At 39.9% G+C, this 1,095,081-nt stretch overlaps 1 protein-coding gene and 2 long non-coding RNA genes across 3 annotated transcripts; 1 reads left to right on the top strand and 2 right to left on the bottom strand.

The window, feature by feature from the left end:
- Nucleotides 1-169,567: 169,567 nt before the first annotated feature.
- LOC120530511 lies at nucleotides 169,568-178,348 on the bottom strand. The gene is made up of 3 exons (XR_005633974.1): nucleotides 178,130-178,348; nucleotides 170,627-170,782; nucleotides 169,568-169,660 (listed from the first exon to the last, which is right to left on the bottom strand). It is a non-coding gene; the product is annotated as an uncharacterized LOC120530511 (long non-coding RNA).
- Nucleotides 178,349-274,602: 96,254 nt separating this feature from the next.
- Nucleotides 274,603-923,654, bottom strand: epha8 (eph receptor A8). Its single transcript, XM_039755789.1, is given in 19 exon segments — nucleotides 274,603-276,052; nucleotides 279,715-279,820; nucleotides 288,130-288,285; nucleotides 297,214-297,404; nucleotides 297,744-297,893; nucleotides 303,767-303,976; nucleotides 307,416-307,477; nucleotides 311,025-311,210; nucleotides 332,743-332,868; nucleotides 340,611-340,678; nucleotides 346,833-346,929; nucleotides 365,131-365,293; nucleotides 379,421-379,545; nucleotides 381,503-381,694; nucleotides 381,697-381,873; nucleotides 388,920-389,075; nucleotides 568,110-568,773; nucleotides 743,838-743,902; nucleotides 923,550-923,654. Coding segments are annotated over 19 exon segments (3,141 nt in total). The 5' UTR covers nucleotides 923,644-923,654; the 3' UTR covers nucleotides 274,603-275,899.
- Nucleotides 342,598-359,111, top strand: LOC120530947. The gene is made up of 3 exons (XR_005634044.1): nucleotides 342,598-342,651; nucleotides 342,852-342,966; nucleotides 358,765-359,111. It is a non-coding gene; the product is annotated as an uncharacterized LOC120530947 (long non-coding RNA).
- Nucleotides 923,655-1,095,081: the final 171,427 nt, after the last annotated feature.

Below are 1,095,081 nucleotides of genomic sequence, written 5' to 3'. Positions count from 1 at the left end.
TTGTTACAGTGTTTCATTCATTCTGTACTGGAAAGTCATTTTGAATCAACCTTATTTTCATTTTGTCTGGATGGACAATATATGGGGACGATCCCCAAATCTTTTTCTATTTTGAAAGACTCTTTATTTATTACAATTGGCGTAGCCTGCAGGATTCTTGTTCATCATGACCGAAGAACAGGACCTCAATACTGTACTGAATACTATCATAGGCGATCTCCAAACTCTGAAGATTCAGATGGGGGAAACCAGGACCCAATTAGCCGAAACCAAGGCTCATTCCCGTGCTGGTGTACGGACGGAGATGGCTCGGTCACAGCCAATTCAGTTAACCACCTTGACTGAATCAGATGACATCGAGTCTTATTTTTTGATATTTGAATGTACCGCTAAGCAGAACGCTTGCCCAAGGTCGGAGTGGGCGTACCTACTGGCTCCCTATTTGAAGGGAACGGCGCAGAGGACCTACTACGATTTAACTGAGGAGCAGGCGGCCGATTATGATGCTCTCAAATTGGAGGTGTTCAAGCGCTACGGAGTTTCACTGGAACAACAGGCGAGAGAGTGGAGGGAGTGGCAATTTGATCCTTAAAGGCCATTGAGAACTCAGGGCTTTGAAGCCTGGGGAAAGGTGTGTCGCTGGCTACGGCCCGATATCAACTCCTCCCACAAAATGGCAGAGCTCCTTGCGTGCAAAACATTCGTACATGCCCTCCCTGACCACATCGCCCAGCAAGTCCGTAAACATAATTTCGAGGATATGGACACCTTGATCAAAATAGCAGAGCGTCATTGGGCAGCCTGTAAATCGGGGCAGTTGGAACGGACCTCTCGCTGAACCCAACAGACACGTGGGGCAGTCCCTGAGCCCCCCCGACAAACTCCCGAACCTGCCGTTCATAGAAGGGACAGACTAGCCGGTCTCCCTCGCTGTTTCAAGTGTGGGGAGATCGGACATCTGTCCCTGAACTGTGCCTACGAGCCTATGGATTGCTCGGTAGTAAGGGGAGAAAGGTACTGTGCCACTGTGACTAACCCTCTGTCTCTTCCATATACAGGTGCAGTTATTATAAATGGCAGAAAGGTAAGGGCAATGTTTGACTCCGGGAGTAACATTTCCATTGTTGCTACCCGTTACGTATTACCGCAACAGTGGACTAAAGGGAACTCCATCGTCATTCGTCATTCAAAAGAGAACAATGGAATGATGATTCGTTAAAAAATGCTAGAAATGCAGTAGTATCTACCAAGGGTTATACAACCCTAGATCCCATGCCACCGATGCCATTCTTTGTAATTAAAAATGATTTATTATATAGAGTGGCAGAACACGAGGGGGAAGTGCGGGCTTTGTTGTTAATCCCACGTACTTTTTGGCGAAAGGTATGTGAGTTAGCACATGCCCACCTTCTTGGAGCCCATTTAGGCTCCGAAAAAACTTTGGAGAGGATAAAACTCCGATTTTATTGGCCGGGAGTTAATGAGGAGGTCAGGCGATTTTGCACTTCATGCCCGGTGTGTCAACTTCGCCAGATACCCAGAAGGTCTAAAGCTCCTCTTATTCCCCTTCCCCTTATTGACATCCCTTTTGAACGAGTTGGTATCGATCTCGTTGGTCCATTAGAACCCTCGTTAAAAGGTTTTAAATATATTTTAGTTCTAGTAGATTATGCCACTCGCTTTCCAGAAGCTGTTCCGTTGCGCTCAGCTAATTCAAAAAATATCGCACGGGAATTGGTAGGGATATTCGCGTGTGTTGGGATCCCCAAGGAGGTCTTAACAGATCAAGGGACTCCTTTCACTTCAGAAACGTTCAGGGAAGTGGCCAAATTACTCAGGATAAAACATCTAAAAACATCGGTTTATCATCCCCAAACTTAGTTGAACATTTTAATCAGACATTAAAACAGATGTTAGGCAAGGCAGTTAACAAGGACGGAAGAAACTGGGATCAGTTGCTTCCTCTCGTTTTGTTTGCCTACCGGGAAGTCCCTCAAACCTCAACAGGGTTTTCTCCTTTTGAATTATTATATGTAAGGCAACCCAGGGGGCTTTTGGACATGTTAAAAGAAGGATGGAAGGAGGAGGTACTCCCTACTTCAAATATTCTTGAATATATCGCGCAATTATGCGATAGACTAGAGAAAATCAGACCTATCCTAAAAGAGAATTTAGAAAAAGCACAAGCAGCACAGTCACATTATTATAATAGAAACACCCCCATTCGGGAAATTGTCCCAGGTTATCATGTTATGGTATTAAGCCAAATATTTGGGCTATCTAGTTGGGGGAGGTGTTGTGAAACCATAATGTCTTAAAATTGATGCCATCATAAATTGGCCCTGTCCGATAAATAAGCGGCAAGTACAAGCATTTTTGGAATTAGCTGGTTACTATCATCGCTTTGTGCCACATTTCAAAGAAATTGATATGCCCTTATCTAATTTGACAAAGAAACGGGCACCTATAAAAGTGGTATGGCATGATACAGTAGATAAAGCATTTAGTGACTTAAAATTGGCCCTTACGTCAGCACCTTTATTGAAATCCCTTGACTTTTCTCTTCTTTTTGTTCTCCAGATCGATGCATCGGCCACAGGACTGGGTGCCGTGTTGAGCCAATGTGTCGAGGGTGCTGAACACCCCGTTATGTATCTGAGCCGGAAACTGCTGGACTGTGAGATGAAGTATGCTGCGGTGGAGCGAGAGGCCCTGGCGATTAAGTGGGCTATCACATCATTGAGGTACTACCTATTGGGGCGGGAATTTACTCTGGTGACGGACCATGTCGCTTTACAGTGGATGTCCCTTCATCGGGAGTCGAATCCTCGTGTCACTAGGTGGTTTGTGGATCTTCAACTATACTGTTTTAGCGTTACTTATCGTAGGGGTTCCTTGCAGGCCAACGCAGATGCTCTCTCCCGGGTTCACGACCTCTCGGTGCAGGTCGCCCGACCGGATGGGTCTGGGCTGAGGGGGGGGTCATGTCACACACGTGCGAGTTGGAGGCAGTCAAAGAGCCTAAAGGTGAGTGAAATCTCAAGAGACAAGGGTTTATCATGTGGTACTTACCTGAATCTCTTTCTACCTACAGAAAACTGGAAGAAAATTAAACCCATCCATTTTCAGTTCCAAAATGGCCGCAATGACGTCACTTCCGGTTGCAATCCGATGACGTCACTTCCGGCTCCACACTCAACTACTCCAGTCTACTCAAGATGACGTTGGTTCTGTGGTCCCGCCTCCAATCGTCACTTCCTGCCACTTTCTCCCATCATCCCATCTGTTATTTAAACGCCATTTTGTTACAGTGTTTCATTCATTCTGTACTGTAAAGTCATTTTGAATCAACCTTATTTTCATTTTGTCTGGACGACAATATATGGGGACGATCCCCAAATCTTTTTCTATTTTGAAAGACTTTTTATTTATTACTATATATATATATAATAAACAGTACATACACTCACACACACACATATAAACATATATATACATATACACATCTACATATATATACATATATATACACACATATCAACATATATATACACATACATATGCACACATACATACACACACACATATACAGTGGTGTGAAAAACTATTTGCCCCCTTCCTGATTTCTTATTCTTTTGCATGTTTGTCACACAAAATGTTTCTGATCATCAAACACATTTAACCATTAGTCAAATATAACACAAGTAAACACAAAATGCAGTTTTTAAATGATGGTTTTATTATTTAGGGAGAAAAAATCCAAACCTACATGGCCCTGTGTGAAAAGTAATTGCCCCTTGTTAAAAATAACCTAACTGTGGTGTATCACACCTGAGTTCAATTTCCATAGCCACCCCAGGCCTGATTACTGCCACACCTGTTTCAATCAAGAAATCACTTAAATAGGAGCTGCCTGACACAGAGAAGTAGACCAAAAGCACCACAAAAGCTAAACATCATGCCAAGATCCAAAGAAATTCAGGAACAAATGAGAACAGAAGTAATTGAGATCTATCAGTCTGGTAAAGGTTATAAAGCCATTTCTAAAGCTTTGGGACTCCAGCGAACCACAATGAGAGCCATTATCCACAAATGGCAAAAACATGGAACAGTGGTGAACCTTCCCAGGAGTGGCCGGCCGACCAACATTACCCCAAGAGCGCAGAGACGACTCATCCGAGAGGTCACGAAAGACCCCAGGACAACGTCTAAAGAACTGCAGGCGTCACTTGCCTCAATTAAGGTCAGTGGTCACGACTCCACCATAAGAAACTGACTGGGCAAAAACGGCCTGCATGGCAGATTTCCAAGACGCAAACCACTGTTAAGCAAAAAGAACATTAGGGCTCGTCTCAATTTTGCTAAGAAACATCTCAATGATTGCCAAGAATTTTGGGAAGATACCTTGTGGATTGATGAGACAAAAGTTGAACTTTTTGGAAGGCAAATGTCCCGTTACATCTGGCGTTAAAGGAACACAGCATTTCAGAAAAAGAACATCATACCAACAGTAAAATATGGTGGTGGTAGTGTGATGGTCTGGGGTAGTTTTGCTGCTTCAGGACCTGGAAGGCTTGCTGTGATAGATGGAACCATGAATTCTACTGTCTACCAAAAAATACTGAAGGAGAATGTCCGGCCATCTGTTCGTCAACTCAAGCTGAAGCGATCTTGGGTGCTGCAACAGGACAATGACCCAAAACACACCAGCAAATCCACCTCTGAATGGCTGAAGAAAAACAAAATGAAGACTTTGAAGTGGCCTAGTCAAAGTCCTGACCTGAATCCAATTGAGATGCTATGGCATGACCTTAAAAAGGCGGTTCATGCTAGAAAACCCTCAAATAAAGCTGAATTACAACAATTCTGCAAAGATGAGTGGGCCAAAATTCCTCCTGAGCGCTATAAAAGACTCATTGCAAGTTATCGCAAAGCGCTTGATTGCAGTTATTGCTGCTAAGGGTGGCCCAACCAGTTATTAGGTTCAGGGGCAATTACTTTTTCACACAGGGCCATGTAGGTTTGGATTTTTTCTCCCTAAATAATAAAACCATCATTTAAAAACTGCATTTTGTGTTTACTTGTGTTATATTTGACTAATGGTTAAATGTGTTTGATGATCAGAAACATTTTGTGTGACAAACATGCAAAAGAATAAGAAATCAGGAAGAGGGCAAATAGTTTTTCACACCAGTTACATATATACATACATACATACACACACACATATATATATATATATATATATATATATATATATATATATATATATATATATATATATATATATATATATATATATATATACACAGACATACATATATATCCTCTTTAATAAAAGCCCTGTGTGCGTCCAGGTGTCTGTGTGTGTGTCTTCTGCTGAAGTGCGCATGCGTGTGGCCGTGACGCACATCGCACTGTGCCCCGCCCATGCGCACAGCACCTTGGTCGCACACACACTGAAAGCTGCGCACACAGTGAATGGCCTTGCCGCGGCAGCGTATGATAAGCAAATAAAAGACATCATTGCTGGGGAGATTGCCGATTAGGTAGTCGCGGCCGCGCACATAAAATCCGTTGCTGGGGAGACGCCACACGTACAATAATCAGCTACATGCTAGCACAGCCTTTTTATTTAATCCACGGTTTCTCTGCTGTTTTATTGTTCATTTATTACGATTGTTATAGTTCTCTTTGTATACCACGTTGTCAGTTCAGCACTCCGGTTGTAATATGACCAAGCTGTGCACTGAGATTACTTTTGAGAATGCAACGTATAGTTGTCCAGGAGAAAAGCAATCTTGCCTCAAATCAATAGCAACCTTTTGTAGGGTCTGTCCCTGAGACTTATTAATCGTCATCGCGAAGCAGAGCCTTACTGGAAATTGGAGGCATTTGAATTGAAATGAGAGATCAGAGGGTATAATGGGGATGCGAGGAATACATTCAGAGTGTGGAGAAACTCTAGAGACAGCGTGTGTATTAACTTGTGGATTTTTCTGTGAGTATTTGGTGGCAGCGTGACAAAGTTGCTTCCGCAAGACCGCGTTAGCTGTGGAGCTCAACTCAGAGCGAAATGAGGTAAATGGGAGGGGAGATGATGACGTGACTCCCCCACCCGCCTTAACTGTCAATCCCCCCACAAACACAGTCTCTCAGAATTTGCATAAGCACAGTCCTTCACCAGCAATTTTAACTTAGTTATAAAGTGATCAAAACTCTCGTTTATACCCTGCATCCTCTCATTAAACTTGTATCTCGCGAATATCATATTAGTCGTGGGTATGACAAACGCTAGCGGCAGCCTGTCCATAAATTTAATGTAAACTTTAGGTTTACACCGTGCTTTGTTTCCGAAGTAGCTGCACTCATGAATATGCTTGTATGTGTCACTCGCTTCATATTCTTTTCCTACCTTCTCAATTGTGTAATGCGTTTTTTGAGCAAGTTTGATTCATGGAAGTGATCACTCGTACTGCGTTTAGTTAGTTCATGTGAGCTGCTCTCTTGTGTGATGTTGCGATGTCCACGGCTTTATTTAATGTTAGCTAAGACCCGGCACTTAAAAGTTTCTCGCTACAGCAATTTTAACTCCGTTACAAAGTGATCCAAATTCTCGTTTATACCTCGTGTCTCGCGAACATGGTATTCGTCGTAGGCATGACAAACGGCAGCGGGAGTGTGTCTATAAACTTATTTTAAACTTACGGTTTACACCGTGCTTTGTTTCCGCAGTAGCTGCACTTATGAATATGCTTGTATGCGTTTTTTCTTCAGCGCTCTTTGGAGCTCTTCCTTGTTTTCTACATACTGCGTTCACAGTCAGTTCACGTGATTACGTGGGAGGCGTGATGATGCGTCACGCAACTCCGCCTCCCACGGCCATCAAGCTGCAGTCTATTACAGTATATGGATAAAAATAGGTTCCAGTTATGACCATTACGCATAGAATTTCGAAATGAAACCTGCCCGACTTTTGTAAGTAAGCTGTAAGGAATGAGCCTGCCAAATTTCAGCCTTCTACCTACACGGGAAGTTGGAGAATTAGTGATGAGTGAGTCAGTAAGTCAGTGAGGGCTTTGCCTTTTATTAGTATAGATTTGCAAACAGGGCATATTATATGGGTGGCTGTCCCAATCCTTTTTTGATGTCTTTTTGTCGTTCTTGTGACACTATACAGGGTATATGTTATATAGCACAATATCATGTCTTTCAATCTTAACCCAGCATAATCAGCTACCGTACTCTCCGTTAATTCAAAATTCAGAGAATAAAGCAAGAAGTCCGACTTGCATTTCACAACCAAGAATAATTTTCTGATTGACATGCCTATAAAGGGCACTTCCACACATAAGCCCAGTGAGCTTATTGATTTTATTACAATGAAAAATCTTCCGGCATGAAAGCCCTCCAGGGATTCCAAGAGGGGATGGATCCAGCTGCAGAACACCCTCCACAGGCCCATTTGTTTCCATGGTAATGTATAGGAATACCACTCATTCAAGTAAAACTTTTCTAATTTTGAAAATTCACAAGTCACGCAAGGGTTTTCCCTATTTTTTGTCATAATTATTTATTGATTAGTTTTATTGTAGATTTTCATATTTTTTATTTTTCATTATTTTTATTTTGCAGGGTAGATTTTTTTTTGCTCCATAAATCTGCTTTTTGAGTCCTCTAAATCCAATTTTAGGAGTCCATGAAGCCAGAGCCTTTTTTGACAGCATTTTGTCCAAAAACAAACCAATTCACAATGATGAGAATTCTGTGACCTTCTGGTTAATTAAAAAAATGCTTAGTCCTGCTGTATGTACTGTAGGTGCAGCGTAAAAAGAGGAGAAATTATACGTTGTAGCGGGAAGACAGACATGCAAAGCTGGCAAAGGACTTTGCTCTGTATGTTCTCCTGGAGATTGAAGGGATCACAGAGGTGCTATATCAGCACAAAAGGAATGCAGTAGGAGAGTACCAGGTGGGTTTCTAAGTGGACAACATCTCATCAAGAGACCTACCTAAAGAATGAGGAAGGTGGATGAGGATTTTCCAGTGCCATCGGGCCACCTCGAGTGTTTCACTTCCAAGTGTGCTGGTTCAATCATTTGTATAGTAATACAGAAAGGTTAGTTTAGTTGCCTCGAATCCCCATTTTCCTGGATTCTAATCAAAATGCAGTCACCATTTGTTTTATTGTTTTATCAGATGAGCTTAATACAAAAGTACTAACTAATCTCTTAGGTTCTTTTCTTTATGGGGGAAGAAATGTCAAAACTGGCTATGTAACTGTTACCTGTATCCCCTTACCTTTCTCAGTGTCTGTTTTGCATACTGTGTATGGCAGGCAGCATGCCAAATGGGACTATTTCTGTGGCATTGAGCTACGCTTCTCATCCAGGTTAGGGCATGAAGGAGCCATCAAGCCGCAAGGTATCAGGCAGTAAGGGTTTGAATCAATTTCAAAATGAGAAAGGACTTGATAGAAAGAGACAAGAAAGAGATTACTTACCAGAGAATAATCAGAGTGGGAGCATCTATGGCTGTTTATATGTGAAGAGCATGGGCATGGATATAAAAACTTCCTTCTAGGTTATGGCGCTTTGAGCAGACTACGTGGATATGCACTAGGTGATTGGAGGGGGCTGTGTGAGGCATTCATCAGGATTGGATGAAGGAGTCCAGAGCGTTTATAAAAACGGAGCGATGGACATTATTTTTGGCAATGTTAGTGCAGGGTACACCTCAGTACTCCTGAGCAGCTCAAACAAGGGTGCACATACTGTTGATTATCCACTAGAGTACTGAGAAGTGGGGATAACGTACTGAGCTGGAATATTAGTTTCTTTTTCAGAAGAAGTCTTTGTGTCACTTGATCAGCCTAGGAAAGGTACATGGAAAAGGACTTGGATTTTTGTGCTGTTTTCATTTTGATTTAGAAAATCCTAGTCCTTCACACTGCCTGAAGAAAGGCAAAGGGAAAGGACTAGAGTCATTGTGTTTGTCTCCATTTAAAATGTTTCTTTATTTCATCATAGTTATTTAAACATGAAGAATCTGTGATTTTTTGATGCACTTACCAATGTGATTTTTTTCTTTTACTTTTGATAAGAATTTTGATATCACCCTGGTTTATCCTTGCTACGACTTTTTGATACCCCACCGTCTAACCATTTCCAGGCAACTAATCTTCTCACCCCTTATCACCTAAAAAAAGAACACCTTATTTGTTTTCAACCCTATTAACTGAGACCTTTAAGTTTCTCAAAACATACAGAATGTTGTTGAATCATTAGCACAAACTCAAGGCTTCCCATGGGAAACAAGAACTGCACACAGAGGTGGGATCACCAGATGACATTTATCAGCAGACATGAATTGTCAATTCAATGTAGTGATCTGAACGTCAGAGTGATAAGTGTCCACCTTAGCTAGGTGGACACAAGACATGCCATTGCATTTTGAATCATCTGCAATGGCTTCTTAACATCTTCTGGTTCTTCTACTATCAGATAGTTGCAATAGTCCAGACATGACAAGGCCAAAGTGTGGTCGAGGAGTTGTGCTCCATACTATGTTAGATATGGTCTGACCTTGAAGATGCTGTATAGAGTGAATCTGCAAGACCAAGAGACAGTTGCAACATAGTTAGTGAGGAAGAGCTGGGTTATTGATCACCATCCCAAGGTTGGATACTGACTTGGCAGGTGTTAGTTGAACAGAGATGGGATGCTGAATAGAGTTGATTCCTCTTTTGTGCCCAACGCTGTCAAGAATGAATTCACTCTGTGGCAGACAGCTGGGGATTTAGCTCAGCCGGGACACCTGGAAGGACAGGGAGAGGGAGAATACCTCCCCCGAGGAACGAGAGGACATCCACCCTGGTCTGCGTGGGAGCCACGGGAACAGAGCTTGGAAGCTCATCCCTGTTGGGGCACGTGGTCACCGCCTAATTATGGAGCCCTGGAAGGTAGTACTACTACCTACTAGTGCTACTGGAAGATCATCAGGAAGCACCTGGAGCACATCCGGGTGAACTATAAAAAAGGCTGCTTCACTCCATTCAGGGAGCCGGAGTCAGTTTGAGTCGACAGAAGAAGGTCCGAAGAAACAGAGACTGAACTGAGGGTGGATTAGGCACTATATTGTGTGTGCATTGTGGACAGCAGAAGTAAAAGTGTGTGTTTTGGAACATTCTGTGTCCGCCTGTTTGTGCTCAGGTCCAAAGTTCACAACTCCCAATGACCCTGAGAAGGATTAGTTGAACTCATTTAATAGATGGGTCCACTAGAGAAAAGAGAAAAGACATAAATCACTTGCAACGAGTGCAGAATGCAGCTGCTAGAATCCTAACTGGGAAAAGAAAATCCATTTCTCCAGTTTTGATGTCACTACACTGGTTGCCTGTGTCATTCAGGATTGATTTTAAAATACTGCTTATGGTTTATGAAGCATTAAATAATCACGCTCCATCTTATATATCGGAATGCCTGACACATTATATTCCAAATCGTAACCTTAGATCTTCAAATGAGTGTCTCCTTATAATTCCAAAAGCTAAACTTAAAAGAAGTGGTGAGGCGGCCTTCTGCTGTTATGCACCTAAAATCTGGAATAGCCTGCCAATAGGAATTCGCCAGGCAAATACAGTAGAGCACTTTAAAACACTGCTGAAAACACATTACTTTAACATGGCCTTCTCATAACTTCACTTTAACTTAATCCTGATACTCTGTATGTTCAATTCATCATAATAACTATTCATGGTGGCTCTAAAATCCGTACTGACCCCAACTCTCTCTTCTGTTTCTTTTTCTGGTTTCTTTGTGGTGGCGGCCTGCGCCACCACCACCTACTCAAAGCACCATGATGCACCAACATTGATGGACTGAAAGCCAGAAGTCTACGTGACCATCATCATCAGGTCCTTCCATGAAAACCCTAAATACAAAGAGGACTGTTTGACTTATGTTAGGTAGATTGCCCAGAGGGGACTGGGCGGTCTCGTGGTCTGGAACCCCTACAGATTTTATTTTTTTCTCCAGCTTTTGGAGTTTTTTGTTTTTCTGTCCACCCTGGCCATCGGACCTTACTTATTCTATGTTAATTAATGTTGACTTATGTTTATTTTTTATTGTGTCTTCTATTTTCTATTCATTTTGTAAAGCACTTTGAGCTACATTTTTTTGTATGAATATGTGCTATATAAATAAATATTGATTGATTGATTGATTGATTGATAGAGTATCCATGATACTGTAGCTTCATAAGCCTGAACTGGAAGAAACTGGCATTGATAAATGAATGACGTTTTGCGTACTGAGTGGTGTTTGAAAGCAGCACGCAGAGAAAGTCATGTACAGTGACAAGAAAAGCAAGTGGAAAGAAGGTAGATCAGGAAACACTTTCACACACAAACATAGGGACAATGCACAGTGACCAGCCTTCATTATTAGTGTTTTGGTACTTCATTAAAAAAAATTGCAATTTAAAAGGCACACAAAGGATCTGTGTGCTCCCCATTATTTATAAGTTGTGTGCCTGCATTTCTTTCAAGGCAGTACATGCTTACTGTTTTTTGAGAAAGAAGAATTAATGTATAGAGCAAAGTTTCTATCATTATTAGGGTTGGAATGAAACTAGGTAATATTATCTATTCATCATTGTTTCTCTGTCTAGCACTAAAGGAAATATAATTTGAGTCCAAATTAATTTTTTTATACATAAGCCTTCAATGTTCAATTAGTATGTGATGGACTAGGATCCCATCCAGGTTTGGTTCCTGGCCTTGTGCCCAGTCTTGCTGAGCTTGCAATATGCACACCATGTAGAAAATTATTTTGGAAAGTAAACAAAATACAGTACAAACAGGTCATTAGGTGACTAAAATGACTAAGTCTCTTTTCAGAAGAGTCTGTATAACAGTAGACTGGTATAAATAGAAGACATCAGCAGGTGGCCATCTAATCCTTTCCTATCTGCTCTTCTGGCATCACAACTTCACAAATTGATTTCTTCCTTTTTATTGTTCACATTTTTGATTGGCTTATTATAGCACTTGCTATTTCTGTAGCTTCTCTATCAGGCATGTGAAGAAGCAAGCATTATTAATCTGGGGCTCCCGGCAATCAGACATGAATACCCGTGGTTATGACTGGAAACATCTGGACAACACTCTCAGAGGAAGACAACTTCTAGTAAGAGAGGAAGTAATAAACTTTATACTGTAAGGATATTTGGGACTGTCCAAAAAAACAATTAATTTCAAACACTTAGGGGTTAGGGCCAGCATCTGGGGTCTGCGCAAGGGCAACCCATGAAGAGTGCAATATGATGTGCCTTGTATAACAATATACACTTTCTGCTTCTTTACCTACAATACAGGCCTTCTTTCTGTTCTAACAGAGCAGTGTGTGTGCAAGTGGACTATACTCATACTCCCATTTGTGGAATCCTCTAAATCTAAATTCAAGGTCAAAGGAAACTGAAGGCTGAACACAAGGCTGGGATTAATCCAACCCAATGCAGTATACAATACACAGGATATCCATTTTACATTTCTCTTTCATGACAATTAAGATTGTGAGGTGTAATATTATAATACAATGTAATATTAATGTGTGAATTGCTGCTCTTGGGGGTTTAGAACCCCTTGCCTTGCTAACATTCTGGAAAATTAAGCCAAATTTTAAATATTGTCTTTAAATAATCTTATGTAATTTTTTAACAAGCATAACTCAAAATGTTCAATTATTGCTTTAAGGTAGCCCTCAATCATGTAGTTATTGATTGTAGCTGTGGATTTGCAACCTGTGCAATACACAAGCACCTCCTCAGGTGATATCGAAAGGGAACACAACAATATCTCTCTATTATAATAAAAAAAATCCTGGGACGAGACAAGACTTTTTAGCCTGGGATGAGATGTGACTTTTTCAGAGAGATACTTTCAAGTCCCGCGAGCCGAGACTTTGTGCCAAGAGCTTTAACCACAGCCAGGGCAGGAAATAAAAGACAAAGAGTAGATGACAAAGTAGAACATCGTAAAGAATTCAAAAACGTTGGCGTGATACACATGCAGAGCAGGTTAGAGATAATGAAAGCACTAAAATCGAAAGTCTCAAAAAAATGATATTATAGATTGCATTAGCGCAACAGTGAAAAGAGATTGACTATATTGTTCAGATTTAAACTTTAAGTCGGAGACTTGTAGATCGTCTGATTCGTGTTGCCATGAGGGAAAAGTAGTGTTTCTTCCCAATGAAGAAGCGGATCCGTGAGAATTAAAAGATTTGTTGTTTGGTGAAAGTGCAATCCACATACGCAAGTGGCAGAAATGCAAAGTGGCTGGTACGTAGCGCAGGCCAGTGGGGTTGGTGAGCAAAGACCCCTAGTATTTATATATATATATATATATATATATATATATATATATATATATATATATATATATATATATATATATATATATATAATACACTCACCTAAAGGATTATTAGGAACACCATACTAATACGGTGTCTGACCCCCTTTCGCCTTCAGAACTGCCTTAATTCTACGTGGCATTGATTCAACAAGGTGCTGAAAGCATTCTTTAGAAATGTTGGCCCATATTGATAGGATAGCATCTTGCAGTTGATGGAGATTTGTGGGATGCACATCCAGGGCACGAAGCTCCCATTCCACCACATCCCAAAGACTCTACCATTTGAATGTCTCAACAGAAATCGAGACTCATCAGACCAGGCAACATTTTTCCAGTCTTCAACTGTCCAATTTTGGTGAGCTCGTGCAAATTGTAGCCTCTTTTTCCTATTTGTAGTGGAGATGAGTGGTACCCGGTGGGGTCTTCTGCTGTTGTAGCCCATCCGCCTCAAGGTTGTGCGTGTTGTGGCTTCACAAATGCTTTGCTGCATACCTCGGTTGTAACGAGTGGTTATTTCAGTCAAAGTTGCTCTTCTATCAGCTTGAATCAGTCGGCCCATTCTCCTCTGACCTCTAGCATCAACAAGTGCTCGGCTTCACTTTAATTCCAACACTCTGCTCCATCTCACCATGCTGCTGTTTTCAGACTTCACTCCCGTCTCACCATCCAGTGATCAGAGATTCTTGAATGATTCGTTCTTTTTGAATGACTCTTTTTAGTGAATTATATGAATCAATTCATGAGCATAAAAGAGTCGGTTCAGTGGGACTCAAGTGAACTAGTAGTAAAGTGCATGCATGGCCTGTGGAACATCGTCATTGCCTTCTGTTTTGCTGCCGCTGGTAGATGTGGAAAGCTCATGCGCAAGAACCATGAAAGAACGATTCTTGTTCATTTGTTGATCAGTCTAATGATTCTCTTTCACTTGACTCATGAACGAGACAGTACCCGAGAATGAGTCTAATGATTCTCGTTCATTTGAATTACGAATGAATCGTTACAAGTTGCACAGTTCTCATTTACTTGTGATTCAGTAACGGAATGTCCTGTTTTAAATTTGCAACCACAATTTTTTTTGTGGTAAATGAATTATAAAGAAAATATATAATTAATTATATATGCATGCACAAAAATATGTATTTGTTAAATATATGTAATTCCAAAATATTGCAGGTGATTGAAGGGGAACCTCCACCTCTGGAACTACATATATTTAAAAAATATCAATTAACTAAAACAGGTAGTTTGAAATAATTGATTTAGTAAAATGAGAATAAAATGCCCATCACAATCACCCACCCCATGTCACTCTCCTATTCCATGTACACCGCCTGTGCTTTCGAAGTCTCCCTCTCATTGGGGGGAACATAACACCACCCTACTGCTCCCTACCTCTTTGAAATGATTCATGACAGAAGAGCGACTGTCCTGAACTTAGGGATTTTTTTTACAAAAAAGAGCATTGTAAGTGAGTGCTACCCTTCTCATCCCTCCATTTTCCAAAAAGAAGTTTGCACAGAGTGTGCGCATCTCACTCTCACCCTCTCAGGTCCAATCCACTAACATTAGATTTTGTAAATGTTTTTAGTGTCCTATCATTTCTATCACAGCTGCAGTTATTGTCAGACTAATGCAGAAAACAATACAATGAGAAAAAAGACGAATGTTACTTGTAGCTGCTGGTGCATAAAATAGGATCAAACATGGGTCAAATGTGTGCTGAAAGAAATCTCTCAGTCCAAAAGTTCATTTTAAAAGATTTAGTGCAAATTCAAAGCAAATTGTTCACACAAGAATAATAAAAAAGGCTAAAAATTGCAAAAATGTCTCTTCTCTAAACTTTGCTTTTCTTGTCAATCTTTAGTGATTTCTATACTTAAAGCTGCTTTACTTCGCCTTCATTTTGCTCTAAATGTACGGCACTGCATGTTCAATACAGTACGTTGCATTTCATTCTATTAGACACATGTTAGGGCACATAAGGCACAGTTTAAAAACCGTGTGCTCTCCATGCCTTACACGCGGCAAGGCAGGTCACTAACTGGGGATAATCTGTAGTGAGAGAGACTAGAAATAGTTAGAATATACAAATTCATTCCAACTTGTTGGGGTTGTAAGAACCTACCATAGACTATGCACCAATATATAGGCAAACATTTAATGTAACTTAAATAACTAGCAAATGGCTCTTACATTATTATTATTAATAAAAAATAAACATATCTAACATTTTATTTTAGTGTTTACTAAATGTCAATGTTCAGGAACCTTCATCCTTCCTTAAAAAATAAACCCAGGAATATGGAGAACCTTGAAGCAGAACTGTGTAGCCAGGAAGCAGACTCAGCCTTCACATTAATGTCTCAGTTATTTTGCTGCTTTTTTGACCTGAAGTAGAATGTAATTTGTGAATACTTCTTAAATTTCTGAATTCATACTGTATGTATATTTAATTTATGTAAATTAAAAGTATGAACATTTTAGCCTTTTGTATGTTTTACTCTATATCAAGCCACAGTATTGTTTTTACATTCAAAAATCTTCTTCTTCTTCTTTCGGCTGCTCCTGTTAGAGGTTGCCACAGCAGATCATCTTCTTCCATATTTTATTACATTAAAAAACAATTAATTAAACAGTTTTTGTCTTAGATAAAAAAAAAAATGAAGACACACACCCACACAAACCAAATTTCAGTGTTCACTTGTTAAAATCACCAGATGCAATATTAGCGATGGGGGACTGAAGAAAGGTCACAATTGTTTGTACCTAATAAGACTTTAGTGTTTCACAAATTAAGACCAAACAAATTATGTTTTTTTGAAACATTCAATTCATGGGTGGTTATGTGAAGAAAAAGGCTGAAAATCCAAGATCTAGAGATTTCACACAATGTTTGATCATATATGTGTCAACAGTCTGCTGTAGTTAAGCATTTACTATGATTAACGGGTCTACTGTTATGCAAAATCATGCCGTCGGACTTCTATTAGCAGTAACCAAGAATCCAAGCTCACGCTGTACTTCACAGCATTGGGGTTATAATAGCGGGGGGTTGGCCTGACCAGATGGTACAATGTTTTGGAAGGCCTCAGCTTAAAAAAATTTAGGAACCCAAGCCTTAGGTTACTTTTTTGTTCTATTGATTGATTAATTTAAGTTGGTGAGTGACTGGTTATGAGAGGGGTGAATGTCCATAGTAGCCTTTAATGGAATTTTGGGCCTCTCAAGATCCTTGCTTTATTTCTGGTGCTACCTGGATATACTTTAGTTGTTTCATTACCTTAAATTAGGTTAAGTAGATTTAGTACTTTAATACTGGCAACTCAATGGTGCAATTCTCTTAGGGCACTCTGGTTTCCACCAATATCCTATATGGAGGCATGCTATGGTTACTGTTCATTTAAGTTTGACTATTTATTAATGAGTATGTGATAGACTATCAATTATCTTATTTTATGAAAATAATGAAAATATTTTTTGATTTATTCCAGTGTCGTCAATACCATCAAGTGATCCCTGTTAAGCAGTAAACTCAGAGACCTGCAGGTGGGTGAGCCTGTGGTGTTCTGGATAATGGACCATCTGTCAGGCAGGCCACAGTTTGTGAGACTCAAGGACCGTGTTTCTGATACAGAAATGAGCAAAGCAGGAGCACCACAAGGAACAAGTCTATCGCCTTTTCTCTTCACTCTGTACTCCTCAGACCAGGAGGTCTGCACTTATAGGGTGTACTGATGAATAGGGATGAGACTGAGTCACTATTCAGGAAGTGGGCGTAATGGTGGTTCACTCCTATAAATACTTGAAGGTCCACATCAATGAAAGTTTGGACTGGTCTCAGGACATAAAGGAACTACAGAAGAAAGAGGAGAGCAGGCTCTTTTTTCTGAGGAGACTGTGTTCCTTTAATGTTGTAAGTAACATCTTACACTTTTCTATAACTCTGTGATGGCCATTGTGATGTTCTACACTGTGACGTGCTGGGCTGGTAACATCACTTTAAGAGAGGCTCACCAAATTAAAGGGGCAAGCTCCATTATGGGATGCACTTTGGACCCCCAGGAGGTAGCAGCAAAGGAAGGGATTAAAGCAAAACTAAATGTCATTATGAACAGTGCTGCACATCTGCTCTCTGACACACTAACACTGAGGACCTTTGGCCAACGAATCATTCAGCAGAAGTGTGTTAAGAAACACTACTGGGACTCCTTTATACCAACAGCAATATGCCTGCATAACACCTCACAGTCACTGTTACAGCCATTCCAGACGTTTCTTTCTTTTTAATCTTCTTGCTTTCCAGTTATTTGTGTGTGTGTGTATATTTATTTTTTTTACTTAATTATTTATTTATTTAAATAGATTCTGTAAAAAGACACATTTGTTTGGCTGGCTCCCTACAGCCCTGGACTGGAAGAACAGCTTTGATAATGGATGAAGAGATGGATGGATATCCACTCAGAACATTTAAATGAAAATCAGCATTGTGCCAGTTACTGGGACTCAGTAACTGATGTGGAGTCAGTAGAAGTAGTTATTATTATGGCAGCACTGGGAAGAACCGAATTTCCATCGCAGGGTCCAATCACACACACTTGCCATTAGGTATAAAGTTCCGACCATGCCACCTAGTGAATTATGGGCACTAGGACCTCCAAGCAGGAAAACTATTCTTTTCTGGACTATTGTGCCTCCTTTGTTTAATTTGGGAACTAGAAACAAGTAGACACAATAGACCAAGTGTATCTAAAGTTTAAAAGGGTTAAAATTTAATAAACCCATCCATCCATTATCCAACCTGCTATATCCTAACTACAAGGTCACGGGGGTCTGCTGGAGCTAATCCCAGCCACACACACACTAGGGACAATTTAGAATTGCCAGTCCACCTAACCTGCATGTCTTTGGACTGTGGAAGGAAACCAGAGTACCCAAAGGAAACCCATTCAGATACGGAGAAAACATGCAAACTCCACGCAGGACAGCTAAATATAGAGTGCTACCCACTGCACCACCCATCTAGTAAACCAAAAAGCCCAATTAAAATTTAAAGTCCATTATCTATAAACAAAGTCAAAATCTTCTCAGTCTTTAGCCAGCTCATTTTGCCAGCAAAAATAAAACTTGACTGACAGGAAGAATCTGATTCCTGAGAACAAACTTCAATGTCCTTTGTGGTCTGTTTGGAAGCCTTGTCTTCGTAAAGAAAAAGGCTGCAACTCAAAAAAAGGGTGTATCTGAATATCTAAGTTTAAACAACCAACTACCTGATCAGCCAATTGCCAATGTCAGTGGCTTGGCACCTGACTTTGTATAAAATTAACTTTATGATATTGGCTTCTCGCTTTCAAAAAAGACAGCTGCCAATTGCAGCTCACGGTTTGCACCAGAAGTCAGACTCACCTTGGTAATTCTCCTGCTGCCACTCTAGCATCCTACATCATTTATTGTCCTTTACCCTCCCTTTCCAATCTAGCTCCGATGACCTTCCGTTCCTCACTCTGCCTCAGAGACTCTCTTTCTGTCATTGGCTGCCTTCTTTAGTCTAATCCCCACACAGCTAAATAGTCCAAATAATTACAAACAAAAAAAGTGAAAATGCCCACCCAATGAAACAAATGCAACAGACAGATAAAAATAATCAATTAAGTAAATGGTCAACAGAAAAAAACTCACAGCAACAAATCTGCATAATCCAACAAAACAAACACATTGAACACAAGCAAAAATCATTCTCTTCATATTGGGGCCATTTTAGAATTGCCAGTCAACCTAACCAGGATATTTTTCAGGGTAATTGTAGACAATTAGAGTGTTGTAACAGCAACTCACACAGATTCAGGGACAGCAAATATAGAGTGCAGCACATGAACAGTGACATGGTGTGGGAATCGAACCCAGGACACTGGATTTCTACTTCAACAGTGTGTCATCCCTGCCTAGCAATATAATGAAATATTTGCCTACTGCTATTGAATTTTCTTAATGCGGTTCTTGGAGCCCATCTTGACAGCATCAGGTTCATGGTCAGAACATTCCCATATCACGCACAAGTTCTTAACAGGTTACGCTCATTCATACCCAATACCTATTTATTCAGTGCCAGTTTGGAGCTGTCAGTTAATCTAACATGCCTGCTTAGGTTTATTTGATTTTCCAGGTGGACCATCCAGTATTGGGTATGACCTTTACTCAATGCTGCCAGAATTGGTTCCTTGATCTAGGTTCACCAGTGTACCCGGAAAATACCAATCAGACGTGAAGATAGTCGAAGAGCTGAAATCTGAACCCTAGAGGTAGGCTATATTATATTATACAGGGTGGCTCAGGGAAACGGGAAATTTTGGAGCTGGGTGTTGGTGACCCTGGGGCATTGGTAGTTGTTTTTATTTTATTTTATTTTTTTATTTTTTTCTCCAGCCTTTGGAGTTTTTTTTTGTTTTTTCTGTCCACCCTGGCCATCGGACCTTACTCTTATTCTATGTTAATTAATGTTGACTTATGTTTATTTTTTATTGTGTCTTCTATTTTTCTATTCATTTTGTAAAGCACTTTGAGCTACATTTTTTTGTATGAATATGTGCTATATAAATAAATGTTGATTGATTGTTTGTGGCTGATGCAGCCTTGTTTAGAACCCCTTACCATTAGTTATAATGGAGCAGTGGAGTGGTGTGTAACGAGCGTTTGCTGTGAAAGCCTTTTATAAGAATGGTGATAGTATGACTGCTGAGCAAAGGGAATTTTGCTGTGTGAACCTTGAACCTGGACGCAGACAGACAAGGACTCCAAATGTCATAAAACACGCACGTTTTATTTTCAGCACAACACCACCATGCACAAACTAGCCACAATAATACTCTTTCCTCTCTCTCTTCTGCCGCCTCCACTGTTCTCATGCAAGCTCCATCCTTTTCCATCCAACTCCAGCTCTTGGAATGGAGTGAGGCGGCTGCTTTTATAGCGCACTAGGAAGTACTCCAGGTGTTCCATAATTAACAACCAGCAGCACTTCTGGGTGTGGCAGAATTGCTGCATAGGCATCCAGCTCCTCTCCTGGCAGCACTTCCGGTTGTGGCGGAAGTGCTGCGGACCACAGTTCAGGAGCTGTCCGGGCGCCCCCTGGTGGTAGCCACATCCTCCCATAAGGTTGAGATTCCAAGCTCTGTGGCCCCCCTAAAATCTAGGGAGGTTGCCCTATTGTGTTCCGGGGAAGTTATAGCCTCTCTCCCGGTCCTTCCCATTTCCAGATGTCTCAGTGGGGTAAGGTCCCCGGATGTCTATCACTGGTGTCATTACCAGTTAGGACATCACAATCTTGTCCCATCTGCTCATGCAATTACAACATGGGTGCATAATTTCGAAGAACAATTGAACAACAATCGATGGCAGCTATTCGATGATTGTTTGGAAGGTGGGTCATTTCACGCAATGGTGACATTCCATGACCTCTGAGGTCGCCATATGTCATTGTTTGTGATTTTTTTTGCTTAGGGGACATCTTAAAAGCCAAGTGTACCGCACATGTCCTGCAACCATTGCTGATCTAAAAAGGTGGCCTGAAGAGGAATTCCTGGTATTCTTCTTGACATATTACGTTGAGCAATGCAGAATTTCCACAACAGGCTACCAGAATGCAAATGGAGAATTGAACAACAAATTCCTGATGTTTTCTTCAAAACATAAAATGAATATTGATTACCATCATTAATTGCATCTCCTGTACAAAACATTTATTCATTAAATTTATTTTGTAATGTATTTATTCGTGCATTGAACGTCAGTTGAAAATTTTCTGTTTCCCTACATCACCCTGTATTTATTATGGCACCCTGTCTGACGATTGTCCCTGCTTTCTGTATTATGCTTGCTAGGATAATGCTACTTTAGAAAATGGACGGATGCATATTACAGTTTATATTAAAAGGTTTTTCTGTATAAATAATCAGTGCAGTTGACCATATACTGCCTGACATTGTCCTAAGACTGTCCTACACCACTAGGTCCTTATAACCAGTGTCAACAGTCAGAAACATTGCAGGGTGAGCCATGGCCTGGCTTGTCCAAACATAATTAGTGTCTTTCTTCCTCTTCCTCCAAACACTGAGATGAAACAATAGGCTTGACATTTAGCAGAAGTGATAAGAAGCTTGTTTTTTCTGTCTTCGGTGATTAGAAATGATGTGGAACCAGTGTTAAATTAAATTGGCCCCACGCTGATTTCCCCAGCCATTCAAAGGAAATAGTTCTGTTGGCACAAAACAGTGACATTTGAAAGAGTCCAGCAGCGTCAGCTTGGAGCAGATGTATTGATGAATAAACATGTCTGTCTTGTTTTCACTCTTGCAGAAACTGGCTTAGCAACCCAAACTAATTACGGCATTTTGCTGCTTTCATTGAAATTGGGCGTTTTTTCCCCAAATAATTACTCCCTCCTGTAGTGAGTTAAAATGAAATAACACAAGGAAGATTCCTCACGTCTTTAATTAAAGGAGAAATCCTCTGAAATTAATATGATAAGAACTTTATGAATGTAGGGATTAAGTTGCACCATTCTGTGTCATGGCACTGGGTGACGCTTACCCCTCAGAGATGGAGCGACACACGCTGACAGGCATAAGCCTTGTGGAGTTAATTTAAAGAATCAACACAGGCCACATTCACAGAGGCTAGTGGTCTGATGGAAGTCAGGAAAATTCAGTCACACGCTCTTAACCCCATCAGCTACTGTATGTGATGCTGTGATGAAGGCTGCAGTATGTTAAGCTCATCTTGCAACATGAGCTGATCTTGTGATGAAATAGATAAGAAATTGTGCAATTAGAAATTCAGCTAATAGCTTTCCTCCTCATCACAGAGTGAGTCTGCTGGGCTTTATGCCTGGCTGCATTATTGTGTTATGCTATCCAGTAAAAGAAAGGGCAGCTGTATTTAATATATGATGTAATACAATCAATCAATCAGTCAATGTGTTGATCACACTTGGAAATGTATATTATATGTGAAAGTGTTACAGTGCTCTAAGCCTACACTCAGTGGAGACTACTATACAAAATTAGTCTGAATAGAATTGAATTAGGGTGGCACACTGGTAGCACCTTAAGGAGACCAGAGTTTGTGTCCCAGCATGGAGTTTGCATGTTTTGAGTTGGTGACGCTAAATTTTCTTTAGCGTGAGGTGTTAGTGTGTATTTGCCATGTGATGGACTGGCACTCTCTTGAAGGTTAGTTCCTGTCTTGCACCCTATGCTAGCTCCAGCACCCCTGGTGAGCCTGGTCTGGATTAAGTGGGCTATAAAATGACATGAAATGAATTGCTTAGTCGATTTGTTATTCAATTAAATTGCCTTCATATCAAGTGCCTTTTTTGATAAGCGTTGGAAAGCACATTCCTAAATACATCATGTGTATGTAGACAACAGAGGACTGTTAACAGAAAAGACCATAAAAGAAAACAAAGAAGTGGAAATGAAGTGTTTCACTTGTAAAATGGAGAAGACTTCAATCTTAATTAAAACATTAGGATCAATGGAACAGCAGACTCTGGCAAGGAGATCAAGAAAAGGCGCCCCAGAGCTGGATGAGTATATGCTGAAAGGAATGTAGAAAGACGTCAGGATGGCAAGAAAGATGTCAGTTGTGTTATATGCTTGTTCAAGGTATTTTGGGAGAGTGGGGGGGGTGGGTGGTCAGAGCTTTACAGTAAAACTCCTGCTACTCTCCACTACATGCTGTAGGTGCCAATAGTCCTAAAATTAGGGTGCTAGCACATTTATTTTTTCATTCTACCTACACTTTGCCCTAGTACGCATCCAAACCGTGGCAAATCCAGTTTGTTTAATACGCAAAAGACATGATATCATCACTCGGTACAACATACAGAAGTTACTTTAAAAAATATTTTTCAGCAAACTAAAGCGGAACACACATGGAACAAACTTAGGCTATGTTCACACTACTATGTATTCATTTAAAAATGTAAGCGTTAGTCTCCATTTTTGTCATTTGTCCACACTACCCCAGCATTTTTAACCTCCCGAAAACAAAGACTTTTGAAAACGCTCTCTGAAGCCATACACTTCTGAAAAATGCAGACTCAGCAATGCAGTGTGAACGGGTGAAAATGTAGAGTTTTGAAAATGCAAGCTTTAAACTTGCCCTGATTTGTTTGTGCTCATTAAGTAAGATTCCCTGATTGAATCCTCCTCATCCTTCATGTCAGAAAATCGTATTCCAACGCAGCAGACATAGATAGCTGCTTCTATAGTGCTTATTTCATTCCTTACCTGTATGTGTCTAAGTTGTGTTTTGAAGAGTCTGAATGCTTCATACATGCGGAAAGGACAAAACAATTTGGGGTCTCTATATATTTGACAAGTGGCATACCATCTCTTCTAGGATTTTTCCGATGATACACAACGTCCACTTTAGGTGAATATCTATGTGATACGTGTTTTTGGTCATTTTAGTGTGAACAACAATACTTTTCTCAAATGATAGATAGATAGATAGATAGATAGATAGATAGATAGATAGATAGATAGATAGATAGATAGATAGATAGATAGATAGATAGATAGATAGATAGATAGATAGATAGATTTATATTTAAAAGAATTTGGATAGAGCGGGATCCCTGATTGAACAAGCCTAATAGACACTAATTCCTTGTCTGAAGTCACCAGGGTTAAGAATGATTCATCAAAAAGACATTGGTACAGAGTGACTCATGTCTGATGTTAAGTCAGCCAGGATGATTACCGTATATCTTCCAATAGTAGCCCCGGCGTTTATTCAAAAAATTATTCGGACGGCCCTTCGTTTAAAAGAGACCAGCAGTTGTTGGAGACCGGCTATTATTTGCCTCGCAGACGGAATGGTGATGGGTAAACGGGGTTCATTTGGCAGTAAAATACGGTATGGTACCGTATCTACGGTCACAAAATGTAGGCAACAACACTGGATGAACATTTCAGGATTTAATGAAATTATCAGTACAGCAGTGTGGTCTTATTAAAGCAGTATACGGTACTACCGTAAGCATGAAAAACAGGTATGGTAGACATCAACTTTCTTGCCAATGATGCCACCAGCACTGGCCTGCACCAGTCCGAATTTCACACGAAAGCACTCATCAGCCCAACAAGTCCCCAGCGGAACATAAGGAAATGCGATAAGCTCCAAACTCACACATATACGTACTGTATATTTTCTTTTTGACTTTCGCCCTTCCTCGATAGCATCCGACGACAAAACATTTTTGATACGAAAAGGTACTTACCGTATGATTCACTGCAGGAGGGCGGTAGCCCAGGTGGTACGAAAAGAGGATTAGCGTACGAAAAAGGCGGTGGGCCATTGGAGATCGGTATTTACTACAGACCGGCGCTTAAAGGAGACCGGCTACTATTAGAGACCGGCGTCTATTTGTCACGACATCTCTTCAAACCCAGCATTTATTGGAAACGGGCATCAATAAGAAGCCGGCCACTACTAGAAGATATACGGTAACTTATTTTCCTGGGCAGTGACATGGATTTATTCAGTCTGCAATTCAATGCCTGGATCACACATTTAGTTTTTCCATCACTAAACATTCACAGAAATCTCCAGTCCTCCTCCTGCTTTTTCTACTCAGTCTGGTCAAACCTGTTCAGAATTAAAATAGCATCTGCTGGTTCTCCACAGTACACAACTATCACAGTACCAGAGCTTGTCATAACTTGCTATCAGATATAACAATTCAAACAACTTACATGAAAGCAATAGAATAGAATTTCTTTTTCTGTTCTCTGATGTTATAGACATAGGCATCCATCAGATTTTATGTACTCACCGTGTGACATTTCTCGAGTCCAGAGCTTGTCTGAGAGGCAGGTGAAGTGAGCCGGTGCACAAGTGTGTGTTGACAGCAGCATCTCTTCAGTTTATTTTAAAAATTCATTCAAAATGTATGGTAACAAGCCAGAGGCTAAATCTTTCTATTACTAATTAATAACATCAATTAATTACATTCAGACCATTAATAAGTGATGAGGAGATCGTTTTCATTCAAAGATACTATCTTTAAATGAAAACATAGCAGTGTGGACATAGCCTAAGATTCTAGAGGGCTGAAGTAGCTGCAGGTTTCCATTTCAAGTTCTTTCTTAATTAGTAGCCAATAACTGCTTCCAATGACACCAGCTTTTTTCATCTTAATTTTCATTAACTTGCCTTTTAAGATTCAGAATCCTATTTCTCTTTTTTCCTTTAACCACCAGCCAAAGAATAATAAAAAGTAAGCCAACATCTTACCAGTTAACTAAGGGATCACAAACAGTTCTGGAGGGTCACCATTTCCTAATCAAAAAAAAAAATCTTCCCGTCAATGAAAATTATTTTTTATTCTGTGTTTGTTTAGCATTAAATTTGGTACATAAAAATGTTCTAATGCACAAAAGGAGTGTGTGGAGCACAACGGACTGTATCACTAATGTGAATAAAATACCAATGTGAAATCCAAGGTGAAGTCAAAAAACAGAAAAAAATGGTAAAAATCCAGAAAATAACAATAAGCATAAGATACAGAAAAATCTCTAGAAACATTCACCGCTCCCTGGTACATTCAAATGAGTCAGAAGGTACACTGGGATACCCACTGCCTTTATGGAACTGTAGGCAGTATCTTACAGTGATGGGCAGCTAGCCACGCCTCTTTATGGGCAGCTAACCCCGCCTCTTTAGGAACCACCCACAAAACACAAGGAACATAACACAATACACATTGATATAAAGAAAGTAAATACTCACTACTGAAAACAAAGACTTTGAGCATTTGTACTACAGCCATGGGGGAAGCTGAAACATAACAGTAAATATTTACTGTCTTTCAGCTATTGTTGTATTGAGTATTTCATTTTGAGATAACTTTGAATATTGTGCTTTGGAGGTTGTGCTGTGTAAAAAAACAGTACGTTGAGCTTCATTTTGTGATTTTTTTATCACATTATTCTGCCAACATTTTTTTCATGAATGATGCCGGTAACCTAATACATTATGAAACACAGTGTCTCTTCTTCACGGCACTACACAGGGTTTACTGGATGTCATCTTCTATTTCCATAGCCATCCAATGCCACTGCTCTGTTCGTCGATGCTGTTATAATGTGCTATTTTGTTTATTTTTGTTGACTTCTCTGTGAGGTCTGAGTATATATTACATACTAAGGATTATTATTTTCACCTTCATTTCTTGCACTATTCAATACTTTGATCATATGATCATGTGAATTTCTCCTTGGGATTAATAAAGTATCTATCTATCTATCTATCTATCATTTTGTGACAATGTATTAATCATAGTAGATCATTGATTGTTGTCACAGAGATCTTTCCCAGAATCACTCTGGAGTATCCATCATTCTAAAGATCAGCACTTTCTATTCCAGAGTATCCAATATTAGGATTTCCATGTTGCTGTGCTTTGCAATATTTGTCTATTCCTGGTTACAAACTGATATTTTTCTGGTTACAAGACTTTTTTGTTTAATATTTTAGACTTGACAACTCATCAAATTTATTTTCTGGTTTCAACTCTTGTCTGTTCTTTCAGCTGCTTCTCATCTCTTGATCTTCTTTCATTTTACTGTCTCATCTTGATTCAGCGTAGATGCCACTGACTATGCCTCGCACCACTCACTTGGAGTCAAAGGTAGCACCATTTGCACTGACTTTACCCTTCACTGTGAGCTGATCCAAGCCAGGATCCATCCAGAGATTCACTGATATCTGTATTCTGAGGTCAATGGATTTAAGTGGAAAAGTGAGTTTTGTACATTCTGCTCTTGAAGTGTTTGATCATCTCTCCTCTCTCTCTCTCACTTTCTCTCACACACAAACACACATGAACACACACTCACCCACACAGACACACTTTCTGCACAGGGGCCCAGGGTGGCTTTTCCCTTCAGACAGCAGCTGTTTCCAAGGTTTATATAGTTCCACCCGAATCCTTACACCAAAAATGGCTCTACAGTAGGCTATAGGCCTAAAATGTTATTACATAAAGTATGAATATGTGGTACAAATTTCAATTCTGTGTGTTGGAAATGGTGGTGGGTAAAACTGGAGCACCTCAGGGAACTGTCCTGTCTCCCTTCTTGTTTACCCTCTGCACAACAGACTTCCAGTACAATACCAGAACTTGCCACCTACAGAAAATTTTAGATGATTCCTCTATCATAGGGCGAATTAACCAGTTAGAGTACAGAAAGGTTGTTGAGGACTTAATCTTGTGGTGCAGGGAGAATAACCTGCAACTCAACATCAACAAGACAAAAGTTCTGGTGGTGGACTTTCGGCTTACCAAGGAGCCTCTGAGACCACTCACCACTCAGAGTGAGGGTGTGGAAATGGTGCAGAGCTACAAGTACTTGGGGGGTCACATAAACAACAAACTACACTGGTCTGGTAACACAGTGCCTCTGTACGTGAAGGGTAAGAGCAGATTGGACTTTCTGTGGAGACTCCAGTCTTTTGATGTATGCAGAATGCTGCTGCAAATGTTCTACAGTCCAAAGTCGCCAGTGTGGTGTTCTATGATGCATTCTTCTGGGGAAGAAATTTCAGCTCAAAAGAAACACGATGCCTGAACAAACTTATCAGAAAAGTCTCCTCCATCACAGGGTAAATGGTGGAAGCTTTTGTGGAAAAGATGATGGTGGAAAAATTGGATGCCATCTGGAAAAATCCCTTCCAGGCAGTGCTGTCTTGCAACATTTTCAGCCACAGGCTCATTCAACCACAATGGGCTAAGAAGAGCCTCTGGAGATCTTTGCTGCCCACTGCTATCATGCTTCCACCCAATGTACTTGTTAAGATCATTTTGAAATTTCAGTATAAAATGCATTTCTATTGATTGATTTATTGATTGATTGGCTGTATTATTTGTCCAGTAAGTCTGTATCCTTGTATTTTATGTTTCTGCTCTTGTATGCATCTGAATTTCCCCTTGATCTAATCAAATCTAATTAATCTACTTTATTATAATCAAACCTAATCTAATCTAGTTTATTGTAGTATAATTTAAGCAAAAGGGTACTAAAAGCAACCAGGCTGACAGTCTGGAATTGATCACTAGTTGTTCTTAAACTCTGACTACCATCCTGAAATCAGTTATGTGGGTCTGATAAAGGATAGATAGATGAATTGTGTTGTTATGTTACCTTTATGGCTATGTTTCTGTTCTCAAGAAAAGTTTCTTGTGTTACATGAACTTGTGGCATCACTGTACAGCTTTCACACCAGCAGATCAGGGGTCACCCTTTTAATAATAGTTTTGTCATATTGTGGAGCAATGCTAATGTATGAGTGATAGTGGTTCTTCTCTTTCACATCCAGATAGCCATGAATCCAAAAGCAGGAGATCAGGCGCTGCCTGCATGGAGTTTGAACATTTTCTCAGTGTCTGCATGGGTTTACTGCTGTTTCATTTCAAGGTCTTAAAGGTGTGTTAGATTAAAATTCTGCTCTAAGTTAGCTCTGTGTGCTCTGCATGTGGACTGCCATCCCACCTGGAGTTGGTTCTTTATAGGATAAACAGCTCTTTGCAACCCTTGACTATAAATTTAGAGATAAACTTAAGACACTGGAAGGTATGAGGGCTAATGGTGTGAAGGTTATCAGTAACAACAGACCTGCAGCTGTTTAGAAGATGGGGACTACCACTACCTTTCACTTATCATCAAAAGGATTCATTCTACTTTGGTGTCAGGTTGTTGTTTCTGGGAGAGATGGATAAATTAGACATCTGAAAAAACAGAAACAGCAAGTCTGAAAAATTGTAATAATGTATCTTTCCTCTGCTCTGATCCCCAAAGCTCGTGTGAAAAGACATTTTCCTCTCGGGGATTATTATTGTACGTAAAGTCAAATCAAAACCAAATTCTGAGATGCTTATTTCAGTAAGAAGCAGCAGCAAATGAAGAGATGGTTTCATGTTTGTGCAGTGACACAATACTTCAAATGTTACCAGGTTAACACACATTAATGTGTCGTCACACCTGTGCGATTAGGGGACAGTCAAAAGGCTCAATAGCGTGTGAAAGAACAAGAAATCGGGAACTGGAATAGGGCACTAATGCTTTTCTCTCCTTTCAGCCACAGAAAAACACCAGAATAAAACGTTCCAACCTAACATAACACTCAACTATCCACCCCCATCCTGACGAAATAAGAAAACTCCTCTTCTGGCTCCATGAAATAACCTCACTTCTGGTCCCCTTCCAAAGACCTCACTTCTGTCTCTCTGCTCCTGAACTCATCTCTGGCCACTACCTTCTATGACACCAGCTGTTTCTTTTCCGTTAATTGTACTTCCCGTATCATCTCCATATAAATCAGAGCATTTCTGTTGAACGTTTGTCGAATGTTTGAGTTATTTTTTTGACCATTTGACTGTGCTGGAACCTAAAACCAGTATACAGGAAGGCTCCCCAACACTTAACCTGTGTCTCTGCGCTTTTCTTTATCACAGTCTATATAATAATTCTAAAATGGCATTTACTGGGTTGTGTGGTTCCTTGTTAAACTCCTGCTTGTCCAAGAACCATTTCTTTCTGGTGTAATAAGTGTACATGTTTAATATGTCACTGTGCTCTGTACAAATATTTTATAAATCTACTTTTCTTTCTACTCACATGCACAGCTAATACAAAGCCAGATTTAGCACAGGGATTCATCATTTAGAACTGCTAGGCAAGCAATAGAAGACGACAGGGACAACTGTGAAATAGGCGTTGTATACTATTTTTGTGTGTCAAAGTCAGCATTAAACTGTATCCTCTTTGCCTTGTTTGGAATGGCATGATTCACCGAAATGAGGGCCTGCACATGAAGAAAGAGTATAAAGCCTTGGAACATTGCCTGGCACACTTTTGAAGCTGACGGACAGATGGGATATAACATCATCCGAAACTGAAAATCCTTCCAATGCAGCGACAAAAATGGCAGACTCTATATATCAGGCCCCCACTCCCGAACTAGATTCTTGCCATGGCTTCCTTCATCTGTTATGCCGCGTACGCCGTCATTAAAGAAAGCTAAGTTATTTCTCCTATGTGATTTTTTACCACTGTATCGCTAAGGGAGGGGCATTACCTTTTTATATTATATCAGTATAGATTTGGGTTATGTAACATGCCGCAATTACAAAAGAACTTATTCCAACAAGGGAGCTATCTCCCCCTGCTGGATACATCTGGGAAGAGTTCCTTGTATATGAAATTGGTTCTGTAGCCATTGCAAATGTTCCTAATATGAAATCTTTAATGTATAGTAGGCCTGCTACCTAGCAGGATACTTAGAAGTCAAGCAAACCTGAACTTACCCTTGGTTATTGAATGCAGCAAGAATCCCTTTAAAATCATGAGTAAATCTATTAACATCTATTCATGGTGATTCATGGAACATGTTCCAGATATAAATAAGTAAAGATTCTCTCTGGAACTTTCATGTGGATGTTTCATTTGGAAACCATAAAGTGTTTCCTTTATAGCATTGCTCTGCAGGACCACTTTGTTGCCTTTATTTACAAGAGTGTAAAGAACCAAGAGATTCTTTGTCTTTCAAGTAAGGTCAGGTAGGCCAACTGTGCTGAGACATAAGACAAATGGCTAACTGGATTCTTTTCCATACAGACAGAGCGGCTTCTGAGAGTCACGTATGTAATCTCGATCCATCCATTAGGAAGTAATTCAAACCTTCTTAAATCCAAGATGTTCTATAAAATGCAAACCATAAATGAAAAGTGGCACTGGCTCTCAGGTGGAGTCTACTCAGCCCTGTGAGAAAATAGCTGAAGAAGAGCTCAGATCAGTAATTCGTCCCACAGACGAATCCTGATAGACACGTGTTGAGATCACCTCTTCTAAGCGGTTCTAACAGATGCCTTTACTGTTTTTATTGTATTTATCTGTTATTTTTTTCAGACCTTATCTTGTTTGCCTGCTGCCGCATAACCCTACGTTTCTATCTCTTTTATGACAGGTAAGCGTCTGTTCTTTGAATTTTGATCTTTTTATCTCATTTCCCCCAGTAGTTGCAGACAACATAAGTTTTGTCAAAGAGCACTTGACTCTGGCTGTAGGCAATGTTTTATATCAAAGATGAGAAACCTGCAACTGAAGTAGGAATTAAAAAGTGGATTGAGAGAGCCGCCGACTGCTGATAGCTTGCCATCCTCTCTGACTTTTTCTTTTTTATTTATTTATTTTGCTTTGCCTCAAGAGCTTTGGCTGGGTAATTGATTCCAATTACAGTGCTGAGCTCAGACAACATAAATCTGAATCTTAACTCTTTCACATGCTTTACAAAAGGCATTCTTCTTTTTCGGAAAAACCCACACTCAGAGAAGTATACCATACACATGTAAGTGTAGATCCATAGTGTGATAATCAATGGAAGGATACTTTACATATACAAAATACACATATCCACATACTATATTGTGCAAAGTCTTAAGCACCTGTGAAAAAATGCTGTAAAGTGGGAATCCTTTAAAAATAATGCCATTAATAGCTTTTATTATTAACATTTGTAGAAATTGCAGCAAACTGAAAAAAAAATTAAAACAAAAAAATATGAAATCAGTATTTGGTATGACCATATGAGATTAATATTTATCATTTTGACCACTTTTTGGGAGTAACACAGTGACACAATGGTAGCGTTGCTGTCTTGCAGCAAGGAGACTAGAGTTTGCATGTTCTCCCCGTGTCTGCGTGGGTTTTCCCCCACAGTCCAAAGACATACAGGTTAGGGGAATTGGCATCGCTAAATTGACTCTAGTGTGTTAGCTATTTGGATGTGTGTGCTTGCCCTGTGATGGACTGGTATCCTATACAGGAGCGCTCTATGCTAGCTGGGGTAGGCCCCGGTCCTGACTGCAACTCTGGTCTGGATTAAGTGGTGTCACAAAAAGCAGACACAAGAGTCATAAATAGGTTTTGGGCAGCCACCCGTATGATATTCCCTGGCTCAAATGGGTAAATTGATAGCACTGATATGCTCAGAACGGAGTCCAAAACAGAACTGATTAGGTTAGTCAAATATGGTGGCTTTAAAGGCCAGAAAAGGAAGTGAAGTCATTGAGAGCAGAAGGGTCCTGTTCCATTAGTTTGGACCCGGACGTGACGTCATCAAAAGGGCCAGAAATGGAAGTCTCATTGGTCAGAAGTGACGCCATCCAAGGGTCCGGAATCTGAGGTGACGTCATCAGGGCCAGGTGGATTTTCCTGTAAACAGTCTGCAGGAAAGTGAGAAAAAAGGTCAGTACACTCTGCCACCCCCTGGTCTGTCATGGAATTACTACTCTCATTTAGACCCTTTAGCTGCCATTGTGACAGTGGGTTAGAAAATGTTTATAAATATCTCTTAAAAATTAATTAGTGACTTAAAGAAAGAAACAACTTTCTTTAAGTATGTGATGGTGAACTTTCTAATACTTTTGGGAATTCTGTAACCAAACCATGAAGTTCAAGGAACTCTATGTAGACCTTGGCGATAAAACTGTAGCAAGACATCAATCTGGCCATGGGTATAAAACCATTTCTAATGCTTTGAGTGTCCTCAGGAGCACCATGGTCTCAGTAATTGTGAAACAGAAGAAGTTGACCATCCAGCCAAACTGAGTTAATGGCATAAAAGGTCTTAACCGGGATGGTGACCAAGAACCCAACAGTCACTTTAACAGAATTTTAGAAGTCCTCTGCTGAGATGGGACAACCTGTTTGAAGGTTGCTCAGCAGCACTCCATGAATCAGGTGTTTATGGTAGAGTGGTGTTGTGGTGAGAAATTTTGTATATAAGATGATAAATATTTTGTTTGTCTTTATTTGTAAGTTAGACAAAGCAAATGCAATATTAGTGTTTTATTTCATTGATATGCTGCCTTGTCTAGTCTAAGACTCTTTAGGACTGTGTCAGGAAGTCAATTTTATGACAGCGTTGGAGGAAAGTGATTAAGCCAGTTTGGCAAGTGATTCTTTACAGACCCCTCTCAATCACCCCCTACATGAGAGCCAAACTACCTGGCTGGCAAGCTTCACTCAGCAAATATTTTTTGGGGCAGTTGTGAAAATAAGCCAGTAACTGGAGGATGTGTTACGCCAGAATTCTATTGGTCGAAAGCTGACTGTTTGGGTTTGAATCAGAAGCCATTTTCTACCATGACACTCTATTATACATTTGGTTGCTTTACCCCTCCCTCTCTCACTCTCACACACACCATCATGATGAAGGAGCATCTCACACACCATGGACTGAAAAGAAGACCAGACTGTGAAGCACAGCTCGGCAGCCATATTGAGACAGGTATGCGGTCTGTTTTGAAGAAAGATGACTAAAAATGATGACTTAACTAGAGACGTTTTAAGTAACTAACAAGTCTGTGTGCAGCCTGAAACTACACATCAGCATTTATCAGGTTGTATGGTTGCAAGTTTTCAAATGTACTTTTCTTATTGTTATTATCTTATGAATATTATCAATAATACGTTATTTAAAGTTGTAACAACTCCTGCTTGTCTCTTACTCTATGTAATTGCATGAGGTTATAGAAGTAAAAGGGAAGGTGGGGAGAAGTTATAAAGTACAATACCTTATAAAAAGTATTGAGTCTATGGGATTTGAGGCATTCTGACAAAGGCTACACAATAAAGAATACAAAAGGGGAATGTAGAGTGGAAAATGGAAGACACTCTTGAGTGAAAGGCATATGACAGACTGCTTGTCGTTTGCCAAATGGCATTGAAAGGACTCTGGAAGCATTAGGGAAAAGATTTTCTGATCTGATGAGATAAAAATTGAATTCTTTGGAAAGAACTCCAAACAATATGTAAGGTGAAGACCAGGCACTGCTGCTCACCTGTTTAATACAATCAATATCATGCTATGGGGCTTCTTCTCAGCATCAAGGACTGGGAGACTGGTAAAAATTGAGGGGTTGATGAATCAAGCGAAATACAGAGAGGTCCTTGGATGAAAGCTGCTTCAAAGTATATGTGACCTTAGACTGGGGACAGTTCACCTTTCATCACAACAATAAATCAAACTATACTGCCACAACGACGTTGAAATTACTTTGGGAAAAGTCTCCGAGTCTCTTTGAGTGGAACAGCCAAATCCCAGTCTGTTGAGGGACCTGAGGATGGCAGTTTACTCTAAAGGAACTTGAGAGAAAATGTGGTAGGGAGAATGGAATAAACTGCCTAAAATCCAGGTGTCAAAAACTTGTAGAGATTTAAACAAGAAGACTCAAAGCTGTAACTACTGCTCAATGACCAACTACAAAGTACTGAATTAGGGATCTAATTAGTTATATGAATGAGAGATTTCAGTTTTTAATACATTTCCAAACCTTTCTGTCATGAGCCATTGCGTGTAGATTGATGGGCAAAAACAGGCAAATGTATCCATTTGAAATGAAATCTCCAACACTGTAATGTGTGCAGAAAGTGAAGGAGTCGGAATACTTTCTGAATCCACTTTATATTTCTGTGACTCCTACTGAAATATAGCATTTAATGAACTGGAAAACATGACATAAAAAATGTAACCGCAGAAAATGTCTCTTGCTCACAAAGCTCAGCTAAATCTCATAGAATCTGAAGGACCAGCAGGTCACATTGGATGAGCAACACCCTTTTGATTTCTGAGATTAAGTCCCTCTTAATGCCACAGTGAATACTGGAGAGAAGAGCAGCTCTAAAATGGTCGATATGATGAGTGCTTTGACAATTTGGGAGAAGAAGAGAGGGAGGAAGATCCCACCCATTTTCATTTCTTTGTAGCAGGTGACCTTGCCCACCTCTAAATGCATGCACGTGGCAAACGTAATTGTGCCCTAACCCCCCCAACCAAGGCTTCTCTGAGACTTTCATTAATAACCTTCAAAGCGCGCTTGACAATGGGAGAGCTCATTACTGGAGGAGCATCGCTTACATTCCACATTTAATTTAATCAGCTCTTCCATTGCAATAATACAGCCCTTTAATTGGCTCTGTCAGCCTGGCAAACTTGTTGCTAAATAGCTTTCCTTGCACAACTTTTACATTTCTAATTAAGTACAATCAGGCAGAGTGATATTTATCGATTCAGCTGTTTTCATCTAAAAGAGATGTCATTCTTTTTGTTGTTTCTTTTTATTTTGTTGTTTTTTTTTGTTTTTTCATTTGCCAACCAGAAATAACATTTGCTCTTTCTCCACCTTGAAATTTAGAATCGGTAAAATAATTAGGAGTGAAAGCACTATGCCGTTTTGTTCATTTTCTTCATGAATTAAATGAATAAAAGGAGGCTTAGAAATGAAATGAATCTGCTTAACGTTGGGCAGCTTATCAGTCTGCAATCAGCTGGAAGTCGGGGCCTCAAGATGACTTACAGCAGTTTTTTTGCTTGGATTCTCAACTCTACCTTGATAAGGAACACTGTTTTATGTCTGTTGAATTCACGTCTCTTTTTATCATAAAAGTGTCCATGAAAGGCAGTATACTGTACAAGCCTCCTGGTTTCTTTTTATATGTGAACTAGAGAAAATACCCTTATACTGTACCTCATCTTCTTAGTCCAGTTTTACATTGTCACAAATGCGCGACTAGGGGACAGTCAAATGGCCCGATCACACGTGAAACCACTAGAAATGGAGATTTGGAATACGCCACTAATGCTCTCTTTTCCTTTACACCCACAGGAAAATGACAGAATAAAAAACCTTACCGCAAGAAATAGCTCCGATCTCCCATGAAGAATACCTCCATATCTCTCCATCAATTCATCGCACCCCCAGCTTCCTCCTGATGTCATTTCTGACCAGTCTCCAACCCCGTCATTTCCTGTTTTCATTAAGCCTCCTCCATAAAAGCTCAGTGAAACCATACTGTGTTGTCAAATGTGTATCTGTTGTGCAAGTTTTGATTGTCCTGACTTGAACTGGAACTTATGGCCAGTATATGAGGAGGTTCCCCATCCCTTTGCCTATCTTGTGTGTTCTGATTTATTACACATGTACACCCACAATACTCAACCCCAGGACTCCTTATACTCTCAGTTTTCCACCCCTGAAAAGACAAACAAGGCCATCTCCACATTATCCTACAGGACCTGGGATAGAATGAAAAATCCTCTGACATGTTGATGATTGTTAGTATCAGTAAACACAAGTTAGTTTCAGTGAGATGACAACACACCTGAAGAATCCCCAGAAGAATCATACATCAAGATTTTTGTCAGGAAAACCAAAAAGCCCAACCTCTATCAAAAGATGAATCTAAAGAATCTGAAACGCTGAAGAATTTTAAAGGATTTCTCAGTATCTCATTTATACAGCACCTTGGTGGATGCTCATGAAAGAATTAGAGAAACAAAACAGCAGTTGCATCATGGTAAAACTTCTCAATGGTCATGGCATTACTACATAGCTGACATTATGATATGCTAAATACTGATACCAATACTGATGCTCTATGTAAGAAAGGTCAGAGCAGACTATACTTTCTGAGAAGGTTGGCATCCTTCAACATCTGCAGTAAGATGCTGCAGATGTTCTACCAGACATTTGTGGCGAGTGCCCTCTTCTACGCGGTGGTGTGCTGGGGTGGCAGCATAAAGATGAAAGACGCCTCACGCCTAGACAAACTTGTTAAGAAGGCAGGCTGTATTGTAGGAGTAAAGTTGGACAGTTTAACATCTGTGGCAGAGCGACGGGCACTAAGCAAACTCCTGTCAATCATGAAGAATCCACTGCATCCACTGAACAGTGTCATCTCCAGACAGAGGAGTAGCTCCAGGGACAGACAGCTGTCACTATCTTGCTCCACTGACAGACTGAGGAGATCGTTCCTTCCCCACACTATGCGACTCTTCAATTCCACCAGGGGGAATAAATGCTAATATTACTCAAAGTTATTGTCTACTTTTTTATTTTTATTTTTTTCATTTTTATTACTATTTAATTTAATATTGTTTCTTTGTATCAGTATACTGCTGCTGGATTACGTGAATTTCCCCTTGGGATTAATAAAGTATCTATCTATCTATCTATCTATCTATCTATCTATCTATCTATCTATCTATCTATCTATCTATCTATCTATCTATCTATCTATCTATTGTGGTCCCCGGCTGGGGCTGGAGCCCGGCCGGGACGCCCAGGAGGACGAGAGGAGGGCTTGGAAGCCCAGCACTGTTGGGGCCCGTGGTCACCGCCAGGCGGCGCCCCGATGCCGGTTTATCCCGTACGGTCCTCGGCTAGGGCTGGAGCCTGGCCGGGACGCTTTGGAGGACCAGAGGAGGGCGAGTGCCTCCTCCAGACCGAGTGGGGGCGTCTGTCCTGGTTATGCAGGGGCCTCGGGTACAGGGCTTGGAAGCCCAGCCCTGTAGGGACCCGTGGCCACCGCCAGGCGGCGCCCCAGTGCCTAATTATTCCGGGAGCCCGGCACTTCCGCCACACCAGGGAGGCGGCCAGGAAGGCAAAAGAACTGTGTGGCCTGGACTTGGGGAGATCGGTGCAAGAAGGCACTGGGGGTGCACGTGAGAAAACTTTGTACATAGTGTATATAATAAATGGTGTGTGGTGACAATATGATGTCCGTCTGTCTGTGCCAGGGCCAGCGTTCACACTATCTATCTATCTATCTATCTATCTATCTATCTATCTATCTATCTATCTATCTATCTATCTATCTATCTATCTATCTATCTATCTATCTATCTTTGTGTTTTGAAGAGAGCTGTAGAACAGGGCACGGTTTGGAGATTAGGTGCATTATACACCCCAGAAAACTGTTGCATTTAGACACCAAATGAGGACAGACGGATTTATTTAGGTGCCAATATCAGTGTTAGAGGGTCGATAATCTGGAGCAGTGAGCTGTCATTGAAAGCATGAGTTTGCCAGTAGTTGGAGATTCTGAAGGCATAACAATTGGCTGTAAGTTAGAGGCTGTGGCCCTAAGAGACAAGTTAGGCTCCTGATTAATTTTTGTCGGAGGAGACTTTTTTTATTCTGATGTGAAGAATTTTTCCTTTTTATAGCATGGCAGATATTGTATGCATTTTTTGTAATTCATCAGGGTAAGAGCCCTAGGATGAGGAGCATTTCACTTTTTGCGATGTTTTTTGTTAGTGGCATAGATAATGGTGGTTATTTGTTCTTTTTCGTTTTGTTTTGGAATGTCCTACTTGTGTGTTTTTGGGACTGAATTTTGTTTTTTTTTCAGAAATTCTCCACTGTAAATATTTTCACTACAAGACTTGGGAATCGTTTTAATGGAACTGTTTTGAAAATAAAAAGGATGATTTTTTCACCATGCTTGCATTGACTTTCACTTTACCTTTTGTCTCAGTGCGATACCTTGGTGTCTGCAACCATCCGCACCAACCTCTTCTGGGACATTCAGCAGTTTGTAATCAAGATGGGCTAGGAAAGTGAGAAGACAGACAAGACCTTCTGTTTAAAAGTGTGTGCAGAAGTTAATTATAAAAAAAAAGAATAAAAGTGTCACAGTGCATATTCAGCGATTTAATAATTGACTCTTCTTTAAAAATCTTGCCCATAAAACAGTGTCTTCAGGTGTGAAGTTAAATAAATAAATTCTCGTAAAAACCAATTAATTCTTCCTGTCAGGACACTGGGACAAATCCAACCTACTTACTTACCTACTTTAGCATCCTCGTCTTTCACCTCCGTTGGTGCCCACAGACCCACCTGCGGCCAGTGAGCAGCATCTTGATCTGCCATCTCTGTTGTTACCTTCAGATCCCTCCATTGCAGTCCATAACATTCTTATTAGCAACCTCCATCAGTGCCTGCATATCCAATCTTCTACCTCAACCACAGATTCATTGGCTATTTGCCCTCTTTACTCTTTGCATCCTGAACCTTCTAAAAATCATCAAAGCTATGGTCCTGTTCCAATATTCTACACAGCAGAGCCAATGTTTTCTGTTCTGGAATGTATCCCACCAACTCTACTTCTCTAGATCAAGCGTTCTTTCTTTTCTTTCACTTTCTGTCTTTTAAATCATGTTAATCCCAGCAGATGCTAATTAATCCCATTCCACTCCTCCCACCATTGACTGACCATGAGCGACTGCACACACTCACGTATGAACTGCTTAACAGTGGTGGCTAAACCATCAGGAAAGTGCACTTAAAATCGTTAAAATCAATAATAAATTAAACCATTAAGACACTGTGTGATATGACTTATTACACTGGTTAGTTCTGACTGCTAGCAGGCCATCAGCACTGCAGATGACATGTGACAGTCTCCATTGCTTACTTTATATATTCTATAAGCCTATAGACATTATTTTACCTTAAGCTTAAAGTTTAAGCAATCCCTTGTACTATATTAGTAGATACTTGAGGGTGCTTTTTGGTTTTTGCATATATCGCAATATCCATCAGGATATTGAAATACATCTCATCAACCGATTCATCTGCTTCCTTCCAGGAAAATGCATCCCTATGAGCCCCATTCTTGTCATCCGCTTCTTCAGCTTGTTTTTGTTTGCTTGATGAAATGCCCCTACATTTATCTGGTGGGCACATATTTCCATGCTCACATCCATGCAAAGATTTATAAACGAGTCCCCAGGTCTGAATGACCGTCACCCAGTGCTGCCACTTGCCAACTTTCACTCCAGATACCCCATTAGTCTTCGGTGCTGAAAGCTCTAATAGAGTTAAATTCAGAAAATAGGCTTTGAAAGTTGAGAATCATAGAGAGTGTGTGGATTTCCCAAATAGATTTAGTAGCAAGAGAGCCAAGGGAGAAGATTTTGTGAGAGGAAGGAAAGATCAAGCAGAAAAAAATGATGAGGCAAGAGAGAAATATTAACAACAAGAATGGAAGACAGGAAAGAGTCAATATTGAACCGAAAAGTAGCAATGATAGGACATTCCAAAAACATGTGAAGAAACTGTCTACTGTTCCAGGCTAAGACAAAATGCCTGGATAATTTCGGCCTAACCCAAAACAAATCGTTTACACAGGGTAGAATATAATCTATGTACAAACTTAAATTGAATATTTCAGAGAGTAGGTTTCTAAATGAGTCAGCAATGCTTTAAAAATGATAGACCACTGGAGCAGAGGGGCCATGTATAGATCATATTGCCAAATAGATTGAATAGGCAAAAGCATAATGTGTGGCATCTCGCAAGAGTGCGTGTAAAGCTGATCCTGGTTTTATAGACTGAGGTTTATTACTTGATTAGAAGTGGAGAAGATAAAGACATTTTGCAAACCTTAAGCACCAATCTAAGCTGGAGATAAAAAAAAAGAACGACAGAGAAGGAATCTCATAGATGAGCCGGAAGGACTGAAATGTGTGAAAACCAGAGTTGTCAAAAATCTCTCAGAGTTTGGAGATGCTTCAATTGGCCCATAGTGGGAAGAACATTGGGTTAACCTCCAATACACACAGTCGGATTGTGAAAATAGCAGTTTGAAGATGCCATAATGGGCACAAATCCAGCTGTCACTCCACCTCACTCCAAATACTGAATGAGTAAGAAACCATAGGGCGAAGGTGTAATTTGTGGGATTTTCATTTTAGTGACGTAGCAGACAGAGTAGAAAGGGAGCAACAATGCTTCATTCAATTTAAAGCCTCAATCAGTAGGCAAAAGCCAGATCAAAACAGGGCGCAGTACCAAAGCCCAGTGATATAATTCCATGTCTGGTGAATACAGTATATTACTCCCTTTGCCCCCTGTCTAATTAGAGTATTATGTTTAAGCGCTGGTCTTTTCTTGTTCCATAAAAATACAGAAAATGAGGACTTAATATTGGACCAATAATTGGCTGGTGGTGGTAAGGGTAGCAGGGAGCTAACATAATTAAATCGCAAAACCACAGAATATTCATTTTAAGAATAGCCAGTCTGGAATGAAAGGATGGTAGGAGAGTGGATCAGGTATTTAGACATTCTTTAATGCTCGGTAATACTTGCTTATAGTTATTAGTCACAGTGGAATGTAAAGATGGAAAAATATCCTGCCCTAGATATTTCATGGACTTTAATATTGGGATAGTGGGTGGAAAATGATTCTGCTCTCAAATAATGATAAGTGGTAAAAGACTCAATTAATTCTATAACCAGAGAAGAATTCAAAGGATTTAATTAAATTTAAAACATGAGGTGGGTCCTGAGGTGCATTGTCCAAAAATAGTAAAATGTCATTTGTACTGCAAAGTGCAATTTTTGGGGGACCCTATAAGTACTAATTGGAGTAATTAAATTATTGAAATGAAAAGCTATGGCAAGGGGCTCTAATGAAAGATTAAAAAAGTAGAAGAGACAACAGGCAGCCTTGTCTTGCACCTTTAAAGTTAGAAAAGGGACGGGATATTGCAATTGTGGGAGATGGTCCATGGTAAGAGAGGTGACCAAGAACTATAGGGAAACTATGTTGTGAACCTGAGAAACTTTCTAGAAATATAATTGTAATTGATCTGGAGTTTATAGCCAAGTGGCCAGATGAAAGCCTCTCGTCATTAAAAGACAGAAGAAAGCCCACCTGTTTGCAAAAAGACACCTAAGGATCTCCCAGACTATGAGAAACAAGATTATTGGGTCTGATCAAACAAAGAATAAGATAGATAGATAGATAGATAGATAGATAGATAGATAGATAGATAGATAGATAGATAGATAGATAGATAGATAGATAGATAGATACTTTATTAATCCCAAGGGGAAATTCACAAAAATAAAATAGTAAAATAGTAAAAAGTGTCCAGGGAGCAATTCCACATAAAATAAAGTGGTAGAAGTGATCAGTGAAATAGAGAAAAATAGAGATAAAAAGGTAAAAAGATAAAGTCATACAGTATATGGAGCTGCTGGAAAGGCTGTCACTCAGATGCGGCGCCAGAAAAAAGAAAAACGATATAATATCGTTTCTGGAGGAGACCAGGCAGTGCTCATCATCTTTTCAATACCATTCAAAAATAATAATAATAATAATAATAATAATAATAATAATAATAATAATAATAATCTCTTTATTATAAATGAAAATCTTGAGATAAGGCAAGACTATTGACAAAGAAATCTTTTCAAGTTCCACCCTCCTCTCAACCATTTCAGGTTAACGGTCAATGGTCCTCTCACCTCTCATTTGTGTCAATGCTTTTGTCAAATTCAGCTTCTGCGCTCTCAGCTCTTATAAATTTTTACGTTTTCCTCATTTTAAGCTCCCAATAAATGAAGACTTATTATGTCCAAATCTTAATGAAGAATTTCATTCTGAAAGGTAATCAACAGAAGAAATGAGTACACAGGCAATCCTAGCACTGAGAAACGATGAAGTCAAAAATTGTCGATCAGTTACACAGCAAATTGGTTAAATGTGTATCAATAGACTATGCTGAAACAGTTGGTGGTGATGGTCCCAAAGATGAAAACATCAACTTACAATATCCTGTAGATATTTACAACCGTTAACACCGTCAGCTCTTCCACTGGCCGAATTACTGTCGAAAGAAGAATGTATCGTAATGTTATTACATAATTTATGTATGAGTGATGGGCTATGCAATTGGACAAGACTAGTCATATTCAAAATTGGTCGAACAATTCAGAGATGTAAAATTTTAACAGGCGACAAGAAAGGTAATGTAGTACATCTTTCCGCGGATAACATTAGACACCAAAGGAGATCTTGATATGCTATTTGTATTACAGCATTTACAGTTTCCCGTTAGAACAGCTTTTGATATGACAATTTACAAATCACAGGAACAAACATTTGAAAAAGTCGGTTTATTTATTAGAGAGAAAGAAATGATATTCACTCACCTGCAGTTATACATTGCATTGTCACGATGTAAGTCCAAACATGCAATCAAAATTTAATGCGATATTGACGAAATGTTAACTAAATATTGTTTTACAGTAAAAGTGTAAGTTTAAAAAGTATTTATATGTTAATTTCAAAGCCAAACAGAATGAAAACGTATAACACAATGAATACTTCTAAAGCAACATGAAACATAATTTTCTTTCAATTGATTATGTTTTACAATTTTTTACTATGGTTAATTACTCGCTGTAAAGTAAAATAGTCAGGTCTATTATGCATATGTAAAACAATTCCCATGAAAATTGAAATCTATTTAAATTGTACAACCGCTTGCCCATATGCGAGCGACAGAGCTGTGAAGTGTCTAGCACGTAGTGCCCGCCCAGGGGTTGGTGTGTGAAGCAAGCAGGGGCGCAAAGCCCCCTATTAATAATAATAATAATAATAATAATACATTTTATTTATATAGTGCCTTTCCCATGCTCAAGGCACTTGGTGGCAACATCATGCCTTGGGTCTGTTTGTTAGCGGCAGGGACTGAGAGACTAGACAGGGTGGATGGAAAGTTAAATGGAGTAAAGTACAGAGATATCCTTAATAATCAGCTGCTCCACAAAACCCTGGACCTCAGGCTTTGCTGAAGGTTCAGCTTCCAACAGGATAATTAATTTAAGCACAAAGAAAAGACAACACAGGAGTGGCTTAGGGGCAACTCTGGGAATGTGCTTGAGTTGCACATCCATAGCCCAGAATTGAACCCAATCGATAAAAACCTGAAAATAGATACAGTATCTACCAGTAGTTTCCAACCAACTTGATAGGGCTTGAGAGGATCTGCTAGGAAAGATAGCAGAAAATACCCAAGTCCAAATGTGGGAAGCTTGTCACATCATATCCAAGAAGACTTGAAGCCAGAAGTACGTTCTGTGGCAAGGGTCTGAATTCTAGTGTCAGTGTAATATTTTCAATTCTGTATTTTAATAAATTTGCAAACATTTCTTAAGTCCTGTTTTCGCTATGTCATTCTGTGGTGTTGAACGTTGCTTGATGTGGGATAAAAATTAATTCAAATGTTTTTAGCCCAAAGCTATAATATAGCAAAATGTGAAAAAGTGAAAGAGTCCAAGTCCTTTTTGAATCCACTCTGTAGATGTGCAGTGTTAATTTGTATTTAAAGATACTATCTTCGTATAAACTGTTTACTGAAGAACAGAATGTGAAACGCACAGCATCAAGTATGATCTCGAAGCTTGGAAAATGAAAAACTTAATTTCTTTTACATCAGACTGTTGAAGTCTAAGGATTCATAAAGATTTATGGCGGTGCTACTCAAAATCTTGCTTTAAATTAACACAAAACAGTTAACTGCCCTGATATGAGGCCAAGCTGAGCTGAAATTTCAAACTTTAATATGGTAGCAGCACGTCCCCTCAATAACAAGCAAATCTTTTACTCTTTTTTCTTATAACACGGCACTTTCTCAATCCATAACTCTTAAAACATCTTCATGTGCAGCAGATTAAAGATAACTAAGAGTAAAGAAAAGCAAACTGTAAACCTGCAACCCTCAAAACTGCATCACTCTCTTTAAAGGGGGTTGAGTCTCATGCATCACATTAAAACAAAAAGAAACTGTAAACGTTTTGATCCTTGAACTCCGAAACCTTTTCAGTCTTCCAGAGAATGGCACTCAGCCGCAATGAAAATGAAAAGAATAAAAGGACTTTTCCTTGGAGAGGGCTGTAAAGTTTCAATGAAATGGGAAAGCAAAGGATGAAATTCCCTAGTGTGGCTCGATTACCGGCGCCGAGCAGCACTTTGAACAGCGGCCTTTCAAAAATGAACGTGTGTGAGAAGGGGTCGGGTCAGCTGGTGTGTGTGCGTGAGTGACAGACATTGCAAGCTTTTACCGTGTGTAGCTGTCTGTCTGTCAGAGTGTGAGAATGTGAGTGTCCATGGTAGTGTTAAGAGAGGCCTCCAGAACAGGCGCCTACGTGTCAGTGCGGACTGAGAGAGGCGGACTTTGTGAGAGTGTGATTATAATAATAATCCAACTTGTTCTCAATCCTACTTTTTGTAAAAAATGATTGATTTGTATTGAATGATTACAATAAAATTAATAAAAACATTTAAAAAAAAATAATAATAATAATCCAAGTTATTTATGTAGTGCCGTTCCCTTGCTATAGAAGTGTGAATATGAAAGTGCCAATATGCTTAGGTTAAATTATGCAGTCATTAACCGACAGAATTTGTTTGTGCGACTGGCAGTATACTGGCAGGACCCCCGGAGTTTCACACACGCTTTTGTATTTCTTCCAGAATAATTTTCATTCCATTTTCTTTCGGGTGATATGCAGTGTCGTGTTTTACATCGAGGCATGACATGCTTCTAGAATCTGTGTGATGAGAAAATGAGAGCCAGCGCTTGTGAGATTTATCTAGGACGCAGATGGCTCAAATCAGTTCTGATTGTTTGCTTAAGTGGGTATGCAGCTGGGCTTCTACAGCCCTTTCATTATGGAGAATTGGCTAGGGGGCGCTATATGTTAGTGTTAGGAGCCCCCTGTGGCTGCAAGTTTTTGTTCCACCCAATTTTACAAAGCAGTTTTACCTTTAATTGATCTTATTGTTCAATCCTTTGTATTACTTCTCTTATTTTGCATTCCGAAAAGTGTACAAGTATTAGATTTACAGTACATTTGCCAGAAAGTAAGAAATATTTCTTTTTTTCCCACATTTTTTTATGCTTAACTCTATTTTTCTTTTTAGTGCACTTTTTTTGGTGGAGGTTGCTCCCTTAATGGCATAACCCCAACTCCAAAACAATGCTGCAACAGTTTCGCAAAATCTAATACTAACAAAAAGGAGTGACTTGACTTGTGTTCAAACAAAAATAGTATAAAGAGAAGGTATTTCATCTAATCTGCTGCATTGTTGTTTATTCTAAAAATAAAATAAAATTCAAAAAAGTTGGGGCAAGGCTTGTTGCGGACTTAAAACAATATAAGTTAGCAAGCAAGGTGATGTGAAAAGATGGGGCAATCATGCCATCGTCATTTTTTTCTCTGAATTTACTGTCGTAATCTTTTTTATTTATTTATTTGGTTTGTACAATGCTATATACTGTATACCCTGCTGTTCTTTCTTATATTTTGTAAGGGCCTTGAGCATGAGAAAGGCACTATATAAATAAAATGTATTATTATTATTATAGTACATAAGAGGTTAGGAGGAGGTGCTGATACAGCACATTGGTGCACCCACCACATGACAAACCACCTGAGGATCCCAGATTAGGACCCGAGTACAGCCATGTGATGAGTGATACCTCAGCCCTGCACTAGTTCAGATGGAGTGGAACCAGTGGGAGGTTTTTTATGGTGGTTTTTCCCTGCAGGTTGGAGGGCCTACATGCAGGGCATAGTACATAAGGACCTCCAAAAATTACTTAGTCCTTTAAGGATGGGCTGAGACTTACCAGTTGGTTGACATATGTGTCAGCACTTTAAGAACAATGTTCCCCAAAGTGACATCAGCAGGATTTGAGGCATTTCACCTTTACAGTGTGTAATATAGTAAAAAAATCGGGGCTGGTCTCCCCTAAACTTTTTCATATACTCACATATGGAAATGGATATTTGAGGAGTAAACCACAAGGCAATGATTATATTTTTATATTATGTACATTAAAGAACCATCAACCACAAATCAAATCAAATTAATAATATATTGAACAATTACTATAAAAGTAAAGTTGAATACATCAGACTCTGCAACTGCATGAATAAAAAAGTACCACTTCCAGTTAGCAGAAATAACTATCAATAAAAGCTGATAGAAATCTATGTTTTGTACCTAATACTTGTATGCAACATTTGGTCAACCTAACTGAAAGTGTACTCAAGTTATCGTGTTTACACACACACACACACACACACACACACACTGAGACAGACACAGAAACATAATTGCAAAAATGGCATTTTCAGACTCAGGGAGGTCTAAAATGTTGAGGTTTGTCAAAATCTCAAAATAAATTTTTGAATGTTTACAATACTTTCCTTACGAGAAACTAAATTGAATTCAGTGAGGTCTAAAACATTAAGATTCATCAAAATCTCGAGGTCAAATTTTTGGACGATTACGATACTTTCCCTACACTTCATTTTTGAGGAAATAAAAATTACAAAATCTTGTCAAATCACAGTAAATAAAGGGCAAGGCTGAAAACCCCATCTGAATGTGCATGATGTGAGGTCCCACAGATGTCACTGTACAATACAATACAATGCAATTTATTTTTATATAGCCTACAATCGCAGAAGAATTGCCTCAATGGGCTTTAACAGGCCCATTTGTGGAATGTCCCACAGTTGACAGTATGTATCAGAATAAAAACCAAGTTGTTAAGTTAAAAAAACTGCCTGCAGAGCTTAGAGACAAGATCGTGTCATGACACAGATCTATGGAAGGTTATGGAAATTTGCTCCAGCACTGAATACAATACAATACAATTTATTTTTTGTATAGCCCAAAATCATATAAGAAGCACCACAATGGGCTTTAACAGGCCTGGCTCTTAACGGTCCCCTAGCCTTGACTCTGTAAGAAGAAAAGAAAAAACTCCCAAAAAAAAACCCTTGTAGGGAAAAAAATGAAGGAAACCTTGGGAAAGGGAGTTTAAAGAGAGACCCATTTCTTTGTAGGCTGGGCGTGCAGTGGGTGTCAAAAAGAAGGGGGTCAATACAATACAGTACAAAACACAGAACAGAACACAAGTAATCCTCAATACAATATAATAGTAAAATAAAAATATTACAAGTACAGAGCAGAATTTAACAGTAGATGATATCACTTAATAGGATTTGAATTTGTTTAAAGTCCTGGAGAACTCAGCCATCAAGCTGCCTCCTCCAATTGGCCATTCCACACCTGAGACAGCTCTGGGCAAGCCAATCCGATGAAAGGATCCCTGATGAAAGGAATGTCTTAAAAACAATCATGTCTGTGTAATGGAAATCATGACAAGGCTGGGGAATAATTCAGTAAAACTTTGTCATATAACACCATTTGTCCATAGATGCAAGTTAAGGCTCTACTATGCAAAGTAGACACCATGCATCAACACCACCGAGAAGCACCACTGACTTCTCTGGGCCCGATCTTATCTGAGATTAATAGTTGTTTGCTTGCCTTTGAAAAGGTCATCTCAGATAAAGGAGCACTAGAATCATGGGGTAGAAGGGTCCTGTCATCAGATTGGCCAGCGCAACACTGACTCAGCTGTAGAATGGCCAATAGTGGGAGGAGGCTTGTTGGCTGAGGTCTCCAGGACTCTGAATGTGTCTGACTTGTCTGAATCCTTTTCTACAATCTTGCCATACTTCTACAATTAGCTGACAGACAGATATTGTTGTTTATTCATATATGTTAAGTTGTTTCTACTTTGCTTTTGATCTGTATCCTCATATATGAGAGTTCTGTATTTGGCGAGTGGTATAATCTAATCTTCCATTTTGTCTTGTAGTTTGTACTGTTGTATTGTATTTCTGAGGTGGCAATGATAGATTGGCCATCTAGCTATGTGAAGAGATTACTTGTGTATTGTATTTAACCCACTTTTTTTGACACCCATTGTGCACCCAAACTATCTGGATTGGGGTCTCTCTCTGAATTGTCTTTTACTAGATTTCTTCCATTTTTTCCCCAGTGTAGCCGCCGATGTATAAGGTGAAGTCAGGCACGTTTGTCAAAGAAATCTCACAGTCCAAAAGTTCGTTTTAAAATATTTAGTGAAAGTTAAAGGCAAATAATCCACACAAGAATAAAAAGAAAAATAGTTACACAAGTAGAATAAAGGCAAAAAAAGGAAAAACTTTATCTTTTATAAACTTAGCTTTTCTTGAGAAGCTTTGATTATTTCTATACTTAAACGTTTTTTATTTCTTTCTATGCTTAAAAGTTCTTAGTTTCTTCTTCTGTATGCCTTAAACATACAGTTCAACACTTAAACTTAAATCTTTTATTTTACGAGTTACTACATACTCAAAAGGCCCTTAGGCACATAGACATATGCCCAGGCACGATCACATGCGCAAGCACGAACACGAGCATGAACACGAACACGATTAAAAACCATATGCCTCTGATCCTTACACAAGGCAAGGCTAGACACTAACTGGAGAACATTGTTCACTCAAAGCTGTTAGAAAATGACAGGAAAATACCAACTCAATTCTATTTGCGGGGGTTATAGGAAACCTCCTATATTATGCATTATCATCTAGTAGAATGTTCATGAATTTTATAGAACTAGGAAAATGGCTCTTACAACCATCAAGGATTTTTTTTGGGAGGGAGTTTTTCTTGTCTTCTCAGGGCAAGGATATACAGTACTTAATGCTCAGAACGTATTCCCAGCTCTCTTTTGACGCATCCTCTGAACACATCATCAGAAATTAACGTGACGCATACTTGAGTTGCAGTACCAGCCATGGATGCCGCATATAGATAGATGATAGATAGATAGATAGATAGATAGATAGATAGATAGATAGATAGATAGATAGATAGATAGATAGATAGATAGATAGATAGATAGATAGATAGATAGATAGATACTTTATTAATCCCAAGGGGAAAATCACATAATCCAGCAGCAGTATACTGATACAAAGAAACAATATTAAATTAAATAGTAATAAAAATGAAAAAATAGTAATAGTATGTTTAAGCTTTGGTACGTGACATCAGAATCGTTGCTTATTATAAACATCTCCATAGTGATAAACATGCCTGTTGATGCCAGCTCTTTGGATGTGGAAATGTGAAAGATGAAATTGAAGCAAATATGAGACAGATATGTCCAAGCAAAGTTGAAAATGTCCAAGAAAAGAAGTGGAGATTTGACCGTTGCAAGATAACACAGTGTGACGGCAAGCCACATCACAGCTCCAACAGGATCAATGTGTGTGCTTCGATTTTGGATGAATGTTTTGATGAAGTGAAACAAATCATCACACTTAAATGCTGACATAGGAAAGTATTCATGGTGCTTTTCTTCATCCATTTCACACATAGTCAATACAAGCGTCACATATTCCCCGTCGTAATGATGTGGTACATTTAAAGGTCTTACATACCATCTTCTGTGTCATTGTTGCTGTTTTTTTTGTATCTTTGCAACAGCATCTGAATGCAAAGAATTTTTATCTTCAACATCTTTCTTCCCTCAACTCACAAAATGGAAAAGCCAGACATTGTTTTCCCACCATGATGATCTCTTACACTGCCACCTGGTGGAATCCTCCAGATTTATATAAAGTACATATAAGAGTATAGTCTGTATACTGCAAGCATAGGCATCGCATACAGTACAAGTACAGTATCAAGTACATCATGGCTGTTAAAGAGTCCGCGGGGGTGATGTCAAAAAACATGGCCTGTAAAGCCCATTGAGGCATTCCTTGTGTGATTTTGATTTTGTTGAAACAGAATTGAGTCGTATTTTGTGGTTCAACAAGTCAACATTTCAAATGGTTTTTGGAAAAAAATAGGAAAAGGACCATCCAAGCAGATATCAGCATCAGGTCCAAAAGGCAGCATCTGTCATGACATTTGTAACTTACATATCTGTGAGGGCACCACTAATGCAAACTTTGAAGCAACATGTGCTGCCATCCAGACACCATTCTTTCTAGGAATGTCCCTGCATTTTCCAGTAGGACAACACCAACCCACATGCTACTAGGTTACAATTACAAGTTCGTAAGGAGCGAGGGCAGATATGAGATTGGCCCACCTGCAGTCCTGATCTGCCTCCAATTGAGAATGTGTGGTGCATTATGAAACATAAAATACAGCAACCACGGCGCTAGACAACTGTGTAGCATAGTGAATGAATAGGGAAAAGGCTGCTTGTTAAACTTATTAACCAATTTGTGTGTTCAGTGGCCAAATGCCTAATAAGTGTCATTAAAAGAAATGGTGGTGTTACACAATGAGAAACACCCAACCCAACTGCATTGGAATTAGGTTTGACATGAATGCATATATTCAAAACAAAATTATATTCACAAGGTTAAGCATCAATATACGGTGTTGTTGTAGTGTTTTCAGTATAGTACAAGGCGGACAGAATTTACAAATCACACCTTTTTTATTAACATTTTCTGCATTGTATGCTCATTAGGAAAAAATGGCTTGACTATCTGGAAAATTAAAAAGAAAAAAATCTAAAAGGCAAAAACAGAATTTATATATATCTAAATTCCTGATTCATTCAGTTAACGGTTAGCATAACCACTTTTTAATTTCTGCATTGATACAAAAAACACAAAGTGATAAACACAAGGAAACCATTCAGCCCATCAAGCTTGTTTGTTTAGCTATTAGCTACACTGTCTCAATATGCCATCCAGATTCTCCTTAAAGGCTGTCAAGGTTTCTGCTTCTACTCCATGTCTCGGTAGTTTGTTCCAGGTTTTTACAACTCTGCTTAAAGAAGAGTTTTCTGGATTCAGTCTTAAATGCACTTCTACCTAATTTCCATTGAGCAGCATGAGTATGTGACTTCTGCTGGAGTCACTTTATCAATGCCTTTGAGAATTTTGAAGACCTGGATTAAGTCCCCACACAATCTCCTCTACTTGACACTAAACAGGTTTAATAATCCGAGTCTATCAGAGTAGGACATGTCCTTAAATCCTGGGATGATTTGGTTGCTCTCCTGTGCACAGCTACAAGTATTGTTGTGTCTTTCTTGTAGTGTGGTGACCAGAATTGCACACAATACCCCAGATGTGGTCTCACTAGTGCATTACATAATGTCCCTTTGTTTATAGTCAACAGTTCTTACAATAAAGTCTAACATTGTACGAGTCTAATCAGTGCTGGACATTGCTTACAGGATGAAAATGTTGTGTCAACTGTGTCCACCAGGGGGCACTCCAACTCCCCAAAAACCCAACACAAGCAGGCCCAGACACAAGTTAAAAGCACAGAGTCTTTTATTGTGGGAAACCCTTTCCTTATCAAGCGTTTCCCACCACCTCAGCCACAAGTACAATAAAGCATAAGCACAGGCACAACTCTTTGTATTCTTCCTCTTTGTCACTGCCTCCTCCACTCCTCATCACAAGCATTTTCCGCCTTCCTCTGACTCATCCATGTGAGACAGGCAGCTCCTTTTATCTCCCACCTGGGAGTACTGGTGCTCCATAGACGTGGTCTGAAAGCACTTCTGGGTGAGACAGAAACCCAGTGAAGTAGGGCTCCCCAGTCCCAGCAACACCCCTTTGGCAGCACCCACAGAACCCAACAGAGCTGAGTCAAAGAAGTCCATGTCCCATGCAGCCCTGTGGGAATCCAAGGCACTTCTAGAACCCAGAGGGGCTGCTATCTAACTCACTGGGGGAGATAATGCCCTGTGCATGCTTTCTCACCTGTCCTTCCATCCCAAGTGCATCCAGGCCAGGTAAGGATGCCCTCACACAACATAAACTCCTAAACCCTTTTCAAACGTTGCTTCCTGTAGGACAATGACACCCATCTTGTATTAATAATTGATGTTCCTTTTGGTACCACTTTGCACTTTTTTACATTCAAATTTATTTTGCAAGTGTTCATCCACTTCGGAAGCTTGTCCAAATCTTTCTGAATTGTTTTTGCAGCCTCCTCAGCGTCAGCCATTGTTCTAATTTCAGTATCATCAGTGAAATTAAAAGAAGAGATTAATTGGGATGAAAACCTACTGCTGCAGGGGTCCCTAGAACTGAAAATGAGAACCTCTGAAGCATTGGCTAAAGTGGAAAAAAAGGAACTGACAGTAGTCCCTGTTGTTTTGGCTTCTCCATCCTCCTCATTGTGACAGTAGTAGAACTGTCGCTGGGTCCTTTGTTGGTTACGGTAAGCCAGAAGAACCAGTGGCAGCCAGTATTTAACCAAATATAACGTGGTTTGGCATATGGCCGGTCATTCATCCTGACCAATACCCCCAGGCCGCCAGATGGAGCCCTCCTTGCAACATGGAGGTGCCCCGAAGGCCAGCAGGGAATCCTGGACAATGGGGTTTTTATCCACAGCCCTGCTGGATACCAGGGAAGCCGCTAGAGGACGCTGCAGGGAGGAACAAGGAGTATTTTCCATACAGCCCGGAAGTACGTCACAGTCACATGGACAGAGGAAATGACGTGCTTCCGGGTTGAAGAAGAGAAGTTTTTACCTGACCCTGAAGTGCTGGATAATCACATGGACTGAGTGCTCAGAAGCACTTCCAGGTCAAGGACTATAAAGGACTCTGGGAAATCCCAGACGGACAAGCTGAGTCGGGTGGCAGGGTGACAATGCGTCTGGGAGTGGAGGATTATAATTATTGTGAATTGTATTGTTTATTGTTTATGAGTAGTGTGGAGTGGAGGGTGCTTTGTGCACATTATTACTGTAATAAATCCAAGATCCGAGGGTTCAAGGGGACGACAGCGCCCCCTATCTGTCACAACGGTCTAGAGTTGACAGGTGCAGTGCTGAAAGATAGTAACGTTAAATGAATCCCCACAAGATGCTTAATGTTAGCGCATCATTTCAGTAAGAATCAGATTTTTAGATTTCAAATAATGCCTTCACTTACCAGCTTGGTGCAGTCCTCTTCTTTAGTGGGCTAGCTAGTTTAGCGCTCAGTTGGGGGGCAATTTTCATTCTGTGCATGTGTGGCTATGTACTCCCTTTATGCTGTTAAAAGCCGGCAAACAGCAGACTTCACAACAGTGGAGAGTAACGAAATGGGAAAAGTGGAAATCAGTCGCAGTGCAAAGATGGTAGAAATACTACGTTACCTGTTCATGGATTTTATATTTTGTTGTCATTTAAGAGTTTAGAAGTAATCCCCAAGTCTTGTTATTGTGCGCATTGCAAAGTTATTTTCCTCCATGATGTTGGCTGTCGTAACAGTATTTTTCAAGCTTCTTAAGCCAGGGTGTCTCCTAGATTTTGGGAGAGCTTCAGTACCGGGGTGAGGTTTTGGCTGCTACAGAGTCAATGGACCAATTCTACCATTACCTTTCTTTTGGCAGCTTTGGACTACGTACATTTTCAGAGCCCTTACCTGTAATTAATAAATGTTTTCAGCAATTTATTACATTTGTCATTTATTGTTGGATATGACTATTTTGTTTCAATCGTTGCAAATTATTTTTATGGATTGTTTACGTCTTCATGACACCTTTTTTTTTTTGCAGATTTTTGCTGTTCATCTCAACAACAAATATTGGATTATGATTGTTCCTACAATAAACATCGGTGACTTTGGTTTCAAAATACTTTGTGCTTTATTTGTGTTTTGGGGCATCCTGAGCACCATCCGGCTATGAACTACTAGTGGGCACTGACTTAAGACAGTGTATCGTGACACTCATATACAGCGGGGAAAATAAGTTTTGAACACATCAACGTTTTTCTCAGTAAATATATTTCTAATGGGACTATTGACATGAAACTTACATCAGATGTTGGTAACAACCCAAGTATTCCACACATACAAAGAAATCAAAACAATAAGTCCATAAACCAAGTTATGTGTAATAAAGTGGAATGACACGTTGTCACACAAGAAGCATCAAATGATGGGTAAAAGCAAAGAGCTCTCTCAAGACCTTCACAACCTTATTGTAGCCAAACATACTGATGGCACTGGTGACAGACAAATTTCTAAACTTCTGAATGTTCTAGTGAGCACCGTTGGAGCCATAATCTGAAAGTGGAAAGAGCACCATTTCACCATAAACCGGCCATGACCAGGTGCTCCTTAGAAGATTTCTGACAGAGGACTCAAAAGAACAAACAAAAGAGTTGTATAAGAGCCAAGGAGCACTCATGGAGAGCTTCATAAAGACCTGGAATTAGCAGGTACAGTTTTTTTAAAGAAAACAATAAGTAATGCATTCAACCGCCATGGCCTCTATGGACGTTCAACACGCAAGACTCCACTACTGAGGAAAAAGCATGTTGAAGTTCGTTTAAAGTTTGCTGCACAGCATTTGGACAAGCCAGTGAAATACTGGGAGAATATAGTCTAGTCAGATGAGACCAAAATTGAACTCTTTGAATGTTTTCACACACACCATGTGTGGAGGAAAAATGGCACTGCACATCACCCCAAAGACATCATACCAACGGTGAAGTTAGGAGGTGGGAACATCATGGTGTGGGGCTGTTTTTCAGCATATGGTACTGGCAGACTTCATATAATTGAAGGAAGGATGAATGGAGATATGTACCAGGTCATTCTTGAAAAGAATTTGCTGCCATCTACCAAGATGCTGAAGATGAAAAGAGGGTGGACATTTCAGTAAGACAATGATCCCAAACACACAGCTAAGGAAACTCTCAATTGGTTTCAGAGAAAGAAAATAAAGGTGCTAGAATGGCCCAGTCAATCACCAGACTTGAAAATCTATGGAAAAAACTGAAGATCAGAATTTATAGAAGAGGCCCCTAGAACCTTCAAGGCTTGAAGACAGTTTGTGTGGAAGAATGGGCCAGAATCACACCTGAGCAATGCATGCAACTCGTTTCTCCATATTGGAGGCATCTTGAAGCTGCCATTACCAACAAAGGCTTTTCTACTAAGTATGAAATAAATTTCAGAAAAATGTGTTCAATACTTATTCCCTGTGTCATTCCACTTTATTACATAAAACTTAATTTATGGACTTACTTGTTTTGATTTCTTTGCATGTGTGGATTACTTGGGTTGTTACCGACATTGGGTGAAAATTTCATGTCAATAGCCCCATTAGAAATATATTTATTGAGCAAAGCGTTGATTCATTTAATACTTATCTTCCTCGCTGTATACAGTGTATATGATGGATGGCCAATATTACAATTTCTCTCAAGACCAGAGTTTGTATGGGGGTTCCTCTTGGAGGTCTCTTGAAAAGTCAGCTGATATACAAAAAAATATTTCCGAGACCTTGTCCCCCTTGGAAAGTGCAGAAGCTTGCAGAAAGGTCAGATTTATTTGTAAATATAGGTTAGAAGTAAGGCAATGGCCAGACACACTTCAGGCGCTGCCCTGGTGGAAGGAATACTGAGATGAGAGTGACAGGAACATCACAGAGTATTAGAAGTTCAGCTCTTAATTGCACAGCCATATTTAGTGTTATCAAACACTGAGAGAAGCCCAGCACACCTAAACTTAATGATTGAACCATGATGACTGCTTTTGAAGCAACAGGAGCTTTGACAGTGCAGCACCTTGCCTTGTCCCACCATTAACGTGAAGTGGGGATGATCACTTCTTACTCTGTCATGTAGTGAGTTCTCTCTCTCTCTCATCAGCTCATTTCTAGCATGCTTTCTCCTCTCATGTACTTCTGTCCCTCCATCACTAACACTCAAAATGTGCATCCCCCTACTAAAATGCTTTCCAGATGGTGTAGGGAATTTTTATGAAGTTTTCTGCAACATAAGGTAGCAGCACCCTGTCCCAATCTCCATGCTAAGCCTGCCAGCTGCTACATCAGACAGCAGTCTTTGCTTTGGATATAAATTAACTGATAATGAAAATGTGGTGTGTGGCTGCTAGGGGTATACCAGCACCCCAAATCCCCAGACACAATTGCACCACAACAGTTCCAGCTCAATTAAAGTGCTTGAATTTAAACAACATCTTCAGAATGACTCAGCAATGTGGTACAGCTCTCACTTTTTTCTCTTCTTCTTATTTTCTACACCTCCATGCTCTCTGCCACACTAACTCTTCCTGACTCAAAAGCTGATCTCTCATTTAACTCCAGGCTGGAAGTACTTCTTAATCTATTGGCCCCATGAAGCACTTCCAGGTTAGGTAGTGTGGACAATGGCCTGCAGCTTATCACGGCCAATACACCCAAGCTGCCAGGTGGAGCCCTCCCTGCAACGTGGAGATGCCCCGGATTCCAGCAAGGCATCATAGACCTTAGAGTTTTCCTTCACAGCCCTGCTGGATACCATGGGGGCCACCAGAGGACGCTACAGGGAGGCTCAAGGATTTGTATTCCCCATATAACCCGGAAGTACTTCCCTGTCACGAGGACAGAAGAAATAAAGTACTTCCAGGCTGAAGAAAAAGAGGAGTTTTCACCTGACCCGGAAGTGCTGGGTAATCACATGGACTGAGGGATCAGAAGTACTTCCAGGACAAGGACTATAAAGGACTGTGGGAAACCCCAGCGTGTGAGCTGAGTCGGGAGGAAGGGTGACAACGCATTTGGGAGTGGAGGATTATGATTATAGTGTATTGTGTATTATTTATGAGTATTGTGGAGTGGAGGGTGCTTTGTGCACTTGATTATTATAATAAAAAGTCAATATTTTGGACTTTTATCTGGTGTCTGGCATCTGGTCTGAGGGTTCAAGAGGACGACAGCACCCCCTATCTGTCACAGGAAGATCATCATAGTCCTTGTAACATCAGTATTGAAGAGCTCCCCCTAGTAGTTCACACTGAACATGACGGGGCAGGTCTATGGTACCACAACTCCCATGCTGCCCTGCAGGCATGCATACTGGGGCTTACCAGATGGGATGCTGCCACCCAGTCAATGGTGGAAAACTCTGTCCATAGCAGGCAGGTAACCGCTGTGTGGTTCTCAAGTCCATGCTGCTCATTTGTTGTAAGAACATCATTCCAGATGTAGCCACTGTAATATCCTTCCACCTCCTGGCACAGAAAGGAGTTATCTTGCTCTCCCTGGCCCTTCTTTTAGGCTGTCCTGGCATGGTAAGGAAATGGTATCCATACCGGCTGGAATGCTGGTCTGCCCCTCACAGGTGTTATTCAATAGCCATCTGTCGTTATGATTAGAGAGAGAGAGGTTAGGGGGCATGCACTGAAACAGCACATTGCTGCACCCACCACACGACAAACCACCTCAGCCCAAATTAGGACCTGAGTGAAGCTGTGCAACGGGTGACACCTCAGCACCACACTGAACAGTGTGAGGTTTTTTACAGTGGCTAAAGTGCCAATCCTGCCACCATCTTCCATGTTTCCCCTTGCAAGTTAGAGGACCTACTTACAGGGCTGGATGCAGGTTAACGTCATATCCGGGACGGAGCAATTGCAGGTTAAAGGCCTAGCTCAAGGGCCCAACAGATTACGATTTGGATGAAGATCAGGTAATAATCAATATGAAAAAATATGCAAACATTATTATATAGGAATGAGCACAAGACTCCAAGTGTACACACTCACGCATGCACACACTTTTGGGGTCTGATAAGCCCTACTTGTTTTCCTCTGCTGAGACCTTAACCTGAATGGAGCGGGCAGCTAACCCTGTTCAGCTTTCACATCGCGTTCCTTAAGTTGTCACCTCAACATTGTTGTATCGACTAAACTTTCAAACTTCTGTACGACTCCATTCCAGCCTTTGTGTTGACAGGCGCTCGCTCACTTTTGATTGATGACATTTTATGCGGGGGAATACATTCACACAATAAAGCAAAAGTCGAGTACTCGCCAGAGGGGTGGAAAAAAAAAAGTGTGCCAACTTAAAATGATAAGTGAAGTTTTTGCAACTAGTAATATGAAACAAAAAGAACATTTTATGTGGTGAACATGAAAAAGCAAGAAAAAAAGAGAACTCCAAGAGCGAATCATGCCAGCTCCCAAGAATATACACTGGTGACAGTGAAGGGAGAGCTTTCTGCAGAACCACACAAATCCCAGTGGGTGGCAGTTTTTAATAATAGAAACAGGAGGTTAAACCCTAGCAAGCTTTATCTGGCTGGTAGGATAGCCGAGTGGCTGGGCATTGAATTGTAACAGATAAGGCTCTTAGTGCAATCCCCACTACCGTCAACTGGAAGAATATGAGATTCATTGTGTTAAGATAATTGGGTGCACCATGACCTAGAGGCTAAGGTGGTGAACTATGTGCCAAAATTTGTGCAGTCTTTGTGCCGGGGCTCACCAGGCCTAGTATGTACAGGGGCACTCAAGGACTGTGCAGACATTGTAGCCCTCCATGGACTAAGTTCAGCAGGTAGGTTCGAGAATCTATTCAATCCACTTTAAGGTTTTGGGGGCCAAAGGCTAACTCACCAGGACTGGACAAAAGGCTGAAACCAGGCCTGGACAGTATTCCACTCCATCACAGGGACCATTCACACACATGCATATTTGTACACAGTGACAACTTGAAATGGCCAATTAGCCTAAGTAAAAGAAAAAAAAAGATTAACATATTGCTTTTTTTGCTTGAGCATGTCTGGCCATTGTAATTTTAATGATTTTGGACTTGCAAAATTATTCAGTTATGACAAAGGTGAGAGAATAACAAAAGGACTTTATTACAGAGAGTAATCAGTATGGTTATGAGGTGAATGTGGCACTATGATAGTAAATTACAGGGTGACCAGATTTTCAAAGTCCCAAACCTGGACACTTGTGTAGCATGTATATCCACACATAAAGCCCAGCACAGTTTGGTTAATGCCTGCCTTATCTCATCATCATCAGAGAGGGATGAGGGAACAGGGGAAAAAAAAATATATATTAGAAAATAGATACACATGATGTAACATTCAGGTACGTCTGTGGGCTGTGCAGGCGTCGTAGCCCTCAATGGACTGAGTTCAGTGGGTAGTTTCTAGAACCTTCTCAAACCATTTCAGGGTTGCGGGCACCTAAAGGGCAACAAGGCTGAAAACAGATCTGGAGAGAACTCTAATCCATGACAGAGCCCACTCTCATTCACACACACCATATTCACACACAGTGACAGTGACAATTTACATCTGCCAAATAGCACAAACTGAATAAAATGCCTGGCCATTGCAATATTCTTGATATGGGACATCAAAAGTTAAAGGCAAACTTTATAACAGCAAGTGACCATTATGGATACCAAACAAATGTTGCTGTCTGATTATAAATTATAGGGTGAGCAGATTTTTTTAAGTCCCAACTTGGACACTTGTGTAGCATGTATGCCCACACATAAAGCCTAATTTGATTAATGCCTGCTTTTTCTCATCATCAGGGCACAGAAAAAAAAAACAATTTCACAAGTAAACAGTAAAAGATTACACATAGTGTTTGGAGTGAAAACAAATAAATGGCAATATGCTGTTTATTTTATGTGCTTCTTCATCCTCCTCGCAAAGCTGTTTATTTTTAACACAAGTTCCTAATCAAGCAGGGCATTTCACGCACACTGTTGTAAATGTTAATGTGATGACGTTTGGGCACAGAAAAACTTTATTAGGTGGGTAGACTGTTAAAACCAGGACACTTGGATTTTCTTCAATTATTTATTGGGGTACATAGACTGAAATTTGTTTCAGCCGTCTCCAGGATGCCTGGTCAATTCAGTAATTTATAGTGTTAAGTGAAATGGTGAATCATTATAATCTGGAGATGATGGTTGTTTTAGTGTAAAGTTAATACTGAGTAAATGTATTAACTCAGTATATATGTCATACATGTGCGCATGGGAGGCTGCTAAAGGGCTTGAAAGATGGCAATTTGGAACCAGACCAGGATGTGGCAGAGTGCACTGACTCTTTTTCTCGCTTTTCTGCAGACCGTTCATGGGAAACTCCATCTGGCCCTGTTGACATCACTTCTGGGTCCAAACCTATGGATGAAGAGTCTTCTGGTTCCGGCCCCTCTGATGTCATTTCCGGGCCCGAACCTATGAATGAAGACCCTTCCAGTCCTGGCCCCTTTCAAGTCACTTCCTATACTGGCCTTTAAAAGCCTCCCCCTTTCCCCTATCTCTTCAGTTCTGTTTTGGACTCCCATTTGTGCACATCATTGGTATCACTTATTTCAATTATGCTGCCAGGAAATAATATATGAGTGGCTGCCCAAAACCTTGTGATGGCTCTATGTCGAGGTTGTATATATAAATATTTATATAAAGATAGATAGATAGATAGATAATATGAAAGGCACTATATAATAGATAGATAGATAGATAGATAGATAGATAGATAGATAGATAGATAGATAGATAGATAGATAGATAGATAATATGAAAGGCACTATATAATAGATAGATAGATAGATAGATAGATAGATAGATAGATAGATAGATAGATAGATAGATAGATAGATAGATAGATGAAAAACAGCTAAATACACAAAATACATAAGTTAGTAATAATATATTGTCTACATTGTCTTCTTATTCTTCTTTTTCTTCTTCCTATCCACAGAGGCAGCCTGCTGGTACTCCATGAAGTTGTACTGGGGATCTGTTTGCTATTGAAGATGAAAAAATGAAAATATACAACTTTTTGATACTGCTGTGAAGGTAAAATTAAAATAGTAACTAATTCATAGTTGAAGTAGTACAGAACATTTCTCTGTTTTAATATAGGTGAGTTTGCAGATTTGCCAATGCTTTTCAATGTGAGATCTGGAAATTGTAAAACTGTACATCGCAATATATTCACAATACCTCAATAATAACTGTATCTGTTTCAACAAATTCCCTTGAAGGATAATTGTGCCTCATTTCAAAAACAGGTTTTGCACATTTTTGCAATTATATAAATAAAATGTGTGACAACTCTATGGGGGCATGCCAGCAACCCAGCCCAACACAGACAGACACAGGAGGCACACTGATAAAAACACAAATGTTTTATTTTTCTTCACCACATTGGAAATGCCTTCCCCGTTTCCCAAAGGCACAAAACAGTCCCACTAAGCACAGCAGCACCCAATACTTTTCTTTTTTTCTATTTTCTTTCTCCTCCACGGCAAGCTTTGTGCTCATGGTGCTTGATGACCTTTGACCGGCAGCACTTCCGGGTGTTGTGAAAGGATCGCCCAAATGGGCTCAGAAGCAGCTGCAGCACCCCCTGGTGGCGCCCCTGGATCCCAACAGTGCTTTAGACAACTTCATCTCCCATGAAGCCCTGTGGGAATCCGAGGCACCGCTGCAACCCATAGGGGCTGCCATCTAGCTCACCTGTTTATATGTAGGCTCCACCGGATCCAGTATTATAATAAAGGATGTCGAATTTCCTGATTCACTGAAATGTTGATCTAGATTGATATTTAAGAACATTTAAAGAGAATTTGTCTATGTGCTTTAGTTGCTAAATTTTATTCGGCACTGACCCTTCACTGTTTGATTCTAAGCAACCAAGAATGTGCCAGATAGAGCAACTTTGATTCCATCTTTTTGTGGTGAGGTTACAGGAGACACTGAAATTATTTTAGACATGTAATATGTAATCAGTTGCAGTAGACACTTTGACGGCACACTAAATTCTGGGCTATGAAATACAAGGCCACTGTTTCAATCATCACCCTTGTCACACTGTGACTGTGAGTGAATCAAAGAATCTGCCCAGGCTGCAATTGGAAAAATATGGAAATTATTGTGCTGTAATATTTAAATGGCATTTGGTTGTTGTAAGTAGCATTGCTGTCTTGTGATATCCTAAATATGATACTTTCTTTGAAAAGCTGGTTTAGAGATCTACTCTCTTGTCCTATTGTGTGTGTATGAAAGAGTGGACTGGACTGGAACCCTGATCATGGTTGGTTCATATTGTGCTCCCTACAATCCTGTTCTGGAGAAAGACAAAAGAGTGAGCGAATGTTCTGTTCACTAGGGATTCACAGAACACTTGGCCTGAAACAATCAGCTAACTAAATAAAAGGTAACGTTACTGCAGAGTTATGAAGGTCATTCCATAATTAATGTTCCATATTTTTAAAGGGGTTTTGAGCCTGCAGCACTGTCACCGACACAGTGTCTGAATTCTTGCTTTTTTACATTTTACATCCCTACATGTCACATGACATCCAATATCATTCATCAAATATGATGGCTATCCATGGTATCCATCAGAATCAAAATGTAGCAACTGAGATCTTGGAGGTGAATACAAGTGACCGGGACACATCCATAAACTTCATAAAGTGCATTGAGATTCAATTGTCTATCACTGCATGGTGGCCATTTGTTCAAAGGTGATGTTCAACACCAGGTCAGCATATGTAGACAGAACTGGCATTGCTCTCTGATGTTCCATGATGAGACACGGAGAAACAGGATTTTGTTCCTAAATGTTTTACATAAGAAGTGAAGAAAACAAATGCTGATTTAACAACAAGCAAAAAATTAAAACATTTATTTTTCTTGCCATCTGACTGACACAAACACACTGTCATGTACATGTGTTGGTTTTAGGATGAAAGTGGACATTTAATATTGTGGCTGGGACTGGTCATTTAGACCCTCAATGTTAATTTATTTTTGTAAAATGCATTTCTCTTTGTAAGCTTTTAATACACCATCACATATGCACCTCAGTGGCCACCTTATTAGATTCACCTGCTTGTTAATGCAAAGAGCCAATCATATGGCTCAACTCAATCTAAACGGAGTGCAGGCATGGTCAAGAGGATTAGTTGGTACCAAACATTAGAATGAAGTAAGCGATGTTTACCATGACACAACTCTTTGGAGCAGCTTTTTGGAGATTTGCATGCACTTGCAGTCTTTAAAGTTTACAAACCATGATGTGATAAATAAAAAAAAAATCTAAAGAATGAAGTTCAGTGGGTAAAACAGTCAGTGAAGATAACAGAAATACTATAAATATTCAAATAATGGCTCCCTACAACACTGAAGTATAGAAGGGCATCACTGAATGCTCAACAAAGTGGACCTCATAGTAGAAGGGCAACAGCAGAGGCTACAATGGCGTGGTGCCTCGTGCTATGGCACCAAGTTTCATAATCAGGGCACCTGGAGCCATAATTGATTGACGAGTGGGGGGAAGAACAGAGACACAGCAAAAGTAACTGCTCAAAAACAGAATTCTAGTTTAACCCAAACATGTCAAAAATTGTGACTTCCTGTATATTTTCCACAAGAAGACACACCAAAGCATACCATTGTGTACATTACTGTGTTTTCTACACAGAAAATCCAATATATGGAAAGTTGCTTCCCATCCCCTTGCCATTAGCTTGCAGCAACACTTTCCTGTTTTTTGAGTCCTACAAATAAGGAATTTTAAATTCCATAAACCATGGAGTCCTGAATTTAATTTCGGTCTCCAAAGAATGTTTGGGAATGCACTTATCAAGATTGTCATCATAACTGACAGAGTAAGTGTCCTCTCACCAGTTTGTATACAATACACGTCTGACAACTCAACAAAATGTCTACACTTTACTGGAAATAAGTCAAGTGATTGTTTTGTTTTTCCCCACTAGAGATCTTTATTTAAATGACAAGCAGACATGTGTATAATTAATTGGGGGCACTGCTAGTTCCCATAATCAAGTGTGCCGAGCAGACAGGGAGTGTTGGAGAAAGATGGGGGGGATCGGAGCAGTGTGTCCTGCTTCAAATTTTATCAAAGGCACATTACGTCTTGCTGATTGTAAGTTGAGGCTTTACACTCTTCTGACTCAAGCCCTTTTGGTGGTAAGGGTGATTTATATTTGTCAGTATCAACCATCACAGCTATTTGTAATGCAATAACTGGCATTGATGGTGACAATGTGTCAGTGAGCACTTACAAATGGAAAGCAGTCCTTTCTAACCATAGATAAATAGATAGATAGTGTGACACTAGGGGTCGCTGTTGCCCCATTTAACCCACAGTTAATACGTCCAGACACCAGGTAAAAGTAAGGTAAAAGCACCTCCACCTCCACAATACTCAATAATAAACAATAATCAACAAAAATCAATTCAATAAATCCTCCTCTCCACCCAGCAGCTCTGTCGCACTTCCTCCCAACTCCGGCTCAGTCTGCTGGGTTTCCCATAGTCCTTTTTATAGTGCTCGACCCGGAAGTGCTTTTGTCCTTCAGTCCATGTGATTCCTTAGCACTTCTGAGTCAGATAAAAACTCTTCTTTTTCTTCAGCCCGGAAGCACTTCATTTCTTCCATCCCCGTGACTAGGGAGTACTTCCGGGCTATAAGGAAAATATAAATCCCTGTGCCTCCTTGCAGCATCCCCTGGTGGCCCCCACGGTATCCAGCAGGGCTGTGAAGCTGAACTCCATTGCCCACGATGCCCTGCAGGAATTTGGGGCACCCCCATATTACAGGGACGACTCCATCTACCGGCCTGGGGGTGTTGGCCGGGATAAACTGCCGGCCATCTCTCACAATAGATAGATAGATAGATAGATAGATAGATAGATAGATAGATAGATAGATAGATAGATAGATAGATAGATAGATAGCATTTTGTTTTCCTTGCTTACATTTTATACCGTTATGGTTAGGAGGATCATTTAACTTGCTAAAATTTAAAGCATCGGGAATATTGAGCTGTTGTAGTATTTCTCTTCTACATGCGCTAATCTGGTTGATTATAGTTTGTGTCTGCAATGAGGGACCTTCAAACCATTGATAAAATTTGCCATAATTTCATGATCTCCAAATGATAACTGATGACAGTTTTATTTTTTTTTTCCTTGTAAGATTGCAGGAAGACCTGGGAGCCCACCAAGTGCTATGATAATAAGGGTAAGGAGTATGTCAGTAAAGAGGATTTGTGTTTTTGATTAATAAAATGAATTCTAGATTTTAATACATTCTAGTGTGATAAGTAAAAAGCTTAGAGACACGGGTTAGGTGTTGGGGATCCTCCAGGTATACTGGTTTCAGGTTCCAGTACAGTCAAATGGTCATAAATCAACTCAAATATTTGATAAGAAAAACAAAATGCTCCGACTTACTTTATATGGAGGCTATACAGGAAGTATAAATAACAGCAGCTGGTGTCATAGAAGGTAGTAGTGACTGGAGATGACGTCAGTAGCAGAGGGACGAAACTGAGGACATCAGAAGGAGACCAGAAGTGAGGTATTTTCTTGGAGCTGGAAAATAAGTCTTCTTATTTCGTTGGGATGGTGGTGGATATTGGAGCGTTATGTCAGGTAGGAATGCATTTTTATTCTGATGTTTTTCTGTGGATGGAAGGAGAGAAAAGCATTAGTGCCCAGTTCCAATTCCTCCTCTCTTGGTTTTCCACTCGCCATCGTGCCTTTTGACTGTCCCCTAATTACGCATGCGTGACACTAGTTTATCATAGCAGTGAAGAGTAACATGGTGTATGTGTTCACTGAACATGCAGGTAAGAACTTCTCTGATAACACTGAAGGACAAAGTGGGCATTGCCCATTCTGGTAGACCTTAGTGATAAGAAAGCAGATTTAACAGGGATGCAGACATTCAGCTGTGACTGAACTCCAGCTTATACAAAGATCTGCCTGGTGTTCATCTGATAATAAAGGTGTAAATCAGAATTGCACTAACATCCCTCCAGAGGCCCCTCCGCAGACTTCTTGAGCCGGAAGTTGCAAAATGGAGTCAAGCAAGAACAAAACGTTGTAATTCAATGAATGACAACTAGAATCTGGGGAGAATAACTCATTTATTAGAAGACTCTGATTTTGCAACTGGAAGTGATTTTTCTCCAATCAGCAAAATGCATACCCTTCCTTTAAAACCACATGCACCCCATCTCTCAAAGGGAGAAGCAAAGAGCTTTGGAGAATTGAGAATCGGACACACTCACTGAAATTCTTTCGGGAATCCAAGAAAATGCTGGAACTCTTCCCAGAGGCCCTCTGGGTACATTCTCCAAAATGACTTTCTAAAATCTTTTCTCAGAAAGTAACAAGCTTTGAGGCAACCCCCTCCAAAAGGAGCTGAAAAGATTAAGTTGTCTTCTCTTCATGAACCCAGAAGCTGAGACCCATTCTATTAAGCCAGAGCTGTGAGGCAGATGTCTGACAAGGCTGAGAAGCCATTACTTTAAGAAGGTGACCTCAGTATCTAAACTGTTGGGCCAGAATGAGTAAAGCCTTTTCACTATGAAGTGGCAAAAGGCAGCAGAAAGCAAGCTGAGGAAGTAGCAGCACAGCACTGACAAGGATCATGCAGGAAGAGACAAAGTGCACTTCCAACACAAGAAACATCCCCAGCCTGAATGCAGATCAACAACAAAGAAATAACTCCACGCAACATTGGACATCAATCATAAAGATTTGGTGTCGTAAAACTATTTATCTGTGCCAAGATAATGTAGAACTGTAAATACCAGTAAACATCCATCCATTATCTAACCTGCTATATCCTAACTACAGGGTCAAGGGGGTCTGCTGGAGCCAATCCCAGCCAACAATCCCCAGGCAGGGTGCCAGCCGTCCACAGGGCACACACACACAGGACAATTTAGGATCACCAATGCACATGCAAACTCCACACAGGGATGACCCGGGAAGCAAACCCAGGCCTCCTAACTGTGAGGCAGCAGCACTACCACTGTGCCATCATGCCGCAACAGCCAGCTTATATTTTATATGTTTGTCTGTCTAGTCCATCTGCATCTAGTCTTATATGTCAATTGTGGAGCCGACCCGGACACAGACGTTTATTATTTACAATATTTACACAATAAAGTCACACAGACTCAGTCCATTTAGTGCACAAATACCCCCAACACACAGTCCTGGCCACAAAATGCCTTTCTTCGGGCCACCTCCACACCTCTTCTGCCTCGTCCTGCTTCCACCCGACTCCAGCCCTGAATGAAGGGAGACGGCCCCTTTTATATTCTCCCGGATGAGCTCCAGGTGATTCCCGACACTCCTTCATTGGCCGGCAGCTCTCCGGGCGCCCGTTTAATTCTTCCCCCAGCACTTCCTGGTGTGGCGGAAGTGCTGAGGTAACAGGTCCCAAAGGCATTGGGGCACCTCCTGGCGGTGACCACGGGCCCCTACAGGGTGGGGCTTCCATGCCCTCAACCCGTGGCCCCCAAAGCAACCAGGAAGGCGGCCCCCACGTGATCCAAGGTGGGCGTAGACCCACATCCGGTCTCCTCACGGCATCCCGGCCGGGTCGTTGCCCCTGGCATCCCTGACACAATATATACAAGCATTTATCATAAATCTATAATCCTTGTGTTTACTAATAAATTGTATTATTTTGTTCTATAAAATGCCTGTGCTTCAGTTACCTTGATAAATCCCTACAACAGAGAAAGGTAAGATAAATAAAACAGGAGCCTTGCCCAAGTATTTGCTTAATTACCAGTATTGTCGAAGGTAAGACTGATGATTAATTAACCAAAAAATATAATTCACTCAATTCCTGCAACACTACTACTACTACTACTACTGAGCCATCTGCTGTCAAGCACCTCTGCCAGCACTCACTAGATGTGGGAATACCTTTGGTAAATTTCATAAATAGCTCTTCAGCTCTCCCTGCTCCAAAGTCAGAATTGAGGGATTCCCCTTCCAACATCTGGGGCTAAACCCGACCATCCTATGAGAGCGTACTTAGGTAAAACTCCCCCTGTGAATGTATGATGGAGGGAGCCCACCACATCCACCAATGAAGGTGAATTCTACTGGGTCAAATCCTTGATCCAATATTCTCTAAGAATCCAGAAAAACACAGAAAAAATTAGGAATCAGTTCGCAAGGGACAGTTAGATTAGCTCTCCAATATAACAGAAAAATAAAAGGTTATGTGAATTAATGAAGATTTATATAAAGATATTAAAATATAATAATCAGAGAGATAATAAATCAAGAGATTAAGATTATGCACATGTGCCTGCTACAGTTAGACGTGCAGGAAATAAAGTAAAATAATGTAAACAGCTTAAGAGATGCACACAAATGATTAAAGGCTGCGTTCAAATGGCACTAACTCCGTCAATAATACATTTTTGTGATATTTCTTCACACTTAATAATATATTTGCTAATGAAGCTTAAGCATATGATTGAAAATGCCTAATTACGCATCTCAAAGAAACTCTGGTCGGCATTAACACATCTCATGTGTCTTATCGCAGTGTGCTGATTTAATGCTTGAATTGAAAATGATAGATTACTAATGATTTATTAATGGCGGTTTATTGGACCAATGGTCCCTAAGGAGTGAAGCAAAAACACAGATGGGTTTCGGCACTTGAAATTCAGCACCAGTCTAATATTGACTTCTAATGAGCCTGAGCTGGAGAGATGCAGCCAGGGAAGGCAGCAGGAGGGGTTGGGGTGAGGATGAGGAAGCGGCAGGCTCATGTAAAAGGCTGGTGGGGGAAAATTGTACTGAAGAAGAAGAAGAAGACGTGGTGAAGGCTGGTTTACTCATTCTTTTTAAATCCACCTAATCCATGATAGAGCCTCGTGAGCACAAGAATCTCTCCCAGAAGTAAGAGCCACAGGGCAAGACTCAGTCCTGGATTGGGTACAAATCCATTGCAGGGTACAATTGCTGACACCAGAGCAACTTTGAGTCCCCAGTTAGTCTAACACACTGTAACCACAAGGGGAACTACTGAAACTACAGGGTGGTCCAGATCTAATTATGCAACTTTCATTACGCTATAACTTATTAAGTTTATTACATAGAAAAATCACCTGAAAAATCCCGGACCATCAAGAAGTGTGCGAACTGACGACATGAAGAACCGTCTTCGCACCGAACTGGAAGAGGGGACTGGGCGGTATCATGGTCTGGAATCCCTACAGATTTTATTTTTTCTCCAGCCGTCTGGAGTTTTTTTGTTTTTTCTGTCCCCCCTGGCCATTGAACCTTACTCTTACTCGATGTTAATGTTGATTTATTTTTTTATAATTATGTCTTTCATTTTTCTATTCTTTAATATGTAAAGCACTTTGAGCTACTGTTTGTATGAAAATGTGCTATATAAATAAATGTTGTTGTTGTTGGAATAGTCCCCGCATAAATCAAAGTCATCCAGACAATCTGAATCTGCATAATTAGTTCTGGACCACCCTGTACAGACACAATAGACTCCAGCACATCTTTAAACTCAAATAAATTACTTCATTTGACAACAAAACACCTTTCAAATTGAGCATCTTCCAAGTCAAGACAGGAATGTACACAATTAATTAGTTCTAAATCACTCCCTCCAAGTTAGAAGGAATCCTACTCTGTTGGGCCCTTAACCTGAAAATGGTTCTAGTGGTGCTGTACTCTGTCATCTGACCCCCAAATATCATACGAAAAGAACTATTTCCCCTCAGGGATTAATTTAGTGTGCCAAATGCCAAAAAAGAAAAGTTGACTTTTACCTACTGCCTCTTCACTCTGACTCTGTGAGGCAATGCAGGAAGCTTTTTTAAATCAAACCCATAAATGCTTTTGGTGTCACAGCAGTGGTCATTCAGAGTATTTCAGCATCACACAGAAATCAGAGCAGTCTTCCCCCAGCAGAGCCTTCTTGTGTCACCCAAGGACCCTGACATGGCTTCTCTTCTACACTCCAACTCCCATGCCAGACTACGGCAGTCATAACTGGGACCAGCCTGAAGGGACACTGCCACCTGCCATGTGGAGGAATGAACTGCCTCTGGCATTCATGTTTACTCGGTTCATACATTATCATTCCACCCCAACTGAGATAAGAGTCACTAATCATCCTGGCTGGGTTGCTGCTCCCTCCATGCTGTCCCATAGTTATGGACTCCAGGCTGGGTAAAGAATCACTCTCCATTCCTGTCAGAATGCCAGTTTAATTTCTTTGGCACCTACAACACATACACTGTACATGTTTAACCTAATGAGAAGCAAAAGAAAGCCGAGAGGGTGTCACACAGATAGATGCTGGGTGCACAATAGGGCTTAAAAATTACAATACAATCCCAATAAATACCTTGACAGTGTCTTCTAATCTACTTCTTTATGTTTGTATGTCACTTATTTTCTTACTGAATCATCTTTTAATGAAAGGCATTACTTGATTAAAGTCTGACCATGTTGAATCTGTAACATTTTGACACATTGTCATGACAACTCCTTAAGGTCACCAGTGAAACTAATTCACTTCTGTTTGTGAAGTCTAAAGAAACCACATGGTAACACCAGGAGAACATGCAACTGTCACACACGTGATGAGTGGGCTAAGATTTGAACCCAGCATTTTGTACCACAGGACTGCTCATCCATTTAACATTCAGTTCTAATTTCTTTGTAATTCACCATCACTAACTACTTCCAAAAAGCGTAGTAGTGTGGCCTAAGAGCCCATAAACCAGGCAATAAATTAAGGGCTGCTGGTTCAGTGTCATCCACTGCCTCACTGTGTGAACCTGAGCTAGTCATTTCATTTTCCAGTATTACAGTAATTGAAATACATAGATAACAGATATGTATTACCCCACTTTGCACTTACATCTTGTCCAGGCTTAGTTCCTGCCTTGTCACTTGTAATGCCAGGATGGATAGACTGTGACGCTCCACCAATGGTGTTTCTGCATTTAGGGCCAATGGGGCACAGCCCTGTCAGCTACTGTGCAAAATAAATAAGAACTTCCCTCAGTACTTTAACTTAGTATTAAAATATTTATAAGAATGCTTAACTTCATTTTCTTAGGTATCTTTTTCCATGTAACGACTTATCTAGAAAAATCTTGCCTCTTGTGGTATGTGAAATTGTCTTCATGCATTGTGTGGTGAGCCTGTTTCTGCCTGAGTGTTAGGACTAATTGGCCCTGCAGTGTCCTCTGTATCCTTGGGTGTGTGCGCATGTGCAGCATGAAATTTCCACTTTAATGAGGGGGTTTTGAAGGTTAGGGCCTGTATTGAAGTGAGGACTGCTTGTTGATTTGGTTTTTTTTTTCAAATTGAGCTTTTCCCAGTTACAATTCAGCATGCGTCATTGAAATGGTATAGAAATATCCAGTACCATTTGTTCACTTTTAAGGTAACCACAGGAATAAATCAAACATAATACTTTACATTGCATCTTGATTATCGACCTCTGAGGAGGACCACTCTAAGTTTGAAAAGGCCACCAAGGAGGCTCCTTCACTTCACGGAGAAAGAGCCAGCAGTCTGATGCCCCTGTTTCAAAAAAGTGAGAAGTCCTTGTGTGGAAAGAGTGGGTATGCACATAAAAAAATGAATTTTTTTTTTATTTTTTTGCTGGGGGTCTTTCTGACAGGCTAACAAATGCTGATATGCTGCACTGCTGAATGTTCAGAATGAAATTCAAGTCATGCCGTGTGTGTAGTCAGTGTTTGTGTTATTGTGTTCATTTTTACTTTAAAGCCGTTTTATAGAGTTTGTGTTTTGTTAAATGATGGTTTCATAGGGTGTCACAATGATCTGACATCAATCTAAACACCATCTCATTGTTTGATTGACTTTTTGTGAAATAAAAGCTGTATGAATGCGCATGTTTCATTAACTAAAAAGAGACAGACATGATTAGTTAAGTGTGTTCATTTTCCCCTTAGAAAAATCAGATCCATTATATAGGAAAATTCTGGAATAGGCCCACCACAACTTTTATGCCAACCATGCCATTGGCTCTCACAGTCCTCTGCTGCAAAGAATGGGCTTAGAAAATGAAAGAGTAAAAGCATTTGACATTTTAAGTTATACTACATAAATGGGTTAATTGTAAAATAAGATTTAAAAATTGGTAGCACCTTTATGTTTGTGTGTTTACATCATTTTAGTTGTTTCCATAGCTGATTACCATTATGAGAAAACTACTTCACAATGCATAAAATAAGAGCAGGAAGTAAAGGGAGACACGCTGAAGGATTTTGAAGTTTAGAAGTTATATACTTATTTAACCAGGCTCCACTATTTGAAATGCTTTGGAAGGTGACAGGTAAACACAAATCCTAAACAAAGACAATTTAGACTTCAGAGCAATACTATCCAAAAACTAAAACATTGCAACATTTTATGAACTTGCCTTCTCCTGGTCAGAGCCTGTCCCAGCAGCTTAAGTTTATGTTGGAAGGCCAATCCATCGATGGGCACATTCACTCACTCTCAGTGGTCCAAACGACCTATCCAGTACACCGTGGGGGGATATTCATTCAAACATGGGAAGAAATGAGTCATGTCTGGGGCTGAGTGAGGAGGTTTTATGAAAAAGTAAGCTCCAGACTGTCTGTCTTGAAGTGCAGGAGGTCTATGTGGACACAAGACACCTTTATCTTAATTCTTCAAATGGAAAAAAAATATTTAGCACCTTTCACAGAGGGCGGCACGGTGGTGCAGTGATAAAGCTGTTGCCTCGCAGTAAGGAGATCTGGGTTCACTTCCCAGGTTCTCCCTGCGTGGAGTTTGCATGTTCTCCCCATGTCTGTGTGGGTTCCCTCCGGGTGCTCTGGTTTCCTCCCACAGTCCAAAGACATGCAGGTTAGGTGCATTGTCAATCCTAAATTGTCCCTAGTGTGTGTGTGTGTGTCCTGCAGTGGGCTGGTGCCCTGCCTTGCGCCCTGTGTTAGCTCCAGCAGACCCCTATGACCCTGTGCCGGTTAGATAATGACTGACTGACCTTTCACAGATTTCCAAAAGTGGAGGCTCACACGTAACTGCGTTTAAGTGCAGGAGGACTGCGTTAAGACAAGTGAGTGTTTCTTTAGGTTTAAGCCAGGCAAAGTAAAATGAGAAAAAAAAGCTGTTAATTTATGCTTTTTTCTATTTTTTGCTTTGCCTGGCATTATCTTAAATAAGATCAAGGAGAATTAAAATTTCACAAAATCTCTGATTATGGCAACATTCATTGTCATAGGGTTAAGTATTAGCCTGATAACATAGTGTAACGGGCAGCCGGGATTCTTACCTAGCAGGAACACCTCCGTAAGGGAAGGACCAGGGGAAGGAACTTGCATGGGGCAATGCCTCTCCCGGGATGACAGACGGAAGCCCGTCTTGCTTGCTACAGTGCCACGGAGCTGGGAAGCTCAACCCTACTCTGGTCCGTGGCCACTGCTAGAGGGCATGTGGAGAATGGCTGAGCCCTCCTGTGCAGGGCTGCCGTCACACCCGGAAGTGCAGCCAGAAGGTGATCATGGAACAGCTGGAGTACTTCTGGATGGTCTATAAAAGGGGACAGCTGCCACAACTGAGGACGAAGCCATAGGACGAAGCTTGAGGGAGGAGTGAGATTAACTGAGTGCTGTGTAGTGACTTTAAAACTGTAAATAAAGCCTGTGTAGTGCTGGGACTTGCGCCTCTGTATCTGGTATATCAGGTTGGGTTTCACAATAGGTAGGTGTAGACTGGAGGATGTGCTCACATACTGACCCAAGTCTACGATGACTCCAAGGAGACCCAAAGTGGGTTAAAATAAGTTGTTTTTTAAAATATAAAATAAATCTAAGAGGAGAAGATCTCACAATATCAAAGAAAATGAAACTGATAGACCCCTGGCCCTTTCTAGCAAGTTCTCAATTGCTTCCTATTAGATGGGGTACCTGTTATTTTTGATCCACACTCCAACACTTTTTTCCCACTTTTCCCTGCTTTTTTTCCTTCCGCCACTTGAACCCTTGCCTGTGTGTCTTATACATTCAATGGCCCGTTAGCTCTCAGGGCCTTTTAGGATATGGCTCAAGATTACTTTTGGGTCACTTTTGGCCCAGTTGGAAATTGTTTTGCATCAAGGACAGGCCTCCATTTTTCACCAAGGACCCAAGTCCAGAGCTCCCACTATTAATTGCAGGCATTCGTGCAATTCACAACATAACAGTTCCAGAACAGGGCCAGAACACCAAGACCTTCTACAATGGAATGAGTGTCGCCTGTATCTCATACTGCTCGACTCCTCTTCTGTATGTCATCCTGCCCTTGCAAAAGTTTGATTATTTTTATCAGGAAAAAAAATTAGTATTCATGTCAAAATTCTTTGCTATGAAGAATCCACTGCCAGGTTTGCTGCTGAGCCACAGCTTATGGTGGGTTTATGCTTCTAAATTGTATCCAATAACCTCTCATGCCAGAACACAGCAAAGTGTGCGTCCCATTCGAAAGGCAATGCTGAACTGGAGGCCTCTCCAGACAAAGGCTTTGTGGAGGCGGAGCCTAAAGTGTCTTACAAAATGTAATAATGCCATGACCGTCCAATCACGGTCCCCTTGGAATTCTCACTGATAATCCATTCAACTTCTTAGGCTTTGAAATTTTGCTGATCAAGCAATCCTGCTAGCAAGGTGAGAGGATTACGATTTTTGTTTGAAGACCAGAATCAGTCCGCTCCATTCTCCTATGGGGTATGGAGGCCATTTAGAGAAAATGTAAGCTGTGATGCAAGAAGGGCACCTTGAGAAGTTTCTGTATGTGCGGTTGAAACATGCTTTTTCCTTTTTTCATTTGTTTTCAGCTGGGATTTCCTGACTGATTTACACATCAAACATCTGAACTTTGTACCCGGCTCCCTGAGAAGGGACAGCTCTCGTTTGTCATTCTCCTTCTTGCTGCAGAAACACCAGTGCCTGCAGTTAGTCGCATCATAGTGCTGCGCTGAGGAGCACAAATGTATATTTTAAGTATAATGTTATGTGCGTTGTCAGAGATGTTGAAATGAGTGAATGTAGCAATGGACTGGCATCCCAACCAGTGATAATTCCTGCCTTGGACTCTTTGCTGGTTTAACACATTCCTATTTTCCCTTTTTACCCTGAACAGGAAAAACAGTATGAAAAATACAGTAGATGTATAAAAGGTGGGCAAATTGGTATCCGATTGGAGAATTGCCTTACAGGCATAGTACCACCTCAAAAAAACCCAGTAGTATTATGCTAACAATGAAATTGACTTTGTCAGAAGGCAAATGATTTAAAAGGACTGGGAGATGATGAGAGAATAGGGCAAATGAATAGTTGTCATTAAATGAGGCACAAGATCAAAATCAGGATGACAAACATGCTAAAGTCAAGGCAAACTGAACCCTAGAAGTCAAAGTTGACAACAGCAAGTGTGAAGGGCCTAATGTGACTCCCTAACTATAACTATAACTATTTCCCTAACTATAATCAATTATAGCAAAGATTCATTGACAATTTGATTTTTACATCCAGAAATTTGGATGCCAACTGCTGTACAGTTAGTGGCATAATGCCATATGCTGTGTCAATGTTGACCGTGTGACTAGTAATCAATCATGAAAATGATAAATATGATGGCTGCAGCCATAAGAAATAAATATGTAATGACAAATAGACATAAAGCAATATGGTATTATGTTAACATAACAAAATAACATCATTAATATATAATAGCACAATGAATATTTTACAATTCATATATCAAAATTATGCCCAGAAATACAGAAAGCTCATAAGAGGCCATATCTTCCGGACATCATTTCCTGACAGCATGTCTCGTTGAACTGGACCTTCTGTTTAGTTTAAGACTTTTGACTCCACCAAAATAAATGAAGTTCCTTTGGGGATCTATCTTTGTGCATAGGGCATCTATATAGAGTGCCAGTCTTTTACTGAGCACACTGTCACTTTCACCCACACTCACTCAGTCTTCATCATTCAATCTGACCTGCATCAGTTTTGAATATAGTTGATAAACTGATTACCTGGAGAGTGATGACAGCAGAGACAGGGAGAACATACAGTGTGGAATGCAGAACAGTATATATACAGTATAGTGACAGATTAGGGCTGTCTCGCTCCCTTGAACCCTCAGACCACACGTCAGACACCAGGTAAAAGTATAAAGCAGATAAATGGAAACACACGTAAAAAAAGAAGATATTGCAGTTGAAAAACTGGCAAAGGTCTGTACATTTTTAGGCAATAAACCAACAACATATCCAAATTGTTAGTCAGGATTTTAAGAATAGAATGCAGAGCCACAAATCAAAATGAATAAGCTAACAGTTATCCCTAATCAAGATGGTGTTTTTCCAATTACCCAAAGTTGAAAATACAGAATGTGCCACTCTGTCAACTTAAGGACACAATGACATTCTGCATCATGATGCTCACAATCACATGTTAACAACTGACATGTTTGTCATAAACAACACGACCATGCACCTGCAAAGCCCTAAATGGTAAAACAAATCAAAGAAAATCCATGCAAACTTGCAAAAAGATAATGTCACTGCCATAATGATAAAAATAAACAAATGAGTGATAAACAAAATATTGATACACAAATAAATAAGGAAAAAAATAACAAGATTTATGACACCCAAATGGCAAAAGGTTGAAGGGGTATAGATAATATCAGGGAGATACAAGGCAAGGCAAAGCAAGGAGAGTCCTGTATCAGTCTTCTACATCATAGAGTCAGGCCCACACTAGCAATAATACTGCATCTCAGTACCCTATTGGAAGGAAGGACCAACTGAAGTGACACAACCTGCACTCTTTATTAACAGCCTATAAGTGTAAAATGTTGTGAAGCTTCTAGGAAAAGAGAAACAGGTGGTAAAGGGAAAATATTTTTATTCACTGAAATGGAAATTTAGAACATAGTGACTTTCAAAGTTTGTTGGATAAGCTGGGAAGTTTAAGGGAGCAAGCTGTGTGAGAAATGTCACCAGTCAGGGTAACTTGGAACACAAGGCAAGTGGAGATAGATAGATAGATAGATAGATAGATAGATAGATAGATAGATAGATAGATAGATAGATAGATAGATAGATAGATAGATAGATACTTTATTGTGGAGTCATCCTAAGTGTAATGGGGTAGCCAAGGTTTCATCCATGGCTCAAGTGTCATTTTTTTCAATCTTTTTCTTGTTTTTCAAATATTATATTGTATTTAATCAGCTCTGAAAAACTGATTTTGGCTAATGTTGGGTTTGTTTCTTCTGAAAGCATCACATGACTTCATTTATCATTGAGATGACATTATAATGATATAACTGTTTCACAATTTACTATCTCTGGAGGAATAAAACAATACTTAGTGTAGTTAGCTTATTTCCAAGTAGGCCCTAGCAGCAGGTTTATTTCTAGTTTTCCCATTTCTTACTTATATTCTTGACATTAGATTTTTGTCATGCCCCTTGACTTGTGTATTTTCGATCCATTTTGATTTCCTGGTTTAAACATTGTTTCTCATATCCAACTATGTCTTGTTTCCATTGCCATGTCCTGATATTTTTGATTTAATGGAAGATTAGAGATGGAATAAGGAGGTAGTCAAGCTTAAATTACTAACTAAAGTGAGAAGATTGGGCATTCTCCTGTTAAGGAAGGCCCAGCAGAGTGACAGTTTTGACTTCTGCTTTCCCTTGCTTGTCCCATTCACATAATTATTTTGTGAATGCTAATGTAAAGTATTATTAAGAAGAGTACATAATGAAAATTTTAAGACCAAGTTTTCTTTTTAACTTTTATATTTTTGTGGTAGCAACTAGTCTAGACCAGAGAAAAGAGAAAGTGCTTACAGGGGTGTTTTGCTGCTTAAGACATGCATTTTATCTGGTGTTTGTGATTTTGAAGTAGGATAACATACATGAGTGAGGCTTAAACCATTGGATACCAGTGTGCATGCAATTAATCAAATGCATTGACTGATTAGATACCTTTGTGCATGAACATGGACTGACATGGCCTTTTAAAATGACAATGAACAGAGAGTAAGACTAGCGGGGGTCATTTTGTGCTCAGGTGAGGTCAGGCTGGGGAGCATGCATTTCTACAGCACGTTGCTGCACCCACCAAATGACGAAACAGCTCAGGATCCCAGTTGGCAACCACAGGAAGACACGTGGTCCGGTCCCACCTTCCGGAAATGACCACTTATCTGATGCAGCCATGTGTTACATGGGTGTCCTTTTGGCCTGGTTCAGCTGCTTGGGTCCTCAGCAATGAGGATCCTGTGAGCTGGATCACCCTCGGGGAATCATGCCAGAATGCCATAGTGTCGTAACTGACACTTCCTCACAATGCAGGTAATGTGCCTCATTTGGGACTCTGTGAGCAACCGTTCATTTGACACAATGCCAAATCAGCAGTACTCAAGGATTCTAAGAAGAGACACAGTACTGAAAGAGTCCAGTCTTCATCTCCGGTCACTGGATAGCATCCACGTCTCACAACCATATAGCAAGACAAGAAACAACAGGACTCTAAAGACTTGGACCTTTGTGCTTTTGTATAGATATCGGCAGCACCACACACACCTTTCCAGCGACCTCATGACCTCCCATGCTTTTCCAACCTGTCTATTGACTTCATAGGAAGAGTCACCAGAGACGCGAATGTCACAGCTGAGGTAAGTAAAACTCTCTCTGCAAACAAACACACTGCCAATGGCTGTGCCCATGAAGTCATTAAAGGCCTGGATCTTGGTTTCTACTCAAGACACTTGCAAGCCCAAACACTCAGACTTAAACAACTCAGCAGCATCAAGAAGAAAGAGGGAGCAATGAGGCTCACATGGCCCATGCCGTGAAACACATGCCGCAAACTGACAGACACCTGAAGACGACCACACAACAGCAATGCCAGTGATAGCTGCTAACCATTCAGGTTGTATAGTGTGGTTGTCATGTTTACTTCAGTTTCAGGCATATTAAGAGTGTTAAATCTATAATGAGCGAATGAAAATGTTTCTTCCCTGATTGTCTTGCTGCTCTATCTTGCTGCCTGGGGTCCAGCCATTTGGGGCGAAATATTCAAGTTAGAGAAACTGAATTACAATGCAGTCAGCCCTGGGTGACGTTTCAGATGCAAGTGCATTGTGGCTACATTGTGGCTACCTTGTCACTTTCACAGACAGGTGAGTACAAGGATTGGAGGACCAGAGTCAAGATGGATGACTTATGTGTGGGTCTACATAATGAAGAATCTGAATGTGATAATTTAAAAGAAACAATTTTTTAGTATAGGGCCAACCCAAAACCCATCCAAGATAAAACAGACCCTCTTCTGTTTGATTAAGGAAATAAAGTCAATCATTCTTCATAATGTGCAGCCCTTAGCATTTAGTTTGGGTGAAGAGAGGATCCCAAGAGAACACTGTTCTGTTCTTTTTTCATACTTGATATTACTTTCAGGTCATTCCAAGATGTCTCAGTAACCTTTCATGTAATCTTAAAATACCTTTCTGTAAATTTCAAGAAACCTCAGACCAATCTAGGTGCCCGAAAATAGAAAGCATATCCCATTGAGAGGCAAGTCGTTTTCACAGGATTTGATTTTAGGATATTTTTAAATGCATCTGAGATCATGTAAAATGTCCAGCAAGGTTATTTTTTAATTGCAAAAACAGTACAGCCAAGAATATACTGTATTAGTCCAAAATATATTAAAATTTAGTTCTGTTCTAATGTTTTATATAGCACAATAATACAGTTATAAATTGCAATTACATTCATTCTCAGATCTGCCTACTCTGATTCAAGGTCATCAATTGAGCTTTTCCTGCAGAACAGGGTACTAGGCAGGAATCAGGCCTGGACAAGGTGCCAGTTCATTGCAGGGTCCATACACACAAGGACAAACCAGTATTGGCAGTTCACCCAACCTGAACATCTTCAGGGATGTAGGAGGAAAACTAAAGTACCCTAAGAAAAGCTCGCACAAATACAAACAGAATGTTGAAAGTCCACAACGTCAATGTCTAGGGGCTGGATTTGAGATGAATCCTTGTGTCAATGACACTACTGCAAGTTTAACAACAGTACACTGAAACATAAACTGGCACCAAATGACATTTTAGAGAAAACAAATGACAGAAATCCAAGGCTCTTATCCAATGAACATTTTGAGTTAGCACCCCCTGTGATTTCACAACCTAGTACTTCATTAACAGTGTCTGTTTTTCCGTTGTCAGTGCTTCAATGGTTAGAGCTGCTGCTTCAGAGCTCTTGGGTTCAAGTGTAGTCACGTCACCATCTGTGTGGTGTTTTAGCATTTTCTCTGTGTCTGCATGTGTTTTATCAGAGTCATCTTGTTTTCTTGTCAAATCCTAAGCAAATGCACGTTAGATTGATTGGCAATTCTATTTTGGCACCTGTGTCCCATCAAGGATTATTTCCTGCAACACGGAGGACCACAGTGGCATGGCTTTGATTGTCTAGATCAGGGGTCCTCAATCACCGTCCTGGAGAGCCGCAGTGACTGCAGGTTTTTGCTCCAACCCAGTTGCTTAATAAAAAGCACTTATTGCTAAAGTAACACTTCTGCTTCACTTTAGTGATTTTGAGCCCTTATTGCTTAATTTTGTCTTAAACAGCTATTTTAATTGCTCCTTATTATCAATAAAACGCAAATGACAAGAGAGAGCAGCATTTCTCCATTTAGCTTATTCACATTTACACCTGTGTGTATTTATCTACACTATTGGGTTTAATTAAATACTTGGAAGAAAAATGAAGAGAAAAACGTGAAGGACTGAGAATTTCTCGTCCATTTTAACCTTCAAATCATTTGCATGATAGAAAGGGAAAGAAAATATAGGATATGAGAATGACCTGACATAGCAGAGTTAATTTAATTTCATAGCTTGTTAGTGCTTTATTGGCAAGAATTGCTTTCTAATTAAGCAACCAGGTCAGAACAAAAACCTGCAGCCACTGCGGCTCTCCAGGACTGGGATTGAAGACCCCTGGTCTAGATGTAGGTGGAAGCTTGACCTGGAAGTGACTGTTGCTTGAGAACTTGGTGGTGGATGGAAGAGCTAGGTGATAACTTCACCAGGTGAATCTAAATCATTGGGTGGCTCCGAGTCAATAGAATCAAAGAGAAGTGGCCGAATCTGAATATTATTCAGGTGATCAGTTTAAAACAACTATGTAGGAAACAACTGATTCATCATCATTATTATTTTCTTTTTGCAGTTCCTACTGATAATCACAGTGGCTGCATGCCACGCTTGATAGACCAGGCCACCCTACCCTCAGCCGCTTTCTCCAGGTTCTCCTGAGGAATTCCCAGACACTGCCACACCAGTCAGCAAAATGTAATCCCTACAGTGTGTTCTTAGTATTAACCCATCAATCGTCTCCCAGTGGGCCATGCCTTAGATCAACCAAGTTTAAGAAGGACATTTTATGTTATGTTAGTTACAGTGGTGCGGCAGTTTGGGCTGCCTGGTTTCTGTGATGTTTGGATGTTCTCCCCATGTCTACTTAGGTTTTCCTTATCCATCCTAACAACAGGCATGTTAGAGTAATTGGGGGATTCTAAACAGGCTTGTGTGTTGATGGAGGCCCTATGATGGACTGCCATGGTGAAATTAACTATTGCCAAAACTAGAACCACGAATTGTATTAACTGGGTTTGTTCTTACGAGTTTTTAGTCACTCTGGCACAGGGCTAGAAATGAATCCCTGCGTTTGAGTCAGCATATGCACCTCTGCCAGTCAACCTGCCTGTGCTGAAAGTGAAAATAATGTAATGTACCCTGATCCTGTAAATTGTAAAGGTGTCTGCCCAATTTGAAGTAACTACAGTTCAATTTGCATTTGCATTATGCATTTTAAGGGGGGGCTTTAATCTTTTCAAATGACAGATTTCTGGTAAAGGGCTAAGGCCTGAAAGACTTAATCAAGCTGGACAGGAGTGAAGTGTATTATGGGAAAGCTGAAAGGCAATTCAGGACCTTAGAATGTTTTGTATAGATAGCCTTTTTGCAGCTTGGTGCTGCTTTTGATTTCCACAGGAAAACAACTTGAACTGTAATAGTGTTTTGAGAATCCACTTGTTCTTCTAGCAGAAAAAAACAGGCTTCATTTGGGCGATAAGTGGGGGTCCTTTCACTTAGAGTATAAATTCAGTTCGCAGTTCAGTTTTTAGTTTACTTTTAGTACAGTTTGTGCTCTGTTGCAAGAACGGAGTGTTTGATTCATTTGCTGCCTTTCTGACACTGACAGGATCCATGAACATTTAAATGGTGCTCGCTGACTGCTTAGCTGCTGGACATCTGCAAATGAGTTTCGCCTCCGGCAAGAAATTTTTCTTTTTCACTTTTTGATTAAGAATATATAATCTAAAATCTAAGGAACTGGGCCACCTGACAACTGTCATATGGGACTGCATGAACCCACCCAGGTTGTATAGTTCTTTGTATCACTTGTATTTGCTGCTATTGGTTATTATGCAAATAAATCTAATTTTTTATCAATATCCGATTACTGATTATTAGCATAGCCTAGCGTTGATTGATCATTCCTTGGCAAGTTGCGGACCCCTAAGGACACAAAGTATGCTTTGTGAAGTCCTCTATTGGTGGTAAATTGGGCTGAAGTAAAAGAATGAAAATAAACGACAATCAAAGTCAGTGAGCAGCCTGCCATTAGAGGTGTGTTGCAGAAAATACTTAGCAAATGAAAAAAACATTATAAACAAAATCCAAGGACATCTTTTATTTACACCAACTGGTGGAGGCTCAGTATGTGAGTAGCAAGGCTCTCCATATCAAGTCTGATGAGTCTTAAGAGAACAACTCCTGTTATCCCCTTAGGTTCATTCATATTTCTATATTTATATATATATATATATCCCACAAATAAACACTCAGACAAAAGGTAGCAATATCCCTCTGCCAATAAATAAAAAGTCCCAAAATAGTTAAATTGTTAAAAACCTTGTCTAAACATTTGCTTTACAGAATTAGACGTCTTATACTGTATGTAAACTGTTACCACAGAACAAAGCACAAATTTAAAAGTTATATATGATCTCTTTTGCTAATATAAAGTGTATTGGTACATTTTTATTTTCCCTTACAGGTCCCTGGGCCGGGAACAATAAGAACAGCAAGACAGGTAAGAGGTTACAGAGGTTAAGACAGGTAACAGTTACTGTACATACCTGTTTTTGACATTTCTTTTCATCCCCATGAAGAAAACATGTTATATTGATACGTTTTGTGTTGGGTGCACATCACGGGTGATCTAATAATATGAAAAGGCATGTATATTACGTTCAGAAGAATTGCTTTATAATCACGATAGGTTTGTTATTGTCTGCCACCTTCTGATAAAACACTCACACATGATGTATCATTTGACTAATCTTGATGTGTGATTACACTGGTCAACAAGCATTTTGCTACTGGGATTCTTTCACCTGTTCTTTAACAAATTTCACTTGCTGACTGCAAATCGGAAAACCGTTTCTGTCCAGCACGTCCCATTTTTTAGTTATGATGTTCCGGGTCTTGGACAACTAGGGTGACTGGACAGTAAAGATGGATTACCATTTTGATAAACACCTGGTAATTCTACTAGGGATGCCACACGCTACTAACAGCTGTGAGTTGGTTGCCTTATCATTATTAATTTAATTTAAAGATTATTCATTTTTAATTAGCGGAAAAAATATTTGTTACTGATTACCAAATCTTATATGACTCTTAAGCATAATGACACAACTCAGACTTGACACTGCAATAGGTAGTTGGTTTTACTGTCTCCTTAACATTTAACTGCATTTCAGGACATTTTGTTCGGTAGATTCACCATTACTTTGAAAATTTTGTCAAGGAGATGGACAAAAATGGCAATGCATTTAGAAATAAGTTTGGTCTCGAGAAAAGTGAAGCCAAAACTAAGGAAGGCATTTTATTTTTGGCCCTGATATCCATGAACTGATGCTTGATGATGAGTTCAAAAGGGAACTGAAGCCAACTGAATCAGCAGCTTGGGTATTTGTGCAGGTTGTCCAGAATTTTCTTGGCAGTCACAGAGCAGAGAATTATGCTGAGCTTGTGGAGAACATGCTGGTATCGTCTTCTGGTTTGTTTTCAGAATAAACACAAAACAATTTTGGTGGGACAGAGTTCAAGCTCCAGATATTGTCTTGATATACTGATATTCAAAAGTGTCAAAACTTCAATGATGTTTATCTCAAAAACCTGATGTGCTAGCTTAATTCCAATTTCACATATGAAATCAGTGCACAAACTTAATAAAGAGCTGGTCGGAAGTTCCCAGTAGCAAACAATTTTTTTTGTAGACCTGTATTCTTTTTGGAATCCCCCTCCTCCTTATTTCTTGCTCTGTAGACCTGAAAGCACTCATTTGTAGGCCTATTTAGGCCATATTCTGTGCAGGAATTTACACCCTTGTGATAAAGAGTAACCCAATAAGCAAAAATGATCAGAAGGACTTGACGTTGTGCAAGTTTTATCAACCATCTCCAGGGATTCACCCCCAAAAGGCATGCGAGGGGTCAAAGTTACTCCTAAACTTTGAAAAAATGTGGATTGGTAATATAGGCATGTAGAGTGTCGTTTTATGGTACTGTATTTCGAGTTGCTGATCATGAAAATGATCATATAGTGCTCAAAACAATTAAAGGAACACTTTTAAATCAGAGTATAGCATCAAGTCGATGAAACTTCTGGGCTATTGATCTGGTCATTTAAGTAGCAGAGGGGCTTGTTAATCAGTTTCAGTTGCCCTAGAGGGGCAACAATGAGACAACCAGGAATGGTTTAACAGGTGGAGGCCACTGACATTGTTCCCTCCATCTTTTCTGACTGTTTTTTCACTTGTTTTGCATTTGGCTACGGTCAGTGTAACTACTGGTAGCATTGACCCAGGACCCTACAGAGGTTGCACAGGTGGTCCAACTTCTCCAGGATGGTACATCAATACGTGCCATTGCAGAAGGTTAGCTGCGTCTCCCAGCACAGTCGCAAGGGCATGGAGGAGATTCCAGGAGACAGGCAGTTACTCTAGGAGAGCTGGACAGGGCTGTAGAAGGTCCTTAACCCACCAGCAGGACCCACCGGTATCTGCTCCTTTGGGAAAGGAGGAACAGGATGAGCACTGCCACAGCCCTACAAAATTACCTCCAGTAGGAAGGCCACTGGTGTGAATGCCTCTGATTAAACAATCAGAAACAGACTTCATGAGGGTGGCCTGAAGGCCTGATGTCCTCTAGTGGGCCCTGCGCTCACTGCCCGGCACCGTGGACCTCAATTGACATTTGCCATAGAATACCAGAACTGGCAGGTCCACCACTGGCACCCTGTGCTCTTCACAGATGGGAGTGGGTTCACTCTGAGTTTATTTTTGATATTTGAGTCTTAACTGGTGGTCCTGGTCCTCTAAGAGACACTCTCAGAAGGTTTAAATAACAATTTTCAAACATAGGCATGTGGGTTATCATTTATGCTATTTCTAGATCAGTGATAACAATATAATGTTATTTTTGATCCTTTACTTGGGATGTATCTGTCTGTGGAGTTCAATCAGAGGGTGAAAAATTACAAATTTCTATTGCAATCGTGGCTATTTAGACTTTAAACATTTAAAGTGAAACACAGATTTCCAATATTTGATGGAGCTGTTCTAATTTATGATATAATTCTACCTCATAAAGTAAATCATTACATTTCGTATGAACACCACAAAATTGGGGCAGTTAATGCTAATTCAGACTTTTTGTAATTAACAACATTTCCCATGTTGTTGACTGTGTTAGTGCTCTTTTAATTTCAGATGTTGTAACTCATCTTCATGATTACAATTAGAGTATATGAGTGTTCTATGTTTTTGGTATGTTATACATTTTCATTGGGCTGCAGTTGTTCTCTTTTTATGTTGCTAGCATTAATGAATTGAGAAAGATGAGTGTTCTCTTTGTTTCTCTCCACACCCAGTAGTCCAAAAATCAAGTAAAGAATCTGTTAATTGTATATACAAAAATACAGAACAAACAAGGGAGGGAGAAGCACATTGTAGGAGCCACATGGGGTGGACGGGCATCCAGAAGAGGTGATGGTTCCTTACCCGGACAGGAGGCTACTAACAGACAGGGTGTTCAGACCCAGAAGGAAGGACCAGAGGGGATGGATGGAAAGACCACTGGAAAAGAAAGACATAGTTGGGAGCTTTTTACTCCACAAACTAGATGACAGCAGCCCCGGATGTCAGTGCCCAGTGGGAAGCCAGCTGGGCATGCCGGGAAATGTAGTCCAGTAGAGCAGCCCTAGTGGGGTCACTGGGTGCTGCAGGGAGAAAGCTCCATGCTGTAATGGACTTTCACATGATGTGCTTTCATCGGGCAGTGGCCCTGGCACTGGAAGTACTCTCGGGTCCTAAATAGAAGGAACCGCACTCCATTACCTAGTCAGAGCTGGGAGGAAAGAAGGCAACACTCAACTGGAGGAGGGCAGTACAGTGGTAAGAGTATTGTGGAGATATGAATTGTGGTTATAGAGAAAGAGAGAGATCTCTTGTGCTTTTGATACTTGTGGAGAATTTGATGAATCAACCATCCTTTATTTGAACCCAGGACTCTGTGTGTGTATGTGTTGGGGGTTTGGGCTTCGCTGACGCCTTGGTTTCCAGCACGGCATTTAGAATACAAACCGTCTGTACCTGCTTGTCTTTTTTAAAACTTAACCCCAAATAGCTACTTGTTTTGTAAAGGGGGTAATGATTACCTACTGTGTATTAAATGCTGTATGCCAATTATATTTTTCTAATATTTATATTGTTTCACAGCCAAGCTGTCATGCATTTCAATATCTGCAAAATCAGGCCTCATGCTATCACTGATTTTCTAACATTAGAAAATAAATTGCCATTGCACATTCACTCCAATCTTATGGCCCTGTACCAGGAAAGGTCCTTTCATGCGTCACAGTGAACACATGGGCTACAAAATTCTGACATCTCTCTAAGATGTCCCATGGTCTGGTTGGTCTTTAGAATTGACAATGGACAAAATTGTTGCCACACTGAATCAGTTGTATCAATAACACAAGAGGGATGGAATGGCATGTAAGACACTATAGGGATTATTATAAACCTTCAATACAGATCATTATGAGACAAAGCCCAAACAATAACCGTCCTTTCTCAAGTTTGATTGTTTCTGCTTTATAATTAGAGTTGTAAAAGTGTGCTGATTCTCCAACATCAAAGTCATTTACCGTCCAAGCCAGTCATGATGTTGCAACTGTAGTCCATGTTGATAACATGGCAAGAGTATCTACATAACTGTTCAGTATTATGCTGATTTCCTTTGGCATTTTCAGTGCTAAATCAGACAAAATCAGCAAGGAAAGCTGCCGAGCATCCCCCCCACCGCCCTTTGTTTGCAAAGACAGGATTTGAAAAGATGCCATTGTCCCTATGTTGTCCAATCCTGGCGCCATCTGATTACCACCTTTACCTCAATTTTAACAGTTACCTGTGTGCTATATCATATTAATGATTAAGACAACAAGTCAGCTACAAGAATGGTTTCACAAGCAAGACAATATGTTTTCATTGAGTAGCATAGACAAGTTTTGTGAATATTTTATGTTTATTAGTTGTGATGGCCAGACGAGCCACTGTCCTGGCTGGGAGGCCATCATATAGGAAGGACCAGGGGAGCAGATGTACACATGGCACTACCTCCCCTAGAATGCTAGATGGCAGCCCCCCTGGGTTGCAGTGGCTTCTTGTATCCTAGCAGGGCTCCGTGGGAGTTGGAGTTTGGCACAGCCCTATTGCGGTTAATGGGGGCTGCCAGTCGGAGCTGCAGAGCCCACCTTTGGGCTTCCACCAAACCTGGGAGTACTTCCAGATAATACTGATGGGCCACCTGAGGTGCTCTCAGGTGCAACATAAAAGAGACTGCCTCACTTTACTTGAGGAGCCAGAGGTGGTGTGGCGGAGGTGCCAGCTGAGCAACTGGAAGCACTCCGGGTGACCCTGGACTACCTTCAGCCAGCACTTCCTGGTGTGGCGGAAGTGCTGACTTACAGGTCTTTAGGAACCAGAACCCACCCCCTAGCAGTGGCCACGGGCCCCTATAGGTTTGAGCTTCCCAGTTCGGTTCCTGTGACATCCATAGCAACCAGGGCAGCTGTCCTCTCCTAGCAGAGGTGCTTTATAGGCATATGGCACCCAGCCGCCCGTGACTATATATATATACAGTATATATATGTATATGTTTATATATATGTATGTATATATATATATATATATGCACATATATTTGCACATGTATATTTACTCTCACAGAGAGACCAAGAGACATTTATGAGGAACATCTGCCTCTTCTGTAATGTGATGTAAAAGGGACAAGAAGAATGAGGTTGCACAGTGGCCAGAATTTACAAGCTTTTTGGAAAGGAGAAATGAGTGGTTGAGTGATAGAGGGCAAGCAGGGACACATTCTCTGTTTTAATATTAAAGAAAAAATTTATGTAGTGGTATGCCTACACAGGTCATGTAGCTGTTTTCCTTTGAATTATACATGTATGTGTCCCCATTGTGCATTTTTAATTTTTGTGAATACATACAGTATGCTCTGTTTTTACAACCTCAGGTGTCTTAATGTCTAGGTCAGCCATCATGAGACATTGCGTGATGAATGCTAAGAAGGAACTGATGGCTTTAGTGGTAAGTAAACACAAATGTGCAGTCACATTATCATCCAATTTGTACACAGTAGATATAATATAGGAAAAGTATGAGCCTCACCCCAGAAGATGTCCAGGACTGTGGAGAGTGGTGTAAAGAGAATTGGCAGGTAACCTGTGTGAACATTAAAAATGGATTTTAAACAGTAGATATTGATTATAATAATGTTTAAAGTGCCTATAATGAAAGTAAAGATAAGAAAATAGTCAACACAGTGAGAGGGAATATCACTCTGCCCAGGTCTGAATACATATGTAACTACAGTGGTCAAGCTCTTGTTAATTATAGAAAAAGCAACTTGTCGTTCTTACTCCTTTCACCCAATATGAGCTCTTTGTTCTCATTAAATGAAACCTAATAGGACCTAGTAAGTAAAATGTTTCTTAAGGCTGCTTTTCCTCTATATTTTCAGGTGTTAGGACCCCTGAGAGACCCAGGCTCATTGCTGATCTGACAGTAATGTGGTGCCCATTTTGTTAGAGTTTTAGTGGGAGACAAGGCCCTTTAAGACAACAAATCTAACAGAGATACAGAAAGCCAGCTGAACCCACTCCTGAGCTCCAGAGTGAAGCCTTAAATGAATGGCTGAACTGCAGCTCAACCAACGTGTGGGTCAGTTCTGTACTTCATCTGATTAAGTAGATGTAAATTAGAATTGAGCTGACACCTCTGCTGAGACTCTGTCAGATGAAATGGCACCCAAAAGGATATTCATTTCAGGTTTGTAACCACAAACTGAAGTCTTACTGGATGTGATGAATGAAATAACCCACCTTTAAGCAGGCCCTGGATCTGTAACAGATAAATGACTTTGATCCAATCACCAGAATTTTCACTTTGCTTTAAAACAAGGTGCAATCATCTTTTCTGTGTCTTTGGGAGCTGAAAGCTGTCGATCAGTCCTGATCCCCTTTGGAGAGAAAATTCACACATTGTCTGCAGATGAAAAAACTCACAAACTTTATTTAACCTGGAAGCTACCCTCCATTGATCATTGGAGCTAGATGCCTTGATTTTGCTCTAAGGCAGGGGTGCCCACACTTTTTCGGCTTCCTTGCGAGCTACTTTTAAAATGACCAGGTCAAAATGATCTACCAACATTAAAATGCTATATATATTTATATTGAGTATACTTTATACATAAAATATATGTTGTCGTACCTTGCATAACTGAATAACCTTTATGGCACAATAACAATTCAATACATTTATGGTCACTACAGTATTTGGATTTAATAATCGTCATGTGGGAAAGGGCTGACTCACATAATTAAGTAGAGACGAATAATGCAGTCAAGGAGGTAGCCAGTTTTCTCATGTTTGGGTACTTTTCCGCTGCGAGTAAGTTCCAAAACTGTCCATGAGCCCCATACTTCAGCTGAATGTCATTCTGTGGTGTCAAAATCTCATCCTCCACTGTAGAGGAGTTTTAGATGAAACAGTCTTGCAATTTTTGATGCAGGTGAATCACCCTCAACATCTTCCCTAAATGGATAGCACTTAAATGTAGCGATTGGCTCAAGTAAAGCTGGCTCTTGAAACCGTCTCTCAAAGTCTGACAAACAATTTTCAGTCTGCTCTGTGTAGCGTATGCTGTCAAATTGCGCACATGCCTTCCATTGCGACTCCAGCTCTGACGCGAGGTTTTGGATGTTCCCCAAATTAAGGCGCTGCAGCTTTGAGGACAGACGTTGCATTTTTCGTTTGAAAGCATTAACTGAGCTAATCATATTGACCATGGTTTTCTCTTTTCCTTGCAGCTGTAAATTAAGCTCATTCAACATGTTGGTCAGATCAGAAAATAAAAATGCCAAGTCTAGCGGCCATTGATCGTTATTAAGATGCTTGTATTCTGCATGTTTAATGACAAGGAGAAACTCCTTTTTCTCCGGCCAGGGGTCTTGAAATCTCAGCAGATATTTCTCCCTAGCCATCTGCCTCAACGAAGGCCTCTTTTATCATCTCTCCATCTTGGAAGGACTTCTTATGCTTAATGATTGAGAGACTCACCCAGAACAATGCTTTGGTGTGTCTGCCTTTGCTTTTGAATTCGGCCGAGTGAAAAATGATGGCTGTCCGATTAACTGCGATTTTAGTTCCCTCTCCTTTCTCTTTCTTAGATCGCTTTTCGGAGTCAGTTTCGTAGTTTTTATGAACAGTTCAAAAATGCCTTTCCACATTTTTCTTCTTTGGAATAGCAATGGTAGATTGACAGATCAGACAAATGTGCTTTGATTGTGACATTGTGAGAAAAAAAAATCCTCCTCCAATTCCACATCCAGCCCATACCCTCAACCAACAAATTATTTTTTAAATCCCTTCTTTAGTCGATATAAATTGGAAGGCTAACTAGATCACTTAGATAGCCGGACTTTTGCAGTAGCTCGCACGTTTGATCGTGCGTGCGGGATGACCAGTGTGTTAGAAGAAAACAGATCTCAGACTGGCCGCCCTGTATGTCAATCAAGTGGCAATTGCCATAGGGAGGGTATATTATAGACTAACATTTAAAAAAAATTTTTTTTTGAATGCAACACGATCTACCGGTCAATCACGATCGACATATTGAGCACTCCTGCATATCCTAAAGTATATTCTTCCAAGCAGTGCTCTGTTCTGGTGACTGAACCCATGTCTGAGAAGGCTGAGAAGATCAGTGCCTACAATTTTGAGCCAGAAAGAGTAATGCTTTTGCTTTTGAAGTTGCAGAGGAAACAATAAAGAACCTAACAAAAAGCTCAGGAGGCAACATCACTCAACACCACAAAAAATACCATTGTTTAAAAAAACAAGAGGCTCATTAGAGTCTCAGGAAGAGTCCCTCACCTGAACCTGGAGCTTGACATGCAATATCACACAGCATGGGACAACATCCTTAAAGGCTTGGTATCTGTTTATCTGTGCCAAGAGAAATAGCCAGCTAAGCCGTCCTTTCTCAAGTTTGATTGTTTCTGCTTCACACGTTCATGACTGTGAGTTTTTAACTACATTGTAGCAAGGGCTCCCTGACTGTTACGTCACACTAAAATTCCAGGAGTCAAATACTAACCTGGAAAGCTTATAAGATCATGAAAATCTAGAAAACCGTCAAACAGACTAACGATAACCAGCCTCTTCTGCATTACATCTTTGTCTGTGTTGTCTGCCATGCATCCAATGGAATGTTTTAGATTTTTTAAAATATGTGGGCATATCAATTTTTGATCTTCATTTTAACAGTGTCTTAGATAAAGTTGAGGTAATTGAAAATCAACAAAAATTTGACGTTGCAATAATTTATTCCACAAAAAAATTAACAAATATTCCATTTCCATCTGTGGAAGAATATGCACACTCTTGGCTCTAGCAGGTGACATTGGCCAATTTGGCAAAATCAATCTCAAGAAGATGTCTCCTCTAACTGTTGATTGGCCCTTGACATTGACTGGGAAAAAGTTTCTCCACCCCTTCTTGCAGAATATTTTCAGTTGTGAAACATTTGAGATGACTGTTATAAATCCCAGAAGGGATCTTGCAAAGGTTTAAGATTTGGGCTTTGATTCTACCATTTTAGAGCCCTCTTTCTTTTCAACCAATCCTTGATGGATTTGTCGATATGTTTGGGTCATTGTCATGGTGCAAGGTCCATCTTCGATTGAATTTCACTTATCTGACAGATGATCTCACATCATCCATGAGTACTCCCTGATGCAATGAGGAATTCATAGAGGATTCCATGGTGGTAACCTACCCTGGCCTTGATGCAGCAAAGCAGCCCAAACCAGAACATTTCCATCACTATGCTTTACAGTTAATTTTAGGTTCTTCTGGTCAAATGCTGTCTTTGATTTATGCTAAACATGTCTTCTGGTACTGTGTCTAAATAACTCTATCTTTGCCTCATCTGTACAGGTCACATTGTTCCAGAAGCAACCTTAAATCTTGCCCTGGTAATTTTTCTGTTCACAAGGGGTTCTTCTGGCACGCCTCCCATTGCAGATCTGCTTTGTGCAGCCTCTTTCTAATGGCCGACTCATATACAAGAGTTTCCTGTAGGTCCAGTGATAAAATGTTTAAGTTCTTACAGATTATTTTCAGCATCTTGTTTTGTAGTCTCAAGCTGAACTTGCTGGTGTTGAATGGCCAGGACAGGTTGGCAGCTGTTTGAAATTTTTTGGCATGGAGAGAACCCTTACGATGAATAAGCGAAAACTTGTACGGTTGAAGGTCAAGAAACCACCTAGTGACCCGTGGATTTGACTCCTTGTGAAGGGCCATCCACTGTAAAGGAGCATGATCCGTCACCAGAGTGAACTCCCGGCTCAAGAGGTAGTATCTCAACTGCGTAATCGCCCATTTGATCACAAGGGCTTCTCTCTCCAACGCTGCATATCTGGTCTCTCGATCCAACAGTTTCCAGCTCAGGTACATGATGAGGTGTTCAACACCATCGACGCTTTGGCTCAGCACTGCACCCAGGCCTGTGTCCGAAGCGTCTGTCTGGAGAATAAAAGGGAGAGAAAAATTAGGAGCTTTAAATATTGGTGCTGACGTAAGAGCCTGTTTTAAGTCACTAAATGCAGCGTTCGCCTTGTCAGTCCATACCACATGATTAGGAGCCCTCTTCTTTGTAAGATCAGTCAAGGGCGCTGCTCTCTCTGAAAACCGAGGTACAAACCGGCGGTAGTACCCGGCCAACCCGAGAAAGGCTTGGACCTGCCTCTTGGTTTTTGGACGGGACCATTTAACAATGGCATCTATTTTTGAACACTGTGGTTTCACAGTACCTCGACCCACCAGGTAGCCCAAATATTTAGCTTCTTTCAATCCAAAGAAACATTTCTTGGGATTAATACGAAGCCCGGCTTCTCCTGGTGTCTGCAATACTGCAGTGACCTGCTGTACGTGTTCTTTCCGTGTGCTGGAATAGATGACTACGTCATCCAGATAGGCAGCACTATACGCATTATGGGGTTGGAGCACTTTGTCCACCAGACTCTGGAAAGTCGCAGGAGCCCCCTGTAACCCGAATGGAAGAACACGATACTGCCAGTGTCCGCTAGGAGTACTGAACGCGGTCTTCACCTTCATGGAGTCCGTTAAAGGAATTTGCCAGTACCCCTTTGTCATGTCAAGCGTGGTCAAAAATTCAGCTTGTCTAAGTCTCTCGAGGAGGTCATCCACGTGAGGCATGGGATAAGCATCAAAAAGGGAGACCTGGTTAAGTCGACGGAAGTCATTGAAAAACCTCCAACTGCCGTCAGGCTTACTAACCAAGACAATTGGGCTGGACCAGGGACAAAAACATTTCTCAATCACTCCTAGTTCCAGCATCCGCTTGATTTCCAGCTCCACTTCTGCTTTCTTTGCCTCAGGAAGTCTATAGGGGCGCTCTCGGACTATAACCCCTGGTTCGGTCACTATTTCGTGCGCAATCAGAGAGGTCCATCCGGGTTTTTCACTCACCACCTCTGAGACAGACAGGATGGCTGATTCCAGCTCCCGTCTTTGTCTATAGGTTAATTCCTTGCCGAAATTAAGGGTGTCTATGTGAGCAAAGAATGAGCAGGGCTGAGCGGAGGAGGGATCTGGCTCCCTCTCCTTCCACGGCTTCAGCAAGTTCACATGATAAACCCGCTCAGTTGGTCTACGATTGGGTTGTTTCACCAAATAGTCGACCAACCATTTTCTCTCCTTAATTTCATAAGGGCCTTGCCAATGGGAGAGTAATTTAGAATGAGAGGTGGGAATTAATACCATGACACGATCCCCCGGCTGGAATTCTCGGAGTGTCGTGCCACGATCGTAATAACGAGCCTGTGCTGTTTGTGCCGCTTCCATATGACTTTTTAAAATAGGTCGAATTTTTTCAAATCTATCGCATAACTGAGCGATATATTCCAAAATATTTGTACAGGGAAGAGCCTCTCCTTCCCAACCTTCTTTCAAAATATCCAATATACCTCAGGGTTGTCGTCCATATAACAATTCAAAAGGAGAGAACCCCGTAGAGGCTTGTGGGACTTCCCGATAGGCAAAGAGAACGAGGGGGAGAAGTTGATCCCAATTCCTCCCATCCCCGCTGACCACCGTTGCGAAGCATCTGTTTGAGAGTCTGATTAAACCTCTCCACTAGACCGTCGGTTTGAGGATGATACACCGCGGTCTTTAAGTGCTTTATTTTCAGTAACTTGGCCGCTTCCTGAACGTCTCCGAGGTAAAAGGTGTTCCTTGGTCCGTTAGGACTTCTTTAGGAATACCAACACGCGCAAATACTCCTACTAGTTCCCGTGCGATTGCTTTAGATGTAGCTGAGCGCAAGGGAACAGCTTCTGGATATCGGGTCGCATAGTCCACGAGGACTAATATATATTTATGTCCTCAGGCTGAGGGCTCCAAGGGTCCTACAATATCGACCCCGATTCGTTCAAAGGGGACATCAATTAAGGGAAGGGGAACGAGAGGAGCACAGTCCTTCTTAGGAATCTGCCGCAATTGACATTCTGGACAAGAAATGCAAAAATGGCGAACCTCCTCGTTAATTCCCAGCCAATAAAATCTGAGCTTAATCCACTCTAAACTTTTTTCGGAGCCTAAATGGCCTACAAGGAGGTGGGCGTGAGCTAATTCACAAACCTGCCGCCGGTAAGTTCGTGGAATTAACAACAGTTTCCGCACTGTTCCGCGACCCGATATAATAGATCATTTTCTATTACAAAGTGAGGTCCTTGTGGCATGGGTTGATGTGTGCGTTGGCCGTTGACAAGGACTACTGCATTTTTTGCAAATTTTAGGGAGTCATCGTTCCACTGCTCCCTTTTAAAAGAAGCCATTGTTTGTTTAAACTGAAAGTAAATGTCGGAGAGAGGGTCCGGTCTGACCTCAAGGTTGAAGGGATTCCTCCCGACTTGTCGAGGTGCGGGTGGATGACGTATTGGCCTGCGACGGACCAGGAATCTCCCCGTCCTCCTCGTGGGCTTCCGTATCTCTCTCTGCTGGCTGTGTACACGGCGTGGAGACAGCTTGAGATGAGCTATCCCCATCTACAACGAGGCCTAAGTTTTTATCAGTAGTAGTCAATAGTTTACCGCATTTATTTTCTGACCAGTCCTGTCCTAGAATCGCTGAGAAGGGAGGATTAGGGTGGATCGCCATGGGATGTTTTTTTAGCGTTCCTCCCTGACTCACGAAACACAGGGCGGTGTCGTACATCCGGAGGTCTCCGTGAATACATTTAATACTGGTCTTTTTTTTAATTCTCTGTTGCGGTAAAACATATCGGCAATCAACAATGGAAATGTTGCTGCCGGAATCAAACAGGGCAAGAAGTTTATAACCATTAATGACTACAAATCCTGTATTTGAACACGTCAGGGGGTTGGCAAGAGCACACAAACCATCTCCCCCCCTTCACCTACATCCCGCCTCGCTCCCAGGTAGGTTGTACGCCCGGTGGCCCAGGAACTCAGAAACAGGCTCTGATGTATGTGTAAGAGACTTCTTCAGTAGGACGTGATCTCTAGGAAATCCACTAGAGGGCCGTTCTGCTCTCCCAGAGTTTAAGACAGGCTTGGGTGTTTTTAAGAGCTTTATAAGCTATTCCATTGAATGGAATTCACCCCAGTCCGGCTGGGCAAAGTTTTTAGGTAGACCTTTTAAAAAGAGGAGACAGGCTACCTGTTGCACTATCTGGAAGGTGGTTAATTCAAATGGCCTTAGCCACGCAGCCACCTGCTCCCAGAGGGTCATAGCCTGCTCCTGGACTGATCTCTCTGGGTCAAGTGTCCAGTTTTTTATTATTTTCACCTGCTGGACTGGGGATAGCCCATATTTATCTGGGACCTCAGTCCCAATGGGCGGCTCAGCTCTCTCCTCCGAGAGAACATAATAAGCCTTTTTTGTTTCATCCCCAAAAACCAGCCTACGCCTGTATGTCCCCCTCACATTCTCCATTTGGTAAGTTATACGCCCGGGGTTGTATTTGAGGTGCGGAGCCTGTGCTGAGTCCTTTCTGACCCCCAAATGCACTCCCCCCCCCCAGAAACTCGGCCCCGGTACTTTACTACCTGGTTCATCACCTGTCCGAGTCCCGGTTTCTTCTGGGACTTCATCCTGCCGACTACGCCACTGTCATATAAGCGAGTCCAAGACATTATAAAGGTTTGGGGCAGCCACCCGTATATTGTTTTTCCCAGCTGCAAATGGGTTTTCTTATCAAAGAAACGATGTGCATCTCACAGAGTCCAAAACAGAACTGACTATAGTAGCCCAAGATGGTGGCTTTAAAGGTCTTGAGAGGAAGTGACGTCAAAGGGGCCGGCTTCGGAAGTGACGTCTTCAGAGGCGCCGGAACCTTGCAGGATTTCCCGGGAAAGGTCTGTAGGGAACTGAGAAAGACAGTCACTCCGCCGCCCCCTGGTCGGATGTTTTATTACAATTACTCGAGCCCTTTAGCTGCCTCCAACTCGCACGTGTGTGACAATCTATAAATAATGCTTGAACAAAGATAAAATCTTGTGTAAAATGCATAAAAATAGTCAGCTGGAAGAGTTGGGATTATCAGCCTGATATCCCTGTTTAATGACTGTTTGGATAAAGATCAAAAAGAAATAGCACATACGGGTGCAAAATAATGACTTCTGCCACAATCGCAGAAAAACGTAATGTTTTGTTCATTTTTTATGTTAACATTGTTGTTTATTTAGCTTGTGTTGCACAAGGCTCTATAAAGGCTGAGAAACACACAGTCCCTTGCGGTTCATTAAACATACTGGTGTCAGTGAGCTCTCTATTGTTTTTTGCTTCTTTTTTTTTTTTGATTATTGCTTTTGTGGAATTGAATCCCTGTGGCTCTGTTTTTTGACCATTCTTTGTATCATGTACTTGGACTTGTTTGATATGGGGCTGCCATCTTCTTTTGCCTTTTATGCTCTTCCAAACTTGACTGTATTTCCAAGCACTTTTGGCACCCTGGTCCAAAGAGGAAGGGAAATCACTTGTCTCCCAGCTGGCATCCCTCTGAATTGCAGATGATAAAGTATATGGTGCTAGCCCACAGTGCCCCCTCACTGCTCGGAGTAGAATTTCTTACCTGATTGAAACCCTAAAGATGTCCCCTAAGCACACATACTTGACACATGACATGTCCACATATGTTCAAAAAGAAAAAAATAAACATTTCATGGGGTGTATTTACTTTTCTAAAACTGCATATGCAGTTATTATATTTCTATAATCTTCATGTTTATCAATAAATTACATTATTCTGTTTCCTAAAATGAGTGCCCTTTAGTCATTTTCATATACATATACTGTAATGGAGGAAAATAAAGTCGGAAGCTTACCAAATATTTGCCAAAAGTAAAACTGATAATTAATTAACCGTTAATTAACATTAATCAATTGATTCTTCTTCTCTCATCTAGAATCCTTACATTGGACAGACACCAGGTCAGTGTAATATAATAGCAGTGAATTAGCAATTATAGTTAAGTGTTATAGTGTTATATATAAGTGTAGAAATTTCCAGTTTGTCCTCTTGAATTTGCAGAACAAAAGTATGACTTTAGTTTGTCAGGTTATGAAAGGTGCATTAGTGGGCACGACAAATATAAAGGAAGGTGCTGGGCAAGTGAGGGAAGCAGTAAACAAATCTTCCCCATTGAGGGCTGCAGCCTCCTACCACTGTGCAAATTTTAAAAATAAAATCAGAAAAAAGGTTTTTCATTACAGAGGCCAGAGATAATATTTTCCTCTAGCTGTGGTTGATTTCTGAGTGATGCACTGACAGCAACGATCATTTTAAAATAAAGGCCAGGCTCCCGACATAAGCCAAGACTATTGACTTGTCCCTGATTGCCTATCTGATTTGCGTCAAATTGCCTCGGCCCTCAATTTTCTGCTTTATTCACCTGTTCCCCGTACTTTATTTATTCTCAAAGCTTTAATCTTTCAAGCTCATCTGAAGATTCTGACCTCCGCTGAAATTAGACACCCACAGAGATAGAGAAGGTGTGTCACAAATTGGCAGAATCACACTAAGTAACAGCAGCTAGTTATGCACCTTCACCGGGCACAATCTATGGCCTCTGTGGATCACCTCATGACATTTCACTGGCCGACCTGCCATATGCCACTATAATACTTTACCATTACTTTAGAAAAACAAAACAAAAAATTTAAACCGTGTAGTCAATTGTATTTTAAATGAGAGCACTTCCCTTGAAACAGAACGGAGATGGCAGCAGCTGATCCTGGGGCCGCTGTGAGTGAAGGCATTTGCTGAAAAGTTTGCTCTGTCTTAACCTTGTCGAAACCTTGAGAAATGTTCAGATGCCGACTAGCTTAGAATGATTAAAGCCTCGGCCATGTGACCCAAAAATGACATTCGGCTCATCCTCTATGACCTGTTTGACAACCACACTGCGCTTCCCTGTTGCACTTCTCTCAAAATAATGTCACTCCGGCTGCTCCTTGGGAGCCGTCTTGACAACACGTTGATCAATGTAAGTGTTATGTGCGGCAAAAAGCAGGACCCCGCCGGAGCATCCTTGGGTTTACTGACATCACTGTTGGAATATAGCAGGCACGTTGAGGGGGTTTGTTTCTAAGCTTAAGCATTGGCTTTGAGTTTTCTGGGTTAAGCAAGAGGATTGCTCAGGGTCCGGCTGGGTATTAGCTGAGGCAGAGGTGAAATAAAAGGCTTTGGAGCCCAGATGTATTTATGTATTACCTATAAAATATGAAAGGGTACACCTGACCAGACAATTATTTTTATTTACTAAATACAGAATACAAAAGTCCATCCATCTGGGGTTTTCGACTGTAGTGTGTGTGCTGGCTGAGGTCAGTCATTTTAATTACTGACAAGTGCAATGAGTGGCTGGGCAGCTTAAAAAAAGAACTAGACTCAGATCCACAACAGACATTACTCAGCAGGGTTATGTGACGATGTGGGTTCTGGCTCCACACTCCCATCTGATTTGGAAGCACTTGAACCCAACACCATCGATAACGTAACCGAGTGAGCTAGTCAGTGAAGGCAATAATTGAGCAAAGGGGATGGTTGAAAAAATGCATCAGTGCTTTTATTAAAAGACAGTCAAACAAAACAGTGTTCATAAAGTGCAGTTCTCAAAGTTCTTCACTAAATAAATAATCCATAAAAACCAACGTGGAAGTTAAAACAATAGAAAAAACAATCCTTTAAAACGAGAGGTTTAAAATGTTCTTCAGGAAGCAGTTTTTTAAAAAACAACAACAACAAGTCCGGTGCTTTTCTGGTAGCATCTCACCTGCTTATCCCGTTTGGGCTTAGCAGCAGGCAAGACGTTCTCTGCAGCTGTCCTCTACTTCTCACTCATGAGACTGGAGACCTCCCGCACCCTGGCTTCAGGCAGCACTCATCCCAGCCTCAGAGACTTGGATTTCCACAACGGCCAGGTTGCCCACATTGAGGATTCCATCACCTAGTCTCCCGACTTCTGCTGCCTTTCTGTGGCTTCTCTGCGGCCAGTCGCCTTCCCTTGCTCACTCCCGCTACCTGATCGCTCAGCGTGAGCGACATCTAACTCCAATGCCTGGGTGTAGGCCCAACACCCCAGGCCCCCGCAGCTGCCCGTGAGCGCTTGTTCGTTCGCTCGCTCGTTCACTCTTCGCGGCTCTCTCTCTCTCATTGACCTGCTTCCTCATCTGCTCCCGGTAACCTCCGTCCTCTTTCCTTTCCTTTCTCTCTGATCTCGATCTTCCCCTCTCTCAGCCGCCTCGCGCTTTTTAAAATGACACGGGCCACAGCAGCTGCAGCATTAGCCATGGGGCAATCACGAATGTGGGCAGTTCCTCACCTGTGCACTCGGTGAGAAACGCCCACACCCTACGGATCGCCCCACGGCCCGCTATGGCCCAACGTCCCCTCGCTAAGCCGCGAGCGCGGTGATCATTTATTTAAAATAAATGGCCTTTGCACAGTGAGCTGTGGACCCGCTATACCACAGGTTAGAGCAGTGTAACAGTCACTGAATTTAAGAAGAAATTAACAGCAAACAGGGGCCTTAGATGGGGCTCTCTTTAAAGTTTTTATCACAAAATGGTAGTAACTAGCATTTGATGTATGTTGCGTTTTGATTTTGTACTACTTTTATATTACTTTGTGTTCAGATGCAAGTGGTGGAAGTGGAGTGGAAGAAGGCTAATGAATAGTCCATCCATCCATTCATCTATACATCTATCTATCCATCCATCCATCTTGCTTATGACCAAAGTCTTCCGAGGCATCATCAAGTGCAAGACAAAGGTGCAAAACTTTTGGAGGAAAGTGGAAGCGCCTTAGTCTAAAACCAGATGAGTGTATATGTATATGTTTTGCGCAGATTTATATCTGCTGTACAGAACTGATTTTGGTGCAGAGAACTAAACCCGTCGACTCTTTCTTCTTGCTAAGCCACTGATAGCCAGTCCTGCATTTGCTATAACAATAGATAATCATGTAAACCGCTGTGCTTTTTAAGGATATTCACCTACTAAGGTTTCCCGCTGCTCTGACAGATTGCACATCATACCTCTACCTGCAGGGCCCATTGAAAAGTCAATAGACCCTTTTAGAAGATTTAGAATTTAACTCCTGAAACCAAGAAACATCTTTGTTTTTTGAACTCGATTTTTTTTATGAATGTGTGTTCACACCCTTTAATAATCACAATTAGAAATTAACTGTAGTATGACCAGATATCCCTATGCCCATGTGTGGTTTTCTTCAGACACCCCAGTTTTCCTCCTGCACCGCAATGACAAGAATGATAGGTTGATAGGTAAATCTAAACTGGCTCTGCTTGAATGAGTGTGGATGGATACAGGATTGTGCCCTGCAATGGATTTGAGTTCTTTCTAGTTTCTTGGATCAGACTTTTACTTGTGAGTTGTCACACACGTGTGCTTGGGAGGTGTCCTAAGCAGGACCCCACCAGAGCATCTTTGGGTTTACTGAAATCACTATTGAAATATAGCAGACATGTTGGTTGGGAGTTGTTTCTAAGCTTAAACATTGGCTTTGAGTTTTCTGGGTTAAACAAGAGGATGGAAAGGTGAAATAAAGAGGCTATGGAGGCCAGATGTATTTATTTATTAGCTATAAAATATGAAAGGGTTCACCTGACCAGACACCCAGTATACAGGGGATGCTCTGCCCACAGCAGGCAGTCACCCATTTTCTGTCTTTCTTGGTCCTCAAGACCATCCCAGGTGTTACTCAAAGGCTGTTAGGACGCCAGCCCCACAGTAATGTCCTTCCACATCCAGGTCCTGGCAAAGAAAGAAGATATTGTCTTTCCCTCCCTGACCTTCTGTTGTCAAGGCCTCCTGGCCAGATAAGGGATTGGGGTCCACACCTGGTGGGATGCCAATGTGTCCCTCACAATGACTATAAATGCAACCTGTTATGGATTTAAATAAATATGGTTATCTTCTGGAGTGTTTATGTGCATGGATCTTTTAGGAACCTAAAATTGCTCCTCTACTGCATTTCTATGAAGAACCACTTTCTGCAACCATGACATTTTTTGCTTGCTTGCTTGCTTGCTTGAAAACACATGTTGTTCTTGCGGTTTGAATATTATAAGTATTCACAAACAAACAATACAATTTTTGCCAAAATAGATATTAAGTTTATTGTTATTCTGTGTGGAGATTATTTGGTTATGAGCTTTGTTGCACCTTAAGAGAAAGTGAAAATATATAACTTGTTTCACCTAAGCAGATTACAGACTGTAGTTTGAAGCTTGTACATTTCATGATGGAATGGGTTAGAAAAAATGTACTCTAATTTTAACTTGTTTGTACATAATGTGCTTCTCTGCCCAGACCAAATAAAAGAATGATTGAAAATGAAATGTAAAAATGACCAAAAGGTACAACGGAGCTCACAATAAATATTGTCCTCTGTGGTACTCTAAAGGACACCAAATAGCATTGTCCTTTTTGGGCAGAGATGAGCAAATGCAACTTTTCTGTAAGGGTAAATGGATTATATCGAAGTAAGGTAGTTTATACATTCAGTCTTTTAAGTAACTAATTAAGTGTGTTGTGTGATAACATAAGTGGGTTGTTCTGCATTTTTATTGTTGTTTCTTGTTATTTACAGGCTGTGACCACAAGGGTGTACCAGAGAGCCCCAAACCACAGACACAGTAAAGCACCACATGTTAAATGAATAAAATAAAGGCTTTTATTCTGCCAAAGCATCTTTTCCCAGTCTTCCCAGTAATAAGCCGTAATTATAAACACATCCATCCATCCATCCTCTTCCATTTATCTGAGGTCGGGTCGTGGGGGCAGCAGCTTGAGCAGAGATGCCCAGACTCCCGAGGCGTTCCCAGGCCAGCCAGGAGACATAGTCCCTTCAGCGTGTCCTTGGTCTTCCCCGGGGCCTCCTCCTGGTTAGATGTGCCCAGAACACCTCACCAGGGAGGCGTCCAGGAGGCATCCTGATCAGATTTCCGAGCCACCTCATCTGACTCCTCTCGATGTGGAGGAGCAGCGGCTCTACTCCGAGCCCCTCCCGGATGACTGAGCTTCTCACCCTATCTTTAAGGGAAAGCCCAGACACCCTGCGGGGGAAACTCATTTCAGCCGCTTGTATTTGCGATCTTGTTCTTTCGGTCACTACCCACAGCTTATGACCATAGGTGAGGGTAGGAATGTAGATTGATTGGTAAATTGAGAGCTTTGCTTTACGGCTCAGCTCCCTTTTCACCACCACAGACTGGTGTAGAGCCCGCATCACTGCGAACGCCACACCGATCCACCTGTTGATCTCCCGCTCTATTCTTCCCTCACTCATGAACAAGACCCCGAGATACTTGAACTCCTCCACTTGGGGCAGGATCTCGCTCCCAACCCTGAGAGGGCATTATAAACACAATAAACTGTCAATTCTTTCCATCTTTCATCCTCCAGTTGACTGTAGCCCACTTCCTCCCAACTCCAAACGCTAAGGTGAACCTGAGAGTACTTCCAGTGAGGTTATGTGGCCAGTTGGAAGCACTTCTGGGCTACAAGAAAGCCAGGGAGATCCTCCCCTGCTGGTTCCTGATGTCTTTGGGCATCTTAATCAGATAGAGAATCATAAGGTGCCCCTCTTATTCCACCTTTTGTTATGGCATCCCAACTGGGTAAGGAATTTGCCTCTGTCCTGGGCGGGACATCCACTTGTTCTTTGGGGTATCTAGAGGGCATAGGGAATGTTACTTGTTACGACATATTAGAAAGGTAACCTGTGTAGTACATTAGAATTAAATCTGATATTGAGTTGTCCATTAAAATGTGAAGTTTCTGTTCAGGTTATTGTGACTTCAACTTCGATTCAGCAGAAAGTCCTATATGAGGGTGTAGGTTCCATATTATTACATATTTTAGAGTACTGAGTGTAATGCCAGGTGAAATGCCATGCATGAAGTAAATAAGATGGCCTATTTTGATCTTGCATTGTAGTTTATCTTTTTTGATCATCAAACACCCTCTGTCTGCCTTTTTACATTTTCAGCTTTGCTTGATGTTATTCATCCATATTGCACACTAAGGACCTCATTTTAACCCTCAGATTACATCTTGTCTGTCTATTTATTTGTTTATCTGCTTGTTTGTCTGTTTGTTTGCTTGCCAATCACATAGAAGCATCTAAACTGGTTTTCACTTAAATTATAGGCTATATGGTGTTTTAAAAAATTCATTGAGTAGGAGGACATGTAATGAGGACAACCCAAAAACTGAGCATTACTCCAAAATGGTTGAATCAGTCATATTGAAATGTTGCATTGCATTAAAGCTGAACAAACATAAAATTTACACAGCATTTCAAAAATGAGCAAAAAATGCATCACACCAAAACTGCTGTGTTGAAGTTCATGAGATTTTGTGTGCATTTTACTGTTGATATGAGTTTAAATCTTGACTTTAAGGCCTTTCAAAAGTTCTTTTAAGACACAGGGTTGTTATATGGGGTGCAAAACATTGAGGAGGCCAAAAAAATGTAAGTGCTGCAACATAGATTATAATTCAACGAAGACAAAGGCAACAACAAGAATACTAATTATAAAAATAATTTAACTCAGGTTGGCAGAGCATAGGAGACACAGATCTAACAACAATAAATCCTAATAGACCAATGGACTCCTTTTACCTTTAATATGCTCAGAGAAGTGACTAAGTTACATCATCCCCAGTGTTTCAGCCACAGATTGATGGGCTGGTGGAAAGTTTCAACCAAATGTTAAGACAGATACTTGAAAGGGTCGGACTGGAGAGACTGGGACCAGTGCCTCCCACTTGTTTTGTTTGCATTCGGAACAATTCCTCACTTTTATACAAAAGGCTAGTAGACACAGTAAAGAAAGGTTGGAAAACAGAGATTCTTCTTTTAGTTAGTATAACTGAATACATCACCCAGTTTCAAGACAGAGTCTCAAAAATATGACTCCCTGATGAAGGAACACTTAGAGCATTCGCAAAGAGTGCATTCCAGACTATACAAATGAGGGACTTCCCAGTGTGAATTTCAGCCTGGGACGACAGGGTTATGGTCTTGATTCTAACTACCCACTCTAAATAGCTGGCTTACTGTCAAGGACTCTATGAAATTAGAGAATAACAGCGATTGATTGACTGTCTTGTATATGAACCTAAAGAGACAAAATATCCCATTAATTTATTAAAACCATGAAAGGACTAGAGGCCATCACTGTTACTTCTCTCTTTTCCAAAATCTTACCTTTTAATCTTCAGTGATGAATTAACTCCCTCTCAATGGATACAGTTAGAATGAACCATCCTTTCTATAAAGGAAGTTGTTAACAATGAATCTGGCCCGACTTTCCTCTTTGTGCATGGCATTGTGACTGAAACAGAGGTTGTAGTTTGGGAATATTCATATCGCCTGCTGGAGACAAGATAGGCTGAGGTGTGGTTGGAAATCAAAAGTACAGGTATGCTAGATCTAGAGTTATTGAAGAGACTTTCAGCCCCTGGTCTAATCCTACTGTATAAGCACCAAAATCCAATGGCAGCTGGCACTTTTGTAATGATTTTCAGAGGCTTTGTGTGTGCAATCTCTTTGAATGGCTCACCAAAGCTCAATTTTTAACCACTCTCAATATAATTAAAAGTTACTGTTAAATTCTCTTAATAGAATCCACCAAAGAAAAGACCTCCCAGTGGACATTACCATGTGTTGGGCTACATTGGGCGTCAGCCATATTCCAACATGATGTCATAATGCCTACAGTGCTGCATACTTAGATAATACCATCATCTACTAAAGCCCATGGAAGGATCCCATGCTCCATGTTTTGGCTGTGCTCACCTCTATTCATAAAGCAGACATCTAAATCAATCTAGCTAAATGTTATTTTGGATTGACTGAGGCCAAGTATTTAGACTATGTGGTGGGGAATGGCAAGGCCAAACTGCAGCCTTCCAAGATTTGCCCCAACCACAAACAAAAAGGCAAATACAAGCCTTTCTTGGACTTGCAAGTTACTGATTTTCCGAGAGAGTTATGTCTTTAACAGAGTCAACTTGAAAATGGGCTCCTAATATGATGGCATGAAATCCCAGTGATGAAACAGCTTTTCATGACCTTTAGAAGGTTCTGATGTCAACATATATTTTAGAGGAACGTAACTTTCTTTCCTTGTTTTTTCTGCATTTGGGATCTGTGTTTAGTCATATGGTCTGCAGTACTGAACACCCTCTCATGTACTTGTCGTGATATAAGTTTCGTTATTTATTTTTTATTCAATTTTGTTCATCAATCAGTATGATCTTCTACTCAATTTGGGGAATTACCAAGAGAAGGATCCTATTTCTGTAATTTCTTTGTTCAGTTTTTGTAATAGTGTAAACCAGTGGTCTCGACCTCCAGTCCTGGAGGGCTGCAGTGGCTGCAGGCATTCATTCTAACCCTTTTCATAATCAGTGTCTTGTTTTTGCTGCTAATTAACTTCTTTTGCATTAATTCTAATTGATTTGCTCTTGAAATCTCAGACCCCTTAACTGTTTCTTTTTCTTTAATTAGCAGCCAAACAATAATAGGATATAAAATGAGCCAAAAATGACCAGCAAACTGCATCCATCATACAGTATCTGAAAATAAAGAAAGGTGAAGGTCTCAGGAATGTTGATCTGTTAAGTTCCACAAAACATTTAAATAATACTCTTAGAAAAGAGAAAATTAACAATTTTGGAAATGTCTGCTATTGCACAATGAGAGCAGCAAGAAGCCATGGAATTAATTAACAACAAGAATCGTCACCTAATTAAGCAACTAGTTGGAGTGAAATTGTTTGGAGTTTGAGGCCCTGACTTAATTGGTCTTCTGTTGGCTCGCTCACTTCACATTTCATTTCTGTGTGTGTGCCAATTACGGAAAGAAACAAAGAAATTCAGCAGAACGATGAAGTCAAAGTCAAAAGTCAAAGCAAACTTTATTGTCATCTCAACCATACATAAGTATACAGATAGATGAAATTGCAAAGCTCGTGGTCCACAGTGTAACAACATGAAGTGCAAATTATTAAATTAAAAATAGAATTAAAATTTAAAATTAAAACACAAACAAGACAAGACATTGTGCAAAGACAAGACAAAGAAGTAGCAGCAATATTGATGTGTAGTAAGCAATATAAACATTGATGCAATTTATGGTGTTTGCAATCTAGATACATAAATATAGTCAATAGATATGTAATATAATAAATAAGTAAATAACAGATAATACTTAAATTATCAGTGTATGATAATAGTTGTTTAAGACATGTGTAAACAATGACAGGTCAGAATGTTTCACAGCAGAAGGATATCAAGAATGTTAAAATCCTTAAAGGTCAGTATGAGAGTTTCAGTTCTTTTCTACATGCACTCGTCTTTGCAGGAAAGTGGCCTGCATGTATAAAAGTTCTGTTTTTAGAGGTGATTGAGGCCGTGTGGAAAATCCCAGGGAGCAGCATGATGTTATGGAGTCTGACAGCTTGGGGGTAAAAACTCTCCTGTAGTCTGCCAGATCTGGCTCTGATGCTGCAGTATCTTCTCTTGGATGGCAGAAGTGTGAAAAGTCCATGTGAGGGGTGTAAGGGGTCCTGCACAATGCTGCAGGCCTTGCGGACACTGCGTTTGTAAAATATGTCCTGTTGTGAAGGGAGAGGCACCCCAATAATGTTCTCTGCTGTCTTCCCTATCCTTTGCAGGTGCCATACCAGACTGTGATGCAGCTGGTCAGAACACTCTCAATGGTGAACATGGTGAGGATGGAAGGGGGAAGACTTGCTCGCTTTAGCCACCTCAGGAAGTGTAGTCTCTGCTGGGCTTTTTTGATTAGTGATGAGGTGTTATGCATCCACATAAGTTCCTCAGTTATGTGCACACCGAGGAACTTGGTACTCCTTACAGTCTCCACATCTAAACTGTTAATGCTGAGTGGGATGTGGGCAGGATGTGATTTTCTGAAGTCCACAATTATCTCTTTTGTCTTGTCAACATTGAAAGATAGATTGTTGTCTTCACACCATGCGGACAGCCGTTCCACCTCATCTCTGTATGCTGTTTCATCATCCCTGCTTATCAGTCCAAGCACCATCGTTGATGATGTGGTTGGTGTTGTGCATGGCTGTGTAGTCGTGAGTCAGCAGGGTGAAGAGCAGTGGACTAAACACGCAGCCCTGCGGCGCTCCAGTGCTCAGTGTGATGATGCTGGAAGTGTTGCAGCCCATCCAAACTGACTGGGGCCTCTCTGTCAAGATGTCTAGGATGAAGAAATTCAGGTGAAGAAATCTTAAAATCTTTAAAAAAAATCTTAAAAAACAAGTCAAATTAAATGAAAGGAATAGGAGTTAATTAGCAGCAAAAACAGGTCTTTAATTAAGAAAAGGGTTAGAATAAAAACCTGCAGCTACTGCGGCCCTCCAGGACTGGAGTTTGAGACCACTGATGTAAAGGTTGTATATTTTTTATAACATTTTGGATACCATTTTAAATTTCCATGGTCGCTGCTGTTTTTTGAACCTATCGCTAGGTTCATATCCATCGTGCCAGGGGCATGACCTCTGAGATTGTGACTTGTTGGTAATCAGAACAAAAATGTAGAAAAAACTGTAGTTGGTTCACTAGGTTATTCAATCTGAAGACACTTTTTTGCTCATATCCTTCATGGTATTGTCCTTCAGTATTGGCTTTTTTCTTGGACTTTAGACTTTGATTTTTGTCTCACACTCTGGTTTTGTTGCTATTTTTGATCTCCCGGCTTTGACCCCAATCTCTCTCTGTTATTTTTTTCGAAAAATATTCTTCTTTTGTTGCACTGTCAGGACAGTAACTAAGGAGGAAGCTATTGGAGTATGAGAAAAGGTATTTGGCAGTTGGCTGGTAATTCAAAAAAGTTATTATTTCTTCAAGTGGGAGCTCACTTTGGTTATAGATCATACTCTGCTGCAATGCCCGGCAACTAATCTTTGAGTCACTCAGTGGCTTCTGGACTTTCAAACTTATAAATTTCAAGTTCTTCACCACCGTAGGCTGATGCTGTCTCACGCAACCATTACCTCATGGTTAGGTCTGCTTGTCCTACAGTGGGCAAGCTGTCTAGGAGACATCTTCAGGGCTCTGATGTTGATGTTGTATTACAACCTCAAACCAACAGAGGGCATTGTCACTAACCACTTCTCACTCTTTATCTGCCATTCAAAGGCTCACCGTTCGGAGGATATGCAACCCAGCTTCTACTTCCACCAAGAAGCTAAGCCTTTCTGGGATTACACATTGTGATAATTATGAGTCCAAGACATTATAAAGGTTTGGGGCAGCCACCCATATATTGCTTTTCCCAGCTGCAAAAGAGTTTTTGTATCAAAAGCACAATGTGCGTATCACAGAGTCCAAAACAGAACTGACTATAGTAGTCCAAATGGAGGCTTTAAAGGTCTGGAGAGGAAATGATGTCATCAGAATGGCCGGAACCAGAAGTGACGTCAGCAAAGGGGCCGGCTTCGGAAGTGACATCAGCAAAGGGGCCGGCTTTGGAAGTGACGTACTTCTGAGGCACTGGAACCTTGCAGGATTTCCCGGGAAAGGTCTGTAGTGAACTGAGAAAGACAGTCAGTGCACTCCGCCGCCCCCCGGTCAGATGTTTTATTACACTTACTCAGACCCTTTAGCTGCCTCCTACTCGCACGTGTGTGACAACATAAATGTAAAGTATTACACATAGAAAGTATGAAATGTTTGAATACACAATATGAGGTCTAAAAATTGAAAAAACACATTATGAGAAGGATTTAGGAGTTGTGGTGGACTCCTACTATCTACTGTTAGACAGTGTTCAGAAGCCATTAAGAAGACTAACAGAATGTTAAGTTATATAACACTATGTGTAGAGTACAAGTCCAAGAAGGTTATGCTCAAGCTTTATAATGCACTGGTGAGGCCTCATCTGGAGTACTGTGTACAATTTTGGTCTCCAGGCTACAAAAAGGACACATCAGTGCTAGGAAACGTCCAGAGAAGAGAAACAAGGCTGATTCCGGGGCTATAGAGGATGAGGAAAGAATAAAAGAGCTGAGCCTTTTCAGAGTAAGCAAAAGAAAATTAAGAGGTGACATGATTGAAGTGTTTAAAATTATGAAGGGAATTAGTTCAGTGGGTCAAGACTGTTAATTTAAAATGAGTTCATCAAGAATACGGGGACACAGTTGGAAACTTGTTAAGGGTGAAGTTTGCACAAACATTAGAAAGTTTTTCTTTACACAGAGAACCATAGACACATGGAATAAGTGACCAAGTAGTTTAAAACTAAACTCATAACTAGACATGATCTTATTTTAGAAGAATTAAGTGGATAGGACTGGAGAGTTTTGTTGTTCTGAATTGAATGTTCTTGCCTAGATTGTTCTAATAATCTAATAAAAACCTGCAACACAACAGAAAACACCATTCAAGTTTGAACCTTCACTAGAGGTGGAAGGATAAGTTCTTTGCCCAAGTATTCTTTCTTGGCATAGCAACAATGTCTATGCACCTTCAGGTGCCCTTTATTTACTCCTTTTTACAACCTCAGTTTTTAATTGGGTTTAACGTTACTGATACCCTAACCCTTTGTACGACTAACTGTCTTTTCTTAAAATATGTATACATATTGATATATATGTGTAAAATGACACAAAGAACACAGATAAAGATTTGGGGTAACCCATATAATTTGACAGTTTGAGTAGATTAAACACACAGTTATTTGCAGTCATGCCTTTACAGACATGAGCCCAAACAGAAGTGAAGCAGCTAATAGGTTTGCTGGTTTATAAAGGAAGATTATAGGAAGCAGCAGGTCCAGGAGGCCGAACACTGGAGATGACGTCAAGGACGGTAGGGTCATCAATCACCCAGTCTGCAGAGGGAGAAAGAGAGAAAGGATCAGAGAACAGTGCCAACCCCTGACTTGGCGGGTAATTACATTTACTAGAGCCCATAAGCTGTCTCCCATTTTCTTGTATGTGACAGTCTACATATAGAGAGTTAGGTCCATAAGTATTTGGACAGTGAGAAGATTTTCATAATTTTGGCTCTGTATACCACCACAATGGATTTGAAAAGAAGCAATTATTACATGGACTATGTGATTCAAGTGTAGACTTCCAGCTTTATTTCAAGGGATTTAATGTAAATATCATATGAGCTCCTTAGGAATGACAGCTGTTTTTAAACATGCTCCCCCAATTTCCATAGTCTCAAAAGTATTTGGACATTTGGCTGACAAGCTGTTCAATAGCTCCTTTCACATTATTTTGTTAACTATTAAGCTGGTAGAAGGTCTGGTGTTGATTCCAAGTGTGGAATTTGCATTTGGAAGTTGTCACTGTGAACTTTCCACATGAGGTACAAACAGTTGTCCATGCAGGTAAAAACAGTCCATCATTAGGCAGAGAAAACAAAGCAGTCCCTTTAGAGAGATAGAAGACACATAAGAAGTGCTCAAATCAACTATTTGGCACATTCTTAAAAAGAAGGAACACATTGGTGAGCTCAGCAACACCAGAAGGCTAAGACAATCATGGAAAACAACCGATCTGGATGATTACAGAATTCTGTCCTTGGTGAAGAAGAACCCCTTCACAACCTTTAGCCAAACCAAGAACACCCTCTAGGAGGTAGACCATCATTGTCAAAGTCTACAATCAAGAGAAGACTCCATGAATGAGGGTTAACCATAAGATGCAAACCACTGGTAAACCTCAAGCATAGGAAGGACAGATTAGACTTTGCCAGAAAACATTTTTAAAAAAATCCAGTCCAGTTCTGGAACATTTTTCGTTGGCAAAGGAAACTAAGATCAATATATACCAGAATGATGGAAAGAGAAGAGTATGGAGAATGAAAGGAATGGATCACTATCTGATGAATACCACATCATCTGTGAAACACAGTGGAGACAGTGTAATGGCACGGGTGTGCATGGCTGCCAATGGAAGTCAGTCACTTGTGTTTATTGATGATATGACTGCTGGCAGAAATAGCAGGATGAATTCTGAAGCTATACTATCTGTTGAGATTCAGCCAAATGCTACAGAATTAACAGGACAATTCACAGCACAGATGGACATTGAGCCAAAACATATGGTAAAAGCAAACTAAGTGCTTTTCAACTCAAAGTAGTGCAATGTTATTCAAAGGCCAAGCCAATCAACTGACCTCAACCCAACTGGACATGCATGTCACCTGCTGAAGACTAAAGTTGTGGTAGAAAGTCCAACGGACAAGCAGCAACTGAAGCAAGCCACAGTAAAGACCTGAAGTAAACCCAACATTTAGTGATGCCATGGGCTGCAGACTTCAGGCAGTCATTGATTATAAAGTTTTTTCAATCAAATATTGAAAATGATCATTATATTTATAATTATGTTAGTTTGTCCAAACACTTTCGAGCCCCTGAAAATAGCGGGACCATGTATAAGAATGTCTGTCTTTTCTAAATGACTCATACAAGGGTAAACCCCTTGACTTAAAGCTGAAAGTCTACACTTGAATCATGTAATGATTACTTTATTCCAAATCCATTGTGGTGGCATACAGAGCCAAAATTACAAAAATGTGTCAATGTCCAAATGTTTATGTATAGCAGCAAATACCTGAAATAAATATTGTAAATGTGGTCTATCCTATTTATCTTTTTTTGTTTGTCCTTTGTTGGCATTTTGTATTTTATCAGTTGTTCTGAGGAGACATGCAAGTAAGAATTTCAGTAATTCAGTAAGTAAGTGCAAATGACCTTGAATTTGAAGTTGGACGGAATCTTGCACTATTTGAAAAGTTACATCAACCAAATAGAAGAAATCTCTCATTTTATCTGAAATTACATAATCTCTGCACTGATATAAATGCATATGTGTCTATTGTGCTTGCCGTTTGTAGAGCTCACAAACTGCTAATGAAAAAGGCAATGCTGAAAACGGCTGCTTTCTTGATCTTTGCATAAGGATTCACTGTAGAGGACTGTTTACGGAGACTGTGTATTTGTTCTGTTGTTGCCATGACAGCAATGAACGTCCTGGTCCCTCTGACTGGGCAGTCTTATACACCTTTGGGAAAGACGGCAGACATCTTTATGCCAGGATCGCTGGTGATCACCCCTGAGTGACTTTGTGTAAATGAGCCCCTTCTTGTGAATGTCTGAGTTCAACTCTAGCCTTCACTGCTCTCCATACCATGTCTGTCTTTCTGTCTGCTAGAATCACCAGGCTTGGGAAAGTGGGATTTATAAGGGTCATAATTTCATGAGGGCCTCGGCTGACAGTAAGTCCCTGTCTTCAAGTATCTCACGCTCCTCTTTGATGCAGGATCAAGTCAGAAAAGGAAGAACTGGCCATGCATGTGCTCCTGCCTTAAATTACACAGCTTGTGTTCATTTTCATTCTTTTCCTAAAGGCCCTGCTCCTAGATAAAAGACTTTGAATGATCTTCTGCAGAAATAAATCTCATTGAAATCTGTCTAATGGATTAGTTAAAAAGCGCTTTACGGCCTCATCAGAGTGGCTTTAACCTGAGGGAAAGAAGAAGGGAAAACGAACGAGAAGAAAAAAAAAGGATGAACTCAGTTTAAACCCTAAAAGTTCATCATGCTGCCACTAATGTTTTGCTGCTTGTGAAACATAAGTGGGATGTTTCAATTATCGTAATTGTTCAGCATCACAAAAAAAAGTGTTAATTCTGCTGCTTGCAAAACTACAAAGGGAAAGGTGATGGCCTCTCCCAGCTTCGCTGATACGTACATCTCCTGCCTTAGGTGGAGCACTAATAGAAAGCGATTCAGAAATCCCAGAGAATTAATAATCAGCTACAAAAACAATTAAAGTCAGCAGATTTGGGGGCAAATTTAATTAAACAGTTCATTGCTTAAATTTGTTAGGGGAGAAGAAAATGAAGTATGCAACCCAATGCAGCTTGAATAGCTGAATATTTGGCTGCTTTTTTTTGCTAAAATTGCTAAACTTCAGTTTGTTGGCCATTTGGGATCCATCTCTGGATTCTGACCAAGTCCGCATCTTGTGTACCACAACATATCCATAGGAGCCACATCTCTGTAGATGCACTGGGAGTTCTTAGAGCTCTGTGTTAGTTTTGACATTGTTCATCTGAGAAAAATGCATTTTGTGTGCTGGCTGTGCCAAAATGGGGCAATGTCAGGTGGTTTGATTTCTGATCTATTACTGGGCTTATGTGATTGTTCATTTTAACGAAGGATTGAATATCAGAGACAAAGAAGGCTTGCTTTAAAAAGAAAGAGATCCTCAGTGGTATATCAAACTACACAATCTCCTTGTGTCTGAGTTTTTCTTTGGGTACTCCTACATCCCACTGCTCAAACAAAAGTCTTTGGTTGGAATCTTTGTATATCTGTGGGTAGTCACTAGTCAATATGAATTTCCCATTTAAAATTAAAATAATCATTTAAAACTATTTTAATAAAATACTGATGTCAACATTATTTAAATTAAATGAACATCAGAGATGCTGATATGCTGATCAATCAGTCATGCCCTAACTTGAAGAGATGATTTATAACCAGAGGTATGAGCAACAGATGAGCCCACATTACCAGAACAGACCTCTTGCTAAGACAACCAGTGCCCAGTGTATCCCACCGCTAACATTTTCCCGGCGGGTTTCAAACATTGTTCACTGAACTTCTTCATTTTCCTAAAAGAAACAGAAGAGTCACTTATCACAAATTTCTCTCTCTGTAGTTTTCCTGTGGTTGGATTGGACAATTGGGAAGTCATGCTCCAATTATCATCTTGGTTCTCCCAAGTTTCTTCAGGGTTCAGCACGTGACTCTCATCCTTAAATAGAGGGGCAAGGTTTATGCAGTTTTGAAGATGTCGATCTTGCTCAGGGTAATAGAGCGGTGCTACATTATCTATCATGCTTCCACTACTGAAGAGACAGGAGCATGAGACACAACACAATTCCAAGACATGTTAACATTGTGGTCGGCACACACCTCTGTGCCACATCCATCATCCTGTACATATTTGTCCCAGTAGTCTCTCCTTTCTTTCAGAGAGAGTTCCATAGCAGGAAGGCATGCAGAACAGACATTTTCTTCTCCCCTCGGACAGGCATGTTGACAGACAGAAATATCCCAAATCAGACTCCTCATGTATCTTTCCCTCTGCTGCACAGATTTTTTTTTCCCCATAGCGCCAATAAAGTCTGTCACAGACTTAAGTAAGTATAGTATGTTGTTTCTGGGCTTTTGGGAAAGGACGCGTTTCTTCAAGCGGGATGGCCTGCATCCGAATAGATTCGGCGCCCGGGTCCTCTCCGAAAACATAACTTATGTAATTCTTCTCTCTTGACTGTCTATTTCTACTCTACTCTACCCCTTCCATAATGCTAACGCTTTGTTAGGACATGATAATTGCTTAACAAAGTCTTCCGTAAAAGTGCACAACATTAATACTCTAATAACCAATCTTAATGCACATAAAAAATCTAGGCAGTGCAGCATAAACACAAATAATTTAATTACTATTATTAGTTTAGATGAACAACGTACTAAAACTATAGCAACAGATTATAGATTAAATAAAATATACAGACAGAGTGGCGCTAACAAAAATAACTTTGTTTCTGTTCCAAACACCAATAACGCACATAAAATTCAGCTGTGCTCCTCCGAAACATTAAATATGACACTATTCAATGTTAGAGCATTAACTAACAAAATGTTTTTTATCAACGATCTTACTAAGCACTAAGTGAAAAGCAGCTTAGCTCAGACGGCGCAGCTGTTTTAATCGAATCTGTGCCTCCGGATTACAGTTTTACTCGTGTGGATCGCCAGGGAAAGAAGAAATGGCGGCCTGGCAAACATCTACTCGTGCCGGTTAAAGTGTAAAGATGTCAGTTTTGGTAAATTAAAGTCCTTTGAGTATCTCGCCGTTATTATTCATGGAGATTCTCACTTTCTAGTATTTTCCGTGTACAGAGCCCTCCAAAATACAATGTGTCTTTCTTTGAGGAATTCTCAGATTTAATGTCAATTTTAATTATGAACTATGACACACTCTTAATAGTCGGCGACTTTAACTTTCATATCGATAATCAGTGTGACCAAAAAGTAAAAGAATTCATGAATCTCCTGGACTCTTTTAATTTGAGACAGCTTGTTAATCAGCCTACACATAAAGCAGGTCATACGTTAGACTTAGTAAGTACCAAAGGACTAAAAGTTAACGTAAAGCAGGTCATTGATATTGGTCTATCAGACCATTTTCTTTTACTATTTAATATAGAAATAATGATAGAAAACATTCATGAGAAGCATACTGTTAAAAAACGCTTCTGATTAATAAGCAGCCTTAAAACTTACAAACATTCTAAGTAATCAGTCCGTTTATAGTGCTAACTATACTAGCGAAAATAATGTAAATAGTAAGGTGGAAAAATGTAATACTAAGGTAAGACCTGCTGTTGATATAGTTGCACCTGAAAAGACTAGCAAGGCTACATAACTTGACAGTCGGGTTGGCCTCCTGGACTGTCTGTCACTTTATTATGTTGGCTGGAAGGGTGTTTGTAAATAGCCTTTCAGGATTCTTTGGTGACGTTCCAGTGCTGGGAGGACCCCGCCCGGTAAATATTCCAGCTGCCTGTTGCTGGCGTGAAGTTTCCATAACAACCGAGAGGGGCAAGGATGTTTTCGCGGGAAACTTTTTCTATTTAAGGGGAATGGCGGATCAAGGCAGGAGGGAAGAAAAAAAGAAAGGAAAAGGCTGAAGGCAAGGCGGAGACTATTCACGCTCAAAGGATCATTCAGGATCTTTCTTCACCCAGGGACGTCTGCTATTTGTGGGTGGCCACCCCGAAGAAATAATCTGGTGACGAATCCCAGAGAAGAGGCCAGGTTCTTGTGTTCTCCAGGTTCTCCCGTCGGTTGATTCAGTTTCCTGAATTTGCATTTCTTTGGGATAGTCCGCGGAGATGCCGTTCCACCAGAGGACTGTTGTGTTTTCCTCCTGCCCTGATAGAAGGAACTGAATTGCAGGATTTATTGTTGTCTTATATGTGGACTAAGTAAATTTTCTTTTTTGTCATTTTCGGAGAACAGTTTTTTATTTTCTTTTGTTTATTGTCTACGTCAAACCGGGGATTAGGATTTGGGCGCTGGTGAGGGCGTCTGGGAAAGGGGTTCACTAATGAGCACTCAGGAACCAGGCAAGTAAATGTAAATAGTAAATGTCAATATATTTTTCAGTCCCACTTTCTTTTGCGTGAGATTTTTTTGCCAGTTATATAAGGGCGTGCATAGGGGACAAGAGGGACTGAGGACCGAATATGGTATGGTACTTTAACTTTCTATTATCGTCCACTTCCCTTTGGGTTGTGAAGTGTAGGAATCGCGTGCCCGTATCTTGCGGTTGCTACAAGACAGTTAAAAAATCTTCTAGCATTATTATACCATGGAAGACCCAAAGAATGTCTGATTTAAAGAGAACCCATGCTGGAGAGCTGAGCGTAAATGGAGGAAAACTAAACTAACTATCCACTATGAAATATTGAAGGTTAAAATAACAGAATACAATAACTCCATCTTGAGAGGTGCTGCTACTTCTCTAAGATTATAAATAACAATGCTAGTAATCCCAGAATCTTATTTTCTACAATTGATTGTCTGCTAAACCCAGGTAACACAAAGGAATGCCTCCAAAATACCTCCAGTGAAACCTGTGAGGATATTGCTGTATTCTTAAATAAAAAAATTTAATGATATTAGAAATAATATAGTATATCTCCCCAACACTGTGGATCCTCCTGAGCCCCAGTACTCCGTTATAAACAAATTAAATTCTTTCACCAGGACAGATCTATCTAATTTACATAAAATAATTTCTCAACTGAGACCTTCCACCTGCGTCCTTCAACCAATACCAACAAGTTTTTTCAAAGAAGTATCAGGCATACTAATTGATAATATTCTTGACATTGTAAACTCATCATTAGATACGGGGATCTTCCCAGACTGTCTTAAGACTGCTGTAGTTAAACCTCCACTCAAGAAAAATAATCTTGACTCCTCTGCTTTTGAAAATTTTAGATCCATTTCTATCCTGCCTTTCTTAAGTAAAATTTTAGAAAAGGCAGTCATTATGCAGTTAAATAACCATCTCAATAAACATGCTATTCTTGATAAATTTCAGTCAGGTTTTAGAACAAATCACAGTACAGAAACTGCACTCGTTAAAGTAGTAAATGACTTGCGGGTAAATGCAGACAGAGGCCATTTATCTGTTCGCATCCTCTTAGATCTGAGTGCCGCATTTGACACCATTGATCACAACATACTTAGAAATCTCCTTATTCAATGGGTGTCTTACATTGGTTTGAATTCTACCTAGCAGGTAGAAAATTCTTTGTTAGTTGTGGTAAACATAACTCAAAGACACATAATATTCTATATGGTGTTCCACAAGGCTCTATCCTGGGTCCGCTGCTCTTCTCAATCTACATGCTTCCGTTAGGTCAGATTATCTCGAGACACAATGTGAGTTACCACAGCTATGCTGATGACACACAACTGTACTTATCAATAGCACCTGATGACCCAGAAATATTCCAGCGCTGACTTTATATATTCAGGTTTTGACTTTATATATTCAGAAAAAAGTTTTGACTTTATGTATACCAACGCTGACCTTATATATTCAAGTTTTGACTTTATATATTCCAACAATGACTTTATATATTCAAGTTTTGACTTTATATATTCGGAAATGACTTTATATATTCAAGTCATGTATAGTAGATATAGATATATATATAGATATATATATACTGTATATATATAGATATGACAACAACACTCATATCAATGACAAAACAATTACATTAACAATCATGTTACGTTATTTTAAAAATGTTTCCTTTTCTTTTTCATAACTTCTTTAACACACTACTTCTCAGCTGTGAAGCGGGGTATTCTGCTAGTAATATAATATAATATAATATAATATAATATAATATAATATAATATAATATAATATAATATAATATAATATGTGAAGTTTGAACTTTTTCTGTATTATCGGGGACATGCAGTACACATGCAGAAGGACACACATACTAGATTAACTGGTATCATGGAAGTGTGTCTGAGGATCACTATCCTGAGTCATCTTGGGTAAATAATCCTATCCCGGAATGAGAGGTGGCACTGTAGCTAATAACATCAACTCTTTCTGTTCCCACAGCATAGAGAAGACACCCACATACATTACATATATACTATACTATACATTCGAGGGACTCACAGATGGTGTTATCTCATTCTGGATGGATGCTCAAGAAAGACATTTTGTTTTATTTTTATTTTCTTATATGAATCATCGCAAGCCGCTTCTGTTAAATGTTATCACGTTAATTAAATGGGGTGACATTTTTGGGATCGATTGTCAAACATTGCACGACCACACTGGTGATTCTACTTTGGCCCAGTATATGTGTGTGCACGCATGAACTGATGCTGATATGGGCTGATCTGCTATTCATTTTAGGACATTCTCCTACTTCCGACAAAATGCCATCCTTCCTCTATAAAGTCTCCATCCTATCTAAGATCATTTTTGGGATATAAGGTGCTACATTAAAGTGCTTAGAGTATATATTTGATTAGCTATATTTTACAGATTTTATATGATGGACTTTATTAAAGTATGGACATAGCTTTTTGTAAATGATTAAATTAGTACAGAAATGTGTGACTGTCCTAAAATGTGCAATATACTACTCCTTTTAAATAAAAGAAAAGGGAAAATTAACAATGCTTTAAACTTCAAGGAAGTAAATGTCATCATTTTATACTATAAATTTATGACTTGCAAAAAGCAGATTACAAATAATGTAATAAGAAAATGCATGTTGAAGCTGCAACATTCAGGAGTTTCAAAGGTAATAGTTTTAAAAAGCATGAATGTGATTGGCTGTCTAAGATGTATCCCCACTTATGTAAATGAGAAGAGGAATTTATGCACATTTCTTTTTTAATGGCGGGTTAAGTGCTGTCAGTGTAAAAATGATTGACGGTTACCACATCCCCTTCTGAAGCATCCTGCTTGCATTGGGTTAATTTTGGTATCAGAGATAGGAAGGAGGAGACAGAGATTTTGGATGCCGCAGGCAGGAAGGAGAATGGAAGAATGCAGATGCCGTTTTGTGAGAGTCTGGAGGACAGATGCTGGATGAGACGAGGTAGGGGAGAGCAGCACCATCTCGAGCATTTTTGCCACCTTAGGCGAAGATGAAAATATTTTGCCCAAACCACAACGGAAATGTTATACATATACTACACTGAAAATCCCCCTTGGTGTTTTGAATGCAAATTGTCCTACATATTAAATCAAAGAGTGGGAGTGGGGTGATTTAGTATATCAAATATGATTTTATACAGATATTATAACAATCAAATTGTCCCCCTTGGTTTTTCAAGCACAATGCCACCCCCAAAGAATCTTGCTGCCCTTTGCGACCATCTAGTTTGCCTATATGGTGGAGCTGGTCCCAGGAAGGGAGAAGGAATTTTGCAAGAAAAAGATGGTATTTGTTGTAAGGAGAAGGATGTCTTAAAATGGACAGCATAGACTGGCCCCCGGCCTTGGGCTGGCCTCTGTTTTATGTTAGTCCTACAAGTATTGGCAACAGCCCCTACAATTATATCAGGGTGGTGAATGTTATAAAATGATATGATATAATGGTAGCAATGGTAGTGTGGTGGTTAACAGTGCCGCCTCATAGCTCAGGAAATTGGATTACAATCCTGGCCCAGTCACTGTCAATGTTCAGTTTGAAGTTTGTTCCCAATGTCTCTATGAGATTTTCTCCATATTCTCTTGCTTTCCTTCCATACGTCAAAGACATACTTTTTACATTGACTGTCAAGTTGAGACCAGTCTGGAATTAATGAGTGTGGATGAGTAAGTAAATGTGCCCTGCAATGAACTGTATCCAAAGCTGGTGTTGTTTTAATCCAATAGTGTTAGGATAGGCTTTGGCACCCGATGAGTCTGAAATGAAAGAAACAGGCTCTACTAAAGTGGGGACAATATAATCCATAATAAAATACTAAGGTCTATGTGTGCATCCAGTTCCTCTGATCAATCTGATTGGTCAATTTGGCCTTAATGATGTGACTGAAAGAGGAAATGCGAATGTGAGACGCATGAGGAGGAGTGAAGGTGTAGGAGGCACACTGAGAGTCACAAACGAAGACAGGAAATATAAAAGCAGACTAGAGATGAGCAAGGTTCTTTGAAAATAATGACAGAGTCTGAGAATAAGGCTTTACAGGAATGCACTCCAGCCTGGGCAAGAGAGGTTGAGACACACACAGATACCAAGGAAAGGTGCTGAAGGTACCCATAGAGCAAGATATATCAATTTTTAAATTAATTCTATTAACTGTCTTTGACAGTTAAGTCACTAATATAATATAATATAATATAATATAATATAATATAATATAATATAATATAATATAATATAATATAATATAATATAAAAGTTTCCGCACTTTTTTTATACTCTGTTTATTAAGAATTTCATAAACAAAATACATCAGTTTTCTACATAGTTACCTTCATTTGCAATGCAATTTTCCTAGCGTCGTACCAACCTTTTAATGTCCAATTACTACTCTTCCCGCCTTCACTGTTTCCAAATAAAATATGAAAGTGAGGAAACTTTTTGAACATCCTTCATAATATAATATAATCTATATATATAATTCACTAAGGGCACGCAAAACAGTGAGCCACGCCCGCCAACTCACAGAGACCTGCCCGCCAACTCTAAGACCATGGGATACGCTCAACATAGCTCCGCCCGCCAACTCTAACCCTCCTACCGCGTCACGGGATACGCACGACAGAGCCACGCACGCCAACTGTAACTGTCCTCCCGCATCCAGCATCACTTTCGAGGCACGCAACAACTCACCAAACACAGCCTCAGTTGCTTTCATCTGTGCAAAAGTCCACATGCACCTCTGAGCCACGTTGACTTTTCACCGCACGCAAGACAGAGAGCCACGACTGCCAACTCACAGAGCCCCGCCTCCCAACTCTAACAGTGCTCCGCCCATGGGTTACGCACGAAAGAGCCACGAACGCCCACTTTAACCCTCCTCCCATGTCATGGGGAACGCACGACAAAGCCCTGCCCGCCAACTCTCACCCTCCGCAGGCTTCCAACATCGCTCTCGAGGCATTGCGAGCTATATTAAGCGTCACCAATGAAGATTCACTACACCTTAATGAACAGGTGCTGAAACTTATCCCTAACGACGAAGTAACTTTCACCAGTGTTGACTCCATCGTCACAGATGATCCTGCAGATCAACTTGCATTACCCGAAGAATTTCTTAATAGTCTTACTTCCACTGGCATGCCTCCACATAAACTCAAACTTAAAATTGGTTCAGTCATCATGCTTCTCAGGAACCTCATGCCAGCAAAAGGTCTCTGTAATGGCACTAGACTTTCTGTACCAGTATTCACCACAATGTACTTGACAGTAAGACTACTACATCTGCTACCTCACAAACTGTCCTTATTCCCCGGATTTCCCTGACCCCATCAGATTCTAATTTGCCTTTTACTTTTACACGCAGAGAATTTCCTGTTATATTGGCGTTTGCAATGACTATTAATAAGGCACAAGGACAAACTTTCAAAAAAATATGCCTGTATCTGCCAAAACCTGTTTTCAGTCACGGGTGATTGTATGTTGCTCTCTCCAGAGTTCCATCTTTTCATTCACTGACAGTTATAGCCTCAAACCCTCCCCATTTGGACAACTGTGTCTTTCAGGAAGTGTTCACTCATCAATAAATAATTATATGCCTCATATACTACGCCACGGGTTGGCTAGTATAATATAATATAATATAATATAATATAATATAATATAATATAATATAATATAATATAATATAACTTCATCCATTTTTTTCAATAGTGTTTTATTCTGATTTCCTCTTGAGGACTTTAGAAGCAGTTGAGAACTGACCTACTGAAATCAAATTTACAACCAAATAAAATGAAGCAACAATAAGAACTTAAAAAGATCATAATAAAACAATGAAACGCTAAGCCTTCAAGGTCTAACTAAGCAAAGCAGGTGCCTGATTAACCTGTGGGGCAGCTGGTCCACGCACTATCTTACTATCACACACTTTTCTTCTTCTCCCCTTTTTCCAGTATCACTCTCCTTCTCACCTCTGCCTTTCCTTCCTCCTGCCAGTTGAAGTCTTGTTTAACCAATAGATCCCAACTCCAAGCCCAAAAACCAGGTGGCAAGAAGGGGCTTTTAGGTCAGGGTCCTTGATAACTTCTAGGAAAACCATAGCAACCGCATCCAGATTTTTCAGCGACCCCCCTATGTCCCAGTGCTGTATCATTCTCCCATTGCTACAAGACGTTCCTGCATGTCCCCATCACCACAAACTTGTACAATGTCATTTTAGGCACTGATAGTGAACGTTTGAGATTAAATTCCTATTTTGTTTGCTGTTTTAAATTGAAACAAGTGCCAGGGATATGAGGGTCATTGTCCTGCAGGAAGCCCCGTTTATCTTGCCATGATTTTTAATGATAGAAAATTACGCATCAGAGGCTTGAGGCTCAGTTTTGAGCAAAAGGTGGTCCTAGAGTGAGCACAGACTTCCGGTGGGACTCTTGATTGTGTATCGTCCAGCACAGAAGGAGTGTGGCTTAGGCTAGAAAGGAAATGACATCAGCAGTCTTCTGGGTTTTTCTCCTATTTTAAGGAAATAAACAGAACAAAAGTTAGCAATGTATCACACTTAATTCCTTCCATGTATTTGTCCAGCACACAACTGTAAAAAACACTCCCTATGCCCATGTCTCCAATACTGCATTGTCCTAGTGCAGGTTGAAAAGTAGCAAGAAATTTTTAGGCCCTTTCATGAGTTTGTTCCCCATGAGCCTGTACTGCCTGTTCTTACCCTTTAATAATGCAGATTTCACAGAGGATCACACCTCCTTCCTCACAGCGTGTATCTACAGTAAAAGTCCAGAGAACTTCCAGTTTTCAAAGATGGTGTTTAATGGCTGTCAAATGGGACTGACAGTTTAATTGCTTTCCAATACAATGCACATTAGATTGTATTTTTAATGAATCTTAAGCATTATTTACTGTATCTTAATGTATGTAGCTTGAATCGTGTTATAGATATTAAGTACTGAATTTGTGTCAATCGCTGATATGCTTGAGAAGAGTGTCGAAAATTATATTTTATAAAGATAGAGTGCTTTAAAATGCCAGCGATTAAACAGAGCCCTTATTATGAATGCATGTCTGAACTTAGATTTATAATTAGGAACATTTTTAAATATTAATAATTGTTTTAAAATTAGTTTTGGATGATGTCCTTTTATAATTTTTATTCATGGGCACGCTATGTCGTTTAAAGGAATGACACCCACTGCTTATCACATGGGTATCTCATGTGACATAATGTGGGTGGAATATCACACACAGGCTGTTTAAGATGGCCGCATTTTGTGAGAAATACAAAAAATGATTAATTTCTTAATGAGGGACACAATGGATTTCTTTAACATTTCTGGAAGTTTTATAATTTAATACGGCTACTACTTTAGCTTTGCCCATACTTGTGCATGTGCAAGAGGTTTTTATAACCCAGAAAGATCAATGAAGATTAATGAAAGTCACATTTCTTCATTTTAACATGAATGTTATTCTTCTGTAGTTTTGAAAGAACCTGTTAAACATGAGTAAAATGACTGTCAAGGTTATTGGAATAAATGTCATCGATATAAACTTAAACATAAATGCAAAAAATCTTCCAAAAGAATGAAAACAAACACACAAAAAAATGTTATGATGCTTAACATGCTGCAGGAGCATTAGCCACATTGTAAAGCAGGGGTGGGCAAAGTCATTCCTGAAGGGCCGCAGTGGCTGCACGTTTTGTTCCAACCCAATTGCTTAATAAGAAGCACTTATTGCTCTAGAAACACTTCTACTTCATGTTAGGTATCTCCCTCATTAAGATTTTGAACCCTTATTGCTTATTTAAGTCTTAAACAGCTGCATTCTCGGGTTTTAATTCCTCCTTATTAACAATAAGATGCAAATGACAAAAGAAACCAGCAGTTATCCATTTTGCTTGTTACCGTTTACACCTGTGTGTATTTATCATGCACTATTTGGTTTAATTAAATATTTGTAAGGAAAGAGAAGAGAAAAAAGTGAAGGACTGAGAATCACCCATCCGTTTTACACTTCAAAGTATTTGGATGATATCCTTAGAATGGAAAAAAAATCTAGGATATGAGAATGACTTGACATAGCAGAGTTAAAGCACTAACAAGCCACGAAATGTAATTATTGGCAAGGATCGTTTTATAATTAAGCAACTGGGTTGGAACAAAAACCCGCAGCCACTGCGGCCCTCCAGGAATGACTTTGCCCACCCCTGCCGTAAAGCATTACACTGCAGTCATAGTGTCCAGTAGGTTTATCTGAGTTCTGATTAAATTTTCAGTTCCTCCAAGATCAAGATTAGTAAAATAGTGGAACTAGTCAACTGTCTAAGGAGAGAGGAGATGAGCAGAAAAGGATAACTATACTTAATCACCCCTTATGTTAACGGTAAAGAGTTCTGAAATGACTTGAGCTCGTGATACAGACAGATAAATGGGAAGTGTATTATGACCCATAATTGTTTTGAAGGAGATCAGTATCTGGTACTCGCTGAAGGTCAAAGTGAAGTATGGACAGGTTTGTCCTAATCACCGGGGACTTCTTTTGCAGTCTTGAATAGCCTGCATGCACACAAGCACTGTGGACAAAAACGATAGGGCCTGAAAACCGAGTTTAGAGGTCTCTCTCATTATAAGGTGTGGCACTAGAACAGCCATTAGGAATCAAGATCAATGGATTAGAAAGTGCCACATCACTTGTGATTAAATGAGTGATGGAGTCAGGCTGCACGATTATCAATAATTGGCAAAATAGGTCTGAGATTATAGCGAATCTGCATTTAGAATGAAATATCATAAGTAGAGGTACAAAAATCACAACTTCACAGACCTTCTAAACGTTACATCTAGCAAGACTTGTCTCCGATCTGCTCCATTGGTATGTGGTATGGGAACAAGTATGTGGTGTTCCAGGAAAAATATCCTTTTCTTGTCACTCTGACATTTTTCTTCTATTCGTTTTACAGACTAAGCATGTAATGCAAAAGTTAGCTGTGTGTAGTTATATATAATATTCTGTGATGTTTACTGTGGTGGTGCTTGCTGTGTCTCTCTTCTCCATCTAGGGTCAGGGAAGTGATGACTTCCGATTCAGCCCTGGCTTGGACTCCAGCCCACTGCAGCACATACTCACTCACTCAAGAATCCAGACACACACCATCATACAGAGTTTCCAACACAACCAACACTCGTGTCTTTGAGAAGTGGAAGGAAGAGCTGGAGTACATGGATGAATAATGTTCAAGTGCTACAATGCCAGTGACCAGATTGGCAGGTAAACCGAAATCCCTGGAGCTGTGAAACCTCAATACTGCCTACTTTGTCACCTTACCTAATTGAAACTATAAAAACAGTGTGACGGTAGTAGAACCATCACTGGGTCTTTTGTCGGTGCGGGGAACCTGAAGAACCAGCAGCAGCTGCTATTTAGCCAACTATAATACAGTAAAGAGTTAACAGGTGCAGTGCTGAAAGATTCATGAAGTTAAATGAATCCCCATAAGACACTTAAATGTTAGCGCATCATTTTGGTAGATATCAGATTTTTGATTTTAGACAATGCCTTCACTTACCGGCTTGGCGGTGTCCTCTGCTTGAGTGGACTCGCAGCTGTGGCGGACTGCTGGGGATCCTTCCCAGCCTGGACGCCCAGAAGGTGGAAGGGCCAGGAGAGATATTGTCACGAGAGGACAGCCGCCCTGGTCTGCCTCGGGTCCACGGGATCAACAACAACAACAACATTTATTTATATAGCACATTTTCATACAAACAGTAGCTCAAAGTGCTTTACATAATAAAGAATAGAAAAATAAAAGAGACAATAAGAAAACAAAATAAATCAACATTAATTAACATTGAATAAGAGTAAGGTCCAATGGCCAGGGGGGACAGAAAAAACAAAAAAAACTCCAGACGGCTGGAGAAAAATAAAATCTGTAGGGATTCCAGACCATGAGACCGCCCAGTCCCCTCTGGGCATTCTACCTAACATAAATGAAACAGTCCTCTTTGGATTTAGGGTTCTCACGGAAGGGCTTGATGATGATGATGGTCATGTAGACTTCTTCCTTTTAATCCGTCCATCATTGTTGGAGCATCATGAAGCTTTGAGTAGGTGGAGGTGGCGCAGGCCACCACCACAAAGAAACCGGAAAAAGAAACAGAAAAGAGAGTAGGGGTCAGTACGGATTTTAGAGCCACCATGAATAATTATTATGATGAATTGAACATACAGAGTATCAGGATTAAGTTAAATTAAGTTAAACTGAAGTTATAGAAAGGCCATGTTAAAGTAATATGTTTTCAGCAGTGTTTTAAAGTGCTCTACTGTATCAGCCTGGCGAATTCCTATTGGCAGGCTATTCCAGATTTTAGGTGCATAGCAGCAGAAGGCCGCCTCACCACTTCTTTTAAGTTTTGTTCTTGGAATTCTAAGGAGATATTCATTTGAGGATCTGAGGTTACGATTTGGAATATAAGGTGTCAGACATTCCGATAAATAAGATGGGGCGAGATTATTTAAGGCTTTATAAACCATAAGCAGAATTTTAAAGTCAATCCTGAATGACACAGGTAACCAGTGTAGTGACATCAAAACTGGAGAAATGTGTTTGGATTTTCTTTTCCTAGTTAGGATTCTAGCAGCTGCATTCTGCACTCATTGCAAACGATTTATGTCTTTTTTGGGTAGTCCCGAGAGGAGTGCGTTACAGTAATCTAGTCAACTGAAAACAAACGCGTGAACTAATTTCTCAGCATCTTTCAGTGATATAAGAGGTCTAACTTTAGCTATGTTTCTTAAGTGAAAAAATGCTGTCCTAGTCATCTGATTAATATGCGATTTAAAATTCAGATTGCAGTCAACAATCACCCCTAAGCTTTTTACCTCCGTCTTGACTTTTAATCCTAATGTATCCAGTTTATTTCTAATAGCCTCATTGTATCCATTATTGCTAATCGCTAAGATTTCAGTTTTCTCTTTATTTAACTTGAGAAAGTTACTATTCATCCATTCTGAGATACAAGTCAGACATTGTGTTAGTGAATCAATAGAATCAGGGTCATCAGGTGCTATTGATAAGTACAGCTGTGTGTCATCAGCATAGCTGTGGTAGCTCACGTTGTGCCCTGAGATAATCTGACCTAACGGAAGCATGTAGATTGAGAATAACAGCGGACCCAGGATAGAGCCTTGTGGAACACCATATTGGGATGTGGGATCAGAGCTTAGAAGTTCAAACCTGTTGGAGCCTGTGGCCACTGCCAGGGGGTGCCTGGATGATTACAGAGCCATTGACTGCAGCACTTCTGCCACACCAGGAAGTGCTGCCAGAACAGGAACCAAGTACACCCGGAGTGCTTCCGGGTGCCCATGCAGCACTTCTGTCACACCAGGAAGTGCTGCCGGAAGATCATCACGGAGCACCTGGAGCAAATCCGGGGCATTATAAAAGGGGCTTCTTCACTCCAGTAGATGAGCCAGTAGGCAGAGGATGGGGCTTGTGAGGAGAAGAGTAGAGGTGGCAGAAGAATAGAGGAAAGAGAAAAGAAAGAAGGGGCTGTGAGCAATTTATTGCTGTTTAGTGTATTGTGTTGTGCTGTGAAACCATAAAGGAAATTAAACATGTGTGATTTTGAACATCTGTCGCCAGTCTGTCTGTGTAAAAGGGCTGACCCTCCACACAGCATTAGTGGTCAGTTAACAGGCTGTTTTCATTCTACATGCATGTGGCTGCATACTCCCTTTATGCTGCTAAAAACCAACAAGCAGCTGGGAGGAATGAAATGGGAAAGGTGGAAAGCAGGGATGGTAGCAGTTTTACTCCACCTGTTCATGTATTTTATGTCTTGTTGTTGTTTAAGAGTTTAGATGTAATCCCTGGGGATATGTGAGATGTAGGTAAAATATTGTACGTGTAGACATAAAGTGAGGATAAGGGGGTGTACCCTACCCTCTATCTGAATGGTAGAGCCCATTGTCTTTAGGAAATACTTAAAGGCATCTGTATTACTAATAGGGAGGTGTCGCTATTGTGCGTATTGCAAAGGTTCATTTTTTTCCCCATGCTGCAGGTTGTCTTAAAGGTATTTTTTAAACCTTTTTAAGCCAGTGAGTCTCCTAGATTTCAGGGAGAGCTTCAGCACTTGGGGAGAGATAGGTTTTGGCTGCTACAGAGCCATTGGACTAGTTATTCAACCTTTTTCTTGCTACCATTTTTTCTTTTTTGGCAGCTTTGGACTATGTGCATTTTATGAGCCCTTGCCTTTAATTTCTATGCATGAATGTTTTCAGTAATTTATCGAATTTGTCCTGTTTGTTGGATGTGACTATTTTGTTTTGCTGGATTGTTACATTTTCTTTTTTTTTGTATTGTTTATTCCTTCATGATTTTTTTTTTTTTGTGGATTTTTGTCCTTTATCTCACCCGCAAATGCTGGTTTATGATTTTTCTTGATTTGGTGATTTTGATTTCAAGAGACTTTATCTGGCTTTTGGGGTACCTTAAACCCCGTCTGGCTATGAACTACTAGACAGTGTCTCGTGAAAAACAGTAGCAAATGACTAACTGTTGGTCAACTGTTGTTAAGCAAGGGTGTAAAAGTGAGATAAAAGGGAATATCCAACACTGATACATGGGCTCTGCACACCTTCATAGCAGATAGATAAGCATGCCTTGTCGTAAGGAAGCGCTTATTGTCATTGTACCAGTGCAATGAAATTGTAAAAGCTACAACTGGAAACCGTGTGTGAGATGAATATTGGCAGCTTTTCTCAGGGCTGGCCTAACGTCCAGTAAGATATGAGTCATAACTGGGATGCTTCCTGCAGAAATGAGCAATGAAGGCCAGGATTCAGAAGAGGAACAACACTGTTCTGTCTTTGTCATTTTGGGGTACTGGTGTAACTATAGATAGGCAGTTTGTTAGTTTCTAAATGAAAAAGTCGGTAGACTTGCCAGTGTAGCAGCAGAAATCCATAAAATGTTTGAATATAGCCAGATGTTTGCTGGCATTATGCCCCTGGGTCACACCCTATTCTTCAGTCTGTCAGCACTGGATCAACATTTCAGCCTTGTGCATCGGAGCACAACACCCACATTTCGATCTGTTTGTTAGAGATAGAGAAAAGCATGGCCACTCCAATGGCTCAGTTTTCGCCAGGGAACAGAAAGGCATGATTTATTATGAGTTCTTGCACAGCTCATTGTTCAGCATGAAATGGAGAATGTGCACGAGTTACCACTTGGCACCGCTACTAAGTATTGAAGAAAGAAGCACTTACAGAACTACTCCTTCCACGTCTTCGGAACTCTACTGCTGCTGACCTCCAGCTTTACATTTTATGAGGCTACATATCTTACAGAGACTTGTCTGAACTCACATTGAAAGATTTCTGGAGAAATATTCACAGCTCATTTGCCACTATTCCTATTCAGAGATCCCACTCAGTTAGACCAAATAATCATTTCTTAACATCCACTGTACTTACATATCACTCATTTTATGAAACATTCCATGATTCTGTCTCAGTTCAGCTCCGGTTTTAACTCTATTCCAGTTTGTTTTTAATTCAGAAAGTCCTGTGGGAAGCTTCTGCTTGAATCTCGAGGTTCAGTTTGGAATGACACACCTTCTCTGGGAACTGAAACAGCTGAATGCTCTGTGAAAGACTGGCAATAACTTCCAGTTTCTGGCAGAAGACCATCCATCATCTCTTTGCCATACCAGCTGGAATACAGTGAGCCTGAATAAACATTTGGAGGGAGTTTCCTAACTGGACTATCTGAAAATGATTTTGCCTTCTCTCTGCATCTTGTGATGATCTGCCAATTCTTTTAAAATGAGCTAAAGTCTTGAATGAATTGAGATGGCTGGTATTTAGAAAGTCAATGAAGGCTTTCATGGCATAAAGTGATAGCATGTAACTGGATGTTGTATAGTTCTGTCATAATGCAGAAATTTAGAAGCATCTAACCCTAACTATAATTTGTACTCTCCCTGCTGCAGGCTCCTCTAAGATTAATATTTTGTGTCATAGGGTTGCACTATACTCTCAGTGCAGTTGCATTTTGAATCAGATGTGGCAATTTATTCAAATAACAACTACTAAGGCAGAAGCTGCTTCTCCAGATCTACTGGACTGCCAACAAATGTTCCAAGTTTTCCCAGTCTACTCCTCTCTTATAATTTTGTTGGGCCTCCTTTAGGGTTGTCCACTTTTTGGACTACACTTCCAATATAATCTTTGGCTCACTTCCTCCAGTTACTTCTTGTTCTTAGCCTTGCCTATCAGTAGTTAGACGTCACCAAATATATGACAGTTACTTGATTAAAGGGTTGGTGCGCACATTAGAGCAAAGGAGGAGATGGACTGTTTTCTGTTTGGGGTTATGGAAGTCTGTCTGCTTTTTTAAAAATCTGTCTCTGCATTTCCATTTTTGCACTTAGTGGTATGGTATCAACTCATAGCTCTAATAGCAATTCAAGTACCTTTATATTTGTATGTAGAAAAATTAAAAATTGTATTTGCATGCCTCTTCAAAACAGTTGATAAAAATACAATATAAAACATGCAACATAATAGAATGTTTAAAATATACTGTATACACTATGTTAGCTGGGATACACTCTAACATCCCCTTAAGTGGGTTAGAAAATGACTTTGCCATGTGTCTGTTTCAGGGACAGCGGAAGGACTCTGATAGAATTGTGCAAAGACTTTTCTTCTCTCGATACAAGACAAAAGACTGTTCCACCTGTGACATTCAGTGGCATTTTAACAGCATCATAGGCCCCCATGCAAAGTAGTGTGCTGGGATCCCTGTTTTGATAGCAAAACAGAAACATACATAGGCATCAGAATCTTCGTGTGCCCCTATGTTCCTGGGGCACTTTGCCAGTGCCCATTGTGTCCATACGTTAAGACAGCTCTGCATATCACTTCTATCATGTGCCCTCCAAGACCCTCCTCTTTCTGCCTGGATCCTATTTAAGCACCTCCTACTCCATATCACCTCATTCTGATATTGGACTCCTTTCTGAAAAGACATATTGCTTGATTCACTATTGTTATTTTTTGTTTTCACCTCAAAATATATGGGATCATGTAAGTGCCCCAGCCCTTTCAGATTTGTTCTTGTATTATTCTTACAACATACAGTATATATTTATACACACTGTTATGTTGCAGTCTGCTGTGGGCTGGCACCCTGCCCGGGGTTTGTTTCCTGCCTTGCACCCTGTGTTGGTTGGGATTGGGTCCAGCAGACCCCCCTGACCCTCTAGTTGGAATATAGCGGGTTGGATAATGGATGGATGGATGGAGGGTTATGTTACAGTATTTGAGTTCTCATGATTGACGGTTCAGCAACCTAACAACTCTTGGGTAAAGACTATCTCTGAATCTACTGGTGTGAGTGCCAACATCCTGGGTTCGGTTTCCATTCATGACTATTGCTGGTATATTTGTATTTTCTTCCCACATCTATGTGTGTTTTCGCCTAGGTCACGGGTGTCGAACTCCAAGCCTGGAGGGCCGCAGTGGCTGCAGGTTTTCATTCTAACCCTTTTCCTAATCAGTGACAAGTTTTAATTGCTAATTAAATCCTTTTCTCTTCATTTTAATAGCCCTGTTTTTAAAGATTCAGCCCTTTGAATTAATTATTTTCTTCTTTAAATGACAGCCAAACAGAAATGAGATGTGAAACAAGCCAACAGTTGACTAGCTAAATTGGGGCTTCAAATGCCAACCAATTTCACTCCAACCAATTTCTTAACGAGTAGCAGAGTCTTGCTGTTAATTAACATTATTATTTAACTAGCAAAATACCCGCGCTTCGCAGCGGAGAAGTAGTGTGTTAAGAAGTTATGAAAAAGAAAAGGAAACATTTTAAAAATAACGTAACATGATTGTCAATGTAATTGTTTTGTCACTGTTATGAGTGCTGCATATATATATATATATATATATATATATATATATATATATATATATATATATACACACACACATACACAAATAAACATATATACATATACATATATACATATAAACATATCTTCATATACACATATGTGCACATACACATATCTACAGTGGTGTGAAAAACTATTTGCCCCCTTCCTGATTTCTTATTCTTTTGCATGTTTGTCAAACAAAATGTTTCTGATCATCAAACACATTTAACCATTAATCAAATATAACACAAGTAAACACAAAATGCAGTTTTTAAATGATGGTTTTTATTATTTAGGGAGAAAAAATCCCAACCTACATGGCCCTGTGTGAAAAAGTAATTGCCCCTTGTTAAAAAGAACCTAACTGTGGTGTATCACACCTGAGTTCAATTTCCGTAGCCACCCCAGGCCTGATTACTGCCACACCTGTTTCAATCAAGAAATCACTTAAATAGGAGCTGCCTGACACAGAGAAGTAGACCAAAAGCACCTCAAAAGCTAGACATCATGCCAAGATCCAAAGAAATTCAGGAACAAATGAGAACAGAAGTAATTGAGATCTATCAGTCTGGTAAAGGTTATAAAGCCATTTCTAAAGCTTTGGGACTCCAGCGAACCACAGTGAGAGCCATTATCCACAAATGGCAAAAACATGGAACAGTGGTGAACCTTCCCAGGAGTGGCCAGCTGACCAAAATTACCCCAAGAGCGCAGAGACGACTCATCCAAGAGGTCACAAAAGACCCCAGGACAACGTGTAAAGAACTGCAGGTCTCACTTGCCTCAATTAAGGTCAGTGTTCACGACTCCACCATAAGAAAGAGACTGGGCAAAAATGGCCTGCATGGCAGGTTTCCAAGACGAAACCACTGTTAAGCAAAAGAACATTAGGGCTCGTCTCAATTTTGCTAAGAAACATCTCAATGATTGCCAAGACTTTTGGGAAAATACCTTGTGGACTGATGAGACAAAAGTTGAACTTTTGGAAGGCAAATGTCCCGTTACATCTGGCGTAAAAGGAACACAGCATTTCAGAAAAGAACATCATACCAACAGTAAAATATGGTGGTGGTAGTGTGATGGTCTGGGGTTGTTTTGCTGCTTCAGGACCTGGAAGGCTTGCTGTGATAGATGGAAACATGAATTCTACTGTCTACCAAAAAATCCTGAAGGAGAATGTCCAGCCATCTGTTCGTCAACTCAAGCTGAAGCGATCTTGGGTGCTGCAACAGGACAATGACCCAAAACACACCAGCAAATCCACCTCTGGATGGCTGAAGAAAAACAAAATGAAGACTTTGGAGTGGCCTAGTCAAAGTCCTGACCTGAATCCAATTGAGATGCTATGGCATGACCTTAAAAAGGCGGTTCATGCTAGAAAACCCTCAAATAAAGCTGAATTACAACAATTCTACAAAGATGAGTGGGCCAAAATTCCTCCAGAGCGCTGTAAAAGACTCATTGCAAGTTATCGCAAACGCTTGATTGCAGTTATTGCTGCTAAGGGTGGCCCAACCAGTTATTAGGTTCAGGGGCAATTACTTTTTCACACAGGGCCATGTAGGTTTGGATTTTTTCTCCCTAAATAATAAAAACCATCATTTAAAAACTGCATTTTGTGTTTACTTGTGTTATATTTGACTAACGGTTAAATGTGTTTGATGATCAGAAACATTTTGTGTGACAAACATGCAAAAGAATAAGAAATCAGGAAGGGGGCAAATAGTTTTTCACACCACTGTATATATATATACATATACACATCTACATATATATACATATGTACACATATCAACATTTATATACACATACATGTACATACATACATACACACACATATATACATATATACATATACACATATACACATATATATATATATATATATATATATATATATATATATATATATACACTCACCTAAAGGATTATTAGGAACACCTGTTCAATTTCTCATTAATGCAATTATCTAATCAACCAATCACATGGCAGTTGCTTCAATGCATTTAGGGTGTGGTCCTGGTCAAGACAATCTCCTGAACTCCAAACTGAATGTCAGAATGAGAAAGAAAGGTGATTTAAGCAATTTTGAGCGTGGCATGGTTGTTGGTGCCAGACGGGCCGGTCTGAGTATTTCACAATCTGCTCAGTTACTGGGATTTTCACACACAACCATTTCTAGGGTTTACAAAGAATGGTGTGAAAAGGGAAAAACATCCAGCATGCGGCAGTCCTGTGGGCGAAAATGCCTTGTTGATGCTAGAGGTCAGAGGAGAATGGGCCGACTGATTCAAGCTAATAGAAGAGCAACTTTGACTGAAATAACCACTCGTTACAACCGAGGTATGCAGCAAAGCATTTGTGAAGCCACAACACGCACAACTTTGAGGCAAATGGGCTGCAACAGCAGAAGACCCCACCGGGTACCACTCATCTCCACTACGAATAGGAAAAAGAGGCTACAATTTGCACGAGCTCACCAAAATTGGACAGTTGAAGACTGGAAAAATGTTGCCTGGTCTGATGAGTCTCGATTTCTGTTGAGACGTTCAAATGGTAGAGTCAGAATTTGGCGTAAACAGAATGAGAACATGGATCCATCATGCCTTTTTACCACTGCGCAGGCTAGTGGTGGTGGTTTTAATGGTGTGAGGGATGTTTTCTTGGCACACTTTAGGTCCCTTAGTGCCAATTGGGCATCGTTTAAATGCCACGGGCTACCTGAGCATTGTTTCTGGCCATGTCCATCACTTCATGACCACCATGTACCATCCTCTGATGGCTACTTCCAGCAGGATAATGCACCATGTCACAAAGCTCGAATCATTTCAAATTGGTTTCTTGAACATGACAATGAGTTCACTGTACTAAAATGGCCCCACAGTCACCAGATCTCAACCCAATAGAGCATCTTTGGGATGTGGTGGAACGGGAGCTTCGTGCCCTGGATGTGCATCCCACAAATCTCCATCAACTGCAAGATGCTCTCCTATCAATATGGGCCGACATTTCTAAAGAATGCTTTCTGCACCTTGTTGAATCAATGCCAAATAGAATTAAGGCAGTTCTGAAGGCGAAAGGGGGTCAAACACCGTATTAATATGGTGTTCCTAATAATCCTTTAGGTGAGTGTACATACATGCACACACACACACATATATATATATATATACACACAGACACATATATACATATATATACAGATCTACATATATATATATATATATATACATATCTACATATATAAATATATATATATATATACATATCTACATATATATATATATATATATATAAATATACATACATACATATCTACATATATATATACTGTATATAGCAAAATCCCCGCGTATACCACGTTGTCAGTTCAGCAGTCCGGTTGTAATATGACCAAGCTGTGCACTAAGATTACTTTTGAGAATGCACTGTCTAGTTTTGTCCAGGAGGAAAGCAATATTGCCTCAAATCAATGGCAACCTTTTGTAGGGTCTGTCCCTGAGACTTATTAATTGTCATCGCGAAGCAGAGCCTTACTGGAAATTTGAGGCATTTGAATTTAAATGGGAGATCAGAGGGTATAACGGTGATGCGAGGAATACATTCAGCGTGTGGCGCTCTGCTGTTTTTTTGTGTAGCTGCCTTCACACAGCTTCTCTGCTGCTTTATAAATGAACGCCATATAAGGCGTTCTGTACTCTTTTATTGTTCGTTTATTATGATTCTTATAGCTATTGTGTAGCTATTCGAGACTTACTTTACTGTTCAGGTACCCATTTCCTTTATTTAATCCGCGGCTTGTACGTTATTTTTGTTCGTTTATTATGATTATAGATATTTATTGATTCCCTTCTTTAGCTGACTGCCTGCTCATATAAGATGCTCCGCTGGCTTTTTGTGAAGCAGCCTTTACACAGCTTCTCCGCTGTTTTATAAACGAACGACATATAAAGCCTTCCTTTTTCCTTGCTTTGACAAGAAAGCTGCCTTTTTATTTAATCCACGGGTTCTCCACTGTTTTATTGTTTGTTTATTATGATTATTATATTTCTCTATATATCATGTTGTCAGTTCAGCACTCTGGTTGTAATATGACGAAGCTGCGCGAGCTCACTCTTGAGAATGCAACATATAGTTGTCCAGGAGAAAAGCAATCTTGCCTGAAATCAATGGCAACCTTTTGTTGGGTGTGTCCCTGAGACTTCTTACTTCTCATCGCGAAGCAGAGCCTTACTGGAAATTGGAGGCATCTGAATTGAAATGGGAGATCAGAGGGTGTAATGGGGATGCGAGAAAAACATTGAGTGTGGAGAAACTCTAGAGACAGCGTGTGTATTAACTTGTGCATTTTTCTGTCAGTATTTGGTGGCAGTGTGATGAAGTTGCTTCCGCAAGACCGCGTTAGCTGTGGAGCTCAGCCCGGAGCATATTCTTTTCCCACCTTGTCAATTGTGTAATGCGTTTTTTGAACAGGTTTGATGCATGGAAGTGATCACTCGTACTGCGTTTAGTTAGTTCACGTGAGATGCTCTCTTGTGTGATGTTGCGATGTCCACGGCTTTATTTAATGTTAGCTAAGACCCGGCACTTAAAAGTTTCTCGCTACAGCAATTTTAACTCCGTTACAAAGTGATCCAAAGTCTTATTTATACCTATTGTCTTCTCATTAATCTTGTATCTGGGGAATAAAGTATTCAGCGTTTTTCTTCAGTGCCTTGGGAACTCTTCCTTCTTTTCCACGTACTGCGGTCACAGTCAGTTCATGTGATTACGTGGGAGGCGTGATGATGTCACACGCAGCTCCGCCCCCACGTCCATCGAGCTAACGTCCATTACAGTATATGGAGAAAAATAGGTTCCAGTTATGACTATTACGCGTAGAATTTCGAAATGAAACCTGCCCAACTTTTGTAAGTAAGCTGTAAGGAATGAGCCTGCCAAATTTCAGTGAGTCAGTGAGTGAGTCAGTGAGGGCTTTGCCTTTTATTAGTATAGATTCCATGGCTTGTTGCTGCTCTCATTCTGCCACAGCAGACATTTCCAAAACTATTGATTTTCTGGTTTTTCTAAGAACAAAGTCAAAATGTTTCAGTGACCTGAGGGATTAACCTTACTGAAACCTCCAACTTTCTTAATTTTCAGATATTGTGTGATGGGCACAGGTGAGCTGGTCATGTGGTGGCTCCTTTTGGGTCTCATTATTGTTTGGCTGCTAATTAACGAAAAAGAGACAACTAAAGGGCCCGAGTGAAGTCAGTTAAGATGAAGGCAAATTAAGTTAATTAGCAGCAGAAACAGATCACTAATGAAGAAGATGGTTAGAATGAAAACCTGCAGCCACTGCGGCCCTCCAGAACCGGAGTTTGACACCCCTGTCCTAGGTGCTATTACTTTCCTCCCAAATCACTCAAGAGGTGCAGGTTAAATTAAATGGCAATTCAAAATTTGTGTTGTTTTAGTTGGAACTGCTTGCACTGGTACTCTTTCTAGGGCTTTTTCCAATGTAGCTTGGGTAGGCTTGGTTTATGTGAGCTCAGGGAATGTTATGGTATATATGTTGGCTGTCTGTGTACTAGACCGGCTATTTCCTTCATAAATTGAAAATTAAAGAGCTTTTCCTTAAGGCCATGTCACATTTGATGACTTTTCCAGTGACTGTCAATTGTAGCCTTCATTTACATAATGTTAACGAGCCTGAGGCAGTTGACGGTGCACTTCTGTGAAGTTCAATTATCTACTCAGACATACCCAGTGGCTCTTTGCAACTACTGTAGTCCATGACCTGCTCATTAGACTCTGTGTGCATGAGTGCTGACAACCAATAAATGCTCACCTGGAAGTTCAACGCATAGAAGGCAGCGACAAGGAAATAGGAACACAGGGGCTTTGGACCTCACAAGCAGATGGGAAGCTCTTCTGTCTGATGTCTTATGTTTTATGCACCATGGTAGAATGAAAATAAGAAGAAAAAGAGCTAAACTGAATTAACAGCTAACCCTTTGTACAACATTGTCTCCATCAGCAGTACTGATCAAAGCCAATTTGAAGCTCTAAGTGAGGCTGATGGATGTCACCTCTCGTTGAGTAGTCAGTATTATTAGATTTTGACAACTGGGGGTGAAGGGAGTCTTCTTCTGTGTCCAGATCGCGCACGCCTTCAATAGCACAAACGGTGGCCCTTGTAGCATATACCATGGACTTTAAGGAATGCACGCCCATAATTGGTGGTCAGACCACTCCATTATCATCATAGTTTGATAATGGAGTGGTTCCCCCCCCCGGTGTCTGGAGTGTGTGCCCATAAGATTGTGGAGCACTAGGCGACTGCATCAGGCAGCACATAATTGGCTGTTACAAAAAAAGGCGAGTACGACTATTCTGGAAGGTTGGCACACAGTCAGTAAGTAAAGCATGGCCAATGATTTTCTAGTGGTGAGGTTTTCAACTGCAGTCGGCAAGTTTGACATACTACACGACTAGAGGTTGCATAATTTGACATTGGTTTTAGTGGTTCTAGAAGACAGTGCAGCTCTAATCTTGATATCACAATACAAAACTCACAGTTTGTTCTGGATTCCGCCCCCTTCTTCTCCTTTTATAAACTGTCTGCTTTAAACCACACCCTCCAGGTGCATTTTGCCCTTAGCACTGCTCATTAGTTACTGTTGCTAAGGCAACATTATTTACCTGGCTGACACTTGATTGGTGGAGTTTGTGCAATTATTTAGAAGTTTCTGCACTTTAGGATTGTACAGTTTCGCCTACGGGGTGAAATTTCTGCTTGGTGTCTATGCCATTCAGCATCTGAGCAGAATAAGTGCTTTGAGCATGGGAAAGGTGTTATATAAATAAAATGTACTGTTATTATTATTATTATTATTATTATTGCTTTCATGATTTTGTGCTCCACCTGCTACATTTTGGTTTCCTGTATTTTGCCCATCAGTGTACGAGAACTACTTTTTGGCCTTTTATCTAATATTCCTGTTATGCAATAGAACTTGCATATCTTTTAATTGATCTGCTAGCTTCCAACCCTGATTCCTAATCCATCTTTAGCAGGCACTCAGCTTCAGGCTGTGGGGTGGGCTTTGTGATCAGGAAAAGCATCGTGACGAGTGGTGGGCATGCCTCAAGGGTGGAGCTGGCCAGTGTCACGGTGCCATACACTGGTCCATCCAGCACCCCACGGTGTCGCCTGAACACTCCATATTTTCTTAACGGCCTGAATTACTTAATTATTCTGATCACAATATGTGTCTCTATCCACCTATTCAGATAATAACAAGTTGAACGTAAATGATTTAGCCCCACATTTCCAGAAGGTTAGACTTGGGAGATTTTTATATATTTCCTTTTATCTTGAGAAAACATTTGGCCATTTCTATTTGCAGGAGGTGTTACCATCGTCTATTCTTCTCTGTGGCACTGGAAGCCTATCAATATGCAAATATCTGTGTCTTTTGCAGGCATATTAATTAGTAATGCTTTAGAAACGCTCCACCACAAGACTTCAAAGTGCATCCCACGCTGCGCAAATGGTATTACTTCGCACAGTCTTGAAACTGGGGCAGGGAAAACGGCTGGCGTGTCCTAAAGATGACCCCTAAAATGGGATCATCCTTTTCAAAAAGGAAGAGCTAAGGAAAAGAAATTGGCAGCCTCAGAAGACATGTTTTTCAAAGCCGACAGCATTTTAACAGACTCGTAAAAGGGGACCTGTCATGGCTCCTGTGTGTGTGTGTGTGTGTGTGTGTGTGCGTGCGGGAGTGACTGGGCGCACACACTATGATGTGACAGCTTAGAAGACCGTCTGAAGAAAACCCGAGGCGTGCGAGTGACAGACACCTGCACAAGCAGACATCACCGTACTCAGTTGGGAGGAGCATGAAACAGAGGAGCAGAAAGGGGGCTGCACGTATTGGAGTCTTTTAAAGTACATCAATCCATTTACCTAAGCCACTTAATTTTATCTTATGATCGTGAAAAGCACTCTTAAGAATAAAGGCTTTTTCATGGCACTATACTGGTTTGTGTGGTTGCTAGAACCATTGCTTGACGAAGAACCATTTAATTCTGTTCTTTGCATCTAAATTGGTTCCTTGGGCTTTGAAAGAGTTCCTAAAATGTTCAGATAAAAATGAATGTGTAGTAGGCCACCTAGCAGAATAAAATATAGCAAGAGAAGTTAAACTTAACCTGTGTTCTTGTATACAGCAAGAGATCTTTTAAAATCAGGAGCCCACTGGTATTTCACAAATTAATCGATTATCCTGGGTTAGAAGCCATTCCCAGGCAACATTAGATGCAACTGCTATCTATCTATCTATCTATCTATCTATCTATCTATCTATCTATCTATCTATCTATCTATCTATCTATCTATCTATCTATCTATCTATCTATCTATCTATCTATCTATCTATCTATCAGAAGGAGAGGACAACAATAAAGAGTTGGGGTGCCAAGATGGCCACCCCGTATATTTGGAGGCAGAAAGATTAAAAAAAACACATGCAAATATTGCAGAGTAGTCTCTACAGCAGTGAGTTCAAAACAGAACTGCCACTAGATGGCCAGGCTTCCAGTTTTAAGCCCTTCTGAAATGATATCAGTGGTGTACTAGCCATCAATCAACCAGTTTGCAGAAGGAGGAAGAGAGAGAGGCATTAGGATGCAGCACCAACCCCTGGATCGCTGGTAGAATTGCAGTCCTTTAGCTCTCCCCGGTGCACACGTGTGACACTATTTATCTATCTATTTATTCATGGCTATTTTATGGAGTCTGTTACAGATTAAAATAAAGGTTCTTTTTGGAACCTTCATGTGAATGTTTCTTTTAGGAACCAAAAGTGGCTTCCCTATGGCTTTGCTCTAAAGACTGCTTTAACACCTTTACTTTTAAGAGTGAGCTACTGCATTATTTAGAAAGTAAGCACCGATTCAGAATGGGTGGCAGTTTTTTGTTCAATCACACAATACTCCTGATTCTTTCTTTCAGTTGTTCCATCCACACTGCACTGTATGGGTCATCTCTCTATCTAATTTTCCATCTTGTGCTACCACTGATCCTAGCTATTTAAATGTATCCACTCTTTTCAATGGCTCTTCCTGCAGGGTAACTTCTGAATCCTGATCATCATCAGACCTCATATATTCTGTCTTCTTCCTATTTATGTTCAGTCTTCAACATTGCAAAGCTCTTCTCCATTCTTCCAACTTCCTCTTCACATACTCTGTTCTGGTGCTACACAACAGAATGTCATCAGCAAAAATCATGCACCAGGGATTGGTCTTTGATCCCATGACTAAACACATCCATAGCCAGATCAAAGAGGTGAGGACTTACAGAAGATCCCTGGTGCAGATCTACTCTAACTGGGACCTCGACTGCTACCCCAACACTGCTTTTAACCTGAGTCCTCACTCCTTCATACATATCCTGGACAATCCTCACATAATTGTCTGGTTCTCATTTCTCTCTCATGTACCTCCAGACCTCTTGACGTGGTACTCTATCATGGGCCTTCTTCAAATGAATAAACACCATATGCAAGCTTTCTTGTTTTCTCAATGCTTCTCTATCAGCTGTCTCAATGCAAAGACTGCATCAGTTGTTTCTCTTCCTGACATATAACCAAACTACTCTATGGAGGTCTCTTTCCTCAGTAATTCACAACAAAGTAACATAGAATTGTTGTTTTGCAGAGTCTTTGCAGGCAGCATTGGGTGCCACATAGGAACCTCCCTTGGGTAGGGTACCAGTCGATGCCCTGCAGGGCCTACTCATGCACACACCCATACTGAGTCAATGAAGTGTTAGTCGTTTTAATTGAAAACTGTTAAAATATTTTGGCATTTATTTAGAATGAATAATGAGTCCAAAGTGCACATCTTTAGGACGAAACCCAGAATACCCAGGGAAAACCCCATGCAGACAAAAGGAGAATTTGCAAACACATATTAAACACATTCAATGTGGGACAAACTCCAGACACACAAAGAACTAATGGCTTAGGGGCAATGGCAAACTCCCAATTGGTCTGTCTGAAGCTAATTAAAAAGCAATGAGGTAAGCAATTGAATTTCCATTTCTTCATTTCCACCTTCGGGTTAATAAAGTGTCTGCCCTTTATGATGAGAAGTAAAAATGATGAGTAAATGGGCCCACAATTACTCATTAAGAATAATGATATCCCTGTACCGCACACTATGACCGCATTCCCATGCCTCTTGCTTCACATTTGGCCATTTGATGCTATGCTGGACAGTAATGGAGTGAGACTACTGCCATTTTCTGGATTTCTGTTTGTTTAACTATGAACACTTTCAGTACACTGGGGACATTTTTGAGATTATAGGTTTTTCATATCCTTATTATTTAGTATATCCCACCCAGTACCAGTTAACCCTATCAGCTATAGGCAGAATTTCTCTCAGGGTGGGAGGCCAGATCAATGCCAAAGTGCTGCAATTCAGAGAGGCTCAAGCAATGCTTTAAATTAATTGTACATTTTAAGAGTTAGAAACTACTATTATATTTAATTGTTAAAATGATTTAAAACAAACAATGTATGTATGTTTTACTTAAGAGCAATAAATTGTTTCAATGTGCAAGAATAGTTAATGGATAGTTTTTGCACTAACACACACACCAGACTCACAATGATGCTGAATTAAAACACTGAATGTTTATAAAATATTGTATGTAATGTTAATATGTTGTAGAACCCATGTTTTCTGTAAAATTCCAATCCATCTCATTTAGTTTTTCTCATATTATATTCCAAAAATACTAATTTTAAACAAAAAACCCTTTGCTATATGCATTGTTTTCCACTTTTCTATATTTAAAATAAATTTTCTATTAAATTAATTTAAACTACTTAGCTAAGTACTAGTTTTCGATTGAAACAGTTCAATCTACAAGAACATTTATTTCTATAGCACATCTTCATAAAAAGAATGTAACTTGAGTTAATGTCAGTGAAAGTTAGAAGAAAAGAAAAACAAACATTATTACATAGAAGAATAATGATGATGAAGAAGAAGATTATGAATTAATATGTGAAAAATAAATAAATTAACTGCTCAAAAAATGAAAGGAACACATCACATCTTAATAGGAAAAAAATCCTGCTGGATATCTCTAATGATGTGGACTGGGGAATGTGTTAGGAACGAAAGGATGCCACATCGTTTGATGGAAATGAAAATTATCAACCTACAGAGAGGGATGAATTCAAAGACACCCCAAAAATAAAAGTGAAAAACTGATGTGGCAGGATAGTCCATTTTGCCAAAATTTCATTGCATCAACTCAAAATCGTACTCAGTAATTTGTATTGCCCCCACATACTTGTATGCATGCCTGACAACGTTGGTTTGGTTTAGGGCATGCTCCTAATAAGATGACGGATGGTGTCCTGGGGGATCTCCTGCCAGATCTGGACCAGGGCATCCCTGAGCTCCTGGACAGTCTGAGGTGCAACCTGGCAGCATCGGATGGACTGAAACATAATGTCCCAGAGTTATTCTTTTGGATTTAAGTCAGGCAAGTGAGTGTGGGTGCCAGTCAATGGTATAAATTCCTTCATCCTCCACGTATCAATTCCTTCATCCTCCAGGAACTGCCTGTATACTATCACCACATGAGGCTGGACATTGTCATGCACCAGAAGGAACCCAGGACACACTGCACCAGCATAGGGTCTGGCAGTGGGTTCAAGGATTTCATCCTGATACCTAATGCCAGTCAAGGTGCCGTTGTCTAGCCTGTAGAGGTCTGTGTGTCCCTCCATGGATATGCCTCTCCAGACCATCACTGACCCATCACCAAACCGGTCATGCTGAAGGATGTTACAGGCAGCATAACGTTCTCCATGACTTCTCCAGAGACTTTCATGTCTGTCACATGTGCTCAGGGTGAACCTGACCTCATCTGTGAAAAGCACAGGGCACCAGTGGTGGACCTGCTAATTCTGGTATTCTATGGCAAATGCCAATCAAGCTCAATGGTGCCGGGTAGTGAACACAGGGCCCACTAGAGGACATTGGGCCCTCAGGCCACCCTCATGAAGTCTGTTTCTGATTGTTTGGTCAGAGACATTCACACCAGAGGCCTGCTGGAGGTCATTTTGTAGGGCTTTGGCAGTTTTCATCCTGTTCCTCCTTGCCCAAAGAAGCAGATACCGGTCAGTCCTGCTGATGGATTATGGACCTTCTTCGGCCTTGTCCAGCTCTCCTAGAGTAACTGCCTCTCTCCTGGAATATCCTCCATGCCATTGAGACTGTGCTTGGAGACACAGCAAACCTTCTGGCAATGGCACGTATTGATGTACCATCCTGGAGAGGTTGGGATACCTGTGCAACCTCTGTAGGGTCCAGGTATCGCCTCATGCTACCAGTAATGACACTTGACCATAGCCAAATGCAAAACTAGTGAAAAGATAAAGAGGGAAAATGTCAGTGGCCTCCACCTGTTAAATCATTCCTGTTTTGGGGGTCATCTCATTGTTGCCCCTCTAGTGCACCTGTTGTTAATTTCATTAACACCAAAGCAGATGAAACTGATTAACAACCCCCTGTGCTAGTGAACTGACCAGATCAATATTTCATTGACTTAATGCTATACTTTGTGTTCCTTTAATTTGTTTAGCAGTGTACATAAATAAATTTATATGATCTCATAAATATATATTTAGTAGAAGAGTAGTGTCCTTATATACAATATCATATTGTAAGTTTCTACAGATGGGTACAATGCTAAGGTCAGATGGCCGGAAGGACAGAAAAAAACAAACAAAAAACTACATTTAAGCTGGAGGATGCTTATGAGGAAAGAATGTTAATCTAATGTTAATGAGGATGCAATTTTAAAAGTTTTCTGCATTCATTTTACTGCAATAACATTGTAGTCATCTATAATTATTGTCACATTTTTGATGGTTGAATGATTGGAATCTCAGCTTCCTGTCATTTAACTGTTGAAATCCTCTACATCTGTCCAGTGCTTTGCTCTCATTTTCCTAATGGGATAACACCTCACATTTCAAAGATTTGGACGAGAACAGGCCATTCAACAAAATCTGCTGGCCCAATTCACTTAATTCCTCCTATTATCTACTACACTTTTTAGTAATTTATTTAATGTGCCTATTGTTCTCTGTGTGAACAAAAAAACTTCCTAATGTTTGTGTGAAATTTACCCTTAACAAGTTTCCAATTTTGTCCCCGTGTTCTTGATGAACTCATTTTAAAATAACACTCTCGATCCTCTGGACTAATTCCCTTCATCATTTTAAACACTTCAATCATGTCACCTCTTGATCTTCTTTGGCTTATATTGAAAAGGCTCAGCTCTTTAAATCTTTCCTCATGCTATCCTAAAATCACCCTATTTGTTCTTCTCTTGAGTTTTTATAGCACTTCTGTGTATTTTTTTGTAGCCTGGAGACCAAAGCTCTACACAGAACTCCAGATGAGGCCTCACCAGTGCATTATAAAGGCTTTTGTGATCTCCGTCTCTCGCTTTTTGATTTTTGATCCCTCTCTCTCTCTTTCTGTACACACACGCACGCACACACACACACATATATATATTTGAATATGCTATATTGAGTACATATTCATCTTATTAAAAAGTGACCAGTTGTGCACAACCACATCAACACAATATCCCCTGTGATCCAGGTTCCATACTATGGAAAAAGAAATAAACTGACTCATCAGTTTCCTGGACATATCCAATGAAAGAGGTAACAACGCCACCCTAATTTACAGGTGTTTATCGTAAAGAATGTTATGCAGACAGAACATTACACTTTGCTAGCAATCATCCATCATTGCATAAACAGAGCTGTGTTAAGACACTATTCAGAAGAGTTCACACCCATTGTAATACCCAGGAGACTAAAAAGAATCATATGTACTGTTTTTTCCAACTGTTTACATCAAATGGCTACCCAAAGGCATTCATCAGACAATATTTACATAGGAGATGCCAGAGAGGCCCCAGCAAACAGTCAACTCCAATCTGACCCCCATCTCACCAGGCATACATTTCCTTATAATCACGGGGTGTCAGAAGGTACAAGCCCACAGACATGCGGCACACAGCCCTTTATAATGCTAAATGCAAGAAATCAGCAGCAGAAACACGTGGTTTACTGCATACCATGTGATTCATGCCCAACTGCATATGTAGGACAAACATCAAAAACATTCACCACACTTATACAGGAACATAATGCTGTCAAAAGAAAGGACCCACAATCTCTGATTTACATACACACAAGCTCCATCTGACACACATTTAAATGGGACTCAGTGCAAGTGAAATTCAAGGCTAATACTAAAAGTGCCAGAAGGCTGACCGAAACATGATTATCCAATGAAAACGCCATTAGCAGACATTTGGATGTGAGCTCAGCATATGCAGGCTTAAAAAGAAAAACATGCACATAATAAATAAGACTTTATGACTAACACTCTCCAAACTCCACCTCTTTAATTCCCCCTTCACAGCCACCTACCCTTCCCTCCTTATTTGCTATATTTTACCTCAGATTCCTGTAAATCCAATCATTTTCCTCTAATGATGAGTCCTGATAGGAGTAGAAACCTTAAGGATTCCCATCTACAAATATGTAAACCGTATCACAGACCTTTTCTTCTATTCATATATATATATATATATATATATATATATATATATATATATATATATATATATATATATATATATAAATTTTATTAATTTTATTGTAATCATTCCATACAAATTGATCAATTTTTACAAAAAAAAAAAAAAATAGGATGAAAACAACTTCACCCCCACCCGTAAGAAGGAGAGCATGGCCAACGGAGTAAAACTTAAAGCTTGTAAACATACCTAAATTGATTAGTTTAGAAGGGCAATAGAGATGAATGGAGAAGAAAAAGAAATGCGGAAAGAATTGCTTCCTTTGTACTTTAAGAGCTTATTCTAAAATATTATTGATTAGATCCTGCCAGGTTTTGAAAAAGTTTTGTACTGATCCTCTACCTGAGAATTTGATTTTTTCCAGTTTCAAATAGTATAAAACATTGTTTCCACTGACTTAAAAGAGGAGAGTTAGGATTCTTCCAGATTAGCAAAATAAGTCTGTGTGCCAATAGTGTAGTGAATGCAATCACAGTTTGTTTGTCCAATAAACAAGAACACCAAACACAGCTGTTAATGGGTAAGGAGGGATTGTAACACCAAGGCTGTCTGAAAGGCACTTAAATATTTTGGTCCAAAATGATGTTCACTTTCTGCAGGCCCAAAACATGTAACCCAGTGAAGCTGGGACTTGATTGCTGCGTTCGCAGGTTCGATATATAATTTTGAGTTGAATAATTGTAGGCTTTGCGCATATGGAGCTTGAGTGAATTCTCTGCATTGCTACCTTCCACTCCTTTTCTGATATATTGATTAAGACAGCGTTTCTCAACCTTTAAGTATTTGCGACCCGAGTTTTCAAAACAGTTTTAATCACGCCCCCCCTAACATTTTTTTGAAATGTAGATAAATATTTTATTATACCTACTTAACATTTATCGACATTTATCTAAGTCTGTATTTATTGTTCTAGTATCAGAATGTAGTTTAAGTTAAACAGATGTTTTTTGCATATTTTTGATTCTTGTTTTCTTTATTTCACATCTTCGTGCCCCCCTTTTTGTTACTTCGTGCCCCCCTAGTGGGGCCCGCCCCACAGGTTGAGAACCACTGGAGTAAGAGATCTTTTTCCCATTGTCCTCTTTGATCTTTGAAAGGGAGGGACTGTAAAATAATTTTATATATTGCAGAGATGGTGTCTAAGTCCTCGAAATTGAGAAATATTTTTTCCAGCATGAAGGAGGGTGCAAGATGAGGAAAATCGGACAGGTTCTGTTTAACAAAGTTCCTAATTTGAAGATAGTGAAAGAAATGTGTAGCTGGAAAGTTAAATTTGGATTGTAATTGTTCATAGGATGCAAAGATGTTGTCTATATAAAGATCTCTAAGCAATTTAATCCCAAATCTTTTCCAGATATTAAAAACTGCATATGTTTGCGAGGGTTGAAAGAGGTGGTTCTCTTGCAGAGGTGCCACAGATAGAAGCTTCTCCGTCTTAAAATGCTTTCTACTTTGGTTCCATATTCTGAGTGAGTGAAGCACAATTGGGTTATTAGTATATTGCAGATAACTTGCGTTTATTGGGGCACAAAGTAGGGAATATAGAGAAGTACTGCAGGATTTTATTTCTATTGAGGACCAAGCCTGTATATTTGTGTCCAGGATTTTATAGCTTGTATGTTTGCTGCTCAGTAATAAAACTGAAAGTTAGGTAGAGCCATGCCACCTTCTGCCTTAGGTCTTTGTAGGGTCACTCTTTGGATACATGGATGTTTTGAGTTCCAAATAAATGAGGTTATTGTTGAATCTAATTGCTTAAAAAATTGTTTATTAATGTATACTGGAATGTTTTAAAATAAAAAAAGAAGCTTAGGAAGAATACTCATCTTAACAACAATATATATATATATCAGACCATGAGGGGGCAACTGCCCATTGGCTTTGGGGACCACGGGAACAGAGCTTAGAAGCTCAACCCTATAGGGGCCCGTGGTCACCACCAAGGGGCACCCCAATGCCTGAACATTTGATGGCTGGAATCGGAAGTGGAGAAAGATGAAGATGAGAAAGAGGAGTGAAGGTGGACCTGAGGAAGGCATTGTAAGGCAGTGTGAGAAAAATCTGGACTTTGGGGGAGTGCTGGGGTTGTGTGTGTTTCATCTTTGAAAATAGTGTTGTAAATAAAAATGTTGTGGTGCTTAAACAATATCTACCTGCCCGTGTCTGGGCTGTCTCCCACAATACACACACACACATATATATATATATATATATATATATATATATATATATATATATAGTCACACACATGCACATGGGAAGCAGTCTAAGGCCTTAGATGGGAGTAAGGCTCAGAGTCTGGGGTTGATTAATTGCACCAATGCCTTTTCTAAGGCCTCTCTTTCACAGACCTCCAGAAGGAAAGCCCACCTAAAACTCCTCCCATTTCCAGCAGCAGTTCACACCTCCCTACTGAGTCCATTTCCACCTGAGGACCCATCTCGTCCTGCCCTCCATCTATAAAACCCGATCATTTCTCTCCTTTAGTCAGTCTTATTTAGGACTCAGTCTTGAATGATTACTTGTTTGAATTCATTTTTGCTTGAAACCTCCCCAGAGAGGGCAGCCGCCAGAAGGGGAGCTGGATTCACCTGAAGCACTTCTGTCACACCCGGAAGTGCTGCCGGAAGTTGTTCAGGAAGCACCTGGAGCACTTCCTGCAGTAAAAAAGGAGGCTGCCTCACTCCAGTAGAGGAGCCGGAGTTGGGAGGCAGAGGACAGAGCTTGTGAGTGGAGGAGTGAGGGCAGCAGTAAAGAGAAGAGAAAAGAAAGGAAAAGAGAAAGGAAGGACTGAGCATTGTGAGTTTGGGCATTGTGTGGTGCTGTAAAACAAAGAAGGAAATAAATGTATGTATGTGTGTTTTGGACTTCAGGCTGTCTCAGTGTCTGTCTGTGTCCGGGCTTCTTTCACAATATATATATTTATATATATATGATTTGCAGGCTCACATGTGTTTCTCTGTTGAACTTGAGTTGGTGCTGTACTCTGATGCTTGTCCCTTTTTTCCCTCCTAATGAAGCAATTTCCACCTCCCAAGAAGTTGCAGCCTGATGACATAACTTCCTGTTCTTGCCCCAAAATCTCTCCTCTTCCTGCTGCTCCACTATAAATCTGCCATTGTTTGAAGTTCACAAACATTTCCGTGAATTGGCAGATCTCACACAGTGCAGTTTACCTCAGGCTACAGACAAACTAACAATATAATTCTGTAAAAAAAAAATTAAATAGAAAAAATATAGCATTTAAAAAAAACTGTCAGAAGGAGTGCAAATCTGATTTGAGTCCAATAAAAATTTGGGTGGTCTGCTTTTATTAATGTAGCAAAATGAGAGCAGGAACACCTTTTATAGATAAATAACAAATTCAACAAAATAGCTTTAAAGAGAGCACAATGTCCTCCTAGGCCCCAAGTCTGAGACCTTCGAAGTCAGACCATCAGATGCTCTGTGATAGTAAATGTGCTCCAATGGTATTAGTACTTCATCTTTCCTATAATTTTTTAGATAATATGGTTAGCTGTGTATGCTGTAATATAACCAGCAACCATCTTAGAATGAGTGTGTTATGAATGGCACTCCTGAGTGAGCGTCTTGTGAGTGACGTCATAGGTATTGCAGACTGCAGTTACCCTCCACTGAATGCATTTCAATTAGATGACACTCCTACGCTTAGATTTAAGAACTACAGTTAGACCAATAGTTCATCATTGTTGATTTATTGGGGATTGGGTTAGCTAATATAGAAATAAAAAATCCATCCATCCATCCATTACCCAACCCGTTATATCCTAATACAGGGTCATGGGGGTCTGCTGGAGCCAATCCCAGCCAACACAGGGGGCAAGGCAGGAACAAATCCTGGGCAGGGCGCCAGCCCACTGCAGGAAATAAAAAATAAATAAGATATAAAATATGAGATCAAATATGACCTATGTACATTACACTTTACAGTATGCATTATGGAGAACTGAAAGTAGTATTCCACTGGCATCCACCAAACCTAGATTCATCCATCAGACTGCCAGATAGTGAAGCGTGATTCAACACTCCAGAGAATGTGTTTCCACTGCTCCACAGACCAATGGTGGCCTCCTTTACAACACTCCAGTCACGGCCTGGCATTTTGCATAGAAATCTGCTTGGTTATGGAAACCCATTTCACAGAATTCTTGCACTGATGTTGATGCCAGAGGACGTTTGGAGTTCAGTTGTGAGTGATGCAACAGAAGAGAGACACTAATAGGCACTGTACGCTACAGCTCTCTGGGTCTGTGTGGTCCAGTGAGTTATCTTTGCTCCTAGATGCTTGCAGTTCACAATAATGACACTTATAGTTGACTGGGATAGGAGAGCAGGTATTTTACATAGACTTGTGGCAAAGGTGGCATCCTATGACAGTGACACTTTTAAAGTCACTGAGCTCTTCAGTACAACTCATTCTACTGCCAATAACTCAGTAATTTGAAGGTGTGCTCACAAACGATTGACCATTTAGTGTATAATCTTTGTGCTCATAGATTCATGCTGCAGCCTCTGTGGTGAGTTTGCATGGTCTCCCTGTTTTAAAGTCATATTTCTCTCTGTACTCCTGTCTCCCTCACTTTAATAATTTGAATTTAGTTTAAATCATGTCTCTCAATTTACTCAGTATCGATTGTTGATGTGTCCCACTCAGCACTTAACTCTTTTACAGTCTCTAATGCTGTAATGGAAAAGACTGGAGGCCAAAACTGAACGAATGGATAAAGTTTGCACTGAATAAACTCTGGGGTGAAGCAAAATACCAAGCAGCTGTCACAGATTTTAAAGCTGTGCTTGAGCAGAATGATTTATTACAGAGTTTTGACAATCCAAACAAGCAGCGGTGATTGAGGTAAAAGCTGTTTTGGAGAGAGTATAAATGTAGGTCAGAACGTGCTACTGAACTAGCACAGACGCCAATCCCTTATATCCGAATCAGCAAAGCTGGAAACAACAGGCAATACAAAGAAATGGTGAAGAAAAAAGAAAGAAGGAAAGAGCTGTTTGAAAACTAATCCTGAGTCCCTATGCCACCCTTCAAGGTGGTCATTCACAAGATCGCCAAATGACTAGAAGAAGATACACCTCAAGATGATGTTTTCTGGTGACCCCAGCATGCACCGCACCTCTGCTAAAAAAATGCAAAAGTACAGACTTAGCTGATAAACCAGACCTTGTCTGGGGGTTGCCCACTGACCAACTTTAAGGGTGGGCAGGGGCACAGGAGATTTATGTGGCCAACTCTTAGTTTTTGGAGTTCGTTGGAGCCATTTTTGAAATTCATGTTGCAGAAGTTTTTAATGTGAAATTAATTGCAATTGTTGCATTTTCATGTTGTCTTGGTGTCATCACCACATCGCTTGTTTATTTTGCCATTTTTTCCAGGGCACTGCCATTTTGTGTGTTGGTTTGCATTGACTCCACCACAACAATGACCCTGTTGCTAGCCATGTAGTTTGTGAACTGTGATGTAAATGCGTTTCCCTGTAAAAGATGTCAGTGTGCAAAATTAAGCACTAATAAAGCACCAAATTAAAAAATGACTACTAAATGATATTCTAGTGTAAGCATATTGAATTTGCATTTGTCTGACTCTGATTTCTGTTTTGTATTTTGGTTTTGGCATTCTGGTTAATGCATAATTCCTTTTCAACTTTGATTATTATCAGGATAAGCCCTTTTACTTGTTTGCATTTCTGTCTCTCACAATAAAGTCTTAAAGGTTTGAGGTTCACCCTGTGATGGACTGGCACCCTGTCTTGGGTTTGTTCCAGCCTTTTGCCATATGCTAGCTAAGATCCTGTGGCCCTTGTCTGGATTGAGCGGGTTAGAAAATGATGTGACACTTTGGGGTGTGCATTTGGCTGGTAACATTTTAAGGAGCTCACCTTTACCTTTCCACTAAGAATGGTATGTTAAGGGATTGCTTAGGCAGAATGAGAGGATTTTGATGCTTTAACATTCATTGGCATTAGGGGGATGCTGTACCCACTGGCAGCCTGTTATCTTCACTAAGCCCTGTGTCAGACTGGTATTTAGGTTACCTAACAACACACTGCCATGTATCTTCCAGTTGCTTCAAGAGAGTCAGCTACTTTATGTATGTTGCGAGCTAGCCGAACACAGGTTCAAACAAAGCCGGAGCAAATCACAAATATTTGGGACACCAGCCAGGTAATACCTTTAAATTCTCACAAACGTCTCGATAAACTTAAACAGGTACTGTCTGGTAACACTTAACATAAGGCAACAGAGTATAAAACAGAAACTAGCTTCAGGGTTAACTCTAGCTAACAAAACAAAGGAGGCTTTCCTAGAGCTTTCACTTGTCAGAACTGGTCTCATCCAAAAACAGGTTAATGGAGGCACCCGGTCTTTTTATAATCGGAGGACCGGAAGAGGAGGAGCTAATTTACCCTCCTTGGAAGGTTTCTGGGAGCTGTGGGGGGAAAAGGAAACAGAGTTATTGACAGCATCCCCTCTCACCCTGGTGGGTTACCATTTACCTAGAATGAGTCAGCTAGGTGATCCTCAGACGCACATGCGTGGCAATGTGTTCAAGAATCTCTGACCTTGATATCTTGAAAAACTGTCAATTAAAATTTGGTATTAATTCTTGACTTATATTCTTATAGATAGGAGTGGGTGATATACCAATCTTCTATTCTTTAGCTATTCTATGTAGCAAAGACATTCTAAGCCTACTGCACCCAAAATAGTGACGTTGGGATCATTTGCTTAAGCTGTTAACTATTTCTGTGACTTTTCTAGTAATATGTTATTTTATCCACATAAGGTACATGCTGTGATATGATCTTTTCTATTCTCTTCAATATAACTGATAAGTTGTTTACCAAAGACACTTAAGTGTTGTAAATGGAAGACAAAAGATTTGGGGCTCTGCCTGGAGATTCACAATTTGATATGTGAAAAATAATATATATATATATATTAGATGCCCATGTTTATAAGTCTCTCATACTGTACATCACTCATACAATAAAAGGTGGTTGCTTTTGCTAAGATTTTAAGAAGTGTTTTTTGAATGTTGATTGATGAAAAGCACTTTACTTTTTAGTACACTTTTTAGCTTAATATAAGTGTGGCTTTTAAAAAGTATTTATATATATTGTGATGGATGTCGGCCCTCACCCCCAGGCCGCCAGGAGGAGCTCTCCTGACAGCATGGACGTGCCCCGAGTTCCAGCAGGGTCTCATGGACTTTGTAGTTTTTATACACAGCCCTGCTGGATACCTTGGGGACCACAAGGAGTCGCTGTAGCGAGGCTCGTAGACTCATATGTGCCCTATAACCTGGAAGTGCGTCCTGGTCACGTGAATGGGAGGAATGACGTACTTCCAGGTTGAAGAGAAGTTTTTTTACCTGACCCGGAAGTGATAGAAAGTCACACGGACTGAGGGACAAACGCTTCCGGGTCAAGGAGTATAAAGGACTGTGGGAAATCCCAGACGGATGAGCTGAGCTGGGTGGTAGGAGGGCAACGCGTCTGGGAGTGGAGGATTGATTTATTATTAGTATTATTATTGTATTTGGTTTATGAATAGTGTGGAGTGGAGGGTGCCTGGTGCACGTTATTATTATAATAAAAAGAATAATTGTGGCACTTTTACCAGGTGTTTGGCATGGTACCTGAGGGTTCAAGGGAGCGCTAGTGCCCCCTACTGCTACACTGGCGTAGTCGGCAGGATTCTCTGGTCGTCAATTTGGCAGAGGACCTGGGAAAAAATTTTACTGTGGACAGAATACCCCAGGAAGACAGCATCATGACACACACAGGAAAAATCGCCAGAAACCTCACCTTTATCAAGTCCATCATGAGGAAGAAGAAGACAAAGCAGAGTGCCAGCAACAGCGGAGGTCTAGCGTTCGGCATTGCCTGTGCTCAAGATGAACCATAGAGCGGCTACGCGTTTTGGGAGAGATTTCCGGAGGAGGACGTCTCCGACGAGGTATGTGCCGGGAATGTGCTTGAGAATCTTTTTAAATTAACAAATGTCCTGTGTACATACCTCCCAGATGTCCATCCGAAGGCTCTGCGGGAAGCAGAAGACAAACCTGAAGGCGATGGCGCGCTCTCGTTCAGGCAAACGAGTAACCTGAAGGACTTCTGCATGTCGGGTGCCGGCGAAGGACGCGTGACCCACCCCGGAAGATTATGGGAAGGAGAAGGTCCGTGTTCAGCTGCTTGTGGCTTCACCCAGAAAAAGACGGACTTGGTTTTTCCGAAAGGGAAAGGGGAGGTGAGCGAAGCACCGTTCTCCCTACAAAAAGCTAAGGAGGTCTGGGAAATGACTGATCGGTCCGTTGATAAATTGATACAGACGGATCGCAGTCAGCCAAAAGCGGCACCGCCGTCCTCCATAAAGAACTCCAAATCCCAGGCTCCCTTGCGGGACCTGTCTGAGCACATGCCAGGAGCGGGTGTGCTTATTGGCTCCCAGCCAGAGAGTAAGACTAGTGATAGCTCGAGCCTGCCTCCGGCTGAATTAAGTAACTTTTTGGACGCGCACGAGCTACAGAAGTTGCTTCAGCCCGTACACAAATTTTTACAGGTGGTGGAAACAATAAAGAAGATCGCTGGGGATCTAGGAGCAGCGGCCGAAGCTCCTTTAAGGAGGGTGGATGAATTCCTACGGCGATTTGGTCAGGAGTCTCCCATCATGATTGATTTGGCGGTACAGGTGAGTTTTACCGGTACCGTACAGAACAAGGGGACAGAGAGTGACACAGGCCAGCGGTTAATTAGTAGCGGATGCCAAGTCACTACGAGCCCTACAAGCGAATGTGGTGTGATGACAGAAGGGGCGGTGGAAGCGCTGATCGCACCAGAGCAGCTGAAAAGTGCTGTCTTTTGGAGCGATGCGGTGCTGAAGACGCCGCCTCTGGTTACTTTAAAGTCAACGGGTGTGCAAACAGCAAAGAGGCTCTCTTTTCCCAATAGAGAGACTCAAGCTGTGCGACGGCCCTGAAGTAAGCAGGGGATCCCTGAAATACACTGTGGGTCTCCTGACAAGGTGGAAACAAGGGCGGAGAGCAGCGAGGCGGCCAGTAAACCTCCCGTAGCAGAGAAAAGGGTGGAGCTGACGGAGCTCCCACAGTGTTTTCAGTCTCGCGGAGGAGGACTACCAGGAGGGCAACGTCGGTGCTACAACTGTCGTCGGCGGGGACACGTGTGGCGAAACTGTCCTCAGAGGACAGGAGATCAGTGGGACAGAAGATACACCGTTCCCCCAAGGTTCTCTGGGGGGCCTAGACAACATAGCCAAGGTCCGACTGACGTGTCCTCCTGGAGGAGGACGTCCCTCACGGGGCTGGACGCTCCACCCCAGTTGGCTTCGCTAAGGGGGGGAATTGTGATGGATGTTGGGCAAGAATTGCCGGGCCTCACCCCCCGGCCGCTAGGAGGAGCTCTCCTGACAGCATGGACGTGCCCCGAGTTCCAGCAGGGCCTCATGGACTTTGTAGTTTTTATACACAGCCCTGCTGGATACCTTGGGGACTACAAGGAGTCGCTGTAGCAAGGCTCGTAGACTCATATGTGCCCTATAACCTGGAAGAGCGTCCTGGTCACGTGAATGGGAGGAATGACGTACTTTCAGGTTGAAGAGAAGTTTTTTTACCTGACCCAGAAGTGATAGAAAGTCACATGGACTGAGGGACAAACGCTTCCGGGTCAAGGAGTATAAAGAACTGTGGGAAATCCCAGACGGATGAGCTGAGCTGGGTGGTAGGAGGGCAACGTGTCTGGGAGTGGAGGATTGATTTATTATTAGTATTGTTATTGTATTTGGTTTATGAATAGTGTGGAGTGGAGGGTGCTTGGTGCACGTTATTATTATAATAAAAAGAATAATTGTGGCACTTTTACCAGGTGTTTGGCGTGGTACCTGAGGGTTCAAGGGAGTGCTAGTGCCCCCTACTGCTACTATATATATATATATATATATATATATATATATATATATATATATATAATTTTCAACTTTTTAGTCTTGAAAATTTTTCAAATATTCTCGAATGAAATGTTCTAACCAATACTAATGCCATGTATTGGATAATATTTCTATCCGTTACTAGCGCCATCTATTGGTGAAATCTTGAACTATTCTTCATATGAAAATTTCATTTCTTAATTAAAATGGACTAATTGATCAATTCGAGAAACTGATTATTGATTCATGTATTGTCATCGTAAGTGAGTAAGTGTGCAAATTTTAAAGTCATTTAGACAATAGGAAGTGGGATAAATATCGATTACAAGATTTGTACCAAAGCAATACAAGAAAGTGGTTTTTGTGCCTTCTATAGGTGCCAGTGAAGAACTGCAGGAGCATCTGTGCTACTCAAGCTCTTCTCTTCGAATGACACAGGGTTGCTGGTCAAGCAAACATTTTTATTCTGTCTTGGCAGAAGATATACAACCAGGCTTGGAGTTTTTGCATTCTAGCATGGGAAAACATAAACTGTGAGAACAAGTTTTTCCATCCCAAATGCTACACCTTGTGAATAAACTCCTGGATAGACTTTTGACCTTTCCTGGGTAGGAATGCTGAACAAAGGATGGGCTGCATGCCGGGGAAAAATGTTCCCTTTGTGTGCTGGGTGGCAGCTTGCCCCTGATGTAGCTCCAATGTGGATTCCCACAGGGCTGTATGGGAATTGTAGTTGAAATTTTCAATCCCAGCAGAACTCTCTTGGAGGTCTTGGTGGGCAGCATCCCTGTACTTAGGTGCCTGAGCCAGAAGTGCTGAAGTACATCTGCATCCCACTTTAAAAGAAGCCCATCCTCCACCACCAGGTGAGTCAGATCAGGGAACAGAGTGAGGCAAAGCTCACTTGGAGTGGGCACAAGGACAGCAAGAGAAAAAATGTAGAGGTTTGTATTTAATTCAAGTGTAATATACTGAGGTAAAAAAAAAACTTTTTTCAATAAAGAAAAACACAAATAAAAGGCTTGTTTGAACTTGGGACTGTGTCTAGTGTAGCTGCATCTGAGGTTTGAGGGTATTGGACACCCCCCTAGAGGCCTTGACCTTTACAGAAGTCCAATTAGGGGATTCATCAATGTGTTTGTGATACTTACTTATGATGTAATGTGTCTTATACAACTATGAACATTTTCTCAGTCTTTATAAGCTCAGCTTTCCCAATTCACTTTGGCTGTTGTGATAGTAAACTGAGACGTATATATGTGTGCTCCCTCAAATCTATTAAATAGAAAGGACATTCATCGGAATCACTACAGGAATGATCTCAGCTGTTATTTAAAAAAGAAAAAATTGCAAAAATGAATTTCAAGACAACTGTAAAGATATGCTTAGAATTTCCGGAATACTTGAAAACACATTTAAACACAAAATCAAAAATTTGCAAACTGATTTTGTCAGTATAGTAGCGTCTTTGTATATGGACTTGTGCTGTTCTAGAAAGTTGATGTTATTCATCTAGACAGTTTTTTTTTCGATACTTTTCAACACTCATTCAAGTGACTTCCTCAGTCTCAGTTGACTGCAGGTTTCTCCAACCTTATAAAGAGTACCTTGGTCTAATGACCAAACTAGCACCATTGACTAACAATGGGCCATGTGATCAATGATATGCAAATTGTCCATTGATCAATGGCCATGAGTACCATTCAAGGAGAGTTGGGAAATGGCTGCAATCACCACATTGTAAAAAGGTGAACAATGTACCTTTAGGCCCCCTCTTCGGTTCAAAGATGGTTGTTCCTTTTCACGTAAATGGCTTCTTTGACTCCTCGCTCAAACCAGCGTTCTTCCCTGTCCAGGATGTGCACATCTTCATCACTGAAAGAGTGACCACAGTCCTGTAGATGTAAATAGACTGCAGAGTCCTGGCCTGACGAGGTAGCTCTTCTGTGATGTGCCATCCGCTTCGCCAATGGTTGTTTTGTTTCCCTGATGTATGATTCACAGCAATCCTCTTGGCACTTACCTGCATAAACTATATTACTCTGTCTGGATAATTTGCATATCATTGATCACACGGCCCATTGTTAGTCAATGGTGCTAGTTCGGTCATTAGGGCAAGGTAATGTTTATAAGGTTGGAGAAACCTACAGTCAACTGAGACTGAGGAAGTCACTTGAATGAGTGATTAAACGTATTGAAAAAAAAACTATGTCCAGATGAACAGAATCATCTTTCTAGAATTTCCTTACCTGGATTATTGAGTATGCATCAAGACATGTCTTGTGCTGTGTTTGCTTGGCAGCAGCAGCAACTTGAGCAAGTAAGTCAGAGAGAAATAAACTGTAAGAGCGATGAAAATCGATTATCGAATCAATGTCAGGAACAGAGCATTAACAAGCATTTTAATTGATGAAAGGTGTGTCTCTGCTGAAATTTAGTCAGTAGTATAGTAAAAAATAAGTTTCAGTCTAAAACGTGTATGCAAATAAATAATTTCAGTATTTACAAAAAACATTAAAATTTCTAATCATGTCGTGATGCAGATCCACATCACCCACTCCTACTTATAGGTGTGTCCATTTTCTCACCCACTTAATCCAGGTTAAGCTACTGAGGTCTAGGGACCCAGTTGCCTTTCCATTGGCAGGGCATTGGTTCATCACAGGGCACATTCATGGAGTCAAATTAAAGTTACATCTTTGGGGTGCAGGGATGACAATATTCAGAGTCTTCTAACCACAGATGAAGATACACACAGGTAGATTTAAAAAGTCTACACTGGCAGTACCCTGACTAGGATCTGAACTCAGAATCCTGGAACTTTGAGGTACCATTTGTATCCACTACACCACTTTGTCAGTCTTAATATTCGAAAAAGTCTCTATGTAAATGCTGCAGAAAGCTGTCGGCCACCACCTTGTGCCACTAAGAACTGGAAGTAAGGCAGTAGAAAGGCAGTAGTATTTCATGTTGGAGGCACAGCTAAAGTTGAAGGCCATTTTCATTTGATAAACAGAATCAGAAAACAGAAGGAGTGATTGAAAAGTACACACTTACTGGTACTGAACATTTAGGCCTATCTGTAGTAATCCAACATAACCCTCTTGGCTCCTTTAAGGTTACCGCCTACCATCTTGTTGTCTTTTTCTCCTCCCAAACATCTCTTGGTAAACCAGGGGCCATTTTCCTTTATGTGCATGTCCAGCTTATCTTCAGTGTGTATGGTACAGATGTCATTACACTGAATGATGTTCAAACAGCTTGGTTTCCTAAACTTCATATTGAGAATTCTACTGTACATCCTCCATTGACTTTTTTTTCCAGGATTGGCTGAAATTAGCTGGTGCAATGGTTTTCAAACTGTGGGCCATCAGGGTGCCTGGAGGGCCTGGTGAGGCTGATGTTCTTAAAAAAATAAATATGTCAGATATTCCAATTTTAAATAGTTAAAAAAATGAAAATGTTACTTAATTGTTTTTAAAAATAGTATGAGTTTATTGTTGTAGGAATTGCCTAGAGATAGCCCTCAAAATATTGATTCACAAGATTATAGAACTGCTGTGTTGAAGAGCTGGCAGCAGAAGCATCATTTGCCTACCATTCTTCCTTGAAATCCAGCAGTAAGGAATGGCATCAGGTCTTCTTGCAAAGCTCCATAGTGACCCATCCCCACAGATAATTAATTTCAAGATGGCTAGCTGTCACTTTTGTAGGTAGATGACCACAGTTGCCCCCATCATGAAGCATATGCTCATAAAAATGCATCCCTCAGGCACAATCGCCTGTCAAAACTTTGAGCAAATCCTCTGGCTGATAAGTGGCATTTAATTAGGGCTTTTTTCCATATGTTCTGGACGGATGATTGGAAAAGACTCACTGAGTTTGCACATTCTTTTTGGATGCATTTTATTATAATAAATATTTTATCACTTGAGACCAAATCCTCTCCATCTGTGAAGTCAAATATGTTAACAAAATGTAGCATCCTGTCTGACCAAGCAGACGTTGCATGGTGTTGACTTTTAACTGTTAATATTTTATTCAGAAGGTTGATTTCTGTTGGGGTGAAAGCAATTGGCTGAAAATAATATCTAGAACTAGAAAAATTTGGCACAAAGTGGAAGTGGGTCAGATGGACACCAAAATGGGGGCCACATGTAGCACTACCTGCCATGCTATCCATCTAAAATGGGTTGAAATGTAAGCAGTCAACATAGACCTCAGTATTAATGTTTACAGTGCACCATGCAATGCTGATGTCTCTATTATATGCCATTTGGTATTGGACTCGCAAAAGCAGTGTTAATTTTTGTAATGCACAATCAGTTTATCTGATGCTTACAGAGGAATCGAAGCATTACATATATCAGAATCTGTTCCTCGGAGAGCCAAAGTCAGGGCGACTGATGGAACGGTCCTTAAGGATGACACTGCAGTTGTAACCCACTGGGCTGACTGATTTGAGAAGCTGCTCAAAGCTGATCTTTAGGCTAGGACATTGGGTCCACAGTTCTTGAGGCTGATCCTCCAATTACATGTGAACCACCCAATCTCACTGAGATTGCACAGGCGGTAAACCGGCTGAGAGTAGAGAAGGCTGCAAGGGTCTGTGGTATCTGGGGTGAACTTTTCCAGGCTGGTGGTAAGGCTGTCCTCCTGGCATTGCAAGTAATCATTGCTTCCATTTGGTAGACTGCCGTCATGCCAACTGACTGGAAAATGGGACTTGTCATCCCTATCTGGAAAGGGAAGGGTGATCACCGGGACTGCGACAACATACAGGGGGATAACATCTGGTTCCGGGTAAGGCCCTTGCTAGGGTCATCCTCAATAAAATCTGTGATCACTTGCTCACCTACCAGTGACCGGAGCAGTCTGGTTTTACTCATGAGACGTCTACCATCAACCGCATCCTGGCACTAAAAGTTCTCATGGAGCGCAAACGCAAATATCGGCAGAGTTTCTTTGCAGCCTTTGTTGATTTTCATAAAGCGTTCAACTCAGTTGATCGAGCTGCCCTGTGGGACATCCTAAGGGTTTGCGGGATCCCCTCAAAGTTGCTGCATATCATGACTGGCCTGTACACTGGTACTGTGAGTGCTGTGCAGAGTGAAGGCAGAACATCTGTGTTTTTCCCAGTTGATTCTGGGGTTTATCAGGAGTGTGTTTTTGCTCCTACTCTGTTTATTGCTTGTATGGACTAGGTATTGGGCAAGGTCGTGGGGTCCAGCAGCTATGGGGCATCTGTTGATGAAGAAAGATCAACTGATCTTGACTTTGCTGACGATGCTGTGATCTTCGCGGAGTTAATGGAGGCTCTGATCAGGGCTCTCAAGAGACTGAGCTAGGAGTATGTGGCTGGGCAAGATCTGTCTGCAGAGAGAGTGTCAAGAGGTTTACTTACCTTGGCAGTGACATTCATGTCTCTGAATGTTCCTATGAAGTCAGTAGATGGATTGGGAGAGTATGGGGGATCATGAGGTCGCTGGAAAGGGGTGTGTGGTGCTTCCGATATCTATGCAAAGGATGAAGGTCCACGACTTTAGAGTCCTGGGGCCTCATGTATAAATAGTGCGTACGCACAGAAATGTTGTGTAAGAACTTTTCCACGTTCAGATCGCGATGTATAAAACCTACACTTGGCGTAAAGCCACACACTTTTCCACGGTACCTCATGCCTTGTCGTACGCAAGTTCTCCGCTCAGTTTTGCAAACTGGCGGCACCCAGCGTCAAAGCAATGGTACTGTTCTTGTGTGATTACTCATTATTTTCATGACGCGGCTTTATAAATACACAGAAACTAACAGCATATTGTTTATTAGTGTAATGCATCTGATTGTAATTAACTCGTAACAATATAATGGTCCAGGGAACAGCCATAGTATTCCAAATACCATAACTGCTTTAGCGTTGTTACTCTCACTTCTTCTTCTTCTTCTTCTTCTTCTTCTTTCAGCTCCTCCCGTTAGGAGTTGCCACAGCGGATCATCTTTTTCCATATTACTCTCACTGCACGACTCGGAGTATTTATATCACTGTATCTGAGTGTGAATCACAGCAGCAGCTGATCGGAAAGAGAATTATCGGTATACAGCTTTAAGGACACGCTGTCTCAGCCACTGCAAAATGTTTTAAAGCCTTTCCTGTACAGACCTCGTGGTTCATAAACAGTTTCATCCTAAGAACTTTAAATGCACTCAATCAATTGCTCCTTGTAGAACGGTTTGTACTTATAAGTACAATCACCCCACTGTAAACTTGCACTACAGTTATAATATCTCACAACCTGGGCCACTTTATAAAGCGCGTATTTACATATGATGACAATATCATTTTTAAGGTGAAATGCAGCAAAATATGTTTGTTAAATTATACACATAAAACTTTAACTTCATTTAAATAATCTATATTCTTCACTGGGAGTGTCGTGAAGGATAGAATAATTAAACATGTACTACGAAGATATTTCAATGTTCTTTAAACGTTTTGAAGAATCTGCGCTAAGCTTACAGATGGCTTAACGTCTATTACAGAGCTGATTTTATGGCGATCGGTTACTTGGGGAAAGAAAAGCAAGGACTCTTGGGGCGGCCACGCCAATACAGTATATATTGAATATAAAACAGAAAGAGAAAATAACAACACAGCTAAAAACGCCGCGACAAATTTCGACAAAAGATAAATGCTTGTCATGAGCACGAGGCTCATGAAACACATGTTTAATAATGTGCTTTAGCTCCTATCATCATGAAAATGACATCACGTATACATCTCAGTATTTTAGTTATTCAGAGAGCTGTAATATCACAAATGTAATGGACTCTGTGTCCAGTTGGAAGAAGAGAGCCAGTTTAAGAAGCAAGTAGTGATTCACACACATAGAGCACATACGAGTAGAAGATCAAATACAAAACAAAGCATTTAACGTGCTACTTTAATTACGATGTAATTTTGAGAAACTGGTTAATTAAACGATTTTAAGATGAAGTTTATGATGTTCTACTAAATGACAAAATAAACTACGTGATTAAAGTGGAAAATTCGAGATTAAAGTTGACATTTCGTGCTTTTTCCCCACCGTGTGCCTTTTTTCTCTGTACCCTAATAAGCTGTCATATGACACTCAGACAGTGGGCTTACAACTCTTCTTTTCACGGCAACTTTGATATGTGACTTCATTTTTATTTCTGGCACTGTGCGATTTTGTGAATGTGAGCTTTCAAGTTTCTCCAACAGCTATGTCACTCGATCAACTTCATTTTGTTAATTATACCACGGTTTATTTGAACAAATAGTATGTTCTTCCTTAGCCTCCACTTGGTATTCGCTGAAATTCTTATATTTTCCCCGTGCTTTTCCCATTGTCTTTTCACAGAAGGCTGCGCTTAAGGGCGATTTATATTGATTTGCATATTCAAATAGGCGTAATTCTGGGAGGATTTGGGGTGTTACAAAATGCGCGTGCACAAGCGTTAGTTTTCACGCTGATCGGGATTTATGTAGCGGAAGAACGTGGAAGTTGGAGTACGCACAGATTCCTGCATCTGGATTTTTCTGTGCGTAAGCACATTTCGGCTTTTGTGCTTACGCCATGTTATAGTGCAAGTTCTACGCACGGCATTATACATGAGGCCCCTGGTGTTTCCTGTCTTGCTATATGGTTGCGAGACATGGACACTATCCAGTGACCTGAGATGAAGACTGGACTCTCAGAGAATCCTTGGGTACCACTGGTTTGACTTTGTGTCAAATGAGTGGTTGCTCATGGAGTCCGAAATGAGGCACATTACTTGCATTGTGAAGGACTGTCAGTTACAGCACTACGGTCATTTGGCGCAATTCCCAGAGGGTGATCCAGCTCGCTGTTTCTTCATTGTTGAGGACCTGAGTGGTTGGACCAGGCCAAGAGGACGCCCACGTAACATCTGGCTGTGGCAAATAAAGGGTCATTTCTGGAGGGTGGAACTGGACCGCGTGTCTGCCTGGGGGTTGTCAACCAGTATCCGAAGTGGTGGGTGCGGCAACACACTATACCAGTGCATTCTCCCCAACTTGACTTGACTTGACCATCTGTTGGAATGAACGGGACGTAGCAACCAGAGATACACACAGAGAGACACATAGACACTTGTACTTTTATTAAGATGGATCATATTACAGTTTAAGAATTTGTTTTTATATGTTATTTTTTGGTATCTTTTGTTAGAATTGTACTACTGTCACTATCCTGATGAGACATGCAAAAAAAGGTTATGTTGTACTTTGGACACTTAACAACAAACTGTAACTTGAACTTGAAATTCAACTCAGACTGCCAAATAGTGAAGCATTTCAACTCCTCCACAGTACAATGGCGGCCGGATTTACACCATTCTAATCAAAGCCTGACATTTTGCATAGTGATCTTAGGGTTGTGTGCATCTGCTTGGCCATGAAAACTCATTTCATGAAGTTCTCAATGCACTGTGTTTGTACCGATGTTCCTTCTAGAGGCAGTTTGGACCTCAGTTGTGAGAGATGCCACAGAGGAGAGGTGATTTTTATGCACTATACGCTATGGCTTGGTGAGTTTGTGTGGTCTACCACTTTGTGGCTGAGCTGTTGATGCTTCTTTATGCTTCCAAGTCACAATAATAATGCTTGCAGTTGTCTGGGACAGATCTAGAAGAGCAGATATTTCACATAGCGATTTGTGGCAAAGGTGTTATCCTATGACAGTGCCACTTTTGAAGTCACTGAGCTCTTTAGTGTGACCCATTGTAGTGGTAGACCACCTATACCCAGTACAGTTTTGGGCCTTTGGACAGAGGCATGTGACGTGGGGAGGAATCCATCTGTATGACCTTCTGCCCTGAGTGGCTGACTTTGGGGTCTCTCACTGGAAGTCCTAAGGGGTTGTCGACGCCCACAGAGACAGAGGGTTTGCTAGGACGTGGTCTGGGTCGGTGGCAATCTCAAATGCCAGCTGCATGACCCTCTGCCTTTGGGGCTCATTCGCGGTTCCTCTCAGGCAGGCCTTCATGTCACCCTGCTCTACTAAGTCTGAAGGGCACCATGATATCCTTTCCCAGAAGCCTGGTCCAAGCCAATATACAATACAATACAATACAGTTTATTTTTGTATAGCCCAAAATCACACAGGAAGTGCTGCAATGGGCTTTAACAGGCCCTGCCTTTTGACAGCCCCCCAGCCTTGACTCTCTGAGAAGACAAGGAAAAACTTCCAATAAAAACCTTGTAGGGAAAATGGAAGAAACCTCGGAAAGGCAGTTCAAAGAGAGACCCCTTTCCAGGTAGGTTGGGCGTGCAGTGGGTGTCAAAAGTAGGGGGTCAATACAATACAATACACAGAACAGAACAATTCCTTAATACAGTATAATAATAAAAATAAGTACTGCAATAAGTAGCAGTATGTTCCTGTGTACCACTGCCAGAAAGCGTCCTAGAAAGCAGGATGGAGGTCTGAAGGGATTGGTGGGACCGAGGCTGGCCCCACTGTGCCCAGGGGGAGAACTGAGAGGCCTATGCAGATCTCAGGCTGTCCCGGTACCCATTTCAAAACCCTAGTTCAAGCCAAACAGGGGACTTAGAAATTTTGCAACAGTGTGAGGGTTCCTCCTGGTGCAGGACAATGCCTGGCCTCATGTGGCCAGTGTATATAGGCACTTCCTGGCCTGCTCATTTCCCAGATATGAATCCAATTGAAAACCTCTAGGACATTATATATCAGTGCATTCAACACTCACCGATGCCCTGGTCCAGGTGTGGGAGGAGATCCCCTAGAACACCATCTGCCATCTCATCAGGAGCAGGTTCAGATATAGGAGCCATACACACTTACTGAGTCACATTAAGAGTTGCTGTGATGAAATTCACACAAGTTGGATCAGCCTGTGATTTCAGATTTTAACTTTGATTTTCGGTGTGATGTTGAATCCAGCCCTCAATGGGTTGGTGATTTTGGTTTCCATTGCCCATTATTACATAATTTTGATCCTAATGAATTACACAGTATTACTCAATAAAAATTTTCCACTTGAATATTTTATTCATAAAGAGCAGATGTATGATTTAAGTGTTCCTTATAATTATATGCAATGAGTAAGTAATAGCAATAACAATGAAAAAATCAATTCAATCACAATGATTTGTCTTTTATGAAAGACATGTTCAAGCAAATAGCAATTAGTAAAACAGAAAGCAATATAGTATAAAAGATGAAAGCACTTTGAGCTACTTTTTGTATGAAAATATGCTATATAAATAAATGTTGTTGTTGTTGTTGTTGAAAGGGGTTTGAGTTTCTCCTATTCAGCCTGCTCCCCCGTCCATCTGTGCTAGTTACTACATGGAGAAAAGTGAAAATGCCAAAGGATTCTAAAGAGTATGCCATGTACGGATTGTTCTGAGTAGCAGTAGCTTTAAATGGAAAGGAAGTCGAGAAAAGTCGTGAAGTCGAAATAACAAAATGAAGGCCATAAGCGTGACGATATCGATAACAACAACATTTATTTATAGAGCATGTTTTCATACAAACCGTGTAGCTCAAAGTGCTACACAACAGGCTGGAGAAAAACCAAAATCTGCAGGGGTTCCATGGCCAAAAGACCACCCAGCCCCAACTGGGCAGTTCTACCTAACATAGATGTTCTAGATCAGTCCTTATGGTTTTCAGGCTTCACATGGATGAAACTGAAGATGATGGTGGTCATGTAGACATCTGGGATATCTGCCATTCAATCCATAAACACAGGGGAAGGTTGGTACCTTGATCAGGTGGTGGAGGCGCAGATCACCACACTGAAGAACTGGAAGAGACAGCAGAGAATGGTACAGATTATTAGGAAACTGCAGAACCCAGAGGAAAATAATAATGCATTTTCAGCAGGTTTTTTTTTTTAATTGTTCTACAGTATTAGCCTGGCGAGTTTCTGTTGGTAAAGTATTCCAAATTTTAGGTGCATAACAGCAAAGAACGGCCTTACTATTTCTTTTCAGGTTGGCGATTGGAATTATAAGCAGACCTTCATTTGAAGATCTGAGGTTACGAATTGGAGTGTAAGGTGAAAAACATTTCAAAATATAGGACGGGGTGAGATCATTTAAGACTTTGTAAACCACCAGTAATATTTTAAAGACAATTGCAAATGACATGGGTAACCAACGTGACAAAGCTAAATCTGGTGAGATGTGCTCAGATTTTCGTTTTCTAGTTAAGATTCTTGCTGCTGCTTTTTGCATTAATTGTAACTGATTGATGTCTTTCTTAGGTAGTCCTGAGAGGAGTGCATTACAGTAATCTAGTCGACTGAAAACAAAAGTGTGAACTAATTTTTCAGCATCTTGTAAAGTTATAAGTCATCTAACTTTGCTGTATTATTTAAGTGAAGAATACAGTCCTAGTAATTTGATTAATATGTAATTTAAAATGTATTTAAGAGTCAGTAATTACCCCTAAATTTATTACCCCTGACTTGACTTTTAAACCTAAGGGATCAAGTTTATTTCTAATACCCTCACTGTATCCTGTTTTGCCAGTCACTAAGATTTCTGTTTTCTCCTTATTTAGTTTGAGAAAGTTAATTCTCATCCATTTGGAAATATAAGTAAGACAAAGGATCATATAGATAATAACGTCAGGGTAATCAGGTGCTACTGACATTGTGAGCAGGGGGGCTGAAAACACCCCTAGAAGACAGGTATGCTCCTCAAAATCCCCTCTTAAGAACACTGATGGACTACCTTCACATTGCTCCCTTACTTGCTGGACTTACTTGCGGCTGCTCTGTCGCATGATATGCTTCTTGAGCTGTGCTTCGCATACTTAAAAACCTGAACAGCACCTGTCCTTTTTGGCCAATTGCTTGTCTCTCTCTCCTCTTCCGAACATCCACTGCTCCTGTTGGGGGTCCCGCTCCTGATGCGCACCCCTTTTGAAAGAGAGAAATGTTTGTTTGAAATGTTTGGAATAAAGTTCCTGTCTCCACAATCTCCTGTGTTTCTGTGCAAATCTGTGACCCAAGCGTGACAATATATACAGTTGTGTGTCTTCTGCATAGCACTGGTCGCTCACCTTGTGATTTGAGATAATCTAACCTAAGTAAAGCATACAGATCAAAATATGAGACCAAACAAAGCTCAGGATATGAACTGAAGTCAGGAAACAGTGTGGGATTCTGTATCCAAAAGGGAACACATGACCAGAGCCAAATCGAGTAGACATTAATTGAAGAAACAGAAGAAATTTCCATCACCAAAAAATACTGTCTCACACGTGTGAATAGGAGGCAGCTAAAGGGCTTAACGACTGGTAGTAACATATCTGCCCAGAGGGCGGTGGGGTGCACTGACTCTTTTTCCTGCAGATCTTTCCCGGGAAATCCTACCAGGAGCTGCTGCATCAACAGGGGACACATTTTTGGTCCCGGGCCTGAGGACAACATCATTTCCGGTCCTTGCCCCGAGGATGACGTCATTTCCTCCAGACTCCCTATAAAACCTCACTCCCTTCCTCTGGATTTTAGTTCTGTTTTGGACTCTGTCTTGAAAACACTACTCGCTCTAAATTTCTTTTACTTTTGTAGCCAGGAACACATTACATGGGTAGCTGCCCCAAACCTTTGCAATGTCTGGTGTCCTTCCTTATTACAATACTAACAAAAATAATTGCTAAAGGCTGAAATATCAGATGATCAGGAAATCCACGATGTTGACCATTATATAGTCATATTGATGTAGCAACATAGTGCCAGTCAACAGAAATGGCTGATACCATAATAAATCAATAACGGGTCCATGAAAGAATCAAATTCATTTTTAGTATCACGTAAAACATGTTGTGTAGATGTAACCAATGGATTCTTTGATTTTCTAAACTCTCAAAACGATATGTGAAAAAATTTAAAAGATCAAGGAAAAGTCATAAGAAAGTTTAAACTGCCAGCCAGATCATGACAGATCTTTACAGGGAATGGCATTCACTTCAGGTTATCAGGGACTGAGGGAAGTGCATAGCAAGTAGCTCAGCAGCCCTGGCTCTAACGGCTCATAACAAGTGGAGGATTTTGTCCCAAGGCACAATAATTACAAGTGCACATCAGGGCAGTCATGGGTAAGCCTCATATTCTTCAGGGTCTCTCATCTCATTTTACACATCACACTAACACCAACCAATCATCTTCAGTATAAACTATTTTACTCACTCTGATTGGTTAGGAGGTGAGTAACCCAGTGTCCATTGATATTACGGTAGCTCTTTTATCAGTCCAGTGTGATCTTACTCAGGTGAGGTTCTGCCAAACTATAAGATGAAAACTGAAACTGTCACTCAGGTGACAAAGCGGAAAGTGTGATCACATCGGCATGACACACATCAGTCCACACATTGCCAGTGTGTAAAACAGCATCATCTCCTTACTAACTGGTGCTTGGATTTCAAATTATTCTGGGAAAAAAAACTGCCTGCAAAAGAGATGCTTGTTTGAGCATCTGGCAATGTTGCTGCCTGGGGAACACCTTTTCAAGGTGGTCACCTCACTGTTTGTAATCCACATTCAAACAATTTGATGCCTTTGCTGTTTCTTTGATTCCGACTACTGTGAACTCCTCTGACTGAGTGTTTCATTTCTTGCTTTTTGGCTGTTTAAATACCTGCTCATGAATCTGGACCTAATTTCTAAATAAAATGAGGGCAACACGGTCAATTACAACCTTACCCATCTCATCACACTCCAGATAGTTAAAGTAAATTCCCAACTACAATATATATATAGGAAAGTTTAGGCTAATCTGTGGCTTACATCAAATATTACAAGACAATAAAAAACGCTGTGACTGTGCTACAAGTTCCTGCTCAAAAAGGGCCTTGGAAATCAAAGTGAGGGGACAAGATCAGCAGCAGAGAATCAAAAACAACCACAGAGAGGAGCAGTAAAGATCTAATACTGTCAGTGCCCATATTAAGGAAACTCCATCAAGACAAGTTTGAGCTTCACCAAGAATGATGAGCAGCTTTAGCAGACACAGTAAAGCCCTGATTATTCAGAATGCACAAGGCCAAACAGATGAAGATGTGCTAAGCTCCAAAAGTAACTTTGTGAGGCCTTTTTCATTACATGTTAGGGCATTTTGGATACTCCATGACAGACATCACTGTTCCCTGCTATTAGCTGAGGTACTGTGACCACTGCAAAGGCCGAACTTAACAAGCCATATGAAAAGCCAGGCACGCCAGCTGTGTCTTTAATTCTTAATAACTCCAACCTTAATTAAGAACAAAATGAACAAGTTTTTTGAATTGAATTTATCATAATAAAGAGGTAACAATAAACTAGTGGCTGTTAACCAAGAAATGATTCCAAACCTAATGGAAACAGTCCACAAAGAAAAAGGCATTTAAGAGATAAGTTGGTATTTGTCAAATCAAAGTTGTTTCTCCACAATCATGGTATATATTACTCTGTCACATAAACTGCATTCTAAAGTTAAATGTTTTTTTTATAAATTTTACAAATGCCTTGTCTGTTCTTGCAGATTACAATATGACTTAATGGTACAGAAGTCAATAGATGAATATTTTAGAAAATATGAGCCATCCTTGTCATAATGAAAGGAAACTAGAAATAATTATATTATCTCAGATTCTTAGAACTAATTTTCCAGAGGTAAGAATACATTTCCTGATCATTTGTCTGCACACAGCCTTCATCATGGTTGGAGCTATGACAACCCAACAAGCTTATACATCAGACAAAAATCTACCAAACACAGTTTAAGAATAAAGTAAAACATACATACATTTACTTATTTGGCTGACACCTTTATCCAAGGCGACTTACAACATTCATGACAGAGTTGGTTACAATTGACGCACAGACAGGTGAAGTGACTTGCTCATGGTCACACAGTGTCACTAGTGGGATTTGAGCTCATAGACTTGGGGTTTGAAATCCAAAGCCTTAACCACTACACCCTAGAGACTCATTCACAGGCTTTTTTTTTGTTATTTTTGTAACAGTTCAACAAAGTATGTGTCGTTTATAAAGCTCCTTCTCCGCCTCCATCTCCTTTCAGTTCTCCACATGAGCGTTTACCCTCTGCCCTCTACTCTCACTCTTAAGATGAGGCAGAGTGGCTTCTTTTGTGTCAAACCCGGGAGCACTTCTGGTGTCAGAGTATTGCATGCTTGAAGCACTTCCAGGTCATAGGGAAGTTATCCAAAATAGTAAGTTTCATTCCTTACAGTGCCCCCTGCAGCGCCCAAGGACCCTACAGGATTGCATTTCTGGACTACAATACCCAGGCAACACTGTGGGTGTCCAAACTGAGCTCCAGTGAGGGGACCACTGCTGCCTTTAATGCCTGGGGACAAAAGGTTCACTTGTCCCTTGTCCATCTGTTATTTGATCATTCTGACTAGGACATAAACTGGCGACCAGCTGGGTTGTGTCTCCAATCTGGGCTCCAGGTGGGCAGGATTGCCACTCCATCTAATCCAGCATTTATAGCTTATTATCTTACTTTTGCTTCTTCAATTCTGTTTCTGCAATGGTTATGTTCTGCCAGAGCTTGTAACAAAAGACAAATGTGTCCTCAAATAATAGTGAATTGGCACCGCTAAAGTCACCCATGAGCATGTGTGTGTGTATGTGTGCGTATTCAACAGCCGACCCTGCCCTGGATAAACAGATTAGTAACATGGATAGATTATTTTTATCATTATTATTATGCCCAAAGTGGAGAAAAATATATGAATAGATTAATGTTATTCCTAACATTTATCCAGTGTTGACGCAGAATTCACTTTTCGGCACGTCGCTTTCCACTTGTTCCGATTCAGAGCATCCTCATGGATGGCGTTGACTTATCATCCCTCAGCAGATTGAACCAGAGTTTCATTGGGGACCTGCGTGGCTACGGATCAAATGGCCATACTATAGATTAATAAATGGAATATATTGAGCAGAGCAGATATTTTTTTTTTTGGGGAGCATGTACTGATAGAGTTTATAATATTAATAATAATAATAAATGGCCCAGTGGTGATTCTGCTTTCTCGTAGTGAAGGAGACTGGGGTTCACAAGTGCATGAAGATTGCTTGTTATTCTCAGATACTACGGTTTCTTCCCACCCATGTTGTATGTCTGCAAGTTTCACCCTGCTTTGGAGTGGCACCCAATCCATGGACTGTTCCTGCCTTGTGCTTAATGTGTGCTGTTATCGTCCCCAGCTGACCTGTGACCCTGCCCTGGATAAGCCAGTTGGGAAGACAGAATAATGGATGGATGGATGGATGGATGAATGTCAGTCTGTACAGTACTTGTCACTTAAATTACATGATACATGCTTGCTCAACATTCTCTCACATTGTTGCACACGTATGCGTTATCAATCAAGTGTCATTAAGAAATCATTGTAACCTAAAGAAATAAGCTTCTGTATAGTGAAAAAATAAAAGTAACAGTAAGTGTGCCATTTTCAGTTATTATTGTCTAATTATCTATAGAAAAGAGATATCAATTTACATCTGAACATCAGTATTCAATAATGTCAATGATGGGCGCTTGGTGATGTCTTTCTGAGGTGAATCCATGTGGTGGAAGACAATTGGGTTTGTTGGCGAAGTGAAACTTACAGCTGGTCTCTTTGAAATGGCTGAATCTCATTACAGTAGTCTCCTTTTTGATTTTTTACCTTCTTAAAAAAGCATGGATACGCTGTTTTGTAATTTGTGTACAATCTCCAGAAAGTGGATCAATACTCAACAACAGTTTGGACATATTCAGTAAGTTTTAGAGCTTTTTCTATCACCTATGGACTTGTGTACCCTTTTGCCACAATGTAAAAACAGAGAAGACGTTTTTAAAATTTAGAAAAAAATATTTTACTTTAGAATTCAATTTCATGTAACAATTTAACATTTATGATGATTCTGATTAAATAAATCCAACTTGAATAATACCGGTGCACAAAATGATGGTACCCATTGATAAATACCAAATATGATTATAAAATAAAACAACAAGTATCTTATATATAAACGTTGTGGAACATGCCCCGGACACAGACAGGCAGACACGTTTGAATCACCCCACACACGTTTATTATACAGTTCCATATATACAGATAAGTGCTCACAGTCCCCAAAGTCCTGGCCACAAAACAACAATCCCTTCTCTCTTCAGGCCACCTCCTGGTCTCCTCCCAGACCTCGTCCATCTTCCACCCGACTCAAGTCCTGAATGAAGGGAGGTGGCCCCTTTTATAATCACCCGCATGTACTCCAGGTGTCTCCTGGCAATCTTCCACCGACACGCCCCAGTGCATCCCCGGAAGCACTCTGGGCATCCCTGCTCCTCTTCCCCCAAGCACTTCCAAGTGTGGCGGAAGTGCTGAGGTCCAGGGCTCCAAAGGCATTGGGCCCCCCCTGGTGGTGACCACGGTCCCCTACAGGGTTGAGCTTCAAAGCTCTGTACCCGTGGTCCCCATAGGTACCAGGGTGGTCGCCCCCACGTGGTCTGAGGAAGGAGTAAGCCCTCTTCCGGTCCTCCTGGGTGTCCCCCCCCAGCCATCTCCAACAATGTCTATGCGTGGAACTGTATGTGTCTGTCTGTCTGGCCCAGAATTGAGAGGTACACAAGCGAGGTGAGCACATCAGCAAAACGAAACCTCCGAAGAAAGACAAACTCGTTTAGCCGCTTATGCACAAGCGAAGCGAGCATGTTGGCAAAACAAAACCTCCTAGCAGAGAGATGCCCAGAGTAGTTCCTTTCAATTATCTGACATTTCTACATTTCAATTTTTTTTTTGACAATTTCAATAGTTTCTAGGATCCCATGCTTTTTACAGCGTGGCCTTACACAGCTAGTATAATAATAACAAAAGTGAAAAATGCAAGTTAAACCAATTTCTACAGGTTTCCAAATTCCAGAAAAAATAACAACCAGAAGAAAAATATGTGAAAAATATCACGATAATAGTGGTTAAATATTAAACGAAAAGAGGAAAAATAAGGACACCACAGTGACTTGGGTAGACTTGTGGTAGATGAAATGTATGATAAGTAAATGTAAAGTATTAAATGTCGGAAGTAAAAATTGAAGTACACAATGGGAGGTCTGAATATGAATGTGCCCCTTCAGGAGTGAATCATCACTACCAACATCCAGAGAGTGCTCATAAAATTATTAAGATATCTAACTGAATGTTAGGTTATATAGCGCCTTGATATGTAGAGTACAAGTCCAAGGAGGTAATGCTCAAGCTTTATAAGGCACTGGTGAGGCCTCTTCTGGAGTACTGAGTGCAGTTTTGGTCTCCAGGCTACAAAAAAGACATAGCAGCACTAGAAAAGGTCCAGAGAAGAGCAGCTAGGCTGACTTCAGGGCCACAGGAGATGAGTTATGAGGAAAGATTAAAGGAGCTGAACATTTTCATTTTAAGCTAAAGGGGATCAATAGACGCCATGATTGAAGTGTTTAAAATTACAAAAAGGAATTAGTCCAGTGGATCAAGGCCATTGCTTTAAAAGGAGTTCATCAAGAACATGGGGACACAGTTGTAAACAGTTAATGTTACCCAAATGTTGGGAAGTTTCTCCACACAAATAGAACCATAGACACATGGAATAAGTTACCAAATAGTGGGATAGACAGCAGGACTTTAGGAATCGTCAAAACTCAACTTGACCTTATTTTGGAGGAATTCAGTGGATAGGATTGGTGAGCTTTGTTGGGCTGAATGGCCTGTTCTTATCAATATTTTTGTAACTTTATAATGTTTTATAATATAAAAATGAATTTAAGCAAGCAAAACAAACAAACTATAATTTATAACAATGCGTAAAGAATATTTTAAAAACAACATAAAGGTTAAATTAATGACAGCACATTTAAGGCTGGTTGTTTTGTAACTATAATAACAAAAATAAACCAAATCAGTATTTAAGCTTTGATTGTTCTTCACAACTCTGTGCCCTCCAGTGTACCAGCAAGAATCCCACCCGTTAAAGCTCAACAACCTGCTGGTGTGCCAAATGTTAGAGTAGAGTAGTTCTTTGTGGCACTGTGCGGGATGCGTGTAATTTGCCAAACCTAACAGTAATTCATTTTCGAAATTATTAAAAGTAGCTTCCCTTATGCTGGTGCCCAGTCATGCACCGCATCTTCCATGTGGGGCACTAAATTTTGCCTCGTTCAGCCCTTGTCAGGTTGGTAGTGTTGGGCTAACTGACAAATGTAGGGTGAGTGTACGCTGAGAATCGTAAAAAGCAGCTTACCCCTGTGTTAGTAGCAAATCTTGGCCCAGTTTACCCATCCAAAAGATCTTTTGTGAAATATCCTAGAGTCCTGGTGGTGCTGAAGGTTCAGCTTTGCTCAGATCATGCCTGCATCTTAGGTTGTGCTCCTTGTGACCACTAGAGGGTGCAACATGCTAGCCTCTCTGGTGCTGGCCTCTGTGACCTATTTTTCATTCCATGAGTCGATATCTCCTTGAACTTCAGGGAGGGAGAGAGAGAGAGAGAGAGAGAGAGAGAGAGAGAGAGAGAGAGAGAGAGACTGGGGGAAAAAAATCTCTTGAAAGAAACATCCGCACTAATGACATCTGAAGTCACAATCCGCTCACACGACATCCATTGGGCTCCAGTCTATTTTTATTCCCTGGCATGGAGCCGGCAGTCAGGCGGGGAGCGACCTGCTTGCCCGGGTTATGTTTTCGTGCGAGAGTTGTTGTGTGCTCACTCAAAAGCTATCTATTGTGACAGCCCGTGAGGTTTTAACATGCTGTGTTTCCATCTTTGTGACTCAGCGAAAGGGGTTTGTTTAACAGCTGCCAAATGCCAGCATTTCTGCTGCATTAAACCCATGTAGCCACAGAGACTCTGGCAAGTGCTGCCAGTCCACTGGGAGCTCTCGGGCGGCTCAGTGCGTGTCAGCTGCCTTTTCACACAACAAAGCAGGCAAATTCAAACCGACGCCTCTCTCTCACAGTCAGCAGGAGGCTTTACAAATTCTTCCCAGTGGGGCTGAATTTGGACTTATTGCTACAAAGATGGCAGCAACTTTTCAGGCCCCTGCTGTGTTTTTAACTGTTGAAACCTGCATTGAATGTGGCGGATTAAGCATCCAGTGTTTTAATATAGCGCCTCTAAAAAGCCTAGCATTAAGTTTAAAAAGGTGTTTGCTATGAACTGTTGTATTTGCTTTTGAATCTGTACATTGCATTTAATAACATCTAACTGTCTCCGTTTAATTTGTTGCCATGTATACAAGTCAAATGTAGATACATACTGTATGTATATATGTAAATTAGTTCTGGCTGTTCTCTTGCCATCTTTATGTATAAGGCTTTTAATTGGAAAACAATATGAACCTGTTTCTGATAAGAGTGAAGGTTTGTTTTCTTCCTTAGAGTTAAAATTTTATTTAGCAATGGCTGGGTTGATTTTCTATTTAGTATTTAAATTTATTAGAAATCTGCAGTGGGCTGGCACCCTGCCCGAGTTTGTTTCCTGCCTTGCACCTGTATTGGCTGGGATTGGCTCCAGCAGAACGCTGTGACCCTGTAGTTAGGATATAGCGGGTTGGATAATAGATGGATGGATGGATTTATTAGAAATTATCATAATATTAATCAAAGATAATATCCAAGTAACTATGGTATATCTTTATTGTTTTTGTTGATTAATCTTGATTTGCATATAAATGTTTAATAAGGTGCTATATAAATAAAGTTTCTTCCTCTTCTTCATATTATTATTATTTAAGATTTGTACACCTAAGTTCAAAGGAAATTGTCATTTTAAGAATACTTCAAAATGAAAGTACGGATTCAACTGCCACCCACATTATTACATACACTGCGTATTCACTTTATTAGATGCATCCATCCATTACAGTGGTGGTCCTCATCCAGCCCAAAGGCTTTCTTTCTTTCTTTCTTTTTTTTTCTTTCTTCTTTTAGTACTTTCATTGATTTTAATTAGAAACAAATAACATTCCATACATTCAAGTCAAATTTAACAAATCAAAGCAATAAAGACCCCCGCCCAAGTGAAAGAGAGGGATGCCAGCAACCGAATCTACTCTATAAAAGGAGCAAGAAAAGAAGGGTATCATTTTCCCCGAAATGGAAGCTTATCCTATAATGTTATTGATTAGATCAGTGGTCTCAAACTCCGGTTCTGGAAGGCTGCAATGGCTGCAGTTTTTTCATTCTAACCCTTTTCTTAATTGGTGACCAGTTTTTACTGCTAATTAACTCCTTTTCCTTTCATTTTAATTGATTTGTTTTTTTAAGATTTCTTTGTCGTTCCTCTGATTTGCTTCATTCCTTTCCTTAAACGGCACCCAAACAGAAATGAAATGTGAAGTGACGGAGCCAACAGAAGACCAACTAAGTCAGGGCCTCAAACTCCAACCAGCTGCTTAATTATTTGCCAGTTCTCGTTGTTAATTAAACCCGTTTTTTAATTTCATCGCTTGTTGTGGCTCTCATTGTGGAATGGCATGCATTTTGAAAATTATTCATTTTCTCTTTTCTTCAAATATTTTGTGGACCTGAGCATATCAGCATTACTAATACCTTTACCTTTCTTTATTTTCAGATATTGTGTGATGGACACAGTTTGCTGGTTCTGTTTTGGCTCATTTTATATCTCATTATTGTTTGACTGCTGGTTAAGGAAAAAGAAATATTTGAGGGGTCTGAGTATTCAAGAACAAATTAATTAAAATTAATTCAAAAGAAGTTAATTAGCAGCCAAAACAGGTTACTAATTAAGAAAAGGATAAGAATGAAAACCTGCAGCCACTGTGGCCCTCCAGGATGGGAGTTTGAGACCACTGGATTAGATTCTGCCATATTTTTAAAAAGTTCAGAACAGATCCTCTAAGTAAGAATTTGATTTTGTCAAATTTCAAGTAGTATAGAAATCCATAGTTTGAAATTAGTTGGTGACACATCTCTGCTTTAAATAGCTCAATGTCACAGATTCCGGACGGGATTGAGATTTAGACAGCTTGGATAATAAAAGGGAAAAACTGTAATTGTAAATGGGTACCCGGCTGGCATCAGGTTACTAGAAGAAAGCATAGGGTGGAGGACAATCTGCAAGTGAAAGCAACCTTGTTTAGCAGAGAGCATCTTGGCATGCCAGTCTGTCAAGGCAAAGACCACTAAGCCACAATGGGTGCTCCAGGAGGGACACTGCTGACCACATTGTGCACTTTATAGACTTGAGCTTTACAGCCAGTTCAAAATGAAGGGATGTAGGGATGCCAGGGTTTAATACCTGGAGTACTGGAAGAACAGCCCACAGAAACATAAGGTGAATTAGCAGAATCCACACACTACACTGGCAAAATGATGAACATTAAGAGTATTATGTGATGGCTAATGTCAAATGATCGTGATTTCACTGCCATTTGTGATATGAACTTTAGGAAAGCTGTGCTCACGCAAGAATGGAAGACTACGCTGGAGGTGAGCTAGCAAACCCTGAACAGAGAATTAGCTTCTCTTTCTACAAAACTAGGACAGAGGCAAGAGGGATTCTTAGCAATTCATATCACATATTTAATGGACAGGCTGCCAGAGGAATTGATTGTGGAGCGTTTTTCTGCAAGCCGCCTGTCAGATGTTCCCATCCTCCCCTCGACGTTTGAACGGCTGCACCCCAGAGACTGGAGACGAGAGAGACATTTGCGTAACCTACCGCGCTTTCCTGAATACCGATTATTCCCTCTAGCCGCTGCTGAGATGCCAACAATGGGAGTTTTTCATTTTTGCCACTGTAAATCATTCACTGTCGCTTTGGTCTTTTTCGAGGATTGACAATGTCTCTCATTTTCCCTATTTCTTTCTTTTTCATTGAAATTTCATAACTTTTGCGGTGGTAAAAATTATTTAATTTTACAAGCTTTATAATAAACTGCCGTATAATAATTCAAATAATAATAGCATTAAATTATAAGCTTATATTAATAATAATATACAACTCAATGCCTTAAAAACTATAACTTTAAAACTATAACTGCTGCAACAGCTCCAGATATCTGGGTTTGAGTGCTGGTCTGGTCACTTTCAGTGTGGAATTCACATGTTTCCGCTGTGTTTGTATGCATTTTTCCCTGTGTACTCCAGTTTCTCCCAAATCCTAAAGATGGACAAGTTATTATAACTGTCACCAAGTCTGAGCCAGCACAAGTGTGTAAGAGTCGGCTCTTCAATAAACTGAGAGCCTGTCTAGGGTTCACTTCATGCCTTGTGCTCAGTGCTACGTGCAATCTCTGGCTGTCTGTAACCATTAAAGTGCATGGATGATAAATGTACTAAATCAATCAATCAGTAAATAAATATATGAATAAACAATAATAGTATATACAGTAGTTTTTCAAATGTAATTTATTCTTATTTAGTGCAGTGCCACATATAACGCCACAGCACTATACAAAAATAACAAATAGAGTTAAGAAAAAAGAAGTGCAACGTAAATACAAAACACAACATTGAAACAAACAATAATTCATCATGCAGCATATATAAAGAAATTTATACTTTTAGATATATATACAAGATATTATTTCTTTTTATGTGCAAATTCTGACTGCTTTCACTAATAAGGCCAACATTTACAATGAAGCATCTATTCTGTGTCAGAGCAAGTGGCACTGTGGATGGCAAGAAGGGAAAGAAAAGTGGTCTTAGTAATCAATTAATTCAAAACTAATATAAGAAAGGATTATTATTAGTTTTACTAGCTGTGCTGCTCATCTAAGCAATCTAAACAATTAACAATGACCGCAGCATTAAAGTTTGCAGTGCAGCCATGCAGTGCATATGTCTCTATCATGTGCCATTTAGTATGGGATTCATAGAAGCCGTGTTAATGTCTGCGCCATCTATTGGAATGACAAGCGCAATGCATTTTATTACTAAAACTGTTTGTGATGCACCATCTATTGGAATGACAAAGACACAGAAATCAGCTGGCACAGAGACACATATCCTATTATTAAGATTGATATCATTTGTTTATTTGCCAGAAGCTGCCCAGGTTTCTAGAAGTCTGATTAATAAAACTCTTTGTAGATTTGAGCATGAAAATACATGTAACACCAAAAAACAGAATCATTTGTACGCCAAAAAAAAAAAAAAAGATTTATAATACTTAGTGTATGCACATTTGTAGACAATTTACCCTTTAAAAATAGCAATTACCTCGCAAATATGCATGTGTGAACACTCCTCAAACCATGCTCAGTTTCCACCCTGAAACAACCATACATGGCGCATACTAATCAAACTCATACATATACTGTATATATAAAGAAAAGATGTACCTGATTGGTGAAACAACAGGAGAACAGAGGCAAAGAGCAAAAACTTTGAAGTGTGTGAGATGGAAGCTCTTGCCTGTGATGTAGATGCACGTAAAGATTATTCTGTGGCCTACTGGCTGTGTGGGGGGGATCTTCTCAGCTTGAATGTTTGTCTTGGATCTCATCTTCATCGCAGATTGGTTCACAGGCTGTGACAGCTTGCGCTTCACTTTGTTTTACTTTGCCACTGCTTTGAGGGAGTATCCTGCTCTGCCAGCCTCATTAATCTTCATGAGCTTGGTGAACTTAGTTCTACTGAAACTGATGTCATTGATAAAGCCAATGATGGCACTGTTGCATGCAGACATCTTCTTCTTCTTTTGGCTGCTCCTGTTAGGGGTCGCCACAGCAAATCATCTTCTTCCATATCTTTCTGTCCTCTGCATCATGTTCTGTTACACCCATCACATGCATGTCTGTTGCATGCAGACATGAGTGTAATTATTCCACAGCCACTATTCTGTCTCTTGATCATTTTGGGTGGTGAAGTCTATGCATGGTCATTATCTTCCAGGTCTTGTTGTCCATCCTCTCAATTTCAAATCTCTTCCAGCTCCAGCATTATTATTATTATTATTATTATTATTATTATTATTATAGGCACACTAAATCGATTTTATCAAACATAATTATTTCAGATCAAGATCAGAGAGGGCCAGAACCCATCCTGTCAGCACTACCACAGGTTTGGAATAATAATAATAATAATAATAATAATAATAATAATAATATACATAGATAGTTTATATACAGTTTCAATTCAAGTGTTTTATAATTATGGGTTACTGGGGGCAAAACCTATTAGAGGAGCACTTGTGTCAGACTGAGAAACATAACTAGATGGTGTGCCAGATCATATCTTCTTCTTCTCCTTCATTATTATTATTATTATTATTATTATTATTATTATTATTATTATTATTATCAGTAGTAGTAGTAGTAGCAACCGTAATAGTATTAGACGGGTATCCAGACCTTCCTTGGGTGGTTCTTACCTTACACATCCATCCATCCATCCATCCATCCATTTACCAACCCATTGAATCCAAACACAGGGTCACGGGGGTCTGCTGGAGCCAATACCAGCCAACACAGGACGCAAGGCAGGAACCAATCCTGTGCAGGGCGCCAACCCACTGCAGTACCTTACACATGGTGCAATCAAATGAGTATCAAGTTACATGACATATATATTGTAATAAGAGACAAGAAACTATATGAAACTTTGGGAATTCCACTCTGTTTAGTGGCAGTTCTGCAAATACGTTTAGACAACAAATAATCATGATGCACTGAGTCATAACATAGACTGAAACTTAAGAAAGGTGCTCCGTCTTTATAGTTGAGGGAAAGGAAGAGGTGGATCTTCAGGCGAAAGTGAGGTCAACAGGGGTGTGGAATGCTGCCAGAAGTGGGTGTAGATTTAGGTGGGCCTGTCTTTTGGAGGTCTGCAGGAGAGGGAGAAGAGGCGTTAGTATAATGAATTAACCACATACTCTGTGTTTTACTCCCATTTAAGCCCTTAGACTGCTTCCCATACATACATGAGTGACAATATACATCTAATATTTTTATACTATATACTGGGCACTATCATATGTCATTTCACAACACAAAATGCTTTTGTTTCATATGGCACCTTTTATAATAATCATGTTTGCAATGTTTTATTTAATAACAACACATAAAATGACTACACTATAAATGTAACTAACTGAAGTCAAGTCGGTTATGTCATTCGAAATTGTGTGTTTTTAAAAGAGAATTCTATAAATGAATTTTCACTGTATGGTCTGTAGTTGTTGGGCTATGAGATTTTTAAAACACAAGGCTTCCAGTTTAAGCCTGTTGCTTAACCTATGTGAAGGGACTTTAAAAAATAAAGATTATCTGTATCAGGATAGGGTTGGTGGTTTTAAGTAAGAACCCGAGATAATCTGATGATCTTTATTACATGTTTACAATGCAATAACCAATGAGCATTTTTAATTTTGCACCCCATAGTTGAAGGTCCCAGCAAGAAAGCAAAGGCCCAAGAGGGATCCTGCTGAGGAAGAAAAATAAAACAAAAACCTGACATCTTATCCCACCTCTAAACATCCACGTAGACATACAGAGGCCAATATTCATTTTCATCATGAATGGCACTCTGGATGTAAAGCTTCTGAGGACATCCAAGACAGAGCATGAACACAGAGGACTGGCAGGAGACTAGTATAAACGCTCTAAGCTGACATGTGGAGTCCAATATGTTATCTCCAGATTTGACCGTATATTTCAGGGGTCAGGCAGCAGGTATGCAGCCTTGGAAATGTCTTGGAAATGTTGCTTTAATGTCTGACTTGGGAGTGCAGTGACACTAGGGGCCACCAGATGGCATTCTAACCTGTAAATAAAAAGGAAATACAAACAACGAATTTCAGCCGTGCAAGGTGTAAATATGAGGACACTAAATAATTTAGATGGCAGTTGAAGAGCTTCATTCTAAACCTTTATAATATCCCTGACATGTATTTGAACAATTGTTCTTGCAGCATTCATAATGTAAATTACAGACATGGAACAGAGCAGCCTTTAATATAATATTAAACTGTATATTGTGAACAATAATACTATCTCCCCAGCAGATGTTAGCTTTCATTTTAAAATCATTTCTACAGATTGGTTTTTGAAGTTCTATTCCATAGAGTGTGTGGCTATTCAGGTAAGTTGTTTTAGTGAATACTGATGTTAAAAAGAACTTGAGCAAAGCATTACGAATTAAAAAATTAAAAGAAAAGAAAAGAAAACTCTTATCCTCTGATTTGCTTTCATTGAAAACTTGACTCAAGCTACCTGGAATGAGAACAGCATTGTTTGTGAATGGAGCTGGTGGGCAATAAGGCTAAGGATCTCTAAAGTACCACGTCTCTGCAGATCCTGAGAAGTCCACACATTCCTAATGCAGTGTGTTGAAATCCTTCTAAACTATACACACCTGAATAATGTGAGCTACAAAAGTTACAAGCTTGTTTGTTGCAAAACTAAATGTCTTAATGGCGATTAGCATTAAAGAACCTTTAAAGAGTGTCAAACAGTGGTTCTCAATCTTTAATTATACCAACAAGTAAAGTGGGCCGCACAGTAAGAAATCAACGTTACCTTGAAAAGAAAAAAACTAAATATTTATAGGTTTATAAGATCATTATTGTCACAGTAAAATTCTTACTTGTATGTGCAAATCCATATGCAACACATTGCCACTTTCCAACACTATGTTTAGTAAATATAACAACTTTAAAAGAATAAATGTAATGCAGATAAAGGGGTGGGGTACCATGCATTGTAACCTGTTTAATGTTTGGTCAGGCAGGCCAAAAGAAAAGAATAACCAACAAAAAGATATTGCAGTGAGTTGGAGTCACTTATGCAGATGCAATTTCCAGAATGAAGGTGGTGGATGGGTTGCAGGCAAAGTGACTTCATCTTTCCTGCTGGATGTTCTCATTTCTGAGGGAGAAGAGGAGAAGACAATATGCACCAGACCACCTTCTGTATCAGAGTGGGATCCCTGCACAGAAGTGCCTAACACAACCTTACCTTCAAATTTCTGACTCCCTTTCAGAACCACAAATGCTGTGGGCATAATAATGTTGGAATAGTACTAAAATCTTGACTTTCAGACCTCAGTGCCGGCACCAAAATGCCCCATTCTACTCCAAACTCCAGGACATTCCACACAATTACCTCCATGGTGTGCCGTACCATGGTGCCCCAGTACACACTCCTTCCTTCTTGAAGCAGTGAAGTTCTGATCAAGTTGAAGCAATGAAGAGGGAAGTCCCTGGTAAAGTCCTGACTACGTCAGTACAACAATGGGGGAATCCCCCATGAAGTCCTGATCACACTAAAGCAACATCCACCGTAAACTTCCTATTGCATCGATACAATGGGGATGCAAGGTCCACTATGAATTCCAGATTATGCTGAAGCATGTACTTTTGTTTCATAAAGACTATGAAACAGATCTTTTTCCACAACTGCAACAGTGAGTCTCAAGGGAAGGGAGGGATTGGGATAGGGGATTAAGAGGAAATCTGACATTTACTTTTGGTACAGACAATACAGAAATGCTGGTACCGTACCATTTTAAAATGTGTGTTTTTTCATTGCTTTTCCAGTACTGGTATACCACACAACCCTAGCATATACACACAGATTGTGTTATTGCAGAATGCATTAGACTAACCATGTTCATTATGGATAGGCCTACTCACGTACACCCTAAACTTAAACACACACACACACAGGACACACACTTAAGGACTGATTATGAGTGATGTCTGCACAACCTGTAGTTCCTCGGTACTGCACACAGTGATTTACTAGCTTTGTTTGGAGCATAACAGGTTTCCTTAGACACTGAAAGCTGAATTACCGCAGTTCCCAAATGTCCTCTGAACACTTGAGGATTTGTTGCAGCTTGCGAATGGTGTATTATTTCTTCCCATTCTGTTCACTATTGGAGGCTTCCCACTTGGAGGGAAAGAAATGACTGCCTACTAATGATGATGTCATTTCCGGGAGCTGAACCTAAGGATGACGATCCTTCCGGTTCTGACCATTTGGATGATGTCACTTCCTGTACTGGCCTTTAAAGCCGACATTTCTACTCTATCCAGTCAGTTCTGTTTTGGACTCTGTACCCATCTGTTCACCATTTTACGGCCAGGATACAATTTACGGGTGGCTGCCCCAAACCTTTTTGGACTCTTTGTCAGTTCTTGTGACAATATGTAAAACAGAATGCTGGTCTGTCAGTATATACCCTATACTTTCCTACACACTTCGACTGATCTGGACCAAATTTTGCATTTTTGTTCATTAGGACCATACAGACAAGACAGACTACTATGGAACCCAAAGTTGTGACCCTGAGAGTCCCAGGGTTTTTTTGTTGTTGTTGTTGTTGTTGTTTTCCTTTTCTGCGTGCTGCAGTTTGCATGTCGGGACCACATTCTCACAGACTGAAGCCTGACTATCAGATAAAATGACCAGGGCTTAACATTACTTACCAGCACAACATTACATGCTGCTTCTATCTACTGTAATAATAAAAGAATATTCTGCACTTTTGCAGGAGGTTTTCGGGTGAGGCTTGATCGAGTTTGGAAGTGCAGTGCAACACAGACAGAATCAATGGGTGGTTGTTTAACCCCTGCTTTGTCGTCTATTTTCATAATTTGAGCACTACGAATATCCACCTTGAACTAAGAATACATGTGGGATATGACAACATTCATGGTTACGTCTCTGCAAGGAGTTATGAAAATTCTGGAATCCAATTGGACTCAAAAAGAACAAATCCGTGACACATGAGAGCAGAGACATTGATAGACAGGAAATGTAAATGATGGATGGGACAGCTAGCAAAAACAACAGGGTCACCGTTTAAAAAACACACAGGATTTATGCTAAGGCAACACCGGGTACTTTGGAGACTAGATAAATAAAAAAAAGATTGAACAGTATTTTTCACATACAATAAAGTTAGTCTACATCCAAATATGATATTTTTTATAATGGATATGTTCAAAATCCTATTTAAGTCATCATTTAAAATACACTGCGGTGGGCTGGCGCCCTGCCTGCAGTTTGTTTCCTGCCTTGCGCCCTATGTTGGCTGGGATTGGCTCCAGAAGAACCCCGTGACCCCATAGTTAGGATATAGCGGGTTGGATAATAGATGGATGGATGGATTTATTAGAAATTATCATCATTTTAATCAATAATAATATCTAAGTAACTATGGTATATCTTTATTGTGACCCTGTTGTTGGGATATAGCAGGTTGGGTAATGGATGGATGGATTTAAAATAGAAATTAAAATTGTAATCACTTCATAATTTTTTTATATCATTACTTGATATTTTATACAGAAGGCATTAGGAGCTTTTCAATATTTATGCAGTGGATGTATTAGTAACTTCAATTAACACAAAATCATTTTGAAAGAGAGGAGTCACAACAGAAAAAAATTGTTGGGAGGTTGCGACAAAATGGAAATATAACACAAACACCAGCACAGGACATTTGAAAGGACAGAATGGTGTTGTGAATAAGCAGGGTAAGCAAAAGACATACAATTTTTCTCTTATGTGTATATTAATGATGTTATTGTGAATATGAATATATTTAAATGTGGGAAAGACATGTTAATGGTGACGCTAATGATGCCCCCAATAGCAGAACTTCCATGGTAGTGGGGAAGCAGAAACCAATCAGTAAAGAGGAAACTGTAATGCACAGTGCTAAAAAATGGTGCTGCATCCTCTGGCAGTGTGACGAAATTAAACTCTTCCACAGATAATAAGCAAGATGCTGGTACCATAATGGATAGACAAGATATACTATTTATGGCATATCAAGATTCATGCAGTCCTACAGAGTCTTTCCCTTGAGACATTTAACTTAGTCATAAATTTAACTTGCAAATGGTACCTTAGTAAGAATTCCTGGTCTTGACCTAGCCATGATTTAGACTATCTTATGATTCCTTCACGTTAAACAGAGGTGGAGCTGCCAAAATCTAGGCTCTAGGATTTTCAGTGCCCTAGAAAACAATATCAAACTCAAAAACAGTCATTAACTTACACAGGCTAAGGAGGGGAACCAGCGCAAAGAATATTCAAAATTCTCAAAAGATAGATGGGAACTGTGAAACCACTGGGCCATGCAAATTTGACTATTGTCTTGGTGAGGTGTCAATAGTTGAATTTCATTAGGACACAGTAGAAGGCACAATATGGACCCTCCTGGTGACACGGCAGAAATCACAATTGACATTAGAGTGGGAGTGGGTGGCTCAGTAAATAAGGTAGCACAAAGTTGAGTTGGTGGCTGCAATATATAAGCAAAAGAAGCTAACTGGAGATGGGACTTATGCTGATAATTGTGGCAAAACTCATGGCAATTAAAAATTGGAGTAGGAGGCTCAATGGCAGCAGCACAAGCAGAAACCAGTGACTAAGTCATGCAGGACTAGACTCTTGAATTGGTAGTTTCACATGAGATGGCAGAAAAAAACTGGAGTTGGTAGTTCAATGGAGGTAATTATAAAAAACTACAGATGGCAACTCAAAGGACTTTGTGGCAAAAAATTGGAAACTTGGTTGTAATGGTAGGCAACATGGGGGAGAAGGCAGGAGACTGTGGGACTTCTGGTTGACTTGGGCAAGGTTTACTGAGCGTTCATATGGAATCAAAAGCCTAGACTCTGATTATGCTACCCTGAAGATGTTGAATTTATAAAATCGCATATGTCATAAAAGTCATCCTCCTCCTCAAGATTAATAATTCAAACTGAAAATTATGATACTTCTGAATATTATTTTCATTTTTTTTTGTAGCAGATAATTAAACATCTGATTAAGTGCTTTGCAAAAATGCTGGTTCTTCATATCTATTTCCCTGACAGATTTTTCAAAAATGTATTTCAGCCTGAACTCAGCTACTTCGCAGTTTTTAACTTTGTAAGGTGGGATTATTTTGTTATGAGCCCAGCAGGCTCCGGGGCTGAAAATGAGGTTGAGCCTCCAAAATCTATCTTATGGCTTGTCTGAGGTCTTCAAAATAATGTCATCTTTTTCCTCAAATTCAAAAGGACTACAGAATGCACCTTTTGGAATTCCATCAACATAACGTCCGTCCCAATTCCCTTAGATGACTCCACTTCCAGTTCCTGTCCAACTGGTGACACTTCTGTCCTACATTCCTGACTTCACTTCCGGTCCCTTTACGATGACATAATTTCTGGCTCCTGATGATGATGTCATTTCTGTCGCTCACTTTCAATTTCCTCTGTCTACTTTACTTCCTGGCACTAGTACATCAAAGCTCCATCGAAGATTGTTTGGTTGTCAACTGTATGGATATTGCATCTTTGACTGTAGTATCAGGCTCAATTGATCGCTTGGATCCACCTACATTATATGGGGAATTCCCCCAGCCCTTATTCTGTGTTTTTCATCTGTTTATCCCTTCACTATATATATATATATATATATATATATATATATATATATATATATATATATATATATATATTGTGGTCCCCGGCCGGACGCCCAGGAGGAGGAGAGGAGGGCTTGTGCCTCCTCCAGACCGCGAGGGGGCGTCCGTCCTGGTTATATTGAGGACCACGGGTACATGGCTTGGAAGCCCAGCCCTGTAGGGACCCGTGGTCACCGCCAGGCTGCGCCCCGATACCGGTTTACCCTGTGTGGTCTTTGGCCGGGGGTGGAGCCCGGCCGGGACGCTTGAAGACCGGAGGAGGGCGGTACCTCCTCCAGACTGAGTGGGGCGTCCGTCCTGGTTAGGCAGAGGGCCTCGGGTACAGGGCTTGGAAGCCCAGCCCTGTAGGGACCCGTGGCCACCGCCAGGCGGCGCCCAGTGCCTAATTATCCGGGAGCCGGCACTTCCGCCACACCAGGAAGTGCCGGGGGGAAGACTTTGTGTGGCGCCCGGAGAGCCGCCAGGAAAGCAGCCGACACTTCCGCCACGCTGGGGCGTGGCTAAGGAGAAGAGGCCGGAAACACCTGGGGCTCATCCGGGGCATTATTTAAGGGGCCGCCTCCCTCCAGTCATTGGTGGAAGTCGGGAGGCAGAAGGCGGAGCTGGAGAGAGGACAGGAGGCGGCCAGAGGAAAGGCACAGTGACTGTGGGCCCTGGACTTTTGGGGGATTCGGTGCTGAAGGCACTGGGGTTTCGTGAGTGCACGTGACTTAATAACTTGTATATAGTGTATATAATAAACAGTGTGTGGAAGCAAAATATGTCGTCCGTCTGTCTGTGCTGGGGCCAGCGTTCACAGTGGCGTAGTCGGCAGGATGCTCCACCTGGTGCAAGGCGGGGACCTGCATCAAAAACAAAATGTTCTGTGAACGGCCCGGCGCAGCAGCGGACCCCACACACTGGCCGCGGAGCGCCCGCACAACCGCTGAGCTACCAGAAACCGCCGCCGGACAGCGGAATGGCTTTCCCCGGGTGCGGAGGAGAACCCGACAGTCGCGCTGTCGAGACGGACAGCCAGGCCGGCGTGGCAGCACAGAAGGCCACACCGAGGTGGGGGCCTCGGCATGACGGGATCCGGGAGGTAAGTGCCCTGCCCTGCAATCATCGGCCCCTCGGGGTCGGTCTTACCTTCATTCCTACAGGGAGGGACGAACGGATCCGCGTCCGTGGCAGGAGCACGCCGGGCCACGGGCTGTCGGCAGCGCGGCGACGGCGGCAGCAAAGAAGGCTGCGGAGTCGGAGCCGCTGTGGCTCAAGGAATCGCCGGCAGCCACAACGCGCGAAGAGGCACGCCTCCGCACTCGGAGCAGGGGAGGCAAGATGGCCGCGGGCCGGAGGCCCCCCCGCTGACAGGCACGGGATTGGCCGGGGTGTCTTGCGTGCCGCCGATGATTGGATAGAGGCGGGCCCAAGGAATGCCAATCTCGTGTCGGAGAAGGACCTGATTGGGCCAGAGGAAGTGGCCCAGAGGAGGCAGGCGTCGCGTGGAGCCGATCGACAGGTAAGCTCACCGACGTCTGTCTCTCTCTATCCACCAACCCTCGGCGCTGCCTCGAGGAATCCCTTCGGCCCGCTGAGCCGTCGTTTGAGGAGTTGCTGCGTGTTCTCGTCGCTCAGTGTGAGCGGCTGATGGAGATGGCGGTCGCGTCTAGAGAGACACAGCGGGAGACGGAGGAACGGCGCGGCGCTGGAACCGGAGGCAGGCAGAACACGGCGGGAGTGGTGAGTGTTGCCGCTCCCGTAAAGCAAGTGGGGGTTCGCCAACATGGCCGTGACCGATCACGGGACGACCGGCTCCAAGTAGGCAACTTCCCAACAGCGGACGCGGCGGGGCAGACGGCTAGCGAGGCTGGGAGTTCGAACACGCAAGGGCTGGTAGGATCGGGGCTGCTGAGTGCCCTGGGTCCTAGCGCCCTGCGCCCAAGCCTGCAGCTGTCTCCTGTCGCTTGCCTGGACGCAGACGGGCTGGATTTGAGCTGCGTTGTGCTCAGACCCAGACCGCCAGCGCGTCCAAGAGAAGAAGGAGGAATCGAAGGGTGAATGCCGATTCCTCCGATAGGAGAGGACGCGGCGCTGGGTGCGCGCGTCCGGAGAAGGGCCGTCCTCTGGGTGGACAGAGGAGATCCCCTGGGCGGCTGGACGAGCTGCCTGCAAGAGCGGTGCCGCGGCCGATGAGCGGATGGGCATGGAATCGGCGGTGGAGGCCTTCAGCAGGCAAGTTGGGGACTGTCGGAGGGGGGCAGGAGCACGGTCGGTACGGAGACCGACGGGGCGCTCGGGGTGAGTGTCCTGGCTGTGCTTCTGGCCCTCTGTTTCTTTTTCCTACAGGCCCGAAGCCCCGACGAGCGCTGAGGCCGACGTCGACAGGGACCTGCCCTCCTGGAATGGGCCGCTCTGCGGGAGAGCCCCACGCCGGGAGGCCTATGATGACCCAGCTGGGGGGGACAGCGGGGGCGAGAGCGGTGCAGACCACTGGGGCGCGTTTGCGCCGGCAGGGGTGCCGAAGACAGATGTCCCAGGGTGCCGTGTTGGACCCTGGGGACATAGTAGTCCCCTCGCTGGGGACGTGCTGCCCTTTCGGGTTGTGCCGCTCGGACCCACGTGTCCTCGCTAGCGGTGGGGCACTGTGGTCCCCGGCCGGGACTGGAGCACGGCCGGGACGCCCAGGAGGAGGAGAGGAGGGCTTGTGCCTCCTCCAGACCGCGAGGGGGCGTCCGTCCTGGTTATATTGAGGACCACGGGTACATGGCTTGGAAGCCCAGCCCTGTAGGGACCCGTGGTCACCGCCAGGCTGCGCCCCGATACCGGTTTACCCTGTGTGGTCTTTGGCCGGGGGTGGAGCCCGGCCGGGACGCCTTGGAAGACCGGAGGAGGGTGTACCTCCTCCAGACTGAGTGGGGGCGTCCGTCCTGGTTAGGCAGAGGGCCTCGGGTACAGGGCTTGGAAGCCCAGCCCTGTAGGGACCCGTGGCCACCGCCAGGCGGCGCCCCAGTGCCTAATTATCCTTATATAACTTGTATATAGTGTATATAATAAACAGTGTGTGGAAGCAAAATATGTCGTCCGTCTGTCTTTGCTGGGGCCAGCGTTCACAATATATATATATATATATATATATATATATATATATATATATATATATATATATATAGTGGCCATCGTGGGTGCACCAGACACCTAAACCCAACACAAAGAGACAGCTGGTACAAGTTTCTGCAACAACAGTGCAAGGCCAACTATAGTACAATAGTAAGAGAAGGTAAAGCTGCAGCCCCATAAAGTAGGGCTCCCCACAACACTCCCTGGCGGCACAGACGACACCAAACATGGCTGAGTCACAGAACTCCAACTCCCATGAAGCTTTCTGGAAAACCGTGGCACTTTCACAGAGATAATACCCTGTGCATGTTCTAGCCCCCGGGTTCTTCCAATATGGAGGCGTCATTACCAGAAGCACTAAACTTCTGCCACTGAAAAAATGAGGCCAAGAATGAAACTGCCATCACATTGGATTGAGACAGTTCTTGAACTAACCGTGTCTAATATTCTCCTGCAGAAACTGTTAATTGATAAACATAATAATAATTTCATTTAATAATAATCTAATAAGTGTCTTTTGAATATTTTTACTTTCAGAAAAACCCGTACATGCTGGCTTAATCTTTTCTTGTATTATTTACGATGACTGAAATATAATAATATTTTCTTTCTACTTCAGTTTTGGACTTTAGGGAGTGATAATGGATTCTCAAATTAGCCAGCATCATTTAAGAAAAAGTAAAAAAACAATTAATAACTTAAGAAAATTGTAGGGTGGAGAAAAAATAATAAATATCATAGAACCTAACTTACTATTTTCTTTGTTCCTTCTTAATCTTTCTAAAGGTCTTTCTCACAAGGTATTATCATGTCTCATATGTCAAGTGGGTATTAAGCCACCACGACAACAACAAAATAAAAAATCTGTGTGAAGAATGCTGCAGTGCATATTATCAACTGAAGATGAAAATGGCATTAAAATGTGTCATTGTAAATTGTTTATATAATCAGTATTTACTATACTTTTGGGATTATATGAGTTTAAAGGAATGCCTTTTAGATTATTTAGTGACCCAACAATGTTTCAATATTTTATAGTGTTCCCTGAAGAAGTGAATTAACGATTCCCTGTTCTTTAATCTTTTGTTTGCACCAGTCTTTTCTTCAAATTTTAATTTTCATTTTAACCAGTTACAGTTAAAAAAAAAAATAAATAAAACAACATCAACATGGGATTAAGGGTGTTTGATAAGTGGTCCATGGTGTAGGGCAGCTTTTAAATAAATAATCAGGTCCTGGTAGCATGCGGGGCTCCAATCCGGCATAGGCGTGTGTGAGCGCACTTCACTTTGGGGTTGATTTGGGTGAAAGTGGAAGTGAGCTTCAGTCAGTTGCCTCATTCACACATTGGAGGTGACAGCATATCATAGCCAAATCAATTGAGCCAAGATAAAAGGAGCCTGCATTAGATAAGAAGGGGAACAGAAAGAGGAGAAACAACAGAGAAGGAGGAGACAGAAAGAAAAGGAAGAAGAAAGAGGCAGGATCAGGAGACGCCAAAGAGTGGATGAAGGAGGCAGGCAGCCGGGAGGAGAGCCCCTCAATGTAGTACAGTGGCTGAAGAGGGCCACTACAACTGAACATTGTTGGAGTAGCCAGCCAGTTCTTTGCTCTCGTGTAAGGCCAGGGAGTGGCAGCGGGAGATGGAAGGAGTGAAGTGAGGCTCGTGTGGCGCCTTGCTGGAAGCCTTAGAAGGCAGGGACCCAAGTCTGTAGATGAAAAAGGTTGGCCATGCCTGTCGGAGGGACATCTCCTCTGTCTGTAGGATCCCATATTGGGTAAGCAGAGGAGACGTAGGTTTTAGAAGAAGGCACCAAGAGTCGTGAGATTTTAAGTGATTTTTAACCTCATTTTATTTATTTGTAATGTTTTCAACCTCACTGATTTGATGGATTATTTATTCATTGAAGACTAGAGGGCTCCGCCCCCTGCTTACTTTGCTAAACCACCCCCGGGTTTGGTTTACTGGATATACAATTTAAAGGGACTGTTATTTTCATGGAAATTGTTACATATGCATTGTTTTCACTTTTACTTTAAAACTTTTGTAAAAACAATACTTTAGGGTTGGAGTTAGGGTTATTTCTGGCCCCTGGCGTGGTTAAATATCTTTCTTGCAGGATGTATAATGCTGCCTGCGTTGTGAAGGGGGTGGGCTGAACGCATGCTAAAGAGGTGCGGTTGGTTTAGCTGCTGTCTATCTGCTGCTGCTGCTGGCGAGCTACGTATTCTGTTTGTAGCGCTGCATGGTAATCATTTAAAAGCCTGTACAGCAGCTGTCCTTTTGCCACTTTGTGTCTCGACTGCTCCCGTTTGGGGGGTTGCTGAGCACATGCTAAGGAGAAGCGGGCAGATCATCTGCTGGAGAGCTGCATGTTCTGCTTATTGTTGTTTTAAGAGCTGGGAGCAGATGAAGTGTGTCTGCCAAAAGCATTCCAACAGCTGGTAGGTTAGATGTCCGTGAACTTGTTTTATGTTTTAAATGTTGTCTCACTGCCTTGTCTCGCGGAACATCAAATTGTCTTCCAAAAAGATCACGTCTTATCTTTCTCCCAAGATTTTTTTTTATAATAGAGAGATTTGAAAAACTGCTTTGCACTTAATTGGAACACTGTCTGATTTTTTTTTTTGATGGTTTTAAATAAAAGCACTTGAACTCTTTTATACCTACCCTACCATGGTTCATCTCAATTTTGAGTATTAATGTTTTCGGGCTGAAGAGGCTCCCGGATGGAAGTGCAGCCGACTCAGGCCATCACAAACAGTTGAATTTGCAGCTCAGTAGTTGTAGTCTTTTAAGAATGGAGTTTTATGGTAAGGTTATCTTAGGTTTAACTGAGAATAGATTTCTGCAGAGCCAGTGCATATCTCTGAGTCATGTAGTATGTTTGAAGTATTTTTTATCAACCATCACTAACATTGCAAACTCTTCTCCATTCTCTCACAAGAAGTACAGAAACACTAGCCAAATACACAAGCTTCAAACAGACACATCAGATCGCCTTTACCAAGTTAAAACAGCAGGTGGCGAGTACTCCAACTTTTGTCTATGTCAGTTTCTCTCAGCCTCTCTCACTATGCTATAATGCCAGCTTAATGGAATTGAGAGTTGTGCTGGCTCAGATACCGAATCCTGAAGACCAGGCATTTACTTATATTTTTAGCCATAATGACACCTCTCTGAAACCCTGTCACAATCCCTGCTGACACGTTACAGAAGAAAGTGAAAGTACATGAGAGCGTAGCACTTTTTTTGAAAGAAACAAGTACCATTGTTCAGTGCCCTAGGTGGGCTTATGACCATTGCCCCTCATTGTCCATAGTGGGTAATTGGTATTATTAGCCTTTGATGTGCCCCTTCAATCAGACAAACAGCACCCCTTTGTGCATATACTGTCGGATTTATGGAGTGCATGGCTTTCATAAGTGGTGCCCAGTTGGCAATGCCACCTACTCAGTATCATCAGAGTACAGAAGCTCCCCCTCAGGTTTACTTTTCATCAGTGGTGCCCACTTCTTATCATTATAGTTTGATGACCTGTCCCCCTTGGTGTCTGGAGCGTGCACGCCTTCAGAAACACAAATAGTGCCCCGTTGTGTACATACTGTGGAAATTATTATAATACTTCTGTGACCCTTCCTCCTTAGTGTTCAGAGCATGCACCCCTTACTTTTATTAATGATGCCCCTCAGATGATGGCACCCTAGGCAGCTGCCTATGTTACCTAATGGATTGACCAGCTGTGCCTTTGCTCAAGTTACTTGTCCAACGCCCACATGTCATTGGCATATCTTTTTATCTTAATTGATAAGGGGCACTCTTAATAACAGTCTTCTCTTTCAACCATATCACTGTGGGACATTAACATGAAGACCCCTGACCACACTTACTCTTCAATCCATGAAGCCACCAATAGTGGACATTTGGTCAGAACTTGTGTCTGAGAGAGATGGAGCTCTTGCTTTTTGTTTCATGGCAGACTCCATCATGAGTCTCTTTCCTTTTTGGCACTTGATTAGATAGGGTTTAACACTGTGGTACCCCAACTTATCACGCTTTTCTGTTTTTCTTACCAACATTTTAAATTGTAGCTTCTGTACTCAACTTCTGTGCTATGCTGTACACTACAGGTATGAGATTTCTTAACAGAGTCCCTGTGGCAAGCTGTACTCATCAGTATGGAAGGAGCTGGTGGTCACTTTAACATGTATGATAGTCCTTTCTTCAAGTCCTTTAGGTTCCCCCTACTCCTTATTGTATATACGACTTGTATCCTTTACCACCTATATCAGGTTTCTGCGACTAAAACACACATAGACGTCAGGCATTTAGTAATTAGCCATCAAAGGCATTCAGTTTGCAAATAATACAATTCAATTAAAAACGAAATGTGACTAAACAAAACAATCAGTATGTAATTCAATCAAATGTCAGCCGTCTGCTCCATTTATTATGGCTCAGATGAATTGAGAGTGGAACTGTCATAAGCATTTGGAAAGTATGTACATAGCTTCAGAAATGTTCAACAGGAAAATCAAGAAATACTACTGCACTTGCTGATGATGAAATGACAAAAACAAAAAAGTTACATTTTTAAGGACAATTTAAATTTGTTCAAGAGTAAAATAGTACCTTGAAGTACACCGCAGAAACAGTGGCAACAAAATCGTAAAAAAAAAAAAAAAATGTCTGTTAAATGACAGTGTGAAATCCTGAGGCTTGCAATTCCATGCAAAAGCAAATCTCTTTGTCACTGCCTCCAGTACGCAAGATTAGCACCACGCATCTGCCCGAGCCGAAGCGTGTCTGAATAACTAAGCTCACCAAATTCGATAAGTCACGGCCAACACGCAGGAAAATATGAAGTTGAAACAGAGGTCATCTCTAACTTTTTTTTAGATCAGTTATGTATTTGATTTCATATAATAAGAAATTTAACTGTGTACATTTTTGAAGTCTGAGGAGCTTCTTTTCTTTCTTTCTTCCTCAGTTTGTGCTGTTACACATCATATATGAAGCTCCCGAAGAATAGATTCCAGCTTTATGTTTTCTGGAGAGTATAATGATTATGATAATAGCAGCAAAGTTATATAGATAGACTATTGCAAAGAAACTTCAAAGTATCTGTGCTAGTGTATCTTGGTAAAAAGAAAAGCATTGAAAGGGCAGGTTAAATACCTCACCTACATAATCAAAAGAACATCTCATATCAAGGGGAATTCAAGAGGGTTTATTAATAACCAGGACCTTGAAGACCAGCATGTGAAGAATGTATGATTTAATAAGGATTTATTTTCAAGGATTCAAGGATTTTATTTAAGTGGCCATTTACACCAAAGTATCTAAGGCAATTTGCATTGATAATGCATAAAATACAAACTATAGAAAGAATTTTTTAATTACTAAAAAGTGAATAAAAAGACAAAAAAAACACACATGAATATAATAGAGTGTTTTCAAGCAAAGGCTGTAATAAACATGCAGAAAAATGTTAAGGTGACTGTGTGCAGAGGGTACAGGCTTATAAATACCTGGGAGTGCAGCTGGATGATAAACTGGACAGGACTGCCAATACTGATGCTCTGTGCAAGAGAGGTCAGAGCCGACTACACTTCCTTAGAAGGCTGGCATCCTTCAACATTAGCTGCAGATGTTCTATCAGACAGTTGTGACGAGCGCCCTCTTCTAAGTGGTGGTGTGCTGGGGAGGCAGCATAAAGAAAAGGGACGCCTCACGCCTGGACAAACTGGTGAGGAAGGCAGGCTCTATTATAGGCACGGAGCTTGACAGTTTGACATCTGTGGCAGAGCGACGGGCGCTGAGCAGGCTCCTGTCAATCAGGAAGAATCCAATACATCCACTGAACAGGATCATCTCCAGACAAAGGAGCAGCTTCAGCAACAGACTGCTGTCACTATCCTCCTCCACTGACAGACTGAGGAGATCGTTCCTCCCCCACACTGTTTGACTCTTCAATTCTACGTTAACACTACACAAGATTATAGACTGTTATACCTACCTTGTCGGCTCCACCTTGCACTTTTTAACTTGCACTGCGCTTTTATTGCTCTTTAATTAAAACTAGCCGAAGCCCGCCGTAGCATATGGCCGTGTAAGAATAAGAATGGAAAACGGTGATAAAGGAATTCAGTATAGCAAAGGCTTAGGAAACCACCATTGCAGTATAACGAAAATAGCAATGAGCGAAACCAATGCCAATGGTCAAGAGAGTACCTTCCTGTAGCAGGCGACAGAAAACATAGACATACATAGATAGACGCCGCATTCACTGTGTTGCCCAGTCGACACGATAAGTCAGCGCGTGCCATTTAAACTAATACAGGTAGACGTGGAAACGGGGTTTTCTGATGAAAAAACAATAACGTTTTAAACAGTATCGTTTACATACAACAGATTTTGGCGAATCGTTTACATGCAGTTATTTATATCCATTTATACACTAATAATGGCAATTATTAAATAATAATAATAATGTATTACTATTATTATTATTATTATTATTATTATTATTATTATTACTAAATAATTCCTCCCGTATAAGTAACATTTCTCGGACTGCTTTCTTCCATCTCCGAAACATTCTAGACTTCATCCTGTTCTTATGCAACACAGTACTAAAATATTGGTTAATGCCCAAGTCACCTCACGTATAGATTATTGTAATGGTATTCTATCTGTCATCCAATAAAAACGTATCCATCGCTTACAATTTATTCAAAATTCTGCTGCCAGGATAATAACCTGCTGTTCTAAATCCACTGAACATATTACACCTATTCTCTCTCAACTTCACTGGCTCCCTGTTAACTACAGAATAAAATAGAAAATACTGCTCTTAACATTTAAAGCTCTCCACAACCTCACTGATCTCCTACAGACGGACACTCCTCTCGCTCACTCAGATCCTCATCTGCAGCTCTACTTTCTGTACCACACATCAAACTCTGTGCTATGGGAGCTCGAGCGTCTCTCATAGTGCTCCTGAACTCATGAATTCTCTTCTCTCTCATATACATCAGTTCGATTCAATAACACATTTTAAAACTATCCTCAAAACTTATCTTTTCAAACTGGCATACTAATTGTGAATTTTGCACTGTTACTGCCAGTTATCTTTGTTTGTTTGCTAATTATTGCTGTTTGATCGAGAGCGACTGTGGACACCGAAGTAGGATTAGAGATGGCGGGCGGTGCTCTGTTGTGCGTATCCCATGGTCTTAGAGTTGGTGGGCGGGGCTCTGTGAGTTGGCAGGTGTGGCTCTCTGTTTTGCATGTGCTCTCTGTCTTGCTTACCCTTAGTTAGAGTTTTTGGCTCTGTCGAGCGTATCTCATGGTCTTACAGTTGGTGGGAGGGGCTCTCTGTCTTGCGTGCGCTCACTGTCTTGCACTCACTGTCTTGCATGCCCTTTGGTAATTATATATATAGTTTTTATCAGTATGCTGCTGCTGGAGTATGTGAATTTCCCCTTGGGGATTAATACAGTATCTATCTATCTATCTATCTATCTATCTATCTATCTATCTATCTATCTATCTATCTATCTATCTAAATGGGTCGGAAAGATCAGGTAAATGCTTGTGCAAATAAATTCCAGATTTAATCCCGACTTTGTCCGATTATGAGTGGCAAAAAACAACAAAGTACTGGAGCAAAATAATGGAAGGCACAGTCCCCCATAGTTTCAACGCAGTAAGGTGGAATGGACAGGAAATGGGCATCAGAAGAGCCAAGGGTTCTGCTTGGCACATGCAGGTTAATTAAATCTGCTAAGTAGGTCAGGGAACCACCACACATGGCTGGGAAAGTCAGTTAATATTTAAAATTGTATCTGTTGATCAATAGGTGGCCAGGGCAAATGGGACACTCCTGGGGTAATACGAGCTCTCGCAGTTGTGTATGCATGTGTGTCAATAAATGAGCTACTGAATTTTGAACTATCTGGTTTACATAACAGACACTTAGGAAGACCACTGTAGAGGTTGTCAAAATAGTTCAGATGTGAAAACATGAAATTGTGAATTAGATTCTTGGCAGCAATCTCTCACTATAGTAACTAAATAAGTAAGTAAAACTTATTAAGAAAGCACCTTTCACAGACATCTATACTAATAAAAGGCAAAGCCCTCACTCACTCACTCACTCGTCACTAATTCTCCAACTTCACGTGTAGGTAGAAGGCTGAAATTTGGCAGGCTTATTCCTTACAGCTTACTTACAAAAGTTAAGCAGGTTTCATTTCCAAATTCTACACGTAACGGTCATAACGGTTGATAACGGTCGACAACATCCACCAGGTTGAACTTTCTTATTTATGGCCCCATATTCACAAAATTTGGTAGGCGGCTTCCCTGTGCTAACCAAAACCGATGTGCATACTTATTTCGATGGTATGACGCCACTGTCGGCCGCCATATTGAACTTTCCAACGTCACTAATTTTCCAACTGCCTGTGTAGGTAGAAGGCTGAAATTTGGCAGGCTCATTCCTTACAGCTTACTTACAAAAGTTAAGTAGGTTTCATTTCGAAATTCTTACGTGTAATGGTCATAACAGTCAACAACGTCCGGCATGTTGAACTTTCTTATTTATGGCCCCATCTTCACGAAATTTGGTAGGCGGCTTCCCTGCACTAACTGAAACCAATGTACGTACTTATTTCGGTGGTATGACGCCACTGTCAGCCGCCATATTGAACTTTCCAATGTCACTAATTCTCCAAATTCCTGTGTAGGTAGAAGGCTGAAATTTGGTACTTATTTCGGTGGTATGATGCCACTGTCGGCCGCCATATTGAACTTTTCAACAGTCTTTGTTACATATGGGCCCATCTTCAACAAATTTGGTACACAGGTTCCCAACTCTAACTGAATCCTACTTACGTACATATATACGTCCATAGCCTGCAGCTCGGTCACCGTGTGAGGCGGTGTTGGGTCCCCCATCCCAACGCCTCTCATGTTGTTGGCTGCCTGCCTATATAAGGCTGTCCGTCGCTCCAGTCTCAGATGAAAGTCCAATTTTTAAACAGATAATCGCCACACTCGCGGTTTAAAGAGGTAGCGTGTTATTGTGGCCGGAGTAGTTCCCGGGTGCTTCGTGATGCTCATTCAGTCACATTACCGACGGTATCAGGTTCGAGAGCTCCCCAGAAGCCAGAAGGGAGCATGGAGCAGAACTCGCATCGTCACACAGGGCATTACAGAGGCAGAGGTGATAAAAAAATGTACAAGGATTTCCAATACCATTCTTCAGATTACAGACCTCAATTTAGAAAAGTTTCTGAAATGAAAAAATCAGGAACAGCTAACAAACCTTCCATGTGAATCCAGGCTTTTTGAAAATAACCCCCAGATTAGGTAAATTCGACTTGGCAATTGGAGAGCCAGATGCCCTCTTGAGTCTAATCTCAGAGTGAAGGCTAGGGGGAGCAACAATTAGAACCTCAGTCTTTCCTGATTTCAGCTGCAAGTAGTTATTACAAAGCCATTTATTAATCTGTGACAAGCAGTATTCTGGGAAATCGGTCAGTTCAGGTCGGCAGCTACTCGCTGCTATTTCTTGTGATAATGGGGCCTTACTAACTGCTACCCTGGTTTACCCCTCCCTGACAATAACAAAATGCCACACTTATAATATGAAGTAAAACGTTGTGATTAGATTAAAAAAAACAAACCAACAAACACAATAAAGAAGTTTGATACACACACATCCAGCTCAGAAACAGAAAATGGGCACAATACAATGTAAAAACCACCGACAACAGGTGACCATTCCATTAATCCTCACAATTTGAAAGTTCAAACCATAACCAGGACCACACATGTACATCAGAGGGTTACCCTCCAGATTCCTTCCAGGTATGTAGTTCCACTCGAGAGGGGGCGCTGCCACTAACTGTGTTGTCTTCCTTTTCCTCTACAGTACTGAGAGACGTGAGGGCAGCTGACTCCACCCATTCTGGCCCCTGGGCCATAAAAATACAACCTCCCAGAAAGAGGCGTCACTTCACGACTGAGCGACTAGAGAGACAGAGCTCCTCTATAACATGAAGATATCTAGAGAATTACTTGGCCCCATGTTAATGGGAGGCTGTTATTTGGCTCTGTTTTTGATGCCATCAAGCTGTTTTTTATTTAATTAAACGGTGATGGCTGTGTTGGTGCCCCAATATTTATTTTATTGAGACTGTCATTTCTTCAGATGACCACAGTAGATAACATTCATTTAAACACAGAATGGAAGACAGAGAAGCCTCCCAGATAAAAAAAAAAAAAACAGTTTATTCCTGCTTACTCTTCCACAGCCTGCAAGCAGCCCACTCCTCCAGGATAACTCTTCCTAAATCGTCTCATTGCAACAGATAAATCAATCAATAGTGTAAAATATGCCTCCATCCTGGTGGGTTATATTTCCTCTGGCCAAAAATGTTTCTCTCTCCCTGCAGTTGTTGAGGTCCTCTGAGTTTGTAAATTCATTTCCTGCTTTGGACTTCCTGTTTATTTTAAACAACTTCCTGTACTTGCAATTGGCCAACCCACAGTGTATCTCCTCCCTTAAGGATGCAGCTCTTATTTGGGAAAGTCAGCACAGGAAAATGAGGAGACCAACAATACGGGAAAACGACAGCACAAAAGTCAGCACTAATGTTGCACCTCTACAACATGACAGTCTGAATAAGATCAGAGAAAAGATATACCCGAAAACAAGATTTAAAGACAGCTTTAATATGAGCTTGAATATGAAGAATGTACGTAGCAAACTTTTTTATAGAACATGGAGATCAATGCTGGATCATAGCAAACAATTTCAGAAATATCCATGAAAAAATCATGCATTGTCGCACAATCCACATGCCGAGTCATCCAGTCATATGCTCACAACGTGACATCACATGCATTGTTTACTAAAAATTGTTAAATAAACACATCTAGAAAAGCAGAGCAGTGAACTCAGAGGAAACACATTTACATGGGATTAAGTTTTTGAAGACAGGACTCTTGACCAATGAATGAGGGGCAGAGGCGAGTCTTCATTTTACAATCTCTGAATTTTTTTGGAAATTCCTTTAAGGGAATTGTCAGCCGGGCAGCACGGTGGCGCAGTGGTAGCGCTGCTGTCTCGCAGTTAAGAGACCCGGGTTCGCTTCCCGGGTCCTCCCTGCGTGGAGTTTGCATGTTCACCCCGTGTCTGCGTGGGTTTCCTCCCACAGTCCAAAGACATGCAGGTTAGGTGGATTGGCGATTCTAAATTGGCCCTAGTGTGTGCTTGGTGTGTGGGTGTGTTTGTGTGTGTCCTGCGGTGGGTTGGCACCCTGCCCAGGATTGGTTCCTGCCTTGTGCCCTGTGTTGGCTGGGATTGGCTCCAGCAGACCCCGTGACCCTGTATTCGGATTCAGCGGGTTAGAAAATGGATGGATGGCTGGAATTGTCAGCCCAGGTAAAGAGTACCCATAATAATTATAATTATTATATATTATAATCACTAGGAGGTGCGCCAAAATCTTGGTGTGGGTGCTTGACAAAAAATGGCCATAGTGGGGTGAGTGTAAGAATTTATGAGTAGAAAATGTCTTTTCATGATAAAAGAGCGTCACTGGTGGATTTATTTTTATTTCATGGGTACGGGAAGTAAATCTCAGCACTCAAAATGTATTCTTAACACAGGCAAGACAAATCATGAAATAGTTGTCCAGAAAGCAAAGACTTAATAGCAGAAGTTATAAAAAAGATTTTTTTTAATTTTTTTTAGAGTGAGTGTAATGAAGGTTAAACCTATGCTAAGAAAGGAAGAGAAACAGAGAAGAGAACAGTGTTAAAGAACTAAAAAGTAATAATATGATTTTATCGATTCTTTCACTTTATCGGTATCTGTAATATCTAACTTTTTATGATCATTTGTCTGATGTAATGTCTTTAGATAATAAATTTGAATTAGATGTTTAAAAGAAGGAAACAGATTTCTAGACAGTAAGCATGCATCCAAAGTAAAAAGTGTAAAAAGCTTTTTTGGGAAAACATTCTTCACTGGTACAAACAGCTGTGGTTTATGATGTTACAAGCTGCAACTACACAGAGTTTTTAGAAATGCTCTCACTGAGAAGAACTTTTGTAAATTATGAGGTGCGTGCAACTTGTGGTCGAGAGGCTAAAGTCTCCGAATCGATTTTATTGCAAAAGAGTGCTTGACTATAATCTGCACACTCAGTGAGTGTGAAGCTGCTGTTTTGATATTCTATACATGACATCTGAAAATCGCATTTAGTTGTATAGGATGAATTTATGAGCCTCTGGAAAGAGGACAAGTTTTAGAAGCACCCCTTCCCCTTCCAGGAACACAGCTTAGGGAAATAGAGGTGGCAAAGATAAATGGCCAGGGAGGGAATGGAGGCTAAGTTGTGTCTGAGCAGAAGGAGATGCATTACACCTGTACTGGTCCAAGAGGCGTGTGATAGGGCTAAGCGAGGGACTCAGTGTGTCTGTTTTTCCATACATACTGATGGCTATGCTGTGTCTCTGCAATTCCATCCATGTAGGCAATCATATTGTGTCTGACTAAGGGTCAAGCTGGACTACACTGGACCAGAGACTAATCAACAAACTAAGATAAGAAGCCACCTGATATTTTAAGCAAGCAAGAAGAACTGCTTATTTTTCAGGTTGTCTTTTAATTATTTTGCTAACCTCACCCTACTTTACTTCTGTCATGGACACAATAAGAAACCTTGAATTCATCCATGAATAAAATGTATATTTTTTCTTTCCTACCTGGTCTGTTTAATTGCCTGGGGATAGAGGTTTAAAAGAAAGGGGAAGTATTTAAGTACAATAGCAGTCAACCCTGACAGTGATCAGCTGATAAGAGTAAACGTACAAGGGCTATAAATGAGATTGGGGCAATCTGTTCAGGTCTACATAGTCTGAAAGGGAGAATACGTTCACCTTAGGACCCTACCCCAAAAGTAGGGATATGGAAGTCGTAGTTTAATTATTATGTACAGGAGGGATGATTCATTTCTGCAATCCCTAAACTTTACAGAAGATAATATCTGATACTCTATCAATTGATGATTGTGTGGGTATTACACTAAAACAGCAAAGAGTCCCTGGATAAAAGAGCTGTAAATACAAATTGATGAAAATAATAAAAACATTAGAAAATATTCAAGTGTACAAATCTTGTAAAGTTTTAATTGTAATAAATAAACCCTGCAGATGCTCTAATGTGTTTTTAGTGTTCTAGATAAGAGTTTGTAGGAGTAGCCTGCTCAGGATTTATATTTAATAAACAGGGCCTAAGGCTCCTGATGATGGAAGTCCTGGGCTTTGCCATCTATGAGGAAGACTTGCAGAAAAGAAGAAACAGCCATTTAAAGGAAAGAGCTGGGACACTGGGACGAAGCATGGAGGCTGGCCATTGGCAGGTTGGACTAACTGAACAAATTGCAGACAGGAGTTTTATGAGTTTTGTCGTTGTTTTATATTTGCTCTTTTTTACCCACTCCTGAAACTTAAAATAACATGTTTTTGAAAAAAGCCTTTAAAAGCTTTTGTGCCCATCTTGGCCTTTAGGGATGAGTTCACGTGGGGTCATGCCCAGCACCTTGCCTTAGGTACAAGGTCCTTCCCAGAGTCTGAAATTAAACTTCAGTTAAAATAAGCAGCTGTTCCCTTTCTTCCATACTGGATGTTGTGATGATTTTATTACATTAAAAGATTATTTTTAACATGTATCTCTGCAGAATGAATAATCAGAACAGGATTAGCGAAGAGTAAGCCTGACAAATACCCGATCTTCTTTTATCCGGTCCAAGTGAAGCTGAAATGAGTGCATCCTCTTATCTTTTTCTTTCAACTGAAGCTTAGTGATAGTTTGAAGAGCTCACAATGCCTCTGCCTTTGCCTTTTTCTTACTCAAATATTCAATTACACAAGAAACTTGCACCTCTTCTGGCTTTGATCTTATTTGATTCACTATAAAAAAAGAGCCCAGTGGTTCATACCTTTGCTGCCACGTGGCATGTGTTCTGTAGAGATGGCCTGGTCCATCCCGCCAGCCATCCATTCATCTGTCCACACATCTTTCCATTAATCAAATTGACATAAAACAGTTCACTCTTTAAGGTTTTTCTGATCTAAATAAAAGCACAAGCAGCACTATGTCAACTGTCATCACCTTCACTTTACTTTGATGTAAGTGAAAAACACAAGGGTTAATTTGGATAAACATAAACAAGAAAACCCATGGACATCCTGTACTCCCAAGATCAAAGATCTAGTCTTGGTAGTTCACAAGTACCAGCAAGTTGCCAGCTGTCATTCTCCTTCTTAATATCACGTAATTGGCTTCTGTAATTTCCTTCATATTCAGCAGAAGGTACTACTGTTTTTTTCTTTCTGCCATGCTAAATTCTCCTATGCAGCTTGTGAACCCTGATAATTTCTTGGAGCATGCTGCTAGCTGCATTTTATACTTCTCCATTGTATATCATGTCATAATCTTTTTTTAATATCTAGATCAAGGATGTAATCCCAGTGACTCACAAGTAATGATGTAAATGATAGATGCAACCCTTAATATTTTAAAATATATAGATAAATACACACATACATTCTCCAACGTGCTTAAACGTAGTCTATACAGATAGCACTGTTCGCAAGCTCCACACCCCTACTGGTCCAAGTGATGTGTCATGGGTGACAGGATGTCTAAAATTAAGGGCTAAGAAAGAGAATCAGTGTCTCTACTTCTCCATACATACAGATTGCCATGCTGTGTTTCTGCCATTTTAGCCAAAGGCCAAGCTGGACCACGTCAGACAGGAGACCAACCGACATACTAATATAGAGAGCCACCAGATAGAATTAGCAAGCAAAAACAACTGCTTATTATCCTGGTTGTTTTTGGTATAATTTTTTTTAACACTCTTTTTATTTGGCTTATATTTTGGGCACAATTGGAAACCTTAAATTAATCTATGATCGGAGGAGAGCAGGCATTCCAGCAGGGAGGAGCACGGGTTATTTATTACCCGGATGGGAGGACCAAGAGGAACAATGGATGGATTGGCTGGCTGGGTGGAAATATGACTCTGTGCCCGGCTGGTATAAAATGATGGATGGACCAGCGGAAGCCAAAACTTGGAAGTAGTTCCATCCCCGATGCACTAGGTGGCAGTGGTCCTCGTTGGGGAACCCAGTCGGGACACCTGCAGAGGTGCTAGGAATATGGAGTCTGGAAGTACAGCCCTGTAGGGGTCCCTTGGGATCAGTAGAGGGCATTTTTGGGGCAGGACCACCCTACTTTGTCTATGACCCGGAACTTAACTGGTGGATGGAAGGAGGAAGATAAGGAATATTTGTGATTATATTTGCGTTTTGGCTGATTGTTGGAAAGAGGTCTGTGGAAAGGTGTTTGGGAAGGAATTAAAGTCCTTTATTTTACCCCATCAACGTGTGGTGCTTTACAGAGTCTGTGGTTTGAGGCTCTCTGTCAACCCCTTGTGGTTATACTATAAAAAAAATATAAATATACTCTCTTGCCTTTTCTGGTAATATGTTAAATTGCCTGGAGCTGTAGATATATGTAAAAGAAAGGATGATATATTTAACTACAACAGTAGTCAACCTTGGCAGTGACCAGCTTATAAGAAATAAAAAAAACATACAGGGGCTATAATTAGAATTTAGGGTAATATTTTCAGGTATACATAGTAAAAACTGTGAAAGTTTGAATAGGATTAATTTAGGATCTTAGAATGAAATTAGAAACATTGGAGTCATAGTTTTATTTCTGCAACAACTTACCATAACACAAGATAACATCTGGTATGCCTACAATTGATGCATATGCGGCTGCCACGCCATAAAAGCAAAGTTTCCCCGGAAAAGAGAAATGTGAAGAGTCTGCAACAGTTTGAAGAGAGGAGTAGCCTATCCAAAGAGCACTGTGTATGAAGCAGGAAACAAAGGGCCCATTGTTGGTCTCCATTCATGCACACTCACAAAAGATAAATTTAGATTTAAAAGTTATGTACGTTGTTGTACACAATCGAGTCAGAAGCATTGGCACAGAAATATGGAGGTAAGGTCACAGACATTGTTAGGTGGAACGAGATCACTATCAGTCTCTCACCTTTCGTAGGAGCAGACTGATATAACTCCTAGCACGAACCCAAAGAATGTAACTCTTCTGCCTAGAGGGCTACTTAGCCAACACTGTTTTCAGAAATCATCTGATCTAGAAAAAGATGAGCATGGAGCTCTGGTAAAGAGGGTAAGTAAGTGATTACTTGACTGCCAACTTTATTTTGCTTTTCTGGACCTTGCATTTCAAATAAATGGGGTACTGGTAAGTCCCCAACATTTTATGTTCTCCCTCTTTATCATTACAACCTGTATAAAAGTATAAACTTATAATAGCCAGAATTGCAAAGAATTTTGAGGTTGTCCTGGACAGGAATACATCACACATTGTGCTTTCCCTGTATATCATAGAACTGGCAATTCAACTCACCAAACCAATACATTGATGCCACCCCAGGCACATGTGCTTTTGAGTGTGGGGGAATCTTTTAAGGTTTTCTGATGATAAAACGGTGCATTTCACCAGAGACTAAAAATCTGGTTTCACTGAAGCAATTTGTGTGGTACCTTGGAAAGATTAAAGGCTGGGGTCACCATCATTGAACTAAAAAAAAAAAACATGATAGGATCTTTCAGGGTACTAGAAGGCAGTCATCTGAACCTTGGACTGTGTTCATTATCCTCTAGGAAATGTCTAATATACTTTTTAGGCTTTATGATATCTGAGGATTCAAGTTATCTAAAGCAAATAACCAGGGACCTTATGTACAAATGGTGCGTACACACAAAAATATTGCGTACTCCCATTTCCACGCTCAAATCACGATGTATTAAACCTAAACTTGGCGTAAAGCCACGTACATTTTCACGCTAGCTCAAACCCTGATGTACGCAAGTTCTCCACTCAGTGTTGCAAACTGGCGGCACCCATCGTCAAAGCAGTCCTTTTGTTCCAGTGTGGTAACCCTTTCTTTTTTAGATCCACATCCCTGATGTGGCTTTATCATATACACTGAAATTAACCGCATATTGTTTATTAGTTTAAGGCATCTGATTGTAATTAACCTGTAACAATATAATGGTCCACGGAATGGCCAAACTATTCCAAATACCATAACTGCTTTAGCGTTGTTACACTCACTGCCCCATCTTCTTCTTTCAGCTGCTCCCGTTAGGGGTTGCCACAGCTGACCATCTTTTTCTATATTACTCTCACTGCACCACTCAGAGTATTTTTATCACCGTATCTGAGTGTGGAATCACAGCTGTGCAGCAGCTGACTGGAAAGAGAATTATCGGTATACAGCATCAAGCTCACGCTGCCTCAGCCATACTGCCTATTGAACTGCTTTCATATGGTAAATGCTTCAGAGTCTTTCCTGTACGGACCACGCTGTTCAGAAACAGTTTCATCCCAAGAACTTTAAAAAATCAATCAGTCCATCAACTGCTTCTTGTAGAACTGTTTGTACTTATTTGTACAATCACCTCACTGTAAACTTGCACTACAGTTATAATATTGCACAACCTGAGCCACTTTATAAAGCCCGTATTTACATATAATGACAATATCATTTTTAAGATGAAATGCAGCAAAATATGTTTTTTACATTATACAGATAAAATGTTAACATCATTTAAATAATCTATATTGTTAATAATTAAACATGTGAGGACACTAGTGTTGCATTGCTGGCTAATTCATGGATTGTTCCTGCCTCGTGCTGTATTCTTGCTGAGGCTGGTGCGACACTGGAAGGATAGATGGATAGAATAATTAAACATGTACTATGAAGATATTTAAATATTCCTTAAAAGTTTTAAAGAATCGGTGTTCTAATCTTACAAATGGCTTGACATCTATTGCAGAGCTGATTGTGTGGCAATCGGTTACTTGGAGAAAGAAAAGGAAGGACGGGAATTGGAGGTTAGTACGTTTGAAAGAGACAGTACTGCTGCAATAAATTATTTCATCGAAGGTCATGCACGGCGCAGCAAGCATCTTGCGGGAGGCATGAACAATCTCTGGCCAGCTCGTCACTATCACCGCGCCACTGTGTTCCCATGTTTAATAACACGCTTTAACTCCTATCATCATGAAAATGATATCACGTATACATCTCAGTATTTTGATTCTTCAGAAAGCTGTAATATCACGAATGTAATGGATTCTGTGTCCTGTCGGAGGAAGAGAAAGCCCGGAAGCACGTAGTGATTCACACACATAGAGCACATAGAAGATCAAATACAAAACAAAGCATTTAACGTGCTACTTTAGTTACAATGGGATTTAAGAAACTAGTAAATTAAACAATTTTAAGATGAAGTTTATGATGTTCTACTTTAATGACAAAATAAACTACATGATTAAAATGGAAATTTCGAGAATAAAGTTGACATTTCAAACGTTTTTCTCACTGTGTCACTTTTTTTTCTCTGTACCCTAATAAGCTTTCATATGACACTCAGACGGTGGGCTACAACTCGCCTTTTCTTTTTTTGTGCGTACGCACATTTCCACTTTTGTCCTTATGCCATGTTTTAGTGTGAATTCTATGCACAGTATTATGCATGAGTGCCCCTGGTGTCCTCGAAGCAATTGTATGGCAGCCTTTGACCACAACTGGGACTGAACTGAAAGCAAATTCTCAATGAAGTTTTTGAAGTGTTCAGGTAGATGTGAAGTCACAAGGACTGCATGGACAAGTGCTCAACTAATAAAGGGTAAGAGGCAAGAGAGACAAAAAGAGAGATGGGTAGTAGAAAGTTGTGTCATGGTGCTTGGGAATAGGATGGAGGTGTGGGCAAATAGACCAGCTATCCTCTATTATGAAGACCCCAGTTGGATTCAGGTAGTTATTTTTTTTTCTATTATTTTGTTTTTGTCCTTGGTTTATCCCTCAAATTACTTTTATATTAAATCATTTTATTTATTCCTATTTCAGCCTCCTACAATATACACACAGGCACATTAGATAGTTCACAAAAGTTTTGCTACTTTATGTATTATGGATTAGTGTATGAAAGAGTGCATTCCATTTATAAAAAATGAAGGAATACAAAATGATATTTGAATAACCTTAAAGAAAGAAAGTAAGTAATACAGCACTGTCCTATTCAAAAAAGAAAACATGAAATCTTTGTAAGAATACAGCTCAGTGTTTCATTAAGCATATAAAACAAACGGGTGCTAATGATCAATGACATTATCCATCCATCCATTATCCAAACCGCTATATTCTAACTACAGGGGCACGGGGGTCTGCTGGAGCCAATCCCAGACAACACAGGGCACAAGGCAGGAAACAAACCCAGGGTAGGGCACCAGCTCACCACAGGGTGCGCACACACACACACACATACTAGTAACAATTTAGAATTGCCAATGCACCTAACCTGCATGTCTTTGGACTGTGGGAGGAAACTGGAGCACCCGGAGGAAAACCACGCAGACACGGGGAGAACATGCAAACTCCACGCAGGGAGGACCCGGGAAGTGAACCCGGGTCTCCTAACTGCACGGCAGCAGTGCTACCCACTGCGCTACTGTGCCACCTCATCAATGACATTATAAGTAGTATAAATCAAAATGACTAAGTGTAACATGAACAACTAACTGGACAAGGGACAACCATACTAGAAAGGGGAGGTTTTGGTAGATGTGGATATTTAAATGTAGATTTTATGCCATGACAAAAGTGACCATAATGACAAGGCACAAGTTGATCACCCTTCATCATCAAGGTCACTCCCAAGCAGAAATTTCACATCAAAGAGATGTTTCCAGATGTGTTGTCTAAGCTCTTCAGCAGAAGCACAATCAAATGGGTAATGCTGACGACTGGAAAGGCAGTGGTCATCCATTTAAACTGAGTGCAGCAAAAAAAGATAAAATTTACTTCCAAACTACTTGGACCTTAGTACTCCCTGGAAACATCACATCAGAAATGGTCTTCGTGGAAGAGTTGTGACCAAAATGTCATTCCTATGAGGTGTAAATATAGCCAAATAACTTACCTGTGCCCAATGACTGGGGTGCATTAGGCAGTTTGTCCTCCGAAGGACAGGAGAACTGTATGTGGATCAGTGTTTTCAGGCATTATTATTATTATTATTAATGATGCAATACCATCAGGGAAGCATCTGATTGGCCCTAACTTGATTCACTGGTGTGTGTCACGCATGCACATCTGTGGACTGCTCTTCGGGCTCATCTTAAGTATGTACTACCGCTCTGGGTTGAGAGGAAACACTGATGTTAACCTGCTCCTCTCTGGTTCCATTGCAGCACTGAGAAGACACCAAGTGAAGACAACTTACTCTGCCCCTTCTGATCCCCAACCTATAAATGCTGTGGTGCCAAAAGAAGGAGTTCTGTCTTCTGTGGTACCTACCGCAGGACGGAGTTCCTTCCTCGCAGGACTTCATTTAGCTAGCCTGATGGCAATATGCTTTTTAGAAGTCTTCTTTCCTAGTGGCATGCATAGCAGCCCTAATTTGCATTGTTTTTACTAATAATTTTGTTTGAATTAACAACAACCAGGTTGGTGCCCCAATATTTTTCAGTGGTAACGTGCAGTATTTTTCTTGACCACATGTGACAATGACCCCAAAAACATAAAAACTATCTGCAGTGAAAGAGAAACAGAGAACACTGCAACAGCTGGTATGGCCCCCACAGATCTCAACACCATTGAGCAAGCCTGGGACTACAAGTCAGAAAGGCTAACTCAGAGGTGAAACTATGGCAAGCTCTGCAACAACCAACCACACAAGGACCTTCAGAAACTGCATATCAGTGGACCTAAGAGAAAGCAAAGGGCAGTCTCAACATATAATGGCATAATTTCTGAAAGCAGTCAGACTATACTGCATTTTTTCACAAATCTTTTACAGACTATTCTCTTCTCTCTGTCTCTGTCTCTCTCTCTCTATCTATATATATATTGTGGCTTGTACCTCCTCCAGACCGTGAGGGGGCGACCGCTCTGGTTATGTTGGGGGCCACGGGTAGAGGGCTTGAAAGCCCAGCCCTGTAGGGACCCATGGCCACCGCCAGGCGGCAACCCGGTGACTGAACAACCCTGGAGCCCAGCACTTCCACCACACCAGGAAGTGCTGGGGGGAAGAAGACAGGGGACACCCAGAGGGCTTATGGGGTGCGCAACCGGCACTTCCGCCACATTGGGGCGTGTCTGCGGAGGAGTGCCGGGAAGCAGCTGGAGCCCATCCGGGTTCCTATTTAAGGGTCCGTCTCCCTTCAGTCGAGAGCGGTAGTCGGGTGGAAGAGAGACGGAGCTGGAGAGAGGACTGGACCCTCAGGTACAACTCCAAACACCAGGTAAAAGTCCAAGACTTCTTTATTTCCTTACAGTGCACCAAGCACCCTCCACACTACTCATATATTAAATACAATAAACAATACTCTTTTAAACCCTCCTCCTCGCCCAGACACTTTGCTCCTCTCCCACCCAGCACAGCTCAGTGTCTGGACTGAGGCACCGTTCTTTTATAGCCCCTGACCCGGAGGTGTTTCTGTCCCATCAATCCATAGTTCCTAATTCCTTCCGGGTCAGGGCAATCAGTCCTTTTATTCAACCCGGGAGCACAACATTTCTTCCTGTCACGTGACCGTGACATACTCCCGGGTCATACGGCCTCACAGGGCCCATAAGCCCCCCCACAGCGACTCCTGGTGGTCCCCAAAGTATCCAGCTGTGTATAAACACTACAAAGTCCATAAGGCCCTGCTGGACCTCGGGCACGATCCTGCTGTCGGAAGAGCTCCTCCTGGCAGCCTGGGGGTGCGGACTGGCATGGGAAGCTGGCAGTCCTCCACAATATATATATATATATATATATATATATATATATATATATATACAGTATATATATATATATATATGTGTATATATAGGCGCTAAAGAAAACATGTGTTAACACTAAGTTGAAACTAGTCCCATTGTGTTGGTGGAGTCTGCCTCAAGATGGTGGTGGTTCTGTTTGTGGTCATTTCTTGGAGGAAGAGATGGATACAGATGGGCTGACCCCGGTAGTGATATCATAGATGGTGGCACATCAATCTTCCTTTCTACAGAGAGGAAAGAAGAAGAAGAAGCGATCCAATAACAATGGTCATCATCTAAGCCCATAAGCTGTTCTCGAAGTGCATGCGTGTGACTATATATATATATATATACACGCACACACATACACTCACTGGCCACTTTATTAAGTACACATATCCAACTACTTGTAAACACAAATATTTAATCTGCCAAACACATGGGAGCAACTCAATGCTGAAGTTCAAACTGAACATCAGAATGGGGAAGAAAGTTAATTTAAGTGACTTTGAATGTGGTATGTGTGTTTGGTGCAAGACAAGCTGGTCTAAATATTTCAGAAACTGCTTATCCACTGGGATTTCCATGCATGACCATCTCTAGAGTTTACACAGAGAATGGTCGGAAAAGGGAAAATGTTATTTGGGCAAGAATGCCTTTTTGATGCCTGAGGTCACAGGAAAATGGCCCGGCTGGTTCAAGCTGACAAAAAGGCAAAAGTAACTCAAATAACCACTCATTACAACTGAGGTATGCAGAAGAGCATCTCTGAATACACAAGATGTCAAACCTTGAAGCAGATGGGCTATAGCAGCAGGAGACCATACTGGGTGCCACTCCTGCCAGCTTGGAAAAAAAATACAATTGGACAATCAAAGATTGGTAAAACATTTCCTGGTCTGATGAATCTCAATTTCTGCTGCAACATTGAGATGGTAGTGTCAGACTTTGGTGTCAACAACATGATAAGATGGATTCATCCTGCCTTGTATCAATGGTTCAGGCTGGTGGTGGTGTAATGATGTGGGGGATATTTTCTTGGCACACTTTGGGTCCTTTAAAATCAGCTGAGCATCATTTACTTGCCACAGCCAACGTGAGTATTGTTGCTGACCATGTCCATTCCTTTTTGAGCACAGTGTACCCAACTTCTGATGGCTACTTCCAGCAGGATAATGCGCCATGTCACAAAGCTCAGATAATCTCAAACTGCTTTCTTGAACATGACAACGGGTTCACTGTACTCAAGTGGCTTTCACAGAAGCCAGATTTCAACCCAATAGAGCACCTTTGGGATGTAGTGGAATGGGAGATTCGCATCATGGATGTGTGGTTAACAGATCTTCAGCAACTACGTGATGCTATCTCGTCAATATGGGATAAAATCCCTGAGGAATGTTTCTAGCACCTTATTGACTCTATGCCACAAAGAATTACGACAGTTCTGAAGGAGGATGGGGATCCAATCCGGTACTAGCAAGGTGTTCCTAATACACTGGCTGATGAGTGTGTCTATATAGATAGATAGATAGATAGATAGATAGATAGATAGATAGATAGATAGATAGATAGATAGATATAGATACTATATATACTGTATATATACTAGCAAAATACCCGTGCTTCGCAGCGGAGAAGTAGTGTGTTAAAGAAGTAATGAAAAAGAAAAGGAAACATTTTAATAATAACGTAACATGATTGACAATGTAATTGTTTTGTCATTGTCATTAATGTTGCTGGCATATATATATATATTGTAAAAGAGAAATCAGACAACAGCATAAAGGTTTGGGGTTTCCGGCCCCATATACTGAAATATAATTCACAGTATAAATTATGCGGTCAAAGTACATGAAACAATATTCAGTATGAGCTTGACGACCAAAGATGGCATAGGCGGACATTTATGTAGGAGGGACCGGAAGTGGAGGAATGCTGGCTAGGAGCCATGGTGGAAGATGGGATTGATGACGTCATGAGTAGTGGACAGAGGAAGGGCGGAAGTAGCGTACTGCGGGAAGCTGTAGGAGGGAGGCTAATGGCGGCGGTGCGTCTTTTCTTCTGTAAGAAACAAAAGGAGAAAGGTTAGTACCCCACCACTCCCTACTGGCGTATGTCTTCCTGAACGTATTAAGGTCCGTCCGCGGCCCCCTACTCGTTCGTGTGTGACACGACCCACTCCCCTCAGCCCAGAACTGTCAGGTCGGGCGGACTGTACCGAGAGGTCGTGAATACGAGAGAGGGCATCGGCATTGGCCTGGAGGTTGCCACAACAATAAGTGACGGCGAACTTGTATGGCTGCAAATCCAGAAACCACCTGGTGACTTGGGGATTCGACTCCTTGTGTAGTGACATCCACTAAGGAGCAGCATGATCAGTCACCAGAGTGAATTCGCGACCCAACAGGTAGTAACGTAGATGTGTCACCGCCCACTTAATGGCCAAGGCTTCCCTCTCCACTGCCGTGTACCTGGTCTCCCGGTCCAACAGTTTCCGGCTCAGGTACATCACGGGGGTGCTCGACACCATCGATAATCAACACGGCGTCTAGGCCTGTGTCCGAAGCATCGGTCTAGAGAATAAAAGGAAGACCAAAATCAGGGGTTCTCAATACTGGTGCCGATGTTAGGGCCTTTTTTAAGTCACTGAATGCACGTTTCGCCTTGTCGTTCCATACCACGTATAAAGGAGCGCCTTTTTTCGTTAAATCGGTCAAGGGTGCTGCTCTTTCAGAGAAACGGGGCACGAACCGGCAGTAGTACCCCGCTAACCCCAAGAAAGCCTGCACCTGTCTCTTGGTATTCGGACGGGGCCATTCCAGGATGTCATTTATTTTGGAATATTGTTGTTTCACCTGTCCTCGTCCCACTAGGTAGCCTAAATGCTTGGCCTCCTTTAGACCAAAGAAACACTTACAGGGGTTAGCTAGTGTCGCGAGGACAGCGGATACCTGCCATAGATGCTCCTTCCAGGTGCTGGAATAGATGACTACGTCATCCAGGTAGGCGGCACTATAGGACTGGTGGGGCTTTAGCACTCTATCCACCAGACGCTGAAAGGTCTCTGGGGCCCTGCGCTGTCCAAATGGGAGGACCTTATATTGCCAATGTCCGCTAGGGGTACTGAAGGCATTTTTTCTCCTTGGCAGATGCCGTTAAGGGAATTTGCCAGTACCCTTTTGTCATATTAAGGCTAGTCAAATATCGAGCCATATCCAGGCGTTCAATAAGGTCATCTATCCGGGGTATCGGGTAGGCATCAAACTTGGAGACCTGGTTTAGACGTCTGAAGTCATTACAAAATCTCCAGGAGCCGTCGGGCTTAGAAATGAGGACAATAGGACTGGACCAGGGACTATGGCTCTCTTCAACAATATCCATGTCCAACATCCGTTGAACCTCAAGTTCCACTTTGGTGCGTTTTGCCTCCGGGAGTCTATAGGGTCTCTCCTGGATGATAACTCCGGGTGCCGTGACAATGTCGTGCTCAATCAGTGAAGTCTGGCCTGGTAACTCGCTCACTACTTCGGGAACGGCCAGGATTGCCTGGGTTAATTCCTGCCATTGTAGGGGTGTCAGCTCGTCACCGAGGTTAAGGGCAGGCGTGCGCACGAATAGGGAGAAGGATCTATGAGTGTCGGGAGACTCCTCCCTGTCTTTCCAAGGTTTTAATAAATTTACATGGTAGATCCTCTCGTTCGGCCGACGATTTGGTTGTTTAACCAAATAATCGATGAGCCCCTTTCTTTCCTTAACCTCGTAGGTGCCTTGCCAGTGAGCCAGTAACTTAGAATCGGAGGTAGGAACGAGACGAGAACGAGAACGGGTGGAACTCCCAGAGGACCGAGTTACGATTGTAACACCGGGCTTGCGCTGCCTGCGCACGAATCACGTGGTCTTTCAGGAGTGGCCTGATTTTATTGAACCTGTCGCGTAGTTGCGCCACATACTCCAATATATTGGTGGAGGGTAGGGCCTCTGCTTCCCAACCTTCTTTTATTATATCTTATAGTCCTCAGGGTTGTCGTCCATATAATAACTCAAAAGGGCAGAAACTCCTAGAGGCCTGGGATACTTCCCGGTATGCAAAAAGCACGAGTGGTAAGAGCTGGTCCCAGTTTCTACTGTCCGCGTTGACTACCTTGCTTAGTATCTATTTAAGAGTCTGGTTAAAACGTTCTACCAGCCCGTCTGTTTGCGGGTGATAGACAGATGTCTTCAGGTGCTTAATACGGAGTAATCTAGCAACCCCCCTGAATGTATCCGAGGTAAAGGGTGTACCTTGGTCCATGAGGACTTCTCTGGGTATTCCCACTCTAGAAAATAGGTTGACTAATTCCCGTGAGATATTCTTTGTGTTAGTGGAGTGCAGGGGAACCGCCTCTGGGTATCAGGTTGCGTAGTCAACCATGACCAATATATATTTATGGCCACGATTTGAGGGTTCCAGGGGTCCTACTAAATCCACCCCTATTCTGTCAAAGGGAACATCAATTAGCGGAATGGAAACAAGAGGAGCGCGGTCCCTCCTAGGTATCTGGCGAATCTGACACTCCGGGCAGGATTGGCAGAAACACCGGACCTCCTCATTGATCCTGGGCCAGTAAAAACGAAGCTTTATTCTCTCCAAGGTGTTCTCGGCCCTGAGGTGGGCGCCTAAGAGGTGAGCATGAGCTAGTTTGCATATCTCCCGCCGGAAGGTACGCGGGACTAGCAGCAACTTCCGCACCTCACCCTCGTGGGTCGTAACTCGATACAGCAGATCATTCTCCATCACAAAAAAGGGCTTGCGTGGTATGGAATCGTCAGCCTGTGAGCTGCCGGGGACAACGATAGCATTCTGGGCAAATCTCAGGGAATCATCATTCCACTGTTCTCTTTTGAATGACGCAGGTGTGGATCGAAACTGATGATCCAAGCTATTCAGAGGGTCTTGTGAGTCGGTGACAGGAAGAGTTCCCTGGCTCGTGCCCTCCCTGGCGGATACTTCTGGGTCAGGGTCCGTCGCCGGAGAAGCGTCCCCCTGTGTGCCTGCGCCATTAGGGTCTGCCCGAGAGCATGGCGTGGGGACCACGGGAAGGGCGCCCCACCCCTTCATAACCAGACCCAATGAGGAACCGGGAGCGGTGTGTAATTTACCGGAGATTCTGCGCAACCAGTCATGTCCCAAAATCACCGGAAAAGGGGGTTCAGGTAACACAGCGACCGGCAAGCGAGTTAATTCCCCTTTCCAGGTGATGTAGCAGTCTGCGGAACGATAAGACCTGGTCTCCCCATGTACACAAGTGACTTGTAGATGTTGGTTTAGACACTGTCGTGGTAAAACATAACGGAGAGCGACAATGGTTATGTTGCTGCCGGAATCAAACAAAGCCACCACCGAGTGCCCAATTAGGACTTGCCAGGGGATGCTATGGGGCACAGTACCTCTCTGTTGTAGTCCAAGTGCAGTCCATAGGCTCCGTGTTTAGCAGGCACGCAGGTAACAGATGGCCGACCTCACCACACTTGAAACAGCCCGGAGAAGCCGGCTTTTCTTTGGGTTTCGGCGGCACTTCCGCAGCGCATCAAGTGGGCTCGAGGGTGGCAACACGTTCCTGTCGGTTCCCGCGACCTTGCCTTTCCAACCCCCCGGCTCGGAGGACCGCGATCTGACGCTCGAGGACTTCCAGGAGACCCTGCATATCCTTGAAAGGATGTCGGCGGACCTGCTGGGCGAGGAAACTTGGCATAGCGTTGACCAGGCCTTCACAGGCCACCTGTTCTACCACCTTCCGGGCTTGGGGACCCTCGGGCCGTAACCAACACCCCATTTTGCCCCAGAAGTCGAAGGCCTGTGCTCGGGCCGGCTTGTCAGGGTCAAACTGCCAGTTCCTCCATTCGCTCGCCTGCTGGCCCGGCGTGATGCCGTAGCGTGCCAGGATCTCCACTTTTAGAAGGTCATAGTCTGCGGCCTCCTCCTCGGTGAGGTCGTAATAAGCCCGCTGCGCGGTTCCTTCAGGTAGGGTGCCAGGATGGACGCCCACTCGGAACGCTGCCACTGGTTCCGGGTGGCCATCCTTTCAATGATGCCCAAATATGACTCGATGTCGTTATCTTCCGATAATGGAACAAGAGGTGGAGGCGTCAGTCGAGGTAGAGCTGGTCTTACCGTCTGCGCGGCGGCCAACCTGGACTTCGTCTCCTCTAATTCTCGGTTCGTCGCAGCTTGCGCTTTCTGAAGGGACTGGATCTGCGCTGTCATCCCTTGTAGGAGGGAGGCTAATGGCAGCGGTGCGTCTTTTCTTCTGTAAGAAACAAAAGGAGAAAGGTTAGTACCCCTCCACTCCCTGCTGGCGTATGTCTTCCCGAACGTATTAAGGTCCGTCCGTGGCCCCTACTCGAGCGTGCATGACTATATATATATATATATATATATATATATATACACACACACACACATACAGACACACGCATATAAACATATATACACACACACATATATATATATATATACATATACACATATACATATATAGCAAAATACCCATGCTTTGCAGCGGAGAAGTAGTGTGTTAAAGAAGTAATGAGAAAGAAAAGGAAACATTTTAATAATAACGTAACATGATTGACAATGTAATTGTTTTGTCATTGTCATGAGTGTTGCTGGCATATATATATATACTGTATATATATATATATATACATACATATCTACATATATACACACACACATATACATACACATCTATCTATCTATCTATCTATCTATCTATCTATCTATCTATATGTATATATCTATCTATCTATCTATATCTATCTATCTATCTATCTATATATCTATATCTATCTATCTATATATGTATATCTATATATATATATATATATATATATATCTCCTTTGGGGTGCGAGCAGCTGTTGCTGGGGGTGCTAGAATCCATCGAGGAAGAAAAATGAAAAACATTATTTGTACAAAATCTTAATTTATCTGTCCATTCCTAAATAATTAAATGGGCAAGCTATTTTGTATAAGTGCAATACGCTGCTTGTTAAAATGGATGACTCCTGCTCTTACGTGCACTTACTGTAGTGCTGCGTGGGTATTATGAACTATCGTATCTGTTCAAGTTCTATTTAAATTTTAAATTTAAGTAATTTTTATTTAGTCGACAGAAATATGTTTAGTAGGAATGTAAGTTAAATTTAGTCATCATTGCATAAATTTTTCTTCACCATAGAAATTTAAAGATTAAATTCAACTTCCATTCCTACCAAAGATATTTCTGGCGACTAAATAGAACCCACTTATATCCAAATTCGACCTATTGAGCTGTCGCCTGCCTGCCTGTATAAGTCACCCTCGCTTCGCTCTTACTTTTTTACCGTTCATTTAATCATGGCTAGTCGCGTAAAAATTATAAAATGGAAGGAGGATTACACTGAGTATGGCTTTACTAAAACAATTATTGATGGCGAATAGCGTATCCATTGTTCATAAAGCTTCAATTGGTGATTTGTGTTTCTTTATTAACCTCATATTTTTTCATACTTCTTCTCAAACCAAGGGGGTGCAAGGGTAAAATGAATCGGGAAGCACTGATATATATAAATTAAATATATTGAAATAATTCTGAGCTCATCAGCACCCCCTCTCGGGAATCGAACCTCGGACATCAGCGCTAGCGGTGAAGCCTCTCATGTTGCGTACTGTAAGTAGAAAATTAATTATGGTTATTTACCAACAATGACACGATGACTTGTCCAATAACAATGAGTTTAATTTTACTGCACAACAAAGGAGAGCGTTACAGTTCTTCCAAAGGAGCCACTTCAGGCAATTGTGTAGCACTGCCGTTGTTCATCTTCTGGCAGTCTTCAATCCAAATCCCTAAAGCAGATTCCATCCAGACTACTGCCTTATTACATCCACTTACAACTCGTTTTGCACCCTGGATAAAAGGACACTGCGGCCGTAGATCTTATATTCCTTTCCTACTTTTTAAATAAAAAGAATCGTAGCCTTCAACAAATCCAAAATGTTTACCTTTTCAGCAATCGTTAACATCTTCCGTTTGCGCTTGGGCACGGCCCCTGAAGCAGTAGCAGATCATTTTGGAGCCATAATGAAGGGCTTGACTATGCACAAAGACAAACACAAAAGAGCACAACTCTTTACACAGCGAAACACGTTGATGCTGAATGAGCGAGACGAGACTTCCTGGTTAACACTGCATTCAGCACGCAGGAACTTAACTGCGTGCTCTGAATGGTTAGCTTCTCAGTCATCCGCCAATAGCGTTCCTTGTATGAAATCAACTGGGCAAACCAACTGAGGAAGCATGTACAGGAAATAAAAAGACACATTGTCCAGAACCGCGAAGCAGCAAAAAATCGCGTTATATATTTAATTATGCTTTCATATAAAATCCGCGATAGAGTGAAGCCGTGAAAGTCAAAGCGCGATATAGCGAGGGATTACTGTATATATATATATATACTCCTGTAGCCACAACGAATGCCTTTATTTTATAGACAAACCAGGGATGAACAAGTTCCTTTCTAATGCAGCCACAGCCGCGCCACACATAAAAGACATCAATAATAACTCATAAACTTGCAATATTATTTAGGAAAATCGCAACATTTTACTCACCAAAAATTTGGATTATTTGGAAATAAAATCCATCGTCCTGTCTTTCCTCAAAAACAGTTCAATTACTCTGTTGTATGGATTATCCGTGCACTTCAGTTCCATCAAAACCTCACTTTCTATCGCCATCGAAGCTAATGCTGAAAGGCAAACCCGCCCTATGGTATTTTTGGCATAAGTTTCAATTCGCTTTATGGCTGAAAATGTCCAATCGACAGAAGCAGTGTACACAGGAATACTCACCGCCAAATATACCAATGTGAATAGCTGCCCCATGCTCTCATTCAGATTATTCTGATGAAGGAAGTCAAGGAGATCAGTGGGAGATTTTCCTGCAAAATCATCCATGGCATACATTACAGTCAGTTCTGTTTTTAGCCGAGTCAGATCAAAAAGCGATCCGTGGCTCTTGTGTTAAAGTGGAGAAGGCTGCATGCGTGAAATTTTTCTTGTATTCCCGAAACTTCTGGGGCTCGAGGAGTGTGACAAACATCAGGTTTTCGTGGTCTTGAAATCTGGTCTGTGTCTGGCAAATAATATTGTCCAGAATCCTGCCATGGAGTTGGCCGTAATGCGTGCGACGATCTTTCGCTCGGAGCATTTGCGGTGCGTTCAGTGGCCTCGGAGAGTTCTTCATATCGGCTTCTATCCAATCAATGGGTCTGAATACGGTGACGTTGCCGTACGCCTGCTAGAGGGCCCTACTGACACCAACTCAAAATCTGATTGGTTGAAGCAACAGGTTAATCGACATTTATTCTGTGTTAGAGTGCCTCCACAACAGATTGTGAAAGCCTCTCTGCCTGGTAACAAATGATGGCTGAAATGTGTTTGGTTAAATGCTTTAATATGAATCTCCGCCTCCCACGGCTATCGAGCTGCAGTCTATTCTCTCTGCATGGCAACAAATGACGGCTGAAATGTGATTGATTAAATATTTTAATACGAAACTCCGCCTCCCATGGCTATCGAGCTGCATTCTGTTACAGTATATGGACGAAAATACGTTCCAGTTATGACCATTACGCTTAGAATTTCGAAATGAAACCTGCCCAACTTTTGTAAGTAAGCTGTAAGGAATGAGCCTGCCAAATTTCATCCTTCTACCTACACGGGAAGTTGGAGAATTAGTGATGAGTGAGTGAGTGAGTGAGGGCTTTGCCTTTTATTAGTATAGATATAGATATATACACTATAGATAGATGCACCTTATTGACTCTATGCCACAAAGAATTACGACAGTTCTGAAGGAGAATGTGGCTCCAATCCGGTACTAGCAAGATGTACCTAATACACTGGCTGATGAATCTGTCTATATATGTGTGTGTGTGTATATATATATATATATATATATATATATATATATATATATATATGACATGTTTATCCAGGGTGACTTACAAGATCATGATAAAGTACTGTTGTTTGCAGACAGCTAGAGCACAGGCAGGTTAAGTGTCTTGCTCGGGATGACAGATTGAGGCAGAGGTAAAAACTGAACTGGCAGCCTTAGGGTTTAAAGTCAACTTCCTTAGCCACTAAATTGCAAAAATCCGTGTTTGTCTTTTTTGATTTTATCAGCCCCAATCATGTTTTTCATTTAACAGAAGTTCACAACAGATTGGCCTACATTAACACCATTTTAATTCATTGTCTTAATGCGGCTCTTAACAATTCACATTCAGCTTTCAGGCAGTGAGCAAACTGGGAAAATCAGCTGGATAAAATAAGCAAGTATAATTTTCCTAAAGATGGCTGTGGGAGGACCATTCATGTGGGAATAGGGTCTCCTTCGTAGAATGCCATTGTTGAGGCTTGATTTTACAAATTAATTAGCTGAGAAGATTGGACTATATGTAATTATGGAGCCATTGTTTGCCTTACAGAATTTCATTAGCAATTTACGGGATGTAAGATGCACGTTTGCAAAACAAATTTGCCACCTTGAAAGGGACATACAGAGACCAAATATAATAAATTAGATCTTGCAGGGATCTGTACATGAGATTGATTAAAAAATAAACATTTGCCATCCTGTCAGCTTTCTCCAAAGCTGCAAAAATCCTGCAGGATTAAGCAACCGTGAATGATGCATTCATTATGCACATTGCCTGGTGCAGAGAAGATTTGCATCACAATAGGTGAGGGAGAGCAATGCGTAGAGCTTTATTATTAAAAGTTCGTCCAATGACAAAAACTTAAGGTTTAACATTTGACCTGAGACAAGATGGCAGATTCCCAATTACACATAATCCTGTACAGCGATGCAAGTTTTTGAGAACACTTTAAAGATTAACAGTTTAGAAATCAGCAGTTGCTTCAGAAATGTAATAATATATGAGATAAATACAATAAAGACAGAAAAATGTCTTAATATTCATTATGGAAGGAAGAGAGCAATGATTTACCTCTTTGCTGCTAAGTGTCCTTGGGGTATTATCTTAAAATGTTTTAGTATTAATGGGCTTCATATATCATCTGGGAAGGTGTAGCGCAAATCCTTGTGTAAAGTGTGAAGATGAAGCGCCATTTTTTCATTCCTGCTCCAGCTAATTTAAGGTACCAAGTGGCTGTAGTCTATCTCAGTGGCAGTGAGTGTCAGTACTTCACATCGGAATGATTTGGGACACAATCAGGTTTGCTCATTTCTAGGTTAAAAACATGAAGGGCAAACTACAAAGGTGAGCTAGCACACTGCAGGCAGCCACTAAGGCATTGTCAGTATTCTCAATGTTCTCTCTGTCTCTTTCCATTTTGTTCTAATTCTTTCTCTTAAGAATCCTGTCCCTGCCTTCTCCTGCCTCAAGAGACTGATGGAACTGGTGAGCAGAATCTATATCTATCTATATAGTTAGTCACAAGATTGGTCCAAAGACATTAAAAAGGGTTTGGGGCAGCCACCCGTATACTGTGTCCTGGGTAAAAATGGGTCATTTTGTAGAGATGTTCACAGCTCTGAGTCCAAAAATGAACTGATTTGGCTTTAAATGTCAGGACAGGAAGTGGCACCATCTGCACCAGAACCGGAAGTGATGTTGTTGGGGATCGGAAGTGACATTATTAATATCACTAGAACCAGAAGTGACATCTTTGGGGAGAGGAAGTGACATCATCAATGACACCAGTACCAGAAGTGACGTCATCAGTGGTGCTGGGACCTAGCCGGATTTCCCATGGATGGTCTGCAGAGGATTGAGAGAGAAAGTCAGTGCAGCTTGCCACTCCGTGGTCTGGCGTGGTACTACAATTATTCAGGCCATTTAGCTGCCTTCCAATCGCGCATGCGTGACAATATATATATACCAGTAACGGAGCACTGCACATTACACTTGACTTGAGCATTCATAGTTTTCATCCTCTTTCTCTGTACGTTTAGCATTAATTTGCTCAGAGGTTGATACGCTTGCTGCTTCCTGAGCAGCTTTTCTTTTTTCCACCCTAGTGGCCGGCTACTCCTCTTCTTTCATTGGCATTTTTTCGTGTCAAAACTGATTAAGTCAGTGTTTATGTTGCAATTACTTACGTTTTTTTCTTAATTTTTCACTTAAGCTGGCACTTAAGTCTTCAATCTGCCTCAAGAATGATTTAAAATATGAAGAGGTAGGGGAAGTGACGGCGAAGGTGGTACGGATGAGAACGGCGCCCGTACGCCTGCGCAAAACGGTCACTCTGCTGGCCATTGCCAATTGTTGATTCTACAATAAAATAAAGTAAAAATAAAGGAATAACCTTGGAGGTCAATCATCACCCCCAAAAGCATACAGTAGAGGTCATGTAGTATATGTGTACCAAATTTCAAGTCAAAAGGTGAAACGGTTTGCGAGCAACAGGTGATTTAAAATCCTGGGCAGACAATTGAACAGCCATGGTAGCGTATTATATATATATATATATATATATATATATATATATATATATATATATATATATATATATATATATATATATATATATATATAGTAAGAACACTAGAGGGCGCTGTTGCCCTGTGAAACCCAGCAAACAGACGTAGACACAGGGTAAAAGCATTAAGAAGATCTTTTAATTATTCTTCTTTCTTCAAAGTGCCTTTTAAGCACCACAGCCACCATACACAAATAAACCAATAACAAATAATACAATTTGCAGGGAGAACAGCTTCCTCAGAAACATCTCCAACAAAACTTGCATGGATCTCAGCACCATATGAGCTACTGCTCCATCCTGCTGAAACCAGGCATCCACCACATCCATTTCTTCCAGTTGGGGCCACAAAAGTTGCTCCTCTGCCTCAATAAAGTAAGGGCTTTCAGTGTCAAATTCTGCAACAGCACACCAAACTACAACATGCTCACTGTGCAGGGGTCTCTGATGAAGATCAAGAGGGTTGGTTTCAAGCCCAATAGTGAAAGCTTTGCTTATTTACACAACCATTCAAATGGATAGGCGGCATGGTGGTGCAGAGGTAGTGCTGCTGCCTCACAGTAAGGAGACCTGGGTTCGCTTCCCGGGTCCTCCCTGAATGGAGGTTGCATGTTCTCCCCGTGCCTGCGTGGGTTTCCTCCGGGTGCTCCAGTTTCCTCCCACAGTCCAAGGACATGCAGGTTAGGTGGATTGGCGATTTTAAATTATCCCTAGTGTGTGTTTGGTGTGTGGGTGTCCTGTAGTGGGTTGGCGTCCTGCCCAGGATTGGTTCCTGCCTTGCGCCCTGTGTTGGCTGGGATTGGCTCCAGCAGACCCCCGTGATCTTGTAGTTAGGATATAGCGGGTTGGATAATGGATGGATGGATGGATTCAAATAGATATGTGCCTCATCGCTGCACATGACGATGGCATATCGATGAACGGTTTGAAGAATGTTTGCACACAACTCTCTATGGCTCTCCCAGTCTCTCTCAGTGAGTTGCTGAACAACCATCATGCTGTATGGATGGAAATTAAGGTCCTCATGCAAATTCCTCCTCAAAGACATGTTGGAAATGCCAGAAACATATTTGCGCGCTGAAAGTCTAGGAGATTGCAAAATCAATACCCTTACAGATTGGATGTTTTCAAGCGTTCGTACAGTCCGAGGATGACATGGAGATTTTCTGCTCAATGTTGTACCCATCTGTCTAGATTTAGCCACCCACTGAAGAATTTTTTTCCGATTTGGGACGTCACCATTAGGTGGAATGCTGAAGTGCGTACGGAAGGCACATTGCATATTGATGATGGAATCGTTTTTGAAGAACATTTTGAAAGCAAAAGCACGGTGTGCATCAGACCAAGGCATGTAGCCAACTGAAAACTACAGGGATCACCTATGAAAGGACCCCTTCCCAACCCACTTGGCTGCCTCTACTTCACACAATGACCTTGAGAAATGTAGTTCTTCATTATTGGCTCGCCCTGTACAGTATATATATATAAAAAAATGGAGAAGTTCACTAATATTAACAGGGGCACCACCTGGGGAATCCCAAATGATAACAAAGTAAAAGAAAACAAGGACATAATGGAATGTTGCCGGCTATAACATCCACTGCCTGGATTTATCAGACAGGGGTCTTATACAGGATCAAGGACTGAATGAGACACCATCTTCCAGGGATGTCTCTTTTAATACAGCCCCAGCCAGAATGGGAAAAGCCTTCACTTGGCACCGTGGATGGAGTCAGATGCCTTCACTGGTTGTCTTCATAGGGCTGCGCGTGGAAGAGAAGAAACATTCAGCGAAAGTACACCCTCTCATCTCAGAGTGGTATCACTTAACTCAATTGAGGTCAGAAAGGAGATCTCCAGGTACACACGTGTGACAATATGCAGAATTCAAAAACACACCTGGACAGTCCAGTCTTTATTTACAACAGGCACTTTATTGATCTGGGAAGGGAAGTTGAAACAGAAGAATACGAAATAACCCAAAAGGTAAACAAAATAATTATTAAGGATACTCAGGATTGTTGTGAACTGAAAAAAGCAGGAGATTATCAGAACACTGAGCAGACATGGTCAAAAGGGAAACGCATGGGTCAAAGGTCAGAAGAAAGAACAATAATAAGCAAGCAAAACCTGATGGCAAAACAAGAGTACAATATCAGAAAGTCAAAACCTGGCGCGATTTCTTCTTTAGATATGAAACTGACACTACAGAAACTGAGACTTTTTGTCTACCAAGGGATAACCTTAAAGTGTGACCACTGCCTTGTTTAGATGAAATGTATACTGACAGCAAAGGTGTGATGTTATAAGGGAAACACTTACTGTTTGGATTGTAAAAGTGCTTCAAATTGTTCAGTCTGTGCCTGCTCATTAAATTAGGACATCCTGACTTCATTTGTATCAGCACATCAAATTCTAGATGGGATCATATGATATTTTACATTTTTATTTACTTATTTTGTTCTCTGATAATACTTTACATTTAAGAAGTATGAACAAGATAGTTAATGACACCTTTTAATATTGGGACCTTTATATTATACTTAAGACATTAAGGGGTGTTACTAGAATATACCATTTATCTGTGAACTGATTGGGGTAAATTGAAAGGATTTGAATATGATATGTAAATGAATCTGCTTTACTTTAGATAATTTTGACCTTTTAGCCAGTCTGCCATGTTGCACTGAACAAGAGTACATGATTGCTTGTAAGAGCTGAATATGAACCCTGGTCCAATGTGTCTGAGTCTCATGTCCTTCTGAGCTTATGCTTAAAAGCTGATGCTGTTATTTTATTATTCACTATGATAAATGTACAGTATTTCTTGTTATTTTATATAGCCCCTTAAGAGAAAATGTTATATTTATGGTATAATCATTATTCTATAGTACTAAGTTTCCTGTTTTTTGTACCCATAAAAAAATAGGCCATTGTTTTTATTGGAAAATAGGATGAATGTGGACAAACTGACACGTCTCCTAAAAAAAGTATAAAAATAATACATTTAAAATGTCATGTGCATTCTAAGAAAACAGGACTATCAATCAAATTGTGGTCATTTAAGGAATCAACATTTGCCATGTCCCATTAGCAACTAGGTGTAACCAATCATGTTAAAAGTTTTCTGATTAGGTAATGAATTCCTTTATGAGTAGTGACCTAATTAATCCATCCCTTATCCAACCCGCTATATCTTAACTACAGGGTCATGGGGGTCTGCTGGAGCCAATCTCAGCCAACACAGGGCGCAAAGCAGGAAACTAACCCTGGGCAGGGCGCCAGCCCACCACAGGGCGACCTAATTAATGAATTGTATAAATACAGCGCAGATGACACTTTTTTTCTTTGGAACATGTGGCTAATAAGATATGCACTTGTTACCTCTTGTGAGATTTAGATAAAGAATAATGATTGACGCTTTCTCCTGCCTGTGTTTTATTGCTTAAATCGGGGCATTCCAGTTGGGAGTGTCTGTATTCAAAATTTTCTTCCACATGCTCCACCAACATGGTTTAAATAAAGGAAGTCCATTTTTGGATACATTTGTGATGATGTTTCAAGACTTTCTTTATTTACAGAGTATTGTCTCTAAAAGGGAGCTGAGGTCATGTGAGCAAAACTAATGCTTCATCTATACAAGAAAAATTAAGATGGTAACAAAAATCTATATTATCAGCTCAAAAAGTAAAATGAAATTGTAAATAGACTCTCCATATCTAACAACCAAATATATGGATAAAGATGCGTGAATATTAAAATAATTGGGACTGTCTAAACACAATAGGACTAACTTCCAAAGTCTGAAATCAAGTACACTCCCAGTCTTCTGCTTCCTCTACATAATCACCTCCTCTTCCAACTCCAACCTCAACAAACTGAAGGGAAGACAGCCCTAAAAAGTTCAGCTCTGGGAGTACTTCCAGTGCCATTCCACTTTGAGAGGAAATACTTCCAGGTCACACCTAAAATTACTACTCCCCAGCAACCTATGCAGTACCCTGGATCTCTGCAATACAGGACTGCTGCTGCCATCTAGAGAACTGGGGGTTTATAGCACTTTTATAGTGAATCCCCAGCCAGCAATCCAGGATGTGTACCAACCTGTAGACAAATGTTACTATGTATACAGAATTATGGTATGGCTTTCTCTATTTGTTTTCTTCTATTTGTTGTGGTGTTATGTGATCCCCTTATCACAATATATGCACATATTTTGGAGGTTTAAATATCAGGGATTTCAAAAATATAGTTTTTCATGATTTGAAAAAGAAGAAAATGTTGTTTTTCTTAATTGCCATTATGTTTGACCTCGGATGACAGGTTGGTTAGACTATTGGTTTTGACTTCAACTTTAGTTTTGAACTTTATTTCAACTCCTGATCCTCTTTAATAAAAATTCTTACTATATCATTTACAAAAAATTCTAAAATATTGTTTTTGCTTTGGCATTCACAAGTATTGATTGTTGCTTGATGTAGGGGAAAATCTATGTAAATGATTTTAACACAAGGTTGCAACATAGCAAAATATGAAACAATAAAGAACATTAGAAAACTCTAGATGAGAACAGGCCATTCAGCCCAACAAAGCTCGCCTGTCCTATCCACTTATTTCCTCCAAGAAAACATCAAGTCGAGTTTTGAAAGTCCCTAACGTCTTATTGTCTACCACACTACTTGGTAGCTTATTCCAAGTGTCTATCAATGTTTGTGTAAAGAAAAACCTCCTAATGTTTGTGCGAAATTTACCCTTAACAAGTTTCCAACTGTGTCCCCATGTTCTTGATGAACTCATTTTAAAATACAAGTCTCGATCCACTGTACTAATTCCCTTCATAATTTTAATCACTTCAATCATCTCACCTCTTAATCTTCTTTTGCTTAAACTGTAAAGGTTCAGCTCTTTTAATCTTTCCTCATAATTCAACCCCTGTAGCCCTGGAATCAGCCTAGTCGCTCTTCTCTGGACCTTTTCTAGTGCTGCTATGTCATTTTTGATCCCTTAAGACCAAAACTGCACACAGTACTCCAGATGAGGCCTCACCAGTGCATTATAAAGGTTGAGCAGAACCTCCTGTGACTTGTACTCCACACATCAAGGCGCTATATAACCTAACATTCTGTTAGCCTTCTTAATGGCTTCTGAACATTGTCGGGAAGTTGAAACCTTAGAGTCCACTATGACTCCTAAATCCTTCTCATAAGGTGTACTCTCGATTTTCCGACCGCCCATTGTGTATTCAAACCTAATATTTTTACTTCCTATGTGTAATACTTTACATTTACTGACATTAAATTTCATTTGCCACAAATCTGCCCAAGCCTGTATGCTATCCAAGTTCTTCTGTAATGATATAACGGATTCCAAATTATCTGCTAATCCACCTATCTTGGTATCATCTGCAAACTTAACCAGCTTGTTACTTATATTCCTATCTAAATCATTTATATATTAAAAATAGCAACGGACCTAGCACTGACCCCTGTGGAGCACCACTCTTAACATCAGCCAGTTCTGATGAGGTTCCTCGCACCATCACCCTCTGCTTCCTGTTTCTGAGCCAATTCTGCATCTAAAAACATCACCCCGAACTCCCACTAAGAGGTCTTAGTACTCACTTTATATATAAAAAGTTGTAAGCCTCTGATTGACTTGCTGAAAAACTGATAAGAAACTCTTGGTTGTTTGTAGATAACCTATGGAATTATGGTTTTCACCAAAAGATGTATCTCAATGCCCTGAACCCCAGAAAAATCGAGTCCCACCAAAAAGTTGTGATAATGAAGACATTTAGAGAAAACTGCAATGATATGTTACATTTAACAGTCAGAAATGGTGATCTTATTACCAGTCTACAAGTGTTGACTACAAATCAGTGGCATCATGGTTCTGGTCCTGTCTGTATTCCTTTTTTTTTCCTTGATCTTATTTATGCTTCATTTACAGAAACCTATGAAGAAGTGAAATAATAAATCAAAAATTATTTTTGTATTACTTAAAAATAATCCCTTATCATAGGAAAATTTTGTTCCACAATGGTCTAAACATGTAGGATATTCACTGTTAAGTCTTCATCTAATATTCATCTATTTATCATATTTTTTTGTCTGGAAGCATAATACTAGTCCCATGATTTCCTTTGAATATTCTACCACAGTTTTCTGTATTCCATAATTTAAACTAAATACATTACTGATGTCCCTTAAGAAACAGGGTCCATCACTGTCCAGAGTCCAAACTGGCTTAATGGTACAATGATAAGTCCGTCTGTTTTGATTGCATTGTGCATTTACAAATCTTTCTTCAAATGATATGCTAGCCCCTACCTACCTCTTTCTTGTGTGTTTTGTTGCCTTTGTTCATCGGACGCTTTAGCTCTAACAGCCATCTTTCTTTGTGGTTTTTGTTACCCTTCTTCACCAGGTATGCTAGGACCTTACATCTGTCTCTCTTTGTGGTTTTTCTTTCCACTCTTCATTGGTCATTGCAGCCCTTTTATGGATGCTGCCTAACATTTCGCTCAGGCAGAGATACAAAATATTATCTATATAAAGATAGGTACTGTGAAAGAAAAATGAACTGCTTGCAATCTACTAAGGGTTAAAAGCTGACAAATCTGTTTCGCTTTAACGGCAGGTTATTCATACAGGCGTCTGTCACAAGACAGGTTTGCAGTAACCTGACATTGGACAACATCCTTTTTTATGAATGCGTCTGTTAGATACATTTAAGATGGCCCTTTAGGGCCCTTCTGACATGTACACAAAACAGAAACAGTTGGCCGATATGCGCAATACAAGATGAAATACTTGGGTAAATGATATTGTGCTTTTTTTTATAAGTAAGGTGAAGGGGGAGGAAGAAAATCTAAAAAGCCAACTAAAAAAACGGAACCTCACTCTTCTACTTTGCCAAACATAATTCCTATGTACTAATCTATGACTGAATAAAGACTGATTGATTGAAGTATTTCTGTCTTCCTCGGGAGTTACTTCCACAGTTTCCATCAACCTATTCTCAATAACCGATAATGACAAAGTGAAAACAAGTTTTAACAAATGTACTATATTAAAAATCTTTTGTTAATTTAAGTTTTCAGATCCTTTGCTGTAGCACACATCAGTGTGGTCAGATACATTCTGTTTGCTTTAATTCTCCTTGAGATGTGTCCAGAACTTGATTGTAGTCCATCTGTGGCAAACTGAATTTACTGGACATTGTTTAGAAAGTCACACACCTGTGTATATGAGGTTCCACAATTCCCACTGCATTTCAAGACAAAAAGCAAGTCATGATTTCCAAGGAACTCTCTGTAAACCTCCCTGATCAGATTGTGGTAAGGTATAGTTTAAGGCAAAAGGATAAAATCATTTCTAAAGCTTTGAGTGTTCCCAGGAGCACAGTGTCCTCAATCATTAAGAAATTGGAAGAGTCTGGAACTACTGGGATTCTTCCTAGAGTTGGCTATTTGGCCAAACTGTTTAATCGGGCATGAAGGTATTTAGGGAAGTGACCAAGAACCCAGTGGTCACTCTAACCAGTCTTTAGAAGTCCTCTGCTCAGATGAGAGAACCTGTTGAATGAATTACCATCTCAGTAGCCCTCCATTAATCAGGTGTTTATGGTAGAGTGGCTAGAGAAAAGGCTTATGATGACCTCTCAGAGCATGAGGAAAATGATTCTGTGGTCTGATAAGACAAAAGTAGAATTATTTTTAAACAGAGCAAGACCAGATATCACATGCCAAATACCATCTCTGTGCTGAAGTATGGTGGTGGCAGTTTCATTCTAAGGGTATGAGTGATCTCAGTTTTTTATTTTTAATACATTTGCAAATGTTTCTCAAAACATATTTTCACTTTGTCATTATAGGTTACCGAGTGGAGATTGATAGACAAAAATGAGAAATTAAAATTAAATCTTCAAAACAATAAAGTATACAGAAAGTGAAGGAGTATTTTCTGAATCCAATTTAATTGCAAAATTTGAGTTCTTTAAATTTCTCTTATGCTATATGGACTATCATGATAAATGAGTTAGCTATTCCACGTGAAAAAATGAACAGCTTCCCTTAATTATAAAGCCAGTTTATATACTATTCAAAATCATTTCGATAATTTAAAACTCTGTCCTTTGTAGAACTAGAATTAGCAAATGTGGAGAACAAGAGAATGTAAATGCAAATGGTGTGCCACAGTGGCCCTCCCAGCTCCTAAGTTTAATTCTTGATCCAGTCACTCTCTGTGTGGAGGTCTCCCCATGTTCTCACTGGGCTGAACACTGGAGCCAGGGGCCAGATGTTGCAATCCATTTTCTCTGAAATGAAGATACCGGCTCTGGTCAGTAATCACATCAGGTACAGATTATGCACAGACCACCGGAGGACTCACCGGAGGTTCACTCTGCTCTCTATTTTTAATGTTGATGCCCTTGTGCTTTAATATTTAGGTGATTTCCTATAATGATTATCTCCTTTGTACACCTTCCTGCCTTGTCCTAAAGACATGCAGGTCAGGTTTAATGACAGTCCAGTCGGAGTGAGTGTGCTCTGTAATGGAAGGTGTTGAATCCAAGGAAAGTTTCTGCTTTTCACCCAGTGCTTGAGACAGAAATTCATTCCCCAAAACTCTGATTTGTAATGAGAAAATTTAGAAAACAGTAAATTCAAATAATTCCTCAATTGTAACCACCATAAAAATACATTCAATGTTAATGTAATTTTTCTATTACCAGGCACAAATCAGCATTTGCAAACTCTATGTGTGTGACATTGCTTTGTTGCCAAATACCATCAGAGCATTGAATTGCACAGATGCTTTTATGAAAGCGCCTTCTTATAATACATTTAGATAAATTAACCCCAAGACTTACTACAACAGCCAGCAGCTGATGAATAAACATATTATTTGTGATGCCAGCTAGCAGCTCCTGAATGGTGTTGCCTGCTATTTTTTATTCTTTCATTGGCAGGCACCTTTGCTCAAGGTGACTTACAAAATTAGGATGCATAGTATATACTTGGCAAGACAGGATAACGTTAGCAGTCACAATGAATATTTTTTAATAAATATGAAGCAAATTGAAGGCTTCAGAAAATTCTTGAACAGTGGGTCATTTGTCCCAGGCCTTTAAGTTTGATCACCAGCCCAGCTATTATCAATGAGGAGTCTGCATGATATTCTGGTTTCCTCTCATCCAAAATAAAATAACAGTAAATTTCCCAGTTGAGTGTATGTGTGTCTGTGTATATTTGTGTGAAAGTGACAAGTGGCATGGATAGGTCCTGTTTTAGGTTCCGGCAAAGTGAATGGAAGGACAGAGGTATTGAAGTATGAGGTGTCACACATGCACATCAGAGGGTCAACTTCCGGGTTTGTCTGAGGTAAGCACTTCCACCCCAGACCACCAGTGGGAAATATAGCCAACTCTCTTATCTTTTTTGTTACCTACAGTTAGGAGAAGATACCCATTTGAGGGCAATTGACACTACCCAGGAGCTATTAAAGTAAGGCGCTCCCAGAAGGTCGGGTCTCATTCAGGAGATGAGCTGCCCACATTAAGGAGCTCCTAACCTGAGAATTGACCACTCTGCGGAGCCTGTACACTCATGGCCAATGGCTAGAAATTTGCTTTGTTATTTTACCATGCTCTCTATGTTTTTCTTATTTGCTTTAATTTTCAAGTAATCGGGGTGGCCAGCTGGCACCACAGCATTTATTCTTGACTCCTGTCATACCCTCCATCGGTGTCTTCTGTTGGAGCATTTTAGATCACATCTTGTGTTTGCCACACTTTTCAGATCTAATTGAGTCAAAATGTCCCAACATTTATGATTGACAACTTAATTAGATTGAACTCCATTCTTCTTCTGTGTCTGTGGAGACAATAATAATAATAATAATAATAATAATAGTAACGTATTTTACTTATATAGCACCTTTCCCATGCTCAAAACACTTCGCAAATATTTGAACAGGTAAACAAGAAATTAACACAGAAAAATATGAAATTAATAACACTGGATATAAACTACTGTCACACATGCGCGCATGGGAGGCAGCTAAAGGGCTCGAGTGAAGGCAGTTCTGAGCCATGCCGGGATGTGGCAGAGTGCACTAACTCTCTTTCTCACTTCCCTGTAGACCTAACCCGGGAGGTTCCACCTGTCTCTCTGGACGTCACTTCTGGGACCGAGCCAATGGAGACAGACCTTGCCAGCTCCGGCCCCCCTGATGTCACATCCGGGACTAATCCAATGAATGATGAACACGTGCCCAATCCTTATGACCTCACTTCCTGCCTCCCCCTTTAAAAGCCTTCCCTTTTCTCTTCTCTGGCAGTCTTGTTTTGGACTCTGTTGTAAGCACTTCTGTGCTGGTATTTGGAAAAGAAAACGACTTTTGCAGCCAGGATACCAAATTACATGGGTGGCTGCCCCAAACCTTTTTCTGTCTTTGTCTCGTTTTGTGACACTACTATCAAATATTAAACACCAGATAAAAGATTAACACACAAAATACAAAGGTGTGAATAAGAAATAAGCAACAGGAACCAAGAATACAAACATCTAAAAGAAAAACCAAAACCAAATAACATTATTTGTGGAACGGTACATGTAGGGATATCAAGATTGATATTAAATCACCACAAAAGAATTACTGTCTTAACCGAGTTTGTAGTTTAGTCAGATGCAATTCTTTAAAAAAGGACAATTATGCTGTTGAGAATGATAAAACAGTGATGAGTAAGAGAGGACCGGAGTTTGATACCAGTTGTGGCTGATGATGAGGAAGCAGTGAGAGGTGTCAGGGTTCTACCCTGGTAACCCTGTTTAATCAAACAAAACATTACAGAAACAAAACAAGTGCTTAAGTGCACAACTTAAAGGACAGCGATGTAAGGTCAATCATTATGGCTTTCTCTTGCTCTGTTCTCTCTTGTAAGCATCTCTGGCTCCAGGTTGACATAATGATGCCTCCTTTCCGTGCCATTGCTTTATATGGTGGATCAGCTGGAAGGGATAGGGATTGCTCCAGATGTCATGGCCGAGCAGGAGTGCCCGCATTGGGTGTATTCTCTGGGCTGTGAAGAAAAGACAGGACAGCCCCCTCACCCCAGAGTGGTATTACTTTGAAGCCAAACTCTCAAAAGACAATAGACATTCAATAGCTGTTCTTTTGATGTTTATATCAGATCAAACAATTCCAGGCAGACTGCTGCCCTGACCTGTTAAAACACCCAGAAGGAGTTGCTTCATTTGGAGCTGCAGACTGAGTAGGTATTTGCAATGTGTCAGTTAAGCATTAATATACAAACACTATTTATACAGTAGTAGTGCATCACCATGTGATGAATACTCTGTTAAGCAAAGCAAAATTAATGATAGAAATTTAATTGCGCACAGATCCTTCTCCACAGTTTATTTCAATGTAGTTTAATTTTGGCAAATTGACACTCTTTGATCAAATCTCTGAGCTGGATGGAGTAGTTAGAGTAAACAGTACTGCCGTATTCCATTTTATAAATATTCCAGACTGAACCTTACCTCTGGACAGAGTGTGTAGTTTGGTGACATTCATCATAAGAGTATTTCAACAAAGTAGAAGTTCAGCCTTTATCCAGGAAATACCAAGGTCAATGAAAGGGTAGAGGAACTGGGCAGTAGGGCAGAGCAACACAGAGCAGGCCGTCTGACTTGCTTGTAGTGAAAAAAAGTGAGATACGGCGTTAGGCAGCAGCAGGCAATTAACACAGACTCATTCAATGTACTAGAAGGAGTTTCCAACCAATTGCCTCAGATGTTATTATTCAAGATAAAACTCAAATCCAAGATGAAAAAATATTAAATAGTAGTTTTGAGTAAAACAATAAAACAAAGAATTGCACAAAAAGTAAAAATACACAAAGAGAAGTGACAACAAGTTGTGCACTTGTGCACCCTTCCAGCAGAAAATAAAAAAAAATTAGAATCAAAATGAAAAAGTATATATATATATATATATATATATATATATAGTACAATCCCTTTTAACTGGCCACCTCAGGACAGGACCCATGGCCAGTTGCCGTTTTGGCCGGTTAATCCGATGCATATCTATTTTCATGTAGAAAAATATTTCTAAGGTATGTAATGTACCTCTTCGACGTTCCTGAAGAAACCATAATCACAAGGCTTCATCCACGATTTCGCACACAGGTTTTTTTCTACAACGACTGGACAGATTTTTTATCAGACTTCATTTTCATTTACCGTGCTTTTCCCAACACCAAGTTCGGCACAAATTTTTGCCACCGATTCACCGTTATCCAACCGCTTTAGTGCCTTAAGACGCATATCCATTGAAACTATAATTTGTTTACATTTTGTACTCATCGTACAGGGAAACAATTCGATAAAAAAATCAGAAAATACTCCGCCCCCCTTCTCCACTTTAAATTCCAAGATTATTTGCTTCAGTCATACAAAAGTCGCGTTCTTTTATTCGTTCCACATACTCTGCCGTACTCTTTTTAACTCCAAATCGTTGTTTTATTACCCCCTCCACTTGTACTTGCCTTATAACTTAAATGTAGCCTGGGTGCGTTCAACAACGATTTGGCACTCCGACCTACTCCTAGAACGAATAAAAAAACTCAGGCTATACTCGTCTCAAGCTAGCCAAATTGATTCATGGAAAATTCATAAAGGAATATGTAAATGGAAGTCACTCTGAGCATAGGAGCCCTCTCACCTTCCAGGAAAGAAGGAAGTGCATACATATAATATAAAGAAGAACTCAGGATTAAAAAATAAAAATGTTATTTTATTTTATTTTAACAGGCCGGTTAATCTGTCGGCTGGTCAATGCGAGGCCAGTTAAGAGGGATATTTATATATATATTGTGAACGCTGGCCCGAACACAGACAGATGGACATCTTTGTTTTCACCCAACACACCGTTTATTTACACTAATATGTACAAAAGTCTACCGTGCAGTCACACCCCAGTGCCTCCAGCACCGATCCCCTAAAGTCCAGGCCACACAGTCCTTTTCTGGCCGCCTCCTGTCCTCTCGCCAGCTTTGTCTTTCTTCCTCCCGACTCTCGCCCCGACTGCTGGGAGGCGGCCCCTTTTATGGGAACCCGGATGGGCTCCAGCTACTTCCCGGCACTCCTCCGCAGACACGCCCTTGTGTGGCGGAAGTGCCTGCGCACCCGGAAGCCGTCCGGGTGTCCCCTGTCGTCTTCCCCCCTACACTTCCTGGTGTGGCGGAAGTGCTGGGCTCCAGGGCTGTTCAGGAAGCGGGGCGCCACCTGGCGGTGGCCAAGGGCCCCTACAGGGCTAGGCTTCCATGCCCCCTACCCGAGGCCACCAGCATAACCAGGACGGACACCCCCTCGCGGTCTGGAGGAGGTACAAGCCCTCCTCTGGTCCTCCTGGGCGTCCCGGCCGGGTGTCACAATATATATATATATATATATATATATATATATATACACAGTATAGTTAACGCAGCCCCAAGAGGATGTGGACGTTTCTCCAAAACCCCCTATTAAACAGCGATACAATAGGAAATAAACACAGCTTTTCATCTCATCTGCCTGCTGCTTGCTGCCGTGTGTTTTGCATGTCGCGCACAATTTCAAACGTTTAAAATATCATACTGCGGCTGTCCTAGTCTCTCACTGCCTTGTCTCTCTTCACCCAGACATCCTCTGCTTTATTCTTTATGCTTTATTATGCTGTATTCGAATAAAGTTTCTGTTTCTTGAAAACCCTGAATGAACCTTTGCAACTTTGTGACCCAAGCGTGACTATATATATAATTAACACGCTTACCACCCTGAAACATTTTCCCTCATGCTTCTGAAATCAAACTGACATTGCTGTTTGGAAATATGATGCACCATTTTTATGTCATAGTCACCATCTAGAATATTCATGGTAAGTATGTTGAAAGTATGGGGGATTTTCTGAACCCACTTATTCCAATACAGGCAAGCTTATGCTCAAAGCAGGAATAGAGCCCACACTGCACTCACTCAAACCAGTCAAATAATGTCTTTAGGTTGTGTGGGGTGTGCAACTTAAATACAAATTATTTTTATTTTCCTATGAACTTTCAATCATGTTACTTTGCAAGAACTTTTAAAAAATAGGGAGATATCCCCCTTTTTCCTGTCTTCTGGATTTGCTGAAAACATTTAAAACAATAGCATTGTTTTAAAGAACCAGATAAAGGATATGTGAATTTAATATTAGCTAACCTATTTTTTCTTAAAGTCACGTAACTAGCAGTGTCATTTTCTCCTACAAAGATGTCCTGAAAATATAGTAGGTGTTAATTTTCTGCTTTGAGATGTGCATGTGAAGACCCCCTTTTGTTGATTTTGTGGCATTTCCTACACAGGGCAAAAGGAGCTCTTGAAGAAAACCCATTTAGATTCAAGGAGAATGACAAAGACAGGGATTTGAATCTAGGACTTGGGAGCTGTGAGGAAGCAGAGCTAACCCCTGCCCCATCAAGACACTCCCAATAGACAGCATCTGGGATTAAACCAATATGTTCCCTTGGGTATTGTTAAAGTATTTCTGACATCTGTTAAGGAACAAATGACTTATCTATGGATTATTGCAAGCAGTAAAATACCAGGAAATTGTTTCTCATGATCAACATCATCTTGTATATTTTTATAAAATCCATACCAGGAAGTCAAAAATGGACAAAGAAAGTGTTAGCCAATAACAATAATCAAAAATCTGGAACAGAAGTGATAGTTGGTAAACAAAAATCAACCATGCACTAAGGACTACTTGAAAATAAGCTAACTACACTAAACCAAACATAATTTTATCCATCTGTTTTGTATTAAAAGAGGTTTATAGTTTTTTTACTGCCTTATTATTATTATTATTCATATTTGTATACTACTTCTGCCAGTTTAATTATTAGTTAATCATGCATGGTCTCTTTAAATTTACTTATGTTTCTTGGTCTTTGTGACTGGTACAGCCTCCCCCAGGATATTTAGGTCAGAGAACTCAGTTGTGGTACACTGAAGTTTTGTGAACTTTATTGTGAGTATTGTGCTTTCATTGTTCTTCATTTTCTAGCTTCGACTATACTGTTCTGTTTCTTGGAGTTATCCTGTTGGATACATATGACATATTGGGTCTTGTTCACTTTCGTATAGTGACTTGTAAGAGATAGTGAAACGAATATGAAAATGACCAGCAGAATCAATCAGAGTCAAACAACGAGCTAATGGTCAAAACTAGAAGTCAAGGAGCTCTTTCATCAAAGGCAAAGCACAATTGTAAAATTCAGAGTCAAAAACAATAGCAGGGATTTGAAAAATCAGAAGTACTAAATAATGATCTTTTAATGTAGCAAAACAAGTTGTATCTCTTAAGCTTAGATGCCCTACAAATGCCTTCAGGTGACCTTTGTATTGTCGCAAATTGACATCATAAATTAACGGAACTCTAGGAAAGATCTTCATGGAGATGACAGAAATAGAAACTTAACTTAGTGGCATCTAAACACGAAACAAAACAACATTACAGCAAAACAATATTAAAAAAAAACAAAACTCTCTCAAAGCAGGTTTTACACAAAATTAAAGACTATATTTAAATTCGCAAAGCCATATAATCCATATACAGATTGATGGGAACTTCACAGGGATTTATTTACAAAGAAAATGATAAAAGTTCGAGATCATAACATACGAATTGCAATGTAGGCAAATTTTAAGCATTTTATTGTATATTTTCATTTTTTGTTAAATAAATATCTTAGTATAAATATTATTTGGTGGATTGATTTCTGTATGCCAAAGGTGTTATAAAAATGCCTTGCAAGGGAAAGGAAATCATATTTTGGACGTTTTAAGAACATGTATTTTTTAAGAGTTATCCCACTCAACGTTTCATTACACAAAGCAGGCCATTATAGTTGGGGTTAAGCCCATTGGGGTGAGGCCTATTCTAGGCAGGCAAAGGATGCCTTGCCTGGCTTGGCTTTTGGAGCCCATAGAAGACCTCATTCCCCCTCTTTAGTTTTAGTTCTAGCTTTAGTTTTACCTCCTTTTCATGACACTACCTAGGGAGAGTGAATACTGAAAATTATTGCATATTAATAGAGTACAATTATTGTGATGATCAGTGATGATTACAAGGATGTTCATGTAAATAGTAAGCAAATAAGATATTAACCAAAATCAACTTTACAGAACAAGATCAAAATAAAAAATAAACAATGCAAACACAAAATACATGTCTAAAACCCCCAAACTAAACAAAAACATGTGCATTACTGCCCGTGACCCTCTCCTGGATAAGAATATTAGAAAGATGGAGGATGGATTGATTATTATTGCATAGGTTTTATATATTAATGTATTTAAAGAATATACTCAATACTATATGATCACATCTCATTTGTGACCCAGGTCATTTGAATTTCATTAAAAAATATAATTATATTCTTTGTAGTGATGTATATAAAAAATAAAAATCAATCACATAATTCACATGTCAATTATCCAGTAGTATGCTCATAACATGCAAAATGCATGCTTTTTTGACAAAATATTGCTAAAATGTTATTCTGGAGTACTCAGCCATACTAAACAGTAAACTAAACCCTCATAGTATTGACTTTTAGAATTTGTAACACCACAGTAGTAGGGATTACCTTCTGTTATTAATGAGTTTATTTTGCTCCTTTTTACAATACTAACATTGTGATTTTTTCATTTGTTTTGGATCTTGATTTATTCTGAAACAAACAGTGTAAAGGGATTTTGATTTTAAATATATTTAAATTAATTCAAATATTTTCACTTCTTGTTTAGGCATCACTTTATTTTTCACAGGTGTCAGAAATGGCCCAGAATTGCATGACTTGTGACATCATCAACGAAACAGAATAAAACTCAGCACAGGGCATTTCCAAGCCATCCGAGGTTGTAGATAACTCTTGAAACGTTACATGCAATTTGATTCTGTATCTCTTAGCAATAGATATTTGAATTCAATTTAGTGTTTTGCTTTTCTAGTTTTGACTTTTGTGTATATCTTTTTACTAAATCCATTTATCCTTTTCGGGCAGTATTTAATAGCAGGGAGGTTTGGGTTTAAAAAAGCAGGTGGGTTAGCCTGTGCTACAACCCAGCTAAACTGCTAGGGTTTTCTGGGATTTTTAAGAATTTTTTTGTGCCTTTCCATCTCTGACAAATCAAAAATGGTTGTTTAGTTCCCATTCATGTATTATCTTTATAGTTGTATGTTCTTACTTTTGATCTCTAGTTTAGATTTCTGGTTTTTATGTTTGGCTTTAGTTTTTTGATTTCATTTTGACTATTGTTCATTTTTGGGTTGCCTATTCAAGAAACATTGTGTATACTTTCAGTTAGTTAGTTTAGTCACTTCCTTTTAGAGGTTAAAAGCTTGATTCCCTTTTATTCTGCAGGCCAAAAATCTTGTTTCTTGAGTTATTTTTTCATTTTTAGCAAGGCCTACTTTGTGTTTTTTTATGCCTGGGTTTGTGAGGGGACTAGTTAGCAGCCATACCACCTTCACTTCAGAACAAGTAATCCAACTCGAGCTAAGCATGTTTGGGCCTGGACAATACTAGAATGGGAGACGGTCTAGGAAAAGCTTGGGTTGTTCCTGAAGGAAGTGTTGGTGAGGCCACCATCAGGGGGCACTTACCCTCTGGTCGGTGTATGGATGCCAATGCCCCAGAGCACTGTGCTGTAATAAATATTCACAGTCACTAAGATGAGACATCAAGCTGAGGTTGTGACTCACTGTGGTTATAAAATATCCATGGGTTTCTTTCAAAAAGAGTAGGGTGTATCCCAGTGCCCTGGCTAAATTACCAACATTATCCTGGACATTCTGGCCCCCTAATCATCCCCTGTTCCTTGTTGGCTATCACTTATACCCCTTTAACACATAACAGCTAGTATGTAGTGAGTGTACTTGCCGAAGAATGGCAGCCATCGCATCATCTAGGTGGGCTGTACATATTAATAGTGGTTGAAGTGGTTCTTCTCTGTCTATGTAAAGTGCTCGGAGTAGATTAGAAAAGCACCTTGTAATTATTATTATTATTATTATTATTGTTGCTGTTGTTGAGCAATTTTCCCTTGTGCCATTCCATCCCTATATTGTGCTACACAATTCTGTTGTACAATAGATGTATTTTTCACATCTTTGCGCCCTACTTTTTGTTACTTTGCTCCCCCTGGAGGCCCACCCCACAGTTTGAAAACCACTGCTCTAGAGTGCCTCTTTCTCTTGCACAATTGGGTTCAAAAACTAATCAGTACATCATCATCTCATAACAGGCTTAAATTTTGAGTTTGGTATTATTCCATCCACCCATTTTTGCTCTAGACCATCCCCAAGAAACTGACATACATACACACACAAACACAGACAGACACTTGCCCATCATCAAAATATCGATGTTTTAGGTATCAGGGGACCATAAAACATCAAAATTTGTTGAAAACCGGAGATACAGTTTTGAAGAATCTAAAGCTTTTGCTCCTCCCCCATAGACGATAGGTCTAAGGCAAAAAGGCAGTGTAGTATCTTTATAAATAAAAAATTCCCTATAACAAAATGAAGCTCTCCTTATCACAAGATTAAAAAAGGGTGCCTGAACAGGCAAATAAAATCCAAAGCCAAAGCACATATAAGAGAATGGTCAAAAACAGAGCAACAGGTCAAAAAATCCAAATATGTTAAAGCGAACATAATTAACACAACAGAGCTCACTACACCATGGACACATTTAATGAATCGCAAAGGACTGTAGGTTTTCCTCAGCCTTTATAGGCCGATGGGCAGGTGGGCCCACCTCTTGGGGAACCACAAACACAAGGAATTAGCATAATACATATTAACACGTGAAACTTAAATAATACACACCTTGGGAACACAATAGAAACAAATGAACCATTTCAACCCCAGATGGCAGGGGACCCTGGCGGAAACACACTACTGTGCTTGCATGTCTTTCTATCACTCTTTTGAATTTACATTTTAAAATAAAATAAACATTTACATCATCTTTTTATGTTTTTGCTTTTTCTCACCTGTTTTGTCATGGTCTTTCAGTCCCCTCAGGTTTTTTCAGGTCAGTACTCCTAACCTGCCTGGTGTGGTGTGCCAGGTGTAAGAGTGCCCCTTTGCTCTCTGTCCTCATGGCTTACTTTACCTCTCTTTGTTAATTGGTGACTTGACAAGGAGACCAACTCTGAAGAGGAAGTCAGGCTATGGCAACTTGTCAGCCTCCCTTACACAAACTTTTCATTCATTCTGATGTGACTCTGTATCGCCTTCATCTCTCTCGCTCCCTTTTGGTCAATTAGACTTTAAAACGTAAGGGCATGTTTTCATGACAACCCTGACTACCGGACAATGGCTGTCCTGAAGAGCATCAAGGGTTGTTTACTACCACTTCCTCACAGTAGTGGTGCCACCTTCACGCACTCATTAAAAGTACTGAATTCCTCTTCATCTTAAAGTATAAAACTGAAAGCTCACCTCTTCAGATTGTAATTAACCTTGAAGGACTAAGTGGTTGCTGGGCATTTAACTCCTGCTGATTTGCTCAGTCTGCTTGTTTGTGTGTAATGATATGAACTTTATATTTTGATCTGTTTGTTATCTTTTATCCATTTAATTGCTTCTCATTGTAATTATCACAATGTCTGACTACTGTTTACTTGTAATATTGCACTCCCTGCTTACAATGCTAATGTATTTGATTATAATTTGCTGTGGATAAAAGCGTCTACTGAACAAACAAATACGTCATATGTAAATGCAGCCATAATAACCGGTAATGCGGTGGCACAGAGGCTAACACTACTGCCTCATTGTCACAATGTTCAGCAGCTTCCGTATGTTTAGGTGCTACTCTGGGAGATTTATTTAGTTAAAAATTAATTTTACTCATCATTTCCATTTTCTTATTTGCCCCCACCTTAATGATGTTATGCTGTGTTTTCATGTCATGTTTGACGTCTAAAGATGCGCTCTGATTGCATGCATCAGTTGATGATGAATCAGAAAGGGCCTGTTTAAGAGTCTAGGGGTGCAGCACAGACTCCTTCTGCATGTTTCTTAAACAATTAAAGAAAAGGCTTTGTTTAAAAAAAAATGAAAAAGAAAGCCTTTTGTGATTAAGAGCATCAGATTTCTGAATAAAGCTGATATCACATTTCCTGACTCCTTGTTGTGGGGTATTTTAGATTTGCCGAATGCAGTCACTGATGTCATCACTAGACTATGTCACTTTAAACGACTAAAATTCGTTGCCCACAGTGCCAACTTTCTAGCGCAGTCTTGCTCTCCCTTTTTTTTCTGACAGCCTAAATGTTCTACCTGAAGGAATTGATGCTGTATGATGGGTTAACATGTATGGCAAGTTCAGAAGCAGTCTTGCCCCTTTTTTCTTTTTTTTTTTGTTCTGTCATTGTGCAATAAACACAAGACATCAGAAAGATAAACATGTCTTCAGTTTGTAAGGTCCAAAACACCCAAATTCCTTATTCTTCATCTCTGCCTTCTATGCCAGGGTGGCCAACTCTGACCCTGTAGAGTTGCAGTGGCTGCAGGTTTTTGTTCCAACTCAGTTGTTTAATTAGAAGGTATTCCTCACCAATAACAGATCTGATTTAATTTCATGGCTTATTAGTGTTTTAACTCTACCATGTCCGTTCATTCTTAAATCACAGATTTTCTTTCTTCTCCAATGATACATGTATCATCCAAGTGATTTGAAATCTAAAATGGATGAGTAATTGCTGGAAAATAATGGATGGTTTTATCACACTGTGTCATGAATATTATCTATTTACTAATGTTTTGTTTAGTTGATTTAATTTATCATCTTTATTTTTATTGGGCATCACCATTCATTTGTCACACACGGGCGCATGGGAGGCAGCTAAAGGGCTCACAAGATGGTAATTCTTCACCAAACCAGACGATAGCAGAGTGCACTAATCCTTGCTCTTTTTCATTGACAGAATGACCACCGGAAATTCCGCTTGGATCCAATGAAGTCAATTCCGGTCCTGGGCCCAAAGACGTCACTTCCAGTCCCGGCCCTGAGGATTTCACTTCTGGTTCCTTTCTGATGACATAATTTCCCGTTTCCCACTACAAAACCACCATGTTTGCCTGTTTACTTTGTTCTTGTTTTGGACTCACATTTGTTACAATTTTGAACCTTCATTTCTTCAGTTTGGCAGCCAATTCAAGAATACGGGCTGCTGCCCGCAAACCTTTCTCTGTGTCTGGTGAATTATTCCACACATGTCATCTCACTGTGACAATTAAACAAGGTGGGCATGCAACATCTTGTATCCTAATTGTTGGATAAAAATAAACCAAAACCAAAAGGCTCTTGGGATACTCGTTTCATGGTGTCTACATTTTCTTTGGTTTTCTAAAAATGGTTTTTGATTTACCCCTTTTGGTGAAGATTGATTCAGGTGACTAACAGTTTTGACTTCTGCTTGCCATTTTGTCAATGGTTTTGCCTTTCCCTTTTCAATATTTAATGCCACAGTCATAAAATGTATTGTTCTATAAAAGCATGCAGCACCATGCAAGAAATATGGTGGAAAGATTTAAAATGCTACTGCTATTACAATTAGTTTATTTTGAATCAGGTTTTGGCTCACATATAAGATTCCCAAATCAGCTTTACTGTCTCTATTTGCATTTCTTTCCAGTTGTTGTTAATGTTATTGTTAATGCAAGTAAGAATCTTCCTGATCTACTATGTACACTGAAACGATGCAAACAAATGATCACAGGATGGGAGGAATGCTGGGTTGGACAGCCATTAGCAAACTTCTTTTATTTTCAATCAGCATAACAGAAATGTAACAAAAAATGACACTTCACTCGTGCAGGTTATATGAAAGAAAGTCTTCCTTCACAAGGCTAAAAAGACTGGCTTCAGGATACTCAAGCCAGGTTCACATCACAATGTGACGACCATTTGTTTGGCTGCTCTGCCTTTATATGTTGTGGCCCAGAAGGGGCGGGGCTTCTCTTGACTGGGTGCTCTCAGGGGGCGGTTTCTTCAGGAAGAAGGAGGAGACAAGTCTGTTAATGGTGGCGCCCCATCTTGTCCTGGAGTGGTATTACTTACTTTGGGTGAGCCTGGAAGATGACCCTCTGGCTCACATGTGTGACAACACATACAATTTGAACTTGAACTGAAGCTTGCTTTTACAATTCATTTTTCTTCTTTACACTGGACTGATAAATGCTAACACTGAAACAATTGCCAGAGGAATTGTTTAATTATTCTAGCACTATTATGAAACTTGCAGGTTTAAAAATTACCCAAAAGAGCAGTGACCACATGTATAAAACCTTGCTTAGATTCCTTACTGAAATTTTTCTTGCATTTGAAAGCCAAAAATGGTGTACTCAGGAAAAAAAACCTTATAAACCACATGCCACTCGAAATTGAGTTATAAATCTCAGTTCAGCTTAAAACTAATCATGTATGCATACGATTTTTGTGATTCCTGTCACCTCTTACCAGTAACCATGTACAATCATGGGGAAATTTATGGTGCCATTTGAAATATATCTGATTAGCTGTTTGTTGGTCACAAAGTGTACAGGTCATTGCAGTTAAGCCTCTATGAGTCTTGTGTGGGTTGCCTGTACACAAACTTTAACTGCCGGTACTGAGTAACACAAACTGATCTTCATACGTGCCACACTCTGGGTCTGTGGAAGACAGTGTTTCTTAAACTTTGGATTACACCAGTGGTGGGTCACAAGTTGCTACCTTTGGTTGGCCATTTGGCCAGTGTTTTCCCAACTATTGTCTCACAAACCAGGTTGCTTCTGGTGGGTAGTGGGTTTCTGTCTTTAGCTCATAGGTGGGTCCTCAGTGGGTAGCAGTGGATCATCTAAGTTATCAGCAGTGCTGTGCCATATGTTTCCCCTTGTCAAAGTGAGCTTGTTTCACCAAGGTGTGGGTTCTGATCTCATTCATTATACTAAGGGGGTAGTTTGCAACTGCTGCTAGAGGACTGTCAATAAATTGGGGTTCTCCACCATAAAGGTTGAGAAACACTGGTGTATGGAAAGAAGTGTGAGCTAAATACATAAGAATTAGCCTTGTGCAGCAGCACCAATCAAAAGGAACTTTAAAGACACTCCAAGAGTCACAAAATATAAGAGAACCTGTGAAATAATAATAATATTAATAATAAAAATGTATTACTGCAGCTGGTTTTGAACATTTCTAGAACATTATTACCCTATTGTTTTCCTATCACCCTCAGCTACAAGTATGAATCACCTATCTCCAGTTATTTTGTTTTTAATATTCATGACCTAATTACCATATCCCTGAGTAACATCTTTTCTACAAAACAAGGTAGAATAGAATAAAAAAGACAGCAAAACAAAACTTTAGTCAATGTGAACCTGAGGTATTAGTTTCCACACTACTGTTTGATACAATAAAGGAATTGTGGGTTGAGCTGGACCAGCTTGCAACAACATTAGTCAAAGACATTTGAACATCCCATGTTAGCTGTATATTAATTGACTGAAAGTGCCTTCTGTGTACCAAAGCAAATTCACTCTATTGCAACATGTCTGCAGTCAATTGAACCGATTACATTAGGAAAATCAGCAATTGCTGGAAACTGCCTTTTGATCTTGGCCTACTCACTCTGTCCATAATAAAATGAGTTGTGTCTGGGTAAGATCTTAATTATATCATCCCACAGAGATGACATGACAAGGATGACTGTGAGATTCCTGAAAAGTTCATGCTGAAAAGTGCCTGTTGCCAAATACACTTTGCATGAGATTGCATGATTTCTGTGTGAAGGTCTCTGTTATGCAGGCTCTAGTCCCACACACAGCTCCAACAGAATGGCTCCAAGTCATTTAAATGGGCTTAGAATTGAGTCAACAATTCATTGCAATTCCTGAAAACACATTTCTTACATACAGTAGCCTACCATTGATGATACCCGCCAAAAGAGCTAACACTGCCATTGGTAGTTATGTAGTACAAAACAAGACACACGTTTTATAGTGAAAAATAGATTGGCTGTACACTAAGACAAATAAATATTAAGTGTCTGCATTAGGTGCTACTACTAACACTGAACACAGCTCTTTTGAGAAAACATGTCAATAAACTGTGATATGATTAGATCAAGAACATTGAAATGTGACAGACTTATTATTGAAATGTGGAATGAAATGAGATTTTCTGTTTACTTCATTGTCCTGCCGCCTGAAGTTTTTAGGATTAAAAGTCAAGACGGAGGTAAAAAGCTTAGGGGTGATTGTTGACTGTAATCTGAATTTTAAATCACATATTAATCAGATCATTAGGACAGCATTTTTTCACTTAAGAAACATAAGTAAAGTTAGACCGCTTATATCACTGAAAGAGGCTGAGAAATTAGTTCACGCGTTTGTTTTCAGTCGACTAGATTACTGTAACGCACTCCTTTCAGGACTACCCAAAAAAGATATAAATCGTTTGCAACGAGTGCAGAATGCAGCTGCTAGAATCCTAACTAGGAAAAGAAAATCTGAACACATCACACCAGTCTTAGCGTCACTACACTGGTTACCTGTGTCATTCAGAATTGACTTTAAAATTCTGCTTATGGTTTATAAAGCCTTAAATAATCTCGCCCCATCTTATATAACGGAATGTCTGACACCTTATATTCCAAATCGTAACCTTAGATCCTCAAATGAGTGTCTGCTTAGAATTCCAAGAGCAAAACTTAAAAGAAGTGGTGAGGCGGCCTTCTGCTGCTATGCACCTAAAATCTGGAATAGCCTGCCAATAGGAATTCGCCAGGCTGATACAGTAGAGCACTTTAAGACACTGCTGAAAACACATTACTTTAACATGGCCTTTTTATAACTTCATTTTAATCTTAATTTAACTTAATCCTGATACTCTGTATGTTCAATTCATCATAATAACTATTCATGGTGGCTCTAAAATCGGTACTGACCACTACTCTCTTTTCTGTTTCTTTTTCCGGTTTCTTTGTGGTGGTGGCCTGCGCCACCTCCACCTACTCAAAGCTTCATGATGCTCCAACAATGATGGAAGGATTAAAAGGAAGAAGTCTACATGACCATCATCATCATCAAGCCCTTCTGTGAGAACCCTAAATCCTAAGAGGACTGTTTCATTTATGTTAGGTAGAATGCTCAGAGGGGACTGGGCGGTCTCATGGTCTGGAATCCCTACAGATTTTATTTTTCTCCAGCCGTCTGGAGTTTTTGTTTTTCTGTCCCCCCTGGCCATTGAACCTTACTCTTATTCGATGTTAGTGTTGATTTATTTTGTTTTATAATTGTGTCTTTCATTTTTCTATTCTTTAATATGTAAAGCACTTTGCGCTACTTTTTGTATGAAAATGTGCTATATAAATAAATGTTGTTGTTGTTGTTGAAGTCACTAACACTAAAAAGTCTGTTTAGTACTTACGGATGGTTGAAATTTGACATAACGATAAGCCAATTCTTATGTCAAGTATGAGTTTTATAAGTCCTGACTTTGTGTAAAAAATGGCTTACATAATGTAATAAGTTCCACACAACACAAAAAAAATCTAAATTAAAGTAACCTTACCAGCACATACAAAACTATAATGGGGACAATAAAAAAGCTTAAAACCACAACATGAATGTCTGCCAACATTTTCATTTCTTACCACATAACTACTGTATACTGTAACCAAAGCTGAAATCTTGACAGTAAACTACAAAGAAGCCCAGTGGGAAAATATGGGCGGACAGTCTACCTTCTTTCTTTATGTTTCTTTTTACTGTTTGATACTGCCTAAGAATCGTCAAATCTTCACCCAAACGAAAATTAGGGTTAGGGTTAGGAATTACAGCTAATAAACCAAATGACCATCTTCTGGGTGTCTGGTAGCTCAGTTGTGGAGGTTCAACTTTAAAATGAGAATTCTATATCCTTCTTTGAAGGTGCCTTTGGCCACTACTGGATGCTTCTACTTTTCACAATTTTACATGAAGAAAATCTGTAAATGGGGTCAGTAGCCCAGAATTTCAGCCCATCAAAATGTCTTTTGGAGGAACATTATAAAAACTTTGAGGTCTAATGGTCCAGAAAACATATAAGAAGTTAGAAGAGTTAAAGCTGCGAAAAGGAAATTAGATGAAATACTCATTGGTGCAATTGATTATATTCTTTAATTAGAAAAACATTAGAAGCTGAGGATTTGCAATTTAAATACAACCTGGGGGATTGTGGAGACCAGAGCTTATCTTCATTCAGACAGTGCAAGGATGCTTTCTATAATTATAGCCACCAGAATGTTGAGTTGTATTTCTAAAAATTTAGAGAAGAAATGTGAACAGCTGAGGCTGAAATGATTGATTATGGGAGATCATGAAAGGCAACAATGTCAGTAAGTAGGCTAAAGTGTAAAACAAAAATAAAAGGTATGGACATCCCTCCAAATTACTGAGATCAGGTAATTTATCTGCCCCTTTTCTTAATAGGTACCTAAACTTAAGCACATAACCATGAAATCTCAATTGATAAACACTGGCAGTAGAATAAGCCATAATGAAGAGCTCAGTGACTTTAAACTTGGCACTGTCATAAGATGCCACCTTTGCCACAAGTCAGTATGTGAAATTTCAACTCTGTTTAATCTGTCTTGGTCAACTGTAAATACTATTGTTGTGAAGTGGAAGCTTCAGAGCAACAACAAGTTCAGCCAAGAAATGTTAGACCACACAAACTTGCAAAGTGGTGTTGCCAAGAGCTGAAGTGCATAAAGAAATCACTTCTCTTCTGTTGCACCATTCACAACAGAGTTCCCAATTGCCTCTGGAAACTACATCAACACAAGCACTATGCATCAGGATCTTCATGAAGTAGGTTTCCATGGCTGGACTGCTGCACACAAGCCTAAGATCACTATATGAAATGCTGCATGTTGGCTGGAGTGGTGCAAAGCATGCTTCCATTTGACTCTGGAACAATGGAAATGTCTTCTCTGGAGTGATAAATCACACCTTTACTAGACTGCATAGTGCCTAAGGTGAAGTTTGGTGGAGGAAGGATAAAGGTCTGGGTCTGTTTTTCAGGGTTTGTGGTAAGCCCTATGGTTCCACATTGTAGATGGTTGTGTACTTCTAACTTTGTTGGAGAAGGCCCTTTTTTTGTTCCAGCATGACTGTGCCAATGTGCACAATGGTAGATCCATAAAAACAAAGAGGACCTCAAATGGCTTTAGATCCCTGAACTCAACCCTGCTGAACACCTATGGCATAAATTGTATTTAATAAGCAAAGACTTGCATTGCATAATAGCTGCATGGCTGCTATTAGAGAAATTAGATTCAGCCATTCCCAGACATCGAATAAAGTAGGTGGGGTCCTCAAGTCAAGCCAGTTATAATTTTCACTGAAAGGTCAGAGCTGTACAGATTCTGTGCCTCATGTACGAGTAGACGAAACTGGAAATGTGTGCATGCACAAAAAAATCGAGGTGCATAAAACTGCTTACGCCAAGTTCCACGCACTTCCCCTTTATAAATCCTAATGAATGTGAAATTTAACGCACCTGCATATGCTACAGCCCCATCCCAACTCCTCCCAGAATTCTGCATATTTCAATATGAAAATCAATATGAATAGCCCCTTTCCATTCAGTGTTTTGTTAAAAGATGATAGTAAAACACATGGAAAAAAGTATTTCAGCAAATGCAAAGTGAAAGTAAGAAAAAACATATTATTTTTTGGTTTAAGCAGTGGTATAAGCAATAAAAGAAAACTGATGGAGTAATCCATCATGGCAGAGACACTGGAAGGTTCAAGTTCAGAAAGTCACACAGTGTCCGAAATAAAAAAAGAAATTATCAGAAATCAAAGTCAATGTGAAAAGGTGAGTCGCAGCCTGTTGTCTGTTTATTCTGTTTCAGGCAATATTACAAAAGCCGAGGGCACGACTCCAGGTGGTGATGGCGATACCGTACCCAACACATCTTCAGACACTGGCTGCAAACACACCTCAGCCATCGGAAAATACTGGGTGACCATCTGGCTTTGTGCTGACAGACGCTATTCTACAATAACAAAATGCAACAGTGGATGCTGTAAGAGATGTGTCCAGTGAACTAAGGAACATAAGAACTGTACTATGTGATATTAACTACAAATTAAATAAATTGATTAAAAAATAAATGCTGCATCAGATTTCCTGTTTTTACATTCTGCTAATTACATTCAAACAAATTTGTAGCGTTGTTTGATAGATATATTTACATGGCTCTTTGAGGTGACTCGCTATCTTTAAAAGGACTGCTTGCCTTTTTGCCACACTAGTTGGAAAAGCACCTGCGACTTGCGGAGCTGTCATTTTTATAGGTTCTCCAGCTATATATGATGTAATGACAGCTCATTCTTTTGGTGATTCATCCCTTGCTGATGTAAGTTGTGCAGCGCCATTGAAATAGCAATGTGCGTGCAGTTGACTGTTCTGATTACATTTAGAAAACTGGGCATTGCTGTGAATTGTGCTTTGATGTTTGCCAATTCAACCACAGTGTGTGGAAATCATATATATATGGATGAAAAGCAGATAATACCATTCTATACAGCTGGCATGACATGACTCAGTGATGACTGAAATACCTGACTGATCAGCAAGTTTACGTTGAAAAGCTCCTTTGGCTAAAAACCCAGGAATGGACAGAACTTGCAAAGGAGCAGGTAGAGCACAATTCCGTAGAGTTTGCCTTTGTGAAAGGGGAATCCCAAAACATATGCCTGAGGGAGGCCAGAGCTGATGGGCATTGTTCAAAATTAGAGAAAAACTCACATTACATGTCAGAGAGAAATTGCCAGAAGGCCCATGGTATACTCTGAAGTGATTTGTGTGGGGAACAGCCCGGACACAGACAGGTAGACATTGTATTAATTCACCACACACGTTTATTTACACTATTTACAGGACAGTGAAGCACACACAGCACCAATCACCCTCAGTCCGGGCCCTTTCCTCAATGCCTCTCTTCACCATCTCCACTACTCTCTTCCGAGCTCCGTCCTCTTCCATCCGACTCTCGCCCTCGACTGGAGGGAGGAGGCTCCTTTTATTCTCACCCGGACGTGCTCCAGGTGCTTCCCAATCATCTTCCGCCGGCCCTCTCATATGTGGTGGAAGTGCCAGTTATGCACCCGGAAGCACTCTGGGTCTCCCTGGTCTTCTTTTTCCCCCCAGCACTTCCGGGTGTGGTGGAAGTGGTGAGGGCCGGGGCTCCTCCGGCATCCGGTTGCACCCTGGTGGTGACCACAGGACCCTATAGGGTTGAGCTTCTAAGCTCTGTTCACATGGTCCCCAAAGCCACCAGGGTGGTCGCCCCCTCGTGGTCTGGAGGAGGCGTAATCCCTCTGGGCTTCCCGGCTGGGTACCACCCCCAGCCACTCTCCACAGTTGGAATAAGGTTCTATGGTCTGATGAAACCAAAACTGAACATTCTGGTTTAGCCAAACACAACAAATTATAAAAAACACACCATCCCCATCATGAAGCATGGTGGTGGTAGCACTGTGCTGTGTGGATGCTTCTTTGCAGAAGGTCCCGGAAGGCTTGTGAGGGTAATGCAGCAAAATAAGAGAAATCCCAGAGGAAAACCTGATGCAGTCTGCAAGAAACCTGCGTCTTTGGAGAAAATTTGTGTTCCAATAAGAAAATGACCTCAAGCATAAAGCCAAAGCTACACAGGAATGGATTAAAAACAACAAAGTTAATGTCCTGAAGTCTCAGTCCAAATGAGAATTTGTGGCAGGACTTAATTCATAGACTTAGGGCTGTCATGGCATCTTAGCTCAAAATGTATCACAGCTTAAGTAGATGGAAGCATTTATTGAAAGTATGATTAAGCATCACATGACAAGTACAGGAGTATTTGGAAGCAGATAACATGGATTCAAAGATCATCTTCACTTAATGTGTTAAAAATCCTATAAGAAAACAACAAATACATATAATCTGAGAGGTACATATGGTATTATTTGTCTTAATTATTAAAATCCTTTGATAGGGTGCCACAACAGAGGTGACTGACCAAACCAAAGAAATTGCAGCCCCAAATGCAGTGTGTAGATAGTGGCAAACTTGCTAAAATACAGAATATTTTAACTTATGTTGCAAGAAATTTTTACTTAATTGAGTGATGTTAGAAATGGTGTTGTGCAGGATTGTTCCTGTTATTAATTTTGTATACATATTATTGAGATAAAAATCATTCAACAATCAAGTTTTCAGATGACATTAAAGTGGTGGCAAATACCCAGCAGTCAGGAATGTCATTACTAACGCATTTCTCTAGAGATCAAGGTTGGTCATGTCTGTGGTAGATGTAAAGCTAAATTATTACACATGATATCACAGTGGATTTCTGAAACACCTTATGTGAGGGACTCCTCAGTGGACTCATCCAGAGGGTGCTGAGAATTGATTAAGAAAGCTAGTAGGATGTCAGGCTTTAAGGCCTACTGTATCAAGCAGAAACCAGAGGGCTTATACTTAAAACAAGACATTTGGGGATCTCATGTGGAATAGAATGTGCACAGTTTTGGTTCCATATCACAAATGTAGATGTTAATAGTGTTAGATAAAGTCCAGGACAGCAGAGAATGAGTTATATAGGGATACTGAAGGAGCACAGAAATATTTCAGTTTTACCATATAGAGAATAAGAAGAGACATGACAGAAATTGTTGATGTTTTCAAGTGAGTAAGTAGGGCGAATGCCAGCTGTTACTTTAGAATGAGCTCTTCAACAAGAACATGGGATCATAAATAGAAGCTAATTAAGAGTAAATTTCACACTAATGTGAGAAAGACCAGATATAGCAGAGCTGCATTCAGAAACTATTCAGACCACTTCACTTTTTTCACATTTTGCTATATTTCAGCCTTGTGTCATCTAACCATCTCTCTTTTTGTCCCTCTGTAGACAAGCAGAAGAATCAACCAAATAGTGACATCACCTTTAACCCGCCCTCTGATGACATCACTTCCAGCCTTTCTTGATGACACCTTCCCTCTCAGAACCCAACTATCAAGGCATCACCTCCTCTTCCAGCCACCCTGGACCATCCCCACCATATAAATGCCTCTCTTTTCCCTTCTGTATTCAGTTCTGTTTTTGTTTCTCTACATTTTTCAGTATACAGGGTTGCCATCCCCAAATCTTTTTGAGTCTTCTGCTCTCCTTATTTACAATAGTCATTCTGTGTAGACTCCAGAGAGCCTGTGTGAAGATGGAAGAAATGTATGTTCAATTCATCATAATAACTATTCATAGTGGCTCTAAAATCCGTACTGACCCCAACTCTCTCTTCTGTTTCTTTTTCCGGTTTCTTTGTGGTGGCGGCCTGCGCCACCACCACCTACTCAAAGCATCATGATGCTCCAACATTGATGGACTGAAAGCCAGAAGTCTACGTGACCATCATCATCAGGTCCTTCCGTGAAAACCCTAAATACAAAGACGACTGTTTGACTTATGTTAGGTAGATTGCCCAGAGGGGACTGGGCGGTCTGGAACCCCTACAGATTTTATTTTTTTTTCTCCAGCCTTTGGAGTTTTTTTTTTTGTTTTTTCTGTCCACCCTGGCCTTCGGACCTTACTTATTCTATGTTAATTAATGTTGACTTATGTTTATTTTTTATTGTGTCTTCTATTTTTCTATTCATTTTGTAAAGCACTTTGAGCTACATTTTTTGTATGAATATGTGCTATATAAATAAATGTTGATTGATTGATTGATTGAAACTTCCTGAAGGACAGCCACCACTGTAACATTCCACTAATCTGGGCTATTTGACAGATGACACATGAAAGCCCACCTGGAGTTTATAAAAAGGTACTTAAATAACATTCAGAATATGAGAAACAAGATTCTCTGGCCTGATGGAACCAAGATAGGACTGTTTGGCCTCAGTATTATGTCTGAAGCAAAACAAACACTGCTCATCACCTGCACAATACCTTTCCAGCAGTGAAGCATGGTGGTGGCATCTTCATGATGTGGGGATGTTTTCCTGTAGCAGTGACAGGGAGGCTAGTCAGGGTGGAGGGAAGGTTAAAAAGAGAAAAGTGCAGTTCCCATTGAGGTATTCCTTGTGTGACTTTGCGATATACAAGAAAGAAATTGTTGCGACCTTAGGCAAGGTTCACATTCCAACAGGACAATGACCCTAAGCACAAAGCAAATACAATGCAGGTGTGGCTTAGGGACAATTCTGTGATTATTCTCAAGTGGCCCAACCAGATATCTCCAGGAGAGACCTGAAAACAGCTGTGTATTGACCATCTTCATCCAATCTGACAGAACTTGAGAGGATCTGCAGAAAAGAATGGCAGACAATCCCAAAATCCAGGTTTGCAAAGCTTATCATGTCAGACCAAAAAAGTCTCCCAGCTGGAATCATAAGTGCTGAGTAAGGGGTTTGAGTATTTGTGTTAATATGATATTTCAGTTGTATATTTTCAACAAATTTGAAAAATAAAATTCTAAAATTCTGCTCTTGCTTTGTCATTTTAGGGTATTTAGTCTTGTTTGATGAGGAAAAAAATGAATTTATGCTATATTAGCCCAAGGCTGAAACATTTTAAAATATGTAAAAAAACAAGAGGTGTGAATATTTTCTGAAGGGACTGTAGATGTATAGAATCCATAGGTAGCGTAGTGGATAACAATAGACATCTGGGGACATTATAACATTTAATTCAGTGTTATTTTACAAGATAGGTGACCAAAGGTTGATGAAATGTTCTAGGCAGAATGGCCAGCCCTGTTTACATTGGCTGCACTGCCTGAATTTCCTTATTCTGATTTTAATTTCAAATATTCCTGTAATGTCCTCTCTCATGGTGATTGTAATAGAAGAAATAATTATTGTCTTCTGGAGTTCTTTTTTTTTCGCTAATGCCCATTTTGTAAGAAGCTATTTAAGTTAAAGGTGTTTGATAAATTGGAGATGTACCTGCCTCACTTTAATATCTCTGAAATTACAGTGGTTTGAAAATTGGTCCCACCACTTTATAATGACTTTCATAAAAAGTTTATTCATGTATTTAGTCTATATTTATATATGTATATTATGTACACACTTTTACAACTTAATGTTAAATACATAAAAGATGAATATAAAGTCATGTAAAATTTTCTTTACAGGAATTCAGCTTTACAGTACTTCACATGAAATCGTATCACCTATTTACAAAGAGTACGAAATCTGCAAGGTCAATGCTTCCAATGCACTGCACCGCCACAGCTTAACTCCAGCAATGTCTTTGTATTGCTTTGTAATATTTTGTCACAGCACGCATTATGAAGTCAGCTTCATGGGTGACCAGTGTGTCTGGTTCCTGGGGAACTTCACATTTGAGTTCTTTCACCCTGAGACCCATTTGATTCTCTATGGAAACTTGTAGGAGTTCTCTACCCAAAAGCATAATGGTCCCATGATAACAGCTGAGGATGCCTGCAATTGGGCTCTGCTGTCATTAAGCAGCACAAAATTTGATCACCTTCTCCAAACCAATGTCCAGTTGTGATTTTATATTGTTAATAACATTTACTGATTGATTGGTTAGTAGTTGGAGAATCAATCAGAAGTCACCAGTACTAACACACTGTGGTGCTGACCATCAGAAAAGAACTCAGCGTTTTTGCTTACACCAGTAATCTATTGCTGGACCTGTAATATTTTAAACATTTTGATCTCCTTTCTCTTTCTTAATTTACAGAATGTACAGAATTACATTAAACACAATACACAAATTACACAGACATGGCATCTCCACTACATATATTGTAACTTTCTTTGCAAGAAGAACAGAAGAATACTGAAATCTTTGACACATTCACTTATTTTGTAAAAACATGATTGGACTTAATTTATTAATTGGAGGAGTCAGCTTTATTTGCATGGACTCACTTTGCTGACACACACACAGTAATAACAAAGCATACAAGCAAATTAGTTCAGGGTCAGATATTTCAAATTTCAATTTGACTGCATTACTGTGGAAAGTCGACTTTATACTTCTTCAGTGTAATCCCAGTAAAGACGTACCATAATCTACTACCCCTGTAGAAATGCCCTGCCATTAGCTGTGCGGTGCTAACCATGACAGTAGCAATTTATTGAAATAGCACCAAGGCAAATATTGTACAAATAGGAGAATGGCAAAATACTTGATTTCTGTTCACAAGATACTTAATTGTCAGGTGCGTCTTTGACAAATACTAGAATCTCATTTGTTACATTTCCTAGATAGATAGATAGATAGATAGATAGATAGATAGATAGATAGGAAGCAAAAACAAGGCCCTATTGAGCAAAGGCAGAGCCCTAAAATGCTCCATCATTAGGAGAAAGTTTGCTAGGAATGGTGAACAAATAATATAATACCATTAAAGGAATGTGTGGGATGAACTTAGAATAGTAGATATTTCATACACAGAGTTACAAATAGGAGTGAAACAATCAGGGTTGTTAAATACAGAGTGGCACTTAAAGAAGCAGCCATGCACACTGTAAGGAGACCCTAATTTTAGCAGCAGCAAACATATTCAGTTGAAGGTAGCAAGAAATCCCTGTGTACATTTTGTGTACATTTTTCAGTTCTGTTATGACTGTGTAGTGATGAGAAGATATTGAAAAGTATATTTTGATTATGGAGTTATATGTTCATATTCTTGAAACCATACCTCATTACCTGTGCTTCACAATTCAGTCAGTGCTCTATTGCTTGCTCTGTGAGCAATGCAAAGAAACCAAGAAACTCTTCTGTTCATAATCCAGAGGTTTGCACCACATTCCAGATCATATGGAAGGTCAAAATGTCATTTATCACAACAGACTTGTGTGTAATGAAAAGTCATGTTAGCAGGCTACTTTTTCCTGTGCTACCAGGTATAAATGCCCATAGTTGTAAAGGTGGTAGCAGGAAGGCTTCATTACACTATACATTGTCCCTTGCTATACAGTAACAATAAACAGTCAATCAGTCAGTCATTTTCTAACCCACTTTGTCCTGAACAGGGTTACGGGGGGTGCTGGAGCCTATCCCAGCTAGAATTGGACACAAGGCAAGAACAAACCCTGAAGAGGGCACCTCTCCATGGCAGAGCAAACCTACATACACACACACAGACACCCTTACCATATTAAATCTGACCTGGGACTGCTAGTGGGTGTGTTAATAGGACAGCCGTCGAAGTTCCAGAGGGCAATCTTGACCCAGAAAATATTTACCGTGATATTCCTATAAGCAGATTTAAATGTCCTTCTAGCCTGACAATGGGAAAGGCTGGAGTCACTGCATGGCAAGAGACTGATGGATGGGTAAAAATGCACAGAACTATCTCAGCCTCAAAGCCATTCCTAAAAATTCTAGAAGGCACTGATGGGTGAGAAAAGGACTTGTATGCTATTGGGGTGGGAGGTGAGACCATCAAGCCCCTGTGACAGAAACGGATGCATCCTGTACAGGAAGGTCTTGAGAGGTCAGGGTCTTTCTGTTAATTTGGTATTTTCTGTGACTCTTTTTGTTAACTCTTCCTGTGCTTATTTAAAATAAATTGACATTTTTTCCTTACTTTAGATTTTATGGCATTATTCTGGGTTTGGTGATGGGTCAAGAGTACCCCTCTTGTTTATGATAGATAGATAGATAGATAGATAGATAGATAGATGTCGTTATCAATTACCAGCTTTGGATGAAAGCATCTGTTAATGCAAATGATACTTTGTAGGAAGTGCGGCCTAGCAGCTACACTCTTGAACCTTATTTAAGAAGGTTGCTGTTTCAACTCCCTGTGCAAGCCACTTATCCTGCCTTTAATCACATCCAAGTAATTGCACCCATACAATTTTAATTCTTTTTGGGTAAAAGTGCCAGCAAAATAAACGTAATGCAGAGAATCGGCCTAACAAATCTAGATTGTGCAGACAAATTTTGCTTGCTTTTCAATGAGCATTTATACTGACTCATTATTCCCAGACGGTCTTAGCAGAATAATTAAGAGACAGAAGTGCATGTTATTGCTTGTATAAAGATGAAGAGGCGTGGGCCATTCCTGTGTTTGAGCTTCTGGTTGCAAACTCTAGTAGAACTGAGGTATCATCTCTCCTCTCTTCACCATTAGGTTCCTCCAAATGATATGTACATTATAAAGTGGATGTTTTCAAATAAAAACAGCTGTTGTCCAGCAGTTCCATGGCACACAGATGTCAAGTGAATTGTTGGAAGGCGTGCTCGGTTGTTTTAAGGTGTGTATTGTGATTGTACACTGGTGACGTGTGGCGCCACCTGTCTGTTGCGTTATGAGTTCTGCCCCTTTTCTCCCTGAGGAGCTGGAGTGAACAGGCTTTTCGGGATCAGCAGCCATGTAAATGTCCCACCGCTTTATTCCTTCATTTTCCAGACTGTTAATAGACATAACTCCTTGCTCTTGCTGGTCGGTTAGCCACATGGCACTTCCAGAGTCTTGTTTTTTATGCTGGAGGGTTTTTTTTTATCCTTTTTAGGTCCTTCAAAACTCCTTTTCTTGTGCAGATTCTGTTATCATACTTGAAGTTAATAAGTTCAGGGTTGTGCAGTAACCCCAATATAAATTCTCACAAACTGAACTCCACCTGCACACTATGGAAAGACTTAAAACAAATAAAATTAAAAGAAAAATGGCAGCTCTGCAAAGGTGAATTCTGCCTCACATCACTGTCTCCATTTTAAGCTGCACATAAAAGGCTTCATCATGTCCCCTGTTTAATAATCACATTATCACTTAAGCTCAAGTATTTCATATGCATATAAAAATATATATGCTGCGATTGATGTAGTATTGGGCAGAAAATAAGAGAATATTAAAGTTATCTTCATGAGTAATGGAACGTAGCTGCCACAGCTCACCTATTAACGAATTAATGAACAGCAGATTTATATTTTTTTTGTTTTTTGCTTTCTGCAACATGGAAGTTAAAAAGTCACTTTAAAGGAAACCAAACACAGAATTGTTTCCCTTTTCTCTCATTTGTGATACCTCATATTGCTTTGTATAGTGCCTTTCCTGCAGGCTTTGGTCAACGTTAGTTAAACTTTTTCTCAAAAGCCTGAGACATAGAGAAAGGTATGACTCCACTCAAGAAATGCACAAGAGAATGCATAATGCATCCCTCCGCTGTGGAACTTAAAACAGAAAACTTATTGCTGTCAGATCCAAAGAAAATCCAAGGATTATCATGAACATTCCTGAGGAGGTAACTGTATGCTCTAAGAGAAAAAAAAAATACTGGTTTGGCTGTAAATCAAGTATTACCACGTATAAAAATATCAGCCAATCAAATTACACAATCTAATAATCACATCCACTATGAACAACATGTACGTTTAAACAAATATTACTAATAAAACCAGTAATTGGCTTCTTGGTAAAATCCATCTGTCCATTTCCCCAATTCTCTTAACCCTATTTTATGGGCAGAGACTATCCTGATACCACTGGGCACCTGAATAGGTTGGTAATATATTACTTGACACACCTACAGTTAGCTTACAAATTAACTAGCTTAGAGCCACCAATTAATGTAACAAGTATGCCTTTGAGACGAGAGAGGAAGACTGGAATACAGAGAAGTCTCGAGAGACAAAAGGAGAACTTGCAAACTGTACACAGTCACTGATCCAGCGGATATTAGAATGTGGTCTCCTGGAGCTAAGGGGTGGCAGCATTACCTGCTCTGGTGTTGTTTTACTGTCTTAATAACTCTAACTTTGAAATCAAGATTGTACAAAGAATCCTGAGGGGGGCAGCACTGAGCAAACATGGCTTTGACTTTGCCACTGCCCTATGTGCCATTGAGGCTGATTTGCAAAACACAAAAATACATTTTTCTTTACTTTTTTGTACATTTAACATCTCATTATTACAATTTATATCTATACTATGATAATATAATAAAGATACAGAATGAATCTATGAAATTAAATCAGGGACACTCAACTGTGGCTCTATAATTCAGCAGTGGCTGCAGATTTTTGTTCCAACCAGTTTCATAATTAGATGTCAGGTCTAGCAGATAATGAATCATGATATTTAATTATTTGGCTTGTTATTGCCAAGACAATTCTTATCCCATTGTAGATTTTCTATTTTCTGAGAACATTATCCAGAGCAGATTTGTACCTCTTGGTCCTTTTCTTCTTTTTCATTTATCTCAAAATATTGTATTAACACATATGCTTTGTGATGCACATAAACAGGTTTAAATGGAAGCACGTTAGCTGAAGAGCTGGTGGTTCTTCTGTCATTTTCACCTCATTGTTAACTGATGATTGGTTAAGAGAATAGGCAACAATTAAAACACAAATGCAGCTATATATAACTAAAACAGGCAATTAAAGGTTTTGAATCGTAAATAATGAGTTAACTAAAACTATGCCCAAAAAAGCAGGTTGGTGTAATAGTAAATACATGGGTTCTAATTAAAAACTTTGGTTAAAACAAAAGGCTGCAGTCACTGTGGATCTCTAGGACCAGAGTTGAGTACCCCAGCCTTATGTAGTGCAGTGACATCACCACTCTGTACTGATGGAGGGCAGTAACGATAGCAGCAGAGTGTTGGTTCATCTTAACAAAGTAAGACACTTGCCTTTCCCTTCTGCAGAACACCTTGTTATAAACCTGTTACACTGTTAATGGAAGCATTGAGAAGCACTGAACTTGAGATGAGCACAAGGAAGTGATGTCTTCACCCTGTAGTCCTAGGCTACGCTTAGTATGCTAAGACACAAGACTTTCACAGAAAGGCTGGGTAACTTAATGCTGGTCAGAGTTTTGGATGCAGGAGTAAAAGAATTTTTGCCAGAAATGGCGAGAATCTGTAACAATATAATTGTTTCTTTCTTATGAAACACAACACTCACATGACACTTACATTTTCCTTCTAGAACAGGCCTTGTTTTTCCTGGAGATCCCTAGCTTATGGTGGGCCCAGTATGAACATGATACACTAGATTGTAAGTATTGAGGAGCACTGAATGTGTTATAAGTACAAAGCAGCAATGACCTAACCCTATAGTGAGAATGAGAGATATTACTATACTGCCATAGAGAACTGTTTAAATTAGCTTAGCATGCTAAGACACAAGAAGTCTTCAAATGGACTGGATAACTTAAATTTTGTTGGAGGTTTGGATAAAGGAGGACTGGTGCTGGGAATGATGAGGATCCATAACAATGTAATTATTTCTTTATTATGCATTACAACACTCATATGACACTTGCTATTCCCTTCTGCAGGTCTTGTTTTTCCTGAAGATCCCTAACTTGTGGTGGTCAGGTTACACTAGTATCGTAAGTGCTGAGGAGCACTGAATGTGTTATAAGTATGAGGCAGTGATGCCCACACCCTATAGTTAGGATGAGAGGTATTACTACACTGCCCTAGAGAATTGTATTGAGTTAGTATGCAAAGACTCAAGAAGTCTACAGAAGTACAAGCTAAATTTAACTCGGCCATAGTTGGAACCGGGATGGTGAGAACCCACAACCATATGAAGATTTTGTTAAATTGAAACACAACACCCTCACTCATACTCACTCATCACAACAAGGACACAGGTGACATATTAGTAAAGTACAGAGTGTGTATTCACAAATAGTGCAATTTGACACTGACAGCTGTTGTCTGCATAAATATAAAATAGAACAATGATGTGAGATATGAAAGAATTGCTAATATTATCATCAATAGCCTAAGCTTGTTTTATTTTACAGTTAAACCTCTAAACGAAATTTATTTGGTTTTGATTAAATTAGTGTTTAGGTATGGTTGAAGGATAAAAAATGTCACAGGAAATACTGCATAATTGAAGAGGACCGATGCCACAGGTACCTCTCCTGTAATAATAAAATACAGTAATCCCTCCTCGATCGCGGGAGTTGCATTCCAGAACCCCCCGCGATAGATGAAAATCCGCGAATTAGAAACCATATGTTTGTATGGTTATTTTTATATATTTTAAGCCCTTATAAACTCTACCACACTGTTAACATTATTAGAGCCCTCTAGACATGAAATAACACCCTTTAGTCAAAAGTTTAAACTGTGCTCCATGACAAGACAGAGATGACAGTTCTTTCTCACAATTACAAGAATGCAAATATATCTTTTCTTCAAAGGAGTGCGCGCATCAGGAGCAGAGAATTTCAGAGAGAGAGAGAGAGCGCGAGAGAAAAGCAAACAATCAAAAAATCAATACGTGCTGTTGAGCTTTTAAGTATGCCGAAGCACCGCGATAAAGCAGCATTTTTTAGAGGAGCGTCCGTATCTTCTAAGCAAACAGCCCCTCTGCTCACACCCCCTCCATCAGGCAGAGAGAGTGAGAGAGACAGAGACAAGCTAACAATCAAGCACCGCGCAGGAAGCATATCTTATATCATTGAGGAGTTTTAGTTAATATGTAATACATGCTCTGATTGGGTGACTTCTAAGCCATCCGCCAATAGCGTCCCTTGTATGAAATCAACTGGGCAAAAAAACTGAGGAAGCATGTACCATAAATTAAAAGACGCATTGTCTGCAGAAATCCGCGAACCAGTGAAAAATCCGTGATATACAGTATATTTAGATATGCTTACATTTAAAATCCGCGATAGAGTGAATCCGCGAAAGTCAAAGCGAGGGATTACTGTATATACTTTCAAAATTAAATGATATACAAGTATACATCCACAGAAGCCAAGGGAAAACATAAAATATAATTATTTTTTTTTATACTTATTTATTTATTGTTTTCTTGAGATAAGGGAATCATTTGTAATGAGTTAGAGAAAATGAAACTGGACCTTTGCTTCTGGTGAGCTTTTTAACACATGACAACAACGGTGATAGCATCTGAACAAACCTCATATGATATATTGCATATATATGTGCAAATGTAAGACTTTTTGCATCATGTGTTACTGCTAGCAGTGAAATCAAGTTGGATGATTTGTTGCATGCGTACATTGAGCGGCTTTGTGTCAAACTGCAACAATTTTCGCTATCGAGATCTGATTTGATTGTTTTCGAATACCCCTCCCCTCCGCCACAGTAACACTACTAAGGAAATAATCTGCCTCAACTTTAGGTTTACAAGTAGTGATTGCATCTAGATGATAAGGAATAAGAAGCCATTGATGGATCCAATTACTCCAAAGGGTGTCAATTTATCATAACTGTTTATGTCCATCCATCCATCCATTTTTCAACCCACTGAATCCAAACACAGGGTCACGGGGATTTGCTGGAGCCAATCCCAGCCAACACAGGGCACAAGGCAGGAACCAATCCTGGGCAAGGTGCCAGCCCACCGCATGACACATACAAACACACCCACACTAGGGCCAATTGCGTTTTCTTTGCAGAATGCCTTCCAGGTATAAACATGATTGTACTTCATACACAAGATCACAGGAATCCAGTCATCATAAGGTACCCAGTAATTTAAATGTTAAACTATATGCTTGTCTTTGCTAAACTTTTTTGTGAGATGTAATAAAAATATTCTGTTATCTTAAGGAAACAGTAAAATAAAAATTATATCGCCTATCCTCTCTCTGCTTCTGTATAGTGTATACCATAACTATAAGACACATATCTCATTTTTATTATATCATAATGATATTATTTGTATATTACTGTATTATAATATTCTGATATTACCATTATTTTATTTGTGGAATAAAATCTTGCAATTACAGTATAAAGTATCTTTATATTAAATGTACAGTGTTATTGTGAAATAATATCTTAATATTTCATATTTTTGATATACATATCTTATATGTAGTATCTTGTGGCTGTGAAACACATATTTTATTTTTGTGAAATATTATTTTGCTATTACCTTCATACATTCTCAAACCTGCTAATTCCAATTGAGGGTCATGTGGGTTAAGTCTTTCGGGTTGTGGGTGTAAATCAAAGTATTTTAGGAGTCCTGGAGGAAAATCCACACAGACAAGAGAAATATGTGCCATCTCCAAATGACAACTGAGTGTGGGATTGTTTTTCTCTTGCACTTGAGTGCATTTGCCACTACAGACCACAGAATTCTCATTAATCATTGTAGCCTCTATGTGGCTGTGTCTGATAGGGTATTGGGCGAGTTTTCATCTTATACAACAGGAATAAAATTCTTTTTAAGTTGATGATTGCATATGAGAGGTCTACAATGTCATATATGATGTAAAACAAGGGGACCACTACTATTTTCAATTTACTTGCTTCCATTAGGCCAGATTATATGAAAGTACAAAGTGAACTACCACAGCTATGCAGATGACACACAGCTTTATTTATCTCGGTCATATTATGACCCGGAGGTTCCATACCCTTTGATCAAATTCCTTACTAGCAATACATAATGGATGAATACTATTTTACTTAAGCTAAATAAAGAAAAAAATACATTTTAATTGTTGGACAACATGAAATAATTAAGAATTTTAGAAATAAACTTCATCACCCATCTTGTCAAATCAAGGCGGAAGTAAAGAAGAAAGGTAGTGTTACAGACATCAATTTAAAGTTTGGATTGCACATTAACTATATTATTATGATAATGCATTGTTTCGTTTAAGAAATATTGCAAAGGTTGGACCTCTTTAAATATCTCAAGTTGCTGAAAAAATAATTCCCTTCTTTTTAGCCAACTAGATTACTGTAATGCATTCCTAAAAGGACAATTGTACCAAAGACTGACATAAATTGTCTGTAACTGATTCAAAATGCAGTAGCAAAAATCCTAATCAGTGAAAGTAAATTTGAGCACACCTCAGCAGTCTTTGCATCAATACACAGATTACCGATTGTGCTTTACACTATCTATCTATCTATCTATCTATCTATCTATCTATCTATCTATCTATCTATCTATCTATCTATCTATCTATCTATCTATCTATCTATCTACAAATGATTTCAGAACATTGCTAATTGAGTATATATAATGCTCTGAACAATCTTATCCCCATATATTTTGGAATGTCTGTCGCTTACAATTCTGGTCATAACCTTAGATCCTGGTTTGCTTATTATTCCAAGATTTAAGTATAAAACAAGAGTTGAGGTTACTCTTATGCACCAAAAACCTGGAATACCTTACAAATAGAGATAAACCAGTCTGATACTGTGGGACATTTTAAAAAACTACAAAAAAACACACTTTTTTAAGGTGTTTTTTCAGTTGTATTTTTTCCTTTTTTACCAGTTTTGACAGATCATAATATGCATTGCAATATCATATGATATTAAATCATTGCTAACCTCTTCTAGTCTCTGATTTCTTTTGCAGTTTTCTGCCATGCAATGAAAGTTCTCTGAAGTCATCTCTGATGTTGGTAGGACAGAGTAGGAGAGTGCATTCTAACAGTAATAACGCCTATTTATGTATTATAGAATGGGTGGTCTTTTGGCCTTACAACGCTTACAGGTTTATTTTCATACATTTCATAAATAAGAACCATTAATTACTTGTTTATCTGTATTATGTAAGTTGTTTCTTTTATTTTATCATTTTTTGTGTTTCCTCTTATTTAATTATTTCTCCTTTGTAATTGTATTTTTCCTCTTAACTTCTTGTAAAGTGCTTTGAGCTACTGTACCAACTGGTAAAAGGGCATTCGGTCCAAAAAATTAAAGAGCGATGATCAGGAGAGAGAATGGAGTCAAAGTGAAAAGCAAGGCTCAAAAGCCAAAGTCACATATAGAGAAACTTAAAAGCTAAATTGTAAGACAAAAATCAAAGTTGAAAGGTAGAGTGTTTTTTTTTTTTTTTTCAAAATGCCAGTAATCAAAATTAAAAGTGAGTAGCACACTAAGTTCAGTCCAATCTCCAACATTATTCCAAAACTCCACAAACAGTGCATTATGGAAAATCCTCTTAGAAACAGGCAATGCAAAACCCACAAAAAAGCAGCACAATGCCAAAAGCATAATGGTGCTGGAAAAGATGGTGTCACACACGCGAGCATGGGAGTTAACAGCATGGTCTAGTTATTGCTGAAGTGCCGCATGGGACTGATTTTGTGCACTAATACCTTCTCTCATTCCTTGCAGGAACACTTAAGAACTTCACTTCCTGTTTCAGCAAAAGACCGCCCCTGGGATGACCTTACTTCCCCTTGACAACCCGCCTCTTCCTCCCTCTCCACCATATAAACCCGATGATCCCCCTGGTCTTCAGTCTGTCATATGACTCGATTTGAAGAGAATACTCTCGTTTCTAACCTAAAGATATTTTGCCTTACAGTAAACCTGACAATATACGGGGCGGATCCCCTCAAACCTTTATCTTGTTCCCTTTGTATTCTTACAATGGCAATAAATATGAAACATCTGAACAAATGCTCTAAACAATATTCTGTTTGCAGAATTGGATTCCTTGGGTGTTAATAACCCGAAAACAACACCAACAAAAATTAAAGCTTTGTATGAAAATGCACTACATAAATGAATGTAGTTACTGTTATTTGGAGATTATCTATAAATAAAAAATGCTAAGCTCTGTTCATTTGTCGCACTGGGGTTAGATTCTTGATTTTGGTTTTAATCAAAAGCTTATGACCTGCTACATTTAAACAGTTTTAGGTAACAACAACCTCAGCAAAGTAACCTGTTGTAGTGTGTTTATTCAGGAAAGTGATTGCAAAATTATGTGACATGACGGAAAGAAAAAGAAGAGCAGTGACATTTGCTGAGTGTCAAGCATATCACAGAAGGTAATTAAGTAACGAACAATAAGAATCAAGAAGAAAAAACATTGAAGCGCATAACAAGATCTGCCCTGATATGTTCTGCAAATTTAAAAAGTTTTAGGTCATGATGTCCTGGTGGCTACTTTACTGCTGGCCAAAAAAGTTTACTGTAATAAAAGCATGGACCCCGCAAGCCCATCTATTGAAAATCCCATCTCAAGCCATGATACATGCATGTTTAGAATTCTGAACTGTATTGTGTTTATTGATCACTGAACATTGAACGGTAGTAAATGTGAATAAATGATGGCTAAGTGACCTGTGGTCACGTGTTTATAGCATAGTAATTGCAAAACTAAGAGATGGCCACCACAATGGCAAAAAGAAAGTGAACTGCAGTGACGTCTGCCGAGTGTCAAGCAAATTGAAACAGGAGACTGAGTGACAAAAAATGAGAAAGAATAAGAAGTCAAGACTCTGAACCACATTCGCAAGCAAGAAGTTATCCTGAACACAGAGCAATGGAGCAGCAGACACACATGATGGTGATGTGACCGATGTCAAGCTGTAGTTTTTAATGCTGAAAACAAAATAATGTGTTCCCACGATAGAAAAATTCCAATTGTTTTAGTTGAGCCAACAGAAGTTAAAAAAATAAATCATGATTTGCACAAGAATTGAAAGAAGTAACTATTTAGAAAACAAGAAATATTAACAGCTCCCTATCTTTAACTTCATTTTTGTTTGCATTTTAGTTTAGGGCTGTTTTGATATAAATAACTTGCAGTATACATATTGCACAATTTTGAAGTATCTCATTATTGTGAGGTAATATTCCATAATTCTAAGATACATACTGTATTATGTATTTATATATTCTGTCCCTTCCTAACCTGAGATAATCTTTTCATGAGGTCATGCTGTGTAATTATTGAACAAGCACTGCCTGTCTACTTCTTCTCACGTGTCATGACAATGGTTTCCCACTTTTTATAAATTTTATCATGTTTTGCTTACCAACTAGATATTTTATGACTCTCCTATCTAACAATTACTATAAGGTAGGATAGATGGGAATCTGGTGAAATACACTCAAATGCACCCACAGTCACAAACATCAGGCCAATTTATAATCAAACCAATGGGCGAATTTTTGGGAAGTGGGAGGAGACCACTGCACTGGAAAAAAAAGCAATGTCAGCACTAACAACTGTGCCACCGTGCCAGTCAGTGCAGCTTCAACTCAAGCCAATCATTTTGACCAGTCCCCTAATACAGCCCTGTTCACCATTCATCCAGCCCCTGTTAGAATGGCCGGGTCGATTTAAACTCAGGGCACATTATTTTTGCCACCATGACACCCAGGGCCACTCCTATTTATGCCAAACACTTTCAGCTCCTGCAGACTCCTCTGCACCCACTCAAGATCCCAGATGAAGCTCTGCTCACTAGCCATACACCCCACTTACACTGCCACCCTGCTGTACACCCTGTAGCATAGCTAGGTGTGTAAATAAGTGAAGGTTAAACCGGGCTATCTTGCAGATGGACAGCTGTGTTTATTCCTCCAGTCTCCTTGCTGTAAAAATATACTGGAGTTTTGAACTGGAATGCATAGTGTTGTAAATGAAACCAAGGTGCAGATCCTCAGTCTGTCTTCTTTGTATTCAGTTATTCCAATGTCTGAATTGCTATGCATGTAAATATTATCATCAAGGCGACTTTCTGCTTTATTACTCGTGCCTTTCATTCAGGGGACATAATTAGCAGCTAACAGAGCCTAATTTCAATTCGAGGACACCAAAGACATAGCCCTTAGCTAAATCCGGGACATCTTTCCAAAGGAGTCCTTTTTGTCTTGAGGTCAAGGATATTGCAGCCTTTTCCTTTTAGGAGTTCAACTGTGTGCCCATGTCTTTGTCAAGTCGGCCTCTGATGATCCTCCTCTCAGGGAACACTAAGCTGATTTCAATACTGGAGAAAATTTCAGTTTGCTCCTGGCTTTTTGTGCCCTGAGATGGACACAAAAAAGATTCAAGGGAATGTTAAGGCAGTCTTCCTGTAAATACTGAAATCAATAATACAAACCCCAAAATGTTAAAAAAGAAGCCATTTAAGTCAGCATAAAAAGAAAAAACAAATTCAAAGGAGCTGTCCCCATGTTCCTCCAGATGCTCAACGATGTCAGGTTTTCTGCGATGGCCTCAGCGTCTGCCCTCTGACCATACCTGGATTGCTGATCCACTGCTGTTTAGCAATTGCGCCCTCATGAGCTGCACGCTGCTCGTGATTTTCTTTTGGTGGCCTATTAACGTTACCCCAAGTCTCTGCATATCCCTGCAGTCAACAAAAGAAGAAAACAGTAGTAATAATAAGTAAATGGGTGCTGAGATTGGTAATCACTTTCATGATTAGGAAAATTTATTAGTAAGAAACTTCAATTTCAATAAGACCTGCTCCCCCTAGGCCTACAACTGAGCTGGTCTCCTTCAGCTCCTGTTAGCACATATTTTTGTCAAGCAAGTTAATATAAATGCTTCAGAAACTTACCATAAGCAGATAAACTCTGTAGACATGAGTGCCACCTAAAGGCAGGGTAGACAATTGCAGACTAAGTCATGCATGGCTCAGTGAGGGACATTCACATTTTGTTCAGGAGCGAGACAGAAAGGCTCTATGTGTTACTTTATGTTAAACTATGTTATTGGATTGGTCTAATCCCACACCCTAAATAATAAAACACACATACATAGATATACATAGACACTCAGATTTTAACCACAACAGTGACCTATGAATGACACACACACAGCTAGTTAACTTCTAGCACTTTAAACCACACAAGTGCTATAAGAATAACACAACTTGTCACTCTTTTAGCACTTACTTATTAGTGGCTCGAACAACATACGATGTTTTAAATATATCTCAGACCTAAATATTATTTTTGGTCTCCAAGAAAATATTCAAACATACAAAGGCTCAGCATCCTTGACTATAGGCCATTTATCAGCCAAGAATGGATTACTTTACATACTGTTCCCTACTATTGAGTGGAGCTATCACCCTCGGCCCTTAATAAACCTCGCTGCACAGAGGTAATGGCAAATCTCCGGCTGTACCAGGTGCTCAAAGAAATCTACCTTATTACTTCAATTACTCTCGCCATTAAGACAAAGCATAGAAAGATAAAAACAAGTTAATATTTATTACAGAACAATAAGTAATACAAATTAAGATCGATAGTAAAGTCTGGATAAATAGTCTTAAAAAAGCTTACTGAAAGGAATCAGTGATGTCAAGGATGAATGTCCCAGGGCGGCGTTTGATTTAGCAATCGATGTTCATAAAAATGCTGTTAACTGACGATCGGATGAAAACTGGTCCCACGTGTCTTTGTTTTCTTTTCTGATGTTGCTCTTCCGTCATCTCTGTTTCTCTTCTGATGTTGATTTTAAACTAGGCATATTTATTATAAAATTTCATGCTGTGGTTTCACAACACATGATTGTTGCATGCACCTGATTGGCTGGCTGTCAATATGATGGATGAATTTTGCTCTCCAAATAATACATTTTTTGTTGCTGCCTGAGGTATCGGCATGTCTTCCTTTCCCAGGCTGCAAAACCAATATAGCACTATGTTGTGAACAATTGTTATAAAAGTGAGGTGTAAGGGAAGAGGATATGTATTTTATATTATAATGCCTATACAAGTGTCCTGCATCTGAATTCATCTTGTTGGGATTGAGCAAAGTGTAATAAAAATATAGAGGATAATTTGTAGATTTTATACACCATAGCACTCTAGTAATTACATCTCTTGAAACCAGTTGTCTTTAAGGTTCACATTTAGAGATGAGACTAAGCCCTACCTACAAACAAGTCTCAAGTAAACCTCAAGCCCTTACCTTCAGGTTACAATCCAGGTCTTAAATTATACAGATTACTTTCAAACAAGTCAAGTCGAGTCACAGTTGAGAAGACTTGAGTTAAGAAATTGCTCACCACTATCTGTAATTAATCCAATTATGATAATGTTGGATGCATACTAACATCTAGGCTAAGAATTTGTAGAGAAAACTATTCACAATAAGGAGTAACAGCAATTGGCACATAAACAATAGGTTTACTTTAAAGTAATTGACATTTGTTTGCCATTATCGGTTTTCCACAGTTTCCTCATAAGTGCACTGCATTTAAATAAAATACATTTTGAAAGGCTATGCCACTTCAGAGTAAAGCATCTACGTAATCTATTCCCATTTTAAAATAACTTCTTCACATAATTTTATTGTTCTTTATTTTGGCTTGTACAACTTTTTGCACTAGGAATTTGTTAGATTTTGCATACCCCTTAGGGTCAGAGTGAAGGGTCAGCCATTGAACAGTGCCCCTGGAGTAATTGCAGGTTAAAGGGTCCAGCAGAGTAGGGTCCCCTTAGCAGTAATGGGGATTCGAACCGGCAACCTTCCGGGTACTAGTGAAGATCCTTATCCTCAGAGCCACCACTCTACCACCAAATAAATTATTATAAATTAATTATAAATTAACTAAACATTTTAGCAATTCCCCCATCTTTTACATTGCATTGCACTTGCAAAAAAGTAAAATTGACAGGATTTTATCACTTATTTGTGAAGAATATACCTGCATTATTTCCCCTCTAAGACTAAACACCTGCATAACAAGGTAACTGGTTGTAAGCACTTCCAGTATTCACGGGAAGTATTTACAAGAATACAAATGGTGTTTTCACAGTGGAAATTTGGGGCCCATCTATCAGTGACAGTCAAAAAGCGAACCTAGGGCTTATCATTTCAAGTTCCATGTTTGCTGCCTCCATAGTTCATTTTAGACGTGGGACTTGGATGATAAACATTGCTTTTTATTTGTAGTGGAAGCCTAACATGGTTTATAGTTTTCAATTCACCTGTACTGTGAAAGAATCTGTTGCACAGGTAAGGATTACACTTTTTATGTATCATGCTATAGTAGTTACTATTTCTGATTCTAGAGAACAAAGAGAAAATCCACATGCACCACCTACAAAATTGGTACAGCGGGTGACAGGAGTGAGAACTGAACCAAGATCTCTGAAAATCTCACTGCGGAGCTGCCATCATACCACTGCATCAAATTAATACAAAGGATTTAATGAGATCATTACAGACTTAAAAGGCTGCACAAGGGGAGGACACAGAATGGTAAAACATCCCACTGCCATCAAAGTAAACTCTCAATATGTGTCATTACATGGACAACTAAGGATTTTCATCCCCAGATGCAGTAAGCATCACTTAAGGCTTATTTCTGATCAGGTAAATTCATATTGCTGTACAAGTTGAGCACACGACTTGCTCTCAATTGAAAAGAAAGAAAGAAAGAAAGAAAGAAAGAAAGAAAGAAAGAAAGAAAGAAATGTCCTGGCCATCTGCCCAAACACTTCACTCTGTCTGGAGATTGCTAATAAAATCCTGCTTCTCCCTTGTAGTGATCTTCACATTTGGGGTTGCTAAGCAATCATCAGTCATTTAGTCCCAAGGTCACAATGATAACGCAGATAAGAAAATGCTGACCTCCCCATACAAAAGGAAAATTAATAACAGGGACTGAGACGTTCTGTATATTCTGCACATGTTGTGAATATTATCATTCACCCAGCGCATGAGTGGAGGGCACAGTGTCGGGTCTCAAGACAATTTTCATGCTTGCTAATTTATGCAGTTAAAGATAGTAGCTTGACAAATTCAGAAATGCCGATAAAAGATCAGCTGAGTGATGCACACCAGCACTGGAGATACCTTTTTTAGGTACAAAGTGATACCCTACAGCAGATTCCCAGTATCTATCCTTTAATCACATTGGCCTCCTCACTGACCAGCCCAGCCAAAATCGCAGGGATCACATTCAAGGAGCACCAACAAGGTTTCTCCTTGCTGCTTCAGCCTGATAGAAATAGTAAGACATCTTCAGATAACATTCATGAGTTGAATTTACCGGTTTAAAAGAAGTTGGCCGTCGAGTGGGGCGATCAGAGGACGTGTTAAAGCGCTTGAAAGTACTGGAGCAGCAGCGTCTTGCAGAGGAGAGGTGACCGTCTAAACTGAGGAGAGAAACAAAGGAAAAACATGAAGATGTGACTTGCATTTGTGCAAAGGCACCATCTCCTCTATCTTCACAAACTTAGTTGCATGTGCTGGGTGAAGAGGACGGTGAAGAAAATGCAAATGGTGGAATGAAGAGCGAAAGTGGAAGGTAGCAGTGGGAAATCCAGAGCAGCCAATGGACCGTGCTTATGTGTTCAGTGATACCCAGGCGAATATGATACAATGATCTAAAGGGCATCCCGCTAGGTGGACTCATTGGGTGGGTATATGATGCCACACCTTCTCTTCAGATACAAGAGTTACAGTACAAAGTGTGCTGATTCCAATGAGTGGACTACATTATAAGTGACCGTGAACATCCTGTCATGAAAGTCATACATTCATCCAGTGAAGGCAGGTGAGATGAAGACTTTATTGAACCATTACATTGATTAAGTGGAGATGTAAATGATGGGCATAAATAGAACTGATTTTACTGGTGGGCAGCCGATACTTGCATTACACAGATGCAGAAAAATACACTTTAGAGACCAATGTTTCTTGTTTTGTACCCCAAAAATATTTTTTAAAACCCCCAAAATTCTTTAAGTGAATTTCGTTTCTCACAAATTGACAGAAAAAAGAATTTTTGTGTCAGTTTCATGAAACTGTATGCTAATCCAGACTTTACTGTTACAATCTCTTTGAAATACAGTAACAATGTATCCCTGTAATTTTTAATGCTCCTCTTCCTCAGTGCATGACACTTGCCTTCTCCAACAACTGCATATGATTTCTACATAAAAAATAATATCAGCATCTGGCCTGTCCATGTTGAAAGACCATCAAGATTAAATTAACTGATTAGTTATTTGGCATTAACAAATGTCATTATTGAAATGGGAACTCTTAACAATATACATGAAAGACAAATCTGAACCAATGGCTTATTATGGCCATTGTAAACCTGACAGATGAGGAAATTGTATCATTTGAATTTGAATATTTGGTATATCGTATAATTTTAATATAACAGTTTACCTGTCCCGTAGGAAAGTTTTGCTGCTCAAAGGTTGATCTTTGATGACTCATGAGACTTCAAAGACATTCTAATGTATATTTCATTTAGGAGTCAACTTTGTTTGAAACAGATGTTTCTCCTAAAAATTCCTTAAGAGAAATAAGTTTACAGCAAAATGAGACATAAGGTGCAACCAAGGTAAATTGGCAGGATAAGTGAATATCTCGTGGTTACATAGTGGCCGTAGTGGGATTTGAGCCCACAACATCAGAGCTTGGAGTCTAAAGCCTTAAGCACAATGCCACACTGCCTGTCTTCTTTTCTAGAGTGAGTCCGATCTAATTGGAGCACAGCAATATAAATTAGAGCAACTAATTTTAGTATTCAGAAGCAAGGACTGCAGTTTTGTAATCATAGGAAAGTGCTCTTTTACCACCAACGATTGGTCATATATTTAACCATATATTACTGAGCACACAATGCAAACAGTTTCAAATTACAAGGAGAAAAATCTGAGAAGCTGGAGACAACAGAAAATGTCTGCATTTTATGTCTTTCTGATCTCATTGTTGTGTACGAAAAACCAAAAAGATAAGAAGATTTCTTTTTGGATTTTTTCATTCCTAAGGGGCATTATGCAGCTGCAGAAACAAACAGGTGAACAATAAAAGGTAAAGTACCACTTCCGGTTAATGGAAATAGTCCCAAAAGTTGACAGAAATCCACGTTTGGTACCTAATACTGTTATGCAAAATTTGGTTGACCTAACTGAAAGTGTACTCAAGTTATCGTGTTTATACATACATAATGAACACACAAACACAGACACACAGACATAATTCCAAAAATGGTATTTTCTCACTCAGGGAGGTCTAAAATGTCAAGATTCATCAAAATCATCGAAATTGAATTTGTGGAGGATTTCAATACTTTCCCTACATTTCATATACGAGAAAGTCAGGGAGGTCTAAAACGTTGAGATTCATCAAAATCTTGATATCAAAGTTTTGCCAAATTGCAAATCATCAGCAAAACAAATTTTAATGTCAGTGTTGTGAAACTGTATGTGAATTGAAACTTGGCCACTATATTGATGGTATACATCATTTAAATTAGAGTAAACATTTACAGAACATCTAAACTGTGAGCTTACAGTAATGTATAATACAGTAATCCCTCCTCGATCGTGGGGTTGCGTTCCAGACCCCCACGAAAGGTGAAAATCCATGAAGTAGAAACCATATGTTTGTATGGTTATTTTTATATATTTTAAGCCCTTATAAACTCTCCCACACTGTTTATAAATATTCCCTGCACAGTTATACAGCATAATCCCTTTGTATTCTCTTAGATATTAGGTAAGATTTATTGAAATTATGTATATAAACACACTGTTTATATACATCCATCCATTTTCTAACCCACTGAATCCAAATACAGGGTCACGGGGGTCTGCTGGAGCCAATCCCAGCCAACACAGGGCACAAGGCAGGAACCAATCCCGGGCAGGGTGCCAACCCACCGCAGTGTTTATATACAGTAAAACCTAAATATTATTTTAAAGATATCGAGTGTCTCCGATATCACATATGTTACAGCCATTACGATAGACAGGCCACCAGCAATAAATACGTACAATGCAAGAAAAGAAAAGAATTGTATACAGTAAATGTGTGTACAGTGACACTAAACTACATACATGTACTAAGTACTGTAAGTAGAAAATGAATTATGGTTACTCACCAACAATGACACAATGACTTGTCCGATAACAATGAGTTTAATTTTACTGCACAACAAAGGAGAGCGTTACAGCTCTTCTAAAGGAGTCACTTCAGGCAACTGTGTAGCACCGCCGTTATTCTTCTTCAATCCAAATCCCTAAAGCAGATTCCATCCAGACTACTGCCTTATTACATCCACTTACAACTCGTTTTGCACCCTGGTTAAAACGACACTGCGGCCGTAGATCTTATATTCCTTTCCTACTTTTTAAATAAAAAGAATTGTAGCCTCATTGATGCTGTAATGGCGTCCTACAGCGGTGTAGCTTTTCCCTTCCTTCAACAAATCTAAAACGTTTACCTTTTCGGCAATCGTTAACATCTTCCGTTGGCGCTTGGGCACAGACCCTGAAGCAGTAGCAGGAGCAGATTGTTTTGGAGCCATAATGAAGGGCTTGACTATGCACAAAGATAAACACAAAAGAGCACAAAAGTTAACTGTTTACACAGCGAAACACGTTGTTGCTGAATGAGCGAGACGAGACTTCCTGGTTAACACCGCATTCAGCACACAGGAACTTAACTGCGTGCTCTGATTGGTTACCTTCTCAGCCATCCGCCAATAGCGTCCCTTGTATGAAATCAACTGGACAAACCAACTGAGGAAGCATGTACAGGAAGTAAAAAGACCCATTGTCCGCAGAACCCGCGAAGCAGCGAAAAATCTGCGTTATATATTTAGTTATGCGTACATATAAAATCCGTGATAGAGTGAAGCCGCAATAGTTGAAGCGCAATATAGCGAGGGATTACTGTATTCCTCGCCCTCACTGGCAGTAGTCTTCTTCTATGATTGCATTTGGTTTCTATCTGCATAAAAAAATAATTTCATTGTCTGCCCTGAACATCTGGGAAGTCCATCAAGATTTATTTCACTGCTTAGGGCTTTGACCATTGCCCACATGTTTTTGGTCTAAACAAATGTTATAAAAGAAATGTGAACACTGAACAACACACATCAGTCAAGTTCATACAAGAAGCCTTAAATCATTCTACATCTGAGAGATGTTACCGTTTATGAGTTTAACATAACATTCTCATACACACATAATTCAATTCAAGGTCATAAGAGCCAGCGTTTATCCTGGTAACATTTGTCACAAGGTGGGCACCTGTGTTGAATGGGATGCCAGTACATCACTGTGTACACTCACTAAACGCAACTAACCTCTACATCTTTGGGAGGAAAGTTGTGAACTTGGGAAAAAAAAAAAATAATGCTAAACATAGCAAGAATATGTAAACTTTACATAATCAGTGTATGGGTAAGCCAGTCTTATGGAGTCATGGGACCTCATCTCCAAGCCTCATATATGTTGTCACACCTGTGCACTTGGATGGCTAAGGGCTTACCCGAGGGTGGAACACAAGAGCAGGTTTTTTCGAAGAGCACTAACCTTTCCTCTTCCTATCCTATAGATCTCCTTAAGAAAAAACAGCATCAATTTCCTCCACTTCCTGCTTCCCTTTCCTAACCACGCCTCATACTGAGGTCACTTCCGACCTCAATTACTGGACCCCACCTCTTACTTCCCGGCTACTATAAAAGCCCAGCACCTTTCCTCTTTAGTTGTCCCTTTTTTGGACGCAGAACTAGACATTATTCTGGAGCCATTTCTTGAAATTGTGATTTGTGTTTCATTGTACGCTGTATAACATAGGGGGGCAGTTCCCCAAACCATTTTCTGCTCTCTTTGTGTCTTTACAATGTGCAATGTCATAATTATGACCTGGCATTGTATTTTATAACATAAATAAAGGGTAAGCAGGAAACATGATCTCATTTTAAGGTATGTATCATTTTTCATCAGTACATTTCTTATTCTTGAGGTAAATATCTTATTATAATTTTGTAATTGCATCTTTATTATCACTGTATTTTATCACAGTGACAAATATATCTCATTATAAAGACAAACTGTTCTGTTATTAAGGAAAAAAAAACTCATTGTGTGGTTGAAAGTATTCATATCTTGACTTTGTGAAAAAGAATGCTATTGAGATAATTATCTCATTATTATGAGGTAGTATCTCAGTGTTATGAAATAGTTTCACATTCTTGAGAATATTATTTCATTATTAAATCCACAATTTTTTGTTTTTGAAATAAATCTTCAATTTATGAGCTGAAATACATACCACAATTCGAAACATCACACTATTTTGCTGTAAAGAAAATGATGACAAATTCAGACAGAAATATTTGATTTGTCATCATATCAAAATCATGAAAGAAGTTATTATTATTATTAGAATCATATTTCTTTATTAATTACATCTTACACAAGTCAAATATAATAATAATCCAAATCCTGGTGTTAATGTGATCACCTTCTACACAGCAACTTTGATTTTTTGAATGCTATAAATGTTAGGACCAGCTGCAATGCAATATATGAGCCAAAGTATTGCTTCATATTGCTGAAATGCGTGTCTGTTTGTTAAAAATTTAATATTATAATTAAATCATAAAATGATAACATTCAAATAATAATTGACTTTTACAATTATGACATGGTCTTTGAAGTGAATGACAAAAAGTAGTGAAAAATGTATTTGTTATGGATTTGGGTTCACATAATATTGAAACATTGTCTACTGAAAAATTTTTACCATAATACGTAATGATATTTAATTAACTAATTCTGTCTAAAAATCAGAATTAAGAGTATGCATACCTGTATATACAGTATGAGCATTAAATAGTAAATGTGCTAAAGTAAGCTCTCATTTTTTTTCATAGAGTGGGTCATTTTATTTCATGAAAAATGCATAATTATAATGTTCGCAAAATACAGTCTATACATCAATTTATCTATTATATAGCTCCTTACCTATTTATCTACAGAGCCTCCAAAAAGTGTTCACCCTCTTAGAAGTTTTCACATTTTATTGTTACACAACATTCAATCACAGTGAATTAACTTGGATTTTTTTAAACTGATCTATGGGGAAAAAAACTCTTTACTATTAAAATGAAAACAGATCTCTGCAAAGTGGACTAAGTTAATTACAAATATAAAACACAAAATAACTGATGGCATACGTATTCACATTTTTCCAAGTCAGCTTTTTATAGATGCACTTTTGGCAGCCATGACAGCCTTGAGTCTGTGTACACAGGCCCCTATTAGCTTTGTCTCACTGGCAAAACAAATCTTGTTCCACGGCCCAGGTCTCTTGTAGACTGCATTAGGTTTTCTTCCAGCATGCCCTCATATTTTTCTGCATTCATTTTACCCACACAAGCATTCCAGGGCCTACTGCAGAGAAGCATACCCACAGCATGACACTGTGACCACCATGCTTTACAGTAGGAATGTTGATCTTTTTCTCATATAACATGCAGTGTACAAACACGATGTTTAGTGTGATGCTCAAAAAAGCTAAATATTAGACAAATGAGACCATACAACCTTCTTCCATCTGACTTCAAAGCCTCTCGTGTGCCTTCCTGCAAGCTCAAGACACGGTGTCTGAAATGGGGAGTTTGAATTGGGAGATTGCAGATCATTTTTATGTTCTCAGCTTTGTACAACAATATTATTGCTTCACTCAATTACATGTTTTGTCTCATCATGGGTCATCATTAACAATATTGCATCTCTCTATTATATAAAGAAAACTCGGGACAAGACCTGTTCAGAGAGACAAGACGTGACTTTCTCAGAGAGACACTTTCACGTCCCATGAGACTAGACTTTGTGCCAAGAGATTTAATCACGCCTGGGGCCGGATAAAGACAAAGAGTAGATGACAAAGTAGAACGTTGTAAAGAATTCAAAAACGTTGGTGAAATACACATGCAGAGCAGGTTAGAGATAGTGGAAGTAGGAAAATTCGAAAGTCCCAAAAAAATGATAGTAAAGATCACATTAGCGCAAACAAACAGAAAATATTACTCTGTGAAATAATGGAACAGCGAGAACAGATCGAATAGTGTTTGAGGATGTCTGGGGGAGAAGAGAGACAAGGCAGTGAGACAAAAGGACAGCTGCTGTACAGGCTTTTAAATGTTCGAAACACCACACGAGATGCAGACCATGTGGCACAGCAGCAGCAGCTGATCAAGCAAAGAGAAGGTAAAAAAAAACCCTGAATTTGTTTCCCATTGAATTATTGTTTAAGAGGGGTTTTGGATGAGTGACTGCATCTCCTTGGGGTGCGTTCAGCACCCTCTTCACAATGTAGCACAAGTGGGGGGGGGGAAGGTTGTCGAAGCCCCCTAGTTTCCATAAACAATAAAAGCACGCAGGACTAAAATGGGTGTACGATACTGATAAACCCTTAAGGAGGAGTGGTCCTTTCTCTCTACTCCCCAAAAAGCCTTTAGAAACTCCAAAAAATTAAAAAAAAAAACTCATCTATATGAAGGGAAACATAGATCTTTTACTCATCACTCCCTGTTATATTTTGTGATGTTATATTTTACATACACCATGACCCTAATCAGGAAAATAAATTTAGGAGAGATATTTTAAAATAACTGAACAAGATTTAGCTGGACAATGGCCATGGTGGCATGATACTCGTTGGTTTCGGCAAATAGGATTGTCATTGTCCAGTGTACAAGCTCATACATTTACAACAAATTGATGCCATCATATTTTTATTAAAGCAATGCCCTCAATTTTTCAAAAGTCAGGGCCATTAAACACATGCAATGCAAGTTCTCAATACCAATCAACACTCAGCATTATGTGCTCTTAATGGCATCTAATGGCATTGCATGCATTACAAGGAAAATACTGAGGAATGTGAAAAATAAACACGCACACAAAATATGAGATATCGCCATGCCACAATGAAACAGAATGAAGCACAATTTTATTTATATTGTATGCTTTATATATTCTCAGAAGATAGTAAAGGGAGAGTAACTGGGGATGCTGTGTTCAAGTGGGTAAAAACAAATGGAAACTTTTACTGTTTCTTGTCGTTAGACATTTTTTCAAATCCATTTTATGATGAGACAGGTCTAATTTTAATGCTTGATGCAAATGTGGCATCTTGATTTGTAGAAAATGTACTGTAAATTAACTTTGAATGAGCCACCTTTGAATCATCTTAATAACACTAAAGAACTCAGATCCTCCGTCTCTGTCCATCCAGTATTCCCTGGACCTCCACACCATACCCCCACTGCAGATGCTTTCTGTGGTACAAGACTGGATTAAGTGCATAAAGTAAAAATAATGTGACACCAATTTATACGGCAAAGTTGGCATTTAGTGCGTTAAAGCATTGAATGAGGTTAAAAAGAAATGATCTTAAGTTCAGGGAAGTGCTGCATCCAGCCTGTAAGTTTGCACTTTCCTGGATGACCCTTTTTTTTCTCCCTGTGTATTTTCAGTCATTTTATATATTTTTGCTTTACTAACCATTGATATATGGCCAGCCTCTCCTATACATAACAGAATCAGGAGATTTATGTGCCCAGGTCTACAGTGTGAGATTTAAAACCTCTCTTGCAACAGAGCATAAAGTCCGTTTAAGGAATAAATCACCGGTGGCTACTTACTCGAGATTCATTTTCATTACGTGCCCCAGTGACAGGTATCCAGCAGCGGCAAAGTTTTCTTTGTAGCGACCCATTTTAATGCCATCCAAAAAGTCATCCACTGTGCGACAGGAGGTGAAGTCGGGGACGTGCTTGTTTGTTAACGGGTAGTTTAACCTACAGGGAAGTCACAGCACCTTCAGTCAGTTAGATGTAATCTCTACAGGTGATTAATGTTGTACAAGTGCAATGAAAGTGAGCCATAAAGCAATTCATTTAGGGAAAGGATCAACACGATTTCTGAAAGGTAAACAAACTTTAGTGTAAAAGACAAAAATCAAACAGTGGCATCAGTGTCTGAAATGAAATAACCCACATAAAAAAAGTCATGTTTGCACCGCATATCGAGATTCACTCAAGATGTCTACTGACGTTTCTGTTTTAAAATAAACATAATCTCATGCACTGGCAGAAATGACTCAAATGCCTGAGAGTGACATAAGCTCTGAATCACATGTCTGACCATACAGGTTATAACCTGAATATCCTGTTCCTTTCCTCAGAATTATTAATGGCATACAGTGGTGCTTGAAAGTTTGTGAACCCTTTAGAATTTATTATATTTCTGCATAAATATGACCTAAAACATCATCAGATTTTCACTCAAGTCTTAAAAGTAGATAAAGAGAAATCAGTTAAACAAATGAGACAAAAATATTATACTTATTTATTTATTGAGGAAAATGATCAAATATTTCATATTTGTGAGTGACAAAATTATGTGAATCTCTAGGATTAGCAGTTAGTTTGAAGGTGAAATTCGAGTCAGGTGTTTTCAATCAATGGGATGACAATCAGGTGTGAGTGGGCACCCTGTGTGATTTAAAGAACAGAAATCTATCAAAGTCTGCTCTTCATAACATGTTTGTGGAAGTGTATCATGGCACGAACAAAGGAGATTTCTGAGGACCTCAGAAAAAGAGTTGATGTTCATCAGGCTGGAAAAGGTTACAAAACCTTCTCTAAAGAGTTTGGACTCCACCAATCCACAGTCAGACAGATTGTGTACAAATGGAGGAAATTCAAGACCATTATTACCCTCCCCAGGAGTGGTCGACCAACAAAGATCACTCCAAGAGCAAGGCGTGTGATAGTCGGTGAGGTCACAAAGGACCCCAGGGTAACTTCTAAGCAACTGAAGGCCTCTCTCACATTGGCTAATGTTCATGTTCATGAGTCCACCATCAGGAGAACACTGAACAACAATGGTGTGCATGGCAGGGTTGCAAGGAGAAAGCCACTGCTCTCCAAAAAAAACATTGCTGCTCGTCTGCAGTTTGTTAATGATCATGTGGACAAACCAGAAGGCTATTGGAAGAATGTTTTGTGGGTGGATAAGACTAAAATAGAACGTTTTGGTTTAAATGAAAAGCGTTATGTTTGGAGAAAGGAAAACACTGCATTCCAGCATAAGAACCTCATCCCGTCTGTGAAACATGGTGGTGGTAGCATCATGGTTTGGGCCTGTTTTGCTGCATCTGGGCCAGGATGGCTTGCCTTAATTGATGGAACAATGAATTCTGAATTATATCAGAGAATTCTAAAGGAAAATGTCAGGACATCTGTCCATGAACTGAATCTCAAGAGAAGGTGGGTCATGCAGCAAGACAATGACCCTATGCACACAAGTCGTTCTACCAAAGAATGGTTAAAGAAGAATAAAGTTAATGTTTTGGAATGGCCAAGTCAAAGTCCTGACCTTAATCCAATAGAAATGTTGTGGAAGGACCTGAAGCAAGCAGATAATGTGAGGAAACCCACCAACATCCCAGAGTTGAAGCTGTTCTGCACGGAGGAATGGGATAAAAAATGTTTAGTTGTGGTTATTGCTGCAAAGGGGTTGGTCACACCAGATATTGAAAGCAAAGGTTCACATACTTTTGTCACTCGCAATTTTCCTTAATAAATAAATTACCAAATATAATAGTTTTGTCTCATTTGTTTAACTGGTTTCTCTTTATCTACGTTTAGGGCTTGAGTGAAAATCTGATGATGTTTTAGGTCATATTTATTCAGAAATATAGAAAATTCTAAAAGGTTCACAAACTTTCAAGCACAACTGTATGTGAAAGGAAAACAGAACACATAGAAGGAACTGCAGTACAATTAAAACTGGCCATCTATTTATATAGTAAAATAAAGGATTTGGTATTTGTAATAGTGGTAAACATAAACTTTGCTAATACTAATTATTCATTGTATAACATTTTCCCAATATTTGCAAAGGCAAAAGCAGGCCTGCTGAGTGAAAAAACTGGACTCCAATGGGTTAGTTTTTTACACCTTTCAACAGCTAAGATAAGCAGCAGGTACGCCTGCTATATTTCCTTACTTCTGCCTCCTATCGACCAAAAGAACGTAATATCATTTGACACACTACCCCCCTAACATGCTGGTCATGTCCTAAGCTCTGCATTCCTATTTGTCTTTCCTTTCCATCTTTCTCTTTTCTGGCTTCCAGCAGATCAAACTTGCATCGAACAGAAGGAGCTCAGGCGGGCCAACTGGCCCTTTTTTGGTGGTAATCTGCTTATGCTGTTCTGAACAAGACAGCGAAGTTATCAGCAGACGCAGTACTGCCAGTCGGAGTGCACAGAATAGATAATGTCTGCAGCTTGTAAACTCTGAAGTTTGCTCAGAAGGTCGGGCTTCTTAATTCTTATTGCATGCCGGATGCTTATCAGGCAGACTGGCAGCACTGACAGGGACTTCCCCATTGAGAACTAAGGGCTGCAGCGATCCAACTATGTGTAATTAAAGATATTTCAAACTAGCTGGGGTCCGTTCCCATCTCAGTAGTCTAAAAAAGTTCCTTATTCAATCATGCACTTCACTATACCCAGTCACACTGTTCTACTTTATTTGAACCACTTGGCTGTGGAAGTGGAGAGGCTAGAAGGGCTGCCTTCTTATTCTGTTAGCTGTTTGTTAAGTTGCTAGGGAAAAATAAAACTACTAGATGTTTCTGATTTTCTGTTTAAATTATAAAATTCAAGATTTGCTTTGTTACTTTCATCTGTACCTTACCCTTCCTTTTCAGTGGTTAACTGGAGTGCCACTATCAATATTTCTCCTTTTTCTGGTTATGTTCACTAATTCTTCCTTGATTTGTTAACTAGCCAGAGTACCCAGTATTGCCCAGGTATACTTGTATAATAGGCTAAAATAAGAAAGTTAGTATTTATGTGTTGTTTTAAATGCTGCTGGCAGAAATCTTAGTGTCCCATCCATCATCTCCACTACCTATCAATTTTTGCTCTCATGCATTAAGAATTTGTTATTTTTCTACATGATTGAATTCCATAACTGCAGGAACTCCTTGAACGCTGCTTCTGTGTATTTGCTGGTTTAGTATGGTCTCATGAATAGATGTTAATTTCATATTAGCAAATTGATGATTTGTGGTGCAATTGAATTTTATAAAATGGCATTTAAGTGTGGCAAAACTACCATTTTTGTGTCGTTCCCTATATTGAACCCCTATTAATGATAACACTAATAAAACTCCATACACACTCTGTATGTCAGGTTGGGTTAACTATAATATAAATTAACAATTTCATGAACATCTGCTCATATGTTTTGGAGTAATGCATGTTTCTTGTGGTGGTTCTCCCGTTTTACAACTCCCCTACTGGAATTCTGGAAACTCAATGCAGCCTAGATTTTAAATTGCATTACCATTTTGTGATGGTAGACATGACCTTTTTGAATGGTGCATGATCTTTACGTTGGTCCCCCACCACACCACACCACACAACATTCAGTCCATAAGCCATCATTTCCATTAAATCAGTGAGTGAAGGTAGCCTTCACTGTAAGTAGGGCCAAACCTAATCTTGCTGAAGCCAGATGTTGTGATGGACAGCCGGGTCCCATGCCCAGCCGGGACGCCCCTGCTGCATACGTTCCGGGGGAGCCACCATGGGCAGCTCAATACCTCCCCCGGGACGCTTGGTGGCAGCCTCCCTGGCCGATGTTCGTTTCCCAGTCTCCTGCATGGCCCCATGGGACATGGAGTCCTCCACAACCTGGATGGGAGCTGGGGTGGCCGCTAGGGGGTGCTGCCGAGACTCAACCTGGCTGGACGAGTCATCAGCCCCACCCAGAGGCGAAATTGGGACCAGGTGGTCAAACACCTGGAACACTTCTGGGTGGGCTATAAAACGGGCCAGCCTCCACCACTCAATGGCCAGAATTGGGAGCAAGAGGACGAGGTTGCCTGGGAGGAGTGGTGGAGCGAGGTGGAGAGTTGTTTGTGTTTTGTGCTTTTGGGACTGTGTTGGGCCTGTGGGACACGGGGAAGATGTGCCCCATGGCTGAAGAAAACTAATAAAGCCTGTGTGATTTTTACACATGCCTCTGCGTAAGTCTGTGCTGGGTCGGGCGCTATATAGCTTCTTTCACAATGTATAATGGACATACATCTGGAGACAACCGTGAGTGAATGTTGTTTAAAACTGGGGAGGAATAATTAGACACTTCTCTGAGTGTCACGTTTCTAAACCAATCCAACACCTAAAGGGAAGGTGATTTTAAACTGAAAAGATCAGACGTGCTTTGGTTAACCTGGTCCAACAAACAGCAAACTTCTGATTTTCTGTCCCCCCTGGCCATTGAACCTTACTCTTATTCGATGTTAATTAATGTTGATTTATTTTGTTTTCTTATTGTGTCTTTTATTTTTCTATTCTTTATTATGTAAAGCACTTTGAGCTACTGTTTGTATGAAAATGTGCTATATAAATAAATGTTGTTGTTGTTGTTGATTACCATGAATTGTCTACAGTCTCCTAAAACAACCCTATTACAAATATAATTTGTGTCTCATGGGAGAAGAGCACATTGCACTTTTTAGAAATAAGCATAACCATTTGGAAGAAAAAACCTTTCTGTTGCATCAGATTATACATTGGTGCTTCAATGGACAATTGGTAATCATGAATGAAACGTCGTCATAGGTGCCGTGTCGGCTCTCTGTTGTTCAGTTACAACAATACTGTGGGAGTCGATGTGAGGTCGAAAGAACTGGCAGCTCTAGTCATGAAAATATGAAGAGTAAAATATGCATTGGAAGTAAACAATGCGACACACTCCGTCAGTTGGACTGCCGCTAAGACATCTAATTAAGAAGAGACACAGGAGATGCAGTACTCAAAACACACAAATCAACAAATCTGTCTTATGATACGAGTTAAGCATGGACAAGACTGCACAGCACCCACCTTCTGACTGACTAATAACTAAATTAATCATTTTAAGAACTAAAGGAAGTTAACATTACTGTTTAATTAGGAATGCAAACATGCCATGAGAAATTAGTTGTGGCATTTTAACGTGTTGCATATCCAAAGACCACGATGCTTATCCAAACTCTGTTTGCTGTTGTTCTCCCATATAGTGGCACAGCACTCAAAAATGACAGAAAGATATCCTAGCAGACAGAAGCACGTTTTAAACGTGTAGACTCAAGTTGCTGCAGTGGTCTCCGTGTGTTCCTGTCTGTCTTCTCTGTCGTCACACTCATTCCAATGTATAAATGAATTATTAAGCTTCAGTTCGTTTGTGCTACTTGAGTCTCTGAATTGATAACAGTGATTTAAGCTTTTTATTTTCTGTCAGCGTAAAATATTTTGTTCCGATTCTTTTGCTCTTTCCTTGTAAACTTCACGGACTGTGGGTGTAGCCTTTGTAGCACAGGATTTCTCTGTTATTCACTACACACTTTTTAGCAGGTCGTCCTCAAACATGCATTCTCGTTTGAGAATCACGTCTGGCCCCACAAGACTAGGCTTGACATAAACAGTATGCCAAATTAATTACTACTGGCTAAAACATTTTGGTCTGATAATGCGGAATTGTAAATTATGTGGGGCCTTAAAGTTTGTTACATTAACAGTAATTTGCATGCAAAATTTTAAAAAATTCAACTGAAGGTGCTTGTAGTGATACTTTTCTTTGCCCTGCAAGCCCATTACAACAACAAATCCTGATTCATTTTTTTAAATGCCATGTAGCCTGAATTTGAAGTTGCTTCAGCATTATTATACATGCATTAAAATCACTTCAGCTATTTTGAAATAATGTACAATTTTTGATTTGGGCTACCCATTGCAACCTCTCTACCAGATGAAATCTTTGAAACACCATGTAGGTTTTAAGTTTTAAGTTGACCAACAGCAACCTAAATGCAAAATTTCAATCAACTGTTTTTGCATGATTGGCAAAAAAAAAACAACAAGCAAACAGGCAAGATGCAATCTGAGGGTTGAAACAAGGTCCTTGGTGTGCAGAACAGATAAATAACATGAAATGAAGCTGAAACATTTAAAAGACAGATGAAGAATATTGCAATTTTATTTTTTAGATTATTTTTATCCTTAACTCTTTCTAAATGTTGAAGCTAAGGGTCAGGGCCCTCTTACCATCACTAATCTCTCAGGTGTGCTGTCCATATTGCAAGTCACATGAGGATGAATAAAAGAGACCACTCAGTCCTCTGTTCTCTGTCGAGGCATTGCCACAAGCCCACCACCTCACAGTCAACACTATAGTGATGGAAAAATTCACGTTTTCTGGAATGAGGAAACTCCAGTTATAGCTTGCGTGCTTTCCCAAAGGTATGCCATTTTGATATTCTGCCATCTGACTAGTGATGCAGCTTGTGCAGTGAGGCATTGCAGCTTGCCAAAAATGTAAAAGCTTGTTTGATGGACTCTTACCCAGTGATATCTGCCTGGAAACAACACCTGGTCAGGTCATCTTTATGCCTTAATTCTAAAACACTCCCTGCTCAAAGACTGATTATGATCAACTAGAGGAATCCTAATCCACCACCTATAACTCAGTGGGAAAGTATCTCAAATTGGACAAAAATGTAATTCCTTAAAAGATCATTTGAAAATATTTTTAGAAATTAGTACAAATTTAGGTTGGCGCGGTGGTGCAGTGGGTAGCACTGCTGCCTCTCAGTTAGGAGACCCGGCTTCGCCTCCTGGGTCCTCCCTGCGTGGAGTTTGTATGTTCTCCCCGTGTCTGCGTGGGTTTCCTCCGGGCGCTCCGGTTTCCTCCCACAGTCCAAAGACATGCAGGTTAGGTGGATTGGTGATTCCGAATTGGCCCTAGTGTGAGCTTAGTGTGTGTGAGTGTGCCCTGTGGTGGGCTGGCGCCCTGCCCAGGGTTTGTTTCCTGCCTTGCGCTCTTTGTTAGCTGGGATTTTCTCCAGCAAACCCCTGTGACCCTGTAGTTCGGATAAAGTGGGTTGGATAATGGATGGATGGTACAAATTTATTAATGTAATTGTAAAGTAATCTGGATGGGCTGTGTTTAACCTTTTAACTTAATTTGCCATTTTATTTTATGCAAAAAAAACACTTTAGATGTAGCTCTTTTGTCGCCAAGTTCTCTACTGAGTCTACTGAGTATTGGGAAACATATTGTATTTATTTGTTTTGATATTATTGTGTTTTGTTAATGCATTCTGTTCTTTAAAACTATGAAGTAAAATAATAAAAGGTGTTAATTCAAAATTTATGTGACAGCAAGACAAAGGACATACTTAGTTGTCTAGAATGTCTCGAATGTCATTAGAGAATGTTGGCTTGTTGTAGACAAGCACATTGTGTGTCAGCATGGACTGCTGCTATGAATTAAGATATTCAGCTGTCTTCAAACAGCAGGCAAAGCTTCAGCAAACTGGCAAACTAGATTACTATCCAAGATCGGGGACATACTTAGCTGTCAGTTGTCTAGAATGTCTCAAATGCCATTAGAGGACGTGTCCAAACAGCAGGCAAGGCTTCAGCAAACTGGCAAAGTAGAATACTATCTGCGATCAGGTCACTCTTAAGTGTCTACAACAAAGAGGGAGTGACATCAGTGTGGTCCATTTGAGTGATTATGTCAGATCTGCCATCCATACTGCTGCAGAAACTGACGTCGGTCACAACGCCTGTAATGGTGGCAGGGCAGCAAGAAACACATGCCATGTTACTGGTGTTATAGTTGTTATATTTCAGCAAGGACCCATGTTTAAGTTTGTTTTGTTCATACTTGACTCTTGTATTTATGTTAACGTTACGTTTATTGATTATGTGCATTATCCTTTGTTTTCTATCTATTTATGTAAATCGCCTGTGTTATGTTTCATGTGTTTTGGGGATGTTGCCCCCAAGGAGTGGGGCCATCTGTCAATGACTGTCAAGAACTTCTCTCCACCCAGGAAATTCAAAGGGTGTCCCACAGTTCCTGGTGATTTGTTGTGAATGCTCCCTGGAGTTGGTGAGTTTTGTTGTGTTTACTGCTTTTGTGAATTTCATGACTTCTGACCTTCTACTCTGTGTGTATTTACTATTGAATTATGTTTTGGGATCGTATCTGCTATGAATTCCTTTACTGTTTAGGTAACTTCCTTTTGTCTTTATTGCTCCACAGAACTTCTTTTGAGCAACGGGGCATTTTGAGAAAATAAATATTTTTATTTTCGAAAGATGCTGTGCTTTTCCTTATATCTAACTAGGGTTTAAAGGTTTACTCCAATCTAGAGGACATTTTTTGAACTGTTCGGGACTTACATGCTTTCAGATTCTCAGCTCGAAACAAGAGAAAAGCAACCCATTAGAGGCTCTCTGCTCTCATTCCCTAAACATCTGGCAGTCTGATCCAATGTTAGACACTGGTGTAATGTAAAATATGTGCCTCCCACAGAAATAGTGAAGACTGGACCCCCTACCATTCCAAAAATGCATTTGTTTTAAACCCACCTGCCCCTCTGTTAAAGTCAGAAACAATTAAAATAAACAGCAAGGCACAGGGCACACTCAGCTGGCATGAGAAATTTTTCATGGGTTTGCTAGATTGAATTGGTTTTGGTTGCCTGCCATATTTAAAACTTACTTATTTTCATTTCCAACTGGGGATGAAAAAGGAAAGGACTGGTGCTCTGTATTTGGTTCAAATCCATTATATCTCAAAAGAACTTTAAATCTTAACCATGAATACTTAACTTTATTACTAGCAGGGCACAAACTAAGATGAATATCTTACCGGCCAAGAGTCTCTGCACCTTTCAGATGATCTGGGTTACGGATAAGCTTGTCAAAAACAGTCACAATCTGGCAGAACCTGGGCCTCTCATTGCGGTCTTTCTGCCAACAATCCAGCATCAGCTGATGAAGAGTAGCTGGACAGCCCATGGGGGTGGGCAGACGATATCCTTCCTCTACTGACTTGATCACCTACAGGGGACAAAAAAGGAGTAGATGTTCAAAAAGTCATCAACACTGATGGGTAGCTTATACAACTAAATAGCACCCTGCTGTAACCTGGGCTAATGGCTGGAGCTGTGGAGGACTACTGAAAGTTAAAGGATGGCCTGTAAGACTGAGTGTCTTCCCGCTTCCTCAGCATTGTCATCATGCAAGTAATCTCAAAGGTAACATGCTATATCTTGCATAAAAATTAGAAAAGATTTACGAAGTTCTATGAAAAGCTGCCATAAAGATAAAAAATATGTTTAAAAAGGTCTATGGTCTATCTATGCATTTATTATACCTAAAAGACTAGATGCCACTTACATCTCTGTTAGTCAAATTCCAGTAAGGCCTTTCCCCATAAGACATCACCTCCCACATGACAACGCCATAGCTCCACACATCGCTGGCTGAAGAGAATTTACGGAAAGCAATTGCTTCTGGAGCAGTCCAGCGAATGGGGATCTTTCCACCCTGTGATGAAGCAAGACAGACAGCCATAGCTGGGTTAACATTTTTTTAGGGACATACCTATAATCATAGCCCTACTCACACCAACATCAGCAAAAGTCTCATTAAATTTAACTTAATTATCTTGTCCTTTATGTTAATTTGAGTGTTGTGAGCTGCTGATGTCACTAGCCTGCTTAACTAGCTACAGCTCTTGACAAGACACGGAAATCATTGCTGTGCACCTTAATGCATATGTGACATCATGGTCACCATCCTACTGAGTTTTGAGTTTTAACTTTTTTTCAATAAGAATGGCTAAGTTATTGCAACAAAATGTGTATGAAATAAGCAAATTGTTAAGCTAATGATGTTATGTTGTTTCCATGGTCTTGTCCTGTTTCCATTCATTTTGTCACTTTTTTGTTACATTTTGTTACACTGTTCAATTTCTACTTAATATTTATAGTACTGGGGTGTTCTACCATGTTAGCCATTATGAATGTAGTGAGAACTCAAGCAAAATGACACCTTTTATTGGCTAACTAAACAGATTACAATATGCAAGCTTTCTAAGCAAACTCAGGCCCCTTCTTCATGGAAGGTTACCTTGCCTGAAGAAGGGGCCTGATTTGCCTCGAAAGCTTGCATATTGTAATCCCTTTAGTTTGCCAATAAAAGGTCTCATTTTCCTTGACTTCTCACTACTTAATGTTTACAATTTAGTTCAGAGTTAAATAGGTTGAGGCCTTCATTTGGTCTATGGCTCTAAGATGTTGCAGCTACTAAAACTGCAGTCACTTGATGGTAATAAAAAAGGGATTTGACACGGTACCGGCCTCTCGCCTTCCTGAGTTGCTCTTTTAGTGGGTTTTGTTTAGGCTTCTCAGTTTTGACTTTTGCTTCTTGGTTTTATGAGAAAGTATAAGAATGTCATTTTGCATATTTTTATTTTGATTTAAATTATTGTTATTTTATTTTCATTTCACAGTGGCATTTGTTTATTTTTTTGTAGGTTTGTTCATCCACGTTTTTAAAGCCATTGCTATGTTGCTGTACCAATGGCGACCATTGCTAGCAAGTGATCTGACATTCATTTCATATGTGATGTCAGCATGCAGAAACTATTTAAGACAACAACTCAAGCTTTTGGATATGCTAAGATCTCGGAAATTCTATACAAATTATTATAGTTAGGAAAAGGATCAGTTAGGGCCTTCTTTTGCAACATTTTCTTGGACTCTGACTTTTAGAATTTTGGTTTGGTTTTCAAACGTGTTACTTATTATATAGTTTAACTTTCAGATTCCTGCCTATTTTATGATTATTCTTGCACACTCACTAAACTTCATCTACTGGTCTTTGCTTTTTCCTTAGGTTTAGGATCTGTCAATTTACCACCTCACCAGTATACTTACTGTAGTAAGTGTAATAGTAGCTCCCTTGGACTAGTTTTACAGTGTTGTTACAAATCTGAAATGGTTTTCATAAAGCACTAAACCATTTCCAGGTTTTAACCTTTCTTTTTGTTTTTAGGTTTATGCTATGAGGATTCCCTTCTGGATTTGTTTTTAAGAGTGTTTCTTTGACTTATTTATATCCTTTGTTTGCTCCAGATCTTTCAGTTCTTTGCCAGGTAATGGCTTTTCATTTTGAATTATTCCTCCTTCTGCCTTATCTTTTCCTTTAAATTTAATTGAATCATCAGCTTCCGTACTTTGTTCTTTTGTTAAAGTTAGTTGTGAAATTGTTGTCAGTTTATTTAACACACAGTACATTTGTAATCGAAATATTGTACAGTTTTGGCCTTCCTATTAGAATAAAATATCAACAGTTATGAGTGACAGGTTGCAGAATCAATGCTGGATTTCGTAGCTCTTAGTTCCTCATATCACACTGATGTAGTCTTTTAGCTCTGAGAAAAAACTAAATGATTAACTAAATTGATTCCTTTTCATAGCTGTAGTCAATTTCATAAATTGTCTTCCTAAACGCGTATGACATAAAAAAGTGACTAAACAAAACAGTGTCTTAACGCACTCCATCTCTAATTCTGTAAATGTCTTTTATTATAGAACCTTGCAAAAATCTCTCTTTCCACATTAAGGTTCATATAGTGAATGGACACAAGAATCACAATAAAGAACAAATGACCAAAGTAACATTACAGTACATATCAAAGAGGGAGTCTGTCACATCACAACCAATTCACTGAACACTAGATCTAAAATTAAATTCCTTACTTTAATTAGATTTCTTAATTCTCTTAGTCTCAAAAAGGAGTTCACATTCTTATTGTATAAATAAAGACTGGATAGTGAGCTCACGAAGCACACAATGTTAACTTTCAGATTTAAACTTTACATGCTTTTTTGATGAAAATTATCTTATCTAATACATAAGCTGGTATTTACAATTTCTGACCAATTTCTTCAATTTCCCATAAATTATTGAGTGCTGAAAAGAGCCAACACATGAATGATCAAGAGGGATGGAGTAGTGGTCCCTGGTGGGTAAGAGTGGTCCATAGTGGAGTTTCCAAAGGGTGAAAGGCACGATTACAGCTCAAAAGCCCTGCGCAGCACGCAAAAAAAGGTGCACAATTTGTGCACTCACACAGTTTAGAAGGAGCATAAGTCTGGATGTGTGTTTTCTTTGTCTGTTTGTCGATGTGTTTGTTTACTAATGCTGCAAAAATGGCTGAGCTGTTTTCACAAAATTTGACAGCTGTGTTGCCATTGGTCCAACTTCAAATATAGGCTACATGTCACATTGGGGAGAGGGATTATAATGAAAGAGGGGACAACCCAAAAACCTGTGCAGACAAAGGGACTACAATTCCCATCAGTCAGCACAAGTGTACTGGGGCTGAAGTGAAGACACATTTAGCCCACACATTATTTTGTAGCAACCTAAGTGCAATCTCATTAAAACCAAGAGGTATACACAGAGTTTTCTTCTCAACTAATTTAGATAACAATCTAATTGCCTCACTGGATTACAGCTTTCTCTTTCTCTCATAGTTTATGTCCGGGCAACACTGATATTTCAGGTAGTTACACATAAATTAATTTGCACCACGATCTTTGTTGTTGAATAAATCATTATTTTAAAATTCATAAAAAAAAAAGTCCCCAAGTAGCTTGCAATGGTATTCAACGGTTAATCCTGAGAATTGATTCACATCTTATGATGCATATCCATTTCCTTTTGACAAAGACTTCACTTGTTTTTCTGAAACTCCAGCAGATTTAAATAAATCCACCACCCTCCTCATTTCTTTAACAGTCTCTCTACACAACATTGATGGCCGTGTCACTGAAAGCCATTGTATCTTTCTGAATGTTGCTGTCCTGCATTGATAGAGATTAGAGTAATCATGATATTTTTTTTTTCTGGTAAAATTTTATTTACTGGATTTAAAGAAATAAACTCTTTTTTAATCAGCTAATACGTACAGAGCTAGAACACTGGCATTTTGTGACTTCACAGTGGTCTGCCTTTTGTTGTAAGATTAGCTCACACAAGGTATTGTAAACTGTAGTTCAATTTTAATCTATTTTACTTACAAATCTAGAACTTTAATCATGAATGTTTCATACAGAGCAATGTGGTTTATGTGTCCTTCCCTCAGGAAAGGTTTAGCCATTTATTTCTGATATATTATTTTCGCCAACTTGTCTCAGTGGTGTGTAAAGTGCATTTCTAAAATTAGAACTGCTTTGAATTGGACACATTTGGCAAGTTTTTGTTTTGTTTTTGCTCAACTATGAAAAAAATAACTGATTTCAAAAATGCCAAAATTATACTTTAAATCAGTGGTTCACAACCTTTTCTGTGCCCCAGACCCTTAGAAAATGTTCGCACTTCCTACAAAAGTAATATCATGTTTGAATGTGGAGAAGTTAAATTTCTATTTTTTGAACCACAAATCGAACCCCATACAGTACGAACTGAACTCCAAAACATGAGCTTTTAACTCAGTGCATACAATTTCAATATAAATTGAATTTTTTAAGAACATTAGAACAATCTGGACTAGAACAGGCCATTCAGCCCCACAAAGCTCGCCAGTCCTATCCACTTAATTCTTTTAAAAAAAACATCAAGTCTAGTTTTGAAAGTCCCTACTGTCTACCATGCTACTTTGGCAGCTTATTCCAGGTGTCTATCGTTCTTTGTGTAAAGAACAATTTCCTAATGTTTGTGTGAAATTTACCCTTAACAAGTTTCCAACTGTGTCCCTGTGTTCTTGATGAACTCATTCTAAAATAACAGTCTCGATCCACTGGACTAATTCCCTTCATAATTTTAAACATTTCAGTCCTGTCATCTCTTAATCTCCTTTTGCTTAAACTTAAAAGGCTCATTTTCATCCTCTGTAGCCCTGGAATCAGCCTAGTTGCTCTTCTCTGGACATTTTCTAATGCTGCTATGTCCTTTATGTAGCCTGGAGACCAAAACTACACCCAGTACTCCAGATGAGGCCTCACCACAGTGTGAAATAAAGCTTGCGCAGAACCTCCTTGGACTTATACTCTACACAAAAGGGTGCTACATAACCTCAAATTTTGTTTGCCTTCTTAATGACTTCTGAACACTGTAGGGAAGTTGATCGCGTAGAGTCCACTACAACTCCTAAATCTTTCTCATAAGCTGTACTCTCAATTTTTAGACCTCATATTTTGTATTCAAACCTACATTTTACCGTCTTACGTGTAATACATTAAATTTACTGGCATTAAATTTCATCTACCACATATCTGCCCAAGCCTGTATGCTGTCCAAGTCTTTCTGTAATGATTTTGATTCCAAATTATCTGCCAATCTACCTATCTTAATATCATCTGCAAAATTAAAACCTTTATACCTTTATAAATTTCAATAATCTTACAAATACACTCAATCTTACCTAGACACTCAATTGATGATCTGGGGGCTTGACTATCCTGCGAAACATCAAGCACCACGAGAAAATCACACATGATCAACGACATAGGGATTTGGGAGATTGCAGATCCTGGTGACGCAATGGGTGCCGGCACACTGCTAAGCAATGAAACACAATCAACAAGCTTTGTCCCCTGATAACACTTGCACTGCAGTTCAAAAACAGTTGTGCTGTACATTTAAAACTGCTGCCCTACTGCCAGGACCACCAGCAGGAGAGATGGACTGAGTGTAACCAGAAGGTGTTGCATCCAGTTTAGTCCCTTTGCCCACCTCTGACAAACCTCGAAATCAACATCATTTCACCTCGACGCTCTCTGTGGATCATTGGAAGGTCCAAATTTCATTCTCTTATAAAAAGTTATTTGCCTATATGAATTTCGAACTGCAGCAAGGAACCGATGAGAACGTGCATTTCTGTTGCTCATTCACAGGTGAAAATTGCTCGTGCAATGCTTGATTCTTTCATATCACAAAACAGGAGTGCTAACTAATAAATGGTCTTCATATTAAAGCACACTGCAAAACACTCATTGCACCACAATAAAGCTGAACAATACACCTCACTCAATTGAGGTGAATCGTGACACAGCCTTCCTCCTTGTCACACCACCTGAAATGTCATCTCACATCCCCTGGAGGTATGGGCACCCGTGGTTTGGAACTCCTGCTTTAAATACTAAATTGATGCACTTAGTTGCACATAGCTATTACATTAACTCCATATAACACAATGTGTAATTTTAATGATGTCTTTGCGACTCAGAGCCTATAAGCAAATTATAAATAGGCGACAAAAATAACTATGCTTTTTATAATGCTGAATGAAATCACATACAGTGCAAATAATGAAAAAGACATTCAATTTTTGTCTGATTCTGACATTGTCTAAAATATTTCTGGTCACAACAAATTGCTCAGAGGCCGACAACTGGAGAAACACTTACACTGGTTGTGTAGGCACCATCAGGGTCATCTTCCAGAACACGTGAGAGGCCAAAATCAGACACTTTGCATACCAGATTGCTGTTGACAAGAATATTACGAGCTGCCAGGTCACGGTGAATGTATCCCAGATCAGACAAGTACTTCATGCCGGCCGCAATCCCCCGCAGAATTCCCACCAGCTGGATGATACTGAACTGACCATCATGTTTCTGTAGTAGGGAGAAAATAATGAAAAATGTCACAAGTATTTGGAAAATAATTACAGAAGAATGAAGTGAAGATGAATTTATGCACTGACACTCAAAACACTGAATAAAATGAATGGATCTCACTAAATTACTTCACTACACAAATGTACAAGATGGACAGGGAGGGTCAGTAGTCAAGTCACCACCATGTTGTGAATGTATAGTCAGTATGAATAAGCAGCTTAGTAGCAGCTGGAAGAATCCTAACTCACCTGTTCTAAGTCAGTGTGTAATTGATGTTTTATACTATTTGAAACTGGAAAAAATCAAATTCTCACTTAGAGGATCTGTACAGAACTTTTTCAAAACCTGGCAGGATCTAATTAATAACATTTTAGAATAAGCATTTAAACTGAGGAAGAAGGTCCTCTCCCCTCTTTAACTCCATTTATCTTTATTCATTTATTAATTTATCTATTTATTTATTTTTACAAGCTTGAAGTTTCACTGTGCTGGCCTAGCTCTCTTTCTCAGGGGTGGGGGTTGATTTGTTTCAAACCTATTTTTGTAAAACCTGAGTTATTTGTATGCAATGTTATTTGATTTTAATAAAATCTAAATAATAATAATTAAATAATTAAAAAAAATAAAGGGACATTTTATGAAGACTGGAAACATTTATCATTTACATTATTTCTGATGAATGACTACCATATTCCATTTGTGTGGATTTTTTTTATACCAATCATTCATTGGCATAATATTTAGTCCCAGGTATTTGACTTCCAACATGGCAGTTCAGAAAATAGTCAGACACTTCATTTAACGCATTCAGACTTTGTTGCCAATTCTCCAGTACCGGTAGGGTTAGAGGGCACCTATACTGATGTACCGTGGAAAGGCATACCTTCCATATGTGTATGCAAGAGTTTTACTGGGTAGGAAAGTAAGTATGTCCACTCTCTCTGTATCAATCAACATGAAAGCTTTACTAGATAAGAGTCATGAGGATGGACTTATATTTTACATATAATATTTAGACATGTATTTTTGTAATGATAAATCATGTATTTAGAAAAAACTTGTACTAAATAACAGAAAATGTTTTCTTGTATCCATCCATGTACCAGAGAATAAATAAGAATTTACTATGCCTGTTCTACTTAGAGAATACTAGATCAGAACCAGTATAATCTATGAATTATTTCCCACTTGCGTATGCAAGGACAAAAAACAAGTTTGCCCTAGACCAGATTATGAGTGAAACACTGATTTGGTAGAAGATTCAAGGACATACTGTAAGTCATACGTAGCCAGGACTGGTCAAGGGGCACAAGGCCTGAACATAAAATTGGACTTGATTCCTACACTATGACATCCCGTTGGTCCAAGAATTGCAGCAGAGAAGCTTCAGAGCTACAGTATTCAGAAGCTCAATGTTTCTCTCATGCCATCAGCTCCATTTAGAGACCATGCCACATCACCAGCTTACAACATAACCAAGATGAAAAAGCCATCTAATGGTACATTAGATGCCTAGACTCATAGCAGGAGGAGCTGCTATCCATCCAGGTTGTATTGGTGCAATGTGTCACACTCATCTTGCTTTGCATCTGCTTTGGACAAATTAGGAACTTTAAGTTAGAGGATGCAAATCTGTAATGCATTTGTAACAGTGTAAACCTTCTCTCCTGTTTGTTTTGGTTTTCTGTCATCACCTGAAGTTTTAGAAACAGAGAGAGGGGCAAGTATTCCACAATAGTAGCCATAATAGCTGTCAAACCTGATGGTGACCATAAGTGGAGCTTCAAATTGCAGTTTCATCTTCATGATGGTAAGTGTAAACATATGAGGGCTATAGTGAGAATTTGGGAATCACTGTTCAGGTGTACATAACAAAGAGTCTGAAAGTGGGAATAGGGTCACCATAGGACCCTTCAATGATAACACAGCAGGTACGTAAGTATCTACGCGAGTTTTAGTGAGTAGGTAAGTAAGTTTATCCAAAACTTCCTTTTCAATCAGATTCTATAAACATTTTATATGCTGTCTTCCTGTTTGGCGTACATTATTCATGATGCATATTGGCTCAACGTATGTATTCATGTAGGGCATTATTTGAATGCATTATACATGTCTGCGAAGAGAAATGAATGTCTGTACAAAACAAATAAATTGCATTAAATTACAGCACAGCACAGTTTACAACAGTAGGTCAGAACTTAATAGTCAGTAGTATTCACACAATAAATTCTGGAAGAAGCAATAGTTTTCCAAAATAACAGCTCTGCTATTCCAAAGCCTGCAATACGAATTTATTTTTGAAGGATTGATTATTTGTAATTCCATTCATTTTTTAGTTTTATTAATTTAATGTGACACATATGGTAAAGTACTGTACAACCCATTGCTTTGTACACCAGCCATTTTTTTTTTTTATTTCAGCATTCACAATTTCATTTACTGATAGGCAGTAGTACATAGTGTGATTCTTTTTGTTGGTGGTTTTTCATTAAAGGTTACCAAGTTCTCCTTCATTTACACACTGTTGAAAGGGAATTTAGTAGAAATTCAGACAAAGTTTTGCTCAGAATGCACTTTATCGTGAAGGATTTGTTAAACCCGAAACTAAAAGCCAACGGTGGATTAGATAAACGCACCACCAGTACCTTCTAAATCAGAGGCCTGTAGGGCAGCATGCAGAGAGAGGTCCACATTCCCTGCTCTAGGAAATGACTTGCAATTAGCTTGACATCTTTGCAATACATGATTTTAGAAACACCACATATTATCTGAAGTGCAGGATTAACTGGTATGACATATTATGATGAACTGAATAGAGGTACAGTGGAGAATGCTGTTCTTACAAGTCTTAGGGGAATAACTGAAAAATCATGCAGAATAAGAGGCTTGGCAATAAGTAATAACAAACACACATCATCTATTAGTTTTTGAATACCCTATTTCCATTATTAGTGTCAAGTTATTATGGCAGTGTCTCCTGAAAGGAATGCCCATCCATCATTTTGTCCACTCATGGACTCAACCGCACTTATTTATACCAGGCTAGTCTAAGGATACCAGTTTCCTAAAATGTGTGTCTTTGGATCTGGATTCCTTATGGACAATCTACAGTATGCTTGTATAAGTAGAAAGCAACTGTAACTGCAGTAAATGAAATCCAGGTCTCTGAAGGTCTGAGACAGAAGCAATGCTAAATACAGACCCGTCATTATAGGGCTATAAACAAGCAGCCAGCAACCCTCATTTTATTTAGCATGCTTCTTAATGAACAAACGGCAATGCGCACCAACAAGTAGAGCACAGGCAGGTAGAAAAATCCACTCATGGTAGCCCAGAAATTGACAATGCAAATGTTTGCTTTACATTTCATCCTTTTAGCAGAACCAATCAGATGATGGGAATCCGGGGGAAGGGGTGGGTTTAGTTCAGCACTTACCCGAAGGAAGGAGTCCAAAGAACCATTTTCCATGTACTCAGTGATAATCATGACAGGTTTACCTGAAAAAAGACAAAACAGTCAGCCTTTTAGTCAGTCTGGAAGAGGAAGTGCACATATTCCAATATCTCCTTCCCCAGGGTACCAGTTTTTAAAAATGTACTTCACATCTTTTTAACTTATGTCATACACATAAAATCGAGTTTGACATTGATCATCACTAATTAGCTAAACATATCTAAATCAATAAAGTGGACCACGTTCCCCTTTTTTAGGCATGTAGCACACTGAATGCTCAGCTTCATTTCCACATTATGTATTTTATTATAACAGCAGTACACTTATTCATGCAGGCAGTGTGACATGGTGCTAAATGCTTTGGACTTTAAATCCTGAGGTTGTGGGTTCAAATCCCACTACTAACACTTTGTGATCATGAGTAAGTCATTTTATCTGCCCGAACTCCAAATAGAAAAATGAAAAAGAAAAATTAACTTAATGTATCTTCCAAATGTAACTCACCTTGAATAAAGGAATTGACCATGTAAGTAATAAGCAATAATAACAATCTCACTCAGGAAATAAAGTAAAATCATTCAGCACTTGTATAAAAGCGAGGAACACATATATAAGAATTAACATCTACTGGGATCCAGAAGGATCAAAAATGTTCTGTCACTTTGCAGTCATGCCGTGGGTTTAACTAAATGACTTGCCTGTGTTCTGTGATTTTCTTTTTATTGTTATTTTTGTTGTTTTTAATTTATTTTTCATGGTTTTTTGTTTTTTGTAATGTTTGTTAATATTGTTTTCTGTAAAAGTATTACTTAGCTTTTTATAGTTGTTTGGATTTTTGCTTCTGTTGTTGGTTTTTGCCTTTCGATTGTATTTGGAACGTGTTTGCCTTAGGCTTGCCATTTTTTGCTTATTTCTGGCCTTTTTTGCTTTCTTTTTTTATCTTGGATTGTAGTGATTACATTCTTTAACCATAAAGATTCTATTTTTGTTTGTCTTTGTCCTGTTATGCCAGACGTTTAATGGATTCCTCCCCCTTGAAATTATATTTTGTGTATTTGGGAAATTTATAAGTACTTTGAAGAAGTAAGAACCAATTCCCAATTTTTAACCTATTCAGACCTGAAAATCTGCCTCTTGAGTTTGGGGTCTGGCTCTCTGGGGTGAATTTTATTTTGGGGCGGATTAGTAACGTCCTGGTATGTCCCCTTTTCAAGTATTTTGTGGTATGCTTCCCAACTGACCATACTGTGCATCATTATAACTACAGCTTACTAATGGTGCCACTTAATGCCAAAGGAGGGCAGGTGAGTTGGTTAAACAGACTTCTAGTGTTCAGGAGGCAAGTAGCCTGGTACAGAGCTGCCATCCTGGCATCAGGGTGTACTCTAGACTCCACTCTTGGCCCCACCTTTCACATACTGCTTGCTGCTAACCACACTCTCAGCCCTGTTTGTCAAGTACTGTTGCTAAGAAACTTATCTATATAATAATAAAGGCACATGACTGGGAGTAATAGTGCAAACCCTGTCTGGGCCTGTTCTGCTCGGTGCTTGACCTTATTACACCCCCAGTGTTTCTCCAATGCAAGCTTTTGGATTCATCAGGTTTTGTATTTTCTTAATAAATTTTGTCTGATATTATAATATTCGGTCACATACATGAACTTCGGAGGAAGCCAACAAGCCCTAAGATGAGTGATATTACACGAGATAAAGGGTTGATTGTGCATACTAATGCCTCTCTCTCTCTTTCAACAGCACCAAAGAAGAAAAATAATCACAACATCCACGGACCTACAATACTTCTGGTTTCCAAAAATGGCCACTACACAGCAATCCCGTCTCCAAATACCGTTGATGACATTACTTCCAGCCCTCCGTAATGATGTAACTTCTGGCTCCTAATAATGACGTCACTTCTGGCCCTCACTAATGACGTCACTTGTGGCTACAATAGATGATCTCAATCTGGTTCCACCCTGATGACATCACTTCCATCTGTCTGCTTTGGTGTCACTTCCTGTATTAAATCATTTCCTGCCACCATCTTGTATACATAAACCACATGCAACAACTACAGTTTGTCAAATGCTTTGTTTATTGACCGAAGGACATTATATGGGGTAATTCCCCAACTCTTCTTGGAGTTTCAAAATGTTTTTCATTCTATTACAATGCCATACAATGCCACTGAGGATGTTTGTTATTTAAATTTGTTATTTTCATAATAATTGGAATTATTAAATAATTATATTTAATATTATTTTAAAATAAGTAAGTCTTTAAGAAAATGTTTTGGTTTAATGTTTTGGATTCTTCTGTTACATCTTGAAGCATTTTAGTGGGTACCACCTTTTTGGACTGTAGTTACTATCACCAGGGGCCTCATGTATAAATGATGGGTATGCACAAAAATGATGTGTAAGAACATTTCCATGTTCAAATCGCGATGTATAAAACCTAAACTTGGTGTAAAGCCAAGCACATTTCCACGGTAGCTCATACCCTGGCGTATGCAAGTTCTGCACTTGGTTTTGCAGGCTGGCGGCACCAAGCATCAAAGCAGTGCTACTGTTCCAGTGTGGTTTCCCTTTCTTTTTTGGATCCACATCCCTGACGTGGCTTTATAAATACACAGCAATTAACCCCATATTGTTTATTAGTTTAATGCATCTGATTGTAATTAATCAGTAACAATATAATGGTCCACAGAATGGTCAAACTATTCAAAATACCATAACTGCTTTAGCGTTGTTACTCTCACTGCACCTTCTTCTTTCAGCTGCTCCTATTAGGGGTTGCCACATTGGATCATCTTTTTCCATATTACTCTCACTGCACCACTTGGAATATTTATATCACTGTATCTGAATGGGGAATCACAGCAGCAGCTGATCGGAAACAGAATTATCGGTATACAGCATCAAGCACACGCTGCCTCAGCCATGCTACCTATTGAACTGCTATAATATGGCAAACGCCTTTCCTCGCGGTTCAGAAACAGTTTCATCCCAAGAACTATAAACACACTCAATCAGTCCATCAAATGTTTCTTGTAGAATTGTTTGTACTTATAAGTTCAATTACCTCAGTGTAAACTTGCGATACAGTAATAATATTGCACAACCTGAACCACTTTATAAAGCACGTATTTACATATGATGACAATATCATTTTTAAGATGAAATGCAGCAAAATATGTTTATTATATTATACAGATAAAACTTTAACTTAATTTAAATAATCTATATTGTTAATAATTAAACATGTTAGGACATGGTGTCACAGCACTAGCAGGCTGCTTGCTCTCCGTTCACGGATTGTTCCTGCCTAACGCTGTGCTCTTGTTGATGCTGGCGCGACACTGGACACTTGATTTAATTTGAGTCTGTGTATGCATTACACAATAAAACTTGATTCTACTATCTTCCTGAAACTTTGTGTGCCTTCTTTGAGCACCTGCTTCTTGGAAAGCACCATCGCGCCCCTGTTAGGTTTTTTTTTTTTTTATTGCTGTAAATTATTCGCAGTTAGCACCCCAACTGTTTTGGGACTCGCTCTGCCTTCTCACTCACTCCCCTACACCACTTACTTCTAGTGACAACTCCCTCCAAACGAATGACATTAGGGTGGTCAAATTGTGCCATAATGCTGGCCTCACTCAGGAAGTCTCGCCTCTGCTTCTCTGTGTAGCCGGACTTCAGCGTCTTCAGGGCCACGGGAATTTCTCTTTTGCCAGGCAGCTTCATTCGACCGTAGCAAACCTCACCAAACTCTCCTGCATGGAAAAAAAGCTGTTCAGAAGATATACCAGAGCGCATAGCTATCAATTGTCAAATGATACAAAAAGCAAAGATAAAGTATTAGATAAAGAAAACAATGATGCAGATAAAGAACAGCTACATATCCATTTGTGATCTGTGGTACTTCCACTTGGTCTTCAGCTTAAGCTAATGTTACATTACTAAACTTCTAGTCAAACTTCACGACTGTAGTTCATCGACAATACATTGACCAGGGCCCATATTTATCAAGAGTCTCAGAATTACTATAAGAATTGCACTAAAAGTCACAATAGGAGTAGGAAATAATACGTATTTATGAAGCATCCCAGTCCCAGACCCTGCTAAGAATAAGAATTCTCTTCTGCATATGAATAACATCACAATTTGCTAACTCATGATGGCATTTTGTAGCTTTCTGATATTAATGCTAAAACTTCAACACAAAGATGACAATAATAATAATAATAGAAGAAGAAGAAGAAGAAGAAGTAAAAGGAAAACATAATAATGTAGAATGTTGCAGTAAGCAGCACTGCATTGTTGCATGATGATGGAAAGGCCAAGACACACACACCAAATTAGACACATAATGGGAAGACTTATTTAATAATGAATGCCTTGGGAATTGTTAGAATTGTTCCTTTTTTTAGCTCCCTGTGCTTGCTGGAATGGGCTCCATCTTCCCCAGGAACTCAGGATAAAGCTGGTTTAGGAAAGGGATGGGTGGATGGTTGATTTGCAGCTGTACTTTCACAAGAAACTGTTATGGCAGCAGAAAACGCTGCATAATGTTAACAGTTTTACTGAAACTAGCCACATTTATTCTTGCACTATTTCTGAAGTCTCATTCACTCTTCCATTGCCCCAATCGTCTTCCACTGTGCTGTGTCGTGCATCTCTCTGTGATCTCCCCTTATCTTCTGCAAGACTCTATTTATCCAATGTCGGAAGAGTCTCCACCTCCCTTCTTGAACCTCCCCAGTTTTGTATAATGTAACAAGAATATTCCAGGGGTTCACGGAATACAAAGATCAGCGTACCTGTGTGGCATTTCAGTGTCAGTCACTCATCATCCCCGCTTATCTTAATGGTAATATGCAGGCTTCTACAATGTAGTCTGCACCCATGACCACTTGCGTGTTGATACTGTGATATTGCTTGTGATCCAGACATGCATGATCATCCACACTTGGAGAATGATTTTTATGTGCATGACAATTTGCATGAATGCAGCTTGCTTTAACATTACCTGACATGGAATCATGGAGAAAATGTTTAAATCCTGGTATTAGCTCAAGTGTTATAATTGCATTAAAAGTTTGGTTCAAAATTCGAGAAATGCTTGGTTTTGACATACACAAATGATCGATATTGCAAAGCTGCATTTACATGTAAGTTTACAGTTCCATGACAGCTGACAGTACATGTCTTCTCCGTGTAGATGGAACAATCATGTAACATACAAAATTTATGACGAACACTGTTTAATCTCTGTCAGATAAATATCTTTTTTATGAGTTCATTGTTGTCCATTGTTTCCAAAATAGTCAGCCTTTCCTTAAATATGTGTGCCAATCTCTCTGTGAACGCCATCTTCTGGCATCTCCTAGCAAGTGAGTACAGTTTACAACATGTGACAGACGTGAATGGGTCAGGAGAAGCCGTAGAAAATGTTATGCTGCCTGTAACATCGTTCAGCATGACCGGTTTGGTGGGGGTCAGTGATGGTCTGGGGAGGCATATCCATGGAGGGATGTACAGACCTCTACAAGCTATACAACGGCACCTTGAACATTAGAACAGTCTGGACGAGAACAGGCCATTCAGCCCAACAAAGCGTGCCAGTCCTATCCACTTATTTCCTCCAACAAAACATCAAGTCGAGTTTTTAAAGTCCCTAACGTCTTACTGTTTACCACACTACTTGGTAGCTTATTTCATGTGTCTATCGTTCTTTGTGTAAAGAAAAACTTCCTAATGTTTGTGCGAAATTTACCCTTAACAAGTTTCCAACTGTGCCCGTGTTCTTGATGAACTCATTTTAAAATAACATTCTTGATCCACTGGACTAATTCCCTTCATAATTTTAAACACTTCAATCATGTCACCTCTTAATCTTCTTTTGTTTAAAATGTATAGGTTCAGCTCTTTTAATCTTTCCTCATAATTCATCCTTTGTAGCCCTGAATCAGCCTAGTCGCTCTTCTCTGGACCTTTTCTTGCGCTGCTATGTCCTTTTTGTAGCCTGGAGACCAAAACTGCACACATGACTCCAGATGAGGCCTCACCAGTGCATTATAAAGCTTGAGCAGAACCTCCTGTGACTTGTACTCCACAAATCAAGGTGCTATATATCCAAACATTCTGTTAGCCTTCTTAATGGCTTCTGAACACTGTCTGGAAGTCAATAGCTTAGAGTCCACTATGACTTCTAAATCCTTCCAATAAGGTGTACTCTCGATTTTCTGACCGCCCATTGTGTATTCAAACCTAACATTTTTACTTCCTACATTTACTGACATTAAATTTCATTTGCCACAAATCTGCCCAAGCCTGTATGCTATGCAAGTCCTTCTGTAATGATATAACAGATTCCAAATTATCTGCTAATCCACCTATCTTGGTATCATCTGCAAACTTAACCAGCTTGTTACTTATATTCCTATGTAAATCATTTATATATTAAAAATAGCAGCGGCCCTAGCACTGACCCCTGTGGAACACCACTCTTAACATCGGCCAGTTCTGATGAGGTTCCTCGCACCATCACCCTCTGCTTCCTGTGTCTGAGCCAATCCTGCACCCATCTAAAAACATCACCCTGTATTTACACGTCTTTTAATTTGATGCCCAACCTCTCATGTGGCACCTTATCAAATGCTTTGTGAAAGTTTAGATAAATAATATCATTAGCTCCACTTTGATTGTATCCTTTTGTTCTCCTCATAGAATTCCAGCATGTTAGTAAAACACAACCTCCCTCCTCTGAGCCCATGCTGACTGTTCAGAATTACTCCTGTCCTTGCCATGTGTTGCTCAATCTTATCCTTAATAATTCCTTCCGGTAATTTTCATGTGATGCATGTTAATCTTACTGGCCTATAGTTGTTTGGATCTGCCCTGTCACCCTTTTTATATAATGGGATGATATTTGCCATTTTTCCTGTCCTTTGAAATCTCTCCAGTACGCAGTGACTTTCTAAAAATACGTGTCAAGTGTTTATACAGTATATGTACTCATTAGCCTCCTTAAGAACACGAGGATAAATATTATCTGGTCCTGGTGATTTGTTTGATTTCAGCTTATTTAATCTGAGCAGCACTTCTCCCTCTCCAATTTCCAAATCCCTCAGTACCTCCTTAGTAGTCGTGTTTACCTCTGGGAGGTTATCCACTTGCTCACTTGTGAACACCTCAGAAAAATGTAAGTTTAGGGCATCTGCTATTTCACTGTCTGTATCTTTTAATTTCCCTTTAGTATTTCTGATGCACTTGACCTCCTCCTTGACTGTTCTTTTACTACTAAAATACTGAAAGAATCTCTTGGGGTCTTCTTTCTTCTTATCTGCTATATTCCTCTCCAACTGTCTTTTAGCCTCCCTGATATCCTTGTTAATGGTTGCCCTCATGTTCTCATACACTCTACGATTCACTTTGCAGTCATTAGTCTTGACTGCCATTAGGTATTGGGATGAAATCCTTGGACCCATTGTCAGACCCTATGCTGGTGCAGTGGGGCCTGGGTTCCTCCTGGTACACGACAATGCCCGGCTTCATGGAGTGAGAGTATGCAGGCAGTTTCTGGAGGATGAAGATACTGATAACATTGACTGGCCCCCACACTTGCCTGACCTAAATCCAATAGAAAACCTCTGGGACATTATGTTTCGGTCCATCAGACACCGCCAGGTTGCACCTCAGACTGTCCAGGAGCTCAGTGATGCCCTGGTCCAGATCTGGGAGGATATGCCCCACGATACCATCCATCGTCTCATTAGGAGCATGCCTAGACATTGTCAGGCATACATACAAGCACTTGGGGGCCATACAAACTACTGAGTATGATTTTGAGTTGCTGCAGTGGAATTTTGTCAAAATGGACCAGCCTGCCGCATCATTTTTTCACTTTGATTTTCAGGGTGTCTTTGAATTCAGCCCTCTGTAGGTTGATAATTTTCATTTCCATAAAGCGATGTGGCATCCTTCCGTTCCTAACACATTCTACAGTCCCTATCAGTAGAGATATCCAGCAGGATTTTTTCCCCATTGAGATCTGATGTGTTTTCAAAGCGTTCCTTTTAATTTTTTTGAGTAGTGTAGTTTCCTAAATTAGGGACATTGATAATATACTTTTACTTCTGATCCTTAGACTAGGAACAAAATTGTGACTTTTTTTAAGCCAGACGCTTGATCAATATGGGCGCAGAAGCTACTCTAATGATTCAGTTATACACAGGCACATTCATCCATCTATTATCCAACCCGCTATATCCTAACTACAGGGTCACGGGGGTCTGCTGGAGCTAATCCCAGCCAACACAGGGCGTAAGGCAGGAAACAAACCCTGGGTAGGGTGCCAGCCCACCGCAGGGCACACACACACACACACCAAGCACACAATAGGGACAATTTAGAATCGTCAATGCACCTAACCTGCATGTCTTTAGACTGTGGGAGGAAAACGGAGCACATGGAAGAAACCCATGCAGACACGGGGAGAACATGCAAACTCCACACAGGGAGGACCTGGGAAGCGAACCTGCATCTCCTAACTGTGAGGCAGCAGTGCTACCCACTGTGCCACCGTGCTGCCCTACACAGGCACACTTACAGTTAAATAGGAATAGTTCTAACGAGAGAGCCGCCTGTCTTACTTTATTCTTACAAAAACAGTTCCCTGACTTTTACTTTCTCAAGATGTAATTAAAAATTTTGACATTAAGCTGGGCATGAAGGCCTTGAGAAGGAGTCAGGATTTTAATTATTATAGTTAATGCACACAGGAAAACAGACAAGCAGCTTCAGTACATCAAGTATATTAACTCTTAATATATAACATGGAAGGAGAACCAATGATGGCCTATAAAACTAATATTTAAAATAGCTATTTAACCATATACAAAATATCATAAATGGTGAATTTGCCTCACATCTTTCCACAGATTCTTTATAGAATCAATTAAGAGATAACAATCTTATACAAATAAAAATCTTAGCAATCAATGCATAAGATGAGTAATCCTGTTATGGTAGAATCCTGTTTTTTAACCTCCACTTACATACGCGAGTCCCCTTATGGAGTTCTTCTTTGACAAAATGCACTGCCGTCACAGAATTGCACGAAAAAAGATTAAATTATCATCAGCAATCACCTTGAATCTGTAAACAACCATGGAGAATGTGTCTCCTAAGTAGTGTGACGAATGTTGTTACTTTTAACTAAGTAAATTAGTTAAATTACTCATTACTTACAAAATAAAGTAACTAAATATGTTATATAGTATAGATGTTGTGTTGGACACTTTCCCGGCCGGGACACCGTAATGGAAGGACAATATGGAAGGAGGCATAACCCAGCTGGGATGGAACTGAAACAACATTCCTTACAAAGGGATAACTTAATGGATATGGAGAAGGAGTTGGTGTATCCAGGGAAGTTCCTCCTCCAGTATGATAGATGGCAGTGCTCCCCTGGTGCAGACCCTGCTTCAGGAGACTTCCGTCTGACCTGGAAGTGCTTCCAACAGGCTATATTTCAGTACAGGAAGTAGTTCTGGGTCTGACATATAAGTGAGCCATCCAGCCTCTTCCAGAGAGGGAGAGTCTGAAGGCAGAAGGCAATTCTCACCTGGAGGAGGAAAGGGAATATTGTGGATTGGCCTGTGTTTGAGGTATTTTATGACAAAACTGTTTATTTTGCTCCTGGGACTGTTTAGTGTGGTGTGTCTGGGGTTTTGGGGCTTAGTGGCTGCCCCTGTCTTTTACAATAGTCACTTATTATAAAATGTAATGCATTACAAATAGTGCATTACTTTTGCATTACTTCTTCTTTTGTTTGAAAAACTGCATATTTGGCCAGCACTTGTAATTAAATCTCAAGCCCATATTTGATTTGTCATGAAACTGATTAGAAACAAAGCCAAACATGATATTTTCTGGTGTTTTATGAATATGTTTAGTCCTTCATGCGCTGTGAAGTAAATCACATCCATCTTCTTTTTATGAACAACGGTGGCAAAATATCTATAGCAACTGCCTGGAATAATAGTAAACTGACACTTTAATTATGTTTTCCTGTAATCAGATTACATGCAGCGCACTCCTCACCTTAGCTGTGCAGCTGAGCCCCGCAAAGGAGCGGCATACCGGTACGTTTAATTGCTTCTGGCCGTACACCCAGTGCTGCTGAGGTAATAACAACCCCGGTATTTTTACTTAAATAAAATAAGTATTGCATTCTGTTTGTCATTACTTTAAAAAGCAATTGGCCTACTTGGCCTACTTATCACACATTACTTTTAACAGGTTACTCACAACACTGCTTCAGAGATTGTGCAGCTTAGCTTAGCCCTGTATGTTTAGCAGATCTACATAAATGCAGCAAATTCTGAAATATTGTGACAGATTATATCAGCCAGTAGAAGAAATAAAGTGATAACCAGAACATTTGCCTCTGGAAATTTGCCTTTGTTGATAATTGCAACATTTTCTACCTGCTGGATGTTTGCATGAAGTGAAGAAATCCTTAGCTGTAACACAGTTAACGGTTTTCATGGCCACATAACCAGGTTACTTGCAGAGCAATCAGTGTGTGTTAACCCGGTTTCTCAGACACCAATATCGCAGTTGCTCTAACGGGTATAACAGCATTTTTGAAACTGGATTTCCTTGAATAACTGGATTATTAAAGCACATGTAAATAACCTTAATTGAAGTGAGCTTTGTATTGAAGTGGGGAAGAAGGTTCAGGCTTTGGACTCCAAATGCTGTGGTTGTGAGTGCAAATCCAGTTACTGACACGGTGTGACATGAGAAGGTCACTTCACCTATCTGTGCTCCAATTGGAAAAACAAAGAAATGTGGCCAATTCTACTTAAACGTCCTTGGATAAAGGTGTCAGTCACATACGTAAATGCAAAATGCACACTTTTTTGCTAAAATTTAGTTAAATAAACAGGAAAACTAAAGTTTTACAGGAGTGACTTTTTGAATTGAATGCCTGCCTTGCCTATCATTCATTGGTCAAAAGTCTTGTCTTCAGTTCAGAAAGTCACTCCCGTGCACCCAAAAAATGATTTGTTACATGAACTTAATTCAAGTATGGAGAGTGGTCTCACACATTTAGGTTGAGGAGTTTTAAAATGAAGCACTTGGTTTAAGTTGGTACATTTACTTGGTGTTCAGAAAACATAACATAGTTATAGTAAATTTCATCATGATGCACCAACATTGATGGACTGAATCCAGAAGTCTATGTGGCCATCATCATCAGGTCCTTCCATGAAAACCCTAAATACAAAGAGGACTCTTTGACTTATGTTAGGTAGATTGCCAAGAGGGGACTGGGCGGTCTCGTGGTCTGGAACCCCTACAGATTTTATTTTTTTTCTAGCCTTTGGAGTTTTTTTTTTTTGTTTTTTCTGTCCACCCTGGCCATCGGACCTTACTTATTCTATGTTAATTAATGTTGACTTATGTTTATTTTTTGTGTCTTCTATTTTTCTATTCATTTTGTAAAGCACTTTTTTTGTATGAATATGTGCTATATAAATAAATGTTGATTGATTGATTGATTAAATTAAATTAATGTCTTTCTGTAGAATTTAAGTAACTGAATCACTCTCATTAAACTTAAATTACATATGTTTATTAAACACTTTTAGTTGAGAATAAATACGTTTCTTAAGTCAATCCAACTAAATCGTATTTTACTGCTTATAAATAAAAATTGAGAACAGTATTGTGATTGAATAAATGAATAGAACATAAAAGGTTGGTTAAAAGTCTAGTGCTTCACTTCTTACTGCAGAAGGTAAATAGTTCTCCATCCATCCATTATCCAACCCGCTATATCCTAGCTACAGGGTCACGGGGGTCTGCTGGAGCCAATCCCAGCCAACACAGGGCGCAAGGCAGGAAACAAACCCCGGGAAGGGTGCTAGCCCACCGCAGGGCACACACACACACACTAGGGACAGTTTAGAATCGTCAATGCACCTAACCTGCATGTCTTTTGTCAATTGCCTTTTTCATGTAATCCTAACATTAATTTAATTGTCAAAGAAAACAATGATTTTCTCAGGGAAGGTGGCTAACATGTATCATAAATCAACTTCTACACACCCATAAACCCCATGGCATTTGGAGAAAAAGTCAATTTACTAAAAGACTTTAACTTCCTTTCCAAGTATACAAAGATGTAGGGGTCCTTTGAACATGTTGTCAACAAAGGGGGCAGTTCTTTAAGCAAAATATCAGACTTTATGTAAATCTGGGAGAGTTATGCATATATAAAACCTGATTATTTTAAGTTAAATCAACCTAATTTAACTGTGCAGAGAGAAAATGGGAATAACACATTACGAGGAGTAGAAAAGTATTAATTCTGAGTCAGTTTTACATAAAATAAGTGAGTAATGACAACAGTCCCTGTGAAGGATTATGCTTCTGTTGAAAGAAAATATTCTGATTGCTTTATTTAAACACAAATTAATTCTGTAAGTGTGACATCTAACAAATTTAACTCAATGTAATTAGAAATAATTAAGTAACGCCAGCAAACATAACTTTTTTAAGTTAATGTAACTTAAATTAAATACATAAATTGAACATCCTCAATACAAGTGATCCCTCGCTATATCGCGCTTCGACTTTCGTGGCTTCACTCTATCGCGGATTTTAAATGTAAGCATATGTAATATATATCACGGATTTTTCGCTGGTTCGCGGATTTCTGCAGACAATGGGTCTTTTAATTTAAAGTACATGCTTCCTCAGTTTGATTGCCCAGTTGATTTCATACAAGGGACGCTATTGGCGGATGGCTTAGAAGCTACCCAATCAGAGCATGTATTACATATTAACTAAAACTCCTCAATGATATACGATGTGCTTCCCCGAGCGGATTGTTTGCTTTTCTCTGTCTTTCTCTGACATTCTCTGCGCCTGACGAAGTGGGTGTAAGCAGAGGGGCTGTTTGCCTAGAGGATATGGACGCTCCTCTAAGAAATGAAAGCACGTATTGATTTTTTGATTGTTTGCTTTAATCTCGCTCTCTCTCTCTGACGTTCTCTGCGCCTGACGGAGGGGGTGTGAGCAGAGGGGCTGTTTGCACAGAGGCTGGTTGTTTAGAAGATACGGAGGCTACTCTAAAAAATGCTGAAAGACTTACCTTCACATTGCTCCCTTCTTTGCGGCTGCTTTATCGCGGTGCTCATACTTAAAAGCCCAACAGCACGTATTGATTTTTTGATTGTTTTTCTGTCACGCTCTCTCTATCTCTCTGACATTCTCTGCTCCTGACGGCGCTCGTTTGAACTGAAGATACGTTTGCATTCTTTTAATTGTGAGAAAGAACTGTCTTCTCTGTCTTGTAATGGAGCACAGTTTAAACGTTTGACTAAAGGGTGTTATTTCATGTCTAGAGGGCTCTAATAATGTTAACAGGGTGGGAGAGTTTAAAGGGCTTAAAATATATAAAAATAACCATACAAACATATGGTTTCTACTTCGCGGATTTTCACCTATCGCGGGGGGGTCTGGAACGGATTACTGTAGTTCATTTTTTCTTGAGTGTTAAGACTTTTAGATTTCCTGTTTAAGATGTCCACTGGTAATTCTGGAAGTAGCTATTTAACAATATTTTAGCAAAAAAGGCATACATCTTGCACGCTTTGAGCAGACGACTGGCTAACTGAAATGTGAATTATACAATACCAGTAACGTGAGATTTTTATTTTTTATGGCTGTCATATTATTTGCCATTATACAACACCAGTAACGGCGTACTCATACTGCACGATAATGTGCAGTGAATACACTTTACTTATAGTTTTCATCCTCTTTCTCTGTACATTTAGCATTCGTTTGCTCAGAGGTTCCATGCTCTTGTAGTTTCATGAGCAGCTCATTTTCTCCATTGTATAGTGGCCCGCTTCTTCTCTTCTTCCATCGACGTCTTTGTTGCAATTACTTAGTACGTTTTTCTTAATTTTTCACTTAAGCTGGCACTTAAGTCTTCAATCTGCCTCAAGAATGATTTAAGATATGAAGAGGAAGTGACGGCGAAGGTGGTAGGGATGAGAACGGTGCCCGTATGCATGCACCACATAGCCGCCCTGCTGGCTGCTACCGAGAGTTGATTCTACAATAAAATAAAATATAAAGAGTAATGAAAATCATCACCCCGAAAGTGGACAGTAGAGGTCATGTAGTATATGTGTACTAAATCCTGGACAGGCAAAAAGACAGCCATGGCATCATATTATATAAAAAGATTGGTCATTATTAGCTTCTGATATATCATAAAGTGTTTTCACTTCCTTATGCATGAAAACATGAGATTTTTTTTTTTTTTACCCTCTGGCATAGCATTGCACTGGGGCCCCTACCTACACAACCACTCAGCAAGTCATAACATACATAGATTAGCATGGGGCACCCGGGCAACTGCCCAGCGTGCCCATGCGTTAAGCTGGCCCTGGAGTAAGCAACATAAAAAAATTCATTTTTGGTTGGAATATTCCTTTAATAAAGTCATAACCATTTACTACAAAAAATCCAGTCTTATTGGTTTGTAGTGTCTTGTGTACAGAGTACAGTGCAACTCATACTTGCCTGTGCTAATCAACATCCAATACTTCTCCACTCTCTGGTTCCATGATCTATTCTACATTGCCTCAAAACCTCTATTCTCCTTACCTGAATTATCTCACTTATTTTATATAGTACCTAATCTTCTTCAATAAGCTCCTAAATTTCTAAAACCACACAAAAGGAGAATAGGCTGATCACATCTAAAACTAACCTTTAAAAAGTAAGGAGGAGTACAGACTCCAGGTCTGAACTCTTTGGCCTGTCACTGCACCCCACTTCACTTTGCTTGCTGTTAGAGCTCCTGGGAGTTTGGGGCTGAGGTTTGGAGGTCATGAAAGTTGAGCTGAGACCGTTAATTTTTGGAGGAATTATGACCGTGACCTTCACGGAATTCTTTAAATTTGGACTTGAATTGAGCAAGAACAATGCGCTTTACTTCCCATCGCCACGAGTACTTTAATTTCTCACTGTAATTTAGGCTGCAGTGGCAATCGCGCAAAGTGAAACTGGGCCGGTTAGGCTGCGTCTTCGTATTACGGAGACGGGGAAAGGTGAAGGAACTAAATCAGCCGCCCAGATGGCACATTCAAAGCTCATCCCAATCAATCGATGTTTATCCAGTGAGAGATCGTCAAGTGCTTCAGTCGCCGAAGAGCTGCCGCTGCCTGCGATGCCTATTAACACGAAGCGCTAATGTATTCTCCACAGTTAATCCTCACAGACGTGCAGCTGCCGATGCTTCCGTGATTCAGTTTCAGGCACGCCAGCCAGAACGCATCTTCACACAAAAGCCGTGAAGTAAAACAGTTCCACTTATTTTGACAAGTACTACTTAAAGCGTAAAGTGAGATTTCAATATCCGTATTGAAATAAAAGGCAGGATTTTAGCGTAACGCACTTCGCAACGTGCAGCCACAGCCTCCACCGGCTTTGCAGAATTGGGCAAGGGGGAATAAGAGGTACAGGTGCTTGAATTACACACTGATTTATGTCTGCATCTCTTAAAGTACACAGTTCCAGATATTGTAAGATATGCAAGCGGTGGCTGGAAAATGTTTTTAAAAGGTAACCAAAAACAAAGGAAGATATCCTGGAAGAATGGTAAAGATGAATGGGTGTACGCACTCACCTTACCGTGCTGTGTTACAGTCTCCGATCTATCTATCTATCTATCTATCTATCTATCTATCTATCTATCTATCTATCTATCTATCTATCTATCTATCTATCTGTGAGAGAGAAACTGATGTTCCTATAGATTTTACTACATACATAGTTACCACGTGCCTGTTCTCTTGACAGTAATTGAATAACTTTAATCCATCTCCTTGTGAATATTGTAGCGACCTCCGCGTCAGGTTCGAAAAGAAGAAAAAAAACAAAAAAAAACAGACGTTTGAAGTGTGGATCACAGAACAGTTTACTGACACAGTAAAAAAAAAAAAACAAAAAAAAAAAGGGTTGTAACAGCAAAAAAAAAAAAAAAAAAGAACTTGTTTGATTGTGAACTATTTATAATCTCCTATATTTCTCTCATATTTGTGGTCTTAAGAGACGCCGTTAATGAAAAGCAAAACGGCGACTTCGTAATCCCACAACACCATCCTTCTAGCTCCTTCTCCCTCAAACCCCAACCCTCCTTCCGTCCCCTCCGTCCCGGGTACCAACCCAAGTTTCTGAGTTGATCATACATCCGCTGTCAGTCCTCTGCGCTGTACTCCGCCCTCCCTCAATCGGACCCAACAGTCCCTGCAAAAGGCCTTCAACCTGGCTGGGACGTTACAATATATTTATTTTCCATGTTAGTGTTGTGGGCAGCACGGTGGCGCAGTGGGTAGCTCCCACTGGTCCTCCCTGTGTGGAATTTGCATGTTCTCCCAGTGTGTGCTTGGGTTTCCTCCCACTGTCCAAAGACATGCAGGTTAGGTGGATTGGCGATTCTAAATTGTCCCTATTGTGTGCTTGTTGTGTGTCCTGCAGTGGGCTGGCACCTTGCCCGGGATTGGTTCCTGCCTTGTGCCCTGTGTTGGCTGGGATTGGCTCCAGCAGACCCCCGTGACCCTGTGTTCAGATTCAGCGGGTTGGAAAATGGATGGATGGATGGATGTTAGTGTTGTAGGGAGGTAAAGCATAATGTGAAACGGTAGCAGAGGCAGTATAGACAAATGACTGGGGATACAGAAACATCTCTATCTCCGCAGTGCGCCCTGGTCTCTTTGATCCACATGCTCACATCCTAATGGAACTCCTAAGTTTTCTTTTGTCATTATCTTCTGAACTCTAACTACCATTGCTGCTGGTTGCTACACAGAATGGAGAACAAGAACTGGCAGTAATGGCAGTCAAGTAATTCCTGTCTGCTACTTTATGGGTCAGTGAAATGAAATCTAATAAAATGCATGCACGCACTCTAGTTTACTTTAAACACATTGTGTTCACTATGGGGGCATTTTAAAGCTCCAAACCATTGATACAGCTACAATGCACATCCATCTATATATCCTAAATACAGGGTCTGCTGGTGCCAATCCCAGCCAACACAGGGTGCCAGCCCTCCACAGGGCACACACACACACACACATACCCACACACCAAGCACACACTAGGGACAATTTAGAATTGCCAATGCACCTAACCTGCATGTCTTTGAACTGTGGGAGGAAACTGGAGCACCCGGAGGAAATCCACACAGACACGGGAAGAACATGCAAACTTCACACAGCGAGGACCTGGGAAGCAAACCCAGGTCTCCTAACTGTGAGGCAGCAGTGCTACCCACTGTGCCACCACCGTGCCACCCTACAATACTCAGTCGAAATAAATTATTTTTTTATATTGAAAAATATCATAAACAGGCTTCTTCAGAGCCCTTATATCCAGTCACTCTTTAGGGAGTAGATGTTGAGGTGGTGCACTACTACAAGTATTTTGGGGAGCCACATTAATGACAGGTTGAACTGGTCTTGTAACACAGAAGGACCAAATAAGAAAGTGCAGAGCAGACTCTTTTTCCTTAGGAGACTGCGTTCCTTTAATGCAGAACAGGTTTCATCCTTCAAGTCTGTCAGAGTATGACATGTCCTTCAGTCCTGGAATACACTTTTTTGGAAATGCTGGACAACAATGAACTCATAACAAGATATCGATCTGAAAGAGATCTTGAATGTTACCTGATTACTCCATCTACGCACCAAAGTCATGATCTTTTTTCCAAGATGAATATGTTGGTAACATTATGTGTAAAATCCAGCTTTGCAATAGCAATGATTTGTGCAAGTCCCAACCTATCATTTCTTCAATTTTGAACTAAATTTTGAAACTTGTACAATCCATGAAGTAATATATGGAGATTCCAATATTTCCCTCCACTCAATGCGAAGTAATGTTAAAGCGACCTGCATTCATGCAAATCAGCACACTCATAAAGATCATTGTCCCAATTCTGGATGAGTATTCATATGTGAATCGCAAGTGATTTAACACTGGTAGTCATGGATGCAATCTGTGTTATAGTAGCCAGAATATTACCCTGCAACAAGGCAGGGCTGGACGGGTGATAAAAGAGAATTGTTACACAAGTACGCTGAGCTTTGCATTGCATGAACCCCTTAATCAAATGCATTAGAGTTTACAAGCCTGGGAATTTTCAAAAAAAGTAGGCATAGACTCTCAGGGTGCTGGATTAAAAGAGCCTTGCAGAAGATCACGGAGAGAGGTTTGACACTGCAGAAGATGATTGGGAGCACCGGAAGAGTGAACTCAACTTCAGAAATAGCACCATGGCGAGTTGCCGTTGAACTGTTACTTTATGAGATGTTTCCTGTGGCCATAACAGCGGGAAGGACAGCTGTAGATCATTCATTGTTAAATAAACATGCCTATTACTGTGCAATACTCTTATTCAGTGTGCTTATCTTGGTCTCTCCATCTCAGTTCTTGTTGCAGTAGTACTCTAGACTAGCTCTGCTGCCCATCTAAGACGTGTTCAAATCTAAGTATTGACAGTGTTACTGTTTGCAGTCCATTTGCTATGTCTCTCTTACATATTATTTAGTTCAGGATTTGTAAAAGCAATGCTAATGTTTTTGATGCTCCATCTGTTGAATTTGTGAAAGCAGTAGTAATGTTTGTGATGCACCACCTGTTGGATAGCAGAGACATAGAAACCAGATGGATACACAGACAGACACACAGCTACTTGACATTTTATGAACTCTTTGTGGGCTGAATATTTTTTCCAAAAAACAGTTTTCTAAAAAGCAATGGCTTCACACAGAAATCAACATAAAATGTCTGTTGCTGCATGCTGTGGCTGCCAGTTTGGCAAGAATGTGTGGCAAGCTTGCTACCAGGCTGTCTTCACGTGGCTGGGGTAGCAGCAGCAGTCACTGTTGCAGTGCATTACAATCTGGTATCTACCTTTTATCATTGTTAAGTGGCAGTCCTCCCAGGCAAACAGTGTCATAGGCGTGTCAGCTACTCGAACCTGTTCAGCACCACAAATAGCTGGGGACCAATCAGCTGAAGCCGGAACCTCACATTCGTCTTCAACAACTTGTATCAAAATAGGAGTCGTCCCTGGAGTATTCTGATTTATACATCCGCTTTGATCTCTCTTCAGGAGTGCAATTTTTGCTGTTGTGTATGCCTTGCTACTCATGGGCATGCAGGAAATCTCAGTCAAAACCAACAAAGCTAACTTTCCTTCTAGCAGGGAGATTCCATCTGAAACATAACGGTTGGTTTTGTCACAGTTTTACAGATTACCATTGTCAACTCCTCCTTTTTCCAGTTGAGCCATGTTCACAAACATTATTCATTTTCCGTTAAATCTTCTGGGGCCTCATGTATAAACGGTGCGTATGCACAAAAATGTTACATATGAACGTTTCCACTCTCAAATCACGATGTATAAAACCTAAACTTGGCGTAAAGACACACACATTTCCATGGTAGCTCATGGTACACAAGTTCTGCGCTCGGTTTTGCAGACTGGCGTCACCCAGCGTCAAAGCAGTGCTACTGTTGCAATGTGGTTTCCCTTTCTTTTTGAGATCCATATCTCTGATGCGGCTTTATAAATACACATATTGTTTATTAGTTTAATGCATCTGAATGTACAAAGTAATTAACCTGTAACAATATAATAGTCCACAGAATGGTCAAACTGTTCTAAATACAACAGCTGCTTTAGCGTTGTTGCTCTCACTGCACCTTCTTCTTCTTCTTTCAGCTGCTCTCGTTAGGAGTTGCCACAGCGCATCATCTTTTTCTATATTATTCTCACTGCACCACTCAGAGTATTTATATCACTGTATCTGAGTGTGAATCACAGCTGTACAGCAGCTGATCGGAAAGAGGATTATCAGTATACAGCATCAAGCACACGCTGCCTCAGCATGCTGTCTATTGAACTGCTCTCATATGGCAAACGCTTCAGAGTCTTTCCTCGCAGTTCAGAAACAGTTTCATCCCAAGAACTATAAACGCACTCAATCAGTCCATCAAGTGCTCTTTGTAGAACTGTTTGTACTTATAAGTACAATCACCTCACTGTAAACTTGCACTACAGTTATAATATCGCACAACCTGAGCCACTTTATAAAGCGCATATTTACATATGATGACGATATCATTTTTAAGATGAAATGCAGCAAAATAAAACTTTAACTTAATTTAAATAATCTATATTGTTAATAAATAAGCATGTGAGGACACGGTGCCACAGCGCTAGCGAGGAGCTGGCGCTCCATTCACGGATTGTTCCTGCCTCGTGCTGTATTCTTGCTGGGACTTGCGTGATACTGGATGGATTGATGAATAGAATAATTAAGCATATAAACGAAGATATTTCAATGTTTCTTAAAAGTTTAGAAGAATCGGCGTTCTAAGCTTACAGATGGCTTAACATCTATTACAGAGCTGATTGTGTGGTGATTGGGTATTTGGAGAAAGAAAAGTAAGGACAGCAATTGGGGGTTAGTACGTTTAAAAGAGACAGTACTGCTGCAACAAATTATTTCATCGAAGGTTGCGCACGGCCCAGCAAGCATCTTGCGTGAGGCATGAACAATCACTGCGCCAATGTGTTCCCATGTTTAATAACATGCTTGAACTCCTATCATCATGAAAATGATATCAAGTATGCATCTCAGTATTTTAGTTATTCAGAGAGCTGTAATATCATGAATATAATTAATTCTGTGTCCTGACGGAGGAAGAGGAAGCCGGTTTAAAAAGCACATAGTGATTCGCACACATAGAGCACATAGAAGATCAAATACAAAACAAAGCATTTAATGTGCTACTTTAGTTACGATGGGATTTGTGAAACTACTAAATTAAACAATTTTAAGATGAAGTTTGTGATGTTCTAATTTAATGACAAAATAAACTATGTGATTAAAGTGGAAATATCGAGATTAAAGTTGACATTTCGTGCTTTTTTCCCACTGTGTGCCTATTTGTTTTTTCTCTGTACCTTAATAAACTTTCATATGACACTCAGACGGTGGGCTACGACTCGCTTTTTCACGGCGACTTTGATATCTGACAACTTCTTTTTTATTCTGGGAACTGTGCGACTTTGTGAACTTGAGCTTTCGAGTTTCTTCGACACCATATGTCACTCGATCAACTTCCTTTTGTTGTTTATACCACTGTTTAAACCAACAAATAGTATGTTTTCCTTGTCTCCACTTGGTATTCACTCTAATTCTTCTATTTCCCCCCCTGTTTTTGCCATTGCCTTTTCACAGAATGCTGAGCTTAAGGGCTATTTATATTGATTTGCATATTCAAAAAGGCATAATTCTAGGAGGAGACGGGGTGGGATAGCAGGCGCATGCACGTGCATTACTTTTCACACTGACCGGGATTTATGGAGTGGAAAATAAGTGGAAGTTGGCGTTCACACAGATTTATGCATCTGGATTTTTTTGTGCATAAGCACATTTCCACTTTTGTCCATACGCAATGTTAGAGTGTGAATTCTACGCACGGTGGACTTTGATGTGCATTTCATGCTTTCTGTGTGTCTTATTGAATTCGTGTTCAGTGTGGGGTCAACGGAAGGGTTTGTATTGTATATTAACGTTCTGCACCTTTTCTTTTTATTATTACTTTCCACCAGACACTTTTGGGGTTGAATGTTATGTCGGGGTTGGTTGGGGTATGATATATATATAGCTTGGAGTTTGTTAATTTCTTTTTTATCAATGTATACTCACTTTATTATTTTACATACTGTTTGTTTTTTTGATTGTCGATTGGGGGAAGTTTATTTGGAAGAAGTACGGCTTGTCAGGTCTAAAGTCCTCAACTTCCCAGGCCACAGGTCTTGGTGGTGTAGCTGCTGGTTTTGGAGAGCGAGGCCATTACAATTGCCTACTGTAGATGATGAAAATGCTGTGCCAACACAAACCCTACATTTTTTAAGTTGTTGTTTCCTGTAGGTTAGTGTTTCCCATCTTGCTTATATAATTGATGCTTCTCTTCTCCGTGTGTAGCACTTTGCACTTTTCTGTGTTAAATTGCGTTTTCCAAATGTTCACTAAGGTGAATATCTTGTTCACGTTTTTAGGGTTGTTTTTGCTGACTTCTCAGTGTCTGTCATTCCTATAATTCTAGTGTCGTCAGCAAATTTCACACTTTTACTAACTAGACCAAAGTCTATGTAATTAAAATAAGTCAACACAATTTTTAGTTTAAGGACAGACATATGAGGGACACTGATGACCTCATTCTACATTGAGCACTCTCCTCTAATCTGTATTCTTTGTTTCCTTCTATTTAATCAGTGGTGGGCCGTCAAGGCCTGCAAGGCCTTCTCTGCTGGCCTAAAAAAATATCTGAATCACAAACTGATGTTAATTATATTTTGTCCATGAATACTTATTAAATAATTCCAAATACTTTGTAGTCTGTCCGCTTCTTTTCATAGCTTCTCCGATAGTTATGGTGCTTCCAGACATGTATTTTCGTATTAAAGCAGTTAACCAATCACATTTCATCCATCAATTGTTGCCAGGCAGAGTTAAAGTCAAAGAGGCATTCACAATCTGTTCTGCAGGCCCTCTAACACAAAATAAATGTCGATTAAACTGTTGCTTCCACCAATCAGATTTTGAGTTGGTGTCAGTAGGGCCCTCTAGCAGGCGTACGGCAACGTCACCGTATTCAGACCCATTGATTAGATAGGATGGTGTAATAGCATCATGACGTGTATGATGAGGACACAGTGCGCTGTGCTGATGGATTTAAAGCACGTCTGGATGATTTTGAGTTTTGTTTTTTGCTTCACACATTCAATGGCATTTTTGAGTATTCAGAAGTGCTCTTTTCAATACTACAGGACATAAAACTGGATGTGCAGTTTTGTCTGGCTAGGTTAAAGGAGTTCTGTGACACCGTTGAGCGAGATAGAAGCCGATATGAGGAACTCTATGAGGCCACTGAACGCACCGCAGGCGCTCCGAGCACACGAAGAGGTCAAGCGCAAGATCCTCGCGCGCACTACCGCCAACTCCATGGCAGGATTCTGGGCAATACTATTTGCCAGACACAGACCAGATTTCAAGACCATAAGAAACTGATGTTTGTCACGCTCATCGACCCCCAGAAGTTTCGGGAATACAAGTAAAATTTCCCGCATACAGCCTTCTCCACTTTAACACAAGAGCCACGGAGCACTTTTTGATCTGTCTCGGCTAAAAACAGAACTGACTGTAATGTATGCCATGGATGATTTTGCAGGAAAATCTCCCACTGATCTCCTTGACTTCTTTCTTTAGAAAAACCTGAATGAGAGCATGGGGCAGCTGTTCACATTGGTATGTTGCCGGTGACCATTCTCGTGTCCACTGCTTCTGTCGAGCAGACCTTTTCAGCCCTAAAGCGAATTAAAACTAATGCCAGAAATACGACAGGGCAGCATTAGCTTCGATGGCGATAGAAAGGGACTTTTTGATGGAACTGAAGTGCACGGATAATCTGTACGACATAGTAATTGAACTGTTTTTGAGGAAAGAGAGGAGGATGGATTTTGTTTACAAATAATCCAAATTTTTGGTGAGTAAAATGTTGCGATTTTCCTAAATAATATTGCAGGTTTATGAGTTATTATTGATGTTTTTTATGTGTGTCGCGGCTGTAGCTGCAGTAGAAAGGAACTTTTTCACCCCTGGTTTGTCTATTCAATAAAGCAGTGGCGGACCGTGCATTTCACACCTAGGCCTTCAGTAGTGCTCCGTCTGAATCAACCCACCCCTCAAAAACTAATTTATGGTTATAAAAACCATCTTAATATGCAGAAATACAGTATAAAGAGCCATTGCATTGCAGATAGATAACTCCTGTAGCCACAATAAATGCCTTTAAACTAGAGAAGGCTGCATGCAGGAAATTTTTCTTGTATTCCCGAAACTACTGGGGGTCGAGGAGCGTGACAAACATCAGTTATTTGTGGTCTTGAAATCTGGTCTGTGTCTGGCAAATAATATTGTCCAGAATCCTGCCATGGAGTTGGCGGTAGTGCGCGGAAGGATCTTGCGCTTGATCTCTCCGTGCGCTCGGAGCGCCTGCTCCATGGCCTCGTAGAGTTCCTCATATCGGCTTCTATCTCGCTCAACGGTGTCACAGAACTCCTTTACCCTAGCCAGACAAAACTGCACATCCAGTTTTTTGTCCTGTAGTATTGAAAAGAGCACTTCTGAATACTCAAAAATGCCATTGAATGTGTGAAGCAAAAAACAAAACTCAAAATCATCCAGACGTGCTTTAAATCCATCAGCACAGCGCACTGTGTCCTCATCATACACGTCATGATGCTATTACACCATCCTATCCAATCAATGGGTCTGAATACGGTGACGTTGCCCTACGCCAGCTAGAGGGCCCTACTGACACCAACTCAAAATCTGATTGGTTGAAGCAACAGTTTAATCGACAATTATTTTGTGTTAGAGGGCCTGCAGAACGGATTGTGAAGGCCTCTTTGACTTTGACTCTGCCTGGCAACACATGATGGCTGAAATGTGATTGGTTAAATGCTTTAATACGAAAATACATGTCTGGAAGCAGCATAACCATCGGAAAAGCTATGAAAGGAAGCGGATAGACTATTTGGAATTATTTAATAAGTATTCATGGACAAAATATAATTAACATCAGTTTGTGATTCAGATCTTTTTTTAGGCCAACAGAGAAGGCATTTTTTGTGGCTACAGGAGTTATCTATCTGCAATGCAACGGCTCTTTATACTGTATTTCTGCATATTAAGATGGTTTTTATAACCATAAATTAGTTTTTGAGGGGCGGGTTGATTCAGACGGAGCACTACTGAAGGCCTAGGTGAGAAATGCGTGGTCCGCCACTGTATTTAATAATGTAACATAACATTCTCAAACCCTCAAAATCCAATTCAGAAGTCGGGTGGGGGTTTGGGCTACATCCTATCATGGCAGAACACCCGTGATGCTTGTCCATCACAACGCAACCCCAAATTCACATTCACACAAAGCCAATGTGGAATTGCTAGGGAGAAAAATAACATTATTAGAAGACAAAAGGCGCTATAAGTGAGAAATATAGAGTTGACCTAAACCAGCTGAGAAAAGATTGAGGTAGGAAGTAAATCTGAAAGGCAAACATTCTGCATGGAAATCTTATTATAAGACAACAAATTGAAAGAAAAAGGAAATTGCCATCACCTGAGCCAATGATCTTCTCAATTTTGATCCTGGATGCCTCAATTTCACGGGCAAACTCATGGATGGCCTGGCAGGGGTCCTCATAGGTATGAGGATCAATATAAAACTTGGATTCTGGGAACTTTACTGCAAAGGGAAAACAATATTTATATTAAGCACTGATAAAAACCCACTGCAATAAACATCAGCTTTGCTTTTTTTTTATACCAGATGCCTTGTGTGCAAAGATAATCAAATTGTTCAGCTCTCAATTTAATGTGGATAAAGCAGAAAGCTGTCAAGGATCTACTGCAGCATACCTGGTATCCCAGCCCAAGACAAATGGCAGCCTTTATTTATTTATTTTTTTTTGGAGATTTGTTTGCATTTACATTTTTATGAGCAAGGTGATAGATATATTGGTCAAAGCTTATACTTTAGATCCGCTTCTTCTTTGCATCATGTAGACTGTCTGTCCATTCTGAGGTGTTCAACTGTCTTCAAATATTCTACCTAGGAGTGTATCAGATTTGGCAGAAATCATCTAGTAGAACCTGTACATTAGCAGGTTAAACCTTGACAGGATTTGCAGTTGGATTCACTTATTTAAACTAATAAAAACAAGTGTTGAATTTCAAGGACTGACAATATTTACATGTGACAGATTGAAGCAGAACTACAGTATCACTAAAATAGGAAGATTTGTCCTTTCAAAATCTCGTAAAGCCCTTTGTCTCACTATATCATGCACATTCAGCACCTTTGTAATTTGTTTACATACTACCTAATATTTCATGTTCTCTAAATTTACATACCAATTTCTTTCTTGGAAAGTCTTGCCTCATTCATGTGCTATATAAATTTTCAGAGTTAACGTTTGTCTTGTCACAAGCTTCTGCTACATTCCAGTCAAATGCATTTCCAGGTGTAGATTTAGGAGAAATGCTTTTTTGGGCTTTAATGTTCGTTGTTTTGGTCTTGTGGTATTGACAAGTGGTATTGTCCTTTCATTGTCATTGCGATCTGCACTTGCAATCGGAAGGGTGCAGGTTCAAATCCCGTAAATGCCAAAAGTGACTCTACTTAATTAGGCCCTTGAGTAAGACCCTTAACCTGTAATTGCTCCGTTGTAGGTATTAAGTTAATCTGCATCCAGACCTGCAAGTAGGTCCTCCAACTTTCAGGGAAAACGTGGGGGTTGGTGGCCAGATTGGCACTCCAGCCACCATAAAAAAAAAAACCTCACTCTGTTCTATTCTATCTGAAATAGTGTGGTGGTGAGGCTGGCTGCACTCGGGTCCTAATGTGGGATCCTGAGTTGGTTTGTCATGTGGTGGGTGCAGCAATGCGCTGTATCAGCTCCTAACCTTTCTCTCTCTTTCATTGTCTCTGTGGCACAACATCTTTTGGTTACCCTTTGAAAAGTGCTTCCTCTCTGTTATGATTGGTACTTTTTTTTAATATCTCTGTGCCTTTCCCTTTTTTTTTTTGGAGATCTATGCAGCTAAACTGGTGCTTTCATATTGTAGGTATCTGATTTTGACATCTGTTTTTCTCTTCTTTAAAATGTAAAAATTTGCATTGTCTTCCCGTGGGGCCATTTTGGATTGCTCACCAGTGCCGCTATTTTGCGGTAGGAGCATCAGCCACTGCTTAGACTGCTATCCCAGAGTTCCACCGGCATGCACGGCATGTGTTGTCATATGTGCGGACTATAAATCCTGGCAAATTTATCTTTGTTTTGAATAAAAAATACTTTACATGTGATTCCCTGATCTTGGTTTCCAGACTTTCTTTTTGTCAAAAGTTCTTGATTCTTGTCTTACATTCCTGGCTTGGTAAAAAATTGATTTGTCTGGTTTGTTGGTATTAACTCATAATCTTTCACTGTGCGTCATCACTAATCCTGTAATTAAATATTTGCCACGATCTCTTGTTGCACAGAGCACTAGTTAGGGGTCATGTGATAGAGAAGTAAACTGCTCAAAAAAATTTTAGGAACACTTTGAAAACACATCAGATCTCAATGGGAAAAAGAAATCCTCCTGGATATCTATACTGATATAGACTGGGTAATGTGTTAGGAATGAAAGGATGCCACATCATTTGATGGAAATGAAAATGATCAACCTACAGAGCCCTGAATTCAAAGACGCCCCAAAAATCAGAGTGAAAAAATTATGTGGCAGGCTAGTCCATTTTGCCAAAATTTAATTGCAGCAACTCAAAATTGTACACAGCACTTTGTATGGCCCCTGTGTTCTTGTATACATGCCTGACAACATCGGTGCATGCTTCTAATGAGATGACAGATGGTGTTGTGGGGGATCTCCTCCCAGATCTGGACCAGGGCATCACTGAGCTCCTGGACAGTCTGAGGTGCAACCTGGTGGCATTGGATGGACCAAAACATAATGTCCCAGAGGTGTTCTATTGGATTTAGGTCAGGAAAGTGTGGTGGCCAGTCAATGGTATCAATTCCTTCATCCTCCAGGAACTGCCTGCATACTCTCACCACATGAGGCCAGGAATTGTCGTGCACCAGGAGACACTGTACCAGCATAGGGTCTGACAATGGGTCCAAGGATTTCATCCTGATACCTAATGGCAGCCAAGGTGCCTTTGTCAAGCCTGTAGCGGTCTGTGTGACCCTCCATGGATATGCCTCCCCAGATAATCATTAACCCACCACCAAACTGCTCATGCTGAATGATGTTACAGGCAGCATAATGTTCTCCATGGCTTCTCCAGACCCTGTCACGTGCTCAGGGTGAACCTGCTCTCATCTGTAAAAAGCACAGGGCACCACTGGTGCATCTGCCAATTCTGGTATTCTATGGCGAATTCCAATCGAGCTGCATGCTGCTGGGCAGTGAGCTCAGGGCCCATTAGGGGACATGGGGCCCTTGGGTCACCCTCATGAAGTCTTTCTGGTTGTTTGGTCAGAGACATTCACACCAGTGGCCTGCTGGAGGTCATTTTGTAGGGCTCTGGCTGTGCTCATCCTGTTCCTCCTTGCGCAAAGGAGCAGATACTGGTCCTGCTGATGGGTTATGGACCTTCTATGGTCCTCTCCAGCTCTCCTAGAGTAACTGCTTGTCTCCTAGAATCTCCTCCATGCCCTTGAGACTGTGCAGGGAGACACAGCAAACCTTCTGGCAATGACACGTATTGATGTGCCATCCTGGAGAAGTTGGACTACCTGTGCAACCTCTGTAGGGTCCAGGTATCGCCTCATGCTACCAGTAGTGACACTGACTGTAGCCAAATGCAAAACTAGTGAAGAAACAGTCAGAAAAGATGAGGAGGGAAAAATGTCAGTGGCCTCCACCTGTTAAACCATTCCTGTTTTGGGGGTCATCTCATTGTTGCCCCTCTAGTGCATCTGTTGTTAATTTCATTAACACCACAGCAGCTGAAACTGATTAACAACCCCCTCTGCCACTTAACTGACCAGATTAATATCCCATACGTTTCATTGACTTTATGCTATACTCTGATTAAAAAGTGTTCCTTTAATTCTTTTGAGCAGTATATTTTGCAAGGTTTGAGTTAATGTCAGAACAGCAAGCCTCATGAAAATTAACATCTGAAATGGCTTCAGGTCTCTATGGCAATTTACTTGATGCAATGGTATCTTTAGTGTGGAACATAAAGAAGCACCGGGTTGTGGGGATAGCAATGGAGAAAGCTATGTGGGCTTGAAACCATCTTTAAGTATTTCGAAATTAACTGTAGGCACTCAGTCTTTATTTAAGAATCTATTCTTGGTGCCATTAGTAGTGAATAATTTAAATATGACTGCTCTAATCGATCCCAGAGCTGTAGAGAATTTTATAAGCTCCCCAAATGCCTTCAGTATTGACCACAATTTCTCTCTGTAGCTAGTAAGTCCATAACATTTTTGTATTAAACTCACAAGTTCCACAGATTATTTGGGGAATTCCTTAGTTTAAAAACATAATCACCATATTGACTACAAGGTATAGTAGCAAAGAAATAATAGGGATCTCCTGAACCTATAATTCAAATCTTTGTCACTGTTCACACAGATTGATCTCCCAGTCTCAAGTCATGCTTGACCTCTGTAGGACTGACCAATTTTTACCCCTACTGGAAACACTAGGATCAGAAAAGGGGTAGTAGCAATGTCCACCTTTCTTATATATCTACTTTGTTATCAATGCCCACTATGTCGATGTTTTAGACTCCATTACTTGTCCGATATGTGATTGTTCTACTGGTTTTGTGGTGAGTGAATTAGAGAGGAAAGTGCTGGTTTGTTTACAAGAGAGTCACACACTCACTTTGGAGGAGTGGTGGCTCTCTGGCAATAGGATCTGTGCTGGTAAATGAAAGCTTGCCTGTTCAAAAACTGCTAATGCCAGAAGAATGCTACTCCACTGAGCCCTTGAGCGAGGTCCTTATCCTCCTTAACCTATACGCTTAATGGACGCTGTACAAAGTGTTGACCATGCACACTCCTCCCAAGCTTCTGTTGCTCTGTGTCTATGTCGGGTATGCAGAACATGACAAACTCCTAATGCAAATAAAGTGATGTATCATCCTTTTAAAAGTAAGGGAGTAGCCAAACAAGAAAAGCTCCGCCCATTAATCCAACTTTTCTGCCCCCAGGCTGTAAAAGCTGACACTTATTTTGCCATGTTGCAACCAAATATACATTTTTCCCAAAGAGATTACTATGAAAAGCTCTTGTCCTGAGGCTATTCTTTGCCAAGTACTCTCACGTTTCTGCTATTAAACATGGTTTTCCCACATGGGACCCCAACTCTTTTGTTAGTTTACTTGTGTTTTATTTTACATAATCCTTTTGGATTATTACGTTTGATTATTAGTCCAATATCAAAAGGAAACAGCAGACAGAGATTAATACCAATAAGGAATGTGCCACACCGTCACCTCTAAAGTGCTCACTGCTTGCTTTCAACCAAACGGTTATTTCGAATGTAGATACACAAGAGCAGACAAACTCACTCAATACCTGGGTGCCTTTCATTGTTTAGAACTTTAATCTTCTGCTGCACATGAATTCTCCTAGCAGTCCATGCTTGCCTCTCTGCTTTTACTTTTTTTGAATATTTGTTTTTAGTGTTTTGCTCTGGGCAACTGGCTAATCCGAGAAAGAGGAGAGATGTTCTTATTCAGAGAAAAATAATGGATTTACACTGAAAGTTTAGCAGAAAAAATAAGAATTTATTGAATTTCCAGAAGTGCACGCTGAGCCGCAGAAATAACGCAGAAGAAAGAGATTTAGTCTCGGTGAGATTTAGCATTCTTTTCTGCAAATGCCAAGAAGCAGCAGGCAGCTCATCAAAACGTAAGAAAAAAATTACAACACATTTAAACGTGGGGCAGTGAAAGTCAAGATACAGAATTAAACGGTAAAGCTTCCAAGCAATGGCCAGTGAGCCGCAGACTTGACTTTAAAAATAATAATCCCTAAAATATTTGATCAATTCGTTTTCTGCGTCACTTAACCAGTTCATTGCAGTCTATCTTGGCAGCACTGGGTACAAGGAAGGAGCCAAAGCTGTATTACTAGTACTTCTTATGATCTATTTTTTCTTTTTAAGTTTACATTCATCCATTTTGTGGTCCTTATATCACCACTAAAAATTACATAGGAAGGGACCAAAGCCTATCCCTGTTGTGTTTTATCCAGCATCTGATCCCTGACTTAATTATGTTTCCTCTTCTTGGTCATTCCTGTTATTATTTTACATGTGGTTTTGACAATTTCTATTTTTTGGTCAGTACTATTTTAAGTATTTTTTCATATGTGTATACACAGTGGATTCAGAAAGTATTTAGACCTCTTCATGTTTTGCACACTTTATTGGGTTGTAGGTTTAATTTTAAATCAATAAATTTGTGATTGATATCTATTAGGTTACACTCAGTAACCCATAATAAGTGAAAATATGTTTTGCAGATTTATACAAATCAAAACCAAAATCTCTCATTTATGTAAGTATTCAGGCCCTTTGCTATGGCACTCCAAATTGTGGTCTGGTCCACCCTGTTTGCTTTATTTCTCCTTGAGATGTGTCCAGAACTTGATTGCAGTCTACCTCTGCCAAAATGAATTGACTCGACAGTTTAGAAAGTCACACACCTATGTATATAATGTCCACTTCACACTGCATGTCTGCATAAAAAACAAGCCATGAAGTCCAAGGAACTCTCTGTAGACCTCTATGATCAAAATGTGGTGAGGGACTGATCAGGGCAAGGGGATAAAAGCATTTCCAAAGCTTTGAGCTTCTCCAGGAGCACAGTGGCTTCAATGATAATGAAATGGAAGACATTTAGAAACACCAGGACTCTTTTCTAGAATTGGCCAAACTTAGTAAGGGTCTTGCTGAGTGAGATGACTAAGAACTCAAGGGCCACACTAACAGGGCTTTAGCAATGGTCTGTCGGAAGGATGACCCTCTAAAAAGCACTCCATTAATTAGGTATTTACAGTAGAGTGGCTAAAAGGAAGCCATGCTTACTACACTGCATTTTGAGGACTCTGAGAGGATGAGGGAAATGATTCTCTTGTCTAATGAGTCAAAAACTGAAATATCTGGACGGAACTCTAAGCCCTATGTCTGATGGACAAGGTACTACTCGTCACCCATCTAATACCATCCCTTTGGTGAAGCATAGTAGTGGCAGCATCATGCTATGGGGTGCTTCACAGTGGCTAGGAAGACTAGTCATAAATGAAGAACGGATGCAGCAAAGTACAGAAAACTCCTTGGGTGTATATGACCTCATGGTGATGGTTCACCTTTCAGCGTGACAATTACCTGAAACACACGGCCAAAATACTGGAGTGGCTTCGGTAGAAGTTTCTGACTACATCTGAGTGGCCAAGCCAAAGTCCAGACTTAAACCTCATAAAACATCTGAGGAGAGACCTGATGATGGCAGTTTACAAATGCTTCCTATCTAATTTAATGGAACTTATGAGAAAGGAATAGATAAATAAATAGGCCAAATCCAGGTTCGCAAAACTTGCGGAGACATACCCAAGAAGATTTGAAGATGCTAAAGTAATGAATTAAGTGTCTGAAGACTTATAGTATATGAATGAGAGATGTCCGTTTTTGATGTTTAATAAATTTGAAAACCTTTCTGAAAACATGTTTTTAAATTTGTCTTTATGTGTTATTGAGTGTAGATTGATAGGCAAACATGGCTTATATATCAATTTACAGTTAAATCTATAAAATATTGCAGTGTGCAGAAAGTAAAGGGGTCTGTATACTTTTTGCATCCACTGTTTCTTTGATACATCTCTTGTGTTCACTGAATGAAAGAGGCGGGTCGTCATTGACATCATCAGTGACATCATTCCTGAAGGGCAGGCCTCAGCCTATTCTTTTCTGGCTGAGATCATTCCGTGGATCATTGAGTGTTGTAGGATAAGGATCATTATTGGCAGTACTATTTGGATTTTCTTGGACTGGGGAGTTTTACTTTAATATTCTGCAAGTTATCTTTGAATTTCTAACTGATTGTATTTTTGTTGGATTTTATTGTTGCAATTGTACTCTTTTTTGATTCTATCAGAACAAACCTTTAGCCTACAGTTGAATAACAAGGCTCAGTGGACAATTGCCTCACATTTTACTAGAGCATTTCCAAGAAGAGAAACAGTTCTGTTACATGTTTTTTACAATTTTGTACAATTCTGAATTGCAAATGCAAACTTGTCAAGCTCAAATTCAATTCCTTATTACAATGAAACCACATTTCAAACAGGACTATAAATAACGGAAGACAAGTGACAAGCACGAGTCTGGTAAACATATATCATGAAGGGAACTAAGGAGGCTGAGGTAATGGGCATTTGGGTGAAATGCAAAGCTACCCACTGTGTCCATTTTCATAGTGCATCTTCTCCTCTTCTGGATCCTGGAAGGCTTTGCTGTAACCGCAATGTCTGCAGAATAACAGAAAAAAATACATAAGCAGAGAGAAATCAAGACGCTTGGTTAAGTCCAGGAAAGTGTTTCTCTGGGACACTTTGTGGGGTCAACTGGTAACTCTTTGTATGAGCCTGCAGGAGAGACTTTGAGGACATCAACCTGTGGCACAGCCACACCATTTCTTTAAGTCACTGCTGAGATAAGTGTATATGCTGCACAAGTTCAGGCAACATTGTAATACCATGCATGCCCAGCGGGTAGCACTGCTTCCTAACCCTGCCATTAAGTGGATTCTAAACAGGTTGTGCTTGATTGGCTGTGCGGCACATGGAGCCCTAGCTGGTCATTACAATGATGAATGGCAGCAAAATACAAATCCTACTACTCATATAGCACCATCCAAGATCATCGCCTTTCCCAAACTCTGCAATTCTACATATTAGCTGAATGTAAGTCATGTTGTATTATTTACATGACATAACCGTCATTGTTTAGGAAGTCACCAGGCTGGCGTTTGCAATTTTTTGCAGGTTAAATGACTTACTCAATGGGACTGACAGTTTCCCATCCTTTCAGTACTGTCTAACATGCTGGTGGAGGGAGTAGTTTAGAATTCCTTTTCCTGGGGATCTATTTCCCAAGCAGTGTACTTTCTGCAGCTGCCGTTATCTTGGACCTCTGACCCATGGGTAAAATGAAGAAGCACAAATAGGCAGAGCTGAACTGCAAGGTAAGGCAGCAGTGATAAACACCTGATATGGCTGTCAATGGGTGTCAAGTCTCACCTTCGAGGCACCAGGTTTTCAGATGAAGAATCAGCCAAGGAGTCCGCAGAGGCGAGCTTGGAGGGCCAGTCAAATGAAGGTTTGCTTTCTGGAGTCATTTGGCTTGAAAAAAAATGGGAGGCGTTTGTTACTTGGCTGGGAGGTGTGGCACCATCTGCCTGATATACTATAAGTGGCATGATGGTTATTGTGAGGGCATGGTGCTGAAGTGGTGAAGAAACTCTGGAGTACTGGTGAACACTGGAGTAGATGTGTAATGGCCTGGAAGAGGCTCATCTTATGCTTCTCAATACCTTTGCATACTGAGAGGTCAGTATCAATCCTTCCATTCTCTAAAACCACTTTGATTATAAGGTTTGGAATTCCATAGTCTATCCTGCTAACAAGTTCTACAAGGTAAAAAGTAACACAGAATGAATCTCCAGTGTAAAAATGGTGCATTTACACTTCTAAAGTCCATTTAGTATCACCATCACCATCACCAATCTAACTAGAAGCCCTGAAAAGCAACCCATAAGAATAAGAGAAAAAGTGCTATCTCCACATTGTGTCTGGGTTGATATTTAATTTCAGGTCCACCTATGATGCTACAGGAGCATTTCATCACTGGTTCTCTTACTTCCAAGATTGGCAAATTGGTCCCCTTGGGAATCTGGTGATAAAAAATACTTTGGCCCAACCTCACCACACCCCTACAGTTAGATAGTAATGGGATGGGTTTCTCTAGACCTGCTAAGAAGACAAGATGATTTCTTTATTTTTTATTAAATTTTCAGGTGGACTCACAAGACAGCAAAATATGGAACAGAGAGCAGTACGTCCCAAGTTTCACAGTCCATCGTAACACTAGTACATCTGTACCCCACATTATTAAGTGGCCACATTTCCTACACGTATCAGGATTTAAATTTTGCAATTTTTTAATATCTAGCACAAGATTCACAAAAAATGAAATGTGTTTTCACTATAGACACTATAAAAAATGTATGATGCAAAATTCATTGTAACTAATCACATGACTAGTCACTCATGTTGCATAATGTGGATGCTGTTGTCAGATATAGTGGCTGAATATGAGTTTGAATTCCACCCTTAATTATTGTCCATGTGGATTTTTATCTAGGTACTACAGTGTTCCTACCACATTTCCAAAGATGTTCTGGTTAGGCCACCTCGCAATTCCAGACTGAAATTTTGTGAGTGTAAGTAGGCCCTACAATAGAGTGTAACCCTGTTTAGAGTTGTCTTCAGCCTTGAACCCATTGTTGCTGGGATAGGCTCTGGCCCACTGGAACTCTTCTTCTACATGTTAAAATATTGTTAGCATTAAGTGGGTGAGAAGGTTATGTGTAGTTTTTATGTGTTCTTCATGTGTGAAAGGTTTTCCCTATTTTTTACACAGAACAGTAAGATGTTATTGGCAGCAGATGGGACTTCTGGTTTCCTTTCATCACCTGCTTCACGGTCAAAGAAAAAAAAAAAACAATGGTCCAGTCAAACTTAAGGGAGAACTTATGGTAAGTGCTTTCAATACTCTGAACTAGACTTATAACTGCCTTTTGATGGTTGAAAGGAACAGACATAAGAAAACAGCTTTCACAGCCAAGGATTATCCCAGAGTCTCACATGTTCCTGCTAGAGGCAGCAGGCAGTAAAGTAGCCACCCAGAACATAGTTGGAGGTTACCATAGTCACAGCAAACTAATGAACAACATATCATAGAATGGAGAATGTACTTTTTTGTTACTTACCTTGTAAAGACTTTTCCTTTTAAGTTTTAGTGATCTTTTACAAATTTTTATCTGTCTGCATTTCATTCTTTTCTACTGTCAGACAGAATGCTGACTGATTCACTTTAACCTTTGTTTGCTATAGGTATCTTTTCAATATAATGCGATTTCATTCACTTGTAAATATGTAAGTTTACTGTGTGAGGAGAAACATTTATTATGTGAAGAGCAGTTTGAGTAGAGGTCTTGCTGATTATAATTGCTGGATCATATTCAAGATATCACCTTGCCTTTTCTGCCATGTATTCACAATTCTGAATGTGCTGAAAACTGTCTTTCTGTGGACGGAGCTATCGGATTGCTTTTTCCACCTTGGACAATTGCTGTGGAGGAATTTAATGTAGTGACAATTATAAAAACAACAAGAAGATTCTTTTACATGTTAAACTTTTGTTAGCATTAACTTATGTGCCTTGTGATGATGTGCCTGCTAACTTTGAAGAGCTTGTGGATATTCCTACTCCAGAGCTAGAGGTGTTAAATCATGATATGCAACATTTAATAGTAATATATGGACAGATGATACTTTTTGTTAGGAATTACACATATCATGGTGCTATATTTATTCAGTACACTTAACCTTTTATTTACTGTTTTTTGTTTTCTTTCCATTTGTGTGTAGTGCTTCTCCTGATGGTATGTTTTGTTTTGCCACATTTTCATTTTTTACAATAATGTCTTATAAGTAAATTAAGTTAATCATGAAACCCAAAAAATCAATCATAATCGATCTCGCCCATTCAAAATTATTTAATTTTTTTTTTTTTACATCTTCTTGCCTCCTCCAATCTCGCACCAGTTTCTCAGACACATCAAATTTTGTTACCAATTTCTTTCACCACTTCAACGACTTTTAATTTAAAACCAGCTTCATATTTTCTTCTGATCGAACGCTCCATTGTGGATAAGGGATGCTCTTATGATAAATGTGTATGAGAGTGTGATATACAAAAAACATAAAACAGTGCAATCGTCACTTTGGAATAGTTCGGGTATTACCATGTGGTCATGTAGCCACAATACATAGAAAAAAAAGGCAGTGTCCTTCGTGGTTACTCTCTCAGGTGGGCATTAGCATATCATAATCTCTTGGACCAATAGCATTAGAGTTTTCTGCATTCGACTTATATGACCGACATTATAAAATACCAGAAATTATAAAGTAAAATCAAGTCCCGACTTATCTGCGAGTATATACGGTATGTATCATAACAAGTCCAGCACCACAGGGGGTTGAGGATGTCAAAATGGGGCACCACTCTCTCAACTGAACTTCTGACCCATTAAAATTTGGATGTAAGGATTTTAGAGCTCTTTCACTTATTTAACTTGCAGCCTTTGTTCATGGCCAGATAACTACACTAACCTCTAACGCTTAATTTACACCGAAAGCAACACATCAGCACAGCATACACATTCTTCCATGTAATCGATGCCAACTCCATATGCATTTTATATTGTGAGAAATGGACGGCAGTTTATCCCGGCCAACACCCCCAGGCCGCTAGATGGAGTCCTCACTGCAACATGGAGGTGCCCCGAATTCCCGCAGGTCATCATGGACAATATAGTTCGGCTTCACAGCCCTGCTGGATATCGTGGGGGCCCCCAGGGGACGCTGCAGGGAGGCATGATTGTTTCTATTATAGCCCAGAAGTACTCCCTAGTAACGGGGATGGAAGAAACAAAGTACTTCCAGGCTGAAGGAACAGAAGAGTTTTCATCTGACCCGGAAGTGCTATTGAAACACATGGACTAAGGGACAGAAGCACTTCCGGGTCAAGGACTATAAAAGGACTATGGGAAACCCAGCAGATTGAGCCGGAGTTGGGAGGGAGTATGACAGAGCTGCTGGGTGGAGAGGAGGATTTATTATTGATTATTATTGTGTATCGTGGAGGTGCTTGTGCACATTATTACAGAAATGTAATTAATTTCTTATATTTTACCTGGTGTCTGGACATGTTGTCTGCAGGTTTTACGGGGCAACAGTGACCCCTACTGTCACAACACATAAATGAAATCAGGAATAAAAATAGCAGTTTTTGTAGTTTTCAAAGTTTTTTCTGCTAATTTAACCATGTTTGTGAATTAGTGGTAGAATAAAATGTAATCCTAGCAATTTTACTTTTGTTTTGAGCCCATATTGTTTGTTTAGTAAGTGAATTGAGCTTGTTAATTACAATAGTTGTGATATTCTATGTCTAGCGCTGTTATAAATATGTATGTCTTCAATATCTATGAATCTATTAAAGAAGGTGGATGTTGGAGAATGTCAAAAATGCAACCATATTTTTTTGTTTAGTTTGAGGGGAGGTTATTAATACAGAATTCTTTAAATAAATAATAACATGTATCTATAAAAATAATTTTACCAGTGATTTCTCACTGTTGCTGTTTTACTTAATGTGACTAAAAGTAAGATTAAACTTTCACTTGGGTATATGCAATGTCTCCATTTTGACTGAAATATCACTGCCCCTTCAAAATGTCAGATTTATTCACAGCTCCTTATCCACTTATCATAATATATATACTGTATATGTAATGCAGAAATTATTACCAATGGAGGGTTAGCTTATTTAAAATTTTATAAACATTATTGAGTTCATTTCTTGGTGTACACAAATGTCACCATGCACTTTTATCTGTATAGTTGTGTTAGTGGGCTTTTGTTAATACACCTCTTCAGCTCTTGAATGCTTAGGTAAATCACAAACTGCAGAATATAATGCTTGTAAATTCAGTAGAATATTAAACTAAAGGAGTCTTTATGCAGTCCATTATGCTCTCAGCATGCTGGCTGGAATTGGTGAAACACGCCAGTGGATGGTACATCTGCCAGTCAGAAATGTCTCTCTATGTCCCTTCAAAGGTAATTGACCTTTACTTTTATGGCTCTGATGCAACTTACTTGGCATTTTCAAGCACTAATCTGACTTGCAGTTTCTGACTAGTCTGGTATGTGCGGGTAGCATGCAGTTCCTGAGGATCTTCATTGATGCATTCCTCCTTCAGTCATTGAATGTCTAACTATCTTTAATTTCAATAGCACTCCACAGCCATATCACGTTATGCTTTTCACTCAGAGTCACAAAGTAAGCCAGGATTGCAGTTTGTCCAAACTCATTTTTTACACCCTTACCCATTACAGCACTGTAAGCTTTGGCCACCAAGAGTTAGGATGCACCATTAATCTTACTGCGGTGAACATCAAGTAATGAAAAAGTGACCTGAATGACATCTTCAATAAACAATGATCAGAATGTCAAGCAGCCAAGAACTTGAAACAAAAATGTAGAAAATTGATGTAAACACATTAACCAAAGACTGTGAAGGAGAGCACAGGAAGCAAAGTATTTTAAGCCTATGACTGGCAACTATGTGGGCTATTCTTGGCCAGGCTACTGGAATGGACAAAAAATTTGAACCTTCATATAGTTTAATCTCTCCAGCGAAGTTTCATTTTTGCAATGTGAGGAAAAACACCTAAAAAGCCGGTTGGTGATGTATGGTGGGCTGATGGATATGCTACTTGTGAGAGATATGAGAGATGAGACATGACTATGTATCAGTTTTGATTTTTTTCTTACCTCTTACGACAAATCAGCACCATCAGAAAGGTCCCCAACCCCATAATAAGTGCCAGGCAAATCCAGATAATTGTCATGGTGTTGTAACGGAGAGGGACTAAAACAGAGAAGATGGAAATGAGCTTGGTTAGTTATATACACCTGCTATGATTTAATTGTCATCTTCTAACCAGGCCAAAATAAGACAATGGATTAAACTTCCTACATTGTTTTATTCAAAATTGGCACAAGCAAGACAGTAAAAAAACCCGAAAATTTTAAGAAGTGGTCCTATTAGTGTTAGGCTGGAATTGGCTCCCCATTTATACCAGGGTCTCTCACTCATTTACTTCTCATAGTCTAAAGCCTTCACCCTTGATTATTAAAGCATTAGGCAATTATCAATTTACTTCTTGAATAGATTCAAATCAGAACCAAAATAATTTTTGTACAGTGGATGTAAATATAAGACCTAACTGACAAGAACATTTTGATTTTAGGCCATCCGTTTGTAACTTTGACTTTATGCTTGGATTCACTATCTTGCTGGAAAACAAATCTCCTCACAGGCATTCTTATTGACAGCACCAGGCTTTCCCCACATTTTGCAGCATTCGTTTTACCAACTACCCTCTTAAGCCTTTCAGGTACTACTTTCAGGTACTATTAGAATTAGAATCCTGCAGCATGATGCTGCCACCACCATGCTTCATGGTGAGGATGAAATGTTTGGCTTATGACAAACATGGCATTTAGTTTGATGTCACAAAGCTCAATTTTGGTCTCATCATACCATAAAACCTAATTACCGGGCAATAAAGAGACTCCCATGAACCTTCTGTCAGACCTTCTGCTTTGTTTTTTAACAATGGGTTTCATTTTTCCACTTTGACAATAAAGCTGGTGAAGCACTTGGGCAACAGTCTGCACAGTCTCTGTAGCATCTTGCATCTCCAGCAGAATTTTCATAGGTCTCTTGGAGGCTTCCCTCACTAGTCTTCTTCATGCATAATCACTCAGCTTTTTTAGATGGCATGCTATATGCATATTTACAGCTGTGCCACACTCATTCCACTTCTTAATGAATAGATTAACTGGACTCAGAGATATTCAGTGACTTAGATATTTAATTGTCTTTATCTGCTGACCTGAGATTTTTCAGTCACATTGTCATGGAGTTTAATGGAGTCTGTGTATCTGTTCAGTTGCTATGTCTCTATCATTCCATTATTACTACAAATGTTCGTGATGTGTCATCTGTTGAAATGACAAATGCAATTCATTTTATTACTACAGTACATGCAGTAAAAAAAACCACAGCCCTAAACCACAGTCCCAGCAATATACCACTTGTGTAACAGAATAAAATAAAAGACGTTCATTCCTTTTTTCAGACACCTTCTCACAATCCTCTTGTCTAATTACAGTAAAAATAATAATAACAAGCCATCAACTATCCAATAAATGATCTGTTCGATATTCTTATCCTTCCTCCTTCTTCACCTCCGCTGAGTATTGCCCGCTACCATGTAACTCCAACTCACCTATCTGTAGAAAAAGACCATTTTATGTCGGACCCGTGAGTGCTTACGGTATCATGCCGTCCCCTGTAGGAAGCACTTCCAGTTCATAGACAAAGTAGAGTGGACCTTCCCCGACAATGCCCTCTACTGATCCCAAGGGACCCCTACAGGTCTGCACTTCTGACTCCATTTCCCTAGCACCTTTGCTCTCAACTGAGCTCTTACACGAGGACCACTGCCACCTAGTGTATGGTGGATGGACCCACTCACAATTTCCAGCTTCCTCCTATAACATCTGGGCATTATCTAATCTTTCCACCCAGCTAGCCAATGATGTTTCTCTCAGGCATCCCATCCAGGTAATAATTCATGCTCTCTCCTGGCCAAGGAATGCCCGTTCATATGCCACAATGTGAAAACTCCCAAAGTAGGGTTGAACACTTTTTATAGGTGCTGTATCTTCACAATTCAATCATTTTTCTTTAATTGTGTGGGATGTAATTGGGTTTGAAGTGGTGCTAGCTGATGTATCATGGATGTGTTCCTTGGCATTGTGAGATTACAGTGAGGGTCACAACAATTAGAAGGTGAAGTTTTCTAACGTTTAACAAAAATCATTTCAGGACTTGTTTGAATCTGTATCTCTTCCCTTTCTATTTATTCTGCTTCTGCCAGTGTCCTCTGAAAAGAATAAAAATGTTTTTGAAAAAAAAAATAGGGCTAGGTACAAGTACCCCTTGGTGGATCATAATGGAAGATGCCTATAGCTAGGAATATGGATGTGCTCAGGGTCAGCCTCTATAAGCTATCTTTTGGGACAACAAGTCAGTGCAGAAACATCTACAGAGACTCTTGGGATGCCCAGCCATGCAACGATGTGGCTGCCATTTAGAGTTGACTAATTAGAGGCCTCAGGTAGCCCTCCGAGATTTGAGGCTAACCACCAGGTAAAACAGAATGAGGTCGTTTTGGCAAGACAAACTAAGTGGTATGTCTGTGTGACTGAGCTTGCACACACAGTCTCAGTGTGACTCACCTGCAAAATCTGTTAAGGGTAAGAAATCGGTAACGTTACAAATCCACATAAAGTTTCACCATTACACACGGATAATCAGGCATTAAGTGTGATTAAGGATTTAATGATGTAGGTAACGGTGCCAACTCTTTAATCTCTTGCAAGCTTTACATTTTGGGTCTTTTATCTGCCTTCCTTACTGCTACCAGTCCTCCAGAAATCTGTTACTCCTCAAAAGTGAGCCTTCTTTGTCCTCATTCCAGCAGGTTTCCTTCTTGCACTGTTAAGCCTCTACCATTCCCTGGGCTTTAGTTTGAATATTCTGCTGGAATAACTGGTAGCTTCTTTTCTGAGGTAAAGTTCAACTCATAACCTACAAAGCTAAATGCAAGGTAACTGCAGAGCAGCTTAAATAAGATAACATAGAGACAGCAAACACATATAACAATAGCATGAATAATAGGGTTGATCACAATCTCTGATTTAGTTAATAACAAACACACAGAAAATCTACCTTCTGATCAAAGCAGATATTCTGGATGACTACAACAGCATCATGAAATGTTTAAGATCATCTGTATCGTTTTCAGCACAATAAAGATTATCTAGCCTGCAATAAGATGGAATTAATAAAGAGCCGTCAAATAACAAGTAGGACTTGGCTTCATTAAAGGCCACAACCAAAACGCCACCCACATTTCAAACAACAGGACCAATTCAAAAATCTAAATCAGAAATGCACCTTAACAATTACTCTGTTTTTTTATTTGTTTGTACATCATTCCACATGGCAAGCCATAATATTTGGATGCTTCACTTTGTGCTTCAATTTTGTTCAAAGTACAAGCTTACTAATGTCACATGTCACATCGTGGAGTATGGCACATTGCAGTGATGCAGTCGAGGAGGCAGGAGTCAGAAACCCTGAGAATCCACGTGCTGGATTGCAAATGGATCCCCCATAAGTCTGCCAATGTGCAGCAAAGTGCAACCCACAAACCTCTCCAGTGCACATGAAAAGTAGACAAAGCGACATCAGTTGTGCCTTTTACTGGTGTCTGGGTGCATATTTCTGGTTTTGTTGGCACTGCATGTAGCCCCTAAGAGAGGAGAAATTTGCTTAAGACTGTTATGGTTAAGTGTTTTGTGCAAAATAAGTAAATACAATGGTTTTTGTCAGTGGGGCAACTAGAATTTGATGGATTCCACTGAGCCCTTTCTTATTTGCAATGGTGATGAAAACGCTGACAGATGAGATTAGTCAGGAGTCCCCGTGGACTATGATGTTTGCTGATGACATTGTGATCTGTAGCGACAGTACAGAGCAGGTCGAGGAGACCCTGGAGAGGTGGAGATATGCTGTAGAGTGGAGAGGAATGAAGATCAGTAGGAACAAGACAGAATACATGTGTGTGAATGAGAGGAAGGTCAGTGAAATGGTGAGGATGCAGGGAGTAGAGTTGGTGAAGGTGGATGAGTTTAATTACTTGGGATCAACAGTACAGAGTAATGGGGATTGTGGAAGAGAAGTGAAGAAGAGTGTGCAGACAGGGTGGAATGGGTGGATAAGATTGTCAGGAGTAATTTGTGACAGAAAGTTATCAGCAAAGGTGAAGGGGAAAGTCTACAGGACGGTAGTGAGACCAGCTATGTTATATGGTCTGGAGATGGTGGCACTGACCTGAAAGCAGGAGACAGAGCTGGAGGTAGCAGAGTTCAAGATGCTAAGATTTGCATTGGGTGTGACAAGGATGGACAGGATTAGAAATGAGTACATTAGAGGGGCACCTGAAGTTGGAAGGTTGGGAGACAAAATCAGAGAGGCGAGATTGCGTTGGTTTGGACATGTGCAGAGGAGAGATGCTGAGTATATTGGGAGAAGGATGCTAAGGATAGAGCTGCCAGGCAAGAGAAAAAGAGGAAGGCCTAAGAGAAGGTTTATGGATGTGGTGAAAGAGGACATGCAGGTGGATGGGTCCGACAGAGCAAGAGGTAAAGGACAGGAAGATATGGAACAAGATGATCTGCTGTGGCTACCCCTAATGGGAACAGCCGAAAGAAGAAGAAGAAGAAAAAGTTCCCCAAGTGGAATTAAATTAAATGTTGTTTAAAAATAACAGCCCTCATCTTCTCCATGCAATGTCACCACTACAACAGAGCTAGTAGCATTCAAGAGAAAGGTTGTGATTCAGCAAACTTGCCACCAAAATAAATGCCGCCCAACCAAATTCCCCAATCCCAGACCTCCATCTCTTCCTGCTATTGGCCTCAGATGAATACCACATCGGACCTGTTTGCTCAGCCACTGTGGAGATTGCGTGCTTCCTCTAGGATAAAGAACTAAAGAGGGTACTTTTTAGCAGCCAGCTGAGAAGAATACTTATTGAGCAGGTGGGGCCAGCTAACTGTAGTGTTTACTGCAAGGGTCTTAAGTACTTATAGCCAGCTACCTGATTGATACAAATTCTCTCTGGAAGGCTCCCAGTGGTATAGTGTTTTGTGTGACAGGACGTTAGGGAGGAACAACTTGCATGAGTGATATCTACAGAAGAATAAAAGGAGTTAGAGGATCCAAAGTACTTGTGTGAAGGGCGAGGAGAAGCTGTGAATCTGGCGGGAGTTAGGAAAGACTGCATGCGGCAATGTGGATGAGGAGGTGGGAGTCAGGACTTCTGAGGATTGTGAGGAGTTGGTTTGTAAGTGCATGATGGAATAAGACCTGTGACTGTTATGAGTGCATGTAGAGGAGGACAAGGCAAGATGCACCACTTATTCTCCTGGTGTCTGGGTGCATATTCATTATTTTGGAGGTGTTTCCCCATGGGCCCTAACTGAGGGAAGTTGGCTTAAACACACTAGTGAAGTGATTCGTCTGTTTTGTGTGAAATAATAAATACATCCTTTTGGGTATGTGATCAAACTGCGCATTCTTCATATTGAAGTGTCTTTCCCATTCTGTGTTTGTTACAAAATTCATAACTTTCAATAAAGAAAATAAAATAAATTCCACATATTATTTAGTGCATTACTAATTCGTAATCATCGGATTGGCTGGCCCAGCACTGACTCAGCTATTGAATGGCCAATAAGGGGAGGCAGCTTGATGGCCATGGTCTCCAGGACTTTGAACAAATCCAAATAGTATTATGTGGTATCATCTACTGTTGAATTCTGCTCTGTACTTGTACTATTTCTGTTGCACTATTATATTGTATTGAGGATTACAGTACAGTAAACCCTCATTTATCACGGTTAATTTGTTCCAGACTCTACCATGATAAATAATTTTCCACAAAGTAGGATTCTTTATTTATAAATCTAATATTTTCACAGTTAGAGCATAGAAAACCTGTTTACGACCTTCTAAATACATTTTTTTTTAACATTATTAGAGCCCTCTAGACATGAAATAACACCCTTTAGTCAAATGTTTAAACTGTGCTCCATGACAAGACAGTTCTGTCTCACAATTAAAAGAATGCAAACTTATCTTCCTCTTCAAAGGAGTGCGCGTCAGGAGCAGAGAATGTCAGAGAGAGAGAGACAGAGAGAGAGAGAGAGAAAAGCAAACAATCAAAAATCAATAGAGCTGTTCGGGCTTTTAAGTATGCGAAGCACCGCTGAACAAATCAGCTACAAGGAAAGGAGCAACGTGAAGGTAGTCTTTCAGCATTTTTTAGAGGAGCGTCCGTATCCTCTAGGCCAGTGTGCGAACACCCCCTCTGCTCACACCCCCTCCGTCAGGAGCAGAGAATGTCAGAGAGAGTGAGAGAGACAGAGAAAAGCAAACAATTAAAAATCAATACGTGCTGTTCGGGCTTTTAAGTATGCGAAGCACCGTGCGGGATGCATGTCGTATATCATTGAGGAGTTTTATTTAATACGTAATACGTGCTCTGATTGGGTAGCTTCTCAGCCATCCGCCAGTAGCATCCCTTGTCTGAAATCAACTGGGCAAACCAACTGAGGAAGCATGTACCATAAATTAAAAGACCCATTGTCCGCAGATATCCGCGAACCAGCGAAAAATCCATGATATACTGTATATTTAGATATGCTTACATTTAAAATCCGCGATGGAGTGAAGCCACAAAAGTCGAAGCGCTATATAGTGAGGGATCACTGTACTTGTGTTCTCTTCTGTGTATTGTATTGTATTTACCCCCTTTTTTGACACCCACTGCACTACCTGGAAAGGGGTCTCTCTTTGAACTGCCTTTCCCAAGGTTCCTTCCATTTTTTTCCATACAAGGGTTTTTTTGGGAGTTTTTCCTTGTCTTCTTAGAGAGTCAAGGCTGGGGGGCTGTCAAAAGGCAGGGCCTGTTAAAGCCCATTGCTGCACATCTTGTGTGATTTTGGGCTTTATAAAAATAAATTGTACTGTATTGTAATGAATAAAGCAGAAATAAAATCTGCAAGTAGAGAGATCTTGCTGCCAATGTGCCAATCATGACCCTTTAAACACAACAAAAGTGGAGTGTCAATGTCCCAGAATCTTTGTTTGTTCTCTTTTATAGTGATAATAAAGATTACACTTTTGAAGGAGACAGAAGTCAACATCCCAGCCATGCATTCCTCTACAATCTTGATGCCTGCCATTTCAAGCCTGGGCTTGGATGCCAGGATATCTCACTGACTACGCTACTGTAATTTTACCTAAGGGAAGCAAAATTAGCTGCAGGACCAACATGTTTACCCTGTTAATGGTGGTAATTATTCAATTATTACAAAATCACAAAATAGCACACCTCCAATCAACAAACATTTAGGATTGAGGTTGTATACAAGCGTGCAGCTCTTCAAACAAATCGCATCTAGCTGTAAGATTGCTGTTATAGTGAAGAAGATGGGTGCGCTGATGATATCAGTCTACATCCCGCGCAAGGTCACAAGATGAGAGACCAAACACAGGCAATAGATCACAGATACTAATCCCCATGTCAATAATATTCTTTCCCTGAAAGAAGTAGGTTGTGGTCACAGTGACAACGCTCTGAAAACTGAAATTAAAAGAGTGTGAAGTAAATGAAGTGAAGCCCACCATGAATTAATGCATGGGTGTTTTCAATTGTTTTTTGCTTATTGATGTGCTTTCTTAATTATTTGTATAAACTTGAGCATTCCATACGCACCTGCCTGTCATTTTGCATTTAATGAGAAAAAAAATTCTGGAGTCACTTCTTGTCATGTTCAGACATTGAGTTGAGCAGTGTGTGTTGTGGTTTTTCAGTTACAGTGGTACCTCGGCATACATCCTTAATCCGTTCCAGATCCTTTGACTTATATCAAACAGGACATATAACAAAAAATTTTTCCCATATGAAATAAAGGGAAAATGATTAATCCGTTCCCATGAAAAAAAATCCTATTGTTACTGGCATATTATACATTGATGGGGTTGTATAAAATAATTTAAACACTGCTTAAAACTAAAATACATAAATACAAAAGCAATTAGATGAAATAAATGAAAATTTAACCTCACTTTACTTTTTAATAACATCTTTGTTTTTCATAATCGTACATACCATCGTTCTCGGCATACGGTATGCAGCAGCCAAGTCCCGGATACGCATGCCACCTTCATACTTTTCAACAATCAATTCAAATTTACGTGAAAAAACACAAAATCATGTGAAAATTCACAGAGAGTCATAGCGCGGGTTGTTCACTGAATGCTAGCAACTGCCGTACTGACACTCGTGGGCAGTCGTGGCTTTGTCTCAAGAGAGGTAAATAAGGGCAGCGCGCGGTGTTCTAGCATGCGAGTCGCAAACAGAGTCATTCCAAGCAGGATGTATACCAAGCTGGACTTATTCCAAAGCGGATGTATACCGAGGTACCACTGTATTTCTCAATTATGATTATTCTCTTGAAATGGACGTAGAGATCTCCATGGTGTAGGAGTATATGATTTTTATTATGTTGTATTTTCTTGTGCTTTAAAAGCAGGGGTCGCCAACTCCGGTCCTGGAGGACCACCGTGGCTGCAGGTGTTCATTCTAACCCTTTTTTTTAATGAGTGCCCAGTTTGTGCTGCTAATTAACTCCATGTGAATTCATTTTAATTGAATTGCTTTTTTAAGATTTGTTCCCCTGAATTGCTTGATTTCTTTCCTTAAATGCCACCCAAACAGAAATGAAATGTGAAGTGAGTGAGCCAACAGAAGACCAACTAAGTCCAGGCCTCAAACTCCAACCAATTTCACTCCAACCAGTTGCTTAATTAGGCTCTGATTCTTGTTAATTAAACTCTTAATTAAACTCGTTCTTTAATTCCATGGCTTGTTGTTGCTCTCATTGTGCAATGACAGACATTTCCGAAATTGTTGATTTTTCCTTTACTAAGAGCACTGTTCAAATGTTTTGGGGACCTGAGCAGATTAATATTTCTGAGACCTCCACCCTTTTTTATTTTCAGATATTGTACGATGATCACAGTTTGCTGGTCATGTTTTGGTTCATTTTGTATCTCATTCTTGTTTGGCTCGATGGTGGGCTGGTGCCCAGCCGGGGATTGGTTCCTGCCTTGCGCCCTGTGTTGGCTGGGATTGGCTCCAGCAGACCCCCGTGATTCTGTGTTAAGATATAGCGGGTTGGACAATGACTGAGGACTATTGTTAAATTGCTAACTAAGGAAAAAGAAACAATTAAGAGGCCTGAGACTTCAAGAGGAAGTCAATTAAAATGAATTCAAAAGAAGTTAATTAGCAGCAAAAACAGGTCACTAATTAAGAAAAGGGTTAGAATGAAAACCTGCAGGCACTGGGGCCCTTCAGGACTGGAATTGGCGACCCCAGCTTTAAAGCATTAAAGTTTTTCATTAATGTTTAAACTGTATTTTACTTGAACGTTTGATTACTGTAAAAGTACCTTGTCTAAACAAAGAAAGAGAAAAGTGTTAGTAGGGACAGAAGGCAGTTTTACAGAGATGGGTCTTCTGAGTTCCAAAGAACAGACAGACACCTTTTGCAGACAAGTAGGTTTTAGAGAAAAGTCAAAACTTTCAACGTAGCAAAATTATATTTTAAGAAAGATCAAGTTCTAATGGTCATTTTTCTGGGCATTCCACTTGTGTAAAATGTACATTTCCAAACTATTGGTTAATTGGTTAGTTTTGTGCAAGCACATCTCATGCACTTCATGACCTTCAAAAATGACACCGGACAGAGAGGGGCTGAGGGTGCTCAACTTGGGCCCTGACAACCTATAAAATGTCAGTAGCTTAAAGTGAAAATACTGAACAAAGAGACAGCCAGCAAGGAGGAGTAGAAGAAAAAACATAGTCACCAAGAAAGCACATGCCACGAGATACAGCAATGTAACCTTAAGACACTGACTGTAATACACATTGAATGGGTTGGCCAGAATCTTCCATGACAGCTCCTGAAAAATCCAGGTTGTATGGTATTATTTTCCTACAGTCTATGTTGTAGGATCGGATCTTCCCAAAACACGTCCACGATAAACTATATGGGATAGAGAGGTTACATTCCATAATAAACTCTGAAATTTCCAGTGCAGTTTTCAGTCTTATGATTGCAGCTGTTGAGGACTTATCTAAGTCTAGATTTAATACAAAATTAAAATCTACAGTCGTTATAATGTTAGGAGTGCTCATGCAGGGAAATGATAAAACTATCTTAAAAGAATACTTCATCCGAAAATTTTCATTTTTTTGTTAGTGGCCTTGTGCTGTTATAGTGATGGCCGAGAAGGGTTTCAATCTTGTGTTTTCATAGAGAATGGAGATTATAAAATTTGTCATGTAATGGACTTCAATGAGAGCCAGTGGGGACTAATGCTGAAGTCAGAAAAACGCAAAAATTTTGGAATTTGCTTTTAGTAAATTTTTGTTATCACTTTTTTAGCATGTGCATATTCATTCTCTTTCTTCTATGGCTCTGTCAGAAATGTACCTTCAATCCTTTTGAAAATACTTTTGTTCAGAACGAAAATTATCAGTGACAACACAGAGGTGACAGAGTGCCCTCAATGTTCTGAACAGGATAGAAAAGACAAAAGGAACTGGGAGATAATTCAACTCAAAATACTAGCAGAGGTCATTACCAAAGTCCATATTTACCAATGAATAGTAAGCCTAATATGCTAGCCATAGATTAGTCGGATACTATATACCACGCTAATGTTTCTGTAACACCGCTGAACGCACAAAAATGTTTTGAAAGTATCCATCCAAAATCTTAGGTAGTGTGCAACCCTGATCTTTATGCCATCTCAAAGGTGATGACAGGCATTGTCACTTCTGATTGTCTCAGTCTAGCAACCACTTAGCAATTGTATGCAAAACATGACCAAAGTATTGGCACTCACAGAAGAAATGGCAACGCATCAATACATTAAATCATTTTGATCCCCAAAACATTTCAAAACAGAAACATACCTCATCATTTAAAAAACAAGGACATCCATTTAGAAATGACAGAGATACTGGGGCGTTGTACCGTGTTAACCACTGTGAGTGTAGTGAGAAGGCAATTAAAATGACACATTTTATTGGCTAACTAAAAAGATTACAATATGCAAACTTTCGAGGCAACTCAGGCCTCTTCTTCAGGCAAGATGTAAAAGTTGCATATTGCATTCTTTTTAGTTAGCCAATAAAAGGTGTAATTTTGCTTGACTTCTCACAAAATGACAGAGAAAAAATGATTTGAAAAGCACAAAATATAGCACTCAACAACAGAGTCCTGGAATGTCAACGCTCCACAGCTAAATATGATTTTCTGGTTAAAGAAAGGGAAACTTTTAAAAGGTAAGGGAATGGTATAATTTCTATTATATGACCTGAAGGGGGAGCTATATTGGAAGATGACAGCTCCGCTGTGTAGTTTACATCCTAAAGTGTGTGTACAATAGATGCTGCTACTTTAACGCTAGAATCCCTGAAGCCTATGAAAAAAGTTGTAATGCTGGGCCACCTTAAATTCCTTCGCACCTCTTCATCAGCACCTTTGTTTTGCAAATGTGTCAATCAATACTGGCAGCCTGCTATCCCATCCCCCATGGATGCAGCTGAAGATCTCCCAGCTCCCAGAGGTGCAAGGGAATTTAAGGTGGTCCTGTACTACAATTTTTTTTCATAGGCTTCAGGGATTCTAGTGTTAAAAACCATATTTAATGTAAAGGGACTAATACCCCAACGGATAAGTTGTAATTCTTTTGTTTTGTTTTTCCTTTTATCAAAGTTTTTTGTTTACTAAATGACAGGTCACGTTTTGTATTTTTCCTGAACATAACTCCGTGTTCAATATCCAAGATAGTACTATGGCATGAGAGAGTTTAGGAGTTGTCATGCAAATGGGACAGTTTAAGGGCTCTGGTGATGGTAATGTTACACTGCTCCAGGGGTTGGCGCTGACTGTTAACGGCTTCTCTTTTCCTCCCACTGCAGACCAGAAGATTGATGGCATTTGAATCACCGGCATCACTTCCGATGTCTGTTTGACTGGACCCACCTCTGATCAGTCAGAACCAGACTCCCGTCTGAAAAGATGTTTAATCACATTTTGTTTACCTTTTTGAAATTCAGTTGCTCACCCATACCCCAACACTCTTTATTGTGTCTTACATTGTCTAATTAAAAGCAGAACTTGGCTTCTTACATTTGAGATTGAACACAGACCCCTATATATTGTGAGCCGGGGGGCTGATTGCACCCTCAGAGAATACAGATGTTCCTGGGAAAACCCCTTAAAAACGTTGACAGACTACCTTCACATTGCTCTTTACCTTATTTGTGCTCTGTCGCGTGATAAACCTCTCGCACAGTACACCGCATACTTAAAAGCATGTACATCAGTTTTGGAGTTGATTGTTTGTTTCTTTCTCTCTCTCTCTCTCTCTGTCATCTCTGTTTTGTCATGAAGGGTACGTTTAAACTTTCAAAAAAGAGACAAATGTTTGTTTGCAGTGTTTAAATAAAGTTCCTGTCTCCAACCTCCTGTGTTTCTGTGCAAATCTGTGACCCAAGTGTGACAATATATATATATATATATATATATATATATATATATATATATATATATATATATATATATATACACACACATATACACTCACCTAAGGGATTATTAGGAACACCTGTTCAATTTCTCATTAATGCAATTATCTAATCAACCAATCACATGGCAGTTGCTTCAATGCATTTAGGGGTGTGGTCCTGGTCAAGACAATCTCCTGAACTCCAAACTGAATGTCAGAATGGGAAAGAAAGGTGATTTAAGCAATTCTGAGCGTGGCATGGTTGTTGGTGCCAGACGGGCCGGTCTGAGTATTTCACAATCTGCTCAGTTACTGGGATTTTCACGCACAACCATTTCTAGGGTTTACAAAGAATGGTGTGAAAAGGGAAAAACATCCAGTATGCGGCAGTCCTGTGGGCGAAAATGCCTTGTTGATGCTAGAGGTCAGAGGAGAATGGGCCGACTGATTCAAGCTAATAGAAGAGCAACTTTGACTGAAATAACCACTCGTTACAACCGAGGTATGCAGCAAAGCATTTGTGAAGCCACAACACGCACAACCTTGAGGCGGATGGGCTACAACAGCAGAAGACCCCACCGGGTACCACTCATCTCCACTACAAATAGGAAAAAGAGGCTACAATTTGCAGGAGCTCACCAAAATTGGACAGTGTGGGGGATGGTGTGGGGGTTGACTTTAGGCCCCTTAGTGCCAATTGGGCATTGTTTAAATGCCACGGGCTACCTAAGCATTGTTTCTGACCATGTCCATCCCTTCATGACCACCATGTACCCATCCTCTGCTGGCTACTTCCAGCAGGATAATGCACCATGTCACAAAGCTCGAATCATTTCAAATTGGTTTCTTGAACATGACATTGAGTTCACTGTACTAAAATGGCCCCCACAGTCACCAGATCTCAACCCAATAGAGCATCTTTGGGATGTGGTGGAACGGGAGCTTCGTGCCCTGGATGTGCATCCCACAAATCTCCATCAACTGCAAGATGCTATCCTATCAATATGGGCCAACATTTCTAAAGAATGCTTTCAGCACCTTGTTGAATAAATGCCACATAGAATTAAGGCAGTTCTGAAGGCGAAAGGGGGTCAAACACCGTATTAGTATGGTGTTCCTAATAATCCTTTAGGTGAGTGTATATATATATATATATATATATATATATATATATACTAGCAAAATACCCACGCTTTGCAGTGTAGAAGTAGTGTGTTAAAGAAGTTATGAAAATGAAAAGGCAACATTTTAAAAATAACGTAACATGATTGTCAATGTAATTGTTCTGTCACTGTTTCTGTCATATTTATATATATATATATATACACACACACACACACACAGAGACACACACACATATAAAGATATATACATATACATATATACATATCTACATATACACATATCTATATATATATACACATACATACACACACACATATACATATATAGATATACACATACATACATACAGATAAATATATATACAGTAATCCCTCCTCGATCGCGGGGGTTGAATTCCAGACCCCCCCGCGATAGGTGAAAATCCGCGAAGTAGAAACCATATGTTTGTATGGTTATTTTTATATATTTTAAGCCCTTATAAACTCTCCCACCCTGTTAACATTATTAGAGCCCTCTAGATATGAAATAACACCCTTTAGTCAAACGTTTAAACTGTGCTCCATGACAAGACAGAGATGACAGTTCTTTCTCACAATTAAAAGAAAGCAAACATATCATCTTCAAAGGAGCGCCATAAAGGAGCAGGAGCAGAGAATGTCAGAGAGAGCTGCAAAGAAAAGCAAACAATCAAAAAATCAATACGTGCTTTTAAGTATACAGAAGCACCGCGATAAAGCGGCATTTTGTAGAGGAGCGTCCGTGTCGTCTGTGCAAACAGCCCCTCTGCTCACACCCCCTCCGCCAGGCAGAGAGAGTGAGAGAGACAGAGAGAAGCAAACAAGCACCGCGCGGGAAGCATATCTTATAGCATTGAGGAGTTTTAGTTAATATGTAATACATGCTCTGATTGGGTAGCTTTAAGCCAACCGCCAATAGCGTCCCTTGTATGAAATCAACTGGGCAATCAAACTGAGGAAGCATGTAACCTAAATTAAAAGACCCATTGTCTGCAGAAAGCGGCGAACCAGCGAAAAATCTGTGATATATATTTTGATGTGCTTACATTTAAAATCCGCGATAGAGTGAAGCCGCGAAAGTCGAAGCGCGATATAGCGAGGGATTACTGTATATATACACACTCATACATATATATATATATATATATACACAAACATACATACATACAGACACATATACACACAAAGACACATATATATATATACAGATCTACATATATATACATATCCACATATATACACACATATATATACATATCTACATATATATATATATATATATATATATATATATATATATATATATATATATATAAACACACATACATATATATATATATACAGTGGTGTGAAAAACTATTTGCCCCCTTCCTGATTTCTTATTCTTTTGCATGTTTGTCACACAAAATGTTTCTGATCATCAAACACATTTAACCATTAGTCAAATATAACACAAGTAAACACAAAATGCAGTTTTTAAATGATGGTTTTTATTATTTAGGGAGAAAAAAAATCCAAACCTACATGGCCCTGTGTGAAAAAGTAATTGCCCCTTGTTAAAAAATACCTAACTGTGGTGTATCACACCTGAGTTCAATTTCCGTAGCCACCCCCAGGCCTGATTACTGCCACACCTATTTCAATCAAGAAATCACTTAAATAGAAGCTGCCTGACACAGAGAAGTAGACCAAAAGCACCTCAAAAGCTAGACATCATGCCAAGAGGCAAAAAAATTCAGGAACAAATGAGAACAGAAGTAACTGAGATCTATCAGTCTGGTAAAGGTTATAAAGCCATTTCTAAAGCTTTGGGACTCCAGCGAACCACAATGAGAGCCATTATCCACAAACAGTGGTGAACCTTCCCAGGAGTGGCCGGCCGACCAAAATTACCCCAAGAGCGCAGAGACGACTCATCCGAGAGGTCACAAAAGACCCCAGGACAACGTCTAAAGAACTGCAGGCCTCACTTGCCTCAATTAAGGTCAGTGTTCACGACTCCACCATAAGAAAGAGACTGGGCAAAAACGGCCTGCATGGCAGATTTCCAAGACGCAAACCACTGTTAAGCAAAAAGAGCATTAGGGCTCGTCTCAATTTTGCTAATTAACATCTCAATGATTGCCAAGACTTTTGGGAAAATACCTTGTGGACTGATGAGACAAAAGTTGAACTTTTTGGAAGGCAAATGTCCCGTTACATCTGGCGTAAAAGGAACACAGCATTTCAGAAAAAGAACATCATACCAACAGTAAAATATGGTGGTGGTAGTGTGATGGTCTGGGGTTGTTTTGCTGCTTCAGGACCTGGAAGGCCTGCTGTGATAGATGGAACCATGAATTCTACTGTCTACCAAAAATCCTGAAGGAGAATGTCCGGCCATCTGTTCGTCAACTCAAGCTGAAGCGATCTTGGGTGCTGCAACAGGACAATGACCCAAAACACACCAGCAAATCCACCTCTGAATGGCTGAAGAAAAACAAAATGAAGACTTTGGAGTGGCCTAGTCAAAGTCCTGACCTGAATCCAATTGAGATGCTATAGTATGACCTTAAAAAGGCGGTTCATGCTAGAAAACCCTCAAATAAAGCTGAATTACAACAATTCTGCAAAGATGAGTGGGCCAAAATTCCTCCAGAGCGCTGTAAAAGACTCATTGCAGTTATTGCTGCTAAGGGTGGCCCAACAAGTTATTAGATTCAGGGGGCAATTACTTTTTCACACAGGGCCATGTAGGTTTGGATTTTTTTTCTCCCTAAATAATAAAAACCATCATTTTGTGTTTACTTGTGTTATATTTGACTAATGGTTAAATGTGTTTGATGATCAGAAACATTTTGTGTGACAAACATGCAAAAGAATAAGAAATCAGGAAGGGGGCAAATAGTTTTTAACACCACTGTATACACATATCTACATATATATACTGTATACTGTATAGCAAAATCCCCACGCTTTGCAGCGACCTTTGTATACCACGTTGTCAACTCAGCACTCCGGTTGTAATATGACCAAGCTGTGCACTGAGATTACTTTTGAGAATGCAATGTATAGTTGTCCAGGAGAAAAGCAATGTTGCCTCAAATCAATGGCAACCTTTTGTAGTGTCTGTCCCTGAGACTTATTAATTGTCATAGCGAAGCAGAGCCTTACAGGAAATTGAAGGCATCTGAATTGAAATGGGAGATCAGAGGGTATAACGGGGATGCAAGGAATAAATTGAGTGTGGAGAAACTCTAGAGACAGTGTGTGTATTAACTTGTGGATTTTTCTGTGAGTATTTGGTGGCAGCGTGACGAAGTTGCCTACGCAAGACCGCGTTAGCCATGAAGCTCAGCCCGGAGCATATTCTTTTCCCACCTTATCAATTGTGGAATGCGTTTTTTGAAAAGGTTTGATGCATGGAAGTGATCACTCGTACTGCGTTTAGTTAGTTCACGTGAGCTGCTCTCTTGTGTGATGTTGCGATGTCCACGGCTTTATTTAATGTTAGCTAAGACCCGGCACTTAAAAGTTTCTCGCTACAGCAATTTTAACTCCGTTAAAAAGTGATCCAAAGTCTTGTTTATACCTCGTGTCTTCTCATTAAACTTGTATCTCGCTAATAAAGTATTCGACGAAGACATGACAAACAGCAGTGGGAGCGTGCCCATAAACTTAATTTAAACTTATAGTTAACACTGTGATTTGTTTCCGCAGTAGCTGCACTTATGAATAAGCTTGTATGCATTTTTGTTCAGTGCTCTTTGGGAGCTCTTCCTTCTTTTCTACGTACTGCGTTCACAGTCAGGTGACGTCATTACGTGGGAGGCGTGATGATGTGAGATGCAGCTCCGCCCCCCACGGCCATCGAGCTAAAGTCCATTACAGTATATGGAGAAAAATAGGTTCCAGTTATGACCATTATTATGACCCGTATAATTTCGAAATGAAACCTGGCCAACTTTTGTAAGTAAGCTGTAAGGAATGAGCCTGCCAAATTTCAGCCTTCTACCTACACGGGAAGTTGGAGAATTAGTGATGAGTCAGTGAGTGAGTGAGTGAGTCAGTCAGTGAGTGAGTGAGTCAGTGAGGGCTTTGCCTTTTATTAGTATATAGTCATGCCAGGGGACAATGGCGGGGTACTAACCTCTCTCTCTCTGTTTCTGTAGAAAAGACAAAGCTCCACTGCCATGATCCTCCCTGGATAACTCCAAGAAACACCACATTTCCAGGTTCCTTTCTCTCCTCTCCCCTCTGGTCCGATTCTGATGACGTTAACCACCCATCCACCACCACGTTTTGCCAGCATCCCACGCTTTTAATTTCCAGTCTGGCTCCTTAAAGTGTCCGTCTACCTGCCCTTCCATGTCTGACGATTTGTTTGAATTATTTGACCTTTTTGTTACAGTATACGGGGCCACAAACTCCAAACCTTTAGGACGTAGTGTTTGTCTTTCTTACTATATATATATATCCAGAAAACAGAGAAGTTTTAAATGGGCATTTAGATCTCCTTATTGATTCTAAAAGCCTGTTTAGCTTTAAATATTCTAGAAGAAGAATGGTAGTGTCAGTGGTTGAGACATGAGGAAAAAGTTAAATAAAGAAAACGAGGCCAAACTCTCTCCGAGGACCAATTTCTTTAAACTCACCTGTTTTCTTGGTCTCAATCTCCACAGTTGGGCTAAATCGTCCGCAGCCAGCAGACGTTCGTGCACGGACCTGAAACACATAGCGGGTCCCGGGTTTTAGTCCAGACACTTGTGCACTTGTGCCTTTTGACTTCAGGGTTGAATAGTTCTGCTGATCTTTTTCCTGCAAGAAAGAAAAAAACAGAATTAAAACATCACTGAATGGTGAAGTGCGTTCCTTACCTTACTTTTCATTAACTCAAAACCCTCAGCTTCTTTTCAGTCATTGGTTTGTTTCCACCTAATTAAACGCAGGTTACTGCACACCTGCTGCATGGTAACTTTATTCTGTGTATGGTGGCAGTAAAATGTTGCACACAGAAGGAATGACAGCTTTAGAGCTGCAATACATGAAGGCAAAGAAATGATCCACTGAGAATTAGAGTGTCTGGAGGCTGGTGAGAGATAGAAAGGAAGAAAAAAAGGAAGATTAAGGACACTCTAGAAACATTGAGAGTGCCTTGAATAGTATAGAATGGGAGAATTTTACAGTGTGAATGATGAAAAACAAAATAATTTACCATTTACTACAGTTCTGTGACAAATCCCTTGGCATACAAGTAAGCAGCACAACAAGTTGTATGTAACACAAGTCTTCTGTGTCCACTAGGTTAGAATCTGGTTTTCTTCTGTGAAGGGTGACCAGTCAAGGAATGAAACATTATAATGAGCAGGCTCCAATCTGGGAAGGGATACGTAATTAGCACTAATAAATCGGAGTGTTACCAATGTCTATGTTCTTGCAGCACCTATTCTAAACATTATCAATAGTTCATTATTGCATGGCACAGTACCTGATGCACTAAAAGTGTCAGTCATTAAACCATTACTTAAAAAGTCAGACCTAGACCCACACATACTAAATAATTATAGGCCTATTTCAAATTTACCATTTCTCTCTAAAATACTAGAAAAAGTAGTCGCCAGTCAGCTTCAGTCACACCTTACGAATTACAATTTATTTGAGAAATTCCAGTCTGGCTTTCACACTGGTCATAGTACAGAAACGGCACTAACACGGGTTGTAAATGACATTCTGATATCCTCTGATGAAGGAAACTCCATTGTAATTATGTTGTTAGACTTAAGTGCAGCATTTGACACCATTGACTATTCTATTTTACTGCACAGGCTTGAAAATAATGTTGGGTTTACAGGCACCATGCTCGCTTGGTTCAGTTCTTATTTATCAAATCGATTCCAATATGTACAGAAATGTGCCAACAGTACTCCATCATTATACACAGAAGTTCAATATGGTGTCCCGCAGGGCTCAGTTCTTGGACCTTTACTGTTTTCACTTTACATGCTTCCACTGGGATCTCTCATTAGGAAACATAATATTAATTTTCACTCGTATGCAAATGACACCCAGTTATACCTTTCATTTAGATAAAATGAAGCTTCTCCAATGTTTCTTTAATTAGTTGTGTTAAAGGAGTGGATGGATGATAACTACATGTCTTTAAACACTGATAAAACAGAGATGTTAATTGTTGGAGGGAATGACGCTGATCACAATATTTTGTCATCATTTAACTCACTTGGAATCCCCATTAATTTCAATGAATTTCAATGAACTGTGGAATGGTCTACCTACTACAATAAGAGATGCCCCTTTGGTCTCAGCTTTCAAATCCCGACTGAAGACTCACTACTTTAGTTTAGCATATCCTGACTAGAGCTGCTGATTAACTGTACAGACTGCATCTCTGTTGTTAGTCATTAGCACTAAAACATAAGTCACATGACAGTTATAATTGGATACTAACCCTCACCTATTCTATTTCTTTTCTCGGTACTGAAATGTGGCACTTGGTGCCACGGCCCACCTGCCAAGTTGTTTTGCCTGCCTAAGTTAAAGTCATCCCTGATGGAGGGTCGCAGGAATCGTGGGAAAGAGGGGCCCTTTCATCGGATTGGCTGGCCCAGCACTGTTTCAGCCGTGGAATGGCCAAATCGGGGAGGCAGCTTGATGGATGAGGTCTCCAGGACTCTAAACAAATCCAAATCATATTATGTGATATCATCTTCTGTTAAATTCTGATACGTACTTCTAAAAATTTTATTTGTATGCTGTATTGAGGATTTGTTTTGTTCTGTGTATTGTATTGTATTGTATTGAGCCCCTTTTGACACCCACTGCAAGCCCAACCTACCTGGAAAGGGGTCTCTTTTTGAACTGCCTTTCCCGAGGTTTCTTCCATTTCTTTCCCTATTGGGGTTTTTTTGGGAGTTTTTCCTTGTCTTCTTAGAGAGTCAAGGCTGGGGGGCTATCAAGAAGCAGGGCCTGTTAAAGCCCATTGTAGCACTCCTTGTGTGATTTTGGGCTATACAAAAATAAATTGTATTGTCTACATTTTCAAAAAACCTGCATTTTCACCCATCCACATTGAATCTCCAAGCTGACATTTTCAGATGTGTAATGCTCTAGAAAGCGTTATCAGAAGTCTTTGTTTCTGGGGTTGAAAATTCTGAGGTAGTGTGGATGAAAGGTAAAAATGGAAAGTAATGTCTGTATGTTTAAAATGTATTGTGGACAGGGCATCAGTTATCCCTGTTTTTTTCTGTCCCTGCTATTTATTTCTGTTTAACACTATTCATGGGTTTGATACCTTGGCTACTACTTCTGGATTTGAGAAATTACTCGAAAGCACCCTTGGCTTTCTCAGATTATTTACCTGAGCTGAGTAACTCCAGGGAGTCCATTGATAATACGTAACCCAGACTGCTTAGAACAGTAATTGTGAACCCTGGGTTAGGCCAGAGAGTAGTAGAGAATGGACCTGTTTTAGGGGAGTGCCCCCCATTTCTCCATTTGGTAAATGGCCTGCTGCTTAAAGCAATGCTTTCTATTGCATTTTAATGCTTTACTTTCCAATGACGACATGTGTGTAAATTGATTTTGTAAGTAGGAAAAGTGTCTGCTAAATGAACAATGATAATCGTAATCAAGAGCAAGTCTTGTATTTACTGTATGTAATTTTGGACGGGTCCCTACATCCTCTGAAGAGAAAATTTCACATTACTAATCTATGCACCGGCAAGCACAAAAGAGCTGAGCACCTTGTCCTTGCAGTTTCTTTTTGTTTGTTTTATTAAGCTTCAAGATCATATCATAATAAGTACAAAAAGTAATCCAATCAAAGAAGAACAGCTATTGCAAACATTCCTAAACTTTAATATTGGGAATTGCAAAAAATACATAATCAACCCCCTACCCTGCAGTTCAGACAGCCATATGAACAAAAGGCCCATTATGAAACATCTCCTCGTGCATTTGAAAAATCAAAAGAGAAACAGCAGAGAGGCAAAGGCCCAGCAGAGTATTTTAGAAGAGAACTAATGGATTCTTGCCAAGTTCTGAAAAGGCTTTTCACCATTCCTCATAGGGAAATAGTTTCTAGTTTTATGTAAGACATCACATTCCCATTGAGTTATGGAGGGTGGATTATCACAAGTGATTCATTGTGACATTATCGTATCCCATCTGGTATTACTTCTAATAATGGCATAAGGGGATTAGGAGTGATTGTAAAGCCAGACTTATATAATAAACAAGTTAAAATGCTCTACCAAAATGATTTCAAAACATATGACTTGAAAATGGGTGAACTTTAGTATAATATGTGAAGAAATTTGACTGGGGAAAAGTGAAATTAAAGTCAAATTTGGAACATTAATGATGGGTTCATTTTAATTAGCATAGTGAAATACTTTTGGTTCATTTTCTTCCAGGGCCATTAGTAAAGTAACATTCTGTGTTGGGGATTAGGATATGTAGGGAGGGCAGCTAAACCAACATAAGCTGAAACTTAATTTCTACTAATGTTTTATTGGAAATGCAGGTAACTCTATTAGGTGGGCAGTGCCCATCCCTCTGCTAATTTCCTTTACCTCTGCCTGGTTCCAAAGAGAAATAGAGAAGTGCTGAAAAAGGACAGTCCTGTATAGTTCTGTGTTCTAACATAAAATAGTCATAATTTCTATTATTTCCACAAACATAAAGCTTCTGGGCTGGAATATAATCATTTGAGCTCTTTCAGTCTGTAGCAGACCCCAGGGATGCAGATGGTGCAGGGGCCACCAGATGGCACTGCAGTCTGGTTATCTCAGAACCTCTGAGGTGTGGGCACGACTCCATCCAGAGCGGGGTTATAAATGGCCATTATCTGCACTGCACAATGAGCACAAAGCTGGAAGGAATCTGACAATGGCAGGGGTGCTAAACATGACAGATTTGATCATTTTCTCAAATTTCTTAAGACAATGCTGCCATTCTTTGTCAGCCCTGCCAGGACAGACTTTCCATCCCTGAGTTGCTCAGTTTGGATTAAGCAGATTTAAGAAAGTTATGTTATTTTATACTTCACTTTTTATATTTCAATTGAACTCTTGGCAGTTTAAAACACATACTCAGGGTCATATAGAGAGTCAGTTTTGGAGTTCAACAATCAGCCTCATGGGTTTGCCGCTAACTTCTTAATGCACGGGTGTCAAAAGGAGATTTTGCAGGGCAGCAGATCCTGAAGATTTTCATTCTAACCACTTTATTATTATTATTATTATTATTATTATTATTGAAACACTTTAGGTACTGCAAAGATAGATCTATTACTCATTTGTGGTTATGTAAAAAGACCTTAACAAACACTTCTTGGGTCTTCGTAACACTTACAAAGCACCAGTAAAGTGTTTATTCTATCAAAACTTCACTTTGGAGTGGTCTGAGTTTGCCTAACAGAGACCCATTTCTCTTGATATTACACATTTAGTATAAGACGTGTGAATCCTTCATATTAACAAGTTATTTTAGCCTCATATCAATATGCCACACTGCACAAAGATGAATAACCAATCTACTGATGTTTTAGAAGTGTTATGAAGACCCAAAGAATTATACGTTAAGGTCTTGTGACAAAGAGTAAATGAGTAATAGATGCATTCTTGCAGTACCTAAAGTGTTACCATTATTATTATTATTATTATTATTATTATTATTATTATTATTATTATTACGCAGACGACTTTATCCAAAGTGACTTAAAAAGCAAATTATAATATACCAGTAATGGCAGACTGCACGTGCAGTGAATACACTTGACTCATAGTTTTCAGACTCTTTCTCTGTACGTTTAGCATTCATTTGCTCAGAGGTTGATGCACTTGCTGCTTCCTGAGCAGCTCTTCTTTTCTCCACCAAAGTGACCCGCTTCTTCTCTTCTTCCTTTGGCATCTTTTCGTGTTAAAACTGATTAAGTCAGTGTTTGTGTTGCAATTACTTAGTATGTTTTCTTTCATTTTTCACTTTAGCTGACACTTAAGTCTTCAATCTGCCTCAAGAATAATTTATAATTTAAGAAATGAAGAGGTAGGGGAAGTCACGGCAAAGGTGGTAGAGATGAGAATGGCGCCCACACGCATGTGCCGCACGGCCGCCCTGCTGCTTGCTGCCAAGAGTTGATTCTACAATCAAATAAAATAAAAATAAAAAGAGGAATAACCTTGGAGGTCAATCATCACCACAAAAGCAGATAGTAGACGTCACGTAGTATACGAGTACCAAATTTCAGGTCAGTAGGTCAAACAGTTTGTGAGCTACAGGTGATGTTAAATCCTGGACAGACAAACAAACAGCCATGGTAGCGTATTATATATTGGATACAAGATTGGATTAGAAGAAGCAAACATCCATAGCAACAGAGAACAACATTAAGTGCCGAACAAAAGAGAGTAGTACTACTCTTTAGTTATACCTACAACTAGACTAAGACAAACATCAATATCTTAAGCTGTTTGTCATTACAACAGCAGCTGTACTGTAGAAGAGTAACTAAGCAGTTCCAGACTCTTTAGTGGAAAGGTGCCTTTTGCAAAAGTCACCTTAACATGAGAAAATTGTATCTAATTTGAATACACAAAGGTAGATTCTTTGAAGCAAGAACAGAGAAGCATTGTCCAGTCCTGGCACATCTGGCAAGAAGAGGGACAGTAAGCAGAAAGGCAGGGGCAGAACGGGGACTTCTTATAGGGACACAAGGAGAGACTAAAGACTGGAGATGCTGTGCTGAACCATTGACATAAACGTAGGACAAGACAATAGATCACTGCAGCAACAGGAAGCCAGTGTGGACACCAATAATGCTAATGGAACATACCTTATTTTGTTCTTAAAGCTTAAACTGCTTTCTTTGCAGATTTACAACACTTAGTTCTTTTTTCTTATCCAACAATAATGAGATGTGTAGCCGTGTCTTTTCCAGGATCCTAAAACTGAGCAGCTACCAAGCTGACAAGATAGGATCCAGCATGAATCAAACTTCTAATAAAAGAAATTTCTCAGTCCAATAAAGTTCATTTTAAAAGGGTTTAATAAAAAATGTTTAAAAAAAATCACAAAAAGTCAGAAAGAGGTTACTACACATGCAGAATAAAGGGCAAAAAAGAAATAAAGATTTCTTCTTCTGTGTTTCATTACAATCTTAGCCTTCTCATGTTAAACTTCAGTTACTTTCTATACTTAAAGGTTGTGTTATTTCTCAATGGCAAATTTACACATAGGCTTCCCTTAGTACATTCAGTATGTTCTGCACATACAGTTTGAAACTGTTGGTCTTACCAACTGCAAGGCACATCATAAACTGAACTAGTCTGTAGTCACAGGGACAAGAAATAATTACAATACTCCATTTATAATTTAGCTTGTGCAATTAGAACAGAACCTCTTATTAACTATGCGCTAATATATAGACATGTTTTAACATAACTAAAAAAATACTTCTGTCAATTTAACTAACTAAAAAAAAATGGCTCATATAAGATGCAAAGACAGCCCACAGATGAACAACTAATTTAGGGGTCTTAAGTTAAGTTTCTTGTTGGCCCACATTTTTTGCCCCACTCAGATCCTTAATTAGAAACCACCTCTTGTTGTGAATGAAACACAGAATTTAATTCTTATTCTACCAAAACAGACATTTTCTTAATTCTGAATACTCTGTTCTATGTTGATTGTAATGTATTTCTTAGACCTTCACATTTTGTTTCATAAAGAAACAATTCAGTGTTATGAATCTTAAAAAGGAAGTCAATTAAAGTTAAGGCAAAAGAATTAGTTTCTATTAGCCAAAATAATTGAATACACATCAATAAAGAGGTTGGAACCTCCAGGATCTCAGTTTGACATCCCTGCCTTGATCAATACACTACAGGCAAACAGGATACATTGCTAATCTTAAAAAGGAGGAAATGAAATGGGTATCAAGCAGGCATTTTATTGAAAAGAAAATGACCAAGAGGGAGTTGTAGTGCTTTGCGGTGACTGAATAGATAGAAATCAGGCTAGCTGCTCCCTCTTTTAGACTAGGATCTTTAAACTTCTAGGAAAATCAATCATAGAATGGATTCCAAATTATCTAAGCATCCTTATCATGTTTGATACTGAATATTTTCCATATTTGACTTTTTTTTTCTTCAAATCAGTGTTTTGAGAACAATCTCTTTTCTGAGTCAAGCAACTCACATTATCGGCTCATCACGAGAACATTAGAATAATCGGTAAGCCTGCAGACTGCGAGAAGAAAATGGACTCGAAGGCGATTTGAAAGTGAAGAAAGAAAAGTGCAGCACAAAATGCTGGAGTCATTATAGCCACCTGCACATAAAGTATATTTTAAGCAATGGGAATGGTAATGTGTTTGAGAGTGCTGTGTAATCATGCTGGGCCGTGCTCTGCAATGCGTTTCAACTGTTTCCAGATCCGACTGATAATGAGGAGCAGAATTAAGTCTCAGGTACAGTTTTCTGTCATTTTGTATTACTGAACTTCAGCTTACAGGATGAGGTTTTGAAATATTGTAGAAATGAGGTGGGCGTCCTGCCTGGGGACAGGGGACAAGGGTGACAGCTGGTGTCTAGGTAACCAGTCTTGCTAGGTCAACTTGAAAGGCTTGGCATATTGGACTGCAGTTTTGAGGTAAAGTTCAGCACTAAGTAGGAAGGTCTGATCCCTTGTTGTGTAAAGAATAATATGTATTTCAAGAGGACTTCTTATAAAGAGTAAAAATAAGTGTTACAATTTTCATTTTTTAGTGGAATTAAAAACAACAATAATGGCAAGTAAAATAAATACACTGAAATCTGCAATACAAATGAGTTATACGACTAGCAACAGATACTGCTACTAATAGTAATATGACTGCAGTCAAAAAATATGTCAAGAAAAGTGAAGCAAAAAATGGTGTCATGACCTATCAATACAAATAAAAATAAAAAATAACAGGCCAAAAATTGTGATCTATAACAAAAACTGAATTTTGATCTCAAAAATAAACATCCATGACACTCTTAGAGTTTTTTTCTTAATATATTTGATGTTTTTCACTATTTTGAACCTGCATCAACTGATGATTGACCAGAAACCATGTACAGGTATGTTCAGAAGTGGCGTTTTAAAGGTTGCTTTTTTACCATTTTGAAATTAATTGAAGAATCCCACAAATGGTCATTTGCTTTGTATACTAACCATCACCCCTGTACATTCATTCTATATTTGGATTAAATTTCTTAAAGAGTTCCTTCAAAGTTTTTGATCATTAAAAATTCAAGTGTGCTCAAGAAAAATAAACAGGCCAGAGATTTTACTATTATTCTTAAAAGTGTAATTGCAGATTTAGGGTGTGGTAACTTTTATCTAGAGAATTTAGTTTCATGTCTGTTTCTTTTGCCTGTTTTTTGTATTTGTTACTTAATTTTACCACTGTTGTTTTGTTAAAAATTTATAACCATTTTGTTACTTCTAGGCAGTGTCATATTGAGTATGGATTACTAAGATAATAGCATCCATTGCTAATGCCGTGCTTTTGGAAGTCGTAGTCCATGATGTCTTTGACATGATGCTGTTTGAGTTAGTGCCACATGGTGCTCTCTATTCAAAATTGCAGTGCAGTGTTGTTTAAGAATTAGTGGTTAATGACTTCTTGGCTAGAATCACCTTAATCTAGCTAGGCCCTCAAGGCTATCTGCTGGCTTTGGCCAGTGAAGGCTCAAAAATAGGGAGCCAGCAAAATGACTATGAATATTACCACAATATCACAAAAGGAGGGATACCCATAAACCACAGGCCCTTACTAAAAGGGCAAACAACAAATCCTTACAAATGAGGGATTTATTAACAAAAAAGAGCAAAACGGGCACTAAGATGTTGCCTAAAAGACAATCCACAGCAAACAAATCCCAAAGAGATATCAAAAAAGTAGAAAACTTAAGACAGCTAGGCCCCTAAGGCTTTTCTGGCTTTGGCCGGAACTGGCTCAGAAATGGGGAGCTAGTAAAAATACTATGAAAATTACCAAAATATAACAGAAGCCACACAAGGTTGGAGTGGCAGCTTAGTGGCTAAGGATCTGTACAAGTGTCTGGAAAGTTGCTGGTTCTAATGTCATTACTGCCAGAAGGGATCCTACTGTATTGGGCTCTTGAGCAAGGCCCTTGAAGCGCCTTGAGCATGGGAAAGGTGCTATATAAATAAAATGTATTATTATTATTACCCTCAAAGATTGCTTCAGGGGTGCTCTACAATGGCTGACTCTGTGCTCTGACTCCCAGAAGGTCATTTGAAAAGACAGTTTTCCCTCAGGGATTAACAAAGTATATGAAATCAAGAAAAAAAAATATAAAAAAAGAGTAAGGATGGCCATAAACCATAGGCTTGTAGTTAAAAAAAAGAGATAATCCACAACAAACAAGTCCCAATATGACACACACATAGTAGAAAACTTAAAGCAAAGCAAGATATAATCAAAATAAAGCCAAAGCAGAAAAGCCAAAACAGAAAACACAATATTCACTGAACCTCCAACAGCAGAATGATTCCCAACTCCTAAGCCAGCCAATTTAAATAGCCTGTGGGAGGGCTCTGGAGTGGTGCTATCAGGGTGGCTCTGCCTTCTGGGGCTCCACCCACAAAGTACCAAGAACATAGCTACATTTAAAATAACAACACACCATTACAAAATAACATACAAAATCAACAAAAATAACATATAGGTATTAAAAAAATAAACCTAAATGTAACAAAAACCACAAAACTTCAAACAGATATTTAGGAGCCGGGGATTTAAACTCTCAATGCTAGATGCTTAAGGCAGCTAAATACATGTTGCATGGAGAATACTCAAGTAATATTGAAGAAGAAAAATGAGATTATGCCAATCACAATTACTAGTTATTTAATCTGTATCTAGGGCAAATTAAAGGAAACAGTAAAACTTTAGTTTAGGTGCTGTAAAAATGTATTTATTTCTCATTTAATCTTATTTAACAAGACCTTAACAAAAGCTTATTTTGGTGTTGATGACGCTTACAAAGCATCGATACAGTGGTTATTCATTTGTGCAATATGGCCTACTAAAATAACTTCGCTTTAAAGTGGGCCTTCTGCACAGAGATGAATATTTTATTTACTGGTGTCTCATAATCGTATTTAAGACTAAGAGAGCCCTTTGTTAAGGTTTGTTACATAAGAGTAAATGAGTAATGGATGTATTTTTGTGGTACCAAAAACTAAAGAGTTACCAAGGAAACAATTATGAAATACCAACTACTGTAGAAAACCAGTTACCCTGGATAAGCCTGCCATAAGATATTGTTTAACCAGTATGCTTATATTTAAACAGAAACAAAGAAATAATCAGCAATAATGATTGCTGGCCTGCAGTGACTGGATTTCTTACATATTAAATGGTAGTTCAGGACCTGGTACCTTGCACTGCATTTGACAAGCAGCACCCGCTGGTGGTTAGAAGCAGAATTACTAACTAGATTTATTTCAGTGAGGAGAGGGAATTGAAAAAGGTGGGGATGTACAGGACTCAGTGCTTTGAAAAAAAATGATTAGAGGTGAATAACTCAATAGGATTTACATAACCCTGCAAAAGTTATGACAAATACAAGTACAATGTTAAATTAAGAGATAAAGAGAAAGTGGAAAACAAAAAATTAGTTTAGCGGTCGTATTAGAAAGTCATATTAAAAGGTCATAAACATAAGAAAGCAATGCATTGCAAACAAGAAAGAAGTAGCAAATAACACAATAAAGCTGTGATTACCAAGAGTCTGCTTTAAAAATTGACTAGTAACCCTCTCAATGATTGATAGCCTTGAAATTACTTTTGACCGGCCAGTACAAGAAGGAGGCAGAGTGGTGGGTATGGTGAAGGGCATAGAATGACGTGTTCCTGAACATAATCCATTTATGACGTTTGAAAATCTCTTTACTCCTCTCAGTCCTCAGACATCTGATCTTTGTATAGCCTGAATCAAATAAAAATTGATTAGCCTCTTAGCTTATCAGAGCTCCCTTGATCGACAACATTTTTTTGTCTGAGTTTCCGCATATTCTCCGGGTTTGATTCAAGACTCTGCGGTGCTTGTTAAAATAAATTCACAGGGTAGTCAAGACATCAGAGGCTCAACTGGTGGAGAAAATTATTAATATTGGCAGATAAACACAGAAGAATTAGTGGGGTTTCTTGACTGTATGAAATAATCAAAGTCTAATAGAGATGCATGGGTAGATATTGTGATGGGTGGCCTGGTGGTCAGTTAGTGTGCTGGTAGAAAAGGGTTGTACAGGATAGAGGGAGAGGAAGCACATGCCAGTAGATACAGTAGAGGAGGAAGGGTGCTATCAAGGGATGGCAAGTCATGTTGTTGCAAGGGTTTTAGATGGAACACTCAAGAAAAAGCTATTGGTAGATTCAGCCTGGGCAGAATGATGATACTAGAAGGCTGGCAATTACCAATTACCAACAACCAATTACAAGGATGATCATAATTTCCAAATATAGAAAACACCAATCTCATTCTTGTGTGAACCAAAAAACAACGTCAAAACCCTTGGAGAAAGGGTGGTCTTGTTGGGAGTACCAGTTGAAAATGTAGGGGTTCACGTGAAGTATAAATGTGATGTAACTACATGAAATAGTGTGCATTGTGTATGAAACTGTGTGTGCTTTTGTAGTCATGCTAATCTTGTGCTGTGGGTAATTATGGAATCTTATTACCAGCATAACGAGTCGAGGGTTAACATGGAGAATTGAAAACAATAAAAAAGTAACTATACATATACACATAGGAAAAAATGTAACATAATTCACACAAAACGTCTCACGTATTACGGTTTCTCTGAACATTTTAAATACTAAGATTTATACTTGACAGAATTTTCACGATGAAATGAATAAAAGCATGTATTAAATATGGGGGAACAGTGGTGCAGTGGTAACGATGAGCTGGTGCCCCTTCCAGAGATGCCTCTGCGCTGTGTATGACCCTGGATGAAATAATTTATTGCAGCAGTACTGCCTTTTTAAAATGTACAAACCCACCAATTCCTGTCCTTCTTTTCTTTCTCCAAGTTTAGAATGCCAATTTTTCAAAACTTTTAAGGAACATTGAAATATCTTCATAGTACATGTTTAATAATTCTATCCATCTATCCATCCATCCTGTCCCAACAAACATACAGCACAAGGCAGGAACAATCCCTGGATGGGGTGCCAGCTCATTGCTACCGTTGCGCCACCATGCACACACATTTAATCATTAACAGCATACATTATTTAAATGAAGTTAGAAATTTATCTGTATAATGTAATATACATACGTTAATGCGTTTCATCTTAAAAATGATATCAAGAGCTCCAATAAGATAGCTCTTGGAAATCTAAATCGACTTAGAAGCCAGTCGTCATCATCTGTAATTACACACTTTCTTCTATTGAATTGAATTCCTTTATTGTTATTGTATGGTAAAATGAGATTCAATATGCAATTCATCCATAAAATTATTTTCCTATTAAATGATAAAATAACAACAACAATAATAATAATAATACAATAAAAAATATACAATATGAAAACATAAGTACAATATACACACACATATAGTACAGATAGTGCAAATGGTTCATAAAGTGGCTCAGGTTCTTCAATATTACAACTATAGTGCAAGTTTACAGTGAGGTAATTGTACTTATTAGTACAAACAGTTCTACAAGGAATTAAACTGTTTCTGAACTGTGAAGTCCCTACAGAAAAGGCTCTGAAGTGTTTTCCATACTGTATGGAAGATGTTCAAATAGACTGTGTGGATGACTGAGGCAGTGTGTGCTATAAATGTTCTCCATGACTAATTGCTGTATCCTGATAATTCTCTGCGCTCTGGACATAATCCGCCATAAATCTTTTCGATCACCTGTTGTAGAGCTATGATTCCACACTCAAATACAGTGGGTTAAAATACTCAGACTGGTGCACTGAGGTTAACAATGTTAAAGCAGCTATGATATTTGGAATAGCTTGGCCATTCCATGGACCATTATATTGTTACAGGTTGATTACAATCAGATGCCTAAAATGTATAAATGATATGCAGTTAATTTCATTGTATTTGATAAAGCTGCGTCAGGGATGTGAATCTAAAACAGAAAGGGAAATCACACAGGAACAGTAGCACTGCTTTGATGATGGGTGCTGCCAGTTTGCAAAACCTAGCAGAAAACATGCGTAAGCATCAGGTTGTGCTGAAGTCAGAATGTGAGTGGCTTTACTCCAAGTTTGGTTTTTATACATCTCAATATGAGCGTGGAAATGTGCGTACACAACATTTTTGTGCGTACACACCATTTAAACATGAGACCCCAGGAGAGGAAATATAAAAAAGTGTTAGCCATTCCTGCTTGTGTTGTTCAGCTCCTCTCTCAATTCTGCTACAAATACTGTAACTTTTGTTGGTCATTTGACCTTTATCTCTAGTTTTTATTTTTCTTGGTTTTGTTTGACTTTTTTGGCTTTGCATGTTTGGCTTTGTTTATTCAGAAGAACATTTCTTTGTTTTGATTTTGGCTTTTTTTATTTAATAAAATAAACTGTGCTATTAATAGTTTTGTTTCTTGAGTCAGGGGTTTTATGGTTCCTCTCTCCCAAAGGGGCACACTGTAAGCCTGAGTTGAGTTTCAGACCAAAGCCTATTTGTAGTCTTTCAGATCTTTCTGAGGATGTAGGCATTTAGACCTACTTGAAGTCTTCAAGTTTTTTAAGCTTCTTGAGTTTTGTGGGACACAAAATTACAGCACTCCTTAATTTTTATTAATTATGACTCGTTCCCAAATTCATATAATGCAGTCAGTTGGCAATCTCCCTACAGGCACATAACATAACATGTGTATTGGAGATACTGCCACATTACCTTTTCAAAAAACTTGACCTCGTACTCTAGGATGACTCCATTGGGCTGCTCCGGCTCATGCCACATCAGGGTTACACTGTTCTGACTTGTATTCTCCTGTCGAATTATCATCACCTGAGATGGAGCTATAGAATAAAGAAGGAGAAATAGGTCAGAGGCCATGAGCAGGACAGAGCTTTCATGTTCCAACCCTACCTAAAGAGGACTTCAGCCGAGGTCCAGCACTATCAAATATGATGTACTAGCTCGGTGATATTTTGAGCCACATCTGCACAGAAAAAGACAGCATCACAAGAAACAGCTGAAAAAGAGTAACCAAGTGCATCCCTCACCTAAAGGTATACCATACTTTGACAAACTCAGGAAGCTAAATGTCTTTATGCTTGAAAAAAACAAAGCTTCTTAAAATCCACATCCAGGAACTCTCACACTCTGTTAGGTGTAAGCGAGGGGCCCTTTTTTTATCATCAATAGATCTCTGCTATCTATTGGGGTGGTTAGACAACTTGGAGCTTGCCTGGCAATTTAATTGGGAGCTGGGGTTCATAACTATAGGAACCCCTGGGGCCAATAGAGGGAGCTCTGAAAAGATGTCCTCAGAATCTTGGCACTTGGAAGGAGGTATGAGGTTGCCCCTGAAGTAGCAGTTAGCTGAGTTTTAAAGCTGCCTGTTTAGGAGAAGACAGCTGGACATGGAGGCAGGAGGGGAACAAGACAAGGATCCAGTGTGAGTGAGTAAGAAAGCCCAAAGCTGAAAGAAAGGAAAGGTGGAGATAGGAAGGAGTTGTTGAAGAAGTTATTAAACTGGGTTGCAGTGTTTGGAAGTAAGCTAACCACCCTAAAAAACACCCAAGTTTTAGACCTGTTTCTGCAAGCTCAGAGGAGAAGTAGCATTTTAGTGTCCTTCCAAATTATTCACACTTATGTTGCAAATTCTGTGTATTCTCTCCCTTGTATTCATTTTTTGTTTGAGGATGGAGTGTCCTCTACTTGCTATAGCTGCCTTTTTTGATAATAATCATCCCAAAGAACTTTCCAAGTCCTACACCAGCGTTTCTCAACCTTTAAGTACTTTTGACCCAAGTTTTCATAAAAGTTTTAATCGCGCCCCCCTAAAGTTTTTTTGAAAGGAGCCCACTAATACCAGTTTGTTTTTTAAATTAATGATATATCATACATGCATATTTTATTATACCTGCTTAACTTTTATCAACATTTATCTAACTCTATTTATTTTTCTAGTATCAGAATGTAGTTTAAGTTAATTTGTTTTGATTTCAATAGATGTATTTTTCATATTTTCGATTCTTGTTTTCTTTTTTTCACAACTTTGCGCCCCCCTAGGGGGGCCTGCCCCACAGTATGAGAACCACTGTCCTACACAATATGACTAATGGATATGATAGAAATAAGTTAAGACAAATAATTCAGAAAGACACATCAAGAGCTGAGACTGACCTCTGAACCTGCGGACATTCTTGTGGCTTCATTTCTAGTTTTGCAGTCAGATTGCTTATGTTTTGGTAGGTCTCTAGGATTTTAGAAAGGCTACAAATTTTGAAGTAAAATATTAAGATAGAACAATCAGTCTTAACATTGGATATCACTTTTTCAAGGAGAGCATCACTCCAAAGAACTTTTTGGAACGACGGCTGTACAATCTGCCAAAAGACAATCTATTCCTTTCTAAAGTAAAGAAAACACAGGTTTGTCTTCTGTGGGATTTGAACCCCTGGCTAACACCTGAACCACTATAGCATGTTGACTGCTGCTCAAATGCAGACACTTTAAGGTCAGTTGAAATGTACTAGCTATTAAATCAGAAACAATCTGTGGCCTGCATTAAAACCTGAGGCTTTGCTTTAAAGGTAAAATGAGGAAGGAAAATGATAAGGTTGATATCATTTTCTTTGAGCAGAACACCACCTTATTTCACGGCACAGTAAAATATATTGTAATTTACAGAAAAACTTTCTAAATGCAAATGCAAGAAGATCACAAAGGCAAATTCAGCATGGCATGTTTCATACAGTTCATAGAGCCCTTGCCCATTTTCCCCAGGTTCTGACTCAGGTCCCCTACCTGCCTGGTTTGTGGTGACGTTGACCGCTGTTGAATGCCGGGGCTCCTGGCTGATATATGAGACGCCATTAGCTGCCTCGATGAAGAAGGTGTAGTTCATGTGCGCTCCAAGGTTCAGAACAGTCACCCAAGGCTGGCTCAGGCCCACCTGCTGTGGTACATAGCGGACCGCTCCGACACCGCGCTGCTGCTGCTGCCTCCTCCAGATCCACTGCACGTTTCACACTGCCCAGAATCCCAGATGCACTTCCTGCACATGACATTGTATCGCATGTCTGTGCGCCCACCTGTGTCATAGGGGGCGCTCCATTCTAAGCTGACGGAGGTGCCATTAACTGTTGAGATCACATTGACCGGAGCAGAAGGGGGTCCTATGAAACAGGAAATTAGCTGTTTTAGCAACCATACAGAAAACATCTCCAGGAAGCTTTAGAAAAACAGAATTGAAAAAAAGGGTCAGATTTAAAGCGGTAATGTTTGAAAATATTCATGTCACCTGTATTACTATTATTATTACTAGACCAATGTGTCATGGAGACAGTTTGGTGACTTAGCTTGTAGCTGATAAGTTCAGTTAGAGGAGAGCATTCTGTGTGGAGTACTCATGCTGTTGCCATGTTGGCATGGGGTTGCCCCTTGGTGTGCAAGTGCTATTGAGACAGGCTGCCCTCTAAACCCAAGACAGTTTGGCTGGTAGGACTGTAGTTAACTAGCAAGAGATGTGAAACAAGAAGGGTGATGGGAACGATTCAGAAAGTGGGCGTCTATGCAATACAAGTGATATACAGGGCTATTCAAAATGAAAGAGCAGATTTCAAAAAATTATTTCAAACAAACTGTATAAGACAGAAACACATTCAGCACATCACTGGACAGAGGAAAGTTCAAAGTTAAAAACCCTGCCTAAAAGTACCAGTGAAAGCCACCGAACTCTGTTTCTCATTTATAGTAAAATGTCCACAAGAGAAATCATTTTGAGTGCTGCAATTTGTGAACTGTGAGTCCATTGTTCAAGTGCAACGTGAATTCAGCTGACAGTTCAACAAACAGCCACCTCATCATAATTGATTGTCTATGGTCTCCCAAGTCTCCAGACCTTACCCACTGTGATCTGATTTTATCTATGGGGGTACATTAAAAAAAGAAAGAGTGTTTGTTCCACCTATGCCCGCTAATCTTCGATTTGCAACATCGAATTGGGAAGTTGTGAATTCAGTAATTAGGGACCAGTTGACTCATGTGTGGCAAGACCATTTTGATGTTTGTCACGCTACATATGGTGCTCATGTTAAGTGCATGCAACCTCAAGGATCATAGGACCAAACTTTGAACTCTCCTCTGTCCAGTGATGTGCTGAATGTGTTTCTGTCTTATACGGTTTGTTTGAAATAATTTTTTGAAATCTGCTCTTTCATTTTGAATAGCCCTGTATATCACTTGTATTGCATAGACGCCCACTTTCTGAATCGTTCCCATCACCCTTCTTGTTTCACATCTCTTGCTAGTTAACTACAGTCCTACCAGCCAAACTGTCTTGGGTTTAGAGGGCAGCCTGTCTCAATAGCACTTGCACACCAAGGGGCAACCCCATGCCAACATGGCAACAGCATGAGTAGGTTTTGAATAGCCCTTGTACATTAAAAGTACATTCTGTGTAGACATTCAGTTTGGGGACCCAGAGCACTCACCATGAACTTGTTATTACATGATGTAGGGATTTTTTTTTTAGTAATTTCATTAATTCTAGGCTGCACAGCATTTCTTTCAGTTGTGTTACAGGTTCAGGGTCCTGGATTTAAATTATGGGCTTTGAATCTGCATGTTCTTCTGTAATACTTTGGAATATTCCACTTTTCCTACTGCTTTCTAATGACGTGAACATTAGGTTGATTAGAGACTCTAAATTGGTTCAGTATGAAAGTGTCTGCTCTGTGATGGACCACATTGCACCTTGACTCCTGATGCCGCCAGCATAGCCCTAAAATGTGTTTACAAGATTCAAATAATGGAAGGATACATAGCTTTTCATTTTCTAAATTCTGATGTTATGTTACCATGTCTGTTAGTTGACACCTCAGTGAATGAATCTGAGAGAAGCTGTGAGACAAAGTCTCTGAACTCCTCTCACCAGTAAGTGCTTTTATAGTTCGAGGCTGCAGGTCATGCGTGCCATCTTCAAAGGGAAAGAATGAAATTCTCTGAGTTGCAGAAAATGTGACAGGCTTAATGGGAGAAAAAATAGCTGGCACTCGATCCTAATGAACGTTTTGACAAAAAAATCTATAAGTGCGTGGAAGTCTAGAGCGGCTCAAGTGGCCCTTGTGGATTAGAGAGCACCTGGCTGCAAATAAATCACCCCGACGTCTGAAAACAAGGCCATTTCTCTCAGGCAGCGATACAAACAGGAACACAGAAAGGTGCCAAGATGTGTCTCATACAATAAGGCATCAGTTGCACTTGCCGGCTAGAGAGTGGGTTTCCATGATCGTCTCCTGTTAAAATGTGAACCTTTGGGCTCAGTGGTGAACCTGCACCAGTCTTGTATAAAGTACCCACAATAAGGGACGGCCAGCCGGCCAAAAGATGGAAGGATGGGGGAAGGCAGTTGCTTTAGGACACTGCTTCCCTCAAAACACTAGACGGTAGCTCCCCTGGTTTACAGCAGTACCCCAGATTGCCACAGGGCATCATGGAGCTTGGAGTTTGATACCTCAGCCCTCTCTGGTACCGTTTCCTCCTGACCCGGAAGTGCTTGCAGATCATGTGGGCGGAAGAGCAGAAGTTGGCCAATATAAAAGGATGAGGCTGACCTCACAGAAATGAGCCAGAATCGGATGGTAGGTGGACAAAGCTTTCTGGGAGGAGTGGAGGAGTAAAAGACGAAGAACTGCTTATTGTGTAAAGTATTTACTTTTGGCTATGGTGGTGGGAAACTATTGTGAAGAGTTTCTCTGAATAAAATCAGATCTTTGTGCTTTTAACTTGTACCCTGTGGCTGTGGTGTTGGGTTTGAGGAGCAACAGTACCCTCTAGAGTCCACACCACACTTGAGTAAAGGTAGAGATACCTTTCTGAAAAGTGACTTCAGTAAAAGTGAAATTTGCCCAGTATAAGAAAACTACTCAAGTGGAAGTTGAAGGAAATGTCTAAGGCCAAAAATGTTTATTTCCTCTCGGAACGCATCAGTGATGGAAAAAGAAATGGAACTTGTCTTGAAAGATTCCACCAGTACCCAAAATGGTGGAAACAACAAGTTAAAGTTTGTATGTTGGACCCCGATGTGCAGATGGAAAAGATTTGTTGAGCTGAGATGTGCAATATACCATTGTATGGAATTACTCGAGAAGGTTATGGTCCATCAAGTCATGACCTCTGTGGGTAAGTGGAAAACAGTGACTTAAATGTAAAATCTTCACTGAGTTTAAAATGGTGGCTTTGAAGGACATGACATACAAAACAGATCCTTGTCATAACTATTTAGTGTTTATTCCAACTTGCAAGAAACCCTTCCTGAGATTCGGGAAAGAACATTGGATAAAGTCGATCACACGTAGTTGTGAAGTGATCATCACTGTTTTTGACTTCTTTGGGGACTAGGATGTCCAAATCAGCAGTAGCAAGTGCTTTGTGAATGTCTTTTGCTCCACAGATTCCTTGGTGATTGTTTAAAATAAACTGTCTAGTCTCAGATAGATAGATAGATTGATTGATTGATGTGAAAGACACTATATGATAGATAGATAGGTATGAAAGGCACTATATAATAGATAGATAGATAGATAGATAGATAGATAGATAGATAGATAGATAGATAGATAGATAGATAGATAGATAGATAGATAGATAGATGTGAAAGGCTTTTTTTGTCCCCAAGGGGAAGCTTGACTTTTTACAGAAGACTTTAAATAATCAAATACATAGTTAGATAAATAAATATAAATACACCCACACTATTGTCTGAAAAACCACCAGAAAGACTACAAAGCAACAAAATTAAAATTAAAGAAAACTGCTGACTTTGCAGTCATAGTCACAGTGAGGCATTATGCAGATGTCTTGCTGTTGGCAGGCAGTCTGGCGCAGTGGTTAAGGTTTTGAACTTCAAACCCTGAAGTTGTGGGTTTAAATCCCACCACTGACACTGTGTGACCCTGAGCCTAGTCACTTCACCCACCTGTGCTTCAATTGGAAAAACAAAAGAAATGCAACTAATTGTATCTCAACTGCTGTAAATCACTTTGGATAAAAGAGACAACCAATTAAATAAATGTGTAACAGAGCCCCATTTAGTGCTTCATGGCACACTTCTGCTAAATAATTAGTTGGCTGAAAGTCATTAAGGTGTCAGAGAGAGGATGTGCAGTATTGTTCATAATTGCACTCAGTTTTCTTTTAATTCTCTCCTTCACTACTACCAGCATGGGGTCCAGAATGCTTCCTATAACTAAGCCTGCCCTTCAAATTGTCTTGTTAATTTGGTGGGCCTCTCTTGAAGTGATGATACTGGCCCAGCACACCACAGTGTATAAAATTGCACTTACCATCACAGAGTTAGTTATATGTCACCTACCAGCAGCTTGTTTTCAGTTCCTGTCCTGTTAAGCCTTACATCTCAAACTTACACCGATATAATCCAGTAATTGTGTGCTCTTCAAGATGCAGTAGCCCTTTACCTGATTTTGGCTATACTTCTGCTCTCCATGCCAGTATCAGTGTAGTAACGTTATTCCCCTACCCTTCAAAATCTCTTAACTTTGGTATTTTAGGTGTGTTAATAATAAATAAAAGCTACAAAGCCTGACTAGAATTTCTATATTTTCAAAAAAAAAAAAACACTCTGTGATGTTAATTGCTTCATTAGATCACAAACCACAACCACAACTGTGTGGAAGCCACTTCTTTAAATATTTATTTTAAGTGGTTCACCTGTTGTATCTTCTACTTGTACTTTAAAAATGATGATAATTAAACTGAATGGATTCCATTATTTGCCTTCACCTAAAATGAATGGATTAAGTCTTCACATAATGACCCACCATTAGCAACTTAATTATCATTATTGTGTAACGCTGATGAAATATTCTGGCTCATCCGTTCATTTCTGCATCTGTTTGATTGCTGTATTGTATTTTAGAGAGCCAGAGAAACAATTCCAGCAACAACAAAAATTGTGTAGGACTCAGTCCTGGATGAGATACTGGGCTTTCAGTGCACATTCATAATCACAAACACCAGGACAGTTTAGGGGTGTCAGGTAGCCTTAAACTAGGGTATTGGGTTGTGGGAATTCAGTCCAACAGGCAGAATATGAAAATTCCAGAGAGGAGGGACCTTTGTAAGCAATCAAACCAGGTCCAAGGGCTCTGGTGGAGCAGTGCCATAATTCTATTTTCTAAATCTGCCTTTTCCATTACAGAGCATTGAGTACTGTATAAGCAGGAGCCAAGCTCAAATGACATAGATAGATAGATAGATAGATAGATAGATAGATAGATAGATAGATAGATAGATAGATAGATAGATAGATAGATAGATAGATAGATAGATAGATAGATGTTTTACTTTATTTGTCAACAATGGGAAATTATGCACTCAGGGGACAATGTATCCCAAACTTGCACATCTTTGTGATGCGGGGAAACCAAATCACTTAGAGTAAAACTACATTATCGCACGTGCAGGTGCGACTCACCCCAATTACCTCATCAACTCCCCGCGGTTAACTTGATTTAAAAACTGGCTACATTTTTTTTTTAAGCCGCGGACCCACTACTGTATACCACAAACAGCATTATAAATGCAAGTTGCAGTTTTATTATTTATCTATATAGCTTAGCTTGAAGCAAGGTCCATATTAATGCAATTTGTAATATGATGGTTCAGTTGGTAAAGATGTCATCACCAAGTTGCACTTGTTTTTTTATTTTATTTTTATTTGGTGAACACTGAGTAATGTACCTGGGCTTGAAGTAATAGTATTTTTACTGGAAGTTACACTATTATTTATTTTATTGTGATTATTTATTAGTATAAATATTTGCAGTTTAATGATGGTAAAGTTGTTTAAAAAGTCACTTTAATGTGTCAGTGGACAGAGATTGTTAACATTAACAGAAAGTGTAGATGGTTTACAGAAAATATTTACTGTTTATTCCTTTTCTAATAAAGTTCTAAGTTCCAAGTTCAGTGCAATACAACTTTTGACAAGCACCTCTGGATATTTTACTAAGTCTAAATGCCTCTTTGGATGGCTGAAAATATGTTGTCAAAATTATAGTTCAAGTTGTTTGCAAAATTTGCTCAATAAAAGGGTCCTATATTTTGACTGCAACTGCCATGCAATGCGATTCCTTTTCTTCATTAGTGCCACCCTCTTGAAAAATATCACTTTATGGGGCCATGCAAACCTGTATTAATACTTGAGTGCACATTAAAATGTTTTTTGTACAATGTACAATTCTCATGACAGTGGAATAGGTTATTCTTAGCCAGTCTACTGCAGTATTGCAGTGGAAAATGTGGTTAATATCCACTCATGCATGGGGAAAAAAATACAGTTGAATACCGTGAAACCGGTGTAATTTTGAAAAATACTGTGATATAGAATTTTGGTCATACTGCCGAGCACTACTTTAAGTACCATGATGTCCTATTGGCTCTAGGGGTTGGACAGAAAACCTATATATTTGGTTGCTTAAACTCATTCTCTCTCTCTTACAAAATTGATGCATGAACTGAAAAGAACAACACAATGAAGAGCACAGCTCGTCAGCCATATTGAGACAGATATGCTGTCTGTTCTGAAGAAAGCTGATCACGAATGATGTTTTAACTAGAGATATTTTAAGTAACTAACAAGTCTGTGTGCTGCCTGAAACTACACATCACCATTTATCAGGTGGTATGGTTGCCAATATTCAAATGTACTTTGCATATTGTTATTATTTATGAAAATTACCAATAATACATTGTTTAAATTGTAACTTAACTCCTGCTGGTCTTTTACTACACCTATTTGCCTAAGGTTATAGATGTAGAAGGGAAGGTGGGGAGAAGTTATAAAGTACAATACCTTAAAAACAGTAGTAAGTCTGTGGGATTTGAGGCATTCTGACAAAGGCTACATATAAATAATACGAAAGGGGAAAGTAGAGCAATATATTTCTCTACCAAGACAAAACAACTATAAAGCTGAAGCATTGTGTCTTTCACCTTTATTTTTTCACGTGAAAATAACCTTTAATTTTTATCCTCTTCAGAAAATCTTACTTTTATCTGGGCACCCCTGATTTTGTTTCTTTTACTGTTTCCTTCCTCTCACCAACTGCAGAGTCCTTTAGAGCCCCACTAACTGACCAACCGCCCTCCCCGAAATGCTAAGGCCAAGCACAATACTGCCACTTGACTTCATACTCACGTGTACAGGGTGCAGCTGCAGGGTCCTGGGCGGAGCGGTAGTAGCTGGTGTCACACTGACAAATGACAGCTGCCCGAGTTTCTGAGTGGCTGTGCACAGGGCATTTCCCACATAGGTCATCTCCGGGGGTTGGCTTGTAAAAGCCGGGTTCACAGGCTGTAGATGAAAAATTCAAAACAACAATGGCTTAGGCTGAGTGACAGAGCATTAAGATGGCAGATAGATAGACAACACCCCCAGCTTGTCTCTTCTCCTGACTCTCAGCACATTTGACTCTGATAGACGTCGGATTTCAGGGGATGAATCCTAAAGTTATGACTACAGTAGCCCTTGGACACTGGCTGCTGTCAATTGGCTTGACATGTCACAGTTCAGCCTGAGGGGGCTCTGCAAGGTTTGCACCGTCTCATTCTTTTGCTATTTAATAACAAGTGCTCTGATTCTGCATGGATGGATTTGGAATTAGAAACATTACTTAGGTCCCTCAGACCGCAGGCCTCACATCTTGTGTGCTTGACTACCCTACAAATAGATTTAAGATTTTCACAACTCTAATTCTGCCAGTTAGTAATGAGCAGTTTATCAAATTGGTGCTGTGAGCATTAGACTGCTTTTGTGGGGTGTACATGTAAGAATATTAGAACAGCTTTGACAAGAACAGGCCTTTCAGCATATCAAGCTCGTCCATCCTATTCACCTAGATTCTCCAAAACAAAATTAGGTTGAGATGTGCAGGTCCCTAAAGCCCTAGAACACTACTTGGCAATTTATTCTATGTGTCTATGGTTCTTTGTGTGAAGAAAAACTTTTTAAAATGTGTATGAAATCTGTCTACAACTGTGTATGTGTACATCAAAAAGTGGACATGAATAACATATGTACAGATTCAAAGTGGATTTATTTTTTCAGAGGGGGATGTGGATGCTTAGACCACCCTAAAGTAATTAAAAAACACTTAGCTTAGAACAGACCATTCAGCCCAACAAAGCTCACCAGTCCTAGCCCAACAAAGCTCACCAATAATGACATACGATCAATTATCTGGAGTGATGGTGGTGGGGATAGGGGGATCCCATGATGTATCAAATACCACTAAGCAATGAAACACAGTCGATGAGCTTTGTCTCCTGTGAAGAGATGCAATAACATGGCAGTTCAAAAGTGCTAAATGGCACCATTAAAATGGCAAATGACTTGTGCATTAATGGAATGTCACTGTCTGCAGTTAACAAAAACAGCTTTGTTCCTTGCTAGGTGCCCTTATTGTAATATAAGTTCAGTAAATTGCTCTGATTATGTCAGGAAAGTTGGACCCTGCCGCAAATTATCTTTTCATGTTGGCAAAAACATGTTATGTTTTATGTGTGTACTCCCACACTATAAGGAAACTGAATGTAGAGCCTCGTCAGTCAGTTAAAGCATGATGGAGTGAAACTAAGATATTCCGGATGTGTCGACAAGTTCTATGAGTGTTTACAACAGGTAGGCGATATAAACTGAAAAAAATAACAAAAAAGCCTTTCAGCGCAAATACACAGCATTGGCCCTCTTAAAAGGGAACTTAAAAAGAGTCCGTGCATCATATTCTTCACTTTTGAGGTTCAATATGTTTGTCAGGTAAGCGCACATTGTAATAGTGGCTCAGTGATATAAATTATTATACGCGTGAGTCATTATTTAGCTAGTTTGACTACAGTTCTCCTTTTGCCCCCATGATATCTCATTTTGTATATTCACATTGTGGTTCCAGAAATTTTGGATTAGGGATATTCAGCCCGTATTAACATTTATTTATGCGCATATTTTGGTCTACTTTGGGATATTTAATCAAAAGCATTTAATTTCTGTTATTATTTTCACATTTTGTTTCAGTAATTTAAAAGTCAGTTTTCATTATCATTTTAGTTTCATTTCTTTCATGCAATGCCGTTATGAAGATCACGTGACCTTGATTGTCACATTGATGATTTAACAGAAAGCTGTAATTTAAAAATGTCAGTGTTTTTGCTTTATGTAATCCCTTAGTGAATGAATAGTGATGATTCATAGCAACACTTAGCTTTATAGATCCCTTAATATTATTGTGACGCACTGAGTGCCGAGGATTATTCTGAGCACAAAACAACCACGAGACTAGAAAATTAGAAATATTTGGTGTGAAAGACAAGCAAGGGCTGGAAGCCAAAACAAGAACAAGTGACCAGAGTCAAAAGACAAAACAAAAATCAAAAGTCAGATACAGAAGAAGGTCATTACCAAAACGTAAAATTCTAACGTTAGGACGTTCTGGAAAGTCATAAGATGTACTGCCAAATTTTTAACCTTCTATTCAGATTTAACATTTTAACTTCTTATGTATAATATTTTGCATTTATTTACATTAAATTTCTTCTGTAACAAATCTACCTATGCTTATATTCTGTCTAGATCCCTTTGCAATGTCAAATCAAATCAACATGAAGTGAAATGCGTATTTGCTAAACTCCAAGACTGTACATTAATAAGAGCATAAAAGGACTTATACATGAATTTATAAATATCAATAAAGATCATTCTATTAAATGAGTGCAATAATATACATTATAATCTTATATATAAACGTCTACACGTTGTGTGTCTGTCCATCCTGGAAACAAACTCGCTTAGCCGCTAATACAGAAGCGAGCATGTCGGCAAAACGAAATCTCTGAAGAAAGACAAAGTCGCTTAGCCACTAGCATCGTCAAAACGGTATCCCTTTTACTTTTCCTCCCGTCACAAATGCACAAGTGGTGCGAACTAGAACTGAATTTGCACCTAGATTATTATTTTTCTTTTTTTTCTCTCCAACGCTTTTGTGTCTCTTTTCTCTGTGCTGCTTTCTTCTTCGCTTAGTCGTCTACGTTACATTTATAACGCATTGCCCTGGATCTGTGCGTGCTCAAGCCAAAACATGACTGTGTTCAAGTTGCTGGCTGCCCTTGCTATTTATTTGTAAGTAGGGCGTGTCTTGCAAGAATCTCATGTTTTACATCATCACGAGACGGTCCTGGGTCAATCTCTTGGCACAATGTCTCATGTTTAAGGTCCCTGCGAGATGCTCCGTGGTCAGTTTCTCTAGTCTTAACGTGAACATCACGTATTGTCACCCTACTGTTTCCCTCCATGATTTTTTTTTTTTTTATAATAGAGAGATAAGAATATGTTGCCAAAAAGAAAAATGATATTTTAACATATTGAACAGATTGTTGCCAAAGTAAAAAGTTAATTTATAGCAAGAAAAACAGACTCATGATCTCGAAGTGTTCCTACTTTATTTGTGAGACGTGTGTTTCATTACAAAGTTTATAGCCTGTTTAGTAGATTTAACATTATGTGGCTGCCTGTCTCCGTCATAGTATACCACTACAGATTCCCATACAAGCTGTTGAGCTTGTAGCAGTTGCATGACGCTCAGACTCAAAACATTGATAAACGGAGATTTGTTTATTTTGCTTTGGGGACCCCGAGATCACACACAGAGACATGTAATAAATCAGATGCGATTGAACTGATCATAAAGAATATATCAACAAAATAAAGAGGGTAAAAAACAATTAGTTAAAAAACAACACACATGCAAAAGCCCACCCAACTGAACAATTGAAACTTGACAAAACATTAAGCGCAAAATAGTAAGTGGTAAACGCTCTCAATACAGTCCACAAACAGTATGATGATCAACTGAACAGCTTTGGGAAAATTATGAAACGTATTGTCCTACTGAATTCAAGTTGTTACATATAGATTTGAAGTGATTTGGAGTGCTCCCCAGATGAAGATGTATCCAACCAAGACAAGAACACAAAAAATAGGCAGACACAGGACAATAACATAAATTCAGAAAAACTATAATCTAAGATGGTTGTATTTATAATCTGACCAAGGGTGAAGCACTGAAGCAAATACACATAGATGACTGCAATACTGCACTTTAAAAGTCCATGCCTTACCTTATTTCCCCCACCAACCCTTACACCAAAACACTCTACCAAATGGCAAAGTACTTCTGGGGCTGCTGGGATTTGCAGTCCATTTAATTATCACTGCTACAAGCTACTGACTGATTAATTTTCTTGTGTTAACATCACTTACTTGTTCAGGTTTTTTACTCTATTTTATAATTTTATTGTTTGGAGGCATGACACATTAGACATTATTCCACACACAGTTGGACACAAGCCCCTTTTATCATTTGAACATCTTCTCCTTAAGAATTCTCTCCAAATCCCTCATCCAGGTCCAGATTGGATGGAGAGTGCATGACCAGTTCTACGCTGTTCTGGAGCATAGTGCTTAATGGAAGGTTGTTTGTAATTCCAGGGGATCTAACGTAGGACCACAATTTTACAGGGGTAAGGAAAAGCATGTCACTTACAAAATTAAACCTGGGAACTCACATTTCTTTTAATAACAGCTAAACAAGAATGGAAAGATCAGTGGAGAAAGATTCAAGAAGAAAGAGATTCTTCACCATCTTTGAAAGAAAAAGAAGCTGGAGACATCAATACTACAAACTAATTTAGAAATATCTATCTACCAGTAACGGCGCCCTGCACGATAACGTGCAGTGAATACACTTGATTTGAGCAATCATAGTTTTCATACTCTGTATGTTTAGCATTTGTTTGCTCATTGGTTGATGCACTTGCTGCTTCCTGAGCAACTCTTCTTTTCTCCACCCTAGCAGCCTGCTTCTTCTCTTCTTTCATTGGCATCTTTTTGCGTTAAAACTGATTAAGTCAGTGTTTATGTTGCAATTACTTAGTACGTTTTATTTAATTTTTCACTTAAGCTGGTACTTAAGTCTTCAATCTGCTTCAAGAATGATTTAAGATATGAAGAGATAGGGAAAGTGACGGTAAAGGTGGTAGGGATGAGAACGGCGCCCGCATGCATGCACTGCACTGCCGCCCTGCTGGCCGCTGCCAAGACTTGATTTTACAATAAAATAAAATAAAAATAAAAAGAGGAATAGGGGAAATGATGGCATAGGTGGTAGGGATGAGAATGACGTCCGTACGTATGTGCCACATGGTCGCCCTGATGGCCGCTGGCGAGAGTTGATTCTACAATAAAAAGAAAAAGAGGAATAATCTTGGAGGTCAATCATCACCGAGAGCGGATAGTAGACGCCACATAGTATAAGTGTACCAAATTTCAGGTCAAAGGGTCAAACGCTTTGCAAGCTACAGGTGATTTAAAATCCTGGACAGACAAACAAAACAACCACAGTGGCATATTATATATAAAGACAAGGAACTGAAACAATTTTCTGAAAAGAATGCTGGAAAAGAGGACTACTGAAATAGTCTGTTTAAGGCAAAAGGGTGGATTTGGACCAGATATGGCCTCAGGAAAAAAAAAGATCAAGACTGATGGAATCCTGCAGAAAATTACATATAAAACGCCACAGTTTATCAGCAGCAGCAGCCATACCACCTGCACTTGAGAACAGGTAATCCACCTAAAACTAAGAATGGTTGGGCCTAGACAATATGTGGATGGGATATCACCTCAGAAAAGCTTGGGTTGCTACTGGAAGAGATGTTGGGGTGGCCAGAAGGGGACAGTTACTCCATGTTCTGTGTGTGGACACTGTGCCGTAAAAATTGAAGCCTTCCTTAGAATGAGATGTAAAACTAAGGTCCTGACTCTCTGTGGTCATAAAAGATCTCTGGTCATCCTTTGAAAAGAGCAGAGTGTTCCCTGATGCCCTAGCTACATTTCCCACAACAGGTTAGTTATCTAATCATCCCCTGTCCTTGTCTGGCTAACTATCTCTCTCGACACCTCACCACCTAATAACTAATGTGTAGTGAGCATAAAGATCCATGAATGTCAGCATTGGCATTATCCAAGTAAAGGTTGCACATTGGTGGTGGATGAAGTGGTTCCCCACTGTCTATGTAAAGTTTAGAAGTAGTTTAGAAAGTGCTATATAAATGTAATTAATTTTTATTATTCATTTTTACAAAGTGAATTCTGGGAAATGTATATTAATGGAGGTGATCGTTAGAGTTAACCAAAAAAACTGTGCAATAGTTTAAATAATCAAAGAGCATATTCTGCAATTAATTGAAGCATTAATTTTAGTAGTTGATGGCAGTCTTTGAAATCTGGAAAAGTGGGTTAGGCAACTGATTACAAAAGGTGGATAAATGATGATCAGGAAGATGAACATCAGGCCCTAGAATTCTGCCCTTACTTAAACTGAGAAAGAGAAATGTATCACAATTAGAATGAGAAGCGTTGAAATTGAATGGCTGAAATTGAGGCAAAAGTATAATATATTCTATATTGAAAAGCCAGGATTAAAAGAGTTTTGCCTCTGGCCCAGAATATGGTGCCTATGTATGGTGGACTTCAAGTAAAATTCATACTGGCTGTATATCACATGATGGTGCTCACTGTCTAAATATAGCAGACACCACTCATGTTTGAAAATTCTCTGTACTTTCAAACAAACCAATCGATTATAAAATGTGATTGTAGAATTGTGTACCTTTTATGGCTAGCCACACAGACAAAGGGTCATTGCACATATTATGATTCAGGGCCCAGAATTTCAGCAGTCCATCTTTTAGATGCAAGTAAAGAATTAATCTATATATCCTGACCTCTGACTCTTGCTATACAAACCACAGAGTAGATACAGCCATAGAGTGAGCACTGACAAATGCTAAGGAAAGCATTGTTGCATTTGCTTTATTTTAATAGCACAGTGCCACTCAGGGTTATAAAAAAAAAAATACTATAATATTTTCAAAAGTGTGAAATCCTATTCAGAGAAATGGGAGACTGGAGCCTATCCTAGCACCACCGATTACAAGGAAAAAAACAGTCATTCCCGTAACAACAAAAGTTCAATTAAGAGACTTTGGAGGTCAATACACTTTTTAAGATGATGTAACTCCACTGCATAAAGTAATTTCAAGTTTAATTTTTTTTTTATACCTCATCATCAATATTTCCCTTAAAAGAAATTAAAGCAAGTAGCTGCATTTATGTGTTTGTGGGGTTCAAGGGCGTGAAAGAAGACGGAAAGCCAGAAGGTGCCTATCTCCATCAGCTCCCTCAGGCTCCTGCATGGGTGAATTTTTTCCTTCTGCCCCCCTCCCAAAACATCACCCCCCAGCCTTCGCTCAGGATTAGACAGGTGGCAGGCTTGTCAGAGGAGTGGAGATGCATTGCTTGTGCCCAGGAGCACTGAGCGGCAGTGCAGTAGACACTTTGACACTACTGTGGGATTTTTTTTTTCTTTCTTCTCTCCTGTTGAAACAGGTAACAAAAAGCTAAGAAAAGGAGGAATTAAAAAATAGAGAAGAAGGAAGACTAATAAAGTGCAGCGCACTGTATAAAGAGTGGGAATTTGCTGAGCGTGTTTTAGTTTGCATAGGTTTGCTCTCTATGACAGCAGTACTCAGTCACTAGATTATATGCCGGACAGTCACCCCTCCATTCAGATTCTGAAAACGTTCTTTCCTCTAAAGGTTAAAGGAAGAAGGAGTCCACCCCAGAAGCACCCAGCACCAGTTTACAGTCAATAATTATTCTAATCTAATTAATCTAACCCACATGTCTTTGAGATGTGAGAAGAATTGAGAACTTGGAAAAAAACACATGCAAATATTGGCAGAAATTGCCAAATCCACAGACTCTAACGAAGGTCTCCAGTGTTGAGCGACTTACTACTGCACCCTTGTGCTCTCCATGTCTAACCTTATCAGCTGTCCAAAGTTCATGCATGAATACAGACATAAAGTATTGTTATAGAATGATCTAATGCACCCACCAAAGACAAAAGCAACATGGCTTTTGTTTCTTCCCAGCTTTACAATTGGACTGTAGCCTCTTAAGAATCACATAAAAATAACACATTTGAATGAGCATCAGATCTGATCAGGGCTAGGACCCCGGAGAGCTTTTTGGCCACCCTATCCCACCACTAGCACCAGGGGTGTAGCACAGAACTCTGGGCCCTATATATAATCAGTCTCTGTGGGACCCTTCCTCTTAAAAGCAAACTTTTCATTCCATGCTTCAAAGGCTCCAATGGGCCCAGTGTAGTCATTACCCTTTTCCCCCCCACTACAATGCTCATGCTAGCACCCCCAATTGGATATAAGCTTTAAAATTTTATTGCTGTTTGTGTTAATTTTACTCTATTATTCTTCATGTTTGTATGTTGTTTTTGTTACAAATATCATATCTTAATGGTGTTCCATCTCTTGAAACATTCTGATATATTTTCCACGTGGACACCCAGGAGGTGAAGCCACCCTATTGTTACTTCTACTGGGTGCTCCCTCTGCCTTTATTTTAAGTCATGGAGAGAGAAGCCTAGCAATGAATCATTGAGTATTGCTTTTAATTTGTTCTTTCTGGATTTGTGGATTTTTTTTGCTTGATTTTTGGTTTCTGATCATTGCTTTACAGACTTGGAATAATTAGCTTTACATTGTCTTTTAGGAATACATTTTTGGATTATATTTGCTCTTTTGCTATTTTGCACTCTTAAATTATTTCAATAAATATAGAATTTTATAAAGATTCTTATTCTGAGTTTTCTAAATAAACCGGAGGTTTATTCTTTCAATTTTCCTTGTATGGTATTTTTAAGAATTTTGGGGAGATTAGTAAAGTATTTTAAAGCTTTGGGCCTGTGTAGGCTGTAGGCTGCAGGAAGAAGTTGGGCACTGGCTGACTTGGAATGGACCTTATCTGGCAGACTTTGTGAAGACTTCTGCAGGCCTCACACACCTTTTGTCAATTTTATGACTCCATTATAGAATAGCCTATCTCTACCTTTTCTAGGCACACCAGTTGAAAGGAAGTTTCGTACAGACAACACCACTCTATTTAAAAGAATTGTACAAATTTAATTACAGATAATTTACAGAAGGTAAGAAAGAGTGAAATCTCTTCTTTTTGCACTGTTTGATTGTTTTTCCTCCCTAGATTTTCACTATGATGTATTTAGTATAGACACTCAGTGCCCACTTTATTAGGCCTACCAGTCTAGCACTGAGTATGACCTTATTTTCCCTTAAGGACAAACAGCCTGAATAAGTATGGATTTAATGAGGTTCTCAAAACATTCTTTAGACATTTTGTTTCTGTTGAATCATTAGCATCACGCAGTTCCTGCACATTTATCAGTCATGCATTAAATTTCAAGTTTATTGTCATGTGCAAAATACAATGAAGTTTGTGGTGAATCTCCCACTCCAATTGATCTCAAAGGTCTTTAATTGAGATCTGAGGACGGTGATGGACTGGGAAGTCACTTTCATGTTTGTGAGGTGTTGTATGTTTTGCAGCCTGGCGCATTACACTGTTGGAAATTTGCAAAAAGAGTATATGGTGGATATAAAGGCATACTGTACACATGGTAAGAAGTAATGTTTAGGTACACAGTGACATTCGAATGACTCTTTAATTACAATTTACAATGTGTGTACAGAAAACATTTCAGCACACTGACACATTACTACCACTAGCCTGTACCGATAATGCAAGACAGGGTGGATCCAGAGATTATTTTTCTTTATTTAAAAATGTGAACCTTCCACACCTGTATATTGTAGCACAAATTGAGATTTGTCAGGTCAGGTGATATTTACCCATCTTTGGCCATTCAAATCACATGCCCACTGTTACCTTTTGTTCCTGTTCCCATCTGGCAAAAGTTGGACCTGACCAGGTCTTCTTCTGCTATAGCCGTTCCCATGTAAGGTCTGACATGTTGTGAATCTTCAGATTGCCTACTGTGAAGATCTGTGATGTAAGTATTTGGTGTGGCTTATCTGTTAATTTCAATGAATCTGGCCATTTTCCTCTGACCACTCTCATTACCAGGGTATTTTGTTCCTAGAGCTGCTGCCCACAGGATTTTTTTTTTGGTTAACACAACATGGTCGGTAAACTCTAGAGACAGCGGTAAGTGCAAATCCTAAGGGAGCTTTATCGTGTCTGGTACTAAAAATAATACCACAGCCAGTCGCTTAGATCATGCATCCTGCTCGTTCGAATGTTTCGCTGAATAGCACCTACAGTAAGCCACTTCATCATGTCAGTGTGGTGTATTCACTAAATTGTAGCCACATGATTGGCAATTTAAGAGAGAAAGCTATTTGTGTTGTTGAGCAGGTAGGCTTAATACAGCAGCCAGTTTACACATCTATTTAACATACTGGATATTCTTTAACTGAAACTCAGTCAGTTATTATCCAACACACTATATCCTAACTACAGGGTCATGGGGGTCTGCTGGAGCCAATCCCAGCCAGCACAGGGCTCAAGGCAGGAACAAATCCCGGGCAGGGCACCAGCCCACCACAGGACACACACGCACACACCAAGCACACACTAGGGACAATTTAGGATTGCCAATGTACCTAACCTGCATGTCTTTGGACTGTAGGAGGAAACCAATGCAGACATGGGGAGAACATGCAAACTCCACCCAAGAAGCGAACCCAGGTCTCCTTACTGTGAGGTGGCAGCGCTACCACTGCGCCACTATGCCACCCCTTTTACTGAAACTGCTGTATGAAAATCTTCTGTTGTGGAGAGCTGGGGTCCATTTGTTTGTTTTTTTTGGTTTTTTATTCTAAAGTCGCTGTCTGTTATTTTATGTATTCAGCCCAATAGTTCAAGCACTTGAATGAACGCTGCACATCTTCTGTTCACATTCATCCCATAGCGGTCCTACTGTACATCTTCCAAAGTCCCACAGTACTGTGAAAGAGCCAGTGCTTTGCAAATTTTCATTCACATTTTAACATACGTAGTATCATACCTATATTACATATTTTGAAAAATGATTAAATACTTTTAATATTGACAATAGCCAGCCTAGTTTTTTTTTTTTTTGCTTCCTTTGCTCATCCCACCAACAATATGCATATAGATAATGCTGAAATAAACATAAACTCGATTTCTGGCTGATATAGTGACATGACTGCTAAGGGGGCGCTCTGCCATTATATTAGAAGAAAGCACATCAAGGCGGAAAGTAGATACACACTACCAAGAGAGGCTGTCTCCTTATTTACACACTACCACGCGCCTGCGAAATCCGCCAGTGTGTATCACTATGCAAGTGCATGTTGGCTTGTCAGTTCCCTGTCAACACACACAGCGCATTTTCAATGGAAATTTGCATCACGGCGAATTTTAATGTGCACATCTATTTGCATCCCAAAACCTTCTGACCTTTATCCCCCCCAAGTCATTTTCAACTGCAATAAGGATGCAAATAAATAAGCGGATTTCTGGGGCAGGAGCAGCATTGAAAATTCTACTATTGGCTGAGTAATTGAAAAAAAAAAAAAATTAACAAGACACTCAACAAGCACTTCATAATAATTCTGTGGAGAGATTAGTGGCCGGTGACATTGACAATATTTGTGTCAGTGCACTCCTGCTGACAGCTAGGGGCGCCTACACTGATTTTATTTTAATCGCAATAAAAAATACAGATTATGTTTCATATTATTATTTATTAATATCGTTATTGCTATTATTATTATTATTAGACACAAGAATAAAGACAATAACAAGCTATTACCACAATTATAATAATCTGTTGCAGTAGTCATAGTCTTGTAAGTTTTGTTGCTGTACCTGTAATAAATTAATAATAATCATCATAATAATTATAATTAATAATAATTAAAAAGGCATTAGAAAGAGCCTTTAGCCGTAGGGCACCTAAACTCGAATGATCTGTCTAACAGTGTTATTGAAGCATCATCGGTCTCATCCTTTAAAGTAATGCAGAAGCTTCATTATTTTTAGCATAGCATACTCCACTTCGCAGTGCTATTCAGGTTATTTTATGTTACTCTTTTTATAGTGTTTTTAAAGTCATTCTAGTGTTTGTTTTTAATTTGCTATGTCTAAATCATTTTCTTTTTCCCTGTGGGGGTCTGTCATGGTATCTGGTCTCTATTAGGGATGATCATCCCAAACAATGGTGCAGTTTCCATATGCTTACTAATTAACCTGTTTCATAATGTCTTTGATCCAATAGAGTTAGAATTTGGATATAAGAGCAGTCTGTATATACAATGTTGTATGTGGTGTGTGGAACTGGACCTGGACACAGAGAGACGGATATCGTTTGTTCACCCAGCACACTCGTTTATTTAAAATATATTTACAATTAATTCAGTGCACTACCCAGTGCCTCCAGCACCGATCCCCCAAAGTCCAGGCCTCACAGTCACTGATGCCTTCCGTCTGGCCGACTCCGCTCCTCTCTCCAGCTCTGTCCTCTACCACCTGACTCTTGCTACTGAATGAAGGGAGGCGGCCCCTTATATAGCAACCATGGGCTCCAGATGCTTCCCAGCCGCCCTCTGCGGACACACCCCCGTGTGGCGGAAGTGCCAGCTGCGCACCCGGAAGCCATCCGGGTGTCCCCAGTCGTCTTCCCCCCAGCACTTCCTGGTGTGGCGGAAGTGCTGAGGTCCAGGGTTCTTCAGGCATAGGGGCGCCGCCTGCCGGTGGCCACGGGCCCCTAAAGGGTTGGGCTTCCAAGCCCTGTACTCGTGGCCCCCAACACGACCAGGGCGGTCGCCACCTCGTGGTCTGGAAGAGGCACAAGCCCTCCTCCGGTCCTCCTGGGCATCCCGGCTAGGCTCCACCCCCAGCTGCATGCGACAAGTGCCTTCGAAAAGCATTCAGACCTCTTTACTTTCTTCACATTTTGTTATGTTGCAGCCTTCTGCTAAAATCATTTAAATTCATTTTTCCTTCATCAAACAATACTCAGTACCCCATAATGACAAAGCGAAGATTGGGTTTTAGAAAGTTTTGCAAGTTGACTAAAAATAAAAAACACAAGAATATTCAGACCTTTTGCTTTGGCTCAGATTACATCTCACTCAATTGATCGATGCTTCTATACCTTATTTGGAGTCTACCTGTGATCAGTTCAATTGATTGCACATAATTATGAAAGGAACACACCTGTCTACAGAAGGTCCCAGTTGACAGTGTGTGTCAGAGGAAATCCCAGAGATGTAAAGCCAAAGTAATTGTCTGCAGTGCTTAGAGAGAGGATTGTGTCAAGACACAGATTTAGGAAAGGCTACAATAAACTTTCTGTGGCACTGAAGGTTCAACAATGTACGGTGACCTCCATAATTCTTAAATAGAATAAGTTTGGAGCAAACACGACTCGTTCTAGAGCTGGTGACCTGGCCAAACTGACCAATCAAGGGAGAAAGGCCTGAGTAAGAGAAGTGACCAAGAACTCGGTGGTCATACTGGGGCACTCCAGAGAACCTTTGCAGAGATGGGAGAAAGTTCCAGATGGAAAACCATCATTGCAACACTCCACTAATCTGGTCTCCAAAACACACAAGAAAGCTCACTTGCAGAGAAAACATACAGATAGCTCTGCATCAAAAGAGGAGATTTCTGAGCGATTTCTGCTAAGACACAACCTGAAGCTTGATCAGCCATATCTGGGTCACCTGGGTGAGGGTGTCTGATGTGTAAAAGAATCAAAACACCCAATAATCCCAGGTAACATTATCAGTGATGTGTCCAGCATAGCATCAGTAGATGTACACCACATCTTTATTTGTAATTACTGAAAAGCATGCTAAAACACAAGTGGAACTGCACTAATCAGGATTTATTTAATTAAATTGAATTCTTAAATTAGTACAAAAGTCCATCCATCCTTTTGCAAATCTTCCATTAGATTGATGTGGAGAGAGCACAACATATGGCATATGGTGGGAAGTAAGCCTGGATAAAAAAACAGTTCATCACTGGGCACACTCATACATGCTCATACTGGGCCTGTTTACATGCAACAGTTTCGAAAATTACATTTATGCTGAAATATTATTACAAGGAGCTGGAGCGTATGTGGAAGTGGACATAGCCCTTCCTTGAAAAGTTCATTGTACGGCTTTCCTTTGGACACATTCATTCTCACTCATACAGAGACATTTTTAACAGATGACCTGCATGTCTTCGGTTTGTGGTTAGGATGCCACTTCATCACAGGTACATTAATACCCTAACACTCACTCTTACAGGGCCAAATTTACAACCAATGTTAATTCTAATTCGCAGGTCTTGGAGATGTGAGAGAAAAACAGAAGACTAAGGGACAACTCTGGTAGACACAGGCAGAATTAGCAAAATACACCTAAATTGGAACTTTACTGGGTTCTGAACCCTGAATGTGTGAGGCACTAAGCTTCATCGTACCTCAGTCTATCCCATAATACTATTAGTACCACTGCTATAATAATAAAAAATAATTTTCCACATAAGTAGACCTTATTAACAGGTGTGGCGGACTGCCAGGGCCCTTGACCGGCCGAGATGCCTCTCTGACCGGTGGAGACAGCATTTGAGAGGCACTACCTCTGCAGGGACACTAGAGGTCAGCCCTCCTAGTTGGCTGTTGCACCACAGATTTCCACAGGACACACTGGCAGTTGGAGTTTGGTGCAAATCTGTTGGGTTCTGTGGGGGCTGCCAGGGGGAATTGCAGAGCCATTTCTTGAACTTCCATCACACCTGGGAGTGATTCCAGGCAATCCTAATGAACCACCTGAAGCACTCCCAGGAGCAACATAAAGCGGCCACCGCCCTCCATTCGGGGAGCCAGAGTTGGGAGGAGGACGACGAATCTTGCCGGTAGAGGAGTGGAGTCAGAGAAAACAGAAAAAAAAGGAAAAAAAGGAAGGACTGTGTAGTTGGTGCTTGTGTACTGTGCTTTGTAGTGGGGAGAGAAAGAAAAGTATTACCACACAATAAATAAAGGAGTGTGCTTGACAGAAATAGTGCCTTACATTTGTCTGTGTCGGTTAGGATGACTAGTACGCCCCCCTTGTGGTCCACATAGGACATGCCAGTCATGTTGCCATCTGTTATTATGCTGAGCTCCCAGCCCAGCCTTTGAATATATCATACACTAAAAAGTATCTTTATATGAGTTCTGGTCTACAGCCCTCTGTTTGGCTGGACAAAAGATCCTTCTAACTTATGTATTCCTAAGTGTCTAGATAAAGGATAATTGCTTGGAGTAGTACTATTATATCATTTGTAATATTCCTCTCTCCCCTACCACCAATTCACATACCGAATCCTTCTCCTCCACAACCTTGGACAAGGCCACAGTAAATCACAGTGCGCATTCACTCACATTACACACACAGGTTTAGAATGTAGGAGTAGAACAGAGCATCCTAACAAAACACTCAAGGACAAGGAGCAAACTCTCCACAGACAGTGGCCAGACTGGGTATTGAAATGGAGGTACCATACCGCCTGCACTTCCAAAAGGGTGATCCACTGGAAACTAAGAATATTTGAGTCTTGTCATTGGTAGGAAGGAACACTAATCAGGAAAGCTTGGGTTGCTACTGGAAGATATGTTGGTGAGGTTACTCTGTGGTTTGTGTATGGATCCCAATGACAGTACAATTACACCAACACTGTGTTTATAAAAATGGAGCAGTCCTTTCGGTGAGGCATAAATCTGAGTTCATAATTCTCTATGGTTATATAAGATCCTTGGACATCTTTCAAAAAGAGTAAGGTGTTTCCATGGTCTGGTCATTCTAGCCCCTTACTTAATCCCTGTCTCTGTGGGTAACTATTTCTGTCACTCCTTCACCACCTACTAGCTAATGTGTGGTGAGTGAACCAACACAACATGGCTGTCATTTCATCATCCAGGTGGAAGCTAAACATTGGTAGTGATTAAAATGGATCCCCATCGTCTATGTAAAGTGATTTGAGAAGCTAGAAAAGTGCTATTTAAATGAAATAAATTATTATTATTACGAAGCACCATTGTTCTATATTGTTATGTTATTTTATTGTTTAAATTTAAGGGTATAAGAAATAAAAAAGCCATAGTAGGCCATTTTATGAATGCTGATTCCCCACTCTCACATCTTCATTGACAAAGTCTCCTTTGGCTTTGGTGGGATTCTATCAGGAACACAGAGTGGCTAATGAAGCTGCAGTCACAGTATCCATCAGACGCCCACCATCAGATTTTTTCTCCTAACAGTATCAACAGAAGATGCAGAAACATCTGGTCCATGAATTAAATGAGATTCCCCGGTCCTGATGGCTCACCACCCAGTTTCAGTTCTGAGATGTAATTACTGCCATCTGCAGTGCTAAGTCTGCTTGCACTGATTTCTTGGATGCTAATGCTACTACAGTTTACAAGAAAAAAAATAATTGACTTGATTGGAACGTCGATTGTGGGATCAGCTAAATTCCAGCTGCTAGATTAACAGATGCTGCACCAAGCTTTTTGGGCCAAATACAAAGAAAGGGGTCAACTGAAAACACGGGACCTGATTGACCTTAGGGAGTCGTATAGAAAAATGTATTCTTATAGTCGGTAATTTCTACATATTAGAAAAGTATTATAAACTCTTCAGAAAAGTAGACACTATATTTTGTTAAGTATTAAGATGTAAGAGTTAAGAGTTAAAAAGATCATGCCTATTGTGGCTGACGGCCGGGGATCTTACCCAGCCGGGATGCCTGGACGGTCCACGAGAGGGACAATACCTCCCCTGGGCCACGAGAGGGCAGCCGCCCTGGTCTGCTTGGGGGCCACCGGAAGAGAGCTGGGAACATCTTCCCTATGGGATGGACGGTCATGGAACCCTGGATGGCAGCACTTCCGCCACACCAGGAAATGCTGCCGGAAAGAAATCCCAGTGGCACCCAATAATCATCTGAAGTGTCGTTGGACAGTTTACCTGGAGCCCATCCGAGTTATTATAAAAGGGGCCACCTCCCTCCAGTAGATGAGCCAGAGTTGGGAGGAAGGAGACGGAGCTTGTGAGGAGGGGAGTGGAGGTCAGAGAAAGAGAGAGAAAAGAGAATGAGACGGTGCTGTTGGAGAATAAGGCATTGTGGTGCTGTTTATAGCTAAACAAGTGTTTTCTGGACATTCTGGTGTCTGTCTGTCTTTCCACACAATATATATTTATTACCCTTTAATAAAAGCCACAGACCACCATCATCTCTCAAATTAAAGTATGGATGTATAGGAGAGTTGAGAAGAGATGCGCCCCATGATAAGAAGGGGAATGTAAATTGGATTGTAAATAATTGGTGAGTGCTGGGAAAGAAGGGAGTGCAGGTAGGGGTTGTCAGACACATATGATGGACAGCGAAGAGTTTGACACCCACCCAGCTGAGAGATAATAGTAGATGATAAGAATTGTAATAAAAGTAAAAGGTGCCCATTGCTGGAGGCTCATTGTTCCATCTTAAGTGAGTCTGTATGCACGTCATACAATAAAGCTTAATTCTGCTGTCTGTTCTGAGTTTCCAAGTGTCTTTATTGGGGTTAAGAGTGCCCATGTCAGCCTGCTGCAACAGTAGCTCTGTGTTTTAGTCTGGCACAACTGAGGGGTCTTGACCAATCATTTAACTGGCATGACATTATCCAGAAGAACAGAGACTGAGGCTCTTCTTTTACTATACAGTACAGTACATGCAGTACAGCTATAATTATAGTTATGATATTTACTGAAATTTTAATTTAAATAAGAAGTTTGAGAAAACCAATGAATAAATGAGGAAAATGTATTGTGCAACGATCTGAGCAAAATGAGTGTTAAAGTGGCACAAGACAGGGGAAGGCTTGTAAAATGTGAATTGTAAAATGAAGTTGTACTGGAAGAAGAAGGTGCTGGGGACTCATTATGGTACTGAAAGTAGCATAGATATGATGTCCTGCATGAGACTTAGGCTGAGTGCAGGAAAGTCATGAGGGCACCAGTCTTAGTTCTAACTAAGGTGGCAGGAAGCCAAAAATGTAAGACAATCTGCAGTCAACATATATTCTAATCAAAGGGCTCTGATACCAAAGCTTGGTTGATTGCCTACCCTTCTGTGTCCTGGGCACCCTTATAGACATCCATTTCTTTTCTTAAACTGTTAATTTCATAAAGGATTTCAGGAACCCAATGGCTATCCTGTTTATACAAACTACAAGAACCAGCCAGTGTGCCAGTTGACCATGGGACACACCACTTACAAAAGACTTTCAATGGAACACATAGGATGCAGGAATAAATCAGCATAAAAAAAACCAAGGAATTTGCCTGTTGCACACTGGAAGTTGTCAAGCCTGGAACGGGTCCTTGGAAGTGAGATGTAGCTGTACTTGCCAATGTGTTAGTGTCTTGGGTCTGTCAGCCTAAAGGTTACTCAACTGCTGCAGTTATTTTGTTCCTGTATTTATTCTTAGTGTTGCTGTCTATTTTTCATAACAGTCCATGACCTAAACACTTCATACAGCAGCAAGACTGAATTTCAGCTTGAGGATGGCCAGATATACTCTTTAAATATGCTGCAGTGAACAGCCAGACATCCTTTTGGCCAAATCCTTAAACATACCCTGCAATCAAAACAAATCCTAGCAGAGCTACCTAGACAATGGAGTTTAAAAGAAAAGGATGCAACCTGACACCGATTGGACACGGGAGGCACGTGTAAAATAAAAATATTTATTTTCTTCAGCTGGAGGGCACATCTTCCCTGTAATCTCCCCAACCACAACACAGTCCCAAAACACAAATGAAACACCAAAACACACCTCTCTCTCTTCCACCACCACTCCTCCAGAAGCTTTGTCCTCCTCCTTCAGACTTTGGCCGCTGAGTGGTGGTTGCTGGCTCCTTTTATGACCCACCCAGAAGTGCTCCAGGTGCTTGATCACCTGTTTCGGTGGGACTGAAGATTAGTCCAGCTGGGCTCAGGAGTCCCAACTGCAGCACCCCCTGGCAGCACCTGCGGAACCCAACAGGACTGCACAAAACTCTAACCCCCATGAAGCCCTGGGGGAGGCCGAGGCACTGCTGTAACCCAGGGAGGCTGCCATCTAGCGTCCAGGGGGAGATACTGGGTTTCCCATTCTGGCAGTCTGCCACAATGTGTGTGTGTATATATATATATATATATATATATATATATATATATATATATATATATATATATATATATACAGTATATACTAGCTGTTTCTCGTGTCTCCACCCACATAGCAGTTAACCTGGACAAACTTTAAAAATCAATAAAAAAAATTAAATTCTGGCCAAGTGGAAGGTAGGTCAAACATTGGCACTGTATCTGATTGTGTTCAGCTGCGATTGCTGAACGTCCCCCATGTGGGGAGAAGAGCACGTGACTATGATATCTCTGGCAATCAGCAGCTACCCTCTAAAAAACACGTACCTCTAATCTCTCTCTGAAAAAGTCAAACGTTACTCCTTAACAATCTGTGATAATGTCTGTCGAACAAAGAGGTATCGCTAGCTAAGCGGAAGCAAGGTACGCTCCAACACAAGGCGAGTGGTAGACTGACTTGAACAGAGGCTGGCACATGAGTGAGGAAGGTCCCCCTCCCCTCGGCCAGCAGGGGATCTGTAGGTGACAACAGGGGGTGCTGCAGTAGCTGCTGAGCCCTGGAGGGCAGCTCTTCCACCACACCCAGAAGTGCTTCTAGAAATGCGTCAACGAGCACCTGGAGCACTTCGGGGTGCCTTATAAAAGGGGCTAGCAGACACTACTCGGGAAGCCAGAGTCGGGAGGAGGGAGATGACACTTGCCTGGAGGAATTGAGGAGTAAGAAAGAGAAAGAGACAAAAGAAGAAAAGAATTGCTTATTATGTGTTGTGCTGTACTTGGGGACTGGGTCTCACTTGTGAGGAATGAGAATGGTGAGAGAAAGAAGAAAATAAAAGTCTTGTGTACTTGCACTAGTGCCTTCTACATCTGTCTGTGTCAGATTTCACTTCACTGTATGTATGTATATATATATATATATATACACTTTTAAGCAATTTTGAGCGTGGCATGGTTGTTGGTGCCAGACGGGCGGTCTGAGTATTTCACAATCTGCTCAGTTACTGGGATTTTCACGCACAACCATTTCTAGGGTTTACAAAGAATGGTGTGAAAAGGGAAAAACATCAGTATGTGGCAGTCCTGTGGGCAAAATGCCTTGTTGATGCTAGAGGTCAGAGGAGAATGGGCCGACTGATTCAAGCTGATAGAAGAGCAACTTTGACTGAAATAACCACTGTTACAACCGAGGTATGCAGCAAAGCATTTGTGAAGCCACAACACGCACAACCTTGAGGTGGATGGGCTACAACAGCAGAAGACCCCACGGGTACCACTCATCTCCACTACAAATAGGAAAAAGAGGCTACAATTTGCACGAGCTCACCAAAATTGGACAGTTGAAGACTGGAAAAATGTTGCCTGGTCTGATGAGTCTCGATTTCTGTTGAGACATTCAAATGGTAGAGTCAGAATTTGGCGTAAACAGAATGAGAACATGGATCCATCATGCCTTGTTACCACTGTGCAGGCTGGTGGTGGTGGTGTAATGGTGTGGGGATGTTTTCTTGGCACACTTTAGGCCCCTTAGTGCCAATTGGGCATCGTTTAAATGCCACGGGCTACCTGAGCATTGTTTCTGACCATGTCCATCCCTTCATGACCACCATGTACCCATCCTCTGATGGCTACTTCCAGCAGGATAATGCACCATGTCACAAAGCTCGAATCATTTCAAATTGGTTTCTTGAACATGACAATGAGTTCACTGTACTAAAATGGCTCCCACAGTCACCAGATCTTAACCCAATAGAGCATCTTTGGGATGTGGTGGAACAGGAGCTTCGTGCCCTGGATGTGCATCCCACAAATCTCCATCAACTGCAAGATGCTATCCTATCAATATGGGCCAACATTTCTAAAGAATGCTTTCAGCACCTTGTTGAATCAATGCCACGTAGAATTAAGGCAGTTCTGAAGGCGAAAGGGGTTAATAATCCTTTATACTGTGTATATACTGTAAATATATATATCTACAGCAGATGAATGCAAGACAAATGGAATTATGTAAGCATCTGTCTGTAAGACAGAGTGAACAAACACTATATTTACATTGCAGTATAATTTATTGACAAAGCTCATTGGCATTTTTGAATATGACTCAATGTTACAAAATATTTAATAAACATAAATGTGATAACATATTTTTTGATGAAGTAATTCAAAAAATAATTTTAAATGCTCCAACTTTTAGATTAGTTAACTCAGTCCCCGAATGCTCCTGAATGTTACACCATGCGTACATTTTCATTTAAAGTATAATATGACAATGTTTACTGCTTTGACATTTACAGCATGGATCATTTTCTTTTCCCTGTAATTTAAAATTGAAGTAGCACATTGCATATTTTAGAATGGTGACTCATTTTTCTGCTATTCTAATTATTTATAAAAACTGTTTCCATCTTTCAATAGAGAAACTGGCCCTAGTGTGTGTAGTATGTGTTTGTGTGTGTGTTCACGCTGTGATTGTCTAACACCCTGCCCAGGGATTGTTCCTGCAGAGTGCTTGTTGGGGTAGGCTCCAGCTTCCCTGCAACTCTACTCTGGATAAGCAGGTTTGGAAGATGGATGGATGGATGGATGGATGGGTGGAAGTCCATCCTGAACAAGTTTTAAAATTAAGCTAAACAGCTACATACTGTAAGCAGATATGCTCATTGCAGCATCTCACAGATTAAACACAATCATAAGCACACCTTGGGTTAAACGGTTTGTGCAAGGATATCCTGTGATGGCTTGAGGGTGGTTTCTTGGCTCTTAATGCTAACAGAATAGGCTCTGCCTTCTGGTCTTGTGTACTTAGTTAGATACAGGGGGCATTTTAAAATATTGGAATGGATTCAGAGTGACACAATGTTTAGTGCTGCCTAAGAGCATCTGTGTGGGTTAGAGGGGTTGGGGTGGGGTGCCTGCTCTTCCTATCGAAAGACAAGTTATATATATTTTTTTCAGTATTACTGTCTTCACGTTAATGGATTTGAAATAGAATTACTGTAGCAAATTCATTAATTAAGATAAGATAAGAACTTTATTCAACTTATGTCATTGGCATGTTCAGTGCAACAAGAGAAATAAAGATAGTACAATAAAGATAAATAAAGATTTAAAAAGAGAAAAATAGTAATTGTGCAAATATACAAAAATATGACAGTTGTGCAAATGTACAAAAATACGACAGCATATAACAAGCATATGACAATCGTGCAAATATACAAAATATAAATTTAACAGATTATTATTAAATACAAATTATTAATGTAGGTTATGAAAAGTGACTTGGTACTTGTGCCTCAGTAAAATGAGCTAGCCGCTTGCGACTAACATACCACCATAAAAGCTGAAAAAGATCACCTACAGAATGAAGAGGAGTTATAAAGCCTTATTGCCACAGGTAGAAAAGATCTCCTGTGGCGTTCAGTTCTGCACTTGGGGGCAATGAGTCTTTTGCTGTGTGTGCTCTGATGGTTCCTCAAGGAGGCGTGCATGGGGTGAGAGGGGTTGTCCATGATACTGAGGAGCTTTTTCAGCATTCTCCTCTCGGACACCTCCGTCAGATCCTCTAATTTGATGCCTAAGACAGAACCAGCCTTTTTAATCAGCTTGTTCAGCCTGTTGTGATCAGCTGTCTTCACCACACGGCCCCAGCTCACAGCTGCAAAAAACGCCACACTCTCCATCACAGACGTGAGAAGTTTGACTTTGCTTTGCAGGCTTTAACTAACTGTACTCCAATCATTCCGTATCTGTAAACACTCTCTCCAAAAATGACTCTGTTATATTTGACAACCGAAGTTCACTATTCGCATCAAAACTTTCATATACTGAATTTGCATCTAAAAAAATGTTAAAAGCGCAAATGCACCAGTGAGGAGTGTAGATTGCCAGTCAGTTCAGAAGAAACGAAGAGCTTTCTAAAGGCAGTCAGTCACTGGGCTGCATTATGGTACTGTCACTGTTTAATAGTGGTGTGCTTCAGTTTCTTTTATTGTTATTTTGGCCTCATTGTTAAATGAAGCATGTTGTAAAAAGAAAGCGGACAAGAAGAGAATCTACACCTTCGACATCCTCTTTCTGTCACCGCCCAAAAACAGTTCAGTTTTTCAGTCAGTAAGTAGCCATTCTTTCAAAATCGCCTTGTTTTATTTTGCAAAGTGTTACATCAATTCATTATGTATTTAAAATATTTATTTGTATTACATACCCTTTCCAGTGTAGAAGGTTTCTGACAGAGAATACATATATTCATGTATCTAGATTGCAAATACCATACATTACATCAATGTTCATATTGCTAACTACACGTCAATATTGCTGCTACTTCTTTGTCTTGTCTTTGCACAATGTCTTGTCTTGTTTCTGTTTTAATTTTAAATTTTAATTCTATTTTTATTTTATTATTTGCATGTCATGTTGTTACACTGTGGACCCTGTGCTTCTCAGTCTCGTCTATCTGTACACTTGTATATGGTTGAGATGACAGTAAAGTTCACTTTGACTTTGACATTTGTTGGGTTAAGTTTTATACTGCAACTAAACATACACACTATGGACTATGAAGGGTTTAGCTAGTAAGTAATTTGTGTTTAAGATGCTTTATATTATGAGGAAGCCTCACTGTTGGATTGTACAAAGAATTGCTTTTTTTATTAACCTGGTCAGTAACTGACTTCTGGGGTCACAGTGGCAGTTTTAGCATGGAGATGGCCTGGGGCTGGCATCACAGTACAGTATACCCAATGTTCTGACGCCCCCTCCAATGGGCACTGAACTTTCTCAAATTTAAGACAGGCAAAAATCACAACTATGGGCCTCATTCCTTTTTTCGAACACTGGTTTTTCTTTGTGTGTTTGACGAGCCATTTGTTTTGCAGAATGCAGCTGCCAGAATCTTAACTAGGAAAAGAACATCTGAACGCATCTCTCCAGTTTTGATGTCACCACACTGGTTACCTGTGCCATTTAGAATTGACTTTAAAAATGCTGCTTATGGTTTACAAAGCCTTAAATAATCTCACTCTCTATCTTTCAGAATGCCTTTCACCTTACACTCCAAATCGTAACCTTAGAGCGTCTGCTTATAATTCCAAGAGCCAAACTTAAAAGAAATGGTGAGGCGGCCTTCTGTTGTTATGCACTTAAAATCTGAAATAGCTTCCCTATAGAAATTTGCCAGGGAAAAAGATCTCTCAATTAAAAAAAAAAAGTAGCAATGCAGAGAATTCACTCGAGCTCCATATGCGCAAAGCATACAATTATCCATCCATCCATCCATCCATTTTCTAACCCGCTGAATCCGAATACAGGGTCAAGGGGGTCTGCTGGAGCCAATCCCAGCCAACACAGGGCACAAGGCAGGAACCAATCCTGGGCAAGGTGCCAACCCACCGCAGAGCATACAATTATACAACTTAAAATTATATATCGAGCACATCTGTCTCGACTAAAACTCTCCAAAATGTTTCCAGGACACGATCCAACCTGCGAACGTTGCAATCAAGTCCCAGCCTCAACAGGTCACATGTTCTGGGCCTGCACCAAATTAACATTATTCTGGACAAAAATTTTTAATTACCTGTCAGACAGCCTTGGACTCACAATCCCTCCTAACCCATTAACAGCTGTGTTTGGGGTTCTTCCAGAGGAGCTTAAAGTGGAGAAAGACAAACCAAACTGTGATTGCATTCACTACACTGTTGGCACGCAGACTCATTCTGATAAACTGGAAGAATCCAAACTCTCCTCTTTTAAGTCAGTGGGAAACCGATGTGTTATATTATTTGAAATTGGAAAGAATCAAATACTCAGTTAGAGGATCTGTACAGACTTTTTTCAAAACATGGCAGGATCTAATCAGTAATATTTTAAAATAAGTTCATTAAATTAGGTATGTTTACAAGCCTTAAATTTAACGTTATTTGGCTTGCTCTCTCTCTCAGGGGTGGGGATCAATCTGTTCTTAACTCAATTTTTCTTTTTGTAAAATCTTGATTGCTTTGTATGGATTGTAATAAAATTAATAAAAAAAAAAAAAAAGAAATTTGCCAGGCTAATACAGTGGAGCACTTCAAAAAACTGCTAAAACCAATTACTTTAACATGGCCTTCTCATAGCTTCATTTCAGTGTAACCCTGATATTTTGTATATGCATTGAATTATCTTTTTTTTTTTTCAGGGCTCCAAAATCCGTACTAACCCCTACTTTCTCTTCTGTTTTTTTGTGGTTGTGATCTGCGTCACCACCACCACCTGATCAAATCATCATCAAATTCTTCCATGTGAAGCCTGAAAACCATGAGAACTGATTGAGATCATTGATGTTAGGTAGAATGCCTAGAGGGGGCTGGGTGGTCTCGTGGCCTCGGGACCCCTGCAGATTTTGTTTTTTTATCTCCAGTTGTCTGGAGTTTTTTTTTTTGTTGTTTTTTTTCTGTCCTCCCTGGCCATCGGACCTTACTTTATTCTTTGTGAATCAGTATTGCCTTAGTTTTATTTTTTTCATCTTGTAAAGCACTTTGGGTTACATAATTTGTATAAAAATGTGCTATAGAAATAAATGTTGTTGTTGCTACATCACGTGTAACAACTTACAGAGATGAAAAGTCATTTAGCATAGTGACAAGTGTGAAAAGTTGGCTAAGGGCAATTACATCAGATGCAGATTTATTTGGGTGCATATGATGTGTTCACATAAGATTGTTGAACGTAAGAATGAACTCTTAAAGTTATGAATAAGTTCAGATAAAATAAGTGCTGACTACATCTGCTGTTCAAGCAAAAGTGATTTATCACTCCTATATTCAAAGCAGGATTAAAACTTCCCTCTCACTACCTTCACCAAGAACACATACATCCATTATCCAACCCGCTATATCCTAACTACAGGGTCACGGGGGTCTGCTGGAGCCAATCCCAGCCAACACTGGGCGCAAGGCAGGAAACAAACCCCGGGCAGGGCGCCAGCCCACCGCAGGGCACATGCACACACACTCACACACTAGGGACAATTTAGAATCACCAATGCACCAACCTGCATGTCTTTGGACTGTGAGAGGAAACCGGAGCACCCGGAGGAAACCCACGCAGACACGGGGAGAACATGCAAACTCCATGCAGGGAGGACCCGGGAAGTGAACCTGGCTCTCCTAACTACGAGGCAGCAGCGCTACCCACTGCGCCACCATGCCGCCCGAACACATACATATTACCCAAAAATTATGAACATCACTTATGTAAATAATTAAAAGCCAGACTGGATTTACCATCATGGCATTCTGGATGCATGTCCAGGGACTTGTGATGGTAAGGGACCTTTTCACCAGTATATCCTAGCAATCGAGTGTCTAGTGGTCTCAATCAACATTCTTTAATATAGTGGCTCACAGAAAATTTTGTGTTAGGGGTGCAAAAGTTTCTGTTTGTTGTTAATGTAAGCCTGTCTTTTCTGAACTCTCAATTTCTAAAGATTTCTGTTTAGACTGTCTTTACAAGCCAGAGTTTTATATATTTTTTCTCCCACTGTAATATATTTTGAAAATTTTGGGGATTATATTTGTATTATGAACTTGTAAACCAGGTTCCCTATTTTGTGCCTGAGCTGGCCGAAGCCTGCCTAGTGGTAAGACTACATTAAGACTGCACAGTGAAGGTCCTTGCTTGCTATGTGCTTCGTTCTGGAGGCCTCACATGCCATTTTACTGTGTCTGGAACTCTTTTTCACAATAATTGAATCAATCAGTCCAAAGAACAATCCAAGCCATACATTAGACAGCCTTTCAATTTGTTATATTTATTATAGTGGTTTACCTACTTAGTGGTACCATGGTCATGGTATTAGTACAGTAAAGATGCTACAAAAATAAAATAATAATTATAATTATTATTATTGTAACATTGAAGTTCCAGAGGACTAGACTTTGATCCATCCTATCCACTACATATGAGGTGTGGCAGAAAAGTAAGTTATTTACCAAAGTTTTTATTTTTTTCAAACATCAATGTTATCCCCTTCAAAGTAGTTCCCTTGGGCAGCTCCACACCGATGGAGACGTTGTTCCCACTGTTGGTAGCAGCGCTGGAAGTCTTCAACCGGTATGGTCTTCAGCATGTCCATTACACTCTTTTGGACGTTTTCTAAAGTCCCGAAATGACATCCTTTGAGGACATTTTTCAGTTTAGGAAAAAGGAGTGTGAATAAAGGGGCTGGGGAACCACAGGAATGCCTTTTGAGGTCAAAAATTCTGTTATGGAGAGGGCAGTGTGACATGGGGCGTTGTCATGATGGAGCATCCATTTGTCTGCAATGTCTGGTCTCACGCGAATGACCCTTTTTCTGAGCCTTTCAAGGACGTCTTTATAAAAAACTTGGTTGACAGTTTGTCCTGGAGGAACAAATTCTTTGTGGACGATTCCCCTTTTGTGACGCACAACCAAAAACACAACTTCGCTAATAGCAGTTACAAAAATCACGTAGTTAACGGAAGGAGTTGAAACTCTCACTGAGCTATGGGAGGGTACTGATACACGTGCTACATCAAGGACAACAGCGCAGCATTGCCAGTTTGCTTGCAGTGTTGCCAGTCTCATTACTTTTCTGCCACACCTCGTATAGTTTCCGTGTGCTTAAGGACCCCATAAATTGACTGATTTAATGATTACTCTATTATTTGAGTTGCTCAATTATTATTCATTGAAAAACTGATTGGGAAAGTTAAAACAAGGCAGTCATCAGGTGGTAACTGTCACCAATAAATCCAGCCACAGTTGAGACTGATTTATCAAAAGATAAGAAATATAAAGAGGACAGAGACAGAAATATTGCTAAAGGGAACTGATGTTATTTGAAATTAAAATCAATGAGACAACTGTCATGGTCTTGCTCGCTAAACTCATGTCGTGCACAATCCCATTCAATCTTAGAGAGGCCACAAGCCGGTTCTACAGGATCAACTACCTGCCAGTCTTTTCATGCCAGTCCATCATGCCATATCTGGTGCTTAAAGCAAATTATTTGGTACGTGCAGAGCTCCAAAAGTGGAATGCCCTCCTGCCGCTTCAGATATCAAGGAAATAAAGGCCAGATGATGGTACATTTTCTCTGACATGTCATTCAATAAACTATTCCAGTTTGGTGGATTTGGATGGGTTTAAATGGCTTCGGTCTGCTTCCCTGGGAGAGCCTTAGAGGAACCTAATCAGGCAGAGGCACTAAACCACCCAGCCGAGCAACATGATGAAAAGCAGACGCTCACGCTTTAAGCAAACAGGAGTCATTCTCGTCAGGCTGTGAGCAGAGGACCAGAGGGAGACGAGAGAGGGAGAGAGACACACACACGAGAGGCTGGCTGTCAGACTGGAGAGTACAGACACTGCCTCAGAAGCTGAAAAACAGAAAAAGCCTGGCTACCCCAACCCCCCTGTGCCCCATTCCTTTGTCCCTTACAATGATAAGCACTTCAAAAATTATTAATCCAGAAAGGGATCCTATCGGCAGACCATCTGTACCATCATTCATTCATCTCTGGCCCAACTCCCCCTTGGGACAGAGCAACATCTGTTAATAGGGACTAAGGAATTGATGGATGTGTCTGTCGCAGAAATGGGCCACTTGATCACGTGGCAGAGTCAACACATCAGATGCATCACATTTACTTGCTTTTTGTTTTGTACAAGAGGGAAATTAGGTCAATTGATGAGTGACAAGAATTATGAAAATTGAGGAAGTGGCCATTTCTTTGTGTTAAACTTTGCTCCCCACTCTTTTATTGTAGAAATGGGCAGAAGTTGGGGATAAGCTTGTTCCTATTATTTATTTGATTTTTTTTGTTCTTTTCTAATTTCACAGTTTCCCAGTGGGAGCACAAACACAGGTGTATTCCTGTAATACGTCAACACTGAGCCCTTCACACTGAGCCTCTGAGTCTGTGTAGCCTAGTATTATGGTCTAAATTTACAAGATAATTACTTTAGTTTGTTGGAAAAATATGTATAAAAAACAAGGCATTTACAGTAATTTTGCCAGCCTAGCTTAATATAAAAATATCTCAAGACACCTGCTTCTAAACTGACATGGGGAGAAATAACACTTTGAAAATGCTTATGTGGTTTTGATTCATGAATTCCTCGAGCTATTAGCTCCACTCTGATATCCCAGAAGGGCGGCTCATTTAGTTTTCTATTGTTTCGCTGAGTGCTTTAGAACATAGGAAATTTTACAAATGAGCAGAGACTATTCAGTCCATCAAGCTCATTTGGTTGGCTAATAGCTAAGTTGCCTCGACATCTCATCAAGCCGGTCCTTAAATGCTGACACAGTAATGGATTCAGCTGCACGCCTGGCACTCTAGGGTTTGTTCCCTTCAGGAGTTCCACTGAGTTTGCCCCCTTCTACAGCTCTGATGGGGTTTCTTTTCTACTTTTAGTGTTGTAACCAGCATTGACTACTTCTGGAGTCATACTGGTTTTGTCACCTTCTGGAGTTGTGCCAGGTTTGCTAATTATGGAACTCTGCCCTGATAGTCTACTTCTGAGCTCCACTGATTTCTTCTCTTTCTAGAGCCCTGTCAGGTTTGCCTACTTCTTGAGATCTGCCGGGTTTGTCTCTTTCTGGAGTTTTGCCAGTTTTAACCCCTCTGCCTAAGTTGGAAACCTTCCAGGTTTGATCCCCTCATAGAGCTCTATCAAGTTATCCTACATCTGGAAGTCTATTGGGTTTGTCTACTTCTGGAGATCCACTGAGGTGGATCTAGAGCTCTACCAGGTCTACTTACTTCTAGGGCTCTGCCAGGTTTGTCTCTTTCTGGTGCTTTACCAGTATGGTGCCTTTCTGTAGCTCTACCGTTTCTGTCTACTTCAGAAGAACTACAGGGTCCTGAATCACATCCGGTGGCACTATCAGGTTTGCAAACATCTGGAGCTTTAATGAGTGTATCTTGTTTTCTGGAGCTCAGTCTGATCTCTCTTTATGGAGTACTACCTGGTTTGCCTAACACTAGAACCTTGTCAGGGATGCAAAACTGAGAGCAGGACTGATCTCAGCAGCATGCAGCCAGCCCTTGTTAAAGATTCCTGAGGTTACTATTGTGGGATGTACTTGTAAAAACAAGACTACTAAGTTCAGGAACATTATTTAGGCATTTATATGATTAGTGGTGGTGTGGTGGCTCTGAGGGCTTGGGATCTGTGCTGGCAATCGAAAGGTTAACCTGCAATTGCTCCGTCCTGGGTATGACGTTAACCTGCATCCAGCCCTGCAAGCATGTCTTCCAACTTGAAGGGAAACTTGGGGGTTGGTGGCAGGATTGGCACTCCAGCCACTGTAAAAAAAAAAACACACACTGTTCCTCTCCATTCAAATTAGTGTGGTGCTGAGGTGTCACCTGTTGCATGGATGTGCTTGGGTCCTAATTTGAGATCCTGAGGTGGTTTGTCCCAACCAACTTATGATTAGCTTCTCCACCAATGAAAAGAGAACGTTAGGAGGCTAAAGTGCCTTCCGTCAACACTTTCACTATAAATCATACATGAAGCAGCACTATGCAGTGTCACAGATCACGCTGACTCTTTATGTTAAATGCTATGGGAACAAGAAAGCCAAAATTGAGATGGTCTGTGAGACCCTTATTTCCCTGGGCTTGTCCTTTTTGCTTTCCAGCACAGGATCAGATCGCACCCTTCATGAAAATCTGAATATGAGAGAGTTCTACATCACCCAAGAAGTTCAAGAAAGGAAAAAAGGACAACTCCTTTGACTTACATGCATTTCATAGAGTATTAAATGGGCCAACTAGAAAAGACCAATTCTTCTGTCATCACAAAAGAGAAAGCAATCCTGCCTAAGAGTCTCAGAAGTGACACTCATGGACAAAAGGATTATATTACAGTGATCCCTCGCTATATCGCGCTTCAACTTTCGCGGCTTTATTCTATCACGGATTTTAAATGTAAGCATATCTAAATATATATCACAGATTTTTTGCTGGTTCGTGGATTTCTGCGGACAATGGGTCTTTTAATTTACATGCTTCCTCAGTTGCTTTGCCTAGTTGATTTCTTACAAGGGACGCTATTGGCAGATGGCTGAGAAGCTACCCAATCAAAGCAAGTATTACATATTAAATAAAACTCCTCAATGATATACGATATGCTTCCCGTGCGGTGCTTCGCATACTTGAAAGCCCAAACAACACGTATTGATTTTTGATTGTTTGCTTTTCTCGCTCGCTCTCCCTCTCTGACATTCTCTGCTCCTGACGCACACTCCTTTGAAGAGGAAGATATGTTTGCATTCTTTTAATTGTGAGACAGAACTGTCATCTCTGTCTTGTCATGGAGCATAGTTTAAACTTTTGACTAAAGGGTGTTATTTCATGTCTAGAAGGCTCTAATAATGTTAGAAAATGTATTTAGAAGGTCGTAAACAGGTTTTCTATGCTCTAACTGCGAAAATATTTGATTTATAAATAAAGAATCCTACTTCGCGGAAATTTATTTATCGTGGCAGAGTCTGGAACGGATTAACCGCGATAAACGAGGGTTGACTGTATGCGTTAAAGGGTTGATTGATCCACTGCCTTTATTTTCAATAAACATATCAACATGCCCCTGTTGACAGATTTCACATGGTGTCCTGTTCATCACTATACTGTGCTCCCCCTAGTGGTCACATGCCACTTTTTCTAAACAAATAACTGATGTGTTGTCCGTGGCTTATTACATCCATCCATGCATCCATTATCCAACCCGCTATATCTTATCTACAGGGTCACAGGGGTCTGCTGGAGCCAATCCCAGCCAACACAGGGCGCAAAGCTGGAAACAAACCCCGGGCAGGGCGCAAGCCCACCACAGGTGGCGTTGGTTAATTTATTAACATTTTATTCATTTACAGTTTGCTTTACTTCTAGGCTTCTGCACTTGGCTATGGTAAGTTTGTGTGCTTCATAGTCGTACTTTGCTCAGGCTTGATTCTCCATATTCTCAAGTTCTCATTATCTCTCTTCTTACCATTTTACCATCTGATGGCTGACTACACTTTGTCAATTAGTTCTTGCTAATCTACTCACTGACTCCTGCCTTTTCTAGACCAAGTTTGGACTGGCGATCACCTCTTACCGTGTGCAGCTCTATTCTGGTGATCATTCAGTGCCTGAGGCATGACAGATGATATCTGGTGGTTGCCTTAGGCTGAAAACAATTCACCTTGGGGTGAATCACAAATTGCCTGACTGGTAGCATTACAGTGTCAAGAAAAGGAGATTCCTAGAAAATGAAACTTTTTACTACTCATCAGCATCTTGAAGGAACCATAAACAAAGCAAATGATAGAATAAGCACTGAAACTGTATAAAGCTGACATTATTTCTCATGGAATTCTTAGACATTCTTGGCCTCAGTTAAAACAAGCAAATTGAACATACAGTCAAAGCATGATTCAGTACAACATAGGACAGGGAGTAATTCATTGTGTACAAGCTTTGTTATTTAAAAGGCATCTTAATGTTCTGATCTTACATTGTCTGCTATTAGTAATCCAAGGAACCGAAAACAGTTCATAGGTTGCATGTTTGCCAACTTTATTGATGCTAATAGACCGTGAGAATCTCCACACTAATTCTAAACCAGCTGATAGATGTCACCAAAAATGACACACTAGAAAATACGCCTGACAATTACTTTGACTCTGAATAGCAGCTGCCCTTCCTGTGGACTGTTCCTGTTATCACTAACAGAAAAGCCCACTGGAAGACATGCAGGACATTTTCACCAACCTCAGAACTTCACATTACAGTTGTCAAACACGTGTGCATGGGAGGCAGCTAAAGTGCTCAAATGAGGGTAATTCCACGCCAGACCAGGGGGTGGCAGAGTGCACCCTTTCTCTCTTTCCTCTGCTGACCAGTTGCGGGAATTACCGCATGGCCCCGATCACATCATTTATGATTCCGGCCCCAATAATGTTTCTTCTGGCCGTACCCTCAATGACCTAATTTCTGGTTCCAACTCTGCTGACCTCACTTCCTATGCCTAACCATAAAACTGCCATTTTATTTCATCCAGTCTGTTTCGGACTCTGTAAACAGCTTGAATTTAATTGCTTACTTTGCAGCATGATTTCAAGTATAAGGGTGGCTGCCCCAAACCTTTTCTGTGAATTTGTCTGTTTATTTGACACACTCCATTCTAATTTGGCTTTATAAACATTTTCATGGATTTAGAAGAAGCCTACCATCTTCAGTGATACCCATCATGATGCATTTCATCCTCCCAATGTCTTCAATAAATGAGTTTGATGTTTCTTTCTCTTTTATCTCAACTTCCATGCCCTGTTGTCTTTTTATATCTTCGAGACAGATGCTGCTACTCAGTTTTCACATAACCAGTGGGCATGGGCGGTGCTTTCAGTGATGCCTGTTTGGTCTGTCATTAATGTCTTTGTGCCCTTTGAGGTTGGACATTTTCTTACTCTTGCTTGATTTCTGACTAATTTTCTGTGATACTATTTTGTTTTTAACTTTTCTTTACTTTGTTACTGCAAGGGGGTGCCGGAGAGCCCCAAACCATAGACACAGTAAAGTACCACACGTTGATAAGGTAAAATAAAGGATTTGTATTCATTTCCTAGTCGCCTCTTCACAATCCCAATAACAAGCCACAATTATACAATACATGAACACAAATCACAGAATTCTTCCTCCTTATCTCCTCTCTTGAGTGTTGCCTACTGCCTCCCAACTCTGAATCATCCATGTCTGGCAGTGGGTTTCCTTTTATGCCGGGCTGGGGAATGCTTTTGGGGCCATGCTACACCTTCCAGGAAGCACCTACAGACCATAATGAAAGTAGGGAAGTCCTCTAAAGACAGCACCTTCTTTCAATCCCAAGGGACCCCTAAAGGGTTGCACTACTGGACTGCATCTCCCTAGCACCCCTGTGAGAGTCCCGATTAGGCTCTCATACAAGGATCACTGCCACCTAGCACATGAGGAATGGAATCACTTTCAGGTTCCGGCTTCTGCTGAGCCATCCATTGTTTTATACTGGCTGGGCACAGAGTTTTTTCCACCCAGCCGGCCAATCCGTCCATCATTCCCATTCAGGTAATACCCTATGCTTCTCCCTGGCTGGAACGCCCATTCTAATCCCACAACTTGAATACACATTTTATCTGTAAGTTCTCTATCTATGGAAGGTTTGAATTATGCAGAATTAAAATTTTGCAAATTCTTGTGTTTGAACAATATTTTGTATCTTCTTATATAATACGCTACTGTGGCTGTCCGTTTGTCTGTTCAGGATTTTAAATCACCTGTAGCTCACAAACTGTTTGACCTATTGACCTGAAATTTGGTACACATATACCACGTGACCTCTACTATCTGCTTTCAGGGTGAGGATTTTTATTACTCTTTTCATTTTTATTTTACTTTATTGTACAATCAACTCTTAGCAGCAGGGCTGCCATGCCTACGGGCACTGTTCTCATCCCTACCACCTTCACCATAACTTCCTGTATCTCTTCATATCTTAAATCATTATTGAGGCAGATTGAAGATTTAAGTTCCAGCTTAAGTGAAAAAATAAGAGAAACGTACTAAGTAATGGCAACACAAAACTGTCTTAATCAGTTTTAATGCAAAAATATGCCAACGGAAGAAGAGAAGAAGCAGGCTGCTAGAGTGGAGAAAAGAAGAGCTGCTCAGGAAACAGCAAGCACATCAACCTCTGAGCAAACAAAAGCTAAACATACAGAGAAAGAGGATGAAAACTATAACTCAAGTGTATTCACTGCACGTTATCGTGCAGTACGCTGTTACTGATTATTAAATAATTCTGTATTGTTTTTGATGCTATATTTGCTTCTCCTGGGTATTGCAATTTTGGAGTTTTTGTTGTAGTGTTACCAATGTAACAAAGCTGAAATGCCCTGCAAATGACATCAGCTGTGTGACAAGATACAAGGTGAGCGCTCCATCCAAGATTGCGGATAAGTCCTTTAAAAACTTTGCGTGTGTTTGCTTGTTTACATTCTCTCTAGACTTATTGACTACAGAGTTTTGTCATTTCTAGTGTGGGATTTGTTTTGGTCTTGGTGAAAGACAGGTCTGATTTTCACTTTGTAACTTTGCGTTCTCCTTTTGACTATGTCTCCTTTCCTGTTCTATTTCATTTAAGGCATCGTGTTCTCTTCAAGTCAGTCCATGCTTAGGTATCAATCTTAGTTTTAAGTAACACTATCCAGGCTTTTGCCTTTCTCATGGCTCATGCCCTCCTTTTGCACCTTGTTCCATTCTGCATTCATGTAAATTAACTGTAATACTAGGGTGTTGTACCGTGTTAGCCATTATGAATGTAGAGAAGAGCCAAGCAAAATGACACCTTTTATTGGCTTACCAAAAAGATTACAATATGAAAGCTTTCGAGGCAACTCAGGCCCCTTCTTCAGGCAAGTACATCTTGCCTGAAGAAGGGGCCCGAGTTGCCTCGAATTGTAATCTTTTTAGTTAGCCAATAAAAGGTGTCATTTTGCTTGGCTCTTCTGTAAATTTACTGAAATAATCATGACAAGAAATCCACCCTATAATTTTGCTATTTTGTCACTCTGTCACCCTCAAGCTTCTTTCTCAAAACCATACCAGGCATAAGGGTAGAAGAGGAGTGCTGATTTTAAGGATGTAATGATTTGCCAATCACAGAGATTGTAATTAAGAATATAATAGAAGAAGGGTTGGCTGCCATCCCGACCACAGTGGATGGTCGAAGGGTTGGCTGCCATCCCGACCACAGTGGATGGTCCCCTACTTAGCCAGGATGTCTTGATCATAGAAAGATGACACAAAATTTCCACCCAGGACTATGTACTTCCCCAGCAGCTCTCTGGTGGGTCTCCCATATACACACCTTCAGGATTTAATAAGAATTGGAGTTTCAACGGGCAGCCTTCCTAGGTCTAATGGGAGCTGCCTAAAGAAACTGTGAGGAGGAGGTTTCCTCTTTTTAGGTAGATTCAGCCTGACCTGGAAGTGCTTTCTGGATGCAATGCGGTGGCACCAGAAATAGTCCTAGTTCCGGTATAAAGGAAGCCACACCTACTCACTTGGTGAATCAGAGTTGGGTGGATGAGAACGAAGATCACTGAGGAGGAAGTGGAGGAGCGGGAAGTGACAGAGAAGAAGACATTTTCTTGTAACTGTGCTTGTGCAACCTTTGAAGAAAGCTGAGAAAGGTATCTGTGCATAATAAATCATTTGTTTCAACCCAAGACTTGTGTAGATGTAGTTGTGTTTGTGTTTGGATTGCTGCAACACCCCCTAATAGTCACACTGCTTGCAATGGATTCATGAAAGATTCAGACCCCTTCATTTTCTGTACACTTTATTGTGTTGTAGATTTAATTTTAAGTGGATACATTTCCAATTTTTGCCCATGAATCTTCACTCAATAACCCACAATGACAAAGTGCAAACATGTCTGCAAACTGATTAAAATTCAAAAACTGAAATCCATTGTGGAGGATGGCCGGCCGTTTATCCCGGCCATACCCCCAAGCCGCCAGGTGGAGCCCTCCTTGCAGCATGGAGGTCCCCAGAAGACCAGCAGGGCATCATGGACACAGCCCTGCTGGATGCCATGGGGGCCACAAGAGGGAGCTGCAAGGAGGACCGAAGATTTCTTTGTGCCCTATGACCCGGAAGTTTATCATAGGAAGAGCGACGGGCTTCCGGGTTGAAGAAAAGAACTTTTACCTGACCCGGAAGTGATTGAGAATCACCTGGACTGGGGATTAGGAACACTTCCAGGTCAGGAGATATAAAAGGACTGTGGGAGCTCCCAGACGGCGAGCTGAGCTGGGTGGAAGGGTGGCAACGCGTCTGGGAGTGGAGGATTGATTTATTGTGTAGTATTTGTGATTTATATGAGTATTGTGGTGGAGAGTGTGCTTTGTGCACTGTGGCAATTAAATACATCTACATTTGGACTTTTACCTGGTGTCTGGAGTCATGGACAGGGGTTCAAGGGAGCGAGAGCGTCCCCAATCTACCACACCATCATTCATAAACGTTCAGCGTTAAAACCTTCTAATTGCACAGGCTAAACATACAACAAAATAAAGTGTGTTGAAAAAGAAATGGCCTGAATACTTTCTGAATATCACATGCATTGTGCACAATGACTTCACAACCTGCAACAATTTTCTTTCGATTTTGTGCCAGTTTGAAAATCCAGTTCGGAGCTCACAGCTTTGGTTAAAATCACAAAGTGTATGCAAGGCTTTAAAGTCATATGAAAAATGGAAGCCCTTAGACTTATAGGCAATATGACTCCTGATGATTCCTTTTTATTACATGCTATGTTCTGTCCAGCAGAAACATCACTTTGTAACAACAGCTGTTCATGATGTTGCTTAATTTAGTGCTCTTCCTGGGAGATTATTTTGCATGAATTAAGCAATGTGTTTAAAAAGAATTTATCATTTAGTTACCTAAAGTAATTTTATGTAAGCCAACTTCTTAGCATTGAAACCCTGGTTAAGACTGACTATGCCATTTCCACTTGGCACCATCAGTTAATGTAGGTACAATATAATTGCCAATAAAGAAACATATACTGTACACACAGCTGAGAAATGTATGCACCTGTTTTACAGTCTGGGCACTGTGCTGTTTTATCCAGCGATTCGCACTCCTCCAGGCATCTGGATCCATAGTTTGGTCATTGTCTGTGTAGAGACGTTATATTCTCCCCATGTCTACCTGGGTTTAGGCTGTGTGGCACCTCGAAATTGGCGCCATGTAAGTGTGAGTGTGAGTGCATGAGTAAGCTCTGTGATGGACTGCTGTCCTGTGCAAAGATCATTATTAATTTGCACTCTGGGCTGCCAGAATAGGCTCTGGCCTGCATGACCAATGAAGTGAAGTTAACAGATTAGAAACTTAGGTTGTTATGATTTGAGACCATTTGAGAATTCATTGTGCTGTTTTGAGGTTTGACTGAAAAGCCACAATATTCTGACCAGGTAAAGGCTTAGTAACTACATTAAGAGTTAGTTAGCTGGATGACTGAGGAGCCACAGTCAAATCAACCATCCAACCAATCAAATTTTCATTTACGCAGCAGCTTCCACAGTGCACACTACGGTATTTTCTGGCTTTTTCATTTATTACTTTTTTTGTGTTCAAATATTGATCATATATGTCTGTAAAATCTTCCAGATATGTGTATCATGCCAATAAAGCTCTACTAAATTGAATTATAATCATCAGACAAGAGTCACCAGTAGTGGAGCCATGCAGAGCTCTTGTGATTGACACTAGAGGCAGGTTTACCAGGCACATATCAAATAATTTAAATAGATAAAGAGGAGGCTCATCATAGCTGAGGCTGAACTGGAGTGCAACACCTCAACCGGAAGCACAGGAATGGCAAAACAAACTGAAGGATGTGAAAAAGACGAAGGTTCACTCTGCATATATATTGAAGTGGCCTAGCACATTGCATACAACTAATGAATTGGCTGCCAATGTATAAAAGTAAAACTGGCGGTACAGCATGTACACAACTCAGGAATGAAAAAACAGTTAGCTGTCTTTTATGGCGTCTTTAATAGAGTGAATGATTAAAAAGCATTAAAGAATACGTTTTAAAAATAAAAACCTGGACATGGACACAAATAGAAGAACATACGCAGGCCTGGTCCGTAATAGAAATAAAATCCTGCAGTACTTATTTATATTCCTTGCTTTGTACCCCAATAAGTACAAGTCATCACCGATATACTAACAACCCAATTGTGCTTCACTCACTCAGAATATGGAACCAATGTAGGAAGTATTTTAAGATAGAGAAGCTTTTATTTGTGGCACCTCTGCATGAGAAACGCCTTTTTCCACCCTCTCAAATGTATGCAGTTTTTAATGTCTGGAAAACATTCAGGATTAAATCAATTAGAGATCTGTACACAGACAACATCTTCACATCCTACAAACAATTACACTCCAAATTTTACTACCTTCACTACCTTCAAATTAAAAACTTTGTTAAACAAAAACTGCCCAATTTCCCTCACCTCCCACCTACCTCTTTGCTGGAAAAAATATTTATCAGTCTTGAGAACTCAGCATTTCTATAATACCGTATTTACTCGTGTACCATGCCCCCTTGTGTAAGACACGCACCCAAATTTTTACAAAGAAAATTGCGAAAAAAGTTTTGCCCCGTGTACGACACGTGTTGTGATTGTATAGGAAGTGTTTAGAGAGAGAGAGGGCACTGTCGAGCGAGAGCGAGCGCAAGTGAGCGAGCAAGCGAGCGAGAGAGAGAGAGCACGAGTGCGCAAGCATGCCAGTGAGAGAGAGAGCGCGAGTGGATGAGTAAGCGAACGTGAGAGAGAGCGCGAGTGGGCGAGCAAGCGAACGTGAGAGAGAGCGTGAGTGGGTGAGCGAGAGTGAGAGCGAGTGAGCAACCCCAAGCAGAAGAAGTAAACATTACAGAATTACATGATGAGCACCTGATTTTCTAATGCTAATTTTTAGGAAAAAATGTGCTCGTGGTACATGCGTAAATACGGTATATAAAACTGTTTTACAGTCCCTCCCTTTCAAAGATCCTAGAGTACAGTGGGAAAAGGATCTCTCACTCAACATCTCAGAAAAGGAGTGGAAGGCAGCAATGCACAGAATTCATGTGCGCTCCATATGTGCAACGCATACAATCATTCAACTTAATATTATTGAGCGCATCTGTCTTGTTTAAAATTGGCCAAACTGTTTCCAGGGCAAGATCCAACCTGCGAACGCTGCAATCAATTTCCAGCCTCATTAGGCCACATATTTTGGGCCTGCACTAAATTAACATCATTCTGGACCAAGATCTTTAAATGCCTATCAGACAGCCTCGGAGTTACAATGCCTCCTAATCCACTAACAGATCTGTTTGTGGGCTTAAAGTGGAGAAGGACAAACAAACTGTAATTGCCTTTCTTTCACTATTAGCACGTAGACTTATCTTACTCAACTGGAAGAATCCTAACTAACCTGTTCTAAGTCAGTGGGTAACTGATGTTATATAAAATTTTAAATTGGAAAAAATCTAATTCTCACAGATCTCACAGATCTATACAAAACTTTTTCAAAACCTGGCAGGACCTAATCATTAACATTTTAGAATAACCATTTAAATTGAGGAAGTTGATTCTCTCCCCTCTTTTTAATTCTATTTATTTTTATTAATTTATTAAATTATCTATTTACTTATTTTTACTAGTTTAAAGTTTTACTCTGCTGGCCTAGCTCTCTTTCTCATGGGTGGGGGTTGATTTGTTTGGAACCTATGTTTGTAAAACTTGACTTACTTGTATGGAATGTTATTTGATTTTAATAAAAAAAAAAATGCTACAAAAAAATAATTAAAAAGATTTACTTTAATTATTATTTTGTAATTGTTTTCCAAAATATGCTAAACTAATAAGTTTCTTAATGGTAGATAGTGTTGTAAGCAGTGTTTTGAGAATTTTCAGGTAAAGAAGTTAGAAGTTTCAACGCAAGGTTGTTATCCTGACTAATCATGGCACCAGAGAGTAGTCTCACAGAGCCAGACCTATAAAACATACAAATGGAGACAACCTGGAGTGAATTTGTATTAAAAGTGGGGGAGAACATTCAGTTTGAAATATCTAATCCGATGCAACACCACATGAGGTGGAGCCCAGAGTAGGGGCTATGATTTAAACAGCTAAGAGTAAAGGTGTACTTGGTAACCTGGCCCAACACAAAGCACGTCTGCGGTCATGATGGATAAACTTCTTTGGATGGAATGTCTCCTAAAAAGATCAAATGCATGTGTACTGTGTCTGCAGAGCACTCATTACATGTGTTAAAAATAATCATAACCTGCTGCAAAAAGGACAAACCTTTCTGTAAAACCAGATTATACTTTGGCATTCAAAAACATGACCGGGCCAGCTGTAAAAGTCAACAATGCAGAGCCGCTGGCTGTATGTGATGTCTGTGACCCTCCGTTAGGATGATACTGACGCAGTCAATGCAAGGTTAACAGAAATGCCAGTTATGTCATGTAAAATATCAATTTGAACTAAATGGTGTGACTGCCGCCCTGTCTAGATGCTCTTTCAGCTTTGCGCCCAATGATTGCTGGGAGAAGCTCTAGCTGCCTGTTAATCGTATAGGATAAGCAGATGATGGATAGATGAATGAATGGATGGATTAAAGAGTGTTCTCTCACATTTAGTTATAAAGAGGAGAAAAGCTGAATGAAAATTGTTAAGGGAGAGCCATAGGAGATTTAATTTTCAGTCCTCAGTAACAGTAAATGTGCCTAATGACACTGATACCACTCCAGTAGAACCACGGACGAGACTGCACATCACCCAACATTTCACTGCACATCTAAATAAATAAGTAAAATAAGTTAACATTACTGTCTAAATGGAAATGTCAAACATGTCATACATGAATATGGTTGCAGTGTTTTAACATTTAGCATTGTCACGCGTGCACCCCTGAGGATCACCCTTTAAGCTCTTCCCAGGTATGTGATACCAATCCAGGCCAAAGGGGGCGCTGCCACTAACCGTCTTGTCATTTTTTTTCTCCACAGTGCCAAGAAATTGTCCAGTGAGGGCATCTGACTCCGCCCCGTCCGATCCATGGCCTATAAAAGGGTGTCCGCTCAAAAGGAATTGTCAATTCTGCAAGAGTCAACTAGAGCTAAGGAGATCTATGAATTTACTAAACCAGATTAAAGAGCCTGATTAATGGCTGCTGCTCATTACTTTGTGTCCCTTCTTAAGGCATCATGTGATTGTTTTTATTTTGAGAATGAAAGTAAATGAGGATGACTGGATTGGCCCCCTTCTACTGTTGCAAGACTGTCATTACCTCTGATGACCACAGTATATTAAAGAGAGGGAGAATGTGAGAGAAACCACAATATTCTCTAAACACTGCAATGTAGCGATGCAATCGTCAAAAGGGCTGCAAGATGTATAAATTAATCAAAAAGCTTCAGGTAGTGAGCTTGTGAATTGATGACAGCAATGTTACCTGTTTTCTCTGTGTCAAGTCTTTTGTTCAGTTTCTTTTCCAATCTCCTTGTCTTTCCCTTTATTTTATTTATCAGTCTAATGCATACCTATGAGTGTGACATTGCAACCCCAAACGTTTAAAGTTTTCAGGAAAATGGTGGAGGGATTTTTTTGGAAGAAACCCCGTGGGCGGAGCCTTTTCAACAGCCAATTTTGCCACAATGCTCTACAACCTTTTAAGCAAGTTGTCCCCAGATGTGTATCCTCACTGAAGTATCACATAAGGCCCCACGAGACTAGCAGGAGAGTGGCGATGTGTTACATGTTAATTAGAACATGCCAGTAAGAATTTCACTGTACTCTGTACATGTGACAATAATGGTCTCGTAACCCTGTAAATATGATTTGAAATTGGAGTATTCTGTTTATTGTTCTGAAGTTTGCATTTAGAAGAAAAACCTTCTTTGAGTCTAATTTTAAGATCTTTAATAATAAATGAAGATTAATATCATGTGCTTTTTCTCAACAGGACTGGCTCCTGTCTTGTGCACACTGTAGCTAAGAAAAGCTTTAGCTTTTATATTCTTTAGAAACAAAGTGGGTTTGGGTTTTTATGTCCTCTGTTGGTGGTCATGAAGTATTGAAAGGGACTCACGTTGCATCGGTATTTTCAGATCATAAATAAAACTGACTGATAAATATTTTAGCTCACTCTTTAAAGGTCTAGATTCTTTCTTGTACTCAGTATTAGTGAGATAAATGTAATACAAGAATTGAGTATAAAACTGTGCTTTTCTACTTTAACTTGTTTTATATCAGTAATCCTCCTGGACAATAAATATTTCTATAATGAATTAGTCTAACTATTGCTAATAATCTAATTTATTTTTCTTTAATGTAATGTAAGAAGGACAATTGGAAAAGCTAAAACATTTTGTATTGATGTAATCTGTATGTTATTTGCAACATGTTCTCACTCATTGATCTTAAGATAATAAGCTTCATTTTAAAATACACAAAATAACATACTGAGACTTTGAAAATGCTGTGAGAATGTTTCAGCTCACTGTGTTCATTAACCACAAAGTGCATGCTTGATTGATCAGACTTATTAATCATAATTTAGGATGCACCTCTCAGTGCCACAAGTTTTTAAAAAACTTTTAGAATGAATTGTGCTCAAAGACCGTATGTAAAAGCAAACTGCATCTGCGTCATTTATCTAGCATTATGATCTGTTTGTAGAAGGCGCTCCATAAACATAAGTTTGAAGAACTGACTAAGCAAATAATTCAGCATTGAAAAGAGGCTTAAAAATTAAATATAAAGCTGATTTGGTTGTGGTTCCTAGAGCTATAATGACACAGGTGTTTCATCCATATCTCGATTATTTTCTGTCATATCTTGTTCCTTTTCCCAATTTTTCACCCTTTATTTCCATTTTTTCTTGCACCCTTCCCCACCATAACCTCTCGTCTATGAGAGAGAAGTGAAAGCTTTAGATTCATCAAAAATTTCGATCTCCGTTTATCGAAGGATTTTGACATTTTAGGGTCCCCTGCATACCAAAAACATTAATACCTCGATGATAGGTGTGTGTCTGTCTGTGTGTCACAGTTTCTTGAGGAAAGGCCAGAGCTAAAACAGCTCAATGGAAAAATACCAAACTCGAAAATTAAGCCTGTTATGACCTGATAATGTGTGTGTCAATATCACATGCCCTAATCGGAAATCTTTTGTTTCTTGTTTTCCCGGTGCTCGTGTCTGAGATGTGATGAGACGTGCGCCGACAGTCTACGAGAAGCACAAGAACAGGGCAGTGGGATCTATTATATTACATACCGGCGTAAACGACGTGAGGCACCGACATTCGGAAATTCTCAAGGCTGAATTTGCAGCACTAATTAAAGACGCGAAGGAGAGGACCCTGTCGGCAAAGATCTTCATCTCGGGTCCACTACCTCTCATTAAACGATCAAACGAATACTACAGTTGTCTGCTGGGATTAAACAACTGGCTGAGAGGCTTCTGCGAGAATCAAGACATTGGGTTCATCAACAACTGGGACCTCTTCTTGGAGAGGCCGTGTTTCTTCAAGCGGGATGGTCTGCATCTAAATAGATTTGGCGCCCGGGTCCGCTCCAAAAACATCACTAAGGTAATTCATCTCTCTTGACTGTCTATTTCTACTCTAAACCCCTTCCGCAATGCTAATGCTTTGCTAGGACATGATAATTGCTTAACAAAGTCTTCGGTAAAAGTGTACAACATTAATACTCTAATAACCAATCTTAATGAATGTAAAAAATCTAGGCAGTACGGCATAAACACTAATAATTTAATTACATTTACTACTTTAGATGAACAATGTATGAAAACTATAAGAACAGATTATAGATTAAATAAAAAACAAACACAGCGGCACTAACAAAAATAACTTAGTTTCTGTTCCAAACATCAATATCACACATAGAATTCAGCTCTGCTCTTCTGAAACATTGAATATGGCACTATTAAATGCTAGAGCATTAACTAACAAGACGTTTTTTATCAACGATCTTATTAGTGATAGAAAAATTGATTGAGTGAAACGTGGCTTAGCTCAGATGGTGCGGCTGTTTTAATGGAATCTGTGTCTCCGGATTACAGTTTTACTTGTGTGGATCACCAGGGAAAGAAGGGTGGCGGCTTGGCAAACATCTACTAGTGCCGGTTAAAGTGTAAAGATGTCAGTTTTGGTAAATTCAAGTCCTTTGAGTATTTTGCTGTTATTATTCATGGAGATTCTCACTTTCTAGTATTATCCGTGTACAGAGACCTCCTAAATACAATGTGTCTTTCTTTGAGGAATTCTCAGACTTAATGTCAATTTTAATTATGAACTATGACACACTCTTAATAGTCGGTGACTTTAACTTTCATATCGATAATCAGTGTGACCAAAAAGTAAAAGAATTCATGAACCTCCTGGACTCTTTTGATTTGAGACAGCTCGTTAATCAGCCTACACATAAAGCAGGTCATACGTTAGACTTAGTAATTACCAAAGGACTAAAAGTTGATGTAAAGCAGGTCATTGATATTGGTCTATCAGACCATTTTCTTTTACTATTTAATATAGAAATAATGATAGAAAAAATTCATGAGAAGCATACTGTTAAAAAATGCTTCTTTGATTCATCAGCAGCCTTAAAACTTACAAACATTCTAAGCAATCAGTCCATTTATAGCGCTAACTATAATAGTGAGGATAATGTAAATAGTAAGGTGGAAAAATGTAATACTAAGGTAAGAGCTGCTGTTGACATAGTTGTACCTGAAAAGACAGTGAAAAAATCTTCTAGCATTATTATACCATGGAAGACCCAAAGAGTGTCTGATTTAAAGAGAACATGCCGGAGAGCTGAGCGTAAATGGAGAAAACTAAACTAACTATCCACTATGAAATATTGAAGGTTAAAATAACAGAATACAATAACACAGTCTGTCTTGAGAGGTGCTGCTATTTCTCTAAGATTATAAATAACAATGCTAGTAATCCCAGAATCTTATTTTCTACAATTGATCGTCTTCTAAACCCAGGTAACACAAAGGAATGCCTCCAAAATACCTCCAGTGAAATCTGTGAGGGTATTGCTGTATTCTTCAATCAAAAATGTAATGATATCAGAAATAATATAGTATATCTCCCCAACACTCCTGAGCCCCAGTACTGTGTTATAAACAAATTAAACTTACAAATTACTTTCACCAGGATAGATTTACCTGATTTACATAAAATAATTTCTCAACTGAGACCCTCCACCTGCGTCCTTGACCCAATACCAACAATTTTTTTCAAAGAAGTATCAGGCGTGCTAATTGATAATATTCTTGACATTGTAAACTCGTCATTAGATATGGGGGTCTTCCCAGACTTAAGACTGCTGTAGTTAAACCACAACTCAAGAAAAATAAAATTCATTCATTTCTAACATGCCTTTCTTAAGTAAAATTTAAGAGAAGGCAGTCATTATGCAGTTAAACAACCATCTCAATAAACATGCTGTCCTTGATAAATTTCATTCAGGTTTTAGAACAAATCGCAGTACAGAAAATGCACTCGTTAAAGTAGTAAATGACTTGTGGGTCAATACAGACAGAGGCCATTTATCTGTTCTCGTCCTCATAGATCTGAGTGCCGCATTTGACACCATTGATAACAGCATTCTTAGAAATCACCTTAGTCAATGGGTGGGCCTCTCTGGCAGTCTCTTAAATTGGTTTGAATCCTACCTGGCAAGGAGAAAATTCTTTGTTAGTTGTGGTAATTACAACTCAAAGACACATGATATTCTATATGGTGTTCCACAAGGTTCTATCCTGGGTCTGCTGCTCTTTTCAATCTATATGCCTCCGTTAGGTCAGATTATCTCGAGGCACAACGTGAGTTACCACAGCTATGCTGATGACACACAGCTGTACTTATCAATAGCACCTGATGATACCAACTCTCTTGATTCACTAACACAATGTCTTACTTGTATTTCTACTTAGATGAATAGTAATTTTCTCAAGATAAATTAAAAAAAACAGAAATCTTAGTGATTGGCAATAATGGAGACAATAAGATATTAGAAATAAACCTGATGTATTAGGATTAAAAGTCAAGACAGAGGTAAAGAACTTGGGGGTAACTGATGACTGTAACCTAAATTTTAAATCGCATATTAATCAGACTACTAGGACAGCAGGAGTTAGACCTCTTATATCATTGAAAGATGCTGAGAAATTAGTTCATGCTTTTGTTTTCAGTCGACTAGATTACTGTAATGCACTCCTCTCAGGACTACCCAAAAAAGACATAAATCGTTTGCAACTAGTACAGAATGCAGCTTCTAGAATCCTAACTAGGAAAAGAAAATCTGAGCACATTTCTCCAGTTTTGATATCACTACACTGGTTACCTGTGTCATTCAGAACTGGCTTTTAAATACTGCTTTTGGTTTACAAAGCCTTAAATAATCTTGTTCCATATCCATATCGGAGTGTCTGACACCTTATATACCAAATCATAACCTTAGATCCTCAAATGAGTGTCTGCTTAGAATTCGAAGAGCAAAACTTGAAAGAAGTGGTGAGGCGGCCTTCTGCTGTTATGCACCTAAAATCTGGAATAGCCTGCCAATAGGAATTCGCCAGGCTAATACGGTGGAGCACTTTAAAAAACTGCTAAAAACACATTACTTTAACATGGCTTTCTGATAACTTCACCTTCATTTAATCCTGATGCTCTGTATGTTCAATTCATTATACAGTAATAACTATTCATGATGGCTCTAAAATCCATACTGACCCCTTCTCTCTCTTCTGTTTCTTTTCCCGGTTTTCTGTGGTGGCGATCTGCGCCATCACCACCTTATCAAAGCACCGTGATGTCCTACATTGATGGATTAAAGCCAGAAGCCTACATGACCACCATCATCAAGTCCTTCCAAGAGAACCCTAAATACAAAGAAGACTGTTTCATTTATGTTAGGTAGAATGTTCAGAGGGGACTGGGCGGTCCCGTGGCCTGGAACCCCTGCAGATTTTGTTTTTTTCTCTCCAGCCATCTAGAGTTTTTTTATCCTCCCTGGCCATCGGATCTTACTCTTATTATATTTTAGTTAGTGTTGTCTTATTCTAATTTTTACTTTGTCTGTCATGTCATGTAAAGCACTTTGAGCTACATTATTTGTATGAAAATGTGCTATATAAATAAATGTTGTTGTTGTTGATTAGTTTTTGAGCCAAATTGTGCAAAAGAAAGAGTCACTCTATAGGAACCGCAAACACCGTAATTCTGCAATTAATTGTGAATTGTTCTCGTCAATTGCTATCATAATGACCTATTTTATGATCATAAAGATTAGCATCAGAGTGATAAATAATTATTGAAATGTTACAAAATAGTTTGGGTAATCAGGTTCCTAGAGTGTAAAGCCTACTGACACTCACATCCAAATGTTTTCTCTTTCTCTTGCCCATACTACTGTTGTAGTTAATTTGTGTTAATTTAATAAGCAGCAAAAATGGCAAAGACTTTTTAGGAAATCAATTATGGCTGCAGTCACCTGATGGTATTATAAAAGATTCTTTGTTTGTATTTCAGTCAGGGTTTGTGCAGCTCTCAATGCAGCTTTGATAGATTCATCTCCTTGACCTGAATATAAAGATGGAGGGTGGCCCCCACTCTTAGGGATTCCACCCGCATTACACAAGGAATGTAATCTTGAGGCCCATATACTCAACACATAACAATTAAATAATATGTACATAAAACATATTTACAAAAATTACATTAAACAAGAGAGAAAGATAAACAAATGCCAAGGAACAAGTCCTCACATAGCCCCCTGCTTGCCTCAGCACCTCACTGTGGCATTAGTTTCCCTGTGAGTAAGGCTCTAAGTCTTATAAGGAGCAGGCACAAAATGGCAGAACCAGTGAGAGGCCTCTGAATGTTATGACATCCGAATTTTGTTATTTTTTTTGTATAAATTCCTGTTCAGTTATTTTTAACATGTATAAGGATTATGTGGTTTTGAGACACAGGGAATTCACATATGGGGTCTGATTTCATTTAAAATCATGTTCTGAGAAATTTAATGATTTAATCTCATTTTATCACAATTCCATTTTTGCTCCCATTTAGGAGCCAGTATGTTAAGAGTCTGTTTCAGCTGTCTACATGAAGATCTTACACAGAATTGTGATGTCAATTTCATGACAATAGGCATGTCTAGGGTATCCAAGCTTGATGGATAAATCTTGTTTCTCTGCCTTAAAAGATCTTTATTTATTCTTTCTGTTTTTTTTTTATTCCCCACTATTGTTTTTGACTTTGACTCTTCCGATTGCATTTTGGCTTTAATGAAAGATCTCCTTGCCTGCCAGTTTTGACTATCATCCCATTCATTGACTTACAATTCTTCTGGTCATTTTCATTTCTCTTTTACTGTCTCTTGTGAGTCAGTATATTAAAAGATCCAAAAAACAGGCCAGTGCCTTCCATCACCTGCCCAGAAAAGGTCTCATCCAAAGCAACCTGACCAAAAAGTCAACAGACAGGCCTCAACCTACACGTGTCCAAAAAAAAAAATAGAATCTGGTTTTAAAATTTCAAAATTTATCTTTAAATGTCAAAAAATATGTATAAATGTCACAGAACGGAGAGGGTTCATGACAACTCCAGGCTTGCGAAACAAGTCTAATTCAAAATCTTTCTAAATGATGACATAAAGAAAGAAGAATAAAAGACAAAAATACAAAGGCAACCCAGAGAAACAGATGTAAATTCTTAATGCAATAATCCAAATCTGGAAACACAGGCAAACAATCCAGGAAGCCAGATGAACAATACCCACAAAAATAGCTCTTTCCAAGCAGTACTGTAAATACACAATGAAAAGCCTGAGGGCGGTCCTTCAGAAATGACATCACAGGGGCCCACCTCTTGGGGTGTCCCAATCAAAAAAATATAAGGAAGTCTAGAGAACACAGAAACACAATACATAGATATAACATTACGAATAAGTCAAACAGTATTAATGACAAATACAGAATTACAATAAACACATGAAAAGTGATATTTTAAAACAAACAAAGATGACACGGAAAAGGAAAATAAACATAAACCAGACAAATAACCCTGGCTGTTATATGACACTATGAATCTCATTTTAAAATATTATTATAATTTTTTTTTCTTTTTGGATTTTTCAGTTATGTTCAATTATCATTTTCCTTTTTAATTAGTGTCTTGGCTTTAATAAATTCAGAGTCTAGATTTTACTTCAATTTTTTTGTTGTTTAGAATAATTCTGTTTGCTACTCTTAGTACTTTGAGTTGTTGTATATTACACATTTGTTTTTTGTTGAGCTTAAAGTTTGCTTGCTTTTGTCCTATATTTTAATTAGCTTCCTTATTATTTTTTTTTTTTGCTATATTTATTGTTAAGTACAGTGGAACCTCGGTTCATGAACGTCTCGGAACACAAATTGATTTACGACTAAAAACTTTTGCATCTGTTCACAACCACAGACTCGGTACACAAACAAGCCAGTTTCCCTGTCGGTTTGTACGTGCCGATGATTTCCGCACGTGTTCAGTCTCTCCCTGTGCAGCGAGCAAGAGGGACACACACACACACGTGTGCGCGTGAGAAAGAGACGGCTGGACGCATAAGGCCGAGAAGGCAGTTAAAGAATGCAGCAGGCTTGTTTTTAAAGAGACAGATCCGAGCATTGTTTTAACCTCGTATTTAATAAAGACTTTTTTCTATTGGATTTTAACCTCCACTTCACTTTTGTTTACAGTGATCGGTTCGTAGCGTGCATTGTTGCAATGTTACTTTTCTTTTTGGTTTTTAAATTACGGATTTTTCAAATGTTAATTTTTTTCCCTGTGCTTAATACTCATCAAAAAAATGTTTTTAGCGAGTGGTTCGTAGCGCTATAGTGCAAACTCTTGCAGTGTTAGTTTTCTATGTTGTTCAAGGTTTTCTCAGTGTTATTCAATGTTTTTACATTTAGTTTACTATTATGCTGTGCATTCTATGGTATAATTAACTATATTTGTGCTTAAAAATCTTTAAAAAATATATTTACATACAGTTGGAATGGATTAATTGTATTTACATACAATCCTATGGGGGAAATTATTTCGGTTCACGACCAAATCGGTTTACGACCAGAGTTTTGGAACGAATTATGGTCATGAACTCAGGTTCCACTGTATGTGGTTGTCCTAGGAAATGACAGGCTGATACACTGATAAATTTCTGGGTTGCCCACCCGGCTGTCCACATTTACTTAAAGTTTTGAACAAAAACAACATGCAATGGTGTTAAAAAAGAAACAAAATTGTTGCCACCATAACACTCTAGCTAAGTCATTCTGAGTGGCATCTTCAGTTTATAGTTAATCTCAATTACTTAGGTTGCTGGAGAAGAAGTGATGCCTTCTTCCGGGCTGTAGTGCTTTTATAACCTAGAGACCGGAAAGGGCTGGGGTCAATCACCCTCACTGGGCAGTTTCTCTGCATTGTGGAGGAAGAAGAAGACAAGACAGTTAATGGTAGCCCCCCATCTCGGCTCTGGGGGGTAGCACATACATGGGGGGAACTCGGAGGGTGACCCTCAGACATGCATGAGTGACAAGTAATAAATATTTATATATAGTTTTTGCTTCAAAATGGGGTTTTACATGGTTCTTGTTTTTTCCTTTTAGGAACTTTTAACAGCAAGGATATCTTTTATTTACATCTTCAGATTACATCCTGGTTGGTCCACAGAAACTTTCAGAAAGTCATGTAATGATCCCCAACTCAGTCACTGTTTATTTGGAGTATGAATGTTCTCATGTGCATTTTTTCTAGATAATCTCACAATGTGTAATCCAAATGAATGGATATGTTTATATTGGTTTGGTGTTGGCAGGTGTTATTATGTAATGAATGTGCTCTGTAATGGACTAGCATCAAATCTATGACTGCTCATGCATTATGCCTGAAGCTGCTGCTTCAGCTGAGATCATGTAAAGGAATAATTAGATTAAGAACATTGATGGACAGATAATGTTAGAAGAATGAACTAAACTGTATAAGTGAACTGAATCCAAAAATATAGCTGAGTAATATGCCAAAAAAATTTTTTGCAGCTGATTTAGCTCTAATTTTGCTGTCAGTAAGAATAGGATTTAGATGCCCATGTCATTGAATTGGAATGTGAACGTTCAGTAAATGAATAGATGAGTGAACAGTTTTAAATGTACCGAAGGAAGCACACTGCACTGATGAGTGACACTTCAAGAGATATCCACTTAATTAAGTGACAGTAACCAGAAAATCTACAATGTAATGTACTGATCTTCATGAAGGCACACATTGGGTGTAGTGTGGCAGCTGTCCCAATGTATCTGCCACCATGCCTTGCAAAAGTAGATCAATAATGAAAAACTGAAACTTTTGTACAGCATGTGGAGACAGGGATCAGAGGAAAAGGTCAAAATATATTTTACATGTCCTTTATGTGCAAAGAAGAAGGGTTGACACAGTTGTAGATGAGAACCACCATTTAATAATACTTTTTAATCAGTCATATTCAAAGCCTTGACTGAAATCAATGAAAATTCCTATTGTCAAATATGGTTGTTGAGAGCATTAAACCTGTATGAAATATTCTTTTACTCATCCCTTGTTTTATCATGTAAAAGTGTTGACAAAAGGTATTTTAACCTCTAAAGTTCTTTTAATTTTGGTGGACAAGTTAATGCTGGAAATACCTAAATTAGCAGTCTTATATATATACATATACACCCTGCAGTACTTGCTCTCATCACATGGCCTAGTATGGTTACCTCAGCTTCAATAACTTAGCACGAGCCAGAAGTCTCTCGTCTCCCAAACTACTCTCCTGCCCGAATGCTCAAATCACTACCCCTGAAAAAGCTACATTTACAAAATACCTTAGTAAAGGCCAAAAGTCACTTCAATAACTGTACTCCTACTAGGATTTCCAGATCATTACCTTTGACAGATTGCACAAATCAAACTGAACCAGCATTTTAGCAATACACGCAGCTTCACTCTATCGCGGATTTTAAATGTAAGCACATCTAAATATATATCATGGATTTTTTGCTTGTTCGCGGATTTCTGCGGACAATGGGTCTTTTAATTTATGGTACATGCTTCCTCAGTTTGTTTGCCCTGTTGATTTTATACAAGGGACGCTATTGGCGGATGGCTTAGAAGCTACCCAATCAGAGCATGTATTACATATTAACTGAAACTCCTCAATGCTATAAGATATGCTTCCCGCGCGGTGCTTGATTGTTTGCTTGTCTCTGCCTCAATCTCATCCTCTCTGACATTCTCTGCGCCTGACGGAGGGGCTGTGAGCAGAGGTGCTGTTTGCACAGAGGCTGTTTGCCTAGTGGATACGGACGCACCTCTAAGAAATGCCGCTTTATCGAGGTGCTTCCAAAAGCACACTTATTGATTTTTTGATGGTTTGCTTTAATCTCGCTCTCTCTCTCTGACGTTCTCTGGGCCTGACGGAGGAGATGTGAGCAGAGGGGCTGTTTCAACAGAGGCTGTTTGCTTAGAAGATACTGACGCTCCTCTAAAAAATGCCGCGGGAAACTTAAAAGCACACGTATTGATTTTTTGATTGTTTGCTTTTCTTTGCAGCTCTCTCTCTGAAATTCTCTGCTCCTGAAGAGAAGATCTATTTGCATTCTTTTAATTGTGAGAAAGAACTGTCATCTCTGTCTTGTCATGGAGCACAGTTTAAACTTTTGACTAAAGGGTGCTATTTCATGTCTAGAGGGCTCTAATAATGTTAATAGTGTGGTAGAGTTTATAAGGGCTTAAAATATATAAAAATAACCATACAAACATATGGTTTCTACTTCGCAGATTTTCATCTATCGTGGGGGATTCTGAAATGCAACCCCTGCGATCGAGGAGGGATTGCTGTATGTCCAAGACCTCAGCTTCAATACCTTAGCAAGGGCCAGAGGGGTGCTTATATCCATTGGTTCTCTCATCGTTACCCCTGAAAGGGCTGCTCAATTACTCTAACAGATTTATCCATCAGTTTCCTTACTGCTACCCTTGAAAGAGCTAAACAAATAATGAATCACATTCATAGGTTTGTTTTAATCCACTGAAGGAAACCATACATTGGTGACATGGCCATATTTGACCCAGAGGTAATTGGATTGACCCTTCAGATCAGAAGCAAAATTTCCTTCAATCAGGAAGGGCAGAGTACTGAAACACTACAGTAACCATGGAGAGAAATGGATCATGTGACACACAAGTTACTGTTGCATCCATTTTGCAGTCATGTGAAACATAAATGCCAAAAAAGTAAACAAACCAAAAAATAAATAAATATAAACTGCAAACTATAATAGGTGATACTGAACTTTTGTCCTCAGACAGCATGAAGTTTCAGCGTGGCTTGAAGAGGCAGAATTGCCTCTTTCTGGTCATATCAATACTGCACTCGCACATTTAAAGCTATGTGTCATCTGTAAGAGCTGTATAGCATTTACCTCACACGAATAAAGGTGCTTGCACCCTATTTTTAGTACATTTTTAGAATTTCCCTTGATTCTTGTTACATATCAACATGAAATTGGTTTAAATTAATTATTAAATACAAGTTAAAAGTACAAGTTCAAAAGCCCCTATTTTACTTCTTCCTACAAGCATATACAAACTGATTAGTTTATGTGAGTTTAAATATATACTTTCTAATAAAGACTAACACTTGTTTTTTTAACATTTGCACATCTTTCTAAGAATCCTCAGTGTATTTGCATCAAATAATTCAACTCTTTGTTCAAACCCATTGTTATTCCCATCAATTTATTTAGCTGATGGTTCAAAAGAAGTACATATCTAAAGGACCCCATTTCTAAAATGGCCTCAGATTTGACCCACAATGTCTTCTAAAACTTTTACCCCTAAACCCTTGTAAGCCCACCCTTTCTGCCTTTGCATCTTCTCCACGTACCCCTGACAGCACAATGTCATTGCCTGCCTGCTTTCCTCTGAATCTTTTTGCTATACTCATATTGAAATACACAGAAGGAACAGTAGCTTTCCCTTATGAGCACTATACTATATTTAATAAAATTCACTTTAAAGCTGTATTTTTCTAAACTCAAAATAATTTAATTGTTACTTATTTAACTTAAAATTTCATCCCCCATTACGCCCCTAAGTAAAACTTTAGATAACTGGCATTTAAAAAAAAAAAAAACACATTATTTTAACATGGCCTTCTCATAGCTTCATTTTAGTGGAACCCTGATATTCTGTATATGCATTTAATTATATATATATATTTTTTTTTATGGCTCCGAAAAGTACTAACCTCTACTTTCTCTGCTGTTCTCTTTCCGGTTTTCTGTGGTGGCGATCTGCGCCACCACCACCTGATCAACTCACCGTGCAGTCAATACATTGATGGACTGAATGCCAGAGGTCCACATGACCCTCATCGTCTAATTCTTCCATGTGAAGCCTGAAAACCATGAGGACTGATTGAGATCATTGATGCTAGGTAGAATGCTTAGAGGGGGCTTGGTGGTCTCGTGGCCTTGGAACCCCTGCAGATTTTTTTTTTTTTTCTCCAGCAATCTGGAATTTTTTTTTTTTTTTTCTGTCCTCTCTGGCCATCGGACATTTCTTTACTCTTTGTTAATTAGTGTTGCCTAATTTTCTTTTTCTTTTTTCTTTCTTTATCTTGTAAAGCACTTTGAGTTAAATCATTTGTATGAAAACATGCTATACAAATAAGTGTTTTTGTTGTTGTTGTTATTTTGTTCTTCATTTTCTCGCATATTTCCAGGGGCCGGCCTAGGAAGAAGGGGACTCCTGGGCTGGAACCATTGCTTAGGCTTCAACTAGAAGTTCTTTGAAAACTTCAAAAAAACAAGTGTAATATAAGTTAAAAACTTGCCAAAAAGGTGGTGTGAGGTCTTCATTATACCACCCACATGTAGCCCCACTCCAGGTGAGCCAGCTTTTAACTGCTACCTGCAGGTTGTGACCAAAACTTTGGGAGCTGATTTTAAAAATTCACAATACCGGATAATCCCAAAATATATCAGAATGTCTCACAATAGTGAGAGAGAAACTGTAAAACTTTGGCTTCTCCAAAAGAATCTTTAGCAATACAAATACTGTATGTATTGAAATAAAAACAAAATAGCAATAGGGCAAAATAAGGCAAGAAGGATTTGCCTAAAAAGATGCTCTAAGGCAAACTATTCAGAGTTCACAATCAGATAGCGAAATCTATAGCCAAAAGAAAATAAATCCAATAAAACAGAAAATCAAGAAATTTTAAAGCTGTCAACTTCAGCACTAATTCAAAAGATCTACTGCTGAAATCCTCTCTCTGACTCGGTATCTAGCCAGAGGGAGGCCCCAGTGGCAGTAATGTCAGGGTGGCTCTGCCTCTTGGGGTGCGACCCACAAAGCACACAGAACTGATTTAAAGACACAGTAAATTAATGTTAAATTATAAACATCTCAGGAACTACATTATATAGTGAACTTGAGCGGTTTGAAGTAAAAAACTCCCAAAAATGCCCACTAGATGCATTTATTTACAAAAATGCTCTGTAACAAAATAAAGCTCCATGGAGCACAAAAGAAGTTGCCATTAAAGGAAAAGGCAATCCAAGGTAAACAAGTCTCAAGCAAAAATTTAAGCATATGTTCAATATGGAGCACAGAAGTCAAAAATCCAGTAAATCAAAAAATGACAGTAGAAACTCGCCAACTCTATGAAGACATCCATAATCAACCACAAAGGACTGTGGGTTGTCCCCACCTTTATAAGGCTCAAGGCAGTCCCTTGTCAATGATTGGCAGGTGAACCCCACCCCTTAGGGATCCACCCACAAAGCACACTGAACCTACAGGAAGATGAACAGTTACACAGAAACTAAGTGACCAAAAATATTAACATAACAAAAGGAATCAGAAATGCACAAAATGGACATAGCCAAGGCATTTGAACCTCAGCCAGTGAAATAATTATTCATATTTAACAAAAACGCAATAAAATAATGAATAAATTGTTAGGGAGAGAAACCTTGATTATAACCCAACAACTAGTATGTAATTTAAAAGCTACGGAGTTGCCTGAACTTGAATAGGAAGAAAAAACACAATAAGAGCAAGTCTGAGAATGTGCAGTAGGTGTGTGGATAGCAGCAAACATCACAGCAAAAGCAACTGTGAGATAGTGGGCCATACAGAGTATGGAATGGCAAAGATTAAAATTATATTTAATAGCCTTGAGAGCACAGAATGCCAATATCAAATATTAAAATGAAAGAGAGTATCATTTTTTAACTATGTTATGGAAGAGAGAAAAAGACAGGAGAAAGGAAGGGAAGAATTTATAAAACAATACCATCCATCTATCCATTTTCCAACCCGCTGAATCCAAACACAGGGTCACGGGGGGTCTACTTGAGCCAATCCCAGCCAACACAGGGCACAAGGCAGGAACCAATCCTGGGCAGGGTGCCAACCCACTGCAGGACACACACAAACACACCAAGCACACACTAGGGCCAATTTAGAATCACCAATCCACCTAACCGGCATGTCTTTGGACTGTGGGAGGAAACCGGAGCGCCCGGAGGAAACCCACGCAGACACGGGGAGAACATGCAAACGCCACGCAAGGAGGACCCGGGAAGCGAACCCTGGTCTCCTAACTGCGAGGCAGCAGCGCTACCACTGCGCCACCGTGCCATAAAACAATACCCTGGCACCTAACTATTTTCACAATATCAAGTCTTACCAGCCGTAAACACATCAACAGGTTGTTTTTCACCGCTTCCAGGAATGTTTGTCAACATATTAATAAAATTTACCTGTTGGTAACGTATTTGTGAGGTGCAGTTTTGTATGGTGTCACTCACATGCTTGTGGGTGTCAGTTTACGGGCTCAAAAAAATGCATTTCTTAGCCGGGCCAGGGGTTGGCACTGTCCTCTGACACTTCGTCCTCTTTTCCCTCTGAAGACCATCAGAAGAACCCGCCTCTTCAAGACTTCCAGTTCCCTTGAACCCGCCTCTTCCTGCCTACAGACTGTGTAACTGCCATGTTTCTGTTTACTTTCAGTCCCATTTTAAACTTGAGACGTATATCTTTTCATTGCCTTAACTTCAAGTATACGGGATGGAATCCCCAACTCTTTTGTTTTACAATGGCTTCATCCCTAAATGACTTTTTGAACCCAGTTGATCTGGCAACAACAACGTTTTGTTCATGTATGTAGACTCTAGAGAATCTCTTTATCAACAAACAGCTTTATTTTTGAAAATGGATTTGTCACTACTGTATAAAGTGACAGCTGAGTTATTGTCAACAAGCTGCAAACACCTGAGAAGTGAGCTGACATGTTTTGCACTCGTCATTTGCTGTCCATAGGACATTTCAAATAAACATTTTCTTGACCAGCAGATATTAATGTCTGGCCTTTGAATGATATACAATAAGTGCAAACAAAGCCAGCAGCTTGTCCTCATTGATGTCAGAACATGTGAGCACCCTGGAGTTCGGTTTCAGCAGGGGATGCTGGATTAGTTGCATACTGTGTCTGTCTGTTAGGCTCAGTCACAGTTCCATCTAACATGCTTTCTCTTATGAACACACTGAAATTCTGTAAGTGACCCTTTGTATCTGGTATATCAGCCTTGCGCCCTGGAGACTAATGAACAGCATCTTTGAAACATCTTCCTACACTATAAACATTCACAGACATTTGTGCAAAACCATGACTTTCATATGTTTCACTATCACTAGAACTAAAACCTATAACACTGTCATTGGCCATTTCAGAAGAGCTACAACTATTTTAAATTGGTTTCTTCTTCACTCACTTTACATTCAGACAGCCCATATTTATCTCTCCTACTGACGCAGTATTAGCCCTCCATCACAATCTGCAGCTCAATGGAGACACTTGGGTATGATGGTGAGAATGTGAGTTGTTAAAGTTGTTAAAGAGTGGCTGAAGCATTTCTTTAAAAAAAGCTTTTTTTTTATATATCTAGAATCATTTCGGGGACCCTGTAGCCTGTGGGTCAGCCTAGGTTAGCTTGTCCATAAATCATGTGTTTTATGGATTAATCCTACTTTGTTGAATTGTACTACCATATCTCAAATCGACTGGCCTGTGGTACCATATCAAAAACATCTACAAGTCTACCAACTTTAATAGCTAAATGCTTCTAAAAAAATCATATTTTACTTTCACTACTTAATCGATCCATAATCCAACATGCTATATCCTAACTACAGGGTCACGGGGGTCTGCTGGAGCCAATCCCAACCAACACAGAGCACAAGGCAGGAAAAAAAACCCGGGCAGGACTCCAGCCCACCGCAGGGCTGCACACACAAACCAAGCACACACTAGGGACAATTTAGAATCACCAAGCACCTAACCTGCATGTCTTTGGACTGTGGGAGGAAACCAGGAAGGAAACCCACGCAGACATGGGGAGAACATGCAAACTCCACGCAGGGAGGACCCGGGAAGTGAATCCAGGTCTCCTTACTATGAGGCAGCAGCGCTACCCACTGAGCCACCGTGCCACCCCTAATTAATCCAAGAAACTTGAAAAACTTTAAGTGACATACATTGATAGTTTTATTTGCTTTATAAGAAAATGCTGTCGAATAAATTTTAACAAAAGTCATACTTACAAGTGATTCTTAAACATCAACTGCTGGTTAAATTATCTCTGTAGTGCATTTTTTTGCACTTTAATTTTAAAGAGTTCTGCACAACTAGGTAATGTATGAGTTGAGAAAGCTCTGATGAAGTTTCACTTTTAATTTTAAAGTACAGTTGAGTAACATCTGGTTTGGACATGTGCAGAGGAGAGATACTAGGTATATTGGGAGAAAAATGCTAAGGATAGAACTGCCAGGTAAGAGGAAAATAGGAAGGCCTAAGAGAAGGTTTATGGATGTGGTGAGAGAGGACATGCAGGTGATGGGTGTGACAGAACAAGATGCAGAGGACAGGAAGAAATGGAAAAAGATGATCCGCCGTGGAAACTCCTACAGGAGCAGCCGAAAGAAGAAGAAAGTTAGGTAATATCTGCATAAAAATGATAACCCAGTCCAAAGCTACGAATAATATGGCCAAGGGGATGCATAGAAATACAGAAGAGCAGAGGGCCGAGGTGACAGTGTTTTGGGTCCAATGTTGCCCTAATGGGCAAATCCCAATATGTTTGCCCTGAATGGGCAATGTTAGTTTATATACTGGGCTGTCATTAAAGAGCCATCTATATATATATAATTCACTAAGGCAAGACAACCATGGAAAGCACGCCAGAAGGGGCGTGGACTCACTGAGCTGCCGACAAGTAAGACACCTATGGCGCACGCAGAAGGAGCCACGCCCACCAACTCCTGGGACTTCCGAGCCACGTTGACTGTTCATAGAGGCATGTTTCTCGTGGAGGTGAATCGCCATATGCAGCGTGTTAAACGGTTTGCGAGGGGTATCCCATGGGATCTTTAAAACAATCCTTTACAACTGAGGTTAAAACACAATGAAGTAAGCAGTCTTTAAAAAATGAGTTTTCGGCTATGGCGCACAACCGCGTGCACCATGGCAAACTGTTTTACTGTGTTGGTTCGTTCCGTGCATTGTTACAATGTTGCTCTTCTTGCTGATTTATTACATTACTGATTTTTCAAATATTAATTTTCTCCCTGTGCTTAAAAATCGGCCTGATTATGCGGCGTATGGTATGCCGCGGGTTAGCTAGTTATTTTTAAAAGTGTAGTTCATGAAACACTAGCATTACCAATAATAATTTTAAAAAAAGATGTGCAACTGTAGCCAGTATAACAGGATCATTCTTGAAGTTGTTCAAATTGTTTTTTATACTTCTACAATCAAAATTTAAATCCCATCGACAAAAGTAATTCACAGTATTACTTATTCTGTGACAACAGTTAAAAGACAGCATAAAAATGCCAATGTGGGATTTGCTGAGCTGGTAGTTCCAGCGATTAGCCCATTTTGAACCACCGTATAAAGGGACCCCTCGTTGCAACCCCGCAGTGTGGTTAACTGAGTTTTCCCAAGCCAACTATGAAGACAAAGACACAATGTCTTTCATGTAATGCTACCTAGCAGGACACTAACAGATTAAGAATGCATGGATTTAGCCTGAGTTATTTATGCAGTAAGAGTCCTTTTAAAATCATGACATATCGCTATGGTTTATTTACTCTATGGAGCCTCTTCAAGATCCAACTAACTAAAAGTTCTTTCTAAAAACTTCATGGGTCTTTTGGGAACCAAAAATGATTCCCCTGTGGCATCACTCTGAAGAATCACTCTTGCACCTTTAGTGTGAGGCCACAGTTTGCTGAGATTCATATTGGGTAAAGTTGAAAGCCAGCTGACTGCACCTTGAAGTTCTTTGTAAAAATAGAGGAATTAACGTTTTCTGTGTAAACGGATAAGAATGGGTTAAGAATATTCCATAAGGGTAACGTATGGCAGCCTATAGTATTTAATTCTCAGTATGCATACATAACTTTAAGCGCCTAAAGGCGCCGAGTCCTGTTTGAAAGCTGTCACCAAACGAGGATCGACTCTTCTTTCTAAGGACATACAGTGTGACTTGTAGGCAAGTAGTGACAGAGTGACACCACCTGCCACAATGCTTTGAAAAGAAATGCGTGACATTATTCCACTCCCCAAACCCCCCGATATGCTCAGAGATAAAACTTAAAAAAAAAAAAAAAATAAGAAAGCAATTGCGCTTCCCCGCTGAGAATTGAAAATAATAAACTAAATAGACAAGAGAAATTGAAATTCTCCTCAATAATCGTTTCCTTTGTTGACCATTGTTTACTAAAGATTTGTAACTTTGCACTGACAGGCGTTATTACAGCGGAAAAGCATTTGTAGCAAAACACATTTAGTGTAATTACCGCGGTGCGCTCGAGTGTCAGCTCTCCTCGAGATGTCAAGCGGGTAACAAGCAATTTCTTTTCCCCTCTCCTTGTACCAAATAAAAGAATATATTTCCAGGTGATGAATTTGGCTCTCATGAAAGGGGAGAGATCAGCATTACTGCTGACTTGAGAGCTTTGTCATTCTGTCAGACGGAAGGATTAAGGCGCAGGTGTCCGCGTCTTCACTTTAGACACACGGAGGCTGACTGCTAGCTGCGGAGATTCATCTCGCCTCGCTGCCATTGTCTTTGTCAAACGCTTGCTCGGTTAGTTAACATGGCAGGTCGACGCAATCGTGTCCTTTTTAAACAATTTCTTGGGGTTGAGGAACGTTACCGAGAAAGTATAGGAGCCAAGTTTAAATAAGTTTATCCATTGTCACGCGGGGCAAAAGCCAAATTAGGGTCGCAGTTAGAGAAGCCAGCGGGATGTCGCGTTCTCATTTGAGACAGGAGAATCCTGGAAGCCGAAGGGTAACACTTGTATTAGACGTGAGCAGAATAACACTCTCACTGAGCGAGTAAATCGACCAAGAAAACGGCACACTAATGACTATGAGCGGTTTTTGCTTATTAGAAAGGCGGGGTGGCGCCGCAGTTAGCGAAATGCGTTTGTTTTGAATTCTCGTCTCAGTCATATAAGTAGTTTTCACCTTCCCTCGTGTGCGGGTGCATTCTCGCCAACTCCTTGCGACACACCAAAGTCCTTGTTAGGTTAATAGGCGTCTTTGAATGTCGCCGGTGTGCTCGAGGCATCATTTCTGAGTAAGAAATTTCTGGGAACGGATTAAATTTCCCACGACTTGTAATAAAACAGCGAGGTCAAATGGGTGTTTAAATACGAAGAAAACAAACAAATTAATAAGATTAGTTACCATATACGACTTATATATTCCACACTCTATCCTCAGGAGTAAATCTCGCCGTTTTAAACTTGTGTATAAACCTAATGAAGGGAAGAATGGTGGGTGTGCGTTTTGTGTGTGTTTGGGGGGAGTGGGGCTGCAGTGTTGATGAGACCCCAGAACAGCCACCATTCACTCCTCTATTTGTTATTTAACGTGCGTCATAAGGTTGCAGGGTTTAACAGGGTTTGCGTGCGATCAGTGCTGCATGAGCGCGCCGGCATGAGTTGATAAATGAGGGGCACGAATGCGAAGACCACAGGCATTTCAAAGAGTAGAAAAGGATTTGTGTCCTAATTTCAGAATAACTTTAGTTACCCATTTTTGTCATGTACTGTGAAAGGGGCAATGATGATATTGTATGTGCCACAGGCTCTGCTACTTCCAGTTATTTATTCCACCCTCGTACTAGCGGAGGATACGGAAAAGTAAGGTGCTTTAAAGTTTCCTCTGTCCACACGTCAGTGGTGCTGATTTACCTCAGCGCTGGTGCTTATGATGTCTACTGGGATGAAGCAGAAGTTACAAATTTATTTGTATTCGGATGGATAAAGGCTCATACTGAGCTTTAGGGAGTCTGAATGCAATAAGGTCACAAGACGTTTGCTAGAAAAATACATCCACTACCAGTGAACACTAGCAGGGTTTATGTTTTTTATAGAAACTTATACCTTTTTTTCAAGATGCCATTACACTGATATAAAAAATACAACCAAGGCATTACTAATGTTGCTAATGGGAACTATTTTTTGAATTGACTAATTTCCATCCATCCATTGTCTAACCCGCTGAATCCGAACACAGGGTCACGGGGGTCCGCTGGAGCCAATCCCAGCCAACACAGGGCACAAGGCAGGAACCAATCCTGGGCAGGGTGCCAACCCACCGCAGGATGACTAATTTTTAATTTATTATTCATATATTACTGCAAAGCCCCATTTTCAGCAGCCATTTATTTGGTGCCCTAGTGGTCAGCTTACTTAACTTATCCTTCATTAGTCATTTGAAGTGCTAACTGGTTATTAGAGAAACCTTTGGACTTGCAACTGCTGGAATCTGTTATTCCGTTAACTTGGTTTGCAAGGTATCAGCATTCTTAAAGTTCAGCTCTAGTTCAAAAATGGGCAAAATGAAAACGCTTTCTCTAGAGACATGTCAGTCTATCGTTTTCTTCTTGTAGAATGAATGCTATTCCATGTAACAGAATGTCAAGAAACTTAAGATTTCATACAGATTACTATCTTGACAGAAGAAGACAAAATTGATATAAACAGGGTACACCCTTAAAATGAATGGTTCTTTAATGGCACTTTAGGGTTCTTTACTGGTTTGTTTGATACCTCATAGAACTAAACTTAACAATCATTCTGGGAATGGTTCTTTGCATATGAAGTTGATTGTTTATGCTTTGAAAAACTTCCCAATATGTGGAAAAATCCAGAAATCTTTAATGTATTTCATGCTATCTAGCAGAACTCCAATAGATTAAGAAAACCTGGGCTTGAGCTGTGTTACTGTACATAGGCAGCAAGAGTCCATGACCCATTGTTATTTCACAAATCTGTGATCATGTAATTCATGGTTATTTACAGTGTGGAGCTTTACTTTGCTTAAGAGGCAGCTGTGAGACCCTCTTAACTTCAGCTGTCAGTGCTCCTCACAGGGCCTCGCTTTGGCAAATTACATCCAGAGATTTCTCCATGATGCACTATTTAAACGCTTGGTCAGTGAACACAGAGCCATAACATAACCAATGACAACCATGACGTGCAAATGTTTGCACCAATTATCAACCAACAGGTTGAGCTTATGTGCATCCAAAACATCCACTCAATGCTTTATAGCCCATGACGAGCACTAGATCTGTGCTGTTGGCCTGCCCATGACTTCTGTTTCATTGCAGGACACCCATCACCTAGAGTGTGGCTGCAACATAAGCTGGAGGGATCCCATTCACTCCAAAGGGTAACATTGTGCTGAACTCTAAGAGAGGAAGACCATCCATAATGGAGTTGAATGGAATTGTCACAGATACTGTAAAGCCCAAATCTTGCTAAAGTAAGGCAAAGTGCACAAGCAACAAAGACCAAAGCTGAAGCAATGAGTTCAACACTCTATGTGAAACCTTGAAGGCAAACAAGATGTCACCAAATTGAAGAAGGAGAAGATCTTCTGGACAAAGAAAGAAAAGGTCCACTAAACAGCCTTCCATGTATGCCAGAGAAAGCCGACCCTGAAGGAATTGGAGCAAAGCATCTCTTAAACCCAAAGTGAACAAAAAAACACAAACCATAACTACACCTTGATTCTGAGAATTATTGACTGTAACTTAGTAGTTAGGATAAATCCCACAGATGTATTCTAGTTATTGATATTCCTGTACCTGTTTGAAGAAGAGGTCTTTAGCAGTTTTAAGTTTATTTTCCTAAATTCAGTAGAAAAGTTCAGAGAAGCGTCTCACACACTCACAGAAGATGACATCCAAAGATGTCTCCATTATGTGCCATTAAATCAATTGGTCAATGAGCAAAGAGATGGAGATTTATGAGGAGGCACAAATGTGCGCAGACTGATCAAACTGCAATCACAGTTCAGGAGCTCTAGAAACATTATGACTAGCTAAGAACTTATCCATCTAACAGGCTGAAATGAATTATTTTTCATATTTTTCTTAACAGAACAACAACAACATTTATTTATATAGTACATTTTCAAATAAATGATGTTAGCTCAAAGTGCTTTACAGGATGAAGAAAGAAAAAGAAGACAAAATATATAAGAAAATAAAATTAGGCAATACTAATTAACATAGAATAAAAATAAGGTCCTATGGCCAGGTGAGGACATAAAAAACAAAACAAAAAATAGCTTGGCTGTTCAGACTGGAAGGTAAAGTCCAGATCTCTCATACGTTCCACACACATCACAGAGGTTGGAAGTTCATGTTCTTCTGTCTCTTACATTCCTGTATTCACCATTATAGTTCATCAGCCTACTTTTCAAAACATTGTGGCCTGCAGAGGGCGCCCATGCCATCCAAACCCGACAGTTCAATTCAGCACTTCAGCTCGCTTTTATTTATTTTTTTTTTTCTTTATCCCCCGTTTCCCACCTGTACAGGACAGTTCAAGCACAGTACACTGCACAAACACACACACTTTTCATCTTCCTGTTTCTTACTCATCCTCTCTTTCTTCCTCTTAGCGTCTACTTCTCCAGCAAGCTTATGGAACCTCTGCCTGACTCTGGCTCCCAGAGTAGTGGCGGCTGGTTCCTTTTATAGGACACCCAGAAGTGTTCCATGCACTCGACAACCTTCTTCTGGTAGCATTTCTGGATGTGCTGCCACACAGGGCTCAGCAGCACCCATGAAACCCAATAGGGCTGCACCAAACTTCAGTTCCCATGGGGAGCTGTGGGGGGCTGCCATCTTTCACGCAGTGGGAGGCACGGCTATGGATATGTTGCCTCCCCAGGTCCTTCCAGTATAAAGGCATCCCGGCCAGGTAAGGACACCGGATGTCCACCACAACATGTAAATGGTGGCAAAGGAAAGTGGCACACCTGCTTCCAATTTGACTGGAGAGGAACTGGGTGAAGATATTAGCCTATTGTAAACCTGTTCTAAGAATGAGCTGCTTGGCTTGGTCTCACTGTGACCAGAGTCTCTCAACTAGATGCCAGGGTGGCTCCAGAAAAAAAAAAAGTACCTAATCCTTCTTCTCTCCAGCCTCTAAACATCCCATCCAAATGTAGGGGTGCAATTTCTTCAGGCAGGAGGTTTCATGACTTTCTACATGTTAACATTGATCATATCAGTCCCTATTTAAAACCACCAGAGAAACCTCCAATGACTCCAAGCAAGACTTTCTGGTAGAATTAAAGAGGTTCTTCATGGAACAGTTTTTCCCTTGCAGGCTGATAAATGGCAAAATGAGTGAGAGAGTAGCTCATTGGATTGAACAAGGAGGGACTCAGCCCTTTGTAGAAGGCAAAAAGCCATCAATGTGAAAAATGTGAAATGCCATCATGTCATCTTTTTCTTCACTTCCTACTGCTTGTGTAACGTCAATGAAAAAAGTATAACCTCCATTCAACTTACAATAATTAAGGTAATGATTCACACTTAATATTTTCAATCTGAGCCAACATAATTCTTTTTAGCTTATTGATCCCTCAATTTTCATGTTGAGGCAAATCATTTAGAGTGATTGGGCGCAATTCACTTGTTTTATACTGAAGTAAATCTATTTTTTAAGTTGTTACAATTTAAAATGGTTTATTGGTCGTAACCTGTTTTTATGTTATTAGAAATATTATGAACATAACACATTCCAATGCTGTACTTTTTACATTTATTTAAAAATCTAGTGCAAATACACAAGCATTTTGCAGTGTAAATCTTAAATATACAACAAAAAATTATTAAATGTTCCTACAGCTTTCTTGAAAGTATGTTTTGTTATGAGTACTTATACTTAAAATTAACAGTTGAGAAACAGGGTTACTTACCAGAAATCCTCCATTATAAAAGTCTGCTGCTGAAAATGCCCAGACCTGTATAGCCACGTCAACTCCACTCGGGAGAGTGTTCTTCTTTTTTGGCAGGTGGAAAGCCTGCACACTGGACAGTTCAACTGGAAGAATATACAAACGGCCCCTCCCACAGAGCACACGAACAACCTAAAATATTAGGTTAACTGAACTAGGATTTTTATGTTTATTCCCTCCACCACAACTTACTTTGGTACAAACAATTTTTTTTTTACTTTGATTGAGATCTGAAACCAAATATTTCAAGCTACAACACTAAATGACTAATCTTAAGTTGCTTGAAAGAGAAAATTTACGTTGAATGAACAACATCAATGTTATATTTTTTTCAGTGTCAAGTGGATGTATGCAACAGCTTGCCAGATGGAAACCCGAATCCCCCCTTGAAATACCACATGAAGATTCTCTTCTCTGCCTTTCTACTCTCTTTCAGATCTTTATCAGTTTGCTTGGCCAGCTTGCAAGATTTGGCAATGTCTTGAGGTCTTGCCTGGGCTTCGGAAGCTAGCCCACCCACTCAACTCTCGAATTTTAGTAATGTCAGGAGGCTTCTTGGTCATTCGCTACCAGATAATAATGTTTACACTCAGGTAGGAATGGAATATGTCTGCAGAATGGAGAATTGTGACATTTTAACCAACGTCACAACACCACTATGAAGATGTAGGTTATGAACTAGCTCTTGATGGGGCACCTGTCCATTATAGGTCAAATCGATATATATGACAAACATATTTTGGACTTTTTGTTGTTTTAGATTAATAAAAAACCTCATCTTAGTCCTTCCCAACATTAGCAGTATGGTTTATTGTGTCAGACAAGAGCAGGCATCAAAGGTAATATGTTCGCTTTGATCCCTGATGGTATTTTTTTTTTTCTTTTCACATCGCCTTCAATGATCAAGACACACTATAGTGAAGGTGAGAGTCTGTCAAGAAAAGCCCTAGCCATTTTTAACTCCGAGCCGTGAAGATGCGCTTAAGTCAGGGAATGATGTGAAAGCATCGCACCGCAGTCGAAACAAACCACTAGCGGCATCAAGTCAGAAAACGCTCACGAACGGTGACAAGTGCTTTCCAGTTGAACTGTGACAATCAGTCATGTGCAAGATCAGTTTGGGCCGGGTGGAGGATCAAAAGGAAATAAGCGCACCTGATTGTAGGGCTCTAAACCTCTTATTTCCAGGCAGAAGCTTTTGTTTCACGCGAGTTGGCCTTAAGCCGGCGGATTTAGCATCTGTTAAAACACAGAGCACACTTTTCGATCGCGAAAGCTGCATGGCTTAAGAGGGTTCCACGTGGGAGATTTTGTCCTAAAAGAAAGTTAATTTTAAGAAAGCCCGTTTTAAGGGAGAACTACAAAAATTAGTGACTGGAAGAAAAAAAAAATATTGAGGAAAGGGTTTTGCGAGTTGCGTCAGTACGAGCATGTCAGCTTTATAGTTACGGATGCTCTGAGAGAGAGTGGAGAAGGATCATCTCCTGAAATTTTAAAGAAAATAAAAATAAACAGGAGTTAACTTATTCGCTCTGTTTCTAACGTCTTTTTTTTAATATAGTGTTAACCAGAACTTATTTGACTGCAAGGCGGGAGCCATTTCTGGACAGGCGGCCAATCAATTGCAGTCACTCGTTCTGGGCAATTTAGAGCCTCCAATCAGCCAGTTAAAGCTGCCACTGTGTGGGATTTGGGAAGGAGCTGAAGTATCAGGACAAATCAAACGTAAGCACTGGGAGGCTTGTAAACTCCACACAGACAGCTAAGCACTCGCAATTTAAAGCTGTTGCGACAGTGCTAAACGCTGCATCCCTCATTACCGCTAGACTTTATTGATCTATTGAACGCTTGTTAAATGGCTACTTATAGGGCTTCTATCCACAAATTCTCCATTTTATTACACAGTTAGCAATAAGAACTCCTGCGGAGAACAGATGATGGGAGATTTATATTCTTTGTTTTCTAGTGGAGTATAGAACACCACGGTATTTCTGCTCGAAATCCGCACTGTCTGTTTTGCGTGCTTCAGACACGACACTAAATTTGGATATTAGCACGTACAAATCCTCTGCCTGTAAAAAATGTCATTTTACACTATTTTCATTACACCCCTATTCGGACTTCTCATCTCCGATCTTGAGCTGAAGTCCCGTTCACTGCAGTTTGAATAAGCGCTAACATATCGTGCTGCTGATGAAATAAACAGATTCCGGATTATTCAGTTTAGCAATCACTGCAGATATACACATAATGCAGGCAATTAATGTGACGATTTACGATTGCCTAAAGTCTACAAAATATAAACGTAGTATAAATGGCATGCCTCGTGGCTCCCGTTGAAGTGTAGAGCGGGACATTCAATGTGAAACGCTGTTTGGTTCCATAAACGCACAGGCGTATTATTTGTCATACACAATAACATACTATGTTTCCCTGTAAGCAGTTCAGCCAATCAGAATTAATATAAAGATCACCGCTCATTGCCGCGATTCATTGCGATTCAGAATGACCTCTGCCACAACCACCGTGGTTTAGGAGTTTGCCATCTGTCAGCTGGACTTTTCAGCGTTTTGTTGTCCTGTACGTTTTTAATTGGTCATTGTGTATGCCTAAGATTAAGCATATAACGCGATGAAAAAAGAAACGAACATTACTAATAACATTATTATTAATATCTTGGACTCCGCTGGCCCTGCAGTGCATGAGATTGACTTCTGTAATTAAGCATTCAGAATGAAGAGCGTCTTCATTTATAGAAGATACCTTCCTCATATTGTAAGACAGGGACATTTCCAGCAGCTTGATGCACACATTTAAAGACCTGAGTCTCCTTTGCAAGTCCAGTCTCTGAACCCCCAGGTACTTGCAGCTCTGCACCACTTCCACATCCTCCCAGTGAATGGTGAATGGTCTCAGAGGCTTCTTGGCACATCGCAAGTCATCCACCAGTTCTTTTATCTTGCTGATGTTGAGTTGCAGGCTCTTGCACTGCAAAACAAAGTGTTTCATGATTTTTCCTGTATTCTGACTCATCTCTATTATTAATGTAGCCTATGATGGATGAGTCATTTGAAAATGTCTGTTAGTGTCAAGAGCTGGTATTGTACTGAAATTCTGTTGTGTAGAGGGTGAAAAGGATGAGAGAGAGGACAGTTCCATGCGGTGCTCCAGTTTTACACACCACAATTTCTGACACACAGTCCCTCAGCCTCACAAACTGCTGTCTGTTGGTCAGGTAGTCCATGATCCAGGAGATTACAGAAGCATCAAGATTCAAAGTCTTGAGCATCTTCTGTGTTAAAAGCACTGGGAAAATAAAAGAATATTATCCTGGCTGTGGTACCAGCTTTGTCAAAGTGGGAGTAGGCTCTGTGGAGCATGTACTGTAGATGAGAGTATTCTCCACACCTACTGTATATGAGTTTGGTAGGCAAACTGCAGAGGATCTAGATGCTGTGAAAGCAGGGGTCATAGCTGTTTTAGGACTGGCCTCTGAAAGATCTTCATGATGTATGAAGTAAGAGCAATTGGATCACTGAAATGCCATTTCCTTGCCACTGGGATCTCACAGGAGGATTTCACAGCTGAGGAACCTTCTGCAAATTCAGGAAAAAGGAGAACAGATGCTGAAGGACCGTGCAGAGATGACTGGCACATGTTTTCAGTGCTCTGGGGCTGATTCCATCAGGCCCTGAAGACCTGTTTATGCAGAGTTTGCCCAACTCTCTCCTCACTTGACCAGCAGTACACACAATCCAGGGAGTGGAGGGGGCTGAAGACCAGAGGTGTGATTTCATTGCAGGTCTCCTTCCTTCAGCAGGCAAAGATACATCAAAATGAAATAAAGTTGACAATATGTTCATGCAAATAGCTGCCTCTTGTTCTCAAATGAAAACCTGTTTTCATGCCTTCCCAGCATGAGGTGCTGTACGTTCAGCCACTTCCTCATCTATGCATTTCCTTTCATTTCCCCTTTTCTGTTATTACGATGATGTTCTGTGAAAGGCATTATAAACCAAACAGATTTAATAAAATGGAAGACAAGCATTTTATACTCTTACACCTAGTAAAGATCTTGCATTCTATATAGTTCCAGATATGCCACCAACCACTGGGCACCTTGAAAAACCTTCCAGTTCTGAGTGTTCACTGTACCACACTCAATCCAAGAAAAGAGACCGCCATATTCTTGTTCAGTCCTTCAAAGCTGTTATCTAAGGTTTTACCTGAAAATTTAGTTGTTTAGTTTTATGGACTGCAAGATGTCTCTCTAGATTTTTCCCCTGTCTGACACCATTGTCACGGGTCACAGGTTCCGTACCAGTTGGGTAACACCAGTAGTCACAATCGTAAAGATATGTGTCCTCACAAGGCACTACGAAGATCCAGATCTACCTGTATGGTGCTGGGTTCACCTGGGATTAACTGACAGCTGAAACAGAGGGAAGCAGCAGGAGCCTTCACCGACTGCTAATTTGAAAAGCTTTTCAGCCAACTTAGGTGAGTAGGGCACATGTCTAGATGCTCACAACAGATCTGGAATTTGGCTTCATTTCTTGGATACCACGGAATGGGAACATAAAGAAATGTAAGTAGAGAGCCCTGATCGGTGTTAAAGCTTAGTAAATTGAAATGTAATTTATAATAGAAGACTACTGGGATTATAAACAGTAGGTGGACTTAAGCACTTTGCGGGTTTGAATAAGTTTGCGAACTGACAAAATAAAGGAAACACCACATAAAATAAGCTGAAAGCAGGTGCTTCTTCACAGCAGTAGTCATTGAAATAATTAATGATGTAGAATCCTGTGGCACTTAAAGTCGGGCACAGAAATTCTGGACAGACTCATTTGCTTGTTATTTTGTGTTTAAATGCTTAAAGAAGTGACATCGAGAAATGACTGATGGCTGGGGTGCAGGAGGTTTAGTGATGAAGATGATGATACCATCTTATTGTTTTGTCATGAATCACAGTGAAATTAGCATGAAAAATACTGCATATCATCACCTAGAAGAGCTGGCACAAAGTAACACATTAATGTACTCTAATTAAATTTCCCAGTAACAAAAGAGTGTAATGTGTTATAGTTTATATTCTTGTAGTCACACTGCAGTTACTGAATTGACTTGTTATACCTACTGTATGTTCCACATACATAACATGTAAATATTGTAAATGTCTCAAAAGGCAGGCATTACATGTACACCTTATATTTGGGGAATACCAAAAAAGCCTGGAGCATTCACCATGGAGCACCAAGTAGGTAGAACTAACTTTCTTGACTGTACATGACATTTTTTGAGTCAGATATGCCTCCCACAACTCTAATCTTAACCACTGGGGTATATACTTTAAAAAAAAATATATATATATATACTGTATATATATATATCCATCCATCCATTATCCATCCATCCCTTATCCAACCCGCTATCCTAACTACAGGGTCACGGGGGGTCTGCTGGAGCCAATCCCAGCCAACACAGGGCGCAAGGCAGGAAACAATCCTTAGGCAGGGCACCAGCCCAAAGCAGGGCGCACACACACACACACCAAGCACACGCTAGGGACAATTTAGAATAGCCAATGCACCTAATCAGCATGTCTTTGGACTGTGAGATGAAACCCACACAGACACGGGGAGAACATGCAAACTCCACAGAGGGCGGACCTGGGAATCAAATGCAGGTCTCTTAACTGCGAGGTAGCAGCGCTACCCACTGCACCACCGAGCCACACACACACACACATATATATATATATATATATATATATATTTATATATATATATTTATTTATTTATTTTTTGACAAGTATAGAGGGCGTAGTAGCCACTCAACCCAACACAGACAGACGCAGGAGGCTCTTATAAAACCACAAATGTTTCCCACAGCACAACATAGTCTCACTAAGCACAATCACAGCACAATACTCTTTTTCTCTATTCTTTTCTTTTCTTTGTCTTTTTGTTCTCCTCCACTCCTCCTCGGCAAGCTTCATCTCCATCCTACCAACTCTGGCTTACTGAATACTGACTGCTGGGTCTTTTTATATGTTACCCAGAAGTGCTCCAGGTTTTTGATAACCACTTCCGGGTGTGGTGAAAGGATCGCCCATACAGGCTCAGGAGCACCTGCAGCACCCTATGGCGGCACCCCCGCATCCCAACAGGCTGTAGACAACTCCATCTCCCATGAAACTCTGTTGGAGTCCGAGGCCCCACTGCAACCCATATAGGGCTGCCATCTAGTGTCCCAGGACATGTAATGTTCTACCCATGCTTGCTCCCCCGGCCCTCTCAGCGAAGAGGCTTCCTGGCCTGTCAAGGACCTCGGCCATCTGTGACTATATATATATATATATATATATATATATATATGTGTGTATATATATATATATACATATATATATATATATATATATATATATATATATATATATATATATATATATATATATATATATAGTAATGCATAGAAAAGAGAGATAAACACAGGATGACCTTTCTTCACAGATTTTAGGATAATTGCACATGTATTTCTTGTTCTTCATTTTAACATTATGGCAGTGACATTATCTAAACACCACTTTTGTATTCTGTTTTTAGCTGGTCCTTTCCATTTTGTGACTATTTAGCATGGCCTTTATCATATCATTGGCATTTGCTATACCAGTTTCCAGGGAAGTTACGTGACAGTTTGAGAATTTTTGTCCAGCTTCTAAATGATGGCGGCACACAGTTTCTTGTTTTAACAATCCGTGTTGTTAATGAGCAACTGTATTCATTGACGTATATTAACTTTCTCTCTTTGATTAAGCATTTTGGCTCACTTTGGTATTCTAATCGCTTGGTATTGGTGAGTTATTAGTTATTGTTATTTCTTTTAATTTTTCTGGCTTTTTGACCTTTTTGGCACTGCTTTTGGAATTTGATGAACATATTTGGTTTAGTTTTTTATTTATTCATTTGAGCATTTTGATTTATTTTTCTATCTTGTTAAATAAATGTTTTATTTATAAAGATTCTTTATTTGACTTTTTTCAGACCAAGCCAGAGGTTTAGGGTGATCCTCCTCCTTGCATTTCTTTTGATATTTATAGTATTTTTTTTTTTTTTTTGCCAGCTACCCATTTTTGAGCCTACTCCAACTGAAGCAAGCAGATAGTATTTTGTGCCTTACCAGACTAATGAGATTCTACTGAGCAGAGCAGTGAAGATTCTGGCCCACTTCTTGACCAAACTATTTTGCTTTGGAGGAAACTCTACACTGAGGAACAATTTTGAACACATTTTTTGTTGACTTCAATGTTTAAGCTTATTTACACTAAAATAGGTATGCTGAATTTGAAAGTGCAGTAAGTTTTCTTCTATCATGTCAGGTTTTCCTCTACCGCTTATATTAGTGTGATTACTGCAGTGTGGATTTGTTTAGGCTATTCATTTACACACAAGACAGTGTGGTCAGAGGTTGTAAGCTGCTGTACGTAGTGATTAAGCGAAATCTATTTTTCTACTTACACACGTATTTCCTTTCTTTCAGATCATGTCTGGCTCTGCTGTTTCTCATCGTAAGTGCCTAAACAACCCTGATTCATGTTGTTATATCTGTGGCAGTTTCACCATTCCCAGTCAAAGGGCGAACATCAGCACATTTGTAGAGCAAACCTATTTGAATAATTCAAAGTTAAACTTGATGATCAAGATAAGTCTTGGGCCCCTCATAAGGTGTGCAAACAGTGTATTGAGAGTTTATGGATGTGGACAAAGGGAACACGTGATAAGATGTCATTTGGTATACCTATGGTTTGGAGAAAGCCAGACGATCATTTCAGTGACTGTTACTTTTGTATAGTGAAAACTTCAGGATATAACAAGAAAAATAAATGTAACATAGAGTATCCTAGTCTACCATCGGCTATACGCCCAGTGGCTCATTCAGATGAAATCCCAGTGCCGGTTTTCATTACACTACCCTCTCTTGAAGAACATGGTTATGGTGATAAAGTAGGTGACAACAATGATGAAGAGTTTGAAATTGAAGAGGACTCTGTTCATAAGGGATTTGATCAGCATGAGTTGAGTGATTTGGCACGTGATCTGGGACTATCGAAGAAGGCTTCAGAACTTCTAGTATCAAGACTGCGTGAGAAAAAATTACTTGAAAAAGGAACAAAGGTATCATACTTTTGAACCAGAGAAATTGCATTTCTGCAGTACTTTAGAACTGGCAGTGGCTTTGTGCATTGCCATAACATACCTGGTTTAATGGAGGATTTGGGAATTCCAATCTATAACTCAACTGAATGGTGATTATTCATCGATAGCTCAAAGCGGAGCTTAAAGCGTGTCCTCCTTCACAATGGCAATATATTTGGGTCAGTCCCAATTGGCCATTCAGTTTCTCTTTGTGAAGAATATGTAGACATAAAGAGAGTCACTGAGTTGTTGCAATATCACCAACACAATTGGGTCATCTGTGTTGACCTTAAAATGGTCAGCAACGCAGATACACCAAGCATCCCTGTTATCTGTGCATGTGGGACAGCAGAGGTTGTGAGAGGCATTGGGTGGAAAGGAATTGGCCTCCAAGATCTGCCCTAAAACCAGGTGATCCAAACATTCTACATGAGCCACTTGTTGATAGAAAGAATATTATATTCCTGCCTCTGCACATGAAACTGGGTCTAATGAAGCAGTTCGTTAAAGCTTTGCCAACTGAAGGAGACTGTTTCAAGTACCTCATTTTGGCATTTCCTAGCCTGTCATTTGAAAAAATAAAGGCCGGTGTGCTTGATGGTCCACAGATTCGGCAGCTCATCAAAGATGAACATTTCATCAGGACAGTGTCAGAAGTTGAAAAGAATGCTTGGTTATCATTCAAAGCCATTGTCAAGGACTTTCTTGGAAACACACGAGCAAATGATTACACAGAAATTGTCCAGAAACTCTTGGAGAGCTACAAAATGGTTGGTTGCAATAGGAGTATTTTCTGCATAGCCATCTTTCTAACTTCCCGGAAAACCTTGGTGCAGTCAGTGATGAGCAAGGTGAACGATTCCACCAAGATTGGAAGGTCATGGAAGGACGGTATCAGGGTAGATGGGATGTACATATGATGGCTGACTATTGTTGGAGCATCCGGCGGGATTGTCCTAACAATGAACACTCCAGGAAAAGCTATAAGCGTAAATTTTTACCTTAACTGCTTACCCGTTTCATTTTCAAATGGTTTACTGTAAACAAAATGTCATAGAGTAACAATAAATTCTTTGTATGAACAAAAGAAATTTAAATAAACAGTACATTCAAGTTATTATTTCATTTTTTTTTATTGTATGTAAAATTTGTATGTTTTTTGACAAAAATGGTCTGTAGTTAGAACATAACTTGGCAAACCCGGACGCAGTATTGCATGATTGGCTAAGAATGTTCGAATGCTTCAGTGATGCCGCTGGATGGCCGAGTATATTAAGTCGGTGTTGGTTTGAGCAGATAACAGTAAGTTTGATTGGTTTATGGAACGTTGGTTTGGTGGGGCGTACTTTCCAGGACTAACATCGTTGACTGACTTAAACCCTTCGACAGTTCCGGAACCATAAGTAATTTAGAACGTATCGCCATTTACTTGGTATGTTTAAATCTTTGGGCAGTTCGGTTTTGGCATCTGTCCTTCTGACACCTATTGGCAAACTGAGTAATGACGGCTGGGTATTAACAACGGTCATTGTTTAAATTTTAGCCGATCTCAGATCAAAAATGACCACGGCAACAAAATTATTACTCTGACTCTGATTAGAGTCGTAAAATACGGTTTGTTTGGAAAATTTGTTTGCCAGAAAAAATCAAATGAGGTGCGCAGAAGAGCTGAGTCCACGTCTCGCAGCCCAGTTTAAACAGGAAGTTCTTTATTACATCGTCCGAAGAGGTCTATTTTAAGAACAAATCAGTGCCATGATAACAAAATCATTTCAAGGACTTAAAAAAACAAATAATTCTTTGCAGAGAAAGTATAGATTTCAGAAACATAGAATTTGTAGCCCGATTCGATCGGGCTCCCAGTCGCTAGTTATAAATATAATTTGATGGAAACCTAGAACACAAAATTGAGAAACAGGCTTCACCATCTGCAAAGACCAAAGCAGAATTCCGTATGCTAAAGAAGAGGGAATCTGTTAAACCCCTTGCCCGCAAAAATAAAATAGAGCTTCTTTAAAATTTTAAAAAGAAGAACAAAACAAGAAGAAAAGGAGTCAATAATGTTTGCCAAGGTCTTTTCTTTAAACTCCATCAGTGGCTACATTTCAAATGTTTAAAAGTCTACCTTGTGCATTTCAATTTTCCAATTTGAATCTTCTGTACTAACTGCAGTTACTCTAAATCGACTGTACTCGCAAGCCATTCCCATGTCCAGTTGATTCATGTTTACTTATGTAGACTTTAAAGGTTTGTTTACTTGTAATTGATCATCTATTGACTTCTCTTATGTTCTAATTTATCATGTTACAGGACTTTGAATGCTTTTGTTGTTTGTTTTTTTAAACCTCCTATGACTGAGTAGTCCATGAAAGATGCTATAAAAACTAAAATGAGAAGTGTGCTCTGATGGCCTCTTTTTCTCACACAAGTACTGTCCTCATTCCTAGGCCATCTTCCCATATCTCTAGTCTTTTGGCTACTGAGCAGCATCTAACAAAATATATAATCACATTCTGATGGTGTGAGTCATGGGAAACAAACATATCCCAGCATTTCATTCAAGACTCCCTGGCCATTGTAGGAAAATTAAAGTCAATTCAATTTATTTTTGCATAGAGAGCTCTTCATTGAGTGTAGGCGCAGAGCACTCAAGTCAAGTCTCAAAATAAAGAGCTGGAGTCATTGGACTAGAAAATAGACTGACTGTTATGTTAATAGGTCTGGTGTGAGTGTGGGTGTCAATGTGCGCATAAAAGAGTCCTGCAGTGGACTGGCACCTCATCCTTCAGGTGTTTCCTGCCTTGAACTCAGTGCTACAGGATAGACTCCAGTCTGCCACACTTCTGAATTATATTAAGTGACTTTGGGAATGCTATGCTAGATTATAAGAGGCTTAGAAGATGATGAATGTGTCTCCCACCTTGTGTTGCTAAGAATGATTCTTGTAAATAAAACACGGAGTAAAAAAAAAGCAAAATAGCTGCCAGACAAAAAGAAATGTCATAAAAAGTATTCATTTGTTAGAATAAGAAAAAAAAGAAAGAAAAAAGAAGCCATTACTCCAGGGGGCAAAACCATTGGGCAGGTTCATCCCCTGCACCTTGATAAACCAAATCTCAATCCATTTTCCGAGTCACATTGTTCTAGTAATGCGTAATGGTGAACTGGAGGCCGCTCTGATAACTATACACACAAGGCAGTTACTCAGTCATCCTCATAATACAATTCATAGCCTATGATTTCCCTTACTATTTCTCAAATTTATGGGATTCCAGGCATTTTTGTTTCATTTCCTAACTCTTCATATGTTTGCAAGGCAACTAAAGATTTGAGACACAGGATTTTGTTTCAGAAATTAGTCGTCAAATGAACAGACTCACAACGGCCAGCCCTTCTTTGACCAGAATTATGTCAGAAAGGTTCTTAAACAAACTACAATCAAGAAAAGCTCAGCTCCAGACAGAATAAGGGGTTGTCTGCTTCACTCCTGTGCAGAACAGCTCTCTCCAAGGGTCCACTCCATATCTGAGATATCTTTGGATTTACAGCAAGTACAGCAATTTCAGGCAAATGTTACTCCATTAGCAAAAACTACACACCCCAAAGAATTAAGTGACTTCAAACCATAACTTCTCATATCATGAAAGCCTCTGAGAAATTAATTAAAAAACAATTACAATTAAAGAAAAACCCAATCCAATCTGCACCTGCACCAATATACCGTACAAACAGAGCAAAGGGGAAGTGGAGGACACCACAGCAACACTTCTGAATTTACTGAATGAAGGATCACAAAACTATGCAAGATGACTGTTTACAAATTTCTTGTCTGCTTTTAGTATAATCCAACCCCACATTTTAGCTGATAAACTTATTCTGTTTGGACCCACACTTGGTGGGTTGGATAATGAACTTTTTAATTAACAGAACACAGAGTGAATGTTAACGGCTGTTTTTTTGATAGTTTAGAATATCTATCAGAACACCGCAAAGCTGCTGTCTGTCACCTCTTTCATTTATCTAATGCACAAGTGACAGCAGGTGTCCACAGAAGAAGAGATACAGTATATGCTGAAATCTGCAGATGGGCAGATGACTCTGTCATTGTGAGTCTTCTACAAGAAATGGACATTACCCATGGACCTAATATTGATGTGTTGGTTCAAAGATGTGATTGTTCCTTTTTACAACTAAGCAATTACTAAGGCAAAGGCTGTGGCTGTAGATCTCAGGTGCTCTCCTCCTTCCACTGTCTCAACTTTAATTGAAAGGAAGACAGCGGAGATGGTAGAACACTACGAACATCTAAGGACAATCATTGAAAGCAGGCTAACCTTTGATCTTAACACAGAATACATTTGTAAGGAGAGGCAGACACTGCTTCTCTTTCTTTGGAAACTTGATAGTTTTAAAGTGGACAAATGACACTTTTTATAAGTCCTTTATTCAATCTGCTTTTACATTTGCTTTTGTATGTCACACACACATTAGTAACTTCTTCTTCACATAGAAAAGTATGGACATATGGAATAAGTTACCACGTAGTGTGGTATACAGTAGGACTTTAATAAAAATAATTCTTTACATTTAAAGAACACTTTTCTCACTACTCAAAGCACTTTACATAGTGAGTGGGGAGCCATTTCAGTCACCACTAATATGCAGCATCCGCCTGGTTAATGCGATGGCAGCCATTTTTGCGCCAGTACACTCACCACACATTAGCTATTAGGTGGTGAAAGGGTGAGAGAGAGAACCAATTAGAGTCTGGGGATGATTAGGGAGCCAGAATGACCAGGCATGGTGGACAATTTAGCCAGGACATCGAAATACACCCTACTCTTTACGGAGGGACAGAGATCTTTTATGACCATAGAAAGTCAGAACCTCAATTGTATGTCTCATCCGTCTCCATTTTTATAGTACAGTGTTCCTGTCACTGCACTGGGGCATTGGGTTCTACTTTCAAACCACAGAGTAAGCGCTCCCTGCTGGCCTCACCTTTTCCAGTAGTAACCCAAGCTTTTCCTGGTTGGTGTCCCATCCAAATACTGGCCGGGCCCCCAAACATGCTTAGATTCAGGAGAATGACCTCTTCTGAAGTGCATGTATGGCTGCTGGGACCTTCAAACTCGACTTGATGTTATTTTAGAAGAACTAAGCAGATAGAACTGGCAAGTTTTATTGGACTAAATGGCCTGTTCTCGTCTAAAATTTACTTATGTCCTACCACCTTTATATTAGAGTTAAAGACTACAGAAAGTGTGTATTAATAAGAATACAAAACCCTTGTTTGGAACATATTCAATGTCAATGCTAACAGGATGCCCATGGTCATTGTACTTTAATTCTAAAGCTGTTCTTCACAGCATTAATACAGCTACAAACAAAATGCACTCATTTATTTTCCAACAGAATAACATTAGTGTTGCTTTAAAGATGTTTCTACTCACCCTTAGTTCAAAAAATACAACAATAAAAAAAATCCTCAGTGTATTGCTTATGAGGCGTTTGAAGACTCTCTTGATAATGGCTTTGATGTGAGATTCTTAATAGCTAAAAAAAGCGTAAGTAGTCTTGCATTTGTTCTGTTTGCTATAGAGCAATGGTTCTCTACCTGTGGGGCCCCCCTAGGGGGGCGCAAAGTAACAAAAAGGGGGCGCAAAGATGTGAAAAAAAGAAAACAAGAATCAAAAATATGAAAAAAAACATCTGTTGAAACCAAAACAAATTAACTTAAACTACATTCTGATACTAGAACAATAAATATAGAGTTAGATAAATGTCGATAAAAGTTAAGTAGGTATAGTAAAATATGCATCTACATTTCCAAAAGATGTTAGGAGGGGGGTGCGATTAAAACTGTTATGAAAACTTGGGTCGCAAATACTTAAAGGTTGAGAAACGCTCCTATAGAGCTCTTCACTCATGATTGTTCATTTTATAAACCTGTTCTGTAATGATGGCTGTAATGTGTCTGTCTGTGGATGGAGTGTCGACCTTGTCGGGAGGTTTACTTACCTATGACTTTTCCCATGAAGTCAGTAGACGGATTGGAAGAGCATGGTGGGGTCATGAAGTCGCTGGAAAGGGGGGTGTGTTGCTCCCGATATCTATGCAAAAGGACAAAGGTCCAAGTCTTTAGAGTTCTGGTGTTTCCTATCTTGTTATATGGTTGTGAGACATGGACACTATCCAGTGACCTGAGGTGAAGACTGGAATCCTTCAGTACTGTGTCTCTTCAGAGAATCCTCGGATACCGCTGGTCTGACTTTGTGTTGAATGAGCAGTTGCTCATGGAGTCCCAAATGAGACATATTACCTGCATTGTGAGGGAGCTTCAATTACAGCACTGCAGCCATGTGGCGCGATTCCAAGAGGGTGAACCAGCTCACGGGATCCTCATTGTTGACGACCGAAGTGGCTGGACCAGGCCAAGGGGATGCCCACATAACAGATAGAGGGTCATTTTCAGAGGGTGGGACTGAAACACATGTCTGCCTGGGGGGTTGCCAGCCAGGATCCCTAGTTCTTTGGTCGTGTGGTGGGTGCGGCAATGTGCTGTACCAGTGCATGCTCCCCAACCTGACCTGACCTGTTCTGTAATGCTTGTCCCAAAACAGTCCCAGGCTGATATTTACTCAGTTATGTTGACCTCTTTTGTAAGTCACTTTGGATAAATGTGTCTGATAAGTTCATAAATGTAAATGTAGCTCTAATGTACCATAAAGAAAAATATATTGTAATACTCTACTAAATAATTTTTTTGAAAAGGTGGATATTGGCCAAAAACACATTTCTATGATGCATTTCCTGAAAACAAAACCAGGCCCTTAAAATAAACGTCATTACTGCAGTGTGGAAACTGACACCAAGTTTGGGTTGATCTCCACCTTAGAGGGTGTGAAATGTAACCCACTCCGTGTTCTTACCATGTCGTGACAGCATCAAACGTTGAGGTAAACTAAACACAACATTTTAACAGCACTGATGGTACAATAAACAGTTCTTTTCATTAACATTACAATTTCAGAATATTTTATAAAAATGCATTGTTCACATTATGCCAGTGTTTTTCTTTTAAAGACAATTAGCCAGTTATCTTTTAACTTCCCTGCTTAAGCATAAACAAAGTAAATAAAGTCAGTCTTGCTTACCACAGAAGCTAAGGGTCATTAAAATCGAAGTTAAAGCCCAACTTTCATTGTCGTAGCTTGCCGCACACCACTGGGATGGCTCAGCTCTCTGTTCCTCCACATTTATCAAGAAGAGTGAAATGAGGAGAGTCATTGGGCTGTGTATTGATAAATGGCCGGATCACACATAAATCAGAAAAGTCTCCTTGAATAAACAAGGCAGTGCAGCCAGCACCTCAGGAGGAAAACTAAGTGCTAGCAAGAGGGGCGGACCGAAATACGGGAACAGTGGATACCATCGCTCAATCTGTTGTCAATAAGGAAATTAAAAAGCTGCAACGTGATGGGAATAAAAGCAGAATGGATGACTGTACAGTCATAGGTGCAAGTTAGAATGGCGTGACTCAAGTGGAATGGACAGAACTAATACAGAGAAGCCAGCCTGACAACTGAATTGGTGCTCAACATGAATAGCAATAAGATCTCTGTGGCTGTCGTAGCAAGATGAATTCATAACAAATAAATAAAATTATTAATCAACACTTGCTTTAGTAAGGGACAATTCAGTGCATCATCCAGCACTTTTTCCATACCATTTCTTCAATTGCAGTATCAAGGAAACTCGGAAACATGTCTGAAAGCACTGGGACTCATGGTTGGACTCATGGATACACTCATACCCCACATACACAAAGAATTTGGAGATGCTATTCAAACATAACCTGCATGGAATATGGAGCAGATCTGTAAGACTGGGAGAAAAATAGAACAAAAACAAAATAATACAGACAAGGAAGAAGATCTAAAGTACAGTCAAAAACCGGACAGGCAGGAATTTGGGCCCGGGCATCCAGGGAGCTGTGAAGCAGCAGAATTCACCAATGTACTGCCAAGCTGTTCAGCAGCAAAGTAGATTTCATTATGTGTAAAATGTATTTTTAATAAAAATGCATAATGACAACATAATATGAGAGTGAATGTAGTATTCCAAATAGATGTGTGTTAGATTAAGTGGTCTTAGTGTGGATGTGAGAATGAATGTGCCCTGTGATGAACTTGCATCCTGTCCTCTGTTGGTTCAAGACCTGTATGCATTTTGGCAAAAATAAGCTACACTCTACCAGAATGTGCCAAATGGGATTTTCTGGCATCCGTCCAGAAGAAAACTGGTCCCTTGCCAGGAAAGGAGGTCAGCATGGAAAAACAGCAATGGACTTGCATCCTGTCCAGAATTGGAATTGGTCCATTGCCTGAAAGACAGGCCAGAATGATGGAGGGGTCGGGGGAGTTAGCCTATTCAAAGTATATATGAGTACATATGTGTCACTGCTCCCATTTTCCATACCATGGGGCAGGCTGGGAATTATAGCTCTGCTGGGGGTTTGTGGATACCATCGAGGGAGCTACAGGGATCTCCTATTTCTACTTTAAAACACTTCAGCCTGATTTCAAAGTACATCCTCTGGACCCTGCCCAGACATCAGAAGTACTTCCAGGATTTGGCTTACAAGGAACTTTCTGTCTCACCTCAGAAAGCTAAAGTCGAGAGACAGAAGACAACACTTATGAGGGGGAAGAGGAGTGAAGAGGAAGAGAAGAAAGATGAAGAACACACCATCCCATGACTGATGACCGTTTGTGTCAGTTGTGTCCATATACATATATATATATATATATATATATATATATATATATATATATATATATATATAGTGGCAGTAGGGGCGCTAGTGCTCCCTTGAACCCTCAGGTACAACTCCAGACACCAGGTAAAAGTCCAAGACTTTTTATTTTCTTTTAACACAGTGCACCAAGCACCTTCCACACTACTCATTAATTATAAACCAAATTCAACACACTAATCCCTCCTCCTCGCCCAGACACTTTGCTCCTCTCCCTCCCAGCACAGCTCAGCATCTGGACTGAGGCATCGTCCCTTTATAGCCCCTGACCTGGAGGTGTTCCTGTCCAATTAAGCCCATAATTCTTTATTACTTCCGGGTCAGGTTAAACAGTCCTTTGCTTCAACCCGGGAGCACGTCGTTCCTTCTCGTCACGTGACCGTGACGTACTCCCGGGTTATAGGGCACACAAGAGCCCATGAGCCCCCCTACAGCGACTCCCGGTGGTCCCCAAGGTATCCAGCAGGGCTGTGTAAAAACACTACATAGTCCATGAGGCTCTGCTGGAACTCGGGGCACGAGCCTGTTGTCGGGAGAGCTCCTCCTGGCGGCCTGGGGGTGAGGGCCGGAGCACGAAGCCGGCAGTCCTCCACAATATATATATATATATATATACAGTGGTGTGAAAAACTATTTGCCCCCTTCCTGATTTCTTATTCTTTTGCATGTTTGTCACACAAAATGTTTCTGATCATCAAACACATTTAACCATTAGTCAAATATAACACAAGTAAACACAAAATGCAGTTTTTAAATGATGGTTTTATTATTTAGGGAAAAAAAATCCAAACCTACATGGCCCTGTGTGAAAAAGTAATTGCCCCCTGAACCTAATAACTGGTTGGGCCACCCTTAGCAGCAATAACTGAAATCAAGCGTTTGCGATAACTTGCAATGAGTCTTTTACAACGCTCTGGAGGAATTTTGGCCCACTCATCTTTGCAGAATTGTTGTAATTCAGCTTTATTTGAGGGTTTTCTAGCATGAAGCGCCTTTTTAAGGTCATGCCATAGCATCTCAATTGGATTCAGGTCAGGACTTTGACTAGGCCACTCCAAAGTCTTCATTTTGTTTTTCTTCAGCCATTCAGAGGTGGATTTGCTGGTGTGTTTTGGGTCATTGTCCTGTTGCAGCACCCAAGATCGCTTCAGCTTGAGTTGATGAACAGATGGCCGGACATTCTCCTTCAGGATTTTTGGTAGACAGTAGAATTCATGGTTCCATCTATCACAGCAAGCCTTCCAGGTCCTGAAGCAACAAAACAACCCCAGACCATCACACTACCACCACCATATTTTACTGTTGGTATGATGTTCTTTTTCTGAAATGCTGTGTTCCTTTTACGCCAGATGTAACGGACATTTGCCTTCCAAAAGTTCAACTTTTGTCCCATCAGTCCACAAGGTATTTCCCAAAAGTCTTGGCAATCATTGAGATGTTTCTTAGCAAAATTGAGACAAGCCCTAATGTTCTTTTTGCTTAACAGTGGTTTGCGTCTTGGAAATCTGCCATGCAGGCCGTTTTGCCCAGTCTCTTTCTTATGGTGGAGTCGTGAACACTGACCTTAATTGAGGCAAGTGAGGCCTGCAGTTCTTTAGACATTGTCCTGGGGTCTTTTGTGACCTCTCGGATGAGTCGTCTCTGCGCTCTTGGGGTTATTTTGGTCGGCTGGCCACTCCTGGGAAGGTTCATCACTGTTCCATGTTTTTGCCATTTGTGGATAATGGCTCTCACTGTGGTTCGCTGGAGTCCCAAAGCTTTAGAAATGGCTTTATAACCTTTACCAGACTGATAGATCTCAATGACTTCTGTTCTCATTTGTTCCTGAATTTCTTTGGATCTTGGCATGATGTCTAGCTTTTGAGGTGCTTTTGGTCTACTTCTCTGTGTCAGGCAGCTCCTATTTAAGTGATTTCTTGATTGAAACAGGTGTGGCAGTAATCAGGCCTGGGGGTGGCTACGGAAATTGAACTCAGGTGTGATACACCACAGTTAGGTTATTTTTAACAAGGGGCAATTACTTTTTCACACAGGGCCATGTAGGTTTGGATTTTTTTTTCTCCCTAAATAATAAAACCATCATTTAAAAACTGCATTTTGTGTTTACTTGTGTTATATTTGACTAATGGTTAAATGTGTTTGATGATCAGAAACATTTTGTGTGACAAACATGCAAAAGAATAAGAAATCAGGAAGGGGCAAATAGTTTTTCACACCACTGTATATATATATATATATATATATATATATATATATATATACACAGTATATACAGTATATATGTAGATATACAGAGAGAGAAAGTATATAAAGACGTGATGTAAGACTGGACCACTAACAGGGTGTGATAGGCTTCCACTCAGTGATTGTCCTGGGATTAGTTACTCTCTGCATACTAAACAATACTGGGAAAATAACAATAAATAAATCAAATCAAATAAAAAAGAAACAAAAAGCAGTAGCTGTTGTTATTATTGCCAGGAGTTAACTGTCATTTTTCTCAATATTCCAAAATGTATTTTGTAATTTCAGAAGGCAAATTATTCTTAAATTGTGTTTGGCCTAGTCAGTGTTGCAATGTACGACTTTTTCAGTTCATGCATTTTCATAATGTTTCACTTATATGTGTTTTAAAATGACAATTAAAAGTCAAAACCTGGCTAAAGGGACACCAATGGAAACTTCTTTGATTGTATACAGATATTCTGAAGTTGTTATCCACACAGAAAACCACAGACAAGGAATAAGTGACCAAGTAGTGAGGTGGACAGGAGGGCTTTAGGGGCCTTCAAAACTCAACGATGTTATTTTGGGGGAACTGGGAGAAAAAGCATAAACAAATGCTGTAAAAATACATTGCATTCTTAATAATTGATTTACCTGGACTCCAAGGAATATTCAGTGACTTGGATATTTTCTTGTCTCTGCCCCTTGACTTGTGCCGATAAATGGTTAAAATGATTTTTAAACAGATAAACGCTTGTAAATTTACAAGCAGTGTTTCGGCTGTCAGTATCAATGAAGTGTTTAAACGTGTTAGACTATTTTATGAATAATTGATGTATTTTAATAAAGTTACAATGGCACAGAATTCCTAATTTGCATAAAATGAGTATATATACATAAGGAATGATCCAACAATTTAAAAATGGCTTACAATAAAATTTTCCGTGTGTGTTGATTTTATTTATTTTTTTTTTGTGGTTTAAACACTAGAATTCCTGAAGCCTATAAAAAAACTCGTAATCCCGGCCCACCTTAAATCCCTTCACACCTCTCCATCAGCGTCTTTTGTTTTGCAAATGTGTCGATCAGCACAAGCAGTAAGCAGCCTGCTGTCCCATCCCCCACATTGACGGAGCTCAAGCCAAGGCTCTTTATCTGTGTGTGCGGTGAGGTGCCAGGAATTGTATATGGTCAGAACGGTGCTGCCAGATCTAAACACTACCATGGCAAATTGCTCGCGTACTGAAGTGACTTTAGTTGTAAGAGGAAGTCCCATTTTACTTATGGTGCCAATGAAAATGCAGCAGTCTATTAGCTGGTGAAAGTGTGAAGAAGCTGACTGTTGTTATGGTCCTGCCTATGTCCAGTCTGATAGCGGTCACGGGACATCATATCTTTGATTGCCAGTACAACAAATAGTTCTGAGCAGGCATCGTGCTGCTCTTGTGAAAACAATGGAGATAAACGGCATTAACTCAGAGAGGGAGAGGCAAGTTCGTTGTACCCCATTAATGCAACTGAGGGAATAAAACTGAATAATAAAAAAACAAGCGCTAACTTTTGCAAGTAGACAAAATTTACACCAGGTGTTACAGACTCAAATCAAATGTACGTTTTTATTATATTGTGGAAAAATAATACTAATAATAATAATAATAGCAGCTCACTACTCAAATGCAGAGAGCCCAGTCTTGAACCCGTTCATAATGCAGCAGTTTTCCATTCACGAATTCGTGTAAACTCCCTGTGGACTGACATTTGAGCTTGAGTTTTTAACTCATTGACCACCACATGTACATCAAATGCTTTTTTTTTCTTTGGTTATATTCTTGAATAAAAGCACACATACTTATTTGATATTTGGACTAAAGTCCATCCATCCATCAATTATCCAACTCGCCATATACTAACTACAGGGTTACGGGGGTCCACTGGAGCCAATCCCAGTCAACACAGGGCGCAAGGCAGGAAACAAACCCCGAGCAGGGCGCCAGCCCACCGTAGTGGATGAAAGTCTTCACACATTATACACTTCATGTCATTATTAGTATAACGTGGAAAAAGTTTCTGCTTTAGGTATGTGTTCAGCATTTCTTGCATTTCTCACATTTCCTTTCATCCTACACTTACCCAGATCTTTGTAGACATGGAAATGAAATGCATGTGTTCCAAATAATGATATAATGTGTTATTTACCCTCTACAACTCCAGGCCCCTCACCTCACATGCAGATAAGGAGCCTTGGCTTGAGCTGGGAGAACTTTTTGCCCGCGAGCTGAGCTCTGTCAAAGGGGGTATGGGACAGCAGGCTGCTTGCTGCTTGTGCGGATCAATACATTTACAAAACAAAAGACGCTGATGGAGAGGTGTGAAGGAATTTAAGGTGGGCCGGGATTATGAGTTTTTTCGTAGGCTTCAGGCATTCTAGTGTTAAGCTGATCAATTATTGTTTTTGATACCCTGGAGAACAGGTAGCACATCTTACATCCTAAGCACAACCTTTTCTTCTTCAGCAGACATCCTAAAGTAGTTGTATTAAACAATGAAATAATTTAATTGTTTAAAAGTTATTGTCTGAGAACATTGTTATTGTATCTACTGTACGCTTCTGACATCTTTTGGTGATTAAATGTTGGTAGTTGCCAGTCAATGAAATGTTATCTTACAGCAAGGTTTTTATAGTGTAAGCCCCATCCACTCTAATTCATTTTCTTTTAAAAATATATACTTTTGCCTACGTTTTTGGATTTCTTCCACACTACCCAGTCATTTTTTTCCCTCTGAAAACAAAGACTTTTAAAAGCGCACTGCCAGTGATATTTTCATAACGAAAATGAGAACTAGAACTAAAAATATTCACTTTACAAGCGTGAGAACTGAAATTAGGCAAACAATGAAACTAAAACAAAATAAAAATTAGTGATATGTGAACAAACTAAAATGAGAACAAAAACTGAGTAAAACTTTGAGTGCATCAGCGTTTAGTGTGGACGAGCATAAATGTGTTTTTCTGAAGATGATGCTCGAATCGTGCTCTGATTGGTTAATGCTTATTTTGTGGTCCTTCCCTAATTGGATCTTGTTGTTACAACGGTCTTGATTGTTCACCAATCAAAGAAGAAAAATAATTTTACAACATATCAGGCATGAAAGAATTGCTTTCACAGCTTTTGTTGTGCTGCTTACCTTTGTGCATTTAAACTGAATTTTGTAAAGTTTGAATGCTGTATTTATACATTAAAAGCAAATTACTTATTGGTCGCATTAGTTTTGCCATAAATCTCGTGTCTGGCGACATTACAGTTGAAGTGAAAGATTCAGAGCCCATGAAGATCAATTTGTAAATAACTCAGTTGACAGCTTCTAATCAACATTTATTACATAAACATAATCTGATCAGTAAGGAGGAGCACATTCCATAACAAAATTAATAACAAGGTGCTTACTGAAGTGGACAAGTGTAAAATGCAGCCGAACTTCTAATGTTATAGGACATCAGAGACACAATTAAAGCACAATACAGACACACATTCTTTCTTTATTGCGTTAGTTTTACAAACGATCTGTACTAGTAGATGTGCTTCGATTGCTCTGAATGGCTTATAAACAATCATCTCGCAGATGAACAAAGAGTTAAATACTTTGTTAAGTGTCACTTTAACATTTGCTTTGTTTTTATTTAAAGACAAGATGACCGTTTGCATTTCTGAAGATTGCTACTTTCCACTGTAATCAGCGCATTAACATGACATGGGAGCGATTCACTCCAGTTCTTTTAAGAATTGTTTGCTTTTCTATGCTGTGAACACGCTACCCGAGTCCTGCCTGCGCTGGTAGTTTTGAAAGCGCGTAAAGCACATTGGAATCTGACTTTCATTGGGCTCTGATATTTTGACGTCACAGTCCTTTCAAGGTACTTGTCACTGATGTGCACATGCCCTCTGCACATGAAGGTCACCATCATATGTGTTTTTGGCCAGTTTACTATGGACAGGGAAAGTTGTGTAAAAAATGTAAAAAACTTCAGTTTGGTGACATATCATTTTCATTAAAAGATTATTTTTAGTGTGGACATAGCCTTACTGTGCTGAATAATATTAAGCAAGGTGGTATGAGTACATTTATCATGAACTATTGGCATCTGATTTACAGTGCCATTACAATTGATATGTAAAATGGAAAATATAAATTGGAAAGAGTTAATTGTAATTTAGCAGCAGCATACTGCTACATCACTTAAATTTTGTGGCCTAGTTTACCATGAAGTCACTGTATTGTATTTTTTTTTTACTGTAATAGACAATAATATCCATCCATTATCCAACCCACTATATCCTAACTACAGGGTCAAGGAGGGCATTAAGCAAACTCCTGTCAATCATGAATAATCCACTGCATCCACTGAACAGGGTCATCTCCAGACAGAGGAGCAGCTTCAGTGACAGACTTAGGAGATCGTTCCTCCCCCACACTATGCAACTCTTCAATTACACCCGGGGGAGTAAATGCTAACATTAATTTTATTTTTATTTATTTATTTATTTATTTTCATTTTTTTTACTATTTAATTTAAGATTGTTTCTTTGTATCAGTATACTGCTGCTGGATTATGTGAATTTCCCCTTGGGATTAATAACGGATCTATCTATCTATCTATCTATCTATCTATTGGAGCCAATCCCAGCCAACACAGGGCGCAAGGCAGGAAACAAACCCCGGACAGGGCGCCAGCCCACCGCAGGGTTAGACAGTAATATGATACAGTAAAATACTGTCAAAGTAATGCATCTGGCAGGTAATAATTTACAGTAAATGAGGGGTTTGAAGTGGGCTGGTACACAGCAGTGCAGAGGATTGGATCTTCTACATGTTTCACAACCATATACTGTCTGTATTTGGTTGGTACTGTCAGTGTTCATTACCCTACCAGCACCCATCATGAATATCTTGGCAGTTGAAAGTCCAAAGGGTTCCCCCCCATCTCCGATCTAATGTTATCCAATAATAAATGTCTGACCCCCTCCACCATATTAAGAAATCAGACTTAAACAGAGTAATGGCACTTACGTGACAACAGTCAAATTTTTTGCAGTGATGGGGTTAGCCTGGTAATTAACTTAGATTAGATTACATTACATTAGATAAACTTTATTAACCTCAAGATGAAATTCAGATGCATACAGCAGCACAAACATATAAAGGAGGACAAATAATAGCCAATCAATCAATCAATCAAATTATATATAAAAATAAATAAAATAATATGGTTCAGAAACATCAGAATGGTATTTCAGTAAAAATGTAATGAATACCCCAAGAGGAAGCATTAAATGCCTGACAAAAGTGGGCAGAAAAGACCTCCAGAGATGCTTTTTAGCACACCATGGTAGAATGAGCCTGTGGCTAAAAGGGCTCCAAGACAGACCCTCCTGGAAAGGATGGAGGGGGTGTTTCATGATGGCATCCCATTTTGCTACCATCCTATTTTTTACAACAGCTTCCACTGTGTCCAGGATTCACTTTGTGATGGAGCAAGCTTTCTTTACAAGTTTGTTCATGCATTGTGCTTCTTTTGAGCTCAGGGTGCTTCCCCAGGAGACCACAATGTAGAATATCACACAGGCTATTATGGCCTAATAGAACATTTCCAGCAGCTTGCTGCATACATCAAAAGACCTGAGTCTTCTTAGCCAGTCCAGTCTGCTCTGACCCTTCTAATACAGAAGCACTTTGTTGTCAGACCAGTCCAGTTTGTTGTTTATATGGACCCCCAGGTGCTTGTAGCTCTGCACCACTTCCACTTCCACGACTGACCTGTAGGGACACTTAGAGCTCTTAGATGTTCACTGGGGCTGTCCTGTTCCCAGAAATGACAACTCAAGGGAGGTTGAAAATGACTCCAGAAAAGAGAGCTTGGGTTTCAGAGGATCAGTGGAGGTAAGAGCTCTTCTGTCAGGAGGAACTGATGATGACAGGGTACTTATGGTTTATTCAGACCCAGAGATTCTTACGATTTGTTGATTTGTTGATTATTTTATGCTCTTGTTTGGTCATTGTTTATTAACCTACCTCTTCGGTGTCCTGCCATTGTTATACATATATAAACATCCATCCATCCATCCATTGTCTAACCCGCTGAATCCGAATACAGGGTCACGGGGGTCTGCTGGAGCCAATCCCAGCCAACACAGGGCACAAGGCAGGTGCCAACCCACCGCAGGACACACACAAACACACCCACACACCAAGCACACACTAGGGCCAATTTAGAATTGCCAATCCACCTAACCTGCATGTCTTTGGATTGTGGGAGGAAACCGGATACAGTATATAATGGAAAGTTGGCTGACTGACTTACTCACTCATTGAATATAAAATAAATTAATAAATTATTTCCCATTCAGGTTAAAAGCTGAAATTTGGAAGGTTGGTATATCTGTACCACTAAGAAAGTATATTTCATTATTTCAATATTTAAGAGTATTCCCCAATAGACAAACAAAATACCCCTAAAATTTAGAAAAGCTGTGACTGCTTTGATTAAAATTTGGTGATGTTATAAAAAAGCAAGACATCCAAGCCTTGTTTTTATACTTGTTAATAACTTTTTTGTAAATTTTTGATATTTATTAATATTATGCTAAAATGTCTGCACTTTGCTGACCGGGGCCCTAATGCAAACAAAGGATGCAGTACAAGCAATTGACAGGCACACGAAGAACAGCACTAACCAATAGGGTGGAACGAAGACTGGGAAAGAAGGGATGGTGACCTAGACAGGAAAAAGAGATGTGATCTTATTTGGCGTCTATAGTCATGTATGAAATGGAAGGAGAATGTTTGGTGAAGCTTAAGGAAAATTCATAGCTCAATGGTTAGCAAGCATGCCATAAAGCTCTAAGTGAGGCTGTGTGGTGCTGTGGCTGTGAGAGTTGGTGTTGTTTCACTGGAAGCAAAAAGGGATGGACAGGGAAGTAGAGGCAGAAATGCTGTCCTTGGATACAAGACAAGCTGCGAGTGACAGCATTAGTTCAAACTTAAGGAGTACCCCATGAGCCACTCTGTTGTACTGTATATTCATATCTGTGGACTTTGAAAGGGGACCTAATTATATTGTTATTTTTTAGTTGGGTGACACCTTATAACATCTGAGATACAATTATTTTTTTTTCAAGTTAGAGTCTAAGCAGGTGAAGTGACTTGCATGTGGTCACATAATGTCAGTAGAAGGCCTTGAACACACAACCTCATGGTCTGAAGGTCTAGGTCCAAAACCTTATCCACTACACCACACTGGCCACCAATAGTAATGGCCCTTGGCTAGCAATGGTGAAGGGATGCTGGTGCCAGAGGGGTGTGCGGGGCCTAGGGCTGGTCAACCCTATGTGGGGCCAGTTATGTCAAATGCTGTTACTGGTATGTGCGGACTGTATTAACTTGCGTGCAAATTTAATAAAAATAATGTTTCTCATTACAGTATTGAGCTAAATTTTTGCAAGACAAAACGCAGAGTTTATTAAAATATAACTGGAGGATGTAACTTGAAAAATCCGCTCAAACGGGACACGCAGACCTCAAAAGCGGGGCCCTCTTAGGTGCAGGGCCTGAGGCGGTTACCCTATTTGCCACCCTCAAACACCGCTCTTGGCTGGCACACACATGCTACTGCCGCTACTCCCTGTTAACAACACATATTGTTAAAATTCACATTGAACCTTGCACTTTTTGCACTTCTTTCACTTTCTTTTACTGCATGTATAGTTCATGGATGTAACTGAATATTTTTGAATTGGATTTATTTTTATGGACTTTACCTTGACTGAATTCGCAGCAACTGATTTGAATCGTTTTTTGTGGTTAACTGAACAAAACTTTATTCTTTTTGATTCCCCTTTCCTGCCTGATGCCTTATTTGTGAACATTTTTCCTTGCATCATGGATATGCAGGAAATGGGAATGTTCAGTCTTCTTAATTAAAAAAATAAACTTCAACTATTGTATAACAAAAAAAAAAAATCACTTAATTACATAACATTTCTGATAAATCTAATTAACGGAGGCCCAATGTCTTATGAAATTTCCAGAGTGAAGCCCGGTAACACAGCTAGCACAATAATAAAGATTTTGATTTTGTACAATTTCCAGCCTTCTTGGCATTTTTTTTTTTTATTTGGAGTCAGTACAAGAGCACCTCATCTTTCTATACATAAATTAGTAACGACAAAGACTTTCCACTAATTATCACTGGCTCTGTTTATTCAGAGGGCTGTGCTCCCCTTTAATAAATAAAAGAGGAAGCCAACCAGGACACTTATGTATTAATTTATCAAGGACTGGGACGCACTTTATGACATGGATTGTCTTACTGTGAGAGGCAAATGTGATTAAATAGTATTATTTTGTAGTCTTATGCATTATATGATTGATAGGAATTCGGTTATGTGTACAGTTCTGCTATTTTGAATGTAATCTATTAATTGATTTTTCAATGGAATCTGGAAACGATTTGCTTGATGGAGGAGACATCGCACTAAAATGTTCACGCGATGTCTGAAGAGTGACACTGAAAACACCATGCATTCCGAACCCTAAAGAAAATAAAGACTTAAAAAGAAATGAAAGCTCACCTCTAGGTTGTCATTTCTTAAATTATCTGTCCTTTAGAAGCCTTCTATTATCCCTGAGTTTCAGTGGCGATTTTCCCTTAAAGCATAACGAAGTTTTTAGGCTTTGAAGCGGGCGGAGTTCTGAAGTAGAAATGCAGTCCAAAGTGGGCCAGCGCTCGGGACCACTGCCGCAGTTCAAAGGGTATAAATATGCCAAAAAGGTCGCAGACTTATCTTTTTGTACATTTAGCTGTTCATGTCTGCAGAAGTTCAGGCTGTTTTTAAGTGATATGATTTCTGATTTGATGAAAGCAAAAAATGTACAATTAACGAATGTATGTCATGTGTCCATTTCCACAGGTGCTGCTGTGCTGAACTATACCTGAGCACACACATAACAGTGTTTATCTGTGCATTAATAAAACAAAATAAAACAAACTGATGGATGAGTGGCTGAACGATCCGGTGCTGCCAAGTTCTTAAATGCGATTGTGCGTGCCCACGAGTCAGCAAGCCAGCGCTTCAGAAGGATGCAAATCAGCATCTTCAGCTGCACGCCTGCTTGCCCACTGATCCAAACTTGGGAGATTGAACATGTCGTGCGACGACAATTCCTCTCGTTATTTCAGCCTGGCATAACGTTCCTTCCGTCACTCAGCCCCACTTTAAGTTGACACGCGTCCAGAGCCGCCGCCGGCTCTTAAGCTTTTCTTATAAAGCTTTAGAAATGCGTTCGTGACACTTCAAATGCCGCCTTCAGATGTGACACGGCCGAGAGAGCGGGGTTAATGAGCAAAATGGTGGCGGCTCCGGCGCTCTCTCTCTCTCGCTCGCTCCAAGTCACGTAACGGCCACTCGCGGTGGGTCACTCGTAATTTGTTCACGGAGCAGCACGCATTGCTGTCTCTTTTGTTTTGAAGTTAGTGATGAATGGCTGACCTACACGCGTGAGTCAAGTCGTCCCTTTCCGGATTGCCTCTGACTCCCTGGGGTGCCACATGGGAAGATGTTGTTGCTTGCTTCCTTCCTTCCTAGCGAGTTTGTCATGTAGTTACATGAGTCACAAGTGGCAAGTGCAACAGAAACCACTGCCACCCGGGCCGCCTGCTATTATTAGTAATGGAAAGGGTAGACAACTGTGCGGCTGAGGAGCCCACCGACTTATGTGTGTGTCCTTCAGTTCTTTACCAGCAGAGAACCGTTATATGTGATTTTCTGTAGAAGTCCATCTTTGCCTTGGCAATTCCCTCAGTCAAATCTTCCATTTGTGCCACTATTTCATGGAAACACCCTCTCAAAATACCCTTACCTCCTTAGAGGCTACCAATAAAAACAATATAAGATTAATCAACTAGTACACTTGCTATGCAAATTCTTCGAATATATATAACAATACCGTGTACTAGGAGGGCTGTTTTAACAGCATCATGGATCCCATAAGCAAAGTAGTGTGCTTTGGCCCCAGTTTTGATAGAAAATACATAAAAATACATAGGCATTATAAACATCTTAGGCTCCTATGCTCCTGGCACACCCAGCTAGTGCCAAATTGTGCCCATACGTTGACACAGCCCATAGGCCCATTTTTGTCCCCTCAAAACAGCCTCAATTCCTCAAGGCATGGATTACACAAGATGTGGGGAACATTTCCTTGAGATTTTAGTCCATGTGGACAATCAATTTCTCGACATCTGTCAGCTGCACATTCTTGCTGTGAATCCCCTGTTCTCCCACATTCCAAAGATTCAGATTCTGTGACTGCGAAGGCCAATGAAGAACACAGAACACAGTGTTACATTCATGAAACTTTTGTGACATGCTGGAAGCAGCCATTAGGAGATGGGTAAAGTGTGGCGATGAAAACTTGCATGTGGTCAGCAATAATATTCAAATAGGCTATGGCAGTCATTGATTCATATTAACAAGCCCAAAGTGTGCCATAAACATTGCCCACACCATCACCACTAGCAGTTAATTTCATAGATTCATGCTGTTGGTGCCAAATTCCCTCCTACCATATGAGTGCCTCAGAAGAAATTGAGATTCATCAGACCAGGCTGTGTTTTTGCAGTCTTTGACTGTCCAGTTTTGGTGGGTTTGTGCCCTCTGCAGTCCCAGCTTTCTATTCTTGGCTGACAGTAGTGGAACCCGACGTGGTCTTCTCCTGTTGCAGCCCATCTGTCTCAAGTTTAGGCATGATGTGCCTTCTCAAATGCTTTTGTGCTTATCACAGTTGTACACAGTGCTTATCCGAGTTACCAGAACCTTCCTGTCAAATCAAACCAGTCTTGAGATTCTATCCTGACCTCTTTCATAAACAAAACCTTTCCATCCACAGAACTTCCACTCACTGGAAGTTTGTTTTTTTTTGTTCTCCATACCATTCTGAGTAAATTCTACAAAACTGTTGTGTGTGAAAATCCCAGGAGATCAGCAGTTACCGAAATACTCAAACCAGCCCATCTGGCACCATCAATTATGCTACAGTCAAAATCATTGAGAGCACATTTTTTCTTCATTCTGGTATTTGATGTTAATATTATGTGAAGCTCCTGGCCTTTAGCTCCATGATTTCATATATCGCACTGCTGCCACCCGCTTGGCTGATTGGATAATTACATGAATAAGCAGGTGTACAGGGGTTCCTAGTAATTTGCTATGTGAGTGTTTATTGCTCCACATGAGCTGTGTGCCATGGATCTACTTCCTGTCCCAACTGCCATCCACTGAATTTTTGAAATAACGTTTCTATACAGTTTATGTCCTGGGAATGCCCCCCTCAACATTTAGGGCTGTTATCTGAAATTTTCTGTTTTCTTCAGTTTCTATTGCCTCTTACTATAAATATTTCTCCTTTTTGACGTCTCTACACTCTTAAAAATATCGGTTCTAAAAAGGCATTTTACTAGGTTGTGTAGCTTGGCATAGCTCCTTCTTCTTGACAGAACCATTTCATTCTGGGAAGGGGTCTCTACATGCGGAATTGGTTCTTTAGGCTATAAAAAAAGTCCCAAATATGCGGATAAAATATAAATCTTTCATGTATAGTAGGCCACCTAGCAGGCTTTTGACAATTCAAGAAAATCTGAACTCGGTGTATGTTACTGTGTGCTGCAAGAGTTCCTTTAAAATCATGAAGTTATTGGTCTTGTACAAATCTGTTATCATCTAGTCGTGGTTATTTATGGAACTTGTAATGGATCTAAGTAAATCAAGAGTTCTTTCTGGAACATTCATGTGTGTGGTTCTTTTGAGAATCAAAAATGGCTCTGCTATGGCATTGCTCTGAAGAATCACTTTGGCACCTTTATTTTTTAGAAGGTACTCTTCACTTCATTGAAAAATGTTCTTGTTGGGCACAATGAGCACACACTTAGTTCAGCTTTATGTTGGAATCTCCTAATTATCTCTGTCCCTGTTGTACTCTGGAAAATGTAAATGAATGCTCCATGCAAAATTGATTATTTTTGTTCATCTTTGTTCTACCCCGTATTGTTTTTAGTGAAATCCAAGAAAACTTTCTAACCTCATATTCTCAAGAATGATAGAGATCACAACGTTTATGATAAAACTATTATGTCTGCCAAAACAAATAGCAGATGTTTAGCATAATGGAAGTGACTGGGAGAAGACACGTCAAAATGTACAAGACAGAGTATCATACCAAGAATCTGTTCTTGTTTACGTCAATCCTAAATGCTGAACAAAAAATTAGAGTCAAAGACAGAAGAAAGGGTCTAAAAAACTAACAATGAATAAGAAGAACAGTTACATACCAAAGACTTTAGGTTTACTCACAAACTCAGAGCCTGCTTTTTATCCTATCAGCTCTGCACACCTTCGAGGATTGTAGCATAGCAACTCCATAGCAATTGATGCTCAAAATAGCAACTCCAATAAACAAAGATGTTAGAAAAGGACATAGAAAATATATAACTTTTAAAATAGAAAAAGAAAAACAACGGCAAAATTGTGTTCTACGATCCCAAAAATATATGTTTCAATGCAAAGAGTAACTAACAGAGCTGAAGGAAATGAGGAAAAAATTTAAAATAATATACCAGCAGAGGGCCAATATTGAAAAACAGCACTCAACATTAAATAAATTAATGAAACAAAATCTCAGTTTACTCATATCATATAATAAGCATCCGTTATTTATTAGTATACTCACAATGTGCCAGCCGCAATTAAACTTTAGATTAAGGATAATCCAATATTTCTGGATAATGACAGACGTGCATGAACAGGTAGCACTCTCAAATACGCTTGAGCTTTTGAATTCTAAGATCTCCCAACCATTCATTGGTTAAGACTCCTGTTTTCAGTAGAAAAACATTCTTCAGTTTCATGAAAGGCACACAACTCAGGCTATGTATGCTCTCCTATAATTTCATTTAAAAGTAGAGAAATTAATTTTAACATTTTGCCCTCTCTGCCTCAGCATTTGTAACCCCTGAAATTGGAAATGTTTGAAAACACTCCCCAAAGGTGTATACTTCTGAAAACACCAGCTCGGTGTTGCAATGTGGATGGGTGAAAACATAGACAACACAAGTAATCAAACAATTGGTCACCAAGCCAACACATAAATGAAAAAAGTGAGTAAATCAAATTATTGATCAAGTTAAACATCACTCCATTCTTCTTCCACCCTCTTACCTCATTCACGATTATGAACACAAAGTGAGAACCAACTCTAAAGCAAGCCATCGCAGAGCATATTCACACACACACCAAAACTCGATTTCACTGGGCCAGTTTAGAGCTGCCTTGGGAATGTTGGATCAATTGACTGACTGACTGATTAATATGTGACTAATTCAATTAATCAATCGTTCAATGAACCAATCAAGCAATTCGTCAAACAATCATCCAACTAATGTTCAAACCAGCCGGCGAGGTAATACACTGCTTAGCCAGTCACTCAAAACACTGTCAAGTTCATTAAGCTCTCAACCTATTAAACAGTCATTTCATCTGTCATTTAGTCCCAAGAAATTAAAACCTATAGGTAAGTAATCAAAAAATTACTCCAGCGAGCAGTTAAAAAGTCAACAAAACCAATAAGAATAGTAGATTGATGAAAAAGACAATCATTCAACTAATTAGCCAACTAATCAACCAAGAAATTAATTTGGAAGGTAAACACCTGATCAATCAGCCAGTTAACTCAAGAGAGTCAAAAGGATCAGTCAATGAAAACGTATGTGGATTAAGCAGTTCATTAAGAAATTTAACAGCCAATCAATGAATTCCGCAGTCAAATCACTGAGGTGTTTCCTTGTTTTTATTACTGATTATTTGCCTGACATATTTATCTTAAAATATTTACTTTTCCAATTTGAGCACGGGCAGGTGAATTGACTTGTGCAGGGCTACACAGTGTCAGTAGCAGGATCTGAACCAACAACACCATGGATTGAAGTCCACAATTTTAATGGCTATGCCACACTGAAAGTCTGTAATGTGCTCTTTAATCACGTCTGAAATGTTTGATGTGGAATTTTAAACTGTGGAGCAGAGAGGCAAATCAAGGAAAAATGTGTTTAGGTCCCAAACATTATGGGGGGCACTGTACAATTAGCCACAGACACTATACGTATGGAGATATATGTTTACTATACAAATACATACTTACACCTGCATTATGCCTCACTGTGACTGGGACTGCCAATTTAGAAGTTTTCTCCTTTGTAGTCATTCTGGTGTGTGCTCAGGCCATAGTACTGTATGTGTGTATGTCGATTTATTTATCTATTTATGTATTTTGTTTATTTAAAGAGCTTTTGTAGAAAGCCAAATTTCCCCTGTGGACAAATAAGAAAGAAAAGGAATATAAATGTGTGTGTAAAGTTATTTATTAATTTACTCATCTACATATTTATGTATTGATTTATTTAAAGAGCTTCTATGCAAAGCAAAATTTTCCCCAGGGACAAATATCTATCTATCTATCTATCTATCTATCTATCTATCTATCTATCTATCTATCTCTGAGGAAATGTGTCAATTTTGCTCACACATACTATATTATGTGGACTTGGTATGCAGTTTCAGGGTCCCCAAGTGAATCAAAGAATACAGCTGCGCACGTTTTGTTAAGTCACAGGTGTCCAACTCTGGGCCTGGTGGGCCACAGTGACTGCAGGTTTTCATTCTAAACATCTTCTTAATTAGTGAGCCATTTTTGCTGCTTATTAACTTGTTTTGCCTTACTTTTAATTGACGTGACTCAGACACCCTAGTTGTTTCTTTTTCCTTAATGAGCGGCCAAACAATAATGAGACATGAAACAAGCCACCACATGACCAGCTAACCTGAAAATAGGTGAAGGTCTCGGCCATGTTGGTCTGTTCAGGTCACCAAAACATCTTGACGGTGGTCTTAGAAAAAACAGAAAATCAACAGTCTGCTGTGGCAGAATGAGAGCAGCAACAAGGCATGATATTCAATAACGGCTTTAATTAACAGCAATAATTGGCTTCTCATTAAGAAACTGGTTGGAGTGAAATTGGCCGGAGTTTGATATTTCAATTTGGCTGCCATTTAATGAAGAAACGAATCAATTCAGAGGAATTAATCCTTAAAATGAAGGAAAATGAGTTAATTAGCGGTGAAAACTGCTCAGTGATTAGGAAAAGGGTTAAAATGAAAACCTGCAGCCACTGTGGCCCACCAGGACCGGAGTTGAACACCCCTGTTTTAAGTTAAATCCATTTAAAGCTGGTGTGGGGCTCTGCCAAGTTTTTTTCATGATCTACCCTCCATATCCTACAGCAATCAATAGCACATGAACCTTTATATCACTTGAGTTAGAATCTGCTCTCTGCTAACTTTTATACCATCTAAGTCTTGCAACTTTCTTACTTGATGGCTTGGGCTTTGCCAATCTCTGTGAAAGGTGTTTTTTATTAAATTTCAAGTGAGTAATTTAATGATTATTAGTCATGCTAATAGTAATTTAGAAAAAAAATGTATGATGAGTGAGTGAGTGAGTGAGTGAGTGAGTGAGTGAGTGAGTGAGTGAGTGAGTGAACTTTCATTGGTAGAGCACCTTTCAAATAAACCATTTCAAATGCCAGTTTCCACAGAGGGCATTCTGACATTTACTCAGAACTTGCTGGCAGTTGGCAGTAACCTCAGGTAATTGCCTTTCCCTGTGAACTTGTCACAGTGCTCTAAGCCTGAACTCAGTGAACAGCGCTATACAAAAGTAAACTGAATTAAATAATAAACTGATGTCCGGTGCCCCAGACACCAGAGACCTCATAAATCTTGCTTCATCACAATATAGCGAATAACTCTGCATACACATTTCTGATGTCTTAGACTGACTTGTACTGTGCACCTTACAGTACTGATATGGGCGCAGATGGCCCTCTTTGTCATTAATGATGGGATTCACTGAGAGGGTCTGTAAAGCCTTCATTCCTGTCTTGGTGAGCTGTGTCTGGAGAGTGTAGAGTTTTTGCCACTTTATCGCTGTCTTGCTGATAAACTAATCATGAAGTTTAATCTACCTGAAAGCTTCCTCGGGGGTATTTAGAATCCCGCTATTAAATATTTTAAAGCGCCGCTAATCATCGAAGAGGAAAATGTGCAGCTTTGCTAATTAGTCACTAGCACATGCATCACCGCTCAAAGAGTGAAACTAGCACTTTGATTAAAGACCACCCGGGGTGTTTCTTCTCTCAGACACTTATCTCCACACTAACACAAAAACATAACACCGATGGCTCTGGAGCGTGCAAAATGCTGACTGCTGCCTGTTGGCCCAGACACATCACAGATGAGCCACCCTGAGGTGCAAGGTAGTGATTTGGCACTTTATTCATTCCAGGTCAGCAATGTTGAGCCACAGGTGCAAAAGTGAAGCACATGATACGATATGGCACTATTTGATCTCCCACCAGCACATCGGTAGTAGTGTTTGATTTAAAGTGTTATAAGGGGGAGGCAATAAAATGTAAAGGAATAAACATTGTTAATTGATGGCCATGAAAGTCATCACACGATGTTAACTATAATTGCATTGCGGTGTTTCCTATTGGGTGTATCCCACCGCCACCAGCACAACTCATGTTAGTTACTTCTGGCTCTCTATACATATTAGGTTGCAGTTGCAGGCAGCATATGTTATCACTAAAACACATCTTCCCCAATACCATTGAAATAACCACAGATTCTCATATCACAGCGTGCCCACCAGGGATGCTGAGTGCCCCTCAAATTTTCTAGTATAGCACGCTCAAACCTGTGGGCTGCTGCTCAAACTCTGGTAGTCTTCTTAAGTAGAAACACTTCTTTTAGGCAATCCTCACTTGAGGCCTAACTTTCCCAGTATGCTTTGCTCCCAGCTGACACTGAAAAGCCAAGCAACAGTCTGACAGCTTTGTCTGAGTTACAGACTTGGCCAACACCTCTCCACTGCAGATAAGCAGGAGTGACAGCTGCAACAGATGGGTGCGCACATCTGGGAGGAGAGCGAGCAGTGTCGCCGGAGAGAGTGGGCACACGTAATGAGACACCTGCTAGTATGTCTCCAAGGTCAGCGGGAAGATGCAACACCTTGATTGATTGGGACTTGGCACCGTGGTTCACGCCTGTCATTTCCCATGACTTCATCTCTCTTCATCAGGGCTGAATACAAAATAGATGATTTTTGTACTGTCTACTGTTCTGAGGCAGGATCTTCTCCAAGGTATTTTTGGCCTTTGTGATATGCTAAGAAATGCTTTGCTCTAACAGTTGGGCCCTTCCTGCATGAGGAAGGCAATTACACTGAAGCATAATTAGTCTAGGGCTACAGATGGCTGGCTTAATACATGATAGTGGGTGGCCTTCTCCCTGAAGGTGACTAGGCATTGCCATGAAGGACAAAGAGATCCAGAAGCTTCCCTACATTTCACACAGCTTCCTTCCATTAGGATTTGTACAATCTTGATTTATTCTGTCTCTGGTTAATAAAGCCCTGGCCTTTGGGGTGACTGACAAAAGGGGTCTGTAACCAGATGTGACAAAGTTACATTATAGGATCAAATATATACCAACACCTGGTAAGAGTAATGTACAGGAAATGTGTCTATCCATCCAACCATCCATCCGTCTAGTTAATTTCCCTTTTTCTTCATTCTTCAATTTTCTTGCTTTCTGGGGTTGGGGGCATGCTCCTAATGAGACGACAGACGGTGCCCTGGGGGATCTCCTCCCAGATCTGGACCAGGGCATCACTGAGCTCTTACAGTCTGAGGTGCAACCTGGTGGCGTCGGATGGACCGAAACATAATGTCCCAGAGGTGTTCTATTGGATTTAGGTCAGGCAAACGTGGGGGTCATTCAATGGTATCAATTCCTTCATCCTCCAGGAATTGTCTGCATTCTTTCACCACAGGAGGCCGGGCATTGTCGTGAACCAGGAGGAACCCAGGACCCACTGCACCAGCATAGGGTCTGACAATGGGTTCAAGGATTTCATCCCAATACCTAATGGCAGTCAAGGAGCCATTGTCTAGCCTGCAGAGGTCTGTGCGTCTCTCCATGGATATGCCTCCCCAGACCTTCACTGACCCACCACCAAACCGGTCATTCTGAACGATGTTACAGGCAGCATAATGTTCTCCATGACTACTCCGGACCCTTTCACATCTGTCACATGTGCTCAGGGTGAACCTGCTCTCATTTGTGAAATGCACAGGGAGCCAGTAACTCTGTAACAAAGAATGGTTGTAGACTGGAGCAATTCATGACTGATAAAACCTACACTCTGTGGCCAAAAATTTCAGGACACATGATCATCACACTATATGAGCATGTTGGAAATCCCATTCCAAAATCATGGACATTAACATGGAGTTGGCCCCCTCTTTACAGCTATAACAGCCTCCACTCTTCTACAAAGGTTTTCCATAAAATTGTTTATGTGAGAATTTGTGCCCATTCACTCAAAAGAGCAATTGTAAGGTCAAGACCTGATGTTGGATGGAAAGACCTTGCTTGCAATTAACATTCCGCTTCATCCCAAAGATATTCAGTAAAGTCGAGGTCAGGGCTCTGTGCAAACCCCTCGAGTTTCTGTGTGTCTAACTGGACCTGGCTTTGTGTACAGGTGTGCAGTCATGGACAGAAAAGGTTCTTCTCCAAACTGTTGCCATCAAGTTGGAAATGCACAATTGGTAATGTCTTTGTATGCTGTAGCATTAACAGTACCTTTAACTGGAACCAAGGGTTCTAGCCCATATGCCAAAAAAAACACCCCCGATCATTATACCTCCCTCTAAAAAAATTAACAGTAAGCAATATGCAGTCTAGAAGGCAGTGTTTACCTAGAATCCATCAAACCCAGATTCATCCATTATTCTGCCAAATAATGAATCACAATTCATCACTCCAGAGAACAGGCTTTCACTGCTCCAGAGTTCAACAGTGGTGTGCTTAACACCACTCCATCAAATGCTTGGCATTGCATGTAGTGATCTTAGATTTGTGTGCAGCTGCTCAGCTGTGGAAACCCCTTTTATGAAGCTCCTCATGCACAGTTCATATGCACAGGCAAATAGAAATCACACGAAAGGAGCCCTGGAAGATGGTGCTATTAGTGGTCGAGGAAGGAGACAGCAATTTCTATTATGGCTGAGAGAGAACCATCATCCAAAAGTGTTGTTTTGAATGTGTGGAACTTAACCCAGACACAGACAGGCAGACACGTTTGACTCACCCCACACACATTTATTTTGGTGCTCCATATTTATAATGAGTGCTCTCAAGTCCCCAAGTCCCCAAAGTCCTGGCCAACACCACACAATGCCTTTCTCTTCAGGCCGCCTCCTTGTCTCTCCTCCTGAGCTCTGCCCTACTCCACTCCAGACTCTTGCCATTATTTGAATGGAGGCAGCCCCTTTTATAAGCACCCGGATTTGCTCCAAGTGAGTTCCAGCAACCTCCCAGTGTGGCGGAAGTGCCGGCTGCATCCCCGGAAGCACTCCGGGTGTCCCTGCTCTTCTTCCCCCCTGCACTTCCGGGTGTGGCGGAAGTGCTGAGGTCCAGGGTCTCCAAGACATTGGGGCGCCCCCTGGCGGTGACCACGGGCCCCTACAATGTGGAGCTTCAAAGCTCTGTACCTGTGGCCCCCAAAGGTACCAGGGTGTTCGCCCCCACATGGTCTGGGGAAGGCGCAAGCCCTCCTTCGGGTCCTCCTGGGTGTCCCGGCTGGGTCACCACCCTAGCCATCTCTGACAAATGGTACCTCCATTTCTCCTTCCTTCTCATTCCTGCTGTCCAAACAATTTAAATCTTCATTTTTTCTGATTCTTTATTGCATTTTTAGCTGACATTTTATTATCACTGGTACTGGTGGCCTAATGCATTTTGAAATTCAATGTCTCCCCTTCATTCCCTTCCTTACTCAGAGCCAACACAATATACATTCACTTGTCTTACTCTGTTAGCCAAACCAAATCAGGAACCTTTCCAAAGCTCTCTGGTAACCACATGTCCAAGCCAATGGAGTTAAGCTGGGTATGGCTTTTAATAAGCTATGAGCTTTAAGTCAGTGTTTCTTGACCTTTTTGGTGTTGCAACCTACTTTTTCCTGTATAAGTGTATTCTGATGATCCCAAACCAAGCGCAATCATCAGAGCTGGGGGGTTTCCCCTTAATGAGTCAATTGCGATTGTCAGAGCGGGCGAGGAGCATTCCTCTTGGTGAATAGGGGAAAATCATTAAAGATGGAGGGAGATCAAAACACAAGCCACCACAACCCAATGACAATATAAACAGTAGCAACATTTAGCCCAAGACTATAAATGCTTCATCATCATTGTCTTTCTCTGTCTGTATTACTTTCTCACAGACTCTGGCTACATGGTTTCTCAGGATGGTTCCACTACTTCTGACTCTATCACAATCCCAGGTAAGAGTAGCCCTGTCAGAATTCTTATGTGAAAAATACCACTGGTCACACAAGAGCAAGAAATCAGAGATAGAGAATCAGAATAAGCAAATGACTTATTGATCCAGAAAACAGCTTGGGGACTTTAGTACTGGGAGCAAATGGGAATACAAGCAACTATGCACTGTGGCATTGAGTCATTCAGGTGCGGAATACTTAGACTGTCGCTTGAAGCATCTAACCAGACTTAATAATGGAGTTGGCAGTGACCTGTAGACAGTGTGACACAATGCTAATCCAAAAGACCAGTAATTTGCCCCTTGTTTTAAGTCACAGTCTCCAGCACCATTCTAAGGTGTGTCTCAATCTCGGTCCTCTAGTGGCAGCCATGAGCATAACAAATATTCCAAATTAATCTTTTACATTCCATTTGCTTGCAAATTACACAATTCTGTCTAGGGACAACTACATTATTTCATGGGGTGCATGACAGAAATGAGGACATAAAAGTTAAATGTATGTTAATGAATAAGGACCTCATTCAGTTTGAGGTCCTTACAGAGGCCTGCTCATCATGAATATTGACTACTTGCCCATACATCTACTATCAAACCTGCTTAATTCAGATTGTGGTCACGAGAAACAGAGCCTCACAAAGCAGCAACTGGCGCAAGACAGGAACCAACTCTCTAAAGGTTCCCTGTTCACCATGGGGTAGACTCACACACTCACTCTCACACATATTGGTCTGATATAGAGTCAATAATGAACCTTACTTCTTCATGGCTATGGTTAGTGTCAATTCCAAGACTTAGTAACTAATGGCCAAGAGTTCTTGTCTGGTTCTCATAACTTAATATTGCATGGCCTGTGCTATTATTCCATGATCCGTGACTACCCAAGGATTTCTTATCTGAGTCTCATGATTAAATATATAATGTCTTCAATGATCACTTAACCCTTCAGACTAAATATCTATTTATTTGTCACCCCTTACTATTCAATGGTCAAGACAAAACTGGCATCTTGCAAGTTCTCCTATTATCTCCTTGTAATGACTTTTTTTTTATTTTAGGGCCCAGATGACATATTAGTACTGATGTTTATCTGTCAATCATACATTATAAACTGATTACCAAGATGTTATGTCTAAAGTTTTGAGTTGCTGTGTTTCTTTCTTCTTTTACTCTTTTGGATAAGTGATGTTGTTATTACATGGCAGTGACTTATTATCTTGTAGGTTAGCAATGAATTATTGTTTCTTTTTAATGACTAAGTACCTGCTTGCCATTATTTCTTACCTTATTCCCTTAAATTAATATCTTATGCCTCATATTATTATTTCATTGAAACTACTTAAAGTCTTGATGCTTGCCTCATTACTTATGCCAGTACTTAGCATATATAAGTTTGAGGTATAAAGTGACATCTGAGATAAAATCTAATTGCCATGAGTTATTAACATATTTTGACAAATTAATTTTGTTAGTATTGTTTCATTGCAATTGCTTTGTATCTCGTGCCCTAGTAATTATCTCATTATTAGTAATGAGCCATCATCTCATCCTGATGATTAAGTATTGTACAGCATGTGTTACTATTTATTTATCAAGACTACTATTCTATAACAGCCATGAGTTATTACGGTATCACCTAATGTTACTATCTTGTGCCTAATGTATTATTTCATTTTAATGACTTAGCATCATGTGGCCCTAATTATTATCTTGTGGTTAGTGATGATATATTTTCTCCTACCTGTGACTAAATATCTAATACTCATGAGTTATTACCTTGTTCCAACAAATTATTATCCTGAGGCTTGTTTTATTATTTATTTGCAAAGACTTTACGTCTCGAGGCTGGAGTCATTATCTTTTTCCAATACTTAGTACATATAACTATGAGATATGTATAATTTGTTTCCCAAGATGGAATATTTAATGACTAGGAAGTATAGGTAAAAGTTCTCACTTTAAGTATGATTTCATTACAATGAGTTCACATTTTGTGCCCAAGTTATTAATTCCTTACTAGTTCTAAGTGTGAGGTTTGTGCATATAGTACAGTATGTGTCCTGTTAATTGATTGGCCAACCATCCAGACTTGGCTTCCACGCTGTGCCCAGTGCTGCTGAGACAGACCCTGGCTGCCTGTGACCCTGACCTAGATAAACAGGTAAGAAAACAAATATATAGGAAAGGTATCATCTAAATCTCATCACTGCTTATCGAATTGGCCATGAGTTACAAATCCCTAGCTATCATTCATGTCTTCCATTTCTTTTTTTATTTACTAGTCATTTTTTATCATTTTTTTCTTTCCATTAAGAGTTTTGAGACAAGAAAATGTTGTCATTATTCTTTTACTTTGAAATCATCTTGTCTGATTTGATGCTGTCTTAATTTTTGGAGACATCCCAATTGCTGTGTAGTGCTGGTGTACCATTGGTAGCTATTTTGCTAGCATATGACAGCCAGGAGATTGTGATGCATAATATCATTATTGCAATAATTTAAAAGGCCACATTGTGACCTCTTGGTTGTCCGAGATTCCGGATAAGACCCAACACAAACCTTTCTCAGTGTTAATGATCACTTTTTCCACATTTTGTTATGTTACAGCCTTATTCCAAAATGGATTAAATTCATTTTTTTCCTCAGAATTCTACACAGAACACCCCATAATGACAATGTGAAAAAAGTTTACTTGAGGTTTTTGCAAATTTATTAAAAATAAAAAAATTGAGAAAACACATGTACATAAGTATTCACAGCCTTTGCCATGAAGCTCAAAATTGAGCTCAGGTGCATCCTGCTTCCCCTGATCATCCATGAGATGTTTCTGCAGCTTAATTGGAGTCCACCTGTGGTAAATTCAGTTGATTGGATATGATTTGGAAAGGCACACACATGTCTATAGAAGGTCCCACAGTTGACAGTTCATGTCAGAGCACAAACCAAGCATGAAGTCAAAGGAATTGTCTGTAGACCTCCAAAACAGGATTGTCTCGAGGCACAAATCTGGGGAAGGTTACAGAAAAATTTCTGCTGCTTTGAAGGTCTCAATGAGCACAGTGGCCTCCATCATCCGTAAGTGGAAGAAGTTCAAAACCACCAGGACTCTTCCTAGAGCTGGCCATCTAAACTGAGCGATCGGGGGAGAAGGGCCTTAGTCAGGGAGGTGACCAAGAACCCGATGGTCACTCTGTCAGAGCTCCAGAGGTCCTCTGTGGAAAGAGGAGAACCTTTCAGAAGGACAACCATCTACCAATCAGGCCCGTATGGTAAAGTGGCCAGACGGAAGCCACTCCTTAGTAAAAGGCACATGGCAGCCCGTCTGGAGTTTGCCAAAAGGCACCTGAAGGACTCACAGACCATGAGAAACAAAATTCTCTGGTCTGATGAGACAAAGATTGAGCTCTTTGGTGTGAATGCCAGTCGTCACATTTGGAAGAAACCAGGCACCGCTCATCACCAGGCCAATACCATCCCTAGAGTGAAGCATGGTGGTGGCAGCATCATGCTGTGGGGATGTTTTTCATTGGCAGAAACTGGGAGACTTGTCAGGAGAAAGGGAAAGATGACTGCAGTAATGTACAGAGACATCCTGGATGAAAATCTGCTCCAGAGCGCTCTTGACCTCAGACTAGGGCGACGGTTCATCTTTCAGCAGGACAACGACCCTAAGCACACAGCCAAGATATCAAAGGAGTGGCTTCAGGACAACTCTGTGAATGTTCTTGAGTGGCCCAGCCAGAGCCCAGACTTGAATCTGCGCAAACAAAGCACGGTGTAAAGAGTACGTTTAAATTAAGTTTATAGACACGCTCCCACTGCCGTTTGTCATGCACAGTGACGCATACAAGCATATTCATGACTGCAGCTACTTCGGAAACAAAGCACGGTGTAAACCTAAAGTTTAAATTAAGTTCATAGACAGGCTGCCACTGGCGTTTGTCATGCCCACGACTAATGCGGGATACAAGTTTAATGAGAAGTCGCAGGGTATAAACGAGAGTTTTGATCACTTTGTAACTAAGTTGAAATTGCTGGTGAAGGGCTGTGCTTATGCAAATTCCGAGAGACTGTGTTTGTGGGGGGATTGACAGTTAAGGTGGTTGGGGGAGTGACGTCATCATCTCCCCTCCCATTCACCTCATTTCGCTCTGAGCTGAGCTCCGCGGCTAACTTGCGGAAGCAACTTCGTCACGCTGCCACCAAATACTCACTGAAAAATCAAGTTAATATACAGGCTGTCTCTAGAGTTTCTCCACACTCAATGTATATATATATATATATGCCAGCAACACTCATGACAATGACAAAATAATTACATTGTCAATCATGTTACGTTATTATTAAAATGTTTCCTTTTCTTTTTCATTACTTCTTTAACACACTACTTCTCTGCTGCAAAGCGCGGGTATTTTGCTAGTTTTTAATAAATTTGCAAAAACCTCAAGTAAATTTGTTTCACGTTGTCATTATGGGGTCTTGTGTGTAGAATTCTGAGGAAAAAAACGAATTTAATCCATTTTGGAATAAGGCTGTAACATAACAAAATGTGGAAAAAGTGATGCGCTGTGAATACTTTCTGGATGCACTGTATTGTCATGATTAAGCCAAGGTTTCTCCCCTGGATAATGTTTATATTTCTTTTTTTTTCATCTTTGTTTCTTTTTCATTATTGTTCATTGTTTTCTATCATTTCTGATAAATCTTGTCTAATTACATTTTTTCTGCTAGTTTTGTTCTATTTAGTTGATATTTAGTTCCTCCATATGTTATTCTGTTCTCTGGTGTTCTGTGTATTTTGTAAGTGAAAAAGTGGGAGCCACCGTTCCATTACCATTAAGGGACAGCCCCCAGCGAATAAAGGCAGGGTGGGAAGTAAAGTCCCCTGGTGGTTCAGTTGATTTTGACTGTTCTTGCAAGTATTGCTTTCCTTTTTGTATGGTTTGCTTCTGTTTCATGGATTATTTTTGTCAATTTTGATTTGTAACCTTTTTGTCTTGCCTTTTTTGCTCCTTTGAACTATTTGTTGCATTTTTCCTTTTCATTCAATAAATTCCTCCTTCATAAAGATTTCTTGTGGCCTTGCTCTGTGCAAGACAGGGGATGGCGATTATCTTCTTGCCTGAGGGTCATTTTGAGTGTAAAAATATTTTTTAACTTTGAGAGTTAAAGGCACTTTTGCCCTTTGCAGGTGAAGCCAGCCACTCAAATAGAAGATAGGCTGGCTTTTGGTCCATCTCCTCTGGGCAAGCTGGTGGGATTCCGGTCTGTTTCCCTGGGTGTTTTAGTAGGCCTTATCCACCTTAGCCACTTGAGAGACTGAATCATAACAGAAAACAATGAATTCTGCTCCTTAAAACCTGATCGCCATGAGTGTCCTCATAACTGGCAAAGTGATCATCATAGTAATATCAGAATTATAATTAGACGTTGGCTCATCAAAACTTCTTCACATGTCAGGATACTTTTTTTCTACTAGAGACTTTTAATTAATACTGGATGGCAGGCAGACCCATGAAGAATTAATTCATGAAAACACTTCCAGATAGGAACTCAACTTTTTTTGTCTTGTGTCAATAACACAAATTTCGCTGGACGATTCACTTTTGTGAATCATTTCGCTCATTACTAGTTAGCATTTTTGAACTTTATTTTCCCAGCATTTTGTTGACTTCAGTAACAGCCTCACTACGCTTCTTTGATGCAGATTTTTGAACATCCATCTCTGGGTTGGTTTCAATGATTTGCTTTTGATTTAACTGATCCCAGGCAGAACATCAACAAGAAATTCCTCATTTATGTTTTGTTATCTAATGGATTCACCCAAGATGAATTGGAAATGAAAAGGGCATCAATAAATAATTCTTATGTTTACCTATTTGGAGCATTTGCTGATGAAATTAAAGAAGGAATGAGTGTTGAACTGGCATCCTGGAGTGTCATGGCTTAGTTTTTTAACCTCCACTGTCATGGACATGCATTAATATTTCATCAAGATTTATTATAACTTCTACTGGCCAATACTTATTCTTGAGTTCCCTAGAATCCCTATTGGGATCCCTATATAATTACTTAATTTTGGTCTATTATTATTATTACTGTGTTGTGCCCATGCTAATTTATATGTTTAATAAATCAAGATGCCTTAAAGACTGATTTTCAAATCATTGTGAGTTAATATTTCAGTCTTGTGAATCCCTAATTGTGATTCTGTGCTTGGAAGGTAATATAGAAGCCTTCATCTTGCTTTTGAAATTTAGTTTTAGAAAGAAACAGGTCATGATTCAGTCATGGGGCCCAAATAATAAGTAGTTGAGTTAATGTTATAAGAGTACTGTACAGCAAAGTGAAGTTTATCTCCCTTGATTCTTCATATATTTGTATGTCTTTCGGGAAAAAATGAGCATGAAATAAAAAAAGCTTTCTGTTCTGGTAGCATGAAGGACCGGATCCAACTCTGGACAAGGCACCAACCCATTAGAAAGCCCAATCACACACCCACATCCACAAATCTTTGGAGGCACAGTGAGGGTTAGGGGCAAAGAAAACTCCACAATGACAGATATTTAGAGCATTAGCTCTCAAATTACTATTTGTGATTAAGTACATTGTTCAGACTTTAGATGTAATGGCTGTGGGCTATTGAATAATTTCCATGACTTAGTAAGAAATAGCTGCAAGATATTATCACCTTATTTCGGTGAATTAGTATCTTTTTTGAGCTGTATTACTATTCATATGAGAGCTGTAAATCATTCATTTACTAAACGTACTTATTCTAACAGAGAGTCATGACAATGGCCGTAAAGGACACGAGGCAAATGAACACCCGTCCATTCACAGGACCCTCACACACTCACACCAATCAGTCTGACCTATAGGAGTCAGGTGGAGAAGTTTGCTTCTTGGTGCAAAGAGAATTGTCTGCATCTTAACATCAGCAAAACCAACGAACTGGTTACTGACTTTAGCTGCACCAAAGAGCCTGTAAGTCTGATCACTATTCAAGGAGTAGATGTAGAGGTGGTCCACTCCTGCACGTACTTGGGGGTTCATATTAATGACAGGTTGGACTGGTGTCAGAACAAAGAGGAACTATAGAAGACTTTTCACATCTGTTGCAACTGGCCAGTGTGATTTTCAATGCTATGGTGTGCTGGACTGGTAACATCACTTCCAGAGAAGCACACTAAACTAACAAGCTAATTAAAAGGGAAAGTTCATTTAGGGAATGCCCTCTGGACTCCCTGGAGTTTGTAGCAAAGGAGAGAATTAAAACAAAACTGAGTGCCAATATGAACAATACTGTACATCTTCTCTCTGCCACACTAACATTGAGGACTTTCAGCCAATGAAAATTCAGCAGAAGTGCGTCAAGAAACACTACAGGAACTCCTTTATAAAAACAGCAAGACACCTGGATATGGTTTACTGGGACTGTGGCTGCAAAGTTTTCTCTCTTTTTGTTTTTCTTCTTTGTTCAGACTAGAGTGTCCGTGTCAATTTATTTACTCATCTACATATTTATGTATTTATTTATTTAAAGAGCTTCTGTACAAAGAAATTTTTTTCCCTGGGAGCAAATGATTATCTATCTATCTATCTATCTATCTATCTATCTATCTATCTATCTATCTATCTATCTATCTATCTATCTATCTATCTGTGAACGGTGTCGCTGCTCTTAATGGTGAAACTATGGCAAAGAAACATAACTGCCTGTGACGATGCGGGTTTGCTACATTCTCCCATCTGCTGTCTGGAAGCCTTTGAACCTGTCACCATCTGTAATGCTACCAATGAGCTAGGCAGTGAGGCAACAACATAGCAAGGGGATGGTGCAAAAATGCCAAGTGCTTTTATTAAAACAGTAATCAAAACAAAGTGTTCAAATTAAAGTGCAGTCATTCAAAAATAGTCAATAAATAAAATAAATACAATACAAATAAAAACAATTGTGAAATCATGGAGGTAAAAATCAATGGAAAAGTCTTCTTAAAAACAACAAGGTTAAAATAGCACAGGAAGCAATCCTTTAAAACAACAAAGCCCGGTGTCTTCTTTTTACTTGCGGCTCCCCTGCTTCACCCAATCTGGGCTTTGCAACAAGAGAGTTGCCTATCTGCAGGAAAAGCTGCCTTTTATACAAGTCTGGTAGCCCTCCAATCCCTTGCTACATCGGGCTCCAAACCGGGCTGAGACTTGGGTTTCTTCTCCAGCGGCCAAGGCGCTCACACTGGGACTCAACACCCAAAGCCTCCTCGACTCCTGCTCCTTTCAGTGGTCAGTCCTCTCCTCTACAGGTCACTCGAGCTCCACAATCACTCAGCTGGAGCGACCTCTACCTTCAGCCCCACCGAGTGTCGGCCAAACACTCCCCTCGTGGACTCACCTCCCAGCTGCCTGCTTTCTCTCATTCGAGCCTGCTCTTGCTCGCTCACTCTTCTCCCTCACACCGGCTCTCTCCACCTGCTTCCTGCCTTCTCTTCTTTCTTTCTCTTTTTTTTCTCAAACTGACTCTATTTATCTAGAAGGCATAGCAGCTGTGGCAAATCAGTGGCGGATGTGTCACGGATGTGGACAGTTTCTCACCTGTGCACTTAGGTGAGAAACGCCTACACCTCGAATCACCCTGAGAGCCGCTTCAGTCACACTACCACGCCCCCTCGCTAAGCCGTGAGCGCAGTGATTATTTATTTAAAAGTGGCCCTTTTGTCGTGCGCTGTGGACCCGCTACACCACACTGCCCTTCAGAAACTCCCCCTTAAACAGTATATCAATGGGAAACAAACATTATCTATCTATCTATCTATCTATCTATCTATCTATCTATCTATCTATCTATCTATCTATCTATCTATCTATCTATCGTGATCAGTGTCGATGCTCTAAATGGGAAGAAACTCGGGTTCAGCCCACAGAATTACATAAACTGTATAAAGACAATGACTGGTCCAGGGTTTCAACCCATCTAAAAATTAAGTAGCGATACTGCCCATCATGCTGCTGTTCCACTTATACCTGATGTAATCATCAGACTGACTGCCCATCTAAACAACAGTGACTTTTATAAAGGCTAGATCAAGAAACATGTTTCCTAATAAAAGAGTGGTGGTCAGGTCAAGGAGCACACAGGATACTGTAATGGGAAGGAAGAAAATCAGCAAACTAACCTGTGGGAAATGTCAGAGTTGAATGACAGAAATCAGGCTCGAGGCATGAAACAAATTAACAAGAGAATCCCTAGCCAAAAGTAAAGCTATTGCCATTGAGACTTGAGTTTTCTGTTTTAAGGACTGGGATATCAACAGCATTGCACTGCACTGTGTCAATAGTAGATTAGCAAGGATGTCACATGATGTAATGGTGCCAATGATGTGACAACGTTCATCCTAACAACCGTAGACAATAGCAGGCATTGCAGCTATGGAGGACCATCAAAACAATGATAAAAACGATTTGTGTATGCATGATGATGGGACAGAATTCATGATACTTGAGGTCTTACTTTATCTTTCCAAATACATTTTTTAAAAATAATTTGCCACCCCTTTCTAACAAGAATATAATAGTATCATCTTAAAATTTAAAGTTATTAAAACTGTACAAGTGTGAGAAGATCATTAAGGCCTTAAGCTATTGTTATTAAAAGTCTGTATTGTTCTCAAAACAAAGCATCTTATATCATTATTTGGCATTTTTATCCAAATCATCAAAAGGAAAGCAGGCAGCTCCTTTTGAGCTTGTTGGTAACACCATATATGGCCCCAGAGATATGTTATTGCAGAGCGTTTGGCATCATCGCCTGCTCCATCATCTGGATACAAAGTGGCTGCCTGTGATATGCACACTATCAGCGCTCACTATAGGGTCAACATGCAAGAGTCTAAAACGACAGGTTAAGTGAGGGTACAAACAGGTTTCAGGATGTTTATGGCACAGGGGAGCACATTGGGGTGGGCCCAGTTGTCACATTTAGAACCATTTCATTTTTTTGCCTGTCCACTGACAGAGACATAGTGGACTGTTATTACAGAGTCATGAGTGCCACTTGTACAATCCTATTTCTTTTTAACCCGATTTCAAGGTGCTCTTTCCTTACATATGCACTTTGTTTCCATTTCCACTTGTCACATCCCATTTCAAGGAGTACACTTTGATTACCTGTCAGGCATTTTCCAGCCAGCGATGTGCTACATTTTCATAAAAAATACTTCCATCAAATTGGAAAGCACTACATTGCCTTCTAGAAACTTCCCACAGAGTAGAATTAAAGCACACGGCTTCTGTGCCACACAGAATTTATAAAGAGGCATTTTCCAGCACTTGGTGACCCAACATAGGAGGCTGTTCCCTTAGTGTGGTAGGCAGGATTATCAAATCAGACAAGTCTTCTTCACCAGCACTGTTTAACAAATGCTTGGCATATAGTGTAGCATAAGGTTAGGGGCACTGAACTTTAAACGACAAGTCTTCAGTAGTTTCAATTTCTACCTTTGAGATCTTAAATTAATTGCTTCACCTCCGTTTATAAAAATGATATATAAATGATTGCAAAATGAGGTGGCACGGTGGTTAGCACTGCTGCCTCACAGATCCTGATGCTTAAGTTCTGAGTCTGGTCATTGTCTGTGTGTATTTTTTTACATTCTCCCTGTGTTTGGTATTCCTCCCACATTTTTAAAGACATGCAAGTTTGCTTAATTAGCATTTATAAACTGGGCAAATATGAATGCGGGAATGTATTTAACAAAGCCGTGTGATGGACTGGCATCGTTTCAAAGGATGGTTATTACTTTATACCTGCTGCTGCCAGGATAGACTCTGACTCCCCATTAGTCGTGAGTGAAATGATTTGTATGAAATTGAGTTTGCAGAATTTCACGAAATAAATGTTGTTTCACAACCAGTGATATCTGAGCCACCTACACATATACTTTCATGTCATCTGTAGCCTTCTTATCCATGTGCAAATGCACAGTACATTTGTTTTCTTGTTTAGAGAATGGAAAGGGGGACGCAGGTAGAAAGCATTTGCATGCACATACTGTATTTCATATTTCTCTGCTATTATCCATTGGCATGAGTGCATGGCCGCCTGTGAGACTCTGAAAGGATCCTGGCTTGGATCAGCATAAAGAGCTGGTGAAAGTGAGTGCAGATGATGCTACCATTTATCTAAAACAAGCAGTGTGATGCAGAATAAGTGGCACAGGCAGGCCAAGCGTGAGACAGACGACAGTATGTGGAGCTATGTAGAAGGAGCCATGGATGGTCAAGTCACAGAGTTACCCTTAGTTACCCTATTATAAATAAGTTACTCTTATATTTGTCACACCACTCTTCTCAATAGATTATGTTCGATTGGCATTACCCACACTCCACCACATTGGTTCACATCTTATTTCTTAGGCTGCACTCAGTTCATCCATCCATCCATTTTCCAAACCGCTGAATCTGAACACACAGGGTCACAGGGGTCTGCTGGAGCCAATCCCAGCCAACACAGGGCACAAGGCAGGAACCAATCCTGGGCAGGGTGCCAACCCACCGCAGGCACTTAGTTCATTCAGCTTATAACTTTCACATCCCAACCCTCCACTGTTACTTCAGGTGTGCCTCAGGGCTCTGTCAAGGGGCCTTTCCTCTTCATTATTTACCTCCTTCCCCTCGGCAATATCGTTTGTAAATAAAAAATTAATTTCCACTATTACACTGATGACACCCAGCTTTACTTCACTAGCAAACCTACTTTTTCCTTTCCACCCTCCTCATTTATTGACTGCATAGCAGAAATTAAATCCCAGTTTTCTTCAAATTTTTTTAAATTAAAAAGTGACAAAAACTGAGGTTCAAAATTCTAATTATTCAAAAATGATCATTTTTCATTTGTTGTTGATAATTCCTCTGTTTCCCTTTCCCCACAGGTTAGAAGTCTGGGTGTCATTTTTAACAGTATTCTATCTTTTCAGTCCCACACCAATAACATCTCCCGGTCTGCATATTTCCACTTGCGTAACATTAATCGTATTCGCCCCTACCTCACTCCCCACACCACTGCTATCCTTCTTCATAGCCTTGTCACTTCTCGTCTACATTATTGCAATTCCTTTTTCCTTTTCTTTCTAGCAAATCCCTCTATACACTTCAACTGATCGAGAATTCAGCTGCCTGCATTATTACTAGAACCCCCTCTATTCACCATATCACTCCCGTCTTGCAGCAGCCTTACTGGCTTCTGGTTAAGTTCCATTTTGACTTCAAAATTCTCCTGTTAACATTTAAGGCTGTCCACAATCTTGCCCCACCATATCTGTCTGACCTCTTCCATGTTGCCATTCCCTCCCATACCCTTAGATCTTCTTCCTCCATTCACTTGACTGCCCCCTTTTCCCATCTTACCACCATGGGAAGCAGAGTGTTCAGTTGCTCTGCTCCCCAGCTTTCTAACTCATTACCTTCTGAGCTTGGAAATATTGATTCATTCTCACTTTTCATTTTCACTTTTTCTCTTTGATTATATTTGCTCTGTCTGATTTTAAATTTTTATATTTTAGATTTGTATATTATGTGTGCCTTATCTGTTGTTCGGTGTCCTTGAGAGTTTAGAAAGGCGCCTATGAATAAATAAAATTTATTATTATTATAATATTATTATTATTAGGGAGCAATATTCCTTACTTAACCTGGAACAACTTCCACCAGAATAAAATATACATTTTTGTGAATTTAGAGTTTCATAGTTGCAACATCGCATACAAAAAACATATTTTGGGGCTATGCAATACCATAGGTGAAATACAACTCCACTTTTTCACTCGTTCCTGTTTCTCAGGACTCTGAATTAAATTAAGCCAGTTTTAAGAAACTATGTTTCATTAATTGCAATTTATCCTAATCTTTTAATTTGCATTGATTATATACTGCATAATAATAGTACTATGTTGAAGGCAATGGTGTTGGCTTTTCACTCAGGAGTCATTCGGGTGGCAAAGTTTGAGCAGATTCAACCCTATATGTTGACATGGTGCCTGCTTTAATGGACCATTTAGAATATAAAAATTACAGGTGACAGATTTCTAGATTATATCTCGGGGTGCCTCTTGTCTGCTATTATCCATTGGCATGGGTGCATGGATGCATGGCTGCCTGCGAGTCCCTGAAAGGATCCTGGCTTGGATCAGCATAAAGAGTTTGTGAAAGTGAATACAAATGATATTACCACTGATCTAAAATGAGCAGTGTGATGCAGAATAAGTGTCACAAATGTACGGATTCAACCCTAAATGTTGACATGGTGCCTGCTTTAACGAGCCATTTAGAATACAAAAATTACAGGTTACAGATTTCCAGATTATGGGAATTTGCCCAAAGAAAAATTTGGTCTGTGATTTTGAAGTGGTATCACCCAATGGTTGATCTAGGAAATCACCACTGGCTGACATTTTGTCTAACACATATACTGAATGATATACAATGTGTGTAAAACTTTTCACCACTTTGGAAATTTTCAGATTTTATTATTACACAACATTGAATCACAGTGGATTTCATTTGGTTTTGGCACCGATCAACAGAAAAAGACTCTTTCATGTCAAATTGAAAACAGATCTCTGTAAAGTGGTCTTAAATTAATTACAAAAATAAAACACCAAATCACAATCATCAATGGTGCAGCCAATTGGTTTTAGAATTCACAGAGTTAGTCCAATGGAGATCACCTCTCTGTAGTTAAGGGGTTTCATTTGAAGGATCCTGCATGTGGAAGGTCCAACTTGTGGTGGGTTAGATAGATAGATAGATAGATAGATAGATAGATAGATAGATAGATAGATAGATAGATAGATAGATAGATAGATAGATAGATACTTTATTAATCCCAAGGGGAAATTCGCAATTAGTTAGTTTAATTAGTTAATTTTAATAATATAATTTTAATAATAGTTAGTTAATTAGTTAGTATGCTAGCCTACACTTTTTTTTTCTCGTTTAGACCCAATTTGACCTATTACATGTCTTTTCAATCCTGAATTACTGCTGAAAATTATACAGTTTCCCTGAAAATCATCCCTCCCCCTTGGAGATTCACCACCAACGGTTGTCAGAGAGGGTTCTCAGAGTCATTGATGAACAAAGTCCTTTGTTGGGGGTGTCCCCTTAAAGAATCACTAATGAACAAAGTCCAGGGGTTTCTGCAAGGCATTCCACAACTGCTTCTGACCCTTTCTCATTCTCTTCAATTGCAATTCACAACTCAATTACAGTTAGTGACCCATAGTTCAAGAAACACTGGTCTCATGAAATCTAAATCGAACTGCTTGGCCATCTGAATAAACCCCATATTTTAACAATGCACAGTATGAAAAACACACCATTTTCTCAAGTGTGAAGCATGGTAGTGGTAGCCTCAAGCTCTGAAAGTACTTCTCTTCAGCAAGTTTGGGCAGGTGTGTGAGGGTAGAGGCTAAAGAACAGGGAAATTCCTGTGGAAAACCCGATGGAGTCTACAAGAAACCTGTGCCTTGGGAGATTTTGTTTCCAGCATGCCAACACTACTGCAAATGGATTAAAAATAACAATCTTAACGTCCTGAAGTGGTCAACTCAGATTCCAGACCTCAGATCAATTGAGAGTTTGTGGCTGGACTTGTCAAAGCTGTTAACTTACAATCCCCATGCAACCTGATAGAACCTCAGCAAATGTGCAAAAAAGAATGGGAAAAAATGACAGAGTCCAGATGTACAAAGCTGATTGAGGCTGGAGCCCCCAGACTCAGGGCTGTCATGGCTATCAAAAGGGCATCTACTGAATGCTAACATAAGTGTGTGTGTTTGGGGCGATGAATACTTATGTGATCAATTAGTTTGTGTTTTCTCTTTGTAATAAATTTAGGCTCGAAATCGGTTAGAAACAAATCAACCTATTTTTGTAAAACTTGAATTATTTGTATGGAATGTTATTTGATTTTAATAAAATCAATAAAATGGAAAAAATAAAAAAATAAATAAATATAGACCACTTTGCATAGATTTAGGCCACTTTGCAGAGATCTGTTTTCACTTTTTTCCATCGATCAGTGTCAAAAAAACCAAATTAAATCCACTGTAATTGAAATTTGTCTACTAAGAAATTGTGACGACTTTTAGGGGGGTGAATACTTTGTATAGGAACTGTAGGTTCACTGGCAGAGGGTGCTATATAAATCACATTTAGATTTTATGAGAAATGGAAATGGGGCTCACGCTGCATCAGCCTGCTGGCCCAAGACCCACAGCACACTGTAGCTGCATTACCATGTAGAAGCAAACCGCAAGAGGCAAATGCATCGAGCATAATGAGCATTCAATTGCTGTTAATTATGCTATTGATGTGCTCTTACTTACCTAAGCATGTCTAATCGATGTACAGTAAAATAAGAAGGGACGCCGCACAGACGGGCAGAGGAGATTGCAAAGCAAACACACGAAAGAGTCAGTGGAGCACAAGTAAAATGTCAATTTACGGAAATTGGGAGCCTGAAAGCTTGGTGAAAAGCCTCCCCTGAAAGGTTTCAGACATTGTGCGTTGAGTCCGACGCCTCTTTACTGTGATGGAAATCTATTAAGTGACTCCTTCGACGCTCCATCCCGAGCGCTGGCACCTGCCTACTTTCCTCGCTTTTTGACAACTGTAATTCTCCCATTTTGCTGGCGGAAAGGTTGATGAGATAGTTGGAGGCGGCCGGCCCGAGGGAACAAAAAAAAAATATGAGAGAGAAAAAGGAAAAAGCCTCTGATTTCCATCCTCTGTCATGAAACTCCTTTAAGTCAGGCATGAAAGGAGATAAGAGCCCACCAGCTCTACACATGAAATGAGTGGGGGGCATTTTATGGTATCGATCAAGGTGGGGCAGAGCAGTAAAGAGTTTTCGTTTTCATGGTGGCCACATAGCATAGGATGCAGTAGTATTACTAGATGATTATTATTTACTTGTTTGGCTGCCACCTTTATCCATTGCGACTTAACAACATTTAAGACTGGTTACATTTTCTTTGTTTTTCCAGTTGGAGCACAGGCAGGTGAAGTGGCTTGTTATGGTCACATAGGGTCAGCAACAAGATCTGAACCCACAGCCACACGGTTTGAAGCCCAGAGTCTTAACCACTACACCATGCTTTTAAGCTGTACTTCCACTTCTTGTTCCAGTTTGCAAATTCACACAAGCAAGAAAATAAAAATTAAGGATAATTTAAGAATTTGTTTGTAGATATCTTAAACAAGGATATTTAATCCCATTTGCAATCTTAAAAGTGTTTTAAGCCTTTTTTCAAGGCACTCAAGCTTTACAACGTGGCACCCTTGGATTTCCATTTAGAGTTTCTGTACTTGTTTATTATTTGTGCTGATTATCCCTTAGAAACGCACTATATTAAAATAAAACATTGACATTGGCACAGTAGTCAGTACTACTGCCACCCAACTCTGGGTCAGTGGTGCCAATTCAAACACAGCCACTGTTTGTCAGTGTTGTGAAGGTTGCATGTTCATTGTGTGTCCTCTCATTTTCTCTCAAGTCACAAAGAGATTTATAGAAGATTTAGTTCCATCTTAAACTGGCCCTGCTATGCAACTGATTAGCGTTAGTATCGTAAACCTATGTTATCATGAGCCAAGAGTCCCAAAGCACCTAAATCCCAAAAACACTTCCCAGAAATGCCTACTGTGGGTGGATTTTTCTGTCAACCCCGGCTAACTATAAGGGCGAAACACAGGATCTTTATTGCATAAAAATGTAACTCATCGAAACTCCTAAGCACATTCGAAATTAACTGCTGGGCCATCCGCATTTATAGGGTGGAGGAGAGTTCATGTTTGTGATTGGCAGGTGGCCCCACTTCTCAGGGGACATCCCAGAAAACACATGGAACATAAAAAGGGCAACTTATATACATAAACATAATTAAAAGTAATGAATGATACACATGATCAAAATAAAAAAAAGAATAAAGAATGAACAAAAGAAACATAAGACATGAATTTGAACTTCAGCCAAGGGAGGAACTCTGGCTGAGACATGACACTTGTCATACACACTCACTTAGGGGACACCTTCAGAGCTCTCTTAGGGTAAGCAATTCCTCCCCAGGTCGATAGGGGGTGATGTTTGCTAACTGCTACACCCCTTTCATCCACATTACCAAGGAGCAATTCCAAGAAAATGGTTGGCCTCACTTTCCCTCCAAATGCAAAAGTCTTGCCCCTTCCAAGAGAACCCCTTGTTTATAACAGCCAATCACCAGTAGAGAAGGTTCTGCTGAAAATAGCACTCAAGAGAAATGGAGCTCCTGCTCAGTGGCTAACTAGTAATACATTTGAACCATGGCTTAGGCCATCATTGTTTTTAATTTATTATTTTTAGTTTCATTAAACAAGGTTTTACCAGGATGATATCCCAATACTTCAATATGCACTCTTTCTGTCTTTGTACCCTATAAAGATCAAAGTGGGTTTTAGGGAAAGGGATGGATTTCTTTCTGGAGCTTTGTAAAAAGAGAAAGAGGAAAAAATATTTTTCAACAGGCCTCATTTTTTAATCACTGAATGCGGTTTTAGTTTCCTCACCAGGGGTTATTTGCTACAAACTAAAATTGGATGATATCAGATTTATTACAGACAGCCCCATTTTCACACAAGTTCCAAAATGTTATATGTCACATGATCGAATTGTATGGTATAAATTAGGCAGGCCAGGGTTTCTTGCATCAGTCCAAGGTTCAACTGGGCATTAGAATGGGCAGAATGTGCCCATTTGTGTCCTGCACATGCCTGGTTGTGTTGTTTTGTTTGGTCAGGAATTCTTCATCCATGGAGCGCATTCTATCTTTTTGTTGATTTCTTTTAGTAATCTGTGCACTGGGGACATTTTATTTATTATCATCATCTACATTCTGCTGCTGGACTGGGTTATGGACTGTGCTTGTGTGTGTTTAATTGTATAGTGTGAATCATCTCGTGGACTTTTGTAAATATATATTAATTTAAGCATATCTATATCAGTTATCGTCACCTGGGTTCATTTTGGTGGGTTTCTGTATTTACTGTTTATTTAATACATCCATCCATCCATTATCCAACCTGCTATATCCTAACTACAGGGTCATGGGGGTCTGCTGGAGCCAATCCCAGCCACCACAGGGCGTAAGACAGGAAACAAACCCTGGGCAGGGCGCCAGACCACCGCAGTTCAATACATTCTGTTTGAATTTAATCTAAAACTGGTGTTCTTTGTCTGTGTGTGTGAATGTGTGTGGGCCAAGTCAGCACTGAATGTGTTTTTCTGTTGCCCCAAATAAAATAAAAAAAATCACCATTTTAGAACAGTGAGAATCTGAGCACCCCATGCACCCCTAAAAATATGGTCAGAATCAAGCTGACAAGGAAGACAATGATCCAGAATTTAATGTGCAAATTAAATAGGGGTCATCTGTCAATCTTGGATAGCAATGGGACATCAGGGGCATGCTTTTATACCATTGCTTTGATCACATAACATGCAACACATATTCAAGGGATATCTGGGAACAGTCTGCTAGAACAGGGGTCGCCAAACTCCAGTCCTGGAGGACCACTGTGGCTGCTGGTTTTCATTCTAACCCTTTTCTTAATGAGTGACCTGTTTGTGCTGCTAATTAACTTCTTGTGAATTCACATAAATTGAATTGCTTATTTTAAGATTTCTTCATCGTTCCTCTAAATTGCTTCATTTCTTTCCTTAAATGGCATCTAAACAGAAATGAAATGTGAAGTGAGGGAGCCAACAGAAGACCAACTAAGTTAGGGCCTCAGACTCCATCCAATTTCACTCTGACCAGCTGCTTAATGAGGTGCCGATTCTTGTCATTTATTAAACCCGTTCTTTGGCTTGTTGCTGCTCTTGTGCTACATTAGAAGACATTTCTGAAATTGTTGATTTTCTCTTTCTACGAGCACACTCTTAAAATGTTTTGGGGACCTGAGCAGACCAACATTCCTGATACCTTCATCGTTCTTTATTTTCAGATATTGTATGATGGACACCAGTTGTTTGGGCTCATTTTGTATCTCATTATTGTTTGGCTGATAATTAAGGAAAAAGAAACAATTAAGGGGTCTGAGTCTTCAAGAGTAAGTCAATTAAAAGTACTTCAAAAGAAGTTAATTAGCAGCAAAAACAGGTCACTAATTAAGAAAAAGGTTAGAATAAAAACTTGCAGTCAAGGTGGTCCTCCAGGACCGGAGTTGATGACCCCTGTGCTAGAAAACAGTTAACACCTCTGATCTAAAATGGCTGCACCCATAATAAAGCACAGATGGCACTGCATCATAAGAGTTAATATTTACAACATCTTCAATAAGTTATGTAACCAAAAACAAATGTTTTCTATGTTCTTTTGTTCTTGTGCAGAACTGTCAGTGACTTTTTCTGGTGTCAAATATGGAAATGGGGGGTTCAGGGAGATAGAATTTTGGTGTCGCTTCTTCTCTGCTAAACTCTGCTGGCCTAGTTGTGAGGCCATCCATAAGTTTTAAGAGGAATTTTGGCTGGGATCAGCTGATATAGTTGAGAAATGTGAGCACAGATGATGTTATCACTGACCCCAAATGAGCAACGTGAGGCAGATCCAGCAGTGTGAATGTGCAGGCAGGCAGTGAACACAGCAAATAAGAGCACGTGGAGTCACATGGAAGGAGCCTTGGAAGATCAGATGGTGTTAAAGAACAGCACAGGAAGGAGGCCGTAATTCTGAATAACTTCTAAGGGGCAATATTCCTAGCTATCCACCTGAAACAAGTTTAAAAACTCAGAAAAACTCTTTAGTGTTTTAGTTTAGTGTTTTGTAGTTTTTAAACTGTATGTGAAATGAATTTTAGAGGCTGTTCCAAGAAACTGTGTTCATAATAAAACCGCTCTTTCGCTCAAAGTGTATTTTTGATTAGGATTTCAGAATACCACCTCCAATCTTACATGCGTGCTTGATTGACCAAGGGGAACCAGGCCCCCAATTCTTATATTCACGATCATTTCACAAAGGAGAAACACCCCCAAGCTTGTGGGTCATGAACATACCATTTGAAGGTAAAACTAGGTTGTGAGACCTGAAAGATTGAGAAACATTAGCTTAAATGATATATTATCCCCATGCTCATTTGTTGAGAAAGGACGCTTCATCTTGAATTCAGCTCTTAAACGAGACAATGTAGCAGGAGAGGCACCTAAGATGGGCTGGAAGAGGCCATATTAAACAGAAACGTCTCTCTACCAGCTGTCAGCAAGTCATTTTAAACAGGCAACAGAATGAAAGAAAGCTTAACTTCACCTTTCTTCAAAGCTTAATTAAAAAAGCTGCTGAGAATGAGGCACATCCTCTTACATCTCAGTCCACCATTTCACCTGATCCTGATTATCACCATCAGAGAGTGGAAACAGAGGTTAAAATAAAAAATTTACACCCAAGGGCCCATGAGTTTCTCAAAATTGTGGTGGCACTGCCCCTGATGGTGGTGACACCTAAATGTAATGAGATGAAAGACTTTAGTAGACCTTCAGTTTCAAGCTGCAACCAGAGGTGGTCAGTCTTATTGTAATGAATGAGTTTGACCATGTGATCTAAGCATCACATCTACCAGAGTCCTTGAATTATTTGGCAGCAAACAATTATTTAATTGTCAGAAGAAGAAGAAGAAGAAGAAGAAGAAGAAGGTAAATTGGCCAACTGCTTTGTTTTCATTGACTTAAAGAGTGTCATGTTCTGCCTCTCTGTATTTGTCTGTGTGTGCAGAGATCTGAACATAAAAGAAACAACTGAGATGACCACGGGCAGACTCCCATGAAACAGTCCCTATGATCCCATTTCCCCAGCAAGCAGCTCTTTATAACACTTCTCTTTACTGCTGCCTTCTCAGAGCCTTTGAAGCAGACCTCTGCAATTCCATTATGCACAGGTATTTGAATCCTTTTATACTCTGTAAATGCCGGCACCTTTCCATTCTGTCATGTGCTTGTTTATTCCATAAAGCCGCTACAATAAGGCAGCTTACTGAAATGTAGAATAGAGGAGCATTTCACTGTCAAAAATGACAACAGTACAGAGTGAAGGACTCCACATCAGACTCACTGAGGTAAAAGGGGGTTCATATATTATAACATGGAAGCAATAGCATTACACATATGGAGTTAAACACCCCATAAATAGAATGAGCAATCCATTTATGTCTCCTCCTGTCAGTCGTGTCAGTTGCCACACTGATGTTCAGGAAAATGAAAGATCATCAAAACAAGAGGAATGCCAGCGGGCTGCTGGTCTGCTGATACAATTTGTCCCCTGGTGCTATCTCTTTTTCTGTCATGTTCAGCTTGAATTTATGATAAAAGATGGCATAGTGAACTTCTAGAAGTCTTAAGTCCTGAACGGATGGCACTGGCAAGTAGAAGTCTTGTAAGTATGTGATTGAACCGACCATGTGGGGATCTGTGCTTTAGAAAAAGTTGGACTCAATGATCATTAGAGAATGTTCACAAAATTAAATTAATAGGTCATAGCCTATAAAAAAGGTATGACTGGAATAAAAGTTGAAGCCCATCTTGTCTTCAACCTTAATATACAGGGTGGTCCAGATCTAATTATGCAGATCCAGATCATCTGGATGACTTTGATTTATGAGGTGACAATTCCAGTTTGGTGCGAAGACAATTCTTCTTGTCATCAGTTCGCACACTTCTCAATGGTCTGGGATTTTTCAGGTGATTTTCTATGTAATAAACTTAATAAGTTATAGAGTAATGAAAATTGCATAATTAGATCTGGACCACCCTATATAATCAAAAATCTTTGGCCTTCATCATTGTCGACAGTTTAGGTGTTAAATTCAGGAAATCTTCTTCATGTGATGCCAGTCTAGAGCATATTGTATGTAATATAGATTACATTTAAGGTTATTTATGTTATTCTCAGGTGGCCTGGTGGTCCATTGGGTAGTGCTGTGATGTCATTGATTCAACATCCCAGGTTCAAATCCTGCTTCTGGTCACTGTCTACATGCAGTTTTTTTTCTATATCTACATGGGTTTCTCTCCCACATGGCCCAAAAACATGCAAGTTAGGCTAATTGGCCCTGTGTTGGTTTGGTGCCTTGCCCAGGACTGTTTCCTGGAATCTAATTGAACTAAGCAGATTTGAATTTTCTATGTTTTTTTTTTATTTTTTTTTTTTATTTTACTTTGCATTGTAAAGACAGATTTCTGCAAAGTGCTTCAAGAAAGTGACAGGACTTAAATTCCCATATCATTCACTGTCTTTGAAGAGTTTGGATGTTTTAGCTAATGTATGAGGTTCACCTGTTTGAAAGCAAGTTAATCTTTCACTTGCCAGTACAGCATCCACAATTTAACAAGTTATGGATTCAGCAAGGTGTGGGCACTCTGGCCCAGGTAATCTCAGATGTGCAGTTAGCAGATGGTGGATTCTCTTCTATCATGCTGCACACATCATAGACTGGATTAAGATCTGGTGATAGAGAAGGTCAATGCAACAATGTGATAAAATTATCATGGGACTGAAACCTCGTAGAATGAAGCATTATACTGCTGAGAAAGCCATTCACACACAGCTCTTAGTGATGAGCAAACCTCGCTGAAGTTGCTTCAACTTGAGTTCAGTGAAATCGCAGAAATGTTTGAGAAGATTGAGAAATTCTCTGAATACTTTGAAGTTAATGGGGAAGAAGAAACTGAACTAGTTATAAGTAGATTATAATTAATGGTGCAATGATCTTTCATGTGTCCCGGTGGACTAGGGAAACATCTGCCAACTATGCAGGACTGATTATTGTGGCCAAAAATGTGATCTGATCTGTGAGGCATTAGTGCTAACCAATACACCACCATGCCTGAAGCAACAAAAGATCGACAGATAGCCACAAACAAAATACAAAAATGGCCACAAACTATATAAACAGTTTCATATTGCTTACAGAGCTCCAGTCTTTTGGATGCTGATTGGCGATGTCCCGAAGCAGTGAGGTGGGCCTGCCTCATTCTGGTTTTTTAAATTTGGGGTCCACACAGCTGGCACTTCTCCTTTGTTTCCAGTCTATCTGTGAAGATGCTTTGCACTTTTTTCTACCATCAAAAACATACAGTCTCCTTGTAAATAGTAAAAGTGCTTGTCTGATGCAACATAGACATCTGCCCTCTCCAGTGATCAGATTTATAAAACTTATGTATGCACAAATAGAAACTTGAAATGGGCATACACAGTTTTCTAAGTAAATGTCTGGATTTATAAAAGAAAACTTGACGGGTGAATAATTGTGGTCCATCAGTGCAAAACATTGCAGAGAAATGGGGAGATTATGACACCCTTGATCACGTAGGGAAATGCAACCAAACCAGGTAAAGGGCAACTGAAGCACATAATCAAGAGTGGTGTTTGGGGGTGGTAAATGTGGTGACCACCCCAGGCCCCGCGCATAAAGGGGGGGCCCTGCTTTTGAGATCCATGTGTCCAGTTTGATTAGATTTGTCAAGTTATATTATATATTTGAGATGCTTCTAAGAGGAACTCCTTTAAAATCCCTCTTCAATGTCACATTCCGTACATGTACGTTGTTGTAAAAATTCCATAGTCCACCTTCATCGTCCAAAAAGGGTCGCCAGTATAATCCCTTCCTAAAATAAGAATAGCCCATTAGTCGTTGGGTTGGCTTCTCCTATCTATAGAAAAATACAGATTAGACTACAAAGATGTCATCAACGACTTTTCCAATTGGAAGGCAAGAAACATGGATTTTCGTCTCTAAACAAGGAAACCGGTAAGAGATTTAATGATGATACCTCTATGTTCATTTCACACTTCCTGTCGAAACACTGAAACTCACATTTTATTTGTAGGCCATAAACATGTCTGAATATTAATGCACAAAAACATGTATTGCTAAGGATAACCAGCTAACACGACATCAATGTGAGTTATGACTATGACATCCTGCATATCGAAACTCAAAGTATACTTCCAATTTGGGTACGTTTCTAGAAGAGGCCCTGCTAATTTTCTTATTCTAATATTGTCTTGAATTATGAATTGAACTTTTTTAATAGATTATATCGTTATATTTTGATAAAGTCTGTGTGTTATCTTGCAAAAATTTAGCTGAATACTGTAATGAGAAAATCCGGTGTAGGTTAACATTATTTTTATTAAATTCACACGCAAGTTTATACAGTCCACACATACCAGTAACAGTGTTTGACGTAAACAGCCCTGAATGGGGTTGGTCAATCCTAGGCGCTACACACCCCTAAGGCCACCTCTCCACATAATACTGTACATCATTAGAACATTAGAACACTCTAGATGAGAACAGGCCATTCAGCCCAACAAAGCTCGCCAGTCCTATCCACTTGTTTCCTCCAAGAAAACATCAAATTGAGATTTGAAAGTCCCTAACGTCTTACTGTCTACCACACTACTTGGTAGCTTATTCCAAGTGTCTATCGTTCTTTGTGTAAAGAAAAACTTCCTAATGTTTGTGCGAAATTTACCCTTAACAAGTTTCCAACTGTGTCGCCGTGTTCTTGATGAACTCATTTTAAAATTCAAGTCTCGATCCACTGTACTAATTCCCTTCATAATTTTAAACACTTCAATCATGTCACCTCTTAATCTTCTTTTGCTTAAACTGTAAAGGTTCAGCTCTTTTAATCTTTCCTCATAATTCACCCCCTGTAGCCCTGGAATCAGCCTAGTCGCTCTTCTCTGGACCTTTTCTAGTGCTGCTATGTCATTTTTGATCCCTTAAGACCAAAACTGCACACAGTACTCCAGATGAGGCCTCACCAGTGCATTATAAAGGTTGAGCAGAACCTCCTGTGACTTGTACTCCACACATCGTGCTATATAACCTAACATTCTGTTAGCCTTCTTAATGGCTTCTGAACACTGTTGGGAAGTTGATAGCTTAGAGTCCACTATGACTCCTAAATCCTTCTCATAAGGTGTACTCTCGATTTTCCGAATGCCCATTGTGTATTCATACCTAATATTTTTACTTCCTATGTGTAATACTTTACATTTACTGACATTAAATTTCATTTGCCACAAATCTGCCCAAGCCTGTATGCTATCCAAGTCCTTCTGTAATGATATAACGGATTCCAAATTATCTTCTAATCCACCTATCTTGGTATCATCTGCAAACTTAACCAGCTTGTTACTTATATTCCTTTCTAAATCATGTACTGTATATATATTAAAAATAGCAGCGGCCCTAGCACTGACCCCTGTGGAGCACCACTCTTAACATCGGCCAGTTCTGATGAGGTTCCTTGCACCATCACCCTCTGCTTCCTGTGTCTGAGCCAATTCTGCACCCATCTAAAAACATCACCCTGAACTCCCACTTCTTTTAACTTGATGCCCAACCTCTCATGTGGCACCTTATCAAATGCTTTCTGAAAGTCCAATATCATATCACTGTGTTGTTATTGTAATATGCTTGGATTTGACTGGGTATTTCTCTATCTGTTTTAAGGGTAGGTAACATGCAAGAAACATCTTCTTTGGGCAGCATTGATTATAGTATTCATTGATCCATTCATATGTCCATCCCTTACACCTGCTTATCCTCGACAAGGAACAGCTGGAGCATCTCCTAAGATGGGAAGGAACAACCCTTGGACAGGGCAGGTGTAATAACTTGATGGTAACAGAATGGCTCATGATTCTAAATGGACTCTTGCTGCATACAATAACACAGGCTAAGTCCAGGTTTTCTTAATCTGATAGTGCCCTGCTAGGTAGCCTACCATACATTCAATATTTCTCTTTTTTACCATATATACTGTACTAAGAAGCTTTTCCAAGCACAAAAGAACCAACTTCAAATGCATCCCGGAATGAAATAGTTCTTTGTCAAGCAATTGTTATAAGGAACCACACAACCCAGTATAGAATCATACAGCACTATTAAAGAACAATCATTTTTAAGAATGCACAGTGAAGGCTGTACAGGCAAAACCTTCTGTCTTTTAACTTTTTTTTTCTTTTTTTTTTTTTTTCATTTTTACCGGCATGACAGTAATATTTTTTTACAATCTGGTGCAGCATTACATGTCAAGTGCAACTTTTCTCGTATTTGCAAAACACAACGGGCAGACCGTTAAATCGCAGGTCAGTTATCACTTGTCCAGATAGCATCAATGGAGGTGGAGTATAATTCAGGTGGGCTTTTATTCGCGGAACCGTTTATTTTGTCAAAGCCTTTATCTAAAGTGACTTACAAGTATTTACGTCTGCATTGCAACACAGGCAGCCAGCCAACTTATTCGCTATATATCGGCGGGTGCGATCGAAGCCGCACCCCCGTTCTTTGTAGTCCAAGTCTTTGTCTACTTTCGGTGCAGCCCATGAGTGCGCCACGTCCACCTCTTGTCGAGCTCTACCAAGTGTTCCACACGCCTTCAAGTTGGCGTTCCGCTAGGCTCTCGGTGCGCGCTCGTCATTCCGCTGCCCTCATACAGAGCCGCCTATTGAAAGATGCGAGCGTTCGGAATAAAGAGCGCAGCGCCGCTGCCATTAATAGCCCTCCTTCAGCTCCGTCCAAATGCAATTCATTATCACTCTTGCAGACACAATCTGCCTCACAATGCAGCTCATCATGCCTTTTGTGTTTTGAGACTCTATTCAACATAAAAAGCCACTATCCGAAATAAAGATTGATTTCAAACTGTGGACGGTTTTGCACCTTTTTTTTCTGATTTATTATTACCTCTACAATAAACACAGTCGGATGCCGGACGGCACTTTACAACGATCAGCCTGGCTGTCAAAATTAAAGACTCAAAAAGCAAATAAATTCATAGAGGAAGCTATTCAGCGGATTAGATTTAGAAGGCTGAACTTTAATTTCTGTTTAAAAAAAATAAAAAAAGATACTGTTTTTATTGAAGGATTATTAGGGCACAAAACATGATTTATATCTCCCGTCTGAAGGCAGAAAATGAAAAATTATCCCCAGGTCTATGGCTGAAATGCTGCTTGTGGTTGGATGACAATTAAAACGGCTAATTTTCCATTCTGACATTGAAGCTCTGGTTATAAATCTTTCCTGAAGGGCATTTTTACAAGATGAAAAATGAACTCTCGGAGTAAATCCACAAATACATTGTTTTTGATGCTTTCTTCCTGGCGCGCCATTACGCGCCGACTCAAACCCAATAATAGCTGAGTGAGGAGTTTCCTTTTCTCATTTAATTGCAGCCCTGATATTGTGATAACTCGGAAAAGAAAACGGAGGGGCCCTTCGCCTTGCCGAATGCTGCTCGAGATGCATCATTTATCTAGTCTCTTGGCGCAGATAAATAGATCAAGAATGCTTCCGTTTAAGGAAAGGCATTTTGAATAATGGAAGGAAAATTAAAACAATAATAATAATTAAAAAAAAGAAAAGAAGCTCCCAAGAATTTTCCAATAAGCTGCGACCCACAAGGCGAAGAGCGGGGATATGAGGAGCTAAAACATTAAGTTGACAATCTAAAGAAAGATTCAACGTGCCTTCATTATCCAGGCAAATATGCTAATAAACAGAAGTCTAGAATGCTCTTTAAGCGGTGTAAATGCGATTCTTAATTATGGCTTATGGCCTGATTTAAATTTTACAGGACAGCTAGATTGTTGCTTGTTTACTGCTGAACTGACATTTTGAGCTAGGAAACAAACAAAAAAAAAATCTTTAACAGAATGCACTTCATTTCTCTTCTTTCATTTGAGACTTTTTGCGTTTCCTACCCTGCAGCTCAGTCCCTTGCTAAAGTACATTTGTGCAATTTATTTTCCAGCTTCATGTTAATAGGAGTCATTTTTATTATAATGCGTATTAAAATAAGGTGACATGTTCACTTAACTGGTGAAATTTCAATAAAATTGCTAATTTTGTTTTCCTGATTTTCTCTGCTGAGATAAAAAAAAAGAGTCTTTATCCATATATGCCTTGACTCTGATTTGAAGAATCCGCTTTTATGAGATGTCTGCTATGGCCTTTCTCAGCAGATCCCACAATCTGCTGAACACAACAGGGCACAGCAGGCTGGGTGCCAAAAATGAAGCCTTTGCTAACTGGAGTGATATGGGTAAGGAGGTCAAGAAAAATGGAGACCCCAGTTGGCTGTGCATATAGAGAAGATGATATACAAGTAACTTCTGATGGCTGGAGTGCATAATATGGACGTACACAGAAGGATGGTTGCACATGGTGTAGGAACAGATGAAAGAACCCACAAAGCTGGAGTAGTAAGGCAAGGATTGAAGTACAAGAATATAAGGATATAAAGATGATGTTCAATTGACCTCTTCCAGCTGGATAAAGATAAAAGAAACGGGATCAAGAACAAAGAAGGTCCCTGCAGACAAGGGGTATGGGGTGTTGATAATGTTCAAATGACCTCTGCTGGCTGAAGTACATAATTTAGAAGCAGAGTGATGGAGAGTTGCACATGGTGTAATAGCATGCAGGTGAAAGAGCCCACAAAGCTGGAGTAGTAAGGGAAGGATTCAAGCACAATGATGTCCCATCCACACCACCATTGGAGGAAGAAAGATAGTGTACAATTGACCCTTAGCAGCTGGAGAGATATGGGTGAGGTGATAAAAACAGAACAATGGAATTCTGGTACTTTTCTATTATCGTGACACAAATCATATTATCGTTTTTAAGATTAGGCACCCAAAGGGGACATTAACATAATGATATGCAAATGATATTTGCTAGCTAGAATGTATAGAAGCAAACCTTAGGTATGACAGAGCATTAGATGAAAGACCCTAGAAGGTTGGAGCAGTATGGGAATGAGCATTGGCCAAGGGTACATAATGTGTAGTTATGCAAGTGACCTCTACTAGATGGACAGAAGGAACATAAAGATGCATGCAGTGCAGATCATGGGCTTCTGACTGAAGAGTGGATATAGAGAGGAGTACACATGGTGGACACCTCTGGTAGAAAGAAGTGCATGCATTATGGAGCTCTGCAGGATGGGGAGAACAGCATATAGAAAGACAAATGAAGCTCAGATAAGACAAGAGATATGAGGTACACTGTTATGAGGTGCACTAATAAAAAAGTGAGATGAAGTGAGGCAACACAAAAATTCCATTTAGAGTACAAAAGAAAAGGGTTAAGAAATCAGTAAAGCACGATGAAAGCCCCTGCTGGACAGGGAAATATGGAGTCTCATGACAAAGTAATGACTTCTTCTAAAATCAGGGAATGACACAGAACTAGAAATGAAATACAATGGAGAAGGATATACAGTGTAGTAGAAGAGCAAATTCTTCTGATGCATGAATTGATCTGAGGATGGATGAGGTACAATGGAGATACTGTATGTGCTGTACAGATATATACTGGGTGTCATGACACACTAGTCTACTCTGCTGAAATGAAAGGATAAAACAAAAGAAAAGGTTCTGGTGGTCAAGTAGCTGTTGTGATCTCACAACACAAAAATAAAAAGAAGCAGTGTAAGTTGTGAAATTATTAAATGTAAACCAGTATGTCTCAAGGTTTGGGTCCCGAAAGCAAGCTTACTCAAAAGCAGCTTGACCCCAAAGTCAAAAGGCAGGCTTTCCAGTCCAAACAAGAGTACAGGCAAAACCTCAAAATATTCAAAAATATATTTTAGAGGAGAGGGTAACCATTCATTTTCGATCTTTAAGGATTTTTATAACTTTTGTTACAACCAGGATTTGTTCACTAGGTTATTTTTACTTTCTTTTTGTGCTTTATTGTTATTTTTATTGGTTTTGAATGATTAATTTTAATGTGCTTTTTGCTTTTCAGAAAAGGCTCATTTTGTTGTTTCTGGGTGTACATAAGATGACAAAAAGGGTTATGATTCCTTTAAACGTCCCACAAAACAAGCCAGGACCTTCACTGCTGAGCTTAAAGATGGCCTCACCCCAGGCAGCTTCACCCCAAACCCCACAGACAAAATTCTTCCTGTACTGGCCCCAAATGTGGAACTTTAAATGGTTAAAAATATATTAAAAATGCCTTTCAAGGGAGAGGATGAACCATAAAACTTCTGGCTTGAATGACAAGACCGCCAAAGAGTATTAATAAAAGAAGGATTCATTTAGAATAACCAATAAGAGTAAAAAATTTGAAAAAAGAGCAAAAGGATTTGCGTAAAACCGCAATTCAAAGCAAATTAATCTAAATCAACAATCCAATACTCAGGATGTAAAGATAATATCAAAACTCAGAAAACCAGAAAAATCAGTACAGTTCGCACACAGGACTTTTTTTTTCTCTATACCTCTCAATGAACCTCGCTCACCAGAAGATGGCTTTGATAGCTAGAGTACCATGTGGAGAGACTGAACAACAACAGAAGGGGCAGTTTGGCTGGGCAGAAACCTCTACTGGCTGGAGGATATGAAACTGAAGGAGAATTGATGTGTGTGTGGTATTGAGGTGACAAGGGCATTAACGGTTGGAGGGATGTGGGGTGTGACCACTAGCCTAATATGGTGGCATAGAGGAAACATCTGGTAGGGGGCCAGGGGGTACATCTATCACAAGATCTGGAGGAAGGTGTCAAAGTGGAGACACCAACTAATCGTAAAGTATGTGGTGAACAAACAACTCACTGCAAGTGCTAAGGGAAAGAATTATTGATGTAAATGTACGCATTCTTAGTTGATTATCTGATTGTTAATGTTGTTATTAATGAAAGGTTGATGTGATTTCTGTTAATCTTCTTGCTTGATTGTCACCATTAACAATGAAGTATACTGCATAAAAATTAAATGAACACTTCTTAATCTGAGTATAGCATCAAGTCAATGAAACTTCTGGGCTATTGATCTGGTCAGTTAAGTAGCAGAGGGGCTTGCTCATCAGTATCAGCTGCTTTGGTGTTAATGAAATTAACAACAGGTGCACTAGAGGGGCAACAATGAGATGACCCCCAAAAGAGGAATGGTTTAACAGGTGGAGGCCACTGACATTTTTCCCTCTATCTTTTCTGACTGTTTCTTCACTAGTTTTGTATTTGAATACAGTCAGTGTCACTACTGGTAGCACGAGACGATACCTGGACCCTACAGAGGCTGCACAGGTAGTCCAACTTCTCCAGGATGGCACATCAATATGTGCCATTGCCAAAAGGTTTGCTGTGTCTCCCAGCACAGTATTAAGGGCATGGAGGAGATTCCAGGAGACAGGCAGTTACTCTAGGAGAGCTGGAGAGGGCCATAGAAGGTCCTTAACCCATCAGCAGGACCGGTATCTGTTCCTTTGGGCAAGCAGGAACAGGATTCCATTGACTGACCCCCACGCTCACTTGACCTAAATCCAATAGAACACCTCTGGGACATTATGTTTCGGTCCATCTGACCCGCCAGGTTGCACCTCAGACTGTCCAGGAAGTGAGTGATGCCCTGGTCCAGATCTGGGAGGAGATTCCCCAGGACACATCTGTCATCTCATTAAGAGCATGCCCCGACATTGTCAGGCTATACAAACTACTGAGTAGGATTTTGAGTTGCTGCAATGAAATTTCAGCAAAATGGACTAGTCTGCCGAATCATTTTTTCACTTTGATTTTCGTGGTGCCCAGTATTACTCACCACTATTTTAGAGACCTTCTTAGTCTTTGAATAATGGTTTTAGAATAGTGATGGATTTGTCATTTTCTCTGTAAACCCATACAGATTTAGAAGGAAGACTCAGAACAGTGATAATTTTTGAGAATAAAGGCACTGGACTAAAGATGGAATCAAAAGTTCATTCACCATGTTTCTCCAAACTCTGCCTAAATTGAATTCAGGGTAGTAGTAGTAGTACTCATACTGGCATGTGTACAGAGTACAGTGGAAACAATCATGCAACAAGTTGCCAATGCCCTGAGACATCATAAAGAAAAATGAACTAAAATGAAGAAGTTCATTTGAAGGATATATAACAGATTTGTATGGAGTTTATGTAGAAAGATAAATGTAATTGTAAATACTGAGTGACACATTACCTTACTCCATGATACCCTATCATCCTTCCCCTTAATAAACCAAAGCCATATTCTGAGATTATTTAAGGCTGTAAAACACACTGCTTTTCAGATACATATATACACACATGCACCAAGGAGCATCTCCAGGTCACTACAGAGATAAGGAGAACGGGGATGGAGAGTGGAGTTATTCTCCACTTTTTTCAGCAGACTGGAAGGCAAACACGTGATGACATTTCCTCCTTAAACTCAGAAGACCAGTCTGTTCCATCTTGTTTGATATTTAAGAAGACCAAAGACCGAAAGTCAGCATTCAGTATGGAACCCACGACTGAAGAGGAGAAAGGTCTTCCTTTAAAAGCACTTTGGTTCCATTAGTGGAAATGTCTCATGAACCACAATGGTCCCATAGCTCATTGTTTTGTTGTTTTGTATTGTTTGTCATTTTTTTATTGAGAACATTAATCAGGATTACTAAGGAGATCACCAACTCTTTATCTTGTCCCTACTGTCTCCTCAAAAATGTCTATATATACATATGTACATATTTTCCAACACATTTGTTTGAGAGTGCCTTTAGAGCCACATGATGTTACCTACAAAAAAAAAATATATATATATATATATATATATATATATATATATATATATATATATATATATATATATATATATATATATATCAGAATACCAGCACTTCGCTGTGGAGAAGTAGTTTGTTAAAAGAAGTTATGAAAAGAAAAGGAAAAAGTTTAAAAATAACGTAACATGATTGTTAATGTAATTGTTTTGTCATTGATATGAGTGTTGGTGTCATATACAGTATATATATATATACAGTATATATATATCTATATATATATATATATATATATATATATAGACCAATATACCCGAGCTTGGCAGCGGAGAAGTAAAAAGAAAAGGAAACATTTTAATAATAACATAACATGATTGACAACGTAATTGTTTTGTCATTGTCATGAGTGTTGCTGGCATATATATATATATATATATATATATATATATATTTATATATACATGTGTACATATATACACACACACATATACTATGGGGTGCCAAACAGGCAAATACATTGATTTTCTGAATATATAAAGTCACCGTCAGAATATATAAAGTCAAAACTTTAATATATAAAGTCATTCCGGTATATATAAAGTCAAAACTTTTTTTCTGAATATATAAAGTCAAAACTTGAATATATAAAGTCATCGCTGGAATATATAAATTTAAAACTTGAATATAGAAAGTCAGTGTCAGAATATATAAAGTTAAACTTGTTTCTGAATATATAAAGTCATTGCTGGAATATATAAAGTCAAAACCTGAATATATAAAGTCTAGTTAGATTTAGTCATCATTGCATAACTATTTCTTTACCATAGAAATTGAAAGACTAACTTCAACTTCCATTCCTACCAAAGATATTTCTGGGGACTAAATAGAACCTACTTATATCCAAATTCTAGCTATTGAGCTGTCGCCTGCCTGCCTGAATAAGTCACCCTCGCTTCGCTCTTACTTTTTTACGTTCATTTAATCATGGCTAGTGGCAGAAAATTTATAAAATGGAAGGAGGATTACACTGAGTATGGCTTTACCAAAACAATTATTGATGGCGAATCAATTATTCATATTTTTTCATACTTCTTCTCAAACCAATTGGGTGTGAGGGTAAAATGAATTGGGAAACGCTGATCAATGTAATCGGTGTACCAGGAAATCATGCATTGACAGAAGTTCCCCTTTGTTTGTAATGCAAAGTGTGATTAAATGTGTGATTTTTTAACGCGTTATGGAGCACATGCATCGAAGCTTCTCAGCTGTGCTTGTGCTAAGAAAAGGAAACATTTTAAAAATAACGTAACACGATTGTCAATGTAACCTTTTGTAAGTAGTGCCTGGAGGATTCAGTGTGGAGAAACTATACAGACAGCGTGTGTATTAACTTGTGGATTTTTCTGTGTGTATTTGGTAGCAGCATCACAAAGTCACTTCTGTAAGACTGTGTTAGCTGCGGAGCGCAGCTCAGAGTGAAATGAGGTGAATAGGAAGGGAAATGATGATGTGACTCCCCCACCCGCCTTAACTGTCAATCCCCCACAAACACAATCTCTCGGAATTTGCATAAGCACAGCCCTTTACCTGCAATTTTAACTTAGTTACAAAGTGATCAAAACTCTCGCTTATATCCTGCGTCCTCTCATTAAACTTGTATCCCGCATTACCCGTGGGCATGACAAACGCCAGCGGCAGCGTGTCTATGAACTTAATTTAAACTTTATGTTTACACCGTGCTTTGTTTCCGAAGTAGCAGCACTCATGAATATGGTTGTATATGTAACTCGCTCGACTCTTATTGTTTCGCTGCCTTCTCAATTATTTAATCCACGTTTTCTTCAGCGCTTTTTGAAGCTCTTCCTGGTTTTCCATTCTGTGCTGACAGTCAGGTCACGTGATTACGTGGGAGGCGAGCTCAACTCCATTACAGTATATGGAGAAATATACCTTCCAGTTATGACCATTACGCGTAGAATTTCGAAATGAAACCTGCCCAACTTTTGTAAGGAAGCTGTAAGGAATGAGCCTGCCAAATTTCAGCCTTCTACCTACACGGGAAGTTGGAGAATTAGTGATGAGTCAGTGAGTGAGTGAGTGAGTCAGTGAGGGCTTTGCCTTTTATTAGTATATATATATATATATACTGTACATATATATATATATATATATATATATATATATATATATATATATATACATACAAGGTGTGACACAAAAATATACAGATTGGTAAAAAATATATTTTTTTTTGATTAATTGCAGCATCCTAAACATTGTCACCTTCTATACACTCCCCCTCCTGATTTCTACACCGCTCCATACGTATCTTCCACGGATTGAAACAGAGCAGTAAGTCTTCTTGCTTGAGGCTTTTCAACTGGCTTGCTGTTTTTGTCTTCACTTCATCCACTGAAGAAAAATGTGTTCCCTTCAGGTCACTTTTGATTTTCGGGAACAAGTAAAAATCACAGGGAACTAAGTCAGGCGAATAGAGAGGATGATCAAGGACAGGAATGTTTTTGTCAGTCAAAAACTGCTTTACAGAAAAAAAGAAAATTTGAGAGAAATTTGATGTTGACTTGCTGTTCGCATTCTTCACTGGACATTATCGCTGCAACTCATGTAGCGATTGTTGTGCAAATACTGACTAGGCTTTTCACAGGATATACCTAGCCAGTCGTCAGTTGAAGAGGGTGTGTAAGAGGGGATATAGTTCTATTATTTTTGTCAGGCCGACCTCCAGACAGTTTTCCAGGAAAGCCCCAAGCCCAGTCAGGTTATTTTTGTGTCTTACCATATATATATATATATATATATATATATATATATATATATATATATATATATATATATATATATATATATATATATATTGTGGCCCCCGGCCGGGGCTGGAGCCGGCTGGGACGCCCAGGAGGACGTGAGGAGGGCTTGTGCCTCCTCCAGACCGCGAGGGGGCGTCCGTCCTGGTTCTGTTGGGGGCCACGGGTTGAGGGCATGGAAGCCCTTCCCTGTAGGGGCCCGTGGTCACCGCCAGGCGGCGCCCGATGCCGGTTTATCCCGCGCGGTTGCCGGTCGGGCTGGAGCCCGGCCGGGACGCCTTGGAGGACCGGAGGAGGGCGAGTGCCTCCTCCAGACAGAGTGAGGGCGTCCGTCCTGGTTAGGCAGGGGCCTCGGGTACAGGGCTTTGAAGCCCAGCACTGTAGGGACCCGTGGCCACCGCCAGGCGGCGCCCGGTGCCTAATTATCCCGGGAGCCCGGCACTTCCGCCACACCAGGAAGTGCCGGGGGGAAGACTTTGTGTGGCACCCGGAGAGCTGCCAGGAAGACAGCCGACACTTCCGCCACGCTTGGGCGTGGCTAAGGACGGAACACCTGGGGCTCATCCGGGAGCCTTATTTAAGGGGCCGCCTCCCTCCAGTCATTGGTGGAAGTCGGGAGGAAGCGGACTGAGCTGGAGAGCGAGGACAGGAGGCGGCCAGGAAGCAAGGCACAGAACTGTGGGCCCTGGACTTGGGGGAAATCAGTGCAGAGGCACTGGGGTTTGTGTGAGTGCACGTGACTTTTGTAAATAGCAAACTTGTAAATAAACAGTGTGTTGGGCAGAAACATGTTGTCCGTCTGTCTGTGCCGGGGCCAGCGTTCACATATATATATATATATATATATATATATATATATATATATATATATATAAACAGATTGCATTACCTGGAAGGTTGCCACCCAAACAATCAGATTGCGACTCAGACCTAAGAATGTAATACTTTTCACACTGTCAAATAACCAAACCAGCTGCCATGGCACAACGTCAGAGGCTTCACCTCAGGCAGTAACATCTGAAGTTTGATCCCCATAAGGGAATGCAAAAGTGTATACACTTGACGAGACTCCAATAAGGACGAACACGTGCTTTGTACTCTTTCTATTATTTGGCTGATACTGCATAACATATTTATGATCTGTTTCTTGCAGCCTTGTAGGTAACCACCCAAATAATCATACAGTATGTGTGTGTATACATTGTCCAACACCTATGCTAGGAGTGTGCCTACAGAGCCACATTAAGATAAGGGACCCAATTAAAGAAGGCAGGGTAACTCGGTTGCTTACATGTTCTCCTCTTTGCTCCATGGAGCTGAAAATGAGGCACAGGAGGAGAAGTGAGGTCACTTACAGGACAAGCTCAGAAGCACCCCCTTCCACTCTGCCAGTTATATAAACAGAGTCAAATGCAGAAGATGGCATTCGTTCATGGACCAGCCTTCAGAAGGGAATGGATCTTGCCCCAGAAGTGCACCGTATCAAGCTTTGTTGACAGTATATTGAATAGTAATTAAGCAGGGTTTCTGGAGATCCCCAACCATTATTCTTCTTTATGATTTTCCTTTTCATAATATACAGTATATATATTGTGTGTGTGAGTGTATGTACATACTCTCTCTATATATATGTATATATATATATATACATCCTTATATATAATTTGATACTATCCGTATGTATGGTGTTTGCGTCAATACCCCGTATTTATGGTGCTCGCATCAATACCCTGTATGTATGGTGTTCATGTCAATACCCTGTATGTATGGTGTTCATGTCAATACCCTGTATGTATGGTGTTTGCGTCAATACCTCGACTCAATACAAGTTAGAACCATGCAATGGGACTCTGCCTCTGTAGTTAGAATAACATGGCAAACGCGGACGCAGTATTGCATAATTGGCTAAAAATGTTTGAATGCTTCAATGACGCCGCTGGATGGCCGAGTATAGTAAGTCGGTGTTGGTTTAAGCAGATAACAGTAAGTTTGGTTGGTTTTTGGAACGTTGGTTTGGTGGGGCGTACTTTCCAGGACTAACTTCGTCGACTGACATAAACCTTTCGACAGCTCCGGAACCGTAAGTAATTTAGAACATATCGCCATTTGCTTGGTACGTTAAAATCTATCTTTGGGCAGTTTGGCAGTTCGTCCTTCTGACATCTATTGGCAAACTGAGTAATGACGGCTGGGTATTACCAAGGTCATTGTTTAAATTTTAGCCGATCTCAGATCGAAAATGACCAAAGGCAACATAATTATTACTCCGACTCTGATTAGAGTCGCAAAATACGGTTTGTTTTGAAAATTTGTTTCCTGGAAAAAATCAAATGAGGTGCGCTGAAGAGCTGAGTTCACGTCTCACAGCCCCGTTTAAACAGGAAGTTCTTTATTACATCGTCTGAAGAGGTCTATTTTAACCACAAATCAGTGTCATGATAACAAAATCATTTCATGGCCTTAAAAAAACAAATAATTCTTTGCAGAGAAAGTATGGATTTCCCAAATGTAGAATTTGTAGCCCGAAATCCCAGTCGCTAGTAAATATATATCCTCACCCACTCAGTGCCTTTTTTAGATTGAAGTCAGGTGTAAGTTTTGCACAGATTAGGTTCATTAGTAATATCAGAGGCTACAAAGGACAGACACCGTGTCCTAAATTGTTTCTTGCATTGCACCTTCACTGGTTCTTTAATGGCACTTTGTGGGTCTTTCTGGGGTTGAGTTGATCCTCTCAGAACTATTACTTGACAAAGCACCATTTTAATATTTATATATGAAGTTATTTCTTTGTGATTTGAAAAACATCTTAATCTGTAGGAAAAAGCTGAAGTCGTTAATGTATGGTAGCCTACCTAGAAGGATGCTAGCCTATGTTACTGTACGTTTGCAGCAAAATTCTATTTAAAATCAGGAACCTGTTGGTATTTCACAAATATGATACCATCTGTTCATGGTTATTTACAGTTTGAAGTCTGACACAGATCTAAATAAATAAAGGTTCTTCCTGGAACCTTCATGTGGATGGGTCTCTTGGGAACCAAAAATGGTTCCAGTACGGCATCACTCTGAAGAACAGCTCTGGCACCGTTATATAATGCTACCCAGATAGGCTCCAGCAGAAATGCCACCTCAATTTTGATTAAGTGGGTTTGGAAGTATTATTTATATTATGTAGTAATGTTTAAGTGGAACGTGAAAGACATTTCTGGTTATTTTTGAAGAAGCATTGTTCTTTCCAGCTTAAAAATGAAAGCTTAATTGAGTTCATGAGTAAAAAAAGTTAATCTAACTTCACATTTCCATTTTTTTTTCACTCCTCCTCAGCCCAGGAGGGCAACATTTTAATTGATGGGTGGCTGGAGATGGTTTGAAGGAACTGGAGAAATAATTTTAGAAGACAAGAAGAAGAACTTCAAGAACAACAAAAAGCAATAGCAGCTGCAAGTTAACATAATTCCAATTGTTTGTTTATTCTTTCTTTTTTTGGAAATAATGTACTTATACAATAATAAACAATTGTGAAATTCACCATGGTGGAGATTTAAGCAGGAAAAAAAAGCCTTTTACTTCATTATATTTTTTACTGGAAGTTACTAGTATTTTAAATGTCTTTTTATGCAATTTCTCACTTCTGTAAAGATTTTCATAGTCTTAACCTTGGAATGTTTTGTTCAGTTTAACCTGCTTTTTAACTTTTTAATTTCTTAATTTTTTTCATTTTCCATTATTGTACTAAGGCCTCAGAGCACATTAAGACTCCAATGTGGGATTTGGTAATTTGATTTAGATTTTAACTTCAGTGTTTTGACTTGAAATATGGAGAATACAATCCATTAGGGGTAATAATGGAGACTTTTTCATTTTTGTTGATGTTTTTTTCATAAGTGCTAAAAATGGTTAAATAGTGATTTTTCCCCATTGATTTACTTTTGATATTTTTCAGAAGTTATTATATGATCATTACAAGGCTGTTGCTCAGAGTCTGTGTTATGGCCTTCATACACTGTTAGCAAACTCAAAGGAAGCTTCACCACCTTCTGCCTCACACTTATTTAGTGAAATGCCATATTACTGTATATAAAATTTTAAAAAATAATGTACTTATTGGAGTCAACCCAACTGTTTTACATAGCATTACAATCTTTTCTTGGACAGATTTTTTTACTGGCAACCTACAGAGTAAAACATTTTCCTTTTTAACAATTTATTTTTTTAAGCAAGAGAAAGAAAAGTAAACCTTGGGTGACAATATTATAATGTCATATACTGTGTCCTCCAAAGTCCTGGTTTGTGTGTGGTGTTTATGGTGTGACCTTTCTCCAGGTACATCCAGAGATGTGCAGGGTAACTTAAATGGCAACGCTAAAGTGAGTGAGTGTACATGTGACAGTATGACATGTTATGGGTAGGCTGCTTACTGCCTTGGATTTAATGCTGAAGGAACAGGCCACAGATCCTGAGGAGCTTGTACTGAAATATGCGTGTTCTTAAAAGGAATGAATAATATATTTTAATATACTGTCATGTGTTAGTACGCCTCTCTCATAGCTCCATGATTCTGTTCAAATCCAGGCTTGGTCATTGTACAGTGCGGGTGTGTTTTTCTCTACCTGTGTGTTGTCTCCATCTATTCTGGTTTCCTTCTTCATCTCAAAGACATTTTTCTAACTGACTATCATTATTAGAGAGTCTGGGTTTCTCTGGGGAGGGTGTCCTGCGAAGGACTAGTTCCCTGTCCTTTCCAGGGTTGGTTCCTACCTTGCACAGAACGCTGCCGACCAGGCTGTAGCTCTCGTGACAGCTTGTTGAAATTAAAGTATTTTTAGGAAATGAAAAAAAATTATACTTTACTACTCTCCAAAGACCACACTGACACTTCTTCTTTTGGCTGCTCCTTTTAGGGGTTACCACAGTGGATCATCTTTTTCCAAATCTTCATGTCCTCTGCATCTTGTTCTGTTACACCCATCACCTGCATGTCCTCTCTCACCACATTCATAAACCTTCTCTTTGGTCTTCCTCTTTACCTCTTCCCTGGCAGCTCTATCTTTAACATTCTTTTCCCAATATACTCAGCATCTCTCCTCTGCACACGTCTAAACCAACACAATCTCGCCTCTCTGACTTTGTCTCCTAACTGTCCAACCCTCTAATGTACTTATTTCTAATCCTGTCCATCCTCGTCACACCCAATGCTAATCTTAGTATCTTTAACTCTGCCACCTCCAGCTCTGTCTCCTGTTTCATGGTCAGTGCCAACATCTCCAACCCATATAACACAACTGGTCTCACTACCACCCTGTAGACCTTCCCTTTCACTCTTGCTGATACTTGTCTGTCTCCTGACACTCTTCTCCACCCATTCCAACCTACCTGCACTCTATTTTTCACCTCTCTTCCACAATCCCCATTACTCAGTACTGTTGATCCCAAGTATTTAAACTCATCCACCTTCACCAACTCTACTCCCTGCATCCTCACCATTGCACTGACCTCCCTCTCATTTACACACATGTATTCTGTCTTTTTCCTAATGACCTTCATTCCTCTCCTCTCTAGAGCATATCTTCACCTCTCCAGGGTTTCCTCAACCTGCTCTCTACTATCGCCACAGATCACAATGTCATCAGCAAACATCATAGTCCACGGGGGCTCCTGTCTAATCTCGTCTGTCAACTTGTCCATCACAACTTCAAATAAGAAAGAGCTCAGAGCTGATCCCTGATGTAATCCCACCTCCAACTTGAATACATCCGTCACTCCTACCGCAGACTTCACCACTGTCACACTTCCCTCGTACATATCCAGTACAACTCTTACGTACTTCTCTGCCACTCCCGACTTCCTCATACAATACCACAACTCCTCTTGAGGCACCTTGTCATATGCTTCCTCCAGGTCCACAAAGATGCAATGCAACAACTTCTCGGCCATCTCTATACTTCTCGACTAAAACATAAAGCTTTAAAAATGCTATTAGTGTAATTATTAAAATAATCTGAATTAAATCAACAATGGATTCACATTAAAGACCAAAATAAATATTCAAATTACCTACATTCTGGCAAAGATTTATTTTAGCATTTATCTTTGAGTGATTATCAGTCAGTCGGTAATTTTCCAACCTGCTATATCCTAACACAGGGTCACGGGAGTCTGCTGGAGCCAATCCCAGCCAATACAGGGCGCAAGGCAGGAACAAACCCCGGGCAGGGCGCCAGCCCACCGCAGGGCACACACACATACACCGACACACTAGGAACAATTTAGGATCGCCAATGCACCTAACCTGCATGTCTTTGGACTACGGGAGGAAACCGGAGCACCCGGAGGAAACCCATGCAGACACGGGGAGAACATGCAAACTCCACGCAGGGAGGACTCGGGAAGCAAACTCAGGTCTCCTTACAGCGAGGCAGCAGTGCTACCACTGTGCCACTGTGCCGCCCTTGAGTGATTATGATTATTTGAAATATTTACATTTACATTTTGAAAATTACGCGGTAACCAAAATGAATAGAAGCTGATGCAATGCAATACTTTCACAATGGCTTATGGGTTTAGTCTTGTTGAAATCAAGGTCAAATGAACATGGACGCTCTGCTGAAAGATTGCAACCTTTGTTTAACAACACGCCGTAGTGTTGTGTTACCTGTGCGGAGGGAGTGAAACCTGCTGCAATTCACTGAAGAATGTTGGCTTGTCCAAATCAGTAAAATGTTTTGGGCACCCATCTTGCACAAACATTATGGTTCCGCACAGTCATCCTTCACTATGGCATGTGATGAACCATAGCTGATACCCAAATTTGAAGCAACAGCAGACAACATAACCCATTAGTCTCTTCTGATTAAGCTGTTTGCCATGTTGATGTGGGCTTGTGTGCATGATGTTGGTGGTTGTCCAGATCGAGCTTCATTGGCTTAACTTGTTCTACCCAATTTAAACATTTCTATCCACCTTTAAACTTTCCGTTAAGTCAGTTGGTTTTCCTTTCCGCACTAAGTCAACATTCTTTTGTAAATTTCAGCAGGTTTCACTCCCTCTGTCCAAAGAAATCTCAATGCAGTGCCTCGTTCAACAACGATGCAGTCCCGCAGATGAGTGTCTCTTTTCACTTAATCTTTGCTTCAACTAGACTAATAAATAATGAACATGTTATAATGCATTAGCTTCCGTCTATTTCAGTTACCACATAATTTTCAAATTGACCTTACTTTTTGATTTACTATCATACAAACAAGTAAGAATTCAAGCCATGACGTAGTATCCAGGTGCATTTAGAGACTTGGTTAGCCAGTTTGAAAGTTGGAGCATTTTAAAATTTTCTAGTCACTTTGTCAAAGAATTTATATTACAATTTTGTTTATTGCATATTTTTATAACAATTAATCATACTAAGAAATAACAGTGATAACAGAATGCAATTATATGTATTATTAGTATAGATTAATGTTTTTTTTATTATATTTTTATTAATTTTATTGCAATCCATACAAATCAATCAAGTTTTTACAAAAAGAAAAACTGAGTTAAGGACAAATCGATCCCCACCCCTGAGAGAGAGAGCAAGCCAAACGGCGTGAAATTTAAGGCTTGTAAACATACCTAAATTAATAAATTCTCTGTGCTTTATGAGCTTATTTTAAAATATTACTGATTAGATCCTGCCATGTTTTGAAAAAAGTCTGTACGGATCCTCTAACAGAGTATTTGATTTTTTCCAATTTCAAATTATATAACACATCGGTTTCCCACTGACTTAAAAGAGGAGAGTTTGGGTTCTTACAGTTTAGCAGAATAAGTCTGCGTGCCAACAGTGTAGTGAATGCAATCACAATTTGTTTGTCTTTCTCCACTTTAAACTCATCTGGAGGAACCTCAAACACAGCTGTTAATGGGTTAGGAGGGACTGTGAGTCCAAGACTGTCTGAAAGGTAAGTAAAAACTTTGGTCCAGAATGATGTTAATTTGGTGCAGGCCCAGAACATGTGACCTAGTGAGGCTTGGACTTGATTGCAGCGTTCGCAGGTTGGATCGTGCCCTGGAAACATTTTGGAGAGTTTTAGTCGAGACAGATGTGCTCGATATATAATTTTGAGTTGTATAATTGTATTCTTTGCGCATATGGAGCTCGAGTGAATTTTCTGCATTGCTACTTTCCACTCCTTTTCTGATATATTAATTGAGAGATCTTTTTCCCAGTGTCCTCTTGGATCTTTATAAGGGTGGGATTGTAAAATGATTTTATATATTGTAGAGATGGTGTCTAAGTCTTTGAGATTGAGCAATATTTTTCCAGCATGGATGAGGGTGCAAGATGAGGAAAATCGGGAAGGTTCTGTTTAACAAAGTTCCTGATTTGAAGATAGTGAAAGAAATGTGTAGCTGGAATGTTATATTTGGAATGTAATTGTTCATAGGATGCAAAGACGTTGTCTATATAAAGATCTCTAAGCACGTGGAATTAACTTGCTGAGAGATCTTTATAGATGAATGTTTTTTATACCATTTTACAGTCATTTGGCTGAAACTGGTTTCATAGGCAGCAGATTCCAACTCCTGTTGATGTAAAGATTCCTCCAAAGACAGCTGAAATAAACTATACTAAAAGATCCTGTAGGTAGGTGGGTAAATAAAGGACCCTACAAAGATCATTATAAATGTTGGCTCTATGGTGTCTAAGACTACACTGTGAAAGGTTAGCACTCACTCACGGTGTGACCCTGATCATGTCACTTCTAGTCTGCCGGTCAAAGAAATAAGCCAACAAATTTATCAAAGCAGTAATCTGCACTGGGCCAGGTTACTGCAGGAAGTCCCAATATAAAATACATGTTTCCTGACAGATAATTCACTACACAATAATTAAATAGACATGAAAAGCACCATGTGATAGATAAAAAGATATATACAGTCGATAGATTATTATTACGAAATGGAATCACTTACTTGATTTTCAGATGAGAAGCCTGTGAAGACTTACAAGCAGACTTATTTAGTTGCACTGAAAGCTCTGTGGATTTAAACAGGAATTCACAAGAAGGCTACCAATTCATCAATATGAACTCTTCTGATTAATGAGCTGTTTTTCAGAAATTAGTTTTTTTTTTGGTACCGGCTAATTGCTCTTATCCACACAGACTTTCTTCAGGATGCTATTTCATGACTCTGCTATAATTCCAGCCCATTTTTTCCTCAACTTACAAGGCAGAAGTTTAAAAAAGAAACCATTATGGAAATGAGCAAGTTGAGGAAGTCCCAGGTTGGCGTGTCTCTCACTAAGGCTCATTCAGATTGTTTAATGGCATTTAGAGGGAGGCAGGCAATTCCAGGTTTCCCACACATACTTTGTTAGCTTCTGAATTGCAATTTCAGCAGCTTTTGAACAGGTAACACATAGAAAGGGTTTTACAGCCAATTAGTTATTGATAAGACATCTCTGGGTGGATAAATACTAGGCAGCCGATAAAGGCAAAGGCTCCAAAGCTGCTAGGTGAAAATACAATTGTGAGGTCTAGATTATTTATTTGCAATAAAAGCACCTACACATGATTATGGAGAAAAACAATGAGACTGACCCGATAAGAGATAATACGCTCAAAACTGACTTCATGCAATTCAGGGGCACCACTAATGTGAAGCTTATCCTGGTAGCATTGCAGGCAAGGCAGGACCCAGCTTTGGAGAGGACATTGGTCCATATGAGGGCCTGATCAGACCTTCATGTTTTTAGAAATTAGGGAGAAAAAAAACAGAAATACCCAAGGAAGCATGGATGGGCCAGGTAGTGGGCTAACTACTGAGTCATATGAACACCCCTCACTAAAAGTGCTGCTTAACATAAAGTGACTTTGTTTCACGTGAAATCTCTTTGAGACTGTGGTAATTATTAAAGATGTAATAAAAATTCCCCCCCAGGATGCATAAAGTTCTATCTATCTATCTATCTATCTATCTATCTATCTATCTATCTATCTATCTATCTATCTATCTATCTATCTATCTATCTATCTATCTATCTGTGAACGGTGTCGCTGCTCTTAATGGTGAAACTATGGCAAAGAAACATAACTGCCTGTGACGATGCGGGTTTGCTACATCTATCTATCTATCCTAAAAATTGGCTTAATTTGGGATGAGTTAGGTGAAAACCACTGCTAATCAAACAAGAGCATACTGTAAATACTCCTCCTTCATATGCCACAAGGCACTTTTGATGAACTTTCTATGGAAAGATATCACAAATGCTTCCCAAAATTGGGCAGGTCAGGTGGATTGGTGACTCTGACCTGGTCCTGTTTACACAAGGGCTTCCTTAGGTTTTGCCTGACATCTCAGACACTTTTGGCCCCATGCTTATAGGTCAAAGGTCCTGCTCCCTGCCACTTGGGACATAAAACAAAGAAATAGTCAGGTGGATAAATGTAGTACATTTGCCTTAAAACAATGCAAATCAAGGCATACTAAAAAGTGCAAAACACAAATTTCTCTCTTACTTTTAAAGAGAAACTTACAGGAGTTTTAGCGGATACAAAGTGACCTGACACATAGCCCTTTGCTGTGGTTTTGAAATCATTCCCTAGTCACACAGAGTCAGTTCTTTTGTAAACTAAACCATTGGTGCTGAGTGAAACTATTTTTTATCAGAGGATGCATCTATTTTTTTTTTTCCGATTGGTGAGTGTGTTGCAGATTAAAATATGCTTTCCAAATGAAAACATGCAGAGGAGAAACTAACTTAGCTATAGGGTTTCACAAAATTGCATATTTTTTTCTGAAATATTACTTGTTAATGTTTCTTTTGCTGTGCTTTACTCTGCTGTGTATTTGTAATATCTACCATTATGATAATTGTACATTATAATGTCATTTGAGTTAGCAGCTTAAATAGAATGAAGCAGCCTTCTAACTTTTGCTAATAAGACCTGCTGTTACGTTTTATAGTCTTGCAGGCTGTAACCACAAACCCCATGGAGCGAGTGGTCTACTTGTAACCAGTTTTACAATGATGCTTTGCTATAACCGTGTGCTGACACATCAGAAGCATTGTTTTAGTTTGTTTGAACTCCAATATCAGAAACAAGGACACTTCAGATCTTATGAGCCCTTCCCTCAAGGAAGAAACCACAGATTTAAAGGTATAGATAACATTTATAAGGTTCTGGTAGAAAGACAGATTTTCAGAAACATAAGTGCACTTCAGTCCTCCAGGTGAAAAGCATAAGCAGGAATGGAGACTAAGTCATGCTGAAATAGGACTGGAATACACCAAGTGAGTCGCTCCTTCATTTTTACATCCTGTTTGGTCTGGAACGTTCATCAAGGAAGCTGAACTACCAGAAATGTAGGTTAACAAAGAAACTCACTCTGTTTGTCTTTATGCCTACAATATACAGATGGCCATGCTGTTTATTTCTACCATTCCATCCAAGGATCATACCAGACTATGATGGACCAGAGACCAATCAACATGCTAAGACAGAGAGCAACCTGGTAGCCTGTTATCCAGTTTGAATTATTTTGTCACACTCATTTTATTGTACATGGGCATATTATCTATAATGTACCTTAATAAAAGGACAAGCTCAAGTGTGTATATTTGTGTATCTGGGTGTCCGTCTAGTAGGTAAGGTTAGGAAGAAAGATTAAACAATAGGCAAACCACAAACAAGAAAGGTAAAACAAATCAAAAATGATAATAAAAATAGAGGCCTTATCAGCCTTCTCTATCAGCTGACATTATTTGCTTCCAACAGCACCGTGGTAGCAACTTTCTTGCACCTGCTTGGGCTCTTTGAATGAAGTTTAGAGCTGTAAGTCTAGTGACTGATAACTTTTTGTGGTGAGCAATGGACGAGTGATAACAGAAATAAATCAATATGAACATTGGAAACCCAAATCTTCGACATGACTAGGCTAGAGTCACTAAACCAGGCCAATGCAGTAGGGACCACTGCCGCATTTTCCCAGCAAAACACTTCTACTATAAGAGTGGTCAGTTTGATGTGTAATGCCGAGAGGAAGTGGCAAAAAAGTACAGCTCTTTCCAAAGAGGAGAAAACTGCAGTGAGGTGAAGGGATCAAGTACATATTATTATACAAAACAGAATGGAGAACTCATATATCGAATAAAAAAATCAAGTCTTTGTTGATTGCTTAGATTTCACAATGTCTTAGATAGCACAACTAGTTCATGAATAAATAGCTAACTTTCTCTTCTGCCTATTCTAGAATTCTATCTAATTGCCCGGGATTAAATATATACAGTAAAAGAAAGGGGAGGGCGGCACGGTGGCGCAGTGGTAGCGCTGCTGCCTCGCAGTTAGGAGACCCGTGTTCGCTTCCCGGGTCCTCCCTGCGTGGAGTTTGCATGTTCTCCCCGTGTCTGCGTGGGTTTCCTCCGAGTGCTCCGGTTTCCTCCCACAATCCAAAGACATGCAGGTTAGGTGGATTGGCGATTCTAAATTGGCCCTAGTGTGTGCTTGGTGTGTTTGTGTGTGTCCTGCGGTGGGTTGGCACCCTGCCCAGGATTGGTTCCTGCCTTGTGCCCTGTGTTGGCTGGGATTGGCTCCAGGTGACCCTGTATTCAGATTCAGCGGGTTAGAAAATGGATGGATGGATGGAAGAAAGGGGGACATATTTAACTACAATAGCAGTTAGCCATGACAATGGTCAGGCTGTTAAGAGTAAGCATGCTGTACAAGGGCTGTTCAAATCTACACAATCAAGAGTCTAAAAGGGAAAGTAGGGTCACCCTAGGATCCTAGTGCGACAAAACAATGCGTTAAATGACTCCATTTGGACTTTGTGGTTTTCAGTCCAAATCATTAACTGCTAAGCCATGCTGACACTAACATGGTGGATCTCTAAGATCAGAGAGCTTGTAATCCATTTCTTATGACAGACAAGTATGTGCATGTGGTGGAGGTGGAGAAGGGTGTATAAGCTTATACGGGAAATGAGTTTTCTAAGAATAAAAGAGTCTGGCCCCAAGCTAGTTGTGATAAATGGAAAGCAATAAAGACCCAAAATCAGAAAGGTTTTTAATTTATTATCCAAGGTAATGCGGACTGATGCTACCTCGAATAACTGACACCTCAGATAAAATGATTGACCACTGTCATTTAGGATTAAAAATTACGGAAAGATCTGTGCCAATTTATATGGTATAGTATCACTTTTAAGCTTCTTTTCATACCTTAGGGAATTTAAAATTCCATACTTCTTTGTTGCAATGTTCCGCAGTCACCTCAGCATCAAAATGTCGACAGATGTTGTGTCTTGCTGCTGATCAATATATAAAAGTGTTGTCTTGATGGCATTTAAAGCATCTGTATGAGAAATCTTGTGTTGATCTTTTGTGTAGTCCTCATTGTGGTATAAATACAAAAATCCTAAGTGAACAAATCAGTAGAGCAGGTCAACACGGTCAATGCTGGTGACACACTGACACACAGCTGAGAAGTGTAGTTGGGGAGAGCTGAGTGAGTGACACCCAAGTTTCCACCATCACCAGCTCCTTGATCGCCTGCACAGTGCAGTTGAAGTTCAAAGTACAGCATTTACGTGCTCAGTACAGTATTCCCAGCAGAGCTTTAGTGAACTAAATGTAGTGTCTTAGACATACAGATTCACCTCAGTTAATGTGGAACCTCATTTAACTGGGGCACAGATAACTGGGGTTCTATTGTTTATTTAAAACATTTACTGAGGTGCATTCCCACAATTAAGAAAAATATTAGGTAAATAATTCATAATATCTAAACTAGGCCAATAAAACTTATATTCTTCCTTGAATTACTTTAATTATTATTATTGTAGGGCGGCACCATGGCGCAGTGGGTAGCGCTGCTGCCTTGCAGTTAGGAGACCCGAGTTTGCTTCCCGGGTCCTCCCTGCATGGAGTTTGCATGTTCTCCCTGTGTCTGTGTGGGTTTCCTCCTGGTGCTCCGGTTTCCTCCCACAGTCCAAACACATGCAGGTTAGGTGCATTGGCGATTCTCCCTAGTGTGTGCTTGGTGTGTGTGTGTGTGTGTGCAGGGCTGGCACCCTGCCTGGGGTTTGTTTCCTGCCTTGCGCCCTGTGTTGGCTGGGATTGGCTCCACCACACCCCTGTGACCCTGTATTTAGGATATAGCGGGTTGGATGATGGACGGATGGGTGGATTATTATTGTAATTATAGGAGTGAGGAAGAGTTAACAAAGAAACCAATAAACACTGACTACAAGGGCCCCTAAATGACAGGATGCCATTCCAGAGAAATGGCTTCATGTAGCTGTGTGCAATGACCTTTTTTCTTAATACCCTTCATTATAGCTAACAATACATCCATCCATCCATCTCTTGTTTGAATTTGCTCATTCAATCGTGGGATCACAAAAGGCTGCAAGCTATATCAGCAGCATCAGCAGTCAGGCAGTCACCAAACCTGAATTGTCTATTGCAAGACACGCTAACTCACAAACTCAAACTTGCCATAGGCATAGCTAGAACTTTATGGGCCTTCATGTAAGAAAATACCCTCCTGTAAAATTAAATTAAATCCAATTTATTGGATTCATTGGGCGAAGTGGTGGCTCTGAGGCTAGGGATCTGCACTGGCAATCGGAAGGTTGCCGATTCAAATCCTGTAAAAAAGCCAGAAGTGACTCTACTCCGTTGGGCCTTTGAGTGAGGCAATTAACCTGCGATTGCTCCATCCTGGGTATGACGTTAATCTGCATCCAGCCCTGCAAGTAGGCCCTCCACCCTGCAGGGAAAAACTCGTGCGTTGGTGGCAGAATTGGCACTCCAGCCACCATAAATAAAAACTCCCACTGTTTCATTCCATCTGAACTAGTGTGGTGCTGAGGTGTCACCTGTCATATGGCCGCACTCTGGTCCTAATCTGGTATCCTGAGGTGGTTTGTCATGTGGTGGATGCAGCAACATGCTTTATCAGCATCGGCTCCTAACCTTCCTCTCTCTCTCTCTCTCAATTAAAAATGAGATATGTCAAGCAAGAAGCTACCATAAAAAGTCAAAAGTCATAATTGAGTTTTATGAAGTTGTGGTAATGATAACATTAACCTTACATTCTGTAGGTAGGCATGTCAACATCATGTTAGAGTAACATGTGAAACAACGCCCATGTAGTCACAGCCTCATTGACCCCGGGGCAACTGCTTTGCCTGTACAGCCTATAGTTATGCCACCGCACCCGAACAATTTAGAATGACCAGTTTCCCTGGACTGCACATCTTTGAGAAAAACTCTAGTAGGTATAATTTAAAAAAAAAACCACAAGAGTGCGTGCAAACTCCACACACATAGAATTTCAAACTGGGATTCCAACCTGACCTCCCAAATTACTGGTAATCTGCTATCAATGGCGTTCTGCTCGCAGTGCTTTACACTGATCAGGGTCCCTCCTGCTTTGTGCTCAGTGGTTTTCTGATAGGCTGCAGCTCCTGATCAAGACTAAAATAAGCAGACCATAAAAATGCTGGATATTCTCATTATATGTGTTGATTTGGAAGTATACAGTTTCTGTACTTTACCAAAGAATACTTTTGAATTTGTGTGGGAGGAGAGAATGAGAAAAAGACTGAGAGAAAGCAGAGAAGGGCGTAGAGAGGCTAAAGGGCATGGACTGAGAAAGAAAGGCATTGTCAGCACGTAAGAGTTGAGAAATGAGTCTGACTGCAGCTGCTGTTTCATACCGGCGCAAGTCTAATTATGGGTCTTTTTTTTTTGCACATCCTGTAGAGCTGAAAAGCAGACTTGGAGTTATCACCTCAAAAATGCCCCAGCATTTTTACTTGTAATCTACACAACATGATAGATTTGTCTGCCAGTGCTTTCCCCTTTCTGACATTTATCTCTGCATTAATTACTGAAAAAGCAGTCATCTGCCAAGGGAGCCCTGACTCAGCAGCGCCACTTACAGGTAAAATGGGCAGGGAGTGAGTCATTGGAATGATTCTGAGAACAGATGGATTTTTAGGACTTTTGACTGGAACTCTTGCTAGGCAATGAGTCTAAAAAGAGGTTCCTCTTTAGAATTGTGGCCACCCAGTAGGGCACATGGGGCACTAGAGATTCATCTTATGATTTGTTCTTTCCCCTACCCTATGTTTTAAAACTGGGTGCCCCGGTGGCTGAAAGCATAGCCCACTGTTATCCAGCAGAGGGCAGAGTTCCATTGCAGGACACCTTCACTTACAGAGGACCAATTTAATGTGACCTAATATCCATCCTTCCTAATATACACTTTCATATTTTCCAATATGAGTACCTTAAGGCAGCATCGGGCATCAGGTGTCAGTTTAAAATTTATTTATATACTTTTAATATAATGACTTTATCAGAAATATAAAACTAATTACTGAACCATAAAAATATAATATTTAAGTCAAAAGAAGAAGAAATACTGATGGCCAAGTGAAGCCATTGAACAGGGCAAATAGATCATCATGATCACAGTGGTGACTGTTCCTACCCAAACACTGATGGCTGTTCAGGAGAAGATGTGAAATAAAATGAAAAATACATTATGTGCTGTCATATGATTGGATTGGCTAACATTTACTCGAGCCGATTAAAATGTAAAGATGTCAGTTTTGGTAAGTTCAAGTCCTTTGAGTATCTCGCCGTTGTTATTCATGGAGATTCTCAAGTTCTAATACTATCCGTGTATAGACCTCCTAAATATAACGCGTCGTTTTTTGAGGAATTCTCTGACTTAATGTCAATTTTAATTACTAATTATGACACACTCCTAATAGTTGGCGACTTTAATTTTCATATAGATAATCAGTGTGATCTAAAAGTAAAAGAATTTATGAACCTCCTGGATTCTTTTGATTTGAGACAACTCATAAATCAGCCTACACATAAAGCAGGTCATACATTAGACTTAGTGATTACTAAAGGACTGAAAGTTGATATAAAACAGATCATTGATATTGGTCTATCAGACCATTTTCTTCTACTTTTTAATATAGAAATAATGATAAAAACACTCATGAGAAGCATATTGTTAAAAACGCTTCTTTGATTCGCAGCAGCTTTAAAACTTACAAACATTTTAAGCAATCAGTCCGTTTATAGTGCCAGCTATAATAGCGAGGACAATGTAAATAGTAAGGTGGAAAGATTTAATTCTAAAGTGAGAGCTGCTGTTGACATAGTTGCACCTGAAAAGACAGTGAAAAAATCTTCTAGCATTGGTATACCATGGAAGACCCAAAGAGTGTCTGATTTAAAGAGAACATGCCGTAGAGCTGAGCGCCAATGGAGGAAGACTAAACTTACTATCCACCACGAAATATTAAAAGTCAAAATAACAGAATACAATAACACTGTCCGTCTTGAGAGACGCTGCTATTTCTCAAGATTATAAATAACAATGCTAGTAATCCTAGAGTCTTATTTTCAACAATTGATCACCTACTAAACCCAGGTAGCTCAAAGGAATGCCTCCTAAGTGCTTCCAGTGAAACCTGTGAGGCTGTCGCTGTATTTTCAATCAAAAATTAATGATATTAGAAATAACATAGTATATCTCCCCAACACTAAGGATCCCCTAAACCCCAACATCCTGTTATAAACAAATTAAACTCTTTCACTAGGATAGATTTACCTGATTTACAAAAATAATATCTCAATTAAAACCCTCCACCTCGCCCTTGACCCGATACCAACAAGGTTTTTCAAAGAAGTATCAGGCGCTAATTGATAATGTTCTTGACATAGTAAATTGTCACTAGATACTGGGGTCTTCCCAGACTGTCTTAAGACTGCTGTAGTTAAACCCCTACTTAAGAAACATAATCTTGACCCCTCGCTCTTGAAAATTTTAGACCCATCTCTAACTTGCCCTTCTTAAGTAAAGTTCTAGAGAAGGCAGTCATTATGCAGTTAAATGACCACCTAAATAAACATGCTATTCTTGATAAATTTCAGTCAGGTTTTAGAACAAATCACAGCACAGAAACTGCACTGTTAAAGTAGTAAATGACTTATGGGTAAATGCAGACAGAGGCCATTTATCTGTTCTCATCCTCTTAGATCTGAGTGCTGCATTTGACACCATTGATCACAACATTCTTAGAAATCGCCTTAGTCAATGGGTGGGCCTCTCTGGCAGTGTCTTAAATTGGTTTGAATCCTACCTGACAGGGAGAAAATATTTTGTTAGTTGTGGGAATTACAACTCAAGACACATGATATCCAATATGGTGTTCCACAAGGCTCTATCCTGGGTCCGCTGTTATTCTCAATCTACATGCTTCCGTTAGGTCAGATTATCTCAGGGCACAACGTGAGCTACCACAGCTATGCTGATGACACACAGCTGTACTTATCAATAGCACCTGATGACCCGATTCTATTGATTCACTAACACAATGTCTGACTAGTATCTCAGAATGGATGAATAGTAATTTTCTCAAGTTAAATAAAGAGAAAACTGAAATTTTAGTGATCAGCAATAATGGATACAATGAGGCTATTAGAAATAAACTGGATACATTAGGATTAAAAGTCAAGACGGAGGTAAAAAGCTTAGGGGTGATTGTTGACTGTAATCTGAATTTTAAATCACATATTAATCAGATCATTAGGACAGCATTTTTCACTTAAGAAACATAAGTAAAGTTAGACCTCTTTATCACTGAAAGATGCTGAGAAATTAGTTCACGCGTTTGTTTTCAGTCGACTAGATTACTGTAACGCACTCCTCTCAGGACTACCCAAAAAAGATATAAATCGTTTGCAACTAGTGCAGAATGCAGCTGCTAGAATCCTAACTAGGAAAAGAAAATCAGAACACATTACTCCAGTTTTGATGTCACTACACTGGTTACCTGTGTCATTCAGAATTGACTTTAAAATTCTGCTTATGGTTTATAAAGCCTTAAATAATCTCGCCCCATCTTATATATCGGAATGTCTGACACCTTATATTCCAAATCGTAACCTCAGATCCTCAAATGAGTGTCTCCTTAGAATTCCAAGAACAAAACTTAAAAGAAGTGGTGAGGCGGCCTTCTGCTGTTATGCACCTAAAATCTGGAATAGCCTGCCAATAGGAATTCGCCAGGCTGATACAGTAGAGCACTTTAAAACACTGCTGAAAACACATTACTTTAACATGGCCTTTTTATAACTTCATTTTAATCGTAATTTAACTTAATCCTGATACTCTGTATGTTCAATTCATCATAACAACTATTCATGGTGGCTCTAAAATCGGTACTGACCCCTACTCTCTTTTCTGTTTCTTTTTCCGTTTCTTTGTGGTGGTGGCCTGTGCCACCTCCACCTACTCAAAGCTTCATGATGCTCCAACAATGATGGACGGATTAAAAGGAAGAAGTCTACGTGACCATCATCATCATCAAGCCCTTCCGTGAGAACCCTAAATCCAAAGAGGACTGTTTCATTTATGTTAGGTAGAATGCCCAGAGGGGACTGGGCGGTATCATGGTCTGGAATCCCTACAGATTTTATTTTTCTCCAGCCGCCTGGAGTTTTTGTTTTTCTGTCCCCTGGCCATTGAACCTTACTCTTATTCGATGTTAATGTTGATTTATTTTTTATAATTATGTCTTTCATTTTTCTATTCTTTAATATGTAAAGCACTTTGAGCTACTGTTTGTATGAAAATGTGCTATATAAATAAATGTTGTTGTTGTTGTTGTTGATATGAGGGTCTGTCACAAAGGCCACCCACTTTGGTATGCAGTGAAGAAAACCTGATAAATTCACTTTCATCTGATCCTAGACTTACCACCCCATAGATGTTCAGAAACTCTCCATCCATACACACATAGAAAAAAACAACTGATATGATTTTAGTCAGCATTCTTTCATTTCTCTTATGCAGAGAAAGAAACGGTTGTGAGGTGGTCTGCCTATCTAAAGTGCAGTGCTGTGGATTTATGGCAGACCCCACACTGCACAAATGCTGACCGTAAAATTTCTGCCCTGATGGCACTCACTGACAACATGAAAGTAAGAGAAAAAATGGATTTTGTTTTGTAAAGAAACTATTGATGATTTTTTTTTTTTTTTATCAAAGGTGGTATATGAGATAAGGTTTAGTTACACTTGTAGTACTTATTTGGGTGATGACTTTATGTAAAACAGCTTACAACATTTGAGACACACCTTGTTATGTTTCCTCTGTTTTGCCAAGTGTCAGTAGTAAGATTTGAATTTACTGAGTAACTGATGTTTTAGACTATTTGAAACTGGAAAAAATCAAATTCTCACTTGGAGGATCTGTGTAGAACTTTTTCAAAACCTGGCAGAATCTAATCAATAATATTTTAGAATAAGCTCTTAAAGCACTGAGGAAGCAGATTCTCTTCCCATTTCTTTCTTTCCTTCTCCAATTATCTTTATCCATCCATCCATTATCTAACCCACTATATCCTAACTCAGTGAAAGGCAAACTTTTATGAGTTGCGGCGCACTAAGTCCAAAAATTTTATTTCGCAGCGCACCTGAGGGACTGCCCATAAATAAAGTTGTGACGACACAATCTATGGACAATCGCCAATAAAAACAGTTAATTTTACAAGTTTGAAAGACATTTTATTAATAAAGGAATCAAAGGATAAATCTTAAATTGAATTAATGTGAACGTTGAGATTGTTTTTCAGCACATATGCGAGGATCAATTTTCGAAAGACAGACGCGCATTTCCTTGTCGATCATTTGAAGTCTCTCACGTTTCTTAGACTTCATTTCCGTAAGTGTTCCGTTATCTGTTTCTCCAAAATATATATATATATTTTTTTTTAAAACATTATCTTTTTAATCAACTAAAAGTTCAAAAACACTAGCAATTTTAAATATTTTACAAAAGTTTTTCGCGGTGCCCCTAGAAAAGTACACGGCGCACCAGTGCGCCATGGCGTACCAGTTGCCCGACAATGTAACTACAGGGTCACGGGGGTCTGCTGGAGTCAATCCCAACCAACACAGGGCGCAAGGCAGGAAACAAACCCCTAGGCAGGATGCCAGCCCACCGCAGCATTTATCTTTATCCACTTATTAAACTCATCAGTTTATTTATTTTTACTAGCTTTAAGTTTTACTCAGTTGGCCATGCTCTCTTTCTCAGGGGTGAGGTTTGATTTGTTTTCAATCCTAATTTTTGTAAAAATGAATCTATTTATATGGAATGATTACAATAAAATCAATAAAATAAAAAAAAATTTGAATTTACAATCTTAGGATTGGGCGGCACAGTGGTGCAGTGGGTAGCGCTGCTGCCTCACAGTTAGGAGACCCGGACTCGCTTCCCAGGTCCTCCCTGAGTGGAGTTTGAATGTTTTCCCCGTGTCTGTGTGGCTTTCCTCTGGGTTCTCCAGTTTCCTCCCACAGTCCAAAGACATGCAGGTTAGGCGCATTGGTGATCCTTGTCCCTAATGTGTTGCTTGGTGCATGTGTGTGTGTGCCCTGCGTTGGTTTGGCGGCCTGCCCAGGGTTTGTTTCCTGCCTTGTGCCCTGTGTTAGCTGGGATTGGCTTCAGCAGACCCCCGTGACCATGTAGTTAGGATATAGCAGGTTGGATAATGGATGGATGGATCTCAGGGTTTGAAGTCTGAAGTCTACCCTGCACTTAGTAACTCAATCACAAATCTCAGTCTGCATTATGAGTAACAGTACAAGAAATGAAGAAAAGCAACAGAGTTGCCATATCATAAAGCTTACACACAGGTTTGTTTCCTCACTGGGAAGTGTGCGTGTTTGACCCTTATTCTTTCTCCAAGATTCCTCCCATATTCCAAACATATGCCATGAGATGTAAAGCATCTCTGCTCCAATTTTTCCATCGTATACTCAATTAACTACTTCTCTAGAAAAACATTGCCTTTTATAACATGTGAAATTGTATTCGTGATGGGTGCCTGTTTCCAAGCTGAGGGGCTGGATTGATTGGCCCTGCAGTGTTCCCCTGGGTTGGTGGGTGTGTGCCCAGGTGCTTTGCCATATTTGGTGGAGGGGGAGATGCAACTAAAAATGGGCCAGAACATGAAACATAGTCAGAATAATCATGCACAGGTCATAAAAAACTCTGATATCAAAAAAACAAAAGCAAAACTCATAATCCAGGTCAAATGTTGTAGTTAAAATTCTTTTACCAAGGTTAACTATTATCATGATGATGCAGATTTAGTTTTTTATTTTTAATTATTTATATTTTATAGCCTTTTCCATGGCCCATAAAAATAATGGAGGTAGTGTTATGGAGTCAAGGTCAAGGAATTTAAAGCTTTGGTCTGCTTCTTGGTTTAAGATGTTTCGAATTTTAAAATGTCTCTTCCCGAGGTGCCATTTTATTTTTTAATATCATCACCATCATTGTTCACTGTTTGTAATGCAGGGTTGTTACAGGAAAGATATTCAAGTGTTTGCAAAACACTACGTAATTATCGTGAACTTATAAAGGTTAGCATTATAAACGCTTTATTGCCCAAGTTTGTGACTAATTTAACAGTTAATATTCTAGCATTATCGTCATTAAACATCTCCCTGCCAACAAACTGTTTTATTTTCTTCAACTTTGATTTCGTTTTTTTGTTTTGGCTTAGGATCTCTCTCAAATTACAATTTTCTCTCATGTCCTGGAAGGTGTTTATTTGATTCTCATCCTCCCAGTTTCTACCTTAGCTTGTTATTACTATTACTACTGCTGGTTGCATCCCACTTAAAACTGCTGCCATCCTGTGCAGTCATTACAACAAGACAGAAGAAAGTCTCAAGAAAGATATCCGTAATCTTGGACAACAAGAAGTACATATTGACAAACTTTCTCCTGTTACACTCGTGATGTCATGGGTTGTAATGTCACATCACAATTTCCTAATCATGTCATAGTGAACACAATTGGGTTGGGAAACAACACAAAACTAGTTGAACTATTTTTTTAAATTTTAGAATCTATATTGAAATTTTTGTGCACGATAGCTCTCAATGGGTATTAGAATTAGAAAGATTAGGAAGACATCAATGAAAATTTAAAAAAAAATTCAAACACACCTATTTCATCACAGTAATGCACTTCAAAATAACAGGTCTGTAATGGCATTAGTCACCATTTAGCTGGTTTAGTTGCATTTCCCTACTTGATCAAGTGTGCCATCATTTCTCTGTTTCTCCAAAATGTTTCATACAAATGGGGCAGAGTTGGTCTAACTATACACAAGTTCTGTCATCAAGTTTTCTTTGAGAAATCTCAGCTTTAGCAAAAAAAGTAACATACGTAATGCTGTGTGTGTACACAAGTTTTATAAATCTGACTTCAAGTTTTTAAGATATGACCCGTTAAAAACAGGTGGCAGAACGATGGATGAGATGAAGCTTGGTTAAACTGGTAAGATATTTTACAATGTATCCTAATAAAATGAAATGTGTTAAGTATTTCAGATCTTTTTTTCCGTATGAAACGCTTAATATAAAAAAACAGTTGTTTGGTGAAACTTTTTATGTGATATAAAATAAACATGCATTGACCATACATTACAAATATCCATCATCCCATTCATTACTGAACTTGTTTAATGAATTGCAGGGTTATGTGAGGCATCATCTTTAGGCACAAGACAAGAACCAACCCTGGGCAAATTACCGGTCTGTCACAGAGAACATCAGGCCCATGTAGTTTGCCTAACATGCACATGCTTAGAGTGTGGCAGCATCCACTTAAAGATGGGAAATTTGTACAAATTCCTTATCGGAAATGACTGTACCAAGATTCAAACCCAAGTTATTAAGGCTGTTAGGCAACATCCCAATCTATTTTGCAAACATAAACATCTGCAGAATATATTATTTGTTACTTCTCATGTTAGAGTTTTATGAAGGAATGTGCCTGGCAGGGAACTGGCATCACATCTACCTTGTGCCAAAGGACGCTCTGAAAGGGCTCTGTGGTTTTTAATTTTATAAGGGGATTCATTAAATACATGGAATACTTTTGACTACAATTGGTGACAGTTCTTGCATATTGTCACAATCTGTGAAGGTGGCGTGGAATAAAGGTTGACTAATTTTATAAAAGAGATTAGTGATGTTGCTTCCCAGATCTAGTTGTCTGGGTTCAAATCCTGATGTGGTCTGTGTTTATTTTGCATGTTCTCACCATTTCTGCCTCGGTTTTCCTGCAGGTACTCTGTTATTCTACAACCTCAATGGTGTGTCAGACTGATTGTCAATTCCAAGCTGACCTCAGTATATGTGTGGGCACCAGCACCCTGCTGCGTTGAACCCTGCGCTACTCACTCTTAAAATGTATAGTTCCATAGATGGTATTTTATTCAGTTTTTTGGTTAATCGATGAACTATCACTTGACAAAGAACCACTTCATTCCATTGCTTGGTTATTTGGGCTTTGAAGACATTCCTAATATGTGGATAAACAGAAATCTTTAATGTATAGCATGCAACCTAATGGGATACTGACAAATCAAGACAACTTGAAGTTAACACATGTTACTCTCCTTTTAAATCATGAGCCTATTTGAAATTTACAAATCTGCTACCATATATCTGTGATTAGTCATGGACCCTGTTATGGATTTAAAGGCTCTTTCTGAAACCTTTATGTGGATGGTTCTTTTACGAACTAAAAATGTATCTCCTATGGCATCACTCTAAAAGAACACTTCGGCACCTTTGTTTTTAAAAAGTGCAGGATGGGCCCCAATGACCCCTACCTTGGAATAAACTGATTTGAAACGGACTGACTGATTGATTTTGATAAAAGAGCTTCCGTGTCATGGATTCATTATCTCACCTAGTCATTGTTCTTGTAGAGTCCATATGTTCCCTCAAGAACTGCATGGGTTGTCATCCCACATCCTGAAGATGTGCAGATTAGGTTAACTGGCTATTCTGCACTGACCCTGTATTAGTGAATGTGTTGGTTTCCTGCATTATACTAATGGTGGAAAACATCTATCATCAAATTAGACAGACCAGCACAGATGAGTACTTTAGAGTGCACAGGAGAGGCTGGGCTTCCAGTTGGCATAGGTCTCCAGGAGTGTAACTGTGTCTGACTTTATCTATTCTAACTGACCATGTATCCTCAGTAGTTTATTTTCCCCTGGAATGCTGCTGTCTGGAGTTTGTGTATTCCTCTCATCTGCTATCAACTGCTTAAATTTCACCGTTAATGTATCTGAAAAGTTATTATTAAGTTCCATCCATCCATCCCCACTTAAACCCACATATCTAGAGCAGAGTCGCTGTGTGGTTGGGGTCTATCCCAGCAATCAATGGGCACATGACAGGAACAACATTTTGGACAGGACAAACAAAAGGCTGGGGAGGACATTTTTCAGCAAGTCGCTTTGTTTGACTGTGTGATTGGACAAATCTGTATCTTTATGCGTATGCATTAATTAATTAGTAATTTGCCCTATGTGTAATAGTAATTAATCTGTAAACTTATTACAGTGTTGTGAGACAGCACTCAGTGTTGAGCACTATAAAAAAAAATAGATTGAATTGAATAAAATACTAAGTGCTTTTGGGATAGGCTCGAGCCTCTACAATCATGAATTGGATTAAGTGGGTTTGAGAAGGTTAGGTTATTTGGTGATTTTGTAAAAGAGTCTGTGATAATCCTCACTATAACTGGTATAATCTGAAATAGAATTTAATTGATTTTAGAAAGCACTTGGATATGTTTCTAAGCCTCAAAAGTAATAAAGCAAGTTAAGACTGAATGGTTTTGAAATACACTTTCTGTTAGTTCTCATTGTGATGAGCAAAAGTTGAAAGTAGATTCTGCAAAGCACTTTGCTATAGTTTTCAACAAGAAAAGTCTGTGTAAAAAGTCTGATTAAACCTCGTCATTGAATTATTTCCCTTGTGTACTGCAGGGGTCTCCATACCATTGTGATCCTTACAGCTTTGTTCCTACTATGATTAACTATAACAAATTAGTCCAAGGTGAGAGTTTATTCAAAAATTGAATTTCTCATATGGTTCATAAGACCTTACAGGGAAGAGGGATTACAGGAGTCACTCCTAAAGTCAAGCCTGGGGATGGCATTCTTCAGAAAGTGCCAGGTACATGGATTGGACTGGCTGATCATAAAATTTGCGTGGAGAAACTATGAGGGGCCAGTTGTAATTCACAGAGGTGGTTCCTAGAATAGTCAGTATAGGTAAACGTGTAGGGAGGTAAATGACCCAGACACACAGATGCCCCTGTCTCCCCAGTCACATCCAGACAGCATTTATGTTGGTGGCTGTAGCTGGTGCCTCTTTCACTGTTTGCCACTCCTCCATCTTTACTTCTGTAAGTGTCTGATAATCAGAATGGAGCCCAAGAAGGAGGAGTGGTGGCAGAAAAGGAGTTTGTTACTCAAAGTCCAGTACTGAGCAGGTCTGTGAAATGACATCTCACAAAATATATGCATGTACTCTTCTTTACTTTAAATGCACTCAGGTATATGGAATAGTACACCAGCATAAGATCTACATTATAAAATCTGGAATGGTGGCTCTGCGGCTAAAGAATTTGGGCTGGTTACTCAAAGATTGCCACTTCAAATCCTGGTAGTGACAGAAGGAATGCTACTCCATTGGGCCCTAAATCTAGGCCATTAACCTACAATTGCTCCAGGGGTGCTGTGCAATAGCTCACTCTGTGCTCTGCTCCTAAAACTAAGTTGGGTTATGTGAAAAAGAAAATTCCCCTTGGCAATTAATGCAGCATACCAAAAATATTGCCTCATTTACAATTAAATAGATAAATTAATTAAATGCAATAAAATAAATAATAAAAAGTTCCCACAAGTTAGTGGGTTTGGTTTGTCCATCTTCATTACATTGATTTTGTTTCCACTTTGTCAGGGGCATATTGTTAGACATCTCTAATTAAGGACTAGGGGCCTCATGTATAGGGTGGTCCAGATCTAATTATGCAATTTTCATTATGCTATAACTTATTACGTTTATTACATAGAAAATCACCCGAAAAATCCTGGACTATCGAGAAGTGTGCAAACTGACAACATGAAGAATCATCTTTGCGCCGAACTGGAATCGTTTCCGCATAAATCATCCAGACGATCTGGAACTGCATAATTAGATCTGGACCACCCTGTATAATGCCTTAGTGCATAGAATTCACACCAAAGCATGGCATACAGACAAAACTAGAAATGTGCATATGCACCACAAATTCAGATTCATAAAACTGCTCCTAAGCAAAGTTCTGTGTACTTTTCCTTTATAAATCCCAATCAATGTGAATTTTAATGCACATGCATGAGCTTACAGCCCAATCCTGGCTTCTCTCAAAATTTCACATATTTGATTATGCAAATCAATATAAATAGCCCCTTCTTTCAGTGTTTTGTTAAAAGTCAATGGCAAAAGCACGTGTAAAAAAGAATTTCAACTAATGTGAAATGGAGGTCCTGCTCAGTGAAGTGGAGGCAAGGAAAACATACTATTTGGCTGCTTAAGCAGTCATATGAGCAACTAAAGGAAACTGATGGAGTAGCAAAGTGTGGTGGAAGCACTCAAAAGTTCAAGCAGCAGTGCCCAAAATAAAAAAGAAGTGATCAGATATCAAACTCAATGTGAAAAGGTAAGTCGCAGTCCACTGTCTGAGTGTCAGCACCACCGAAGGAGGTAGTGGAATTCCGGGGCTCACACCGTTTGAGCAGTGAACTGCTGCAGTTATTGGCAAGCCACTTATATACGTATCTCGTCACAACATTAATGAGATGCATTTTTGCATCACAGATAATTTTCACATTAATAAAGTGGAACTGCTTTCTATTTACATAAGCAAATTCTTTCTCTAAAGGCACCTTTATAGCATATATATGTACAGTCAATTGCTCTGAATACTTTTGGAAAACCAGACATTGTCTGTTCAACCACAGTGTAAGGAAATTGTATATATCTTGATGACAAGTGGATAATACCATAATCCCATACTGCTGGCATGGTGACTCACTGATGACTGAGAAGTACCCGATCGGTCAGCCAGTTCACGTTGAAAAGCTCTTGTGGCTAAAAACACGAGGGTGGACAGAACTTGTAAAGGAGCAGGCAGACCACAATTCCTCAAAGTCTGTCTTTGTAAAGCCGGTGTCAGAGGATAGCTCTTGGGAATCAACCTCGACTCAGAAGGCAGTCATCATCATGGAACAAGAATTCAGTATGATCTCTAAATCCATGCTCTCTTCTAATTCTTTCATTTGTAATATCTTCTAACAAAGCTAAAGCAGCCATGGTAGTTGGAATAGTTTTGGCCATTCTGTGCACCATTATATTGATAGAGAATGATTACAATCAAGTGTCTTAATAATATGCAGTTAATTTTGGTGTATTTGATAAAGACCACATCATGGATGTGAATCTAAAAAAGAAAGGGAAACCACACCAAAACAGTAGCACTGCTTTGACCCTGGGTGCTGCCTGTTTACAAAATTGAGCAGAAACATGCATATGTATGGTCTGAGGCTGCCGTGAAAATGTGTGTAGCATTACACCAAGTTTAGTTTTAATACCTCTCACCTAGAACATGGAAATGGGCATGCACAACATTTTTGTGCATACGCACTGTTTATATATAAGGGCCTTATGTTTCCTTATCTGTAGAAAAATCTGTCTTGCATAATGAAACTCTGTAATAACCTAACTGCAGTCAGAAGCAAAACTGTTAGCATATATATCATTTCAAATGCACTTCTTAAACATTTGGGAGTTTCCATTCCTGACCTTTGAATCCAGTGCTGTCTAGTGGGCAAAACATATGACTGCACTTTGAATTTAAATATGTTGAAAGTCAGATACTAATGTCACAGTGTTACAACACGTACAAGTAAAGTTTTTGTCCATGAAAGGCTTAGGTGGTCGTGGTGTTGGTGTGTAGGGGGGTGCCTAGGGCACCAAACGACCCAAGACTACCATTGGTAATGCTCCTGAGGTGGTAGATATTCATTTGGATAAAATCATTGCTTCTTGAGACATGGAATGGAAGGGGCCATGGCTAATGAGGGAAGAAAAGGAGTATGAGCAGACTAACCTCTATGCGTAGCACCAAGGTCCTTGGTTAAAGACCTGAGAACAGATCATAACTTTGTTGCATATTAACACAAACAGTTGAAACATTCACTGGAAATGCTTGGAAACACCTGGAACATCGAAATGGTGATGGTGAAGGTGTTCTGGGATATCCTAGGAGGTGCCAGGAGCTACCTCTCTTCAGGATGAGGTCAGAAGAGCTTCTCCTATATTTCTAGTGATGATAGGGAAATGGAGTCTGACTGAGCCATGTTCAATAACATATTAGTAGAGGCCTCTGCTAGGTTCTGTGGACACAAAAATAATTATTGCCTTTTATGATTGTTGAAGCAAATGATGGACAACAATGACTGAGAAGGCCATTAAGTTAAAGAAATAGACTCCATGTGTAATTCTAGCTTGGGGGATTTCAAAAGTTGAATAAGAGTTTCAGCTTTCCAAGAGTGACTGTGAAGGACTGTGAATGGGAGAAGTTTGGAGAGACCATAACAACTAGGATTTGGAAAACCACTGGATGACTCAGGAAGGTTAAGTGGGACATTACTCAGGCTGTTTTCAGAAAGAGTATGGCAATCTTGATCTTACTGAAAAGAGCACTTGCAGGAATTCCTAACCATGATGGATACTCTCTGCTTGATGGGGGGCAGTGTCTGGTGGAACTTGGTGCATTTTTGTAGCTGGGATCCTTGAAGTGGGTAGAGAGGCTCTATCACAGTTGCAACTCTACTGGAGAACTTCTCGTTTCTGGCCTGATGTTTAGCCTGCTTCTCCATGGTGCATTGTATTCAGACCCCCAAGAAGAGAAAGGCATGCAGCTGCACACTTTGTATTAAGTTAAATCCATTTAAGTCAGTTGGGGGCTCTGTCAAGTTTGTTTCTTGATCTCTGTCTCCTGTTTGCGCTTTCCATTGACTGGATATCAGATCATGAAACTGACCATGGGATGGGTCCAGCAGCCACAGTACCAGACAATAAAAATAAAGGCAAGGCTTAAGGTTTTGGACAAAGCTCTCCATTGAACAATCAACCTATGATATAATCATCACCTTTGGTTTCAAGATTTTCAGAAGGATTAAAATAATGAGAAGGCAGGAACAAAAAGTTTCTAAAATATATAATCCATGAAAGGGTGGGATGTTGTTCAATGTTAGATTGTTATGGTACAGTCATGGTTTTTGCCTGACCTAAGTTTATTTCCTGTTAATTTAATATTTTTTTAATTACTTAAATATACATTTTTGTATTATATTATTAATACTACTGTATTTTTGTTTTGCCTTTGTATTTATTTAATATTATGATATTTATTGACATAATGTATTAATTTTCTTATATTTAATGTGCATAGCATTATTTGCTGTCTGCCCTGCTCCCTGTATGTGGAGCCCAAAGAGGCGGGGCCACTTGATTATGCAGCTAGTTGGACTGCCTCAGCTGTATAAAAGACAGATCAGCATTGGCATCATGTTTCTGCTTTGTTTCCTGCCTTTCATTTATAATATTTGGACTTACTGGATTTGATCCCAGCTTAGTTTAAAAGGTAATGTTTTTGCTTTTATTAAGTTCCCCCTCCCCTCCTTCGTTGTGGACATTTACAGATATTGAACCTTAAAGAAGCCTCTGCCCTGTTTTTGAGCCTAGGTTGCCCTGAAGTCTACCTGTTGTGTTCTGCCCTGCCTGAGAGTGGTGAGAACAATCCAATGGTTCCTGACCTAAGAACAGGGCAGGCCTAGGCTTTTGTGTATTTTTTTTTTTTTTTTGGTGGTCTACAACCATTTTTTCATGTTGTAGTGTCAAGATTTCACAACAGAGCAGACTTCTGTGGTAACCTGATGCTCCTCTGGATTAAGAGTAGCTAGTTGTGGTTGACTAACGGTAGCTTCCTGAGGGACGTACACCAGGTAGCCTACTGTGTTAATGAGGGAGACTTGGGTAAGACCCAGAACAAAATAGAGGTTACATTTTTCAGATTGTTTGAGATCCTCTGATAGTTTTAATTGGAGGAATGAGAGACAGTTGCTGCAGTTATGGCAGTGTTTCTCAAATAGTGGGGCTCCGTCAAGGGGGGCGCGTTTGACCTCGGGGAACATGCTTTTTTATTTTTCTTTTAAATTTTTTTTGAATTTAGAATGCACTTTAAATATTTTCTGTTACATTTAATAAAGCTATTCTTTGTTGTAAATTGGTCCATATTGCTTTCTTTTTTTATTCTCTTATACGTTAATAAGGATACAGTGTTATGCAGAGGTGTACTTATAACAATTTTATAGACAAATGATACTATTTATAGTCGCGCAAAATGTTTTCTTCTTCCTAGGTTGGGCATGACAGAAAATAATTGAGAAGCGCTGAGTTATGGACAGCAGTTCAGATTTTTCCACTATAACCATAAGTAGGAGAAGTGAGAATGAAGAGAGAGGGTGACTCTGCAAGTTCTTACTGCAAAAGGAATTATATAAAACACAACAGTGTTGATAAAGAGAAAATGGCAGTGTTGTGCATTACTTAGCACCATAGGCACAGGGTTCTACGTTCACCCCCCTGCCACATATTTTCTTTGCACATGATGGCCCCTTTGTATAGTACTATTATTTTTTATTATGCCAATACAATTCAACATGGTGGCACAAAGATGACCTGTTGTGGCATTTTTTAGTTCTTCAGCCTACTTATCCTGCATTAAGTGCACATGTTTTACACATTTTTCCAGGTACTTTGAATTCCTCCTAAATCATTCATGCTATGGTACAGTAAGTGGTGACTCTGAACTGGCACCATTTCAATGAGGGAGGTTTGTGTGCCCAAAACTCCTACAATCAGCTTTTGCTCCCCATATTCCTAAAAAAGAACTTGCATTAGGATGGATAGACTAGGAAAGAGTGCTGTTGCTTGGTGATTTTACATTTCGGCAGATCAAAGCGCTCTGGTAGGTGAAGGAATGTTTGAAGTTACATAAGTGTATTTATCAGTAGGAACTTAGCCGATGGGTCACTCTCTTTCCAGCATCAACACTTCCCACATATCACTTATGACAGTAAACACACAAACAACAGCAGATGTGTTTTAGCCTCTACGCGTGTACTGAAGGAGTTTCAAAACACCAAAGAGCAGTGCAACAGACCATAAATGTATTGTTTACCCTTTCAAAATGCAGAAAAATATACACAAATGCTCAATATGTTCTTCAGATTTACTCTATAAAACAACACAGAGAAGCATTTCATTCTCTTTCAGATTTTGAGGGTTTACTTGGGATGGAGTGGTGGCTCTGAGGCTAAGAAGCTGTGGTGGTATCCAGAAGGTTGCCAGTTCGATTCTCTGTCACTGCCAAAAGAGATCCTACTCTGCTGGGCCTTCAAGCAAGACCCTTAACCTGTAATTGCTCCAGGGGTGCTGTACAATGGCTGCTGACCCTGCACTCTGACCTCAAGGGGTATGCGAAAACTAACAAATTCCCTAATAAAAGAAATTGTATAAGGTGAAATAAAGAACAAAAAAAAAAAAAAATGATGGGGAGAATTTGTGAGTCCATCCTGTTTGAGTTATCATGGATTGATCAAATTTAATGTCCCTCTCTTAGTATGTGCCCTGCCCGTCACTTTCAACCCCACCCCATGTCTTTCTCTTTTTTCTGTGTAGTCCCACCTATTGAATTAGAACTTTGAACTTTGTTTGGTTTATAATGAAGGTGTAGCAGTGCTACCACTGGAAGAACTCCATTTCCCAGCAGCCCCAAACGGGAATGCCCTAAAGTGATTGCCGCAAATGGGCACAGGAGCTGCTGGGGACAAGTAGGGACAATGGAAAACTTCAAAAAGGGCTGCTGAAGCAGCATTTGGGGGGCTTTGGGGGAGTAGGGTGTTGGTTGTGTTTCCTTGCAACCCGTATGTCCCGTCCAATGTAATTATTTTTAGCCTGGATTGTTACTTGCAAGGATGAATGGACTGTCTCTTACCTACCTGTTGTGTAAATTAGAACATTAGAACACTCTAGATGAGAACAGGCCATTCAACCCAACAAAGTGTGGCAGTCCTATCCACTTATTTCTTCCAAAAAAACATCACGTTGAGTTTTGAAAATCCCTAACGTTTTACTGTCTACCACACTATTTGGTAGCTTATTTCAATTGTCTATCATTCTTTGTGTAAAGAAAAACATTGTAATGTTTGTGAGAAAATTTACCCTTAACAAGTTTCCAATTGTGTCCTCATGTTCTTGATGAACTCATTTTAAAATAACATTCTCGATCCACTGTACTAATTCCTTTCATAATTTTAAACACTTCAATCATGTCACCTCTTGACTTTTTTTTGATTAAACTGTAAAGGCTCAGCTCTTTTAATCTTTCCTCATAATTCAGCCCCTGTAGCCCTGGAATCAGCCTAGTCGCTCTTCTCTGGACCTTTTCTTGCGCTGCTATGTCCTTTTTGTAGCCTGGAGACCAAAACTGCACACAGTACTCTAGATGAGGCCTCACCAGTGTATTATAAAGGTTGAGCATAACCTCCTTGGACTTGTACTCCATACATCGTGCTATACAACCTAACATTCTGTTAGCCTTCTTAACACAAATTGTTTACACAGATTATTGTAGAAACGGAACACACATGAAATGCATGTGTTCTAAATAACAATCTATTATTTCCACTCTAAAACTCCGGCACTTCACTCCCAGATAATCAATCAAGGCATGAGGTAGGAGAAGTTTGTGCACATTCTGCAGCTGTGGGGGGATGGAATAGCAGGCTGCTTGCTGCTTGTCTTTATCGGCACATTTACAGGACAAAAGACGCTGATGGAGAGGTGCGAACAGATTTTTTGTAGGCTCTGGTAATTCTAGTGTTAATGGCTTCTGAACACTGTCGGGAAGTTGATAGCTTAGAGTCCACTATGTCCACTAAATCCTTCCCATAAGGTGTACTCTCGATTTTCCGACCACCCATTGTGGTAATAGTGGTGGATTAGCCATTGTGTGTCTTTGTAGGGAGCGCTCCCACAAATATTACCCCTCACTTCTCAGGACTACTAGTAGGACTGTTTAATTAATTTATTACGGAAGCTGTTTCAGAGATTGTCAATGTCATCTTTACTCCATACCATTTCATCCGTTTCTGCAGTTTTGGAACTATGATGAGGTCTTTGTTATGAGTATTGATTGTTGGGATTGATTGTTGTGTGTTATATTTGTTTCACCGAAAAGGAAAGAGATGGTTGTCTAATTTTTGTTGTTTATATTTGATTTTACACTTAATTTACTTCACTCATTTGTTTGATTGGTGTCTGTATCTGTGAGTGTATGCGGGCCAAGGCTGTGTGCGTTCCTGGAATCTCCACCAAAAATAAATAACTCACCATCCTTGTGATGGTGCTAATCTGAGCAGCACTGCACTGCTGCTGATACATTAAACAAAATCCACTGATGTGTCCACATTAGGTACAGGTGCGATTCCAGATGTTGGTAGCTTTATACTTTTCTCCACCATAGCAATAAGAGATGCAGCAGGAAGTAATTTAAAGAAAGCCCCAGTCAACTTGGCCTTCAACTGCACATAAGCAGAGGAATCTGCCAACTCAACTCCACAATAAACTCTTTGCTCAAATTCCATACATGTGTTCTTGTTTTAAGCACCTTCTTCAAGATTGCCTAGTTCGTTATTTGGCATTGACTGTTGTTTTTGTAGAGCATTCTTGCTACTGTGTTTGTGCTTGATTGAGTTGTATTTTGCTATAAAGTTTTGTTTCTTAAAAAATGAGCACCTCAAACTGTGAACCAATAAATACTAATGTCCTTAAACTCTTGAAGACCGTTGGTAGTCCTCAGTAATCCACAGAAGCCCAAAAACCAGGTGAATATCCCATCACATACAGGAATGCCTCATAAAATCTTCCTGGTGTGAATTGTATTCATCTTCAATTTTATTATTATGGAAATGTTATTATGTCTTAGTGCTGGCTTTTTTTTTTCGGTTCTACAGAGTTTTGCCTCCTCCTGGTCATCTGACCCTATCACCAGACTCATTTTTAGAAACACAATATGACTTTGTACATAAGGATGTCACTCTTCTATTATTTACTGTATATAGTGATGTTTTGTAAGATCGTATGGATTTATTTTTCTTTGTGACATATTCTTTATTATTCTTACTTTATCTTATTTGTTTTTTTTTCTTTTCTTGTAACTTTCTCTTTGACATCTTGTAAAGTGCTTTGAGCTACATTGTTTCTATGAAAATGTGCAATACAAATATATGTTGCTGTGCAGTGGAGAATTTTTGTCATTGGTTGTGGTGACTGTTGGATATTTGAAATATTTAAAAAAAAAAAAAACATAATCATCTTTAATGTCATGCTTGTTTTAAAGGGCATCACCATTACTTGTATTTTCATCTTAGTAATGACCTGGCTGCACATGTGTAATGTCATTGAGTAAATGGATCGTCCGTTCATCCAATCACTATCTGAAATTATGGATAAACTACAGACTTTGCTCAAATTTGTTTTACTTTCCACATAAAGAATTCTAGGCTATACTTTTCTGACTTTTTATTTTGGTTTTCAGATTGTTTTGATGATGCTTTGTTTTTGATCTTTGCTTTCCTTGCTTTCTGGGCCATTCATTATTAATTTTACCTTTGAGTGCGTTTTTGACTTTCCAGTTACGATCCTTATTTTACTCTTATCTGAGTTTTTTCTCCTGATTCTTATTTTTTTTTTCTTGTTGCTATTTTTCCACTCTTACAACAATACTTAAGCTATGCATATTCTAAGTGACAGCAGTCTCCTTGGCTAATTCATTGCATATTCCATAGTACCGTTTTTGGATTACAGTGTTCAGTCAATACTGTACCACAATCAGGTCACCCCTAATTACCACAGGGTATTCTGCACACTGACTAAACCCCAAAAATGTTACAAATACTTGAGGTTACCCTTTGATGAATAATGCCCTAATGTGTACTGAAGACTTTCCCAGCAGCCAAATTGTTAAATTTCCAATCTTCAATTGTAGGGGTCCCCTGCTTTAGTGTACAGATGGGTACAATGAAGAGAATGCGTCTTATTTGGTATGTGTGAGGATATAAAAGTGTGCTGTCTGTCACATGATGTGACAGCAATGCAAATGGGGTTGTGGCACATCAGAGTGCCTTCCCAGCAGAGTTGGGCTCTTAAAAGGTCACCGCCAGTGCTGCTATTCCACAAACTTCACCCAGCTGACTTGCATTTTCTGAGTGTAGATTTAGGATTAGTGGCTTTTAATTAAATAGCCAATTTGTAGAAGCTATGGATTAGACAGGATAACAGCGGACCTCTTCTACCCGGGGACTAATTTAAAATGGAGCAAACACAAGAGATACATGAAGCCCTGGAGCAGAGGAGACATTTTGGCTTTATGGATTCTTTTGAGCCACAGGCTCAGCTTTGTTTACTTAATTTGGTAGTGAAGATAATGTCACAATTCCTTAATTGGTGTAGCTCATAATGATAGTAATGATAATAATAATAAGCCCTGTGGTAAATGAGCCTCAAAGTATTCATGAGGAAGGCTAGCTCGCTTATACCACACCTTATTCCCTCTCTTATACCCTCTTTTTCAGCCATGGCCTCCTTTTTCTTCTGCCTGCCACCACACTCCATGGCCTATCAAAAACCATGCTACATTGTTGGCCAGTAAACTATTCCAATTGATATTTGTACGTCATGCACATATGATGGATACATACTGGCAGCACCACCAGTTTTCTACCTGGCCGTGACACTAGAGCCAAGTCCTGCTGACCAATGTTTATAATTGATTTTAGCATTTATTGTGTTCTATTCACATGAGGTGAGGTTGGCAGTATCTTCTTTAGCCCTTGTGGATTCTACCTACCTTTCAGACTCTGCTTAGTGTCAGCCCCTGCCCACCTCCCTTCCCATCTCCGTCCTGTTGGCACACTCACCCATGCAGGCATCCCTATGCTCTTCAAAGCCAGCACTGCAGACACATCTTCCAATTGGGACCAGCCACTCTCCCTCTGCACTGCAATACATTTTGGGGGTGTCTCTTTCCTCAGCGTGACCCACACACTGGCCTCTCACTTCCACCAGAGAGGAGGAGTCTGCCCCGGTCACCACATCAGTGAACATTGCCAGATTGCGAATCATGGCTGTGCATTTCTTGTAGTAGACCCGCACACTCACAATGGCAAGGCAAGCACCAATGTCCTGTACAGCCAAGTAGAAGCCTCGTCTTGCTAAGGGGCCGACTCCACGCACCTCAGTGTTCAGCTTAAGCCGTCGCACTCCCAGGTCCACACCAGTAAAACTTTCATCAGCAGCAATGGTGTCAATTTTGGTGAACTGGTTTTCCCAGATGTTTGTCCCAACGTCCCGATCAGTCTCGTAATAGTAGAGGTTAAAGGTCTCTTTGCAGGTGCCTAGAACCCCTGGCATGCTGTTGCAATCACGAAGCGTGAACTTGATTTCAACATAAATACGACGGGCACCATCTCGTTGGATCCAGTTGGTACGCAGCCAATTGTTTTGATTAGGGGTCATAACGTTACACACTTGGTAGGTGTGAATGGGGCTGAAGTATTCATCCATCTCATTAATGGCTTCCCACTAGAGAAAAGAAAAAGATAGAGAAAAAACTTTAAACTATTTGGTGAAAGTAATTCATCCTTAATTCTTAGAACTGGACGAGCCAAGAACATCAGTGGAACTAAAGAAAACAAAAACACACTTGCAGAATGCCGATGCCTTAAACCCCCCAACATATTCAGCTATAAATACAACATCTCCCATGAGGCCTTGTGGTTTCCCAGTACACTTAGAACATTCCTCCACTTTGAAACTGGCACCAGTGCCCTAGGACCTCAATGGAAGATCAAAGTTGAAGAAAATTGAATAGCAGAGATACATTTTGATGAAATGTAAAGCAGAAGCCACACATTTCAAAACCCTTTAGGCCTACTGGGCGTTCCACCAAATCTGAAGCTGGTCGAACATTTTAATATCCAAATCCTGCATTATTGACTTTTTTTTTTTTCATCTTGTCCTTAAATGGAATGGAAACTGTATAATGAAAACTGCATCTCCTGGAAAGTGTGAGGAGAGGGAAAGTTTTAAAAAAGTAAACTGCTGAATATGTACAGTGCCTATAGAAAATGTTTGCCCCTTGGACATTTTCACACTTTCTTGTTATACAACATTTAAATACAATTGATTTAATTTTTATTTTTTTTAAATTGATCAACAGAAACAGACTCTTTAGTGTCAAAATAATAACAGATTTCTGCAAAGTTGTCAAAATAAATTACAAATATAAAACACAAACTTAATATACAGGCATTGTACCAGAGAAGAGCATCACACCTAAACTGGCAAGGTGTTCCTGTCACTATAAGAGGTGCTGACATTTTATGTTTACTATTACGCCATTATTAAATCCAGGTGTCTTTTTGCTGCTGTTCCTACATTTACAGTACGTGGCACACCTTACAATTCTCCTCCTTCTCCTCTAGTATGTGCCATGCTGATCAGCAGAGCTGGCAAAGAGGCAGTGACAGATGATGAAAAACATGTGGGTGGGGGCAAAGTTTTTAGGGGGATAAACTAAAGAAGCACTTATCTATTATATAGTTCCTTTCATATCTATCTATCTATCTATCTATCTATCTATCTATCTATCTATCTATCTATCTATCTATCTATCTATCTATCTATCTATCATCTATCTATCTGATTATTCCACATGCTCTCATGGTCCTTATCATAGTGTCAATGCACATCTAGGCCTGTCCAGACCCATAGGACAAATCCAGGCTAAAATGTATTATACCCTTTTCACCTTGCTGCCCAATCTGATGCCAACTTTCCCATTTCTACTGTGATCCAAATCTTAAGTCTGTGACATCCACAGTCCCATTATTTTTCCAATCACTTGTCCTATAGATGTGCAAAGGAACAGGTGCACCTGCTACCAAAATTTTATAATGCACTTGTCTCCAAATTGCCCAGTTCCCCATTTTGCAAAAAAACACAACAGAATGCACCCACACCTCTGTAAATTTCCAATAATTGATAACACATCCGTAGTATAAGTTAAATTCAAATCTTATTCTGTCTCTGCTAATAGAGTTCCCAATTCTTGGTCATTTCCACTGCATTCCATAAATATACATCACACAATCACTAATCCTCTGATTTTTCTGAAGTCTGTCATTTCTCAGTTTATTATTTACCACACCTACAGAGTCATTCCAACCCTAATTGTATTCTACATCTAGTACCAGTCTGCCCAGTAGCATGCAAGTTTGCCAGGCTTACACCTGGGCACAAATTCACATTGTAAGATCCACAGACCCCCACATCTTAAAACATAACTTTCCCCCCAACCTGTCTTGCACTAACTGTACACTCACAGAACAAGTCCAACCTAAATCGTTTTTTGCCTTTATGATCAGATTACTTATATTTCCATGAACATAAATGTTGCCTTCCTTTTCTTTAGGCCTGAAAATTTCTCAATTACTTTCTGTTTAAACTGAGTCACTTCACTCAATGTGACAAACAATGTAGCCCCATACTATTACCTAGATCAATGTTTCCCAACATTTATTTCTGTAGTGATACACTTTTTGTAGCGAAACTTATCCCAAGGCACACCATTATTTTACTAACTACAAACACATTATATCTTATACATGTGCTCAACTATCTGAAGGGTCGGGACTATTGGAGATGTCAGTTTGAAAAGGAGCTCTGAGAGAGTGTTCAACAGACATGGCACTTAGTGAGCACTTTGGTGGCATCTCCAATATGCGTTGCCCCTTTGCCCATCCCTATCTGCCTCAGAGTCAATAGATAGCCACACTTGGTGACCTGGCACAGTCTGACTTTGCTTCCATTAGTTAGCTTCAAGGTCTCAGGATGTCTGTCTGCAGCAGGATACCTCTAGTCAGGAGAGGCTGAATTTATTTTTATATAAAGACTCAAAGCTGTAATTGTTGCCAAAGGGACTTTTACAAACTACTGAATTAAGAGAAACTATATGAATGGTAGATTTTTTTTTTATTTTTAATAAAGTTGCAAATCATTCTGAAAACATGTTTTCATTTCGTCAATATAGGTTATTTAGTGTAGATTGTTGGGGAAAAATGTCAAATCTATTTAAATTTAAATATATAGCACTATAAAGTGTGCTGAAAACGAAGGAGTGAATACCTTCCTGAAACCACATATGATGGTTAAGGAGTGATTGGCCTCAAAAAAGAACCAAAACCAGACCTGGGGCCTCATGTATAATGCCGTGCGTAGAACTCACACTATAACATGACGTAAGCACAAAAGCCGAAATGTGCTTACGCACAGAAAAATCCAGATGCAGGAATCTGTGTGTACTCCAACTTCCACGTTCTTCCGCTACATAAATCCCGATCAGTGTGAAAACTAACGCTCGTGCACGCGCATTTTGTAACGCCCCAACTCCTCCCAGAATTACGCCTATTTGAATATGCAAATCAATATAAACCGCCCTTAAGCGCAGCCTTCTGTGAAAAGACAATGGGAAAAGCACGGGGAAAATATAAGAATTTCAGCGAATACCAAGTGGAGGCAAAGGGAAAATATACTATTTGTTCAAATAAACCGTGGTATAATCAACAAAATGAAGTTGATTGAGTGACATAGCGTGTTGGAGAAACTTGAAAGCTCACATTCACAAAATCGCACAGTGCCGGAAATAAAAAAGAAGTCACATATCAAAGTCGCCGTGAAAAGAAGAGTTGTAAGCCCACTGTCTGAGTGTCATATGAAAGCTTATTAGGGTACAGAGAAAAAAGGCACACGGTGGGGAAAAAGCACGAAATGTCAACTTTAATCTCGAATTTTCCACTTTAATCACGTAGTTTATTTTGTCATTTAGTAGAACATTATAAACTTCATCTTAAAATCGTTTAATTAACCAGTTTCTCAAAATTACATCGTAATAAAGTAGCACGTTAAATGCTTTGTTTTGTATTTGATCTTCTATGTGCTCTATGTGTGTGAATCACTACTTGCTTCTTAAATTGGCTCTCTTCCTCCAACTGGACACAGAGTCCATTACATTTGTGATATTACAGCTCTCTGAATAACTAAAATACTGAGATGTATACGTGATGTCATTTTCATGATGATAGGAGCTAAAGCACATTATTAAACATGTGTTTCATGAGCCTCGTGCTCATGACAAGCATTTATCTTTTGTCGAAATTTGTCGCTGCGTTTTTAGCTGTGTTGTTATTTTATCTTTCTGTTTTATATTCAATATATACTGTATTGGCGTGGCCGCCCCAAGAGTCCTTGCTTTTCTTTCCCCAAGTAACCGATCGCCACACAATCAGCTCTGTAATAGAAGTTAAGCCATCTGTAAGCTTAGCGCCGATTCTTCAAAACGTTTAAAGAACATTGAAATATCTTCGTAGTACATGTTTAATTATTCTATCCTTCATGACACTCCCAGTGAAGAATATAGATTATTTAAATAAAGTTAAAGTTTTATGTGTATAATTTAACAAACATATTTTGCTGCATTTCACCTTAAAAATGATATCGTCATCATATGTAAATACGCGCTTTATAAAGTGGCCCAGGTTGTGAGATATTATAACTGTAGTGCAAGTTTACAGTGGGGTGATTGTACTTATAAGTACCAACAGTTCTACAAGGAGCAATTGATTGAATGCATTTAAAGTTCTTGGGATGAAACTGTTTCTGAACCGCGAGGTCCGTACAGGAAAGGCTTTAAAACATTTTGCAGTGGCTGAGACAGAGTGTCCTTAAAGCTGTATACCGATAATTCTCTTTCCGATCAGCTGCTGCTGTGATTCACACTCAGATACAGTGATATAAATACTCCAAGTCGTGCAGTGAGAGCAATATGGAAAAAGATGATCCGTTGTGGCAACTCCTAACGGGAGGAGCTGAAAGAAGAAGAAGAAGAAGGAGAAGAAGGAGAAGTGAGAGTAACAACGCTAAAGCAGTTATGGTATTTGGAATACTATGGCTGTTCCCTGGACTATTATATTGTTACAAGTTAATTACAATCAGATGCGTTACACTAATAAACAATATGCGGTTAGTTTCTGTGTATTTATAAAGCCGCGTCATGAAAATAATGAGTAATCACACAAGAACAGTACCATTGCTTTGACGCTGGGTGCCGCCAGTTTGCAAAACCGGCGGAGAACTATGCGACAAGGCATGAGGTACCGTGGAAAAGTGCGTGACTTTACGCCAAGTGTAGGTTTTATACATCGCGATTTGAACGTGGAAAAGTTCTTACGCAACATTTCTGTGCGTACGCACCGTTTATATATGAGGCCCCTGGACCTTCATTTGTCTGTCTAGAAACAGGCCTCACCCCAAACAGCCTACATACAAACTCAACAATGAGGTATCAAGGCCTACACAGGACCAAAATGAGGTTCAGAGCTTTGCAGTTCAAAACTATGCCCTAAATTAACCAAATTTATAAAAAAAAGACCAGAGGAAACTATAAAACATCTGGCATAAAGGACAAGGAATTTATTCACAAATATCAAAAAATAGAACAAAAAACGAAAAAAGAAAAATATGGTCTTGAATGATTTGCCAAAAAAGCAATATACAGCCAACAAATCCAAAAATGAAAACCAATCCAATAAACAGAAGGAAAAATTCAGTAAACTAGAAAATCCAATGCAGTAGTCACACCTCTAAGTCTAAGGTTGTGGTTCTCTCTGGAAAAGAGCAAGTGACAAGCAAGTTCAAGTATCACAGGATCTTGTCCATGAGCAAAAGAAAAAGGAAGCCTGTAATCGACAAGTGGATTGGAGCAGTGACAGCTGTTCTGCAGGTGCTATAATGCTTCATGGTGGTAAAGCTGGAGCTGAGTGTAAAGATAAAACTCTTGGTTTACCAGTTGATTTACATCACTGATCTCACCTATGATCATGAGCTGTGGATAATAACTGAAAGATCGCAAGTACAAGAAGCATACATCACGATTTTTCGCAGGCTGGCTGGGCTGACACTCCATGATAGAGTGAAAGGCTTAGAAATTCAGGAGAGCTTCTGAGTACAATTGCTGCTTCTCTGGATTGAGAGGAGCCAGTTGAGGCATGTCATAAAGATGCCCCCATTCAGCCTACTCTGGAGCTGGTCTGTGCATGTTCCCACTGGGTGGATTACATTATTCAGTAAGAAGAACTGGAATCCATAGCTAAGGGACAGTGACATCTGGGTTGACCTACTTGGCCTGCTGTCACCACAGCCCTCACCAGGGAAAGTGATGGAGAAAGTGAAATAAGATTCTCACAAAGAAAGTCTTTACTCCACTTACTTCAATGCCATTCTGGAGGGCCTAACTCTCTGCCATGAAAAAATTGGCAAATGTTGGTCCTCCAATGGATCGACATGGTGGCCTCCACCCAATACTCTATTTTAAAGGGCCTGGGCACATAACTAAACATACAATAACTGCATCAACGCAAAAATACATAAAATACATGCAATACCTAACAAATAATTAATTAACAAAATAAACAAACACATTACCAATAAGAAAATGTACAAAATTATATTTCATAAACAATAAAAATAGTAAATTAAAGAAAGCTTTACTTCAGCCTTGAAAAAAATTGATGGCTAAACCATAACAAAGAGTGCGTGTGTGTTTCAGGTCAGGTTCCCCTTGTTCATTCCAAAATAAATTAGTTCATCTCCTCTTAGGCAGGATCATCTACATGGGGGACACCCAGGTAATTACAGACAACAATTAGTGAATGAAATGACTAAACAACGGACTCATTAGCTACTAATAAAAGTCACTAATTGAGGATCTAATTAAGCAAAGAGGAGGTGGTGGAGGTGGCATGAAGCTTCCCTGTACACACTTGTGTACACACAGCATGAGCTCCCAGATGAAAGGCTGAATGGATATCCTCTCTGCGTAGGACTTTTGGGTAAAGTCGTGAAGATTTTTCAGTCAGTGCTATCTGGCGCAATATCCTGGGGTCTTGCCTTCCATGCACCTAATATTATCAGGGTAATCAGCTGCTCCTCATGACCGTTACCGGGTTAGAAAAAAGAAAAACGTTTTCACTCTTCAAGTGCACTCTGCTCACTCCCTTGCACCTGCCTTTGCTTTGGTGTGATCAAAAAATTGATGAAGTGAATGTGTAAAGTGTGGAGGCCTTAGCAAGGCACCTGTAACAAGGGTTCAGTCAGTGTTTCACATACGGAAAACTGCCACAAGGCTTACTTGGACCGATTTAGGAGAAACTCCAGGGAAAGATTTGGAGGTTACACAACAAGTCACATGTTTGACTGTGTTTCTACAGTTATGAGTATGATGGCCTAGAAGAACTCCTGTGAACATGTCTCTGACTTTTTGCCAGCTCCATCCCTTCCAGTCACCAGAAGAAATCACAAATGACCATCAGTTTCAATATAAAGGTAGCCATTAGGTGTGAATGATTAAAGACTGACAATTATATTCTTTTTTCTAGAGCCTACGGTGAATCCCTAACTCTGCTTATGTCTTCTCTTTCTACCCAGTAACATTTTACCAAGGCAAGGATACAATGTGGTCAAAAGAAAAATTGAAACTCTATGCTTAAATCTTTATTTTAACAGCATGCATATATGCCAGCCACCCAACCCAAAACAGACAGATGCAGGAGGCACACTTATAAAAGCATACGTGATTTTATTTTATTTTCTTCCTTTGTTGGAAACATCTTCCCTGTCTCCCACAAACACAACAACGCACTCCAAAGCATAAAACACTGCACGATACTTTCCTTCTTTTCTTTTCCTTTCTCCTTCACTCCTCCTCGGCAAGCTTTGTCTCCCTTCTCCCCGCTGGCTCCTTTTATATGTTACCTGGAAGTGTTCCAGTTGCTTGATGATCTACTTCCGGGTGTCGTGTAAGGATCACCTTCTGTATATGGGCTCTGGAGCAGCTGCAGCGTCCCCTGGCAGCACCCCCGGATCCCAACAGAGCTGTATCCATCTCCATCTCCCATAAAGCCCTGTGGGAGTCTGAGGCACCACTGTCACCCAGTGTTCCAGGGAGTAATGCTCTGTCCACACTTGCTCCCCCGGTCCTTCTAAGGACGAGGCGTCTTGGCCGGGCAAGGATCCCAGCTGTCTTTGACAAAAATGCTGTAGACTTTGCTTATTGTGACTGTGCTGTGAGGTGTAAATCGGTGTTCACATAAAGATCATAAGTGTGGATGAACACAAAAATGTAAATCACACAAAATATCACAGTATAAACACACAGGTGCTGAAGGATTCAATCTGTATTATAGTAGGCAGCATATTAGCCTGAAGATAAGCAGGGAGGATTGGGTAATTGACAGTGATATATTACACAGGTACAGTAAGCTTTGAACCTCTGGAACAATCGCTTTCCACTTTACAAGCCAGAGAAGGCTGAGGAAGACAGACAGAGACACCTGGGGACTTGAAGAAATAAAGCCTCTCAGAGAATTTGGGGGGATCATGGAGAGAAGCATGGCATGTGACTCCTCATGACAATCCAGAGCAGTGGAAGAGTGAACACCAATTCACAAACAGCACAAGAAGAGCTGGGGCTAGTTTCACTGTAACTGTTACTTTATCGGGTGTTTCCTGTAGCCATAACATCATGAAGGTGATTCTTCTGAAAGTATGGCAGTGGATTGTTCATTGTTAAAAAAACTTGCACATTACCTGGACTTTACTCTCATTCACTGTGTGTGCCTCAGTCTTTCCGTCTTCCGAATATTGTTGAGAAGTGGCAACAATTACACGCAGCTCAGTGCAATATCCTACCTTAATTGTGCTTTCTTTTTTCTTTATCTTCCTCTCTTGCTACTTTTATTATTATTATTATTATCTTTGTGGTGATCCCTTAGCCATAGTATCAAACAGCTATAAAATATCATCACAAGTGCCAATTTGTGGTATGGCATGCTACAAAATCGCAACATTATTCATTCTCAAATGTGAATTTCTACTCTTCACTGGGAGGTGGAGTAGGACGCTTTATAACTGCTTCTTGTGTCCTTATCTGAAGTAGGACAAATTCTTATCCTAGTCAGGCAATTTCTAAGAGTAATTCTGAGATGCTTGATAGATAAAAACTCTGGACATCAGGTTTTCCTCCAGGACTCCCCTGTGTTTTGCTGCATTCATGTTACCCTCTACCCTCACAAGTATCCCAGGGCCTGCTGCAGAGAAGCATCCCCACTCCACGATGCTACCAATACCATGCTTCATGGTGGGGATGGCATGTTTTTGATATGGTGTAGTGTTTAAACACGCTGTTTAGTTTGATGGCCAAAAAGCTCCGTTTTGGTTTAATTAGACCATAGAACCGTCTTCCTGCTGCCTTCAGAGACAGTCATGTGCCTTTTCTAGCCAATTTTTTCACATGGCTTTCTCTTTACCATTCCCCCATAAAGCTGTGATTGGTAAAGCACCCAGGCACAGCAGTTGTCTACACAGTCTTTTCAATATCTCTACTGTAGCTCTCCTAGGACTCTTGGTGGTCTTCCTTAATAGTCTTCTTCTTGCATGATCACCGAGTTACAGTGAATGGCCTGTTTTAGGCAGAATTACAGCTGTGCTATCCCCTTTCCATTACCTGTACTATAGGGGATGTTCAGTGACTTGGATATTTTATGGTCTCAATCCCTTTACTTATGTTTTTCACTCACCTTTTCATGGATTAGCTTGATGTACTCTACTGTCTTCATTGTGTAAAGAATGCCACAAGTTGTCCGTTCCAGGTAAGGTGCCTTTATACAAGTGACACCCCTTCACTACAGACAGGTGATCTCCATGGGATTTATTCTATGACTTCTAAAACCAGTTGGGTGCACCAGTGAATATTTAGGAGTGTCATATTGCAGGCAATGAATACTTTTGAGATCTATTATTTTGTACTTTATATTTGTAATAATTTAGATCACTTTGCAGAGAGGGATGGCACAGTAGTAGCACTACTGCCTTGCAGTAAGGAGACCTTGGGTCTTCCCTGCGTGGAATTTACATGTTCTTCCAATGTCTGTGAGCGTTTTCTCCAGGTGCTCTGGTTTCCTCCAACAGTCCAATGACATACAAGTTAAGTGGACTGGCGATCCTAATTTGGCCATAGTGTTCAGGGTTTGTTCCTGCCTTGCACCCTGTGCTAGCTGGGATAGGCTTTAGCACCCCAAGCAACCCTGTTCAGCACTAAGTGGGTTAGAAAATGACTGACTGACTGACTGCCTTTGCAGAGATCTGTTCTCAGTTTGACATTAAGCAGTCTTTTATTGCCAAAAAGCCAAATTAAATCCACTTTGAATCAATTGTGTAGAAGAATAAAATATGAAAACTTCCAAAGAGGTTGTCATGCGCATGTGCATAGTGAAAAGTTATAGGGCTCTTGTGGCTGTAATTCTACCTCCAGGGCACCAGGGGTTGCCACTGTGTCCTAATGCCTTTCACTCTTCCTCCTGCTGCAGATCAGATGATTGACAGCTGGAACACCTCTGATGTCACTTCTGGTGTCCGTCCACCTGGACCCTCCTCTTCCTGTCAGAAGCTCTGCTGTCTTGGAACAGTTCTGTTTGGAGTTCACGTTTACAAATATAACTCCACGATAATTGGACTGACTTATTTTGCTAATTCTTCAAAACCAATTATACTGGGTGACCAGGATGGAACTCTTTTTTGTTGCAGTCTCTTTCTCTTACAAGGTGAATACTTTTTAAAGGTACTGTATATGTTCCATGTATTCTATTTTTATGATCTCGGCACTTACATATTTATTTATAAATGCCTTTAATTATTTGATCATCACGCTAAAGGACTGCACATAGAAAGCAATATACTCGTATAATAAGATTTCACATTTATCAAAAACTAAGAGACCAAATGGAGTAATGGAAGCTGAACAACAATGAGACGAAAAAAGCTGATCTATGTGAAAAATGTATTTTATTCCTAAAGCGACAAAAGAATTTTCTTATTTGAAGAGAAACTTTCAGTTCATTGATTTGGTCTGGGGCTCTTACACCGCTTTCTTAGCTTTAATGTTTATTTTATAGAGCACCTTTATTATGTAACATCCAAAATGGGGCACATAAATATGAAAATTTTAACAATAATCAGAAATTTGTACTTTCTCCATGTAGTAATCAGAAATAAACAATTAAAATATAGCTGGTCTGAAAAATGGATGGATGAATGAGGTGGCGGTTTTAAACTCCCTCACCCAGAGTGACTAAAGAATTTTCTGCTTTGATTTTCATGAAAAAATGTCTGATCATTTTTTTTTTCTTTACAGAGCAGAGCTGCTATCCAAGCAAAGCTGGCTAAGGAATCTCATCCAGAGGCAATTAACTCGTCTCCCCGAACTCGTTCTTCAATTAATAAAAAAGCGTTTGAGGCAAGCTGCACTCGGAAAGACCTCGTTCGGTTGCAACTGGTGATCCCCCGTGGGGCTGATCTTCCGCAGAGAGCCTTTGCCGCTCTCCTTTCATCTTGCTAAGCTGGATTCTGTGTAACCCAGACTGTGGCGCCTGATAAACAGCACGCAGCGAGAAACAGCCACTTGCAAAATGATTTCCAGCATATCACAAGTAATTAGGCGGTCTAAAAAAAAAAAAAAACCCATTGGGCAATTGAGATGTCTTGAGCTAAGTGACAGACAGAGGTGAAGCTAAAGCCGGCTGGTGACAGGCATCTCTCTCTCCAGTTTTTAACCTACATAATCCATTTGAGGTAGGGTAGCAGGGGCAAAGCAGGAAGAGGCCCATTCCAGGCGGCCAGTCCATTATAGGCCAACGCACAAGCATCACCCAATACTGCTCTTTATTGTGTAGTTTATCATATTCCACAGCTTCTGAAGTGTCTGATTTGTCATGCACTGCTCGACGCTTTTCCAGGAGAGATGTAAAAATAGAACATCACTGATCCATTATGATTAATTTTTAACTATCACACAGGTCTAATGACAAGAAACAAGGAAAAACAAAACTACTTGAATGTTCCACTAGTTCTCTTTTCTTTCGCTAGCAGGCAGATTTATTCAGCAGCTTACTCTGCATATAATTTAGAGAAGGTGTGAGATGACAGTGAGAATGGTGTTGCTTGTCCCTACTTTACCACATCTGCACCTGAGATCCTGGTGATCAACACTTTACCTTTTAAGACCTTTGATTATGGTGCTATTTTGCGCATGCTGGCCCCTTATCAAAACTATATTTTTACCTGTTTTGTCGAACACCTTTTGACTAATAATTAAAATATCAAGATTGTTTTAAGCAACGGCACGAGTAAATGAACTGAGTGGCAGAGAAAAAAAAATGCCTTTTAAAGAAGGAACAGACAAAGGTCAAAACACACAAATTTAGAGTCACTAATAGCAAAACCAAAAATAACCTTTAAGTCCTTTCAGCTTCATTTATGTAAGATGGAATTAACTCTTCCCTTTTCATTTTTCTTTCCGCAAAATGCAGTGTGTTTTGAAGGTGTTTCGGCCCATACTGTTCTTTCAAATCCCACAGTAAAGGAAGGTTGATGTGACTTTTCCTCACCATACGTTTCTGGAGGTTAAAGTCATTATTGCATTGCAGGAAACACTTCAAGTTAGAGAATATTTTATCTGTGGCACCTCTACATGATAACCAACTTTTTTCCACCCTCTGGAACTTTCATAATTTTCAATATTTGGAAAACAAATGGGATTAAATCATTTAGAGATTTGTATATAAATAATGTATTTGCATCCTGCGAACAATTACACTTCAAATTTAGCTTTCCATTAACACAATTTTTCCACTATCTCCAAATTAGAAATTTTGCTAAACAAAATCTGCCCAATGTTCCTCACCTGCCACCTATTTCTATTCCAGAAGAGATATTGATCAGTCCTGAAGATGCAGACAGCATTTCTAAAATATATAAAACCATTTTGAAGTCCCTTCCTTTTAAAGATACCAGATTGCAGTGTAAAAAGGACCTCTTACGCAATATTTCAGAAAAGGAGTGGAAGGCAGCCATGTACAGAATTTATTCTAGCTCCATATGCATTCAACTATTCAACTTAAAATATTTTATCGAGCACACCTGTCTTGTTTAAAATGGTTCAAAATGTTTCCAGGGCAAGATCCAACCTGTGAACATTGCAATCGAGCTCCATCCTCACTGGGCCATATGTTTTCGGTGTGCACCAAATTAACATCATTCTGGACAAATATTTTTAAATGCCTATCAGACAGCCTTGGTGTCACAATCCCTCCTAATCCATTAACAGTTGTGTTTGGTGGACTTCCAGACGAGCTTAAAGTGGAGAAGGACAAACAAACAGTAATTGCCTTTACTTAACTATTGGCACACAGACTTACTTGCTCAACTGGAAGAATCCTAACTCACCTCTTTTAAGTCAGTGGATAACTGATGTTATATACTACTTGAAACTGGAAAACAATCAAATTCTCACTTAGAGGATCTGTTCAAAACTTTTTAAAAACCTGGCTGGATCTAATCAATAACATTTTAGAATAAGCATTTATATTTGGGAGAAAGACTTCTTTCTCTCTTAACCACTCTTATTAGTTTGTCTCTGGCCGTTGACCTTCCTCTCTTTCTCATGGGTTAGGGTTGAATTCAATTAAGTTTTGTTAAGTTTGACTTCATTGTATAGAATGTTACATGCTTTAAATACCTTCAATAAAACTTTAGAGCTGTTGACACTGTATCAGGAGTTCCCAATCTGAGGTGCCCGATGGCATTACAGGGAGTGCAACAGAGGAAGGCTGTGTTGTGATTCGCCAGAATTTAGTGAGGTGCATTATTGTAGTCCAATTAGTGTCTTGCTGTGTTCACTTATTGGTTAGTGCTCCTGTTCTATTATATGAAAGGAATCAAGCATTGTGTGTGTAATTGTCACCTGTGAATGAGCTGTAAAAGTACGCACTCTAGTGAGTTCCTTGCTGAGGACGAAGCGTTTGTAAAGAATAATGGAATTTGGACCTTGTAATGATCCGTAGAGAAGGGTGAGATCTAGTATTGATTTCTGTGCAAGACCTGATGTGAAATGTCATTGATTTTGAAGTTTGGTTGACATTTTTGTGAAGGGGGGGGGGATAAGTGGGACTGAACTGGATGCAACACCTGCTGCTTACAATCAGGCCATCTCTCCTTCTGGCAGTCCTGGCAGTAGCACAGCAATTTTAATTGTGTGGCACATCTAGGTGTTATTGGGAAACAAATCTCAATGACTATATTTCAGTTGTCACCTGTTGCTTCATGGGGGTCTCCAATCCGGGATTGGCCCCTCGATTATTGACCATGTGTCATTTCCTTGTGGTGCTTGATGTTTCACAGGATACAACAAGCCCTTGGATCATCAGTCGAGTGTCTAAGCTTCACATGGGTCGCATTTACAAGATTATTTGGATTTATAAAGGTACATTGCTTAATTTAAAATGTTCTTTATTTAATTTTGTTCACTGGCATTACTGAATGTGGCTTTAGTTTGTGGTTCAAAAATTTGACTTCTTCAATTTTAAATGTGATATTACATTTCTAGGAGGTGCAAACACAAATCAAACAATTTCTAGGAGTCCGGGGCATAGAAAAGCTTGAGTTCCACTGCACTATATTAAAAAAACAATTGCATGTTTCAGTCTGACTATATTATAAGTGTTTAATTTTGCTTAAACTGCAAAGAACATCTTAAATTTGCAAAGGCAGTTTACAGGACCCTTGAAGCAAAGGCAAGTTGATTAATTACATATCTGCATTCTTTCTTTCTTTCTTATGATCTGAGTCAGGGGTCGGCAGCCTTTCAGCGGTGTCATGCCGAACCAATGTTACAATGTTATTCCGCATGCCGACATAATTCTACCAATTTTGTTATACAGTATATAGTATCAGAATTGGCCTGGTTGTAACGGGCATGCTTTTGGAGCCCATTATAACCGGATCTTATATTATTGGTCATTCAATATTTTAAAATACATAGGATCATATGTGAAAAGAATGTTTTGTCAAATTTTAATTTTCAACACATTTATTCAAAATTGTATTACAAATATAATTTACAAGTTTTTTTAAATACAAAACACATAGTTTGAATAAGAAAAAATATCAAGAATTCTAATATGATTAATTCTATTAATCAATTAATGCAAAGCAATTGCATAACTACATTCAGTGGCTTTATGTTTGGTTCCAATTATTTGACTTAAAATAAGTAGTTTGTTTCTTAAAGCCAGAAACAGCCCTTTTTATAGCTTTACTTTTCTCATCAGAGTTTGTCAATGTGGACTGATATTTAGTTTGATAATGTCTTTGTACACTTGACGTACGACACACGATACTCTCACAGCATAACGCACACACAGCACAATCCTTTTGTTGTACAAATCTATATTCATTTGTCCAAGAGCGAACATCAAGTTATTGTCTTTTATGAGTCATTTTAGGGTAGTACAGTGATTCTCAACCTGTGGGGCCCCCTAGGGGGCAAGTAACAAAAAGGGGCAAGATGTAAAAAAGAAAACAAGAATCAAAAATATGAAAAAACATCTGTTGAAAACAAAACAAATTAACTTAAACTACATTCTGATACTAGAACAATAAATATAGAGTTAGATAAATGTCGATAAAAGTTAAGTAGGTATAATAAAATATGCATCTACATTTCAAAAAAAATGTTAGGGGGGCACGATTAAAACTGTTATGAAAACTCGGGTCGCAAAAGGTTGAAAAACGCTGGGATAGCATATTACTGAATAATAACAGGAGGTTTGTTTTAACATACAACGGCCTGCACTGAACATATGGTTTCCATTTGCATATGAATAGCATACGCAAAGCGTAGGTGATGGTGTGAATGAATGCGCTGTAATAAAATATAATTGTTTATTATATTTCTTTTTTTCATGTTTTAACATTTTATTGAATTTATTAAAATCAAACAACATTCCATAAAAGCAAATCAGATTTTAGAAAATTAGGTTCAAATCAAGTCAACCCCACCTATGAGAAATAGAGCTAGGCCAACTTTAAAATTTTTGAAACTTTAATGGTAGAAAACATAAATAAGTAAATAAATAAATAGAATGAAAAGGGGAAAAGAATCCACTTCCTCGATTTAAATGCTTATTCTAAAATATTATTAATAAAAAATATTCTGACAATTTACAAATAAAACATTTTCCTGATTATGAACACCCAAAAACTGGTACTTGGGGCACAGTCACTAACATCATTTAATTTTGAGCCAGTCTGCAGAACTGCATGACCATTTTCAGCTTAGCATCCAGTTTGCAGCATCAAAATGCACATTTACAAAACTCTACACACAGTTCACTACACTAGACACTGATATCAAAATCTGAAATCTCTTTTGTTTAAACCTGGAAAATACTGCTTTTCAAAATGGCATACTCGTTGGCCAATTGCCTATGCCTAATTCTCCAGTGTGTAAACACATACTGCCAATTTCTTTACTTACACAGCAGGGCAGGAGCACTAGGAATAGGCAACAGGTTAGTTCTGTTGGTTTGAACCACAATGGAGACACATATTGCTCAGAGAAGAAGAGGAAGAGGTGTGAGGATAAGATAAGGAGGACAATGACATGAAAGTAGAGAAACGAGAACCATGATGGATGCAGTCTGGGCCACCCTGGTTGATCATGTGACCAGTTAGTTTGAGTATGTGAAAGCCTGCTCTGGTTGAAAATTGGCTCAACTCCTATCCTCAATTTTTCAGGCTGTATCTTCTGTGATAAACACTATTCCTAAAAAATGTTTTTGTCGTGGAGATGGAAGGTGTGTGATTGCCAGACCTACAGATGCATACCCCACTCCCCAGGCAATGGAGAAAGCCTCTGGAGATATAGATGAGGGGGGCATGCCTGGGGTGGATATGTCACTCCAGATGATACTTCTTCTGCTGTCTTGGCAGAGAGAGCATCACTTGCAATGTCGATGAGGTGCTGCAGCCAGACCCAAACAGGAGCCAAATAGGAGCCTTTTTCCCTTCTAGTTCTTTTCTTACTTATTTTTTTTTCCTGTTAAAAACAGTTTCCAGTATTTTCTGTATTTGTTATGCCTATAAGCCCAAGTTCATTCCCAGTTATGGATTAAAATGTATTGTTATTAGAAACTTAAATTTGACCCTCCTCAAGTATTATATTCATGTAACATTTGAGGAAATGTTTAAATACATTTAAAACCAATTACAGCAGACTGCCATGCACTATAAATGCAATAGGGTTTGCAGTGGTTTCCATTTATCCCATCAGTGTGTGGTTAGTGCTGAAGATGAACTTTTCATTTGATGGCTTGTGTGTAGAGTTTTGATGCAAAAAATCTAGTTTTTACAGAAGTTCGAATGGTTTTGAATATAGTGGTCCCCTGTCCAGGGTGTTGTGCCTGCCTTGAGCCTTATACTTGCTGGGATAGGCTCCATCCCTCTGCAACTCTGCTCAGGCTTAGACAACGGTATGGTGTGCAATGAGAGATGTCTGACACATTTCCTGTTGTTGAGTGTTAAGAGTTTTGAAAAAAAATGAGCAGCAGTTTTAAAAATCATATGTAAACATTCAGAGAAAAAAAAAAAAACTAATAGTAAAGGGCCTGGAGACAGCGAGATAAGACCAACGATCAAATGTTTTCAGGCAGAGTCATCTGTCAGTAGGTCAGCTAGCCAGTCAAATTTCTATAATATCACAAGGTGTGGAATCCCATGTGGATTTTTGACATAAAACATGGCCTGTTAGTGGGATCAACCAACAAGAGACATCAAAGTCAGAGAGAGAGAGAAGATGGGAGCATGCACTGATTTTACAGCACATTGCTGCACCCACCACATGACATACCACCCGAACTGGGACCCGAGTGCAGCCAACAGGTGACACTTCAGCACCACAATGGAACAGTGTGAGATTTTTTACAGTGGTTGGACTGACAATCCTGCCACCAACCCCCAAGTTTTCCCTTGCAATTTGGAAGACCTGCTCGCAGGTTAACGTCATACCCAGGACAGAGCAATTGCAGGTTAATTGCCTCACTCAAGGGCCCAACGGAGTAGATTCACTTCTGGCTTTTTTACAGGATTTGAATCGGCAACCTTCTGATTGCCAGTGCAGATCCCTAGCCTCAGAGCCACCACTCTGCCCATGTGAGAGAAAGAGACAGTATTTAATTTGTATGTCCAACAATGCAACAAGGTTGCCCAGGACAGCATCCATTTTGACATTGCTGCTAATCTTCCATAAGCTTTTTAAGACAGTATCTAAATATATATCCAGACTTTGCTATATTTCACTATTAAATTTTCTTCTACTGGTGTTATTCTATTTTAATAAATACCATCTTGCTTTCCAATTTCTTTACTTTGTCTTTAGATCTAAAGTGATCTAACGGAAGCATGTAAATTGAAAAGAGCATCAGACCCAGGATAGAGCCTTGTGGAACACCATATAGAATATCATGTGTCTTTGAAGTACAATTACCACAACTTACAAAGAATTTTCTACCTGCTAGGTAGGATTCAAACCAATTTAAGACACTGCCATAGAGGCCCACCCATTGTCTAAGGCGATTTCTAAGAATATTGTGATCAATGGTATCAAATGCGGCACTCAGATCTAAGAGGATAAGAACAGATAAATGGCCACTTAGATCGCTAACAAATGGTGCCCTGTCCTCTAATCAGTTTGCTGGGTTATTGAGTGCACCTCTTAAATGCTAAAAGAAAGCTCTCCCTATTTATCAGTTGGTCTTAGACCACTCATGTTCTGTCTTCCTCTATCCTGCTTGTTGTCTTCTGACTCACCTCTCTCCTTCCTTCTGCTGCTCCTGCCTTTTTCTCAAACCCTTCCTCCTGTCACTCATCTCCTAAGAGGAGTGTCTTCCCTTTACAAGACAGAACTACTCATCCCTGCCCCATCACTTACAGCCCACCTCCCTTTCTTTTCTTTAATAGAAGGTCAGCAGCTGCCCGCACATCACACTTTTGTTGACCAGATGTGCTACTCTTCTAAGATGGGGTAAAATCTAAATAATCAATGTAGAACTCGGCTTTAATGTTTGCAGCGCACCATTTGGTATTGGGTTTGTAAAAGCAGTGTTAATGTGTTTAATGTGTCATCTATTGGAATATTAGAGGCATACTGTACCTACCGGACAGACACATAGACATCTATCTTTTTATTAAAGTGGATTAGAAAGTGGTTTTAACCAAGCCTCGAAGTGCACCCGTTTGTTGATCTACACAAGCTAATGAGTCCCTATGTGGAGTACTAAGGGGAGACTGGCAGTGTAGGCATCACTCATATGTACTGTGTGGAAAGGATCCAAGTGTCAGTGTATGTGTCATTATGTGTGTGTTAAGCTTAAGAGTGTGAGAGTAGACCACTCCAATAACAAACATGGTGAGTTATCCTCATTCCACAATAACACACGTACTTGGGCTCAGTTTTTACACTTTTAACATTCATTCTAATCTGATGGTTTCAGATAAGTAAAGATACAGAGAAAAAACATCCAGCAGACTTACTATATAGTATGCACAGAGCTTTCAGATACATCCTTCATAGTGACTTTGATATCCCCAGCAGGCCTCACTTCCAGTTGTGTTTAGTTAGAACTAGTGATCAGTGAAACAGGCAAGTTCGGTTCACATTCATTTTCATAAAACTGATACTAAAATGCTCTGTTCAGGCAAAACACTAAACTTGCTAAAGAGTTTTTTGGGGGTTTAAAGTCTTGATTTTACGTTCAAAACAAGACATACTGCTTCCTAAAGTGTCAGTCACACTTCTGTGTTTACTTGTCTTCTTTTCTGTAGCTGCATAATACATGTTATCCATACCACACCAGTAAAATCAGTTCTATTGATATCACTTCAGATTGGTGCAGTACATTCTTTAAAAATGTGACATGTTGCTCATTTCCTACATAAAGGTACACTAAAATGTACCATCATGCACAGTACTGTGTTTCCTCCACAGGAAAACTGAGAGGACGGAAAGTCGCCACGGCCAAAACTCCCTCTCTCCGCCATTACCTAGTAGCAACCTTATCCAAGTTGAGGATATGAACATACACTTCCAGTGATTTTTGTTTTTTTCACTAGAAATATTTATATACATACTAAATAGCAGATAGACCCATGTGGAATTAATGGGTGTAAATGCTACCAGACAGGATCTAAAAATCTTTCATGCTGCGAGAATAGCAACAATTTCACTGGAACTGCAATGCAATTGTATTTTGCAATTTTTTGTGTGTGTGTGTGAAGTAAAACACTAAGGTTTACTGACTCAGCTGTGGAATGGCCAATAGGGGGAGGCAGCTTGATGGCCGAGGTCTCCAGGACTTCCGAACAAATCTAAATTGTATTATGTGATATCATCTACTGTTGATTTCTTCTCTGTACTTGTAATATTTATATTGCCTTATTATATTGAGGATTACTTGTGTTATGTTCTGTTCTGTGTATTGTATTGTATTTACTCCCTTTATTTTGACACTCACTGCACGCTTAACCTATCTGGAAAGGGGTCTCTCTTTGAACTGCCTTTCCCAAGGTTTCTTCCATTTTTTTTCCTTACAAGGGTTTTTTTTTGGGGGAGTTTTTCATTGTCTTCTTAGAGAGTCAAGGCTTGGGGGGGCTGTCAAAAGGCAGGGCCTATTAAAGCCCATTGCGGCACATCTTGTGTGATTTTGGGCTATACAAAAATAAATTGTATATTATTGTATTTCTGTAAACTTAATTTGACAAAAATCATTGTACTCATCACCACAGAACTCTTTGGCACTCCAGAGTATAGTCTATTCTCATATGATTGCCAATGATGGTGGATTGTATATGCCAACAGTGTCCATTTTAGGACATCTGCTCTCCTATCATCACCAAAATAGCATCTGTTCTCTGAAGAAAATGTCCCTCACACCAGACAAGATCTTCCACACATTCTGCCATCTGACGAAACACCATTCCTGCCTCTGATGTCCACCAAAGTGTTTCTCCTGCCTCTTATCTCGGATACAAATCAAAACCAATGCAAGCTGGAGGCTTTCAGAATGGGCAAGAAAACTGTAAATTGTGTTCGAGATGAACACAGTTAACCCACCCTTCCCTTTTCACATAGTGCTGCTTATGTTGATAAGTCGTACTTTGATTTCTGATCACAAGGGAAGACAGGAGGTAAGCAAAGCACTGAACCTGACCTCCCTCTGAAAGATGATTCATGTAAATGAGATCTGAGCCAGTGTTTATTAAATGTCATAGGAAAACAGTCATAAATGGTCCAGAAATGTCACAGTGACACAGATTTGATCAACTCTTAGGAGGAGGAGGAGTTAAAGATGTTATTAATTTTCTTAATTTAGGAAACTACTACTAACTTTACCAGCATTTAGGAGATCTCACGAGTTGGCCTGTCTCACTAGAAGCTGCAGGAGATGGCATTCAAGTAGAGATTGGCACACACATTCTGGGAAAATTTTGTGATGTTTTAGAAATGATGAGCAAAACATGGATACAAAAATAACTGATTTCATATATTCCTATTTCACCTGGAGTAAAATATGTAACAAATTTTGTACATCATGTGACTGCTTCATCAATGTGGAGAAGCCACACACTGTCAGCCAAAATTAAAGTACTGGTAATGTAACATTTTTGGACACTGGGAAAAATTCAGCTTTCCAAAGTGATATTTGTTTATGTCACAACCAATCATTTCTCTAATTTTGCAACCAACTTTCAACTCCCTTACAAAGCATGAAGTAATTTGTAAATTTATTCCCCACTACTCCACGTGAGGTGACATCAAAGCAGGCTGCATTCATGCAAATCACTGGTTTTCCTGGAGTTGCTGGTGTGATTGATGGCACACACATAAAGTTCATTGCCCAAAGAGTGTGGATAAGTACGCATGCGTGAATCACAAGTGATATCACAGCATCAGCACACAGGTGGTCATGTTTGCAAATTGCATTGTAGTAGCCAGCATATTACCCAGAAGATAAGTGGGACTGGATGGATGATTGACAATGAAATGACACACAGGTGCGCTAAGCTTTGCATTTCACAAATCCCTGAAATATCATTTTTATAAGCCTGAGAATGTTCAAGAAGGCAAACTGAGACCCCTAGGGTGCTGGATAAACAGAGTCGCACAGATGATAAAGGGGGGTCACCGAACAAGACAGACTCTGGAAGAAGATTGAGAACACATGGAAGACTGAATCAGACCAAGAATAGCCGTGGGTAGTTTCAGCATAACTGTTACTTTAGGGAGTGTTTCCCATGGTAATAATATCTGAAAGGTGATTCTTCTGTAAGTACGGCTGTGGACTATTCATTATTAAATAAATGTGCCTGTTATTGGGCTTTACTCTAATTTGGTGTGTGTGTCTCAGTGTTTTTGTCACTGTGCTTGTTACAGTATTACTCTTGATGATGTTGTACAATGGCAACAGTAACAGCAGCTTAGCAGAATATCCTACTTATTATGTGTTGTGATGTGAAATTTTGCATACAAGTTGATAAATATTGTGTATGTCTTTATTTGTAACTTAGGCAAAGCAATGTAATATTAGTGTTGCATTAGTGAGAAGCAGTCATGCCTCTCTAACCCCAGGACTAAGTCAGGAAAGTGAATTTTACAACAGAGTTGGGGCAAGTGCCTCAAACAAGTTTGGTAAATGTTTCTCTGAAGTCTCTCAACCCCCATAGGAAAGTCAGGCTGCTCAACTGCCAAACTTTACCCTAACATGTGGTTTGGAGGGCAGATGTGAAGGTGTTCTAGTCCCCCATTGTTCTGAAGTGTGGCTTTTAGGATTTGGCTTGTATCAAAAGCTTTAAGTACTATGACGCCTTATTGGCTGTAGGGGTTGGACAGAAAACCTATAAATTTGCTTCCTTTACCCAGCTGTCTCTCTCTTTTACCAAACTGATGTACTTTGTAAGACCATCTAACACCATGAACTGAAAAGAACAACACAATGAAGAGCACAGCTCGTCAGCCATATTGAGACAGGCATGTGGCATGTTCTGAAGAAAGCTGAACGCAAATGATGCCTTAACTAGAGATATTTTAAGTAATGAACAAGTCTGTGTGCCGCCTGAAACTACACATCACCATTTATCAGGTTGTATGGTTGCCAATATTCAAATGTACTTTGCATATTGTTATTATTTATGAATATTATCAATAATACATTGTTTAAATTGTAATTTAACTCCTGCTTGTCTTTTACTACACCAATTGCCTGAGGTTATAAATGTAGAAAGGAAGATAGGGAGAAGTTATATACTATAATAACTTATAAACAGTGGTAAGTCTGTGAGATTTGAGGCATTCTTTCAAAGGCTACATATTAATAATACAAAAGAGGAAAAGACAAAACAACATGTTTTTCTTTTTCTTCCTTTCCTAGCTTTAGTATCAGAAATCTATTAAGCATCATCACAAAATGCCTTCATGTGTACCATTTTGCAGCTCGAGATCCCGGTAAACCATGGCATGTTTTATTCTAATAACGTGAGCTTCTAATCCTCCCTGAGAGTAAGTGTAGGATTCTTCATAGCTACTTCTCATGTCCTACTCTAGTGTAGGTCAAATTCTTCTCCTAATCAAACTTTGGGTGCAATTCCTAAGAATTGTTTTGATATGCTTGGAAAATGTAGGTACTGATTTTCTTTACATAAAACCAGCTCAAATTACTTCACAAGGTCAGAATATTGGTTTGAGGTATCAGGATGTTGAATTGCAGTGGCTGTTGAGGTGACTGAGGAAAGTCCACTTCTAAGTGAAATACTAACGCATGAGTAGCTGTGCATCAGGTGTACGAAGTGGACGGATGGAGTGGGGTCTGCAAGACAGTTCAGTTGGCACCTTAAATTACAAGTCTTTCAGATCTCCAGTAGCTAATTAACTAATGTCTCTTATCTATTACCCAGCAGGACTGTCTGATACCCCAAAAACTCTGATGTCTCTCACCTTGCACAAACGGGCACCTTGGGTTTGCCCTTCTGCCTTTATTTGCCGAGTAAGAGCTCAAAGCGAGATTCTCCTGAGCACCTGCAACGCCTGCTGACAGACCGAGATTTATTAAAGGTTGGGATTTATGTTTTATTACAGTATAATTAAAACAATGTTTTCAGCAGTTTGGACTTTATTCTCATTAAAGAAAGATTCCCCAAAGCCTGGATTTACATTGCTCAGTAATTCTGCTTCATGTCTTTTAAAAACAAAATATTCCCGTGCTGAAGAACTTTGAAAAGATTCAAAGATAAGCTGGAGTAAGGCAGTTGAAGAAAGAGTAAGCAGCATGGAAAAAGAAAAATTTAACCAATCTGATGGACACCGAGAAGATCACCACTAGGTCTCTAAACCTGGGAAATGTGCCCATTGAAATAGTTAGGGTTTTAGCAAGATGGAAGATTAGACAGCAGGATCAGGACAAAGGTAATGATCACCCCTGGATGAGGAGCCAGCCCACTGCAGGACGCTCACATATTATGCCCTCATTTACTGTCACACTCAGTAAATTAAAGTCAATAATTGGAATGGGGGAGTGGGGGGGAATTGAAGGCCTTGGGAAAATCCAATGGATATGGAACATAAACCTAAAACCTTGGAGTTGTGAAGCATAAATGCTCACCATTTTGCCAGCATGTCACTCTCCTATAATCATTAGCATCACTCCTCCATATTTGAATTGGTAAACATAATATATCATTGTACTATATATATATATATATATATATATATATATATATATATATATATATATATATATAGTGGCTGAGTGCCAAAATGACAGGACACACAAACTGAAGAATAGTCCGGACACCAATCAGGCAATGTCGTTTAATACAACAGACAACTTAAGATGGGGCCTTTATGGCTTCCTGCGCAGGCAGATTAACAAATCAGCAAAACAAGTACAATTATGCATCCACTGAACAGGATCATCTCCAGACAGAGGAGTAGTTTCAATGACAGACTTTTGTCACTGTCTTGCTCCACTGACAAACTGAGGTGATCATTCCTACCCCACAATATGCGACTGTTCAATTCCAGCATGGGGGAACGTTAACATTATCTATCTATCTATCTATCTATCTATCTATCTATCTATCTATCTATCTATCTATCTATCTATCTATCTATCTATCTATCTATCTATTAGTTGACATAACAAGGGTCTTTCTGGGAGCTCTGTCTTGTGGTCTGTTTTGTTCACAAAAGATGCCTCCTTCTAGACAGCCTGGCTTCTTTTGTTATGCTACCCAGAATGGGTGGGGCTAAGGTCCACCAATGGGTGGTTTCTCAGAACTGTGGGGAGAGAAGGAGAAAAAGTTGTCAGCACCCACTCTAATACCAGTGGTAGGTTACTACATACTTCAGATGAGTCTGTGAGGAGACACAAAGGAAAATACATATATATTGTGGAAGATGCCCAGCTGTAGACTGATGCAGGACACACAGAAGTCCAAAAGCACACACTTTTATTTTTATTTTCCTTTATACCACACACAATGCACTAATTGGCCATGATATAGCTTAGTCCTTTTTTTTATTTTACTTTTCTTTCCTTTCTCCTCTCCTTTTTCTTATTCATCTTTTGCCGCCTCCACTCCTCTCCTCGCCAGCTCTGTTCTCTGCCTCTCAACTCCGGTCCCCTAAATTGAGTGAGGTGCACCCTTTTATGTTGCATTTTGATGTGCCCTGATGAACTTCCTGCAGCATTTCCTGGTGTGGCAGAAGTGCTGCATGGGCACCCAGAAGCATTCCAGGTACATTCGGTTTCTCTTCCGTCAGCACTTCCTGGTGTGGTGGAAGTGCTGCAGTCCATGGCTCTGGAATGATCTGGGGTTGCCTGGCGGTGGCCAAGGGCCCCAATAGGGTTGAGCTTCCAAGCTCCAGTCCTGTGGCCCTGATGCAATTCAGGGGGGTTGCCATCTTGTGTCCCATCAAAGATATTGCCTCTCTCCCGGTCCTTCCGTTTTCCAGGTGTCCCAGCTGGGCAAGTGACCCAGCCGTTCACCACATTATATATATATATCTATATATATATATATATATATTGTCGAGGATGCCAGGGGCCACGACCCAGCCGGGACGCCTTGAAGGAACGAAAGTGGGCATGTGCCCATCTGGGATCACGTGGGGGCCGCCTTCCTGGTTGCTTTGGGGGCCACGGGTTCAGGGCATGGAAGCCCCACCCTGTAGGGGCCCATGGTCACTGCCAGGAGGCGCCCCAATGCCTTGGGGACTGTTGTGGCAGAAGTGCTGAGGGGGAAGAATTAGACGGACACCCGGAGAGCTGCCGGGTGAACAGCCTGCACTTCCGGCCCACTGGGGCGTGGCCGAAAGAGGGGAATGCCAGGAATCACCTGGAGCTCGTCCGGGGGTGTATAAAAGGGGCTGTCTCCCTTCATTCAAGGCTGGAGTCGGGTGGAAGAAGGACAAGGCACGAGAGGAGTGTGGAGGCAGCCTGAAGAAAAGGCATTTGTGTGGCCAGGACACTGTATTGGGGTTTGTGAGTGTGCACTGGACTTTATATTTGTAAATATTGTATATATAATAAACGTGTGGTGGTGACAAACAACATGTCCGCCTGTCTGTGTCCGGGTCGGCTTCACAATATATATATATATATATATATAATGTTGAATTATGACTCTTAGTTGCCCTAGTATGAGTGAATGTGCCCTACAGTGTGTTGATGTCCCATCAAGTATTGGTTCCTGCCTAGTAGCAAATATAGAGATTTTAGGCTCCAGCCTTTCATTACTGGAATAAGTGGATTACTTGTAAGAATAAATGAATGAATTCTCAGTGTGGTCAGTTAAGAATATTTTCAAATTTAAGCTGTCTAGACCATCTATACAAATCTGCAGCCATAACACACTTGCACTTCAGAAGAGGTCATCACCTAAAGCTAAGCATGTTTGGGCTTGGCAAGTACTTGGATGGGAGACCATCTAGGAAAAGCTTGGGTTGTTACTGGAAGAGGCATTAGTGAGGCAAGCAGGGGGAACTTACCCTGTGGTCTGAATGTGGATCCCAATGCACCAGTTTAATGATAGGGACACTGTGCTATTATAATGGTGCCATCCCTCAGATGAGATGTAAAACCGAGAATCCTGACTCTCTGTTGTCATAAAAGATCCCTGGTCATCCTTCGTAAACAGTAGGGTGTATCTCAATGCCCAGGCTAAATTGTCCACCATGGCAAAGTCATTCTGGCATCCTAATCATCCCCCGTCTCTATTTGACTAGATCTCTCTCACTAATTCACCACCTAATAACTCATTAAAAATAGCTGCCATTACATCCTCACAGTGAAGCTTACACATTAGCAGTGGTTGAAGTGGCTTCCCACTCACTATGAAAAGCACTTTCAGTACTAAGAAAAGTGTTATATACAGTAAATGTAAAGAATTATTATCCATCCATCCATTGTCTAACCAGCTGAATCCGAACACAGGGTCACAGGGGTCTGCTGGAGCCAATCCCAGCCAACACAGGAACCAATCCCGGGCAGTATGCCAACCCACCACAGGACACACACAAACCAAGCCCAATTTAGAATCGCCAATCCACCTAACCAGCATGTCTTTGGATTGCGGGAGGAAACCGGAGCGCCCGGAGGAAACCCACGCAGACATGGGGGGAACATGCAAACTCCACGCAGGGAGGACCCGGGAAGTGAACCCGGGTCTCCTAACTGCGAGGCAGCAGCGCTACCACTGCGCCAACGTGCCCAGAATTGTTATTATTATTATTATTATTATTATTATTATTATTATTATTATTATTATTATTATTATTATTATTATTATTATTAACTCTGTATTCCTCAAATAGAGGGCAGAGCACACAAAGGTCCCTGCCTTTATAAGGTTGATAACCAGATTAGAGGAGTAGTCTAAGAGCTGTCAGCCATATACACATTTTGGTGAAGTGGGAGCTGCGCTTTTGGATAAAACTCTCTGACTTCTTCCTTGCTTCTCATCATAAAATATGATTAGGGACTAAACTGATATAAGCACTAGACAGAGGACAGAAACTTGGTTTTATTATAGTTTACTGATCTTAATTTGTGAGTTAATGAGAGAGTGAGGTGCTTGGTAATCTGAAAAGACCACAGAGTAGATAGGGGTTGCTGTTCTAGATAAGAAGGCACCAGAGGAGTGTTCTTGAGTCTCAGGCTTCCTCCCACTGGAGGGGTAACAAGTACATCTCTAAAAACAATCTCTAAAAGTAGGTTTAAGTACAGGGCTGGCTGGAGGTATTATAATTTAGAAACATCTTCAAACAGCTGGAATCTTATATAAAGAAGAGGGATGTCTTTCCTGCTAAAGAAAAGCTGTTTATACAATAGATGTGTAGATACTGCACAATACATACTACTGGCATCTGTTTTTTCAGTGCTGGTTTATGATACCTTTTTAAATATTGACCAGGTACATGATGAGAAAACCCTCTCCAGTGTCCTAATAGTTACATTCTAAATTCCTCTAGGGGGCAGCGTTTATCGCCACATGTCTCTGGTGGGATTTATTAAAAGGGGAACCAGGCCTGCAGCAAAAAAAAAATCTGTGAGGTATAATAACTCACCTGCAACTGAAAAGGAGAGGCTGCATTCTAATTTATTAAGTTAGGTCCCAGTGGCTGAGGCATAACTCAACATTTCAAAAGCAAAGAGACCACCAGAGGCATTTTTAAATGATAAATTTGTAAAAGATACACTCAGGAAAATGATAAAAATAGTAATGAAGGAAAACAAGGAGACATGATGGCAGGAGAGAAAGGGCATGATAACCGATTGGCTCAACACAAACCCAAAGGACTGTTAAATTTCACTGATCGTTTGTGGATTGTAGGGGGCAGGCAAACTGGCACTGAGGAGTACATGATAATTAGGACAATCTGATATAAAAAAGGAGGTTACAACGAGTTAGCCCAGTGGATCTCAACCTGTGGGGCAGGCCCCCCTAGAGGGGAGCGAAGTAACAAAAAGGGGGGAGCGAAGATGTGAAAAAAAGAAAACAAGAATCAAAAATATGAAACAAACATCTGTTGAAACCAAAAAAAATTAACTTAAACTACATTCTGATATTAGAACAATAAATATGCAGTTAGATAAATGTCGATAAAAGTTAAGTAGGTATAATAAAATATGCATCTACATTTCAAAAATGTAGGGGGGCGCGATTAAAACTGCTATGAAAACTCCAGTCGCAAATACTTAAAGGTTGAGAAACAATGAATTAGCCAAATGTCATGACAGAATACCTCCATGCCTCACTGAATGCATGAACAAATTCAACCAACATCACAGGTGATCACATACATGGAAAATGGGAGGAGAACATTGTATCTGCCTACCTTGCTTCTTCAACTCAGTGTCTTTTTTGAATAAAAGGCAATGATTAACAGCAGAATCTGAATATTTGGCGTATTTCCTAAATATGGAAATTCTATAGAGAAATAAAGATATGGTATCAGCACTGATCTTCTTGATTAAGAAAATTTCAGAACTACACATATAGTGGTGTGAGCCAATTGGTTTTCTGGTCATGAGGTCATGATGAAATTTTTTAGTCTATTAAATACCCCTGTCAGACACGAGCACTTAGGGAATGACTTCAAGGTTCTGGATATTCTGGTAATTCTCCTTCAGAGGGAGTGGAGGAGCTGTCCCTTACCTCCTTTACCTTTTCACCCACAGGCCTCACTGTCTAAGAAGAGCTCTGACAATATTTTCACATCTGGGGTCTCATGTACAACGCCGGGCGTAGAATTCACACTAAAACATGGCATATGGACAAAAACAGAAATGTGCGTATGCACAAAAAAATCCAGATGCATACGTTTATGCATAAGGCAGCTAGCATGTACTTCTGCTACCTAAATCCCAGTCTGCGTAAAATGTAACACATGTGCACGTGCCTGCCATCCCATCCCGACTTCTCCGAGAATTACGCCCCTTTGAATATGCAAATCCATATAAATGGCCCCTTACTGTATGTTTTGCTTTCTGTGAAAAGAAAATGGCAAAAGCACAGTTAAAAAAGAAGAATTTCATCAAAAACCAAGTAGAGGCAAGGAAAAATGTACTATTGTTGCTTTAAGCAGTGGTATAAACAACAAAAGGAAGTTGATTGAATAACAGAAAGTGACGGAGAAACTAAAAATTTTAAGTTCAGAAAGTCGCACTATGGCGAAATAAGAAAGAAGTGGTTTGATATTAAAGTTGCCGTGAACTTACGAATCGTATCCCACCGTCTGAGTGTCATTTGGAAGCATATTAGGGTACAAAGAAAAGAAAAACAAAATAGGGACACAGTGGGAAAAAAATGTCGAAATGTCAACTTTAATTTCAAAATTTCCACTTTAATCAATTAGTTTATTTTGTCATTAAAGTGTAATGTCATAAACATCTTAAAATCATTTAATTTTCTTCTATGTAGTCTATGTGTGTTAATCACTACGTGCTTTTTAAATGGGCTTTTTCTTATGCCGACATACATTACATTCATGATATTACAGCTCCCTGAACTATTTAAATATGAACATATATACTTGATATCATTTTCATGATGATAGAAATTAAAGCATGGATTAAACATGGGAGCACGTTGGTGCAGTGATAGCAACATGCTGGTGCCCCATCCAACTGTAAGCTTAGAAAACTGATTCTTCAATATTTTTAAAGAATATTGAAATATCTTCATAGCACATGTTTAATTATTCCATCTATCTCTCCATCTAGGGTAGCGCCAATCCCAGCAAGCATACAGCACGAGCAGGAACAATGCCTGAATAGGGCATCAGCTCATTGCTACCGCTGCACCATCGTGCACACAGGTTTACTTATTAACAGTATACATTATTTAAATTAAGTAAAAAAAACTATTTGTCCAAATGCAATATACATATTTTACTGCAATTCATCTTAAAAGTCATATCAAGCACTCCAAGAAGATAGAGCTTGGAAATCTAAATAGAATTAGTAGCCAGTCGTCATCATCTGTAAATAGGTGCTCTTTTCTATTGAATTGAATTGAATACCTTTATTACTATTGTATGGTAAAATGAGATTCAATATGCAAATCCTCCATAAACTTATTTTCCTATAAAATGATGAAATAATAATAATAATAATACTTTGTAATAATAATAATACAATAAAAAAATAAAAACATACAATATGAAAGCATAAGTACAATATACATGTACATATAGTGCAGACAGTGAAATGGTTCATAAAGTGGCTCAGGTTGTGCAATATTACAACTGTAGTGCAAGTTTGCAGTAATGTAGTTGTACTTATAAGTACAAGCAGTTCTACCAGGAGCACTTGATTGAATCATTGAGTGCGTTTATAGCTTTTGTGATGAAACTGTTTCTGAACCGCGAGGTCCCTAAAGGAAAGGCTGTGAAGGCCATATATGAGTGCCATATAAACAGAGTTCAAATAGACTGTGCGCTTGGCTGAGGCAGCATGTGCTAGATGCTTTATTCCGAGAATCCTCTTTCCGATCAGGTGCTGTACAGCTGTAATTCTACACTCAGATACAGTAGGTTAAAATACTTAGCAACACTAAAGCAGCTATGGTATTTGTAATAGTTTGGCCATTCTGTGGACCATTATATTGTTACAGGGTGATTACAATCAGATGTCTTAAAGTAATAAATAATATGTGGTTAATTTCAGTGTATTTGATAAAGCTGCGGCAGGGATATGAATCTAAAAAATAAAGTTCCACACAGGAACAGTAGCACTGCTTTGACACTGGGTGCCACTAGTTTGCAAAACCGAGCCGAAAACTTGCGTACGCAATGGATTGAGTCAGTGTGAGAATTTGCGTGGCTTTACGCCATGTTTAGTTTTTAAAGATTGTGATGTGAGCGTGGAAACAGGCATTCACAACTTGTTTATGCATACTCACCATTTATACATAAGGCCACTGGTCCGGATACCCCGCCTCATCCTCCCTGGGGCATATATAAGCATCAATGAAGCAGAAGCCAGCATTCATTTGGGAACCTGCATCTGGTGGGATCACTACCTTTACCCATTGATTGATGCAAATTGGCATGTTAAGTTGTGTGTTCCAATGTCTGGTATCACAAACAAGACCATTGATTACCTCCTAAGGCAATGGTCTCCAATTTAGAAGTCTACCGGACAAGAGACAATACATCCCCATCAGACTCGGGTGACTAATTCCTATTTTGAGTCCACTCAGCTTTTGTAGAATAATAAGAATAATAAAACATCCACAATCCAGTCTGGTACTAGTAATGAGCAAAACAGTTTGCGGTTTTCTCAAAATATTAGTGAATACATGTTTTTTTGTGACTAGTGAAATTCACATCATTAGCATTGCATATTTTCATCTTATCTGTAGCGTTTCATGTGAAGACACAAAAGAGAAATAAACCCTGATCCAAAGTTTGGAAAGCAAGCATGACTAGAGAGCACTCCTCTGCAAGCACTTTGGAGGCGCTGCTCTGCTGCTAAAATCCATTGGCCAGGGTGTGTGGCTGCTGGTGAGAACCCTAGCTTGAATGATTTTATGGAGTTGGGAAAACTGAGCACAGATGGTGTAACCTTTCACCCCAAAGGAGTGGTATGAGGAGGATATGCAGACAGTCGGTGCACAAGGTAGATGGGAGTGTGTGGAGCATCACTGAAGGAGCCATGGCAGATTGGAAGATCAGGAAGCTTTAAAGGCTGCTAAAGAAGGAGGCAATAGTTTTGATTGTGGAAAAACCCTTAGGGAGCAATATTCCTTTCTTTCCATCTCAAGCAAAACTTTAAATTGGCCTAAAAAATTTATTTTAGTGAGTTTTACATTTCACAATTGCAAAAGTACATCTAAAATTAATTATAGGGGTAATTTTGTGAAAGAATATACAAAGTGAAACTTTTTCTGGGTGTCCTTAATTACTAAATAATTTACACTTTCAATTTTGCCTTCATGCTGGTTTTTGCAATTTGTATATTGTCTGTCTTTAAACGTATGATAGGTGTTCTCTCAAAATAACTTTTATAAGTTAGGGAAATGGCAGCAAATGGACCTAAATTAAAAATTCTCCAACTTCCAAAACTGCTAACCAAGCCGTTGAATGCACTTGAATACTATGACTATGAAAACTGCCACTCCATAAGCCAATTATAACCAGGATCTTTCCTGAAAGTAGTTTGCAGCCATGAACCCAGGCAAAAGGATTTAAGTAGTGAAGCGGATCTTGTAAGCTCTGCTCTGTAAGTGTTTGGCCATCTCTCTCCCTCTCCCTCACACACACACATACACCACCTGATGTCAGGAGAGCTCTGCCCCTTCAGAGAGCCTGTAGAGTCCTTTGTAGCCTGTCTCTTCCAGGAAGCAGCAATTAATTGAAATGATTCATTTGACGTTTTGCATGCTTAATTTGCATAATTGTGTTTGTGCTTTTATAATAGAGTTTAAGTTAACATTTATGTTTTAAGTTTCCTAACTTTAGTTTAAGGTCATTAAATAGTTAAGGCTCTTACTAAGTAATGTTAAAGTAATTGATTTTTTCCCTGAGCATAAATAATTGTGGGCTGGATGTGTAAGAGCCATTTACTAGTTATTAATGTATAGTCTATGGGAGGTTCTTACAACCCCTATAAGTTGAATTGAAATGGTATATTTTAACTATCTCTAGCCTCTTTGACTATATATTATACTCAGTTAGTGACCTGCCTTGCCATGTGTAAGGTGTGGAGGGCACATGGTTTTAAACTGTGCCCAGTAACATGAAAGACAACATGCTCTATTGAATGTGCAGCACTGTACGTTTAAAGTGTACTGAAGAAGAAGTAAAGCATCTTTCCAGGTCCATGTGGTTCTGCAAGGACTTTCATACCAAAAACTCTAGTGATGTCATTCATTGTTTGATATTAATTATAATGATATTTAAGTGCATAATGGCTCACCATCTGTACCCAAGCAGGTACATTAGCTTCCTTACATATTCATATGGCAAATTGGTTGCTCTGAACTTACACAGTATGAGTGAGTAAGGGAGTGTGCGTGAGTGTGTCCTGCACTAGATTGATATCCCATAACAGGCTGTTTCCTCCTTTGTGCCTGATCGGCACATCAAAGTCTGAGAGTTTCCAAAATATATATGGGGGTTCAGAAAAGGAATGAATGAATGTGCATTCTCACCAAATGAGATGTAACTTACAGTATTGCATCAGTGGCATGGAGCTCAACTGCAGATACCAAGTTATGAAGGTGCAGTTACCGCTGGGTTATTAAGGACTGGCACGGCACCAAGTTAACACTTAACCTTTGATAAATGACTCCTGTCATCAACAGCCCTGCATTAAAGTGCTATTCTGAGTTAATGAGAAGACATGATCCATTCCCTCAATCTTTAATTTTAAAGTAAACCCACTTTCATTTTTCAATTGGCACAACTTAATATGTAAAGCAGGGTAGCAACTTTACCCATATGTGATGTCTATGGCAGCTGCCTGGGCACCTCTGTGCACTTACAATCTAGTCATTACTTTAGGTTATCATTTTCCAGCTTGTCTGCAGCTACAGCCGCTAAACCTCGATCAGCTTTAGTCTGGGTAATTTTATTTCCGCCAGATCAGTTTCCCACAAGAACATTAATGAAGCCATATTCATCATGTGTAATAAGCAATAAAACAACGATTCAATAACCAAACACTTGAACTGGGCCATAAAACCATTTTCTGCGGGAATTAAATTATTAAACCACAATTAAGCATATTTACAACCCAGAAATGAAGCTAATAAATTTAATTAATCAGCCCATAGGCCATTAAACCTGTGAACTGTTACTCATTAAGCATTCAAGTACCCACCCAATGAAAAAGAAAAAAAAAATCTTTTGAGTTGCTGCCCCTACAGGTAAACATTGGTATTACAGCACTGCCTGCCTGCAGTTGGAAACAAAAGAAGACGAAAGGAGAGACTATTGAATTGGATAGTGCTGCCATGAAAATAATAAGAGCAGGGCATCAAGAAAAGCTCTCAGACCCCTGGAGGCTCTGTTGATTGCAGTATTTAGGTCTGGTGTTCCAGATCAAATGCATATTTCTCTAAATTTTTAAATAATTTCTACCAAATAGTATGTTTCTTATGATTATTTGCGAAAATTCTTAGTAATCAGCTACCACTTATTAAGCTTGAAATACTACCCTTGATCAACCAGTCCATCAATTTTCTAATCCAAGGGGGCGATGACTATCCTAATAAGAACCCTGGGCCAGTCTCACCCTGATAATTAGTGTTCCCTAATTCTGTTTTCTTACTGATTTTGTCTTTTTTCTCTTTCTTCATCATATCATGTAAAGCACTTTGAACTACACCATTTGTATGAAAATGTGCTATATAAATAAATGTTGTTGTTGTTGATAATTTTTGTTCAGACTGAAAAAAAGTAGCTTTACATTGTTGAAGTGGCAGAGTGGCTAGCTGTACTTAATTACAGACCTAAAAATCTGGGTTCAAATATATATTGTAGACCCTAGTAGGCATTCCAGCTCCCTCAAACCCAACACCACAGACACAGGGCATAAGTTAAAACACCAAAGAGCCTTTTAATTGTGGGGAAAACTCTTAACAAAGTATTTCCCACCACCACATCACAAGTAATAGTAATTCATTACATTTATATAGAACTTTTTCTCAGTACTCAAAGTGCTATCCACACAGGGAGGAACCAGGAAGCAAACCCACAATCTTCCACAGTCTCCTTACTGCAAAGCAGCAGCACTACTACTGTGCCACCTGTGAGGACAAGTACAATACAAGTACAGCACAATGACTCTTCTTTCATTCTTTTTAAGGTCTTTGCCTCCTCCGCTCCTCCCTGCAAGCTTCATTCTCTGCCTCCCGACTCTGGCTCGTCCCTGTGAGGCAGGCAAATCCTTTTATATTGCCCAACCTGGAAATGCTTTTCCGTCTACGTGATATGCAAGCACTTCTGGGTAAGGTGGAAATCTCATGTCCATTTCCACAGCACCCGCTGGCAGCACCTATGTTACTCAACAGGGCTGAGATATAGAATTTCAAGTCCCATGGTGCTCTGTGAGAATGCAGGGCACCAACTGCAATCCAGGAGAGCTGCCATCTAGTGTTCTGGGGGAGACAGTTACCTAAAGAAACTGCCTTCCCCCATCCATTCATTTCTATATTGTCACACACATGCACATGGGAGGCAGCTAAAGGGCCTGAATGAAAGGGCCAGACCAGAGGGTGGAGGAGTTCACTAACTCTTTCTCTCATTTCTCTGCAGACCAGTTACGGAAATTCCGCTTGGCCCAGATGATGTCACTTCTGGTTATGGGCCGAATAGCATCACTTCTGGTTTCGTCCCTACTGATGACATAACCTCCTGTCCCAGGGCCAATAATGATGTCACTTTCAGTACCGGGACAAATGATGATGTCACTTCCATTTCTTAACCTATTCTCTACCAGTCTTTCATGTTGCTCTAGGGAGACCTTTTGCCACTCCTGGCACAAAAATTCAATCCGCTCAGCTTTGTTTGATGGCCTGTGACAATCCATCCTCTTCTTGATCACAATCCAGAGGTTTTCAATGGGATTCAGGTCTGGAGATTGGACTGGCCTCCATCTACACCTTGATTGAGCTGCTAGTGTGGCATGGAGCATTGCCCTTCTGGAAAACCCAATCCCTTTAGTTAGGGAACATTGTCAGAGCAGAAGGAAGCATATTTTCTTCCAGCACAATTTTGTATATCAATTGAGTCATACATCCTTCACAAACAAACATCTTCCCCATTGTATCCTCTCTGAAGCACCTCTAGATCATCACTGATCCTCCACCACATTTCACAGTAGGTGTGTAACGCTGTGCCTTATAGGCCTCTTCAAGTCTCCATCTAACCATTAGATGGCGAGGTGAAAGCTGAAAATTGGACTCATCAGTGAAGATGACCCTACTCCAGTCCTCTATGGTCCAGTCCTTATGGTCTTTAGAAAACCTCAGCCTGACTGTACTTTGCTTCTCATTGATGAAGGGCTTTTTTCTAGCTTTGCATGATTTCACCCCCACCCGGAGAAGTCTATTTTGAAGTGTCCTTGCTATGCACTTAACCCCAGCTGCCATTTGCCTTTCTTTTTGTTGGTCACTTGATGTCATCCTACGGTTATTGAGTGACATTAGAAGGAGATCGCGATCAGCGGATAGTCGTTTTTGCCCTGTGCTGGTCTGTAACTTTGTTGTCCCCAATGTCTACTGCTTGACCTTGTTCTTATAAACTGCCATCTGTGAAATGCTCAGGACAGAAGCACCCTTATGCTCACTGTTTCCCTTTGCTAGTAAAGTCAGAATTTCACCCTTCTTTTTCTCACTTAGAACTCTCATTTTTAACTCTTTTGGCACAATGAATATATATTTTAGCATTCTGATTACATTTAAGGTACTACTACTAATGTTATTGAAATCCAAACTGGTCATATTGCAAGAGTATATTGATGACCACAGCAGTGCTTTTCTTCGTTAAATAAGATTTGATTCAGGAACTTACCTAATCTGTACCTCATTAAGTAAAATGAGGTGTTCTTTTTTTGAAGAACCACCACAGACACTGGAACGAAATGGCTGTTGTACATAGACAATGCTGATTTTTAAAAAATTAAGTAGAAGAGAGAGTTTACAGCTGCTTTAAATAAAGGTGCACATCTTAGGGATCACTGGCTAACCCTGTGTTGGTGAAACATGACAAGAACAGCCCTGAATCCTTTCATCTATCAGCAAAGGATCTTATCTATCAAGTGGTTTAAATTTGCCACCAGTACTGAAATTTATAACAGATCCAGTTTATCTGTTGTGTTCTCCATAATGTGGTGATGCCAGTTATCTCTTTTTGGCCATGTTGCAAATCTCCTAGCTAAAATTACATTCTGCATGGCCTGTTTTGTGAGACATTTCATTTGTTCCTGTCTGTACCTGGCAGTGTGATAGTTTGCTCTGACTGTGATCTTGGAGCTTCTGAAGCATTATATACAAGATAAGGCCATATAATGGAGGGAGTTAGGTTCGACTGAGGATGGAAGCCATATGATAATGAACATTATAAAGATCACAAGTGTAGCACTGACATCCTGACTGTTCAATAGTGACAGACATCATATAGCTGTCTTTGACTAATGCTTACATAACAGTGGGGTACTCGCAATATGACCTCTAAGTGACTGTGTTTTTTATCATACATTGCCACACGTTTGAGTTTGGGAGACATTGTCAGCATCACTTAACTTGTTACTCTAGGTGACTGCCTAATGGAAATTGCTATTACAAATACATTTTTACCATTTTCACTACATTCAAGCTTTTGACTTCAATAGCAGGTAAAAGCAAAAGCAACATGTGGGATTTGAGTGGCTGGTGAGCAGCTAGTGATTACCATCCATTGTAAGTGCCCTGAGGGCGATTCCTTGCCCAGACGGGACACCATGATAAAAGAAAATGGAAGGACAGTCCCTCTGACCAGATCAGAACAAGAATCCTTAACTAGCAGGGAAGCCAGTATGGTGGGAGGGTCAGAAGAGACACCAGTATCTGGGTACTATGTCCTCCTATACACTAGAGGGCAGCATCCCTGGGATTCAGGTCCCCTTTGGATACTCATAGGACATTATGGGAACTGGAGTGCTGAATTACAGTACTGTTGGGAGGGTATTGTGGAGGAATATAGTCTCTACTTTGTGGGACTCTCATCTGACCCAGGAAGTGCTTCCTACAAACAATGTCCTAGCCTCAAAAGTACTGTCAGGTCAAAGATCAAAGGAACTGTGTCATCTTGACAGGACAGTCAGGAAGACATGGATAAGGCTTGATGAGAGGAATGTGGATGTAAAGGATTGTGTTCTGGGCTATTTGGACTTTGATAGTTGTATTCTGTCTGCAAGATTATGTGTGTTAATGTAAAAGGACTTGTTTTATCTTGGTAGAGTAATATATATTGCTCTACTGTCCCCTATTGTATTAATATGTAGCCTTAGAATGCCTAATCTCACAGACTTACCACTGTATATAACTTATCCCCACCTTCCCTTCTATATCTATAACCTCAGGCAATTAGATGTAGTAAAAAGACAAGCAGGAGTTAAGTTACACATAAAATAATGTATTATTGATAATATTCATAAATAATAACAAAATGCAAAGTACATTTGAATATTGGCAACCATACAACCTGATAAAATGGTGATGTGTAATTCAGGTGGCACACAGACTTGCAGTTACTTAAAATGTCTCTAGTTAAGGCATTGTTGGTGCTCAGCTTTCAGCCACATGTCTGTTCAATATGGCTGCTGAGCTGTGCTCTTCAATGTGTTGTCTTCATCATCATATGTGGGTCAGTCAGAGAGAGAGAGAATGTGGTTGAGCAAGTACATTTATAGATGTTCTCTCCAATTCCTAGAACCAATAGGACATCATGGTACTTGAAGGCCTCTGAGACAAGCCAATTCCAAACAGCCATACCTCAGACCAATGGGAGAAATAGTACATTTAACACCTCAACCCCCCCAAGACCATAAGTTAAGCTAACCTGGCTTTGTGTGGGAGATCAAACTGGTTTAAGACACATTCCCCCAAATCCTGTCATAAAATTACAAAGAGACAGTCGTAAAATGAGGGATGGGGGAAGGCAAACATGAATACCTCTCACAACTTGGTTTGCCTAAATTATAAATAAAGACATACAAAACATTTATCAAGTTATATGCAAAATCCTACATCACAACAGGACTTTATGACTAGTTTGACCTGCTGGTTACACCACCCATTCATCTATTTTCAGATCATCCATTCATCCATCCATTGATAATTCTTTTTGTTTTGCTGAAGAATTGCAGGTGTCTCAGAGATTATCTCAGCATCTTCTTTAATCCAAGTTTGGAAATTCAGACAGCTGGAGCCACTTCTGGCAATATATGGCACAACCATACAAACGGTGCCAGTTCATCAACCAGCCAGATCCTCTATATGATGAGTGACATTGTTTAACTGCAGCCTCATGGATCCATTATTCTAGGATAAATTCCCAACCCAATTTCTGTGTGTGGAGTGTGCAGGTTCTCCCTTGTCTGTTTGTCCATTTCTTATATACAGTGGAACCTCGGTTTGCGAGCATAATTCGTTCCGGAAACGTACTCGCAATCCAAAGCACTCGTATATCAAAGCAAATTTCCTCATAAGAAATAATGGAAACTCAGATGATTCGTTCCACAACCCAAAACTATTCATATAAAAATGATTAATACAAAATATAAAATAAAAATACATAAAACAAATGAACCTGTACTTTACCTTTGAAAAGAATCGTGGCTGGTGGGAGTGAGTTCCTAAACTCTTTTGGGATTCCACCCAACGGGACGACAGGTGGAAGAGCATCACGAAGCAACCGCATGCTCCAAGTGCTGTAGCAGTTTGCTGTAAAAGCGAATCCAAAAAGATTGTGGATATGCTATAAGCGCCTGCCATTGATGGGTAATACAGGAACATTAAAAATGTGTAGGGCACAGTATGACTTGGCCACTAACCTGGCCCTGACCTTGCCTGACTGCTGTGTCTGTGTATAGTTACTGGCAGATCCCACTACAATAAATAACTGTGCTGTTGCTGTTTCAAGCTGAATAAAGCTGGTGTCGCTACAGTACTGAGACTCAGCATCATGTTTTGGGATGTAAGACAGGGACTCACACATTACAACACACACACACGTGGTCACCATACTATAGTAAAACAGTATACGCTCATACGGATGTAGACTATATGAGTGAGGCACGCCGATTCAGACGGAGAATGGGAGATGATTACCCACAATCCTTCAGCGAGAGAGAGAAGAACTATCAGCTCAGTTGTGATCACGTGACGCTTGGTAGACAAAGTGGATGTGTACTACTCGTATTGCAAGACCTCGCTCGTTTATCAAGTCAAAATTGATTAAAAGCTCGTCTTGCAAAACACTCGCAAAACAAGTTACTCGCAATCCAAGGTTCCACTGTACTGATCTTATGTGTGAGTGCACCCTGTGATGAACTGGCACCCACTCCAGGGTTGTTTCCTGCTTCCCTCCCTGTGTCGCCTGATTAGGCACTGCCCCCCAAAATCGTGATTTGGTTTAAGTAGGCCTGAGGATGCTATGTCTATCGTACAAGTACAAGTATCTAAAGTACAAGGGTCTAAAAGCTCGGGGGGCCAACTTGGGGGGGGCTGCTTAGATTTCTTTTTTCAAATTTTAATAACTTAACTAAAATAACAGTTTCACAGTCTCAATTCAGTGGCTTTAACGTTCAATGTCTTTAACGTTCAATGTCTTGTTACCATCAACTCTCACCTTGCTGATGACTGATGACGAATTGTATGCTGTTGCCGATCTTCTCGTTGAATGCTATAGCACCGACAATTCACCGGTGTTTTCCGCTCAATTGTTGCCATTTCGTGCGTGTTTTCAATCCATCCTGTCAACCAAGTCGAACAGTTTTCGAAGTAGCTGAACTTTTGCTGACAGATCACTGAGCACTTCGTCTACTTCCAGTGACGTTTGCACGGCTTACATATTACTGCTTACCATACCAGTGACTGCTGCTGCATGTGGACCATCGTTCTCCAAGGTGAAACTCATTAAAAATTACCTCAGAAGTACCAGGTTGCAGGACAGACTGGAGTGGCTTTGCTGTATTCTCAATCGAAAATGAGTGTTAGCGACAACTTGACGTGTCAAACATTGCTGAGACTTTTACACAGCAAAAGTCATGCAAGCATTTTAAGGTACTAATGATATTATAAGTAATATGATTTGTGACTTGTCAGTCAGTTCCAATTTTGTAATCTTTAACAGTTTAACATATTTGTAATCTGTAATTGTGTACCTTAGTATGGCTTACTGTGCATTAGTGTCGCTACAGTGAGGATTTGACCACTTTATGATGTCCATTTACTTCCTAGCTTACGTTACATTTTAATCATCTTTCTTCACAAAGTTATCTACTACTCCGAATTCCCACACACCCTACATTTCATTTCCACAATTTATTTTATTTTTGCTAACTTACAGCAGCTGTAATAAAGCGATTAAAAAAAGAGTATTCAAATTCCATTTAGAGAGGTGGTTTGTTTTTTTTACCAACACAAGTACTGCTCCCTTCGACTACCACCGGCACGTGTGATCTTATAGTGATGCGGTAGCAGACGCCACTGTCCAGCCAGCCTAGGATCTAGTTCTAAATAAATTACTAACAGATATGCTAGACAGGAGGGACCCACCTCAGGGCGCTGCACAGGGACCTTCAGCAAGCCAGCTACACCATTGTGATATGTTATATTGTGTTGAGGACCAACACCATCTCAAAGGCCATTGTGTGCAACACTGCTTTACATTTTATACTGTACTCTGCCCTTCATGGCTAACACCAATTTCAATAGTTTCATATACAAATCACAATTAGTTTTCATTTTATGTAGTACCTTTCATCCAAAAGACTATGTCTTGCACAATTCAACTGACTGGACTGTACATGATTTAATGATTAAGTGACTTCTTGACCACATGCCATATTGTAAGGTGTAGATTTTAATCTTCCCTGTTAAGCTTTGAACTCAACTACTGTATATACTCGCGTATAAGTCGGGTCTTGAAACCTGAAAAATCGATCATAAAATCCGACCCCGACTTATACGCCCATTCAAAAATGCGACGCTTAATTGTTTTTTTTTACATCTTCTTACCTCCTCCAATCTCGCACCAGTTTCTCAGACACATCGAATTTTGTTGCAGCAGCGCAGTTACCAATTTCTTTCGCCACTTCAACGACTTTTAATCTGAAACCAGCTTCATATTTCCTTGTGACCTAACTCTTCATTGTAGATAAGGGATGCTCTCACAATAAAGGTGTATGAGGGTGTGAGATACAAAAAACACAAAACAGTGCAAACGTCGCTTCGGAATAGTTCCGATATTACCGTGTGGTCACATAGGCTCAATAGATGGATAAAAAAGGCAGCGTGTTCCATGGTTACTCTCTCAGGTGGGCGTCAGCATATCATAATCTCTTAGACTAAAAGCGTAAGTTTTCCGCATTTGACTTATACAACTGACATTATAAAACACTGGAAATTATACTTTAAAATCAAGCCCTGACTTTTCCGCAGGAGAACTTTAAATGCGAGTATACCTGTATATGGTACCTTAACCGTAGGTTACAAATTATGGATGGTTGTATACTTGGGACCAACTCCAGAAGAACACCAGTCCATCACAGGACACACTCATTAAATCAGAGCTTATTTTTCCAGCAATGGGAGTCGACTCTGGATGGGACATCAGTGCATTGCCAAGCACTCAAGCATAATTTAAAGCCATTCATTTTGTGATTGATAGATTCTTTGGACTGACTAATGCGCTTCTCTACCTTGAGGACTCAGCTTCATTATTAATCACATACTGGTCAGGCCAACATGAGTCTTGTATTTCACCAGCTCTCAGATGACCTTCTGAATTCTGCTTTCCAGACGTCTAGAAAATAGTCATTTTTACCAGCAAGACACAGCATGTCCATAATAACATCATTAGTCTTTTGGAAATGGGTCCCTGTATGCGTTGGCTGGTTTGAAGTTTTGCTTGATGTGGCTCTCCAGATGAGTAACCCATTCTCCTTCACGGCCCAGAAGTGCCGTAGCTCGTGTCACTGTGTAATGTTGCAGCACTTAACCTAATTATACGAGCGGAGCGCTGGCTGTTTAAAATGCTGCTGTCTCTTCTCAAAGGCCAGACCTGCCTAACCAGCAGAGACGTAAAGGACCTTGGAGCAGTTTGAGCAGTACAAATAACCAATCATTAGATATTCATCTGATAAAGTGGCCTTCACAGGAAACACCAATGTAACTCACTTTATTAAGCAATCACAAATATAGTAAAGTGTACTAGAACGAGAGTTCATGGCCAGTCTAAAACTGATCGTAGCAGCATTGGGTTTAAGGTACCAACAGAGGCCACACTTGCTTACTATTGATCAGTTCAGAATTGCCAGTTAACTTACTGCACACACTTGGAGAGGAAACTGGAACACATGGAGAAAAGCATTCAAGAAGAACATGCCGGAACTGAACTCATGTCATTGGATCAACTGTATGAGACAGAATCCTAGACTACTGCATCACAAAGCAAAAAGAAAATCATGAAAACCAAAGATACCAAAGTGCAATATGGAATCTTTGGGAAAGAACCTGCATTTAATTTTACATGAAATCAGAAGGACAATTTACCGTATGTTGTTTCTTTACATCAACCAACATGCAGCATGGTGACGTTTGTGAAAGGCCTTGATTTCCCTAACTTGCAGAAACTTCTTTAATCTTTGCTAAAATTTACATGGTGGCTCTTAAAGTCGTGCTTGCAAAACTTTGGGGTGTTAACAATAAAGCCTCGTCTTTGAGTTTACAGATAGATAAAATGACTTTACATCTCGAAAGTACTTGGTTCATGGCCTGGTCCAGCCCTATGTGAAGTTTACGTGTTCTTCTTGTGATTTTGTGGATTTATTATAGAAGGTTAGCTGACAGCTCCATGCTGGCCAGAATTAAGTAAGTATTGATATGTGCACGTGGGGGCACTGTGAAGAACTGATTTTCCATCCTTGGCTGCTTCCCATCTTGAACCCAATGCCTTTGTGACAGACAATGGCTTTCTCTGATACTGAAATGAGTTAAAATTAAATGGATGGATGGAGTATAATAAACCTTAGTTAAGCTTAAGGTTCCTGGGGATATATATCACCAGAAACCTTTCATTGACAGCTAAAACTATGGCACTGCTGAAGAAAGCACAGCAATGGGTGTTTAGCTTAAGAACGTTGAAAAAAGCTGGCCTGCCCTTGACAGGTGCTACTGACCTACTACCGCTGGACCGCAGAGAGTATTTTAACCTATTGTGTCTGTGTGTGGTATCCCAGCTGATCGGAAAGCTCTATAGCAGGTTGTGTCGAGAGTGCAGAGGATTGTCGGGGTGCAGCTTCCAGCCCTGGAGGACATCTATAGCACACGCTTCTTCAGGGAAGCCACCATCAGCATCTGCATGGATTCCACTCACCCATGCCATAGTCTACTTGAACTTCTCCCATCTGGCAAATGCTTCAGAGCCTTTTGTGCATGGACCTTGAGCAGGGCCAGATTTAGATGAAAAGAGGCCCTAGGCTATTCCACTTATGAGGCCCTTTCACCTCCCATTTTTAAGTTTGTTCAAATTGCTAACAATTTAAATGTAGGCCCCTCTTGATCTTGAGGCCCTAGGCTGAAGCCTAGTTAGCCAATAAGAAAATCCGGCCCTGACCTTGAGGCTCAGAGACAGTTTCATCCCATAGACCAGCTACGTACATTATGTTTTCATATTATATATTTGTATTGTTTTATTGTGCTCTTTTTAGCATTTTATGGGAAGATTATTTATTTATTTTTGTGGAGGAGTTGCAAAATGAATCTTCAATTCAATTCAATTCAATATTGATTTTTTTTTATCTAGCTCCTTTCAAAGTAAGTCAGACCTTACAAGCTTTTAGAAAGCAACTTCAGGAGTTCTTGAATCAAATAATTGCTATTTTATTCAAAGATTTTCACAATCACAAAAAAAAAGTATTTATTGTACATAATAAATGTTATTGAAAGAACACCTGCAAGAGCTTTACAGGTAAAATGTATAAAGTGCTGGCTTGTATGGGTTCTTTGTTATTAAACAATATATAAACGAGTTTTAAATAAGACACAGAAGCTGTCCTTATTTTATATGGTAATTTTTAATGATTTGGTGACACAGTGTCCTGGGTCCTCCCTGTATGGAGATTGCATGTTCTCCGTATCTGAGTGCTCGTTTTCTCCCACAATCCAAAGGCATGTAGGTTAGATGGGTCAGTAATGCTCAATTGGTCCTGCTGTGTGTGTGTGTGTTTCGAGTTTGACTGTCCTGTTATTGACTACTGCCTCCAGGAATTGCTCCTGCCTTGTTCCCAAAGCTTCCTGGCACAGGCCCCAGCATCTCAGTAACCCAGTGCAATAAAAATGAGGATGAATTATTTAACCATCAGGGTTAAAACTTACCAGTTCTACACCAGCCCAAATATATATTTATGCCAATTGTTTTATCCCTAAACAAATATGAGGCACGCAAAGGGACTTTTGGGACAAAATGATCGATTGTTGAGAATGGACATACCTTTAAACTGGCCTTTCCTAAAATTCTAAATTCCTTACAAAACTGTTATCAAAGAAAACCCCTTCCCGTCGTTTTGTTAACAAGTATTCCCCGCCCGGATGCTTTCGTTAGGGAAGAACAGCGTGGCGTCTGACACGAGAATGGCATAACGCAAGGTGGTGGTGATGTAGCGAAAGTGCGGAGGACTGGCGCGGAGAGGAAGAGCAGCTGCCTGACGAGGCGATCCGTTTATTATCTATTTATTTATTTATTTATTTATGTATTTGGGGACGGGGGTACAGGGGGTCATCTCTCTGCTTTAATGTGCGGAACAGCTTCCGCAAATTTCCACAAAGGGTTAAAAATCATTTGCGAGATTAATTGGCCAGAAATCACACAACATCTGCTTCCTGTCTGTTTGTTTGCCGAAATCCGCAAAGAAATTAATCATATCTGACAGGCAGAAAAGAAAGGCAAAACGGCTCCTCGACACAAATGCGTTAAGCGTGGTGTCAAGCAATATGTCACTCGTACCAATTGTTTCTATTTCTTTCTCCTTTTTAATTATATGCATCCTAACGACTTTTTCTATTATTAATTTTTTGTCTAGTAAGAACAATCGTCTCGTGGCAGGTGCTTCTTAGGAGATAAAGAATGAAGCGTTGCTACTGACAGATAAGGATGTCCGGCCCTTTCTCTCGCATCACCCTGTCCGGCTCTCGACTGGGTGACGTTGAGGCTTTTAAACTGGCCATGATATTTTGCTTCACGACGCCACCTAACATTATTTAATATAGCGTCTTTTTTTTTTTTTTTTGCGCAATTAAGACAAGTGCAAATTATACGTATATCTGTATCTCTATACAGATACCAGTAATGTAGATCGTTTTCTCCTTTGTCATAGTACAGGCAATTAAATTATTATTATTATTATTATTATTATTATTATTATTATTATTATTATTATTATTATTGCAGTTCACTTTCCTGGGATTACGACACAATTTTTTTTGTCAGACGGTGGTTTTTGGATCTATGCAGTCAAGCCTTTAAGCAGCAGCCTCAGGTAAGGAAAGGTTAAAACTTCATTGACTGACCTTTTTGGGAAGGCTGCACACACTCACTGAGCAAATTCTTAGGACCACTATTCTAATATTGGGTACTGCCGGGCCGTCTTAGCGTATGGGCACAATGGGCACTGGCAGCCAGCCCAGAAGCCTAGGGACCCACAATGTTTCTGATGCCTATGTTTGTTTCTGTTTAGCTATCACCAGTGCACTACTTTGCCTATGTTGCTGTTACCAGACCACCCAGGAGTAGTGCCTCCTTTTGCTCTCAGAGCCTCAGTTCTTCATGGCATGGATCCCACAAGGATTCCTTGGAGACTGCAGGACACGTTGACCTGATTGCATCACACATTCATGGTGCAAGTCTTCTCTTCTACCACATCCAAAAGTGTTCTACTGGATTCAAGTCCAATGACTAGGAAGAACACTGTAGTCATTGTCATGTTCATGAAACCAGTTTGAGACAACTTCTACTTTATGTAATGATACATTATCAGGATGGAAGTAGCCATTAGAAGATGGGTAAACTGTGGCCATGAAGGGATGCAAATGGTCAGCAACAATACTTGTGGCATTCAAGTGATGGTTGATTGATACTAATGGGCATAAAATGTGCCAAAAAAACATTCCAACACACCATTACACCACCACCACTATCAGCCTGGACTGCTGACACAAGGTAGGTGGGGTGGATGGATTCATGCCCTGGGAGCCTAATTCTGATCCTACCATTTGTGAGACTCAGCAGAAATTAAGATCCATCAGACCAGGCTATGTTTTTTCCAGTCATCAGCTATCCAGTTTTGGTGAGCCTGTGTCACCCTGCAGTTGTACCTTTCTGTACTTGGCTGACAGGAGTGGAACCCAACATGTTCTGCTGCTGTTGTAGCAACTCTTCCTTAAGTTTTGACATATTGTGCATTCTGAGATGCTTTTCTGCTCACCACAGTTGTACAGATTGGTTAGGCAAGTTACCAAAGCCTTTCTGTCAGCTGAAACCAGTCTGGCCATTCTCCTTTGACCTCTCTCAACAACACAGCATTTTCATCCATAGAACTGCTGTCCACTGGGTGTTTTTTTTATTTTCTGCACCATGTAAACTCTAGAGACTGCTGTGTGTGAAAATCCCAAGATATCAGCAGTTAATGGGCATTTGGGCATCTCTGCTCAAGCTGCTGCCCCGACAACCCGACCTTGGATAAGCGGAAGAGGATGGATGGATCAGCAGTTAAAGAAACACTCAAACCAGCCCATCTGACACCAACAATCATGGCACGGTCAAGATCACATTTTTTCCCATCCTGGTGTTTGAAGTGAACATTAACTGAAGCTCTTGACCTTCATTAGCATGATATTATTTATGTGTTGTGCTGCTGCCACATGATTGGCTGAATAGATAATTGCATAGACAAGCAGGTGTACATGACTTCCTAATAATTTGCTCAGTGAGTTTTTTAATGTAAATTGTTAAGACTGAAGAGGTGTCTGCCGCCGTGTTTTCTCCTGGTACTCTAGTTTTCCTCCCACATCCCCAAAGACATGAATGTTCGGCTCACTGGTGAACACAGATTTGCTCTTCATGCATGTAGTGTGAGTGTATGGATGAGTGGGTCTTACAAAACTTACGACTGGTGTTGCTGACAAAAGCTGTGGCTACTCTGTGACCCTAAATTGGATAAAATGGTTTTGAGAAGGTTATCCATCCATCCATTATCCAACCCGTTGTATCCTAACTACAAGGTCACAGGGTTCTGCTGGAGCCAATCCCAGCCAACACAGAAGGCAAGGCAGGAAACAAGCCCCGGGCAGGGCACCATCCCACCGCAGGGCGCACTCACACACCCATACACCAAGCACACACTAGGGACAATTTAGAATCACCTAACCTACATGTCTTTGGTCTGTTGGAGGAAACCAGAGCACACAGAGGAAACCCACGCAGACATGGGGAGAAGATGCAAACTCCACTCAGGGAGTACTTTGAGAAGGTTATGTTCAATTTAAATATATATGTGATGGCCTACCTGGCATTAATCAGCTTAGAGAAGTGATGCTATGATAGCGCCTCCTCTTTGCAAAACCATGAAGTGCAAAATGCAGAATTCTGGGAATATGACTGGTGCCACACCAAGAACCTTGTCTATCAGCTGGTTTGAAATAAATCTGTGTAAACACTTCAGCCTGACTTGGATTTGGAGACCATGGTGACTTCCATTGGGGCTATACATAAAAAAAAAAAAAACTTTAGAGGATTTTTCAATAAGCGTTTGATTTTGGGGAAGAATAGTGGTGCAAACAGTTTCTTCACAGTCCATCTTTGTCACTTTCTATATGCAGTCTGCATGTTCTCCTTGTGTACAAGTGAGTTTTCTCTGATTATTCCAGCTTCCTTCCACATTCCAAAGGAAAATAAATTAGGAAATTAGTTAAATATTGAATTGAGCCCTGTGTGTAATCGAGTGAATGGGCTAGAAAAAAAAATGAGTTTGCATCTTCTTCTCACAATGGCTTTACAAAGAAGCTTTATTTTAAACAAGATAGAGATCCAAAATCAGCCTTTTGTACAACGTCTGCAGCATTCCCCCATAATTTTACCAAGCAATATATTGTGTGCCCAAAACTGCTCCATAGAATAACAGGATAGAAAAACAAGTATAGCAGGAAAGGGTGACACCTTTTAAACGGGTATGGCGCCATCTGTTGTGTGGAACTGGTAAAAGCTGAGAATGAAGAGGGCAGCTGTGAAGAAATGCAGCGGTGTTCACTGGTGCCACCTGCTGTGTGGAGCAGCTAAATACAGGAATGTGAAGACCACAGAAGGGGCAACATATAAATTCTGCTTCATACTTGTAATATTTTTATTTTTATACTGTATTGAGGATTACTTTTGTTCTGTTCTGCGTATTTTGTTGTATTGACCCCCTTCTTTTTGACACCCACTGCACGCCCAACCTACCTGGAAAGGGGTCACTCTTTGAACTGCCTTTCCCAAGGTTTCTTCCATTTTGTCCCTACAAGGGTTTTTTTTGGGAGTTTTTCCTTGAGAGTCAAGGCTAGGGGGCTGTCAAGAGGCAGGGCCTGTTAAAGGCCATTGCAGCACTTCTTGTGTGATTTTGGGCTATACAAAAAATAAATTGTATTGTATAACATGGACACACAAAAAACTAATAAGTACATTAGAACTGAGCCGGAGACAGACTTTCAGTACAAAATGTTTTACTACTGTAGTATCAACTTTGTTTTTTAGGTTGTTTAGTGAATTTATATTCCTAGTTTATAAACCTGCATTAAACAGTCATGCATTTTGTGTTGAATCTTGACGGATAGATGTATCCAGCCAAAACTAGTCAATTGAAAAAGCCATTCTTGAATAAAAATAGTTATTGTTCTGAAAGGCGACTCAATTAAAAATAAAATTTGACCATAAGCAAATTACTCAAATAGAAGTTTTAAAGTATCTAATATTAAGTGCACTTAAGTACAAGTAAATGCAGGATCTCTCCCTGTGTTTTATTCATCCATCCATCCATCCATCCATCCATTAATACATTTGTGAACCTCCCTCATCCAGAGCAGGGTCATGGAGTATTCAGATCTTACCCAGCAAGCTTTGGGCACAAGGGAGGAACAATTACTGGACAGGGTGCTAGCCCATTACAGGCTGAACACACACACACACAGATAAGGGGCGATTTAGCAGGGTAAGTCCACCTAACCTGCATGTCTTTGGACTGTGGGAAGAAATTGGAGCTCCCAGTGGAAACCCACATGGAAATGGGGAGAAAATACAAAGTCCATGCGAGGAGCACCTAAGACTTGAACCCTGGTTTCCTTGTTGTGAGGCAACAGCACTACTACTGTGTCTCTGTACCCACCAACCACACTTTTATATAGTCAAGAAAATATTCTTATGAACTTAAAATCAGACTACCTTCTTTTTCATGTTTCACAATAACTGAAGTAAGTGCAACATGAAGAAGTGAGATCAGAATTCGTAATGATTGTATCTTAATTCAGTGGTGCAGGTCCTTATGTGAGGGGCATACAGACCTTCTCCTGCTTTAAGAAGTGTCTAATCCATTCCTGACAACCCCTTCAGAAAGTGAATTTTCATAACATGAACTCCTAATTGCAAGGATTTTAAAAGGAAACATTTTTAAGGGTTTTCAGTACAAAAAAAAAAAAACTTTGTTCAAATAACACCAAACTACATGTAGATTGACCGAATTACCATAATGATAGCATTAGTCATCAAAAGAAACCCTAATCAGCCACTGCCTTTCATTAAATTGTGTTTAATAAACCAATTTACCTTGAGTCCATCACATTCAAAAGTGTTTCATTGGGCTTTTCCAAATAGTTCAGGATCAGTTTTTGGAGCTGTGATGCCTCAGGAAAATGTGAGAAGACACATGAGCAACACACATGGCCAGGTGAATGAACCACAGCACGTAAACACACAAATATACCTGCACAAGTACAGCCTGAGGATCAGCCTCATCCCATTCAGCAGGCTGCCATGAGGACAGTGAGTGAAGACAGCATCAGGTATGAGAATGACTGAGATGGGACGGAGTGACACCAACATCCAGTCCTGCCCCGCTGAGAGGGCTGTGGCCAGGTGTACTTGGAGTGGCCATGTAGATGACTGTGAGTTAGCGCCAGCGTTGCACATCTGCAAATAATCTAAAGCGGGGGAAGCCTGTATTTTAGATAACTAACAGGGAGAGTAAATTCTTTTGTTTTCAGGTTTAATATTTGAGAAACTAATGTGTCAAGCAAAATATATTGGTGTACAAGTAGCCATTTGCATTTGAAAATGCGATGAAGTACAAATAAAACTGGACAGAAAATGTTATACTCAAGGAAAGTAGAAATATTCTCAAAACACACTCAAGTACAGAAACAAGTATTTGTACTTTGTTATCATATAACAATCATGGGTTGTTTCACTTGTGACTACAAGGCTAAGGAATGACAGAAATAAATGAAAGTTCATGTAATGTAATGGTTAGGGTGATGCAGAGGACCACTCAGCTTCAGATAGACTCAGTTTCCCCCAAATTATGGAAATGACAGACCGCAACTTGTTGCTTCATCCTGTATAAAATTATTAGGCCTGTTCCGTTTATGAACACTGCTCTATCCAAATATTACTGTCTATAACTATAAACCTGTGGCACAGTCTGAGCTGGTCTGACCTCATCTTACTGCCACCTACAAGCTTGTATTGACAGTAGCATTTCTTTGTTAGCCAAGCCAGAATTTTGTAAAGATGGTACTTGTTTTGGGGTGCTTGTAGTTTGTTTTTTATCATATTTATTTATTTTTGGAGCTTCTGTAATAATTTAATTTCCTCTTGGGAACAAATAAAGTATCTATCTATCTATCTATCTATCTATCTATCTATCTATCTATTTATCTATCTATCTAGAGGGTGAGCCAAAAAGAAGTACCACATTTCAAATGTTTATTCTACAAAAATGCTACAAGATAAAATAAATTTCATTACGAAATAAGAAAGGGTATATAAAACAGATTTTTTTCACTGTGTTTTAAAAATAATGTCTTCAAGGTGGTGGCCATCATTAGCGATACACTCTTCAAGGCGATTTCTGAACGCTCGCATCATTCGTTTGGCCATTTCAAGCGGAATAACAGCGATTCTGTTCTGTTTTGTTCAATATAGTGTACCCATCTGTCTAAATTTAGCCACCCACTGAAGAATTGTTTTCTGATTGTGGATATCACCATTAGCAGGAATGCTGATAAAGCAGGGTCCATGACTTAACAAGCCTAATGGGCCTTGATTCCTTCTTTGAAGTCACCAGCGTTAAGAATGATTCATCAAAACACCATTGGTACAAAGTGACTCATGTCTGTTGCTGATTCAGCCACGATGAGGTAGTTTACTTTCCCGGGCAGTGATATGGACGAATTTAGTCAATTCAATGACTGGATCAAACATTTAGTTTTAATTATACTGTGCCCCCTTTTTTGTCACTGCACACTCACAAATATCTCCAGTCCTCCTCCTGCTTTTTCCACTCAATCTGATGAAATCTGTCTAGCATTAAGATGTCAACTGAAATAAGAAGTGTAAGCTGGTACTCCAAAGTTCCTTGAGGGTGCCATAACTCACTATAAGATGTAACAGTTCAAACAACTTACATGAAAGCAATAGAACATGTCTCATAATATACAAAGCCAGCCCAGTTCCAAATCCTTTTCACCTTGCTCTACTTCTCGCTCTAAATCTTCGTCTCTTTCATGTCCAGATGAGCTTGTAGCTTTTATTCTTGCCATTGATATTCGGTCTTTCGGCCAATTTCATTTTCGGAAAAGCAGCTCTTCTGACAGCGCGTAACGGGGCGGTGATTGCAGTGCTAGCAATTAAATACAGGAATATTTAATACCCCATGTTTTCCAATGTTATAGACGTAGGCAGCCATAGGATCTTTTGTGCTCACTATGTGACATTTCTCAAATTCGCAGTTTGTCTGAGAGGCAGTTGAGGTGGGCTGGTGCATGGGTCTGTGATGATAGCAGCATCTCCTCAGTTTAGCATAAATATTACTTCAAAATGCATGATGACAACTGGGGTGGGCTGGCGCCCTGCCCAGGGTTTGTTTCCTGCCTTGTGCCCTGTGTTGGCTGGGATTGGCTCCAGCAGACCCCCATGACCCTGTAGTTAGGATATAGTGGGTTGGATGATGGATGGATGGAATGTATGATGACAAGCAGACCAAATTTTAACATCAGTAATTATTAACATGAATTAATTGCATTCAAACCATTAATAAATCAAAATATATTTTAAAAAGAGAACCTCACACATGGTGTGGCACCTGGAAGCAGGATGCTGCACATTTATGGTGGTTGAAGTGACTCCATACTATGTAAAGTGCTTTGAGTAATTAGAAGAGTGATACTTGTATACATGTAATTAATGTATTATTATTATTACTGCTGTTGTTAATAATAATAAAATTGCTGTTTCATCGTGAGGTGGTTTCAGCAATGTGTTGTACCAGTGCCTGCTCCCCAACCTGACCTGATTATTATTATTACCTTCCAATTTTCCAAGTTACACGCATTGTATGGCCCTGAATCTGTGTGTGTTCTGTAATGGAATGGCACCCCACTTTAGAGTTGTTCTTCACTCTGTTCAGTTGTTCTGATGTAGCGGGGCTCAAATGGAATAAGCCCATTATGAAGTAGATAGTCTTATAACCAACAACACTATCAGTCAGTTGTTCTCCTGTCTGTTTTAACAAAGCTGTATCTTTATCTGTACTTATTCTGTAATTAATAATTTGTAAGGCTTATAATTGCATTTACTTGTGATATATACTGTATGTTTAGGAGCATTCGCTGATAGCGCGTTGCCGTCTCCACTTGGATTGGGACCCATCAACCCCCAAGTTTTCCCTGTAAGTTGTTACAAATCTGGACCTGCGCTTACTGAAAATGGTTATACAAATGACTGAACTAGCTCAGACACTTGTTCTGCAATAGGGTGTGGACCTGAACATGTTTTGGAAACCCACTGCTGTTGAGAGAGAAACATAACAGTGAAGATGACCCACCAGGACAATCAGCCTTATATGAGTTAAAAGTCATCTAGGTGGATGAATGACCTGCCTAAAAGGTGCAAGTCTCAGTGCTTTGTGAAAGAGGTGAGTGCAAATTGGCTAATTTATTCCCTGTTAGCCTGTACTTTGTGTAACTAATAACTACTCACATCTTCACAGAAGTGTCAACCAACTGTCAGCCGGTCTTCTCCTGATGTCTGAACAGTATTAGACTTAATAAGCCACTTAAACTCCACTAATTACAATTTCCTAGTTAATTAGATGCATGCTGCCCTGCCACATTTTGACACTTGAAAACTGATGTATTCATTAGGATGCTACGGTATGGCCCGTAGCCCCAGCCCCTGTGTCTTTTACTGATTGTCTTGTCTATACAACTGTGGCACTATAATCTCACTGTGAGCATGCGGGTTGCCACCACACTTGCTATGAATGCTTCAGTAGGATTCTAACAGCAACAGAGCTAATTTCAGAAAATTTGACTACATGTCCAACAAATAATAGAATCGTCAGTATAAAATTAATATTTAAAAGTGTACAGACATAGAAAACTATTTGGCACACCTCCTTGAAAAAAGAAGAGCCCATATTTGTCTCTGAAATAGCCTGAAACGGGCGAAAGTAATTGACATCCATCATTGTTTATACCGTATTTAACAAAATCAAAGTTTGCTTTAGAGTTTTGATTCAACACAATATTTCAAATAATATCACAAATGAAAATGGTATAGGCAAAAACAGAACCCTTAACCTAATAATTTATTGTACAACCTTTAAAGGCAATCACTACAAACAAGCAATTCCAGGGGCTCTCCACGAGACTTCTATACCTGTTAGCAGGTAGCCTGGCCCACTCTTCCTGAACAAAATGCTCCTGCTGTGTTAGACTTGAAGGGTTGTCTTCTCCAAACTACACGTTTCATTTCTTTCCATAGATGTTCAATAGGATTCAAATCAGGACTCATAGGAGGCCACTTCAGAATGGTCCAGTGTTTTGTTCTCATCCATTTTAATGGCGCTTTTCCACTGCATAGTACGGCACAGCACGGTTCAGTACAGCTCACCTTGGTTCGGCTCAGTTCGGCTCGGTTTTGCGTTTCGACTGCAGTTTAGTACCGCTTTAGAGTGGGCGGGATTATTCACGTGTCGTTATAGTTGCGCCGCCTCTACTGCCGTGACATCATCGTAAATGCGCCAGAAGCAACCTCCTGAAAACCTTTTTCATTCCGCGTCGCCCCATCCAGCTCTCACTGGATCGACTCCTCGGCTACCAACAAGAGGAACGTCTGTACTTCCTCAATAGACCACGAAACAGCCATTTTTGGTTAAAACAAAATGGTGCGTCCGAACCTTCGCTGGCTGTGCTAGAAATCGAGCGGGTCTGTTGTGTCTCGTGTCGCAAGTTCAGTGACGCAGTAATGACGATTTTCTCCGGCCAATCAGTGACCAGCAGAGTTTACACGCCACGCTTTGGTAACGGTTCGGCGCTTGGAATCTCGGCTGAGGTGGTACTAAAAAGGACCAGGTACCAGGTACTGTTCCCAGTGGAAAACCCCCCAAAAGTGAGCTGAACTGAACCGTGTCGTGCCGTACTATGCAGTGGAAAAGCGCCATTAGATGCTTTCAGCTGTGTGTGTTTGGTCATAATCCTGTTGGAGGACCCATGACCTGCGATTGAGACAGAGCTTTCTGACACTAGGCAGTACGTTTCACTGCAGAATGTCTTGACGGTCTTGAGATTTCATTCTTTCCTGCACAGAATCAAGGCACCCCATAAAAGACACAACAAAGCAGCTGCAAAACATAACTGAGCCTCCTCCAAGTTTCACAGACGGTGTGGTGTTCTTTTCTTTGAAAGCTTCATTTTTTCATCTGTGAACATACAGTTGATGTAACTTGCCAAAAAGATTCAATTTTGTCTTATTTGTCCAAAGGACATTCTCCCAGAAGTATTCTGGTTTGCCAATACACATTTTGGCTAATTCCAGTCTGACTTTTTTATGTTTTTCTTTCAACGGTGGTGTCCCGTTGGGTCTTCTTCCACGGATGGTGTGATCAGACACTGATTGACCTTCACCTTGGAGTTCAGCTTGTATATGTTTGGAAGTTGTCCTTGGCTTTTCGTCTACCATTCTCACTATCCTTTTGCACATTCTGGGGTTGATTTTTCTCTTCCACCAAGGTCCAGGGAGGTTATCTACAGTCCCATGGACCTTAAACTTCCTAATAATATTTGCAACTGTTGTCACAGGAACATCAAGCTGCTTGGAGATACTCATTTAACCTCATTATAATTTTCTTTCTGATCTCCTCAGGCAACTCTCTTCTTTGCGTTCTCTAGTCCATGTTCAGTGTGGGACACACGGTGATACCAAATAGCAGAGTGACTGCTTTTTATCATTTTAGTGTTGTAGCTTGAAATATTTGGCTTCAGATCTCAATCAAAGTAAAAAAAAATGTTTGTACCAAAGTAAGTTATGGTGGAGGGAATAAACATAAAAATCCTGTTTCAGGTAACCTAATATTTTAGGTTGTTCGTGGGCTGTTTGTATATTCTTGCGGTCGAACTTTCCAGCGTGCTGGCTTTCCAACTGCCAAAAAGAAGAACACTCTCCCGAGTGGAGTTGACGTGGCTATACAGGTCTGGGCATTTTCAACAGCAGACTTTTATAACGGAGGATTTCTGGTAAGTAACCCAGTTTCTCAACTGTTAATTTTAAGTATTTGAACTCATAATAAAACATACTTTCAAGAAAGCTGTAGAAACGTTTAAACATTTTTTGTTGTATATTTAAGATTTACACTGCAAAATGCTTGTGTATTTGCACTAGATTTTTAAATAAATGTAAAAAGTACAGCATTGGAATGTGTTATGTTCATAATATTTCTAATAGCATAAAAACAGGTTACAACTAATAAAACATTTTACATTGTAACAACTTAAAAAATAGATTTACTTCAATAAAAAACAAGTGAACTACACCCAATCAATCTAAATGATTTGCCTCAACTTAAAAATTGTGGGTTCAATAAGATAAAAAGAATTATATTGGTTCAGATTGAAATATTAAGTGTGAATCATTACCTTAATTATTTTAAGGTGAATGGAGGTTATACGTTTTTCAGTGTAAAATAAGCAATACTTGTTCTGTTTTCATATGTGCTTTGTTTTACTCAATGACAGATCAAAGGCATGCTGGTATACAGGGGACAATCGTTTTTCATTCAATTACTGCTCAGGAAGTGTACATCGCTTTTTCAATGAGCTATAAGGGAACCAACTAATTTATCCATATCTGTATATGGGAAAATCACACACCACTAAATCAGTAATATTAAATGAACAATTGAAATTTGACATAATTTAGAGGCTCATAGACCAACTCATTTAAAGATCTGGTGGGTACATCTTACTACAGTGGTTCTTGAGATAAGATGGCAGACTAAGCACTTAGATTACCCAGTAATCTGAATGACAGTGAGCTCTGATGTGTCTTTTCCACAGCTGCTTTTTTTTTTGTGTGTGTGTGTGGGGGGTTATATTGGGGCTGAGCAACACTGTGGTAACAATGGGATTACCTGTCAGGCAGGTGGAAAGAATGAGGGTCTGAATGAGGTGGATGAAAGCTGGGGAAGTTAACCCGATAAGCAAATTGAGGAGAAGCTGCTTAGCTGGAAGGAGCTAGGAGAGCTAATATTTTGTGGTGAGGTCAAGGAGGCTTCATGAGATAGGAGCCATGCTGTAGAGAAGATTTCTAAGAGTCGCCCAGATCTCTACAGGTTTGCAAGGGCCTGGGACTGTGATCGTCACATTTACACAGTAAGTGGAACACAGTGATGTGACCTCCAACATGGTCTGGTGTCTAAGTGAGTATTTGTTGTTTTGGAAGCAGTAACTGTGGCCTCTAATAGCAAGTACATTTACTTTTGCTGGGTTCACAAATACATTTATTCATGGACACATTTTTGAGATCAATGGTAAAATCTCCAATCAAACCTAACTCACTGCACGTGTTCATCACTTACACTCATTAAGTATGACCCATCTGACAACGATATGTTTTTGTAGTTATCACCCAGACATTTTGAAGCAAGTTTGAAATTATCAGCTGATGTACGCAACGCAATCTCGGTAATTACTAACACGAACGGAGATAAAATCATCAAACACAAAAATATAATGTACACTTTTAGAGACTACTATAAATCCCTATATACTACTGAGTTTAAAGAAGACAATATACAATCTAATGCATTTCTGGATAAATTACAGATACCACAAATTGACGCTATTAGTGTGGAGGAGCTCGATAAACCTCTGTCATTATCAGAATTACTGGATGCTATAAAGTCACTCCAAGGTGGAAAAGCAGCAGGCCCTGACGGCTACCCTGCAGAGTTTTACAAGAAATTCTCCGCTCAGCTAGCTCCCCTCCTATTAGCAACATTTACAGAAGCCAGAGATAACCAATCTCTTCCACAAACCTTTCGCCAAGCATTAATCACTGTCTTCCCAAAACAAAATAAGGACTTATTACAATGTGCATCATACAGACCAATTTCACTTCTGAATAACGACGTTAAAATACTCTCTAAAATCATAGCTAGAAGGATGGAGAAAGTGCTCCCTCAGTAATATCACAAGACCAAACTGGATTTATTAGGGGCCGACACTTATCTTCAAATCTTCGACGCCTGTTTAATGTAATATACTCACCAACTAAATCAAACACCCCAGAAATATTATTATCATTGGATGCAGAAAAAGCATTCGACATGATTGAATGGAAATACCTTTTACTATTTTGGAGAAGTTTGGGTTTGGCCCAACATTTGTGCATGGATTAAATTACTGTATACTAACCCAGAAGCTTCAGTTTGCATCAATAACATTTGCTCAGACTACTTTAAACTAGAACGTGGCACAAGACAAGGATGCCCTTTGTCACCACTGCTGTTTGCAATTGCCATTGAACCACTGGCAATACATTGTCGAAATACTGATCAGATAAAGGGGATTAGCAGAGAAGGACTGGAACAGAAAATCTCATTATATGCAGATGACATGGTACTGTATATATCGGACCCAGAAAATTCTGTGCCTGCAGTCTTAGCAGCACTCACAGAATTTCAAAAGCTCTCTGGTCTCAGAATTAATCTGAATAAAAGTGTACTCTTTCCGTGAATTCGCAAGCATATAATATTAGATTAGACACCCTTCCTTTTATCATTGCAGAACAGTTTAAATACCTCGGGTAAACATCACAAGTAAACATAAAGCTCTTTATCAACAAAATTTCGTCGTCTGCATGGAAAAAATTAAACAAGACTTGCATAGATGGTCAACCCTTCATCTCACACTAGCTGGAAGAATTAACACTGTTAAGATGAATATTCTTCCTAAGCTCCTTTTTTTATTTCAAAACATACCAATATACATTAATAAATCGTTTTTAAGCAATTAGATTCAACAATAACCTCATTTATTTGGAATTCTAAACATCCACGCATCAAAAGAGCGACTCTACAAAGACAAAAGGTAGAAGGCGGCATGGCTCTACCTAACTTCCAGTTTTATTACTGGGCGCAAATATACAGTCGATAAGAACCTGGACACAAATAGAAGAACATACACAGGCATGGACCGCAATAGAAGTAAAATCCTGCAGTACTTCTTTGTATTCCTTGCTTTGTGCACCAATAAACACACGTTATCGGCAATACACTAATAACCCAATTGTGCTCCACTCACTTAGAATCTGGAACCAATGTAGAAAGCATTTTAAGACGGAGAAGCTTCTTTCTGTGGCACCCCTGCAAAAGAACCACCTCTTTCAACCCTCACAAACATGTGCAGTTTTAATATCTGGAAAAATTTGGAATTAACTTGCTTAGAGATCTTTATATAGACAACGCCTTTGCATCCTATGAACAATTACATTCCAAATTTAACATTCCAGCTACAAATTTCTTTCACTATCTTCAAATCAGGAACTTTGTTAAACAGAACCTTCCAGATTTTCCTCATCTTGCACCCTCATCCACGCTGGAAAATTATTGCTCAATTTCAAGGAGTTAGACTCCATCTCTACAATATATAAAATCCTTTTACAATCCCTTCCTTTCAAAGATCCAAGAGGACACTGGGAAAATGATCTCTCAATTAATATATCAGAAAAGGAGTGGAAAGTAGCAATGCAGAGAATTCACTCGAGCTCCATATGTGCAAAGCATACAATTATACAACTCAAAATTATATATCGAGCACATCTGTCTCGACTAAAACTCTCCAAAATGTTTCCAGGGCATGATCCAACCTGTGAACGCTGCAAATTAGCTCCAGCCTCACTAGGTCACATGTTCTGGGCCTGCACCAAATTAACATTATTCTGGACAAAAATTTTAATTACCTCTCAGACAGTCTTGGACTCACAATCCCTCCTAACCCATTAACAGCTGTGTTTGGGGTTCTTCCAGAGGGTCTTAAAGTGGAGAAAGACAAACAAATTGTGATTGCATTCACTACACTTTTGGCACGCAGACTTATTCTGATAAACTGGAAGAACCCAAACTCTCCTCTTTAAGTCAGTGGGAAACTGATGTGTTATATTATTTAAAATTGGAAAAATCAAATACTCAGTTAGAGGATCTGTGCAGACTTTTTTCAAAACATGGCAGGATCTAATCAGTAATATTTTGAAATAAGTTTATAAAGCACAGAGAATTTGTTGATTTAGGTATTTTTAAAAGCCTTAAATTTTACACCGTTTGGCTTGCTCTCTCTCTCAAGGGTGGGGATCGATCTGTTCTTAGCATAATTCTTTTTTTTTTTTTTGTAAAAATGTGATTGCTATGTATTGATTGTAATAAAATTAATAAAAAAAAAAAAAAAAAGAAATTATCAGCACAATATCTGCGAGAAAGATGCTCTTCCAGTTTCATTCTCACAAAGACAGTGAAAAGAAACCTTCACATCTCATTCATGTTTTAATGAGACAATGAACTCTCTGAATTGGATATTGTCTATCAAGGGAAAGATCTTGAAATATGTAAACTGATTACGATGACAACACAATGGATCATAAGAAAGAATGTCATGTAATGTGAGAGGTCTGGCGATTTTGTGTTTCATTAGGGAAATTTGAGACTATAAAATTTTAACTTGTCATAGACATTATTTTTAGGTGTGCAACAAAATCCCCAGACTGGAGGAAAATCGGTGGTTGTACCCATCAACACTACTCATTAAAAACAAGCAGGTCAGTGACACATTAGGACCTAGTCTGTGACTTGTCACTAACATTTTAAATCAGGTTTGAAATTATCAGCTCCAAATCCTGTAGTATGAGCAGATGTATGATAAGTGGTGAGAACACTGATTAGTAAAAGCCAGTGAGAATGTGCCAGACAGGAACACATGCAAAGTGATTTCGATTCCTCCATGACTTTTATTGGCCTGAGAAGAAGTTTTGTGCAAGACAGTGAATGCCTGTTTGATGTCTCATTCTGTGGTGACACATATATATCTGCAAAATGTAAATACTACAGTTCCCATGAGGCTTTGCAAGAAGAATTCTGTCTGGGGCTGATATGAGAATTTATCTTTCTATTCTATATATGAAATGCTAAGGGTTTGAGGCAAAGACTTTGATCTTGGTATTAAATGACAGCTTAAAATGTGATAAACATTTCTTAAGTAAAACGTTGGGTAGCAGCAATACTGCAAAGTTATTGAGGGTTGTGTCTTTCTTACAGCAAACTTGATCAAAGGTGATGTAGCACAAATAAAAAGAGCAGCAGCAATATTTACTCCGTCATACTTGAAGATGAATATGTCAACTTTTTCATGTTTAACTTTTGGAGCACATAGTCTTAACCCAAGAGTTTGTTCAAATCACATAATGTTTGGAATCACCAATCGTATTTAGTCTAAATAAACTATTTTTTCCCCACTTTCAATTTACAGTGAAGTTTGAAACATAGCTACAGTTTGAACAGAGTGAGTGGTAAAGATTGTGATGATGAAGTGAGGTTTGATTCCTATCCATTATTATTGGATCTGTACTACAATATTGATTTCAGCATTGATATCAACCTTCAGACCTCAGTTCCAAAATGATCCAAGTGTAAATAATGGATAATTCCAAAACCTCTAGGCTCCCTCTAGGCACCACTTCCATCTTGATAGCTGTGAAGTCAAGATCACACTAAAGCAATGGGGATAGGGATCCCCTTTGTAGTCTAGATCACGTCAAAGCAATTTTGGGTTCCCCATTGAGTCTGGATCAGCCCAGCCACAGGGGATGCACAAACCAGTTTGTTTCTTTGTGCCAGTCCCAAGCCCGGATAAATGGGGAGGGTTATGTCAGGAAGGGCATCTGGTGTAAAATTTTGCCAAATCAATATGCGGACAACAATACAAATTTCCATACCGGATCGGTCGAGCCCTGAATCAACAACGACTGCCACCAGTACTGTTAGTCAACAGGGTGCTGGTGGAAATTGGGCTACTGTAGGCTGAAGAAGAAGAATAAGGAGAAGAAGAGGGGGGAAACATACCCTGAGGCAGGATGAGAAGGGGAAGGTAAAGAGAGTGGAATTGAGGGTAGGAACTTTGAATGTTGGCAGTATGACTGGTAAGGGGAGAGAGTTAGCTGATATGATGGAGAGAAGGAAGGTTGATATATTGTGTGTGCAAGAGACTAAATGGAAGGGGAGTAAGGCCAGGTGGATTGGGGTGGATTCAAATTGTTCTATCATGGTGTGGATAGGAAGAGAAATGGAGTAGGGGTTATTCTGAAGGAACAGTATGTCAAGAGTGTTCTGGAGATGAAAAGAATGTAAATGAGTAATGATTATGAAGCTGGAAATTGGAGGTGTGAAGATGAATGTTGTGAATGCATATGCCCCGCAAGTTGGGTGTGCAATGGATGAGAAAGAAGATTTTTGGAGTGAGTTGGATGAAGTGATGAACAGTGTACCCAAGAGATGATTGGACTGGATTTCAATGGACATGTTGGTGAAGGGAACAATGGAGACAAGGAGGCAATGGGTAGGTATGGTGTCAAGGAGAGGAATAAAGAAGGTCAGAGGATAGTGGATTTTGCCAAAAGGATGGACATGGCTGTGGTGAATACATAGTTTAAGAAGAGGAAGGAACATAGGGTGACGTACAAGAGTGGAGGAAGACGCACACAGGCAGATCTGAAGGAGATTGAAGGCTGCAAAGTAGTGGCAGGGGAAAATGTAGTTAAGCAGCATAGGATGGTGGTCTGTAGAATGACATTGGAGATCAAGAAGAGGAAGAGAGTGAGGGCAGAGCCAAGGATCAAATGGTGGAAGTTGAAATAGGAAGACTTCAAGATTGAGTTTAGGGAGAAGGTGAGATAGGCACTGGCTAAAGAAAAAGGCTAAAGAAAAAGTGTATGATGAGTTGTATGAGAGGTTGGACACTAAGGAGGGAGAAAAGGACCTGTACCGATGGGCTAGACAGAGGGACCGAGCTGGGAAAGATTTGCAGCAGGTTAGGGTAATAAAGGATAAAGATGAAAACATACTCATAAGTGAGGAGAGTGTGTTGAACAGATGGAAAGAGTATTTTGAGAGGCTTATGAATGGAGAGAAGAGGTTGGATGATGTGGTGATAGTGAATCAGGAAGTGCAATGGATTAGCAAGGAGGAAGTAAGGACAGCTATGAAGAGGATGAAGAATGGAAAAGCTGTTGGCCCAGATGACATACCTATGGAAGCATGGAGGTGTTTAAGAGAGATGGCAGTGGAGTTTTTAACCAGTTTGTTTAATATCATCTTGGAAAGTGAGAGGATGACTGAGGAGTGGAGAAAAAGTGTACTGGTGCCAATATTTAAGAATAAGGGGGATGTGCAGAACTGCAGTAACTACAGGGGGATAAAATTGATGTGCCACAACATGAAGTTATGGGAAAGAGTAGTGGAAGCTAGGTTAAGAAGTGAAGTGATGATTAGTGAGCAGCAGTATGGTTTCATACCAAGAAAGAGCACCACAGATGCAATGTTTGCTCTGAGGGTGTTGATGGAGAAGGTCAGAAGGAGTTGCATTGTGTCTTTGTGGACCTGGAGAAAGCATATGACAGAGTGCCTCGAGAAGAGTTGTGGTATTATATGAGGAAGTCGGGAGTGGCAGAGAAGTATGTAAGGGTTGTACAGGATATGTATGAGGGAAATGTGACAGCGGTAGGAGTGACGGATACATTCAAGTTGGAGGTAGGATAACATGAGGCTCTGAGTCCTTTCTAATTTGCAATGATGATGGACAGGTTGACAGACGAGATTAGACAGGAGTCCATGTGCACTATGATGTTTGCTGATGACATTGTGATCTGTAGTGATTGTTGTGAGCATGTTGAGGAGACCCTGGTGAGGTGGAGATATGCTCTAGAGAGGAGATGAACTAAGGTCAGTAGGAACATGACAGAATAGATTTGTGCAAATGAGAGGGAGGTCAGTGGAATGGTAAGGATGCAAGGAGTAGAGTTGGCGAAGGTGGATGAGTTCAAATACTTGGGATCAACAGTACAGAGTAATGAGGATTGTGGGAGAGAGGTGAAAAAGAGAGTGCAGGCAGGGTGGAATGGGTGGAGAAGAGTGTCAGGAGTGATTTGTGACAGACGGAGTGAAAGAGTGAAAGGGAAGGTCTACAGGATGCTAGTGAGACCAGCTATTTTATTTGGGTTGGAGACGGTGGCAGTGACCAGAAAGCAGGAGACAGAGCTGGAGGTGGCAGAGTTAAAGATGCTAAGATTTGCATTGGGTGTGACGAGGATGAACAGGATTAGAAATGAGTACATTACAGGGTCAGCTCAGGTTGGACGGTTGGGAGACAAAATCAGAGAGGCAAGATTGGGTTGGTATGGACATGTGCAGAGGAGAGATGCTGAGTATATTGGGAGAAGGGCAAGAGAAAAAGAGGAAGGCTTAAGAGAAAGTTTATGGATGTGGTGAGAGAGGACATGAACAAGATGCAGAGGACAGAAAAATATGGAAGAAGATAATCCACTGTGGCAACCCCTAACAGGAGCAGCCGAAAGAAGAAGAAGATTAAGTCTGGATCACTTTGAAGTAATCAAAGTAATTCTCCCATGGAATTCCGATCGCATTGCAGTGTGTATGTTTGTTTCATGAAGTCTACAAAACAGACATTTTTCGACAACTACAATAATGAAGACTGAGGGAAGTGGGGGGCAGGGAATTTACTTCTGGTACTGAAAAATCCCAAAATACTGATACTGTACTGTTTTACAATTTAGGTTCTTGGTGTTTACCATTGCAGATATACCACAAAGCCCTATTATCCATTACATGAATGTTTTTCTTCCATTGTGCAGTTCCCTCACTATTTTGTTGTGGTCCCAAGTGTCCTACCACCTGGAGATTCAAGGCAGATAATTGTTTAAGGGACCAGGAGAAGGTGATGAAAAAACTAGACAAAGTTTGATTGAGAGACAACAAAAAATCAGTTGTCTGAGCCAAAACACTAAACTAGGTAACAAATAAAGACTCATTAATCAGATGTCATGGAACAGAAAATACATGGAACGTTATTTACAGAATCTGAAGAATACTAAGGAGTGCATGGCATTGGCCTTGTATCATCCCACCTGTGATATCACACACCATGCGCATACAGCTAGTATATTTTACTGAAACCAATTTTCCAGTGAAACTTTGAGCTTTGCTTCCCAAAAATGTTTGCAAAGCCAAATGTGTTTCACCGCAATCCAAATCTGTGTCATTAGCACATGTAGTTTCATCTCATCTGCAGCTTTTCCCTCTATATGCAAAACCCAGACTTGGTTATTATGGTACCAAGCATGCAAAGAAGGTGCGGCTAGAGAGTAAACACCGCCAAGCAACCTGCTGCTGCTAAAATCCATTGGTCTGGGTATGTGGCCACTGCTCCTTGGCTTACAAAGTTGGGGAAACTGAACGCAGACGGTGTTACCCTTGTGTTTCCAGCCCCTCAATGAATTGTGGGAGGCAGATCTGGTGGTATGAATATGCAGGGAGACAGACTGATAAAGTTGCGTCAAGCCGCTTAGAATGAGCCACGGAACTTTGAGACAACCCTAGATGGCGGCTGAAGAAAGTAAGAGCATCCGCAGCTCTGGAGTAACTCTACAGGAACAATATTTTTCATAATTTGAAAACAAAATTATTTTAGTGAGATTTGCATTTCACAATTGCAATATCAAATGGAAAACAAAGTGTAGGGTTAATTTTATGAAACAAAGCTTTGCTGTTTTGCGTGTCACTATCCATGGCCTTCTGTGCATAATAATATTAAGGCAATCATAACAAACAGTTCCATTAAGTGACTTTGGTGTGAGGCATGAAGTAATTTCAATGTCAAGAATACTATTTTAACAATATAATTAAATGTGTGAGTTAGAAATTCAAATGAACAAAACTCCTACATTAATCATAAACTCACCAACAAAGTGTGAAAGAGATGACAGGAAAATATATCAAGAAGACCCAGATCATATTATTTAGCCGTCCCGGGTGAGGCCATATTGTCTCTGGATTAATGGCTGTGCTCATTGTTATGGGAATTTGCAAAGTTCCCACTTGCAAGATCTCACCTTTCCACTTTGTTGCATTTACTTAAATTTATGGTCGGCATTTTGGGAGAAACTCATGAAGCCACTGTTGATTTATTACTCAGTCTGCACAAAAAGGCAATTAAAGATACACTCTAATTTTTTGTGTAAATAAAAAGTAAACTTAACATTTTAAATGTGTATCACAACAACTCAATTACAATCTGACCGTTTCTGGCCCACCTGGTATTATTTTGTATTATTGAACGAAGTGTAAAGTCAATGTTACATTACACCTTGGCTAATTGGAGCAGCGTTGTTATGCCTGAATTGACCCCCTGGGTGCTCCCACTTTGAAGGGCACTCTTTACACGATGAAAACGATATTCCTATGTATTTGTTTTTAAGAGGTAATTTAGCACTTTAAGATTTTGTTTAAAACTGGGGGGTTTTCTGTGCAGTTTTTACAGTAGTATGGCGTGAATTTGTGATTTCCAATGCTCTTGCCGATGCACTGTATCTGTGTCTTAACAATGCGTGATGTTGTTTCTCTTCATTCATTTAAGTGTGGCGGACACGGATAGAGGCGACAATTTACTGTTCAGGTTCAGTCAAGATCAAAACTCCAGTCACAGACATTGATTCATCCTCCTCAAAGAACAACAAAAACATTAAGTCATTTTAGTCATCTGAGGTATTGGAAAATACACTTTGTCTCTGCAGCTGCATGGGATCTCATTTCACGAGGTAAGATTCTCATAAATTTGCTACAGGTTTATCTGTGTTCTGTCACATTCACGTGTATCACCTTTTTGTGAGGTCTTAGACTATTTTAGTATTTTTTGTTCCCTAGATTCCAAATTTACATTTAATTAGTGGATTAGTTGCTTGGTGTCAGTTCAATAAATTTATTTGGACAATTTTCATTGCCATTTTTGCAGTTTTATGATTATTGTCACTTGTGCGACTATCATAAGGAAGTGTTCCATGTTGTTAGGGACCATGTCCTTGGAAGTCAATGATGAGACAGGTTTAAAAGGTCATTGAAAAGCTCATTTCCTGTCTGAGTTGGCAGCTTTAATGAATACAACAGTGTAAAAGTGTTTTTTTTTTCGTATAAGGTCCTATGTGTCCCGAGTTTCTCCTTTAATACTCTTTATTATGTGGTGTAAGAAAGACGCTATATTGCGCCCGACCTGACACAGATTGGACACAGGAGGCACGAGTAAAAAGACACAGACTTTTATTTTTTCCCTCAGCCGTGGGGCACATCTTCTACGGGTCCCACCGGCCTAACACAGTCCCAAAAGCAATTGAACAGTACACACAGTCCTCCACCTTGGCACCACGACCACTCCTCCTCCTCCTCATCCTCCTCCTCCCAGGCAACCTCGTCCTCTTCCTCCCGATTCTGGCTCCTGAGTAGTGGCAGCAGGCTGTTTTTGTAGCCCTCCTGGAAGTGCTCCAGGTGGTAATTGGCCTAATTAGGCTGCACTTCCTGGTGTGGCTGCACTCCAGCCCACAGAGGCTCGTTAAGCCATGTAGCACCTCTGGGTGGTGGCCACGGAGCCCAACAGGTCTGAGTTCTGAAGTCCCACACCTTTAGCCCCGATGTAACCCAGGAGGGGTGCCACAAAGCGTTTCGGGGGACATAGAGTGCATCCCATGGCTGCTCCCCCCAGACCCAGTGTTGAAGGGGCGTCCCGGCCGGGCATGGGACCAGGCGGCCAGTCACAGTGGACATTATCAGAATGCATCCAATCCCATATACTTACCACTGTACTGTATTTAAACACTTCCACCTCCTCCCCTTCTTTATCTATAACCTCAGGCAATCAGATGCAGTGAAAGAACAGCCAGAAGAAGGAGCAACACATTTAATAAATTCTCTTTTTTAGGTAATAGTAGCTGCACAATTTGCATCCACAAGCAGCCTTTAGTCTTATGTTCTACCCGGCTTGGTCTTTGCTCCACATGGCGTTTGAATAGAGTATTTAAAACCCCTTTTTTGTCAATCATTGTTTTGTTCAAATGAAATCCCTTTTCTGAAAGCTTTCCCTGATCTTGAATCTTACTCATAATTTTGACTTGGTGTTGGTAACGATGCATTATAACTTGCCGGTTCTTGCCTCTTTTTGACCTTTGACTGTGTCATTTTTCCTGGTTAATTTTCAAAAAGCTCTCTCTAGCTTTCTAGTGGAACAATCACACTTTTTATCTCTGGCACAGTGTTTGACCTCTCATCCATTTCCACCCTTAGAGTTGAAAAGAGTACTATGGAGGATGAATGACAGCACCTCCATCTTAATTCTGCAGGACCCACAGATTCTAGCTTTGAAGGTATTTAAATTGTGTCACCATCCAGAATTCTAAGACCAGCTTTCCAGGATGATGGACCTGCCTGAAGAAGCCTTTATTCCTTATACTTACGGTGGTGATCATCATGTGCCTCTTGTTTTATTTCATTCTTTCTTTTTTCAACTTTGACTTTTAAAGGAATATCCCTCAAGGTTTACAACTTTTTACTAGTCTACTTCTGATCTATTTACAGTGCATATAATTATACTGTTGTGACGGGCGGCCGGGTTCCTTCTACACATTTTCCGGGGGAGCAATCACGGACTGCTCAATACTGTACCTCCCCTGGGACACTTGGTGGCAGCCTCCCTGGCTGGGGATGGTGCCTCAGTTTCCTGCAGAGCTCCATGGGAGATGGAGTTCTCCACAGCCCTGTTGGCATCTGGGGTGGCCGCCAGGGGGTGCTGCATGGGTCCCTGAGCTGGCCTGGACAACTCCGTTGCAATCAGAAGCAGGTGATCAAGCACCTGGAGGACTATAAAAAGGGCTGGCAACCACCACTTGGGGCCAGAATCGGGAGGAAGAGGACGAGGTTGCCTGGGAGGAGTGGTGGTGCCAGAGGAAGGATTGTGTTGTGTGGAGTTTAGTGTCTTGGGACTATGTATTGCCTGTGGGGTTCACGGGAAAGATGTGCCCCACAGGTGAAGAAAAATAAAAGTCTTCTGAACTTTTACACGTGCCTCTGTGTAAGTCTGTGCTGGGTCAGGTGCTATATAGCGTCTAGTTCATACTGTATATAAATAATAATTTATGTTTGAAATTATTATTTTTCATCTTGCCATTTCTGCTTGTCTGGGTCAAATTTTGCAATCAATTTTTTACCCACTTTTATCAAACTGATGCATGCTGATCTCTGATGACAATGCAATTTTTCATCAGTTTTGACCCCTAATCTGTACATTAATTATGTCACATTTAAATTTCTCATTTTCTTATATTATACTTTCAGCAATTACATACATATATAGTGCTTTTAACCAATACACTTACATATGAAAAATTAGCGGGTGTTGGTTAAATGGATAGTGTGTCAGACTTTCGATCAAACAGTCGAAGGTTCAAGATTAACATAGTTAATTAATTTAAAAAAATTATTTTGATTAATTGATTTTTAAGTTTTGTCAAATTACTTCAATATGACAATTAAACGGCATTGGTCAAGTGGTTAGCATGTTGGATTTTTAATCAAATGGTCAAATGTTCTAGACCAGGGGTGGGCAGTGTCAGTCCTGGAGAGCTGCAGTGACTACGGGTTTTCATTCCAATCCATTGCTTTATTAGAAACCAGTCCTTGCCAATCTCAGACCTTATTTAATTTTATGGATTGTTTGTCTGCAATGTTAGGTTCTTATATCGTAGATTTTTTTCCTTTCCAAGGATATCATCAAAATGATTTGAAGCCTAAAACGGTTATCTTCAGTCTGTTACATTTTTCTTTTAAGTGTGTTATAAAATCAAACAGTGCATGATGAACACACACAGATGTAATTGGAAAAAAGCTAGATGGGGAACTGCTGGCTGCTTTGTCATTTACATCTTATTGCTATTAAGGAGCCATTAAAACAGTGAATGCAGCTGTTTAAGACTGAAATAAGCCATTAAGGGTGGGGAACCTTAACAAGCTAAAATGAAGCATCAGAACGTCTCTTGAGTAATAAGTGCTTCATCAGCAATAATTGACTTATCATTAAGAAACTGGGCTGGAACAAAAACCTGCAGCCACTGCAGCTCTCCAGGACTGACTTTGCCCACCCCTGTTCTAGACCAATATACAAATTATATTAGATTGAATAACTTTTCTGAGTAAAAACAAAAATCTGATATACTGTATATGTTATAATTGGGTACCCAGGTAGTAAGTGGCTATTGGGGCAAAACACACATAATAGATGACACTGGACTGTGATAAACTGTAAGTTAAGGAACATCTTATGATAATTATAGAGCCTTTCTGTAAGCCAGTGTATAGACAGACATGACCACTTGTAGGCAGTAAGCACTGAATATGTGTTATGGTGGTCTTTAAGGGGATTCTAGAACACTCTAGGATTCTAGCCTTAATTATTCCCCCAGGAAATTAAATGGTAGCAAGCAAATTCTACAATGGACAATTGAATGAGGATGGCCGTCCTGCAAGCTGATATTAGAACCACGTCTTGGAATTTAACTCTGACATCAGAGATGTGGATTTTTAGTTTGTCTGAGCTCCAAATATTAAAGATGAGGAAATTTTACTTTTATGAGCCTCTGGAAAGAGAAGAGCCAGGGTTAGAATTTTGAACCCTGGATCAAAGACAAAATATTGTCTTTGGAAAGAGAAACATATTTAAGTAAGGTTTATAAAGTCAGATGATGAGTTGAACAAACAGAACAAAGTCACCAAGGATAGTTTAACTTACTTGAAGTAACTACAAGAATAAGTGTCACCTGGACATGGGCGCACATATTGAATATTTGCTGATGTGGTCTGTTTTAAGGTGAACCAGGTTGTATGGTGTGGATTGCCACACTCTGTTTTCTTTCTTGTATGGCACTAGCTATAATTCTTGGAGTTTAAAACTTATGATGCCTACTTTCCTCCTTGAACATTTTGCTAGATTTTATTGCTGGGTGCTGGGAACAACTACCGTATATACTCGCGTGTAAGTCGGGGTCTTGAAAACCGAAGAATTGATCATAAAATCAGTCCCCAACTTATACGCCCGGTCAAAAATACGACACTTAATTTTTTTTTTAACATCTTTTTGCTTCTTCTAATCTCACACCAGTTTCTCAGACACATTGAATTTTGTAGCAGCAGCGCAGTTATCAATTTCTTTCACCACTTCAACTACTTTTAATTTAAAACGAGCTTCATATTTTCTTCTCATCGAATGCTTCATTGTAGATAATGGATGCTCTTACGATAAAGGTGTATGAAGGTATAAGATACAAAAAATACAGTGCAAATGTTGCTTCGGAATAGTTTGGATATTACCATGTGGTCACATAGGCAGAATACATAGAAAAAAGGCAGTGTGATCCGTGGTTACTCTCTCAGGTGGGCATTAGCATATCATGCGTGAGTTTACCACATTCGACTTATACGACTGACATTATAAAATACTGGAAATTATACAGTAAAATCAAGCCCCTGGAGAACTTTAATGGAAGTATATATGGTAAGTCAATCAAAGGTGAGGGAGAGAGAACACTCTCCAGGTTATCCTTAGGTAAAGTCTGAGAGAGAGCTACTAACTGAACCGAGACAACTTTTTATTCTTAACTAGCGACTGGGAGCCCAATCAAATTGGGCTAAAAATTCTATGTTTGTAAAATCTATGCTTTCTCTGCAAAGAATTATTTCATTTAAGTCCTTGAAATGGTTTTGCTGTCATGGCATTGATTTGTTCTTAAAATAGACCTTAATGAAGAGCTTCATGTTTAAATGGGGCTGCAAGACGTGAACTCAGCACTTCGGTGCACCTCATTTGATTTTTTTCCAGCAAACAAATTTTCCAAACAAACCGTATTTTACTACTCTAATCAGAGTCGGAGTAATAATTATGTTGCCGTGGTCATTTTAGATCTGAGATCGGCTAAAATTTAAACAATGACTGTTGTTAATATCCAGCCGTCATTACTAAGTTTGCCAATAGATGTCAGAAGGATGGATGCCAAAACCGAAGTGCTCAAAGATAGATTTCGACATACCAAGAAAATGACAAATATACGTTCTAAATTACTTACAGTTCTAGAGCTTTCGAAGGGTTTAAGTCAGTTGATGATATTAGTCCTGGAAAGTACGCCCCATCAAACCAACGTTCCAAAAACCAACCGAACTTACTGTTATCTGCTCGAACCAACACCGACTTATTATACTCGGCCGTCCAGCGACGTCACTGAAGCATTCGAACATTCTTAGCCAATCATGCAATACTGCGTCCGCGTTTACCACGTTATGTTCTAAGTACAGAGACAGAGTCCCATTGCATGGTTCTAACTTGTATTTAATCGAGGTATTGACGCGAACACCATACGTACGGGGTATTGATGCGAACACCATACATACAGATAGTATCAAATTATATATAAGGATGGTTAGTGAGTATAAGAATAGGCAAATGAGAGTAAACACCGAAATAAAACATATCACTGTAAGCCTCCAGGTAAAGATTCTGTCCATTTTATAGAAGGGGTTTATGTTTTATAGAAGGGGTTTATATAGCACAGTCTTCTGTTACATTGAGACACTTATACAGGGCTGATTTTGAGCTGCTCTTAGTGATGAGTGAAATAGGCAAGTTTTAATTTGCATAGAATTTGACAAAGCTGACAGTAAAATGAATTTCACATGTAAAACCGTGAAGCTCAATAGAGTATGTGGGGGTTTTAAATCTTTTTTGGGGGGATGAAAAGCAAGGGATACTGCTCCCTGACACCTCAATCATAATTCTGTCTGTACCTGGGATTTTTTCTGCAACTGTATAGAGCATGTAATCTGTACACAACAAGTAATATCAACTCTGTGTATGCCTCTTGTGGACATCACCTTGGAGGAGTGCAAAACATTTTTTAATAATTCAACATGACGCACATTTTTTATACAAAGACACAATGAAACAGCACATGAAAACTTGTTATGCAAGAAAGAAGCTGCTGCCAAAACCTCCTTCCCATACTCGTACCTATTAACCACCTTATCATCCATCCATTATCCAACCAGCTGAATCCGAACACAGGTATTTTCAAAACAGATCTTTATTTAAACACTCAAACATGAATGCAGAATTAATTATTGCAAACACCTTAATTATAGGAACTAAACACCTTTTTCCTTACGTGAATGGAACAAATTTCCCTAGAAGCGAAATATAATTTATTTCCTAATTTTTATTGGAAAGCAAAACATCAAGTTTCGCTGTGGATTCAGTCATTCAATCGGTCCGTCATTTTGTTCTGAACAACAAATGGGTATTCTGGAGCCCATCCCACCTGGAGCTAGCACAGGGTGCAAGGCAGGAACAAACCCTGGACAGGGCACCAGGCCATCACAGGGCACACACAGACACCCACACACAAAGCACACACTACGGCCAATTTAGGATCCCAAACTTTGCACTGTGGGAGGAAACTGGAGCACCCGGAGGAAACCCACGCAGACACAGGGAGAACATGCAAACTGCACGCAAGGAGGACCCTTGACACAAACCCTGGGTTCTTTAGTGCGAGGCAGCAACACTTCCACTGCACTACCGTGCTGCCCACTGCAAACTCAATTAATGTGAATTGTTTCACTCATCACTAGTTGCTCTCCTCTTAAGTTTTTGCTGCACAGTAGAAAACTAGCGTGCCCAGGAAAAGCTACAGTCAGTTACACAGAGAGAACATGCCAATTTTGCATGGTTAGACATAAAAGTAGGGCTGGTCTTGTCCTTTGCATGAGATGGATGGCTAGAGCTGAGCTCTATTAGCAATGGTGTTATTTTACCCTTATTTTTATTATCATCCCTAGGTATCCTGTATTTACATTATATGCGAGTACAAATAACCATGAAGAGCAAGTACAGGATTCAGAAAGAAAAGGATAAGGCAGATAAACTTTCATCAAAGTCAAAACTGACCTCAAGGTCACAGTACGGCCTACTAGAGACTGACCTGATGGGCGAAGGAACAGATCTGCCAGGACCTGATGCTGCAGTATTGGCACCAGCTGAAAGTGAAAGTGGGAGCGAAACTGCGAGTGAAGTGGGCAAGGAGGTTTTGTCGATTCCAGGACGATTATTGGAACTGAGCATGGCCCTGTTATCCCCGCTGTCAACTGCGGCTAATAACCCCCCTGAGTCAGTGGCATCAACCCCAACCGGACTCACAACTCCACCTATGGAGCACAGAGAAGACCAAAACACACTTTCTGATTTGAAGGACATCATTGCCACACTCGGGGAGGGGGGGGGGGTGGGCATAAACAATATAAAGAGTAATAAAAAGGATGTTAAGAAAGACCTAAACAAAACAAATGAGAGACAACATCAAGATATAAAAGACCTGGAGACAGCAAAGTAGATGAGTGATCTGAACCCAAGTCTGGAGGTGTGAGGCAGCCTCCCAAACCACTATGTCAATTTCCAGCAGACATTGTATTAAGATGCCAATTTTTGTTTAGTTGTATGCCTTAATGAACTGCACCCTTTTCTTTTTCTCCTTTTCTCTTATTGTGTGTTTTGATTGATTGTCATGACTAATCCTGGAAATAAACGTTTCTCTGCACTGTATGCACATACTGTATGAATTCTGCATGCATAGCATGTAATAACTACACCAAGCTGCATGGAAATCAATGCCCTGTCTAGAGTGATACACCCATTGCATTTCTATGACATGGCAGGCTGACCCTCTCAGATTATTGACCCATAGGTGAAATGTCCCCTTCCTGCTGGGCCCCATCTCTTCTGATCCAACTTACAAACTGTCAGTTTTTTCAAACACTGACTTAGGAAGAAATGAAGGCAACCTCAGGCCTTTACAGTTTCAAAGAGAAATGGCAACTTGTATTTATTTAAGAAATCATTACAGAAATTAATTACTTTTATTGAAGTGGTAATTGCTTAACCTTTAACTAATTAAATGTGGTAATGGTAATACAAGTGAAATTTTCCATTTGGGACTGAGAGATTTTTTAAGTTGCTTTTATTGACCTAGTGCAGCTGACTCTCTCGAAGAATGAATCAAAGGGCGTCTGCCATAGAATATTCAATTCACTTAGCTAATCCATGTTGGCCCTAATTAGAGGACATCTGTTTCATGTACTTGGGTACAACAGTGGCACCGAATGTGTTACAAACTGCACCGGGCACCACTCCATGAAGTGGAGTTCTAGTATCTGCAGTTATGTGTCCAAAGAGGACTACACTGTGCTCACTTGAGGTACCATATAAATGCTAAGTTGGAGATCTGCACCGATAACCCGCAAACGTAAGAAATGGGGGTCCAAATGAATTCTAGTCTCTTTAGCCTGTTTAATTTAAAATGACTGTCATCAGAAGACACTGTGTGACTATGAGCAAGTCACTTGACCGGCCTGCGCTCCATTTGGAAAACCAAAAGAAATGTATCCAATTGTATCCTAAATGTTGTAAGTCTCCTTGGATAAAGGTGTCAGCCAAATAACCTAAAGTAAATGTATTACAACAAGAGTTCTAGGCTTCCAGGGTAAGGAGTGGCTTTTGCCTTTAACTGCTCCCTCTTGCCATTCTCCTCACTTGGGAGGCTATATTTACATGGTGTGGGCAAGGTTTCATGCCCTTTTGAATTTTCACCATGGCTTGCCTGATTAAGTGTGTGCCTACAATTCTACATGTGTTCTAATTAACGGCCAGCTTCTGATCTTTCTTTACCCATCTATAGAGACCAACTAAGCTGCTAACAGAACTGCACACATTGATCTACAGTCATACAGTAGGCACACCTGCTCTGCTAGGGCAATGCTAATGTGGAGTTTGCATGTTCTCCCAAAAACGCATGCATTAGGTTAATTGGAAACACGAAATTGCCATCTTGTGGTTGAGTATGAATGTTTGAGGGTACCTGAGGTGGACTAGTGCTCCATCCAGGGTTAGTTACTTCTTGTCACCCAGTGCTGCCAGGATTTCTCCCCTTGACCCTAGATTAGTTGAGTCTGATAACAAATGAATTCAAGAATCCATTCTTTAAACCTACCCTGCTGACAAGCTCTGAATCCTCTCAGGAGGGACCCTCTTTCAAGACAGGAAAGACCCTGAGGACTAAAAGGGAAGCAAGATGCAGTTTCAGTGGAATGGAGCAAACAGAACATTCCGAGCCAAGTCAAGTCAAATCAAAGTTAATGTCATATGTACAGTACACTGTACAATCAGTGCTGTTGATAGGTTATTTTGTGCCTTAGGCCAAACTTATTATTGAGGCAGTGACCGTTTGGTAGCTAATCTGTGTGGCTGCCCAACCCCATTAATAATCTGTCCCCTAAGCCAAGCTTACTAGTGTGCCAACCGACTGTTTGGTAGCTAACCTGTGTGGCAGGGCTCCCCCCACCCCCTTTTGATCTGCACCCTACGTAAATACCTAATTCACGTTAATGGTGGTGCTGGCCACTTGCCTGAGTGTTTCTTCAGAAGACTTAATGACAACACAACACAAAAAAAATAAAATTCATTAAAACACTATACGGTATATAGCATGCAACATATGCAGTGGCAATAAAAGGTATTCTATTCCTACTTGGAAGTTTTCATTTTTTTATTATACTACATTGAATCACAGTGGATTTAATTTGGCTTATATGGCATTCATCAAAAGTAAAAGACTCTTTAATTTCAAAGTGAAAACAGATCTCTGCAAAGCAGTCTAAATTAATTACAAATATAGAATACAAAATAATTGATCACATAAGTCTTCATCCCTTTCAAGTCATCATTCAGTAGATGCACCTTTGGCAGGCATGACAGCCTTGAGTCTGTGTGCTCAGGTCTCTGTCAGCTTTACACATGTGAACACTGCAATGCATGGGGATTATGCATAAACAGCCTTCCTCAAGTCCTGCTACAAATTTTGAATTGGATTGTGATCTGGACTCTGACTTGGCCACTCCAGGATGTTAACACTGTTGTTTCTATTTCATTTCTGCGTAGCTTTAGCTTTATACTTGGAATTGTCATCTTACTGGAAAACAAATCTTGCAGACTACATTGAGTTTTTCTCCAGGATTTGCCTTTATTTTGCTGCATTCATTTTACTCTCTACCCTCACAATATTACTTGTACCAGGGCCTGCTGTAGAGAAGAATCCCCACAGCTTGATGCTGGCACCACCATACTACATGGTGGGTATGGTATGTTTCTGAGAATGTGAAGTGTTTGGCGTATGATGTTTAATCGGATGACCAAAAAGCTCAATTTTGGTCTCATTAAACCATAGAACCTTCTTCCAACTGACTTCAGAGTCTCACAGATGTCTTCTGACAAACTCTAGCTGAGATGTCATGTGCGTAAAGCCCTCCTCCTCCTTCATGCCAGATATATATAATGGCCATGTTCTTGTTAATTTTCAGTTCTGTTTTAAACTCTAAGTCTGTAAAGACGTATTATTGTGTTATTTGCTCGTTTTCAAGTATATGGGATGGAATCCCCAACTGTTTATGATCATTGTCTCTCTCTCTATTTTACACTGTATATCATTTGTATATATTTTACAATAAGATGCCTTTTCAATATAAGGTTTCGCCAGCACAATAATATCTTGAGGGAATGAAAATGTGTTTTTGAAGAGTCAGAATTCTGGGATGCATGCAAATAAATTAAAGCACACTGGGAGTCACACACATGTAAAAGCAAATAGTAAAACAGTATTGATACTATTAGAATGTATATGTTTAAGTGCAAATAAACTAACCAGTGTGTATATCCTTGCAAGAATATGTGAAATAGGGGCTTGGAAGTTTGCAGTTGGAATGTTCTTATAGCTTCAGTGACAAGTAACAAGACCACTGGAAATTATCAATTGTCTGAGTTTAGCTGATGTAATTGTTTCTGCAGCCACCAAAACAATAAGTAAAGGGTAATGATTGGAAATGTATTGTCACAGGCATCGCAATTGTCATAGAGAGAGTGGCAGAAAATGTGTATGCACCATTCTTTCAGTGTGTTGAGCTTTTCAGTTACACTGCCTTTTGTTTAACTGCTCTAGTCGGATGAAGTTGTTCTAGTATGTGGACCCTTAACTAGTCCCTGACACACGGTTGGAGGCATTGGTTAATCTCTTTCTATGTCACCTAATGCAGGATTATCTAATATCCCATATATGGACTTTGTTAAATACATTTCTTATACTTATATTTTGTTGAAGTATGAAGCAAGGTTATTATAGTTAACAAAAACTAAAATCAAAACTGAAACTATTATTAAAAAAACATTTTCGTAAACTGAAATAAAATAATTAACAAAACCAAAATTAAAAACTAAAACTAAACAAAACTATTAAAGTAGCTGGAAAGACTAACTGAAATAAAATAATAATTTACTAAAATATTTTTAGTTTTAGTTTTTGAATGAATATTCTTGCCGTTAGTCTTTAACCCTTGTAAGTTTTGCAATCCTACTCTAGATAAGCAGGTTTAGATAATGTATATGTTGTTCTTAATCTCAGACGCTGTCTTTGTTGTTTTGTGCCTGTCCCTACTCTTATTACCTGCTCCTGCTCTGCTCATTATGGGTTTACTGTTCTTATGGTGGGCTATTCAAGACTCACCACCCCTAACCTTGACACTACATGCTTGTTGTTCTTTGTTTCCCTCAATACAGCCTGGTTGGGTCTGCACACTGATTCAAGCATAAGAGTCCTGTTCTTCCTAAGCCCTTGTGATTTTCATGAGAAAATATTTTAAAAATGATAAAATTGTGTAAAATTGTTCATATTCAGTGTCTAGTTTTGATTATGTTTGTTTTTATTAGACAAAAACAAAACCAGATAATTAACTAGGCAGTGTAGTAAGCTTCCACTAACATTAAACTCATATCCAAATCTGTTAAGTGTGCAGTTCTGTCTAATTTGTGACACAAATGTAACTCCGTAGGCGCTCCATATCATAATTACTAAAACTAAAACTAATATATATAAAAATAAAATAGAAATACCTTTGTGAAATAAAAACTAAACTAAAACTAAAATACACAATGAAGGAAAACTAAAACTAAACTGAATTTCCAAGTAAGGTCAGAAAAAATATAGAAATAAAAACTAATATAAAAAGGCTAAACTATAATAACCTTGGTCTGAAGAACTATTTATGCATGAGTGTTGAAACAGAACTGCATGTCAAGATTTTTTCCCTATCAAGAGAGACAGACATGAGAAGAGGAGATAAAACAACAAGCAACACGTCTGGCCTAAGAAGACACACACTGGAGCAACCAAAAGCCAGTTAGTCACAGGACACAAAACTTGCTGTGTGATTCTGATGTATATTGTTCAGGTTGTATGTTTTCATGCATTATTTTAGCTAACATTTGGGTGTATGCCTGGATTCTCTGAAAATAAACATACGTTTGGATTGAATTGAAGTTTGGACATTATTTTCAGTGAAATTGGCTTGTCTAGGTCATCAGTGTTAAGATGCTCGGCTATAAAATGAGTTTAGTGGTACTGAACTGGGAGCGGGCAGTGGTCTGTGATCCCAGCAGGACTAGGCTCCTGGCTACTGTTAGAGTATTTAGTGCAAGCCTTTCAAGGGTAGCCAGTCCCTGTTAGGCATCTCTGTTCAAAATCCCTTCAAAGGTGGTGAACAAGGAGCTGAAGGGTATATGTGAATCCAGCAGGAGCAGGCTCTTGGCCTCTGTTAGGATTTTGAAAGGTTTAGTCCTTGCAGTGGGGGAAACAGAATAAAGTGCCCTCAGCCATCATTTCGGTTCAGCCAGAGGTTTAGGAAAGAATCCTTTACAAAGGTAGCCAGTCCTTTTTAAGGATTTCAGAGGTGTATTGTGGGCTGTGCATGTAAAACAAGGCTAATAATTAAGGCATTTCCAGGATTAACATGGTCACCAATAAAAAGAGAACATCTCAACATCTTTTGCAGTACTAGAGTTTTGTGCAGTGTTAGCCATTATTGATGCTGTGAGAAGTTAAGCAAAATGACACCTTTTATTGGCTAAGATGTACTTTGCCTGAAGAAGGGGCCAGAGTTGCCTTCAAAGCTTACATATTGTAATCTTTCTAGTTAGCCAATTTTGCTTAACGTCTCACATCATCTTTAGTAGTAACTTTCATGATAAAATAGATGTCCACCACAGAGTTTTTCCTCTAACTATCAAGCCCTTAACACTTTCACTGCCTTATTCAACTTTAGTTGATTATTTTTGTAATTGTCCTTATCTGCTGTGTTGGATTTTAATGTACATGGTTAAAGAAATGTTTTCTTTGGCATGGTGAGTGACACAATTTTAAAACTTTGGTTTGAAGATGTCATCATAAATCTCATTTGTTTCCATCATATGACATAAGAGCTTTACTTCAGTTGAGTTTATAAACAACTGGCTGAGTTTGGCTAGCAAATATAACATCAGCTGCTTTGTGAAACAATCTCCTAAACTCTTTATTTTATTATTCCTTTTACAGATTTTTCAGATAACTAAGTTTTAATCTCTTATTTCAGTTTTATCACCCATTATGTCTTAATGTCTTGCAAGTTAAGCAATAGAAGGTCCAAGGGGCTACCATTGTTGGACTGTGTTTTGGGCATCAGTTGTCTTTAATCCAGCCATGTCTCATGGCAGATGAAGGTGTTTATCTGAGTTACACATCCACTCACTTCCACAGGGCTAACTTAGACTCTGCAGTTAACAAATTCTGCAAGTTCTGGGGTGTTAGGTATTAAACTAGAGAGCCCACAAAAATAACTCACAAAGTGCAAATTACACACAGGCACCAACTAGATCACAATTTTGATCCCATTCTTCTCAATCTGTGAGGCGGAGGCACTAACTGTCAAACCACTAAGCCATGTATTTTTCTATAAGGGAATCCCTGTAATGGAAAATGGAGGAAGTTTTAGGAATACTGTTTGATTTCAGCAGAGTTTGTTCTTTACAAAAAAAAAAAAAAGAATTGTGTGGAACTTAACTTCAGTATTGATTGAAGCACCGCTGTAAAATATCAATATTTATGTAAACTAGAAGGCAGCGCCAGGGGTCTGCCTAAAGATTTGCATTTCCTCCAGGAATCTTCACAAGCTATTACACAATGACATAATTGCCAGCTTGGAATTAAGGAGATAATCAGTTTTAGCAAAAAGTAAATATTTGCTTTCCAATTACACTGGAAGGCAGTGATTGATTTGACAGCCTCACCAAGCCTCCCACCACACAGAAAAAAGCAGAAATTCCATCAGAGCCCAGAGCCACTACAATCCATCCTGGCATGAATTCTGGGCTCTTACCAGCTGGAGTATCAGCATTCCGTTTTGGGAGGGATAAAGTTTATGATGGTGTCTACTTCAAAATCTCTTTCTGTGACCATAGTTGTTATGTTTTAGGCTCATTAGCAGCACTTGTAAACTCTCTCTAACTTTATATGAAATACACCTACCACCCCTTTTGTAGGTGTCACAAGAAATTATCTATCTATCTATCTATCTATCTATCTATCTATCTATCTATCTATCTATCTATCTATCTATCTATCTATCTATCTATCTATCTATCTATCTATCTATCTATCTATCTTCTCCAGTGCTGCACACCATGCTTACTATTCCTCCTCCACGCTTGCTTTGACCTTACTCTTATGTCTCCCTCTTTAATCGAGTCTCATGAATCGCCATAGAGGTTCAGTTTGTAGAATCTTGAAGGTTATTGCTTTTTTTCTCTGGTCCAGTAATGTACTTTTTAATGCCAGCACAAAAATGTAAAAACTAGACTAATCAAGAGGTGCAAATTTACTATAATTCACAAAAGACTTTATTATATACCTTCTATACACTTTTTTCTGTGACAGGAGAGCCAGAACAAACCATTTAAATGAATAAGTATCTGTTAGTAACAATGATTGTCTCCTTTTTTTAGAAGTTGGTTGGAATGAATGCTGCTTATGACCTCTCTAGTTCACCAGGAAAGATGATGGCTAACCCGGGTTGAGAAGATTATAATAGTGGTGCAGTAGGTAGCAGCCACTTGGCATATTGAAAACTATTATTTGAAACTCTCCTGGAGCTGTCCTAGTGCTGAAATGGTCAATCTGAATTAACTATGTATATCACTTTTTTTGCTTAACACTAGAGATTTGAAGGCCTTCTTTGATTTATGTAGTTTTTTACTATGTTCTATTGAGAAGGGCAAATTTCTGACTTGTTGGTGATTTATTTAATGTCATTCACAATATTCCCGGTGTGGTAAAGGAGATCGACCACATTCTCGTGGGCAGACGCTGTAGGCTCTTGCAAAATTGAAGGGTCTACAGAAGTGGCCAGTTTGTGAATTCTGACCACAGACTTGTTGTTGCTACTCTTAGGATCCAGCTTAGGTCCAGTAGAATACAACCTACTAGGAAAATGAGCCTGGACTTGCCCAGACTCCAAGACCAGACTGTTTCTAATGAGTTTGCAAGCAGTTTGTGTGAGGAACTTCAGATTTGGATATGACTGCTGATCCTAATGTGAGGTGGGAGACCTTCCGTGACAGGACCCTGAAGGTTGCTCAGGATTGTGTTGGTGTCAACGGTGTTCCCAGAAGGAGGTGTTTTATTTTGCAGGGCACCCTGGATATCATCGAGAAGAGTCACAGTACACGGCTCCTTAAGGATGACACTGCAGTTGTGACCCACTAGACTGGCTACTTTGAGCAGTCGTTCAAAGCTGATCCTCCGGCTAGAACGTTGGATATCACTGGGTCCATGGTTCTTGAGGCTGATCCTCCAATTAGCTGTGAACCACCCAATCTCATTGAGATTGCACAGGTGGTGCACCAGCTAAGGGGGGGAAAGGCTGCAGGGATCTGTGGTATCCGGGGTGAACTTCTCCAGGCTGGTGGTAAGGCTGTCCTCTTGGCATTGCAAGCAATCTTTGCTTCCATTTGGGAGACTGGCATCATCCCAACTGACTGAAAAATGGAACTTGTTGTCCCTATCTGGAAAGGGAAGGGTGATCGCCTGAATTGCAGAAACTACAGGGGGATAACACTGCTCTCGGTTCTGGATAAGGTCCTTGCTAGGATCGTCCTCAATAGTATCCGTGATCACTTGCTCACCTACCAGCGACTGGAACAGTCTGGTTTTACGCATAAGAAGTCTACCATTGACAGCATCTTGGCACTGAGGGTTCTCATGGAGTGCAGACGCAAATATCAGCAGAGTTTCTTTGCAGCTTTTGTCGATTTTTGCAAAGCGTTCAACTCAGTTGATCGAGCTACCTTGTGGGACATCTTGAGGGTTCGTGGGATCCCTTCAAAGTTGCTGGATATCATGGCCGGCTGTACACTGGTACTGTGAGTGCAGTGCAGAGTGGAGGCGGGACCTCTGCGTTTTTTCATTGTTGATTCTGGGGTTTGTCAAGGGTGTGTTCTTCTCCTAATCTGTCAATGCTTGTGTGGACTGGGTGTTGGGCAAGGTCATGGGGTCCAGCGGCTGTGGGGCATCTGTTGGTGAAGAAAGATTCACAGATCTTGACTTTGCTGACGATGCTATAATCTTCTCAGAGTCAATGGAGGCTCTGATCGGGAAGCTTGAGAAACTGAGTGAGGAGTCTGAGTGTCTGGGCTTGCGAGTGTCCTGATAAAAACCAAGATCCAGGCCTTTAATGACCTCTTGGGCACAGCCATCAGCAGTGTGTCTGTTTGCATAGAGAGTGTCGACCTTGTTGAGAAGTTTACTTACCTTGGTAGTGACATTCATGTCTCTGTTGAGTCTTCCTGTGAAGTCAATAGATGGATTGGGAGAGCATCTGGGTCATGAGGTAACTGGAAAGGGGTGTGTGGCACTCCCGATATCTAGGCAAAAGGACGAAGGTCCAAGTCTTTAGAGTCCTGGTGCTTCCTGTCTTGCTACAGTATATGGTTGCGAGACATGGATGCTATCCAGTGACCTAAGATGAAGACTGGACTCCTTTGGTACTGTGTCTCTCCGGAAAATCCTTGGGTGCCATTGGTTTGACTTTGTGTCGAATGAACGGTTGCTCATGGAGTCCCGAATGAGGCACATTACCTGCATTGTGAGGGACCGTCAGTTACAGCACTACGGACATGTGTTGCGTTTCACCAAAGGTGATCTGGCTCGTAAGATCCTCATTGTTGGGGACCTGAGTGGCTGTACCAGGCCAAGAGGTCACCCACGTAACACCTGGCTGTGGCAGATAGAGGGTCATTTCCGGAGTGAGGGACTGTACCGCGTGTCTGCCTGGGGGGTTGCAAACCGGGATCCTGAGTTGTTTCGCCGTGTAGTGGGTGAGGTAACGCATTGTACCAGTGCATGCTCCCCAACTTGACTTGACTTGACAATATTCCAGACATTTGTAATTGCTTCGTTTAAGGTGCGGAGCAGGTTTATATCTGTTTGTCCTGTGAAACTAATGAATATAGCTATTGTCACACTTGTGTGCATGGGAGACAGATTACGGGCTTGAATAAATGTGTTTCTCCTCTGGACCAGGAGTTGGCACTGTTCTCTAACACTTTCTCCTCTTTTCCTCTGCCTAGAGACAGCACTTCCACTTCCAGTCCCGTAGAGCCTGCCCCTTCCTGCCTATCAGATATATAATGGTGGCTATGTTCTTGTTAATTTTCAGTTCTGTTTTGGACTCAAGTCTGCAAAGACATATTATTGCTTTATTTCCTCATTTTCAAGTATATTGGGTGGAATACCCAACGTTTTATGATTGTTCTCTCACTCTCTCTATTTTACATTGTACATAAATTTTATATCTTGATGTTTGTACTCTTCTGTCAACAAACATAATAGTAAAGAGCATTATATATATAGTGTCATTCCTATCTATCTATCTATCTATCTATCTATCTATCTATCTATCTATCTATCTATCTATTGTACCTCAGTCATTTTAGACAATATATTTCATATCAGTTATTGTTTTTGTTTTATATAGTGCACTTTTTATCTTCCTATCTTAAAAATTACAGAGACACTAGAATAAATGACACAATATTTCAGGTCATGCATAAATATACTGCATGAATGTGTGTGTTGTCAAACACTAGCCTGAAGATAAGACCTCAGTGATTTAAATGGTGAAGGCAATACAAACTGAGCCAGCTTTACAAGGAACAGCAGGTAAAGTAATGCTGCCATGGAAAGGGAAGGGAAAAAGAGCATCTGGTTAGGAAAAAAATGATCCCAACAGACTTTCCCCCTTTTATTTCTAATTAATGTCACTTAAGGTACTCTTTATATTATGGCTACCAAATCAATGACCTTGTCACATCTTCTTCTATGCAACATACCCTCAAGTTTATTCCCAGTCTGTCAGCTGTTTTTGTTGTATGTTGCTTTTGAGATCAAATAATAAAACAAAAGAAAACACAATTAAAGGACGGTGCTAGCCAGGATTAGTTGTTATCGAGTTTCAGTCCCAGACGAACTCTTTCAACAGCTAACACAGAGTCCTGACTCCTCAGCGTCACGCGCCGACGGCTTTAACTTCTGTTCAGCATTAAGTTCAGCGTGCGGCGTGATCACGTAACTGGAATCCCCGCGCCAAGCAGAGATGCTACTGCGACACTAATAAGAAATAATCTATAAAAGAGGACGACCGGAGGAGTCTGTCAAAATGAACGAGATGAGCAGAGCTTGTTTATCTGAAGAATCATTTCTACAATTAGTTTTCTGCCGTATTGATTAATGCCCTGAGAGCGTGGCCACCCCACGCCTAGCGCTGCGTTAAATGACTGCCGGAGTCGAGCAGCAGGTCGCACACTGCAGTGTCAGTAGACTTAGTAATCAATCAGCTTGATCCCTCTTCAAACCAGGAGGCGTGCGGCTAACAAGAGGAAAAAACGATATGCACGCCTCGTAAAATCATCCATTATCCTGACTGCATGTTGTTGTTTTCGGCTCGCTTTGACAAGCGTATTGATTAGCCGTTCGGAATGAACCCCTTATTAGGGAATAAAATAGCAGGAGGAAATGACAGAATGCGAGTGGAAACGCTGGCAGAACCAGGCAGCTGCTCGCCTTCACTTCAAGAACATGCAGCTTGGCATGACCCCGGGCAACTTAAGGGCACACTTTCTACCTACTAGCAGCCCCATAGTGCCACTCGGGCTCACTGAAGGTGCCGACAACACGTTATCGGACTGGCCTCGGGTTCAAACTGACCGCGTGCGCTATAAAATGCAGGACTGATATGACCCTAATTAAAATGCAACAGTCTTGGAATAAAATGCTCTGCTTAAATCGATCTTTAATTTGAAAACCCGATCTTACAAACGAAATTGAGACGATGCTCGTCGTAAAAGGTATTACAGCATTTTAATTCTGATTGATTTCACATTGTTCAAACGAAATGCCCTAGGTAAAGCGCAAATGATTGTTTCCTTTGAAAAGTACATTTTGTCACTTTTTAGTTTGAAATACGACAATAATAATAATAATAATAATAATAATAATAATAATAATAATAATAATAATAATAATGTAAAGTGCAGTCAGTAACTTCCTAACCTTTCTCTGGGGGTAATGGGAGGGCTGGAAGAAGAGGTTTCTAAAGAGGCGGTCACACCTCTTAGCGGGTGAGTGGCAGGGCTGACGAAGCGGCTATAAAGTGCGGGGTGAAAAGTATTGGTGTGAGGAGACGGTGGTGACAAGTGGAATGGATACTTAGTTAAGACAGCCAAGTTGTAGGGTTTTGTGTGTGTTTTAAAGTTATAGATGTGTGCTCCATAACCCAAATTAGCGGAGCTAAAGACAGCGCTCCGAGAGTCCTCCGGATCTTACTTACCCGGGTCGAAACCACAACAACCACAATAATAATAATAATAATAAAAATCCATCCACATTGATAGGTTGTCCACTGCTGAGGTCACTTTCGTTCTCCGACTACTTGGACCCAGATGTCACCTTCTGCCGTAATCCCTCAGTGCCGGAAGAATCTCTATCTTTCTTAAGCACACTCTCATCTTGTGTGCATTTTATTTTCTTTGAACTATAAGTTATATGATGTTTGCTTACAGGTGATCCAATATTTTTTTTTTTCCTAAAACGAAGTTTGTTAAATACTTTGCACATTCAAAAAAGTATAACATGGATATCCCAACATTTTTAAACATAGAATAAAAAAAATCATAAGGAAGTAGCCATTACAATAAGATATTAACGTTAAATGAAGCTGAAAAGCTTTAACAAAGCCTTATTTAACTTTGTTTTGTTGCTATTGCGGACTCATTAAAGTCATGGAATAATTCAATAAGTCAGTGCGTACAAAAGCTATACATGATGGTATCGTTCTGGAGACTCTCATCTTGTTTATGTAAAATTTAGCGAGTATAATAATTAAGTTAATAATATAGTGTTCATCTGAGTTAAAGGATGAATTATCAAAACATAGTAGTAACTTTCAAAGGGTATATCTCTACCAATTATTTTTTTCAAGTCTAAAAAGAAAAAGGCCTAACCGAAAGCCTAAAGAAGTAATAAATCCCAATATTACAAAAAAAAAAAAGAAAAAAGAAAATTGATTCTGTTAAGTGCCGTTTGAATATACTCATGGAATGAAGTGATATTTGCTTTAGAAAGCTCCTTGTGACCATGCTAATGACATACAGTAAATAAAATTTGAATTTTATTGATTTAGGAGTGATATGAAAGTTCTCATTTTGAATGGTCAGTACAAAGAAAAGTTGATTCGATACTTTTGATTTTTTTTTTTTTTACAGTGTTTAGTGAAAGAGATGCCATTTGCTTTGAATAAGTTAGAAAACGCATAGCATAACATTCAGGTGCATTTGATGACTTAGTCAGCTGATTTCAAAGTCATTGCCATTTATATTTTTAGGTACTTCATCAGAGTCATTTATCACATTTTTGTTTGTTAAATGTTTTTTTTTTCAACAATAAGTCATATTCATATAATATGTACAGTCACATGAATTAGTAGACTACATTAAATATCTGCTTTTTAACAACACTTTACAATGGCATGCAGTTAAAACGGAAGCCCAAGACTGTGTGGCTCAGTAGGTTACAGTGACAGGAGAGTCCAATTCAAGTGAGGTAAATGACATTAGTTGATCTGCTCTTGTTACTTGTGGAAGGTCGGTGACTAACTGTCATATTTCTTAAAGATGAAATAGCCAATGTCCCCAACGCTGAGTTAAAATCTCTATTGAAATCTGAAGGGAAAATTGTTGGAAGCTTCAGACCAGGAAGGAGTGCAGGTCTGCAGCTTTGCCGATAAATGATAGTGTCAGAGAAATATTGAATCATTATGTAACATACATTTTTTTAATTTAACAATGTGAACTATTTTTTAATTAACAAAAGCCATCCCAAAAATAAATTAAAATCAGACCAACAAATATTTAAGTGCAATAAATAAAATCCCCCTTTTTATGTACTGTATAGTAACCACACCACTCAGTTTCACACTAAATACCAACATATTAACAATAAAGTGAAATTTATCAAAAGAAATAAAAGTAATAAATATAAAATGACCAATACTAGCATTAAATCGCAATTACATTTACTCCATTAAAGGAGAAAAGCAACTGTACTAAGTTCCCCATCTAGTATTGACTGGAACTCTTGCTAGGCAATGAGCCTTAAAAAACAGGTTCCTCTTGAGAATTGTGGCCACCCAGTAGGGCACATGGGGCACTAGAGATTCATCTTATGATTTGTTCTTTCCCCTACCCTATGTTTTAAAACTGGGTGCCCCGGTGGCTGAAACTGTGGATGAAAGCATAGCCCACTGTTATCCAGAGCAGGGCAGAGTTCCATTGTAGGACACCTTTACTTACAGAGGACCAATTTAATGTGATCTAATATCCATCCATCCATTATTAAACCCACCATATCCTAACTACAGGGTCACGGGAGTCTGCTGGAGCCAATTCTAGATATTAATTTTATTAAAAACCCAATAATTCAATATAATTATCCAAATAATTTGGAATTTGCAAAGAAACTTATTGGCTAAAAGGAATATCAAACATGGCAATTAACCTTTAAGATTTAAATTTTAAGGACTCAGACACCATCTCTGCAATATATAACATTTTTTTACAGTCCCTCCCTTTCAAAGATCCAAGAGGACACTGGGAAAAAGATCTCTCAATTAATATATCAGAAAAGGAGTGGAAAGTAGCAATGCAGAGAATTCATTTGAGCTCCATATGCTCAAAGCATACAATTATTCAGCACAAAATTATATATCGAGCACATCTGTCTCGTCTAAAACTCTCCAAAATGTTTCCAGGGCATGATCCAACCTGTGAACGTTGCAACCAAGTCCCAGCCTCACTGGGTCACATGTTCTGGGCCTGCACCAAATTAACATCATTCTGGACTAAAAAATTTAATTACCTTTCAGACAGTCTTGGTGTCACAATCCCTCCTAACCCATTAACAGCTCTGTTTGGTGTTCTTCCAGATGGGTTTAAAGTGGAGAAGGGCAAACAAACTGTGATTGCATTCACTACACTTTTGGCATGCAGACTTATTTTGCTAAACTGGAAGAATCCTAACTCTCCTCTTTTAGGTCAGTGGGAAACCGATGTTTTATACTATTTGAAATTGGTAAAAATCAAATACTCAGTTAGAGGATCTGTGCATATTTTTTTTAAAAACATGGCAGGATCTAATCAGTAGTATTTTAGAATAAGCTCTTAAACAACAAAGGAAGCAATTATTTCTGTATTTCTTTTTCTTCTCCATTCATCTCTATTGGCTTATCAAACTGATCAATTTAGTTATGTTTACAAGCCTTAAGTTTTACTCTGTTGGCCATGCTCTGTCTCTCAGGGGTGGGGGTCGACTTGTTCTCAATCCTACTTTTTGTAAAAATTGATTGATTTGTATAGAATGACTGCAATAAAATTAGTAAAATTAAAAAAAAAAAAAAAAAAAGATTTCAATTTCAGTCTCATTAAGCAAAAGTGGCTTTTCAGGCAAAGACAATCCATATCCCCAACTCACTGAGGCTGGAGCCTACCCTTGCAGCATCAGAAATCTAAAGAATTGATTTCTGCCATTTGCTTGGTACAACCAGGATAGATTCTGACCCCGACTGCTCTGAGCTTGATTTAGGAGGGTCAGTTTTGGATGGTGACATTAGGATGGTGTGATTTGCTTTCTTGTTCTACATATAACGTTGTTGTGCATTTTAACGCTTAGCCCCCCTTTCAGCATAGCACAAGCTGAAGTTTTGCTCCATCCTTGGTACTTGTGTCACAATCAGCTATTGCATGCACTTTAGAAGCTGTACGCCATGTTGCAGTCCTTCTTACCTGCCCCGCGGCTCCAATCAACCACACTGGTCTATCTAAACTCTTCCTACATTTATATTAAGTAGGGGAGCTGCATCTTCTCTGTGTAATTAATTAGTTCCAACACCTTTGAACTGCAGGTTGATAAAGTCACCGTATTTTACAAAAACAGTGTGTGGATAATGCACATGTGAGGATGCTCATAGTGCAATGTAAATACTGAGGACATATTTGTTTCCTCCATACTTCTCATACATCCTCCTTTCTTCTTCCATACATTTCCAGAGAAGTGACATTTGTTAATTTGTTTTCTCTTCAATTCACTTCTAGGTAAGACTTTTAACTTACCTCAATCAGCAGGAGATGTGAGCTGGTGTGCGAGGATCTCAAGTGCACGGCTCCATGGAAAATTTATGAACTTGTACTGACGATCCAAGTGGCGGTCGGATGAGTAACAGAGGTGAATATACAAGGCAAAGTAACTCTCTCAAGGTAAATTTGAAACAGCAAGTTGCACAAAATATTTTTTTTTAGTTTTATGATAGACATTTTAATATATTTGTCAATGGATTTTAATAGGAGATTTTGACATTTTAAAACTTTGTACAGTTCACTGTATTAAAGGATATCTCAATTAAACTGAAGAGTTCTGACAAATTTTCTCCAATAATAAATGTGCTAAATATTAACAAAATTGGTCTACTGGGAGCCAAGTTGTTTAATGCGGACAGACAGACAGACAGATAGACATGGCTATTGCAGTAGGTGCTCTTCACATTATATGTGAATTCACCTAAAGAGGTGAACTAATCTTGTAAAGTGCTATGGTAAGATACAGAGAAAGAATATAAAATATAAATGTAAAAATATTTTATTGATTTTACTAATTGTCTTAGAGAAATGCTACTTTTGAAAGGTACACTCTAATTAAAATAGACAAACTGTGCAAATTGGTTTGTGGTAAAGAACAGCAATGGAGCCATATAAAATTATGTTTGTATAATTTTGTCAATCCAGTTGTTTAATCATGGATGGGTCTTAGGGGACCCTATTATCACTTTCAAACTCTTATCACCAAGATATGAACAGTGTCCCAAATCCTCACTACAGCTCTTGTACCTGCCCGTCATAAAACACGGTCACCATTAGGGTTGACTACTACTGCGGTCAAATACTTCCCCCCTTTTAATCGCATCTCTGACCTCAAGCAACAAGAAGGAGCACCTAAACAAGCAAAAGAAAAGATTTACATTTTTAATTAAGCATTACAGGTTAACATTCTCTAAATTAAGATTCCTAATCAGCAAGGCCTTTAACCTGCAATTGCTCCATCCTGGGTATGTCGTTAACCTGCATTCAGCCCTGAAAGCAGGTCCTTCAGTTTGCAAGGAAAACTTGGGGGTTGGTGGCAGGGTTGGCACTCCAGGCACTTTAAAAACAACTAACACTGTTCCACTCCATTCAAAGTAGTGTGGTGCTGAGGTGTCATCCATTGCACTGCTGCACTTGGGTCCTAATTTGGGATCCTGAGGCAATTTGTTGTGTGGTGGATGCGGCAACACACTGTATCATTGTATGCTCCCATCCTCAACCTCACCTCAACATGTATGCTAGTGCTGTGCTTCTGTAATGCAATGAGACATTGTACTGTGGCGGCCAACTCCCCTGTCACGTTCAGGCCATTGATCAGTCCTGTTTAGGCCTAGCTTATATGCTTGAACCTTCTTCCAACTCAGCTTTGTCATTGTAGCCCTTTGTCTTGGGCAAACGTGTTTTTTCTCATTTGATGTTGTGGAAGATAGATGGAGCTATAACGCGTTAACCCGACACAGACATATGCTAGAGGCACAAGTCTAAAAAACACAAGTGAATGTATTTATATACAGTGTGCTCCCGGCAGCAGTTCCAGGTGTGGCGAAGAACCATTCTCCAGGGCTCAGCCGCAGTTGTAGCACCCCCTGGTGGTGCCCTCATATCCCTACAAGGCTGCACCAAATTCAAGCTCCCATGAAGCCCTGTAGGAGTCCGAGGCACCACTGTAGAGGGGCTGCCATCTAGCGTTCCAGGGGAGGTAACATTCTGGCCACATTTCTCCCCTGGTCCTTCCAGCGTGGAGGCGTCCCAGCCATCTGCCACAATGTGTACCGCTTATATGTATAAGGCCCAAGTTTTTAGCTTATACTGGTGTTGACCTAGTGGCCTTTGAGTAGAACACACATATGAAGATATTATCTGTCTGACCTGGTATGTTTATCCAAGGCGACTTATAATATTTATGACACAATTGGTTACATTTCTTTTGGTTTTCCAATTGAAGTACAGGCAGATGACAGTGTCAGTAGTGGAAATTGAACCCACATCCTCAGGGTTTGACGTCCAAGGCCTTAACTACTACATCACTCTGCCTGAAGGTTATCAAGGTTTGTTTTAAATACATATGTACATTTTCATAACGTTATATGTTGTGACAGATTACAGGTTTGCTCGCACCCTTGCACCCTCAGACCACACGTCAGACACCAGATAAAAGTCCAATAATAGCATTTATTATAATAATAAAGTGCACAAAGCACGCTTCTCTCCACAATTCCCAATAAACAAACAATACCAATAACCAAATCCGCTTAGCCACCCTTCCACCCAGCTCAGCTCATTGTCTGGGAGCTCCCACAGTCCTTTTATACTCCCTGACCCGGAGGTGTTTCTGCCCAACAGTCCACAAGTCTTTATTCCTTCCGGGTCAGGGTAAATAGTCCTTTTCTTCAACCCGGAAGTCCGTCGCTCTTCCTATGACGAACCTCCGGGTCACAGGGCACGAAGAAGCCCTCAGTCCTCCCTGCAGCTCCTTCCTGTGGCCCCCATGGCTTCCAGCAGGGCTGTGCATAAAAACCACATTGTCCATGATGCCCTGCTGGTCTTCTGGGGACCTCCATGCTGCAAGGATGGCTCCACCTGGTGGCTTGGGGGTATTGGCTGGGATGAATGGCCGGCCATATCTTACAATGTAAACTAAGAAAGCAAATCACACCATCCTAGTGTCACCATCCTACACTGAACCTCCTAAACTGAGCTCAGAGCAGTCGGGGTCAGAATCTGTCCTGGTTGTACCAAGTGAATGGCAGAAACCAATCCTGGAGATTCCTGATGCTGCAAGGGTAGCCTCAAATCATTGCAGAAAGTGTTTATTTTCTTACTTCTTGTATGCATGTTTTCAGGTTATTTTATTTATATATTTTATATTCTATGTTGTTAATGTTATGTTATTTATGTATTTTACTGTGTATGTAGCACTTTGGATCAACTCCTATTGTTTTTAAATGAATGACTTGACTTGACTGACACAATGGTTGGTTTATATCAATGGAACACACACAATGGAAACATTACTACTGTGTATTAAATGAAAATCATTTATTGCTTTGGGAAAGACATTATATTACCATAAACAGCATAATAAAAATCTAATTTAGTAAATTGCCTTGTGATAGCAATGAGAGGAAAGACAATATATAAAATGAAATTAGATTGTTTTATTTTATCGACAGTTGTGTGATAATATGGACTCTGACAGACACCTATTTTTGACTTGCAAAAAGCCTTGTACCAGTACTGACCACTAAAGGTACTGTATTAAATCTAAAGTGCCTTGTGGCAGTGCTAACTATGAAATGAGCGACTGTATGTAACATCCCACACATGCCTGCAAATCTGACTGGCACTGTGCCCATCTCAATACATCACCTTACAGCCCTTTCTGGTTCTGCTCAGCTATGCAGCCACACGAGTTTTTTTATTTCTTTAAGTAGTAATTGAGATACAAAAAAAGCATGTTACAATTCATTAGACTCACAAAAAGATCCCAAACTAACCTAAATATGACCAAATCCTGCACAGAAAGAGTAAGTGTTCTCTCTCATTGAGATTCCTAAGAGAGTGTGAGTATTAGTGGCAAAAGCATCAGGCCGGCTGACTTTTCTAGAAGCACCCTATGGACAATCACAGCAGACACTGCCTGTGTCTCAGACACAAAACGCTACAAATGACTCCAGAATATTCAGAGGTGCCCCTCCCCAGTCCTAAAAGTCAGGATGCCAGCAACTCTACGACACAAACTCTAATCAGTCAAGTCCAATGAGCTGAAATCCGGAGGCACCCACTAATTAGTGCAGCAAAATCCTGGAGCTCCAGGGCAGCAGCTCTAACTGAAGTGCGGCTCCTTCCAGTTGGAGACGAGCGATCAGGGGTCCACTGAAAATTGAGTCTCCTCTGTCACACTGAGAGCTAAACGTCCAAAAATAGACACAGCCAAGAAATCCTACTGGTAGAAAAGTGCAGGTGGCCTTTCAATTAGAGCGGCCAGCCGTTTGGCTGTTTCTCTGCTGGCAGGAGCACCCTGTAAGTATGTCAGCTTGGAGGTGACAAATAATACAACAGAGTGAGGGGAAGGAGTTTGTGGTGGTGGGCACATGATGAACTTATGGAGATGTACCTAATGAGCTCCATCACCCTGCCCTGCCACTCGTCTTTCTTATTAAAAGCTGCAAGAGGGCTGAGTGGCTGCTGGGTGCATAAGAGCATACTACCACCTGAGTGGCACTGCTTTGACTGTTAAAGCCTGCAGCAAAGTGGCTGCCCATAGATACCTGGCTGGCACAGTTGTTTCTACTCATCTGGTACAATTTAATTCCTGCCAATCAAGAGGCTGTCTAAACTCCCATCACATGCTCCAGTGATGCTAATCATTAAGGAAGGTGCCAGCTGACCTCTAAAGCTGCCTAATTATCTCTGAAGGTCTTTTGGCAAGTAGGCTCTTTCAATTGTGTGGCTGATTTCTGTCACTACCTGTAAATCGATCTGCTCGCCTCTGGCACTGGATTCATGTTGTGGTTTCTTGCGTACTTGTCATTTTTGTTTTCACAAGCTCATATCAGTAGCTGTAAATGCAGATGGTACCTGTAAAGATGGGGGCTTACTGGCAAATGAGCCTTGCAGTATACAGTATAAGTAAAGCAAACATTTCAACAAGTATGGTTGTTGCATTAATTCACTGGACAAAATGGCGGGGGAAAAATGGAGCATATTGTATATATTCTTGCTTCTCTCCTCTTCCTACCATTCGAGTCTCTTCAATATCTCACCTTCTCTCTCAAGTCTTAAGTAAGCCTTTGCTCCTGCAGTGACTTTAAATTCCATCCTTCTAGTCTGTGTTATATCAGGGGTACCTCAAAATCAAGGGGAGACCTACATTTGCAAGAGAAACACCAGTCTGGAGTTTTCCCTAATGACTCTTCATGGCAGGCTTTTGCAAAGTGTGACATCTTGAAGGAGAATAAACAAATTCTTGCTGTCTAAGCCAGGGTCTCTGTGGTGCCCTCTGATGTCCAGAAGGCCCAGGCTTTAGTGGTCTTACTCTGTTCTTCTATAAGCATTCTTAAAAATAACGGTTCTAAAATAGGACTTTATTGGGTTGTGTGGTTCCTTGTAGAACCGTTGCTTGACAAAGAACCATTTCATTCTGAGGAGGATTGTGGCATATGAAATTATATCTTTGGTCTTTAAAGGTTCATAAGAAGTGGACAAAAAAAAACCTTTAATGTTTAGAAGTCAACCTAGCAGGATACTAACAGATAAAGAAAACCAGAACTAAGCCTATGTTATTGTATGCGGCATGAGTCTGGTAAAATCGTATAATCATCGGTATTACACAAATCTCTTACCATCTCTTCATGGCTTTTTATGGACCCAGTTATGGATCTAAATATTTTTTTTTTCTGGAACCTTCTTGTCATTGGATGTTTTGGGAAATAGAAACAGTTGCCTTATGACTTCACTCTGAAGAACCACTGTGGTGTTTTCATTTTTAAGACTGTGAGTCAGTGTCTTGAAGGAACTTTGTTCTCTTTTTGCAGGTGACCCTTCTCTTTCTCTTTCTCGTTATATTCTGTTTCTTTTTCCTGGGTTTCCTGTCTCCTACACCCCTGAGAACACAGTCAGTGACTTTCATTCACATTTGGTTTGACAACATGCCGTGTGTGGCTCCTGCCGCAGTCCTCTCTCTTTCCTAGGGCACCCTTTCCTGCTTGTAATCCCCTATTTCACCTTCACAATATCCATTTTGAGAAAAAAAAAGGTAAGAGTTATGGCACAAGAGCAGTAAGTCAAACTACAGAATTACAAGCATCTGGAGATTTGCACATTTGTGAATCAAAGGCTACCGTATAATCACTTTTTAGAAGCTTATGTATTAAGAGGGCATGAAGAGACAGCAGTGATTTAGAGACCCTTGTATTTATTTTATTAAGCTAACTTTAATGGCAGCCTAACGTTAATGGAAGAGTACGAGGAGACTGTCACCTGAAGGCAGAAGATGACTTTTTTTTAGCAGCTTATGTTTTTCTTTGCAGAAATGTGCCAAGAGTGGTAAGAATCGTTGGGCACTGATTGGCATCTACCTGCTTTTGGGCATGGTTGTTGAGGAAATGTGTTAAAATTCTGGATTTAACCTCCTTCAGAAAGAGATCCAAATCAAATGTGCTGAGGTTCTTATTGGTGTACAGAACAAAAGGCTTTTCCATTAAAAATGAGTCTGTAAATGGAATTCTAGGTATGAGGTTTACCAGAGGCCTAAATCCATAGAAGGTTTTCTGCACAATTTGGAGACAGTGATTTACCATGGTAGATTGTTACCAAATGGATTGACAAAAATGGACAAACAAATGTAAAGCACACAGAAGGACTAGGATGTCCATCCACGTCCACCAGTGATGTCAACATGAGTAATTCTGTCCCATGATTCTGACAACTCAATGAGGATTTTGGCCCCTGGTACACCTTTAGCCCATACAAAATGGAGCACTGCTCTCTGCTGTTCTTTGGTGCAAATGAGGAGCAGATCGGCCATGTTTCTCTCCTTGAAAACAGTAAAGGAAACTGACTGATCAAGACTGAATCTTTACCACTGTAACTAGAGTAGGTCAATCCATTAGGCGACGTAGGCATCTGCCTAGGGCACCATCACTAGAGGGGCACTGTTAATTAAAGTTAAAAGTTAATGATGGGCGGCATTCATGTGCTCCAGAATGCCTCAATCCCAGTGCCTTGGACACTATTTTGGTAACTTAAGAGGCACATGCTCCAGACACTAAGAGGGACCACCCCTCACTCCACGGTCCTCAAAGTCTAATAATACTGAATGTACTAAGGACATGGCAGTGCAGTTGTTTCAGTTGAAGACCCTGGAGTACTACTGGTGCCAGGGTACTGCCTTTCGGAAGCGTACAGAAGTGTCAGAAAGTAGGGAGGGAATCCCCTCTGTACTACAGTTCCCTGCATTCCCTGCAGGTGTCCAAATCGATACCGAAGCCTAGGTATGCTGCCTTCTAGTGGGTTGGGGGAGCTTACAACCTTCATACGGAGCCTCCCTTGATTTCTCTGTTGTATTGATTAAGGGAATGGGGCAAATCCCAGTCTCTGCTGGACTGGCTACATGCAAAATTCCTGTCACCTACGAGCTCTCATAAGAAGTTAAACCTTTAAAAGAGAGCACTGCTACATTAGAAGAGAAGCTCTGTTTCTGAATGCCTTCTTCAGTTCTTCCCTTTGCAGGAAACAGTAGGCTACAGTATGTCAGGGTCTCGCTCCTGAAGATCCCTGAATCTTCCTTGGAAGAAAAACACATTATTGAATTCCATTGAAGACTGTCTGCCTGAGGAAAAGTCCTCACAGTGTTGAGGAGCTGCTACTGCGTGTGCTGTAACGTAATCTAAATTAAAAGTTTGGTGCTGTTTCCATTACATTATGCCAAGCTTTAAAATTGTTTCAACTAGTCCGAAGTTTTTTTTTCTGCACCAGGGAACCTTCTATATCGGTAGTTTCCAAACTTGGTTCTGGGTACCCCATGGGCTTCAGGCTTTTGTTCCAACCATCTTCTGTTTTCAACTGGACTCCTAGCAAAATTAAGTGAGCAGTTATTTCCCTGTTTCTGTGTTTTGGGGTCTATGAAAAAATTACAAAAGTAAATGTGTTAAAACATTTAGTAAAAATGAAGCAGTTATATGTGTATAATGTATATATAAACAGCTGAAAAAATTAAAGGAAAACTACGAAAACACATCAGATCTCAATGGGAAATAAATCGCACTGGATATCTCTACTGATATGGACTGGGTAATGTGTGTGAACGAAAGGATGCTACATTGTTTGATGGAAATTAAAATGATCAACCTACAGAGGGCTGAATTCAAAGACACACAGAAAATCAAAGTGAAAAACTGATGCGGCAGGCTTGTCCATTTTGCCGAAATTTCATTGCAGCAACTCAAAATCGTAGACAGTAGTTTGTGTGACCCCGACATGGCAACAGGGTTTGGGGTGACAGTGGGGTTGCAGGGGGGCATGCTCCTAATGAGATGACGGTGGATGATGTCCTGGGGCACCTCCTCCCAGGTCTGGACCAGGACATCACTGAGCTCCTGGACAGTCTGAGGTGCAACCTGGTGGTGTCGGATGGACCGAAACATAATGTCCCAAAAGTGTTGCATCGGATTAGGTCAGGCGAGCGTGGGGGCCAGTCAATGGTATCAATTCCTTCATCCTCCAGGAACTGCCTGCATACTCCCGCCACATAAGGCCGGGCATTGTCGTGCACCAGGAGGAACCCAGGACTCACTACACAAGCATAGGATCTGACAATGGGTCCAATGATTTCATCCCAATACCTAATGGCAGTCAAGGTGCCGTTGTATAGCCTGTAGAGGTCTGAGCATCCCTCCGTGGATGTGCCTCCTCAGACCATCACTGACCCACCACCAAACCAGTCATGCTAAATGATGTTACAGGCAGCATAACATTCTCCACGGCTTCTCCAGACCCTTTCACATCTGTCACGTGTGCTCAGGGTGAACCTGCTCTCATCTGTGAAAAGCACAGGGTGCCAGTAGTGGACCTGCCAATTCTGGTATTCTATTGAAAAATGCCAATCGAGCTCCACGGTGCCAGACAGTGAGCACAGGGCCCACTAGAGGAGGTCGGGGCCTCAGGCCACTCTCATGAAGTCTGTTTCTGATTGTTTGGTCAGAGACATTCACACCAGTGGCCTGCTAGAGGTCATTTTGTAGGGCTCTGGCAGTGCTCATCCTGTTCCTCCTTTCCCAAAGGAGCAGATACCTGTCCTGCTGACGGGTTAAGATCCTTCTACGGCCCTGTCCAGCTCTCCTAGTGTAACGGTCTGTCTCCTGGAATCTCCTCCAAGCCTTTAAGACCTTCTGGCAATGGCACAGAGTGATGTGCCAACCTGGAGAAGTTGGGACTACCTGTGCCACCTCTGTAGGGTCCAGGTATCGCCTCATGCTACCAATAGTGACACTGACCATAGCCAAAAGCAAAATGACTGAAAAATGTCAGTGGCCTCCCTCCACCTGTTAAACCATTCCCGTTTTGGGGGTCTTCTCATTGTTGCCCCTCTAGTACACCTGTTGTTCATTTCATTAACACCAAAGCAGCTGAAACTGATTAACAAGCCCCTCTGCTACTTAACTAACCAGATCAATAGCCCAGAAGCTTCATTGACTTGGTGCTATACTCGGATTAAAAAGTGTTCCTTTAATTTTTTTGAGCAGTATATCTATATTTTTACTTTTTATTCATGTTCTCCCTGATTTCCACTCTGCCTTTGCATTATTGACTAATTAGCAGGTCTGTTGCTGAAGTAGTTACAGCCTTTCATTATTTAGTGTTGTTCGCCCTGGTGTCTACTCTGCTTGTTTTTAATTGTCACTATTAGAATAAAATGAAAGGAGCACACAACACAGAATAAGGGAAATTAATAGGACAACATCAAAAAAGAGTTAAGCATTTAAAGCTATAGCAAAAAAAAAAACCCAAATATTTCTAAATGTAAAAATGTGAAAATCATACTGTTATGCTTTTCTGAATGCAGAATAGGAGAAGAGAGAAAAAGAGACCAGCTAACTAAATGAGATCAATTATTATTAATTATCGTGAATCTGGTTGGAACAAAAACCTGCTGCCACAGGGGGCCCCCAGGACCAAGTCTTGCAACCAGTGCTCTGTATTGACTTAATAAATATACATATATTGCCTATAAGCATATTCATTCCCTGGATGTTTAAGACATTGTACCACAGTGGATTTAATTTGGCTTTTTTTAACACTAATCAGCAGGAAAAGACCCATTGATGTCAAAGTAGAAAAAGACCTCCGTGCTCAGATCTGGCTCTATCTATAAGTAAAATAGCAGTATGTCATGCACTCAGTCTGTGCTAATGCACCCAACAATATTTTAATACTTGTATCTTGTAACTCATATACCTCAATGAGCTGAAACAGCAAAGAGGCAGGAAGCTGGACAGTTACATTGCTTGCCAGACACAGCCCTGTGATTTTTTCATTTATCTGCTTATAAGAATCTTGTTCTTAAAATACTTGTGCCAGAAGAAGCTGTTCTCATTTGTTGTGTGCACATTCAAAGGAGCTATATTAATAAGAGCTTTTAAGAACAACTTTAATTCCATCTAATATGACTGATATACAAGAATAAAATGAATTACACGCTAAACTGCTTAATGATACAATAAAGCATCAAGGTAGCTGATATGTGAGAGGTTTGTCTGTGAAGCGTGATACTGAATTGGAAAAGAAAGTACAATAGCACACCACCAGAAAATGGTTCAGTGGCATTTTACAATAACAATACTAATAATTTAAAAAGTTACACTTGTGAGAGAGAAGCTGTACTCAAACTTTTTGTAAACTTTCTAAAGCCTATATACATCGGTTGAGGTGGACAGATTCCAGAAGAACAGAAAGCACGCACACTGAAAGCAATATTGACTCACTTCTAGCCGCAATAAGCACACGCTTATAAGAACAAGTCTCTGATAAAAATCACTTTGGTTAATGTCACACTTCAATGAAAATTAAGAGTCACATAATTGCTTCCCACGCCGTTTAATATTGCCGCAAATGCCTGAAGCTATAATGTCTGAGACGCGACTTTTCTGCCCGTGCGACTCAGGCTCATTTTGATTTATGTGGGTCCGTGGTGTTCCATTACATTTGTATTCTGACATCGGTTAATCTTAGCAAATGGAAAAGAAGAAAAGATGTAGACTAAAATAATTGGGCACAGGCTCAATATTAAAAGGAAGAAGTGTTGTCTTTTTTAAACTATGTTTGTCATTCCAGGTATGTGTGGATCTCCTGAGCCCACCTCTTAGTGCCAACTCCAGGGTACTGGGTTTGTCCTTTCTCCAACAGGGCACTGGCACCAGGGAAAACTTGTAGGAGGGAGTGTGAAATTTTTCAGGGACTTTAGTTTCAATTGAAATCGTTGAAGCCAAGTGAAACATTAGTTAGACTTTTAGTTCAAATAAACAGTGAACCCTTCCATTAAGCAAGTTAAACTTTGGACCCCAGAGACTGAGAGCACCCTGCAGGACTATTTTTAAAGTTTCTGATTCTGTTTCTTCATCTCTCAAACTCCCAGAGTCGTTAGATTGGTGACAGCAATGCAGTCACCTCATGTTTGTGCCAAACCCCAATCTCCAGGACACAAACTAATCAACTAGGCCACTGTGCTCTTCAGCCACTGTTACTAATGTCATGTTCTCTCTGCCAGCGTTCCTGAGTCACTTGATGAGTCTCATTCCGTGGTCCTCCCTTCTTATGTTCTGTCATGATCTATTTATCCAATGTTCTGGAAGGTCCTACCTGACTTTTTGAACCTTCCCAGGCTTGTAAAGAATAATGTGAATATTTCAGGGGTCCGTGGAATGTCGAGCTCAGCATACCTGTATGACATTCCACTACATTTACTACAACCCCACCTACATTTATGGTAATATGTTGACTACTACACTGCCCCCTCATTAAGCTCCTCCTCATCCAGTGAAATAGAAAATCTTTGCAACGACCAGGTAGATACGTCTGTCACGATGATCTTCTAGGGGCTGCTTTTATAGCTCTGACTTCTCCAGGTATTCTTTCCCCCTTGGACAATCTGTGGCCACCTGAGAAGTGTGTTCCTTTCAGGTCAGGACTCGGGGGCCATAGTATTTATAAATACGTTGTCTTCAACATCTATGAATCTGTTTATGAACATTTCACAAAGTAGAAAACTATTTTTTGATTTATTTGAGGTGAAGTTATTAATATGATAATGAAATATCAATTGATTTAATACAGAATCTGACTAATTTTATAATACCACATTTCAATAGTGAGCATTTGTTTGTATTTCAAGTTCAAGTTTATTGTCGTGCACAGTAAAAAAAACATGTTTCACTGTACAATGAAATTCTTTCTTTGCTGTCCACACAAAATGACAAAACTAACATATAAAGATAAACTTAAATAATAAGTAGTAGATAGATAACAGAGGCAGCGTAAAGTATAAAAACAGAATAGAAATATAAAGTGTAATTGTGCAGGTAGGTGTGTGATGGACAAGTCAAATACAGTGTGTGAGGTAGATAGAATGAGGTGGCCCATGGTTATAAAGTCCAATCAGTTATTTAGGAGTCTAATGGCCTTGGGAAAGAAAGAGTTCTTTAACCTGAAAGTCCTGCATTTCATAATCTATACCTCCTGCCTGAGGGTAGAAGTGTGAACAGTTCTTCTTGGGGGTGGGTGGGGTCCCAGAGGATCGAGGCAGTTCTCCTGTGGACTCTGCAGTTGTAGATGTAGATGCTCCACAGAGAGGGCAGTGGGGTCCTGGTGATCTTCTCAGCAGTCTTTACCACTCTCTGCAGACGTTTGTGGTCCATAGCATTAGTGTTGCTGTACCACACGGTGATGCAGCTGGTCAAGATGCTCTCAGCAATGCAGCTGTAAATGTTGCAGAGGATCTTAGTTGACATACCAAACTTCCTCAGCCTCCTCAGAAAGTACAGCTGCTGTTGAGCCTTCTTGACCAGTTGTGTGGTGTTAAGAGTCCAAGTGAGGTCCTCACTGATGTAGATGTCCAGGTATTGAAAACTTCTCACCCTTTCCACTTCAAGCCCTCGGAAGAACAGTCTCCTTCCTAATGTCCACTATCATCTCCTTTGTCTTGTCTGTGTTGAGGGTGAGGTTGTTGTCCTCACACCATGAAGCCAGACTGTCCAACTCCCTCCTATAGGCTGCTTCATCCCCACCAGTGACGTGTCCAATCGCTGCGGTGTCATCTGCAAACTTCAGGATGATGTTATCTTTGTGGGAGGTGACATAGTCATGGGTGAACAGGGTGTAGAGGATGGGTCTGAGGATGCATCCCTGTGGTGTGCCTGTACTTGTGATAATGGTGGCTGAAATCTTATTACCAATCCTGACAGACTGGGGCCTGCCAGTCAGAAAGTCTAGGAGCCAGTCACAGAGGGTGGGGTGCAGGCCAAGTGCAGACAGTTTATGGGGGATAACCATGTTAAAGGCACAGCTGTACTCAACAAAGAGCATCCTGATGCAGGAGTCTTTGTTCTCCAGATGGGAGAGGGAATAATGTAGTGTGGCCACGATGGCATCTGAGGTGGACCTGTTGAGCCAGTAGGCATACTGCAGGGGCTCCAGAGTGTCCAGTATGGTGCTCTGAATGTAGGCCAGCACCACTCTTTTAAAACACTGTATGATGATTGGAGTGCATGCTACTGACCTGTAAACATTCAGGCAGGTGGGTGGGCTTTTTTAGCAAGGGGGTCGATGATCGTAGTCTTAAGAAGGACAGAACTATGTGCTGACTGAGGGAAAGGTTAAAGATGGAGCAGAGAACATCAGCCAGCTCATTGGCATATGCTTTGAGAGCCCACCCAGAGATGTTGTCTGGTCCAGCTGCCTTATGGGGGTTGATCTTCCTTAGTGCTTTGTGTACCTGAACTGAAGAGACCATTGGGGGAGGGGGAGGGGGGTTGTGTGGTCCAGGTGTGTGTGTGCCTCTACTCTGTGCTGTTGCTGGACGTCTCAAAGCAGGTGGAGAAAATGTTGAGATCATCCAGCAGACTGTCTGTGGAGCTGATTGTGGTCCTGTAGTCTGTGATGTGCTGTAGGCCCAACCACATACGTCCAGAGTCAGCAGTAGAACAGACGCCCTTTGGCATTTTGAGCAGGTACTTCCTTCATGTAGCTTAGATCTTCAGAAAGGCATGCACTCTCAGCTATTTTCGTCCCTTTGTCAATGCATTTATGCTACCCAGCTCTGTTTTACTCCACTCTCCCAAGGTCAGAGCCAACCTTTATTCCACACTCCCCTCTGGCTCTTATTACCTAAGGCCAATGTGCCATATGTGAGACTCACTGGTGGCTCTGCACCCAGGCTGATGGGCTGAAGTAGTACGCTATCAAATCGCTCTCTTAAAGTGACGTGTCTGCCTTCCCCCAACATTGCCCACCAGGCTGCGTTTATTGCCAGCTTCTCCTGGTATTCTTGTCCCATCAGAAAGTCTGTGGCTATCTGAGGAGCTTATCTCTCTCTGGTTCCAGGGGTACTATAATATTAGTTGCCCAAACTTGGAATATCCACAGTTATAGTAATTACTAAACAAACAGTACAGACTCAAAGGAAAATAAAATGCAACTTACACAATAATTGATATATAACCAATGACAAGTTATTTCTGCTTATAGTGATTAAACACAAGGCAGAATCGGAGACGATGTGAACTGGATAGATGGCTGCTTAAACTGTGCTGTGAATTGGGATTAGTGATAAGTACAGTTCTCTGACTGCTGACATCATGGCAAAAGTGAACATAGCAATAAGACATGAGGCGCATCATTGAGGTCTCTTCCAGGTGTTTCCAGATTTGCTGTCCAAGCTCTACTGCAGAAGCAGAAACAGGGAAAACTGAGGACCAGAAACAGAGTGCATACATCAAGCTCACTTCCCTTCAGAACTGGAATATGTCCAGTGCTGCTCTCAACGTAGAACTGTCAGAACACACAGGAGCCTTGATATAGCTGTCTATATTCCGAAGTCTTATTCTAAATTCCAGAGAAGTCTTATCACAAATGGCAGTCAAAAAGCCTTTCTTCTGACTTGGAAATGAATGAAGCCAAATGACTTACCTGGGCATGAGAACACAAGGACTGAAACGATGAATCAGAATTTGAACTTCTTGACTCTAACTGTTTGTCTGCTGGAGGGCTGGGGAATAGTACAGGGATGAATGTGTGCACATAAAAATGAACAAGAGGAGTGGAACAACCAAAAACGTGAGGACCTTCAGAAACTGATTGACAGTGAAGTGTGAACCTAAGAGACGTCAAAAGAGTGTACACACCAAATACTATTTTCTTTATTTTTCTCTGTTTACTGTACTTTTTATAACGTTTAGTTATTAATAGAAACAATTCATAACATTAGTTTGGAAAGCATTCGCACTTCACAGCATCCATTCATCCATCAATCCATTATCCAACCCGCTATATCCTAACTACAGGGTCACGGGGTCTGCTGGAGCCAATCCCAGCGAACACGGGGCGCAAGGCAGGAAATAAACCCTGGGCAGGACGCTAGCCCAACGCAGGGCCACTTTACAGCATTTTGTCACAAATGTGTAAGACTTTTGCATAGTACTCTGTGTGTGTATACTGTATAGATTGTTATTGAGGTGGGGAGGGGGGGTTAACACGTGACACTGAAAATAAACCTCCAATAAAACAAACTTTGATTTTTAAAACCATAGCTAATGTAAATATGGTAATAGGCTACCGGTACAATGATTATCCATCATACTTACGCAACTGCCACTTGCACATCATCTAGATGTCTTTAGTTTAGACAGGGAAAAATTTTGTACTGTATAAATTACGGATGAGTTTACTGTACTAAATTCAGGTTGTGAGGGGTCACTTCAGCATGTACATTTTGTAGTTGGTATTTCCTCTTTTACAAGTCAGATGGCCCCTCCTCAAGCAGCTATTTAAATGATCGCAAAGTTGCGCGCGAGTCCGACAGTCAGTCCGTGTCTTTGCTTGAATGTGTCACTGCCGCCTGTGCAAATAGCGGAGTGGCGCTTTTGGCAAACCTCATCCACACGTCACAAGCCACTGTGACAAAATATTTAATAAACTAAAAATCTCTTTGATGAAGTAAATAAAGTATTAAAAGTGCTTCAACTTTCCATCAATCCATCCAGTTTATAAAACTAACTATTCCAGGGCAAGGACGCGGGGACAACCCGGGTCTCCTATACCGCGAGGCAGAGCCGCTACATCCGCGCCGCCGTGCCGTGCCGCCCTATGCGTGTTCTAAATTGTTTACATAATAAAAAAGTGGATATTTTATCACAAGGAACTACATTAAACCGAGAAAACAAAACTTAATTTTAAAGTTCTAAACGTATTATTGTAAGTGGGAATTTAAGTTTATTTTCCAAAATATGTATAAGTGCGGCTGTGACAGAGTGGCTCTAAAAAATGCGATTATTTTGATGGCTCGTCTGGCTTCCCAAAGCCTTAATGTCATACTTCGGCCATGCTATCCAAACTTAAGCCCTCCACATATATCGAGATGAAACTGAAAACGAAAACGTGTGTCCCAATCGCCAGATCACGAATCAAGTCACTCAGACAGCTCCGTAAGCGGGACACGGAGGGTGATGCTCCAGACCTCTAGCTTCGCATTGTGCAAATGATAGTTAACACAAGCCCTCAAAAGCCTTCTGCCGTGGTTTACCCAATGAATTGCTTACTGACACGGGATGGATTCTTTCCCCGACACTTCATCGGACTGTACGGGAAATCTACCGTCTTGGCATGGGACACTTTAAACTGCATCCCCCCAAGGATGGCATACTTTGTTGATGTCCATATTACAGTTTGCATAGCGGAAAGAAAAGACACAAAGAAACAATCTGTAGAGAGAGCGTGCGAGAGAGAAAGACCCACACTCCCTCCCTTCCCACCAAGTCAGTATCTCTCTAGGTGGCAGGGTGCATCTGCTCATCCATTTATTTCTGTGCCAGATAACCTACTGAGTAATATTTTATGAAAGCAAACGCAGGCGTGCTCCCCTCCTTCTCCTTGTCTCTCTCTTTCTTTTTTTTTTTTCTTTATTTATTCACTCATTTATTGTTGTTTTGTTTTGGAGCCGCCGTTTAATTTCGTAGGGCCGAAATTATGTCATGCTTTCAAAATAAGAAACCCCCAAGTGGCAGAAAGTGTGAAAACATCATAATTAGCGTCTAGTTAAATTTAGATTTCATCAGAACTTTGAGAACTGCTGTCAAAGCGAAATAAAAACGAGCAGAGACGCCTGAGATGAGGAAAATAATCACTAAGAGGGAATCCGAAGAGAGATGAACAATAAGTCAAGCATTCGGCGGAAAACGCTTATAAAATGCAATTTGCAGTCGGCGGGTTGCGTGCATTCGAGTTCCCCACTAGAAGATTGACGTCTTCGGGATTTTTCAAATGGACTGGGATCGGTGTAATATAACGTCTCCGAAACTTTATTGTGTTAAGGTCCTTTAATGTAACTAAAAGTTTGTATTTATTTGTTTGTGCTACATTTTTAGACCTTCTATCAAAGTCCCCTTAATCTCCTATAGCTGCAGAAACAGCCACATATATAATAATGGGTTTGCAGGACGTCCCGTTAATATTGTTATTATACAGTGAGGAAATTTTACACAATTGTAGTTGCTATCATCACCGTACCTCCCTACAAGCAACAGTCAGTCAGTCATTTTCCAACCTGCTATGTCCTAACACAGGGTCAAGGATGTCTGCTGGAGCCAATCCCAATCAGCACAAGGCATGAGGCAGGAACAAATCCTGGGCAATGCGCCAGCCCACCGTACAAGTAACAATTTAAGTTTATTAGCAGATTGAGCATAGACATCAGGAAAATATCCAAACACCACATGTCGGTTACTGACAACAGTGTACCACCCAATAAGGAAAGATTTAAGCTCATTAGTAGATTTAACACAAATATTAGGAAAACATGCTAACAACACACAGACCAAAACAAGAACTGAATCCAACTCTCTGCCGTATGTCAGTGTTCAGGCGGATTTCAGTTGTTGAGTTTCTGCTGCATGTTCTTCCCTTTCTTTTCCTTTTACTTGAAGGTGCTGGTGTTGTGAAGTTTGTTAGGACACAAGGTGATCACTCCCAGACTTATTCTTTATCTGAATTTATTACGACAGACCATGTCAGTACGAGTCCACATTGCTTACATGCACGCCGGTGTCCAGTGGTTCAAGAACTTTGCTCCTAAACACGTGTGTTATCCTTCCCCAAGTCCTCAAAGCCTAGAAGTGACCTTTTTCTTTGCTTTTCTTAGTTTCATTTGCAACGAGTGCAGAATGCATTTGCCAGAATCTTAACTAGGAAAAGAAAATCCAAACATATCTCTCCAGTTCTGATGTCACAAATTGGTTACCTGTGTCATTTAGAATTGACTTTAAAATACTGCTTATGGTTTACAAAGCCTTCAACCATCTCTGCTCCATCCTATATTTCAGAATGTCTTTCACCTTAAACTCCAAATCACAACCTTAGATCTTCAAATGAGGGTCTGCTTAAAATTCCAAGAGCTAAACTTAAAAGAAGTGGTGAGGCAGCCTTCTGTTGTTATGTAGCTAAAGTTTACTCATAGAAATTTGACAGGCTAATACAGTGTAGCACTTTAAAGTAAACTGCTAAACACATTATTTTAATATTGGTTTCTCATAGGGGTGGCACAGTGGTAGCACTGCTGCCTCACAGATAGGAGACCCGGGTTCACTTCCCAGGTCCTCCCTGCGTGGAGTTTGCATGTTCTCCCCGTGTCTGCGTGGGTTTCCTCCCACAGTCCAAAGACATGCAGGTTAGGTGCACTGGCGATTCTAAATTGTGCTTGGTGTGGGTGTGTTTTCCAGGGTTTGTTTCCTGCCTTATTGGCTAGGATTGGCTCCAGCAGATCCCCATGACCCTGTAGTTAGAATATAGCGGGTTGGATAATGGATGGATTTCTCATAGTTTCATTTTAGTTTAATCCTGATACCCTGTATATGCATTTAATTATCATTATCATTCATGGTCCCTCCGAAATTCGTACTAACTCATACTTTCTCTTCTGTTCTTTTTCCGGTTTTCTGTGGTGGCGATCTGCTCCACCACCATCTGATGGATTAAAGGCCAGAAGTCCACATGAACTCAACAGGACCATCATCATCAAGTTCTTCCATGTGAACCCTGAATACCTAGAGGGGGCTGGGTGGTCTCGTGGCCTCGGAACCCCTGCAGATTTTTTTTTCTCCAGCTGTCTGGAGTTTTCTTTCCCTGACCATCGGAGCTTACTTTTATTAAATATTAATTAGTATTGACTAATTTTATTTCTTATATATTTTGTCTTTTTTTTTTTCTCTTTCTACATCCTGTGAAGCACTTTAGGCTACATCATTTGTATACAATACAATACAATACAATACAGTTTATTTTTGTATAGCCCAAAATCACACAGGAAGTGGCGCAATGGGCTTTAATAGGCCCTACCTTTTGACAGCCCCCCAGCCTTGACTCTCTGAGAAGACAAGGAAAAACTCTTTGTAGGGAAAAATGGAAGAAACCTTTGGAAAGGCAGTTCAAAGAGAGACCCCTTTCCAGGTAGGCTGGGCGTGCAGTGGGTGTCAAAAGAAGGGGGTCAATACAATACAATACGCAGAACAGAACAAATCCTTAATACAGCATAATAATAAAAATTTTAGAATGTATGAAAATGTGCTATAGAAATAAATGCTGTTGCTCTTGATTCTTGACTGCCTTAAAAATCCCCGGCAAGGACTTTTGGATTAGACTAGTTACTAACATAAAGATACACAAATTAAAAAAAAAAAATGAACAGAAACTTGTAAGTCTTATAATTCTTATTGGAAACCAATTATCTGTTATAAATGCCATTAACACTTTAACATATGGACTATAAAGCTTCAGAATATAACAGCATGCATCACTAATGCTAAAATCCTTAAATTCTGCATCAATGAACCCGAGCCCGTAAGGCTGTCACCACTGTCACCACTCACCAGGCTGTCACCACTGTGCCATCTCCAGAAGGTTTGCTTGATAGAAACAAACCAGCAGAAAATGCTGACAGTACTGTAACAGCAAGGTGCTTCCAAAAAGTGGCAACTTATCTATATAATTAGGATTTGTTTGAAGACCAACATTTCCAGTATTTAAATGTGTGTTAAATGGTTTCTGTAAAGCATTGACCAGCTTAAACAGGAGATAAAACGAACAATAAAGATCTACCACCCTGACTGCGAGAAGTGCAGGAGGCTGACCACCAGGGTTAGAGCAGTGGCCTCACGACTCTAATGGAGAATGAGTGACTGAGGAGGTCGGAGGACGAGAACCCGAGCTCAGGGAAAGTCTCATCAGCCACTTCCACTCATCAAAATAAAGGAACGGCTGAGCTAGAGTGTCCTTGTGATTGTTTTTTCTTTACACTCAGATCTTCTCCTATAAAAGATGTCTTATCACTCTCTCGCTCTGACACAATTATCCAAGAAAATATGAATCCTTAAATTCAACACAAGACTTTTTCATTGAAATGAAAACGTGCCTTAACATCACATCTGTGAAATTCCTTAATTTGCTTATGCACAGTGGTGTGTGAAACAGCACAGTTTGATCTCAAATTTAGTTTTGTGAGATCGCTGCTAAAATTTGCTTCATGGGCAGAAACACAAAATTCACAAAAATAAGGTTTTTGGGGTGGAAAGGAAGGACTATTGCTCAGCCAAATCCTCCATTGCCACCCAGATGTTCCATGGCTCCTTCCATGTTGCTCCACAGGCTCTCATCTTGCTTGCATACTGCATGCCTATATATTCACACTGTCAGTTGCCCCTCACACTGGTCATTTGAGTCAGGGGTAACATCATCTGTGCTTTTGCTCTCCATCTCTGTTAGCTGATCCAACTAATTAGTACCCTCATACCCAAATTCATTTTAATAGCGAAGAAGTGCTTGCAGGTATTCACTTTCTAGTCACAGCCCCACTATCAGTACTTTGCGCCATAATAAATTTCCCCACGCTGTTGGACATGATGAAGAAGTTTACAGATGAGATGGGAATACAAGTGCTAATAGCACTAATTTTACTTGTGGAGAAACACAATTTGTTCAATTTAACTCAACTCGCTTGCTCGTCAGTACTTGTTCACCCAGCCTGGTGTCCAGTGCTGACGCTTCACACCTCTGAAGACCTGAGGTCAATTCTCACTTCTTCACCTGCAACATTCAGTTAAGGGACCACTTTACTTTGGCCTCATATGAGTATTTATGACTGTGCCCTGCAATGGACTGGCATCCCATTATGGAGGCACCAGCCCTCTGTGGTCCAGAAATGGAAGTAAGAATCAGGAAAGCAGATGGCTGTACAATTTAATCGTCATCTGATTTCTATCAAATTTGGCCCATTATGATCTGTTTAAATGCAAGAAGTCATTAATTGACATATTCACCGTTAAATAAATGGCATGCTTGAACACAACCTGGCATTAAATCATGAAGGCCTGCTCAATTTCCTATAGGATGTCATTCCATGTCCATGACTGATCAGTTGAGTCATTGATGTGGCTGCACAAGTGGCAGAGTCCTGCCATCTATCAAAAGTATCCCATGGATTCACATAGAGGGCCTAACACTAAATGGATGTGATGTGTATGGTGGAAGTTGTGTGCAGGTGTTCATTATCTTTCTAATGGTGTCCATGAAGTGGCGGATCATTCTGCCGGTAAACTATTTAGCGACAAGATGCCCACAGATAACCAACTGGGACATATCTCTCTATTATATAAAAAAAAACCTGCAACAAGACAAGACTTTTTCAAAGAGACGAGACTTTTGACATGAGATTTTTTCAAGTCCCACCCTCCTCTCAACCATATTCAACCACGCACACAATACTCTCACCTCTCATTCGTGTGAATGGTTTTGAAAGACACAGTTCCTGCTCTCTCAGCTCTTATAAATTTTCCTCACTTTAACTTCCCAATTAAAGAAGACTTATTATGTTCAAATCTTATTGAAGAATTTTATTCCAAAGGGTTATCAACAGAAGAATGGAATACATGGGCAAACTTAGCACCAAGAAACAATGAAGTCAAACGAATAAACATGAAAACTGTTCTTCGGTTACATGGCAGATTGGATAAATGCGTATCAATAGACTATGCTGAAAAAGTTGGTGGTGATGGTGCGGAAGACGAAAACATCAACTTACAATATCCGTAGGATATCTACAACTGTTAACACCATCCAGTCTTCCTCCACATGAAATTACTGTAGAAAGAAGGATCTATCCAAGAAGGGTAATGTAGTACATCTTCAGGGGATAACATTAGACAACAATGGAGATCTTGATATGCCATTCATATTAAAACATTAACGGTTTCCTGTTAGAATAGCTTTTGCAAAGACAATTTACAAATCTTAGAGCCAAACATTCAAAAAAATCATTTTATTTAATAGAGAGAAAGAAATGAAATTCAATCACGGGAAGTTATACGTGGTGTTGTCATGATGAAAGTTCAAACACAGAATCAAAATTAATTGCAATATTGACAAAAAATTAATTTGAAATATTGTTTTTACTGAAGTTTCACAGTAAAAGTGTAAGTTTAAAAAGTATTTGTTAATTTCAAAGCCAAACAGAACAAAATTGTATTACGCAACGAATAACTCTAACGCAACATGAAACATAATTTTCTTTCAATTTATTACGTTTTACTATGGTTAATTACTCACTGTAATGTAAAACAGTTAAATCTATTATGCATATGTAACAATTCCCATGAAAATAACAATCTGTTTAAATTGTACATCCATATCCCCATATTCAAGCGGCAGAACTGCAAAGAGGCTAGCATGTAGCGCTGGCCCAGGGGTCAGCGAGCAAAGTGAGCAGGGGGCAAAGCCCCCTGGTATATATATATGAATGTATGTGAGTGTCCCCAGCAAAAGACGGGCATCCTGGCATGCAGCAAGTGGCGTGCTGAATTATGCTGCAGTTCCCCAAACCATAATGCCAAGCATTGGTGAATTATTACTTCAAGAAGGGCCTCCTCATATCTTCTGCAACTGACTTCATCCATCATTGATTCCCAAACTGAAATGAGACACATTATGGTAAATGAATCAGTGTCACCATGCTGCTTAGTGAAGCCAGTTTCCTATTTACATGGTGGTCTTGAAGAGACAGGTTATTGGAACACAGAACACAGCTGACATGGAGAGTAAAATGTATATATTTAACTTATAGCAGTAAACAAGTCAGTCTCTCATAGTTGCTTATTTCAGTACAGAATCACAAGAAGTAAAGCATATCGTGATAGTACTGAGAGAAAGGGTGGAAACTTATAAAGGGCACAACACCAGGGCATTGCAGGGCATATTTACTAGATCCAGGGCAATCTAGAGTGACCCGCCAACTAAACACATACATCTTTGGGAGGAAACCAGAGTTCAAAGCGAAAATTCACACAATAGCTAGTCCTGGCTCTAGGGGAGCTATTTAGTTGGGCTATGCCCCCCTACCTTCCCTGATGTCATGTCAAGCCCCACCGCCAATGCTGTCTGGTATGCTGTTACTTGTTGGATTTTTGGGACTTTATCAAACCATACCACATCTATTATGTCAGATGCCCCCCACAGCATTTTGGTCTGGAGCAGGTTCTGCCTATAAACCCCCAAAATGGTTATCCCCAGACCTGCCAACAACCAATTTTTTAATTGTTTCAATTAAATTAATTCCACTTTACCACTGCAGTATCATGTAGTCAGTGTGGCATACAGTACTCGTAGAACGAGCCGCAAAAGAGCAGCACTTCTGAACAGGGTGAGGAAATAATATGTGAAAGTTTATACTGGGCTGAGAGATTGTAGCAACATTACAAACACTTCAATTTGAACGCTATGTCCTCATCAGGTGTGCGACTGTTTATCTCTTTTGCTTTCTTTCTTTATTTACAGTCATTGCTGTTCAGCTTTTCTGGTCCTGACTGTCTGTATCTTTTTCTTTTATTATTCATGCTCACTTGGTGTTTTCTATTCTCCATAATTTTGGGTTGCTGTAAAGCAAAACAGTCTTCTCTATCATTTGTGTAAAACAAGGCAAAGAGCTTCTCCATCACTGAACACTGTGGGGAGCCCACATTTCACATCACTGGGCAGCAGCGTTTAACACAAAGAAGGAAGTGCCACAGTTTTAGATCCATTATTTTTAAAAGAAATATAACCAATTGTATTTTAAATGCTGTTAAGTTGCCTTGAATAAAAGCGACAGCTAGATAAATAAATGTAAATGTATGTATATGTTTGTCAAAAGTCATAAAGAAGGTGTGAGACAATTTGACTATTTTATCACCCTTAGGGTTTTATTTCCCACTTTTCAATTTGTCAAGAGACTGCTACTGAGCACAACGCTATTAGAATTTTCCCCACCCGGAATAGTCATCGTCTGACCTGGTGGACCAGAGAGGCCAAAAAGCAGCATTCAATCCAACCAAGCTCTAAAAAAGTAGAAAATATTTACTGTTAACAGATAGTTATATATTTGCATTGTGTGCTCTGGCTCTTCTTCTGTCAAAAAAAAAAACAACAAAAAAACATGTATACTATGAAGGTAACCAATCAATGTCTTTTGTGGACTAAAGTAAATAAAATTTGATCATTTTGATTTTTATAGTTTGTCCTGGGATTTCAGTGAACATCAGAGGACAAAAATGAAAAAAGCAACAAAGCTCAAGATTATAAAAACTGAGCCCACATGATGTTTTGTGAGCCTCATTCAAAGAAGGAAGTCAAACCAAATATGGAGAAGCAAGAGTAAGCATGAGGTGTAGAGATAGATAGATAGATAGATAGATAGATAGATAGATAGATAGATAGATAGATAGATAGATAGATAGATAGATAAGAAAGGCACTCTGTAAGATAGATAGATAGATAGATAGATAGATAGATAGATAGATAGATAGATAGATAGATAGATAGATAGATAGATAGATAGATAGATAGATAGATAGATAGATAGATAGATAGATAGATAGATAGATAGATAGATAGATAGATAGACTGGAACATTAGAAAACTTGAAATGAGAACAGGCAACTCAGCCCAATAAGTTTGATTGTCCTAGATCTCTAAATTAACACCAAGTTGTGACTTGAAGGTCCCTAAAGGTCTGCTCTCCACCACACATCTTGTTAATCGATTCCATGTGCTTGCAATTCTTTGTGTGAAGAAAGACTTTCCAACATTTGAGTCACATGTGCTGTTTTCAAGTGTCCAACTGTGCCCCGTGTTACATGGTGCCATTTTTGGTTCAAAGGCAACATTAAATAAATTGGTGAATATGAAGCAAACATAACATCATAATTCATTAACCAATTAAGACAAAGTATAAACATAAGCTTACTTTATATAATAATTCAATAATAATCATTTGCGCAGCAGCTGTCTGTTATTGTTTTTAAGAGGAAATGACATGTGTAGGCTGTAAAAGAAACCCACACTTATCTACAGAAGAACTTGTTCTGCTTTTAGTTGACTAAAAGAGGGTTGCTGCTTAGGAAACATATACCTGCACGTTGCTACTTAACCTTATTCTTTTTTCAGACACACAGAGACCACCTGGGCATCTTGCAGACAATTTTCAAATAATTTAATTTTCATTCATAAGATGTTATTTTTTCCAGCTGTTTTATAAACTAAAGAGGAGTTAAACATTCCATCATCAACTTTTAAACATTTCCACACTTCTTTGGATTTTCCAGTGAGTGAGTGTTTAACTATACAGGGAATGACTCGAATAATGTGAAATTCAATTTGGTTTTGGCTGGATGGAGCATGTAAAACGTGGCATTACCCCCTCGGTTTTGGATGGAGGACTTCTGAACACTTTCCCGTTTAACTTACTCCTTAAAAACAACTGTGTATTCTTAAAGACCTGCTGGGGTAATGTCCCAACAATCACAGATTTAATTATGAGGCAAAGTGTATTTCTAGCTTTTTTATGCCGCTTTCAGTCTATATTGTTTGTTTAGCAAGTAAATTCAGCTTTCAAATTACATTTAATGAGGTGGATATTCCACAAATAGTGAATTTATCTTACATTTGTAAGTGCATTGCCCTGAGAATCAATCTATGAATCAACTAATGACAGATGAATGTTGGGAGAAATCCAAATTACAGTCTTATCTTTTTTTTTTTTCAACAAAGTTGGTTAACAGTTGTTATGTAGTGTTATGTATTAAACCTGATTAAATAAAATGTCAAGGGGTCTCCTGTTATTCCTTATATGATGAAGGGTATAAAGGGTATGATTATGTGCGTATACTGTAGATAAAGGGGGTGTGGAGTTTACAGCAAACAGTGTGTATGGAACGAGTGATAAAGAGACAAGTGTGTGAGAAAGACATATAAGTGTTTGTGGTTGCTTCAGATTTGTTAAATACATTGTTCTTCACCCTGTGAGATTGGTTGTATTTAGAAGGATAACAATGTCAATGTCAATTTATTTATATAGCACATTTCAAACAACATAGGAATGCTGTGGCCAAAGTGCTTTACAATAATAGAATAAAGGAAAACATACAAATAACATAAATAGAAATAAAATATGTGAACATAAATAAAATAAATAATAAATAGAAGTAATGTTACATAATCACAATGATGAAACCATCACTATTATTGAAGGTCACGGAATGTAAGTGAATAGAAATGAGTCTTTAATCTCATTTTGAACAGTTCAATTGAAGACGACTCCTTTATGTGATGAGGTAAAGAGTTCCACAGGCGAGGAGCAGCAGCTGCAAACACTCTGTCCCCCTTAGTTTTACACTTAGTACGAGGGACAACAAGAGACAACTGACCAGAAGATCTAAGCACTCTAGATGGCTGGTGTAAAACACACAATTCGGATAAATAGGCAGGAGCAAGCCCATGTAAAGATTTAAAAACTAGCAACAAGATTTTAAAATCAATTTGAAAACTGACAGGCAGCCAGTGTAAAGAAGCGAATATTGGAGAAGCAGAATCAGACTTTCTTGCCCCAACCAGGAAGCGAGCAGCAGCATTCTGGACCAACTGTAACCTGCGTATCAGGGATTTACTAATCCCAGAATACAGGGAGTTGCAGTAATCAAGGCAAGAAAAGATAAAAGCATGAGAAGCTTTCTCAAGATCCCTATAAGATAAAAAAGGCCTGATCTTACCTAATAGACGAAGCTGGAAATAGCAACTCTTGACTACAGAAATAATCTGTTTCTCAAAAGAAGACAAGGAGATACAACAGCAGGATAATGAAATGTTAATTTATTAAATTAAATCTTTTAGTAGTGTGTTGTTACTTCACTCCACATATATGTTTCTGATGTGAGACTGAGATCAACGGCAACTTACAAATACAGATCTGAACATTCTTACCACAGCATGTCTTTGGCGGGATGTCGGTAATATTTTAAAGTCTGCAGCCCAGCACATTTCCATGCTTTGCTACCATCAAAGTTATGTTCGGTCCTACTAAAATTACATCTGTGTGTTTGTGTTGCTGGTTAGATGTATAAATATGGCCTTTATCAAAATATGTGTAGCTTCAACTCAAAAAATTGGATTCAACAAAAGCCTGACGCACAGAAATGATTCCACAGACAAAATATCTTTGTTTTTAAAGGTTTAGTTAAGGTTCAAAGTAAAACAGTTCACACAAAAAAAAGAAAATTAAAATAGCAAAAAAGGCAAAATTAATGTTAAGAAAAGTTCAGTTCTAAGCTTAAACTTGTTACATCTCAAATCGTTACTATTTACTTAGCATTTCTGAACCATTTCAAAACGTTTTAGAACCATTTCTAAATGGTCAGAAAACTGAATGCTTATCCCATTTCTCACTTGAAAATGGGTCTTTCAAGTCCCTCTTTACTGGGACCTGTTCTAAACAACATCTGAGCTTATTATCACACTGTTTCTCAGTTACAGTAAGAAGGTTCTATCTCTTGCTAACTTATAGGGGGAAAAGACTAATCCATAAGTTATGACTATGAAAGAAATGTATAATCTATTCAAATTAAGCAAACATTAATATGAGTTTGACTCAAAACTTTAACTTTCTAAGGTTGGCTCTTACAATATGTACACTACAAAAGTGAATATGCTGCCACTATGTAAATATGCCTTGGCTGAATGCTTTCACTTCTATTGCTCGTCCTGAAAATAAGTTGTCTTATTTTTTATGTAAGGGCATATGTCCCAGAGAATGAGAATCCTGTGGCTCTCATTCATTGGCATGCATGACCAGAAAAATGGAAAGGTTTCACTCAGTTTAACCTGTTAAGTGTAGTGCTTCTTTAAGAAACTGGAGAGATGACAAAGTCTAAAACATTTTGTGTGATTTCTGTTGGGTCAGAGTTGGAAAAAGTATCCACCGGTGGTCATCGGAAAGGGAGCCTGAAGTATATAACTACAATAGACAGTGTAGTAGGAGTAAACATGCAAGGACTATAGATGAGATGTGAAGCATTCTGGTAAGGTCTACAAAATAAAGAGTCTTAAAAGAAACACAGGGTCACCTTAGGACACTACCATGACAAAATGCATTTAACAATGGCACTTTGGGTCCTGTCTTGTGACATTTCATATTTGGTTAGAATGGATTTGTGTGAGTGATACTCTGTTGTCTATATTTGCTAACCAGATTTACTAATTGATTGAATAATCTTTTCCACCCTCTCAAACATACAAAGTATTTAATGCTTGGAAGATGTCTGGGAATGAAACATTTCAAGACTTGTACATCCATAATGTTTTTGCATCGTATTAGCAGTTATGCTTCATATTTAACTCGCCATCTACACAATTTTTCTACTGCTTTCAATGTACAAACTTTGCTAAACTGAATCTGCTCAATTTTCCTTACCTTCCACCTATTTCGATTCCAGAAGAAGATAAAGATCAGTCTTGAAGACAATTTATAAAAACACTTGCTGGCGCTTCGCTCGAACCCCCAGGGGGGCATGCTACGCGCCAGCGACTTCACGTCTCTACCACTTGCATTGTGAAGGGGGCAGCTGAACGCGAGCTAAAGAGATGAGGTCGGATTAGCTGCTGGCTTGCTGCTGCTGCTTCCGAACTGCGTGTTCTGCTTGTGACGCTCCACATTGTTCATTTAAAAGCCTGTACAGCAGCTGTCCTTTTGTCTAAATGCCTTGTCTCGCGGGACGTTAAAGTGTCTCTCACGGGACGATACAGTGTCTCTTAGAAAATCACGTATCTCCTTCCAAGCCTTCCAAGATTTTTTTATAATAGAGAGATTTTAAAGTCCCTTCCTTTCAAAGATCCCAGGATACAATAGGGAACGGATCTTTCACTTTCAAGGAGTGGAAGCAGCCAGGCACAGAATACACTGTAGCTCCATATGTGTAAAGGACTCAATCATTCAATTTAAAATCTTTTATTGAGTGTATTTATCTTGTTTAAAATTTTCCAAAATGTTTCCAGGGCAATTTTCAACCTGTGAACATTGCAATCGAGCTCCAGCTCGCCGAGCTACATGTTCTGGGTGTGAACCAATCAACAACATTTTAGACAGAAATCTCTTAATACCTATTAGACAGCCTTGGTATCACAGTCCCTCCTAATCCACTAACAGTTGTGTTTGGTGGCCTCCCAGATGGGCTTAAAGTGGAGAAAGACAAACAAACTGTAATTGCGTTTACCTCACTACTAGCACGTAGACTTATCCTGCTCAAGTGGATGAATCCTAACTCATCTCTATTAAGTTAACAGGTAACTGACGTTCTACACTGTCTGAAATTGGAAAAAAATCAAATTCTCACTTAGAGGATCTGCTCAGAACTTTTTAAAAATATGTCAGGATCGAATCAAAAACATTTTAGAATAAGCTTCTATATTGGGGAATAGGATACTTCTTTAATTGCTGCTTCAAAGATTTGCTTTGTTGGGAATCTCTCCACTCTTTCTTTTGGGTGTGTTAGTTGAATGCCCTTTTGTTAAGTTTGATTTGATTTTATGGACTGTTATTTGCTTTTTATTAAAATTAATAGAATAAAAAATAATAAAAGATACTCTGTTGCCCATATTTGCGAACCATATTTACTGATGAAGTGATTAAAACATTAGGAAACAGTACTGTAAAAGCCAATCTTAGAAAGTTAATGTTAAAGTTAAATTCACATGTTTCTCATAGTTACTTAGATTATGGTATTGTTTTTGTACCCCTGTATGTTAACATAAAGTAGGACTTTCTTATTTATACCTGTAAAAACAGAGATTTAATTAAGCCAGTTAGGAAATAGTCTCACTGCTAGAAGCATGGACTGTTAGATTAGTCTACAAATAGAACACTGGCATGCCACTTTCTGATCGTGCTGACTGTCTCCTGATCCTTCTACAACCTTTAAAAAACATAAGAACATTGGAAAGTATGACTGTATGACCAGAGAGAGAGAGAAATGAAACAAGGTAAGTAAGCCTTAAATAGAACTTTTCTTTTCTTTGTAATATGAACTTTTTCAGTGTTTTGTGTGCACTGTCTGCTTTGAATTTTACTAAAAGTATTAAAATGAAGCTATATAGATTGTGGAATTATTTTAACACACAATTACTTGAATTGTTTTATGAAGTAAGCTAAAGCTGCAGAACCACAGAAATTCTGGACAATCTGTAGCTGCATTTACCCAAAATTACCAAAGTTCTGCAGCTTTAGTTTACTTTGAGGGATTCTGGCAATAGCTGATGCATTGAAATGATTCCACAGAAAAAATATTTTCGTTTTTAAAAACTTTAGTAAAATTTCAAAGTAAAACATCCATCCATCCATTATACAACCTGATATATCCTAACTACAGGGTCATGGGGGTCTACTGGTGCCAATCCCAGCCAACACAGGGTGCAAGGCAGGAAACAAACCCCGGGCAGGGCACCAGCCCAACGCAGGGCATGCGCACGCACACACACACACCCACACACCAAGCACACACTAGGGTCAATTTAGAATCGCCAATGCACCTAACCTGCATGTCTTTGGACTGTGGGAGGAAACCCACGCAGACACGGGGAGAACATGCAAACTCCACACAGGGAGCAAAGTAAAATAGAGAAAAAATAGGTAGTGCAAAGGAAAGAAAAGTTCTTGTTTAGGAAAGTTCTGTTTAAAGATTATATATCTTGTTTGTCTCTTTAAGTTTTCCAATACAGTTGAACCATTTCTAAACGGTCTGAAAATTGTATGGCTATCCCACTTACAAACCGCAAGTAGGTCTTTCGGTCCATACTAGCAATGGGACTCATTCTAAACACGCTGACTTAATTAATCACAGATATAGCTGAGAAGATTGCATCTCATGTTATCTTACTGTACAGTTGGTAAAAGGCTATACCATACTGTAAGCTATAGCTAAGAGAGAAAATTATATTCTATTCAAATTAAGCAAACACTAATATAAGTTTAACTTAAAGCATTAACTTTCTAACTGTGGTTCTTACAGCAGCTACAAGTATATTTGTGGAGATTGTGATGTTTTAGCTGAATCTCAAGAACTTAAAAAGCTCAAATTGCATGCTACATACTGGAACTTTCATTTCAGACACATAAATAAAGTTTCAGATACAAGTAAGCATTCTGTTCATTTTTTTTTTTTTTTTGCACAAATGAAGCTGGGAACACAGATACGTGCATATTTGCCAAAACATGTCTTTGGTGAGAAAAATCTAGAGCATGAGCATCTCCAGGTGAAGTGTAAAGAATGCTTTGCCACCATCAATGTTACCAGACCCTACCAAAATGACATCTGTGTGTTACTTGTGAGATGTATAAATATGGTCTTTTTAAATTCTTTTTAAAATATGTAAACTGCAAAAGTGAACGTGCCCTGAATGATTGCTGTTACTTCCGTTGCTATACCTGTGGATGTCCCAGAGAATGAGAATTGTGAGGCTGGGCCATCTTACCAGTATCAAAGCCCCCCAGGCAAAGTAGTGCACTGTGACCCCTGTTTTGATAGCAAAACAGAAACAAATACAGGCATCAGAAACATTGTGGGTCCCTATACTCCTGAGGCCCCCAGCCAGTGCCCGTTGTGCCCATAAATTAAGATAGCCCTTTCCTGAGTCATTCTTCATTGGCACATAGGTCTACCGAAATGGAAGTCACATTCTGTTTAACACACAAGTGTCCCACTACTCTAAGAAAATGGACAGATGACAAAGTTTAAAGTAATTTGTGTGACGTGTGTTGGGTTAGGGTTCAAAATAGTGCCCACCGGTGGTAATGGGACAGGAAGCATGTCAGCAGTTTGATGGTGAACCACTCTGACAACATTAGGGGATGCTCATCAGTGACTCCAAAGAAAGATGCTTCATTTTAAATACTAGGTGCTCTCTTAAAAATAAAGGTGCCAAACTGGTTCTTAGGAGCAGTGGCATAAAAGAACGAGTTTTGATCCCCAAAAGAATGTTCTAGAAAGAGCCTTTATTTGTTTAGATCCATAGCAGGTGTGGACCAGCCGGGCTGGCACTGCCACCTTAACCTGACACAGACAAGCATGGGACACAAGTTCAAGGCACACATGTGTTTTTTTATTTTTCTTTTAACCTCATGGGAAATGCCTTCGCCATTTACCGCAAGCCCAGCACAGTCCGAAGCATCAACACAGCACGATACAATAAATCTTACTTCGCTCTTTCTTTCTCCTCAACTCCTCTGGTCAAGCTTTGTCTTCCTCCTCCCGACTCTGGCTCCCTGAGTAGTGTCTGCTGGCTCCTTTTATACTGCACCCGGAAGTGCTCCAGGTGCTTGATGACCTAGCTTCCGGCAGCAGTTCTGGGTGTGGCGGAAGAACTGCCAAAAAGGGCTCAGCAGATCCTGCTGCAGTACCCCCTGGCGGTGCCCACGAAGACCAACTGGGTTACAGCAAACTCCAACTCCCTTGAAGCCCTGAGGGAGTCCAAGGCACCGCTGCAACCCAGAGGGGCTGCCATCTAGTGTCCCGGGGGAGGTAACGCTCAGGGCCACGCTTGCTACCCGGTCCTTCCGACGTGGAGGCGTCCCAGCCTGGGACTAGGGCCCTGGCCACATGCTACACAGGTTGCATAAAAAGCCTCAAATAGATTATAACAGATTTGGGAACTCCATTGCATTCCTGATTTTAAATGGACTCTTACTGCCAACAATAACACAGGCCTATTCTAGGTTTTCTTAATCTGTTAGTATTTTGCAAGTACTGTAGATTACTATTCATTAAAGGTTTCTGTTTTGTCTGCATGATAGGAACCAATTTCATATGCAGACAACCCATTCCAGAAATGAATGTCTCTTTTAAACAAGCAACCAGACAGACCAATAAAGTGTGATTTTAGATCCATTATTTTTAAAACTGCAAGGCACTAGGCCACAATATTCATAACTAGTTATTGGTGACTGCACAGATTCTTTACAGACGATGCTGAAGTTCATGACTTATTTGCAGCTACTAATTCGGCTGGCTACGTATTGGCGGCTACCTGGCAGCATGAATGTATCAGCTACAACCCATTGATTTAACGTGCATTGCTGCATGTACTTTATCATAAAAATTACTTCTTCTAGTCAAGTATAAATGTTAATGTAGATGTTAATTGAATGTGCTTTGTCTGGCAGCCATTTTCTGTTACTGAGGATTATGCAAGATTTAGCAAGTTTAACAAAATCTAACAAGTTTGCCGGGGAGCACATTGATTATCAAAAATGTAACACACTATTTATGTTACAAAGGGTAAATGACAGAGTTTACAAAGCTCTTGGTGCTAGGATGTGTTTGGGGGGAACTGACCCCATTTTAGTGCCTTGGATCATAAATAAATAAGGGAGTAGCATGGCCATGTTTTTCATCCAGCATTTTGCCATTGATTTTTGTGTCCAGTTGTTGTCTGTATGGCTCTTGCACCTTCTCCCTGTGTCTTTGTGGGTTCTCTTTTCAGCACTCTAGGCCTCTATCACACATCCTTGAAGATTTGCAGTGATTCCAAATTGGCCTTTTGAGAGTGTGGACATATAAGTGAGCTCATACTGGGATGGACTGGCACTTTTTATAGGACTGTTTTCTGACTTTGTATCTTGTGCTACCAGGATAGGTATCAGCTCCACTGACCTTGAACTGGATTAAGCAGATCTGAGAATTTTATATTAAAAGTTAAAAAAAGTATTTTACATACTGAATTAAAAAGGAAAAAAAAACATCTGTGATGTGCATTTAGTAATTCAGAATATACTTTTATGAATACAGTTATTGGTCTTAAATTGTATAGGCAACAACATCTAGAATTTAAATGGAGCATCCAATCAAACCTGGCACTTAAATGGCTCATTGCAGATTAATTGTACTCAAATTTACTGATTAAAAATAAGCTCAATAGCCTTTAATTAAATCAATTACTAGCATTTCCTTGAAACTCATCATTGTATAGGGTCATCCAAACAGAAGAGCAATGCTTCAGTTTTTTTTTTTTTTAATTACTGTATTCCATAAAAATAAAACTTTGCAACTGTTTTGGCCCTCACGACACCTTGGCATACAATGGTGGAGACCATGCTCATCACAAATATTACTGAGAACACCATATAAATTTCACACTCTTGTAAGAGGATTCTCCTCTGGGTTTTAGGATGTTATTAACTTTCTCTCTTTTTTTAATATTGTGATATTTTGATTAGTACGTACTGTAATGTGTGTGTGTGTGTGTCCCGGCCGGGAAGCCCCTGGAATAGAAGGATGGGGGAAGGCAGCTAATTATCGACACTGCTTACCCCAAAACAGTAGATGGCAGCTTCCCTGGAGTGCAGTGGTATCCCAGATTCCCGCAGGGCACTATGGGACATGGAGTTTGGGCACACAGCCCTGCTGGGTGCCGTGGGTGCCGCCTGCAGGAGCTGTCAAAGGATCTGAGGACATATACTGTCATTGTGGCCGGGAAGTATGAGGTAGTCACGAGGATGGAAGCCCTAAAGTACTTCCGGGGTAAAGAAAATCCCTGGTCTTTATTAGACCCGGAAGTGCCAGCCAGTCACGTGGTCGAAAGGACAGAAGCACTTCCAGGTCAAAGATTATTTAAAGGACAGATGGGAACCCAGCAGGGAGCCGGAGTTGGGAGGGAGTGTGACAGAGCTTGCTGGGAGGTGTGGAGGAGAATTTAGTAACCAATTGTGTATATTTGTTGCTGCTGATGGTGGTGGAGGTGCTTTGGGGCACAGCACAGGGAAAAGAAAAAATGAAATTAATTCTTATTGCTTTTTATCTGTGTCCATATATATATATATATATATATATATATATATATATATATATATATATATATATATATATATATATATATATATATATATATATATATATATATTGTAAATGAGAGGACACTTGGCGGCACTGTTGCTCACATTTTCCCCAACAGACAAACACATATATATATACATGCTTGTGTCATGTACCCTTTATATTATTTGGCAGGCACTATATCACATATCTATGAGCTACATTTTTGAGAGGACGTGGTGGATGTTTGCCGAGTGTACGACCAACCACAAGTGTTACCTGCTAGGTAATCACCCAAATAATCAGATTGCGTCTTAGACCTAAGAATGTAATACTCCGATCTTCATCCTGGCAAATAAGTGAACCAGCCACCGTGGCACAACGTCAGAGGCTGACGTCTGAGGTTTGATCCCAAACCCCTATATATATAGTTGTGCTTGAAAGTTATTCTCCTCAATAAATAAATGACCGAGTATAATATTTTTGTCTCATTTGTTTAGCTGGTTTCCCTTTATCTACTTTTAGGACTTGAGTGAAAATCTGATGATGTTTTAGGTCATATTTATACAGAAATGCAGAAAATTCTAAAGGGTTCACAAACTTTCAAGCACAACTGTATGTTTCTACATTATACATTGTATGAAAAACAAGACCACAATAAAGTGTTAACCTCATATAATTAAATGTATGTCAACAAAAGAAACATGCAAGAATTACAGAAACATGTTCACAGGTGTGAGTCTTAAGTACTTCTAACAGAAATAGACAGTCTATGTGGACAAACACCAGACGTGACGCCATTGCCCTTACAACCATCAATCTTCTGGTCTGCATAGGCAGGCAGGGAAAAGGTATTAGGAAACAGTGCCAAACCCTGGAGCCATGGGGAATCACAATCAAAAGAGCTGTTAGGGGACCACCTTCCTTTCTCTGATGAGGTAAGTAATACTACCCCGAAAAGGAGATGGGGCACTGATGCTAACTTTATCTTCTCCTTCCTCTTTCACAGCAAGAAAAAGTGCCCAAGAGTGATGACTGACCCCACCCAACACCCAGGAAACTCCACCCCTTCCGGGGCCAGAAAGGTGCCGTCAGAAGCCATACTAACTACTAGCTCCTACTGCTAATCTGCTACCTGTAATTCTGATTACTTTTAACTTTACAATTAAATGGGGTTATCAGAAATGTTGGTACCCCAACCTTTCTTGGCTTCTCCATGCTGTCTGCTTGCAAATCATTTCTTATAATATATACTCACAATAACAGTCCACAGACATCAAAAAGTTTAGGGCAGCCACCCGTATATTATGCCCTGGCTGCAAATGGGTAATTTTGGTGGATTTGTTCACAGGTTTTAGTCCAAAACAGAACTGATTTAAGAGTGAAAATATGGCAGCTTTAAAGGCCCAGGACAGGAAGTGATGTCATCAGGACCGAAACCAGAAACAACATTGTCGGGACCAGAACCGGAAGCGACATCTTCGGGACCAGAAGAGACGTCATCAATAGCACCAGAACCGGAAGTGGAGTCGTCAAGACTGGAGGTGACATCATCAATAGCGCCAGTACTACAAGTGATGTCATCAATCAACGGGATTTACCATGGATGGTCAGCAGTCAATTGAGAGAGAAAATCAGTGCAGCTTGCTACCCCCTGGTCTGGCATGGTACTACTATTACTTGCCAATCACACGTGTGTGACAATATGTATATATTCAGCATGTATACTAAGAGAGTGACTTTGTAGCCAATTGCAGATAAGGAACCCATTTCAAAAGGCAGGGTAATTTGGTTGTTAGCATCTTCTTGTCTTCCCTCCATTAAGGCACAGGAGGAGAAGTGACCTCACTTCTGGTATTACCTCAGAAACTCTTCATTGCATGCTGATGGTCACATAAAAAGAGTTAAACTGAGAAGTCAACATTCATTCCAGGATTAGTCTCTAATCTTGGCACGGAAGAACTGAGAATTAAGCCTAGATGGCAATATATTGGATGGTGGAGCCATTCTCTTTGTTTTCTGTTCTTTTTACAGCCAGAAACTTTTTTTATGTTGTTGTTATTTTGTTGTAATAAATGGGTTACCCAGAGGTCCTCAGCCCTTATTTCTCTCTCCATTTTTCTTCTAAAATCTATATAGTATATAGAGAAAGACAATGTAAAAAATTGGTGGTCTTCACCCCATTTAATAGCTGCTTAATGAGAAGTATACCAAAGTTTCTTCATCAAAACAATGGGTTCAAATAAATGGCTTCTGTGGGCTATAGAGTGTCTCTTATACTGTAGAGACAGGTTTACAGTGAATGCTGATTTCCAGCTGGGTCTGGTCTTTTATTGAAAACAGGCAGGGCTTCTGTATTAGGCTTGAAGAGATTTCATTGGGGTAGAAGAAGGAGGAGAGGTTAGTGACTGTGTTTCAACTAAACCAATTCTCTATTTTACTTCTTGTGCTTAACCTCCAGCACACTCCTAATAATGTGTTTGTGACAGTATACACTGTATGTGTACATGGCAGGTGGGTTCCTGGAGAAGCATGGGCCCTTAAAAATACCTACGGTATTTTAAATTTCAATGAGACTAGAAAGGGGTTAGTAAGTCTGTCACTTCAAAATGTACCAAAGAAAGACAAAATCTGAGGGCAGCAGAATGTGAGAAGTCACTGAAAGCTGTTCAGATCAGCAAATAACAAGAAAAAAATCCTGAATGGAAGTACAGGATGCCAGCTGCCGACATTCAATGGCAGACATTCCAGGAGCACTTCTGAGTGCTTGGCTTATAAATGTACCCTGGGCAGCAGAAGTGCAGAGCACCTCTTGGCAGTCACACAACTTTCTAGGAAGCATCTGAATAAGAGACAAAGAGGACTTGGCAGTCTGAGGCAAAGAAAACAAAACTCTTCCACTAGTCAAGAGTAGTGGTTCTCAAGTTCAGTCCTGGGGCTCCCCTATGGCTGGTGTTTAGGTTTTTGTCCCAACAAGTTTCACAACTAGTGGGTCATTTTTACTCTAAAGTCATTTCATTTTTTATTTTACTGTTCTTTAATTTTGAATTAATCGCACTACTGTTAGTTTACATTGATAAAAGATTAAGAAATATTACATACAGTAGGTATGCTGAGCTCTGCTTTCCACTCTTTTCACATTATAGTTTGCAAGGCCAGGACAGTCCAGACTCCTTGGGCATTAGATGAATTCATCCTTGCAGAAGATAAGGGGTATCACGGAGAAAGACATAGCACATGACTCTAGAAGACGGTTCGGGACACTGGAAGAGCAAATGCAACTTCAGAAACAGAAAACATAGCTGTGAGTAGTTTCAGAAAGTGTCACTTTACTTGGCGTTTTCTATGACCATAACGTATGGGAAGGTCATTCTTCTGAAAGTACAAATGTGGCTCATTCATTGTTAAATAAATGTGTCTGTTATTGGAATTTCCTCTCGTTTGTTGTGTGTGTGTATGTGTCTCTCTCTGACCTTCCATCTTGGTGATCGTTACAGAATTATTCTTGTTGTTGGTATTAAGTGACAATTACTTGCAGCTTAGCACAATATTCTTCCTTATTAGGGTTCCTTCTTTTTCTACTACTACTTTGAATATTATTATTATTATTATTATTATTATTATTATTATTATTATTATTATTATTATTATTATTATTATTATTGTGGTGAAGCCTTAGCCTTAATGTCAGAAAACTACAAAGAATCATCATGAGAGCCAATATGTAGCTCAGATTGCCGTAAAAATGTGACATCATTTACTCTCAAATATGATTTCCTACTCCTCACTAGGTGTGGATGTAGGATGCTTCATAATTACTTTTCATGTCCTTCTCTGTGGTCGGACAAACTCTTATCCCAGTAAGACTTTAAGTGTAACTCCTAGGAGTAATTCTGAGACACTTGATAAATGCAGTAATGGATCTCAATAAGATACGGTGCAGTGGTTAGAGCTGCTGCCTCACAGATCCAACATCCCAGCTTTGAAGCACCTGTGTGCGGTTTGCATTTTCTCCTGGTGTCTGCGTGGGCTTTTATAAGGTATTACAGTATTCCCCCACATCACGAAGAAGCATGTGTTAGATTGATAAGCAATTTTAAATTATCATCACATCTTATCATGGCATGCCATATCCAGGTAAAAGCAGCGCCTTTAGCATCCTTAAGATCTTCATCAGTGCATGTAGGGCCTTGGGAACATTCATGAAGAATGTAGTCACCACAGGGACATTCAGCGCTTGTTGTGAGGCCCCATCTAAATAGGTTGTCCCTTGCTTTGCCATCCTTTGACCTAGCTCGGGTAAGCGATTTTATATTCACTATAAATATGAAAACAATTATGTTATTAGGAGCACTGAAATGGCATATATTTTAATGAGGTTTAATTATAATGACTTTACAATACTATAAACTATATATTAAACTATATATTGTATAAATAAGGTTTACAGAAAAGTCATATCTTAAGGCTGTGGTTTAAGCAACCCTGGTTATTTTAAAATATTGCATCCCCTAAAGTCCACAATTCTATTTTACGACTTACCAGTTTAAAATTTTCCAGGCAGGAACAGTTCTCAGTCTGTCACCCCATCACACACACATGCTGGCCATTTTTAAATCCCTCAATAGCCTTTTATGAGTTACATTGAGGTAAAAGTAATGCAACTTAAATGTCACACTGACATGAAGGTGCTGGCTTGTGGGAAATCTACACGACAAGTTAAACTACACACAAAGGCAATGTGATCTACTGTAAACTGAGACAGACACATGGCTCCTGTGGACTTAATCCTTAGGATATTAGTAAGAAATGTTATGCAGGAAGGGACGGTGGCTAGCACTGCTGCCTCAAATATCCAAAGCTTTATGTTCCGGTCATTAGCCCTGCCACTCGAGTCAAGTCAGCTCTGACTTCCTCCTGCATGCCAAAGATGTCTACGTTGGGGCAGCTGGTGATTCAAAATTTGCCATATATGAGTAAACATGGGTATTTGGTTGGACCAAGCTACAGAAGATAATCCTAGGCTTTACTTTCCAAAGTGATCAATTATTACAATAAATTGATTTAGAAAAGGAATGAATGAGTGTGTGTGCGTGAGAGAATCCTGGTTATGGATTAATGTCCTGTCCGTGACTGTTTTGTGACTTGATACTCTCCAGTAAAGCACTCAGAAGTCCTGAGTTTGGAAATTCCAAAAGATGATTGAATGTGGCAGTGGCTATCAGTTTGTATCCTGTCCTATTGACGGTTCTTCTTTGGCATCAGATCCAGTTAGTACAGGCATTGTCTCCTTATAATGCTGTATTGGAATGGGAATAGTTCTAAAATGAATGAATGATGTGTGTGTGTGAACATGGTCTATAATGGACTGACTGAGTGGGGTTGTGCTTTATGTGGAACCTTGGAAGGTTAGTTGAGCCCCGTGACCCTGAATTGAATCAAGTTTGTTTCAAAATGGATGGATTACACACCATCCAAAGTTGGTTCCTGTCTTGTACAATATGCTGTTTCTCAGCTCAGTTAGATGATGAATGCTTTGCCGAATCCCTCCTCTGGCTGAATACCAGTCTACCTCTGACACATAATTTTTCAATAAATACTGTATGATATATGATTATAGGATATATATTATGAATGTACACACTTGAGAATAATCATTCAGCCCTGCACTTTATGACTTGTCCAGCACAAGTCATGTGGGACCAGCAGTCTGACACAGGTGAATAAGTTGGTTGCTCTAGGGTAGATGTCTTCAGAGGAGCCATATGATGAGAAAACTGGCCCATGGCGAACATGATCTGCAAAATCACATTCTGACTTTCCTTCTGACAATGAAAATGTCAACATGATCAAAAACCTTTCTTTATCTGGATAGTGGACTGTGCCCCTGATGAGGAAGATCTGTTTCTAAAAAGTGGATATTCCATATTCTTTTGTTTTTACTAAACTGTTGTCTCATAAATTTCAAGGTAAGAATCTGGCTCACTTGCTTCAGTTCTAGACAGTCCATTTTTTTCTATTGGTGACCTCAGGGGTGGAAACATTCATTTAAAGGTGGTGGCTCTGATTTAATGGGACAGGAGATTTGGATATCATTGACAATCAGGTGCATCCTATCATTACAGCTGTTAATAGAAGTTGTCCTAGGGACAATGCTGTATGCCATAGTAATGGCTCCACAAATTAATTCAGCTCTTCTTTACTTCAACTGAGTCTCAGAAGGTGAGATGGAGACAGCTACTCAGAGTAGACACAGGTGACTCACAGCATTTCCATGTTTCTCTGCACAAAGTGAATTTAGGTCTTGCTAAACTATGGAGGAACAGTTTGTGTTTAGGAGGCTGAGCCATTGGAATCTGCATACAAGTGTATGAACAAACTGTGTGTGTTCTGTGCATCTTGTTGGATGTAATATTTGTTTTGTTGGTGACTCTCAGTTAGCCTGAGAAAGAAAGAAAGAAAGAAAGAAAGAAAGAAAGAAAGAAAGAAAGAAAGAAAGAAAGAAAGAAAGTTAAAGGAATGGAATCAAAGGAAAGGATGAAGGTTTAGGATTGAGGCAGAGTGGCTGTACAGAGAGGAGTCAAGCAGATCAGGAATGAAACCCCAGGAGGAACGAGCAGATGGTGCTCACACGGGTGGGTCACTCTTGTTAAGTGTTTTAGGAGTAGGAGCGACCCATCGCTCTGAGTGGGCTCCCATTGAAGGCTGAGGGATCGCGGTGGGAGAAAGGAGCAGGGCTTGCAGGGTCCCCGCTGAAGGTCTAGGGATGGCAGCTTGTCGGAAGCGGAGCAGAGAAGACCTTGTCATGTGAGCAGCAGAGACGTAATTTTGATGGAGACACCGAAGCTTATTGTCAGTATTACAAAAGAAGATCCTGACTGTGTTTTAGCCTTCTTCTTTTTAACTTGATTGGATTTATGTATTATTTATTGATGTATTGTGACTTCTATGAGAACACTATTTTTGTCTTGGGACTGTTTATTGATTAATTTGTTGAAAGAGGACTACCCTGCAGTTTATTCATTGGCGAATGACTGCATGAAAATAAAAACACCTTGCATATTTTGACCAACTTTTGCTGGTTTGAGTCCTCATTGTACTGGCTCAGCCTCGGTACTTGACTGAGATGGACTGCACCCTGGCAAAAGTTGGATCCCTTCTTGTACTGCTGAGACTGACACTGTCTTCTTTGACCATGAATTACATGGATTTAGATGGCTAGAAGGTGAAAATATATCTGGAATTTGTAAACATTTAGTGATGCATGTTTGTCAATGGAAAGATAAAGAAACAAACTATGAAACTGAATTTTCAATTAACTTACATTCACTGTGATTCTTTTGACTGGGTTGTTCATCTGATTTATACCTGGGACACATTGGTAGGCAGCCCTCAATCTGGGTTTTGATGGGGGCATAGCAGCATCCCACTGATCCATATCTCACCTATTGGAGCATAGACTGTGGAAAGTATCTACAATCGGTTTGCTGCATATGGGGTAATGCTGGAGACTCAGCATTACTTGACAGCACAATTCTGATTCAAAGCTGATTTAAAATGGCTACAAATCACAATGCTGTAAATCAAACCTTGAAATTATAAGGGTGTCATCATAAAGTGGATGTGAATAAATGTCCACCAGCAAGAAACAGTAAAAGTTAGAAATGCTGTTCCCCGTCTTTTTCTTTCTACCATATTTTGAACAAGAGTGTGAGCTACAAAATTGCACTCTATTGATATGCAAGTGTGCAACAAGTTTGGGCTTTTCATAAATGTAAGGCTTGGCTCAGATAAAAAAATGGTGGTGTCATCTGTTTATGTGAGACGTATTGTCACTTCTTTATAGTGCAATGAAATTGCTATCTATACATTTGACCAACATGCACCACACTGTCCTTGCCATGTTCTGAATTTCATAAAATAGCATTTTTAAAATTTAACATCACAAAAACATGCTGTAATTGGTGGTGATGAGCTAAACATCTGTGTTTTCTTTCACATACAGATTACTGAAGTTAAAACGATAATTTGCTTCATATGCAGTTTTACAACTGTGAAACTCACTAAAAAGAGATTTTTTTTTATAATGTTTAGAGGCTAGGGAGCTCTGCCCCCTGCTCGCTTTGCTCGTCAACCCCCAGGCGGGTGCTATGCACTAGACACTTAGCGGTTCTACTGCTCGCTTATGGGGATGCGGATGTACAATTTAAACAGATTGATACTTTCATGGGAATTGTTACATATGCATAATAGAACTAGCTATTTTGCATTACAGTGAGTAATTAAATATAGTAAAAAATAGTAAAACTTAATAAATTGAAAGAAAATTATGTGTCATGTTGCGTTAGAGGTATTCATTGCATTGTACATTTTTGTTCTGTTTGGCTTTGAAATTAACACATAAATACTTTTTAAACTTACACTTTTACCGTAAAACTTTAGTAAAAACAATATTTGGAATTAACTTTTCTTCAATATCGCATTGAATTTTGATTACGTTACATCGTGACATCACAACGTATAACTGCCCGTGAGTGAATATCGTTTCTTTCTCTCTAATAAATAAACCGACTTTTTCGAATGCTTGTTTCTGTGATTTGATAATTGTCATAGCAAAAGCTATTCTATGGTAAAACTGTAAACATTTTAATACAAATGGCATATCAAGATCTCCTTTGGTGTCTAATGTTATCTGCGGAATATGTACTACATTATCTTTCTTGTTACCTGTTAAAATTTTACATGTCAGAATTGTTCGACTAATTTTGAATACAACTAATCTTGTCCAATTGCATAGCCCATCACCCATACATAAATTACACAATAACATTATGATACATTCTTTCATTCTCATACAGTAATTCGGCTGGTGGAAGACTGGACAGTGTTAACAGTTGTAGATATTCTACGGGATATCGTAAGTTGATGTTTTCATCTTCCGCACCATCACCCCCAACTTTATCAGCATGGTCTATTGATACGCATTTAACCAATTTGCTATGTAACCGATCAACAATTTTCACGTTAATTCATTTGACTTCATCGTTTCTTAGTGCTAGGATTGCCCGTGTACTCATTTCTTCTGTTGATAACCCTTCGAGGTGAAATTCTTCAATAATATTTGAACATAATAAGTCTTCTTTTATTGGGAACTTAAATTGAAGAAAGTGTAAAAACTTATAAGAGCTGAGAGAGCAAGAACTGTGTTTGACAAAAGCATTCACATGAATGAGACGTGAGAGTACTGTGGCCGTTGGCCGTTAACCGGAAATAGTTGAGAGGAGGGCGTCATACCCTCTACCAACTTGAAAAAATCTCTTGGCAGTATCTCATCTTGTCTCAAGATTTTCTTTTATAATAGAGAGATTTTGTAATGGCGGAAAGAAAGGAACATACTGTTCTTCACAGGTCTGAAAACACTGTACACCCCATATGGACCCATAAATATCTCAAGAAAGGGTCCAGGTGAAAATAAATGGGGGATAAGTGTCTTTTGGAACTTCAACACACACTTAACACAAATCACGACAAGACAAAAAGACTTAACTTCTAACCAAAAGATACAATTCAAATTACAAGAGAAAAAAGCATTGTAGCTGCAGTCTTAGATGAGATCCCACTTTTGCAAGTGATATGTGAAATTTGGGGGAGATGATAAAGGCATCCCCCCATCAGCCCCAGTGCATTCCTGTTGCCTGATGCAAATAATAGTATTCTTGTCAGCACTGCTATACGGTTGTGTGTAAGATGAAAGTATAGGGATAAAAGGAGTTTTATATATACTATAATAAACAAAAACAAATCTGTCACAAAACTGCATTGTATGTATTTATTTGCAAAGTGAAACCCATAAGTTTCACTGCAACTTTCATTTTGTTCAAATCACTGGCTAACAATTACTTAAAATGGTCTGTCAAGGATCCGTGGTCTACACACTGGTGTGCAGTGAGATTTATTATAATATATTAGATTGTGTATAATGGCTGAATTAAAGATATCAATCATGTAACTATCAGCTGTATGGCCCACCAAATACCTGATGGAATACTTCCTTGGCTTTGAAGTCAGTCCATGTCTGACCTAAGACTACTTTTTAGTAGGTATGACTTATGATAATATAACACATTATGTGTTAAAGCTGTATTAAATACATCCACCATCTCTCTATTAGTTTTACAGCTTGCTCAGTCATGTGTTTCAACGTGATAAAGACTCGGCAGGATCACTCCCTGGCCTTAACGCCAGTTCATCACTAAACCAAAGTATGATTTATGATAATATAATATGTTAGTTATAAATGCCTCATTAAGGACATTAATCATCTATCTGTCAGTGTCAGTGTTGAGTCCCACTCAGTCCAATTCAGGGTCACGCCTAGCAGTGATGGACACGTGATATCAGTGACCCAAAGTTCTTTTCAATAAGGGTGATTTATGATTTTATAACGTTATAAATGCAATGCCATAACACCCACCATAAATCATCAGCCCAAGACAGTTTATGGCTGGATGTGAAGCAGTGGCCTCACAATCTTCAGCATGAGTGATTTAGCCTTCTGTCATATAGTGTGTAATGCCCAGGAATAAAGCGATCCCAGATAACTGACACAACCCAAGCACCTTCAAACCAACAGCAAAAAACAACCAAAGCTAATATTTGTTTCCTATTCAAACTGACCTATCATAATAAAAATCAAGAGTAGATGATCATCACCCAAATAAGAGCTATTGTCAGTGGCAGCAATTGAACAGCATCACAGTGAGAAAGGTGGTGAAATCTGAGAAGCACAACAACAACTGCTGCTTAACTATGGACAAAACTACAATTTCCAAGTGAATGATGGTCAAGTCCCTTGTCAGTATTTACTACTATGACCACAGGATGTCAAACTAATACTCTGGGTTCCACACCTAAGAGTGTTTTCATTGCAATGAGCTGGGGCTTGTTGTATTCCATTATATGTTCTTTCCACATGCTCATCTTGAATCTGTAGATGTTTCTGCAGAACTGAAACTCAGCAGCCGTTCAGACTTATGTCAAGAGGCTTCAATTACTGCAGGGTCTTGTCTAGCCTTCTCTGTTGCCCTATGTGGTATATTGATTTTTAAGAAGAAATACTGGAACACAGTCTTCTTTGTGTGATCCGAGAACCACCAAGGCCACAAAGGCCCAAGAGGTTGCTTGGCCTGCAGCCTGGTCAATGTTCAATGTGGTTACAATTTGACAAACTGAGTCTATAGCCTCCCAAGATGGTTAGGGGGGCTACTTGGGCAAAGAGTGTGAGAACACAGATGTACTTTCTACTGTGGAGTGAATTATGACTGTAAAAGTAAACCTTTTCACTATGTAATTTATTATGTGAGATCATTTTTTTGCATGCACACCAGGATTTTGTGGACTATCATGTATAGTTGCAACCCTGTTGCTGTGTTTCGATGACTAGAATTGTGCAGCATGATATTACTGTTGTGATGGTATAAAGATCAGCATCAGAACTTTCAGCTTGTCCAAGTTTGGGGATATTTAACTAGGTTTCTGTGTTTCTTTTCTCGGTTTGAGTATTTCAGCCCAAGATTTTTGGCTGCATACTTTTGACAGCAAATTTGGTTGGTGTTTTGGTTGTGTTGTTTAGTTTTTAATATCCTGGTTTTGATCATAGCCTGCTTTATTGCTAACATTTGATCTCCCAGTTCATTTACTTTCCATCCTCCTAAATTACTCAGTCAAAAGTGCTTTAATTAAAAAACAAAACAGTGTTCAAAATAATAGTGCAGTGCCCAAAGTTCCATTAATAAATAATCCATAAAAATGTGAAAAAGTCAAAAAACCAATCCTTTAAAACAAGGTTAAAACCATGGCAGGAAGTTGTAACTTTGTAAAAAAAAAAAAACAGTACCTTCTCCCTTTTAACTGGCAGCTCCCCTGCTTATTCCATACAGCTCTTGCAGCAACAACAACATTTATTTCTTTAGCATGTTTTCATACAAATGATGTAGCTCAAAGTGCTTTACAAGATGAAGAAAGAAAAAATAAAAATAAGACTAGGCAATACTAATTAACAAAGAATAAAGTAAGGTCTGATGGCCAGGGAGGACAGAAAAAACAAACAAAACACTCCAGAGGGCTGGGGGACCACCCAGCCCCAACTAGGCAAGCATGGCAGTCACCCAATCCGCAGGTGCAGCAGGTCTGGTTGACTTCTATCCCCTGGCTACTTACAGGTCCATCACTGGACCAAGACTCGAGTACCCAACGACCAGGGCACTCACGCTGGGGCTCTCCCTTCCTAGGCTCCTCGACCTTCACTGCCTTCCGTGGAGAGCCGTCCATAATCCTGGTCACTGCTGCTCCTCTGAAATGCTCAGCAGGAGCGACCCAATCCATTCTCCCTGTGTGTCAGCCAAACACTCTTTTCCGGGGCTCTCCATCCAGCTGCCTGCCTTTTCTCACCAGTGAGCCTGCACTCTCTCACTCCCACACTGGTTTTTACGGCCTCATATCCTTCTTTTCCCATTAATCCATGTCTTCTCTTAATTTTTTTTTTCCTCCGATCTCCATTCGCATACGTGCTTCTCTTTTTTATATAGGGATGTGGCACAGGTGAGGCCATCAGCAGCTCCCGCCATCAATTATGGCCACGGGCGACTCTGCACCTCTGCACTTTAAGTGCACGCCTTGCACCCGGGAACTGCTCCTGTACTCTACCATGCTGCCTCCTTAAAGCCACAAATGTAACGATTATCTGTTTAAAAAGGCAATCAGCTGCGGACCTCACTTTACCACACACAGCATATGACGTTATTAATGCAACACCTTAAATAATGGACTATTTACTGTCCACGATTAAGGAAGAGATTTTTTTGTATTTCTTTTTGAACTCACATTTTTGAAATCTTCAACTTTGTGCTTTGACGATGTCTTTCAATTTTTGTTTTGGCCTTGGTAACAGAATGAATATCTATTTGGTAACTGACCTCTTTCTGGCTCATTTGGCCCACTGTTTTTTCATTCCTTCATTCAGAGTAGTATCAAACACAAAAAACAAAAGTGACCATGAAATTCCTTGATTATAAAAAATCGAAAACAAATGCCTGATCATGACTCTAGACTTCTCTGCGCCTACTATGCTCTTTTCCTGAGGCCCTTGTGATGTTATTGCATGCATCCCACAGACAATATTAGTTAGTGTCTGTTGGTACTTAGGCAGCCCATTACACACTAAGTTAAGGTACAGCAAAATGGTGACCAGGGTCATGATGTGTTGGAATTGACTTGGATACATTTCACCTGATCTTCTTAAGGAGTTATCTAATCAATATTTCATATTAGAACTTGTGTAATTTATTGTAACATTTTATATTTTCTGTGACGCCATTTTGTTTTCCTAGGGCGTCACCACTTTGTGTTCCTGTTACGGGGGACCTGTCCCTGAAGGTTGAGCAATGTAAAAATCACAAACATGATGGTGTAAAACCATGTGGCTGCATTCCCTAAAATTTCTCATTAAAGTTCCAATAACCAATTCTCAGCTAACAGACCACTAGCGTAGTTTATGACATTGTGTTCTGTCAGTCATCTTAGGTTGGTCACTAGGGTTCTTCCTGGTTTTGATTCCATCAATTCCATTAAAAGATTAGCCCTTTTGACCAGTCATGGCAGAATAGACATTCAAGTCAAGTCAAGGAGCTTGCACTGGTACAGTGCATTGCCACACCCACCACATGACAAAACAGCTCGGGTGGCAACCCACCAGGCAGACATGCGGTCCAGTCCCACCCTCTGGAAATGACCCTCTATCTGTCCCAGCCAGGTGTTACATGGGCGACCACTTGGTTTGATCCAGCCACTTGGATCCGCAACAATGAGGATCCTGTGACCTGGATGACCCTCTGGGAAATGTGCCACATGGCCATAGTGCCGTAACTAGCGCTCCTTCACAAGGCAGGTAATGTGCCTCATTTGGGACTCCATGAGCAACCACTCATTCAACACAAAGTCAAACCAGCAGCACCCAAGGATTCTCCGGAGAGACACAGTACCAGAAAGAGTCCAGACTTCATCTGAGGTCACTGGATAGCATCGCTGTCTCGCAACTATATAACAAGACAGGAAGCACTAGGACTCTAAAGACTTGGACCTTCGTCCTTTTGCATAGATATCAAGAGTGCCACACACCCCTCATGACCCCCCATGCTCTCCCATTCTGTCTACTGACTTCATAGAAAAAGTCACCAGAGACATGAATGTCACTGCCAAGATAAGTAAACCTCTCAACAAGGTCAACACTCTCTCTGCAAACAGACACACTGCTGATGGCTGTGCCTAAGAGGTCATTAAAGGGCTGTATCTTAGTTTTTATCCTGGACACTCGCAAGCCCAGACACTCAGACTTCTCACTCAGTCTCTTGAGAGCCCCGATCAGAGCCTCCATTGACTCCACAAAGATCACAGCATCATCAGCAAAGTCAAGATCAGTGAATCTTTCTTCACCAACAGATGCCCCATCTGAATAGACAGTGATTGAGCAAATTACTAGAGCAGGATGTGGAGCTCATCCAGCCCACCGTGGTTCTTGATCTCCTGCTATGGCAGCTGGCAATACCTTCCTTGTTGAAGTTCTAATAGTTGTGCCACAGCTACCATTTTGATCTCCTTCAGAAATTGTGGGACGAAGCTGCCATTTGATTTCACATCTGCCCTCTGGTGGTTAGAATCTGATCTGTAGGGATTTCAACCAGCACAGAGGCAAAGCTGAGCTTTTAATAAAGAGAAGATGTGAATGTATACATGGGTAAGTAAAGTAGAACAGTAAACTTATTACTGAAAGATGATTGACTAAGATAATAAAAATGCCATTATATTTTTCAACCAAAAATGATTTAAATATTATTGCAGTTTGTTTTGAAATGTATGCATCTTGACTTTATCAACAAAATTGAAAAAGACTAAAGGCTGATTAACATAAGGCCCTGCATCTCACAAGCACACGCTTTGTTTGCAGACGTTTCCAAATTACCACTCAAGAGCTGAAGCTAAACTCTTTGAGAGAGAGTCTCTCACTTTTCTAGTGATGTTAGGGTCAGTAGCCTGCAGATAGAGTGTCCCCTGAGCTGACCAACTGGGCACTAAATGACTCAAAGGAAAGGAGCTGCATATACATCCCCACTTTCATGGATCTTATTTACACTCAGTGGCCCCTTCATTATATCCACTTCCTAAACAACCTGAACTCCTTGAGGCATCAATATAACAATCTTTTGGGAACATTCCTTAAGATTTTTGGTCTGTGATGACTTGATAGCATCACACAGTTACTGGAGATTTTTTGGCAACACATTAATGCCCAAGGCACTCTATCAAACTGAGATTTGGGTACCACGCAGACCACTAGAGCAAGATGAAGTCAGTGTCATGTGTTTTGAACCAGCTTGAGATACTGTGTGTTTGTGACAATAAGCATTATCCTGCTGGAAGCACCACACCTATAGAAAACATTCACCCCCTTGAAGGTTTTAGTATTTTATTAGTTCATGGTGAGAAAACATGGAGTAAGCTTGGGCTCGAAGAGTGGTAGAGCTGGGCTAGAAAGCTACATGGACAAGAGGGGGGACATACTTCAGAGAAAAATAATCAGATCAAACATCTGGTGAGCCACCTTTCATCATGTCAGATTTAATTTCAAGTAAATTATTTCAGCTAACCTATGTGTCTGGGGCAAATTGAAACACCATCTTGTCCTCTTTGCTCTTGGAGGATTACTTGAGTACCTACCTACTCAGTGGCTGCTCAAAAGCCCTTGGGCAAGGGCATTACCATTGGTGCCATGACCAACAGAGTAGCCACTGCTGAAAAAAAAAAGACAATCAAATGTGTCAAAGCTGGAGAGAAAACCCACTTGCAGCCAAAAGAAAAGTCAGGCATTCTTAACACTGCCTGATACTGTGAGCTGAGAGGTGACTTTCATTAATGACTCGGGTTACCAGCATTTATAACATCATCCACGCTTTATCTAATCATAGTTATTATTTCAGAATCTACCAAAACACCTGATCATGCTGGAACTAACAGTATCCTGGGAAGAGCGCAAGCCAATAAAAGTAAGTGTGCCAAGCTGCAGGAACTGGTGGAGCAGCGCCATATTGAGGGCTGATTGGTCTGCTGTGAACCAATGGAGGTGGGGTGTCATGGCTTTTTAGGGCACTCACTGTGCAAAGTATTAACTCTTCTGGGGATCACAGGGGTAAAAATATAAGGCTATGTCACGCATGTGCACCTGAGGAGCTCCTTGAGAGCTCATTCGAGGTAAATAGTAACCCACCAGAGTGAGAGGGGACGCTGTCACTAAACTTGTTCCCTTTTTCCCCACATCTCCCAGAGACCTCCCAGTGAGGGAAATTAGCTCCACCCTTCTGGTCCTCCCATTATAAAAAGACCAAGTGCCTCCACTAAGGTGTCTTGACTTGATGAGACCAGTTCAGGAGAATGAAAGCTCTGGGAAAGTCTTCCATTGTTTTATTTGCTGAAACTAAACACTGTAGTAGTTTTTGTTTTTTTCTCGCTTGCTTTATGTTGAGTGTTGCAAGATGGCACTTGTTTAAGTTTGACAAATTTGAAAGAATTAAAAGGGACTACCCGGCTGGTGTCCCAAACACTTTTGATTTGTTCTGGCTTTGTTTGATCCTATGTTCGGCCACCCCACAGCTACTACATCCATTCATGGATAATTAATGCTGGGGATGCAAGTTGGGGCCAGATCAACCCCAGATGGGTTACTTGGGAAAAGGGGTCTGATGTTGAAAGACCCCAAACCCTCAAGAACCCCAGGATTTGTCACTAATTCTGCATTCCCAGCACATTCATAGGATGTATTTTGCATTATCATCAATCATACTGAGTTTCATTTATCTTTTTTGACACTGATCAACAGAAAAAGACATCCAAAGTGGAAACAGATCTATGCCAAGTGGTGTAAATTATCTAAAATATGAAACACAAAATAACTGACTGCATAACATAATGCAGAAGGAGACACTTTGGACATAAATTTATTGTTATTTTATCTCTGTTTTTATCTTGTTTTGTCTTTGTTAAATATTTTTATGTAGCACTTTGAAATTTACTACTAATGTAAAGTACCTTATAAATAAAATGAATTATTATTATTATTATTATTATTATTATTATTATTATTATTACTATGAAGGAATACAAATGGGCAGCAACAATATTTGGCTATGGGGAGCCATTCAATTGATGCTCGGCTGGTATTAAGAGACCTAATGTGTGTTAAGAAAACACTCCCAAGCTACTACACTAAAACCACCATTCTGTACTATTGACACAAGGCAGGAAGGATTAATGGATTCAAGTTGTTTATATAAAATTCTGCATGTCATAACTGAATTGGAAATGCACCAGACCAGTCCGCCCAAGGTGCTTCACTTTTATAAAGACGAGGACTGAGCGTGTGAAGAGAGGGCACCTTTTGATGGACTGGCAATCCTATTCATGGTTTGCTTCCACCTCGTAGACTGAGACCAGGTATGAGTATGGATCCACAATGATTCTATAAGTCCTTCTGAAACTCTGGGTTGGAATTAATGGGTTTGTGTAAGTGAGTAAGAAAATCTTTAAGAAAATTAAATTTGTTTCCATTATGTCAAGTGAAATGACACCATAGACTCATCCTCTGGCATGTCTCTCAGCTTACCAATTACAGGGATGGCTAGATGGTACTGAGGGCAGTATTGGTATTATAGGATGTGTTGGGAACATTCTTAATTATATTTTGTGTTGTGTTCATGAATGTAAATAAAAACAACTATTTACAAGGAAAACTATTTTTATGAGTTTCATTTTGCAAACATCTCTAACAGATTTTTTCTTCCTTATTTTAAAGACATGCAGGTCAGGAGAACTGGCATCCTTAAACTGGTCTGGTGTAACTCAGTGTGGGTGTTCATGCAAAGGTGTGCCAGGCAATGGACTGGCACTGTGGCCAACTGCAGCTAACTCAGTATATGAAAAAGAATAAAAAAATGAATGAATGAATGAAATTTTAATTGCAAAAGAGATGCACTTGACTGCAATGCTACACATCAAGTTTACTGCTATTTCACTTTGTTTTTATTTTATTTAAATAGAAGTGTAAACTTTCACAGTTTAGATTTTGAGTCATGGTTTTGGTTCACAATGTGAAAAGAATCCATACTTGACAGCTTTACTCAGAAATAACATTTTTTCACATCTTGGATTTATATAAACAAATCAAGAAGAAGCTGAAAAGCACATCTCTAGATTTCTTTTAAAGATTAAGCTAAAGATTTTTTAAAAAGGCAGAAATTGCCTTTGTGCCCCCCTAAAAACACATCAGCAGTTTTTATTATGGTGGACAATCTGAACACAACATTTACATAATAATAATAATAATAATAATAATAATAATTATTATTATTATTATTATTATTATTAGTAGTAGTAGTAGTAGTAGTAGTAAATTATGTCATACAAAGAGTGGACTAAACCAGACTGGACCAGAGCCACAACAGGCCATATGACAGCAACAAAAACAACAACAACAATGCATTTCTTGAATAACCTCAAATCACCTCAATGTGCTTTAATAGGCCTAGTTTTTTGACAGCCTTGATTCCCTAAGAAGAGAAGAAAAAAAAAAAAACCCTTGTAGGCTGGAAAAAATCTTGGGAAAGGCAATTCAGAGAGGCATTCTATGTAAGTTGGGCATGTAATAGGTATCAAAAAATGGGCAAATACAACACACAAAACAGAACACAACTAATCCAAAAGTAATATGAGGAACTTGTAGTTGGCTATGTATCTTGATTTCTTAACTAAAGGTTCGGGCTTTGAAAAGCCAAAAGATATATTTTGCTCTAGGCCATAGCCATGAGTAGAACATTAAATGGTAGAATGTTCAAGAACATAGGTCATGCTTGACCAAAATTGGCTCAAAGGCATGAGGCATGCACATGGGAAGGAAGCCAGCATCTAAACTAAGACACCCTATTGGTCCAAGAGGCATAGTAAGAAAGCACAAAATGAACATAAATACAGGGTCCACCAACACCTCAGTTTCTCTGTCTCATCATCCATCATGTCCATCTACAGGCCATGCCAGACCAAACAGCAACCAGCTTAGAAGTAAAATGCAAGATTTGATAGAGAAACTTGATATGAACGCATTTTAGGTGCCTAGATGTCTAGCTTGAAAAGCTGCCATCCATCCAGGTTGAAAATGTTGTTTTCCCACCACTTCTGTTAGTTTCTACTCTAGGCCCATTTAAAATTGAGATCTGTACAATTTTATGAGTTAAAAAAAGTATGAACCGACTCCTCTAGCCTGGGCATTAAAGAGTTATATAAAAAAGTGAAGCTTCATTGCAGTCCACTCTGCTTCACCAGTGACCACAGCTAGAGCTGCAGGCTGGTGAGTTATATACCAAGAACTAGGCTTAAATGGTTTGAGGTATTCAGGTCTACGTACAGTAGGAAAAAGTCCTAAAGTGAGCAGAGGGTCATCTCCAGACCCCTCCACAACAAAATAATTGTGAATAACCTATTCTTGATACTGGTCTAATTTCTTTCTTTCTTTCTTTCTTTCTTTCTTTCTTTCTTTCTTTCTTTCTTTCTTTCTTATTATTGTGACTATTCTTAAGGGAGTACAGTAAATGGCATTTACTGCATGACCAAAAGTGTGAAGAAGGCCAAACCTGAAGAGCAAATACACAATTAAAAAAAAACATTTTCAGTCTTTCATTTATTTAAATGTGAGGACTTTCAAGTCCCATCACTTATTTGGAAAATTCAGGTTGGATATGTCCACACACACCTAAGGGTATAAAGAAAACTGCAGTGCCAATTGGTGCAACACCTCATCTGGAAACAGTACATGGTACAAAGAAATTTTCACATGCTACAACAAACAATAGTTTTCTTGATAGGTAATTATTATTGTTATTAGATAACATACAATTTATAAAAACATTTTAAAGTCCCCTCCTTTCAAAGATCCCAGAGTACTTTGGAGAAAGGATCTTTTGCTTAGTATTTTAGAAAAGGAGTGGAAGGCAGCCAGGCACAGAATACACAGTAGCTCCATATGTGCAAAACACTTAATCATTCAACTTAAAATCTTTTACTGAACACATTTATCTCGTTTAAAATTGTCCAAAATGTTTCCAGGATAAGTTTCTACCTGTGAACATTGCAACTGAGCCACATGTTCTGGGTGTGCAACAAATTAACAACATTTTGGACCAAATTGTTTGAAAGCTCATCAGACGGCCTTGGTGTCACAAGCACTCCTAACAAATTAACAGCTGTGTAAGGTGGACTTCTAGATGGGCTTAAAGAGGAGAAGGACAAACAAACTGTAATTGCCTTTACTTCACTATTAGCACGTAAACTTATCCTGCTCAACTGGAAGAATCCCAGCCCACCACTATTAAGTCGGGGGTAACTTATGTCCTGTACTATTTGAAATTAGAAAAAATGAAATTCTCACTCAGAGGATATGCTCAAAACTTTTGTAAAATATAGCAGGATCTAATCAATAACAGTTTAGAAGCTTCTGTGTCGTGGAAAATGATTCTCCTCCTTCCTTGTTGCTTTTAAAGATTTGCTTTGATTGTTGTCTCTCCTCCCTTTCTCTTGGGTGGCAGATGAATTTTGCTTTGTTAAGTTTGACTTGATTGTATGGAATATTATCTGCTTTTAATTAAATCAATAAAAAAGTTATTATTGTTATTATTAATATTATATTATTATGATCATTATTATTATGATTAGTATTATTATTATCTCTTTATCTAAGGTTATTTACAAAGAAAGTTATAATACATACAATAATGGTTAGAGAGGATCAAAAGCAACAGAGAACAAGATAACAAAACATGAACAAGAGGGAGAAGAACTACTATATACTTCAAACTGCAGCTGGACTAAGGTAAAATCCATATCCTAAACTTTTTTTCAGTGTAATAGCATTTATCCAGTAGAAGATAAACAATGCTGTTCCAAAATACTTTAATAAAAAAGCATGTTTACAAAAGGCACCTGAACGTGAGTAAATTGGTGTAGTTTGAATAGACAAAGTTTTTTGTATTTTTTTAAAAAAAGAAACATAGTTCATACACACTGGATATTTGTGTATACGATATATTACTCTCCCTAGCTTTTCTTGTACAGGCGTCTATTTGTTGTTATTATACTTCATTAGTTTACTTGCTTGTTAAGGTTCTGAATCTTTAATTATTCCCTTTGTTATTTTAACCAACAGCCTGTTTTCAATGAACCAGAACAGAAACAAATAAGGCCGGCAAACGTGGTGGCATTCATTCAGTAACAATTGTGAAAATGGCAGCTTCAATAAAATAATTTAGAAAAAAATAAATGGAGAGTTCGTTTTTAAAACCCACACATGTTCAATGTAATTCTGTTGGAATAAATGATACAGTTTTGAATGTATTACATAATCCACCTTAATAAAGCGACAAGTGTCTGTGTATCTGTCTGGATTTATGTTTCTGATATATACTATTTGGCATGGGATTTGTAAAAGCAGTGTTAATATTTTGATGCACCATGTGTTGGAATGAAAAATGCAAGACATTTTATTACTACAGATGTTTGTGATGCGCCATCTGTTGAAATGAAAAATACAAGGCATTTAATTACTATAAATGTTTATGGTGTGCCATTTGTTAGAATGTAAAATGTAATTCATTTTATTACTACATGCATTACAAAATACATTCCAATAGATGGTGGACTGTAAATGTCAATGCTCAAGACGGTGAAAACTACATTGATTACTTAGATTTCAACCTATCTAAGATTTTAGATGGGAAGCGCCTCTAGTACAGAATGTAAAAAACATCCATCTATCTATTTGTGCATTCACCCTTTCAACAGCAACATCAACATTTATTTATATAGCACATATTCATACCATGCAGGTCAAAGTGTTTTACATGATGTCCAAGAGAAAGTACATGAAAAGAAAATAATTAAGATTGGGCAATAATATTAAACAATAAGTAGCAAAAGAAAATGGTAAGGTCAGATGGCTGGGAGGAGAGAATAAAAAACTCCAGTTAGGCTGGAGAAATAAACAAAATCTGCAGGGGTCCCAAGGCCAAAAAGACCACCCATCTGGGCATTCTTACTTAGTACTTAAGTCCTCCTTTGCCTTTGGGCACATCGGGCAGCATGTTGGCTCCATATTTTCTGATTGGCTGCTACTCGTTCACCTTCTTGCCAGGCGAAGCTGATTTGTTTCAGGTCACTGTGGAATGTTCTGTGCCACGTGAGCTTTGGCCTTCCTCATTTCTGCATCCCTCCTGGTGAAATCCATTTCATGGCCGTCTTTAAATAGCATTGTACGGGGAGATGCAGGATGTGGCCAGCCAGCCTCATCCACCATTCCGCAACAATTTCAGACAGTGGACGTTCTTTTGCCTTTTTCCAGACTTCTTTGTTGGTAATGTAGTCATGCCAGCTTATCTTCAAGATCTGCTTCAGGCATTCTGGTGGAAGACATTCAGCTTCTTATCAGTTCTCACTGTACTCTTCCAGGTTTCACTGGTATAGATGGCTGTTGATAGAATAATGTTGTAGAGCTGGAGTTTCATGTCACTGTCTGGTCCTTCAGTTTATCATTTGCATAGGGTTTGATTTGCTCCTGTTTGGTGAGCTTCTTCAAATGTATCTTCACTTCAACTCATAGTAGGTGGTGGTCTGAACCCACATCTGCGCCTCTGCATTCTCTGACATCAACTGATCTCCAATGCTAACTGATGCAAATATAGTTAATTTCACTGTTGGTGGCCTCATCTGGTGATCTCCAGGTCTTCTTATGGATGGTTTTTTACCGTGTTACGGCTGTTGATGCTGCAGAAAAGCAGTAGGCGTACGCCATTGTCAATGGTCCTCTGCGCTGATCCAAGAGGTCGAACAACATTCTCCATACCTTGCTTGCTGATGTCATTCTGCGCATTCAGGTCACCCATTAACTGTTTCCCATCGTGGCTGGTAATATTGGTGAACGTGTCCTGCAGCTGTTTGTAGAATTGGTCTTTTTCAGCATCATTTGCCTCTTCAGTTGGTGCATACACTTGGACAATGGTGATTTTCCCATGTCTTGACTACAGGTGGATCAGTGATGATGAATTCATTGACTGGCTTCCAACCAATAAATGCTGTGGTAGCATCTTTGTCGAGTACCATGCCGACTCCTCAGGTGTGTTTCTCTTCATTACTTGAGTAGGGAATTGTTTTGCCATCGCTTAACAGTTTCCCACTCCCACTCCCAGGAAACTAAGCTGGCAGCTGGGCATTCTATCTAACATAAATGTTCTTAAATCAGTCTTCTTTGTTTTCAGGCTTCACATGATAAGTTTTGATAAAGTTGGTCTCGTGGATAGCTGAGACACTCGCCTTCATTCCTTCATCACGGGTGGCTGCAGGGTATCATCCATTTGTACAGAACCAGGCCACACTCACTTATGTCAGGCAACTCTGGCTTGATTAGTTAATGTAATGTCTCCAATATTTGAGAAAATCTATTCAGGCACAGCATGATCAAATTCATATATTCAGCCATACCACCTACAAACAACTGGTAATCTACCTGCATGTAAGGATCAGGAGAGTATTTGGATGGAAGACCATCTAGGAAAATCTTGGGTTGCAGCTAAAAGAAATGCTAGTGATGGCAGCAAGGGGCTTATGCTCTGTTCTATGTGTGGATCCCAACGACCCAGTGCAGTGACAATTACGTTGTATTGTACAAATAGTGCCATCCTACGGCTGAGACATAAAACTAAGGTCCTAACTCTCGGTGGTAATTAAAGATCCCTAGACATCTTTTAAAAAGAGTAGATTTTCCCAATGTCCTGATTAATTTGCTCACATGGCCTCCTAATCATCTCCTGTCTCTAACTGGCTGTCTCTCTAATAGCTGGTGTGTGGTGAGCAAACTGGCACAAGAATGGCTGTCATCACATCATCTATGTGGACGCTGCAAATTAGAGGTGGTTGAAGTAGATCTTCACTATCTACGAGTGTCTACAAAAGCGCTATATAAATGTAGCTAACTAACAAACTAATGAGGAATCAGAAGCTTGTGGGAACAAACACCAGCAGCATGAACCGAGTTTCAAAACCAGTATCACATTCTGGCTGTCCCCTCCCTGTCCGCCACCCTGCTTAAAACAGGGGCCTAGCCTGCTTACTGATGTTAAATTACAATTCAGAATGAACATTTTAAATAACAGTGGATAAAAACTCAAAAAAATCAAATCTGAGAATTTAATTATTCTGCAAAACTGATAAAAGGCTGAATCAAAAGCACAATGAAATGTATTTATCCTCAGTTGATGGAGTTGCTATCTTGGGTTTCCTGTGTCATGGCAGGCGTCCAAATCAGGACAACAAGGATGAAATGCTTCTCTTAAATTGTTTAAAGGTCAATTGAATGCACTTATAATCTTATTATACACAAAGTGACAGAAAAAGGACAAAAAAATCCGCTTCAGAGCTGCTGTGTTATTATTTTCTGTAATAATAATACTACATTCATTTTAAAATGTTTAGTACAGAAATTGATTTTAAAAAGCTTTCTCTTTTACTTTCTGTCAAAGAACAGCGTGTGATCATTCAAGAAAACAGACATGCTAGGCTGAACATTTCACAGCATAGAGTTGCAGGGGTGGCACACCAGTAGTAATAGTGCCCTCAGAGCCAGTGACTTGGGTTCAAATTGCAGCCTGGTCAATGTTGGATTTATTTTGGGTTTTTTTTTTTAGTTTTCACTGAGAACTGCAGTTTTCCTCCCTGAATCTGAATCTGAGTATTCTAAATTTCCCCTTAGGACTGATAAAGTTTATCTAATCTATTCCTACTTGCCACTCACAGGACTCCAGGACTGTAGAATGGCATTCTGTTCAGGACAGGCTCCATCCTCTATTGCCAAATTAGGCCCCCACTTACTTGTGAATTTGTAACCCATAAAACACCAGGGAATGAGTGCTACGTGACTTCGTCAAAGTGACAGTATAAAGATTGAGGTCTCCATTGCAAGAGTATCCAAGAATAGGCTAGAAACAGTGTTGGTGTGTGATTCCTTGTGACTAAAACTTTTCCAAGTTAACAAACTTGCTTTTGTTATTAAGGTCTTTGATTTTTGATTAGCGTTTTGAATTTAACACAGGTACTGTATGTTAGATTTTCTGTAATGATTCAACTTTTTGATTACGTCTCATCTCCTGATCCTATTCATTAAAAATTCCCAGTATCTCTTTGAGAGTCAGTACAATCTGGTCTTCCCATAGCATTGACCAGCATCTGCAAAATCCTGGAGGCATTTTATGTTTATGCCTTTAACAGATTAGCAAAATACTTGTTTTTTATTCACTTAAAATTGGTAGAAGAATAAAAATACAACATGCTCCTTAGAATCCATTTTTCACAGCGTCAAGTTGTGTGGGTACCTTAAATGATAGTCCAGTGGTCTGGCCACACAATCATGAGATTGATCAAAGGCCCCCCAACCATTCACAAGCTCATGAAGTTGCATAGAGTATGGCTGCTTTCAATTTGTGGTCAGTACAATTGAATCTTGAGGTTTGTGAGGGCATCAAATCTCCTGATTTCATAACACATGAGAAAACTGAGTAGTGTTGACCAGCCCTTACTGTAACTCAGCTGCACTCCAAATGCACTGAATCCAACAAACTAGAGATATGGCAGGTATTACTATGCAACAAATTTAGCATACATTGATTAGAAATATATTAATTAACTAAAGTTCGATATTTTAATAAATTCTTGTTTTTCATGGCACTTGACAGTGGTGATACATTGCATGTTGGTGTCCAGATAAGGGAAAATTTCACTGTTCTCTGAAGATGAGACAATGTGACTTCTACCACTATTACTACTACTACAACCACTATGGTCCTAAATTGGATGTGTGAAAACGGATCAATGACGACATTTTACAAAAGGGTAGACATCCATCTCGTAATTTCAGCTCCTGCTTTATACCAGATACGGCAGAAATAGAAATAGATACTGCATGACTGTGAATAGGATATATAGCTCAGCAAACAAACGGATGAATATAAAATCAGAGTACTGTTTGGATAGGCTCTGACACCCACGACCTTTGAGCTACAATATAGGTTGATAAACACAAGATGGATGGGTGGATCAAAGGAAAATACCTTTTCGTGAACTTTGATCTGAACTAGGGTGGATTACAATTCTTCATTTGATCCTGCCAGGTCTTCATGTGTCTAATATTGGATCTGGTGTGTTCAGCTCCTGGAAGGATGGATGGATGAATTAATGCCAAGGCTTCTGCATACATCACAACCTCTTCCAGACTATGCCATGTATGCCAATCTCCATTTGGTGGATGGGTGATTATGTTCTGTTGATTAAGTGATATATTCACTAGCAGAGGTGGGTAGTAAAAAGTTACATTTACTCTTACATTTACCTGAGTGACTTTTTTAAAAGATTGTGCTTCTAAGAGTAGTTTTACTGCACCTTACTTTTTACTTTTACTTGAGTACATTTGTGAAGAAGAAATGCTACTCTTACTCCGCTACATTGAGCAACACTCGTGTTCTTAAGGAGGCTAGTGAGTACAGATATAAACCCTTGACACATATTTTTAGGAAGTCACTGCGTACTGGAGAGATTCCGAAGGACTCGAAAATGGCAAATATCATCCCATTATATAAAAAGGGGGACAGGGCAGATCCAAGCAAGTATAGGCCAGTAAGCTTAACATGCATCACAGGAAAACTAATGGAAGGAATTATTAAGGATAAGATTGAGCAACACATGGCAAGGACAGGAGTTATTCTGAACAGTCAGCATGGGTTCAGAAGGGGGAGGTCGTGTTTTACTAACATGTTGGAATTCTATGAGGAGGCAACAAAAGGATACGATCAAAGTGGAGCTTATGATATTATTTATCTGGACATTCAGAAAGCATTTGATAAGGTGCCACATGAGAGGTTGGGCATCAAGTTAAAAGAAGTGGGGGTTCAGGGTGATGTTTTTAGATGGGTGCAGAATTGGCTCAAACACAGGAAGCAGAGGGTGATGGTGCGAGGAACCTCATCAGAACTGGCCGATGTTAAGAGTGGTGTTCCACAGGGGTCAGTGCTAGGGCCACTGCTATTTTTAATATATAAATGATTTAGATAGGAATATAAGTAACAAGCTGGTTTGCAGATGATACCAAGATAGGTGGATTAGCAGATAATTTGGAATCTGTTATATCATTACAGAAGGACTTGGATAGCATACAGGCTTGGGCAGATTTGTGGCAGATGAAATTTAATGTCAGTAAATGTAAAGTATTACACGTAGGATGTGAAAATATTAGGTTTGAATACACAATGGGCGGTCAGAAAATCGATAGTACACCTTATGAGAAGGATTTAGGAGTCATAGTGGACTCTAAGCTATCGACTTCCCGACAGTGTTCAGAAGCCATTAAGAAGGCTAACAGAATGTTAGGTTATATAGCGCCCTGATGTGTGGAGTACAAGTCACAGGAGGTTCTGCTCAACCTTTATAATGCACTGGTGAGGCCTCATCTTGAGTACTGTGTGCAGTTTTGGTCTCCAGGCTACAAAAAGGACATAGCAGTGCTAGAAAAGGTCCAGAGAAGAGCGACTAGGCTGATTCCAGGGCTACAGGGGTTGAATTATGAGGAAAGATTAAAAGAGCTGAGCCTTTACAGTTTAAGCAAAAGAAGATTAAGAGGTGACATGATTGAAGTGTTTAAAATTATGAAGGGAATTAGTACAGTGCATCGAGACTTGTATTTTAAAATGAGCTCATCAAGAACACGGGGACACAGTTGGAAACTTGTTAAGGGTAAATTTCGCACAAACATTAGGAAGGTTTTCTTTACACAAAGAACGATAGACACTTGGAATAAGCTACCAAGTAGTGTGGTAGACAGTGAGACATTAGGGACTTTCAAAACTTCACTTGATGTTTTCTTGGAGGAAACAAGTGGATAGGACTGGCGAGCTTTGTTGGGCTGAATGGCCTGTTCTCGTCTAGAGTGTTCTAACGTTACTTTTTTTCCATTAGATAACGCTATATTTTTGCCAGAGAGAAGCCGCCAGTGGATCTACTGTTAACTGTTTCACAATCAGACTTAGCAACAATAATCACAAGATTCTGTTTCACCAAACAGACATAGCAACAATAATCACATGGTTTCGTTTCATAAATCAGACGTAGCCATGTAGTCACATGACCACACACAAACTGTGGTGGCATAGACACTGCCTGACTGCTGTGTCTGTGTATAGGAGAGTGGCAGATCCCGCTAAAATAAATAACCACAATGTTCCTGTTTTAAGCTGAATAAAGATGGTGTCGCTAAAGTATTGAGACTCAGCATCATGTTTTGGGGTGCGAAACGAGGACTCACACGTCACAGCACACACACGTTCACAATGCTGTAATCAACAATATACACTCGTACGGATGTTGACTATATGAGTGAGGCATGCTGACTGACGATTGCCCACAATCCCGCAGCGAGAGACAGAAGAACCATCAGCTCAGTTGTGATCAAGTGACGCTCGGCAGAGAAAGCGTGTTCGGACTACTCGTATTGCAAGACCTTGTTCGTTTATCAAGTCAAAATTTAATAAAAATTTTAGGTCGTCTTGTAAAACACTTGCAAACCAAGTTACTCGCAATCCAAGGTTACACTGTACATGAAATATGAGAACCAACTCCTGCTGAAGCTTAACCATTACTTCACTGAGTGAAGAACAAGCAAGTTTTAACCAAACATGCACAGACACAGACAGTCAAGGTAAGGTGAGACTTCTTGTACGTGCTCAAGCTGCCTCGTTCTAATGTTATTTTCTATCAGTTGTGCTATTTGGAGGGCAAGTGAACATGCAGTATTATACTGTCAGTGTACGGGATATCTTGTCACTGTAAGCAGTTTGCACTGTTCAGACATACATGTTACCTACTGTAGGTATTGCCTTCAAAAGCTTTGTTGTGAAAAACTGAGATTTGGAACTTTGTGTTTTTTGTGCATCTTTATTTTGTAAAGATTTTTTATTTTATTATTTAGAAATAGCAGAATTTGCACATTATTTTATATTTTGGTCTGTCTTATTACAACATTTATTAAAATTAAATAATTTATTATGATCAAACTCAGTACTTGAGTAGTCTTTTCACCAAATACTTTTTTACTCTTACTTGAGTAATTTTTTGGATGCCTACTTTTTACTTCTACTTGAGTAATATTATTTTCAAGTAACGCTACTCTTACTTGAGTACAATTTTTGGCTACTCTACCTACTTCTGTTCACTAGTCCACCAATCTAAAGAAATATACACATTTTTGTGATCTTTTTTAACAATTGTTGTGCCAGCAGTGTTGAGAAGTAAGGTGCAGCCTTGCTCCACTGATTATTAGATGAATATCTCAGTTAAAGACACCCGAGTATGATGAGTGATAGGAATCCACTTGGAATTGAGGGTGCCTGCAACCTTGTCTGGTCCTTCTTCTAAGTTCAAGTTTAATGTTTTCTGAAATGACTCCTATTCATGCATAACCTAACATGACTTCACTTCTACAGAATGCCACCTTTATTTTAGCATAGCCAATCTTTTTAAACAAATCAATAATTATTTTGGAGAGACAAATATTTCAAGCTAAAGAAGACATGTTTTGAGGTGAAGTGAGGATGACGCTGATGTGTTACATGTTGATAAGCAGATGCAAGTAAGAATTTCACTGTACTCAGTACACGTGACAACAACAATCCTATGAGCCCCTCTAATAATCTTACATATCATAACATAACATTACAAACCTGTTTAATCCAACTCATTAACCCATTCTGAAGTTCTGGGAGCAAAGCAAGAAACAGGCCGGGACAGGGTGGAAGTCTATTGCAGGGCTGTATTCATGCTTGTGCTTTTTTGTTTTCAATTTTTTATTTTCTGTGCACCTGGGAGTAGTCTTAGCAGGGAGAAGCTGCTAGGGAAAAAAAGGCCTGATGCAGCAGATGGTCTCACTGCAAGAGCTGGATAGGATGTCCACCTAGTTTTGATTGTGTTTTTGCTGAAATCCTCAAAAAAGCTGCACCTTAGTGAGTCTCCAAGGTGACCCAGGAGGAGCAGTGAGCACAATGACAGACGTGGCAGGGTGAAATTATTCTAATTTTAACAGGGAGGCTTGTGGCTAATGCCTTGAGAACTGACCACAAATGCATAGCAATAACAGAAATACACCAGACAGAAAAATAGGCAAATACTGTATGTTACATTTAATTTATGTCTGTGTTATAATGACTATGCCAGAAGAAAGAAATAGCCTTGACAGTTAGAATGATCAGAAAATGAAAGGTTTTAAGTTAGAGAGCAACAATCTTAGTCAAATCAATGGGCTATGGTCAGAATACTAACAAAATGGAAAACAAGAATGGGCATCAGAGCTGGAAAAATGGACATTAAAATCTGCAGTCAAAGACTTTTTTGGACAATTATCTTATCCAAAGATCTTGACCATACATTGTTCTCTCTTGTTAAATGAATCTTAGCCTGAAGAGGTCTATTCCTTTTTTTCCATTTAAGATGTCTCACTTAAAGATTTACCAATGTTGTTAATTGTCCCAGTGTGTATATAAACACAAGGAACTTCAGTTTCTGTATTACATCTTGCCTGAAGAAGGGGCCTGAGTTGCCTCGAAAGCTTTGTGAATGGGACCTGGACACAGACAGACGGACATTGTTTCTTCCACCACACACATGTTTATTTGCAACTATTTACAAATATTTTTAGTGCACAAACCCAGTGCCTCCAGCACTGATCCCCCAAAGTCCGGGCCTCTCACAGTCCTTTAAGCCTTTCTTCTGGCTGCCTCCAGTCCTCTTTCCAGCTCTGTCCTCTTCCACCCGACTTCCGCTTTCGAATGCTGGGAGGCGGCCCCTTTTATCACACTCCGGATGGGCTCCAACGATCGGCATCATCAGCATTTAATAATTTTTTTGGCAAAGTAACCAATAAATGCATGTGAGGTAAACTCCGTTTTTGAAATTCTCTGACTTAAACTTCAAAGCCTTACAATATTTGCATACTTCAAACATACTGTATCACCTGTGTCCATATATTCGATATCTATTCGTCTTTTTGTTTTCTCCGACTAATAATTTCTCTTTGTTTGCGCTAATGCGATCTTTACTTTCTTTGTTTTGACATTGTTGTTTTTTTCTGCTTTCATATTCTGTATCTTTGAGCATTTTGAGCTACTGTTTGTATGAAAATGTGCTATATAAATAAATGTTGTTGTTGTATCTTGCTCTGCATGTGTTTCGTGCCTACTTTTTTTTTTTGAGTCTTTTGAATTCCAGTTTTCATTATCTCTAACCTGCTCTGCATGTGTTTGGCCCCCTTGTTTATTAACCTTTTTATGACGTTTTACTTTGTTTTCTATTCTGTCTTTTATTTCTGACCTTGCTTTGTCCTACTTTTTTTTCAATGACACCTGGTCCGTGGTGATTATTTTCCCTTTTTCGAGTAATAATTTCTGTTTGTTTGTGCTACTGCAATCTTTACTTTCTTTTTTTATACTTTCTAATTTTCCTACTTTCATATTCTTTAACTTTCTCCAAATGTGTATCGCACCACCTTTTTTTTTTTTGAGCCTTTCGAATTCCACTGCTTTCATAATCTCTTACCTGCTCTGCATGTGTATCGCGCCAATGTTTGTGATTGTCTTTATGAAGTTCTACTTTGTTTTTTACTTTGTCTTTTAATTCTGAGCCCGATTGGACGGGCTTTGTTTCAATTCCACTTTATCCAGGCTGATAATTACTTTCCTTATTTTCTGAATTTGCACCTAAATTATTCTTTTTCTTTTTTGCTCTTTTTCCTCTCCAACGCTTTTGAGTCTCTTTTCTCCACGCTGCTTTCGTCTTTGCTTAGTCATCGATGATTCATTCATAACGTATTGCCCTTATACACTTTATATGCGCTGAGACCCTGGATCTGTGTGTGCACAAAGCCTTAGTTTACACGACTGAGTGTTTTGCTGCCAGTGGTCTTATTTGATATTGGTTGTAAGTAGGGCGTGTCTTGCAAGAATCTCATGTTCTACGTCAACGCGAGACAGTCCTGGGCCAATTTCTTGGCACAATGTCTCATGTTTAAGGTCCCCATGACCATTCTCTTTTGTCTTATCGGTCTTTTAAGTGTCTTTCATGATCTTAACATGAAGATCACATCTCGTATCCCTAGTATTTCTCTCCAGAGATATTTAAGTTTATGCACTCTATTTTCCAGATGTTTTATGTCAATAATTTGTCTGTATGGAACATACGTTCGCTGTACGTTGTGCATGAATGGATGAAAAGACCTTGACCTTTAGTAGATCAGGAAAGCTGATTTGTGTTTTCTGTTACATAAAATTTTTTTCTGATTTTTAATACATTCTTTAGAACATTAGAACAATCTAGACGAGAACAGGCCATTTAGCCAAACAAAGCTTGCCTCGTCCTATTCACTTATTTCTTCCAAAAAAACATCAAGTCGAGTTTTGAAAGTCCCTAAAGTTTTACTGTCTACCACACTACTTGGTTGCTTATTCCAAGTGTCTATCGTTCTTTGTGTAAAGAAAAACTTCCTAATTTTTGTGCATTTTACTCTTAACAAGTTTCCAACTGTGTTCCTGTGTTTTTGATGAACTCATTTTAAAATAACAGTCTTGATCCACTGTACTTATTCCCTTTATAATTTTAAACACTTCAATGATGCCATCTCTTAATCTTCTTTTGCTAAAACTGTATAAGGCTCGACTCTTTTAATCTTTCCTCATAATTCAACCCCTGTAGCCCTGGAATCAGCTTAGTCGCTCTTCTCTGGACCTTTTCTAGTGCTGCTATGTCATTTTTGTAGCCTGGAGACCAAAACTGCACACAGTACTCAAGATGAGGCCTCACCAGTGCATTATAAAGGTTGAGCATAACCTCCTTGTACTTGTACTCCACACATCAAGGCGCTATATAACCTAACATTCTGTTAGCCTTCTTAATGGCTTTTGAACACTGTCTGGATGTCGATAGCTTAGAGTCCACTATGACTCCTAAATCCTTCTCATAAGGTGTACTCTGTTCTTGGTCTTGTGTTGCATGTTGGTTAGACATGCAAGCTACACTTTCATTACAGTCTGTACAAATCACCAGTGCTTTGAGATGGTCCCAGTACTCCATATCAGCACTTTCTCATATTTCCTTTATTTAGAAAAAAAATACAATGTGTCATTTCAACGAACTTTCACACTTCTGAGGAAACTCTTAATTTTTTCTGTATGTCAATTTGTTTTCGAACCTTAAAGGGGGATGCCCCTAAATACACTCTCCTTCCTGCTCTCCAAAAAAAAAATCTGTATATCAGCAAGCATTCAGACCTCCAAGGGGGATCACCCGGCCACAGTTCCCACAGTTGTCCAAAATAGAAATAGGTTCTTTAAATCCACATTCTTTCAGACTTCGAAAAGGGAATTGAAGAAACTGTAACACAGGTATTGCATCAAGAACATTAAATATGTAGGAAGAGAAATAGCAACAGTGAGTTTTGCCGTTTTTTTTTTTTACACTTCAGCCACTGAATGTGACAATACTACTACTGCTACTACTACTACTACAGCTGCTATTACTATTTTTTTCTTCTTTTTAATGATTCTTGTGTATGTTTGAGAGGGCTGTTGTTTCTTATAACGTTAGGGGTCTGTAGCATTGGAGTTTTTATTTATAAGAACTGTGCATGAGAGGCAGCCACAGGGTGTTTAGTGTGAAGGCAAGCCGATTGTTTGATTAGGTCAACTGTTCCACATTGGCACTCATACCCAAGGCCCCTGTGCTCACAACAGTAATAAAAAGGAGCCAAAGCAGTTTTAGGCGAGAATCATGAAGGGTGAACAAAGGACCAAAGTATGAGAGAGAAAGAATTGGGAACGTGAACCAGTGCAGGCAGTCTGTAGCCACATGAGGGAGGGAGACCTGGGGTATTTGATGGGTGGATTGCTCTTTGTTGAGCACAATGAAGGAGCAGGAAGCAATCAAATGTCCTCCTAGGGATCCTATAGATACTGTAGGGCATATGTGGAAGAAGAAGGTCCACCTCCAAGCATCCTGATGGATAGCGAGGGATGGTGACTGGGGCGAAAACTGGAGAGAGGAAATGCAGCTACAAAACTGGAAAGGTGAGCTGGGGAGACCGAGAAGAAAGATGTGCTGGTTTCAGAGAATGTGTTTTAAAAGGAAACCCGATTCTGGGTTATTATTGGATTTTATGAAATTTATTCCTGAATTTAGTCTCCACAAAAGACATTGGTTTTTATGGGTAGATTATTTATTAATGAAAGAATTCTCCACTGAACATTACTATTATTGGACACTTTATTGTAGTTAATAAAAGCACTGAGCACTTTTCAACAATCCTATTGTTTCTATGTGTTGTCATTGCTTAGTCCATCCTTGGTTTCAGGACTATATATAGTGCCTTACACTTCTATCTATCTATCTATCTATCTATCTATCTATCTATCTATCTATCTATCTATCTATCTATCTATCTATCTATCTATCTGAAGGGGGTTACATCACATACAGAAGATATCAAGGGGTTTTGTTTGTTTAAGGAGGTTGATGTGAAGGATGCTATTCCTTGAATATGTTCATGAAGATGCTATCAAATAGACGTATGGTTTATGTTTGGAAATTAACATTTTCATGAGGACATTCTTTGAAGGTATTATTGGGAGAAATGTATCAATTAGTAGATGTATTAGTTTCAAAGATTTTAACCCTTAAACCACTGCAACTGGCTATAGTCGGTTCCCAGTGCAATTTGCCAGCGTGCCGGAGCTGATCAGTCAGTGCTGTACATTCGTTGAGCAGCCAGCTCATGACCACTGCTGCCCCCTAGCGAATCAGCATCACTGTTGCTGGGATTCAGCCGCTGCACTAGACTAGCCTGCATGCATCAGCATTGGCCTTTGTGTTTGCATGCAGCCAGTTCAAGCGCAGTTGTCTCAGTGATTTACTGAATTTCATCAATGGCATCAGTTGTACCTTATACATATAATAATAGATTGTTGCAGTAGTTTTTACATTATGTTGGCATTGTGTAAAATGATCAGTGTTGCAGTAATTGTGATGTTTCCTTAAAAAGTGCAGCAAAAATGTATTTGGTGTCCGGGGGTGCATTAACCCCCCAAGTGTGTGGCGGTTTAAGGGTTAATAAGACAATGCAAATCGTACAGAATATCCGTTAAGGTGTTATTGAGAAAAATTCATTTAAACAATCATCCTATCAAGGGCAAGCCTTTCTTCAAATATGTTTTTCCTCAAGGATGCTAAGCATGGAGATGCATTTTATCAAGGCTCTTCAGTATAGGGGTACATTTGCTTGGAGATGTTAAAGGGTAGCTGGAACTCCTTGAAAATATTCATAAAGCAGTTATGGAGAGAATGACATCTCATGAAAGGTGTCAATGAAGGTGTTATCAGGAACATGAATTTAGTTGAAATTATTTGAAATAGGAGATTCATTTCCTTAAGGATGTTGTTAATGATGTTACCAAGAGGAATGCATTTGTTCTGGGATGTTTATTAGGATGTTAATGCAGAGGATGCATTTCCTCAAGAATGTAACATGAGAGTGTTTTTGCTTAAGGATGTGTTTTCTTGAAGATGCTCATGATGATGTTATCAAACAGTGTGGCAGATGCCCCTATGATGGAAGGACTGGGGGAGAGGGCATATTCAGAGCAATACCTCTCCCAGAACTTTAGAGAGCAATCCTCCTGGCTCACAGCATGGCCACGTGTTTGGAGCATAGAAGCTGAAACCTGCTCTGGCCCATGGCCACCACCAGGGGGCGCCTGGACAGTTGTTGCTGGAAGAAAGTTTTGGAGAACCTGGAGTAATTCCAGGTGTCCTATAAAAGGGGCCGCCTCACTCCATTCAAAGAGCCAGAGTCAAGAGGAGGTGGACAGAGCTTGCTATCAAGGAAACGAGTTTTCTCCAAAAAAAAATAAAATAATAATAATACATGAGATGCATTTTTTGAGAAACCTCTTTCAGGATAGTATTGATTAAAATTTATTTCAACCAGAATGTCAAAGAGGATTTTACTAAGTAGCTTGTATTTGTTGGAGATGGCCATGAGAACCAAGACGATGCACTTCTTCAAGGATATTAGTGTGAGTGATGTACTTCATGAGGCAGCTCCTAAATGATGTTTTTAAGAGAAATGTGTTACTTCAACTACATTAACATGCTGATGTATTTTCTTAAGAATTTAACAAGTCAGCCCTAAGCACTGAACAATGTTAATAAAAGGAATGAATTTCTTAAATAATGGAATTGACAAATTATCCCAAGAATTAAAGAAGGATCCATGGCAAGCAGCTAAGCTGTTGACTTTAAACCACAAGGTTTCAAGTTCTATTCACCGTGTGCATCCTCACTGAGTAACCCTGCCTAATTTCTTATCCTGCCAGTGCTCTAACTGCAAAACATATCCGTAAACAGTTGTAATGTGTCCTCATCTAGAAAGTCCCTTAAGGAAAAGGTGTCAGCCACATCTACATATTAATAATTTCCTTAAGGATGTAAATAATGATACTAATAAGGCCATTGGACTTCCTTCAGCATTTTAAAAAGAAGATGATTTTTCTTAAGGATGTTAAGAAAGAAGGAGGCATTTCATCAAAGATGTCAGTAATGTTAATGAGGTGATGTCTGTTCCTGAAACAATATTCACAAAGAATATTGCTCAGTAAAGCCTTGTTCACATTTCCATGTTTACATGTGTTCTTTACTGTAGCTGTGCAACACATGGAAGTAGGATTTTTTTTAAATGTCACATGGTCCATAGTTATCAAAAAATAACACACTGAATTTCACCCTTGTTCATATTAATGTTTTTTTTTCTACACAGGAATACTCACTACACTGAATATCGCTGCTTCCACACCCAGCCCTACAAATTGTTACCTAACAACCACCTTATCCTAGTTGAGGATAGACACACTTCCAGGGATATTTTTAAAAAGAGGTCTTTATTTAAATAATACATCATAGGCAGATGCAAATAGAATTAATGCATTAAAATGCTTCCAGAGAGAAGCTAAAACTCTTTTTTCCTATGTGAACAGCACAAATGTCACTGGAAGCGTACCCCCAATTTATTTTCTAAATTATTTTATTATTACTATCTATCTATCTATCTATCTATCTATCTATCTATCTATCTATCTATCTATCTATCTATCTATCTATCTATCTATCTATTGATAGTACCTTTGTTTTGTGGCAGACTGCTTCAAAAATGATTTAATTTAATTTTTTCCCTCTTCCAACAACACATAACACCCTAGAATGATAAAGTCATTTTATCATCCCGCTACATCCTAATAATGGGTCTCAAGGGTCTGCTGGAGCCAATCCCAGCCAGCACAGGGCGCAAGGAAGGAACAAATCCCTGGGCAGGGTGCCAGCCCACTGCAGAGAATGATAAAGTAAAAACAGTTATTTTGAGGTTTTTTGCTAAGTTATTAAAAATAAAAAACTGAAATATTTTATTCACACTTGTAGTCAGAACTTTTTCTATCAGGTCAGGTCAGGTTGGGGAGTATGCACTGGTACAGCACATTGACACACCCACTGCATGATGAAACAATGCAGGATCCTAGTTGACAACCCCCCAAGCAGACACATGGTCCAGGCCACCCCCTTCAGAAATGACCATTCATCTGCCATGGTCAGGTGTTACATGACCCCCCCCCACCACCACCAACCCCCAGGGCCTCATCCAGCTGTTCTGGTCCTCAGCAATGAGGATGCTGCAAGTCAGATCACCCTTGGGGAATTGCGCCACATGGCTGTAATGCCATAACTGATGCTCCCTTACAATGCAGGTAATTTGCCTCATTTGGGACTCCATGAGCAACTGCTCATTCGACACAAAGTTAAACCAGCGGTACCCAAGGATTCTCTGAAGAGACACAGTACCAAAGTACCACAGGAGTCTCTAAAGACTTGGACCTTCGTCATTTTGGAAAGATATCAGAACCATCACACACTCCTTTCCAGCGACCTCATCACTCCCCAGTGTTCTTCCAATCCGTTTACTGACTACATAAGAAGAGTCACCAGAGACATGAATGTTGCTTCTGAGGAAGGTAAACCTGCAGATGGTTGTGCCAAAGAGATCATTAAAGGCCTGAATCTTGTTTTTTTTTTCCAGGACACTCTCAAGCCCAGACACTCAGACTCCTCCCTCATTCTCTTGAGAGCACCGATCAGAGCCTCCATTGACTCTGTGAAGATCACATCGTTGGCAAGGTTAATATCAGTGATTTTTCTTGACCAATTGATGCCCCACAGCTGCTGGACCCTATGCCCCTACCCAACATCCAATCCATGCAAGCACTGAACAGAGTAGGAGCAAGAACACACCTCTGATGAATCCCAGAATCAACTGTGAAAAATACAGAGGTTCTGCTCCCACCCTGCACACCATTCACAGTACCAGTGTACAGACCAGCCATGACATCCAGCAACTTTGCTATGGCTCTTGAAATTTTATTCATGTTCACCATAATCTGCTGAACATCATTGAGATTTTTTACGCCTTGTTTGGAGTCCACCTGTGGTCAATTCAATGCATTGGACATGATTAGGAAGGCACACATCTCTCTGTAGAGGGTCTTACAATTGACAGTGTGTATCAGAGCAAAGCCCGACCATGAGGTTAAATGAATTGCCTCTTTGAAGCACAGATCTCAGGAAGGCTACAACAAAATTTCTGCAGCATTGAAATTTCCAAAGAGTATAGTGGCCTCCATAATTCTTAAGTGGAATAATATCTGGAACAACTACGACTCTTCCCAGAGCTGTATGTCTGACCAAACTGAGCAATCAGAGCACAAGAACCTTGAAGAGAGAGGTGACCAAGAATGATCATTCTGGCTGAGCTCCAAAGAACCTGTGTGGAAATGAGAAAAACTTCCAAAAGTACAACCTCCACCGTAACACTTTACTACTCTCGGATTTAAGGCAGAGTTGGCAGAAGACAAATGAAAGCCCACCTGGAGTTTGCAAGAAGAAGGCACTAAAAGAACTTACAGACCTCTCAGATAATGAGAAATAAGGTTCTCTGGTCTGATGAAACCAAAATTGAATTGTTTGGCTTCAGTTCTAATCATCACATCTGGAGGAAGTCAGGCAAAACTCATCACCTGCGCAGTGTCATTCCATAAGTGAAGTATAGTGGTGGCACCATCATACTCAGGGATTGATGGGACTGGGAGATTAGAAATGGTTGAAGGAAAGCTAAAAGAAACAATGTACAGGGATATTGTTTCAGAAAACCTGCTCTAGAGTACTCTGGACCTAAGACTCAACTTAAAGTTCACCTTAAAATAGGACAATGACCTGAAGTACAAAGCAAAGAACAACACAAGAGAGTGGTTTAGGGATAACTATGTGAATGTTCTTAAATGGACCAGCCAGAGCCTAGAGTTCAATGCAACTGAACATGTCTGGTGAGACCTCAAAATAGCTGTCCAATGGTGGTCTCCATTCATTTCAGAAGATCTGCAGAAAAGAATGGCAGAAAGCACAAATCCAGATGTGCAGTTTGCTGTGCCATACTTACGAAAATTCCAGGCTGTAATCACTACCAAAGGGGGCTTCAGCTGCGTATGAGTAAAGGGTCTGAATACTTTCGTCAATGGGATATTTCTGTGATGTTACGTGATAATCTGATTTGTGTTTTCTATTTATTAAAATGAAGTTCTTTATTTGTATACATTCTTGTTCATCATGTTGCTAGAGAGTTATGATATGTTCCATATTGGTGAGAGCTAAAAGTAAGAATTCCATTATATTCTGTTCACAAGACACAAGACATCATTACTCTTATTACTAGTGCTAAAGCATATTGTGCATTTGTTCAAGATTATAAGGAAGGAGGACATGATGTGCACAAGAGGAATGCTTTTCCTTAGTGATGTAGAGAAGCATTTTTTATTGAAGGTGATGCATTCTTTCAAGGATGGTATTGTGGAAGCTAACAAGGTAGATGTTCCATAAAGAATGTTAATACAAGGAATATATTTCTTTGAAGATCTTACTATAAATATTAATATATAAAATAATCTACGGTGGGCTGGCGCCCTGCCCAGGGTTTGTTTCCTGCCTTGTGCCCTGTGTTGGCTGGGATTTGTAGTTAGGATATAGCGGGTTGGATAATGGATGGATGGATATAAAATAATTTTTTTGGGGAAATATTCACAAGAGGTACACATTTCCTTCAAGATTTTAAGAGGGTATAATCAAGGAAGTTGTGTTAACTCATGGATTATTAATGAAGTTTGGGTGATATTGTTCTGAACTCTCATTTCCCATCTATATAAACCCCCTTTTCTCTGAGATTCCAGTATTTGGTTATTACCTGTTGGGCCTAATGGTATTCTGAGAGTCCTAACACCACCTACCAATCTGAACACTGTTGTTACACGAGAAGAGATGGAGTCTAATCAGATGACCTTTTCAAGTATGAAGAATGGTCGTTAACAGCACAAGAACAGACAAACCATAGATGTGGTGTCGGTCTACCACAGATCTTATCAAATCTTTTACTGGGTCAGTTTAGAGACTACAATTCACCCTACATGTATGTTATCCAGAGGAAAACCCACACAGCCATGTCATTTTGAATCCAATATGATTCCACACTTGAAATTTTGACTTCACAACTGAAATGAGAAGGAACAGGGTGTCTACCAGTATGGGACAATGTAAATTTTAGACTATTGAAGTCAAGAAGATATTTATATGGAGTTAATCGCCCAAACTCAGTATTGCTGAATCCAAGCAATGAATGTATCTTGGCTGCTTTAATAATAAAAAAAAAACTCAAATTAAAGTTATTCGCATTGCTTGTATTATCTTCAAAAGCAAATTAAAAGAAAGCCAAAGAACAATGTCGAGTACTGCAGAGTTGTGCTAAATGAAAGCGCTTTAGTAATTACAGAGTGTAATTAATGTCAGGCAGGGTATCTGGGCCGCTGCTCTCAGTGGCCATTTGATGGAGAGGCTTCTTTCAAGTGACTAGGTATCTGTGTGAAGTTTTAATTGCAAGTAATTAAACAGCCTGCCGAGGAGGGCACCGGGTAGCAGGGGCAGGGCAGGTTGGGCCAAGTTCTTTTCACCGTGTGGCTTAATCTTTCATTTGACGGGCCACAGGCTGCTTCTGGCGAATGCGCTTCAAAGCAAGTCATTAAGTTGTCGGCAATTAACTCCTTTTTGTGCCGGAGGCTCTGCACTCACATCTGCAGTTTTAAATTGTAAAAAATGGAAAGCTGCTATTGCTAGCAGAATTGGTCCTGGGAGGCAGAGAGGTGTGTGGCTATACAGGTGTGCCTGGTGGGCACAGCACGCACACCTTGGTTTGCCTCTTGGTTAATGTGAAATTTGTATGTTCCTCCCATTTTCAAATTGGTTTCACCCCCTTTCCTCTCTGTTTCCTCCTACAGTGCAATGGAAATGCTGTGTAGCGGATGTTCGGGGCCCTTGCCCAGCCGGGACACCTCTTCTTTATATGGTCCGGGGGAACAAGCATGGACTGAATGGTACCTCCCCCGTGACACTAAATAGCAGCCCTCCTGGGTGGCAGTGGTGCCTCAGATTCCTGCAGAGCTCCATGGGAGATGGAGTTCTTTAGAACCTTGTTGGGATCTGGGGGTGCTGCCACCACACCCAGAAGTGCAGCCAGAAACAGGTCGTCAAACACCTTGAGCATGTCCGAGGGGGCTATAAAAGGAGCCAGCAGCCACCACTCAGGTTGCCAGAGTTGGGAGGAGGGAGACAAAGCTTGCCTGGGAGGAGTGGCGAAGAAAAAAAACAAAGAGAAAGTAAATAGTATTAAGTATTGTGCTTGAAACTGTGTTGTGGGCTCGAGGGGACTGAGAAGACGTTCCACATGAGCGAAGAAAAAATAAAAGCAGCTTGAGTTTATATAAGTGTGCTTCCCGTGTCTGTCTGTGTCAGGTTAAGTGCTGGTATAGCGTGATTGTCACAGCTGATAAGTTTTATTGGATGCCCTCCATAAGTCTGGTCTATTGTTTCCAAGAAAGGCTGCAGCTCTTATTGGTTAGTCCAGTTCAAAAAATGAATGGAAGAATAGTGGAAAGAGCTTTGTGCTCTGCTTCCTTAAAACAGTAATGCACAAGAGCAAGTGAAAAGGCTCACATCTTCCATAATATGCTACATTGTCACATGTGTGAATGTTCAACAGATGTTATAAGGGCAGATTGTTATGGGACATAGGGGAAAGAGTTTGAGTCTGCACCACGTCTCTTGTGTTTGCCCTTTTTCTTGATAGACAAGCAGTCAATTATCTGTATGAGAAACATTCCGACTTGCTCCATCTTCATTCTCCAGAATGCTTAAATCGCTAAAAAGCTCACCCTGGTGTCTGTGATGGCCAGCAAATGGACGGCTAGCCCTCGTGCTAGACCAACATACTTTTTTACCTCACAATTTATTATAAATTCTTACTTCTCCTGAAACACATATTCATTTCATGATTCTGCCATGTTATTTTACAGAAGTGAACTTTTCTAACATGTCATAGAAGGGCAAAAACAAAAAAAGCAGTTGAGAAACAAGAATTCAAAGAAGGGAACTTAACATCCATCCATCCATTATCCAACCTGCTATATCCTAACTACAGGGTCACGGGGGTCTGCTGGTGCCAATCCCAGCCAACACAGGGCACAAAGCAGGAAACAAACCCCAGGCAGGGTGCCAGCCCACTGCAGAGCACATACACACACACACCATGCACAATTGAGAATCGCTAATGCTCCTAACCAGCATGTCTTTGGACTGTAGAAGGAAACCGGAGCACTCGGAGGAAACCCACGCAGACACAGGGAGAACCCAAGAAGCGAACCCAGGTCTCCTTACTGCGAGGCAGTGGCGCTACCCACTGCACCACCATGCCGCCAGACAGGAACTTAAGTATCACAAATTGGATGGCATAGCACTAATAAAATTCAGTTCTTGTGGAAGAGATGATACGCTTGTGCATCGATTAGTGCTGCTGCCTCAGGAGTCGTGTCTCGGGTTCGAACCCTGCAGCTAGTCACTGTCCGTATGACTTTTGTACTTTATGCCTGTGTCTGCATTGGCTGTATTCTGGGAAATTCCATTTGTTTTACACTTCCCAAAGATCTGTGTGTGCACAAAGTATTTGTGTTAGGTTTAATTTACTGTTTTAAATCATTCTGTGTAAGGGTGTGAAAAAATGGACCCGGTAACAGAAAGGCGGGCTCGTCGTTGGCTCGTGCCGTGCACCTGATGCTTCTGATAAAGACTGTGACCCTAATTTGAGTTAAGTGGGTTTCAGAATATCATCTTAACATTATAGAGGCATCGACAAATTGCCTTGGTGAAAAAAGTGATAGGGAGACAAACAAGTTAGAAAATGTTGGTATGGCATAACATTGAGGTGTGCGTGGGGACTTCCTTAACTAATATGAAGTTGGAGCTTTTTATATTTTTTGGTTGTTTTATCAAAGAGTCAGTTATCACGTTTTTGTTTATTCAATATTTTGTAACAATGAATCATACTCAAAAATATAATAAAATGTAATTGCATAAGTTAGTAGACTTCATTAAATATTTTAAATGTGTACTTTTTGACAGCACTTTACAATGTCACGTAGTTAAAAATAGGGCACAAATAAACTTTAGGCGGCTTAACAGCTTTCATAAGATTCAAATTTAAGTGGCAAATTTAAAATGGCATCAATAGATGAGCTGTCAACAGTTGTGGAAGGTCTGTGACTTATTGTTGTTGTTTTTTTTTTTTAATTTTTTCATAATGAAAAGGATACCAAAGGATAACCTCAGCGTCCAGCAAAAAGGATTTAGTTCAGTAAATACTGCACAATCCCCTTTACCTCAACCTTAATATCACACCAGTCTGTTACCCACTGAATGTCAATTCCTACTGTATTAACAACAAAGAAAAATCACCAGAAGAAAAATAGCTATAAAAATGGAACAATACTAGTATAAAATCATAATCAATATTGCTTCATGAAAGAAGAGACGCACCTGAAATAAGCTCACCCTCTGGCTATTAAGATTAGTTGAAACGCAGCAGTTTATTGAAATGATCTAAATAACTAAGGGCTTGGGAAAGGAACTGCTTTATTACATAACAGAAATACCAAAGGTGACGCTTATTTTAAAAATTTTAATATCAGTCTTAAAATACACAGAAGTGAAAGCAGCTCTTCAAGCCATAATACCAACTCTTTATCAAACGTTATACTGCTAAACGACCCTCACTCAACATGTCACAAGCTGGACTTCTGTTCTGTCGTTTCTGTGGGACAATCGGCCTGTTTGTGCACCGCAGACACCATTAAATACGCCCCACAGCTCTGATCTTCTGTCTGTACATAAACTGCACCTTCCTTTCTAACCCCCTGCTCCCTTTATATCACTTAGGGGAACTGCACCTTCATGTGTGATTAATTAGTTCAAACACCTTTTAGCTGCAGGTTCTTTACAATAATAACATGCAGATAATGCAGCCATTAAGTAATTTATATTGTAACATAAATACTGAGGACATGTTAATTCAGTCTATGCGTAATGAACAATGCTTAGATAATTTCTTTAATTTTCAATTCATTTCTAAAAAGGTGATTTTTTGTATGTATGCATGTGTGTGTGTGTTTCTGCACAAGTGACTTGAGCGTGTACCTCACTTGGTGTTTTGATTAACTTGTACTGGGGATCCGAGTGGCTGATCAGATGAATGAAAAAAGAAAATATACAAATTGACACAACCACGTTCAAGGTAAAGTTGAAACAGTAAACTAATTCATAACTGGAGTTGAGCAGAATGTTTCTCAGTTTTAAGATACATGTGTTTACGGATTCATCAATGCTGCTCAAAAGGAGATTTTGAAATTTCAAAACGTTGTAGAGAGCAATCTGTTGAGACATCTCAACAAAAATTGAACTGCATTGAAAAGTGTGCCACATTTGATCAAAACTGATCCACTGGGGGATGAGTTGTTTCATGTGGACAGACTAACGGACAGGCATGGCTATCTCAGTAGGTCATCCATCCATCCATCCATCCATCCTCTTACGCTTATCCGAGGTCGGGTCGCGGGGGTAGCAGTTAAAGCAGAGAGGCCCAGACTTCCCTCTCCCCGGCCACTTCTTCCAGCTCTTCCGGGAGAATCCCAAGGCGTTCCCAGGCCAGCCGGGAGACATAGTCCCTCCAACGTGTCCTGGGTCTTCCCGGGCCTCCTCCCGTTGGACGTGCCCGAACACCTCACCAGGGAGGCGTCCAGGAGGCATCCTGATCAGATGCCCGAGCCACCTCATCTGACTCCTCTCGATGCGGAGGAGCAGCGGCTCTACTCTGAGCCCCTCCCGGATGACTGAGCTTCTCACTCTATCTTTAAGGGAAAGCCCAGACACCCTGCGGAGGAAACTCATTTCAGCCGCTTGTATTCGCGATCTCGTTCTTTCGGTCACTACCCATAGCTCATGACCATAGGTGAGGGTAGGAGCGTAGATCGACTGGTAAATTGAGAGCTTTGCCTTACGGCTCAGCTCCTTTTTCACCACGACAGACCGATGCAGAGCCCGCATCACTGCGGATGCCGCACCAATCCGCCTGTCGATCTCACGCTCCATTCTTCCCTCACTCGTGAACAAGACCCCGAGATACTTGAACTCCTCCACTTGGGGCAGGATCTCTCCTCCAACCCTGAGAGGGCACTCCACCCTTTTCCGGCTGAGGACTTATCTCAATAGGTGCTTTGTGGAATATATGCAAATGCACCTAAAAACAGCATAAAGCAAAATCCCTGAGAAACCCATACTGTTGGCAATCTATATTTTTTTAATAATAATGGAGTATTTTGTTTGCTTCTTTCACTTATTTATTGTTGTTATAAAATCACAATGTTATGTTTCTGATGTCATCATGACACCCTTTACCTTAATCCTAATTTGTGCACTGTTTCCATATTTGTTGCTAGTTGCTTCATCAATTTGCCAATATTTAAAAAGGTAGTACAATATTTTAAACATTCATGTTTATAGATAACAACTCTAAAAAAACACAAATTTTAATCTGTGAATGTACTAAACCCAGGAGAGACAGTGGAATGTGAACTAGAGCATAAGTCAATCTGTTGTCAAGCCCAATACACTGTGCAAAAATCTAAGGTTCTAATACAAAAAAGATATGTTTAACAACCTAAAATACAAACTGCAAATTAGTAACTTTTATACAAATACTAAGTTTATCTAAATCTTGGATTATAACTTGTATACACCTACCCCAGGAACATCACACATAGCACAATCCCAGACCAGTGATATCACTATAGCAAAAACCTACATCATGGCTTTTAAAATGCAGAGCCTATCTTAAAAGAAAATAGCATCATAGGATAATGCAAAAGTATTTTAACTCTTTAAAAGTGAGTTTGCTTCGCCATGAGTTCCCCGAAATCAAAGAAATGTTCTCAATATTTGCCTCCATGAGATCAAGGAAAAAATAACGTAGTTAGATACACACAATCATATGTTTTGTCAGAACAAAGCAGAAATGCCAAAATCATAGTCAAAAGTCAGAAAAAAGTAGGTCTTTTAAAGGCAGGAGATTCAGAGTGGTGTGTTATGATTGAAACCGCTGGCTCATTCTATTTTTTTGAAGCAGCACTGAAGGCTCTCCAAACTGTCTGCGCTGATGCTTTGGGCTTTTTATTCTATCAAAAACACAGAAATGTCTTGCAAATAGAAATAAATCTTTCATTATTATTATTATTATTTCATAGAGTCTCCAGTGTTTAGGGTGGAGAGTTAGGCCCCGTCAAAGTTTGTTTTCACTCTTGCTACGTCATGTGGCTAATTATTATGCATACATAGGGCATGTGCTTTCTTCTCTTATACTCACGTGGAACTCAAAGCTGGACCTGCACATTTGGCTACAAGCACAGATAACTCGTCCCAAATAATCAGCATTATATTCCCGGGGGCGGCCTCTCAATCTGAGCTGTTACAGTACCGAAAGGATGTTGCACTGGCCTCACAAAGCATTCTGGGACTCTGGTATAAAAAAAATTCCTCCTAACTGGCTGAATTATTAGTAAGTACTACAACAAACAAGGGCGAACGCGAACCCAGCAAATTCTCTGCTAATAATGCTTTTGTGAAATTCGTTGATCAGCACTACTCTTTAGCAATGAAAAAATGAATACTGATATGAAATTGTTTGGATGTGTCCAAAACATGACAGGAAAACAGAATATAAATAAAGAAAACTACCAATCATAGTAGTGAATAGACAGGGAAGAGCTATTAGTTAGATTGTGTGCTCTCTGCTTTCTTTGTTTTTCACTTCAACATTTTGCATTGTGGTGGTCAGTCCTCTACTTTATATTCTGTAATGCTTACCTTTAGCTTGTTCCCAGACTACATTTCAGCTTGTTCTGTAATATTTTCTTTTCTCCTGTTATATTATCTTTATTTTAAATAAGAACTTTATACTAGCATTGTCTTGAAAAGGAAAAGAAAATTAGAATTGAAGGGCTTGTTGTTAACATTTACTTCATTTATATGCCAGCTACGGTATGATTGCCTGCCTAAAGTAAGATAGCTTCTAAGGAGCAGAGAAAAAACAAATAAAGCAGAAAAGCAGTCTACATAAAGGTATTAAAACACACCATGCAAAAGGACAAAATAAAAGCCAAGGATTAAAAAAACAATAAGAGCACAAAAGAAAAATATTAAAAATCACAAGAGCTAGCATTTTATAATGATTCAGGCCTGTTTTTTAAACATTAGAGAAGAAGCAGTTCAGTCCAAACAGTACACCATACTTAATTTACCACATTTCTCCCTAAAGTCCCAGTATCTGTCACACTCATTGGTAAATTATTCCATGTTTTTTATGAAGGGGAGGAACATGGAAACCTTAACATTACATGCACAACATCACGGCACCTCATAAATTCATTACGAAATTTCACAAGTTAAACAAAATCAAATTAAATTAACAAAAATGTACAAAAATCAAACAACCAGGTTAAACTCTCAGGCAAGAAGGTGACGCAGCTAATTTACATCATAATTAGAAATCAAGTGTTAGGAAAGTGTGCTTTAAAAACAAAACCTGCCAAGCCTCATGAAACTTAGACACCAAATACAAGACAAATGGTTCCAAGAACTCATCTAATCAAGCTTTAAAATATCTGTTGTTAACACCAGGCCAGTTTGTGGATCAATCTACTAAGGTGTTACATTTTCATTGCTGCTCACGTTTGATCTGGTCTCCATCCATATTACCATGTATTGTATTTTCCTTTCGGCTCTCGCACTCTAACTTTCAATAAGGGCTAAACTTGAAAATCAAAATGGGCTTACCCCATGTGATGGGTACGTCAACCAACCCCAGTCACCCTGGATCGAGGTCGTGTCCAAGAGGTTCACTGCAAGAAGGAAAACAAGATAATGACTGTTACAGCACCATTGGACACTGTTAAGTTACTTTTTTTATTTACCAATGACAATTATTTAAAAAGTAGAGTTAGAAAACTGGAAAATGTCCGTGGAAAGGTCACATTTTATATTTATATATGAACTTCAGGACTAATGATCATTCTTGCTAGTTTATATCACTCGATCTCTCAGCAATGTAGCACTCACTAGCTGAAGAAAGAAAGAAACAAAGAAACAAAGAAAGAAAGAATTTATGATTTTATATTCCAAATACACCCTGCTTTTAACAAGTCAATGAACTTCTCATATCACATTGTTTATATGACTTAACTTGCTTTTTTCTTGATTAATAAATGGCAAGCTTGGCCTGTTAAATGAGAACATTTCCAATCAGCCACTCATTTTGATTATTATTTCTATTAACACCATAAATAAACAATCATTAAAAGCCAAGTTAAGAATGCTAAAAACAGTGTTAAGGACATTTAAAAGAGGCAGTAGTCTAGAACAGAAAAAGAAAACAATGGAAAAAGGTCTCTCTTTCTCTCGACAGAAAGGACATTTGTCTGTGATTGAAAGATCAATCAGTGAGAGATAGGAATTAATAGCAATTATGCCATGCAACACCAGGGGCCTCATGTATAAACGGTGCGTATGCACAGAAATGTTGCGTAAGAACCTGTCCACATTCAAATCGCGATGTATAAAACCTACACTTGGCGTAAAGCCACGCACTTTTCCACGGTACCTCATACCTTGTCGTACGCAAGTTCTCCACTCGGTTTTGCAGACTGGCGGCACCCAGCATCAAAGCAGTGTTACTGTTCCTGTGTGGTTACTCTTAATTTTCCTGACGCGGCTTTATAAATACACTGAAACTATCCGCATATTGTTTATTAGTGTAATGCAGCTGATTGTAATTAACTTATAACAATATAATGGTCCAGGGAATAGCCATAGTATTCCAAATACCATAACTGCTTTAGCGTTGTTACTCTCACTTCTCCTTCTTATTTTTCTTTTTTCAGCTCCTCCCATTAGGAGTTGCCACAGCGGATCATCTTTTTCCATATTACTCTCACTGCACCACTCGGAGTATTTATATCACTGTATCTGAGTGTGAATCACAGCAGCAACTGATCAGAAAGAGAATTATCGGTATACAGCCATGGCAAAATGTTTCAAAGCCTTACCTGTACGGATCTCGTGGTTCAGAAACAGTTTCATCCCAAGAACTTTAAACGCATTCAATCAACTGCACCTTGTAGAACTGTTTGAACTTATAAGTACAATTACCCCACTGTAAACATGCACTACAGTTATAATATTACACAACCTGAGCCACTTTATAAAACACGTATTTACATATGATGACGATATCATTTTTAAGATGAAATGTAGCAAAATATGTTTATTATATTATACAGATAAAACTTTAACTTCATTTAAATAATCTATATTCTTTACTGGGACTGTCGTGAAGGATAGAATAATTAAACATGTACTACGAAGATATTTCAATGTTCCTTAAACGTTTTGAAGAATCGGCGCTCTAAGCTTATAGATGGCTTAACTTCTATTACAGAGCTGATTGTGTGGTGATTGGGTATTTAGGGAAATAAAAGCAAGGACTGCAGTGGCGGCTACGCCAATATATATTGAATATAAAACAGAAAGAGAAAATAACAACACAGCTAAAAACGCAAAGACAAATTTTGGCAAAAGTTAAATGCTTGTATCATGAGCACAAAGGCACTATGCTGTGTCTGCAATGGACGTGGCCATCCACCGTGCATAAGCTATGTTACTGACATTGGCAGGCGAAGGAGCCACCGAATCTTCCTCTGCCCAGTGCCACCACAAGCCTAGAGCTGCCCCTGAGTACTGCTGTAATAAATTATTTCATCGAAGGTCGCACACAATCACTGCGCCGTGAAACTCATGTTTAATAAAGTGCTTTAACTCCTATCATCATAAAAATGATATCACGTATACTGTACATCTCAGTATTTTAGTTATTCACAGTGCAGTAATATCACGAATGTAATGGATTCTATGTCCAGTTGGAGGAAGAGAGCCGGTTTAAGAAGCAAGTAGTAATTCACACACATAGAGCACATAGAAGATCAAATACAAAACAAAGCATTTAACGTGCTACTTTAATTACGATGTGATTTGAGAAACTGGTTAATTAAACGATTTTAAGATGAAGTTTATAATGTTCTACTAAATGACAAAATAAACTACGTGATTAAAGTGGAAATTTCGAGACTGAAGTTGACATTTCGTGCTTTTTCCCCACTGTGTGCCTTTTTTTCTCTGTACCCTAATAAGGTTTCATATGACACTCAGACAGTGGGCTACAACTCGGCTTTTCACGGCGACTTTGATACGTGACTTCTTTTTTATTTCCGGCACTGTGAGATTTTGTGAATGTGAGCTTTCAAGTTTCTCCTACACGCTATGTCACTCGATCAACTTCCTTTTGTTGATTATACCACGGTTTATTTGAACAAATAGTATGTTTTTCATTTGCCTCCACTTGGTATTCGCTGAAATTCTTTAATTTTCCCACGTGCTTTTCCCATTGTCTTTTCACAGAAGGCTGAGCTTAAGGGCGATTTATATTGATTTGCATATTCAAAGAGGCGTAATTCTGGGAGGAGTTGGGGCATTACATAAAGCGCGTGCACGAGCGTTACTTTTCACGCTGATCGGGATTTATGTAGCGGAAGAACGTGGAAGTTGGAGTACGCACAGATTCCTGCATCTGGATTTTTCTGTGCATAAGCACATTTTGGCTTTTGTGCTTACGCCATGTTATAGTGCGAGTTCTACGCATGGTGTTATACATGAGGCCCCAGTTCTTTTCTTCAGTGGTGATCTATAAAAGATCTGCCAAACTGGCCCTGGTATCGCTACCCACCAAGTCTACTCCTCCAGGGTGTCTCTGGTGTTGCCCTCAGCACCACATAGTCTGTACAGTTCTTTCCCCACAGTACTGTCTAATGAAGTTGTTCTATGTGGTCACAGTCACGTTAGGAAAGCCTTCATTGGACTCGGGCGAATCTCTGCTAGTGGGGAAATTCCTGAAAAAAGATTTTAAGCTGAGGGGCTGGCATGGATCTTTTGCAGCAGATGATTAGCCTGCTTCAGTGAGTGCAACCTCAACACCTCCACCAACTTCTTAATACCATATCAGCAGCGCAAAGAAAGAAAGAAAGAAAGAAAGAAAGAAAGAAAGAAAGAAAGAAAGAAAGAAAGAAAGAAAGAAAGAAAGACTTTCTGTGGTGAGCCAGTGTGTTTCAGACTCTCCATTACCCTTCTCCTCCATCACAAATGCAGCCTCTAATCTAATTATAAAGCTAAGGCTTGGAGAATAAAACCTCAGCCAGAATCAAGGACTCAATATTTGATTTAATTTAGTGATCATCAGGGGTGGGAGGATTATGTTTAGGCTTTCCACTTGGGAAATAAATGTCTGAAGGAGGTGTGGGGGTTTTAAACACTGGAGTGCATGCTGAGGTCCAAAAGTATGAGCCACTGACCGTGGCCTGAGTGCAGTGGCTTTGTGCTTCAATGGTTATTATTATCATCATTTTTTATTTTAAAATTGCACCCTATAGATTTAAATGGATGACAGCAGACACTCCTCTCACTATATCATACATACTATGTGACGGTGTTGAGACATGTTTAATAAAAAATAAAATGTGTCAAAACGATGAGGATTAGCCATTATAACACAAGGCACTAGTTTTACAGCATTAAAGAGATAAAAGTGATAAGAATAAAGAAGGAAAACAGTGCTCATGTTTTCCCACAGTATCAGAGTCTCTTCTACAAGATGGCCAGTCAGGCTAACGTCACATTGCTAGAAGCCCTAGTGCTCTGCCAGCACAGGCTGAGCCGATTAGCCTAATCCAGTATGGGAATTGAGCATAACAAAGAAATAATCTTTTCCTCTTGGTCTTCTCGTTTTACCAGAGACAGATTTATTAGACTGAACTTGAGTGTCCACTTTACTCCATTGACTTGTGGGGCAGCTTCAGCCACATATAAGCAGGACATACACTTCAAAATATAAGAGACACAAATTAAGGGTAATGATAAATTGTTTGGTTCTAATGCTTACATAGCAATAAAAATATTCTACATTATCCATAATAAACCATTGTCTATAATTGAAATTATATTAAGATGTACAGTATTATTCTTATCATTATTATTCATTTATCCATTTTCCCAACTTGCTTTAACACAGGGAGCCACAGCCCTGCCCTACAACACTGAGCACAAGGCAAAAATCAACATTGGCATACATGTCAGTTAATTCAAGCCAATATGGTGACATGAAGATGAACTGTTTGCTGTGATTTGCTTTCATATTTTACATATTCATATTAAGACATATATCTTTATAAAGTGTGTATTAAGAAAAACATTGACTAATCAAAAATTTTTTCTTGCCTGTTCTACTTAGAGAATATCAGGTCTGAACAAGAATAAACTATGAACTAAGGGTCTCTACATCCATATTAATCACATTTTGTGAGTCTGCAAGGACAAAAAAAAAAAAAAACAAGCCATGAGTCGTATGCTGCATTGGCAGAAGGCTCAAGGACGTAAGTCATGCATAGCCAGGATTAGTTAAAGTCCACAAGGCCTGAACACTGCGATGTCCCAATTTATGCACAAGGTTGGCATAATTTCAGAGTTATAGTGAAGCCCAGGGTCTCCCTCTCCATCGATTTCATCCAGAGACAACATGGTTCAGGAGACCAATCAGCTTATTATTACCTTGCTTCCTGGCCATGTAGGCACATATGGTCCCTAGACTCCTAGCAAGAACGACTGCTGTCCATCCAGGTTGATTTGTCACTCTCATTTAGCTTTGCTTCTGCTTTAGGAACATTAGGAAGTTTAAATTAGAGAATGTTAATCTGAGTGGGTGAATTAAAGTGAAACCTTTTCTGCTGCTGGCTTTGGGGCTCTATTTTGTCACCTGTAGCCATAGATATAAGAGAAGGGGGGTAGTGTTTAGCCCCAATGGTAGTCAGCCTTGATGGTGAGCATAAGTGGAGCTGCAAATTCAAGCTTTATCTTTATGACAGGTATGCTTGTGTGAATATATGAGGGCTACAGCGGGAAATTGGTGCACTCTCTTCTGTACTGCACAATAAAGAGTCTGAAGGTGAGACCCTTCCACCATAAGACATTTAGGGTTACCAATCAACCTGACTTGCATTTATATATTTAATTTACAAAGGATTTTTGCAGTTGCTGTTATTATCATTTACACACTTAATGCTTTTGACACTACTCCTAGCCTCAAACCAGTTTTGGTACAAGAAACAAAGGAAAATGTTTCAGTGTTCAGTGGAATGACTGAGGTGTGTGAAGCATCTGTATATTCTTCTGAGGTTTGGCTGTGTGAGGAATTTGGAGACTTGGGTGTGCATAGCACACTAAAACACATACTTTATTATTGGGCATTTTGAGCATTAAAGATATCAAATGAGAGGGAGATCCACAACTTTTCTTCTTTTATTATATCTCCTCTCACATGTTCAAAGACTGTTTCGAACAAATCCACAGCTTTGAGGTAGATGCCCGGTTTTGATCCTGACCTGCACTTCTCGCAATCACATTCTGACACTGATCTTGACCTGTCCCTCACAAGGATGTTGATTGCCCACCTAACTGTTGGTATCTGTAATAATACAGAAAGTTTTACTTCTACTGTATTTTCCAATGGGACAATGGCAGATATGAAACTGTAAAGTACACTTTGGTAGTGGACACATCACTATCCACATCCAGAAAGTGTATAAAAAGGCTTACAGGCAATTAGGTGATATAACATTCTGTATGGAGTACAAGTCAAGGGTCGTTCCCCGCTGTGTCACGCATGCGCGTCAGAGGGTCACCTTCCAAGCTCATCAGAGATAAGAAATACCACCCCGGGACACCAGGGGCGTGAATGCTAACCATATTGTCTCCTGGATCACCCACAGGTCGAAGAAGATGCACTTTGAGGGTGATTGACTCTGCCCCTCCAGCTCAGCTAGTTATAAAAGCAGGGCACTTTCAGAAGGAGGCGCCTCATTTGGGAAATGAGTCACCTGCTGGAAGGAACTCCGACCCTGAAGCTTGCCCACTCTTTAGAGCTATTTACCCACAGCCAATGATTAAAGATTACTTTGTGCCTCTTATTGCACATTGTGCACTTGTTATATCAAACCTTATTACTTTGAGTCAACGGGGTGGTCAGGTTGGTATTCCAAACTTTCATGTGGAGTCTTGTATTACTCAAGGTCGATGACAGCCATAAAGCACATCAAGCTCATGTGAACTACTCTGTGCATTTATGGTCTCCGAATTACAAAAGAACTATGGCGCATAAACTATGAGGAAAGGGTGAAGGACTTTAACCTTTTTTAGTTTAAGTAAGTGGGGATTAAGAGGTCAAGAGGTGACAAGACTAAATTGTTTAAAATTATGGTGGGAAATCAGTAAAGTGGATCCCAGCTATTACATTAAAACATAAATGGAAGTTGAGTAATGGTGAATTTTTCACACCTTTTACAAAGTATTTCTTCACACAGAGAAAAAGAGATACATAAAATAAGTAGCCCAAAAGTATAGTGGATATAAGTGACTTTGGAGACATTCAAGTCTTAATTTACAGATTTCTTTTGAAAGAATTATTTGAAATGAGATTAAAGTTGTTATGGTTCAGCCAGGGTTATTTCCCTGACTTTAGTTTATTTCTGATATCTATATATATAATTCACTAAGGCAAGACGACCATGGAAAGCACGCCGGAAAGGGCATGGATTCACTAAGCCGCCGACAAGTTAGACACCTATGGCGCGCAGGAAGGAGCCACGCCCACCAACTCCAAGACCATTGGATACGACGACAACTCGCAGAGCCACGCCCACCAACTCAGACGCGACGACAAAGAAAAAATGGCGTCATTTATATTCGTCTGTCTTAGAGGCAACATACAGCTCCGACCCACGCTGACTGTTAATAGAGGCATGTTTCTCGCGGAGGTGAGTCGCCATATGCAGCGTGTAAAACGGTTTGCGAGGGGTATCCCATGGGATCCTTAAAACATTCCTTTACAACTGAGGTTAAAACACAATAAAGTAAGCAGTTTTTTAAAAAAACGAGTTTTCGGTTACGACGCAACGCGTGCACCCTGGCAAACTGTTTTACACGCTACATACAGCAATTCGCATCCGCGACAAACATGGGTCTTCTTAGATGCTCCTGCACTTTGTACACACCCCCCTCCCACCTCGCTACTACCGTGGTCGGGTGTCTTGGTGGATTATATATAGAAAGGCTGCCAAAACCGCACACAGCAATGAAAAGTCTAAGTGAGTCACAGGTGCATCTGGACTGTAAAAAGACAACAACGACTCGAGTGACGAGTTGAAGGTGGGCACATGAGCAAGCAGTGCATACTGAATGAGAAATCAGCAGACTAGCATGACGGAGGGAGCGGAGTGGATGTCCTTCTCCTCTCCTCCCGTTCCACCCTCCGCGCCACACGGACAATTGTGTGTTGGTTCGTTCCGTGCATTGGTTAAAACCCAATGAAGGAAGCAGTCTTTAAAAACCAATAAGCCCTGTGCCTCTGTTTCATTACCATCTCACCTGCTTCACCAATGCAGGCCCCGCAACAGGGCAGCCAACTGGGTAACCAAAGTCTTTGGGTTCAGGGAAGAGTATGGTTACAAAGCTGAAACTTAAAGGAATTGATGGAAGGGCACCACCAGGTGTGAAGCCTTTCGCTTCATATGACTCAACACAGGAAACCTCACACGGCCCGGACAGGGAGAGGATTGACAGATTGATAGCTCTTTCTCGATTCTGTGGGTGGTGGTGCATGGCAGTTCTTAGTTGGTGGAGCGATTTGGCTGGTTATTTCCAAAACGAACGAGACTCCCACCTGCCAAATAGTTACACGACCCAACAGCGGTCGGCGTCCAAATTCTTAGACGGACAAGTGGCTTTCAGCCACGTGAGATTGAGCATTAACAGGTCTGTGATGCACTTGTATGTCCGGTACTGCACGCACGCTACACTGAATGGATCAACGTGTGTCTACCCGGCGCGGGGAGCCGTGCGTAAGCCGTTGAACCCCATTCATGATGGAGACCGTGGCTTGTAATTGTTCTCCACGAACTAGAAATTCCCAGTATGTGCGGGTCATACGCTCGCACTACCCTTTGTAAACCCCCGCCCCCTCCCCCATGGTCGGGTGACTTGGTGGATTATATATAAAAAAGCAGCCGGAACCGCAAAGAACAATGAAAAATCAACATGGAAACCAACTGAGGCGGTGTTTGGAAAATTAACAGTCAACGTGACTCACAGGTGCGTGTGGACTGTACACAGACGAAAGCGACTCAGGTAGGGAGTTGGGGGTGGGCACATAAGCAGGCAGTGCGTACTGAACGAGTGCCGTTCAACCGCGTCCTTCGCTTTGGAAGGAGAAGGCGTGACGGCTCACCCGGTTTTCAGTCACGGACAATTGTAAGTTGGTTCGTAGCGTGCATTGTTGCAATGTTACTTTTCTTGGTGGTTTATTAAATTACGGATTTTTCAAATGTTTATTTTTTCCTCTGTGCTTAAAAATCATTTAAACAGCGGCCTGATTATGCGGCGTATGCTACGCCGCGGGTTGGCTAGTATGTAATATTTGTGTTGTTATTTATGAAGACCCCATTTCTCATTATTTTTGTTTTTTTGTTTCCCTTATTCTAAGATTGTGTTTTTCTTTAATTATGTTTGCATTATTTAATTTGTAAGTATTATGCTTCTGCATATAATGTCTTGTATTTTGTTGCTGGAAACTAAGGAGTTGGGGCCACCCTGATGTCACTGCTGAAGAGCCTCCCTCAGATTTTATAGGCTGAAGCTTAGAGCAGGGCCTTCAAGAGTTTAGATGGTGTGGTAAAGAGTCTTTTGTTTAAGTATTGCTTGTCATTTGGATTTTCTGGTTTTCTAATTCTTATTTGCTAATGGATTGTGTATTGTGACTTGTTGGACTGCCTTGTTGGCATATCGTTCTTTGCCCTTTTGAGCTTTTTTTGTTTTTTCGATATTTGTATATTAAGTTTCTTCATTTATGGAGAATAACTGGGGACTTGATTCTAAAGCCACAGTTTTCATGGTTTCTCCAACTCTGTTAGGCATTTTTGATATTTCTATATATCTCAACCTGATTAACCATAATTGTATGCCTATAAAGTTCTTGTTACTTGATTACACACAATGTGCTTCTAGTGCTTGACCATTGAAGCATATATATGGATTATGATACCAGGGACATTAGGCAATATCTTTCAAAATAAATCTTTTTTTTTTGAGGGGGTGAGGTAAAGCTTACATATAATGAAAGACTTTTTCAGTGATTATTGTCTTGTTGTTTAGAAAACAAGGACAGTAAATCACATCTGGCTATCGGTATTCAATAAAGTCTGCAACAGCGCTATACTTGATAATATTTATGGCTTGAAACATTGACTAATTGAGTAATTTTAATGCTTTTTTACACATTGGGACCGTGGTACCCTATACTTCCATTACGAAATTCTAGATCAGGCTATGTATTTTTAAAATTTCTCTCTATTATATAAAAAAAAACCTGTAATAAGACGTTTTGTAAGAGATTTTTTCAAGTCCTGTGAGATGAGACTTTTGACATGAGATTTTTTCAAGTCACGCCCTCCTCTCAACCATATTCAATCACGCACAAGGTACTCTCACCTCTCATTTATGTGAATGCTTTTGACAGAAACAGTTCTTGCTCTCTCAGGTCTTATAAATTTTAACGTTTTCCTCACTTTGAGTTCTCAATTAAAGAAGACGTGTTATGTCCAAATCTTATTGAAGAATTTCATCACAAAGGGTTATCAACAGTAAAAATGAGTACACGGGCAATCCTAGCACCAAGAAATGATGAAGTAAAACGAAGCCAAAAATGTCGATTGGTTACACGGCAAATTGGTTAAATACGTATCAATAGACTATGCTCAAACATTTGGTGGTGATCGTGCAGAAGATGAAAACATCAACTTACAATATGATGAAGAATATCTACAACCGTTAACACCGTCCGGTCTTCCTCCACATGAATTACTGTAGAAAGAAGGATGTATCCACAAGAGTACATCTTCAGGAGATAACACTAGACAACAAAGGAGATCTTGATATGCCATTACAGTTTCCTGTTAGAATAGCTTTTGCAAAGACAATTAACACATTTTAGAGCTAAACATTCGAAAAGGTCGTTTTATTTAATAGAGAGAAAGAAACGAAATACAATCACGGGCAGTTATACGTTGCGTTGTCACTTGAAAGTCCAAACACAGAATCAAAATTCAATGCGATATTGACAAAAATTTAATTAAAAAATTGTTTTTACTGAAGTTTTACAGTAAAAGTGTAAGTTTTAAAAGTATTTGCATGTTAATTTCAAAGCCAAACAGAATGAAATCATATTATGCAATGAATAACTCTAACACAACATGAAACATAATTTAAGTTATCAAATCAAATTATTACGTTTTATTTTTTTTTAATGTGGTTAATTACTCGCTGTAATGTAAACTAGTTAGTTCTATTATGCATATGTAACAATTCCCATGGAAATAATCTGTTTAAATTGTACATCCGCATCCCCATGCACAAGCGGCAGAACCACAAAGAGGCTAGCGCGGTTCCTGGGGGTTGGAGAGTGAAGCGAGCAGGGGGTATAAAAAAATGATTCACTTTAGAAGACAATTAACTTATGCAATGATGGTGAAGGAAGAACTTTGAGTTCATTCATTACAATAAAGCTAGATAAATGGATCGATTTTCTACCCTTTGACAGTGTACCCTCTTCCGTATTAAGTCGCAGGCACACACAAGACAGGATGGCATATTCTGTGAGGGTGTGTTTCATTGTAGAACAGTTTTAGAGCAACTCTGTACTACAACATACATACTTTTCTCTCATGGCCTGATTATTTGTCTAGACCTCCACCACTCCAACTCTTGTGCTGTTATTCTTGCAACCACCTGATCTGGAAGGCGATACAGCCCGCAGAGGCAGTACACTTTCTACTGGGCCTATGGATACAACTGACAGTACTGACTGCTGCTGTGGCTCTCCTCTCCTATCAGAGGACATCTCCTCTTTTCACTATACCTCAGACAGCAAAAACAGAGCAATGAAACAAGCAAGAAGAGCAGGCAATAAACCTGTATTCCATGATCTTGGTCTTTAATGTTTCAAAAAGCAAAAGCAAATTAAAGCAAATGGGTGTGGCTGTCTTAGATGATGTCTGATATCTTCCTGATATTTCCTCTCTTCTCTTCACACTTTCACTTTAAGCTGCTGACGAAGGTAAACACTCCTAGCCCACCTTTGTCCCATGTAATTTTGACAAATCATATCAGCACATGTTCAAAAGGTCTGCATGCATAGAGATAACCAAGAGTTGAAGAGCTTCACTTTTTAGCACTTGTCTTGAAAGTGACCCGTTTACCATTTAAGATTCTGTCCTTTCTTTTTGCTATACTGTCTTTTTTACAGTGGTAAGTTTCACGTTTGCTAGTTTAGCCTTCTGTCTGCTGTCTGTTCTAACCTTTACTCCTTCTGTGGCTAAAACCTGCTACTTTTACAGAAATTACAAGTTCAAGTGTGAAACAAAATAAAATAACTTACAGTTTAGGCATGCAGTTATAATAGCATAAAAACTGTCTATAATCCTTCTTAACATTTTAAGGCACATAAAAATAAAATAAAACATATAAATGCATGTAAAATATAATAAAATTACATCCTCTACAGGGTGTTAAAGAAAAAGACCAGTGTGTCTCATTGGTCACTTTGATACCCAGAACACCTCATGCCTGACCTGCTGTGTCATCTCCAGATGAGTTGTGGTATTCTATAGCCCCGAGTCAGGATGCTGCCTAAGTCAAGACACACAGAAGGATTCTCTGACATCTCCTTTATGGAAGCCAAAACCTTACATTCAGATAGGATGACCACTGTGGGAAATACGAGAGACTTTTACAAGTGGACTTATAGAGAAGAAATAAACAATCCTGACAATTTACTACTTCGTAAAAATCATAAACTTTCATAGAATGCACTATTATGTCTATGACATTTGGACCCTAATTTCTTAATCTTCCCATTTCACGTAATAAATCTTATAGATATTCTGGATTTGCAAGGCAGCTACATTTGCTTTTTCTTTTTTTTACACAAGCTGAATAACTTTCTTAGACATTGTGGGTTTCTACAAAAAGTCATTAAGGAGGCTTTGCTACATAAATCTACAAAACAGGGAAAGGATGTGGCATGCAAGATCGGCACGCAGAATACTAATCATCATCTCCCCCTGGCCAGCACCTTTCATCCTGTGACCAGAAAAACACAACACGCTGCATAAAGAAATGTTAGCATTCACTGACAAGATTTATGTAGCTTCTATTTTCAAAAATCCCAATGGAGTCTTATACAAGAGACAAAAAGAGAAGAGAATCCTCATTCTCAGGGAAAAGTGCAACCCAGTTGTGAGAAACCTCAGCCCTGCTTTGCATGCAACAGGTCCAGACCAGCAACCCTGTGAGCATACACAGTGCCACATGGCACTCTGAACAGTTGGGGGCTCAGCCAGGGAGGTGGGACAGGGACATCCAACGAACTGCAACAACAGAGTCACATTAACTCAGTCAATGTGGCATCAGATTCTTGTGTTAGTCTTTCTTCTTAATGTCATTGTTTAACAAAAATGATTCATGGGGCACCTGGAGAAGACCAGTGGACTCATTTCTGAGAAGATTTTTACCTCCCTTAAAGTTGTAGTTTAATATTCTAAGATGTCAAACAGTCACCTGTAACATTTATCCTATAATGTACTTGAGGACTTTGGACAAATTTTATCTTGGCTTATTATATTATATTATATTATATTATATTATATTATATTATATTATATTATATTATATATTATATTACTAGTCGTCCCCCGCGGCTCCACCCATGTAGTAGTGAAACAGGATAGTGAGGAGGGCTTTACTCCTGATATCACACTCCCCCCTCCCCTCAGCCCGCAGCCTCTAACTCGGATTAGCGTGAATATATTGCTCCTACAAGCGAAATATGATTCTTAGCAGGAAGATAGAAGTCACAAAACCATCCGGAATATTAAAGAAAATTATAGCAAAAAACTCGATCTAACTCAATTAACTCTTTTAGGGCTGATGTCGACTTTTGTCAAAATTTAGAAGTAGAGGATGGTAATCAGCTGTAAACTGCAACAAAACTCACCCTTACATTTTAGTTTGACTCTCTTTGCTAGAAGGAAAGTTACATAGCTTGATTTAAACGTGGAATCCTTATGGGTGCATGAGCAATGAAGAGCAAACAACCTCTAAAATGGCACCAACATCTGGCGAGACACCAAATCGAATGTGCAAAGCAAAATACTCCATACTCTGTTTTATGTAATTTCGTTGAATAGGACTCTGACTTGTTGGAATCCGAGTTTGATGCAAGTGATCTGGAGATGGATATCAAAAACAAAAGTGAGGTGCCAGCATTATCTGATCGGTCCCAGCTGACCATGGTGCTGAACATTTTTGTGAAGCTGATGCGCCTACACAAATATTTGCCTGGTAGGACCAACACTTATGATGTCAAGAGGTACAAACCATATTGTGTCACATTGCAACTGCCACCGCCACTGCCCCCGCCTGTTGTGCTAAGACTGCCAGGCAGCTGACCCACTGTGCAATCCTGCTGACCATCGAGATGCCCCCACACAGCCAATGCCACCAAAGAGATGCTGAACATGCGCCAACAGAAGCCACAGCACATATCAACAGACATTTCATGTTGGATTATGTGTGAAACCATTGCTTTGTGTGTTTTTCAGAAAACTGAGTTTTTTTGGAAAAAATATTCAGCCTTCAAAGTGTTAAATAGTTATGTTGTTCTCTAGCTAAGCAGAGGTAAGGAACGCCCCGCAGCTGGCACATGAATGAGGATGGCCCTGCCACCCTCCCCTGGCCTTTCGGATTCCGTAAATCAGTACCACAAGCGAACTATGATACATAGTGCAATGAGAGAAGTCACAAAATCAACCGGAATGTTCAAGCAAATTATAGAAAAAATCCAGTAAGTAGTTCTCTTGTGAAAAGCGGACAGACATACAGGCAGACATTGGATTTTATATATAGAGAGATATTATATTATATTATATTATAAGGCCTGCGGTGGGTTGGCACCCTGCCCAGGATTGGTTCCCTGCCTTGTGCCCTGTGTTGGCTGGGATTGGCTCCAGCGGACCCCCGTGACCCTGTATTCGGATTCAGCGGGTTAGAAAATGGATGGATGGATGGATATTATAAGGCTTATGCAGTAGTAGTGCTGAAACCTGGCAGCAAGGAGACCAGGGTTCACATCCTGGATCGTCCCTGTGAGGAGTTTGCATGTTCTCCCCATATCTGTGTGGGTTTCCACCGGGTGCTCCAGTGTGCTCCCACTGTTCAAAGACATGCAGGTTAGGTGAACTGGCAACATTAAATTGGCCTGTGTGTGTTCACCCTGCAATGGACTGGTGCCCTGGCAGGGTTTGTTCCTGCCTTGCACCCTAGGCCAGCAGAAATAGCCTCCAGTTCGCCTGTAACCCTGGTCTGGTTTAAGCAGGTTAGGACAGGACATATTATATTATCATAAACCTCACCAGAATAAAAATATGATTATATTATGTAATTACATTTTAAAACCCATATAATTTTTTTCATGATTGCAGTGGGCTATAGCCTACCCCAGCAGCACCGGAAACAAGGCAGGACATGGCAACCTCAACTCAAATAGAATCACTTTAGAACCATATATTACCCCCAACAATCAAATCTTATGGATTATGTGAGAAAAACTAGATTATCGAGTGGAAAACAGCACAGAGACACAGTGAGAAATGTACAAATGCCACATGGACAGTGATGCAGCACAGAACTCAAAGCTTGGATGCTGGGACTGTGAAGCTACTGCACCGCCAAGTTGCACTAGTGCACATTGCAGGTGCAGTACCAGTATAGGCCTGTGCCCACCCACTTTTCTAATGGGACCACCCTATTTTATAGTGAAGTTTTATTTTTTTTTTAAATTGAAAATGCACCTGTATTACAGGGTATTCTGGTACTGGAGGGCTTCAGTGTCTACAGGTTTTCATTCTTACCCTTTTCTTGATTAGTGACCTGTTTTTGCTGCTACTTAACCTCTTTTGAATTAATTTTAATTGACTTGCTCTTGAAAATTCAGAACCCTTAATTGTTTTTTTTCTTTAATTAGCAGCCAAACAATAATGAGATACAAAATGAGTTAATTTCACTTTTTTAAAAATTATTTGGAAAGCATATACAGTATAAGGATGATGATTTTACTGCTTACATCTACCTATTAAAAATAAGGCCGTCTTTCACTTTTACCAATGACTTACACTTAAAACATCTGATGTTAACAGGAAGCTATAACTAGTAGTTTATTATAGTTGTGTTACGTAGGTATGTCGTATTAGAGGGAAAAATAAACAAGGCAGAACAGGGTGAAGGGTTTTTAAACAAAGAGACCTTTTAGATTTTACTTGCAAAAGCAAACACAGAGAACTGGCAAACATTCTAGAGTCTGATGTCGCCACTAGAAATGAAGTGATGCCCCAATGCCAAGTGGAAATGTCACTGCTAGCTTTCCTAACTTTAGCAATGGGTGCTGGAAAATCTACCACCACTCTGCTGCCAAATGTGGAAAGATGAGCCAAGGTCATAGATTTGTCCACTATTGACAAGCCACCAACTAAATCATGCTCTGAAATATCCAACATCTTTTATAACTGGTAAGGCCCATAGTTTTGCAACACATTGGTACAGCAGATATAGTGAGTTGCTGTTATACAGTATTTGAAAAGATGCAATTATTTGTAAAATGTGCAGGCATTTTGGTCATAACCTAATTGTGGATAGATTCATTTGTGGATTCAGAAACTAGAAACAACCTCCATACCACCTGAACCTCAGAAGGGGTCATCCATTTGAAGCTAAGCTTGTTCTGATCAGGCCACTACTTGGATGGGAGACCAAACAAGGAAAGCTTGGGTTGCTACTGGAAGACGTGTTGGTGAGGCCAGCAGAGGGGCCTTATCCTGTGGTCCCAATGGCCCAGTGCAGTGATGTGGACGCTGTACTGTAAAAATGGCACCATTTTTCAGATGAGATGTAAAATTGAAGTTCCGACTATCTGTGGTCATAAAAGATCCCTGGGCATCCATTATAAAAAGTAGGGTGTATCTTGATATTCTGACTAAATTGCCCATCACAGTCTGTTCATTCTGTCCCCGTAATAATCCCCTGATCTAATTGGCTATCTCTCTCACCACTTCACCACCTAATAACTATTGTGTGGTGAGCATTCTAGCGCAAAAAATGGCTGCCGTTGCATCATCCACGTGGATGCTATTGGTGGTGGTTGAAGTGGCTCCCCCATTCACTTTGTAAAGCGCTTTGAGTAGTGAGAAGAGTGCCATGTAAATGTAAAGAATAATTATTGTTATTACTATTATTATTGTTATTTATCACATTGGAGATGTTCAAGATGTGTAAAACCCCGGGGACATTACTTTGTAAATATACATATTACAAGGAATGCATAACATTTGCCCAAAACAAATCAATTTGCGTTCTGTTATATAATGTCATTGTTCAAAATAATAACAGATATTATTTGTGTGTTTGTGCCTTGTGAAGGGGCTTGTGTCTCGTATGCATCATAAAAAGGTAGGCAGTCAGCTGCTTTTTAAAATTCATAAGTGTACTTAAAATAGCGTTAACAAAAATACATTCAAAGTAGACAAGCAAAGGAAAAAACTGATGACCCTGTGTACACTGGTATGTTTGAACTCCTTTTTTATTTGAATGTACATTTACCAATACTAAAAATAAAAATAGGCCGACCTGTGACAAATTTAGGCTCATTCATTTATGAAATCTTGGCACCACTACTAGCATATTGTCTTTTTTGTATTTAATAGTGAAATCAACCAAAGCAACAAAGTACTCATACGCACAAGCATATATACATTTTATATAGTTCATTCATTAAATTAATAATTTACAAAACAGTCATTAATTATTAGCCTAGTTCTGAGGTATGATTTCCAGTGTCGGGTGCAAGGCAGAAATCAAGTGCCAAGTGTATTTCCATATAAATATAGTACATGGTGTACATAATAATGAAATTCTCTCTCTGTATATATACAGGCGCGAGGCTGGCAATTTGAACACTTACAAGATTGTACCTAAGTGCACTGTGCCATTATGACATTGTTTGGAGTTAATAAAGTTAATAAAGCTATTGTGATAATAGAACTGTTATAATAGTCATAACCTGTATGTCTTTTACCATACAAACAACTGTAAACTTACTTTTGCCCACTCCTGTATTGTCAGATACGAAAGCCTAAATGGCATGTTGGAGGTTGTGCTAAGGTAAGAAATGAGGGAAACAATAATCAGGTAACAGAGTCGTTAACTTCTCTGCCATTATCCCTACAATGGAGGACACATCCCAGAGGACCTCTGACATCACAACAGTTGCACCTATTCTGGTCAAATTCCTCCTTAAGAGTCAAACAAACTGGAAGTCTTCATGAATGGAAACACAGTGGGAAGACACAACACAATCACTAATACAATTTCCATTTCTGCCTGTAAAGTGTAGAAGAAACCCTTGGAAGAAGACTGACATCATTTCTTCAGTAATTCTGCAAACCCCACCTCTTCCAGTCCCTCTGCCATTTACTGTATACCCCTACATTCCCAGAAGTCATTGCTTATGTTGGGACTTTCTTCATGTGAAGCAGCTTATCTTCGCTTGAGAGAAAGCACTAAAGACTGGCAACAAATGCAAGGATATTGACAGCTTCATTTTCTATCTTCCACTTCAACTGAACATTAAATAGGGTGTGCCTTGGATATACAGAGTGGCACAGAAAAAAGGGAAATTTTGGAACTGGGTGTTGGCAACCCTGTGGTGTCGGCAGTTGTTTGTGAAAAAATGCCACCTAATTTAGAACCCCTTGCCATTAGTTATAATGGAGTAGTTGAGTGGTGTGCAAGGAGTGCTCGCTGTGAAAGACTTTTATAAGAATGGTGATAGTGTGACTGCTGTGCAAAGGGAATTTCTGCATCATTACCAGTTAGGACGTCATGATCGTGTCCCATCTGCTCATGTGATTACAACATGGGTGCATAATTTCAAAGTTCCCACGTGGGACTGCACACATCCTGCAACCATTGCTGAACTAAAAAAAAGGATTGAAGCGGAAATCGCTGGCATTCCTCTTGACATGTTACATCGAGCAATGCAGAATTTCCACAACAGGCTGTCAGAATGTGTAAGAAGAAATGAACCACACGTTCATGATGTTTTCTTCAAAACATAAAATGAATATTGAATGAATATTGATTGTAATCATTAATTGCATAACCTGCACAAGACATTTCATCATTAAATGTATTTTGTAATGTATTTATTCGTGCATTGAACGGCAATTGAAAATTTTCTGTTTCACTACACCACCCTGTGTATACAGTATATATATAAATATATATATATATATATATATATATATATATATATATATATAAATCCACAAAGAAGAAAATGAGTCACGTATCACCACAAAGGAAGAATATGAATCACATATCTTGAAATAGTCTTTTATTCCCAGGCCTTTGACACCTATCAGGTGTCATCTTCAGAGGAAAATGATTACACATACATGAATCAAAGGCAAAGCATATCAATATGTAAACCGTTTCACAGACCTTTGCTTCTATATACAGTATATATATATATATATATATATATATATATATATATATATATATATATATATATATATATATATATATATATATATATATATATATATATATATTCATTGCATTCATAGTCTGAGTCCCGACCTGATTGTATGGGTGGTTGCCTAACAGGTAACGCATGTGGTTGGTCTGCCATTCGGCAAACATCCGCCACGGGGCCCTCTTTCAGTTACGTGAAGCAGACCAACCACATGCGTTACCTAGTAGGAAACCACTCATACAATCAGTCGGGACTCAGACTACGAATGTAATGAATATAATTACTCCGATCTACAGCCTATCAAATAAACGAACCACACGTCATGGCGCAGTGTAAAGGGACATTGTCTCTGACACTGACGTCCAAGGTTCAATTCCCGCAAGGGGAGCAATGGAGTGTGTATGCCTGATGAGCCCAAATTAGGACGAAGCACGTGTCACGTACTCTTTGCATTATTTGTCAGTAAACTGTGCTATACATATATATATATATATATATATATATACATATACTGTATATATATATATATATATATATATATATATATATATATATATATATATATACAGGCCAAAAGTTTGGACACACCTCCTCATTCAATGTGTTTTCTTTCTTTTCATGACCATTTACAGCACTCCATCACTCTCCTTCTTGGTCAAATAGCCCTTACACAGCCTGGAGGTGTGTTTGGGGTCATTGTCCTGTTGAAAAATAAATGATTGTCCAACTAACCTGACTTCTGCACAACACAACTGCTGGTCCCAACCCCATTGATAAAGCAAGAAATTCCACTAGATAACCCTGATAAGGCACACCTGTGAAGTGAAAACCATTTCAGGTTACTACCTGTTGAAGCTCATCAAGGGAATGCCAAGAGTGTGCAAAGCAGTAATCAGAGCAAAGGGTGGCTATTTTGAAGAAACTAGAATATAAAACATGTTTTTAGTTATTTCACCTTTTTTTGTTAAGTACATAACTCCACATGTGTTCATTCATAGTTTTGATGCCTTCAGTCATGAAAATAAAGAAAACACATTGAATGAGGAGGTGTGTCCAAACTTTTGGCCTGTATATATATATATATATATATATATATATATATATATATATATATATATATATATATATATATATATATATATATATATATATATATAGTGACAACAAGGGGGCACCAATTGAGCACCAGCCTAAATACGCAAGTATAATTTTCTTCCTTCTTCCATCCTGCTGTTGCGTGTCACCCACTGCCTCCCGACTCTGAGTCCACAAGATGAGGCAGAGCAGCTTCTTTTATGTCAGACTCAGGAGAACTTCTGGACCTAGGACATTGGGGGAGAAAATATTGACCAGAAAATTACAATCTACATATGTTGCATCCTCATAGACACTGAATTTGAGTCCAGGATGCAGCACTAACCCCTGTGTCAGCTTAAAGATTATTGCATATACCAGCAGTAATCCCTAATATTGTTCCAAGCAATAGACAGAATGTTCACCAAGTGTGGTCAGCAACCGTAAATACTGAATTGATACAATGCACCCTTATTGCTAGCAGAGTGTACTTTATTGCATTTCTTTATATATTTGTTTATCCTTTAGGAGGTAAATGGACAAAACTATAACAGTATGAAGACTTATTTTCAACATTATTCCAGAGGCTTGACCAAGTCTCTCTAATTGCACCGGCTGTGGTGTCTGCACTTTCACCTATCACATTCCATGTCACCACGTCTGAATGATTTTTAATTTGATGCAAATGTATTTCAAAAGCTGTGCAATCTGTATAATTTATGTGACGAGGCCCAGTCCACTTATTATTAAAGTGCAGAGAGAGGTTCAGCAAGAGGAATTCTAGTCCCTCCAGGTTTAATTACATTTGATTACAGCCCCGAAGAGCTTCCCAGCAGTTTGAAAGCAGCCACTCCATCGCATGTCTGTCTCAAATCTAGACATGCAATGAGACCTCAATTATGCATTTTTACTGTTAATTCAGAAGAATGAGGCTGTGCTGTTTGTTTAATAGGGTTGTAGTTTGCACCATTGAGACTTTATTTCATTAGTTGAGGTGACACATCATTTACTATAAGGCCAGTGAGTGTTCCCAGAGATGTTTAGATGTTATGTGTAAGCCACTTGCATGTCTGTCTTCTGTGTTTTTGATGAGGAGGCATACTGTATTTCTTTTTTTTTTCAATTTTATTGTAATCATTCCATACAAATAGATCAATTTTTACAAAAAATAGGATTGAAAACAAATCAACCCCCACTCCTGAGAAAGAGAGCATGGCCAATGGAGTAAAACTTAAAGCTAGTAAAAATAAATAAATTGATACGTTTAATAGTCAGATAAAAACAAATGGGGAAAAAAAGATATGGTAAAAGAATTTACTTCCTCAGTGCTTTAAGAGCTTATTCTAAAATATTATTGATTAGATCCTGCCAGGTTTTGAAAAAGTTCTGCACAGATCCTCTAACTGAGAATCTGATTTTTTCCAGTTTCAAATAGTCTAAAACATCAGTTACCCACTGACTTAAAAGAGAAGAGTTAGGATTCTTCCGGTTTAGAAAAATAAGTCCGCATGCCAATAGTGTACTGAAGGCAATTATAGTTTCTTTGTCCTTCTCCACTTTAAGCCCATCTGGAAAAACACCAAACACAGCTGTTAATGGGTTAGGAGGGATTGTGACACCAAGGCTGTCTGAAAGGCACTTAAAACTTTTTGTCCAGAATGATGTTAATTTGGTGCAGGCCCAAAACATGTAACCCAGTCAGGCTGTAAATTGATTGCAGTGTTCGCAGATTGGATTTTGCCCTGGAAATATTTTGGACAATTTTAAGCAAGACAGATGTGCTCAATATACAATTTTGAGTTGAATAATTGTATGCTTTGCTCATATGGAGCTCGAACGAATTCTCTGCATTGCTACCTTCCAGTCCTTTTCTGATATGTTGAGTGAGAGATCATTTTCCCATTGTCCTCTTTGATCTTTGAACGGGAGGAACTGTAAAATAATTTTATATATTGCAGAAATGCTGTCTGAGTCCTCGAAACTGAGCAATATTTTTTCCAGCATAGAGGAAGGTGGGAGATGAGGGAAATCAGGCAGGTTCTGTTTAATAAAGTTTCTAATTTGAAGATAGTGAAAGAAATGCATTGCTGGAAAATTAAATTTGGAATGTAATTGTTCTTAGGATGCAAAGATGTTGTCTATATAAATATCTCCAAGCAATTTATTCCCAAATGTTTTCCAGATATTAAAAACTGCACATTTTTGCGAGGGTTGAAAAAGGTAGTTTTCATGCAGCGGTGCCACAGATAAAAGATTCTCCATCTTAAAATGCTTTCTACATTGATTCCATATTCTGAGTGAGTGAAGCACAATTGGGTTATTAGTATATTGGCGATAAATTGCATTTATTGGGGCACAAAGCAGGGAATGTAAAGAAGTACTTCAGGATTTTATTTCTTTTGTGAACCAAGCCTGTGTATGTTCATCTATTTGTGTCCAGGGGCCTCATGTATTAACGGTGCGTACGCACAGAAATGTTGCGTTAGAACTTTTCCATGTTCAAATCGCGATGTATAAAACCTACACTTGGCATAAAGCCACGCACTTTTCTATGGTACCTCATACCTTGTTGTACGCAAGTTTTCCACTCCGTTTTGCAGCCTGGCGGCACCCAGCATCAAAGCAGTGCTACTTTTCTTGTGTGGTTACTCTTTTATTTTCCTGATGCGGCTTTATAAATATACTGAAACTAATCGTGTATTGTTTATTATTGTAATGCATTTGATTGTAATTAACTTGTAACAATATAATGGTCCAGGGAAAAGCCATAGTATTCCAAATACCATAAATGCTTTAGCGTTGTTACTCTCATTGCACCTTCTTCTTCTTCTTTCAGCTGCTCCCATTAGGAGTTACCACATCGAATCATCTTTTTCCATATTACTCTCACTGCACCACTCGGAGTATTTAAATCACTGTATCTGAGTGTGAATCACAGCAGCAGCTGATCGGAAAGAGAATTATCAGTATACAGTATAAAGCACACGCCGTCTCAGCCACGGCAAAACGTTTCAAAGCCTTTCCTGTACGGACCTCACGGATTAGAAACAGTTTCATCCCAAGAACTTTAAACGCATTCAATCAAGTGCTCCTTGTAGAACTGTTTGTACTTATAAGTACCTTCACTACAGTTATAATATTACACAATCTGAGCCACTTTATAAAGCGCATGTTTACATATGATGACGATATCATTTTTAAGATGAAGTGCTGCAAAATATGTTTATTATATTATACAGATAAAACTTTAACTTCATTTAAATAATCTGTATTCTTCATTGTGACTGGCGTGAAGGATAAAATAATTAAACATGTACTATGAAGATATTTTAATGTTAATTAAACGTTTTGAAGAATCAGTGCTCTAAGCATACAGATGGCTTAACGACTATTATAGAGCTGATTGTGTTACTTGGAGAAAGAAAAGCAAGGACTGCAGGGGCGGCCATGCCAATATATATTGAATATAAAACAGAAAGAGAAAATAACGACACAGCTACAAATGCAGAGGCAAATTTCGGCAAAAGTTAAACGCTTGTGTCAAGAGCACAAGGAGGCTATGCTGTGTCCGCAACAGACGTGGCCATGAACCATGCATAAGATACCATATTGACATTGGCGGGTGAAGGGGCCACCGATTCTTTCTCTGCCCAGGGCCGCCAAAAGCCTAGAGCCTCCCCTGAGTACTGCTGCAATAAATTATTTCATCGAAGGTCGCGCACAATCACTGTGCTGTGAAACCCATGTTTAATAACGTGCTTTAACTCCTATTATCATGAAAATGATATCACTTATACATCTCAGTATTTTAGTTATTCAGAGAGCTGTAATATCACGAATGTAATGGATTCTGTGTCCAGTTGGAGGAAGAGAGCCGGTTTAAGAAGCAAGTAGTGATTCACACACACAGAGCACATAGAAGATCACATACAAAACAAAGCATTTCACGTGCTGCTTTAATTACGATGTGATTTGAGAAACTGGTTAATTAAACGATTTTAAGATGAAGTTTATGATGTTCTATTTTAATGACAAAATAAACTACATGATTAAAGTGGAAATTTTGAGATTGAAGTTGACATTTCATACTTTTTCCCACTGTGCGCCTTTTTTTTCTCTGTACCCAAATAAGCTTTCATATGACACTCAGACGGTGGGCTACAACTCGCCTTTTCACGGCGACTTTGATATCTGACAAGTTCTTTTTTATTTCCGGCACTGTGCGACTTTGTGAACGTGAGCTTTCAAGTTTCTCCAACACGCTATGTCACTCGATCAACTTTCTTTTGTTGATTATACCACGGTTTAAATAAACAAATAGTATGTTTTTCCTTTGCCTCCACTTGGTATTCACTGAAATTCTTATATTTTCCCCCGTGCTTTTCCCATTGTCTTTTCACAGAAGGCTGATCTTAATGGTGATTTATATTGATTTGCATATTCAAAGAGGTGTATTTCTGGGAGGAGTTGGGGCAGGACAGAAGGCGTGTGCACGTGCGTTAGTTTTCACGCTGATCGGGATTTATGTAGTCGAAGAACGCGGAAGTTGGAGTACGCACAGATTCCTGAATCTGAATTTTTCTGTGCATAAGCACATTTTGGCCTTTGTGCTTACGTCATGTTGTAGTACGAATTCTACGCACGGCATTATCACTAGAATTACCAGAGCCTACGAAAAAACTCGTAATTCCGTCCCACCTTAAATCGCTTCTTAAATCCCTTCACACCTCTCCGCCAGCGTCCTTTGTTCTTTAAATGTGCTGATAAAGAGAAGCTTGGAGCAGCTGGCTATTCCATCCCCCCACCAATTGAGAACGTGCACGAACTTCTCCCAGCTCATGCCTTGATTGAGTATCTGGGAGTGAAGTGGAGTTTTAGAGTGGAAATAATAGATCGTTGTTTGGAACACACGCATTTCATGTCTGTTCCGTTTCTACAGTAATCTGTGTCAACACATTGTTAAAACAGAAACGTTTTTTATATTCTAGTAGTAGATGACAAAATGTAGGCATAAACTATATAGTGTATGAAGCCTGAAGTCAAAATAGCAAAGAAACATTTTCATAAGAATAACACAATTGCGTTTTTATTCAAAAATATAACTGCAGAAACAAAAAGCCGCCTTAACATGCGACATTGACAGCAGTTTATTGTAACTGCCTCCGTGGTTCAATAGAGTCAGCCCCCCGCTTGGGAATCAAGAGGTCACGAGTTTGATCCTGCGCCCCTCCGTTTTGAGAAGTAAACTGCTCTTAGTCTTACTGTTTTAGAATAAAAGCATACATTTGATTTCAGTCTGTAACAGCCGGTGCAATTTAGGATCCTTGTAAAGGTTAGCTTTTTTTTTTTTAATTCACTTTTCATTCTCTTAGTCGCGTTCAGAATCAATGCATACAACCCCATCTGACACTCATCAGGCGTACACATTCACTGCACCCCTTCTTGGGGATCGAACCTCTGACGTCAGCCTCAGAGGCGAAGCCACAGTGTGTGGTTCGTTTATTTGACAGCATGTAGATCGGGGTAATTACATTCATGGCATTCGTAGTTAGATAGTTTAACACCACAAGATGTTTCGGGACTGTGGTGTATCCTGCACAAAAAAGGAAAGCATTCTTCCAAAATGTCAAAAAAAAGACTAGACCTGCCCTTAATTCAGGCCTTGGCCCCCGATTAAGCCTCACTCTAGACAGCCTAATCCCTACTCCAAAAACAGTCTTTGGCCTGCACAGGCCCAATAATGGGGCCAATGCTGTTAAAGTTCAAACAACCAGGAGGTCAAATGTAAAAACTTAAATCCAAGAAACTAATAAGCAAATGTATTAATAATACTTTCAACTTATTTCAATCTTGTTTTGTTTCTTTTGGATGTTCTGTTTATAAATTACTTAAATATGTTAATAACCTCTGTCTTTTTAATGGTCTCTTTCTTGATTAGCTTATACAAGTCAGTCTTGGACCTGTGCACGCTCTAAAGCCTTCTTCTGGAGATTGGCGTAAGGTTGATTTCATGTCTAGGTCTGAGACTTTATTTTCTGGTCCTGAAGCCCTGTTTTTGTGTTGTGAGCCAGGTGGTTATAACCTCTTCAGCTCTATCCTTTCACCTCAGTCTAAAATGAATCCTAAAATCAGATGGGTTTGAGTGATTGTTATTTAATTAACAATATTCCAGCAAAAATACTTCTGTTTGGAATGTTGTGAGCTTCAGAATAGATGGCTTAAAATGTGGATCGTACGACATGAATAAAATGAGATTTTCTAATGGACAAATTAAAATCATTTGCTGTTGTCCAGCTTTGGTCACCACAGATGCCTATTCTATTCTAAACATTGTTATCTCCATTCTACATGAAAACATGACATTAAAAATTGTCTATAGCCATCACTATCAATGAGGTAAGAGCCATATAAGAATAAATTATTTTTGGGTGGAGTGTCTTGTCTCTTTTATTTCATCACTAGCAAAATACCCGCGCTTCGCAGCGGCTAAGTACTGCCTTAAAATTGTTAAGAAGAAAATTAAACCTTTTTAAACTGAGGGAAAATATACGAATAATTATTTGTTAAGGATCTCTTTGTATACCACATTGTGAGTTCGGCCCTCCAAGTGTAATATGACCAAGCTGTGCGCTGAGCTTACTCTTGAGCATGCAACGTACAGTTGGCCATGTGAACAGTAATCTTGTCTCAAATTTCACAGCTTGGATTTCTGCTGTCATAATCGGTTTGAGTTTCATGGTTTGTTTCAATTACGACAGTATTTGAAGGACTTGTGTTGAAGAGACATTTGGCATCTGTCAAGCGTTGTAAGTATACAACCGGTTTCATCGATAACTTCACATCCAGCTTTTGAGAGTTTAAACATTCATAAACATCAAAGTGACCACTACTGAAATCGTCACCTGTGAATCTAAGATGTTTAAGAGGCATTGGCGGTTGTCGAAAGGTGTAAAATATTTGGCAATTTCAGTATGCTTGAAATTGACAACCGAACAATTCAGCAGCAACCATCAACTCACATGCAGATGCATAGGTGAAGGGCTTAAGCATTTCACTCTTCTAGTGCTCTTGTGTAATATAATTATCTCCTGTAACGTCATCAGTCCACACCTTGAACCTGTCCCAATCATTCAATACATAAGACACAATGTTCCTCAAGGATATCAAGAGTGAGCCTGATATGGCAGTGCAATATGTAACAAAGAGAATGGAAAAGGTAGGTGCCATCTCCGGGCATGGAAACCACTCGGTAAGTGACAGTTCTTTGATCGATGGTGATCACCTCGATAGACATGTTAATGGGGGTAATGTTGAAATGATAAAGGAAATGGGTACCTGAACAATGTAAAGTAAGTATAAAATACCTACACAATAACTATAATCGTAATAAATTAACAAAAAAACAGCTGAGAAGCCGTGGATTAAATAAAAAGGCTGTAGTTATCAGCAGGGAGACGTGAATCCCGTGGCGAAGCAAGGAAGGGAATGTAAAGACTGGAGTGACAGACGGCCTTATATAGGCAGGCAGCCAACAATGTGGGAGGCGTTGGGATGGGGGACCCAATGCTGTCTCACATGGTGACCGAGCTGCAGGCTATGGACGTATATATGTACGTAAGTAGGATTCAGTTAGCGTTGGGAACCCGTGTACCAAATTTCTTGAAGATGGGCCCATAAGTAACAAAGACTGTTGAAAAGTTCAATATGGCGGCTGACAGTGGCATCATACCACTGAAATAAGTATGTACATTGGTTTCGGTTAGCGCAGGGAAGCCGCCTACCAAATTTCGTGAAGATGGGGCCATAAATAAGAAAGTTCAACATGGTGGATGTTGTTGACCGTTATCGACCATTATGACCGTTACGTGTTGAATTTCGAAATGAAACCTGCTTAACTTTTATAAGTAAGCTGTAAGGAATGAGCCTGCCAAATTTCAGCCTTCTACCTACACGGGAAGTTGGAGAATTAGTGACATTGGAAACTTCAGTATGGCGGCCGACAGTGGCATCATACCACTGAAATAAGTGCGTACATCGGTTTTGGTTAGCACAGGGAAGCCACCTACCAAATTTCGTGAAGATGGGGCCATAAATAAGAAAGTTCAACATGGCGAATGTTATCAACCGTTATGACCGTTACGCATAGAATTTCGAAATGAAACTTGCTTAACTTTTGTAAGTAAGCTGTAAGGAATGAGCCTGCCAAATTTCAGCCTTCTACCTACACGAGAAGTTGGAGAATTAGTGACGTTGGAATGTTCAATATTGTGGCTGACAGTGGCGTCATACCACCGAAATAAGTAAGTTCATTGGTTTCGGTTAGCGCAGGGAAGCCGCCTACCAAATTTCGTGAAGATGGGGCCATAAATAAGAAAGTTCAACATGGTGGATGTTGTTGACCGTTATCGACCGTTATGGCCGTTACGTGTAGAATTTTGAAATGAAACCTGCTTAACTTTTGAAAGTAAGCTGCAAGGAATAAGCCTGCCAAATTTCAGCCTTCTACCTACACGGGAAGTTGGAGAATTAGTGAGTGAGTGAGTGAGTGAGTGAGTGAGTGAGTGAGTGAGTGAGTGAGTGAGTGAGTGAGTGAGTGAGTGAGTGAGTGAGTGAGTGAGTGAGTGAGTGAGTCAGTGAGTGAGTGAGTGAGTGAGTGAGTGAGTGAGTGAGTCAGTGAGGGCTTTGCCTTTTATTAGTATAGATAATGACAGAAATGGAAACCTAGTGTTTAAACATCTAAGAGGTGGACAATGCGTATGGTGACACACCATCAATTGGCAGTTTGAGATGGGTTTTTACAGGGTGCATGGTGACAAAGTTGTTAGTGCTGCAGTTTCCAGGGAGATGGGGTTCAGGCTCCAGCTCTATAGCTCCTCGTGTGGAGATTGTACATTCTCTCTGTGTCTTTGTGGATTTTCTCTGGGCAGACTTCCTCTGGATTGGTGGCTCTAAGCTGACATGAAATAAAGGGTACAGAAAAATGAATGGACTGGTGTTGGTGCCTCCATACCTTTCCTTTATAGTTACCTCTCATTGATGATATATTTGTCACATCTCATCGTGTCGTTATTTTAGTCTTTGAACACAGGTAAGTACTCCTAAAAGTGCTGTGCCAAGAAAAAGTGGGAAGCTTAGAGCTAAATGACTGGGAGATGAACACATTCAAAAAAATGGCATAACATGTATTTGTACTTGGAAACTTAGCTAAATATTTCGAAAGATGGAGTTTTTCAATTTTTATTTAGTTACTGTGTCAAAGAGTCAGTTATTACAATTTTGATTATTAAACACGATTGTGTGAAACTTAAAAATAACAGTGATAATAGAATATACTTACCGATATAAGAACAGCATATAAACCACACACTTTTAAACAGCAATTTACAATGTTATGTAGTTTAAAGCAGACCTCAAACTGGCCTGTGGTGGCTAAAATAGTGTTGATAGACAGAACTCTACAAATAAGGTGATGAGAACATTGTATTTTTAGTTCTTTTGTTAGTTATTATTTGTATAGTGTCTATGGCTAATTGTAGTTCACATTTCTTATACATGACATCTATATCTTTATCTATTTATCTCTCTCTCTCTCTCTCTCTATATATATATATATATATATATATATATATATATATATATATATATATATATATATATATATATATATATATATATATATATATATATGAAATCCAACATCTTCCTGTCTGTATGTCTGTCCGCTTTTCACAAAAGAACTTTCTATAATTTGCTTGAACATTCTTGTTGATGTTGCGACCTCTCTAATTGTGCTAAGTATCATAGTTTGCTTGTGGTACCGATTTATTTGTGCAAATCCGAGAGAGAGCAGCTGCAGGCCGAGGGAAGAGGGACGGGGCCCTCCTCACTCTTGCACCAGCCTCCATTCGAGTCAGTCTACCTCTCGCCATGTGTTGGAGGGCACCGTGCCTCCACTTAGCTAGCGATACCATTTTTTTCAGCACACATTATCATCTACAGACTGTTAAGTAGTAATATTTGAAGTTTTTCAGAGAGAGGTCAGAGCAATGTGTGTTTTAGAGGGTAGCTGCTGATTGGCAGAGATATCACGGGCATGTGCTTTACTCCCCACATGGAGAACGTTCTCCCATCAGAGATGGCCAACGTTTGACATTGGAGTGTACCTACCTTCTGCTTGGCCTGAATTGCATTTTTAAAAATTTTTTTATTGATTTTTAGTTTGTCCTGTTTCACTACTACGTGGGTGGAGCCACGGGGGACAGCTATCCATCCATCCAATATCCAACCCGCTATATCCTAACTACAGGGTCATGGGGGTCTGCTGGAGCCAATCCCAGCCAACACAGGGCGCAAGGCAGGAAACAAACCCCAGGCAGGGCGCCAGCCCAGGGGGACAGCTAGTGTTTGAATAATGTAATGGAAATTTAAAATCCATGTTGAGGTTCAACTGCACAAATAACTGACGTGACAGCGATTTCCTAGCTGTGCAATCAACTCTACTGCCATTTCAGTAACTTTTAGTGTTGATTTGTTTTGCTGTCAGGAGCTGATAGAGACCTGCACACACAAATTCAAGGCTGTCATGGCTGCCATAGGTTCATCTACTAAATTCTGACATGAAGGTTGTGAGTGCTCAAGAGAGCAATGATCTTCTGTTTTATATTTATAATTGATTTAGACTACTTTTCAGAGATCTGTATTCATGTTGATATTAAAAAGTCTTTTTTGCTGATCAGTGTCAAAAAAAAAAAAAACTAATTAAATCCACTATGCCTCAATGTTTTATAAGAACGAAATGGGCAACCTTTAAAGGGGTTGCATTATTTTCTCGCACATTGTAAAAATTATGTTTTTTGCCTTATTGTTAGTTGTTGTTTATGGGGCTTCTATGGCTAATTGTAGTTCAAGTTTACTCAACATTACATTTTTCAAAGAAGTACCCTATGGAGAATTAAATCTACGTTGAAGTCCACCTGCACAAGAATCTTACATTATGGCCACCTTCTAGCTGAACTTTTACATGGGAATTGTTTTGCTGTCAGAAGTAGCTATTCAGCATGTAAAAGAAGAAAATATACAACATAAAAGAAGCTTTCTCAATGTAAGTTTGAAATCAGTTGAAATAACATCTCCCAAGTTAAATTTGAAAGAGTAAATTAATCAGAAATTGTTAATTAATTAATTAATCAGAAATGCTTCAAAAACACCAAATTTCAAAAACTGTGTACACTATGCTCTGTTCAAGATATGTCAATGAAAATTGAACATTCTCAAGAATTATTTTCAAGCCCATTCAAAATCGGCCCTAAGGGAGCCTGGTTATTTTTCTGGGACAGAGAGATCGATAAGAAGGGCTCGCCGACAACGGTAGGTGCTTTCATATTGTCTGTAAACACACCTAAAGAAATGCAAAATCTCACAAGTAGTTCAATCAATATCACCCTTGAAAAGTGATGGCAAATCATGAAGATTTACACTTAAAAGAATAGTCCATACACTTTTTTATATATTATTTACTCCATGAAGTTTCAAGTCATGGCTAAGAAAATATTTTAATCTCATGTTTTAATGCGTAATAGAGATAACAACCAACAACAGAATAGCTGTTTACAATATCAATGCAAACAATATCAATAAAGTCCATGAAAAAAAATCTCATGTTACTCCTCTTTATATATAATACGCTACTGTGGCTGTCCGTTTGTCTGTCCAGGATTTTAAATCACCTGTAGCTCTCAAACCGTTTGACCTATTGACCTGAAATTTGGTACACATATACTATGTGATGTCTACTATCCACTTTCAGGGTGATGATTGACCGCCAAGGTTATTCCTCTTTTTATTTTTATTTTATGTTATTGTAGAATCAACTCTAGGCAGCATCCAGCAGGGCGGCCGCGTGACACATGTGTACGGGCGCCGTTCTCATCCCTACCGCCTTCGTAGTCACCTCTTCATATCTTAAATCATTCTTGAGGCAGATTGAAGACTTAAGTGCCAGCTGAAGTGAAAAATGAAAGAAAACACACTAAGTAATTGCAACACAAACACTGACTTAATGACTTTCAACGCAAAAAGAGGCCGACAAAAGAAGAGAAGAAGCGGGCCGCTAGGGTGGAGAAAAGAAGAGCTGCTCAGGAAGCAGCAAGCGAAACAACCTCTGAGCAAACGAATGCTAAACGTACAGAGAAAGAGAGTGAAAACTAGGAATGCTCAAGTGTATTCACTGCACGTTATCACACAGTGCGCCGTTACTGGTATAGTATAATCCTAATATCAAATCATCTAATATTTTGCTCACAGCATTCCAAACACATGTATTTTTAGTAAAATGTTCTTAAATAAACCACAAAAATGTACAAAACAAAAACGCAACACACTCAGATGCTAACTAGCATTTGAACTGTAAACCCACCCCCTGTCATTACATTTATTGTAATATCCACAATTGGAGTATCTTGGGACTATTCAGTCAGGGCTACCTTAACGCATGGGCATGCTGGGCAGTTGCCCACAGGGCCCCATGCTAATCTATGTCTGTTGTGACTTGCTGAGTGGTTGTGTAGGTAGGAGCCCCGGTGCACTGCTGTCTGGGGGCCTATAATGCTTTAAAGACAGCCTTGTATTCAGTAGCAGCCTATGAAGCTCTAAACGTGAATCAACCTTCTGCTTGTAGAAGCATCTTGGAACTGAAAATGTACAAGGTATATTCTCCTCCTGAAAACGTTTTTAGCCACTTTTCTTTTACTATCAGCACTTCATTTTCATACTTGCTTAATCCAGATCAGGGGCACAAGGGGTACTCTCAGTTCATGCATTCTGTTGATATCATGTGAAGTCCAGTGTTAGCCAGTTAATAAGCTGTTACGGGGCTGGACTCCTGACCAATGAATGATGTGGGAGGCGGGTCTTCAATTCAAATGCTCAGTCACTTTTGAGCACGTTCCTTTGAAAGTCATGAGCGCATATTCCGATAGTGGTTTATTTAACAACTAGCTTAACTAACAACTACGCCAACTAGCGTACCATACGCCGCATAATCAGGCCGGTTTTTTAATAATTTTTAAGCACAGGGAGAAAATTAGCATTTGAAAAATCGGTAATGTAATAAATCAGCAAGAAAAGCAACATTGTAACAATGCACAGAACGAATCAACATACAATCGTCAGTGCGGCACTCAGGCGCGGAGGGTGGAACGGGAGGAGAGGAGAAGGACATCCATTCTGCTCCCTCCGTCATGCTAGTGTGCTGATTTCTCGTTCAGTATGCACTGGCTGCTCATGTGCCCACCTCCAACTCGTCACTCGAGTCGTTGTCGTCTTTGCACAGTCCAGATGCATCTGTGACTCATGTAGACTTTTCATTGCTCTGTGCGGTTTTGGCTGCCTTTCTATATATAATCCACTAAGACACCTGACCACGGTGGTAGCGAGGTGGGTGTGTACAAAGTGCAGGAGCATCTAAGAAGACGCATGTTTGTCGCGGATGCGAATTGCTGTATGTAGCATATAAAACAGTTTGCTATGGTGCACGCAGTCATGCGTCGTAACCGAAAACTCGTTTTTTAAAGACTGCTCACTTCATTGTGTTTTAACCTCAGTTGTCAAGGAATGTTTTAAGGATCCCATGGGATACTCCTCGCAAACAGTTTTACACGCTGCATATGGCGATTCACCTCCGCGAGAAACATGCCTCTATGAACAGTCAGCGTGGGTCGGAGGTGCATGTTGCAATGACGCAGTTTTTTCTGTGTTGTCGCGTCCGAGTTGGTGGGCGTGGCTCTGCGAGTTGTCGTCGTATCCAATGGTCTTGGAGTTGGTGGGCATGGCTCCTTCCAGCATGCACCATAGGTGTCTTACTTGTCGGCGGCTTAGTGAATCCATTAATTAATCTTGATTCATCGCATGTAATCGTACACGTAAATTTGCCCCAAAGCGCAAATGTTTTTTTTTATTTAAAAAGGTTTAAGTGGGTGACAGAATCAAATAATAGACATGGACATGAATATTGTAAACAAGCTCTTTTAATTTCTGAAAAAAAAAAGCATTTAAACTGAATTTCAATTCAAATCAGAATCATCATCTGTGGCTAAAATTGGGCAGACTTAAAAATAAAGTGGTATTCTAAGTACTTTAAGTACATGTTCAGAATGGTATTGTCTTTAAATAATAATAAGAAAAATTTCAAAATAAAGTGCAGTTTTTCATTTAAAAAAATAAGGCAGAAACATAAAAGTTAATTTGACCAGCTTCACCTTTAAACTCTGAGTAACCTTAGCCAAAATTATTTTGTGTATTAGGCTAAAGCAGTGTGATCATTGAACATTTTGTAATTAGAGGTAATTAAAATTACTAACGGTCACGGAAAAACTCCTCTTTCTGTAATGCATCTAATTTTGCTTGCTTTTCAGTGTCATAAAGCTGTTGAATTTTACTTGAAATAGTCTCTCGGCACGGCAGTTGAAAAGTTGGATGACCTGACGTTAACTGTAGCACATTTTCTAACCCCCTATCTTCCAGCACTGTTAGTGGTCTACAGTCCAAAGCAATCCATTTTGCGAGAGAATTTGTAAGTTTGACCGATGTTGACTTACTAATTTTGGTCCTGAAGCCAGTCATTTTATCAGTTTTGGGCTGCCGACACCTTTTGTTGGTACTCAAACTCGTACTGCTAGTGCTAACAGCATGCACAGTTTCTGTGTTCGCTGTAACATGTTTTGCATTTAGATGGTACCGTAAGGTTGAAGTGCCTCGGTGTTATGCAAACTCTTTTTTGCACAGTTTGCACAAAACCACGCTTTTATCAAGGCTTCCGTCGGGTAGTCTTTTGAAATGAAATTTTCCTCCTATCAGTCCTAGCAACGCGCTTTCTTCCGACTCTTATATTTTTGTAGCTCTGATGTGTGCATCAATGTAATCGGTTTACCAGGAAATCATGCATTGACAGAAGTTCCCCTTTGCTTGCAATGCAAAGTGTGATTAAATGCGTTATTTTTTAACGCATTATGGAGCACATGCATCGAAGCTTCTCAGCTGTGCTTGTGCTAAAAAAAGGAAACATTTTAAAAATAACGTAACACGATTGTCAATGTAACCATTTGTAAGTAGTGCCTGGAGGATTCAGAATGTGGAGAAACTCTAGAGACAGCGTGTGCATTAACTTGTGGATTTTTCTGTGAGTATTTGGTGGCAGCGTGACAAAGTTGCTTCCGCAAGACCACGTTAGCTGCGGAGCTCAGCTCAGAGCGAAATGAGGTGAATGGGAGGGGAGATGATGACGTCACATCAACTGTCTATCTCCCCACAAACAAAGTATCTCTGAATTTGCATAAGCACAGCCCTTCACGTGCAATTTTAACTTAGTTACAAAGTGATCAAAACTCTCGTTTATACCCTGCATCTTCTCATTAAACTTGTATCCCGCATTAGTCGTAGGCATGACAAATGCCAGTGGCAGCCTGTCTATGAACTTAATTTAAACTTTAGGTTTACACCGTGCTTTGTTTCTGCAGTAGCTGAACTTATGAATATGCTTGTATGTGTCACTCGCTCGCTTCTTATTGTTTCGCTGCCTTCTTAATTTTATAATGCATGTTTTCTCTAGCACTTTTTGGAGTTCTTCCTGGTTTTCTACGTATTGCGCTCACAGTCAGTTCACGTGATTACGTGGGAGGCGTGATGATGTCACACGAAACTCCACCCCCCCACGTCCATCGAGCTGAACTCCATTACAGTATATGGAGAAAAATAGGTTCCAGTTATGACCGTTATGCGTAGAATTTCGAAATGAAACCTACCCAACTTTTGTAAGTAAGCTGTAAGGAATGAGCCTGCCAAATTTCAGCCTTCTACCTACACGGAAAGTTGGAGAATTAGTGATGAGTGAGTCAGTCAGTGAGTCAGTCAGTTAGTCAGTGAGGGCTTTGCCTTTTATTAGTATAGATGTACATGTGTTTGAGGCTTTGTAAACATATGACTGGATGGATGCCTGTGGATTGTGTCATAGATTAATATCATTCAGTGTGGTGAATGTTACCTTTTTTATTATTGGGTATATATTTTGTGGTGTTTTTATTACTCTGCTTTGGCCATAGCCATCATGGAGTATGCAGAACTTCTGCTATAAATGCGGAGGCTCAGTAACACAACGTTATCCCTCAGTGGATGAATTCTTTCAAACAAAACCTTCTAGTGTAGCTAGTTTATCTCCAAGTAGGCCTAGCACTAGGTTTCATTTCGGCTTTCACTTCCTTCTGTCCCTGACTTCTCTTATGATTTGCCCTTGTGCTTTGTTTGCTGGTTATCTCTTTCTTTTCGGTTTAGCCCTTTGCCCCTCATTATGTATCTGCCTGAAGTGACATCTCCTGTTCTCCCTGCTACAAACAATAATTTGTGGAATGCTGCCTCAACAGACTTTGCGACCATGAGTAGCATGAGTTTTTTTGCAGATGTTTTTGATATTGTTTACTGCAGTCTACCATTGTTAACCATAGCCCCCTTTACAGCACATATATCCAAAAATTTGTTATCTCTGTTCTGCATAAAAAAAGAGAAACAACATTTTCTTGGCCATCACTAAAATCTACTAAGTAACATATAAAATAGTATAATTTTTGGTGGTTTATGCCTTTAATTCAGTTCAAAGCAGCCTGACTCAGTGTGGGACATGCAAAGAAAAATGTAAAACGTTATCAAATCTTTGCACAGTGAGGCAAGCTTGGCTGCATTATGTAACTCTTTGATCTACTTGCGTAGGAAAGCTTTGATATTATCAGCTTTTATCGATCAAGTTATTTAACTGCCCTCACAGTCACACCCCATAAGCTTGTAAACAAACTCACCTTTTACAGATGCAGGACATGTTTTATAATTGAAGGTATCAAAGTGCGATATTGCCATTTTGCCTGAGGAGTATACATGCAGAACCTGTGGTGGGCTTACTCGGGCTGAAGTCTAAAAAACCTGTGATTACATTCGCAAAATGCAATTCAGGCATTCATAATATATAAATTCCCCCATGTGGTTCTTTTTTTATTATTTTTAATAAAAACAGTTGGCATTTTCTCACCTAAACGAAGAGTGAAGCTCTTTCTTCCACAAGGGGAAGCCGCTGACAGAGTGCTCAGTGCCCCAGCAATTAAAGTGAGGCCAGGAAAACCTTTAAATAGAGCAGCCTCAGGTGACTGCTGTAATGACTGTAACTAGGCTCAATTAAGGGAAAAAAGACGGAAAAACATAATAAAGAATCAGAGATCAAATAAATGAGAACTAATGAAAAACAATTAACGCAAATGAATCCATGAATGAAGCAGGCAAAATAATTTAAATAGAAAAAGAAAATGATTATAAAATAAAATTCAAAATCAGGGACGAAGTGCCAAAACAACCCTGCTCGACTGGACACCTACCTTTCTCCAATTCAGACACAGCAGAAATGGACTAGAAAATCTAAATATATTAAGAAGACCTTTTAATAAGTCTTCTGATCATAAATTGAGAGTAACTGTATAATTTTGTACTGGTCAAGAGAAATAGCTCTGCACAGAATATTTATGCCTTAGATTGCTCTCACGGAAGCTGGGGCTCTTATCTACCTAATACGCTGGAATGGCTGAGCTCATCCATCCTCCTCCATGCCCTTTTTCAAACCCGTCATTTCAAGTGCTTCTTCCACCGCTCCCCAGGTGGTGGTGATTGGGTTTCTAGAATCCAAGCAGCAGGAGGAGAATGACCAGGAGGGACAGTCATCAGACTGCCAGGGAAGTGTACCCTGCAGCTCCTCTTCACAGAAGAGTAAAGCTGATGGACAGGCCATGTCTTATGAGGCATGCGATAATATGCAATCTAAGTTTTAAAGCTTGTCTGGTTGTTCCATGTATTTCTTGACTGTTAAACCTGTTTCTTTGTACACCTGCACATGCTGGTTTGAATGAAAAAGTGATGCTGTCTATCAGTCAAAATATATTTGCAACCATCAGTGTGTGCAACTCAGTGTACAGACAGATGACGTCCAGTTTAAGTGGCCTTATCTAATGCAGGCTCATGGAAATTTTCATTATCACAACAAAGAGATGGTGGCTATGATTCCAGTTATCCATGATAGCATCATACTTTTGCCATCTCAGGGAGGGCGGCCAGTGGGAGAATGGGAGCATTGTCTTCAATGATTCATCTTTGGTGGTACTGGAAATTTTGTCATTCATGTTCTTTGCTCGTTCTTTAAACATTATCAAAAAAAAAATACAGTGGAACCTTGGTTTGCGAGCATAATTCGTTCTAGAAATGTGCTCACAGTCCAAAGCACTTGTATATCAAAGTGAATTTCCCTATTAGTAATAATGGAAACTCAGATGATTCGTTTCACAACCAAAAACTATTCATATAAAAATGATTAATACAAAATATAAAGTAAAAATACTTACAACAAATTAACCTGCACTTTACCTTTGAAAAGAATCATGGCTGGTGTGAGTGAGTTTCTAAACTCTTGTGGAATTCCACCCAATGGGACAACACGCTGAAGAGCGTCCCAAAGCAATCGCAGTCTCCCAGCGCTATAGCAGTTTGCCCTAAAAGATCGTGACATGCTATAAGCCCCTGCCATTGATGGGTGATATAAGGAACATTATAAATGCGTAGGGCACAGTACTACTTGGCAACGACCCTGCCTGACTGCTGTGTCTGTGTATAGGAGAGTGGCAGATCCTGCTAAAATAAATAACCGCACTGTTGCTGTTTCAAGCTGAATAAAGCTGGTGTTGTTAAAGTACTGAGATTCAGCTTTGTGTTTTGGGGCGCAAGACGGGGACTTGCGCATGCACACACATACACACACAGTCAAAATGCTATAGTAAACAGTATACGCTCGTACGGATGTTGACTATATGAGTGAGGTACGCTGACTCAGATGGAGAATAGGAGACGATTGCCCACGAGAGAGAGACACAGACACACACACACACATGCGCGAGAGAGAGAGACAAACACACACGCGCGCAAGAGAGACACACACACGCACGCACGCACACACGCATGCACACATGAGACAACCATCAGCTCAGTTGTGATCACATGACGCTCACCAGACAAAGCGTATCCATACTACTCATATTGCAAGATCTCGCTCATTTATCAAGTCAAAATTTATTAAAAATTTTAGCTCGTCTTGCAAAACACTCGTAAACCAAGTTACTCACAAACCAAGGTTCCACTGTACAGTGGATTCAGAAAGCACTGAGACCTCTTTACTTTTTTCACCTTTTGGTATGTTGCAGCCTTATGCCAATACCTACGGTGGCTCCGAAGGGCAAGTGACAAAAAATGTAAAGGTGTGACGAGCACAATTAAACAAGGAGATGCTCACACTTAAGGTGACACGCACATTCAAACGAGGTGACGCTCAGAATTAAATGTAGTGCCACACAATTAAAAAAAGGTGACGCGCACAATTAAACAAGGAGGCGTGCACACTTAAGGTGACGCGCACATTCACACAAGGTGACACACAAAATTAAATGTGGTGCCGCATAATTAAAAAAGGTGATGCACACAATTAAAGATGGTGATACACACATTCAAACAAGGTGATGTTTAAAATTAAATGTGGTGTTGTGAAAAATTACACACAATCAGAGGGGTGACGACATGTAAAAATGTACGTAAAGGGTAGGTACCTTGGCAAAACCAAAGGAAAACACTGATTGGTGGAAAGGTTTGCCTGTCAGTCCACAGGGGAAGATTCTGGTTAAATTGTGTGTTGAGTGAGGGGAAGTTAATATAGCATTCTTTTTTCAATTACATTGTTGGCGATCACAGTTCCCATTGTACAGTATGTACGTGATGCTGTACATTAACAGGCGGACATCCATTTCTTGTTTTTCTCCAGGCAAGAGTTATATAAAAAATAAAGTAAGCTGGAGGTGCTCCTCATTCTTTTTTTTTGCCTGCAGTGAGCTGCTTGATAGTTTGTTCCAATTTGTTAAGATTCTACACCCCATTTTATTTTATTAACAATCGCTAAAGGAATTATTCTAATCTAATCCTTCGGAGGCCACCATAAAAAACGTTTAATTTCTTGTATCAACATGGTAAACAACACTCAACACTCGAGAATAACAAAGTGAAATCAGGATTTTCACAAATTTATTCATAATAAAAAACTGAAATATCACACTGACACAAGTATTCAGACCCTTGGCTACTGTATGAAACCTGTAATTTGGCAAAGGTGCATCCCATTCTATTTGTCATCATTGAGATGTTTTCTACACCTTGTTTGGTGTCCACCTGTGGTCGATTCAATTGACTGGACATGATTAGGAAAAGCACACACCCGTGTTTATAAGGTCCAGAGTTGATAATCCAAGTCATGAGGTCAAAGGAATTCCCTGCAGAACTTAGAGGTAATATTGTGTTGAAGCACAGGTCTGAGCAAGGCAACAAAAATAATTCTGCAGCATTGAAGATTGCCAAGAGCACAGTGGCCTCCATCATTCCTAAATAGAAGAAGTTTGGATCAACCACAGCTTTTTCTAGTGCTGTTCTCTTGGCCAACCTGAGCAATTGTGAAATAAGTGCCATGGTAGGAGAGGTGACCAAGAAATGCATGGTCATTCTGGCTGAGCTCCACAAAACATGTGTGGATATGACAGAAACTTTCAGAAGGGTAGCCATCACTACAACACTCCACCAATCTGGGATTTATAACACTGGCCACACAGAATCCTCTCCTCAATAAAAGACACACAGAAACCCACTTGGAGTTTGCAGAAAGGCACCTAAAGGACTCTCAGACTGTGCTAAATGAGATTTTCTGGTTTGATGTCTGCTCATCAAGTGTCCATAGATGAAGCGTGGTGGTGGCAGCATCATATTGTGAGACTCTTGTCAGTGGCATGGACTGGGAGACTAGACAGAATTGATGGAAAGCTAAACGGTGCAAAATACAGAGATATCCTTAACAACAAGCTGCTCTATAACACCCTGGACCTCAGACTGGACCAAAGGGTCACCTTCCAATAGGGCAACGGCCCAAAGTACAAAGCGAAAATAACACAGGAGTGACTTAAGGACAACTCTGGGAATATCCTTCAGTTGATCCCAGACAAACATTTCTGGAGAGCCATGAAAACAGCTGTCCACCATTGGTCCTCATTCACCCTCACAGACCTTGGGAGGATCTGCAGAGACAAATAGCAGAAAAATCCCCAAATAAAGGTGTGCAAAGCTTGCCACATCATACCCAAGAAAACTCCAGGCTGAAATGACAGACAAGACCGGGGGCTTCTGCTAATTTTTGAGTAATAATTCTGCTGATATGATACTTCAGTGTTTTATTTTTTATTAAATATGCAAAAATTCCTAAAATCCTATTTTCACTTTGTCATTTTGGTGTACAGAGTGTTGTTTGCTGTGGGGAAAAATAAATTTAAATGATTTTACCACAAGGCTGTAACATAATGAAATGTGAGAAACATGAAGGAGTCTGAAGATGTAATGATGTTTCTTTTAGTTGATTTGTTTGGTTTTTGTTCACAAAAATTTAACCTACAATTCTTTTGCTCTCTATTATTTAGTCTAAAGTTCCGGTGCACAAATTTAGTTATTCTGACTTTGTGCAATTTAGCAAAACAAAACAAAAATTGTGAAAATCTATCTCTGTAATCTTAAATAAATCAAAAGACATTAGGAGAAAGTATTAGACTGGAAGAATAATTATGGATCATCGACACCAGATAGTTAATCCAGAGTGGATTGAGAGGTATGGTGAGCCATATGTGGGTATAGTGTGGAGGATGAACTAGAGGCCTGTACACATTTAAATCACTTGACAGAGCTGCTCCAGAGGCTTAACAGGATGTGATACCTTAATCTGAAGTAGACAAAGGTTATGTCGCTGGAGGCCGGTAAGAGTCTGATCCACTGAAGATATGGACACTGCACGGGAAAGAGGGAGAAGGCTTACAGGAGAGTGACAGTTTCATCAGAAACAGACAGAGGTGACTGTGAGTTGTTACTCAGGTCTGAGGTGCCAAACAGGCCATAAATCATATGTTTTTGTCTTTAATCTATTGGTTTTCATGTGAACACTATTGGATTATGAGAATTTACTATGAGTGTGTATGCATACATTTTGTGTGCAATATCGGTTACATGCATATCCACTCTTATTGATTTGTGTCTGTATATTATCGGTTTCTGTGTGAACTACTGTATCAGCAACCCACGTTCTTTATTTTTTGGATCATTTCTTTAAAAAAAGAAATCTGTGATGTGCATAGGTAGGAGGCACTGCTGTGTGTCTGGATAAATTGTTGACAAAGAATGGATTTTCCTCATTTTAAAAGTCAGATGATGATCTCAATTGTAATATTGCCAGTAAATGTTGAATTAGAAATGTAAAAATAATACTGAAAACAATGCAGAAATATTATCAATGAAAATTGTCAGCTTAAATATTGCTTAATTTAACTCCAGAAACAGTAGAACACCACTGAGTTGTATATCCTTATACAGTGGTAAACACCACTATTTATAACTTTGCAGCAGAAGCGCAATCCTGGCTAAATCCAAGACGTGACGCTGTATGCAACATAAATGGATTGATATTGACTGTTTGCCAGAGCTGGTGCTTCACTTTTCCAGAGTCTTGCATTTGAATCTTATACTCGTTCATTACTTGTGCAGGGTTTCCATGTTCTGCCTGTCTACCCTTTAACATCACCCCTCTAGAGAAGCCACTGTAAAAGTCGAGAAAAATGGCAACAAAAATACACTGCCATTGCTCTGTTCAACCAAGGGTGGAAATGCATTATCATACACTCAAGAGGAACACTGGCATAACCCGACATTGATCTCTGGATACCAATAAACTGCAAAATGTAATGTTTACCTGGAAGAAGAGCTCTGCATGGAAATGATTTTTTAATTTTGCCGTCTCAGAGACAAAGTTTTGTCCCACTCCCAACTAAAAGGCACATGAATCAGACGGTTCCATGACAACTCCCCACCTTAGTCAATTCCCCACATTCCCAACTCCCCACAATTACAATTCCCCACGTCACAATTCCCCACATTGCAATTCCCCACATTGCAATTCCCCACTTCCACAACTCCCCACATTGGGATAATATGGAGTGCACTGAATTAATAATATAATGAAGGAATTCTAAAATGCAAATAGTAGTAATTAATCTCCAAAAGTTTTATTTCATGACAATTTATTGAAATGCATTACTGATTACAAAATACAAGTAACTGATATACACAAATGAACAAATGAGTTTAATACAAAATATGCTTGGTACAAAATAATGAATTAGATAAGGTCCTATTCCATTTGCTAATAATTCCACTGTACAGGTTTATCTAATAAAAGAAAAATCATTAAACTAAATGTACAGTACAAAAACTATTAATAATTGACAAGAATGACTAAAGTACACAGAAACTACTAAACACAAAGGTTACTTTGGAAACTGCATGTTGGCCAATTTTCTCAAATACTTAATCTTATCCTGTTGATTGGCATACCCTTGGACAGCCTCAATTACTTTGCTATTTAGGGTCTCATACTTCTTCCTTTTTGGCTGTGGTCTGCCATCATCTGCATCAGCCAATGTCTTGCTGTGGATGGCCATGTCCTTCTTCAGACCTTCCAGAAGATCCCACACACCTGGATGACTGCAGTGAAACAGGGCTCTCAGTGAATTGTGGTATCCTTCACAGCAGTTTGTTGTTCTTGGTAGGCCAGTAGCAGCAGCTTCAAAGTGATTCCAGATTCTAATGGGAAACACTGCATCTCTGCCTCTTACTCCAGTAATGTAGGTTGATTCAAAGTAGGCAAGAAGGTCATTGTAGTTGTCTTCATCAGGGAACTCTGCTATCAAGTCATTGAACAGGCCTCTGACATCCTCCACTGGCACAAATTACAAATTTTGGTAATTTAAAAAGATAAAAATCAAAAATGTTACGTTTTAGCATGTTTTAAGAAAGATTCAAAAAATAATAGAATTCAACTTACCTGTTTCAAATTTTTAAAAGGCAAATTGTATATAAAAATGCATGCTTGGATAATGTATTTTTACATATTTATTAACAAGTAGCGTTTTTAAATAAAATAATGCTCGATGTGGGGAAACGGAGGGCACGCTTTTGTATCATTATATGGACTGTCTTATATAGTACATTAGTCTATGGTTATAATAAATATTATCCCAATGTGGGGAGTTGTGGAAGTGGGGAATTGCAATGTGGGGAATTGCAATGTGGGGAATTGTGATGTGGGGAATTGTAATTGTGGGGAGTTGGGAATGTGGGGAATTGACTGATGTGGGGAATTGTCTGGCCACCGAATCGGACACACAGCCTAAGTCAATTCTGAAAACAGCAAAATCTACAAGGGTAAAATAAAACAACACTGACCAGTAATGACTATCAAGCAGAAGCTGCTGCTATGCATTGTCACGCATTTGCGACTAGGAGGACGTTGTATGGACCAAGTGAAGGTAATTCCACGCCAGGCCAGGGGGTGGCGGGGTGCACTAAACCTTCTCCTGTTATCTCTACAGACCAGATGTGGGAAAACCTGTCTGACTCATCATTGAAGATGTCACTTCCAGTTCCGGTGCCTAGGACAATGTCACTTCCGGCACCTAGACAGACAGCACTTCCGGTTCTGGCACCTAGGCCGACGGCACTTCCGGTTCTGGCACCTAGGCCGACGGCACTTCCGGTTCTGGCACCTACGACGACGTCAGAAGAAGGTCACTTCTGGTTTCCCTACGCCACTTTCGTTTCTTCCAGTTAAAATCTTTCAAACCTCAGTCAGTTTATGTCTGGACTCCATCATAGACACTTCTGTCTTGAAACAAACCCATTGCAGCCAGGGATAATATATGGATGGCTGCCCCAACCCATTTTAAGTGTGTCGAATCTGATCCTTTCACAGCATATTCACTACAATGATTGGAATAACTCAAGTCAAGTGAAGTGTTTGGTCATGTGTGCATAGTACATTTAAATTTGTAATTACCTGTCTAAAAACTCCATTTAAAAATAAATATTTTCTTGTAAAGAGGCAGTGATCTAAGAGGTCCATCCTCATTCTGACTGGCTACTCCTAACCCACATGAATAAAGTCTTACTCTCTGGGTCTGCTCAAGCTTAAGTTGGTTCCTAAGGGTACCCTGGAAATACATACCCTCTGCTTGGAAGAAACAGGTCCACTTTCCTGCCTTTCAGATTTTTCTTGGGTTGATTTGATTTTACATGATGAATTCATATTCATTCCGTGTTACTCAGTAAGTTTCTAACAAAATATCATGGTGTGATTGAAGTGTTAAAATGCTGAAGGGAGAAGTCAGATGGATACCAGCCATTATCATTAAACTCAGTTAAACGTGTAAGGCGAAGAACAGATGGAAGACAGCTGACAGTACATTTTGCACAGATGTTTATAAGGTGGGTGGTGTGCTGCTGCTGCCTCACATCTCCAGAGTCTTGGGTTCAAATCCTCTCATGCTGTGGAGTTTGCATATGTAACCAGAATTGAAAAATAACTATTTGATACTGTGATTCATAACTCTAATCATGTCTAGCATACATACATTTTTTAGCTAAAGCAAACAACAGGTCTTTCAGGAAGGGACCTAAACTGATTAGAGCAGATGCACTGTTTGCAGATAATAAAAAGAATATGCTCTATTGGGGTCTTAGAGAGTCTAATCAATGCATAGCAAATGCAGATAGCTGACCAAATGTGCTTATTTAGTAGTTACCAATACATGGAATTGGTTAGTGGAAAGTGAGCATATATAAAAACTCTCAACTAGAAGGCCCAAGACAAAGCAACGTCAAGTCTGTGACAAGAACCATGTCTCTGCTCTTACCCAGAGATGGAGTTGCAGTCATCAAAAGCCCCATTGAAGAACTACAAGACTAGTGCTGCTTTGCTTCAGTTTATACTTTTGCTTCTCAGGAACTGCAGGTCTGACATTGTGGTCAGCAACACAGGAGCGCTGCAGGGGACTGTATTTTCTCTGGTCCTGTTCACCTTATATACATTGGACTTCCAATACAACTCAGAGTCCTGCCACGTGCAAACGTTCGCTGATGACACTGCTATCGTGGGCTGCATCAGGAGTGGGCAGGAGGAGGAGTATAGGAACCTAATCAAGGACTTCGTTAAATGGTGCGACTCAAACCACTTACACCTGAATACCAGCAAAATCAAGGAGCTGTTGGTGGATTTGAGGAGGACCAGGCCCCTCATGACCCCGTGATCATCAGAGGTGACTTTGTGCAGCGGGTGCAAACCTATAAATACCTGGGAGTGCAGCTGGATAATAAATTGGACTGGACTGCCAATACTGATGCTCAGTGCAAGAAAGGACAGAGTCGGCTATACTTTCATAGAAGGCTGGTGTCTTTCAACATCTGCAGTAAGATTTTGCAGATGTTCTATCAGACGGTTGTGGCGAGTCCCCTCTTCTACGTGGTGGTGTGCTAGGGAGGCAGCATAAAGAAGATGGATGCCTCATGCCTGGACAAACTGGTGAGGAAGGCAGGCTCTATTGTAAGCATGGAGCAAGACAGTTTGAATTCCGTGGCAGAGAGATGGACACTGAGCAGACTCCTGCCAATCATGGAGAATCCACTGCATCCACAGAACAGGGTCATCTCCAGACAGAGGAGCAGCTTCAGCGACAGACTGCTGTCACCGTCCTGCACCACTGATAGACTGAGGAGATCATTCCTCCCCCACACTATGCGACTCTTCAATTCCACCCGGGGGGTAAATGTTAACATTATACAAAGTTATTGTCTGTTTTTACATGCCTTTTTATCACTCTTTAATTTAACATTGTTTATTATCAGCATGCTGCTTCTGGAGTATGCGAATTTCCCTTTGGGATTAATAAAGTATCTATCTATCTATCTATCTATCTATCTATCTATCTATCTATCTAGTACGTGTGATTATCCTGCAATGTAAATTATAAGCGAAGGCTGCATTTTAAAGCCAGTTACATATGAGTATACTTTCTTTTCAACCGTATTTCTCTTGTCTTAATATTTTCACCATGGTTAGTAAAAAGAGGAGTATATAGAGGGATTCAAAGTATAGCCTCATTTCTAAAACAACACAGTCTCAGTGAGCATGCACCCTCTGCTGGACACAGCATGTTCCATAGTGTGCACTGTCTTCATTGCCTCTTACCAGGATAGCTGATAACTTCAAACTGGCTTGACATGACTGAGTGAACATGGCCTACAGTATCTCTCTACTCAGGTTGGGTTCTGTCTTGCACTTCATGAAGTTAGTGCTCCATGACCTTGAATTAAATTAAACATCTTAGAAAATGGACAGATAATATGTTTGAAGTATTTTTTTTCTTATAAAACATTGTAGATGTGTAAAACTCGTTATCAAGTAGTCAAGACAGAGCAGAGCTTCTAGGGGACCTTCAAGGTCAAATTGACAGTTCTGTGGTGAATATGTTGAGCTAATGGGCTGCTGTTGTCAAAATGTTTTAAAATCAACAATAAACTGAAACCTCAAGGACAGAGCACTTTTCTTATACTATATACTCAGGGTGTATACCGGGTTTTTCCAACAATAAGACAGTTAAAAATACCTTAAAATACACCAAACATGACTGAACTCTTTGTCTATGAAAGTCACTGAATCTGCAATGGTTCAAATACAATGCTTTTAAAAGGAATTCACCCTCTTGGATTTGTTCCACATTTCATATTTACACAAAATTAAATCACAGTGGATTTGATTTGGCTGTTTTGACACTCAGCAACAGAAAAAAGTCTCTTTAATTTAAAAGTGAAAACAGATCTCTGCAAAGTGGTCTAATTTATTACAAATATAAAACAGAAAATAATTAATCACATTGGTATTCAGCCCCTTTAATATGACACCCCTAAATCATCTCTGGTGCAGCCAATTGGATTTAGAAATCAAAGGAGATCACCTGTCTGGGGGTTTCAAATGATTGTCATATAAATGCGCTTTATCAGGAAAGTCCCACTTGTGGTGAGTCAGCACGGCGGCCTTACCTACCCAATGAAGACACAAGAACACTCCAAGCAACTCCATGAAATGGGGACTGGAAAGCACAAGTCCAGGAATGGAGAAAAAATATCCCAGTCACTAAATACCTAGTTAAATCAATCATTAGAAAATAAGAAAAGTATGGCAGAGCTGTAAATCTGCCAAAAACACACAAACTGATTGTGCAAGAAGATTAGTAAGGGAAGCCCCTAAAAAATATTACAAACTTCAGTGGCCAAGATTGGAGAGAGTGAGCAGGCAGCAACTGTCACCCAGGTGCTTTACCAGTCACATCATTATGGGAGAGTGGCACCGAGAAATAAAATGCACATGACATCTTGGCTACAGTTTGCCTGAAGGAACATGGGAGACTCTAAGGTCAGATGGAAGAAGATTATGGTCTGATGAAATGCCAAACTGAACACCATGTTTGAACACAGCATATCATTTAAAACACACCACCCTTACTGTGAAGCATGGTCATGGCACTATCAAGCTGTTGGGATTCTTCTCTGTAGCAGGCCCTGGAAGGCTTGTGAGGATAAAATGAGTGTAGCAAAAGGAAAACCAGCAACGTGGGAGAAGGTTTGTTTTCTAGTAAGACAACAACCTCAAGCATAAAGCCAAAGCTACACAGGAATGGCTTAAAAACAACAACGTTAATGTCCTGGTGTGACTAAGTCAGTCCAGATCTCAATCTAATTTAAGAATGTGTGGCTGCTCTTGAAAAAATAAAAAAAAAACTGTTTACTCACAACCCCCATACCACCTGGCAGAGCATGAGGAGTTTTGCAAAGAAGAAGGAAAAATGGCAGTGTCCAGATGTGCTGAGCTGATTGAGACCTGTGCACACAGACGCAAAGCTGTCATGGCGGCCAAAGGTGCACCTACTAAATACTGACTTGAAGGGTTGCATACTTATGTGAGCACATATTTTGTGTTTTGTATTTTTAATTAATTCAGACCACTTTGCAGAGATCTGCTTTCAGATCTTAAAGTGCCTTCTTCTGCTGATCAGTTATTAAAAAGCTCAATTAAATCCACTGAAGTTCAATGTTGTATAACAATTAAATGTGAAAACCTCCACCTCTACTTTTTCTAGGTCATGTAGTACATTTTTGAGGTATAATGTACGATATTTTTATCTTTAAGAAAAAGAAAGAAGCCCATCATCTATTGGCAGGAAGTAAGTTCAACATACATTTTAAATGCTTCAGTGTAATATAGCTTGCATTTAGAAATTGTTGTGTGAAGTTTAGGTTGAGGGTTTCACTGTCCTGAATTACAAAGTCAGACTCATGGCCTCACCTTTACCAGTGTGCGCCTTAGATACTGCAAGTAATTTCCAAAGAAGATTTGTGTCCATTTCTTCCATGTTAAGTGCTGCTAACAACTAGTAATTCTTCTTCATCCTCCATTCTATCTATCCTCACTTCTATGTGGGGTCTATGTGCTTGATCAACCTTCTCTGAACAGCTCAGTCCTGCGTGCTGTCACCAGTCCTGCCCTTTTCCTTCAGGTCATCTTTTACTTTATCCATCCACTTCCACTTTGGCCTCCCTCACTTTCTCAGGACCTGTACTTCCATTTCCATCACTCTTTTGCCCACATATTCATTGTCTCTCCTCATCACATACTCATGCCAATTCAATCTACTTTCCTGTGCTTGCTTAGTTATCTATCCCACTTCTGTTGTACCACTGATTGTCTCATTTCTTATTCTGTCCTTTTTTGTAACTCCACACATCCATCTCAACTTTTTCATTTTTGCCACATCTACTGTCACTTCTCCTGTGCCCCCGTTACTGCTCATGTCTCAGCTCCATACATCATTGCTGGTCTTATACCTGTAACTGTCTTACTTTTAACGTTTGCCTTAATTCTTCAACTACACAATACTAGTGACTCATTCTTCCATTTGTTCCATCCACACTGCACTTTATGAATTATCTCTGCATCTAGTTTTCCATCTCAGTCTACCACTCATCCCAGATATTTAAATGAATTCACTTTTTTCAAAAGCTGTCGCTGCAGGCAAACTTCTGAATCCTGATGATCATTAAACCTCATATATTCTGTCTTCTTTCTATTTATCTCCAATTCTCTACTTTCCAAAGCTCCACTCCATTCTTCCAACTTCCTTTCTACTTACTCTCTTCTGGTGCTACACAACAGAATGTCATCAGCAAAAGGCACACACTAAGGGATTGGTCTTTTTAACACCATGACTCAACACATCCATTGCCAGATCCAAGTGGTAGGGACTTACAGAATATCCCTGCTGTAGATCAACTATAACTGGGATCTTGTCTATTACCCCAACACTGCTTTTAACCCGAGTCCTCACTCCCTCATACATATCCTGGACAATCCTCACATACTTCTTTGGTTCTCGTTTCTCTCTCATGTACCTCCAGACCTCTTGATTTTGTTTTTCTTGATGTTTCTCTATCAGCTGTCTCAATGCAAAGACTGCATCAGTTGTTCCTCTTCCTGGCATAAACCAGAAAGGCCCATATGATAAGTGGTCCATGGTGTTGGATACGTTTTAAGGAAATAATCTGGTGTGGGGCTCCAATTGGGTGCGGGTGTACTTGAGCGTGCTTTGCTCCCTCTCCAATTGAGGTACTTGACAGACTGGGCCGCATACACACACAGAGACGCATGGATTGGTCAGGCACCAGAATTGTGCTGTGGAAGTAACGCCGTCGCATCTGCACCCAATAAGAAAGCAGGAGAGTTAAAATTAGCTTGCATAGAAGGAGGAGGGGAGGAAGAAAACTAGAACAGCCAAAAAGAGAAAACAAAAAGTGGAATAGAAGGATGACAGAATGGAGAGCAGATGATAAAATGAGAGAAGGGAAGAGGGAGAGAGAGGGAGCACCCATGCTTGAAAAATGGAAGTAGGTAGGTGGGTGAAAGCCTCAGGGCTGCAAGAGCCGGAGGCTGTGGAAGAGGTGATCCTACTGAGCACTATGCTGGAAGTAGGAGCCCCTATCTATCTATCTATCTATCTATCTATCTATCTATCTATCTATCTATCTATCTATCTGTCTGTCTGTCTGTCTGTCTGTCTGTCTGTCTGTCTATCTATCATATAGTGCTTTCATATCTATCTATCTATCTATCTATCTATCTATCTATCTATGGTAGTTTCTTACCTAAACCTTTTCTCTATAACCCTTCTCAAATTTTCAGCATGTGTGACATCAGCTTTATCCTTTTATAGTTTCTATAATCCTGAATATCGCCCTTCTCCTTTTAAATGGGTCCAATCACACTGTTCCTCCACTCATCCAGTATTCTGTACCATTCCTAAATTTTTGGCATTTCCTAAACTCTTTCTCACTTCTGGTGGCATTTCATCTAGTCCTGTTGCCTTTCCATTTTTCATTCTTTTCAGTGCCTCCTTTACTTCCTCCATCCTTAATCTTGATACTAGCCCTTCATTTGGAGCCCCATCTTGAAATAATAACCTTGGATTTTCATCATTCAACATCTTTTCAAAGTACCTATCTTGCCTCCAGGTGGCACATCAGCCCAGTGTGGTGCCGCATAAATTTAGGGGTTTAGTATCAGGAAGGGCATCTGGCTATAAAATGATAGTCATAACCTTAATGATGGAATCAGTCCAATCAGCTTCGAACCATATGGCTAACAATTTGTACTTTACTGAGCCCATTTAGCAAACTGTCATTTCATCTTCTGAACTCTGTCACCCAAGGGAAGGGCATCCTTTTTGGGTTAAAGTCCACATTTATGTCTAGTCCACACTAAAATGGAAACAAATGATAATGCTGTATTAATTGCAAAGATTTTCCTTCCACACTAGGATTTTCACATCATTTTTTAATATACTGCTCAAAAGAATTAAAGGAACACTTTTTAATCAGAGTATAGCATAAAGTCAATGAAACTTATGGGATATTAATCTGGTCAGTTAAGTAGCAGAGGGGGTTGTTAATCAGTTTCAGCTGCTGTGGTGATAATGAAATTAACAACAGATGCACTAGAGGGGCAACAATGAGATGACCCCCAAAACAGGAATGGTTTAACAGGTGGAGGCCACTGACATTTTCCCTCCTCATCTTTTCTGACTGTTTCTTCACTAGTTTTGCATTTGGCTACAGTCAGTGTCACTACTGGTAGCATGAGGCGATACCTGGACCCTACAGAGGTTGCACAGGTAGTCCAACTTCTCCAGGATGGCACATCAATACGTGTCATTGCCAGAAGGTTTGCTGTGTCTCCCTGCACAGTCTCAAGGGCATGGAGGAGATTCTAGGAGACAAGCAGTTACTCTAGGAGAGCTGGAGAGGGCCATAGAAGGTCCATAACCCATCAGCAGGACCAGTATCTGCTCCTTTGGGCAAGGAGGAACAGGATGAGCACTGCCAGAGCCCTACAAAATGACCTCCAGCAGGCCACTGGTGTGAATGTCTCTGACCAAACAACCAGAAAGACTTCATGAGGGTGACCCAAGGGCCCCATGTCCTCTAATGGGCCCTGAGCTCACTGCCCAGCAGCATGCAGCTCGATTGGCATTCGCCATAGAATACCAGAATTGGCAGATGCACCACTGGTGCCCTGTGCTTTTTACAGATGAGAGCAGGTTCACCCTGAGCACGTGACAGAAGTGAAAGGGTCTGGAGAAGCCATGGAGAACATTATGCTGCCTGTAACATCATTCAGCATGAGCAGTTTGGTGGTGGGTTAATGATTGTCTGGGGAGGCATATCCATGGAGGGTCACACAGACCGCTACAGGCTTGACAAAGGCACCTTGGCTGCCATTAGTAGGTATCAGGATGAAATCCTTGGACCCATTGTCAGACCCTATGCTGGTACAGTGGCTCCTGGTGCACGACAATTCCTGGCCTCATGTGGTGAGAGTATGCATGCAGTTCCTGGAGGATGAAGGAATTGATACCATTGACTGGCCACCACACTTTCCTGACCTAAATCCAATAGAACACCTCTGGGACATTATGTTTTGCTCCATCCAATGCCACCAGGTTGCACCTCAGACTGTCCAGGAGCTCAGTGATGCCCTGGTCCAGATCTGGGAGGAGATCCCCCACAACACCATCTGTCATCTCATTAGAAGCATGCACCGATGTTGTCAGGCATGTATACAAGAACATGGGGGCCATACAAAGTGCTGCGTACAATTTTGAGTTGCTGCAATTAAATTTTGGCAAAATGGACTAGCCTGCCACATAATTTTTCACTCTGATTTTTGGGGCGTCTTTGAATTCAGGGCTCTGTAGGTTGATCATTTTCATTTCCATCAAACGATGTGGCATCCTTTCATTCCTAACACATTACCCAGTCTATATCAGTATAGATATCCAGGAGGATTTCTTTTTCTCATTGAGATCTGATGTGTTTTCAAAGTGTTCCTTTAATTTTTTTGAGCAGTTTAGTTTGTGTAGCAGCATTTGTGGAGGGTTTCCAAAATAGTTCCAAATGCAGTGGAACCTCGGTTCACGAACGTCTCAGAACACGCGGTTTACGACCAAAAATCGGTTACGACCAAAAGTTTCCTTGGCCAAACTTTGCATCTGTTCACAACCACACACTCCTGAGGAGTATACAAACAAGCCAGTTTCGGTTTGTGTGCGTCGATGATTTCCACACATGTTCAGTCTCTCCCTATGCAGCGAGCGATAGAGAGAAAGACAAGAGAGAGACAGAGAGACACACACACGAGAGAGAGAGACACAGACACGAACGAGATAGACACACACACGAGAGACACACACACAGGCGCGCGCGAGAGACACACACACGAGAGAGAGAGAGAGAGAAACGACAGGCTGAGAAAGCAGTTAAAGAATGCACCGGGCATGTTTTCAGATCCGAGCATTGTTTTAACCTCGTTGTATTTAATGAAGACTTTTTTCTATTGGATTTTAACCTCCACTTCACTTCTGTTTACAGCGATCGGTTCGTAACGTGCATTGTTGCAATGTTACTTTTGGTGGTTTATTAAATTATGGATTTTTCAAATGTTCATTTTTTTCCCTGTGCTTAAAATGTATTAAAAAAAGTGTTTTTAGCAAGCGGTTCGTAGCGCTATAGCGCAAACTCTTGCAGTGTTAGTTTTCTCTGTTGTTCAAGGTTTTCTCAATGTTATTCAATGTTTTTACATTTAGTTTACAATTACGTTGTGCATTCTATGGTGTATTTAACTATATTTGTGCTTAAAAATCTTTAAAGAATATATATTTACATACAGTTCGTATGGTCTGGAACGGATTAATTGTATTTACATACAATCCTATGGGGGAAATTACTTCGGTTCATGACCAAATCTGTTTAACGACCAGAGTTTTGGAACGAATTATACACTGTACAGTTACTGGAAAGGTACAAGAACTAACTGCAAAATGTATATACAAGAAATTACACAGTTCACATGTGTGTTTAAATGTTTTAGTGAAATTCAAAGCAAACAGTTCACACAAAAAACGTAAAAATAACTACTTCTTGTCTATGATACTTCTGTTTAAAGCTTATGCATTTTAGTTGCATTTCTTTAAGTTTCTAAATGTAATCACATACACTATAACATACCACAGGACAAACAGTCAGAAACTATATGCCTCTTTCTGTCTAATCTATCTACCAGTTTGCATTTCTATCTAACAATCTGAGATCACTTTATTGTCACACCAGAAATACAGAAGAGTATTAAGCACATTCCATTAATACATTGGCTTACAGGGGATAAACCAGAATATTCCATTATGTATGTAGCTATGCTAAACTTACATTTATATTAAGCAAGCACATGAATTTAACATTAACTTTCCAAGATTTGTTGTCGACTCAAAAAACGCATAAATCTTTCCTACTGTCAGCCCAGAATGCTATAGTATGCCATTTCCACCAAGCAGCTTTACACAATATCGAGATGTTTGTTTAAAGAGTAAATGCAAAATGAAATGAAAAAAAAAAACTGAAAGCACAAGGCAAAGAAAGAGGTCTTGTTCATCTAGGTCTTATCCAAAAACCTTTTTCAACGTAGAGCTTCTAACACCATTGACCACTCTGAATACCACACAGAAGCCACAAATTTAAAGTCTTTTGCTTTTTAATGCAACAACACTTGTAGATCGTACAATGTAATATTTATTCCAAACAAGCAATCAAAATAGACAATACAGAGAACAACAATCTTTTCCATTTTGATATGGATCCCATGACAATGAGTATGATATAACAATCATATTTCAGCATTTTTAGCATTTTCACTGCTACTGTTGTCACATTTATACACTTTGCAGAGTATTTTCATAATGATTTATTTTTAATGTTTCGAAGTCTTGTTTGAATGTGAATTGATAGCTGAAATTATTACAAAAATGTGTGTTTTCAGATGTATTCATGTCAGTGTGAGACTAGGCCTTACATTTATTTCATCATTGACTAGGGAAACTAAAGAAAGGAAATACAGCAAATAGCAGGCCAGTTGGCTAAGGTACAGAACTTTAAACACCATGGTTGCCAGGTTAGTGGCTGCCTCTGACTTACTGTGTGACTTTGTGCAAGATGGCTTGACCTGTGCCTCGGTTTGTGAACAGCAATACTGTCTCCTCATAACAGTGGAAGCTGGATATGAAGCAATATGAATAATAATAGGACTTAGATCATGTCCTTATTTCTGAATCGTAGTGTCCTTTAAATTAAGAGAAATTTATTGTGACAGCCAGTTGCAAAGATCTCCTTAGCTTATGGACAGTGAGAGATTGCTTGTAGTTTAGACAGATCGGTTAACGTGCTGGTTGTTCTTTTAGGCAGGAATATTTCCCATGTGGAATAATAATGCTTTGCAGTTGAAAATATTACAATTTGAAGACATTTAACTTTAAACAGAAGTCATTGGCTTAAACCATATTTATTGTTATTGATTCACAATACTAGTGTTTAATAATTATTATACTAATATTCAATATAGATTTTTCCGATTGTGCAAGTGTAATTTATAGAATGATGAGGATGTTAAAAACAGAACTAACCCCAAATGGATATGACACACACTGTTTTCTCTGAATATTATGACCTTGGCATATTAAATAATTTTAAGATGCTGCCTCACTTTGCACATTCTATTTACTGGTGCGGCTAGAATAGAAACCCCTGCTCTTAAACCTTTAAGCTAGTGGATAGTCTTATACACAGAAGATGTAAATCACTAAAAATAAAACAGTTTTTTTTATTTTTTTGAAAGCGCTCTGTAGGGACTTTGATTACTATGCAAGTTAACATCTCACTTACAAATAAAAGTGTAAGGGCCTTTTTGCAGACCACATTTCCTAGCATTCTGTATCTCTTTGTCTAATAAGGTGTTTTGTTATTGTGGGAAGCCTAAGGTGACCCTATTTACCCTTTTAGATTCTTTACTATGTAGACCTTAACAGAATGCCCTAAATCCCATGTATAGCCCATTATGTGTATTCTTACTAGACTTGTCACTGTCAGGATTGACTAATATTGTAGTTCAGTATTCCCCTTATTTTCTTTTACATCTGTAAGTCCAGACAGAAGAGAAAATTACACTTTTATTCATGTATTATACAGTATATGATATACATAATATATAGGCATGATAGAAATAAGTGTGTTGACAAAATAATAGTAATACAACCTGAATAATAGGCTAAAGGTGGTCTCTGTCTTAGCTTGTTGATAGGTTTTCCGATCCAATATGGTCCAGCATGGCTCTTGGATTGAGTGGCAGGAGCAGAGAAAATGGTCATCTGCATGAATGGATCAGCTGAGAGGTGTTTTGCCTCTGCAGGCCACAGTTTTATCCATTTCCAATGCTACCTGACATGGCTCTTGTGCCGTTTCCAGTGACTCAACTCCGGCAAGCTTAGCTCCCATTCTAGTCAAGCTACTGACCAGTTCATCTACAACCCCAATTCCAATGAAGTTGGGACGTTGTGTAAAACGTAAATAAAAAGAGAATACAATGATTTGCAAATCCTTTTCAGCCTAAATTTAATTGCTGCCCCTGTCCCACCTTTTATGGAACGTGTTGCAGGCATCAAATTCAAAATGAGTGAAGATTTGCAAAACAACAATAAAGTTTATCAGTTTGAACATTCGATATGTTGTCTTTGTGGTGTATTCCATTGAATATAGGTTGAAAAGGATCTGCAAATCATTGTATTCTGTTTTTATTTACGTTTTACACAACGTCCCAACTTCATTGGAATTGGGGTTGTACTTTAATCTTGGTCACCTGTATTCCCTCAGATCAGCTTGCTAGAACTTGCTTTTTAAAATATCTTTCCTGAGATATTATCTTTACTAGTCCATACTTGTAGCAAGTACATATTTTTATCTTCATATTATTACACCATCCCTAAGATGTTAGATTATCACTGTTACCTTGCTAACCTGAGAGCAGGTGAAAGGTTACCAGATGTCAACAGCTAAATTCCATGGATGGTGGTTTAGGGAGGCAATAATCCAACAAAGATGTTAGTGAGTAAGCTACCTAAGATGCGATGATATAATACAACATTGATGGAAGCCTCCCCAAGAAATACTGTATTTCATCAGCATGTTGATTGTTCAGACATTGATCTCTTAGTGTTTGAAATATGGTAGAGAATGTGCTCATGTTTCTTTCATTTATTTTATTTTTTTACTCTAATCCTTTTGTTCACGTTTTATTTTGTGTTTTTCAGTTTTCCCTGTTTCCTACATTGAATTTTGTTCAGTGTTTGCAGGGTTAGGGCCTCATTGTAAATTGAGACACTCAGTTGTTTGGGTCATTGTTATGATGATTTTAAAAGCATTGTTCATTTTTGTGCTTGTAAGAATTACTTATAAACATTTTGAAATTACACCAGTTTTTTCTTGTCTGGTGCCTCCTGACTCCCCAGTATGAGAAAATGACCACATATGATGTACTGTTTGACTCATCTTGATGTCTAGTTATACAAGAAATCAGGCTTTTTGGGGTTCATCTCTATTTGTGGCCCTCTAAACTAGGAGGACCACCGTGTCTCCTGGTTTTCATTCTAACCCTTTTTTTAATGAGTTTGTGCTGCTAATTAACTTTTTGTGAATTCACTTAAATTAAATTGATTTTTTAAAGATTTCTTCATCATTCCTCTAAACTGCTTCATTTCTTTCCTTAACTCTTTGATGGCTGGATATTTTTTCCAAAACATTCACTTTCCTTAAAAGCTTACAATACAGTATTTTCACACGAAAATCAACATAAAAAATCTGGCGCAGTGAGCTGTCGCTGCCTGTTTGCCATCTCTTGTGGCTTGAGCCACTCACAGGCAGTACGACGGTTGGCAGAGATGTGTGGCAGGTTGGCTGCCAGGCGTTCTTCAGGTCATTAGTTTCAGTGCAGTGCATTCTGATTTGTACATCGTGTCAAGTGGCGGTCTTCTCAGGTGAACGTTGCTGTATCACGTGATGCCACGGGACAATCTCGATCTCCAGGTCGACAAGTCGGATTCCAATTCAGAGATAACATGCAAAACGGCGTGCATGGAGTATCTTGCTTTGTTTTGTGTTCGCTTCAATGTCTCACTAGATGTCGATGCCATTTTTGTCATTGTTTGGTCTTCGCTACTCATACAAATGCAGGGAATCTCGGACAACTCAACAAAGCTAACTTTGCTACTAGCACAGAGAGTCAAACTAACACGTAACGGTAGCTCTGATGACTGATTGCCCTCAACCTCTCCTGTTGACAAAAGTTGACGAAAAGAGTTAAACGGCACCCAAACAGAAATGAAATGTGAAGTGAGGGAGCCAACAGAAGACCAACTAAGTCAGGGCCTCAAACTCCAACCAGTTTCACTCATTAATGAGGTGCTGATTCTTGTCGTTAATTAAACCTTCTTTAACTATGTGGCTTGTTGCTGCTCTGGTGGTGCATTAGCAGACATTTCTGAAATTGTTGATTTTCTTTTTCTAAGAGCACACTGTTAAAATGTTTTGGGGACCTGAGCAGACCAACATTTCTGAGACCGTCATCGTTCTTTATTTTCAGATATTGTATGATGGACACCAGTTGTTTTGGCTTATTTTGTATCTCATTATTGTTTGGCTGCTAATTAAGGATAAAGAAACAATTAAGGGGTCTGAGTCTTCAAGAGCAAGTCAATTAAAATTACTTAAAAATCAGTTAATTAGCAGCTGAAACAAGTCATTCATTAAGAAAAGTGCTAGAATGAAAACCTGCAGCCATGGTTGTCCTCCAGGACCAGAGTTGGCGACCCCTGCTCTAGACCAAAAAAAAAAAAACTAATTTTGAAACCATTTTAGGGCCATATTTTGCCCAGGAAATTAGTTTTACACCCTAAAGAGAAAGAATAAACCAATAAGCAAAAATGATTAGAAGGGCTTGTAATTGTGCATGCCACATCAACTGACCCCATGGTTTCTAACACTAATGGGAAATAAGGGGTCGAAGTTAATCCTTTTCACAAAACTTGAAATGTGAAATGTTTGGTATTGGTAATATCGGCAATTTAGCTTTTATTTTACCGATCATGAATATGATAAGATTTTTGATATTTGATTCTTCAGCGGTGGTGCTAGTCCTCTAAGGGTCACTCCTAGAAGGGTAGAATAACAGACTTCAAACATAGGCAAGTGCAGTATCGTTTTAGACTATTTCAAGGTCAGTGATTATGAATATGACGTTATTTTTGTTTTTTAATGATTTACTATGGATCTAGCCCTCTATCGACCTCTATCAGAGTGTGAAAAATAACACATTTCTATTGCAATCGAAAATGTTTACACTTTAAACATTTAAATTGAAGCACATGCTTTATTTATTTGAAACTTTTGATAGAACTATTCTTGCATGTCATTTACTTATACCTCAAGTGTTACTTTTCATATGAATTCCCCAAGTTAGGGACAGTTTACACTAATTCAGACCTTTTCCTGTCTGTAATAAATGTTTAATTCTGGTCAGATAAAATTTTCCAGGGGATTTCTAATGTAGGGAATTTAAATTCATCATTATTATCTTTGGGTGTTGTCTACGGACGAATGTTGTTTTGCATTACCCTCATCACCATTTTTTTTTATCATGGGTGCTGCCATTACGTGGATCCGTTACCTTAGCAGTCTGTTGCTGAAAACACGTTTTCTGGAAGCTTCCTCTTTCACTAATTGTTGATGCTCCTTGCCCCCAGTGTTTGACGCTGATTGGTTATTTCATTACTTTTAGTTCTGACATGATTAAAGCATGGTCTCAAATCAAAATGCAATACATGCAGAGCTGCAAAATGCACTTCATCTACTTTTCTTTTAGTTATGACATTCAGTCAGTCAACATGAGTTAAACTTTTGTATTGTATTTTATACTAACAATAAAATTGCATGCTGTAGAATAAAGCAATCAATGGTTTTGTTGATATGTTTTTAATTGTGACACAATAACACTGTGGAAAAATCAAATGTCCCATTGTATATGTCTTGCATTTCAACATACAGTAGTTAACACATTGGATTGCATTTAATTTTGGCATGAATAATCTTGCATAGTGACCACATGATTCTGCCGTCTCTGTTTCTGTAGTTGATGTAAGGAGACTTGACGCATGTTTTAAAAATCTGCAGTGGCCTAATAGCTGGAACTTTGAAAGTTTGGTGCATGGATATATTAAGCAGAATATTCCAGAGAGTTTGGCCCACTTTCAGGTTGTTTATTGCCACAGCTACTGCACAGAAGAAGTCCTATCCTTTGTGTTTCATACCATCCTGCCAATCTTGGATAAATAAAGCTGCTATGCTTATATACCAGAGCTACTTTCACTGTTACACCATCAAAGGCAATCATCAAGCGCCTAGACTCGGGACTGTGGAAGAATACATGCTCAACTTGTACGTGCCTATTCAGGGTTTCTGTTCTGCTCTGTTAACCTTAAATCCTATCACTAGGAAAACATATGTTGTTGTTTAACAATTAATAATGAACTGGGTTTCAAGTATATTAAATAGTTTCAAACTAGTTATCTTTACATTACAACCAATTCCGTATCTTTACATGTGTGGATAATTGTGGAGTTTCAAGGAGACTCAATTACTGATAAGACAATTAACCATCTCTGTAAGCAATAAAACCGATAAATGTTTGATAACGAAAGGTCACCAGTCATGACCTAACTCTTGTTGATTTCATCGAAGATTTATTAAAAGACCAGTAATGGCACACCGCACGATAAAATGCAGTGAAAACACTTGACTTGAGCAGTCATAGTTTTCATCCTCTTTCTCTGTACGTTTAGCATTCGTTTGCTCAGGGGCTCAGATGCACTTGTTGCTTCTTGAACAGCTCTTCTTTTCTCCACCTAGCAGCCCGCTTCTTCTCTTCTTTCGTTGGCATCTTTTCATGTTAAAACTGATTAAGTCAGTGTTTGTGTTGCATTTACTTAGTACATTTTCCTTAATTTTTCACTTAAGGCCCTTAACCTGCAATTGGTTTGTCCTGGGTATGACATTAATCTGTATCCAACCTTGCATGTTAGGCCCTCCAACCTGCAGGGAAAAACCTGGGGGTCGGTGCCAGAACTGGCACTCCAGCCACCAAAAAACATCATACTGTTCCACTCCATCTGAACTAGTGTGGTGCTGAGGTGTCACCCATTGCATGGCTGCATTCGGGTCCTAATCTGGGATCCTGAGTTGGTTTGTCATGTGGTGGGTGCGGCAATGCGCTGTATCAGTGCCTGCTCCTAATCTCTCTCTCTCTCTCTCTTCCATCTGCCTCAAGAATGATTTAAGATATTAAGAGGTAGGGGAAGTGATGGTGAAGGTGGTAGGGATAAAAACGGCACCCATATGCATGCGCCGCATGGCCGTTCTGCTGAGACAATCCCAGCCACCACAGAGCTCAAGGCAGGAACCAATCCCAGGCAGGGTGCCAACCCACAGCAGGAGTTGATTCTACAATAAAATAAAATAAAAATTAAAAGAGGAATAACCTTGCAGGTCAATTTTCACCCTGAAAGCGGATATTATACAGTGGGATGCAAAAGTTTGGGCAACCTTGTTAATAGTCATTATTTTCCGGTATAAATCGTTGGTTGTTACGATAAAAAATGTCAGTTAAATATATCATATAGGAGACACACACAGTGATATTTGAGAAGTGAAATGAAGTTTATTGGATTTACAGAAAGTGTGCAATAATTGTTCAAACAAAATCAGGCAGGTGCATAAATTTGGGCACCGTTGTCATTTTATTGATTCCAAAACTTTTAGAACTAATTATTGGAACTCAAATTGGCTTGGTAAGCTCAGTGACCCCTGACCTACATACACAGGTGAATCCTATAATGAGAAAGAGTATTTAAGGGGGTCAATTGTAAGTTTCCTCCTCCTTTAATTTTCTCTGAAGAGTAGCAACATGGGGGTCACAAAACAACTCTCAAATGACCTGAAGACAAAGATTGTTCACCATCATGGTTTAGGGAAGGATACAGAAAACTGTCCCAGAGATTTAAGCTGTCTGTTTCCACAGTTAGGAACATATTGAGGAAATGGAAGACCACAGGCTCAGTTCAAGTTAAGGCTCGAAGTGGCAGACCAAGAAAGATTTCGGATAGACAGAAGCGACGAATGGTGAGAACAGTCAGAGTCAACCCACAGACCAGCACCAAAGACCTACAACATCATCTTGCAGCAGATGGAGTCACTGTGCATCGTTCAACCATTCGGCGCACTTTACACAAGGAGATGCTGTAAGCGAGAGTGATGCAGAGGAAGCCTTTTCTCGCCCACAGCACAAACAGAGCCGCTTGAGGTATGCTCAAGCACATTTGGACAAGCCAGCTTCATTTTGGAATAAGGTGCTGTGGACTGATGAAACTAAAATTGAGTTATTTGGGCATAACAAGGGGCTTATGCATGGAGGAAAAAGAACACAGCATTCCAAGAAAAACACCTGCTACCTACAGTAAAATATGGTGGTGGTTCCATCATGCTGTGGGGCTGTGTGGCCAGTGCAGGGACTGGGAATCTTGTCAAAGTTGAGGGACGCATGGATTCCACTCAGTATCAGCAGATTCTGGAGACCAATGTCCAGGAATCAGTGACAAAGCTGAAGCTGCGCCGGGCTGGATCTTTAAACAAGACAACGACCAAACACTGCTCAAAATCCACTAAGGCATTCATGCAGAGGAACAAGTACAACGTTCTGGAATGGCCATCTCAGTCCCCAGACCTGAATATAATTGAAAATCTGTGGTGTGAGTTAAAGAGAGCTGTCCATGCTCGGAAGCCATCAAACCTGAATGAACTAGAGATGTTTTGTAAAGAGGAATGGTCCAAAATACCTTCAACCACAATCCAGACTCTCATTGGAACCTACAGGAAGCGTTTAGAGGCTGTAATTTCTGCAAAAGGCGGATCTACTAAATATTGATTTCATTTCTTTTTTGTGGTGCCCAAATTTATGCACCTGCCTGATTTTGTTTGAACAATTATTGCACACTTTCTGTAAATCCAATAAACTTCATTTCACTTCTCAAATATCACTGTGTGTGTCTCCTATATGATATATTTAACTGACATTTTTTATCGTAACAACCAACGATTTATACAGGAAAATAATGACTATTAAAAAGATTGCCCAAACTTTTTCATCCCATTGTATGTCACGTAGTATATGTGTACCAAATTTCAGCTCAATAGTTCAAACAATTTGAGAGTTACAGGCGATTTAAAATCCTAGACAGACAAATGGACAGCCATTTAAGCGTATTATATAAGAAGATTGGGGTGTGGTGGATTTCCAAGCTACAAAAAACTGCTTTAACTGATATAAAGTTCTGGATAAGCATTAATGCTATTAAAGACCTACTTTTGTTAAATTAAAATATTGGAGTTTATTTTCTTTGACAGGACTTAGTGTCACCCTCTGCAACTGGATTTTAAAAATTCTAACTGGAACATTTCCAGCAATTCTGGATTGTCAGAACCTCTGCACAGGTATCACACCGGGAAGTGTGTTGAGCCCCTTTTGTACTCCTTGGTCACCTCTGTCTGTGCTGCCAAATTCCACCATTAAATCTGATGATGACCCCAACATCATAAGCCTGATCATCAAAATGATGAGACAGCTTACTGAAGAAAGATCTGTCTTCTGACACAGTGGTGCCAGGGCATGATTTTAGATATTATATGTTAGATTTCATAACATTTAAACCAATATTCCTTATGTGGCAATACACCAGTGGTACTGCATATACCAAGTGTCATGGGTTCAATTTCCCGGTGGATTAGTATTTGCATGGAGTTTGCACCCTCTCCCCATATCGGCACAGTGTATACAAGTGAGGATGCTGTTGTAATGACAGTCTATTCCCATATTAACACTAACCAAGCCAAAACCACTCAAAAACACTGCAGTTATTACAAACAATACACATGAGAGCATTACAGAGAAATCAGAATAAACTACAAAGGAAAAACAAAACTCTGTGACCACTCTATGACTGATTATATCGTTCCTTGACACCTCTTTTGTGGTCCTTGGTGTCTGTTCACTCCTGAGCCTAAAGTTGCCAGTACATTGCTGGGTCTCAAAAGATAGCCTCCCTGAAAAAGATTAAGATGGTCTCTCACCTATACGTTGGGTACAGTAAGCTGCCCCCTGCTGTTTAGCTAGCACTTTCCAAGCTTTCCACTTGAATGGTCATTCTGGTTTCAGCTAACCCAGTTAATGGATATGTACTGGTGTCTGTCTGCCTATGAGGCCCTGCAAGCTTCTATCTTCCTTTCATGATCTCATTCTCTTTCTCTGGAAAAGTGTCAGCCACACCTGACATCTGCCTAATGCCACCTCACCTATATTGTCCACAATTTAACCTCTACCCATTTATCTGTTAGTCAAGTGTTACATCTTTCACAGACAGACCAAACCAGAATTGACTGCATGTGTCATTTATCATTATTCTACTCAGAGGCAGGAAACGGAGAGTACAGAAATCAAGCAGAGGAGGGGATACAACTTTTTATTCACTCATTGTAAGTCTTTACCATAAAGGTCCTTAATTTCTAAAATGTATGTAAAGCAGAAGCAAAGCAATTACATATGGATAGGCCATTTACAACCCAAATACGACCTGGATGGATAGAAGCACTTCTTGTCAAAGACTAAACACCCAATATGCCTTGTGCTCAGGTGGAAAGTCTCCTAGCATTACCCAGTCTTTCTGGCAGGGCCTCTGGCTGCAATGGCTGGTTGTGGAACCCAGACTGCCAATTTGATGACAGTTTTTCACACTGACACCATTTCAAAGGTAGCCTTTACCATCACACCTGGTGGCATGGATCGTGGACTATCTTACAGACAGACCTCAGTATGTGCATCTCGGGAACTGCAGATCTGACATTGTGGTCAGCAACACAGGAGCACCGTAAGGGACTGTACTTTCTCCGGTCCTGTTCAGCTTATATACATCAGACTTCCAAAACGATTCAGAGTCCTGCCACGTGAAAAAGTTTGCTGACGACACTGCTATTGTGGGCTGCATCAAGAGTAAGCAGGAGGAGGAGTATAGGAAGCTAATCAAAGATTTTGTTAAATGGTGTGACTCAAACCACTTACACCTAAACACCAGCAAGACCAAGGAACTGGTAGTGGGCCCCTCCTGGACTCCGTGATCATCAGAGGTGACTGTGTGCAGTGGGTGCAGACCTATAAATACCTGGGAGTGCAGCTGGATGACAAATTGGACTGGACTGCCAATACTGATGTTCTGTGTAAGAAAGGTCAGAGCCGACTATACTTCCTTAGAAGGCTGGCATCCTTCAACATCTGCAATAAGATGCTGCAGATGTTCTACCAGATGGTTGTGGCGAGTGCCCTCTTCTACGTGGTGGTGTGCTGGGGAGGCAGCATAAAGATGAAGGACACCTCACACCTGGACAAACTTGTTAGGAAGGCAGGCTCTATTGTAGGAATAAAGCTGGACAGTTTGATATCTGTGGCAGAGCGACGGGCGCTGAGCAAACTCCTGTCAATCATGGAGAATCCACTGCATCCACTGAACAGGGTCATCTCCAGACAGAGGAGCAGCTTCAGCGATAGACTGCTGTCACCGTTCTGCTCCACTGACAGACTGAGGAGATCGTTCCTCCCCCACACTATGCGACTCTTCAATTCCACCTGGGGGAGTAAATGCTAACATTATTCAAAGTTATTGTCTGTTTTTACATGCATTTTTATTACTCTTTAACATAATATTGTTTGTTGTATCAGTATACTGCTGCTGGCTTATGTGAATTTCCTCTTGGGATTAATAAAGTATCTATCTATCTATCTATCTATCTATCTATCTATCTATCTATCTATCTATCTATCTATCTATCTATCTATCTATCTATCTATCTATCTATCTATCTATCTATCTATCTATCTATTGACCAGTCCAATCCAGGGCCAACCTTTCTTCTAAATTTTTTCATTAGTCAATGTTGTACCCATGACAAGTCTCGCAGGATGAACTTTGTTTGTTTACACCTTTGGGCCATGCTGATCTCAAATTCTTCTGAGAATTCTTCTGAGAAGCAGATCAGCACATTTTATAGCAGAGTGAGTGCTAAGCCTTACCCTAAACTATCCTATGTTTTTCTGGTGCCTGCTGTAATCACTTTTGTATTGTTTGTCTAATCAAAACATGCTGGAAACACACAACACATAATTATTCATATTCCATCACACTCCATCCCCATATCACCTGTCCTCTAGTGTCCCAAATGAACATTGCATATTCTCACCAAGGCAACAACCCACTCTCTCCTGTACTATTGAACCTGTCTGTTCCCTTCTTAAGCATCCTGGACTTATGCATTGTTTGCTGCCCCTTAGTGGCTCCTGTATTCTCAAGGCCTCTCCTATATTACTTTGGAGATCTCTTTCTGGCTCTCTGGTTTTTTGGGTTCTGCTCCTGGACTTTAGCCTGCCGTTTACCTAAAGGTAACTTTGCCTTTAGCAACCTCTTGTTAACCATTCAGTAGTTAGGATTTCCTATAGTGGACCAGTTGTGTTTCTGTTCTCAAAATATGAAGTTAACTGTTCATTGTGAATTGTACTTTGTGTGTATGAGTGCGCCTTTTAATAGACTTTCATTATGTCTATAATGCTGCTTACCCTGCCCATAATACTGCTGGAGTTAAATCTAAACTGTGGCCCTGGAAACATAGGAGTCAGAAAGAGGATGGCAGGAATATTTTATGCATCCATCCATTTTAACCCACTTTTCCTAGGTTAGATTTGAACTTAGTCCTGAAAAAAATAGGGGATGCCATTCAAGCACAGGGCACACTTGCACATACATGTCATGCATGGCTTCACATACAGTATGTGGACCACACGCAGGTTATTCACAGGAACACAGGGAGAAGGCTTAACTGCAAACTGGATGCATTCCAACCTGGAGCTGAATCAATATCTTAAACCCTTGATGTTGTTACACATCTTGCAATAATAATAGTTAAATATTCCTGTATATGAAAATGTATCTGACATTCAAACAATGTTATTATGGAAAAAAAGTTTTAGAAATTGGATGGCTGGATAAAAGAATGACATAGTGTCTGTCCTGCTCATCAAAAGCCTTGGCCACTGTGGCGTAAGAACTCCTCAGTTTAGAGAAACCGGAGGTCGTCTAAAAGGCTGTACTGTATATTTTGGATGTGCTTACAGTGACTGCACTGAGAAATAATCCAACGCTATAATTGCAAGGAAATCACGAAGGAATTTGAATCACATCAGTTGAAGCCATTCTCCTGCAAAATATTTTGATGGCATTTTGACACAGGAGCTTAGCTGAGCTTGGCTTGCCCTAAAGGAAATGGGGGCACCGGAATTGATGGACAGGAGACTCAAACGCACACTTGAGTGGGGAAATTTTGAATGATTTAAAACAAAACTCATTTTGAAAACTGGCTGTAGCACTTCCAGAATAGATCTTACACCAGGAATATATAATAATAATAATAAAGCCAATCAAATTCAAAGCACAGTCAGGAATTTTGAGATTGAGTTTCTGTCGTATGTTCAAAATGTCTTATTTAAAATCTGATCCATGCCCGCCTACACCATCAGCCTGTGTGTGTCGTACTTAGTTTCCATTAGTCTACTTCTTTTATAGCCCCAGAGTGTCCCAAAGCAATGCAGTTAGCATCCTGGCCACCATTGGGCACTTAACTACATATTGTAGAATAGTTAGAATTAACTCATTCATTTATACATTTATTAAATTGCCAAATCCAGTTATTCCAGCCAAGGGTTACGATGACTTGGATCTTATCCCAGAAGCTTTAGGTATTATGAAGGAACCAAACCTGAGTGGACTGTCAGTCCATCGTAAGTCACAATCACTCACAGCAGGATAATTTATAATCACCTAATACATGGATCTTTGGGATGTGGGAGGAAAATCAAACTCTTCGTAAAATGGCTGGGGATGTTGTCTCTGGAAGACATGCAGGAGTGTCTCCAGATCAGGGAGAATATCCCATTCTGACAGCCTTAACTAGGTAAGACTTCAGCACATTTTAATTCAAGTGTTTAAAACCCTTAAAAGCATAAGAAAATGGCAGATTTCCCTCAGCCCAGTAGTGGCATACTGATTCATGGATGCTGGTGGAAAATTAAGTGAAAGGAGAGCATTGAAGAAGGAAAATGGATAGCAGGAACAATCTGTTCTTCATTTTGGTTAAAGATGATTCAAAGTGTTGAAACAAATGGCAGTGGTGGTGCACTGGGTTGTGCTGCTACCCTACAGCTCTAAAGATATTTCTATTCCCTGTGTCGACTGGCTTAACTTTGAACATTCTTCTCCAGCATGTGTGATTTTCAACAGGTACCATGTTTTCCACTGAAAGATGGACAGAGGAGAGTTGACCTGAATGTGCAGGTACAATATGTATGATGCATGGACATAATTAAATCTAGATCATTTCCACAGCTCATTTACAGTTTTAGTTAATCACTTTTTAGGTGGTGGCCCACAGGCTAAAGAGATGCAAAGTGTCAGATTGCATATCCATCCATGAAATGAATCTAGCCATTTAGTTTAGGGTCAGTTTAGAGTCACTTGGAACTGAAGTCTAATTTAGCTGCAACACTCTCAGGACCCAACAACAGTCCATGTCGTTGCATGGGTTTGAGGTTGTTGACACAGTAGGATTTCATTATAAATTAGATGGTGAATGGAGAAGATTGTCAATTTCTGATCGTTTTGAATTTGACAGAGTTTTTTTTAAATAATTCAGTTTGTGATTTTGAACTATTTTTTCCATCTGTGACTTAGCACTTTACACATTATCTTTTTTGTTCTGTGAGCACATTTTTATTTTTCTGTGCTCTAGATTTTATCTTCTTTAAGTGTACTTCAGTTGGTTTTTGTTCTGCTCTTTAGGAGCTAATTGATGCTATGCAGACACTCATGTATGTTCACAAAGGGCCAGATAAATGAAGAAAATTCCTGAAGATTTAATTTTACCACCTCAGTAATTTAACTTAATTTTTCAGGTTAAAGATAGAATCTATAAGAATCTCCCTAACCAAGGCCAGCACATGCCAAACGGTAGTTTTAAAGAATTTAAGTATTTTTTTTATTGTTTTCAATGCTCATTTTGTATGTTTAATTGAGTTTAAGACAACCATGTTTATTTTTCACAAATTTTCCAGAAATATCCTTTTTTTTTTTTTTTTTGCTCATATTATGTACCCAGTACTGCAATGCATACTTTACATGGATTAAGGGCATCAACTCATGAAAGGTTATGGAAAATATGTGCCTTGTCCCAGGAAGCATTGTTTTATTACACCAGTCATGCCTCTAACAATATATGCTGTTTGTGTTAAGACTCCATTAGAGCCATGCTTGCTTCATTTAGAATTTTTTGTGCAAAACGAATTATTAATTTTATGGCTGAATGTTTTTAATGTTAGTTTAGTGACTACCTAAGAAACAAATCGATCGTTTGCAATTAGAGCAGAATGCAGCAGCCAGAATCTTATCTAGAAAAAGAACATTTGAGCACATCTGACCAGTTTTAGCATCGTTACATTAGTTACCTGTTGTCACTCAGAATTGGCTTTAAAGTACTACTAATGGTTTATAAAGCCTTAAATAATTTTGCTCCATCCTATATTTTGGAATGCCCATCTCCTACATGCCGAATTGTAACCTTAGATCTTTGAATGGAGGTCTGCTTATAATTCCAAGAGATAAACTTCAAAGAAGTGGTGAGGCAGCCTTTTAACGTTGTAAACCTAAAATCTGGAATATGTTACCGATAGAAATTCACTAGGCTAGTGCTGTGGAACATTTTAAAAAATGATTAAAAAACTATTTTTTAAATATAGCTTTTTCGTAGCTACATTTTAGTTGTATTCCTAATAGACCATTTGAGTATAAAACTAAGGTGTTCTTCATGGATCCGCAGTCTTTACTAATCCCCATTCTTCTCTGCTGTCTTTTCTGGTTTTTCTGTGGTGCCAATTTGTGCCAACACCACCTGATCAAGTCACCGTGCAGCCCCTTGTGATGACATAATGAAGGCGGGTGTTTCAACTATACATTAGACAAACTTCAGCCTGTGAAGCATGAAAACTAAGAGAACTGAGTTAGAAGCATTTATGTTTGGTAGAATGCCCAGTAGGGGCTGGGTGGTCTTTGGGTCTGAACCCCTGCAGATTTTTTTTTCGGTTTCACTGTCTTCCCAACCATCTGACCTTACCTTTTCTTTTTTTTTAATATTATTGCCTTTTCTGAATTGGTTTTCTTTTCCTGTAACTTTTCTTTGGTCTTCTTGTAAACACTTTGAGCTACATTGCTGTATGAAAATGTGCTACATAAATAAATGTTATTGTTTTTTTTATTAGAATAGCTAAATAAAGCAGATAAATATGTGAAATAAAATAAGTCATGGCAAAAGATTTGAATAAAAATGAAGTTTAATCAGGAAAAAACATTTACAAGGCATTTTCCTGTGTTAATTATGCATTGTGGCAGATTGCTGGGGTCCTTACCTGGCCAGGATGCCTGGAAGAACCGGAAGTGGACATTAAAAGCTTCCGGGACACAAGAGGGCAACTGCCCTGGACTATAAAAGGACTACGGGAAAAGAGGGGAAAAGGATTTACCTCATTGGGACCCGTGGTCACCGCCAGGGGGCGCTTTCAGACTCGTGGGACTCAGAGAACTGTCACTTCCACCACACCAGGCAAGATGGCGGAAAACCTGCCAGGGATGCCTGGTGCTTCCGGTGCAAAGGGCAGCACTTCCGCCACACCAGGAAGTGCTGCCAGAAGGGTGTCATCAGCCACCTGGAACACATCCGGGCAGGAATAAAAGGGGCTGCTCACTTACACTCGAGGAGCTTGGATCGGGAGTGGGAGCAGGGCAAAGCTCCCAGGAGGAGAGTAGAAGCGGCTAAGGACTGTGATAAAGAAGAGTTCTGTTGTGGACTCTATTCTTTCATTTTTATTATTATTTAATTTAATATTGTTTCTTTGTATCAGTATACTGCTGCTGTATTATGTGAATTTCCCCTTGGGATTAATAAAGTATCTATCTATCTATCTATCTATCTATCTATCTATCTATCTATCTATCTATCTATCTATCTATCTATCTATCTATCTATCTATCTATCTATCTATCTATCTATCTATGCACATCGTGTTTCAAAAACAAACTTTTGTAGCTGGGAAAATCAATATACGGGTGGCTGCCCCAAACCTTTATGATGTTTTTGGCGTATTATTATCACCACAGCATGCATGTGCCTGTTATGTAGTGGTTGTTCTGGTAGTTCAATGCCTGCTTTGCCAATTATGAGAAAACTCTTTGCAGTCACATTACCAAAGATGTGCTGGACACAGAAATGATTTGTGGAATTCTCCTGCACTTGGAGTATGGATATCATCACCCTTAGTTGCAACAAAAAAGAAACGGAAAAGGGCAGTTGCTAGGGTGGGTACTTTCTGTGTGCTAAATGTTCCTGCAGAGGAAGCAAAGCGATGTGCATGATGGTTCATTTTTTTATTTTGTCAAGTCACACTGTGCTCCTCCACAGTGATGTGAATAAGCATTTTATTGAAGCTTTCTATATGTTATTAAGAACAAAAGAAGCCTTTGCTAAGGTCATTTCACATAGGAGTTTATATGTATTAAATACATTTTTGCAGTACTTAAACTAGTGCTAGAAGCTGGCCGTTAAGCACCAGAACTCTATACTGGCATTTGTCCGTTTTTACCTTCCGAGTACCAGTAGTGATGCATACTGTCAATTTGGAGCACATTAGCAACTCACCTTCAATGGGGGACCCCCGGCAAGCTCTTTGATATAGAAAGTGCGTCTTACCCCTACCTTTTTATTCAGAGCGCTCAACAAGGAGTACTGACAGTTCTTTTTCTTCACTTTAGACACTGACCTAAACCAAAGTGTTACCATTCATTCGGACCACCTAGCAGAGATCTGGTTTCTCTTTGAAATTAAAGAGTCTTTTTTGGTTAGTGTCAGAAAAGTCAAATTAAATCCATTGTGATTTGAAGTTGTATAACAACAAAAAGTGAAAACTTCCATGGGGGTGAATACTTTCTACGACCACTGAATAGAAGATCCGGCCCGCTACCTCTGTAATTTCTACTGTTCCCAAGTGGAAAAAGTCATGTGCAGGATGGGTTTGTAGCCCCAGGTATTTTATATCTTGTTCTGGAAGTCATTGCTTTGCCAGAGATGTCCATATGCAGAATGGACCTGTTGTTGCTTGTACTGTGCTGGTGAGATATTGCTGTTTGCTCATTTTTATCGTGGAATATCGAGACAGTACTCCTGCCATTGGGAGAAAAGCAAACACTTTTATGTGACGTGGGGAATGGACATATAAATGTGTGTCCACTTTGATATTGACTTTATTTCTCCCAGGTCTGAAATCAGGGGTCATGGGTCATTGTATTGAGAGTGGGTCACCTAGAGTGTCAGGTGCATAATGGTTGAGCAATGGCCTACAACTTATTGTTCAAAAGCACCTTGTTCCTCTGACCTCTTTACAATCCAGCATACCGCATTACGCACTACAGCCATCATTTTCATTAGTCATGAAGAACAGAGGTTTAGGCCTGGAGACAATTATTCCAGTATCTGTCAATCCATTTCCCCATCTATTTCCAATCAAGAAAAACTTTCCTAGGGGGAAAAAAAGAAACACGTGAGCAGGCAATAACGCAAAGAGAGCGACAAGCCACCCGAAATAAGAAGCACTTACGACTGACTAATTAAATCGAGTAAGTGCCATGTGAACAACAGGCAGAAGCAGACACTTTTTTTGTTCACCTCACTCTGCAATCTGCCAGAAACATCTGGAGATAATTGGAATTTGAAAGCTAGGGCTTCACAATTAAGCATTCCATAATTTACTGAGCTCTGCTGCTTGAGTAAGGCAATAATGAGGACAAAAGGTAATATGTGGATATATTGTCGCCATCTCCCATGTGAAAGGCTTTCAGGGGAGTTGACAGTAGAGTTTTATTTCTTTGCCTTCCTGCCCTGTGTGAATTAATGAATTGCTCTTCTAAAATGCTATAGATGGGTCAATCAAGGACACCTTCCAAAAACTTTGATGGGTCATCAGTGCGACTTCCAGTGCGCCTTCTGCAGCACTTGCCATGAAAGTCAACTGACAACATGCTTATCTTTGTGGGTCGGCTTCTTTACCTAACTTGTGGTGTGTGGTGTTGTCCTCTACTGGCTAAAGAAAAGAGTTGCAGAATACAGGGTTACTGTATAATACTGTACAACACTTCCACAGTTCGGTGTCTACCATAACCCTTTTCAAATAGCAGAAGTAGCTTTACTAACAAGAGAAGAACATTCAGTCTATCAAGTAGTCCATCTTTAAACTAACTTATTCTGCTTCAGAATCACAAGATAGCCTATAGGAGCAGCATTTTTGAAAAAGCATAACCCAATCCTGGAAGGTGCCCCGGTCACATGAATGTCAACTCTCCCTCATATGAGGCCCATTTTGAGGCACTTATTAATCTAACATGGGAATCTGGATGGTTTGGGATGAAAATCCACAGATTCAGCACTCACAAACTAAACAAAAACTATGCCCAGGCCAGGATTTATAACCCAATTCCCAGAAACTTCAGAGTTAACCATTGCATCAGTTTTTACCAATCATTCAATTTAAATTAACAACAGTACAAATAATACTTCAGAAAAATATCAAAGCCGCAACCAGTTTCCTGGAATGCAGAGGTGAAGTCAGATGGGGAAGCGCAAATTGAACAAAAATAACTGGAAGGCAAAAAGGGAAACCGACTGAGATGCCGGTGTGAAAATCACTCCAGTCATGCGAAAAAGTGAGCGCTTAGGCGCCTTTGGCTATTTATAGAGTCAATAGTGTTGGCCAGTTCAGTCCAGCAGCTCCCCCTCGCAAGGCTGCCGCTACCCGTGGCCCAATGCACAGCGTGACATCTCTCCTGCTGTCCTTACTGTCAAGTGCTACCATATGATGAGTGTCAGTGGCATGTGGCTTGTGCACACATCTTCTACTCGCTCTGCCAGTGTCTCGTATGGCATTGCTTCATTTGTTCAGAAGCCTGTTAGGTAGGAAGGTGTCATTGGGTTATTGGGTCAGACTAGCAGCTGCACCTTTCAGATATTACCCTCCTAGTGTCTGTAATTCCTTTCTGCCAATGCGTGTAGAGTGTTATCCTGCCCCACACGACTCTAAAAAAATAAAAATAAAACACAAAATAAGGAAAATCATTTTGACATGCATGCTGTCACTCTGTGGTCGGATCTTGTTTTGGCTTTACACAAAGTTGCATGATGGGCCCAGAATGTTAAAGCACAGTGTGAGTGTAGGCCAGTGAGGGAGTAGGAAGGGGGGGACAATTGTACTGGTGTGGAACAAACGTGCCTAGTGTGAGTACACTCTTAGAATGTGTGTTGATGTGAGAAACATATTACATTTTAAAAATGATAATAATGATGTACAGCTGTTAAGAAAGCCAGTGGTCTGCCTGTTCATACTCTCTAAGCAATCTGCAAGGCTCTGAGAACATATTTTGAACTCTTTGTTGAATTTCAGCAGCTTCTGAGACTCTGTTGGTGTCTTATTAGGTTTCCTCTTATCCTGTCCCCTGCACTGGTACAATAGACTTTCTCCTGTTTGAGTGAGTTTATAGATGGAGAACAAGCAGAAATAAAGAGATAATGGCTACATTGGATGAGCTGATTAGCATTGGCATCTGTTACCTTTCCTGGGAAGTGAAGCAGGTAGCTGGTATTGCATCTTGAAATTACACAATCAAAGCTTACAGCTTTGAGGCACTCGATCAAGAAATGGACCAGTGCAGCACCTGAACAACACACCATACACTATGATGGGGGAGAGGTGGGGGCATACGGGCTGACGGTGATGGTACCTTTGAACCAATGGAAAAGAAGATGGCCCTAGTGTCTCACACAATATTGCACTCCAGATGGGCATAGTTCTAGAATGCAGAAATTGGAGGCTTCTGTTTTAGTATACCAAAAGGAACTAGACATTTACTTTTATTCCAGGGTCCTTTGGAAACAAAGGTTTAGTTTGTCAAAGTGCATGGGACATAGAAATGAACATCTTGAATCAACGTAATTGATTCAAGGACTCACCCAGAGTGATACCCCACAGGTCACGCTGTCATTACACAGCAAATCGTCCAGGATTAAATCCACTCTGATGATGGTAAAGTATCCCTCAAACTGTATAAATAGAAATGTTATCATTATATACACTTTAAAAGGAAACTTCATTGTAAAAAATGCATCTGTTGCTTATTCTGTGTTGTATGAAGAAATGTGGAATAAAATGTTTTAATCTTATGATTTTATGGACAATAGAGATAACAAAGATAACACAACAGCCTCTTATGGGGACCAACATGGAACAAATGGCAAACAATATCAAAATGATGTCACAGGTGGCTGGGGGGGGCGACCCAGTCGGGACACCCCGGAGGACCGGAGGAGGGCTTACGCCTTCCCCAGACCACGTGGGGGTGACCACCCTGGTGCCTATGGGGACCACGGGTACAGAGCTTTAAAGCTCAACCCTGTAGGGGCCAGTAGTCACCGCCACGGGGCACCCCAATGCCTTGGGAGCGCTGGACCTCAGCACTTCCGCCACACAGTGGAGCAGGGACACCCGGGGTGCTTCTGGGTGCACAGCCGGCACTTCCACCACACTGGGGAGTGCCGGTGGAAGATTGTCGGGAGATACCTGGAGCACATCCAGGTGATTATAAAAGGCGCCGCCTCCCTCCATAGGATGACTTGAGTCGGGTGGAAGAAGGACGAGGTCTTGGAGGAGAGGAGTGGAGGCGGCCTGAAGAGAAGTGAGGCATTTGATTGGTGGCATGGACTTTGGGGACTTTGGGATTGTGTGGCACTTTTGTAAATATGGAGTCAGAAAATAAACGTGTGTTGGATGACTTGAATGTGTCCGCCTGTCTGTGTCCGGGCCGGCTACCACAATGTCCCAATTTATTCTAGTTGTATATTTCTACCAGTGAAGCACATACAGTATTTTGGCGAACACACTGTTAAATAAATCACTTTCGAAAAATCCTTTGGTGAATGGCTAGGGAGAGCATTTCTTTCAATCCATAGCAAAAAATTTTTAACTCAAATCAGAACCTTTTTGATTAACATTCATTCAAAAAATGTCACAATTTGTTCAAGAAAGAATTAATTTACCAAGTGTAATGGCACCTCTCAGTGTCAGTGTGCACAAACTGTCTGGTCTGTGGCCATTGCATTATGCTCCTCAATGGCAGAATACTAAGTGGTTGGTGACCAAACTGACATGACAGCTTATGAATTATGTTGCAAGCTATCCACCTATGCTGTTTGAATGAGTTATTCATTTTCCCAATCTTCACCCCCTATCAGCCTGACATGCACCACTCAAAACCAAACAAATCAGAAGAATCCAATGAAACTCATCTCATCTTTCCATTGTACTCAGATACATTTCAACAGACAAAGGTTTCCTTGTCATTTTTTTAAGATGGTCAGCTCACAATGTCAAACACATTCTGTACACTCAAACAAACAGACTCTGTAGCACAACTTGTCACAGGAGTAATTCAAAGTAGTAAAGAAATGAGGAATACATCATCTATATATATAAAATTCTTTTTGCGTTTGAAACGGAAATTACGTATGACCATGCGAAATGGAAATTACGTATGACCACAGAACATATTATAATACACGATCTAATCACTTCGTTTGTGGACACCATTTTTATATCGCCTTCATGAATTGTTATTATTTGTATGAGAGTTATTTTACTGATATTAAAAAAAAGTTAACACAAACACGCCGATCTATCCCATAGAAATTTGCCCTGCGTTGCCCTCTCCCAGCCCTACTCTCTGGACTCCAGTGCTGAGCCGTCCACCACCAAGTGCGTTCTGACAGAGAAGTTTTATTTATTCATCCACGTGACTGTCGTGGAAACTGCCACATTATAACTTTTTTTTAATTGGCAGTACTTGATAGTAGAAGAGATGAGGAAAACAGCTTTGCGTCTTTCTACTTTTTAACTACACCGAGCTGTAAACAATGTGAAGACAACACTGCCTTCAGCAGCGAGGGGTCGTGAGAACAAAATGGACACTTGGAGGCGCGGAATGTCGGGCTGCTCTGCCGAGTCGAGAGCTTTGCAGTTTTGGGTGGCGTCCTCTCTTCTCGCACTGTTTGTGACACTTCGAGTGCCGCGTCAGCTCATAGGAGAGTGGAAATCTAAGTGATTGTAGCAAAACTCTCTTTGTAAATTGTGCTGCACAACTACTTACTGTCCCTTAAGGTGAGTTCAGGTTATTAAAACCCCGCAACATTCAAGGTTGCTTTTGTGATGAATTCTTTTAAGAAGATGGAGGGTTTACATCTAAGAAGATGTCCCGACCTCTTCATGTTAAGTTTTGGACTTTCTGCCTGTTAGGCATGGAAGGGCAGCGTCCACATTTCTCAGAATAATTTTTCTCTTAAATCACAGGCACGTAGTGCAAGGTTGTCAGGCAGAAATTTGCCGGATCGCATAGAAAATGTAATTTCTATACCACAGCAGTCGTGGAGCGCCTTTCACATGGGATCTGCTACCGAGAGATGATCCAAATACATTTAAACTGCTGTTAGTGCTACTTACTTGTAGTGTTATAGCGCCTTTAAAATGTACTTTACCTGAAAGCACTCCAGTACTGCTCAATGTATCTTTACTTCTTACATGTTAATGTTTTACTGTTTATTAATTTATATACTACATTTTATTTTTTTTCCCTTGCACTCAGTGAGAAAAGTCACTGGGTAATCAGCTAGTTAATAATAAAAAAAGGACAAAGATAAACAAAATTAATTAAACAAAAAGAAAAAATATAACGCAATGTCCATTCATTTATTCATTTTCTACCATTTATCCAAAACCAGATCACGGGGTCAATAGTCTTAGCAGTTAGGCCCAAAAGTCCTTTTCCCCAGCCACACTTCCCAACTCCTACTGTGGTATCCCAAGGTGTTACCAGGCCATCTGGGAGGCATAATCCTCCCAGTGAGCCCTGTGTCTTCCCTGGGGTCCCCTCCCTGGTGGTCATGCCTGTAAAACATCCACAGGGAGACATCCAGGATCACCTCAACCTGTGACTCTTGATGTGGAGGGTCAGCAGCTCGACTCTTATCTCCTCCCGGATGTCTGTGCTTCTCACTCTATCTCTAAGGGAGAGACTAGCCACTCTGTGTAGAAAGCTCATTTCGGCCTCTTGTACCTGCGATATTATTCCTTCGGTCATTACCCAAAGCTCATGACCATAGTTGAGGGTAGGGACACAGATCGACTGGTAATTCGAGAGCCTTCCCTTCTAACTCAGCTTCTTTCTCCCTACTACAGATCGGTATAGTGACCACATAACTCCACTCGCCGCTCCAACAAATCCATCTATATCACTATCCTTTTCACTTGTAAACAAGACCTCAAGGTACTTAAACTCGTTCATTTGAGGCAGTTAGTCACCACATGTTTCCTACTGAGGACCATGACCTAAGATTTGGAGGTGCTGATCCTTATACCTGTCCCTTTAAACTCAGTCACAAACCATTCCAATGCATGCTGGAGGACCACGTTGTCTACAAAAAAGCATTGACATGATTCTAAGGCCACCGAACTGGACCCCCTCCACTCTCCAAGTGCATCTTGACATGCTGTCTATGAAAAGCACAAACAGGATAGGAGACAAAGCACAGCCTTAGTGGAGTCCCACACCCACTGGAAACAGTGCGGATGTTTTTCTGCATATGCAGACACAGCTCTCACTGTGATTACATACGGAGCAAATAGCCTTTATTAAGGGCCATGGAACTCCATACTCTCCCAGCACACCCTACAGAATCCCTCGAGGGACACAATCATACACCTTCAGTAAGTCCACAAAACATATGTAGGCTGATTAAACGGATCAGCCATATTTTTTTGAATTTTTTTTTCTGCTGCTTACTCAGTAATTTGCATCTTAAGACTTTTAGTGTCATCTGTGAAATCTACAGTTATATTATGTAATACAAAATCTATGTCATCATTAACTAGAAACCATTAACATTCTAACAACAGAATCCTGAGGGACTCCAATGATGACCTCATCCATTTGAGCCATTCTCCTCTGACCTGTAATCTTTGTTTCTGATCCATTAACCAAACCTAAAGGCTTGAATGTTGGTTGTAGAGTTTTGTAACATACTAAGTCAGACAAACAACAACTAGAAAACAAATGCTTATTATACATTTTTAGTGGAATGAATACCAATAATTATTACAGACCATACTTTATTTCCAGATTTGATAGTAGCCTACCTAGCTTTAACAATGGATGGTGCTTGTGATCAGTAGCCAGCAATTAGCTCCTAACATTAGGAAAGGGCACGTGGGCCAATGCAGGGAGAGGGAGAGGGAGAGGCCAATGCAGGGAAAACAGCTTAAGCCACCATGGCTATCCCTGCATGTAAATCATGCTGAGCTACTTTAGCAGGTGTGGCTGATCTGAACAGAAAGAGCTGATGTGGAAAGTGAATTGAACTTCAAGGTGTACATGAATTTGCCCACTTTAAATAGTGCACCTCTGCAGGGATTGTATGAAACAAGACGAAGGACGGCTGTAAGTGCACAGAAAGAAGAGAGCCACAGAAGGTCTGTGACTTGTGTTAAGCCACTACAGTTAAGTATGAGGTCTCATTTGAGTCACTTAATGAAGACCGTGATTGTCACTCGGCCACTTCGTTAGGTGTGCAAATGATTTACTCCATTTCAGGAGGTTTGGGAATTCCTTTCAACCATTTTAGTGGGTGTGAAGTCTGACTTGTTCTACTTCAAGAGGTGTGTTGCATGTTCTGATCCACTGCTAGGATATTTTGAATTTTCCTGAACCTCAGCAGGCTTGAAGTCCCATCAGAGCCACTTCAGAAGGTACTGCAGAAGGGATGTGGCTTATCCTGATCCTCTACATGTAATCTCTGATTCTCATTGAGCCACTTCAATAGGTGAGGCCTGATCTGATCTACTTCAGGGGATTTTGAATTTTCCTATTTGAATTGGCCCATCAGAGCCACTTCAGAAGGTAGTTCAGAAGGTGTGTGGCTTGTCCTGATCTTCTAAAAAAGATCTCTGATTTTCTTTGAGCCACTTCAATAGGTAAGGCCTGATATGATCTACTTCAGGGAGATTTTGAATTTTACTGAGCCACTTCAGTAGGTCTCAGGGACAATTTAAGCCACTACATATAGGAGGTACTTCAGAAGGTGTGTGGCTTGTCCTGATCTTCTACAGGAGATCTCTGATTCTCTTTGAGCCACTTCAATAGGCGAGGCCTGATCTGATATACATCTGATATATACCTGTGAATTTTACTGAACCACTTCAGTAGGTCTGAGGGACAATCTGAGCCACCTCATATAGGTGGTGCTTCAGAAGGTGTGTGGCTTTTCTTGACATGCAACAGGAGACCTCTGACTTTCACTGAGACATCTCAGTAGGTGAAGCTTGATCTTATCTGCTTCAGGTAGTCGTTGAATCTTCCTCAATCACTTCAGCAGGTCTAAGGACCGATCTGGGCCAATTCATGGGCATTTTAGAAGGTGCGTGGCTTGTCCTGATCTGCTGCAGAATTTTGATTTTTGTTGTGCCACTTCAGTAGGTGAGGCCTGATCTGATACATTTCATGGAGTTTTTGAATGTTCCTGAGTCATTTTAGCTGGTCTGAGGCAAATTCTGAGGCACTTCAGAAGGTGTGTGGGTTGACAAGCTGTAGCTGTGCAGCCCAGGAGGTCTATGTTCTAGGTAGAGCTACAGCACCTCTGGAGGTGTAAAATTACTTTAGTTTATGACTCATGATTTGCACATCCATAATTGTGTGTGGACAGTGAATGACGAAGGCTGAGCCGCTTAAGGATGACAGGATGTCTAAGGCTGAGTAAGGGATATTGGAATATGTGCTTGTGTGATATTTCTTTATGAAGAAAGTTTAATTTACTTTCTGTCCCCATATAATGATGGAATTGTGCAGAGTAAATCGTACTTCAATTGCACTGAGAAATTGAAAATTGCACTCATTTGACCCAGAAAGAAACTTGCCTTGGTTAAAGTGACATGTTGAAATATAATAGTGCTCCGAGTGAAAGGTGCTATATACATTTTTGCTTCACTGACAGACAAGTTGAATTTTGTTAGATCCCTCAGCAGGGACATCAGACAGAGAGAACACCATCTTTGAGAAGCTGGCTGACGAGTAGAATGTCATCCTGCCTCCGAGTTCCAACTGCTCTAATTATATTTCCCAGTTGCGGGAATGAAATGATGGAGGATGTGCTACCTTTCCCTGACCCGACTCCCAGACAAAACGCATTAATGAATGAAGTGCTCTCCAGTTACACGGGGCAGTGCACCGTGATTAAACAGCATTATCTCAATGCTCACTAGAAACCTGATCAAACAGCGGTGAGGGTTCATCATTCAGCATGAGGCAGGAGTGAATCTGAAGAGGTGATGATTATTTAATGGCTGGCCTGACGCCTCACAGTGCCTCCGCCGCCTTATGATGAGATGAAAAGAGTCACTCAAAAGAATCCACTTTTATTTTCCTCTGCTTTCATTTCTGGCAAAAGGTGCTTGGCAAATGCTGGAGCCTCATTGACTGGCACTTGAACTCCTCTTGATACCACCCACCCCCCCCACCATGTTCACAGCAGCAGCCACAGGTGACACGTCCCATTTGTTAGTCAAACCAAATGGCAAAAAGGAAGAATAAGAAGAAGAAGAGGCAGCAGCTGACTCCAGTCATCTCCGGCGAGGCTGCGGCACTCAAATCAAAGCAGCTGAAGGGGTGCATACATTATCCTTCATAAATCCCCAATTATTGTCACCTGAGTTAATTATGCTAATCTCTGATGGCCCAGCATATGAGAGCCCACTTTCTAATACCTCCCAGCCTTTTAAGCTGGTGTTTGTGACAGGCATGGTGAGCACTGCCATCCAGCATTAGTCTGGTTTAGTGGTGTTGGTGGCTATGCGCCATGTGAAGAGGTGAGAGGATATGGGTCATAAGAAAAGCTGCTCATCAACAGGGTGATGTTTTAATATATTTTCTAATCTAAAAATCTTCCCAGTCCTTTAACTACTACTCTACTACTACTACTAGTTTTGCCATTATTAAAGTCAGCAGGGTCTTGCATCTACAGTAAGTCTTAGTTGTCCAGTTAAGGTAAGATGGAAAGTCTAGCAAGTAACAGGGCATTGAATTCACAAACTCACTTATTCCATCTTATTGACACAGGGGTCTGGAGACTAATCTGGCAGTATAGGGTACAGTGGTGTGAAAAACTATTTGCCCCCTTCCTGATTTCTTATTCTTTTGCATGTTTGTCACACAAAATGTTTCTGATCATCAAACACATTTAACCATTAGTCAAATATAACACAAGTAAACACAAAATGCAGTTTTTAAATGATGGTTTTTATTATTTAGGTAGAAAAAAATCCCAACCTACATGGCCCTGTGTGAAAAGTAATTGCCCCCTTGTTAAAAAAGAACCTAACTGTGGTGTATCACACCTGAGTTCAATTTCCGTAGCCACCCCCAGGCCTGATTACTGCCACACCTGTTTTAATCAAGAAATCACTTAAATAGGAGCTGCCTGACACACAGAAGTAGACCAAAAGCACCTCAAAAGCTAGACATCATGCCAAGATCCAAAGAAATTTAGGAACAAATGAGAACAGAAGTAATTGAGATCTATCAGTCTGGTAAAGGTTATAAAGCCATTTCTAAAGCTTTGGGACTCCAGTGAACCACAGTGAGAGCCATTATCCACAAATGGCAAAAACATGGAACAGTGGTGAACCTTCCCAGGAGTGGCCGGCCGACCAAAATTACCCCAAGAGCGCAGAGACGACTCATCCGAGAGGTCACAAAAGACCCCAGGACAATGTCTAAAGAACTGCAGGCCTCACTTGCCTCAATTAAGGTCAGTGTTCACGACTCCACCATAAGAAAGAGACTGGGCAAAAACGGCCTGCATGGCAGATTTCCAAGACGCAAACCACTGTTAAGCAAAAAGAACATTAGGGCTCGTCTTAATTTTGCTAAGAAACATCTCAATGATTGCCAAGACTTTTGGGAAAATACCTTGTGGACTGATGAGACAAAATTGAACTTTTTGGAAGGCAAATGTCCCGTTACATCTGGCGTAAAAGGAACACAGCATTTCAGAAAAAAACATCATACCAACAGTAAAATATGGTGGTGGTAGAGTGATGGTCTGGGGTTGTTTTGCTGCTTCAGGACCTGGAAGGCTTGCTGTGATAGATGGAACCATGAATTCTACTGTCTACCAAAAAATCCTGAAGGAGAATGTCCGGCCATCTGTTCGTCAACTCAAGCTGAAGCGATCTTGGATGCTGCAACAGGACAATGACCCAAAACACACCAGCAAATCCACCTCTGAATGGCTGAAGAAAACAAAATGAAGACTTTGGAGTGGCCTAGTCAAAGTCCTGACCTGAATCCAATTGAGATGCTATGGCATGACCTTAAAAAGGCGGTTCATGCTAGAAAACCCTCAAATAAAGCTGAATTACAACAATTCTGCAAAGATGAGTGGGCCAAAATTCCTCCAGAGCGCTGTAAAAGACTCATTGCAAGTTATCGCAAACGCTTGATTGCAGTTATTGCTGCTAAGGGTGGCCCAACAAGTTATTAGGTTCGGGGGCAATTACTTTTTCACACAAGGCCATGTAGGTTTGCATTTTTTTTCCCCCTAAATAATAAAAACCATCATTTAAAAACTGCATTTTGTGTTTACTTGTGTTATATTTGAATAATGGTTAAATGTGTTTGATGATCAGAAACATTTTGTGTGACTAACATGCAAAAGAATAAGAAAGCAGGAAGGCGGCAAATTATTTTTCACACCACTGTACATAGCAGGACCCACCCAGGCACATGGCACTAATTTATTGCAGAGCCTACACTTACACTCACATGCTATCAGCATAAAATTTAAAACAACCTAACAAACATGTGAGAGAAAAACAGGAGAACCTACAGACAAAAAACTCACATTGGGACAAAATGTGAGAAAAGTCCATGCAGAAAGTGAATGGACTGGGATCTGAAACACTGTGCCACCATCAGAGGTGAGGTGGAAAGAGTGCTAAAAACTGAACTTAGATAGAAGTATTGCTACTTAGACAAAAAATGACTTATCGTGAATTCAGAAAGTATTCAAACCCCTTCACTTTCTGCACACTTTATTGTGTTGTACTTGTAGTTGTAATTTTAAAGGATAGATTTCCCATTTTCATTCAGTTATACGCAGTAACCCAAAATGACAAAGTGAAAACGTGTTTTCAGAAAGGTCAGCAGATGTATTAAAAATCAATACCTCAAATCTTTCATTCATGTAAGTTTTCAGACCCTGGATTCAGCACTTTGTAGAAGCCCCTTTGGCAGCAATTACAGTTTCAGGTCTTCATTGGTAAGTTTTGCATACCTTGATTTGGGCAGTTTATTTCATTCTACCTGGCAGATCCTCTCAAGCCCCATGAGGTTGGATGGGAAGCGTCTGTAAAGTGCCATCTTCAGGTCTCTCCACACATGTTCTATTTGGTTTGAGTCTGGTCATTATCATGCTGAAAGGTGAACCATCACCTCAGTTTGAGGCTTTGTGCACTGTGGAGCAGATTTTCTTTAAGGACCTCGCTGTATTTGGCTACACCTCCATGCTAGCCAGTCTCTCTGAGCCTGCCACCACCATTCTTCACTGTAGGGATGTCACAAGGCAGGTGATGAGCAGTGCCTGATCTTCACCAGATGTAGTGCTTCAAGTTATGCCCAAAGAGTTCATTTTTGTCTCATAAAATCAGATAATCGTTTTCTTTATGTCCTTAGAGTCATGTAAATGCCGTCATATGTGGCTTCCATGCAGCCACTCTACTATAAACACCTAATCGATTGAGTTCTGCTGAGATGATAGCCCAGGTTTTCCCCATTCATGGCCCTTCTTTCCTGGTTACTCAGTTTGGCCAGGCAGCCAACTCTAGGATTGATGTCAAACTTCATCCATTTCACAATTATTGAGGCCGCTGTGCTACTGTGCTCATAGGAATACTAAAATCTTTGGAAATGGTTTTATCCCCTTGCCCCTGATCTTTACCTCAACAAATATTTGATTGTGGAGGTGTATGGAGAGTTCCTTTAACTTCATGGCTTGTTTTTATTAGCATTCACTGGCCACACACAATTATGGATGTGACCTATATACACAGGCAGGAGGCTTTCTAAATGATGTCCAACTGCTTCAACTTGTCTTAGGTGAATGCCAATCAAATTCTAGAATACTTATAGGAATGAAGAAGACATTGCATTTACATGGATCTTTTTCAGACATCCAGAGTGCTTTACATAGAGAGTAGGGAGCCTTTTCAAACATCAAAAATGTGCAGCATCCACATGGATGATGTGACGGCTGCCATTTCTGCACCAGTAGGCTAACCACACATTAGCTGTTAGGTACTAAATTGGTAACAGAGACAGTTACCCAGATAGAGACAGGGGGTGATTAGGAGGGCAGAATGACCAGGCAATTTAGCCAGGACATCAGGATACACCCTACTCTTTATGAAAGATGGGGATCTTTTAGCACCACAGAGATTCAAGACCTCGGTTTCTTGTCCCCCATCACTGCACTGGAGCAATGGGATCAACATTCAGACCACAGGGAAAGCACCCCCTGCTGGCCTCACCAACACCTCCTCCAGCAGCAACCCAAGCTATTCACGGATGGTCTCTCATCCAAGGCCTGGCTGAGCCAAACTGAATGCTTTTGATTTTTAATAAATCTGCAAAACTCTATGAAAATGTTCATTTTGTCGTTATGCTCTATTGAGTGTTCATTGACAGGCAAAAACAGCAACTTTATCCATTTAAAATGAAATCTACAACACAATAAAGTGTACAAAAAGTGAAGTGGCTTGAATACTCTGGAAGTAACCCCCAAGGAAAACAGGAATGGTTCAATCAACCAGTCTTTGTTCAGGCACAGATGAGTACGTGGATTCATGCTTTGCAAAGCAGAAGAGCCAAGTTTTTCACTTTCAATTGGCTTTTAACATTCATTTTCCTCCCTCCCTCTTACTTATGAAACAGCATCTAAGCATTTCATCAGTTCGGCCAACCATTTCTTTTTTGTGTGCATGTCAAGAGGGGCCCCAAAGAAGGAAAGGTCATCTTTCCTGTGTGTAACAGACGCGTTTGTAAAGAAGGAAGTTACCCAAGTTCAGATTACTTCAACTTATCTTATGACAGACGTCTGTATGAATAACCTATCATTAAAATAAAACATCTTTTAATCCTTAGTAGCTTGCCAGCAATTAAATGTTCTTTCACAATACTTTCTAAGTTCACTGGAAGTAAATATCACAGCATCTGACATGGGAACTCCTCAAGCAAAAAAGTACACTTTCCAAAAGCATTCCTCAAGTAAAAGTGAAATTTATTTAATCTACCAAAAATAACTTAAATTAGTAAATATCCCCATATATATAGTACATACCGTTCTTCAGAAAACATAAGCAGAATATATGCACACTTAATTTATCCATCCATCCATTATCCAACCCGCTATATCCTAACTACAGGGTCTGCTGGAGCCAATCCCAACCAACACAGGGCGCAAGGCAGGAACAAACCCCGGGCAGGGTGCCAGCCCACCGCAGACTTAATTTATTAAAAGTCATATTCATGAAATATATACACATGCACTCACTTACAACTAGAACCAGTGCTGGAAACTCAATTTCAAACTAATCATTATGTGTACTCCTAGCAAATGCATGTTAAGCAACTACTCAGAATTATCCTTAAATATAAGTTAACAATGTAGTCATTCATTACTAATTACAAGCCATCATTCGAGACAGCAAAGACATCAGAGAAAAGAAAAGAGAAGCTTAGAGTTTTGAAGTAGTGAAAACACAAAATGAAAGTAGCATTTATATCCAAAAATCTTTTTAATCTTGTAGATATTAGGGAAGTACGGTTAGCTGAGCATCAGCATGTAGAAGCTAATTTTAAAAATGCATGTTCGTGTGGTCATGCCATACTCAGATAGATAGATAGATAGATAGATAGATAGATAGATAGATAGATAGATAGATAGATAGATAGATAGATAGATAGATAGATAGATAGATAGATAGATTATAATAAGCCATGCACGAATCATTGCTCTCTCCCATTGCAGGTAAACAGTCAATAACTTTGTATAATGTTAACATTTACCCCCCAGGGGTGGAACTGAAGATTTGCATAGTGTGGGGTCTCCTCGGTCTGATGTGGTGCAGGACGGTGACAGCAGTCTGTCGCTGAAGCTGCTCCTCTGTCTGGAGATGATCCTGTTTAGTGGATGCCGTGGATTCTCCATGATTGACAGGAGCCTGCTCAGCGCCCGTCGCTCTGCCACAGATATCAAACTGTCCAGCTCCGTGATCAGTATATCAATACAATTAATGCAGTAAACAATTCAAATTCTATCATCATTACCATTAGTATACTGTAGCTGTTGTTTTTCAGGGGTTCTTCAAAATAGTTCCAAATACAGCAACTGGAAAGGTTTGAGCATAAAGTGTGACACATATATAAAAAAAAATCTGACATTCCAAGTGTCAGCATTTTAAAGGTTTTAGTGAAGTTCAAAGCAAACAGTTGACACAAGAGAAAGGAGAAAATGATAATGCACACACAAGTAAAAGAATAAAAGAAATACTTATTGTCTATGATTTTTCCGTTTAAGGCTTAAGTACCTCAGTTATGTTATGTATTTTTACATTCACTGTTTTAATACAGAGTCTATGGCAATAAAAAAGCTATCCATTAAATATTTTTGCACTTTAAAATAATTGATACTGGCAGATAAAACACTGCTTAAAATTTAAATATGCATGCATTTATCTTTCTAAAAACATTTGCGTCCTTAATGGTCCAGCAGTTTTTGGTGTTAAAGTATGCATTTAATGTTATGTATTTTCATGGGAGTTTTTAACAGTGATGTGATTATAAAAATGAATTAAAGTTATCAATATGTAGTGCTTGTTTAATACCAGTCTTAAACTTTGTCATACGCATACAAACCTGTTATATTTAAACTACTTTGTCTAATGTTTAATTTTACAAGGCTGATTACTTGATAGCTAGAATCACTACACTCAATAAATGTTGGTGACACATAAAAAACAACAAATAATATCTAACATATACCTGTAGATTAATACTGTGGTGGGCTGGCACTCTGCCCGGGGTTTGTTTCCTGCCTTGCGTCCTGTGTTAGCTGAGATTGGCTCCAGCAGACCCCCGTGATCCTGTAGTTAGGATATAGCGGGTTGGATAATGGATGGATGGATATAGATTGATAAATACAGTATTTTGTATGTCCTTATTTGTAAAACTATCTTTATACTTGTATAATGTCTAAAGAGAAGGAAGTTGTGTTACCAGTTGTGGCTTTAACACATTTATGTGTAATATTTAACATTTATGTGTAACAGGTAACATTTTTGTTGAGCCTTCTGGGTGGGGACAGTTGAGTTAACCAAAGGGGTCCAGGTATATGTAGGGGGGTACTTTACATTCTTTTCGTTTGTGTGAGCTTACAAGCCCATTCACCCAGGAGAAAAGCCTAGACTGGAGGGCAGGTTTTAAAAGGTGGTCTGTGCACCTATTGGTTCAGTCATACTGAAAAAGGATTGGATGAACCAAAGGAATCATCTGCATCCATTAGTCCAGATGTATACCAAAGAACAAATTGCACCGATAAAAGAAAAGGTTCCCCCTCTGCCTCAGTCTCTTCTCTCTTCTGTCATCCCTATCAGTGTCCCCAATGTAGAAGAGCCTCTCTGCCACTCCACTAAGTGGAGACTGGACAAAATGAGACAAGACACACCACCTGGTAGTATGTCATCCAGGTCGTATTTTTATTATTTTTGTCAACACTCATTTTAACACTGCTTATTATTATTTTTAGGCATATTATCTATAATGCATAAATAAATGTAACTACACTTCTGCCTGTTCTAATTGTCTGATGTTATGGATAGATACAGGTTGGGGGGAGAAAGTGCTGAACTACAGTACTTGAAGGTGTGGTACGAGTATGGGATTTAAGACATTCTGGTAAAGTCTATATAATAAAGAGTGTTAAAGGGGAAAATACGGTCACCTTATCGTGACAAAACAGTGAATGACTAAGGAACTGCAAGTGCACTCAATGACCTTCCTTTTTAATAATGGTAATGGACAGTCTTGTCTTATGGTAACACTATTATGTAATAAGACCATAACAAATACTTCTTTGGGTCTGTATAACACTTACAAAGCATCAGTAAAGTGTCTCTACATGTCTGCAATGTGACCCACTAACAACATTTCCCTTTATAAATGGCCTGAGGAGGCTTAACTGAGACATATTTCTTTTAATATTACATATTTAGTATAAGACCTTAGAATGCTTTGTATTAACAAGAAAGTTTACCATCATGTGGATATGCCACACTGCACAGAAAGATTAACCGACCTACTGATGATTTATAAGTGTTATGGAGACCAAAATAAGCCTTTGTTAAGGTCTTGTGACATAAGAGTAAATGAGTAATAGGTGCAATTTTGCAGTACTTAAATGAAAGTGCTACCTGTTTTTTGTTTTTTTTTTATTAATGCAGATTTTGTTTCTGTGCCTATACATTTACCAACAACTGTGATTTTATCATTTATTCTATACCAGCTGTAAAAAGCCTGGGGTCCTAGAAACTATTGAAATTGTCAGAAAAAAAATAAAATGTAGAGTTGTCAGGTAATTGAAAGGAACTACTCTGGGCATCTAGCTCTTAGGAGGATTTGTTTTGCCAACGTGCTCGCCTTGCTTATGCATTAAGGGAGGAAAAGTAAAAGGAATACCGTTTTACCGATGTTAGCGGCTAAGTGACTTTGTTTTTCTTTGGAGGTTTTGTTTTGTTTTGCCTCGTTTGTGTTATTAGTGGCTAAGCAAGTTTTCTGTTTCCTCGGAGGTGGAGCCCTAACCCCGACTCCACCTCTCACTTCCGTGCTGGACAGACACACATACTTCCATGCGTAGACATTTACTGTATATACAAGATTATTTTAAACAACTTGCTAGTTTTACAAAATCAATTTACTTCCATATGTTTGAGGAAGAGTTAATATCTACTACATAATAAAACACTAAGGTCTGTGTGTCAAGTCCCTCAGAGCAATCTGATTTGTCAGTTTGGCTTTGGTGTGATTGGTCAGTTTGAGTTTGGTGACACGACAAAAAAAGAAGTGTGAGTGTGAGGTGCACAACGAGGAATAAATCCATTTGAGGTACAGTGAGAGCGTCACTTCAAAGACGAAAAGTATTAAATCAGACAGGAGGTCTGAAAAAATAATGACAGCGTCTAAGACATGAGTTTTACAGGAATGCAACTGAGAGACGGAGCACCAGTGAAGAGATTTTCACGCACATGCGAATATGGAGGAAAGATACTGAAGGTACATGTAATATTTTTTAATTATTCTATTACCTGTCACTGAAAGGTAGTATGGCTACCTTATATATAATTCCACAGTTATTGGAAAGCATCTCATAATAAAGCTGCTTTGTTTTATGTCCATAACACGGAACAGCTCTACTAAATATGGCAAGGGATGTTCGGTGTCTACTTTATAAAGAGTGCTGCCACTATACTGAGAGCTTTCCTCCAATTTTCTCTCACACAGGTATCATGATGTCCAAAAAGCATAAACTCAGTGTAGACGAGGTTTAAGTCTGGGTCTTTAACAGCACACTCAGTTGTTGGCCAATACACTGGGCCATTATACTGCGATACCCTCAGATGTACTGTGCGACAATTATGTCATTTACTAAAACACTTCACGCTCCAATATCATGACATACAACTCTAAAAATATTTGTGTTCAGTCATATTTTAATTGTTCATGTAGCTATGTTTGTCCCAAATTACCTGAGTTCTGCAGCTTTTAGTTTGCATAGGACAGTTCTGGTAATAATGTGACGCGCTTTCAAATAATTCCGTAGACCAAATATTTTAGTAAAATTTCATATCAAAACAATTCACACAAAAAATAGAGAAATAAATCATATTAAAAAAAAGAAAAATTCTTGTTTAAAGAAAGTTCTGTTTAAGACCTATTTATCTTACTCCATTTCTCTCTAAGTTTAGTCATACAGTCGCATTACATGAAGAACGTTAAGCACAGACAGAAAACCGTATGCCAAACTGCAAACTTACCTAACAGTCCATGCCAGCAGTGTGACTATTTCCTAACTGGCAAAATTAATACTCAGTTTTACAAATATAGTAAAGAAAGTTCTATTTCGTGTTAACTTACAGGGGCTTCAAAGACTATACCATAATCTAAATAACTCTGAGAAACCAATATTCTATTGGAAATAAGCGAACACTTAAGTGAATTTAACATTTGCATTAATTTTCTAAGATTGGCTCTTACATGTCCATTTAAAACATCTTACTTTGAATATAAGCAATTAATCTTACTTTGTAATGACCCTCTTTGAAAATGAAAATAAGTAGAGTCTTTCCTAAATAAATATACTATTTAAAGAGTTAAATTATTTGCATCTTAAAGTTAAAAAGCACAATTCGCTAAATAATCTACTCAAGTACAGTAATGAAAAATAAATGTAATTCATTACTTTTTTTTACTATCGGTCATCATATTTAAGTAATCAGTTTTAAAAAAGGATATGAAAGTGTGGTTGTAATGAGGTCAAGGTATTAAAAATGTTATAATAATACTGCTGTGGTCATTCAAGTGTACACTTTAAAGCTGCATAGAGTAAAGAGTCAAAGTAATGGCTTTGAGACCCCATATCATTTATAAAAGAGTAAGTGGGCAGTTTGTGCAACAAAAATAAAGGTGCCAGAGTGGTTCTTCGGAGCTATGCCATAGGGTAGTGGTGGTGAACCTATGGCACGCGTGCCAAAGGGGGCACTCAGAGCCCTCTCAGTGGGCACGCGCGCTGTCGCCCGAGCACAGAGTTCGTTACTATAAAGCCAGAGGAATGCGGGGCCGGGCTGCTCCCCTCACCGCTCCCCCTCTTCACGCGCCCGGAGGACTTTTCTCACATCACCCGCCCCTCTGCCCAGCAGCCCAATGGGAGCGCTTCCTCCCTCTCCTGTCTGGGGTAAGGCAGGCGGCACACATGCTGCTTGAGGGTGCGGCACGGACTGCAGCCTTTTGAGTCTGTGATTCCCGTGGTGGGGTTGGAGGGGATGTGGTATAGCAGGTCCACAGCTCAAAATTGAAAAGGCCAGTTTTAACAGATAATTGCCGCACTCGCGGCTTAAAGGGGGTTATGGTAGAGTGGCCGGAGCGGTTTCCGGGAGCTTTGTGATGTGGGCAGTCCTCGCTTAAGCGCACAGGTGAGGAGTCGTCCGCATCTGTAATTATTGCCGGGAGTTGCTAATCGCCACACCTGATCCACGACCCCGTAATATATAATGGAAGCTTTGGGGGTGGGGCTTAATAGGGAAGACCTGCGTGAAACACTTGAGAGGATCGAAGGGATGACAAAGGACAGCACAGTTAGTTATGAAAATGACATCCTTAAAGTGTGGAATTCTCTGCCATATAATCTTAAGTCAATGAAGGCACTTGAGATTGCTTTCCTTACTTTGTTTGGAACATCTTATGCTTGTGCGCAGCTGTTTTCAGCTTTGAATTAAATCAAATCTGACACCAGAAACAGACTAACAGATGACCTGAGTGCTGCATGTGTTGCTCTCAAACTTACAAAGTATGAGCCAGGGTTAGACAAATTATCAGCATGCATACAACAGCAAAAAGCACATTAATTGTTCAAAAGCATACAGAATGCAAACTTTTACCTTTCAACAAAAAGTTGTTTGTATCATTGAAAGCTCTGTTATTATGTTTTTCTTTTAAGACAAAATATGTTAATGTATGAGTGGCTGTTCTAAACTAAAAGCTCAGTAGACAGACAGACAGAGCATCAGTATTGGCAGTCCAGTCCAATTTACCATCCAGCTGCACTCCCAGGTATTTATAGGTCTGCACCCTCTGCACACACTCACCTCTGATGATCATGGGGTCCATGAGGGGCCTGGGCCTCCTAAAATCCACCACCAGCTCCTTGGTTATGGTGGTGTTCAGTTTTAGGTGGTATTTAGGTTAAATTGCCATGTTGGCACTTTGCGATAAATAAGTGGGTTTTGGATTGCAGTTTGGGCACTTGGTTTCTAAATGGTTCGCCATCACTGCCATAGGGGAACTATTTTTGGTTTCCAAAAGCCCCATCCACATAAAAGTTCCAGAAAGAACCTTTATTTATTTATTTAGATCTGTAACAGGTTCTATAAAGTAAATGCAGGTAATCATGAATAGATAGTAACTGTTTTATGAAATACCAATAGGTCATGATATTTGCTGCATAACATCCAGTAACACGCAGCTATATCCAGGTTTTCTTAATCTGTACATGTCCTGCAGACTACCATGCATTAAAGATTTCAGTTTTTTTCTGCATATTAGGAAATTTTTCAAAGCATAAATAACCAACTTCACATCAAAAGGTCCCTTCCCAGAATAAAATATTTTTTTGTCAAACAATGGCTCTATGAGGAACTGCACAATCCAGTAAAGAACCATATATCCCCATTAAAGAACCATTATTTTTAATTGTTTGTAAGTAGTGCGGCACAACCTTCTGAACCCTAATCCACATTGTCTCCAAGCACTTTGAGAAGGCTGCTATAGCTACACACATGATAAAATCCATACAGAAATTGTCAAGTGGTTGGATCAACAGAGGGTCAGAGTCAACAGATGCTTAGAATCACCACCTGAACTTGCCACATTCTTAAGGAGTTAAGGTACCTAGTTTCAAGAGCAATTGCCAGGGACTCCTATTGTATTTCACATCATGCTACAGATTGAACGATTCGGGTGGATTTGAAAAAGAAACTCTGGAAAGATTTGAAGGAACACAAAAGCCATCCTGGTAGCCAAACTTAATGTTCCTTGGAAAACAGGCTACTGTATCTCACCAGACAAAGAGAGTGAAGTATCAGGACTAGATCAGTGAAGTTTTTTGTCAAGGGATGGTGCACAACATTGTTCTCTACTGATGTTAGTTGCCAAAGACATCCGGCAACATCAATGCACTATTTTTCTTTTTTGAAGAAATTCGGGATGGAGCCCAAATATTTGAAGTAAGTCACTCAGAAGATTATCATGGCGGCTGAGGCCAGCTCAAGATGGTTACAGCACTGATGAGAGCCCATATTTGGAACCCTTCTGCAGGTGAAGGCTAATGTAGTTTTCACTACCCAATTTGGGTGAGGGGTTCAGATTAAGGGATGAAACACTTGTGGCGCTGAGATATCTGCTGAAAATGCAGAAGAGTTTCCAAACCTCATAGCACCATTCTATGAAGTATCTGTAGCTCCTGCCTGTAGCATAACATATTTGAAGTTTATTTTACTTGTAGTGAATGTGACTGGAGACACCCTGCGGCATAACATCATAGGACACTGGCATTTCAAATCCAGTGGTCAGGTACCCTGGCATAGAATGCGTGCGCCTGTGTGTTGTAGAAGAAAAGATGTTTCTTCTATATTGTGAGGCTTGTGAGCCTGACAGCCTTTGATTAAAACTGACTAAAGTCATGTCAAGACAAGTTACAAAAGGCATGCAGTGCTTCATGGGATTGCTCATTGTTACAATTGCATGCATGGATGTCTGCTAAGAAAAGAATAGGACATTAGGTCAGGGTAAGGTTATGCTGTAAACAGGTACGTTAATTAATCCGCTGGAAATTTTATACAAAGCAGTAATGTCTCTGGAGCTAGAAAGTTTAGAGATGCTGTTTGTTTTATATTCTTGTTACAGTTACATCATATATAAAAGAAAGTGTCATTGATGCACTGATCAGCAATTGTTGTCAGTCTGCCATAGCAGCAATAAGGCTGTTATAATGATTAACCTCAGACTGGTTACAATTTTTTAAGTAAGGTGAACTGCCTCCACAGTGTATGTGTACACACCAGCTAAGGAGATTTCAAAATTTGCTTGATCCAAATGAGGTTTGTGAGGAGAAGGAGCCTTTTTTAACAGGAACCATCTTTGGACGAGATGTCAAAGAATGATGAGCATGCAATAAGTTAATTGAAATCACAAAATCTTATGCAGAACTGATTATTGGAGCCAAAAATGGGATCTGAGCTGTGAGGCGACCGTGCTAACCACTGCAGTGTGGTGCCTGAAACGATAAAAGAGACAGAAAAAATGGTAACCACAAACTAAATACAATACATAGCCACAATCCAACAATGAGTAAATAAAAATATATCTAATTCTGCTCACTGAGTTCCAAAGTTGGGGCATACATTGGCAGTGCGACAAAGTGGCAGTGTTGGACTGGTTCTTTTCAACGTTTAAAGTCGAGGCTCCTGGCGCAGCTGGGACATCTTTTTTGCTTTTTTCTTCAATCAAAAGATACAAACAGCTAGTAAATAGTATTAAGTCACACGAATGAGAGGTGAGAACACCGTGGGTGTGGTTGAAAATGGTTGAGAGGAGAGCGTGATTTGAAAAAATCTCTTGGCATTAGTCTTGTCTCAAGATTTTCTTTTATATTAGAGAGATTTATTTATTTATTTATGAAATACCAATTCCATCTGAAATAGAGAAATGATAATTTCAGGATGCTGACTGTAATAAGCTTTTTCAGTCATCATTCTCCAAGGTCTGTGTTTGTTGCTTATTTTTCTCTCTTCTTTTCGTTTGGAGGTTTCAAACATGGCTTTTTCTTTGAAACTCTGCCTCTTAGGCCAGCATCCCAGTGTCATCTTTTCAGTCTTATAGGTGACTCTGACATTTGGCATGCATTTAAAGAAAATGACAATAAGGACCTTTTAGGTGTTTGTTTCTCACATTACAGACTCTGACGTCCCTATCCTCTCATGTACATCTGGGCCTTCCCTTTCTTTTTCTATCCTGCTTAGATCCATTTTACCCTCTTCTGTCAAGACAGTACTGGATATATTTGTAAAAAAATTTTAGTTTCTTGTTAATGTGTCTCATGGAATAACCTTCATTCTGCAAAAAAAAACAAAAACAAAAACAGACTAACATGTTTCTTGAGAAAGTTCTTTCGTTTTGGCCATTTTTGGTCACTGAACTTTAGGAATGACATGACCTTACAACCCAAGTGATCAGAATAACAGGTTTCAGCAGTGCAAATGCAATTACAAAGGTTCCTCTAGTTACCAATTTGCATTTAAAATGACTGTTTAAGGATTAGAAATTGAAGGAATGGCCATTAAAAGAAGGGCTTTGCAGTCATATGTGAATAATAACTTAAAAATCAGTCATTTTAAGTAGTAATAATATCTTGAAAAAAATGTATCAGTTTCTATCAAAAACATGAAAATATCTAGGTATGGAGGACCCCCTTCACGGGCTTGAAAAGGGTATGTGTTAACCTTCTGGGGCCAGAGGGGGCACTGTCACTGATGTTCTCTTCTTCTTCTCTCCCCACAACCCTGAGAAACCACCCAGTGTGGGCACTTAGCTCTGCTCCTTCTGGGACACACCATTATAAGAGGCCTAGCTGTCCAAAAGGAGTTGCCATTTACCCAAGAGCCATCTGCCAGACAGAGCTCCCAAGTGACTGACCCTTTATATGTTGCTTAACCCCAAGTGGCAATTTGTTTTGTTTGATTTCTGAGACTTTGTTTGTGTTCGACCAACAAATACTAAACGGGATGACCTGGTTGATGTCCCAAATTATTCCATTTTTTTTTGTGATTAACTTTTTATTGAGCAAAAACAAATTGACAAGAATAAATGGACATAACATACAAAGTAACACAATAGACTGACCAAGGCATTATTGAAAAAAAAAATAAATCTGAGATCTGAGATCAAGCTGAGATTTAAACAATTGAGCTGCAGCAGACCAGGATTTAATTGCATTTGTGGAAGCACCATTAATCCGTGCTGCAGCCAACTCCAAATGTATTAAATTGTCAAAGGAGGACTGCCAGTTGTCAACAGTGACACATAGAGGTGTCCCACAGAGGGAGGCAATAATTAGTTTGGCTGCAAGAGTACCCAGATAGAATAACTTGAGTTCAGAGAATTTGAGAGGGAAGTCTAGAAAGGTCTAAAAGAAGGAAGATTTGAGGTAACAGAGTCATACTGCAGAAAAGAAAGGAAGACAGTAGGTGACATATATGTGTCCAAAAAAGAAAAGATATGTGGAGAAAAGTTCCAGGTAGACCAAGGGAACATAAATAACAGAGAGGTTCAGCAGTGAGGCCCATCAGAAAACGCTTACTGGGAGTAGGATAGAGTCTGTGTACAATTCTGAACTGGGTGTAGTTTGGGTTTCTAAAACAAAGCCTTACATTGGAGAGAACAGTGTCCCGTGAAAGGGATGAAGGGAGTGGAGAAAGGTCGCTGGACCAGAGACAAATCAAGGACAGAGGTTTATAGGATGCTTTGCAAAGTAAAGAGTAGAGGGTAGAGGCAGTTTGTTTTCTTGGGAGAGAAAGAACAAAACAAAGAGTATAATCAGTGATTTGGTGGGTTTAGTCAGGTAAGTTCCACATGTCCTGAGCACTGATCGGAGTTGAAAAAGAAACTGGAACCAGGGAGATTAAAATGTCGGGACGGGAATGTCATAAGCCCTGAACTATTAAACAGATCTCCCAGCACACTAATTCCAGCATGCTGCCAAGGAGGAAATACACAGAGGTGGCCACCTATTGAAAGAGCAGGGTTATGAAATATAGGAATCTCTATCTATCTATCTATCTATCTATCTATCTATCTATCTATCTATCTATCTATCTATCTATCTATCATATAGTGCCTTTCATCTATCTATCTATCTATCTATCTATCTATCTATCTATCTATCAAATAGTGCCTTTCACATCTATCTATCTATCTATCTATCTATATATCTATCTATCTATCTATCTATCTACAGTACCTTCATTTTGTTGCAGACTTCTTCAAAAATTATTTAAATTAATTTTTTCCTTCTTCCAGCAACACATAATACCCTAGAATGATAAAGTAAAAACAATTATTTTGGGATTTTTTGCCAAGATATCAAAAATGAAAAACTGAAATATTTTATTCACACTTGTAGTCAGAACTTTTTCTATCAGGTCGCGTCAGGTTGGGGAGCATGCACTGGTACAGTACGTTGCCACACCCACTGCATGATGAAACAATGCAGGATCTTGGTTGACAACCCCCCATGCAGACACATGGTCCAGTCCCCTGCTTCAGAAATGACAATTCATCTGCTGTGACCAGGTGTTACATGCCCACCCCCGCCCCTTTGGCCTGATCCAGCCTTTCTGGACCTCAACAATGAGAACACTGCAAGTCAGATCACCCTTGGGGAATTGCGCCACATGGCTGTAATGCCGTAACTGATGCTCCCTCACAATGCAGGTAATTTGCCTCGTTCGGGACTCCATGAGCAACTGCTCATTCGACACAAAGTTAAACCAGCGGTACCCAAGGATTCTCTGAACAGACACAGTACGAAAGGAGTCCAGTCTTCATCTCAGGTCACTGGATAGCGTCCATGTCTCGCAACCATACATCAAAACAGGAAGCACCAGGACTCTAAAGACTTGGACCTTCATCATTTTCCAAAGATATCCACACTCATTTCCAGCAACCTCATGACCCCCCATGCTCTCTCTCTATTGATTAGATAGTTCCTTATCTATCTATCTATCTATCTATCTATCTATCTATCTATCTATCTATCTATCTATCTATCTATCTATCTATCTATCTATTATATAGTGCCTTTCCTATCTATCTATCTATCTATCTATCTATCTATCTATCGATTGATTATATATTTACTTATCTATCTATCTATCTATCTATCTATCTATCTATCTATCTATCTATCTATCTAAAAAAGGAAGGACAAGTCTTCCCATTTTCATTTGATCTATGTCAGCCAGCTCAGGTTGTCTGGCTAAGTGACTGCAACTCGGGTGTAAAGCATCTTTAATGACTTCAGTTTACAGTTTTTTTTTTTTTTCTGTGAGAATCTCCTGTCTCTCTAACCATGACAAACCAGAGCGCTCTTGATGAGACAAAATTTAATCTTCAGTGTTTTTCGGAGCAAATTGCAGAGCTGACAGCGCCGGCCCAAGACCTACAGTACACTTCCATTAGGGGTAATTCACTCTGTTTTAAAAGCACCAAGAAGATGCAATGAAACTTTCATCAGGTCTCATTAAATACAAAGCAAACACCAGCAAGCAGCTCATGTGAAAGGTTCCATGCTGCTCACTAAACTGATACTCTATCGTGAAGTCAGCCTGTTTGGCTTGTGCATTCAAAAGCAGTTTTTGCTTCCCCTCTTTCTATTCTATCTTTAAGCCGTAAGAGTTCATTATTTAATGACTTCTCTTCCCAAGAGGGAAAGTGTGGAATTATTATGTGCAAGTTATCATAATAGCGTATTGTGCTTTTGAAAAAATGATTTTCTTTCAGAGGCATTACAGGAAAAAGATTTATGATATTAAGAAATAAGGATTCATAGTCTGAAAATATAAACAATTCTATTTTTATTATTGTTCAACGGTGCAGACGGCCAGCTTACTCCTTAGGGCCTTTGACCCCATCAGCTCTGCTACTGAACTGTGTTGCCCTCATAGTCTGATGGCACCCACTAAGGTGGAGGTGACTGGTATTAGGATTAGACTGAAGAAGGCTGCAGCCCAATGTGAATCCCATCAAGTTAATAATACACTGCCTTTATTCAGTAATTGCTTGCTTGCTTGTTTGACTTTAAGAAACTGTTTTGTAATCCATCCATCTTTTTTCTCACTCCTTTATCCAGTATTGGTCTATTATGACGGGTGGCCTATGCCTATCCTAACATCACTGAACACAAGGCAGACACCAACTCCAGGTGAGATGCCAGTCTATCACAGGTACCATTCACCCTCCTGTGATGAAGCCAACTTTGAACTTACAATTAACTGCACACATATGACTCTGAGATGTTGAAAGAAATCCACACAAAATGTTCAAACACCACACAGGCAGTGCCAGGATTTGAACCCATGACTCTGTGGCACAATGCTAAGCACTTGATTTATAAGTTTATCATGAAGCATGCAGTGAGTTAAAAGCTATCTATGGAATAATGTAAAAGTAAGCTTTTCATACTAACTTAAGCAGTATGGTGTTACTATAGCAAATGGTCGGCCACCATGTGACACCACAACAGTGCACATGCAGCAGGAACCATTTTTATGTTAATTAACATCTACCAGGTTAATGGAACCACAAAAAACATTGTCTCAGAAGTCATAATTTTCTTAAATGCCCTGGGTTTACAACTGCTGATGGAGTAGACATTATAACATTAGAAACATTTCGAGGAGAATAGGCCATTCAGTCCCAGAAAGCTCACTAATCATATCCAGTTAACTCTTCCAAAACAACATCATGTGGAGTTTTGCAGGTTCCCAAAGTCCTATTGTCTACCACGCTACTTGCTAATTTTATCCAATATGTCTGTGTTTCTCAGTGTGAACAAAAACATCCTAAATTATGTGTGAAATTTACCTTTAACAAGTTTCCACTATTTCCCCATGATCTTGTTTAACTTAAAGTAACTGTCTCGATCCACTGTACGAAGTCCTTTAATAGTATAAAACACTTCAGTAATGTTGCCTCTTAATCTCCATTTACTTAAAATGGAAAAGTTCAACTATTTTAATACCCCCCTCATAGCTAAGGCCTCTCAGTTCCAGAATCAGCCTAGTTGCTCTTCTCTGGACTTTTTCTAGCAAGGCTATGTCTTTTTTGTAGCCTGGAGACCCAACCTGCACACGGTACTCCAGATGAGGCCTCACCAGTGTGTCATAAAGCTTAAACATAACCTCCCTTGACTTGTATTCCACACGTCATGATATGCTATATAACCTGACATCATCTGAGCCTTCTTAATGGCTTCTTAACACACTGTCTGGAAGTAGATAGTGTCAAGTACACTGCAACTCCTTGTACCTTTTCATAAGACAAATAGCATAGTGAAGGTTTTGTTATTATTGTCATTAAGATGTAGCCATTTTTATATTAGACTTCAATAGTGTCTTTCTGGCTTTGGGGTCTGCTTCAGACCCTCTTTGGTCACCAAATATATACATTCATGTAGTAGATAGGGGTTTGTGTTATGGGAATTCCTCAGATAAAAGGAAAAAAAAGAAGTTAGCAAATAAAATATCCTAATTCTTTTATCCAAGTGAATTTTTATTAATTTGTTTACTTAAAATGACAAACTAGTTTTTAATATATATCAACCATCATTAACATAATTAATTTGTAAAACGAGAGAAGACAATTAAGTCCATCAATCTCTCTCTCTATATATATATATACTGTATATATATATATATATACTGTATATATATTGTGGCAAGTGGCTGGGGGGGGCGACCCAGTTGGGATGCCTAGGAGGACCAGAGGAGGGCTTGCGCCTCCTCCAGACCACGATGGGGCGACCACCCTGGTTGCTTTGGGGACCACAGGTAGAGAGCTTGGAAGCTCAACCCTGTAGGGGCCCGTGGTCATCACCAAGGGGCGTCCCAATACCTGGAGAGCCATGGACCTAGGCACATCCGCCACACCCAGAAGTGCTGGGCGGAAGAGTACTGGAGGACACCTGGAGCACATCCAGGTGGATATAAAGGGGGCCACCTCCCTCCATTCGATGGCTGGAGTCGAGTGGAAGAGGACAGAGCTCGGAGGAGAGGAGTGGAAGTGGACCAGACACAGAGAAAGGCAGTGTGAAAGGCCAGGACTTAACTCACTTTGATTATTGTATATAGTGCATACAGAGACGAGACATGACTCAGTGACACACTTTCAAGTCACGTGAGACAAGACTTTGTGCCAAAAGATTTAACCACACCCGGGGCTGGAAATAAAAGACAAAGAGTAGATCACAAAGTAGAATGTTGTAAAGAATTCAAAAATGTTGCACAGTACACATGCAGAGCAGGTTAGAGATAATGGAAGTACAAAAATTTGAAAGTTTCAAAAAAATTATAGTAAAGATCACATTAGCACAAACAAACCAAAATTATTGCTCGGTGAACTAACAGAACAGCTAAAAGAGATCGAATATATTGTTTGGATTTAAACTTTAAGTCGGAGACTTGTAGATCATCTGATTCCATCACAAAAAAAAAAAAAGTAGTGTTTCTTCCTAATGAAGAGGCGTATCCACGAGAATTAAACGATATGTTGTTTGGATGAAAGTGAAATCAACATATACTGTCATGCTTGGGTCACAGGGTTGCACAGATACACAGGAGGTTTCAGAGACAGAAACATTACTCAGACACTTCAGACAAACAAGTCTCTTTCAGGAGTGAATCGAGCTCCGTGTGTCTTCGGAGGGACAAGGCAGTGAGAGAAAAGGACAGCTGCTGCACAGGCTTTTAAATGTTCGAAGCATCATGCGAAATGCAGATTATGCAGCATGCAGCAGCAGCAAGCCAGCAGCTGATCGAGCAAAACGGAGATAAAAAAACTGTATTTGTTTCCTATTGTATCACCATTTAAGAGGGCATTTCAGAGGAGCGAGCCTCCTTGGGGTGTGTTCAGCCACCCTCTTCACAACGCAAGCGGTGGCTGGCACATAGCACAGGCCGAGGGGTGGTGGAGGGGGGGAGTTGGCAAGCAAAGCGAGCAGGGGGATATATCTTAACTACAGGGTCACGGGGTTCTGCTGGAGCTAATCCCAGCCAACACACGGTGCAAGGCAGGAAACAAACCCTGGGCAGGCACACACACACACACACACACACCAAGCACACACTAGGGACAATTTAGACTCGTCAATACACCTAACCTGCATGTCTTTGGACTGTGGGAGGAAACCAGAGTACCCGGAGTAAACCCACACAGACACGGGAAGAACATGCAAAGTCCAAGCAGGTAGGTCCCGGGAAACGAACCTGGGTCCTACCTGCTTATAGCAGGTAGCCACATATAAAGCAATGTGTATATATATATGTATATACAGGTATATATAGTAATGTGCGTGCACCTTGGGACAGTTTAACGGCTCTGGTGATGGTGGTGTTTCTCTACTACTCCAGGGGTTGATGCTGTGTGATGACTCTCTTTTCTTCTTCTACAGACGAGCACACTGATGGCTTTTCTAACCCCGACATCACTTCTGCCTGGACCCGCCTCTTTCTGCTGGAAATCAACATAACCAGATACTCTGCCATCTTTGAGTCAGTTCAGTCTCAGTCTCCCATCTAAAAGGATGTTACTTCAATGCTTTAAATCATGTTTTGTTTATATTTTGAGAAATCAATTATATGGGGTTTGCCCTCAGGTGCCCCAAATCTTCTTATTGTGCCTTCTTGTCCTTAGAATATGTAGAGGGCTGTGTCAGCATGCACCTCCTGGCTGAAAGTAAACCAACTTTTATTTGAACCCAGGACTATGCTTGTGTGTTCATGTTGTGGTCCGGGTCATTGACGCCCCGGTATCCATCACAACACACATGCACACACACACATACATAAGTGTGTTATATATATATATATATATATATATATATATATATATATATATATATATATATATATATATATATAGTGATATTTGGCTGGCTTATCATCCCAGCCAATACCCCCAGGCCGCCAGATGGAGCCCTCCCTGCAGTATGGAGGTGCCCCGAAGACCAGCAGGGAATCATGGACGCTGTAGTTTGTATTCTCAGCCCTGTTGGATACCTCAGGGGCCGCAAGAGGGTGCTGCAGGGAGGACCGAGGACTCATTTGTGCCCTATGACCCGGAAGCTCGTCATAGGAAGAGCGACGGGCTTCCGGGATGAAGAAAAGAACTTTTACCTGACCTGGAAGTGCTTGAGGATCACATGAACTGGGGATTGAGAACACTTCCGGGTCAGGGATTATAAAAGGACTGTGGGAGCTCCCAGACGGCGAGCTGAGCTGGGTGGAAGGGTGGCAACGCGTCTGGGAGCAGGAGGATTGTTTATTGTGATTTATTATTGTGAATTTATATGAGTGTAGTGGTGGAGAGTGGGCTTTGTGCACGGTGGCATAAAAATAAAGTCAACTTGAGGACTTTTACCTGGTGTCTGGAGTCGTGGACAGGGGTTCAAGGGAGTGAAAGCGCCCCCTATCTACCACAATATATAGTATATATATTGTCACACACGTGCGCATGGGAGGCAGCTAAAGGGCTTGAGTGAAGGCAGTTCTGAGGCATGCCGGGATGTGGCAGAGTGCACTGACTCTTTTTCTCCCTTCCCTGTAGACCATTCACAGGAGATCCCACCTGGCTCTCTTGACGTCACTTCCGGGACCGAACCGATGGAAATAGACCTTACCAGCTCCGGCCCCTCTGATGTCACGTCCGGGCATGATCCAATGATTGATTAACTCGTGCCCGATCCTTATGACCTCACTTCCTGTCTTCCCCTTTAAAAGCCTGCCCTTTTTCCTCAGTTCTGTATTGGACTCGGTTTTGAGTACAACAGAGCTATCACTTAAAAAAGACGATTTGCAGCCAGGATACCACATTATACAAGTGGCTGCCCCAAACTTTGATATGTCTCACTGTGTGCTTTGTGACTATATATATATATATATATATATATATATATATATATATATATATATATATATATATATATATATATATAGTGGAAGATGGCCATGGCATATAGAATATATACAAAACAGAACCTCCCTCAGGCCACTAGATAGATGGCAGTCCCCCTGGGTTGCAGCAATGCCAGGGTTTCTCACAGGGTTTCATGGGAATTGGAGTTCTGTGACTCAGCCCTGTGGGGTGCTGTCCTAGGGTCCGGTGGGAATTGAGGAGTCCTAATTAGTGGGGCTCCAGCCTTTCCCAACAGTCTTCCCAGGCCAGGTCTTTGGAAACCCCAGGGATCACTTAAAAGGAGCTGCCTGCCTTCATTCTGGAAGCCAGAGTCGGCAGAGAGAGGACAAAGAGGAAGAGAAGACTTTGCAGTGTACTTCTATTATTGACTATTTTTACATTTGACCCTAAGGATCCTGGGATGCAAGCATCCTAAATAATTTAGTCCCTGCTTTCAGAACACTTTGTTCTATTAATTCACTCAAGGATTTCTAGTTTTTTTTTTAGACACAAGGTAAATTTTACGTCAAAGTTCAATTCAATTGAACTCAATTCAGTTCAATTTATTTTTTATAGCGCACTTCAATGAGTACAGGCTCGGCTAAAAAGCAATGACAAAAATAATTAAATCATACATCACTTACATACACGAGTATAAATTAATGTGAAAATTAATTTCCATATCAAATATCCAAACTTGAAAAAAGAATTAATTTACTTCTGCTGCAGTAGTTCCGCTTGGAAAGCGAGCCCAGGAGAGCAAGTGGTCAATGGTGGGTTAACAGAAGGCAAAGTGTTTGAACAGAAAACAGGAAAGTGAACTGCAGTAGAAATGGCGTCCAAATCTCACTCTAGTGACTTGGCCTGAATGCTGCAAACTGAGCCAACATGAGGAGCACTTAGCCATCTGCGTGGACACAGGTCCAGGTTCTATCAGGCTGCTCCATCCATCAATCTTCAGAAACTGTCAAGCAGAGCTTCATCAGCCAGTAGCTAACAGTAGATGGGGTGCTAGCCATCATGATGCATACACACAATTTGTGGAGGTTCTCACCACAAAACACAAGGGATTAGTTAAAAATAATGCATAAATGCTAAGTTGTGAATAAACATTAAAACATTAACAAAAACTACACAATACCAAGAACTCCAGTACATAACAACCCATTGTTTCTTGACTCTCAATGTCCCATGTGTGGGTGCAGACCCTGCTGAAGTCATCCTTTGAAGTGGGTCAAACCTTTGCACTTTCCGTCTCAGCAATCCTTAACTGACAGCCATTTAAACATAAAACTAGCAAATCACAAACAGGCAGCATATTCCAAATGTTAAATATTGCATTTACTTGAATTTGAACATAGAGAAAAATAATTTAAACAATCTTTGTAAATAACTTTGTAGGTGTACTGTTGTTCTAGAAAATAAACGACCAGCAAAACCTAGGTGAGCAGGTCATCCAAATCCTTTCATGTAGTTTTCATTTAGATTCACAAAACTCTTCAGGGTCTTCATTCACAGACTGAAAACAGCAATGTGTTAAAAATATTATGCAACCATAGACTGGGATCAGTGCTCTGTTTGCAGATACAGTTTCATCACAACTTTCATGGAACAAATGTCTATGACAGAGCTTCACAGTCATAAATGCTCCTCTCGTAGAAGTGGACTGATATGTCTACAAATGTATTGGGATGGGAAATGGCAGAGATTCTAATATGGCAATATTTCAATTTGAGACCTTCTAGAAAGTACAAATATGCAAAGTATGATAGTAACTCAGATGGTATGCTATGGATCATGTCCAGCACACATTGTCAAAGGATAATTAAAGGAAGAAACTCTTCACAACATAAGAACTTAAGACATTTGACAAAGGTCAGGAGATAATTCAGCCCATCAAACATGTTTGTTTAGCGAAGAGCTAAGCTATTACAATATCTCATCCAAAACCTTCTTAAAGGCTGTCAAAGCTTCTGCTTCAACTACATGCCATGGTACTTTGCTCCAGATTCCCACAATCCTTTCAGTAAAGAAGTATTTTCACACTTTAATCCTGAACGCACTTACTTTTAATTTCCTTTGGTGTCCTTAAGTACAGGAGTCACTATTAAATTGAAAGAATTTTGCTGGACCTACTTTATGAATGCCTTTTTTTGAAGTCTCTATAAGCTCCCCATGCAGTCTAGTCTGCTCAAGACTAAACAGTTTAATTCTGTCAGAGTACAACATGATCTTAAGTCCTTGGATGTACATGGTTGCTCTCCTCTGCACAGATTCAAGTGCTGCTATGTCTTACTTGTACTGTGGTGACCAGAACTGCAAACAATACTCCATATGTGGTCTTACAAGTGCATCATATAGCCTTAGCAGAATATCCCTATGATTTATATTCAACAGTTCTCACCTTATAACTTAACATTTTATTTGCCTTTTTAATAGCTTCCACACTTTGCTTAGAAGAGAAAAATGGTGTGTCAACATAAACCTCTAAATCCTTTTTGAGGCTGCATCCTTTTTACTTCACTGAGCAATTCTGCACTGAGCCTTTCATGCCATCTTGGCAAGACGCCCACTTCTAGTGAGAACAGCAACAGTACTAAATTGTCTCCATTCACACACAATTTGTCTAAATGTGGACTGATGAATATATAAACTCTTTGAAATTACTTTGTGACTCTTTCCAGCTTTATGCAAATCAACAATTCTTGATCGTAGATCTTGTAAATTCTGTTTTTTGTGAGGCATGTTTCAGAGCAGTAAGATGCTTTTTGTGAACAGCAAACTCAAAATGTTTGATACTTTTTCACTGGTCAAAGTAGGTCTAAACCACACTTCCCATCTCATCTTATTGATTGGAGTCCAGGTTTGCTAAGTGCTGACTCCAGTTAGCTTTTGTAGAAGCCATCAGCCTAGGGGTTCACATATTGTTTCCAGCCTACTCTTTCAATGTCTAAATGATGCATTAATTATATGAAGGACATTCAGAAAGATTCCACACTTTTTTTAACTCTATTTGTTCTAAAAATTACATCGTTTTTCTACATTGTCACCTTCCTTTGCGATGCAAACTTTTAAATGCCATCAGCAAAAAATATTTTTGGTTGATCACGTAGCCACTGATGCACCGCTGCTTTTACTTCATTATCTTTCTTCATTGCTCGTGGTCGTGGCTGTAGCTAGACGTCCAGAGTACTCTGCATCCTTCACACTAATTAGGCCATTTTCAAACATTTCAATCTACTCATAGATGACTCTACGAGAGAGATCTTTATCCCCATACTGAGCACACATGCAGAGATGAATTTGTGCTCCTGGCACACCTCCTACCCACAAAAAGAGTATGACAGAACGTTGTTCCTCTTTGGTGCAGTTTATAAGTTTTGCAGCCATCTTCACCACAGGGTGACAACTCTTATACTAAACTGGAAGAGCATTAGGTTTGCCAGACAGAACTAGTCACATGACACTCTCAGACATGACCAGTTACTCCTCCTCCCGCCTTCACCGTTTCCAACGAAAATATGAGAGTGCCGAAACTTTTTGAATGTCCCTCGTATACAAGAACAATACAATAATTTGTGTGTTTTTAGTTAAATTATAGTGGTTGTTCTTCAAGGTAACAAAGTTAAAGATCAGACCATATTTTAAGACAAATTTGTACATTAATTTGATTTCCAAAGGGTTCTTATACTAATTCTATGCAAATTACCAAAAGTTGTTTTATCACCAAAATGTATACTGCTTAATCTATCTATCTATCTATCTATCTATCTATCTATCTATCTATCTATCTATCTATCTATCATATAGTATCTATCTATCTATCTATCTATTTATTATATAGTACCTTTCATATCTATCTATCTATACCTATCTATCTATCTATCTATCATATAGTACCTTTCATATCTATCTATCTATCTATCTATCTATCTATCTATCTATCTATCTATCTATCTATTCCTTCATAGAGAAAGCTATTGGATTTTATTTTTAATAGATGCTATCCTGACACACTGTACATGTCCCTTACAGAGTTACATGGTCAAAGCTGGTGTGTTCAGTAACACATCATGGGATGTTTTATTTTGATTATCAATGTGGTAAGTCCAGCTAATTTGTTGTCAGACCACACTGCAGTTGGTGCTTAACACATGAAACGATCAGATGCACTTACTGTAATTAAAAAGACATTTGCAACAGTGCATCTGATTGTAATTAGATCGTACTTAATCCTAAACTCACCTGTCTGGATCAAATGACCAGCAGCTGTTCAGGTGTCAGAATTCAACATCCTCGAGCCTCGGTCTGATCACAACGTGTTTTCTCACTAATGTACTGTGTGCCGCTCCAGCTTTAGCACCATGGACAGTGCATCAAGTTCCCATGCTGGGAATAGCAAGCCAAGGCAAAAAAATCATATGCTGTCTGCATCTATTTAACATTGCACTTGAGGAATAAACATTTACATTTATCGTTGTTCCACTTTCTAAAAGGAGAGGATGACTCCAATTAAAATTAGGGACTTTTTGTTTTTTTAAAGGTCACACCATGCTGCAGTGTTCCACGAGTCAGAGCACGCTGTTCCGAAATTAGACTGGCGTCACTTTATTATTTTCATTTAGTGTGGAAATGTGAAAGCGATTAATGTTACCACTCTAAAAACCTTTCTAAATAGAAGTACAGTCAAGAGGTAGGCCTTTTTTATTTTTACTGCCTTCTTTTCCTGCTTTTTAAGCTACAAATCTATGTCAGTTTGAGCTTTTTTTATCATTCTACAGTATCCAATTACTTATTTAATGAAACTTAAATGCTGCACCTAATTAAAACAGGCTATGGTTCTGTGAATTGGAAAAGAAAAGATGCAGAAAAAAGCCTGATGAATAGCATTGGTATTTATTACCATGTTTGTAAAAACTCAAGAGAATCACTTTCCATTTTCCTCACTAAGTTTATCGCAAGTGCAGAGGAGTTGCAGCCGTGGATCTGCAGCAAGGGACGCCACAGAGGTGAGCAGTCTACAGCAATCAATACTTCATTTCTGCGTACTTAAGTTGGTCTTTATATTATATCATATTTTAAAAGCACGCATTGTCAAAAGGATTTCTAATACTTATGTACTATTCAAAAATTATTCTATTGAAACTTGTCTGAAACTCATTTGCACAGCATAACACATTAAATTGAAATGTGCCAGGGTTTGGTCAGGGCTCCACCAGAGCCACTTCCTTATGCCTATCAGTGGTCTCCGGTGCCTCCTAATCTGATGGGATAGTGAAGGGTAATAAAAAGAGAGATCCTCATTGACATGCTCAGTTCAAGTGTTTCTATAAAAGAACATGCTTCCAGACACGAAATAAACTACTTTCCTCTTGTGTGAATGGTACAAATGGGCGGCACGGTGGCACAGTGGTAGCACTGCTGCCTCACAGTTAGGAAACTTGGATTCGCTTCCTGGGCCCTGAGTTTGCATGTTCTCCCCATTTCTGTGTGGGTTCCCCCTTTCACTCCGGTTTCCTCCCACAGTCCAAAGATATGCAGGTTAGGTGCATTGGTGATCCTAAATTGACCCTAGTTTGTGTGTGTCCTGCGGTGGGTTGGCACCCTGCTCGGGACTGGTTCCTGCCTTGTGCCCTGTGTTGGCTGGGATTGACACCAGCAGACCCCTGTGACCATGTGTTCGGATTCAGCGGGTTGGAAAATGGATGGATGGATGAAAGGTACAAAGTATTGCTGGAAGTGAAACATAACTTACTTTGTAGATTTTTTTATGTAAAGGAAAATACTGAGATTTGCTGCAAATTCGATTTTGAGCAAGTCATTTCACTCATTCCCTACTATTCTTTGAATCCTATATTTAATAGACATTGATTTCTCTACTGTTTTTTGTCATTTGAAGTCATCTAATTCACTAGTGAGACCACATCTCAAGTGCTGTGTGCAGTTCTGGTCAACTGGTTCAAATAGAGACAAGAGTTTTATGGCCAGATATGAGGATTGTTTGCATCTCTTGGACTGACCCAGACAACCTGACTTCAGATCTGCATTGTATTGAAAAACAGATCAGAAACTTCGAAAGACTTTGTTAGACAGTTATCTTATTCAAAGATCTTGACCATACATTGTTCTCCTCTCTTGCTAAATTAATTTTAACCTGAAGAGGTCTATTACTTTTTTACATTTAAGATGTCTCACCTAAAAGTTATCCAATGTTGTTTCTTGTCCTAGTAAGTATATAAATACAGGGAACTCCAGTTTCTGGATTACATTTTGCCTGAAGAGTTGCCTCAAAAGCTTGCATATTGTAATCTTTCTAGTTAGCCAATAAAAGGTGTCATTATGTGTCATTTGTAACAAACACAAGTCTTCCTACAGCTGGCCACCTGGGAAAACAAAAAAATTGGTGGAGGAGGGCCATGTTGAGAAAGGCAAACGAAAACCCAAAGAATCTGCTTGAAGAAACTACTAAAACAACAACCACCGGTGGGCTTTATGGCAAAGTAGCCAGATGACACATTATATGCCAATTAGATTTGCAAATAGGCATCAAAAGGACTTAATGAGTACAAGAAATAAGATTCTCTGGTTTGATATAACAAAGATTGAGCTGTTTGGCTTATGATATGCTGAAACTGGGCACTGCTCAACACTTGTGCAGTACCATTCCAGCACTGAAGCATGGTGGTGGCAGTATCATTTTGTGGGGTTGGTTTTCAGTGGCAGAGACTGGGAGGCAAGACAAGGGCAAGGAAAAGCTGAATGGAGCAAAGTACAGAGATATCCATAATGAAAGTCTGCTCCTGTGTCCTCTGGACCTCAGACTGAACCAAAGGTTCACCTTCCAACAGGACAATGACCCTAGGGACAAAGCCAGCAGTGGCTTAGCAGTTATTCTCTGAAGGCTCTTGAGTGGTCCAGCCAATCAAACATCTCTGAAGAGACCTCACAACCGCTGTCCACCGATGGTCTCCATCCAGCCTGACAGGTCTTTCGAGGACCTATAGAGAAGGGTTGGGATTATGCGCTGATTACAGCACGTTGTTGCACCCACCACACGGTAATCCACCTGGATTGAGATCCAAGTGCCATGTGAGGGTGACACCTCGAAGAATAGCAGAAAATCCCCAGATCCAGGTGTGTGAAGCTAGTTGTGTCAGACCCAAGAAGACTCCAGACTGGAATCCTTGCCAAAGGGGCTTCACTGAAGTTACTGAGTAAAAGGCTTGAATATTTGTGCCAATCATTTAGTTTTTTTATTTTTAATAAATTTACAACAAATTCTAAAATCCTGCTTTTGCTTTGTCATTCTGGTGTGCCGAGTGCTGCCTGATGAGGATAAAAATGAATTTTAATGATTTTAGCACAAGGCTGCAGCATATAAAAATGTGTAAAAAGTGAAGGGGTCTGAAAACTTTCTGAAGGAACTGCAGTATTGCTTTATGCCAGAATTGTTAAGCATCCATGGGTAAGCAAAAGCTGAACTCTGATCTTTTTCATCACTAAAGGCATTAAAAAATTACTGCTGTGTTGGCTGCTGACAAAAAGGCATAATCATCGGCAGAGGGGACATGTACAGTTACAACTCCGCACATGAATATGAGCCATAGGTTTAACAGGGCAAGAAAGCGCAGGTTCAGAGTTGTGACTGTGCACGTCCGTGGTGTATACAAGAGCACAAAAACATATATACAAGAATCACTGAACCAAGCAACGACTTTAATTCAACACGCCCTGAATTCAACAACCTCTTGGGAGTCTGCATCTGAGGCGTGTGTTTATAAACTGAAGTCCAAAGATTAACATGCAAACACCCATGAGAAAAAAAAAACAGTACTGGCTGGAGCCCTCGCTCTAAACTTTGATGGGAGAAAATGACAATTTACATTTTAAGGCGTGCTTCATGTTGAGCGCAGTGTCAAGGAAATAGATACACAAAATCTAATTAAATGAATACATACAGGAATAAGCAACATTACATGACACATTTAATTATTTAAGGTAACATATTATTGTGTATTTATTTATTGTCAGATTTCATAATTCATTTATTTTTGTCTGATATATTCCTCCATAATTAAGAGCCTACTGCCTGGCAGGGATTTCAGCACAGTGCTGAGCCATCAGATAGGCTCCAAGAGTTCAGCCAATTCATCATCACAGTTCAACGGGCTTACGTTTGAGAGTGATAATGGCAGAGGAAAAAGAGAAACGTTTAATCAGAGGTGAACATTAGTGCTGATGTGATAATCACTGAAGAGCAGCTGGTGTGGTGAAATTACAAAGAACAGGACCATGAGTCAACAAAGAATGGATTAACAGCAAAGTGCCTAACAACTTTAAGAGTGTGCAGTTTTTACAGTAAGGGCCTTATTCCTTACTACATAAATCATAAATCGACAAATAAAACCCATCAGACCAATGCTGTTTATCTTAAGGAACTGTAACTATAATGGAAAAATGAGGAACGAAGCTTGAAGAAGAGCAAAAAAAGGTATAAGTCAAGATTGTACTGGGCTAAAAGAACATTGCTTTGGACCACGCCATTGGGTTTGTTATAGAGCGCGAATATCAGTAGACGCTTGGGCTTGTATACAAACATAATGTAGAAATGTATAGTGAGGAAATCTGTTAAATGTCCTACACTCTTAAAAATCCTAGTTCTTTAATGGCATTTAATGGTTCTTTACTGGGTTGTGTGGTTCCCCATAAAGCCATTGCTTGATCAACCACCATTTCATTCTGGGGAGGGTTCTTTGCATATCATGTTGGCTCGTTGTGCTTTGAAGAACTTCCTAATATGGAGATAGATAGATAGATAGATAGATAGATAGATAGATAGATAGATAGATAGATAGATAGATAGATAGATAGATAGATAGATAGATAGATAGATAGATAGATAGATAGATAGATAGGAAAAAAACTGAAATCTATGGTGCTAGCAGGACACTAATGAGGTTAGGAGCACACACTGATACTGCACAAATTGCCGTACCCACCACATGACAAACCAATTCAGGATCTCACATTAGGACCCAAGTGCAGCCAGCCTCGGCACCATATTACTTCAGATGGAATGGAACATTGGGAGTTTTTTACTTTGGTTGGAGTGCCAGTTCTACCACCAACCCCCAGGTTTTTCACTGCAGGTTGGAGGACCTACATGCAGGGCTGGCTACAGATTAACATCATACCCAGGATAAAGCAATTGCGGGTTAAGTGGCTTGCTCAAGGGCCCAACGAAGTAGAGACACTTTTGGCGTTTAGGGGATTTGAACCGGCAACCTTCCAATTGATTCACCTCAGATCCACCACTCCGCCCAGGGCATTAACAGTTCAAGAAAATGTGGTATTGTATTCAGTAAGAGTCCTTTAGAAATGATCACCTATTTGTTTGTCAAATCCCTCACCATCTAGTCATGGTTATTTACTGTATGGAGCCAGTTATGAATCAAAATAAACAAAGGTTCTTCCTGGAAACCTCATGTGAATGGGTCTTTTGGGAACCAAAATTGGTTCCCCTATGGTATCGCTCTGAAGAACCACTCTAGCATCTTTATTTTTAAGAGTGTACATTCTTAAGAATTATTGTTCTTTAATTGCCTGGTTCTCTAAATTCTCATATAGTTTTTCCTCGATGAAGGATCATTTCATTAAAGGGTTCTTAGCATGTGAAGCTGGTTCTTCAGACTTTCAATAGCCCCCATTACATCCAAAAATAAACATCTTTACTGTATAGCAGGCTACTCAGCAGGATATGAGCAGATCAAGAGAATCTGAGCTTAACCCATGCTATTGTATGCAACAAGTATTTCACAAATCTGTTATCATCTTTTCATGGTGTCGCGAGGAGGAGTTAACTAAAGGAATAAGGACAATTCCACGTCCGACCAGGGGGTGGCAGGGTACACTACCTGTCTTTTTTGATCTCTTGCAGACCATTCTTGGGAAATCCCATAGGGTTCCGGCGCCTTTATTGACATCACTTTCCGGTTTCACCTCTGACAACGTCACTTCCAGTTCTGCATCTGATGATGTCACTTCCGGCCCCTCCTCTGATGATGCCCTTTCCACTTTCAGCCCCGATGACATCACTTCCTCCACTGGCCTTTAAAGCCACCATTTTGTCTATATGCGACAGTTCTGTTTTTGGACTCAGTCTTGTGAACAACTTACAATCCTTAGCTACCTTTTTGCAGCCAAGACATTTATGAGGTCTGCTTGTCTTTCTTGTGACAATGGTCATTTAAGTGGCTAGATTTAAAGTGCTATCAGCTATAATATACATGCAAAATTTCATGAAATTTCAAGACATTTTGGAGTGTTGAATTTTCCTACCTAATTACGTTCTTTTTAAATGCCGGGTAGCTTGCGTTTTAAGTTGGTTCACCTTTAGTATTCAAGTAAAACTTCATTAAGATCAATAATGCTCAGCTTTTGGGTTAGCCCCTGATTACAACCCTTCTCCCTGTTGAATTCTTTTCAATGTCATAAAGTCTGTACTTTAAAATGGACTGATGGCTGCCTACGTGCAAAACATTATGAAAATCAATTTAGTTGTTATGTCATGACTGGCAAGAAAACAGATAAACAAATTGACAAGATCCCATTTGCGGGTTGAAATGAGCAATTAGCGTAAAAAAAGATAGATAATATTAAGCAAAGCTGAAAAACTACAGACAGAGTGTACTGAGATTTTCATTTATATACTAGAAATGATACTCGTCTATGATGGAATGAAATCTAAGTAATCAGTGTAGCCCTGAGTGTTATTCAGCGTTCAGCAGTACACCATCTATTGGAATGTATTTTGCAATGCATGTAGTAATAAAATGCACTGCGTATTTGATTCCAACAGATGGTGCATCACACACGTTAGCCCTGCTTTTATGAATCCAGTACCAAATGGCATATAACAGAGTCATAGAAACTTAACAGACACCTAGGTACACAGGCACACACAGACATTTGTCCTATTACTAAGCTTGACCGTAGATGTGGCCAGGGTGGACTTGAGCTCTCCATAACCCTGAAGAGAAATAAGCAAGTTTGAAAAATTTGAGATGAGAGGACCCTGTAATAGACTGGCATCCCATTCAGTCTTGATTCCTTCTTTGCGCACAATGCTGCTGAGATAGACCCCACTACACCAAAATGGACTAAGTGGGTCTGAGACTGTAATGCCATAGTAACAATAATTAAAATGGTGACAATCATGTTCAATAAATAGATAGATAGCTAGATAGATAGATAGATAGATAGATAGATAGATAGATAGATAGATAGATAGATAGATAGATAGATAATACTTTATTTGTCCCAAAAAGGAAGTAAATCTTTACAGAACCTCAAGAAAATAACCCCCCAAATACACAGAAGCTTGGTTAATATAAGACCTGCTGCCGTCTGATAAGAATCTTGTAGGTTCTTCAAAAAGCATAAATTGAAAAAAAGTGCGCAATATCCATTGAGGGAAATTAAATACAATTGATTTTAAATGTCTATTTATATAAACAAATGACCCATGCAAATGAACTACTGCTCAAGCATTATGGGAATCAGATTTTTTTTACCATAGTGCCTTTCTGTAGGAATAATATCCACAAACAACATTTTAAAAGAAGCACAGCATTGTAATCTCTGTCATGTGTCCTATCAGTTTAACCCCCACCATGAACCACCAAATAGCTGAGTTTCCCTTCTGACCTTTCTGCATTGATTTGCATTTAAATGATCTGATTTCTGACTCTCAAAAATTTGATGAGAAAGCAAAGATAATCGTAATTTTTATTAGATGTGTTTTAGTGGTATCTGCACCTTTATAATATAAAAATGAATACAGAGTGTGGCATACACCGTCGTGAAGGGTCATTGGGCACTGACCTTGGTGTCCATCTCTAGCATGCTCAGGACCAGTCTCATTATTCAGTTAAATGACAGATGTTTAGCTGCATAAGGTGCTGCAACTCTGGTTAAGTAAAGAAAAAGAAATGGGATAGGTATGTGGAGGTGAAGCTATATTAAGACACAGGATAAAAAATAATTGAAATAGGAGATGGAATTCCTAGGGGAATGGTAATGTGTGGAGCACAAGCTCGCATGGATATTAGTAGGCGCTCTGAGAGGCAGGTAGAGCTATAAATAAGAAAATAATTGAGTCTGGCCACAATCTTCTTATTTTCTACGCTGCTGTCCTGAGTTTTAATTTTGGAAAAGAAATCCTTACATGCTACCGCTTGCCCACGGCAGACATAGCAGGAAATCAAGGTTTAGGTGGAGCAAACTATTAAAGTCTCTCCAGCAAGCCGCACAAAGCAGAGGAGCCGTGGGAAGGAGCAGCGCTTGGTGATTCTCAGCAGGCGGTGGACATGAGTAAGGATGAAAAGCAACGCCTGCTGATCCTACTGAAAGTTTCTTAGAAAATGGTAAAATGGTAATTATAAAGGGTTATATGAAAGCTCTTTGACATTTGAAGAAATATTCTGTCTATAATGGGTTTAATTTACAGACAGACCTCAGTATGTGCGTCTCGGGAACAGCTGGTCTAACATTGTAGTCAGCAACACAGGAGCGCCGCAGGGGACTGTACTTTCTCCAGTCCTGTTCAGCCGATATACATCAGACTTCCAATACAACTCGGAGTCCTGCCACATGCAAAAGTTCACTGACGACACTGCTATCGTGGGCTGCATCAGGAGTGGGCAGGAGGAGGAGTATAGGAACCTAATCAAGGACTTTGTTAAATGGTGCGACTCAAACCACTTACATCTGAGCACCAGAAAACCTAAGGAGCTGGTGGTGGATTTTAAGAGGCCCAGGCCCCTCCTGGACCCTATGATCATCATAGGTGACTTTGTGCAGAGGGTACAGACCTATAAATACCTGGGAGTGCAGCTGGATGATAAATTGGACTGGACTGCCAATACTGATGCTCTGTGCAAGAGAGGACAGAGCCGACTACACTTCCTTAGAAGACTGGCATCCTTCAACATCTGCAATAAAATGCTGCAGATGTTCTATCAGATAGTTGTGGCAAGTGCCCTCTTCTACGCGATGGTGTGCTGGGGAGGCAGCATAAAGAAGAAGGATGTCTCACCCCTGGACAAACTGGTGAGGAAGGCAGACTCTATTGTAGGCATGGAGCTGGACAGTTTGACATCCGTGGCAGAGCGAAAGGCACTGAGCAGGCTCCACTAAATCATAGAGAATACACTGAATCCACTGAACAGGATCATCTCCAGACAGAGGAGCAGCTTTAGCCTCAGACTGCTGTCACCGTCCTGCTCCACTGACAGACTGAGGAGATCATTCCTCCCCCACACTATGCGACTGTTCAATTCCCCCAGGGGGGGTAAACGTTAATATTATACAAAGTTATTGTCTGTTATACCTGCATTTTTATCACTCTTTAGTTTAATATTGTTTTTTATCAGTATGCTGCTGCTGAAGTATGTGAATTTCCCCTTGGGATTAATAAAGGATCTATCTATCTATCTATCTATCTATCTATCTATCTATCTATCTATCTATCTATCTATCTATCTATCTATCTATCTATCTAATGCTGCTGGAAAGTGGCTACATGCTCCATGTTGGTTGAACATGCAAGAAAGAATTGCGCTGTGCTTAGTACATGTGACAATATGACTGCTTTGCTAAACTGCATTTGCAAACATGTTGAAGACGAATATGTATCCATACAAGGATTTTCCAGGCAACCTGGGTTTCCTTCCATATTACAGACATGCTGATACGTAAAAAACATTGTTTTGGACTGCCAAGACCCTTATTTGGCCGCCTTCATAAAGGAAAGACCAGGGGAGAGAACAGGCATTATCTCCCCCCAAGTGCTAGATGGCAGTTACCATGGGTTGCATTGGTGCCTTGGATTCCCACAGGGCTCCATGGGATTTGGAGTTCGGTACAGCTCTGTTGGGTTCCATGGGAGCTGTCAGGGGATGCTGCAGGGTCTCACTTGGAACTACTTCCAGACTGTGCTAACGGGCCACCAAAAGAACTCCCGGGTACAGGATAAAAGGGGCCCACTGCCCCTGCTCCAGGTGGACAATGCTTGCTGGAGGAATATTGAGGCAGAATAAGAAGGAGAGAGAGAGAAAAGAAGAAAAGACAAAGTGCTTGGTGTTTGTAATTGTGCTGTGCAAGTGGGAAACAAAAAGGAAGCGTTTCCCACAAGAAAAATAAAAAACATGCTGTGCTGAACTTGTGTCCTGTGTCTGTCTGTGTCGGGTTTGGGGAGCTGAGCGCCTGCTGAAGGTCACAACACTCATTATAAAATTATTAAGAACACCTGTACACCTGCTTCTCCATGCAATTACCTAAGCAGGCAATAAAGTGACAGCAGTGCAATGAAAATCCAGATACAATACAGGAGCTTCAGTTAAAGTTCACATCAAATACCAGAATGGAGAAAAATGTGATCTTGGTGACTTCGACCAAAGCATGGTTGTTGGTGCCTGACAGGCTGGTTTGAGTGTTTTGTCTGGAATTTCAACACACAATAGCCTTTAGTGTCTGCTCGGAATGGTGAATTTAAATCATCAAATGAGCAGTAGGTCTGCAGACAGAATTGCCTTGTTAAATAAAAAAGTCAGAAGACAATGGCCAGACTGGTTTGAACTGACAAAACGTTTTTGGTAATTTGGATTACCACTCTGAACAAGTATGGTGGACTGAAAGGCATCTCAGAATGCAGATTTTTTGTTCTTACCCTCCCCAATGAAGAATTAATTTTGAATTTTACTTCCTTGCATTTTGATTTGGCTTTTGTTTATTGAATTTTGGAATTTTTATTTTTATGTTAGGTAATACTTAGTTATATTTGATGTTGGAATTCTCTTTAAATTCTTTGTTTTTAGTTCTAATATTGTTTCTTTGGAATTTTGAGTTTAGTAGCAGTGTGTAAGTTTACCCTTTCAATGTATCTTTCCCTGCGGTGGGCTGGCGCCCTGCCCGTGGTTTGTTTCCTGCCTTGTGCCCTGTGTTGGCTGGGATTGGCTCCAGTAGACCTCCGTGACCCTGTAGTTAGGATATAGCGGGTTGGATAATGGATGAATGGATGTATCTTTCCTTTTTTTCATATTGGTATTTTTGTAATTATATTTACATTTAATAAATTACATTTTTGCACTTTCTTTTGATTGTTCTTAATTTGCTTAATTAAATCAATATAATTCTATGTATTTTGGTCAGGATTGTTCTGTTATGTTTAGCCAGGGTCTCATCCCTGGGTCAAGTAAATTTTTGTCAATTTAATATGTTTCTTGTTTAAGTTATATATTGTTGTTTTGATGTTTGGATTTTTAAAAAATAAATTCTTTAATCAAAGAAAAAAAAACTCTTGTTCCTTTATTGTGAAGCCAAGTTTTGACTGATCCTCCTGCCTTTTCTAATAATATTTGTAGGTATTTTTCAACTTCTAAAGCCAATGCCCTATTTTGTTTGTGCTTTTAGAGATCTACAGTCTGCCTAATGTGTTGAGGCTTGGCTGCCTGTGGTGTAAGTAATCCAGTGGGCTTCGACCAGAAAATATGGCAAATTGAACCTTTTGTGTGTTTTTCTTTGGTCACCTACAGCCATTTTTCTGCATGGTGGTTAAACCTAACATTTTAATTTGTGATGTTTTTCCTCTCCTTCATGATTTTTGTTTTAGTAGCAAATCAAACCCATTACTGGATAGATAGATTTCGCACAACCCAGGAAAAATTAATTGTGACATAATGGGCTTGGATTGACAATATTATGAATGAAATGTGCTTTATTTGGAAGCAGCCTGCCCCCCCTCCCCTTTCAACAGGTTGTGTGTGAGACTTCAGCACAGCAGCAGCAGCAAGCAGGCGCACCGAGGGCCCTCGTGCTCACTTCCAATATATGGGTGTGATAGAATTTAGAAAACACATCGGTGAAAATTATAAGTGTATATCATAATGTCTGGTGCTTTTGTGTTTGTTTGTTTGTTTTTATTTTGTTTTATTTTGTGAGCTGGTTATTAGATGCCGCGTCAGCCAGCCAGAGAATCCCCTGCAACCCTGCCCCTCTACTCTCTTTTCTGCAAGCAGCAAGCGCACCTTGCAAATGGAGGGCGCCCTTACTCCCCGCAAATGGGCAATAGAAAACCGATCGGTGCCCATGCAATCCCAAAAATGCGCTGGCATGATGTTGGGGCAGCATGGGCACACGCAAAAATTAAAAAAAATAAAAAAATTTTTGCCAATGCCCAAGATGCCGCCTTGGGCAACGGCCCATGTCACCCATTTCAAAAACCACCACTGGTCTGAGGAATGTTTCTTGAGACATTTACTGGATAATTCATTGGCTAAAAGTACTCAGCTTTTTTCTTCATTGTCACCTTCACTACCACCTCCAGCAGGTTGAGATTCATGTAATTATTGTATATAATTTTATGAAATACTTAAAAGTCACTTAACACAATTCAGTGTCACTCGGTGCCAAAGTTTACCCTGGCGGTATCAGACAAAAAGAAGGTGACAGCCATGGACAGGGTGACACGTACTCTATCTAAGGGCACAAATATGTTAGTTTATTCACACTTTACCAGTATTGCCAGTCTTCCCAGTGTATTCATTTTTTGAAGATGTGGGAGGAAAACCAGAGTGCACTGAGGAAAGGCCAACAGATACTGGGAGAACATTCCAACAACACACAGGTATGAGATTATAATACTGGACTCTGCAGGAGGCTGCAGTGCTAATGTTATATTATATTATTTATTTATTTTATGAGCCCGCTTTATCCAGTCCATTGCCATGGAAACAACAAGATTAGTTTCACATCAAGAAGTAATCTTTTATAGGACAGCCTCACACCCAGAGCAGTGCAGTCTCAGGCTGCTAATCAGTCTAACAGCATGTTTTTAAACTGTGGCAGCACTGTGAAGAAATCTGTGGTGACAACAAAGTGACTTCACATTGAAGGCGCATCACAACATCTGGCAATTCACTTGGGTTGTGTGTACTAACATACAGATCCAAATGGGTCAGGCTATTTTTTCATAACTATATACAAACATATACAAACATGAATGGAGGGGTATACTATTAATTGGAAACATATTTTGATTGAATTTACAGTTGCCATAATGATTCAGAAAATTCTAATTTTGGATTTGTCTTTTTGAGCAACTTATTTTTGTTCTTTGAGTATCTGTACTGCATATTATTCATTTTTTTTCTTGTTGAGTTCTTTTAAAGCAAGCTGGAGTTTCCCACCATTTCCCTCTCTTTCATTTCATATGTTGAGGGTTTGAACTTTAAATTGCCTGGTCAGGCCAAATCCTACTCTTAGTAGTTGGAGTAAGCAGGACTAGGTGAGCCTCTTCTGGGCTGCTCAATAAAGGTCCTGGCCCATGTTTGTGTCTCCTTTTGAGTTCTTAACCACACATTTGTCATGCTGGAGATTCCTAATCAATAAAGGCCTAAGGTGTAGTGTGTTTACCTTCTGTCAAAATCTGAACTGGCTGTTACAGAGGAAAGCTGATAATGCCACCCAGAAAATAATTCACAATGAGAATTAAAAGATGAAATGTAATATTGTGGCAAAATTCAAATAAAAATGCCGAAAGGATGATAACAATTCACAGAACCTGATATAAACACAGACCTGTGAATGTAAGAGTTCCAAAAATATGGAATTTTGTGCAAATAACTTCAAGATAAACATGTGAGGACATATTGAATTGAGGATATTGCTATAAAACCATACAGAGCTATCTCTATATATAATTCACTATGGGCACGAAAGACGCACGCAAGACAGAGAGCCATGTCCGCTAACTCTAACAGAGCCCCGCACGCCAACTGTAAGACCATGGGATACCATGGGATACGCTAGACAGAGCCCCGCCCACCAACTCTAACTCTCCTCCCGCGTCTTGGGATACGCTAGACAGAGCCCCGCCCACCAACTCTAACTTGCTCTCAAGGCATGTGCACTGCCTGTTCATGTGCCCACACGCAACAACTCACCAAACACAGTTTCAGTCGCTTTCGTCTGTGCTACAGTCCACATGCACCTCTGAGCCATGTTGACTTTTCATTGTTCTTTTCGGTTCCGGCTTCTTTTATATTTTTATAATCAACAAAGTCGACTGACCACGGGGTACGCACGACAGAGCCCTGACCGCCCACTCTCACCCTCCTCCCGCGTCATTTACAAACGCATTTCATACCGGAATTTCAATGCAACATTTGCTCAAAAACCTTCACGCTCCAGAAATATCTCAAAGCACATTTAAACGCACACTCCACTGAACAAACGCATTCCACACAGGTCTTTCAATGCACCATTTGTTCCAAAACCTTCCGACTGCAGAGATATCTCAACGCACATTTAAAAACACACTCCACTGAACGAATGATGCAATGTGAACATTGCCAGCAGTGCTTCAAAACAACTCTCGCTCTCAAGAAGCACTTACAAACTCATTCCATTCACACCTTCAGTTGCACATTTTGTAACGAGGACTTCACGGCTGAGATGGATCTCCTCAACCATGTGCAAATCCATTCAACACAAACATTTGTCTGCAGCAACGCTGATGTGACGTCACCTTCCCACTATCCTCTTACTGAAAAACATTTACAAACGCATTTCACACCCGAATTTCAATGCAACATTTGCTCAAAAACCTTCTCGCTCCAGAAATATCTAAAAGCACATTTAAACACACATTCCACTGAACAAACGCATTCCACAGAGGTCTTTCAATGCACTATTTGTTCGAGAACGCTCTGACTGCAGAGATATCTCAACGCACATTTAAAATCACACTCCACTGAACAACTGTGTCTTTCAGGAAGTGCTCACACATCAATAAATAATTATGTGGCGTATGCTACACCGCGGGTTGACTAGTTATAGTTAAAACAGTGAGGAAAACTCGGCACAGCTGAAAAGACTTAAAAGCGGTATAGACTGAATGGCAGAAGCAGAATGAAACTTGCCAAAAGACCTCTGTTCACAGCCGAGTAATTACTGTTGCCTGGCAATGGCAAGAAGGAAAGGCAGAGATGAGAAAATGCCATATAACACCAGGGGCAGAAGAAAGGTGGGACAGAATCAATACATTTCCCAGGTGGCTTGCTCAGGATGTCACTGTACTGCCAAGATGCAGAAAGTGGCAGACCACAAAAGCAGAGAAAGACGGGTCAGAGGATAAAGCCTAAACAAGTAAGCGTATCAAAGTCAAAACCAGAACATCAACCCTATCATTCCTGTATCCCAAAACGTAACCCAGAATTTGAAGCTGAAAACACAATCATGCGATTGTTCTACATAAAAATTTGAAAATTAGAAATGCATGAGACCTTTTATAGAATGTATCCACGATTTCACACAATGAGAACTCCTTGCTGTCCGCTGACACCTAGCAAACCGAGAGTGCCTGCTAAACCACAGGTGCTCAGTATAGTGATGCCTTAAAGAACAACTAAAGAGGAATTGTGGGAATGTCAATACATAACAGAAGCAATGTCTGTAATGTTAAAGTCACAAATAACAATGAGTGCATATTGTGGTCAAGTAAGGAAATGCAAGGCACCATAGAAAAATGTTGGGGCTCCAACCTGTTCATCTCTGTTTAATTCCAGTGCGCAACAAAAGCAAAAAATAATAAAAATGGGCCGCTATGTGTGCCACTTCAAGATTAAGGTTGGAAGGGTCCTCTGTCCTGCAATGCATTCAGTTCAAAAGTGACTGCCTTCTTCTGGTGGCTGCAGGATTTATAGGTGGAGTCAGTTTTGCTCACTGGGCGTTATTTTTGAGAATAATAGCACCCTTGCAACCCGGGGTGGTAGTACACACCTCAGATGAGCATGGAGAGTGGTCCACAAACACACAGGCATGACAATATACTGTATAAAATCTTTACATGACTGTGGCAAATAATAAAACTCCCACAGAATAAGGGCTGGTTTATACTTCACGCTCAGAACAAGTACGCACACACATCACGGCTGCCATGTGTTCCCAGCATTCATTTAATGCATCCTCTGAGGAGGTCCTCAGAAATTAACATGACACATGCACGAGTTGCAGTACCAGCAAAAAGTTGGGGGACGCAGTGTGATCAAGATGGAAAGTGACATTAGAGTCTGTGGTTAACACCTACATGTGACAGAAAGCTGCTTTGCAGATCCTGAAAGATCGATGTGCATGCTTCGATGTTTGATGAATGCTTCGATGTGGTGAAGTAAAATGTCGACATACAAATGCATTTGTGGTTGCATATTCCCCATCATAATGACATGATACGTTAAAAGTTCTCATATAACATCTTCTGTGCTGTCTTTTTCTTTTTTTGCACCTTCACAACATCATCAGAATGTACGGCGGCGTATTTGAGCAACAGACAAAAAAAAGCTAGGGACAGAGTGAGAAGGTGTATTTTGCGATTAAAGTGGAAATTTCGGCTTAAATCTCGAAATGTCCACTTTAATCTCGTAGTTTATTTTATCATTGAAGTAGACCGTCATAAATGTCATCTTAAAACCAACCCAGTTGTTAATTGCTATGCATTGTTGGGGCTTCCTCCTGCAATTTACAGCAGCAGCAAACAGCAATCGCCACACAAAACACATTAAATTTATGATATTCCAGCTCTCTACACTTTTATTTCCTTAGATTTGCACTTGATATAATTTTCATGATGAAAAGCATTAAAGTATGTATATTACATTTTACAGATAAATCATTAACTTCATTTAAATAATGAATACTGTTAATAATCACACATGCGGGGGCAACACAGTGGCGGAGCAGTAGCGCTGCTGCCTCGCAGTAGGGAGTCACGTCCCTGGCGTTCCCTGCCTGGAGCTTGCATGTTTTTCTGGTGGGTTTCCACACTGTGCTTCAGGTTGAAATGATGCTAATGTATGTGTGTGTGTGCTTGTATTCACCTTACGATGATCTGATGCCCGTCCAGGGATTGTTTCTTGCTCACCCAATGCTAGCTGGAATGGGCGTATTCCTGGATTGATGGATTTAATCATTAAAAATCCATCCTTTTCAGAGATATTGTGGAAAGGTGTCCTCAAAACATAATGGGTGTTTCAGGCAACTCACAACACAGCAAAGCCGAACCTGTTCTCACCGTGATGATATCTCACCCAGCCACCTGGTGGAATCTTCAAGATTTACGTAAAGTACACGCGCAGGTATAAACAGCACAACGCTTGTGTAGCAGTAGCATCCAAAGGCCAACTCGTTGCATCGTATTAAGTATAAATCCGACCTAAGTGGTATGGATTGAACTGGCCATGGTGCTGCTTTTTAAAATCAACAGCTTAGTTACTAGCCGACATTGAAATTCCTTGGCTTCTAGAGTTTAGGAAGGTAAAATGCAAGGTATTTGGGTAAAATGTGAAAGTGTTACCCCGCTCTCTGCATCATTGACCCAAAATTAGTATGTGGATGGTGGGATGCTTTAGCTGAAGAATTCCTCAGCAATGAGGTTGGGGTCTACACAAGAGAAGCTGAAAAGATGCACAACATTTATCACATTTTGCCATCTAGTTTGTTTTCCGCTAGGGCACTAGAAATGTTCACATGAGATGATATGTGTGTCTGCTCAGAGAAAGATTTAGGCCTCCAAATATCTTGGCTAATCAGCTGTCCTCTAGAAGTCACTAGCCACATCACATCTGTGCACATTTAGGTTCAACAGGGAAGTAGAAGTGGAATGTCCCCCAGTAGCCACCTTTTTACTATTAGCTCTTAGGGTATGAGAATAACTATAATCTGGGAAGTGACTTCAATCAAAGTAAAAAAAAAACATTTGCCTTAATGCTAGCAGATTAGTGGACAATCATGGAGGGGAGATTAAACAGCATAGTGAGTGCAGAGAACCTCTAACTCAGGGGTCTTCAACGTTTTTTCCCCTGAGAGCTACTTTTACAAAATGAAAATGGCAGCGAGGTACTCGTGTTTTCTAATGTTTATTCTCATAGTTTATTTCAACCCAAGCAAACTGAATAAGCTTGTTTGGCCTGGACATTTACAAAATGTTGGTGTCCATAATTCACATTTTGCATTAAAACATCACAAAAAAATATTGAGTTCACCTGCAAGAGCATTTTGTATGGCTGTATGCATTTTCTAGTGTATCTCATACTATGGAATTAAAAGATGAATGCTGTCAAAACAAAACAATGCAATTCCAAATACACAGAAATTCCTTATTCATTTGTCATTTTGTCACTTTATTCACATGTCTAGTTGCATGTGTGACGTGTTTATCAGTTGGTCAGATGACTCAACAAGAGAGGCAGGTGTATGGTGGAGTGGAGCCACTGAGGTTCACTCTTATGGAGTCATTTACATGTTCGTCTGTCAGTCTTGTTCTGAACTTTGATTTCATGACATTCATGTCAGACTCAGAGGTATGGAGACCCAAACAAAGCAGACATTTTCAGAGCTGCTTGGTGAAGATTCTTATAGTTATCTGGCTCTACTAAGCTCCAGAAATGCTAAGAATGTTGCTGAGACTTTAACTGCACATTATTTTGAAGGTTTACTAATATATAATATATAAAATCCAATGTCTCTCTCTCTGTCTGTCTGTCTGTCCGCTTTTCACAAGAGAACTACTAGATCCGTTTTTTTTTCTATAATTTGCTTGAACACCTGTTCTCCTTGTATCTGCTGCCACTCTGCTCTATTTTTCTTTATATATATATATATATATATATATATATATATATATATATATATATATATATATATATATATATATATATATATATATATATATATATATATTATATATATATATATATATATCTTTGTGCAGATGACTGTTAGGTTTATTTCCCTCTGAAGCGCCAAGGTCCATGTTCTGTCCAGCCCCTGCTTGATTGCCTTATTGACATAAGGAGTTGCATGGCATTAAATTTTCTAAATTTTAATGAGAACAAGACAGAAGTCATGCTACTGTATTTAGACCCAATAGCACCAGTGGGAACCCTGCATCGACCTTTACACTGTGGCTCAATTTGAGGAATACATGATCACAAATTTAGGTGTGAAAATGGATTCCACTTTAAAACTTGATAGCCATGCGAACGCAGTGGTAAAATCTTGCTTTTCCCAGTTCAGGTGGCTGTCAAAAATCAAGCCTGTTTTGTCTAAGCACAACCTTGAAACAGTGATACATGCTTTTATAACATCTCATCTAGATTACTGCAATGCGCTTCTTTTTGGAATTAGCTAGGCCTCTATTGCTCGCCTACAGCTGGTGCAAAATGCTGCCCCTCAATTTTTAACTGGCACAAGAAAGCATGTGCATGTTACCCCGATTTTGGCTTCCCTTCACTGGCTTCCAATTCGTTTTCGAATCCATTTTAAGATCCTTGTATTTGTTTTTAAATCTTTTGATGGTTGTGCCCCACTTTATTTGTCGGAACTGCTGCACCTTTACGTACCGTCTCGCTCTCTCAGGTCAGCAGACCGGGGGCCTCATGTATAACGCTGTGCATAGAACTCGCACTATAACATGGCGTAAGCACAAAAGCCGAAATGTGCTTACGCACAGAAAAATCCAGATGCAGGAATCTGTGCGTACTCCAACTTCCACGTTCTTCCGCTACATAAATCCCGGTCAGCGTGAAAAGAAATGCTCTTGCACGTGCATTATGTAACGCCCCAACTCCTCCTAGAATTACACCTCTTTGAATACGCAAATCAATATAAATCGCCCTTAAGCTCAGCCTTCTGTGAAAAGACAATGGGAAAAGCTCGGGGAAAATATAAGAATTTCAGCAAATACCAAGTGGAGGCAAAGGAAAAACATACTATTTGTTCAAATAAACCGTGGTATAATCAACAAAAGGAAGTTGATCGAGTGACATAGCGTGTTGGAGAAACTTGAAAGCTCACGTTCACAAAATCGCACAGTGCCGGAAATAAAAAAGAAGTCACATATCAAAGATGCAGTGAAAAGAAGAGTTGTAAGCCCACTGTCTGAGTGTCATATGAAAGCTTATTAGGGTACAGAGAAAAAAAGGCACATAGTGGGGAAAAAGCACGAAATGTCAACTTCAATCTCGAAATTTCCACTTTAATCACGTAGTTTATTTTGTTATTAAAGTAGAACATCATAAACTTCATCTTAAAATCGTTTAATTAACCAGTTTCTCAAATCACATCGTAATTAAAGTAGCACGTGAAATGCTTTGTTTTGTATTTGATCTTCTATGTGCTCTGTGTGTGTGAATCACTACTTGCTTCTTAAACCGGCTCTCTTCCTCCAACTGGACACAGAGTCCATTACATTCGTGAAAGTATCTATCTATCTATCTATTACATCTCTGAATAACTAAAATACTGAGATGTATACGTGATATTATTTTTATGATGATAGGAGTTAAAGCACATTATTAAACATGAGTTTCACGGCGCAGTGATTGTGTACGACCTTCGATGAAATAATTTATTGCAGCAGTACTCATTGGCGGTTCTAGGCTTGTGGTGGCCCTGGGCAGAGGAAGAATCGGTGGCTCCTTCATCCGTCAATGTCAGTAAGGTAGCTTATGCACGGTGGATGGCCACGTCCGTTGCAGACACTGCATTTCCGCCTCGTGCTCATGACACAAGCATTTAACTTTGGCCGAAATTTGTCGTTGCATTTTTAGCTGTGTTGTTATTTTCTCTTTCTGTTTTATATTCAATATATATTGGCGTAGCCGCCACTGCAGTCCTTGCTTTTCTTTCCCCAAATACCCAATCACCACACAATCAGCTCTGTAATAGAAGTTAAGTCATCTGTAAGCTTAGAGCGCCGATTCTTCAAACGTGAAATATCTTCGTAGTACATGTTTAATTATTCTATCCTTCATGACACTCCCAGTGAAGAATATAGATTATTTAAATGAAGTTAAAGTTTTATCTGTATAATATAATAAACATATTTTGCTGCATTTCAGCTTAAAAATGATATCGTCATCATATGTAAATTTGATAAAGTTTATAAAGTGGCTCAGGTTGTGCGATATTATAACTGCAGTGCAAGTTTACAATGGGGTGATTGTACTTATAAGTACAAACAGTTCTACAAGGAGCAATGATTGAGTGCGTTTATAGTTCTTAGGATGAAACTGTTTCTGAACCACGAGATCCGTACAGGAAAGGCTTTGAAACGTTTTGCCATGGCTGAGACAGCATGTGCTTGATACTGTATACCGATAATTCTCTTTCCGATCAGCTGCTGCTGTGATTCACACTCAGATACAGTGGTATAAATACTCTGAGTGTTGCAGTGAGAGTAATATGGAAAAAGATGATCCACTGTGGCAACCCTTAATGGGAGCAGCTGAAAGAAGAAGAAGAAGAAGGAGAAGTGAGAGTAACAACGCTAAAGCAGTTATGGTATTTGGAATACTATGGCTGTTCCCTGGACCATTATATTGTTACGAGTTAATTACAATCAGATGCGTTACACTAATAAACAATATGCGGTTAGTTTCAGTGTATTTATAAAACCACGTCAGGAAAATTAAGAGTAACCACACAGGAACAGTAGCACAGCTTTGACGCTGGGTGCCGCCAGTCTGCAAAACCGAGCGGAGAACTTGCGTACGATAAGGCATGAGGTACCGTGGAAAAGTGCGTGGCTTTACGGCAAGTGAAGGTTTTATACATCGCGATTTGAATGTTTTAAAGTGCTTTATAAATAAACATTCCTGTTGATTTTGCGACTTTTCTCATTTCGCTATGTATCATAGTTTGTTTGTGGTTCCGATTTATTTGCACAAATCCGAGAAACACGCAGCAGGCCGTGGGTCTTCCTCAATCACTCGCCAGCTTCTGGGTTTGTTCCTTAACTCCACTTAGCTAGCGAATGAGAGAACAATTGAATTCAACTTTGTTTGATATTTAAAATAAAGTATTACTTAGGTCTTGATGAGTTTGAGTCCGATATTCTCTTAAATGTATGTCACATTGAAAAGATAGATTGCAATTCAGATTGTGGATTGTGATTTTGTGTTAAAAGGATCGTGATATGACTTTTTTGGAAAGATATCCCACCTCTAATTTGACTAATCAAGTTTTCAAATTTATGTAGGATTCATTAACCCTTTTATCGAACTACTTGGAAAGGGGTTGCGAGCTACCGGTAGCCTGCGAGCTACGTGGAGACCCTGCTCTAGTGTTTGTGAAATATATCTATAATAAATTTAAGGGCAGGCAGATCTTATCATTTTCTTTTGTGTGTTCTTTTATAATTCGTTTTTGCATGACTTATGGAGTAAAACCCCCTGCTCTGTGCAGTCCAGCAGTGTTTAACTAAGCATACACAGCAGCGCCATCAGGGGGAGCTCTTGCGGGCCTCCTTGCGCTCAGTTACTTAGCCTTCAAAAGTTGGCTGACAGGACGTCTGGTATTTTTACAGCATACTCAACGCAGAAGTGGGACAGCATTCTGAAAGCAAATTCTGCTGAGATAATCTGAAGATGGTGCAAGATGATAAGCTGAAGAGGCTCTCAAGTAACTTCTTGGTGTGATTAGTTGCATTAGAGTTGTGGAGCTGTTTTTTTTTTAAGGAGACGTTCTTTGTTAAGGTAAGCATAGGATAGCAAATGCTTGTGGGGTGAAGAGTAGAAGAAACCTTCGGAATAAAGAAATGAGTTAAAATGTAGTGGGGATGATGGCCTGAATTATATAACTTTGTGCAGAACAATAGTTTGAATCTCAATGCATTTATTGGCACTAAAATCCACATTAGGAGCGCTTGATTTCATTCTGAAGAGAAAATATTAAAGTGATGCAAGAGCCTCGATGCGTGGGACTGAAACATTCCTAAAGAATAATTGTAGTGTGAGAAATGCTATTTAAGGGCAGACATTATTTCAAAACTCTCCGGCCCCGTTTCATGCGCTTTTCATAAAGCAACATGCAAGAATCCAATCATTGTTACCTCACCTCATAACGCGGGACTGAAGCTACCTGCAGTTTTTATTAAACACGCTTTATTGTGACAAAGAAAAAGAAATATATGTGACCTCCATTATAAAGGCAAGCGCTTACAAAATCCCTCATGCATTGAACAAAGCTCTCTGTGTGGTTAAAGAAAACAAACAAGCAAGAAAATATTTCTTGGTTTACAGCTATGGAACTTCTTTAACATGGGGCTCTCCTGAAAGGCGCTATATCTCCCAGCTAAGGGTGACATAAATTCATCTTGTAGCTGGCAGTGCACAGTTGTCTCTCTTCTGCATTGACGACTGGCTGATCTTTTTATTCATGTTCACTTAAACATTATATATTATACATATTAACATATTAACTAGACTTAATGTTATTTTAGAAGAATTAAGTAGATAGGAACGAAGAGCTTTGTTGAGCTGAATGGCCTTGTTAAAACAACAAGGTTAAAACACAATGCGGGAAGCAATCCTTTAATATACAATTCAAAGCCCAGTGTCTTCTACCTGCGGCTCCCCTACTTCTCCTGTCTGGACTTCTTAATAGGGGAGTCGCCCTTCATGCAGCTGACCTTCTCTGTGCCTGCTTCATCTGTTTGGATTGCCTCACCGATCCCTGGCTCCAGTAGGTTCCTCCGAACAGTGACTTGGGATACCCCAATGACCAAGGCTCTCACGCTGGGGACAACACGTCCCAAGTTGCAACTCTCGCTGCCTTACGCAGAGAGTCTTCTGCCCTTCATCACTGGTCACTCCCGCTCTATGATCACTCAGTGGGAGCGACCACTACTACTTCTATCCGGGTGTCGGCCCAACACCCAGGCTCACTGATTAGCTGCATTCGAACATGCACTCGCTCGCTCACTCGCACCGGTTTTCTCTCTCACCACTGCTTCCTACTTTCTCCTGCAACCTCCGTTCGTTTCTCCTTTCTTTTTTCTCCTTAGCGGACTCACGCTTCTATATATCAAGAGGGCATGGCAGCTGTGGCAAATCAGCAGCCCCAGGAACAATCACGGATGTGGACAGTTTCTCACCTGTGCACTTAGGTGTGAAACGCCCACACCGCGAATCGCCCTGAGAACTGCTTCAGCCACACTACCATGCCCCCTCGCTAAGCTGTGATTATTTATTTAAAAATGGACCTTTTGTTGTGAGCTGTGGACTTGCTACACCACAGCCTGAGAGAGAAAACAACTCAATTTACCATCTTCCATTTCCCCACCTACAAGCATCACACAAGACAAAGACTGCAGTAAATATAGTTGTAGCTACCTTTATATAAAGCTTTCTGTGTGACCCTGATTTGTGTGTATCTATTCATGCCTGAACCTAAGTAGTGGTTGAAATAAATTTTGAGCATTACCTTGAAGGGTATATTCATTAAACAAGTCTAATGATTTATGCATTTCCAGAATTAACTTGTCTGTCAATAAGCAAGACCCTTAGAGGTTAAAGTACCTTTCATGATAAAAAACATTCCTTCATCAAAAACAAAGATCAGACAAGGAAGTCTGACCTTAAATTCAAAATGGCGTCTGTAACGTTACTCACATACCTGCCTACCAAATACTATGCCCCTCATTGCTGCCAGTTTAAACTGAAATAAAGACAATGCATACTTTAAAATTAATCATTCCAAATTATAAACAAGCACAAAACATCACATACACATTGTCGGAAATGGACACAATGGGTTGATTGTGTTTATCTGGTCTAGTTTGGTGCCAGCTAAAGTCAATACCTGCCACTAATTCATGGGATCATCATAATCACAGGATGTGAAATCTCTTTCCTGAACCTGTGTCAGAGGGATATGAGTGCTTGAATCTACAAACTCAGTGACGTGATGGACATAGAAATGATGTTGTCTATCTGCTGTATCACCTCAGAACCCAGTCGTGTATCTCACTGGAGTTCACTCAAAGTGTCTGATTGCCCTCCACAATGAAACCTGAATAGATTACCTTTCTGGTGGAAGATTAATTTTGCATGCACAGTGCCAGACGTCACTGATGTTACTATGCCTACAAGGTGGCCAGAAGCCTTTTTCAATGACTTTTTTTATTACTTCTGCCATTATGATAGCCTCTTCATGTATTTGTGAGGATTCTATAATGAGTGAAGTTACTAGGCTATGACAAGCTTATATTAGAGTGGACAGAAGCAGAAAACCACAAATGATAAGAAAACATGGATTCAAAGGCATGACACATTTACATGGAAGGCACTTGTGTGACATGCACTCCTAATTGTAATTACTGAGAACTTTTGGCTTGTAGCAGGTGTGCTGGCCAACACAGAAAACCCACATGTGTGGGCTGCTGCCAGATTTGGCCAGCCGTAGACCTTAATGAGTGTCGATCTGTATAAAACCAAAGTGAGTGCCCACGGCTCATTAGAGCTCCACAGCTGTCAGACAGCTGCTTTGTTCTCAAGACATGAAATACAATTAAAATTTTCTCATCAAGATCCTCTCACTCCAGTATAACCCTGGGTGTCTGCCTGTGGTCCTTTTAGGGGATCAGTCCTTAACCACTACTCAGATCCCGGCCTTCTAATATTTCAATGATAGTAACTCTACCTTCTGCACATGTCACAACTTCACTTCATGTTCCAATTTGTATCTGAGATCACAGTGGTAAGAGCAGGTCATCTAGGCCCCAGCATCTGTGTTACCAACCCAATGTTTGTTTACCAGCAAACAGAAAGTTGAAAGAAAGTTTTAATGTAAAATCTGTGGAAGTCACCCCCAGAGGTTGACATGCTGGAGATAAACCACAAAAGCCTGCACACCTTTTTTTTTACTCCTAAGTCACTGTTCATCAGCTTCAAGGCATCCTTTCCCAAACACAAACCAAGCTTCCTGTGAGGTAAATAACTCAGCATAACCTTCTCAGACCTGCTGAAGAGGCACCAGAGCATCAATGATCCCATTCAAGTGCATGGCCACCTGGGGCCAATGTGAAATATTTACTGTACCTAACCTGCACATATTTAGGGAAAATGGAAGGAAAATCTGAACAGATGATGAGAAAATGTACAAACTCCACTTGGAATGACCTGGTGCAGCAACCAAACCCAGGATACTGGATTCACAAGGCAGCAGTGCTAAACAATCTGCCACCATCAGAGATAAACATGATCTTCAAAAGCAACAAATGCTGGTGGAATAGAAACTGAAACCCCTCAGGGAGTCTGCACAGTGGGAAGCAGGCCTAAGATGTAAAGAAAATCTTCACACCTGTATTCATTTCACACATTCTAGTGCCTACTTTCAAAATGTGGCAAAGTAGGAGGTTGTTTCATTCAACTACATTTTCAATAATTAAAAATTTGAAGAAGTAAGGACTTCATAAGTACACATTTTGTCCTTGATAAATTTCCTATCTGACACAAGTACTGATAAGTACAGTATGCCTTTTGCCTATAAGACACAAGGACCATCTTATTTGCCTTTAGCCTCATTGCCGAGTGATGTGTCTCCATACGACTACACTTACCTCATGTTCCTTCTAGTTGGACAGCATCTACTTGGAAGACAGAGTCTTTAAAGTGTAGGCTTTCAGTTCTGATACAGATTTACTACCAAGATCAGGTTGGGCTTTGACCTAATGCCATTCACTGTATGTATGCTATGATAGCCCCTTGTTTCTTGTTTAAAAGTGAAATACAGTAGAAATAGAAAATTATGGAGATTTTAAGCATTAACTCACTTTCTATAAAAACATAGGTTCAGGTACTCAGCCCTGCTGGCAAAATAGTTTAATACCTCCTTACCCTAAAGTGGAAGAGCAGCCCATGAGAAAGGACGGATTAATGGATGAACCAGATTTTTCCTGCAGGTGGTGTTGTTCTTTTTTCCTAAAGCTCTTTAAAAACATAGGAGAATTTTTTATGGACTACTACAGTAGTTCTCCTACACATTTGCTAATGGAATTTGGGTCTCATCTTGAATATGATATCACGCTGTTCATGAGTGGAAAACCTCTCTAAATGTATTAAAAAAAAAATTAAATTATTGAGTCATGTAATATTCAGCTGCATTGTTATGATAAATATAAATAGCCTCTGATCAACTGCCATCCCTTCCCTTCCTAAGAGGACATAAGAAATGGTTGGCTCTACTTATTTGCCCTGTAGGTGGTGCTCTTCCAATACTTTGTTTACCTCAGACACTTAATAATTCCCGTGTTCACGGACTACCATCTTTCAGTTCTGTTATTTATTTACTTCTGTATTTCTGTGTGACCTTTGACTTCAGGAGGCATTGTACCTGAGTGCAGTGATGTTCCATTGTTACTTATTTAAAAGTTAGTATTATTATTAGTTGTAATAGTAGTAGTAGTAGTAGTAGTAGTAGTAGTAATAGCATTACCACTTTCCTCTCAGTGCACTGAGACATGCTGGTGCGTTCACCAGAAGTCATCCAGACCTCTCTTGCTTTGAACCTAGCCCATGGTTCAGCTAAGGACTCATCTAAGAATGCAGGTCGTGCTCAGGAGTGCAATCTTCTTGATCTCTTTTGCACTGACTCTACATGAGAGTTTGTCCAGCTGCTCCTGGAACCTGGACTTGATTGTTCCCAGTGCACCTACTACTACTACTACTACTGGAGCCACTCTTGTCCTTGTGCTCCACATGCATCTGAACTCGATCTCAAGGTCTTTATACTTGATGATCTTTTCAGCCTCCTTCTCAGGATGTACTTATCATCCAGAATCATTGCATCGATGAAGACACACAACTTGCTTTTCTTGTCATGGATCACGATATACGGCCTGTTGTGACAGTGATAGTACAGTCTGTTGGAAGCTTTCTGTCCAACATGATGACACAGTCTCTGATGTCATTCACAATATTATTATTATTATTATTATTATTATTATTATTATTATTATTATTATTATTATTATTTCAAAGTTAAAATAAAATCTTTAAAATATGTATTTAAATAATTGATCTATGGCAAGCCATAGACTCAGGTGCTCTATAGTGAGTTGGTCTCTCAATCTAAGCAAGACTGGCCTTCTTGCTTTCCTAGCTCATCCATCTATTCAGCACCCCACCCCTGTTCAGCTTGGCTCATTATCACTAATACATACCAAATCAGTTTGTAACCTTCCGGGGTAATCAATGATCAGCTATCCTATAGTGGCCATGTTGCTACAGTCTCTCAGTCCTGCAGATTCACCCTATACAATATCCTCAAAATCAGACAGTATCTGACAGAGTATTCAGCACAACTCCTGGTCCAGATTTTCGTCTTATCTTTTCTGGACTACTGCAACTCTTTGCTATCAGGAGTTGTGTCAACAAACCACTGCAGATTATTTAAAATGCAGCAACACATCTGGTGTTCAACCAGCCGAGGCGGGCAAATGTCACTCCTCTTTGCAGATGACTGCATTGGCACTCTGTAGCAGCATGTTTTAAGTTCACACTCTTGATGTTTGCCTATATATATGGAGAAACGTTTGAGGACCTGTGGTCCTTCTAGACCACTCAGGTCTGCTGATGATTGGCATCTAGTGATGCCACTTCTGCATGGTATTAAATCTCAGTCCAGACTTCTTTTCATGTGTAGTTCCTGGCTGGTGGAAGAAGCTGCCCACTTTTCAAAATGCTGACACCCTCAATGTGTTTAAGAAGCCTGTCTCGTTAGGTAAATTTCTGTCCCCCTGACATTAGCTATTATGTTTTGTAACCTGGAAATTGTAACTCACTTGTTTTTTTGTTCTGAGCTCTTCGCTTATGATAGTCAATTTCATAACCTTGTCCATTACACTTGTTCCCAAGCAGTCCCCCAGACTGATGTCTACTCGATTATGCTGACCTATTCTGTAAGTTGTTTTGGGTAAATGTGTCTGCCAAATAAATAAATGTAAATGTAAAATGAACTGGACAACCAACATACAACGGATGGGTGAAAATAAAGACGTTTCCTGCTCTTTTTCTTCCCATTACACAGCCGCAGGAGGGCACCACAAATGGGATAAAAGACAGAATCACTGGATCTAAAAATTTAATCTGAGTTCCGATGTTCAAAATCGGAACAAGTAGAAGGAACTGATGAGGGTAGCATGGAACCCAGAGTGCTCTCAGCTTATCACCATTTTAATTTCCCATGCTTGATTTAAGTACTTAATTGGCAAAATGAAGTCAGTAATTAGCATTACTACTTTCGAGCTCCATAATCCTGGGTTCAGTTCTGGGTCCATGCACTGTCTGTGTGGTGTTTACCCCTTCTCCCCACTTGCATATCGATTTTCTCCAGGTACTTTTCTCTTTCAGACATGTAGATTTGGGGCTGGCCTATTTTGAGCATAGACGGACATGAATGTGGCTGCCACGAACTGACTTCTCATCCAAAGCTTTTCCATTCCTGTGCCTGATGTTGTTAGGATTAGCTCCTCTTGAAAAAAACTGATGGGATATCAGTTTATTCTGTTGCTCTGCCTACAAGTAACTACCTTGAAGCTTTTAAGAGCAGAATTAAAAAAAAAAGACATTTCCTGGTATTTGTACCATACTGTAATTGATTATTTCTTTAGATGTCAATTAGAAAACCACACGAAAAGACTGAAGGATTCCTCAGATGTTTGGCTGCATGCCATTGCCTCTGCCTGCCAAACTGTAAAAAAAAAAAAAAGAAAATCAAACGTCAAACAATATGACTCACCTTCCTATTTTAAGGTTCACTTTCAAAGCCGTGTCTACCTGCAGGCAAAACAAAGTAATAATGTAGTAATAAGCAGCTCCCAGCTGGCAGTATGAACCAGCAAAGGTGTCCGCTATGGCGCTGTCAGCTAGCTCACATTGCAGTAAATCTGATTTCCTTTGGCTTTTGCTGCACCCCTTTGGGGATGCAGGCACGGCTGAGTGGTGTGGGAGCGCAGCATCCAGGAGAGATAAAAAGCGCAGCAAACAAGACGGAGGAGACGCCTTTTGTGAGGAAACTACCCCTCCTAGTATGTGACTAGTGATGCAGTTGCTTTAAGATCACCATCCATCCATCACCAGAGCTTTGGCCATCACCCTCCTCAGTTATGAAACTCTACTCAAGCCTCCCATTAGTAGTTGCCGGGAAACTGCAATTAACTGCACTTCCTGCTGGTAGAATTCAACAGATTCACGACTTTTGATTATTGTTTAGTTATTGAGTTTCCATAGCTTGATTCTCAGTATCATTTCTTTTCAAAGTGTTACTGTATTGTCAATCTCTTTTAAAATGTATTTAACTTTTAAAAAAGTTCTCCTTTGTTTTTTAAATGCTTGCTCTTATTTTACAATATAAAATTGCCTGCTACTCGTTATTATTGTTTCCGTCTCACTCTGCTTTAACTGTGTCTACTTATCCTTGAACTGTCAATTTCATTAACATAAGCCCATCCTTTGAAACTGAGAAAAGCTGCTTGAGTTCTCCCATGCTCCTCTAAGGTCTCAACACTCACAAGTAGTCGCATTTGTAATAAGAGGCGGTGATCGTTACTTACTGGGCAGGCTACTCATTGTACTTTTAATAACTAACAAATTGTTCATGTTTTACTTTTCATGGCCTTCTCCTTCCAGATTTCTGAACTTCTATAAAGTGGAAGCCTTCCTATATTCTTTAAGCGTTGCTTTATCTTCTAAAGAAAATCTTCTGATTCTCACCCTGCCAATTTCTGGGAAATTCTCTTTTTACAACTTAGAGATGCTTAAACTCTCTGTGTCACTAATTAATGTGTCATCTGGCCCCCAGGAATGTTAGTTTCGTCAGCCATTTGATGGAGTGTTTTACACTGTTTTCATCATTTATTTTTCTTTTGTTTTATTTGTCAGTTATCTCATATTGTTTCCCTAGGTATAAAGACTGTGTTCTGATGTGAACAACACCCCAAAATTTTAGAATGGCACAAGGAATATGGCACAGAAGCAAAAGCAGAGGTAGAAAGACAAGAATCAAAAAATAATTGTTCTGTCTAAACAGAAATTGAAGCAGACTGATGGAGAAAAGGAATCAACAGATGAAATGTCAGAAAAACCAAGCCACAATTTGATACCGGTCATTTGCCAAAATTCTAAACTAATTTTCATCACAAAATCAAAAATCAAACCCAAGGACACAACACAAAAGAAAGTTGAACAAGAGGTTTGCTTTATCCACAATCTTGGACAACAATGTGCATCGAGTTGACCTGAAACCCATTGTGACAATAACGTTACATCCCATGCACATCTTGTCAACAGTAAATAGTCACCCACAAAGTATAGGAGAATGTGAAAAACAAAACTCCATAACACAAAAACTGTAAAATAATTTAACATCAATAAAATGAAACTTAAAATGATAGATACAGATTTAACATTGTAAAAATTTAATACGTCTTACATGCATTTCCAAAATGTTCTAGGAACTCAACAGAAATCAATAAAGTTTTCACATCATTAACCTAACCAGAACCAGAAGGTAAAGCAAAAATCTTTATCAGAAAAACTTGGTCCCAAGTCATAAGTATTTAAAAAACAAAAAAAAAAAAAAACCAATGTATTCAGAATTGGTAGACAACCAGGATGTTTGTGACCTTTAAACCACTGCAATGGTGAAGCTATGCATCATGACGGCTACTTGTCCACTGGCTAGCAACCACACTACCAACCAATAAACAAATAATACTTACATAGTGGCCAATAAGAAGAACAAAACTGCAGTATGCCAAGACATGAAAGATATTGAAGTGCCTAAGAACAATTCCAAAAGTCAAAATTTATTAAAGAATTAGATTTCCCACATTAACAAAGAGAAAAAGATGTTAGAGGAGAAAATTTAAAAGGAATCACAATCTCTAATGTTTGTGGCGTTTGATTATGATTTTTGGTTAATTCCAATGCCAGCCACCATAAAAAATCTCACACTGTCCCATTCCATTTGAACTAGTGTGGTGCTGAGGTGTCACCCGTTGCATGGCTGCACTCGGGTCCTAATCTGGATCCTGAGTTGGTTTGTCGTGTGGTGGGTGCGGCAATGCACTGTATCAGCGTGTGCCCCTAACCTCTCTCTCTCTCTCTCTCTCTCTCTCTCCCAATGCCACTTGATGTGAACATGTGGTGGGTGTGTCTAATTAGCTGTGGGGTGATCATGTGGTCTTGGCTGCCATTTGGAGACACTATGGCCTTGAAGCACATCCAGATTGTAAGTTCGTTTTTTTTTTTGTAAAAGCTAACCATTTATTTCTTAAATATTTGTGAGCCACTTTTACAATAATGCTTCTACTTTTGTACTTTAATCTTCATTCTCATTCAGAACATTTGTTCTTTAGTGCTCCTGTTCTCTTTAAAGGCAATTAGCTTTTCATTTTTTATTTTTTCAATTCTTGAATACTCTTTAGGAGCTAGCTAAGGCAGATGCCCTCAATGGCTGCATTAGAGTCGAGTTTGCAGTAAACTCTGAAGTACTGCTGATAGCTTCACACTAGTGCTAAATCCTGTTACGGTTTTCCTTGTGTGCTGATCCTTAATTTTCCAATTTCTCTATCACTGCTTAATTCCAAACAATTAAAAAACAAATATGTTAACTTATACGTTTTTTGTTTTCTGGTCATGACAAATGTTTTGAAGTGGCTCTCTGCTGTGTGTTTGCTTAGGAGCTGGATTGCCTGGTTGCCAGTATTTAAAGCCAGGAAGAAAATTGCAAAATAAAGACTTAAACGGGAAATAAAAAGATGCTTCTTTTAGAAAAAATCAAAGACAGAAGTAACATGCAGTAGTCAGAAATCTAAATATACATATACATTGATCATCAAAGTTCAAAACACTAATCAAAAACTGAAGTAAAAAATCAAAATCACACTCTCTATTAAACCTGTTGGTAATACTTTGGATATTAAAAGTCTATTAAATTTGTCCAAAACCTTGGTTTAAAATTACAGCATGTCACTCTCTTATATGGGAGTACCATTTCATGTGGCTGGCAGCTGTTACAATAAACGATATGGACACCTCCATGAATATCAACACAAATCAAAAAAGTCAACACAAAAAGTAAAAAGAAAAAAAAATAGTATTAATATGAATAAATAATGTTAATTAAACTTTCCCAGAGGTGATTCTGGAAACAGGATAATCATGAAAATTTAACATGCAAGTTTTCAGAAGAGATTTAGAACATTGTAAACCTCCTACATCTTCTTTCTTGTATTTCTCTTTAGTATTTCTGGCATGCCCTTTGAGCTGCACCATCTCTTGTGATTGGCATCGTTTCTTATAATTCCTTTGATTTTTTTTTTTGTTTAATTACATCTTCTCAAAGGTTTGGGAGAGGTGCAGGCAAGGTGTTCTTTAACTATTTGAGTCATTTTAGCTGTAATTTTAAATTGTTTATATTTATTTTGTTTAATTATCACGAAATAAATAAAGTTACAGTTATATGAATCAATCTGTTAATTTAGATGCTCACTCCACTAAGCTATAATAAATTTCCAATTATTTGTTCATTTCATGTTAGCAGGAGGCACCTACATGAATGTGTCTACGTCCATACTTGATGGTTCCGGCCTTTGTCTCAAGCCAAGTCAAGAGACAGTATTTATTTGGAATAAACAGAAAGGATTGTGATGGGCATGTGTGTGTCATTCAATGAGCATACAAATACTTTTTCAGTGCTGTGTGCAATAGTGCAATAAAGCATTGTTCTTTAGGCAGTATAAAGCGTAACTGTCATCTTCAGTAATTACAGAGTATTGATCATGAAATAATTTCTGAAAGAGTAACCTAACCAGGAAAACTGGAGCATGGTGATAAACGTGACGACGTCTCCTTCATATACCCAGCCCAAGCATATATGCAGTCAAAATAAGCAAGTGCAAGGGAGGTAGGACAGAAGCTAAACGTGAATAGATGCCAGTCCATGGCAAACGTATAGAAACATGCCTTTGTGCTCCAAGAGAAACGGAGGTTCCTAAAGAAAATTCTTGCCAACTACCTCACAAAAAATGCAGGCTCCACACCCTCTCATCTCCCTAAAATACCAAATCAATTTCAGCTTATCTTCTAATAAATGTTCTGAAAAAGCAAGATGTATAATCCCTGCCCAAATATCACAAATGTTTCCAAAAGAGGCCCATTGTGCTTCTAAAACAGTGATTTTAAAGGAGTGAACTTTACTTAAGGCTGAATGAATAATTACACACACAAGGAATTTGCTAAAGTGCAACATGCTGGTGCAGTGGGTAACACTGATTTCCGATGAAACTTGTTCTAAAGTTTTATCCTAATGCTCTTTACTCATGTGAGTTTTCCCCAGTGAGGTTAATCCTCTCACTGTACAAAGACCCAGGTGGGTATGTATTAGTATGCATGGCTTGGATAAACTAAAGTTATTTATGAGTATAAATACATTGTGGACCTCCAAGGTGGGCACCGTCACCCTGACCCGGCACAGACAGACGCAAAGGCTCAACTTCAAAGCACACAGGGCTTATTATTTTTCTTTTCCCTTGTGGGAAACTCCTTCCCCATTCCCCACAAGTATAAAGCAGTTCAAAGCACAACACAATACACAATTCTTTTCCTTTTCTCTCTTTTATCTCCTTCACTCCTACAGGCAAGGTTAGTCTCCCTCTTCCCGACTCTGGCTCACCAAGTAGTGTCTGCTGGCCACTTTTACAAGGCACCTGGAAGTGCTCCAGGTGCTTGTTGACGTACTTCCGGCAGCACTTCCAGATGTGGTGGATGAGCTGCTCTCCAGGGCTTAACAGCAGCTGCAGCACCCCCTGGCGGCACCTATGGATGTACAGGGATGTATCCAACTCACACTTCCGCCCCTGGTCCTTCCAGCATGGAGGCATCCTGGCCGGGCAAAGGCCCCAGCCATCCACCACATTTAAGGATTCGGACAAGAAATGTGCAAAAAAGACCCTTAAGATGGAGCAGTTGTGCAGCATAAAAGACACGACTAAGTAAAAGGAAATAACTTGTCTGGGAACTCCTACAAATGACACCACACTAGAGAACAGGAGTGAGATGAAAGGCCAAGTGCAAATCAATGTTATCAGTCACCTGTATCGTAGGCGGAAACCTAAAGCTTGCAACAAATAAACACATCCCGGTTAGTGATTAGAGGAAATATTTGTGTATTAAAGTGTAATATCAGGGGGCACAAGAATGAAATGCAAATGGGGCCCTTCTTCTTTATTGAATTATCTCACAGGCTAGTACATTTACCATCTCACAAATGTGTTTGTACTGAAGACAAACAGAATACACCTTGTTATACAAAAGATATTGTAATCGCAGACCATTATTTAATAATCCATCAACCCATCTATTTTCCAAACTTGCTTAACCAGAGCAGGGCCATGGAAAGCCTAAAAATTGAAAATGAAAGTGGTACTAAGACAAGGGTAACATTGAGAGGAGAGAGGGGGTAGGCAATCACTGGGTAACTTCAAACATAGAGAAAGCAAATGAAACGGCCCCATTATATATTGAGTAGGTGGGAGGAAAATGTAGAGTACAGCAAGCACAGAAGAGTGTTGGTAAAAAAAATCAGTGTGTTTCTAAAATTTGAAAAACAAACTGTATTTAAGCCTGAATATGAGATAAACAATCATGGTCAATAGTAGGCAAAGGCTAGAAGTGAAAAAGATCATTAAGCCATGCCAACAAAGCCAAATACATAAAAACAAATATGACCCTGTAGTTAGGATATAGCGGGTTGGATAATGGATGGATGGATAGTTTGAGACAAACACACTAATTTCCTGACTACCTAACATAGCTAAATTAATTTTTTTTTACAGGATTCATTAATTTGAAGAACACAATGAATGCAGCAGCATTTCATAGAGTAATTGGTTAGTGACGTCACGCACTGAAACTTTTGGTCATCACATGTTGGAAATAGTTTACCATTGCTATAAGCAACATGGCTGGTACAATTTGGAAATGTGCAAAATGGCTGTGACAGTGGTGTCTCAGAAACATCACAAATGTAACAATAAAAAATACTAACAAGCCTAAATCAAGACCCAAAACAAAAAACATAGATTCTGTCTGGCTTAAAACCCATAATCATAAAACAGAGGAAATATGAATGTCATGATGATATGGGTTGCCAAAAGGCAGGAACAGAAACAAACAACCAGGAAATAGAAATTCAGGCAGTGATGTAGTTAGAAGAAACAAAGGTCAGAATACCCTAAACAGAAAGAGAACATTTTGTCAATGTTAAGGCTGATACCAAAATGGAACCAAAATTAAGAGATGTCCTGGAGAAGAGTCACTTACCAAGCAAGTGATTGTAACCGGAGACTAATACAGAGATTGTCAACCCCAAAATATAACTGAAAAACCATAATTGAGAAAGGTAAGGCAAGATTCAACAACTGTAAAGTCTTTAGAATAGATTAATAAAAGATAATGTTCAAAGGTTTTCATTGAAATCCATCAAATGTGGATAATTATGATTTCATCACCACCATTGATACAAATTAGTTACCGCAACACAAAAAGGAGACAACTGGAAGCAAACAAAAATGATGACCTCTTTCAAAATAAATAACATACATATGCAAATGTAAAATAAGGACAGAATCACGACAGTCAAAACCAAAAACAACAATCCAAATTCAGAGTCTAAAAGGAATAAACAAAATAGCCTTAACACAGAAGTGCGTTTTATACTAAAATCATAAAAGACGTTGAGAGATACAGAAAAAGGTCCAGCACACAGATGATTAGTTAAATGAGCTGCCAGCATTTTAAATTGTTTGTATTATGGCATTTCATATTGTTACACTGATGACCACTGCACAGGTAATGGAATATATTTTTCACCAATAACATGACAGTTTTTTCAAAAATGAAAAATCCAAAATAATGTCAATGGTGTAACCATCATAACAATAAAGATATTTACAACAGGAAATAACAGTTCAGATCAATAAAACTGCTTTGAAATGAGATCCTGATGAACACATCTCACAACTACTGCCATGGACAAGTACATATGAGAGCACCTGCAAGTGGTACTAAGGCAAGGGAAATACAACAAGGTGAGTAGAGGGAGTAAGCAGTCTAAAGACAAAATCATCCACTTGTTTGAGGGTCCATGTAACACAGTTAAGGAGGTATACACAATGATCAAATTTCTATGCGACATACCAGGGCAGTTCTAATATACACAATAATTTGAAAACAAAAGTATAGTTAAATACAATCAGATTTTTTTTGCACCTGCCAAGTTTTTCCTCTGCCCTTTAATCACACTGGTAAAGACATTCAGCACTAAAATAAAAAAAAACTGCCCATTTGTGATTTTTTTTTTTTTTTGGAATTAACCCAAGTGCCCAGATAAGCAATCAAGGATTATAAGCAGAATGAACTGGAGAAATTCCAAATCATTGCAGATAATCAGAAAATCAGCTTCGGCTATTTTTTGCTTTAAATGAGCTAATTAACATATGACATGTGTCTGAAAATCAGCTGCACAGAACCATGTTCCCAGCTTCCACCAAGGCCAACCATTTGCTTAAGGTGAAAAAGAACATGAAAATGCTGCACAGATATTTGAAGTCATGACAGTGAACATTTCTTCATCTACTTAGGAGTGAGAAGTGAAGCATCTGGAGCCCAGTGAGTGAAGAACAGAAAGAGAGATCCCAGGATAGCATATTAATGGCAGTTACCAGTAAGTGTTGAATTCAGCACCCTTTATAGTATTTGTAAGTTGAAGTGAGGCACCATGTTGTAAATGGTTAAAGGGAAAATTAACGCGGAAAGATGGGTGATTCAAAGGGAACCTGCATAAACAGAGTGAGAAATGACAACAAGTTAAAACGAGGGGCTACAGCTATAATCATGGTGGGCCAAGGAAGAAGGGTATCCAAGACTAAAGTAAATTATATGGAGTTTCTGGGCATATGAAATAGGGCACCTATTTAAAAATAAAGAAATTTGAAAACTCAGCAGTTCATTTAGCAGGAGTAGAGACATTAAGATTTTTGGAGTGAGTTGGATGAAGTGATGAACAGTGTACCCAAGAGACAGAAAGTGGTGATTGTAGCAGATTTCAATGGTCATGTTGATGAACAGAACAGAGGAGACGAGGAGGTGATGGGTAGGTATGGTGTCAAGGAGAGGAATGAAGAAGGTCAGAGGATAGTGGATTTTGCCAAAAGGATGAACATGGCTGTGGTGAATACATATTTTAAGAAGAGGGAGAAACATAGGGTTACGTACAAGAGTGGAGGAAGATGCACAGGTAGATTGCATCCTATGCAGAAGAGTCAGTCTGAAGGAGATTGAAGACTGCAAAGTGGTGGCAGGGGAAAGTGTAGTTAAGCAGCATAGGATGGTGGTCTGTAGGATGACATTGGAGATCAAGAAGAAGAACACAGTGAGGGCAGAGCCAAGGATCAAAAGGTGGAAGTTGAAAAAGGAAGACTGCAAGGTTGAGTTTAGGGAGAAGGTGAGACAGGCACTGGGTGGCAGTGAAAAGTTACCAGACAGCTGGGCAACTACTGCAGATGTAGTAATGGTGACAGTAAGAAGGGTGCTTGGCATGAAATTTGGGCAGAGGAAGGAGGAAAAGGAAACCTGGTGGTGGAATGAGGAAGTACAGGAGCATATACAGAGGAAGAGGATGGCAAAGAAGAAGTGTGATAAGTCAGAGAGATGCAGAAAGTAGACAGGAGTACAAGGAGATTAAGGCACAAGGTGAATAGAGAGGTGGCGAAGGCTAAAGAAAAGGTATATGATGAGGTGTTTGAGAGGTTGGACACTAAGGAGGGAGAAAAGGACCTGTACCGATTGGCTAGATAGAGGGACCACGCTGGGAAAAATGTGAAGTAGGTTAGGGTAATAAATGATAAAGATGGAAACATACTCACAAGCGAGGAGAGTGTGCTGAGCAGATGGAAAGAATACTTTGAGAGGCTTATGAATGAAGAGAACGAGAGAGAGAAAAGGTTGGATGATGTGGAGATACTGAATCAGGAAGTGCAACGGATTAGCAAGGAGGAAGTAAGGACAGCTATGAAGAGGATGGAGAATGGAAAAGCCGTTGGTTCAGATGACATACCTGTGGAAGCATGGAGGTGTTTAGGAAAGATGGCAGTGGAGTTTTTAATAAGAGTGTTTAATGGAATCTTGGAAAGTGAGAGGATGCCTGAGGAGTGGAGAAGAAGTGTACTGGTACCGATATTTAAGAATAAGGGGGATGTACAGGACTGTAGTAACTACAGGGGGATAAAATTGATGAGCCACAGAATGAAGTTATGGGAAGGAGTAGTGGAAACTCAGTTAAGAAGTGAGGTGATGATTAGTGAATAACAGTATGGTTTCATGCCAAGAATGAGCAAGACAGATGTGATGTTTGCTCTGAGGTTGTTGATGAAGAAGCATAGAGAAGGCCAGAAGGAGTTGCATTGTGTCTTTGTGGACCTGGAGAAAGCATATGACAAGGGGCTTTGCGAGGAGCTGTGGTACTGTATGAGGATGTCGGGAGTAGCAGAGAAGTACGTAAGAGTTGTACAGGATATGTACGAGGGAAGTTTGACAGTGGTGAAGTCTGTGGTAGGAGTGACAGAGGTGGGATTACATCAGGGATCAACTCTGAGCCCTTTCTTATTTGCAATGGTGATGGACAGGTTAACAGACGAGATTAGACAGAAGTCCCTGTGGACTATGATGTTTGCTGATGATATTGTGATCTGTAGCAATATTAGGGAGCAGGTTGAGGAGACCCTATAGAGGTGGAGATATGGTCTAGAGAGGAGAGGAATGAAGGTCAGTAGGATCAAGACAGAACACATGTGTGTGAATGAGAGGAAGGTCAGTGGAATGGTGAGGATGCAATGAGTAGAGCTGGCGAAGGTGGATGAGTTTAAATACTTGGGATCAACAGTACAGAGTAATGGGGAGTGTGGAAGAGAAGTGAAGAAGAGAGTGCAGGCAGGGTGGAATAGGTGGAGAAGAGTGTCAGGAGTGATTTGTGACAGACAGATATCAGCAAGAGTGAAAGGGAAGATCTGCAGGACGGTAGAGAGACCAGCTATGTTATATGGGTTGTAGATGTTGGCACTGACCAGAAAGCAGGAGACAGAGCTGGAGGTGGCAGAGTTAAAGATGCTAAGATTTGCATTGGGTGTGACGAGGATGGATAGGATTAGAAACAAGTACATTAGAGGGTCAGCTCAGTTGGACGGTTGGGAAACAAAGTCAGAGAGGCGAGCTTGCATTGGTTTGGACATGTGCAGAGGAGGGATGCTGAGTGTATTGGGAGAAAGATGCTAAGGATAGAGCTGCCAGGCAAGAAAAAAAGAGGAAGGTCTAAGAGAAGGTTTGTGGATGTGGTGAGAGGGGACATGCAGGTGATGAGTGTTAAAGAACAAGATGCAGAAGACAGAAAGATATGGAACAAGATGATCTGCTGTTGCAACCCCTAACAGGAGCAACCAAAGAAGAATAGAGACATTAAACAGGTTCCTCCTCATGCTAATGAAGACACATGTAAAGGGTACCATAAATAAATGGTGTGGCACAACAGCAGTAGTTATAGGAACCCAGATGGAAGTAACCTGAAGGCAATGCAAAACAAAAGACATGAGAATCCCTAACATATCTACATCAGTTTTTAAAGGGGTGCACATATACAGGGAATCAAGACAAGAAGAGTGTAACACAGACTGATAGATAAGTAACAAAACAACACTTTGATCTACAGCCAAAGTCAACATTTGCAAATTATGCTAAGAAGTAGGGGTAATGAAGCATGTGTGTGCAAGCAATCATAACACATCATAATATTCATATGTACAGTGTATATATATACTGTATATATATATATATATACTTTGTAATGGAAGGTATGGGTGGTATTTCCTTACCTGGTTGGGAGGCCATTACAATGTTGGACAATGTAGATAGATGGGCATCCCAGCCAGGATGGTTTCTGTTCCCTTTACCAATCAGAAGGCAGGTATAACAGGAAGACATTAAATTTGCTGATTTGGCTAACACCCTTATCCAAGGCAAATAACACATTTTTAAGATGCAATTGGTTACATTTCTCTTTTTTTGTTTCTACAAAGTGAAGTGACCTTGCTTATGAACACACTGTATCAGTAGCAGGATTTGAATCCATAATCTCAGGGTGTGAGACTCAAAGACATAACCACTGTGCCACACTGCATGGACACAACAGAGATTTCCTGAGTTCCCCAGTGCACTGGATTGCAGTGTCTTTCTTGCATGGGTTCCATTTGGATACCCGCAGGGCTGTTTTTCAGTTGTAGTTCTGCGCTCTTGGAATCCATATTTGCTGCTGAAGGGAGGTGTCAAGTGGAGGTTTTGCCTGACCCAAAAGTATTCTCTGGCCAGAAATGTTATTGGGTTCGGTTTAAAAACAAACCTTCTGCCTCACCTAAGGGAGATGGAGTCAGGAGAAGAGGACTGCAAAACAGACGTAGGAAGGAATGAAGGAGGAAGGAAAGGAAAAAAGGAAAAATGAAGATTGTAGTATTTTGTGAAGAAGCCTGTGAAAAGATATTTGTGGTAAAATAAAAGTCTATTTCATCCTAGGACCTATGCCAGTGTATTTGTGGTCTTGAGTTTGGGGACTATGATACCCTCTAGTGCCCACAACAGTAACTTGGGAAAACTAAAGCATAATAAACAACAAGCAAGCAAGCACATAGTACTTCCATCTTCATATAAATGAGGTAATGTGCAAGTGGTATTATACAAAAGAAGCAAAGTGAAGTGAGAGAGGGTAAGAAAAACAAGGGTCATTCATAGGCAAATTAAGGTAATTGCAAGGTATAGAAGAACAAGACAAAAAGGATGTAACCAATTGGGGATATTTTCATTCAGACAGTATATGGTATGAAGATGGAATCAAGTAAGAAGAGGGAAATGGAGGGAGAATGTGTAAGCAGTCAGTGTACACTTTAATGACAGTATTGGCATGGAGGAAACTTAAGGGCATACCCAGAAAATGGAAGTAATTAGATGACACCTTCACGCACAAATAAATGAAGACATGTTTTTGGTACCAAACGAAAGCAGCACAGAGCACTGATATAAATAACTAGAGGACACCTTAATATATACACCATTTACGTATATGGTAAATCTGAATGCTAACTAATTAAAGGAACAAAGGAGTCATTCATGCACATGTAAAAGCAGGCACACAAGCCTCACAAGATATAGTTGGGTAAGAGAGTCTAAGCGGTGTGAGTGATCATTAAGAAAATGGAAGAACAAACAATACCAAACTAGAGAAAGACAGAGAAAGAGAGGACCCTCTCCTGCTCTAAGACAGTGAATGGAAGTGGCATTTATCAAGCAGATAGAAAAACTTATTAGACAAAAGAACTACACTGGGGGTAGGCACTGAAAAGAGATCCTGATGCCCATGAAGCAAGTGGAATGTTCTGAGGTGAGTGGAGTTTAGCAATTAGAGTACAAATACAAAGACATGTGAGAGGGGGCATATAAGTGGTGCCAAAAATACAGCCAGAGGTCAATGTGAAAAGGAAGGCATAGGCAAGCACTCCTAAATATAAGTAGTCAAGTGAAGTGAAATGGAATTAAATTGTGTATCTACATTTAAAACAGTGCATGCAAGTAGTGGTAAACAAGAGGAATGTGGATTTGGGGGATTATGGATTTTTTGCTACATGTAAGCAGGCACATGCAAATACGAGTAGTAACACACCAGAGAGTGGAAAAAGCCAAGTGACAAAGAAATCTGCTTATAATGGGGCATATAATAGTGAGTCTGAATAGGAGGAATGTGGTGAGGTGATGCTGGATTTGTCTCTTCATCCTCATGCAAGAGTGCACACATCTCTATCAAAAATAAGAGTAGGGTTAGAGGGCTCCTTAAGTCACCAGCACAGATCACACATCCTAGTGACACTAAGTCATTGTGCTGAGCAAGTAACACATAATGAGATGATAGGCATCACAGACATGTACATGGGAGACAACTTCAAGGCTCATGAAAGGTTAATTTAACCCAGCGTTTTATTAACCTTTAAGTATTTGCGACCCGAGTTTTCATAACAGTTTTAATCACGCACCCCTAACATTTATTTGAAACCCTAATAAAATGGATTCCTTTATTTTTAGCTGCCATTACACCACTACAAATTTTATTATACCTACTTAACTTTTATCGACATTTATCTAACTCTGTATTTATTTTTCTAGTATCAGAATGTAGTTTAAGTTAATTTGTTTTGGATTCAATAGATGTATTTTTCATATTTTCGATTCTTGTTTTCTTTTTTTCACATCTACGCGCCCCCTTTTTTGTTACTAGGGGTGAGTGCCCCACAGGTTGAGAACAGCCGATTTAACCATTGGTCAAGAGTTGGCACTATCTTTTAATGCCACTCCTCTTTCTCCATCTACAGGCCAGAAGACTGATAGGCCAAAAACCTCTGATGCTTCCAATCACCTGATCCCACATCTTCCTGCCTCCCAGCTTTAATAACCATCTCCACCTCCATCACGCTTCAGTTCAGCTTTGGACTCGCGTTTGGAAAGATTGTTATTATGATTGCTGTTAATTTATGTTTGTTATTTTGCCAACAATTACATGCTGTTTGCCATCTGGTGCCCCAGCTCTTTGGTATCTTTTTGTTACAAAGGAGATTTGCATCTTCAAGACAAGTGTTGCAAGTGTCATACACTTAGCAGTAGCTTAGCATAAAGTCCCACAAACTGTAGCAAAACCCCCACAAAAATTAAAAGTGAGTCAACCTCAGGCTTGCATAACAGAGGGGAATCAAAGAATCTTTATAAATGGAAACATTTATTTCACAAAAATACTCTAAGCTCTAAAGTATGCTCAGCTGAGTCCAAAAGGCACAGCAGTATTTGCATGAAAGAGGCAATCCTGTAGCAAACAAGTCCCAAAACAAAATCCAAAAGAACTGTCAAAAGCAGAGCAAAATGGTCTCAAAATCCATAAAAGTACAAAAATAAATCCAAGAACTCACCAACATCACTAAGTGCATTCAATGAACCACAAGGGACTGCTTGTTTCCTCAGCCTTTGTAGGGTTGAGGGCAGCCCCTTAATGGAAATGGACAGGTGGCCCCGCCTCTTGAGGAACCACCAGCAAAATACATGGAACATGGTAACATGGAGCAATAGCATTATACACAAAAATAATTACAAACCATGAATAATGTAAATAAATAATGAAATTACCATATATACTAGCGGATATGTTCTCCCGCGGATGAGTCAGGACTTGATTTTACCGTACAATTTTTGGTACTTTATAATGTTGATCGTATAAGTCAAATGCAGAAAATTTGCTCTATTGGTCCAAGAGATTATGATATGCTAATGCCCACCTGAGAGAGTAACCACGGAGCACACTGCCTATTTTTCTATGTATTGTGCCTACGTGACCACAGAGTAATACCCGAACTATTCCAAAGGAATGTTTGCACTGATTTGTGTTTTATGTATCTCATACTCTCATACACCTTATCTACGATGGAGCATTCGATCAGAAGAAAATATGAAGCTGGTTTAAAATTAAACGTCGTTGAAGTACCAAAAGAAATTGGTAACTGCTCAGCCGACACTGTCTGAGAAACTGAATGCGAGATTGGAGGATGTAAAAAAAAAAAAATTAGGTGGTGCATTTTTGAACGGCCGTATAAGTCGGGGTCTGATTTTATGATCGATTTTTTCGGGTTTCAAGACCCGACTTATATGTGAGTATATACAGTTGCAATATTAACATAGACAAAAGAATCAATCATGAATAAAAAAGACACAAGACAAGAATTAGAACCACTGCCAGAGGAGGAACCCTGGCTGAAACATAACAATGGGTAAGTAAGCAGGCCCATAGGAGTGGTACTGAACAAGAGGAAAGAATGAAAGAATTGTATTCATCCACATTCAAGGGAAGGGGTGCAAATTAAAAATAGCACTGTAGGACATAAGTCACTGACAGAGAAATCACATTCAGGGGGCTTCAAGTGTAGTTAATGGCATTAAACAAGAGGAGCATAGTGAGGTAATTGGAGATAACCTTTTTTTGATCTGTATTTGAGGAAGCACACACAAATGGTGCTAAACAGGAGGGCTGTAGTGAGGTGAAAAGGGAAATTGACCTTTAAGAGTAGTGTAGTAAGGAGAAAGAGGATAAGAATCTTTATCCACTAGCAAAAGGGCACATGCACACGTTATCTAACGAAAAATCACAGAAAAGAGAAACTCGAGTGACATCCAGCTAATGCTAGTAAACAAGAGAAGTGTGGTGAGGTGAGGGGATAAGCCTTTTTAATCTGCATTTAAGAGGGCACACAAACGGTACTAAGCAAGAGGAGTGTACTGAGGTGTAAAGAGATAAGAATCTTCATCTACATGTGAAAAGGCACATTCTAAGTGGCCCTTATCAAAAAAAAAAAAAAAAAAAAAAACGAGGAAGGAAGTGGGCTTTTCAAGTCAATGATGGAGAAAACATGCCAAAGTGCCATCGACCTAAAGCAACACAGTAAGCAATCAGAGGGCACCATTTTATTTAGAGATGCAATCTGAAGATGATAAAAACATTGCACTCCAGGCATGTCACTGGTCAGAAATGATGAAGGGATTCTTGCATTCCTTTGTTTTCCTCCTGAGTTTCATATTCATGTGCTCCATTTGAATCCAACTGCCAAGGCTGGCTTTGATTTATTTTCATTGCAACTGGTATCTGACATCTGCAGATGCAATTGGATTTTAGGAGTTTGGGCCCACAACTAGAATTCAATCTGGGAAGATTTCATTTCACTTTCCTGCTGTCTAATAAACACTCAAATAATCAATATTCAGCGTACGGTTTTACTCTCTTTAAAGCTAAGGTTTCCTGAAATTGAAAGTGACTTAAACTTGCCAGACCTTCTCATGGTTTAAGGAGGGAACTAAACTGCAGCTCCACTCCATGACACGTTAAAGACCCACACGCACCAGTACAAAAATGCCCTTTAGGCTGAAATTCTATTAAAATGCCAGCAATCGATGGCTTTACACTGAACAAGCGTGCAAAGGAAATTGCTCACAACCTTTGTTGAACTCTGCTTGGCCAAACCCAATTACAAAGTGAACCCAGCTGTTGTCCGCCACTGCTGAGACTTCTCCTGTCTAAACTCAAAAGAATATTATGCAATTGTGGACTTAAATTCTGTTCCTACCTGCAGGCAAAATAGAGGGATAGCTCTTTTTTTTTTTTTTTATTTGTTTTAGGTTTGCATCTCCTTAGCTTCAACAGCAGAATGCTGGTCTGGCAGTTGCTGTCAAGCGTGTTCAAATATAACTGGTAGGCTGCGTCAAAAATCTAAAGACACTAAAAAAATATATTCATACCTCTGCCCTGGAAAGACAATATCTCCCCTGTAGGCCTGTCAGTAATTATATCACAAATGGGTCCATGTGGCACACTAGAAATGTGCAAGTGACCTTGCTGGGCTGCAAATATTGACGGTGAGCTCCACAGCGTAAGTGTGAGCCGTGGAGTCGGAGAGTGGATGGAGAAAATTGTGCCCTCACAGTGTGTCTCCGTGAGTTCAAATGCAGGCTACAGCATTGGCTCTTTTCACTCACATTTCTGTTGTTTAGATCTCATTAGAGCCTGGCAGTAAAGGGGAAATTTAAAAAAATGTCATTACTCTTTTTATACTTGTCCTGTCCTACTATAATAAAAGTCTGAATTAGCGTAAACTGCCCTAATTTAGTGTGTTCATAATAAATGTAATGATTTACTTAATGAGGTTGAAATATATAATAAACAAGAATGGTTGCATCAGTATATTTGAAATAATAACATGTGTTGTTCATTTGAAATGTTTAAAGTCTGAATATTCTCCATTGTAATAGAAATTTGTCATTTTTCACCCTCTGATAGAGGTCCATAGAGGGCTAGATCGCTAGCAAAGGATCAAAAGTCAAAACTTAACATCATATTCATAATCACTGACCTTGACGTAGACTAAAATTATACCCCACTTGCTTAAGTTTAAAATTTGAGAGTGGCTTTAAGAGGCTAGGACCACAAAAGATCATAATCCTTATATACTGCTCAAAAGAATTAAAGGAACACTTTTTAATCAGAGTATAGCATAAAGTCAATGAAACTTATGGGATATTAATCTGGTCAGTTAAGTAGCAGAGGGGGTTGTTAATCAGTTTCAGCTGCTGTGGTGATAATGAAATTAACAACAGACACACTAGAGGGGCAACAATGAGATGACCCCCAAAACAGGAATGGTTTAACAGGTGGAGGCCACTGACATTTTTCCCTCCTCGTCTTTTCTGACTGTTTCTTCACTAGTTTTGCATTTGGCTACAGTCAGTGTCACTACTGGTAGCATGAGGCGATACCTGGACCCTACAGAGGTTGCACAGGTAGTCCAACTTCTCCAGGATGGCACATCAATACGTGTCATTGCCAGAAGGTTTGCTGTGTCTCCCTGCACAGTCTCAAGGGCATGGAGGAGATTCTAGGAGACAAGCAGTTACTCTAGGAGAGCTGGAGAGGGCCATAGAAGGTCCATAAAACCATCAGCAGGACCAGTATCTGCTCCTTTGGGCAAGGAGGAACAGGATGAGTACTGCCAGAGCCCTACAAAATAACCTCCAGCAGGCCACTGGTGTGAATGTCTCTGACCAAACAACCAGAAAGACTTCATGAGGGTGACCCAAGGGCCCCATGTCCTCTAATGGGCCCTGAGTTCACTGCCCAGCAGCATGCAGCTCGATTGGCATTCGCCATAGAATACCAGAATTGGCAGATGCACCACTGGTGCCCTGTGCTTTTTACAGATGAGAGCAGGTTCACACTGAGCACGTGACAGAAGTGAAAGGGTCTGGAGAAGCCATGGAGAACATTATGCTGCCTGTAACATCATTCAGCATGAGCAGTTTGGTGGTGGGTTAATGATTGTCTGGGGAGGCATATCCATGGAGGGTCACACAGACTGCTACAGGCTTGACAAAGGCACCTTGGCTGCCATTAGGTATCAGGATGAAATCCTTGGACCCATTGTCAGACCCTATGCTGGTACAGTGGTTCCTGGTGCACGACAATTCCTGGCCTCATGTGGTGAGAGTATGCAGTCAGTTCCTGGAGGATGAAGGAATTGATACCATGGACTGGCCACCACACTTTCCTGACCTAAATCTAATAGAACACCTCTGGGACATTATGTTTTGGTCCATCCAATGCCACCAGGTTGCACCTCAGACTGTCCAGGAGCTCAGTGATGCCCTGGTCCAGATCTGGGAGGAGATCCCCCACAACACCATCTGTCACCTCATTAGAAGCATGCACCAATGTTGTCAGATATGTATACAAGAACACAGGGGACATACAAAGTGCTGCGTACAATTTTGAGTTGCTGCAATTAAATTTTGGCAAAATGGACTAGCCTGCCACATAATTTTTTCACTCTGATTTTTGGGGCGTCTTTGAATTCAGGGCTCTGTAGGTTGATCATTTTCATTTCCATCAAACGATGTGGCATCCTTTCGTTCCTAACACATTACCCAGTCTATATCAGTATAGATATCCAGGAGGATTCTTTTTCCCATTGAGATCTGATGTGTTTTCAAAGTGTTCCTTTAATTTTTTTGAGCAGTTTATATAATTTGATACTATCCATATGTATGGTGTTCGCAGCAATACCTCGAGCAGCCACAAGAGCAGCGGCCGCGGGAAGGATGCGTAGGAAACGAAGTCACATGACTGACGCGGAACGTAGACTTGCTAATGCGACCACAATTACACAACAAGCACAACAAACGGATGAGCAGCGTACGGCTACAAATGCTACTAAAGCTGAAAGAAATCGTGCAAATCGGACATAAAGGACAGATGAAGAACAAGCACTACAGAATGCTACTAACTCTGTCAGACATTGTGCCAGCTGTGCACAAGTGACTGAAGAAGCTCGAGCAGCCGCAAATGCAGCACGGGTGGAAAGAAATCGAGCAGCCTGTGTCTTCCGGCGGCCGAAAAGGTCTCTTTTAACCACAAATCAGTGCCACGATAACAAAATCATTTCAAGGACTTAACAAAACAAATAATTCTTTGCAGAAAAAGTATGGATTTCACAAATGTTGAATTTGTAGCCTGATTCGATCGGGCTCCCAGTCGCTAGTATGATTATATTTATTTATTTATATACAAAAAAGCATAACACAACACCCCACATGGCTATATTACTATTCCCCACTATTTTTAAAGTTTGGTAAAAAGGACCACTTGTTTCTTATTAGGGGATGAACCTCTGTGGTCGGTTGATGTCTAATCATTTTTGCTGAAGACACCTATTGGTTTACTTTTTATCATTAGGGTGTACTATCCTGTACAAAATATGGTCCACAAATGACCTAAAAATGAGGGGGTTTCAGGTCTAGAGTGCCATAAATAAAGGGGATCCCTAAAAAGCCTGACATCTTGCATAACTAGACATCAAGGTGAGTCGAACAGTATATGATATGTGTGATGTGTCTCAGGAGATGTCTGACAAAAAAAACCTGAAGTCAGTTCAAATCGTTCAAATTAGCTCATGAAGTTCACTATTGGATATCTAATTCAATGCTCTTTGTTTTCTGATGCACTTTATAATAATGCTGGCTATGAATGATGCTCTCTTGCTCATGATGACTTTGGCCTGCCATGACGAGATGGGCCGAGGTTTGCAGACTTGTATTTTGTTGACGATATCACCTTGCTCGGAGCCACTCAGCATGCACTTAGTAGTTATATAGCATTGTTGCAGGCAAAAGTTGGGTTACAAATCAGTGTTTTGAAAAGCAAGATTTTACATGTAGGGTATCCCAGCATTGGCACCACCATCTACATCAGTCAACAGCGCCTCGAGGAAGTGGACCACTTCACCTACCTCGATAACATTGTACCTACAGACAGTGGGTCCAACCGTTGGATTTGGAAGGTGATGACTGTTATGCGCCACTTGCGGCCTGCCTAGAAATCCAACAGCATTGCTCTACCAACTAAAATTCACCTTCTGAATTCAATTGTTATTCCTACCACTAAACATGGAAGGCAACTGAAACTATTGTGAAATGCCTGAACGTGTTGCAGGAATTGGGCCTCCAATGGATCCTTCATAACTTCATACCGTGACCACGCCAGAAATGAAGAAGTATATTGTTGAACTGCCACACACCCTCTAGCTTATACTGTCAATAAACACTGGTTTTGGCACACAGGCCACATTCTCCAAATGCCCTCAGAACACCTACCAAGTGACCATGTTGTGGATGCCAGTGCATGGGAAATGGAAGCAAGGGATAACCGAGGCAAACCTGGTGGCACACATTTCTCAAAGACCTTCATGCAGTCAACTTGGTATGGGAATAAACTGCTGCTGAACAATCTTGATGGCAATCGCTTGGTGCCCAATGTGCTACCTGGCGCCATAGGAACTAAATCTAAGTACGTAAGTTTGATTGATTTTAAAAATTATTTTATTTTTAAGAAAATAACTTTACATGCAATCAAGTTGAACTTATACAATGAAGAAAATAACATTCCATACAATCCAAACAAACTTATACAACAAATTATTTCATACTCAAACTATAAAAAAAAGTTGAAAAGAAAAAAAACTTGTCAGAAAGTTAAAAAAAAGAAAGCAGGATCAGAACGAGACAAAGTTTAACAAAACAGAATTCAGACCCCACCACTGATGGATTGATTGATTCACATCACTACATGTTATCATCCTCTTTTCTATCCCTAACACACAAGTCAGCAGGCCAGGACCAGGATGCTTCTGAGAAGGCAAACATAAAGCATATTGTCATAGCAACCAGCAGAGACTTTCAAATAAACCACCTGAGTTTGTTTTAGTCAAACATTTGTAGAAAACAATAAGATGCAATGGGATTTCTTCAGCCACATCTTCTGGTAATTGGGCCGCAGTCAAATGTGGGAAAAGCCCGAAGGCTTTATGCAGAAGGATCGACACACTCTCAATATGTGAACACTCACATCTGCTACTTGCCAATGGCAGTTTTAAAAGTATAGGTAGTTTATTTTGTTTTAAATATCTCAAATTTGCTTGTTATTCCCTCTGTCCTGTTTTAAAATCACTTTTTTAAGGTAGTAAATTAACAATAACTTAACATTGTAGCATTATGAATTGATTTAAGAAGGTTTGAAAATGGAAAAGTACTGTATGTTATGTAATTGTTTCCACATTTTAGCATTGCTACTTTATTGTGAACAAAGTTACACACACATACGAGTGTACTCATTGAAAGAAAGGAGATGGACTGGATTGTGTCCTGGGTAGCATATATGGAATTTTACCTGGCAGGGAGGCCTTGATAATGGATGGTCCTAACAGACAAATTAAATTAGGTTTAGGGTTAGGGTTAGGGCTAAATTATAAAGGTTCCCAGCCTTTATAATGGAAGGATGGGCATCCAGCACAGGTTGGGTAATTCCTTACCTGGCCCGGAGGATGGATAAAAGGGGACTGCTTCCTTTGGTCACGTACACCCATTACATGATGGGTGGTACACTATTCCTCTGGCTGCTCTTCCATGTACACATCTGCCTGGCAGCATTGTAGTCCTGCTGGATTACATGGGAGCCACCAGGGAGAGTTGCAGGGAGGACGATCCCGTACTTTAGGTAGGTTTCACCTGACTTGGAAATGTTTCCTGAGTGTGGATGTGGCACTGAATGTCCTCCCCAGACCAGGATAAGACAGGCTGCTCCACCATCGACGATGAGTCAAGTCAGGTGTTGAGGAAAGGACAAAACTCACCAGAAGATAGGAGAGGAGACAATGCAAGACTATACTTGTTATTTGATCAAGAAGCCTGTTTAAATGTGTTGTATTAAATAAAAATGTTTATTTGAATTTGAGACTGCATTTGAGTAATCATATTATTTTTTTATTCGTTTTTTTCCTGATAGATAAAAGACACGCACTGCCAGTTTCTTCACTGATAATTCAACCACCATTACTGAAATAATGATAAACAGGTGAAACAATATAAAAAGAAAATAGCACAACAGCAAAATTCACGTTAAAACATCAGAAACTGTCATTTTGTGGTATTTCCACCTCTTAAGGCCACCTGTTCTTAACACTTCTGGCACACAGATGAGCCTTTGAACATGTAATTTGTAAGCTGTTATCCTGCTCCTGCGGAAGAGCTTCACAAGGCTGCTGGCCACTAATAGGCAGAGGGTCATACCTCCAGATGTTGAGGTTCAGGGCATCCTAATGGTACTCTGTGGGGTTAAGGTGAGGGAAGAAGGTAGACCAAGGCAGCACCAGCCGACCAGTATTCTTCATGAGAGTAGTAGGACCACTGTAACTGTGTGCAGCCTGGTTTTGCCCTTTTGTAGGCTCATGTATCTATGAGGAGTAAGCAGAAGGGTCTCTCTGACAGATCACCTTCTTCTGCCCCTCCCTGTGATGTCACCGATGTGGGCATTGTGTCTTGAGCAGTATGAGTGTCAGACGTGAAATGATGTCTCAGAAGGACTAGTCTGATGTGTCGGTACTGCTCTGGTGTAGTCATTCAAAGGTAATCTGATCTTGGATGTTCATCTGTTCTGCCTATCTGCCAAATGTTCGCTTGCAGCTGGAACACAATGTGGTGGCTTAAAACCCAAAGTGTCTGGCATCACTGCAATGTAACATGTCTGCCTGCAGCATGCCCAGTGGCCCTCTCCCATGCTTCTGGTGACTAGATACAGTTAAAATTTTTGTTTAAAGGATTAAGAGATGAAATGTGGTCAGAAATACAAGCAGGAGTTGTTACCAAAAAATCAAACCAATCCATCGCCAAGCCAAGAATGTACAACAAAAATCAAAGACTGAAATGTCAAGGAGAACTTCCAGAAAAAAAGTTTTTTTTTCACTTTTTTGTTATGTTGCAGTATTTGTTCCTATGACTGACTGCTCAGTAACTCACAACTTGTGGCTAGCAACTGTTCCTGAATCTGCTAGCGTGAGTGCCAATGATCCACTGGGTTTGTTCCTTAGCCTTTTTAATTTCACTGAAAATCCTACGCAGTCTACTGCTATTTTTACTAAGTTCTGGTAGAATTAGTTGAAATGATTTTTGTTCAGTATTTATGTTTGCTAAACTTGTCGCAGATGTGATGTCCATGTGTTTTCTCCTTAGTGCATGCCAAGTTCAGTAGAGGAGAGGTACGTCTAAAAATTGATACATTATTAACAGTACATACGGTATATCCTGAATCACACAAATTGAATACTGAAACACTTGAATGATAAACGGCACAGGTAGCGCTGCTGCCTCGCAGTAAGGAGACCTGAGTTCGCTTCCCGGGTCCTCCCTGCATGGAGTCCAAAGATATGCAGGTTAGGTGCATTGGCGATCCTAAATTGTCCCTAGTGTGTGTTTGGTGTGTGGGTGTGTGTGTCATGCAGTGGGCTATTGCCCTGCCCGGGGTTTTATTCCTGCATTGCGCCTTGTGCTGGCTGGGATTGGCTCCAGCAGACCCCTGTGACTTTGTGTTAGGATATAGCAGGTTGGATGATGACTGACTTGAATGACGTATTAAAACACTAGCTTGAAATCTAAGTAATCAATATAGACCTTTTGTATTAATGTTTTACGGCATTTAGTATGGGATTTATAAAAGCAGTGTTAATGTTTGTGATGCGCCATCTATTGGAATGACAAATGCAGTGCATTTTACTGCTAAAACTGAATGTGATGCTCCATCTTTCGGAATGACATGAGCATAGCAAATGTAAGGACACATAGGCAGACGCACAGATACATCTTTTTATTAAGGTGGCGTAATAGATGCCAGAGCAGAAGTGGGCAGGACTGAACTGAAGAACAATACCTGGCAGGGAGGCCAGTGTGATGGAAAGACAGGGGGAGATAACCTTTCAGGCCTACATGCTTCCTCAGTACACTAGAGGGCAGCATCCCTGGGTCAGAATTCCCACACGGACACCTGCAGGGCATGCTGGGACCTGTAGTCCCATGGGGCAGCCCCGTCAGGTTCCATTTGGGCCACCAGAGGTATAGTAAATACCGGGATTAATGATCCCTAGTTTGTGGGGATTCCATTTAACTCAGCAGTACATGCAACAGGCTAGGTACTGTCTGGATCAAAGATAATAGAAGCCACTTGATCTCGTTGAGGAAAGTTGGAGTCGGCTGTGGAGGACAGACAGAGCTCGCCTAGGAGGAGTGGAGGAGAAACAAGCAAGAAAGAAAGAGAGAGAAAGAATTGTATTGTGCTGTGCCACTGTTGAAGGATTTTGTAAGGTATTTTGTATAATAAAATGTGTATTTCCACCTGGGACTGGTGTCTGGGGTGCTGCAATGCCCCCTACTGGTCATAGGGAATATAGTAAAGCGTATATGCTGAGTTTAGGGCTCATTCCCAATATGCTGAAATGCATACAGTCTCTAGTGAAATGCGTCTTGAGATTCTGTCTCATACTGTGCATTATATGTTGGAATGCATAAATGTAGGCTGAGATTTTGTCTCATAAACTATTGGCAATTATTTTTAATGTTGAACATGCATTGACTTCACTGTAACTGACTAATCATGTCCTTACATTTTTTTAATTTGCCAGTTATTGGAAATTAAGTAACAGCTGGGAAAAATCAAGGCAGTTGTGAAATTGTGTGATTTGTCCTGTGAGCTTTCTTCAGGGTGACATCTAGGCGGGCACAGGTCCGTTACGTTACTCCTACTGCCACTATGTTGCAGTTTCATATAGGAAAACTCGCACGTAATGTCTCACCTCATAACACAGGAGAATCTGTTCATTATTATTTTTAATGCTATTTATTTTATTCAATTACATTCTTAAAGCCGCCTAATTTATTCCTTCTCGCTCAAGGGAGCTTTGTGTAGACTAGGATGGGGCAGAGCCTGACCCAGCAGAGCAAGATAAAGTTGCAAGGCAAGAACCAACTTAAAAATTCCTTTAAAAAAAATGTGTTTAATTTTTATTACACTGTGCCTGCATTCAGCATGAATAATATAGAGCCCAATACAAAACCGCTGCATTTTATTGTGGATTTGATACTTTTCAGTTTTGACTGTATGCACTTTACCATATAGTCTGAGTTTCAGGATAAAGCGTATTCATCTCACTATAGAGTGATCACATTTCACCATATAGTATAAGCATTTTAGCGTACAATGCAAACATTTCACTATCTAGAGTATGCTTTTCAGTATATAATGTATGTGTGTCACTGCAGGGTGTTTGCATCTCAATATACACTGTGTGCATTTCAGTATATGGGGTATGCATTTCATTATATGCTGTAAGAGTTCCAGCATGCAGGATTATGTGTTTCTGTATGCTGTGTAAATGTTTCATTACACAGTGTAAGCATTTCATTATATATTGGCAGCATTTCAATATGGAGTATATGCACACTTATGTTCCAAATGGCACCCCATGACCTCTTTGTTATAATGTCCTTTGTAACTGCTAATATTTATCACCCATCCTTTCTTTTTTATGTTTGACATGTGCAGTGTGTGCAGGTATGCTAGAAGCTGACCATCTGCTTTAATAAATTTTGTCTTCTTATTCTGAGGAGCGTTAGAGGAGTAAATGCTGTCGAACAAGTAGAGTGAATCCAAATCGGTCTTTTCTCAACACAGGACAGTGTTTCCACATACTGAAGGACCAGCTACATATGCATATATGAAGCAGAGGAACTGCATCACACATGGATATGCAATCAGCAAAGAAAACCATGCCACCTTATACTTCTGACCCGCCATCAAAATGACACATACGCACATTGACCAACAACGTGTGTGCAACACTTGGCATTATGCTTACAGTAATTCTCTCACATTTGACTGCTTCTGCTCAATGCTGAACGCACTGATTCTCCATATGGACCAGACCTTCACACAAGTACTCATATAAATAGATACTGTAACACCCGCACATCAGCACATGTACACAGTAGTCCCCGGCGGCAGCCTTTTTCTTTGTATATGCTCTATTAGGGTTCACAGCCAAGTAAAATTTCCAATTTCCAAGTGCCATCCTACCTTAATCATTTACTGCACTTTTTTTCTAATTTTATGTAGGAGCTTATCTTCTCACAAACCCTGTAATGGCACATAACACTGTATCATATTTTTTAAATTTTATTTTCAAGAACCTCCTTCCACAGTTTTGATTTTGAGACTTTCAGATTGTCCAAAGGACTAATTAGGAGTTCCCCAACCACTCAGGACTCCCTGTATTTTGCAACTTGTTAAGGACCCCCAGGCCATAATGTCATCTTCAGCTCTAGATTTTCCATGACAGCACCTTTTTTTTTGGAATGTGGAGACAAGGGCCTGAGTTGTGTGAAATTTCAAACCAGCCTGTCATTGAGACTCAGGATGATTTTCGTCACGTCTCATCTGTTCAAGTCCTGAGGTGTCAGGACACAGAGAATCCGTGTGCACAGGAGCTGAGAAATGGGTAAACTTTTCTTTTACAAGGACACATGCAGCAATAATAATCTTCATCTTTGGCATTGGTGCAGCAATCAGTACTTTTGTGTCACTACTCCAGAACCCCTTATTTAAATCCTGGCCCGGCCTGTGCCTGTGTGGAGTTTGGACATTGTGATTTTTGTATATTCCAAAGACAAACAGGTTTGGTAGTCTATCACCTCTAATGTGGTCCTGTTAGAGTGTATGAGCATACCCTGTGATGGACTGGCACCCTGGAGGGGGTTAAATCCTACCTGATGCTCACTTGGTTGCAGAAACCCTGAACTGGATAAGATGGACTCAGTAAATGAATGACTAAATCTTCATTTTTTTTTCTTTTATGTAGCACCTTTAAGCACATGACCTCAATACCCTTCAGTAGACGATAATGATATTCTTTAACCAATGTTAAGTATCAACAGATCAGACATCTCTCTGAGAGTCACACAGACTAAGCAGAGGTGAGATCAGAAGTTGCAGTGTGCAGACTGCAATGCAACTCCTTTGTCCCACTATCATAATGTCTGCTATAATAGCATGAAAAAGCCCCCCTACTTTATGCTGCTCACAGTATTTCACAAAATTCACCAGGAGCATTGATCAGTCTGCTGAGGGAAATTAGAAAAGACATGCAAACAGAAAATTAACCCAAGCAATAAAAAATCTACTATATAACATAACACTGAGGTCCAGTTGTTCTGAGAAATCTGATTGGTCAGTTTAGCTTTGGTGTGATTGGTCGGGCACCCTGCCTGGGATTGGTTCCTGCCTTGTGCCCTGTGTTGGCTGGGATTGGCTCCAGCAGACCACCGTGACCCTATGTTTGGATTCAACGGGTTGGAAAACGGATGAATGGATGATTGGTCGGTTTGGCAATAAAAAGCGAAAGAGTGAGTGTGAGGAGCAGTAAAGGTGCACGAGGCATTTTGAGGGAGTCGCCTTCAAAGAGGATAAACATAAAACTGGACAGGAGGTAAGAAAGGTGACTTGGAAATAATGACTGAGTCTGAGAAGAAGGCTTTATGGGAACAGACTCGAGAGAGGGAGCGCTGGTTAAGACACGTTCACACACACAAATACAGAGGAAAGATGCTGAAGGTACACGTATGGCAAGAGATAGCAAATATTTGTTAATTATTCTATTATCTGTTTTCGACAGGTACTGTGACCAGTAAAATAAAAAAAAATATTAGTTCAGATGCAGACACCAAAAAATTATCATAGAAAAAAAAAACAAAAATCAGAATTTACTTTCATGTTTCACTAATTACAATTTCATCAAATTGGGGGCATTAAAGGCTGTTTAGCAGGGTGAAGAAAATTAACTGCACTCGGCATGTTTTGACCTTTATATTCACTCAGAACAAGTCGATTAGAAGTTAATACATTAACCATAGACCTGCAGCAAATTCCTAAATCATGGACCACTTCTGCTTTTAAAAGCAAAATAAAACTCTTTTTGCACTGCCTATAAAAAGAATTCACCTCCCATGCATGTTTTTACATTTTATTGCTGTGTAACATTGAATCAGAGGATATTAATATTGGCATATTTGACACTCATCAAGCAAAAGACTCTTTAATATTAAAGAGAAAACAGATCTTTGCAAAGAGAGAGAGGTTGGGTGCATGTGCTGATAGCATTTTGCCGTACCCACCACACAACAAACCACCTGGACTGGGACCCGAGTGCAGCGGGTGGCACCTCAGTACCACACTGGAACAGTGTGAGGTTTTTTTATGGTGGCTGGAGCGCCAAACTTGCCAGCAGCCCTAAAGTTTTCCCTGTAAGTTGGAGGACCTGCTTGCGGGGCTGAATGCAGATTAAAGTCATACCCAGGACAGAGCAATTGCAGGATAAGGGACTTCGCTCAAGGGCACAATGGAGTGGAGTCACTTCTGGTTTTTATGAGATTCGAACGGGCAGCTTTCTGATTGTCGGTGCCACCATCCCACCCATGTGCAAAGAGGTCTAAGTTACCTACAAATATAAAACACAAAATAACTGATCTCACCCCTTTAATATGACACACCTAAATCATCATTTAGAAATCACAGAATTAGTTCAATAGAGGTCAGCTGTCTGGGCTTTCAATTGATTGTAGTATAAATGTCCCTGTTTGTGGAAAGTCCAACTTGTATGTCAGTATGGCATCCTAAACTACACAATAAAGTCAACAGGAACACTCCAATCAACTTCATGAAAAGGGGATTTCAAAGCCCAAGTCAAGGAGTGGAGACAAAAAGTATGCAAGTTGCCGTATATTATTTGGTGTCCAGTAAGATCAATCATTATGAAATGGAAGGAATATGGCACAGCTGAGCAATCGTGCAAGAACACTGTTGATGGAAGCCCCCAAGTGGCCAATGAGAATTATAAAGACAACAGCTTTATAGGAGAGTAGCAAAGGTATAAGCCATACATACACATGAAATCTCAAGCATTTGCCAGAAGACACGTTTTAAACTTTGAACTCAGCTGGAAGAAGGTTATATGGTCTTGTGAGAACACCATTCAGCCTTTTTGGCCATCACATTAAACTTTATATTTGAACACTGCACATTATCAGAACACCCCATTCACCCTGTAAAGCATGGGGGTGGCAGCATCAGGCCGTGTGGGGATGCCTTACTGTAGTAGGCCGAGTGTAAGATATGAAGGGTAGAGTGTAAAATATGTGGAAATTCTGAAGCACCCTGAAAGAAACCTGCACTTTTGGAGAAGATTTGTTTTCTAGGAAGATAAAGACCTCCACCCCCAGCATAAAGCCAAAGCTACACTGGAATAGCTTAAAAACAACAATGTTAATGTTGTGGAGTGACAAAGTTAGAGTCTGGATCTCAATTCAACTGAGAATTTGTACCTGGACTTAAAAATGGCTGTTCACTCATGATCCCCAGACTAAAAGAGCTGGAGCAGTTTTGCAAAGAAGAATGGGGGGAAAACATCAGAGTCCAAATGTGTAAAGTTGAAGGAGACCTAAGTACACAGACTCAAGGCTATCGTGGCTGTCAAAGGTGCAGGTCCTAAATACTGCCTTGAAGAAGGTGAATATGTTGTGTTTTGTGTTTCAAATTAATTTAGTTCACTTCACAGAGACTCGATTTCACTTTGACATTAAAGAGTCTTTTACTATTGGTCAGTATCAAAAAAATCCACCGTTATTCAGTGTTGTGTAACAAAAAAATGTGAACATTTCCAAAGTGGTGGGCACTTTTTTCTAGGCATCGTAAATACTTTAGAAAGATATTGACAGAACTGTGTCATTATGTCGACTTTTTAAAATGTTCTGAAAGTGCAGGATGGTTTTACCTTTTCTTAAACTTGCACTCTAGTGTGATGGGCACAGATTACGTGCCTCACAGCTGCCAATTCCTAAATTCAAATACCAGCCTCTATGTGGCTGCATGTTCTCCCTGTGCTTGTGTGGGTTTCCTCAAGGCACTCAATGTTTCTTCCACATCTTAAACACTTTGGTTGATTTTTGTTTTTAACTTGATGATTGTAAGTTGGCCCTGTCTCTATAAGAGTAGCCTGTGATGAACAGCATCATTGGCAGGGTTGGCTCCTGTCCTTATTCCATTGCTGACGGGTCGATTCCAGCCCCCTGTTGGTTTGGTTTTTTATCAGATTGAATACTTTACAAATGCATTAAAATGGACTTTATAATAATGGGCAACATGTGCAGTTCCCAGAGTTTGAATCCTGTCTTTCAGCCTGAGTAATGATTTGTTCTTAATAAGTGGAAATTAAATTTCTGTAAAGCAGCAAGTCTGCTTTTAAAGGTTCCTTAATAGCAGCTTCCTTTCAAATTGATCACATGTAGAGTCATTGTGTCCGATGTCTTCAACGGCAAATAAAGCTTCAAGAATAACAGTTGTATTGTTATCATTAGCATTTCTCTTTTCAGACTGGCATATTTGTGCCATAGTGGCACAAGTGTTGAAGTATTTATTTGACTTCTCATATTCTTAAGTTTAATCAATCATAATCTACTAAATACATGAACTGATTTGGCTATTTATTGTGTCCACAACATCTTCAACTTCAGTATACATTTCTAACATTCCCCCCTCCACTAACTTTACTGTCTCTTCAGGTTCTGGATGGCCTGATCACTAGATGATTCTTCAGGTACTGCAGCTTTATTCCCATATCCTAAAGACAAACAGATTGTAATACTTGCAATTTTTGAAATAATATTTTTTGTCCAAAATTACCATTCACAATAAGGCTTGATCACGTCTAGCTTGGATTTGGCAAAGAGCTCAAACTGTCGCTTCTTCATATGTGAAGTACACTGCAAATGATTCAGTTTCCAGGTAGTGTGGCCTCCCAGCTACAATGCTGCACTTTAAAGCACCAGGTAACCACTAGTAAGTCACTGTGTGAGTGTGGACTCCAAAACGAAGTGAGCTGTTTTATAGTACACTTCAGACCTGCTCATTCTCCTGGTTTGGAGAAGACAAGGAAGGAGTTTAAGAGCCTTTGGTTAAAAGCATCCACAAAATAAACAGGATTTCTAAAGCTGGTAGTTACTGTCGCAGAATGTTGCAATGATCTCAGTCCTGTAGATTCACTCTGTACAACATCTGCAAGATCAGACTGTACCTGGCACAGTATGCCACACAACTACTGGTCCAGGTGGGCTCATGCCACTCTCCTTTTCAGATTACTATATTGGTTCCCTTTAGCATTACGTATTAATTTCAAATGCCTGCCTACAGAGTAGTCAACAGGTCAGCACCTATATATACGAGGGACATTCAAAAGGTTTCCGCACTTTTATATTTTCATTGGAAACGGTGAAGGTAGGAGGAGTAGTAATTGGGCATTAAAAATTGTTACGATGCTGGGAAAATTGCATCGCAAATGAATAGGCTCACTCAGCACACAATTCACTTGACGTGTGAGTCTTTTGAAAGTCCTGGAGTAGAAATAGAAAAACTCACATGGAGAATGGGAAAATAGCAAACATCACATAGACAAAATAGCAGAGAATGTAAACCTCAATAGTGTGTGCACAAAAATAAAAAAATCATACGTATTATGTACGCTGTATATTATAATACTGTATATATATTATTTTTTAAGATGCATGGTGGTGTTGTGGTTAGCATCTTGGATTTAAATCATGTGCCTAGTAATTGCCTGTACGGATTTTACACATTCTTCTTGTGCCCACATTTCGCTCCCATATACCCTGTGCTTGAAGTTGACCCAAATTACAGGCCGTACTCTGTTTATGTCTATTTGATTGAAGAGCTGCATGTGTGTGGTTGAGGCTATGGGCTGAACTACTTAGAGCACCATGATGATACCATTACATTGATCAAACTGTATTTCCTCCTACGTGAACTTCAAGCGCTGCAAGATTCCAACAGTGTTCAGAAGCCATTAAAAAGGCTAACAGAATGTTAGGTTATATAGCACGATCCGTGGAGTACAAGTCCAAGGAGGTTCTGCTCAACCTTTATAATGCACTGGTGAGGCCTCATCTTGAGTACTGTGTGCAGTTTTGGTCTCCATGCTACAAAAAGGACATAGCAGCACTAGAAAAGGTCCAGAGAAGAGCGACTAGGCTGATTCCAGGGCTACAGGGGATGAATTATGAGGAAAGATTAAAAGAGCTGAGCCTTTACAGTTTAAACAAAAGAAGATTAAGAGGAGACATAATTGAAGTGTTTAAAATTATGAAGGGAATTAGTACAGTGCATTGAGACTTGTGTTTTAAAATGAGTTAATCAAGAACACGGGGACACAGTTGGAAACTTGTTAAGGGTAAATTTCGCACAAACATTAGGAAGTTTTTCTTTACACAAAGAACGATAGACACTTGGAATAAGCTACCAAGTAGTGTGGTAGACAGTGAGACGTTAGGGACTTTCAAAACTCGACTTGATGTTTTCTTGGAGGAAACAAGTGGATAGGACTGGCGAGCTTTGTTGGGCTGAATGGCCTGTTCTCGTCTAGATTGTTCTAATGTTCTAATGTTCTAAAGATACAATAATGTCCAATTGAAGACTGGAGGGGAATATTCCCCATGTCGCACACATGCGTGTGGATGACAACTTTAGGGCTCATTTACAGGTAAATCCACTCCAAGCCAGGGGGTGGCACTGTCACTTAATACCTTTTCTCTTCCTCCCTCTGCAGAATGGATGATTGATGGAATTTTAAAAGAGTACTGAAACTTTTTGAATGTCCTTTGTATATACTGTATATACTACGGGGGGCCAAGCCCAACCCAATCCCGAGTTGGGTCCAGAATATTAGTAAAATTTACAAATGTGCAAAAGAAAAATGATTATTTATTGGAATCAAAATCACAAAATTCTATAAATATGTAAAAGAAAAAATAATTATTATTTAATGGAGTAAAAATCATGAAACGAGAATAAAATATTTACTCTCTTACTGATCGGAGTATTCCCATTAAACTGATGTCCACTATGCTCGATGAGTATTTATAAGAGACTAAATAAATGATCCATTCATTTTAGCTGACATTCTAACAGACAAAAAAAACTTTTTTAAAAAAATGACTCATTTAAATAACAAGAAAAATCACGTGAAAACTAAACTGGTATGCAATGGGTCATCGTAACTCGACCTGCAGCTCACTAAATCACCTAAATACAAAAATTGGTGTTATGAATAGATAATTTTTTTTAATAGTTTGTTCCTGTGAAAGAAAGTTTACTCGATCAAAAATAAAAATCACGACTTTCTTGGTATTAAAAACCACAGCTTTCTTAATATTTTAGTTTATATTTTAAAAACGGAATAAGAATCTGAAAATCTAACAACATCACATTAAAGTTCGATAAATTCTAACAAGAATGATACCAAACTTATAAATATGTAGGTTTTAAAATAAGCCGATTTAAAGCGTGACAAAAAACGTCACATAAAATTGTTGCACAAAACCGTTGCCCTTTTAGGCTTAGGATTTTATATATAGAGAGTAGATATATGGAGACATTTGGGAAACAATACAATACAATACAGTTTATTTTTGTATAGCCCAAAATCACACAGGAAGTGCCGCAATGGGCTTTAACAGACCCTGCCTCTTGACAGCCCCCCAGCCTTGACTCTCTGAGAAGACAAGGAAAAACTCCCAAAAAAAACCTTGTAGGGAAAAATGGGAGAAACCTCGGGAAAGGCAGTTCAAAGACAGACCCCTTTCCAGGTAGGTTGGGCGTGCAGTGGGTGTCAAAAGAAGGGGGTCAATACAACACAATACACAGAACAGAACAAATCCTTAATACAGCATAATAATAAAAATTTTAGAAGTACGGAGCAGAATTTAACAGTAGATGATATCCTCAAATCTCAATCCTGACACTTCCATGGCCTGGGGGATCGAGTTGCCTATCCTTATTCAAACTTCTCACTCACTCAGTGTTTTTAAGAAGTATTTGAGACCTCTTTTGTTTGGTGAATTTCTGTCTAACTGATAATAGTTATTAGGCTTTTGTAACCCAGGAATTGTTAACTCGCTTGTATTTTGTTCCAAGATTTTCACTTGTAATGGTTAACTTTGTAACCTTGTCCTGTAACACTCGCTTCCAAACAGTCCTCCAGACTGACGTTTACTTGATTTTGTTGACCTCTTCTGTAAGTCGCTTTGGATGAAACTGCGGGCTAAGCAGATAAATGTAACTGCACTGCACTTGCCAGTGATTTTAAATGCATGATGGCAAACAGATATTTGCAGACTTTTCAATCCTTTTTACACTGGATAATTTTTTTTTGAGCATTTGCTGTTGGTTCAATGCTGCTTTGTTGTGCCATTGTGCATAGTGTCATTATAGTACAAGCAATAAAGAATACAAGGTCTTTGCAGAGAAACACCCAGAGGGACCTTAACAAAATTGAAAGGTTCACAGTCTAGGTGAATATGACTTAGTTTTTGCTGGTGTTCATACAATGCCTCCTGACAGGAATCCATCAACATTAAGCCAAATTCATGTCTAGATATTTGCCGTAACCAGGAATGCAAAAGCAGCAGTCACCCTGAGTACATATACAGTAGTTGCATTGTGAGTGTGCAGACTAGAGTTTCACTCAAACATTGAAAAACAATCAGAATAAACTTAGAAAAAAGGTAAAGTGTATTGATCTATACATTCATTTTCAAGACACGGTAATCCTTCTCATGCTTTCATAACCTGGCAGCAATGGGCACAAGGCAGAAGTCTGTCCCCGTGGGCAGCCAATTGTCTCCTTATTCATTTAATCCATATAAGCTCAGCTGAAAACTAGCCAGTGGAATATTTGGAGTTTGGTCTTTAAATGACAGCCTGGTTCGCAACTGAGAAGAAAATAAATGATTTTATAGAAGTGCAAAAATATCAGAGGTCTGCCAGGCATTAACAGTTATCAAGAATTACTGCAGGTTGGACATTCGGGAAGTAGCATCCTTCTCACAAATCATATGATAGTGGGCAAATTATTATAAATACTGCATTTGGATTAAATTATTTTCTTACTTTTTTACATTCTTTAAAAAGAAATACTGTATGTGTATATATATATATATATATATATATACAAGGGTGGGCAAAAGTAGGTTCACAGTCACTCATATGAAAACGACATACAGCTAATGATTACTACACTTAAGCAAACTTTAATAATATGAAGAAGACAAATAATACAAATACATAATACAATAATTAATAAATAAATAACACAAAAGTAAACTGTGGTTCGCGTATATCACTATATCATTTTTTGTTGGACATAACGGAGGTCAAGGACTTTGTTTAATTGGATTAAGCAGGTTTCGTAACTAAATGGATGATTTGTTTAATTTAATGTATTTATTTTAATTTCTTGGTCATATTCGATTCCATCTATTTAAAAACACTAAAAAACATATTCCTTGATTATTTTAACCATTAAGTATTTTTGAAAAGCAGTAAGTGTACTTTTAATTGCAAGAGATATTTTAGATATACTATGGCTCTGCTTTGTTAATATTAGACTTATGAGAGTATTAGATTACATTCAACTGTCAGTGGCTGTGATTTAAATTAAAATAAGTTTGAATACATTATAGATAGATGGATAGATGGATGGTTTGATAATTATCATTATTACTATTACTTAAAAAATAACAACATTTATTTAATAGACAATTAAAATAGAGTTATTTCAAATTAAGTCTGACTCATATCTGAGCAATAAATGTTGTTTTATATATGTAATACAATATCAAATCATAACACCCTCTAACTAATATTTTTACATTGACCTCTCCCTCCAGCCACTGTAATAAAACCTCACAGAGTTCCAGTGTGTTGCTGGGGTGTCGCTCACTGTACTCCCATCCCAATCCAGGTGTTCCGTCGTGGGCTGGGTGCGGCAATGCGCTATCAGAGCATGCTCCCTAATATTTAGGAAATTAAATAGAATACCTAAGAGATTTAGTTTCGCAACCTTCCAATGCTATTGAAATATACTTTGGAAAAAGGATGATTATTATTATTATGATTATTATTATTATTAAATGTATTTATTATGGTAATTTGCTGTTGGCTGCTGAGGTGTCTGTGTCCCAGCCAGGTACCTAACACACCTTTATAAAGAATGTCAGCAGTTCCCATCAGTGAGATCTTTTGCATTTCTTGGGCTGTGTGGTGTCATGGCAGCTTCTACAGATTCTTGTCAAATCCTTTCTTGATGGCACCAAGAGCCTCAACCACCACAAGCATAACTCTAGTCTTGGTGAACCACAAGTCTACTGATCTTGATCTACAGATATTTATATTATCTCTGCTTGTCAGCTTCTTTAAGTAATATGTTTTCATCTGGGACTGCTACATTGATCATCAGGCATTGCTTCTCATTTTTGTGAATGACCACCATATCAGGGCATATTATTATTATTATTATTATTATTATTATTATTATTATTATTATTATTATATTGGTGACTGCATCAAAAATGACAATGATGGCTTCTGCATAGTAATTAAATCAAACCACGTTATCCTGTAGAGAAAAAGCAGATCCCAAAAATGAACGGGTGGACCAATGAAAGAATGGAGGCAAACATGAATTAATGGATGAAAGAATTGGGGAAAGAAAAAAATGTAAAATGAAAAAGCAGATGAACGGATGCATTGACAGAACCATTTTTAAAACATTTCTGATACATATCAGGTCAGAGTTGTTATGTTTTAATCTGTTAGGAATTCTACATCACTGACAATAAGAAAAGGGCTACCTAATAATAACAAAACATTTATGGATCCAAACTTTTCTTTATAAGAAAATTTGATATACCAATAATTTGTCAGTTTTAGAGTTTTGGTGAAGTTAACTCACCTATATAATTTCTGTTTTTACAAATGTGAAATGTCCATATTTTTATTGTGTATGACTTTTGTGAAATTGTAAGAGGCAACTTTAAATGGGAAGACAACAAAAGAATTGATGATTGGACAAGTATGTAAATGCTCCAATAAAAATGGGGTCTTGATGACACACTTAGAATATCCCTGTTCATTAGCAGGCAAAAGAAGGAAATTTGAGAAGATCTAGTCCACAGAACGAAATACTGCAGATCTGATTTGCTGTTAAAATACAGCAAAGTTTTAAACTAGAGAACTCTGTTCAAACTGTGGCTTGGATGCTATGAAGGAGGATTTGGGGCTTTCATGAATAAAAAATTACTGAGCACCACCATTGCATCATCCCAATTTAAAGAAAATGTTATGAATATTACAAATGCCTAGAATAGAGTAAGATGGTGATGTAATATTGAAATAACAAATGTGCAAATCCCATCTCCAAACACATGAAGCACATAAACAGGTGCCACAAAAACTTTATGAAGAAAGCCCAATTTCTCTGGTATTGTTTTACCCATCACAGTGTCATGCAGGTACAACTCTCTGTTCTGGCAGCTTCATTCATAAGATTAGATACAATCATAGATAGGAAGCTGCTCCATCACAAAACACACTCAGTCATTCAAAAATGTATTTTCTAATCCTGTTTATTCTAATATAGTGGTTATGGGAGGCCATGGCATATCATAGTAACACTTGACGCAAGGTGTAATTCCAAGAATGCATTGTATATTCTAATGCTTGCATCAGTAATGTCAGGCCAATTTGTAGTCAGCAATTAACCCTAACCTTTGTGTCTATGAGACAAAGAAGGAAACCAACCCATGCAGCAATTACCTGCACTCATGTAGAGAATATGTGCAAACTCTACACAAAAAGGGCTCAAGCACGCAATTGAACTCAAGTCTCGGGTCTGGAAAAGGGAACTTCTAATTACCGGGTCATTATCCCGACAAATAATTCTTAAAAAAACCTTAGCCAATAACACCCTAACTTTTAAAAAAATCAATTATTATTCCAATAAAGACAAAATATATTCTGTTAAAGGCTACTGCACACATTTTAGAGGTGATTAGCTGTCAGTACAATGAAACTTTTCTATTTGTATGCGATACCAGAAAATCCATAATATTAAAACCAGAAAGTTTTGGTTTGATAGGTTTTTAAGATATCAAAGGGGCACCTTCATAATTTTCCTGTCAAGCTCTGTCTCTGTTTGCAACAAACCAAACTCGGCTTGAGTGCAGGACACATAGTGCAGGCAAGTTCTGTATCTGGAGCTGTCCAGTGCTGAACAGCAAGTGCACAATGGCTATGCAATGTGTTGATCGACCATGCAAAGTGGCAGCTAATTTAAAAATGTGCATCAGCATATTCAGATTTATTTCCTATGGGCCTAAATCAGTACAAAAAGAAAGAAAAGAAAAACAACAAGAAAATTGAATTAATGTCATTTTCGAGACTATGAACTTTATTCATCAGTAAATGGACACACATAACATATAAACATATTTTTTAGAACTTTTGCATACGTATCTTTACAATTAAGAAGGAGTAGAAAATCTCTTAAAATTTAATATTAGGTAAAATTTTGTGCATTGTTAAATGTGAGTGGGCTACATATTGATGAGTTTAGCTTTTAATTGTTATGTTATGTTATGTTATGTTATGTTATTACTAGAATTAAACAGAAAATGGAAGCTTGTGTATTAACTGAAATGTACTGAGTTGAAAGAGAGGTTGAGTTGCTTATGTTGCTATAGTAACCTCATTTCAATTAAAGTTAAACAAAATCTGTTTTATAATCGGGCCCCAGTGAAAAATTATTTTCAAAAAGGGTATTTTCCAAGCTTAGAAGTATAAACTGGAATACTGAAGCACCTTTTGAAAGAGTCGATTGCAAAAAAATGAATGAAATGCAGTTAATGACTATCATGATTTTGAATATGCAGTTTAAAATAAAGGTCATTCTTTATTTCTTGTTAACAGTTAAGTAAAGTTGCTTATAAAACTACATTGTCTCTTATTCTAATTCTAAACTTTTTGCTTTGTGTATTTTTCTTCACTTGATGTTTTATGCAAATATTATTATCTACCCAGTGTTGTGTATTTGTTCAGTTTTCTGTGTTTTCCTTGTTGTTCATTTTGAATGTATGTAAAGCGCTATGATCAAGGGAAAGGTGAAATATGAATAAACTGTATTATTATTATTATTATTTGTCTGATTTTTTAAAATATATTGGTCAATAATCATTGTCAGATTAATTTAGAAATAATTCTTTATTTGAGATATGTATTGAAGATAAATTAAGAACTTATTTATTTTAAATGACTTACGAAATAATTGCTCTCTCCCTTCATGTGACTCCCTATATATATATATATATATATATATATATATATATATAGCGTTTATTATGTGCAAAAAAGTTACCATGTAAAGTTATATGACTCCAATGTTTTACTTAATTACATAAGTAACTTAAGTTTACACTTCCTATATATATATAAAGTACAGCATCGATTCATGTATTTTCTTTAATGCAGATTTATATAATTATATATAGTCATGATAGTCACTAAACATTTTTGAGAATAACAAAGTAGATCAATTATAATATAGCCTATAATACTTTCATGTGTGATTGCTCACGATCTTAACTGATATTAAAAAATAAGTAGGAAATTCAACGTGAATATAAAAATTCAGCAAGTTGATTCAACCTAATAATTTTTGAATAATGCATGAATTGCTTTTCGTTTTTATATTTGAAACATCTTCAACTTTAGATAGATAGATAGATAGATAGATAGATAGATAGATAGATAGATAGATAGATAGATAGATAGATAGATAGATAGATAGATAGATAGATAGATAGATAGTGTTGCATATATGTTCTTGCCGAAGCCAATATAGCCCCTTGCACTCAATCTCCTCGGACAGAACGAATCTCTGAGACTTTTCTGCTTCTTTCCACTCTAAGAGCTCGCTCCCGCGGTACCGATCTACAGATGGTTAGTCGCATGCAATTCTTTCTTTTCCTTGACTATTCCTCCGCGAGTGCCTTACTCACAGTGTCCATGCAACACTATTAAAATGTTGTAAGAACTTCACCAGTCTGTTCTGACCAAATTCGATCCATCGCGGCTGAAATTACACTGTCGCTGATAAGATTTCTACCCATTTTCACCACTTTGAAGGATGAACCATGACGAGCAATAACTTTAATTCCAAGCAATAATTCTCTGTTAATGGCAGTTACTCTCGGTTAGAGGAGAATGCACGAAAAGAAAGTCACCAATTTCCCATCTGCCCATCTCTTCACTTACCTTCATTGCTGCTCGCTGCAGTGCAGACAGCTTTAAAGGTGATATTCCACAGGAGAAATACGAGTAGTCCCGATCTTGGAGCCATCATTGCCATGTACACCCTGTACATCAGCTTATCTGTCTGTGTACAAACAGGCAGCTCAAAGAGGAACTCCAGGCACATTGAACAGACTTTGGACTGGCTTCACTTCGCCACACGCACACGCACGCACACACACACGCGGACACACACACACTCTCGTACTCACGCGCGCGCTCTCACCCGCGCACACACACACGCGCGCTCCACGCACACGCGCATCCAAGCACGCAAGCACACACAAACACACAGCACAAGGGAGTGGGCAGCCGCTTGTCACATTTTAACAACCAATTACAAGAAGGCATTTAATGCTTCCTCAAGCCAAACACTGTACTGCATAGCGTATTTCTCCCTTTTTCACCCCTTCCTGCCCCTATCGGCTGTGCTTTAAACAATTGTGTACACGGCAAGGATGAGGCTTTGCTCGCTGAGCCACTGGAGAAACGCAAATCAGACAGTTCTGAAGATTCGAGGTGGAAGTCGAGAGCTAATTTAGATATCACGTTTACGTGTTCAGCAGGAAGCCGAAAGCGTTGAGAAACAGAGTGTGAAAGAGAGTGTGTGTCGCCAAGTTTGGCAAGCGAATGAAACGAGCGAAGGAAATTGACAGAGATAGTAATGAGAATCACTCTTGTATATCGATTATCTTACGCGGCTCGACGTTCGCGAGGCTCTGGAAACAACGTTCGCACCACAATGTCAATTATAGTTTATGTTCAGCAAAGGTAGTGCAGGAAAATGAGCTACACACTGTCAGAGTGATGGGTTCAGAAAAATACAGGAATAGCTCTTCGAAAAGTGATCATTAAAAGAAACAAAACCAGACAGTGTGAACAGAGATTGGGGTTTAGAATAAGCACAACATGTCAACTTTTTGTATTTTCAATTAATGTGTTTGACTTGAGTTGGAGAGCAGGCAAGACGATGATGATGATGGCAAGAATGATGGAGATGGAAATAATATATACGAGGTGGTCTGCTTCTGCAAGCTGTAAGGAGACAGCTTAACCGCTACTGCCTTATAGAAACATAGAAATGCGCGTTTGGCCTTGTGCCACTCTGACTCTCCCGGAACCGCGACGGTGTCCTGTCCTCTGGTGGAGCAGCTCTCCTCCGGCTGGGATAGGCTGCGCTGGCGAGTGCATTATTAACCTACTGGGAGCGCAGCTGGAGCTATTATAAGACTCCGGGCGGTGGGGGAATTAATGAGACAGCGCAGCTCCAACGTGCAAGGCGCCTTTTACACAGCATTTTGAATAATACAAACTAAAGAGTGTATTGATAAGAAATGAGCTTTGCCGCTGTGTTTTAGTACCGCAGCCTACAGGTATAATAGAAGTTAAGTCTTTCTACGCTATTACTTTGCTAAAGGCTGAACGCTGTTACTTTATAAAAAGGCTGAGTTATTATCAGTTTGAATGTACAGTGACGTCAAACATATACAAGTGAAAAATAATCAGGATAAAGGAAATACGAGGATACACACATTATTGAAAACAAGTCAAACCTCGACGTTGTTTGTGCTCCGAGTCCTTATCTTCACTAGCAAGGTTGTCGCTGCCGCATACTTTTGAAAAATCACATACAGCATGTCGAATATAACTTAAATTGAACAAGAATGTTAGAACTGCGACATGCAAATTAAACCATAATCCCTTCACTTTATTAACCAAGTAGTATTTTGAGTAAGAGACGAAGTTTAAAAACGGAATTTGCATGTAAGTTCCTTGCTCCCCATTTCAAAGACACTACAAAATAGTTTTTTTTTTAATTATGTATTTATTTATTATTCTTTTTGCCTTTAGATACTGTGCTGGATGCAATGGTGTGATGTAGCAAGTTTTCTGAAGACACGGCTGAAAGATTTGAGCCGAAAGCTGTCCATAGTTTACACTGCTGAAAACCTGTTTATTTTATCAACTCTGACCCGGGGGAGGCATCGTGGCTGCACTGATTCCAGATTCAACCGATTTTTCTTCAGAGGTCAGTTCTTGTCTGATTAGAGCCAGTATTTGCGTTTGCAGTGAGTTCATTGAGGAATATAGCGCACTGTGTGTGGGGTTGTTTTAATCTTGAAGATTCAACAGATTTGCATGATACTTTGCTCTGTTTAAAGTTATTACCTTTGAATCTGTTCAAGCGCATAATTGTTTATATTAGCTATGTTCTGACATATTAATACGCATTATATAAATAAATAAACAAATAAATAAATAAATAAGTGAAAGAGCAAATCTCAAATTAGAACGTCTTCACAGTTGCTTAGTAAAGTGAGGCAAAATGCAGAATCTCTGACCTGAGATCCAAAATAAAAAGTCATCAATCCGATCGATTTATCCATCCATTTTCGACCCCAAATCAGGGGTGCGTGGATTTGGGTTTGAGAAAAAGTGGATGGTTCTTAATTCTGGACTGGACAGTGGCCTATCTCAGGACTCAGTTGTAGGCACTCAAACCAGCCCAATGTAGAGCCACTAATTAACCCAAAGCGCGCCTCCTTAAGTTTGAGGGAAAGAAACAAAAACAGTGCAAAGAAACCTCACGCGCAAAAGAAGAGAACGTGAAAACTCCATTGACAAGTTCAATGCAATATGAACGGCACACAAGACACCAGAGCTGTAGGTGACAGTTGTGACCCTTAGGCCATCGTGCCTGCCTGAAGCAAATGTAAAGGTTCGGATAAATGCAGGAATTACTATTTGAAGAGATCAGAAAGGCAAATCAGCTCGTTTTGCGTTGCTCGGGTGGGTGGATCTGCAATAAACGGCGTACCTGTTAAGGGTCTTCATGTCAGTTGACCTCTGACAAGGCGCTGGCGCTCCGTGACTCTGGAATGGACACATAAAACAAAAATGGGTGGATGGGTGAATACACAGAAAAAAGTATAACCTTAATAATGAACCTATCACTCTTAAAAATAAAGGCGCAAGTGTGGTTCTTCAGCGTGCCATTGGGGAATCGCTTTAGATTCTCTCAAAAAAAAAAAAAACCTACATAAAGGTTCCAGAGAGAAACATTTATTTATATATGTAAATATCTATGAAAATGTCTATGAATGGGTGATAACAGATTCGTGAAATTCCAACGGACTCATGATTTTAAAAGGACGCTTGCTGCACAATAAAACAGGCTCAGGATTTCTTGATCTGTCAGAGCCCTGCTAGGTGACCTGCAATGCATTAAAGAACTCTGGTTTATCCACATGTTTGGGACCTTATTAAAGCAGAACAAATACATTTTCATATGCAAAGAACCCCTGTCAGAATTAAGTGGTTATTTGTGGAAAACTGGCTCAAGTGGAACGTCCAACCCAGTAAAATGCCAAAACAGAGCCATTCTTCTTTATAGTGTTGAAGTTCCTTTTCTCGTTTATTTATTTATAAATGTTTTTATGAGCGCTACTAAACTGCATACCTCATTTCACTCCAACAAAATAAATAAGCAGTTAAGCGTGCTTTATTAACAGGCACAACATGAAACTTTTGAGATTGGACATACTTTCTACATAGTTTTACAAACATCAGCAATAGAATTTGCCAGTCAAGTTCCCCGGTGTGAACACTTGTGAACATTCAGGATAAGTCTAGGATCAATGGGGCAAGCATCATTAGGGGAGCGGACACGAGAGAAGGTTACAGAAAAAAAATATAAACTGATACACTGGTGATTTTTTAGGTCCAGAACTGAATGGATGGACAAAGCAAACAAACTGTGATTAGTGTAATTTAGGAAAGCTAGCCTCGCCGGCAGAAGGCAATACCTGCTCGTTTTGATTTTACATGCATAACTTCAAATAGATAGATAGATAGATAGATAGATAGATAGATAGATAGATAGATAGATAGATAGATAGATAGATAGATAGATAGATAGATAGATTAAACAATCGATTTATGGATGCAAGTGAAAATTACAACAGTACAGAAGAACAACGGAACAAAAGAGCAAAAAGGAAATGCCGTGTGGAAAGAAGATTGTTTACTCGCAAAACTAGAGAATTGTAATGAAAGGGAATTTAAAGGTCAGTAAAAAAAAAAAAACGCAAAAGCAAAAATGCGTTTTGACACGTAAATGCAGGAAGGATCGCCCTTTCAGCAAAGTCAATAAGCCTAATAACGCAATGGTGGGACTCGGAGATCAAACGATCGCGGTTGTTCAGACCTGGCTGCTATAACCCTAAAGGATGCGTAACTTCTCATTTAACTGGCCTATACCAGAATATAATCTAACGTATGTAACATTCTCAAACCTGTTTAACCCAGTGTCGAGGCGCAACGGGATTAAGTTTATCTCGCCATATATATGCTCAATGCAGGAAACAGCTCAATTGCAGGACCCACTCACTTAGACACCCAATGGGGACGATCAGCCTAACCTGAACGTTTTTGGGAATGTGGAAGAAAAACCCGCTCATACACGGGCAGGATGTGCAAAACCCGCACGCGAGCAACCTCTTGTAGCAGGATTTGAACCCTGCATGCCGACTTTGTGGGGCATCTGTGTGACTTATGACGTTAGCTTACACTATCAAGTTTGACTAAAGCACCCCAATGTGCGTAACTAATATCCTGACAGCATGGAATACAAGCAGGATCAAAAATTTGTCCACTTTACAGCTGTCAATCAATCCCCATGTCTTTGGGATAATATCGGAATACCCCGATAAACCCCATGCAAACTCGTGGAGGTTGGGTTGAAGTGCAAACTCGGTACAGAATGAACTCAAGGCTCTGGATCTTTAAGGTTGTGATTGTGCTGACCACTGACCACAAGCCTTGGACGTTAAAAAAGTACTGTTTTGATACTTTACAAAATGTATAATAAACGTGTGTGTGGTAGAGTTTAGTATATAGACATCAAGCATGGGAAAGGCAGCTATATGAAAGAAAATCATCATCCACTCCAATTTGGACTATTTGATTGCCACGTGTGAACCATTTAAGTAAAACACCCTTAACTTTTGGAAAGGCAGGCTGCTAACAGTGGTGTTCCATACATTTCTTATCCTCTTAAGACAGAAACTTATTCTGCATTGCAGCCCACCACAGGGCACAACCGCTCAAAAGCCCACACTCACTCAGTGGATGTATTGATGAAGCCTGATTGCATCAGAAAGGTGAAAGAACAACAGGCTGGAAGAGGGGTATGCCATCCTATGAATAAAAGATTTACAAATGGTTCACGTTGTCTATTATTTCTTTTATATAGTTAGGTAATTTTAAAGAATGAAGTAAAGCCATTGGCATTGCATTCTGAGGAAAATAACACAATTTAGTTCATTAAAATATTCATTTAAACTTTACAAGAAGGAAAATGAGAACTTCTTTTGTTAATTAATCCATCAATTCCTCCTCCATTCTTTCAACCAACCAGCTCCCTGTCAGTTTCTAGTACCCGCTTATCCAACTGAGGGTCGAACGGAAACATATCGCATCAGAATCCCGCGCAACAACAAATCAAGCCTAACAAGTGTAAACCGGGTAAACGTATATGTTTCAAGCAACTTTTATGTTATACAGCTTCTGGCATTACATTTTGCAAACATTATTTTAAAAAAAAGTAATGGGTCGTGTTCAGCATTGGTGTATTTATGAGAGGAAGGACCAACTCTCACTGCCGCACAGACACAGCACACTCCATTACACGTGTAACTGATCCTGCATCCCCTGCTTGCACTCAACAACAATGACCGCGTCTGTAAAGATAAAGAGCAGGCATTGCTTTATTACATTCAAAAGAAAGACACCGACGTCCATCCGTGCTCAAGGCTTCTGTACACTGTCCTTTCCCAAAAGACCTCAGGATAGAAAAAAAAATCAAACTGTCATATCACAAGTGCAGACTTGACACAAGAAGGCAGCATAATCGAATTATGTTACTCAGTTCTGCACTTTCATAGAAAATACTTATAAAAAAGACTTGATAAATGTGGAGGCCGTAAGGGTTCACAAAACAGTACGCGCTCATGCCATACTTTGTAAGGTTTTCTGCTTTTGCTTTTCATTTCAACAGAAACTCTTAATTAAAGTTCGCTGATTTTACTCTGTCTGTAGCATCTTTTGAGAAGGATGAGCCACTGTTTCTCAAAATGTATATTTTTAAATCTGTCAGAATGTTAACAGTTGACATTTTGGACAGGCTCATTAAGCTAATTGAACATCCGAGAAGAAACAAGACACTGCAGGTTTCCTGGAGCACCTCTGCCCTAGTGACAGCAATGTCATGTTCACTTCGGGGAAATTCTTTGTCTCCCACAGAGATATGATAAAAAACAGTCCCGCTTTCGATGTCATAAACAGAGTAACAATTTTAGACTCATAATGTCTTTTGATAAACACTTCACATATTGCCTTGCAAAAAATCTTTATAAACGATAGATAGATAGATAGATAGATAGATAGATAGATAGATAGATAGATAGATAGATTTTGGGAAATCTGTGAACATTCTGGCACTTTGGAAATATTCATTTTGGTTATAATTTACGTTTTTTATCACATGATCAGTAACAGCGCTCAGTGTCTTCTATGTGTTAGAAGGACGTGTTTTGTAAGCTTAACTCAGCGCGCGTCTATCGCAAAGGATGCTGCTCATTACACTTTACTTTCCAACAATAAAATGATATACAGTACTCTGTAATGTTGCTAATTTTGCTTCACCCTCATTATCATTTATCATCATCATCATCATCATTATTCTCCTCCTCCTCATCATTATCATTATTATTTTCCTATACCTTGCACCATATGCCTGTAAGGCGCCAGCTTTCCTGCGACTCTGCTGAGGTTTAAGTGGGAAATGGATGGATGGATTATTAATATTATTATTAGTAGTATGGTTGTAGTGGTAGCATGAATCATTAATAAATTGCGGACACATTCAATTTTATACCGAATCTCGAAGCAGTAATTGCACAATAGATTTGCATTTTAGCAGCAGGATTGATGTATAAGTAATATTTATAAGTATACACAATTCTCCAGCTCCAATACCGCTGTCTCCCCAGAGGACGCCCCATTGCAGCGCTTCCTTCAAAGATAAACCTTTCTGGACGTCTCATCGTCATAACAGACGTTGTTCTCTGTGCTCTGTATTCGTGGCCCCTGTCAAGTAGACATGCCTCCCTCAGTCACTAATGTCTCAGACCAGTTCTGTAAGTCACGGTTATTGTACGTTAATTCTTATTATTTTATCAGTTTTTTGAACATTTGATCCACATTACCGCTTTGATTTTGCGCCATGTCGCTTCCTTTTTGCTTTAATCATTTAATTACTCCCTTAGTCTGAATGGCTTTTAAATTAATTTCAGAAACGGTCTACTTTAGATTTCATCCGTCCATATTTTGTTCCTGGGAATAAGAGATCTTTCTCGGGTGCAACAAAAAACACGTTCACATAAGCATTCTCCTTCGGTCATTTAATAACGGCTTTTAAATAAACCTGCTTCAGGTTTTTGCATTTTAGAAGGAATGCTGACCAAACAACGCTGATCTGTAAAAATGCATATAGTCTGGAATTAAATTGCCCACTGTCTTAGGGGGCGATTACAAAGCAGCACCGAACACTCCGCCATCGGGCTGCCCCGTGTACTTCATAATAGAGTTGGGACCTCCGCTTTAGTGTGGCCCAGGAAAATGCATGCGGATGCCTGTAAGATTGCGCTCTTTGTGATAGCTTAAGGTTGGCTCAATATTTGAGTGGATTTTTCTCCAGATTCTTCGGGTTTCCTCCATCATCACAAAATACCACTCATGTAAGATTTTGGCAGCTGTAAAATAGCCAGATGTTTTGCACTGTGCGCACACTTGCGCCTTGCGTCCGTCTGTCTGTTCTGCATTGAAGCGCACCGTTCAAGGTTCGTTTTTCCTGCCATGAGCCTGTTGCTACTATTACCGGCTCCCGGGTGCACTGAAATTAGTCTATGCTGGCTCAGTAAATGAAAAATGTAGGCTCCAGCAGTCCTATGTTTTGACTTTAAATGTAACGGATGGGTGGACACGCTACCCAAAACATCGGCTATTTCGAAATCAAAGACACTAACTCCCAACCACCCCACCACTACCACCAGCACCACCCTTTCTTGCTATTCCCCATCTACAACACGTAAAAAGATCTTCTCCAGTCACGATTCCGAGAAGAGGCTCATCTCTCTTTGTTCACATTCCAGAGGATCATTTGAGTTTCCGAATTATTTCCGTGTGAGTTCAGGATGTTTCCAGCCTTGCGCCCAGTCCTGCCAGGAATGGTCCCGCACTCTTAAAAATAAAGGTGTGTCAGAATGATTCTTCAGACGTGGATGCCATAAGGGAACAAAGTTTGGTTCCCAGAAGAACAATCCACATAAAGGTTTCAGAAAGAACCAATAATTACTTAAATCCGTATCAAGCTCCATTTATAACCATCAACAGATGATAACAGACTTGTGAAATAACACTATTAAAATAACTCTTGCCACACACTGTAGGCAAGGCAGGCTATAAGTTCAGGTTTTTGTCATCTACCAATATTCCACATGTTAGTCTACTGCAAATTTCTGTTTTGTCCACATATTAGGAAGTTTTTCAAAGCCCAAAAGAACAAACTTCATATGCAAAGAACCCTTCACAAAATGAACCGACTCTCAGTCGAACAGTGGTGTCAACGAGGAGCCACACAATCAGTGCCTTTTTTTAAGAGTGTGAATTGCATTTCGTGGATACGAGAATGTAAACTTATTCAGAAAAGTACAATGCAGCATTATATCCAAAGCTTATCAATACATTGAAAGTGTCGTGAAATATAACCTATTATATATTTACTTTGACAGAATAAAGACAAGAATTACGCTGATAATGAGACTGATGACTCACCAATTGTTTCCACGTTTAAAATGAAGAAATACGGTGAAATGTGCGTATGGAGTCCTCCTGTAATGACAATTTCTATCTTCTGACGGCTTTCAAACATGCAGGCAGCTGTTTTAGGATGTGTTCAAAAGGTCTGTTGTAGAGGATAAGGCGAACTATAAAACTATTATAAAGCTTACCACCACAATACTTTTAATATATTACTCGACAAATCTCTATCTATCTATCTATCCATCTATATGTCTGTCTGTCTGTCTGTTCGTCCGTCTGTCAGTTCTTTCTTTTCCTGCTATAGTGGCGGTGCAGGTCTCCAAAGCCGGAACTATCCTGACGGGACGCCATTCTGTGCAGCTATGTATGTATGTATGTGTTTGTGTGTTTTAAATTGTGTTTCTTTTTTATTTAAATTCTGGAAGCATAACCCCTTAAGTGTGAACATCTAATATATGCGTAAAATTGCTAGAGCTACCGTGTCTGTCCGCTCTCGCACATCACAGCTGAAGAGAAGCAGAAAACTATACGAGGGGCAAGACCTGCCCTAGTTAGACGATTTATGGGAACTATATGGAGTCCCACTTTGCCAATCTAAAAATAATGGTTCAAAATGACACTTATGTGACTTGTTGTTTGAGTTTGCCTGAAAAAAAAGAGACATTCATGCTCTGAACAGTTCCTTGCTTTGAAATGTGTGGGGTTTTATTCGGGCTTCGAAAAAGGTCCCTAATACAGAGGAAACTGGTGTATTAAATTAAACTGCAAGAGCATTTAATAATTTGGAACCCTATTCTGTTACGATCTGTTCATGGCTATATGTAATCTGTTATAGATCTATATAAATAAAAGATTCTTTCCGGATTCTTCAAAAGGATGGTTCTTTTGGAAATCCAAGCCGGTTCGTTCCCCAATGATATCGCTCCGAAGAACCGCTTTGGTTACCTTTATTTTTAAGAGTATGAGGCGCACGAATGCGGTTTACGCATTCTTAGTGCCATCCACTTCACGGAAGTTGAGTTACATGGTCATACACGTCTGTTTTCAAATTTCGGCTACTCTGATTGTTTGACTAATTTTGAGTGGTTCTTTAGCTGGTTGTGTGATTCCTCGTAAAAATTCACTCTTGGAATAATTATTTCCAAATGAAGTTGCTTTTTTTGTTCTTTGAAAAGAGTCCTAATATGTAGAAAAAACTGAAATATTTAATGTTTGATATGTTGCGTATAGTAGGGTGCTGACAGATTAAGAACATAGCCCGTGTTATTGTATACAGCAAAAGTTAATTGAAAACCTATTTGTATTTCACAGATCTGTTGCCGTCTATTGGTGTTTTTTTATTGTATGTAGCCTGTTACAGATCTAAATAAAGGTTCTTTTTGGAACCTTCAAGTGAATGGGTCTTTTAGGAACCAAAAATGGCTCCCTTATGGCATTGCACTGAAGAACTACTCTGACACCTTTATTTTTAAGAGTGGGGTTGCTGGAGGCAGTCCAAGTTAACATGGGCCGCAAGGCAGGAACAATCCCTAGTCAGGACGCCTGCCCATTTCAGGGCGAACACACACACACACAAACACACACATCTACATACTAGGGGCACTTTAGCGTGACCAATTCATCAAACATGCACGTCTTTGGACAGTGGGTGGAAACCGGAGCACCTGGAGAAAATCTACCCAAACATGAGGAGAACATACAAACTCGACGCAGAGAGGAGCCGTGACGCGAACCCTGGGTGTGCACTGCGCTGCTACTGACTGCGGGACGCCAGCAATGAGTGTAAAGCACCCACTGGCCCTGGACGGGATGGCGGTACCGTTATCTGGCACGCTTGGCACGTCAGAGTTACTAATCAGTGTGACAGGATTGGTGGGGTGTTTTTTAGACACCGGGGTGCCCAGAGAAAGCACACGAGGATAACTTATACGCCATTGAGACTGAAACAGAATTAGGGCTGCAGAATGTAATGCCTTGGCGCTCATTTATTTCTCTTTGATCATATCTAAATAGCCTACAAAGGTTACTTAAATGTGATTTTTAAAAAGTTTTCAACCTGATTAAAAAGGGAGAAAAAAGTTGCGCGGAAATAATATTTTGTTGATCAAGAAGAAGAGGGAAAATATCCCTGCGGGATGATTCTTTCAAATGCAGATGTAGAGCACACGAGTGCAGGGACAAGCGAGACAGATTTTCGTGCTATTTAATCTCCAAAAAGGAGAGATCGACTGTTTCATCGCAGTCGCCTTCAAACACAAGGCAAGAACGTGCGAGAAAACCTTAAAACTGATTTACTTCAGTACTGCTACATCCAAATGAATAAATAATCGAATAAAACGCAGCATCAAAAGGTGTCCATTTAAAGGACCTAAAAAAATAAACCGTGGGATCGTTCAGCAGACGTGTCGTGCCGCTCTGCCCGGACAGTCGGCGCTTTACTGATTCGTTTTATTAGGTTTCGTGTTTGCCTGCTTATTGGTAGTCCAACTTGCGAGCCCCTTATTTACGGCGCTGTGGCGTCACGTGACCTGCCATTTTTGATGCCCTAGCGCCCTCTGTGCCCAGATCGTTGTAAATTTCTTAACCTTTCTAGTGAGCATCTCGAGCGAATGCACGCGAATGCTTTAACTTTTAGTACGGGTTATCTGCCCCCTCTTTAAAAAAATATTTTAAATAACATTGGAAGGTTGTACAAACGTTTCCAGTTAACTCATGTCTCATTTATAGCGCCACTTTTAAATAAAGAGACATTTTTAGCGTGTCTTTTCTCGAAGGAGATTCTTTCGACAACTTTGTAATAAGGACATTCAGATTCTGTGCATGTTTAATATATGCAAATTGGTCATGCAAATGAGAAGCTGCCAAGGACTGTGGGGGTCAAAAATATTGCTGCGGGAGAGGCCAGCGGACTGTTCGGTGTGGGTAAATTGTTGAAGTTGTAGAACGAAGTGTTCCTGCCGTCTCTGCCTTGTGTCCTATTAACGTAACCTAGCCATCCAATTTATTTTTATTTTGACTTATCTCCAAGGCGTTTTGACTTTTGGATAACACTGTCTTGAAATCTAGGCTACGTGTCTGTGTTTTACGAGGAGACTATGAGGCAGTCACACACGAATATCCACAATCCAATCAGCCACCACTTGCCAAATTCCAACTCTGGGTCCATGAGTTTATGTTTGGATCCCATGGTGTTCCAAGGCCCCCACATCAGGTTAGCTGACTTAAAGCCGGCATGCGGCCAATCATTGGCGAAGGACCGGCACACTGTCCAAGGTTAATTTCAGCCTTGCGCCCGATGGTGGCGTAATAAGCTCCAGTATATGCAGCATTTATTTTAAACATTATTTTGTCAGTCTCCAGAAACTAACCCACTGCTGGGTCTGAAACAATCAAAGTTTTAAATAAGAGTAACTAGATCAGATCACTCCCTGCGTTCAGTTTAATAGTTAAGCAGCATACGCAGAGCACGGCAGTGTGCAATCTGTAATTGGAGGGCCTTCATGTCAGGCCGCCTGCCTGATGTGATCAATTAGAGCCTGGAATTCAAATTCCGGCAAAGTCAAAACCTGGTCTCCAGGAAGTTTATAGAAACTTCATCTTTACAAGGACGACAGAAAACGACCTATGAACCAGACTTGGCGACGAAAAAGTCAGTACGCTCACCGTGTCGGCAGATTAAGAACACGTATAGATGCTTCATTTGAAATGGACGTCTTCAAGAAGTCTTCAACCAGATCAGCTCCGACTGGATTTTACAGTTAGTGGTCTGTGGAAAATTAGCGCGGAAGCAAAACAAAAGGGCAGTGCATAGCATAAAGATGCAAGCGCATGTTCTCTTTGGTCGGTATACTCTTGAAACAAAGCGACGCCATAGCGCAGGGGTGTCGAACTCCGGGTCTGGAGGGCCGCAGTGGCTGCAGGTTTTCAACCTAACCCTTTTCCTAATCGTTGTCCAGTTTTCATTACTAATTCATTTCTTTTCCCTTCATTTTAATAGCGCTCTTTTTAAAGATGCAGTCCTCCGTATGTATTCCTTTTCTTCATTAAATGACAAGTAAACAGATGACCAGATAAACTGGGGTTTCAGACTCCAACCAGTCTCACACCAACCAATCTCTTAATGAGAAGCTAATTATTGCTTTTAATTAAACCCTTTATTTAATTTCATGTCTTGTTGCTGCTCTCATTCTGCCACAGCAGACTTTTCAAAAACTGTTGATTTTTCTGTTTTTTCTAAGAACACCATCAAAATGTGTTAGTGACCTGAGAGATCAACCTTACCGAGACCATCACCTTTCTTTATTTTCAGATATTGTGTGATGGGCACAGGTAAGCTGGTCGTGTGGCTGCTTTTTTCATGTCTCATTATTGTTTGTCTGCTAATTAAGAAAAAAGGGGGTTGGAGTCAAGTTAATTAAAACTAAATCAAAATAAGTTAATTAGCAGCAAAAACTGGGCACTAATGAAAAATATAATTAGAATGAAAACCTGCAGCCACTGTGACCCTCCAGGACCTGAGTTCGACAACTGTGCCATAGTGGAGCCGTTTTTGGTTACTAAAGGAACCATCCATATGAATGTTCCAGAAAGAACATTTTGTATATATCTGTAACTTCTTCTTCTTCTTCCGGCTGCTCCCATTAGGGGTTGCCACAGCGGATCATCTTTTTCCACATCTTTCTATATTCTGAATCTTGTTCTGTTACACCCATCAGCTGCATGTCCTCTCTCACTACATCCATAAACCTTCTCTTAGGCCTTACTCTTTTCCTCTTCCCTGGCAGGTCTTTTCTTAGCATCCTTTCCCCAATATGCTCATCATCTCTCCTCTGCACATGTCCAAACCAACGCAATCTCACCTCTCTGATTTTGTCTCCCGACCGTCCAACCTGAGCTGACCCTCTAATGTACTCATTTCTATCCTCGTCATGCCCAATGTAAATCTTAACATCTTTAACTCTGCTGCCCCCAACTCTGTCTATATCCATAACAGACTCCAAAAAAAGTATAGATAACAGATTTGTAAGAAAACAATGCTGTAATGATTGCAAAAGGCTACATTCAGTAACACAGATTAATGGTCATCTGGGAGTATTCAGTAAGGAAGCTTTCTGCATATTAAATATTCCTGTTTTGTCCACATATTAGGAACCCTTACAGAGCCCACTGAAGCAATTTCATATACAGTGGATTCAAAAAATATTAAGAACCCCTTAACTTTCTGCATGTCTTATTTTGTTGCAGACTCTACACTCAGTGTGTGAGGACATCTGCTGATGCTAATGGACACCTCATCAGTGATGTTTCTGGAGTTATTGGATGTTTTAGTTCTTTCAACATCATATACCCTCATCCAGGTGACATAGATGGGGCTGATTAGATCACAGCTTGTGTCCATTTGGCACTGTAGCTACTTTGGAATCACCCCTCTCTCCATCCTTGAGCCTTAGCCATAGAAAGGCTCTCTCCTCTGCTTCGGTGGTCTTGTGAATGGCTCTCCTTTCCTTACCCACTTAATGACTGAAGGCCTTAATCAGAGAGTGGGCTACAAAGCCCTTGCAGCCAGCCTCCACAAGGAACCACTTGGCTTTCCACCCCCCTTGCTGGCATTAGCTCACCAGTCCTGTATATTTGGTGAGCTTCCCCTCAGAGGCTCTTTTCCAGATGTTCTTACCATGGGACTGTCAGCGCCACCATCACAACTTGCTTTGTGATTTCAGACAAGGTCTGTTTGCAAGTTAGTGGTGAACTGTTCTTTGAGGTCGACCAGAAAATGTCAATTATGAGCTGAGCCCAATTTGCCTGCTGATGTTCCTCTGTGGTTCTGACTGCTAACCTGCTCTCACAAAGTGATTGTCTGATGGAGAAGCAGGGATGCTTAGCTGTGCTAATACTTTTGTCAGTAGCCTTCAGGACTTGGTCTGCGTTTCTCAACCTTTAAGTATTTGCAACTCAAGTTTTCATAACAGCTTTAATCGCACCCCCAACATTTTTTTGAAATGTAGATGCATATTTTATTATACCTACTTAACTTTTATCAACATTTATCTAACTCTTTATTTATTGTTCTAGTATCAGAATGTAGTTTAAGTTAATTTGTTTTGGTTTCAAAAGATGTTTTTTTCACATCTTCGCTCCCCCTTTTTTGTTACATCGCGCCCCCCCTAGGGGGCCCACCCCACAGGTTAAGAACCACTGTCATACAGCCATCTATAAAGTTCCTCACCAAGCGCTTTGGAGCAGCTGCTGAGAATGCATTCTAATGTCCCTCATATGGATTACAGTGAGCAGATTGAAGAGTCTGCTTTGCCCCGTATGTGCAGTTTTGATGGGGTAGGCAATACATCATACACTGCCTGGATGAGGAATTATATTACTTGTGGATCTGATTTCCATATCTTAATCCTGATCACCTCTCTCTTGACTGCATTCTCCCATATGCTCCACACTCCTTGTTGTCTTATTGTGACTGCCCTGAATGACCTTTCCTCTTCAAATGCTGCTGTCTTCTCCTGATGTAATAGCCTCTGCTCCTCAATCCCCTTGATGATTCTAATGTGGGGAGTCTCAAAGGAACCTAGTCCAACATTTCCTCGTGTCATTACCCCCACCAGCCTCTTGTGGCTCAGCCTTGACTCAGTCTGTTGAACCATCTCCTCTTCCCTCCATTGTCTTCCTGTTTTTACTTTAATTCCAGCTACCTTAGGATCATTTGAGTTCCTGCACTGCAACACTTCCCTGGCACTCATGGTCTTGTACTCTTTCTCCAAGGACTTCAGAAGCAGATGTAGATGCAGAGTGTGATGCTCTTAGACTGGTAGCCCCAGCCATTTCCTAAGGTAACATCTCACTTTCCTTTCCTGGATTTCAACTGTGGAGATCGGTACTCTGTAGACAAGAAGTATCTAGAGGATCATGGGGAAAATGCTATGCTGATACAGCCAAGCCTTAAGCTTTCCTAGTAATCTAGACCAGCTGATGGCTTTCTGCCAGCTGTCCAGCTCTGTGCTGGTTGGTTGCACAGATGAGGTATCCTTCACCGAGCTGTCCAAAACCTTTCCTAAATTCCTGACTGGCTTCTCTGAGATAGTCTTAATACTTTCCTGCAATGCTGAATCTTTACTTGTCTGACATTTTTCCCTTCTTCGATACCAAACCCATAATCACAAAGTGAAAACACATTTTAAGAAAGGTTTGAAAATGTATTAAAACTATAAAAAAACAAGATCTCTCATTCATATAAATATTCAGAACCTTAATTCAGTACTTTTTAGAAACTCCTTTGTCAAGAATTAATACTTCAAGACTTCTTGGTTTAGTCTCTACCAGTTTTGCAGACCTGGACTTGGGCAGTTTTGCCCTTTCTTCCTGGCAGGTCCTCTCAAACTCCTATAGATTGGATGAGAAGCATCTGTAAACTGCCAACCTCAGGTCTCTCCACAGATGATCTATGTGGTTTAAGTCTGGGCTTTGGCTGGGTCACTCAGTTATATTAAAAGTCTTGTCCTAAAGCCAATGCAGCGTTGTCTTGGCTAAAACATAACCGCCAACAAATCTGAGGTTGCATGCACTCTGGAGCAGGTTTCCTCAAAGATCTCTCTGTATTTAGTTTCAATCATTCTACTCTTAGTACTGACCAGTCTCCCTGTTCCTGCTGCTGAGAAGCACTCCCATAGCATAATGCTACCACTACCATGCTTTACCATAGATATTTTATTAGGCAGGTCATGAGTTTTTTGGTCTTTGCCAGACATTGTGGTTGGAGTTCTGCCCAAAGAGTTCATCATCTGTCTCATCAGACCAAAGTAATTTTTTTTCCACACACTCTTACAATCCTTTAAATGCTGTTTGTCAAACTTCAAGTGGGCCTTAGCTACTCTGCTGTAAATGACTGATTGATGGAGTGCTGCTGAGTACTGGTCATCCTGTTTACAGGCTTTTCCATCTCAACAGAGGACTACTGAAGCTCTGTTAGAGTGACCATTGGGTTCTTTGTCATCTTCCTGACCAAGGCACTTCTTGCCCGGTTACTCAGTTTGACCATATGTCCAACTCTAGGAAGAGTCCTGGTGCTTTCATACTTCTTTGTTTCAAAATTATTGAGGTCATTGTGCTCCTAGAAACACTCCAAACTTTAGAAATGGTTTTATGCTCTTACCCAAATCTTTGCCGTACCACAATTGGAGCACGGAGATCTACAGAGTGTCCCTTGGCGGACATGCAGTGTGAATTGGGGTCTTATATACACAGGTGTGTGCCTTGTGTGAATCCAAATGATTCAGTCTACCACAGCTAGGTCCCAGTCCAGTTCTAGACACATCCCAAGGGTAATTAACACTAGAATTACCAGAACCTACGAAAAAACTTGTAGATCTGTCCCACCATAAATCGCTTCTCACCTCTCCGTCAGCGTCTTTTGTCCTTTAAATGTGTTGATAAGCAGTAAGCAGCAAGCAGTCCGCTATCACATCCTCCACCGGCGCACTGACTGCGTGTCAGTTGCTTGGAGTTGTATATAGAGTGAGAAATCAGCAAAATCACACCTTTTATAAATACTGTATCGTTATTTGGAACACATGCATTTTATGTGTGTTCCGTGTCTACAACAATCTATGTACAGTAAACACATCATTAAAAAAGAATTGTTTTTCATGTTTTAGTAATAATTGACAAAATGTAGACATGAAGTTTATAATGTGTGAAGCCTGAAGTCCAAATATCAAAGAAACACTTTCACAAAGGGTACAAATACAACAGAACAAGGACAAACGTGAGCACAATCTGGAGTAACACAGCAAAGGGTCTGAATCCTTAGATAAATGACACATTTAAGTATCTGATCGTTAATAAATTTGCCAACCTTTATTTTGTCATTATGGGCTGTTAAGTGTAGACTGATGGGCAAAATGTCAAGTTTATCCATTTGAAATGAAATTACAACACAATAAAGTGTGCAGAAAGGGAAGGGGTCTGAGCATTTTCTGATCCTACTGTATGAAGGACTCTTTCCAGAATGAAATGTGCATTCCTGTATCTGGAGCATCAATAGTCATGACTCAGATGGATTAGAGAAAATGAGGACGCAAACAACACGTACGGTGCAAAGTTTATTTATTAATATCAACAGTGTCCAAAGTGCAGTACGGTTCAAACCTCAAATAAATCTCTATATACAGGGTGAGTCTAAATTATGTTAACATTTGAATGGTGGAAACAATTTATTCACAAAACATACTTCATATGTGCACGATGATTTACAGGAATGTCTGAACCTGTTCACCATCACATTCAACACATGCACCATATGTGTCACATAAATTGTCCACAAAAATTGTATAAAGTATATACATAGCAGTACCATTAGTGTTAATATAATTTTGACTCATTCTGTATATAAAATCCAACATCTGTCTGTCTGTCTGTCTGTATGTTGTGACAGATAGGGGTGCTGTCGTCCCCTTGAACTCTCAGACCAGACGCCAGATAAAAGTCCAATTGTTTGTTTTATTCTGACAGTACTGTGCACAAAGCACCCTACACTCCACAATACTCATAAAGAATTACAATAATTACTACAAAACAAATCCTCTACTCTCCCAGACGCATTGTCACCCTGTCACCCGACTCAGCTCGTCCGTCTGGGATTTCTCAGAGTCCTTTATAGTCCATGACCCGGAAGTGCTTTTGAGCCCTCTGTCTATGTGATTATCCAGCACTTCCGGGTCAGGTAAAAACTCTTCTTCTTTATCCCAGAAGTACATCATTTCCCTGTCACTGTGACTAAGACACACTTCCGGGTTATAGGGCAAATAACAGTCCCTGGGCCTCCCTGCAGCGATCCCTGGTGGCTCCAATGTTATCCAGTAGGAGTGTACAGGAAAACTCCATAGTCCATGATGCCCTGCTGGAATTCGGGGCATCTCCATGTCGCAGGGAGGGCACCCTCTGGTGGCCTGGGGGTATTGGCCGGGATGAATGGCCGGCCATAGTCTACAATGTCTATCCTCTTTTCATGAGAGAACTACTTCACATATTTAGATTGGGTTTTTTTTCTATAATTTGCTTGAACATTCCAGTTAATTTTGCAACTTCTCTCATCGTACTAAGAATTATAGTTCGCTTGCAGGAGTGATATATTCACACTAATTGGAGACAGAGGCTGCGGGCCGATGAGAGGGGGAAGCGAGACGTCAAGAGTGGGGAGCCGGGCAGGGCCCTCCTCACTCAGGCGCCACTCTCCGTTCGAATCGGTCTACCTCTGGTTACGTTCCAATATTTACCTTGCCTCTGCTTAGCTAGCGATACCTGTTGTTTATTGATATTAAAGTTTGTCCTGTATCATTACTATGCGGGCAGAGCCATGGGGGACAGCTAGCAATCCATAAAGTAGTGTCTTGAAGATAAAAGACAATAAATAAATAAATAAATCCATTGCATAGTTAAAAGCAGACATGGTTGTCCCTCTCTTTCGTTCCTCAGTTGTCACTCTGTCATCTTCCATGCTCACTGTCTGGGCCTTATAGCAGGACTGAGACACTGGTAAATGCGGTCATCCTCCTGACTCCCATCCTAGCCACCTCAGTCTGTACCAAATGGAATCTTCCTGCTGCCTCTTTTGGCCGGTCTCTCAACAACAACAATTTATTTTTGGTATAGCCCAAAAATCACACAAGGAGTGCCACAATGGGCTTTAACAGGCCCTGTTTTTTGACAGCCTCCCAGCCTTGACTCCCTAAGAAGACAAGAAAAACTTCCTCAAAAAAACCTTGTAGTGAAAAATGGAAGATATCTTGGGAAAGGCAATTCAGAAATAGACACCTCTCCAGGTAGGATGGGGTGTGCAATGGCTTTCACATAATGGGGTAACTACAATTCAATACTGAGAATAGGACACAAGTAATCCTCTTCACAGATCTAGATGGTCAAACTATCATTGCCACCTCAGGAATACAATACAATAGTTCAATAGAAATGGTACAAGTACAGAACAAAATGCAAGAGTCGATAATATCACATAATAGAATTCTGATTTGAGTCATAATAGAGTCCTGGAGACCTTGGCCAACAAGCTGCCTCCGCACTTCAGGTCATTCCACAGGTTAGTCAGTGCTGGGCCAGCTAATCTGATGTCTCAAGCCCCCTATCGTTCCTGCACATCAGATTGGCAGAGGTGATCCACTTCTGGAGTGCCATTCCTTTCGCTATCTCACAGGGGATTCAGACCACATTACCTCCTCTCCTCTCCTCAACACTGGCTCAACCATCTGATCTTGCTCTCTCATTCCCCAGTTTTATTTTCAGTTTCTCTTTCTTTTCTCTTTATATCCCTGCAGTATAGGTCTTGCACTCATTGAGCTACGGAACTGGTAATGAGGGATGGTTGTGCAAATCACTCGCTTGAATGTGCATAACAAATTAATCCACACCCTAATTGGACTCAGTGGCCATATATCTTTTTTGCATACACCTTCACTTGCAGGTTTGAGATGCACAATTTTAAAACAAAACCCTGCACTTGCTCTAACCTACCAAGGACCCTTTACTTGCCATACGGCATTCACAGAGTCAGGCTACAAAGTGAAATAATACTATTAAAAAAAAAAAATGAAAGAAAAATACTCTTGTCCAATGCATCAGCAGGAAAGAATGTGGACAACATATGTGATTCTATTCAAGGATCTTGGATAACTGAATAATGTCAAAGTGCAGCAGTGGTGAACGTTGTGCCCATCCAGTTTTTGAGATTTACCACTTGTACATGTAAAATTGAATTAAACTTTAGAGACGGCTCATTGCATGCTAAGAATGCATCATAGTTACATGATAACACATTGATTTCAAGGTATCTTAAATTCACGTTTCTTAAATACATTTAAAAGTATCATATGGCAAGCAGAACTAACATTTCCAGAGATCTCCGGATGTATTTTTGAGATATCCTAAAATGAAATAGAGATCAACCACATGACTGTTTCACAAAATGTTAAATGCATTTTTAGACATCTGAAATACTGTACATTTCCAGATATCGTAAAATGAAATCCTAATCACTTTCAGATACAGCTTGTGTAAAATATTTTAAGATATTCCAAATGAATTTTGAGGTATCTTCGAAAGATTTCGCATGTATTTTTAGATACCTGAAAATAGGTTTGTAGGCATTTTTAAACATCTGAAAATGACTTCTTATAAGCTTTCTGTCATTTTAGGGTAACCTGAAATGCACCTGAGACCATTTGATTGGTTCATGAAGCAACTTTTAATGTATTTCTTGATATTCAGGACAAGTTATTTTAGGGTATGTGGAAATGCAGTATTTGCAGAAATCTCTAAATGGCCTGTAATCTACTGTACATATTCTAAAATGCAGATTCAAATTGACAAGTGTTTCAATAACTTAAAAATAAATTTCTCATCTGTTTTGCATGCTCCTAACTTCTCTCTCTCTATTTTTAGATATCTTAGCTATTTTAATTTATTCCCAAATTGATTTGAAGGTATATCTTAACTGCGGTGGGCTGGCACCCTGCCCGGGGTTTGTTTCCTGCCTTGCGCCCTGTGTTGGCTGGGATTGGCTCCAGCAGACCCCCGTGACCCTGTAGTTAGTATATAGCGGGTTGGATAATGGATGGAAGGATGGATGGTATATCTTAATACTTTTAAATATGTAAAAAAAAAGGCAGGAGGTTATTTTAAGATATCTTAGTATTAGCTTGATATATCCAAAATACAATAGGTATCTCAAGTGTATTTCCACATAGAGTATCTCAAAATAGCCTCCTGTTCTTTCTGACATATTCCAATATATCTTAAAATCTCTGTCTCATTATTTCAAGATGTCTCAAATGAATTTTGAAATATGCATCCGAAAATTAGACAGGACTTGATTTTGAGATGTTGAAATCAGTTTGTGATATCATAAAATATAGGGAAAACTTATTTTGAGATATCTCAAAATGAATCTTAGATATCTGAAAAGGTGAACTGCATTTTAAGATATCAGAAATATCAAATGTTAAGTTGGTTTGGGCTATCCTTCTGGAGCTGGCATATTCTCATCATGCAATTCTAATTTTGTGTACTTGTAAGATTGCCTTGTATGAGTGAGTGTTGGTGAGTGTGCCTTCCGAAAGACTGACATCCTGCCGTCCATTCAAGTTGGTTTCTGACTTCGTCTCAGTGATGCTGGGCAGTTTTAAGCTTTTCATGATCCTATAATGGAGTTAGAATTTTTATCAGAAAAGGGATGGACAATTAAAGAAATGCGTAGATCCTCTTGGAGCTTGGAAGCTCAACCCTGTTGGGGACCGTTGCTACCGCCAGGGGGCACCTGGACGATCCCGGAGCACTGGACTGCAGCACTTCTGCCACATACACCAGGAAGTGCTGCAAGAAAATCAACATGGTGCACCTGGAGCACAGCCGCCTCACTCCATTCGGGGAGCCGGAGTCGGGGGGTAGAGGACAGAGCTTGTGAGAGAGGAGTGGAGATGGCAGTGAAGTAAGAGAGAAGGAAAAAAAAGGACTGAGCTACATTGTGGGTTTGTGCATTGTGTGCTGGAAAAGGCAACAAAGAAAATACACAGTGTGTGTTTTGGGACATTATTGGTCTGCGTGTCTGTCTGTGTCAAAGCTGATCTTTCCACTATATATGCAGTTTGTATATATATATATATATATATATATATATATATATATATATATATATATATATATATATATATATATACATATATATATACTAGCAAAATACCCGTGCTTCACAGCAGAGAAATAGTGTGTTAAAGAAGTTCTGAAAAGAAAAGGAAACATTTTAATAATAACGTAACATGATTGTCAATTTAATAGTGTTATCATTCTCATGAGTATTTCTGGCATATATAAATATATATATATATATATATATATATATATATATATATATATATATATATATATATATACACACACACATATATACATATACATACATACATATCTACATATATACTGTATATACACATATATATATACAAATCTACATATATATATTAGGGGTGGGACTCGATTAAAAAAATTAATCTAATTAATTAGAGGCTGTGTAAGAATTAATCTTGATTAATCGTATGTAATCACACATGAAAATTTGCCCCAAATCGCAAATGTTTTTTTTTTTTTAATTTAAAAGGGTTTTAATAGGCGACAGAATCAAATAATAGACATGGACATGAATATTGTAAACTAAAGCTCTTAATTTCTGAAAAAAAAAAAGCTTTTAAACTGCATTTCAATTCAAAACAGAAACAAAAATATCATCCCTGGCTAAAATTGGGCAGACTTAAAAATAAAGTGGTATTTTAAGTACTTTAAGTACATATTCAGAATGGTATTGTCTTTAAATAATAATAACCAAAATATCAACATAAGGTGCAGTTTTTCTTCTTAAAAAAATAAGTTAGAAACATAAAAGGTAATTTGACCAGCGTCACCTTTAAACTCTGAGTAACCTTAGCCAAAATTATTTTGTACATTAGGCTAAAACAGTGTGATCATTGAACCTTTTGTAATTACTGTAATTAGAATTACTAACGGTCACGGAAGTCCAATGATCCCCAGTAAGAGCCATAAAGTCTGCTTTATGTAATGCATCTAATTTTGCTTGCTTTTCAGTGTGCACAAAACCATGCTTTTATCAAGGCTTCCGTCGGGTAGTCTTTTGAAATTAAATTTTCCTCCGATCAGTCGTAGGAACGCGCTTTATTCCGACTCTAACATTTTTGTAGCTCTGATGTGTGCATCAGTGTAATCGATGTACCAGAAAATCATGCATTGACAAAAGTTCCCCTTTGCTTGGAATTGAAAGTGTGATTAAATGTGTTATTTTTTAACGCGTTATGGAGTACATGCATCGAAGCTTCTCAGCTGTGCTTGTGCTAAGAAAAGGAAACATTTTAAAAATAACGTAACATGATTGTGAATGTAATAGTTTTGTGACCGTTATGAGTGTTGCTGTCATCAAGGATTTGATTATAATTTCTTTCAATTAGGTTCGTATTTAGACAGTTTGCACAAAACCACGCTTTTATCAAGGCTTCTGTCGGGTAGTCTTTTGAAATGAAATTTGCCTCTGATCAGTCTTAGGAACGCGCTTTGTATCCATTATTCATAAAGCTTCAATTGGTGATCTGTCTTTCTGCATTAACCGCATATTTTTTCATACGTCTCAAACCAAGGGGATGCGAGAGTAAAATGAATCAGGAAGCGCGTGTACATACTCAGGGCACCCCCTCTCAGCCTCTACCATTGCGCCACGACGTGTGGTTTGTCTATTTGAGAGTATGTACATACATACATACATATATATATATACCCGAGCTTTGCAGTGGAGAAGTAGTGTGTTAAAGAAGTTATGAAAAAGAAAAGGGAACATTTTAAAAATAGCGTAACATGATTGTTAATATACAGTAATTGTTTTGTGTTATGAGTGTTGCTGTCATCAAGGATTTGATTATCATTATTTCTTTCAATCAGGGTCGTATTTGTAGGATGTGTTGTGTTCAAGTTACATTCCGTGTTTGTCAATCGTTGTAAAGATGACAGGTTTAATTCATGGATTCATTTCTTACTGCATCAATAAACAGCTCGTCTTCCTCTTTATCTGAGATGTGACACACTGCATGCACATTTTTTTTTTTTACACTGTCTTCCTTTAGTGGGACGTGTGCTTTGTTTCCGCAGTAGCTGCACTTATGAATATGCTTGTATGTATCAGATGCTTCATATTTTTTTGCTGCCTTCTCAATTGTGTAATTCGGTTTTAGTTCAGCACTCTTTGGAACTGTTGCTTTTTGTCTGCACTGCGTCATTTCACGTGAGCCGCTCGTTGTACATGCATCGAAGGTTTCCAGCTGTGCAGGTGCCATCTCGTGTGATGTCCACGGCTGTATTTAATGTTAGCTAAGACCCGGCACTTAAAAGTTTCTCTCGCAGTTTCGCTGAGTTTGTGCCAAGCACCACCCTGACCATCTCATCTTCCTCTGCATAAGCACAGTCCTTCACCCGTGAACATTTAGCGGCAGTGTTTCTATTGGATTGCCGCTGACGGACGGCCTTATATGGGCAGGCAGTAAATTACGTGGGAGACGTAACTCGAGCAGAAGTCTATTATAGTATATGGACGAAAAAATAGGTTCCAGTTATGACCATTACGCGTAGAATTTCGAAATGAAAATTGCCTAACTTTTGTAAGTAAGCTGTAAGGAATGAGCCTGCCAAATTTCAGCCTTCTACCTACACGGGAAGTTGGAGAATTAGTGATGAGTGAGTGAGTGAGTGAGTGAGTGAGTGAGTGAGTGAGTGAGTGAGTGAGGGCTTTGCCTTTTATTAATATATATATATGTATTATGGAATGAGCCCCGGACACAGACAGATGAACATTGTTTGTCACCCAACACACACATTTATTTTACCACTAATATTTACAGTTCAGTGCACAACCCAGTGCCTCAGCACCAATCCCCCAAAGTGAAGGCCTCTTCCTTTGGTACCTGTCTTCTTCAGGCCTCCTCCATTCCTCTCCAAGCAAGACTTTGTCCACTCCTCACCCAACTCCAGCCCCCGAATTAAGTTAGGTGGCCCCTTTTATACATGCCCGGATGGGCTCCAGGTGCTTCCCGACACTCCTCCGCCGAAACTCCCCTGTGTAGCGGAACAGCTGGCTCCGTACCCGGAAGCACTTTGGGTGTCCCTGGTCTTCTTCCCCCCAGCACTTCCGGGTGTGGCGGAAGTGCTGAGGTCCAGGGCTCTCCAGGCCCCGGGACGCCCCCTGGCGGTGACCAAAGGCCCCTACAGTGTTGAACTTTAGAGCTCTGCACCCGTGATCCCCAACGCAACCAGGGAGGTTGCCCCCTCATGGTCTGGAGGAGGCACAAGCCCTCCTCTGGTCCTCTCCGGCATATACAAAGTGGAACCTCGGTTTGCAAGCATAATCCGTTCCGGAATATCAAAGTGAATTTCCCCTTAAGAAATAATAGAAACTCAGATGATTCGTTCCACAACCCAAAACTACAGTCATGTGAAAACATTAGGACACCCTTTGAAAGCATGTGGTTTTTTGTAACATTTTTAATAAATGGTTATTTCATCTCCGTTTCAACAATACAGAGATTAAAGTAATCCAACTAAACAAAGAAAACTGAGGAAAAGTCTTTTCAAGATCTTCTGTAAATGTCATTCTACAAAAATGCCTATTCTAACTGAGGAAAAAGATAGGACACCCTTGCCCCTAATAGCGAGTGTTACCTCCTTTGGCTGAAATAACTGCAGTGAGACGGTTCTTGTAGCCATCTACCAGTCTTCGACATCGGTCTGAGGAAATTTTACCCCACTCCTCAATGCAGAACTTTTTCAGCTGTGAGATGTTTGAGGGGTTTCTTGCACGTACAGCCCTTTTCAAGTCACCCCACAGCATCTCAATGGGATTCAAATCTGGACTTTGACTTGGCCATTCCAGGACTCTCCATTTCTTCTTTTCAGCCAATCTTTGGTTGATTTACTAGTATGTTTTGGGTCATTGTCATGTTGCATGGTCCAGTTCCGCTTCAGCTTTAATTTTCTAACTGATGGTCTCACATGTTCTTCAAGCACCTTCTGATACACAGTAGAATTCATCGTGGATTCTATGATGGTGAGCTGACCAGGTCCTGCTGCAGCAAAGCAGCCCCAAACCATGACACTTCCACCTCCATGCTTCACAGTTGGTATGAGGTTCTTTTCTTGAATGCTGTGTTTGGTTTACACCAAACATGTCCTCTGCTGTTGTGTCCAAATAATTCAATTTTGGACTCATCTGTCCAAAGAACATTATTCCAGAAGTCCTGGTCTTTGTCAACTTTATCTCTGGCAAATGTCAGTCTGGCCTCGATGTTTCTCTTGGAAAGCAAAGGTTTCCTCCTTGCACACCTCCCATGCAAGTTAAACTTGTACAGTCTCTTTCTGATTGTAGAGGCATGTACTTCTACATCAACAGTAGCCAGAGCCTGCTGTAGTTCTCGAGATGACACTTTAGGGTTTTTGGAGACCTCTTTTAGCATCTTGCGGTCTGCTCTTGGGGTGAACTTGCTGGGGCGACCAGTCCTGGGCATGTTGGCAGTTGTTTTGAAAGCCCTCCACTTGTAGACTATCTTCCGGACAGTGGAATGGCTGATTTCAAAATCTTTGAGATCTTTTTAAATCCCTTCCCAGACTCATAGGCTGCTACAATCTTTTTTCTGAAGTCCTCTGACAGCTCTTTTGTTCTCACCATGGTGCTCACTCTCACTTCAACAGTCAGGAGCACACCAAACTAAATGTCTGAGGTTTAAATAGGGCAAGCCTCATTCAACATGCAGAGTAACGATCTACTAATTATGTGCACCTGGTGTGATATACCTGTGTGAGATCTGAGCCAATTTAAGAGGGAATACATGTGAGGGTGTCCTATCTTTTTCCTCAGTTAGAATAGGCATTTTTGTAGAATGACATTTACAGAAGATCTTGAAAAGACTTTTCTTCAGTTTTCTTTGTTTAGTTGGATTACTTTAATCTCTCTGTATTGTTGAAACGGAGATGAAATAACCATTTATTAAAAATGTTACAAAAAACCACATGCTTTCAAAGGGTGTCCTAATGTTTTCACATGACTGTATTCATATAAAAATGATTAATACAAAATATAAAATAAAAGTACGTAAAACAAATTAACCTGCACTTTACCTTTGAAAAGAATTATGACAGGTGTGAGTGAGTTTCTAAAATCTTGTGGGATTCCACCCAATGGGACGACATGCGGAAGAGCATCCCAAAGCAATCACAGTCTCCCAGCGCTGTAGCAGTTCACTGTAAAAGCGAATCCAAAAAGACAGCGGACATGCTATAAGCACCTGCCATCGATGGGTGATACAAGGAACAAGGAACATTTTAAATGCACAGGGCACAGTACTGCTTGGCCATGACCCTGCCCGACTGCTGTGTCTGTATATAGGAGAGTAGCAGATCCCACTACAATAAATAACTGCGCTGTTGCTGTTTCAAGCTGAATAAAGCTGGTGGTGCAAGACGGAGACTTGCACGTCACAGCACACACACACATGCACAGTCACAATGCAGTAGTAAATAGTATACACTCGTACGGATGTTGACTATATGAGTGAGGCATGCTGACTCAGACAGAGAATAGGAGACGATTGCCCACAATCCCGAAGAGAGAGAGAGAGAGAGAGAGAGAACCATCAACTCAGTTGTGATCACATGATGCTCAGCAGACAAAGCGTATACATACTACTCGTATTGCAAGATGTCACTCGTTAATAAATATATTTATTAAAAATTTTAGCTCATCTTGCAAAACACTTGCAAACCAAGTTACTCGCAAACCAAGGTTCCATTGTATATATATATATATATATATATATACATATATATAGTGGAATATGGCTGGCAGCTTGTCGCGGCCAATACCACCAAGCCGCCAGATGGAGCCATCCCTGCAACATGGAGGGGCCCGAATTCCAGCAGGGCATCATGGACATTGGAGTCTTTCTTCACAGCCCTGCTGGATAACGTGGGGACTGCCAGGAGAAGCTGCAGGGAGGACCAGGGACTTCCAAGTCGAGGGAATGGAAAGAATGACGTATTTCCGGGCTGAGGAAAAGGACTTTTCACCCGACCTGGAAGTGTTATAAAGTCACATGGACTAAGGAACAGAAATACTTCTGGGTCAAAGACTTTAAAAGGACTGTGGGAGATCCCAGCAGTGGGCTGAGTTGGGAGGAAGGGTGACTGAGCTGCTGGGAGGTGTGGAGGATTAATTATTGTGTTTATTGGATTATTATTATTGTATTGTTGAGAATAGTGGAGGTGGAGGTGCTTTGTGTACATTATTGTATTAATAAATTATCAATTTGGACTTTTATCTGGTGTCCGGCGTCTGGTCGAGGGTTCAAGGGGACGACAATGCCCCTATCTGTCACTATATATATATATATATATATATATATATATATATATATATAGTAACAAAGGCGCTATATAGGCACCTAGGCCATATGAAACAACACAAGTCTTTTATTCTCTTCACCCGTGAGCACACGTCTCCCCCGTGACCCACAGGCAAAAAAGCACTATTCCAACACACCAACAGTTTTCTCCTTTTACCACTACTCCCCCTCAAGCGTAGTCCTCCTCCTCCCGACTCTGGCCCCCGAGTGGTGGTGGCTGGCCCTTTTTATAGCCCACCCGGAAGAATTCCAGGAGCTTGACCACCTGGTCCTAATTGCACTTCCACGGTGGGGCTGAAGATTCGTTCAGCCGAGCTGCTGACTCCATGCAGCTCCCCCTAGTGGCCATCCAAACCACCAGCCAGGCTGTGGAACCATGCGACAGGTTGAGGGATCACCGTCTGCCAGGGGGGTTGCCACCAAGCTTCCCGGGGGAGGTATTGAGCTGCCCACGGTTGCTCCCCCAGAACACATGCAGCAGGGTGTACCTGCTGGGCATGGGACCCAGCTGTCCGCCACAATATATATATATATATATATATATATATAATTATTATATATATATAATTTGTTGATAGTTTGTGGCCGTTTGTTGTATTTTGTTTGTTGCTTATAGTTCCCTCTGCATATCTTGTTGTTTGGAGTGCAGTGGCAAACTGGGTAGCACAGCTAATAGCTCATTCAGATTACATTTTTGCCCACAAGCGTCAGTCCAGCAATGTTGACAGACACTTTCCCAGCTCCCAGGGACCATTAAAACACCATTGCACCATTATATTTCACTCACAGTTGTCAACTATTTCAGTTCCTCTTTCCCCATTGAATTCAAAGCATTTTGCGGAGTTCGGTGAAGCTACCAAACTCACGGTGAAGTGAAGTCTGCAGGGTTTGCTCATCACTAATGAGAATTAGAGAGGATTGGGTGTTTGACACAAAATGTCTCTGTGTAGTGAACAGCGGTGATGAGGCAGGTGAAGTCTTCCATAAAAGGACTTGATCTATCAGTCACTTGCATTACAATGCAAAGAAAAAGCTGAGATCATACACAAGGTACAAAACTGTTCTTCACTGAGTTGCACTGATTGATTCCCATGATTGAGGACTATACACTAGTAGTATGGATGTCCTGGGTTTAGAGGAATGTAGTGAGGCTATCTGGGGACATCTCGCGAGTCCCAATAAATGCCAGATTACATTTTATGCCAACCTGGGCACACTTGGGAATTTCCCTGTATTAGCGGGAGGCTGTTGGAGGGGATAGAGAAGAGCAATCTGCCCCGCTCAGCATGTTCCCACTGCAACCCTCATCAGGACAAAGTGGCCCAGAGGTTGAAATGGGATAAGACTAATGAAGGAAACAGCTCTTTGGGAACAAAAGGCAATAATTGAGCACAACAGATCTGTTCAGCACCAGTGGGTTTTTGTGTAGGTAGTATACAAGTCTACAAAAAAAAATTCTAAAAAATAAATTAATAAAACAAGCACATGGCTTAATTGAAAGAATTCTCTCCTGCTCCTGTAAGCAATGCGGCAGAGGCTGCTAATTAATGTTATGTAGCAAGAATCTAAGGTCATATAGACATTATGCTATCATCAGCATGTTCTTGTTTAATTACTGAATCAACATGACATTACAGCTTGAAATTAAAATGCTTCAGAATGTTAAGCTGCAGTGTACCTTTCCTTAGCAAACAAGCGGTCTTTGTTGTTCTTGTCGTTGAGAAGATTTCTAAATAGAGCCAAGTTGGAAGGCAAGCTACGTGAAGTAAATTCATTTTGTTATTAATTTATTACTGCTAATCGCCAGAATAGACATTGGCTCCCTGTGACCCTCAAATGGAGAAGCGGGATGGAAAATGGATAGATGGGTGGATTATTTTATTAGCAGGTTAGTGATTATTTCATGCAAGTATAAAAATTAGCATCTCATCTGGGTAACACTCAGTGTAGTCACTGAAAGCAGACACGGTTTAATGGAAGGTTACAAATACAGCACAAAAAACACTTTATTCCAGAAAGCGGTTCTTATTTATTAACCCAACCGTGAAAGTGAAATTCTCATGAATATGTTTATTTCATGATAGATAGATAGATAGATAGATAGATAGATAGATAGATAGATAGATAGATAGATAGATAGATAGATAGATAGATAGATAGATAGATAGATAGATAGATAGGTTATAGGCACTATATCACTCATAGTTGGGTGGAAGGACACTTGTGGATGTCAAGGAAGTGTTGAGATGCCAACAGGGTCACCCCTTTTAATACTAAGACAAATAACATTAAACAAAAAGAACACTTCTTAATGCTAATAGTAGTTAAACATAAAGAAAAAGCAGTCTTTGTAACTTTTTTTTAAAGGTAAGCAGCTCAAGAAAACAGGATCTTCATCAGGGGCAGTTTGTGTCCAAAATGAGACGTCATTTCCTGGGGCGTCCGCTCTTTTATATGACTCTGGCCAGAGAGGGCAGAGTCATTTGGTCTCACTGTTGCTCTTCTTGTCACTGTGGGTGAAAAAAGACACAGCAATGTTAGTGACAGTGCTACATCTTGTCACAAGGTTATATTGCTTACTTCTGCTAAACGTGGAAGGTGATCCTTTGACATGCATGTGTGACTATTGCGATGGATGGCCAGGGATTGTGCCCTACCGGGAGACCTGGAGGGGCAGAGAACCAGAGGAGGGAAATTTATACCCCGAGACATGAGAGAACAGCTCTGAAGCTCAAACCTGTTGAGGTCCATGGCCTCCGCCAGTGGATGCCTGGACAGCTCTGGAAGCAAGATCTGCAGCATTTCACTACACGTGGAAGTGCTGCCTGAAGAGGAGCTGGATTCATGGGTAGCACTTCTGCCACACACGGAAGTGCTGTTGGAGGTTAATTGGGAAGCATCTGAAGCACTTCCAGGTGAACTATAAAAGGGGCCGCCTCACTCCATTAGTCGAGCCAGAGTCGGGAGGAGTAAGACAAAGTTTGCAAGAGAGGAGTGGAGGCGGCAGAACAGAAGGGAGAAGAAAAGAAAAAAGAAGAAAAGGACTGTGAACTTGAACCCCGTACGCAGACAGACATGGATGCGAATTGTACAAAAGAAGACACATTTATTTTCTTTTCCTTTTTACAGCACACACAGTGTACCAATCACCACCATACACAGTCCTTTTCTTCTTTTTGCTTTTATTCTCCCTTCTGTTTTGCCGCCTCCACTCCTCTCTTACAAGTTCTGTTCTCTGCCTCCCGACTCTGGCTCGCTTGCTGGGTCTCCACCGGTCCTTTAATTGGAGGATTTGATTTTTCTTCAGCCTGGAAGTACTTTGGGACTCCATCCTCATGACCTGGTAGTACTTCTGGGCTATAAACATGAACCACTTTGAGCTACATTTTTTTGTATGAATATGTGCTATATAAATAAATGTTGATTGATTGATTGATCGATAAATATGGCACGAGTCCTTCTGTTCCTTTTCAGCTCCACCTGGCGGCACCCACAGCACCCAACAGGGCTGTGCAACCTAACTCCAAGCTCCAGGATGCCCTGTGGGAATCAAGGTCACTACCATCTAATGTTTTGGGGGAGGCAGTGACCTGGAAAAGCTTCCATCACAGGGGCATCCTGGCCATCCTCCACACTATAAATGTATACATTGTCAGGGATGCCAGGGGCCATGACCCGGCCGGGACGACATGAAGGACCGGATGTGGGTCTGCATCCACCCTGGATCACGTGGGGGTCACCTTCCTGGTTGCTCTGGGGGCTACGGGTACAGGGCATGGAAGCCCTACCCTGTAGGGGCCCGTGGTCACCGCCAGGAGGCGCCCCAACGCCTTGGGGACCTGTTACCTCAGCACTTCCGCCACACCAGGAAGTGCTGGGGGGAAGAGTTAGGACGGCGCCCGAAGAGCTGCCAGGAGGACAGCCGGCACTTCCGCCACGCTGGGGCGTGGCCAGAGGAGGCATGCTGGGAACACCTGGAGCTCATCTGGGGACTGTTTAAAAGGGGCTGTCTCCATTCATTCAAGACTGGAGTCGGGAGGCAGAAGAACAAAGCTCAGGAGAGCTGTGGAGGTGGCCCGAAGAGAAAGGCATTGTGGCCAGGACTGTGATTGGGGTAATTGTGCACGTGACTGGGGTCTGAGTGACCAATGGACTGGGGTCTTTGTGACCAATTATTGTATATAGTGTAAATAAACGTGTGGTGGTGTTTTAACAACATGTCCACCTGTCTATGTCGGGGCCGGATTCACAACATACATATATATATATATATATATATATATATATATATATATATATATATATATATATATATATATACTAATAAAAGGCAAAGCCCTCACTCACTCACTCACTCACTCACTCACTCACTCACTCACTCACTGACTCATCACTAATTCTCTAACTTCCCGTGTGGGTGGAAGGCTGAAATTTGGCAGGTTCATTCCTTACAGCTTCCTTACTAAAGTTGGGCAGGTTTTATATCGAAATTCTACGCGTAATGGTCATAACTGGAACCTATTTTTCTCCATATACTGTAATGGACGTTAGCCCGATGGCCGTTGGGGGCGGAGCTGCGTGTGACATCATCACGCCTCCCACGTAATCACGTGAACTGACTGTGACCGCAGTACCTAGAAAAGAAGGAAGAGCCCTGAAGAATACTTTATTCGCGAGATACTGGAAGCTGTTTTTCTCCATTTACTGTAATGGAGATGAGCTTGAACGCCGTGGGGGCGGAGTTTCGTGTGACATCATCACGCCTTCACGTAATCACGCAGTACATAGAAAACCAGGAAGACCTCCAAAAAGCGCTGAAGAAAACATGCATTATATAATTGAGAAGGCAGCGAAACAATAAGAAGCGAGCGAGTGACATATACAACCATATTCATGAGTTCTGCTACTTCGGAAACAAAGCACGATGTAAATCTACACTTTAAATTAAGTTCATAGACAGGTTGCCGCTGGCGTTTGTAATTTAGTGCCTGCCCATATAAGGCCGTCCGTCAGCGGCAATCCAATAGCAAACTCCACTAAATATTCACGGGTGAAGGACTGTGCTTATGCAGAGGAAGATGAGATGGTCAGGGTGGTGTTTGACACAAACTCAGCGAAACTGCGAGAGAAAGTTTTAAGTGCCAGGACTAAGGTAACATTAAATACAGCCATGGACATAGCACGAGATGGCACCAGCACAGCTGGGAAACTTCGATGCATGTACACCGAGCGGCTCACGTGAACTGACGCAGTGCACAGATAAAAGCAACAGTTCCAAAGAGTGCTGAACAAAAACCGAATTACACAATTGAAAAGGCAGCAAAAATATGAAGCGCCTGATACATACAAGCATATTCATAAATCCAGCTACTGCGGAAACAAAGCACACGTGGAAAAAGTCAATGTCCCGCTAAAGGAAGACAGTGTAAAAAACCCGTGCATGCAGTGTGTCAGGTCTCAGATAAAGAAGAAGACGAGCTGTTTATTGATGCAGTAAGAAACGAATCGATGAATGAAACCTGTCATCTTTACAACGATTGACAAACACGGAATGTAACTTGAACACAACACATCCTACAAATACGAACCTGATTGAAAGAAATAATGATAATCAAATCCTTGATGACAGCAACACTCAGTAACACTCACAAAACAAATACTGTATATTGACAGTCATGTTACGTTATTTTTAAAATGTTCCCTTTTCTTTTCTAGCTTTTTAACACACTACTTCTCTCGGTATATATATATATACGCGGGTATATATATATCCCGATCTACATACTCGAATAATGGATACTTTATTCGCCATCAATGATTGTTTTGGTAAAGCCATACTCAGTGTATTCATTAGATGAACGGTAAAAAGTAAGAGCGAGGGGAGGATGACTTATTGAGGCATGCAGGCTGTAGTCCGCGTCAACTCTATCTGAATTGCGTGATCACATTTGAAAAAATATATCTTTTCAAGTTCTATTTAGTCCATATGTGTCAAACTCAAGGGCGCGGGCCACATCCGCCCGGCGTGTAATTATATCCGCCCGAGATCATTTTATATACTGTATTATTGTTATTAATGGCCCGGTATATGAAGCGCTGGTAACACAATAAACTACAGATCCCATAATGCAGCGCTTCAGCTGCCTTGCCAACACTTACCGCGTTAATCAAGTCTAGCTTATGATGCTGCAAGTTATTGCGAAGCTAGCTCACACGATGCTGAAGAGAAAAGTTGATTCTGAAAATAGAGCCTTTAAAAGCCGATGGGAGGCTGAGTATATGTTTACTGAACCCGTGTGTCTCATTTGTGGAGCTAATGTGGCTGTAATTACAGAATTTAATCTAAGACGGCACTATGAGACAAAACATCAGGGTAACCTGAATGCAATGCAGAAGATACAGAAAGCAGAAGAATTAAATAAGAATCTGACACTTCAGCGGACGTTTTACCGTGCACAATCACAAAGTGATTTCAAGTGAAGCTGCTTTTATGGGAGACACAAATGCACCAGTGCAATTTGCCCCACTTTTCCTGTTGCCAAGTAATGTTAAACCAAGTCGTCACTACGGTGTTCCCAAATACGCACTTTGCTGATAAACTGAGCGCACTGAGTTTGCACGGCGCTTTGGTGACTTTGAAGAACAAAAAAAGTCCGTCTACATGCGGCTCGAACCTTGTGCATGTTTGGTAGCACATATCTGTGTGAGAAGCTCTTCTCAGTGATAAAGACTAACAAAACAGCACACAGGAGTCGCCTCACTGATGAGCACCTGCAATCCATCCTGAGAATCTCCACAACACAGAACCTCACACCAAACAGAAACGAACTTGTGGCCAAAAAGATGCCAGGCGTCCAGCTCTAAAATGACATATGAGCAAAGACAACTGAATGATTTGATTTGTTATTGCTGAAAGGAACACATTTTATTTATATTTCCAGGTTTTGTTATGCAGCATGTTCATATTTGAATTTGTATAATTTTGACAGGATATATTTTTATGGAGAGCAAAATCTTTTGGGATATTTAAAATCTAAGTTTATTTTTATATAAAATTACATAAGAGTAAAGAAATTTGAATGTTTGTTCTTTTAACGTTTACTTTATTTCTAACTTGTATAATTTAGACAGGATATATTTTATGGAGAGCAAAATATTATAAGTTGTTTAAGGTTTGAGTTGATTTATTCAGGAATAATATTCCTGTCTGTTTTACAATTCCTACCAAAGATATTTCTGTCGACTAAATAAAAATTCCTTCTATTTAAAATTTAAATAGAACTTGAACAAATACGATAGTTCATAATATCCACGCAGACTTGCACGTAAGAGCGGAGTTATCCGTTTTAACAAGCAGCGTATTGCACTGATCTGAAATAGCTGTGTGTGTATATATGTAGATATGTATGTATATGTATATATATGTTTATATATGTGTGTGTGTGTATATATATGTGTATATGTATAGATATGTATATATATATGTTTATGTGTGTGTGTGTAAATATATATATATATATATATATATATATATATATATGACAACAACACTCATCACTCACAACAGTGACAAAACAATTACATTGACAATCATGTTACGTTATTTTCAAAATGTTTCCTTTTCTTTTCATTGCTTCTTTAACACACTACTTCTCCGCTAAGTGGTATTTTATATATATATATATATATATATATATATATATATATATATATATATATATATATATATATATATATATATATAGTGGCAGATGGCCGGGGCTCATGCCTGGCTGGAACGCCCCTTCACCACATCTGCTAGGCAGACAAGGGTGAGAAGCCCGGTATCTCCCCCTAGACGCTAGATGGCCGCATCCCTGGGTTGCAGCAGTGCTTCGGACTCCCCCAGAGCTTCATGGGGATTGGAGTTCTGTGCAGCTTTGTGGGGTTCTGCAGGCGCCGCCAGGGGTTGCTGCACCAGGAACGACTGGCCCCTTTTGGGCACTGGTTTCGCCGTACCTGGAAGTGCAGCTGGAGGCCAGCAATCAACCACCTGGAGCACTTCCGGGTGCCTGATTAAAGGGAGCCAAAAACCACCACTCAGTGGCCAGAGTCGGTTGGAAGGAGGTCAAAGCTGTGGAGGAGTGGTGGTGAAAGAGAAGAGTGTGGTGACTCAGTGATAAGTGCTTGGGACTGTGTTGTGGCTGGAGGGATTACAGTGAAGACGTGCCCTCCAGCTGAAGAAATATAAGTCTTTTTGTTTTATACGTGCCTCCTATGTCAAGTCTGTGCCGGATCGGGCGCAATATAGCGCCTTTCTTATATATATATATATATATATATATATATATATATATATATATATATATATATATAGTAAAAAGACAAAGGACAAAAGGAAAATAGTTGAGACTCAATCAGGACACTCTCTTCAATGTCTTGAACTGAAAATCATGGTAAAGAAATGAAATATGACGACTGTCATCATTGTTGCTGCTCCAAGTAAGTGGATGGCTGCGAAAACAATGCTTCAAAGTTGCAGCTCTGTCCTCTTCTAAAAGATGTCCTAAAAACAATAACGACTTTCAGAAAAACAGCAGTTTATATAGCAGGGCAGGGACTACAGAGATAATAATGGAAGTGAGGTAATTCGATGATATTTATAGTATGTATGAGAGGAGACACAGAAATTCCTGGAATCTGTGAACAGCACAGGAGTAGAGTGAAGTTATCATTGATACCTTCAGGTATTGTATGCCTAAAGTCTTATTAACCAGGCTGCCCTTGTGCTGAATTGAACGAGATGCTTATTTCTGACATTTTTTCGACAATCGTGTGGGAGATTTTGAGATTTGATCAAATCATATTGAACATCAAGGCAACGATGATCTAATTTTTCAGCTTTTGTCTTGGACTCTGGAGTTCTTCCAGTGCCTCTGCATTGCCTGTCCTGTGTACTATCAGGTCTTACCTTCATAGTGCCCCCCTATGGCACCCAAGGACCCTAGGTAATTCCAGGCAACCTTGATGGTGTCCAAACTGTGCTTAGGCCAGGGGTACACTGTTGCATGCTGGATGATGAAGTCTTAATTCATTGCTTGATTTGGTTTTAAGCTGGCATCCATCCTGCCTGGGTTGCACCTTTATTCCTGTACTTCATCCATTACAGCTCCTAGCCAGATTGGAAATCATCCCCGACTCCAGTTGGGATGCCACTTTTCCAGTCTGACACTTGCAATATACAACTCCAAACTCCAGAAGCAGGATGAGAAGTCATTTGGAGCCAGAACCCAAAATGTGCTTCCAGGAACACTCTTGTTCCTCTGTGCCACACTTGTGGAGAGGCTTGTCATAGCAAAAGACTTTTGTCTAAATTCTAAGAGCTCTCTTTGGTGGAATGTTTAATGCTTTTTCACCTCATAATGCAGTTAAAGACTGCATCTTCCAAGCAGGTGCTTAAAAAATAACTGCAGCTTTTGACTGCTGCTTTTTACCATTTGGGCAAACAGAATGGAGCAGACATCCATTTTAAGTTTATCCAGACAAAGAAATGTTCTGATACAGATTTAATGCATGAAAACACTTTCTGACAGAAGCTAAATTCCTATATTCCTCCATCAATGCCATGAATTTTACTGGATGGGAAGCACAATTTGCTTTGCACATGTTTTTGTGACGTGAACCAACACGTCTAGCTGCAAATCCACTTTCACATGACTCACTTCCCTCATCAATAGTGGGAACTAAATTGTAGCAAAGACACAGGGCTCACTGCCATGGGATCGGTTTAGAGTCACCAACTAACCTAACATGATCATCTTTAAGGATGTGGCAGAAATATGAGATCAACCAGAAAAAAACCAACAACACCAGCACAAGAACAATGGGCAATTAATATGTGGGCACCAACAGGGCATGGGATTAAAACCAGGTGTAGAACTCCTACTCTGCTACCAAGCCTCTCAATTTCTTAACTTCTTTTTTTATAAATTTGCTCTATATATTCTGTAATGTTTAATTATTTACATTATTTAATACATTTGTTTTCTATTATAATCTCTTGCATAAAATGTATTAATTTGTATTACCTGTTAGCCAGCATATTTCAGCCTGGAAATGAACAAAGATGAGACAGAAATAAGAAGCAGGGGAGTTTGGTGTGCGGGTAAACATGAAGTATGAGTAAATCAGTCATTAAAATGTTGAATCTTTTTAATCTTTAGACTATGCAGTTATGAGTTTGTTTTCAGTGTAATGCTGAGTTGATGTTTAGCCGTGTAACATGTCACTAAGCCATCTTTCATACATTGCAACAGAAGGTAAGTTGTTTTTATTTTTTGCTGTTTCAAGCATGAACATCATGTCTTTAAGGCCATGTCACAAATGACAGCATTTCCAGGGATTGCAGCATGTTCTCATGAAGCCCAGTTGCGTAGTCTGGCATACCCATTGACTCACTCTGACAAAACCCAACAGGTTCATGAGTGCTGAGAACCAAGGAATGGGCATCTGAAAGTACATGGCATAGAATGCAGAAAAGGAATATAGAAAATGAACATTTTGGACCTCACAAATAGCTCTCATCAGGTATACTAAACTAAAATAGTGAATCTTCAACCGGGATTTAAAATTTGAGTGTCATCTCTAATACAAGCGGGTTGTTGTTTCCATAGCTTTGGAGCCGTGTAAGTAAAAGCTCCAACTTACACTGTTATTTCATTAATCTCTGGAATCTTAAGTAGACCAGAATCCTGAGATCTTAACACACACTCCCGTTTGCAAGCAATGAGTAAGCAGAACTTCAGCCATTTAAGGCTTTATATGTTAAAATTTTGAAATCAGCTCTAAGTTTAACTGGAAGCCAGTGTAAGGACTCAAGAATTGGAGTTATACTTTCTAGTTCTTGTAATGTTTCTTGCAGCAGAATTTGAATTAACCGAATGCACGATTTGAACAGCCACACTGCAAACAATGAAATCTAAGCAAGTGAAAAGTATTTACATCATGACAATAAATCTTGACTTCTTAATGTACGAATTATTGACTAATAAAAAAATTGTATTTACGATCATTTAGCTTACTTTAAGAAATCTGGGTAGTGAATAATTGGAAAGGCATATTATATTTATGTGAATGGGTTAGTAAGCTACAAGCATCTGATAGAGAGTAATAGGAAGGATATAGAATATTTAAGTAGATTAGCTCATTACCTGCGGTGGGCTGGCACCCTGCCCAGGGTTTGTTTCCTGCCTTGCGCCCTGTGTTGGCTGGGATTGGCTCCGGCAGACCCCCGTGACCCTGTAGTTGGGATATAGCGCGTTGGATAACGGATGGATGGATAGTTCATTACCAGAATGGTACAACAAATAATAATACCTTTATGGGAAAGAGGACAAAATAATAGGAATGACATAGAGAGGTAATGAATTTATAGGAAGAGTATAGTAAATAACAGGAATAGGACAGTGAGCAATAGGAAGGAGATAATAATATTTAAGGGAGTAGGATGGTAAACTACATTAGTGGGACAACAAGTGACTGCAAAAAGATAATAACTTAATAGGAACAGGATAGCAATTTAAAGGAATGGGACAATGAGGGACAACAAGGAGATAACACGTTTATAGGACTAGCATAGTAAAGTGCATGAATTGCACAAAGAGTAACTGGAAGGAGCAAAAACATTTATTACAAGAGAACAGTAAATTATAGAAATATAAATTTCAAATTTCACCCAAATCAGATTTTTATTTTGTAATATATCAAGAGAGAGACATAGCCAGGTGTTCATTTTGAAATCATTATAAAGTGTAAACAAATACGTTTTTGACTGCAAATAATTGTGTGCACCCTTACTTTAGGAGATGACAAGGGTGACAGCAGCCGTACCACCTGTGCTTCAGAAGAGGTCATCCACCTAAAGCTATGCGTTTTCAGGCCCAGCCAGTACTTGGATGGGAGACCAGCTACAAAAAGCTTGAGTTGCTGCTGGAAGAGGTAATGGTGAGGCTGGCAGTGGGCGCTTACCCTGTGGTCTGAACATGGATCCCAATGCTTCAGTGTAGTGATGGAGACACCCTGCTGTAATTATGGCACCATTCTCTGTCGTCATTGAAGGTCCCTGGGCATCTTTCAAAAAGAGTAGGGTTTATCTTGATGTCCTGGCTAAATTGCCCATCACAGCTTTGCCCATTCTGGTCCCCTTTCTCTAATTGGTTATCTTTCTCACCACTTCACCACCTAATAGCTAATGTGTGGTGAGTATACTGGTGCAATAATGGCTGCCACTGCATCATCCAGGTGGATGGTACACGTTAGTGGTGGTTAAAGAGGTTTCCCTCTGTCTATGTAAAGCTGTTTGCATAGCAAAAAAAAGCACTATATAAATGTCATTAATAATCATAATTAAAATAATGGGAGGCAAGCACCTTACTCGGAATAACAAACTGGTTTAATCTATAATTACAGGCCATCATTTCAGTGAACCTTGCAACAAATTCTTTGGAAGCCAGCTATGAGCCTTTTGTGATCCAAATCATTACTCCAGCTGAACAAAAATTAAACAATTTTTTGAATTTCATAAAATAGCTTAATTAAAAGGCAATGCCAAACTCATAATGAGAATGTGTTATATTTATTTGGCTGAACAATTGTATAATTGTCTTTTGATAAACCCATAATTGGCAACATACTTATTATCCTCTTAAAGAGTCATAGGGGGCACATTTACAACTGTGTATAAATTATTTTTGAGAAGCTATTGCCATTCCATGTTTTTACAAAATCAACAATCATTGCCTTATAAAACAAACACAAATTTTAACCCACATCCCTCAATTAAGCAGTTTCTAGCTTGACACAATTAACTACATAATAAGTGAAGGGTTTTGATAAACATAAAAAAAAACATTCCACAGGCAAATTTCTAACATTTAACAAATTAAAATGAAGAGCAAGCATCACTCTGGTTGTCTTTATGTCTTGTAACCACAAGGGAGTGCCACCGAGCCCCAACCAAAGACACAATGTTACCCAAAACAATCATTTTATTTGCCACCAACACTTTTGTAATTAAATACCAGACAAAATGCTCAAGTATAAACAGATTCTCTTCTTCCTTCTGTCCTCGTAATGAGTGTCACCTACTGACTCCCAACTCTGACTCCTCGAGGTGAGGAAGTGGGATTCTTTATGTGTGACATCCAGAGAACTTCCATCTCAGGCAGAAAATGGGGGAAAACCTCCCCAGGCAGCTCCATCTGGTGGCACCCAAAAACCCAGACAGGGTAGTACTTCTGGACTCCAAGTCCCATGCCACCCTGTCTCAACTGGCTTCACCCTGGAGGAACACTGACACCTTCTGTGTCGGGTAATGAACTGCTACTGGCACTCATGTTCACCCAGTCCATTCATTATCCTTCCCTCTGTGCAGGGATGCAGAATGTAAGGCGTCCTGGGTCAAGTCTCAACTCCATGCCGTCATTCCAATATGGCCTCCCTGGTTGGGATGCCTGTCCATCCTCTCTGGAACTTACAGTCTTTATTATTTTGAAATGCTTGTTCACTAAGCCCATATGAACTAGAAGCCTTACTGAAAGGAGAAACTATATTAGGAGGAAAAGCAATACAATTTAAGAAGCTTATAAATAACAATTGTACTTGTACTGGATAAAGGAAATTTACATTCAAAAATGCATTTATCATTATCTATTTGTTTGAGTAGTATGCCATTGTAATGTTTTGTTTCTTGAAAATAAAAATTTAAAATGTACAAATTAATTTAGCTGGCCCTTCAATACCCACAAGTGTCATGATTAGTGATGAGCAAAAAGATTTGTATGAAATTGAATTGGCAGCGCTAGGGAGTTATGTTTCAGGTATCCACATTCATGGATGCGTATTACAAGTGATGAGTTAAACAATTTGCATGAAATTGAAATTGCAATAAAACTCAATGTTTCCCTCCAAAAAGGAAATTATGTTTTGCCTCCAGCAAAATTTGTGCCATTGACACAGAAAAAGAAAGTTGTTTATTTCCTGTCTGGAAGCGTTTACATGCATTAATTCTGTATGCATCTGCCTGGCATGAAGTATTTAAATAAAAAGACTAAAAAAAGAAAATCACCTGACTCATTTCCTACAGACATTTTGTTGTGCCACCAAGCATTTTCTGGTAATTTGATACCCAGTTTCACAATTATGAGGAAAATCATGTTAATCATAATCCTAAAGATGCATCAGAGAAAGAAAAGAAACTTGAAAATCCATGGCGTATTCCCCTGCAGGAATGAAGAATCAGGAAAGGATGGGTGTTGGCTAATGTCACAGCAGGGCCCGGGGCTGAAGGGAACGGCTCTCCATGCAGTGAGATTTTCATGGGCATTTTGCATGTTATATTTTTAAAAAATGAACTGCCGTTCTCTATGGTAATGTCACACTGCTACAAGAAAGACATAGAAGCGCTGAAAGCTGTGCAGAGAAGAGCAACCAAGTGCATTTCAGGACATGAGCTGAAATGAAGTACCACATTTCTGACGGTCATTGCACGAGGTAGAGACAGCCGAGTGGGTTGGAGAGGGGGTCCTTTGATAAGCGATTACTTGACGTTATCAGTCGGCAACATGCCTTGGTTCGGTGTGCATTGTGCTTTCGCTGTCAAAGTGTTCTTCAAAAACAACAAATCCATCATCATCACGCAACGCACCTTCCAAACGCACTGCAGCATTCCCCCTAATGTTGATGTCCCAAATTGGAAAACAATTTTTCAGTGGGTGGCTAAATTTAGACAGACGGGTACAACATGGAAGAGAAAATCACCAGTCTGTCTTTGGACTGTATGAACGCCTGAAAACATCCAAGCTGTAAGGGTGTCAATTTTGCAGTCTCCTAGACGTTCAGCGCAGAATCCTGCTTCTGCCTTAAGCATTTCCAACACGTCTTTGAGGAGGATTTTGCATGAGGACCTTAATTTCCATTCATACAACATGTTGGTAGTGCATGAATTCATTGAGAGATACTGGGAGAGCTGTAGAGAGTTGTGCGGCAATACTTCTCAAGCCATTCATCGAGATTTCATTGTCATATGCAGTGGTGAGGCACATTTCTATTTGAATAGTTGCATAAATAAGCAAAACTTTTGCAATTGGGCTAAAACCAACCCTCGTGAACTTCATCAGAGACGTCTGAACAGTGAGAGTGTTACAGTTTGGTGCGCCGTTGCAGAATTTGGCATTGTAGGTACTAACGTTTTTGAGAAGGGGGGAGGAATGGTCACCGTCACTTCAGAACATTATATTGAAATGCTAGGAAACTTTATTGTGGCCCCAAATGGAAGAAATAGACGTAGGGGATACATGCTTTCAACAGGATGGAGCAACAGCTCATATGCAGCAGAGATCCATGCACGTTTTGCGGGAGATGTTTCCAAAGAAGCTGATCTCCCTGAGTGGCAATGTCGGGTGGCCTTCACATTCGCCTGATTTCATTCCGTGCAATTTCTTCTCAAGTCAAAGGTATACACACACCGACCTTGTCTTCACAAAATCCCCAATATTTCCCTTGAAATGGCCAAACGAGTCATGTGAGCGTTCAGAAATCATCTCAAAGAGTTTATTGTTAATGATAGCCACCACCTTGAAGACATCATTTTTAGAACACAGTAAAAAAAAATCAATTTTGTATACCGTTTCTTGCGTCGTAATCAAATTTATTTTACCTTGCAGTGTTTTTGTATAATAAATGCTTGAAATGCGGTACTGTTTTTTGACTCTCCCTGTACTTTGACAGGCTCAGAGAATTAAACTTGTTAAGTTTTGAGCCAAGGAGTCTGCATGGTCTCAAAGGTATCGATAAAGCAGATCCAGCAGAATTCTTTCAATTTAATGGTGAATCATATTCTCAAGGACACCAGTGGAAATAAAGGGGAAGTGCATTTAGAACTGGAGTTAGAAAACACTTCATAACTCAGAGTTGTGAGAATCTGGAATAAACCATCAAGACACGGAGTTGAACCAGAAACCTTGACAACATTTAAGAAGAATCTGGAGATGATACTGGGACAGGTTAGCTATTAGCTAAGCAAACGAGTCCAACGGACTGAATGGTCTCCTCTAGTTTTTAACATTTCTTATGTTCTTACATTCATATAAGAAATAGAATTGAACGAGAAATAGAATTGGTTTAATATGTGTGATACAAATTACATGCGTTATGAATCTAATAAAAAGAGCACAAAAGTGTGCATGGGATTATAAGGAACAAAATTCTTTGTATTCCATCTTAAAAACCTTTAAAACCTCAGAAAAACTCTTCCATGTGTCTATTTCATTTATTACTAGTTGTTATTTTACTCACCTTTTCATTTTTTCTGGTTCTGCTTTTCACATTTTATTAGATTTTTCTTTGGATTGTGGGTTTTGAGATATGAGCAGGGCCGGTGCCACCATTAACATGAATTAGACATTTGCCTAGGGTGCAGATCATAAGTCTTAAACCTATAGGTATACAGTTTAGCTGCTGAATAGTTGGTTGGTGCATTTATAACTTTGACCTAGGGCACAAAATAACCTAGCACCAGCACTGGTTAGGAGGAATCCATTTGCATCTTTCTTTCTTTCTTTCTTTCTTTTAGTATTGTAATTATTTCATGACTTGACAAGATGTCATCTTGGTTTCTCTTGGGTAGCACCATTTTGTTGGCATTTGTGTACAACTAGAAGTCACAATTTGTGACATCACTGGGAAGGAATAAAGGCCATCATTTCATTCTTCCAAAGTTATGAATAGATATCAAAAACTTTCCCAGTGCTATTAGTGTTTTTGCTTAAATAGCCTAAGATCTTTGGGCTTAGTTCTCTTAGTAGGTTTGACTATCAACCTCCCACTAGGACTTTTTTGGACCATCCATCCATGCTTTCTTTCGTTCTCAGCTCTTTCCCATCTGTGGCAAAACAACATGAAACAATGAAGCACATTTAATCCAATTTATTGTATTAGGAGTCCAAAGACTATCCCCTGTGGTGGGCTGGCGCCCTGCCCAGGGTTTGTTTCCTACCTTGTGCCCTGTGTTGGCTGGGATTGGCTCCAGCAGACCCCCGTGACCCTGTAGTTAGGATATAGCGGGTTGGATGATGGATGGATGGATGGATGGAATGCTATCCCAGTAGCATGAGAAGTGAGGCAGGAATTAGTTTTGGACAAAGTGCCAGTTCAGCATTGGGCCAGGTCACATAGGTCCAGTGTTGACTTATAATTATTATTATTACTATGGGGCTTTGCCCCCTGCTCACTTTGCTCACCAACCCCCATGACCTGCGCTACACGCCAACCACTTCACGTCTGTACCACTTGTGTATATGGATTTCACTTTCACCAAACAACAAATCTTTTTATTCTAGCAGATATGCCTCTTCATTAGGAAGAAACATTACTTTTCCTTGATGGCAACACGAATCAGACGATCTACAAGTCTCCGACTTAAAGTTTCAATCTGAACAATATAGTCGATCTCTTTTCGCTGTTCCGTTATTTCACCGAGTAACCATTTCCTTTTGTTTGCGCTAATGCGATCTTTACTATTATTTTTTTGAGCCTTTCAAATTTTAGTTATTTCATTTTCTCTAACCTGCTCTGCATGTGTATCACACCAACGCTTTTGAATTCTTTAAGACATTCTACTTTGTCATCTACTCTGTCTTTTATTTCCAGCCCCAGGTGTGGTTAAATCTCTTGACACAAAGTGTCATCTTGCGAGACATGAAAGTATCTCCCTGAAAAAGTCACGTCTCATCCCAGGAATTTTTTTATTATAATAGAGAGATTTTTTTGATATATGGTACGCTGCATTATTCTACAAGGGGAAATTGTCTTTTTGCATGACCTTTGGAAGTCAGAGCACAGGGTCAGCCATTTTACAGCAGCCCTGAAGTAATTTTCAGGTTAAGTGCCTTGCTCAAGGGTCCGACAGAGTACGATCCCTTCTTGCAATAATGGGATTTGAACTAGCAGCCTTCCAGATACCAATGCAGAGCCTTAGCCTCAGAGACACCTAACCTAACCTGCATACCTTTGATGATTCAGGTGGAAACTCCACACAAACACAGGGAGGAGAGGCAAAGATGATATGAGTAGTTACTAGACCCAGGATATGAAATTCTTAAAGCTCTGAGCAACCCCTTATTGTGCAGTTGTTTGTATAATTTGAACTGTTTCTATAATTTGAACACAGGCGGGTTGCTCCAAGCAACTTGTTAAGTGTCAAATACAGAGTCAGTACTGCAGAGTGAACAAACAGATTACCAAAGCCGCTAGGCTCAGTTTTTAATGTTTTTTTCTGAAATTAAGCAGGTGCATCAGGAAGGCCAAAAAGTGCCTGTAGTAATGAAATAAACACACATAATCTTAGCAATAGTGATCCATTTGTTTAGTGTTGATACGTAATGAGCCCACATTTCTATTGCAACCACATATCGAGATGAACTTCCAAGGCCCTGATACGGAGAGCTTGCCTGTAAAAATATTTTCAAAGCAGAAAAAGCAGGTTATCATATTTCCGCAGACTCTCACTTGTGTTGTTCCAAGCCTGTGAGACACATGGGGCTAAAGGAAATCCTCAGCTATTGACGAGTTCCATCTAAATCTGGTCGAGAAGATCTGGCAAACACAGCATTTTGTCTTCTAAGCAGATTACGACACATGCCTGCAGTTTTCTGGAAACTTTCTCTGGAAATGACTTTCTGACAGCGGACTTTACAGCTGAACACCAATTCAATTACTCACTCAGCCAACACCAGCTGATAGATCATAGCAGGCAGGTCGAAGGTGATCTGTCTTTTAGTGCCAACAAAGACATGCTGAGCTTTTCCCATTACCTAGCAAAGCACTTCAAAGAGTTATAAACTCAACACTTTACCACAAGCTGGCAGTGGAATATAAACACACTGCTGAGTAGCAGGACCTGTTCAAAAGTGCATTCAGATGGAGGAGTGCCAGCTTTTTTAAGACATAGTTGAACAATGGCTCCACAGAATATAAGCAGCACTACCTCTCATGCCTTCACACAGCAGTCGGTCAACTCTTTAGCTCCAAGAACACTCTGCTTTGTTACATGTGCTGCATAATATTGTGCTACAGCCAGGGTTTTATTTCACTGCCTTGTGTTTATTTTCTGTTTACTTGATGTTTTTCTTTTTGAATTGTTATTTTTTCAGATCTTCATGTAATGTCTGTTGTTATTATTTAATATTAATGTACCATCTTTTTAAGTGTTCTCCCATTCCCTGCATTTTGTGAATGCAGTCCAAGGAGACATCGATGCTGCTGGGTCCTCCTTTTTCCTTTATATTCAGGAGTTTGAGAGAGATCCAGCAGTAGGTCATTGAGTTTGTAAGAAGTTCTTTTGTGAGCATTGTTTTTACTTTGGATTGTCTGTTTCTTTATTTGCTTCAGTCTTTGGGGTTTCCTTTTGGATTTTATAGCACAATTTCATATAGCAATGTAACCCAAAGTGCTTTACAAGATGAAAAAAAAGTTATTAGACACATCCTTTTGGCTTTTTTGTTCCTTTTCTCTTATTTTTCTATTTTTGATAATAAAGATTTGCTTTTTAAAGATTCCTTTTTATATTGAATTTACAAGCCAGAGTTTTATGTTTTTTTCTTTCTCCTGTAAGACATTTTGATATGTTTTTGGACTATAATCGTAATCTGAACCTTTTAAGTCTGCCGTCTATTTTAGTAACGCTGGTTTGACTTTGTCCCAAATGAGGCACACTATCTGCATTGTGAGGGAGCATCAGTTACGGTACTACGGCAATGTGAAGCGATTCCTACGAGGGTGGTCCTACTTGCAAGATCCTCATTATTGAAGATCCAAGTGGCTGAACCAGGCTAAGGAGATGCCCATGTAACAACCGGCCGTGGCAGATAGAAGGTCATTTCCGGAGGGTGGGACTGGACTGCGTGTCTGCCTGGGAGGTTGCCAACCAGGATCCCCAGCTGTTTTGTTATGTGGTGGGTGTAGCAACATGCTGTAGCAGTGCATGCTCTCTAACTTGACCTGACCTCACCTGTCTATTTTGGCATGATTTGGAATTTCGAAGCCTGGGGATAGTAATTAGGGACTGGCTGCCTGGGGTGAGACTTCATTAAAACATGCCATTGAAGATCCTAGCCTGTTTTGTGGTTAATTCAGGAGGTCTCACACACTGTTTTGGCATGTTTAAGACCCCTTATCACAATACAGATGGATCCTGTTCGTATACTAGTTATTCGACACCTGAACCTCAGTTACTCCCAAATGGCTGTATTATGCGTGTGGGCATTTGTGAAAGAAATTTTTTTTATATATATATTTTTCAATAATTTTATATATTTTGTGAAGGAAATAACAGTTGGACAGGTGTCCCGTGTGGGATGAAGAATAGGTTACACAGCCAAAAAACCCTCATAATGGACAGAGAACTTTGTTGGTTGGGTATCCTATCCAGGATAATTGGTGTTCCTGATGTTCTGCAGTTGGGACGATATTACAAAAGGACAGGGTGTGATTGCCTCCCAGAGCTGTCTGTTCTTCCAGTACACCCAATGGCAGCACTTCCTGATGTAGTTTCCATTTGGACACATGCAGGGCTGAATGGGAGTTAGAGTTCTGGATGGCAACACTGCTGGGGTTCTTGGGAACCACTAGAGGCGCTGTTTGGAGAAGACTCCCCTATTGGATGGAAGTTCCACCTGAATCAGAAGTGCTTCCTCACCACAGTGCTTATGCTCCAGTAAGAGACCTGTGATTCACTAGTGGAGTTGAAGTCAGGGGTGGTGGACAAAGATTGCTTGGGAGAAATGGAGGAGGAATTGGAATTGTGAGTTGGGAGTTTGCTGATTCTGGGAAGAGAAGCCTGTGTAAGGTATTTTCCCAAAAAATAAACAGAACATTTGCAACTGAACCTGGGACCGAACAGTTGTGTCTGGGGTTTGGGGCTCCAGTTTTATACATATTGTGGAAAAAACAGAGACAGAACGATGAAGGTTTGGAGGGGATCCACCCTGTATAATCTCTGCACTACTCAAAGGTTCAGAGAAATGAGTAGTCATAACAGACTGAGTCACAACATTGACTAATCAGGGGAGTGGTGAGTTCGGGCTTTATAGGTATAGGACTGGAAAGGGTAGGCTCTCAGGAGGAAATGAGGTCTGTAGAAGGGCATGATGTAGCAACAGAAGTGGGTGGAGCTTTAGCTGGGCTTTCCTTCTGGTGGTCTGTGGGGGAAGGAAAAAGGCATTAGTACCATTCAACAGCCCTTGTCTCTGCAATTTTCCCCCGATTAAGCCCTTAGACTGCCTCCTATGCACGTGTGTGTACCCATATACTGCTATTATTGAACAAAGACTTACTTTCTTTCAGCCTCAACTAAAAGACGAACACCTGTGTATATTCAAAGTGGCTCAAGTAGAATAAGAGTTCGTTTGCCACTCTCCAAAAGACCCTTTGACTTAAAATAAACAAACCTATTATAGAGTAACTACCGAACATTAATTTAAAAGAAGTCAATGATGGTGTCTTTAACCATTCATAGTTTATTTATGGTATAGATTTTTATTTCTTTTCTTTAGTTTATCTCACACCCGCTCTCATGTTTTGGGAATCCGCCTTTAACTGTTTCAAGTGGTTGGAGCCTCAAAATTACATTGAAGACAGAATGTAAATGGATCAGGAAAAGAACATGCAATATTTTGTTGGGTAAAGAAGAAAAATTGTGAAAGAGAGCTCTAAGGATCAAACTGGAAAGTAACTAAGGACTGCCAATTTACAGAATATGGTTGACTAAATAAAGCAAAATCTTGAGTATCTAATGATCCTTTCCCTAAAGACTGAACAAAGAGTTTAGTTGATTACATTTTAAATTAAAGAGAACATCAACGTCATTGTTTTATAAAATGGAAATAGCTGATGTCATGCATGCCCGCCAGAGGATCGCCTTCTGGGGTCACCTAAGATATATAGTACCACCCCAGGATGAGAGGGGTGATGTCGTGAACAGACTTGTCTCCATTTGTCCCTCACAGCCTTGAGAAACTGCCCCTTGAGGGCAACGGAGCCAAAGAAGCCCCACCCCATCCGGTTTAAAAGGAAGACATTACTGGAATGTGACATCTCATTTGGTCCTGACAATGTTGGAAAATCTTTAAGAACGACACCAGAACAGTTTAGAAGGCATCAAGCCAACAACTGTCATATCACCATCACACATGTGTTTTAGTTTTTAATCTTGTTTTGTTTAAATTAAGAGGGGTTTCCCCGTTTGGCCCCCCTAAAATTTCTGAACTTGCCCTGCTTCATTACTTGCCCCACAAGCACCGTATATTGAAAAAGAGCAACTACCCAGCCTCATACTATAAATGTTAAATCAAACACACACAGGCTTCCAATTATTGAATGAGCACATAGGCCTCCATTTTATACACTGATTTCACTTTTTAACCACTAGGTGGCTCTTGTACTTGTTCATATTCTAAAAATATTTCATCTCCTGGTTTCAACCAGCTGTAAAGGCAAGATGTCAATGGCATTCTGTTAAAGAGGTATTCATATTTTCTCTTTCCCCACGTTTCTCTTGACAATGTGTTTGGAAACTACCACCCCTTTATTAGAGTCAGAGATGATTTATGTATAATTGTAGCAGGTCATAATTTAATAATCTTTGATAAAGATTTAAAAATAAGGGGTTAGACTTGCAAGTGAGTTGTGCTCATCTACTGAAAATGTAGGTTCAGATTCTGGTTTGGTTTACTTGTCATACATATACTAGTTTGGTATACCCCCATGAACTCTAATAATCCATCCTAATGGGTTTTTTTTGCCAACTCCTCCATCATCCTGACTATTCTTTTGATAAGCCGCTAAAGATCATGTGACATTATACAACATTTCCAGTGATTTCCAGTTGTGGACTTCATTTATATAATCTTAAAGACTTGAAGGCAGTCACAGTGTGTTCTTCTCACCACCTGCCATATAGTGTGACAAAAAAGGCAACGTTTTTCGAACAGTCTCTCCTAAACAAAATCAAAGTTGGTCTTAAGTCCCAAGGACAGACTCTGTGTGCATGACAGCTGACAACTAAAGAGAGCTCATCTCCAATTACAATGAAAACAGTGTAGCAATGAAGAATTAGGAGCTCCTCTGGTTTGGACCTCGCAAAAAGAAGAGAAGCTCATCTGTCTGATGCTTCATTTTTTACATACCATGTCGTAAATCAGGCCACCAGCTCACAAGGCCACCAGCTCTGTCAGGCAGCACGTTTGCTGTCAGAAAAGGGTTAAGCATGCAAAACTTTGGAAATGTGAGACTGTACTGGAAACTCATCACAGATTCACATAATTTTTAATCTATCTGCAAGTTCTAGCAATTTAATTGACATACTCGGGCAGTGACATCAGTAACTTCACTTGCCAAGTTTGGCATCCCCTCCACCTATGGAATGTGATATCAGCTTTATAAGATAGTATGATCTCTGTCACTTTCTAACTCAAATCTATTCAAGGGAAACTTTATAGAAAACTGCTGAACAAATGCTGAAAAGTCAAGAAAATGCATACAGTACAGCAACAAATGGAAAAAGTGCTTCACAGTCTTTATGTCATTAGCTGTCTGAACGATACAATTTGCCTTCACCAGAAAGGTTACACAAGCTGACCATACCCCAGTGATGTTTAAAGCCTCATCATATGTTAATATTCATCATACTGTGTAGCCACTTCCCTGTAATATTATTATAGGTTCCTAGAGGCAATGGAGAATCAATGTATGAGAAACACACTAAACTATTGTATAAACTGGAAAAAGAAATTTATTAACACTTCTGAATGTGTCAGGTAATAATCCAGCTATTAAAAGATAAAAATAAAAAGAATAATAAATAACACAAATTTTATCAGAAAGCTAAAGATACCCACATACTGTAATCGATTAATATTATGCACAGACAGATAGATAGATAGATAGATAGATAGATAGATAGATAGATAGATAGATAGATAGATAGATAGATAGATAGATAGATAGATAGATAGATAGATGAGACTTGTGTCTGCAAAGATGGCTTCACCCTTAGGGTTTGCCTCCGGGTGCCTCAATTCTTAATTCTGGTTTGTGCTTTATCATTACAATAGATATTATGCACAGACAGACAGATAGATAGATAGATAGATAGATAGATAGATAGATAGATAGATAGATAGATAGATAGATAGATAGATAGATAGATAGATAGATAGATAGATAGATATTAGTCACTATGTAACATAGATGCAGTAGATAGACCCAATGAGATGTCTAACGTACTAAGCCAGAAAGTCTAATAATCAAAGAGTCGTTGAAGAAGCACAAGGGAAAGATTTTAGTTTGATTTCCACTACTTGGACAATGACTGACTCATAATTTCAGCCGAAATAGCATCTCCTTCTCTCTGTTCACAGATACACCAATCAGATCCTTCCAACCACTGGAGATCTTTACGAAGGAAGCAGCGTGCCTGAGTGAGTGAGTGACAGCCATTGGCCAGGTTACATAATGTACCGCTGGTTTCTGACTGAAACAGTGTTGTTTGAACTATAAAGAAGCAAAGCAGTTTGGAGGAAAGGCAGATATGACACCATTACTTACCCTTATCATTTTTGGAACAAAGTTACCTTTAAAGGACAACAGCAATTTTATCAAAAGTTCTTCGAGCTGCTTTCCAGTATTTCTCATGTGGAAAATCACTTTCATGCTGACACTGCGGGATATTCCAATAACAAACAAATAAATTAAATGTGTTGTATGAAGAGACCAGCACTGGCTGCCTGACTGCTTTCACTAAGAAGAATATGCTTTTATAGTTCAGCAGACCGTATCGGACTGTAACTCTGGTGTGATCGCATAGGATTTACGATGATGGCTCCAGATACTCTTTTATTTAGCAGACATTTAACACTGATGACTTCCTGTGTGTGGTGGTGTCTCCATGTGTCTCCAATGTATTCCAAGTGATCCTCAAACTTGCTTGTGTAATTCAGAGGCAGGCAGTAGGTAGGCCTCTATTAAATATGTAAGGAGATAAATGTGGCTAGTGAACATATTTTACATCTTATTTAATATGCTGGACTCAGCTGTTCTGCTCTTGCACGTTCATAAAAGAACACAGCACACCAGCTAGTCTTTTAGGCTACCCTGTCAATGGTCCTTGCATGACTGATGTTTTCACATCTCCATCAGGGATGGGAGTCCCACTCTTAACATTTCATCATCAAAATGACTGTTAAAGTTGCAGGTATAGTCATGGCCGAAATTATCAGCACCCCTGGAATTTACCCAGAAAATGCAGTATTTCTCCCAGAAAATTGTTGTAATTACAACTGTTTTGGTATACACATGTTTATTTCCTTTATGTGCATTGGAACAACACAAAGAACAGAGAAAAAAAATTCAAATCTGACATCATGTCACACAGAACTCCAAAATGGGCCGGACAAAATTATTGGCACCTTTTCAAAATTGTGGGTAAATCATTTTATTTCAAGCATATGATGCTCATTTGAACTCACCTGTGGCAAGAAACAGGTGCTGGCAATATAGAAATCACACCTGAAGCCAGTTATAATGGAAAAAAGTTGACTCAACCTTTCTATTGTGTGTCCGAGTGTGCCACACTAAGCGTGGAGAACAGAAAGAAGAGCAGAGAATTGTCTGAGGACTTGAGAACAAAAATTGTGGAAAAAATATCAACAATCTCAAGGCTACAAGTCCATCTCCAGAGACCTTCATCTTCCTTTGTCCACTGTGCACAACATAATCAAGAAGTTTGCAAACCATGGCACTGTAGCTAATCTCCCTGGACGTGGACAGAAGAGAGAAATTGATAAAAGACTGCAACGAAGGATAGTCCAAATGTTGGACAAACAGCCCAATCAACTTCAAAACATATTCAAGCTGTTCTGCAGACTCAGGGTGCAACGGTGTCAGCTCAAACTATCCGTCGACATCTAAACGAAATGAAACGCTGTGGCAGGAGAACCAGGAGGACCCCACTGCTGACACAGAAACATAAAAAAGCCAGACTGGAGTTTTCCAAAATGTACTTGAGGAAGCCAAAATCCTTCTGGGTAAACGTCTTGCAGACAGATGAGACCAAGGTAGAGCTTTTTGGTAAAGCTAAACATTGTACTGTTTACAGAAAACGGAATGAGGCCTACGAAGAAAAGAACACAGTACCTACAGTCAAACATGATGGAGGTTTTAAGATGTTTTGGGGATGTTTTGCTGCCTCTGGCACCGGATGCCTTGACTGTGTGCAAGGCATCATGAAATCTGAAGACTACCAAAGGTCATGGGTATTCCAGCAGGACAATGACCCCAAACATACCTCTAAAAGCACCCAGAAATGGTTGAAGACAAAGCGCTGGAGAGTTCTGAAGTGACCAGCAATGAGTCCGGATCTAAATCCGAATGAACACTTACGGAGATATCTCAAAATTACTGTTGGGAGAAGGCGACCTTCAGCAGTTTGCAAAAGAAGAGTGGTCGGAAATTCCAGTTGAGAGGTGTAACAAGCTTGTTGATGGTTATAGGAAGCACTTGATTTCAGTTATTTTTTCCAAATAGCATGCAACCAAATATTAAATTGAGGGTGCCGATAATTTTGTCCAGCCCAGTTTTTGAGTTTTGTGTGAAATTATGTCAGATTTGGCTTTTTTTCTCTATTTTTTGTGTTTTTCCAGTGCACATAAAGGAAATAAACATGTATACCAAAACATTTGTAATTGCAACAATTTTCTGGGAGAAATGGTGCATTTTCTGGGAAAATTCCAGGGGTGCTGATAATTTCGGCCATGACTGTACTTTATCTCTCTATCCTCACTAAATTGCTAATGACATGGACCAGACAAGAAGTAAGTTCTGTGCATGATTCTGAACCAACTCCTCAATGTCCATCCACAGAATCTTAGAAAAGAAGAAACATAGACTCACACCGGACCATCACTGGAAAGCAAAAGGACGCTGTAATAGCTGAACTTTTGTAGAGGTTGTACATGAAGGTGTTGCACAGTTCAGGACAAAAATAAAAGAAGCTATTGTCACACACTTGTGAGTAGGGGGACGTTGTGTGAACCAAGTAAAGGTAATTCCACACCAGACCACGGGAGGGCAGGGTGCACTAAACCTTCTCCTGTTATCTCTTCAGACCAGCCGCGGGAAAACCTATCTGAACCAAGAATGTCACTTCCGGTTCCAGCACCCAGAAGAACATCACTTCCTGTTCCGGTGCCCAGAAGAATGTCACTTCCGGTGCCCAGGCTGATGCCAGGAAAACATCACTTCCGGTCACCCTACATCACTTCCGGTGACCCTACATCACTTCCTGTCTGACCACTTAAAACCGCCATCTTTACCATCATTCATCAGTTCTGTTTTGGACTGCGTACTATCAGCAACTCTGTTGAAACTTAAAGAATCCTTTGCAGCTAGGAATATTATACGGGTGGCTGCCCCAAACCTTTTTCTACGTGTGTCGAGTCTGTTCCTTTTACACTATATAAAATGTAGAAAATCCTCGTTAATAGAAGTGATACAATAAAAGCCTCCTGTTGGGTTTGTACCAGCAGAGTTCACAGCAGTTAACCAGAGAGTCATTCTAATGTCACTTCAAGTTGTAGAGAAGAAATCTTTGTTGATTGGGTGCCTGCTGTATATCCAACCTTCTCCGACCTCAAATTGGTACTACCTACTGAGCTCTGTAGTCCAACTGAGACTCTGTGAGCTGGAGGGGAGTGATCAGGGAGACCAATTTACGAGCCCCAAACATATTACAAGGAATTTCAGTACAATTAATGGGCTGTCCAAAAGAAACACCATTTCTGAGCAGAAGGTCCCCACATAAAATGTCCCTGGTACTTGAGAACCTTGGGCTACAGGTCAGTGATTAGCTTGTACTAATGTCATCTGATCTAGACATTTAGTGCTCCTTTCTATCTATCATTCATTGATTACCTTTTGGAGTGTCTGCTAGTTAGAACTGGGAATGAGGATATTCTGGGCTTAATGGACACTTCTGTTTAGGACTTTTTCAAATTCAATCTCTAGACGTGATAGTCCTGCATCTTAAGAGGAGGTCTGATTCATGGAGTATGAATGGACACTGATGAGCACAAGTGGTGAGCAAACCATCTCATGCAGAATTTAATTTGCAGCAAAACTCAATGTTTCACTTTACAAAAAAAAATCACAAGATAAATGATGTTTTTCTTCCAACAAACTTTGTGCCATTCAAAGAAGAAACGCTTCTAGTTACGGTGTGAAAACATTTTAATGCTATAATTTCAATCATTTAGAAAGAAATCATGAGAAGCTTGCAATGAGGATAAGCATGGAGTGTTTTGATGTGTGTGGAAAGTATGCCACATATCACATTTTTAAAAAAATGCATGGTTCTCCTCTGTGGTGAAGGGAACAAGAGTAGAGTGTAAGTGCATAAGTAGAACTGGTTTTACTGGTATGATCTGTATTAGATAGATAGATAGATAGATAGATAGATAGATAGATAGATAGATAGATAGATAGATAGATAGATAGATAGATAGATAGATAGATAGATAGATATGAAAGGCACTATATAATAGATAGATAGATAGATAGATAGATAGATAGATAGATAGATAGATAGATATGAAAGGCACTATATAATAGATAGATAGATAGATAGATAGATAGATAGATAGATAGATAGATAGATAGATAGATATGAAAGGCACTATATAATAGATAGATAGATAGATAGATAGATAGATAGATAGATAGATAGATAGATAGATAGATAGAGATATGAAGGCACTATATAATAGATAGATAGATAGATAGATAGATAGATAGATAGATAGATAGATAGATAGATAGATGAAAGGCACTATATAATAGATAGATAGATAGATAGATAGATAGATAGATAGATAGATAGATAGATAGATAGATAGATAGATAGATAGATATGAAAGGCACTATATAATAGATAGATAGATAGATAGATAGATAGATAGATAGATAGATAGATAGATAGATAGATAGATAGATAGATAGATAGATAGATAGATACTTTGTTAATCTCAAGGGGAAATTCACATACTCCAGCAGCAGCATACTGATAAAAAAAAGATTAAATTAAAGAGTGATAAAAATGCAGGTATAACAGACAATAACTTTGTATAATGTTAACGTTTACCCCCCAGGTGGAATTGAAGAGTCGCATACTGTGGGGGAGGAATAATCACCTCAGTCTGTCAGTGGAACAGGACGGTGACAGCAGTCTGTCGCTGAAGCTGCTCCTCTGTCTGGAGATGACCCTGTTCAGTGGATGTAGTGGATTCTCCATGATTGACGGGAGCCTGCTCAGCGACCGTTGCTCTGCCACGGATGTCAAACTGTCCAGCTCCATGCCTACAATAGAGCCTGCCTTCCTCACCAGTTTGTCAAGGGGTGAGGCGTTCTTCTTCTTTATGCTGCCTCCCCAGCACACCACCACGTAGAAGAGGGCACTCGCCACAACCGTCTGATAGAACATCTGCAGCATCTAATTGCAGATATTGAATGATGCCAGCCTTCTAAGGAAGTATAGTCGGCTCTGTCCTCTCTTGCACAGAGCATCAGTATTGGCAGTCCAGTCCAATTTATTATCCAGCTGCACTCCCAGGTATTTATGGGTCTGCACACAGTCACCTCTGATGGTCAAGGGGTCCATGAGGGGCCTGGGCTTCCTAAAATCCACCACCAGTTTCTTGGTTTTGCTGGTGTTCAGTTGAAGGTGCTTTGAGTCGCACCATTTAACAAAGTCCTTGATTAGGTTCCTATACTATCCTCCTCCTGCCCACTCCTGATGCAGCCCACAATAGCAGTGTCGTCAGCGAACTTTTGCATGTGGCAGGACTCTGAGTTGTATTGGAACTCCGATGAATATAGGCTGAACAGGACAGGAGAAAGTACAGTCCCCTGTGGCGCTCCTGTGTTGCTGACCACAATGTCAGACCTGCAGTTCTCGAGACACACATACTGAGGTCTTTCTGTAAGATAGTCCATGATCCATGCCACAAGGTATGGATCTACTCCCATCTCTGAAGCAGCAGAAAAGAACCCAAGTGAACCTACTCCAGAAAACTTGTTTTAGTCAATGTCACATTTCACAATTTCTAAATCACCTACAAAGCTTTAGCAACCGTTTCAAAAAACTGTATGCAAATCAAAACCTTCCTTTTTCATTTATCACTAACTAGCCGTCACCGTGGCTCTGCTGACGTAGTAATAAAACAGGACAAACTTTAAAAATCAATAAACAAACAGGAATCACTAGCTAAGCGGAAGCAAGGTACACTCCAAAATGCAGAGGTAGACTGACTCAAACCGCTCCCTATTCCTGACATCACGTTTCCCCTTTCCCTAGGCCTGCAGCCTCCGTCTCGGATTATCACGAACAAATCACTCTTGAAAGCAAACTATGATACTTAACGCAATGAGAGAAGTTGTAAAATCAACCGGAATGTTCAAGCAAATTATAGAAAAAAAACAGATCTAAATCTGTTAAGTAGTTCTCTCGTGAAAAGACAGACAGTCAGACAGGCAGACGTTGGTTTTTATATACGTAGAGAGAAATGATGTCATTGTAATGGAGGGAGCTGTTAGAAGATGTGTTTATAAGGTAGTCAGTGTGTGTTATGGAGCAATCCCAAGAACCATTGGGGGAGAACAACAGTGAGGAACACCATCAAGTGAAAGAAGGAGTCCATTCATACAATGTTTTGACAAGTCCCTGGATTTGACAGAAAGGATGCAGCAGACCATATAAAATGGCACCTGCTACAAAGACATTAATGAAGACCGTTTTGTGGAAAGAATTTGGTGAGGATCAGACAGGTTCTGGTAAAAGAATTCACAGCAAGAATTGAGTCCAGAATAATTTTTCACAGCAAGAATGGTTTTAACTAAAGGTGCTGTTAACAGGAAGATGGTGCACTTTGAGGAATTCCTGATTTGATGGTTAGATCCTCTAAAGAGAGGATAGGTAGGTTGAAACTGCTGGTACTCGGGTCTATTTCTGCTCTTCTGTGTTAAGAAGCCCCACAATGTCATCACTAATGACTGAAAATGATGAAGATGATTAAAATGTTCAGTGTGTATCAACATACAGGCCTAATGAATAATGTACAATAAGATGGAAACTACCAGAAGTTGGACAAGGCTGGAATAGCGGACACAATTTTTAAACAAGTTGGTGAGGCTGGTGTCATGAAAGCAGTCAGAAGCAGGGAGAAGTGCTGGGGTACCACCCTGGTAACCACATTTAGTTAAACCAAAAAAGAAAGATAAAGGTTCAATGAGCATCTTCTCTGGGGTGTGAAGAAAGGACAAGATGACATTTCTTAATGTAGGGGCACAATGACCACTGGCCGGGGGCCCCAGAAGCATAGAGGCCCACAATGTTTCTGATGCCTGTGTATGTTGATGCTTTGCTATCAAAACATGGGCCCCAGTGCAGTACTTTGCCTGGGGGCCTATGATGCTGTTAAGACGGCCCTGCTGGTAAGGTACTGCTTACCTCACTATTTCTTACCTCAGTCAGGCTTATCTGGGGAACCCCAGACACATGCGTGATATTAGAAAATGTGTGCATAATGTAAAGTTAGGAGCATTCAGGGACTTACTTAACTGTTTTGAATGTTGAAGCATTTTTCATTTTTCTTAATTTGCTTCATCAAAGACAGAAATATCACAGCTTTGTCTATTAACTATTTTGGCAGCAGTGAATCATATTCATAAATAACAATGATAATAGAATTTCATTACATGTATTAGTAGAGTATATACAATACTTATTTTCTAATTGCATTTTACACTATCATGTAGTTAAAAACAGAGCCTAAATAGCTTTGTGGGAGTAGAGTTAGCTTTCATAGAAAAATGTTAAAGTTTGTCAAAATTGCATTTTTATATGATTGGCTGTTGGATGGTTTTTGGCTAATTTTACTTTGCATTTGTTCAACATAATCTTTTGATAAGTACCCACTGGACAGTTCAAATCTAAAATCTTGACATTTAAAGCCAACATTCTTCATGCAATGCACCATGAAGGATAGCACATCTAGGTGGCACTTTGCTGGTAAATTATTGTGTCCAATAAAAATTAAATCATTATAATCTGCAGATAATGAGGCCATGAGATTGTGCTTAGCGTAACATGAATATGATTTGTATTTGTAATTAAATCAGAGCACCTTGCAGAGAGATCTGTTTTTACTTTGAGTTCTTTTCTGTTGATCAGTGTCAAAAAAGACAAATTAAATCCACTGTGATTTGATGTTGTATAAAAAAATAAATTGTGAAAGCTTTCAAGTAGTGAATATTTCAAATTCAAATTTAGCTTTGTAGTGGAAAAATCTTTCCTCTGTTTTCAAAGAGGTCATTCTCAGAGACCAGATGAAAATGCAGAACGATTTTTTATTTGCACACAGATATGCACAAACGGCTCAGTCCATGGAGCGAGTAATCAATAGAACAATTATCTGCCTTTACCCTTTTCTGTTACATTACCTCATCTAATACTTCACATCATCTGACGCTTAATATGCATAATATAAAGAGCTTCATCCAATCAATGAGTGCCTCCAGTATTTTCTGGTTCCTTTTGACTTTCCCATTAATCTGAATATTGCCTTGAAATAGGGGTGATGTGTGGACTCTTCTATTGATTTTAGCGCTGCTTCATAGGAGGGATGTCTGGACTTTCTCATTAGATTATTCCCACTTTCTAGAGGGTTGTTTGTTACTTGCCTACTTCATTTTAACCTTAGCAACTATCTTGGTGGCTCCTCTAACATGAGGCGAAAGCCTCATGTGCCTAGGCTTAAAACAACATGTAGTTAACCCTTTAGTTACATTCAATTCTTATCTTTGTGTTTAATAATTCATTGTTAAAACTTCATATACGTTTATACTTGTATTAAATTGTAAAATTATATTATGTTATATTATCACTCATCACTAATTCTCCAACTTCCCCTTCCTGTAGGTAGAAGGCTGAAATTTGGCAGGCTTATTCCTTACAGCTTACTTACAAAAGTTAAACAGGTTTCATTTCGAAATTCTACAGTAACAGTCATAACGGTCGATTACGGTCGACAACATCCGCCATGTTGAACTTTCTTATTTATGGCCCCATCTTCACGAAATTTGGTAGGCGGCTTCCCTGCGCTAACCGAAACAGATGTACGTACTTATTTCAATGGTATGACGCCACTGCCGGCCACCATATTGAACTTTCCAATGTCAATAATTTTCCAACTTCCCATGTAGGTAGAAGGCTGACCCCATCTTCACGAAATTTGGTAGGTGGATGTCCTGCACTAACCAGAACCGATGTACGTACTTATTTTGGTGGTATGACGCTACTGTCGGCCGCCATATTGAACTTTCCAACGTCACTAATTCCCCAACTTCCCATGTAGGTAGAAGGCTGAAATTTGGCAGGCTCATTCCTTACAGCTTACTTACAAAAGTTAAGCAGGTTTCATTTCGAAATTCTACACGTAATGGTCATAATGGTCAACAACGTCCGACATGTTGAACTTTCTTATTCAAGGCCCCATCTTCACGAAATTTGGTAGGCGGCTTCCCTGAGCTAACCAAAACCAATGTATGTACTTATTTCGGTGGTATGATGCCACCGTCAGCCGCCATATTGAACTTTCCACCATCACTAATTCTCCAAATTCCCGTGTAGGTAGAAGGCTGAAATTTGATACTTATTTCGGTGGTATGATGCCGCTGTTGGCCGCCATATTGAACTTTTCAATGGTCTTTGTTACTTTGGGCCCATCTTCAAGAAATTTGGTACGCAGGTTCCCAACGCTAACTGAATCCTACTTACATACATATATACGTCCATAGCCTGCAGCTCGGTCACCGTGTGAAGCGGCGTTGGGTCCCCCATCCCAATGTCTCCCACATTGTTGGCTGCCTGCCTATATAAGGCTGTCCATCGATCCGGTCTCTACATTCCCTTCCTTGCTTCGCCACGGGATTCACGTCTCCCTGCTGATAACTACAGCCTTTTTATTTAATCCACAGCTTCTCCGCTGTTTTATTGTTCATTTATTATGATTATAGTTATTGTGTAGGTATTTTAGACTTACTTTACATTGTTCAGGTACCCATTTCCTTTATCATTCCAACCGTACCCCCATTAACATGTCTATCAAGGTGATCCTCATTGATCAAAGAACTGTCACTTACCGAGTGGTTTCCATGCTCGGTGACGCTGCCTGCCTTTTCCATTCTCTTTGTTACATATTGCACTGCCATATCAGGCTCACTCTTGATATCCGGAGGAACATTGTGTCTTATGTATTGCGTGACTGGGACAGGTTCAAGATGTGGACTGATGACGGTACAGCAGATAATTATTCTACACAGGAGCACTAGAAGAGTGAAATGCTTAAGCCCTTCACCTATGGTTCTGCATGTGAGTTGATGGTTGCCTCTGAATTGTTCGGTTGTTGCTTTCAAGTGTACTGAAATGGCCAAATATTTTACACCTTTCGACAACCGCCAATGCCTCTTAAACATCTAAGATTCACAGGTGACGATTTCAGTAGTGGACACTTTGATGTTTATGAATGTTTAAACTCTCAAAAGCTGGATGTGAAGTTATCAATGAAACCGGTTGTATACTTACAACGCTTGACAGATGCTGAATGTCACTTCAACACATCAAGTCCTACAAATACTGTCGTAATTGAAACAAACCATGAAACTCAAACCGATTATGACAGCAGCAATCCAAGCTGTGAGATTTGAAACAAGATTACTGTTCACATGGCCAACTGTACGTTGCATGCTCAAGAGTAAGCTCAGCGCACAGCTTGGTCATATTACAACCGGAGGGCCGAACTCACAATGTGGTATACAAAGAAATACAAATAATAATTGGTATTTATATAGTTTAAAAAGGTTTAATTTTCTTCTTAATAAAAATTTTAAGGCAGTATTTCGCCGCTGTGAAGCGCAGGTATTTTGCTAGTTAATTAATAATACTGAGTAAAATTCTATAGTTTCAACACCATCCCCAATCCATGTGGAGAGCTACAAAAACAGATGTGTGGATATTCTCAAACATAATTAAGCATCTACAGGGTTAATAAATATTCTATTAACAATTCGCCATTCTCTACGTGCATTTTCTTGTTTCTCATTAGAAATGTATTGCCTAATTAGCGTATTCAATTCAAATAAGAAAACACTGTCAATTTTGGCATACAAAAATGGGTGGAGGAAGTGAATAGTTTCCACGATTCTAAAATCACACACCCTTTCCCTCAACCCAACAGATAAGAACCCAAAGAACTGGTAAATGAGACCAGCCTTTCATATGACACCTTGCCAGCACCCCTTTCTTGTGCCATATTCAATATTTTTAGATATACAGCGATTGCAAAGTATGCCTTGAACTAAATCATTTTGGAAATGTGTATGTGGTTCTTCTAGATAAAGCACATTTGGAGTTCAATTCATTTTTACAGGATAAACTAAATTATTTAAAAATATATTCCTTTAACAATTAATATGGTAGTAAATACGCCACTATGAGCAGATGCATAGAAATGGATGCCACACATTCAGCGGGTCAGGAGGTCTGTTAGGCTCCACAAAGAGTCACGGATGCCAGATGCTGAATATTGACTTGGGAAAAGGGGCAGCCTGAGGCAATGGAGGAGTGTATGCACACTAGCATCCTTAAAATGGTTGTGGTCCCACTTGACTGAAGATCTCTGACCATTCAATTTTTTAAAATTCCTTGAGGAACAATGAAGAGTTTTACTGAGATTTTAACAATTCTGGCTTTATTCACATTACACTAATTGTGAATAGGGGAACAAAGAGTCTGAGAAAGTTTCACATCTCAACTTGGCAATGTCAATGGTGATATCAAAATTTTTTCAATAATACAACCTTTGTCTACCAAAGGCCTACTGTTGTTAACATCACTTCCTCAGGTTCCATTAGTTCAAGTTCCTTTTATATAATAAAAGCAATCAGATATTTTAAGAGAAACAAAGGACACAGTTGGGGTACCAGCCTGGCAACCCCATATAAATGGATTGCAAAACATGCAATAATTGCGGAAACGCCTTTCCAGATGAGAGTTTAAGATTGAACTGGAAAAGACGGTGGAGCTTCTAGTTTTCAGTCTTCCTGGCAGGAAGAGGCGGGTCCAAGTGGACAGATACCAGAAGTGAAGTCAGCGGTGTAACAGCCATCAATCATCTGGTCTGCAGAGGGAGGAAGAGAGAAAGGCATTAAGACACAGTGCCAGTCACGAGAGCCCTTCAGCTGTCTCCTAAGCGTAAGCATGTGGCAATATGTAAAAAATAAAATGAAAATCAGTAGGAGGGAGAAACAAATATGGTGAGAAAAAAGTGGTGTGTTTAAAAAGCCTTCAGAACAACAAAAACAACAGAAAAAATTAAAGTTTAAGACAGAAGTGTTAGAGAGTTATATTTTAGGTATCCATAATCGTGTAAGCCATTTACTAGTAATAAAGTAAATAATTTTCATGAAACTGAATTCAAAATGAAACTCTGTTTTGCTCCTGAAAAAAATCACAAAACTGATTATGCAGATTAAGTTTATACTATTAACACAACACAAAATGCGTTTATTACTTGTCTGGAAGTGCTTCACAAATTCCTTTAACATTCATCTACCTGTCACTTAATATTTAAATTAAGATCTCTAGAAATATCACCATACTAAATCATTTCCTGTTACATCTAGATATGTAACAGGTTCCAGGTTGATCACCTGGAACGCTTCCGGATGGGCTATAAAAGGGCCCAGCCACCACCACTCGAGGAGCCAGGGTCGGGAGGAGGAGGACTACGCTTGTGGAGGAGTGGTGGTAGTGGAAGAAAAGTGTGTTGTTTGTGCTTTGGGACTGTGTATTGCCTGTGGGTCACGGGGAAGACGTGCGCCCACGGGTGAAGAAAAATAAAAGTCTTTGTGTGTGTATACATGCCTCCGTGTCTTTCTGTGTCGGGTCAGGCGCCTATATAGCGCCTTTGTTACACTGTCTTTCCATTTACATCACTCCTTTGCCCACATGTTCATTGTCTCAACCTACTGTACTGTACTTCCTTAGATATTTCCTCCACTTTTATCATACCTCAGATTATCTAATTTTTTATTCTGCCCTTCTTTGTAACTCCACACATTCAGTTTCTTCTGTAGTAAAAATGCTCCATGGATGTTGATCAGAGCCTAATCACACTTGTCAACAACAATTTTGATCCAAATATTACAACTAGTGTTCTAAGCATATTTAATTAATGCTGAATTCAAATATGAAGTCAGATTTTTTTCTATCATGCTTAGATTTCTTGTGATGCTATCTTTGACTTTTCATCTTTTATTGTCATTATGGGTTTAAAGTATTAATAAATAAATTTATATTTTTAAAATATCAATCACTAATTTTTTTGTCTAATTCAATTATGGCGACTTTTTGCCATGGTGGATGACTGGCACTTATTCGCTGAGTCCTCAAAAGTAAGCTTGAAAGCTGTCCTTCTCCATAACAGAAATAAACCTTATTTATTATTTAGCTTATATTACTAATATTAAACAGTTTAACAAGAATTTGAGGTTATTTTTAGAAAACATTCAGTATCAAAAATAGAACTTAAATGTCTGTGAGGATCTAAAGTGGCCTGTGCTTTTGCTTGGTTACGCCAAATACTGTAGTTTTTGCATGACTAGACCAGTAGGGACAAAAAGAGATGTCATGTTTATATGTCTCACTTGTTCCAGGAAAGATAAATGTGGTATACAATCAAATTGTTGACTCTGAGAACATTTACCTTCCTCATCAGTATATCAGACTTGGTCAGGTCAGGTTGGGGTCCATTGTGTTGCAGCACCCACTACATGACGAAACAGCTCGGGATCCTTGTTGGCAGCCCGCCAGGCAGACATGCGGTCCAGTCCTACACTCCGGAAATGACCCTTTATCTGCCGCAGCCAGGTGTTATGTGGGTGTCCCCTTGGCCTGATCCAGCCACTCGAGTCCTCAACAACAAAGATCCTGTGAGCTGGATCATCTTCGGGAAATCACGCCACATGGCCGTAGTGCCGTAACTGACGCTCCCTCACAATACAGGTAATGTGCCTCATTCGGAACTGCAAGAGCAACAGCTCATTCAACAAAAAGCCAGTCCAGTCTTCATCTCAGGCCACTGGATAGCGTCCATGCCTCGCCACCATATAGCAATTCGGGATTCTGTGAGCAACCGCTCATTCGACACAAAGTCAAACCAGCGGTACTCAAGGATTGTCCAAAGAGTCATATTACCAAAGTTCAGTCTTTGTCTCAGGTCACTGGATAGCGTCCATGTCTCCCAACCAGCAAGACAGGAAGCACCAGGACTCTAAAGACTTGGACCTTTGTCCTATTGCATAGATATTGGGAGCACCACATACCCCTTTCCAGTGACCTCATGACCCCCCATTCTCCCCCAATCCATTTACTGTCTTCATAGGAAGAGTCACCAGAGACATGAATGTTACTGCCGAGGTAAGTAAACCCCTCGACAAGGTCAACACTCTCTCCGCGGACAGACACACTGCTGATGGCTGTGCCTAAGAAGTCATTAAAGGCCTGGACCTTGGTTTATATCCAGGACACTCAAAAGCCCTGATACTCAAACTACTCAGTCTCTTGAGAGTCCCAATCAGAGCCTCCATTGACTCTATGAAGATTACAGCATTGTTGGCAAAGTCAAGATCAGTGAATCTTTCTTCGCCAACAGATGCCCCACAACTACTGGATCCCATGACCTTGTCCAACACCCAGTCCACACAAACATTAAACAGAGTAGGAGTAAGAAAACAATTGGATTTACAAAAAACATTCTTAAAGCAATGAATAAAATACAAGCAGGATTCATGCACTTAAGAAACAAATCAACTGATGCCAAAATTAAGGAAGATATTTCTGGTGGTTTTCAGATCAAAGACACTTAAAAGATGAAAGATTTCAGAAGAACTGAATGAAGTTGAGAAATCTGCTTAGCAGAGATTCAAATGTGTCTGCAGAAACTTTTTTGGGAAATCATAAGTCTGAAACTATCCTGAAAAAGTGTGTGACCTTCTCAAGTCATACCAAACCATCGGGTGTAATTTATCAAAAGGATTGATTTCTTGGACTCTCATTTGAACTTTTTCATGGAAACCCTTGGTACAGTGATGATCATGGTGAGCAGTTTCATTACAACATTTCCAACAAGGAAAAACATTACCAGGGCAATTGTGGCCCCATTTGGCTGGCTGACTACTGCTGGATTCTTACAAGCGACGCTCCTGATCTGAAATACAGCAGAAAATAGAAAATTGCTCAATATTAGATTATATGCTTTCTGTTTTATTAAGCATGTAAATACAGTATTCAATATTTTCAAATTAAACCTTACCTGATATACAACGTTGTAGATATTCTAAATACATATGTGGATTAAGCACTCAAAATACTATAAGATTCAATTGTTTTCAAGTGACTAGCTGTGTTTTTTTCCTGTGTAAAAAGTAAATTCTAGAAAATATCCAAGCCCTGACTTACAACAGAATTAAACCTGAAAGACATAAGCCCTTGTGGAGATAGAGAACGGGAAAAATGAAGATAAAGCAGGTATTAGGGAGTGCTTAGAAGGAGACCATTTCAAATAAACCATAAAACAAATTGAAATACCGGTTTCCTCAACATTCACATGGTTTCTGAGTATGTTTCCATGATGATGGATATAAATCAACAGGATGAGCACTTTGCTTCACACTTAACACAAAACATGTTAGCCTCCACTTCAGCACTCTCTTCAGATTTAGGCAGTTAATGAATGTTGAGGACTTGGTCATGCTGAAAAGGGTGATGTCATTAATTAACATTCTTAATAGACAAACCCATATTCATGAGAAAGACAATTTAAGGATTAGAGCAGAATAGTTCAGTATAGAAGATCATGGAGAACATGAAGGAAGAGTCAAAAATACAAAAGCCCAGGAATAAAATCTAAATAAACTTAAAATTAATGCCATCATTAGGAAAAGCATAGTCAAGAACATTAAAAAGTGTCAAAAATAAATATACAGCTCAAAAAAATTAAAGGAACACTTTATAATCAGAGTAATGGCATCAAGACAATGAAACTTCTGGACTATTAATCTGGTCAGTTAAGTAGCAAAGGGGGTTGTTAATCAGTTTCAGCTGCTTTGGTGTTAATGAAATTAACAACATGTGCACTAGAGGGGCAACAATGAGACGACCCCCAAAACAGAAATGGTTTAACAGGTGGAGGCCACTGACATTTTTCCCTCCTCATCTTTTCTGACTGTTTTTCACTAGTTTTGCATTTGGCTACAGTCAGTGTCACTACTGGTAGCATGAGGCGATACCTGGACCCCACAGAGGTCGCACAGGTAGTCCCAACTTCTCCAGGATGGCACATCAATATATGCCATTGCCAGGAGGTTTGCTGTGTCTCCCAGTACAGTCTCAAGGGCAAGGAGGAGATTCCAGGAGACAGGCAGTTATTCTAGGAGAGCTGGACAGGGGCATAGAAGGTCCTTAACCCATAAGCAGGACCGGTATCTGCTCCTTTGGACAAGGAGGAACAAGATGAGCACTGCCAGAGCCCTACAAAATTACCTACTCCAGGCCACTGGTGTGAATGTCTCTGACCAAACAATCAGAAACAGACTTCATGAGGGTGGCCTTAGGACCCGATGTCCTCTAGTGGGCCCTGTGCTCACTGCCCGGCACTATGGAGCTCGATTGGTGTTTGCCATAGAATTCCAGAATTGGCCGGTCCACCACTGGGGCCCTTTGTTATTCACAGATTAGAGCAGTTTCACCATGAGCACATGTGACAGACATGAAAGGGTCTGGAGAAGCCATAGAGAACGTTATGCTGCCTGTAACATCGTTCAGCATGACATTATGGTCTGGGGAGGCATATCCATGGAGGGACGCACTGACCCCTCTACAGTTTAGATAATGGCACTTTGACTGCCATTAGGTATTGGGATGAAATCCTTGGACCAATTGTCAGACCTTATGCTGGTGCAGTGGGTCCTGGGTTCCTCCAGGTGCACGACAATGCCCGGCCTCATGAGGCAAGAGTATGCAGGCAGTTCTTGGAGGATGAAAGAATTGATACCAGTGACAGGCCCCCACGCTTGCCTGACCTAAATCCAATAGAACACCTCTGGTATATTATGTTTCGGTCCATCTGATGCCGCCAGGTTGCACCTCAGACTGTCCAGGAGCTCAGTGATGGCCTGGTTCAGATCTGGGAGGAGATCTTCACGACACCATCTGCCGTCTCATTAGGAGCATGCCCCGATGTTGTAAGGCATGCATACTAGCACATGGGGGCCATACAAACTACTGTGTATGATTTGGAGTTGCTGCAATGAAATTTCTGCAAAATGGAGTAGCCTGACGCATCGTTATTTCACTTTGATTTTCGGGTTGTTTTTGAATTCAGCCCTGTAGGCTGATAATTGTCAGAATTACAGAAAGAAGAAAAGTTACTACAGCTAAAGGCATTAAAGGCATAATGATTGCACTAAGACTGAAAGTCATGGGCCTTCTTCAATACACCTGAATAAATCCATAAAGGTGAGAATACTAGAAAATTGCACCTGAACGTGGAAAGCACAGCCAGAGATCAAGTGCATGTGACAGGCGTATCCCAAGACAAATTAGGTGCAGTTCGTGGGGCCAAGGTTGAGTTTTCTGAAAATATAACATGACAGAAGACTGGGGAAGGCACTCCCTTTGCAAGCAACCAGCCTCCACTCCTCAGAAGCCCAGATGACTTTCTCCTAGGAAATGGAAGACATAAACCATTGCTTAATTATGTCCTTGTCCCAAACTCAAGAGCTCTTATGGTCTTACTGTGTGGTTTTCACTTCAAGGTAACATGCCCCAGCATTCATCATGTGAGTTCTTCTCTAATATTTTATATGTTAGTGTTGTGCTTTGAGCTTCTTTTCACTCTTAATTTTGCATGTCTGGTTGCTTGCTGTATAGCTATTTATTAATTTACTTCTGCCTTTTTCAAAACTGTTCACTAATTATCTAAATTCCAGGCCTTTGGTTTTAAGATAAATTACAACTACTCCAGATTATCTCACATTTTGTAAACATGACAATATATGTTTTTGTACCCACTCAGTTTCCCAAAGTTGAACTAATGCTTGATTATGGGTGTGCTGAATATACAGTACATTTTAAGTATATTATGATAAGTCATACTTGGGCATCACACTGTCTGTGGTCTCAGCTCTGTCTGAGTCTAAGTGGGCATAAATAACTCAAAATTTGAATGTCTGGTATGTTGTGTAGCTTTCTCTGAATATTCAGCAAAGTAAGCTGTTTTATTTTGTTGGTTCTTATGGTGACCCTAGTTTCTCTTGATTGTGGAGACCTTAATAAAATGTCTAAAACCCATACACTTACCACTCTGTGATCAGGTACTTTAGCACTTCCATCCCTCTTCTCTTCTACATCTGTAACATCGGGCATTTAGACAAAGTAAAGAAACAGTCAGGAATTGAGTTACACATGTAATTATGCATTATTGATAAAAATACCCAAAATATGAAGGAAACAGAATACTATGTGAATCTTGCATTCATAAGAAGCTTATCTTCAGTCCAGCTTGCTTTGCTACCACATGGCCTTTGAATGGAGTATTGAAATAAGCCACATGTCTGTCTCAATATGGCTGCCAAGATAGAGTTGACTTCATCAAGGTCTCCTCTTCATGGCCAGATGGTGAGAGAGGTGTAAAGTCAAGGTGACCACCTTTATACCATTCTCACCATAAAATAACAAACCAATGTTGCGTCATAGTACAGAATGCCCTGTGATTCAAAACCAGTCATTAACAGTCATACTTTAAACCAATAGAATTCATTTTCCAGTACCTTCCTGACCAGTTGCCAATGAAAGCACTCACGTACAACTCGACCCTTTGGTTAGTCAGTTTATGGCCTTTCTGCAGTGGATGGCTTATTGGCTCATGTAAGTCCAAACACAGCCACCTTTGCCAAGCTGGTCTGATGTTCCATCCTCACACCATAAATTCCTTGTCCTGAGTCAATCCTAAAGACTCAGGTTGTGGATGGTTAGATAAACATCAAATTACTGCTGTTCTCATCAGTGAAGTAAAACAATCCTCCTGAAATAGTAATATTACGTTTTGTCTAGGTTACAAATATCATTCCATCACATATCACTCCACCACCTTGTTGAGAGGTTTACTTACATTGGCAGTGACGTTCTTGTCTCTGGTGACTCTTCCTATGAAGTCAGTAGGTGGATTGGGAGAGCATGGTGGGTCAGGAGGTTGTTGGAAAAGGGTGTGTGGTGCTCCCGATATCTATGCAAAAGGATGGAAGTCCAAGTCTTTATTATCCTGGTGCTTCCTGTTTTGCTATATGTTTACAAAATATAGACGCTATCCAGTGACCTGTGATGAAGACTGGACTCCTTCGGTACTGTGTCTCTTCGGAGAATCCTTGGGTACCACTGGTTTGACTTTGTGTCGAATGAGAGGTTACTTGTGGAGTCCTAAATGAAGCACATTACCTGTCAGCGTCAGTTACAGCACTATGGCCATGTGGCATGATTCCCTGAGGGTGATCCAGCTTGTAGTTTCTTCATTGTTGAGGACCCAAGTGGCTGGACCAGGCCAATGGGATGCCCATGTAACACCTGGCAGCGGCAGATAGATAGTCATTTACAGAGGGTGGGACTAGACTGCGTGGCTGGCTGGGGGGGTTGCCAACCAGGATCCCAAGCTTTTTCGCCGTGTGGTGGGTGTGGCAACACACTGTACCAGTGCATGTTCCCCAATCTGACTTGACCTGACCTGACATATTAGCAAATCTGGTAACTTGCAACAAATGTTCTTTATCTTAGTAAGATGGAGAGCTGGTAAAGGAGGAACAATACAGTTCAAGCAATGCAACTCTTAATAAGGTAAGGGATAATCTGGTGTGCAGTTTGCCACTAATGGATGATGAAGTCCAGCACTCCTATTCTTTTTACCATCGCCTAAAATAACACCAAGTTTGACTCAAATCAGATTGTCAGCATATAGTCTGTGAAATGACCACAGTAGAACTGTGAAATAAAAACGAATATGTTAAACAATTAGAAACGTTAGTCTGGAATCCTAAGATAGCAATAGGAAGAATAACTAAATATCACAAAAATAGGAAACTGTGGAGGTGGGAAGAAGTAAACATTTCAATAGGGCAAGAAAAAATGCTGTGACTCGAAGAACCCTGGATCACTGAGTTTATTAACTTGAGTGGGAAGCTAAGCAGTAGGTTGTTCCTGAGTTCACCACCTGTATAACATGAACAAACAGTCCAAGGCAAAGGCCATATACTTATAACAGATGAAATGCAAACACTTTATTATTTCAATATAAGAGCAGGGATTGCATTAGTCTTTACTATATAACCAACACATATTTACATTATATCTTATAATTGGATATCAATCCTAACCTCTCTCTCTATATATATATCTATATCTCTGCCTATATCTTTGTATATCATTTTCTAACCTGCTTTGGTAAAAAATTAAGCAGCAGACAGAAGAGGGTTTGGGGATGGCTACCCCATATATACTGAAAAATCAGCAAAGGAGAGGAAACACATTTTTACATGAGTGGAGTTCACAACTGAACTGACTAACAGGTTGTGTAGGCTCTATAAATATGCTGAATAGGAGGAAGAGGTGTAGTCAAGGTGGCTGGAACAAGAAGGTGGATTCTGGGTACCAGAAATGATGTCACCAGGGGTTGCTGGAGGTGACGTCATTAGCGGGTGGGCCAGTGGTGATGTCATTGAGAGGCAGGGCCTTTGGATAAACTGCAGAGGAACAAGAGGAGAGAGGATCAGGTAAGAGCGCCAACCCCCTGGTGTGACTGATGAATAACACTATCTGAGCTTGTAAACTGTCCCCCATGTGCACGTGTGTCACACTGCTTAATCCAGAACAGGGCTGAAGGTGTGCTGGAGCTTCTCCCAGGAACAAAAGGCAGGAACAAACTCTGGAGAGGGTACCAGTTTATTATAGGGTGACCACACACACTAAACACACACTAGGGCCAATTCAGCATCACCATTTCACCTAGCATGCATATCGTTGGACAATGGATGGAAATCGGAGCACCTGGAGGAAACCCACAAAGGCATATGGAGAATATGCAGGATGTGAACCCTGTACTGTCCTTATATATAAATACCTGTATTGTGTGTGTGTGTGTGTGTGTGTGTAAAAGCATCAGACACTTGTAAAGAAGTTTTCAAAACTAATGCTTTGAAAAGTTGTAACTAATCATTAAACTTCCTAGAACATGCAATAAAATGAAAGTAAAACATAAATAAATCAACATTTGGTGTGACCACCCTTTTCCAGTTTTCTTTGGTCTACTGTAATGAATTTTTTGAAGGTCCTCACATAGTCAGTTGTTCCAAACCTCAAATCCACTGCAGACTTTAGCTGTCTTACTTGCTTTAGTCTCTCAAGTAGCCCCATAGTGGACCAATAATGTTGAGATCAGGGCTTTGTGGGGTTCATACCTTCTGCTTCAGGATTCCCTGTTCCTCTTTTAACTGCAAATAGTTATTTATTATTATTGTTGTTGTTTTAACCATGTGTTTGAGATCATTGTCATGATGCAGCATGAAGCTGGGACCCAAATGATGCCCGTCTGTCACATAGTATTGCATAATGCTGCCTGTATTCTCAGCAGTGAAGAGGCCATCAGTTTTGATCAGATCACCAACACCATCTGCAGATACACAGCTGCTGTCATCTTTCTGTGATCCAGTCCATGTGTTTTTCTTTTTGCTTCCACCTCAAAGGAATGACTTTTTAAGTCTCACATTTTCTATGAAGACCACTTCTGATAAAGCTTCTCTGGACTGTGGATGAGCATAACAGGATATCAGTGGTTTCTGACATTTCTGAGTACACTCTACAGATAATGGTCCTTTAATGGCATTTTATGGTTCTTTTCTGGGCAGTGTGGTTTCTTTACAGAGCTATTGCTTGAGAAAGCACCATGTCATTCTGGGAAGGATTCTTTGCACATAAAGTTGGTTCTTTCTGCTTGGAAATATTTCCTAATATGGGGAAGAAAAAAAATTTTGGAACTTAACGTTAGCAGGCTCTGCACACTAGGAACCAAGTTACCCAAACTTTTCTATAACATTTCAGTAATTATTTGCCACTCTGATGCTGATCTTTCTGATCATAAAATAGATCATTATGATAGCAAATCTTAAGAAGATTTCATAATTAATTGCAGAATTACAGTATTATCAAAAATTCCTTTGAGGGTTCCTCTAGAGTGCCTCTTTCTTTTGCACAATTTGGCTCAAAAACGAATCAGCACATCATCATCTCATAACATACTTAATTTTCGAGTTTTGTATTTTTCCATCCAGCCATGTTAGCTCTACACTGTCCTGAATAAACTATGACACACAGACATAGACCCATCATCGAGATATCGATGTTTTCGGTATCAAGAGACCCTATAATGCCGAGATCCCTCGAAAACTGGAGATTTAATTTTTTGACAAAACTAAAGCTTTCATTCCTCCGACATAGACAATAGGGTATGGTAGTGAAGGGCGCAAAGCAAAAAACAGAAATCTTTAATGTATGGCAGGTTACCTAGCAGGACACTAACAGATTAAGAAAACCTGGACTTAGCTGTGTTTACTAAATGTATACACTGAGAGTCCACTTAAAATCACAAGCTATTGCTATTTCACAAAACTGACACCATCTGTTTTAGTTATTTAGTGGTTATTTAGTGTATGGAGCCTGTTATAGATCTAAATAAATAAAGGCTCTTTCTGGAACCTCCATGTAGATGGGTCGTTTGGGAACCAAAACTGGTTTCCCTATGGCATCCTTCTGAAGCGATATGCTGGCATCTTCTTTTTTAAGAGTGTATATAGGGATACTGGACATCTTGCAGTTTGGAATAGAATTAAGCTTAATGTATTTCTCATTTGCAGCACTCAGTTTCCGGTCTTTAGCCTTGCCTACTTGTTTGTGCTTCTTCATTAGAGTTTTGGAAAGCACATCTGGAAACACCTGCCTGCTTCAGAGTGACCCTGAAGATGCTCCTTATGTCCTATTGCTATGCTCATTTTTGCCCGGTGTAAGATTTGCAGTTAAACCATCAAATCTGCCAAAACGTCACCTATTTAGCTAGGCTGTACCTTCTTGCTCAGTTTTATACCCTCTGAATGGCTGTGTCTGTTTCAGTTCATCACTTTGTTTCATCCTACACATGATGTCACTGATCGCTGTATTTGCTTAGTCAAGCACTGGGCCTTATAATTATCCTCTGATTTTAACTGGAAAGTACCCAATTGCTATGTTAGTTTCTTTTAAGGACATTCAATTATTAAATTGTATTGCTTCGGTTTTTGAAAAAAAAATGAAAAGTCTGGAACTGTAATAATTTACTCTTTTCTGTTGATAATCTGGAGACATAAATAGTTTATCTGTCTAAGACAAATCTTTTTGTGAAATATCTAAAGTGCTAAAGACTTTTCTGCAGCATTTTAAACACACACACACACACTATCTATATTCACGAGGTGACCATAAATTAAGGAAAAGCCAAATACAGCAACTTTCAACACATAGCCCTTGATATTTCAATGCTCTACACCATCAACAGGGGACTTTTATTGTTTTGTAATCTCTTAATTTTGTGTAATTTTACAATGGATAGAAATTTTAGAAAACATCATCCCATGACACATTATTGCACATTTGTTTCCCTATTTTCCCACCGTGTGAATTGTCAGTTTCAGTGTTTTACTCACACAATGAGCTGAATCCTCATGTTTTACAGTCCAGTACTGAATTAAAATGACCGCACTTGTTTCTACATCAAACATCTATAAGAAAAACTTAAGATGGACATTAAAACTTCCAGTCGGCCCAGAAAGTACGCCAGAGAAAGAGCAGTTAGTATAACAAGCAGGACCAGATTAACCTTTAGGTAAAATAAGCACATACTTATCAAGGGAAGAGGGAATCACAGAAATGTTCATTTGCCAGATTTACCATGGACCATATGGTGCAAAACTGCTAATGGTGCAGCTGATCCAGGTTCTGCAAAAAGGGGCTCCCACATTAAATAATAAAAAAAAAAAATACATATGTATACCCAATAATAAAAATATTAATAAAATAGTAACAGACTGAATGCTTTATAGAAGCAGATGTATTAGTAAGATTAGCATTGAGGATCTTATTAATACTTTGCAATTAGAAAACGTAAGAGGAAACCTTTCTGATATAAAAAAAAAAAACTATACAAAAATAAATAGTATAGTTTATCCTACCGTAAGTGTTGTTTCATTTCAAAAAAATATTTTTTATTTCACAGTTTACTGTTGTTTATATTTTGAATTAGACATATATGGAGGTACCAAAATAATGTAAGTGTTTAGGGCTTCTAAAGGTCCTGATAACAAGAAGAAGAACAACAACAAAAATAATATAAAAATGCTGCTATTTTTTTTTTTTTAACTGTGTGCACTATAGCGCTATAGACTTGTAATATAAAAGCAGGCTGGCCGAATAGATGGATGAATGACAGCAGTTAATAATAATAATAATAATAATAATAATAATAATAATAAAAATGGAGGTTTTTTTTCTACCAAAATCTGACCATTCTGTACATTATTAAGGATAAAATGCGCGTCTTTACCTCAGCCGTTCTCCTGTCTTAATAAGGCGACTAGTGACTCTACTAGTTGTGGGGGTTTCAGACGTTTAGTATTTTAAAGATGGATATGAATATTCTTGGGCATTAAGAGTGAAAAAGCGCGAGCAGACGCATAACGATCTTCTTAATGGCACACTTTTCTCACCACTTGACAATTGCAGTGATGAAATTCGTACAGCCCGCACCGATAACAGCTGCTCTTTATGGTATTGTATGATCGATGGCGTGTAACCAACAAAAAAGGATAGTGCCGATAGAACAGAAAGCGGGCTTTAGCTTATATATATATATATATATATATATATATATATATATATATATATATATATATATATATATATATATATATATATATATATATATATACACACACACACAAGATAAGACCCGCCTTGTTTATAGTATATATAGGGTAACAGCAATACTTCCTATATACAAGAACCTGAGACGGTGTTAGAGCGCGTTTTTCGTTAAACACGGAGAGGTGAGCAGCAGAATGGCAGCATCGATTCAGTGAGTCACTTTAGTGTTCTAACAGAGCTATGCAGCGGGCGCTCAGCAGAAGTCCTCTCCATCTTTCGGTAGCAGTAAGTTTTTGTCGTGAGGGAATCGGTGGCTATCTTAACTTGTTTGTCATCGGCAAAAATATGCGTCTTCAGCTTTTCCATGACAAGGCCGTAGGTCTCATGTCAAAGACCAGTATCTGGAGTCCCGCTTGGCTCTTTTGATTCAACGAGGAGAATACAATGGCTTCACTTGAGTTCTGGTGCTGTCTTGCTGTGGCACAGCAGGCAGTGAGATGCTGCCATACCCATCACTGCTAAACAACCACTAAAGACACTAAGGAAATTAACCCAGAAGAACGAGGTCACATATTGCAAATCAGTAAGACAAAAATGCATAAATCAAGCCTAGCCGTGCAATTAACAGGCAACAAAACACAACAATATGTAATTGCGCGGTGTAATTATGTTAAACGTGCAACTTCTCTATACACTTCCATACAATTATATCAACAGAAATTATCTGTACAGCATAAATAAACTTGAAGCGCGTCCACAGCCAAGTCACGTTAGCGCACATCGCAGATCAGGCAAGGAGTTCAGCGGCAAGAAAAAGAAACGCAAAAGTCCTCGTGTTCAAGCTAGTGAAATATTTGACTAAAAATGCATGTAACCGTTGTTTCTCGTAGCCTAGTATTCCGTTTAGTCATTATAGATAGATAGATAGATAGATAGATAGATAGATAGATAGATAGATAGATAGATAGATAGATAGATAGATAGATAGATAGGTGCATGTGTACATTGAATTATTCATTCGATTAGAACGGATTTTGAAATAGCAAATGTACAAAGAGCTACAATACACGCGAGAGAAAAATAAGCCGTTATCTCTTTGATTGTGTTCTGTTTGTTTTGAAGTGACTGTACCCTTTTTAGAAAACCACTCCAGAATAATTGAATCAAATAAATTACTTAAATTAAAAACAATAAATAAAAACTTCTGAATAGGCTATCGGGTGCATAAAAAATATAGAAACTATTTTAAAAAAAGAAAAAAGCATGCTGCTTGACATTAAATATTACTTTAAATTCTGGTTTAGAGCTGTGCAATACAGGTACATTCTACTGCAATAAAATCAACTTACTCCGTTAATATGAAAGAAATTTTCAAGAAATGGTTGCTTTATAGTGGTAAAATAAAACATTTTAAACATAAAAAGTATAATTTACAATGCATAGGTTATATGCTTCAGCAGTAAACGGCAATATAGCAGATATTACACAATAAAAATAAAGCACAAACAATCTCAGCATATAACTCCTTATTAAATGACACTTACAGGATTTAATTTTATACTTTCTTACAGTTAAAAAGAAATGATGTGGCTGTTTTGAATTATTGATCAAGGAAAAGATTAATCAAAAGTTCTGTGTGCCCACATTGACTGCAGCAAGAATGAAATTGTTCACAAGATGACCGGTCTTTGCAATCACAAAAATGAAATTAAACTCTTGAATAAATAAGCCCAACAAGTAGACAACACTGAGTGAGATCAGCCTGGGCAGGGTGCTGATGTGTTCATACAATTACAGCATATTGTCACTTTAAGCACAAGTTAATCATCACACATCACTTAACATTCTTCAGCACTCCAGGATTTCTGATGTTGTCCCCTTAGAAAACCTTTTGCATAATTAAAGTCTACAGCTCCATTAACTTTTGATTGTCTTTTGTCAAAGCTATTTATCATTCTATATTTCAGTCCATTGTATATTTTGCAATAATTGCTTGTTTCTTTTGAGCCCTACAATGTTGAGTGTCTCAAAGAAGCATTTAATTGAGGGGTCCCCAAATCTAGTAACGAAGTGCTGCTGTGGCTGCACATTTTCATTCTAATGCTTTCTTAATTAGTGACTCATTTTTTCTGCTAATTAACTTCTTTTTTCTTCATTTTAATTGACTTTTTAAATATACTATATATATATATATATATATATATATATATATATATATATATATATATATATATATATATATATATATATATATATATATATACTGCTCAAAAGAATTAAAGGAACACTTTTTAATGAGAGTATAGCATAAAGTCAATGAAACTTATGGGATATTAATCTGGTCAGTTAAGTAGCAGAGGGGTTGTTAATCAGTTTCAGCTGCTGTGGTGTTAATGAAATTAACAACAGATGCACTAGAGGGCAACAATGAGATGACCCCAAAACAGGAATGGTTTAACAGGTGGAGGCCACTGACATTTTCCCTCCTCATCTTTTCTGACTGTTTCTTCACTAGTTTTGCATTTGGCTACAGTCAGTTTCACTACTGGTAGCATGAGGCGATACCTGGACCCTACAGAGGTTGCACAGGTAGTCCAACTTCTCCAGGATGGCACATCAATACGTATCATTGCCAGAAGGTTTGCTGTGTCTCCCTGCACAGTCTCAAGGGCATGGAGGAGATTCTAGGAGACAAGCAGTTACTCTAGGAGAGCTGGAGAGGGCCATAGAAGGTCCATAACCCATCAGCAGGACCAGTATCTGCTCCTTTGGGCAAGAGGAACAGGATGAGCACTGCCAGAGCCCTACAAAATGACCTCCAGCAGGCCACTGGTGTGAATGTCTCTGACCAAACAACCAGAAAGACTTCATGAGGGTGACCCAAGGGCCCCATGTCCTCTAATGGGCCCTGAGCTCACTGCCCAGCAGCATGCAGCTCGATTGGCATTCGCCATAGAATACCAGAATTGGCAGATGCACCACTGGTGCCCTGTGCTTTACAGATGAGAGCAGGTTCACCTGAGCACGTGACAGAAGTGAAAGGGTCTGGAGAAGCCATGGAGAACATTATGCTGCCTGTAACATCATTCAGCATGAGCAGTTTGGTGGTGGGTTAATGATTGTCTGGGGAGGCATATCCATGGAGGGTCACACAGACCGCTACAGGCTTGACAAAGGCACCTTGGCTGCCATTAGGTATCAGGATGAAATCCTTGGACCCATTGTCAGACCCTATGCTGGTACAGTGGCTCCTGGTGCACGACAATTCCTGGCCTCATGTGGTGAGAGTATGCAGGCAGTTCCTGGAGGATGAAGGAATTGATACCATTGACTGGCCACCACACTTTCCTGACCTAAATCCAATAGAACACCTCTGGGACATTATGTTTTGGTCCATCCAATGCCACCAGGTTGCACCTCAGACTGTCCAGGAGCTCAGTGATGCCCTGGTCCAGATCTGGGAGGAGATCCCCCACAACACCATCTGTCATCTCATTAGAAGCATGCACCGATGTTGTCAGGCATGTATACAAGAACACAGGGGCCATACAAAGTGCTGCGTACAATTTTGAGTTGCTGCAATTAAATTTTGGCAAATTGGACTAGCCTGCCACATAATTTTTTCACTCTGATTTTTGGGGCGTCTTTGAATTCAGGGCTCTGTAGGTTGATCATTTTCATTTCCATCAAACGATGTGGCATCCTTTCGTTCCTAACACATTACCCAGTCTATATCAGTATAGATATCCAGGAGGATTTCTTTTTCCCATTGAGATCTGATGTGTTTTCAAAGTGTTCCTTTAATTTTTTTGAGCAGTTTATATATAATGTTTATATGTGTATATATATATGTGTGTGTGTGTGTGTACTGTAGGCTCAAAACCAATGAACATACATTAAGAACAATATTGGCACTAATGGCAGAATAGTAAACTTGCTTGTTTGCTCTTCTCATTGTGAATATTCATTAGGCTCACTCAAACTGTTATGCTATTTGATAGAAAGCAGAATACCAAAACACATTTGACCCTAAAAATGGAAACCTGCCTTCAGAGCCACTCTGACCGCTGTCAAATCACATTCTGTCCTATTTGATTATACAGAAAAAGGAAACAAGTGGTGAATGTGCATGTCTCCATTGTGAATCTCAATGTTAGCATACATCACCTCCATTGGAAGGATCAAGCTCAAGCAGGCTCAAACAAGGCTTTGGTTCCTCTCTCAGACCTTGAATAGCCCATCTCACATGGGCAAATAAAATGACTCTGGCAAATCACTCCACCAGGCCTTCCACTTAACATTTTCAAGTTTTTGTTAGGCAGCTGAAAGATGGAACTTTTCATCTCTGAAAATCAACCAACACAAGACCTCAGCCTGTTTATTCAAGCTGCTCAGCCACTGCCATCTTTGGCTTTGTCATTTCTATTATAATCACACAAAATACATTTGCATTTGAAACCATGAATTTCTTTCAAAGACAATCAAAGGATTGAATATTAATCCCACTTTCAAGGGGTCTGAATGTGAAGAGCATGGGAGAGAAATGTGCAATTTCATCAGTTTGATAAAAGCCACCAAAGCTTTGCCCATTTCCATATTTTTAAATTTATTGCAAATTTTCTTTTTCTGTAAAGAGTAGATAGAATTTCATGCATATTCACTAAATTAATATGGAAAATTACTCTGATGTTTGAATTCAGTAAATATAAGTTCAAAGGTAAGGTTAGGAAGGACATAGGAAAAAAGCAAGTGGATACATTAGCTCCAAATCTCTGCTATTTGGATCTACTTTGATATATATATATATATATATATATATATATATATATATATATATATATATATATATATATATATATATATATATATATATAATATATATTATTTTTTTTGCAATTTTCATTTTTGATTAATGTAAAAGGTTTGGAACCAATGTGAGAGAATCTGTTTTTCTTGTCACTGCTGCAGGAGCTGGTGGAAGCTTTCAGGTGGTTCAGTCAACATATTTCCTATCCTCTTAGCAGACAGAAAATGGTTGCTTTAGTTCACAACGTGTTCATAAGACACCAAAAGAACAAAGACAAAGAAGTATTTGTTAAATAGATAGATAGATAGATAGATAGATAGATAGATAGATAGATAGATAGATAGATAGATAGATAGATAGATAGATAGATAGATAGATATGGCACTTTATACCTTCTGGGTGCATACCGTCCGTACCTTCACTGAGTCACTTGACTTCTCATCAGGATGGTGGTGTACAGTTTTGAGCAGTGTGTCTTCATGGTGCAAACCTATTGCATCACCAGTTCATTTAAGCGATGTCAGAATCAACTGGATGATCGTGAGATAACAGAAGGTTACTTCCAGCAAGAAGCAACATGTCACACATCGGCAAAGAGCATTGCAGAAATGGAGTTCTTCTTCGGCAAAAGGGTCATTTCAAAGGCGCTTTGGCCACCACGGTCACTGGATCTGACACCGCCAGACTTCTTCCTTTGGGTATGTTCAAAGGAAGAGTTTATCGGAACAAGCCTCGCACTTTGGAAGATTTGAAGGAAAACATCAAACATGAAATTGATGCTATTCACCGTGAGACGCTTTCCAATACATTCAGGAACATGGAGTGCTGTGTCAAAATGTGTCTGGGAGAAAACGGAAACCACTTCCAGCATCACATGTAATGCAACCGATTACACATACATCAAGGTATATAGCGTATTTTTTTTTTTTTTCAGATTGCTTCAGGAGTTACAACAGAATATTTGGGGCCTCTTTCGACTAAGTCTCCCTGTATTATTTAGATAGATAGATAGATAGATAGATAGATAGATAGATAGATAGATAGATAGATAGATAGATAGATAGATAGATAGATAGATAGATAGATAGATAGATAGATAGATAGATAGATAGATGTGAAAGGTATCTGTTTGTATGTATGTGTGTTCACATGTTTTCTAATATGATTGGCGGTACTGACAGCACATACATTACGTATAAATAAGCCCTCATTGATGAGCCTCAAAACTTTGCAGATAAGAATACCCTTTGCTATTCACCATGACCTTCACATTACGGGTTGACAGAAGCAGTTGGTGTCTGGCAGAACCAGGTAACCTTCATGACGTGTGGCATTTGCAACACAGTGGGCACCCTCAATCTCTTTGTCTCTACTTGTTGAGAGACGCACACACAATATTCTCCACTTGTCACTTGGCTGTTTAAGGTCACTCAAATTCTTTAACAGTACTGCTCACCATTGCTGCACTACAATGGAATTCTGTTTGAAATTTTGTAGGCTTGTTGTTTTTATAGGCTCCCCTCCCAATGACACTGAAGCTGCCCATTTGCATGATGGAACTGCAGTTTGTACTGACGGTGATCATGCCCACGTTGCTGCAACTTGTCAGTGCCATTGAATAGCCCTACCATTGAAGTCACTGTTCCAAGCAAACACTTTCAACTCCTTAAACAGTTTCAATTGGCAGGGTGGTCTTTTTTTCTATTGTGGCCATGCAGCTGGTGACAAAAGCACATCAGCAGATGTTGTGAGGGCTTAGTTGTTAGATGCCGCAGCAGGGATGTCAAGTGCTGTGCTGTCACTGTCATGCAGCGAGGCAGAGGAGTAAAATGCTGCACTTCTGTGTGGTGATCCATATATTACAATTGAGCATGGTCTCAGGCTGCCATGAAAATGGATTCACGGACAAAAGCACAATAGACATGTGTGCCCCGACAAAACCGCGACGGACAAATGAGCGCCGACAAACCCGCTAACTGGTTTTCTACAAATGCGCGCCGACAAAATCGCCACGACAAAATTGCGAGAGGGGCCAAGAGAGTTGGACGCCCTTGCTGCAATTCTTCCTAAGATCAGGGCGTGATCTTAAGGATTATCTGCGTGCCATGCTGATGGCATGCCGCGTCTCATAATATTGACTTCTAAAATAAACATTATTATATATGCTTTAAACTAGTAATTCATATTTAATGAAACTTTCGCGATTTTGTTGGCGCGATTTTGGCGGCGTGTTTTAATCTGCACTATTTTGTCGGCACGCATATGTCTATCGCGCAAATGTCGGGTCACAGTGAAAATGTACATAGTGGTACACCAAGTTTATTTTTTTACGTCTCGCCATGAGCAAGTGTATGCAAGGTTTTGTGCTAATGCACCATTTATACACGAGGCCCCTGATGCTTACAAGTGAGCAGGTGAACCTCCTTGTCTGGAGCTACAGATGTACTGGTCTCTTGGATTTGAGATTCTCCTTCCATTGCTGCTCTGTAACACTTCTGTGGTCTTCCTTGTCCTATGCCTGCACATCTTTACCACCAGCACTACTTCACATGTCTGAAACGGGGTATGTTAGCAGCTCAGTTCCACAAGCCTGAAGGTCCACTGGTGTCTGCACACCTTTAGCAATTGGAGAAGCATTGGTGGAGCTGCAGAGGTAGCAGTCATTCAGATGTCTTCCTCCCTGTGCTGATGCTGCAACGGAACTCCAGATTCTGGATCTCAGACTCAAGACTCACCAGCAACTCCTCAGAAAAGCCAAGGAGGTCTACTGCAGGATTACACATTTCACTAAATCATTGGTGGGTCTTATTCTCATCCTGCTTCTTACACCAGTATAGCAGCATCGAGAGAATAAATGTCATTGTGCATAAAGTCACATGAGAGCAGCAGTCCGGACGCAGGTGAGGATGTGCAGCTAATGAACTTGTTGACTGATTGAATGAGTGGAGAATTCATATTGCAGATGACACCTCTTGGCAAAGGTGAAAATTTAATGTTGGTGGTAGTCAGTTTGAGCAGCAAACGCAGAGAGCAGGACACATTGTGTGAATCTGAAGCCGAGGAAGATGATGGAAGTGATCTGGCTAAGGTAAGGCTCGAGATGGTTGAAAACTTTGGGACTGAGGGATTTTTTTGTGGTGCTGATCTTTCTAAATTATTTTGAACTAAATTGGTCACAGATAAAACACCGTAGGACACTGTTGGAGGTTGTTGGGGGGGTTCATGGCAGGTTGCTCCTGCTTTCATCAAAAAAGGAAAGTTTGGTTTTAATTGGGAAGTGTGTGTTTATGAAAGAGTGTTGTGTGTTTCTTTTATTTTGGGGGGGGGTGTTGATTAAATGGTGGAGCTTTAAGTAAGTCTGGCGGGTCCCTGGGGGACACTATAAGTAATAAAAAATGGTGGTGGCAGCTAATACTACTGTGAGACAGCAGGCATCTGCTCCTGTTTGACACATTTAGTTATTACAGTACATGTGTTTACACCTGCATTAAAATGTCACGATCAGATAACACCTGACCACATTATAAAATGAGTGTAAACACGCTGGTGGTGGATCACACAGACCACAGTGTCACACAGCGATCAAATTTAACACGAGTGGAAATTCAAAGGCTTATTTATCCTCAACTCTGTAGAAAGCAAAAGAATCACGTGTGGTGCTTGTAAGCGCAAAGTGTGGTCAACCCTGACATCTGTGCACACTTGAAAAGTGAGGGCAGCGAATGAAGAGACTTACCTCCTTGGCATCATGAGAAAACACTGAATTTCTTTATGACAGTGTGACATATCACCTTCTTCTCACTCTTTTATTTTTAGTCGTTACAAGCAGACAGTTTCGATTTGCTGTAATGAGATGTGCAGTGCTGCACAAATCAACATGAGCGGACATTGAAGACGCATTTTAATGTCAGGTGTAAATGTAATCCTGTTAAATTATATACAAATATAATGTTTTTATGATACAGTTGTGAAATGGTCTTTGTGGAAACTAACGGTACATGTTTTGAATAATAATGAAGAGGGTCGCTTTAAAACAATCTGGACTGTGGGCTTTGAGGTTGATACCCATTCTGCTCAGTAAAAAAATGTGTGGCACCATTGGAACAATGTGCCCTTCCATCCACCCATTATTTATTTATTTATTTGTTTATTTATTTATTTATGCCGTATTCCAAGTAAGTAAAGCATTTGCAAGCACCAGCCTTAGGCATTTCCTGGTCTATGTCTAGACCCACTCCAATGCCTCTTTGCCATCGCTTCAATACCTTGCCACATATTAGTGAGGTAATCTCTAGGACAGAACAGCACAGCTGCATTTGCCACATCTCCTTTCTTCCATACAGGAATTAATTTATAGTCTTGTAACAAAGTCTTGCAAAGTGTCAACAATTTAATCATTGTAATGTATTATTTTTATTTTTTTTTTGATACTCTTCAGACTTAAGACTAGTGATTGGGGTTTAATTTTCTTACACATTTCAAGCATACTTCATTTACATTAGATATATTTATATAATCAACTTCATTTATTCCAATACAGTAATCCCTCGCTATATCGCGCTTCGACTTTCACGGCTTCACTCTATCGCGGATTTTAAATGTAAGCATATCTAAATATATATCACGGATTTTTCACTGGTTCGCGGATTTCTGCGGACAATGCGTCTTTTAATTTATGGTACATGCTTCCTCAGTTTGTTTGCCCAGTTGATTTCATACAATGGACGCTATTGGCGGATGGCTTAGAAGCTATCCAATCAGAGCATGTATTACATATTAACTGAAACTCCTCAATGCTATAAGATATGCTTCCCGCGCGGTGCTTGATTGTTTGCTTGTCTCTGCCTCTCTCTCACCCTCTCTGACATTCTCTGCGCCTGACGGAGGGGGTGTGAGCAGAGGTGCTGTTTGCACAGAGGCTGTTTGCTTAAAAGATACTGATGCTCCTCTAAAAATGCTGCTTTATTGCGGTGCTCGGCATATTTAAAAGCACAAAAGCACACGTATTGATTTTTTGATTGTTTGCTTTAATCTCGCTCTCTCTCTGTGACGTTCTCTGACAGAGGAGATCTGAGCAGAGGGGTTGTTTGCACAGAGGCTATTTGCATAGACAATAATGACGCTCCACTGAAAAATGCCGCTTTATTTTGTTTCGGCAAACTTAAAAGCACACATATTGATTTTTTGATTGTTTGCTTATCTTTGCGAGCGCTCGCTCTCTCTCTTAAATTCTCTGCTCCTGACGGCGCTTCTTTATGACGGCGCTCCTTTGAAGAAAAGATATATTTGCATTATTTTAATTGTGAGAAAGAACTGTCATCTCTGTCTTGTCATGGAGCACAGTTTAAACTTTTGACTAAAGGGTGTTATTTCATGTCTAGAGGGCTCTAATAATGTTAACAGTGTGGGAGAGTTTATAAGGGCTTAAAATATATACAAATAACCATACAAACATATGGTTTCTACATCGTGGATTTTCATCTATCGTGGGGGGTTCTGGAACGCAACCCCCACGATCGAGGAGGGATTACTGTATATTCTATAAATATGTTCTATGCCCTCATTATTTAATTTGCATTGCATTCAATCTCTGTCCCTGTTTTTAGTTGCTACTTCCTCTAAAAGGGAAGAATTTTTGGAAGACGTGGTTACATTTCACTGCTGTGAGCTTCGCTCTTCTGACCTGCCATTTCAGATGCCTTAGTGAGATGCACAAAGAGCATGAAGAGAAGTGCAAATGAATGTCTCACATTTCATTATCAAGAACCCAGGCTTTGGACTTCTTAGCTCTCGCACTTGTCATGTTGTCCATGTTTGCTTTCAGTCTGCACTCAATAACCTATGATGACAAAGTGAAAACATGTCTCTCTATTATAAAAGGAAATCCTGAGACAAGACTTTTTCTGAGATAATTTCAACTCCCGCGAGAGATAATTTCAGGTCCCGCGAGATGAGACTTTTTGCCAAGATATTTTGCCAAGTCCCGCCCTCCTCTCAAACATTTACAACCAGGCCCACGGTCCAATCACTTAACATTCGTGTGAATGGCATTGTCAGACACAGTTCCTGCACTCTCAGCTCCAATCGAGGTCGGAAATAAAAGACAAAGAGTAGAACATCATAAAGAGGTTCAAAAATGCTGGCGCGATACACATGCAGAGCAATTTACAGATTATCATATTAACACTAACAAACAGAAATTATTACTCAGTGAAATAACGGAACAGGGAAAAGAGATTGAATATATTGACATAGATGATATGACAGAAGTATGTAGATATTGTTCGGCTTTAAACTTTAAGTCGGAGACTTGTAGATCATCTAATTCGTGTTGCCATCAGGGAAAAGTAGTGTTTCTTCCCAATGAAGAGGCGTATCTGTGAGAATTAAAAGATTTGTTGCTTGTTGAAGGTGAAATCCACATACATGAGCGGTAGAGACGTGATGTGGCTGGCGCATAGAGCCTGCCTGGGGGTTGACGAGCAAAGTGAGCAGGGGGCAGAGCCCCCTAGTTTTAAAAATGAAAAACTGAAATGTCTCATTCATTAAGTATACATACCCTTAATTACATACTTTGTAGAGGCCACACTGGCAACAATTAAAGTTCCAAGCCTTCTTGGATAAGTTTCTATAAGCTTTGAAAAACTGGATTTTGGCAGTTTATCTTGTTCTTCCTGGCAGATCCTCTAAGAAGTGTTTGTAATCTGCCATCTTGAGGTCTCTTCACAGATGTCCTATGATGTTTAAGTCTGGACCATTCAAGAGCAGTTAGAGACTTGTCCCAATGCCATTTCAGCCTTGTCTTGGCTCTCTGCTTTAGGCCATCATCACCCCAGTCCTAGGTCATGTGCACTCTGGAGCAGGTTTTCTTCAAGGACCTCTTTGTATTTGGCTGCCTTAATCCTCTTCTCAATTCTGATCAGTCTCCCTTTTCCTGAGAAACACCCACATACCATGTTGCTGTTACCACCATTCACCATTCTCTCTTGAAAATAAGGGTGCTGGATTCGTTCTTCAGAGCAATGCCATAGTGGAACCGTTTTGGTTCCCTAAAGAACCATGCACAAGATATTTCCAGAAAGAACCTTAATTTGTTTAGGTCTGCAACAGGCTCCATTAATAGAAATGAAGAGATGATAATAACATATTTATAAAATACTAGCTGTGTAAGCCTGTGCTGTAAAAAGCCTGGGCACCTAGAAACTATTGAAATCATCAGAAAAAAAAATGAAATGCAGAGACGGCAGTTTCGTTTTTGTGGACGTGCTTGCCCCCCTTGTCTATCAGCGGGTATGACGTTAGCCAGCATCCAGCCCTGCAAGCAAGTCCTCCAACTTTCAGGAAAAACTTGAAGGATGGTGGCAGAATTGGCACTCCAGCCACCATAAAAAAACACACAATGTTCCATTGTGGTGCTGAGGTGTCATCCATTGCACTCGGGTCCCAATCCAAATGGTGTGCCATTGGGTGGGTGTGGCAATGTGCTATCAGTGCATGTACCCATCCTCTCTCTTGTAGCCTACTATACATTAAAGATTTCTGTTTTGTTCACAGTTTATGAACCTTTTCAATGTCCAAAGAGCCAACTTCATATGCAAAGAACACTTTCCAAGCACTGGTTCTACAAGGAACCTCATAACCCAGTAAAGTGCTGTTATAGCACCATTATTTTTAAGAGCGTAGGGATAGTATTAGGCAGGTGATGAGCAGCGCCTGGCCTTCCCCATGGATAGTGCTTTGAGTCCTGCACAAAGAATTAAATTATTGTCTTATCAGACCAAATATTTTTTTTCCACAGGCTCCCATAATCCTTTAAAAATTATCATATGCCTTTACTCAAGAGTAGTTTCTGTCTGGCAACTCTATCATACACTCCTGATTGACAGAGTGTTACTGAGGTAGTCATCCTTCTCAGAGGTTCTCCCATCTCAGCAGAGGACTTCTTACGCTCTTTGAGTGACCATTAGGTTCTAGGTCACCTCCCTTAACAAGATCCTTCCTGCCTGGTTACTCAGTTTGGCCAGGCAGCCTAGTGTAAGAGGAGTCCTGATGGCTCCAAACTTCTTCCATTTTGCAAATATTGATGCCACTGTGCCTCAAAACAGAAGGTATTTGAAAAGGTTTTATCCCTTAACCCTGATCTATGCCTCACAACAATTTGATCACAGAGGGATCCCTGCACTCCTTGGCTTGGTTTTTGTCCTGACGTGCAGTGTGAATTGTGGGATTTTCAATACACAGGTGGCGCCTTTCTAAATGATGCCTAATCCATTCAATTTGCACAGGTGGACTCCAGTCAGGATCTAGAAATACCTGATGGAGTATAAAAGTGAACAGGATGCGCCTGACCACAATTTTGAGTGCTACACCAAAGGGTCTGAATACTTATATGAACGAGATATTTCCGTTTGTGATTTTTAATAAATGTGTAGACCTTTCTGAAAACATGTTTTCACATTGTCATTATGAGTTGTTGAGTGCAGACTGATAAGCAAAAAATGGTAAATTTATTTGTTTAAAATTAATTAAATAAACTAGGAAGAAAGTGAAGGGGCCTGAATAGTTTCTGAATCCACTGTAAAAATCCTGGGTGAGTCACAAATGTGGTAGGCTGAACCCTAACCAATGAATGAATTTGAAAGGTGAGAAATTCCACAGATGGTCTTTCAGCCTATAATAAAACACCACAGATTAGTCTTTCAGCCAATAACAAAAGTGCCCAAAGGAGTCACATGACCTTCAAAGTAGCTGGCTTCCCCTGATTCTCACAAAGCCTACATTTGATGCAGAGTCGTGGCTGGGTTGGCACATACATGCTGTATATTTCAGACATGTTTAATCCAGTTCAGGGTTTGCAGCCCTGGGTACAAGGCAGGAAACAGCACTGAATAGGACGGCAATCATGTGAAAATGTACCCTTACCAATTAACCTACTGTGAACTTGAACCCGGACACAGGCAGACGGACATCATTGTTTCACCCAACACACACGTTTATTTACAATATTTACAGTTCCTGTGCACAACGCCAGTGCCTTCAGCACTGATTCCCCCAAAGTCCGGGCCTCTCACACAGTCCTTTATGCCCTTCTGGTCGCCTCCAGTCCTCTCTCCAGCTCCGTCTCTCTTCCACCCGACTTCCGCTGTCGACTGAAGGGAGGCAGCCCCTTAAATAGGAACCTGGATGGGCTCCAGCTGCTTCCCGGCACTCCTCCGCAGACACGCCCCAGTATTGCGGAAGTGCCGGCTGCGCATCCGGATGCCCTCCGGGTGTCCCCTGTCTTCTTCCCCCCAGCACTTCCTGGTGTGGCGGAAGTGCTGGGCTCCAGGGTTGTTCAGGCACTGGGCGGTGGTCACGGGTCCCTACAGGGCTGGGCTTCCAAGCCCTCTACCCGTGGCCCCCAACGTAACCAGGGCGGTCGCCCCCTCGCGGTCTGGAGGAGGTACAAGCCCTCCTCCGGTCCTCCTGGGCGTCACACTACTTTGTTGTTTGGGGATGTGGAAGGAAAACTTATGCAGTCAAGAGTAGACCATGCAAACTCCACACAGCTAACTACCAGATATGGAATTCAAAACCAGTGTGCAGGATCCATGCAGTGGCAATGCTAACCACTGCACCACCATACCACTCAGGTTTCTTTTTGTCTGTTCTACATACACATTACTTGGCACAGTCAGCATTACAGACCTGGCGCTCTCATTTTGTGACAGTAGCAGTGTCGGAATGCCTTTAATGCCTCTGGAAGAGTTTAACATCTTAAGACTCCGTGAGCTGCTTCCAAAGCATAATGATCGTGTAAAAAAAATCCATTTGGATTTTTGAAAGGCAAAGGAATGCATTTTTGATGCCAATATTTCTCATCATTTATGTATTATGCTGACAAATTAAAAATCTCATACGCCAAGTATTTATTCATAAAGTATTTTTTGCCAATATGGAAAGCAGGTTTGGCCAACATTTATTAATGACTTCAAAGAGACTTCATTCTCTTCTGTTTTATGTACTTGCAGAAATGCAATAGTAGGGGTGCACTTGAAAATGTAATATTTCTGTTAGCTTTGGGGAAAATTGTCAGACTTCTGAGTGATAAGCATGCTTATTTATCTAATTAACTGCAAAATTTCTTTATAAATTATATTCATTCTTTATCCATTTGGACATAAAATTATTGTTTTTCCCTCATGCTCAAGAGTAACCCTCACATAACTGGTTGGGTAGAAAAGCACATAATTTTCAAGTCACTTTTGGCTGTGGCATCGGGTTTTATTAAAGCTCATTGCAGAAGCTGAATTGAAGTGGGAATTTCAGCTTTTAAACTTGAATGAAAAGTCCATTATGGAGAGTTCTAATGATAATCTTGTGTGCCGTTTCAAAGTAATGGTGGGAATTTTAATTCCCACATCCCAAAGATGTGTGTGTGTGTTAGGTTGATGAGCATTTCTAAATTGGTTCAGTGTAAGCGTGAGCAGGTCCTGTGATAGACTGGCATCTTGCCCATTGAGGATTCGTGCTTCACACCAATGCGCTGCTGATTCCAGCACCCCCATGATGTGAACTGGGCCAATCAGGTATGAGAATATTTGGTTATGCTAGAACATTTATTGGCTAGTATGGACATCTGTCTCACACTTCCACAGACCTGTCTTCAAATAGTTCTTCCACACATTGTGTAAAGTTTGCATATCCCCCTGTGTTTGAATAGCTTTTTACCCTTATGAGCAGGTGTGTGCGTGTCTGAGTGTACCCTGCAAGGGACTGGCCACACGTCCAGTGTTTTCTTCTTCACACCCAGTACTGTCAACATAGACTCTAGTCCCTCAGGACACTGAGCTGCTTTAAGCAGTGTTGAGAACCTTATGATATAAGGGTATCTAAAATACCCAACGTTCCCCGGGTATATTTGCATAATTGGTTTAGGTAAGAAAGCGAATATTTATGTGTTTGTTCTTTATACGTTGATCCTTTTGTCATTGCTGACTGAAATGCAAGTATTCTATTCATCATCTACACCAGCAGTTCCCAAACTACGCGGAGCCTTTTCAGGTGGTACGCATCGCGGTCCCTGAAATTGAATTTATCTGTGCAAAACCCTTTATGACAAGCATGTTGTGAGCAAAAACCAATGAAACTGTTTAAATACAATAATACGTGGATTCCCAAATTTAGCGTGGTGTGAAATTTCATCATCTGAATAAATAAAACCTATTATTCGAATCAGTATTTAGTTCATTTAACGTTACCATAATTCCATTTCGTGGAAGTCAACTTCTACTTCTTCACTGTTTGAGCTTTTGGTCACTAGATGAAAGCACAACGCCGACCCTATTTAGTCTTCGGTAACTCTGCCTCACAGAAACCGCTCGTGTTTGTTGTTATATGTGCACTGCCGCTGTATCACATCGTAGTCACTAGATCTAAGCACAAAGCCGATACCATTTCGTCTTCGGTAACTGTGTCACATAGAGGCTGAAGGCAGGATTTAGTTTCAGGGAGGAATTTATCAATTTATGTACATGCACAAATTTTTTCATTAATTTTATGCATAATTTCTTCCAATTCTTTAACTTTTATTTAGATTTCGGGGTGGTTTAGACCCAAACTCCCCCCCTTACAGCTCTCCCTCCCTTTCAATAAGGTGCGGGTGGTATGCAACGTAACTCACTTAACCTCAGGTGGTACTTGACGTCCAAAAGTTTGGGAGCCCTAAATCTACACTACGGCTCTATCAATTTCTCTGCTCTCATGACTCCAAAACTTGTTCGTGTTCTGTATGATAGGATTCCATAATTTTAGTAACTCCTTGCTGGGTTGGAACCATGAACCTCTTTGTATTTCCTGGTTTACTATGGTTTCACAAACAGAAACCACAGTTTAATCACCCATTAACAAACTGGATGGCTTGTTGAATAACTGAATCCATGTACAACTGAGAGCATTTCCAATCGGTGTGGACATGGGTGATTAAGTTTCATTGATATCACCGCTGATCTCAGTATTATTAAAGGAGACATCACCCGTGGTGGTATTCGATTTCTTTGCCAAAAATGTAAAAAATTGGCAAGGCATCCGGCTCCCTACTCCTGAGGTCCCGCCTCCCCTCCCCCCAGCCCGCAGCCTTTCTTTCATCTTCGTGCAAATAAATCGATGCTGCAACCAAACTATAATACTTAGCATGATGAGAGAAGTCACAATATCAACCAGAATGTTCAAGCAAATTATTGAAATAAACACCTGATCTAAATCCATTAAATAGTTCTCTCATGAAAAGCGGACAGACATACAGACAGACAGACGTTGGATTTTATATCTGTGTATATATATATATATATATATATATATATATATATATATATATATATATATATATATATATATATATATATATACTAAAAACAGGCAAAGCCATCACTGACTCACTCATCACTAATTCTCCAACTTCCCGTGTAGGTAGAAGGCTGAAATTTGGCAGGCTCATTCCTTACAGCTTACTTACAAAAGTTGGGCAGGTTTCATCAAAATTCTACGCGTAATGGTCATAACTGGAACCTATTTTTCTCCATATACTGTAATGGACGTTAGCCCGATGGCCGTTGGGGGCGGAGCTGCGTGTGACATCATCACGCCTCCCACGTAATCACGTGAACTGACTGTGACCGCAGTACCTAGAAAAGAAGGAAGAGCCCTGAAGAATACTTTATTCGCGAGATACAAGTTTAATGAGAAGACACGAGGTATAAACGAGACTTTAGATCATTTTGTAACGGAGTTAAACTTGCTGTAGCGAGAAACTTTTAAGTGCCGGGTATTAGCTAACATTAAATAACGGTGTGGACATCGCAAGATCGCACGAGATAGAACAGGCACAGCTCAGAAGCTTCGGTGCATGTACTCCGAGCGGCTCACGTGAACTGACTATGAGCGCAGTGCGCAGAGAAAGCAAGATCTCTAAAGAGCGCGGAGAGTTTTGCTCACGTGAATATGTCTGCAAAAAGTGTCATTTCCTGCACTGCAAAAATACTACAAAAGTCGGGCAGTGTGTGCGTGCGTAGCTGTGCCGGCCATATAGGTATATAATAGTACCCCTCACACAGAGAGTTTCATCAGCAGTTTTAATGCCCCCATATTGTCACGGTGCTGGGGATTATTTTTATTTATTTATTCTGGCTTTTTGACCGGCTCAGATCTCGAGCTTTATGCTTGTTGTGTCTTTTTTTTTTTAACCTGTGGAATCCTCCACCATTTTGTTTTCATCCAAATAGTGTCATGTTGATTCTTGTTGATTGGGCATTGGGGTGTGGCCTCACAGGTCATGACCCTGTCAGTCACAACGCAACAAGAAAAATGTGTCATTTGAGGTTCACTTCCTTATCCGACTAAACGGATTCCAAAACTCTTCTTTGCTATTCAAATTTTTGATTTCTTTTTGATCTTCTGGCTAAGAACTTGGCCTTTCCTTCAATTTTTGCCTGACATTTCTGACTTTGGTATTTGTTATTTTGATCTTCTGGTTGTGACCCTTGCTGCTTCTTCTTTTCACTACAGCTTTTTCTTCCAACGGCCTTTAAACTCTCTTGCCCCCTGGGTATAATATCTATGCTGTAAACTTAAATATAGGCATCGATTTTGAGCCAGTTTTATCAATTTTACGTATTTAAAGTCACCCATCCATCCATAGATGTTCTAAACCTGCCTTTTCTTTTTCAGGTTTTGAGTAGCCAAATCGTCACCAAGTGGAAAAACACAGAAGGCAGCGACCAATCCTGAATGGGATACCAGGTGTTACTTTACAATTTTACAATGTGTTTAATTAAAGTCATATTTGCCAATCAATATTGTTTCTACATTTTTTTAGTTTAATTTCAGCTGATTTTAGGTTGATATTTTTTTTATTTATCCTGCATTGTAAGTTGCAGCAGTGGGTAGCACAGCCATATCATGGATCTCGCATCACGGGCTTGACTCCCATACCTCCTATGCTATTTCTTTCAAGCCCTACTTGGATAGCCCTCCTCCATAACCTGTGGACCTGCACTAGATTAATGCTACAGTAAATCATCCTCCATACAAATTCAGATTGTTCAGCTGCCACCTCAGCTCTGGTACTCGCTACGTGCCTGAGCTATTCCAAGTCTGCCGTAAGGCATCTATTCATCTGTTTCCATATTTTCCATTCCTTCATTTCAATGGTATCCAGCTCCTAAGCAGGTGGGCTCCTGACAGAAAACAGACCACAGCCATGGGCAGTCCATCTCTGGGCACACTCAAACACATCTCCATCCTCATTCAATTTACAGCTGCCAATCCACCTAAGATGCATATTTGCGGGATGTGGGAGGCAGCTTGTTTAGTCAGATTTTCACAGAATTCTGGTTGTGCTGCATGAGTGAGGCATGAGGGGGAGTTGTGTGAAGCCTGAGGAAAAATTCTGGCAGGCAAAGAAAGTTTGAGGAAGGAAAGAAGAAAGGCAGCGGGGTGAAGAAGAGTTCAGCGCTGCATCCTTTCATGCTGCCAAATGCTCCAATTCAACGGAGCTCAATTGAGGTTCAGCTTTTGAACCGATTAAACCGAAAGTCTGGCTGAAGCTAATTCCAACGAGATTTTACAGCGTTGACTTTGATAATCACATTTTCATATAAATTCCAAAAGGGCTTAATTATCCACTCTGTCAAGCTGCACGCCTCCCAAAGGCTCCCCTTAAAAAGGCAGAAGCTCTGCAGCGTGTGACAGATCCCGTTACACGGCACGACATTGGATTCTTAACATCTGCAGTCGGGAGCCAGCGCAGCACATTTGAGTCTCAGCCTCTGTCCAGTTTCTGATTGGCTTGTGCTGAGATCAGCACGTATAAAAAGAGCGAGGGCAGCCAACCTGTTAGAAATAGAAACTCTTCATTAGCGGCTTGCCAGAGATGTTTCGAGCAACTCCAGAGCAAGCAAAGCTGCCAATAGCCGAGCGCACAGCTGCCTTCTACTTAAAAGTAATGAAGGGGAATGTTCTTGCCTTCCTTTGGAAAAAAAAGGAGCTCATTATTCAGAAATTGGGGTGGGGTGGGAGGCAGAGTGACATGAACATCTCAATTAGGCATCTTCACAGAAGATCTTGAGCGCGGCCTCGACTCTCTGGCCTTCTGCTTGCCGCATCTGCTGGTGCTGCTGCTTCTTTGCACGTTTCCTAAAATGTCTCATCTGCATGTGACAAGTCACCTTGCCGCAAACTTGCCAGCAGCTACAGATCTCAGCAAGCGGAGTCAGGTAATTGACTATTTAGTTCGTTTCCACACACAGGGTCTGATTTGAGAAATGAAGAACGCAGCACATTAGACGGCTTCTAAATTAGTCGTCGCAAGGGGCAAAAGCTGACAGTTGCAACTGACACAACTCATTTGCTAGGTACGATGTTCTGGACGCCTGCGACTTTAAATTAGGGATATAAGTTGGAGAGAAAAAGTGAGTTTTAGTATTACACCCAGAAAAGAGAAAAACAGCTTTCCAGTGATTGACAGTCTTGAAAATATCACATTTTTCTTTAGCTGGAATATCATGAAAAGAAAGCCTCTGTGTGCTGCACCTAGCCTGGTGCACACCAATCCAGCTTGTTGGACAGGCAGTAGGTCCTTTCTTGGAATAAGTTATGCTTTTAAGATATTTTAAGTAAAATGAGTGTTAATAGTCTTTTGGAGAAATTTAACTTGCATGTATTCTGTGCTTTATTTTGGGTTAACACGTGCAGTTTATATGCGATATTTAAAAAGACCAGCTGACTTGTTAGTTTTAAGTTTTCATATTGTATTGTTACACAACAATAAATCAAAATGGATGCCGATCAACAGAAAAAGACTGTTTAATAATCAAATGATTAATTAATAAATTAATGACAAATACAATACACAAAATAGTTGATCACATAAGTATTCACCACCTTTAATGACACCCCTAACTCATCACTGGTGCAGCCAATTGGTTTTGGAGATCACAGGATTAGTTCAATGGAGATAAGCTGCAGATGTTCTACCAGACGGTTGTGGTGAGTGCCTTCTTCTACGCGGTGGTGGGCTGGGGAGACAGCATAAAGAAGTAGGACGCCTCACGTCTGGACAAACTGGTGAGGAAGGCAGGCTCTATTGTAGGCATGGGGCTGAACAGTTTGACATCTGTGGCAGAGCGACGGACACTGAGCAGGCTCCTGTCAATCTTGGAGAATCCACGGCATCCAATGAACAGGATCATCTCCAGACAGAGGAACAGCTTCAGTGACAGACTGCTGTCACCGTCCTGCTCCACTGACAGACTGAGGAGCTCCTTCCTTCCCCACACTATGCAACTCTTCAGTTCCACCCGTGGGGGTAAACGTTAACATTATACAAAGTTATTATCTGTTTTACCTGCATTTTTATCACTCTTTAATTTAATATTGTTTTTTATTAGTATGCTGCTGCTGGAGTATGTGAATTCCCTTTGGGATTAATAAAGTATCTATCTATCTATCTATCTATCTATCTATCTATCTATCTATCTATCTATCTATCTATCTATCTATCTATCTATCTATCTATCTATCTATCTATCTATCTATCTATCTATAAGCTGCCTGTAGTCAAGGGGTTTCACTTGATTGCTGAATAAATATAACATTAGGTGGAAGGTCCAGCTTGTAGTGAGTCAGTATGGTGACCTAACCTACACAAAGAAGACATAAGAATACTCCAAGTGTCACACACACGTGCATGGGAGGCAGCTAAAGGGCCTGAATAATTATAGTTCCTTGTCAGACCAGGGGGTGGTGAAGTGCACTGACTTTCCCTCTAGATCTCCTGCAGACCATTCACAGGAAATCTCATCAGGTCCTGGTGCCCTTTATGATGTCACTTCCGCCACCCACAATGACGTCACCTCCGGTCCTGAAGACGTTACTTCTGGTTTCTGGCACCCTCGATGATTTCACTTCTGGTCCCGAAGATGTCACTTCCAGCCATGATGGCTTAATTTCTGGTATAAATGATTATGTCACTTCCAGTTCCAATAACATCACTTCCGGTCTCGGCCTTTAAAGCCGCCATTTTGACAAACTTAAATCATTTTTGTTTTGGACTCTGACAGGTGAACAACACATCTACTTTACCCATCTGCAGCCAGGGCATAATATATGGGTGGCTGCCCCAAACCTTTTTTTAATGTCTACAATTCATTCTTGTAACACAAGAAACTCAATGAAAAGGGGATTGAAAAGCACAAGTCAAGAGATGGAGACAAGAAAACATGTAGTTCACTGAATATGCCTTGGAGTCCAGTTAAATCAATCATGAACAAATAGAAAGAGTATGGCACTGTTGTAAATCTGCCTGGAGTAGGCCATCCACAAAGGTGGTCATGCAAGAAACCAACTAGGGAGGGAGGCCACCAAGAGAACACCAAAGACGTTAGAAGTTACAGCGGATAAGACTGGAGAGGCAGTGCAGACAATGACAATTCTTCCCTGAAAATTCACCATGCAGCCAGCTTAGGCAATTTTTGTTTTTCCCCCAGAGCCCCATGATGCTTTGTGAGGCCAGCAAAAGTTGCAGTAATCGGTGTTGGATGGAGATGTCACTATCCGATCTGTGTTACCTGCTGTTGCAAAAACGAGACATATAAATCATGAAAAGGTTTGGGGCAGCCACCCATATTATTGATTTTCTGGCTGTAAAGTCGATCAAATGAATACAGCACTGCTGTGCACAAAACCGAGTCCAAAACAGAACTGAGGGAATAGGGAAAAGGTGGAGGCTTTTAAAGGGGAAGACAGGAAGTGAAGTCAAAGGGATAGGGCTCATGATGGTCTTCTGCCATCGGTGCGAGCCTGGACATGACATCACAGGGGCCAGAGCCGGCAAGGTCTCCTTCCATTGGCTCAGTCCCAGAAGTGACGTCAAGAGGACCAGGTGGGATCTCCCATGAATGGTCTTTAGGCAAGGGAGAAAAAGAGTCAGTGCACTCTGCCACATCCCGGTATGTCTCGGAACTGCCCTTACTCAAGCCCTTTAGCTGCCTCCCATGCACACGTGTGTGACACTGCATATTGTACTGCCTGATCTGTTTCGCCCATGCATGAATAATTTACAGCATGCTCATGAATGCTTGATGTTAATACCCAATACTCAGTACTCCAGCTGGATTTAAAACCACATGCATTAAAAAAAATGAAACAGAAAGAAAACAAAGTATTTTCTTCTGAGGAATACATTAGCTGACCATAATGACATTATTATGAAAATACTTTGTTGTTCTGTATAGGTTCATTGACATTTTCACTTTCACTGCTGGATTAAACATGTTATGTATGTATTTCATAATGTCTACTTCTGCTCTCTTTCCACCATAAGTCACTTTGGCTTTTTATATCATTATGAATACATTCCTCTCACATGAGAAATCTGGAATGGGAGAAGTTCTTCCCTAGGATTTGGAGGACACTTGATTGTTGACCCAGAAGCTCCATAACAACGTTTCTATTCAGAAGAAGGGTCTGATGTCTTACATTTTGCATCACTCCACATTTGGTACAAAGGACATATCCACACAATGGGTTTATATGGACATTGACAACTAGCATAATTTACAGTATTTTTCCTTAATTAAATCTTCAAGGAGCCATATTCAAGAAAATTGTTATAATTATGCCTCTGGCACTGTACCACATTTTTGTCATCCATGACCATTGTACCTAGCATCAAGCAAATTCGCTTAAAGTTTTAGCCATTTTTTTTTTGTCCTGTATGAAGGAGGATCACAGACCTTTAAAAGTTGGCCCAGGTATTTTGTATTTGTATTTGTACAATTTACACCCCTGACTCTTGTGATTGGAAGATTTCATAAATGCTTTATGCTCTTTCTCTGAATAAAGGGGGTTCTTAGCAATTCATAACCTTTACTCTCAACAAACATGGAATAAATTATCAAGTAGTGTGGTAAAAAGTAAAACTTCAGACACCTTTAAAACTCAAACTGATTTTATTCTAGAGAAATGAAGTGCATAGGATTGGCGAGCTTTGTCAGGCTAAATGGCCTGTACTCGTCAAAATTATTGCAAAGTTCCCCTGTTCAAACAGATATTGATATAATGGAGACTCATTACTTGGTTGTGTCATGTCTTCTGTCTTTTGCTATTACAGTATGTTTCCAGTTCTTGCTGGCTATCCCAAATAACTCCAGCTGACTCGAGACCCTGCTCTGTATAAATGTGTTTGGAATATAGGTGGGCACATGTCAGTTAGGTTTTTACACATATAATGTTTTGCATTTTTGTTATGATGATGTCATCGTACAATCATTTTGATAATTTAGATTTTATCCCAACAGCTTGGGAGCAGCCATTTTTCTCATTTCTAACAGAGCTTTTGTCAGTACATAAGGACTGAAATGTAACTATGGCACTTTTATTTAAATGGTTATCAATGAACAAAACATGCAAGGTTTGACTTACATATAGTTTTCTGAAACTAAGTCTTACCGTATATACAAGCATTTAAGTTCTCCCGTGGATAAGTCGGGACTTGATTTTACCGTATAATTTCCGGTATTTTATAATGTCGGTCATATAAGTCGAATGTGGAAAACTCACACTACTGGGCCAAGAGATTATGATATGCTAATGCCCACCTGAGACAGTAACCACAGATCACACTGCCTTTTTTTCTGTGTATTGTGTCTGTGTGACCATGTGGTAATACCCAAACTATTCCGAAGCATCGTTTGCACTGTTTTGTGTTTTTTATATCTCACACCTTCATACACATTTATCGTGAGAGCATTCCTTATCTATGATGGAGCTTTTGATCAGAAGAAAATATGAAGCTGGTTTTAAATTAAAAGTCATTGAAGTGGCGAAAGAAATTGGTAACTGCGCTGCTGCAACAAAATTCGATGCGTCTGAGAAACTGGTCCGCGATTGGAGGAAGCAAGAAGATGTAAAAAAAAAAAAAAATTAAGTGTCGCAATATTTGTACAGGCATGTAAGGCGAGTTTCAAGACCTGACTTAAACATGAGTATATATGTTACTGCTAAAGCTCCAAAGCCGTTAATGTGCACATTACCTAGCTAATCTGCAGATTAACTGATTTGCTCCGTTAACGTGCGGAATCAGGAGTTTTCCGCATTTTACCTAGGTAATGTGCACATTAACGGCTTCCGTATCGTTAAAGTTCAAAAGTTTGTTTCTCTCATTTCCTTTCCCTACTCCTTCCCCCTCTCCCTCCACATTTAGTTTGGTTTCGCCAGCGTCTTGTCGTTGCTGGTTGTTTTTATTTCTCATAATTTGCGTCGGCTGCCAGTGCGTAGCATAGCTAATTCTGTTTTCAAATTCGTTTCTGCCTGTTAGCGCGTGAATTTGTGTCATGATTTCTTTTAAAGCAGATAAATTTAACTCCTAGTATGCAAGCAAGCTTCGAATTGGTGAGTAAAATGAAGAAAAGATTCTTCACAAACCTCTTTAGCTGATTTTAGTTGTGGTTTTTAGTAAAACAGAGGATGGCTTTTATAAACTTGGCACTAAAATGGGTATTTTAAAACAATTGTATGCAAAATCTGAATTCAGTGTTTGCAAAGAGAGATTTTTAACGAAAGAAGATGTCCCTGCTGTAGAAATATCTTTACGTCAAACAGCAATAAAACAATCCCTTGGTACTGGGCAGGGTTTCAGAAAATGTGACTGCAAAACTAAATGTACCACAAATAGGTGTGCTTGTTGCAAAAACCAATTACTATGTAATTCAAAGTGTCACCAATCTTTAGATTGCACTAATAAGTAAGCATAATTTTACCATATGTTTTGCAAATTCGTTTCCTTAATTGTAATAATATTTTAAACCATTTGATTCTTTGTATTATAGTTTTTTAATTGATTGATGATTGATTCTATCAACTAATTTGTTGATTGTTTGATTGTATTAACTTGATTCTTTAGATATTGAAAAATAAATAAATAACATTATGCTAATTTAAGCATACAGAAACGTTGCTGTTGTTCCAGCAAAGATCTTATTTTCACTTTAACGAGTGCCTAGTAGGTAATATGCAGATTTTCTAGGTAATTTGAGAAATGAAACAATTTTTGGCACTTTAACGGATCACGCTAGTTAATCTGCACATTACCTAGATAATCTGTAGAATAACTGATTTCTGCACTTTAGCGGTAACATATACAGTAAATTCATTTCACAGGTGATTTCACAGTTGTGAAATATAAAACACACAGAAATGTTTGTTAGAGATTTAAGGTCTATTTGTTGTGGAAACTTAGGAATACTGCTGCATAAAATTTAAGTTAAACTTTTATGTTTGCCTGTGTTATTTTGGCATCTATGTAATGAATGTAATCCACTAGACCGCCATCAAAATCAGTTATATTTATGCATCTTAGTCATATCATCACAGAGGAGTACAATGTGTTTTTTTAAAATATGACATGTTGCATTCTTTCCAAATGAAAACACACAAAAACACACCATGATGCACATTACTTTCTTTTCTCCACAGAAACACCTACTACATAGGAAGTTGCTCCTTGCTCAAATTACAAACCAACTGCCCTTTCCTGATTCTTCATTCCTACAGAAGACGTTGAGGATGCACACTCTAAAAGCACTGTGAAGCTGCAAGTCTTTTTCTGTATGAGATGCATCTTCATGATCATAACCACCGAGATTGTCATCATAAATGGCAAAGTGGGCATCACACTAACAGAACACATGTATAAATGGTGCGTACATACAAAAATGTTATGTACTCCCGTGTTATGTATATTGTGTTAGTGGATCTACTTTTTGTGGTGTATGTATACTGTTAACCATTATGTGTGCAAATGCGCATTGATATAAGTTTTCTGGGTAATATAACAATTAAATAAAAAGAAAAACATGCAAAGCGTTTATCGTACAGCATTTCTCAATTTTATATAAGGTAGAATGTTGTAAAACACAACATCCCATTTCCACGCTCAAATCGAGATGTATAAAAACTAAACTTGGTGTAAAGCCACACACATTTTCATGCCAGATAAATCCTTGGCGTACACAAGTTCTCCGCTCGGTTTTGCAAACTGGCGGCACCCAGCGTCAAAGCAGTGTTTTTGTTCCAGTGTGGTTTCCCTTTCTTTTTTAAATCAACATCTCTGACAAGGCTTTATCAAATACACTGAAATTAACCGCATATTGTTTATTAGTTTAAGGCATCTGATTGTAATTAACATGTAACAATATAATGGTTAACAAAATGGCCAGACTATTCCAAATACGTTGTTCCTTTCAGTGCACCACTCAGAGTATTTATCTCACTGTATCTGAGTGTGGAATCACAACTCTACAGCAGCTGATCGGAAAGAGAATTATCGGTATAGCATCAAGCACACGCTGCCTCAGCCATGCTGTCTATTACACTGCTCTCATGTGACAAATGCTTCAGAGCCTTTCCTGTACGGATCTCGCTGTTCAGAAACAGTTTCATCCCAAGAACTATAAATGCACTCAATCAGTCCATCAAGTGCTCCTTGTAAAACTGATTGTACTTAATAGTACAATCACCTCAATGTAAACTTGCGATACAGTTACAATACACATAGAGCACATAGAAGAACACATACAAAACAAAGCATTTAACATGCTATTTTAGTTACGATAGTATTTGAGAAACTAGTAAATTAAATGATGTAAAGATGAAGTTTATGATGTTCTACTTTAATGACAAAATAAACTACGTGACTAAAGTGGAAATTTTTAGATTAAAGTTGACATTTCATGCTTTTTTCCCCACTGTGTGCCTATTTTTTTTTTTTGTCTGTACCCTAATAAGCTTTTATATGACACTCAGACAGTGGGCTATGAATCGCCTTTTAACGGCAACTTTGATATCTGACAACTTCTTTCTTATTTTGGCACTGTGCGATTTTGTGAACTTGAGCTTTCGAGTTTCTCCGACACTCTATGTCACTCGATCAACTTCCTTTTGTTGTTTATACCACTGTTTAAACCAACAAATAGTAAGTTTTTCCTTGCCTCCACTTGGTATTCTTGTATTTTCCCCGATGTTTTTGCCATTGTCTTTTCACAGAACGCTGATCTTAAGGGCTTTTTATATTGATTTGCATATTCAAAGAGGCATAATTCTGGGAGGAGTTGGGGTGGGACAGCAGGCGCGTGCACATGCGATACTTTTCACGCTGACAGGGATTTATGGAGCGGAAGAACATGGAAGTTGACGTTCACACAGATTTATGCATCTGGATTTTTTTTGTGCGTACACACATTTCCGCTTTTGTCTGTACGCCATGTTTTAGTGTGAATTCTACGCACTGTGTTATGCATGAGGCCCCTGGACTGTGGCTGGGCTACTCCAGGATATTGAGAATGTTGTTTCTAAGCCATTCCTGTGTAGGTTTCTTGCAGATGGCATCAGGTTTTCCATCAAGATTTACTAGTGTTTTACTGCATTCATTTTCCCCTCTACCCTAGCCTCCCTGGGCCTGCTATAGAGAAACATCCCCACAGCATGGTTCTGCCACCACCATGCTTTAAGATGGGGATGTTGTGTTTTTAATAAGGTTCATTGTTTTAACATAGTGTGTAGTCTGAGGGCCAAAAAGTTCAATTTATGGACTCACCAGACCATAGATCCTTCTTCAGGATCTTCAGCCTTTTAGAAAATTCTAGTCAAGATGTCACATGCAGTTTTTATCAACAGTGGCATTCTCTTTGCCACACTTCCATAAAGCTGCAACTGGTGAAGCACCAAGACAACAGTTGTCATCTGCACAGTTTCTCCAATCTTAGCCATTGTAGCTTGTAACTACTTCAGAGTTCCTAGAGGTTTTCTGGTGGCCTCCCTTACTTGTCTTCTTTTGATTACTCAGTTCTGCTCGAGGTAGATTTACAGCTGCGCCATACTCTTTCAGTTTTTTTAATGATTTATTTAATTGGACTCCAAGTGATATTCAGTGACTAGAAAATGTTCTTGTTTCCATGCCCTGACTTGTGCTTTTCATCAGGTTGCTCATATTTCTCTTCTGTCTCCACTGTGTAGGTTAGGCCACCATACTGGCACCCCACAAGTTGGGACTTCTAGATATGGTAATTTATTACAACAGTCTATGGAAATCACCTGACGAAAAATGGGTGACTACCACTGAACTAATTCTGTGACTTCTAATACCAATTGGCTGAACCAGTGATGATTTTGATATATCATATTAAAGGGGTGAATACTTATGTGATGAATTATTTTGTGTTCTATATTTGTAACTAAATTAGACAAATTTGCAGAGATCTGTTTTCAGTCTGTTTCAATGACATTAAGGAGTCTTTTTCCTTTTGATCAGTGTCATAAAAAGCTAATTAAATCCACTGATTTAAGTTGTATAAAAATAAAAAGTGAAAACTTGCAAAGGAATGGATACTTTTTATAGGCACTGTATGTGAAGATGATGCCACTTGTTGGATGTGGTGGAGTGATATCAAGTTTATAAGTATTTTGTATGTCTATATTTGTAAGTGAGACAAAGCAAATGTAATATTAGGTAGAGTGTCTGGAGCCATGTTTTATTTTATTTATAAGAACAGCAGTGCTTTACCTAACCAACTCCATCGCCACACTCTTTAGGACTGAAATTGATGGTCTGGATGGAGCCCCAGGCCAGCTTGTCACTTACATGGGCCTGTACTTACATTTTTGGCCACAGGAAGGCCATAAACTGCCTAAACAAAGCAGCCGGAGGATGAAATGTACCTGAGTGCTTTCATTGGGAAATGGCCCAGGAAGGGATAGGTAAACTAATTCTATTGGTCCGAAGTATGGCTGTTTATGATTGGTTTTGAATCGGAGGCCATTCTGTACCACAATGCCTCATTGGTTTGTGGTTTGTGATGAGAATGGTATACAGTTAGTCACCTTACCATTACCTCTCTCTCTGTCTCTCACCATCTGGCCATGAAGAGACCACAATGAAGACAGCTCTATCATGGCAGCTAAACTGAGACATGCATGTTGCTTGCTTCAATGCAAGCTAGACTGAAGATAAGCTGATAGTCAACTATGGACACAAGAATCACTACTACTTAGGCTGTAAGGGTATGGTTTGCCAGCATTAATATTGTACAGTAATCCCTCCTCGATTGCGGGGGTTGCGTTCCAGACCCCCAAACCGCACCCCCCCCCCCCGCGATAGGTGAAAATCCGCAAAGTAGAAACCATATGTTTATATGGTTATTTCTATATATTTTAAGCCCTTATAAACTCTCTCACACTCTAATAAACATTTCCCGCATGGTTATACAGCATAAACCCCCTTGTATTCTCTTAGATATTAGGTAAGATTCATTGAAATTATGCATGTAAACACATTGTTTATATACAGTAAAACCTAAATATTATTTTAAAGATATCGAGTGTCTCCAATATCACATATGTTACAGCCATTACAATAGACAGGCCACCAGTAATAAATACGTACAATGCAAGAAAAATTGTATACAGTAAATGTGTGTACAGTGACACTAAACATACGTACATGTACTAAGTACTGTACGTAGAAAATTAATTATGGTTACTCACCAACAATGACACGAAGACTTGTCCGATAACGATGAGTTTAGTTTTACTGCACAACAAAGGAGAGCGTTACAGCTCTTCTAAAGGAGTCACTTCAGGCAACTGTATATCACCGCCATTGTTCTTCTTCCGGCAGTCTTCAATCCAAATCCCTAAAGCAGATTCCATCCGGACTACTGCCTTATTACATCCACTTACAACTCATTTTGCAGACCTGGCTAAAAGGACACTGCAGCCATAGATCTTATATTCTTTTCCTCCTTTTTAAATAAAAAGAATCTTGGACTCTTTGATGCCGTAATGGCATCCTACAGCGGTGTAGCTTTTCCCTTCCTTCAACATATCCAAAACTTTTACCTTTTTGGCAATCGTTAAAATCTTCCGTTGGCACTTGGGCATGGCCCCTGAAGCAGTAGCAGGAGCAGATCGTTTTGGAGCCATAACGAAGGTCTTGACTATGCACAAAGATAAACACAAAAGAGCACAAAAGTAAACTCTTTACACAGCAAAACACGTTGATGCTGAATGAGCAAGACGAAACTTACTGGTTAACACAGTGGAATCAAATTCGCCGCTTCGTCGCTGAGCCAATCAGCACACAGGAACTTAACTGCGTGGTCTGATTGGGTAGCTTCTCAGCTATCCGCCAATAGCGTCCCTTGTATGAAATCAACTGGGCAAACCAACTGAGGAAGCATGTACCAGATGTAAAAAGACCCATTGTCAGCAGAAAACCGTGAAGCAGCGAAAAATCCACATCATATATTTAGATATGCTTACATATAAAATCCGCGATAGAGTGAAGCCGCAAAAGTCGAAGTGCAATACAACAAGGGATTACTGTATTCTGTTTCCTTATTATTTTTGGACATATTATCAATAATACATAATTAAATGTGCAACCTAACTCTTACCTGTTTCTTTATTTTGTCTAATTGCCTGAAGTTATAGATGTAGAAGGGAAGTGGGAATGAAGTGGTAAAGTAACTGACCACAAAGTAGAAGTGTATGGGACTTAAGACATTTTATTAAGGTCTACAAATTAAAGGATATAAAAGGGAAAATAAGGCCACCATAAGACCCTACAAAACAAAATAATGGATTTAGGACTTGGTCACCTAAAGGACATATATTGGTCTAGCAAAGAGACATTGAATTTTTTTTTATCTTTTATTGAATTTATTAAAAGCATATAACATTCCATACAATCAAGTCAAACGTAACAAAACTAAATTCAAATCAACTCCCACCCAGAAGACTCTTTGATTTAGTTGATTATTTGACACAAAGATGGCAGCCCCACTAAATTACCCAGACTCTTAAGTGTGAGATTAAGGCAGCATGATGACTCTGCAATTAAGGATCTGCACTGGTATATGAAAGGTTGCCGGTTCAAATCCTGTTGTTTGCCAGAAGGGATCCTACTCCATTGGGACCTTAACCTGATATTGATCCAGGGATGCTGTATAATGGCCACAACTGTGCTCTGACCCCCAAAAGTCATGCGAAATGACAATTAACAAACAAAAGTATAACCAAAAGAGATCATTTTTAATGTATACAATGTATGCTGGGTTTCTTATGACTTTACAGCTTTGAACAGAGTTGAATAAAGAATTACTGTACTGATTTATTTGATGTGAAGGTAGGTTGCCCACCATATTAGGTGGCAGATCATTTAGATTTTTTATAAGGTGCCTGAAGATTCTTTACCTTTTGAGAACAGTTATTGGCCTAATTTACTACTTATTGATAGAGTGATTGAATGCAGTGGCTGTTCCTTTAGGGGGTTGCTAGCTCCCTAGTTGGAATAAGTTCTTTTGTAATTGCGGCGTTTTAAGTAACCCGAAACTATATAGATATAATCTAAAAAAGACGATGTTCCTCCCATCGTGATTCAGCGGTAAAAATCACATTAAAGAAAATAACTTAGCTTTCTTTAATGATGATTTACGCAGCATAACAGACGAGGAAGCCATGACAACACTTTGTGTATAGTTTGTCATTTTCATCAATGTGCTGAAAGGATTTTCAGGACAGGTGACGTTATCACCCATCCGTCCATCTGCTTCAAAGTACAGTATTTGGCTGATGTCCAAGTCTTTTATACTGGTTCTTCCACATGCAGGCCCCCATGTCAGCAAATAGTCAATTTCCAAACAAAGAAAGAAGATTTTGTGCTGACTTTTAACAGAGGACAAAATAGTATACACCTGTCTTTAGGCTGACTATACATTCCTCCAGCTGTCTTTGTCTATCTTGTCTTATGCTTGGCCCAGCAATTCTAAATGCTGATTCCCTGTGTGCTAACTTTGGCCTGGCCTGTACATGTGAGTGGATTTATAAAATAATTTTTGTACAGAGCACAGTGACATTAAACTTATATTCTGATTACAGTGGCACTTACTGTTGATAAGCAACAAGTGTAGGACTCCAGACTCCATTGCTGTTGTGATGAAATGGGACACCTGCCTTTTTTTGAGTTTATCTATAGGTTAGGGAATCAGACGGGCAGAAACAGACAAAAGTTGCTGAGGAGTTCACACAACAAATAAAGAATGAGAACAACAGACACACAGCCTTTCTTACAGGCCCTAAATTTCCAATGTTGCTGATCTTTTCCTGTCTCCTTGCCCATCACATTATTTCCCTCTTTGTGCTCTCCTGCTGATTCTTTCACTTGAACAAGTAAAGCAATTTGTCCGTGTCTGAGTGCGTGGCTTTGCTGCAGAGGTCTTGAGTCCTGAAAGATTTAGCAGGAAAATCCCGCCTCGACAAGTGCAGGCTAATTCTCTTTAAGTGATAAAACCCATTATTAGATAAATAATGGCAGTTTGCAGCTTTAGAAACTGAAGAAAGATTGCTTCCTACAAGTGAAATACGTGTCTAATGAAGCCAGAGGGGCAAATATAAAAGTCTGCAAATGGCAAGTGCAAATTAGGTCAGAACACATCCGACTTGGTGAGGACTCAATAATTCACGCCTTTTGCTTTTCCTTCTTCCAGCTGAGTTGTTATTTTTAAGCAAGTTGTATGCCTTTCCTCTCCGCAAGGCTCGCTGAGAACCTGCTGTCTAATTAGCCTCGCCTGCTGGGAGATGCAAGACCAGAAGAGCTCAAAGTGTGCACCCAAATTGCTTTTGTAGTGTACCACTACCCCAGGATCCAGTAAAACGTGCCACTTAGTTTGTGCACTGGGTGAGCGATGGCACTATACAATGGGCTTCTGCGCTGTGAGCAGATCTGCTCTATAGGGTTCTGCAATGTCCAATCAAAGGGTCAGCAGAGGGGGGCTGGAGAAAAACAACTTAATAAATCTTCATTACTCTATGGAAAATTTCAAGTTTTAAAATTGTATATGCCAGGCTTGGTTATGGGTCTTTTTCTGCTAGGAGATTTCTGGCCCAACTCAAGCTTTTGGCAAATTGGTTCCTCTATGCTGTTCCCTCAGGTTGTCAGTGGGGAAGCAAGAGATCCGTCATTTAGACTGAAAACAACAAGATTGTGTCTGAACTTTGTCAGGGTGGTTTCTATAGCTCCAGTTCAGTAAGTGTGAGACGTGTGCAAGATCCTTCATGGCATACATGGCACAGGAAATACTTAATTATCACATTACTCTAACCATAGGCTGGCTGGAGATGTTGTCATCCTGGAAGACAACCTGCCCTGCAGAAAGCAAATGCTTTCAACTGTGCTTAATCTGATAGACAACCGTTAATGTCTGTTGCTTAATGATAACCTTGTGATTCTGGAATAAGCTCTCCCACTGATTTATAACTGTTATCATATCAGAGTCTTTTCAGATTTCCCTCAGCTAAGTGCCCATTCTAACAGGAGAGAAACTCCTCCCATAGTACACTCCATATGTGTGGTGAGCCCAATTCCAAAAGAGCATGAACACTTAAAGTGTGAAGGAAAGAAAGACAAAGACATGGAAAAATACCAAAGGGTCAGACAGGTTTCAGCAGATTTAATGGTAAAAATACTTTTGACAAAACCAAAATTTTAAGATGAAAGGAGAGCTAAAGTCTAAAGACCCAAACTAACAAAACAAATATCTTGTGATAGATAGGGGGCGCTGTCATCCCCTTGAACCCTCGGACTAGATGCCAGACACCAGATAAAGGTCCAATAATTTGTTTCATTAACACAATAATGTGCACAAAGCACCCTCCACTCCACAATACTCATAAAATAATCAACAATTAATCACAATAAACAATCCTCCACACCCAGACACATTGTCACCCTGCCACCCGACTCAGCTCAACCCGTCTGGGATCTCCCAGTCTTTTATAATCCTTGACCCGGAAGTGTCTCTCTCTCTCTGTCCGTCCATGTAACTGGTACCACTTTCGGGTCAGATAAAAACTCCTTTTCTTCAACGCGGAAGTATGTCGTTTCTTCTGTCCCCGTGACTGTGACGCACTTCCAGGCTGTAATGAAAACAATCCTTGAGCCTCCCTGCAGCATCCTCTGGTGGCCCCCAGGGTATCCAGCAGGGCTGTATAGGAAAACTCCACTGTCCATGATGCCCTGCTGTAATTCGGGGCACCTACATGCTGCAGGAAGAGATCTCCCTCTAGCGGCCTAGGGGTATTGGCCGGTATGACTGGCCGGCCATATAGCACAGTACTCCCCCCTCAGCGAAAAACCATGGTTTGAAGCGTCCAGCTCTGCGAAGGTTGTCTTCCTCCAGGAGGGAGTTCTGGTCGGACCTTGGCTGTTCCTTGTGTAGTATTCCCTGGAGAACAATACAATACAATTTATTTTTGTATAGCCCAAAATCACACAGGAAGTGCCGCAATGGGCTTTAACAGGCCCTGCCTCTTGACAGCCCCCCAGCCTTGACTCTCTGAGAAGACAAGGAAAAACTCCCAAAAACCTTGTAGGAAAATGGAAGAAACCTGGGAAAGGCAGTTCAAAGAGAGACCCCTTTCCAGGTAGGTTGGGCGTGCAGTGGGTGTCAAAAGTAGGGGTCAATACAATACAATACACAGAACAGAACAATTCCTTAATACAGCATAATAATAAAATTTTAGAAGTACGGTTTAACAGTAGATGATATGACATAATTAGGTTTGGATATTTTAGAGTCCTGAGACCTCATCCATCTAGCTGCCTCCCCATTTGGCCATGCCACGGCTGAAACATTGCTCGATGAAAGGACCCTCTTTCCCATGATTCCTGTGATCCTCCATCAGGGATGACTTTACCATAGGCAGGCAAACAACTTGGCAGGTGGGCGTGGCACCAATGCCACATTTGGGTACCGAGAAAGAAACAGAATAGGTGAGGGTTAGTATTCAAATATAATTATCATGTTACTTATGTTATAGTGCTAATGACTAACAACAGAGATGCAGTATGTACAGTTAATCAGCAGCTCTAGTCAGGATATGCTAAACTGAAGTAGTGAGTCTTCAGCCGGGATTTAAAGGCTGAGACTGAAGGGGCATCTCTTATGGAAGCAGGAAGACCATTCCACAGTTTAGGGGCCCTGTAACTAAAAGCTCGACCTCCCACTGTTATTTTATTAATCCTTGGAATCCTAAGCAGACCGGCATCTTGAGATCTTAATGTGCTCAGGTTTGTAAGTCATGATAAGTTCAGACAAGTAAGCGGACCTTGGCCATTTAATGCTTTATATGTTAAAAGGAGGATTTTGAAATCTGCCCTAAACTTAACTGGGAGCCAGTGTAAGATTTAAGAACTGGAGTTATGTGTTCATATTTTCTTGTTCTTGTAATAATTCTTGCAGCGCATTTTGGATTAACTGGAGGCTGTATAGAGAACAGTTTGAACAGCCAGTGAACACCGCATTGCAGTAGTCAATCCTACTAGAGATAAATGCATGAATTAATTTCTCACAATCCTGTTTATTTAGAAAGCCTTAATTTCCTAACATTTTTAAGATGGAAAAACATGTTTTGGACGACTTTGTAATATGCGCTTTAAATGACATGCTAGAGTCAAAGATAACTCCTAGATTGCGGGCTGATTCAGTAAAATTAATTGGGATTCCAACTGAGTTAAATGATAAAATATTGCTGTGATCAGCGTCATTCCCTCCAACAATTAACATCTCTGTTTTATCTGTATTTAAAGACAAGTAGTTCTCATTCATCCATTCCTTTAATTCACTAACACAACTAATTAAAGACAACATCGGAGAAACTTCATTTGATTTAAATGAAAGGTATAACTGGGTGTCATCTGCATACGAGTGAAAATTAACATTATGTTTCCTAATGAGAGATCCCAGTGGAAGCATGTAAAGTGAAAACAGTAAAGGTCCCAGTACTGAGCCCTGGACACCATATTGAACTTCTGTGTATAATGATGGAGTACTGTCAGCACATTTCTGTACATATTGGAATCGATTTGATAAATAAGAACTGAACCAAGCGAGCACGGGCCTGTAAGCCCAACATCGTTTTCTAGCCTGTGCAGTAAAATAGAATGGTCAATGGTGTCAAATGCTGCACTTAAGTCCAACAACATAATTACAGTGGAGTTTCCTTCATCAGAGGATATCAGAATGTCATTTACAACCCGTGTTAGTGCGTTTCTGTACTATGACCAGTGCGAAAGCCAGACTGGAATTTCTCAAATAAATTGTAATGCGTAAGGTGTGACTGAAGCTGACTGGCTACTTTTTCTAGTATTTTAGAGAGAAATGGTAAATTTGAAATAGGCCTATAGTTATTTAGTATGTGTGGGTCTAGGTCTGACTTTTTAAGTAAAGGTTTAATGACTGACACTTTTAGTGCATCAGGTACTGTGCCATGCAGTAATGAACTATTGATAACGGTTAGAATAGGGCTGCAAGAACATCCATTGCACTTTTACTAGTTTTGTTGGCACTGGATCTAGGGAACAAGTAGTGGGCTTCATTTTAGTAATTAAAGTTAAGACTTCCTGGTGAGTTACAGGATTAAAATTACTAAAGTGCTGAATGCAATGTGTGCAGGGTCTGCTAAGCTAGTATTTGGTTTGTACTGTGATGCTGAGATCTGGGATCTTATATTTTTAATTTTCTCATTGAAGAAGTTCATAAAGTCTGTACTGCTAATATCTGTTGGTATTTTGCACTGTTGATCTGAATTCCCATTTGTTAATTTAGCCACTGCTCTAAAAGTACCCTAGGATTTTTATTATTGCTATCTATTAATGTAGAATAGTATTCTGAGCGAGCTTTAAAGAGGGCTTTTTATATTTTTAACACTCTCTGTCCATGCAATTTGAAAGACATGTAGCTTTGTTGTTCTCCATCTGCGCTCCAGTTTTCGACACTCTAATTTAAGAGCTCGAGTATTTTCATTAAACCAGGGAGAGTTTCTATGTGCTTTGATCACTTTTGTTTTAGGGGAGCCACTGTGTCCAGAGCATCTCTCAAGGTCACATTATAATGTGATATTAGCTGATCTAAATTGTTTTCCATGTTTACATTTGATGTTAACTGATCTAAATGGTTTTCCACAATTACACTCGACTTACTCAAGGTATCTATAAATTTTGAAGCAGAATTACAATCTAGATGTCGACTGTCTTTGTTTTAATCTGTGAGTGCGTTGGCATGGGCAGAACTAAATCAAATGTAATTAAGAAGTGATCGGAAATAACTACATTTAATGGAGTAATATTTAAATTTTGAATTTCAACTTTGTAAGTTATAATTAAATCTAATGTGTGGTTATGATTATGAGTTGGACCTTTGACAATCTGACAAAATCCTACTGAATTTAACAAATAAGTAAAACATTTGCTAAAAGTGTCAGTTTCCACATCAATGTGTACATTAAAATCCCCATCAGAACTACGTGATCATAATTTATAGCCAAATCAGACAGAAGGTTGCTAAATTCAGTCATGAACAATGAATATGGCCCTGGTGGTCTGTAGACTAGCACTATAATTGTGTTGGAATCTGTTTTAATATTTAAAATGAATGCCTCAAAGGATGTAAAGTTGCCTAAATTTTTAGGAGTGATTTGCATTTTGTTACAATGAATTATTCCAAGGCCTCCTCCTCGACCAGAATCTCTAGACTTATGAAGGAACGAGTATCCATCTGGTGACGCCTCAGCTAGGGGAACAGTGTCACATTTACTAAGCCAGGTTTCAGTAAGAAGACACAGATCAGATTTTGTACTTAATATAATATCATTTACCAAAACAGCTTTAGTGCCAAGAGAGCGAATGTTCAATAAACAGCATTTAAAACTGCATGGTTCTTTCTGAACTGCTGATATATTTTTTATTTTAATTTGAAGTAAATTTCTATTACAGATGCCCCTGGTGGAGGTCTGGTTTTATCCCTTGGTCTAATTATACACCTTATTTTTTGGTTATCAATTAATTTAAGGTTTGTATCAAGACTAAATTTACTGGATGCCCCACAACAGGGATTATGGGTAACAGCTTCAGGAAAATAACCTAGGGGGGATATCATAACAGTAATACACTTTATCCCCCCCTCTCCAGGGACAGTTTCGCCAAATGTGGCCCAGCCGTCGGCATCCATAGCACTGCCTACGTCCTTCTGGAATTCTCCCTCTGTGATGCTGGAAACACTCAGGGAAATCAGGCTCCACCCCTTTTCTCACTGAGGAGGGTTTTACAGCCGCCTCTGCACTCTTTTTTATTTTATCAGGAGACCCCTGTTTCATTTTTGGGATCTACTTTTTAATCTGGGGCTTGTCCACAGTTTGGGTCTCTCTATGGTCTCTCTGCACCCCCTTGGATTTTGAATTGACCGGAGGCGGTGTCTTCAACACCGCATCACTCAGGAAAACAGCACTTTTCAGCTGCTCCAGCTTGATCGATGTTTCCCCCGCCCCTTCTGTCATTGTTCCACACTCCCGTGTAGGGCTCGCAGTGATTTGGCACCCACACTACTAATTTATCGCGGGCCCGGTTCACACTGTTTTCTTCTATGATGTATGGTACGGGTCTCGCTTACCTGTACCACCAAATTAATTAATACAGGTGGCTCCCAAGAAGATCGCCGCAGGTACTCATCCAGCCTCTTAATCGGTGCTTCAGCTGCTGCTCCCAAGTCCGCGACGATCTTCTGGATTGTTTGCACCACCTGTAAAAAACTACTCACGGTCTGGATTAATTTCTCCAGCTCGCGCACGTCTATCTTATTTAACGGGAGCCAATGAGCATGTCTACTTCAGGCACGTGTTCTTTTGGATTGTGCGAAGGCTTCTGGCGACTGGAGTTCTCTTTGGCTGAGGACCGGGTCGCCATCTTCGGCGGACTGCAGTCTGCCTTTATTAATTTTTTGGCAGACCAACCAGCCATTTCCCGGCCCTCCTTACCTTCTCGCGGGGTGAGCGGTACTTCGCTCGCCTCCCCCTTCCCCTTCAGAAAGCTTAAGTCGGTCTTCTTGTGGGCGAAGTCGTATGGAGCGGTACATTGACCTTCCCCTTCTCAGAGTTCCCTGGGGCAGGTCACGTGTTCCTTGATGGCACCCGACATGTGGAAGTCCTCTGTTTTTCTCATCGGCTTGACCGAGAGCGCACCACTGTATTTGGGAGTTTCTTCTGTTTCCCGCAGATCCTCCGGATGATCTTCTCCGAGGTATGTGTGCGGGACAAAATAAAATATTTTAAATATATGATCGATTAGATCGCCGGCACATATCCCATTGTATTTATCCTACTCCGGATGCCTCTCCTGATCTGTGCAGCCGCTCTGTAACTCATCCCGAGTGTCGACCATGATGAGTGGGGCTCCTCCGCTGGCGCTGCCACTCTGCTTCAGCTTTTTCTTCCCCATGATGGACTTGGTATCTCCTGGGTTCTGGCAATTTTTTCTGTGTGCCTTGACACTGTCTTCTTGGGGTTCACTGTCCACAGAATTTTTAATCAGGTCCTCTGCCAAATTGATGGCCAGAGAATCCTCCCGACTACGCCACTCTGACAGAGGGGTCACTGTCGTCCACTTGAACCCTCAGACCAGATGCCAGACACCAGATAAAAGTCCAATAATTTGTTCTATTAACACAATAATAAAATCCTGGACAGACAAATGAACAGCCACAGTAATGAATTATATATAAAGATAAGTTGGTGAAGTTTGCAGATGATATGAAGATAGGTGAATTTGCTGATAATCTCAAATTTGATGAATCATAACAGAGCGACTTGGACAGATGAAATTTAATGTCAGTAAATGTAAAGCATTGCACGTAGGTAGTAAGCATGATAGATTTGAATACACAATGGGAGGTCGGAAAATAGAAAGTACACCCTATAAGAAGGATTTAGGAGTTGTAGTGGACTCTCCACTATGAACTTCCAGACAGTGTTCAGAAGCCATTAAGAAGGCTAATAGAACATGAAGTTATATACAGTAGCACCCTGATGTGCAGACTGCAAGGCCAAGGAGGTTGTGCCCAAGCTTTATAATGCACTGGTGAGGCCTCATCTGGAGTATTGTGTGCAGTTTTGGTCTCCAAGCTGCAAAAAGGACATAACAGCATTAGAAAAAGTCAAGAGAAGAGTGACTAGGAGGTTATTTCCAGGGCTACAGGGGATGAGCTATGAGGAAGGATTTAGTTTAAGCAAAAGGAGATTAAGGGGTGACATGATCGAGGTGTTTAAAATTATGAAGGGAATTAGTCCAGTGGATCAAGACTGTTACATTAAAATAAATTCATCAAAAATAAAGTAACACAGTTGGAAACTTATTAAGGGTAAATTTTGCACAATCATTAGGGTTTGATAACACTGATAACCATAGACACATGGGACAAGCTACCAAGTAGTATGGTAGACAGTAGGACTTTAGGGACTTTCAAAACTTGACTAATGTTCTAATAATATCCAGAAAACGATTCAGAATATTCAAAAATGATAATTACCAAGACTTAGAATAATGCCCACACTGTCTAAAGATATATATCTTGATTAATAAACTGACTTCCATTAACGGGAAGTGAAATGTATCTATCAGGAACTGAAAAGTTGTCACATCTTTATAGTTAGTGTCCGTGACATCAACAAGAAGAAGATCGGAGTTACGTGACAAATCCCTATGGTGTCATGTAAACAATCAAAATACATTTTGTCAAAGTAATTCAACATGAAAAATACATCAGAAAACCACAATCCTAGAGTTAAAAGAACACAAAAAGTAACAAAAACACCTGTATAAATAGTGCTTAATAATACACAAATCCAAACTAAGCAGGCAAGACTGGATTAAACAGCACAGAAGGTGAATCAAAAGACCAGATAGTTCATGACAAATACTCTCACAGGTGTAGATGGAAACAACTTAGATGGATGACTGCTGATTGTTTTGTCATTTGCTTCTAATTGCTAATAAGTATCCATTAAAACTGTGAATGCAGCAGTTTCAAGACAAAAATAACCAATAAAGGGTGGGGGATCTTAACAAGCGCAGTGGTAGCGCTGCTGCCTCGCAGTTAGGAGACCCGGGTTTGCTTCCCAGGTCCTCCCTCCGTGGAGTTTGCATGTTCTCCCCGTGTCTGCGTGGGTTTCCTCCGGGTGCGGTTTCCTCCCACAATCCAAAGACATGCAGGTTAGGTGGATTGGCGATTCTAAATTGTCCCTAGTGTGTGCTTGGTGTGTGGGTGTGTTTGTGTGTGTCCTGCGGTGGGTTGGCACCCTGCCCAGGATTGGTTCCTGCCTTGTGCCCTGTGTTGGATGGGATTGGCTCCAGCAGACCCCCGTGACCCTGTATTCGGATTCAGCGGGTTAGAAAATGGATGGATGGATGGATCTTAACAAACAAGAAAACTGAAATGAAACATAAAAATGTTGCTTGAACAATAACTGCTTCAGCAGCAAGAATTGACGTCTCATTAAAAACATTGGTTGCAACAATAACCTTCAGCTACTACAGCCCTCCAGGACTGACTTTGCAGACACCTGCTCGACTGTAAAACTTCCCTCTTCTTTCTTTTTCCAGACCAGTATCATGGCTTGAAAAAGTTTGTTGTTTTGCAGGTTACTGCTCTGTCCATACTATATAACATAGACCAACAAGGGACAAAATGTGGCAACATCTAATAATATTTCTATCTTTAAGCTCATGCCTGATGAGTTATAATAACCCCTAATTTAAAACACGGTTGTGTACAATAATCCCTTCTGAAAGTGCATTTCCCACTTTCTGTCAGAAACCTGAGAAGCCTTACTCTTTTTCCTCTGCCACATATGTGCCACGTCTCAAATGGCAACTGTTTCCTAAGTGGTCAGCCTCTACTAAACCTGACATGCTGATTACCATTGAACCCCCACTGTCTACGCTGCCTTCAGGACACTTTCTCCTTTTGCTAGAATAATGTCTGCCCCTTGCTTTTATTTTTTCCCCTGGAGCCTTCTGGGATGCAGACTAATACCCTGCAATGGACCTTCGGTGATTACAACAGTAGGTCATTCGCTGAACCCCTTGGCACTTTGAGCCATGTATTTGGTGTTCAAATGAGTCTATGATGTATGGAGTTTGTTTATTGGGTGTCTGAACAAAAAGTTGATGATTCTGAGCTCAAGTGTAGCTCATCAGACCAATGAGAAATTCCTGCCTGTATGCGGCCCACAGGTCAGGCCCGACAAGTGTGTTAAGATGAACAAAAGTCACTTTATAACCTTCCGTGCATCTATGATGTCACCTTCACTTTACTTTCACACACAGATTTTTGCTTTTAATGAAAATTGTTCACAAAGCAGTTATTACCACAAACAAATGACACAAAAAATTCAATAATATCAATTTTTAGTAAAATTTAATTCTGTAATTTTTTCAGTAGTATTCCAGACAGAAAGGCAGTTGGCTTAATATGATAGCTATTGATTTTGGAAGATGAAATGAACCTTTTTCATTTAAGCTGTCTTGTGTTATGACATTGCTTATTTATTCTGGTAATTAATGTGGCATGACCACATTGTGTGTTTAACAATTTAGCCATTTTTTATTTAGGGAGGGAGTGCTGTTTAACGATGACTCCGACACATGGCTGAAGTAATATAAGGCAAGCAGTAAACCATTACAGTGGGAGCGTTCACAGGTAAGCCACCTGACATTGTCTTTGAGGTTTCAGATTCAGACGGATTTCAAGTATGCATCCACCGTGACATTGAGGGCTACTCTAGCTGATCTATGTGGATTAGCTAAGAGAGATGGAGTTTATATATTCAAACCACTCCCAAAACGACTTTAATTAAACAAACAATACATGAAAAATCATTTCAAACTGGAATGCAACTCATAGGCTCTTCAAATTACTGAAGTAGGCCCAAAAATGATACCAGGCAACAGTGAAATCAAGTAATATATACAAATGATCATGTTTTACAAAGAGTGTATATTCAACACTAGGAGCCCTGGAACAGCCTGGGCATCGGGTTTGGTCCTTTAGGCTAGTAACTTTAACTTTCACAAAGCAATGGATAAACTGGATTTCACTGTGAACCTGACACTGGAATTGAAATGAACTGATGAAATATCATGAATGGATGACTGTCTCATCCACCGGGTCTCAATAAGCTCAATATGGCATTCTCAAACCCACTTAACCTAATTCAAGACTTTGGAAGTAGTTGAGAACACCTCAACAGCATTGGGTGCAAGGTAAGGAAAAACATGGGATGGGGTGTCAGTCCATCACAGTGCACGCTTTCGCACCGTCCCACAAAGAAAAACAAATACTGTACAGGCTTGAGATAAATGTGTAAACTCTTCATAGAAGTGATTGTCAACCCAAGAATTCAGGATCCCAGTGCCAACAGCGTTAAACTGCTTAACAACATCAATGTGATAGTACCTCAATACCTCAATAACTAATTTACTTCAGTACAGTTTATGTTTTATAACCCAGAGGAGTGTTCTTGTGGAGTTCCACCTATCCAGGGTCATGTCAAGGAAGTCAAGGTTCTTGCCTACCTTGAGTTGTGCCTTTCAAAACCCTGTTCTTCACCTCCCATTTCCTCCCTTTCTGGTATGGCTTGGCAAGGGTTTCCTCCACTGAAGAACTTTTGTTTTGTTATTTTTATGCATTGTTTGTGTTTCATATTCAAAAGGCCTTTGTTTTCCTTCTTTTTATAATATATTATTTTCTAATCTATATTATATTGTTTATAAGTCATTGTGTATTATCTTTTGTTATTAGCTATTGTCCTTGTCATTTATATATTGAGCCAAAGGGGATGGGACCTCCAGATGCTGCAGTTGATGGACTGCACCCCAGAACTATGCCAGTTTAGGGTAAACATAGTTCTAGTGAGGTATTTGCATATGCTCATGTTTGTTCAGCTCTGCACTGCTTTTTTGGATGGTGACTTTTTTGTTATTATTGTACTTTTGTTATGAACGCTGGTTTGGATTATGGACTAGGTTTTGGTTTGCATTCTGGTTTACTTTTTCTTGTGTAAACATTTTCGTTCCTCTCTTTTTTGTTTTTGACAATATTCTGCAATAAGTACTTAAAATATACTAAGTAAACGTTGTTTTGTTACTCTGCGGTGGGTTGGCACCCTGCCCAGGATTGGTTCCTGCCTTGTGCCCTGTGTTAGCTGGGATTGGCTCCAGCAGACCCCCGTGACCCTGTATTCGGATTCAGCGGGTTAGAAAATGGATGGATGGATGTTTTGTTACTGGGGTCAGGTTTTTATATGATTCCCCTCTCCTTGTTTCAGCCTTGGCTTCATTTTAACTTGTGAAGGCTGAGTTTTGGACCAGGCTGATCTGGATTCTAGGCCTCATATTATCGTAATAAGACAAAGGAAACTTTAGAAAGAGTTGCTGCACCATAGTGATCCCCATTTATTGTTTGGCTAAAAACAGAAAAAATTTTTTAAATTGTAGTGAGTTTGTCTCGTTCTGACATAAGCCTTCTTCAGACTGTCCCAAGATGGCGTTGGAGCCGGTTATGATGTCTACAGGCTGGAAGGGGCGGGCTCATCAGGAGGGCAGAAACTGGAAGTGACATCAGAGACTCTGGAGCTGTTGATCATCCTTTCTACAGAGGGGGAAAGAGAGGAGGCATTAGACAACAGCTCCACTTTCTGGCTTGGAGTATGACAGTTATTAAATGAGCCCTGAGGTTGTCTCCCAGATGCACGTGTGATACTTACAGTACTAAATAGAGCCATCCTGCTTTGGTTAAAACGTAACAGAGAATTCCCAAAGGAACATGTACAAGAATGGCTGCTGTTCAGAACTTTGTTCCCCTCTCTACTCAGCCCCAGAGACAAGATTCACATGTGTCATGAGGAAATGCCCAAAAAGCAAGGTGAGAGCTCTGAGACTAGATGTGTAAAAATACATACTTATATTTTTGAGTGAAACAGCTGTGTCTTGTTTCACATATAGTTACATGAAACTGAGGCTAAAATTAGTTTTCTATTTGATGTGTGTGGGGGGAGGAAGGGGTTAATGTTTTTTGGTCTGGAATACAAGGAATATTGCGGTTTAAAGCCTTATTCACACTTTGGTATTTACATTCATTTATTAAGCATCTGTGTAAGGCAGGAAATTTGCATTGAATCAATAAAAACAAATCCATTTTATGGCTTCTGTTCATATCACCACGAAAGAACACAGTACATTTCCCCAAAAATATATTCAATTACGCATATTTTCCTCACAAAGTCACACCAAAACATATTCATGCACTACAGGAAAACACAATGCAAGGGAACCCACCCCTTGCCATTACCTAGCAATCACTGTATACTTTTTCTGCATTCCTGCAGATTATTTTGTAAAAGGTAAGGTTTGTTCCTTGGCTGATGTTCAATCTCTTTTTTGTGCCTGTTTTGTATAACTTGGAGGAGTCGTGGTTCTGAGGCTAGGTGTCCTGGGTATGACGTTAGTCTGCGTCCAGCCCTGCATGTAGGCCCTCCAACCTGCAGGGAAAAATCTGAGGGTTGGTGGCAGAATTGGAAATAAGCCACCATAAAAAGCCTCACACTGTTCTACTCCATCTGGACTAGTGTGGTGCTGAGGTGTCACCCGTCGCATGGCTGCACTCGGGTCCTAATCTGGGGATCCTGAGTTGGTTTGTCATGTGGTGGGTGCGGCAATGCGCTCTATCAGCATGTGCTCCTAACCTCTCCTCCTCTTTATATAAACTTGAATTATTTTTCATGTTCTTGTTCTTATTATGTACTTTCTATTAATATTGTTCTGCTTATTTATCATTTAGTATCTGCTTATTGTAATAGGATAATTTGTTTTCCTTGTGCTTTGTGTGTGGAACCCCAAGAGACAATCCCTGATGTCGTCACTGCAGGACCACCCTCAGCCTTTATCTTTAGAAGCTGAGAGCAGGGGCCTCATGTATAAACGGTGCGTAAGCACAGAAATATTGCGTAAGAACTTTTTCATGTTCAAATCGCAATGTATAAAACCTAAACTTGGCGTAAAGCCATGCACATTTCCACGGTACCTCATACCTTGTCGTACGCAAGTTTTCCACTTGGTTTTGCAGACTGGTGGCACCCAGCGTCAAAGCAGTGCTACTGTTCCTGTGTGGTTACCCTTTATTTCTTAGATGCACATTCCTGACACAGCTTTATAAATACGCTGAAACTAACTGTATATTGTTTATTAGTGTAATGCATCTGATTGTAATTAACTTGTAACAATATAATGGTCCAGGGAATATCCATAGTATTCCAAATACCATAACTGCTTTAACATTGTTACTTTCGCTGCACCTTCTTTTTTTGCTTTCAGCTGTTCCCGTTAGGGGTTGTAACAGCGGATCATCTTTTTCCATATTACTCTCACTGCACCACTCAGAGTATTTATATCACTGTATCTGAGTGCTGAATCACAGCAGCAGCTGATTGGAAAGATAATTATCGGTATACAGCTTTAAGGACACGCTGTCTCTGCCACGGCAAAACGTTTTAAAGCCTTTCCTGTACAGACCTCGAGGTTCAGAAAAAGTTTCATCCCAAGAACTATAAACGCACTCAATCAAGTGCTCCTTGTAGAACTGTTTGTACTTATAAGTACAATTACCTCACTGTAAACTTGTACTACAGTTATAATATTGCACAACCTGAGCCACTTTATAAAGTGCGTATTTACATATGATGACAATATCATTTTTAAGATGAAATGTAGCAAAATATGTTGATTGTATTATACAGATAAAACTTTAACTTCATTTAAATAATCTGTATTGTTAATAATTAAACATGTGAGGACACGGTGCCGCAGCGCTAGCTAGTTCACAGATTGATCCTGATTGTTTGCTGTATGCTGGAAGGATAAATGGATAGAATAATTAAACACGTACTACAAAGATATTTCAATGTTCTTTAAAAGTTTTGAAGAATCGTCGTTGTAAGCTTACAGATAGCTTAACGTCTATTATAGAGCTGATTGTGTGGCGATTGGGTATTTGGAGAAAGAAAAGTAAGGACAGGAATTGGGGGTTAGTATGTTTGAAAGAGACAGTACTGCCACCGTTTAAATTAAAAAATACTGTTTTCTTGTTGGACTTTTAATAAAAGCACTAGTTCAATTTTGCACCTACTCCTTGGCTAGATGTATGTGTCCTCATTTGCCCACCTCACCTCGGTTATGACTATCGATGGTGGCGGGTTCAAGAGGCTCCTAAAGGGAAATGGAAACATGGGCCTAGCCTACACCGTTAGATTTGGATGTTAGCTTCTCTTTTTATGATTCAGAAAAAAATATTTCTAAACTGTGTAAATTTATTATTAAGGTCATTTTGACATTTGGGAAGGTTTTGGACAACATATAATCTTCTTGTATATTTATTTTTATAAGTAACCAACTCTAGGGATATCTTAATAATTATTATTATTGCTAGGCCATGCCCACCAGAACTTGCATTACGTGACATCATCTGCACAAAGTTTTAAAAGCTGATACCATGTAAAATTATTATATATTATTATTTTTGCCTAACACTTTTGGCAGTTCTGCCTGGTTCTATTGATTTTCTAGTTTTGACTTTTGCTATGTTCTAAGTTTCAGCCCATCTCCTGATTCCTTTTTGCCAGGGAAGTTTAGCTTTAAAAAAGGCAGGTGGGCTCTGCCTATGCTGAGACCCAGCTGAACTGCTAGCTCTTCTGTCTAGCATTTATTTCTTTTTCTGCCTTTTTTTTCTTCATGGCTCTTTAGATTTAGGTGAATTGTTCCCCCAGCACTCTATATTCCGGCTCTTTGCCTGTCGTTTTATAATGATCTGTCCACAAAAAATGTTCCTTCAAGCAAAGGTAAGCCAAAAAACATGTGTTAATATCTTACAAATCATAAATTATTTCAAATTAAAGCCCATTGCTTGGCCAGGAACAATGCTGTATGGTGGCCAGTGAATTTTTAGGGTCACCACTGGCCCTACAAATTGTCCTAGAAGTTGATTTTCATGTTGAGCTAGAAATAGAGTGTTTGCTGAAAGCCAATTTGGGCAAATTTAAATGAGCTTTTATTAAACTTTATACATTTTGTGCACAATTATTAGGCAAGTTATATTTTTGGGATTAATTTTAATATGAAACAAATACAGTGCCATCAGTCAATCCAAAATGTTAATAAACCTGAAACCTGAATGTTATGCAAAGGAAATGCAAGTGTGAACATTATCAGGGGAATACACGTGTGTGCACAATTATTAGGCAACTATTAGTGTGTAGAATTATTATGCAACTAAATCAAAAAACTTACATTTTCCCGATCTCCCTTGTTTATTTTCATCTGTTAAACTGAGAATAATAAACAAACAACTCATAATTTCCAAATAAAAATTTCTGACATGAAAAAAATCAGTGACCAATATAGCCACCCTTCTTTTCAATAACAGCAATAAGCCTTCCATTCATGGAGTCTGTTAGTTTCTTAATCTGTTGGCGATAAACTTTTTGTGCAGCAGCAACCACAGCCTCCCAGACACTGTTTGGAGAGGTGTACTGTTTACCTTCCCTGTAAATCTCCTGTTTATGAAGGGCCCACAAGTTCTTAATAGAGTTTAGGGCAGGTGAGGAAGGGGGCCATGTCATTATTCTGTCATCTTTAAGGCCTTTACTGGCTAGCCACGCAGTGGAGTACTTTGATGCATGTGATGGAGCATTGTCCTGCATAAAAATAATGGACCACTTGAAAGATGCTGACTTTTTCCTATACCACTGCTTGAAGAAAGTGTCTTCTAAAAACTGGCAGTAGGTTTGGGAATTGAATTTGTGTCCATCTTCAACTCGAAAAGGTCCAACTAGCTCATCTTTAATAATACCAGCCCAATACCAGTACCCCACCTCCATCTTGCTGCCGTCGGAGTCGAAGTGGAGCTCTGTGCCCGTTACTGATCCAGCCACGGGCCCATCCATCTGGTCCATCAAGTGTCACTCTCATCTCATCAGTCCATAAAACCTTTGAAAGGTCTGTCTTCAGATACTCCTTGGCCCAGTCTTGACGTCTCAGTCAATGTGTCTTGTTCAGTGGTTGCTCGGGTTTCAGCTTCCCTTACCTTGGCCATGTCTCTGAGCACTGAACACCTTGTACTTCTAGGCACTACAGGTTGGTTGCAGTTCTGGAATATGACAGCACTAGAGGATAACGGGTTCCTAGTTGCTTCACGTTTGATTCCTCTTAAATCTGTGGCAGTTAATTTGCGTCTTTTATTCTCAACACATTTCTTGCGACCCTGTTGATTTGCAACAAAATGCTTGATGGTTCAATGATCACGTCCCAATATCTTAGCAATTTGGAGAATGCTGCATCCCTCTGAAAGACTTTTTACAATTTTTGACTTTTGAGAGACAGTTAAATCTCTTTTTGGCCCATTTTGCCTGAGGGAAAAGAAGCTGCCTAATAATTATGCACACCTTAATATAGGGTGTTGGTCTCCTTAGGCTACACCCTCCCTCATTACACAAATACAGATCACCTGATATACTTAAATCAAATAAGCATTCAAGTTTATACAGCTTGGAGATGGAATATATGCATGAAAATTATGATATGGTCAAAATACTCACTTCCCTAATAATTGTGCACACAGTGGCCCACATAACAAAGTTTGGAGTTCATAGTGTGGTTTACTGTTCTATCTATCCAGAACACTGGGCCACACAGTGACAAAGAGCACTTAGGAACACAATGTTCAGCTAGCCCAAATGGAATTTAAAGAAGAAGCAGACCCCAGAATACATTTTTGCACAGCCTTTCAGGGGATACATTTCTGAAGGTTTGGGAGGGCTTCTTTCTGGAAAGATTGCAGATTGAGGTCAGTTTTGGAGAGAAGGTGAAAGAAGAGCAAATGGAGCTTATTCAAATCGTAGAACCTGACTGGACTTCAATTAATTTAAACATTTATCATGAAATCAAAACTACAGAGAGATGGCTGTGATGAACCGTAAAAGATGTCCCATGATCTGACACCCTAAGAAACCTTGAGCCGACACAGGTGTTAAGTTATACCTAATTATCAGCTGAGGCCAAATATTTATCTGTACACAATGGAAACTTTTCACAAGTTTCGGAAAAAATCTTCAACTGCAAACAAAGCAAGAAAATTGTCTTGAACAGATTAAGAGGCTTAAGGGATCATCTGGCTCCCCAGCAACCCAAAGATAGCATTATAAGGATTTCAAAAAGAAGAAAAGTTTTACTCAGTTACCACCCTTGGAGTTGGGGGGACGGGGGGGGTGGAATGTTCTTCTTAATAACTCAAAAAAGGTCACTATAAAGACCTGGAGCCTCATTTATATAAGTATGCATGGGTTTGAGCGTGAAAATAAAAAAATATAAAACCTGGCACATGCACATTTCTATGTAATTTATGGTTTTTAAATCACAGTCACCTTGTAAATGTCTGTACATTAATGCAGTTTGAGTGCTGGCCTGACACATCCATATATATATGACCATGCTAGTCAACCTCACACATAGACAATCACGATGCTGCAGAACTTCATTGGCTGGTAAAGCAGCTTCAAACTTGACCCATTAAGACACTGCCACCTGCATCTGATACGTCTTAGGGTGCGCTCCACAACTGAGCACACAAGATCATGGGTGGCATTTGTGAGGGAACCTTACCCATGCCTTGCCTCAGCTTTGAAGGGCAGGAAGAAACAGCGTGCATAGTGCATTGTCTCCCCCGGACTGCTAGATGACAGCCCCTTGAGTTGTGATAGCGCCATGGTTTCCCACATGGGAACTGGAGTTCTTTGACTCAGCCCTAATGGGTTCCGTGGGTGCCACCAGAGGGTGCTCTGGGGACACTATTTTATGGGGCTTTTACCTTAACCGAGAAGTGTTCTTAAGGCCAAGACTTTGGAACACCAGAAGTACTATCAGGGAATCACATAAAATGAGCTGCCTGACATAACTCTGAGAGCCGGACTTGTGAGGTGGAAGATGAAGCTTGATGGGAGGACCAGAGGAGGAAGAAAGAGAAAGGCTGAAGGAGAAGACAACAGCTTATGGGCTGTATTGTACTTCTTCCTGTGGGAAACACTTATATGAAGGTTTCCCACGAAACAAAATAAAAAAGAGCCTTGTGTTTTCAGCATTTGTCTAGAGCCTATCTGTGCCGTGTGTTTGGGGAGCTGCAGTGACCCCTGGCATGTCACACATAATAGCATCTCTCCTCTGTGTTCTGGGGGTCAGAGTAGGTGGCCGTTATTACCTGCCACATGTAAAAACATGATTGCTGTTAGATTATCAATACAGGCCATTTGAAACACTGAGGGTTCAGATAGTTACCTTACCAGTAAGCCAGCCACCACATACAGCACCATTACACCTGTCAAAACTACTTTGTCTCAAAATAAATGAATCAGTAGTTGATACAGGCCACTGAGCCATGATGTTTATCAGTCTTATCTTGGCAACACAGATGACTTTAAATTAAATTAATGTCACTGCTCATGGTTAACAAAAGCAGCTTTATTCTCACTAGGTGACCTTATTACAATTTGAGTGCAGTAAATTGCTGTGGAGAACTGAACACATCTACTTATTGCTGTTTTATGCTGGCAAAAATAAGTTATGTTATATGTTTGTGCACCCACGCTATATGAAAACTGTAGTGCCTTGCTGTTTGGTTAATGACAAAGTGAAGCATGGCTGAGATATTCCTCACCTGTCAACCAAATTCCTGAGAAGTGACAACAGGTAGCCAATATAAACTGACAAAAATAAAACCTAAGAAAAGATTTTCATTGCAAATACGCAGCATTGACCCTCTCAAAAGGGAACATCATATTTATCAGTTTTGAGGTTTAATATGTTTGTCACATCAATGCATATTCTAATAACAGCTTGGTGATATGATTATTATGCATTTGAGTCATCAATTAGTTGGTTTGGCTGCATTTCCTTACTTCATCAAGGGTGTCATCATTTCCCAGTTTATCTGAAACTAGCTGTGTGTGATTTTCGGGACAACAAACACCTGAAACTCCATAGCAGTTTTATTATATTTGTGAATCTGGAGAGGTGTCAGCTAACTCTTAAGAATTACACAGTGTGGAAGATGTGGACTCACCTGTGCTTGCTGCCCCACTGGCTTTCGTAAGAAGACACTGGCCATACCATATGTTAGCCGTATCGCTGGCATTTGAGTCCTATTAATCTTTGTCTCAAGAAAATACCTCCAATGTTTTTAGTGAAAACTTTAAGCCTTGCCCTCCGTTGCTGAGGTTTTCACTTGCTCGTTGTTGAGCCGCAGCGTTTATTTTGTTTCTACATTGTGTCTCTTCATCTGTGTCATTAGCACAATGTTGCTGTTGCGTGGTGGCGTTTGCTGCATCAAGGTCTTTCGTAGTGAGAAGTGAGGAGCACGCAAGTGCTGAAAAAATTTAAACGTGCATACATGCGCCATCTAGTGGCTGTGGTTGAGCGTGAGCAGAGCAGACTGCTCCATACACACACACACACCCTGGTCTTTCATTTATATATGTCTAATTGGCTAGAGTTGCCATAAATATATGTATGTACTCCTGTCAAGCTTTTTTAAATAAATCTCAACGTTTGCATGGAAAATTGCATATGCATATTTCAAGCCTATTTTTGTGCTTATGCAAATGTTATAAATGAGGCCCCAGATCAGACATACTGGGCTTCCATCTCAAAGAAAACCAATAGATATGACAACATTACATTGTCAACATATAAAAATAATTAAGACTTCTCACTCTCTTCTAGTGGAGTAAGCAGAGTGGCTGCTGGTTTTATGCTAAATAACCTTGTAATCAGAAGTGGAGTTTGTCACCTAATTAAAAGCTTTCATAATTAAGCTTATCAATGTTCCCTTTGGTTTCGCACATTTTAGCACTGTTGTCTCATAAATTCTGAGACCTGGGTTCAAATCACAACCTGGTTATTACACATGTAGAGTTTGATAGTTCTTTCTGCATCCATTCATGTTTTCTTCCAGGTAGTCTGGCTTACCTCTCACAGTGGCAAGTTGTGCAGCTTCTCTAAATTGGCCATTATGAGTGAGCTAGTCCAGTCCAGTCCAGGGTTGGTTCCTGTCTTATACACCATGTGTCATGAAGAAGGGATAAATTGAGCTTCGAAACAAGTCAGCAAGATGCTGAATATGCCATTCATTTTTAAACTGGCTGGATCACCCCTGGAGACCTTCTTCTTTCTATTTAGAATATTCATTTTTGGATGCTTTCTCCATTTGTGGATCATACTTTGAAGGGATTGTTCTCTGAAAAACAATAAGATGGACAATTTGTTTAGTATTATGTTGTTGATTTGAATTGAATTTGTTTATTAATACAATGTGATTTATTCTTCTCCCATTTTAAGCCACTTATTTCTACTTATTCCTATTTTTTTCAATTTTTGATTAAACAAATATGTCACAGCTTCTAATTACATCACTTGTACCTGATGCTACCAGGACAGGTTCTGGCTCTAACAACATTAAAGTATTAATTGAGTTTGAATGTGGATAGATTTTCTACTTCCAGTTTTTGCAAGTGAGTTTAACATTTAACTGTAAGTAGTCATTAATTTGAGCACTCCTTGTATCCTATCTCATCAGCGCTTTTGATAAGGTCAGGTCATATTGGGGAGCATGCACTGGTACAGAGCATTGCCACACCCACCACACGGCGAAACAGCTCAAGATCCTGGTTGGCATCCCCCAGGGCAGACACGTGGTCCAGTTCCACCCTCTGGAAATGACCCTCTATCTGCTGCAGTCAGGTGCTACATGGGCATCCCATTGGCCTGGCCCAGCCACTCGCGTTGTCAACACTGATAATCCTGCGAGCTGGATCACCCTCGGTGAATCATACCACAATCCCATAGTGCTGTAATTGACGCTCCCTCACAATGTAGATAATGTGCCTCATTCAGAACTCCAAGAGCAACAGCTCATTCAACAAAAGCCCGTCCAGTCTTCATCTCAGGTCACTGGATACCGTCCATGCCTCGCAACCATATAGCAAGACAGGGTAAGAGGCCTAGTCCATTAAATGTGTTCAGTTCTATTGTTCCTTACCTTACAGCAGCTTTCCAATGCAGAGGCAGAGGTGCACAAAAAGTGACATCCTGTCCTAAGGTACATCATGTGAGGTCATCTACACATTGAACTGTTCCTCATTTAAGGAAGCCAAACAATACAAGATTCATGATTGTCAGGAATCATAATTATGAAGTGCTGTGAACTTGCTTTGGATGATCATCAGTTTAATGTTTGTCATTCATTTCTTATTATTGCAATGGGTTGAGTCGCACTATGGAGTCAGTTATTCTATGTGTTTTTGTAATAATGTATGGATGTTTTTATTTGTGTAAATCATTACTAAGAACAATTACTTTGAGAATCTGAAAGTGGTGCTGATGAAAGTTCCTAAAAAAGAAAGTTACAGGGCACCTTCATGAGTGTGCACACATTCAACGCAGTAAAGGAGCAGTCATGGAGCGCTACACAAATTATCCATGCATATGGACGCATGGAGGCATCCTGACACAATGTGCCAAGTTGCTTATAAAAAGGAAAAGTTAGCCAAGCCAATTGCATAAGTTAAAGAGCCCAATAGACGAGAACTGAATTTGAATTTCTCGCCAGTGAGTAATTACAGTTGGGGTGTCTGTGGGTCTACATGTGCGCATGAGTATGGGTTGTAGATACTGTATGCAGGACTTCTTCCAGATTACGCCACATATTGCAGACTACATGAAGGCTCAGAAGGTGATTGGAAGGGGCTGGGTGACACTTCTGCTGGGATTGGAGGACACAATCCAGCAAGCATAAAAAATGGGAAGGTACACATTTGTCATGATGTGGTCCGATTCTGTGTCATCCAAGGCCTTCAGTGTTTATTTCCATCATTAGCTCCACTTCCAGCATTGCTAAGTTTATCTTTGTTCTCTTTTCTCATGTTTACTTTCGGTTTTGACGCTCTTGTTCTCTCAGCCACAGTAAATGTCTCTTGTATTGGGCTTTGGTTTCGTTTCACTTTATTTTTTTTTTTGTTTTTTACGGTTTTGCTCAAAAGTTTATCTGCCACTTCACTGACAGAACAACACTAGAGGTTATCTTTGTCTTTTCAACTGGGATGTCAATTGTTATTGGAGCGTGCTTTAAAAGTCCTTGTGACTCTTGGTTATCCCCTAGAGCTCGAGAAACCAGGATAAGGACATGAACTGGGCTTTAATTTAATTTGAATTATTTTTCTATTGAGAAAGTCCTTGATTCCCTTAAGCAACCTGAAGAAGGGAGAAGGGAAAAGGCCTGGAGTCATTGTTGTATTGTGTTTTTTTTCTTTATCTCATTATTATTGCTTATGCACCTGATAAATGTGACTGATGGACTTGCTAGTGTGACTTTTTCACTTAACTTTAAATGTTGATACTTTTGATATTATTTTAAAATCATATTATTTTTAGTAAATACCTGTCAATTTTACCATCTCACTCATGCTGGTTTATTGAGCAACTAGGTGCCCCATAATAAGAGCGCTGCAAGGTATATGGTGGGTACAGGGTATCACATGTAACAATTATAATTGTTATTTTACTTTCACTATGCTTGTGAGTCATTATTTTATTATTATTTATGGGCTTTTATTCTGACTGTTTATAGTTTTTGACATCCTTTCTGTGTATAATGAGGTGCCATTTTGATTTCCATGGTTGCTCCTATTTTTTTGATAATTTCCATCCTGAATGCTATGCTGGGATGACCCGAAGCACCCATTATGACACGTCACTATTTCAGCAGTAAAAAAGTCTTCATTATGCAGTGCCTAGTTGTCCAAGATTGAGGATAATTTTGAATGTGTTTTGCGGCATAATTGAAGACATAGGGCATCACACTGCTACGATCATTTATAAATGCAGTTCAGGGTCCTGGGTGGTCAGAGGCACAAAGAAGGAAGCAACCCTGGACAGGATACCACCCTTATGAAGAATTTACTAAAATATTCTTTGAATTAGTATATAGTGTGTAGAGTGAGAAAAGGACACTTCCCAGTGACCCTTCTAGAGGAAAGACAGAATTGAAGGCCAATAATAATGTGTGTTTGATACCTAAATGTTATGTGTACCCTGGATTTAAGTTTAATTTAAAATATTTGTGTATCTCATATTGCAAGAAACTGAAACAACAGTCATATTTCAGTCAATAAAAATACAATCTAATCTGAAGGGGAATAATTATACACTACCTTCCCTAGAGCAGCGGCAAAAACTGCCAGCAATACGGGTGACCGACATTACTCCCCTATTAGTCTCCAATATGGTCTCCAGGATCTACTTCCCTATATAGTAATCCAGATAATACCTCAAATAATGGTAAGTGAAAATTGAAAAAATATTATGAAACTCAAAAATGATACAAATGCAAATGCTTATTTATAAAGCCCAGTCCACACTAATACTCTTTGTGTAATAACACAGACTTTAGCCTGTGTTTTCATCTTTCATCCACACTATCCCGACATTTTTAACCCCTGAAAATGGAGACTTTTGAAAATGCTTTCCTGTCGTATACTTCTGATAAAATACATTATATTGCCAAAAGTACTGAGACGCCTGCCTTTACACACACACAAACTTTAATGACATCCCATTCTTAAAACCTAAGCTTTAATATGCAGTTGGCCCACCCTATGTAGCAATAACAGCTTCAAATCTTCTGGGAAGGCTTTCCACAAGGTGTAGGAGTGTGTTTATGGGAAGTTTAAACCATTCTTCCAGGATAGCATTTGTGAGTTCAGGAACTAATGTTGGACAAGAAGGCCTGGCTTGCTCGCAGTCTCCTCTCTAATTCATCCCAAAGGTGTTCGATGGGGTTGAGGTCAGGGCTCTGGACAGGCCAGTCAAGTTCCTCCACGCCAAAGTCGCTCATCCATTTCTTTATAGACTTGCTTTGTGCACTGATGCACAGTCATGTTGGAACAGAAAGGGGCCATCCCCAAGCTGTTCCCATAAAGTGGGAAGCATGAAATTGTCCAAAATGGCTTTGTATGCTGAAGCATTAAGAGTTCCTTTCACTGGAACAAAGGGGCCAAGCCCAACCCCTGAAAAACAACCCCATACCACAATCCCCTCTCCACCAAACTTTACACTTGGCACAATGCAGTAAGACAAATACACTTCTCCTGGCAACCGCCAAACCCAGACTCGTCTATCAGATTGTGTGATTCGTCACTCCAGAGGACACGTCTCCACTGCTGTAGAGTCCAGTGGCGGTGGGCTTTACACCACTGCATCCGACACTTTGCATTGCACTTGGTGATGTAAGACTTGGATGCAGCTGCTCGGCCATGGAAACCCATTCCAGCAAGTTCTCTACACACTGTTCTTGAGCTAATCGGAAGGTCTGTAGCTATTGACAAAACAGAAAGTTGTTGATTTCTGCCCACCGTGTGCCTCAGTATGAGCTGCCCCCTCTATGTGATATTACGTGGCCTAATAACTTCGTGGCTGAGTTTCTGTTGTTCCCAATTGCTTCCACTTTCTTAGAATACCACTAACAGGTGACTGTGGAATATTTGGTAGCGAAGAAATTTCACGAATGAACTTATTGTACAGGTGGCATCCTATCACGGTACCACACTTGAATTCACTGAGCTCCTGAGAGCGACCCATTCTTTCACAAATGTTTGTAGAAGCAGTCTGCATGCCTAGGTGCTTGATTTTATATACCTGTGGCCATGGAAGTGATTGGAACACCTGAATTCAATTATTTGGAGGGGGGTCCCAATACTTTTGGCAATATAGTAATGTGGAAAGACGAAAATGTAGACTCTAATCACATGCTTATTATATGGCCCTTTCCTGATTGGATCTTCCCCATTACAACTTCACAGTCCCTGATTAGTCAGCCTTCATGGAAAAAAAAACGTATTCTAACATAGCGAGCATAGAAGCGTTGCTTTTAATGGTGCTGGTTGTGTTGCTTACCTATATGCATCTTAAATGTGTTTGGCACAATTTGAAAGCTGCATACCTGCACAAAAGGCAAACAATTTACTGGTTGCTTCGGTTTTGTGAAAAATCCCACTTCATTTCCACCCCTTCAAGGATTTTTCTACCTATGTGCAGTGTAGGCAAATGACTATGGCATACGCATTTTCAGTTATTTGAGTTTGAATGGAGATACTTTCAGCAACGAAGTGATAACACTAGTGTGACAGGTGTCTGGTCACCTTACAGGTAATCTAACCTAGACACCGTTAAAATATCCGACAACACCACCCAGTTTTATTAAGTGGCTGGAAACTCCTGAAATTTACCAATAATAAGTACATTAAAAAGATAAATGAACATAAACAAAATCTAACAATATCAAGAACGAATTTCTTTTTTTAAAAGGAAAACACACAGTCCACTCTCTAAAAGTCCGTCGAAAACAGAATTGGAGGATACATCCTTTAGTGGTGCAGAGTCCAGTTTGTGCACTGTTACCCCAACAATCAATCGTCCAATTGTCCACCGATGCACTCTGTTCACTGGACACTCATTTTCCAACAGAAGTTTTGTCCAATTGTGGAATCCCTGTCAGCGTCTCCTCATCGCTCTTTTTCTCCACTCTGGGCTCCTTGTGTTGCTGTGACCTAGGCACACCTCACTTCTCGTTTACCAGCTTTGCTCGGTCCTTTCAATGCAGCTTCCCTCTCTTGCTGGACCCACAACCGGCGTCTCCTTGTGCAGCTGTTTCTTCCTCCCTGGAAGTAAGTGTTGCCGTCCTTGTGCCTCACGTCGTGCCAGCCAGGTACCCTTGTCTGCCTATGAGCCCCTGTGCTCTGTCCGAGTGTCTTGGCAGTGTTCTCAGTGGACTGTCCCTCCTGCCTTCTCCTGCCCAGGAGTTTAAATCTCCTTCAGTCCCTACCATTATCAGTTCTGGACAATCAGATTAAACAAAGGCACATCTACATTTCCTGGGTTTAAAAATTAATGAAAACACAAGTTAACAAAATGTATTGTTACCAATCATGAATAAGTACAGATATGCTGATTAGAAACCAATAGCATCAGACATGTAATATCCAAGTCAGGTAAATGCACACATCCTCCAAGGGAGAAGCAGGTCTATTATCACAACTTTGTATTGTTTGTATACTCAACCAGCCAGACTTCAAAGCGGTGACTCCTTTGCCAGACAGCAATACCTACGTCCTGCAGACAACCCTGACACAATCAGTAACTGGATTATCCAGGAAATCGAAAAACAAGGTCCCCTTCTGACACTAGTATGGGCATTTTGTTTAAAAACACCACTTTTAAATGAAAATGAAGGACTGTGGACTTAGTCTGAGTTCACACATACTATATACAATCCTGGCCAACAAATGTCCATACAAAACATAAACAAACACAGACGGAAGTCTGTCAAAATCATCCATTTTCCAACCCGCTGAATCCAAACACAGGGGTCTGCTGGAGCCAATCCCAGGGCACAAGGCAGGAACCAATCCCAGGCAGGGTGCCAACCCACCGCAGGACACACACTAGGGCCAATTTAGAATCGCCAATCCACCTAACCTGCATGTCTTTGGACTGTGAGAGGAAACCCACGCAGGCATGGGGAGAACATGCAAACTCCACGCAGGAGGACCCAGGAAGCGAACCCAGGTCTCCTTAGTGTGAGGCAGCAGTGCTACCACTGCGCCACCCCTGTTAAAATCAAACGTTTTCAAATGATTTCAGTCCTTTTAAGGGTCCCAGATAGGAATGTTGAGCTGTTAAAAGTAGAGAGGGCACTCAGAAACAGTTTAACAAAGCTTGTGTGCCCTGCCAGTAGACCTCGTCAGGTGCTTTTCAGGCCCACTTCCAGTACTGTATTCTTTGGTTAACAGTGGCACATTTGGGTTCACCTGGTTGTCCTGTCCTGATTAAATAGAAGGTTGATATGAATGATATGAACTTTGAGCTCATTACTCCCAATTTCCATGTTATCAAACTTTTTTTATTTTTATTTCATTACATTTTAAAAGGGAGTTTTCTGGAAATGAACCAACTCTACCTGCGTGATTGGCCATTTCTGTTCTTTCACTCCTACATACACAGCGTTCAGATTTTTAACATTTAACTTATACATATACAAATAAAGACAGCATCAGAGAAGCAGAGCAGAGAAAATGACTTAGATACAAATGACTTGTTACAAAGTAAGTATTTTTGGTTTCTGCAGAGCCATGAAATTAAAAGAATATATCAAATTAAATGATAGTCTGTCAAATGGCTATGAAAAGCCTTATCACTAGCACAACAAAATATTTGAACCAGTAAGCTTGTTTACAGTCATTTCTGTAATGTATGACTGGTTACATTTTAATACTTGCATATCAATGATGTCAGTCAGACAGAAATGGAATGGGTGAAGTTCACCTGCCTTTTCCTACAGAAATTCAATTTGCCTTTGATTTCATGCAAATTCCCAAACCCAGCTTGGCACTGCCGGCGCTGTCATGGCGCTCCTTTATCTGCCTTCCAGCTAACTGGCAGAGGTGTGTGCCAGACACATCAAAAGTGAACTCTGCCAATCTAACACACCTTGTTCCAGGTTTCTCCCTCATGATGTTTCATTTGCTGCCCAGTTCTTCCCTGTTCTTTGATTGCCTCACCACAGTAAACATTTTCTACAAGTTGAATGTAAGGGTACACCTTACTGATTTTAAAAACTTGCTTGATTCTTAATGTATTTTGAGCAGCCTCATATTTGTGGTTGGGGGTTTGCTTCTGTCGGGGCCAGGTTGTGTTGGATTTATCACCTCCTCTCTCCATTTCTGTAGCTCTGCATTTTCTTTTGAATGATTTCTCATAGTGGCGCAGTGGTAGCGCTGCTGCCTCGCAGTTAGGAGACCCGGGTTCACTTCCTGGGTCCTCCCTGCGTGGAGTTAGCATGTTCTCCCCGTGTCTGCGTGGGTTTCCTCCCTCAGTCCAAAGACATGCCGGTTAGGTGGATTGGCGATTCTAAATTGGCCCTAGTGTGTGCTTGGTGTGTTTGTGTGTGTCCTGCGGTGGGTTGGCACCCTGCCCAGGATTGATTCGTGTGCTGGGATTGGCTCCAGCAGACCCCCGTGACCCTGTGTTTGGATTCAGCGGGTTGGAAAATGGATGGATGATTGTGTATCGATATTATCAATTAGTTATAATCAGAAACAAAGACAAATGATATTTGAGAAATATTGCACAACTTGAAGTGGTTCTGATGACCTTTTCCTCTATTTCAGTATATGAGAAAATCGAGGGGAGCGCACTCAACGTTTTTTTAGTATTGCAATTGCAAAATTGAATATGAAACTAAATTTGGCTGTTTCACTCATCCAGCACACTTCTCTAAATACCTTAACCATTTAAGACTCTGTCCGACCCTTTTAAACTAAACATACAACTTCTGAGACTTTTAACAGACATTGTACATGCGGCAGACAACTTTAAAATATTCCAGAAATTAACTACATTTTTCAAAATGATCATCAATGTAAATACAATACTATATGGAAAAAAAAATCACAAAAATAAACATCAATTTCAGTTCCTAACATGTAGCTTTGAAATGTGCATGTGCCATTATTGTGATGCTTGGAAGCTTGCAGTGCAGAGTAGCAGTGCGAATTGCAATTATGAAACACATACAACTTTTACACTGAAAATAGGCAAGAAAAGGATCTTTGTCTGGAATAGGCATTTTGGAGTTGGGACCTGAGAATTTTAACTCAAAAATTCCTAATACTTTCAGGCAGGACCATAAAGTGGTCTGACCCACATCTAACCCCCCACTACTTTTAATAAGGTGGCCATTTGAAAAAACACTTTTTTATCCTATCTCTGCACATCTCTGCGTCTGTGCATGCAAAGATTATTGAATGAAATCCTAGAGGCACATAGCTAGACAGCTGTGGAATCGATTGATGTTAGTCCCCAAGTCCCTAGCCCTTAAGGGCCAGTGATATGATTTTTATTCAGTCAGAACCATAAAGGGGTCTGACCCACATATAGTCTCAATAATTAATCTTTTTCCAACAAAACCAAGTTAGTAAAACACAGAACTGAGCAGGATCAAATCAACTTTCCAGTTAAATTCCCCAATTCTCTCACTCCAACTGGAATGCCCATACATCGACTTAAATTAAAAATAGGATCCACTATTATTCTATTGTGGAACATCAATATGAATAAAGGATTATGTAATGGAATAAGACTAATTAAAACGTAATGTCATATTCAAAGAAATTTTTACAGGACCTGCCTACCAATTGCCAGAAAGTCCTATCTGAGATGCCACTTGTGGACCACCAGGGGGCGTACAGCTGCTAACTCGACACCGACAGGCAGAGACACAAGTCCAGGACACAACACACTTTTATTCAGAGTTGTTTCCTCAATCCCCAGCAGCAACACAGTGTAAAGTACCAAGCACAAAATAAACAATACAGTCCTTCTTTCCTTTTGTTTTTCTTCTTTTTCACTTCACTGTTTTTCTTTTCCTCCTCCACTCTTCCCTCAAGCTTCATCCTGCTTCCTCCTGACTCTGACCCTTGAGTGAAGTGAGGTGGCTCCTTTTATACTGTTCCTGGGAGTGTTAGAGGTGGCACATTAGGGAGATCTGGGATCACTATAGGTCTCTGCAGCTCCCCCTGGCAGCCCCCACAGAACCCAACAGGGTTGTCCCAAACTCCAACTCCCATGAAGCCATGCATGAATCTTTGGAGCCACAGCAACCCAAGGGGACTGCGGTCTTGGGGAAGCAGTGTCCTATGCACATCTGCTCCCCCGGTCTTTCTGTTATATTGATCTCCCAGCCAGGCAAGGAACACAGCCATCCATCACACTGGCTATAAACACAAGATGCATTGCTACTTAGACTGTAATGGTATTTTTTGTCACACTTATTTTATTTACTTATAATTTGGCCATGTTAACCAAAATAAATAACTAATTAAATGTGTAGTGTCTTCTCCTACCTGTTTTTTCACTCTGTGCTTTCATGAGGTTACAGATAAAAAAGGGAAGAAGGCTAAAGTGCCAAAGTACATTACCTGACCTGTGCTGAGTGTATGGGATTTAAGGCATTTTGGTAAATTCTGCATAAAGAGTATGGGAAAATAGGGACACTTAAGATCCTATATGACAAAAACATATCTTTTCTATTATATTGTCTTTCATCTGCATCATAAATTTCCTCATATCTAATACATGACGTGTTTATCTATCTTTCTATCTATCTACAGTGCTCTCCATAAAACACATTTTTCCATGATTTACCCCTCTGCTCAACAATTTAAAATTACACATCAAACAATTCAGATGTGATGAAAGGGCACATTGTCAAAGCAACACTTTTTCTACATAGTCTCTCCATTTCAGAGCACCATAATATTTGGGACAATTGGCATAACAGGTGTTTCTGAGTCCTCAGGTGGGTTTCATTACTTCTTAAGATACCTCAGCATGGTTCACCTTGGCCGTCCATAGTTGCCATTGTTCAACATGAGGACAAGAGCTGTGCCAGCGAAAGTCAAAGAAGCCATTAAAAGGCTGAAAAAACAAGAATAAAACCATTAGAGACATCAGTAAAACCTTAGGATTACTTAAATCAACTGTCTGGAATGTCATTAAGAAGGAAGAACATGCTGGTGAGCTCAGTAATCACAAAGGAAATGGGTGGCCAAGAAAGACCACTACTGCTAATGACAGAAGAATCCTCACTATGGTAAAGAAAAAAACCTCAAAAGCCTGTCAGACAGATCAGAAACAGTCTTCAGGAGGCAGATGTGTGTGTTGAAGACGGCTATCGGCCGAAGACTTCATGAACAGAAATACAGAGGCCACACTGCAAGATGCTAACCACTAGTTAACTACAAAAACAGGATGGGCAGATTACAGTTTGTGGTTTAGTCCTTAAAGGATCCTGCAGAATTCTGGAAAAAGTTCCTGTGGACAGAGAAGACAAAGAGGAAAGTGTATCAGAGTGATGGCAAGAGCAAAATGTGGAGATGAAAAGGAACCACCCAAGAACCAAAGTAGACCACCTCATCTGTTAAACATGATGGTGGGGTGTTATGGCTTGGGTATGTATGGCTGCCACAGATGCTGAAACACTTATCTTCATTGATGATGTTATTGCTGATGGCAGTGGCACAGTGAATTCTGAGGTGTACAGAAACATCTTATCTGCTTAAGTTCCAGTAAATGCCTCCCAGTTCCATGGACGGAGCTTCATCCTACAACAAGATAATGACTCAAACATACTGCTAAGGCAACACTGGATTTTTTAAAGCTAAAAAATGGAAAATTCAAGAATAGCCAAGCCAGTCACCCTATTTATATCCAATTGATCAGGCTTTCCATATGCTAAAGAGAAAACTTATGGGGACAAACCCCTAAAAAAGCAGGAGCTGAAGATGGCTGCATTAGAGGCTTGGCAGAGCATCAACAGGGAAGATCCTTAGCACCTCGTGATATCTATGAATCGCAAACCTCAGGCAGTCATCGCATGCAAGGGATAGGCAACAAAGTACTAAATATGACTGCTTTAATATACCTGCCAGTGCTGTGTCCCAAACATTATGGGTGCCCTGAAATGGAGCAACTGTGTTGTGGTTTCTGCATGTGGTGACCAAAATGTATGCAAATATCCCTAAATGAAAGTCTGCAATGTGCACTTTAATAATCTCTGAATTGTTTGATTTGTAATTTTAAACTGTGCAGCAGATGGGTAAGTCCAGAAAAAATGTTCCTTTGTCCCAAACATTATGTAGGACACCCTATGTATCTATTGTAACACATGTGCAAATAGGAGGCAGCTAAAGGGCCTGAGTAATGGTAACTACACCACCGACCAGGGGGTGGTGGGGTGTGCTAACTGTCTTTCTCAGTTACTTGCAGACCATTCCTGGCAACACCACTTCCGGCTTCCGGCCCCAGAGATGATGTCACTTCCTTAATGGGCCTTTAAAGCCGCCATCTTGACTGTCTGTGATCAGTTCTGTTTTGAACTCAGTCGTGTGAATATCTCTGTTCTAATTACTGCAAATTTAGCAGCCAGGATACAATATACGGGTGGCTGCCCCAAACCTTTATTATGTCTTTTGGCATTATTTGTCACACTATCTATCTATCTATCTATCTATCTATCTATCTATCTATCTATCTATCTATCTATCTATCTATCTATCTATTCTGGTGAGTCGCTGGGGCTGCGGCCCGGCCGGGACGCCTGGAAGGACCGGGAGGTGGCATGTACGTACTCTGGGCCACGACAGGGCAATCGCCCTGGATCAGAGGAGGACCACGGGGGAAGAATGAGGAGGCTCAAGTCCATTGGGGCCCATGGCAACGGCCAGGGGGCGCCCCAAGTCTCAGAGGGCCCGGGAATGATTTATTTCTGCCACACCCGGGAAGATGGAGGAGGATCCCTCCAGGGACGCCCGGAGTGCTTCCGAGCACTCTCCTGACACTTCCGCCACACCAGGAGGTGTCATCAGAGGGAGCACCTGGAGCACATCCGGGTGAGAATAAAAGGGCCCGCCTTCCTACAGTCTGGGAGCTAGAGTCGGCAGTGGGAGCAAGACGAGGCTCCCGTGGAGAGAGGAAAGGCGGTCCAAGGACAGAGAGAGAGAAGCCTGGAGGAGTGGTGATTGGTGTTTGGAGCACAGTGTGCTGTGCGGGACTGTTGTGTGATTTGATGGAAAATAAAAACATGCTTTTTATAAAGATGCGGTGTCTGTCTGGTGGTGTTCGGGCATGTCTCACACTATCTATCTATCTATCTATCTATCTATCTATCTATCTATCTATCTATCTATCTATCTATCTATCTATCTATCTATCTATCTATCTATCTATCTATCTATCTATCTATCTATCTATCTATCTATCTATCTATCTATCTATCTATCTATCTTCAATGACCCCTCCATATTCCTCTGTGTTCTTAGGCCCGGCCACCTATGTGCCAGTTCACCTAAACATACAAATGTAAGTAGTAGGTGCCTAAGAAATCTTAGGTATGCATGCTCTGTTCTTATAAGTCTGGGCTTCTGCAATGCCTTCCATAAATGAAGATGGGAATCAATTAATATTCAGTAAGCCCTCCAGAATATTTGGCCCAGCTGGTGGATGCTCACCTGGCACGCACCTGGTGGTGTATGCTCACCCCTCTGATCCAGTCTGGTGGCTTTATCTTTGACAGAGAGCCCCTATTCACTTGTTTCATGTTTTAGATCCATAATACTTCCCTAGTGTCTCAACCTTAAGCCCATCTTTTAATTCTTTTCATACCCTTTGTATCATATCAGGATTCCAAACCAGTGTGAGGATTGCCTGATGTCACAAAGTCAGCTCAGCCAAGTGTATTTATGTAAAGCATACCCAGAGGTTTGTGTAATGCAGTTATTATAAATGGATGCTATTAGGATGGCTTTGCATTCAGTGGACTTTAAACAGCAGGGCAGGCCCCCAGTTCTGCATCTTTTACCTTATTCTCTGTTATTGCATTAAATGAAGGTGATTTATGTGTTTTCCCCCCAAGGCCCTCTAATAAATGCAAACTTGTGAATCCCTGTTTAGACTTGGTCTATCCTTACCCTCAAGGCAATAGCCATTGCTCAGTAGGCACTCTACCTTTCTTGTGCTTTAATTTTTTTTTTGCTTTTCATTGCACATCTTAAGCACATGAAGCTTGTCCACAAAAAATATAAAGTGTAATTCCTTTTCATTTCACTTGTGTTAAACTGGAGATTGGTTTCATTCTCTGTAAGCGCCAATCTCGCAATTACATCAATTTCTGCATAACAAAGGGACGAGGGAATCTAGGATTGTGAATGAGATTAAAAAAGCAATTTTGCAAAGCCCTTTATCATTAGCCGAGTAACAACATTTGTACTTACTTGTTTAAGAAGCTATCCACTGAAAATTGCTTTGGAGGTGGACTTCATTCCGAACGTAATGCTTAAATGCAACTTCGGCGACCATGGATTTCTAATCTCTAGGACATGCGCAGCCTAAAGAAGCCTTCGAGACGTGTGATTATTCAAACTTCCATTGGCACTAGAAATGTTAAGCGATTAACTCTCAGAAAACCTCTCCACGCCACTCTGAGCCTCTGGAAGCTGTTCCTATGTGGCCTGGCACACTTACAGTAACCAGCTGCTGCCAATCAAGCCACTCAGCCTCCTGCTCTCCACTCTGCCACTGACCCTGTAGTTCTGAGTCACTCTCTCTGAAGACTATTTCTTTATATGGCATCTTTCCTTCATAGGCGCAGCATGGATGTTTATTAATTGGCACTATTGGAAGATCACTGATTAAAAGGATTCTTAGCAAGTCACCACATCGTCCAGGTCAGCCACTGGCTGGCCTATCCATAAGGCTACTAATTCCGCTTACACACTTGTAGGATGCTTTGGAACATCCTGTTGAACAATTCCAGTTCATCACTATTACCATAGCAGTTTAAAGTCAAATGTCCAACTGAAGTGTATGTCTTTGAGATGTGGGAGAAAAACAAAGTATCTACAGTAAAAAAAAATCATGCAGAGAACTTACAAATACAAATCAGGCAATGGACAGGTCTGGATTTTAACCAATGTCCATGGCAGTGCTATAACACCTTCAAAAATGATCTCATTGTATGATTCCATTATGAAATTCATCCTGCCAGTACAACTGTCTCCATGTCTTCACAATGTATTTGCCCTGGCAAAGCAACTCAGTCAGCAACATGGGATAGGGAACTGAACCAGCAACCTAGGGTTCTGAAGTTCATCTTCTTCACCAACAAGTCACTTGCCCTGCCTAAAACAAATTACTCTACCAATGATGCCCAGTCTCATTGAGAAACCAGACCTTTTACTTGAGCCACCCAGCCTGTACTTGAGTCATCAGATAAATGAGTTATGCCATTGACTTATAGCCTGTGCAGTTTGCAAACAAATCAACTTTGGGAACAGCTCTTACCAGTGACTTAATTCATGGGCATGAGGAAATCCAATCAGCTAAGTGTAACACTAAACCGCTAGGACACATGCATCATGTCATCAACAATTTTCATTTTTACATGTAGATGTTTAAAACTCATGTGGAAGTTATGTCCATCTGATTCACAGCTATCATGATTCTTTGAACATGTTTATATCAAATGTTTTAGTATTTGAATTTTTGTACAGTAAATTTTGGGAATATTTTATCATGGAAGAGTTTTGGCATGACCCTATCCTCAAACATAGAGTTGTTTATTACCATACTCAGATTCTTTATTATGTACACTCACACATATGCCATCCACCCCAGATCTTGACCTATTACCCTTGGGCTCATCTGTCTTGGAAGGAGACACAGCCTGCATCCATAATGCCCTTGTACCTGGGACTGTGGTCCAACATCACCAGAGGTTGATTTATAATCAGGTAAAATATAAAAACAAGGGAAGTCCCAAAGTCCAAAACTGTTAGAAAGTTCTAAAGCACAAAATAATGAAAACAATGAAACTCGAACTTCATAATTACCTGCAAACAAGTCACATGATTCCTGTAAATGGGTCACACAATTCTTGTTCATTTGATTCCTGAACTGAATCATTACCTGCAAACAAGCCACATAATTCTCGTTCACTTGGGTTCTGAACTGAATCATTAGCATGAGTTACATCAATTCCACTCACTTAATTCTGAAATGAAATCATTACCCATGAGTAAGTCATATGATTCCTACTAATGAGTTGCTGAATTCTTGATCACTTGATTCGCGAACAAAATCATTACCCACAAACAAGTAACACAATTCTCGTTCGCTTGATTCCTGAACTGAATCATTACCTGCAAATTAGTTTCATAATTCTCGTTGACTTGTTTCTCAAACTATATCATTATCCACAAGAAACGACTTGTTCTCTTTATTCTCAAACTAAATCATAACCTGCGATTGAGCTGCACAAATTTTCATTCACTTGATTCTGAAAAGAAATCATTACATGTGAATGAGTCACATGATTCCCATAAGTGAGTTACACACTCATTCACTTTTCAAACTAAATTACCTGCAAACAAGTCAAATGATCCTTGTTCAGTTGATTACTGAACTGACCGAATGAATGACTCACGTGAATATTGTTAATTTGATTATCAAACTGAATCATTATCTACAAATTAGTCAGACAATTCTCATTTACTGTGGTGGGTTGGCACCCTGCCCGGGATTGGTTCCTGCCTTGTGCCCTGTGTTGGCTGGGATTGGCTCCAGCAGACCCCCATGACCCTGTGTTCGGATTCAGCAGGTTGGAAAATGGATGGATGGATGGATTTTCATTCACTTGATTCTCAAGCTAAATAAAAACTCATGAATGAGTCCCATTATTTCCACAAAAGAGTCACACACTTCACGTTTACTTGACTCTCGAATTAAATCATTACCCGCAAACAAGTCAAATGATCCTCGTTCAGTTGATTACTGACCTGTGTCATTGTCCACGAATGAGTCACACAAATCTCGGTCACCTGAATACTGAACTGAATCATTAACTACGAATGAGTCGGACAATTCTCATTCACTTGATTCTCAAACTAAGTCATTACCCACAAACAAATTGTACGATTCTTGTTTATTTGATTCTTGAAAAGGTGCAAGAAAGGTTTTTGTTAGAATGAGTTTGCCTCTTATATGTGATATATTTGTCTAATATGTACATTTAACAATATATTGTTCAGATTTTTCCAAATGGGAACACCCCAGGGAAACTTGCTGTAGCGAAATGAGTCAAAACAAATCAAAAGTGAATCAATTCACTTAAATGGGGGGTTCAAAGCTTTCAGATCATTAAAGTGAATAGTAATGACCATCACAACTGTTCATGAGTCACCAGGGCACCAAGATGAACCCGAGACCTCATATATCTTATAGCCAATTCCAAACTGAGCTCTTTGTATTAAGGCCGGGTCCTCAACCGCAGAAGAGAAGATGCTTTTTTTCTGGATTATTCTTCCTCTGGTCTCATCCAATCGTTACCCTTAACCTGCCTAGCAGTTCCAGCATTTGTCCCGGTTACCACTGTTGCCACACCAGATGTAGTCACCCTAAAACTGAACAAGGGTGATGCTTTGACAGGTCAGTGGTTAAGGTTTTGGATTTCAAACCATGGGGTTGTGGGTTCAGATCCCACCTCTAATACTATGTGACTATGAGCAAGTCACTTCACCCATCTGGGCTCCAACTGGAAAAACAAAAGAAATGTAACCAATTTTATCTCAAATGTTGTAAGTCACTTAGCATAAAAGTGTCAGCCAATTAAATAAATGTAAAATGCCTGAAACTGAAAACAGTCTGAATACGGGCATCTATGGCTCCTTTCCATGTGACGTGCAGAGTTTTCTAGTGTAGTGTTTAAAGTGACAACAGTCACTCTGTGGCTTTCTAGCAAATGACAGTCAGTGAATTGCAGTAAACTCCACTTGATTTGCTCTTTTTTTTTGTTTTTTTTTTTTTGTTTGCCTATGCACCCACATGATTCAAACAGAACGGTGAACCTTTATTTATTTATTTGAATTTCTAGCATCACATTGTCAGCTCATTTCCAGGCAGTGAATTTATTCTGAAATACAAGAAGTGAACTTTCCTGCGAGATATTGGATTTCACAGCATGAGTACAGTCTGCATGGGGTAAACGACCTGGATGGCAACTTCATAAGGCTTTTTTTTCACTGCCATTTTGCTCTGCGATGAAATTTCCTGCCATCGATGAAAAGAAGTCCTTTGAATTCCAATTGCTCTATTGCAGCTGCCAATGGAAGAAAAGCAACCTTTTCAAAGGCCTTTTACATACTCTGAACGCACTTTTTTTTCATCCCAGAATTTTCTTTTTTTTTTCATATTTGAGCTTGACATTATCAACTTTGGCCTTTTTGTAGGGAAGTTAAACTATTACTGAACAATTTTGTTCAAAGACACATTAGCATGCATACATTTTAAAAGCAAAGTGATCTGTCCCTTGGGACTGAAACTCATATCTGTCAAATGACTAATGTATCCTGCATACTGGACGGCTCATTAACATTAATAATTATTAATAAGAATGACAATAGCTAACCCAACTCGCTAACTGAGTTCAAAAACTGTTTGCCATTGTTAGGGCATAATGGGGGGCACTGTATTCATCTGTTCTACAGACCTATGGACTCTAACACATACAGGAACTTGTTCTGACAGCATCAGGAGAACCAACCCTGGATAAGGTACCAGTCCTCTGCAGGATACAATCATATAAACACACAAAAGAAGACTATTAAATGTCACCAATCTGCCGAACCTGCACATCTCAGGGATGTAAGATGACACTGAAGTACCTGTGTCACACATGTGCGCTTGGGAGTCAACCAAAGGGACCAGGAAGCTCCAATTCCATGCCAGGCCAGGGGGCGGTGGGGTGCACTAAGCCTCTCTCTTTTCTATCCGCAGTCCAACCACGAGAAATCTCTAATGTCCTGGCCTTCCTGCCCGGCCCTGAGGATGGCACTTCCTGTGATCCACTTCACCCATCATCCTCCATACTTAAACAGTTCTGTTTTGGACTATAACCTGTACACATTGTACGCAAATCTAAGCCTTTTGCAGCCAGGGAAACCTGCACCAAACCTTCATTGTGTGTCCAGCTAAAGGAACACAGAGAGAGAGAACTGCATCTCAATGGATTCTGTGTCCAGTCGGAGGAAGAGAGCCGGTTTAAGAAGCAAGTAGTGATTCACACACATAGAGCACATAGAAGATCAAATACAAAACAAAGCATTTAACGTGCTACTTTAATTACGATGTGATTTGAGAAACTGGTTAATTAACGATTTTAAGATGAAGTTTATGATGTTCTACTTTAATGACAAAATAAACTACATGATTAAAGTGGAAATTTCGAGATTGAAGTTGACAATTTGTGCTTTTTCCCCACTGTGTGCTTTTTTTTTTCTCTGTACCCTAATAAGCTTTCATATGACACTCAGACAGTGGGCTTACAACTCTTCTTTTCACGGCAACTTTGATATGTGACTTCTTTTTTATTTCCGGCACTGTGTGATTTTTGTGAATGTGAGCTTTCAAGTTTCTCCAACACGCTATGTCACTCGATCAACTTCCTTTTGTTGATTATACCACGGTTTAATTAAACAAACAGTATGGTTTTCCTTTGCCTCCACTTGGTATTCACTGAAATTCTTATATTTTCCCCCGTGATTTTCCCATTGCCTTTTCACAGAAGGCTGAGCTTAAGGGCGATTTATATTGATTTGCATATTCAAAGAGGCGTAATTCTGGGAGGAGTTGGGGCATTACATAAAGCATGAGCGTTACTTTTCACGCTGACCCGGATTTATGTAGCGGAATAACGTGGAAATTGGAGTACGCACAGATTCCTGCATCTGGATTTTTCTGTGCATAAGCATATTTCGGCTTTTGTGCTTACGCCATGTTATAGTGCGAATTCTACACACAGCGTTATACATGAGGCCCTAGGTGACTAGACTGAAAGTTTAAAAGTTGGCAGGTATATGGAAGGCAACATTGCATGTGATTATATAAATTTAGAAAATTTAGAGAATAAGGCAATTGTGATTGAAGTCGGGTAAAAATGAAACAGGGCATGCCCTCTGAAGACCTAGAATAATCTAGAAATGGAAACAAGTAGGATGAAGGTCCAAGTCTTCAGAGTCCTGGTGCTCCCTGTTTTGCTTATATGGTTGTGAGACATGGATGCTATCCAGTGACCTAACACAAAGACTGGACTCCTTTGGTCAATGTATCTTCGGACAATCCTTGAGTACCACTAGTTTGACTTTGTGTCAAAAAAGTGGTTGCTCATGGAGTCCCGAATGAGGCACATTACCTGCATTGTGACGGAGTGTCAGTTATGGCACTTACAGCCATGCAGTGTGATTTCCCTAGGGTAGTACTGCTTGCAGGATCCTCATTGTTGAGGACCCGAGTGGCTTGTACAGGCCAAGGAGTCACCCATATAACACCTGGCTGTGGCAAATAGAGGGTCATTTCTGGAGGGTGGGACCATGTGTCTGTCTGAGGGGTTGCCAACTGGGATACCCAATTTGTTTCATTGTGTAGTGGGTACCAAAATGCATTGTACCAGTGCAACTTGAAACCAGTAGAAGAGTAATTTGTAGTTCAAGGTGTTAATGAAGTGGAATCTTCAGGCTGTCGTGATTTGGTATGATTTGGGGTCCTCAAATGCCACCATTGTTTAGTTACATCGTTAGGGCCACTTTCAATGTTGCTAGGGGTGTGGCCTCTGAGGTTGTGACCCATGCATAACTGATGCAAGTGGAAAAAAGGACATCCATGAGAAATCCTTATCTGATCTGTGGATCCCAAAACTCTACAAAACTCAAAGTTAATTTTTGTGCTCTTTTCCCATGTGTAATTTCGGTTTTGACTCTCTTGTTCTTATTGTCTCTTATATCGGGCTTAAGTTTCATTTTGGTTTCTACCTTTTAATTGTTTTGCTCTGTTTATTTATGCATATCTTCCAGTTTTGCTGAAAAGTTTATCTCTCAGCTCGCTGACAGAATACAATTTAGTGATGAGCTAAACGGGATATTTTGACAATATACTGTACAATTTACAAAACTGATACTAAAATGTGTTTTTCAAATGCTTTTTGCAATTGTAAAAAACAAAACTTGATAAAAAAAAAGTTTTTGGTTTTTGAAAGTTTTTTTTTGGCTAGAAAGCAAGAGTATTACCCCCAAAGCCTTGTTCACACTTTCGTGTTTACTTGTGTTCTTTCCTGCAGCTACTGCATGTAAATGCATGAAATCTGTCACATTCCAGTACATTCAATTCTATTTAGAACCATTATACAAATCACAATGTGTCTTTTGAAAAAGTCACACTAAAACACTCCAATGTGCACATTAGCAAACTCCCTTTGTCGTTCCTTGATTCCTTCAAATGAGGCTGAGGATATGCACTCTCCAGGCATTACAGTACAGTGCAGTTTTCAGCAAATTTACAGGGAGATTCACTTGAAGGAGGCCCCGAATATTCTGTTGTAACTCCTGTTAGGATGAAGCAATCTGAACCAAAAAATACGCTATATACCTTGATGTATGTGTAATCGATTGCATTATATTCAATGCTGGAAGTGGTTTCTGTTTTCTGCCAGACACATTTCAACGCGGCACTCCATGTTCCTGAACATATCGGCAAGCATCTCAGTGGGAATAGCAGTCATTTCAGGTGGATGTTTTCCTCCAATCTTCCACAGTGTGAGGCTTGTTCCAATAGTCTTTTCCTTTTAGCAGACCCTAAATGAAGAAGTCTGGTGGTGTCAGATCCAGTGACCGTGGTGGCCAAAGCCCCTTTGAAATTACCCTATTGCTGAAGAAGGACTCAGTTTCTGCGATGCTCCTTGTCGATGTGTGGCACGTTGCTCCATCTTGCTGGAAGTAACTCTACATTAACTCACAATTATCCAGTTGATTCTGGCATCACTTAAACAAATTGGTGACCCTATAGGTTCGCACCATGAAGACGTGCTTTTCAATACTGTACACCACCATCCTGATGAGAAGTCGAGTGGCTGAGTGAAGGGGTACAGGCGGTATGCACCCAGAAGTTGCAAACAGAGGTTGACGACGGTTGTCCGGCGCCTACCTTATTGCTCTGACGCAGGGGAATCCCGGCTTGTTCGAAGCTCCTTATACAGAGGAGCAATTGCACGCTGTTTCGTTCAAATTGCTTCATCTTAGGGAGAGTTATTACAGAATATTCGGGACCTCTTTCGCGTGAATCTCCCTGTATAATCCACGATAAAAACACTGTCTTGGTGAGTAAGTTAAAATCAATAAATAATCTATTGATGTCAAGGGTAAAAATCAAGGTTTGATTTGGTCTTTAAAACTGCTCTACCTAGGGCTGCTCTCTCTCTCTCTCTTAACTCACTCATCTCTCCCACTCCTCTCGCTCCACTCACCCAACTTCTGTGGACCCCAGTGAAACCCATTTACAGCAGCCCCCAAGTGACTCCTATCCCTTCCACCTTTCTGTCAGTGCCTGACAAGATGTGTTTACTCTTTTTTGCCTCCCTTGGCATCCAGAAGATCTGTTGATCACTCTGCAGAAGTGATTCGGTCTGCTCTAAGAGCGCCTCTCACCATACTCCTCCATGGGGCTTTCCATGTCAGTGTCTCTTTCTGATCGCTATTAGTAAGCCAGGAAGACAGATTGATTATTCCTTGCTTGGCTGTGGTCCCCTAAGGACACAAGAGGATGCTCTTGTGAAGCTCTCCACTGGAGGTAAAACTGGGTTGAAGTAAAGGTTTTGAAGCAAAGGTAGGCCCATCAGCAAGCAGCCTGCCATTAGAGGTCCCCAGGGTTAAATATGAGGGACTACAATATGGACAGTGAGACAGGTTAGAGATTACAGTTGTAATGCTGGTTTTGACATTTCTTCCTATCCAACATTAAGACAAGAACTTAATAGGTTAGTTGGTACCGTTTGTGTGATCTGATAACACAATAAAACAGTAGCCATAGGAGTATAATTCACACCATACATGAAAGTAAGGGTAAACATGTCAAAGTTTTCGTGAAATGCATCTTCAGTGACTTGGGGTCATTGTTTGTCCCGGGTATTTCAACATCAGAATCCCTCACCAAAGTGAACCAGTCAGAGTTGATCAAGCCTCGACTTGTAGTCCCAGCAGCAATTGAACATGGATCAGCCCTCTAAATCCACCTTTTGCAACTTCAGTAGCTGATCTGTTGGCCTTCCTCTTTGCCTTACCTGTGATGTCCAACAGCATTTGACCTTTGGACATCGGGCACCCTGCAAATCAATCACTGTCATCCTGTTTCAATGAGCATGCAGTGTATTCGCCAGCCTTTTCCACTGAGGTTGTTTTACTACCTCCCGGTACCTTTCAAGTTTTCACTCATTGGCTTCCTCCAAACATTCTTCCCAAAGCACAGTAAGCTACACCAGGACCAGCTGCTCGACCATTTATCGTAGTATGTAATGTAATTCTGCAAATCATTTTTATTACTAAAGGTCACATTGATCCTTGCCACTAGAAATCCTTTCTGCTAGAACTATATATATTTTTTTTGCTTTCCCTTGTGGCCAATAGAAGGCACTCCTGAGCAGTTCTTGAAGCAAAATGAATGAAAAAAGCAACCCAGTTGCATGAAAATGAATAATTTATTACAAACAAAATAAATACAGAGAAGAAGTAACACCCTATACAATTAAAATAAAATAAAGCCTGTCAGGACCTTCCTTTACACTAATGAGTCTTTGACTACCAGTCCACTTGTCCACTCCAATATAAGCTTTCTTCCTACTTTCCAGACCTTTTTCATTGAATCTCTTCATTCTTATCAAGTTTGTCCTTGCCAGTTTTTAGCTCACCATACTGATGCCTGGAAATGTCTTTACAATTTCTTCCTGACATCCTGAGTCAAAACCCCAAACCGTTTCAGTTCAGCCCTTTCTTAAAAACTCGTGTGGTCATTCTCCTGTAGTTCTCAATGGCCATTCCTGGTGTTCTTATAGTCCTCATCTTCAACGTACATTAAAAGAATTAAGCCTGATAATATAAAGCAGGAGGACCATACTTAGGTCAATCTGACAATTATTAGAATCATTTTTCCTTTTATTAATCACTAGCAAAATACCCGTGCATCGCAGCGGAGAAGTTGTGTGTTAAAGAAGTAATGAAAAAGAAAAGGAAACATTTTAAAAATAACATAACATGATTGTCAATGTAATTGTTTTGTCACTGTTATGAGTGTTGCTGTCATATATATATATATATACACACACACACACATATAGACATATATATACATATACACATATACATATACATACATATCTACATATATACATATACACACACATACATATATACATATATATGTATACACATACATCCACATATATACATATCTACATATATACACACATATATGTGTGTGTGTGTTTATATATATATGTATGTGTATATATATATATATATATATATATATATATATGTGTGTATGTGTGCGTGTGTATATATATACAGTCGATTCCTGTTAATCGGACCACATCGGGACGCGATCATTTTGGTCCTAATAACCGGCTGGTCCGATTACACAAACATGCCCTATACATGTGCAACCAAGATGGGACGTGCTATATGTAACATATTAAAATGTCATTATGACTTTTATTGTGCTGCACACGCGTATGGCGAATGTACAAACAAAAACTACGTACATGTACATGTACGGTTGCTTACAACTTTGTTTATTGAAAAATAAATCTTCAAATTCTTCTAAACGATCTACATGACACTTAGCATGCGAAGCACAATAAAAAAGGTTACATTACCAAATTCCAGTCAACGTTTGAAGAACTTGTCTAGTGTGATCAGACGCATTCTGTTTACGCACTGCACTTGAACAAAATCACCACAAACATCTAACGCATCAATGGGACTGCTTTAATTTCTCTCCTGCATGAAATAGCGGTGTAAAGTTTCAATACATTTCCTGGCATCCTGTGTTGTCACTTGCACTAACTCATTAGGGTCATCATCATCACTTTCCTGGTCTTCCAGTTTCTGCGGGCGACTTGTGGCTTCTTTTTCTTATTCTCTGTCACGTTCTTTGCTCCGATTAAACGGAATTTTAGTCCAAATAAGCGAACAATATTAGGCTTATGTAATATGATCTGTTTCGGTTCTTTAGGATTCGGTCCGAATAAGCGGCTGGTCCAATTAACCAGTGGTCCAATTAACCGGAATCGACTGTATATATATGTATTGAAATAGTTTTACTGTCAAATAATGCAAAGAGCACGCGACACGTGTTTCGCCCTAATTTTGGGCTCATCTGGTGTACACACTCACTCCACTCCCTCTCGGGAATCGAACCTCGGACGTCAGCGCTAGAGGCAAAGCCTCTTGCGTTGCGCCACAGTGTGTGGTTTGTTTATTTCACAGTATGTAAATCGGGGTATATATATATATATATATAGCAAAATACCCGTGCTTCGCAGTGGAGAAGTAGTGTGTTAAGAAGTTATGAAAAAGAAAAGGGAACATTTTAAAAATAACGTAACATGATTGTCAATGTAATTGTTTTGTGACTGTTATGAGTGTTGCTGTTACCAAGAATTTGATTATCATTATTTCTTTCAATCAGGTTCGTATTTGCACGATGTGTTGTGTTCAAGTTACATTCCGTGTTTGTCAACCATTGTAAAGATAACAGGTTTCATTCATCGATTCCTTTCTTACTGCATCAATAAACAGCTTGTCTTCCTCTTTATTTGAGATGTGACACACTGCATGCACGGGTTTTTTTACACTGTCTTCTTTTAGCTAGACATTGACTTTTTCCACCGTGTGCTTTGTTTCCGCAGTAGCTGCACTTATGAATGTGCTTGTATGCGTCACTCGCTTCATATTCTTTTGCTGCCTTCTCAATTGTGTAATGAGTGTTTTGTTCAGCACTCTTTGGAGGTCTTGCTTTTTGTTTGCGTACTGCGTTCACAGTCAGTTCAAGTGAGCCGCTTGGAGTACATGCATCGAAGTTTCCCAGCTGTGCAGGTGCCATCTCGTGCGATGCCCATGGCTGTATTTAATGTTAGCTCAGACCCGGCACTTAAAAGTTTCTCTCGCAGTTTCGTTGAGACAAACACCACCCTGACCATCTCATCTTCATCTGCATAAGCACTGTCCTTCACCCGCGAATATTTAGCGGCAGAGTGTTTCTATTGGATTGCCACTGACTGACGGCCTTATATGGGCAGGCACTCAATTACATGGGAGGCGTGACGATGAGGGACGCAACTCCTCCTCACACGGCGACCGAGCTGCAGGCTATGGCTGGTATATATGTACATAAGTAGGTTCCAGTTATGACCGTTAAACGTACAATTTCGAATTGAAACCTGCCTAATTTTTGTAAGTAATCTGTAAGGAATGAACCTGCCAAATTTCAGCCTTCTACCTGCATGGGAAGTTGGAGAATTAGTGATGAGTGAGTGAGTCAGTCAGTCAGTGAGTCAGTGAGTCAGTGAGTGAGTGAGTCAGTGAGTGAGGGCTTTGCCTTTTATTAGTATAGATTAAATTATTGAAACTGCCAATACATACTAAACACGGCACCCCTTCCAGAGAAAGGACCCAACAAGGTGCACTTGTAGTCCTAACTTTATTTTCTCTTTGAATGTGTGAAGCTCAGTCCACGGAGGACATGATAGACATTTATGGGTAGTCCCATCATTTGACAACTTTTGATTTTAAACAAAAGCTGAGACAGGTCAGCCCAATGAGTTGTCCTGGAGCTCTAACTACAGGACACTGCTAAAGACATAATCCATATTGCCACAGAACTTGAGACACCAAACTCTCAGTCATTAAATTTATAAAGGAGAAAAACTGCTGCAATTGAGCCTGATATGGGGCATTCCTAATCTTTGAAAAATGTTAGCCCATACAGAGCAGGTCTCTTTATTTCAGAGAGAAGCTTATCTTTTGTACCACAGTAAACATAACAGATGGGCACCAGAAGCTATCACCAGAGTCGGCAGCAATGTATTGTGAAAATGAAATAAGAAAAGATTCAATCCCAACCATACAACAATGGATAAATCAGTTATCAAACGCTGCCACATACAAAGGATTAGGTTTCAAAGTTTAAAGACAATTTTTTCAGAAGCATAATTGTGTATGGGTTTATCTTCCTCATAAATCCTCGATGCACACACATCAGGCTGACCACGCTGAGTTGCAACTTTTGATTGACGGCTTTGTTATGTTTTCAGTACCAAGCATCACACAGATGTCCTCTGTAGTCAAGATACACAATCACTAAAGGGTTAACCCTTTAATTGGTGAAGGTGCCCCCTGCTCCTTCTATACAGCACACATCCTTTGCACAATAGCATATTAACAGCCATTACTATATGTGAGTATGTGTGGGCGCTACTTGAGGCAGCTCAAGGAACGATAAGGAGTGAGTGATAGGGAGCAAATAAAGTTCAGCCCATCAAGTGTCACTAGGGGCATATTGACATCTAATGAGGCCAGGGTGCCAGAGGACACTTAGGCAAGTTGCATGTCACCCATCATATACCTTTTTATCACAGTTTGATCTCTCACTGATTTCAGTGGTATGCTGTGTGGTGTTATGGGTCCACAGCTCGTGGAGAAAAGGCCATTGATTTTAAATAAATAATCACCGCACCCGAGGCGGCCGTGAGGCGTTGTTGTAGCAGCGGGGCAGTCGTCGATGTGGCGTTTCTCACCGTGTGCACAGGTGAGGAACTGCCCACATTCGTGATTGCTCCCGTGGCTAATGCTACAGCTGTGATGGCCCCTCACGTTTTTAAAAGAAGCGCAAGTCGGTTGGGGAGAAAGAGAGACTCGATTGGAGAAAGGAAAGGAGGGACGGAGGTTACAGGGAGCGTGGAAGCAAGCGGTGCAGGAGAGAGACGGACACGAGAGCGTGGTGAGCGCGATCGGCGCCGTGGGCAGCTGCGAGGAAGCTGGGTGTTGGGCCGACATCCAGGTGTTTGTGTAGATGTCGCTCCCGCTGAGCGATCTGGTAGCGGGAGTGACAAGGTGAAAGCGACGGGCCGCAGAGAGGCCATGGAAAAGGCAGCGGAAGTCGGGAGACTTGGTGATGGAATCCCAACGTGGCGACCTGGCGTTGGTTGGAAACCAAGTTCTCGGGACTGGGATGAGTGCCATACCGAGCCAGGGTTCGGAGGTCTCCAGTCTCGGCGTGTGATGTAGGAGGGCAGCTGCAGAGAGCGTCTTGCCTGCTGCTAAGCCCGTCACGGGATAAGCAGGTGAGACGATACAGAAAGAAGCACCAAGCTTATTTGTTGTTGTTTTTAAAGACAGCTTCCTGATCATTTTAACCTCGATTTTAAGGATTGTTTTTTCTATTGAGTTTTAACCCCCACGTGTTCTTTTAATGGATTATTTATTTATTTATTTATTGAAGAACTTGAAGATCTGCACTATTTATGGAACACTGTTTTTGTTTTGTTGATTCTAAATAAAAGCACTTTTGTACTTTCAACCAACCCCTTGCTCAGATGCTCAATTTGCCTCCATTGACTGGCTCACTCGGTTTCATTATCGACGGTGTTGGGTTCAAGTGCTTCCAACATCAAAGGGAGTGAGGAGCCAGAACCCACATCGTCACATGCTGCAGTGGCAAACTCTGTGGCAAGCACTGTGTGAGGAGAAAAGAGACAAAGGAGCATAAGAAGTGTTGGGGTCTCGACAGAAAAACTGCAGTATGTTATGTTTCAGCCAGGATTGCTCCTTTTCTGTCTTTTTAGTTTACGCTGTGTCGCACATGTGCGATTAGGAGGCATTCAAAGAGCCTAAAGTACTTACCTAAACCTCTTTTCGTCAACAGAAAACCTGAAGAAAAATAATTCCCTCAACTTCTGGGTTCCAAAATGGCCTTGTTGACGTCACTTCCGGCCAACCATGATGACGTCACTTCCTGCTCCATTAAATCACTTCACTTCCGCCACATTATGATGACGTTGGTTCCGGTTCCTACTGCAACGTCACTTTCTGCTAACCATTTCCTGTCCCATAATCCTTTTTGTTATAAATCCACCATTTTCCTTCAGTAAAATGTTCATTGCTCACATTAAGACTTTGAATCACTTTATTTCTTTATTGTCTGGATGACAATATACGGGGAGGTCCCCAAAACTTTGTTTGTTTTGTGACATGTTATTTTTGGCAAGAATAATCACCACAGCTGATATTGTTATTCTTGTTTATTGTTTGTATAGGTATTTAGTCTTTGTCATTATTGTTGATCATTTAGTTTCTGTGTGTTGTGAAAAGATGAGCCTTGACACAAGTCAAAGGTTTGGGGCAGCCACCTGTATACTTGACATTGGCTACAAAAGGCAATGTTTCAATACAATTGTGTATAGATCTGAGTCCAAAACAGAACTGCTCAATGAAGGGAGGAAGTTGGGTTTTATATGGAGGTTTAAGGAAGTGATTTTGTTCTCGGGGCTGGGACAGGAAGTGATGTCATCTTCAGGGGCCGGGACAGGAGGTGATGTCATCCTCCAGGCCATGCGAGGAAGTGATGTTGTCAGAGCCGAGGTGGAAGTGACGTCTTCGCACTCAGGCAGAATTTCCAGTGTCTGGTCTGCAGGGACAAAATAGGAGGGTTGAGTGCACTCCACCACACCCCAACCGGGCATGGAATTGGCTTATTTTGGTCCCTGTGGATGGCTCCCATACGTATTTGTGTGATAGTGTCAATGCATGTTTTAGATTAGATTAGATTAGATTAGATTAGATAACACTTTTTTATCTCATGATGATATTCATATGCATATTTATTTTTGTGGGTGTTTCCCCAAGAGGTTGGGCCACCTGTCCATTTCTCTCAAGGGACTTAACTCATCCCAGTAAACAATGAGGAACTCTACAGTCCCTTGCAGTTCATTTGAATGTGCTTGGTGGTTCTGATGAAATCTCCTTTTGATTAATACTGTGCTTTTTTGGATTCCTGGATTTTGTGACCTTTTTGGTCTGTTGTTGACCATTATTTCAGATATTGTATTAGCCCTTTTTGCCACTGGATTGCCTATTGCAGGCAGCTCCTTCTGTGCCTTTTGTGCTCTTTGGAGCTTCATTGTTTTCACAGCATTTTTGTACCATATACATATTTTTATATACAAAAAATATTTGTTTCACACAAGTTGAAGTTTGATGGTTCCTTCCTCTTGTGTTGGGATTTGCTTTAGTTTTGGGGATTTTAAGCTTAGGTACTCCAAAGATCGCAACACAGTGTTGTTTGTGGCATGAAAATTCTGATGGAAACTGGGTGAGATGCTGTTAGAAGGTACCCAACCATTTAGAGATACAGGCAGTTTGGGTGAGTGATTGAGTGAAAGAGAGAGAAAGATACTGAGAGCACTTAAACAGCAGCATTTATGAGACCTGCCCCTCTGCTTAAGTCCAGTGGTTAGAGTAATATTGTGGATAATGCTTTGCTTTTCACACCGACCCTAAACCTCACGTTCTTTGCTGTGTTGGAAGCACGAAGTCCAAACTGTTGTAATACAGTGGATTCCAAATATATATTCAGAACCCTTCAGTTTCTGCACACTTTATTGTTTTGCAGATTTATTTTTAAATAGCAAACTTGGCCTTTTTGTCCATCAATATTCAATAATTTATAATGACAAAGTGAAAGCATGTTTGCAAAAAGGTTTGCAAACTTATTTAAAATCAAAACTGAAATCTCTCATTCATAGAAATATTCAGACCCTTATTTCAGTACTTTATAGAAGCTCCATTTGGCAGCCATTACATCTCCAAGTCTTTTTGGGTAAGTCACTCTAAGCGTTGCACATCTGGATTTGGACACTTAATCCCATTCTTCCACGCAAATCCTCTCAAGATTCATCAGACTGGATGAAAGAGTCTGCGAACTGTCTGCCATCTTCATGTCTCTCCATAGAAGTTATATGGGGTTTAAGTCTAGCCTTTGGCTGGATCACTCAAGGACAGTCTCGACTCGTTCAGGAGCCACTACAGCATGTCTTGACTGTAAGCTTTGGGTGATTGTCAGGGTGAAGGGTGAAGAGCCACCTCAGCCTGAAGTTGCATGCACACTGGAGCAGGTTTTCTTAAAGGACCTCTCTGTGCTTGTCTGCAATTTATTCTTCCTTCAACTCTGATCAGTCCATCTGTCCCTGCCTCTAAATACACCCCTACAGCATTAGATTGCCACTACCATTCTTCATCATAGGGTCGGTATTAGACAAATGATGAGCCAGATCTGGTCTTTGCTAGACAGTTCTACCCAGAGAGATCAATATCTGGCTCATCAAATCAGAAAATCTTTAAATGCTGTTCGACAGACTCCAAGCGGATTGTCATACTGTATGTCTTTACTCAAGAGTGGCTTTCATCTAGCCAGTTGATCATAAACAGTAGATTGATGGATTGATTGAAATGGTTGTTCTTCCAACAAGTTATCCCATCTCAGCAGCGGATGTCTGAAGCTGTGTTAGAGCGACCATTGTATTCTTTATCACCTCCCTGTCCAAGGCTTTTCTTACCATGTTACTTGGTTTGGCATGACAGACAAATCTAGGAAGAGTCCTGCTGGTTCCACTCTTCTTCCATTTCACAATTATTGTGGTAAGACAAATTTAGGTTTGTGGTGATGAGCACTTTTAAATAAATAAACGGGGTGCTCAAGCAGAGGGGCATTGGCGTGAGTGGTTGCATGGCAGAACGACTCTGCAATATTAGTGGCTAAGTAGTCATATGGCAGTCAGTTGCCTCATTAGCAATCTGAAGTCCATGACTACAGCACCTACTCCAAATAGAAGAATAAAAAGTGCCTGGACAGGAAACAAGGGGAACGGAGATTGAGGAGAAAAGAAAAACAGAAAGAGAAAGATAGGAGGTTAAAAGGAAAGGCAGTACGGTGGAGGAGCCGATGTAGATAAGAAGGGGAAGCAGGTGGTTGAAAACAGTCCTGAGAGGAGCATTCTCGAAATGTGCTCCTAATTCACAAACGAGAAACCACAGACAAAGTAGCAGTGAAGGTAAATTGTTCTTTTATTTGATATAATTTAGGAGTAAGACCATAAGGAGAATCATAGACTGAAGTATTACATAAAGTATTAAAAGAATGGATGGATGAGTCCAAAAACAGCAAAGATGGACTGCTCTACATTGAATACCAATCCTGAGAGCCATTGTTTTCCACATTTCAACATCTGATGCACTGTTTATGCCCATTAATGTATATCTCTCCAATTAACTTAACATCCTCAAGCCCACTTAATCTAATTCCGGGTCTCAGGAGGTTGGTGATTATCCGGGCAAAATTGGGTAGGGTGTAAGGTAGGCCACAAGTCCACCATAGAACTTGCTCCTGCTTACATGTACCCATAGTGTTCACACAGAGTCAATCAATCAACCTGGCCATCTTTAGTGATAAGGGAAGAGGACAGAAATGCAAGAATGTTTATAACATACGTGGATATGAGGCAGTCACGCTAACCATTGTGCCAAATTGCTGCCCTAATTAGTAAAATGTGTCTACTTGAAATTTTCAATGTTAAAGATAATTTGAAGGCACTCTATACCTGCACCAGAAATGCCTTGATATCTCGGTAATAGGGTTAATAAAGTGTTTCGACTAATAGCTACTTCAAGGAAGTAATGATAGGAGTTAAATCAGCAGCCTCCATTTTTTTTTTGCTGCTAAGCTGCACCCTTCCTTCAGTGCCTATGCAGCAATGGCACAAAGCAATCCAGATGGGAGGTAAAAATGGTCCATCATGATTGAGTGAAGGTGTGAACGTAAGTGTGATAGACTGCCACCCCATCCAAGGCTGGTCCTGCTTGACACACAGGATGGTCTCTGTTCCACCTCACCTTATAGTAATGTGTTAACCCTGTTGAATTTGCTTCACTTTGAGTTTGGCAAAATCATGGAAACGTCTGCAAACTTTTCAGAATTCCACAAACTGCACTGAAGTCACTGGGGAAGGAGAAACTGAAGTAGCTTTGAGTGGATTATAATAATGCAATTATCTTTTAGGTGTCCCTGAGGGCTAGGGTGTGCAAACTATGTTGGACCAATTATAGTGTCCAAATGTGTGACCTGAGTTATAAGGCAACAGAGCTAAGCACTACACCACTGTGCTCAAACAACAAAATACGCAGAGGGAGCCAGTACCACAAACAAAATACAACCAACAGCCACAAACTAGCAGTAAGTCCATAAAATAGAGATCATTGCACTTACCGAGTTTTAGTCTTGGATCACACAGTGGCCCTGCCACAAGGGTGGGGTGTCGGGAAGGAGGGATGGAGATTAATGCATCTCAGTATCCAAAACAGGTTTTTTGTTCCTCTTGTGCTTGCAACCCAGCTATGGCCACATCAGCAATGATCGTACAATAGGCATGTGTGAAAGTTCTACGCATGGTTGCTTCAGTGATGATACACTGGCCTCGCAAAGCATCGTAAGGCACTGTCTCGCATGTATGTCTGAGGATCTCCTTGAAGGCTCATTCGAGGTAAATGGTAATCTTAATCTGTCGCTAAACTTGTTCCCTTTGTTCCCCACAGCTCCCAGAAACCTCCCAGTAAAGGAAACTAGCTCCACCCTTCCCATCTTCCGTTTTATAAAAGGACCGGGTCCTTCCATTAAGTTGTCTTTTGATGAGACCAGTGCTGGATGGTGAAAGCTCTGAGAACCCTGAGAACTGTTATTACGCTTGCTTACCAGGCACTATTGTAATTTTGACCTATTTACGTTTGTAAAATTGAAAGGACTGCGGTGGGCTGGCATCCTGCCCGGGGTTTGTTTCCTGCCTTGCGCCCTGTGTTGGCTGGGATTGGCTCCAGCAGACCCCCGTGACCCTGTAGTTAGTATATATTGAGTGTTGGATAATGGATTGATGGAAATTGAAAGGAATTAAAAGCGACTGCCCAGCTGGAGTCCCAAACCTTTTTGAATTGATCCAGCTCTTCTTGAACCCGTGTTCGGCCCCTCATAGCACCTAGAAAAAAATGACTGCCTAAGCCGGCCGCAAAGTGATTTTCTAGGAAAACATTCTATGAATAAGGTTATCGGCAAACACAGCATATTCGCTGCAAAGAGTGCTTTGGTGAATTTCGACAATCAGCACTATCACCTTGTAATGCGATAAATGGTTTCTAACAAAGCAGGTATAATTAAAAAGAGTTTTTTCACTAGTTGTAGACTGCCATCCATTATCATGTATTTTTAATGGTACATTAGATATTTTAAAATATCAGATTTGTAATTTTATAAACATCATATTTATAATTTAAGGACCAAAAATAAAAATGATAAATATTGGTGATAATGAGAGGTCCATTCAAACATACATGTGCAGAGTCAAGCATAGCATGTCAGCGCTCCCCCTGCTGGCAATGCCACAGCATTAAAATACATGTTCATTTCATTGTGCTGATTAGCTATAAAGGAGTTGAATTGGCCATAAACCCCATTTTCTTGAACTCCATCCGTTAAAATTGAGTGATTTGTCCACTTTACCACATATAAACCCTGACTAAACTCCCCCATCTTCTTTAAGTCAGTAAAGACTTTTTTTCAGTTTCCCCATTACTTAAAACTTCATTGTGACCCTAGATTCCACCCCAAAATGTTTCAGATTGGGCACTGCATTATGAATTGGTGTGAACGGCCCACAGATTGACTTCAAGTGATGCCAGATGATTTGTAACCATTCCTGCCACGATGAGGATATTTTAATCAAAGAATGGAGGCGTCCCCATGACACCTGTAATAAGCCCTTGCTACCTCAGGCCCTTGCAGGCTGTAATTCTAAGCCTCATTACTTCTCAGCCAGATTCTTTTCCTTTTGGTACTTGTTTATGTCTTCCTCTACCCTCTCTTTTTCTCTTGCAGAATGTCACCAAACACATAAAACAAATCACGACATGCTTAGTCAAGCTGATCAAAGCATAACACAAAGCCACCACTGGCATTTGTAGTGAAATTATCTGTAGAGAACTGAAAGTCACTTCATTGATTTAGTTCTCCACTACATTGTGGGTTTGGAGTTGCTGGGAAAACAAAGCACAATGATAACGAATGAAGAATTTGGGGTCCTGTATTGAAAAATCTCTTTTAATAAAGTGTAGTCAAATAGGAGTGCTGAGCCATGGCCATTCTTGCCTTTCACATAATTGCACACCAGTGACAGATAACTTGTAGCAATAACATACAGTCTTTCTTCTGGACATTACTGTGGTAGTGGGAGTGTCTAAGTTTTCCATGGGTCTGTTCTTTTGGGTCATGGACTTCAGAACTCCAAAGGAAGCAGCAAAATATCTAAACTCTCTGTCATTGTTATGCTGCAGCAGAGAGAATTTAAGGTAAAGGTCAGGAGATAAGGCAAAGTCAAAAATACAAGAAAGGGTCCTTACCAAAAAGACAAACTGATTTTTCACCATGCCAGAAATGCTAAACAAGAATTGAAGCTGAAGGACAAAAAAATGTTCAAAAGCTGGTGGGAAAAAAAAACTGTAGCAAGAATTGCACACAAAAGGTTAAAGAAATCCAAAAAGTGACGCACTTATAGGATCATCCCAAAGATATTATGAGAAGCGCATTCCTAGGGAATTCTGGGAGGTTAACTTATCAACAGTTGCTGCCAAAGTCTTAAAAGGGCACTGCCTGTCAAGAATGAAGACAGTAAAAAGACAGTAATGGAAAGACAGTAAAAATTTAAGGCTTCCTCAGGAAATTATATAGAATAAAATGAATGCCCAAATCTGATTCCTTGGCTTCAGAAAACCCAGATTAGCTGCCAAGTTGTCAAAAACAAATCCCCAGAAAGCTGTATAAAATGAATAAAATGCACCCATCATAACAGTCTTTTACCTACAATCACCTCCTGTTACGACTTTTGCTTAATAACTGTTAAGGTTGTAGCAATACTTTGACCCTGTTTTCATTTTTTTTTGTTTGACATTTTCCACCCTCCCTTTCCTTTGTCTATTTATTTATTTTATTTAATTATTTATTTTTGCTTTTTATCTTCCACAGTCCTTAACTCCAATTTTTTGTTTCTGCAGGTGTTGTTATAATTAGGAGTCCCAAATATGGTGAAAGTTATATGAGTCACACAAAATAACCTTAACGGACCTGCCCAAATATGACTCTACCCCAGAAAGCCAGTTCCCAACTACTTACCAGTAGGCTTCTGCCTGCTCAGGGCCAAAATGTAGAACTGATTTTGAAAGTCCAAAAAATGCAGAATACAGTAGAGTCTCACTTATCCGACCTTCACTTATCCAACATTCTGTATTATCTGACGTCCCACCGCAAAAAAAAAACAAAAATACGCATCAATCGGCAACAAGAACTGAAAGCTGCGAGCGTGAGAGTATTTTTTGTTGCTAAAGTTATTTTTTCAGTTAAATTTTTCTGTTGTTTTGATGTAAAACATGATTGCAGTGGATTATGTGGCCAGCCCTCTCTGGTGTGTGTGCGTGACTGTGTGTGTGAGTCTGTGTGTGTCTCTCTCTCGCGTACGCGTGTGTGCATGTGTCTCTCTCTCGTGGGTGTGTCTGTACACTTGTGTCTCTCTCTCTCGCGCGCGCGTGTGTGTGTGTGTGCGTGCGTGAGTCTCTCTCGTGTGTGTGTGCGTGAGTCTCTCTCGCGTGTGTTTCTGCGTCTCTCTCTCTCTCTCTCGCGTGTGTGTGTCTGTCTGTGTCTCTCTCTCTCGTGCTCTCTCTCACTGTACAGGGAATGAACAGGGAGAGACTGAACAATGCAGAAATAATTGGCGCGCGTACAAACCGAAAGGGAAACTGGCTTGTTCCTATACCGAGTTTGTGGTCGTGAACAGAGGCAAAACTTTGGTGAACTTTTTGGTCATAAATCGATTTGTATGTTTTCAGAGACGTTCGTGAACTGAGCTACTGTATTAGGCTCGCAATGTGTAAAATTATAACATAGTTTGACGTTTAATAGGCTTTTTCTTAACACCTCCCATTATCCGACATTTTCGCTTATCCGATGTTCTGTCGGCCCGTTTATGTCGGATAAGCAAGACTCTACTGTAGCATAATATATCAAAAATGTCTTACAAGAAAGAGAAAAACTCAAAGAAACAATCCAAAAATGAATCTTTATAGAGGTTTCTTTAATAAATCAAAGAACAAAACAAAAATCGAAGAAGTGGAAAATGGATTAACTTAGACTGACATGTACAGTTCCCAAAGTGTTATATAAAGAGAGAAGTGCAAAAACCCAAGCAAAAATAAAATGTAATAACCAGAGAAGTCAACCAAAAAGCAATACTCACAACAAACTCCGCACGTGCTCAATGATCCACTGCTATAAAGGCAGAGGGAGCATTCAGCAGCTGTGTAGTCAGGGTGGCCCCGCCTCCTGGGGCTCCACCCATAAAGTACAGGGATCACTCCATGTAAAAACTCATGCTCGTCTGACTATTCTAATAACTCATCCCTTGGACTTGTTGGCATCTTTGCCACTACTATTCAAATCTATCTCTATCCTAATACTGGAACTCAGTACACTCAACATGGATAAACATTTAAGCCCCTTTTATAAAGAAGTTAGCCAACAGTGGATTCTTACAAGCAGTGAGTAAGGAAACTTTTGCTTTCTTTGCAAAATATTTTTAAAAATCAATTTCCTAAAGAAAGGATAATTAGAGAAATGATGCAGACCACTTTCTCTGCCGTCTCCCTTGTATTTATGTTTTTTTTATTTTATTAGTAACTCACACTGTCACGGATAAGAAGCTAGGACCCCCGTTAGTGGCAACAATCGTCTTCACTTAGCTCAGTTTTTCTTTTCTCTGCAGGGGTTTTAAAGTCAAATCTATATGTTTGCAGTGACAAGCTGAGGACTGCCGCTGGCCTGCCATTGCTGTATGCTTTCTCTATTGATTATGTACCCCAGGATACACCATTAGGCTAGTCGGATATGGTGAAGCTCAGGCTTTTGGAAAGAAGTGTGACATCACCCTCCTCATAGACCTGCAGGAGTCGCTTAATGGCTGATAGTCCAAAGTATAAGTGAAGCAGAAGGGCTTTATTCTCAGACTCAGGCCTGAAAAATACACCACAGCAGAAGTCATAAGACCCGGTGGGCTACAATACATGTCAGTCAGTCAGTCAGTCAGTCAGTCAGTGTTAGGTCAGTTGCCAGGGACAAATCTCTGGGTCTTTACATTGCAGTGGACTGCATGACAGTCTGCAAATGAAGAGAAGAGGTATGAAAAAGATTGAAGTTCCAGTCCTCATGCCAATAAGAATCACATGACGTCGCAGGTAACTGTGGGTTCTAATTAAGGAGACTTGTTCAACCAGCTTCATATCGAATAGCCTCAAAGCTTCACATAAAGCTGTGTGGAAATTAATATACTGTGTGTGCATATACTGTATTCAGTATACATATAGTACCTAGAATTCGCCCCATGGAAGTTTTGACATTTTATTATCATTCAACATTGAATCAGTGGTTTTAATTTATTTGGCACTGACCAACAGAAAAAGGCTCTTTAATGTCAAAGTGAAAGCAGATCTCTGCAAAGTGGTCTAAATTAATTACAAATACAGGCTGGGGCATAAAGATCTACCACATTTTGCGGGAGAAATGTGTAGACTGAAGTAAGGGTAGAGAAGGTGAAGTAAGGTCTCATTCGGTAGGTTAGACTCTACCGTTTTCAGTACCCATCATGAGTTGGACCGGTGAACATCAGGGCTTTTCTTGTTCAAGCGTATTATGAGAACAGCCATTCTGTGATAGCGATGCAAAAAACGTTGCGTACATGCTACGTGCTCTGTCGAAATGCATCTGTACCAGGTCGGAAAATGATTTTGCTATGGATTTCTAACCTTTGGGCAACTGGGTCCACACTGAAAAGAAAATCACCTGGCAGACCTAGGACCATTAGAACGCCAGAAAATGTGGAAGCAGTAAGAGCATCCATTCAGCAATCGACAAGGCCTTCCGCTTGTAAGCATGCAATGGCACTGGAGATATCAAGTCAGAGTTTGAGGAGGATTCTGCATGTCGATTTAAAACTGCATCCTTACAAAATGATGTTGGCTCCAGAATTAATTGAGAGATCACGTCAACCGCAGTGCCCTAAGTGTGGAAATTCTTGAGCAGGTTCCCGCTGCAGCTGTTCTTCTAAGTAGCAATGAGGCTCACTTCCATACCAGTAGAGCCATAAACAAGCAGATTTTTTGCTGAACATAATCCTCATGAACTCCACGAACGACTGCTCCTGTCTCCTCGCATAACTGTTTGGTGTGCAGTTGCCAACTTTGATGTGATCGGCCCGGCCTGTATGTTGAAGTGTTGGAGACCTGTCCGCATCCCAAAATAAACAATGTGGGTACGGAACATGTGTGGTTTCAACAGGATGGGCCACAGCTCACACAGCACAACGTTTGCTCAGAGTGTTAAGGGAAATGTTTCCTGGGCATTTAACCTCTTTAAGGGGAGACGAGGGGTGGCCGGCACGGTCACCAGATTTAAGCCCATGCAACTATTTCCTTTGGGGATACTTAAAGGAAAAGCTTTTCAAACATCATCCTCGATCTCTTGAGGATTTGAAGGATAGGATTACACAGGAATTCAACGCCATTCCACCTGAGATGACCTGGAGAGTGTTGGAGAATTTCCAGGAACGTCTTTAGCAATGCTTTGCCAACGACAGCCACCATTTGTCTGATATGATTTACCCCATTAAAGCAAAACTGTTTTTTATGTACTTTTCAGAAATATATAGAATATTTTTTTAGATAGATTTATTCATTTTTATACCCCTTCAAAATGTGTGAGATCTTTATGCCCCACCTTGTATAAAGCAAACAATAACTGATCACATAAGAAATCCCCACTTCCAGTCAGTATTTAGTAGATGTTTGCCAACCATGACATTTCTGAGTGTATGTCTTCAAGTCTCTCAACTTTGTACAGCTGGACTCCACCATTTTAATCCATTCTTCTTTGAATAACTGTTCAAGCTGTGTCATAGG

This window comes from Polypterus senegalus, chromosome 6 (genome assembly GCF_016835505.1).
Source record: "Polypterus senegalus isolate Bchr_013 chromosome 6, ASM1683550v1, whole genome shotgun sequence".
Classification (NCBI taxonomy): Eukaryota; Metazoa; Chordata; class Cladistia; order Polypteriformes; family Polypteridae; genus Polypterus; species Polypterus senegalus.
The sequence above is the reverse complement of the archived record's forward strand: the minus strand, read 5'-3'. Positions and strand labels throughout refer to the sequence as shown.